Source organism: Ambystoma mexicanum, chromosome 2q (genome assembly GCF_040938575.1).
Source record: "Ambystoma mexicanum isolate Mex_15411 chromosome 2q, UKY_AmexF1_1, whole genome shotgun sequence".
NCBI lineage: Eukaryota > Metazoa > Chordata > Amphibia > Caudata > Ambystomatidae > Ambystoma > Ambystoma mexicanum.
Window position 1 is genome coordinate 922,883,059 of NC_090924.1, and position 1,153,433 is coordinate 924,036,491.

The 1,153,433-nt window shown below is 44.8% G+C and overlaps 1 protein-coding gene and 1 long non-coding RNA gene across 2 annotated transcripts; both read right to left on the reverse strand.

The window, feature by feature from the left end:
• Positions 1-96,228: 96,228 nt before the first annotated feature.
• On the reverse strand, positions 96,229-942,279 carry SKAP2 (src kinase associated phosphoprotein 2). The gene is made up of 13 exons (XM_069648220.1): positions 942,066-942,279; positions 830,503-830,608; positions 755,876-755,901; positions 708,929-709,039; positions 372,131-372,208; positions 366,238-366,321; positions 319,249-319,373; positions 314,681-314,744; positions 310,146-310,292; positions 239,631-239,705; positions 152,761-152,873; positions 97,004-97,104; positions 96,229-96,676 (listed from the first exon to the last, which is right to left on the reverse strand). The coding sequence occupies exons 1-12, from the start codon at positions 942,106-942,108 to the stop codon at positions 97,012-97,014; spliced, it is 1,065 nt and encodes a 354-aa protein (XP_069504321.1). The 5' UTR covers positions 942,109-942,279; the 3' UTR covers positions 96,229-96,676; positions 97,004-97,011.
• A 44,730-nt stretch (positions 942,280-987,009) lies between these two features.
• On the reverse strand, positions 987,010-987,765 carry LOC138569039 (uncharacterized). The gene is made up of 3 exons (XR_011303072.1): positions 987,681-987,765; positions 987,498-987,565; positions 987,010-987,175 (listed from the first exon to the last, which is right to left on the reverse strand). It is a non-coding gene; the product is annotated as an uncharacterized lncRNA (long non-coding RNA).
• Positions 987,766-1,153,433: the final 165,668 nt, after the last annotated feature.

Below are 1,153,433 nucleotides of genomic sequence, written 5' to 3' on the forward strand. Positions count from 1 at the left end.
TGTGTGGAAATCCGTTTTTCTTGGTTGTCAAATTTGCAAAAATCATGGCTCACAAACCACCCAAAAGATCCAACCTCCTTTTTGGGTACTGAACATCATTCTACTTCAAGAATCCACATAAAAATAATGTCAGCAGAAGTATATGTTATCAGAACAAAATCCACTTTTCAAGATGGCTGCTGGAAAGAAATATGTCAAAAATGGGTGCAATACCATTACTCGCCTCCGTCAGACGCTGGCGGTCTCTAAATCTGACAGGTGAAACTTGTGTCTCAAAAGATAAATATGCCAAGGAAGGGACTTCCATCAAATGCAATATGGGGTCCCACACATTGATTTTCATGTTGAAAAAGGCTGGAATTGAAGATATGTTTGCTTATTTTAAAATGTGCAACTTTAATTTCCACAAGAAACAATGTCACAATTGACCATAAGGTAACCTGATTCAGCTAAACTCCAAGAGGTTTCCCACACTGAGCTTCAAACACATTCTACACCTTCTCCCTAAACAAAGGAATATTTTCCCCTGTGCTCTGCTGAGTATCTGACAGGCAAGTGTGAAAGGAAAGTGGAGGAGCACTCTGGCATGTTGCTCTGAGTGTAGACAAAGGACTCCATTGAGCAGAATGAAAATGCTAATTCGGGTGTGACTGACACTGCCCTGGCAGGAAGAAGCCCACGTGACTCTTTGACTCAGCCAAGCCTTGGAGGTGGGCCAGACTGAAAATGTGGATTTGAAATCGAAGAAACTGTATGTTTAAGAAAAAGTCTTATAACAAACTGTACTGAACTGATAAAAATATGGGATTTACAGGTTATTAAAATGAAAAATTTGCCCACAGTTTAAAACTAATCTGGAATCTCTGCGACATTCAGAGACTGAACCACAAAAAAGATCATATTCTAGCTATTGTGATTATGCTAGGAACATGAAAAATTACAGGAATATGCCCAGAGGGTATGCGCATGCATGTGTAAAAATTGGTACAGAACTGACACGGAGTAACCGTGCAAAAGCGTGAAAAATTGTCATTTGTGCACCAAAACTCGTAGGAATATGAGATTTTGACAGAAGCGTACCTTACGTAATCTGTAATGTAAATATGCATTATCAACATGATTGTGACATTGGAAATATGTTTTTTGGGAAAAATAGATTTTCTGGGCAAGAACAAAGGGGAGGGATTTTTTCTGGACCCTAAACACATCACGACACACTGTTCCTTCCTCAAATCAGGTGAGGGGGAATTTTCTGACCTATCAGATCCTTAGAGGGTTGGGCATTGTATAATCAGCCTCCCCACTCCTTTGGAATAAATAGGGACTGTTGAGGACCAAGAAAGACACACACATTCACTCATCACTGATCCACTGGCGAAGCAACCTGCAGGAAGAGCCCATCTCTAGATCCAGACTCCAGAACCCTGAAGCAGAGGCCTACCCAAAAAGCTGAACCCTTTTCAGCAGGCCTTTAAAATCTTGTAACCTGATTTAACCCCTAAACTTCCACGGGACCTAACCTAACTGATCCAAAAGCCTGGCTGAGCTGCTTTGCTGCTTCTGGCCAAGAATCCTTGCTAGAACCCAAGATCCAGATCAGTCCAGCAGAGCTGTAACCCAGACCCCATCCGATCCAGTTCAAGAGGTTGTGCAGACCAGAGTGCCTTGCTGAGAGCAGAACCAAGCGCCTGAGGCCTGTCCTGTGGCGAGCAAATCCCAGCCAAACCCTTGACCAGATTTTTGACGGGCCCATTCCATTCCAAAGCCATAGTAGTGAGTATTTAGTATAGAACTGTCCATAGTCATCTCTTAGTTTAAAGTAATCCTATTCAATCCATTTCAACATATCCAGAACTTCATTATAGAATCTTGTGCCCACCCTGAATCCTTCTCATTATATAGTCTTATGATAACTGTAGCGATAAATCATCCTTGCGCTAAATATATTTTCTGAAGAAAGTCAAGTGTCCAGGCGGACAGAAGTCGGAGCGGAGGTGCCGCTGCTCTGGTGGATGGCTGTTGGTTATCTTGCATCTTCATAGCCCCTTAGTATAAGCCCATTCTGGTTTGTAAATCTTCAAAAGCGCAATCCCATTTGTAAAATCTTGACACTTTTTGAGAAAAATCTACCTTCACTAAAACCTCTGTAACTTTTGAACCGTATGTCCTAGAAACGAAATTTCCATCTGCTAATCATTCAACATTCATTGCTAGTGTATACCTGAACCTACCCAAAGCAACTCTCACTAGTTCTGAATCTCATTTAGCGAATTAAAATCATTTTTAGCATTTTCCCATTCAATTCAAACCACATCTAAAAGCAATTGACCTGTTTTGAAATCATACCTGTTCTCTCTAAGTTTGCTGGGGGGGAATCGGGATTGAAACTGCAATTAGCGATTGTTATGCCTGAAACCTGTGTGCCCTCATTCCATCTCTTCATATTGCATATTGGGAGGAGTGAGTAGTGACATGGGGAAAGAGTGATCACATTGTCTTTGGTTGAATTCATATCAAGTTTATTTCTGTGTTGCATTCTTTCCTATCATTGAATTTCCTTGAACCATACAAAGTTATTCTCTGCTACATTATTCTTCTTATTCCTACTCCTAATTGATTAAAGAGATTGTTGATATTGTAAAATTACCCATTGCTGTTCATTGCATAAATATTCATAAGTGTGATATTCAGATATTATTCCTATTCATAAAAGTGTAATCTATATATTGTTCAATTCTTCAAATAAATCTTTAAACAACCTTCTTCTTGGTTCAGTGAGACCAGGGGGATTCAAAGAGAGGGGTGTTATATAAGGGTACATCATCCAGAATTAAAATAACTTTTGACATAAATATATATAAATAAGGCTTTCCATTGGGCATCCCATACTAGGCATTGACTTAGTTGGAGTGCTGCGTTGAAACCGCTTACATCATGCAACTAACCTCAAATCCCACCTGCCTTGGAGATACATCTGTTGCTTCCAGAACACTGCTTGTGCCCCACCTGGACCGATAGAAGACCTAAGCAGCAGAAGCATGTCCATGTACATTTGTAAAAATAAACAGAAACGTTGGCGTGTGTAGGTGTGTGTTTTAATGGAATAGAATGTGTTTATGAGTTTGAGACTGACTGTTGTGCACTCCTATATGAACGCATGTTAGTGTGAGTGTAGATGTGTAAATGTGAGTGTAGATGGCAGACCAACTCAGACAGAGTGCGTGTGTGTGTGTGTTTGTGTGTACACGCACATGTTTACTTGGCAGGAGTGTGAGGCTTGCATCATTAATCATATTTCTAGAAGCAATGTAAGCATATATTGTGTGCTAGAAATCACCAAAGAGAAAGGGATTTAAAGAGGAATTGCCTGCACATGTCCACTTTTTTCATGTGGGGTCAACCTATATGTTGGACCAAATGCAAATTGAAAAGTATTGGTATGACTCAACACTGTAAACACCTGCATAGTTTCTCTAGTGGAGGTTAGATTTGATCAATAGAAGGGGATTATGAAAGGTTATGCAAAAAAGGGGACACTGTCCCTTGTTATTTAGGGGGGTGGGGTTTGGCAACCAGAAAATGTAGTCTGTTACCTTTAATAGAATTAATGGTTTGTGTGTTTGGCTACCACGAGAAGTGATGAAGATGGGATTCAAACCCAGGTCAGCAGGTTCCCAAGCCAGTGTGAAATATATTTAACGGAAATTAAAACCCTTTATTAAGAACAACATGTGGTGTATGATGCTCCTCCTTCTCATGTTAAATTGTCACCAAACCAAGCGTTTTCTAACCACATTACACATTGTGCATAACCTGTACATTGCTATCATGCAATTGTCTACCCAAAGTTACAAGGAGCAGATATTAAAACAAGATTCACCTATTTCACATAGCCATACTGAATAAATGGCTCAGAACATATTTTATAGAATACATTGTTTCACTCCATAATTTATGGAATCATAAAAGGTTTTTTTGATGATAAATGTTAGAATAAAAGTCTGCATGCGTTAAATGTGTGAATAGAATAGAATTCCATTGTAAAAACAGTAAAACTGTGATGCCAATGTACAGGTTAAGTAACTTACATTACAGATTGCTACAGGAGATAAAAGCTATACCCTGCTCCCCCCTGTGTTCTTTTGTCTCTGTCCCTGAAAGGGGATACACACCATTAGGATTCAATCTTAAGTAAGCATGTCTTTGAAAGAACCTCTAATGAATAGAAGAGCCAGTTATAAATAAGGAAGAATACATTAGGTTACGCTGAACACATATATCGGATATTCTGTACATAAGTGAACTCAGAAAATATAAGTAAGTGCATTTAAGACACATTTCAAATAATTCAGTTTAATGGTCTAGGACTGTGCTTATGAGCATAGTATGATCTCTCCCTAGTAGTATGGTCGAGTTTAATGGATAACTTAAATTCCCAAAAACATAAGTGGGTCCTCTTCAAATAGATAATTAGCTGAAATCGGTCCTCCAGCTGCAAAATAAACAGAAACAAAACTGCACGCTTCTTCGAATGTGCACAATAATATAAAATACATTTTTGCTTATATCTTGTCAATATCTTTGTCGTATGAGAAAGGAAAGACAGCTCTGGATTCAGGGGAGCATGCCCCAAAGTATATGTCTAAAAATTATATATTAATATATGTATTAATAATTAATAAATAAACATATTTGAACAAATATGACATTTTTTATGCTACAGAGACATGGGGCCTCATTATAACCCAGGCGGGACGGGGCTAACAGCGCTGGTAAAGGTGCCGGCACCGTCAACCCCGTCCCGCCTGATTACGAGCTCCCCTCGCGGGACCCAGTCTGCACGTCTCGTTTCATCAGACGTGCAGAGCAGGACCCGCGAGGGGAGGAGGGAGCAAACAACGGGCCGCTCATAATCGGCCCGATGTTTGCTCCCTCGCCCATTCCCATTAAGCCCTATGGAGGCTGAAATGGGAATGGGGAAGGTCCGGGTCCGGGTTCCTAGAAGGAGGAATTACCGGTCCCTCCGAACTCGGAATGGCCCAGTAATTCCTCATTCTGGGAACCCGGACGCGATTTCGGTGACAGCCATGCCGCCAATAGCGGCATGGCTTCCGCCGAGATTGTAATGAGGCCCATGGTATATATCCCTGCATCCGGGTTTGTTATGTGATTCTGATAGTGCGTGCCTCACTGGTGAGATAGGTTCAGTCCCAAAGTTATGTGAGAAAAATTGATTTGAATCCAAATCTAAACAGAACTTTTCCATACCACGTGGTTAGATGTGTTGTACCTATCTCAATAAGGCCGTGTTTCTCTGTGAGTGTCGTCTTCTGAAGGAAACCAATGAGAACATTCATCCAATTGAAAATGTTGGTGTTGAATGGCATTGTGTGGGAACATTTGGCTTGTCTATAAGTCCAAACACACAGGAAGTAGAGAGCTCTGTGATTCTGACAAATCTTCAGACAGAGGAATTCTGTTCAACAGGAAAGGTACTGAAATAGGATAATACCTTGGAGATAGTTGATGAAGCCCCTACAAAGGCCATGTCCAGAGAAAATAAGATGCAGTACTTGCCTAAATAGATCCAGTTTCCGAGAGAAGGATGACAGCTGGGAGGCACAGCTGACTGGGTGAACCTACCTGGAACTCTGAGATGCCATACCAGTCCTGTACTTTAAAAGACAAAACCAGAAGTGAATATAAAAACGCCTGATAGCAACTGAAAATCCATTAGGGGAATCCTTTATCAGCTAAGTCATTTAATGGGTTGGACTGTAAGGGAAGTCATTAAGGAAGTGATTTAAATTAGAATTTCATAACATTTTTGGTGCAAAATGCACATTGTTCTCTGACAATATATAAAGCAATTGGGAAAGTATTAGAATATGTAATGCATAACATTTTCATCGCAAAATGCACATTCTGTTCTAGCAATAGCCAAAGCAAATGGAGAACTGATTGAAAATAAAATGCCATAGCAGTTTCGGTGCAAAATTACAGTGTTTTCTAACAGTAGTCAAGTAAACGAAAGCTCTGTGTTTTCATGTGTGTATTTAAGGACTCTGGGCTCATCACGAGTTGGGTGGTAGCCCTTAAATGTGGCAGTAATGTTATTACTTCTGAATATAAGGGCTGTCCCTGTTATGGGTTTGGCAGTAAGTTGGAGTTTTACCTCCAACTTACTGCCGTTTCGGGATGTTTTTGGTGCTATTACTGCTGGCGCAATTACCGTCAGCTGTAATAGTGCCGCAACCCCATTGGGTCCTGGACCCAATGGGGAATGGACAATAACCGCTCAACCGCTACTCACGATCCGGCACTAATAGCGCCGGACTGAGTAACAGTAAGGCTATTTGCACTGATGGTATCCTAGCGGTATTACTGTCGAGATACTGCCAGACTCATGATGAGGCCCAGACTGTAAACTGGTGTACACAGTTTACTGAGGATTATTAAACTTTTGCCCATTCCTTGAAAGTCATATTTAGATAAAAAGGGAAATTCTCAGTACAGTACCAGTCTAGTGGTATGAATGGGAGTTTAATTTATCCATTTTCAATCCAAGGAAATGCTGCCCATATAAATGACCATTGAAATATTTTCTGATAACATTACCATAAGAAGAAAGGACTTTGTAGTAAAAGAATTATAAATGTTTGGAATGAATAGTGGGTTTGTTTCTATTCCTTCAGAAAATGATATTTTGATGTTCATTATGATTTTAAATGGAACAGATATTTTGTGCTCCCTAAAAATGAAAACACAGTTTCCCAAATACTGGCTTTTAGGCTACTAGTAAAACACTTGGAACTGTCTATTGTGCATGCATTTTAACACTAGAAACCAACAGAAGCATATACCAGTCATTGATCACGTCGTGAATGAGGAGTTTTCTTTGAAATTATTGTGCACAACATAGATTTTCTCTGAAGCCAATACTTGTCAATGGCACTAGAGAAACGCATGTGAAATGCATATTTTGAAATTTCTCTCTAATACCAACCCTTGTCATTGATGTTGGAGAAAATAAAGTGCAATATTTTGCCAACTTTTGAAAAAAAGAACTTAAAAGGTATGGCAGCTGACAAGCGGCAAAAATGAAAGTGAATTCTTTATTGTGGCCTACATATAGATATGTAGAAAAATCAATTTGAGCCAAGTCACACATACCACACCACCACCTAGTAACCATCACTGGAAGTTCATCCCCCCATTCAGAGCCACAGCAACAAGGCATTTGGGTATATTTTGGGTATGCAAATTGGCCAAAATGCAAGCAAATTGATTGCTCTACAAAACAATGAGGTGATACCTTAATTAGGGTAACAAAGTCATTTATTTTGCCCATGTGTGAGATTTCATGGAATTCTTCCACTTCCTCGGGTAGAGATGGAATGAAGCCTTTGAAAAACATCACAGCCTTACAGCTTAGATGGCCCTACCTGGAAATCTATGTTATCTGTGCCTGTCTGTGTACCTGATTTGTAGATTTGCCTAGAGAGGAATGTATTAGTTGTTTAACTCTCCCCGCGAAATGCAATCTTCAAGGCCTTAATGGTACACTGTGTTAATTGGGCCAAGGGTCAGTGGAACTGAAGAGCAGGGAAAGGAAAACCTGTTAGTGTTCTCAGGAAGGCAGGAGGGAATGGGTTAATGTCAGTCAGAGAAGGTGCAGTCCACTTGAGCCTTGGTATGTCAGGCCAGTCCAAGATCATTGGTAGCAAAATCATCAACATATCAGGCATGTGCTTCTAGAAGGCTGAAAGATGGAATACACAACCAGTCATGTGACTCTTGGAGCCCAGTGTGGTAACTTTGTGTCAAATACCATCTTGGATTGTGTTGCATTGACAAATATGCGAGTAAAATCAGGCAGGTTATTAATGTTTTCTCTATTTTGTACACAAGTTGCCTGTAATTCTATAATATAGCAGGTAACATCCTAAGCACAAAGTTAGTGGACAACCTTTGGATTGATTTCAAATTTTAATAAAAACAGACTATTGAGATCGAACACAGCCTGTTTATTGTCACAGTATTTTTTGGGAGGGGATTGCCATGTCAGAGGGTGTTAGATCAGAGGAGGCCACCTTGGTAGAACTAGTCTATAAATCAATAAATCACTCGACTCCAGACAGAGAACCACAAAACCACTTCAAAGCAAAAAGCCAGCAGAGGGGAATCCTCAAGCGTACAAAAGGAAACGCAAAAAATAATTTCTGACATAACACCTAGAACAAAAAATGAAAGATCGGGGGAGGGGTTGATATATGTGACACAGATCTCAGCCTCATTTTCAAGCAATGCAATAGGGTAAGAGATGCCTGCTGTCTCATTGTTTCCAGAGCTCTACGCCCAAAGTGTGCAAAGCAAACAGAATGCAGCTTGGAGGCTGATTTCCAGCATGAAAGGACCCGCAGAAACTGCACTGACACCAAGTAGGACACAAAATGCCATTCATTGTCCTATGCATGTAGTTCAAAACGCCCTCACCACACCTACAATGAAAATACAGAATCATATCCCTGTAGGACAGATATACTTATGAGACAGCAATTGTCTTATAGTGCAAAGGACATCATACAAAAGACTAGAGGAGAAAAGATTGCTAGAGATTATAGCAAGCCTCTGGAATTCTCAGCCCCTGGAGTTCTAACAAAACCCCACCTGTCCGAGAAAACTATATGAGCTATACCACCTAACGGACATGAGCCCATGTGAAGAAGGGCACTGTATTCAAATCATATAGCTGGAGTAGCACACATATGTATGTCTGTACCACCTGCTGTACCAGTTCTATGAGATCATTTCGGTCGTCCGACACAAAGACCGATTTATTTCGCCTGATTTTGGGCGGCCTACAAAAAGCGAAATCCCACATTGCCTCGCACATTGCTGTGCACCCACCCCACATCAAACCCCATGCCCCCACACGCACCCTTCCTCCCCATCACCCAATGGGATTTGTTCAAAATCGGGGACTTTCACCCCCAAACCCTCCTCCCTCAGCACTCGCCACACTCCCTGCATTCCCCGAAAATAAACAAGCAAACAAACATGAAAAACACACGTAACACACACACTTCCCTGTGCTCCGTCGCGGCCGCTTCCGGGTCCTATCGTGCCTGTGTGCATTGTCGGGGCTGACAGTTCAATTTAGAGAGCAGTCTTTCAAAATCGTTTATTTTTTTATTTTTTTAAAGGTCTAGTGACTTACGGCCTCATTACACGGTAAGCGGTAAGGGTTTACCGGTACCGGTAAGGGCACCGGTACCGGTAAACCCTTACTGCCTTATTGCGAGTTCCCTTTGCGGGACCCGACCTTAACGGCTGGTTTCACCAGCCGTTAAAGTAGGGTGCTGCAAAGGGACCTCGGTGCTAATTACGGTACCGCAATTTGCGGTACCGTAATTAGCTCCTTCCCCATTCCCATTATGCCCTATGGGGGCAAGAATGGGAATGGGGAAGTGCCTTGGTGAATGGGGAATTACCGCCCCCGCTCACCTTGGAGTAGGGCGGTAATTCCGCCATCCACCAAGGCGGACACGGTAAAATACTGGCGGCAACCATGGCGCTTTAATACGCTGTACCACATCTGGCTTGGAAAGGCAAGACGAGATTTGAAGTGCTGGCTATCCCAATTGTTGAACATAAATATGTACATTAGATATCATTTGTAATTGTTTTTATGTCAACAGCAGCAAATAAATGATCATTTACTATCTGCCAGTCCCTGGATTTAGTCCCTGAGAGCTGCTTGTAAGATTTGGCGGTTAGCATTTTTTCAAAGCTGAATATAATTGCTGGCCTCTACCAGTTGCATGCACACACGGTAGGTATTACCCCTGAAACTCTGCATATAGTTAAGGTTGCAGAAATCCAGGGGTATGACATACACACATGGACATCCCCTGATCCATCTCCACCACAATCTGAGAGGGATGAAAATCAGAGTAAGGAACCTGACCGCAGGGACGCAGCGTCAGTGGGCGTCCTGCCCGTGATTCCACTGTCGGCGCCAGAAAAAAGCCATGAGTTATGTTTTAGCAGGCAGGTTTGTTTTACTGTCAGCAGCCAAGCGGCGGGTGCACAGCACTCAGGACTAATACACTTACAAGATGTCAGAGGTGGGATTGGAAGACGTGGGCGGGAAGTAGGGTTGTGATGTGCTGAGGATGCAAAAGGAAAAGACTAGGATTTGTGGAAAGGGATTTAAGCAAATGTGAGACTGGAGTAAGGGGAAGGGGGATAATGGAGGCTTTCCATCCTACTCAGAGCTTTGTGCGATGGAGTTTTTGGCCATGGGTGGTAAGAGAGATTCAGCCGATCTACAGTATTGCTGATCATTATTTCATTACAAATTGTATATAACCTCTGTAAAATTGGGAACATCATTTCAGACTTATTTTTTCAAATGGAAGTATTTTTGGACATCATCATTTGAACTTGTCAACACAATCAACTTCAATGACTTTCATAGAACAAGGGGTAGGATGACAAATAGTTAAATATCACCTTCACTCTTTGCAGACTAGCCAGCTGGCGAAGTGCACTGTCGATTAGCACCCTCGGGTGGTATTTAACTCTGAAAAGCCTATGTGCCCTGGCTTGCCTGCTGCTCGCCCTGCTGAAGACCCCCGTTTCCTCTGTGCCGACCCTGCTTCCCCTGCCCACCAGTCCCATATCAAATACATTCACTTACATGTCTCTGCTGCAGCGTGCTCCTTCCCAGGCATGCGGCTTCAGCTGCAGAAACATGAAACGGCATCAGCTGCAAGCCTGCCTTTCCTTTCCGTGAAGAGGCACTCACACAAATGTAACTTCATTAAACTTTGTGTTATATCACCACCATAAGTGAGTGCTAATGGCGATAAGGGCATAACAGTTTAGTAATAGCTTGCCCATCTAAGTAATCGCTCTCGCTAAGCTAGGCCCATTACTTTGGGTGACAGGCCGCTACCAGCTGGTATGTCTTGCTGTGACAGCCATTATTGCCCTATTAAAATACTTGCACAAATACATCAAAGTATACATTTTAACCAAGTAGGGAGTGGCTTTGGCTAACTTTGATGGATTGCTATCTGTGAGGGTGTGAAAGCCCTGGCCTTTGTGATTTTTAATCAATAACATTATGCATGTTATTCCGTTTGATATGATAGGTTATTTATAACGCGCTTAATACCCAGAGGTTTCTAAGCGCAGACCGGGGATCGAACCTGTGTTGCTCCATGTCATCTTGCTTCCAAGGCGAGCATGTTGCCCCTGTGCTATCCTCCCATTTCTGACTGGGTGGTCTGCTAATAAGATCCACTTTTACAGGGGTGGACTGGCCTATAGGGAACTCTGGGGATTTCCCAGTGGGCCTCTGCACCCTGGGCCTCTTTTTGTGTGGTGGTTCCAAATTTTCTCATAGGAAAAGCTTTGGGCTTGCTGAAAATGTGTCATATGGGGCCACTTTGAACATTATTTCCAGGGCCTCTTTTGGTCCCCAGTAATTATTTCCAGTGCCTCTTTCAGTTCTCAGTCCACCCATGTACAAGGCTCCATGCCAAAAGCATTGTGCACACATATGCACTACTGCATCCGTCTCCTGTCATCTGCAGCGCATCCCCTGCACAGGGTAAGTTCAAAGGTCACATGTGCATTCCTCAGAGTTGCTGTGACCTAAAGTCACTGCAGAGAGAGGCTGTGTTTAACTTCAGCACCTCTGACCCAAAATACAGTCATATTTGCCCTTATCTGTCTGGTGGCTCTCCCACTTTGCATGACACTGCTGCTAGTGTCACAGCTGTAGGGCAACAATGGGTGAAAAAAGGGCCGTTTATCCCAGTACTAAACCAAACGGTAAGGGGGTTTGATGGTCTTAGCTACTCTCTCTTGGCCATGGCTTACCGTGACTGTGTTGCAGTCAAGGACCTCATTCCAGTACGGTATCTGTTAGGTAATGACTTCCCTCATCCTGACATGCGACATACTTGGAGCTGTTACTAGAGGGAGAGCTCTACAAGCAGCAAGTTAAGAATCAATTGAAGTACTGGGCCCCGAGGATCTTCCAGCCAGCGAGGGAAACAGACTGGCCTTACCGGTAGCTCCCAGTCCAATCCTGAAGTCCCTTGAAGTGTCTATTCCTGCAGGAGAGGGCCCAGCGGCCACTGAGGGGTCTATGGATGGAGCAGAGGATTCAGGGATCTCAGGGTCGTGCAGAAATAGACCTGAAATAGTAGACAGTGTAGTTTCAGAATTGAAGGGCCTGCCAGAACTCTGTAGGCCCAGGTCAGATTGCCATTGGCTAGCAACAGAGAGATTGTCCCGCTCCGGTGCGTCTGTGGAGGCAGACTGGGGAGCCAGCGCAAGTTGAGAGGCATGGTCTATTCCAAAGCAGGACACAAGATGAAAGATCTGATATATTCAACAACAGTGAGGCAAAGAGTTATGTGTCAGGGTGCAGCCCAGAGTCGGATATCCCCACAGGCTGCACCCCGGCCCCTGAAATTCGGCTGGTCACCTAGAGTTGACCGAGACATTCGACAGCTTATCAGACCTTTTTTACACACCTCGGGTGTATGTAAAAATGACAGAACCAGCACACTCATTCCAGTCTTGCAGAGGCTTGGTAAGAAAGGAGAGGTATCCCACCCGCCTTAAATCCACTGCCTGTGGTTGAGTGGTCTCGTGAGAGGTAAGGGAAATTCTGTCTGCTGGGATACACCCAGAACGTATAGCTGACAGCGGAAACCATTGAATGTCTGTTCCCATGCAGATAGCTCAGAAAGGAAGGGGGACCTTTGCCTGCCAGACAGCTTTTCAACACTGGAATAATGGTTTGCCCAGGGCCCCAGTTCAAGAACACTGAGGCTATGGGCATGGAATCATATTCCAAACAGGCACCTGTAAAACTGGATTGAAGAAGACTCTGCGCAGCTGAGCTTGGAAGGGGTTGATCAGTCCATTGCCTAACTTAGCAGGAGGCTGAAGGGAAAGCAGAAATATATTTCGGAATAATCCAGAGCTTTGACAAAACAAAAGAGGAGATAGCTGGAAGGTTTAGAATTCATCTTAACCTCTGGTATTGCTCTCGCAAACCTTCAGACCGTTGATCTTTCCGGTGCCAAGTCATTACCAAAGGGGAAAGACGATATGCATATCAGGCTTGGTCCCACCACAAAAGGGGCAATACAGCCCAAACTGCTAGGTCACATCCCTTCTGCACGAGACCACAAGCATCCCCAGACATGTTTCAGCCTTGTTGGTCCTCATCAGTGAAGAGTAGTTGGGTCTCTAGGCCCAGCAGGCACGGGACCCATGTCTGGGGATACCCGTCCCACTCGGGTTGACTGAGCAAAATGAAAGAGGTGATGTCTGGAAGGTTTCTTAACCTTTGGCATTGCTCTGGGCACCCTCCAGACCATCGTTCTTTGCCTGCCAATCCATTACAAAAGGGGAAAGACCATATGTAAATTTGGATTGTGGATTTGAGGCATATTGCCAAATGCATAAGCCGCCCAACAATATAACGTTGCCATTTAGACTGTACAGGTTTTTCAGATATATAAGATAAATCAGGGACGGCGTTGGGTCCGTTGATGCTTTCGGCCCCGGTGCAAAGGGGGGCCATTGGGCAGCTGCCCTGTGTTACCATTCTTAAGACACAGAACCATGCCCCTTTAATTTGGATACTGAACACAGTATCCAGCAACGTTCTTTACAACTTGTTGCCTTTTTCCTTAGTTTTGCACATCAGCCCCTGACTGTCAAAAGAGCAATTAATCGCATTCCAGGCGACGTTTAGTGTTGCGGCTCCCTGCTGGCTGGCTGTCCCGTGGTAATCGGCAGCTATTAACCACCTTGATGCATTCTTTTGACTTTATTATTGCTCAAGGACTACACGGGGGGGGGGGGGGGCCTCAGGCTGCGTTTCCCAGCTGTAAGGCAAAATGGGGACCGGCCGCTAAACTTCATGCTCAGACAGATCTTCAGCATGTCCTGGTGTGTGAAAAAAAGGCGCCTGAGCAGTTCCTGCGTGTTCCTTGTTGCAGGTTCAACGCTTCTTAAGGTAAGCAAAATCCAGCACCTAAATGTATTACTGCTTGCTTGCTTTACACTGCCATTATGGGCTGAAACCACGCACCAGGAAGGCCAACACAAAGGGTACGGGGCAATGTTCGATAATTCGATACAGACATGTTTTCCAAGTGTTTTCCATGATTAACCTTCCGTTGTTTCAGAAACATGACTTGCTGCGAACTGACGGCTCTATGCCGGCGCTCTCTGCCATCCCTTGAACTCTGCATTCGAGCCCAGGCCCATGAAAGCAGGGAGGTCCCCCGGCGCGGCAGACGGTCTTCGCGCAGGCTCATCGCATGGCAGCCGGCGCAGCGACCTCTGGCTCCTCGCGAGCCCTTCAAAGGCCGTAAAGCACTGCTCCCATTCTCCGCAGAGACGTGCGCTCATAAAACGACAAGCAAGGCCCACGGCAGACACCCGTGAATTCTGATTAGCGGGCCATGTGTGCCTAATATATGCTAGGATTTAACTCCCCTGCTTCCTCATAGACAGTGGCGCGGCTGTGACGCACACAGAGGGAGCCCTGGAGTACGATTCAACCATCTACTTATGCATTAAGTGCGGGGGTGGGGGGGGCGACAGGACCATAACTCAGGGCGTGGACCCGGGGTGTAGGGGGGACACCTCCATAGACGTGTTGTGGGTGGGGAAAGTGTACTTACATGGTGCCCCATTCCTGTTTTCCCGAGGAATGTTTTGGGGAACTAAGCAAAATTAGCAACCGCCTGTGCAATTGACACTGACATTACCCAATAACAAGATATATTTTTTTCAATAGAAAATGCACATTTTGATGGTAACTGCCAGTGGAGTAACGTTGCTGAAAATGTTGGGGGGGGACATGTCATCTGAAAAAAAAATGCCCCATTCAAATGAATAGGGACAAAATCGTGTGCTATTAAAGTTGGGGGGGGCAAACACCCCCGTCCCCCCCTAAAATTACGCCCATGGTAACTGCCATGGTATTAGTGTGGTTGTGTTTTGGTGCATGGTTGAATTCATCGCTGGTAGTTTATGATGCATAGCTAGCCGCATTGTACCAAAATCCCAGTTTGAGGTGTCAGTGGGCAGTCGGAAGGGAGGTCCCAGGAATTAGTCTCTATACTTTGGTCCCTGAATTTATGTCATGGCATAGTCTCACCTGACATAGCAACCCCAAGCCTAACAGCACACCTCGACACACAACTCCAGCAGAAAAACAACATAGCTTACACAATGGAACACACAGCAACTGAAGCCAAACGGCTACGCTAAATTTCCTTTAACAGCACACTAACCCACCACAGATAGACCAACGCACCTCTCCACACTCCTTAAACACCACTCTGACGGATACCAAAGTCAACCACACAAACAATTAATGCTAGCAACCCTTGAGCACAATTAACCAATTCTCTAGACAAGCCACAAAATAACTTAAACGTTCACACTTCAGAAAGCCTTATCTTTTCAGATCTCTACACACCAACTTTGCAGCAAAGCATCCGTGCCCTGCACTGTGCTAGTCCCCTAGCCCACAGCTTACAGATTCTGAAGCTACAAGAAACTGTGAAAAAGGGAGGTGTGTTATGCAAGCCCCAAAAACATACCATAACAGGGCATAGCAAAGAGTTTCACTCATTCTCATTTGCGGCAGTACTCTGAACGGCTCAGGCAACTTTGGAGCCTGGCAGCAGCAGGGCAGGCATTTACGGTCAGTCGCTATGCCATAATCTTTGGTGCTGTGATTGGCTGGCGAGGCTATATTTTTGCATGGCAAGTTAAGTTGTATGGAATTGAAGGATGGTCACTGCAAAAATAATGCAATTCTAGGCGGCGGCCGCAGGGCCACCAATGAAGGACCCCAAGGAGACACCATTGTGTTCGTTAAATCCTGCAATCTGCCACACTGTAAGGCAGTAATTTTTTCAATAGTGTGAACTGAACACCACGCCTGTACATCAGTGGGATTTCTTACAGGTGGGGCCCGAATACAAGTTTAGAGGTAGTACACCTGGTAATACCTCAAAACTCATTTCCCGTCAATGCCTGTGGTAATTATCGGGTGGCCCGGTAGGTCTGCATGATTATGAGTCATGTGGACCATACCATTATCCCCCATTTTGGAGCCACATACGACCCCATGGGGTCTGGTAATTACTGTATGCGGTAACACAGCACCTTTTACGTACTGCAGGCAGTACTTCTTTTGTGTGCCAATAAAATCCACCTAAAAAAAGCAGTAAAAAAAAGAGTTTGCATGAGGCATATATACCGCTTTGGACAGTTTCATTTCTGCTGCAGTCAGTGAAAATGTGCGCTGCACCGGGAGACTCACGGCAGTCAGGGGCAGAGAGCTTCTTCAACTTTTGGGTGTTTGGTCCTTGTGTCTTCAAGGACCAGTAGTCTGGCAAACCCGTTTTTGCAGGAGCACAGCTCCTTCTTGTTCCAGCCAAATTCCTCCCCTGCGTGTTGTATCTAACATCACTGTGATTTTAACAATTTGCTTCTGTAACAAGGTGTCCTGTCCCACCTACCCACAAAGAATTTCTAACAATGTACAGAAAACGTGCACCCGGGGAGGGGCGCTCAGCCGAACAGATGGCTGGGACAGTGGGCGAGAGTTCTCATCCCCGTCCACTGTCTGAGCCACCCGATTCCCTTCCCGGGTGGCACCATTTTTTGTTGTTGTTAAGGTGGGAGGCTACACTGTGCCTCTCCCTGTTGCCTCTCCACCCCACGCTCCCGCAAAATCCCCTGTTCCCCTTTCCCACCCCCTCCCTCCATCCCCACTTACTATGCGCCTCCCGTCTCCCGGCCGCCATAGAAATGGAAAAGGGACATAGTCCCTTTTCCATATGGCACCGGCCATCTTTTCTTATTTTTTTTCTTTTTCCTCAGGAGATCGGCTTTGCAAGCAGCGCGAATCTCCTGAGAAAAAATAATGAAAGCCATTCGAACCCCGGATGAACCCTGTGGTGCGAATGGCTTTCATGCCCGCTCAGGAGGGCGGACATGGCCGGTAACGGCCTACAGCCCGAGTTGAGGCCCTCGCTTTGCTTGGGCCTGCCTTAGCTTGGGCTGGCAGGCCATTACCGACCATGTCTGCCATCCTGAGCTAGGGTGGCCAACTGTCCCGGATTTTGCGGGATTGTCCCGCAATTAGGGACTCTGTCCAGCAGTTTGCAGAGTGGCTGTATGGGACATGGGTTTTCCCGACTTGTTTGTCGGGATAACCTGCCTCCAGCACAGCCACTCTGCAAATTGAATTGGCCATTTACACAGCACGGCGCTGCCGCCTGCTGCTTTCTTTCTCTGGTGCCTCTGCAGCTCTGGCTCCTTTTGAGCCTAAGGGTCGAGCTGTAACGCTCTGACACCTGGCTTTAGTGAAATGCTAATGCTTTGTTCCTGGGGTCGTGATGGTCATGTTTGCAGTTAAAAAAGTGACCATCACCTCCCAAGGACAAACCATTTGCATTTCAATTAAGCCAGGAATTACGAGCCATTAAAACAAGTTAAATTAAAAAAGGAGTGGGCCAAACGTGAATGGCGTTGTGAAGTCCTCACCGCCTTGTGGGCAAGTGTCCCGTGAAAGACTATCAAAGAGTTGGCCACCCTATCCTGAGCGGGCATGAATGCCATATTCTCAGTCATAATGTGTTCCTACCTATATGTGCAATAAAACATACAGCAGGCATTACAATACTTGTAAGTAGCAAAGAGGGATTCTGCTGCAGCAGGTAATAATGAATGATATAAATAAAAAATAGCTCATGTACAACATGCTCGCCTTGGGACCAAGACAATGCCATGCGCCATGGACTTGATTCCCTGGTCAAGCCAACTCAGCCCTTCACCAACTCCTTCCCCCATCATAACATGGATATTAAGAGTCGGGTAATGATAATGAAATGATTATTACAGTGCTTAGAAGCAGGAGGAATCCGCCATGGAGGGCTATATAAATCACCAAATGATTATTGGCCCAAAGACTGCCTGAAGGGAACAACTTTCCTTTCATAGGCTAGTGCTTGGGGTCCCTTTTTACTGTGGGGGTTTAATATAAAGTGCCAATGTGTCTGCTGGGCCAGAGTACAGGGACTGCCTGTCATTGAGGATCTGACTGCCGGTGGCTTTGGGTCGCTTGATTGCGTGTTTACGTCGCCCCACAGGCAGGGGACAGCTGTTTAACACCGGGCCATTAATCCCTCATCCCAGGGTCTCGTGACAGCACCGACCCCACAGAAAGGGCCCTCCGCCTTGGCTCAGTGTAAATGCTACAATTTACTGCTGATTTACAGAACAGGGTCAGGCCATTAGAAACTTGGCAACCTTCTGTGCAGCTGGAAGACAATATGCACGATAAGCTGAAATCCAATACGTTCCTGCGCTAATTAAATGGGTTCCCACCAGGACAAAAACACAAATTGCAAAACAAGGCTTTTCTGCATCCCTGTGCATTTTTGTACATACGTGACGATGCTTGTTACACGTTTTCCCTGGGCACTTAGCTGCTATTCCTCCTTATCGTTACACCATAGGCTGCATTCCTAACAGTGTCTTACTGTGCTTTTTGTTGTGGTGGTAATATTTATGTCCCAGGTGGTCCATTCGTTTTTGCAAACTCTACAAGCAGGTGCGCACACAGCAAATCTGAAGGCATAGTGGAGCAGCAGAGGCATGTAATACCTCACAGGGATTTTGAGGGCACTATTTAGAAACACTCGATCCCACCCTGTGCCTTTGACGATAATCAGAATACCATATTTTCATTTGTAGTGCTTCATGCTGGATTCTCCTGGCTTCTGAGTGCTGTAAAAATAGATGTTATTGTTGCCCACGTTACTGCTACTCAATTTATAAATCTCGTGAGGATGAAAGGCTGAGTCAACCCAGTTAGACTTCCAACCTCTGAAGTGAGCATTTAACTACCTTATTGGCTCGAACAGGGGTCTCCAGACTTTAGTTCTCCAGATGTTTTGGACTGCAACTCCCATTATCCCTAGCTAGAACAGTCAAAGGCAATGGGCCATGGGATTTGTAGCCCAAAACATGTGTAGCAACAAAGGTTGCAGACCCCTGGGGTAGAGTAAGAAATAATGTTATGTTACGTTATATAAAAGGTTCTTATACCACACACTGTTGTCACCTGCGTGGTATCTTGGCGCTCTGGCGGATCTTTTAAGCAAGGGCGGGTGTTAGGTTTGTAGGACCAAGTGGGAGAAAGAGCAAGAGAGCTGTGATCTGCTGTTGACAGCTTCAGTTCAGTTGACACCGTTCGCTGAGCGTAGGTATGTATTTTGGTTGGTGGACGCCATGTGCTGTTGGGCAAGGCTATGTGTGGTTTGTTTTGTTGTTGTGGTGTGGTGAAGTGCGTGCCGTTTGTAGTGCTGTAGAGGTATGGTTTTGTTTAGGTCAGAGTTTGAGAGGTGTATGCAGAAGGGTGTTTTTTAGTAGGGTTGGTTACTTGTCATGCCCTTTCCTAGCCCCTCTGTTAGGACTTACTATGACCCATATCCCTTCCCCTATCGTACATTCTGGTGTCCTGCAATTACTACCCTTACGGTGTATGCGGAAGTGGGGGTTCCCAGCAGGGTTATTCAGTGTCAGCACCTCCTCAACCCCAAGTGTTCTGGTCAGGTGCTGCCCATGTCTCATCTCCCTTATCACACCCTGTTGTTACTCCACGGGGGCGGGGGGTTCTTCCCTGTGCCCTGCGATCGAGACACCTCTCTCACCCCTATTTGCATTTTAGGTCCTCTATCAATGCTCCAATTAAGACCGGTCCATCTTTTCCTTTTTGAACCTGTATGTCGGAGGGTAGATCCTACCACCCCGTCCATTCAGACGCCTCTGCTCTTTTCTGCACTCTACTCCGCTCCGGTCTACTCCCCACTCTTTCTCAGTTGTGTGTTCATTTCATCGTACGTGCGTGTTGTTCTGACATTTTCATCCCCATCGGAGCAGAAGAGCCAGGTTTTTTGAAGTTTTCTGAATTTTAGATGGTTTGTATTTCTCTCGGGAGGGAGTGCCAAAGTTTTACAGCGAGCAGGAGAATGCTGATCCACCAAGTTCCTTCCTAGTGTAATAACAGGAGTACTGTAGTAAGAGTCAATTGACCGAATATAGCAAAAAGAAGTTTTGTTGCATTGCCCTAATCTCTACAGAGATCACAGTAAAAAATGGAAACAAAGACACAATGAGTTACATGTAAATAAGAGTGGGCATGTGCACACACATGGACACACATCATTGGGTGCTCCTGATATGCTTGCCAGCATCCAGGGGAACTCATAGAATACTTGAGGATGTAAGAAGGAATATTGTCCTTTAAAGGCAGGTCTACAAGAAGGAACCATTTTCTTCTTATTAAATAGTCTAGCATCCATGGGTCAAGGCCTAACAAAATCGGTGGGAGTGCTCATTAGCATACCAATTGAATGGAGCATCACCAGAAATTAGCCTATCAAGGTGCCCTCTGAAAAAAGTGGGGGGACTGTGTCCATCTGCGTGTACTCTCGACTTGAGTCCCGAGAGCATCGTCCACTCCGTGGGGGCGGTGTACTGATACGGAATGGTTCAGCTTTCTGTAGTCAATGATCATTCTGGCATGATTTTTGCATGCTCTTGCAACTACAAACGATGAGGTGCTTTGTAACCTTTGGAGGATTCGTGCACAGAGCTGTTTCTGCACACCCCAAATACCTTGTGGGGATAAACAGCCTGGCTATTACCAGAAAACATTGGTGACTTAAGACACCTTTTTTGTATTTTGTTTATTTGTATAGTGCGCTTGGCCTAAAGACATCTGGGTCCATTTCTTATAAGGTCACATGTACATTCACACAAAATATACAGAGGACACATGTGTTAAACATTTAAATACACAATTTACATATATTAGATATTTACAGTTGAGATTGAAAGGACATGGCAAGGTATAGCAAAGCAGCATAAACCAACAAGGGGACTTTAGCAGTGCTGAGCCACAAGCCAGGTTTTAAGAGTGGGTTCGGTAGCAAGTTCCACAGTTTAGTGGTGAGCACCGGGAAGCTACCACCCCCCTGCTTTCTGCAGCTTAAACCTCAGTAATGGTAGACAGTGTGCTTGGGCAGCTCTGAGTGGACAGATGGAGGTGTTAGGTGTGAAGCGGTTAGCCAGGTATTTCAGCGCTTGGTTGGCAAAGCATCTGCGTGTAAGTGAGAGAGATTTGAGGCTGATTCTTTGCGTGACCGAGAGGCAATGTAAGCTACGTCTAATGTCAGAGATATGTTGATTTGTCTGGATATTTAGTGCTGCTCTAATGGCATTGTTTTGCGTTACCTGTGAATTATTTAGGTTCCGTTGACTGGTCCCTTGATAGAGTGCGTTGAAATAGTCGAGTTTTGACAAGATGAGGGTTCTAGCAAGGGTGGTGTCGTTATACACCTTTTTGATGTTGCCATCAATGAAGAAATATTTAAAGGCGGGATCTAATCTGTTGTGTTTTGGTTGGGATCCAAGGAGGAGTAGCTCTGTCTTATCATCATTAAGACAGAGCCTGTTTTGTGCCATCCAGGCCTGGATGACCAGATAGACGTCATTTAACGCTAAGGAGTCAACTGAGTGGTTTCCGGTGATCGGGATGAGTATTTGGGTGTCATCTGAACAGTTAGTGTAGGTGACACCCAAATAGTCAAGAATATTGAAGGGGGGCTTCGTAAACACATTATAAAGTGTTGGTGAAAAGCATGATCTTTGTCCGATCCCATACAGCACTGGAGACGGGTCGGAGGAGGCAAGTTGGGAGAAGACCCTCATTGATCTATTCTCCAGGAAGGATCTAATCCAAAAGGTAGCTTTGTCAGAAAAGTGGGCTGCAGATTTGAGATGTTGGCAGAGGATTTGATGGTTAACCAAATCAAATGCTGGCGATAAATTCAGCAACAATAGTAGGGCCAGCTTGCCATTATCTTTAAGGTCTTCGATTTGAGTTTGTAGGTCAATTAGGGCTGTTTCGGTTCCATGCCTGGGTCAGAATCCAGATTGTCTAAGGCCAAGGAGGTTATTGGATTCTAGATATTCCTGGATCTGCAGTTAAGCTGCTCTGTCCAATATTTTGAGTAGGAAGGGGACGGTAGTGATAGGCCTGTAATTGGTAGGAGTGCTTGGGTCTAATGATGGTTTTCTGAGTAAGGCATCCTTAAGGTTGTCAGGTATGATACCTGAGTTGAATGAGGCGTTTATAAATGCATTGATGAATGGTGCTAATTCATTGGAGTCCTCCTTAACGATAGGGGCAGGGCATGTATCGCCTTACAATTGGAAGGTTTGAGTTTGTTGATGATATTTTCTACCTCTTTGATGGAGGGGGTGAGAAGCTAAAAGGTTTGTGTATATGTTGAGGGAGGTCCGACGTTCCAACGGGTGTACTATACTGTAGGTCAGTCGATAGACTTTTTATTTTGGCACTGATTTTAGTTTGTACCATAGTGACTTTGTCTAAAAGAGCTTTTTGAATGTTGGAGCACCAAGTACTGTCTTTGACACAAGTATCTGGTGGAGCTGATGGCGATTCTAATTCTTTGAGTATCAAGAAGAGCTCTTTAGTACTCGATTTAGCTTGTGAAATCTGATTGTTGTAGGTATCTGTTTTAGCTTGGAAGATTGCCTTTTTGTAGTTTAGGGATGCTAGTATAAGGCTGTCCTTATTCGCGACTGACGGGAGGCTTTTCCAGCGGGCCTCTGCATTTCTTTTCTCCTTGTGAAGTGTTCTAAGGAGCGGCGTAAACCAAGAGTTGAGGTGAGCTTGAGGTTTAGGTTTTCGTAGTTTGAGTGGGGCAATGGTATTCATGGCTTTGAGTATGGTTTGATTATAGATGTCCACTACGACCGTGGGATCAGCGCATGACTCAGAAGCGTTATTTAGTATGGGTATTATTAGTGGAAGTAGTTTCTCCCTCAATATATCCCTTTTATTTTTCATGCTGATGGGAGGTGCAATATTCTGTTTAGAGCGTTGGTTATTAGTTTTGATATTGAAGGTTATAATATGATGATCTGACCAGGCACAATCTAAGGTTCCTGAGATGCAAAGCGCAGGGTTGATTGGGTGTGGTTCTGGCAGCAAAGTGTTCTAACCATAAAGCTGGTGAGTTCAAATAAGGATTGGCCAGTAAATCGGTGGTGGTGGGAAAGGTACTGGGGATGTGTTGTGAACAGGATGGCAGGAAGGTGGAAGGGGGAATGCTCTCAGAAGGTGGCCATCTAAGCCGAGAGGTTAGTGAAACACACAAAGTAGGGGCCCTGTTATTCAATGTCATATTAGTCTGTGTTGGTGTGTCCTTACAGTTGTTGGGAGATGCCTGGGCAGGTGTTAGAGGATAGCAGACTAGTAGTAGTGTAAGGTGTAATGCGTAGGACATATGCATAGTGAGGTAGGGACTTGGTAAGCAGGTCAGTTTAGGTCAGATAGCGCACAAAATGCAATATGGTAGTTCAGCTTCAATCAGAAGGAGCATGCAAGTGTAATAGGGCAGTTAAGCTTATCTTGGATAGGGCCGCACCCAAATGCCAAGGAGCGAGTCAATGAGCTTAGATGGGTCATACAGAGTGCAGTGGAATCAATTGACTTAGATTAAAGGGGGCACACAGGGTGTTATGGGATAGATCACATAGTTTGAAAATCCTGATGTCAACAGTTCAGATAATGTCACCAGTGCAGATAATGTCAACAGTGCAGATCTCGTATAGTCAATAGGGCGAGTAGCGAGCAACTGATAATGACAAATGGCAGTAAGTATCGCAGTGGGAGTAGGCTACTAGTGGCGCTGTAATTTATAGTGCAAGGCAGGTAGCAGAGGTTGATAATAGCTAATGGCACAATGCACTGGAGACAAAGTATAATGGCTGATAATAATAGTAACTTGTAAATGCGTCGACGGGTGTCAAGATAATTGGTAATGCAAGCCAAACAACAGTAACTGACAGCATCTTAGTCTAGCGATATAATATGATACCACACATTAGGGATTGTTGCAGTGGTAAGGTAACGTGGTAGATTTGTCATGCAAAGGCAGCTGCTACTAGGGTTATCCGCAGGTGAAGAACACTTCAGGTATTTGTGGAAGGTCACCTAACACTCACTTTTTGTCCCTCTCCAACATGTGGGCAACAGTGGATCTGGAGGTCAATAGAGCACTATTTCATAAAAGCCAAGGTAATTGTGTGTTCTTTTAGGATGGCCATAGGAAATATAATGATTTTCAATACCTGGCCTGATATATTGAGTAAACTTCTGTTAACAAAAAGTGAATTGTGCTAAGGGAAATCCAGCACAGATTATTCAAGCATTTATTTTTTGAAGAGATGTACTTCTCTTTAAACCATTATTATGGGGTTTGCAAGAATGGTGACTTAGTCAGAATTTGAGAGACCCACACCGCTCATGGGTCCTGCTTGTAAGTGTTGTACCTCCAGCCCTTTTCGCTCTATGCTTTTGACACAGACCATCTACAAACAGACCTGCACACAGGCAAATATCATCTCTATCGCCCAGAAGGCTGAGCCCTCCAAAGGTTCCAGAGAAAGTGTTGTAGGTACTACTGATAACAAGGTCTGTAGACAATAGTGACACAGAAGCCGCTGTCTCTCAAGAAAGCCTTTGGTCTGGTTTCCTTCCACCTATTTTTCTGTACTATTGCAGACCAAGGCCTGGGTACCACTGGCAGGGCACAATTCACCACTCTCTGACAAGACTCAGCACTGTTTGACCATTATAGTGGTGACTGGCACAGTATAAAAACACTCCTAACATGATGTATTTTTACTGCAATTTGTGGTCCCTTTTATACTTGCTGGTATTCTGTCAGATCTAGTTTTGACATGGTCTGGTATTCCGGCAACTGTGCCTTTTTAACTTGGGGCAGTGGTTATGCAATGTCTTTATTTTGTTGTTGGCACATAGACTGCATCTTTAGACAGCCCTCCGGAGGGTGACAGGGTTAAGAGGGCGCTCAGCGCTAACCAGTGGTGGCTGGTCCGTTGGCGTGAATGGGTGCCAACCCTCCTTTTATTAGCTGGGCATGTAACCTAGCCTGGTGTTGCTAACAAAGTCGCCACTCCTGCCTGCTTCCTAGTTAAGAGGCAGACAGGAGCAGTGATTTCCTCAACAACACTAGAATGCCTAAGGGCTCATCCCTTACAATGTAAGGACAATCCCCTACTCTGACGGAGATTGGGGAAACATTGAAATATTATATCACAAAGTGGTTATCTCGTCGGTTAAATCGTTTAATCAGGAATACAAATGTCACTGTTTCAAAGGTGTGAGAATGCCAAAATGTGCTCTAATTTCCACGCCTTGTCTCTCAAAGAACCTGTGACCGCTAATTGTCAGTCACATATAAGGCAAAATTAAGACCTTTTACATTTTTCACCATATGTCCAAAATGTATTAATTTAGTTAGGCACATATTCTGTCATGTTTTTCCGTAAAAATTACAAATAATTACAAACAAACATACAATATATGAGAAAATATACAAAAACACACAGGAACCAATCACTTGGTGTACATACGTACAGGTACAGTGTTAGCTGAAAGAGATGAGCTCAAACACATGTTCTCCTGCAAAAATATCTGCCCTACTTACAATGTGTGGGCTCAGCGGTCTACGTATAGCTCAGATTAGAAATGTTCAAATGTGAGAAGCCTGTAGTCTGTGTGGCTGTGATGCGCACACAGGACTGAATACATTTCGGTAATGAAAAGTACTTTTTTTTGCCTTCCTCAGGACCAAAAAACAGGTTATTTAGACAACTCCTGAGAAACAAAAGAGAAGAAAGAAAGAAAAAGAAGGGACTGGTGGAAACAAAATTAGGAAGGGGTTCCTTACATTCTTATCCATACATCAAGGGTTATCTTATTTTCTGATTGCATGGCCCCTCCTTAAAGTGAGAGTCTAAAAGCATTAGAGAGAGATATATTAGAAAGTAGATGCACTGATGTTCGGTCATCATCAGAGAATCTAAAGAACGTTATCCATTATCACACCAAAAAGTGCTTGTGAGACAGACTAGAGAGAAGGAGGAAAAAAGCCCACCAAGGCCCCCAAGGGTGGCACCTGTGGTGTCTGTAATGCTGATGTGCATTGCAGTTTCTGTGCGTTATTGAGACTTATATCATCGGGATTCAATTTACCATATATATGATGGAAGAAGATAATGTGGATAGTTGCTGGAATGCCGCTGATCTATACTATTTGCGAAGGTAGAGAATCAATTCCACTGTGGAGTCATTCTGCAACTAAACAGAAAAATCTGTGTTTCCATGTTATTTTAATTAAAAGATGTTTATAATCAAAAAAATAGGGAAATGGCAAATGTCTTAGAGCATGTTTTTACGAGTCAGTTTGGGCATTTACAGGTAATTAATTACCTGTGAACCAGCTAGTTGTTGTCACGGTCTGTCTTCCGTGTCTGTGTTACTACTTAAGTGGTGGTTGGAGGGTACGGGTGTTTGAAATACCGGTGGCCTCGTATGTCTATATGGGAAAGTGATGGAGTGTGCTGCCAGAGTAAAGACAAAAAAAGGAAGGACGTGTGATAACCATGATCTTGTTGCAATCCAACATGGCTGTCTGGGACTACAAGTACGAACAAAGGTATCTTGTTACGCCAGTTGTATGGTGTGCTGGAACATCCTCAAAAGGATATTCTAGATATTTTCTGTGGCATTTTCATTAATTTATTTCAAGCTATTGGAATTTGTGGAGAGTATCTAACTTGAAGTAACCCCTACCTATCATGGAATAATAGACAAAGTCAGGCATGAATCAGCATGCAGGCTCAAGAACAACTGCTATTTTATAGTGTCGTTTACCTTGTCTGAGTGGTAGAACATCAGACTTTCACGTCTGAAAACCCCATCTGGGTTTCCCGCTGTATCCTGTGCTATTGATAGTGCTAGTCTGCCAGTCATGTCATAGGGAATCACGTGTTCCTAATTTCTTTTCTCCAATATGCTGTTGGCCATTTTGGAGTGGGAATAGATCTAGGCGGGCAGGAAGCCTAACATATCTATAGCAATTATGCTACTTGTGCAGGCTGATGGTTAATAACGTGTCTCGTCGCTGTTTTCTGAAGAAGCCTTGAGTTAGGCTATGAGTCCTGGAAAGAGGATCTAGTGTTCCCTGATATCTTGAACCGAAATGCTGTCATCCATTTTGAGATGGACACATTTCCGAAAAATACAGAGCCACACCCCGGTGTTATGGTGCCCTTCACATTCACATATGCTGAAATGTATTAAAGGCATTTAAAGTGTCAATGTCTGGCCAGGAGCCTATGGAAGCTGTGATCTAAAGCCAGATATATAAGGGCTTTGGATCCGTAAATGCATGTGTCCTCCTTATCCAAATGATGACAATTCTTCATTCAGGCCTCTTTCGAGGCTATTTAAAGGGTAGATCCATCATGCTTCTTTATTTAGCAAGTCCCTTTGAGGGTTTGGTGTATATTTTCCTGTGTCTAGTACCCGCCATTTAATGTCTTCTGTGTTGTGTTGTCTCTCCATAAAGTGCGAGACCAGTGCTGCTGAGATGTTCTTGCAGCAGATTCTTGACCTGTGCTCATTTATTCTTATGAGGACTGCTCTTGAGGTTTGCCCGACATAACTTAGGCAGCAAGAGCATTCGGTGCAATAGATCACATTACTTGTTTTGCAATTGGATAGAAATCTCAGCTCCCATTCTTTGCCATTGACCATAACTGTTGTGGTTTTGGTTGTATATTTACACACTTTGCATGCGCCACATTGAAAATGACGCTTTATGGGTCGCAGGGCCCAATTTGACGTGGTTGCTCTTGTTCTTATAGTTGTGGAGTGCACCAATTTATCCTTCACATTCTCAGATCGCTTGAGTGCGAAGAGGCATAGTGCGATATTTGGCATACATGTCCTGACCATTGACCAGTATTTATGTACCATTTTCTGGATTTGGAAGGAGTTTGTGTTGTATGTCGTCACACATGTGAGTCTCTCTTCCTTTTCCCCTTTATCTTTAGGTTCCAAGAGCGTCTCCCTTGGCAAATATCTTGCTCTCTTAAGGGCATCGGACACTAACATCATCAGATGCCCTCTATCTTTTAAGTTAGTACTTAGGTTCCTCACATGCCCATAAAAATCCTCAATGGATGTGCAGCTCCGTATCAAACATATGAATTGGCTGAAGGGCAAGTTGTCCTTTAATGACCTTGGGTGGAAGCTGGCATAATGAAGTATGGTGTTTCTATCCGTGGTCTTTTTGCACAGGGAGCACTTCAAATGTCCATCTTCCCCTTTGATGATCAAATCAAGGAAATGGATATGTTGTTGGTCTGTGTCCATTGAGAATTTGATAGTTGGATGGCAACTATTCAGGCCCATCAAAATGTCCTCCAGAGACCGGTTTCCAGTCCTGTTGAAGATAATATTGTCTATATGCCTGTGCCAATGGGAGATCTGTGGTTTTAAAGGATTTCTGTCTCTGAGGACAAACTCGTCTTTGAAGGCTGCCATGTAAAGAGTTGCTAGGCTTGGAGCAAATGCAGCCCCCATAGCAGTTCCTCGTGTCTGTAAATAATATTGGTTGTCATATTGGAAGAGGTTTTTCTTTAAGGCAATAATCATCAGGTCTACAATGAATTTGGCAGGGACTCTTTGTTGCGTAGATCCATTAGTGAGGGATTCCTGGTTCTTGTCTGTGGCTTCTTCTAGGGGGATGTTTGTATATAGGGATGTAATATCCATTGTAACTAGGAAGTTATGGGCTGAGTCGAATGCCAAACACTCCAATAGTTTGATCGTAGCTATAGTGTCTCTGAGGTGTGTCGCTGTGTTCCTGCTAATTGGCTGTAGTTTGTAGGTAAACTCAACAAATTTACAGAGTGGTTCAAGTATCGAGACGCAATCCAATTCTCATCCCCACACTACAGTGCCTTTTTTTGTCTCTTTTGGAAACCAATGGGTTCTACACAAAAGACATGAAAAAACTGTTAAGTGGGCTATGGGACATAGGAAGCCTAGACCTACCAGACTGTCAACTTTTCATCAATAGAGGACATCCTTACGCACACCAACTAAAGGGCAGGCCTTCCAGCTCACCATTCAAGCAGGGGTAAACTGAGGATGAGAGCATGGAGGAGAATGTGTGTATGTGTTTGTGTGCTCATGTATGCATGCAAGGATTTTTCTTTGTGAGTGTGTGTGAATGTGTTGCATGTACTATGTGTCTGCGTGGGTGGAAGGTGGGAGGTTGAGGGCCTCAATTAGTCGGTGGGACTGGAGAAGAAACAGCGGAAAGAGGTACTGTGTGTGTGGTTGGGATGAGAGGCGAGGGAAACCAGGGTCACAATTGCTGCTCAGGTGAGTAGTTTGAGGGTGGGGACAAACATTTGTGGCACAGCCAGTATGGACATGTTCTCTTACAGTGGTATGGCATATTTTACTGGCTTTATTATGAGTGTTCTAATGTGGGTATTGTGCCCTACATTGCCATTTTCTTTGAGACATTGCGTTTTTTTTTTACCGCCACTATTGGCAAAGTCAGCAGGAGTAGGTTCTTAAATGGGGATACTGGCATGTATTGGCAGAGATAACATGGACAGGTTTTCGTATAGTACCATTGTGGGCAAAGAAAACACAAGTATATTCTTATGTGGGAAAACGGACATATATTCATGAAGCCAGCATGAGCATTTTTTACACTGGCATATATTGTGGGCAAAGGCATCATGAAATGCATTGTAAAATGCTCCTGTGCACTAGAGGAGACTTTCCATCTATTGGATTGTTTTCATGTGTTCTCCTACAAAACTGGATGTGAACTTTGTGGCTTTTTACCCATGCTTTCAAAAAAATGGTGCAATAAAATGATACCATTTTCACCCACTCAACTCAAACGTTGTCAGCGACAGAACCGCCCAGAGCCCCATCCCCGTATTTGCTGTAGGCACACTCGCTACGCTCAGTCACGCCTGCATATTCATAGAAAATGATTACTCCCATCTAATTAAAACATTCATCTGCAGCCCCGAATATTGATAGTAAAGCTAGGTCCTGATAACCTGGAGCTCAGAGAAATGGCATGAGATGCCCTGTTTCCCCAGGTTCCAAAAAAATATTATGCATGGGTCACAGACACACCAGGGCATTGGGAGACTCGATGAGACAATACTTGGGGGATAGACTCAAATGCAGTTAACATGTGCCCAGGCCAAAATGGAAGCAGTCAGCCTACAGCAATCGATGTCAGCAACTGAGTTAATTCGGGGACACAAGGAAGAAAGGGGAATTTGATGCTTGTGCATGACAGCACGGTGCATAAACTCAGAAAAAAAGAGGAATAAGGATTTCAGAGAAAAACAAGCTCAGCTGCATCAGAAATCAAAGACATGTATACATTATTTGTTTAATTTATCTTGGACATTTATGAGATGCAATATTTGGCTGAAAGAAAAGCAATTATTTCAGGTGAAGTATCTTGAGAGATTTAGAGAAAAGTGTTCCAGGCTTTGGATTCTTATTTGGAACCTATTGGGCCTCCCATAGATGAGCATTTGAAGTGTAAAGGATCCAGAAGATTACTGGCAGAAAGGCAGCATTCTCTTCCAGATTCGGGGAGAGGAGATTTGCGAGGTGGGTTGGAGAATTAAGGAAGATGAATTTTTGGGGTCAAAGGAGTACTTTCAATTTGCATCTATCCTTAATGGGAAGCCAATAAAGTAATTATTTTACTGGATGCACGTGACAACATGCGATCTCCACTGGAAACCACTCTCACGGCAGAGTTTCATAAAGTAACATTTGGAGGGTATTTAGCAGGGACATGTTATTGCTTACCAGAATATTGTTACTGTAATCCAGTTTGTGATTGATCATGTCTTGAGAAATGGTGTACAGCTTGAAGTTGGAGATGTAGCATTTGATGTTACTCAGATTTTTGAAGGTGCAATAACCTAAGGAGAGTGCGGTACTCATATGTGCTTGACATGACAGACCAGAGTGAAGAGTGACACACGTTTGCTTTATCATTTAAAAAAATAATGTTGCAGCAATAAAATTAGAAAAAAGAAGTGGCTGGGGGAAACCTTTCAGTAACCGGTGGCCATACGTTTTGTTGTGACAATGTGGTTTGATGTCCAGCATTGAATCAGATTGAGGGTGGGTTGCTGCCTATCGCAATGTAGAGTTGGGTGTCACCGGCACTGATAATAATGGTGGTACAAGTGCATAGGAGGAAGTGTTCTGGCAAATGCAGATGTGGAAGAGGGTGAGTGAAAGATACCACACAGGTATTCCAAATTTTGAGATGACTGGAGTGGCACGGTCACATTCTTTGTGACTGTATGGCTGCTTAATCTTACTGTGTTGCGGGTCTCCAGACATACCAACTGGCAGGTCAGATTGTCCCTCCCTACCGTTCAATAATGGTGTTGGGTTGTAGCAGCACAGGATGTCCATCTCTAGGCACTGTGCAGCACACCAGCAAAACAACATCACTTTCTAATCAGCTGCTGCCGTTTGAGTGGACGAGTAAGACCCAGTGCACTTCACTAGAATGTCATGTTTGGGGTTCACAGGTGGACTTCCATTTCTCTGGAAACATATAAACATGTATTATTTTTTTTTATTTTACTTGTTTAATTGTTTTACAATTTTTACAAGAAGAAATCCTCCTCATCTTTAGGACCTTCGCATCTCCGTCAGTTAGTTTCCAGTATCTCCGATTCAGGCTGCTTTGTTTCCCAAGTCCAAGTTTCGCATGAACGCCACCACTGCTAGTACCCATTGGACTCTTTCTCCATTTCACAAGCACCAATTTTCTTCAGGGTATGTTTGAAATTTTGAAAGCACATGTCCCAGGTATTGTTCTCTTTGAGATGAGACTGCTTCACAGGACAGCAGCAAGTGTCACAGGGTCTCAGGGTGGTCCACTTTTAAGCAGTATCGACAGTCTGTACTGGATGATTGACCCCTTCTTTTCAGGATTATATTCGTAGGCAAGATGTTGAGCCTAATCCTTAAAAAAAAGTTTCTATATGTCTTGTTCGGAAATTTTTTCAGGTATTCAGGTAACTGATTCACTTTTCTTGGAAGAAATGGTACGTCTGCCGTTGATTTATATTTACTGGCTAGATCAAGGGTGTTAATCCAGTCAAATTCCCGAAGTTTCATTTTCGTTTTGTTCGAATTTGTCCAAAGTTCTTCTTGAGTGCTGTTTATTTTATTGAAAACGGCCTTATTCTTCACACCCCACAAGTTGATGGTGGTATTTTTGCCTTTTGCCATTTCTGCCCGAATTATTGTGAAAACTGTGGGACCTGATGGGGCTATAATTTTCCTGTATAGCATCAGCGTATTTCGCTCTACAATACTTTGCAGAGACGCCAGCCCCAGTTCACGTTGAATGATCGGCATAGGTAGAAAGTGGAAGGTTGAAAATCCGACGCCAAAAAATAACCTTCCAGTCTTGGCCATATGGTCTGTGGTAGTTGAGGCAATGCTTCAGTTCCGTAGGTTAGGGAAGGTACAACCTTAGCCTTGCAAAATTTGAGTATGGGAATGATTGAAAAGCGACCATATTTTCTATCAATCATTTTGGTCTGTGATACCAAGTTCCTGATGTTTTCAAATAGGTTCATCTGCATTTGTTGTTCAACTGAACTGTTGTTGAATGGGATGTCCAAATACTTGAATTCCTTCACCTTCTCAATTTTGACTCCTTCTAGGTACCACTGCAGGTTATCAGATTTTTTGCTTGACTTCTCCGTGATCATTATTTTTGTCTTGTTCTTATTAATCTCCAATTTGTTGTCGCAGATGTAAGCTGACAAATTATCTAATTGCCGTTGAAGACCTATAGGAGTCAAATCGAGCAATATCATATCATCGGCATAAACATGTATTATTGGCTTGGCACATTTACTCTCATAAACATGCTGGCTCAGTGGGCTCTGCTCCGCGGATGGTCGATGGGATGGCTCACGGCTTTATCACTTCCTAGTTCAGATCAATGGGATAGCCTGTGTTCAGGGATGCCGAGCCACAACCTCCTGTGACCGGGCAGGGTTTCTCTATGCCATGGCTGGAACACAGAATTGGATTGAACCGGATAAAAGCTGTAGCATGCCTAGTACTGTTCTATTTCATTTTCAAGACCCCCACCACAAACCATTCAATGGAGTTAGTACATCCATCGTGTTGCATTGATGATGCGCCATCTTTGACTCTGGCAATTTGCACAAGTGTTTCACATTCGAAAAAATATATTTTGCCATGCATAAGTCAGTGCACACGTTATCGACACAGCACACATTTCAACAATACACAACCTGTTCCTTCTCCTTTCGCAATACATGGCATGGCTACTTATGATCGGAAGCCTATGGAATGGAACGTTTAGATAGCATAGGTGGAAACCCCATCAATATTTTACACAAACAGTTTACATGAAGGTAAAATATCTGTGTGCCAATGTTCTAAGCATTGGGGTAGCCATGAATGCATATAGCACATTACCTAATGTGCCCATGAGGATTTCATGTGGGTTACATAAACACCCCACCCAGAAGGCCACCTGGAGGAGTGGTATGGCTCAATAATCATGTGAAATAGACACCTCCAACTCTTCAAGTACTAGCTCTTTTCACAAGTTGGTTTTAGGTTCTTAAAATGAGTATTGGAGGATTGTCACCTCTCGTATCCCTCTCACTAGGTCTGGAAGGAAGAAGTTCAAGAGCGATATCTTGGTCTCCAACCCAGGCCTCCCTATCGTTGATACCTACATCAGTGCTTCCTCCAGACAGACTCATCAACATCCTCTTTGTTGTTCCTACACCATACCTATGGACCCCTCATATGGTCTAGGCTCTCTCTCTTATCTCTTCCTCTCCCATTAATGGTGGCACTCATAGGAGGTCCTCCTGGCCTCCTTTCACTCCTCCAAGACCATCATTAATGTCTATCTGAATTGCACCATCTTGATCCAGGGCCCTCAGCCCAATTTCCTCTTTTTCGATAGGCATATCCCACATCTTTAGCAACTTTCTTCCTTCTCCTGCTACTCCTAGTAGCACCTCTCTGTCTCCTCTGCCACCTCCTTCTTCCACCGCCTCTCTGGCACCTTCCTCCTCCTCTCTGGCTACTATGCCACCTCCTGCTATCACCTGTGCCCACTCTCTTGCACCTCTTTCACTTCGACTGGGTGTACCTCACGCCTGTACCCCATCCCGGAAGTCCTTCAAATGTGGCAACCTGATCCATGTCGCTACTCTCGTCTCTAGCTCTGCTGTCAAACACTCCACTGACATCTGCCACCTTCTCGAGAAACTTGACCTTGATGTCCTCACTCTCACCGAGAGATGGTTCACAGTCAACTCTGTCATGTCATGTACAAAATCCTCTTCAAGCCCAGAATCAACCAACCCGGAGGTGGAGGAGCTCTCATCTTCCCGGAGTGGGTCCCTGCTTCCATCATTCCTACACAGGCCTTCTCCACCTTTGAATGATTGGTCTGCAGGCTCTCCATCTCTCCTGGCCTCTCTCTGACTGTGGCCACCATCTACAGGCCACCTGGCCAGGTGGCCCTCTTCCTCTCGGAGTGGGCTAATCCTTCCACTTCTCTCCTTTCTTCTACCTCTCAACTTATCCTCCTAGGAGACCTCAACATCCACCTGGATGCTTCTAATCCCTCCTCTGGGTTCTTCTGCAACCTCTGCGACTCTCTCTCTCTCTCTCTCCATTCTACCCTCTGATCTGACACACTGTGGGGACACAACTGGGATGTTCTCCTTTCTAACTCTCTCACCACTACTCTCTCTTCGACTGACCACTTCCTTCTTTCCTATCATCTGAAACTCTCTGTCCCACAGGCTAAGCCCACCTGAGCACTGCCACCTACCTTCTCGGTCATTCGGCCCATGAAGCATGTGTCAGTGGATGCCTTTGAATCTACTTTCTATGCTACTCCTATTCCTGCAGCTGACTTGCATTCTGACACAGCCCAAAGTGTTGGAGATCGCATCTTGCCATCTCCAACACTCTGGACATCCTTGCCCCTGCCATATGAATCCGTCTGAAGTCTACCTCCAAGGGCAACTCTTGGTATGAATCTGACCACGCCGCCGTGAAACGCATGTGAAGGGTGGCTGAGAGGAAGTGGAGGGCGTTGGGCACATCCTCTGACAATCTGGCCTGCCGCCTGCTCCAATGGCAATACAGACTCTCTGTCCTGTCCAAGAAGAGAGTCCACATCCAAGCCTGTATCTCTACACCCTCTAACAACACAGCCAAACTCTTTAAACTCTGGAAGGAGCTGGCCAATCTTTCTGCAGTCTCCAACCTCTCCTGTTCCCTCCCTGGCCCATTGTACTGCCCTGGCTTCTCACTTCACCACTAAAACTCAAGACATCCTGTCCTCTCTCTCCTCCTCCTCTCCCTCTGCCTCTCTGAGCCCTCCTTTGGCCACCTCACCCTCTCCTCCTCCTTTCTCCTCTTTCTTTCCTACAACAGCTAATGACGTCACTAGACAGGTCTGATATATGTAAGTGTCATCCAAACAGGTGCTCCCCTGCTCCTCCAGACCATCAAGGACCACATCAACACCCTTGCTCGAGCCTTGGCTGATTTCTGCAATCGCTTTCACCACTGGATCTTTCCCCTCTCTCCTCAAGCACTCCATTGTGCACCCCCTCTTTAAAAAGCCATCAGCCGATCCTACCTTCCTGGCAAACTACCGCCCAATCCCTATCACTCCTTTCCTGGGAAAACTCCTGGAAAATCTGGCCATATCCCTGCTTACTTTCCATATCAAATCTGTTGGTTGCCTCCACAACCATAAATCTGGCTTCAGAGCAGCCAGAGGCACAGAAACTGCTCTACTGAACACCCATGAAGATCTGCTCTCTAATCATGATTCCAGCCTTCTTTCTGTCCTCCTCAACCTTGACCTTTCCTCCGCTTTTGACACAGTCAGTCACAACATCCTGATCAATCAACTCCGCGAGAACCTGGGCATTACATATCAGGCCCTGGAGTTGTTGACCTCTTTCCTTCTGCAATGACCCTCCCAGGTCCAACTTGGGTCCTTTTTCTCCACCGCCTCTCCCACACATGTGGGGTCCCCGAGGGCTCTTTTCTCTCACTCTGTATCTTCAATATCTACTTGGCCCCTTTGGCCCACCTGATCTCTACCTTTTTAACTTTCGGTGTTATGCGGATGACACTCAGCTCTCTTTCAGGCTCCCCTCAGCCTCCACTCCTCTCTCGCTCATTACTGACTGTCTATCTGTGATATAGGATTGGTGCGCCTCCAACGGTCTCTGCTTTAATGCCAGTAAAACTGAGATCCTTCTCATTGGGACCCCCGCTCCCACGTTCCCGCTCTCACTCTGGCCACCCTCCTTGGGTCCTCTTCCTTCACCTTCCTTGAGGCAAAAAACCTTGGTGCCATCTTCAACTCCACACTCTCCTTCTCTCCTCACATCACAGACCTTGCCAAGAATGCCCACTACCAGCTTCACCTCCTCAGAGGTATTCTTCCTTTTCTCACTTTCCCCCAGAAGCTCACTGTCTCTCTAGGCAGGACTACTGCAACAGCCTCTTCCTCAATCTGCCTTCCTCTACTCTCCGCCCTCTTCAACTAATCCAGAACAGGACTGCAAGACTTATCCTTGGCCTGAAGCGCAGGAACCGTATTTCTCTAGCCCTGAAATCTCTACACTGGCTCTGAGTGGCTGCAAGGATAAGGTTCAAGACCCTCTGCCTTGTCCTCAAGGCTTTCTGGGGCCGGAGCCCGCATTACATTCAACTCTCTCTTCCAAAATACCTTCCTTCCCGAGCCCTTCGCTCAGCTACCTCCAATTCACTAAGGGCCAGACGCTTCTCCATGCAGAAAGTGGGGGGTAGATCTTTTTCCCCTGCACGTGCCTCCCTCTGGAATGGTCTCCTTGCCCCACTCAAACTTGAGCCGGACCACCTGAAGTTCCAGAAGCAGCTCAAGACTTTCCTTTTCTCCGCTGCTTTCTCTCTCTCCATCCCTTGCTGGCCTACCTTTCTGCTACGCTGACTGGTTGTCTGGCTATCCTCAGAGCCTCACTGGGTACCAAGCTCCTCCTTGGATCAATCTCCACTGCACTGCCTCGGGCCTACCACACACTTATGGGATGTAACTGTAACCTCTACAGTCCCCTGCCTCCTTGCGCTTACCCAGCGCCGCGCTGCCCTGCCTGCACTTACTCAGAGCAATTGCTGCCCTGATTGCACCTCCCACCTTTCTCTCCCTGCCACCTCCACCTCTCCCTTCCCCATGCACTTTGCACTGTTACACTTACACGATCTGAATGGCACAAGGCCTCGTAAGATCGCTTGTCTTGTCCTCCCTCTGTCTTCCCTACCTTGTCTTGTAGCACCTTGAAACAATTGTGTATAGTAGCGTTATAAATGACATATCATATATCATATTAAGAACAAAGAATATTGCAAAATGGGTTAACATCCATACAGAAAGGAAGTATCATTTTTACAGTAAAAGCAAGATGCAAAGGAGCTCATTTTAATCGAGCTCGTAATTTGACGGTGGGGAGCCTTACGTTTAGACATACACATAGATGGTTTCCTGCAGCCAAATTTTGTTAATTTACAATGCAGAGTGCAAACATGCAGGGCAAAAGGTGGGGTACCCAATGCATTTTGCCCTGCACATTTGCGCTCCGCTTTGCAAATAACGCTGCCTACCATGCAATCATGGTAGGCAGCATTTAGAATGGATCCCTAGGGAGTTCACAGGCTTTATCCGTTCCGCCATACAAATGGAGGAAAATGGGGCAGAGCACAAGCAAAATGCATTAAAGCCTTTTACTCATTTTGCTTAAGCTACATCGGGACAACAATGAGCCCCAAGGACTATTCAGAAAACTCTAAAGTTATATTTCAAAACACAGCTATCACGAGACTTGATTTACCACAGTATAAGGAGGGTGGTATGCTACCATGCACTTAATGAAAGAACAATAGAAAGAGATTACACTTTTAAAACAGGACTTCAATAGTCATTAAAAGTGCAGACACATGGTTATCATATGTGTACATGGATTGAAATAAATACACAATGAAGCATTGGGCATGTAACAGACACAGAGATCTATGGAAGCATTTAAATGGATCGGAAGACACAGATTTGTTTCATTCTTTATTTTTCAAAGTTTCCATAACTTGCAACACCAGCAGCTGGACATTATCCATTGATGAAATGACATCATTAGGCCGTAATTGTAGAACATACCAACTTCTCAGGCACCAAATATGGTCTGAGGAGATGGAGAACATTCATGGAAAGAAGACTGATGCCAGAGAAATAATCCTGCACATTAGAGAGGGCCATCAAGATACTCACCCTGTATTTGGAGCACTGCGTTACCATGCAACTATCTAGGTGGTGGGTCATAACAGGGCAAACCCTGAAAATGTTCCCAGCATAGTGATGGTTGACAGAAAACACAGCTAGGTCAACATGCTGTGTAACGTCTAATAGTTTTCCTGACAACACAAAGATTCGGAAGCTTCCTCATTGCTAGCACTAAACTACTATCCAACACTATAAATCTAAATACTAGAACTAAGAAAGGCTGTTTCAATATGCAGCAGGACTTCTATCAACTAGAAAGTGGGATGGAATGGGAGCAGAAGTGAGGGAACTAGGAGCAGAAGAAGAAGGGTGTCATGCTGTGTATTCATGATTGACCTCGGAGGAGTGAGGGTGCACAGGGCATTAACGGGTATTAGCAGATTGAAGTCGTTAATGGCCTCCTCTTAGCCAATCAGAATGCTTAGGGTGTAGTCAATAACTACTGATATAGACTGCATTCAGAACGTTTTATTTTCAGGAGCAGACAGGGAAACAACCATGCAATTTCCAGGCAAGATTTTGTTTCAACAAGACACTTCCTCTCTGTTTTTTGCCGTAACATGCTAATTCACACGTGAAAGAGAAAGATACGAACATTTGAAAATGCATTTACTTTCTTACAGGGAAACCATCTACGTTTACATGACACCTCATACATGCTCATGTTAAACCTGTTCTAGTTCAACCTAGCTGCAATTAAAATGAATACCTTGAAGACATCCATGTTATTTAAATAGTATTACATAAAACCAATCTTAATTTGCTAACTCAGTTTATTTACTTCACTCTCGTAAATCACCATTTCTGACTTCAGCACGAAAACTCTCAAACATGTATTGCTACTACCACCATGTGCTAATATCATAATGGACCTCAGGAGGGGTCATTATCACTTGGGATAATGACCCTTCCCCAACTGGCAGGTCATTATCACGCAATAATGACCCCTCCCTCAGTCTGCAAGGCCATGCACAGGATTTCATTCATTGGGTTACTCATTGTCGTCTCTGAGATATGATCAATAAATACAGAGCATAACCCTAAAAATGTCTGCTTTGCATCCTGCAAGCAGGAGATTAAGCATCCATGGGCTATCATAGGTTCCTCAGGTCAATCTCCAGCTGCTGGCATAAATGGACAACACCAACTTTGTAAGCAAAGATTGACCATCATGAGAAAAGTTCCCGCCCACCTATGCCAGTGCATATTTTATTTCTGCAAAAATGCCTTTCCGTTATCAATGAAGGTAACTGCATTACCATAGTACATGTCGGATGTTCACTCTTTAGTATCCCACAACTCTAGCACTTATCAGGCCCACGATTTCCAGCTCAGTGGATGTTAGCAGGCGTCCAGTGCCAATGATTGCAGACATTGTATCGGGTGCACTTCAAGCATACCTCACATAGGCCTTCATAACGACTATTAAGAATCCTGGCCTGACTGGTGATCTGTGAATATGCTTTGTACCTTCTCATGAAGTCAAATGGTCTCCACAAAGTACACAACTCATGGGTTTGTTTCACAAGATTAATTAAGGCATATGTCCAATGTTAGGAACAACATTTTCTTAAGTCAAAAGAGTTCTATAAAACCCTCTCTGAGTCTCTCCTCTCCCCAGTCTCACTCCGTGTCTCTTGCACAGGGTCACTCCATTCTTGTAGGCGTGTGGCCTTTCTCGGGAGGTCACTGGGTGTAGAGCACTGTCACGATGCCTCAGGTACTCTTGTTGTAGATCTTTGGTCTTCTTGATCGAGTTCCTCATCGCCAGAGGTGAGGAAGGCCTTAAGGGTATGTATGTGAGGACTCTAGTTCACCTTCCTGCCTTAGGTTCTAGAACTAATAACCTCTTAACACTGCCTTCCTACCCTCATTGCTGAGCCAATGCTCACTCGTGGCTAAGAGCCTGGCACTAGACCTCGTCTCTAGCCCTTGAGGCGGGCTGTCATCTAACCCTCTCGATTTTTCACACGCTCATTTCTCCTCCAACATCAACCAGGCAACATATAGGCGTGTGTTGTCTTACTCTTTGTCTGAAAACCTACCTATGACTAAGGGGCTTTCCACTGTCCTGTCTTTCACTCCTCTACTCCAATTGCCTCTCCTCCCTCTTTCCAACTTCTCTGCCTTTCTCTCTTCTGGTGGCAGTGCCATTTTCCACTTCTTCACCTCTTATGGCCTCTTCTGAATATGTTACTCCTTCACCCTCTCTTATTATCCCCCCTACTCATGCTTCAGCAACTCTTCTCTGCACCCTCAGCTCCCCCTGCATTAGCTACTCTTTCTTAATGTTATGGTTTTATCCATAGTGCGCTACAATCCATAAATCATGTACCGGTTTCCCTGGCGGGCTCAGAAAAGTGGGCTGATGCCTTTTTTTTGTCCCTTACACTGCAATGGGTTAGACATTTAGGCTTGTAGCAGTATCTGTCAGATGTGCCTAAGCCATAGGAGACAAATAATACACTATGTAGGTGGGGTTTTGAGCTTTAATATTGTGGGGTTTTGGCAGATGAAAAGTATTGTCTAAACCTTTCAGCAGCCATGTTCCTACCTCACAGCATGTACATAGCAAACAAAACCACCAAAGCTGTGACAGTGAGGTCAGTGATGACCGGACAAGGCATTATATTCATTATACAAACAATGTAGTGAGGGGGATTGAATTTTGAGTCAGGAACATGCTAGCGAAATAAAAGCACAGTCCATGGATGAGGAAATGAAAGAAGAAAACGTTTATCTTACTGTAATAGGAATAGAGGGCAATAGGGCTCAGGACACATTTAACATGGCTGCCACATTCGTGCCCCACTAAGTTGTCTTCAGCAACCGTTCTATCATAAGAAGCCTTGCAAAGGCTCTGCCATGCCAGCAACAAAAGGGAGAAGTCCTCTTTCTATTTCCAATCAGTGTGTGGAGTCGTGTGTACTTGCTGTGTACCGAGTTGTCGCCTCATGTGCAGCAAATGAGTATCCATCCCGCAGCCTGCCCACATAATCTTGCTACCTTTAACTCTGGCAATCTGCACATGGTCCCACAATATGCCTGTAGACCAGTTGATTCTACTACCTCCCACCCAGAACTTCAATGTTCCCTGCCAGGCCACAGTTCATAGTGCCCAGCGACGGGTAACCGCCAGCAGAGGCCAGATAGCAGGAAAGCGAAGCGGCTCAGGGGAAATAGCACTGCACATTTCAGCTTCAGAGAAAGCAGTGCAGGTCTCCTGATCTTAGCTTCTGATGCTTCTCTGCCTTTGTCCTGAAACTGAAACATGTGCTGCGTCCCTCATTCCCAACGCCTCCTCCACTAAAAAAAAAGGGCATTAAAATGTCATTAGATGGGTAATGTTCCGTTACTTACATGGGAGAGCTTCTGGGTTTCAAGATTTAGAGGCTATCTTGCTGGACTGCTCGCCTAGCACACTCCCACGATGCATCACTTAATAGCCGGTGTTATAGTGTATTCAATTTCATTTGTATTTCCTGTACGTAAGGTGGGGATCACCTTTTAACAGAAACACCCGGTTATACACCGACAACGAAGAAGCCTAATTTCTGGGGACTTTACAATGGGTAGGCAATAGTATTAGAGCATAACATTAGCCAGCTGGTGTGGCAGCATTGAGTAATGGAAATGAAGACAGCACAGGGTCCGGGCCTCAACATACAACTCCTAACCAAGAAATGGGGTGATAAGATTTCATTAATATAAACACACACACCCGGGGACGAGGTTTTACTGGGGCCTTGGGTTTAGACGTCACATAAACAGGTGCAAAGGAAGCAGGTAATCTTAGGAATGTGGTCCTTGGTCTTTCGTGCTCTTCCAATTCTGGTAAACCCAATCTCTTGCAGATAACAGCCACTGGGGTTTAAGCTGTTTCTGGACTTCTTTTGTGCAAGGTTTGCAGAGTCTTTCTTGGCTTATCCAGGTTAGATCAGGACGTTGCGCGTTTCCTGGACTGGTGGAAAAGGCTGACTCCACGCCCGCTACTTGGATATGTCTTGATGGGGTTGTGCATCAGATTCATCTGCAAATGTTGAAACTTGTAAGTACTTTACGAAAGTGGGGCCTGGCTTAGCTGCTCTTTCCCAGCTTTCAGCTGACATCCAAGCACTCATCACTGGATGATATAGCATCTAATTAAGCCTCTTTCAGGCCTGGGCGGTGGTGGAACCTGGGTCTGGGGGAAATGGAAATGAGCCCCAGAGCTTCTCTAAAAGATAGGTCAAGGTGTCTACCCGTCCTCCCTGTATTGTGGTCCTGGCTCTAGTCCGCAACAACCTGTCCTCATCTACTTCCTCTGTGAGTTGCAAGATGCTTGCATCGCAAAAGGTCCTTTACTATGCCTCCTGGCACTCCTTTCTCTCACTCCTCCTTCTCAACACCTCGCCACATGCTCATACCTCCACCCCTCCAATACACAGACACATTCCTAAATGTTAAGGTGTGTCCCTCAATGGTTCTATGTCATGCATTCGAATATTAAAGGCTGCATGCAAAAAAGACCGATTTGGTGCAGGCTTTCATATTCAAAATATATCGCTGTAGAGACACCAAATCCTGAAAAGCAATCTCCTGCTTAAATCAGGGGGTTGCTCCCCTCAAATCCTCCTTTTAATCGCCACACACCCTGCCCGCCATAACTATCCTTGTCCACGCCTGCACCTCCCACACAGACAGTTACACGGACACTGCCCAACACACATCATACACAAAGACACACAGGCACACAATCACCTCAGCCGACTTGAGTATTTTTCTAGCCGCCCGCACTGTCCCTACCAGCCCGTGCGTGCACTCGTGTGCAGCAGGGGTGTGACAGTTGGATTTAGAAGGCCCACTCTGAGAGGCCTCTGAGCGGTCTTTCTAAATCAGTCTATTTAATTTTTGTGAAAATTAAATAGAACATTTCACTTAGTACCCCCTTCATCTATTACCTCCGGTCTCCTCCTCCTTCCTTCTTTCAACATCTTCACTGATCTTCCCTTGAATATACCCTTGAATATACCCCTTGCCTCCTCCCTTGTTAACTTCTCCAACCTCCTCCTTACTCTTTCCCACCTTCTCCTAATGTTTCTCGTCACACCGTGCTTACTCTTTTTCCATCCCCTACTCACTCTTCCTCATGCCTCCTGATGTTCTGCCTCGTCATCTGAAAACTCATATTCTTCCCTCTGGCAATCTGTCTCCAGCCTCCTTCTGCCTAAACCAAATCTTTAGCACCTCTAACACTCGCCAAAGCGGCTCCTACTCCGCCTTCATATACCCAAACCCTCCGGAAATGGGAGTTAATTTTACACCGGACAATTCCTATCCCTTATATATCCTTCCCTCTACTGGGAACCACTGTGTATCATCACTACACTCCTCTGAGGATTGTCTCTGCGGCGTGGGTTGAAAGGAATCACCGGTGTGGGTGTGGAATAAACTGGGGCGGGGGGGGGTCATTTTTATTAAAAGTGAAAATTCCACGCTGGGCACCAACAATGATAGCATTTGCAGGAGGGTGGGTCGCCTCCATGCAATTTTCAGCTTTCAGAAAAAAAGATTGAAAAAGGAAAGAGAAATATATGCGAAATCGCTTTTACTCTCTGTTTACTCTCAATTTTTCAATGCATTCATATGGAATCTGCCTCCATTTAGCCAGCATAAAAATCTAATTCGGGCGTAAAACAGGGAGGTTTGGCTGCTAAAACGGGAAGTACAAGAAGAAAACATATTCACTTCCTGTGTCCCACTCTGCGGACAAACATTTGTAAAATGACCCAGGGGGGTATAGCATGGCATACACTGCTTACTCCTTGGTTGAATGCCCTGCTATATTGATCTGCCAATTGCAAAATGACCTCCTTAATGTTTTCTGAATTCAACTATTCTGTTACTTTGTGATCCTAGCAGTCTTTGTAGTCAATAAGTGGGGGGTTAGGCTTCAATGTTTTCTCGGGGATACGATGTGAATGTACTGTTTAGCAGCAAAACGCCAGATATAAAACCACCCAGTGCTATATTCACAGCACACTTTTCTGCAGCTAACCACCATCCACCTAATCTAATCTATGGGATTCCAACAGACAGTAGTGTATAGGTGCATTTTAAATACCCAATAAATAAATCCCTGCAGTTTTCTTTAATCAATCCTCAGAGCCATCGAACCTGCCTGAAGCACCACCCTTGAACTTCCAAGAGAAGCTCCTCTGCTCTTCAGGCAGTCTGGTAGGGGCCCCACATCTCTGAGAATGGTGAATATGAAGTGCATTTTGGTGGAAAGGGCAAGTAAAGAGTAGGAACCTGGAGGAGCACAACGTGGGCGTGCCACAGAAAAGATGCAGAGAGAGGAGGATTACAGATTCAAGGGGGTCAAAAAGAGCAAATACAGATTCAGAAAGTAAAGTAATAGGGGTGGGGTTTAATGGATAGATTTGAAGAAATGGAGAAGGAACTTAAAGAAAGAGAGAGAGGGAGGGACGGAGAGAGAGAGAGAAAGAGAGAGAGGGAGCGATGTAAATTCATCTAGAATGGTGTAGATGTGGGAGTGCATCTGGGTTGTGTGAGGAATCTGATGATGTCATCACTCCTTTCCCTGAGATAGCATCTCCTCATGTGGCCAGGGGATGTCAGCCACTACCTGATCCTGACCCTGGGGGTGGCTATTTGAGGGAGGATCACATAAGGAGAGGCAACCTTCTGGGATAACATGACATCCTGAGGTGAGACATGGTATCCCCCTTTTCCTTTAGGGATGCTCCCTCTATTCCCCATGCCCTAATGACATACTCACACCACTCCCTTTGACAATTTGACAACTGTACTGGCAGTACTTTGCAATATCAGATGGCGAATAAAGTAACAAAAACTGAGACGGGCAAGAGGCAAGGAGCAATGATGATTACTCCTAATGAGCACCAACAGTCTAGTAGCTGGAGGAATCTGATTGACCTGATATGGTTTAAAACCATGCCCGGAAGAGATGTATGGAGTTCCTCATCTTCTTACCCAGCTGTGGTGAGAAAGGCCGAGCAGAGAGACTAGGAGTATGGCAGCCGAGCAAAGAGACCAGGAGTATGGTGGCTGCGCAGGAGATGGAGTGGCAAGGCAGAACGAAAAGGCAGTCTGGTGAGCAAAGTGCCAAGTGAAGCTCTGTGGAGGTTGCAGCGAGGAGAAAGGAAACAAGCAGTGCTTCCTAGCAGCCATGGAAGCCAGGATGCTGACTGAGGACCGGATGCCTACCGGGGTGCCTGCAGGGTCAGCGGAAGCCACAACAGCCAAAGAAGCACCAAATGCAGAGTCAGGGACGCAGAGAGAGCATGAGAAAGCAGTCAGTGAGCCATGGGAAAGTTCAGGACACAGAAGCAATGTCTGGCATGGCATCAGAAGCCCTAAAGAGTGGGACTAGGGTCATTACGAATTTGGGGAAGACCGAGAAGGAATGCCAAAGGGGCGCAATGTGCTAGAGAAAGTCCTGGCAGGAGGGTATATCAGGCAAAACCAAGTGTGTAAAGTGAACTGCATAAATAAAGTCCTGTCAGGAGAGTATACTAGGCAAAGGCAATTGGGTGAAGTGAATTACAGTGAACGGTGAAAGGAAACTGGCAGGAGAGTATAGCAGGTGTTTTTGCAAATCTGACAACCCACACTCAAATGCATCAAGGATCTATATGAACAACCTGACAGGGGAGTATACCAAGTGTTGTTTTGTGAGTCAGAGAATCGCAAGGAAGATTCATGCCCTTGGATTGTTTGATCATAGTGAATCTGAAAAGGACATGGGGAAGAGGTAATTCCCCCTAGAAAAACTTGAAACACCAAGAGGAGGGGGTTATCCCCTTGAGCTACAAAGAACTTGATAATTATTTTTTATTTTTTATTTTTGGTGGAGAGAAATCTGGGGAAGGGGGCCATTGAACATTATTCATTTGGAACTTTTGTTTGAGTCATAGCTTTTTGTTGAACTTGAGCATGTTCTCACTTTTCTAGCCATACTTTTGGAGTGCAAAAGCTAGGATAGAATTTCAGACACCGGGCATGTTTGTGTTGGGCATCTTGACACAGGTCATAAGTCCTCTGTGGTCAGTCACAAAATGTGGCTTTTCTTGAGGCTGGTCTTGTCGGCGACTCCTTTAAATACCCAAATCTTTAAATACCCATTTTCCTTTATGTATCAGATATTTTTATGTGTATTTTCTGTATTTAGTTTGTCGCGTCTCGCTGGGGTAGGCAGAGAAAAGCCAAAAACCACCAAATAATACAATAAAGAAAAACTCCCGGAGATCTGCGCCAATTGATTTATCTTCCAAGTTTTTAATTATCTCATGAACAATTTTACCCTTCCTGAGGACACGTGTTTCAGCAAAATTGCCTTTATCAAATCAGGCCAAAGTCTAAATGGTACTGTCATTGGTAACACAAAAATTAAAAAACAAAAAGAAGAAAAATAAAATTGTTTCGGAAGAATACATAACTATAAGCATTGTTTGTTTGTACATGTGGACGAAATATATACATTCATGCAATTAAGGTGCCATGTAATTTCAAGTAACATTCAATGGACAGAGTTTGCGGGTTGGTATTGGGAAGGATTGGTAGGGATTGAGAGAGGGGAAAGTAAAAGAACAGAAAAACTGTGTCAAATCACTAGATTGGCTTATAGCATTCATTTTCTAATTGTTTCAGTAGGTTTAACTCTTTACAGTATTTAAAGTTTCTTACCATCTCTTATTGATAGTTCCAAATGCTGTTGATTGATGTGTGATGGGTCAAATCCCTTCGTAACTAAAAACAATATATGAAAGAGCTCCTTTAACTATTATGCTTTACAAATCGTAATGATTGGGATCTAGTCCAAAAAATCCCATCTGTCTATCCACATTATTTTGATGCCCCTACAGTAGTGCCGAGTTTTGCTAAGCCCACTCCTCCGGATATCTACTATCTTCATTTCTGATATTTTCACACAGCATCCTACGTTATTTTCCTTACATTATTATGATGCTTGCCTAACCTCCAATACGATAAAATTATTGCACATTACATTTATCCACTTAAGCCTTGCGGGTATTGGTTCTTCCACAATACTCTGTAAAAGTATATAATTGCAATACAGAGTTGTCTGGTAGTATATCGCGCTGCATCTTAACGTAACTGAATTCTATGTCACACGCATCGGCTCTTTCCTCATGGAACGCCAACGCCATACTAGTTTTGTGTGAATACGTTGTCATGGCGGCCCTCCAATGCTGACACCTGTTGTCATGGCAACGTGCCGACCATAAGGCGTCCCCAGTTTCCTTTGGTTAGGAATACCGCCATCTTTGAGCAGTCTAATTGCTATTGTACTAGTACCTTACGGTTCATGTTATGTCTGGTCCCCGTTTAATACATTCATACTTTTCATATATTCTTCTCCAATTTCCCATGTATCATCTAGTACCTATTGAATTAGTACCTCTCGGTTCTTATTTTATCTAATATATTAGATTCTAACCTCCCTTTAATGCATACACGTATCTCATAGGATGTTCTTCACTTACCAATGTATCGTGCTCCAAACCTTTGGATGTGGAATCATCTTGATCCAATTTCCACTCCTATGCTTAAAGTATCATTCTGTTCTTTGTACCCATTATGGAATTAATGGTTCTTCTAATGTTATGCTACACGATCCAGGGTCCACTTAACCCGTGTACAATACATACCTCTCCAAATCTTTGACATACTTTCATAATGCCCAAGCTATCCATAGCGATAATTGGTTACGTTCATTTGTACCGTTCCTTGTATCCATAACTCACCTGCTTCTGCGAAATGTGTCATCATCAAGTTTTAGAGTTGAAAATATTTATAACAGTATAACAATACACGATGCAGTAAATGTCACATTACATCTGATCATACATTCTTAACAGTTATGGTAATCATGCCGGTGTATGAGTATATTTAAGGGCATTGGTTAAGGTCCTCATTTCTTTGCTGCTGTCTAAACTCAAAGGAAGGAAGTAATTTAATTATTTGAATTCAGGCCTGTATCAGTTGTGTTCAAATGACAGATTAGTCTGGCCTCAGCTTGCCTGAGTAATTTGACTCTATCACCCCCACTTCTTCCAAGGTCTATTTTGTGTAGACCAATGAATCTGATATGCGACTTATCCTCCATTTGGTGCTCTGTTTGCCAATGATATGCCAATGGAAACTTGGGATCTTGGCTGCCAATCTTCGCCAAATGTTCTCTGATCCTAATTCTGAGTTCTCTCTTTGTGCTTCAAATATATAATTTGCAACATCTGCATATGATGCTTTAAATCACAAATTTAGTTCTACAGTTAATACCTTGTTTAATCTTAATCGTTTTGCCATTTATGTCTTGAAATTCTTTAGTTTTCCCGTGTGCATATCTACACATGGTGCATGTTCCACATTTTCTGAAGCCCATCAGGTCCGATTGTAAACATGTATTTGTAGAGCTATTTATATTTGGTAGTAATGATGGGCTCACTATGGTCCTCAATGTATCCGCTCGCTTGAAAGTCATGGTTGGTTTCTCTTCCACGTATTCTCTGATGTTCTTGTCCAGTCTTAATATGTACCACTGTTTTTTTAATACCTTTTGTATGACATAATGGTTACTGCTGTACTTGGTAATAAACCCTACTTCTGTTGGTTCTGTCAATTCATGATTGGCCTTGGTTTGTAGTGTTTGGTCCTGGTTGAGCTGACATGTTCTTTTGTATGCTCCTTTCACGCTTTTGATTGCATATCCCCTTTGATAAAAAAAACGTTTTTCCAGTAAGGCACATTCTCTTTCAAATCCGTCTTGCGTTTAGCAATTTAGTCTCACTCTGATGTATTCACTGAGTGGAATATTATTAATTGTTGTTTTGTGGTGACACCTCCTTGCATGCAAAGCAGTTTCTTTCCTGAATGTCCAAGTTTCTAAGGTTGACCATCTGCATGCATAGTCAAGTCCTCTGTGCCTGTGTCTCATTCCCTGGCTCCTGACAGTAGGTTGTACAGGATGCATGTAACAAAGCTGATAACTTTGTTTAGGGGAATGGAGTAGAGTTGAACATGAGGGTAGAGATGAGTGTCTTAGCTGAGTGATGGGTGAGGTCGGGTGGATCTTCTGTATGTTCAGAGGATTGTGTCATGCAGCAGTGTCAATGGCTGTATTAAACTGCTTGAATTTAAGGTCACTGTCAAAGACAACCTCAAGGTTGTGCAATTTGTGCAACTGAGTACCAAGGTTAGGAGGAAAGGAAGTGGGAATTGCAAATGTAGGGTTAACATTGGAAGCAGTGAGACTTCCTGAGCGTCTTTCTGCAATGCTGACAAATTTTACAGAATGTACTGCCCTCTCAAAATAGAGGTTAACTACAGAAAGATATTTGAATCTGAAAAATGCTGTGTTTCCAGATATCAATAGAGATGTTTTTATTATGTGTGCTCAAATCTGGTTGACAATTTAGGACTCCAACAAACCGCTATCTGTGATATGTCCCAAAGAAGTAATATAAACCCTGGGATAGGATACAGGTAGGCAGAAGAGGGTCCAGGAATACAATTACTTGATGGGTAAAGAGGTAAACTGATTTATAGTAATGGTTTCTGCTCTTTTCTGCTGGGCCTGCGTGTTTTCAGGGGGTGGGGGTTATGTCAACAAGTGGCCACAGCCCGACCAATAAACAAAGCCTCTATTGCCTGGACCGAAAAAATAGTGCATGTAGGAGTTCATATTAAATTCTGCTCCCACCTTCAACATACCTCACCTGCAGTCTCTGCTCACCAGATGCTTTTGCCCATGTGAATATTGACAATGCAACTACTGGTTTGACTACTATTACTCCCCCACCCTCCCGTGGTGGGGAACAGCTAACGTTACAGCAATGGAGTGTAGGTCATGGAAGTGGGTTCCCACCGAAGATGGGAGGATCCAGATCTCTGTCTTTTCCCCAAAACATCTTGAAGCGTGCTCTTTTGAACACAGCTCTATAGTGAAGCATGCCACAGAAGTCACTGGCCTGATTATCTCAGCAGACGTAACTATACTCTGTGTGACTGAGACCTGGCTACAAGCCGCCTCTAATCAGGTAGTGATACTAGCCACTTCCTTGGGGTTTCAGATTCTCAGAGCAGATCGCACTGGAACCGGGGGTGTTGCCGTTGTTGCTAGAGACTCATTAAATCTGCATGTACTTAGCACTGATACATTAGAGAACTGTGAGCGCACCCAAGTAAAATTAAGCATAGAAAATAATACTACAGTCAGACTTCTTATACTCTAAAAAACCCCACGAGGAGCTCCCTCATTTGAATAACAATTGATTGCACTACTTGGAGACTCCTCAAAACCCACCACACCCTTGGTCATCATGGCAACTTTAATCGTTGGGCCCATAATAAGTTAGAACAAGAAGCTGCCTCATTACTGTCCTCACTCAAGGTGATGGGGTTTACCCAGCACGTAGATCACCCCACTCGCAGGGAGGGCAATACCCTTGAAAGGGTATTAACGCATAGCCCTGCCCTTTCCACTCTTGTCATTACTACCTGTTCCTGGACGGACCATTGTTTAATATTGTTCGTTCTCTCACTTCCTGACGATCTTACTAAGATGAACATTAATATGAGAGTAGAACGAAGGTCAAGAAACACTAGGAAGGTTACCCCGGAAGCAATAAATAAACTAGCCATACTTATGCTGGCGAATAGATTGACATTTAATGACACCAATGTCTTAGGTTATCAATATAATGAGATTACATCGAAGGTCATCAAAACCGTGGCACCAGAAAAGAGTGAAGTAAGAGACAATACATAGTTTGATGGCAATGTTATTATGCACGGGAAAATAAAGAGACCAACTGAAAGGGTTTGGTGTAAAGAGCCCTGCCTGGAAACCCTTACCACATATCGACTTGCAGCTGCAGGTTATAGTGATGCTATCCTGCAGGCTAAACGGGATGAGTACAAACATAAGATTACTGGTGCTAAATCAAGTCAAAGGAAACTCATCTCAATTCTTAGAGAACTTGAGGGGAAAACAGCCTCACTATCATCAGTACAAAAGAATGATACCTGGTGCCTCGCCATTCAGAATGAGTTCTCCAGGAAACTGATCAGCATCAGTCCAATGCAGTATTTTAGGATTTGAAATGATTTCATTCTCTGTTTTGGTATGATCCCTGTTTTCGCTCATTGTGAGGGATTCCTGGCCCTCTGCTTTGTGGATCCCTCTTGTAACTGCTGCCCATTTAAGCACGGACGCAGGTTTGGGGCACTCACCATCCAAGCTTCACTAAAATCCCACAAGACCACTATTTGCGTGCTGTTTAAAAAGGTCCTCTGGTTTATTATTTCAAACTTTCACTGGTCTGTGCTAAACACATGGCATGCCACGCCAATAGGCTATCTCATGCTGGAATAACAGTTTTACTGCAACTTGGAGTCCTCCCTTTAAAACGCAGTTTTGTTTCAAATGTTTTGACACTGCTTTTGTGGTCAGTTAATGCCTGGCCCCTCAGGGGGCTCATTGGCCTCGAACCAGGCCAATATCTGATTCCTGCTACTCTTTTGTAGATTCAGGGGGACAGAGCCCTGGAATGCATGCCTCTGCGCCAGATTCCCCTTCTTGTGTCTACTGTAAACTTCTACTGTGGAGGTCCTAAAATGACCTAAGTTCTCATCCTAGCCACATGACATCTTGAGCAATGAAAGGCTTGTGACCACACTGCTTAAAGGACTTTGCATGGGAAGGAAGGAAGGAAGGAAGGAAGGAAGGAAGGAAGGAAGGAAGGAAGGAAGGAAGGAAGGAAGGAAGGAAGGAAGGAAGGAAGGAAGGAAGGAAGGAAGGAAGGAAGGAAGGAAGGAAGGAAGGAAGGAAGGAAGGAAGGAAGGAAGGAAGGAAGGAAGGAAGGAAGGAAGGAAGGAAGGAAGGAAGGAAGGAAGGAAGGAAGGAAGGAAGGAAGGAAGGAAGGACGGACGTGAGTGAGGGTGTGGAGGGAGTGGAAGAGATGGGGTACGGGCACCATGGAACAGATTTATATCCAAAGGTTACTTCTAAACAACTTGATACATTGCAGGGGTTTTGTTAAAATATTGTTTATATGAAAAAGTGACCCAGGCATAAACAAGCTTAAAGAAAGCATGAAGAAAATTGTTTCACCTATAGTCTTGGGAGGATAGCTTAGCGGCAACGTGCTCGACTTGGAAGCAAGACGACACAGAGCAATACAGGTTTGATCCCCGGGTCCGCGCTTAGAAACCTCTGGGTCTTAACCACCTTATAAATAACCTCTCATATACAGGGGAGAAAGGATAAGCTATAAAGTGCACTGACTCTTTTTGAGTTTACTATTCTATATTGAAGAGGAGATAAGCAGCAACACAGTACAAGAATCATCTGCCAAGTCTCCTATTAAAATACTGAAGACAAATGGCACTGGTTCACCCTTTGAAGCATCCTGACACTCCCATTGATTTAGCTCGCGTACAGTCATCCGCCTGTACAGCACCCACGGGGCAAAGACTATGTAAGAAAGAGGAAAGAGGAGGGAACAGTAAATTAGAAGCATTGTAGCGTCACAGATGTTTTGCTCCGCCACAGTGCTTGCAGGTGAGGAACCAATGTACTTACAACCTCCTCACCTGGTCACTTCTTTCATAGGTGCCATACACGTTTTTAGTGTATGGTGGTATTTAAAAAAGGTAGAGAGGGTAGAGAGCACAACCATACATACCATGCCCACAAAAAAGCTTTCTGACAATCACGGTTTGGCAGACAGAACAGAGGCATCACAGTTCCTACTTTATCTTTGTTCGTTTTGGCTATTAGGTGGTGCTTAAGTGCCACCTACAAACCAAAACTATAGCATTGTAGTACAGATAGGAGGGAGATGTTATATGAGGAGGGACACACAGTTCCCAAGCGTTGCTTTCCCGTTTACCCAACCATGGATTAACCAGGGCCACGCTAATCTCATGGGTCATTTCCATCCTCTACTTGCCCCTCAACCAAAACACATTCTCCTGGGATATCTTTGACCTAGCTTTATCAAGCAGAAACATCACAATGTGTCCTGTATAGAGCCTGCTAGTGTTATTTCTAAGCAGTTGTCTGAGAGTTCACACTATGTTATGTAATATCATAGAGCTCTTACACTGCTTCAAATTGCCAAGTCTCAGAGTTCTTGGGTTTGTCTGAGGGTTGGCCCATTCATGTAAGTAGCCTATATCGCTCACTCCTATATGACAAACAAAAATGGATACACCGGCTAGACACAGTGAAGAAGGGCCTGAATGTATGTCTGGAATAGAAAGAACTGATGGTATTAAGATTACGGCACCAGATATGGAATAACATGTACATGACACTGTACAGTAACTAAACTCAAAACACGTAGTAATGTGATTACACCACAATGGTATCAAACAAAAAGCATGTCCCTCTGCAAATAATGTGGTCTGTCAAAAATGCTGTTATTTCACCACTAGGACCTGGAATTGCTCAAAGATACTGAACTGTGAGGATTGTCCTTGCAATGTTTGCCACCTGTTTAAAGGGTTAAGACTCTTGTACATAAAGCTGCAAAAATGTATAAATGTGCACAGAGGTAGAACGCACAATATTGCACCTCACACTACTTTCTGTGTGTATACTTACAAAACTGTCACATGTTATATATATATTACAAAATATGGAGAGCTAGAAATACATTTCTCTATAAACTTTGGAAGCGAAGATATGCTGTCTCACAACACGGTTACAAAAGAAAGTAATGTCATCTCTCGAGTATGAGCCCAAATAGCTTCCTACATTGAGTGGAACATATTTCGAGAAAGATCCATAACTGTTCTGATGTCGCTACTTTCCGCGCCTGTATGTTTAGATAGAAGGTGCTAGATTTGTTGCACTCTGTAAATATAGGAGAGAGATATGTATATTATAAAAGAAATGGTTATGAAAGTATGTCCTGTAATCGCTTGTTCATGAGCCAAAATAGCTTGTCAAACTGAGATGAACATATTGAGACTAAAGGGATAACACACTTAGAACCCCCTACATGTCAAGTTTATATGCTCCACCACAATACAGTGTACATGGGAGACCGCTTCACCCATTTCGGAGGGCTAGTTCTTAACACCTCCCCAAGATGGCACAGTGGTTCCGGCCCCCAAACTACAGCTCTAGCGCTGATCAGTCCGGCCCAGCCACCCTACCGTCTGGTACGCGGGGACTTTAAAAGGGACACTGCACCTCCACGACTATTCAGTAAGTGGCGGAAGTATACGCCCAAACGCGGTAAACTAGGTGAGCAACCTGACTATAAGTGGGGCATGAACCAGGCCGTGCCCAGTTAGCAAGAGCACATTTGTGCCACAATGGGAAATTGGACATCCCGTACCTCTGTGACAAATGTATCATACGTCTTGGTATTTCTTTGAAACTGAACCCGTATCTTTGTCACTAATGGCCATGCATTCGTATAACGATACATAAGTGAGGAAGTGGCTCACACAGAGTTTTCAATATGTTCCCCTCAGGAGAATGTCCTGGATTATGTCCCCGTTTTGACTGCGGCCAACAGATGGTGCTATGAACAGGAATACAAGTGGCTACTGCACTACATGCACTTGTGAGACACACTACTGTGAGAATCACTCGTAGTGATTTATTCTGCCTCAATGTTGACATTTATTTTGTGCTTAAATTACCTCAGAAGGCATTTTGCCTCATGGTAAAGTTCCAGTCAATGGCCCTTTTTTGTATGGCTGTATGTATCTAGATGTATATAGTTAGGCATCCATTGAACTGTTCCATGATGAGGGGTCATGACCCCAGCCATACAATTAGTGCCAGTCCCAGCACAGAAACTTCCCTGCACTTAATCGTTCTTAGTTTTCTTTGCTGCTCGTCACAGCAGATAAGTATTTCACATTTTAAAAAGAAAATGTTATTGCTAATTCTTTATGTACCCGTGAAGTTTTGTTTCGGTTTTAAATCGCCCATGCAAGTGGGCCCAGTGATTTGTTCAACTATATGGTGCCTGCATATTTGGAGCAATATGGGGAGTAGCTGCCTTTGATGCATGAGACCAGGGTCTGTCTCCTGTGAGACATAAACGATGTCCCCAGTGACTTGAACTATAATTGGTGTCAGAATGACAACAGGCAAAAATATCGCAGGGCAGAGGTGCTTCCCTTAACGTGTTTCATTCGTGTTTCTGCATGGTTTGTGCATTAGGAGAGAAGCTTCTGCCCCCTGGCTCGTGGGAAAGCTTCCTCTCCTCAGGAGATGGTGTGTGTAGAGTGTTGTTCGGCTCTACTCCCCTGGGCTATAGGCAGACCTGTGTCAGTGCCTCTGGCCACCGGGCTCTCACTCACTCACTCCCTTTGAGTAGACTAAGCAACCATACCTCCCTTTTAGCAGAATATACGACACACAATACATTGCCCACATAGTAGTGTAAATGTTGTGCCTTTCACAAGATGGTTAACAGGCATTGCCACGGGTCACGCCTTGGTGGCTTCGTCTGAGTAGTAGTGGCATAGCTCAGACTGGATACAGCACCCTGCCAATTTTTCTCACCGGATTGTGTTTTGTTAGTTCGGGTTAATGAGAGTAAAGCACCCTCCGTTTTCCATTGCTTTGTTTTTCGCAGCTCTTCCCCTTCCAATCCCAACTTGTGTGTGGTTCACCCAGTCCCTTAAAGGTACAGTAACATGCTTTCCTTGATTACAAGGTTTTAGTTTTCACCTGCTGCTCACGGGTGATGTAGTTTCGCAGGTTGGCAGCACCTGCCCAGTGGACCAATTCTTTTCTTAATGTTTATGAATGTCTTCTACTTGCGGCTTGGAGGTAAAGCAGTCTGGAGGTCTTGCAACCTCTGATAAGGCCTGAAGGGCATTGCGGTTTACTAGTCAGCTCAGGACCTGCCCCCTGCTTGGGTGTGAGGGTCTTTTCTCTTGGCAGAGATAGCCTTTATATCCCATACTCTTAGAGATGCAAGCATGTGGATCACACTTCCTGGAGGAATACTTGGCCGCTTTTGATGTGGCCTCAGGGCCAGCATGGTTATCCACCTTTCCCAGGACCACCATCCTGCTTGGATGCAATTTTCTATGAATGGCTGTTGGGGCCCAAATACGTATTCATGCAAATAAGCGTATACCTACATAGATTAATATATACGTTTATACTGCCATTTTATTGCAAACTATCAATGGTTGAATTTCTGAACTAGAAGTAAAGGGAAGACTAGTAGGCAGTCCTCCTACTACGCCTCCATCCTCTGGAACTCAATCTTGACAATGGCTCATAATACCCACCATACATCAGTTTTTCAAAACACCGAAAAAAAGTGGCTAGGCCTGTTAGATTGATAAAGAGCCCACCCTCTCCCCTCCAACATCATGACATTAGTGTAATGCTTGTACCCCCCCAAACATAAAGCTCTCCAAAGCACTTGAGCCAGATTCACGCTATGAGCAATAACCAACGGGCTAAAATATAATGCACACTAAGCTGCATCATATGCCATACTTGGGGGAAGGGAAGGCCAGTATACATTTTCAGAGGTGTATTTTGTGGCAGTCCTTATTACATCTCCCTTCTCCAACCCATATCTCCCCATGGACACCCAAAGAGATGCTGACCACATTGCAGGAGGTTTACAGAGTAGGGATTGTTTTGTTGGCTTTGAATGAAGCAGACTGGTAATTCCCTTCATCATTTAGTATTTAGTATTTATTGTTTTATATAGCGCCTTAATCCAAGGCGCTTTACAGTTATCAACAAGAACACATTAAACATGGAACAGTAGAAGCAATAACAGTAAACATGAACCAAACCAGAAAATTGGCATGTAGAACAATTTGAATGAGAAAAGGGGAGAGGAAGGAGGTGGGGAAGGAGGGAAGAGGGAGAGAGAGTAGTGAGTGAAGTGAATAGTAGGAGGAGGGAGAATTTAGAAAAAAAGGGGAAAGATAAAGAGAACAAAAAGAAGGGTACTAGAGGGAGAGAAGGGTGAAAGGAGGAAGGGCTTCAGGGAGGGGAATGAAGAAGGAGTGAGTTCAATGAGGAGTGGAAGGAGCGGATAGAAAAAAGTCAGGAGTTCCAGTGTAAGGGGGCAAGGAGCTGAAAAGAGCAGAAACGAGAGCAGGCAAAAGAGGATGGGGGGACGGAGAGTACTCCACAATAGTCAGTGGAAGCGTGATCCCTCACTCGTTCTCATTTGCTTTTGTTAAAGGGGAGCAGTTTTTTCCAAGGGCATTTCATACTGATTTTGCCTCAAATGATTTATGTAATAATTAAAATGTATTTTCTAGGATCTTACATGCAAGGTCTATGTGCACTTTAACCGTATGGGATTCACGTTCACTAAAAAAGAACATTCATGGTGTAAGCAATGAGGGGGCTGACTGGTATATGGACATTCCTTCCATTGCCATTTGGATTTCCAGTACACACCATAGGAGGGATCCTCTGTTGCAGATCCCTTTCAGTCATGGTGGTCAGGGTGTGCAAGGTTCCTGGTATTTCTGGTTGGATCAAATGTGGTCTTGTATCACATGGGACGCTCACACGTCCTTTAGAGTGCGTGGTCATTTACTCACACATGTGGCATAGGATATTGCAAAATAGTTTTAAACTTGCATAATAGGAAGCTTTGATTCTTGACATAGAATGGCTAATACTCCTCATTATCGTGGGTGGGGTTTAGATTCTATTAAAGACATTGAGACAAGTATTCTACACCCTTCCCCCCTGATTGATGGGGTGACAATGTCAAGAGGGCTGTTTCCTATTAATCTAGAGGGTTGACTCTCCTCTCCCTGTAGGCCCACAAATAAGTTATACGGCTGGTTCACTGTGTATTCCCCTAATAGTTGTAGGTTCTAAATCCCTGGCATTGCACTTTCTAAAATAATTGGGTTTGTTTTTGTCTTCCTTTCATCAGTAGGTTCTGTCCCTCTGGGTGCTGTATGTCTGGAGGTATTAGCATAGGTAGGGGAGAATACTCGGATATTACTGTGTACCAAGGGTTTCTGTAGGAACATATATGTTCATGCTAGTTAGCAGATCTGCAGATAAGGTCTGTGGGAGTCTGCCGATCAATCGTGCCAGTCTTCTCTTGATCCTCATTGTGATATGTCAGTCTTGTCAAACATGGCCCATTTATGGTTCAAGGTAAGTATTTTTCTTTTTTTATGGTAACTAGGTGATTATTATTATCCTTGTCGATGGATCAGGGGGGTATGCAGTTTTCAAAAAAAGTATACTGTCGGGGGGAATTCTCCCGGGGTCGGCTGGGCCATCCGCGGACCTCCGGGCAGGGAGGCCCCAACTCCTCCCGTATATCCCAAAAGAGATAGAGTATGAGACACACGCAAGAAGCAAGGTGATTCTGCTGTTAATTAAACAAAACGGCAGGGATGGGTCAAGGATCGTACGCGTCCGTCCTGACACTCTCTCAACATCGTGGGGCTCGCAGGCCCTTTTTACCTTAGTATGACGCGCTACTTGCGTCACCTGAGAAATTTAGCAAAAAACCTATCGCCACTCTGGATTGGTTCCCTGAGTGGTAGGGTTAGTATAGCATACGTATAGAGAACATTGTTATTGGTTAAGGGTCAGTCAGGTGGTATACTTGGGTTGTCCCTTCAGTTTGATACATAAAAATTGTTACATGAAGACCCCTGAGGATTGGTTAATGTTAATGGCGTCAGTGATAAGGGCCCCATGTTCTGATTGGTTATCCCGCGAGCCCCCCAGTCTGGGGCCTTCGCTGTTCCCAGCTCGCGGTGCACCTGTCATTTGCAACAATGTTTCACTATGGGTATGTGCAGACAATGTGAGGATTTATTCATAAGCAGGAAGGCTGACTACTCCCACCGCCGCAGATGTCCATTGAGTCGCTTAATTGTATCTGCTTGTGTCTTGAGACGGGGGATCCAGGCGCCTTCTTCTTCCTGGGCTTGGCACCCTATCAGGTTCGGCTTGGTCACGTGAGGTGGGACCGTGGTTGAGGCAGAATTCTGCACAATTAATATTGCATTTCTCACTGTGTGCCTGGCTTATCTTGCAGGTGCGACCTTGGCGTCGGCTTGCGGTATGAGAGTTTGCAACGTTGTGCCCTTGACTGTCTGCTTTCGCTGGGCTCATTCTGCCAGGTATGCAACCGAACTCTTGCTCATTCAATGTTCATGGAAGCTTTTGCTTGCGGCCTACTTGGGCCTGGTGCATAGGTGGAACCGTTTGATACAGAGCGCTTTGGGTTATGGTATCATATTGCTCTATCCCCAGTATCGTGTCTTCGTTATATTTCTCATTATGGTACAAGGGTTTAGAAAAAGCGTGAGCAAGCCTTTTTAGATGAGTTCATTATGCGTCTTGCGTTTCTGCATTTTGAAAAGCCTATGTGGAAAATAATAAAGATGCACGTCCGTGGGTGTGTCCGTCGCCTACGTCGTAGCACTGAGTATGTTCTTCGTGTGGATTGGTGTGGGAGTGTCCGGTGTGTATGTTTGCACGAGTGTGCTGACCGTTGGCTAGGTCGTCATGGCATCTCTAACGATGTGTTGATTTGGTGCTGGATGATTCAGTAGAGTCCATCCATGCCGCAGGTGTCGGCATGTGCAGGGCAGGCTGGTGGGCAGGCGGGTGGGCACATCCGTATGTTCTTGTACCAGGGTATTTGGTCGTCTGGGAGATGGGCAAACTCCTCTCGTGGCGGGTGTCTGGGCCGTGATCCTCTAGGCCAGGGTTGAGAGGGGATTGGTGGGAGCCTTTTGTTCACTTTTCCCACTTCAGTCCCCCCTCTGGTCGACTTGTCGACCACAAACATATCCTTTTCCTTATCTCCTCTCACTCGCCATATTTTAGTTACTCCTCCCAAATGTCCATAGTGGTTAACATGGTCTTCAAATGACCAGTACATATATACACAGGTTCCTCCAGGTGTGCAGTATACCCATTTCCCTATGTAGCTCCTTGGGTTTCTTGGGTTTTCGAGCTTCACAGATGGTGGGTCCAGGTGGTTAGTGATGATCTGGTTGCGCAACCTCTCTCTCTCTTTTATTATCGTGCCTGTGTGTTGGCCGTCATCTGCTGGCATCAAGGGGTGCATACCGACCATTTCGATCATCTCGAAATGGTGCGTGCCTTGCGGGCCTTCCAAAATCTTATTATGATAAGTGCAGCTCCAGCCAAAATAATGCATCCAACTATGATCTTCAGTCCATCTGACAGCCAAGATGGCATCCATGACCATAGCGTCGAAAACCAGCTCTCATCCTTTTTTACACCTTTGCTTTCATCCATCATTTTGGAGTGCATCTGGGCCAATTGTGATACTGCTTCTGTCAGTGTACCATTGTCAGCATCGTTAGCAGGAATGAATGTGCAGCATGATTGTCCTATCTTTGCGCAAACTCCTCCTTCCATTGCTGTGAGGAGGTCCAGTACATATCTGTTCTGTAGTGCTACCATCCTCACTGCTCGCAGTTCCTCTTTTATTGCGTTGAATCCATTTACTGTAGAGTTAATTGTCATCATTAGTTCCCATCTAGTTATCTGGAGCCATTTTGCGTTTGCCTAGGCCTCTAGTCCAGGATGTATTATTGAGGAGAAGAACATTGCTGCTCTGCTGAATAGTCTGTGTTCTGGCGGAATTGAAGTGAGTGCTGTTTCCGACCTTCCCCACAGGTAATTTCCTGTCAGAGGTTCTCCTTGTCTTTTCTTTCTATTCAGGACAGTGTTTTTGCCGTTGTTTCGGTTCTCTGGCCCCTTCTGAAGCTGTGCAGATCTCTTCTTCCTCTTGTTTCCTTCATCCATTTTGGGGAAGTTCGCCACATTCACATGTTTCTGGGGCACCACTAGTGATGGTACATTAACGTGTACTATTGTGCATATACCATTCCACAGAGGGGGCAGTGTGTGGTATGCCTTGTCTCCACAGGCCCAGTAATGGTCCATTACTACTGCTGTTCCTGCTCCCCCCTCAGGTAGCTCTGTCACGCTTGCACAGTTGGTGTTGTATCCTACGTCCACTTCTCCTTTGTGTTGGTAGCATACCTTAGGTGCAGTCATCGGCAGTATTGTTATTGGGTCTTCATCCTTCTCTATCCACGTTAGCATGGGTACGTACTTGACCCAAGTCATCCAACATCTGTTGTTGTGTTCAGAAATAGTTGTAGTATCTTCTCTCATTACCATGTTGCTGCCAACCACTCCTGTGTCCCATTTGTCACCCAGGTACACCTTTCCTGTTATTATTATCAACGGTCTTTCCCAACATCCTTGTTTACCAGGAGCTTCAGTGGCGTACCAATCACATGGTAGGTACTGTAGTGTAACTTTCTTCGTTTCTCCTTTTTCAGGGCCACTTGTTATGTATTTGAATGCTTCAGCATGTACACTGGCCTTGTGGTAACTCAAATAACTCTTAAGGAAGTTATTTTCGTACGGGTATGTGTCTCGTGTTTTCCATACCAGGTGCACCGTGTTCCCTTGAAACCTCCCTTTCGTTTGGAACAGTGCCAGGTATATTATACACCGTGCTGTTTTTTCACCTATTTCCGTGGCAACGAAAGTTCGGGAGACACTCATGGCGTATGGGATCAATGAGCAGACGTAGCAGCTGTCTTCTGTTGTTTGTTTACCTATTTGAGTCATGTGCTGGTACCACATGTTGTTTGAGACGTGTGCTGAATTTTGTATGTAGTTGTCAATATCTTTATTGTCTGAGTATGTGCTGCGTTTAACTCCATTTCCCTTGTGTGGAATTTTGCTAGTACCACCTGACGTAACACCTGTTGCAGCTGGGGGTGGGGGTATGTTAGGTTTGGGTACAGCAAAAATATTGATAGCATAACTGTTCTGCCATACAGAGGCAGCCAGGAACCCGGTGATCATCAAAATGCCTATCATCTTTATTACAGAGGCTAGTCTCACCGGCATTTTGCTCTTACCTTGCTGCAGTCCGGCAGCTATTTCTTGCGACGTTAAAGTTGCCCGCCTGAAAATTCTCAATATGCTTGTTATTAGTGTTAGTTGTTGTTTTCAAGCTCTCCCTATCAAGTAGTCGTTCAGTGCCCAGGCGAAGAGCTGTTCCCACGCCAATCTAAGTAATCTATCTCTTAGGACAGGCAAGTATGGGTGGAGGTGGGGCATTGATTGTTCTATGGCCAAGAGAAGTGCTGTGTAGTAGACACATACCCTCCTCCTTTTCAGGTACTTTGCCTTTTTATGTAATAGACAAATTGGTGCGATAATTCTTCAGGGTAGTTATTGTCTGAGGGTATCATCTACTCCTGGGCAGTGAACTTTGTTAGTTATCTGTTTTCTTAGCAGTACAATAATACACGGTACCTGCATGTGCGAGAGAAAAAAAAAGGAACATTCAAGTGTTTACATGTGTATGTGCAAAACAATGTCCTTCAGTTGGGTTATTACTGCAGTGGGTAGGGGGTCGATGGGCAGAGGGTTGGGGCTCAACTGGTAGAGGTTTCTTTACTCTTTGATCATGTGACCATGGGGTGGGCGGTATGGTAATTACCCCTTTCTATTTCAGTAGTTGTCTCTGGGGAATCAGGGGGGTGGCAGGGTATGGGGACACTTTGGCCGTTAGTTGCGGTAGAAGTCCCTTCCTCCGTCGGCGACGCTGTTGCTGTTCTTCCAATGGCCCTGTCGGTGACGCTAGGGCGGGTCTGGAGTTTGCAGATCTTTACGTCGTGTAGGTGATTCCAGGCACGTTTGTCCTGTAGCTTTACTGCTCTCGTTGATACTTCCTCTACCAGGTGGGGGCCAGTGAAGCGTGGGCTGTTCCACTTTCTGTTGAAATTGCGGAGTAGTACGTGGTCACCTTTGGCAATTTTGCACAGTTTTCCCTTTTCCAATTCTTCATCCGCGTCTTCTTGTTGATCACTCTTAGACCCGCCCCGCGTGCGCTCGAGCTGTTGAGACACAAACACTACACTAGTAATCAAAGAAGACACATATTGGTACATTTCATAACCAAGGACATTTGCAGTACTCTCATGGTCGGTGAATGCTCTTGATGTTGGCGTCAGAGGAAGGCGCATTTGGCGTCCGGTCACCACCTCATGAGGGGTGAGGTGGTGGTCGGAGCCTGGTCTATTCCTTAGCTCAAATAGGGCTAGCGGAAGGCAATACAGCCAACTCTTCTTTGTTGTTTGCTGTATCTTTGCAATTGCCTCTTTTAATAGGCCATTCAGGCGTTCGCATACACCGTTGGCCTGCGGGTGATATGCACATGCAAATTTATGCTTGATGTTCAGTAAGGATGTGATATGCTGGAACATTTCATTGGCGAAATGCGGCCCATTGTCTGACCGCAGTATTTCGCACACCCCCCACCTGGGGAAGACCTCCCTCACTAGGAATTTAGCTGCTCGGAATGCATCTGGGTGTGAGCAGGGCCCTGCCTCAATCCACCTCGAGAATGGGCACACAACTACAATCATATACCTATTTCCTTGACATACGTTGATCATATCAACATAGTCAATATGGATGTGTCGGAAAGGTCCCTCTGACCGGGGTATAGTACCTTTTATCACCTTCAGCGTGTGACCGGCCGTGAACTGCTGACATGTGAGACAATTGCTGATAAAATTTGACACGTGGGAATTTAACTCGGGGCACAACCAATCTTCCCTAATTCGTGCTGCGATGACTTCCTTGCCTGTGGGGGTGGGGTGGTGTAGCTGGCTCAGGGCGGTGTTCAATAGTGCCAGTGGCATTACCATCTTTCCAGTGCTACCCTGCCATATCCTCTTTTTACCCATATTTCTTTTTCTGCCATTGGTGCAGCCGCTTGTAGCTCCATTATCTGTGTGGCTGGGAGATGGGTGTACCCTTCTCTTATTAACATCTCCTTAGCTATTCCCCTCCCTCTCCCTCTCTCTGACTCTGGGGGGTTATATATCTCGCCAAAATATGCGGCATACTTCGCGTGTGCGTCTGCTGCTGCATTCCCTTTTGAAATATGGTCTTCACCATTAGTGTGTGCGGTGCATTTGACCAAGGCTAATTCTTGGGGGTCATTTATTACTTCAATTAGTTCAGCCAATAAGAGGGCATGTTGCACTGGGGTGCCGTCAGCTCTCCTAAACCCTCTTCTCCTCCACTTGGACAACCCTGAGTGGACAGTAGATGTGGCATATGCACTGTCGGAATAAATGGTCACTCGTTTGTCAAAGCTTTCCTTCAACGCCAAGATCAGTGCAACTAATTCCGCTGCTTGGGCGGAGTAATGCTGTGGTAATTGTACGCATTTCATTGCCACACACACCGGTACCTCCGTCATTTTTACCACTGCTGCCCCAGTTCTCCTAATCCCGTCACTTTGGTCAATTGTTGATGACCCATCAATGAACAAGAGCTCACCTCCGTCTAGTGCATTCTCTTCAACCCTTCTACTGCATGAATACATTTCAGTGATCTTTGTACAATCGTGTGCATAGTCTCCTTCCTCAATTGCTTCTGCTATAAACCTTGCAGGGTTGACCGTGCTGCATCTAACAATTGATAGTTCAGCTCTAGATAATATTATCTCATAACCTGACGCCCTCTGCGTTGTTAGCGTGGACTTAGGCTTCTTCAATATTGCAAATAGTGCATGTTCCACAAATAGTGTGGTCGGGCACCCCATGGTGATTGCTGATGCTTTCTCTACCGCAAAGGCAGCTGCGGCGAGACCTTGTTCGCAAGGCAAATGACCTAGCATCACAGGATCCAAGTGGCCGCTGTAAAACGCTACTGGTTTGTAGCCCATGCTTGTTTTTTGAGCCAACACTGCTTTCATTACTGTTGAGTCGCAATGTGAAAATATAAAAAATGGTCGTTCATAATCTGGGGTGGCCAGTACCGGAGCTGTTGATATTGCATCTTTCAGTTCATCAAAACCTCTTTCATTTCCATTGTCCACCCCAACCTTTTCTCCCCTTTGTTAGCTTCCTTTAACCCCTCAAGTAGGGGTCCTATGTATGAGCTGTAATCAAATACCCATGCTCTGCAGTAGTTGCACAGGCCCAGGAACTGCTGTAATTCTCTCACTGTTTGTGGCAATGGCGTTTTTGAAATGGCCTGTGCTCTTTGTGGTGCAATCTGTCTTCCATATTGGGATATGAGCTGTCCAATGTAAAGTACTTGTTCCTGACAGTATTGTAACTTTTCCTTGTCTACCTTGTAACCCTTTTCAGCCAATATTGTCAGCATCTTTAATGAGTCCTCTCTGCATCTTTTTTCGTTTGTGCTGCAAATTATTATGTCGTCAACATACTGTAACACTGTGCTTTCTACTTCAATGTTACCCAAATCCATCTGTATTACTCTGTTGAATATTGAGGGTGACTCGCAGTACCCTTGTGGCAGTCTGGTGTGTTTCCACTTTGTGTTTCTGTAAGTGAAGCTTGTCAGATCTTGTGAGTCTGGGTGCAGTGGTATTGAGAAAAAGGCATTTTTAAGGTCGATCACTGTAAACCGTGATGCTTCTGCTGGAATGCCGCACAATATTGTAGCCGGGTTTGCTGCTATGGGGTATTCTGCTTCCACTATGTTGTTCAAAGGCCTGGGGTCCTGTATGAAACGCCAAGATCCCCCTTTAGCCTTGCGCACTGGGTATACAGCTGTGTTGCATGGAGATTCTGATGGGACCAATATGCCATTATTTATAAGGGCCGTTATTGTTTCATATATGCCCTCATCTGCCTCTTTTGATAGTGGGTACTGTTTCACTCTGGGGAGTATTGCACCCTTTTTCAATTTAATTCTTACTCCCCCTATGCTTTTTATGCACCCCACGTCATAGGGGCTAGTAGTCCATAATGACGTGGGTACTTTTGCCATATCCTCCTCAAAAAAGGGAATGGTGGTGGACGAGGGTGCCTCAAGTGCCATTGCAATTTTCTGTGCCACTTGTTTGTATGTCACCCTTAGCCATATTTCCACACTCATCATAAATACCATTTCACCTTCTTCCTTTTCTCCTGAGAAGAGCTCCTCATCTGACACCTGGGTGAGTCTACATCCCTCTGCCAGTGCTATCACTGCCCTCCATGCTCTTCCTTCTCTGTCTTGGGCATGCACTGCAATGTAATCAGCGGTTGCTATAATGCTCTCTATGTCCACTGAAATCACCTTTCCTTCTGGTTCGTTGGCTGGTGTTTCTGGTCTAAACAAGTAGGCTGCTGGCCTCCTCCAGATCTTTCCCTCTATCCCTGGCATCCATGCAAATGCCATGTCCGTCCCGTAATAGAACAGTTCACCATCTACTGGCTCAGCCCTAATCACTGTCTGTCCACAGTATGCCTGCATAATCTGTCGTGCAGTGAGCATGTTAATTCCTGGAGTGGAGCAAATTATGCCGTCCTCCGTAAAGGAGATCGTCATATTCAACCTGCTCATTATGTCTCTCCCCATTATATTTACTGGTGAGGCCCTAGAATATAAAAGTGGGACTGACATGTCATAATCCCCTATTGATAAGGGAATGTTATCAGTAAAGGGAACCAACCCCCTAGCCCCAGAGAATCCTTGGGTGTTCATGGCTTCACCTGACATCTTAAACTTACCTTCCCTTATGCAAGACCGGGTCGCCCCGGTGTCAACAAGGAATGATAATTTTTTGTCACCTATCGTCAACTCTATGCGTGGTTCCTCCGCACTATTAGGTGTTACCGACAGGATGGGACACACCAAGGCCGTCTGTGGGCTGTCCTATTGGGGGTATAATGATTGACGACTTCCCGTGTAAGGGATGTGTCCCAGGACTGTCACCCTACCCAGTTGTGTTTGCTGTAGTTGGGTATTGGTTGAGGTTATGTTATGGTCTTGGACTTGTGCAGGTGGCTGTTGTTGTGTTACTAGTTGTTGCTGTCCATTTCCCTGTTGCAATGTCTGCTGTTGCTGGAGGCCCTGCTGTTCCTGTGTGAGCTCCTGTTGTCCCTGTTCACTCCACAACGGTTTGCCTGGTCTCACTCTGCACGTACGTGACATGTGTCCTACCAATCCACAAATCCAACACACCAGTGGTTCCCTGTTCTGCCATGGAAAGCTTCCTGTGTTGTCCTGGTATACTGGGTGCCCGGTGGGGTAGGAATTCCCCCCACCTGTTGTTGTGTGTTATATCCGTATCCTCTCCCTCTCATTATTCCTCCCCTTCCCCGGTTGTAATTATAATAACCAGCTCCTGGCGTTGAGTATCCTCCTCCCATGTTAGTCGTGTATGGTTGGAGTGGCGGCATCTGTTGTGTTACAGTCTGCGATGATTGTATTTGGGAGGGGTCTTGTGCAGCCACTACTTGTGTGGGGCTTTGAGTTATTGTGGCAGGTGTAGTTATTAGTGCGCCTTCCATCGTGTATTTAGTGAGTTTCTTCTGTACTAGTTTAGCCTCTTCCGTTTTCCTATCCTCTTCCTTTTTTTCATTTTTTCTTGCCATGTCCTGCAATGATGTACTATAGTCAGTTGTATTTCTGGCCATGCTTTTGCTTCCATCCCCACCACTTTCTTTAGTTGTTTCTGGACTGCTTCTGGGAGCCCCTGTACTAGTATATGATAGAATATTGCTGGTGTTTTGTCCCATTGTTCTCTAGTTTCCATACGCCACTTCTCTTGAATTTCCTGGATATAATCAACAGGATCTTCGTTCTCATGCATCTTGCGCGAGGTAATTGCTCCTATGTCTGATGTGTCTGGATATTGTACCCTCAGAGCCTGCCATAATGCATGTCTGCAGTTTGCGAATGGTGCCCCATTGTGCGATGTGTTTGTTATTGTGACCCCGGGGAAGCCCGCTCTCTTCCAGATGTCATCCGCAGCATCCCCTAATATTGATATTAGAAGGCCCTTTACATCTCCCACTGCCAACTTCTGTCCTGCGGTGTGTTTTTCCATTTCATATATCCATTTACCCGCACCTCCGCTTAATGATGGGAGTCTGCACTTTATATTTTCCTTGTCTGTATGCTTCCAAGGCACGTATTGTGGTCTAACCCCTCCCCTCTCTAGAAGAGGCATTAAGTTGTGTCCCGTTTTACCCCCAGGGTTCCACAAAATCGAGTCCTCACACCCCTCCTCTTCTTCCGTCTCTTCTACATCGTCAGTTTCGTCCATATTTCTCCTGCTCTTCACCCTTTCTCCTCCACCACTTCCCCTTCTTTCATCGTTTCCTTTATTTATTGTGGGCATGTGTATTAGTTGTCCCTGCCTGCGTCCAGGGAGGTCTCTAAGCCTTCCTGCATGGGGTGTCAGTTCGCTTGTGAAGGGCGCTAGTTTAGATGGGCATGTTGCACGTAATGAGCGTGAGGTGGTGGAGCATGTAGGACGGTGACGGCGTAGCTTCACGTGTCTGCCTTTCCGCTATTCCATGCTCTTCCTCCTCACTTCTCTGCAGTTCTTCCTTTCTCCTGCAGATCCATGGTGAGTCTCTATTTGTCCGGGTGGTGTATAGTTTATCTAGGCTTTCCCTTTCACTATTTCTTCCTTCCTTCTCCATTCCTTCTTCTTCCTCACTACAAAAGTCATTCATAAATGGCGACCCCCAAACTGTCTTTTCCCCCCAATCGTTACTGTTCGTAAGTCTATTAGGTCCGTTCCTCCCTTTTCTTCTTTACTACTCGCTCCCCTTTGTGCTGATGTTGTTGCTACTTCTGTACCTCTATATACATGCCTCCTTACTTCACTCTCCCCCCTCCTATCTTCTCTTTCCCCTTCATTTCTCTCCGCTATTTCTCTATCAATTTCCTCTCTTTTCTTTTTTAATTCTTCCATTACTTCACAACTCATTTTTTCCAATATCTTTTCATCTTCTTTCTTCCTTTCCCATCTCTCCCTCTCCCTTTCTAATATACTCTCTATCATCCTCCCTTCTTCGTATTTCCTTTTCGTTTCTGACAGTAATCTCTTCTTCCATATTGCCATTTCTTTTTCTTTCTCCTCTTCCTCTTTTTTCCTGTCGCGCAGTGCTGCTCTTGATACCCTTTCTGCTGCTGCCTTTATCCTTTCGGCTTCTCTCCTTTGCTCCTCAGTTCGTTCTCTCATTTTTTCCAACTCATTCTTACCTTCTTTCCTTTCCCGTGCTCTCTCTCTTTCCCCCTTCTCGAGCTGCTTGATCAGTGCATTCTGCTCATCCCTCAATTCTGCTAATCGTTCCTCCAAAGTCTCTTCCTTTTGTCTTAACAGCTCTTCCCCCTTTCCTTTCCCCTCTTCCCCTTCCATTTCACTCTCCCTGGTATTATCCTCGTCCATTTTCCTTACCACCTCCTTCTCTTCTCCTGTTAATGAACCTCGTAATTTTAATAGTATCTGCGCAGCTACCCACTCATCATTTCCTACGTCCGTAGTCTGCTCTTCTTCAGCCCTCCCCACCCCTGCTAGCATCTTCCTATGGGCTGATCCCGATGTACTATTCCGCTCCCCTCCCGTGTGGCCACCTGTACCTGTATATGGAGGCGGGCTGTATGCCGGGTTCGAGTACCCCTCAGCCGCTCTTAATTGTTCTCTTGCTATTTCTCCTAGCTCTCTTAAAGGATACAACCCCCCTCCCTCTGTTTTCACTACCTTCGCTAGAGGTATATCGTCGCTCTGTTCCTTTTTTATTTCATTTTCGGTTGAGTTGTCACTCTTTTCTCCTCCCTCTTGTCCTTTCCCCGTGTTCTGTGTGCCTTCACTCTCCTTTTCCCCATTCTCTCCCTCCTCCTTAATCTCCTTATCTCCCGTTTTTTCTCCTATAATGAACATTCCGTTTGGTCCTGGCCGGGACCCTTGGAACATCCTCCATAAGTTGAACACCTCCACGTGGTGTGCCAACTTCTTCCCCTTGCATGTATTATGCAGATGGTTTAATAGTGAGTGTTGGGTATATGGATCAAAGCTACCATTAGGTGGCCATGGTGTCGTCATTTTGTTGTCCGTCCCCTGTGTCCATTCTATGCTGTACTTGATCAATTTCTCCCTATGGGGTGATAGTGTTTTACATATGTGTTGCAGCGGGGTAGTGAGGGTGTTCCCCCATCCCCCCGATCCAGTCCCGTATGACATAGTAGCGCTCCACTTGTTACCCTTCCCCTATTTGGTAGCGGTTATCTCACTAGCAGTTTACAATATACAGCCTTATATCTTTACCTGGCCCCGTAAGTTTGGGGCCTTGCGATAGTCCGCTAAGGAAAAATTAGTAAATTATAGTATTTACATTTGTATATTCTTTTCTTTTGTTTCTTCCTCTATACAACACCCTTACGGCCCCCTGCGGCCGAGGCGCACGTAGCCCCCTGCGGCTGCGTGCCCCTTGTGACGTTCTTATACTGCCGTCCTACTTTCACTTGCTCCTCCTCCCTCTTGTACACTTGCAGTGGCCGGCGTTCTCCGTGCGCAGCCACGTCCCCCTTTTCGCCTTCCCCCGATCAACTCATTACCGTTTACCTCCGTTTCCACGCCCTCAACACAGCTCTCCTCCCCGCTACTCAAAAATAAAGATGCCATGTTCTCGAGATGTCCTATGAAAGCCCTGCTGGTGACGTCACCGATCTCTTCGAACTACTGGTAAGTTCTTCATATATTCTTTAAGTCCAAAATACACTTGCAATCTACCCCCGTTAACCCCACAGCTGTCTTCCTGTCACTCCTGGAACAAGGTAGTCAATAATATAATCGGTCTGCGCACACTGCGTCGCCTCGCGTGTGATACGCCCCTCGACAGGAGGGCTTAACCAGCCAATTATCTTCCGTATTGGGCAACTAGCTAGCTACCGCCTACAGGGAAACGTCATCTATCTATCGAGTTTCCTGCTCGAACAATAGGGATCCTCATCTACTCATTGATCAATAAATGCCAAATCGCAGGAAACCACACACACACACACCCTTACACATGGTCGCGACCTAGGCCAATCAGTGTCTACGAGCGGCCGCACGTGATGTTTTCATGCTCCGCCCCCTTCTCTCCCGTAGCGTAGCGGACTGCTCGCGCACTCGTCCGGCTACCATTCATTTCATTGCCAACACTAAATTATCAAACCTTCGCCGCGCACCCGTGCAATACCTCCCGCATTCAATTCCTCCCCCCTCCCTCACAATTTCACATTGCTTGTTGGGCGTGGCATACTCACCAAGTTCTCTTGATGCGGGGCCGCTCGACTGCGTGCACCCCTCCACGAGGCTCGCCACCTCCCCTCGTGTGGACTACGTCTGGACACTCGCCAACCACGGGCGGGATACTTCTCAACCGGCTCCCGAGGGCCAATATCCGGATTGCGCTGTCCGGTCTTCTCGCAGTTCCGCGATGGTCCTGTGGTCCTCAAAAGGGGGCAGCGGCAGAGGGGGCCGCGCCGCCGGGCCTCCTCGCAACGGGAGTACTTGGAAAAATAAAAATAAAAGCGGACCTTAAACAGATCTCAGCAGTGCCTCCAACTTGTCGGGGGGGAATTCTCCCGGGGTCGGCTGGGCCGTCCGCGGACCTCCGGGCAGGGAGGCCTCAACTCCTCCCGTATATCCCAAAAGAGATAGAGTATGAGACACACGCAAGAAGCAAGGTGATTCTGCTGTTTATTAAACAAAACGGCAGGGATGGGTCAAGGATCGTACGCATCCGTCCTGACACTCTCTCAACATCGTGGGGCTCGCAGGCCCTTTTTACCTTAGTATGACGCGCTACTTGCGTCACCTGAGAAAGTTAGCAAAAAACCTATCGCCACTTTGGATTGGTTCCCTGAGTGGTAGGGTTAGTATAGCATACGTATAGAGAACGTTGTTATTGGTTAAGGGTCAGTCAGGTGGTATACTTGGGTTGTCCCTTCAGTTTGATACATAAAAATTGTTACATGAAGACCCCTGAGGATTGGTTAATGTTAATGGCGTCAGTGATAAGGGCCCCATGTTCTGATTGGTTCTCCCGCGAGCCCCCCAGTCTGGGACCATCGCTGTTCCCAGCTCGCGGTGCACCTGTCATTTGCAACAATGTTTCACTATGGGTATGTGCAGACAATGTGAGGATTTATTCATAAGCAGGAAGGCCGACTACTCCCACCGCTGCAGATGTCCATTGAGTTGCTTAATTGTATCTGCTTGTGTCTTGAGACGGGGGATCCAGGCGCCTTCTTCTTCCTGGGCTTGGCACCCTATCAGGTTCGGCTTGGTCACGTGAGGTGGGACCGTGGTTGAGGCAGAATTCTGCACAATTAATATTGCATTTCCCACTGTGTGCCTGGCTTATCTTGCAGGTGCGACCTTGGCGTCGGCTTGCGGTACGAGAGTTTGCAACGTTGTGCCCTTGACTGTCTGCTTTCGCTGGGCTCATTCTGCAAGGTCAGCAACCGAACTCTTGCTCATTCAATGTTCATGGGAGCTTTTGCTTGCGGCCTACTTGGGCCTGGTGCATAGGTGGAACCGTTTGATACAGAGCGCTTTGGGTTATGGTATCATATTGCTCTATCCCCAGTATCGTGTCTTCGTTATATTTCTCATTATGGTACAAGGGTTTAGAAGAAGCGTGAGCAAGCCTTTTTAGATGAGTTCATTATGCGTCTTGCGTTTCTGCATTTTGAAAAGCCTATGTGGAAAATAATAAAGATGCACGTCCGTGGGTGTGTCCGTCGCCTACGTCGTAGCACTGAGTATGTTCTTCGTGTGGATTGGTGTGGGAGTGTCCGGTGTGTATGTTTGCACGAGTGTGCTGACCGTTGGCTAGGTCATCATGGCATCTCTAACGATGTGTTGATTTGGTGCTGGATGATTCAGTCGAGTCCATCCATGCCGCAGGTGTCGGCATGTGCAGGGCAGGCTGGTGGGCAGGCGGGTGGGCACATCCGTATGTTCTTGTACCAGGGTATTTGGTCGTCTGGGAGATGGGCAAACTCCTCTCGTGGCGGGTGTCTGGGCCGTGATCCTCTAGGCCAGGGTTGAGAGGGGATTGGTGGGAGCCTTTTGTTCACTTTTCCCACTTCAATACAAATTGGCATGTTTATTCCAATGGAGATGTATTCCATGCTAACATAGATCGTCTGTTTAAGTTACCAGTTTTAGTAGAGGGTTTTTCAGTTTTATCCATCTCATATGAAAAAGGGCTGAGACATGTCTACGGGCCTGTTTTACAAAGTTAGTTTGATCTGGGTACTTTTAGGTCTGTTTTTTCAGGGTATTGTTGCCATAGGTGCTAGTGGGCCTCCAAATTATGATGGTTAATTGGCTGTAAGAAAACACCCTTTCCAAGTGCCCTGGTCCTTTGAGTTACTCTTTCCTCCTTACTTCTAGATTATTTGCCGTTCCAATCCTTTGGTTTCAATATATGCAACCTGGCTCTTGGGCTTCCGCGAGGGGGTGGGGTGGAGGGTGCAATGTGTGCCCTGGTGGTTCTGGTATCCCTCAGATGGTCATCGATGCCCAGCCCCTGGAACGTTTGCTTTGTTCCCAATCTGGGGAGGAGTCTCGTTGAAGCCTGCAACTCTTATTTCGCCTCCAGGTAGGTAAAACAGACCCCTTCTGGTAGAAAGAGTCAGTCGTGCTTTTGCTTGTAGTTTATGGAAATAACCACCAGTGAACAATATCGCCCTCAGAGAGCAATGCTTCCAGTGATAATGTTCCCTTCATATTAACAGAGCAATATAGTACATTATACACTAATACCGGTCCGCACCAACAGTTTGTTTCTATCACTTGTCAATGAGTGGCATTGAAATTACTGTCTGCCACAAGCATATGTTATTTTGTAGTGCTTTACCCACAGAGAGAGTTGAGTTATATCTCTTTCAGCCATAAAGATAACAGGATTGGCATATGTTAGATTTGCCATGTTTCCAAAAAGGAACAGCCAATGTCAAGACAATCAGTGAAAATGTCTCCATCATTATTTAGAGCACTGTTTATAGGTGCATATGTTTATGCTATTTTTCCAATTTAGTTGACTATGAGGAATATTATTATTAGCTTCCTCCCTTCCAGAGTACTGCATGGTATCATCAAATATTCATATGAGCGGTAACCCTCTCTCATTTAGAGTCTGGTTTTATAAGGACTGGGGAGTCATCCCCAATTGCCACCCACACTATTTATTGTATCTTCTCTCATACAGCAATGGATGAACTAATGTCTAGTTTCAAAGGATCTACTGAATGTGATTTTCCAGGGGAGGTGGAAGGACGAATGGCGAGATGCACCAGGTTCTGGATCCAGTCTTCCTGTAAAATGTTAAGAGTGTGTCTAGGCAAAAGGAAGAGAGACTACATGTAGGGGCACATATGTCCTGGCTTGGACTGGCCCTGATTGCCTGGGCTGGAGGGTCATGACCCCTCATCACAAAAGGGCTCAATAGATGTTTGTTTGTTAAACTATTAACATCTGCACATACATTTTTTGTAATGTACATTTTTTTCTTTTTTGCTGTCCTAGTAAATAAAAAAGTGAATGTATAATACTCGCCTCCGTGTCTTTAATAGACTCTAAACCCCCTACTCACGAAAATGAGGGGATTAGCCACTGTGTGTGTGCTAGTGGGATAAGAAGCACACATAATATGTGTGCCTTAACTGTATATCGGAATTAGTTTACAGTGAAACATCTGTCAAGGAAGTAGGGTGAAGAGACACAATGTTTCAGTTAAAACCAAGGGGAGATATCTCTCTCTCTCTCTCTCTTCAGCCCCTGTGAGTGCTGATATACTTGGCAGTGTCACACACTCGTGATATAAACCTCCCTATTAATCAAGTAGAAGATATTTATATTTACGACAACGAATTCAACAACAGCAATATATCACGCAAAGCAGGGTGCACTTTGCGAACTCCAAACAACATTTTGCCGACAAAGTACACTGTTTAAATCAGATACGTCCTTTCCAGAAGAAATCCAACACAGTGAGGTAACAGCTGGTCAAAGTGAAAGGGTGGGATAGCTATTGGTTTTTGCTAGTGCTCAATGTTTTGAAGAATAATGGAAAAAATATACATGGTAACTAACAAGTTCATCAATCAGAGGAAAAGGACATTCTAAATCTATTAATATTTTCAGAAAACATTATCTTGCTGTTGCCCCGCTGCTATGTGACTTGTTATGTCAGCGATATTGCGTGCCTTCAAGCATCGTCTAAGTGTTTTTCTTCCCTAGCGAGCCGGCTCTTGGGCAGCCGTCGGGGGGCACAGCCCGCTACTCCGCCGCAGGAGGACCGCAGCGTCATTAACATCCGGGGACACTCGAGGCCCGGGCTGAGCCGCCATCTTGTCTGCCAGCCTCCTCGCCTCCCATCAGCATTCATGAGCTGTCACTGCTCCGGGAGCAGAAAGGCTTCTCATTACAGCATCATCCCCCACTTTGCAAGAGCCACTGATCGCTGCACTGGTGGCTTCGGGAGGCAAAGATGTAATTTAGCAAAATAATGTACCATGCTGATTAATTTAATGTAGCCCGTGACTAATTATGGTAATTCATTACATCTACAATTAGGCTAAGTAATTTATGGCACTGCAGTCTCATAAAGCAGAGGATTTATATGGAGTTCTGAATGTCACCCAAAGGACATTTCTGCACCTCGCCTTTACCGAGGCGGAATAGGGCTGCCAGCTGAGACAAGCGTCCACCCCCGCCGCACGCACTCTCCCATCCATGGTTGATGTTTTTGTTGCCTGCAGAAGGGAGCAATGGCTGTGTGGGTTCTTGACTCGTCCCCTCCTCCATTCGCGAGGGCGGGAATCATTTCAGCTGCGCACACCGTTCCCTCAGAGTTCACCCGGCAGACATCTTGGCACAGAGCGGCAGTGTTTTGTAAACATAGGCTGTTCCAGCCTCTTTCTCTATAACCCCGCATAGTGCTGGGGAAATGACCCGGCGACCCAGGAAGTCATATGATGGAGCCGCACTGCCTAACACGCTGCTCGCTTGATTCATGGCTGGGAGGGAGGGGGGGGGGTCTCTGCTCCTGTTGTTTTTTTCGTCTCACGTAAACGAAGGCAATACAAAAAAAGGGCATGGCATTAGGGTGACATACAGCCTCGCCTGCAGCCGGGCTCGCTCCGGCAACGGTGCACTTCGGAGACCGATTTGTTTAGCTGATCACGGCCTCTTTGACGTGGCTGCAAATGTTACCTTTCCTTTCCAATCAAAAACACAGCAGGGCGGACCATCTGCTTGGCACGGGCGCAGGCGCTTCCCCCGGCGCCGCTCGCTGCTGCAGATCGTTTTACAGATGCAGCCCGCAAAAAAAAAAAAAAAAAAAAAGTGAATGCATTATTCCTCGTCCTTTGCTACATTTTTTAAACCGATGTACGTTTTGGATGAGTGAAGCATATTTGGAAGCGATCTGCAATTAGGCAGTGTCGTCAAAGTGTGCTATACATAATTCCGCACTGAAATTATTTGCCATACTGAAATGTAAACGGCATTTTAAGAATAAAGGAGATGTAAATTCCATATTTCGCAGCAACAGCTTTGAACTCAAACTCGTTTACGTTCTGCATTTAAGTCGCAATTTGGCCGTGCGCAAAAAGGAGATTTTACGGGAGAAAGGGAAGTATTTTGAGAGAGAAGAGATAGGTGTACATGTTCATTTGTATGGAATTGTATCGGAACGAGTAGCATTTTCAGAGAGAAAATATAGGAGACTTCAGAACTAAGGATGCATTTACGCAAAAACACGTCGCCTCACTTCCGAATGGGAGGTATCGACATGCTTGTGCATGTGAACCGACTGAGAAAGTATAGGAGATTACATCCAGCAACACAGCGGAAGGGCGCTTCCCTCCCAGTTCCTGGGCAGAAGCCTCCCCAGCAGCAGAATGATGCGCGCCACAAGCTACCACGCGTGGTCGGGCCGCCGGATTCCTGAACGCGCTGCGGGTATCAATGAGCCGCGCCAGACTCATCACAACCGCGTGTCCTTCGCCTCGCTTGGTCTGAATGGAAAAAAGTGCTGCGGGATATATTGTATATCAGGCCGTATTTCTGTAAACAATAATTAACGGTTGCAGTAATACGTACTGAGCAAGCGCTCTATTCAAACGTGGTTCTGTGTGAATCTTTCACTAGCAGGCAACGATGGGATAGAAAAAATATCCAACATGAGTCCAGGCACAGTACAATAAAAAAACACATTTTCCTGCCTTGCGCTTAGCGTGGAGAAGGTGTATTTTTCCAAAGAGACGTCATTTTACAGACAGGATAAGCTACGCATTCTAGTTAATTCAGAAATATACAAGATGTACGCGTCACGGAATTGTTTCCACCACTGAGGTGCCAGCAGTTTTTTTTTTTTTCTGGGGGAGGGCTTTTAGGCGGACCAGGAGGGTCATTGTATATGAAGAGAATAATAAAGCATGAGAAAATGGAACCCGCGATCTTAAAAACAGAAAGAACACAAATGACAGCAAACGCTGTAAATGAAGCCTGCAATTTTGTGGGATCGCTTTTATCACAATATTGAACGATAACCTGTGCACTGCAGGCTATGCAACATGCTCTTCATGCAGACTCTGGGGGATTTCCCAAGATGCACCAGGGGACAGGTCTGTCTTCTGCACTTGCAGTGCTGGTAACCAAATACTGTAGAGGTGGCCCTACTGTGAAGTGTCTTATGGCCTGATTTACAAATCAAATGTGAACGGGACTTTCCCATTTTAAAACATCTTTGTAAATCAAGCCCTTTATGTATCTAGTTGTCACCAGGGCTCAAGTCGAGGGTACATGCGGGGGGATGGAGTCCCCCACTTTTTTCAGCAGGCACCTTGATATGCCAATTTCTGGCTGGTGAGTGCACATTCAACTGGTATGTTAATGAGTCGCTCCACTTTTTTTTAGGACTTGACCCCTGGTTGTCACAAGTAATGAGACTTCATTAGACCTGTCCATGAAATATCTTTGAACAAGAGTGAAAAGCTTAAAATTAGATGTTCCGTGGAGAACATATCCACACCCTGTCCCAGTGCACACAGTTGAAACTCTGGCGAGTGCTGCAAAAGGTTATACTTAGTTTCATGTAGGTGTTTAGTGGAGCTTGGCACACACACTGTAACACTGCACTATTCGTAGCGTGTGATCTTTAGGGCCTAGTACAGAAACTTAAACAATGCACTATTTGTATCATGCACTTAGTAACCAGACACAGAAAGACTGAAAATGCTGCACGCTCTGTAACATCACCAAACACCCAGGATCTACCCAGCACTTACCAAACCTAGACACAAAAACTGTAAACAATGCACTACCTTAGTGCAGTGACACACATACAGTAGACACTGCACTATTCGGGAGTCTGTTCTCTCAGGAGGATAGCTCAGGGGCAAAGTGCTCGCCTTGGAAGCAAGATGACACGGATGATCCCCGGGTCCGCGCTTAGAAACCTCTGGGTATTAAGTGTGTTATAAATTACCTATCATCATCAACATAGCATTCATATCATGTCCTTAGTGCCTCCTCAGACCTCTCCCTTCCCCCACTTGCACATGCAGTCTGAGCACTAATTAAAAAAAATACATCTTGTTAGTGCATGGTCATCTACAAACAGTGAAAACGTACTATTTGTGTCACATATTAGGTGAACCGAAACACAAACTGTAAACCTTGTGTCGTTTGTATCACATGATTAGTCTACCACGATGCAAACACCTAAACCACTGCACGATCTGTACCATGCTATCAGTGCAGTTGTGTCCACAGATGACTATTGCTGCAGTGTTTGATTTACGCTATTCGTGCAGTCTGTAAACATAGTATAATCCTTGCACATTCACACTTTTTTGTTTCAGCTGCTTAATTCGATCTAAAAAAAGAGCACTGCACTGTTTCTGTCATGTGCCCAGAGTCGCCTGATGCAGGAGTAAAAACATTAAACCGTTTTTATCATGTGCATATCGAAGACACAAACACAGCTGGTAGGCAGTCACTGTACAATATTTTATATACTGAATGTAACCTGGCGCATGGCTCATGCGAACCACACTGTTTGTAGCATGTCCCTAATTCAGAAAGGCTCAGACTGCATGTATCCAGTGTGGTCTGACACACATGCTGTCAGCACTTCTCCATGTGTACAATGTACTCTGTGCAGCCAAGCCCACAGGCTACAAACATTTCATGTGCACCCAGGGAAGGGTGCTCTGCCAATCAGGTGGCTGGAAATGCGGATGAGAACATACTGTTTCTCTAGCCACCTGAGGCCCCCTGGTGTTGCCATTTTGTTTTTGGGGAAGCAACAGGGCGCCCCTCAATAGTGCCTCCCCAAGCACCCACCCTCCCAACCGTTCATCCACCCCTCTCCCTGATTCCCCACTTACATGTTGGCCCAGAGCTTTGTGATCTATTCCCGGCGCTCTGTCCTGCCCGTGGCAGCCACCATAGAAATGGGACTCGGTGGTGGTGGCCATCTTGTTTTTTTTATTGGCGTTTGGGCTCGCACAATGTGCACAAAGCCCATCTCGAGTCAAATAAATAAAGCTATTCTCACTCCGGGAATACCATTGAGAATAGCAATCACCCCTTCTTAGTGAGATGTAGAGAGCAATTACCACCCTTTATGTTCCCGAAGTAGAGGCAGAGTTGCCACTAACATCTGGAGTGACTGTTTTTTAGAGCTTTGTCCGGTTTGAAAACAATCCGGATTGTATCTCTCCTGTGGGATGGCAGTCAGAGTTTCAAGACTCAGAAGCCAGTAACATGGCAGGAACCCGTCCCTGGGCTTTTGAGGTGTGTGAAGCTGATTGGGCTTCATGCAGCGTTCCTTGGAGCTGTGATTTACAGCTCCTTTGTCAGATAAGGGCTGTCCTATAGGCAGCATTTAATGGACAATGGGTTATGGGGGCAAGTTCACATTCAGAGACCCTTTCATGTGCAAAATCCCAACTCTTCATACCAAGTGGGATTGTTAGGGTTGTTCATTTTGATGGCCCATATGCATTTAAAAGCAAGACAACAGGTCTCACCAGCTTTTTGGTTTATTTTTGTCAGCTGTATATGTATAGAAATGTACAAAGCTGCCTGCTTGTTTGAAAGAGAAAGAAATGCACTTTTATGCAAAACTGCACACTTTATTTACACCCATGTAAACAATATGCTGAAAGCCTGCTTTTAATAATGAAAAAAGTAAGCTAGAAAACAACCCACAGCACACTTCACAGACACCTTAAGTAGTCCCATTGCAACATGTGAGTAGAACATCACAGCCTACTTCCTCTTTTGTATTCTGTCACTTCCATCTCTGCAGTGATAAACGGAAAGCAAAACTATGCATACCAGAATCCAGAGCAGCACCCAGCACAGGATGCACCACTCACAGCTGAACAACATGATGCGAGGCAATCTACATCTCAGCTTCACAAAAAGCAGTGGTGGGAAAGACGCTGACTATTGTTTCCTTTTTCGCCACTTTCAATCTGCATTTTATTTAATGGCACACGTATCTGGGAAAAGCTAAACTACAAGTTCCAGAATTTGAACCTCTGTTGAATGAACAACCAGGGTGGATGGGAAGTGTCAGGCATATTATGGGACTGCTTTCTTGTAATGTAGCCCCTCTCGAACTATCTAGCTAATCACTTTCAACTAAGAGTTATACCATTCATGGCCTCCAGGTGCACATCAACCTTCCAGCCTGCCATTTTTAGATTTGCATTTCCATTGGGAAAATGTAACTTCGCTATTCAGACCCTCCAGGACATTGCAGCATGACATTAAACGGTTGGTAACATAAAAAAGCAAATTGTGTCTGCATTTATTTCATGAATTGCAGAATTTTAGGGGCATATTTTGTATTGACCGGATGGTGCAAGAGAATCATGGTGCAAGAGAACCAGGTTGCTAGAAAGAGGCAGTGTTTGTGAGGCTGCAAAACCCAGGGTTGTCATTACTTGTACCTATTGGATGTGGTTTCTGCTATCAATGTAATAGAGCCACAGATGTCCATGGCTTAACAGAACAGTGTTTGTTTTGTTCTATTTTTTTGGTTTAACACATATGCCTAATTTATATTATTAACTGTGTTGATTGTTATTAGTTGTAATGGTTTAAATATTCCCCTTCTATGTTCTCCAATCCCCAAGCACTGAAACACACCCCATTCACCAACACCCTTCACACTCACCAACTCTCCATCACAACTTACACATTTAAAATGTTCTCTCTTTGCCAGTCATACATGTACTTTCTTGCTCTGTCACTCTGCCAAGTCACACATCTCTCCCCAGTCATTGCTACATTCCCAGCCGTGCTCTCAACTCACACCTTTTGATCTCCAGTTCCTCTTGCACTATAAAGTGCTTCATTCTTTCACACTCCTAAGGGCAATGTGTCTTTAAAAAAATTGCAACAGACCATTCTGTTATTGGTGTGCACTCCAGAATTACTCACACCTTTTCTCCCGTGGTATTATTTTAGAATGATGGCTTGGTGGGTTAATGTGTCTGCTGTGGTCATTAATGTGAAACCTGCAGCTAGAGCCCTGATCCAGGCGCTTAACCCAATGAGCTCTTCCAAGGATGCAATGGATTTCAAAGCTTGATATAAAGCGTATAGAAATGTTTTACAGCTGTTTTTAAATCAAAAAGTAAATCATCAGTGTCATGTATTGATCTGGAAAGTGGGTTGATGCACATCTTGTTAAAATCTGAACATCTTGACAGTCACTGGATCCAATTTTGTCAGAACAAGCTCAGCTTTTTATCATTCCAAGATCAAAGAATTATGTCATGGAATTTAGTGTAATGCCATTTTCAGCTTTACATAATTATGTTCATTTCAATATTGGAGATTGCTTTTAAAAAAAACGACTATAGGTACATAAAAACTGCAAGGATGAGTGTTTTCTCTCCTCTTGCTATTACCGTTTTTAAACCAGTGGTGTGTCTTTTAAAAAGATGAGCGTGGCGTCAAGTCTGGATTTTGCTTCACAGGAGGCAACCCTAAGCAGGGGTGAGTGCTACATTATTTCTTTTGTGCGCTTTGTGCAGCCAAATACACACAGACTGCAAACTCTGCACTGCTTGTAACGGAAATGCATGAAAAGATCGGAAAAAAATGCTGAATGCACGTTTACAGATGGACACAAAATTAGAATCCCATAATGCTGAACAAGGAGAGCGGAGGTTGCGGGGGTGTCCCCTGCTCCCCTTGATCGGCATTATGGGTTCTGCGGTTTGTGGGGGTGCCCCCCGCTTTCATGACCAGGAAGGCAGGGGTGGGATAAAGTTGAAAAAAAGGACCCTGCGGCGGGAGTTCTGCCCCACAATTGCGATAGGGAAGTGACACTGCAGGGAAACGGCCACAGGAAAGAAAAAAGGTAAGTGTTCCGCCCCTTATTTCAGGGTTTAGGGGTGGTGGGTAGGGGGAACGTGGGCAAGGGGGATCAATGTGATTACTGCTTGCCGCCGTTTTCTAATTCATAGTTTTCTGTTTCGAGATTTTCGGCGGCGCACTAATCACATAGATCCGCTTGTAACATGTATGTGTTGTACTTGACCTCCAGATGTGTTTGTAGCATGTGCTCAGTGCATTCAGACATACATACTCTACAGAGTGCACTGTTGGTATCTGGCTATTGGTGTAGCCTGACCCGCAAATTTTAGAGACTGTAGTATCTAGATCAATGAATTGGTGCAGATAGGCGCAGGCAGTGTATTTTGTATTCTGCACTTACTTTGAACGCAGCCTACCACAAAAAAATGTAACCATGACAGTATTTTAGGTTGACCAGATTTTTCTAATTAAAAACCGTGATGGGCCACCGACATAGAAGTGGGACTACAGTTTCAGTGGACGTAAACACTAAAGTGTCTCGGGAGGATAGCTCAGTGGCGACGTGGTTGCTTTGGAAGCAAGATGACACGGAGCAACACAGGTTCGATCCCCAGGTCCACGCTTAGAAACCTCTTGGTATTAAGCGCATTATAAATAACCTATCATATCATATCATAAAGGAGGACAAAACTAATGTAGGACTCCAATGAAACTTTAGTCCAAGTTCTATGTCGGCGGCCTGTTGCGTGCAAAGTACGAGTGTGTACTGCAAGCAGTTGTAGGAGAGAATCCATGAGGAAGGTGGAGGGTATGAAACGCAAGCAGGAAGAGCCAAGCCCGGCCCAATTTCGTGATTTGTGCAAGGATTACTAGCAAAAATCGGTACAATAGCTAGCCAACCCTCAAATTCCCGGACAGGGATTTAAAACCTAAAAATGTCTCGGGACCCCGGGACCAAGGGGTAAATCCTGGGATGGTGGCGACAAAACCGGGATGTCTGTTCACCCTAGTATTTGTAACAGAGTCTTGAACTTGACCTAAGCACTTCCCCACCCTTCTCAGATGGAATTTGAAACCCAGGCCTGCTTAAACCAGGGACACTGCCTCAGGATTACAAAAAAGTAACATGAAATGAAAAAATAAAGTAATGAAAATAAAAAAAGCTAGCAATAAAATACTACATATTTGACAACCGCCAACACGTGTTGCTCTACCATTGCCAGTGCAGCGTTTTGAAGTGTACGTACCCTTCTGCGCAAGTTTTATTTTTGTAATCATAGTGAGATCTTGCAGCAACAGTGTAATATTGATAAAAGATCAACATGGTTTTTAGGTCTATAGTTGCTTGTTGTGGCCCAGCATGCAAGTTGTGAATTCTTAATTGCTTTGATCATCTTTCCCTTTGGGGAGAACGCTGTGCTTTCTAAGAATGTCATTAATTCTTTAAAAACTAAAAACACGTACAGAGTGAGCCACCCTGTACATCCTGTGCTCAAATGTTCCCTTCTTTAAATGTATTAATGTGCCAAGAGTGCACCCTATTAATAATTAAACGTCCTATCAAAAAAGCATCCTATTGAATAACTGACCGTAGAAAGTTATGATATGATGCTAAAATCTGTTCTTGCAATTATTTAAATTCCTATCAATTGTTGGTGTTGATTTTCTGAATTCCAACAAATGAGGGAAGTGACACTGGGAAATCCCATGCGCGACACCCTCTCAGCTAGGCTGACAAAAGCGTCACTTCTGGAAAATTCCCATTGTCTCTGACAGCATTGCTTGCCTTTGCATGCACCATGAAAACTTGATTGCAAGCAGTGTGACTAGCCCGAAAAATAATTGGCCTCCATGGACATTACCAGGTTTGCCCTCAACAGATCTGCACACCCTAACAACCTGCAGCTCCCCATGAGGGTACCAGGTTTTATCTGCCAGCCCCTGACCTGCAGGGATTATACAGGACTCTGTCAGACATGCAGTAGTGCCCAGGTCAGCCTTAGGGCAGGGTGGGCCTGGTGACCATCCGGGGCACCATTAGCCCCCCGCCACACAAGCTCAGGGAAGTCTTTTAAGGGCTCCCCCGAGCTGGCATAGTGGTAGAAGGCGCAGCAGGCGTCCTATTGTTATTAAATGCGCCCGCGGTGGCAGGGCACATTAAATAACAATAGGGTGCGATGCAAAAGCATCCGCACCCTATTGAGATTATTACCTCCCTGCTCCGATGCAGGAGTGAGGAGGTTTTCATTAGAATAGGGCGCTCATGCATTAGCCCTATTCCAGTGATTAACTCCCTGCTCAGGCGTTGGAGCGGGGAGTTAAAAAAAAAATCTTAAGCCGCTGGGGCGGGGCCACCGCTACGGCCGGCACTGGTGGTGCCACTTTTGGGTCACAGGTACATTCTTTTGCAAAAAGGAGGGAATGGCTGAGTTTATTATGCCACATTCACTGGGAAGGAGCGCATTTGAAATTAAAATGTTGTGCACGGAGGAGGTCTATAGAAATCTGCGAGCGGTCGCAGGACTTCCCCATTTGTTCGAAAGATCTTTTGCCTTTTTTTATCCAAAAAGATGGGGTTTTTTTGTTTTATTTCTGGGTCGTCTTTCTGCAGTCACATGCAAGAAAGTCTTCCCTATTCCACATGGACGTTCTGTGTTTTTGTCATTTAAGTTCAAACTTGAGTTCCTTTGATGTTGTAGTCTTGTTGTTTTTTTGTTTTTTGTTTACTCTGTGCTTCGTGTAAATCGGGCATTGTGTTTGCCAGTGTGCATCTCAGCCTGACAACATACACTGGGCACATCTGAGGCCACTATCATGGAGGAAGGCCCCGCCCCGACCCACCTAAGTGCAAATACAGCTGCGGCTCAGTCCATTGAGCTGCTGCAACTGGGTGGGGGAGATTGTACTGCTCTGCGCAGACTTCCCATTATCCTAGAACCACTCATCACTAAGCTGCTCTCAAAATAACAAAAAAACGCGGACGCCGCCTTACCTTTGTGAACCGTGAGACACCCATTGTTTCGGCGGTTTGGGGAGCTCCGCACATGCCATGTTTAATTTGTAGTCAGATGAGTTTTCAATTACCATTATGACAAACACAGGGGTGCTGGGGCTGTTGTAGTCTTGTCGGATTTCCCCACTGAAAAACGCTCTGTGAACTAGCTTTGTCTCCGACTGCACTAAGGAAATGGAACAACTAGTGCACGCTTTACAGGCCGTGGAGAAAGGGCGCGCAAACACCACTAGTGGCCTGTTTGCAGCGTTTGTGTCAGGCGCATCATACGATAGTCCATTCTTTCCGTTCCAGTGTTTGTGCCTGCACCAGGTACATGAAACAAATAGTGCTGTGTTCACAACCTGCCTATTAGGGTTCAGTAAATATATGACCGGACCAGTGCAGTGTTTACAGTACAGCCTGGGTGATGGCTGCTCGAACTGTCCTATGGTGTACCAGGGCAATGCCAGAACCAAAATGCCACTGTGGACCAGATTCTCGGGTCAAAGTAGGACACTTTCTTAGCCAATGTGCACCAGTTTGATGAGTTACTTCACTACTTGGATACTGACCATTGTTGCTAAATATTCTTTAAATTGCACATTTGCGTTACATTTTAGCAAATAAAAATAAAACGTTGGTACTATTCAAACAGTCTGTCACAAACGGAGTGAATTGCCATTTGCAACTGTGGGCCACTTTTTCATTGGTGACCGAGACAATTGTATCCCCCAGTCTAACCCTGTGCACCAACCACATTGACCAACAGTGAAGGGTTTGTTACATGATCTCAATAGCTTGTGGTATGCATAGTTCACCGTTCACAGACTGTTTCACTGCTTTAAGAGCATGATACAAACAGTAGAATTTGTACAATGCGGGTGTATGTGGGCAGGGGCGGAATGTGCCAGAAAACTGGCTCAGGCCCCAATAAAAAATTAGCCCACAGTAGCCAATGGCTATTTGTTCCTTTTGTGACAGTATGTGAAGTACCCGATGAGTTTTTTGGTCAAATTATGTAGTTTAAAGAATATTTTTTTCTGCAACATTGGTCACAACAACTAGCTGCGCAGTGAAGTAACTCATCACGGTGGCCCACTTTGAGCAAAGAAACTGGCCCACGGTAACATGCTGGGACTGCACCCCAGGCGTTGCCCTATTGTTCCATAGCTAGCCCAAGCCTGCTAACAGTCTCGCCACGCATGCTTTCTAGTTATGAAATACAGCAATGCCACAAAAAAACAATATAATAACAGAACCACCTCGTTGCAGGGTGCAGATATGTGGGTAAACACACTCTGCAGAAACACAAGGCAGATAACGAAGGAATCACATCGTCTGACTGATAAACGCGTCAGATAAAAAGGCAGGTGGCGGCCGCCGGCTGCCACTGCAGACATTATCTAGAGCCGTGGCTGCGCAACAAACCCGATGTCACCGCGCGCGCTGAGCGGGAAGCCTGATACCACCGACGTAGCGCAGATCGCGTAGAAATGACAGGCGCCGCCGCGTTAGGTCTGCGACGAGAAGATTATGTCGACGCAAAATAATAATAAAAAAAAGTGTGCTCGCTGGGAAGAGGAGGCCGTTTTGGGGGAGGTTAGCATTTTACCACACACTGCCTCGCCCCTACTCACAGACAAGGGTCTCCTAAACACCCGACGATAACAAAATAATAATAACAAAAGCATCCAATATTACTTTTGAAAATAGACGTGCGCTTAGGTCTGCTTATGAATCGATGGCCTTTATTTGATGATGCGTAGTGTAATGTTTTGGTGCACGGTGAAAAGCTTAACTTTGTATGGGTTTTAAAAACCACTCACGAGCAGGGCGGAATGAACAAGAAATACATACCCCTGTTATATTTCAATAATGCTTGCTGTTAAATAAATAAAGGGAACACCTTTTTTAAAAAATAAAAAAAATATGCCTGTTGTACTATGATAGCGCAACCATGTATTCATTGAGGTGGCCTGTTGTATGCTTTGTATAAAGATTTATAGTCATGGCACACTTTTCTTTGGTGTGCTTTAAACAGCAATGCCAGGGGTTGTTGCTGGAAGAGAGGGGAGTGGGCGAGGGAGGAGGGGGGGGCTGAATATCACCTCCGAGACCCCTCCCTCGGCCCGCTCTGACTATGCACCGTTCCCCTTTTATGAACACATCCGCCTGACAGCAGCAGCGGCGTTTTGATTTCTTCATCGAGTTTGGGGGCCAGATGGCGCTGGAATCATTTACTCCACCTTGTTGTGCTTAATTACGACAATCAACACACTCTTTTCCAAATCAATCATAACACAGTAATTTCATTAGCGTCGCAGCGGGCTGTTGAATTATTAGCGCAATAGCACTTTGCGAACCATTAAACTCTACTTGAACCTTGCCAATGCGCCGGGTGGCACATTACTGTCAGATCCGAGCGTGGCTCCGGTCCATTCAAGCCAAGCCATGCTGCACAAAAACCTGCCTAACACGTACACGACTTACAAAAGAGCTCTAACCAAAGTCACGCCCTTTAACCCCCACCCTCCCCTCCCCTCCCCCACAGTAAGCAAACTCACGCCCCTCCCACCACTTCCCCGTTTAGAAACAATGCGAACCAAGAGGGAGACAAATGTATGGCGTTTTAGTGGCTACGGGCTTTGAGTGCGCCCCCTCTGTCTGTCGAGTTAGCTCCAAGATATTTGAATATATGTAATCCATTCCCCATCAAGTGTTTCAACAGTCAAGTAATTCACCCCATGTGCTCTTTGGGGGTTAAAATAATATCCCCTGACACGCGGTCACGTTTGCTGCTCTTAAAAATGGGCGCTAAGCAGCTACGTCTTCAGTGACCATCAAAAGAGACCATGAGACTAAGCCACGCCCCACCGTGACGGCATATTAAAAAAAAACGCGAGAGGGGGAGGGGGCTGATAACCATTCCTAGGCAAAGGACTCCCCCTCCTGGAAATAGTCACACGGCATTATGTTTAGCAGCGGAAAAGGCCGCCGGTCTGGCCAGTGGGGGAGGGTACGTGTGCACGCTATGTATCCTAACACGCAACGCTACTGCCATCTGCTGGCCGCTGACTGGAGTGCAGGGCGCTATTTCCACCCCCTGCCCTACAATGATAGCCAGTCGGTCTCTTTAAAAGACGTTTGCCGGTGGCTCCTCATACGTCGTTAATTACGTCAGACCCCGTCATGTCAAGAGGTGTCAGGTTCCCAAATACATTAAAAGACAATAACAAAGAGGTAGACCCCCCTTCTGTACCACTAAATCCCCGCCCCTACCAAACTCCCCATTGGTATATAGGTAGACGACCCCCGTTCTTTTTATGACGTGTGATTATTTGTTTCTGTGCACTCTGCATTTGCCTCACACGTAACTCCTTGCGGCCACTTGGGAACAATCCGCACGGGTGTCTTGGTTCAGCGGGAACTATTCTGAGCGCAACATTGTGTATTCTGACTTCTCTGGGTTGCGGAACAGGTTGTAAACGTTGTTGGACAACGGCGCAGGGTTTCTTTCGTTTAATGACACCCATCGAAAAGAAAAGTTGCTTAATCCTTTCATAGAAGCCGCGAGCAACGTTCCCTTTACGGTTTGCGAAACCATGTGCATTTCGTGATTGATTTTTAGCGCGAAAAGTTCGGCGCACAATTGTATAAGATGGACATATACATCAAGTCGAGCTGCAGAGCTATGAGGAAGTATAAAACTGGAGACCACGGAGCGTCTGCAGGCAAATAGCCACTGGGCGCATGGAAACGGCTCGCGCTTGCCAGTTGTGTGCGAATTACGCGGAATGGATTGGCATGGCACAGAAGTTGCACTTTCTCTCCCATACATCACGTCCGTGGGCAACAGTGGCGAAGATTACTCGGTGGCCATCAGTAAAACTACAGCCCATTGCCATGCATGGCTCCAGTGACACACGGTAGGAACATAGGCACACCAGGGGCCACATTACAGAAACTTTGCATCACTGCAAGTGCAAAGTTTGCCCGGTATTAGCACTAGGGAAAAGTTTGCCCTATTTTTAAAAACACTTGGACATATTAGATAACTATTGAACCTAGACGAATGCAGTGTGTCATGTTATAAGCACCAGGGCAAAAATTGCCCTTGGGCAAAAAATGTACATTTTCACTCCATTATTGCACCAGGGCAAAGTTTGCCCTAGTGCTAAGACGCAATGGCATTAGCACAAGGGCAAACGTTGCCCTGGTGAAAAAAATACATTGGAAATGCATCTTTTTTTTGCATTACGGCATTTTTTTCCTTGCACTCGACATGGTGAAATAGTTTTCTAATATGTCCACGTGTTTTTAAAAATAGGGCAAACTTTGCCCTAGTGCTAATACCGTGAAAATTTAGCACTTGCACCGGTGCAAAGTTTCTGTAATCTGGCCCCAGCTGGTCGGATTTGCAAAGCGTTTTCAATGGGCCATCGCGTGCCATTGGCAATTGCGCAGCATTGCAGGCAGCTACCCCCGCGCCCCCCTGAGGAGCGGGCAGACATGCGATGGGCTCATTTGATGCATGTTAATTAACCTGACTTCCCACAAGTGATGTTACTCTGTGTCACTGGGCGAGTTCCGTTATAAAGAGAAAGAAAGAACGAAAGAAAGAATGAAAGAAAAAGAAAGAACGAAAGAAAGAAAGAAAGAAAGAAAGAAAGGATTGGGGTAAAAGAGAACATAATTAAATATTAACTGCATAAGAAACCGCAGTCAAGGGGGTTACGAGAAAAAGAAGGATGAAGAAACAGTTAAGAAAAGAAAAGGACACTCACAACAGGAGGGAGAAAAGGAAAACATAGACACGAGAAAGTGTAATAAAACGAAGTTAAAAAGAATGGGAGGGAAAAAAAGGAAAAAAAGATGCCATGTACCTGAGGTATTGAAAGAAAAAAAAGAATGTAGAAAGGAAGGATTAAGAGAAGGAAGGAAAGAATGAAGGATGGGAGGGAGGTAGGGAGTGATGGAAGAAAGGGAGAAGGAAATCAAGGAAGGAAGGAGTGAACAAATGCAGTGTGAGAGAGGAAAGGAGGGATGGAAGAGAAAAAGGAAGAAAGGACGAGAGATTGGAAGGAAGGAATGCAGGACAAGAGGGAAGGAAGGGAGGAAGGACAAGAGAGAGGACGGACGAAAGAGAGTGGAGAAATTAAGGAAATGAAAGGAAGAAGGAAAGACGGGTGAGAAGAAGGAAGGAAGGAAGGAAGGAAGGAAGGAAGGAAGGAAGGAAGGAAGGAAGGAAGGAAGGAAGGAAGGAAGGAAGGAAGGAAGGAAGGAAGGAAGGAAGGAAGGAAGGAAGGAAGGAAGGAAGGAAGGAAGGAAGGAAGGAAGGAAGGAAGGAAGGAAGGAAGGAAGGAAGGAAGGAAGGAAGGAGCGCGAGAGAGATACAAGGAGAGTAAGACCGGAAAGCCCAGCTTGAGAAAAATACTCACCAGAGCGGCCAGCGGGGGAGTGCGACTGGCAGAGGACAGAAGCGGGGCACTGAATGAACACTCCGACGCGGCAGACTCAAGAAAGCCACAGCTTAAGTGGTACAACTTACTGCAGAAAAAACAACCCTCCTCTACGTGGGGCTGCAATTTCCCAAACTGAGAAGAAGGCATTTCTGAGGTAACCCGAGTTTCGTGGATGTCAGGGGACTCAAAACACGTTGATTAATCGCAGGTATTCCCATCTGTTGGGAGTGGCCCAGAAGTCTCAGGGAATAGCCGGTGTAACCCTGGTGTGGCCACAGTGGAGGCTGTGCAGACAGCGGAGAGGCGAGACAGCCCCGCCCCCACGGCGGGAGCTCGGATTGGTTGGCCGAAGCCTCACCACGACTGCTGCAGGTTCCGCCACCCCCATCCCTCCTCTGCTGCCCATGTGTGCTAAGCAAATATTTACAGAGCCCCTCTGATCGACGAGAGCTTTAAAGCGTGAGCCAATTGGTGGTCTCCTTCATGAAAACCATCTGACCATGTGGCTCCAGGCCACCAATACTTGGGATATATTTTAATCATTCTCTGTTCTTGTGTTTCTGATTGGAATCGGGACTACAACTCCCAGAATGCAGTTATTGTGAATGGAAAGCTTGTCAGGGCGAGCACGGAGTGTGCAGCAGACAATGGCGATAAACGAAGGAGGATGTTGATTCAGAATGTCTTACTGGGCGGGCCAGAGGAAAGAGGGGAGGCAACTGAGATCACGTGACGACACTTTGGCCAATCGAGTGCTTCGTTAGACCCGCTGGTATAATTACGTTATAGTGGGAAGACAGTCCAAAATAAAAACCCACGCGTCCATCTGCAGCCGGTCTCGCGCGGATCACAACGTAACCAGTGCACACAGACAGGCAGTGGGTGGGCGCATTGTAACACACTGAGCTAAACGCGATTTTCCGCTCTCTGAAGCTGTCCAATGTCAAGCGGGAAGATCCTATTCATTCTAGATGTTTTCTGGGGTTTGCAGTCTTCGTCTATAATAGAAAAGCAAAGCCACAGTGTTCACAGAAGAGAGAGAACTCGGTGACCTAGTAAATAAATCTACTTTTTGACTCCCGTTTGATATTGGAACAAAGCTAGACCGCTATCGGTTTTCTTTCGAAATAACTGCACAAAACACACGCTGTACGCAAGGAAGATGGTTATAGAGCTCCACCTAGTGGTGCACCGTGGAGGCACTACACCGTGACGTCCCCCGCAAACCCCTCACCCTTCTCTCTCTGAAAAAAATGGCGACTGTTCTCACAAAACGGTGGCCCTGGTTCACTTCCACTTCGCGGTGATCGGTAGCGGGAAGTAAATCCCTCCCAGTGCATGCCGACGCAAATATGTGGGGGTTGGGGGCGTGTGTGGGGGTTAGGAGGTCCCTCCTTAGTCCCCACAAGGTTACATAGGCATAGTGGGCCGCACAGCTTTTGTAAACATTTTTTTTAAAACACACATCACCATAGATACACATTACAGAACACAGCCATTTTACAGAATGTTGTTTTTATAGTGTTTATGAATGAGAGACCTTGGTCTCTTACAACATAAGCAAGGATTTTATTATTTTATACAAGGATGATGCAGAGCCTGGTCAGGATGAAGCAGAGGTCAAAAGGTTCATTTTATTGTGAAAAATCGCTAAATTCTCCGGCATGAGCCATTGTTTTAGGAAGTGGGTGAACAGCTAAACGGAATCCATGGAAACAGCCTTATTGCGACCATGAAGCGTACAGGCAACTTCACAGGCGGCGACTGAGAACAGTGGAACCATTGGTCCACAATAGCAGGCAACCTGGAAGCCGCATCATCGGAAGTCCCGTGGCAACCTGATGGTATTTACAGAGCATCCCGGCCAGATCATGTATTAGACATCTGTACAAGATGAAGGTGTTCACGTGGCACACACCCCAAACTACGTCTAAAGGCTTAACTCACCGGAACTAATACCTATGCAAGATAAGCACTAAGAATATTTGTAGACAGATTAAACGTGGGAAACAAAATAAACAATGAACAAAAACCTAGATGAAAAGGCAGGTTATCCTTCTGACCTCTCATGGTTCATCACTCTTGCCTTTTCTGCCCCGCTTTCATAGTCTTCCATTGGTTACAAGCTCCACAATGTCTATTGTCTTTTTGCAGTATGAAAAATGAGTGTCACTTTAATATAATTTTAGTTCCAACATTGATCCACAGTAAATTAATAAAATGAGTACCTGATTTTAAATCTCCCTAGGGTATCTCTCTGCGCCTTGTTCATTAATTGCTGTACATGTATCAGAGTGGTCTGCACTGTTTTCGCTGAAGGTTTATTGTACCCATCTTTACCAATACGTAATTTGACTCTACTACATTTTTAACAAGCAATAAAATCCATATTACATAATTGTCCTCAGGAAAAAAAAATCGCCCAGTTCAATAGCAAACACTATAAACTGCACCAATACAATTGGATAGGTGTGGGTGGCAGTGGAAAGCATAGCGCATGGGAGGTGACTTGTGTTGGCGCATCCTGTGGGTCATCGTCGGGTGAGTCGGTCACATCACTGGATGATAGGGTGCGACCCTTACTATATCGCTGGTAATATGGAAGGGGAAGGTATTTAACCCAGCAATTTCATATTGTTGAATGGAAGGTGTCAGAAGAACTTTGCATTCTGGTACTTGTAGTCATACGGCTGTAAGGTGAAAATCAAACTTCAAAGCACATCATTATGCAAATACGAAATTCCTTCAGAGGCACTCTTCAGCCCTGAGATCCCTGCCGAAGTACAGTGGTGACATGATGAGGAAGGAGCTTAAAAATTGTTTGTGTGTAGGAGGTGTATGAAGCACAAACTTAGATAGAAAGCAATGGAATACTGGGCAGGTAGCGGTTGGGTTGAGGTAATGATGGGGTGCTGCACTGTTTGAAAAGCCATGTCTTCTGCTGCACCCTCAGGTGCAGTAGTGAGGGAACCAAACTCATGTCTGCAGGCATGTAGTTTCAGGGTATGGGAGCACAGCAGGGGAATGCCTACCTTTTAGTCATCTGAAATAATGCCTTAATATGTCAGTTTTAAGACTAGGGCTGGGCGAAATTGTTAAATTCTGTTGTGCCTGCCGCAGAAGCAAAATGTGAAAAATTTTAATCAATTTTGCCGGAATCCGCCACTCCGCTACCCCTGCATATCAAAAAGAGCAGCGCAAAGATTCTCGTGCCGCCTTGTGATCCGAAATGAGCCACTCACAGTTTCTCGTGCTGCTGTGTGAACTTAGCATGAATCGAAAAGAGTGGTATGACGTTTCTCGTTCCGCTGCGCGAACTTCGTACCAACGGATAAAAGCAGCACGAAGTTCGTGTCGCTCCGTGAACCTAGTACGAATCGAACAAAAAGCTGCATGAAGTTCCTTGTGCAATAGTGCATACCTATCACGAATCGATCAAAAAAGCTGTGCAATATTGCTCGTGCCACTGCACGAAACCTAGCATGGTTAAAAAACAAGTGTAACGTTTCTTGTGCCACTGTGTAAACCTAACACAAATCGTAAAGAGCAGCATTAGGTTTCTCGTGCAACAACGCAAAACTAGTACAGATCTAAAATAAGCCCACACCAAGTTTCTCGTGTTGCTGGACAAAACTAGCACGGATTGTGAAAAAGCATGAAAAGTTTCTTGAGACACTGCATGAAACTACTACGGAACGAACAAAGACACGCCTGAAGTTTCTCATGCAGCTGCATGAATCTAGTACAGGTTGAAAAAAGACCTGCATGAAGTTTCTCATGTCACGAAACTAGCACAGATCGATAAAAGACTTGCTCAAAGTTTCTTGTGTCACTACACAAATTGCTCCAGAATAGAAAACTGTGCAAAGTTTCTCTTGTCGCTGCATGAAACTAGCATGGATATAAAAAAAAGACCTGTGCGAAGTTTCTCATCACACTGCACAAAACTAACATGGGAACGAACAACACACTCCATGCGAAACCACACAAAATCTGGGCAAAATTTCAGTGGTGACGGAAAAGTAAGGCCGATTTTGCAAGATCAGGTGGAAGCAGCATGCAGTGCACATTCCTCACTATTCGCTTTGTGGGCGAACATTTTGCTCATCACTATTTAAGATGGCCCTTGAAAGTGAAAATTGTGTGTGGGTGGCAAGGTGCACCTTGTTACTTCCCTTATTATGAATTTTATTATCCTCTTAAATTGAGAGACAGTATGAAGGGCTCTAGTCTCAAATTTTGAGAGTTTGCCTACTTGCGGCTGATACCATCCAGAACACACGCAAATCAATTTAAGTACAGAGAAAAAGAAAATAACAATTGAGAAATTAGATGAAGGAGAGTCACTGCCAATCAGAGAGGATGAAGGCAAAAATAAGAAAATGAACTTAAGGTAGCATCAAATTGGATAACAAAACTAGCCTGTATGATATAGGAACCTATTTCAGAGCAGACTGAACAGGAAAAGGGAAGATACATGTAAACTAAACTTGATTAGAAAATTGATCTATTTGAGTTTATTTAATTTGTTCCCTGTATCGTTACTGGCATCACCACAAATCAATGCCCTGATGAAGAGCCAAAGGTTTGAAACATGTGTTTGCAGGTTTGGTAAGATTGTCAGGTTTTGGGGGGAAATAACATGATATACCTTCTATGATGTCCATGAGGGTTTGTTAGGAATCAATCACATAAGCTTGTATTAAAGAAATGAGGAAGCTATTAAAGCAGGGATATCATGTTTAATGGAGTGCCGTTCTAAAGAATGCAAAAATAATTCCTTACTTTTTGAGTCTGTCGGACATGCCCGCAGAATTTTCTTCCTGACAGTTTTCCCTTTAACATCCTTCCTCACGTTTCCTTCAAAGCAGACTACAGCCTGGTTTCCCCGGGCGAGCACAGTAGGCCAAGGACAAGGATTCGAGTTTAGAAACGACTACGGTGCTCAGTCGGCACAGCACAAAAGCATAGTAACATAACTTTACATAGCAGGCTCTGAAGCTAAAACTCACAATCACCCAGAAATGAATTCCATCCCTCCAAATCCCTCGGAGTGAAGACAAGCACTGAGACGAAAAGAAACCTCGGGGCTTTTATTTGATTTCAGATTATGTAAAGTCTGCAATAACCTGCGGGACACTTGCCACGTGACGGCTTTGCACACAAGCCTCGCCAGGGCAAGCTTCCTTCGCATGATCAACAAGCGGTTTTTTAATCAGAAAAATGGGCCAGCATTAAAGGCATTTTTTTTTTTTTTTTATGTTTAAGGCGTGCAACGCTCTTAGAAAAAGACATGTCGTGGAAAAATCACAGCGTTCAGTAGAACAGGTCTATTTCAAAAGCATTTGCGACAATGGTGTAGTATCAAAATCATATCTCCAACATGAGAATTATCTTGTCAAAATTCTTTGAATTATCGAGTTCTTTCCGCCGTGCTTTCGTGGCTTGCAGTCCTTCCAAATACATTTGTTAAGCATTTTCGGGGGTGGAGTCTGCCCCACTCGTTGGTGTAGCCGTGGAAGGAATCTGCAGGGGGGAGAGGGTAAGGTGGACAGAGAGCAGTGCAATATGGTTAAAAGGTTTCAACCACACGGTTAAACACACAACACCACTGAACAGCAGACAAGCAAGAGACGTCAGGCCGGGCTACACCAGACACACGCCCGCCATTAACTAAAGCACTGCTTTGCCACAGAAAGCAAGGCACGGGCCAATTGTACCCATTACAGCCCGCGACCTATCCCTGCCCCTGTCCTCATGTTACCGCGGCTCCTGCAAATGGCCCAGGGAGGCCTGGCTTCTGCAACAGAGCCCTGCAAGCCATTACAGCTGATTGGATTAAAAAGTACTTACCCGGCCTCTCAGAGCTCGTACATCTCCATAATGTATTCTTTGGGCACCAGGCCAACGGCTCCGTTCATCTCTCCAACCCACCAGCCGAACTTGCTGTATTCCTAATGCAAAACAACGCCAGGCATTAACCTTTGGCCGAGCGCAGATAATGCAGTTTGGGGGAAGGGTACGTGGGTGCATGCACGCGCTTACTGTATAGACTCGGCACAGGGAGCAGGCACCTAAAACATGCGCTGTGTTTTCATTTTAAAGGCTTTAACTGCGATGTCTGCGGTGAGGTTGAACATCTCAATAGGCTAATCACTTTGCAAGTCACATGTCAATCACAGCCTTTCATCCTTCGGGGGTTCAATACTTTCAGTACTGACACGTTATTCTAGAAACACCTGCTGTTTGCAGCGTTGCGACAAGGGAACACAGCCGGGCAGGGAACATGTTGGCTGTTCCGACATCAACTCGCAACGAGGGCCTGATTCACAGAAGCGTTTTATAATGGCGAAAACGCTCTGTGAATCAGGCCTTCGCGGTTTTTTTTAACTGCCATGTCGTCAATGGGGCAGCTAACAGAGCTTCCGGGAAAAGCTCTAACACTTGATGGCGACACAGTGACAGAGCCAAGTAACACTGGCCTGCCACACGCGGCTCCCCTACCCCACCCTTCCCTACCCTTCCCTGTTAGTGGACCGCTACTGCATTTCATGGTATTTACGGCTGAAGAAATGAGGCTCCCCGCACGATATTCAGAATAAAGAGCATCGGCTCACAGTGAAGGCATTTAATCGAGCGTCCCAAGCTTCCTCGAGGCGCAGCGCCCAGTAAAATTACTAAAACAAAATGGATGCCACCAGAAGATTTCTGCGTTGTTTCGTCGGTCTTACTTGTATGTTTTTCTAATAACTTAAAGGTGCTCTTTTTCCCACCCTCCTCAAAGGCAGAGTGGGCCCTGGCGGCAGACTAGGCTATAATCCGCAGGCTGGCTAGCACTCTGCGAAGAGTGGCGTGATGGACACTGCACGCATGCATGACTGGAGGAGCTCTGGAAACCACACCTCGTGTTGTGACACTTCTGGAAATACCAGTTGGCCGGTTACAGATGGTCTCCACTGGGCCCAGTTCCTAGCATGTTGAGTTTAACACATCTACTGAACTGCGGTAGGTGCATGGATTCCAGTTACATGGTTGAGGTGGTCCTTGGCGTTGAATGACATCTGCACTGGTTATAGTGGGAGCATCTATCTGGTCGGCAAAATTGCCCTGTTGCTTTCCACTGTGCATTTGCAGTGTCCAAAACCCCATATGCTGCAACTGGAACAAGTGGAAACCCTCAGTGTAGTTTGAAAGGAAGTATTATATAAGTATTTTGAACGTGCTAATAACCTATGTCAGTGCATTGCTATTTTTGAAACTGACATCTATATTTCAACACTGAGTGCACTTCCAGTGTACACCCAGTACCCCAAAGCGGAGCACACAGACACACCCACCTCCACCCAATGCCTCACAGCTGAGCACATTTTAACATCTATTGCTATTAAATGCCCCAAAGTGCAGCCCACGGGCATACCCACCTCTACCCAGCAACAGAGTACAGTCAATCCACCACCTACCTCCACCACCCAACACTCCACAGCAGAGCACAGAATCACACCCACACCCATCCAAAGCCACCGCAGCAGGGCACGCAGTGACACGCTTCTCCGCTCAATGCCTCGGAGAGGAGCACACAGTCACACGCAGTTACACCTGACCCACCTCCACCCAAACCGCCCACAAAATGGAGCGCAGTCACACCCACCACCTCACATCGGAACACCCGTTCATACCTTTTTCCGCACAGCGGGGCACACAGTCCAACCCTCCTCTCGCACTTCCTCACAGAGGAGCACACAGTCACAGCCAACTGCCCTCAAAGACTTAAAGGGAGGAAAACAATAACACTAATTTCCACTAACAGTGAAGCACACAGTCACACCCACTTCCTCTCAATGCTTCCCAGTGGAGATAACAGTCACACTCAGCTCCACTGACAGTGAAGCGCTGAGCCATTCCCCCTTCCACTGAAAGTGATGCACCAAGTTACACCCACCTCCACTGACAGTGGATCATACCATCATACTCATCTCCACTGACAGCGAAGCACACAGTCACCCATCTCTCTCAGTGACTCAAAGTGGGGTACACAGTCACACCCACTGCCACTAGTCGCACACACTTCCACCCAACTGCCCAGATCAGAGAACACAATCACACCCATGCCCTGTGACTGAGAAGCACACAGTCACACCTAGCCCCTTCCCCTTAGAGCACCTAGTCACTTCCATGCTTCTGCCCCTCAGTGTTTTGACATTATCTGTAGCCAGAGCATCACTGGGCATTGCATACTTTTCCGACCAGCAAGCAGTTTATTTTGAGAAGAAGCACAACACATGAGTCTGATTTACAAAGCGTTTTTGAAAGCTATTGCGCCATTGTAAAACACCTTTGTAAATTACACCCCACGACTCTTTTAGGTTAAAAAACACTTTTAAGAAAAGGTAGACTACACCCTTTTACACATTTCTAGATGGCCTGGTCACTAGCTTCTGCAACCTTTGGCTCCCAGATGTGTTTGGACTACCATTCCCATCCGGCCTGTACAGCATAGTCAATGTCAGGAGATCATGGGAGTTGTAGTCCGAAACATCTGGAGAGCCACAGGTTGCAGACCCGTAACCATGCACAGGCATATGCGTTTTGGGATATTTAGTGAACTGCCCTGCAATGCTACATGCGGGGAGTGGTGGGCCGGGGGCGGGGAGGGGCATGGGGGTTGGAGGTTAGTTTCTATTTGCATACATTCAGGAGTTGACTGCACCTCTTGCTTTTTTCTGCTGGACATATGTAGACCAATATCAATAGAACTGGATTCAGTCGAAACCATGCAATATCAATAGAACTGGATTCAGTAGAAACCATTCAATATCAATAGAACTGGATTCAGTAGAAACCATTAGCAGATGCACAGCTTAAGGGCCCGATTAACATGGGAACGTTTTATTCTTTGCAAATCAGACCCTAAATGTCCACAGGGTAAAAGTATACAAAGAAAAATGCGCTTGAAGGAACAATGCGCATTGGCAACGTTGCCCGAAAACAAAATCGGGATGTTTCTTGCCGGATTCTGCCCGCTTCTAAGTGCTAAATATGACCTAATTGCAGTGGCTCTTGTTTCGAATAGTTGGCTGCTTAAGGCGGCCAGTAGCCTTTTGGAATTGATATATGAGTTGGAAGAAAAAGAGGACATTGTAAAATAATATTTGGCAAGATTCACTGCGCTCTATTGCTGCAAACACGAGAATGCGCACACGCCCACGAGCCTTATTAGGAAGGAAGCCCCGCCCACAGTGCCTGATTGCCAGGCAGATGTAGCGCTTGGCCGCAGACCACAAACTTCAAACACTGGAAGTGTCCGGAGACAAGGAAGCGAGGCCCTTCTGCTGCCCACGGGAGCGGCTGCCAGGGCAATAAAAGTGCAGGGGCGCCAGCAGCGCCTCCCTCCAAGAGAAGATGCTGGGCGGCCTCTCACTGGCTGAGCAGGGCTTGCGCCCCGCCCCCGCTCCCCCCCACCCCAGGAGAAGCTCCGCTCCATAAATCCTCCCAGGAACCAGCAACGCCTGATGTATTTTAAGTGCAACATGAGGCTTATTAAAGCACTGCCATGCGTCCCAAAGATCGCTGCTACCAGTTCGAACCCAAGGAATTTGTCATGCAAACATGTGTGTCTGACTCAGCACTTACACATGTAAGTTTAATTCACCGCTATTGCCGCAGCCTGTTATGAAACCCAGCATGTTTATAATGATTGGACTAGGTTAGGGAAGGCAGGGTGAGTTGTCAATGTTTTACAAAGCCCCGCAGACTACAGACCTGTTATTTAGCAGCCAAACATGTGCAATGCGGGATTTCCCAAGCAGTTCCATGCCACGCGCACAGTCTTTCTTGAACTTAAGGGTTTCGATTTTATCGTTATGAATGGTGAACTACCAGTCCCAGAATGCAACGGGGGAAAAGACATCGGGCATGAAGAACACATGGGACAACTTGAAAACTATGCGGCACGCCAGTGAAAATGGCACGTGCTCTGCAGACTACCCCAGACACTGAACGTACGCACAGTAACACAATGTCATTACAGGAGTCGGTGTATGCCCTGGGGTAAAGGTACTCGTCATTTTGTACTGGTTTTACCTTACTAGTGCGTTCTGACCGTCCTGCCACCATTTGACTGTGGTTAAAAGATTGGAAGACCGCCAAACAGCAGATCCCCCAAGCAAATGCATGATGGGGAACGTGGAAATTAGGTGAGAAATACCCACATTTTTAGAGAGAACGTGCCTCTCATACAAAATAATTTGTACTTGTTAAACGGTATCCTAAGCGACACTAAAACAAATACATAAAACAGGTTTAATGCAGCGCGAGTTTCGAACACGAGGAGGAGCAGTGCCGATTTCGTCCGCTGGAGGCGCCCGTGTCTGCAACTTGCCCACACATCTGAAATCCGAGAGCAGCCGCCGACGGCATTTCTCTTTCCGGTTCTATTAAACTTGGACCCCTGAAACTCCACGGCTGGGGGAAGTAAACACATCTGTCACCGGTAAATGTGTTCGGCGTTTCTTACGGGGAACGGGCGCTGCGTCCAGAAAACAGGCGAGATGGCCTGGGCCGAAGTGGCTGCGGCCCGCATCTGGCATAGCTCACCGCCCGCAGCTCCTAACCTGATCTGAAGCGCAGGCACAGCGAGTGACTGTGCTCCAGGAGGACTGATACAATAATGAAGCGTCCTTTAATCGGCAGGAAACCATTGCAGTCAATTTGCAAGAAATATTGCATCCCTTTGTACGACGTGTAATTATTTCCTATTAATCATGTGCTATAAAGCTGCATTATGTTATCACTAGGAATAGGCTTGCAGCCTGCTCCTGACAGCGTGCGGTGATTACTAGCCCAGTGCCACGCTTTAACCAGGCAGAAAGACCAAGAGGTGCTCGAGGACTTCAGGTCACATCCGAAAACATGGGAGCCCATGTGGCTTCTCCGTCAGATTATTGACTTGCGGACCAGAAGATCTGCTTTATAATCCCGGCTGCCCCATTGTGCCGGTTATGTGTGGTCCTGGGCACATCTCTTTGTTGCTCCTCAATTCGGTAATGTAGTAGAACTGACAAGTTTACAAACATGCTGGGCACCAACGAGAACTGCTCTAGAAAACCTGTGGCTGTGGCTCTCCAAATGTTTGGACCACAACTCCTATGATCCCTCACCATTGGCTAGGCTAGCTATGGTTGATGGTAGTTGTAGTCCAAAACTTCAGACAAACCAATATTTGCAGGGTCTAATCTCATGAGCCTCAAATTGGGGTAGCAAGTAGCTTCTTGTAGGCCATGGCCACTGCTTTAAAGCCCTGTGATGTAACTGATTGGAACAACTGATCTCTTTATTAAAAGTAAATATGTTTTTGCCTTTTTTTTTAATACTGGGCTGATTGTGCTTGTTTTCAGGCATCGTGTCTGACCATGCCGCAGCCTCAAGTTTTCAATAAAAAATTGTCCGAGATCATACAATGGTCGTTCATGGAGGAGGTCAAAGATGGATTCCTGAGGGCGGAAGGGGGTTGTCATGTCACTTCCACTCTGCTGTCCTCTATGATTTTGCTGAAGTGATGATACTGTCAATCAAGCTTCTTCGGCCGCAAGCCTTAAAGCACCTCAGACATTCAGCGCCTAGTGCTGTGCTGATGAAACAATTCTAAAATGCCAACCTCAATACTAATTAATAAAAATATGACCTGAATGTTTTCTCCCGAAAACTCACGGAAGTAGTTGTTGGTAAGTACAAAGACCCGGATAGTGGACTGGCCTCTTGTAAACCTCTCTACTCACTGATCTCAAACCATTTCATGCAGTTCTGAAGTTACATGCCCTGGCAGCCAATCAGATTGCTCTATTCAGCATTGCTTGCTTTGTAGCAGTTGATGCACTGACGCTAATTTAACTGTGTCTAAATAGACTAAACAGGCACCATGTCAGTAAGGATAAACCCCTAAACAGGAACACGTGCGCAGTACGTTAGATGGGGAATCCCCCTTTCACACCAATGGCAGAACAGCACACGAAGGGCCTGATTCATGGAATATTTGCCCGGTTCAAAGTGACTTTGCACTGCTGATTCATGGAACCGCGCAAAGTGTATTTTTGCCGTGCAAAGTCAGCGCGTAGTCATTTTTGCAGTACAAAATGACTTTGCACGGCAAAAATACACTTTGCACGGTTCCATGAACCAGAGTTTGTGTCGGCAGTGCAAAGTCACTTTTCAGCAATGCAAATTCACTTTGAACCAGGCAAATAATCCCTGAATCGGACCCTAAGACTATGCTGCACGGAGCATAACCTGCCATCATTGAGGCGGGGAAGTTTTTCATTAGGCGAGAATGCCACATGGTGTGGTTTCCTACCGTGTGCATAAGAGCAGCTATGAGCCGGGTCTGTGGCTCAGTGAACTAATGCATCCGCTTGAGGAATCTGTGTTGACCTTTTTGTCACAGGTTCGAGTTCTGGCACGTTCATCCTTCTGAGATGGGTAAAATGAATGCCATTGAGTAGGTTAAAAACCTCTGATATCTGTCTCTCATGCCGAGCTACGCGTGTGGGGGGTGATAATGCACTCCACAAATGCCCCCGTTAGTCTGTTATGTAAATAGTTGTGTACGGGCAGGCATGCACACCCGTCCTTTTTGTGCGCTTATGATTCTTTGTAATTTGGCATATGGAGGTAAGGTAGCCATACAGTCACGTGTTCGATGTTACCACTACTTTACTCTGTCCCACGGGTAACAAGGAATACGATGGAGGAACAGGAAGAGCTATGTGCCATCAGTGTCCCCATCTACCTTTCCTTCAGTCTAAACAACTGCCTCATTTTTGGACTGAACAAAATGCCCAATCAGCTTCACACCCACTCAGGGGCTTCAACTAGCTCCGAGTTTACGCTAGCGTGATATTCAAGACACTATACCCATTCTACAGGCGCCTCATTATCACAGCTGCACAGCAGGTCAATTTCCAAAGTTCACAGATTCATCCCGCTTACACTGTCTGCTCCAAAGAAGGCCGCCTACTTACTCACTGCCCTGCATTCAAACTAATAAAGGCCAAGATAACCTGGCACTGGAAATAAGAATTACCCAGTCCCTTATGCTGTCCGGGTAACTCTCAAGACACATCCATTCTGGCTTCCAGACACCTACACAGCACATTGGTCTCCCACGTGCCCCTTTTTGTTCCCCCAAGGCGTCACTGCCTTCACCAGTTCCTCTCCTGAAGCTATTGTAAGTTTCCTCCACCAGACCCAAGCCATGCAATGTATTGTTGCTGTAAGAGCACCTGCTCCCTACATGCACACATCCTAGCTTGCTGTTGCAGCCCCTCTCAACAATGAGTGTGGTGCTGCTGCGCCAGCCTCCACGGTCGCTTGGTGATGCTGCGCCACCATACTGCTATTAAGCTTGCAGGGAGCGAGGTACATGCAAGGGGACATGAGAACATGTTTGCATTTCATGTTCTACTCACAAATTGTGTGGTTTAGTATGCTCGTCCTTTTTGCATAGACTTGCATAATAGCCTGGCAGTTAAGGGGTTAAAGCCAGCACTTTGTACGTGCCTGTTTCAGTGCAGTCTTTCACCAGGTGCAATCCTTCCGCAGATGTAGCTAGAATATTACGGATGAGCTCTCACCACCAATGTGTAGAGTGGTAACAAGCGCGTCCTATGCATGCCAAAAATGGACCTGCCTGTGTGCAACCCGGTCTGATAGGATAGATACGAGGAGGGCAACGTCTACAACCTGGACATCTATCGGTGTCATGCAATTGCTTCCTCCAAAAATGCTCAATCTGGTAAAATCTGTCTGAAAAATTAGTATATTGGTAAAAACCTTAAAGCAAATTAATTTTAAATATCTACAATACAATAATAAAATAAGGTATTTGGCAGGGGAATCATACAGAGCAACACTTCCTTTGTTGAAAAGCCCAGCAGCATTTTGGGTGTAAAATACACCTTTCTGGCTACAGAAACTGCTAGCACAATCTCTATTCTTTGTCCATCAAGAAAGGTGCCCAGAAACAGGGGAAAAAGAAAGTTTACAGAATGTTCATCCGGAGGGGGGCACACCACAGGGGGTTAAACAAGCATGCAAGAAAGGAGCAGCTCAGATGCTGGACTGCAAGTAGCAGCGGTAAAAGGGGTCTCCTCACGACCCTTGGGGAAAACGAAACAAAAATAAACTACCAAAGTAGAAAAAAGTGGCACGATTATTCAAATGAACAAAAAAAATAAAAGTATACAAATAATATAGATTTGTAGTTATTAAAAAGGAAATAGCCTGTTGGAATTAACTCAAATGAAGTTTGTTTAATAATAAAGGACCATTTGAATGCAACTCTACTGCAATTTAATGCCTAATGGCCGATTCATGGAAATTTGAGCAGAAACCCTTCAGGGTTCGCGTGCCGATAAGGACACTGCGCGCAGATAAAAAAAATATACATCCTACGTATTCATGGAATTTACTGCGCAAAGTAACCATATTCACAAGCCGCGCCCGGAATGCCACCGACACACCCCCACGCAAAGCAAAAACAGCCAGGACAGCTACCTTTGTGTGCTGCCCCAGCACAAACAACTCACCCTTCAAACAGTGTGTGGGGTCCCCCACAAGCAGGCCTGCATCTCGAGGACCCTGCGCAGGGACCCACGTAACTGTATCCGACTCTATACCGCAATAACATGCGTATGAAAAATCATAACTTGGTTGAAATCTAAAAAAATCTGCGTACAAACCCCTATAAACTGTTCCTACACCCTGCTCCACTGCATAGGCATATCCCTAAATTGGATCGGAACCCCGGTTGCGTACATGCTCCCTGAAATCTGACATGCAAACCCACCTACGCACTGCGATTCCTATGCGCAAGAGTACTTATGCCTGCCTTTCTGACGTATAGTATGAAGAACTTGTTTGGCCATTTCCCGGCTAAGAGGTTGCGCTATCAAATCCATGAACACGTCTCAAACAACCATTTTTTTGCAAGTTCTTCCTCTTGTTTGGTGTTCTGCCCCCTTCCCAGCACTCTGCACAAGCCAAGACCATGGTCCGCGTGGAGTCTCGCGCAAGACCCTCGATGGCTTGCAGAGATGTGCCGAGCCTGCACAAGCTCCACGCAAGTCCAGGAAATGTACTGCACATTCGATTCCATGAGCCGACAATGCTAATTTGCGCGCTGTTTGGCACGCAAGTACCCTATTTCCCACACAAATATTTCCATGAATTGGGCCCTAAATATTTCATGCACATGTTATATTTGTATGTGTATTTGTTGATATTTGTAGACAATACGAAGAAAACGGAAGAGAAGATGAAAGTCAAAAGGTAGAAGGGAGACCGATAGGAGGGAGAAGAAGACACAGGAATGGGTAGGGAGCGAGAAGAGTCGACTGATAGCAGAGTTATAGATGGAGCAAAGATAAGCCAAGCAAACCGCTATCTCCCAAGGCTGTTGTTACGGTCAGCCTCTGCCAACCTGCTGGACGTACCCCGTTTCCTTAAGGCCTGAGCTGGAACTGTTCTTTTTCGGTGTTGGCCCCCACCATGTGGATTGCCCTTCTGGCTTTTATGAGAGAGATTCCGGATCATTTAAGCATTCGTAAAGTCCTTGAGACCGTTTTGTTTTAAGAAGGGTGTGGGGCTGATTGTTCCCTTTTGCCTGGTTCCCGCTCTTAACAAATCATTTTGCATTACATTACAAAGAGGTGTGGAACGAGATGGGGGAACACCAAGCAAGAGGGCAGGACTATAGTTAAGATGAGAGAAGGTAATTTAGGCTTTTTTCATTTTTTCCGTTTAAGCTTTTGAAGTAAGCCAATTATACTGCAAAACTGTTGCTATCATTATGTGGCAAGCTATTTATGAAAATAAGGTTATAATTAGATGTGCAAAAAACTTCATACCACTGCGCACAACAATCATTAGAAAATTAACACAGATGCCAGATGATATTATCAGAGCAAGAAATTATTTATTTTCATGCATTAATGTAAACTGGTCCTCAACCTCGACTTTCACTGCTGCTTCGCCAAATTCATCACTATAATCGTGAGGGCATTTAACAAGGTCTTCACGGCCCATAACTCCCAACACGGCCCAAGGGCATGGTCTATAAAGCTATTTTGCTTTAAAAAAATGCAAGAGAAAAAAAAAGAAGACAATCTGCCTGGTGTAGTTGATGGGAACTGGCTAGTTTACAGCAACCATATACAAACGAGATGAGGAAGGCGGGGCATAGCTTTCTGAGACGGACACGTATGCCAGGTGTGAACTGGCAAAGACTGCAAGCAGCAAGGGGTAGATGGCCACCCCTCATCCTAACAAAGTAGGGGGCGGATGATTTATGTTCCTGGACCGTGTTGGTCAGATGTGGCTTGGGTGAGTAAGAGAGTGGCGCTGGCAGGGGGGGCCTCTGCCTCCACCCTAAGAAGGTAAGGAGTGGGCTGTTTTTGTTTCCCGGACTGTGTTTGTGCGGCCTGGCGAGGAGCGGAGTGGTGCTTGTATGGGGGCCTCTGCCCCAGTGGTGTATTTAGGCTTTATACTGCCCTAGGCCCAAATAAGTGCATGTGCCTCCCAACTTTACTCCACCTCTGCCAGACTCTGCACCTTCACCAGATTCCGCCCCATCAACAAACTCTGTCTGGGATTGTCCAAACTGCACCCCTTCACCTCCATTTTGCCCACCATGTTGTCTCCATAACATTATAAAGACGTTTTTAAGGTTGTAGGGATTAGAAAGTTATTGTTTCCTCACTATTAATTCAAGCCTGTCATCTTCTATGTTATGATAGTTGAAAGAGTGTTTTCAGATCTCTGCTGCCCAAGATTTGGAGAAGGCAGTGTGCTCTACAGTTGAGTGCACTAGAGGTAATAGTTATGGCTAATTGTCTACTTTCGGTTAAGCCTGAAAACAATCTTTTAGAGGAAGTGATAAGAACATAAGCTGTCTGCCAACTGGACACAAGTGAGAGAAGGGTGGAACGAGGAATGTTGGTTTCAATGCTAATATCTGGTTTCTCTCACATATTGCCTGCTGTCTCTCTATGAGAAACACCTAGACTGGTCTGTAATATTAATGCAACATAACTACATTTCGACTTCCGGCCTTGTCAAGTAGTAAAGTTTACATATGAAATATATGCAAGTGGTACAGGCACATCTTATACAAGTTTTGAAAAGAAAGAACTCAACCCCCTTCTCATGGTTACAGCTCTGGTATTGGCAGTGGGAAAAATGGCAATAAGGCAGGTTACCTGCTGCAGTCGATATATCTCCAATCCCTTGGGGTAGAACGCCATTAAAATATGGCAAAATCACAAGTGAAGTTTGTAAACTCTGCCTGGGCATAAAAACCTCAGTAGAGTAAAGACAGTCGGAGAAGGTTCTTGGAATCCTTGGCTGTCCTTTCTCACGGTGGAGTAATGGATAATGGTGACCCTGAACGTTCATGTGTGGGAAGCATCAGCGTTCCTCGTAGCTGCACAATGCAGGCACCTTTTATCACTAATGAAGTGGTAATACTGTTTACATAATTGCTGTTTGTGCTATTGTCCAAAATACCTAACACTCCAAGAGTAGAATTGAGCAACGAGTCCGGCAGTCCAGCACAATATTTTATTTGTGGGTGTGGTTTGGGCTATAGGTCTTGCCAGCTTGTGTTTAAGGTAATTTAAAATGTTTGTTAACTCCGTAGAGTTGGTTGGACTGTACAATACATAGGAACATTTTGGGATTTGTGGGTAAGATATAGATGTCCTGCTGTTGTTTGAAGTACTGTTCCACAGTAAAAGTACTACCTTGCATTTAAAATATAATCAATGTAAAGATTACTTATAAGCATCACAGTTATGCATTGTGTGACATACTTTTTAGTTGGTTCTCCTGGTAGTACCGAGTGTGCAGCAGAATGTCATGAAAGACGCATGATAAATCCAGCAGGGGTGCCATTTGCCTGCTTAGCACTGAGCAGCTTCTGCAAAGATGGCTGAATGGATATCTTTGTGGAACACATTTACAGCTGTGAAACAGTGTGTACCTTTGGGACACAGTTTTTGCTCTCACCCTTCTATGGCGTTGGCTATCCTTTCACAGGTTTCTTGATGCACTTGCGCATTCAGATTTACTCTTCGCCATTTTAACTTCTCTATGATCTATTTCATGCTTGCACCATTTTGGCGGCCACTGACCTCTGAAATGTGGGGCCGGGGAGGGAAATTAGTGCTTGCTTCGCAACATCATTTTAGTGCCACCTGTGGGAACTCTGTCCTTGACCTTTTGCCCCCTGCATGCTTTTAATATTGTAAAATGATACATCATTTTTAACCTTTACATTTCTGAAGTGAAACCACTCCTTCTTGCAATGATAAAAAAAATATCATGTTGTGTATTTGAATAAAAAAGTGATTGCTGAATACGGTGTATTTGTGTATTGATTACAAAGAACTCCAAAGATAATGTGAAGTGGCACTACAAAAAAAGAGGTTTTGGCTGTTTTGCATATAAAAGATCATTTTGGGAAGATAAGAATGACCAAAGAGCTTTATATCTATCATAAATGTCTCTGAGAGGTGTATGACTGAATCGCTAAATACCTAAATCAAGCTGGATTTAGTACGTGTTTCCTTTTTTTGTATTAAAAAAAAGTCGACTTAATAATAAAGCTTTTGCAAATATCAAGCATATTTACACATTTGAACAAAGTATACAAATGAATGGGTCCAAAGGACGTTATGCTCAACGATACACTCCCAGACAAAAACAAACGAATTGGCCTCTGCATATATACACAAAGAATCACTCTTCAGTGCGCCCGCAGTCTTTTCGGATCTGACATGAGAGGAGGACGTGCAACTACAACACTGCCAGCCAGTACCCCCCTCTAAAATAACAGAAAGCCGTGAGTCGATGTGACCATTTCAGCGGTTGGAACCATTTTTTGATGATGTACACCTCCACTGTGAGGATTACACAGAGACAAGCCCACATGGTTTTTGCAGTAGCTCCACAGTTAAGACATCAGTCTACCCTGAACCTCGTCCTGATGAAGGCCGTGTTTAAAGACGGGGCACACTTAGCCCTCTGAAAAACGGCTGAAACACCTGGTGTAGACCCACTACTCCCTTAAGCTATAGCTTATTCAGACTGTTCACACAAGCAAAATATTCATCTGTGTTACTATTTTTGTCTTACATGTTTTTAGAAGTATATGTTAAATCTGCACACATTGTTATGTGAATCTGTTAACAAACTCCATTTGTTTTTTGGTCTATGTTATACACACACTATTAGGAGTTCGTTCCAAAAGGTTTTGGTTCAGTGTGTGTTTCAAAAAAACTTTTCTCCTTGTTCAGGTGTAGCCAACCTGTTTGTGATGTCTTTTTTCTGAATCATTTATTCTGAATATAAAAACAAGTGTTTTTTTATCTCTACTAGACAGTAGCGAAGAGTGATTCTTTGTGTATATATGCAGAGGCCAATTCGTTTGTTTTTGTCTGGGAGTGTATCGTTGAGCATAAGGTCCTTTGGACCTATTCATTTGTATACTTTGTTCTAATTTACCCCCCTGGGTAGAATAGGTCCCCAACCAGGAGCCCTATTTTTGCATCTATTTACACATTTGGCCATAAAAGACTTTAGCTGTAATGATTTCAAACAGCTCACAATTACTTTCAGTATTGTGGATCAACCGGACTCAGGGAAACAAAATAGGCGTTATAGTTTACAAAAATGACAAGCAATACATTGAAAATAAACTGCAATAAAATGACGCTCCTCTAGAAATCTGCCGCCCTAGGCCTGGGCCTAGTCAGCCTTGTTTTAAATACATCTATGCTCTGCCCCCATTTGAGTAAATATTCGGCCAAATTTCGGCTGAAAACCGGCCATTCGGCTTTCGGCTGAATAGTTACTCGTATACTTACTCGAAACCGAAGTTCAATACACCCCTATCGCAGACACACCAGTTTACGCCTGCAGCTGTTTCCAGACGTTCCCATACATAGACGCTCTAGAGTTTGTTTGGGAGCCACAGGTGATTTTCCAGTTTCTTTCAGATGCAAGCTTTTGCAGCAGGCAGGAGGTTGGGCGAGTGGCCGGTGGGCCATAGAGAGGCAACTTCAAAGAGACCTGGGAGAACCAGCACGCAGAAAAGAACTCGGCCCATGTGAAAAGCACAGTGGGAGTCCAAGCTACTGAGCCCTGAAAGAAGCCAGAAGACTGTTTTTAATTTCTTTTAAGAAGCACTGTTTAGAGAACGTAGGTGAGTTAATGAGGCCTCACCAAGCTCCACTGCGGGGCAGAATTGTTCCTCTTCTGCACAGCCCATGTGAGGGCATAAGATGTTGCACAACCGCAGCAGAACACAGGATGGGGATTTGTGCAGCTCAGATGCTGTGGCTTAACACGGGTTGCTTCTCAGGGTCGATATGTGCTCTGCCCAGAAACAGGGGAAAAAGAAAGTTTACCAGGAGGGGGGCACACCAGAGGGGGTTAAAGTATACAAGAAAGGAGCAGCTCAGATGCCGGATGGCAAGTAGCAGCGGTAGATCCAGCGCCTTTTGTTTGGTCGTTTCTTCCTGGGTACGAGATAATGCTTTATGTTGTGTAAAACCTGTACCCTCACATATCCATTTCTGTTTCAAAGCACTTTAATTGCAGTTTCCCTTACTATTGAATGGCATGGCTTTTAAGCTGTCGACATACCAATGAGGAAAGACTGACGTGGCTCCTCAGATACTTGATTACGTGATATGAATCTCTGTAGTAAACACAGGACCCACTGAGCTATATTGCCATCTGCGGTGAGCGAATGGACGCTCTGTGGCTCACTATACTCGCCAGGCATATATTTACATATTGACCTGAATAGTGCAAAGGTATAAAGAAGAAAGTAACATGCTTACAACGCTTTTGATTATCAGGCTGTGCCCTCATTTGACACCTGCATTTAGTTTTTTGATCACCTGACTATGTCTCTGAAGACGGTATCAAAATGAAATACTGCAGAAGACTCCGCAGCCTGGCTATACCTGGTTCCTGCTCAACAAGATACCTGAATACAATAACTTTATTCATAGATTTAGACTAATGTCACCTCTACCTTGAAAGTTACCCTTAAGGTAAAGATTGGGTACTATAAATGAAAAAATATAGCTGACAATTTAGTAATAATCACCCGTTCCACGGGCTGGAACGGGGTGGTAACGGCCCAGGGCCTTATGCTCGGGCCTTTAACGAGGGTCCCTGGTGCCGTTTCCACCCGTTCCTTGTGGATTTTACAATGCATTTGCAGGATGCCTGTGCACAGAACACATGCCAGCATAGCTGCCCCAAGAACTCACTCAAGCTGAGAGGACCAATATTTCAAGTATTCCCACTGTAACAAGATATCTTAATGGAGGCTGTGCCCAGTAATACCAGCATTGACACTGAAACAATTCACTTATGTTGGATAATGCCAGTACTGCAACTGCAAATACACACTCATGTTGGCTTTGCCCAATGTCAGTATTTCCACTGTTATTATGCACTTGTTTTGGCTTTGGCCAATAAAGCCAATATTGCCACTTTAAGAAGACTTTTTCAAGATGTATTTGCCAAATAATGCCAGTACCGCCACTGTAAGACTACACTCAAGCTGGCTTTGTCTAATAAGGCCAGTACTTTCACTCTCAGGTGACATTATCATACAGTGTATTTCAGTAGATATCACTGTATGCACACACTTATGTTGGTTTTGCCCCATAATGCCAGTAGTGCAACTAAAAGAATGCACTTGGCGTAGTCAAATAAGACCCATACTGTCATTGTAAATTCATGCTTGTGTTGGCTTTGCTCAATTTAGACAATATTGCTACTCTAGGAAGACATTGGACCTCATTCTGAGGTGAGCGCAAAGGGATACCGGGCACTGGTAATGACACTGGTGCCGGTAATCCCTTTGCGCCCTATTCCGAGGTCCCTTAGCGGGTCCCTCCCTTAACGCCTGGTTTTACCAGGCATTATGGACGGGACCTGTTAAGGGATACCGGGGTCAATAACGGTACCGCAATTTGCGGTACTGTTATTGACGCCCTCCCATTAAGCCCTATGGGGGCTCAAATGGGAATGGGGAATGGCTTTCACAATGGGGATTTACCAGTCCCGCCAAGGTCGGACTGGACCGGTAAGTCCCCATTGAACGAGGGCGGACACGGCCCCGTTATTGGTGCTAGTCATGGCGCTAATAGCGCGTAACCTCGTAATGAGGCCCACTATCTTGCTGGTTGTTAGTGCAGTGATAGTGATAGTGGCGGTGGTGATAGTGCGCGGTATAAATATCCTTTAACATTAACATGCACATGGCAAACATGTACTTCACCTCGGAACAGCATAAACACGCCACTCACCTCCAATAAAGCCAAACATGAGTGCCCTCCTTCAGCAGCATGGAAATAAAACAGTGCTAGCAGAATAGGGGCTGCCTAGCACCTCACCCCACACACCAGAAAAATAGGCGAAATGCAGCCTTTTACTAGGAACGCAGTGGAAAGGGAGAACATTGCAGTTTACTGTGTGCGAGGGGACATGTTTAAATAGCATCTTCATAAACCGCCCATAACCCTCTCTCGCGTCAAATTTTCAACTCTGTGTGTAGTTTCTGGAAATATGTGTGCATTTTAAAAATGTTAGTTTTAAGGCCATGCACGCAAAATGAACTGAATTTGAATTGAATTTATTAAGAATGTGGCCAGCTGTCGGGGCCTGTTTCTATGTCATCGTTATTCCTGCTGAAGAGTAGAACATGATGAAAAGGTGTTCCTTGGACATTCCAGCAACCACAACTGTTGTCTGCCTCAAAAGGGGCACTTACAACTGTGTATACCTTCTAAACTGGGGTTTGTGTGTTTCAGTGCATAGGGGACCTGGCCTAGCAGTTTGGACAGGGCTGCTCCCATTGGTGGCAGTATTTGACTGATTTGCATATGGCTGGACCCCTTTTGAAATGACGCAGACAGACTAAAAAACAGTGGCATGGAAGGTTGCCCACAGCAATGACCGTGGTTCAGATTAATTCAAAACCTTCCACCCATCATTTGTCTGGTTTTACCTTCTAAACTGCAGCATACATAATTTTTTACTTGGTATATATATATTTTTTTAATGATTTTTATTTGCATAGCGTTGCATGTGATTGACAATGGTTTGGGGAGGTTGAGGGCCAGCATTCCAAGGGGAAGATAAAGAGACTACAGCCCCACCAATCACAAGGCAGAGGTTTCCTCTGTGGTTGCTGGGCTTCTGGTGGGGGCTTCTAGCGGACATTCCTGCTAACCAGTTGTAAAAGGTTTCTACTGGGTGTGGGTGTAGCAGATGGCTTTTTGGAGACCTACTTAATTACTAAGGACCAAATGCAGGATGATTCGAGTTCCATCTCAGAAGTAGGAAATTGTGTCAAGCAGTGCCTTGTCGAAAAACCACGTGTTCCAACTGGTTCAAGCAGGGACCATTTGTAACTGGATTTTCCATCAAGAGGATAATATTTGAAGCGACTGTGGTGTAAGGACGCCAGTGGCGACTAGCATCACAACTTCTTTCAGAAAACACAGCCCCTCTGCTTGCTCTTCAACTATAGGGCGCCGCCGTTTTCAGGAAAGCCAACAAACAGCAATTTCAAGATGTGCCTTGTTTGGGCCTCCACCCCCCTCACCCTCCTCCTCTCTCACTTCCCCACCTCACGGGCCAACCTCTGCTGTGCAACGGCTTCTGGCTCCTGGGAAAATACTTCCCCATGCTTGACACAAAGGATGAAACCGTGGGCAAAATTCCTCCTGGCAATAAAGCTTTGCAAGCCCAGTGGCGTCACCGTCACGTGGCATCCCCGTTGCTCGCGAGGAAGCGACAGCAGGGAACTGGGTCCAACCCCGCTGCCCTGGCAGGGCTCAGCTCCACGCACCTCAGTCCACGGGAGCTAATTTACTGCCCTGGGAGAGAGGAGGGGAAGGCCTGGGCTGATCACGAACGGACAGACAGGACTTAGTTTGAGAAATGAAGCGTCCAGCAGAGTGTTTAAGCCCAGGCTGCTATGCCACACGAAAGCAGAGTGCTACTGGTGAGGGTGGGCTAAAGGAGCGGCCAACAAAACATAGCCCAGTGCCCCCTTCTGTCCTCCTCCTATACTTTATACCCCTCTTTACTGTCCCCGCCTTCCAGTCAATGTGCATTGCTTCTCCTCTTCCCCTTTAATGCTTAAAGTGCAGTCCCGGTGGTAGAGGCGCCATTGTCCCGGGAGGATAGCTCAGCGGCAACGTGTGCGCCTTGAAAGCAAGACAACACGAAGCAACACAGGTTCAATCCCCGGGTCCGCGCTTAGTAACCTCTGGGTGTTTAAGCGTGTTACAAAAACGCAACTAAGACAAAAAAAAAAAAAAAACAATTACGCAACTAAAAAACAAAGAATTCCTGTAACAGCGCCTCGATGTGTGAGCGCTTTAAAAATAAAAATAAATAAATGTGACATGACCAAGGTGGGTGTGTAATATCCTTCCTTCCTACTGTCAATGGGAAATAATTAAATAAACGCTTGGCGGTGCAATCAATGCACATGTTGACAAAACTACTTCATTTCATTACCCGCCCCTCCCACGAAAATCCCCAAAAGTAGGGCTGATGCAGTGTCAACTTGCTGACCAGTTACAATGATGCAATATTAATATATGCATCACGCATAGTGTAACTATAAAAGCAATCTGCTTTTTCTCAGCTCTTCGATTGCATATTGTGAAAACATGTTGCAAGTTTGTGCAATTATCTGGGCAGCTTTCAGGTCTAGCTGCAGACTTGCACACCGTTTCTTTGGGTGTGTAAACAGGCTCGAGATTTATTACCCGTCCAGTTCAAAGGTCATAACTCTGAAAATGCCAGACACTTAATGGAAGGGATGGGCCCAGTCCGAGGTTTTTATGGTCCCGTGACAGCTGCCAATTGAAAAACCTCGAAAAAAGCTGCACGCGAAGCTTTCTTCTCACAGAAAAGTATATATCTTTAAAACAAGTCTGCAGGAAGGATAAACCACTTGCCTCTTAAACGGGCCTTCTTTTTTTCTAATGGAGAAGTTTAGAAATGCCACATGTTGGCTAACATTGAGCACGTGAAAGCCACGGTTTACTGCTTGGTGTGCGTAGGGTGGTCTGCCATTTCACACACTGGTGGTACAGAGGGTGCATTTCCACTAGCCTACATTATCCGCTGCAATGCACAACACACCGCAATAACTATGCTTTGGGCCCGTACACTATTTATGTGCCTGGTATTTTATGTCGCTCCCTAGACGACAGCATGCGCTTGCCTCAACCCCCGCCCCTTCCCTGTCGTCACTTCCCTTGTCTCCCCTGTCACGTGTCACGGCCGAAGCCAACAACACCGCATAGTCCCGAAATGATCAAATGGCACTGCCCACATCCGCACCTCTGCACAGGCTGCAGCCGCCTTCTTTCCTGCTCTTCCACACCCTGGCACCTAAGTGGGGCCTGAGGAGGCGAGACACCCTTTCCCGTGAGGTCTCAGCCCCCCGCAACTTCCGCGGCAGCGTGCCCCGTTTCATCTTCTTTCATCTGGCATTCAGAATCCCTTCCAAAGCCGGTACTCTGCAAGGATCACAGGCCTTCAGACCCCACCACGAGTTGCCTTAAAAGTAGGCCCCACGGTGGACGAGTGCAGCTGCCGGCACATTCTCTGCAGTGCCAAATGTGCAGGCAGCCCCGGGCCTTCTGCGCTGCCCTACCAAGTGAACCGGCGTATACTTTAGAAGACTGGGCTCCTGCTGCCCTTCCCATTAATCCCGAAAATATTGGACACATATATAATAACAATTATTATTATTAGTAGTAATATTTATAGTGCCAAACTAGCTCAGGAGCACTGCAGTGCTATGCAGGTCATAGAACAAAGCGTTGCCAGTGAGAATGCTGTCATCTAGTAAACGTTACTAATAATTATCACAGTACAACATATGGATGTGGTGTGCACAAGATGGATGGAATTTAGGTCGCCATGCAGGAATACCGAACACGGCAAAGGCGGCTTGGAGGCTACAGCAGACACAGATGATATGACTACAATGTACTTGCTATTGTGATCACAAAGATATACAGAAACAGGAGCACATTGGTGTGAAACAAACAATGCATATAAATGTGGATTTTATTCAGACTGATGGGCGACACAACAGACAATTAAGCAACTCGACAAACAGGCCTACGATGGTGGCCTAGCAGAGCATTGAGGAGAACCATCTCCGGTTCCGGGAAGCACCTCAAAACCTTGCTCTTTGCTTCTGCTTTCTCTCCCCCTCTCCCCTGCTAAATTTTTGACTGAAACTGCACTGAATCTGCAACTGGGCCACTCTCACCAATCTCGGTCCTTGGCCCAGCCACTCTCCACTTGCACTGCCTCCCTGGCAACCCCTGCACTGCGTGACTGTCTATGTATCCCTTCAGCCCCCCTTCCCAGCACTTGTCTGCACTTACCTTGCACTTGCCACCAGCTGGCCCTAGTATTTATTTGTTGTTCTACTTACCCTGTACTGCACTCCCCCCACCTTTCCCCTTGCACTTTTCCCTTCCCTCCACCCATGCACTTGCGCGATCTGAATGACACCTGGCCTAGTAGGATCGTTGTCTGTCTTCCCTTTGTTCCCCCCTCCCTGCCTCGTCGCGCCTTGAAACACTTGTGTATAGGCGCGTTACAAATGCCATATCATATCATTTTAAATAAGAGAACACAACATTAAACTAAATCGATCATACTTTGTTGTTACTTTTTACAAATCATTGTTATAGTACCCAATTAGTGTGACATTGCCTCGAAAAGGCCCACAGGGAAAAGCCCAGCAGCTTAAACTGATGGCCATACAGTTGGCAGTTCTATTAGTTTGTTGCTACTTGTCACTTTACTACTAACATCACTAGGACTACATTTTGAGAAATTGTTCTACTATGCATTGTGAATAAGTAGAATACAAAAGTGAATCATCATTTTACCTGCACGCCTGTTTGGAGTAGATTCTTCCTTCGAGTTTTCATATTGACTAAGCATTTTGGCTGAATGCCTAGTAAAGCACAGCAGCAGTGAGGTTCAAATGACTCTGTTACAAGTAGGCGCAGCTTTTACGTGCCCGTGTGCCCACTTGGTCTATAAATAGCTGGAATTTAGGTCACACCAAGATGTTGGAAGTCAGGTCTCCAGTTCTTTCCTAAACTGAAGGAGTCTTGGTGCCGGCTGGATTGCCACCGGGATGGAGTTCCGGTGGACCAGAGTATCACATGGCTGTTTCCTAGTTTTCTCCTTCTGAGACAATCTAGTTTCCAGTCTGGTGATGGTCTTACTGCCAGATGACCATGTGATGACCAATGATTTTAATTTGGCATCAGGTGTGCCGGCGTACTGGCAGTGGTTGCTTTGTAGGTGAGGCGTGTGATTTTGAACTAGATAGGGACCGAGAAACAGACGAGAAGAAGCGGAAAAGTATAGTTTCGGGCCAAAATATGGTACATTGTGTCGCCACACCCTTGAACCCCCGATACAGTGCAACGAACAAGGCCACTAGGGAAGGAGAAACGTAACTGCAATGGTGGTGGAAAGCCGCGACTACCGCTGCTTTCAGTCCGGCAACTGCGCAGGCACCACCAGCCCTGGGATGTCAGTAGCCATTGAAAACTTTATGCAGGGCTAAGCGGCAAAATTCAGCCCAAACTCAAGACTCAGATTCAAGACAATACTTCCTGATAGGTTGGTGCTCAGAGAGATCTGTTTGGCTGCACTGCAAATCTACTTGATCGAAACTCACCCAATCAGCTGCAAGGCCACCCAGCCATTGGTGGGAGGGGCCAGTTCATAGCACCGCAATTAAAGAAAACATCCATTGTTATTTCGCACTTTTTTACATTGGTTTTGGATATGCACTTCAGCCACCGGATTTCCATCTCAAAAGGAATAGAAAAAATACTTGACTATATTGTTCATGAACCGAAAAGCGGGAGGGGATGGTGTTAAGAAATGGGGTGTCGTCTCATCCCCTGGTGAACAGATGCATGGTGTTAGTGGTGATAAAGGGGGAGGGGGTACATATGCATTCACCAAAATAGTGCATGTCGTCAGGTTTCTCTCTAGTGTGCTTTCTATTCCATTCACACACAGGTGTGTGTTAATGCAGAGACGTTTCAGTGTTGCCCACCCACGGTAGTAGACGGTCCTAGTAAAAGGAGTCGACAATAGGGTTTGATGCACTCTCAGCGCTCGGTAAAGCGACTGTTGTCATCGGACACATCGCGGTTGAAATTGCAGTTGGGACTTAAAGCAAAGATCTAATCTTCTCTGCTTATTTGTGTTTTCTCAACTTTTTAACTTTTCACCTATTTGCTTATCCGTGCATTTTGTGTACTTATGCCATCATTCGGGGGTAACACTCCTGGCTTGACTGGTAATGACTTTCCAGCCCTTGCTTCTGGCTCTTCGGTTCCCTGGTTGCCTTCCCTATAAGAGTCCATACCCCTTGAGAGTCTCTTATGCCTGGTCGCATTGCAGGAATGCAGCCCTTTCTTATTCGTGCCCATGGGATCTCTTCACAAAACCTTTTTCCATGCAAGTGAAGAGATGCGCGCATTCTGTGGTGATGAAAGGGGCGTTTCTCCGCGCAGAAAAGCCAAACACCACCCTGCGCCTCTTTGCTACAGGCACATGGTAATGCACCGTTATGGTCCGTCGGCGCATTATTTTTTTAACCAGCACAGCACCTGTATGAACCGCTGCTTCCCAGCTTGCATTTCCATCCCTCAAACAGGGGCAGACTCTCAAAGTGGGAAAAAAGCACAGAACAGGTTATCATGCCATGTTCTTTCTAGAGAGGGGCACCTGCTACCTTTTTGAAAAGGGGCAGAAAGTTACTTTCCATCAGTCATCCTCGTGAGTGTAAACGTCCCTCTCTCACCGCTGTTTGGTAGATAAGTGAGTGCTTTGGTGGAAGAAACCAATTAATAATTCAACAATAAGAGCCTATGCATTGTGGAATGGTCCTTTGGGGTAGTCATTCTCCCAGAAAAATCCATATCCGAGGAACAGTTGCCCACCATCCATTTGGCCTGGCAGGGAGTTACAGTAATTAAGCGCCAGTCTGAGACAGGAGATATCAAGATATTTTGGAATGGTTGATGGGACAGACTAACAAATGCCAGTAGCTGCATTGAACGCCCCGGCAAAGCCCACAATGTCTTTAGGTACAAAGAGTAGCTTAGCACAAACTATCCAGTAATGTACTTTGAATACTGTGTGGGGTAAACTAGATGCTTGGGCACGAAGCGCGTTATCCTTGATAGCCAATTTAATGGCCATTAAAGACCTCTTTGGAAGTATGGTGATAACAGTAAAACATGTGCTGTTTGCAGTACCATGTATTGTGAAAATACCACCTAATTAGGAGTTGGGATGGCTTGCAATATTTACTACATATGGCATATAAAAAGCACTAAGTGACATTTCAATTACTACATTTTATTTACCCTTACCACCCTACTCAGAATGGGATTCTTAAGAGTACTACTTTCTGAGATAAAACTATGAAATGAAGAGGCCACAGGGCTGACCTGACTGCCCATTACATAACTAAAGGACGAATACATCTTGTTATCCAAATCATCAGTGGTGAAGGCTCATTTTTCATATTGTAAAAATATTTGTTTTCAGTAAATATTCCTTGCAATCCCAACTCGTAAGTAGGTGGCATTGTAAAAATTAGGTGTTTCAAATGCCACATGATTTTACTGTTATGACAGGACTCCTAAAAAGACTATTAATTAAGCAATAAACTCTGACAGGTGAGGGCTCTACCGGGTCAGGTAATGCCAAGGGTCAGGGGCCTGAGAGAAGTGAGGGCCTCAACGTTAGCCAGGGCATTACCAGACCAGCTAAAGCCAGCCCGCCTGGAGGGGTATATTGCTATTAGCACCCAGGCATGTTTTTCCGGGATGCAAATCTTTTTTTTGGTAAGTTGGAATAAACGTTAACAAATGTTTTTAAAAACTACAAACCAAGATGGCCGCCATGGACAAGTGACGAGGGAACTACGCATAGTCCCTCCTCACTGTCCATTGTGGCCATTGCCACAGTGAGGCAAGTGCCAGGAACATAGAATGTTCCGATGCTGGCGAGGGACTAGGCAGGTAAATGTGGTATGGGGGAAGGAGGAGTGGGTGCAGGAGGCGAAACGTGGGGCGGGTGGAGGAAGGAAGTGGCAGGGGATGACTTACCTGCTTTCTGGCAGTGAAAACATGGCGACCTCGCACTGACCAGGGAACTCGAACCCCTGGTTTTACCTTTAGGTAAAGTCCACGTTCCGATCTCCCTGATTGGCTGGGAAGCTGCTTGGCCCTTTATGATTGGCTGGGTGGCTGACTCCATCTCTCCCCCCGGGGGGGGTGTTAATGCCCATTAAATTGACTTTCAAGGATACTAGATTCATGCTCCAGGAGCTAGTTTACCCCACACAGTATTTCAATTATTGCGTTTTGTGTGCTCAACCTCTCTTTGTACCTAAAGACAGTTTGGGTTTTACAAGGTATACAGCTACTGGGATTAGTTGCCCTGTCCCATCATTCCAGTGCACACCAAAATGTCTTTACCTCTTTGATCTTAGACAGGTGTTTAATTACTATTACCCTTGGATAGGCCAAATGTGAAGAGGGACTACTCTTTCTCAGAAATGGGCGTGTTTCCACAGGAGAGGCTACCACCAAAATACCACGAAGGATAAACCCATGGCAAAGGGAAAAAAGCCTCCAGACACCGCACCATTGCAGTATTGCTTGAAAAGAGCCAAAAAAGCCTTGAAAGGGCTCTTTGTTACTACTGACTCTTTGGGCCTCATTACAACTCAGGCGTTAAGGGTTAACGCCACCGTTAACCCTTAACGCCTGATTCTGATTTTAACGCCTGCTTTTAGCAGGCGTTAAAATCCATGGCGCTAACCTGCCATGGTGCTAATTACGCCGCCGTAATTTACGGTGGCGTAATTAGCGCCTTCCCCACTCCCATTATGCCCTATGGGGCAAAAATGGGAATGGGGAAGGGAAAATGGGAAATGGGGATTTACCGCCCCACTCACCTTGGAATGGGGCGGTAAATCCGCCATCCACCATGGTGTAAACAGAGTTTACACCATGGTGGTAAAGTTGGTGCACTTAGCACCAAGGTTGTAATGAGGCCCTTTATATTCGTATAGTGTTATTTTAAAATTCATTTATAGAGAACATATTTGCCATGAAGAAGTCTCTTGGTGTGGCCATTTACATTAACCGGCACTCAATTGAGATCCGCAGAGCTTGTTGCAGAGACAATAACCAGGCTTTTAACTCTGTGCATAAAGTTACGTAGTACTGTATTTCAATGGATTTCGACAGTGTGTTCCATACAAAAAAGAGCAAAGTGCTTTAAGGCACAGATACGTTTCTGGGCGTAGATTGTTCTTAGTCAGAGCCTTATTTTGGTGCACTATGACTCTCGGGACTACGTTGAGAGACTACATCACCTTAAAATCCCAAACCCGCAAGGGCCAGATGGCCACGACAGCCAGAGACTCAACTCTACTGGGAACAGGCATCATGGGGACCACGCAAATCCGAACAAGTCAAGAGCAAAGGAACCCTTCTCACTAGAAAATGATTCAGGGCCTCATTACCGGTTTAGCGGATTTGCCGGTCGTAAGTCCGTAAGTCTGCGGAAGGCTTGGTCGAACGAAGAATAAAACAAAGATATAAGTCGCTTTAGAAATCTAAGCAGCTTGAGCAAATGAATGAAAGCAACAGCGACTAATTGCGGAAGAGACACAGAGGTGCAAAAAAATAAACAAGCTTTCCTCGCTTACATTATATGCAGACTGCCGGTTACACCGAGAAGGGGATGGTCTCAGGAGGAGATCACCGGACTGCAGAAGGTGGTTAATGCTCATGTGATTCAATGCACTGCTCCTGAACAAACGCATAAGACGGAAACATGGGGAAACCAAGTGGGCATGCTCCATGGGGCAGGAAGAAGATCAGACTCATTTTCTTTTAATTTGCCCTCTTTGCAGATTCTGGCTCAGGCCTTTTTACAATGCAAACGGAATAAGGTCATGGCCAACAGCGATGCGGTACATGATGAACTGTGAAGACTCAGATTATATATACAGTTTGGTTGAGTTTTTCAAGGGGGGCGGCCTTTTAAGGAACAATCATTTTATGCTATGAGGGTTTTTAAAGTAATGTTGATCTATGCTATTGTTTTATATGTTAATGGAGAAATCGGAATAAAACATGTCTGGCGAGGTGTGATACAGGAGCACAAAGTGGCCCCCTTCACTCTAATGTTTGGAAGGAATGTCACCAATATGAGGCTCGGTCGATGAGGGAGCAGTGCACGTTGCAAACTAATAGTTCCTTGCACTGTTTTTTGATCTGATTTGCTTCGTGTATTATACTGATGTTTTTTAATTGTATATATGTATACATTGAAAGGTTGATCTTATTCAGCCAAATCAATAATAAAAAAAAATAGTTCCTTTAAAAAAGTATAGTTTACAAAACAGTGTAGGGTGCACATTCCCCCTCCAGGGCCCATCTTTGGCGTTCAGTTGCTTGAGATAAACCAGGCTCAATGTGAGAATGGCGGTGTAAAAACAGGCAGAAACATGTTGTTGCGTTTACGGCACATGCTTTTTTCTTATCAATTTTATTTTGGAAAATCATACCATAAAAGTTACACAACCCCTCAGGGGGCAGGGGGTAGGGAAAGTCATGTTTAACTGTTACAGCTCGAGGTCGAACAGATGGATAAACGGTATGAAAAGGTGAATGTGTAAGAAGTTCTGACCGTGTTATGTAACCTTGAGTTCGTATTTTCTTTTTAATGTAATGTGACTTCCAGAGAACAAAATTCAATAAAACCGAATAGTAAAAAAAAAAAAGTTACACAGCAACATAAATTCCAAAGGAAATCAAGGCTTTGATAGCAAACATGTGTTAAAAACCCACAGACAACAAGAACAAACATGCTTTTTTTTTTTTACTACCATGAAAGCAGAAACGTTCACAACGCATGAAATTCTGCTTACGAGTCCGGCATTGCTGGTCATTGGGTCGGATTTTCCCGGATCCAAGATCTGGCAAAAAACGGTCTCTCTGGGTCTCGGATCCGGAAAACTACTTGCGCCCATTAGAGTGACCTATCGCCTTGTGTTCCTAAGACCGGGATTCGAACGCGGATCACCAGGATCAAAGTCGAGTGTCTGACCCACCAGCCACAGCAACCTCTGGTTGCACAGTGAATGTTTCTGTTAGGATAGTGCCCTGCAGAAAATATTCAAGCACAGCTTTGCAAAGCCGTGCACCTTTTCTAATGTGCTGCAACATTACAGGAAACTCCTCCTTTCTTTAATAATGTATTATCTCCTGAAATCTAAATGTTTAAATATGCGGGTTGGGGGGTGCTGAGCAGTGGTGGAAATGGAAAAAATGTGGTGGGGGATCCCACAGCACAAGGGCCGAGTTTGGGTGGCAGTGCCCGAGGGGGCGTGGTCTAGAGGGGGCAGGGTTCGTAGTGGACATCCAACAATGCTGGAATACTTAAATTAAAAAAAATAATAATAATAATAATAATTTAAACGCCCGCGACGGCAGCATTGCCTTTTACCGGCGGCTTTGGCACTGGTGTGTAACGCACAATGCTCGCTACATGGACAACTGAAAGGAATCAGTTGTACATGTAGCGAGCATTGTGTATTACACACCAGTGCCAAAGCCGCGGTAAAAGGCAATGCTGCCGTCGCGGGCGTTTTTATTTATTTGTTTATTTTAAGTATTCCAGCGCTGTTCATGGGCTTGAGCAGCTGACTATGGCCGTATCCCGGGATCCGGCTCCAGATCTCGGGCCGGATCTCGGATCCACCGAGAGACGGCCCAATGACCAGCACTGGTGCTGAGAAAAATCTTGTGCGTTCTCCCTCACCTTAATTTACAACCCATGCGTGTAATTCTAACCCCCCACGCCCCTGGCGCGGCTGGTGGGATCCCACAGTTCATAATGTCCATTTCCAGCACTGGTGTCTGCAATTACTGCAGAGCTCAAGATGACCCATCGGTGAACCACTCATCAGGCCCAATAATGACACTGCTGACCACGGGGCAAGAAGCGCCCTCATTACCACACAATCATATTAAAGCACGCCACCACCCGGCGCCTACTGCATGTGTCCGGTAGAGCCAGTATTTTTTCCCATACTGGTGCGCCCTTTTCTTTTACGGAAGGATTCCTGTGTTCTGCATTTCCATTGCACACGTCAAACCTGCATCACATGCTGTGGTAAGTTACGTTTACACGGGCCTGTGGTTCGGCCTAAAGTCGGTGTGGAACGTGCATTTCGTTCTGCACCGAAGTCAGGCACCCCACGCATGCTGTCACGACCCCGTTGAGGCATTTCTTAAACACACCATGATTGCCTTTCCGTTTTTTTTCTCAACAAAGAAGAGCCAGTTGTGATTTATGTCAGCGGTTTGTTGACAATGATGTGAAAGAAACCCTCATACCAAGATCAAAGTTAAGTGAAATTTATGGCAGCAATTGTGGAAGCATAAACGGAGAGGCCTGTGCACATCTCATGTTCCGCCAGCGGATGGCACCAAACAGGAAAAAAAGGCTTAGACCGGCCAAAGCAAACCTCACTCCTGCCTGTGAGTTAAACCAGCGAAGCATGCGGGGGACACCCCTCGCGTGCCCTGTAATAACAGTATATAAAAACGAGAAATGGGGAACTAAATCCATAATCTTAACGCTCTCTGCAGGATCTGCAACGCGGTACCCGTGGCACGCTGTGAAAGTATCTTGCTCGGCGCTGCTCGCCCATCTTAATCTCTCCGCTGGCCGCCCTTAGAGCTCCGAAGCGGCCATCAAACGGCGTGCGGGCCCGTGAAAAACCATCATAAATAATTTAGCAAGTACGATGCGAGGGGGATGCGATCAGATATTTCAGCCACGCAGATGCAATGTTATCTCTCCGGTTTGAATCCCAGCTCAGAAATGACACTTCCTACGATTGCAGGCAAAGCGCCATCTCTCTGCTTCTTTAAAAATAAATCTAACGCATTGAGACTCTACAACGCGGGGCCTTTAATTCAGGGCGAAGATTATTACCCATGAAGGGCTGATACAGAGGTGGGCGTGGCTTTTAGCACAAGGAGCAATGGCATAATGCTCAGATTACTTACCATAATCTTTATTACTCCTACTCCTAGTCCTATCTTCCTCGTCACAGTACTTACTATAGGAAGGTATGATATGATATGATAGGTTATTTATAACGCGCTTAATATCCAGAGGTTTCTAAGCATGGACCCGGCGATCAAACCTGTGTTGCTCCGCGTTGTCTTGCTTCCAAGGTGAGCACGTTGCTACTGAGCTATCCTAACGAGGTGCTCGGACTTCCGATACAACCCTGTCCCAAAAATCCTGTTTTGTTGTAGCCCCTTCCCCTATGATCCAGAATATAAAGCACCGGACCTGTCCTATGATCCTTCTGTCTATGCCAAAGGAACCGGGATGATCTTACCATGGGTAGGGAAAGGAGGGTGACAGTACTGTGACAAGGAAGAGTAGGCCTAAGAGCAATGAAGATTACCGGTAATCCTAGCATTACATTAGGTGACCAGACATCCCAGTTTTCCCGAGACAGTCTGGGGGAAATCGCCTTTCTTTCCCAGTGTCCCAAGATTTTTTAAATTAGATGAAGCCCGTCCCGGGATTTGATGGGGGGGCGGCTGCGGTCCCGGTTTTTCCCGGAACCGATTCAGAAATCCTGATATGGGGAGCCCGGCATCACTCTAACTTTGCGTGAAGGCTTTTCACGCCCCCATCTTCTCTGCCTTCCCCTCCCTGGTCGCTCTCCTCCAATAAGAGGAGTGTGCCTGGAACACACACAACACCCCCCTGCCCCTCTCAACAGGCCAGTAACACAGAAGTAGGACTACCGTTTTATCAGAGTCCTGTTTGTGTTTAATGTAGTCCTACTTCTATGTCTGTGGCCTGTGTCGTTTTTTTTAAATGATCTGTTCACCCTACATTACATTCACGTCCCTTTTCCTTGTCACAGTAAGTACTCTATGAAGTACAGCAAAGATCCAAAAGTGGACCAGCACATACTAGGACCGAAAAGGAAAACCTCCTCTCTCCACAGCAGGAACAGTGCTCCTCCCATGGAGGGTCACAAGCAACTACCACAAGGAGAGAAAGGGGAGTGAGGAGGATATCCCTCACCGAAACCAACCGGCGAGGGGCAAAACTCCCAGGTGCTATGGAAAGACCCACATCCAGACAGATCAACAAGACAATTTCAGAGAAGCCAAGGGTTATTGACCTGGAAAAGCCAACCTAGGGACAGCCAGAGTATCACAGAAGTCCCAGACAAACACCAGGGAAGAAGGTAACACCAGGACAAGGAACAAACAGAGCAAGATGGAGGCCTCGCAAACCCTACATCAGAAAAAGGGCCCCAGCCGTACCATATTACCAGAGTCAGACTAGCAAGAATAGCTTTCCAGACAGACCACCCATCTGAGAATAACCACCGACCACTGGCCTGGGGTAGTCAAATGCTAGATTGTCAAAATATTGAAAAATGGAAACCAAAACGGTCTTTAAAAAGTCTGGAAAAAAGGCTGCCATTGTCGAAGGGTGCTGACTGATCTGCAAGGCAGGCACTTCTCAAAGAGGCAGGAACGTGAGACTGGGAGCCCCTATGACCCTGCCCCTACCAAGGGAACAATGGTAATTGGAGAGAGAAACACCCTCTGAACAAGGCACCGTGTCAAAGACCTTCAACCCCCAAGGCTGATCCCTCAAAACCAACCGACAAGTCATCCTCCCCTCCAGCCTGTAGACCCTAGAACCGCATCTCTGTTGGGCTGAAGAAGCAGATACTGAAAGCAGGAAGAACCATGTGTCAAGAGTGCACAGATTCAGACCCCATGTAAGACCTGTCCCACCCCCACAACTAACATAATATTGCCAGGAGACTTACAAGGATATATCCCTCTGAACCATGTTGCAATGTTCTAAACAAACCACACTACAACACTGCACAAGCCCAATGAGGGTCAGCAGCTCTGCTTCGTCCTTACCATGGCTGAGTGGAGGCTCAGGAGAACTCAGAGCGTCCTCCTCACCTATTAGAGTGTTACAACCTAATTATAGTTTATAAATCACAGAGCTACCCACACCATAAGCCCACTTCTTTAACTGGCCTACGACCAGCAGCCGGCCTGTACTCACTCCATTCCTCCTCCAAGGTGATGCAGGGACCTGGCAAAACCCCAGTATCATAGCCAATACTTCGGGAAATGGCAAGCTCAGTGGGGGGTCAGGGGGAAATCACAAAACAGCATTCTTAGAACCCCAATTTTCAGCACTCGGGTCATAACGTCAAGAAAACAAGAGGCCAGCCCAGCTGGACTCTCCAAGTTTCACTGTCCGGAAGGACAGAAAGCAAAACAGTAGGATCATGGGGCAGGTCAGGTACTTTCTACCCCAGTCTACAAGGGGGAAGGTCTAAAAGAAAAAAGGAATTATTTTTGGTTAAGGTTTCTGCCCGAATGTGGTGCACCTTTATGAAGTATGTACTGTGAAGAGGGACAGGAATGTGGGGGTAATGTCCCAAGTGCTTCTTTTTTTAAGAATGCATAAAGTGAACCTGTTTTTCCTAAAAGAAAAGTTCCCCAATCCAAAATGGCTGCCATAAGAAATTGAAAGAGAGCTTCTATCTATACGGCAATCCAGATGCAAATAGGTGAGGGCTTTTGTATTAAAAAAGGGGGCGCTCCTCAGGCGGCAGGAGAAATGGCCTGCTAACATCTTGACTGGAATATAGGCTTTTATCAGCTGACACAGCTCATGACCCAAGCATGCTGATTGGCGGCACACATGCCATGTGTGCCAATGTCAATTAAGGCCCTTGGTAAATTGTGCGGGGACTGATTAAGGAATAATTTGTCTTAAATAAAACGAAACCCATCCTTAATTTTGTTCTATAGGTAGATCAGTTTGTCAGATAGAATGTAATTTAGAAAATATCGAATTTAAGAAGTTTTTCTTTGACTAGAAACAGAGCCTCCTTTTGGAAATCCAATCCCCCTGTCTAGCCTTTTCAACCTTGTGGGAGATTAGTGCCTGTACTCTTTCAGTCAGATCATCATCTAGTGTCATGTAGCACATTTCATCATTGCATTGTGTTACACACTCCTCAATATAGTCGTTTCTATTTAGAATAACTATGGCCCCATCTTTAGCCACTTTGGGTATTATTTATTTATTTTGAACTAAACTTGTTACTGCAAGCCTTTCTTTTTTTGTTATATTTTGATATATTCTTTTTTCAAATTTGATTCCACTTTATTAATCTATTTAGGTACGATTCTTCCAAACACTTGTGCCTCTGCACTATGGCTTTGCGAGGGGGGACAGAAGGAAGAGGGATTGTGTAGACCTGACTCATTGTTTGGCGATACCAACTCTTTATCACTGAAGAATTGTTTGAGATGAATTTTACGCATGAATTGATTAAATTCTATGCTCAACTTGAATTCATCGTGCTTATTAGTCGTCACGAAACCCAACCCTTTTTCTAACACTTGTCATCTTGTGACAGAGCATACTTTGATAAATTCACTATAACGCTCTCCTGCTCCTTGTTATTCTGGGTTCATTCTCCCACTCGTCCCTCATGTGCTCTTCCTCTACAAAATGTTGTTCACCATTGCCTTTTCTGCCTCTACTGTGTCGATTATTACCCCTCTTGCTGTGGAAACTTCCTCTCCGGAAATTGCCTCACTGCATAAAGTTCCTGTTTGTGGAGGTTCCATCCTCAAAGGGGCTATCATCACTCAAACTATACAAGGTTTCTATGAGCCTTACTCTTTTTGTATTCGTGTCCCGTTTTATGGTATCTATGTTAATACCAGCATCATAAACTTGGCATGCTCCGACATAGAGCAGCATGAGGTATCCCAATTCTCAAAGAGTCCATTGCTGTTAAACCATTTCATGCCATTGGTAACCGATTAATCAAAACCTTTTTCTATAGTGTTGCATATGCTAATGACTCTGCGAGACATCATTTAATCTCATACTTGTTTCAGGACCTGTTGTAGGGAACACACATGTGATAGAGGTTGATGAGCACACTCACAGAATGTGTAGTGAGCACTGGGATACCAACCCATCGTCTGTTATTCTAGGACTAAAATGGATGAGCATTTTTCAGTGTATGTCAGTTTTACTGAATTTAGGGTATCCAAAGGTGAGGTCAATACAAGGGGTATTGCTAAGTAGAAATCTTGCATTTTTTGCTCTGATGCTTTGTGGTTTATGGCTCTTCATTTTCTTCTGTGTGCCATGCTATCCATTAAGCACACACACCAACAAACCAAATAGGTCATGATCATACCCTCCCCAAGTCTCAGCCCCATCACTCATCAGCTAACCCAGTCTCATGTCATCCTGACGTCACACACTCACACCAATCCCAACTAACATAGTACAATTCCATTCTAAGTTGCCATTATTTACACCCATCTCAAATAATGACAAGGCTTCATTCCAACCTCAGCTCTGCAATACCACAACGATTACAAAAAGCCCAGTTTTATACCACCAAAAACACAACTCCCAACTAACCAAACTATAGACCATCTTAAACTCCACACTAAGCCTCATACTATGCTAAAATGCCACTTCCCCTCAAACTGTTCAGCATCACCTCCTAACTAACCCAGCTTTATACCAAGTAAGCATTCAGCACTCCCAAAAGATGCCTTTTTAACCTAGCTTGACACCATAATAAAATTCCATGCCTAGGCTCGGACTGGCTTATATAAAACTACCCGCGGGGCCAGTCTGACAAGTCATTGTGGGCCAGTTTCTTGACCAAGCACACTGGTTATTTTTTAGCAATGTTACTTGTCAATGTGGTTAGAAAAGCAACAATTCCCAGTATTTTTCCCCAAATGGTCTCCCTAGTACTATACAAACAGAATGTCATGAAGAGCCACAAATTGCGATACACAAATGTGGGCCACTATTGTTTTGCTTCACAGGAAGAGTTTCTGGTCACTGTCCTGATCATGTAGCACCCTAAATTACCGGTGAAGGAACTCGTTTGGGAATAACTCAAACCACCCAAGTTTCACCACTGACGTAACACAAAATGCGGGGGAAACCCTGAAAACTCTGATGAGGGAGCCCCCCAAACTCCTCAAAGAAGTGTCTTCTGCACAACAGCAGACTCTTGTGACAGACTGTACCACCACTCATGCCTAATGATTATAATGACCATGCTGCCGCAGCAGAGTTATGCAGACTGTACCAGGTGAACGATGTAAGGTTTTGAAGTAAATCTTACACCTAACTTAATAACAAAGGGGGTTGGGGGAGGTTGCTTGACCCCTGGCATTTAAAAGTTCCAGATTCCATTGTGTGCAGCCAGTAACCTCACACAGCACATGCAAGCCCAAACTTGCAGGAAAGGTAATATCCACAACCTCATCATCACCACCCTGCCCACACTCCATCAAATCTCTCCAATCCCACTCGACTGGTCAGACCATCTGGCAATCCCCCTTGACATTAGACACACCACACCAGTCAAGCAAACCCATTGGAAAACCCAGTAAACAAGCCGTCAGACAATTCTCTCTAATTCTCTCTAATCCTCCTGCACTGTTATTAGCTGCCTGCTCCCTTCCAAATTGCTTCCACAATTTTGTACTTCCCGCCTATGACTTGTAAAGTGCTCCACTGCTTCACAAAGCTAGATACACCCTCAATAAATACCCTAATATGGACAGATTCTAAAATGTGGCTGTAATAGCATTACCTGCGCATTTAAGGGCTGCTGCCCAGTGATGAGGCCCTGTGTCTAGGAACAGCAATGCTGTTGGATGCCATTTTTCTCAGAGACATTTTTAGGACAGCATGCAAATCCCACAGTACCACTCAGACCCCATTTAACTCTGCACTATACCACTATAAATGCTACACTTCCACAATTGACCATGCTAACCCAACTCCCTGCCACTAAAACTACCCACACAACACACCTCACAATAAACCTTTCCTCAAACCATTTAAACCCCCTGCACAAGATTTTTAGTATGGCTTCAGGGTGGACTTCTAAAAAAAAGAAGAGTCATACCAAGTTGTGCTTCCTGTACACTGCTCTGCTGCAGGTCAGGGGGGTAATGCCAGTAAAAACATAAAGTGGAGGTGATCATGAGGCAAGAACCATTTCTGTCCCGGGTCGATGCATGCGAATCAGAAATGACACGCTTAGTGTCAGACAAAAGGGCTGGTGGTGCAACCCTAGACTACTCATTCTCCTAGCCACAGGGTGGGGGTGGGTGGGGGCGGTGGCACTTCAAACGCAAGGGGCTGGGATTCCAGGACACAAGTAAGGGAAGGTGGGATGCATGCAAGAGACAATGGTATTTTCAAGCAGCCCAAAGTTACTTGTCCCTCACTGACATTGCTGGCCTCTCTTATATTTAACCACACCTGCAGCATGATGTTATACAATCACCTGGTCAAATAACATACCTGGAATATTACAGAGCTCAGGCAAGGAAGAATGTGCAGGGAATAGGTTGGAAAATAATATTGTTCCTGGATTGGGTGATACTGGGCACCATATCAAAAAGAAATCACCATCATTAGTGTACATTGAGTTGACACTTCGGTAGAAAAGTCATGTTCATTGTGTACCATTTTCCCCACCCCAATATATATGCGACATGCAATGGAAATGGGCATGATTTCAGATGCTAATTTCTTTCCTCAATAGCCTCCTTCTTTCTCTGTGGTAAACACGGTAAGCAGGTGGCAGCTCTCTGCACAATCATCCTGGGCGCGCACTGCCTTGGGGACTCGTGGGCAGATGTCCCAGCAAGCGGCTGTGCACTCCACGCGCGTCAGCACAGGACCACCATTTGGCCTGGCACCTATTTCCTCTCCAGGACTTCTGAAGCTGGACTCCCCAGGGTTCATGGTGTATGCAGCACAGATGCCAGCACCAACACCTAATTTGGCACATTGCGGAAATGTACCACACTGTGATTCCTAGCATGACATTTATTTCTTTTAAATCACCCAAGAGCCTACATTGTAGGTAGCTGATATATAAATTTCATGCTCCAGTTTCATGCAATGCAGTTGTCAGTTTAATTTAATAGGTACAGTGCCCTGACCGAGCCTGTAAATATGCTTTGATCAGCAATAAATCGTGCATACTTTATGTGTGCGGCTACTTTGACATCATTTTAGGGTTTGTCTATAATAAATGTATCATCTGTGAACAATACTAGAGTGACATCATTAGAACTGTGTGTCTGCAGAACCTGCACGAGACGGAAGCGGTAATTCACAAAGCCTCGCGCGGCTCAGTTTGTCGGCTGCCTTCAAACTGCGGTGTTAGCTGTGGTGAGGCAGATTCCTGGCCTCTCCACCACGGCACTGACCCGAGACCACCAGCTCCTTTCCCATGCACCACTGAGCTGCTGCGGACGGTGATGACTTACAGTCACTGGCAAGCCGCGCTGGATCTGAATCGGTGACCCAGAAGTGAATGGCTACCTATAACTCAAAGCCAATCCGCTGAGCCATTAAGACGTCTTCCGGGGTCCACCACACCCTGCGCGCAATCTATCATGTGCAGTCCAGTGATTTATTCGCTTTAGACAAAGGAGGGATAGTTAGAAATTAGTGGAGCTTGGTCATCAAGCTTTGAGGAGGCCTACAGACCAGATATCTATCTAGTGCGCTGTTTGCAGGTCACGGGATTTTACTGGGGGTTATACCGTGCACTGCTGCCATTTACATGGCCCCCAGGTGCTTTTGAAAGATCTGAGAGGGGTTGGGCTAAGCTAGCTGTGAGTGAGGGAAAATGCAAGAGATTTTCTGTTGTGTTGATGCGTGAAGACCAGAAGAACCGCAAGCTCTCTGGTGACACAAGTCCGCATGGGACACTGGGATATTTATCCGTACACAAAATACATTCCCACGTGTGCATATTAGACTGCGTAGCCTCTCTGCTTTGCTCATGAAAGGAGTACAAATGAGTTGGCAAGCCCAAATCATGAGTTATACGTCTTGGGTGCAGCGGTAGAAAAGCTTCATAAAACACACACTAAGCTCAAACCCTGATGAAGGATTTTACCACCAAAACAATTAATTAGGTTTCAATGCTACCAACTGAGAAATTCAAGTCTGAAATACACAGTCATTGACACCATTTGGTGGGTCGTACTACAGTGCGCTGTGGCAGGGAGCTCAGACTGGCGTCCAAAGGCCCGTTTTACAGCAACATTGTCACTGTTCTTACGGTCCCTCATAACCCTTATTTAGCTGTAGTGCTCTCAGTGACCATCCAAGCATGACCATGGTAGTTGTTGTTGTGAGCATTAAAGGTCCAGATAGCAAGGAGGAGTAGCCACAATCCGAGGCTGGAGCTCCAGCATATTCACAGCCGCAATAATCGACAAAGAAGCCAATTACCTGGGCGGATGCACAAACAACAAGTTGCCACTGAATTCTGCGAGGTACGTATAACTCACCACTCTGATGGACACTGGCCGCAGGCATGGCTACCCGCACACATCAGACTACAGCACAGACTATGACAAAATGTGGTGTGCTGGTCACATAATTCTACGCCTACTTACACCAGACTACGCCTCAACACCTCTGACATCATAATGCAGCGAAGACCTATGGCAAATTTGGGCACGCTGAACACATAGCGAGTCTCTAGCACTCATGCCATTTCATGCCTCCTCTCAGCACCCATCCACATGCCTGACCACATGGGTTGCTCTCAACCAGGGCCTGGCCAGCCCTGCTAAGCCTTATTTGGCCAAATGAACACATGCATTCTAATCTTACTCCATGGCCTCCAACACTCTGGACTTCGATCGTACGAGGGCATTCCCACTAACAGTGCATTGAGACTATAATAATGGTAAAAGACACTATATAAAAGACAAGTACAATACAATAATGTATTAGTTGATGGCACCTCCAAAGAGCTCTGCTTCCAGGAATCGAAGGTAGTGCAAATCTGTTCCAAGGTTAGGGTTGAGTAAATTCCAGAGTTTGTGGGCCTCAACTCCAAGCGACCTACTACCCTGGTTCAGCCATTTAATATAATGTTGTTGGATCCTACGAAATGGTGTCGGGAAGAGGTGATTGCCAGAAATGTAGTGGGAAGGATGAATTTTTGTAGGTACTTGCGTCCTTTGGACTGGTAGGGTCTGTAAACAAAGACAAATTACTTCAAAGTGATGGTAAACTCCACATGCAGCCAATGGAGTGCTTCCAAACCTGATCTTGTGTAATCTTGCTTCAGAAGACAAATGCATATTCTGGCTGCTGGATTTTGTCACCTCTGAATCCTGCTTTGGCTTGGGATACAAATATGAGGTATTTTTACTTTTTGTGAGTATGAAAAGTTAGGGGGCTATCTTGGCTGGCCAGTGAAATGTGAGTGATGTCGGGCTGTTCACCTCAGTACCATTGTACTGCATCTTGATTACATTTAAGCAGAGTCAGCTTTCTTCCAGTGAAATATGTGATTAAGAAAATCCTTATGCTCACCGCTATTAAGGGATAATTTCCCAAACATATGTGAATCTGAGTAACACCAGCATACATGTGGAAGTGTCCCAGAAGTAGAGAGATGGTGGACCCCAGAGAGATGCTGCTTGTAACCCTGCAGATGGATGATTCCATGGATCCGATCTGTACATTATGGCTGTGGCCGAGAAAGGAATCAATGGATCCATTCCAAGGCTGCACTGGATCCCTTTGCCCATTCCTTCTGTTTGATGCCTTATATTGAACTTGTGTACAGGCCTGTGTACATGGGCAAAAATGCAGGTTTTCATTGACACAGTAGGACCACTATAAATCCTAAGCTAACGGCTCCCTCTAGTGGTGACAACAGGCAAAGCTACTGTATCGGACAAACATATAGGGACAAACATACATCTGGCCTTTTATTATATTGTTAGATAGATGTGATAACAGGTCTTCTCTTATATTTAGCAGCATGGTTTCTTTGCCCCCAATAGGCCTGAAGTCCGATCGAAGATCACAAACAATGTGGATTTATTTCAGATATTCTTAGAGCAGTTTTATTGCTTCTCTTTCAATAATTTTACTAGGAGGTTGGCTATTGGTGGATAATTAATGTGGACCTCGGGTCTGCAGAAGTCAAAATAGCTGGAAGCTAATGATCTCCAGCTTGTTGCCTAGAAGAGGCTGTTTAGCTTGTGACCAAATGCTACCAGAAGCTACTTTTGGCTCTGCAGATTAACAGGTGCGATATAAATATGTGACAGTAACTCACTGTTTTGGGGCGTTTGTAGAAAGGTGCATCAAGATACCCCTAGAAGACATTTAGCGCATAATGATTCCTATGTAACAGACAAAATGTTATAGATTTCATCTCATGAGGAAGTGAGATCTATAATGGTTGGGAGACAAAGACTTCATGGGTAGAGCTGATCCAGAGACAAGTCTTGGGGCATGCAATCGCTTTAAGAGCACAATGCAAGCCGGCACAAGATGCATGCCTTGCTGTCTGCCTCAACACCCTCAAACACAAAACCCATAGCTGTCATCTTGCCACCTCAACTTCTACAAAAAGAAAATACCTGACATGTTTCTTCCTACAATAGGAACCCTATACCTGGTATTCCACTTTTGGAACATCGGGCACAGTGAAATTAAATGATTTGTCCAGGGTGAGACACTTTCTGTATTGTGGATTTGATCCCAGTCTGCACTTAAGACACTTGAACACACATCTTCTCATATAATGTGTATTTTTAAGTAGCTAAACTACTACTCTGGTTCATAAAGATGTCTTAAAAGTACACAATCACAATGTAAACCAACCTGACAAATATATAAAACCTTATGTTAAGCAAAAAGAGTATTTCTAGTTTTATTTTCACCATCCTGAATGCATCTCTACACCTAAACGAATACAAAGTTATACCCCTGTGTTTCCAAGACCTAGACACTAAAGAAAAAAAACTGTAAAAAGGTCAGCTAATTAAAGTCAGTGTTTCACATAGACTTGGAGCTGGTTATTATGCAGAGCTTCTATTGGGTTTACACCTTAGGGGAGCTATCTCAGACTTTCAGCCAGCACAAGTGGAAGCAACATGCATCAATACATTTTTGGGATAATAATACATAAAGTTCCAAACAAAACATCCTCCAACATTGCCTACATTCCATGGGGTCATCCATGGCCTGAATAACAATTGTATTCTATTGTTTAGTCAACTAGTACTAGACAACACACATGTATTAGATGTATACCAACAAGTTTTTTACACTGATGAGGCTGTGGTAAAACCCATAGTATGTGCGTCTTCTGGGACAGTAGGAGATCTAAACGTAACGCAGTTTAGAATAAGTCTTGAACTTAAATAGGCTGGCCGTCCAACCTGTCATAAGTTGTAACAGTCCTGGTGTAGTGCAACTGAGGTCAGAGTATTGTTCTGAAATTATATTTTGAGAACTACACTATTATTTTCAGACAACCTCTGTAATCAAAGATAGATTTATTTTTGTAGGGACTGAGGCAATCTATACTTTCCTTTTCAGAGTGCATCAAAGAGAAAAACATTTTTTTTATTTAAAAGTTTACTTTTAGGTACCTTTCTATTTGGTGGAAGTGGACACATTTCCAGGAATATGATGATGTCAAATGCACCTCGTTTCATCTGCATCTTTGACTAGGCTATTTTGTGCTGTCATAAAAAGTTTAAGGAACAAAGGTCCCCTCACCTGTGTTCAACTGAGTGCATTCACTGTATTGCAGGTATCACTGATAACTCAATACATTGGGAGAAGCCCCAAAGTGTGTTTAAGTGGTTTGGGGAAGTGTTATGGTATAGGTGCTCCATGCAGCTAAAGAGACCGCTAATCGACGTGTAGGCTATTGATGGAAAACCTAAATGTAGACCCTGTAGCTGCCCAAGATGCACGTGACCTTTCATAATAGTGTGGCTGAGAGTGTCAAGAAGTAACAGCTGTCAAAGGCAGAAACCAGCAACGCAAAGAAGTTATGGCTGGAAGGTTTAGAATTGTATATTATTTTAAGGACACGTTCATCTATTTCATTACAAAAGTCATGTTGAAAACAAAACCATTAGCATGGGTGCATCTACTGTTAAGCTGGGGCCAGGACAGGTACACAGCTGATTAGCTATAAGCAGCATGCACCTTCCACAATGTATTTGTATTTTTGTATTTTATTTATTTGTAATGCGCACCTAACCCGAGGGTAGCCAGATGCAGAGGCAGCAAGAGGGTTGCAAAGCTTTGTTACATACGTGTGGTGAGGTCCATCTAGGGTTACATTGCCGGACGTATCACGCCAAATAGGAGGGTAGAACATGTACATTAAAGGCAGTACTATAAACATATTTACATTCAATGAGGCGCCACATGGTAGTGGCGAATCTGGGTCTCTAAGAGTCGTTATGAGTCGAGAGATTTGAGCCAGTGGACGGTCCTAGCTCTGAACTGGTGGTAGGGTAGGTCCTCCCTGCACGACAGAGGGAGGGAGTTCCAGAATTGTGCTGCTTTTACTGGAAAGCTGTTTCCTCCAGATGTAGTACGTTTAAACCTGGGCACCAGAAGAAGGTTGGAGTTGGCCGTTCTCGCGGGGTGGGAGAGGGTAGGTCTAGTAAATCTGGCGGTGAGGTATTGGGGGGCTGCTTGGTGGAGGCATTTATGAATCAAAGACACTGATTTAAGAAATATCTTGTCCTTGGTGGATAGCCAATTAACAGATCTTCTGGAATCTGAAATATGGGCTTTCTTCGGGATACTAAGGGCCAAGCCAAAGACATTCCAGGTGTAAACAGGAGTTCTGAATCTGCGCTTATTCCTTCCTCTCCACGTCCTCCTCACCGCCTCGATTTTTATATGTGTTTCAGTTGTGCACCCAAAACATGTTGCACGTTCTAGGGACAATCCATATTATAGCATATTACTTTATTCAAGTGCATACACAAATACATCCCGGCGACCATTTGCGCCCTGCAGAAACGCGTCCCACTGTCGACAGAGCAGCCAGGTCTGTTTTGACCATCAAGAAGCCTAGGGTCCACTATGTGTACCTTGAATCTGGCCAACTCCTTAGTAGAATTAGTGTGTAATTGGGTGCTGGGCCCCAACACATGAGTGTTGGAATTGGCACAGACACTTCCTTCCAATGGTCTTAAATCTTGGGGTATCCTAAAAATGTCCTCCTGATGGCACATTAGACACTGTAAGGCCCTGCTCCTCCCCCTTTCCTGGAGTAGCAGATCTTGCGCACCAGCGTGAACTGCACTAGCAGCAGTAGCAAACTGACAAGGCCACCTCTTGGGACCATGTCAGGGTCTCTCCAATCATCGTTGTCCAAGTCCTCCACATACTTGTTCCATTGGAATTGGAGTCTCTGCACGGCTCCTCCAGGGGAGAATGCCGCAACAATACTGGATTTCATTATATCAATGTCTACGAAGAAATACTCATCTAAGTTGAGTTTCCTGTACAAATGTGTCAACATAGCATGTCCAAGGTGAAGAGATCGGTTCGTATCTAGCCCCTGAGATATAGTTTACTTTGTGTATCTGTGCGCAATGTTCATGAGCCTCCCTCTTCACATTATTTGCCGAACATGTTGCGTTCTTCTCCCACTTCCATCGACAGCTCAGTTTTCCTACCGCAGTCATCAACCAGTAGCATCTCGAGTGGGAGTTTCCCCTCCAATCAGTTCAGGTTGCTACCTCCCTTCATGTTCCGGTAACCATTCTAGCAGACCGAGCCAACGGATACCACCCTGAATTTTAATATTTGATTTTAAAATGTATTACTTCCGGAGTGGGCTTTGCAGACTTTAGAAAGGGAATCCATAACATTTTTTTTTTTAGAGCCTGAATTGCCGCATGGAAGCAGCCTAACATGGTAGTTATCATCCACCAAGTGAGGAAGAAGAGGTACTGGCCAGGACAGGAAGAAGAGGTACCGGCCAGGACAGGAAGAAGAGGTACCGGCCAGGACAGGAAGAAGAGGTACCAGCTAGGACAGGATGAAGAGGTACCGGCCTGGACAGGATGAAGAGGTACCGGCCTGGACAGGATGAAGAGGTACTGGCCAGGACAAGATGAAGAGGTACTGGCCAGGACAGATTCTTATTGATGTGTGCTAGAGGTTCCCAGTGCCCGATACCGCCCGGTACTAATCGGCCATCATCTTTTCAGGGATCTGACGGTTCTCCCTCACACACAGGCATACATGAGTACTCCTATTTCGAGTGCTGGTGACATTTGCAAACCACTCACCAGGACTCCTGAAAGGAATTAAGGGACCTTACAACATGGCATCCTTTATAAAGTGATATGCAACACATCTCTGTGGCTGAACTGGGGCATAGTGATTCGCATAATTAAAAATAAGAAGCAAAATCCTATTTAGAACTGAGTTTAGGGTGCAGTATTGAAATCCATTGTCCGATTAAACACAATCCCATTATAGAACGGATCCCAAAAAAGGAATCAACTTAAAAGGATGTTTAGATGCTCCTGACGTCTTGGCTGGATACAATGAACACTGTGGCCCTCACTCTTGCATTGTGGGTGGTTTTCTATTATGTCGTTGTTTCCTGTCCTCATCACGAGTTTGACGGTAACCCTTAAATGCATCGGTAATGCTATTACCGCCGCATTTAAGGGTCCGCCAGATCATGGGGTTTTCAGCATTTACCCCCAGCTATGAGCTCGGGGTAAATGCGCCGGGAATTTGCTGATTTTCGGTGCAAGTACCGCTCGGTAATACCGCCAATGGTAACCTCACCGAAAATTACCTATTGGGTCCAATGGGGAATTCCCCAATGGGGAATGGGGAATTACCGTTCCACCAAACCCGTGATCCGGTCCTAATAGCGCCGGGCATTTGGCAGTAACGCTATTAGCCCTGGCGGTATTCCGGCGGCCTAACTCGAAATGAGGCCCTATAATGACACCACTGGTTAGTCCGGGGACACCGGCCACTACTGGAAACAATCGTGTTTATAGAATTGATGATGTTATATCTGTTTCAAGTGATTACGGGAAATGCCCGGCAAGGGATGGGCAATTTTTTCCCCCATTTTGGAAATAAACTAGAATTTACGCTGTCATTTTAAAGTGGTAGCTCCCTTGCACCCAGTCACCAGGCAGCCTTTCTCATTTCAGGATTTTTGCCTTCAGGTGTTGATTCAGTTTTCTAAAATCATAGTGAGATGTTGATATGTTTTCTAGACTGATGATGTGTTAAATTAAAAGAGATAGTCAAGGGGTCCTTTCTTGATGACACATTGAACCACCGATGAAGGCAGCACTTTCTACAGTGCCAGCTCTTTCAAAGTCACTATAATTTTGGGACCGACCCATTGCATCTAATGGCGCAGTTTCTTAAGCCACGGATTCATGAAAACCCTTCTATTGAGCACAAGCTCACTAAAAAAAAAATGGAAATCCTCAAGAAGAAGCAACTTACTGTCATGAAACACATATTGACTGTACATTATTTAATTTTAGGATTGGAAAAAGACGTCTACAAATAAAATAGGGTATTTCTTGTTAGATGGATGTGTTTTTCAGCAAATTAAATCCGGCTACTAGTGCTTTAAAGGTCAAAACAATTTTGAAACAGCCGAAGTGCAGCTAGTATGGTGGTTTGTTCAACCATGAATGCATACCACCTCTTTACCATGCACAAGGTCACTACAAAAAATACCAAAATAGTCAGGAAGATGTGACTTGCTTTCCAGAAACAGGAGTAGACTGTACATCATTTTATTTTCGAACTGGAGAAATATATTTTAAAATAAAGTAAGCTTTGCCTTTGCGCACGAATGTGCATTTTAGCAAACTCAATATTACAAATGATACCTAGGTAACTTGTCCCACGCCTTCTCTTTGCTTGTAGGAAGTTGGTTTAACCTAAGATAAAGACCCTTTTGTTTCACAGTGTAGTATTGTGAATCTGTGACACGTCCTAAACTGCCACAGGGCCCCGGAAGATGTTCATAGAGTGAGCAACATCAGTTCTCTGTGCCTTTACTGACAGGGCCTCCGGGGGCGAAATGCGTCAGCTGGAACACTGGGAAACGTGTCTGTGTGTGCCTGTCTGCTTGTCTTCTGGCGTTATCTCTGCGTCTTCCCACCATCTGAATTATTCCACAGTGTAAGGAGACTTCAAACCCTTCATAGAGTGAGAATATGCATTCCTTTCTCCTTCTCAATATGCATTGTCAAACTAAGGTTCATATCACTTCCTGTTTCTTGGCAATAGCATCATGTTCAGATCTGATTTTTTCTGACCTTGTTCCGCGTTGTCTCCAAGCTGATGACTTGACATCAATACCGCTGATGCTTTAGATTATCCTGCTCTGGAGCTGTGGCACATGTGCTTGAATGCCTGGAAGGCTGGTTTCAAATCATGCACTATGGTGCATGCTGGTGGAACCTTTTTTTTTGTGGCGGATCCGTGATTTTCTGCTGGACACTCGTTGGCCCACCTGCGACGATGCATCTATAGCCATCAAACGCTTAAACAACAGCAGCAACTTCTATTGCCTTAACTTTTTCTGCATAAAGCTTTTCACAGTGTGAACAGATGCAAGATTTACCAAGGCCTTTTCTAGAGAGACCAGAGTAGGTGCTGGATCCCCTCTCATTAGTAACGATTGCTGGGTTTGCTACGGATCTTCTTTGGCTCTATATGATTTAACTGCAACTACTGCAAGTTGAACCATTCTGCAGAATGTGGCATTCAGTGGAAAGCACCAGTGTGTATCTTTCTGAAGGATCTAACTCTGCACCTTACACCATGTACCTACTAATGAGGGCTCAGCCCACTTGACAAGCAGTAGCCATTACCACCTGGATGTGCAGTGAATGGGTGAATTATTGATACTTATACTAAGGCCCTCCTGACTTTCATCTTGGTCCTGTTCTGGTATTTAAACAAGTGAGAGCCTTCTTTCTTCTACCTGCTGAATGTCCCTGTTTAAATAGGGCAGAGGCAGCCACCTGGAGCACTATGAGATTATATTGGCCTGCTGTTTATTCTTCTTCCAATATCCACATTTGGCGAAAGCAAGCGCTGTGTCATGTGAATACTAGTTTGTGGAGTTTCACATGTTCACCTATCAGATTTTGGGTAAGAATTTGGAAAGGGGATACACCCTGTGCAGCGGTACATCTAATAATCCAATGGTGTGGCAGTGATTGGTACAAGAGAGGACCATATGAGAGAACCTTGAGTTACCAACCAAATAATAACCTAGTATACATACCGGGCTAGCACCCCAGAAGTAGCATACTATCACAAACACCACTATGGTACTTGGAGGAGGAGGATGAACCAATTTACAGAGTGGACATGTCCCTTAGCAAGGCCAGGCAGGGTTACGCAATTTACTTCAACTATGCCCACCTGCAGCCTGTTAATTATTCAGATGGAAATAAAAGGAACACACATGCTTGGCACAACGAACGAGTTGGGGAACAAGTTGGAGCGCGAGTTGGAGAACAAGCTGGAGGGCGTATCACAGCAGAACCAAGAGCGGGGCTAAGGAGAACGGGATTCAGAAAAACGCTGAGGGGCTGCCAGGTGAAACTGAGAGAAGCGTGTTGAGGAAGCCGTGTCTCCAGGGAGCACGAGGTGTCTGCAGGAGGAAGCCGCGGACGTGCTTATCCCATGGTCTATACTGCCCAGTCCATGCTCATTCCCCTGGGTAAGAATAAGAGCACAGGAGTTTCTGAGGGGTAGGTGGGGAGACCCTGACATCAGAGGCAAAGACCGTAACAGAAGGAAAGCAGAAGGAGGCTGTTAACTCCTTTGCCGGTAAAGAAAAGACGGTACACTGTATAGGAGTGACCGCGAGTGAAAGCACTCGTTATTGAAAGTCTCCGGTAGCCAGTATAACAAATGTGCAATGCGATAGGGATGCAGTCAATAAAAGCGTTCTGGAAGGAAACATTATCACACAGTGGTCACATATAGGAATATACACATTCGAAGGTCCCAGTGAAAGTAAAGAGAAGCGCTGCGATGGCAGGGGAGCTGTGCGCAGCTGACAACTCAGCATAATAGACATTGTTACAAAAGCTCCTTGTCGGAAAGGGAGATGGTAGAAAACTGAACTAAAAGCAAAATAGAAGTAAGAACAAAACTGTGAAATACAAACTGAAACATTGTGAGTGACCCAAAAGCATTGAGAAGCATTTGGGTGACCCCCCAGGCAGGAGGCGGATCCAGGAGGTCCGAAGAGACCCCATCCTAATAAACTGTGAGTAAAGTTAGGCACCTGGTTGTGTGACCTGGAATGGGTGGACCGAGCAGTCTGCAAACTGCACCATGATCAGGGGAGGCCTAAGTATAAGAAGGACTTTCCTATACATGGGTAAGGGAGTCCCGCAAGCAACAAGTGAACAGTGATATTAGGAACTGTTGGGAATTATACTTTTGTGTTTGAAAATAAAGTAACTTTGAACATTGACACTTTTAAGGATAACCAAGAGGGTGTAAGCCAGCGGTATTCAAACTGTGGGGTGCACCCCCACAGGGGGCTGCGGCCGCATCCCTGGGAGGCCGTGAGAGCCCAACATGAAAAGTAAAAAAATAAAAAAAATATATATTTTATTTTTTATTTTTTTAGATTGGAAGAAATGGGCAGGGGCAGCTCACATGGTCAGGCTGAAGCATGAAACTGTCTCAGGCACCAATGAAAAAGTGTTCCGCATTTGTAAATGGATATTAATTCCTTTGGTCACAGAATGTTTGAATAGTACCCAAGAGGGTGCTTTGCATTAAAATGTAAGTAAATTGTGATATTTAAAGAATATTTATTCAGCAACAATTGTCAAAATTACAAACTGCATAGTGAAGTAACTTATCAAACTGGCCCAAATTGGCCAAAAAGGTGACCCATTTTGACTGGCCCACACTAGCATATTGCATTTTTGGTACAGGCCTTGCCCTGTTAACCTATAGGCCAGTCCAAGCCTGGCGATTCATCCATAATGGCGAGGGGGCGTCCACCCAGTGGCCCCCTCACCCATTATGGAGGCGCTAAGGAGCCAGCCCAGTGAAACAATGAGCACTCCCTCAGGTTCTTTTTCCAGCTGAGGGAGTGCTCCTGGGCTGGCTGAAATTTCAAAGGGAAACACTGTTCAGTTTAGTTCCCCAGCCGCACATGCTCACTGAGCCATGCAAGTGCTGGGGTGTTTTGCTTCGCCAGCCTTGCATAGCTCATTCGAAACGCCGGCTGGGGCAGTGCATGTCTGTATGTGAGAGGGGGAACTCCAGCGCATCCTCGCACATACGGACAGAGCAGGCTGGAGCAGGGCGTTTCAGCACCCACACGCAGGCCAATGCAGAAGGTATGTTTATGTTCATTCTTTTTTTAAACATGTGTATGGATGCGTCTATGCTTGTGTTCAAGTGGTGGATAGAGGGGGGAAGGAGGGTTGTACAACAAAGGCATTTTAAAACTGCCTAAATGCCTTTGTTGCAAAATCCCCCTACCAACCTGCCAAAATCAGCTCTCCTTCTGAGGCGCTGTGAAGTGCGGGGGACAGGGATGGTATTTTTTACTGGATATCTATCATAGATGTCCAGTAAAACATGTCATGCCGGCCCCCTGAGCCCCCCAGCACCAATTGCAAACTGTTTGGCTATTGTGTTGTAAGTATTCTCTACACTGCAACATTTTAACCCATTATTAAAAAAAATATTCACAGTGGGATAACCCCCCCAACACCCTCCCTGATTGGTTTGGATTCCCTCACAGCGCTCGGTCGCTATGGTATTTTTGGGGGAAATAGTTATGCCCCTCCACTTAAAAAATTCATCAGCCGCCACTGGCCCTCGGACTGTGTTGGGAACGGGATGGGGGGAGCCCAGGGACTGTGGTGGGAGCAGGATGGGCGGGAACCATGGGATAGTGGTGGGAGCAGGGTAGGGAGAGCCCAGAGACTGGGTAGGAGTGGGATGAGGGAACCCAGTGACTGTGATGGGAGCAGGTGGGGAGCCCAGGGACTATACTGGAAGTAGGGTGCAGTCACAGCATGCAATACATACTGTCCATTTGCCTTTTTTTGGGGGTGGGGGGCCTGCCTAAATTTTGCTCAGGGGGGCCAAGGCCAAAAATGTTTGAAGACCACTGGTCAAAGCTCAAGAAAATGGGAGCTTTGGAGACCCTTTGAAGAAGTGAATCCAGATAAGGAAAGGTACTATGAATTTTGCTAAGTGAATCCTAAGAACTTCTGGAACATTCTTACCCTGAGTGGCTTTAACTTGGGCAAGGGAGCTGTGGAAGAGTTCTGTGTTCACATTGACTTTGCTTTGAACACTGTTAAGTTGGCCCCCACACACCCTATTTCTTTGTAGAAGTGTGGACAAGCATCGGGTTTGACACAGACAGTAGTTTACTTTTGTCTGACAGACTAAGACTTCCCATAGTTTTCTTTTCATTAGGGAGCATTACACCCTAGAGTTAGGACAATATAGGTATTTTTCCATCTTGACCACTAAAAAGAAATGTTTTCCAAATCGTATATTTTTGTCTGCGTCATCTCTTGATACCATGCCTGTCTCACAAAGCACATTGGTTAAAACAGTACAATAAACAATGTACTGTTCAAAAGTTAATAAAGATTTGTATAGCTTTAATGCCAATGGCCAAATCATCACTGACAGAAGGGCAATGGAGGTACCATTCATGGTGCTGCTCTAGCCTTTGAACGGATGAGCAGTGCCCTGTAAGTTGAACGCTACAGCAAATACTTGTAAACATCTCTGACAATTAATTTAAAAAGCTAAAATGGAATTCTATACAAAGATAAGCTGTGTTATTGATTTAATCAACCTTAACATTCTATCACTTGTCACAGGAATATTTAATAACCATTTTTAGGCCATGTGATCATGTTTACACATATCTTGACAAGTTTCGTATTTGCTAAACTCTTCTTTAGTAGAAGGTAATCTACAATCTCAAACAAATTCCTCACTGGTTAGAATCCCAGCAGGGTTGACTAACAGGTTCAGCGAATGTGGTCCAAAAAATTGAGTAACTGAGTCACAGTAACGCTTGTTATTTGCAACTCCATGAAACGGTGCTTCATGAGATAGGAAGCCATATATTTCATATATAGAAATGTATGGGATGATTCAGAGACCTTGGTAGTTGTGCATATTGTGTGAATAAAACAACTTCGGCACTTTCTGACAAATATATATATATGACAATGCATTTGTTAACCTTGGGGAGATCATTGTTTATAGGGCTCCCCTCCTGAGTTGGAGAGGGAGGCACCTTAGACTACTATTTCTGGAACCAAATGTTCCAAGTATCCAAGTACTGTCTATCATGGTTTCAGATTTAAATTAATTTCAGAGTTACTTCTATCAGAAAATACCAAAACACTGGTATATGTCTCTTCAGTTCTCAGGTTACTGCATAATTATTTTAATATTATGTTTTGAAATTGCACCTGATGACGGATCCGCCTCACCCCCCTTCTATGCATTGCAATAATACCTGTGGGTAATACCAGATGTTATGGGCCCAGCTGGGACACATCTGGACTGATCAGGGCCACAATGCCCACCGTCACCATAACCAGGGCATTACGGCTATTGGCCCGAGTGACATGCCTTGAACTATAATTTGCACCAGTAGCACAAAGGAGACCAGAGAAGAAGAGGTAGTTAGGTGTGGTCAGTGGGGAAGGTGCAGTAGCAGTCGAGAGTGGCTGCGGAGATCCTCAAAGCCATTAGGACCCCAAGAATATTCAGCGGCGCCCGGGCAAAATGCCCAGAAGCCGCAGATCCTAACTGGCATTCAGGATCTGAGAGCCCCATTCCGGGTGGGACGGATACTCCATTATCCACCTAAGAAGAATGAAGGGCTGAGTCGGCCCAGCAAGGTTTCGATCTTGCAGCCTGCAGGGTAGCTCCGAGTCTGGGGAAAGTGCTAACCTTACCGTGCCATCCCTCTGACGTAGTTTTATGGACGAGACCATCATAGTTTCAAAGGCAACAGTGACAGATACGCGCTATAGAGAGGTGTTCAGTCCTTATCAGTGGCGGATAATGCAAGCGTGACATTTTATAGGAAACCTCAGGCCCGGAGAAAGTCTAATTATCAGACGGAAAGGAAAAGAATGCTGGTCAAAGTAAAAGACTTTACTCGAGTCAAGCGAACTGTGTTGCGCAGATGAAGCCTGGGTCTGCCAGCAATGGAAGCCAATAACATGACACAAAGGATCCTTTCAACACATGGCAGGAAGATTGCTTAAGTTTTGGCATCATTTAAACAGTGGGCTTAGCAAACAGTATAATTTATGTTCTTACGTGCAGTTTCATAATTAATATTAGTATCATGTTTCTAGTTTTAATTAGTTTTTAGCTTGCTTATAACAGTAGCAACAGCTAACAAAAGAACCAATGCTTGACATCTCTGGCATTCACCATATGCAAAGAGTTGTTCTGTACACCAGATTTGGTGGTGCTCGGTAGAGCTTTGATGAGCCATAAAAACTTAAAAGATTGAGGCGGGGAGGGGACAACGTCGGGGAAAAAAGGTCTGGATCTTAATCCATATGAATGCCAAAACCTGGTCAGATTTTTCCATTGAGTTCATCGTGCCCCAGGCTGAGCTGGCAGGTTGACCGAACATCCTTATATAGGGATTAGCCAACTCACAAAGTTCTTGCCAGACACACAAATCACACACAGACGCTTGACGGGTGAAGTTTCGGTGCCGTGCGTCAATCGGGACCGTCAAACTCCTCAGAGAGATTCGAGTAACAAAAAAGGTTCCTAGAATCTCTAAGAAGGTTCTGGGGCCGTATAAAAGGCACAGCTCACTTCCTGTTTCTCTGTGGAGGTCACTTCCTAACCTTGGGATTTTCTCGAATGTATTTGTCACTCACATCAAATGTCACATATTTACACGAGGTGGCAAACGGGATTCTCTCCCCACTAGTCACAGCGTGATGGCGTATGAATTGCACACTCACAGTCACTGAATCTAATCACTTGCCTAGTCACAACCTTAATGGCATCATGTGAGGGTCGGTGCGTGCGTCACAAAAATAAACAACCTTTCTGAAATCCGCTTCTCCCTCAAGTACCCGAATGCACATGAAACTGAAACCCTCTTCTATGTACCTACCCCAACCATGATGCCAGAAACCTCATTACTCCAACGAACATGCCTCTTTGTAGTCTACAAAGTAACGTTTCTTCTCTCTCTCTCTCTCTCTCTCTCTCTCTCTCTCTCTCTCTCTCTCTCTCTTTCTCTCTCTTCCTCTCTCTTCCTCTCTCTCTCTCTTCCCCTCTCTCTCTTCCCCTCTCTCTATCTCTCTCTCTCTCTGTCCCTTTCTCTCTCTCTCTCTCTCTTCCCCTCTCTCTCTCTTCCCCTCTCTCTCTCTCTCTTCCCCTCTCTCTATCTCTCTCTCTGTCCCTTTCTCTCTATCTCTCTCTCTCTTTCTCTCTCTTCCCCTCTCTCTCTCTTCCCCTCTCTCTCTCTCTCTTCCCCTCTCTCTATCACTCTCTCTCTCTCTCTCTCTGTCCCTTTCTCTCCCTTCCCCTCCCTCCTCTTCCTCGCCCTACCGCCCTGAGGTTGATGTCCCCTCTGCGACTTCTTGAGACGCAGCATTCACTAATTATGTTGAAGTGTTTGCATGTCTTGGCACGCTGTAATATTGGCCCATTTGATAGCTCTGCACGTATTGACTGCTTCCTTTTGGGCCAGCGCAGTCCCCTCACAGGCAAGCAGAAGTAACCCGAGGCATGCTTCAGCCCTGTTCTGCCTCATCACTGAGGTGCCTCCAGATTGCCAAGGGACAGCAAGCAAGGGACACAAGTCTGGGCCATCACCGCTCCACTTATGGGACCTGACGGTAGACTCGGTGTGGAATGTTTAAATAATTCAGGGCCCCAGGAATTCCTCTGGGCAGCTACCCCTGAACTGGTTTTAGCTGCATGTGCCACTATGGAATGGGACCAATCATGTACATATCAGTCATGATCCCTCCCCCATAGCATCAGGCCATATCTCAATGGCAGAGCACTTTGTGAGATGCTAATCATTTTTGTGCAATGGAAGATATAAATCCTTCCTTCAAAAGTTAGTTCCAATGAATTTTCAATATTGCTTTGTAAAATATTGCACAACTTATTCACCTGAAAAATCAACGAAGATAGAGAAGCGTTGTGTATTACCGCAGGAGCACCGTAGGGAGCAGGGAGTTATTTCTCTAAATATTAAAAAAAAATAGCCATCCTCAATACGTTATCATTTTTATGGCCTCATTACGAGTGTGCCGGTCTGGTAACAACGGTACCGGTAAGCTACCGGCCCCGTTGTTACCGGATTTGCATACTCGAAGGTCTGCGAGTGGGTGCGTTTCCGCCCGCCATGTCTGACCTGGCGGGCGGAATGGCACCCGCTCACAGACCTTGACGGATGCACCGGCACCATTTATGAATAGTGCCGGTGTATCCGTCCTCCCCATTCCCATTGAGTCCATTGGGACTCGAATGGGAATGGGGAGTAATATTTTCCGGCCCCTGGCAATAGGGAATTACCGGGGCCGCCGGGGCTGTAATGCCCCGGTAGGTCCCCATTGCCCGGAGCCGGAAAGAAATTACTCTGGCGGCAGCCGTGCCGGTATTTACCAGCATGGCTACCGCCGGACTCATAATGAGGCTGCAAAGAATGAGACTGGAATTAAGTCAACCACACCCATAAGGCAATTGAATAATAGCTGTATTTGAACCAAGAAAAAGCAATGTTTACAACAATATTATATTTCTCGCCATTTGCAAAGCTCTCCCCTGCGCCCAGCATCTCCTTCCTGCTGCAATCCCCATTGAAACCTAATAGGACCTGACTCATTTTCAAACGAGCCCTACCTAGAATAATTCCATAATAAAATACAAATACAATATTATGCATTGAGAGAACTGAAGATAAATGTGTCATCATGCATGCTTCAGCTGATGTAGTCATAGATCTTCAGAAGATGTACAATGATACATTTCGAGACACTCCCTGGAAGTCCACCATGCTATGTTTAGTTTCCAGGCATCTTTAACTAAGTCCTCAGTGTAGTTTTAGGCATCGTAACCCTTTCACAACTTAAGGCATCTGACCCCAGACATCTTAACCCACCCATGGCCGACAATGGCGTTCTTCAAAAGGTTTGACTATAGTTTGTGGTTTCCAGCAGCCATTCACATGGAAGGGTCGTAAGTCACAAAAGAGGCAATTTGCATGAGCCAAACAGTTCATTGGTCATAATGTCTTGCCATCCTTGTAAATAGGGGGACAGGATCCTGCAGATATCAGCAGCAGGCCCTCTGTCCACCAACCACATGGCGGCATGGGCCACATTCTAAGGGATGGTCATTAAAGAACCCATGCTCTGAGGTGCTGTGGAAACATTTCCACTCCTGTTAAATGGTTGCTGTGCAAGCAGGCACACCAGTATCCATCCTCTGCATTGACTTGGTAACTAGGGCACGGGTAAAGCTCAAAGAGATCAGAATTGACTCTAGTCGGTCAGGTGGCCCAGCCAGTAGAGCGCTTGCTTTGACATCCTTACGGAGCCCGCCGACACAGGTTCACAACTCCTTCCGACACGGTCAAACTCAGCCTTTCATCCTTCCGAGATCGATAAATGAGCACCACACACCGTGGGTAATAATAAGCAGCGCTCAGATGCTTGGGGGTACGTAGCGCTATATAAAAGCTAAATTATTAATGTTGCACTTTCCCTGCATCTCAGAATTCAGCCCATGTGTTCTGCACCTTTTCCTGCGCCCGCAACTGCCTTTGTGAAGAAGAGATGCGCACACCGAGCAGCTCGAGCGTGCCAACTGTGTGTGCAAATATGTGCACACCACGCAACACGTGCACAAAGGAATTTGCTTGCACAGTGCACACATGTGATTCACGAATTGGGGGCTCATGCACATCTCACTCTTTTTGCAACAGACACACTCGGCGTCATCTTAACAACAACGCACGGGCCCAAAGATGCAACTGCAACTTTGACAAGACACGCACTCCAAGTAATGTTGCTTACACACGCACATAACAAAGTTCACAGCATTATAACGCAAACCAGCGTATACAATCCAAACTGATTTGCATTTCGAAAACTGAAATTGTGCTTCCATGTCCCTGCTATAAAAAGTAAAGGAACCTGGACTGTAAAGCAGTCTACTTCATACTCCCTTCTCCTAGGAATGGTAACCAGCAGAAGACCTCCACACAACATGCACCACGCACCTGGGATTTTACATGTAAGTGTGTTTGGCCCACAACTGTCCAAAAGTGAAATTAGCACAGAAGTTCCCCTTTAGGCGAAACTATTCAGGATTAGGAAGATTACAGGCAGTGCTTGGCCAGAGAGCTGCCATCGCTGGCTGTGACATACCTTGCTGAGAATGTAGATGATGTCTCCATGCCTAAATGACAACTCATCAGGATAGTCCCCGGAGCAGTCCCACAAGCCTTGGTAGAAATTTGCATAATCGCTATTTTTATTCACTGCAAAAAAAAAAAAAAAAGAATACATTAAATTCGGATGGACACAGATTCAGAGAATGTTACTAAGAGCAAATGCGAACACGAGCTGAGGTTTGCGTTCATTGTTTGCCCAACACGGACTGGTCTGCTTTCCCGCCCTCTCGCTTCACTTGGGGTTATTGAGGGTGAAGTAGAATTGCTCGTGTTGTGGCCAGCGCACATGCAAGTCTTCCCTTGACTGTTGGGAAGCTTCTATTTGGTAAAACGGTGACATTTAGTCAAGTAGAACAATGCATAAAATAAGGACACGATTTATAGTCCACCTGCCAGTGGAATAGTTCAGATCTGCCCGGGCATTTCGCAATGTGGTGCCATAATAGAGAAAGGTGTGTGCGGAACGAGAGCAAAGTGTGGTGTCATAGACCACTTTGCCACCATGAGGTCTAATCGGGCTCTGAAAATCCAGTGGTTTCTTTGTAAAGTGTCCAAAAGAAGATACAAGGCAATTACAGATATTTGTGTTCGGTCCATGGATTTACCTCTGTGTTCACATAGTATTGAGACAAGTGGTTTGGGTAGTTGGGCAACAGCTAATCTGATTGGTTGGGATATACATTTTTTGAAGCAGCTGTCATTGTTGTTCATTGACTTTTTGAGGGTGACTTCAGACCCCATGCTGCAAACAATTTGAGAAGGTGCATACCCTGCCAGCATGGCAACCGCCTAACCGAAGGTAAGGTTGGAGAGGGTGGAGGGCACAGAGAGGTGCAACACGTCCCCACAATGGCAAAGGAATAGCCATTTATATCATAGGTTTCAAGGTTCCGGCCAGTGGACTCTCAATCACAGTGCTGAAAGGCAGCAATATACTTAGACTCTCAGACAACAATCAATAGATGTCACTCACACTGCTGACCATCCAGCAACCTACCCAGTCTCCCAGAAAACAAACAATAGATCTCACTCACACTGCTAACCATACAGTAACCTACCCAGACTCCCAGAAAATAATCAATAGATGTCACTCACACTGCCGATCATGCAGAAACCTACCCAGACTCCCAGACAACAAACAATAGATCTCACTCACACTGCTAACCATACAGTAACCTACTCAGACTCCCAGAAAATAATCAATAGATGTGACTCACACTGCTGATCATGCAGAAACCTACACAGACTCCCAGACAACAATCAATAGATGTCACACACACACACAGCTGACCACCCAGCAACCTACCAAGACTCCAGGAAAACAATCAATAGATCTCACTCACACTGCTGACCATCCAGCAACCTACCCAGACTCCCAGAAAATAATCAATAGATGTCACTCACACTATTGACCATCCAGCAACCTACCCAGCAAGGGTCAAGTCCTAAAAATAAAAGTGGGGGGACTCATCAACAAATGTAATGGGATGCGACGTCAACAGAAATTAGCATATCAAGGTGAAATATGCACATTTCATTAAACTGGCTTTGCATAACCACCCAAACTGCACAGGACGAATGACATTTGCCTTTCATAAAATCAACACATACAAAACCAAGAGAGGATATTTTCTTCTAATAGTGTTTTTGAAAACGTTAAAAGGTATGCATGTTTTAAACTCCCAAAACCAATACAAATGTTTTGCCTGGAACTTGCAGAACCGAAATGGGACATTTCACCTTCAGTTGTTTGTTATTCTTCATCAGGTTACATAGTGCAGTGGCGAAGTGTCTGCCCTGCAAACCCGACGACTCTGAACCGAGGTTGGCTTCAATTCATAAATTCAAAGAAGTCTTCAGATTTTCCTCATTTTAGCTGGAGAAGACTGGGTCCACCCTTTGAAAAAAGTGTACCTTTGACTTGAGCCCTGCTACCCAGACAACAATTCTCATTCACACTGCTGACCATCCAGCAACCCACCCAGACTCCCAGGCAGCCAATAGCTTTCATGTACACTGCTGACCATCCATCAACCTACCCAATCTCCCAGACAATCAATAGACCATGCTCACACTGATGACCATCCAGCTCACCCAGACAACATTCAATAGATGTCACTCACACTGCTGACCATCCAGCAAACTATCCAGACTCCCAGAAAACAATCAATAGATGTCACTCACGCTGCTAACCATACAGTAACCTACACAGACAACAATCAGTAGATGTCACTCACACTGCTGACCATCCAGGAAAACACCCAGACTCCCAGGCAGCCAATAGCTCTCATTTACATTGCTGACCATTCAACAACCTACTCAGACTCCCAGGAAATGATCAATGGATCTCACACTCTTGACCATCCAGCAACCCGCCAAGACTCTGAGATCGCCACTAGCTGTTGTGTGCACTGCTGACCAGCTGACAATCTGACCTGATGCCTATATTCGGTATCTCCAAATAAGGTAACAAACCCGTCAAGACTCAAAATACCCATTGAAGGAAAAGGGGCGGGGTATCCATGCACCCTCAAGTGGTTCCCCTAGTGAACTCCCTTCCTTTGCGGCTCGACCTCCACTCTGACTTTGCAAGTACAACAGTGATGACAAGACACCTGTTCTGCCATTCATGTGGACCACTTATTACTTGAAGACTTTGCTTTATTCTGTTATCTGCCACATCCCCAGTCTACCATCTTTTTCTCTTGTTCGTCCTCATAAGATCACATGAGGTAGAATGAGTCTTATATAAAACTATTTAAAAACATGTTTTCTTTTTTTATACTTTAATATGTTATAGTGAAAGACTTTACACATAAAGGAAAAAAGGATTACATATCAAATAAGAACAAAATACAAAATAGAGGATTAAGAATTAGGACTAAATACCATACATGCATATACATCCAATACATAACATGCATCAAGTACATCAAATACATAAAATGAAATTGCAATCAAGGTTTCCAGCTAACGAGCGACCAAACCAAGTTATTCACAGAATTTCTCACAATTTGAAATCTATTAGCATCTTGGGGTCCATTTCCCCTTTCCATCAACAGATGGCAGATGAATCTCTGGCACCTAATAGGGACTATTACTCTGCGCATGGCAACAGTAGCTGCCCAAAGAATAACCAAACTCCATAGAGGGTCAGCTGTAAGCTTTAATTACCTGTATTCAGGCCCCAGAGCCAAAAGGCACTCTCGCTGCTGGTGGTCAGGTTGTGGACATAGTCACCCCGATTTACCATAATTGCTGATGTCATAGAAGGGCCCTCCGTTAAAATATGCTTTTCCAGGTTCCGGGCAGCTATGATTTTGCACACACAACAGAATCTTTCAGCATGCTTCAGATTCCTCTTTGCCCCAATATTCCTTAATACTTGCAGCCAGAGGCGTTGCTGGGGGGGCGGGTGGCTTAGTGGGCTATAGCCCCGGGTCTTTTGGTTGTAGCCCCGGATAGAAGCTCAAGGGCTACAACCAAAAGGCTAGCAAGCCCCGGGTCCTGACAGCCCTGACATTAGCTTAGCCTCTGATCTTTTTCAGACCTAGCAATACCCCTGCTGGCAGCCTGTTTATTTGGAGGAGCAGAATAAACCTACGGAGGGTGCTAGATGGGCAAAGCATGAGGTAGCGCTCGCCCTGAGGTATACAATACGTTAGAGGTGAACTCGCGTGATTTTAGACTCAAAATTATTTTAGAATTAAAACAATGTAATTATTAAAAGAGAATGAATTCTAAACCCAGGTAAAGCAGTAATGCCATGACTTGCTCGTTCTGCCAGGAATCAACTTACTTCAGTGTGGGTGGGCGCCATCGCCATGGCTACTCACCTTCATGTTTGTTCATATCCACTGCTAAGGCACTCAGCTTTGAGACAGCCACTAAAACTCGCCATGGAGAGAGACTCATTTGTTATCTTGCCCGGAGGACCAGCAGTGTTTACATGGGGCTAGCGTGCTCTTACTAACAGGATCCCGGCACTCGTCGTGAGTGACCTCACGCTTAGGCATGGGATACATGGTGTAAATATGGGGTTGAAAATACACTCCTATTTCAGCACTAGAACCATAACGTAGCAAACACACCTCTTACGGCTCCTGTGTGTGTGGTGTGCGTGTGAGAGCGATGGGGAGAGCAAGCTAATATTAATCAGCTAATAGGAAACATGCTGATCGTTTAATCAAAATGGGTGGGATCGTTTTCTGCCTCTATATCTCTCTCAAAAACTCCATGGAAGTCAAACATTTGAATCTATATTGCAATGTATGAGTCCTGGTGCACCTAGTGTTGTAGTGTGTCAGATCAGGCGTCAAAGTGCACTTGCCTCATCGTTAATGCATCTGGTCAATTGACCCATGAGAGTGGCATCTCTCAGCACTTACCCCAGCTCTAACTGACTGGGCTCACGTGGTCCCCCCCCCCAAGTCCCCCTGCACTTCCCCCGCTCCCCTCTCCTGCACCTGTCTGCACACTTGCACGATCTGAATGTACTATGCCTTGAAGATCGCCTACTTGTTTTTCCATTGTCTCCGCTCCTTGCATGGTCGCGCCTCAATGCTCTTGGAAAATCTGCAGAATCGTATATCAGACATATTTGCTGTTATCTACACTGCTAATTGTACTTATGCACTTATGCCATGCACTTACTCTGCCTAGTGTAAACTTGTATCATTCAGAAATTCAAAGGCTCTGAATGACTTGTTTTTTTCTCCTTGTTCCCTCCCTCCTTGAGTGCTTTGAGACACTTGCTTTGTGTACAGGCGCTTTACAAATAAACAATACCAATACCAATTTTTGAACCCATGCATACACAAGTTGAAAGTGGTAGAAATATTTAGCAGGGTACATGCAATGCAATATTGGAGGACACCAAGTGAGGTGCATTTGTGAGGTGCATTTTTAAAGAACTGCAGAAAAGCAAATAATCAGCCTTGGATTGTTGATAATGTATGTTTGTCATGTTCTTAAATTAGATGGAACTGAATGAACTGAATGGAAACACGTAAAGAAAACCCAGGAGATGCATTTGTGAGAAAGCCGAATAGCAACGTGAGCTGGAAGGGAGCGGCAATGACATGTATTGACAGCAGAACTCGCATCAGAGATTGGAGTGGTGGGGCTGGGGGGCAAGCTGGGCTCACAGTAACATCCAGGGCACAAGAAGATAATGGCAAAGCATGAACTTATAAGAGGAGGGCCATCAGGTTCACAGATAATTAAAAGGCATAGTTCACTGTCATTCGCACTGGTATTTTATTGATACAGTATAAATACATAAAGGAGGCAATGCTAGGCACACCCTTTTGGCAACCTGAGAACAAACCCTTTAACCATACCCATCTCACCCACGGGTGAGAGGGAGGCCTTCACCACCTCATGCCCACAGACCACTAGAAAGTTACAGAGGAAAGCCACCACCATGCGCAGAACCCGGCAAATGAACCGTCACAAAAAACCCAGCACACAGCACGGGCAGAGACGCTGAGCACAGAAGTCCGAAGCAATGAGGTGCGAAAAGCCCCACTAACCCAACTCTAAAACCTCAGGTTCCACATACACATCTTAAACGCTAAACAAAGCACCCCCTTCTCTGCACAGCAATATGCATGCTCTTCACTACAACAACAAAATAAACCACACATAGTCCCGCACAACAGCACATGGGAGTCCACTGAGCCGCAAATTGCACTGAAGCTCAGCGAACGGTGCAAACCGATCTGAAGCTGTCAACAGGACATCACAACTCTCGCTCTACCTCTTCCCACTATGCCCTACTAACCCATCCCACACTCTTTCCTTTTCATATCCACCAGAGTGCCAGGGGACCACTCCGGTGGTGATAGTGCAGGGTATAGATGATCTTGAACATTAACATAAATAATGGCATTCATACCACTTTTCAGAGCTACTGTACTAGAAAGCACCTGCACAGCTTTACATAAAACAAACACTTGTGTACGAGCGCGATATAAATAAAATACATCAAAGCAGGATGGGAGCAACCACATTTCTGGTTGATTTACAATCTGAAGAAACGATGGGATCTGAAGGGAACAGAAAAAGGTACATCTTTGTTAACCTTCAGTTGTGGCTGATTATATTATAATCCACTAATTATGACGTCAGTGAACACCTGTGACAGAAAGCAAAGCTCTCAGGAACAATTCAGCACTGTAAAGGCCCCAGTGTTTGCAGACAGTCCCACTGCACAAAAACGAGACACTATCTAAACACAGCAACATTTTCATAAATGAAACCTGGTTTCTGACTCCTTCAAAAGGATGCCACCTGGATTTTGAAATCATGTTGGTATTGCATAGAATGAATCTCCCTCATGGAGAATATTTCAAACATATTATGAGTCCGAAAATGCCATGCTTTATGTTAGGCATCAGATGTGACGTTGTGTGCTTAATATTACACATAATTCCATTGCAAAGTATAGTATACTTATAATGAGAATGGGGTACACTATTCTGTATATCATCACCTATAATTAAATACCAACTGTCATATCTACCAACACAACATAACTCATATCAGTTGTTTGCTTCTTCCAATGGGTTCCGCTACGCAGATTCACTGTCACTTTTCCTCCAATTCAGACCGCATCCGCGCTAGACAAAAACACAAGGCCACTGGTGTAATAAAAATGTCTTAAACAAGAGTGCCTTCAGCCACTTGATGTGCATCTTTTCCCTGGACTGAAGTCCTGTTATAAACAAGCAGCGACAGAGCCAACAGTTGGCTTGAGGTATTAGATAAGCATTTGCCAGGTACTAACATCATATGCTCAGGCAATATTCCCCTTTCCAGCTGCTGCCTGCCATCTTATGGCTAGGTAGTACCATTAATTCAGTGCCTCACGCACCCTTAACTGAAAAGCCACTGAGACTGGTCCACCCCCGCCTCACATAGGTTTGACACTTCCCCTGGTTCCCCTGGCACTTGTCCATCCCCTGTGGCACCCTCCCTCCTGCACTTCCCCTTTTTTCCCTTATCCCATCCCTTCCATCCTAACCTGCCCCCTCACCGTGCACTTCTTGTCACTGCACTTGCACGGTCTGAATGTCACAAGACCTGTAAGGACAATTATTGTTGTTTTCTCCTCTGTCACCCCTCCGCCCCTCCGACCGCCCCCCACCCCCCTTTGTCTTGTGGCACTTGGAAGCACCTTTTGCTGTATAGGGGCCATACAAATGTTCAATAAATTAAAAAAAAGAAAATTGCAAATGCCTATCCCATGCCTACCTAAAAGCCCAAACTGTTGTCTATGTCACGGCTTGTTTTATGACATAGATGGTCCTTCTTTTCAAAATGCCTTCTTTTACACATCTTCTCATCGCGTGCGTCTTGTGTCATTAGGTCCAGTGAAAACACGCGACCCACGCGTCAGTGGCGCGCTCCACCTTCTTGGTGCGTGCACACAGCGGATGTGCGGTGTTAAACCTGCCTCACAGGCCATTAGCTGATGGATTATCCACTAGTCTGTGCTCTGTGGTGTCAGAGTGACAGTGTAATAAATGATTTGTCATATGCTCATCACGCACCATACTCTTGGGGAACTAAACCTATACAAGAAAAAAAGCTGCAGAACAGACATGCCTTGGTTGCAGGTATAGACGTTTCCTGTTTTTTTTATTTTTTTTTTTTATTCGGTTATGGTGATTTAATTCACGAAGAATGTCTAAAATGTTACGAACATCACCATTTTCCACTTCACGTACACTGACCAGATAGCGCAGGCACCCATTAGTGATCTGTCTCTAAACGCCCTCTTTTCATTTCCATGACAGCATGAGCGTCAGCGGCACGAGGCACGGCGTCTGCCATCGCACTGTTGATATATGACCCTTGAACGACAGGCTCGCTGCTTTTTCCAGCATTTTAAAAGCCATGCTTGCATCTGATTAGCAAAGCTAGTGCTTCTGCGCAGTTATCGAGGAAGGCAAACATGTTCTGTGTTGACACAACACTCTCAATACCCATAGCAGCATATAAAACATTGCCATCAGACAAAAAAAGTTATGTCAACATACCCTACCCTATAATGCCCTTTTCAATTCTTCTGCAGACTAAAGTTTGGATACCCGTGGCGCAGGCACAGCACCCACTATCCAGGGCAAGCCTCTGCACTGTTGGGCTACTACCGTGGTGACTGCCCAGTATAAAAAACTCTTAACATAAGGCAACATAACACAGCAATACCTTCAACATCTTAGGGGGTTGAGCGCCTGCTGCCAAGGTTCACGTGTAACCTTCCAACCAAAGGTCAACATCTTATCTGTTCCTGCCACCTTCCCCACACACTGGCATGTGCACTTCAATACCTCAAACTCCACACGGCCGCATCGTAAAGAGCACATGTTTCATTAATGGGATCAGAAAATACTAAGGTATATTTCCTTTTGACACTGGAATGATGAAATATGTGAAGCAGTGGTCTTCAAACTGGGGAGCTGGGGCACATAAAGGGGCGCAAAGGATGCCCAGGGGGGCCCAGGCTTTAAAAAGGGATTAAGATGACTCTTTTTAATATGATTTAGGTGAATGCTTTTAATAGAAAATATATACAGTAGAAAATATGCTTATATTTTAAAGACCTGGGGCCCCTCTGGACATCCTTTGGGTCGCTGAGGGGCGCCAACCCGCAGGTGGTCAGGTCCAGGATCAATATGTATACTCATGTGGGGGCAGAGGGGTCATTATGAACAAGTTTGAATACCACTGCTGTGAAGGCTTGGAGGAATGAGTGGGACTGTGATAATAAGCAGTGCCTCAACGTGGCAGCACAGTGAACACAGGCACGTCTGCCCCAAACTGCTACATTTTTAAATGTATTTGTGAAAGTTTGATATTGCAGAACATTTATATGTTATAGAAATACATTGTGAGAGTGTACAATGCAATCAGTGCCAAAACACGCTAGCGTAAAAGAGCAAAGACACTTACAAGCGTATGTTCCCCCTGCTCTCTCAAACCCACCCCACCTTACATTGTCCATCAAACAATGATGCTCACACCAGTATTGGTACACATGTGTGATTTGTACCCCTGTACTCACAATGGACATATATGTTCAGTGGGAGTTTTGACTCACTGTAGAAAAGAGGGCCTCCACACTTCTTTTCTAGTCATTCAGGCTATTCCAGCGTATGCTTTCCAGCCCACTCTTTCCGCAGCATCTCATACCACCTCACTTCTATTCGCCACCTCACTTCCTTTCCTTTCATATATATTTTACACATGGATTCCCGATTTCCATGTGTTCCATTCTTCAGGCTTTTTTTCTCTCTTGGTTCCTTTATCTGTTTCCCCTCCTTCCCCACACATCCAAATGGAGCTCATTTTAATAATGATTCTAAAATGCCCGGAGAGGACCACTTACATTTGCAATTATGTGCAAACAGAGACCCTCTGGGCAATTTCCATCATTTGCACTGCAAAGTGAAAAAAGAGAATTGTAAAGTAGTGGCAGAAACGTCTTTACTCCAGTCTTTTGCACTCTTCAGTGCAACATGAATAAACGCAGCCTGCCACGTATGCATGGCAAGCAGCGTTTACAACAATTTCCAATTTAATCCACCTGCTTTTTGCTGGCGTAAGACGCAAGTGGATTACGTAGGTAATCATTGCCGAAAACCAGGTTGTTTTTGAAGGCTCCGGGAAAAAGGGAGGCATAAATCTAACTCTCTTTCCGCCCCTGCCCTTCGCCTTCAAAAAAAACGAAAATGCCACAGAGTATCAATGGAAGCGATAGGACAGGCGGAAAACACTTTCATGTCTGTCTTTTGCACCTTCATTCATGCTCTGGTGACTTCGACAATGAGTCCCAATGTGTTTTATCGTATTCGAAACATACCCTGCAACCCCTCTGTAAAGAGCATATTTTTCAATTATCAGACGAGAAAATACTAAGGTAAGCATCATTTCTTTCTCCACTCGATGAAATGTGTGGTGGCATGGATAAACGAATGAGACTGCGATAGTAGGCCGTGCCTCAACGTGTCATCAAAACGAACACAGCACCGATGTGCCAACCTGCTACCTTTTTTTAATGGCATTTGTGATAGTTTGATATGTCACACATGTGAACAAGCAGCACGGCTGTTGTGGAACGCGTCATGCTGCTTATCCCCATGTTCCTGGGATGAGGATTTGGAAATTAAGGAATATGCTTTGATTTATTCCGGACTACGGAGCAATTTATTGGTAGTTTCTCTGAGTTTGGAGTGTGACTCAGGTTACTTCGGTATCTTTCTTTGGATGTTTTGACATATATATTAAAATGTACATATATATATATATATATATGTATATATATATATATATATATACACACAGAACACCAAGAAAGTTATGGATACTACACTGGTGATCCCTAATAAGGGTGAAACCAGGTATGTAGTTGTCCTGGTGGTGTTGCCTTATGACTGTATTGTTGATTGTATTGAGCTGGTGTTGCTCTCTATATTTTGCTTTTGGTCCTGTATTGCATCTGCTTTCTTTACTCCCAGGACCCCTGTTGTGATTTGTGCTTTGCCTGGTTCTGTATTAAATCTGAATTCTCTACTTCTAGTTTCCCACTTGTGCTCTTTTCTTCCTGATGGTTCAGTACTGCATCTGATTTGTAGGCCAGTTGTTCTTGTTCTTTGTTGTGCCCCCCTCCCTTTCATGTCACCCCGGCGCCTCCCTCCTGTCTTCCCCCCCCCTGTGTGCACTCCCCTACATTCTCCCTTGCCCTTATGGTGCTATCTGTCTCACCTATCATTTCTGATTGCTTTTCTATCGACGATCCTATCCCTCTCACTAAGTCTGGCAGGAAGAAGTTAAAATGGGAAATCCTGCTCTCCAACCCAGGCATCCCTATCACTGATAACTATACCAGTGCTTCCTCCAGACAGACCCTTATCGACATACTCTTTGTCGTTCCCTCTCCAGTCCTATTGACCCCCCATATGGTCTCTGTTCTCTCTCCTTTTTCCTCTTCTCCCATTAATGGTGGCAACCGGTGGGAAGTCCTCCTGGCCCCCTTCCACACCTCTAAGATGATCATTAATGTCTGCTTAAATTGAACCGTCTTGGTCCAGGGCCCTCAGGCCAATCTCCTCCTCTTTGATAGATGCTTCCTGGGTCTTTTCAACTTCCATTCCTCTCCTGCTATCCCTTCTTACCCCTCTCTGGCTCCTCTGCCGCCTCTTTCCTCTGCCACCTCTTCAGCACCCCCTGATGCTTCTCCGGCCACCCTGTTGCCTCCCTCCTCTGCCACCTCTCTGGCACTCTCCTATCTCTCTCTGACTATCCTGCCTTCTCTTCATTCCTCCTCTGCCCTTCCTTGGGCACCTCTAACATGCACGCATGGTGTACCTCTGGCCTGTACCCCTCCCTGGAAGTCCTTCAAATGTGGCAATCTGCTCCATATCGCTGCTCTCAACTCTTGTTCAGCTGTCAAACACTTGTATGACATCTGACAGCTCCTGGAAGAGCTTTATGTGGATGTACTCAGTCTCACTTAGACTTGGTTCACGGCCGGCTGTGTCACGAGTTTCAACACTCTCCTTCCCGATGGCTCCAGGATCCTCTCCGAAACCAGAACCCACCGTCCCAGTGGGGGTGTAGCCTTGATTTTCCCAGAGTGGATCCCTGCTTCTATCATTCCAATGCAACACTACTCCTCCTTTGAATGCCTGGTATGCAAGCTCTCCATCTCTTCTGTCCTCTCTCTCACTGTGGGCATTATCTACAGGCCGTCTGGCCAGGTGGCCCTCTTCCTCTCTGAAGGGGCCTACCTCTCCTCCTTGCCTCTGCCTCCCAACTTCTCCTCCTCTGAGACTTGAACATCCACCTGAATGCTACCAGCCCTTCTTCAAGACTCTTTTGCAACCTCTGTGATTCTCTCTTTCTCTCTCTCTCTCTCTCCCTCTTTCTTTCTCTCTCTCTCTCTCTCTCTCTCTCTCTCTCTCTCTCTCTCTCTCTATTCTTCCCTCTGGCCAGACTCACTCTACAGGGCGTGCCCTGGATTTTCTGATCTCCTCAGACCTCCCCTTCTCTAACCCTCTCACCACTCCTCTCTCTTAGAGGGATCACTTTCTTCTTTCTTCCCACCTCTCTTTCTCTTCCCCACAGGTCAAGTCGACTCCAGTACTGCCACCTACCTTCTCGGTCATCCAACCAATGAAGCGTGTGCCAGTTGAGGCTTTTGCTGCTACTTTCTCTCCTCCTCCTGCACCTTTGGCTGACTCACACCCTGACACAAGCCTCTCTAACCTCCATCTCTCTATCTCTAACACTCTGGATGCCCTTGCCCCTGTCATGAGGATTCGCTTGAAGCCCAAATCCAAGTGCAACTTTTGGTGCAATTCTGACGTCACTGACCTCAAATGCAAGTCTAGGGTGGTGGAGATGATGTGGAAAGCCTCGGCGAGCCCCCTGACAAACTAGCCTGCCACCTGCTCCAAAGGCAGTACAGACTCTCTGTCCTCTGCACAGCCTTGGCCTCTCGTTTCACCAGTAAAACTCAGAACATCCTGTCTACTCTCTCTTTCTCTACCTCCTCTACCTCCTCTTCCTCCTCCTCTACCACTCCTGGCCTGTTTGAGGCTCTCTGTCCTCCTTCTTTCCCCTGTTAACGACTGACAATGTTTCTAGACAAGTCTGATCTATAAAAGCCTCATCAAAGCAGGTTATACCTTTCTCATCCAGAACTATCAAGGACCACATTGACACCCATACTCCAGCCTTGGCCAATTTCTGCAATCACTCCTTTACCACTGGAACTTCCCCTCCACCCTTGAGCACTCTCTTGTGCACACCCTACTAAAGAAGCCCTTGGCCGATCCTTCCTCTCTGGCTTTCTGTCACCCGATCTCCATCACTCCTTTCTTGGGCAAACTCTTGGAAAAGCTGACCATCTCCCAGCTTAATCTACATATTGAATCTGTTGGTTGCCTCCATGACCACCAGTCTGGCTTCAGAACTGCCAGAAGCATGGAAACTGCTCCCCTGAACACTTGTGAAGACTTGCTCTCCATGCTTGTCTCTAATCTCTCTTCTGTCCTCATTCGCCTTGATCTATCCTCTGCTTTTGAAACAGTCAATCATGCCATTCTGCTCAATCATCTCTGGGACAACCTTGGTATTACTGATCAGGCCCTGGCCTGGTTGACCTTCTTTCTCACTGACCGACCCTCTCAGGTCCAACTGGGGTATTTCCTCTTTTCTCTCTCTCTCTCTCTACTTGTGGTGTTCCCCAGGGGTCTAACCTCTCTCCCTGGCTCTTCAACCGCTACCTGGCACTTCTTAGCCACTGCATCGCTACTTTCTACTCCAATTTTCAATGTTATGCCGATGATACTCAGCTCTCTTTCAGGCTCCCCTCAGCCACCTCTGCTTCTTCTCTCATACCAAACTGGCTGTAATTCAGGAATAGTGTGCCGACAATGATCTCTGCTTCAATGTCAGTAAAAATGAGATCCTCCTCATTGGGACACCCGCTTCCTCCTTTCCTCTCTCTCTGGCTTCCCACTCTGGGCCCCTTTCCTGCTCTTTCCTGTGAGGCTAAGAACCTTGGTGTCATCTTCGACTCCACCCTCTCCTCACATCTCTGACGTCTCTAAGAAGTCAAACTATCAGCTGCACCTCCTCAGGGGTATTCTTCCTTTTCTCACATTCTGCCAGATGCCCACTGTCTCCAGAGCTCGGGTCCTCTCTTGGCTGGACTATTGCAACAGCCTCTTTTTAAATCGTCCTGCCTCTACTCTTCGACCTTTACAACTTATCCAGAACAGGAATGCAAGACTTGCCTTGGCCTCAAGCCCGGGGATCGTATCTCGCTGGCGCTTAAATCTCTTCACTGGCTCCCTGTGGCTGCCAGAATCAACTTCAAGACCCTCTGCATTGTCCACAAGGCTTTCAGGGGCCTGGGGCCCCTCTACCTCCAACTTTCTCTTCCAAAACATCTTCCTTCTCAAGCTCTCTGCTCATAGACCTCCAACTCTCTCGGGGTCAGACGCTTCTCCAAACAGAGAGTTGGGGGCAGATCTATCTCCTCAGCTGGGGCCTCCCTCTGGAACAGCCTCCCTGCCTCTCTCAAACTTGAGCAGAACCACCTCCGGCTCGAGAAGCAACTCAAGACCTTCCTTTTCGCTTCCGCTTTCTCTCTTCCTCTCCCCTGATGATGCACCTTAATGCTCTGCACACTCGTCACCTGGTCACCCTCTGAACTCAGGCCCAGGATCCTGCATGTCCAGTTGCCCTTGCACTGCCGACAAGCTCCCCAGCACTTAAGGGTCTGTATCTACAACCCTACAGTCCCTTCCCTCTGCACGTATGAGCCACCCGCTGGCTGCACTTGTGAGTTAACTGCACTTCTCCCCTCCCCTCCCCCCTGGCACTTTTCCTCTTGCCTCTTCCCCACACTTGCACGGTCTGAATGACACAAGGCCTAGTAAGATCATTATTTTGTTCTCCCTTATTTCCCCCTCCTTGACTTGTTGCGCCTAAAACACTAGTGTACAGGCGCATTATAAATACCACATCATATCATATCTTTATCATATCAAAGTACTGAAGCTGTGGTGGTGTATTTGGTTATCTGTAGATTTGAGACTTCAATAGCACAATTGAAGATGGAATACCATGAGGCAGAGGAGTAGACCCTCATGGTAAACTCTTGTAGAAGTTGCTCAAAGTTGGATGTTGTTGAAGTGGAAGTAGAAGTGAGGTGAAGCTATCCTGGAAATAAAACGAATGTGACGCCTAATCTTGTAAAGAGAGACATAATAATTGTTAACCAAGAACTGTATTTTATTAGCATTTGTAGAAGTTATATTTACTTTAATCTAACAAAGAACTGTGGCATCTCTTCTCGGACAACTGGAAGTTTTGATTAAGCATTGTGGTTGGGAATTACATTGATGCTATTTTGAGGAAGTGGAAAGTCTTTATTTCACCAAGAAGAGAAGGGTTTTTGTTGTTTGTACTTTGGTTAACAGAACCTTACTTTGACATTGATGGAGCCAAGGACTGAAATGAAATGAGACTGTATTACAAACACAGATGTCCTTGTTTACTTTTTGTGTTGAACTGAATTACCTTGAAACCGGGGAAAGGGGAGTTCACCCAGGTTACCAAGAGAGAGACTGTGAACATCATTTTTGATGTATGTTACTATGAATTGGCATATATTTCTTGTTGTATTTGATGTTTAAATGTGAGGACCAGATATCCTATGTCAGAGTCTTTTCCTTTAGTTTTAATAGGCAGGGAAATCCTCATCAGAGTAAGGATAGTGAGGTGTTTGTTAAAATGTATGATTTAATAAAATGTCATATTTTGATAAATCATCCAAAAGTTGTCCACCTCACATTTCTGACCCCTCAAATTACCCACCCTTTGAACAATATTGTTGAGGTACAGTTTCCGGTGGTACTGAATCCAGCCACAATTGTTCTCTATTCCTTTGTACCAGACTCTGGAGACCTTACCTGCTTTACTTATCGAAGAACGATGTTTGAACACACTTGTTTATTACAGGGGCATTGTGAATCCCCAAATTCTTTTATAGAGTGTTGAAGATGGACTTAGGAAATGTACAAACACCAAGCACAGTGATACAGTATGTTGATGATCTTTTGGTGAGCAGCACCACGGAACAGCAGTGTAGAGAGGATTCAATAACGTTTTTGACACTTTTAGCTGACAAGGGATACAATGTAGATAAGGCGAAGTTACAGTATTGTCTAAAAGAAGTTGTGTATTTGGGTCAGATAATATCATCAGAAGGGAGAATATAAACCCCAGAGAGGGCAGCAGCAGTGCAGAACACACCACAGTCAGAGACAGTGAAACAGATGCAACAGTTCTTGGGATTGTGAAAATATTACCGGCCCTGAATCTTCGAATTTTCTAGTTTCACTAAGCTTCTTTTACAAGGGCTCAAAGAAGTGCAAAAAGTGAAAGGCCCTATTAAACGGACAGATTAAATCTTCACTTCCTTTAAGGAATTGAAATTATCACAGAGCAAAGCACCAATATTAGCTACCCCAAATTACAAGAACCAGATGTTCCTGGTTTCCCATTGTTATGGCCAAGTTATGTCAGCAGTACTTACACAAAAAACACCACAAGGACTCAAGCCTTTAGCTTATCACAGTGGTCGTTTAGACCCAGTAATGCAGGGCCATTGTCCATGTAAGCAGGCACTCGCAGCAGCAACATTTGCCATCCAGAAATCCTCAAAAATCACAATGAACTGCCCAGTGAAACCTTATGTGGACCATGCATTGCTGTCATATTGGAGAAATCTAAATCTACCCTCCCCACCCAGCGTGCAACAGGGTAGGAGGTCATATTGTCTAATGCTTGAATTTCTATAGTAGAGTGTCACCTGGTTAATCCAGTAACATTTATTGCAGAGGCAGTGAAGAAAGGTGACTATGTGCACGATTGTGCTACATACCAGGAAGTGATGGGGAACCTCAGCCATATTAAGGAGGACCCCTTAGAAGAGGGGAGATACTTTTTGTTAATGGGTCATTGACCATTAATCAGACTTTAGGATGTAGGCAGACAGGACCAGCTGTGGTACGTTATGAGGAGGGTGAGTTTGAGGTAGTTTACAATATCAGATTGCTGCCTCATTGCCATGTGCAGGCTGCAGAACTGGTGGTACCAATAAGCTCTAGAGATGTCAAAAGGTTGAAGTGCCATTATTTATTCAGATTCTGCATATGTCAGATCAACAGTGCATTCTCCTCAGAGATTCTCCTCATTGCAACACCTGCTCCCTCCTTTCTTGGGACTCTCTGGCCGGCCTCTCTTGGCCCTCTCTCTGCTCCCACCTGTCAGGCTAAAACTAAAAACCTTGGGGTCATCTTCGACTCCACACTCTCCTTCTCTCGTCATATCTCTGACGTCTCTAAGAAGTCACACTAGCAGCTGAACCTCCTCAGAGGTATACCTTTCCTCTCCTTCCCCAGAGGCTCACTGTCTCTAGAGCTCTGGTTCTCTCTAGGCTGGACTACTGCAACAACCTCTTTCTAAATATGCCTGCTTCTACTCTCCGCCCTCTGCAACTCATCCAGAACAGGACAGCGAGACTTGTCCTTGGCCTCAAGCCCAGGGATCGTATCTCTCCAGGACTGAAATCTATGCATTGGCTCCCAGTGGATGTGAGGAGTAAGTTCAAAACCCTCTGCATTGTCCACAAGGCCTTCTGGGGCCTGGGGCCTAAATACCTTCAACTCTCTCTTCCTAAATATCTTCCTTCTCGAGCTCTTCGCTCATCCGCCTCCAAATCCCTCAGGGTCAGCTGCTTCTCCAAGCAATGAGTTGGTGGTAGATCTCTTTCTTTGGCTGGGCTTCCCTCTGGAACAGCCTCCCTGCCTCCCTGAAACTTGAGGAGAACCATCTCTGGTTCTGGAAGCACCTCAAAACCTTCCTCTTTACTTCTGCTTTCTCTCCTCCTCTCCCTTGCTGAGCTCTTGGATGAAACTGATATTGCACTGGCTACCCTCTGATCTCAGGCCCAGGTCCCCTCCCCCGCCAGTTGCACACCTGCATTGCCTTCCTGGCAACCCCCGCAATTGGGGACTGGTTTCTGCATCCCTACAGTCCCCTACCAGCACTTGACACCTGATGTCTGCACTCACCCTTGCACTTGCCACCAGCTGGCAGCACATTTACTTATTGCTTTTATTTATTCTATTTATTTTTACTGTTGATCCCATGTAGTGCACTGTCCCCCCCTTCCCCATGCACTTTTCACCTTCCCCCTGCACTTGCGCGATCCTAATATCACCTGGCCTAGTAAGATAGTTGTCTCTGTCTTACCTCTGTTCCCCCTCCCTTGCCTTGTCACGCCTTGAACCACTTGTGTATAGCCGCGTTAAAAATGCCATATCACATCATATAATTCTGGATTAGCAAGATGGAAAAGGAGAGGCTTTCTTAAGTCTGACGGATCACTGGTTCAAATGCAAAATTACTTTCCAGATTTATTGATGTACTACCACTTCCTTCTGCACTAGTAGTTGTGAAGTGTGACACACATACCAATGGAGCAGACTTAATTTCCCAGGGCAATGACATAGAAGAAACAGCAGCAAAAGAAGCAGTGTATTTACCATATGTTACAGAACAGGTTTCAACATTTACCAATATCCCATGGCAACAGGTACAACTAACTGATCCATACAATGCAATGCCTGGTGCCCAGATAATGCAATTGCAAGGGCAGGCTTTTCCAGAGGAGAAGAAGTTATCAACAAAAAGGGAATGCTCTTTGTCCCTAAAAGATTTTATATGGAAACAAAACCTTTTGGGAAAGCCTGTTATGTCAAAACTACTACTTACAGTTGCTCTTGAATGACTGAATTACCCGTACATGTTACCAAAGAAAGCATTGCTGCAGAGATCCACAGAGATTGGTTTGTGACAAATCTGGAGGAGCACCTGGCAGCATTCATTACAAATTGTGTGACATGCCAACAATATACACCAAGACATACCTGAAAACAATTAAGGAGGCATTGCCTCGCTCTTCAGGTCAATTCAGACATTTACATAATGATTATGTGAATATGGCTGAAAGGTGTAATACATTTAGCTATTTGATCATTGTGATGTGTCAATTTTCCCATTGGATTGAGGCTGGCCCATGCACCCATCCCGATGCTAAATCTGTGGCAAAATTCCTCTTAAAGAAGTAACTTCCCACCTGGGCATGAAACATTCATTTAGCTATGCTTGATAAGAATTGGCTTTCTTGCTTGCCATCGGCACTTTTTGCTTTGTGAAACAAGTCAGTTTCTATGTGAAAAAGAGGGGGGTACCCTTCCTAGTGGACAAGCTCAAGGCTATAGAACTTCACAGGTGCAGGAGGGTGGTCCTGCCCACAGATTGATATATAGGTTGGTCTTTTGAATGATAGATCCAAACCTAAGGTCAAAGGTGTATTGCCTTCTCACTAAGCTAAAGCAAACCAGAGGGTAGAGAGCAAAAGTTTTATTTGCTAGTTGTATAGACAAGTATTTAATACATAAAAGTTGAGAACAAATGTTGAAAAATGTGCAACATATGTAAATGACAGGTTAAGACAACATATAATACTATCAATAAAAATTCATAACAAAAAACAAAATTACAGTATTTACAACAAGGTGAACAGGAAGTACTGTATTGTCAATATACAGGTCAGTCTTAAGCAGAAGTTTCTTTTCTATTTTCTTGCAATACTTGTAAACCAATAGAAGTGGACACACAGGTCCTTTGTGAAAAAATCCAAGGTTAGAAATTCCTTTATGGATAACCTAGTAAATGGAAAGTTGCTTAATCGGATATTACTTTCCAACATATTGTGTTTCCAGGGTCCTATGGAGAATAAGATATCTTGGTGGCACAAGTCAGTTTCTAACCATCACATTCCCCTGCAGGAGGTGGTGATGGGCAGAAGAATGTTAACGCTTCTTGCTGCTGCTCATACTAACACTGATGCGCATAGTTCTGCTGAGATATTGGGGAGTGAATTTCAACGGTATCTCAAAGTGCTTACCAACTCTATTAAGTTCATATCTATGCAGATTGGATCTCGTCAAATACAGGCAACATCCTCCTCAACTGACCAACCGACAGGGCGGAAGGAAGAGACTTTGTTGCAGCCACCTGAGCTGTATGTAGGGAACAAGATATATATACGCTACTTTACTGGGAAATGGCATGATCGGAAGTTCGTTGGCCCTTTTACCGTGAACTATGCTACTCCAACAGCAGTGAAGGTGATTGACAGTAGGACCTAGATGCACCTTACAGATGTCCTAGGGAACAAAAGCACCATATCACCTCCTTCCAGGAGAAGAAAGGGGGGAGACACATGGGAAGCAATGGTGTTTTTACAATAACTTTTCTCACCTCACTGCATTTCTTTCGACAAAAAGACTGTTTTTCTTCCTCATCGCGGATGAAGATATACAGAGGGAACATGATGAGAAGGATGTTGTATTTTCTTAAGTTTATTTTGGTTCTATCCTCTTTTTTTCATGTTGTTTATTTTTTAATGGGGTTATTTGGATTTCAGTAATAGTAGTACAATGGATTTTGAAAATGTTAGCATCCACAGGAACAGAAACAAAAGTGGTATTCCTGACTCAGAATTGTCTTTCAAAAGCAGTAGGGCTGTGCCTCACACCGACACTGCCAACATGTGGTATGAGTGCATGCGAGTGGTGGGAAGAGAGAGTGCAGGTGACACTTGCTATGTGTGCTCTTTAATACTGCACACTGCTGGCACACCCATGCCTTTTGTTCCGCAAGAGATACCACCAGACATGACACCATGCATGATTGATTTGGCCCTATGCTGAGTTAGGGGGATGTTTCAAGGGAATGCAGCACCGATACAATGGGTAAAGGAGGGTGAGGTGGTTCAGGCTGATGGATATATTATAATAAAGGAGATGGCAGAACAGGAAGAAACAAATAACATTGTAGTATGCTATGAAACTGAAGGGGCCAGAAAGGGAGAGATCAGCCTTTCAACATCACACTGAATGTATTCTGTAGATGAGGACACAGGTTGTTCAAACCTGCATGAAACAGGCATGCATCAAAATAAGTGGTTCAATCTACTACCAACACGAGTGGGTAGAAAGGTTGATTGGATGTAGGGCAATGGGATTGATAGGAAAGGAAAGGGAAGGGACAACGTGTTTTGACTGAACAAAACATGTTGTGAAACATGGGAGGACAACATTCATTTACAGACATGGCTCAATGAAAAGAAAAAAACAGTGCCAATATATGCTACTATGTCGTAGGGGAGAACACGAACTGTGAGGTGACACTTGATCTTCCAGGCCTAGGAGGTGGGACTGCCATATTAATGCACCATTTTTGGGCATGTGGAACCCACGCCTATTCTCAACTACCACAATATTGGCATGGTACATGCACTCTTGTCTCTTTATATTCTCTGACTCTCGTGATGCCAAAATTGCATCTTCTACCGTTTAATGAATATCCAGCTATCAAGGAACTGTATGGCATACGTATTAGGAGGTTGCTGAAAATGTAGAGCAATACAGGAAACACAACCTTCTCAAGGAGAAGCAGGAATCTCAATCTGCAAAGGAATAAGAGGAATACCTATTTTTCAAAGATGTTGTCAGACAAGCTCAAGGAAATACCAGAGGAGTTCTGACTCTTCTCCAAGATAGCAGCATTTTTCACTTCCTTAGTTGCCCCAGGGGTGCAGACTGCAGTGAAAGCAAAATGGCTTCAGATCACGCACTGGGAGCAGATGTTGTTGCCAAATGGCACCGAAAGATGTTTGAATGCCGTCAAAGAGGAGATTTGGTCATTAAACTTTACCACCCTGAAAAATAGAGATGTTTTGGACATGATAATCGCCCTGGAGGGAGAGGTTTGAGCAAAAATCGGGATATTTTGTTGCACTTTGACCCCATGAAACAAAGCCAACAAATGCATCTTGACTGACACCATTACCGAGATGCACACCCTCATTGAGGCCATGGAGAACGATGTTCAACGATGATTGGTACAGCACACTTTTTTTGTGGATGCTTAGGTGGTTGAGCAACATTTTAAAAATTTAGATTGCCATCCTCATAGTGCTGATCGTTGCCTTTTGTGGGTATCAGAAAGTTGTGGGGTGGTGTAGCAGGGCTAGGACTAAGCGGACAACACAATGTCTTTAACACTGACAGGTTCTGATGATGTCACCACTCCCATCTCGAGATATGTGCCTAAACCAATGCAGCAGAAAAATGGGCAGATAGAACATTGTATGGTTTGGTTGGATCATCAGAAATAAATTGTATTTTTTGTGTGATCAATATTCAAGAATTTAACATAGAACCAACATTTAACCTGTACCTAAATATATACATACATACACAAACAATGAAATACAAATATATACATATAATATAGTACAGCATGTAGGGGTGAATGCTGCAGTAATCCACCCCCAATCAGTACCTTATTTGGTGCTGTCTTGGTGGTGGATGTTCCCCTGATGACGTGGAGCAGGGGCAGGGATTGAGACCCTGATGTCAAATGGGGCCTGGCCCACACAGTTCCCTCTTCCGGGTGGCCCCAACGACCACATGAGGCCACTCTAACTCTCCACGCATGGCCTGCACCGTACATCCGGGCCCCCAACGGGTATGGGAGGCAGCTCCCATACCCGTTGGGGGCCCGCTTAGTTCACTGCTGCTCCTGCAACAATACTTTTCCCTTTGGAAGCTGCTTACTGCGGACGGGGGGGGCGGCAGCACCGACATAACCAACATACCTGTGGCCCATTGATTTAATTGGGGTGGCCCCATAGATGGGGGCTTCCCCGCACTTTCCACCGCTCCTGTGGCCACTCCCATCTTCCATGTGGTCTCGTAGTCTACGGTTGCCCGCATTAGCACTATGCCCCATAATGCCATGCAGACGATGTCCTCATTGCTATTGGGGTGCAGCTTTCCTTCACCACTACGCCTGCAATGCCATATCAGTTCTCACGTCCCTGCCCCCATACTTTGCACCAAAGGGATAGGATGCACAGCCTTCAACTTGGTTGCAATAACGGAGCAGCCCCGGTACTCCTATTCACCTGAGCTGCTCCGGCACACCATGGCTTTATTTCGCCTGGGCTGCTCCCATGGTTTTTTTCACCATCCGCCTGCTGAGGGTGGGGTGGACTTCCTACACCTCTCTCTTTACCTCCTGAGTAACTTGGTTTATGGGGCTAGGAGGACTTTCAATGCAGGGTGCATCCCGGCTGGCCCTGTGGTGGGCTGATCATAGACATGGCTTGCTGCTCCATTCGAGACACACCACCCATATGACATGTATGGGAAGGAGTTTTATTCACCCCCTGAAAATGCCCACACAGCCGTCCCTTTGGGTTTCTCTATTGAGCCCGGCCAGTAGCCGCCACAACCCCATGGGTACCCAGGCTGCTCTGAACATGCAGCCCATCCCATGGTAACAGAGTCGGGTTGTGGCTTGGGCACAAAATGTCTCTAGACCCTGGGAGAGGGTGGGGCGCTGAAGTTTGCGGTTCCCCTACAGAGTTTTTTTTTCTTCTCTTTATTCACTCTTTCTCCTTCCTCTCTCTCCTATCTCCTTTTTTCCACCGTTGCCCAATTGTGTTCCCTTTGAAACTCTTTTCTCCACTGCCCATGCCATTCTTGGGCAGGGGAGTTCTCTGCTTTTGCGCTTTTCTTTTTTTAGTATTTCACCCAGTGCCATTGTGGGCTGGATGGATCAGTACAAACACACAAGCATAATACACACACTACAATAATAACATCTGTGTCTTTGTCTTATTTGTAGGTCTCCCTTAGGGGACACGCAAGTAGTCCTTGCCTATCGGGGCCACAGAGTACACTGAGCTGTTATTCCCCATTTTGATGGCAGCATGGAACAACTTTGTGGACTGATGCCAACTGACCTCCACAACGGAAGGGGAGAGGCTTATTTATTAAACTCCTATGGTGCTGTCTTATGCTTCAGTGAAGGGGATGTCCACGCAGACAAGGCGTCCTTCGTCAAAGCACCCCATGCTCAAATTTATGATATCCAAAAATGTTCTTAAATCAGACACTATCCTCATTATGGCCATAACCCTATGCTTACAAAATGTGGTGTGGCGAACCAGAATAAGGAATCGGACTACAACAAGTCATTGTGAGATCAGGTTATTCAAAATAAAAATGTTTAACTTGCCCTACCGCTTTGAGGTGAATTCCATGCCTTCTAAACCAAACACTAAGGGTGCTCATCATAGTCCAGTGCTGAGTCCAAATTCCTAGTTACGAGCTAGCACTTCAGAAAAAAAAGAAAAGGACGGCCTGGCTCGCAGAGAACTTATCATCAGTCTCTGAGTTTCTTTAGAATGTCTTTTCAGGCACAGCCTTCATAGATAGTTTGTTTGTTAAAATTATAAAGGCCTTCTTGATTGTTTTCTCTTTTCCTGCCTTTTGGGGGAAAGACACATTCTTCTTCCTTTTGTATTTCTGCTGTTTACTACTGGCAATCTCTCCAGGATCACTTTGCTTTCTGCCAGTTGTTGAATCCTTCAAGGATTACTTTGCATATACTTTTCAGTATCCCACCTTTCTTTGCACTGGCACTCCCCAAAGTCCTTTGTCTCTTTGGTAGGGCAATTGGTTCTTAGTCCACTCATGCATTTGTCGGCTTCCCCGGCCTGGATAGAAAATACATGGATACCTTTTTACTTGCTGGTTCTCAGGATGTGTGCTCATATATTTCTCTTAGATTCTTGTACAGTGATCGGCTTCCCCAGCGTTCATAGGAAACACACAGCTCCCTTTCACTCCCTGGTTCACAGGACGTGAGCTTGTATGTTTCTCTTAAATTCTTGTACTGTGAGCAGCTTCCCCAGACTTCATGTACAGTTTTTGTATTTCTTTGCCTCTGTTTACTTGGTGCCCATTGCACTCTTGCAGACTTTTACGCTCTTGGAGGCTTCTCCAATTCTCGGATGTAAAATTGTTATCTCTTTCTCTCTGTTTTGCCTGGGCCTTGTGTCTGTCCTGGTTTCCCAGCTTCTCATACCTTGAACAGCTTTGGCAGTCTTTGACCCCCGAGTGTATCACCCTCGCTGTTGTCCTCGCGTTGGGAGTGTTTGCTTCCCTGTTCACGCTCATCTTGCTCATGCCTGCACTCTCTGTGTGGAGCTCGGAGACTCTGGCTACTTTCTCCATCCTGTTCTCAGCATCGGTTGCTGGAGGCCTGGCCCACCAGTGTTCGTTAGAGGTTGTGCCACCTGGGAAGATGGTTTGCTTCCTGCCTTGGTTCCTTTCTGACTGGAGCGTCTTGGTTGGTAACGTACCCACCCCATGACCTCTAGCTAGCGGATCTCGCTCTAGCTACACCACCTCTGACTCTGCAGCTTCCCATAGCTCTGCCCCTCCAGGACATGTACAGAAAGGCTCACCTCTGTGTAGCTTGGATTCTCCTCCCTACGTAGGCGTCTCTCACGGTGTAGGACGTCTCCCCATTCACAGTTCTGACTCTGTCTAAATATGTCATTACAGACGAAAAAGGTGTGTCCTTTCTTGATGCCAGCGTTCAGATGTAATCTGGCACTACCTGAAGCCAACAGGTTGGAAGGAGGATCACTGGTATTTGTAGTAAAAATCTGAAGGCAAATAGTATTTTCAAGTCCCCACTATGCAGATAATGTAGTCTGTTCAGGGAGGTCATCATTGGACTGGGAGTCCTTGTCCCATAGAGGGAAGTCACTCCCAGTGAGGTCTCACTTGGCCAGACCCCTAGGGAGTGTTTTGCAGAGTGGGCTCACCCCCCGAGCCTCACAGGGGGTGGCACCCCTCTGGTGAGAAGGGATGAATTGCCCAGATGTGTCACACTGGTCACAGACATATCGGCCAACTTGCTCCCATACCTGTCTTTTCTGCTCAGAGTAGCTTGCATTCGGGGACTACTACCTACTATATGCATGTGTTTACAAGTCTTTGGATGTAAAATGAAGTCGCTTGCTGTGCGGCAGGCTAGTGCGATCCAAAAAGAAGGTGGTGTTATGAAAACACACACAAAAAATTGAGGAACTATTAAAATAAATCAAATGCTGAACATTTCAGACAGATTAGAACATGGATAAATACTGCCTTGTTAAGGGGAATTTAGGCCAAAGATGTGTGCCAGGTTGTGGCATGGTCACAGTTTAACTCAAATCCTGACAGCCCCCATTTAAATAGGTGGTCATGGTTTTGAGATGTCCAATTGGCTGAGTTCAATGCATTTGATTTCTTCTTTTTGCACCTTTTTTTATATTCTCTATGGGCCTCATCAGCGGGTGGATGGAGCGGTAAAAATGTGGGGTTAATGCTATTACTGCTGTATTACCGTATTACCGCTCCACTGAATCCTGAGTTTGGGAAGTTGGACGATTCACCCCCAGCTCTGAGCTTCGGGTAAATCTGCTGACTTTTAGCCCATTTTTGGCACAATTAAATAGCACCACGCTAATTGCACCGAAAATGCCCCATTAAATCCAATGGACTTGAAAATAATGGTGTTTTACTGCACCGCTGCAACTTACAACCTGGTGCTAATAACGCTGGACCAAGTTGCGGTAACGCTAATTGCGTTGGGTGTTATCCGGGCAGATTTAACGCTGGAATATGGCCCACTCATGATGACGCCCTTTGTCTGAAGCATTTCATGTGTACACCATTGCACATTCAAAACCTAATAGTAGAGTGCTTTCCTCTAAGGTATACCACCATTAATGATGTATACCAGCCCAGCAAAGTTCACACATTGCAATCGGGCAGGATTTGGTGCCATATTACAAAAACATTCCGACAGTGCAAGTGGTATTTTGCTGGCATTTGCACTGGAGCAAAAAGTGCCTGTAGTTTCAAGGCACATTTGGAAAAGAACAGTTTTGCCAGAGCAAATATATGTCAGGGCCAAAATGGAGCACTCTGGCGCCCTTCTGTTGGTGGCACCTATGTCAGAAATGTAGAATTGACTAATTATAGGATATGCAATATCTACGCTTGCATTATCATATGCAGCACTCTACTCCACCTGACAGTCAGTGTCTTAATATATCTTATAGGAAAAATTCACCTTTTGCCTGTGTAGCCCTACTACCTTTTGGAATGATTGCCCTCAACGATGATAGATGCATCTGTTACTTATCGCTTGCCTTTCTTATAGCTGCCCGGTCTGGGCAAATGAGGTCCTGGCGCTTCCAGCTTGCTTGTTAATGGTCTTAAGCTTGCTTGTTAATGGTCTTAAAGTACTGTTGGCTATTTCCATGGTGAATCATTACAAAGATTTAATTAATCTCCTATGAACAGAAGACTGCCTTTTTGCAGGAGCATATTAGCATAAGCCCAGGTCATTAATTCCATGTAAATAAACAGCCTTTCATTTGTCTTATCCAACATGTCTTCCTAACATGGCGTTTAAAATGCTAATGACTGATGCAACCAGTCCCATTAGCTGTAATTTTAACTGGCGAGTTGTTCTAACAGTGGCTTAGACCTTCTTTTGCACTGCTAAATAAATGAGCCATCAAGCAAGTTGATAAATTGGTGATATATACTTCAATCGGAGACCAATGGTAATTCATTGCAATGAATCTTTACAAATTGAAAACGAGAGAATGCCCTTTAGATTTCCTCCAATGACCAAACCCATAGGCCGAGACAGTCACTCTATCAGTTCACAGAGGAAGGACAGTGTGCATTCCTACCCGCTGGCAGGGTCGGACAGGGACCTGAAATTGTCTCTGGCACCAATGAAAAAGTGGCCCACAGTTGCAAATGGCTATTAATTCCTTTTGTAACTGACTGCGTAGTACCCAAGGGGAGGTTTTTGATTAAATATGATGCAAATTGTGCATATTAAAGAATATTTATTCAGTAACATTGGTCAAAACTACTAGCCGCATGGTGCAGTAACTTATTAAACTGGCCCACGTGGACCAAATAACTGGCCTATTTTGTCCCAAAAAAACAGCCCACGCTAGCATTTTGTGTTTTTGGTTCAGGCATTGCCCTATAGGCCAGTCTGAGCCTGCGCGCCTGTGTCAATCCCCAAACCCCCTTGCTCCGGTATCTCGATGTTGCAAGAATACATGGTTACGGTCAAGATTTAGGCCAACAGAAATGTTCAGTTGATGTACTTTTCATGTGACTCTGCTGTTGCATGTGGGCCACTGGAGGTCTGTGGTGAAGAAGTCTGAGTTGAAGGTAGTGCTCAATGCAGGTGCTGCTGGCAGTATTCAGGCTGGTGTTGTGGTCTCCCAGGTGATTCATTTCTGGATCTTGGAGATCTCGAAGTAGCTGCTACTAATAAAGTTGTGATGCCCCAGCGTGGTTCCTCAACACACTCTCTATCAAGCTGGTAAAGTTGGTAAACTGCATCTAGAGGTAGGAGAGCGTGAGAGGGATGCTGGTTAGATTGAGGCTGTGGCCACTCTTATTAGGTTACCGTGGAGACACTTTAGAGTCCTAGAGCAGTCACTGTAAAATAATCAATTTGTCCACACCTTGGTTGCACAGGTTGCCTGCCATTGTACAGAGAATATAAGATGGTTCTATCATAGCTTCATCTGAATGCCTTTATGCTCAAAACCACCAAATAGTGCCACCGGTTATTGGTGCCAATTTGATTTCACTGATGTTTGTTGGATATCACATTGTAGAGTTAGCCTTAAGGTTCCCAGGCCCCCAGCAAAATGTCGTCCAATGTGGCCCGCAACTTGAGTGGAAACAAGCCTCACAACCCACAACTAAAACTAAAACTAAAAAGGCTGGGATGTTAGCCAGAATTCACTTTCAGTTGTGGTCCACCACATTTCTTAATGTTTCCCCTGTGATTCTAATAAAATGCTGACACTGTTCTCATAGCAGTTACTTTATTTTCTGATACAATATAGTCAATCAAGTCCAACTCCTGCTGCACTTTAGGGATGCACACTGCACTAGTGTAGTAGAGCCCCACGGACAAGCATGTCAAACTCCTGTTTCAGTGCATGGATCGCCATTGCACACGTGTATTGGTATCACATGGACATCATTTGGATTGTTGATGGAGTTCAAGGGTCACCACTACACTAGTGTAGTAGAGCAGTATGAAATGTCATAGCATACTCTTGCTGCAACGGAGGGATCATCATTATACCAATGTAGTATAGCCCCATGGACCATGATTGTCAAATCGTCCTGCAAGGAATACTAGTGTCATTTATACCACATGCACATCTTATGCTGCAGTGCAGGGCTCAACCTCTATACTAGTGTAGTAGAGACCCATGGATAATCATGTTAAACTACTGCTGCAGCGTAGGGATCACTACCTTACTAGTACAGGAGAGCGATATGACTTGTATAAATATTGCTGCAGTGCAAAGGCTACCAGTAGTGTACTAGTATAGAACACCATGCACAGCTCATGTAGGAATGCAGGGCCTCCCCAGTGCTAGTGGGGTAAGGCTCCATGAACAATCATATCAAACTCCTGCTGCAGTGCATGGATCAACATTGCAGATGTAGTAGCTTCATGTGGACCCTCGTGCCAAATTGTCACTGCAGTGCAGGGATCACCACAGTGCAGATCTTACCATTACGCTACTGTATTAAATTCCCAGGGTCCATCTGGTCCAACTCTGAGTGCAGTGCAGAGAACATCACTGCACTGGTGTAGTAGTCAAATTAATCAGCATTGCCGACCTTTGCTGTGGCACAGGGGTCACCACTGTACTATCAGACTCCTGCAACCAAATTTCCCCTCACAAACCCACTCATCTTCAGTCTTTAATCCTTACCAGTTTAATAGCCATGGAGACCTACCCCTTGCACAGCATAGTTACTAATGCAAAACCTGAAGACTCTCCACGCTCCACTTACCACCCATGAAAATCAGGGGTGGCTTGTCCATAATGGGAGAGAGGGTGTCGACCCACCGGGTCTTGGCTCCCTCTCGCCAATTATGGAGGAGGCAGCCCAGTGAAATACTGAGCGCTTCCTCAGCTGTTTTTTTCACAGTTACAGTTCCCCAGCCACGCAAGCTCAATGAGCCATGCAAGGCTGGGGCGTTTTGCTTTCCCAGCCTTGCATGGCTCATTGGAAATGCTGGCTGGGGAACGGCATGTCTGTATGTGCAAGGGGGCGCTCCTGTGCCTCCTCGCACATACAGACAGAGCAGGCTGAAGTGGGGCATTTCTCACCAATGCTCAGGTCCCTGCACGCATGTCAAGGAACCAGGAAGCTTCCTGAATCCTGTTCATGCAAGCAAGGGCTGGAGAGGAAACTTCAGGACCTGCGGTAGAAGGTAGCTTTATTTATATTCATGTATGTTTTCATTTAAATTATGCGTATGGATGCGTGCATGCTTGTGTTGTTAGAGCTATGTATGATGATGGATGCTGGTGTGAATGAGAGAGTGCTTGCTGTGTGTATGTTGTGTAAATGTGTGTGTTTGTATGTACATTCATTTATTATTTAAATATGTGTATGGATGCATGTATAATTGTGTTATGAGTGAGCGCATGATGATGGGTGCTTCTGTGAATGTTATGTTATGTTATGTTAATATGTGTGTGCGTGTGTGTGTACCAGTGTGTCCCCTCGGCCCCACAGAACCCTGCATACACACATACTCTCTTTGATTGTTTCCATGTGTTAGGCGCTGTGGGGCCCAGGGGACAGGAATGGCATTTTTTTTACTGGACATCCATCATAGATGTCTAGTCCAAAATATCATGCCTACCCCTTGGGCACTGCAGCACCTCACATACACACATAATTATGTTGATTGCGTGCGTGTGTTAGGCACTTTGGAGCTCAGGGGACAGGCAGGGTATTTTCTTACTGGACATCTATGATAGATGTCTAGTAAAAAATACCATACCTGCCCCCTGATCCTTCCAGCACCTTGCATACACACATAATCACTTTGTGTGCTTGTGTTTGGCATTGTGGGGGAGGGGGGCATGTGGGAAGGAATGACAATTATAAATGGACATCTGATAGATGCCCAGCACCAGCAGTAAAAAGTGCCATGGCTGTACCCTGGGACCCCAGCTCCTGAGATGCATCTGCCTCCTAGTCCCCCAAAACCTCGCAATCACACAAAATCACATTCATCATTAATGTGATTCTGCCTGAGTGCAAGGCGCTGGCGCACAATGGAGCAGGCATGACATTACTGGGCATGGTTGATAAAGCAAGCATCATAAGTGCTATTATGTAGCTAGACTGGCATTTCAATGCAGCTAGTTTAGCCTTTTCCTATTGTGGTATGACATTTTAAATTGGGCATCTTTGGTCAAGCAAGCATGATAAGTGTTATTACGAAACAAAACTGTCATTTTGTGTGCCACCATTCTAGCCATTTCGTACTGAGGCATGACATTTTGCATTGTGCATCTTTGCTAAAACAAGCAGAAGGGTTATTATGTAGCTGGACTGGCATTTCAATGCAGCCAGTGTAGTAATTTCTTATTATGGTATGACATTTTGTATTGGGCATCATTGATAAAGGAGCATGATAAGTGTTATTATTTAGCTCCACTGACATTTTAGTGCAGCCAGTTTGGGTATGTTTCAATACTTTGGCATGCATTTTTAAAGCCAACTGGAGTATGTTCTTATGTCGGGATACTGCCATATATTGGCAGAACAAACATGGACATGTTTTTTCATAGTAGCATTACTGGCATTATGCACAAAACAAACATGTGTTTGCTCTTATATGGGAATATTAGGGTATAACGATGCAATCAGCATGGGAATGTATAGGCACAGGCAGTGTGAACATGTTTTATACTGGTACATATTGTGGGAGAAATTCTCCTGTGCACCGTGCATCTATTTGATTTTTTCAGGAGTTACCCTAGAAAACCAATTGCAAACTTTTTGGCCAATTTTTCTAAAAATGGTGCTTTAGAATGCAACATTTTAACCCATTATTTAAAAATATTTCTTGTGGGAGATCCCACTCCCGCCCACACCCTCCTTGGAGCTGGCTCACTCGCTACGGTCGGTTGATGTCACATCAGGGACTAATATTTACTCTCCGCCAGTTATAAAATTCACCAGCCGCCACCGATGCAATCTCATCTCTTTTCCAGCACAATTCCCTTACCCTCAGGAAAACCCTGGTCATTCCAATCTTCATGAAGCCCAACACAAACTTGAAATATCTTGCAAGCATCATTCAATTGCCATCATGCCATTCAAAGTGAAATTCCTGGAAAGGGAGGCCACTTTGCAGCTACAGAAATATGCAGAGGCCCACAATCTCCTCCACAATTATGAAATGGGTTTCAGCCCCACCAGGCCCTCATTAACACCAGGGAAGAACTCCAACTACACAGAACTCGGCCTTTCGGCAACCTGCGGCACTATTGACCCTAAAGACCCTCATACAGAGCATGGAACAAGGTCTCTTAGCAACCTGTGACATTATGGACCCAAAAGAACCCCACATTGAACAAGGCATCTCAGTAACCTGGGGCACTATGGACCCAAAAGATCCTCACATGGAACAAGGCATCTCAGCAACCTGGAGCACTATAGACCCAAAATACCCTCACACAGATCATGGAACAAGGCATCTCAGCAACCTGTGGCACTAGGGACTCAAAACACCCTCACATGGAACAAGGTATCTTAGCAACCTGCGGCACTATGGACCCAAACGACACTCAAATGGAACAAGGCATCTCAGCAACCTGCAACACTATGGGCCCGTGAGACCCTCACATGGAACAAGGCATGGTAATCTCCGGAATGGCAGTTGCATCGCTTAACCACTCCCTCAAAGACTGATGGGTTAAGGTGTTGGTAGGCCAAGACACACCACCACCTTCAGCCCTATGGGGTACCTGATATTACCCCTTGGTTATTAAATGCCGTACTCATGCCCTTTGCATCCCTACTGGAATTTTTCAAAGTGTTCAATTAAAGCCATAGGCCAATGGCTCACAATGTGAACTCCAACTGGGAAATTAGATACAGATGGGCCTCAAAATGACCAGCTAGCTATGGCATATCAAAGGTGGCTGTCCCACGGTTTCCTATGACTGAACAGGAACAAAACAAACATCCCCATCTGTTGCCCAAGCAAAATCATTCGATTGCCTCTTACCAATTCTTTGTTTGTAATGTTATTTACACACAGTAATGATAATCACAGATGGCATTGCTGCAATGTATATAGCGCTACGAACCCTCAGCCCTTATGTATCTCTTTCCCCCTCAATATCTCACTTCTTTCCTCACTTATATTTTAAATCCTGTAATTTCTATACTCTTTTACACCAACCCTCTGCACAATATCTCTGTTATTCACACTGCCCATCTCCTGCCTTCTTTCTCAACGACCCACCCGCTCCACCTACTCTATCTCCCTCTACCTCACAATCTCTTCCTTTGTAATATGGCTAATAAAATAATGGGACCCATGATCATTTTACAGTGAGCTTTCTTATGCAAAAAAGCATTTTAAACGTATGGCGTGATTATTTTTTAGTAAGAACTGTTTTTGCTTTACTTCTCAATGAGATTCACTTTTGATCATTTCTTCTTGTCTTCTCTTTTTGGAGCCTGTATCGGGGGTATACGGTTCGGTAACGGCCCACCAACCCGAGGCTAGGTATGCCCCCTACAAAGGGGCTGATGCCTATTCGAACCCTGGGACTCTGTCTGGTATATAAATAGTTTTTTGTTTTTGCTTTCAAGGGAGATGGCTGGGCTCTGTGCATATTGCGCAAGCCCAATCTACTGTGGAAAAAACAAGATGGCCACCACCGTAGATATACAAAAGGGACAAAGTACCTTTTCTATTTCTATGATGGCTGCCCCACGTAAAGAAGCAATGGTGCTGAAAGCCTCAGTAGGTAAATTGGGTTGGCGTGGGTGTTACATAGGTGGAGGATATTTTAGCAGGCACAGGGTGGGCTGGAGAGGGTAAAGGGGCAGAGGGGCTGGAGGAGGGACGGGCTCAAAAAAAAGGGCAGCACCCGGGAAAGGGCCTCTGCTGGCTGGTAGAATGTGTGCAGGGCCATGGCAGTGTACACCCACTTTTCCAGTCACCAGATTGGTTGAGCGCTGTTACGATCACCTGGTCTCTGCAGAGGCATTGGGGCATGGTTGCAGCCCTCCCTGAACTTGAATCACCCCCTTCAGGCCTCTCCCTCAGTAGAAAAGCTGTGAGCGGTGGTATGTGGTGATACTGCTCCTGCGTGGAGATAAGAGTGTGTGAGTGTGCCAATCTGTGATTGTTGCACCTCTCAAACCCTTCACCCCAAAGCGCGGTTTCTGTGAGCATACGCCGGCCCATAAAGCTCACCTGTGAATTATGGAAGATAAGCTCTCTGTCCTGCTACTTCTGGCAGGAGCACGTCGAATGGGATCTAGTTCCTTTACTGATCCCTGATAAGGATTAGTCCAGTCCAGCTGTGACTATGCTTCTCCTTATGATTGGTAAGTCTTTCTTGAGCTCTTGTGATGCTGTTCGTTCTGTTTAATGTCTTTATATGTTGCTCCTATTTATGCTCGCAATAATGTCTCTCTTCTGTTTTCTTCCCTTAGATGGAAATGCAGCCTCAATGCAGCTGTGAGATGCGAGATGCGGCCGGATGGAAGATGGATGCTACCGCAATGTTCGAAAGCAGGTAAGTGATGGTTTAAGGAAAGCGCAAAGTGTGGCAAAGCGCAACCTTAAACTGACTGTTTTTTCGATGTCTAACCTTGTCTTCTGTTTTTCTGCTGTCGAAGATCGAGCGTGTCATGCAGCGGTGCCAAGATAAAGATTTCGGCATTCCGGAAAGTGTAAAGATGAATACTTGGTTCACCGAAGAGATGTACAGTAAGAACAGATTCCCCCCGTTGGTAAGTATGCTGTCAGGAAGCAGCATGTCCAGGAAGCAGAATCTTCAAAGGTAAGTCTGACCTCAGGTGATGGTGAGCGTTACGCTGCTTGCAAGTGCAGAATAACGTGAAGCGTCTGTCTTGAGGATCGGGGCAGCTTATATAGCTGAGATTGTGGGCACGCCCATTAGGGCCGGCTTACCAGCCACACCCTGCCACTCCTAGAGAGTGAACACGTGCAAAGGCAATCCATTAGCAGCCACACCCAATAATACACTTGGGGCTGCTTAGTGGATGGAATGTTGAAGGTTAATGCATCCTGCTTAATGGATGGAATGTTCAAGGTTAATGCATCTTAAGTGCTATGTCCATAATAAAAGCTTTTTGGTGTTAAATGGATGCTCTTGTTTACTTTTGTTCATGAGCCAGGCACCAGGACAGTGTCCACCCATGTCTCCTGTGCATGCGACCCCTGCATGCATGTGCCCCTGACTTCATGACCATGACAGCGCCCTTTCTCGGGCGCGAATAGAGAATTAACAACAATACTGTTCAGTAAAATGCATCTAATATTGCAGTTTTCATCGCAATACAATTTTAGACCACACGATTGACATTTGGACAAACATCACATCAATTAATCAAAACTAATAACAGACTGAATATAGTTAGCACAATGTGTTTTTGAACATTTATACATTTCAATGGTCATAGTATAAAAACAATAATAGTTGTGTAACTATGCTCCCCTTCCCCACACCTATCTTCTCCTGCACTAGCCACACCCATCCCCCTAATCCCCAGAGACCCCATGCTGAACCCCTAAATCCCCATAATGCAAGCACCATCACTTCCTTTTCTCCACTGCACCCCACACCGGTGTGTTTACAACAGCACTATTAAGACAGACAAGAACACATCTAAAGAAATTGCAGAATTTAAATAAGAACCATTAGTTGGTGATTGTCTGCCACAGCATGCAACTAGCCTCCCCATACCAATCAGCCACCATTCCCACCTCTTAGTCTCGGGAGGATAGCTCAGGGGCAACATGCTTGCCTTGAAAGCAAGACAACACGGAGCAACACAGGTTCGATCCCCGGGTCCGCGCTTAGAAACCTCTGGGCACTAAGCGTGTTATAAATAACCTATCATATTTTACGGGACCCTCCTACGGCTATAGCCACACACCCCTGCTCATTACCTGTACAGATACTGTGTCTGCAGCAATCCATGATTAATTCAAGAAGGCCCATATTAGAACTGGCCTTTTTGACTCCTTTTCACTGAGTGTTATGCCCTAGGCAATCTGTATGAAGGAACAACAGCAACCCAGCACCTGCAAGATAGCTCAGCATGGTGTGCAACTGGAGCATTACATGCAGGGGTGTTGCTAGGTCTGGAAAAGACCCGGGGCTACGCTGATGTCGGGACTCGGGGCTAGCTAGCCTTTTGGTTGTAGCTCCTGAGATTCTATCCGGGGCTACAACCAAAAGACCAGGGGCTATAGCCCCTTTAGCCCCCCCCCTAGCAACGCCTCTGGTTACCTGCAAGACCCAGGTCTAAATCCCCAGTAGGGAAAAAGTTACTAAACACATAAATAAAGGTGCCCATCACTGCTGCCCTTGAACGGTGCTCTGGGAACGATCGCTGATTTCCCCAAAAAGTAAGGGAACGTTGTACCCTTTAGTGCCCACACCCCCTACTTTGACTTCTGTGCAGCATAGTACACAATTCTGCAATATTGCGACTGGCACTCTCACTTCGAAGAACACACTGAATGCCATCACAGATATCCTTTTGGGCACTCTCCATGCCTATGAATGAATTTTAGGCAATGGTAGAAGTGTACCGAAAAAAGTGGTGGAACTGTGGTCTCCGCATGGGAGAGGGTCGGCAAAGCATAGTGCAACATGTGACAAGGTGCTGCACCCGAGGCATTGCAATAGTCTAAGTGACAAGTAACTAAGGCTCCTATTACAACTTTACACTTGCAAAGGGAAATTAATAGACACATCCTCTGTATAGAATGGTGAATATGGTCGTAGAAAGTAGAGGAATGGTAAACAGAAATAAATAAAAGTAGTGGAGCGCCGTTCCGACCGTTCCCACTTACTTCGATCACTGATTTTAGGCTTTTACGTTATGGTTTAGTTGTGATTTGAATGTATTGTTTGATTTTCTAATGCACTGTAAGAAAGGCTACCAGAACTCTATTTATTGCAGACTTCTGATTGCCACCGTTTTTGAAAATACACTTTATACTACAAGTCAGCTAAACGTTTGAATGTATTCTTTACCCTCAAAGTATACTTTTACTAGTATGAACACACTATCACATCATATTGTCTCCGTTTAAACAACGTATTTATTCTGGGCATCTCATCCCTTTTTAAGTTTTTGTTGCAATGTGTGTACTATGCAGGTAGCCCCGAGGGTCGCTTTAAAATAGAAGCGTGGAACGTGCGTATGCTTGGAAGAGATCCATTGCTAATCGTTTTGGATCATGATTTAACTTTGAAATGAGTTCTCTAGATCTCGCGCTTTCATTTTGTTTCACTCGGTTTCATATTCTCTCTCTCTCTCTCTCTCTCTCTCTCTCTCTCTCTCTCTCTTGAGTCTGATTGAAGAAAAAATATGCTGCACCCTTGATGCCTTCATGAGCATCCCCAAGGGGAAAGAAACATGCTACTGATGAAGTAACAGAGATGGTATTCACAGAAAGGTAGGTTCCATGTGATGTTAATGAAAAATGTTACAACGAAAACATGTTTACCGAAACTTAAATATTGGATACATACTGTATTTTTTAATTTTATTTTTATTTGGTGGGTCCCCCCCAAGCTCACAGTTTTGCAATGACTATAACCCCACCCAACCAGCTCCGCAACCTTTTTAATCCCTTAGCCCACCCCCATATATATATTTAATTAAACACTCAGTGATTTTCGTTATTAAAGTTTTGTAAAAAATGTTATTCGTTATTGTTAATTCATTAACATAACTGGATACCGTAGATGATACATTCCATTCCTGACCAAATTAAATACTTTCCAACATGCCCCATTCCAGTCGGCATGATATTTACTTTGCATTCTGGGACTTGCAGTCCTGAATGGCCCCTTTTTAAATCTAGGACTACACGTCCCAGAAGGCAAAGGATAGAACAACTGGTGTATCACCTCTCAAATGGTATTGGGGCATGTTGGCATGTATGCACTGAATGTTCAGGAAATCTGATGTAATCATTTGAAAGGCTGGGATGTGTTGAAGTCACAGATGGCTGCACATAATACTTGTCACTTGATCCACAACTGCCATTTCCACACGTCTCTAACTTACATCGTACTGGAAAGAGGACGATAGATTAGACTGTGGAGCTGCTGACAAACTTCCGAAGATGTTGAAAACTGGAAGGAGGCCTCCAATGCAGAGGACCAATGCTACCGCAATAGTGTTGAGTGGCGTACCTCACTCCAACAGGTTCCTCATACGCTGTGCAAAGACGACCAATCGTGTGCATCACCTGCCAGCCTGGTCTAGCTATAGATCAAGCAAGGTTTTATGCAAACAGTTAACAGGGGATAGATAGCTTGGCCAAATGTAGCATTGATTTTGCAACTGAAGTCCTATGTACTGCCCTGACTCCGGCATTACAGGGGAAAGGACACCTAAGCCATTCTTTTGGAATGGACTTCACCTCCTTCAGATACGGACTGCTGTCCTCAAGGTAAACTTTCTAGACTCTGTTTTCAAACAATAAGTTCCCATTCACCCCACAAACAATCCTATACATCAAAACTTCGATGATCAAGTGAGTTCGCTGAAAAATGACTTATTTCTAAAAATGTTGATGGAGTGGGTCAGTCATTGGAGCAAGCACAATATGACCTCAGGGATATGACAGCCTACTGCCCCCCATGTACTGCCACTTTGGACCTTACTTAAGTATACTGTGATAGTTGGGCTGTCTATCAGTTTCCCATGTACTGAACTGAAGGTCCCATTTTAGGGTGCAAACCCTGCATGTTTCTAACTTTCTACAGGGCGTCCTGTTTTGCCGCCCTGAACAGGAAACAATTACAGCAAAAAGAAAAGGCAGATATGGGAGCACCAGGACTGGAAGGTTTGGGAATGGGGGTGTGTACCCAAGCCCTGGGGAGGCCCAGCCCCGGGGAGGCCCATGTAAATGAGGAGCCATACTTTGGACTAGGCAGAGAGCAGAGAAAGAGAGAAACCGAGGTAGAGTGTCAGAGTACTAGGACTGCATACACCAACCGCATCACCATTCCCCAGACCTTAAAAATTTGCGCAGGAGGCTCTAGCTTCCCTGTTATGGCAGCTACTCACTGGAACTCCTTACCAACATATCTCAGAACTACAGACTCACATGTAGCCTTCAGGAAAGCCATACAAACTCTGACATTCATTTAACAATGCCTATACTGTTTGCTTCTACTTACCATTCATTGTAACTTCGAACACACTGTTGATTATGTAACCGGTAATCGCCTTTACATGTAAAAATGTAACCTGTATGTAACCATCTGCCCCCTACACTGTAGGCTCCTCGCTCATTCAAACCCTGAGCAAATAATTATCTAGTAACTAAGATACTTTCTTGCAACAGCGCCTCATTGCCTCTGGGCAGCTAGTGCGCTTTACAAATCTAAAAAATAAAAATAAAATAGACTTCATCCTGTGTTCCGGTAAGAGACCATTCACAACCTTTGATGGCAGGGGATTCCAATTTGCCCCTCGCCCCTACTATGCTTTCCAACCTGGCTGTCAGAGAGCAGAGGTCCACCTGATCTGGTGAACCACCGCAGAGAGCGATGGTGGGATCCTAGCTCTGATACAATCCTGTAGGCCAGATGGTAGATAATTGGCCAACAGGGATGTGGGGAGTAGTGTATAGCCTGCTAGGCCCCTGGCTTAGTGATTATGGCTGATCCAAAAGGAAAGAAGAGAATCAAAGAGATGAAAAGACAAAGAGAATGGAAGAGAGGGAAAAGGGGATTGGGGCAGAGAAAGGGAAAAAGAGAAGGGAGAAGAAGGAAGAGGTGTGTTGAAGGGGGTGACGTATAAAGACACCTTATGTGCTTCCCGAGGGCTAGGGAGTCATAATTCACCCACAGTGACCTGTATGCGACTGTGACTGCCCCCTTGTCTTGACATTTAAATCCTGCATTGTCTTATCATCCCACACAGGTCTGCCATGCAACCAGTTTCCCCATCCTCCCCTGAGAGAGCCTATGCAAGAGATATGATTGAGTGTATATATTAGCAAAAATAGAATACAAACAATTTCATTATTATATGGGTTCTTGTCCACCCTAGTGAGGCTTGTAGACATATTATAACACAAGATATGAACCCATGACATACCTAATATCCAAGAGAATCATACTGGGAGGCAGGTGGGACACAGAGAGCTGCCGAGGCAGCTTGTAATCTACAAGGACATTAATCCGATTTCTGAAGTAGCCTTTGGGCACATGAGGCACTCCTCTCAATCAACCCCCAATTCCCCAAGCTCCCAATGCCCCTATTTTCTGATGAAGCCTCGGCATAGACAGGTCTCGTTCAGCTGGGTCATCCCCGGTAATTCTCCTTTATTATTATTAGTGTATTTATTGAGCGCGGATCTAGCTTCAGGAAGCAACAAATGCTTTACAAGTCATAGTGGGAAGTACACAGTGAAGAGAGCAGAGTTATAAGCGGTGTCCATAAAGTAGGTTGGGGAATTACAAATTATATACACCATTCAATTTTTATAACAGATTGCATAAATGTTCCAGCAGAGCAATCAATTGAGTTCTTATGTATACTTTTATTGCATGGATTTGAACTATAACTAGCCAACATTCTGCCTATGATTAGTTAAAATGCTAACAAACAATATTTTGCAAGGCTGAATGAGCAAAATTCCTTTTTCAGGAAATTATTATCTGCATTTCATACATAAGGAAGCATTGGATTGACCACAATTGCAGACTATCTACCTTGATGATTTTATGATAGAGTCACCTTTCCAAGAGATGCCAGAAAATAACCAGGCGCATGCTTGTTTGTGTCCTTGTGTTTCAAGGCTAATTTGGATCCCATTGAAGGACTGTGTTTGTAAGGACTCTGTGGCGACAAGGAATGATGAGACAGACCAAGTGGTGCCATAGGGGTTGCTATTAACTTTTATTGCACCAGAAATATAACCTATCTAACCCTAACTCTAATGGCGTGTCCCTACTTAAACTAAACAAACTCGGGCAAGTGTCAAGAAGTCCGGGTGAGTCAAACAACAATGCACCGTCTTGGTCAGGGCTCTTACTTTATCCTTATCGCTACAACAATCAAGGTCCAAAAAGAACAAAGTGTTCTTTTAATCCGGGACAATGACTCCCTTCCCCTCGATGAAAATTCTTTTGACAAACGTTGAAACAAAGGGTTGGTACTAAGTTCTTTAGGATTTCCAAAGGGCTAGGCGAATTACTCCCCTCTCCTAGCTCGTTCCCTAAAGTTTGGTGTACACTTTATCCCGGCTGGTATTTCTCTAGACGAGGTTCCGAATGGTCTACTTTTCTTATGAATTTTAGCGGGCCCCCACTGGGACTATGTAGATGTTCCCTGTGTTCGTTTTGACTTATCAGTATCACACTCTGGTGGAACTGCCCAGAGATCTGTGCAACAAAGTGGGTCACAACTTTTGTATTCTCTTGACTGTTCATTCCTCACAGACTTAGGCATATTCCCTTTACCTTCTCTTAGGAGATGCTTCACCGACTTCACCAGGAGTCACGGGTTCACTCACCTTCTTACAGCTTCTTCTTCTTTCAACCACCGTCTGGGGCGGTTACTTCTGTGGCCATTTTCTCTCTGCCGTCAATCGCTGCTGGTGGTCTCGGCATAGTTGTCAGACTACTCGGTTCACACACAACAGGTCACGCCATCACCTTTCCTTCTCTGTGCTTCTACTGCAACATCTACCTGCCGAATCGCAAGACGCTTCTCAGGCGTTCTGCTGCTCCTCTCTGCAAGTTTGGAGACCGGTCTCATTGCAGTCTCCTGAAACCCAAGTCCAGTCTTACATGATCCCAGGCAGCCTCCACGCATGCCAGGTTCTCCATCTGAATGTACAACAGCTCTTACTAGCTCAGAACTGCACAGACCAAATCCGGTCGGGTCAGAGGATGACAGAGAACAGAGTCTTTCTTTACTGTTCAGTTTAAGTAGTGGGAATGGCCCCAGCGTAACATCAGCCCAATGACCCACAGAGTGTTTTTGTCATTTGGTGGTAGTGGTTTTGAATTCTGGTTCGATTACGCCTTTGTCCCATCAGTATATTCAAATCTATTACCATAACATATTGTTTCAGACGTAATCCTTAATGCAGGAATTTCTGACCCTGATTTGAGCTTAAGGGATTAGGAGTTAAAATGGCTGTATCCCCGGGGTGCGTCCATATCCCCAGAAGGGGGGTTCCTCCCCATTAGGCCCTCCCGCATACAACTACTCCTAGGGATACTATTGGTTAGCGGCCACAACTCCCTAGCCTCATGGAAAGGTGCTAACCCCTGGGGAGAAGTGACATTATCTGAAGGATCATCACAACTCCCACGTGCCTTCGAAATGCTTGCCCTGATTGGGAATTCCTGTAAATGCCCTAAAGGATGGTGTACATTTCTGCACATATTTCCTTGCAAGACTTGTCTGTGGCTCCAGCTCCAGGTCATGGAGAATTTTAGGTCTGAAATACATTGAACATGCTTGGGCCGGAGTGAATCTGTAGTTATAGTCCTTGAACAGGGTTAAGAAAATCCACATCCAGCTCAACCAGGTAGCATTCATCAGCTTGGATCACGGCTCAATCCTGAAGACCCGACAAGACACAGGAGTTCAGAAATAGTGACGACACATAAGCAGCACAGCTGCAATTTTTCCAGTCCATCTCTGTGACGGTGCAGAGACTTGGTGGATGTCAGGACATTAGACCTGAGTCGGAAGATGCTCTAGAGTTGAAGCTCTGATGCAGAACCTTCTAAGAGATGAGAATCCAGTATCGACTGAGCTGCGAGGATGGCAGCCCACAAGGACGTGCCATTACAGCAAGGTACAGCTTTTTGGATCCCTTTGGGCATCTCCCAAGCCGAGAAGCAATCCTTTGTTCAGTTTGGCATGATCAAGGGGTCCATCTGAAAGGGTTCTTCAAAATGGCCAGCATTGGGCACAGAGCAGAGGATGCGTGTGGGTGTATCAAGTCAAGAGAAGACTCTTTAGAAGGCTGACAAAAATGTGGCCAGTTCAGTGAAGATTCCATCATGAGGAATTTCCTTTGTAGCGGATTTCAGGTTGGTTAGAATACTCTTTTCCATACTAGATGAAGAGCTAGAATATTTTGGAACACTGGGTTTAAGCAAGTTTAAATAAGTAACTGGTCATTCAGAAAACAATTTAAAACCAGACTGTTCAACTGACTTGCTACTCCTATGTTCCCTGATGCCTCCCTCTCTCCCGCTCCCTCCCTCTGTAACCAACGCCCGATGCCTGCGGGCTTGGAGCGCTTTAAAAATGCAAAAATAAATAAATACATAACTTGAAAGAAGTTGTATTACTTTCCTCCTGCCTCATCTCTCTGCCCAAATGGCCCCATCATGTTGGGTATCACCCGTCACATTTTTCATGGGTAGTTGTAACAAACGCATTCTTGTTTCGTTTTTTAACATGTGTCTGGCTTCCATCTTGTATATTTAAACTCTAAATGCTTGATATTACCACATATTGTTGTTACTCACAACTGTCAAAAAGTGGAGAACCCTTAGGCCAGCTATTAATAAAGTAGGCCAAACAAACGTACACATAGAATATATCCATGTATTTACAATAGCCCGAGGGATTGCGTGTCACGTCCTTTTTACCAGGCAATAGTACACTGCACAACAAACGTGTATAAAGTAATGCATGATCGTGTTAAGTATACACAGGCTGTAATGTCATTAACGCTGGCTATTTGTAATTCTAATTTAGAGGGCTTAGCCTTTCTGCTTCATATTTTTACACTCCGAATTAAGGCCCAGTCCAGTTCCCATGATAAGGCCAGTGACCTACAAGCTGTTTCTGGCTTGCAATGCAGGAGCCACAGCCTCATCGCTTGTTGAGATTATTCTCACAGAAAGGGCCCATGAGAAAGTGTGACTTGAGAAGGGAGAGATTCGCGTGTTGCTCATTTCCCCCAGGGTTTTCAGTCTCCTAAATAATAGGCACTGATGTGTTTGTGATACGGCCATGAGGATCAGTGTGCAGTTCCAGCTGTGCATGCATTTGGTGATAGGCCTGTGGTACAAGGGAGTGGAAAAGAGACATATCTTCTGCCGTCCTGAACTGACCTATCGCGAGAAACCTTTTCTCAAACAAGAGATTTACTCTGGCAATGTGGAAGTCAGTCAATGTATGTAAAGGCCGTTTCATGATATGTTTTAGTTTGTTTACAAACATGTCCTTTCTGTATTGGTGCAGAACCTGCCCTGGAGCCCCCTTAAAACAATATTAACTCCAGTGGAAAAGCACTGCCCTGTTTATATGGATTGAGCCTAAATTTATTGAGATTAATATAATTACTGAACATTCATAAGTAGCAAATATGATGATCTGATTATTCGTAAATCACATTTGCATTCATTACATATGTTGTATCTGTAAGTATATAAAAATAATATTCTGTCAATTATTGATCCACTTCATGGCTAACCTCGAGTCCTAAATTAACTGTAATGTGTGTTTTGCTCAGCCCATGTGCGCTATTATTTAAGAAAATCTTCTCTCAATGGAACTTCATAACATATGTCTTCAAATGCAATTATCATAGTCTATAATTTGTGCTTTCCTTTTAAAAATAATTATTGGTAAGGTTATGCATTCGGCTATATTCGTGTTTCACCCTTTGTTCCCACAAGATGGCCTTCTGCAGGTACAAAAAAAGGTCTGGGAGCCCTCTACTGAGAACGAACACAGCCAAATAACCTGTCCTTTGGGAAGATGCCCACTCGGGAGGGTCGGCAACCACATTTTAGCTCACTGTACCTTTCACAGAGGAGAAATATCCAAGTGCATATTAGTCTGGTCCCATCCACTATGGCAGAGCAGCCCGAAATGATAGGCAACTCCAGACACGTGTTTCAGACTGGTTGGGCCTCATCAGTGAGGGGAAGCTGTGACTCTCTACGTACAGTGACTATGGGGTCCACGTCTGTATTGGCCTTGGTAAATTAGGATGAAACCCCAAGTTTGTAAAAATTCAGGTCTGGGAGCACCTCCACCGAGAACGAACACGGCCAAATAACCTGTTCTATGAGAAGGTGCCCACTTTTTAGCTCACTGTAAATTTCACAGAGGAGAAATATCCAAGTGCATATTAGTCTGGGCCCATCCACTAAGGCAGTCCAGCACCGAAATGATAGGCAACCCCAGACACATGTTTCAGCCTAGTCAGGCCTCATCAGTGAGGTGAAGCTGTGCCTCTATGTACAGTGATCAAGGAATCCATGTTTGTATTAACCTTGGTAACTTAGGAGGAAACCTGAAGTTCCTAAAAATTCAGGTCTGGGAGCCCCTGTACCGAGAACAAACACAACCAAATAACCTGTTCTACCGGGAGGGTCCACAACCACATTTGAGCTCCCTGTAGCTTTCACAGTGGAGAAATATCCATTTCCATATCAGTCCGGTCCCACCCATTTAGGCAGTCCAGCACTGAAATGCTACGCAAGTCTCCTCTGAACAAGAGGACTGCCCTTCTGGGTGGGCCCAGACTGATATACAAATGGATATTTCTCCTCTGTAAAAGGTTCAGTGAGCTATATCGTGGTTGTAGACCCTCCTGATTGGAAGAAATTCCAGAGAACAGGGTAATTGACCCATGTTCGTTCTCAGTAGAGGGGCTCCCACACTCTTGCATAAATTGTAATACTTTTCTCCCTAAGTTACCCTATGTAATCCCGACATGCTCACTGTGCCTTAGAGAGACTCGGCTTCACCTCACTCAGGAAGACCGACTAGGCCGAAACACATGTCTGGAGTTGCTGATGGTACTCTTGTTCAGAGGAGAATTGCCGAGCATGTCAGTGCTGGACTGCCCTTCTGGGTGGGGAAAGACTGATATGCAAATGGATATTTCTTTTCTGTGAAAGGTTCAGAGAGCTAAAACGTGGTTGTAGACCCTCCTGAGTGGAAGAAATTCCACAGAACAGGGTATTTAACCCATGTACGTTCTCAGTAGAGGGGCTCCCACACTCTTGCTTAAATTGTAAAACTTGGGGTTTCACCTGAAGTAACCCAGTGTAATCCAGATGTGGACCCCTTGCTCACTCTGCCTTAGAGGGGCTCAGCAGCACCTCACGGGAGAGGCCAAAAAAAGGCCAAAGCACGTGTCTTGGGTTGCTGATGGTACTCTTGTTCAGAGAAGAATTGCCTAGCATTTTCGTGCTGGACTGCCCTTCCTGGTGGGATCAAACTGATTAACAAATAAATATTTCTTCTCTGTGAAGGGTGCAGTGAGCTAAAACATGGTCGTAGACCCTCCTGAGTGGAATTAATTCCATAGAACAGGATATTTGACCCATGTTCATTCACATTAGAGGGGCTCCTACACTCTTGCTTGACTTGTGCGGGTATTCAAGTACCTCAGTTACTTTTTGTAAAAGTAAATTTAATTTCTTTACTTTTGATTCTAAAAGTAAAAAATTAAAAATAAAATAGTTTTTTCCTAGATTATGTATAGTAATACCCACACTTTTGTAATGTATTGCTAAATGGTACCTACTAGTTATGGATTATTTGTTTCACAGTGTTTGTACTTGTTTGAAGTCTTGTTTTTTGCCACCCATTCCTAATATAGATATTGACCTAGAAATGTTTGCCAATAAAATTGGACGTGACATATTCGGCACCACTTTGGTAGTTCTAAATGGTGCGATAAGCATGGAGATTTTGCTTGTTTCTACCATGTGTTCCAATTTCTTCATTGTAAATATACTTTTGTAGAGAGGGTCCCAATAATGCGCCTCCTCACCTACATGAACATGACAGGCTGAAGAGTCAAGGATGCCCGAAGTCACTCATTTTTCAGACAACCCCTAAGTGCACCACTGACTGGCACGTATGCAGAGAGGTATTCCCTCAGGCAGCCATTCCAACCTTATCCAGTGCATGTCCTCAAGGATACAGGTGACTCGACGGTGATCATGGATCCAAACACCATAATGGACGGCATCAATTAAGTGCAGAGAAGCCACTGTGCTGATGTCATTAGTGACACGACGACATAGCTGCGTTAGCCACAAAGAACACTTGCAGCCATGCACAGCTTACACAAACACTCACTCACATACACGAAGAACATGCTTACACAGTTCTATAAATAGAGAATACATAGTGATAAAGCTTTCATTATATTGCTCATTAGCTAAGTGCAGCAACGGTAAATGGAAGGCAACAAGAGATCCTGAGCAAGCTTGCAGATGCTTATGGCAATTAAACCTATGGAACTGCAGGAATATATGTGGAGAAGGCCCCAAGCTACAGGACACCAGACAAGGGAAGCAGACTCCGACTGCACGAAGCGGAAAAAACAAGCTCACAGCCAAGGTCAGAGATAAACAAGCGCATTCAAATCTCCACACGACAAGGGGCCAGCTGCAGGAAAACAGAATACATGGTCATAAATGCGACTCAAAGAGCTCAATTTAGTGGGCGAAAACCATGTGATGCGGCCAAACTAGACAATGGCCCTCATTACGACCCTGGCGGAGGTCCATGGTGCAATTTGCACCATGGACCATGGCGCAGAGCTGCCAACTCCGCCATGGGGGTTGGCGGACTTACCGCCCCATTCCGACCTTGGCGGGGCGGTAAGTCCCCAATCCCCATTTACCCTTCCCCATTCCCATTTTTGCCCCATAGGGTATAATGGGAGTGGGGAAGGCGTTAATTACGCCACCGTAGAATACGGTGGCGTAATTAACGAGGGGACCCGTAGCGCCATGGATTTTTCCGCCCGGAAAATCCGGGCGTAAAAATCGCCATGGCGCTACGGAAAGTCCTAATCTGGCGGAGAGGTACGCCATGCATTACGCTGGCGTAAACCCCTCTCCGCCAGGGTCGTAATGAGGGCCAATGAGTATTCACCCGTGGTGGGAAGATGAGCCATTCTCAGCAACCCAGATGAGAAGTGAAACAAATGTTGCAACATGGAGCGCACTCTCATAGGCAAATGTGGCATGCTACCAGATACATTTGGGACACAGTTACTTCACATCACCTTGGAGAGGTACAAAGAGGGCTGAGAACCGAATCGGATCCCATGCCTAGGGAGACCAGTTTCAACCAATTAGGAGACAGAAATCCAGGGGTATACAACAAAGGGCAAGGGCCAATGGTAAATCTGTGACCCTGCAACAATGTAATAGATAGTTTCATTGGGAAGGGGTAGACTAGGCACCTGACATGAGGCAGCCAATCAACTAAGACACATATACGTGATCTATAGGTTATACTACTCCAAGCACCCAACCAGAAAAGAGGATAGGTTTTTCGGGGATGGCCCAGGTGATGACGCCATTTAGCATCAAAACTGTGAAGTGCACTTTGTGAAAATGTAGAGCACTGGAGAATCGTGATTGTCCTGTATGGTCCCTGTTGGTTTTTTGTAATAAATGACAGTTCTAACTTGCAATTGGCTGAGTCCTCCATTTATTTTTGGCAAAGGGTTGTTGGGCCCTTGGGAGTCAGACAGGTAAGCCCCTAGTCATCCCCAGACCTCTGGCATACCAGGTTTTCTCACCAACACTTTAATTAAATATGTCTTTGACAGATATGAGTATGTGGAATGAAATACATTCCTACATGGGGAAGTCTATAAAACAAATATGTACTTTAAAAAAACAATCTCAGTTGATGAATGTCACTTCCTGGTACATGAAGTTACAATGAATTGTTCTACGTCTCATATTTCAAGTCAGGTTGAAACAAACTCAATGTATCGCTTGTGCTGTTACATGAAGGTAATGATTGTTTTTCAAATATGTCCTGCGGGCAGTTATATCAAAATGTTATGAAAAAATATGTGCAGTCATTAGATGTTACATGTATCCTCTTATATTATAGGAATTAGTTAAACTTGCTGACTGAATTGATTCTTAAAACAGGAATAGTTAATGCAAGTAAATCAAAAGCTCATGATCTCAGTTTATACCGTTATTTTAACTTACATTCATCAATTTCCCTGTTATGAAGTGTATGACTGTGTAATCTTTTAAATGAACATGTTACCTATATACTCAAAGTGAATATGTATACAAAAGTTCAAAGCAATTTAGATTAAACTCCCTGTTCATCTCTTGTGTTTACATTGATGTGAGTCTCTCTATCCAGTATGTCTCTCTCTGTTGGAAGTGAGTCAGCCACAACGATTTGAGGATGGCCTAGAAGGAAATGGACAGGAGACAATGACCTTCCACTCATGTAGATTGGAGCGGAGCGCACCTGACCTGCCTGCTTTTGCATCACTTCTCCTGATACAGGGGGATGTTGCGAATGAGGATCATCTTCAGTGGTTGAAGTGTATGAAAAGAAGTAGTGGAGCTATGTTCCCTTCTGGCCTGCCCACGCGCCAAACAAACCCCAGCACCATGTTCCCTCCCACACGCCATACAAACTCCTAAAAAAATGCACCTGCTGTTTAAAGGAACGCTCAGCGCAGTGCACTGAAGTGCAAGTTTCAACTTCTAATTACACTTTTATTTTAAAGCAAAGACATTCTGAACTGTTTCTTTTTAAAATAAAACTATAAGAACACTCCCAACTGCTCCCGCCCCCTTCGACCACTGATCATCTCCCATAGAACCTTTGCTTGCCTGTAGGAGTGGTCGGCGTATGCCCTCTTCCTTAAATAGAACATTGCACTAGTATCATTCATCTACACCTCCCCAAAACAGCCTACATTTGTTACATTTTGTTAAAGTTAAGAAATAGCTTGTGGTATGTTATCAATCACATTACATTAATATTATAATTGTTATTTTTATTATTACAAGATAATAACATTTCCAAATGCGTGTTCAGTACAGGAGATCTAGCATGAAAACATTTCTTAGATAAGAAAATTACCAGTGTCCAGCGTGCCAGGGAGTAAGCAGAGAAGGTCGAGATATAAAAAGTAACATGATAGAATGCAATAACCAGCATTGCAACAAAGATACACAGAGAGAATCATTTGTTAGTGCGTATATATTCGTTAGCTTCCAAAATGTGTAACTTACATTCTCCCATCAGTGCAAGGAAAAATATAGCAAATTAGATGGATGGAAATGAACACTACTAAAGTTACAAGGTGTTAACAAATCAATACATGGGGTATGGGAATTAAGCCATTTTAGTATACCCGGGGTGGTTATATCATTCATGGCCAATGTAGTCCAGGTTCTTGCCCACCTTAACAAAATAGGTGAGGGATGTGCTGCTTACAAATATTTTGCAATGGCCAATCTAGGGGACTCTAAAAAGTATGTAACTAGCCTAGAGGTACGGCTACTTAAATGGTATGTACATTCTCTTGTAGAGATGCAGACGTACACGTCATTAATAGAACCCGCCCCCTCACCTCCATCATACTGGATGAAGAACCTGAAGGCAACACCGGTATATTTCCAATACTACATCGAGTGTATGAGAGACTTTACGCCCTCTGACAAACCTACCAAATGCACCCTCAAACTGACGTGGTAGCTGAATATCGTGGAGCTGTAAAGAAAATCTGACAAGTGCAAAGTGATGTCATAAGAAGAAGAGACAATGACACATTGAAGCGATATGAGAATACTTAAAGAATGAAGATGTAATTGAAGAAACAAGAGTAAACATACTACAAGTGAGAAGAACCATATATACGAAGAAAATAAGTAACCAGATGAGTAGTGAATATATATATACGCAGAAACACAATGTAGATAAGTCACATAGAAGCTTGCTGCAGTAGAAAACATAACACGGGTGAAGCTGACATGTTGAAAAGATGGACGCGGGTCTTCAATGATATTAAGCGAAGAGCTCGAAGGAGAGAGAGACCAGAGCTGCAGAGCTGACAGAGGCTGGAAATACAAACTTGTGCATGAACAAAGAACATCTGCTGGGCCAGAGATCAAGGATGCCACAGCAAGAAGCTACTGAAGGGTATAAGGGGAGTCAACGAGGATAAGCAATGTACGCAGGCGATATTTCTCTTAGAATAAGAAAATGAGCGAACATTTACAAGTGGCAAGTATTGATGATACAAGATGCAGAAAAGCCTATGTAAGATGAAGTAACCAAGTCTCCAGATGCCGCAGACGGTAATGACACCTGAGATAATTGAATCAAATTGCACAAAATAAAAGGCGAAATGGACAAAATCGTGGTATCTTAATATGTGGTGCAAGACCAGAAAACAAGGCCTATTCATAAATCCTGGTCAAAGATAACGATGTACCTTAACTCCCTTTAAAGCTCCAGAAAAGAGAACATCCAGCAAGGTCAAGTACAAAGGAAAGGCTTTGGCTGAACACCTGGCTGATGAGATATGGTAGAACTAATTGGGCAAGTGGGCAGTGGTCTGATGTTGTTCTGTGCACCTGAGTTTCATTTTGCTTACGCGCTGATAGGGAGCCAAGTGTCCAAGGTTGGGAGAGAATGCCAACAAATCAGAGATCCGATGCAATGGTGAGCATACGTTTTTGAAATGGCCAATCCACTGCTGTCATGCTGCTATAATATGTATTATATGTAGTTAGAGGAATGTTTGAGAAGGGGCAGCCAATAAGGCAGCCAATAAAGTTATTAACACATATTGGGGGTCATTACAACCCAGGCGGTAAGTACGCCAACTTTACCACCATGGTGTAAACTACGTTTACACCATGGTGGATGGCGGATTTACCGCCCCATTCCAAGGTGAGTGGGGCGGTAAATCCCCATTTCCCATTTTACCCTTCCCCATTCCCATTTTTGCCCCATAGGGCATAATGGGAGTGGGGAAGGCGCTAATTACGCCACCGTAAATTACGGTGGCGTAATTAGCACCAAGGCGGTTTAGCGCCATGGATTTTAATGGCTGCTAGAAGCAGCCGTTAAAATCGGAATCAGGCGTTAAGGGTTAACGACGGCGTTAACCCTTAACGCCTGAGTTGTAATGAGGCCCATAGACTCTATAAGTAGACATCTTCCCCTAACCAATCCCTAAACCCGATTGATTTTATTATTTGCCACGTAGGATGACATCGTAGCTGATGCAAATCTAGGTATAAAGCCTTTGTGTACATGAAAAGTAGCTGAACGTGTGTGAGATGCAATCTGTTAGTTCATCAGGTCTTCCTACTTTATTTTGACTGATAAAAAAGTAGTATTTTGCCATATTCTTTGAGTCTTTCTGATTATTTGGGGCCAAGATTATTTGTTACGGTAATTCCATTCTGCGCACAGGAACGCTCCAGGTCAACATCTCCTAGAAGAAAAGGCACCTGGGAATAAAAGGTGTAAGGCCTGATTGTTGGATAGGAGTGTCACCATGCGTCAACGAGATCTGGATCCCCCAGTGCTCCAATTAGAGAATGGGACAGGGCAATCCTTGACATTATTTTTCATTTATTACTAGTGAGATCTGGGTTGATAATCACATTACTGTCTACACGAATATATTCAATTCACTGCAGGGGAAATTTAGCCACTTTGGGGAAAAGTGCTTGATAATCTCTCAATGGCCCCTCTACTATAATCTTTGATCTATGATGATGCCTTTTGTAGGAGAACAATGTTGGCATTCATATCTGTCACTTTGCTCAGAATCGTTTTTCATTTACGCTGAGTAATGCACTGTTTGGCTCAGAGCTTGCCTCACTTCAGCCCAGGGATTCGCTAACTCTCAGAGGTACTATTTTAGAAACTGTTGCTCTAAATCAGGATCTAGCTGTTCCACAGGCTGAAGCTGTGCCTAAGAGAGATCTGAATTAGATTCAGGGTGTCACAATGAGTGAGACTGAAGGAACAGACTCCTGTCCAATACCTGGTGGCACCCACTGGTGTGTGAGGCCAGACGCTGGCCTCTGTGGTGGTCTTATCTGCTTGGTGGCCTCAGACAGGCTGTCACTTCTATCTGTTACACCACATTAGGGGCAGACCCCCTCTAATCCCTTGAATATATTATCAACCTATCCTACTTAACATTCACCTTAAATAACTCCCCCCACACTACAATTCCTCTCATAACATTTCACATACACCTACATATATACATAAAAATACAAACAAAAACAAACACTGAAATAAAACATTTAATATTCACTGTCTAACATTGCAGTCACCCAGCCCTTTCACAGTACCTTCATGAGCTGTCTTTTGTGGGGCGGGAGGTGGGGTTTGTTCCCTGCTTTGCTTGGTAACTGGTCCCAACAGTTCCTACTTCTGGGTGGCCCCATCCAACACGTGAGGCCACCCTGCTGCAAGACATCTGGTCCATGCTATTAAAATTGTCCTTGGGCTGCCTCCTGCGAACGTGGGGCTTTGCCAGCTCTCAGCGCCATGGCTCCATGACACAACTGATCTTCTTGGCAGGCCATGTGGAATTTCCCATCTTCTGGGTGGCTACGTTCCCTGGTGGCTGCCCAAGAATACTGCCACACCCTCAACTCGATTTTGTCTTCAGGCGGCTTCCCCATTTCCATAAGGATACCACCTTCAACGCCACACCTGCAGCACTGCCTCTGACCTTGCTGGCCCACCCCATCTGCATTGCATCACAGAGATGCAGGGGATGGGCTGCGGTTCTTCCGGGAGGTCCGCACCGTATGCCAGAGCTCCCTGCTTCACCTGGGCTGCTCTGCCGTCGCAGCCTGGGTCTTTTCTTCACCTGGGCTGCTGTGACAAGGCAGACCAGGACTTTTGTGCTCACTGCTCTTTACACAGGCTGCCCAATGGGGCAGTCCGAACATCTCCACACTTCACCACCTCACCGCCTGGCATGCATGGCTCGGGAGAACTTTGATGTGAGCCTGCCTCGTCATTCACGTGGTGCCCGACACTCAGCATGTCAGGGTTGCTTGGTTCGGGTAGCCCCAACTTCGTGGCCCTCAATAGGCAGCACTGCTGGTCTTCAGTCCGGACAGCGCTGCACACACTAACCAATCAGTGTTCATCTACACATGGTTTGGTCTGGCCCCGACGCGGAATTGCACCCACCACAGATTGTGGATGCCGGCTACTCCAGACATACAGCCCAGGCCCAAGGTTACTGAGCCGGGTCACCCAGCTTATGTGGCCTGGTGCTACAAAGGTCTTTAAGCCCTAAGGGCCTCTCGAGGTCGCAGTCCCCCAAAAAGAGTTGTTTTCTTCTTTTCTTCTTCTTTTTGTTCCCCTCTTTTCCACTCCTCTGATCTATTTTTTTTCGCTCCAACAGGTTTTCCTTTTTCTTTTAGAATGTTCCGCTGACAAGCCTATTCTCGGGCATGGGAATTCTGTTCCTTTGCGTCTTTTTATAAAATATTGTTATTTAGCTGACTTGCAGCTTTTAACAAAGACAAAGGTACTTTCAGGGAAATCAAACCACACAAAACAAAATTAAACAGAAATACACATAAAATAAAATGCAACATAGTTAATAAAAAAAAAAAATCAAATCTGAAAAAGAGCATATAGTGCTCCTAAAAAGAAAATTGATTTAAAACAACTAATATTTAAAATTTAAGTTAATAGCCCGAAGAAAACCCACCACCGCTATTATATCAGAAGTTTCATGGCTGCTAAAATACCTGTTCCACAAGTCGGTTTCATCCGAGATAGCATCATTAGCACATAATCTGTTAAGATACTTAAATCGGATGACAATCAGGGAGGGACATACCATTAGTAAATGTCTTAATGTTTCTATCGAAACGCCCAAGCAAATCCAACATTTGGTGTCTCCTATTTTAATCATTTGGTATCCCAACAGAATCTCCTTGGTATGCACGAGATTACAATGAAATCTGCAAAATTCATTCCTTGCAGACCTTTCTGGATAAACTAATAAAAATGATTCCATGACACTGGGTTTCTTGTGATCTGCACTCAAACGGGCAAGGTATGGCAAGAAGTGTAATAGGTCAATAATTTGAGTCCAATCCCAAAGTTTCAACTGATGTTTGGTGTTTGGGTCTGTTTATTATTGCTTCACGTGAATGACCTATCAAGAGAAAAAAATCCTCACATTCTTTCTGGAACTTAAACGGCCAAGTATGGATTGACCAGACAATGATGCCCTAACATCTTCATAAAGTGTGGATACATTTGCAGTGGGGATCCTTTGATACAGATTTAAGAAACTCCATATTTCCATCAATCTAAGTGACTGGAATCCTAAATCGTATCTTAATAAAACCCCAGGAAGAGAATGGAGGTATGAAACAGTTTTCTCCAAAGGGAAGACTCAAGGTTATTAAGAACACCCAGCATTGCTGTGTGATGTATTTCAATTCCATACAGAATTTTCGGGACTATTTTTCAAGATAGTACTTGAGAGACAGGAACACAGAAAACCTTCCATACATTCCATTGTTTTTTTTCAATTGAGAGCTGAGGACCAAGGTCTTATTTACAAGATTTTCCACAAGCAGTTGCTTTGAGGGTTTCAAATCAAAACAGATCCCCAAATAAATCAAGGAATCCACTACTTCCAGTTTAGGCCCTTTCATCCACCATTGATGGTCAAGGAGCTTCCTTTTTTTGGAAAATGTCAATACCTTGATCTTAGAGCAGTTGATTGATAAATCATTGATTGATTGATAAATCATTGGCGTTGGTATAATTTACAAAAACATCTATCAATTCTGCAGACCACGGGGGGTAAGATCGAACAGAAGAAAACCATCCACGTAAGACACCCTGGTCAGCCGCTGATTATTCAAACTAGGAGATGCGAAAGCTGCCTTCTCTAGAGTGTCCCCCGCATCGGAAGTGTATGAATTGAATAGACAAGGCGCCAACATGCACCCTTGTCTGACACACAAGTCGTTGTTGATCGGTGGGGAAACGTCCCTCTATTTAGACTGACTGACCCTAATTTTGGAATTTTCATGAAGAGCAATAATCAATCTCAAAAGGCCCATAGGGATGTTCTAACCCGCCAACTTCTTTCATAAGAGATTCTTGTTGGCAGAGTCAAATGCTGAACTGAGATCAAAATTGATGATATATGAAGCCTTGTCGAAGACTTTCAAAGCCAGAACTTTAGTAATAAACCATTAAGGTTTGTACTGTGTTTTTTATGGAAGCCGGTCTGCCATTTGTTTAAACAGCCCAATTCAACAGACCAAGCTTCAAGATGTTTAAGTAACATGAAAGCAAAGGTTTTGCTGTCTGCGTCCAGCACTGACGTAGGGCGATAGTTACTAGGGATATTTTCGATCTCCAGGCTTGTAAATTGGGATTAAGTAGGCTGTTTGCCAATTTAGAGGCAGTCTTTGATCTTGTATAATCTGTCTAAAATAAAGGGTCAAAATAGTGGGCCACGTAGTTGGATCATTCTTAAAGACCAGGTTGGAGAGTTTGTTGGGCCCTAGAATTACTGCTGCCTTTTATGATTTCAGCTATTTCGTCAAATTCAACAGGAATTTATTTTCCACTCGTCCACACTCAACTCCTGAGGGAGGAGGAGAGGGAAATCTTATTGGACCTGAATTTGGATGATAATAAGAGACTCAGTGCTGCTCGCCAATGGGATTTAGCTGAAAATTGCTCTGGGTACAACCCAAGTGAATTATTAGCTGTCAAAACTAAGTAGAAGATGTTTAACACAAAGCATCCATCGTGTATTCAGCATCATTCTGATAGAGGATACGTTTGTGTTATATACACCAGTGGCGAAAAAGTTGTCTTTCCCTTTTAACCTAATTACTCTTAATTTCCCTTTTTTTCCTTCATCACCATCTTACGCGTGGACAGGCCCTGGTCAAAGAGATGTCAATATTTACTAGAGGGAACCTTACTTCTCTCGTGTACGTTCCCCAAAAGGTTGGACAGATACAAATCAAAGTGGTTTACATTGAAGGTAAGGATTTTCCAGTCCAATGTACTGGTCGCCAGTTGCTTCTCTGCTCTTCTATTAACAATTGAGGCATTGTGTGAATTCCAAGTAATTCGATTAGACCTTTGATTAACAGAAACTGATGGGAAGTTGGGGACCCTAGCTCTGGCCACTGGCCAGTCGAACTCTGCGATTATCATTTTGTGATCACTGAGCTCTGTGGCTTTGATGTTAAAAGTACAGTACTTACGAAACAAATGCTCATCAACATATATGTAGTCAAGGATTTCTTGTCTCGTCCCCTTTGACCAAGTACTCTGGCATTGTAAGTTTCCCTGGACTGAACCATTTAAGCGAAAAAGGCCCAACGCTTTCATGGAGTCAAGCCATCAGGCTCCATGGTTGATATTTCAGGGGGCGGGGTGCCATGCTGGACCTGGGCAAGGGTTTGACTCACAGAAACAAAAGGAATTTAAATCACCCCGCAAGATGATACCACCCTCCCCAGAACCATCCAGCCAACATCAGATGAGGTCAACAACCTCCTCCAGAATAGCTTGAACAGTAGTCAGTTTATGATGCCAATAAATATTCAACAGTAACACTTTATGATTTGTTCTGTCCCACAACACGCAGCTTGTACTCTTAGTAGACATTTGTTTGCAATAATCACGTTATTAAAAATGAACCCTGCAGTCTTTTTTATAAGAGTGATTAAACCACCCGAAGGCCTTCCTCTAGGAACTTTAATGGCCGAGGAAGCAAAAGAAATGTAACCATCCACTAGAGGTGTTTCAGTTAGCCACTTTTCCTGAAGAAAGATGATAATGTGTTCCTGCAGGAATAGTCCCAAATCAATGTTTGTAGATAAATGAGCGTGCCCAGAGCTATTCCAGGAAAGGATGGTAAATGTTTAAATATTCGTAACTCTGCCCTGAGTAGTTGGAGTCAAAGCTTGCTTTAGAGTTCCAATTACGATCCCTGCTATATAGCTCAAACAAATCCCCTCCTATTCTATGTCTGGATGATGCTAGGTCCGTTTTCCCATAAGCACAGCTGGGAAAAGTACGCTGGTTGGACCTTCTTTTTACTGTTAAATGATCAACATGAATGGCTTTTCTTCAGCTTTTCCCAGGGAAAGCAACAAATCAATTTCACCCAGTACCAAATCATATACCATTTGTGAGACCAAGGTTAGCACAACAACATCAGTTCTACCTTTGTGACGGAATAGAGTGCTCTCTATGTCTCTTGATGAAATGGCCTTCAGACTTGGGACTTGGGAAAGTAACATTAAGATTCCACTGCGGTTCAGGCTAAAAAACCTCTTTTCATAAGCTGCACAAGAGACACTCAACCTTAAGTCAAATGGTTTACTGGGGCCCTTAACCGTGTGTAATGGTTTTAACCCTTTGCCTTGAGCAAAATAAGGGGAGATCCTGTGTACGTTTGATCTCAGCCACCCTTTTTTGCAACCACTGATCTGGATGGGCAGGATGCTCATCACAGGCAGCCTCCTTACTACTCTCTGTGGATACCGGGAGCTGTGTGGGGTGCTTAGTCAGCATAGAGCTGGTATTCATCCTCCCCCCTCCTGCATAATCAAATGAACAGATTTCCCTGCACCCACCACGCCCCTCATTGCTAATGGATGGGTGAGAATGGGCTCCTAAATAAGGAAAGAGGCTGGAATGACAGCCTGGAAGGCTATGGACTTGGGGTCGCTCCCCCGATCCCATCTGAAGAACTTCTAAAGGTGGCAGTGGAAGGTCACACCGCAATTGACAGTCTCTTTTGTCGGACACAGACACTCTCACTTGGCGGGCGCAGATGACTCGGAGAGTGCCGCTGGAACGCTTCCATGGGAGGCTCCACTAGTGATATCGGCTGAGACAATACACCTGGAATCCACTTCTGTCGTGATGATCACAGAATTAGAGGATGATTATTTATTGTGGGTCTCCTCTTAGGAAGAGACACTGGGCCTCATTACACGGATGGCGGTGGACCAAGGTGCTATTAGCACCTTGGTCCATGCCGGTAAAATACCGGCACCGCCTTGGTGGAAAGAGGAATTACCGCCCTATTCCAAGGTTGGTGGGGCGGTAATTCCCCCTTCCCACATTGCCCTTCCCCATTCCCATTTTTGCCCCATAGGGCATAATTGGAATGGGGAAGGTGCTAATTACGGCACCTCAAATTGCGGTACCGTAATTAGCTCCCTGGTCCCTTTGCGGGTTGGTTTTTAAATTCCCCAACCCGCAAAGGGACCTCGTAGTAAGGCGGTAAGGGTTTACCGGTACCGTTAAAGTACCGGTACTGGTAAACCCTTACCGCCTACCGTGTAATGAGGCCAACTGACTTAAAAATCTTTGCCAATAGAATAAGGAACTTTTGCAGAGTCTGTGTTCTTACATCATATTAGAGAAATGTTGCTCTTGCTTTTTGCTTTCAACGTGACCGCACTTTGTGCTTTACTGGATGTAGTATCATGAGCCAAGACTATGATCTAAGGATCTGCGCCGTGGCATTTAGCTTGTTTAAGCGAAGTAGATTGATATTTAGTTGGAGCTCGTAGATTTGAACCTACCTGGGATTTGTACCTGGGATTTGTCAGGACACACATCGAAATTACCTGTTTTATGTGAACCAGGCATTGGTGGAACTTGAAGAACTTGGAACTTGATGTTGCACTTTTTCCCCCAAATTAGGTCCACTTTATCGGCCGGTGTATATGTGTCCCTTTGTAGATTTTCAAAGAGGGAAAGTAAAGCACTCAAAACATGGTTTAACTCAGTTATCATTGAGTCAGAGACCCCTACTAAGGAGGGATCTAAAGTTTTTATTACGTGTGACAACCTTCTCTGCAGTGCATGTGCAACCGTACACTCATAGGAAGTAATGGAAGAGTCCAGATAGGAATCAGAGTCAGTGTCTTGAGCTTCTGGAAAAATGGGACAGGTGTTGAGAAAGAAATCTTTATCTTGTCTGGAGTTCGGAGCTTCCAATTCATCTGAGGTCAAGTCAATGCCCATTGAAGGCGCCAAATGCTGTGCATGGGTCATAAGAGAGCCCAGAAACTCTTTTGTTAACCCTGAGGTAGAGGGGTCGTAGGAATCAAGTGAGTTATTTTCCGCGTGTTTTGAAAAGTATGAGCTTATCAGCTCGGAAGCCTTAAACTCAGTTGCTTTGAGGTTAACATCCTTTTTCCTGCATGTCCCACCATCTACATGGTTGTTAAAAGTAACGAGGTTGATGTCAGCACAGCGGGAAGAAACTTCTTTAACGGGTGCGGGAGGGAGCAGAGGATTTATTGCAAATTGAAGCCCAACCGAATCATCCAACTCCTCTAAATGCGGAGTCAGCAAGGTTTTCACACCACTCCTAAAATCCATTTAAACCGGATTGCAAAAAAAGGACAGATTCTTTCACAGGGTTCAAAGGCTGATCAGCCAACAGTAACCACTAGAGGAAGAAGGGAGGAAGGGAAACAAAAAGAGGAGCTCAAAGACTCCAGGCTTGGAGACACCCCACATAAAGTGCGGAAGTAAAATGTGATGAGGTTTCCACTTTCCGAGTAGTCAAAGGAACAACCTTCACCCTCTATTCTGCTCCCTTCCCACACTGGCACCTGTGCATATATGCAGGGTGCAGTCTGAACTCACTGCGTTAGTATTGTAGATATCAGTGAGTGGGTATTAGGGCGTATGAGGGAATACAGGGAGGGCTAATGTCCGACAGATTCAGTAGGTAGCGGTGCTGTGGCTCTACCAGTGCTTTTGTGGTCTGAGTGTTACCCGGAAATATCTGGTAACTGGAAGTTACTGGTGTTAGATCAGATGAAAACACCTTCTGATGGGACACACCTCCGCCACGGCTGCTTGTCTTCACCCAAAATAAGCACTCGGCTCCTGATGCTGAGTGCTGAACACCAGACACAGGACAGAGCACAACTGCTAACAGCTCATAGATTTCACTGCCTTCGCTCGATTGGAACGTAGAGGAAAGGATCTAATGAGGTACCCAGGAGCGTGGTAAGCCTCACTGCTATGCAGTCTCTGGTATCACAGACAGTGCCTTAAGTGGCACTACAAATCGAGCCGGGGCTCATCCAGGGGGCGTGGCCTAACGGCGGGGTCCTGCTGGCCCATTAGGCCACGCCCCCTTGACAAGCCCCAGCTCAATGGGCTACTGGCACCCCTGCCAGGCAGCCTTTTGTAGAGATTAGCACCCTCTCCCCTATGGGGGAGAGGGTGCTGATCTGCATTTATTTTGCATAGGCTTGCCTGGCAGGGGACTGCGCCTCGCCTATTCAGCCTTAATGGTGGTGCTGCTCCTCGCCAGCTGGGGAGGGGCAGCGTCACCATTAAGGCTAAAAGGGTGAGGCCACTGGAAGCAGAGGCCTTTTTCCTAAAGACTGAAACTCCCACAAATCCGCGGGAGATTCAGTATTTAGAAAGCAAGGCCCCTGCTTCCAGCGGCCTCACGTTTTCTCCATAATGGTGGCGCCGGCCCACGTACATCCCTTGATTAAAGGGATGCCTCGCAGGTGCGGCGCCACCATTACGGCTGAAAGGCCTTTTTTTCTGAAGCCTGAAGCTCTCGCACACGAGCGAGAGCTTCAGGCTGTAGAATAAAATGCCTTTTCGTGTAGTGGCCGGGGATGCCAGGGGAGATTAGTGGGCCCCGGCAGGGCCCCGCCTCAAAACGAAATTTCGGAGCCTGCCGGGGCTCTGCCCCGGCAGGCCCCGGCCCATTTAAAGCCCTGATCACAGACTCGGGTTAGCAGCCGCTTCCGACACGCAATTCCCCTGACTGAGTCTTTTTTTCTGTTTAACATTCCATCCAACCCCATGGTGGGCTGGATGTATTTGTCCATCAAAGTAAACACACAAGTACAAGGAAGCACACAAACTACATAACATTTATTATTTTTATTCAAAACCCTGGTGTCTGTGTCTTTACTGCTAAGTTTCCCTTGGGGGACAAGTGTGTAGCCCATTCTAGCCGGGCCCTATTTGGGCCATGGACTACAAATGGTTCAGGTGGGGGCAAAAACAGATAGGGCCACAGTGTCATCTTGTGCCCGCCACTGCAGCTACCACAGGTCCTGCTTAAACTTAATTTTTCCTGTTATTCACCCAACTGCCAAGTCAGGGGCAGAGTCAAAAGGGCTGCCACAACGCTGGGTCATCATCCTTCTGCCCGTACGTTGTATGGGGAAGTTAGTGTAGAGGAGCAGCCAACTGCCTCTGCAGGAAGTCCTGCCCCCCCCACTACCTATATGCTGGAAGCCTGAAATAGTGCCATGTTTGACACCAGCAGTTGTGACTATTCTGCGTCGAGTCTTTCAGAAAAGGTATCCACAAAGAAAACCCTATAAGATGTATCCCTGAAGAGATGACAATCTCTTGGAGGAGATCCCCAAAGGAATATGAAAAAGGGAAAAAGAGAAGTTGGTGACATTACAAGAAGCGAGTGTGGCGCACTGAGAAGACTGGCTGATGAAGAGAAGGTATGGACCTTATAGAAACTGATGACGAAGTAAAGAATCACGTAAACTTTCATGTGCGAGACGAACATTGCACGTGTGAAGAGCACCACAGAAAATACAAATGGTTTGATAATTATACAGATGCAGCACGCAAGTAGACTAAGTCATCATAGAAGCTGTCTATACGTAGTGAATAGATTGTAGGCGAAGCAGCCATTATATAGAAGCTGGACATCGGTGTCACAATTTTAGTAAGTTTAGACCATGAAGAGAAGGGCTGAAGACTGTGTCACAGCAAAGAATTAGCTGGGAGCATGGAAGAAGTGAGAAGGGCTGTCTGGCCTGGTGTCAAGACTGAAAGCAGCCAAGAACTGGTTATCTATCCGCAAAGAACAGTGAACTTGAGAAGCTGAATTATCCCTCGTTGAGGTGCAAAGAAAGAACACCTTGAGTGTCAAGTTTATTCATTCAAGACAATTAAATGCTAAATAATGGGCTGAATTGCGGTCTCCTATCACGTGAGCTAAGGATGTCAATAGAGTTGGGCACGCAGTCCAGAACTTAAATAAGCATGTGCTCACGCTCCCTTATATTCCCAGAGACCAGAATACATTGCAAGACCAAGTTCAAAGACAGTTTGCATGGCAAAAGGCATGGGTGATGAAAGATGATGGGTTAATTGGGTGGGGAGTTACAGTTCAGTCTAACCCCTGGCACCTGGGTCTGAGCTCACATGCTGCTAAGTAAACCAAAGGTTCTAGAAGGGCATGAGAGTGCCAACCAATTGTAGAGGGCCATATAACGAAGGGCCTTATAGTTTGAGAGCCAATAGAGTACCGTGTTTCTAATAACTGATGAAGATGACTTGCGGGTGGGCATGAGTTGTCCACCTCACTGTGGAGACCCAGCCACAACCCGACCCCTTAGAGAAAGTATATTTAGATGTTCCCTCTGAGCCAACCACAATCTCCCGTAGGTTTTTCTGATTTGCCAAGTAGTATGATGTCACATATGACATGTTTTTACTATATAAGTACTGTTCTTTATGAAATGCTTTGAAAGAATGCTATGCAACGTCGGTTGATGTCTGATGTAACTCCCTGTTGTAGATAATTTATATTAAAACAGTAAACAAACTTTGCCATCTTCCTGAGTTGGTCTAATTATTGTAGTATAGAGTTATTCTGTTTTTGATCCTGAATGACACGCTTCTAAAATTAAGGCCATATGGTCACGTGGTAGCATAGGATGGTTCAGACCTACCAACCTATTTGCTCTAGACTTTTGGACGATCGGACATCCTCCAGCATCTAGCCAGAAGATTGCAGGCTTTCCTGTGGAGAGCGGCCAAATAGAAAAATTGCAAGAAAACCAAAACGGTTGCAGGGTCCCTCTTTCACGAAATCCCTACCTGGTTTTCACAGATGCTTTGCAGACAGAAGGAAAACATGGTCAGTTGGAGGAGGAGACGATACTGAGGGCCTTGAGTCAAACGACCGAATGGTGAGTAGATTGAGGAGAATGGCAAATTAAGTTGACAGGATTGTGGTAATTTAAAAATAACAGTCAATATTTGTGGAGATAGAGATAAAAAGTGCCCAGAAACCTGGCCCAAGGCGGTTGACAAGAAATCGTCTCACACTCCATTCGGAGTCAATAGGCTACGTATTAACAGGTTCTTATAAAGAGACAATTTAAATCCTGTGACAGGATATTGATTAGGGGCGAGGAGAAAAGGGGTGCTCACAGAGTATTTTTTAGTAAATGTGGAAAGTCTACTAGTCTGTCTGTCTGTATTTGTGTTGAGTTATGGTGTTGAAACGTGATACATGTTGTAAAGCAATTGAAACCATGTTAAGGAGCTAAAGGGACTATTTCGGGAAGTAGTTGGTACCAATCCTCATATTTGTTGTTTTAAGAATAGTGAAAGTGGTGAAAGTATTTTATAAAAACTGGAAAGTATTGACAGTCAACTGAGACTCATCAAAACGGGAGACACTCCTCTGATGCATTTATGTAAGACATTGCCAAAGCACATGCCCACGCTCAAACAGTATAGTGCAGGATGGGTGAAAGGCACGGCAGGTAAGATGTTCATGCCATGGCTACAAGGGGGACAATTGTCAAAAGCTGTATTGTAACACATGACCACATACCTGCAAGCTGCGTACAAGGGGAAATAATTAGAGAAAAGGTTAGCTATTTTAGAGCTTTGGAAAATGTACCAGGAAGAAAAGGAAAATCTACCAACTGAAGAGTGGATGCTTAATCAGTGCAAGGAGGAAGGTGTTGAGCCCTCAGCTCCCATTGTCTTGCCAGAAGTAAAAGGCGCTAGTGCGGAAGAAGCAGGGTTGTATCCTTTAAAGGAACTGAAAGCAGCGACAGGGTATAGTAATTCGATATACAACCCGCCTGCTTATAGCAGTGAGGATAGTTCAGAGAAGAGTAAGAGGAAAGAAGAGATCTTTAAGATCATCCAAAGTAAAGAAGAGAAGAGTGAGTGGTCGAACATATTGACAGAAATGGAGAGATTAAGAGAGGGAAAGGGGAAAAGGACAAAGCTGACGAGGTAACACTCATACAGAATTAATGGATGGAAGGACAGATGTTACTCAAATTAGATGGGAAAAGCATAGAGGAAGTAAGGCAAAGGGAAGATAAGGATGAACAAGATAGAAAAGACAGAGAACGAGAGCAAAGATTGAAGAAAGATGAGCAAAACAGAAAGAGCAAGGAACGATGAGAACAGCTATATCAGGAGGCGCAAGAGAAAAAACAGGAGCGAGTAGAGGAGTAAAGAAAGTATGACAATAGGCAGAGAGGCTGAGAATAATAGAAGATAGGGATAGAGAAGAGAGAGGAGGAGGAGGAAGGGCAGAAATTAAGGTACAAAAGGATAAGGAGAGAAGACAAGAAGAGGAAAGAATTAGAAGGGAGATGAGAAAACAAAGAGAATTAGATGAAGAGTTAGAACGAATGAGACAGCAGGACTTTGATATTAGCCCTGTTCATAAGGAACCAGTAGAGCCAAGCCCAGAAATACGATGGGATATCTAGGGGCATCTAGAGTAGCATTAGAAGAAGAGAAGTTTGATATAGGAAGTATCGGAGACAGGATCGATAGGCCTACCAAGAATTAAATGAAGGTAGCAAATCTGGAACCCGAGGGAAGGGAGATCAGTCCATAGCATTCCATTCACAAAGTGAAGAAGAAAATTCATTCAGCCTCGAGCACGGAGCCTTATACTTATGCAGACTTGACTTAGATAAGGGTGAAGGGGATGAGAGTCACACTAGTTGGGAATTAGACATGTCAGATGAGGAAAGAGAATCTTTCCTTGTGGAAGAATGAGGAAGCGCATTTGTGCCCCCGAGGGAAGCCTGCAGACGGACAAGAAAGTAAGATGGTCCGATCTAGAGCAACCTCGGGATAGAACGTCAGTTCCCATAGCATATCCAGGACGTCCCCAAGGACAATCATATAGTGAGAAGCGAGAATCACCAATATATGTGAGCAGGTTAAGATGCGACCAGCGAGGAGACGGACAGGGACGATTGTCCCTGTCATGAATAGGCAGACGATGGGAGCCAACTGCGGGTTAGGGTTTACACAGACTCCCTTATTGGAAAAAGGGGGAACAAGACCACAGTATATTCCATGGCCGCAGATGGATAAGGATAATTTAATTTAAGGTGCAAGCTCCCGAGTTTGTGTAAATGGATATATGAGTGAGAAAAATGACAGGAGAAATCACACTGGCCATAGGGGACATTAAGGGTCTCTTGGCAACTGTTCTTGGGGAAAGAGCTGATGACATATGGAGTAGAGCAGGCTTACAAGTGTGACAGCAAAAAACACAGCGCACAATGGAATAATTGTAGAGTAGATGTTTGGCTGGCTCTCAGGGTACAATTATGACACGTAAAATGAAGACCCTCTTGCTTGCATTCAGGATATTCAATAGCATTGTAAATTTGAAACGCAGGAACCGTGGGGAAAACCAGTGGCAGTATTTTACCACATTTTATGTCAGGGATTGCCTGAGCCAGTACAACTGAATAAACAAGTGGGAATGGAAGCGAAGCCATGGGCTAAAATACAGTTGACGATAGTGCATCACTGTCGGCTGTTGCAGGAGAAAAAGAAGAAGAAAGATGAGGAAGCCAAATTAGTTCAAAAGAAGCTGTTGAAAATTGCCATGGAAGGGGCGGTATTGACCAGTGGAGAAGGACTGGGAATGCAGCAAGAGGTGGGTGCATCACAGGTGAATAATCAGCCCCAGATGGACCAAGGAGGGAATGGGTTCATGCCAAGATGCAGAGGTACGAGATAGAGAGAAAGGGGTTGATTCCAAAACAATCAAGGTGGGTTTTAAAAGGCGCAGAATGAAAATCAGATTGCGTAAGGAGGATTCAACCATGGAGGACTAGTCAGGCAGCCTGCCCCTGTATGTTGGACTTGTGGGATGACAGGACACATTGCATGTCCATGTGGGAGCCAAGGAAATGTACAGAATGGCCAATTTGCAAGAGGGGGGGCAGCTTATCCTCCACCATATAGCACACAAACGAGGGAAGGGTTTGCCCAAGATCAAACATTGTATCAGACACAAGCACTGTGAATGCAACAAACACAGCAACCAGTGCAAGTGCAGATGAATACATTGCAAGGGCAATCAAAACACGCCCCCATGCAGACACAGCAGTATGCAAACACGGGACAATTACTGACACCTAGAAAAGGAGGTGCCACTGTGATAGGAGGAAATCCTTTCACAGGTATGGGGTATGCATGTACCCACAATAGGACAGCTCACAGGGTGGCTTGATGTGTTCATTACCATCAGTTACAGCAGACCCCCAATAGGACCAAGGGTTGATGTGACGATAGGAGGCAAATCTTTTTCTTTTCTAGTAGACTCTGGGGCTACTCGTTCATGTATATGAGAGGGAAAATATCCAATGTCGGGACTTGCCATGAATGCTCAAGGGTTCTCTGGAGCTACAAGTTGAGTTCCTTTTACTGACGAATTACCAGTCTCTATTAGAGAATGTGACATGTCTGTTCCATTGTTGTATTCACGACAGACACCAGTTAACGAGTGCACACAGGGGCTCACAAGCATGGGCAGGAGAGGAAGGGTGCATCAAGCAAGCTTGACAAGTGTGTGCAACTTCTTCATACTATCAAGCCACTGGCCCCCTTTTTTGGACTTCATCGGCACACAGCCACACTAATAATCATTCCTGCCGGAACGTGCCCAATTACCATTCCACAGTGGTGCTCCACTACATCCCTTAAAGGAAAACTATATTCCTCACAGATTACTGCAAGCCCACCTTACCTATGCCGTTGGTGGCACCATACTATGCCATCTGCTGACTACGATTGGCTCATCTCGATCAATATTCTTCACTGCTCCATCCGCCTTCCCTTCCCTTCTCACGCTCCAGACTCAAGCACAAGGGAGACACAATCCTGAGGCCCAGAACAAGGCACCGCATCTGGCAGTCGAAACGTCCTAGGACCAGGCTTTCCACCAGCCCGTCCAATTTTCAATCTTGGGGACTTCCTTCCCCAACGTAGAACGAGGATTGGTCACCAACATATCACAGCAAAACCCACAGCATACAGGGTTGCCTTTACCTTAGAAAGACAATCCTTTATTTACCCTCCACGCTCTATTTTATAGCACTACAAATTTGTGTAATTTGTATATATCTGCGCTATCATGTTGTTTGATTACCTGTATCTGTCCATCTCTCCAACAATGCAATGCGGTTGTTGTTTTTTTAATCCACAATGCAATGCCTATCTAATGTAATGTCTATCTAATGTGAAGCAATGTCACTATGTTTGTTTTGAAAATGTTTGGCTTAGCACACATTTGAGACTCATGCTCGAATTTCTTTGTCGATCTCAGATAAACTGGTATGTATTACCTTGATTGTTCCATAACCAGTTTAAGTTTATAATCGGTCTACAAATAGTCTCTATGCTCTATGCATTTCAGTACTTAACTAAAAAGCATGGGCCACAGGTGACTTAGATAACACCACTATAACCCTGCTTCAAATAAAAACATACAGAATTAACAGTATGTTCTAACTCATATCGGCGGCTACCAAACCCCCTGTGATACAACATTTTGGGAAGAGACTTGATGACAAAACTTAACATGATGATTTCATTCACTGATGAAGGAATAGTGTGTTCCACTCTCGGAATACATTACTTAAAAGTGGGCGAATTCATACTGGCGTTCACAGGGCAAATGTCTCTGCGATTCGTTCCAGTAGAGCCAGTGTTTTTTCTTTATGGAGTAAGCATTTTACTAACATGGCTACCTGCGTTACTGGGAAGGACTGTGAGGATACCTGACAAATTCTTGTTCATACCATGGATACCTATGGACGAAGTGGGGGAGGCAGACTATCCCTCTAGAGTTAGAAGCAGCCATAGTACAAAGGGAAATGGTGATGCTTGAAGGAACGGATGATGAGGTTAGACCATGGAGAACAGTAATAGCTCTCGAAGAAGGGTACAGGTTGACTGACATTATGATGATGATATGTTTAGAGAAGACCTAACAGATGATGAAGTAGTGTTCTTTATGAGCACTACATACTGTATAAGAATAGAGAAGAGGGAAATCCCACAGCGAATGGCAATAATGCGACAGCGTCCAGCATTTTTTGAAGAGGACTTGGAGAAGGCACCAAGTGTCTTATGGACCGCAGGCCTTATGACATAGGATTATTAAAGGGAATAGGGGATGTTAAAATAAAGTTGAAGGTAGGAGCAATTTTACCTCGAGCACGACAGTACCTCATGTCTCGAGAAGATGATGAGGGTATATTTAAGACCATTTCAGCACTGATGAAACAAGGTATTCTGGTGCCATCAGAATGATTGTGCAATATCGCACTGTATCCTATCAAGAAATTAAAAGGAAGGACGAGGATATTCATACAGGACATGAGACCGATAAACCAGATTGTAGAAGCAGTGTTTCCTTTAGTTCCTAACCCGGCTAGAATACTATGCTGTATCCCGGTGGAAGCACGATATTTCATGGTGATCGATTTGAAAAATGCATTTTTCTGAATCCTGTTGCACAAGCACTCACAAGACTTGACTTCATTTACGTTTTGCAATACTCATCTAAAACACAATTTATTGCCCCAGGGGTACTGTGAGTCTCCATCAATCTTTAACAGGGTGCGTCAGATGGACCTAGGCAATGTCGATTTGAAAGTGCAGTGATACAATACGTAGATGACATTTTAATTTGTAGGACTACAGAAGATGAGTGCAGACAGGACTTGATTAAGTTGATGACTATCTTAGCAGACAAAGGATACAAGGTAGACAGGGAGAAGCTAAAATATTGCCAGGAAGAGGTATTATACATAGGACAGTTGATTTCACATGGGGAAAAAAGGTGACACCTGAAAGAGATGAGGCAATTATGAAAACTGCGAACCCGCACACAGTAAAATAGATGCAACAATTTTTGGAACTATGTAATTATGTTAGACTCTGGGTGTTTGACTACAGTTCGTACACAAGACCCCTTTTGCAGGCTTTAAAGAAGGCACAGGTGAACAAGGTTAAAATACAATGAACTAAGGAGATGGAGGAAGGAGTTGAGGAATTGAAGAAAGCGATTTGTACAGCCCCTGTTCTAGGAATTTCCAATTATGCTGAGGAATTCTATTTATTTGCACACACAAATGGGACAGTCATGACAGCAGTGCTTACATAGAGGACAACATTGGGGTACCACCCTCCAGCGTATTACAGTGGGATTTTAGAGCCAGTTATGAAAGGACACTTTGGCAGTCATTAGCAGCTGCCACGTTCACAATTGAGAAGTATACAAGTATTGCTATGGGCTGCTCAATGACCCTCTTTGTGGAGAATGTTCTGTTTGTCATTTTAGAGAGACCCAAAGGTACAATGACATCCCAGAGAGCCTCAGTTTATGAAGTAATGATTTTAAACCCCATGATCAAAATTGTCAGATGTAAAAGAGGGAATCCTGCCACATTTGTAGCTGAGCCAGTAACAGAAGGCAATCATGTGCATGATTGGGCAAATTATGTTGAATTTTATAATGATATACCTTGCGTGAATGGAAATGCTTTGCCAGGCGGGGAAATTCTCTTTAATGATGGTTCATCAAAAATTGATCAGACTAGTGGAGAAGGGCATTCTGGCACAGCCATAGTGAGGCATAGAGCAAATGGCGAGTTTTAAATGGTAGCAAGTGTTAGACTACGTCTTAATTTTCTGTGCAAGTGGCAGAATTCATAGCGCTCATTGTCATGCTCGAGAAACACAAATGGCAGGAAGTGACGGTGTACAGTGACTCCACCTATGTGACATTGACTGTACACGCAGGGCTGGCACATTGGAAAAGGAGGAGCTACCTCCGAGCAGACCGTACTCCAGTGCAACACGCATCCTTATTGGACAGGGATATTAAGGCACTACAACTCCCAGTAGCCATAGCAGTCGTTAAATACGCCGCTCACATTAAGCGAACAGATTTTATTTCTTGAGGAAACGAAGCTGCAGACGCAGAAGCCAAAAGGGTTGCTTATTCACCAGATATCTCAGGTTTTGATACTCCAAATGTCAAAGAGAAAGTAGTTACGATTATGGAAATGCAGGAAGGGTTTAATCATTTGCTGAAAACCCAGTTAATGGAGATCCAAGGAAGTGCACTACAGGAAGAGCAGGAGTTATGGAACAAAGGGGGTGTTCTTTATCACCCACAGACGCATTATGCCAACAGGATAGCACTGGACAACTGCTGATGCCAGTAGCATTGTTAAAGGTAGTGCTTGAACAGCTGCACTACCCCGTACATGTAACTAGGGAAAGTCTTGCTGCAATGATTGTGGAAGACTGGTTTGTTCCAAATTTGTTAGAACATGTTGCATTCTTTGTAGTGAATTGTATCGTGTGTCAAAGGTTTACCACTGGGCATATACTAAGAACGATTAGAGGAGTAATACTTCGACCAAAAAAGTCCTTTTCAGCATTTACATATTGATTATGTTGACATGCTGCAGGTGTGTAATGGATACAGGTATTTGATAGTGGTGGTGTGTCTCTTCTCTAGGTGGATTGATGCAGGTCCATGTACACACCTGAAGCCACTTGTACAGCAAACATTTTCGTATGTGAAGTCTTTCCAAGATGGGGTGTGTGTGAAGTGCTGAGATCCGATAATAGGCCACATTTTGTTAATGAAGTGTTCGAACAGATAGGGCTATTATTGAGTATTAAGCATACATTTTCTTCTGCTTATCACCTGCAAGCAAACGGATTATGCGAGAGACTCAACGGCCTCCTTAAAGAAAGGATTGCCAAAATCAAGCTAACTTTGAAGAAGGGATGGCTATATCGCCTGCCCTTAGCTTTATATGCCCTAAGGAATCAGCCTAGTTCGGACCTCCACCTCACCCCCCCATGAACTAGTGACTGGGAGGCAGATGAAAATGCCTCTTACACCTCCATCGAGGAGTAGAAGTGATGCCCAGAGTATAGAGAAACAGTTAGATGATGAGCTGCATAAATATTTGACATATATGACCTCTAGCATCTCTCTCATTTCAGATCAGCTCAAGTGCCAGAGGGGTCAGTCTCAGAAAACAGTTGAAAACCATCCAGCAACCGAATCAAGTGAACTTTTATCATCAGTGAAATTGTTTGTCGGTGACACTGTTCCAATTAAAAATATCACCCGAAAGTGGCATGAGCTACTTTTCAATGGCCCGTTTATTGTTGAAAATATAACCCCCTCAGCAGTAAAGGTCCAAGGCAGGTGAACTTGGCATCATTTGAATGACGTGAAATTGGCCACCGGCGAGACCGCCCCTCCAACTCCAGCTCCCCGTCCTACTGTTGACGATCAAGAAGCAATACAAGAAGAAGAATTTCAGCTTGTGGAGACTCGATCGATGGCGAAGAAGAAGGATGTTAAATCAACAAGCTGAATAATGAAGATTTTGCATTTGGACTAAGGTTCCGTTGGACACTCCTTATAGATATAATAGTAGGAGTGCAAACCCTTGCTGTGAGCCCTAGGAATCTTTTGAAAAATTAACTTTACAAATTTGTTGACATATCAAAGTTATGCCTAAACAACAGTTTCTCGTCAAAATCTGGAAAAGAGCACAGTATCCAGACTCCTTTCTTGGTGCATATTTGTTCTAAGTATTCAAATTCCATGGTGCTGACCGATGAGGACAGACTTATACTTGCTGTTTTTGTGTTTACCCTTCAAGCTTATCCTGCTCTTGTCAGAAGAGACATTGATGTTCACACTTTTTTACAGAATCCTAAAAATGGCCCCATGATTAGGAGGTTGTTAATTGTAATAATTGAGCATATGACATGCATTACTTACCGTAAAAGCATTTCTGATGGTTGTATCTGCTTAGATTCACATGCTGTGCATAGCCCAACATCCAGCGGTCACTGCAGAGTATTGCATCTTGTTTTTTGAAAGTCGAAAAGGGGACGTCAACATAGGCGTGTCTGTAACACTATCCCTATAGTGACGTGTAGTGTATCCAAAATCCCTCACGCGTCAAAGTCCCTCTGTTTGTATTTTTTCTGCCATGGGGAAGCCTTATGACTAACGTGAGTGAGTACAGAAAAGAGAGAAAGTAATAAGACGTCTATGTTCCTTCCATCCGAGCGGGGAGGAAGGGTGGGCGCATGTGGATCTAAGCAGATACAACCATCAGAAATGCTTTTACGGTAAGTAATGCATGTCTTCTGATGTTTGTTAATCTGCTTAGAATCACATGCTGTGCATAGACTAGCGAGCAGTACCCGGAGTTGGAGGTGGGTTGTGAGAAGGAACAGTAGAGAATAGATGTCTTAGTACTGCTTGTTCCAACCGGGAGTCAGATCTAGAATGGGCATCTAGACAATAGTGTTTCGTAAAGGTGTGTACAGAAATCAAGGTTGCCACTTTGCAAATTGACTCAAGGAGAACATTTGCAATTAATGCTATGGATGCCCCGGTGCCTCAAGTAGAATGAGCTCTAGCCTTGAAGGGCAGTTTTTTCTTAGCAAGAGTGTAACAGAGAGTGATGCACTGGACAATCCAACTAGATATAGTGGATTTGGAAACTGCATCTCCTTCTTTTCCTGCCGCCGTTGAGACAAAGAACTGATTATTCTTTCTTAGTGGTCGAGTTCTTTCGATATAAAACATGACTGCCCTGTGCATATCAAGTGTGTGCAGGCTCTTCTCTCCCAAGTTTGATGGGTTTTGAAAGAACGTTGGTAGTTCTATAGACTGAAACTTTGAAATGTATTTCCGTGCAAACCTAGGGTGTGTGCGTAGAACCACCTTATCTTTGTGAACTGTTACAAAGAGATCTAGAATAGACAGCGCTTGTAGTTCACTGACTCCCCTAATGGAGGTGATTGCTATCAAGAAAGCAGTCTTAAGAGTGAGGTCCTTAAGGCTAGCTTTATGCATGGGCTCAAAGGGGGAGCCCATTACCCTGGTTAGCACAACGTTTTGATCCCATCCGGGAGCTGGGTTAGATATAGGAGGGTGAATTCTTTTCACTCCCTCCATGAAAGCTTTAATAACTTGAACCTTCTACCATGACACCTTATGTTGTGACGTAGTGTAGGAGGAGACTGCAGCTAGGTAAACTTTAATAGAGTTAAGGACTAACCCTGAGTCCAGCAAGTGAGTCAGGTATAAAACAATATGAGTGGGAGAGCAGTCAATGGGGTTGATGTTCTTTGAGTTACACCAGATGACAAACTGTTTCCACTTACTAGAGTAGCAGTAACGAGTGTTCGGTTTCCTTGCCTCCCTGAGAATGTCCATGCATCTCTGAGGGAGCTGCAAATGTCTAAATTCTATGACCTCAGGAGCCAGGCTGCCAAGTTCAGGGTCTGCGGGCATGGGTGCAGCGTTCGGCCCCTGTCCTGTGACAACATGTTGTACGGGCAGGGTAGTTTCACTGCAGGAGATAGTGACATCTCCATCAGATGAGCGAACCAGGGTTTGCGGGCCGACACGGGGGCCGCCAGTATCATGGTAACTGGTTCCTGGTGCATCTTGTGCACTATCTTGCTGTGCAGGGGATTCGAGGGAAAAGCGTAGACAAATTTCCCTGACTATGTTATCCAGAGTCTGTTTCCCTTGGAGCGGTTCTGGGGGTACCTGGAGGCGTAATCTTGGCATTGGGTGTTTTCCAGAGTTGCGAATAAGTCGATCTCTGGGAAGCTCCATTCTGTGAAAACATTGGAGACAATGGGCCTCATTACGACCTCGGCGGTAGCCATGCCGCTATTGGCGGCATGGCTGCCGTCGAAATCGCCTCCGGGTCCGGGTTCCCAGAATGAGGAATTACCGGGCCATTCCGAGTTCGGAGGGCCCGGTAATTCCTCCCTCCAAGGACCCTGACCCGGACCTTCCCCATTCACATTTCAGCCCCCATAGGGCTGAATGGGAATGGGAGAGGGATCAAACAACAGGCTGATTACGAGTTGGCCTGTTGTTTGCTCCCTCTTCCCCTCGCGGGACCCGGAAAGCACGCCTGGTCTTACCAGGCGTGCTTACTGTGTCACGCAAGGGGACCTCGTAATGTGGCGGAACAGGTTTAACGGGTCCACATCCTTTTGCGGCACCCGTTAACCCGTTCTGCCAGGGTCATAATGAGGCCCAATTTCTCTGTGTAATTGCCATTTATACTTTACGGGTAGAGGGAAGTCTCTGCTGAGTCCGTCTGCCAGAAGATTGAGTTCACCTGGTACATGTTGTGATAACAGGAACATGTTGTGTTTGAGAGCCCACTTCCAGATGTTCTGGGACAGCTTGGACAGTCCTGTAGAGTGAGTGCCCCCCTGCTTGTTCAGGTAGTACATGGCCATGGTGCTGTCTGTGAGGATCAGCACTGTTTTTCCTTGTAGTGTGTCTGGAAGGCCTTCAGTGCTTTGAAGACCGCCAACAACTCCAGCAGGTTTATGTGTTTGGACGCCACACTTGGAGTCCAAACTCCCTGTGCAGTCTGATGGGATAGGTGAGCCCCCCATCCTTTGAGGGATGCGTCTGTGTTTAGAGTGGCGTCCACTGCGGAAGTGGTGAAGGATTTCCCCAGCACAAGGTTTTCCTTCGACCACCACCACAGCAAGAGAACCAAGGCTTGCGAGACAACCACTAGATCGTCCCATTGTCTGCTGGACTGACACCACTGGCTGTTTAGCCACTCTTGCATTGGGCGCATGCACAGGCGCGCGTGAGGGACCAAATAAATACATGATGCCATCATTCCTAGCAATTGCATGGCTTTGCGTACCGTCATTTCTCGACCGGCTACATATTGAGGGATCTGAAACAGCATGTTTTTGACTCTTTCGTTGGCGGGGAAGACGAGGCCGCCCTTTGTTTGAATTAGAGCCCCTAGGAATTGCTTGACTTGGTGGGGTCTAGACTGGACTTCTTTCCATTGATGGAGAAGCCCAGGTGGAACAAAAGGTCTATAGTCTTTTGGGTATTTGAGAAGAATGTTTCGTAAGAATCCCCTGTTATGAGCCAGTCGTTGAGGTAAGGATAAACCGGAATGGACAACCTGCGCAGGTGTGCCGCTGCCACTGCCAGCACCTTCGTGAATACCCTTGGCACTGAGGCTATGCCGAAGGGTAGCACTTTGAACTGATTTTGTTTGCCTTCTATCATGAACCTGAGGTATTTCCTGTGCGCTGGCAACTGACATCTTTCATGTCTAGTGTTGCTATGTAATCCTCCTGTGTGAGCAGGGGGATTACTTCCTGCAGAGTCACCATACGAAACATTTGAGGTTTTACAAATTTGTTTGCTGGGCGCAGATCTAATACAGGGCGCATGGTTAGATCATTTTTGGGTACAAGGAAGTACATTGAATAAAAACCCTCCTTTACCTGTGACAGAGGCACAACCTCTATGGCTCCTTTTTGCAGCAGCGATTCCACTTGCTGAAGAAGGGTGAGAAGGTGTTCTGGTGTGAGACGTCGTCCCTTTGGAGGTCTGAATGTCAGGGACTGGCTGAACTCGATACAGTAACCATGGGCTATTGTTGCCAGTACCCAACGGTCTGTGGTAATTCCCTCCCATGCTTGCAGAAAAGATGTTAACCGGCCCCCGACGGAGATGCATGGGAGGGGACCCGAATCTTCGGGTCATTTGGTGGTGGTGGCCGGGGAGCCTCTAGGAGTAGGGCCCCAACCTCTTCCCTTGCCATGACGTTGTCCTCTTTGAGCATACTACGTGTTATAACCACTGGTTCCCTGGGGGGAGGACCAGTTGCTGGCTGTGGTGTATTGCTGTTGAGTTTGTCGTTGGCCACGAAAAAAGTGTCTGTTACCATATCCGCGCTTATTAGGTGGTCTTGTTATTTGATCCAGGGTCTTTAATGTTTCATGCTCCTTCTTAGCTGTTTCCAGTGCGTCATCAACCACCTTACCAAACAAGTTGGAATCCTCAAGGGGTTTGTTGATGAGGGACGCCTGTGTTTCTGGCTTGAAACCTGATTTTCTGAGACATGCATGTCTTTTAAGAGTACGCCCTGGACTAAGGAACAGCCAGCCATTTCCGCAGCATCTAAGGTATTCTTGATGATGCTTTGGTTCACTTTAGTGCCTTCTGTGACGGTGGCCAATAAGCAGGTATGAAAGGGCTCAGCGACTTCTTGTAGGCCTTCACCCAACAGGCTCCATTGGGCATCAGCGTAACTAGCTAACAGTGTTGTATTGGTGGCAATACGCGTGGCGAAAGCTGCAGAGGATATAATCCTTTTCCCTAGAGCATAGAGCTTTTTCCCCTCTTTATCGGGAGGTGCCTCGCTGGTGGACAGAGGAACCCCCACCCTTTTTCTCGTGGTGGTCACTACCAGAGAATCTGGTATGGAATGACCCCTAATATATAATTCTCGATCTGTGTGTTCACACCTCTAACTAAGGTAGGTGTAGATAAAGAGGGAACGAGGCGTCTCTTGATGGAGGCGAGGAGGGGATGGCTTGGCTAGCAGGTGGCTTTTCTTTGATTATTCTTTCACCAAAATCTTGAGGGAGTACCTCCCTTGGCCTTTTAGGTGTTGTGTGTTCAGAGGTGGACACAAACCTATCCAGCCTGTTCATACAGGATTCAAATCTCTCCCTAGTACAGTGGGATGACCCAGAACAGTCTAGTGGTGGAAAGGCTTGCTCCTCTGCCTATAGGCATCGAGATCTCTCCCATAAAGTGGAGGAGATACCCCTGTCACCCTCTGAAATCCTTCCCGTGGGCCCGACGGTGGGGAAGTACCTCTGGGTCTATCCTTCGACATAGGGGGAGGTTCCGGCGTACCTTTGCTAGGTTTTGGCGTGTCCCTGACCTTTTGAGTGGGCTTTGGTGACTCCTTCACGAGCCGTTTCTGAGAGTCCTTGGAGACTATCCTTGCTATGCTTTCCCCGACCATCCTCTCTGTCGGGGGCTGGTCGTGAGTAGCCTTCGGCGGAGCTGGAACCTTGCCGTCGACCGACGCCTTCTTCCGAGGCATCTCGACGGATGATGTTTTAGTGATAGCGCCCTTAGTACTAGCCCAGTCGCTAGGCGCGCAAGCGGCTGCAGGGAGGGCTGACGACCCTTACGGTTGGTGGAGGCTGCCGGCTGTGTCGGCATCTCCATTGGTGCTGAGGCCTTCTTCGATTTACTTGACGAATGGCTGTGGGTTGTGTGCTTAGTGACTTGTTTGTGTCCGTCAGTGTCTCCGGTGTGTACATCCCCAAAAGCAGGGCCGGACTGTGCCTGTCGGGGCCGGGGACAGACGCCACGGAGTGAGAGCGCTCCGATGGGGGGTCAACAACCTCCGCTATGGAGGTAGAGTTATCACTATCTCCCTCGTCACACTTGGTGGCGGCGGTAGTGGACGAGGTATCAGCCTTTGACATTCTGTAGGCTGCCCACCTTTTGACCCTGCGTTCCTTCAGAGTTTTTGGTCGAAGGAGTTTACAGGCCACGCAACCGACCTCATTGTGGTCGAGGGTTAAGATGCGGTTGCACCGCTTGTGCTTGTCCTTCCACGGAAATTTGCTCTTACAACGCAGGCAAAATCTAAAAGAAGTCCTCTCCATAGCTGAGGATGTAATAAGTGATAATGACCCGGAAGGAAAGGGGGGAGAATAGGAAAGGCATTCTAGAAGAAACAGAAATGTCCACCTCGACCCCCACTCTCCCTACTGTGTAGGCCGGCGAGGCCAGGCCACGTGTTCGGCAGCGCCCATAGGATCACCGTCCATCGAAACCCACTGCCGTCAAAGATCTGGTCTCGGCGGGGATGTGGAATGGCCGTCGAAAGAGGGCTGGAGGTGATATGAGTTAACAATAATTAACAAATTCAACCAAGGGTCGGGTCAATGGCAATGTTTCTTATGAGCTTTGCTTAAGGCGACCAGTATTCTGGGTGTAAAAAAACTATCTGAGGGACCTCGACGCGTGAGGGTTTTGGGTACACTACACGTCACTATAGGGATAGTGTTACAGACATGCCTATGTCGACGTCCCCTTTTTGACTTTCGAAAAACAAGATGCAATACTCCGCAAGTGACCACTGGATGTCGGACTATGCACAGCATGTGATTGTAAACAGATTAACAAACATAAGAAACTACAACACCAGGAAACATTACAATTACAGGAGTAAAAAGTGTTTCATGATCACAGTAGAAATGAGTAATGTTAAAAGTAGTATGATTTTAGGGAATGAGCAAGCCCGACCAATCCCAAAATGACATACAAGGTAGATGTTAGTATTCTGGTATATGATATACGCATGGCCAATTTATATTTTTGTCTTTCTGTTTCTCCTGGTTCACACTCTCTATTTCATCGGTCCAAATAATGCAAATGTCCCTTTGATTCTTCCCACTACGGGAACTACTTCTGATTTGTTTATTTCCACTGAGGCAGAGTCCACTATGATTTCCCCTACTGCAGGAACTGCTTTTGATTCACTTATTTCCACTACGATTGGCTTCATGATTATGAAAGTACTGACCTTGTAGTAGTAAGACACAAGAGAAATACACAGGAAGATAATGAAGGGATAAATACTTAGCTAGATAATGCAGCACACCTCGGTAATAACATATGATATCAGCACATGAGAAAGGTGGAAGAGAGAACATCTAAGGAGGGTCTCTACATCTGCTCTCTCATACCCTATGCCATGGATGCAGTGCAAACTTTTATCTCAAGAGAAATCCCAGGACACGATGCAAGATGCATTGTTCATCTTGCAGCATGTATGACATGGGGACAATTCCAGGGAAATTGGGCCACTCTGTGGTTGAGATCAAAATGGTCATTTCCATTCCAAGATGATTACATCAAGACCACACAGATGGAAAAGGAACCTGCATGGAAGAGCAAGATGCTTACATATCTGGTGACAGGACAGGAAGAGGTAATTGTTGCAGAAATGAAGAGACTGAACTGCCCACATAAGACAGAAGTAGCTGGATGGCCCGGATGTTGAGAACAAACTCAAGTTTTAGTCTATGGTCGAGTGAAATCCATGAAGTGATGGGAAGAGGGTCTAATGTCCTGTACAGCTCACTTACTGAAGGCAGAATATGTACAAGAAGTACAGAGTTAATGATGAATGTTTGAAATCATGAGCTAAACATGCCAAACTACTGACGTGGGTAGAAGATGAATAAGGTCCTATCATCGTAATCCCATTGGCGAATGCGACATTGTGCTTCCAGAGAGAAGGACGAATTTGTGTAGGAGATAACAAAGGCTGCAAAACTAGATTTGATTTCTCCAGAATGGGAGCAGGGACAGCAGTCCTAATGGATCATTATTGGGCTTGTGGGTCTAGAGCCTACATGAAGCTGCCCAAGGACTGGGGAGGGATGTATTCCTTGATGCTCATCCATGTTCCAGCACTAGAGATTCCTCAGATTGACCTGAACATTGGTGAATTTCTGAAAGCAGATCCCCATTTAAGAAGGAGAAGACCACTCGAATTTCTCAATCGAACAAGGAGGGAGAATTATTTCTCCACAAAATCAATAGAAGCCTTTGATGCTATCCCATATGAGCACAGGTTGTTAAACAAGACTGCCTCAATATTCACAGTTATCTTTATGCCTGGGATCTAAACGATGGCCAATGCCAAACAGTTGCCAATTATTAGATGGGAACTTCTGCAGACCATCAACACCACCATAAAGGGATTCAATGCTATCAGGGAAGAGCTGAGAGCCTATGCAACTAATGACCCTACAGAACAGATATGTCCTCAACATGATCACAGCAATGGAGGAAGGAGTCTGTGCCAAAATCGGGCCATCATGTTGCATGTTCACACCTTCTCATAATGATGAGAATGGGACCTTGAAAGAGGCCATAACGTTTGCTGACAAACCTGCACAACAAGATGGAAGACGAGACAGAAGACATAACAGATGATGGATGGTTTGCATCCATTTCCTCATGGGTCCCACAGTGGATGGCGAACATCTTCAATTTTCTTCAAGCAATATTGGTGATGGTGATGTTTGGATTCTGTGCGATACAGTGCAAGAAGACAGCAAAGAAGGTGGTAGGAATGAAGATCCTGATCGATGTCGAATTAGGGTTTAGACCCAAGGAGTTGAGAGATGAAGATATCAGAAAATACATAGCATAGTAGCACCTGAGGGAACGAAGTTCCTGTATCTGAAGAATCACATGAAGTACGTGGGACAATGGATCTATTGTAATCCGTATGGACAGTGCAGTTACATGACCTGGAGTGTTGATGAACATGTAAAATCAGCAGGATCCCTGAAAGGAGTAATAAAGATTTGGACCCTGAAGAAGCACTTCTTCAACAGAAGAAATCAAGATGCAGGGATTAATTAAGATGTGGTTGATGAATCAACCAGAGGGGGTAGTGTAGAGGAGCAGACAACTGCCTGTACAGGAAGTCACGCTCCCCTGCTACCTGGATGCTGAAAGCCTGAAATAGTGCCATGTTTGACACCAGCAGTTGTGACTATTCTGCGTCGAGTCTTCGAGAAAAGGTATCCAGTAAGAAAACAGTATCAAATGTATCCCTGAAGAGATGACAATCTCTTGGAGGAGATCCCCAAAGGAATGTGAAAAAGAGAAAGCGAAGTTGGTGACATCACAAAAAACGAGCGTGACTCACTGAGAGGACTGGCTGACGAAGAGAATGTATGGACCTTATAGAAACTGATGACGAAGTAAAGAATCGAGTTAACTTTCATGTGCGAGACGAAGATTGCACGTTTGAAGAGCACCACAGAAAACACAAACTGTTTGATAATTGTACAGATGTAGCAACGCAAGTAGACTAAGTGATCATACAAGCTGGCTATACATAGTGAATAGACTGGAGGCAAAGCCGCCATTATAAAGAAGCTGGACATCGGTATCACAATTTTAGTAAGTTCAGACCATGAAGAGAAGGGCTGAAGACTGTGTCGCAGCAAAGAATTAGCTGGGAGTGTGGAAGAAGTGAGAAGGAGTGTCTGGCCTGGTGTCAAGACTGAAAGCAGCCAAGAACTGGTTATCTATCCGCAAAGAACAGTGCACTTGAGAAGCTGAATTATCCCTTGTTGAGGTGCAAAGAAAGAACACCATGAGTGTCAAGTTTATTCATTCAAGAAAATTAAATGCTAAATAATGGGCTGAATTGCGGTCTCCTATCACGTGAGCTAAGGATGTCAATAGAGTTGGGCAAGCAGTCCAGAACTTTGATAAGCGTGTGCTCACACTCCCTTATATTCCCAGAGACGAGAATACATTGCAAGGCCAAGTTCAAAGACAGTCTGCATGGCAGAAGGCATGGGTGATGAGAGATGATGGGCTAATTGAGTGGGGAGGTAAAGTTCAGTCTACCTCCTGGCACCTGGGTCTGACGTGAAATGCTGCTAAGTAAACCAAATGCCAACCATTTGTAGAGGGCCATATAACGAAGGGGCCTTATAGTTTGAGTGCCAATGGAGTACCATGTTTCTAATAACTGATGAAGATCACTTGCAGTAGGGGTGGGCATGAGTTGTCCACCTGGCTGTCGAGACCCAACCACAACCCAAACCCTTATAGAAAGTATATTTAGATGTTACCCCTGAGCCAACCACAATCTTCCATAGGTTTTTCTTATTTGCCACATAGTATGACGTCACGTATGATGAGTTTTTACTATATAAGTACTTTTTTAATTTAATGCTTTGAGAGAACGCTGTGTGACGTCCGTTGTTGTCCGATGTAACTCCCTGTTTTAGATCATTGATATTAAAACAGTAAACAAACTTTGCCATCTTCCTGAGTTGGTCTGAATATTGGAGTTCAGAGTTATTCTGTTTCCTATCCACCTGCATGACACGCTGCCTAAATTAAGGCGGTATGGTCATTATCAACCGTGAGGCTGCCATTTTCCAAGACAGTACCCCTGAAGCTTCGGATTTTGAAACTGCCATGGTGCCCAACAGCGTACTGCTTTGTTGAATCATTTATACGTGTAATGTTAAAAATACTTTAATATCTTGTACATTTATTGCATGTTGACATTCAGATTTGTTAGTGAAAGAAATTCATATTTATTTATTTATATACAGGAGGATCAATGCTCTTTTGATCACGAATGAACATACAATAGATAAGAAATCAGATTTGACGGGAAGCAGTGAGCTTTTACCATGGGGTGAGTTCGAGGTACAATCTGACCAGATTGTGGAGGGAAGTAAATGGAACAGTCACCGGGGACAATACGTAAGTGGACATAGATAGATTAAGGACAACCAACAGTAGACATTTTAAAATACAGGTAGGCGGTAAAGCCAGCTGTGCTCGGGACGTGACCATAATGGGTGAAGTGCTAGAATGGAGGATAAATGTTAGCTAGCAGGCAGCTGAGAGGTAGGTCAAGAGGGTAACTCAGAAGTCAGGAGGTAGGCTTTTAGTTTGGTTTTAAACAAATCAGCGTGGACTGTTACTTGGATGCCCGGGGAAAGAGAATTCCATGCTAGTGGAGCAAGAAGAGAGAAAGAGCGGAATCGAGAGGAAGCAGGGTGAGGGCGACGAGACACAGGGGTAGTTGAGGAGGCAGAGCAGAGATTTTGAGAAGGCTTATAGATTTGTAAAGAGGAGGATACAGTGATGCCTTACCGTGGATAGATTTGTGAACCAGGAAAAGAAATTTAAATCTTTCCCTGTTTTGCATCATTATCCATCCAGCCTGGTGACGGTACGAGGAAGTAGGTGTGAAGTGAGCGAGTTCAAAGAGAGTCCTGGTAGCGAAGTTAATGATCTTGTCGAGAGGACAGAAAGCATAGTTGGAGAGACCAAAGAGGATGTTGGCAAAGTAGTCCAGTTTGCAGAAGACAAGAGTGGTTAAGAGATACTTGGCATTGTGGAAAGGAAGGAGATTCCAGATTTTCCTAATATTTAGGAGGCTGAGATGAGCTGCTGTTCCAGTTTTGGAGATGAAAGTAGAGAAGGTGTAAGAAGGGTCATAGGTGACGCCAAGGTATCTAGCTGAAGAAGAGTAGGGGAGAGTGTCAGTTGGGAACTGGATAGGCAGAGGAAGAATTGAGAGAAAGCTTTTGGCAGGGAAGTAGAGTACTTCTGTTTTGGTAGAGTTTAACATCAGAGAGTGAGAAACCATCTACAACATGCTCTTGTCACCTGATCGCCTAGGTATCTATTTACTTATCTATTTATGTATAGAGGATCTCTAAAATATGTTGTGCCCACCACATCAGCATGAGCACAGAGTGCATTATAGGTACATTCCAAGAAAACAGAATATTTATACATATTTGGGAAATGCACAGAACTATAAGATATTAAAAGTAACACATCTTTAAGTGTTTAATAGCATCTGCTGCGTGAAACTGCGGTGGACAACATATGAAAGAAATGCAGGTTTTTTCAATATTTGATACGAAGCACTAGCCACAAATGCAGCAGGGAGCTTTAAAACAACATGCATTGCTGTATAAACAACACTACCATGATGCGATGACCAGGATGGTCGAGAGAGGACCCAATCCAAAAAACAGGATATGATCAGGATGGGAAGATGAAATTGAGACAGATGGCACACTGAACAGTTTCCTTGTAAAGGGAGATTAGTGATTTGCTCAGAATCACACAATTGCCTGTTTGGCGCTGTCTAGCCAAGGTTAGAATGTCACAAGACTCATGGGTCAACATGTTAGCTCGTGGACAACAGCTACCCCATTTTATCTAAACAACCACAGCTAAAAATAAAACAGCCAAACTGCTGCAACCATAATTCTCGAGGTTACTGCACGTCATGGGCAACAGGTAAGGCTTGCACAGGAAGTGAATGTCCATGTCCTGCAGAGGTAAGTGATAAAAAAAAATGACATTTCTATCATCATTTATATTGCCCTCTGACCTTGACCCTAGAGCACTGATAGACCAGTTCACACGCCCACACGTTCACTAAAGGGGGAATGGGATGACAGTCTGTCATTCCAACTAATCCCCTACCCCCAATAAAAATAAGCCACAAGTCGAGATCCATTCACGAATAGGAAGGCCTTCTGCACATGGTCACTTACCTGAACTACTTTACTCTAGTAGCATTGTATTGTGTATCTTTGTCTGACTTGTTTGAATGCCCATTGACTTCTTCAAAAGAATAGGTGGTCTTCTCCACCATGACTCAGGCTGTTCTCATTCATTGTTTACAATGACTATGTTGTACCACGTGTGGGAGGAAGCTGTGCAGTTGGCAACCATGTTTGCTGGATCTATGCATATATTTATTCCTATTTTCATATAGTCAGACCATAGTGCCAGAAACTTAGAGTGAACAAGGGGGTAGTTTGGGAGTCCCAGAATCCTCTAGGCTCATTCTGGCAGTGCGAAAACAGGGCCTTGTCCTTGGAGCTTATCCTTGCTCTGGAGTCAATGACCGCTCACTGAGTTTGAAGCCGCAGGGTCAGCCAAACAAACCCGTCCACTCTTCATCGCCGGAAAGGTGGCTTCCATTGTGGTCACTTGCAACACCCTGCTGCCAAACCGTAGCTCTGGCCATTGCTAGGCTTTCTGAAGTCTGGCAGTGCTGACATCTGATGGATTGGTCTTGACTTCCGGTGTGGCAGAAGCCAACCAAAAATCTTACAGCAACCTGCTCCGGTTTTCCTGTGTGGGCTGTGAAGCGAGTCATCTGTTTCCTGTCTGCAAGTTACAACAGCAAGAGCTTTGGGCAGCCACTTCCTGTGCACGCTCGCTCTGTCCACCCTCCATTGGAAGGCGCGGTTGGAGTGATATATCTGAACTAGTCTACACTTCCTTTCAGGATGGAGTTCCGATAGTGCAGGCCTTGGGTGACCCTCAGCTAAGATAGGAGTAAAACCACGATAAACTACTTGGTGCGTGAACTAATTGTGACCTTACGAAAGGTCCCCTGTCCTTGATGGGGTGCCATATCTTCTTTTAAACCCTGCTAAAATTCCCCCGTATTCAAGAAAAGTTGCGCATATCACGTGTCGGTAGACGTGGAGTTATGTTCCCAGTTTCCGTGATAATTAGCCCCAGAGCCCTTCGCCGAGCCCAAGTGCCTATCAGAATATCCGTCATCGCGCGCCTGAGTATCGGCGTCCTTTCCCAAACGGTCCGCCGCTGTCACCGGGTGATGCCATTTCTTCCCCCGGCTCGTTTGCTTTCCGCGCTAATCGTATGCGATGAAGATATGCATGGCCAACATTTAAACAGGCCGCCGATCAATTAGCAGTCTTAGGTTTATCTGATTTTTATCAAAGAAGACAGAAGTGCGGGTCGATTGTCAGAGCCGGTGTCAAGTTGACCTTTTCAGGGACGGCTGTGATGCCGGTCCCCTGAGCGGCCCGTTGTCCCCTGTCAGCGCCTGAATGGCACAAGTCTGTTCCGCTGAAGCCCAAAGTGTACACAGACGTCTATATTACATTCTTCGAGTTGTGACAGCGACTGCATGTTGTATCCATAAGCTGTCCTTTACCGGTGACACTTCCCCAATCATGATAAACTAATTTATGCGCCCGAATCTCCTTCGTGCAGAAATGAAAGCTAATTGAGCCATTACAGCGCAATTCTGGAAGGAATAGCTTGTGTAAATTGGCTGACTTTATAAATCCTCCTCAAGTGGGTTTCGCGCATTCTAAACAGAGGGGAGAGGCCAAGCTGGGCTGCCGCGAGACATCAAGCCAGGACAACTTTCTGAGACGCACAAGTGGACAGTGTGTCAGGGATCAAGTGGAGGGTACACCCGGGGGGACGGAGTCCACCCACTTTATTCAGAGGGTGGACTCAGGCTCCCACACCCCCCACCTAAAAGAGAAACATTGGATGTCCTCTTTGAATTCATGAATTAAAGCCGACCTCATGGATCAAACTGCAGTTGTCAGGTTTGTAGTCCAGAAACTTTACCACTGCACTATATAACCTGGTAAAAAATGACAAACTAAAGGTGAAGTATCCAATTTCGGTACCGGAAGTCCCAAGGAAATTATTTGCACTGGTTCTTGGAGTTTAAAACATGCACACCTTTTAACGTTTTCAAAAACACTATTAGAAGAAAATATCCTGTCTTGGTTTTGCGAGTGTGTGGATTTTATGAAAGGCAAATGTCATTTGTCCTGTGCAATTTGGGTGGTTATGCAAAGCCAATTTAATTAAATGTTCATATTTCACCTTGATATGCTATTTTCTGGCGACGTCATATCCCATTGCGTTTGTTGATGAGTCCCCCTGCTTGAATTTTTAGGACTTGGACCCTGAGTTTGGTAAAGCGATAGGGCAAATATAAGAGTCATGACAAGGACGAGGTTGGGCTCTGGTTACCTGGAACTGTGCTCACGGAGTCTTGGCTCATCTTTGCGGGCTGAGGCTTGATCTCTGGCACACTGCTTTCTTCTTCTAGAAACACAAAAAGGGCACAGTCAGAGGTGCTTCATGTTAACACACTTTCACAATTGCACCACACCAGTCAACAAGTAGGACAGCCTCACAGAGCATTCTCCACCGGGTTGCACTTGAAATGAAAGTACCACAGCTGCCAAGTGACCCCATAGCACGTGGGACACCTTTTAGCTAACAGCTCGTTTTACATGGGACATGTGGGCCCGAGCGCTGAAAATGAATATGCTGGCAAGGTTAAACATAGTTGAAATATTGACTGTTTCTACCGACAACACACATTGCGATATTGAGATATTTACCTCACGCAGGCCCTCATTACGAGTAAAGCGTTGCTGAAAGAAACATTGGTAATGCAGTGGTAACTCTGTCACCAGAGCATTACCGCACTGCTGTACTGCACATTTGGTGGCAAAGTGGAGGGTTTTACTCCAGCAAAATACTGGAGGTAAGTCCTCCACCTTACCACCCAAAAAACAGCAAGATCGGCGGAATTACCGCCAGCTGTTATTCCACTGAAATCCCCATGGAGTACTGTGGACTCCAAAAAATGGGGATTTACACCGCCTACCATCTCTTGTAATCTTGCGATAAACACGCTGGACCAAGTGGTGGTAACAGTAAATCCGTTTGGTGGTATTTCAGCTGGTTTACCACCAAAATACTGCTAAACTTGTAATGAGGCCCACAGTGTTTTGTGTAAACAGCCCATGCACTAAGTAACACATGATCATAGGTTAAAATGCCTCTTCAAGACCTGAGATATTTCTCCATATCTGTACCTCAACTAAAAAGTTGAGGGCAGTTTTCTTTGCACCCTGAATAACAAAATCGTTTGCACCATGAGTGCAACCCCTTCACCTTTGGGCCACAATGATGCAGGGGAGCCGTGAAGAGGGCGAGAATGACAGCATCTCTAATAATCGCATTCTCATCATCTGCACATGAAGAAACATAATGCACAGAAGAGTCAATATTGTGCATGTTGTCTCCATGAGACAGCAGTGGAGTGGCCCACTGCAGTGCCATATGCACTTCCATCTCTCCAAAGGGGAGGATATTGCGCCTCATTCCCAGTTTGCCGGTCCGGTAACAACAGTACGGGTAAGCTTGCCGGACTGGCAAACTACGAGGTCTGCTCGGGGAGCCTTTTCACCCGCCAGGTCTGACCTGACGGGTGGAACGGTACCCACGAGCAGACCATCTCGGATGCACCGGCACCATTCACGATTGGTGCCGGTGCCTCCGACCTCCCCATTCCCATTGACCTCTATGGGGCTCACATGGGAATGGGGAGCAATTATTACCGACACCCGGCAATGGACAAGTACATGGAGGTTTGTCCACCTGGTTATTTACCGACATGGCTGCCGCCGGACTCAGAATGAGACCCATTGATTCTCAAATTGAAAAAGGCATGGATTATTTCTGAAAAACCGACTGTGATATTTCTGAAACACTGCATGTTTGTCATGACTACTACCCCAGTGATAGTAAAGTCACAATACATGTGGACCCCTTGGGGTGCCAAATGTGCTAACCCTAAGTTATGCATGCGATGCTATTGGTGGGAGTTTTGCAATTCTCTTAATGATCCAGTGACCCAGTGGAACAAGCAAAACTACAGACCCCAGAATGCAAAGTGTTGTTGACTAAGGTGTAACACGAAAGGTGTCATTTGTTTCAGTTGTGCACTCTGCTGGATGCCAACAGTTCATGCATGCAATGAAAGTGTGTCTACTGTACAACTTAATATATGACTTCATTTTAATGTGTGGGTTTTCGGGAGGAAACGTCATACAATTTCACATCTTTGAATGTTTCTTTAAGGGTTGCCTGTCACCCAGTGTGCTCTTATTCAGGCTGGCAGGAGTACAATACTCGGAAAAATCAAACGTAACCATGTGACCGAAGATACAAAGCAAGTGGGAGCAATGCAAGTGGCGAGGGGGTAGGGTGGCCACATATATTATGTACATGGCGGTTTGTCCACCTGGTTGCACCTGATTACTCCAGCAGGTGCTCTATCTAGAAGTTAGAAAGTGACGAGAAAGGCAGAAGCAAATCACCTGCCATTTACGCAGCATCATGGCGTTATAGGCCAATATTATACTTTAACAGGGGGCATTCAACACACTTTTCTATTATGGCAGATGTTTCTAATACCTAGGCCACTAGAAAACTAAGCACACATAACAGTATTCAGACAAACAATGTATTTCATGAAGCTTATGACTAACACGTTGTGTGCCAATCGAAAACCTTTTTATGTGTACACTTGGTTAAGCGTTCTGTTGATTGCAAAGATCATTTATTCTCCGGATTCCTAAGATTGCTCATCCTATTTGTCTTCTTGGCACTAGCATTGCTCTACTTTCTTGCAGTCTACAGAGTGTGTCAGCTGATGGCATCATTTGACATTTTTATCCTGTGTTTGTTATATTCAGGGCTTCAAGTGGGCTGGGGCTAACCGGGACAGAGTGCAGGCAGTCTCCAAAAAGGACTCCTGGTCCACAGATCTGCCAAGGCTCCACACACTAACCCTACTTTGAACTCAAGCCTTTGTGGGCAGGTCTCGCCTCAGTCAGAGAAGCAGGTGCATTTTTTTAAGCTCGAGGTGCAGGCTTTTTACTACACAGCAGCAACCATCCCTTTTGGGTGGGAAGGGAAGGGTCTAGTGGAGATGCTTGCAGCATGTGGTGAAAGACCTGCCTGCATGGGTCAGTGTCACAGTTCAATGAACAAAAGAGAAGTTAGTGTAGCAAAATGAATGTTATCAAAACACATCCCCTGCCCGTTGTCATTCATCACCACCTTTTGTCCGCTCCGCCTTCTGCCTAGTACTTAGGCCCCACTTGTGTATTCGAAGACTTCACCTGTGTATTTCTCATCCCACTTAAAGCGCTTGTTATTTTACTTTACTGCGACTGGCTACATATGGCATTTGCATGGCTTCTTCACACTTTGAGGCTAGCAAGAAATACAGTGCAGTTTTCGGTCAGTTAGTGGGAGGAGAGACAGCACAGCAGAGGTTGCTGTTTGATGGACTGTGCATTGTAGGCTGGGAGTTACCATTTTCTACATGCCAGTGTAAGTGTGTGGTGTGTTCCAGTTTTCACTGAATGTTGGTAGGCGGGACACGTTGCGCAGGTCATCATTGGGTTTGTGTCACTGCACCGCTATTGGGTTTGAGTGTTTGGTTTGTCTGTTGCCTGAATTGTGTTATCACAAATTACAAAGTATCTGATGCACTATTCGTGCTAAATATATCTCCAAGAAAGGATTTTGAAACTGAACATTTTCAGAGTTCTTCAATCAGTGTGCGCTGTTCCTTGACAGCACAGAATAGAGAGAAGTGTCTCAGGATTATGAACTGTTGCTCAATGACTCCTGTTTGAATCGAGAGGATTGTTATGATCCCAATAGCTGTCTATAGATAAGGGAATGCACAACAGGTTCTATTTCCGGAGTGTTCACTCACAGGATTGTATTAGGTATGCCAGAGAGGACCAGGGTTCACAGCACGCATTCACCGTTCAGAGCACCCAGGGCCCAACAAACCTTCCCCCGGCATACAGATGAAGGACTCAGCCAAGGGCAAGTTAGAATTTTCTTTTCCATAACAGACCGGGATCATACAGGAAAAACAGAATTATCCAGCAATCACAGCCCCTGAGCCCGTGTCTGGGCCTTTTGTTGAGGTCTGAAATCACAAATCCGGGCTCATTCCCAAAAACCTAAGAACATGCACGATTAGGTGTTTGGGATGGTATTACCTATAGTTAGCACATATAGAGGTTATCTAACTGGCCCTTGCATGTCAGGTGGCTTGCCTGAACCTTCCCCAGAAACAATCTATTACATTGTTGCAGGGTCGCAGGATTACCATTGGCCCTTGCCCTTTGCCACCCAACCCTGGATTTGTGTTCCCTGATTGGCTGGAGCTAATCCTGCCAGGCCTGGGACCCAGCTCTGTTCTGAGCTCTCAGTGCACCTTCTCAAGGTGGTGAGAAAGACTATGTGTCCCGATTGTTGCCATCAGTATTACCACTTTGCTTTAGAGAGTGCCTGCCGGGTTGCAACGTTGTAAAACAACACATGTATAACTTTGTGTCTGCTTCGCTGGGAACTGCTCCTCTTCCCACCACAAGTAAATGGCCATTGTTTGGCTCAGCTGCACCACATGGGTGAAGACTGCAAAAATTGAGCTTTCCGGCCTGCAATTAGCGAGGATTTATTCTGCTTATCTGCAGGCGGCTCCTTGTCTCTGAAGCTTAGGAATGTCCTGCTTGTCTCTGAACTTGGTTGTGAGCCCTGGCCTGGTGCTTTGTGCAGCCTAATTCTGTTTTTCTTAGCCTCTCGTTCTCAGACCGGTAGCTTCATGTAATTCTACTATAGTTATGCTATAATTGCTATATGTCCATATTGTACTATTCTTTTTATAGGTTAGTAGTATTTTGGTTCTTCCAGGTTCCTTATATGGTCGTAAAGTTCCATATGGTTAGTTGCAATAATCTTCTGCAAGTTTGCGTTGCATCTCTTGTTTCCATGCGTTTCTGCATTTGGCCAATGAGAGAAAATAATAAAGGCTTTCAACAGTATGTATATGTATCTGCCCTCTATCTACAGAACTCTGTAAGCATGTTCTTCATGTGTGCATGTGTGTGTCCATGTAACTTTGTGCATGGATGCAAGTTTGCTTCATGGATAACGTTACTATGTTGTGGTGTCTCTAATGACGTCTTCACAGTTAGATATTTGTCATTAGTCGATCAGGTCCAGTGAGGCACCGCCATCCATAATCAATAAGTTGCCTGTATCCAGGAAGAAATCAGTTGGATAAGGTTTGAATGGTTGTCTGAGAGAATATCTGCCTGCATATTTGGATGTCACTGGCCCTCCTGGGGGTTGGCCAAGCAGTGACCGGCATCTTGCATTTCTGGCTCTTTGGGCTGTCATGCTTATGGGGGTCAAGAGAGGCATTCCAGGGACCCTTTCTTCAGTATGACAACAACACAGATTCAAGAATGTGGCAGGCCAGAACAAGTCCTGTCCACTCACATGTAGACTGAAAAGTAATTTGGTTGGGAGGACTGATAATGTTGCCTGCACAATGAGGGGTATAGCAAGAAGTTTCGAAATATACCAGTGCTAGAGTGGAAAGGATGGAGCAGCACCTTGAAAATATAACATGTCACGCCAATGTGTGATGTGAGGTTAAAGTGAGTAGGAGCTAATGGGAACTCGGTTCCACCACTTTATTATTTTTTTACAACCATTTTTTCATATCATTTTGTAAAAATTATTGATTTGTATTCAAAGTATATCTTATTATTTTACTTGAGGGTCTCTTAGAAGCTATTCACTCCACTTGGGCTCCTGTGGTGCTGGTAAACAGTAAAACAAGGTCTAAGATGTTAAGTGGTGCTTTCCAGCACTGATGTATGTGTAGGGGACTTCGGCTAGAGCTTACTCTGCTCAAAGAGGCATCCTTTGTGAACTGTATCAATTTTATGCCGGCACAAAGGGATGTGCACATGTATTGTTCACATTTGGGGACATTACCAGCATCTCCAACAGCATCTCCTAGACCCCATATAGAAGAAGAGGAGCAGATAAAGCACAGTTAGAATTTGTAGAATTTGCTGAAAGGATATTTCCCCTCACAACATTTGTATTTAAACAAAAATATGCTTTGACTGAAGAGAGCAAAATGTAAACAGTCCAGGAAGACCGTGTATTTTCCCCATATAATCCACTTAGTTGTCTACTTGCCCTAGCCCCCACCTCTTAACACTGGGATTTCTCTATGGTCCGGCCTCACTCCGGAGACAGGGTCGCAGTCCCACTACCTCTTTGTTACACTTCTACCTCCTTGTATGAGAGAGCGGGAGACATGCTCACTCATGAAGATGTATGAGATGCTGCTCCATCCATCGTCTAGACTCAGGCACCAGCCGAGTCCCGCCGAGCCACATAGCGACGAAGGGCCATGGGAGTTGCTAGGAAGACTAAAGAGCTACAGCAGAGGGAGGAGAAACGCAGGACGTGTCGATATGCATTAGAGAACAGTATGCAAAGCCTAATGCCTTCATGAAAATACCGTAATTACCGCTTAATGGCATCTCCAATCAATGTGATCATAGTTAATAGAAGTGCCTGCTAGGGGAAAAGGCCAGGCAAAAAGGCAGCCTGGCTGGCAATCGACCACCAGGAAACATTGTTTCCCCCTGTTCATTTTTGAACAGCAGAGGCTATAGAAGTGCAAGAGTTTAAAAAAGGGGTATTAAGCTTACAATACTGAACTATGACGTGGAGCATAACATGATCCGGGTATGACACACAGGCGTTACACTACGAAGTAGCAGAAATGGAAAACAGCAACTCAGGATCCTGAGAATCTGTAAAATGCTTTTCATGCAAAAATAAAAATAGGACCCGTAGCAGAGCATGCTTGCTTCAATACGAGCAGACGTTCATTGTCAGAGTTAAAGCCGCCATTTTAGCTAGGGGGGGCAGATTACTCATGCCACCAGGGCACCATCGTTCCAGTCCTGGCCTTTGATTTTACAAATATGAACAGACGGGATTCCTGCTAAAGGCATAGGAATGGAGGAAGGCAGCACACAATAAAAATGCAACATTGTGTTGCGAAAAAGTGCAATAAGTGCGTAATGTTTAGAATCGCCTGCACTTGCTGGAGTTGGGGAATGATCACGGATCAGCGACTGGACGACGCCACCGGTTATTTCTAAAAAGATAGAACACAAATGCTTTCTAAGGAAGCTCGACACATTAGTATTAGTGCTATTACTGTTTTCCATAGGTACGATTTCATTCCTAGGTGAAAATTCTATCATAAACTAAAAGAATGCCGACACATAGTTCCACACTCAAAGGCTAGTTGATAACTCCTAAAGTACGTGCTTTATCAGTGTCATATCCAAATACTCTTATCAATATAACACTCTTTTTACAGTAGCAGTATAATTAAATTCCATTATAAATTAACATATTTCAGTGAAGTGCTCTTCTCACAGCTCGTCATTCCAAATGCCATTCTATTCTCATGCTCCTGGATCTTTCTGCAGCATTTGATGCTGTCGATAACTCTCTTCTTATTGCCTCACTTTCCACTCTTGGGGGGGGGTCATTATGACCCAGGCGCAAAATGATACTGGGCACCGGTAATGACAGCGGTGCCGGTAATCCCTTTGCGCCCTATTCTGAGGTCCTTTTGCGGGTCTTTCCTTAACGCCTGCTATTAGCAGGCGTTAAGGACAGGACCCGCAAAGGGATACCGGGGTCAATAACGGTACCGCAATTTACGGTACCGTTATTGACGCCTTCCCATTGAGCCCTATGGGGGCTCAAATGAAAATGGGGAATGGGTTTTCAAATGGGGATTTATCGGTCCCACCAAGGTCAGACTGGACCGCTAAGTCCCCATACCACCAAGTCGGTGGCGGTACCAGTATTGGTGCTAGTCATGGCGCTAATAGCGCCATGGCTAGCACCAACCTCGGAATGAGGGCCTTGGTCTACCTGGCTAGGTTTTTAAATGGTTCCACTCCTATCTTTCCCAGCGCTCTTACACTGTGACTATGGCTGGTCAGACTCCTTCCTCTCATTCTCTTCTTTACGGTGCCCTTAAAGGGTCTGCCATTGGTTCCCTGATTTTCTCGCTTTACACTGCCCCTCTTTCTGCTCTAATTCGATCTTTTCCCCTCTCTTTTCTTCTTTATGCCGGCAACACCCACATTTTCTTTTCCTTCTCTTTTTTAATGACACTCTACACTCTACTTCCTCTATCTGCCATTCTACAGTTCATCTTAATCCTTCAAAAACACGGTTCTGTTCCTGCTACTAAGATTCCTCCTATTTCTGTTACCCCCTCTTCTCTTTCCTTCTCTTCTTCTGATTTTAACTTGGGTGGAATCGTTGACCCCTCTCTCTCCTTTACTCTACATGTTTATTCCACTTCTCGATCCTATCGCTGTGCTCTTTTTAATATTTGCCATGCCCGACCTTATCTTTCTTTTCATGCTACTAAGCGTCTTCTTTCCTGTTTGGTCTTGTCTCGTATTGATTATTGTTCAGCTCTCCTCTTTGGTGATCCAGCTTCCCATTTTCTCCCCTTTCACTCTCTTTACTACTCCTCTGTTCATCCCTTTCTCTCTTTCTTCTCGATCCTCGATCACACCTTCTTATTTTCTATTTCTCTTCTGCCTTTCGATCCTCGCCTTAATTATAATTTTCTCTCTATTGTCTTTAAGTGCATCCATGGTCTCGGTCCTCTTTATCTTTCTTTGCTTATCACATTCTACTCCCCTTCTGGCCCCTCTATTCCCAGAATCAGTTTCTTCTCACTGTTCCTAAACCACCATGCATATCATCTCACTTTCGTTCCGTTGTTCTTCTTGCCCCTAAACATTGAAACTCCTTTCCACTTTCTATTCATTTCTCCCCTTCCCTTTATATTTTTCAGTCTAATCTCAAAGCCTATCTCCGGCGAGTTTATGTTTATTTAGTTTTCTACTACTAGCTTGCTAGTCCTGTGTTGGGTCAGCCTCAACCAGTCCACGTCTATTCATGGTTAATTTTCAGCTAGAGTAGGGTATATAAGAAATGCAAACGATAAAAGCACTAAAGCAGTTTACTCAAACCTGGTAAATCTGACAAAGTGTGATTAGGTCAGGTTTAAAATGTTTTGTAGGGTTTGTAGTATTGAGATGAGAGGTGTGAGATTTTAAACTACAAATTAATATATGAATGTAAAGATTGGTTTTCTTTTTTTGTCACAATTTCCAGAGTATATCTATCAATGCAGGAGTCACATACTATTTCACAAGAGGTCATTTCTATGTAAGACAATTCTGTCTTAACATCTTCAAGTTCAGTTTAAGGACTAAAAACACAAAAGAAACTCTGATATTGTGTGCCTTACTTAAATAGTCGTGGAATGGGAGTGGGCCCGTAAGATCTCTTTCTGCACTTTTCCTGCCTCCGCTTATTTTGATTCTGGCGCTGCATAAGGCCTGAGCCATGGTTGCCGCATCATGACGGTGTAGATCTCCATTCTGATCTGGTCTGATGTCAGAGGACGATGCATTCTCAATACAAGTCTATCTCTGTACTCATAGGTAGGGTGCTCCTTGGCTAGTCAAGAACTTCTGTTTTTTATCTAATTGCCTCTTAACTGTGTATGCTGTCTTTGAAAATATAACAAGCTTTAAATCCAATCCATAAAACAAATGCTTTTGCAATGTATTGTGCTACATCTTTCTTCTATTTGCTTTATAATTAAGACTACCTTAATACATCTCCCATTGCCTATGCAGCGCAGAAACTAAAAATACAGTAAGGGAGAGCAATCTTTCAGACACAGCATGGTCGTATTAAGCATCCGATCCTAGACTCTAGTCCACATCCAGGATTATCCTTTTTGTTCTCCGCATAATTCAGAATCTGCAGAATCCTCAATGAGATTCCCAGCAATTCTAACATTTTCATTGGTTCCTATCAGCTTTCAAATCTACACAGACTTTCAGATATCCAACTGACTTCATTGTAATTTACAGATAAGACCCCAGATGCCATGTTTTTGAGAATGATGCTTGAAATGTCCAAAGACCTAATGTAAAATAATTGTTTTTGGTCACTCCACATATATGTCGCTTGGGACCAAGAAATACTATTAGTGAAATGCAACCGAAGACATGCCACGTCATCATCTTTGTGTTGTGACAGTAATTCTGACTTTGAGGACACTTTTTTCTGTTCGATGAACGATATCAAATCATCAATATAACCATTGATTGTAGTTGATTATGCATTTGCATTGCTAGAGACTGTCCTCTTCCCCTTTTAGGAACAATTATTTGCAACACTACAAAACAACCAAATTGAGGTTTAAAGAGCTAGATAGGACAAGGTTATTACTGTTTCATATGTGTGGGTGGATCATTTACTGAAATTGACAACTTGTTAGGAAAGTCGCCCCCACGCAGTGTCATAAAACATTTATAATGATATCAGAAAGAAAAGTCCTGTGTTCCTGTTTTATGACCCAACAGTGCTTTTCAATAGTGGCGATTATAAACTCGAGAGAATCATAGCAAGGGATGTAAATGTAGCCATCAAATGTGGTAGATCACTCTCTGTGGACCGACCAATCTCCAACATAGGTGAGTCTGTTAGCAGGCCTTTAAGGCGAGCCTGTTAGCAGGCCTTAAGACGGGTGCGTTAGCAGGCCCTATGGAAATTCAGTCCAAAGAAATGGGAATATTTAACATATTCTGAAAAATGCGGGGCTGCATGTCGATTGGTATGAACCATGCACATTATGTTTTTACTTTTTAAATAATTGCATATTTGTATTTCAAAATTCCCTCCCTTGATTTTATTAAATGGCAGTGTAAATTCAAACATTTGTTTAGTGTTTTGTGTGCAGTTCCTGCCTACTGCTCAGTTAGTGCAAACGGAAATCGGAGATTATGAGCAAACTGATTCTCTGGTGTTTGGGAGAAAGCAAAGCGCAGACACTTGAATATGAGATAACAATTGCTGACTCAAAGTCGAAAGGAAACCCACTGTGGTCTGTGGGAGTTAGATAAGCATAAAAGCCGGGGAAGAACAGAGGACACTGGAGCTGCACTCCCTGGTCGTGGGCTCGTATGTCTGGCAATGTACTGTTTACTGTGCACTTTTTTATTACCATCTCTTACATGTATTTGGAAGTAGTGTTAATGTCATGGATGTGTTGTGCTGATAACCAAGTCTATCCCACTTACAGGCTCCCTACTACACTGCACCACCTGCACCCCTGGAGATCAGAGCGGTCACCTTATTTAATACCTTCAAATAGAACCTGGAGCTGAATTTCCTCTACCTCCTCTGGATCTGTCTGAAGCTATTGCTTCCAGTGGTGGACACTCATGGATCCGCCCATGACCCCTAAACCGAAACTAATTCAGAAAAAAACGCCTAAGACACACTGAAGCAAATCAGGAGATGCCATGAGCATCTCTGATGTGTATCTGCTAATGTACATCTGATTTGCAAAGCCTAAAGTTAGAGCAAATATGCAGATGCCTGGAGAATCCTTCAGATGCTAAGACACAAAAAACACAATTCAGAAACATTTGCTCACAGGGAATTTCTAACTTGGATATTCTTCATGGGGTTTCCTAGGGGAAATAATTCAGTTTTTGTCACGTTGAACTTCAGATAGGCACTTGACATCCAGGGGTGAGATTACAGAAACTTTGCACCGATGCAAGTGCAAAGTTTGCACAGTATTAGCACTAGGGCAAAGTGTGCCCTATTTTTAAAAACAATGTGACATTAAAAAACATTTCACTTCGACAAGTGCAGTTTGGCATATTAAAAGCACCATGGCAAAACATGCCCTAGTGCAAAAAGATACATTTTCACTACATTTTTGCACCAGGACAAAGTTTGCCCTAGTGCTAATACGGAATGGTATTAGCACTAGGGAAAACTTTGCCCTGATGCAAAAATGCATCAAAAATGTATCTTTTTAGCAAAACGGCAATGTTAGCCCTGGTGCTTTTTAGTATGCCAAACTGCACTTGTTGTGTTACAATGGTGTTTTAATGTGCCCCATTGTTTTAAAAGAAAAGGGCAAACTTTGCACTCATGCTAATACCACACAGAACTTGCACTTGCACTGGTGCAACATTTCTGTAATCGGTCTCCAAATGTTTTTAAAAATAGGGTAAACTTTGCCCTAGTGCTAATACCGTGCAAACTTTGCACTTACACCAGTGCAAAGTTTCTATAATCTGGACCCAGGATTGGATGGGGGGATGAAATTGTACTTTTGCAGAGGGATATTATCGATGCAGTTGGCCTTTGGGTAGCGCTGTGTGCCTGTGAAGAATTCAACCATCTGTACGGGAAGAGTGCACTCGCCTAGGCGTTTTTTACTTTTTAATAATGAAAAGGAATGATGGGAGATCAGCCTCTGAGAAATGTTTGAGGCCATTCCGCGCACTGCTTCCCACACAAAACGCATAGTCACATGTACTCCGGGAATACACAGCCTACTGGCACCGTCTTAACCTGTCATATTCAGCTGGAATGTGACAACCACTGGTACATCAAAGCATCTCAAGAACGGTGAAGGCACACCTTCCTCCAACCATCGGCAGCCTAATTTAAATATCAAAAGCTCCATGGATCTGCATACCTTTTGTGTAATCTGGCTGGTGGCAGTGCACACGAACGAGATAATTGAGGAAAGTCTGAGGGCTTCGTTGCCGGACAGCAACAGGAAAGATGGTGCTAACGGCCCTCTTATTGCACTGTGTCAAATTGAAGCTAGTTCCCACCTCTCTGTAGGAAAGGCAGTGAATGGCCTGTCTGAATCAGCAGTTACCACATATGTCCCTGGAGAGCAGAGCCCTTTCATAGGGATGGAGGATGTGATTTGGGAGGGACAGGAAGTCTACTCCCATCACAAATGTCAAGTGAGACCTGCACTTTAATCCAGAGTAACAGAGGGCCCAGTTAACCAGAGAGACACTTTGATCTACAACAGACGGGAAGATGGGTGGGACTTAGGTATTTGTTGTCACCCCTTGTCTGTTCTGTTGCAGAGCACTCTGGTCCTGACCTCATGCATAACAAAAGAGTGTTGGTGGGAACCCAGGATTGGTTCATTAAGGTAGACCGAGCCAGCATCACTCACTGGGGCACATTTGGCTTTAACAGAGGGCTAAACCCCTCACTTGACAGATCATCAGATGACTTCGAAAGGAGTAAGAAGAAGGATTCATTTGGACCCGGGATGAAGGTACAGTCTACCTTATATCTTCTGCCAGTGAAGGAAGTCCACGCGTTCCAAGAGGGAAGCAAGATCCCTCCCCTAAACATCTTCCAGGGAACAGAGGCAGATACCGGACTCAGAGGACCCATCCAGCAGCTCCAGAACGGGTACATAGCCAGCACACATCCTGCTCTGATAGGTTCTGAAAGCAAGCTTCGTAGGTAGGAAGTGCCAGAGAGTTTCTGAAAAAAGGACTAGGTCATGGCCTGCAATCACTCTCCTGAGCTTTGGCTGTCCTTCTTGAAAGGATGATACAAGCCCTGCAAAGAAGCTGGGAGGAGTGCCACACAAGCATCATCCAGCGTCCATCTATAAAGGCCATTTTTGAGACAGTCGAGTCCTCAAACCGCATCCGGCTGCAACGCTGACTGTTGGCACGCTGCAGTCGCAAAAGCCGTCCGAGCTGCCTTGGCCAGCATCCCAGATCCCCCAACCAGCACATAGACAATGATTCTTGGCCCCATGCTGGACAGCCTGCAGACGTCCGTCCAGCCTCGATTGCCAAACTGCCCGCCACCTGGTACCTGCAGCTGTCTCCCACCAGTAACTCTGTCTCAAGGGCTGCAAAGCGCCCTGGAACCGCCTTGGCGCTGTCGAGTACCAAGAACATCTTCAGCACCAGGTACATTGTGGTTCTGCCCCCCTGGTCCTTCTCCGAAGGCTCCTAGAGACAGTTACAGCCCTTTGCCCCTTTGCTGCCGGAACCAAAGAACCTTGAGCAGTAACATTGATTACTTTGTCAACTACCCTCCTGTCACTATCCAGAGTGCATCCCTTTCCTCTGTGAAACTGTTTGTGCTTTGTGTTCCTTTACAGGGTGGGTCATATTTGTATACAACGTTAACTGAACAGTGCCTTTTATCGCTGGGTAATAATTGTGTTTTCACTGTGTTGCAACTAACCACGACCTTGCAGAGATAAGCCTGGTGGTGTTCCGTCCACGTTACCAAAATTGGACAAGGAGATCTTATAATTCACTTGTATTCCAATCTGTTCGGATCCTTTCTGGTGTACTAGCGGTGTGGGGTTGATTGATGGTTTGGAAACCAATATTCATCCCTGGACCACTGGTGCCCCGGAATTTGATTGGTCACAGTGCCGACTGCAAAGTGGTGTATCTCTTCATACTGGTGCTGCGAACCAGTTCCTCAGAGGCTACATGTACAGAAAATAACAGGGAAAAGGATGGTGCCTTCAAGAATTCTGCAGGTTAATGGGTGGTGCTGGGGTCTGTTCTGGCCGATTGGAATGAAATGGTGCCTTTTGGAGAGGTAGGAGGCAGAGCAATGCAGGACTGTTCAATCGAAGCCTGTGTAGGTCAAGAAGGTGCTGAGGAGAACTGTATGGTAAATGTTATCAGGTAGCGGAGACGTTTAGTACAATAGTAGGCAGGGGCCCCATTGTTTACAACAGTTAGGACTTTGTCAATTACTTGGATTGTGGTGGTCTGTGCAGCATTGTGCATCTGATAGTGCTCTAGGACCTAATACAATGTAGATTTACTGTTATTAGTTATGTTATGCTTTCAGTTCTTTGCTACGATTTCAACAGTGCTATGATACAGACCCTGTACTGATGATCTGTAGTCTGACGCGGTTGTAAGTTTTCCAAGAGAAAACAACTTGCCAATAATGCTATAATATCTTTTGGCCAGTGTTTTTTAAACAAAAAATTCTTTTTATTTTCAAATATTTCACAACCAACCCCTATCTTCAAGCCCCTTCCCAACCACATCCTGAGCTGTGGCCTTAAAGTGTGCAAGTCCAGGATCCCTCCCACTGCTTTTCTCTATTCAATGTCTAATAATTGCAGCGTACACTGTTTGAAACATCGGTATTGTTATTTGTATGGCTATCAAAGGAAGAGCACGTTGTTATGCCGAAATGCAGCTTTTTCTGCCTGTGAGTCCATAACAGAAACAACCCATTGCTTGTATAATCTAATCTGGTAAAACAAAGGGCCAGGCACATGCATCCACTGCATGGGTATATCCAGGCGTGTTTGTAGAATGTCCAACACATATGCAAATAATGCATCATGTGCAAATACATCTCATGCATATTCATTGTGTGTGTCCCAAATGTCTTGCAGGGATTTGATGGTCGCCAAGCCTGACCCTAGAAATAAAATGTATTTAACATAGTTAGTTAGTTTATTCATCTCTTAGCTTTGATTCATTCATTCCCGACAAATCATGTTATGGTGTACTTCCAGCTAATTTAATTTAGTAAGAAAAAATGAGAGTCCAGTTAAATAACATGCAAGCACATTACAACTCACTTTAAAAAAAAAAAGTAGTATGCCTCAGGTAAGCAAACGCAGCTGTTGATAATGAGTGGTGGAATCATGGGTAGAACTGGAGTGTTCTCAGCCACTGTTTTGATGAAAACAGGTTGTACATACTTGGAGTTGTGTTATGCTTAACTGTAGGTCACCTATCAGGCATCAGGGGACCTTTTCAATATTAATAGACGCCTCCAGGTGGTTTGCTGTAGTATTTTCTTGTGCGTTATTTTACTATCATCTTAATCTTGTTAGACCTTAAATATATATGGCGCAGATACTTTTTGTTTTTTTAATTAATTAAAAGGCAGCCGAATCATTCATTATCCCCATCTTTGTATGCAAAAAAAATCTCAGTCCCAAAGATAAAGCATTAAAATGCTTTACAATAAAATCAATGCAGCATAATGGAAAATCGGACCACTTATTCAGTTAAGACAACTAAGGAAAACCAAGACAATAATCTATACATGTACAAACTGCAGAGAAACTGGAGACTTGGGGCATCATTACAAGTCTGCCAGTGCGGAATTAAGAGTGCCAGTAGCAAAGTATCGGCACTCATTGCGGACCGGCAGACTACAACTGTGCCTGCTGGGGCCTCTGTGCCCAGCAGGTCTGACGTGCCAGGCACAGTGGCCCGGCAGGCACAACTGTCATGGAAGCACCAGCAACGTTAGCAATGGTGCCGGTGCTTCTGAGTCCCCATTCCCGTGGAGTCCTGTGCGACTCCACGGGAATGGGGAGTAACATTTTCCGCCACCTGACTTCCCGTGCCGCTGGGACTTGTAATGTCCCTGTAGCACCGGGAAGTCAGGTGGCGGATACAGTGTTACAGGTCTGGCAGGCAACCTGCCGGTGGCACCTGCGGGTTACCTCCAACCTTTTAATGATGCCCCTGGTCTGGTTCCACAGGTAAGTGGCAAATGGCTTCAATTTCTGACTACACACACTCAATGTTGGTTTCAATGCCTGTGTGAACTCATGACCTATAGCCATTTTGTAGGCCACAACAACAAACAGGCAGTGGATCTGTATAGACACTTGAGTAGTGGCAAAAATTGCTGATGATGATAGAAATGTGATGGAAGGAAAAACACAAAAAGTTAAGAAGCCATGTACTAACCTGCATCTCTTATGTGGCCATATGTTGAGGCCTGGTTCAATAATCAGACCCTATCAGGATTAAATAGTACGCACACCTTTCTTTAAATTATTGTTTTTCAGAGTCAGAGGGCTTCTTATTCAATGGTTCTAAATAAGTTGTGGGTGCAGAGGAGAAATTGCAGGAATGGTACAAAAATCTGCTTCTCTATATCAGGAGAGAAGTAGTGTCCTGGTTGGTGGACACTCCCATCCCCTGTACACCATGTATACTGAGATACTCGGCTATGGCTCAAGCCTATGTCAACATTTTTATGTTTGCCTTTGTGTCCCATCATATAGTCGAACATCAAATATGGTCGAACAAAATAGCTCTCTGGAAGAGATACATCGACGATATCTTCAGAATCTGGAAAGGCCCCAAAGATGATTTAGAGACCTTCCTCACATATCTTAATGAGTGACAGCCGAGAATCAAATTTACACTAGAGATAGGATGCCCAGTTGTCCATTTCGTAGAAGTCAAAGTCACTCCAGGTCTTACCAAACTCAACACATTCATTTACCGTAAACCTACAAATGTTAATAGCATGTGAATTCCATCATGGTACTATTTTGAATGCCACCCTTTCACCCTTGAAGCCTTTAATCAACCCTCTCCCAGTTTGGCATGCACAGCAGGTCTTTTCTGAATATTTGAGGGCCAATAAAATGTGGCTGATTGATAAAAGAAAAGTGCAAATTACTCATAGTTTACCACAAAGTTACATTGATGACATCTTAATTTGGATAGAAGCAAAAGAGGCTCTTAAACAATTGCATGAATCACTAAGTGGTGTTCACTGATGCACTAAGTTCACCATGGAATACTCCAAGAAGAGCATACCCTACCTGGCTACAACCATCTTGGTTGGCAGAAGTGGCCATCTAAAAACAGCCTATATAAGAAACCAGCTGATGGGGAAAAAATACCTTCACACAGCATGTTTCCACAGAAAACAGTCTGTTATCTACAGCCAGGCCATCCAATACCAATGCACATTCTCCAACAGGAAGACAAGGGAAAACCAACTTGCCGCAATCCGCACATCCTTCTTGCAAAAAGGTCACTCAGCCATACAAATTGATAGGGAATTAGACCATGCTTTGAAAATATCCAGAGACAATCTTCTACGATACAGAGACAGAAGAGAGACAGAACGACTACCTTTTGTTGTCAATTACCATCCAGCACAATACCAACTGAATCGGATTGTTAAAGACATACAATCAATTTACAGCAGGAATGATGAACTGAGAGACAACTTCAAAGAAGCTCCCCTAATTTCATACAAGCAACCAAGAAACCTAGCACAGTCTGTGACTAGCAGTACATTTCCACTGGATCAAGAACAAGGAAGACCAGGAAGGTACCCTTCCAACATCAGGAGATGCAAAACATGCTAAGACATCTGCACCGGATCTGCCATTACTGCAGAACTGAACAATATAGATACAAGGGACATACATTTTCAGATCATCCAATGCAAAAACTGTATTTAAGTGAATGATGTAGGTGAGATCTGCAAAGAGCTGCGTGAAAGGATGTACCTACATACACTATCTCAAACCACAAAACAGAAACACCATTGAGTCGAACCGTCACACAGGATGAGCTGTGATGGATTTAAAAGGTGGCCTCCCAGATGCCACAGACAGAAGGACATGGGTACTGAAGTACCTGAAGATGCTTATCCTAAAAGACAGTGGTCTTCACATCGATATTAGATTCATGAAACACCATGGGCAACTTTGAGCCCAGGTCCAGCAATGCACATCAACAAAGTCAGAAGACTCCCCCCCCCCCAACACCATCTCTCAATAACAGTTGTCAGACACTACTGTCCAGGATCCCTTATGTATGAGGGGATCGGGACACTATCAACAAAAATCTTGTGTGTCTAAGCTCAAATGTTAAAAGCCCATTAACCAGCATGAAACCAGCTGAGATAACAGCGGACACTACACCATCCAAGAATGTGTAACAACCTTTATTTCCGACACTCTATGCAAGCCAGTGAACCGTTGTGAAGCTTTAGGCATAGTGAGATAACATTGGGGACTACACTAGTTAAACGTTGAGAGCATATTTTGTAGTACCAAATTGTATACCATCTAGGAAACTTTAGCTGCTGCATTGGAATCACTAAACCATCCTGCCACTAGATCGAGGCTGCAAAACACTCTTATAGACTCTGAGCCAAATGCAATACTAACCCTGTTTCCCAGTGATGTGTTTTCAAACCTCTCGCTGCAATACACCTTTTAAAATAACATCAGTAATTTTAGGAAACTAGAAGGTCCTACCTTCAGGCTGCTATGACCTAACTTAATGGTTAGATGTGAAAATAATTTGTTTTTATCTTTTTCTCTGTTAGATGCAACTCTCAGAACGTGTACTGTTTCCAAACCGTGGTGTCCTCTGCTTTCAGGCCTTTTAGATGAAAACAACAATTTCAGGCCCACATTCCATTCTGTTCCTCCAGCCAACCAAGTTTTAAAATGTTCCCTTTTTCGTTTTGGGAACGATCTGTGCTGTGGCTTTGCATTACAGATCATTTCACTCTGCACCATCGGAAGGGTTCTGCGGGACTTCGTAAGCTAATGTTCTGCTCCATCACTGCATAGAATGTTCAGTTAGTCCAATTAAAGGTATTCAAATCTGCAACTTGTGTGATTTTAAAAGTGGACTAACATGGCGCTGAACGTCCCTATGCCCAGTTTACTGAATTTTTGTGAATGAGCACTGTGGGGCTGCACAGTGTTGCTACACAAAGGTTCAGGAAAATGCGACTAATTTACCCTTCCATTTCCCTCCATCACGTGCACATTACATGTGCAAAAATTACACATCTCAAGTGGATGCAAGCAACCTGTTCCATTTCTGGACTAGCCCCTTTGGTTTCTTGATGCGTTGGCCTGGGAGTGCTTCCTGCCTGAGGGGTTGAGGGTAGCCGCTCAATAAATATGTACAAACAAGAATACAAAGCACTGAAACCGTGTGCAAAGGGTGGGAATTCAAATCATAGGGCCTCATTCTAGGTCAGTCAGTGAGGTAAAAAAGTGCAGGTATTCATGGATACCGGCACTTTACGGGATGGCCGCCTACAGGTTTGTTGGTGGGGCACCTGGGTTCCCTCCAGCTGCAGGTAAGCCAGGCGCCCTACTGGCAAAAAAAGCTGTCGTTACTGGCACCGGCAATGCTGGTGCCGGTAAAGATAGCAAATCCCCCCGAAGAGTCCTATGGGACTCCATGAATGGGGATTTACTCTGTCACTCTGGCCCCCGTAATCCAGTGGCAATGCTGCCGGACAGGTGCCGGAAATGGTAACTACATTTACCAGTATCCTAGCAGCTCTACCGCCAGGATACCCGCAAGCTTAGAATGAGGCCCATTGTATTGATGGTGAATGGGGCCAAGGCAAACTCCCAGTATGAACTCATAAAAATAACTTCTTCCTTTTAGATTCCTTGCAAATCTCTCTCCTAGTCAAGCAAGACTAAGAGTGCGACTATTGCTGAGCAATGGACCACAGTCTCTAGTGCAACCCCATGTTTACAGAATACGTTAAGATTAAAAACTATATCAGAAAAAGCGATTTGAAAACAAATGCAAAGGTACACTGTGATATGATGAATGCACATTTTCAGGTGTTAATTGCTGCATGTTTAAAGAAACAAGACCAGGAACAGAGCTGGGATCAGAGGACATTAGAACTGGAGGTGCCATTTTACAGATAGATACATAGCCACACCAAACACACATTTAACAAGCTGTTAGGCCACAATACAAAAAAGCAACTGATAGGATAATAGGACTGCCAGGCATCTACAAGGAAACCTATGTTGTCTAGAAAGCGTCACTGTAAGAGTGTTACAAGATTAGTACAGTGTTAGATTATCCTGCCAATATACAAGTTAGCAGGTCTGTGTCTCCATCATGAAAACAACCACTGCCTAAAAGAAAAGAAAACTCCCATAAAACCGAAAATAACAAGTTGGTCAAGAAAAAGAGAGAAGAGCATAGTGGTAGTGAGGTAGGTATAGATGGGAAAGGGTAAAGTAGAAGTACCATAGGACTCCATGGGGATTTTGTCGGAATGACCGCTGGCAGGTAATCCGACGGCTTTGCTGATTTTTGGCGGTAAGGTGGAGGGTTTTGCTGGAGGTAAATCCTCCGCCTTACCACCACATTTGTAGTAGGGTGGTATGGTAATGCGGTGGTCACAAAATGACTGCTGCATTACCTCCGTTTTTACCCACATCACTGTACTTGTAATGAGGCCCATAATAGTTCTAAATATAGCCACAGCCTGGCAACTGACTTGTCGAGGCATTTGGGAATGGCTGGAATATCCTGTATCATGCAAGGTGGCCGCGTCATTGCAATACATGTATTCGTTTTGCAGCTGCATTGATCTTGATGTGTTAAACGCGGTCCAAGCAACTGCTTTAAACTCTGTGAACAGTGGCAATGAAATGACTGTCGCTATCCAGGCATTCGCCAAGTTAAAAGCTTCAGGTCAAGGTAGACCTCCGGGGTAATGTCCTAACGTTTTATCACATGCTGTTAAGGGTCTTCTCTGTGGCTTGCATTCCTTTTTATGGGTCCATTTAATGAGGAGATACCTTCATCTGCAAGCTCTGGAAGAAGGCCAAATGCCCAAAAGTCTCAACTGAGCGTCAGTGCACATCTCAAATAGCTAACATTTCTTCAAAGAATGAGGCAGATGACTTGTTTTGACAGTAGCTATTCTGATCAAATCTGGCGAACACAGCTTCATCCAGGACAGGATCTATCCTGGGTGAGTTGATCTTGAAATGTCTTTAAGTTTTGTTTCAGAAATAAACAGGAAGCCAGTGGATCTTGCCCAAAAATAAATAAATAAATAAATAAATAAATAAATAAATAAACAAACAAATAAATAAATATAAACAGGAGGCAAGCACAATTTACCCAAGTGCATACAAACACAAAATGAATCGGATGGGGTTGTACATGGTCCCCTCTTGCATTTGTCATTTATGCGGAGCCAATGGTATAACATGTTCTGACAAAGTCAAAGATATAACATTTGGTGTATATGGAATCTCAGGTGAGGATCATGTGATATGCAGATGATATATGTAGTTAGGCCAGTCACTTGCTGCCTGGAATTCAAGATTATCTTTTGATATTACCTAACTTTGCTGCAATTTCAGGGTTTCAGCTAATATCGAATAAACAAAAGTTAACTGAGGAACTTAAAGTAGCAAGTCATCTGTACCCCAGTTTTATTAATTATACATCAATATCATAAGAGACTGTGGTGTAATGTTTATTGCTGGATGGGGTGTCTGGAAAATGAAAACAAGGGAGATTGTTGTGCTGCTTTAAATGGCATTGTACTACTTAGCTGAAAACACATCTTTGAAAAAAGAATCTCTTTTCCTGTTTTTTTCGCGCTTCCAGACATTGCTCATGAGGTTCGTTTTGGGTGGGGTCCACTTTTGTCTGCATATTTATTCTTTATTGTGGCATGCTGGATAAGGAATAACCTTTCTAAAATAAAAACTTCACAAGAACAAAAACAAATTTAAAAAGAAAAGAAGAGTCTGTAATGGGAATAAAGAACAAAAACAATAAATACATGACGACAGAAATAAAAAAAATGGCTTAATGTTTGAAAGAGTCTGGCTAAAAGGACTCTTAATTAAGTATGTGAAATATGCATTTTGCAACTATATGCTAAATTTCATTTTAGTAGGGAAAGTTATACGAAATGCCAGTTTACCAACTGTGAACATAAGGTTATTCTGAATTGATCCAGAATCTGTCAATAATTAGCGGATTTATTCTGACTTCCTCATCACTTCAGGGGTGCTACATATCTGCTTGGACTGGTGTGAGGGTTCATTTGTAGCCTGTCTCTGTGCTGTGAGAGAGGGGATTGGGGCATTTTTTAGAAACCAGAGCAGACGTCTGGGAGAAAGAACCAGGGATTACTGCACCGGACCGGATCACTTGATGAATTCTGTTTGTTCCTCCATGGTTGTTGCCCTGAAGAGCAAAAGTGCCAGCTGGGCCCACTGAGCACAGAACCCCAGCAAGTTAGAGTGGGGTTTGAGACGCAGCCTAGCCTGCCAATCAGCATAGTAAGGAAGGTGAGGTGAGCACCTCGGGTTCCCATATCCCAGGCAGTCCTTTCAATAAACCTGACGTTCATGCCAGCCCTATTCCATATCACTAAGCTAATGGGCGGAGACTCTTTTCTCCCTTCATCTGCCAATTCCCAGATCCTTGTTGCACATGGTGTACAGTGTATCTGAGAGATTGTGAGGAAGTTAGAAGCAAACATGGAAAAGGCCTCTCTCACTCTGACTTATGGTCTTTGTCGCTCACACTCTAAGACTGTGTTACGCGTTGCCATTCCTTTATCATACCTTCCTAGGCCACTCTAAGAACATCTCTGAAAGTCCCCGCTCGGCATCCAGACTAGGAACCGGCTGTGCCACTCAACGTGACCATGATACTGGCATTCACCCAAAGGCAACCATGCTTTGAGTTCAGTGCAAAATTTGGTGTGCTACTTAGACCCTTTCTGAAAAATCCTCTGATACCAGTAGAGTGGTGCTGCATCCCTACTCTACAGGTATTCGCCCTTGTAGGTTAGGGATACCAGAAAGGAACCAGTTGGGAGGGTTGCTTCTAAATTCTTCAAGGATCTTCTCCTACTCTCCTCCCCCTGTAGTGCGGTGTCTTTAGTGTCAATTTCCTTAGAGGAACAAAGTGCCTGGGAGCAAAGTGTACCCGTGACACTGAGGCGGCTATGCACCTGCTTTAGTGTTGGTGAGCTTGGCCTAGAGAGGGACTGCTGCAGATGTCTGTCCCTCTGCACGTTTATGCTTTCATCTCTGTGTCGTCTCCTTAGACGCATGAGATGAAGGCCTTGTTTGCTGGTTTTCCTTCATGAATATGCCGAATAGTCCAGGGACGAGTTTTGCGAGACTTGGGCTTAGCCTTTCTTTGTAACAGCTGGGGCACCAGCGAGGCCGAACAGCCATGAAGTCTACTGATGCCACAGCAGTCGCACCCTTAAGCAGTAACTGAGGAGGACCCGTTTGACCTACCAAGGCGAATGAGCCCCGAAATGGGATCTTAGCTGCAGCATATACACATCTTGTGTTTTTGTCACTATTGGAGCCCCAGACCTTTGTTTGGAGGGAACAAGTCAGCCGATGATGAGGGGATTGGCCACTTATCATACATGCGATATGGCATTTGCCTGGTGTTGCTTACCTATGATGGATGTATCAACCAGAATGCCACTATTACACACGCCTCCCTGAATGGCATGAATGGCAAGGGTCTACTGGGCAGCTATGGAATGTTCAGATCTTCCACTGGAAGCTGTCTTGGACAAAGCCCCCTGTCTTGGGCTTTGCACTTTCGTGGCACAGGTTGCACTGCGGTTCAAGTGAAGGTAAGTGCAAACCACCCTTTAGAGGCAAAAGCATGGGGAAATACGGCATTGCCCGAGGCACTGCCGGACAGGGTGGCATGGTTTAGTCCTAAAAGGACTGCGATTGATGGCCTGGGAAACAACCCTGGCATCAGAGATGAGTTGTGCAAGCTTTCTTAATCTGCTACACGATGGGGTGGCCAATACTTGGGACTGGATGGTAGGCGGACCACTCTCCGATTCTGGGTGGGTGCCGTAAGTCACCATGACGTCACAGAGTAAGATCATGCTTATGTGGTGGCTTGAGGATGAACATTCCCGAGATCAAACAGAAGGCACCGCGCTGAGGACTGTGGGCCTTTGATATTATTGGCATTATGGGTAACATATTCTTATCATGCGCTTTAGAATAACACAGTGCTTATGCGAGGCTGTCAGGGTGCTGTACCGTAACCTGTGCAATTAAGCTTTCGGATGAAGAAACGCTAAAGGAACGGCTGGCTCTGGGTGTGATGGCTCCATTTGCAAGCCCCCATTTGTCACCGTGATTATGACATTACGGCCACATGAACATAACAAAGCGTCTTCGTCTCCCTGGCTTAATGCATTCACGCAATGGAGCTGGCAATCCCAGGCCCGGGCATGAATCAAACCCACGAGTCGCTGGAATGTTTGCACCACTGACACGCAGCGGCACTGCACCCCGCCATTAATTCCCGGCGAGGTGCGTGGTAAACAAACGAAAGCTGGTGTCATGAAGGAGTATCTATTGTTGCCCGGTCTGCTCTCTAGTTTGGTTTTAAAATATGTTATTCAGCATTTCAGTCGCCGTAAACAAAAAGACATCAACGATGTAGCAAAATCCATCAAGCCTCCCAGGCGGGTAGGGTGTCATTATGTGGTTTCCATGGCAATCTGGGCGGCGCTGGTGCATACACAGCTTGCGTTTACATGCCTTGCACTGCACACGTGACACTCCTATTCCAATCACATCCCGCAAGAGTTGGAATTGGGATGTGAAAAGCAACACCTACAATGTCATTTGTGAATTGTAGTTGGCTGTTATTAATCCCCATCAGTTGTGGGGATGTGACACCCTATCAGAACACTTCCACAATGTCGCTATTGACAAACACTCCCCCATCTTATCTATATCGGAACACATGCCCCCCTACCCACCCACAGCCGACCCGCGTCCAAACCCCCATTGATACAAACCTTCACCTCTTCCTCTCCAATCTCAAACATGGAGTTCCTCTCGTTCCTAGCACAAAGCCACCCATCAGGCTCCCCTGAGGACCTCTGCCCGCCCAAGCTCCTCAAAAACATCTTAGCCTCAACCTGTGCAGGCAGTAATGCACGCTCAATCCTCAACCACTCCCTAACATCGGGAACCTTCCCGGAAGCCTTAAAAATCTCGTACATCAAACCCCTCCTCAAAAAGCCTACACTTGACCCACTCCTCCCCCAGAACTACCGGCCTGTCTCCAACATCCGCTTCATGGCCAAAATCATGGGCCGCACCACATACAAGCAGCTTGGCCCTTTCATTGAAGCCAACAACCTCCTGGATCCTGCCCAATGTGGCTTCAGACCGCTCATATGACTGGAGTCCTCCCTAGTGCCCGTTTGGGACAACCTAAAAAAAACAGCGAAAGCAGAAAGCTGCGCTGTACTCATCCTACTTGACCCCTCTGCCGCCTTCGATACCATCAACCACACCATCCTCCTAGACAGGCTACACTCATTAAGAATCAAAGACACTGCCCTCTCTTGGATCACCGCTTAAATCTCTAACCGCTCCCAAATCATGCTCCTCCACCCGTTCACCTCCACCTCAGGACCAGTAACAAAACGGGTCCCACAAGGAGCACCCCTATCTGCCCTCCTCTTCAACATATATCTAAACCCTCTGCCCGCACTCATCTGCTCCCACAATCTCACCTGCTACAACTACGCAGACGATACCCAGAACATCCTAAAAATAAAAAATTGCCAGATTCCAACCATTCAGATCTGCCATCATGCCTCTCGGATATTGACTACTGGATGACGACCAACCACCTCATCCTCAATCCTGGGAAAAAGGAAATCCTAGTCTGTGGGAAAACAATGCTCATTCCCCAATCTATTCCCTGTCCTCAATCCCTAGGCCCCAACCGTCAACCTCCACCTCAGTGAAAAACCACAGACACAGATTTATCCCTCTCCCAACACATCAACTCCGTATCCAGAACCTTTTTCTTCCATCTACGCATCCTCAGGCGTATCCTCCCATACCTCACCTATCCTCACCGTTTCTCTGCCATCATCTCCATCATCCTTTCCCACTTAGACTACGCAAACTGCCTTTACCTAGGTTCAACAGTGTTTCAGCTAAAGAAACGGCAAAGAATCCAAAATGCTGCACCCCGCTTGCTCATTAACCTACCTCCCAGAGAACACATGAGCCCTACACTGAGAGTCCTCCATTGGCTCCTTATTGGTTGACACGCTACCTTTAAAGACATGTGAATCACACACTGAGCCATCCACAACACTGGCCTGGAATTCCTCCAAGACAAAGTCACTCCCTACAACCCCTCAAGAACGCTCAGATATGGCACAGTATCTCTCCTAGTTGTCACACATTACAACTCCACCAGACTGGGCGGATCCTCCTTCTCCATCCAAGCGCTGATCATCTGGAACTCTGTAGACCTGCTCACCCGCAATATTGATAATCACTTGTCATCCCTCCCTCCTCTTGAAACCCTCTCGCACTCTTTACTGTCAATGGGTGCACAGAAACACTGACCCAAACACAACAACACTCCTATCCACCAATACTCCTATGGATGCCGACAGCATACGCAGCGGCACAATGTGACAAACGCTCACCCCCCCCCACAACCCCTCACTGACAAACGTTCTTACATCACCCCCTGCACCCATCTCACCTGGCTCCTCTGCCACTGCTCTGACTTTCATTACAGGGAGACTACAACTAGCAAGACCGGCCAATCGCATTGGACCAAGAAAAATGACATTGAAGATGAACTCCATCCAAGCTTACGGTATGTATACCTTGCACCATGTCTGTAGACACAGGCCACAGGCACGTCCCCCCATGCATGCACCCTAGAATGCAGCTATGGCTATGATATTCTGGTCTAGCAGCTCACATAGCCGTCCACACTGAAACCCCTCACGTACCTCAACACTTCTGCCATTAGTATACAGCGACAACCTCCTAAAAATGTCAGTCTAGCTGGGCACACATTGAAACTCCGACACTAGCACCGTATCCTAAACCACCAACAGCACCTGCCCACGTGCCTGAACTCTGGCTGCTTACTGGAGCCTAGCCAGCACACCTAAGTCCTAACCTGGCAAAATGCACACATGCATCTTTAATTTAACTCTTTGAACCTCCCACACATGGATTGCGGTCGCCGAGGGCGTTCCAACCACAAAGCACATTGAGGCAATACAAATGGGGAAAAGGCACTACATAAATGACCAATGCAATACCATGTTAAGTTATGTGTTCAAATTGTCATAGCTGTTTGTATGTTGTTAGGTGTTTTATACAAATCAAGCATGCAGAGAAAACTGCTTTTCTCACGTTAACACAACTCCTTCAAAGCAATTACCTCACCTCAAACAAATATGGACAACATATGTTTTCCTCAATATGACGTTTGTGCTCACTTTTTCATAACGAAATAAAGAGTACTAGCTGTACCCGACATATTATAATTTGATCTAATGCTCTCTCTCTCCGCCCTCTTTCTCTCTCACTCTCTGTCTCACTCTATGACTCTGTCTCTTTCTGGGTGGGTGAGTGTCGGAGACAGGTGCACATTTGAATTCCCACAAAAGTTCTACAAGTTTACAGGAACCCAAAAAACAAAAAACAATATTCCAGTTTACGGGAGCCAAAAACACCCCAATATCCCATGGACAGATCAACTAAATAGTAATGACGAAAGGTTGCTTTCTGAAAAGAGTGCACTCCATTGTTCTCATTTTGAGAGAGACAGCTGTTTTTTCCAACATTTTTAAAATGTTGAAAACCTATTTTTTAAAATTCGTCAGGCCTATTTTTGCCTTGCCATCTAATGAAAAATTATCGGAGGGGCAGTACAGAACAGTTTCAACCATTTTACTTGGTAGATAGACTCTATCTTCATGTCAAATCGACCACCTTTGCCAAAGGCCTGATGCCAATAATTATTTTACACATCTGTTACTTGAGCTCTAAGGTTTTCCGTTATGGGCACCCATGAAATACTGGGAAGCTAGAACATGGTGATTTGACAGTCGGAGATTTTCCTTTTATCCCACCCGATCCAGGTTGTGGATGTCCCTTCTTTTATACCTATTCTCCTCCTTGTAATGATCCCAAGGCGCGTGCTCGTCCTCACATGCACAGCGTTGCTTCACAGCCCCCCCCGTTGCCGCACGACAGAAAGAAAGAGACATTTGTTCCATCATTATAAATCCGCTGCGAGTTACCTGTAGCTAGAAAAGTTTAAATCCCTCTGCATGGCTTTTCCAGCATTAACTCATTATTGTGTAGTGATCTCACCCTCTCAGATCCACTAAAACAAACCTGAACTGTTCGCCTGCTCAATAAAATGAGCACCATATCCGGTACATGTTTCCTCTCTAAGGCCAAAACTGCAAATGGAGGCCCTCATTGAGAACTGGTGCAATGAGTTAAAACATGAGATAACTGAAATACTACGAATTCTACCCCACGATGTTATTTAGAGGAATGGGGAAGAGTCCAATTAGTGCCATTTTTGCCATGTGCTGTATAACTCTTAATTAGGGCCGGAATCAGCCTCTGCCGGGCCTGATTGCTCAGCAGACTACCATCTTGACTTCAGGATGCGTTTGTTGGCCATTGGATTTCTTAACCAGTCGCTGGAAATATGTCTTATGCAGTGTTTCCAGGTCTGTGACTGGTCTTTTTTTAACTGTAAAGACTGGGAACGTGAAGTACGAGAGGCAAAGATATAAAATATTGGTCAACCAGTTGGGTTGCAAATGGCCTCTTCTGTCCTCCTGAAAGCATCATAACCAACAAAGATAAGGGAAGTGGTCCAGTGGACATAAGACTTACACTGAGGATTCAGGAGTATGGTGTCTCAGTCCTTGTAGCTGTACTGGCTGATAAACACTGAACAGGCTTGAAAAATGGCATGCTATTTGCAAGCCCACCAGAAAGCTTCTCCCTTATCTAGTCTTTATGTTAAGACAGACAGCACAACTGTCCACCATGAAGTATAGAGTACTGTGTTCACCTTAAAGGAGGCAGCACAGGAAACACAAATTGGCAGCACACATGTGTTGAACAGTACATACAGCATAGAGAAACAAGAATTGACAAAGCCAATAGTTTGGGCTTTTGCATAAGCATTGTAAAGGTATTTGGCTGGGTGTAACTGTGTGCCAACTATTGTCTCATATGGCAAAGCACTGCAATGATTTGCTCTGATACTAACATTACTTCTTCCTATCATGTATGATTGATTGCATCAAAGAGCCAGGTACTCAAGCCATTATCAGGTGTTGCCATCAAATGCATAGGTGGTCCACCATTCCCAGCATATGTCATCAAATTCCAGTGAGGTAGCTCAGAGAGTTGTAAGGGAGCGGCAGGGGCGCTAGTAGCAATCGACCCGGTAACAGGCAAGAGGAACTGGGCCCTGGAAATCCCCTGCCCCAAGAACGGAAGACTCAACCATAGGGCAAAGTTTACCATCTTTATTAACAATCAAAATGACAGGGATTGCTGCTTGAACAACGCAAATTATCCAAGAGCTCTCACCCTCTAGGTGCATGTCATTCAATTTTAACGACTAGTGACATCACAGAATCAAAGTTACATCCCAAAAACCTAACAAGGAACGGGATTGGTTAATTGGGCGAACCATATATGTAATATATGAGGGGTTAGTACAATCATTGGGAAGCCATATCTGGTGGCTCTTAGCGTGGAAGGGGTTCAGGGATTAGACAGTAAGGCTCTTCTCAGCCTTGGAGCTTTGGACAGTTACCAGACCCAAGTGCAACTATTCAAGATAGTGGGAACAATCCAAAAGGTGCTGTGTGTTCCTAATAAATTGCCATCTCTGATCTCCTAGGCCCTGAGACAGAATATTCGGCTTTGAACCTGCATAACTGTTGTATCTTTATAGCTTTGGTTCGATGAGAACAGATTTCCCCCGTCCACCTTGAATGAATAGGCTCTGTCTCACATATTTAGGTCACGTGTGAAGGGACCACGAAATGGAGCTCCTTTGCTTGTGATTAAGAAGATGTCGGACTGTTTCTCGTAAGTGCCCTATCTCTTATGTTAAATGGAAACCGTCCTTCCCTACTTGTACTTGGTGAGGCTGTTCACAGTGTCTGCTCTTGAAGCCTTGTCTGCATGCTTCAGCAAGACCAGTCTGTCTGCCTTTCCCTGTATTTTGAAGTTCGAGAGGCTTTCCCCGTTCACTCCAATATACCTATGGCTTCCATCTTTATTTGCGAGTAAGCATGAGCAAGCTGTTTGTATGTATTCTTAGGCGTCTTGCGGATTCCACGTAGCAAAAAGTGTACATGTATACATGTGTCCGCCCTCTATGTGAGTCATAAGCATTTGCTTTGTTTCTATCAGCAATACACTAATGAGTATAGTTTCATGCATGGATGCCTATGTGCTTCATGTCTAACACACCGATGTCATGATGTCAGTCGTAACGTCATAAGCTCCTTCGAGGTTGCAGTCAGTCAACTTGATCGAACGATGACAGGTGTATCTCTTCGATACTGTTATCTGGATATGGTCTAAATGGCTGCCTGAGTGAATAGCGCTTCTGGCTGCTGTGATACATCAACAGTGGTGAGGAAGGGCCTAGAAGAAATGTACATCTTTTATTTCTTTGTTGCCGGGCTGAGAGAGGGATGGGTGTAATGAGGGTCACGTTTAGGTCTCCGTCTTCAGAGTTAAACACTCATCTCAATCATCTAGGTGCAACATGCACTCATTGGGTGTCATTACAACTTGTGCGGAATTGGTTTAACGGCGCGTTAAACCCACTCTGCACTATTACGAGGTCCCCTTGTGGGACCCGCTCTGGACGTCCGGTTTTTCCAGATGTCCATAGTGGGTCCTGAGAGGGGACCAGGGAGCTAACAATGGGCCCTCTCGTAATGGGCCCGTTGTTAGCTCCCTCCCCATTCCCATTGAGCGCTATTCGTTCAGGGAACCCGGACCCGGACACGATTTTGGAGGCAGCCTTGTTAAGGGCATGGCTGCCTCCAAAGTCGTAATGAGGCCCATAGGTTTGAAATCCAGCAGCACCAACTCAGTACATCTTTCAGAGGTTGTAAAATGGCAGCTGTTCATTTGGGCAACAATGGCTGTCTGTATTACAGCACTTGGAAGCAGTAAGAATCTTGCACTAAACACTATATAAGACGTAACTGAATTAAAATTCCAAGGTACATAATCCATTGCCACGAATTGTCATCAAATGCCCAGGAGCACATATCATTTGCCAGAAAGTGTGATGTGGGGAGTGAGAAAATCCTTCTCAGCTCTCTAGCACCCCCACTCTGCAAACAGTAAGGCTCCACCCTGCTCTCCTCCTGCCTCATGGAGCATGCGCAGGACCACATACCGCGGTTATGAAATAAATGCAGTACTTTATATGCAGAAGGATACACGCAGCACAAAAGGCTTGTCATGAAGTCCATTTCATTTCCTCGGCCCCTCTTCCTTGAACATGAAGCAGCTGGCAAACAGTGGTCGAAGTGTACCAAAAGAAGTAGTGGAACTATGTTCCCTATTGGTCTGCACCACTTCCCACAAACCCCATTGCTAAACCCCCTCCCATGCACAATTCAAACCCTAAAACACACATGCCTGATGTTTAAGGGAACGTCCAGTGCAGTGCACTGAAAGTACAAGTTTCAACTTCTTCCTACACTTTTATTTTAAAACGAAACCATTCCGGAACGGTTTCTTTTTAAAATAAAAGTATAGGAACGGTAAAACTTAATTAAAAGAAGTAGAGGAGCACCGCTCCCGACCGCTCCCACCCACTTCGACCACTGCTGGCAAACAATGAATAGGTGCTCCACCAATCAACCAAAACGAAAAAGGTGCAAGCTGCGCCTTGCCTACATTTCAGCTTTGGAAAATCAGAAAGCCAAGTGAACATTTCGAAATGCCTCATTCCAGGGTGCGAAAGGAACCACCAATGCTTCGCTGAAATATGCACTACGGCTCATGGCATATCAACGGTGCACGACTGCGCACTGTATCACTGATATCCATTCAATAATGCACAAGAGAAAGGTCTGCTGCAGCCCTCATCCTTGCTAAAATCCTTGCACTACATCCCTTTCCAGACCATGAATCGGGAACAGTCAGCAACAGAACACACCTCAATTCATGCATAATAAGGACATTTCATATTTCCAATGTGTCTTTTTCTTGGTAATGCCATGCTCCCTTGTTCAGAGCTATCACTTCATCATTTTGGGTTTCTTCACGCAGGGCCTGGATGCATGCAATGAGCTGACTGCAGCGCAGGCAATGCATGTCCTGTGCCTGCCCCCAGTGTCCTAATTGGACACAGGGCAGAGGGACTGAGTGCAATGAGGTGCATCTGGGCCGCTTATGAATATTAATGAAGCAGCTTTTTTTCGCGAGGGCCTCGCTGCGTTTATTAGGGACTGCTGGTCCAGTAGCGGAGGCAGCTTTTGGTGCCAGGGGAGGCATCTAAAAGGGCGACAGCGGGGCAGCCGCGGGAGGGGGGGAGAGGGGCGGTCTCCCGCATTCCCTCAGCTGGCCGCACCACTGTCTGGTCTAGAAGTGTCTATAGACCTTTGACCCTGCCTTTACAGATGAGATGAAGAACCCTGAGGCTTGTAGGCTGGTGTCCCGGCCTTGGGGGGGGTGAGCCGGGCGACCGCCCGGGGCGCCGTACCTCCCAAAGCGCCATTAGCCCCCACCATGCCAGCTCAGGGGAGTCTTTCAAGGGTCGCCCGAACTGGCGCAGAGGGAGAAGGCGCAGCAAGCAGGCACATTCAATGTCAATTGGGTGTTGAGCACCCGATTGTCACCAAATGCGCCCCACCGCCGCGGGTGCCTTCACCAACAAAAGGCACCTTAGCCCCCCGCCACGCCAGCTCTGGGAGTCTTTCAAGGGCTCCCCCGAGCCCGGCTTAGTGGCGGCAGGCACCACATTGTTAGGCTATGCGCCCGCGGCAGAGGAGTGCATTTAGGAACAATAGGGTGCTAATGCACCCTATTCATAAAATTGGCTCCTCGCAGGAGCGAGGTTTAAAAAAATTAATAAAAATAAAGTGTCACTCCATGGCCAAGCCCCCTGTTGACCAGGGGCGCGCGGGGAAGGGGAGGACGCCAATCTGCTGAGGGTAGCCACTAATCTTTAAATGCTTTGCAATCGCATGAGAAGTTGCAATGCATTGTGGCATTCCCTAGTTAGTTACAAGAAAGGGGGAACTGCCCAGCCCTCCCCTTACATACTGACCCGTCAGAGGTGGCAAGCTTGACATTGCAATTGGCAATGGCAATTGAGTGTGTCAGTTTCAGTTTTGTGCATGAAAAATGTTGGTATTGTGTTCTCATAGCCAGCACAATTGTTCTGCACTAGTCTTAAATATGCTCCTTTTCGCCTATATCATTCATTAAGCGATATTTCAAGTTTGTGCCAAACTCTACTGCAGATCAAGGTACTGGCAATTATGCAAATCATGATTGACTGATCGATTAGTGAATTACCACACCTAAATCTGCATTCCGTCTCCAAACTAGACACCCCCCTCGCAAATAAGGCATATCTCTTACCATTGACGGTCCCAGTTCCATAACCTAAAATTAACACGTGATAATCGACTAAAAGCCTATGGTCCCATATGGACACTTCCATTCTCAGCAGTTGCAAACCTTTCGAGTTCCAGGACTTCACAGTTTCCCAATGTGAATTAGGATGTGTACGTGCAGTGACAATCAATGATAACAACCACAATAAATCTTCTTATAACAGTCAGGGTGTTTAGTTCAATTGGCGTGCAAAGAAAAATGAGAACATTCCCTCTCCGTTGCAGAATGCAATAGTGTCTTCAATGCCATTTGGCAGTTGGGAGCTTTTGCTCAAAGTTCCATTATGTCTCTGTGCTTAGACAAGGAAAACCTTCACTCACAGCTTCAGGCATAAGAGTTCCAGTGCATCTCCAATCTCCTTAACACAACGTGGCCATTAGGAACCTTCATGATAAGCTCCAGAATGCGTCAACTTTCTTTAACAGAACTTGGCAATGGGGTACTTTCTCTCCAAGTTCCAGAATGCCTTACATCACTTTTACGAAACTTGGCAATGACAGTGCCATCTTAACCACTTTTGGGGCCCTGGGCACAAATATCTTTGGGGCTCCCCTCCACTAAACCAAAGGAATGAAGTGATCAAGAATATCTGGTCACACCCCCCAAATCCATGTTCTAATCACAAACTATCGGTTGATATGCTGCCCTGCAGCATTCAAAATAAGCCTGTATACACCCTCTTCATTCTTGCTCTAATCAGAATGATAAACACGTAGCATTTGAAGGCCAACATTAGCAGTCTACCCAGAGGTTACTTCTGTTATAGCATAGATACAGGATACTTTTTATCAATAGCATCCAGGAAGGTATGCAGCCTGTAGTCTTAATGCAGGACCGTATGTAAAATGTACATGTAATGCGGAATAGACAGAGAACTCACATTAGCTGCCTCACAAAATGCAAAAGTGCTCAAGCATTGATAGAGGAGACCAATTGGAAGCAAGAATAAATCTACAAATAGCATAGCATGGATAGTGGATGCAGATTAGAAGCTACCATGAAGGTGTCTGTATCCAGACAGACTAAGATAAGAAGTGGAATATGGTTTTCAAATAGTGTTGCCATTAAGTGCTGTGGTGTGCAATATATCAATATTCACTATTGTAGTGGAAGCAACACTATAGCCGCCAGTGAACCTATGAGTGAGGCTTTTATGAAGATCATACCCTGAGAAGGAAATCACTCGGAAGGGCTCACAATTTTGAAAGGTTTACTGACTGGCAATTTTGAGAGGTTAGGAAATACAAGATTACATGAGATGCCCAAGATCCCACATTGGTTAAGGAGTGGATTTGTGCCAACTCTGCAATTTCTGCATTTGAACACTTTGTTTTAGTTCATGAATAGAACTTGAAAAGAATCTAATTTTATAAAACTGACTTGGAATGTACCTAAATCGCATTGCCAAACATGACCATTTATAGAAACAAAATATTATAGACAGGTGTTACACAAAATGGGAATGATTCTAGCTTCATTCTCTCCATCATCAAGGGAATTATATAAGTACCAGCATACCAATCAATGTGATTTAACACATTTAATCTGGGGTTTCCTTTTGTTTTTTAAAGCTTTAAATACTTCCAAAACAATGGCTTGTGACATTTTTATTTAGAAACATGCATAAAAACCTTTGACTGTTACAAAAAAAGCAAACAGTTTTTTGTGTCAAAGACCTTAAAATATGCTTGCCCGAGGCCTGCAACATCTGGTCTGCTCTCTTCTGTCTAAGGCCTACATAAGAAGAAAGATCAAGTAATGGACTAACAATGCCACTGCATGCAAGAAGGAAAATCTCACATAAGACAGCACAGTCATGTAAGAGATATTAGATTTGACCAGGATCACTGTATCATCTGCTGACAAAGCCAGGATAGAAGCAGGAACGCCTTTGTTCCACAATCTTGAATTTGGGTAGTTATTCACCTCTTGGACTAACAGTTTATGCTCATTGTTGGAGGTGATTGCCTAGGTTTTACAACACCCCATCTGAACAAACCAATGTCTAGAGCTTCATCATACAGATGATATGTTAGTTTTTATAGCAACCCCTATCTGCTGCAGGTACATTGCTAATAATAGCACGTGTTGTCCTATAAAACCAAATACATGTGCAGGTAGGTTTATAAACTTCAAACATAGGAAAGACTTAGCCAGTTTTTCTGGAATGTGCTTGTATAATCTTGCATATGAACACATATCTCTGCAATGAGTGCTTGACACACTGAGCTAACTTCTAAATAATTGTGGCATTCAATTTATCAATATGCTTTTCAACTTTAGCAATTGCACATGATAAACACAATTCCCACAGGAAGGAAAGAATGCCACAGAGTTGTGCCATTAAAAACACACAAAGTATGTGTACCACAGAGAACACACAAGGCATTACATGATGAACTGATCACGGCAGAATTTACTTGTCAAAACAGGAAATTGGCTTAGAACCCCAACAGCATGCCATAAAATATCCTGACACGTGCTATTTAAGTCTGGTGAACATTGGAATCTTACTTCTTTAGATCAGGCAGCCTTGTTGAGGCCCCTTCAAGGTGGGGGGGGGCCTGGGCAAGTGCCCCTTTTGCCCTCCCATAAAAACGTCTCTGGGCAATGGGGTACCTTCTCTCCAAGTTCCAGAATGCCTTACTTCTCTTTTATGCAACTTGGGAATGGGGTACTTTCTCTCCAGGTTCCAGAATTCCGTACTTCCCTTTTACGCATCTTGGCAATGGGGTACTTTTCCTTCCAAGTTCCAGAATGCCTTACATCTCTTTTACACAACTTGGCAATGGCATACTTTCACTCCAAGTTCCAGAATGCTTTATTTCTCTTTTACGCAACTTGGCAATGTACTTTCTCTCCAAGTTCCAGACTGCCTCACTTCTCTTTTACGCATTTTGGCAATGGGGTACTTTCTCTCCAAGTTCCAGAAAGCCTTACTTCTCTTTTATGCAACTTGGCAATGGGGTACTTTCACTCCAAGTTCCAGAATGCTTTATTTCTCTTTTACGCAACTTGGCAATGTACTTTCTCTCCAAGTTCCAGAAGGCCTCACTTCTCTTTTACGCATTTTGGCAATGGGGTACTTTCTCTACAAGTTCCTGAATGCCTTACTTCTCTTTTACACATCTTGACAATGGGGTACTTTCATTCCAAGTTCCAGAATGCCTTATTTCTCTTTTACACAACTTGGCAATGTACTTTCTCTCTAAGTTCCAGAATGCCTTACTTCTCTTTTATGCCACTTGGCAATGAGGTTCTTTCCCTCCAAGTTCCAGAATGCCTTACTTCTCTTTTACGCAACTTGGCAATGGGGTACTTACTCTCCAAGTTCCAGAATGCCTTACTTCTCTTTTATGCAACTTGGCAATGGGGTTCTTTCCCTCCAAGATTCAGATGCCTTACTTCTCTTTTACACAACTCGGCAATGGGGTACTTTCTCTCCAAGTTCCAGAATGCCTTACTTCTCTTTTACACATCTTGGCAACGGGGTACATACTTTTCAAGTTCCAGAATGCCTTGATTCTCTTTTACGCATCTTGGCAATGGGGTACTTTCCCTCCAAGTTCCAGAGTGCCTTACTTCTCTTTTACACAACTCAGCAATGGGGTAATTTCTCTACAAGTTCCAGAATGCCTTACTTCTCTTTTATGCATCTTGGCAATGGGGTACTTTCTTTCCAAGTTCCAGAATGCCTTACTTCTCTTTCACGCAACGTGACAACGTGGTTCTTTCTCTCAAAGGTCCACAATGCCTTACTTCTCTTGTATGCAACTTGGCAATGGGGTTCTTTCCCTCCAAGTTCCAGAATGCCTTACTTCTCTTTTACACAACTTGGCAATGGGGTACATTCCCTCCAAGTTCCAGAATGCCTTACTTCTCTTTTACCCATCTTGACAGTGGGGTACTTTTTCTGCAAGTTCCAGAATGTCTCAATTTTCTTTTATGCAACTTGGCAATGGGGTACTTTCACTCAAAACTCCAGAAGGCCTTACTTATCTTTTACACAACTTGGCAATGGGATACTTTCACTCGACGTTTCAGATTGTGCCATGTATCTTAAACACAAATTGGCAATGAGGGACTTTCTGTTCAAATTCCTGAATGCACCTGCTTTTCATTAAGCTAAAATTGCGATTGGGAAGTTTCACTTCAAGTTCCAGAATGAATGAGTTCACGTTCACATACCCTGCAGTAGAGAACGTTCACTCCATGTTGCAGGATGTGTAAAACGTCCTTTTGAAATACTCGATGACCTTCCTCTCCCGGTTGCTTAGTGCAGCAATATTCTATTGTTTTGTTTGTCAAAGACTGTGTAGGCCCGGATGCACTTCTCTGATTTACTGGATTCTAGTTCCTTACTATTCTCCTTCTTGTGTTTCTTTAATTTGCCGAGGACATTTTCTCGAGCAACTGCATCGCTCCTTCCTTGGCAGCGTACACGCTTCACCCATGAGCTATGTACACTATCCATCTGCCCTACCATTTCTAAGAGGTTTCTTCCACTTGCCCTTCATTCTGCACAGGATTGTCTTTTCAGTTGCTTCTTGGTATTTCACCAAATGTGTTGCTCCTGGTGTCGGTTCACAACATCCAGCTCTTTGCGTGACTCTGCTGTTCGTCCTCGCTGCTTCCTCCAGCTTTTATTGTTGAGATCGACTTTTCCGCCACCCTTAGGTGAGAGTTCTCCCAAGGCACCTCTGGCAGACCTGATGTTCTGGTCTGCAGTGCGGTCAGAACTCCACCTCTTCTCATCTCAGGTCCATGGGTTTAGTCACGTGATGACTGCAAGGGAAACAGACTTATGGTTGCGTTTGGAACTTGGTAGCTCCTCACAAAACATCCTAAGATCACCCAAAGGGTTAATGAGGCACTACCACCAGGCTTGACCAATTTTGGAATAGTGTCATCATCCTTGCTGCCATTTGGTCACCACACCCCAACTTCAAGATGACTCTCGTGATACAGATGTTCAGAGAAGTTGTTTCTGAATTTGCTGTGCCCCATCTCTTTGCTTTTGTAGTATTTGTAAACTCTCGTTTTGTGGTGCTATGAAAATCCTCATTAAACTCGTTGCAAACTACCTCTCCATTGAAATGTGACACCACACACGTGATCCGCTATATACATTTCAAATGGCAGGTCCCCGGGAAGCAACTGCAGTCAGAAGTGATGGGTGATTTGGGGGGCTTGCCATGTGTCCATTTCAGGTTTTACCAAATGTTGATGACGTCGTGTGCTGACTGGTAGCTGGTCTAGTGTCCTTTGAATCCCCTATTTACCTGTAAATCTATATAGAGGTTGAAGGGGATGTCTAGAGTGTCCCTGCATTTACTTCCCGTTCATTTCTCTTGCCCCCATTATGAACTTGGTAGGAAAGATAAACACAGGCACCATTTGAAATACAACTTGCTGTACAACTTGTCCAATGGTATTTAAATAAATAATTATGAGATAAAATATCTTATTTTTTTTTAAAAACAGTTGATAATAAAAGTGCTTTTTTTTAACTGATTCAATGCACTAGCACATCCCCACAAATCCCTGCGCTGTAGAGGGACCCAGAAAAGGGCAAAAGAGTGAATATCTCAGACGCCCAACCCCTCATCTACTTTACCAAGTAATACACAGAAGGGCCAACAAACCCACTTGTCTGTATTATTTTACATGCAAATTAGCGGTCTCCTTTTGTACTGTACACACTCCATTTCATATTGAAAATAGGAATCGCAATGATATGATATGATAGGATAGGTTATTTATAACATGCTTAATGCCCAGAGGTTTCTAAGTGCGGACCGGGGGATCGAACCTGTGTAGCTCTGTGTCGTCTTGCTTCCAAGGCGAGCATGTGGCCCCTGAGCTATCCTCCCGAGATCAATCGATTAAAAAAAGCAAATCCTATATTCAGAGTCACTATAGACAGTATTTATTTCAGTCAATGTGTACCGGCGTGGGAGAAATAAAGGCAAACTCATAATGAGTCCCACAGATGAATCACTGCAAGGGACTGATTTGCAACACAGGCCTCCAAGAATTTCAGCCAAGGACTCAAAACTGCTGACATTCTTGAGAAATATCCCCAAACTACTATACCATGCCTAGCCCTTGCGAATCCCAAGATCTACAAGGCACTGCATCTCAGGCTTTACAGTCTTGTTTTCGCGTGGGCAATGTCACCACAGAGAAGGAAACCCCTGACCAGGGGTCTAGCATGTAGCTTGCACATGCAAAGTCACTCACCTCATCCATCCCACAGCTAGAAGCCCATTCTGGGCTCTGACTCCACCAGGCTCAAATGTCGGTGGTTGGTGGCTTCTGCCTTCAGGAGCTCCCCGATGTCACAATCATCCCCTTAACACCAGATTGCTGACTGTACATAATGTTCTGGTTGCCCACCACCCACAATTCACCGGACTACCTACATTTCTATGTGGAAAGCGTGCTCAAGCGTCATCTGGTGAGCTCGGTATTATGTTCCCACCGCGGCAATGCTAAATAGCTCACATGACTTTCAATCTGAGCTTATGTAAAAGCCCACCTTCAAAAACCACCTGTGAAGCGTATAAGCGTATAATCTTGAACTGTCAGGCGCCTGCCTGAATTCTTCTTCTATATGTAGAGCTACAACTCGCTGGCTGTTATAGACGCACATGAACAATTCACTATCGCCCTACATTTCATACACACTTTTATGAGGGAAAAAAACAGATATAAAATGATCCTCTAGTTATGCTGCTAAAGTTTTTTGCTCAGAATTGGGTGCAACTTTTTATTTTATTTCCATGTGTGGAAACTTAGCACAGGAGGGTTTGGATTTTTCCTCTTGACTTTGTTTTGTCTAATTCCTCTGTGCACCTTGACTAAAGGCACACATTGTCATCCATTCGATTCTGGCCAATTTCTGCTTGTAAAGATAGAAACAAAATCCTCTTCCCTTTTTCCGGGTCACATTTGGCTCAGTCCAAGTGAGCCAACGACTAGTACCAAATCTTTAAAGACGGGAGCAGCAAACGACAGACTCACAGTTCTGATAAGCAACCCATGAGTCCTGCCTGCTTGGATACAGCACATAGACAAAAAAGACCAGCTTGCTGCCGGGTAAAGGGGTGCAGCCGTACACAAGACCAAAGGCATCAAATATCACGTTAAAGGTACAGCTAGGTTTTTAACAAGCGTATGACAGGATATTAACCTGGATTCAGTTAGCAGGGACCAATATATGCAATAGGGGAGCACTGGGGGGGCTAGGGCGCCGGTTCATTTGGCTGCATCCCCAGATAGAAGCTCAGGAGCTACAACCAAAAGGCTTGCTAGCCCCGAGTCCTGCCTCAGATCTTTTCCAGACCTAGCAACACCCCTGCATGAATCAATACACCATCTGAACTGCAGCAAAAATCATTGTATGCAAAAGGGCACCTCATAGTGAAAGTGCTTAAAGAAATATCATTCACCAGCCACACAACTGTGCCACACTAAGTGCAAGCAGTGTCCCTCTCACAAGCTCATCCAGTACAAAGAGTATCTGCTTTTCGAACGTACAGGCCATAACTTAATCAATAATCTTCCTCGGTGTGGGAAAAAATAGTATGCTCATTTAAGATAGCACTGGACAAATGTATGGGGTTCATTGATGGTAAACCAGCAATATGTGAGTAAGAGGTGTCAGTCACCCCTGTTTTACCCCCTGTGAGAATTACTATCGGTATAAAAAGTAAATGAACACAAAGAGCCTTGAAGTACGTGTTAATTTGCTCCTGAAGCAACTTTTATTCACATTTAAACTTTCTTTTCTTTTAGATAAAAGGATACGTGTTGCCTGTTGAAGAAAGATCTTGGTGTACTAGAAAAAACTTTCAGCGATTCTGCTAAGAACTCTTCAGGTAAGTCTTTATTAAACTTGCATTCTTCTCTTTTCTCTGAAGTTTGTAGTTGTTTTTCTAGGTTTCACTCCTTGAAAACGTTCACTTATAAGTTCTTCAGTCTGTTTTTTTAATGTTCTTAAATTCCGTTCTAAAAGGCTTTCTTTTATAAGTGTCTTGTTATATTTCAATATAATACTTCTTGTTTCTCTATATCACGAGAGCTCTCAGTCTATCTCCTTTACTTATTTTTAATGAACATACAATTCTAGTCTCTTTACTCGAGTTATTCTTGATGTAGCGTTCGGTTTTTGCACCGTAGCTCTGATCAACTGTTCACGCTTCAGCGTGACTCCTCAGCTTATCCCCCTTCCTTCAGCCGGCAGCTTCTTAACTCTAATCAGCTGTTCACCTTATCGGGGTTTCTCAGCTTCTCCTCCTCATTTCAGCTTGCGGCGACGTAGTTAGGATCAGCTGTTCGTCTCGTTGCGACTCCTCAGATTCTCCTCCTCGTTTCAGCTTGCGGTTGCGTAGTTTGGATCAGCTGTTCGTCTTGTCGCGTCTCTTTAGCTTCTCCCTCTCGATTCAGCTGGCGGTGAGGTAGCTCTGCCCCTCGGCGTCCTTCCGTATTGAACAGCTGTTATCTCCAACGTTACACCGTGTGGCCTCTGTGGGTTGTACTCACACGATTACGACCAAAGCTGTTGAGGCTTTCTCCTTCAGTGACGCAGTCTACACGGAGCTCTCCCTCCAAAAGCATCCCTCGTTTTCCGACTTCACACCGCAGCACGTTTCCCTCCGCTCATACTTCTCACGATTACTCCATGAACGGTATAGCGATTTATAACGATTGCTCGCACAACTTCTTATAACAAAACTGCTTAACTCCGTGCAACGGCACAATGCTTATTTCTTCTTTTGGATCTCTTCAGTACGCCCACTCGTAACTGTCATTCTCCAACTCTCCCTCTCCGGTCTCCTAGCAACCGCAGGGAGGGAAAACAGAAAATCAACACTTGAACTCTGGTTGTGATTGGACACACACACTGTCAATCTATCCCCCCTGATTGATGTGAATTCTTAACCCCTGGTTGCCCTGCTTAGTTTTACTCCTGCTGATATCACCGGAGCCAGTGCCTGACAGGTGATCCGTGCAGATCCGGCTGGGTTCATCACACCCCCCCAAATATCTAAGAACAAATTAATTTGAGACCACTACAAAAAAGTATCAAAGCACAAATCTGTTCTTGTAAAACGAATTAATCTATAACAAAAAGGAAGTGATTCATGAACTTTAAAAAAAAGAAAAGAAAACAAATCGATTCAATGGGAAACCTAATTCATTAATGAAAGATGTAATTCGTTTGTAAGTAAAAGTTGAGGCACAAATTGCAAATCTAAATCTAGCAGGAAAAAATGCCCCTCGTTCACAGCATGGGGAATTAGCAGATGGTTGGATTTTTCGATCAGATTTACAATTTTCCCCTGTGAAAAAGATCAAAATAATGAATCCAGCCCCTTCAACCATACCTCCCGATCAGTCACCACCTGCTTCATGGTCCTCACCGCTCCTTCAAATGCTGTCCTAATGTGATGAGGTTGGAAGATGTGGGAAAGAGATGAGTGAAAAATGGAAGGAAATGTAAGATTCTTGGAAGATTGGTTTTTCAGGTACAGATCACGTAGAAGGCATTACGTGTTATTTAAATGGCCAATAAGCTGGCAAGAAATAAGGGGCTGTCACAGGTGATAGCCTGGAAATGGTTACACATTGTAACTATGCACTAGGGACAGCCTTTGAAATATTTATAAGGTGTGTGAAAAACTCAAGGGAATTTCACTGTACAGAACCTCAGGGAGCAGGGTAGGGCCCCTGATGGTGAAGCACGGCATCCCCTTTCTTTCAAGACCACTTCCCCATCCTACTGTGTCAGATTTACTGACCTTCCAACTCCTCCCCTCCCCATTTCCATGTAAACACTGATACAAGGAAGATGGAAACTGGGAGGATGTAGATTACTGACGAAAAACACGCTCAGAGACAGAAGATAGACTCCTTCCTTTTGACAGCCGACTGTCTCAGTAATGAGGCCAGGCAAAGTTTGGCCTCTCTTTACACACTATGCACACCTGAACGTAATCACCACTCCCAGGAAGTATAATAGGCGGAGCCCGAGAGCACACTTTGAGTGAGTTGGGGATTCTGGAAGGTGCCAGGAAGCAGGAGAAAGACCTAGCGAGCTGCAAAGACCCTGTTACTTGAGTGGAGATTGCCTTGTGAAGAGGGAACTGTACCACCAGAAGGCAAGACCAGGGGCAGCTGGGGTTGCCTGGCGGGACCCACAGCAAATCTCCTCCCCTGGGACAGGCAGGCAAACCCAGATCTCAGAGGAGCAGGAGATGAGACCCTGACCTCATTTGAACATCCCCTTTTGGCTCCTGCAGCTCCCAAAATCATGGAATGTCATTTTGGGTATCTGTGAAGTGGGAGCAAAATTATCACAGTGCATTCTGGGACTGCGAGTCCAAAAACATATTTTCAAAAACAGTGTACTTGAGAGGAGGCTCGAGCCCGGCGGATGGAAGTTTTCTCTATGAACTATAAATCTAGAGGAGAGGGGTCCAAACCCGGTCGAGGAATACCCTAAAGGAGTGAGGCAAACCACACGAGGAAACAGCAGCTCCAAGATGGCAGTTTAATACAAGGAGAAAGACGTTGGGACCAGAGAGGGTCGCAAGGAGGGAAGTACCCGTGACCTCTAAAGACCGTTACTTTCATGAGCCTTGGAAAGTAAGAAACCAAAGGCAAGGAACTAAGGCTGATCAAACCTGAACAGTGTGTCAGAGGTAGCCAGGGCTCTCCTGCGTCATTACCAAGGCGGGTAGGAGCGATTGCGGCTGTGGTACTGTCATTGGCTCCTACAACAAAGCAGCGTCAGAAAAGACAGCACACCTGGTGAGTAGGAGAGACTAATATCAAACTAGCTTGTGTTTTGAACCAAGGTTGCAAGCGGCAACATTGTACAGAGAGAACAGTGTGTGAGGCATTTGCAAAGAGCGACGCGGATATAATTGGAAACCAAAAGGAGTAGTTGAACTTTATAATTGAACTTTGGGAGGCCAAGAAAAGATACCATACACAGAGTGATCCGGCGCCACATGGGTGCTAATTCGAAAGTCTCTTTTAGGTATCCAACTGATGCTGAGTGTGAGAAAAAGGAATATTGAGATTGAAGTGGTCATGCATCCGGTCAAGTTAAACCCTGTGCACATTTGCAAGTCTTAGATAGTTTAAAATACATCACAATTGGTCCGAGCCCGGCTGTGGGAGACTAATTGAGTGAAAGAAAGGATCTGACCCCAGCTGAGGGGATCCAGAGTGAACACCCAAATTTAGTGCTGGAAAAGAATGTTTATGTGTTGTTTTTGTATACCAGGCCCTTTGAGTCAAGAGACTTGCAAGAAGCAAAGAGGCTTGGACACAGAAGGTCTTGAACCGTGAAAATGGAACTGTATTCTCGTGCCGCAGAAGCCAGAGTGTGTGCTTTACTCGAGTGAACCGCCTTGTCCCGTGCTGAAAACATGGGAAGGGAGACAAATGGCCCAAATATCCTGACGTATCATTTTGAGAACACTTCTTTCTTTTTCATGAACATCACCCCCACCTTATTTTGTAAATTAGCAGCAAGGATTGCCAATAGGTCTTTTTAGTATAGGCCCTTTTTATTTGAAAAGACTCCACTATGACTGCATTATTATTATTTGATGGTTGTAGCTTGCTCCCATCTATAGATTTAGGTAAAGATAGGCATTTATCTCACCCTTGTGAAATTTTGATAGCATAGGGGCAACATGCTGGTCTTGGAAGACCACACAGAGCAACAGATGTTAGAATCCCAGATCCAGGCCTTGAAACCAAACTCAGGTATGGTAATAGGCGCGTTATAAAAAAAATAATTCAATAAATAAAATTAAAATAAACACACTGTGGTCACTTGTGTCTGTCTTACTGTTGATACCATGCCTTCCTTACATGTGGTATAGTAAAAGCTTGAGTACCTGACACCAATGGGGACTCAATGATGCTGAATACATACGTATGCCTGTTAAGTGAATGTTGATTTTCTGGGTGCCAGAGACTATAAATACAGATATCAGAGCTGCCTGGCTTTCCACTCTGTTCACCAGCACTCTGCCATCTGATCCTCCGTTATCAGGGCCTCAAAAGTTTGGTATCCGCATTCAATGGAGCATTCTGGTCAATGGGGTTCCATATAACAAAGCGTATCCTGTTAACATATAACAAAACAAGGAACCTGTAATGCCACCCCACACATTAATTATGAGCTTTAATTCGCTCAAATTAAAATCCATGTGATACAGGCATACATTTTTCCCAGGGAAGAGGGTGAGCCCTGTGTCTTGACATCCCATACAGAATTATAGGGCCTCAATATGCTTGCATTTGCCCAGGATCAGATAAAGGCAAAGAACCAATGTTGAAAATGGGAGAGTTCCTACTGGCCCACATAGGCTACAACATAAACTTGCCTTAAACCCAACCGGCAAGAGAGAGGGACCTTGCTAAAATAGGTATTTATTCAGTGTGGACCTAGCTTCAGGAAGCAACATTGGTCTGTCTTATTATTATTATTTATTATTATTTGTACATGTATAAAGTGCACAAAGCAGCCCTTACGCATCGCGGCGTTGTTACAAGGAGGCTAACTTAGTTGCAATGGAATGATAAGTAGCATGTCCGGGGTTCGTGGGGTGACAGGAGAACCTCGCACAGGGCAAGTACAAGTACGTAAGGTACTAGGTTAAAGCGGAGAGAACATATAGCGGTGTAGGTGGTTCGAAGGGTTACAGGTGAACCGGCTTATAACCTCCAAGAGACGGAAATCCCATTACTGTCACTGAGAACCTGTTCAGCAAGGATCGCAGCAGCACTTATGCAATGGCATGTCATGGATACCACGGTCACACAGTGAGAAGTGTAAAAGATATGATTGGGCAACATTTGGGTGGCATATATTTCCACTTTTTACCTCTGCAGGTAGGAACATACGAATAATGAATGTGCCACACCGAACAGCTGCCATGCCAAACAAAGATGGCATGACCAAGGGCAAAAGAAACTTTTATCAGAACAATAAATACAAGGAAGGGTGCCAGTACACATGCAATATATAGGCTTTGGAGACTCAAAGTACCCACTGATAGGAACACTGACATTAGTCCCTTCACATGTTGGCACTGCAGCAAATACCAATAAAAAAACTAGGAAAGAAATCAGCAACAGCAGAAGCAATTGAATATTCCCTGACCTCAGAAGAGTCCACTTGTTCCACAGGACATCATGTCTAAGAAAGCGAGCATGGGACTCCTGGCAGACACGCCCCCACCTAGGACACTTATAAGCTTATAAGAAGAGCTGGATCCATCTCTCTGCTCCATCCTTCCTTCTCATAGCAGACCTGGCGCATTCATCCATTCCAGGACATTGTACCTCCTCCAGCACGCGTCTGAACTAACCTGTAGAGCACATCTCCCGTGTGAAAATGGAGCATCCAGGGAAACCTGAGGTGGGCAAGGTAAGTCATTCACAGAAGCACTCATTTGCAGACCTGCCATGAGCCAAACACGTTGAAGTGACATGTGGCATTAAAACGGATGGGCTTGGCTATTAACAGCCCACCAGCCAGAACCAAAGAAGGCCAGAGCGAAGCCCAGCGAGCTGAGCCTGCCTGCAAACAGGGGTGATAATGCCATTATCACCCGGCCAAATGCCCTGGCCAAATGCCCTGGGTGCTAATAGCGGGTCTACTTCCATTAAAAGAAAAAATGTTGCCTTTGATGAGGGGGCGCGGACGGTCATGTGCCTCTTTCTCAAAGGTACGATTCAGTCATACAATGATGCTCGCCATGGATGTGACTGGGACTCAGGAGTGAGTCCCTCGCCGCTGTCTAAGAAGGCCATGCCAGGCATTGAACGGAGATCCTTGGCTGGCTCCCCTACGCCCGGTGCTATTGTAAAGCATTGGCTTTCACTTATCAACAAAATGATACACATGAGGGATGCTTCATGGGTTCGTGATCAGGACATCTCTTCAGCCATCTTCTCTCTCTGACCCTTCCCACCAAATGTCAGTGGACAAGGCAGAGCTACGTGGTAGAAGTGGAGGGGTGGATGATGAGCATGGCCAATCCTTTTATAGGGAACTCTCCCCCTCATCTACACAGACGATGATGAGCCACTGCCTCAAGATCTGAGGGGACCAATAGGCTTCATGTCTTTGAAACCCGGCTTTAGGAAGTGGGCTGTCTTCACTGGAGACCACTGTGTTATCATGACCGGAAGGAACCAAACCACCAGTAGTGCAGTCTTCCCAGGGGCTAACAGAGTTATAATAGTCTAGGCAGGCCAGGACAGGTTGTGGGGGGTATCGGTGGAGGTGCTGGGGTTTATCCCAATGTCCAGCCTTCACAGCCTATGCTTGGACTGTCAGAACGGTGGTTGCACATTTATTATGGACCTGATCTTAGAGGTGGATCTAGGCTAAACAATCTTCAGTATCAGTACTGAACTAAAACAAAGGGTCACCTAAGCTCCAACCATACGTTGCAGAAAGGCATCAAAGGCAAGCGAATACCAAAAATGGTCAAGTGTGGCAGTCCGAGCAGGCATGATCTCATAGGTGCCTGTGCTGGGGCATGGCAGGTGGCCTTTCAGCTCTATGAACAGCAAAAGCTCAGTCATCCAGCACTTAGCAATCCAGCTAAGGCCAATCAAATGGCACCCCCATTGCCTTGAATAGAGGTATTCCAGATGACAATGTGCCGGATAAAAGACTGAAAACTGCCAAGCAGATACGGCATTCCGGATAGCAATGAGCAGTTACGCAGGATGCTTGGTTAGCCTGTGTTTCATTGCTCTTGCCTACAAACTTCTGTGTAGCACAGGCCACGTCCAGTTGACGGGCATGCTTGGTTATCCTTCAATCTTCTCTCCTTCTTCACCTCCAGGGGTATTCTCTCGCTACAGAATCGGATCTTCATTTCTTCTCTTCATCTTATTTTTCAGCACCCCCAACCCCCGTTCTTTCGTCTCCTCTCCTTTTGCCACTCTTGGTTGGCTTCCCTTTGCCGACCACCTTCAGTTTTGTTTTCTTTGCAATGTTTTTTAGTGTATTCATGGCTTGCGCCCCCCCCTACATCTTTTATCGCTTCCTTCTATTTACTTTCGTGCCCCCCCTTCTCCTTCCCTATTTCTATGAGCTGTCCCTGCTATTAAGCCTCGTGTCCATGCTATTAGTCTTCATGCTGGAAAGTCTTGGAATGATGCCACTTTCCCTCATCGCGTTGTCCCTTCGCTGGCCATGTCCGCTTCTTCTTTCTTCACTAAGCATAAGCCATTGTGAATTCATGCTGACTGCATCTGGTCTGTTTCCTCATTATTCTGTTTGTGTGTGTAACCTATGTGAAGCACCGAGACGTAGCTGCTCTATGAGTTCAGATATATACATCTGGCATGCCCGATTCGCCAATCGTGCCACATAACAGAGCCTTTGCTGAAATAGCCTTTTATATAGGACTTGAGTCAAGAAGTTGCGAGTGCCTCCAGCCATGGAGAATAAATCATGGGAAATAAATCTCCAGCACAAAACAGAACAACTATTTGGACAAGGGCATGCCCTAGCGGCACAAAGTACATCTTCAGTGCATGATTAGCGGCCATGATTTGCCAAAAATATGGTCTTCCTTTCCAAGCAAGTGAACAGTAGTGCTATTCAGCAGCTGGTGCAGTAAATATTATGAAATTGGTGGCAGCCAGTACTGTGAATGGGAGTCTATGCAATATGACACACATACCGCACTTTGTCTAATATCAAACCATGAAACGGAAATGAGAGGGGCATTGTGCCAACTTGGATATTGAGTTTTCGTACCAATTGGGGCATTGCACACAGGCAAGTAGAAATCACACTGGGGGCAATGGAGCATGGCATTCTTTAAGGCAACCATTGAAGTCTAGGATCAGCATGATAATCAACAAACGTCACAGTGTACTTATTCATTTCCCGCCAGATCACGATGCATGACCCTGGATCGCTTATACCTGGCAAAGACAGACATACAACCCATTCCTCGCAAAATCCTTTGTGCCTTTCCTGGCAAATGGATGTTGTATAATACCCACCTTCACAAAGCCAGCTCAAGTAGTCCTCTCTAGAGTGCTGAAGGCTCAGTCAGCGACCAATGAGATCAGCACCATATGAGAGACCTTGGAAGCCCACACTATTCATATGTTAGTGATCACAGACACAAGTACCACTGATTCCTCCCTCCACCCACCACAGATCTCCTGTCGTCCACATACACGTTGCACAGCAAGAGCGGGGGGTCTGGAGGGGAAGTGGCAGCCGACCACAACCCATGCATGCAACAAACTCATTCAAACACATTGAAGATAAAAGGTATCAGAAGTCCTGCCTCTTCCCTTCCACTCGCCTTGTTGCAGAGATATATCGTACTCGCAAGATCTGGTCAACTTTGCCAGTTGAAATGGTGCGCGTTCCCCCTGACTCGTAGCTCACTCTGGCAGGGCCTGCCTGATAGGTGATTTTACCATCTGGGTTTCAGACGCCCTCAACTCCTAGGCACAATGGTTAATCACCGAAAAAGATGGGCAAGGACTCATAGACGCCATGGATAAAGTGATACATGGCCAAGATCACGCTTTTACCAGTGAATGAATCTGTGACAGTCACAATTTACCTACAAAAGGTAGATTGCAGAATACCAATTCACTGAGCAGGATGTGGGGTTACATTCAAAGTTGTGAGTTTTTGGGGCTATTTGCAGAGAACAGGCATTTCTCAATGCAGGCAAAAGTGGGAGGTAGAGACAAGTTATAAGGATGTTGAGAGTAGGATGGGATCTGGGTCAATGAGGGGTAGGGTCAACTGAGGGGAAATTAGTGGGGCATGAAAAGACAGATTTTGAGTACTTTTCTGAATGCCTGTACTGATCGGATGGTTCCAAGGCTGAGTAGCAGAGGGTTCAGAATTGCAGGAGTGTAGCCTGAGAAGGCCTATTTTGTGTCTTTATTTGTGAGTCATCTGGTATTCTAGGAGCATTTCATTGGAGCTGCAGGTCTATCCCCTGAGATGTAGCTTTTTTCTCAGGTAGTCAGTTGTGATGGAATGAAGAGCTTTGAGGATGATTGATAAGCATATCCATTGCATATCAGCCTGAAGAGGGAGCAATTGAAGATGCAGGAGTGTGTTGATGCTGTGTTCAGCTTTCCAGTGGCCTAAGATCAGGCATGCTACTGATGGAAAGACAGCTTTCACTTGGTGAGGGTGCATTGAGAAAGGCCCATTTGGGCTGGTTGGCTGCCACTGACTGGCACGAGAAAGCACAAAAACGTCTACAGAGGAACCAAAGGTATTTGGTGGGAGGAATAGTTTAGTTCTTCTGATGAGGATCGGCTGATATAATATTGTTTGGCGTTTCCTCTCCATGTCTTCTTTGAAGGATCTGTTTTCAATACCACACATGTGTCAGAAATGAAGAGCACAGGGAAGACGCTGTCAAGATGCGCTTAGTGAAGAATAGCATTGGACAACTCAGGATTTGCCAAATGTCATTCGCATTTTGTGGGTAAATCAAACAGGGAATATCCAGGTCTAAATGGTTTTAGGCAGGATATGAGTAGATTGATGTTATTTGCATTTATACCTGAAGACATATGTCCTCATTCCGAGATTGGAGGTAGCCATGGCGCTATTTGCGCCACGGCTGCCTCCAATACCGGGTTCGGCACCGGTCTGGTTCAATGGGGACTTACCGGTGCATTCCGACCCTGGAGGGACCGGTAAGTCCCCATTGAACCAACCATTCCCCATTCCCATTTGAGCCCCCATAGGGCTCAATGGGGAGGGCGCTAATAACAGGCTCGCAAATAGCAGACACGTTATTAGCGCCCTGGTCCCTTAGCGGGACCCGTAAAGGACGTGTGGCTAGACCACACGTCCTTTACGGGTCCCGCTAAGGGACCTCGGAATTGGGCGGTAAGGGATTACTGGCACCGGTCTCCTTACCGGTGCCCGGTATCCCTTACTGCCCAACTTGTAAACACCCCCATAGTTTTGTTTCATTGGATATTTATGTAGAGTGAATTCATACACATACATTAGGACATGTGGGGTATAGGCTGAATGTTATTTGGGAAAAGATGGATGGATGTCTGTAGGAGGCTGCAGTTAACAGAAATGGCCCGGGGAGATGGTTGATATGATTTGTGTATATTGATGCCTATTATTGGGGAAGAAGGCAAACCAAATGAGTACTATGCCAATGATGACCATGTGGGAGGACAGCATAAAGCACAGGGGCCTGTGTTAAATAGCATTCCAAGCTTCTAAAGGATTTAGAGGGACCAGATGGCAGATCACCATTCTCAGTCATCATAAGTACATTGTCAGGACCCTGACTGGTGGCTGTCTCAGTGCTGCAGCAGAGAGGACGGCCAGATGTGTAGGATTGTAGAAGACTGTTGTGGTTGATCCAGTTGTGTAGCTGGTTTGTTCTGGCCTATTGCAGGATTCTTCCCAGGAAGAACAGGTGTGTAATGGGACAATATTTTTTCACGGTCCTCATGGTCTACGTAGTGTTGTCTGTGTAAGGGTTGAATTTGACCTGACGTCAGGAAGAAGGGGAAGGATCCAATGCAGAGTCAGACATTGATGATTGTGAGGAAGTGGAGGAGAGAAACAGGCATGAGATAGTTAAAGATTTAGTAAGCTAGGATGTTATCATTATCATACGAGGTTTGTTGCCAGGCCAGGTCTTTGTCAGCTTTCTCTAAGCTTGATAAACCTACTTCTGATGCCTAATGAAATGAAACATGTGCAAACAGCCAACTGCTGGGCTCACTCCTAGATAACATCAACATTGGGATACACCAGTATGCAAATTATACAGAGATGTACCTAAAGGTCAAAGGCCCACAAACTATCGCTTGCCTTTACTCATCCCTTGCAAGCATTCAATTGAGGATGACAAGTGCCTACTTAGAGGTTAATCCGAAGAAGACTGAATGAGTACTGCTGGGCCAAACCTCCAAACAGGAACTAACTGAAAGGTGACTCGACAAAATGCACTTGGACGGGCTCAACCCTCATCTTGCACACTTAGCAAAATCCCTAAGCTTCATAGTGTAATGCACTCTATCCGTCCAACAATACATTGTGAAAAAGGGCTGTAATTGCTTGGCATGAGATCTCTGTACTTCATAAAATCAAGTTCTTCGGCCCGCCCGAAGACTTCCAAATGGTGGTGCAGTCCCTAGTGATGGATAACCATGCTGCAGCTGGTCTCATCATCGGCTCTCGGACATTTGATGACATCACCCCCACGCTGCATGTATTGAATTTGCACCTCATCCCAGCTAGAATCTGGTTGAAAACAGTGCGTCTGAACTACAAGTTAACCACCACCCGTGCGCCTGCCTACCTGATGGCCAAACTAAAAACATGATGTCATATATTTATTTCACAGCAAGACCATCTGCAGACTGTAAAACTTGATTGGCTCACGAAGAAGAAATTAAGAATTAGTCCTCCTGCCCACTGGCAATCCGGATTGCTCCAAGTCTCCTTCCTTTTAGGAAAGAACTGAAGACCTAGATCTTTCAACAATAGTTTGGTGTAACCTAGATGTCAGCTATCTTGTGCACGACCCCATCTGTATATTGTACTCAGCCATACAGATAAGGGGTGTTTTGACAAATTGGCAAACACTTCCCAAAACAAAATTTAGCAAGTACAAATACTGCCAATAAAAAATAGGAAAAAGAATCTTGCGCCCCTGCTTTCATCCTAACATCTCCATCGATATGTTTGGACCAACAGTGCACGTAGCACCACAGGAAGAAACTACTATTTTAACTAGTTATGTTAAAACATATTTTTTATAAAATCCTCTCATTGGGAATTGGACTTACATTTTTACTCTCTAATAAATCATTTTACTCCCAAGTTTAAAAAATACGGAGTAAAATACTCTCACTTCCAAATCATATCTGGAGCACTGATTGCACTGTGCTAATTAATGCTATTCTTTGCTTGATGACTTGTTCAATTCTCCCTACAAGATTAGCTCTATGACCTTTACTGCTCTGTTGCTTCGAGCTAGGTTTGTGCTATGAAAATATTATAATAATAACAACACTAATAATTGTAACTTCGTAGCCCTGGAACGATATGGCAAGAAGACAGCCAACCATGGATCAATGACAGTCTCTGCTCGGGGCATCAAATCCGTCCAGGCACCAATGAAAAAGAGGCCCACAATGTAATATAATGGAAATTGCTTATTTATATAGCGCCTATACACATGAAAGTGTTTCAAAGTGCTCAAGGAGGGTGGAAACAGGGGGCTGAGGGGGTGACAACGGTCGCTCAGAGCCTTTGAAATTTTGTGACGATAATAGTCTGCACAGGCAGAGTAAGTGCGCATAATACATTTATAATTGAGACACAGCCAATCGGCCTGACAGCGATTCTGCAGTTTTACTAAGTGCAATTAAGGGGAGAAGACAGATGAGGACAGACAGACGATCTTCAGGCATGTTGCATTTGGATCGTCCAATCACATATTGCCAGTACTACTATCTAGAACATACTGTTAGCTACTATCCAGGGAGGTGTTTTTGATCAAATCTGTAGCAAATGATGCATTTGAAAACATATTTGCATAGTGACATTGGTCAAAACTAGTGTAGTAACTTGAAACTGGCCCACCCTGACCAAAAAGTGGTCCATTCTGTAAAAAAAATCACTGACCCATCTAGAATCATGGACTGGCCCTTCGGCATTGCCCGTAGGCCGGTCCTTAAGGCTCATCCCTGACCGTTCCCAACCGCACATTCGCAATAGGTACAGGGGCCAGCAAACGACTCCTCCTTTTGCACAGATACGCTTGTGGCCGCCACACCGCCAGGGTGCACTTTCTGATAGAGCGGCCATAGCCAGCAACACTCCTGCGACCCTGATCAGACAGCGAGAGAGCGAGGCTCCTGCTTCGCCGACCCACCCCCTCAAGAGGCCCCATTATATCGTGTAAAGACATGTTAATACATTCCAATGTAAAACAATGAATTCAATATGTGAACTTTCCAAATAACATGTCCATCCAGGGCGTCACGATGTTTTAGCTGTCTCTGACATCTCAAGTCGTTGGGCTATGGGAGTATGTGCACTCAAATGCATCCGAAAAGAGCAACTTGTGAACGTGATTGCCACGTAGCCTTTTATGGCGCTGCATTACATCATGTAAATGTTTGCCCTGCTTCGTTTCTCAGCGCCATAAATTCTTCCCTGCGATCTACAGACAACAGGGGAAGTAATGTAATTGTAGCTCACTTTCGAAATAGGAAACAGAAAACCAATTTGTCATGTGTCTGCAGGACAAGTCTGGCTCCCAGATGCTCCATTCCACCCCACATCTAGTTGAAGAACGTGGAGGCCGCTGGAGGTTCGCAGTCCCGCAGTAATGACAGAGAGGCAGAACTATGCCTTTGAAGCGTGAACCCTCTGGGCATCCATCTGAATGGAGAGTTTTATAAGCTTCTGTTTAGAGCGGATGCTTTCGATACTCACAGCCTGCAAAGATAGCTCATCGGGCTAACGCACCAGAGGTGAGAACTACGTGCCCTTTACGAACTTGTTTTAACCCACTGAAAAATCTCTTCATCACATGATGATGAACATCAGCTGCACCAGATGGACAAACAGAAGGGCTGGAAGCCATAAACAACATCGCCATCACTGGAATAGTTCACACCCAAATAGCAAACAAAGGTAGATTTGTAAGTTAAAAGCAAACCAATAAATATAGCTTCAAGATGGTTCCCCTTGATGATATGTATCCCTCACCCCAGGGGAAGGGCAGGATAGACAAGCTGCGGTTTTACTGAAGCAATGAACCCGAGGGTGTGGTTGGACTTGCATCTGTTTTTCCAGACACAGATCCCAGAAATAATAACATGTGTAAGGAGGATCTGCCCCCTGTACTGGAATAGGACTCCTTTCAGGGTCCCACACCAGTTTCAGGGTTATAGTGTCCAGCTCACTTCTGAGTTTAACTGAGTTATAACACCCAGCTCGGTGCCCTAGTAAAGGTCAGGCTCAGGTATTGTCACCCTGTAGCTGTGAGCCCACCCCTCAGGTAGAGTTTTATATTCTACACACTACTACCATTAACATTGTTTTCCACTTGCTTACTGTTTTTTGTCAGACTGTTAAAACACACCAGCCACAGGACTCCCTCCGAGGCTAATCTCTCATCTGGTTTCTCTTGGCAGCTGCCCCCCCAGCATCTGGAATGTAACCCTCAACAGGCTCTCTCCTTCCCTACCTCTGGTGTCTGCAAGTGACTGAGAAATAGACTGGCTGCCATGTTCCAAAAGTGCAGGACAACCTGTGAGGCCAAGCTCTCTTCTGATTTCTCTTGAAAGCTGGTCTCCCAGCTTCTGGGACTTAGCCCTCAAGAGGCTCTCTCCATCTCTGGCATCTGTAAGTGACTAAGATATAGACTGGCCATGCAAGTCAAGAAGTACAGAACATCCTGCGAGGCCAAGTTCTCATCTGGTTTCTCTTGGCAGCTGGTCTCCAAGCATCTGGGACATAGCCCTCAACAGGCTCTCTCCTTCTCTGTGTCTGGTGTCTGCAAGTGACTGAGAAACAGACTGGCTGCCACGGTTAAGAGGTGGAGAACTCCCTCTCAGGGCAAGTTCTCATCCGGTTTCTCTTGGCATCTTGTCTTCCATCATCTGGGATATAGCCCTCCATTTTAGTTTGAAGTTGTTGCTCTCTAACTCCGATAATTCTGATATTGTTCCTTCGAGAACGCCCTTCTAAATCTTCGTTTTTGGCACAGACTGCCTTCATTTGAGATTCTAGAGTGGAGACTCTGGAGGTCAGGGCTGCAGTGCCATCGTCGAGGTCTGACACGCGTTGTTCGACTTGAGTCGAGCCTGTCTGCATGTTTGTCGAGGCAGTGTTGGAGTTGGTCTACCTTCGTCGATAAGGTATCCAGTTTACTCCCCAGTCCTCCGATTCCAGTTTTTAGGTCCATTAGAATTTCCCTAATGTCGAAATTCTGGGCTTGTTCCTCTACTGGGGCTGTGTCTTGGGTTGGCGACACAGGTCTGCTGTTGGCATTAGAAGGTTTACTAGAGGAACTGGCTTCGAAGTTCAGTTTCTTTTGGGACTTGTCAGTTTTCCTCATGGTTACCTTGATTTGGTTTCTGCAAGTTTGTGGACGGTGATAGCGTGGGCCAATGGTGGCGTTGTCCCGGCGTGGTCAGTTGCTTGGGGTGCTTTTAACTGTTGTTTGAGGTAGTTTAAGCAAGAATGGTTGATGATTGTTGCGTGATATAAGTATTTTGGATCTGTATTGGGGTTAGAGTTGGGTCTGCTCTCTGGTTGGCGTGGACCCGGGATACTCTGCTTACACGGTTGCAGTGAGGGGTGTTTTGAGGAGAATTACGTGAAACTTGGGACCTTTGGATAGCTGTACTGATCAGTTGGCGTTGTGATGCTCTTGGTGCAGTCTGGATGGCGTGTTGCCAGCAGTTCTTGTAATTTCGTCCCAATCACATCGCGAATGGGCCCCGTGGTAGGTGTTGTTTGTTGCGTTGTTTGGCTGTGCTGCGCAGTGTCTTTTACTGGATCAGCGTGCGTGTGACCAGGGTGTTTAGGTGCTTGTGATTCTTGTGCTTGCTGTTTGGTGGTTGGGGTGTGCAGGTGGGGCTGGTGGCTTGAGGTGGATGCTCAATTGACCAACAGTTGTTGGAGTATCGTGGGGGACTCACGTGGCAGACGCTTTCCAGCTACGCCGCTGGCCGTGAGGTACGAGCGTGCTGACCCTGGATGTTTTGCTTGTAAATGTCAATCCTGGAGGGTCGGTGGAGGTCGTCAGCGGCGGCGCTTATCTCCGCGCCCGCCGCTGACGTTGTTTGTTGCGCAGGTAGGCTGGGATCCGCTCCTACCTGGGCACCGGGCTGGATTTGCTCGCTCTAGCCGGTGGCGCTTCCACTCCCCCTTCCGAGCCACCGCGGGGACAGAGACTCTGGTGTCTCTCTGGGTGCCCGGGGCGCACAAGTCCACCTGCCTTCTGGGAGCAGCTCGGGTCTTCCAGCAGGGCTGGCTTGGTGCTCACCGACCGCTCATTCAGGAAGACAGTTCGGCCTTTGCGTGGCCCCTCCCTCCATGCCGCCCAGCCGCGTCTGCTGCCTGGTGGCCTGTGATGTTTAGGCTGCAAGTCTGCTGATATCTGCCTGCTCGCTCGAAGTGAAAATTGTCTCGAAATGTGCAGCAGAATTTCACAATACTGCACGGCGTTGCCTGCCGACGAGTAGGTCACCACAGAGGCGTCGATGTCACAGGATTAATTTGGAGCTACACAGAGCTCTCTAGGAAGCCGCCATCTTGGTTGGCTTTCTAGCGCCCTCCCTCTGGGATATAGCCCTCAACAGGATCTCTGTTTCTCTCCCTCTGGTGTCTGCAAGTGAATGGGAAATAGACTGGCTGCCACAGTGAAGAAGTGCAGAACTCCCTCCGAGGCCAAGTTCTCCTCTGGTTTCTCCTAGCAGCTGGTTTTCCATCATCTGGGACGTAGCCCTCAACAGGCTCACCCCTTCTCCGTGTCTGGCATCTGCAAGTGACTGAGGTATAGACTGGCCACGCAAGTCAAGAAGTACAGGACATACTGCTAGGCCAAGTTCTCATCTGGTTTCTCTTGGCACTGGTCTTCCACTTCCAGCACCTGGGAAGTAGCCTTCAACAGGCTCATTCCTTCTCTTTGTCTCATGACTGCATGTGACTGGGATATAGAATGGCCACCACGGTCAAGAAGTAGCTTATTTGATTATGTATATGTCTATTATGTCAGGTGTTTTTGTCCTTGTAAAGAACAGTTAGCACTCTGTGGAGATTATTTGGACTCCAAAACTTGCTTCTTTATTGATATAGTTGTCTCATAACAACTTTTCATGCACTACATGGATACTAGTGCCACCATCTATACACTGAGGTCATAGTCAATGCTTCTCCTTCTTTTGAGGATTGCTGATTGGCTGACACATATTCATGACTATCTCTTTCATAGATTTGAATCAGGGTGATTAAAGCCTTTGCAGTGGGCACAGTGCTGGCACGCTGGATTACACAACAGTCATGCGCATCTCCACCCTTCAAGGTCAGGAAGGGGCCCAGTGCAGCGCATACTTCCTCTGTTTCCTGTTCTAAACTGCATCAAACATAATCTCCTTCCTTTCTCAAATCCCTGATGGCCACCTATGAAATATCGCCTAAGCTACAGAACATTCTGCTATGTGACAATTCACTTGACACCTCTGCTTTCGTGGTAAATCAGGCAGCCGATATGGGAGATTGTTCTAATTTACCAACAATAGCAAACAATATGCTTTTCAATTCATGAACACCATCCAGTCTAATTAAAACGCCCATGAAGGCCTGTTTATTAAATTCTCCCCCAGCAGTGAATAACACATTTAGTATGCATAATCCTATATTGAATATATACTTAGATGGTCTCCCTTTAATTAAAACATGGTGAACTGATATGTCTCTTTCAGCCACCTACGATATTACTTCTCAAAGACATCAGTGCTTTTACAAATACATAGAGGGTAGTTGTAATGATTTTTAAAGAGTACCCCTCTATTAAATAACTATTACTCAAGACTCAGGACCTCATTACACGATAGGCGGTGGACCAAGGTGCTATTAGCACCTTGGTCCATGCCGGTAAAATACCGGCACCCCCTTGGAGGAAAGGGGAATTACCGCCCTATTCCAAGGTTGGGGGGCGGTAATTCCCCCTTCCCCCATTGCCCTTCCCCCTTCCCATTTCTGCCTCATAGGGCATAATGGGAATGGGGAAGGTGCTAATTACGGTACCGCAAATTGCAGTACCGTAATTAGCTCCCTGGTCCCTTCGCGGGTTGGTTTTTAACGCCTGCTAAAAAACAGGCGTTAAAGTACCAACCCGCAAAGGGACCTCGTAATCAGGCGGTAAGGGTTAACGGTCACCGGTACCATTCCTGGTGACTGTTAACCCTTACCGTCTTCTGTGTAATGAGGCCCTCACACCTTCATGTTTAACCTTTTTTTGAAACTATGTGGCACAACTTGCCCTTGAGTATTTACATTTGATGACTGAGGGCGACCTTAATTGTTGATTCAACTTGCCAGACCATGACTTGACAAAGTCTATTCTCGAGGCGATGAAGAACCTGGTACCTAAGCAAGTGGTTTCTGAAGCAACTCATACAGCCGGTCATAGGAATTGCATACTTTTCTGATATGTACAAGGATAAGGCATCGAAAGAAAATCCTTGAGTTGATTGGAATTCTCCTGGAAGGGCAACTACAAAACAAGTCCAAAGTCCTGCGCTACTTTGCTGCGCTTCATGCCTATAAGTAAAATATTCAATTAGCAAAAAACAGACATTCTATGGAGCACAAACCTTTATGGGAGCATTTTAGGGGTCACATGGAACTTCAGACCCCTTTATCTATTGTTTGGCCAGTAGTTCATTCCCAACAATTTTGCAATAATCTGTCCGAATTCATCACTGTGAAATTATCACAATTCAAAGGAGGCTCAGCTTTACAGTGTGACTCTCATGGGGCCATGACATTGGACTTCTGGGATTCACATTTAGGAAATCATAACCACTCGACATCTGATAGGCTCCCGGGCTGAGGCATATCCCACCAAAACATTTTGCCATATCACCTTCACTAGATATGAGCGAGGCTGCCAACTCCTGGACCTCTATTTTGGTTACATGTCCAACCCCGGTGGGCAAGATTCAGAACCTGGAAATCCAGGTACCCCTTTTTGACTCAACTCTTTACATGAATTTCCAGGATTTCTTTTATGGCCCCTGCAGCAATTATTCATTTGTTCCTTTGTCCCATCCAGCCGCCCGGATTATTGCAATGTTAACTACATGGGATTATCAAAGGGAATGCTACATAGACTACAGCAGATCCAGAACACGGCTGTAAGAATTGTGACCAAACCTGGCCGGAGAGACCATGGGCCCAAATCTCTAAAACAAACATAAATGAAAGAAGCACAACGGATGTGCTTTTATCATTTGTGTTCATTTTAAAAAGGCACAGGGCACTGATATAAAGCACAAGCCAGTGTGAGAAACCTGAAGGTGTCGCCCTGACTAGCCCACAGAGATCTTTCATCCAGGTGGCCAGGACACATCCATCGCTATTGGATTCAGTTCCACGGGGGGGGGACCAGTGCGGGAGAATCACCTGAATGGGGGGTCCTTGGGGAGTGGAAGTGGGACACCGATGGGTGAGATGTGCTATCCCCTTTCTTATAACACCTTTTCCCCATCCCACCCCCACTTTTCTGACACAAACATTTTATTGCATCACGAAAGACAACAGACTAACACCAAAGCCGTTTACCTGACATATCCCAACACAAGGGTCAGGCAGAGTCAGGAAATTAATAATAGCCACACACACCTAAATGTCCTTTCTCTTCCTCACAGGGATAAAAGGTGGAGCACAAGAGCACACCACAAGCACAGTAAACCGCACAACGAGACCGCTATTCACGGACAGCAATTCAAGAGAAGACAAAAAGCACCGAGAACCGAAGGGATGACAAGGAGAGAAGTGCCGTTGCCCTTTTCAACCCAGACTCGCGAAGCCTCCCAGCAAGGTATCATAAGACCGCAAACAATAGCCGACGTGTGCTGTAGCAGATGTCAATGGTGCACGAAGCCCTCCTCCGCTGATAACCAGGGCACAGAGAGATGCCTGCTCTTGTGGTACAGTCCTTGACTCTAGAGACTAGAAAAGCCAAGCGGTTCATCAAAGCCAGTGATTAGGAGGGAGAACCAATAAGAAACCGAACTGTGTTGAGCGAAAGTTGCAAATGGCAAAATAAGGGAAATCAAAGAACTGTTAACACTGCAGGGAAAAATCCAGCTGCAGAGGGGTCCGGCGCCACATGGGTCACATGGGTGCTCACTTGAAAGACTCTGGCTGATCGCCCTTTTGTTGAAACTACTGATATCAGAAGCCCTTAGGAGATCCGCAACGAAAAGGTCAATGTGGTCATACACAGGTCAAAGAAAACCCCCTGTACAGTCGAAAGTCTTTCATCAATGAGTAATTGGAAAGCTAGGGGAAATAAATCCTGTATCGTGATAGAGTAGAAGTAACTGTGTGATTGGCAAACGTGAACCCGGCTAAGGGATGACTGCAGAACAGGGTGAAGCATGATGCCCCAATGAACATTGTGTTGACATGAGTGAACCCGACGGAGGGATGTCTACAGTGGATTGTTTAAAAAGGCATTGAGACTTGTGAATGCAACAGGTGAAAGATTTTGAGTAAAGGCCATAGTAAACCCAACGGAGGGAGGCTAACATTCGAGAAGGGTCTGATTGGGGGATCCAGGGGTGAAAAGTCAAAACCCAATGTACATGCAGAAAGAAACTTTTGTTTTGTTATTTTGAACACATCAGGTCCTCGGAGGCAAGAGACGTTTTGTAGAAAACAGACTTAGCCACTGAAAATCCTGATACCAGAGAACAGAACTGTAGCCTCGTGCTGGGAAAGCCTGAGAGTGTGCTGTGATCAGGAATCCCACCTTGTTCTGTGCTCAAAACGTCAGGAAGGGAGAGCTCCGGCTATGACATCCTGACTTATTATCTGTGAACACTTCTTTCTTTTCTCGTGAACACTATCCAACACTCTTTTTGTATTTAGAGGTAAGGATTGGCTATAGTTTTTTTTTTAGTATAGGCCCTTTTATTTGACAAGACACCACTAGGACTGCCTTATTATTATTTGATGGTCGTAGCTTTCTCCCATCAATAAAACACCCTTCAACTGTGATCACTTGTGTCTGTCTTTACTATTTCCATCATGAGTTCTTACACCAGGCAGAACGTATGCTTTATATTGAGTGTATTCAAGATTACAGGGAGCACTGACAGCACAGCCTCTTCTCCCCATCACAGCTCTTCAACTGAACAGCTCAGAACCTTGAGGCATTATCTTCTCTATACACTCAATCCCCCACATTTCATGTTCCATCTCCCTCTGTAAGACACATCATAACACATCTCCTCTTGTTCCATCAACACTCCTTTTCTTTATCATCACAATCCTATTCTTGTTCCATACTTGTCCTCCCCTTACTCTCACAGCACATTTCATCAATCTTTCCACCAAAACCGGTTCAGAATACAGTGAGTCACCTTTTCTCTTTACCACAGCTTTCTTTATCCTCACCCAATCTCCACACTGAACATTCAATTCCTTTTTACCTCTTCTCACATTCTCTCTTCCTACCCACTTTGCTTTCTTCTCCTCAATTCTTCCCCTCAACTGATCCACCACACAGTTCGATTCTCTTGCTCTTCCTAACCACAGTGTGACCCACAACTTTTGTATTTGTCTTCCGACCTCTCATTAGTTAAAACGGACTCATTGCATGCAGAGAAAAGAGCAAGGCATATAACCTTTCTTGTACAGCCACTCTCCTATCTTTGCCACACGCAACAGCCATTCTAATAGTATCCATTACGCATGTATTAGTTCTCTCCACCATCCAATTTCCTTCTGGCTGATACAATGCAGACCTGTTTTATTCCACATCTTTTTAAATAACCCTGGAAGTAACCTCCAACAAATTATGTACCATTGTTGATGAGGATGCTACTCTGCAATCCCCCCTTGAAAATACTTCTTAAAACAATTCAACAATCTTTTCACCATGAATCTCTCTCACTATCTTATATACAACTCACCTGGACAGCAAATCAATGAGAACAATGATATATTTTCCTCAGCCACTTCCCATCTCATCTGGACTTAATATGTCCATGGCTAAGTCCTCCCGCATCTTGCCAGGCACATCTGTCTCTATAAATGGTTGAGATTTTGTGACTTCTCCCTTCCCTGATTTCCTACATTCTACACAACCATTCAGTATCCTTTACTTGCTTGAGGCCAATTCATAATCATCAATGGAGCCCTTGGAGACATCCATATAGCGCGAAATCTGGATTTGGTGTTACCTGCGCCTGCGATTTCGACTCCCACCTTTTTTTGAATGGTCCTCCGAATCGGATTGTAGACTCCTCTGCGGTCCGCACCTACTTCAAGAGCTGCACTTCGCTTTGCTTTCAGATTTTCACTGCTACACGTTGCCAAGTACATATAGGAGTAGTGAACATGTGTCAGGCCATTTTCACCTCAGAGTAGCCATCTCTCTAAATCAAGTGGCAACAATTAGGTTGGATAACGCAGCTAGGTGGTGTTTCCAAGCTGGGGGTTGTGTACACTTCTTTTAGCTCATTGCCATTGATATAAAGCACAAGCCAGGGAGAACGTATGCTTCATATTGAGTGTATTCAAGATTACAGGGAACAACCACCAGCACAGTCTCTTCTCTCCATCACAGCTCTTCAACTGAAGCACTCAGAACCTTGAGACACAATCTTCTGTATACACTCCACCCCCCACATTCCATGTTCCATCTCCCTCTGTAAGACACATCATAACAGGCACCTTACTCTCAAAGGTTACCTGCACATTTCTGAGGGGCTGGAGAGAAGCACAAAGTGCCGCTGGCAGGTCCCCTTACATACATTAGTGTCAGAAATACACTCCTGACACTAATGTATGGCTGGCTCAAGTGCCCTTCCTGCAGTCCCCTTAAAAGCTCCTGTACGAGGGTCAGAAACACGTGTGGGACAGCAGCAGTTCATACCGCTGCTGTTGTACTTTAAAAAAGAAATGTGTGACACTTTCAGGATTGGCACTGCTGTGCAAAGTGTTTCCCCCTGCACCTGTTTTAAACAGGTGCAGGGCAATGTCTTTCATTTCTGAGCATTCTAGAGTACATCCAATTTGTGAATTTGGGATGCCAGTGCCAGTGCTTCCATGACAACTCTACCTACCGGGGCCATTGAGTCCGGCCGGGGGCAGACCTGCCGGGTGAGGCGGCCCCGGCAGGCAGACTGTAGTGCTGTGGTCTGGAAACAAGGGTGCCAGTAAGCTTAACAGCACCCTTGTTTCTGGACCGCCACACTCATAATGAGGCTCATTGTGCATTATCCAGTGCACACTCCATCATTAGTGACACAGGACTCACATTTATTCAGAACAAGATTAAACTCTAATTGCCTTGCAGATCACTCAGATATGGATCTCACGGTCAGTTAGCTTTTTCTAAGCATACACTTAAAAAATGGTTAAGCAGGTCCTTTTCAATACAAGCAGCACTATTGTGGAACTCACTTCCTACAACGATTAGATCTAGCACTGACTATCTCACGTGTTTAGACATGGTTTAACAACCCCAGGAGTAATTTCTAAACTTGAGGAGAGCATACGGAGCCTGAGCAGAGGGCCCAAGTGCTGAGCAGAGGGCCCAAGTCGAAAAATCGGGGGTGGTCTTTGTTCATTCTTGCTCCTTTCCATGGACACATTTGAAGGTCAGCATCAGAATCTTAAAAGCAATTTAGACCCTTACCTGCAGCCAGTGCAAAGAATGATGTAAATCAGATACATGGTCTCTGGGGTACGGCTCAAATAACTGAACTGCTGCATTTTGAGCACCTTGCAACCGTTTGACCTGTTAAGCTGGGAGCCTGGCATACAGGACACTGGGGTAATCCAATTTGGAATTAACCACGTCCAACCATGACCTGATGGGTGTTTTCCAACATGAATGAGAACATTCACTAGAATTTGTGAATCCTGTAAAACACACTTCGCAATACAGCATTAATCTGAGCCTTCAGGCCCAGTTTAGCTTCCCAGATGACTCCCAGATTTGTAACTTGAATGGCAGATGAAATGGCCAGGCCAAACAATCTAGGTGAAAGTGGACCTAGGAGAATAACTTATGTTTTTGATGGGTTGAGTTAGCTGATATATTCTCTGATTTTGTCATAAAGGAGTTGAACTGAGAGACGTTTTCCTCCAATCCTCTTCTCCGTATGTAAACCTGTATTTCTGTTGTAACAAAGCTCTGCAGACACTTCACACCTATTTCCTCGTACTGTCACCAGGCTGGATGGCTGACAATGCAAAACAGGGCCAGATTTAAATTTCTTCTCCTGGTTTACAAATGTATCCATGGTGAGGCACTACTGTATCTATCCTCCTCTATCCAACTCCTATAGCCTTCTCGTAATCTATGTTCTGCCTCCTCGACTACCCTTGTGGCTCCTCCTGACCTTGTGGCTTCCTGTACTTCCTCTCACGTCTGCTCCTTCGATCTTCTTGCTCCACTTGCATGGGATTCTCTTCCCTGAGACATTCGAGAAACAGTCCACATAGATTTGTTCAAACCCAAACTAAAAGCCTACCTCCTCGCTTCTGAGTTTCCTTCTTAACCTACCTCTCATCTGCCTGCTTGCTAACAATTCTGCCTTGACCCTGTTCCTCATTTCGTCTGCCTCCACTCTAGCACTTCACCCATAATCGTCATATCCTGAGAACAGTTGGCTGTGCCACCAACCTGCACTTAAAAATGTTCAATGTTAGTTGTCCTTAATCTATGTATGTTCACTCATGTATTGTCCCCATTGACTGTTCCATTTACTCCCCTCCAGAACCTGGTCAGAATGTCCCTTAAAATCCCCCCATTGTAAGAGGTTTGCTGCTTCTCGTCAAATCTGATTTCTTATCTATTATATGTTCTTTTGAGATCAAAAAAGCATGGTTCCTCCTGTATATAAATAAATAAATAGTACGGGAGAGTGAGTAAGCAGAGCTAATCCTACAGATTCAGACCTATCAATGAAAGGCCCCAATCAGTTCTGAGATATTGGTCCTAATATTAGATTTAAGATCATTAGTAAAGGACTAATTAACATCTTTGTATTTCTCTTGAGAGGGTTACAACATACTGTGGTTACATAGGGGAGCTGAAGAGGACTGATCAATTTGGAATAAGTCCCTGGGTGTATTCAAGGCTGCTAACATTAAAGAATTAAGTGGAGCTTCCTTGCCTCGAAAATCATCTTTTTTTATAAGGGATTAATGAGGACTGTAAGTCAAGAACATCGTCAGAATTGTAGGAATTTCATCAATGAGTTTCTAGCTGTCGGGATTCTGTTTTCTGAATAGTTAAATCTGGAGTAAGCCAGAGTACTCCTTTTGTCTAACTAGACCCAGTGAAGTGAGGCAATATCATCATAAATAGACAGGAATGATACATACAAGGAATTGAAAAAAATCAGAATGGGAGGCCTCATTGTCCATATTTAGCCTTCATTTAGCAAGATCTAACAATTCTCCAAACCTGTCTGATAAGAGCCTCCTTTTATGTTTGGACAGGGACCTGGTCTTCTTAGGCCGTAAAAATGTTTTCCTTGCTAGGGACAAATTCAAAAATCTAATAAAATGGTCAGACCATGTCGCAGGATGGCAGCAATGAACTGCACGTTAAGGGTTCTTGACAGGACTGAATCCCAAGGATTGTCTTTAGCATGAGATGAGGTAATGGTTTAAAGAGGAATATCATGGACAGGTAGGATATCTAATAAGCGAGATGTCCCAGACTCTTCTACTCAATCACTCCAAATATTGAAGTCACACACAAGTCACACATTAGGTATCTTATTTCCATGCTTTATTTCCATGTGTGCCACAGCACAGATTAAAAGAATCTAAAAATGCAGTAGATGGGCCTGGAGAGGGGGGAATAAAATAGGGCACGTTTTATAGGTAAAATATTAGAAATAGCAAGGTCTGAAATCAAAACCTCAACAATTCGTCCCTAGTCCCCTCATCGGTGGGAACTGATTTGAAGACATTGAGCCTCATTACGAGGTTGGCGGTAACCTGCCGGTGGGTTACCCTGTAACATTGTATCCGGTGCCTCACTTCCCGGTGCCACTGGGACATTACAAGTACCGACGGCCTGAGAAGTCATACGCCAGATTTTTAAGTCCGCATTTCCTTGGAGTCCCATAAGACCCCATGGGAGTGGGGAGACGGAAGCACTGGCACTTTTGCTAACGTTGCCGGTTTTTCCGTGGCAAATGTGTCTACCGGGGCCGCTGCGGCCGCCAGTGTCAGACCTGTCGGGCGCAGGGGCCCCGGCATGCAGACTCGTAGTGTGGGGGTCCAGAAACAAGGGTGCTGGTGAGCTTACCGGCACCCTGGTTTCTGGGCCACCACACTAGTAATGAGGCCCATTGTCTAAAATTCACAGCTAAAGATTCCCCTCTTCTCTTGTGTTGCCTGTGTAGAGATTAGCTATGCGTTAGATACAGCTGAACTAGCTTTCATGAATGCTGTACTTAATTTGTCAGCTGCTAGAAGTTTGATAAGGATTGGAGACATCCTTATTTGATTTTCCAACATGATGGTCCCCCGCTCATTCTTAAATATTCCCCAAACCCTTATTCAGACTGTGCAGTGTTTCTATGGTGTAGGCAAGAGGTTCACAGGAACGGGTAGCTGTAGAAGAACACAATTAAATATGGAACCTATAACAGCCCCGCACTAATGTCTGAGCTCTTAGTTCTAGTGAAACTCAAGGACCCTCAGACATCTAAAACCAAGGAGCAAATGTAACTGGCAGCAGGCAGGGCTTTATGCCTGCATTAAACTTGCCTCAAAAGACCCAAACTCACCGACACAAGCCTTTGAAGCCCTGTGCACAGAAGGATAATGGGAGGGGTCCAAACTCCACAAGGACTATTCAAAGATGTAGTTTAATAGGCCACATCACAATGGTCCCCCACACATTTTGCTAACAGCAACCCTTAAGATAAAAGGGCAGCACACAGAAAGTGTGGAGCGTGATATGTGTGCAAACAAAGCCAAAAGCAATTACAGAACAATTAGTATCAGGCAAATTCATTAAAAACAATTATAAGTTAAGTCTCAAAATCACCTGCTCATGAATGTGTAGCACCTGATACTATATGCATCCTCATGACAACTTTTTGATTTCCACAATTATAAAGCAAAGGAGTCTGCAAGCATTCGATCGGTTGCCCTAGGAGTCTCAAGATGACAGACAGATCATGCTACAATAGGAGGAAGAAAGCGCACTACGCGATGGCTGTTGCCATGGCTACAGCTATCCCGCTGCTCAGAAATGTTAAAGTGATATCCGTTTCATTAGGGTGCTATTCTAATGGCAACTGGACGGATCTATATTCAACTGAAGGTTCCTTAGTGCCCTCATGATCATCTCTTTGCTAGGTCTGTGCAAGGTGGTGACCTGTTCTTGATCCTCTGCCGTGTCCATCACTCTGACAAGGCCTGTGTGTATTACAGCCATTCGCCTTCTTGCATCCCTGTCAGCCTCTTCCTATTACTAGGCAGCATAACACTGCATGCAAATATGATTGCATTCCTGGCTGTGCAGAGGCGTGCTGCTCTTACCAGCATTTTTATACATCACTGAATGATCGTGTTCCTTTTTGGTTTTGGACGATCGGTGGCACAGCCTCCAATTTCCAACCATTTTCATGGACATTGTAAACAGCTAGGATGACTGATTGGACTACGTGCTGAACATTCTTTTCTAGTGTATGTCTACATGAAAAGCTGTACGCGGCAAAATGAAACACACAACACGGCATGCTGAAGAGTAGATGCTCCCTAAGGTAGTGGGATAACAGGGTGTGTTCTTACAGTATGAAGGGCCGTGCAGCCCCACAAATGAACCCTGACTTCTTAAAGTACAAAGGGCATTCAGCCCCAGAAATGAACACTGACTTCTGGTTATAATTATCCAGTGAATTACCAGTCAGAAACCAGACAGTCCAACAAAGAGCCCAGCAAGGACATGTGCATGGAAAATTGCCAATTATGCATATGCAGAGAGGCTACATTACTTGTGCGTTCATGACCTAGGTTAGTCTGGCCCCAGTCTACCAGTCAACCCTTACCCACCATGTTTAATTAACTACTTTGGCATAGACTTATATCATAGACGTATGCCCTATGTCACATACACCATGTTGTATGTTTTGGGAGCAGAATTGATTATATTTCCCATAGCTAGTATTTTACAAAGTAACTGGCCACATTAATACTACTGAATTTTATGGGTTAACTAATGTATTACTTCCTCTTAGTTTGTTGTAGGATTTTTCTTTACCCTGCAAGAAACCCAGGATCTGATCTTGTCTTCTGTATGATGATAATGGTCTAATGTCCATTTCTCTCCAAAGGGACTAGTATGTCATAAGCACACCAGTACCCAAAGGAAGAGGCCCACAGAGGCTGGACAGCAGACCACAATGGAAGATGCGCTGTGGGTGGATTATGAACAGCACTTCCTGTTCACTGGACCCTGCAGGAAGGTCTTGTAGGCTTCCTGCCTGAGGGGTGAACAGGAAGTAGTGTCTAATGTGGGTGCCTTTCTTTCTTTAATTATTTTATTTTTGTAACGCGCCTAAAATCCGCTGTTGCTCTAAGTGGTCTTGTTTCACGATGCCAATGTGTTATCTTCAGTTAGGTGTCCTCAGGTCATGACAGCGCGGGTGCAGATTCAACATGGCAGGCCGGATGTTACTGAATACCCGTCCACCATGTAACAAACTCTAGAACAATGACCATCAATTTAGAAAAATGTTAAAATACATGTTTTCCGTTAATGTTCAACTCAATGAACCATCCATGTCACTGTGGCCTCAAAATAAAAACTGATTTCATTTGCAGTGTAGCACCATATAAGCCCCAGGAAAAAGGAATAATAATTAGCACAATACTTAAATTTGAATATATTCAAGTTCCAACTTTCCTCTGAACTACATGTCAGCAGTGTATCATATATATTCAGGGATCACCAAAACACAGAGGGAGATGCACACTTAAACGAGAATCTTAATAATACCTGGAAGTTCTTCGTAAATTTCTTCGCCTGGTTCACAGATCTGTTGGTGCGCAGCACCCTTAGGGGGAGCGCCCCTGCCACTCAGTTCCACGTCATCATACTGCTCCCCTTCCTCAGTATCCTCAGGGATAATGGAACAGCGCAGATCTGTTCAAACACCAAAGATAACAGTTAACTCAGGAGTCAGAACAGCAGCTTATACTAACATGCACAACACACCCTAGTGGGATCGGTCAGAAACATTTTCATCACATGACTGAGACCGGCTAGAAGAGCCAAGACCTATAATGACAGCCTATCGAAAAATAGGGAAACGTAACATGATGTAGTTAGCGCTGCCCCAATACTCAAGAGCATTTAAAGATTATCCATATTGCTACTTTTTAAGGAAAATTATCTGCCAATTTATTCAAAGATTTTAACCTGCTAACTAGACCTTTTTTTAGAATGACAATCCCTTTGTTTTCTATATTGTATTTGTAAAAATCAATAAATGTCTGGGGTTTTCATCTCGAGCTTGGTTTTTGACAGGTTGAAGTATGTTCGTCCCAAGCAAATACAGCGGAGGAGTGGCTCAAGTCAAACGATTTTAGGTCTCCGGGTTTACGATCTGCGAGGTTTCCTCAAGAAGGGGAAAACGGGTCTTGCAAATCCAAGTGTTAGCTTTCCACATGCCAGAACTCTATGCAGACTAAAATACTCCGGAAGACGTAGGGGATCTTGCTTTCAAAGGACTTACAATCCCACTTTGAACAACAGAGGAGTACTGGATTGGCTCCCCCACTTTAAGATGTTCTATGCGATCTCCAGAAGCATCAAAGGTGAGCTGATGCCCCTGGCAACCATGGGGGGGACATGCGAATCTACAGATCAAGGTGCATCCTCTGTTCAGGAAGCAATAACGACTAGATGTGACTGGGAAGCAATGATGGCAGAAATGATGGGTGGCAAGGTCTGACAGCTCACAAGGACGATGACTTGCTGGGTCCCACAGTCAGACCCACTGGATGCAAAATGACTCACAAACTCTGGCTAATGACAGTAGCAGCAGTGTTTGGGTGGTTATAGGTACTGAGTGGGGTGATCTGGGGCAGTTTTCCAGAGTGCTTGGTGCAAGGCCCAGTTGTTGCCTCACATGTACGCAGGGTTTTACATTTTGCTGGGCACAGGGTGCATAAGGATTATTCAGCAACAAGATCAGGTACAATGGCATCGTATAAACGGCAGCTTTTGCAAATGTGAAATGAGTGTGCCTTCATGCATGTAAAATGGAGGGATAAACACAATTTAAAAGTTAGACAGTTGGCTAAAGTTCTGCCCAAATTATGTTACATTCTGCCAAATACTGTTATGCTAACCTTGCGGAAGGAGAATAGTTATACTTAACATTTATCAAAAGCTAATTCAGATAGAAAAATAATTTCAGATTTTGGCCTTATGCAAATGGAGCTTGATCTGTTGCTCACTACTTGATTGATTGTTAAGCACAAACATCTGCTAGACTGGGTGTTAGTCTCTGACAACGCAACACAGCCTCTCTGTGGTTCTCAGCGACCTCCAGAAAGCCAGGTGGTCCTCTGCGTTCCTTATTTCAATAGGCCGGATTGCCAAAGTCTGGTAGCTTGGTGAGTAAAACCTCTGCTGCAGCAGAGCGCTTCTATAATTTCTGGAGGAGGAGCAGACGTGGCATTTCTGATCATATATTACAATTGTGGGTGTAGGGTTGAAAACTGTTCCCCGAGAAGCTGCTAGCAGCAGTGCAGAAGGCAGAGTGACTTACCAGCAATACATTGCAGCTTGGGCCGCCAATGGAATACTGCCCGTGATGCTATTGCTGAGTCAATGCGACTAGAATTTTGGTGGCGGAATCCTGAGGCCACTTTGAATCAAACATTGGGGAAGATCCAAATAAAGTCCCCGAAAAATGTTGTTAGCATCACCTAGGTGCAATATTATGAGCGCAAGAGTGGCCTGGGCTTCATGTTGCAGAGATGGTAGTCGAAGATTTCTCTCCGGCAGTTTCAAGAACTTAAGACAAGAACTGGACTGTGTAGACTAAGGGCGAAGACAGAAATGTGGGGACACTGAAACTGCCAAGGCTGAGATAGACTGAGAAATGAGACTATGGCCCTCCTCATGAGTTTGCTGGTAAGCCGGCAAACTCGCCTTACCGTTTTCCGCCTCCCAATATCACAGTGATTCCGGAATATTACGGGATGCGGCAGAACGGTAAGTTCCCAATCCCATGGAGTCCAATATGACTCCATGGGAATGGAATCCCTGAAGCTCCGGCACTGTTACTAACGGTGCTGGTGCTTCAGTGAAAAGTCTGCTGGTAGGGGCCTGAACTACCGACTGGCCTGATCTGCCGGTAGTTCACTGCCCCTACCGGCAGACTCAGAGTTAGCCGTTAGGAGCCAATTGTACCGCCCATTTTACATGCATTTTCACCAGACCGGCTTACTTGTAACGAGGGCCTATAATCCAGGAAGGGATCCCTGAAATGTCAATTACTAAACCCTGAGACTTTTGTTGAATTCAGAGGCTTATTTGTTTGAACGGCAAGGCATGTCTGGGGAGGCGATCCCTCATATTGAGGGTTACAAAACTAAGAGACCCAGTGCTTTCTTGTAAAGAGAAGTCATCCCGAGTGTTGGTTATATTGTTTATGCCAAAGGGAGTCCAGCCCATTAGTTCCCAGGGTTACTTGTTTGAAAAGCACTCATAGGAAATCTGATTATGATAGGGAGGCGGGGTGCCTGATCTACCTTGGCCCAATACTGTGTCTTCCCTTAAAAAACCTCCACCCAATTTACCATCTTGTCGGCCTGTTGTTGATCCCACTCCGCTTCATACAGCTTGTGAGGGTCTAATATAAACAGCTTGAGTGCCTGCTTTATTTTGTATAATGGAATGTATGCATGACACAGCGTTTCAATATACGTTTCTCCCTAGCTAGGTTTGCGCTATGAACCACCACGTACACATTACGAATATGCTTCTATGATGTGCATGTAATGAACACATCTATGAAAAGACTGAAGCTGTGTTCCACTCCAGGAAGTATAATGATGTTCATAATGTATTCTGAGCATAATTGCTCTGCTGCCTTTGCCATTATTTTGCAGTACGAAAAGGCTCATAAGGCTCCCGGAAGGAAAAGTGAAGAACAGATCCGGACTCCAATCCTAATCATGACTGAGAAAATTGGCAGCTAATCAACTGTCTGGCAGGGGAATGTGAAAGGAGGCAACGTGGGCCTCTGGTCAGAACCAAGAGCCAACAGTGAATGTCTTCAAAACCTGGGGACAAACTGGCGGCCCATCAGTGATATATTTAAATCACTAGGACGGATCGCAATCCTTCAACCGCAACCCAACAGTGATCCTGAGCCGCTCAAGCATTGTTAGGTCCGTTGTAGTACCTGGCGTGCCATATGACATGATATGATTAGATAGGTCATTTACAACGGGCCTGTACTCAAGTGTTTCTAGAGCTGTAAACATCCCTTCATCTAAACATTCATCTACAGAGATAGAGCAGGGTGTAGCGAGAGGGAGAGACAAAGAGTAAGGTGAAGGCACTAAGAAAGAGAGAGAGGGAAGGAGAGAGGGATAGAGATTAGGGTATGGGGCGAAAGGCAAAGAGGGGAAGGGAAAGAGTGAGAGAGTGAGAGAGAAGAAAATGTGAGAAAGAGAGAGAAATGAAAATAGAGAGGTGGCTGCTTATCTCCTCAAAGCAAAATATCAATTAATTGCATGTAAAGCTATGAATACATTATTTGAAAATAAGGCCTTTCAAAAATAAGAAAAATACATTAAACCTATGAAAATATGGCCCATTAGGTCGAGCACTATGGATGTTGAAGCATGGTCGAGCAGTATGGATGTTGAAGCATGGTCGAGCAGTATGGATGTTGAAGCTAGGTCGAGCACTATGGATGTTGAAGCATGGTCGAGCACTATGGATGTTGAAGCATGGTCGAGCAGTATGGATGTTGAAGCTAGGTCGAACACTATGGATGTTGAAGCATGGTCGAGCACTATGGATGTTGGAGCGAGGTCGAGCACTATGGATGTTGAAGCATGGTTGAGCACTATGGGTGTTGAAGCATGGTCGAGCACTATGGGTGTTGAAGCATGGTCGAGCACTATGGATGTTGGAGCTAGGTCGAGCACTATGGATGTTGAAGCTAGGTCGAGCACTATGGATGTTGAAGCATGGTCGAGCACTATGGATGTTGGAGCGAGGTCGAGCACTATGGATGTTGAAGCATGGTTGAGCACTATGGGTGTTGAAGCATGGTCAAGCACTATGGGTGTTGAAGCATGGTCGAGCACTATGGGTGTTGAAGCATGGTCGAGCACTATGGATGTTGGAGCTAGGTCGAGCACTATGGGTGTTGAAGCATGGTCGAGCACTATGGATGTTGGAGCTAGGTCGAGCACTATGGGTGTTGAAGCATGGCCACTGCAGCATAAAAGCAAGTTTACGTCCTCAATAACTTTCAAGTAGTTAAGAAAATCTCCCCTTACCTTTCACCACAAAGTCTATTTCCTGCACCCATTCCTCTGCTTCTTTGGGAGTCGCAGCTGCAAACTATCAAAAAAACACAACAATTAAAATAGAAAAATCCCCCCTTGCTGGCAGAAAGGATGCAGCCTAGCGGCCACCTCTTCGGGATGCCATTAACGATTCTCTGCATGCCTTCCGCGCCTTCTCCTGCAAGGATGCGTCCTATAATGTACCGCTAATTTTGACAAATTTACGTAATTGAAGCCGAGGATGATGGATTTGAAACTCTGATCAGCAGCTGGCAGCTGTGCAGAAAAAAACCCTGCCCCTCTTCATCAATGTCAAAGCCAGGACTGATGAACAAAATTTGCCCTTGACAATTAGAAGACACCCATGAATTTCTTCAGACTGCCGGGTACAGGTTCTTCAAAATGTTCTTGTCAGATTCCAGTGAACAACCTGACAACTTAATTAACTGGCTTTCAACTGCAATCTCAGATGTTTAAAATGTATTAAACTTACATTTGGTATTGATGCCTCAATGATAGATCCGCACGTCGCGTTAGCGATTAGCGCTCTGCTAGCTTGGAATGTATCAGAAACCCAAGTAGCAAAATATCTAGATATGTTTTCTTCTAATTCAACACCTGATTGATAAATGCTTTCTATTTTCCTTTTCACATTTCAAAGAACATCCGTTTCATAGCATCTGTGTTCTAATTTATGCATTTTCCTTACTTTGGGGATTTCTGAAAAATATGTTTCCTTATTTTTAATTTAAATTATTTTAATGTATTTTCTCTATTGTCAAGTGTGATTACAAAAGTGCATCAGAGCTCTGCACAGTATTAACACGTACAATGAAAACATTAAAATCGAACAAGCAACCAAATCACATTAATAGCAACCCTAATGCAATCAAACCCAAAAACAACCCCGAAATGGTCTTGTCCAGAGACTTAGGAAAGCTCAATAAGTTCCGGCACTTCTGCAAATCAACTGAGGGGCTTTCCAACAAGAAACAGAAGCCCCAGGAAACGATCTGTGCAAGGAGGACTATGGTCGAACCCGGTGGATCTCTAACCGGGACATATCCTTTCGTATCTACACTAAAATAGCCCATTACCCAAGCAGCTGGAGTCCTGCTGTGCACCATCTCATGGGTCGACCACGCACCTTTAAATGTATTCCTGTCCCTAAGCCAGAAAGGCTGCCTGAGCATGAGCAACCCCTTTCTGCAACTTCAAAGCTGCTGTACAACAAGTGTAAGATGCCAAGATGGAAGCTCATGCCTAGGCGGACCAGATGCGCTTTCAGTTCACAAATGCGTACACTTTGGGATTAGTAAACTTCAACTGATCCACTGAGGAGGAAGCATATGACATCAACGAATTGTAAATAGGAAGAACAGTATAGGAAACATGCTGATCCAGTGGCATGCAGGAAGAACAGGATAGGAAACATGCTGATCCAGTGGCATGCAGGAAGAACAGTATAGGAAACATGCTGATCCAGTGGCATGCAGGAAGAACAGTATAGGAAACATGCTGATCCAGTGGCATGCAGGAAGAACAGTATAGGAAACATGCTGATCCAGTGGCATGCAGGAAGAACAAACAGTATAGGGAACATGATGATCCAGTGGCATGCAGGAAGAACAATATCGGGAACATGATAATCCAGTGGCATGCAGGAATAACAAACATTATAGGGAACATGCTGATCCAGTTACATGCAGGAAGAACAGGATAGGGAACATGCTGATCCAGTGGCATGCAGGAAGAACAGTATAGGAAACATGCTGATCCAGTGGCATGCAGGAAGTACCGTATAGGGAACATGATGATCCAGTGGCATGCAGGACGAACGGGATAGGAAACATGCTGATCCAGTGGCATGCAGGAAGAACAGTATAGGAAACATGCTGATCCAGTGGCATGCAGGAAGAACAGTATAGGAAACATGCTGATCCAGTGGCATGCAGGAAGAACAAACAGTATAGGGAACATGATGATCCAGTGGCATGCAGGAAGAACAATATCGGGAACATGATGATCCAGTGGCATGCAGGAATAACAAACATTATAGGGAACATGCTGATCCAGTGACATGCAGGAAGAACAGGATAGGGAACATGCTGATCCAGTGGCATGCAGGAAGAACAGTATAGGAAACATGCTGATCCAGTGGCATGCAGGAAGTACCGTATAGGGAACATGATGATCCAGTGGCATGCAGTACGAACGGGATAGGAAACATGCTGATCCAGTGGCATGCAGGAAGAACAAACAGTATAGGGAATATGATGATCCAGTGGCATGCAGGAAGAACAATATCGGGAACATGATGATCCAGTGGCATGCAGGAATAACAAACATTATAGGGAACATGCTGATCCAGTGACATGCAGGAAGAACAGGATAGGGAACATGCTGATCCAGTGGCATGCAGGAAGAACAGTATGGGAAACATGCTGATCCAGTGGCATGCAGGAAGTACCGTATAGGGAACATGATGATCCAGTGGCATGCAGGACGAACGGGATAGGAAACATGCTGATCCAGTGGCATGCAGGAAGAACAAACAGTATAGGGAACATGATGATCCAGTGGCATGCAGTAAGAACAGTATAGGAAACATGCTGATCCAGTGGCATGCAGGAATAACAAACATTATAGGGAACATGCTGATCCAGTGACATGCAGGAAGAACAGGATAGGGAACATGCTGATCCAGTGGCATGCAGGAAGAACAGTATAGGAAACATGCTGATCCAGTGGCATGCAGGAAGTACCGTATAGGGAACATGATGATCCAGTGGCATGCAGGACGAACGGGATAGGAAACATGCTGATCCAGTGGCATGCAGGAAGAACAAACAGTATAGGGAACATGATGATCCAGTGGCATGCAGGAAGAACAATATCGGGAACATGATGATCCAGTGGCATGCAGGAATAACAAACATTATAGGGAACATGCTGATCCAGTGACATGCAGGAAGAACAGGATAGGGAACATGCTGATCCAGTGGCATGCAGGAAGAACAGTATAGGAAACATGCTGATCCAGTGGCATGCAGGAAGTACCGTATGGGGAACATGATGATCCAGTGGCATGCAGGACGAACGGGATAGGAAACATGCTGATCCAGTGGCATGCAGGAAGAACAAACAGTATAGGGAACATGATGATCCAGTGGCATGCAGGAAGAACAGTATAGGAAACATGCTGATCCAGTGGCATGCAGGAAGAACAAACAGTATAGGGAACATGATGATCCAGTGGCATGCAGGAAGAACAAACAGTATAGGGAACATGATGATCCAGTGACATGCAGGAAGAACAGGATAGGGAACATGCTGATCCAGTGGCATGCAGGAAGAACAGGATAGGGAACATGCTGATCCAGTGGCATGCAGGAAGAACAGGATAGGAAACATGCTGATCCAGTGGCATAAAGGAAGTACTGTACAGGGAATATGCGGATCCAGGGGAATGAAGGAAGCACAGTATAGGAAACATGCTGATTCAGTGGCATGAATGAAGAGGGGCATAGGAAAGATGCTAATCCAGAGGTACAAAGGCGGCACATAGGGATCTGTTTAGGGAGTGGAATGAAGGAAGCACAAACAATATAGGGAACAAGCTGATCAAGAGGCATGAAGGCAGGACATTGTAGGGTACATGCTGAACCTGAGCGTGGGGCATTAAGGAAGAACAGTGTAGGAAACATGTTGATCCAGTGTCAGTAAGGAAGAACAACGGTATAGGGTACATTTTGATCCAGTGGAATGGAGGAAGATAAGTATAGGAAACATGCAAAGGAATGAAGGTGGGACATTATAGGGAAAGTGCTGAGTCAGTAGCATGAAGGAAGATCGAACAGCATGAGGCACGAAGGCGGGTCATTATAGGGTATATACTGAGCCTGTGGCATGAAGGAAGAGCAGTATAGGGAACATGCTGATCCAATGGCCTGAAGGAGCAACATTGTAGGAAACATTCTGATCCAGAGGCATAAACTAGGAGCAGTATGGGAAACATGCGGATGTAGGGGCATAAAAGAAGTGCAGTATAGGGAACTTGATGATTCAGTGGCATAAGGGAAGAACAGTATAGGAAACATGCTGATCCAGAGGCACGAAGGAAGCACAGTATAGTGAACATGATGAACCAGTGGCATGAATGTAGAAGAGTATAGGAAACATGCTGATCCAGTGGCATGCAGGAAGCACAGTATAGTGAACATGATGAACCAGTGGCATGAATGTAGAAGAGTATAGGAAACATGCTGATCCAGTGGCATAAAGGAAGAGCAGTATATGAAAGATGTTGATCAAGTGGCATGAACTCATCTGGTCACTCTACCAATGCTGATTAGCTGACAGAAGTATCTAATGGGCTGATGCCTTGTTTTCTCTGGAAGGCCAGCAGAGTGTTGTCTGTGTGGTGGGGCCTAGTCCATCTCTTTCTATGAGTCTCTTTTGTGGGAGAAAAATCATTATTTGCACAGAGGCAGAACGATGTTATACAAAGTTACACAATAATTATATCGGATTAAAAAATATATATATTAAATTTCAACCTGGTAGATGCGCTTATCAGGAGCTGAGATTTCAAAGCAGCAATCTTTCTTTCCATCCTTCCGAAGGGTGCTGTTCATTTTCACTGAATATCCATCCACAGAAAATTCACCTTTCTGCTGTTTATCTGTAAAGGACAAAGCAAAACGTAAAACAGGCGTTGACCACAGTGGCTGTCAGTGCTTACTGGACAGCTAATTTATAAGCTGCCACCTACTGCCCTAAGGACAAGAGGCAATTCGATAATATTTGGTTTTAATGTTGCAAAGATGTCACGCCATGCAGAGAGGATTTCTACAGTTGATTAATAACCAAAAAGTAAGGCCTTCCATCAAATGTATTAATTCCTCATTAGGTTCTGTTGTGCAGCTATGCATCCTGAACGGCAAATGGGTTCATAAAATAACTTGTTGGGATTGTGTATGACGGGTGCATGAGACAGCAATGCTATCAGGCCTCAGAGAGTACCTGGTGACATGTGACTGAAGCGCGAGCCGGTTCCAGTGTCGTCCAGACTGCACAAATGTGCCATTACAGCCGCGTTCTTTTTATTTATCACCATTTAATGTTGCACAACATGCCGTTTAAATCACTGAATCACTATACCGTGTCCTTAAAGTGATTTTTGGTACATATAAAAGCCAGTCTTTTGTCTTGCAACGTCTGGATCTATGTGTACATTTTGAGATTGTTTTATAATTATATACAGTGAAAATCAGATGCTGCTTGAATTGATGCTAAATTTCATTTCTTCAAATAGAAAAGATTGTGTAAAAAATGACAAAATACAATATGCAAAATCATGTTTTTATTAGTACATACCCTTCTCAAACAGGAGAGACTCCACTGCTTTGTGATTTCCTGCTACTGCCCCTTCCTTCTCTCCTTCTGCCATCTTCTCGGCTGTTTACCCTCTAATTCTCTTACGCTATCCCCTCTAAGACCCCTACTCACCATCCCCTGCCACTTCCAAATTCCCCATCACCCTTCACCTAAAATTCCCTTAAGAAGTCTTACTTACCTGCCACCCTTGATAAGCCTCCCACACTGCTCAATATATGCCAGTTTAAGATCTGATTGGTGGGTGGTGCTTCTGCAACTTCAGTGGCCAAAGCCTTGCTGCAGGTAAGAATTAGGCATCCGTGTAAGGATACAAACCTTTGGCTTGCAGCTTCCTACGTTTCCGGTACTCTTCTTATCTGACCTTTCAGTGCGTCGAGTCGGTTTCAAGTTGGCTCGATGGGATTCAACAGAGCCATGCCACGACAAGCAGCAATGTTGTTGTGGGAGCAGAAGGCATGGTGATCCTGTTAGTGGCTAGACCGTCCACCGCTACTGGCGATAGCGGGGATGATGTAGACTGAGATGAAAGTGCCATCCTGGACGGAGTAGTATCTGTGGCCCGAATAGGTCCAAATATTTGCCTACCTTGCCTGATTCTGCTTTTGCTGAAGATGCCCAGGCGAGAATGCCCTGAAAACCTAAATTAAGAGGGGGTGGGCTGAACTTTGGGGTACATTGAAAGGCACCAAACTGAAGGTCCCTTTAAACTGAGAAACATGATTTTTTAACACTAACACCAAAAACGGCTTGGCATGTGTGGCTGCAAGGGACAACTGAAGGTCCCTTTTGCATGAAAAGCAGGATTGTTCATCACTAACACCAAAAACAGCTTTGCATGTGTGATTGCAAATTAAAACTCAAGGGCCATTTGAAAAGGGCCTACCTGTCACTAACTAGGGAAAAGCAGCATTTTAATTCACACAGCAAGAAGAAAAATCAAAGGTCCCTTTCACATGGTAAACAGGACTTTTAAACAATGACACAAAAAGGGTTTGCACGTGTGTTTGCAGTTTAAATGTGAAAAAGTACCCCTACTGACATTCAAAAAGAAACGCCCCTTTTGATTTCCCTGGAAAAGCATCTGTAGGCTAGAGACAAACCCTTTTTGCTTGCTGTGGGACCCTTCACAAGGAAGTCCCCAACTGCAGGTCTAGATTTTACATTCCCCAGCAAATTATAAAGGCAATAAAGCATCCTGCTAAAGGTGTGGAAAGCTCAGTGTTCCCCAGACTTGCTGGCTCTGAAGGCAGTGACTGCAGGACAAGTTCCCATAGGCTGGAGCATGACCCAAAGGTGTGAAAATGGAGGCAACCAACTTCAAAGTGCAAGCTGCAAACGCAAAGAGAATAATACAAACTCTGGTCACAGGCTGAACCAGTGAGACCATATGGCATGAAGGCAGGAGAATGGCCATTTGTCCTACATTAAAATTCACAATTAATTTAAAATGACTATATTCATTTAGGCATGTATGTGTTATTTATTATGTAATTTCCAGGCGATTGTGGAGATATATAATTCATCCACCTGCCACTCCGGGAACTATAATGGACATCTAAAATGGGGTTCTGGCTGATCTGAAAAGATTCCAAAGATGATACTTGGTGAACAGATGGAGGGAAAAATGAGAAATATGGGTAGTAAATTACATATTCATAACTGTTTTGCTTTTTGTGAAAATGGTAGAAAATTGCCAAACAGTTGTGCAGCATGGTGCGGACCCGGATGTTGTTTGATTAAATGCCCCACGGTTAACTGAAAAGGAAAATATATATATTCTATGGCAGTTACTAGTAAAAAACAAAGTTTTTCATACATAAATAGTTTGTGCCAAAAATTTGAAAGGAGAACAAATGGCAATTGCAAATGGGAATTACCATATGTTGCTCCAGGCCACTAAACCAATCCTGAGAGGGAGGCTGTATTCGAGGAAGAGAGAAGGGTAACTGCCTAATCCTAGCGGCAGGAATTATTGCAGGGTACTTCCCCAAGATTGTAAAATTGGTGGTGTCATCGCTTCTATATAAGGGGGACTGCACTGGGAGGAGGGGACAGAGCTGGTGAAATTTGCCATCAGGAGGGCTGCTGAAACATACCACCTGACAGCTGTAAGGAAACACCAGAGGAAATTGCTGAGAGTGCATCTGGGTGGAGCTGTCTATTTCTAGAAAGGCCTCAAAGTTGACTCGGTCCTATGGTGGGAAGCGGGAGGCCATCTTTGAGAGTGGAGTAACCAGGCTCGTGCCCCATCTTTCCAGAGTGTCCTGAGATGCAGCTGGCTTTCCTGAACTTTAAACAGAGGCTTTTTATGTAAGTAGACCAGAGCCCTGGGAAACCTAAAGATGGGGGAATCTGCTTAACTTAGACCCTTTCCCTTTATAGTGAGCAGGGGAGGGGGTAAACTGTGTAGATCCTTAGCCTAGTTAACTAAAACTAGTAATTTAATTAATTCCCCATTAGACAGAGCACTATAGGGTGAATTCTGTTAAAATTAAAAATTAACAAAGCTCACGTTCCAGTGTGAGCTGAAAACTATAGCCTTTAATTTAATTGGGTAATAATTTCTGTCTGCTGACCCCAACTTCTTTAAGGAAGAGAGGTGTCTTTTTTCTTAAATCAGTCCAACCTTTTTATCCAGCTTCCCCAACACAGGCCTTTCAGTGGAGGTTGGTCTGAAATCCAAAATTCCCCAAATCATTCCAGTTTTTCTGTCTGACTTCCCCAAAACAGACAAGACAGCACTGGAAAGCCAGTGATGCCAGTAGCCTTACTAAAGGTAGCACTTAAACAGCTGATAGCACTTAAACAGCTGCACTACCCCGCGCATGTAACTAGGAAAAGCCTTGCAGCTACTATAGCGGAGGACTGGTTCATACCTAACCTGTTAGAACACGTCGCATTTTACATAGTAAATTGCATCGTATGTCAAATGTTTACTGCTGGGCACACACTGCGAACAATCAAGGGAGTAATCCCTAGACCAAATGGTCCTTTTCAGCATTTACATATTGACTAGGTTGATATGCTGCAGGAAGGTAGTGAATATAGGTATATGATAGTGGTAGTGTGCCCCTTTTCGAGATGGATTGAAGCTGGTCCATGCACACATCCTGATGCCACTTTTGCAGCAAAGGTTTTAGTATGAGAAGTATTTCCTAGATGGGGAATATATGAGGAGTTGAGACGCAACAATGGTCCACATTGTGTAAATGAACTATTCGAACAGATTAGCTTGTTATTGAATTTAAAACATACATTTTCTTCTGCTTATCACCTGCAAGTGAAGGGAATATGTGAGAGACTCAACGGTCTTCTCAAAGAGAGAATTGCAAAATAAAAATTGACACGGAAGAAAGGATGGCTTTATTGCCTACCCCTAGCATTATATGCATTAAGGAATCAGCCTCTGTCAGACCACCACCTCAAACCCCATGAGCTAGTAACAGGGAGGCAAATGAGGACGCCTCTGACTCTTCCATCGAGGAATAGAAGTGATGCCCAGAAGACAGCAGAAATGTTAGGAAATGAGATACGTGATTATTTGACATGTATGACCGCTAATATCTCTGTCATTTCAGATCAATACAGCAGCAAGCAGCGTCAGTCTCAGGATGCAAGCAACAACCATTCAGCAACCGGACTACAAGAACTATTACCTGAAACTAGATTATTTGTGGGAGACCCAATCCTAGTCCCAAATTACAGTAGGAAGTGACACAAGCCCAGTTTGTTGGTCCCTACATTATCGAAAATATTACCCCTTTTGCAGTAAAAGTCCAAGAAAGACGTGCCTGGATACACTTGGGCAATGTTAAACTGTATGCTGCTGAGACCGATCCACCCCCACCCATTGATTCGGAAGCAAGCCAACACAAAGTAGTTCAGCACGTGCAGACTTGATAGATAACGAGGAAGAAGGATGCAGAAAGTGCTGAGTAAATAAATGCAAATGTGCATTTGGACTGTGGCTTTCCGTGAACACTCTTTATAGATATTATAGCAGGCATGCAAACTTATTGCTTGAGCCACATAAATCTTTTTGAACTTGGACTTTAGAAAGTATTGAAGTCCTGAGAAATATGCCAGATCTTCAGTTCTTGTTTAACGACTGGAAGAGGGAACAGTTTCCAGATTTGTTCCTCATGGAAATTCTTTTTGGTCAAAATCAATGGTCCCGTCAAACATCAACGGCCATAGATTACTTATTATGATCTTTATTTACTTAATTCGAGTGCGCCCTTATCTTGTTTGTCAAAAAACCAACACGTATATGTTTCTGCAAGACCATATAAATAGTCCTGCAATTGAACGGTTACTTTTGGAGATAATCAAGCAAAATTGCAACTTCCTGAACACCTGATAAGGTTGCCTGAATACAGAGGTTTTTCCTTCCTTAAAAGTAGTTCACAGGCAACATGTGGAGTCCTAATAGTGATACAGTAGTAGACAGCAAACAAGCCCAGTGACGTATGAGGAATCACTGCTGGTGGGGATTAATAAACTGGTGCCTGATATATGTTTTCACAGGATCTATCATTATTTTTCTGTTTCTACTAATGTAAGCTGCTTATCTTGCCGGTCCAAAGCAAGCAGAAGTTCCTTTAATTCTTCCCACAGCAGTGACTCTTACAGACCTATCTGTTGTATGAAGGCCAAAGCCATATATGATTGTCCCTACACCAGTGACACATGTGAAGTCACCTATTTCTATGACAGATGGCCTTCCCTTTGGAGAGAGGTCTGTTTTTGATTTTCTCCATGATCATTATGTACAGACTCACTTATCATGAAAGAGACCTAAGGGAGGTATAAGAGAAGATGATTATGAATGAAATGATTGTCTAGACAGTACAGCACATTTGGGAAATAACATGTGGTATCAACACATGAAAGAAGTAGGCAAAAGTACCTCGGAGGAGAGTTGCTATGTTTGTGCTCCCCTACCTTATGCATTGGGGAATTCTAAGATATTCATAACTATAGAAATAGATGTCCAGACAGTTGATTGCCTTATTCACCTTGTACTCTGTCATACAAGAGGTCAATTCCAGGGTCGAACAGCATCCTTAGTATGGGTGGCAGAATGGTCAGCACCAGAAAAAGATGATTATGTGCAAGATTTGACAACAAGAACAAGAACACACACAGATATCATGTGATAAGATACAAAGAGCCTGGAATGAAAGGAGCAGGAATCAGATGGGAGGTAAATAAAAAGCGTAATTGCCAAGGAAAGACTGAAGAAGAAATCTAAAGATCCAAAGAGAGAGGACAGATGCAAATGTGGGTAACAGTACTTTCACCAGATGGATGCGAAGAAGGCATACTCGTATGCAGAGCAGTAGCAGTTACTGGACATCGCAAACCAGTTATAGATCATGTGGAGCCAGGATGCGAACCACTCTGGCCAAGTCTTGCCAAGCTGCTAACCTGGGTTGAAGATAAAGGAGGCCCAGTGTAGATACTGCCCTTAGGAAGTGCAGAACTGTGATTCACAAAGAATGGCACAAGAAAGGTTGGAGAGAATCAACAATGCAGACAAATCTTTGATGAACCAGGAATGAAGGATGGGACAGTAGTGATAATGGACAACTACTGCGCTTGTGGATCCAGAGCTTATATGAAGGTACCCAGAGATTGGGTAGGACTATGTTTTATAGTGATCATTCATGTTCCAGCATTAGTGATTCCGCGAAGCGACCTGAACATTGGAGAGTTTCCAAAGGCTGATGCTCATCTAAGGAAGAAGAGGTCACTTGGATTTCTGAATCGAACAAAGAGGGAGAACTATTTCTCAGCCAAGTCAATAGAAGCTTTCAATGCTATTCCATATGAGCATAGGTTGTTCAGCAAGACTGTGTCAGTATTCACAACTATCTTTATGTCAGGGATACAGACGATGGCAAATGCTAAATGATTCAAAGGACCCGATGGGAGCTTTTGCAGACGATCACCCCTACTGTAAACAGATTCAACGTGATCAAAGAAGAACTGGAAGCTATAAGACTGATGACACTCCAGAATAGGTATGTCTTGGACATGATCACAGCAATGGATGGAAGTGTTTGTGCCAAAATCAGAGCATCATGTTGCAACATCTCACAATGGGACCTTGACAGAGGCAATAATGATGCGGACAAACTAGCACACCAAGATTGAAGATGAAGTAGAAGACACTGCAGATGACAGCTCATTTGCATCAATCTTCTCATGGGTTCCACAATGGATTGTGAACATTTTCAAGTTTCTTGGAGCATTACTGGTGATGATAATGTTTGGATTCTGTGTGATCAGGATGATCACACAGTGCAAGAAGACAACGAAGAAAGCAGTAGCAATGAAGATTATGATCAATGCTGAATCTGGGCTAGAACCCAGAGAACTGACTTATGAAGAGATCAGAGTCTGTATAAAGGCTAGAATCCATGCACCTGAAGGAACAAAGTTCCTTTATCCAAGAGACCACAAGAAATATGTGGGAAGATGGATCTACTGCAGTCCGACTGGCTAATGCAATCTTATTACTTGGAGCGTTGATGACCATGGAAAATCAGCAGGATCTTTGAAGGGTGTGATAAAGCTATGGACCCCAAAGAAGAACTTCTTCAAGAGAGGATTTCTAGATGCAGAGACTGGTGAGAGAGTGGTCAATTAATCAATCAGAGGGGGGAATGTAGAGGAGGAGCCAAACGCCTCTACCAGAAGTCCCGCCCATAAATTGCCTATATGTTGGGAACCGGAAATATTGACAAGCAAGACACCTGTAATGATGCCAATACCATGAGCAGCCTTTGAAGCAAAGTATCCATTGAGAAAACCTTTCTCTATGTATCCACGAAGAGCTCACAGTCTCTTGGGGAAGATCTCTGAAGAGCGAGAGAAGATGAACGAAAGAGCTGACTGGTGAGGTCACATGACGTAAAGAGACACACTGAAAAAAGATAACAGAAGAGAAAGTAAAGAGAACATATAGAATTTGGTGACGAAGTAAGAATCAAGTAAACCTTCACATGCAAAATGAAGATTATTCGTGTGAAGAGCACAGAAGAAAATGGAATCCATTTTCTAATTGAACAGATGCAGGAAACCCAAGTAGACTAAGTAATCATAAAGGCTGGCTATATATAGTGAATAGATTGCGGCGATGCACCAAGTTATATAAATGCATAAGAAATCTGGATGTTCCACATCGTGTTTTAGCAAACTGAGACCCCATGAGCAGGAAAGCTGAAAGTGTGGCGTATTTAATAAAAGTAGCTGATGAGCAAGAAAGAATCCAAGAGGGCTTGGTTGGCCTAGTGTCAAAAGGCCAGTACAGCTGAAAACTGGTTGTCTAGCCTCAAGAGATACAATGAATTCAAGAGACGGGCCGAGCTCCTGTCAAGGTACAGCAAAAATACAATGAGTGCCAAGTTGTATCCATTTTAAAGCCATTAGATACAGAGAAGAAGCACAAAACGTGGTCTCCAGTCACGTGACCTAGATGGAAATAGACTTGGCCAGATGACGCTGAGGCGAGAAGATGAGAGCATGCTCACACTCCCTTTTTATTCCCAAGAGTTGTGAGACTTGCAAGACCACTTTCAAAGGCTAATTGAAGGACAGAAAGTAAGAGTGATGATAGATGTTGGGCTAATTGGGTGGGGAGGCATGGTCAAGCCAACCCATCAGGACCTGGGGTACCAGCTTGCGTGCTGCTAGCATGTGGAATATTCCAGAAGGGTCCAAGTGTGTCAACCAATCATAGAGGGCCACATATCAAAGAGCCCCTTAGTTTTATTTTATGAACCAATAAATTGTTGTGTATTTTATGACGATAAAGATCACTTGCACTAGAGGAGGGCTTAGATGCCCGCCTGACAATAGAGACCCAATCACAACCACACACCCCACAGAAAGTATATGTAGATGTTAACCGTTATCCAACCACAATCCAGTTTACGTTTTACAGTTTGCCACCTAGTATGACGTCAGTGATGACGAAGTTTTGCTATAAAAGCTTATTTTCTATGTAAATCATTGAGACCTTTCTATGAGATGTCTGTTGATGTCCATTGTACTGCCTGTTTTAGATAATTGTTAATAAAACAGCATACCTTTTGCCAACTTCCTGTTTCTATCTTTTTACTGATGTTTGAGTAACTTTTGCATCCCCATCCATCCCATAGGAGCGCCACCTCGTCTTAGAGGGCCCATACAGATTCAATTTGCTACAAATATGCGATTGTGACTGAGTGTAGGGACTAACGTGACTAACGAAAATGGGTTTGGGGGGTTAGAGAGTTTCTTCCCCCTCCCCTGAGATATGTTTTAAAAAATGGGTTAAAATGGTGCATTACACAGCACACTTTCTGTGAAAATTTGGATAAAAGGCCGGTTTTGTAGAGTGTAGCGTAAATCATGAAAAAAGTCACCAAAAGTGCACAGGGCATTTCCCAATGCATTATCATGCTGGACACTGCAATATATGCCGGTGTAAAAAACATCTTCATGCTGGCTGTGCCCATACATTTCCATGCTGGCTTCACCAACATATGCTAGTAGTCCCATATAAGAACATACTCATGTTCTCTTTAAGATTTTTTTATAGTATCATTATTGGCACTGGGCACAAAACTGGCTCTGCCAATATATGCCAGCACTCCTATGTAAGAACATACTCCCGTTGATTTGGCCATTCAAAGTGACATGTCACAATATGAAAACCTGTTCAAACTGGTTCCAATGTAAGCCACTATAGACCTGTAAGAACATTTATCCTGCTTGATTCATCATAGATCCTCCGTTAATACAAATTCATGCTACAGTAAAATAACATACAGGCCGCTAAACCAAAACATCAGTCTCGCGAGGTAACACTACTTATCATGCTTGCTTTTTTAAAGATGCTGAGTAATACATGTCATGCCAGAGTAAGCAAAGTCTAGACTGACTGCACCAAAATGCCAGTCTAGCCAGGTAATGACACATGTGAACTTGGCTTTGCCCGAAAATACCAGCAAAACCTGCAAAGTCAAAAAAAGGATGTGTCAGAAATGCTCCAGTGATCTTCAGTTTCCAGGGCATTACACACACATGCACCCATACATCCCCTCTCACATTCATTCACACTGCATTCACCACACAGGCACACAAAACCATAACATTCAAACACACATACCACATTCATACTCATCCACCCACCAATCACTCACACCTTATCTTACATCCACTCATTGAATTCTCTACACAGGCACACACCCACCCGCTCAGAACATTCAAAAACACACATCACATCTCATTCACCCACCATTCACATACATACATCTGACACACACTTCACACATGTAAAATACACATCATGGGCCTCATTACGAGGTTGGAGGTAGCTTTGTCGGTAAAACCAGCAAGGCTACCTCCAAACTCGCATCCGGGTCTGTCACCCGCGAGTGGGCAATTACCGGGCTATTCCAGCCCAGCCAGGCCCGGTAATTGCCCTTTCGCAGGTGCCGGGTCCGGTACATCCCCGTTCCCATTTGCGCCCCATAGGGCTCAATGGGAATGGGGAGGGTGGTAGCACCTGTACCGTTAACAACGGTACCAGTGCCAGCATGATGTTCTGCTCACGGGTGCCGGTACGGCCACCAGGTCAGACCTGGTGACTGCAAGGGCACCCACGAGCAGAACTCGTAGTATGGCGGTACGGTAGCAACAGTGCCGGTAATGAGGCCCCATATTTACTTGCAGCTTCAGTCCGTCCTTCCAGGCCACCCTTGGCTCCTCTTGTGCTGCTCACAAACAGGAACCAGGAAGCTGCGAGAGCTTCCTGGTTCCTGTATGTGAGCTCTAGGAAGTCAGCGAGAAGGGGTTCGAGCTGAACCTGGCATGTGACATGTGCTACATGTCACGTCTGCTCCAACGTCAACTCATACTGAGCACCCCCCTCTCGCCCCAGGCCTGGTGTGGCAGGGGTCCCCAGACCACATAGGCTGCGTGGACCCCACTACACCAGGAGCTTCCATGTTTTTCTTCTTTTTTTTAAACTTTTTTTTTTGTTTTAAATAATTGGGGTCGCAAGGGAGTCCCCCAGGGGTTGCAAACTGTGACCCAGGGGTCACAATTGTAGCCCTCAGCAACCATCAAATGACGTCCCTGCTGACCACACCTATACTACAGCTCTGCTGCCAAATGAGAAAAAGGAGTTCAGGGAGTAATGAAGACATCTAACAAGACTGCTTTCTTGAATTCGCAGTATTTCTGGTCCCTTTCAAGGTACTGATCTCTGCTCGTTGATAAGCTCTGCCAAGGAGCATAAGAATGAACACTGGCACAACACATTAGGGCTAATGGGTGCCTTGCAAACAAGACATTTGCTGTTTTACCAGTAGGTCTCCACAAATGTAAAGGCTGCCCACAGCAGTCTTCAATGTGTCCTACAGACTGGGTGCATGGTCTCATGTCAATGGGTTCCAGAGTTCTTAAAAGAAACAAACAAGCTTCACATGTACCTTTGCTACCATCATAGATCACGCCAAGCCTCATATGCCACAATAATGCTATTCAATGAAGCACAGAGTGCTCAGTTGTGTGGTAGGTGACCAGCGCCCAAGTTAGTGGTTGGAAGCCGAAGGCAGTGGACTCAAATGTGGGTGAAGGTCGCCTAGCATACAAGAGAGTCTGATGGTAATGGCCCTAATGTTATTGGAGCTTGTTGAGGGGGGTGGGTAGAAAGAGCCGCCTCACCTGGAGCTTCCTGTAACCCGGTCTACCCATGTCTCCTTGACAAGTGCTCAGTGTACACATATCACTAAAAGAAGCTTGAAATGCAGCCTTTGGAGGTGGTGAACGCCTCCATTCCAGTCATGCTTACTAGAAGAGACAGAAACTGAGAGAAGAACAAAGGCGACTCTAAGAATGTGGACTTTTACTATGGGCAGAGCCTGGATTCTGCACAGTCTGACGGTCTAAAGAGAAGAAAACATGCTCTAATGGCATTAATGCCTCACACATGCATGGTACTCATCAAATCCGCTTTGAAATTATTGATTTTACAAGCAGTGCTACAGATACTTTTGGGGGGGCGGAGGGGGGTGAAAATATGAACTTCAAGGCCTAAACGTGTTTAAATCATGAATTGTTTTTGGAAATCATAATACTTGCACGTTTAAACGTTTGGGTGTAAATAACGTCCCAGACTAAAAATGGAAGTGAATTGTCAGCTGGTAGGATTCTCCCGCCTTCTGTTTTTTTAGTCTGACAACAAAACCTAAGGCAATCTAACACCTGCATTTATTAAATTCCCAATCCGTCTACTGAGAGTGGATGGAGGCATTTTGAAGACATTCAGGACAAATAAAAATACTATGGACATCTTTTAGAATCGCTCTGAGATGCCACACCTGGAAGCCATACTTTAAACACTGGGCAATCACAATCGTTCTTTTACTTACTTTTTCCTATTTTTCGTTAAATGTTTTGGGTGTTTTCTGGACTGCAAAACTCCCCAAAAGTATTTAACTAGAACACTGGTTACAATCATTTTCTAAAACCGACTTTCTAAAAAGTTTTCCAACCCCTGAGATTGTTTTTAAAATATCATCATGTTGTCTGCACAGTGTTACAAGCAAGCGGGGCATTCAAAGGCAGCCATGGCGCAGCTTTTGCTTTCATAATTATTCCTTGTAGAAGAACTCCCAAACCTCTTCATGAATTGATTTTTGCACCCTTTAATTTCTTATTAATGTCACTTGTTATTAAAATAGAGGTATTAGTGTTTTAGAAGGGTCTTCGAACTTATTGTCCCCCGAGAAAATGTTAGTGGAGTAGAGGGTGGAGTCCAAGGAGCCTTATGTTTTAAGGCAGCAGAGAGGAGATGGAGGGACAGAGGGCCATAGCAGGCTTTTTAATCACCATATTGATACTGTGCGTCTAATCGCCTACATTCCTCCTAATTCCACATGAATCCGCACAGGTGTGCCTTCATGGCACAGGGTTTGGATAGGCTGCCAAAGCACATAGACGGAAGCTAGGGAATTTCACTGCGAGAAGGGGCGGGAGGGTACAAAAAAAGGATGCACATGCGCAGGAACACAGATCCATTTCGAGGGCTTGCTTAAAGGTGGGCTACCAGGCCAGAATATTTATTTATTTATTTGTACATTTGTATAGCGCGCCAAACCCGGAGGTATCTGGGCGCAAGCTTGGGGGATGAAGGCAATACTTATAAACATACATTAGATTACTGGAATTATACCTTTGCATAAAGAGGTGATACATACATAATAGTAGCTGTTTGGATAAAGTTGTTCATGCAGGGGGGGAATGGTTAGGATAGTAAGGGACGGGAAGGCCTGCAGCCATCACCATTGAATGAGATGTGTCCTCCTGTGATGGAGTGGGGAAGTGCTGGCTGTGGGGAGCTTCTGATGTCCTGAGGGAAGTGTACGCTTGGGGAGTACCGCCTTTCTATGCAAGTCCCCTTGCTTGTGCAATATAGCAAGAAGAACTCAGATAGATCTACAGTGCAAACAAGTTACAAGAGAGCAGGTTCATCTTCGTGTTGAAGGGAGCCCCCTTAATAATCAAGCAGCATAACTGTGCCCAAAGTGTCTCACTCCTGACGCGTGCATCCCACATTCTGACCCCACGAATGACATGAGAAGAGTTTATACATGTTTTATAAACAGTACCCTTTCTTTGGTGGGCTAATGCAGTTACATTTTTAAATTCCAGTCTGTTTTGTTTTGTGTGCATTCACTCATGCCTTTTTGGAGAAGATAAACAGGGTAATTCATAGAATTCAGCGCAGAAGCAGTGCACGCGAGCAGCGCAGAGAAGGAGCATGCACCAGCCGTGTGCGCTAAACAGCAGTCTGGTGCACCGCGTATTCATGGATTTCCCAAGCCATTTGGAGCCGTGGCGCAGCGAACATCCCGCAGTGCCAGTTACGCCCCCAAGAACGCCCCTTGCGCAAGGAAAAGCCATCGAAATCCCCAATACAGCCGCTACACTGTAATCGCGTGACAAATTACACAAACCCTGCTGACAGCAGCCAAAACGCATGAAAATGTACTCGCGCACCCCCTTCCATACGCGTACCCCGCTCGTGGCTGCCAAAACGCATGAAAAACACATGCCCAAGCCAATTGCGTGTGAAAAACTAGGCGCACCCCTCAAAATACGTGTAGCCCGCTAGCGTCAGGTAAATAGCGTGGACTTTGTCCCCCCTGTGGTGTGTGCTGCCTGCGGGGCATGGGGAGGGTGGATGGGCTGCCTGTGCGTATTTCGGGGGTGCACGTGGATTTTCAGACGCGATTGGCCTGGGTACGTGTATTTCAGGGGTGCGCAGGGATTTTCACATGCACGTGGGCTACAGGGGTCGCGTATCTCTTTTTCTTGATTTTTTGGGTGGCTGAGTATTGCATGACACCTCATTTCTCCTAGGGGGCCACAGAATGGGACATTCATCATAGATGTATTTACGTGTTCGCTGTTTGCACGCACTTTTATGCTGCGCGGGTCCGCTTACGCCTGCTTCCTGTTGGCGTACTTGTTTATGGATTAGCGCATCTTTTTTGGCGCACTGGTTTCCCCTGTTCAATTCCATGAATACATGTTGTTAGCGTGCATGTGGGCGTTGAGAGCATTTACCTCTGGTACTTCCCCCCGTAACGCCCACATTTTCATGCGTTGTTCCTCATTCCGCGTGTTACGCCCCGTGTTCCGCCCACTTTTCTTGTGTGCACTACACGTTGTGCGCTTTCGCTGTGCGCGTCACGCACAGCGTTTAGTGACGCGTGCACCCATGTGCGCCACCCACAGATTTGGCACACATCCCAGGATTCCATGAATCGACAAACAGCTGCGTGCGCGGCTTTAGCACGCGTGTGCTGCAATTTTCACGCTTGCGCTCCCCTTTTCGGCGCACATTTATTCCATGAATTACCCTGAAAATCTATTGGGATCAGATTCCCAAAAGCTTTTTAGGAGCAAATGTCCTTGCGACAGAAAAGGAGCAGCCCATCCACAAAGGGCATTCGAAGGGGTGCCAGTGTTTAATTTGTCAGAAAATAAGTGTGCCAGGGGCCATATATTTTCTAGCAAGCTCGTGACACTGTGGCCGGGCAGTTCCCCACCATTGCTGCCATCACCCACAGCTGCTCCCTACAGTCTCAACACATTTGGGATTAAACTACAGCTTGCACCTGCTCATTGGGGTTGATGGATGCTCTGGTTATCATTACTTCATAATCAATCTGAGTCTGATACAATAAGTAGCGGGGCTCAGAAATAAGTGCTGGGACTTTGCCCTGGCAAACACACCCACAAATTAAGCACTGATGGGCGCATCCTCGATGCACCCATTTAGATCCCCTTTGTCACCTCTTTGCGCATTTGTGCAAATCAGAGGGTGTTTGTCTCCATTTAAAAGTGCATCCTGCATCCCCAAACCTTTTTCTTGAAGTATGACAGCCACGTTTTGAAATGTGGCTGTCATACTTTCATTTGCACCCCCAAACAGGGTTGCAAATGTTATTTGGCCTCTCGCTTTTCAAAGAGGCCTTCCCACGTGGTTGCTGGGAACCAGTCATACATTAGTGACGGTAGTGCAGGGCTAACCAGCGCATCCATGCGGCACTGTCCAGCCCCTCCCCCCGTGAAATGTGCAAGTCACCTTTGAGAATAAGGTGACCTGCACATTTCTACAATGAGCACAAATGAAAAAAGCGCTTCCTCTGCATGTTTTTTCAATTTGAGCTCCTTTTTGAGAATCTGCTGCTGTTTTGAGAACGGTCCAAATAATGGTGCCCTCCTTTTATTTGTCGTGTTGCTATTGACATGTGAGATGACCTCCTATGCTGTGGGGATTCCTTTCAGCTTCCCTATATTCTTGTTCCACACGGATGGGGGGATATATTGAGCAGGTCATCTAACTAGGAATACCGCAAAGAGTGGGCTATCTCATCACAGGCCATGAGGGTAGCCCACGGGCAGCGCACTTGTCTTGAAAGCAAGCGCACAGGTCTGAAACCCAGTCCCGCACTTAGAGGCTGGACTCTGGCATGAGGTGCGAAATAAGAGCTCAATTCAACTGTTTCTTTTGGTGGGTACCATCATGGTCTAGTTAGGAAGGTGGTGTGAACCTGTCCATCCAGGACGCTCAGTTGGCATGTGAGCAGACCAGAATGAGACATTGACAGACACGCACAGTGGGAGACAGACAGGCTACGTAGGGAGTATGCACAGTATTTTAAATGGGGTAACCGTGAAACTGCGCATCCCCCCAGAACTCATAACCTGCTTAGTTCTGTGCTAGATCAACAGGCAGCTTCAGAGCCCAAAGCTTCCAACTCGGCACACACTCACGTATACCCATAGATATAACCGCTCCATGCACAACCAGCGTCGGCGTAAGCTGCTCCACAGTGTCTCAGTTGTGACCTAAAATACCTTTCACATCCACTGAAGACCCTGCAAGCACTTACGTATTTTGTGATGGCTCGGTGACGAGAGCAAAGGCCAAGCTGAAACAATCATTGGAAAAACTGCAAAGTTTGCTGGTTATTCTCTGTGTTGCCATCCCACACTGGCCATCACAGCAGAAAACTCATTATGGATTTCTGACAGCACCTGCAGAGGGCCCAATAACAGTAACAATCGCAAGTATTAAATATCATAACTCACTGGGCAGGTGATTAGTGGTATGGGGTCACGTGATCCTTGGGGAGGAGGGATCTGAGGTACACGGTTTTCCAGGTGAACTAGTTACAGTTTAGTACCTTTCATAGGCATTATGTCCAGGGCACATGTTGAGGTGAAGGTTACTCGTGGGTAACACCTGCTGCACTGTGGTCCCTGATTAGTGTATGAGATAAAGGCATTCATTTAAATGTGTGAGATTAGCAAAACAGTATGGCTCTTAGAATGTAATATACACACCCACGGCACTATGGAGCCGATTCACAAAGAAGTTACATGGGGTAACCCCAAATTACTCATGAAGAAAGACCATTCGATTTCCAGGTGCCAACTGGCTACAGTGTAAAGCAAGACACGGTTCATAACAATAATTATTTATTTGTGCCGCCTAGTTGAAATGTTGTCATTGTGCCTCTTATTTTGTGTTTTGAAAATTCATCTTGTTTACTCATTTTCAATATGTAAACCTTCAGTTGTTTTAACCCAGCAAGCCGTGATCTATGGTAAAGCAGTCTAAACACTTTTAGTTATGGAGTGTTCCTGGCTGTTTACATAACCAAGCAGCCTGGTGGCAACCCAAAATAGGAAGGCTCCATTCTTTTATTTGCATTAGCCGCTTTTCTTTTCTGTTTTTGCCCCAGTGTTGATTTGAATTCAGCCTCCATTGGCTGTGCTTCTGGGATACAAATTTCTGTACTGATCAAGGGACTTAATTCTGTGTGATCGGGGGGATAATGGACTAAAAACTACATTTGGGCGTTTTATTTTGTCTGAGAGGAGCTACCATAGCAACCACATTTCTCCGCCCATTTTCAGTTCTGTTGCCCCGGGGTAGGAAATTCGAATATCAAGTTTGAGATGTGTTCTTCGCTTCCCAGGTGGGCCACTGCTGAAAACCTCTTCATCTCCTCAAGCAACCTTTTTCAGCCTGACGGACACCCCTAATTGGGCAAAAGGAACGCTGTTTTGTGACGACTGGTCCATATTTCGACATTTTCCGGGCTGTTACCTGTGACTAGAATCCACAGTGGATGACTGCAAAATCCACACGAGAGAATGTGCCCCATGTGGAATGTGCACCACTTGGTCCTCAGGAACCAGGATGGACAGAAACTTGTCCTCAGGAACCAGGATGGGAAAATAATGCTTTTCGACAAAAATTTCGAAAAAAAATACAGAATGCACGTTTAATGTGGATTCGGCAGCATAAAAAAGGACGAATCTCGAAAACGTTGAATAAGAGGAGCAAGAGTTGCAGGGGTGTCCCCTGCTTCCCTTGATCGACATTAAGGGAATTCAGTCGTTGTAGGGGGTGTCCCCCGCTTCCATAAAAAGGAAAGAGGGGGGAATAAAGTAATAAAAACACAAAAAAGCAGACGCTGTGGCAGAAGTGCCGCCCCTCAATGGGGAGGTGGAACTCCCGTTGCAGGGTAAGAGCCACAGAGGGGGACAGGGAGTAAGTGAGTTGCCGCAGGTAAGATTCAGGGGTAGCGGTGTGGAGGGAGGGGTGACCACGTGTGGGACTGATCTACGTGATTATTTCGGGCCGTTCAATTTGAATTTGTAATTTTCGGATTCAAAATGTTCCGCTATGAAATAATCACGCATATCCCAAACAATAGTCCTTCTGCAGACTTTTAAGGGGTAGAGACCAAAGGAAGGTACAGATTTGTTGGAATCTCTTTTATGTCCTCAAGAAGCTCAACAAGTGGCGCCTCTCCACCTAGCCACAACCTGCACCTTCTTGTTCCAGAACCCATTGATTTTCTTTTCTTTTTTTTAACTAACTTATATGCGCCGCAGTAGACATATTTCTGAATAAACCGTAGCCTTGACTTCTGCCAGATTGTTACCTTTAAGAAACTCCTGTTTGTATATTGTATTGACTCTGTGGCTGGCATTTAGCTTCTTCTTCTTCTTAATTATCAAACGCACGGGCGGACCCACGCAGGCGCTTCCCCATCCTAAAGGATGATGTGCACCAATGCGCCTATGGCGCCAGGCTCATAAAAGGCATCTGTCCTGGCGCCATAGGCGCCAGACTCATCATGGCAGAACATATGGTAATGCTTGGGTGAACTCACCTGAGGCAGACCATGCTGCATACTCACCCGCGGCAGACCATGCTGTCTGAAGCTCCAAGCCAACTAAGGCTGGGGAGGAACTATTTGCTTTCAGGAACTCTTTTCTTACTCGGGTGGGGCCAGTGGAAGAACACTCACCTGAAGCTCTTCCAAGGCTATTTAAACCACGCCCGGATGGCCACACATGCTTCGCGTTATTCTGCATCTGCAGCAGGACGCTCACCGAGTCGGCTCCTGCATCCTGGCTCCTGCCACGCCCGCCAGCACCTGGAACACCTGCAAGGAAAGAAAAACAAGCATTAGGACATTACCTACCTTCATCCAGCATCCGGATTCTTCACTCCGTCGATCCTGCAAAAGAAAGTCCAGGGTTAGAAACGCATCTCATCGCTCGCTGAGGCGCCGCTTCCACTTGCCTTCATGTGGCGCTGTCTTGCTCTTCAGGGGTCATAGGCGACATCGGCCGCATCCCAGCATCCCAGAAAAGTAAGACAATAGTTAGAAGCGCTCCGCTTCTCACGCTGCCGCGCCGCTTCCACTTACCTTCACGTGGCGCTTTTCAGCGCCCATAGGCGACATCGGTCGCATTCAAGACCTACGGAGAAAAAGGACAAAACAAGGTGAGCAACTAACTAATTGCAAAAGGACAGATTACTCACCTTAAGTCTTACCTGAATTTTGTTGGGACCTCTGTTCCCTTTTCGGGTCGGAGCGGCTTTTCTGGCTTTTCCGTACCCCGGCCCCTATGGGGAAATAAGACACACTCATTAAGGTGTCGGAGCAAACCACTACGGCACACCTTCATTAAAAGTACTCACCTGAGCTTACCTCGGCGAATCCATTCCTCCACACAGATTCCTCACCTAGTCCCTGAAAATTAAGCAAAGGCCAAGGGACAAATAAGACTTGATCTTTTGAACTATATACTTACGGCAGCATTTTGGTAAAGGTAAGCAGACATAGAACCCTCGCCAAATCCGAGATCCAGTGAAGTAACTGGAAATCTACGCGCCCCTGCGTCAGAAGCAGGATGGAGAGCTCGTCCATACAGAAATTAAGGTGAGAGTCTGCGGAAGGCACAGCTAGGGTTCGAGGAGGGTGAGAAGGGGGGAATCTCACACACAATCTAGCAGACAGTTAACTCCCTTTTCCCATCTACAGAAGGATTATTCTACAGGCCAGACAGACGAGGTTTGGGGGTCCAGTCCAGTCCATCTTCCAAGCACTACGCTTTACCGTGGAAGAAGTTGTAGCAGTCCAGAACGGGTCGGCGCCTCCGTGGGAATCAGGTGAGCGTTACAGAACGCGAAGCCTACCAATAACTTCCTACCCAGGCGCCATGGAAACTTCCTAGACAGACCAGCTAGCCCAGCTATTAGGGGAATTACGGGCCGAAGTTCATTCCGCTCGCCAGAAGACGAATGCCCTCAGGAGGGAGTTAATTGTGTCAAAGGAACGAACTGATGATCTTGCCCGCCAGCTGTTGCAGAGTCAAGCTGGTCAAACTCCTCTACCAAGTTCAGGGGGTAGTTTCACCCCCGTGGCGTCAACTAATCCAGTGCAAATCAATCTACCTGGAAACGTGCCACTGGCCTCGCCTGAACGTTTTGCTGGAGATCCCAAAAGATTTGCAGTATTTATGAATCAATGCCGATTGCATTTCCTCTGCAGACCTGGGGCCATCCCGAATGACCAAACCAAGGTAGCCTTTGTACTCTCTTATCTCAGCGGCAGCACAGCTGATTGGTCAATCCCATTGGTTACTCAAGACGACCCGATCCTTCAGAACTTTCAAGCCTTCCAGACAAGTATGGAAAGACTTTTTGCGAGGCATTCTCAGGGACAGGCCCTGGACAACAAACTCCTATCTCTACGACAGGGTAATCTGGACCTCTTAGCTTACATTACGACCTTCAATAGGTTAGTTGTGGAAACAAGATGGCCCGAGGATAAGAGAATTACGCTATTCCATCGAGGTCTACGTGGAGAACTTAAAGATGTCTTGGCCCAGGTCGTAAATCCACCCCAGGACTTCTCGGACTATATTGACTTATTGGTCCAACTGGATCACAGGCTTAAAAACAGAAAAGCAGATCGGTCCAGGTTTGAAACCCGGGTTTTTGCCAAAGCCCAGGTTCACCCCAAGGGTGTCGATGCTACTGAACCTATGCAGATTGGAGTAGTCAAGAGACCTTTGACCCAAAGGGAGCATGAAAGAAGACGGCAAATGCAATTGTGCCTCTACTGTGGAACTTCAGGACACTTCTTACGAGACTGCCCTGTAAAACCGCCCAAAAAGGCGGTAGGAGCCACGGATAAAGATCTTGTAGAATCTGAGCCGGGAAACGACCATGCCCGACAAGCGTAGAGGTCCGCTTGCCGAGCTTAAAAACCAACTCTTTGACCTCGCACTTCACCATGCCAATGGTCCTCGTAAATCCAAATCAGCCTGAACGGTTGCATGGAATTAAGGCATACATCGATAGTGGGGCTATAGTGTGGGATGTTTTTATCCACGCATCCAAGCCCTACCTCAAAACTGTGCAGTACTGACATGGAAAACATCATGATGGCCAGAGCTTCCCAGAAAATGCACAGGGAAATGCATGAAGAATAGGCTGCCACTCATTTTTGCCGATGTTATGGGCACAGAAGGACACTGCCTAAAACCACCATTGGACTACCCACACAGTAGTCTGAAACCATTGGGAATGGCAATGCTGATTGCCAAAAGCAAACCCATAACTGTTGGGAATTCATTTTCTTAAATCCCAAAAAGGGGTGCAGTACCAGTACTCACCACTATCAGAAAGCCGGCGTTTTAAAACCACCAGATTTTGTTTAAAACTGAATAAATGAACCCAAGGCAAGCCAAAGAAAGACTTACTGAGAGGTGGATCCAATGTAAAGTTATATTCTGAAGTGACTTGAAGGTTTATAACAAGACTGGCTGAGCTGTGGATTTCAGCAGTTTAAGTAAATTTGGACTGAAAGACACTAAAAATCTAAATGTTTAAATTGACTGAGTGACCTACTTTTGAGTGTCACATAGGTTTCAATTGTTTAAATGTCATAGTTTTAAACTTAGAATCAGCATTCTAGCTGCATATGTAAAAATGTTTAGTTTTATTTGAATGCAGAAAACTGGGGAACAGAAATGACATGTAGCTAAAAACTGGCTTAAAGAGATTCCAATTTTGCCTGGCAACTACCCCCCATCAGGAGTGAAACTTGAGTCACAGCTGTGTTCCCAGGCCTATCTGCCTTTTGCTGGCCACACTAAGGATATGCCATCTCTCTGATAATTGAATTAAGGGGAGCCCCCACAGAATACAGGAGCTCTGAACAAAGCCCTGTCCTGACTCAGGCAAATGTTTTATTGGCGGGAGTCGTAAATGGAGCTTCCTCCTGGAAGGACAGGGGAGGGGCACTACCTGTGAGAGCAAGCTGGCTTGGCAGAACTGGAAAAACCAGAAATTCAACCTTGTGCTGGGGGGAAACCACACCCCTTTGGGGCCAGAACATAACTCTAAAAAGATGAATAACTCATAGTACGGACTTGTCATAATTATTTAAATGATGCCATAATTCTTGTGATTTTTCGGTGCACATTTGAAGACGTGTTAGGACCTGGTGGTATGTTCAGGGGGGGTTTAGCGGAAAAGAGGATATTACTCAAAATGTGTGCATGTGAAAAATCTGACACTTCATCAACTAATGTCCATACTCCTTGCGCACATGTGTGTAAATTTGGGTTAATGTCCGACATTGCAAAATCAGTTAAAAAGTGCAAATATTGCCATTTCTGAATGCAAGCCCCCAGGAAGAGCAGATTTGGACAGGGTATACCTCCTGTGATATGTGAAGGGTGCATGTAATTTTAAACAAATGTGTACCTGTGCAAATATGTTTTTTGAGCAAATATAGATTGTGTGTAAAGTTGACAGGGGTGGGTTCTCTGTATCATAAACAGACCTCATCATGATGACACTTCATTTCATTCCCCCAATCAAGTGGAAGCGGATGAAGTGGCCAATGACAAGTGGAGAGGGGTAGGGGCTAGTGATGCTGCACACACACCCATTTTAAAAACAGATAAAAGCAGACAGACAGGACAGATAGGGACCTTCAAATCCATTTGCAGCTGGAAGCTCTGCCGGGAAAATCCATACTTTACCTCCATCAATCTCTAGAGAAAGCTGTGCAGAAAGATCCAGACTTCAAATCTATCAATATCCAGAACCAGAGCTGACCCAGATCACTGTGAAGTGCAGAGACCAGAGTCCAGTCTAAAACCTGACCAGATCCGTGGCGAGGCCCATTCTAATTCAAGAATATAGTGTGAGTACCTAGTAGAACTGTGCAGAACCAATCTCTTAGTTAAAATAATATAATTCAATCTATTTTAATCTAAGTAGAACTGCCTCCTGTCACCTGCCATTTTCACTTGTCTTTTTGAACTTTAAAATTTCAAATCTTACCCCCGATACTTTTGCCGCAATCGCGAAAAACGCACTCGCGAATTTGCCGCGATTTGCAAATTTCTCAACGTGTGAAAACAGCAGTTTTCTTGCTTTCATTTGCCAAAAATTCGTTTAACCTGCTGGTTACTCCTAGATCCTTGCTAAAGTGAGTCTGGACTAATATTAACTTGATAACACTCACCCTGAACCTCCTAGAGGGAATTAAAAGCATTTTAGTATATTTTTCACTTCATTGCCAGCACATATAAAAGCATTTTGGGCCTGTGTTTAAAACTCCGATCTGTAATCTAAGCTTGCTGGGGTGAACTGAGTGACATTTGATTGCATTTCTGAGAACTGTGTGCTTTCCTTCCATTTCCTTGCATTGCATAAAGGGGGGAGGGGATTGCCAGAGAAAAGTGATTACATTGTTTTGTTGAAATCATATTGAGTATTTTCTGTATTGCATTTTCATTCAACATTACATCCATCTGAACTTATATAAAGCATTCTCTACCACCTTATTCTTCTGTTCCTATTCACAAGTGTGCTAGTGCCAGACTATCCATTATTGATTACTGCTCATATTAAGTGTGATATCCAATTATTAATTTATTATAAAGTGTGATATATATCTATATTGTTTAAATTCTCAAATAAACCTTTTAAATTGCAAAACAGAACTACTTCTTGGCTCAGTGGGGTCAGGGGGATTCCTAGAGAGGGGTGTTATATAGGGGTAGTCATCCAGAACGCATGAACTGGACATAAAGATATCAATAAGGGTTTCCATTCAGTATCCCAGACTAGGCATTGACTTAGCTGTAGTGTTGAATTGAATCCTCTTACAAATTGGGGGCTCGTGCCGGACGTTTGGATTAGATCTATCACTTGTGCAGATTAATACAGCGTGCCAGCTGACCAGATACACATATCCGGTCGGATCACACGCTGTGTTACGCTGTAAAGCACTCCTCAAAGGAACGCTCTAAGAAAAAGGTCTGTTTTGCAAAAATAAAATACAAACTTCTGTAAGTCAGGAAGGAACTCAAATTCCAGAATGACGACCTTAGTAGACATGAAAATAGCCAGAGAGCACTTCTTACATAAGTTATTTGTGAGAGGTGAGTGGACTCACCAGGACCGCACGGTCTGGTTGCAGGCCATCACGCAACAGGTCACTGAAACAGGGTCAGATATATGGGGAGATCAGGGTCCCCTACATGTGGCCCTGAGTGAACTATACATGGCTCCTAAAGCTAAGGATGAACAAGACAAGATGGTTAGGATAGCGGCATACCTGTACCTATATATGGGAGACATGCAGGATAAATGTACTGAAAGCCAAGATCTGGCGAATAAGCGACAGATGGCATTAGAGAAGGTCCAATCTGACCTGGTCTCTTCTGAGCAGAGGCTGCAGAGGAGCCAGGAGTCAGAAGATGATAGTAGGCAGTACATCATTAAAATAAAAGAGGATATGGACATCCTGCAACAGGAAAAGGCTGACCAGGATACCAGATTTCTGGCCTTGCAGAAGGAGTACCAAGAAGGTTTGGACTCCCTACTGCAGAGCCAGAAAAAGCTGGAGCAACAGTTAGACTTCAATAGGGCATGTGCTGAGCAGGTAGTCACCCTGCAAAGCCACCTAGATAGGGAGAAGGCAGAGAGCAATAAACTGATTTTGAAAGACCTGGATACCCAGGCAGAGTTTGATCAGGAGCGCCAAAAAGCTGGTGCCTTTCAACGGCAGAGGGACGACCTGGCAGCACAGATGCAGGCTCTCAGTCAGGAAAGAGACACTTTAGGCCAGGAAGTCTGCCACTTAAAAAAGGAAATTGAAGAAAATCACCTGGCCCTCCAGGGGCTGGGTGACCTCCAAAAAGAAAACCAGAACTTGGTAGAGCACACCAGAAGGGTGGAAGAGGCTCTGGCAAGAAAGGAGCAGGCCAGTAGGGAAATGAGGCCCTCTGTCAACACAATGATAGGCTCCAACAACAGGTAGCGATGCAGGAGAGACTGATAGAGTCTAGTAAGGCCTTAACTGAGGAACTGAAGGCACAAATGCAGGCTCTTGCATTGCAACAGGGAGCAGGGGCGGATAGAGATGAGGTTCGCTGGGAAAGGGAAACTCCGGAGCATAACCTCAGGAGCCCTAGTACCAGAGGCCCTCATACCTCTCAGTCCCCGGACTCTGCCACCCCCATGTCCTCTGGCGCACATGAGCACAGGGCCACAGGGATGGCAGATTACTATCCAGCCAGAAGCATGGGGCTCATAGGCCAGTACCACCCAGGAATGGAGGGGCGGGCATCCGGGTATGGGCACCCAAGCACAGTGCAATTTAATGGGGAACCCCAGGAGAGTAGGTCCATTAAGGGCATCCTGAAAACCGCTGCCCAGTTAGGTCAGTGGAGGGGGTACCCATCAAATCCTGGCAGCCAGGAGGGATCTGAAGACTCCTCTGAGCGGTACAGGACACAGGAGACCAGGTCCCCACATTCTGCCAGCCATTCCCAGGCTCGCAGAATCCGGGAAAACCTGGAAGAACAGACGGGAACCTCTGGGAGCAGTGCCTCTGAGTCAGAAGATGAATGGACCAGGGTTACCCGGACCAAAAGGGCCAATAAGGCAAAAAGGGCCTTGCTTAAGGACCCATTGAAGCAAATAAAGGCAATCAGGAGTGTCATCACGCCTTATCACAAGAACGCCAAGTATTCTGTTTGGGAGCACTTAGAGTTGTTTGAGCAAATGATGGAGACTTTCCATTTGAAGGACAGCCAAAGCTGTATTCAATATGTAAAGTGGACCTTCTCCCCGGAATACTCCAGTTTCTTTGCGGGGCTGGAGGACCAAAATCATGTAAGATGGTCCACCTATAAGGCGGCCATCTTGAAACATTTTTCTGTTCACAGAAATCCTCAAGAGGCTCGCAAGGCAGCCTACAATTTGCAATGTGGGGAGGATCAGGCCCCACAAGAATTTGTGCAAGAACTGAAACGTGCTTTTGCGCAGACCACCAGAAGGGTGCGCACAGACAGTAGAGAATTCATTAATACATTTTTTCATGCCTTGCCCAAATACATAATGACCCAGCTCGTGAGGGATTTTCACGAGAAAAGATCTTTAGACTGGGTCATTGAACAGGCTACCCGGATCTATGAGGTGCAGAAGCCAATAGAAAATAAAAATAATGCGCCCAAAAACCCCAAAACCAACAGCACCCCTGCTGCTGCCAAGGTGGGAGAGGTAAAGGTCACCCCCGTTTTGGATTTGGAGATAGGGGGGCCTAAAAACCTACCTGCACCTAATAATGCTAGGCCCAGAAGGTCCTCGGGCCAGGCACAGACAGGGAGCCAGGGAGGCAGCCCCACAAATGGGGTCCCTCGCTCTCCTGATTATGTAAGTCCCCGTTACAAGGGAAATCGAACCATCCTGGGTTATGTGTGGACTCCTCCAGCCCAAGGGGGGGGATCCAGCCAAGCACCTAACCCAGGGAACTTCCCTCCCAACTTCCCACAGGAGGGCAGAAATTCTCCAAATCCTGGGCAGAACTTTTTCCCCAGGTATCCACCCAATTTCCAACCCCAAAATCATCCACCCTTCTTTCCCCAATTCCCTGAGCCCAGACAACCGAATCCGGAAGAGGGGAGGCCAAGGGTGGAGGGGTATCCAAATCTTCCCAACCAGGGGTACTACCAAAGAAGGGATAGCTACCCTTCCCGGGATCAGCCCAGGGGAGAAAACAGGGCCCCGTATCAGCCTGAGCGGGTTTCCCAGTTAGAGCGCCAGGTTCAAAACATGGCGCGGGATCTCGGTCACATACTGAGGGCGCAGCAGAACCCTCAGATCGGCATGCCGGCGCAGAACGCACCCAACTCTGGACCTGGTGCCCCAGAACAATGACGGGGGCAGCACCCCGATAACTCACCGGTTCCCAGGGAGGAGGCACAAAGGGAAGGGGGGTGTAAAGCCTTGGAGGAAGCTTCCTTCCTCACTTGTAAACAGCCCCTGGAAACCCAGGAACCGGAAACAAAATCTCTTGCCCCTGAAAGTTTGCCTCCTAAGGAGCAGAGGGGGGGTAGGAGAAACAAAAGACCCAAACAGACTCAGTTTGAGGAGGAGGTACAGATCTTCCAATTTGAGGGAGAGGGATCCTCAGAGGATCCTGGGAAAAGGATCTTCTCCTTCAGAGAGGGGGGAACTCCTCCCAAAGAAAAATGGGTCCCTAGGGATGCAAATCCAGACTGGGGAGTTGTGGAGACTGAGCTACCGCCGCCCACCATCTCATCCCAGAACCAACAGCAAGAAAATCCCCTGGTTCAAACCCATCCTGGTGACTGCCTCCAAAAAGGGGGGGGGCGGCCCGGAACCAGAGCCAGGGGAACCCACAATGGCTCTGATCTCCAGTTGCCAACTTTTTCTTTCAGATTCCCAAGGCTCTCCACAGAATTCTGCCCAAATTTCTTCTCTTGCAATGTCCAAAACCAGAAAATTAGCCCACCAGTTGTCCAAAAATGTACATTATCTGTGCCCCCTTGAGGAGAAGGAGGGAAGATATTATGCCCCGGTACAAGTACAGGGGCAGGGTACAATTTTGGCACTGGTGGACACTGGATCTCAAGCTACCCTTCTGTCCAGAAGGGCCTTTGACGAACTGAATGCAGGAAGGGGAGGGAATTACCAAATTCCTCTCACCTCTCTTCCTGGACAACTCCAGAACTTTGACGGGAAGGAAATTCCCGTTGAGGGGACTGCAGACTTGGACATTAAAATTGGGCGACACAAGTTGAAACACCCGGTCATAGTTGTGACTCCAGAGGGCACCCCTTGTTTACTAGGGAATGACCTCCTGAGGAGGTTGTCACCCCTAATAGATTGCGTAAACAAGGTCCTCTGGACCCAGACTAGCCGACCAATAAAATTAAAACAGAGTGTCAACCATGTTAGTTTAAACGGCACCTGCCACATGGTTGAACAAAAACCTGACCAAGTAGAATTTCACTTCCAGAATAGCCAAATTCCAGACGTGACAATAATAGCAGTAGGACAACAGACTGGTGATGGAGGGTCCTCTCTATTTCTGAAAATCAACCTTCCTTCCAGTCTAAAGTGGTACTCCACACTGGAAGGAAACACTCTGAGATTCTATACTAATCCACAATCAGAAACTCCCACTCCTATAGTCCAGAAAGATGTGAAATCAGCTCAGAGCCTGGCTGATATTCAGCAAATTGGAGAGCAGTTGTTCATCCCTGTCCAGTTAAATGATGGGAAGGACTCTGTTCTCGCCCGAGTGTGTGTGAAAAATGGTAAAAGCTTCATCAGCGAAGCCATGTTTCGCCAACTCCCAAAAGATCCAGCCATTCCCACCTTCAAATTGATAGACAAATGGGAAATGGACCTGGAAGCACCTAGTTCCAAACATCTCCTGCCAAGCAGGTGTATGCTCAAAATCTCCATTGGCAACAAGAGCATAGTCCATAATTGTTGGGTCGTGCGAGATGTCACTGCCGCCTTTTACTTAGGCAGTGACATTCTCAATCGCTTTGCCATTAGTTTGGACCTAATAAACTTCAAAGCTTGGTCCCGATTAGCGGATAATCCCATGGGCTTTGATGATCCAGAAAAAGCATTTAGGTCAGCTCAATTGCTACCTTATGCAGTTGAAATTCAGATCAAAGAGGAAGTCACCATCCCAGAAAGGACCCGACAATTCTCCCTGGAAGTGAAAGTTAAAAGAGGACAATATCTGCAAAACCCTGATGCTTACATACATCTAAACGCTTCTCTCCAACAGCAAAGGTTAGGGGTAAACCCAACTCCATTAGTCAACATAGAACATGACACCATTCCAATAGAGGTGGATAACAGCGACTTAAAGAGTATTACTCTAGCCGCAGGCACCATTATTGGAATGGCGGTTGATGACCGACATTTTTCCATAGATTTAGGTAATGAACTGTTAGGGCCAATCCCCAAGGACTGCTTTGACAGTGACAGTGATGACAATACAACACCAGACAGGATTTTTACCCGGCATGGGGGGAACTTCCTGGTGTACACTTCCTGCCCCTATGGTAAGGAAGATGTGACTTGTGACTTCAGGAGGGATGAGGTGATTTTCCAGGTCCATGAGGGCTGCCTGTCCCACCTGAAGCCTCCGGTCCAAATCAGCACTCTGACCAGGGACTTCTCCACCCAGCTGGAGGAGGCCGCGGAGATAGCCAAACCAGAAGTCTTTCCAGGCTTCAGGCAGATGGTGGAAAAGAGAGTCAACCTAGCTGATGCCTGTGTGACTCTGGAACAAAAGCAAAAGTTGAAACAAGTTTTCTTGGATTTCCAAGATCTCTTTGCGGTAGACTCATGTGACTGTGGTCGCACCGACATCCACACAACAACAATCCCCACGGACCCTGGCATGACTCCAGTGTTTGTGAAGCAATATCGTTTGCCTCTCGCATCCATGGAGTCCCTTACTGAAATAATTAAGAACCTTGAGTCCCGGGGAATAATCTGTCCAGTCCACAGCACCTTCAATAATCCGGTGCTGGGAATATTGAAGCCAAACGGCCAGTGGAGACTCTGCGCTGACCTTAGGGAGCTCAACAAACGGGTCCATACTTCCCGATGGCCTCTGCCCTACATTGACCAAGGGCTGGCCCAGATCCAGGGGTCACAGGTATTCACTGCAATAGACCTGACCAATGGATACTGGACCGTGCCTGTCAGCAGGGAGGACCAATACAAACTGGCTTTTACCTTTGGGGGCCAGCAGTACACATGGACCCGGACTCCCTTCGGATACCTCAACTCCGGCAATAAATTTAACATTTTCCTACATAAGGCCATGCCCGACCTGGGTGCGAGGGGTAACCTGGCTTATGTAGATGATGTCCTCATCAAAAGTTCATCTGTGGAGGAACACATAGCGGAGATCCGTTATGTTCTGACCCAGTTGAGGGCCGCCGGAGCAAAACTTTCCTTTCAGAAAGCACAGTGGTGTAGAACCCGTGTTAATTTCTTGGGGCATGAGATTACTCCTCAGGGTCTCTGTCCCCAGGAAAAGAAAGTGGAAGCACTTCAGAAACTGAAAGACCCCACAACTCTGCGGGATCTAAGGAGCATCCTTGGACTGACTAATTACAGCAGAAAGTTCATTGAGGGCTACGCAGAGATCACCAGACCCCTGATTCATCTCCTGAAGGGGGGGGTCAAGTGGGAATGGGGTCCAGAACAAGCCGAGGCAGTAAGACAACTCAAAAGAAGCCTCTCACAAGCGCCTTGCCTAGCTTACCCTGTCAGAAACAAGGAGTTCTTCCTGGAGACAGGGTTCTCTAATACGTGCTTGACGGCAGTATTATACCAAAAGCATGACAAGGTCAATAAAGTAATCTCCTATGCGAGCAAAACTTTATCCTCTGTGGAGGAAAAATTCAACGATTGTGAGAAGGCACTCCTGGCAACGGTGTGGGCATTGAAGAATTACCGCACGTTTATCCAGGGGGAACACATCATAGTGGAGACTCCACACCAGCCTCTGCAATATCTCCAAAGTGACAGAATCCGGGCCGGAAATGTGAGTAATTCCCGAATTACTTCCTGGATTCTGTGAATGCAAGGCTTTCCTGTGGAGGTCAGATATGGCCAAAACAAGAAGAGTCCCCTCGCGCAAGGTCTGGCTGACTTGCATGATTGTGCCAGAGAAAACTGTCTCGAGGACGAAAGTCTAAAAATAAAGGACAACATGGAGGCATACCTTAATTCCCCCCACAAAGTCTTTGAAGAGGACAAGTGTGAGGGAATGCCCACTGTGTATGTGGATGGATGCTCTTACCGTGTTGACAACAACGGGGAGAAAGAACTGGTGGCCGGCGTAGGGAATGCATGGGTGAATGAGTCCCCAGAACCCTCCGCTGGATACAAAATTGGTCCCCGAAGTAGTCAGGTGGCAGAATTGATGGCTGTGCATCAGGCCATCCTCACTGCTGTCCAGCATCAACTCCACGAACTGGTCATAATCACAGATTCGGATTATGTACGGAACAGGTTCGTGGAGTACCTGGTTAATTGGAAAACCAGAGGCATGTTATGTGCTAACAACAAACCCTTGAAACATGGGAAGTTGATCCAAAACATTGATGATCTGGTCACCTCGAATGAGATGACCATCTATTGGAAAAAGATCAAGGGTCATTCCAAAGTAGAGGGACCAGACAAAACTGGAAATTACTTAGCTGATCAGCTGGCCAAAACCGGGGCCATCCAAGGGGATCTAATTGAGATTGAGTCCCTGTTGGGGGAGATCCAGGTCACTGCTATCACTAGGTCCCAGACAAATGCTCACAACGACCTTTCAATTGCACAATGGAGTAAGGAGACCCCTGATGCTGATTTGATTACCGCTCAGAAGGGGGATCCAATAATTGGTAAATTTTACCAACACCTTGAGGACCCTGAGAACTTTCCCCTGACGGATACTGATTATACTGGGAAAGAGGACCTAAGAGTGTTGATGAAATGTCCAAAAATGTTCCGAATCCAAGACGGTTTGCTGGTAAGGAAATCCAAAGCTGGCCACGATCAGTGGGTGGTTCCTACCTCATTCCGAAGCCTGATGTTAAGTCACGCCCATGATGCGGCCACTGCCGGTCATAGGGGGTTTCACACAACATTGGAAATCTTAAGAGAGGTTGCATACTGGCCACACATGGGGCAGGACCTCGACCAATATTTGAAGGGTTGTCTTGTGTGTGCACAATTTCAGCCATCATCCCTCACGCACCGTGCGCCTCTCCAAAAGAGGGGGATGACACTGCCATGGTCAGATTTACAAATCAACTTTGTAGGCCCCGTGATTCGCTCTGCTAGGGGGAATAAGTACATGTTGACTGTGACATGCTTGTTTACCAAGTGGGTGGAATGTCTCCCAGCTCCAAATTGCAAGGCAGAAACCGCAGCTGCCCTGATGATTAACCACATCTTTTCCCGTTTTGGACTACCTCAAAGGATTGAGTCAGACAGAGGTAGCCACTTCACCAGTGAAGTAATGACAAAGATGTGGGAGATACTGGGGGTCAAAAGGAAGTTGCATATTGCTTACCGGCCAGCTTCTTCTGGGGCAGTAGAGAGATATAACCAAACCATTGTGAGCATATTAAAGAAGTTTGTGGCAGATTCTGGGCCAAGTTGGGATATCCGATTACCTCTGGTCCTAATGGCCATCAGATCTACCCCTTCATCTGCAACCAAAATGTCACCATTTGAGTTGATGACTGGGCGCAAGATGGTGATTCCGCAGCATTTGCTCTATAGGACCCAAGAGCAGACACTGATAAATGCCTCCACTACTCATGAGTATGTGGAGAATTTAAGGAAACACCTTCAACATGCTTTTGCTTATGCTCAGCGGAATCTAGAAAGATCAGCTGATAGCATGAAGACCCACTATGACCTGAAGACTTCCAGGAAGGAATATCAGGTGGGGGACCGGGTCTATCTATACAACTTCCAAAGAAACCAGGCAAAACAGCGGAAATTTTTGCCTACATGGAAGGGACCCTTTGAGATTATAGACAAAATCTCCCCTGTGGCCTACAAAATCAACATCCCCAAAGGTCCTTTGGCAGCGGGGGAAGACAAGTGGGTCCACATAAACCAGTTGAAATGTTGCCATCCCAGGCACACTCTGCGACAACTGGAGGAATCCTCTGGAATCCTAGCGGGTACTGTCTCAGACTAATTCAGTTCCAACCATAAAACATACCACATCTAGTCTCTAAAATATTGTGATTTGCATGAAACTGTCTCTTAGTTATACTGTTTTTTTTTCAAAATAAGAATGTAATGTTTCGTTATGATCAAATGCATATGCTGCCCCACTATCTCAACAGTGGTGGAAGAAATGTCCATGAATAGGTATTGCCGCTCTTCCTTTGTCGTCCTAGGAGAAAGAAAATCTGGAGACCGGCCAAGGAGGACGATCCGGAGACCGGGAGCAGAGACGCAACGGGCCCAGAGTACCGCCCAATATTCCCATCAGGACCGGCGAGGAGAACCGATCGATCCGACCGGATGGAGAAAAAGATGCTGAACTGTGCCATCTATTGGAAGAAGATGAGGAAACATCCCAGGTCTTGCGAGTCCCATTAGTGAAAAAGAATGGCCATCGCAAGAGGGGGGCTTGTGGGATGTTTTTATCCACGCATCCAAGCCCTACCTCAAAACTGTGCAGTACTGACATGGAAAACATCATGATGGCCAGAGCTTCCCAGAAAATGCACAGGGAAATGCATGAAGAATAGGCTGCCACTCATTTTTGCCGATGTTATGGGCACAGAAGGACACTGCCTAAAACCACCATTGGACTACCCACACAGTAGTCTGAAACCATTGGGAATGGCAATGCTGATTGCCAAAAGCAAACCCATAACTGTTGGGAATTCATTTTCTTAAATCCCAAAAAGGGGTGCAGTACCAGTACTCACCACTATCAGAAAGCCGGCGTTTTAAAACCACCAGATTTTGTTTAAAACTGAATAAATGAACCCAAGGCAAGCCAAAGAAAGACTTACTGAGAGGTGGATCCAATGTAAAGTTATATTCTGAAGTGACTTGAAGGTTTATAACAAGACTGGCTGAGCTGTGGATTTCAGCAGTTTAAGTAAATTTGGACTGAAAGACACTAAAAATCTAAATGTTTAAATTGACTGAGTGACCTACTTTTGAGTGTCACATAGGTTTCAATTTTTTAAATGTCATAGTTTTAAACTTAGAATCAGCATTCTAGCTGCATATGTAAAAATATTTAGTTTTATTTGAATGCAGAAAACTGGGGAACAGAAATGACATGTAGCTAAAAACTGGCTTAAAGAGATTCCAATTTTGCCTGGCAACTACCCCCCATCAGGAGTGAAACTTGAGTCACAGCTGTGTTTCCAGGCCTATCTGCCTTTTGCTGGCCACACTAAGGATATGCCATCTCTCTGATAATTGAATTAAGGGGAGCCCCCACAGAATACAGGAGCTCTGAACAAAGCCCTGTCCTGACTCAGGCAAATGTTTTATTGGCGGGAGTCGTAAATGGAGCTTCCTCCTGGAAGGACAGGGGAGGGGCACTGCCTGTGAGAGCAAGCTGGCTTGGCAGAACTGGAAAAACCAGAAATTCAACCTTGTGCTGGGGGGAAACCACACCCCTTTGGGGCCAGAACATAACTCTAAAAAGATGAATAACTCATAGTACGGACTTGTCATAATTATTTAAATGATGCCATAATTCTTGTGATTTTTCGGTGCACATTTGAAGACGTGTTAGGACCTGGTGGTATGTTCAGGGGGGTTTTAGCGGAAAAGAGGATATTACTCAAAATGTGTGCATGTGAAAAATCTGACACTTCATCAACTAATGTCCATACTCCTTGCGCACATGTGTGTAAATTTGGGTTAATGTCCGACATTGCAAAATCAGTTAAAAAGTGCAAATATTGCCATTTCCGAATGCAAGCCCCCAGGAAGAGCAGATTTGGACAGGGTATACCTCCTGTGATATGTGAAGGGTGCATGTAATTTTAAACAAATGTGTACCTGTGCAAATATGTTTTTTGAGCAAATATAGATTGTGTGTAAAGTTGACAGGGGTGGGTTCTCTGTATCATAAACAGACCTCATCATGATGACACTTCATTTCATTCCCCCAATCAAGTGGAAGCGGATGAAGTGGCCAATGACAAGTGGAGAGGGGTAGGGGCTAGTGATGCTGCACACACACCCATTTTAAAAACAGATAAAAGCAGACAGACAGGACAGATAGGGACCTTCAAATCCATTTGCAGCTGGAAGCTCTGCCGGGAAAATCCATACTTTACCTCCATCAATCTCTAGAGAAAGCTGTGCAGAAAGATCCAGACTTCAAATCTATCAATATCCAGAACCAGAGCTGACCCAGATCACTGTGAAGTGCAGAGACCAGAGTCCAGTCTAAAACCTGACCAGATCCGTGGCGAGGCCCATTCTAATTCAAGAATATAGTGTGAGTACCTAGTAGAACTGTGCAGAACCAATCTCTTAGTTAAAATAATATAATTCAATCTATTTTAATCTAAGTAGAACTGCCTCCTGTCACCTGCCATTTTCACTTGTCTTTTTGAACTTTAAAATTTCAAATCTTACCCCCGATACTTTTGCCGCAATCGCGAAAAACGCACTCGCGAATTTGCCGCGATTTGCAAATTTCTCAACGTGTGAAAACAGCAGTTTTCTTGCTTTCATTTGCCAAAAATTCGTTTAACCTGCTAGTTACTCCTAGATCCTTGCTAAAGTGAGTCTGGACTAATATTAACTTGATAACACTCACCCTGAACCTCCTAGAGGGAATTAAAAGCATTTTAGTATATTTTTCACTTCATTGCCAGCACATATAAAAGCATTTTGGGCCTGTGTTTAAAACTCCGATCTGTAATCTAAGCTTGCTGGGGTGAACTGAGTGACATTTGATTGCATTTCTGAGAACTGTGTGCTTTCCTTCCATTTCCTTGCATTGCATAAAGGGGGGAGGGGATTGCCAGAGAAAAGTGATTACATTGTTTTGTTGAAATCATATTGAGTATTTTCTGTATTGCATTTTCATTCAACATTACATCCATCTGAACTTATATAAAGCATCCTCTACCACCTTATTCTTCTGTTCCTATTCACAAGTGTGCTAGTGCCAGACTATCCATTATTGATTACTGCTCATATTAAGTGTGATATCCAATTATTAATTTATTATAAAGTGTGATATATATCTATATTGTTTAAATTCTCAAATAAACCTTTTAAATTGCAAAACAGAACTACTTCTTGGCTCAGTGGGGTCAGGGGGATTCCTAGAGAGGGGTGTAATATAGGGGTAGTCATCCAGAACGCATGAACTGGACATAAAGATATCAATAAGGGTTTCCATTCAGTATCCCAGACTAGGCATTGATTTAGCTGTAGTGTTGAATTGAATCCTCTTACAATAGGAAACTACATGGATCGTGAATTGGCTTCTAGGATGAACCTCCCTCTTTGCCCTAAAACCAATAAAGATGTCATCACCACTGTGGATGGAACCGAAATCGCCTCTGGGCCTGTAACTCACTCCACCACGGAAGTGACATTGCTGGGTCAAGACGGGCATCGGGAGGCAATGGTGTTTGACGTAATCAAGGCTCCGCAATTTCAAGTAATTCTAGGAATCCCTTGGTTAGAAACACACAATCCTCATATTGATTGGAGAGCAAAGAGAATAACCTTTCCAGAGTGTGTACAAACCTGCTATCCACGAAATACAAGCATTGGCCTAGCTACCGTAACTCCTGTCAGTTTGCAAATACTGCCAAAGTACCAAGAGTTTCAAGACGTCTTCCAAAAGTAACAGGCCAATACTCTACCGCCCCACAGGTCATACGATTGCCAGATAGATCTACTACCCGGTGCAACACCCCCTTGCAGCAGGATCTATGCCCTTACCGAGCCCGAGAATCTTCATTTACGACAATATCTGGACCAGTACTTAGCCAATGGTTTTATTCGCCCGTCTAAGTCTCCTGCATCCTCGGCTTTATTCTTCGTACCAAAAAAGGAAGGCGATCTCAGAACTTGTATAGACTACCGCGCACCAAACCAGATAACTGTCAAAAACAGATACCCTTTGCCTTTGATCCCTGAACTCCTTGACCAAGTGAAAGATGCCTGCATATACACCAAGCTAGATCTCCGGGGAGCTTACCATCTAGTGCGAATGAAAGAAGGCGATGAATGGAAAACTGCCTTCCGCCCTAATTATGGGTTGTTCGAGTACCAAGTTATGCCTTTTGGACTGTGCAATGCACCGGCTGCCTTCCAATATTTCATGAACGATGTCCTCAGGGAACTCATCGATGTTTGTGTTATCGTATACATCGATGACATTCTTGTATACTCCTCTTCAGAATCTGATCATCGAAACCATGTCAGGGCAGTCCTCGAGAAATTGCGCCAACACAAACTATTTGCTAAACTTGAAAAATGTGTTTTCCATGTCACGGAAGTCGAATTTCTAGGTTTTATCCTGACACCTAAAGGAGTCCACATGGACTCACGAAAAGTGGATGGTATCCTCAAATGGCCATGACCCAGCTCTGTAAAAGGTGTTCAAAGCATGCTTGGCTTTGCCAATTTATGGAGTTTTCACGGGTGGTTCAACCCATCACTGCACTCTTAAGAAAAAATAAACGTTTTGAATGGTCTAAAGAAGCTGAGCAAGCCTTTCAAGAACTAAAAGCTAAATTTACTTCTGCACCCGTATTGAAACATCCACGCCCGGATCTCCCTTATATCGTCGAAATCGACGCATCCAGTCTAGCTATGGGAGCTGTCCTTTCTCAAAGGGACCCAGAGACTAACCAATCGCATCCCGTTGCGTTCTGGTCCAGAAAATTCTCGGCTCCCGAGATTAACCACGCCATCACGGACAAAGAACTCTTAGCGATTAAATCTGCTTTTGAGGCCTGGCGACATTAGCTCCTTGGCGCAAGACATACCATCACGGTGATCACCGACCATCGGAATTTACAGTACTTGAAAACCGCCAAGGCTCAGTCATCTCGACAGCTCCGTTGGGCTCTGTTTTTTGCTGAATTTGATTTCATAATCACCTACCGTCCTGGCTGTAAGAATGGCAAAGTGGATGCTCTATCCCGAATTGGAATGGGGGACACAGTCACTAACTCAGAGCCTGTGCCGATAATTCCCGAACAGAGGATCTTAGGTATGACTTCTTCACAATCGCTAGAAAATATCCAAACTAGAGTTAAACAACTCCTGGACCCAACAGACTTGCAGGACTGGGTTAAAAAGGGATCTGATTTTACTATAGATAACGATTTACCTTATTTCCGAGGACGATTATTTCTTCCACACACGGATTTACAAAAGCTAGTTGTTTCTTGTTATCACGATACACTAATAGAGGGACACCCCGGCATTGCCAAAACTGAGGAAAAGGTGAAAAGACAATTCTGGTGGCCTTCTTGGCGAAAAGATGTAAAATCATTTGTGATGTCCTGTGGTGTGTGCGCCCAAAATAAAGGCCAAAAGAAAAGACCAGCCAGTCTTCTTCAACCGTTAGACATTCCACCATCGCCCTGGCACACCCTGTCATTGGATTTTTTTACGGACTTACCCCCCTGTTCAGGATATAACACTATTCTTGTTATTGTGGATTTATTCTCCAAGATGGCACACTTCATTCCATTAAAAGGTTTACATTCAGCTTTGGTTCTAGCTAAAGAATTCCTTGAAAATGTTGTCCGATTACACGGATTTCCGTCTGTGCTGATTTCAGATCGAGGAAGCCAATTTATTTCCCACTTTTGGCGTAGATGTTGTCAATTGGCACGAATCGATGTAAGACTATCAACCAGTCATCACCCCCAGACCGATGGTCAAACAGAAAGAACGAACCAGACTCTCGAACAATATTTACGTTGTATGCTGCAACAATCTGAAAGTAACTGGAAAGACATTCTTTGGATAGATGAATATGCATATAATAATTCTGTGCACTCTGGAACTGGGCAAAATCCTTTTTACACTTTATATGGGCTTCACCCTCGAACCTCTGACCTGGATCCACCTCATGATCTCGGAACACCCGCAGTGGACCAGCTGCATACCGCAATTACCAAAGCCTTCAAAGAAGCAACTGAACATTTACAACAAGCCAAGAAAAGAAACAAGAAAAGTGCTGATCGGCATTGAAGTGAGGCACCTCAGTACCAGATTGGGGACCAAGTCTGGCTGGCTACAAGACACTTATCACTCAAAGGACCTTGAACTTTTAATCCCAAATACCTGGGACCATATTCCATTACAGCCATAATCAATCCTGTTGCCGTTAAACTGGATTTACCAGCTCATATGCGAATACATCCTGTTTTTCATGTGTCACTTTTGAAACCTGTGCAACCTGGAACCAGACTAATCAAGCCTCCAGAACCCATTCAAGTGGAGGGAGAACCTGAGTTCGATGTGAAGAACATTTTAGATTCTAAAATGATAAGATCAAGGCTTTTCTATCTAATCGATTGGAAGGGTTACGGGCCTCAAGAGAGGTCATGGGAACCCCATGACCATGTACATGCTCCTCGGTTAATTAAAAAATTTCACCGGACCTTCCCAGACAAACCAAAACCCCCGGGGAAAACAACCTTGGGAGGGGCCTTGGGGGGGAGTGCTGTCATGATGCCTGCTCCCGAGGAGCCAGGTCAGGCCAAGCGTCCCCGGAAGCAGACTTCATACTCACCAAGCAGGACCCAGCAAACCCCTATAGGGGCTCTTTGGACCTTGTCCTGGCGCCTTTGGCGCCAGGCTCATAAAAGGCATCTGTCCTGGCGCCATAGGCACCAGGCTTATCATGGCAGAACATATGGTAATGCTTGGGTGAACTCACCTGAGGCAGACCATGCTGCATACTCACCCGAGGCAGACCATGCTGTCTGAAGCTCCAAGCCAACTAAGGCTGGGGAGGAACTATTTTCTTTCAGGAACTCTTTTCTTACTCGCGTGGGGCCAGTGGAAGAACACTCACCTGAAGCTCTTCCAAGGCTATTTAAACCACGCCCGGATGGCCACACATGCTTCGCGTTATTCTGCATCTGCAGCAGGACGCTCACCGAGTCGGCTCCTGCATCCTGGCTCCTGCCACGCCCGCCAGCACCTGGAACACCTGCAAGGAGAGAAAGGCAAGCATTAGGACATTACTTACCTTCATCCAGCATCCGGATTCTTCACTCCGTCGATCCTGCAAAAGAAAGTCAAGGGTTAGAAACGCATCTCATCGCTCGCTGCAGTGCCTTCACGTGGCGCTGTCTTGCTCTTCAGCGGTCATAGGCGACATCGGCCGCATCCCAGCACCTACGGACAAGAAAGACAATAGTTAGAAGCGCTCCGCTTCTCACGCTGCCGCGCCGCTTCCACTTACCTTCACGTGGCACCGGCAACCTTTTCAGCGCCCATAGGCGACATCGGTCGCATTCAAGACCTACGGAGAAAAAGGACAAACCAAGGTGAGCAACGAACTAATTGCAAAAGGACAGATTACTCACCTTAAGTCTTACCTGAATTTTGTTGGGACCTCTGTTCCCTTTTCGGGTCGGAGCGGCTTTTCTGGCTTTTCCGTACCCCGGCCCCTATGGGGAAATAAGACACACTCATTAAGGTGTCGGAGCAAACCACTACGGCACACCTTCATTAAAAGTACTCACCTGAGCTTACCTCGGCGAATCCATTCCTCCACACGGATTCCTCACCTAGTCCCTGAAAATTAAACAAAGGCCAAGGGACAAATAAGACTTGATCTTTTGAACTATATACTTACAGCAGCATTTTGGTAAAGGCAAGCAGATATCGAACCCTCGCTAAATCCGAGATCCAGTGAAGTAACTGGAAATCTACGCGCCCCTGCGTCAGAAGCAGGATGGAGAGCTCGTCCATACAGAAATTAAGATGAGAGTCTGCGGAAGGCACAGCTAGGGTTCGAGGAGGGTGAGAAGGGGAAAAAGGGGGGAATCTCACACACAATCTAGCAGACAGTTAACTCCCTTTTCCCATCTACAGAAGGATTATTCTACGGGCCAGACAGACGAGGTTTGGGGGTCCAGTCCAGTCCATCTTCCAAGCACTACGCTTTACCGTGGAAGAAGTTGTAGCAGTCCAGAACGGGTCGGCGCCTCCGTGGGAATCAGGTGAGCGTTACAGTACCTTCATGCGGTCCACGAAGAGACCCCAAAAGCCTTAATGGAAGGTCAGTAGAGATGACATAACTGCCTGAACAGACTCGCAAATGAACAAAAGTTGCTATTGAAGACAAGCACGCCAGTGCGAGTAGCTACGAAAATAAATGTAATGGACACAGAGAAGAGGCAATGTTAAACGTAAGGAAACAGTGCAACGAGACAAGATGGAAGCAACCGTCCTGTTAAACGTGTGTAAATAGGCTTGAAACGCAAGATGTTAAGAAACCGATACTGCTTGCAATGCTTAGTAGAATAATAGAAGCGGCATGCGCCAACTATATATCTACCTCAAGAAGCACATTATACAAGTGCGACTCCATTTTGTAAAAGCAGAAATGTACCCAGGGGGCCAGAGGCCTGACAGGCCAAGTTTTCGAAACCCAGCCAAAGGCAAGAGAAAGAGCAGAATCGAAACTCAACAAAGAGCGGCTCATGCCTAGGAAATCGAGGTCAACCAGAGAAGGGGAGGAGAGCATCAACTCGCAAGAATCAGGCTCCGGAGCATACCAGCTTGCCCGTGAAGGTCAAGATAAGAAAGGCCAAGGCAGGTGGCAGAGCCGAAGCAGAATTAAATACAATAAAATCTGGAATCTGAAGCAGATTCATGGTGAACAGACATGTGACCTGCCAGGCGCGAAGAAGTACCACCGCCTGATGTCATCCAGAACCCGAGGATGCCATAACTTCTCCTGATAAGAGACTACAGTCCCGAGGCCATAACCAGCCAACTAATTGACACATAGCCGTAAGATACTGATTGATGGAAGGGAGGCAGTGTGAAACTTGGGACACCAGGCACCTGGGTTTCCATTCTGCATGCTGCTTATTAAAATGGTGATTTATGTCTAGGGGTGTAACATGCCCAATCCCAATAGACCAAGTAATCTAGGGTCCTATAGCCAGTAGAACCAATGAGACGTTGTACTTGTAGTGACGTCTATCACGAGTAATGTAAAGGGTTGGACATAGACGCCCACCCGATAAGAGTTATCCAATCCACATGCTCTGTTACCGTATACAGATATAGCACCTATACTTAACTTACCTTTCCTAACCAATTATATTGCATGATGATTTTTTTAAAGTTAGATGTCAATGGCGACGAGTTTTATGCATAAAAGTGGCTGTTCAACTGAAGTTCGGGGAAGTCGGGGCTAGAGAGGTGATTGCAAGTCTGCTAATTTCCATTTGTTTTCCCTGTTTGATGTACTTGTGATTAAACGGACTTCCCTTTACCAACTTACTGAGTCCTCATTATTGAGTTGTGCTGGAGTATGTGAATCCTGCACTCCCTGTCCTCACATGGTGCAGCTATCTTGTCTTACAAGCTCAGGAGGGTGAGTACTGACCTATGGGCCCGTCAGTAACTTCCTCCATTCTCTGAACAAAGGCATCACGAAGTACAACATAGACAACAGAATTCAAGTTCAAACAAAAGATATGTATTAACTTAAATGTCAGGATGGTTGAAGGCCTCACTTGCCCTACGCTAAGGTGTGATTTCCCTACCTGAATGAAACTAAGGAAAGTCCGAGTCAAAGAGTTCAACAGAAAGTCTGTCTGTGTCCAAAACCTATTCTATGGATAATTGAGGCGAACTGGCTCATAATAGCCCATAAATGTTGGGGGAGGGTTACATTGGTCGTCAACAGGAAAGGGGGTATATCATGTCTCACCCAAGGGCACCCCACTCCCAGTCCTCAAAGACCCGCCACCCAGATGATCCTCCCTCGCTTCTCCACCCCCAGGGTCAGGATCCAAGAGTGATGGCCTTTCCCTGGTCACCGGCGCAGAGGATCCAAGGTGTCTAGCAGTGTGAATACCCTAAGGTTTATAACATTACATACTGTAATTAATAGTTTGGATACATTGTGAATCTTTCTTATTGATATGTGCTGCATTTTGACTTGTTGGATGTTCTTGGTCTTATTTTGCAAATGGTTGGTGATGGTATTACAATGTTTCTGGGTGGGTATGCGCATTTTGCTGCATGTGGGAGGATTTCTCAATTTGTTGATGGTTATGAACAAGGTTTTCTGCCAGCTAGTAGTTTCTTCACCTTTAATACTGATGAGTTGTAGTGTCAGAGATGCAGTTTATATGCTGCTCTGTCTTCTTGGTTGTAATGTTTCCTCCATGTTTGTTCCAGTTTTTAGTTTTTTTGTCAGTGTTCATAGCCATTGTGCTGCTTGTATTTTCTCTCATGTGGTGAATTACTTCGTAGGTGGCAGAATATCCACGGCTTCTGCAGTTCAGTTGTGGAGAGTCGCTGGTTTTTCCTCTAGGAGCCTGTGATGTAGTGCTGTCATCTTTTGCTTGGTGTCCTTGATTACTTTACTAAGTTCCTCTAGTTGGAGGATATTGGCAATGCCAACCATCTGACAAAATATAAAGCCTACAAACTTTGCGAATTCCAATCTAAAGGTTATAACATTCAGTCCAAATTAACATTATCAGCCTGTGGAAAAGTGTATTATATGGAAATGCTTGCGCCTACTAATCAAATCCATTTTTCACCAAAACAATACTTTCTTACACATCATCAAGTTAGGCACAAACATTTAAGAAACGTACGATTGGTAGGAGGTATGCCGTAAATATCTGAATCCAGGAAAGCATACCTTGTGTCATGTTAGCAGATGTTTTATCACTGCTGCTAAACTTGGAATGAAGCCCAAAATGGGGTGTTACCTGTTGTAGCAGCTAGTAATATTTTCAATTTAGGGGGACACTATGGGTTTTATTTGCCACCCACACATTTACCATTCCACTAACCATGACAATGGCAGTGGAGTGTGGAATAAAACCCAGTAACATAACATATTATATTATCTCTTCCTGTGTATGTATACATTAGTTTTCTTGTATGCTTTTCAGTGATTGCAACATTCATAACTCTTTAACAAGCATTTACAAATAAATTATTCCAGGCACATGATGCTTGCCCTCTACAGACACTGGGCCTCATTACAAGGTTGCTGGTATCCTGGATATCGTTAACCTGTAACAACGTTACATGCACACAGTCCGGTGGAATTACCGCTGCATTATGTGTGCCTGCAATGGCGGTAAATGCCCATTTCATGGAGTCCCATAGAACTCAATGGGAGGATTTGTTGGTATTACAGGCACCGGTGATACCAGTGCCGGTAACACTGGCTTTATTTGCTGGTGGGTGGTGGAAATACCTCCAGCTCTTGGTTGGAGGTAATTCCACCCACACCACCAGCAAACTTGGACTTTGCCAGTACGGTAAAGTGCCAGTGAATGGAATTACCGGCATGTCATTACCGCAGCTGCAAACTTCTAATGAAGCCCACTGTCTGAAAAGTTTGTATTGCTTTCTTTTTCAAAGCCAGTTGGGGTCTGCACTCTTTCTTTATTGTTTTTCATGTTCTACCTAGAGCCTGCATAATGAAAATAGTTAATGCATGCAATCTTCCTAGTGAACACTAAGGAAGGACTACACTCTTCAGTTAGGTACTAGCCGGTAAGAAAAAACTAGCGGCCATCTTTGCATCAAACCACCCAACAACAAGGGGAAGCAGTGATGAGAAGAAAGTGCACTGGGGGGCACAAAACCATTCAAAAGGAAGATTACATGTAAAAGATGGCCGCTGTATTTTCTTGCCGGCTAGTATTTAATCGAAAAGTATAGTCCTTTCTTAGTGTTTACTAGGAAGTGGTGAGCGTTTTGCTGCACTTGGTGAAAACACATGCTGGTGCTGCACGGTCTTCTTTCAAACCCCGCGAGTCATTAGCGAGGAGTTTGTTTCTCCTAATTTAGAGGTGAGCATGTTGTTCTTGAACTTTAGTAGCTACATTACTTTTAGTGATGTTGGTGGCTATTATCCCTTTTCCGCAGTTTTTTACTTACTGAACGTTGAGGTGTTGTGTACTATCTCTCACTACTTGGTCACGTTCAGCATGTTTTTACACATTTAATGGCTGTGAAGACCGCTGGTGTATGACACTACTGTTTGGAAACATGAGCTCTAATGCATGACCTAGGCTGGGCTTGAAATGGTTTCTTTTCTCCCCTTTTTTTACACATTTGGGAGCCGTGGTGTATCAGTGCATTTTAATGCTCTTTGAGATGGTTGGTGACCGCCCTTCTTATATTACAGATTGGTTCTGCGTCCTCTTTTGTAATCATCTGCAGACTTGGTTGTCATTACAAGGGATTTCCTCCCCTTGCCCCACGTTGTGGGTGGCTTCACTTGCGTGAAGGTAATTTTTATTTAATATATCCTGAACAATTCATGACTGTTGTCCTGTAGTGATCTGTGGCTCATTGGTATTGTGATGTGTCCTTTCTAGGTGTGACGATATTTTCGGCGGATTGAGACGCCTTTTGAAGTATCTTGGTTTTTCAATGAAGAAAAATTAGCCTATCTGTCATTTACAGACGTGCGTTGAAGATTCACCACATTAAGGTAAATCTAATTGGTTTAATTTCTAAACCTTTTTGTGGAATTGTTCTCTTGACTGAGTCAACTCCACTTTTACATTTGGTAATACCCCCTCCCCTGGGGATCTGATTAGTTTCCTCTGTTTCCCTTCTTTGCAGGCTGGTTGCCTGAAACTACCCATTCAACACGGTGTTGAGAAGAATAGTGGATGTTTTAAAGGTTCCCCTGAAGAATGTTCGCCCGAAAGGGGCTTTAAAGAACAGAAACATGTTGGGATTATATGTTGTTTTAGTGACACATTTAGGTTTTTTCTATGTACTGTGATATGTGATTTCGTCTGTGTCCATTTGTAAGTGGTTTATTTGAAAATTAGCTTTTTAGATTTTGTAGGTTTTAGTGGTAGTTTTGTACACTGTGTTAGGTGTGGGTAGTATCTTATGTTTTAATTTAAATATTCTGTATTAAACAAAAATGTTTTTTGAAATTTGGAATGTTGCACGCAGTCTATGTTGTCAAGACCTGTAGCGCCGGAGAATCTGTCAGAGGTGTCTAATGGTAGGATATCTCACAGCGATGAAGCTGTTCCCTGCCATACCTAAAACGCCTTATGCATAACCATCTGGCTATGCACAAAATATGTTCTAAAACATGTGATTGACCCTTTTTCAGTTGAAACTCTACAGAAGTAAACCACTCCACGTTTTCACAAGGAGATCATGTGACATTTTCTTCAGTGACCTCACTTCTTTCAGCCACCAGGGAGCAGAGAAGTATTTTGTTCACATGGTGCAAGTGGGGGAGGGGAAACGGAAGGGTTCCTAATATTAGAGTTGAAAGGAGACATCTTATTTGGCAAATCCTATTTATGCTATACTTTTTAAATTTTTAATTTTTTTCATTTTTGCATTTTTAAAGTGCTTACACAGCCCGCGGGCATCGCGACACTGTTACAGGAATTGTTTGTTTTAGTAGCGTGGTTGTTTGTCTTAGTTGCGTATTTATAACGCGCTTAAATACCCAGAGATTTTTTCTTATGACAGGCGCTGAGCTTCAGGATCTTCCACTGGAATCTTGGCAAAGTCAACAGTTTTGGCTTTGCTGAGGGGAACTCCTTTGGCCACCAGGACTTAACCCGGTTCCAATCAGAGCGACCGGAATGACAGTCTGCATGGCGGAAGGAGGGCCACTGCGAGAGAGGAGTACTAAGTCCCTGCATTCCCGCAGCCTCACCCACCTCCCTGGACCTACTGCCATTCAGTATGCATTCCCTGCTGCATACCATATGCCATAAAACCTTGATGTTTTGGTCGAAAGTACCACACAGGAGCTAAAACGAATGTGCCACTAAAGAACCAAGTACTGGCCAGAAGAAATGGTTGTGCTAAAGTATGACATATGAGCAACAATGAATGGTACTGCTAAAGGAGGCAGCAGTAAAATGGCGACACAATGATAATGTGACGTATTTATGCAGCACTTCATACTAGATTGATTTTGTTTCTAGGCAATATAATATTAGTTATTGTTATAAAATTGAATGATACTCATTGAATCGACCATTGCAGGATGATGGACTGAGTAGCCCTTGCTGGTACTCAACCCTTTGGCTGCAGGCTTCACACAGACCTTTGGAACACGTGCTTAACTTGCTAAACCCACCACCTTACTTGCAGAAATGAATGCCATTTTGAAATCAAACAATAAACCTACCTTTGTCACTTCCATAATAATAGAATACGTTATTACTGAGAGCACACCATCTCTTCTGCCACTCGGACCCAAAGAAACTGTGATCTGGGAAATAAAACAGCAGAGATAAATATTAGGGCAATTGCATGCTGTTATCATATTCCAGAGGTAAGTGGCACCTATTGCCATTAGCCGTGGTTGTTGGTAACTTTTCTAATTAGAGGGGCGTAAACATTTCCTACAAATATGCCAGGACATAATGAGTGAAAATTGAACATTTTACTGCACACTTTAAGTGAAAAACTGGGTGCAAATTGATTTTTTAGGGAAACGTGTGAAGAAATCTAATAGATGCAAGTCACAAACAGTTTACAGGAGCATTTTAAAAGCACATGTTCATGATGCCTTTGCCCTCAATATATGCCAGAATAAAAACCTGTTCACACTGGCTAGGCCTTTACATTTCCATGCTGGCTGCACCAATATATGCCAGTATCCTATATAAGAACATGTTCATGTCTGCTTAGGCATAATACCAGTAATTATACTACAATAAAACATGTCAATATTGATTCTACCAATATATGCTAGTATCCCCATGCTGAAACATACTTGTGTTGGCTTTGCCATTACAAATGCCATGCCACAATATGAAAACATGTCCAAACTGGCTGCACCAAAATGCCAATCTAGCCTCAATAACAAAACAGACAAAATAAAACATAATTCTTGCTCTATCATAGATGCTCAGTAATAAATGACAAGTCACAATAAGAAATAGCTAAAACTAGCTGAACCAAAATTCCGGCCTAGCCACGTAATAGTATGTCATGCTTGCTTTATCAGAGATACCCAGTAAACAATGCTATGGCAAAGAAATAGCTATACTAGCTGTGCCAAAGTGCTAGTCTAGCTACGCCGTAACACGTATCATGCTTGCTTTATTTCAGATACCCATAAAAACGACAAGCCAAAGACATAGCTAAACTGGCCACACCAGAATGACAGTCTAGCCATGTAATAACACTTATCATGCTTCCACTATTAAAAATGCCCAGCAAAATGTGCCATGGCAAAGTAATTGCTAGGCTGTCAGCAACAAACTGCCAGTCTAGCCACGTAATAGCACATCATGCTTGCTTTATCATAGACACCCAGTAATAAATGCCATCCCTAAGAAATAGCTATTCTAGCTGTTCCAAAGTGCCAGTCTAGCATCATCATAACACTTAGCACGATTGCTTTATTTTAGATTCCCATAAAAAACGCCATTGCAAAGAAATTGCTAGACTGGCAGCACCAACATGCCTGTCTAGCTAAGTAATACCACTTACAATGCTTGCGTTATCAAAGATGCCCAGTAATAATTGTATTGACATAGTAAGAAAAGGCTAGACTGGCTGCAGTAAAATGCCAGTCTAGCAAGGTTAGAACACTTATGCTATCATAGATGCTCAGCAAAACAATGACATATCTTCCTCCACCGTCCTGCCCCCTGTCAAAATCAGTGCTCCAGCCCAGCAAACGCATGCATACGCACACACATTTTCACAACATTCACTCATTCATTCACACACTCACCCATCATCATTCAGTTGCTTGTTATACAAGCATACACGCATAGATACACATACATAAACTAAACTTTAGAGTAATTCTTACCTTCTGCCCCGGTCCTGATGCTCCGACCATTGGCGCCTCCCAAAAGCACACCTGCACTGGTAGCGCATACAAGAACCAGGAAGGAAAGATTGCTTCCTGGTTCCAGCACATGTGCGCATGAGCCAGAGCACTTCTAACGCACCACCCCAATCTCTCTGAATGTGTGGGAAGGTGCAGGAGGGCTTCAAATCCACAGTTCCCCAGCCTGCATTCACAATGGGACATAAAAGGCTGAGCAGGCAAAATGCCCAATCCTTTCATGGTCCATTGGACATGCGCCCTGGGGAACAGAAAGTGTCAAATGGAATCCATGTTTCCCTTTGACAGTTTAAGCTGCAGCTCCTGCATAATGGGGGTACAGGGAGGTCGGTGCCCCCTCACCCATTATGGAGGAGCCACCTGTGGCTATTAGCAATAGATTGAGTTTGGTGTGTTTTAAGTTTCCTCGTATAGAACTCATCTTCTGTGTAATCAATGTGTGTTACAACTGAGTATGTACTACTGAGTACTGCCGCCCCAGGCTATTAGCATCAGACTGAATTTTATGTGTAATGAGTTTACTAGCCTAGGACTCATCTCCCCTCTGTAATCAATGTTTGTTACCAGTGAGTAGGGCTGAGTATGTACTACTGAGTATTGCTGGCCCTGACTATTAGCATGAGACTGAGTTTGATGTGCATGTGCTTTACAGAGAGTACAATCCAGTTGACTTTATAAACTCTCGATCACCCAAGTCTTCTTTATTTTCTCAAATCAGTAGCATGTGTCTTCACATTTTTGCTAGATATTGATCACTGCGCGTCCATCAGAGATTGATCGCTGACTTTCCATAATTTATTTTAGTTATTTTGTGTTTTATAAAGCGTCTGATGTGTGAGGGGTAATACCTGGATGCCTTGATCTTGATGAAGGCTGAATCACTTGGGGACCACTTAGGGATTGGTGGCTTGCTGTACACGAGAGCTGTATCACTTAAGATCCAAGAGAGCTTGATCACTTGGTGTCTGCTGTGCAAGATTGATGACTTGCTGTGTACAAGTGCTGGATCACTTGTGCTCCATGGGACCTACATCACGTAAGGTCTTTGATAGGGTAACCACTTACTGTCCATGATGGATGGTCACTTGCTGTCCATGGAAACTGAATCACTTTTGGCCCATGAGAGCTCGAACAATTGCCATTCATGAGGGAAAAATCACTTCTAGTGCCTGATTAATTGATCACTTGCTCTGCACAAGAACTGGAATACTAGCTGTCCAATCACATCTTACATATGAGAGACAGATTGCTTGCTGTGCATGATAACTTGATCTCTTATGCTCCCCATGACCTTGATCACTTGCAGACCATGAGAGATTAAACCCTTACAGTGCATGAGAGCAAGATCACATGTTCTTGGCGAGGGCTGAACCACCCGCTCTCCATGCAAGCTTGGCCATGTGTTGGCCATGAATGCGAGATCACTTGCTGTGCATGAGAGATGGATACCTTCTGGTCCCTGAATAAGGGCTTACTTGCACCCCATGAGAGGTGGATCGCTTGCTGTTCATGGTATAATGAACTCTTCTTGTGCATGAGCAATCTCTGGATGAGAACCCACCCACTTGTGCTCCCTGATACCGTGAGAGACGTATAGTCCATCAGAGATTAATCACTCCCTAAACTGGGGGTCTAGATCATGGGATCCAGATGAGAGCTGAACCACTTGCTGTCATTCAAGTTGGGTCATTTGCTGTTATCCTTTGGAAATAATTACTCTTCCCCAGGGATCTGCAACCTTTGGCTTTCTAGGTGTTTTGGACTACAAATACCATCAGCCCTAGCCAGCAGAGTAAATGATGAGGGATCATAGGAGTCTAGGTCTAAAACCTCTGGGGAGAATAACCCATTCTCAACATTCGTTACAGCAGGAATGTAAAATGCTACTGGTGTTCCAAAGCACCAAAATCATCTGTGCCAGGAGAATTTCAAAGACTGATGGCTCAGCTTTGAGCCATCGCTAGTCTTTCTGGGTTGGACGTGTATTCACTGAGAGTGCTCAGAGAATTGCTGCTCAGAATAAGATGTGAAATATATTTCCCACAGGGCCTCACGAGGTTCCTAGCAACATTACTCTGCTTTAGTACAGTACCTAAACATGTACACGTAATTCAAGAAGACAAGGCAACCCGCATTGAGTAAAGGTCGCATGTGCAGCTAATAGTATGGGTGAGTCACAACAATATTTTCCCATTTGCTTATTCACAGGCAAATAGACATTTTTTTTTAAAGATGTGGAATTGTGTATTCTGAAAGGGGCATCTGTAAGTGTGCATCTGTGTTGCACACAGGGTATGCCCTTTGTTATCCAGCGTGCACATTTGCAAAACATAACATGCGTCGGAGCGTGGCCTCAGATTTGTGAGCACGTCAAAGATTCACAAATGGGCTGAGCTCACAAATGTCTAATTATTCACCTGTTCCTGATTTTAAAGGCACACCTGAATATGCAATGCACAGAAGGGCCATTGTTGACCCTCCTGTGCTCTGCATTCCCTTAGGCGTAGACTGTTGCTACCCCAAATACATTTCTACCATTTGTTTCCGGAGGGGTTATAATGCATTTCCTTTTTAATTGCAATTTACCTTGATGGACCCTTTAAGGCTTGTTTTGGTCAATTCAAGGGGGGGTTGAAGTCTGCTGACATCAGTAGGCTCCAGCAACCCACCATCTTTAACAGAGGTAGTTAATAAATACATAGTTATCAGGCGCACGTGCCTGATACATAGGTGATCAGAGAGAATGGTCTATACAGCGCTATGCGACACAACGTGAAGGTCCCCTTCGTGTGCAAGGTGACCTGTGCATTTCTAAAGCTTGAGCATTTATGCACAGTGGATCATGTGTGCTCTCCAGAGATGCACAATATGTTTGTAATGCGGGTTCAGTGCCATTCGGAAAGTTTGATAAAACATAACGATACAGTCATTTATTTGTATAAAGCCCACTATGCCATTGCATAACACCGTAAATAACCCTTGCCTGCATACATGTTTTTACATTATGCAGTTTGCTTGTTCAGTGCTTTGAGATTTTATTTTAAAAAAGATGATACGACGTTGTTACATCACCAGGCTTTTTTTTTTCGTGGAGATTTTTGCTGAAAATAAAAAAAAACTCATTGAAAAATATGGGTTTGGTGGGTAAGAAGATATAAGTGGTAGGGAGTGGGGAATAGGGACTAGATAATAGGGAAGGAGGGGCTTGGGGGGGGGGGGAACCGGCCAAAATGAAATAAAAAATGTCAATGAGTTTTTTCAGCCCAAAATATTCTGCAAAGAAATCTGTAAAAAAAACGGTTCCAGATAATAATGTCCCTGCAAAAATGTCTCCTGATAAAAAAAATGTGCAGTTTTTTGCGTGCACATTATTACATTGAACATGCAGGGTACACCCCCACAACCTCCGAATTTTACAACGGGAACAGGGGACGTCCAGGCAACCGTCCCCATACATAATGTCGCCATATACAATGTTGCCAATGGATTTTCCTAGCGACATTATGCATGGGGACATTATGCATGTGGACATTATGCATGGGGACATTATGCATGTGGACATTATGCATGGGGACATTATGCATGGGGACATTGTGTATGGGGACATTATGCTTGGGGACATTATGCATGTGGACATTATGTATGTGGACATTATGCATGGGGACATTATGTATGGGGACATTATTACCTGATACCAAAAAAACCTGCCGATCTAAGAACATAGAACCAAAAAGATACACAGTGCTGAAAATCACTATAATCATAAAGCTATGTTCTAAAACACTGATGGGGACTTCAGGACTGTTGATGTCTTCTGGCCTTTTCCTGTTTCATTATGCCACCTCCGCCTGCTATTCCAAGAGCAGATCATAAGAAGCACAACATGTAATCTTCTAAAGCACTTTTGAAATGGGAGTTTGAAAACACCTCCGTTTATAATCCCGAAAGGAATAATAATTTCATTATAATAATAATAATTTGATATGTATATAGCGCTTTAATCCAAAGTGCTATACATAGCACATATTTGCATACATTATTATTACTACCCAATCGAAATTCTCCTACTCTGCATGAAACATTTCACTTGCACATGGGCTCTCCTGAAGGGCCCGGCTGAGGTAGGCCACACCAGACTTACTCCAGTCAGAAGCACAGCTTCCGGGGTTACTCCTGCGGCTTTCCAAGGATTTCCCCAAGACACACACTTTACCTTTTCTCCGTTTTTCCAGGTATCCGCTCTTCAGAACGATCGGGAGGTCTTGAGCCGCAATGGGCGGATACTGGACCCCTACAAGAGAAGGCAAAATAATCGATCGTGAATTGAGTGGCACAATGGAGAACGTGCATGTCGCGGTACAGTGCCACTGCACGGTGAGCACGCTGCTCAGCATGCACGAAACTGTGCACAGCCAGAGTCCTGGCACAACACAGCCAGACCATCACCTCAGCACAAACATATCCCCTGCAATTAGCTGAGAGTGCACTGCATATTGTCTTTCCATAATATTGGCTTGAAAGGTTGGACACCTCTACCATGAACCAAGCACTTGGCTGCCAGTGTAGTGGGGCCGCAGTGAGACTATTGGGCGAATGCAGTGCCAGAATACAGAAGTAGCGCTGGTTGGAAGGGTTGGCATTTTTATTAGATCAAAATGATGTTAGTTAATTATCATGTGTATGTCAAAATCATTGATGGGGTGATACATGTCTTAATATTAGGTGGTTGGGAGATTTTGGAGGAGAGATTATGACCTTAGCCATTCTTAGCCCTGGGGCATCAGCACTCTGATGCCCCAGGGCTAATGCGCTTTACAAATGTAAAAATAAATAAATAAAACACGCACAAGATGAAACAAATTAGCAGAGGAGATTGAGCAGAGGAAGGCTTCCAAAAGCATCCATGCTAAATGTTTTATCTTCTGACAACAAAAAGTGACCGTCAACATGGGGTGAACTTTGGACCAGGTGACTTTCGACAAATACTTTTACGTACCCGCTCAAGGCTGGCATTTTCTTTTTCAAATACATACACGTTTCAAGAGGGTCTCAAAGTCACATCATCTAAATTAGCCTGCTTACGAGAAGCCCTGACAGTGACATATGCAATACAGCCGACGCGGAGTAATACAAATGTGACCCGCTTGCGCTGCCAGACAGTAGCCACGGAAAGAGTGTCCAATATCTGCCCTGGGCATCCATCTTGCTCACCCAGCTGTGCCAGGTCCAGCACCAGCACTCAAGGCTACAGCAGCTCTGTCCCCGGGAGATGATCAAGTGCGCGGCACTCTGCATTAGCTGAATTTCATTTAGACAAGATTAATAAAAGGAAGCCTCGCCGTCTCACAAAAAACATGTGCCGATGAACCTGAAACTGCTTACAAGAAATCAGATGCCCATGCATTCCCAATCATTACCTCAAAAACAAGCATTGCATGGTTTTCAATCGGTGGCTATCAAATAAGCAATATACATGTACTTAGATATATATATCAATATGGTAAGTTGTTACTGGGATTTATAGCACACACTGCTGCCATTTTCATGGTCCAAAAGAGTGAGGGGGCTTGGGTTACTGGGGGCAGAGGGAGGGGGGATTGCAAGATGGCTCTGCTACTGTGTTCATGCATGCACTTCGGAAGTGCACAGATTGTGTGGGTGGGTGTTTTTCTATGTGTTCTGTGTGGAAGGCATAGAAGAGTGGTGGGAAAGCCGCGTCCGCCCAAAACTCTGATGATCCCCCATCATTGACTATGCTGCCTAGAGCTTATGGGTGCTGCAGACCAAAACATCCTGAGGCTGCACGTCACAGCCACTGGCATAGAGGCATTTATGTCCAGATCGGAGCCACGTGCGCCCAGGGTGCTCGTGTGCATTGGCCAGGGCAGTGTATGTATATAAGTTGGTTGTAGAAGTGCTTGTAGTTGGTAGAGAAGGAATTGAAATTGCTATGGGCGAATAATAATAATTTGCATTTATATAGTGCTACGAACCCTCAGGCATCTGAGCGCTGCTTATTATTACCCACGGTGTGTGTTGCTAATTTATGAACCTCGGAAGGATGAACAGCTGAGTTTGGCCCTGCCAGGATTCGAACCTGTGTCAGCAAAACCAAGCACTCTACTCGTTGTGCTATCTGACCTACTCTGGCATAGATGGTCTGCATATTAGTAATGGGGCTTGAAGAAGAGAGTGCTAGTGTTGGAACGAACAATCTAGGATGCCCAGGGGCAAAACACAGTGGGGAAATAATTAAACAAAGACACAATGGGGCAAAAACCAAACCAGGGCAACCAACCCACCCAGCTCGGCAATAGCCAATACAAAAATGATGTAACCTAGGGAAAGGAACTATTTTATTTTAAAACACACACATTTGTGTCAGGAAATGCCAACCAGGCCAGGTTGGAAGGTTTGTTGACATTGTGAGGGCCAGAAGATACCACCTTCATGCAGTACCTTTAGTTGAGAGCAGTTGTCCTATTTATTAGTGTGAGCAGCGGCTAAAATGCTTCTCTGTGGAATGGCAGAATCCAGCTAACCCTGGCCAGATGTATCAGGTGGAAAGAAATGGTTCCACATATTAGTGATTTTTGCTCAATATTGTTTTATTAGTGCCGTTGCTTTGCCTATTTGACGACACAGCACAGGTTTTGCACCTGTAAGAAAACGTTCTCAAGGCTAGACGGTTAAGGTGCATGATATAAAGAGAGAACTGCAACTGTGATCATTCCGGTAAAATAGCACATAGGGCTTCATAACCAGTTTGGCAATAGAGAAACAAAACTGGCGGTAATTCCATTACTGACACTTCTTTGGGCATTAACAGAATTACCACCACTTTTACTGGACCGCTCAATTCAGAATTCAGACGTAAAGTGGAGGATTCAACCCCAATAAAAATGCAGAAGGGGAATCCTCCACTTTACCTTCAAGAATCAGTTGATTGGCCACACTATACGACAGCACTACAGTTCACAGTAAATCTGCCAAAAGCCCCAATGGAGTCCTCTGAACTCCAAATACAAGGACTGACTCTGCCATACCACCACTTGTAATCCTGTGGTAAGCCTGCAGAACTGAGTGGTAGTAATCACTGAATGGTGGTAACGGTAAATGAATTTGGCAGCTAATCGGCAGATTGACGGCCAATTTACAAACTGATAATGAGGCCCTGAGTGCAACGTCCCAATGTGTGACCCATTCATTCTAAACAAGCAAGCACCTTGTTTGCCTCTTGGGCTCCCAAATCGCTGGTGTTCACTTTAAATCCGCAACCAATGAGAGGCAGTGCAGAGCATTAACCCTCTGCCCATCTTAGATATGGGACCGGAAAGGATATCCGGGTGCTCAAAGGAATCCTAAGCCCATCCATTCACACCGGCTAAAAAAGCACAAGGTCTGCGATTAACTAGTCAAAGATCCTCAGGCCCAGGCGACTCACCTGTTCCTGGCCATACTGGCTAGGCTTCAAGAGTGCCGAAGGGAAGACAACAATTCTGTCTGTTACCTCAATCCTCCTGATCAAATGCTGGCAAAAAGGCTCTTCAAGCAGATGCATCCTGCTGGATTGTTAATGCATCATTTAAAGGACAGACGCTGAGACACAGATTCAAGAACTGAGATTCTAGAGTAGGGCATACCATATATGGAACCTCTTGAGTGCACAAGAGGGCCACGTCATGCCTGGGCTACAACAGCCTCCTCCCTACCCTGGCAACCACATAAGATCTCTATCTATCCAGGCTCCACTAAAGACCACCTCTAAGCAGACATTTAACCAGCAGATGTTGCATCCATGGGAGGGCACAGCACCATGAGCATGTCCTGTAGGTTACCTTCCTCTTCCAGACAACCCGTTCCATAGCTTGCTGAAGCACAGTCCCAATGGTCAGAGAGAGTAGGTACCACTGAAAGAGGCTGATAGGAACTAAAGATGGAAGAAGAGCGGCGCTCGAAGTGCAAGGCAGCAATGTTGATGTGCAACTCTAAAATCAATGAAGTTGAGCTCAATGCGCGGTCCGTGGGGCATCTTCGAGTGTAGGTCTGATGTGAGGGAGTATCCAAGAAGAAGATGGACTGCGGACATGACCGACGCACTAGAGGCAACCATATTGGCCAATGTTTGTAGGGCCCTGCTTCCTTTCGACAATGGTTTCAAGATTCTTAAGACAACAGTGACAACCAAATGCCATGGACACCATCATGCAATAGGGCATCAGCTTAAGGAATCGGAGGGCATGAAAGTAGCCCAAGCAAAGATGTGAAGCAAATGAAACACTAAAGAGTACGCAATAAGAAACAATTGTAAGAATTGGAGAAATATCAACAGAGCCCTCAAACGGCTGCTTCGTTGGGTCGATTAAGTCTTATAAATCTAGGCCAAAAGACCTCCAAAACAACATGTAGAAATAAGGACTGGAAACCCTTGAAACCTCGTACACAAATATAATTCATTATAGAAACTAAAGAATGAGATTAAAACACATTTGACTCAAGGATAACCCCAGAATGTTTATCCTGGAAATATATTTTGTCTCTAAAATGGGCAATGCTAACAAAATAAAAGCTGGGAAAAGTGAAAAAAGGTATTTTCCATACAATGGGCACAGGTACATGGCAGGAGGCATACCATTCAGTGTTTCTACCCCCTAGATGGGAGAAGCCCAATGGCGGGTAGAAATTCAGGGTACAGAGAATTAAATATGAATAAATAAAATCTAATAGTTACAATACAGGCTAGGCAAATAACCATGAAATAGCTTGAATGAGGCTTCAATCATATAAATCTGATATACAGCTGACAACCTGCCGAGAGTGGGGGACTGCCCAGAAAAGGTTCAGAGCTGAATGGTGGTCAAATGACTGCCTCCCAATGCAAGTGAAACCGAGTCGCAGGTACACCTCGTATTCTTGCCCTTCCTTGTTTACTGTTGCCCTCATTTCTGGGACCACAAAACCTTATTCATTCATTTATATATTTCCATTAGGAAAGCGCTCCAAAACCGGATGTATCTTACAGTTCTGTTCATTAAAATCCTGTGTTAAGACTGACAAGAAGCTTCATGGTTACCCTCAAATTCAATATGGGATTCATATCGATCATCCTGACGTTCAATACCTCTGAAACCCAACCAGGTAGGGACGTCATTTCACCAAAATGCCAGGGGGAGCGGATGTGAAATCACATGACCCTTGACCTCTTCTGACATCACCCGAAGTGATGTCATTTGACCTCACCCTGAAGTGACATCACAGGAAGCGATGGAACACAACCTTTTACCCCTTGACAAAACAGGAAGTGGCATCACATTGCATTGTTCCTAAGTACATTATGAAAAATAGGGTTACAATATCACTGTAACGTGATAAACATTTCATACAAGAATGCATCAGCAGAAAAATAACATGCTATGACAGCAACTTGCACAAAGCTAAATACATAGTCCGAAATGGATGCTTATTCTACTTTAAATGCTTTTTGGAGCATTTTGTCTGCATTGTGAATTTGAGGTGTTTAAGAACAGACTAAATCAGTGACTCACCCAATTAAGCGTACCTGAAATAAATCTTTAATGAGTCTAGCAATTATTGGGCCTCATTACGAACCAGGCGGTAAGGGGTTTACGGCAGCGTAAACAGCGCCGACCCTTACCGCCTGAGTACGAGGTCCCTTAGCGCCATGGCGGATTTAACACCTGCTTTTAGCAGGTGTTAAAATCCATGGCGCTAAGGGACCATGGAGTTAATTACGCCACCGTAATTTACGGTGGTGTAATTAGCGCCTTCCCCACTCCCATTATGCCCTATGGGGCAAAAATGGGAATGGGGAAGGGTAAATGGGGATTGGGGACTTACCGCCCCGCCAAGGTCGGAATGGGGCGGTAAGTCCGCCAACCACCATGGCGTAAACATAGTTTACGCCATGGTGGTAAAGTCACGGCCCAGGCGGTAACTTACCGCCTGGGTCGTAATGAGGCCCATTGTATAGAATTCCACAAATACAAATTATTTGTTATTCCTATTCTTTCTTATTTAGGGTCACTGCTCAAAGTGTTACACCTGTGGAACTCCATTTTTTTAAGAAGCCTGAATAAGGAAGCCAGCTACTCTAGAAATAAAGAGCCACATGGCATCGGCCACAACCCAGGAGATTCTTTGCAAAACATTTTTTTAAAAAAGAAGTTCTTTTCCCTGGGTTTTTTAGGGGTAGCAAGGGAGACCACAGGGGTCACAAGTGTGACCCCTGGCGACCCCTAAATGACGTGCCTGCAACCAGGCTCATATAACCTCCCATGTCTCAGCAGTTACACTATCCTGTCTGAAGTGTACTAATAATGTCTGTGACAAAGGCAGCACCATAACATCATCCCAGGGGGTGAAGAAAGCTGCCCTACTACTAGCGGCCTATTTGCTTGTAACTGGTTACGGGCAGGATACCCGGAGTCCCCCTACCCATAGCTCAGAGAAGTGACAAATGAGCAATGAGGCCCCTGTCTCATCCCCTCCTTCACTCCTTTATGAGCTGCATGAATTGTTTTGTGCAAAAAAAAGCACTCTCATTTTGGGTGGTTCGAGTGCCACACACCTTTCAGGCTTCCCCGAATATTCGTCTGGGGAAGTTCAGTGTTACCCTAGGACATGTTCCCCTGTCCTACAGGGCCCTGGTAGGCCCCTGAATGGCATTGGGGCATGCTAAATGTATTTTTCTATTTCCACCGCTCTTGTGCTGGGAACACTGGGAATAGACAACGGTATCAAACATTCTCAGGGTGATGGTCGTGGGGATGTGAGGTAGTGCGTTGCTCAGGCGAGGCTGGTTCACACCTTCAAACTTGCCCCACAGAATTTCGCAGATCCCAAACTTTTGGATCAGTGACCAGTGAAACAAACTACCTCTGTATCTTGAAACAAACTAGAAAGATCCAGGAGGATGTTTTCTATATCAAAACATAGAAGGAAACAGATAATGACTACTCAGGAGTCAGTCTAGAAACCCACAAAACATACATTTATCACTACCCCGTCTTTAAAAAAACTCATGGAATATTCAAAAGGCTTTGGCTACTACTCTCTGATCTTGTATTTGACCATATACAAGGAAGAACACGGAGAATGAGGTATCCACAGACAACTAGACACAGTATGTTGAACCGCATGACCAATTTTACCCTCGCCTGTCAGGCCTAAGACCCATAAGTAGAATTGAAATCACTATAAGAAATAACCTCCTCATCCTCTTGGATGGTGTTCACTCAAAGGCAATGATGCTTTTACACTTCACTGCAGCTTATAGTGAGCTATACCGTGTGTGGCAAAGTCCCAGCAAGATAATGGATGCTGGACTCGTGGGATCCTCTGACCAGCACAACTGGGTTCCCGCACTAAGGCATGGAGCAGTCACAGGAGTGTGTCCACATTGACAAACACAAATAGCCATCATGGGAAGAGGGATACGTACACAGCTCTTGAGGATACCTCCAAGCATTGCATTGATACTTCCAGCTCCTTAGCCAGAGCCAAACACTGAGCATAGCAATTAATGCCTTCACTTTAAGAGAACAAAGATGCAACATTCTGAATTCACGGAAAATGGGTAACCCCCTTTCTTTCTTCAGCACGGCTGCTGAAGGAAACATGTTCTACCATGAGTCAGACCAGCCTAGACTGTGGGAGTACAGTGGATACAAAGTTGCATTCGACATACAAAGAGAATTGAATTAAGCAAGCGTGCCTTATTGTCATGAAACAAAAGACAAAACAAGCCAACACTGTTCTCCTGCTCCCACTAGTATAACTGGGATTACAAAGTTGCAATTTCCTTGTGACAGAAGAGTTATAGTCACACTGAATAGCTCCCCTTGCTTTTCAAAGGGTTTCATGACTTCTAATGTACATGCATTAGAATACAGAGAACCCCAGTTTCAATGAGGCAATGTCAGCAGGCCTCAAAAGGGGAGTGAAGGAGGCCTCACACATGTCCATTGCAATTTATGAATCCACAATGGTGTTAAGCCATTGTGTAAGCTAGGGCAAACCCTCTTTCATCCCACAGGACACAGACATATGGCCCAATAACAGACTAGTCCAGCATACACAAGTGCAATCCATGCCCCTAAGCACCACCCAAGAAGAGGAGAGACCAGGCTATAAAAGCCAGCTGCCGCCGTTAAAGAGCCTTGGGCGTTTGAGAAGCAACTAGAGGAAGGCAATTGGGGGAGATTGGAGAGCTAGGGGTCTATTTAGAGGAAAGCTGGAGGAGAGAGCTGGATATTGGAAGAAAAGTTACATTGGAGGAGAAATATTACCATCTAGAGCGAGTTGCTGAAGAGGATTGATGCATACCGTTAAGGATGGTGGAAGGAGAATTGGGACCATCTGGACAGAGTTGTTGGAGAGCAAGTGTTCAGGGGATTGGAAGGAGAAGTGTTATCAGGGGGAGAGAGAGAGTGATATTGGTGAAGTTGGAGGGAGAGTATTGAGGGGGTTGGAAGGGAAATGTACACCATCTGGAGAGAATCATTTGGGAATTTGGAAATATAATTGGTACCATCAGGATAGAGAGCTGTTAAAGGAGGTTGGTGTTAGAGTCTTGAGGAGGTTTGAATGAGAAGAGCTACCACATGCAAAGAGTTATTGGGAGGGTTGGAGCGGAAAAGTCATTTAGAGTGAAAAAGTCGAGGAAGATGAAGGAGAGAAGACATACCATCTGAGGAGGAAGACAGAGAAAATCTAGTGGGGGAGATAAGACTGGAAGACCTGAGAATGTCGAAGGAAATCAAGCAACTCTACGAGCCAGCAAGACCAGGGAGGTTGCAGTGGACCAGGTCATCCCAGGGAAGACTTCAGATGTAGGAATAGGCATAAGGTAGTGAACTCTCACAGAGTGACAGGGAAGCTATGGCAGTAGTAGCAAGGAGGGGAGTGTTTTGGGACTAGAACCGAAGAATAGGGAGGTGTCCGGGTACTCCCCAAGCACAAACCTGAAAAATCCTGGGCAAGTGTATGAGGCTTGGGAACAATCCACCTTTGCCTGTGACTGCTGAGCAGAACGTACGGATCTTCCAAGCCAGAAAGGTGGCTGTATGAGAGGACATTTACCACACACTCTATTGTTTTATATACCATGATTTCCAAATATCTAAGTTTTTGACAACCTCTAATTTCTTGTTATTAAAATACCCATTAAAACTAGGTTTATATTTGAATTTTCCGGGAGGATTTATAACTAAAACCTTTGATTTAGAAACCATCAGCCTTAGGTCCTGATCATTCAAGTATCCATATAAAACATTCAATGATCTCTGCAGGTGGATAGAGGTAAGATCACATAAAACAATATCCTCAAGACGGTGGACACATATACTACCCAGCTTCACAAGACTTTTTGCAAAACCATACCCAAATCACCTATATATTTATATTAAATAAAAAGGGAACTAAAATGCAACCCTGGCGTAGGCCATGTGGGTATCAATCCATCTAGTAAAAGTGTATTTTTGGTCAATTCTGACCTTAACTCTTGTATCGGTGCGAAGTGCTTCTAAAATACTCACTAGAGTATTATAACCCCAAATGCAAAGCCATAAAAGTGCACTCATCTACCACATTTGCCTCTGTGAGAGTGCAGTGGTAAGGCTTGGGCACAATGGTGACATATTTTTGGGTAGAAACCTTTATTATATGAAAAAGGGCTTAAAATGCCCTTCTGTCCCTAAAACTAAGAGAGCTTTCCCTGCCTTTAAGAAAACTAAGGAAATTGTCAAAAACCTCCAAATCATAAAGTCTGTCACTGTTGTGTCTCGAAAAAGCCTAATTCTGTCCCTAACACTAATAACCTAAACCAACTGTGCAAGAATGATCTCTTCCTAAAGTAAAGTTTCCTTTGTAAATCCAACCAACAGAAAAGTTTGTAGTCATTTGGGTAATCAGAACTGGTGAGAATGAATAAATATTCACAAATATAGTAGTTGAAGGTTAGGGTCGTAATCCTTTCTCCTAGATTCCTTGTAGTATTCTTAGTAGATATAACCAATAGAAAAGTTCCCAGTCTCTTGGAAATTCACAAGTGGCAAAGGAAAAGAAATGTTCAAAACTGTCGGACTCCAAGGTTAGGGTCGTAATCCTTTCCCCTAGAATCCTTCTTGTAGGTTTTCTCTCCTTTTGGGGCCTCTTAAGACTGCACTTTCCTTCTGGGTTCTCTCAGGCCTGTACTTGCTTAACCAAATGTCAATAGGCAGTTCACAAGAATATACTCCTTTTGCTTCTCCTTTTTATCCTACCATCTTGGCAAACTCCTTTTGGCCAAGTGTAGGATTTCTTTGCACAATGTATCCTTGACTTATTTTGGGTGCGGGTCCCAGATTTGCAGCATTCCGAATGGCTTGGTTTCTTCCTTACCAAGCAAAGGTCCTCTCACGGACTGTTCCTCTTTTGGGTGCAACCCCCAGATTTGCAATATAAATGGTTGCTTCACTCTCCTGCCAAGTAGGTATCTGTTCATATTTTGATGCGATTCGCAGACTCACAATATTCAAACCAGCTTGGTATTCTCTGCTTCCAAGCCTTTGTCGTCTCGTGCAAGTTCCAGACTCGTAACATTCACAGTTGCTTGGTTTACTCTCCTGCCAAGCAACAGTCCCAACATGGACTATCTCTTTTTGGGTACAGGTCCCAGACTCGCAATGTTCTGTTTGGCTTTGTATGAGTTTCACAAATGGGTGCAGGTCTCAGACTTGCAATATTTGGCTTGGCTTTTGTTTCTGTTTCTCATGTGGGTGTGTGTCCCAGACTTGCAATTCGTTCCCAAGGTCCCAGGCTCTCTTAATCCGGATTCCACCTTCACCCTCTTGCTACCCCAGAACTCCAGCACTGCTCTGGTAACCCATGTACCTGTTTGCTAACTTCTAGTAGGTACCAGTATTTCTCGAGCTGCATCTCTGGTAGCTCGGAGCACATTCAGGGCTTAGTCGCAGTCGGCAGTGGATTTCTGGTGTCTGCTTCACCCCAGCGGTGCGTCCTCTCTCCTGGATGCTTTGCTGATGCTCTGCTGGTGCTCTGGATGCCTGTAGATTCAACACGACAGCAACGCGAGGAGCCCTTGCTTCTTGGACCTTGCTCTTGTTCTCCACCTCCACTCTTGGCTTCCCTCCTGCTGGCTCTACTGCCTTTTGCCACTGCACGGCTCACCGGTTTCCTCCTTCGATGATTGCTTTCCTGATGCATTTCAGCTGTGGGATGTTTAAACTGCCGCATTGGAAAAGGGTGTTGCTTTGGGCCAATCATGCACATTGAGAAGCTAGAGAACTCACTCTCCTTCTCCAGAGTGATCCTTGGGCTCCTGATCATAATCTTCTTCTCAGTCATTGAGAAGCCAGAGTGCTCCTTCTGTTTCTCCATAGTGATCCTTGGACTACTGGCCATCTTCTTCTTCTTCTCAGTACATGCCATAGAGTCAGATGTAACATATTTCACATTCTCTAATGGTTCAGTCTTGTGAAGTAAATTAAGTTATAGGTAGTAGGGCCATTAGCAGAATACCTTGCATTCTCTGATGTTTGAATTGTGTCAAGTACACAGGTATTCCAATACTTCAAATAGAGCCATATGCAGTATACTTTGCCTTCTCTGATGTCTTAAAGTTGTCAAGTATATTAGGGCCAGGGGGACTATTGTACTGTGGACGCACAACACTGACCCTATGAGAAGGGATGAAATCCTCAGATTTGTCGCTCCTGTCACCCTATAAATAGCATGTATCCCCTCTTCTGCCTTCATTTAACCATAAGAGATACTTGTGAAACTTCTATAGTCACCCTAAATAGCCGCCAAATTTGCAAATGTTATATCTATGTGTTTCTTTTCTGTGATGAAACCTCAAGAGCTGACTGCTCTCTATTGCCTGTACAGTACGTGAGCAAATTATTGTGAAAATAAATAGGTATTCTGTTGGTTCTAGGGCATGTAATTATAAATTATGTTTCTTGAATACACAGCACTTTATCACCCAAAGAATTCTGATCCGGGTTGTATACAGATGCATAAATAAATAAATAAATGAACAAATAAGCAAGTAAGTAAGTAAGTAAATAAATAAATAAATAAATATCAGCATCTGCAGACAGGCCCTGCCTCTTCTCTAGCTCTAGCCTGTATTCACCTTAGCTGAAGTTGTGGTAGCTGGTAGCTGGTTATCTGACCCCACATAAACGTTCTCAAAGTCTTTTCCAAGGTTTGGCCTGCTATAGTAGTTCACACAAAGAAAAAGAAAACAAATTCTCTCAATTTTCCTCTTGGCCAAAGCAGCAGCCTTGGCAGACAATTTGAACAGTTTCTATTTTATCCCATCTCTTCGGATGTAATCTTCTTGTTAGAAGTGTCAGGTTCGCCTGACCTGGGTTGGTAGGTACACAACAAACTCTCTCCCACTCGAGGAGTATTTCTATTCTCAGCCTCTCATGCCCTGGTTGTCGGTTCTATCAACCCCTCCTGGGTTATTCAGATTCTCAGCCCTGGGTGGGAAACCAGATTCTCCAACCCTACGTTGATGTTCTGTTTCCTCACCCCATCCTAAGGTATGTAAATTCTCAGCCTAGCGTGGGCTACGGACCTGTTCAGCCTGGCTTTTCTTCTCAGTTTGTTCTCCTTTTTGTGGGAATAGAGATTCTCAACCCAGCGTGAGCTACGGGTCTGCTCAGCCCTGCTTTCCTTCTTACTTATTTTCCCTGCTAGTGGGGTGGGCAGGTTCTGAGCCCAGCATGGACTATGGGTCTCCTCAATCCAGCTTTATTTATCACTTGCTCCCCTTCTCTTGGTGTAGGCTAGTTCTCAGTCCAGCGGGGGCTACGTTTTGGCTTCACCAGCCTCCACCTGCTCCCTGTAGGATGCCACAAACCTGCTTTCCAGGGGTGATGCTCGCTAGGGTAGGTGGTCTCCTTGGTCAGTGCAGGCCCGCGTTCTTGACCTGGCTTTTGTCTGTGTGGTCAGGTCTCTCACGTCTATTCTTCCCCTCTGGGATTTCCGGGTCAGACCGGTAGGATGCTGATACTCTGTCTCTGGCGTGGCTTTACTTTAGCCTCGGTGGCTCCTAGCTCATCGGTCTCCCCACCTTTGTAAAAGCAGCAGCATTCCATGGGCTGTCTTGGGTTTCCACCCACCACGCCAACTGTGTGGCTCTTCTCATGTTCATTCTGCAAGGACCAGGCTTCACAAGCTGGCGTATCTCACTCTCCGGCTGATTCTCACTTCCTTTGTTGGCGTCCAAGTATCTTTATGTTCCTACCTGCAATGGATCGGAGATTTCATTGGCTTCAGCGTTTATGAGAGGATGGCAACAAATACAGGTCAGAAACCAGGCCATCCGCTTTGAAAAGGCCCCGTCAATAATTGCCCATGTTCAACTCCCATATAAACATCAAACACTTGGGACTAAAGAAGGTGGAATAAAATCTTAACTTGGGTGGGCATTCCTTGTCTCAAAAAGGCGGGTGCACTCCCAGTGGGATCCTGATTGCTCTGTCCTCTAAGGAGGGTATTGCGTGGCAGGCTCACCATCCTAGTCCCAAAAGGGGTGGCTCCCGGTTGGGAGAAGAGACACATTCCCTGGATATGTCCCAATGGACAAAGGCGTAAAGGTTTTAGGGAGGCTAATGGGCAGGTATTGACATACTCCTGGCCCAGTGCTGCTAGGCCTAGCCTCCAGATACCAAGCCCTGGGTAAATATTCTGTCCAGGCTCCATTGGCCAGAAGGGAGGATTGAAGAACCTGTCAGGGGATAGGGCACAGGAGTCATTCCCTTTTATCCAGGAATAAACCCTGGCAGTGTAAGGAAGGACAGTAAAGGGAGAAGGGTTCTCAGCCTGGCAACAGTAACTGGAGTGCAGCATGGCAAGTGTGTGGTGGGGGTGGGGCGTGTGCCTAGCTTTAACAGATAGAAAAGAAAGTGAAATACATACAGACATACTGTGATGAGGCCAGTAGTCAGAGAGGTTAGTGTAAGGAATTGAATGGTACTGGGTGAAAGGTGGGTGCTTGAGTTTGTGGGAGTAGGAGAAGGCCAGAAAGAGTAGTAGTGGGCAGAGGAGAGTAGTAAAAGGATGTGAGTAGTAGTGTTAGGGAGGAGAGTGAGTGTGTGGAGGAGGGGACTAGCAGTTTGGAGGAGGGGATTACCAGTGGGAAAGAGGAGTAGAAGTGCAGTGGGAGGGGAAATAACATCAAAGGGTAGAGGCGAGAACTAGGTAGAGTGAAACATCTGAGGGACCGAAGATTGGTGGGAGGATAAGGTGGAGGGTGAAATAGTAGGAGTAGGAGAGAAGAGGAGAGCATGGGCATGAGTGAACAAGGCTGAATCCAACTGAGCAAGTGCAAGGCAGTATCCTAATTCCCCATTAGAACAGTAACCCTTGGTTAGAGTAGGGGCAGTTAGGAAGTCTCTGAGGGAGTTAAGATAGCCCGCACTTAGGGAAAATCCCATTGCTTAAGACAGTGATTAGACAGTTAGGGGCCAACATTCGCTAGCACTACTTGGGAATTATGGGTGCCTGAGCTAGGGAAGAGGCTCATAACAAGACAAGAGAGAGGGGTGACCCGGGGCCCCACAAACAAAAAGAAAAACCTGTGAACTGTCTCTAAGACGAAGTGATTTCTGTGTCACTTGTTACAATACATACATACATACATACACACAAACATACATACACATAGCTCTGAGGCTATCGAACGCAACTTATTTAGAATGTCTGTGTAACAAAATCACAATTTTTTCCAGGTTGCCTGCTAAAATATTCCTCCATTCCAACACCTTTCAGTGGAAAGTACAGTTGAGCCAGCAGTTTAATGTCATAGGACTCTCATTACTACTCTGAAAGGTTGAGAGCTATGCATATATCTCATGGGACAGTCATTTGCTGAGACACTTCCTGGGCATTTCTGCTTGGCTGTTATGCAATGTTGCAATGCACAGTTAAACTACCAGACTACAGTCTTCCCAAAACCCATATTACAAGACTAAGCCCCCCTCCCAACCTGTATCTCGACTGGGTACAACACAACTCAAGAGAGCAAAGCAGGCACTAAGCAATTACACTGATGTCAACTGTGTGCAGTATTGCACTTCCATACCTCAGCAGATAGTGTTGCAGCGCCATGACTGTAGCAGTGTAGTACTGTGAAGGCTATCAGCAATTAGTGTTAGTAGCAAAACAGGTTTTGAATGGTGGCAAATTAAAACATGTTGGTTTAATAATGAGTAAATTACCCAAAACCTCTTACTACATTAATAATGGTTTAATTTTGTTATATTTAATTAACTAGGTTGCATTTTATTAGGTAAGCATTTTAATTAGAAACTTGTTTGAACTTCACCAGTTGTAGAATGACCTTGCGTTAGTGCAATGTTAAAGTGGTCAGTTTTTCTTTACAGAAGTGAAAGGATTGTTTCATATTTTAGCTTTCACATTGTTGTGTTAAATTAAGTTGTAGTGTCCTGTTGAGAATTATATTGCTGTGACATTGCACTGTCATTTCTTGGATGTCGAGAAACACTTTCGGTAGTTTCACTGGATGCTTCTGAAGTCAGAATGCCTGGAATGTGGTCGCTATCAGTAATTATTGACTGTATTGTGAACATTCTGATTGGCTGAGAGGAGATGAATAATGACTTCAATGTGCTTTTACAGTATACTGCACAAACGCATTACCATCAAGTTGCTAATGCTGGTAAGCCAGTTACTCAGAATGTGCTTCTGAATGAAGGAACAAGAACGCACATAACCAACTTCAAATCGCTCTTTGGGCTCCGGGTGCAGTTCGGCCTAAAAGCCGAAATCATGTGTGCAATACACAATTCAAGACACTGGCTAACACCCAGATTTTCTACCAAAATAAGCCCCTTGCAGGGTGGAATCACGTTTTCATGTTACAGGTGGTTTATACTCGATCCAGTTTTGTCATGGGCTTTGGGATTATGTCCAGCAGGAAACAAAAGCCAATATGTATTTACTTATTGCTAAACAGTTGTTACACATTTGTTACAAACTAAATACACTTTCATTAATGAATTGTTATTGCACTTTATTATGAAGGCATGCCAATTAAATCAAGACACACACACACACACAATCAGTAGCATGATGCCTCTGGCATCATAGGAATGAAATAAATGTCATCAACCAAATACAGCCAGTGGGGATGAGGGTAGAAGGAAATAGAGCCAGTGGGGATGAGGGGACAAGGAAATACAGCCAGTGGGGATGAGGGTAGAAGGAAATACAGCCAGTGGGGATGAGGGGACAAGGAAATACAGCCAGTGGGGATGAGGGTAGAAGGAAATACAGCCAGTGGGGATGAGGGGAGAAGGAAATACAGCCAGTGGGGATGAGGGTAGAAGGAAATACAGCCAGTGGGGATGAGGGGACAAGGAAATACAGCCAGTGGGGATGAGGGTAGAAGGAAATACAGCAAGTGGGGATGAGGGAAGAAGGAAATACAGCCAGTGGGGATGAGGGTAGAAGGAAATACAGCCCGTGGGAATGAGGGAAGAAGGAAATACAGCCAGTGGGGATGAGGGAAGAAGGAAATACAGCCAGTGGGGATGAGGGTAGAAGGAAATAGAGCAAGTGGGGATGAGGGTAGAAGGAAATACAGCCAGTGGGGATGAGGGTAGAAGGAAAAACAACCAGTGGGGATGGGGGAAGAAGGAAATACAGCAGTGGGGATGGGGGAAGAAGGAAATACAGCCAGTGGGGATGAGGGAAGAAGGAAATACAGCCAGTGGGGATGAGGGAAGAAGGAAATACAGCCAGTGGGGATGGGGTATGAAGGAAATACAGCCCGTGGGAATGAGGGAAGAAGGAAATACAGCCCGTGGGAATGAGGGAAGAAGGAAATACAGCCAGTGGGGATGAGGGAAGAAGGAAATACAGCCAGTGGGGATGAGGGTAGAAGGAAATAGAGCAAGTGGGGATGAGGGTAGAAGGAAATACAGCCAGTGGGGATGAGGGTAGAAGGAAAAACAACCAGTGGGGATGGGGGAAGAAGGAAATACAGCAGTGGGGATGGGGGAAGAAGGAAATACAGCCAGTGGGGATGAGGGAAGAAGGAAATACAGCCAGTGGGGATGAGGGAAGAAGGAAATACAGCCAGTGGGGATGGGGTATGAAGGAAATACAGCCAGTGGGGATAGGGAAAGAAGGAAATACAGCCAGTGGGGATGAGGGAAGAAGGAAATACAGCAAGTGGGGATGAGGGTAGAAGGAAATACAGCCAGTGGGGATGAGGGATGAAGGAAATACAGCCCGTGGGAATGAGGGAAGAAGGAAATACAGCCAGTGGGGATGAGGGAAGAAGGAAATACAGCCAGTGGGGATGAGGGTAGAAGGAAATAGAGCAAGTGGGGATGAGGGTAGAAGGAAATACAGCCAGTGGGGATGAGGGTAGAAGGAAAAACAACCAGTGGGGATGGGGGAAGAAGGAAATACAGCAGTGGGGATGGGGGAAGAAGGAAATACAGCCAGTGGGGATGAGGGAAGAAGGAAATACAGCCAGTGGGGATGAGGGAAGAAGGAAATACAGCCAGTGGGGATGGGGTATGAAGGAAATACAGCCAGTGGGGATAGGGAAAGAAGGAAATACAGCCAGTGGGGATGAGGGAAGAAGGAAATACAGCAAGTGGGGATGAGGGAAGAAGGAAATACAGCCAGTGGGGATGAGGGAAGATGGAAATACAGCCAGTGGGGCTGAGGGGAGAAGGAAATACATCAAGTGGGGATGAGGGAAGAAGGAAATACAGCCAGTGGGGATGGGGGAAGAAGGAAATACAGCCAGTGGGATGAGGGAAGAAGGAAATACAGCAAGTGGGGATGAGGGAAGAAGGAAATACAGCCAGTGGTGATGGGGGAAGAAGGAAATACAGCCAGTGGGGATGAGGGAAGAAGGAAATACAGCCAGTGGGGATGGGGGAAGAAGGAAATACAGCCAGTGGGGATGGGGGAAGAAGGAAATACAGCCAGTGGGGATGAGGGTAGAAGGAAATACTGGAAGCGGGGATGAGGGAAGAAGGAAATACAGCCAGTGGGGATGAGGGAAGAATGAAATACAGCCAGTGGGCATGAGGGAAGAAGGAAATACAGCCAGTGGGGATGGGGGAAGAAGGAAATACAGCCAGTGGGGATGAGGGAAGAAGGAAATACAGCCAGTGCGGATGAGGGTAGAAGGAAATACAGCCAGTGGGGATGAGGGTAGAAGGAAATACAGAAAGTGAGGTTGAGGGTAGAAGGAAATACAGCCAGTTGGGATGAATGTAGAAGGAAATACAGCCTGTGAGGATGAAGGTAGAAGGAAAAACAGCCAGTGGGGTTGGGGGAAGAAGGAAATACAGCCAGTGCGGATGAGGGAAGAAGGAAATACAGCCAGTTAGGATGAGGGAAGAAGGAAATACAGCCAGTGGGGATGGGGGAAGAAGGAAATACAGCCAGTGGAGATGAGGGTAGAAGGAAATACTGGAAGCGGGGATGAGGGAAGAAGGAAATACAGCCAGTGGGGATGAGGGAAGAAGGAAATACAGCCAGTGGGGATGAGGGATGAAGGAAATACAGCCCGTGGGAATAAGGGAAGAAGGAAATACAGCCAGTGGGGATGAGGGAAGAAGGAAATACAGCCAGTGGGGATGAGGGTAGAAGGAAATACAGCAAGTGGGGATGAGGGTAGGAGGAAATACAGCCAGTGGGGATGAGGGTAGAAGAAAAAACAACCAGTGGGGATGGGGGAAGAAGGAAATACAGCAAGTGGGGATGAGGGAGGAAGGAAATACAGCCAGTGGGGATGAGAGAAGAAGGAAATACAGCCAGTGGGGATGAGAGAAGAAGGAAATACAGCCAGTGGGGATGAGGGAAGAAGCAAAGCTTATTTGTAGAGAGGATAAAGTCCTGTTTTAGAAATATTCGACACAGACACTCTGGGTGTTAAAGGGGGGAAAAAACCTCCTCCTTTCAAACTTGCACGCCTACTACCTTTCCCTTACAGATAAAGGAGAAATGTTGCACAGGCTCACGCAGCTCGTCACTAAGTCGAGCAGGGCCCCGCCAGGTACATAGAAAACGGTACCTATCTTCTCACGCTTTTGATTAAAACCATAGCCCTACATCAAACCAAGCACCAACGTTCTTGAAAGAGTTCAAGTACTTAAATATATACATAAGTATATAAGAAAGTATACAATTAACCACGTATGTTATGTTGGTTACTTGTATGGCACTTTATGTCACGCTTAGGCCAGCTGAAAGAGTTGGTCATTAAAAGAAGAAAGGGCGATGCAGTATGGGCAGAAGGAGACGGCATAATGTACAAATGGTAAAGGTTAGGGTTCTAACGTAGCACTTCATGTCCGGTTGCTGCTGCTTCTAAGCCCCGCATTAACAGGTGTTATAATTACCTGATTTAATATGACAGACTCGTTATAAGAAATGAAATCTCGAAAAATAAAGTTCAACAAAACCTTTTATTAAGCTGTTTTGAGGGTTGCTAGGCTTGCCTCCTTTTTGCAGGGTCAACTCATCACTGGTCTGTCACCAAGTGGTCTTCCAGGATGCTTGAGGATTTCTGTATGCAGAATGCCAGGAATGTGTTAAGGGCCTCCTTTCCAGATGCTCAACGAGCTGACTTCAGAATCTGGAATGCAATGAATGTAAGGAATGCCTTTTTCTCAGACTTCAGGACTTCTGACTCTTGTATTTAGCATGCAGTGAATGTCTCTTTCTAAAATGCCTCAGGAGTTCTGACTCTTGGGTTCAGCGTGCAGTGAATGGGTCTTCTGATGGGCTGAAGGCAGCCACACTCTATGCTGGAAATTGACAGAATTTACTCTGGGAATCCGTACTCCCAACCCCATTTGTACTGAGTGGATTTTGATCAGAGTGATGGGGGTGGAGATCAGGGGTGGACCACCAGACCAGGTCAGCCAGTGCCATATCTTCTCAAGGAACCGGATCAAGTGCAAATAGGCTGCACCTGTAGGAGGGTCTAAACCCTGGATATTGGAATACAAGCAAAGAGCATTTTGGGAACATAAGAATGGCCACATAATTCTCTATTTGAAATATGTCTGTGAAAGTGATTCAGACACTAACCTCTTATGAGCAAGTAAAACAAACTAGACTCTTTGCTCATTTCCTTTGTCACAATACTCACCCTAAGAAGAAAAAAAAGGTCGGAAACCACAAGTCATATATTCATTTGGACAGTGCATATGTATGTGGGGCTTGGGCTCTCTGCTCAGACACTCTTGCTCAGTATGACTCTCCTAGTTTGCTTCAGGATCATGCACTCCAAGTCCCAGGATGCAATGGCTTTCTTGTCAGTAGGATGTTTGCAGCGTGCATCTAGGAACTCAAACCCTAATTCCTAACATGCACTGTTTGTTGGCTGCTTAGTTTCCTCAATCGGCCCTACGAACCAGGAACTGCTGCATGCTGAGCGTCCAAGTGCACCTTTGAACATCCCAACCTGCGCTCTTTCTTTTCTTTATGGATTTCTATGTTCTTCCTCTTCCCAGGTGCTAGGGGTATTCTCACACCACATCCCAACATACAGCCTACTACTTGTAATTTAGGGTTTCGTTCCTGGACAGGTTGGAGTCTCACCTGCTTTCTTTTGCTTTCTCTCTGCTTCATAACTTCCTCTACTGCCAGTATCAGGTGCAGGTCTGTGGGTTCTCCTTCTCAGCAGAAATGGACTGTCTCCAGTTCCGTCCCTCTCACTTCGCTCTCGTGCCTGCTTCCTCAGGACACCCTACAGCAGCTTGACCCGAGCAGCATGCTGGTGTGCCTTGTCATTCTCCCTCCGATGTTCCACAGCATTTCCAGGACGTCATCGTTTGGCACATAGCTGTGGCATTGTAGACTAGATCGCTCCACCTTTCTCTTGCTTCATTTTGGCAACTTATCACAGTCATTTTGTTGGCTTCTAAGGTTTGGGTGATGTTACCATAGTCTGTTTTCCACAGTCTCATAGCGTTGCATGTCAGATTTCCCTGGTGCTCACCGCCGCCTATATCTGTACTGCTCAGGCCTGTCTGTGGAGCCAGTGTCCCTTCTGAATCCCACAGAATCTATTTTGCTCCACCTCCACAGTCTCCCGGCATCCTCAAATCCTGGACTCTGGTGTGCACTGCTCCCTGTGCCCTTCTACATAATATATTGCCGGCATCTGGGTGATCCCTCCTTCCCTGTATCAGGGTTCCTCCGTGCTTGTTTTTTTTGTTTTTTGGTGGGGCTGCTAAAGTTCCCATCAGTAAGTGGTTCATGAAGTATCTTGCCCAAATACTGTCTGTAGAATTTAAAGAAATGAAGGTCAAGAGAACACAGAATAACCAGGCACCCAATCATTTACTTTTTCCTGAGGCCCACCCAACTCAGTTTACTCACCGTCTATTGTCCCTCTGATCACCCTCTGCACCCAGCCTCACGACCCCAAACCCTGAGTGTGCCTCCTCCCACTTCCAATCTTTCTCCCTACTTGGTCCGCTCCACTGGAACCCCTGCCCATAACAATCAAAGCCATGTGAATGGTGGATCTCTTCAAAACTCTGCTTAAACATTACTTACTTGCTAAAGAGGGAGCTGCCCCTGCCCACTCTCCTCCATCCTCCCTACCTGACACCACCATTCCCTCCAGTCACGCTTATGAATGTAATTTTGTAATGAGTACTTGTCTTTATTTTGAAGCACTTGCCCCCTTAGGTTAATATTACCTTTGTTAGTCACCTGTTTTCTTATATACATTTTGTTTCTGTTTGTTTTTCTTTGTCCCTGGTATATGCCCTAGTATTTTTAGACCATCATAAGCAGGCTCACTAATTGTTCTCATTGTTATGCTACTGTACAGGCTCCATTCGTGGAAATGCTTCCGCCATCTGTACATATGTTACTGTAAGTCATTTCTTTTCAAAAGGGACATCCGTGTTCTTCAAAGAAATACAAATCCAGGACATTGAAAGTGAGTTACAATCAATACACCAATCGGGACAAATCGATAAACATGTGAAAGTGGAGAACTTGGCCCAATGTTTTTCATTTAGCCTGTTTCTGTGAAAACATATTGTCAACAGGCTGCCTTGTCACTATTAGCACATGCACTACTCGCGCATGTGTGGGGCCACACCAGGAAGTGCAGGGCGAGGCGATTGGTCTGCAGCAAGAAGATAAGGGAGAGGGAGACTGGGGTAGATGCATTGTGGTGGCTTGGTAAGGTGGTGGGATGCCCAACACTGAAAGGGGCAAACAGAGAATGGTAGTTACAGGGGTATGCCCCTTCTTCATACAGGGCAGAGGCATACAGGGGGGTTGCAGGGCTGTCTCTCACACTCATACAGCGACTGGGACCAGGGTTGCAAGTGGTCTATTGAGGTGGGCCCCATACTGAGCGACCCGCGGAGGGCCCATTGTATACAACAGTGTAGAGAGGCAAGGACTCCATGCTGAATTCTATATCTAATCTAATGGTCACATGATAATTTATATAGCGCTTTTGTTAAAGCGCTGTACATAGAACACATTTATCACAATTATCACCAAGCCAAAGTCAGTACTCCTTTATCGACCTCGAAAGGGTGAAAGACTGAGTTGTACTTGCCAGGATTCGAACCTGCAACCTACAGATCATGCACAGATTGCGAGTGCTCATCCGGCTGAGCTATCTTATTGGCTAACATACTTCAGAGGTCGGTTAACTGAGTATCGACTGAGGTATAATAATCACAGTACCTAGATGTTGGACGAACCATTTTTGAAGCGCTACATACTTAAATACGTATCTGGATTATCACAGGGACAGGTTTTGCTGAGTTTCTATTTCAATTACCAATGTAAATTTCATTTTTTTTAACAGTGCTTGCATTTCCTGGAGTCAGGTTTGGATTTTTTAATTGTACTCTTCAAGGTGTGAGAGGCTAGAACACCTGTGATTGGTGAAATGACAATCACTCACCCTTGAGCAAAGACTCTGCTGCTACTGACCATTTATAGTAATGTACCCCATTGACTGCAAGGTTAAATGGATGTAAACTAGATTGTGCATAGTCATCATTTTACACACTGTGTTTATAATTAGGGTGTAAATTAAATTATAAGTGTAAAAACGATGTGCCTCCACATTATTATGCACACAGCATCGGAACAAAATACAATTGTGCAATAATGGTTTGCTTTCACTAGAAACAAAAGCATAATTTGTTACGAAATCTTCATTCTCAATTGCAACTTAGTTTTCCATCTTATTAATTATACAATCCTAAAATTCTAGGAAAATATGCATAGTGCTTCTGAAGCTGAATGGAAAAAAACATTGCCTTTATCAGTGTGCAGTTTCATTTTTTGAAAGGCTTCAGAGAAATACATTCTGTTTCATAGGTGGCTTGCAATTACATCCATGTAGATAAAAGTCAAAAGAAGCCTTCTGGTTTCTGTCAAGTAACCTGACCTTTGCACTGCCCTCTGCCCTAAACCTGTGTGTAAATGTACACAGGAAAAGAATAAAGCTGTCGTAAGATTTTCATGTAAAAAGGCCTAGTACGTACATTATCTGGAGGCCTGGATGGATGGCTAGATAACAAGAAAACAAAACATCAGTCTTTCTTTCATTGCTGCAAAAATCATCTGGGTACATCCCATGGCTAGACACCACAAAATAAACTCACGCACCAACATGTATATACTAGGAAAATCCAGGAAATATGTCACAGCCAATCAAAACTTCTCAGCTTCCTGCATATAAGAAACCTTTTCAGAATTAATAACCCAGAATTCTTCACAACAGGCCAGAGCAATTTCAGACACAATACATACTCCCACTGGGCCGGAAAGAGTGGCACACAATTAATTCCACATTTGCTACATCAAGTGGCAAGCCACAAGCAAACACTAAAAAAAAACACACGTTTTCATATAACATGTTTGGGTTATAAATTCACTTAACTGGACTTCCCTGGCCCAGTACAGGTATTTATAACTCCATGGGAATTGCCTTGGGGAATTTAAAGCAGGAAATTGGATAAATTAAACAAGGACAATTTCAAAGGACGCACTATGGTTACTGTTTAAAAAACAAACAGAGCGGGCAAGAGTATTTACTATTGAGAGTGAAGGAATGAGTTCCCATTTGATGTTTCTCACGTGTAATCCAAACACACAGGCTGCTTTGCAAAGGATCTGCACTTAGAAGTCACGGCCAGAGTGACACTGTGATGCTGCACTCCCTTGTTAGGTTGGCAGGCGGTCTAGGAAAGGCGGGGCAATGGAAATACACGCATCTGGCTGGTGGTCGCATAAGAAGCGTACATTAGAAGGTACTACTGTGCAGCTCTTTCAACTTTACACCTCCGCTTAAGTACTGAGAACACTGCACTGATCATTGATTTTCATAAACCCCCGGAGGCTTCTGAAATAGCCTTGAGACAAATGTGTCTGCACGTGACCAGATTCCACAGGCCACCAATGTTCTCTTAGCCCTCATTCGGCATGAAGAGTCCACCCTGGTGTTAAGCTACCAACACATGCAAGCTACTCAGTTGATCTGCACTCATTGGGGCCCACCACATCACTTGGACTATGCACGATCTCACAGGAATGACTGCTGGTCTATTCCTACAGGTCACCCGCCTGCCACTCCCTCATACTCTCTCCCTGGGGTGCTTGTTTCCACCCACCACAGTATCCTACCTTTCAATCCTTTAACGCCCCCCAACCCCAATATTGCTCAGACGTTCCATCACTGTCCATCTTCCTCTGGTTCTCCTGTGCCCTCACTACACCCCATATTCCGCTCTCTCCCTAGGGTCTTGCCCACCTACCTCAACTCCAGCCCCTTCCTCTGCCTACACACACTTAGGGCCTGCGCTCATCGCCTCAAGTGCCTTCTGACCGCCTCCAGCCTCCCAACAACAGCTTTCATCTGCCAAAGACCTGTTGTTCGTTGTTCTTCTCCAAGGACCACACTCTCAGCCCTTGCACGGTGCTCCCCTCCAACTATCAAAAGCAGTGTCCCTGCTGTGATCACCCATTGCTTCACCTCATCACCACTCTCTCCCAGTTGCCTGCTCCCACCTACGCCCAACTGAGCTCTCTCCTGTCCCCATCAAACATCGTGTTCCATTTCCCCACCTCAACAACCCACATCCCATCCCTCGCATACCGCCTAACCAGTGGCAACTTGCACATGTTTAAGGCGTGGTGGGGTGTAACTGAGTTTCCAGAAGTGGTCCGAGCACATCAAGTGAGCCTGAAGCGACCCAGGGAAGATGGAATATCTGGGTTCTCTTCTCTCAGCAGCATATGCCAAAGGCCCCCCTTTCATGCAGGTTAAGCTTATAGAGAACCACAAGACTTGTCTCAGTAATATTTGCCAACACGCTTCTTGTTGCCCCATTTCTGTCACATCTTTCTCCCGCTATCCCACATCTACCCCATTTGCTCTTCAGTGCCAAATTCTGCCTCAATGTGCCCCTCTGTGCTCGGTTTTATCCTCATTCGTTCTTCTGTGCCAGGTTCTGTCCCAACTACGCTTCAATAACAAGTTCTGCCCCAACTTACCCCTAGATGCTGGGTTTTGCCCCAATCTGCTCCTCGGTGCCAGGTTCTGTCCCAAACTACCCTTTTCTGCCAGGTTCAGCTCCAATGTTTCCATATGTGCTGTATAGGCGCCTAACAAGTGCACAATACATACATTGCAGGGTCATATGTTTCCCTAATGCTACTCAAAATGTGTGTTTCCTTATCAGAGCTTCTTTTCATAGGTGTTTGTGTTTTTTCTGCGTGTTTTGCACATGCACATGCATTCGCTCCATCTTGCCTTTTGCGTGTGTGTGTGATTTCTGCATGTTTGGCGTCTGACCTGTTAGTGAGATATCCACCCCGGCACGGCATGTGCAGCCTGCATATCCATTATATTTAATTTCTGTATTGGGCGTCATGTGTTTCCACCTGAAGTGCTCCTAACCAATAAGTGAGATATCCATAAAGCCAGAGCCTGTATATCTCCGGCCCAAATTCTACACTTTTGGTGTGTTTTTAGTTGGTCCTGTGCATGTCAAAAGCAAACTGGTTGATGGCCATACATGCTTGTGTGTGCATTTCCCATGTATGTGCAGGTTTGGTTTTGGGTCTGGCTGCACTGCATATGTAGAGTCTGGTCTTGGGCCATGGCCCAGGCACAGTGACCATACAACATGGGACATGGCTTGAGACCTTGCGCAGCCGATGCTATGTACACGTTCATAACCAACGCCATTCCACAGGCTCTGGGAACAGTGAACATAACGACATGCCTGCTGGCCATGCCCAGTCACTGCTACCATACAACGATGCCCATGGGGCATGGCTTATCAATATCTCACAAAAAGCAAGGCCTGTGGCCTTGCCCATCACACACTGTGTTCAGAGAACCAACTTTGGTCATGACCCAGGTGCAGTGGCCATGCCAACACTGCCCAATGTGTATGGCCTGCAGCCTTGCCACCCAACTCTGCCCAATACATGGTCACTGTCCACTGCCCCACACTCTACCTGTAAAAACGTTCCAATCTCTTTTACAGCTTCAAATGAAATAGCCAGAGGTGCGGAGCCGGCCCCCGATACGCGGAGCCTGTGCTCTGCCAGTGCTTAATGCACAATGTTTAATACGTGAATTCCAGTCGTAGAACCTCAGAAGTATTCTTAAATATGCTGCTAGCATTTTTATTTTCCTTGAATATCATAAGATCAAATAATGAGAACTTCCCCAAATGAGTGCTTCTATTAGCACATACACTCCCATTCAATATTGCAGCACATTTGACCACCTACAGGCCATGCTGGTGTATTGCAGCCTTATGTATGCTCTTCATCCTCACAAGTACACCAAACCTGTCTTGTTTCCTTAACATAAATTTACTCTGATCTTCACTTGCCAATTCATGCTGAATGCATTATGTGTGAGTATCTGTACAACGCAGAGTGACATCAGCTCCATGCTGCGTACTGGGATAGCTCCCAAATAGTACACGGATAGCCGGGGGAGCTTCCTCCTTGAGATTAATGACGAGTGTGTATACCATTATCAACTTTTTCAAGTTTGAAGGACATGTACTTATAAAATACCAGGTCTCACTATCTAAACCACAGTCATTATGAACAAGCAAAGGCATGGCAATTCCATCTGCGTGATTTTACCAAATTAAATAACAGAGAATGAATTAACAATGAAACTTTTACAACAAAATATCAATGTTTTACATTTTTTTAATTTGGGGTTCCCGCCAAGTCCCCTGTTTCCCTATTCTTTTAAATCCTCCCCAAACCCCTCTCCATCCGATTTAACCCCTTACCCCACCCCCATAGATACATTTTTTTAAATTTGGTATTTTGTCGTTATTAAAGATTCGTTATTAAATACATTCCCTGTTTTCTGTTTGTTAAAATCACTGGATACCATGGCAATTCTTCTCATACTTGGAGCTTGTAAACTATATTTTCAACACAATACATTTAATCATGACATATGCACTGCTAAATTGTTGCACTAGAAACCAAAAGGAAAGTACTGTTGGTAGAGTTTCTCCCAAGCAGTGGACTGCCTTTGGCAAAGGCGGGGGTCGTCCTGCAAACTCAAACTCGTATCTATTAGCAACTGTAGCAGATTCATTTGGTTGTCTGAAAAGCTACGTTTTTTTTCCGGCTGCGGATATCATTTTCTGCCTCGGGCAAATACACACACGTGTGGGCCTGTGACATCTGTGAGCCCAACAGCAAGAACTGAGAGAACATAGAAGCCTCGCGTACTTCCCCACTAGCCGAATTCTCATGGCAACAACGTCCATTTGGTTTTTGTTTTGTTGTTGATTTCTTTTAATGCAGTGTAGGCCGAGAAGGGGAGTGCTATGCAGTGTAAGAAGAGTTGGTGTCACACACCCCCACTAGAGAGTGGACTGGGGTAAGAATTTATAAAGATGACAGTGTACAGGAACAGACAGACAGACAGGCGCGTCTTAAAAGGGACTCAGTAGACAATGCGAAGGCCTTGCCCCCCTTTATTCTAGGATTTATAATTTAGTTATTTCAAACCAGATACTGCGCCTGATTTACAAAGTGCTTTTCAGTGTGATTGTACCATTATGAAACGTTTTCAGTGTTGCCCACTTTGTCACTTAAATACTTTGTGGCGTGGGGGTCAAAATGATACACTCACAATAAAACTGATGGGGCTTTGGAGATTCGGCCCTGGTGTGGCTGCAGGGACAAAACATGAAACAGGATTTGGGAGATGAACGGGTAAACATATAAAAGTACGACACAGATGACGACCATGTCAGAAATTCGTTTTTTTTTTTTAAATGTTATGGTTAGCACTCAAAACTCAATAGTTCACGGGATAAACAACCTGTAAAGATAGCTCAGTGAGTTAAGCAGTTGCTGCAGTCATCTGTGTTCATTCTACAGAACACTGGCCTGACTCCTGCCAGAATTTGCTCAGCACTTCATCCATTTGAGTTCAAACAAGTAAGTATCGTCGAATTGGATGATAACACATTTCCTAATCTTAGATGGTGAAGGAATTTGTAAAAAAAAATAAAATGCATTATTCTCTATAAAATTATCAAAACTATTTTTGATGACGACCATCAGTCTGGCTTTAGAGCAGCAAGAGGCACGGAAACTGCTCTTCTGAACACCTGTGAAGACCTGCTCTCAAATCTTGACCCTAACACTCCCTCAGTCCTCATTCTTCTTGACCTCTCCTCTGCCTTTGACACAGTAAACCACAACATCCTGATTGCACATCTCCGTGACACTCTGGGAATCACTGGTCAAGATCTGGCATGGTTATCCTCCTTCCTGTCCGACCGCCCATCTCAGATGGACAGAAGGACCTTGGGTCCTTTCTGTCCACTATCACTCTTTCAACCTGCGGTAACACCCAGGGCTCTAACCTTTCCCCATTGTTCTTCAATGTCTACATGGCTGCCTTGGCACGTGAGATTGCCAGTTTCACCTCTAATTTACAGTGTTATGCGGATGACACGCAACTCTCCTTCAGGCTACCCAGAGCTACTTCCTCTACCTCACTCATATCTGACTGTCTGTCCGCAATTCAGTCATGGTGTGCTGCAAAAGACCTCTGCCTCAACGCCAGTAAGACTGAGATTGTTCGCATTGGGACTTCTGCTCCCGCTTTCCCACTCTCACTCAGGCCACCCTCCCTTGCCCCTGCGCCCTCACCCACATGCGAGGCAAAAACCTTTGTGGTCATCTTCGACTCCACTCTCTCCTTTTCCACTCACTATCAGAGATCTATAAAAAGTCCAACTACCAGCTGCACCTACTCAGAGGTACTCTTCCTTTTCCCTCCTTCCCCCACAGACTCACTGTCTCCAGAGCCCTGGTTCTCTCAAGGCTTGACTACTGCAACAGCTTCTTTCTCAACCTCCCTGCCTCTGCGCCCTCTGTAACTCACCCAACAGAACTGTGAGACGTATCCTTGACCTCAAGCCCAGGGACCACATCTCTCTGGCACTGAAATCCCTCCACTGGCTCCCTGTGGCTGCAAGGATCAAGTTCAAGACCCTCTGCATTGTCCACAAAGATTACTGGGGCCTGGGACCCACCTACATTCACTGATGTCTTCCTAAATTCTGTCCCTCTCAAACGCTCTGCTCATCTACCTCCAACATTCTGCGAGTGAGCTGGTTCTCTAAGCACAGATTTGGAGGGAGATCTTTGTCCTCAGCAGGGGCTTCCCACTGGAATAGCCTCCCTGCCGCCCTCCGTCTTGCGCCCGATGTCCTTAGGTTCTGGAAACTCCTTAAGACATTCCCTTTCTCCTCTTCATTCTCTCTCCCCTACCCTGCTAACCTCTCTCTCCGCTCTATCCCTCTCCCCCTCCTCTTCCACACAATATGCCGACTGGCCACTGGGAGGACCTCAGAGTCTCACAGGTCCCTGGCACCCTCACCAGTCCTCAAGCACTTGCCTCAGGACTTGCCTCATTGCTACTGCACTAGGTCAACTACCAATTGAGAATGGCATCTCTCATCACTTACCCAGTTTATGACCAACTGGGCACATCTGGATTCCCACCGCTGCACTGTCCTCCCATCTCCCCTCTCCTGTACTGTACAGTCTGTGCACTTGCACGATCTGAATGTACCATGCCTTGAAGGGTATACACGCATTTCGTCAAATGATTTTACATCATGGGACTTTTCATCGCCAACCCTTTCATCGCCAAAAACTTTTTTTAAAAAACTTTTTTATGGGGGGGTGTTTGGTGCTGTTTGGAGTATGATTATTTAAGTAAGGGGGGGTAAATAAAAAATAAATAAAAAAAGGAGTTTTTGGCGATGAAAGGGTGGCGATGAAAAGTCCCACAATGTAAAATCATTCAGCGAAATAACGTAGAACCGCCTTGAAGATCGTCTATCTTTTCCTCCCTATCTCCCCTCCTGCATGGTTGCACCTCTATTCTCTTGGAAAAACTGCAGAATCATTGTCAGACCTGTTTGTTGTTATCTACACTGTTCATTGTTTTATATGCACTTAATCTGTCCTGGCAGACTGGTTATCTATCGTTCAGAAACTCAAGGGCTCTGAATGACTGTTGTTTTTCTCCCCCTGTTCCCTCCCTCCTTGAGCGCCTTGAAACACTTGTCTTGGGTATAGGTGCTTTACAAATATACATTACCATACCATACCATTATTATTAACCTATGAAATACAGTATGAAGAGAGAGATTCAAAATGAGACAATAATGCTAGGAGTTGTCTACCGACAGAGCAATAGTTTGGGCACAGCGCAGTGCCATTGAGGTGCAGCTGCCAATCTAGGCGCATAGAGAAAGGATATTCCACCTAGTTTCGCCTGCACAATCAAAGTGAGATCCCAAGGGATTCAAAGTCATGTGTATATCACGCCTGTAGTACACCACAGAGAGCTAAAATGTTGCAGCCTATAAAACCAGCTCTTAGAGCTTTTGTGTATTTTCGGTGGATAATTTCAGATATTATTGGCTCATTTTCAATCACTTGGGGTGTCACATCAATTGACCCTACACTGCTCGCTGTAAAGATTTAAAGGGTAACATTATTATTATTATTATTATTATTATAATAATAATAAATGTATTTATTTTATGGCGCCACACGCCCAGAGACCTCAAGGTGCACTCAAAATACAAGACTCACAAGACAGAAACATACAAAAGATCTGGAAGTACACCAGGTGGAAGCATGACAATTGAAACGTAATCCACATTTCAACAAAGGTCTAATAAATAACTGTCCTTCTTGGTGCTGCTGTCATGAACATCCTGCTCAATGTTCTGAATGAATCAAGAAAGTGCGGTGTATATATATTTTCTTTTAATTTAATGTTATTTGGTTGAAAACAACCTTTATCATATGAACATTACAAAGTAAGACAATGAATAATTAATACTATACACATCATTAATAAATGCCATAATACAATTACTCAATTCATAGCTTTCTTAAAATACTATTAAACTCTCCATAAAACATACCCTACATGACATTAAAATGCAATATACATCTAATGATTTATTCTTATAAACAAAAAAAAGAATGATATATTGCCACTCACTGACAACACAATTTATAGGGCACAAGGCTTCATAGATCAACAAAAGACAAACAATTCTCACACACAAAATTCTATTGCAAAATGTTTTAGTTATATTGTATACATTGTAGGCTTAGAACAATTACAACAATCCAGCAAACTTAAAAAACTTTTGAGCCTGATACTCCAATAACTTGAAAAAACTTCATCAACGAACAAAAGTAAATTCTTATGTGAAATCCCAAGGTCATGCGGGATGTTTTTACCCATGCATCCAAGCCCTACAATAAAACTGTGCAGTACTGGCATGGAAAACATCATGATGGCCAGAACTCCCAGAGAGTGCACAGGGAAAACATGAAGAATAGGCTGCCACCCATTTTTGCCTATGTTGTGAGCACAGGAGGGCACTGCCTAAAACCACCAGTGGGCTACACACACAGTAGCCTGAAACCATTGGGAATGGCAATGCTGATTGCAAAAAAAAGCAACTCAGAACTGTGGGGAATTCATTTCTTAATCCCAAAAATGGTTGCATTACCAGTACTCACTACTATCAGAAAGCCGGCGTTTTAAAACCACCAGACTTTTGTGTAAAACTGAACAAATGAAACAAAACCAGACCAAGGAAAGACTTGCTAAGAGGTGGATACAATGTAAAACTATATTCTGAAATGACTTGAAGGAAGTAATTATTTAATGTATATGTAAAAATTGTAAGCGATTTTAACTGGGAACAAAAAGTGACATTTAGCTGAAACCTGGCTTAATGAAACTGGATTCTGCCTGACAACTACCCCCGACAGGAGAAACCTGTTCAGCCAATCTTCCCAGGCCTAGCTGCATTCTGCTGCCCCTTGCCAAAAGAAGTTGTCACCTCTCTGATTAGATTAGGGGTGGAGCACCTGGGAACTGGAAAGAACAGAACAATGCAACTTCCTTGACTCAGGCAAATGTTATATTGGGGTGTCGTAAAATAGCTTCCTCTTGGGAGAGACTGGGGGGCAGTTGTGCCTCTGTGAACAAGCTGGCTTGGGGGAAGTGGATAAACCAGTTATTCCACCCTGTGATGTGGGAAGCCACACCCCTTTTTGACCAGAGCATAATTTTAAAAAGATAGATAACTCATAGTGCGGACTTGTCAGAATTATAAAAGTAATATCATTATTTTTGTGATTTTTCTGTGAACATTTTGAGAGGCGTTAGGACCCTGTGGTGTATTCTGGGGGGTTGCTAGCGGAAAATAGGGTCTCACTCCAAATGTCTGCATGTTAAAAATCTGACACTTCATCAATTAATGTCCATACTCCTTGCGCACATGTGTGTAATTTTGGGTAAATGTCCGATATTGCAAAACCAGTTAAAAAGCGCAAAATGTTGTCATTTTTGAATGCAAGCCCCCAGGAAGATCAGAGGCGGACAAGCATGGACCATAAGGAATATATAATGTGCACATGTAATTTCAACAAATTGTATATCTGGGAAAGATGTATTTGAATCAAATATAGATTTGTGGGCAAACTGACCAGGGGAGGATCCTCTGACCCATAAACAGACCTCATCATGATGACAATCCATTTCCTTCCCCCAATTATGGGAGAGGGGAGAATTGGGCCAATGACAAGTAGAGAGGGGCAGGCTTAGCTAGGCCCAGGCACACACCCATTCTCAAAACACATAAAATGAGACTGCTGGGACAGGTAGAGACATTCAATTCCATTTGCTGCGGAGCATGCTGACCGACGACTTCACATCCAGAGATCCAGACTTCAAATCCATCAATCTCCAAAGACCAGAACTTTACTTCAGAACTTAAAGCAAGGGCTTAAACCCACAAACTGAGAACTCTTCTCAGCAGGCCTCAGCAACCTTAAAATCATTTGCAAACTATTCCACAGCCGGGCGAGCTGTTTGAATTCTTTTGCCAAGAACAATTTCCAGAGACCAGACCAGAGATCCAGAGTGACCCAGACCGCTGTGAGCAGAACCAGAGAGCTGACCCAGATCACTGTGAAGTGCCGAGACCAGAACCGGAGTCCAGTCCAAAACCTGATCAGATCCGTGGCGAGGCCTATTTCAAATTTATATTGTGAGTACCTAGCAGAACTGTGCAGAACCAATCTCTTAGTTAAAATAATCTAATCCAAACTATTTTAACCTAAGTAGAACTGCCTCCTAGAAATCGTGTCATCTGTCATTTTTAAAGCTGCACAACTGTCACTTGTCAATTCTGCAGCTGCAAGCTGTCACCTGTCATTTTGAGTTTACTTTAAATCCGAAAAACTACCTTTATTTAATCATCCGTATCTCTGGAACCGTTTGGGCTAGGACGAGATTTAACTTTCCGCTGAAAGCTTAGAATCCAACTAGAAACGACTTCCTACTCCTTATACTTTTTCCGCAATCACGATTCTCGCACTCGCGAAATTTACCGCGATTTGCGATTTTGGCTCAATTTCTCCACTTGTCAAAATAGCAGCTCCATTCTTTCTTTTGTTAAAATCCGTTTGCAACTTGGTAATAACTCATAGAGCATTGCTAAAGTGAGCCTGAACTAATACCAACACGCATCTCCCACTCACCCTGAATCTCTAGAGGGAATTAGAATCAGTTGGCACATTTTCCCATCCATTGCCATCACATTTAAAAAGCATTTTGGGCCTGTGTTTCAAACTCCTACCTGTTTCCTCTAAGCTTGCTGGGGGGAACTGAATTTCGTATTGTATTTGATTGCATTCCTGAGAACTGTGTGCTCCTCTTTCCATCTCCTTCCATTTGTTACATTGCATAGGGGAAGGGGGTGAATTGCCAGAGAAAAAGTGATTATCTTATCTTTTGCTAAAATCATATCAAGTATTTCTGTACTGCATTTTATTCCTCATTGCTTTTCCCTTGAAATCATAAAAGTATTTTTTGCTACTCTATCCATCCTATACTAACTCCTCATTGATTGTAAAGAAGTGTGCTAGTGCCAGATTACCCATTGTTGATCAACATCATATGTCTAAGTGTACTATCAGATATTAATTTATTATAAAGTGTGATATATATATATTGTTTACATTCTCAAATAAACCTTTTAATTTGCAAAACAAACCTACTTCTTGGCTCAGTGGGGTCAGGGGGATTCTAAGAGGGGGGTGTTATACAAGGGTGGTCATCCAGAGTACTGAACTAGACATAAAAATACATTAATAAGGGTTTTCCTCAGCATCCCAGACTAGGCATTGACTTGGCTGTAGTGTTGATTGAATATCGCTTACAGTCATCACATTAAAAAATGATGCGGGGATTGCGGGGGTGTCCCCCGCAGGGTCCATGTGTGAATTTTGCCGCAAAAATATGGCGATATTTTTGCATTGCGATATTTTTGCGGCGGAATTAACACATGGAACCGGACCAGCATACTCCGAGTTCTGCGAGCGGGTGCATTTCAGCCCGCCACGTCTGACCTCGACAGTAGCACCAGCACCATTTATGAATGGTGCTGGTGCTACTGTCCTCCCCATTCCCATTGAGTCCAATGGGACTCGAATGGGAATGGGGAGTCATTTTTTACTGTGCCCGCAATGGGGAATTACCGGGACTGCCGGGGCTGTAATGCCCTGGGAAGTCCCCATTGCCGGGCGGCGGAAAAACTCTGGCAGCCGTGCCATTTTTACCGGCAGGGCTACCACCAGAGTCATAATAAGGACCAGTTTCTTGGTGCATTCATTAATAATATGTCTAATTAATATATTAATTGATTGCGTACAATGTTTAATTCATCTCCAATTTAAAAGGTCTAAATATTCCAGAAAATATTCTCCCTATTGTCAATATTATAAATTAACGCAAAAACGCAATGTTCGTTCGTTCATAATAGTTGATTCCTGAATGGTAGTTACTTTCAATATGAGTCTTCCTAATACTCGCACATACTATAATTGTGATCATTTCTAAAGTTCATCTTTTGCTACAGGTATATTTTACTGAAAACTGCTTGCAATCATACGTGTGGCATAGCATGAGTGAAGTTTGGTTTTCTTGCAGGTTTACGCATGTATGTAGGACCCTTCTGGCACAGGCCGTTGCCTTTGACCACCCACCATGGGAAACAGATGAATTGCGCATGTGCTTTGTAGACATGGGGAATTACAGCACGGGTAGCAACTGTGTTACCGTCCGCAGTAATTCTACAAAAGTTGCTGCCATCTTAATCATGGCCAGTTCCAAATGATAAAGAATGAGACCACTTCACATTGTCAGTAAGGGTAACTGCACTTCACATAAATAAATAAATACATTCTTGCAGCATTCCTGTAAACGAGAGCATCATTTGTTGATTGGTTTCTGACAGTTGCTCCTTCTAACCGCCACCTTCAGATAAACACGAGCAATTTGTACTTCACAAAACAGCGCATTTCCCGTAAGCTTCTAATGATGTATTGCGCCCCACTTTGTATTATTCTCCATATTGGTTTGAAAATAAAAGTGCTGGATTGCGCAAATCCTACGGGACGGCGCATTAATATGAATGAGGCAGAGTCCACGTTGCACAGCACACGCCACGCGCGTGTTATGACATCTCCGTGTCATCTCCATTGGGAAGCGCGGATCAGCGATCGATGCCTGCGAGAGTGGCTAATCCTGGCTGGAATCGCTCATGCCGTGATGGAGGAGTTTGCTCAATCGGCACATGTAATCCCCTCGTCATCCGCTTGAGCCTCTATTTATTAGAACCACTTACGAGGCTTGCTTTGTCAGATTAGTGCATCTGCACTTGCTAAACATGCCCTGGATGTTGACATGCAATTGTAGTCCGAGGTAATCTCTACAAACATTCATCTTTACTCAAGGTAACTCTGCAGGCAGCGCTAAGAAAGCAAGTTTACAGAGGAGCTTAAGGTACAGCAACATTCAGAGTGGTGCTACGCTGTATTACAACACGCATTGGCAAAGCCAACAGTTTCAGCATTTGTGCACACATGACGGTAGCACACATTTTTGCTGAATGGCATTTTGGCCTAATTTCTTCCCCCCACATTTTTCCACTCCTTTTTACCGCAAAAATATGAATGGAAAGTTTCTGTGTGGTACATTGAAAGGGGGGCAGAAGATGGGTGTGAGGGTCTCCCCCCAACTTCTTGAGGTTAAAAAAAAAGTAACAACGGAAACAAAAACTTTCGGCTAAAATGACAGCAAAAAAAAAAAAAAAAAAACGAGCAATGTTCATAAATCCAACATATTTGCCTTAACGGTACCTCCTAGCCATACGATGGCAACAGCTAGTGAATGATGCGAGTACCTGAGCGTATGATGTCGGTGTCTGGCAAATGCCTATCTAATACCGATACACAATTCAATGCTTGTGCTTGTTTGGTTTTTTAACAGAACTTCAGTGGAAGATTGCTTATCAATCAAGTTGGTCAAGACACACTTGCTTAAGACATGTGTTTTTGCTCCATAACATTTTTATTAGAATTTGTAACTTACAACACAATCCATGTCAGCGTGTAATGCAGCCAACGTAAAACCTCCTGTACCAGAGGGAGCATATGTACTGTCTGGATCAACACCAAGTAAAATATAACATACTAAAATCCAACAGGATCTCCCCGACCCCGCAGTCTCAACCCGTTACGGCACACCCCCATCTGAGGGGGAAGCGGCCATACTAATAACATCTCAGAGTCTCTCCTGCTCCTAGGGCCTTTCCAACAGGCCCGTCACATGCCAACGAGTAGAACAGGTTAAGTCTCTATTGTGGGTTGGTGCATAGGTCAAGAACTGTCCCCACCTCTGATAGAAAGATTGAGGCTGGGTCTCCATATAGAAAATCACTTTCTGGGTAGCCACCATTGCCCATATGAGTGTCCACCAATCTTCTTCGCTCTGGGGTCTAGCGGAGCTAGGAGTTTGAAGTACCCCATGTGTACAATGAGCCTCGGAAGCAGGTTAGGCCCCCAGCAATCCCAATAGACACAGCCCCAGCTCTCTCGGGCAAGTAGACCCTGTAATACCGTTAATTGAACCTCGCACCTCTGTCCAATACCTCCAGAGTTTCGGGCATCTCCACCATATGTGCATATATGTACCATCTGCCTTGCAGCTCCTACAACACAGTCCATTGTTATTGTGTCACCTCACATGTCTCATTCTATATTTTGTAAGATAGCCCCTAGCCAGGAATCAGAAGCCACGCTCAGCATATGCAATGCTTCTAGCACCTTCTTAATCGCCATGCAGTTGCTACCCCATTCTTCTGAGGATAATTCATACCCTAAGTCCCTATGCCTGGCTTCGACATATGCTTGTAATTGAGCCTCCTCTTTCTTCCACAAGCATCCATAGAGGTTGGAGAGGACCAGCCCTCTCCCCACATAGGTCCTAGAGAATATTAGCTTCTCAAAGCTCGTGGGAGGTCTGGCCGCTGCCTACCGGTTATGAGTTTGCATCGCTGAATGCCGAATCTGCCAATACCGGTATCTATCTCTTTCTCCCACCCTGAAGGCTGCCTTGCAGGAGGCCAAGGAGTGAATCTGCCCCTGCTCAAACATGTGTGTAAAAAACGTGCAGCTCCCCGCCCTCCAGTTGGAGAAGGTGGTACCCACATATGCTGGCTGAAAGTTCGGATTATGTATGGGTTAGAGGGGAGGGGAATGTGGATAGCCCCACTGCTGGAAATTCATAGACACTTAGCACCAATCACCCTTTGGCACCCATGCAAGGTAGTAGAGGGGCTTGTCCGCTTTATCTTCCTCAAGCTGCTGCTAAGCCCTGGTCAAGCCTGGTTTGATCCAGTCCCTCAGAGCCTTAAGTTGGGCTGGCCCATAATATCTTTGTATGTTCAGGAGCACCATACCCCCTCTTACCCTTGGCCTGAAGAGCACAGCCTTGGAAAAACGGACCTTCCTGCTCCCCACTGAACATTCATAATCTCCTTTTGCAATGTTGCTAAGATATAAGCTGGGACTGCAACCGGAAGCACTTGAAAATGATACAGCAACCTGGGAAGAACATTTATCTTTATAGTTGCTATCCTCCCGTACCTGGAGATTGCCTTTAAACCCCAAGACCTAAGATCAGTTCTAATAGTTTTAAGTAAGGCGCGGTAGTTAGCCCAGTAAAGGTCCTCACATCAGGATAAGATACAGGGTAAGAAAGATCCCCAGGTAATTCAGTCTCTGGGTGGCCCAGGTGAAAGGGCCCCCTGCCACTTCAAAATGGCGATGGCTTCCAGTCCGTAGTTGACATTCAATATCTCACACTTGCTACGGTTAACACCGGCTGAAAAGCATTGAGAATCTCTAACAGTTTGGAGATAGATGGCTCTGCCTTTGTCAGGTTTAAGATCACATCATCCGCGAAAAGAGCAATTTGATGAGGGAATGCCACTTCCTCACCCGTATCGTCAGGGGCCCCACTACGATAGCGAACAACCGGGATCAAAGGGGGTACTCTTGCCCCTGGACAATGCAAACTCCTTCGATAGAGCACCATTGACCATCACCCGAGCCACGGGACAAGAATACAATGAAATAAATGCCCCTATGAAGCCCCCCCATATTGGACCTGCGTAGTACCTCCCAGAGGAACGACCACTCCATACGATCAAATGCTTTCTCAGCATCTATCCCCAAAAGAATGGCTTGCCTCCCTGTGTGATGGGCGACAGCTACCAGATATACAATCTTCCAAACATCGTCGGCTCCCTGGCACCACTTCACAAACCCTCCTTGGTCCTCTACTATCAAGAGTGGGAGAACATTCTCCAGCATCAGTGCTAAAACCTTGGCATATCTTTATATCAGTGTTAAGAACCACTATAGGCCTGTAAGAAGCATAAGATGTTGGATCTTTATTGGCCTTCGCTATCAAGGTGATCCTCTCCTCCCATAGACCGCCATGAGACACCCCACTTGAACATCTCATTGAATAAAACTCAGAGAGGTCCCAAGAGCCTTGCAGAGTAGGCTTTAAAGAAGGCCAAAGGGAGACCATTAAGACCAGGGGCTGAGCCCACCCTCATGGCAGAAATTGCCTCCAGTATTTCTTCTTTGGCAATTCTCATTTCTAATTGGTCCCTCTGCTCTGTGGAGAGACATCGCATAGGGCATAGATTCAGGAAACTTTCAATAGCATCCCGCTCATGGGATTCTGATGTGTATAGCTTCTGGAAGAACGCATCAAAGCCCTTTAGTAACTCATAAGTACCATTCAACATGTTACCTGAATCATCCCTAATTCCCCCAATACCACCTGAGATAACTTTCTGCTTCCGTTTCCATGCTAGTATCTTCCCCGCCTTGTTCCCTTCCTCAAAGTATTTTTGTTTAACCTTTAATATTGTGAATTTCGTACTAGATGCTTCCATCATGTTCACTTGCCTCTGCTCTGCTTGCAAAACTCGAAACGCCTTCGGCGACCCAGTCTCTATGTATTCCTGCTCCCTATCCTTAATATCCTGTTCAATAAGAGACACCTGTTCTCTCCTGCGGCAATTCATCCCGGCTCCTTTAGAGATAAATACCCCTCTGATATACGGCTTAAAGGCATTCCAGCGAACCTGGCCCACGTGATTCATTTGAAAGTAGTCAGCAATTGCCTCCCCCAACTCCTCCACCACCACCAACTTATTGTTCATTAGGGCGTGGTTAAGCCGCCAGCCCCTGTGGACCCCACTATCCATAGCGAAAGTGAGATGCATGGTAACAGGGGCGTGGTCAGAGAAATCGATGCTACCTATTTTGACAGAGTCAATTTTAGGAATCAGACCCATCTTAACCCAATGGTAGTCGATACTCCAATAGACACGATGGGAATGGGAGAAGAGATTAGCAGCTCCTTCGTAGCTACAATTAAGCTATTAACTCTCAGAAGACTATTTAGAAATAACACTAGCATGTACCATACACCACACCTTTTGGTGTTGCTGCATGACAGCACTATCTAAAATAGATCCCAGGAGAGTCAAGTCTGGGTGGGGAGGAGCAGGTACTGGGTCGGAATGGCCAAAGAGACTGGCATGGCCATGGGCTGTCAATGGGTCGGTAAACACCAAACAACACCCACAAACAGTATATCATGCCTCAAATCCCAACACCCTTTCTAGCTGCACTCCAAAGCTTTAGCACCACCTAATAGCCAAAACAAAAAATTACTCTTAGGATGGTGTATGGCAGGAGGTTCCCTTGCGATTTTGTTCATGAACTGAATATTTAAAATCCCATTCTCGCGAATACAATTCAATTGTGCCTCCACGCTTTATGGGTCTCTCAAACTTGTAGTATTAGAAACTGCCCACTCGTACGTATGCTTGCTCTCAGGAATATTAAGTATTGACCTCTTTCTGATCAACGTTAAACTGTGATCTCACCTAAGTGATGCTACAAGAATGCAAACTATCACAATATTAATCCCATCTCCCAATTCCCTATCTGTAAAAAATCTCTTATCTGCATTTATCTTACTCCCCTTTGACTTTCCTTTTCTTGCTTAGACCACGGTCCGAATACCCTGGGCACCCTGGGCGTGGGTAGAGAAAACCACACTACACACAAGCCATGGACTATCAGACCACTACCATGGTGACTGGCACAATAAGCACAACAAATAACATAACATTTCCCTGAATAATAAATGGATAGCTGGGATCCTGTTTTTATGTGCAATCAGGTGCTAACCCATTGTAGGCATAACCCATCGCACAGCTGCTAAATAAGGTTTTCTACCATAGCTCAAAACCACAGTACCTCTGACTTGGACTCCTGCTATGTTTTGCACGGATGTATACGATTTGGCCGTGGCACAATTGTTCGCGGCCAAATTGACCGTGGTCAATTCGGCCGTGAAGCCAATTTTGCCGCGGCCAAATCCAGGCAAACTGAAAAAACACCACCCCTACTTACCTTTTCGGCGTCCGCTCATCTTCTGACCCTGCGGTGTCAGATCCATCCCTCACACGCGGGTCGGATCCGATGCTGAAGGGTCCGTTTTTTCTTTTTTTTCTTCCCGTCCCCCGCCTCCAAACCTCGGGAAGCGGTGAACACCCCTGCTACCCCCAAAGGCCATCTCTACCAAATATGGGGAGCAGGGGACACCCACGCAACCCCTGCTCTCCATTTTTGATAGTGATTGCGGTACCGTTATTAGCTCCATGCCCATTCCCATTGAGCCCTATGGGGGCTCGCATCGGAATGGGAAATGGTTCTCGGAATGGGGATTTACCGGGTCCTCCAAGGTTGGAACGACCCGGTAAGTCCCTATTTCGGGAACCCGGACCCGGAATGCGGTAAGGGGGTTACCATGGTGCTAATAGCCTACTGTGTATGATTTGGAGGATGGATTTCCATCTCAGTCACTCTCCTCTGTTAGCTGCAGAAGACATAGGGCCTCATTATAACCCTGGTGCTCCCGTCATGAAGGGGACCGGTACGGCACCGGCCCCCTTCATTATGGGAGCGCCGATTACAAGGTTCCCTTTGCAGGACCCGGATCAGACGTCTGGTAAAACCAGCCGTCATTTCCGGGTCCCACGAGGGGAAGAGGGAGGTAATAACGGGACACTTGTAATGTGCCCATTGTTAACTCCCTCCCCATTCCCATTGAGCCCTATAGTGGCTCAATGGGAATGGGGAATGGTTCCTGCAAGGAGGAATTACCAGGTCCTCCTATGTCAGAATGACCCGGTAAGTCCCCATTGCAGGAATCGGGTACGTAATGAGGCCCATAGTGTGTATGATAAGGAGGGTGGCTCTTTGATAGCGCTACTCCTCTCTATTTACTGCAGTAGGCAGACACTTTAAGATCATGAGATAAAGGAACACATGTTTGTGTTCCTTCAACTGTATCACCAACCCAGCAAGATATCCTGACAGCATGGTTAGAAATCATGGCATGAACTTGCTTGATTTGCAGCCCGTCTCTATCCAACTCATCAATCCAAACATCCTGTGTGATTGTGGTGGTGCATGAAGCAGAATGTGGTATTAATTAATATGTTATGTTATTTTAAGATATATTTATACTGCACCCATCACCACTGCAGCGGTCTTACACTAGCTTGGTCTCGGTACCGCCATATTGTGGCTAATATGGTAAATCTTTCATCCTACCACAGGCAATGCAGTGGTAGTGGGTATTTCTTGTAACGATCAAGTACAAACTCTACTTGCATCCAGAACCCTTAAAGTTTGCAGCATGGCAAGACATGTATTAGAAGGCCACGTCATGCCACGCAGCACGCATATATCCACACCACACACATGGTAGGGATTTGTGACCTACACTTGGCTAGAACATTGTGAATGTTGTTGTCTCTTGTCTCATGCGCCCAGGATGTGTCACATCCTATCTATCCGCCCCCATTGACAAAGTCCCTAACTTAGTAAATCACACTCTTTAAAATCTACCAGATCTTAACCCTCTCTCCCCCATCCACACTTCCTCCATGCTGCGTGGCTCTCTATGCACAGCAGATCCATTTATGATATTCAAATGTGTTCATGAATGATCACCCATGGGTGCTTGTACAGCCCTCCCATTCAATCTCTCCATCCATCAGCCACCCTGTGCATCGTTCCTTTCTGGTCCATAAGAGATGCACTTAGCCCAAATGCGTAAGAGTATGGTGCTAATGGGAGGACATGCTATTCTAAATACCCCCTGCTTTTAAAATACCTCAAAAGCAAGGGTTTGGATTACAATGGTTGTTTACTTCATGGGGAATGTAGAAAGTACAGCATATCTTCCAAAAACCTAACCACCACATATTCACACAATGCTGATTATTCCACTACCAAAAAAGGACTGTAAGATTTCAACAAGCTGGCTCTCAATATGCAGCGCAGTCTATTGCATTGTGAATCTATATAAATAATTCTGGTCCCCTTGGCTGCCACTGTGTCAGAGAGTAGACTGCACAAGCACCCAAATCACTTTCCAACGATTTCTTTTCACAGACTCTGTACAAGGGCTCCAACATACATCATGACCACTCGTGGTTAGACAAAAGTACATTTCTGAGGGTTGGTTCAGAAAAGGATACAACTGGGTGAACTGGAAGGCGTAAATCCTATTGTTTATGTAGATTCCACTAGAAGCTTGTTTATTTATTTATTTGTGTGCAGGGGGAAGAATTCTCTTTTGATAACAAAAGAACGTACAATAGATAGGAAATCAGATTTTATGGGAAGCAGGGAGCTTCTTAAAATGGGGTGAGTTTGAGGGGCATTCTGACTAGGTTGTGGAAGGGAGTACATGGAATAGTCATTGGGGAAAATACATAAGCAGACATAGGGCCTCATTACAGGTCGGGCTGTCCGGAATTAACAGTGGTGGTAAACCTGCCGCCACTGCTAATTCCGGACCACCCGATCCCGAATCCTGCAGGCGGGAGGTGATCTTCCCGCCAGGTCTGACCTGGCGGGTTGAACACCTCCTGCCTGCAGGCGGACGTGGAAACACCAGCACCATCACGAGATGGTGCCAGTGTTTCCACTTCCCAATTCCCATTGAGTCCTATAGGACTATAGGACTCAATGGGAATGGGGATTTACACCATTCCACCTCCGAGATTCCCAGGACACCAGGGTCGTAATGCCCTGGTATTTCCGGGAGTCACAGAGGCGGAATGGTAATACGAGTCGGGCGGTAACCAGGCGGTTTTACCGCTGGACTCGTAATGAGGCCCATAGATAGATTAAAGACAATGAACATTGGACATTTTTAAGGGCAGGTAGGCAGTGCAACCAGCTGTGCCCTGCATGTGACTATGATGGATAAAGCGCTAGAGAGGAAGCAGAGGAAGAGAGGGACAGAGGCAGTTTAGAGGAGAGGGAAAATGTAAGCTAGCAATCAGACGGCAGGTAGGTTAAGAGGGTAATTCAGAGTTCAGGAGGTAGGTTTTTAGTTTGGTTTTGGACAAATCCATTTGTACTGTTTCTTTAATGTCCAGGGGAAGAGAATTTGATGCAAGTGCAGCAAGCAGGGAGAATGACCAGAAATGAGAGGAAGCACAGGGAGGACGAGGGGCCACAAAGGTAGTCGAGGAGGCAGAGCAGAGATTACGAGAAGGCTTGTAGAGTTGGATAGAGGAGGATAGATGCAGTGGTGCCTTACAGTGGATAGATTTGTGAACCATGAGAAGACATTTCAATTCGGCCCTGTTTTGCATCATCAGCCATCCAGCCTGGTGATGGTACGAGGAAGTAGGTGTGAATAACAGAGTCCTAGTAGCGAAGTTAATGATCTTGTGAGAGGACAGAAAGCGTAGTTGGACAGATCACAGAGGCAGAGGATGCTGGTTCAATAGTCCAGTTTACAGAAGACAAAAGTGGTTAAGAAATGCTTAGCAGTGTTGAAAGGAAGAAGGTGCCTGATTTTCCTAATATGTAGGAAGTTGAGGTGAGCTGCTGTTCCAGTTTTGGAGATGAAAGTAGAGAAGGTGTGAGAAGGGTCATACGTTATGCTGAGGTTTCTAGCTGACGAAGAGTAGGGTTGAGTGTCAGGAGAGAACTGGATAGGTAGAGGAAGAGATGAGAGAGAGTTTGCAGCAAGGAAGTAGAGAACTTCTGTTTTGGTACTGTTTAACATCAGAGAGTGCAAAGCCATCCAATAGTTAAAGACAGAGAGACAGTTGGAAATTTAGTTATAGAGATCAGAGGAGAGTTCAGGAAAAGAGAAGAAGATTTGGATGTCATCTGTGAAGAGTTGGTACGAGAAGCCAAAAGAGGAGATTAGCTCCCCAAGAGCAGAGGTGTAGAGTGTAAAGAGGACCGGACCCAAGGCAGAGTCTTGTGGAACACCAACAGTTAGAGGAGTTAGTTGAGAGGTGTTGTTGCTCCAGGAGACAGGGAATTCTCAAGGTGCATGGTAGGATTCAATCCAGGCAAGGGCTTGATCGCGAATCCCAAGAAGAAAGTATGTATTTAAGGAGAGCAGAGTGGTCTACAGTGTCAAAGGCAGCAGACAGGTCAAGGTGAATTAGGATGGAGGATAGGTTGGAGTGCTTAGAAGAACTGATGAAGTTGGACAGATTCATCAGAGCAGTTTCTGTGGAGTGATGGGAGCGGAAACCTGCTTGTAGGGGGTCTTGAAGGTTGTGGTGGATGTCTAGGAAATTGGTAAAATGGTTGAACACAACCCTTTTGAGAACTTTAGAGTAGTGTGGAAGGAGAGGCACAGGTCGAAGGTTAACCTGGTTCTGCAAATAAATGCATGCATGGTTGTTTCTGTTTCTGATGTTCTATACTATTGTGGGATGCAGATTGTCATAGGAGCATTCTTTTATGGCAGTTTATTTTCAGTGTTGTCATTTTCATATGAAGGTAATTTAGTTTTCCCTGAATCTGGCAGATTCACACAAAGCACACTGATTTGGCGCTGCTAGCAGTCATTCCACTCTGACAGGTAAAGTCTTGACTGGCCAAACTTGTATTTATGCTTGAAATTTACAAAAGCTTTATCGTTAGGGTGGCCTTTGTTAAATAAAAAAAGGAAATGCGTACCAAACCCAGCATGCATTTAGTATTAAGTGATTCAGTCATACAATTCTCTCAGACATACATGACAGCTACAAAGCTTTTTGGTCATTCTTATGTTCCCAAACTGATCTTTAATGTGCAAAACAGCCAGAACCTTATTGCTTTCACTGCTACAACTCTCCATTATCATGGAAGTTTTTTCTAATCAACACACACATACACTGTGCTAAGCAATCACTTTTATGTAGAAATACACAGAATGTGCATTTTCTAAGCCATTTTATAAATGATAGTTTTCCCTCCAGAAATGTAAAGGTTAAAAATGATGCATCATTCTACAATATTAAAACATGCAGGGGGCAAAAGGTCAAGGTGCAAGTACTAGCCAGCCGTAAAAAGTCACTTGCCACCTTAGTGCTATACATCCACACAGCACATCATTTCTTACTCGCCAAGAGTCAAATATCACTATCCAATGACTCATGGTAGGTGCATATTTTGCACCCTGTGCATGCCTATGTTTAAGTCAAGCACACAGTTCCCACAAGTGGGCAATAACATGATGTTCAGAAGCAAGCACTAGTTTCCCTTCCCGCCCCCACATTTCAGAGGTCTATGGCTGCCCAAAATGTGCAATCAAAGAGAGGCTGTACAAACGTTACAATGGGGAAAAGTAAATCTAAATGTGCAAGTACATCAAGAAACCTGTGAAAGGATACCAAAAGCCGTAGGAGAGTGAGAGAGAACAAAAACAGTGTGCCCAAGGTACACACTTTTTCACAGATATAAATAAGAAAGGTCTGTGGTATCCTGTCAAGATATATGTTCGGACATCATTACAGATGCTGTCCAGGGCTAAGCAGGCAAATGGCATCCCTGCCTGGATGATCATGTATCTACCAGGCAAACAAACTGCAAATCATGCCACACAATGCAATTACTTGAATTAGATTTTAAATACCAGGTTGGACTTTTACTGTGCAACAGCTGGAAATCTATATCTATAACCCACAAATCTCACAATGTTCCTTTGTATTGTGCACAGTTAACAAACTACTACTTATCATAAAAAAACAAGCTGGCAAGACCTAGCCTAAACCAGACCTACAAAGGTAATGTTGTGTTGGAATGCCCAACCTAGTACTCCGTTTTACTCTTGGGGTGATTTGGACAATGCCAAGAACAGCAATGATGTAAACAGTATGCACCACTTCATTTGTTATAAAAGCTGCCTGCATGGTGCAGCTATGAGGAGTGCAGTTGCTTCCCACCCATGAATGGTCAGGGTCATCCTTAACCATTACTCCACCGTGAGAATGCTCAGCAAAGGTTCCAAGCACCCTCCCCAACTATCCTAACTCTATTGAGGTGTTTATGGACAGGCAGAGTTTACAAATGTCACATGTAATTTTGCCATCTTTTAATGGTGTTCCAGCCCAAGCCATTGGAAGTACATTGACTGCAGCACGTTTTAACTTGCCTTATTTCCATTTTATCCCCTGCTAACACCAGAGCTGGACCCATGAGAAGGAGGTTGAGTTATTTTTAGTCAACATTTTTATAAGATGCACTTGCAGAAAACAAGCCTGTTATCTTTTATGGCAACAGGCTAATTCAAGCCTGTTAGCATAAAAGATAACAGGCTTGAATTAATAGAATGGCAGCAATAACATTCGAATCCCTGCAGCCTTAAAAGTGTCCTGATGTCGATATGGAGCCAAGGCTCACAGTCGTTGCTGGGGTAATAGTTTCCTAAAAAGCTGACAAAACCAAGCAAACTGATAATCTGACTAAGATGACCGTAGAAAAAACATATTTTATATTCTTACCAGTTAGAACGTAAATGTTGCTAAAAAGTGATCCTTTCAAGGCAAATCCCTTCCACAGCAGGATAGAAAGCTAGGTTTAGGTGAGTAAAACCATGGCCGATTCTGCCCCTTCCTTCTTACTTTTGTGTCCTTCTTCCTTATATGCTGTCTTAATTTTCCTTCTTGCTGTCCTCCAATTCCTCATACTATCTTCTTTTTAACGAGAGACAGCAGGTTTCCTTGCAGTAATTAGTAGCTGGAGGAGAAGCCATTGAGGTGTAGATACGGTAGGGGAGAGGGCATATCACCCACGTAATTAAAAAGAGAGGCATATATAATGCTCCTCAGTGATTTGGTGTTCTGAATTTGTCTCCACCTTAAGAGAGGCAGAAGCAACTGGTTACCAGCTGTCCATATCTTGGGAGGGTTTGGTCCTCAACTTGTTATATTGGAGAAATTATATAGGCCTCTCTTTTTAGTTATGAGGGTAATATGCCCCCTTCCCTTTTCGTGTTAATATACCTTACTTGGGCATAACCCAGTTTCAACCACTGACAAGCATCTCAAAACCTCCTTATTGTGTGTTACTGTAGACAGGATAGGGCCTATGCGTGCAAGGCCCACGCAAAATCTGTAAAGGTCCACTCAGCAGAATTGTGTGGGCATTTATAGATGCTAACGTTACTGCGGAGGGCCGAACTACGTTATCTTCAGGCCCCACTTGTTAGACAATCCTGGCTATGCCCTGAAAGCCACCCTTCCAGAAATGAGTGCATGACAGTCTGTACCTGCCAGTAGAACCCAGGAAAGGCATCCAGATTATGGCCTGAAGATCGATCAGTATGTTGCGTGTGGGAGATGAGAGAGCACTCACAACCTGGAAGACTACATTACTTTTGTATCTTTTGATGTTTCTTTGAAGGCAGGAGTATTCTGTTAATTATTTGAGCTTTGTCTGGGTGGACAGCCTCTAATGTGATTGCGTCTAACACAAGGCCAATCTGCACTTCATAAATTCAAATCCCAGGTGGGCCAGCTTCACCCTTTATTCTTCGAGGGTGCTAGATGGAGAATCGGTACATTGGGTAATAATGAAGCTTATTATTAGAGAGTTTAGAAGTGAAAAGAACGTGCCACCAAGTGCTGTATAAAAGAAGGTTATTATTGCGACCTTCATAGGACCATGGTGATTTGGGCATAGTTTTATTGTGGGGTATTGAGGGTTGCATAGTACTGCCCGATCTCCACCAAGGCCAACTAATGACTTAGAAGGGCTAGCCCAGTTTAATGAGAGGGCAGGGAAGGATCCGTAGGGTTAGATTGATGCATGGGGAGGAACCGATTGGCTGTTCTACTCCAGTGTGAGAGTTGATTGCTGGAATTCCTTTTGTTTGTTTGCGGTGTGGGGGAACAATTGAAGAGTTCATGGTCTGCTCCAATCGGTGCGGGAGTTATTTTGTTACAGTTACTATTTTGTCTAAGTATTTGTTAGTGCAAAACCAGCACAGACCAATAAATACACCAGATCACAATATATGGGCTTCAGAGGTAGCAGTATGGCCTTTGGGAAAGTTGATAGGAGGCTGCCTTGGAACCATCTAAAAGGAAATGGGAATCGAGGCAACATTGTTGCATTGGCTCATGCAGATTTAATAGAGCCTGGAAGGGAGCACCGAAGGGGGAAAACTACACAATTATTTAACGTGGACCAAAGAGCCCAGGGTGCACACTAGCCCACACACTTTTTAATGTACCTATGCATGGTATACATAGTTTCCTATTAAAAGCAACAAGGATACGCCGTGGGCAGATGAAGTGTTCTTTCCACTCTTCCTCTTTGGGCCTGACACAGTACTATTAGCTGTACTCCAAGAGTCCTCCAAAAGCTAATCAAAATCTAAGCAGAATTTATGTCACATCAGAAATTAACCCATTTGTGCTCTGAAACAAATACATTAGCACACTGCAATGGAGGGTGGGGGACGCCAGCCAATCAGGAGACTCGGAATGTGGGCTGTATTGTATTGTACAAGTCTGTGTCGCGAGATGCCTGGGCAGCCAGGGCCACCTTTCCTTCCCCGCTCCCACCTCATCTCTTAGCACCTGGGTAGTTTCCTATGCGGGTGCTAAGAGTGTGTATTTTTTAATTTAAAAAAGAAACTTACCTTTCAAGTAAGGCCAACACAGCCCAACGCCGCACAGTGCTGTCATCCAGGAAGCCCGTTTTCAATGTTGATGACGTCCAAACATCATCAACTTCGAAAATTGACTTCCTGTCCATCATCAATGCACAGCGTTGGGCTGTGCTGCAAAGGCACTTTTTTGTATAAACACCACTAGCCCCGTGTAGAAAACTGCACAGGTTCTAATGGCGATATGCCCCTTGGTGGTGGACCCAACCCTTTCGGCCGGCCCGCCACCTCGGGGCATATCATCTCAGTGGTGATCTGGTGTGGTGCAAAAGCTGATTAACATAGCATTCAAGAGAAACAATTTAGCAAGGGCAGGGTGTTCTGTGTTTATATTATAGATGCAGATGTTCGACTTTTCATCCTGTGCTGACAATTCACAAAGCAAGTTGTGCCCGCTATAATGTAATACAGTGGGTCATAGTGCTATGTGAATTTCACTTTACGGAATAAAATTCAGATAGTGTTCCTTAAGTGGAAGCAACATCCGCTGAATGTGTTTACTCTGAGCACGGTCAAGTCTCATTAAAAGTGGTGCCAGCCTTTGTATGGACATCGATATAGGCAAATCAACAAGCCCATTTGGCCCCGAAAATTGTCTGTGCCATGCTTAGCCGTTCCTCATACAAGACCAATAAATGCTACTCCTGAAAGAAAAAGATTTGAAAAAGATAGGTTGTAGTCATCCATTTCGGGAGAAATCTAAAGTTAGATAAAAATATGTAGAGCCTCGTTATGGGTTTGTAGGTAACTGAAAAAATAGAGGTAACTGAAATACCTCAATTTATTTTGGATCCTGCCGATTTTCAGTTGTAAACCCAGAAGTTGGGAATACCTTCAAAATATACATGCATATATTGCCTCCAAAAAGTTGAGGCATTGCGTTCAGTTGAATTTCCTCTAAAAGTAGTTCTCTTTCCTAATTAATTCTATGAGGCTTTACAATGGGGAATAACCACAATTTATAATAATGGTTACTATTGGAGGCAATTGTAATTCTGTTTGGAGGCATTAGAACTTCTTATGTCTCCAAACCGGTAATGAGGGACTTGGGTAAATGTTCTTTTATAAATATGATCACAATTTCTTTTAATTGGGGCAGAACAGTCTCTAGGGGAGTCTATGGACCTCATTCCGAGTTTGGCAAATTACTGCCAGAATCATTTACCATTAATGTCACTGGGTCTGGCGGAATTACTGCCTGATAAAAATAGTAGAGTAACGGCGGAGTTAGTCCCCATTTTTGGAGTCTGTGCAACCTTATTGGGACTTTAGAAAATGTAGCATCATCATGTATTCTGCTGTGTTAAATCCTCAGTATTTTGGAGGTAAAGTTGAGGAGTTAACTGCAGCTGTATATTGAAGGTAACTCCTCCACTTCACCACCAATCTCAGAATTTGGAGATGCGGTAAACGTGGTGATAAATATGTTCCTGCCAATTCATTACTGCAGTGCCAAACCCATAACAAGGCCTTAGTCCCTCTGCTATTCACTCCAGCATTACAGACATACAGAAATATAATTGAGTAGAGCTGGGTAACATAGGTGAGGTCAGTGAACTAATTCCCCAGTGAAAATCTCTCTCTCTAACTGTGATGGTAATTTGAAGCAGCCATGCACTTACTCTTATTCTGTGTGCAAAAAAATGTGATGTCCCTATCTCAAAGATTGGTGACATCCGTGTTGAGTGGTGGTTTTATTTCTGGTATCCTCCAATGTTGAGTGGTGGTTTTATTTCTGCCTTCGGCATTACTTATTAATCTGACCAAAGTATTGGCAAATTACCTCTGTGCAGTATTTAAGGACAAACAAATAATACATACTATGATAGTTGTTCTTTTATTGAGTTTTATAATATTACATGATTTTGGGGAGTATGACATTATTCTAGCCTAATTTTAAAAGACTAAAGCCTCAATACGAGTATGGTGGTATATGGGTAGTAAATCGAGCAAGATATCACCACACTGTATTGCTGCTATCGCCACTTGGTAGCGGTGTAATTCCCAATTTTTTGGAGTCGCTAGGACTCAATGGAGCATTTTCAGAAGAATTACCGCAGTAGTAATTCCGGCACAGTACTTCTGCTGAAATTTGGCAGAAAGCTGGCAGATTTACCTCCAGCTCATGGCTGGAGGTGAATCTTCCAACTTTCCGCCAAACCTATAGTTGGGAGGTGCAGCAATGCAGTAGTATACAGTAATACCACTGAATTTAACCTGCATCGCCCAACTTGTAACGAGAAACTAACTCTTAATGCCTGTCCCTCTGGGCAATGGAGTTATGTGGTCTGACCAGTTACTGCACAAGCTGGCATATTTTTTACATGACTGCTTTTGCTGCTCTGTTCTGAAAACTAAAATATAAACACTACACGAAGTGATGAAAGCAAAACACAGACTTGCCGAACAGCAGTTCTTTTGTGCAGTGCTGGTCCGCAAGTAGGATCAGTGTTTACTTCTTGGAAACAGCTGCTTCGTTTATCGCTTATGTCAGAACATATATGATTTCTTGTAGTTTATTTAATGTTCTAAAAATAGAAATTAACAGAATCACATTTGGGGGTGGGTGCTTAAATGTGCAAAAAGCAAAAAGAAAAGACATTGGACCGGATTTATAAAAGTGTTTCTAATAGGGAAATCCCATTGAAAAATGCTTTGTAAATCAGGCCCATTCTGTGCCTTTTCTGGCGACTTTCCAATTCTGTACAGTCTTCTTGCACGCCCCATGAGAAAACTCCATAACTGCGGTTCCCCAGGGGGGTTTCTCCACTGTGAAGTAAATCCTCAAGCCTCCCTGCAGCGTCTGCATTCTTTTGCCCACAGACAAGCACCAAAATTCATAGGCGGTAGCGGTTCGTCAATTTTTTGCGTATTCTATGCTGCAACCAGAATGAATGCATTATTGAAGAAAAGAAGTATAATTCTTACTATCCTTGAAGTATAAACACTTCTAATAAGTCAAGGAAGAGTGTCTCATAAATGTCTATTAAATGGAAAACCGGTTTAAAATAGTTTCTTGATTTGCGTGTGTGTAGGTCCTGCTGGCAATAATACATTCTCCAGGGTTGTCCAATTCCAGGCTGCACAGGCCGGAATACTGACAGGTTTTCAGGATATCCCTCATTAATATTCATGAGAAAAATGTGCATACATTTAGAATCATTGGAGGCAAATTTATCTCATGAATAGTAATGAGGCGTAGTTTGAAAATCCAACATGTTAACGACCCTCTAAGCTTGAAGTTGGACAACCCTAGTCTAGGCATATCCCATTCCAAAAACACTGGTGTGGCAGAGTCTGGAGCGCTGAAATTCCTTCTATGGAGGTTTGAACCAATCATTGTATAGGTGGGAACAATCATAATGAGGAAGATAATATGGCTACTACTATTACTAATAATAATATAAGAGTGGGTTTGTGATCAAATAGAGGAATGCAGCCAATGGATAAGCTCCTTTGTAATGTCACAGAGCTCCAAAATGTCTTGCAATATCCTCCTCGGATATGGTAAAGGGTATGCATTCCTTACAATTTATGGCCGTACTATCACTCCATTTAATGCTGTGCTTCTTGCCCCTCTAATCCAAAGGATCTTCCAATTGTTGATACATACATCAAAAAAGAATCTGGATGAAAAATAAATACAAAATTGCAACTTGTAATATGTTACAAAATGTATTTTAAGGAGGTCAGTACCAGGTGTTTAGAAGATGGTTTGTGGTTTAACATGCGTGATAACATAGAGATCGAGTCGTATTCTGCTCTGTTAAACTCCAGCAGTGCACAAAGTAAACATACTGTCATAAACAGTTCCTTATCAATTTATGACTGTAAAGTATCAAAGAAAGCTCTTTTAGAAGAAAGGAATTGAACATCTTGCCATGACTTTAATTACGTGCTGCACTGACAGCTGGAAATCTGCTTTGTGCTGAGTCAGGCGGAATAACTTATGAGTAGTGAGGGCACTTTCTGTTTTCAGGCGAGCAGTAATGATAGGGATAGGCTGTTCTGAGGGCATTATTTACAAGCCTTTTTATGGGTAGCAAAGGCACTCATGTATTATAATGATGATATTAATAAAACTGATGTCAATGACGAAGTAGAAGCTCCTACATTCTGAAGTGATGGACGCGGAGGCAGAAAGCAAATAAGTCTCTACATTAAAGACCGAACTTTGCAGCCTTCAGCACGCAGCACCCACAGACGGGGTGGCACCGCCCTCCGACTTCAACTGTCAAAGCCCCCACCATTCCAACCTCCCCATTCCAACCTGGAACATTCCCAACCCTGGCCACAAGCCAGTCTCCACACACATCCCCCCTAAACCCAAAAAAGAACGGAAAACCTCCCAATAAACAGGAAAGAAAAGGAAACAGGAAAAAACAAGAAAGAAGATAAGATACAATAACAACGCAACACAAAACAACCAAACAGCAACACACACAAGGTACAACCTGGAACACAGGATCTAAAGACCTGGGGTACATTTAACGAGAGTTATCTGACATAATCCTTGAGCCACACCGGCTCCCTTCTCCTCAAAACCAAGATCAACTTTGTGAGCAACTACACCACGTGTGCCACCTGTTATATCAATATCTGTGACACCCACACCATAGATATCCACCAACCAAGGATAATCCAACACTGACACATCCTCCCTACCACCTTTCATGACAACCACTCTGTCCAGATTCCAAATGGATCCATCCTCTTCTCTCAGAGCATTGGCCAACAATTCAAGAACCCTCTTTGGTTCTGAAAGCCTCGATCTACCATTAGCCTCATGAGTACCCTTCCTAATCCTCACCCACGAACCTTCCACCACTTTGATACTAGGCCTGGTTTTCTTCCCCAACATGACCTCATAATTCATTTTGTTCTTCCAATGTGCCTCGCTTATCTTTCTTCTCACCATCTCATCCACATTCTGCTTGCCACACCTACTCAAAGCCACTCTGTTGATCCAGGCAGGATTGAGACCTGTGTTAGCCTCTCTTCCCCTCATAATTCTGAAAGGTGACACTCCTGTGACCCCATTAGGAGACACCCTCACATTTCACAACAAACTCCTCACAGCATCTTTGGCCTCTATATGATTCCTCACTGATTGTTCAATCACACCTACCAACACTATATTAAAAAGCTCAACCAAACCATTTGACTGTGGTCTATAGAGTGACATGAACTTTCACTCAAGTCCCTCTTCTTAGCATAATTCACCATTTCCGCACTTCTGAACTGCATACCATTGTCACTCAATGCCTCCACAGGAAAGCCTTCTCTCCTGAAGACGTGTTCCAAGAATTCACCACTAGAAATCTGCTTAACCCATTTCACTTCTGGCCATTCAGAAAAATGATCAACCAGAACCATCAAACACCTACACTCCTTACCCAAAATTTCGTACAGTCTTAAAATGTCAATTGCCACTTGCGACCATGCACCCTCTGGCAGGGGAATGGGTGACAATTCCTGTCTGTGGGTCTTTTACACCTTGTCACAATTGCGACAAGGCTCACACTCCCTCACTACTTTTTCCACCATGACATCAATTGCAGTCCACCAATATTTTTCCCTCAACTTCCTTTTGGTACTCGTAATCCCAGATTGTCCCTCATGTGCCTTATCAATCATTTTCTCTCTGAAGCACTCCAGCATTACCAAAACCCTCCTCTCAAAAGAAGATCATCCTCAGTAGTAAGCTCATCCCTGCCCTCCCAGAATCCGTTAAACTCTTGAGCGATCTCCTTCTTGTTTGACCATCCTGACTTCATCCACTCACACACTCTACTGAGCAATTTGTCCATCTCAAATCCACTTTTCCATTGCTCCTTCCCAGATCAGCAAATTCATCCACAAACTATTACTCCAAGAAAGCTACCATTTCTTCTTCCTCCTCCAATACTCCATCAGCCTTCCCCTCCAAGGGTGCTCTGGACAGAAAGCCTGCAACACAATTCAGAATCCGAGGCACATACTCAACCCTGAAATCTTACTCCTGGACTCTCAAACACATCCTGGCAATCCAGGGGTTAGCTCTCATCATCCCTTTCACAATAAGCACCTCAATCAATGACTTGTGGTCCGTCCTCACAAGGAACCGCTGACCCCATACATACCTTCTTAAATACCCAATTCCCCATACACATGACAGCAACTCCCTTTCGATCACTGAATACATGCTTTCACATTTTCTCACTGCTCTGGACACATGAAAAATCATCCTCTCCTCCTTTCCAGTTCCTTGAGACAAAACAGCAGCCAAACCTTTAACACACTTGCATCAACAGTGATGATGCACTCCTCCTCCACCCTGAACCCTCCAAGATTATTGGCATTGCAAACCCCTTCCTTTATCAAATCCAATACTTCTTGACACCTTCCATCCCATTCAAACTCTACCCCCTTTTTTAAAAACCTCTGAATCGGACTGATAATTCAGCAAAATTCTTAACAAACTTGTTATAGAACTCAGGAATGGCCTAACTGCATCCTTGTTCCTGGGCACTGGTGCCTCTCTCACAGCCTTGATGGCATCCGCCTTAGGATGCCCCTCTCCACTCACCACATGCTCAAGATATTCTACTTCTTTTGCCCTGAAATGACATTTACTAGGCTCAATCTTTAATCCTTTGTCTCTCAGTTTGCCCAATACCTCATGCAACCTCTTATCATGCTCCAGCGGGTCCCTCCCATACACCAAAATGTCATCTTGGTACACCAGTGTGCCCTCAACCCCTTGGCAGTTTGTTAATCATTCTTTGAAATACTGTCGCTGCTGATGCCAACCAAACGTAATTCTATGATAGTCGGACAGTCCAAAGTGGGTGATAACCATTGGCAGGGCTTGGCAATCCTCTGTAAGTTGGATCTGATGATATGCAGCAGACAAGTCAAGATTCGTGAACATCACAGCATCTCTGACACTGTTCAGAATCTCTGTGATGATAGGCAACAGGAATTTGTCCACCACAATGTTTTTATTCACATCTCCAAGGTCAACACACATACTGATTTTGCCATTTTGTTTTTTGTGCCACCACAATGGGACTGATCCACTCAGCTGCTTCCACTCGCTTGATAATGCCCACTGCAAGAAGCCTCTCCAGTTCAGATTCTACTTCTCCACTGATTGACATCGAACTGTGCCTCAGATTGTGGCGCATCAGCAATGATTCCGATTTCAACACAATCCTGTGAGCAAATTCTCGCAGACACCCCACCTTATTGTTGAATACCTACAGAAACTGCTATTCCTCAGTGGCATTGTTGTGAACAAATAACACTGGTTACTCATTCATTGGATCAAGTCTAATCCCCAAAGCCGCTTGGTCATGCCACCCAAGTATGGCTACACCCTTCTTTGCACATAGATATTAATCATGGCCAACCTTCCTTTAGATTCCATCATGGCCTGAAAATCCCCCTCAAGACAATCCTAGCACCCTCAGAACTTCCAGGGTCTTTGATGTTCAAACGCTTAAATGAGATCCTAGGGCCAGCCTCCTTCATCTTCTTCTATCTTGCTGGAGGTAAATCCTCCCACTTTCCATTAAAAAATTGCCAAAATTGTCTTAACTACCACAGCAGTAATTACGCCAGCAGTAATCATGCTGAAATCTTACATGGAATCCTATTGAATACAAAATAATGGGGACCAACACCACCACTTGTAATCTGGCGGTAAATCCACTAGACCAAATGGTGGCAACGGTAATTCTATTGACCAGTATTATGTCTGATTTCCCACCAGAATACTGCCCAACTCATAATGAGGCCATATCTCTTGTAATTTCATGTCAAATTACAAAGATTTCATATATTGCACAAATCATCACTCTAGTGTTGTACAGCATGGAGGCTTGTCCGTATAGTGGTGTATTGTGCACCCGCCCAGATTGAAACTAACTTTGGTCCATGGAGGAAATAAAATGGGAAAAGGGTGAGAGGATAATAGAAGTGGGAGAAGACTCAAAACTAATAGAATGACAAATGGAATGGTACCAGAGGCCCAAAGGGGAGGGTGTATGTTTGTATTATTAGGGGAGCATGTTTAACAATTGGTAGTGTATAAAGGGATTGTTGATTTGAAAGAAAAAGAGTGAAACCAACCTGTCATGCAGAGAAATATTCCACAAGGGCAGTTTCCAGCACAGCAATTTCATGGTACTAAAATTAGCCAGTATGTTATTGTGTGGTAGACTCCAGATGTGCCTGAGCATGTGGAGGCATCTTTACCAGAAAGCTTTTAAGAGACTCTCCTGGTAAACCAAGAGGATGATATGGGGGTGCCAACCGACCTGGTAGAACTGCCAAATACAAGGGTTGGCCATATAAAGGAGAATGTGGGAAGCACAAATGTTGGAGAGTGAGAGGCATTTTCATCCTCCAGGAGTCACGCCTGTTTGCAATTCGACAGGGGATGATATTGGCTGGTCAATATTAGGTGCTGTGGTAAAGTGTGGTACCTTACCCGGAAGTAGGCTGTCAAATTGTACTGAAACATCCACATCTATAGTGATAAAATGCACCCTGAGGTCCTTATGCGCTCTGTGTGCATTTGACAGTGTGAAAGGCAAATGCAGATGTGTGACAAAGATTAGGAATAGAGAGACGGGGCAAATATCTGTGAATGTGGATGGTGAGCAGCAAAACAAAAGAGGTGATGGCTGGAACGTTTAGAATTAATCTCAACCTCTGGCATTGCTCTGGGCAACCCTCCAGACCATCATTCTTTGCCTGCCAAGCCATTAAAAAGGGGAAAGACGATATTCAAATCAGGCTTGGTCCCACCCCAAAAGGGGCAGTCCAACACAAACTGCTTGGTCAAATCCCTTCTGCACAAGGCAACAAGCATCCCCAAACAGGTTTCGGCCTTGTTGGGTCTCATCAGTGAGGAGTAGCTTAGGTCTCCAGGTCCAGCAGGCATGGAGCCAACGTCTGGACATGCCGTCCCATTCGGGGCGACTGCAGTAAAACAAAAGAGGTGATGGCTGGAAGGTTTAGAATTAATATTAACGTCTGGCATTGCTCTGGACAACCCTCCAGACCATCGTTCTTCGCCTGCAAAGCCATTACAAAAGGGAAAAGACCATATGCAAATCAGGTACAGTCCCACCCCAAAAAGGGCAGTCCAGCCCAAACTGCTTGATCAAATCCCTTTTGCACGAGACCACAAACATCCCCAAATATGTTTTGGCCTTGTTGGGCATCACCAGTGGGGAGTAGCCGAGGTCTGTAGGCCTAGCAGGCAAAGGACCTGCATCTGGGCATACCCGTGAATGCGGAACAGGATATGTCTATTCTTGTGTATACAGAGACAGCCTGCCACCCATTTATGTGAAATGTTTTCATGATGTGAGCATGCCTTTGGATCAGTGGTGGCCAGGCTTTTGAACCTTCCACAGTGCCAGGGTGCCATTTTGTGACATGGTATTGAGATGAAGAAGTCATTTTACAGAACCTGCTTTTAGGCACAATTTCTAGTTTTATGTCTTACTGGAGGTTAGTTGCTGCATGACTTCTGATGTATTCAGGATGTGCAGTGGAATATGTGCTGTATTCTACAGACATCAATGGTGAAAATGTTCTCCATAGAGGGGCCTGCTTGCACCGATGAATGAAGCAGACTAAGACCACATAACTTTGAAGGAGGAAGGTGTATCTAACCAATTGTGTTTGAGGGTATCAACTATCTTGGTCATTTGGGCTATACAAAAGAATCTCTTCTTCATGGGCCCTGACTATCATAATACTGCACTAGCTCCCACTGCAAGCCTGTATCATCGCTGCATCATCTACAAGTCTGTCAACCGGAAATCCTCAAGCTACCTCACTGAGAAACACAGCATTTCTGGATGCCTACGATACACCAGAATTAAGGACATGTGCAGATTTCTCTCTCTCTCCCTCTCTCTCTCTCTCTCTCTCTCTCTCCCTCTCTCTTTCTCTCTCTCTCTCTCTCTCTCCCTCGCTCTCTCTCTCTCTATATATATATCTCTCATAATATTCATAGCCTTGAGAGTGCTATGGCAAAGTTTAGACTTATGCAAGATTATAGTGTGGTTCACTTTGTAGCTAAATACAAGCACTGAGCCTGGTTAAGAAGATGTTTCATGCTGAAGAATGCAGAAAGTAATGACTGAAAATGTGAAGTAAGTTATTGAGACGACCGTTCTTTGGTAACAAAAAACATTGATTATTGATTTCTATGATAGACCTATTAAGTCAAATGTGTCTTGTTTATTTGCATATATTGACCTTTTTACTTTTTTACAATCAGATTTTCAGAAGTCCAAGGTTATCAGTGTTTTTATGAGTGTTGTGTGCTCGAATTTCAGCCTTTGAGTTTTATTCATTGTATGTATGTAGTATTTTGTCTACCTGATGACTATAAGTCGAACAAAGGTATTGTTGATGATGAATGGCTACTTCCTAACACCTAGGTGCACAATTCGTCCACTCCCCACATTACCTGGGACTGTGTAATCGGATCCCCGCATTTTCCTCCCCTGGTTGCTTTTAGATCCCTTGCTGACAAATTACCTACCTTCCCCCTCATGTTGTTAGCTCCCCACTCCACTGTTCTATCTTTCTCTCTACCTAACTTCGGTATTTATAGAGTGCCTACCACCAAAATGTATCTGAGCACTATATACAAGTGACATCTTGTGTCAGGAGAGAGTGCTTTTCTATTAAATGACAAAGGGCCTCATTACGAGTCCGGCGGTAACCTGCCGGTTTTTCTGGCTCGGTTACCGCCGGACTCGTACTACCATTCCGCCTACGTGTTTCCCGGAATTACCGGGGCATTACAACCCCGGTGACCCGGGAATTCTGGAGGTGGAATTTGGTAAATCCCTATTCCCATTGAGTCCCATAGGACTCAATGGGAATGGGGACCATGGAAACACCAGCACCATCTCGTGATGGTGCCGGTGTTTCCACATCCGCCTGCAGGCGGGCGGTGTTAAACCCGCTAGTTCAGACCTGGCGGGAATGACACCTCCGCCTGCAGGACTCGAGATCACCCGGTATGGAAACAACGGTGGCGGCGGGTTTACCGCCACCGTTATTTCCATACCGGGTGACTCGTAATGAGGCCCAAAGGTTTTAACTTATGTCAGAAGAGACTAAGGGCCTCATCAAGAGTTGGGGTTATCCTGGCAGTAAATCTGCTGGAATACCACCAATGCAACTGCCATTACCACCACTTGATCCGGCGGTGTTACCGCTAGAATGCAAGTAGTGGTGGCGGTGTAAGTCCTCATTTTTTGAAGTCCATTGGACTCAATGGGGCATTTTCAGTGCAATTACTGCCGTGGTAATTCCACTGTGGTAATTGGGCTGAAAATGAGCAGAAAGTCCGCAGATTTACCTCCAACTCAGAGCTGGAAGTGAATCCTCCAACTTTCCGCCCAACTGTGCAGAAATGCGGCAGTAACGCTATTACCACCCAACTGGTGATGATGCCATAAGTGTTGTATTCTAATGTATGTGCAACTGATGACATGACAAGGTTCCTTTTAGGAATGTCATTACATGCAGTTCTGAGAACCGTTATTTTATACTGAGTGTGCTGCTTGTTTGTCAGAAGTTGTCAGGGTCCTTATGATGGAATAAACTTTATATAATTACCTTACGATGTATGGCGTGATCATTACAACCTTTTTGGTGACAAGGATAGCTAAGTGGATGGTAGGCTTACAGGAATTCAATTTCAGAGTGGAATACATTACTGCTTTGAGGAATGTGCTTGCAAATTGTTTGTTGTGGTCGCCGGTGGTGGGCCCCTATGATGAGGAGGAATGTGAGATGTGCACACGGTTGCGTGTGTACTTCCGGGGGTTGACAAACGCAAATGGGAGAAGGTGTATGTGGGGGACTCGGAGTTGACGTGGATCAAGGATGGTTTGCGGATTGCCTGGGAGAACGTTGATGTCAAAGAAGAAGGGAAGGCCTATGTGCATATTTTGGGCGAGTTGGCAGAAGGCCCATGGGGTATCAATAGAGGTGATAGGCTGATTCCTCCTCTCAGCTTGATGCCCAGGCTTGTTGAGCTGGTGCACAAAGGCCATTTGGGTAGGTCATTGACCAAAAGGCGATTGTGAGAGTCATACTGATGGCTGGGAATGGACGAGGATGTGAAGATGACTGTGAAGGAGTGTGTGGCTTGAGCTGCGAGTGGCAAAAGCAGGACGCTGTCTCTGCAGCCTTTTTATCTGGTGGAGATTCCGGGTGAGGTGTGGTCAAAATTGGCCTTGGACATCATCGGCCCCATGGATGGCCTTGGTGGAAAGTTGAGGTTTGTTGTAGTATTGGTGGATTATACATCACGGGTGGGTGTAGGCTGCAGCAATGGAAATGGTGACAACCGAAAAGATTATAGAATTCCTTAGCAGGGTGTTGGATAGGGAAGGTGTGCCGGCTTGCATTGTCACAGACAATGGAGTCCTGTTAGTTTTGCAATGTATGCAAGAGTTTTTGAAGAATCTAGGCATCAGGCATCATAGGACGTCTTTTTTTAATCTTTCTGCGAACATGATAGTGGGTTAGTGTAAAGGATTAACAGATTTGTGAAGGGAGCTATCCAACTGGCAGTTGCCAATGGTTTGGTTTTGAGTGTCGTGGTGTCGGGAGCGTTGTCGGCCTATAGGCGTACCCCTTCATCTGTTACTGGTCGCTCATCATTCGAACTTATGAGAGGCAGGAAGGCTGGTTCAAAATTGAGGACGGTTGCTTGTGGAGGGGGTGTTCTTACTGAGGTTAATATGTCAGAAGTGTTGGAGAGAGTGCAGGCTCGTCAGGAGAAAGTAAGGTTGCAATATGCCAGTATGAAACCCAATGGGATGAAGGCTGGTGATTGTGTGCGTGTTAAGAACCCGAGATTTGTGCCCAAAGGTGGAAGTGTGTTTATGTCTCCGCAGACAGTAATATGGGAAGGTGCTGGGTACGTGGTGCTGAATGATGGATCGCGATGGATCAAGAGGAGAGGTTTGGATGAGAGTGCAGTGCCCGTGGTGCCTGGGTTGAGTGAGACATCTGATTTTACCTGGGGGCCTAGTTTGAGTTCCAATCCGACTTCGGGTGTTGAAGTACGTGAATGTGTACGTGAGGAAGGAGTTGTGTGTGGAGAAGAAACTGCGGGTGCTATGGCAGAGAACGTGGACCATGGGGGCAGTGCTTTGGAGTGTGATGATGCTGCGGTGGCGGAATGTGCAAGTAGCGGTGCATTCCTAGAATCAGGTTGACTCCGGTCAAATCAAGGGACTATATGTGGTGGGGTGTATGGAAGCATGTTATTTTTTCAAAGTGAGTTATCTTTTCCATTTGCCCTTTCCCTCATTCCCCATTTCTTATCTTTGCTTTAAGGTTGCGTAAATTGTTCCCTTTGTTTTCTGTAGCATCAGTAAGGGGAGCAGGGGGTGTTGTAATGGAACCCTGGCGTGTTTGTTCTTGGCCAGGGTTACACATGCCTTTCAGTTTGAAGGGCTTGGTGGTTGCGTGGCCCTGGAGTCTGGTTCTATGCAATAAAGCTTCGTTTTCACCCAACTGTCAGTGTCCCCCATTATCTCAGAAACCATTCAAATCGTCAAGACACTTGGAGAGCTGTTTAAAATACATTCTGACTGATAATATCAACTCGTGTACCGCGTGGGTGTTGAATAGGTGGGTGACAACTCTGGGTTTACTGGATATACACCATTTTAACCATTCATCGACTATTGTACCTTTTATGGGTTCATTTTGGAATATCTAATTTTCTTCAATAGCTTTCAAATAATACCTTTAAACCCTGAAAATGCTTCTGCCTTAGCCGTTCTGAAGAAGACAACGGGGTTTTACGGCCCTGGATTAAGCGAGGCGTCTGGAAAAACATTTCTTTTACTTTAGTTTACTTTCACTTGAAGAGCCCTGATAAGCGCGTGACCCGTTCACATCTCAGCAATAAACCATTGTCCAGATTATGACATTTGTTATTGTCTGCCTGACCCAGTCCATTCCCAGAATGCTCAGTACATCAAAGGAAATGACATCACAGTTGCCCCGGATAACCTCTAACTAGGGAGTCCTCTTATACAGTTATCATTACACTCTATTGTTTACATTCACCCCAGCCAGCCTCCAAAGTCAAGGAAAGAAACTCTCATTGTTACAGGATGTGGCTAACCACAGGGGCGAAGGAGTATTAGGATCAAAATTCAGCTTTCAGTATGTAAGTTTATTTTTCTCCTGCCAACCTAGTTTGACACATTTAAGTCGTACAAGTCGTACAATCCCCATGGCAAGTTGGCGTGAGCAGTACAGTGTAGTTGAAAGGCAAGTACCCGTTGAACGTGGTAATTATTAGTAAAAATGTGGCGCTTAATACATCACGACAAATCGAAATTGTTGGTTAATTGAACAATCGTGTTTTCTACACAAGTATACTGATTTATATGACATGCGTTTTGTTGAAACATTAGTCTTAAAGGTCCCAATACACAGAAGCGTTTTATAATGGCAAAACCCCATTGGAAAACACTCTGTGAATCAGGGTCTTAGACTTGTTGTATATGTACATGGTTTTGAAGTTGCTGCGACAAAAATGAAGCTATATATGTGGTAAATATATGTGCTGCAGGAGCGGTACGATAATGAAGGTTACATAACAGTGCACAGGAAAATTAAAACATGTTTTTCTTTGTAACTTTTTACATCTTGCATGAATGTTCACCACATCTCGGTATCAAGTGATCTGCTACATCCGAGTACTCGTGGCAAATTTGGTGAAGGCTCATTGACGTTTTTGTATAAAACAAAGACTAGTAAAAAATAGGGGGATCATTATGAGGTTGGCGTTAAGGGGTTAACGGCGCCGGTAAGGGTGCTGGTGCCGTTAACCCCTTACTGCCACATTACAAGGTCCTTTAGCTGGTCCCACTAAGGGTGGCTGGTTTTACCAGGCGCCCTTAGTGGGAGCCGCTAAAGGACCAGCATGCTAACAACGAGCCCGTTATTAACGGGCCCGTTGTTAGCATGGTCCCCATTCCCACTGAGCCCTATAGGGGCTCGAATGGGGATGGGTTCTCTGAATGGGAAATACCGGGTCCTCCAAGGTTGGAATGGCCTGTTAATTCCCCATTCAGGGAACCCGGACCCAGTATGCGGTAAGGGGGTAGCCATGGCGGCTAATAGCACCATGGCTACGTCCAACCTCGTAATGACCCCGTAGGTGTTCTTTTAAATTGAACTTTCCATAGATTCTCCCATTCCCCCAAATAATGTTTTGGGAAGCATATCTCAACACTTTCTGCTTAGGTTTTCAAGATTTTCTGTGCACACCTTCAGCCTCATTATGAGTTCGGAGGTAACCCGCTGAGATTTAATGTCGCGGTGGCACCGGGATATCAGACGGAGGAAAGTGTAAGTTCCCATTCCTGTGGAGTGCCATAAGACTCCGCCGGAATGGGGACACAGAAGCATCTGCACCGTTGCTAACGGTGCCAGTGCTTCTGTGAACACCATGCCTGCAGGGGCCATTGCCCCTGGCAGAGCAATGTCCCCTGCAGTAGTCTGGCGGTCCGGATGGGATGCCAGTACTTTGCTACCGGCACCCTTATTTCCAGACCACCAGGCTTGTAATGAGGCCCTTGTCCATGCCTGGAACTGGTACATTTTTATAAAAATTCAATCAGCCAAGTTTCAAATATTCATTTATTTAGATTTTTTTAAAAGTGTCTATAATTTGTTTTTTAATATTTTATTAAGTACAGTAAGTATATAAGGTTCATATAACAAATAAAACAAAACAGCAAATTGAATAGTACATGTACCACAAATGGCTTTAGTAGGAAAAGTTCATTAACAACCCATGTGAGCAACAATGGAACCTTACATAAAGTATATATATAAATGTTCTATTCTAATGCATAAAATGCAGTTTCTAATAGACTAATATTAGATAATAGTTATATAACTTATTTGTAGGGTAAATATATGGACACACAAGACACACAGGACTAAGATGGACACGGGGAGGGAAAGGAAGGGGTGAAAATGTTCTATAATTTCAACATGCATGATGGAACGCATGGAGTAACAACATACACGTGCATGTAGGGATGGTGCATACATGTACAAAGCTATACCTTGACCACTAACAAAAATCTCAGAATGTACATATGAACACCAAGGCCAATGGTCGGTTTGGTCCGGCGGGGGAAGGTGCACAGAGTGGTTTGAAGTTATATTGGAGTACACCAAGGGTGTGTACTGGCACCCCTCCTCTTTAACCCATACATCAACGGGCTATTGCAGGCACTTTTAAAGACTGCTGCAGATTATTTACGTGTGGGGGGCAGACCATTACCCGTTTTGGCATACGCTGATGACACAGTGCTTATGGCCAAAACGCCAAAGGCATTGCAGGTATTGGTCGACATGTACGCCTCATACATGACAAACCTAGGTCTAAAAATAAATTCAGTTAAATTAGCAGACATGAGCTGCAATGCCAGTAAAAGGTTGATTAAGATGTGTCACATTGTTTGAGTGGGGCACATAATCCTTAGGGTACATGAGTATGATTACTTGGGTGTGCGGATCTCTTGAGTGTTTCTCGAGTAAGGCACATGTTACAAAACAATCCTTGAAAATGTGCCAATACATGGGGGGCCTTAACCGTTTTTCCTCTAGGTGCAAGGGCCAACACCTTGAATCTGCACTCAAGGTCTACTCTATGCAGGTCAAGGCAGCTTCCCTATATGGAGCAGCCGTTTGGGGTTCCAACAGCGGGATGACATGCAGGCGAGGGAAAACCGCTATTTTAAAAGGCTTTTGGGACTCCCCGGCTCATCATCCTCTGCATCTGTACACAGAGAACTGGGAATGCCGTTTTTGGAGGATGAGTTAGCGATAGCACATGGCCTATTGTGGCTTAGAATCTGGGGAAACCCGTAGGTTGAGTTGTGGCACTTTATAATTAAATAAACTATGAGCATGGACTTGTGGCAGAAGATACCCTGGCTCAAATTCATATATAAACATATGTTCAGGGTTAATTTGGTGGTTATGCCACCTGCAACTAGCTTGCTCCAAACTAGAGAAGTAAACTCCTGTAGGTGGTAATCGGGGAACAAGCGGCCACTCGTACTAGTGCAGCGCAGCCTTCACAGGCTGATGCGCATCATCTATTAATTAGTGGCTCACTCGCTATTCAGCCGTACCTCATTTGGGCTATGGTGGGTCACCATAGCTGGTTTATTACCAGTGCTCGCTTTGATTGCCTGCGCTTGAGGGGGAACACAGCAAAGTGGACAGGTTACTCGGACGACTCAAGTTATCCTGTCTGTGGTGCCCCCACTGAAGATTTGGCTCATTTTATTTTGTTCTGTCCTGGCTACTTAATCATTAGAGAGGAACCCTTTTGCAAGTATCGAGATGTACCGGCTTGCGTTTATATCGGCCAGCGCTGATGCTGCTATTAAAGGCAGAAACTAAATATATTGCTTGGGCCCTGCTCTCATATTTGAAGGCAGCAATGTTTTTGAGAAGGGGTACCATAAGAAGACGTGTTCTGGTATCTTAAATTATCTTGTATTGTGTGGTTTTGTACTGCATTCATTATTTCTGTACTTTAGAAGTCTGATGAATTGCTCTACTGTGATATTTGACTTGTGCTTATAAATTATACTGTAGATTGTTTCATTTTATGGACCAATGCTCTATTAGTGGTGAACAATGTATTTGTTATGTTTTAATTCTGAAATCCTTTTGATATGTGTTTAATGGACATTGTTCTGTCCGAATAAACTTTTCAAACAAAAAGAAAACATATTTGTAGGGTAAATATATGGACACACAAGACACACAGGACTAACATGGACGCGGGGAGGGGTGAAAAGTGTCTATAATTTGAACCTGCATAATAGAACGCATGGAGTAACAACATACACATGCATGTAGGGATGGTGCATACATGTACAAAGCTATACCTTGACCACTAACAAAAATCTCAGAATGTACATATGAACCTACAGTATGCTTGGAATACAAGTGATTGCTACACGTATGGATAACGCATAGACAGCACATAGAGACAATGGGCATAATTCACAGAAGCGTTTTATAATGGCAAAACTGCATTGGAAAACACTCTGTGAATTAGGGCCAAAATGTGCAGAATGCCTGCTTGTAATGACTACTCCGGAACAACGTGCTATACGCTCAGGTATACAGTTTGGAACGCATGTAAGCCTGAATCAAATGCTTGGTATACACATGCACAAATGCATTCTTGGTACATGTAGAGTCAGAAGTACGGAGGCAGACCCCAGGTAAGCTTGTGTTACAGTGCCTTCTTTATTGTACAAGTGCAGGACAGACAATGCAGGGACAGCTTAGTTGTTAATAGGGAACAGCTAGTTCCACCTCCCAATCAGGTCCTCTTCACTTAGCAGCAACGGCTCAACTGCCTTGAATGGAACATAGCTAACACTCTCTGACATTCTGACCTGTCATAGGACTTCAGAGCACAAGTGTGAGGTCACAGAATGGTGACATCAAGACACCTCAACCCACCTCTCTCCATAAGGAAGCAAAGGACAATCCCCACACAGGAGGTCACTGAATGGGGACAACAGGGGACAACAAGACACCTCAACACACCTCCCCACTTCAGTAAGCAAAAGGAAAATCCCCCACACGCATAACTGACCTATCAATATAACAGGTTTAACAAAGCTTAGAACAACAAGCGCACAGCCAAGGGACACCAGGCCTTACTACACAAACACACCCCTAAAAACGATGAGAGTCAGGAGTGTGATGGCTGGAATTCCAATGTAGAGCCATTTGCGTAACTACAATACCACACAAAAAGGCTGTATAATGAGGAGTATGGTATGGTCACACGGTATATGTGAACAGATGCTACTTCACAAGGAAATATGTGCTGCACAACCCATAACCCAGAGGTTAACTTAATTGCGACCCAGAAAAAGTGGCATGAAGCGCAACTATAATCATAACAGGAAACTTAGCACCTGAACCAGAACTGGAACAAAGACAAGAGGAAAACAGACCTAACCCCACTCCCTCATAACACAACATGACCCAAAGCCAAAATGGTGGAACAGGTGCCAAGGGCAAAACAGAGTAGGGTAACAACTGAAGTAATAATGTAACAACTAGGGGTGTAACGGTATAACGGTATACCATTCTAGATACCGTGAACAGCTTAATTGAACTATAATAACAGTCACATTGTTTATGCCGGTAAACCGTTTTAGGGCCTGCAGCTATTAAGTGAGCTTTTCAATCTGATTTGGAAAGGATGCAGTAAGCAAGTGCTGCGCAGTCTGGATCTTGCACTGTGGGATGTGGCTTCTGCCATGGGGGCCTTGTTTGGCAGACAAGAGCATAGGGAAAGTGAAGCCACATTAGTAAATGCAGCTTTGATGCTGTGACCGCTCTTTCTCTGTGATCAGTAGAGTCTATTAAAGATCAGCCGATTAATAATTTTGGCACCAATTTGAAAGATGGGGAACTACGCATTCCAGAATTCAAAGGGCAGAATTAACTGGATGCCCTTCTGATGCATGTCCTCAAAAAACATTAGCTCTGTAGACTGTATGAACACTGGGCCTATCAGTGCTTTGTGCTAGTATATAAACTGCCCCCCCCCCACTCTCATCCCTGTAGATTTGCACATTGGCACAAGAGGTGTTGTTTCGCTTGATCCTTCACCTGCCGTCTGCATATGGCACTGGAATCAAGCAGGCAGGACAGATTCTACATTCAATTTGAAGTATGAAGCACAATAGGGGTGAGATATTTCTCAGGTCTATCCTTGATTTGTGACACCCTCCATGAAAGCTTTCCTCCATCTCAACTCACATGACAAGGGTCCTAATGCGCTCAAACCTGGGGAAAATGGTAATGATGGGGCTTTGGTGATGTGGTGGTCTAGGCCATATTTGTGCCGATATGTATTTTAACTTTGTCATTTTCAAAATGTTTTTGTGCCACTATCTTTAAGAAGGTAAATGAACATGTATTGAAAGAAATCAACAGCGCCCACTGAACGCTGTCCTGTTAGGATTACATGGTCAGTGGTGACTCCAACATCAGACCTTTATAATACACCAGGCAGATGGTAAACAAGCTGTAGTGATTTGATCAATATGCAACCTTTCGGTGAGTGTGTGTTGGCGATGACATTTTGACAAAAGAAACACAATGACATGGGCTTTCAGACCTCACATGAGTGACTTTTCTCCCTTTAATGGGAAAAAGCGTTATCAAAACAAACTTTTATGACTGATCGCAGCGAGAGGCCATGATGCCCATGCCATGTGGTTCCAAAATAATGCAGGTCGAGGCCGATTTTATAAGCGATGACCTGTGACTGAGCAGCAAGCTCATTGCTCAAAGTGTGCATTTTAACACTTCCACTAGTGACTCTTTCATTCAAGGCGATTGATGAGTGAGTGCCATGAAAGACCAAATCTGCAGCCGCCTTAGATTCCTGGAGGGTCAGCTAAAAATGAGCAGAGACAAGTTTTAAAATCCTGACAATTATGACCTTTAAGAAAATATTTGTTAAGATTAGTTAACTCCACCTGCTATACCGCAATAACCATGATATACTGTCAGCCATAAAACCAATACTGTGACACCACTAGTAACAACCTAACCTAACTACCCCCTAGCTACATCCATGGAAAGGAGAGTAGGGATAAAAGACTCTTAAAACAGGTGGAACCCAAAGATCACCACTTCCTTGCAAGGAGGAACCCACAGGTCACCAACCAAAAACAGAACCTGTAGGTCACAATTCCCTCTGCAAGGCAAAACCCGCAAAACAACTTTCATTCCGGAGATAAAATGGACCCAAGAAGAGCCACACAGAACTTCCCAAGCTCGAACAATGTGAAATGAAGCACACTGTTCAACAGCTGCCACCTAGGGTGCACAACCATCCTCCCCAGGCACAACAAAAGGCAGATATTGGATGAAGGAGCCATCAAGAGGACCTCCAAGGCATGTGAAGAATGGAACACAAACTCCCCAACAGTCGCCAAAAACGATGCCCTGCCAACATGCTCTGTGGTGTGTAAAACCCATGACGTGGCGAAAGCCACCACACCCGCCAATGCGGGAACATAAGACACTGTCGCCAACCCCAACCAGGGTGAGGGTTAGTGGAGGCAGAAAGCCAAATATTTGGACATAAGAAGGTAAAAATACAGAACACTGCCCCCTAAGCTCAGCCAGGGTGAGGCTTAGTGGAGGTGAGCGATGCAAGGCAATAAGAATTGCCCTATTGGACTTCAACCTGGGTGGAGTTCCTAAGGGATCTGGTAAGAATATGTGTCGCTAGCATGAAAAAACGGGCAACATCCTAGACCCCGACCAGGGTGGGACCGCGCTGATGCACCGCGGGAAAGCAGGGTTTAGTACTCTACGGTGCCACTCTGCAGCAAAAACATCTATAAGCACATGGCAGGGTTTAGTTCCCTACGGTGCCACTCTGCAGCAAAAACAACACCTATAAGCACATGGCAGGGTTTAGTTCCCTGCTCCCCAAGGGTAGAACCTTTGCCAACCTATCCATAAACGGGGGAGGGTTTAAGCAAGAGGTGGAAAGAACAACATCATAATATGCCTGATAAAACGCATGCCAGAGCAAGCTTGGGCACACAACTAATTCGCATTCCAATGAAAGTCGTAAACCTCGAAATTAACACTGGGCAGGATGACTTTAAGCATGCACTGAAAAATAAATGCCAAAAGCAATTGGCAGGTCCTCTTCACTCCGCAGCAACGGCTCAACTGCCTAGAATGGAACACAGCTAACACTCTCCGACATGCTGACCTGTCATAGGACTTCAGAGCACAACAAGTGTGAGGTCACAGAATGGTGACATCAAGGCTCCTCAACAGTACACAAGAGCAATGTAAACCATACCCACATAACATGCATGCGGACAGAAAACATTTACTGCGCACAACCAACACTCAATAGTACATACATTACGTTTGGAGGCACGGATCCAACGTTCTGATTGTGAATACACACATGCACATGCATGCTTGGAACACACACAGAAGAAATGCAAAAACATAATAAATAAATGCACGTGCTTATGCCTCCATTCACTGACAAATGGGAATAACTACGGGTTGCACACATTCCATGTTGTTTACAATCAGTGATGTTCTAGACAAATGGACTTGGCAGTACATACATTCAGACTAACAATTTTATAAGTAGTTTCGGTAAAAAAAATCACTTATGTATTTTGAATATCTATTATATGTTTCTTAAGTAACTCGACCAATTTGTTCGGAGGATTGACAATCCTAAAGGTTCCTGGCTTGTTGACTCCATGAACTCGGATTCTAAGAAGGATTCCACAATCTTAGGCCAAGCAGAGGATTCCATTTTAAGTCTTCTGAAACCCATTTGGGCACCCAATTCCAGGGCATGTTTGTTATCATAAGCACAGTGACGCTAGGTGATCAAACCTCAGATGCTCCCACAAGAGATTAAGTAATTTGATTCTGTCTCATTCATCCAGACCTCCCTTTCTATTAATTTTCACAAAATGCTGTTTGATGGAACTGTCAAAGTACTGCCAAGTATTCTTCAGAAATGATGCACACCACTGACTCACTTTCAACTTTTGTATGTTTTTTATTTTTTAGCCAAGACCTGGTTCTCTTCTTTCACCATTGTGAAATTGTATGAATTTGTTCCAGGTGCTTATATTCTTTTTCACTTAGATAGACCAGTAGAGAAGGTACCTTGTGTTTACCTTGATTTATGATCAGCTTCCCCCCATTTCTGTTCCTCCCATTCAAATGTTTGTCCTTCTCCGTCATGCGTTCATCCCTACAAAGAATCACTTTTCATTATTAGTACCCAGCAAGGGCGCAATCAGAATGAAAGAGCCATTCTGATTGGCCCTCGCCGAGTCGTTACCATGCCGGGAATCCCTCCATCAGGATTCCACAGCCTTTGTCCCCGGCGGGGAGTGTGGCAGCCCCTCGGCCAATGAGGAGGCTCGAAGCGGGGCCATCCCCGCTCCGAGCCTCCCCAAGGCTGAGAGGCTACCTTCGCCCCCCGCCGGGGACAGAGGTAAGGCTTTTTTTTCCCTCCCTCTCTGCTCCCACCTCCCTGCCCTCCCCGCCCCACTTACCTTCTATGCCTTGGTCCCCGACGGGGGACGATGAAAGCCTCCAGCCGTGTGAAGACTCGGAGCGGGGCCATCCCCGCTCCAAGCCTCCACACGGCTGGAGACTTCCATCGTCCCTCGCCGGGGACCCAGGTATGTTTTTTTTTTGTTTTTTTCCCCTTTCCCCTCCCTTCCGCCCTCCCAACCCCACTTACCTTATTTTTTTTCAGGAGCAGACGCGCTGGAAACGCTTCTGTTTCCAGCGCGTCCGCTCCCGATGGCCGCCATGGAAAGGGAAAACATTTTCCCTTTCCATGGCGGCCATTTTTTTTGCTGTCTTTTTTTTTCCCAAAACGCTGCAGCGTTTCGGGAAAAAAATAAAGCTTTTAGTGCCCCAGTCACGCAGTTTTTGCGGGCTGGGGTACTAATAGATATATGCCCCTCCCTGCCTTCGTTAAGGCCCTCGCTTCGCTCGGGGCCTATAAGTATGGGCCCCGGGGCATTACCTGAGCCGGTAGTGCCCCCGCCGCTCAGGGCATATTGCTTAAAAATATCATCCACTTGCAATATTACCAATTTGACTCATCAAATAGCCCTACATTTTCAACCAATGTCTATCTAGGTGCTTTTAATATTACAGCGTCTGCAGCTTTTTCTCCATTGTTGAGCAAATTAAAGACAGAATTACCACATTTCAATTTTGCTGTGACTCTATGCACGTCACAGGGAACAGTCTGGGTTTCGTTATTGCTGCTGCTTCCAATACACTGGTTCTGCCCTATCAATTATTGATTAGTTTAATCACTTTTTCATTCCCTTCTGTCTTCTTTTGTCCCTCTCATTTTGCATGGGACAATCAACTCCTGAAATCTTTGCCACGTGCAATATGTTCCTGCCCTACAAGAACCTGTGTTACTTTTACAAGTACAGTCGAAATGAGACAAAGAGAGTGATGTTGTATTTAAATCGTTCAATGATCCCCTGGCCCATGTTACATATCCTATTGCCCATGTTTAATTGAAAAGGGGTAAGACGAAATCGACCTACTGGTATTGTTGTAATTTAACCGAGAACAAACGTATGCTCAGCCAGTTAGAAAAGCTATGGTGTAAATCTTATGTAAAACAACACGAGTGAGGCTAAATCTGACTATTATACAAAGCAGATTTCGACGACCTCTAGCCAAGCTCATTTTATTTTTAAGTATTTTAAAACATTGTCTTAACCCGTCTGTAAACTACCCATGAGTACCCTTCTGAGAAATGTGTCCAGATCAATAGTTGTTTCTTGAAAGAGAAAATTATTATTCAGGAAGAATTCAAATTGAAGGTGTATATCAATAGAACTGCCCTCTTTTGCCCGTGTGAGATTCCACTATGGGAACAGCTTGCCTCCGTCCTACCTCATGAGTTGACACTCATTGTTGCCGCAATCGAACCCAACTGTATGCAGGTGATGCCATTCCACTCAAACTTACGGGACACTTTTCATGAAGAGTACCTGCCCACCTGTATGCTGATCAAACTCTCATTGACCTTAAGCATCTTTCTATCCTATTATACGGCGGGTTTGAAAGACAGGTTTTGAATAAGGCCTCTCTGGGCCCTGATAACTTCAGTGATTACCGGCCCATCACCAACCTATCAAACAATTGTTTTCCCATTCATGCCATTTTCATCTTCTTCCTACATATTAATCCGGATTCTGTAAGATGCTTTGCACAGTGTCAGCTAAACTTCAAGTAATGGATGATATACTGTGGCATAAAGCACCCGTTGCAATGAGGGAACCAGGACAATAACTCCTGTTCCAGCCTTTGCTAAAAAAAAAAAAATTAAAAAGGATTTCATTTATTGTACGGGACGCGTGAGGCATCCCGTTCAATGAATGAAATCCTTTTCCAAGATGGCCGACATGAAAAGGGACAGCAGGGCTCTTCGTAGCCCCTCTTCCCTTTCCATGTCAGCCGGAGAAGTGGAGAAGCAGCTGAGATGGTGGCCTGCGCCGCCACAACAAACAGGTAAGTGGAGGTAGGAAAAGGGCATAAAATGAAAAAAATAAGTGAACGGAGAGTGGGACGAAGATGGCGGTGGGGGGAGCCGGCCGTCAGGTGGCATGGAATGTGGGCTTGCATTTGCGCTTCAAGCCCACGTTCCTAGCCATCTGATTGGCTAGCTCACCCCACCAGGGTGCTAATAAGAATTACACCCTCCGGTGAAGCATGCCTCTTCATGCTACTTGATTTATCTGCAGCGTTTGATGGTGTCAGTCATAAAATTCTCCGTTCCATCCTGGCTGTCCTTATGGAATTGGTAGTCAAGCTTCAAGCTAGATGTGTTCTTTCCTGGTAGGTTAAACCCGATCTATCCATCTTATCTGCTGACCCACAGAGCACCATTCATTTGCCTCTTTATTTAATTTGTATGTGGAGCCATTGGGGGATAATCTTCTAAAATATATCAGAATCCATGTAATATGCTGGTAAAAAAACCCAGCTTTACACTCAATTGGTTCCCTGTTCAGGCTGAACTACACTGGCTAACTCTAGATGCTGACACTTGCTTTAAAATTGGTTGCATTGCCTCAAAGAAGTCATTCTACACAACTGCCCCCCCCCTTAATCCTCCGCTTATCAAACAGATTACCTTGAAGTGCAAGTATCTTTTGTATAAAGTTCTGAGTACGCAACGAGTCATTTTGCTTGATATACTGAAAAACAATCTGAATTATGAGTGGAAAAAGGGAATTTTGGGATGGAGTGTTAATAGGGGCTTCAGGATTTGAAAAGGTGGCTGTCAGGAGTTAGCCTGTGTTAGGTATCACATGGGCCTACTTAAAACCAGGATGAGGAACGTGTGTAAGGATCTGGGTATACGGTGGGTCATCCTACTTGGTGTTGGTGTCCTACTGGAGAGGTAATTGACCGGAGACTCAGAAGACTACTGCGGATGTATGATGACTACAGCATTTATGAGGGTTTCAGGTGTAAGGAAAGTGAAGGGAAAGTGACTGTTGTGTATGTGCAGTAGATATGCCAAGCAGCAGTAGTTGTTGAGATGATTAAAGCCTAATTCCACTTGTGAGAGTATGCAGTCTGCAAAGGTGCATTGTAGTTTTTCTTATTTTTGAAAAACAAAGTGGCGTTAGTTTCCACAAAAAATACTCCATCAGAGAGACACACCTTTCCCATATGCTACCTGGTTAAAACGTAGTGTCAGTATTTACTTGTGACACGACTTCTTACTGAGTTAGTAAATTACTAAATTACTGACATCCAGAATGTGACTATGTCTATTTCCGCTGTGCACAATGTAAATGCACACCAACAGGCAAATCAAACCTTTCATGACATCTAAGAACTGTGAAACCCTGGTCAGGGCCATTACTATGCCCAGACTTGACCAGTGTCACGCCCTTTCAATAGGTGCCAATAAGGACTGTGTACATAAACTCCAGGTAATTCAGAAGAACGAGGCGGTCAGGATTGTGTGTGGGGCAAAGAGAAAAATTCACATTTCGAGTGATAGGCCCGAACCCCACTGACTGCCAGTGGCCACGATAATACGCTTTAAAGTCATCTCCGTGACACACAAATATGCCTACAGAAATGCTCCTGCCTACATAAAGTCTTAAACTTTATGAGCCATGCATACATTTTGCGATCTACCAATACCCAACACCTGATCAATCCGAGAGCTACAAGAGTGAGGGGGAAAGGATGGTCTTTCCCGGTGCAAGTAGCCCAGGCCTGGAACACCCTACCCATAGACTTATGACAGGAAAAGCATTTACTGGCATTTCGAAAACATCTGAAGACCCTATTGTTTGAGTAATATGCTGCCTGACCCCGCCTTTTGTGTTCCGTCCCATTTATCTTCCTGTCTTGTGTTAATGTGCCCCCTGATGCCTGCGGACTATGGCGCGTGAGAAATAAATAAATAAATAAATAAAAACAGCCGGGAGGCTAATTGGCGACCTTCTAGATACAAAGTTACATGCAGTGTAACATTTTTATTTATCTTCCTTTGGTATCATAGAGCTAGTTTAATATTGTACAGTGTCTGTCACCTGTCTTTGCCATAGTGCAACCACAACAAAGGTCTTTACCATGACACACTTGCAGCATGGCAAAGAACTGCTCTGTGGGGATAGGTGTGCCTGTTTATGTTGGGAGCGTGCGTGGAGTGGGCGTTTGAGGGGCATTTGCGGGGCATGGTTCAGGGAACGGTTCCTGTGCGAAGTAGAGGAAACAGATCCGAGGTGGAATAAACAGGTAGGTGTGAGTGTGATGGTTGGGAGTTGGTGTTGGGTTGGGGATGGGGTGGGAAGTGAAATGGAGGGTGGAACCACTCCCCTTCATGAGTACTAGAGGCAGGGGGTAAAGCGTGGGCATAAAGGGTGATCCCCCTTCTAAAAGGCAGGTCGAGCTGGAACCTGGAGGCGAGAGAAGGAGTTTTGATGGTCCTGTCCGCACAGTAAATGCATCGGAAGTTGTGGCATGGGCCCACACTGTCTATTGGCCTCTCTGACTCTCAGTACCCAATGATAAGGTCACAAAAATATTATTTTTTAAGGGAAGAAAGCTAAGACCCCAAACTACCTGGCAGCAATCGAGGTTTATTTCAATGAATTAGGTATCATGTAAAAACATATTGGTGTTTCCAATGTTCCTGGTGACAGTGTCCTGGCCCTCCATATAACAGTTGCTAGGTAGAGGTAAATATAAAGCAACATTGTTTTGTGGTATGATTAGAAACAAAGGTACAGCCATATTCGTTTTAGCAGAAATAAAGTTACCAAACTTGCCATTTACTAATGCATCCTGAGAGAAAAGAGACAAACGCAGGGGATGTTTCCCCTCTTTCAGACTAACACCACCATGTTTCAACCCAAACCAGGAAGGCTTTTTATTCCCTGTAGTAGCATTTTCACATTTCACCTGGATATGAAATGGGACTCTAAAAATGGCCCTGGGAGCCTGTTTAACAGTGGATTACTTGGTTGAAGAAAGATCATTGGAGACAGAGGAAATGTGTATGTTATGAGGTGGCCCTACATGTGCAGATCAAAACGGGGAGCTCGGGGATAAGAAAGATGGTATTACCCAAATTGTTCGTTTACAATTGTTGAATGAACAATTGACCGAATTTAAAGGGTCACAATTGACCTTTTCACAATTGACCATATATATATATATATATAAATATATATATATATGGGGTTTTGGGCGAGTTTGGGTTGGGTGCGGGGTTGCGGGGGGTTTCCCCCCGCATATATGTTACAATTGACCTTCACAATTCGGTCATTTGTGAAAAGGTCAATTGTCATTCGAACAGTTGTAATACGAACAATTCGTATATAACCAGAAAGATACCGTCTGTCACTTTGGAACTCTGACCTTGCTTTGTTTTTGCTACACTGTGACTATTACATTGGTAGCTCACACTGATAATGTCTGTAAAAAGAGGAAGACTTTCCAAAAGGATGTCCACATTGGAGGTCAGCAGCAGGATGGTAAGTCCCCAATCGTCTCCTAGGATGAATGCATAACTGGCGGCGGAGATCACCACTCTGCCCAGCCACAGTTGGAGTTATAGATAGCTAAAAGTCTCCTTCCTTCTTCTATAGGGGCAAAGATAGCTGATGAGAGGGCTGATAGAGACCACCCGTGTAATATAGAGGCACTTGCTGGAAAAACTTGAAACGTACTTGCAGCTAAGGACCAGTTACTAGGACATCTCGGTATCCAAAGAGACATGGCATGCCTAGTGGTGCCTTAGTTAATTTTGACATGTGGGGGAAACCACAGAAGAGAGTTATAGTTCTATGGGTTTCTCTGGGGGAAGCCCCAGCACCTCTGAAGTCCAACAGTATTAGTGGTGCAACTGCAGCAGAACACTCAGGCGTTGATCCATGCAAAGCCACCTTTGATCCACTAGCAAACCAACAGATATGCACCATCGAGCTGTCCATAAAGACCATTGAGCCGCCTGACTCAAATAACATGTTGCAGTGCCCAGACCATTGAGCTGACTGAAAGCCATCGAGCCGCAGCACAAATGTGTGAATAGCACCCTAAAGATCTGCTTGATGCTGTCACACTATCATCAATTTAACTAAGGTAGAGAACCTGTGACGTGGCTGTCATTCCCAGACATTGCAGAAAGACGACTCCCCTAGCCTTACCTTGAGCCCTATACACTTGTTAAATGCCCATCCCCTACCTTTGGTCAAAGTCATTTGAAAGACTATTTTTGTGCTTTTACCCTTTCTAATCAACTTGCCTATTTTGGATATCTTTCCTGCAGCTCCTTCCATGCATATGATGCCTTTATTGATTGATTGTGCCCATCACTAAGCTACTCGCCATGCTGTGTTCCACCTTATAACACACATATTGACTTGCCAATCGCACGATGTAGGTGAACGCTAGCTAGTACACAAGTCCCATTCACACACTAACAACATTCAGGATAGTCTCAAACAGCCCTCCGTTCATCCTCACACTCAGGAAACACTTTCACCTGCACCAACAGCCCACAGCACAATTCACATTGAAACAGCTTCTTACAGTCTGCACTCTGAATATTTCAGGTTTTGCATCTTGACTCTCTCTCTCCTCCCAATAGCTTCTCTGCCACCTCTCAGACCTCTTAGTCCCCAGTGGGCACCAAAATGGAGGAGGAAGTGCTATACTTTACATAACATTACATTACCTCTCCATTTCAGTTATACAGCCTGCCTGTACATTCATCCTGTGTAATTGTGTGTGTTCCCATGCTGGTTTGTGTTAGAGTTTTTAGTTATTCTGTGTGTTTAAGCAAATACTCTATTTCATAGACCCTTGCTTGGACATTGCTTTTATTTTAATACGAGCTATGATGTTGTGCTGTTTGGAAGTGTCTGCAACTGACAGATCTCGCTGGAGAGTATAGCCTGCTCTTTCCCGATAATACCAAAGTAAGTCAATGGCCCTCATTCCGAGGTGGGCGGTAGGGGATACCGGGCACCGGTAAGGAGAACGGTGCCGGTAATCCCCTACCGCCCAATTCCGAGGTCCCTTAGCATGAACTGTAAGGGACGTGTGGTCAGACCACACGTCCCACACGTTCCTTACGGGTCCCGCTAAGGGACCAGGGCGCAAATAACGGGCTTGCTATTCGCGAACCAGTTATTTGCGCCCTCCCCATTACCATTGACCCCCATGGGGGCTCAAATGGGAATGGGGAATGGTTGGTGCAATGGGGACTTACTGTTCCCGCCTGGCTCGTGTTAGACCTGTAGGTTCCCATTGCACCACACCGGACTCGGTCCCGTTAATGGAGGCAGTTATGGCGCAACCTCCAATCTCGGAATGACCCCCAGTGACTGGGTACTGCCGACGTTTGTCTGTTTATCTTTATGAATGAAACACCTCTGAGTCAAGTTGTAGAACATGTTTGGACATAGCGCATAGAGGCTTTTTTGCCAACCTGCCTTTCCTCTTGTCACATCACTGTTAATGGAGATTTGATCTATGGCGATAGGAAAGGGAGTTGTTGGGGTCTTAGCCCAGTTTGCAGGGGGGGATACATCCTCTCAGTCTTGGTTGGGTTGAATATTATTCAGTGGGTGGTTATGCAGTGAAGCATGCCCAAAAGGCAGGTTGTATCAGGAGTTTGTAGTGAATCAGTGAGGAGTCAAAGATGTGCATACCATGTGCAAAGTGGCGGCTTAAGAATCAACATGAGGGTATAATGTTATCAAATGATCGGCTGACGAAGAAGAGGAAAAGGGGGCCACGGATAAGGACTCGAGAGACTCCCAGCGGTAGAGGGATGTGTCAGAGGTGGTTGAATACCAAGGAGAGAGAATGGTGGTGTATCAAAGTGGAAGGAGAGCCAGTAGTGTGCTAGCCTAATTATATCCCTCAGGGAGAGGGGAATGTAGACCGTCCCAGTGCAGGCTACCATACCTTATTAGTCTTGGTGGGTTCAGAAGGAAAGATGGAGGGCGTTTTGAAAATAAGTTGTGTTACAGTTAGTGCTGAGTAGTTCCAAAAGCCAGAAGAGAGGTGGCTGATGAGTTTTAGCAATGGGAATTGGTGTTTAGTTACACCAGGTGCTATGGGTCAAATTGGGCTGAGACTTTGTCCACCTTAAAGCTCTGGCCTCAGGTTCTCCTGTTGCCCTGGGGGTCTATTGGGCCCGGGAATGCAGCCCTAATGAGTCCTTGGTATGCCCCTCATAGCCACTGTATCCTTTATATAGGCCCCCAAGCGGCCTGCCAAATTAAGCCATTGTGGGTGGGGCGGTCTCAACATTCATGTATCAAGTGAGTGGGAGGGTGGAGGTGGGATCTCCTACACCCCTCCTTTGTAGCTTAGTGGCTTTGGGGCTCCATTCTTGTTTTCTTTGGGAGGAGGCTACAATGCTTGGCTGCCCATGGCCTTACTTCAGCTTCTTTTAGGTTATCTTGCTTTGTGGCGAATCAGGACAAATCAATGGAATAGTCTGGGCAAATGCATGTGGAACGATCAGGAGTTTGTGTTGAGCCTTTCAGCTCCTTCCTGCTGGCTTTGAGACAATAATAATAGTAATAATAACAATGATAATAAAAATGATAATAAAATTATATAATTACAGTATATAATTACAGTCTACAATCCAAAGAACTGTAATTGAAATTCTTCATTCTTGTTAAGAAATATTAAAATAGGGTGTTGTTTGTTTTGATTATTTAGCAGCTACATACTTAAATGATTCCCAAGTGATCAATAAAATAACACACACAGATTACCCACTTCAAAATCTAGGGCCTAATTCCGTACACTGGTGCCATTACCAGTAAGGCGGGTGGCAGTATCAGTACTGTCATTACCTCCATTGATATGAAATTGATGCTGGTGGTTAATACCGCTGGCGGTTATTACCTCTTGTGACAAATCCAGGGTATGTGTCCCTTTTTCCCAAGGGGGAACCCCCCTTGTGGGGCTCAGGAGGTGAGCCCGCACTGCAAAACCCTCCCTAGGGTTCGAGGCAAGTTGGACCTCATCGGAGAGACTCCCCTTTTGGGGATGAGGACACCCATTCCTGTGAGGAATTCCTGAAACCATAACACATAATGGCGTACATCGGATTCTCTAATATACCAAGGATTTACCCATCACTATGCTTGGCTGAAGAAAAGGTTAAGCTACACCATTATAAAGAAGAAATAGAATGTGTCCCTTTAAATACAAGTCTACGATCAACTGAGACATGTTGAATAGTGAGTACCTGCAGAACAGATGGAGATAGGAACACATATACAGGCAAGTGAAGCCCCCTTCCTGGTTAAAACTTGAAGGAGGTTGAGCAGAAATGAGCTGCAAAACCCGCAACATTCAAGGTGGTACTAAACTGAAAGGAGAGATGCCAGAGACATGACGTATTCCAGATGTAAGAAGCAGAGGGGCCTGGAGCCCAAAACAATGTGGTGGCATGACCAGGGAGTATATGTGGTTGGCAGGCATCCCAAAAACTATTGCCAATAACATCCCGAGAACAAAGCGGCAAGCTGACCGTTACCTGAAGGAACACCAGCACGCTGCGGAAGCGAGAGACCATCGCAGGACAAGGACACCGTCAACAGTGAGCAGACGGCAACGAGGAGTGAGAGAGAAGCGCCCAGACAGGCACAGAACCTGGAGACGTTTCCCTACATTGTTGAAGGTAACAGGGTGATCGGGAAGACAAGGAGGACAAAGAGGAATTGTTATACAGTTCAAGAAACTCGTCCCAGTATAAGTAAAGAAAAGTTGAATACAAAATTTATGAACTCATGTTGCTTTTATGTAAGAAAGAGAATCATTGAAGTCCCTAAGAGGGAGAGAAAGCAACCTTGGAGATTACTACCCTGGCAAAAGGGGAAAAGTATCCACACCTTAAACACAGAAGGAATGGAAGTACAGAGAAACCTTTAGGAATGATAATATCTCGAGAAAGAAGATCATAGAAATCCCTGGGAGGGAGAATTTGGATATCAATACCCTGTGAACAGGAAACGCAGAAAAGCCATTCAAGACATGAAGAGAAGAACCTAAGAAAGAGTCTTATAAACACAAGCTCAGAGAGACCACCAAAGTAAACAACATACAAGACAGAGAATGTCAGAGTAAGATGAACCACCATTGTCTAGAAAGCCAGAACTACAGAAGAAACCGAGTGGGAGGTCCAGTTAGATTAGTTTTGGACAGCGGTCTTATTCATTTGGACATTCATGGATGACTGACAAGCACCCTAGTTAGATGTATAGGTAGAGAACATCCCATAGCGATAGAGAAAGTTATGCCTTATTCTTATACTTTAATAAAAACATTTGGAACATTTCCTCACAGTGTCCGTGTCCTTCTTCTGACCCTCCACACTCTGTTCAAATACTACCTCCATAACACATATTTTCCAGCATCTCGTTCAGTGCCAAGAATTCCACCTGTGTTTCAAAAGTATGACTTGGAATGCTGGTGGTACAACTACTTTACCACTGTTGGCATATTGTCAGTAAACTGTCAGAGTAGTTATTCCAGTCACGGTATATGGACCCCTTGCAATTGAGGCCAGTCTATCACTGGCAGTATTTACCACTTACCACTGGTGGTAGCATTACCACCCTTCAGGGATGAGGCCCTTACAGTATAATAATAAAATCACGTTTTTATAAAGTGCTTCATGATGGATTCTCGCCTCTCCTGAGCATTGTAATGCCAGGTGCCATCATTACTCAATTGAATGGTAGCCAATAGGATAATCTGTGATATTTTTCAGTTTCTACATAGTACATTTTACAGTACATAATCCTAAACGAGAGCATCCTCCAAGCACTAAGACTCAAGCACACAGGAATAGCTACAGTACGTCCTGTGCAACACAGAGTTAAAATTACAACCAATACTTAAATTCCCCTCGTCTGAAAGAGAGAACTTTCTGAATCTTTCTAAATCTCGCTATTTCACTATGCTTCCCTTTCACCCGACATACCAACTATTGAAAGGAGTATTTGCTTATAAAAGGTAGAGAGCAATGGTAACAATATGATCATGCCGTAGTCTACATGCATGGGTTCATGGGTGAAAGGAGGAGTAATCATAGACCTCCCTTTGCAGGCACATAGGTTAATTATCTCAAGAGCGAATTGATTCAATCTTAGATTCAATCTTAGTCTGGTCGGTAAACTATTCATGAGTCTCTTTGTTATGTAAACTAATTTTATGGCGATAATTTTTCAAGCAGAGTTCCTCAAGTTTTGATTTCAAATTGTTTTATATACATTGATAAATTAACAAACTATGAAGTATGGCGTCTTTGAAAAATAATAATAATAATAAAATACACTGCTGAATGTTTCTTTGTTAATGTTTAAAATGACATGAAATGAAATTCTCCAGATCATGCTTTGGTCATTCTTGGAAGCGTTCATCTGAAAGGCCCATGGCCTGCATTTAGGCAAGTCTTGAATGAAATGACATGCAGCGCTATTTGGATCTCTAGGCCGCGACGGGCAGAGAAGTGGAGAACTCAGTGCATTAGCATAGCTCAGAGGGAGCCAACATGGTGAAGATCTGCATGTTCCCAAAAAGAGACACAATAGCAACAAAACTGCAACATTGTGAAAACAAACATAAACAACCTCAGTAAAATGCAAGCCTGAACCATTTGGGTGGAGTCTAAATAGTCACATTTGTGAATGCTTTATAGAAATACACAACATTAGCTTTTTTGCAGGGTTCAGCATTTAATCAGGTTGCTCGGAATAAGGACTTTATCAATCCCAGTACACGCTCTGAGCAGGCTTAGCTGCTCACACCTGCCTTCCCCACTCTGCTCTGCCCCCCACAGCCCCACTCACACCCATGCCCCAAGTCACTTCACGGTCCTAGACCCCAACTTACCACTATTTCCCATTATCTGACTTCTCCTTCATTTTGTATCGCTGGCATCAGCCATGCAAATGGGAGTGGGGCTCTGCTCGTAGCAATGACTGTTATTTCCATAGCAGCCATCTTGAACAGATTTTTCATCCATTTGTGTGCCCAAACAGGGAGGCCCGTAATTCTATTAGTGTCCTGAGATTTCGACCCCGTTGGCTCGCAGCAATAAACGCGTGTTGAGATGGTTGTACTGGGGGTAATGGCCTGGGAGCCTCACCAAAGGCCTTCAATATACTTGACCCTATTAATATGCCAGTTGGTTGTTACCACCCAATACGTCCATTGCGCCGATCCACTATTTCTTAATTACCAAACTGAGGGGAATGGTGAGTGTTTAGGAGAAAATCAGGATTCTTGGATTGCAGGCAAAATCACGGATATCGTTTTGTATTCCTAGGAACCAGTTGGTGCTCCAAAAGGCCTTTCTTCTCTCTATGCCTCTAGCTCCTCTAGGCTGGTATCTTTCGCGCTTACCTGTCTCTCACTGCTCTCTCTAAGTGTCCGCCACATCGTCTCTGCTCTTCTCGGGACTCCACCGATTCCCCATCTGTCCTCCTATGCCAAAGGGACAGTTCTATCCCTTGACCTGCCACTTATACATGTGGACTTCTTTTCATATTCTTGGCTGCCATCTTTTTATATATTGTTTTTCTTTGTTTAGATAATGTTTTGCATGTTCAAACGCAGAATGTTTTGTATTTGGTGAACAAACATGACACGCAGCGCGTGGCCAGTTTGACCATAATAGTGTTCAGTAGAGTAACCTTGCTGAAAATGTTGGGGGGACATGACATCTGAAAAAAAGGTGCCCCAGCCAAATGAATGGGGACAAAATGGTGTGCCATGAAAGTTGGGGGGGACAAACACCCCGTCCCCCCTTTAAATTACGCCCATGATAGTGTTAGTGACCTTGGAAGCCGGCAAAAGCCTCTTTATTTTCCTGTATTCACCGGAAGAGCCTTCCCTTCACTCAAGAAGACCCAGCCGGGTAGCTGGCAAACAAGAGCCAGTACTGCCTGCTCGGCTGAGGTTCTGATACTAAGTGAACATAAACTGGCAGTGTAACTCTACACAGCATATTGCCACCTAGGTGCCAATTATAGTTACTAAGGAAATTATAGTAATAATGATTTCTGCTTCACTGCGCGCATTAAGAAGATCACCCTGTAAGTGCACGGTGGCTGCGGTCCATTGCCTCCTATGATTCAATGCACCACAGTATGCTTAGAAGCATAATCAGTGTTGGTGGAATGATTTTTGCCACATGGAAGTTAGATTTCCATGTTTTTTTGCCCCATTCGCACACAATGATCCCTCTTCAGTATGTAAATACCACAAGGGAACTGTGCATTGCAGTTGCGCTGTCGGGGGTCCCCCTACCGATGGGCACAGGAAGGCTTCATTCCCACCTTCTGTGCAAGCTTAATTTGGGCAGTGCGCTGTTACCGGTTACAGTGCATTTTGAAATACCCCCAAGCGTGATTCCTTTTTTCGGGTGCATATTTATATACAGTAATGATCTTTTCAATGATGTCAGTCTATGGACGTTTTTAGTTTTTAATATTTTGAAGAGGAAGGGCATTGCCCCTCTGGAAATATCTAATTGGCTGGAGATGCAGACAGCCCTGGCTGAGCCAGAGCGCTGCTCTGTCGAATGGGCACCCCATCAGATAGATGTCCATTGTGACAAAGATAGGCTGGTTAGTGAATGCACCGTTTGTTTGCTTCTCTTTGCGGGAGGGGCGCAAGACGGGCAGTCGCGGAAGAGGAAACATGTATGCCTTTCCTCATCCGGTTCTTTTTATAGAAACAAAGCAGCTCAGTGTGGCATCCCCGCATAGAAAATGTGGCCTGTTTGCTGTGCGTGAGGGGCAGTCTGTGGCTGTGCTAAAAGCTGGCCCCCTCCTGGTCCGCCCTCAGCGCACTAGTGTTCGCAGCAGGCACCAGAGCGAGGTTTCTACCGCCCGACGGAACACTTTTTAAACATGATTTTGGAGGACACTAGAGTCATGTTGCTATGCATGTGAGCATTTGTTTGCCGGTCCGATAGCACACCGGGTAGAGCTTGCTTCGACATCCGTGCAAAGCCTGCAGAGGCCTGAATCCCGGCAGTGCCAAACTCAGCCTTTCATTCTTCCAAGGTCGATAAATGAGCACCACGCACTGTGGGTAATAATAAGCAGCGCTCAGATACCTGAGGGTTTGTAGCGCTATATAAAAGCTAAATTATTATTATAACATATGACAGACAGGACTAAAGAGGAAAGTACTACTTCCTTAATTCTGCCTTATTACGGTTTAACGTAATTTACTGTTTGCGCTTGTTCTTACAGGAAGGGTCCACGTGACTCAGGGTCTTGTATACCCTCCAGCAGTGCTTAAAGTGGGCCGGGGAGTCTCCAAAAAGTAAGACTGAACCGGGGCCGTGCCGGGGCCCCCCGATCCCACCAAGCCACGGTGGGTGCATCTCCCGCCATAGACGCGACGGGAGATGAGCCCGCCGGCCGCCCATCAAGAAGTCAGGCATGGCAGAGTTAGGCAAGCCTGTGACTGACAGACTTGCCAGCCAGTCACAGCTTGAGCGACGCTGTGACTGGCTGACACTTCTGCCAGTCACAGCTGCCTGCTGCAGTGCTGCCGGAAGAGCACCTTGGAAACTAACTTCCTCTGGCAACCCCTCGCGAGGGTTACCAGAGGAAGTTAGAGTCCCGGGAAGGAAAATAAATGAAAGAAAATGCGTGCGAGCCTCGCACGCATTTTCTCTCATGTATTTTCCTTGTTCCAAACATTCTGCTGTTTAGGGAACAAACAGCAGAAAGTTTGGAACAGAGAAAATAAATGAAAGAAAATGCACTTGCCAACATTCTGTGACCAAAAAGATGTGTAGGATTTTTCAAGATTCAAAAATAATAATTCCCATAACAATGACATCACAGGGAAATACAAAACATGCAAACAGCACAACATGGAAAGATGTTGAAATGTAAAAATTGAATAATTGTGAATGGTAACTTAACACCAAAGTGTCAGCAGATGCTGTGTGATGGTGTTACACTCTGCCACTTGCTTTCACTAGTGGTTCACCTAAGAGTTGCCCCGGCAAGAGTGCTGGACAGAGTTAAGTAGCGGTCAGTTCAGTGGATTGGTCTGAGTCCAATTAAAGTAATCACCTACCAGTCCACTGTATAGATAGACTAATGTGTTGCATGCTTTGTCCTGAAGCCTGCCTTAGAGTCACAAAAATTACATGCCGCCACTGTAAAAAGCAGTAGGATCTGTCACTGAAATCTGTAGGCGGTAGGACTGCTTAAAAGGCAGTAGCCTACTGCCTAAATCTGTAGGGTTGGCAAGTATGGGATCGCATGCATTTTCTTCCATTTATTTTCCCATTGCACCATTTGTTGCACCGAAGTCAGCAGTATTCTCATGGTGGCTCTGTGAACCAGCCTGGTGCGCCCTGATATTCAGTTGTCTTTGGTCCTCTGGACTATCTTGGTTGTGTGAAGCAACATGGGCATTATGTTGGGTAGTTTTCCTTTGCCTAGCACAAATATGAAGCATTCTCCTGACCCTTGATGATCATTTTCCTTCATTTATGTTCCCCTGATTTTTATTCCTGGTGCTAATTACTGCATTTGGCATGCCATACCGGATATGATACCGGATTTGTTTCACACAATGCTGGCCCTTAACACCCTGATCTTTATTCCTGGTGCTAATTACTGTATGTCCATGAGCCGACATTCCACTTTCACAATATCCATTCCAATGTACAATCCATTCCAATGTACAAAGCACCTTTCGTTTTTGACTCATGGTTGGGACTTTGCTGTATTCTAATTTCATAACGAAATGGGAGAGGGGCTTCAATTGGGTGTTGACAAATCCTACCCTTGTAACTTGAGTGTGGGCCAATACACCAGATAAGGCCTTGGCCCTGGGCTATAACATCCCACTATGGCATTAGAATACTGCCTTTGTCACTGCCTAACTTTTCAATATTCCTGAAAATTCTAATTGTCACAAGTGGTTTGCAGTGTATTTAACTGTTGCAAATGAGCATTTTAAAATGCCACCTGGCAAATAATTTTTTTTTCTTTTTCTTTTGCAATGTTTTCTTTTGCAATGTGACTCACTAGCAATGTGCTCTTATTGCCAATTTTTGTTCTATAAAAAATGCATGGGCACAGCATAAGTGGCAGGCATGGGTAGCATAAAATCTGGTTCACAAATAAGATAAGCTATGTTCAGTGCAGTAAACCACATAAATAAATAATCACTTTGAGCTTTGATTTGTTATACTTTAAGCCATGTAGCAAGCGGTCTGCTACACAATATGTACTTAGTAATGTAGGCCCGACCAGTTTTACTATGTCGCATTTAGGCCCCGCCCACCAATTAGGCCATGCCCATCACGTTTTAGGCCACGCCCCCAAATGAGTGCCCCCCCTCAGTTTCTTACCCCACTTAAAGCACTGCCCTTCAGTTATACTCCATTGGGCGCATACAGTAATAACTTTAACTCATGCGGTAATACCGCTTGGGTGATAGATACTGCAAGCCTGTGCGTTTCAAGAGTTTCCGTTCTGAAAATCGTAGTTTGGCACAGTGGTAAAACGTCCAGTATTTTAAGGGGCTCATTACAAGTTATGACGGCCGGTGAAACGGGGGTAAATCCGTTACTGTCGCATTACCGAGCTGGAAATAATCGGCAATGTTGGCCGAATTACCGTGTCACTCTGCTGGCATTCCCCCTCCAAGGAGTACCGTTTTCTCCTGCAGCTGTTCTGACTGCAGGTCGTATTGTGTTTTTGCAAGCACCACCTGTTGTTGAGTGCCCTTTCTTTTGCAGGATGGTGCAGACACACAAACTACACACAGATCCAGATGGATCGGGGGTCGGTGAACTAGGCTCAACTTCCGGTGCCCTACACCTGACCTATGGCCAGGCTAGACTGGGCTAGCACATGCCTCTTCTCACTGTCACAACCCAAGAGCGAAGTGTCTGAGCCATCTTTGGCCCTTCACATTCGGGCCCTTGGGTTGCTGCTGGTGTCCAGGCGTTCCTGTACGTGCCAAGAGGCGCTGTGCTGCACTCCCTCCTTCAGACACCAAACTCTGTAATTATACCTGCTTTTCACAATTCCTCTGGCACAGAGATATCTGCTTAACATAAAACTATCTAACTGATTAAGAGACATTGGTAACCATTGCAATAGACACTGGTGATTAGGGAGGTAGGAACCAAGCACTGGTGGCCAAATAGGCAGGAACTAGCAGTCACAAACAGGGAGCAGGTTCTGGGTATTGGGGAGCAGGCACTAATGGTCAAGGGCAGCCATTGCAGCCATTGGGGGACATGTGGCAAGCGATTAAAGAGTAAGAGGGCAAGATACCTAGACATGCTGGCAATATTCCCCACAAAGAAAGGCAAAGGGCTCGAGAATGCGCTCCTTATAACAGGTTGGGAAGATGACCCCATACAAGGGATCATAGACAAGAGAAGGAAGGATCCATGAAAGGGTGTCAAGGACATTCCGAACACAGGTTAGATGGATGGCTTGAAAGACAATATAACCCCATATACACCTGACATTAAAAAGAAAAAAGCTAACAAATGCTCAAATGACTAACACTTAAAAGTTCAATGACTCTTAAGACCTCTGTCTTCCAAGAGCTTTGGAGTCCACCCACAACTTATTACCCTGAAGGCTGATAGCAGCAACCTAGCCACCACAAATCCACCAAAGCTACCACCAAATTGGGAAATGACATCTTTACTACAGGACCAGCTGAGGATCTCGCAGTTGTGGCGGATTACAATAGTAGCACTGCAACATGAGACAAGGGGGCTCAAACTGCCTGCAAACAGCACAAGAGCGGAAGGTGCTGGTTATAGAGGAGGTACCCAGCAGTGAAAAGAGGGCAGCAATAAGTTCAGAAGGTATGGTCCGCAGGAGGGGGTATTGCTATAATCTATAAATCTGCCATGACTATTTCACATATGGAGAAACTAGACTGGGATGACAATGCCCAGTTCAGGGTCTTTTCAATTTCGGTGTCACAGACTCAAACTATGAAAGTACTGTTGGCGTACAGACAACCTGGACCTTTACTGAACTTTCTAGAACTATTAGATGCCCACCTCACACTATGGGGGAGCAAATATAAAGACATATTATGTATAGGAGACTGGAATATTTGTCTAGAAAATGATAATGTGCATCCAAATCATGATGCGTTGATACAACTCCTAGATAATCCTGATCTGGAGCTCATTACGAGGCAACCCTCCCATAAGAAGGGACATTGCCTAGATCTTATTGCAGCAAGAAGGGATGTCGTTCAATTTAGGGAGACTATTCCACTCCTGTGGTCTGATCATTACCTACAATTAGCGACTATTAGAGAAATAGGACACCAGAGGGGAAAAGGACGGGAGACTGCACCAATTTGGTGCCGGAAGATGTCCGACGTAGAAAAAATCCCAGGGAAGGAAATTGAAGACCAATTGGCATGCCTGGATACCAATCTGACATGTGAAGAATTTTTTACTAAGGTGGAAGATCTGTTAAGGGCAATGGTAGAAGTGGTAGAAAGCAAGGAACTTTCAATTCCAACCTATTGAGAAAGAAGATATAGAAGCTTTAATACTTAAACTTAATACTTAAACTAAAACCTACTAAGGACTTGGCTTTTCCTATACCAGCATGCACTGCCATTCGCCTAGCAACCAACCTTACCCCTTTTTTAACAATCTTTGTAAATAATCCCTATCAGAGGGCTATGTTCCTTGCTCACTTAAGCGAGCGGTGGTAAAACTGCTATTGAAAAAGCCCAAATTGGACCCCATGATACTAAAAAATTACCACCCTGTGGCCAATTGATGTTGGCCTACTAAGATCCTTGAAAAAATTGTTTGTAATCAATTTCAGCAGCTCGTCGACAATAAAGACATCCTGGACGAACATCAATCGGGATTTCGCCCTCATCATGGGACAGAGACTGCCTTATTGGCAGTCCAGGATGACCTGTTAGAAGCTGCGGACAAAGGAAGCAACACAATATTGTTGATGCTCTATTTGTCGGCAGCATTTGACACAATCAACCACAAAATTATACTCCAACGGATTGGAAGTATAGGCAGAGCAGCTAAAGTTGTGGTTGATTGGTTCGATTCCTTCCTACAAGATAGAACTCAGCAGGTGGCCCTGGGAGCATTCCTCTCAGAGTTAATACAACTGAGATGTGGAGTCCCCCAAGGCTCAGCGCTGTCACCTCTGATTTTCAACCTATACATTCAACCATTGTTTGACATCCTGAGGAAACAAGGTCTGCGTTTCCACTCTTATGCTGACGATACGCAGATCTATGTGGAGACAGATAATCTGCCGGAGACATTTGAAAGGATAAACCGGTGTATGCAGGATGTCAAAAAATGGATGGCTTGCAACCAGTTACAGCTTAATGCAGCCAAACCGGAGGTAATCCTGTTCAGATCAGAAAAGAAAAATAGAGAGGAAAGAACCCACATAACTCCAAAGATCCTGGGTGAAAACATCCCATTTTCGAGGAAAGTAAACAATCTTGGTTGTATCTGGCAAGAAAACCTGGCTAGTGAAGCACAAGTTGGGGCAAAAATAAAAGCAGTATATTATGCCCTACGCCTGCTTAGGAATGTACTTCCTTTCTTAACACTCCAAGATCAGCCAGTGGTGGTGGGAGCCTTGGTAAATGCTCATCTTGACTTTTGTAACAGTCTCATGACAGGGATCACTAAGAAACAAATGTCAACACTACAAAAGGCCCAGAATGCGGCCGTGAGATTAACCGCTCACCTGGGCAAAAGAAACCACGTTTCCACATCTCGGAAAACATTCCACTGGCTGATGGTAGAGGACGTATAAAATTCAATGTGGCGTGTCTGGTTTATAAATGTTACCACAAACTCGCACCCAGATACCTGAATATGAGAATTCACCAGTATCACTCCACCGGAGACCTCCGTTCAGGAGACAAACTCCTGTTATGTGTCCCTTGGACAAAATTCACTTCTAAAGGAGACAGGAGATTCTCAGTGTTCGGCCCTAAGCTATGGAATCAACTGCCAGTCGGCATTCGTTCATGCACCACACTGACAAAGTTTAGAAAAGAATTAAAAACATTCCTATTTAAATGAACCCAAGTAATTATGGTGACCCTAAGCCTCCACAGCTAAATTTATAACATATAGTGAACATCTGCACCCGAATGCAATTGCTGCTTGGTACGCGCTAGAAATGAATCAAAATCAAGCATCTAAACGAAATGTGTGGTTCTGATAGAACAAAGGCCTGGAATATGCCACGGTCACACTAACCCCAGGAACAAAACACAGAATCGTCATGGAAAGGCCACACCAGCAGAAACGAGCCCAGCTGAGGTACAAACAGGTCTACAGTCCCATCAACCTGCAAATCAAACCTCAGGAAACACAACGTATGCATGCAAGCTGCTCCTCACTGGCACCACCTCCTTTCAGGGACCATCTAGGGTTTGAAAAACAAAGGAATTCGGGGGAACAGAAAGGAATATTTAGAAACCGTGCCCCAACACTAGAGGGGGATAAAAATTGATAAATTAAGTCACAAGGATAATCGGCAGATCACAACAGGAGGTTCGGGGTATAATTTTACAACTATCTATATTCTATCTATCTATATTATTTTTTATATAGCGCCGCTAGGAATATTTAGGAGCTGCATCCCAGCACTAGAGGGAGATAAAACCTGATAAATTAAGCCACAAGGATAATCGGCAGATCACAACAGGAGGTTCGGCAGAGAATTATCTATATTCTAGCTATCTATGTTATTTTTTATATAGCACCGCGAACCTGAAGGCCTCATGGTGCTCACAAAGACAAGAACATCTACACGTTTTCATGGTGATGGTGAGGGTTTCTTTCCGTCTTCCTTTCCTTCTTGAGTTGAGGGAGAGGCATGGCTGCCCTTCCACACAACCAGCATAAGAAAAAAGGAATCACAGGCCAAGGGAACTACAGCATCTTAGCCAAGTTCTTCGTCAAAGAGGAAAGTCTTCAAATGTTTTTTGAAGAGAATAGTTGAAGCACTCTCCGTTAGAACTTTGGGAAGTGTAGGGAACTATACAACTCCTCTTCCTCGGTCATTTTGGAAACTGCCTGTGGGTCAGTGCCAATTGAGAATCTAGTTTGAAAGAAAATGAACCCTGAGAGATGCAGAAAAAATCTAAGAATAAATACAATTAGACCTGCAAGAGAGCTTCTGGACTAAACTTGCAGAGACTGGAACTGGCACTAAGTAAATAAGCATGGAAAGTTGTCATTCCAGAAGGGATGTACCGGGTAAAAGCACACCGACAACAAATCGCCGTATCAGAAAGATGATCAGAGAAAGTTGCACCATGGTGCAGACAACTACAAGGCTAACCAAGAGAGGAAATCTGAAAAGCATCCCATGGCGGCAGCATTCAAACGCTCCTCAGATATCGAACAAGAATAGGGATCCAGTAAAACGTTTCCCTAGCCAGCGCAAATATTCCACCCCTAGCAAACTCTACAGAAAGGGGGAGCCAGGAGGAAGATAGACACTGATCTACAAAAGAGCAAACTACAGAAGAAATCAGTGAAGGCCTCTTATCATCTTTCTGCTCTGGTACAATGAAATGCACAGACGCTTGCTGACAGGCATATGAGAGACACTGGCATAAGAAACTATTAGTAAATTATAGTTTATCTCCTCGGAGACAAAGGCGTCAAATCAAAATGACAGAAGATGACCCAACAATCAGGTGGTCAATTAAAATAAATATGACATAAAGTAAGTCAGCAGTAAACTAACAGCAAATGAGATAAAGAACGCTAAAACAATGCACAGCTTTATGTATTTAATTGTTTTTTTTATAACGGGCCAAATACCTTACTTGAGTTCGGGATTCGAACCTCTGTTGCTCTGCGTGGTCTTGCTTCCAAGACCAGTGCATTGGCCCTGTGCTATCCTCTGTTCACTTCCATCAAAATGCGGCATGTTGGTGGGACTGTTTGGATATGCGCAACACTGATTTGATTAAATCGCTGACAATCCACCTAAGGATCATGTACCGTGCACAACTGGCCAAACCCACTCCCAGCGCCTGCTACCCAGATGCACTCCTAACGCCAGCTCTCCGTCACCTCCCTCTCTAGACCACACCGTTTATCTTTTCACCCTACTCATCCATTCAACCCCCTCCCTAGCCCACATATTTCAACCTTTTACCGACTTATCTTTTCATACAAACACCTTTTTACTAAAGGTCCTGTGCATTCTGTCCTCTGAAATGACCTTGCTCCCTTTTTATGGGTGTGTGTAGTGCTGGAACATGTGAACAGCTGGACTGTGTAAATGGGCAGAAACTCTACATTGGTCCACAGAGAACTACATATGGACACTGAATCCATTCTGCCCTAGATTTGTTTATCTAAATGCACAGAACACCTGCAGTAGTCAGTATCTAGATTTCCAGTTCTTCTGCACTACAGCACATTCATCGGTTGCATTTCCACAGCACCACAAAGCTCTAACCGGAGGAACGCTGCTGCAAATATTCAGAAAATTAAACATATGTATATTTAATTGCCCATTACGAGGATCACCAGAAACTGGATATCATTTCTTCTCTCTTTTTTCTTCCACCACCCTTTAACCCTCACTGTTCCCGCTAGTATATATCATTAGATCTAATGCATATTGAATCACTGTTGAATTCTGAATTCATCAACGTTCTTTCTTTTAATATTTGCATGTACACATGTGCGATGGAAAGACCTGGTGGTGTGACAATGAAATGAATATTCGGAGTTCCCTTGCTTTTCGGTCCATCTTTTCGGCACTTTACCCCTGCCACTCACAATTCATATACTCCTGCCCCATACTTCTCCCATAGGCCTAGGGAAGTAGCTCCCATTTTCACCCTCTCACACTGTCACCGCCGGTCTCGCATGTTCAACTATGTCCCTTTCTCTCTATCTTTCTCCCTCGCGCTGTGAAAACGATACATTCTACACACTGTGCAACAAGGGCCAAAGTAATCTCAGTGATTCTGGAATGTTAGAAAAAATGTTGGTGGAGAGAGAGCTCCCTCAGATACAGAAATCATTCTCCCTTTGTCCATTATTAGAATACTGTTTGGGAGGGTGAGAGCCCTTCGGTTTTCTAAGCTGATCCAGTGGAGACTGCCCCTTCAGAATTTCCGTGCCTGGGTCTGCTCCTGCTACCCCCATCCCCCACTCTGTGCTTCAGCCCCTCATGCAGTTCCTCTCCAGAGCATATGATGCTTGCTCCTCCAATGAAGTGTTTGGCAGCTTTCTCTAGCACTCCTTCCCTTGCCAGCTGGCAAAGGTTCCCCATCTATTGTGGGCGAACCGGCCCACAGCCCCTTCTCAACAGAGCACTGCTTCCCTGCTCCTTGCTCCTAAAGAGAGGGCTTGACACAACTTCCTAGTTTCCCCTATTCTATTTCTACTGAGGATGGACCAATAGGAAGTCGGCAACCAGTAGACCGTTCACTGTGGTTCACCTTAGTGCTCTCTATGCTTCTGCACTACTTCCTCATCTTAGTGGTTGTTATCAGTATATATTTCAACTCCTCCTTATTCTCCCTCGTCTCAGTTTCCTCTACTTCATTGGTTATACAGAAGTACATGGGATAGGAGGGGGGTAGGGATGGAGAGAGTGGGGGGTGTAAGAGAGGTGTAGGTGTTCGGCGGATACCTCGCTCATCCACAATAGTCGTCACTAGTCCCTTAGGGGTTTTCCCTCCCCATGAGATCCGCCCGCTGAGTACCACCCCCAGGGGGACTATTGGGTATCGGCCTCACCTCCCTGGCCACATGGGAAGGGGCTCCCCCTACGGAAGCAGGAAGCAGTGACAACATCCTGGGATTCATCACAGGTAGTGCCTAGCAGGAGAGTGAACTAGGTCACCAAAGCCAAACACCAAAGAAACCTTTGCAATCCATCTTCTTCATGGCAGTACATGTATAAGAAAGAAGTCAGGGGAAGGGAGTCATTCCCCCTGGTATTGTGAAATGTGCTGAAAGTTTAAAGAAGCCAGGGAAGGGCGTCACCCCCCCTACCACTCCCCCTGGTTTTGTGTACTGTGCTAAACATGTAAAGAAGCCAGGGGCAGGGAGACATTCCCTCTGGTGTTGTGAACTGTAAAGTTATCCTGAGAATAGGCCAGGGCAAGAGAGACTTTCCCCGTGGTGTTGTGATCTATGTAGTAAGCCTGAAAAGTGCCAGGGGAAGGGACCCTGGCATTGTGAAAACACTGAGAGCAAAATACCTGGAGAAGGGAGGCATTTTCCAGGAACCCAACGGTGAAGAAACAACTATGGACAATGAGAAATGTCGATGTTTGAATCTGAACTTTACCTTTTGAATGTGAACTGAGAGCGTTAATGCTTTTCAGCATTCAAACCTGGAACTTTGTGTTGTGTTTTAGGAAGGGATTGAAACCTGGGCAAGGCAGTCATTCCCTCAAGTAAAGGTCCCACCTAACAATTGGAACTGTGATCCTTTGTCCATTTGAAGGGAGCCGTTTGTCTGGACCAATAAGATCCATCACTTTATTAGTTTAGTTATAAGTGTAAGGGAAAGGAATAGGTTTTGACACAAGCCGCTGGACTGTTGATTTACATGGACATCCTGACTAAATCCTTAGTATTTTAATTGAGGCAGGAAAACCCCTCTTAGAGTTAGGGAAAAGGTTTTCTCTTTAATTTTGATCTTAAATAAGTTTATGCCAACAACCATGTCACCTGTGTGTCAGTCCCCTCCTTCTGCACCCTTGCACTTTCCAAAAGAAATGTTGGCAACAAAAACCTCCTTTGAGGTAACTGTGTAGTTCCCATCATAGAAGATTTACTACAAAGTGAATGGCATGGGAAGAAATCATGGGCACCTTTAAAACCATATGCAAGTTTAAAGAAAATGCTGAGGCTTGCCACAAGGTATGTACCTTCTGCACTCCAACCTTATATTGAGGTAATTGATTACATAGCTGTGCAAGGAGAGGTTCTATTCACAAATAGCCAAATTAGTCCAATCAATGCTTCCAGAACTGTGAGCATATCAACTACCCACAGAGGTCATCTTGGAACCATGCTCCCCAAATGAAGCATGGAAGATATATACTGGAGCTTATGTATGAATGTCGACTTTGAAAACATTGTGCACAACTGCTTCAAATGTCTCAATATTGACAAGTGACTACAAACCGGACAAAGCCCCTCAGACCCATGCAATGATCTGAAGCTGTTTGGGAGAAAGTAGGTTTAGCCTTTATAGGTTTGTCAGAGAACATGACTTCTGAAAGCAAATATGAAGGGGTACTGTTTGACTGCTTATCCAATAAATTAGTAAATATTTCATTGTTGTTTTATATCGTGCTTCATGCCAGAGGCCAGCCTCTAAGCACGGGACCAGGTTTCGAACCCTCGCTGCACGGCATTGTCACTGCATTGTCTTGTTTCCAAGACAAAGGAGTTGCCTCTGAGCTATCCTGCCATCCATTCAGCCATTTTGTAAAAGACATTTCTACTGACACAACTATTTAAGTTCTTGTATATTCAGAGAGGAATAGCCCGCAAAGTTCATTACCTATATTAGTGTGTGTTATACCGTTATTCCATTGTATTTTTAATGTTATGCAGTTGTATTTTTAATGTTTTTCAGCATCTATTTTAATATCCACACATCACATTCACGTGTCAACGTAACTCATGCTTATACATTGCAATTTCACACACATACATACACGCACATCTTCACGTCACTCAGTTTAACATGCTCTCGTTTGTTTAACATTCTCACTTGGCCACGTTCATCCATCCGTGGTTGCACGCACTCATTAATGTTTATGAATCGCGCATGCATGACTATGTTCTCCACTGCTTTTGGTGAGCTCGAGATGTAGAGCTCATGAGTCAGGAAGGGAGCGGGATGTGGCGCAGGAGGTACGGTTGTAAGGACGGTGGAGGCGCCGGGACTGTGTACCGATGTTTTGCTTATGATTAAATACATAATTACTTTACAGTGTCCAATATTGCAACAGTGTTCAACTGATATCCCAGAAGATGATTTCATTGTTAAATACCAGCTGCGTTAAATATAACAAAGCAGCACTGTACCACCCCCATTCCAATGGCCAACGTGAAAGGGCAAATCACTTTATAAAGTGTGCTTTCCAGTTGGCAGCAGCTGCAAGAGAAGATGGGCTTGAGACAGCATTGGCCAATACTAGTGCCACTGCCTAACTCCTAACTCCACTACTAAGGTCAGTCTGTTTCAATTAATGAGATATACACAAGGATACTCCACCCTCACAGCACCATGGTTTCCAGAGTATCTCGGTATGAAACCAGTGATGACTTTGCAGACATTTTAGACCCAGTCAAACAGACACAGCTTAAACGTATGGAACACTGTGAAAATACCTACCATTTACATTGATTATACCCTAAGAATAATAATGTCCTGAAAGGACAAAGACTTCAGGTCAAGGTATGGGGCTCCCATGAGCTTTAGCCACACAGGGCGGAACTGGGTGAGGGCTGAAGGGGGAGGGAAAGCATGGAACGCAGAACGAATAGCCCTATTGCAACCGATCTGTCAAGAACTGGTAGGAATGTGACCAGGACCCTTGATAGAGCAATGAAACGCACAAGACACATCCACCCATGATTCACCAAAAGAAGCACATTCTTCGCCCCTAAACGATCTACAAGATTCCAGCACAGATTCCCAGACCAGAGAAAGCAAACTTGCTTCCAGAAATGCACCTATGGCCCCATTAGAAAAGACATTCAGCGAATCATCTGAATCCCCACAAGTGAAAAGGAGGACATGTTATCGTGCTCCGTTCCAGATCCAGCTTAGTCATGGCAAGCAAGCATACAGACTTTCAGATGTATTCATCTTTATTCATGTGAGAATGAGATATGCAGCACTCTAGCTTGAGCAGAGAGCACATGGACGAACCATGAGGCCCTGCAGGGACCTAGGGGCTTTGACAAGCGAGAGATAGAGATGCACAAGCAGCCGAGGAGAGAAGGTCACATCCCTGCAACTCCTGCACCGCTGATTGAATGCACAGCTTAATGTCATTACTGGTATTGATTATCACAGCTTGCAATATAGTAAATACAGCTGCCACTTTCTACTTGTACCAGAGCCTTAGTATAGGTATAATCACGAGTTCTTTTGGGCCATACCGTGTGGTAGCAGCCCAAGGCCTGAGTGAGGGCCCCAGAACGATACCACCGGGTATGGCCCTCGGAACTCCTTATTATGGCTTTTAGCACCCCTGCTTAATATCCTGGGTGCTAATAGGAATGTATTTGAAACAATGGGTTTCGGCTGCGAGTGCATGAACTGCTGCTTGAAAGAAATACTAACCTAACATGGCTGCCAGGGCAATGAAAGTGAGGCTTTGATCAGCGCACCGCTTTCAATTCCATGGTGGCTCGGCAGATATGAAAGCAGTGGCACTGCAGGGCTGCAACCCATAAAGGTAATTGGGAGGTGGGTAGAGAGGGGGGGGAGAAGCAGGGCCGCCAAATGGTGGAGCATGTGCAAGCAGCTGTCAGCTTGCTCAGGACTTAGGCTTACACAGTGTGGTGCAGTCCGCATTCCAAGCAATCTGATTGGCTGCAGTGCCAGCCCCACCATTTACCATTAAGCTTGCAACAGTGGTTCTTGTCAAACATTGGTAAGGATGACATACACTTAGAGGAACAATCAAAAAAGTGCATGGACTCAGTAATATAATACCTGCAAACGCAAACTCTTGGTAATTAACCCAGGCAACACCACGTGGGGTATGAAGAAATGAGGTACTGCCTCAAGAAATCAAACTGGCATATCATATTGCAGTCCCATCAAACATAGCTTGTTACCGTCTACGAGAGCACTGTAGGACTATATGGCATGGCCCGGATTAGGACTAAAAGCACTTTTGAGCCTAGTTGAGCAGCAATTGCATATCTATAGTCACAAAATACAATCCACATCACATGTCAGCAGCCAGCGAGCCAATCAAATAGCATGAGAAAGGGATACAAAGTGGAGAGAATGATGTACTGCAAAGAAAGGGAGAAGAAAACAAAGAAGCCACAAGGAACACTTTCATTCACCAACTATGCCCCTCCATGAGAGCAGTGTACAAACCACACCAGTGAGCAATAGGTATCAGAGAAGGCGATAAACCTAATAGTCTGCTTCAAATAAACACATTGGTAAAAGAGTCGTATTATCAGCTATGCTTGATCGTACCTGTCATTCATCAGACTGCTGAGCAGACTTGACCATCTCCTAGCTGATTCCATCACAGAAGCACTGTCATGTGGCCCACACAGATCTTCAGGAAAACTCAGCGATGGTTTATTCCACCCTTTGAAATTATGTCTACCTCCACGTTAGAGTGGGAAAAGACCTGCTGTGATTCTACACGGGTCTTAAGACTCGTAGGCCAACCAGATACAATGATGATTATAATTGGACTTAAGAAATAAAGTCGTGAAGGCAGTAACCATTGTGTGTGACGTAAGCCGGGGAAGGGACGGGGGCAGTTGGGGGTTGTGGGTGCAACAGACGGTCATGACCTGATGAGAAATGTGATGAACATATTTATGCAAGTCTGCAAGTTAATATGGTTATTTAAAATAATAGAAATTGTTTAAAAAAGATGATTGGACCAACGACAACAGACAGCATGACATCCTGGAGCCTGATCACTACTTCTCCCAACCAGGAACTCCGAACAGGCCTGCAAAGCTGCAGCAGATACGTATCTCCAGGCAGCATTGTTTACTGTTGCTCTGGAAAACTCTTCATAAAGTGCCCGAAGTGGAAGACAGGTGGCAAGAGAGCTATGCAATTAACAAATACCTAGGCCAGAACAAGCGCCATATTTGATTGGAAGACTTACCATTAACATAAAATACAGCTTGTTTATACTAGTCTTAAAAGAACAGCCCTTGTCCTTTTTGATGTCATGGTAAGATGCAAAGGCGGTGCCATGTAGAAAGCATTGCGTCTGCATAGAGGGTCCTGCAAATCTTCAGGTTCCGCTCACCTTCCCCACACATTACAAACCAACGAAGAGCCTCGAATCAGCAACCAAGGAGAGCATCCACCATCAAAAGGTCAAACAGTAATACAGCAGAAGCAGATCCAGAGCAGACAAGGTCCTACATACGCTGATGATCTTAATGCCGTCAAGTTTCGACTTTTAAGGAGAAATATGAAAACCAAACCATTCAAACTAGCTTCCCGCTGGGAATTGGAACTTCTCACATGCAGTCACTGTGTAGCACTGCACAACCCTTCAGAGCGGCAGACCTCCAAATGCGCCAAGCCCCAACATCTAATTACCCGACGCTTCTTCTGGATTATTAACTCCATCCACCCTGGAGGCATGAAACTGTGGACCTTAATCAAAGGACTCTCTCACACAGTGTCACCTATCTCACCCAGGTGTGCCGACACACAGATCGCCAGAGTTATGGACACAGAAAGCACTCACAGTCAGGAATGTGACACAGCACTACATAAATCTCCTAAAATCAATAAATAAATGCATTGCGCCCCTAGAACTCCAGCCTGCTATTTTTCAATCCCATAGGACCACAGTATATTTCCCACTGAGGTTTTCCTCTTCTGAGAGGTGGGTTCTATTGCTCTCCTTCCCAATGCATTGACTTGATTAGAGTTTGCCTCTCGAGATCAACGTGCAGGTGCAGCTGATCGGTATCTTGCAATGTGCCTAAATTTGCATCCCGGAAACACTCATCGCCATATGTTTGGCTCCTATACTAATTTGTCAGCATTTCCAGGGTACTTTATTAGAAATCTGCATTGCACACTTTGCACATCTTCATCCAAGTGCACGGGCACCTTCAGAATCTGCTGAAACAGGCTCCTGCTTTGCAGAGGAGCCCGGGCTTTTGCTTCTTTGCGGAGAATTCGCCCGCCTCCTGTTTGCTGTACCCTGGCTCTGAGCCACAGCATCTACATTTTCATTTGGCATGGCCGTGTTTTACTAGCTTTTCCCACAGCGGCTGAAAGCAAAAATGCAAGATCATATATGTATAAAGTGTGTATATGTTAGTATTTTAACATAGATGTAAGTGAAAAAAGGGCCACAGAAAACATAGATCGCAGTCTGTGCCTTTGGCATGTGCAGTCTGAATGTTTGAGTATATGGTAGTGGCAGGGCACGTCCTACCGATAGGAGGAGATCTTCTCAGTCCTCCTGGGAATCTGGCCAATGGGACAAGCTGGATATCCGAGAACCAAAAAGGGGGCTGCTAGATTCTGTGCCTAAAGGTCAGAGGATGTAGCCCAGAAATCTGCTATATAAACCCTGTTTACTGGCAGAAAAATCCCTTTATTTCATGAATCTCCTGTTGGAATGAGCACCCAACACACGAAGGATACATCTGACAGAATAGAGCCGCTGGCTTTGCAGAAACATCAACGGGGAAGGCGGGGAATAGAAGAGGAAAGAAAGCAAAAGCAGCCTGATACAAAATGGGTGCCAGTGGCGGTGTGGGGGTGGGTGGCGAAAGGCTGAAAGAGGTGGCACAGAGAAGCAGGCTAATTAATTGGGGGGACGTTTTGCAATTGTCAGTCACTTTTGAGAGTACATCTTTTTAGTGAGCAGATTATTTAAGCACAGCTTGTGCATGTAAAGGGACCTGGAGAAACCATGCTTTACATTCTGTGTGACTTCTCTGGATTACAATGATGGTGACGAGGTGTCAAATCTGGCTCACGCACCAGTGTGGACGATCGGAGATGCCAGTCAGTTATTAAAGGCTCCTAATACACTGTATATACATTCACTGAAAAAACGTTGTTCAAGGGACGTTATGGTTGCAAGGTAAAATCGAAAAACTAAAGAAATGCGCCAATTATGTTAAGCTATGCAACCATACCTCACACCACTGCCATGCACTGCTAACACTAACACCCAGGATATCAAAGATGACATCAAAAATGACATCATCAATGACGTCACTGATAACATTGGACATCAATACTGGTTAGAGAGTTGCTAGCAATATATCAAGGGTGATCGGAAGGGCTCTCATGAACTACTCCATGCATCACAAAATGTACTCATTGAGACAGAAACGTTCTACAGACGTTTTGTTATTTATACAGCAATCGAATAACACATACACAAAGGCAATGGCTGCAGCATGGTCCACAGAAGTAGAGTTTTTTTAATCGGGTATGTTTGGCCTGTAGAATCATAAGTCCACGCCTATCAGAATCTTGACTAATGTGAAACCTGGAATTCACAGCTAACATTTCAAGAATTGCTACGGACCTGTGTTTGTTAGAGAGAGACCTTAAACGGAGACGCCCCCCGCTCCCCGCTCCCCTCACCCGTAAAAGAGGGACTATCAAGAAACCGGAGAAGCTGGTAGGCCCGTTACGATTAGGCCAGGGAAGGAGGCTCAAGGGAAACCGGGGGGAGGGAATGCCAGGGAAGGGAGACTCTCAGCCTAGGTGCACTCCCACTGAGGACCAACAAGTGAACAGGATTAATGCACTAGACCCTCTGCAATAGATAAAACCGTGCCCGTAGAGTATTGGGGAAGAAGACTAACCGTTCCCGGCTGATTCCCCTAAGGCAAGTGAACACATCACCTAGCTAGAAATAGCGCTAGTACTAAGAAATCAGACAACCTAACAAATTCCGAAAAAAAGCTTAGGAAGAATGAACGCTGAAGTGACAATTCAGGTAAAACGTGACGCACTTAAACAGATTCCAGGGGTGGGAATTGTGATGCATTTGGATGGATGTCAGGGTTAGGGAACCTGACACACTTAGGTGAATTTCTAGGGTAGGAAATGTGATGCACATAGATGGATTTTCAGGGGGGGTGCTAACACACTAGGATTGATTCCTGGCGTGGGAGGTGTGACGCGCTTGGATAGATTTTGGGGGTGGGAGTTGTGGCACGGTTGGGTGGGCTTCGGGGTTGGGAGATGTGATGCATTTTGATGGATTTTCAGTGGGGGGGGGTGTGATGCACTTAGATTGATTCCTGGGGTGGGGGGAGTGGTGCACTTTGGTGGATTTTTAGGGGGAAGGTGGGTGGCATGCTTGGATGAATAACTGGGGTGGGCGATCTGATGCACTTGGACGGATTTCAGGGGTGGGAGGTGTGGAACACTTGGATGGATTTCCAGAACTTTCACCAAACATATGTACTAATAAACTCACTCCTCTGTATACACTGACCAAAACTCTGGACTTAACACAACCAGATGTCTACAGCACCACAGTCTGCACGTACTTCACAAAACCACAACAACAAAACAAAACACACACAATCTCGCACAACAGCAGATGGTGGCCGAACTGAAGCTGCCAACAGCATATCACAGCTCTCTTGCTCTTTTTCCGCTCAAACATACTAACCACCTACCCTCCCTCCTTGCATTAGAAATCCACCTGAGTGCCTGGAGACCACACCAGTGGCATCGGTGCAGGGTATAAAAACCTTTAACCTTAACACTAGTACAAAAAATATACATGCAGAGCATCAATGCATACACATCTGAGGCACAAAGGGAAACTCTAGTAAGGAGAAACCAAATACCATGACCAGAAAATAACACCAACATTAGAGTTCATCATCGTGTACAAAAATTATAATGTCTGTATGAAAGTACCTTGAGAACATAGCACACGCTAAAGGGCTACATTTACAGCACCTTTAGAGTATGTGTATCCTGTTTGCAATGCAGTATGACCAGATCAAGTCCTCTGATTAAAATTCTTACTGTCACTGAACAAAAACAAGCGCCCTGGATATGTGATGTCATCAGTGATGTCACTGATGATGCCATTTGTCATGTCATCTTTGATGTCCTGGGTATTAGTGTTAGCAGTGCATTGCGGTGGTGGGAGTTATGGTTACATAGCTTACTTTCTTTAGTTTTTTTCTAGTTTACCTTGCAACCATAATGTCCCTTTAATAAAGTTTTTTTCAATGAATTTGATAGGTTTTTATTAGTACAACTTAAACATAACATCCCTTTAACAAAGTTTTTTCCACTGAATTCCAAGGGTCATTAGAAGTTAAATCGTTTCATGATGTTGCAGTATTGTATGCAAGTTATTAATAATTTCTCTTTTAACATATATGAAAAGACTATAAAACTCCTTTAATAAACATATTTTGTGAAGCACATACTGATGTGTGTCATTTTCAGCAGCGCATGTAGGGAATGCAAGTCATGGATGAATTCCCTAGGGCATGAGGCTCGACCATGGCCCCGGCCCCACCAAAACACCCCTATTATCCACTGCACGTTGCCTGCATCCTGGTCCAGTGTCCACTATATCCCCCTAATGTGACCATTAGCTAGCGTTCATGGCTTGCAGCCATGGCCAGTGTCCATAATCCATGGTGCATGGGCTTCAGCCATGCTGCAGGATGCAATAAGCAAATCAGAGTAGACATAAGTCCTTGCCGGTGGCCAGGCCCACTGCCCAGGCACCAAAGTCCCTGGTGACCATGATCAGTGGCCAGATTGTCCAGGGCATGGCCGAATGTCCATGGCCACAGGCTATGCCTCAGGAACCAAAGTTATATCACTATTGTTTGGACCTGTCCTTGCCGAGGGCCAGGCCCACTGCCCACTTTATCCACATAGCCGGTCCCTGTTGGCCATGCTCACTTTAACCCCATAGTCCCTGGTGGCCATGGACAGTGGCCAGATTGTCCGGGGCAGCTATATCACAACTTTTTGTGCCTACATTTTGACACTTTTCAAAAAATAAAATACAGGACAGATTTGTAAAAGCATGCTTTATGGTCTTCACCAATGCTCCTTGCACAGGTTTGCTGCAAATCTGTCCAGCACTTCGGCTGCAGCCGCAAGCAGAATTTATTTGCCCATTCAATCCTATCCCAATTTCAAAAATGTTGGCATCCCTCTACAATTGTGTCCCCTCTTGAAACAATCCCTTCATACTTTGCACAAACATTCGAACACAGGTCTATAATCTTTTTTACAAACTTGTGTGAGGATTCGTCAAACGCCACCAAAGTTACAAGCATATTAGGGCCCCCCTCTGAATTTGCCCCCTCTTGACAAAACAGCACCAAGCTTTGCAACAATATCCTAAATTGTGTCTATATTGTAATTTCAAAATGTCATGCCATTTTGTTGTACGGAGCCAAAGTTATGAGTCATCTAAGAACTGCTCTTCACAACCCTGTAATGCACACATATGCACGGATATCCTCGAATATTTGTCCAGTTTGCGTACCTCAAAGAAATGTCCCTGAACGCCTGAGATGTTTGCCCACATTAGAGAATAAAAAACACCAACATTTTGGCTTTTTCTGGACATATCCCATCCTATCCTCATCACCCCTCACCACCCCAGGAATTGTTTCATTTGTTTTTGAATATGTTTTTACTGCAATGTTCGCGGACTATAGGTGCAGTGTGTGAATCCAACATGGTGTCCGTTTTAAAAGTTTTGATGCACCTCGCGTTCCTCAATTGACCAATCAGTGGCCGAGAACGATGTCCGCGAATGTCACACAGATATCTGATTGGCCCAAAGGCCTCCATGGACACCGAATCGGGAAGTGAGTCCTGTTGTATCACAATGAATGTTATTTTACATTGCCATGCATGTATGTATGTTGTATGACTGGAATTTATACAGCGCAAGCCTAGTTATAAAGCAATTTAGCACCTGTGGTGGGGGACGCAACCAATCAGGTTGCTTGGATCGAGGGCTGAATCTACTGATCCAAGCCCATGTTCCAAGCAACCTGATGGCTGCTTCCCCTACCCTGCCATCTTCCCCCCACCTTCCCTTCACCCTTCCGTTCTTATTTTCAATCTCTCCACCAGCCCCACTTACCTGATTACTGTGGCGCGGCCCCTGCTGCTGCTGCTTCCGCTCTGTTGTCCCTGCTGGCCACCATGGAAATGGAAAAGGGGCTCAATACGGAGCCCAGCCTTGCTGATCCATGGCAGCCATCTTTAGTTTGTATTTTGTTTCAATGAACAGGACGTGCTCTTAGCACCCTGTGTTTCTGGATTGGAAACCTGGGGTGCTAATCGACAAAACCACCCGTTCCACGATGAAGTACAGACCTATAAACTCAGGGCCCGGGCAGTTACCACCCATTCCAGCCCATGGAACGGGTTGTTATGGCTAAAAGAATACATATGGTGTACATAGGGGACACAGGAAGGGTGGGGCTGGCAGAGTTTACTGGGAGCTATAATGGGCATAGGAAGGGCGGAGCTGCAGAGGAGAAGAAGAGCGGTAGGGAAGAGTACAGTGATTAGCAATTGGTGAGAGGGTCTTTGAAGACTAGGGTCTCCAGGTCATTTCTGAAATGTAGGGTGGAAGGTGGCAGTCTGATCTACATTGGTAACTTGTTCCAGAGTCAGGTTGTTTTATAAGCAAAAGGCCTGTTTCCTTTTCCTTTACTCTTGAGGTTCTTTTTTTTTACAATCAGGTGATGTCATGTCTTTTGATGACATACTGGCCACCATAAGTGATACGTTTCCCAGCCACAGATAGAGCAGTGCTTTGGTTGCAACGGCTTTTTGGCGATACAGGTTGTCCTGTACAGTTCCATGTCATTTCATCGCCTGCCTGTTCATCCCCAGGCTTTTTAACGTGCACATTCCATCGAATGTGCTCATCGTTTATTTTTTTTTATTTTTTTGGGGGGGAACCCACCCGGACCCCCTCCCACGCTTGTTTTCTGCTATTGCCCACCTGCCCAAACCCTTATCTTCCCTTTCCCACACCCCCTAAAAAAATTCAATAAGCACATTCGATGGAATGTGCACGTTAAAAGGCCTGGGGATGAACAGGCAGGCGAGGAAAGGACGTCGTACCGTTCTGTACATGATGAATGCTTGAAGAGTAGTCAGTGCAGCTTCTTGAGGCTGAGGGTCAGTGTGGTTGAATACCCTTAGTTATGTGATGAGGCGATTTCAGAGAGGCCAATTTCGCATATAGAATAAGATAGAAGGGATTGACTTTGCAGAGGAGTATGAGCTGGTACTGTGCAGTTTGGGTCTTCGTGGCAATGTGTGTCTTAAGAGATCAGAGTTGAGGATAAAGCAGAGAGGTTTTGCACTGCGCAATAGCTCAGGTGTAATACCATCAACATTCTTTTCAGCTCACCCATAATTGTTCTTTTATAATGCGCTTAATACCAATGAGTGGTTTCTAAGGGCGGGATCGAGATTCAACTCTATGTTGCGCTGTGTTGTCTTGCTTCCAAGACAAACGCGTTTCCCCTGAGCTATCCTTTTGGGCTTGAGCATGTGCGGTGGGCTTTGCTAGTTGGATTATTCAGTCTTTGTTGTGTTGAGCTTCAGGGAGGCACTTGCCATCCAGTCATGGATGGGGGACCAGCAGTGCTTGATTCAAATGATGATGATGTAATTGATCTTTAGGTAAAGCTGTGTGGCATCTGAGGGGACCTGCGCCAGAGAGGGGAAAAAAGACTCAATTATTTTTTTTAACTTTCACTTTTAATTTCGATGCTCAATCACACCAATGTTCAACATTTACAGATTAATAGATTTCTCATAAACAAGTCACAATGCTTGTGTTAGTATAACCTGGCCCACCAAAGCCAATGTGTGCTCTTGTTTTTAACATAATATGTGCCCTCCAGAAGCAATGTGCAGGCCTGCTGTGGCCAGTGTGGGAGAGACCAAAGTCCCTGTCAAGACTTTGTGTTTGGACTAATGGTTGAATCATTCAAATGTAGCTTTATGGTGGGTGGCTGGGCGAGTGATTGAGTGTGACCATATATTTGGCACACACTGCCTCTAGGCAATGTGGTTCTAAAACATTCATTAAGAACTCACCAACCAAAGTCACCATGCTCACATTCCAATTGTCCTTCAGACACCTCGAGTGGCCTCGCCATCCCTTCTGTATCTTCATATATCGTGTTGCTTCTGCATGGCAAATGTTTTTTAACCCACTACCAGAGTATTTTGCAGATAGCAAGATTGTGTTACCATGAAAGTGTTTAATCTAGAACGTGCTGGAAAAGAAACGAACAAGATATAAACGAAACCTGCCTTCCCAGCACTTCCCGCGTTGACTTCTCACGAGAGCACTGTTGTGTACGCCTTATGTCCCGCTGTGCTCTAATAAAAGCCCCGCCCCCTCCACGAGGAGGCAGTCTGGGCCGAATCTGATCCATGAGTGGGTGTGCCTTTCTTTGCGCTCCACAGATAGGCCTCAGGCTGTGGGGCCCCGCACGTGCTCTCCCTCGCCGGCGCACCAGTGGGAGAGAACGGAACATGCACCAATCCAAAGCCACCTACCATAAAACTGTGCAGTACTGGCATTGAAAACATCATGATGGCCAGAACTCCCCAGAGAGTGCACAGGGAAAACATGAAGAATAGGCTACCACCCATTTTTGCCTATGTTGTGAGCACAGGAGGGCACTGCCTAAAACCACCATTGGGCTACACACACAGTAGCCTGAAACCATTGGGAATTGCAATGCTGATTGCCAAAAGCAACCCAGAACTGTGGGGAATTAATTTTCTTAATGTCAAAAATGGATGCAGTACCGGTGCTCACCACTATCAAAAAGCCGGTGTTTTAAAACCACCAGACTTTTGTGTAAAACTGAACAAATGAACCCGAAACCAGGCCAAGGAAAGACTTGCTAAGAGGTGGATACAGTGTAAAACTATATTCTGAAATGACTTGAAGGAAGTCATTATTTAATGTATATGTAAAAATTGTAAGTTTGATTTAAACTGGGAACTAAAGTGACATTTAGCTGAATAATGCCAGACAACTACCCCCGACAGGAGAAACATGCTCAGCCCCTCTTCCCAGGCCTGGCTGCATCCTGTTGCCCCCACCAAAAGTTGATCACACCTCTCTGATTGAATTAAGGGAGGTTGAACAAAGCATTGTCCTGGACTCAGGCAAATGTTATATTGGGGGGTCGTAAAATGGCTTCCTCTTGGGAGAAACTGGGAGGGGCAGTGCCTCTGCTAGCAGCTGAGCTTGGGGGAAGTGGATAAACCAGTTATTCCACCCTGTGATGTGGGAAGCCACACCCCTTTTTGACCAGGGCATAATTTTAAAAAGATAGATAACTCATAGTGCGGACTGGTCAAAATTATATGATTAATACCATTATTCTTGTGATTTTTCCGTGCACATTTTAAAAGGTGTTAGGACCCTGTGGGATGTTCTTGGGGATAGTAGCGGAAAAAAAGTTGTTACTCCAAATGTATGCATGTTAAAAATCTGACACTTTATCATCTGAAACCCATATCCCTGGTGCACATTTGTGTAAAATCTGGAAAGGTTTAGAGGTCGTTATCTGGATGAAAAGGGGAGAATTCTGTCATCAGTGGACACAACATCGTACAAAGACAGGGATCGGATGGTTTGGTGCTACAGAAAATATGTTAACTGGACCTATAATATGAGCAAAATGGTACATAGATAAATATGTATTTGGGTCAGAAATAGATTTGTGTGCAATTTGACAAGGGGAGGTTCCTCTGACCATAAAACCTACATCATCACTCTGAAACTCCATTTCTTCCCCCCAATCAAGGGAGAGAGGAAAGCTTGGCCAATGATAAGTGAGAGGGGCAGGCTTAGCACACACCCATTTTCAAAACACATAAAAAGGAACATTGAAACCCAGGTAGGGACATTCACTTTCCACTTTCTTGCGCGACGCTTTGCCGGGAGACTCCAGACTTCAAATCCATCAACCTCCAGAGACCAGAGATCCAGAGAGACCAGAGATCCAGACAGACCAGAACTGTGCAGTGCTGTGAGCAGAACCGGTGCTTGACAGACCCAGAGAGCAGAGCTGACCCAGATAGCCGGGACTTCAGAACCACCCGCCGGAAGTCCCGTCCAACCTGACCAGACCTTGACGGCTTATTTCAAAAATATAGTGTGAGTACTCACTGTGCCAAAACCAATCTCTTAGTTTAAAATAATCTAATACAAACTATTTTAGCCTATTAGAACTGCCTCCTAGAATCGTGTCATTCTGTCATCTTTTAAACTGAAAACTGTCATCTGTCATTCTGAGCTTTAAAATTTCAAATCCGAAAAACTACTTTCACAAAATCGTCCGTATCTCCGGAACCGTTTGTGCTAGGAACGAGATTTCATCTTAAAGCTAAGATTCTAGGCTTTCCAACGAACCTAGAACCGACTTCCTACTCCTTATAGTAATTACGCTCGACGCGCGCGAGTAAATTTGTCGCGATTTGACATTTTGCACAACTTCAGCCACGTGTAAAAATCAGCAGCTTCTTACTTTCCCTTGCTAAAATTCGTTTTAACCTGCTGGTTACACATAGAGCATTGCTAAAGTGAGCCTGAACTAATATAAAGTAGCCATCACCTACCCTGAACCTCTAGAGGGAATTAAAAGCAATTTTAGCACCTTTTCACTTCCTTGCAAACCATATTAAAGTAATTTGCCTGTGTTTAAAACTCATACCTGTTTTTCTCTAAGCTTGCTGGGGGAACTGGAACTGGGTATTGCATTATAAAGTGTGATTTGTTGGGATTCTTGAAGACTGTGTGCTCCTCCTTCCATTTCTTACATTGCATAGGGGGGGGGGGTGAATTGCCAGAGAAAAAGTGATTATATTATCTTTTGCTAAAATCATATCAAGTTATTTCCGTACTGCATTTTATTCCTCATTGCTTTTCCCTTGAAACCATAAAAGTATTTTCGCTGCCTTATCCATCCTATACCAACTCCTTATTGATTGTAAAGAACTGTGCTGCTGTAGGGTTACCTATTGCTGATTACTGCTCATATTCACAAGTGTGCTATCCATTATCAATGTATTTATAGAAGTGTGATATATATATATATATATATATCGTTTAATTTTTCAAATGAACCTTTTAAGTTTTCAAAACAAGCCTACTTCTTGGCTCAGTGGCATCAAGGGGGATTCTAAGAGAGGGGTGTTATACAAGGGTTCATCATCCAGATTATAACTTGCCATAAAAATATTTAAATAAGGGCTTCCCTTGGGCATCCCAGACAAGGCACTGACTTAGTGGGATTGCTTGATTGGAGTCACTTACATTCCTCAGGTGGAGGAAGCAGAGGTACGCGTGAACCCCTCCCTGTGTTCCCTTGTGTCCCCATTATAGCTTCCTGTGCTCTCTCTGCAATAATGTGTCCCTGTTTATATCGTGGTGAAAGCAGACCTACTTCCTGTGTTTTTCTGTCAGGTGTGGCTCGATGTGGCGTGTGTGCATTTCCGACTTCCACAATGACTTCTCTTGCCAGTTTCACAGTGCAGTCCGTAGTCATCACAAAGCACAAAACTAAAGGAGCCCTGAATGTAAATCAGTACAAATGCATTTGCCTACTACATTCTTCAGGCGATCAACAGTTTACATTTCTACACAAATAAACACAATTCTTGGGGGAGCCTAACGATTGTTCTAAAACCCTTTAAGGGACTCTCGTGTATATGCATATTTCTTCATAGCGCCCCTAATACAACACCGATTCCTGTTGACAGGAAATGGTATCATTGTCAATCATTGGTTTATTCAGACCTCTTCTTCAGATGCATTAAATCGTTAAACGCAGTCTTCAAACATAAAGGTCTTCTGCACCAGAAAACTATCAGTCATTCTTGGGCTTAGGCTAGAATTTACACATTCTGGGGTCCAGGTGATAAAGGATGAATTCAGCTGGATACAGTAGACGTTTCCAAGTTGCTCCAATTAAGATGCATTATTGGTAGCGTGGTCCGAGTTCACAGGCAGTCTCTCAGGCAGGTAGATGGAAAGAATGATTTAAAGTAAAATGCACCAATTAAGTTTGTAAAACGTGAACACCCAGGATATTTTTAGATTAACCAAACTTGTATTTTATTAATTGTTAAAATTCTTCTTGGACATTGCCTCCCGAAAGTTAAAAGGTGGTGCCTTGGTTATCTGATTATATTATGCACTAACGTGATGTACTAACCACTTGGTTGGATGGTGCACGCCTCCTCTACTTGAGCAACCTGGTGAATGCGCACTGCCAATCCGATGGCTCGAAACTCAGGTGAGTGTCCTGGCCTTGTTCCACCAGTCACCAGAGCTCCTTCTCTGGATGCAACCATTTTTTTAGGTGACTTGGTACCTTGGCTCCCCAATCCGATCCAAGCCTTCCATGCGGCTTGCATGTCATCCCCAACCATCCTCCGCCCCACTTACCTGTTGGGGCCCTTCGGCTCTGCTGCTTCGTCCCATCGGGTCGCAACCATCTGTTTTCTATTTCCCATGGCTACATGGCGGTGGCCATCTTGTCTTTTTACTAGTGTATGGGCTCACATAATACCCACAGAGCCCCCTTGCATAGAAAAGAAACACTAAAACTATTTGCCCAAAAATGGAGCCACACGGTGCAAATAGCTATCACTTCCACTTTCTTGAGGCTTACCGGGGAGGTAACAGCCCTTAGACCTAGCCGTGGCTCTCGCTGCCCTTGAGCCTGCTAGGCTCTGGCTGGCAGGCTGTTACTGGTCTTGCACCCCCCCCCAGAGGTGAGGCTATATATTCTCTAAACTGGACTACTTCTTCTCCAAACTGGACTACTGAGCCAGCATCCTCTTTGGTAACAAAGTAACAACATTTGTGATGTCATCTTGCATGTCCTGGGTGCTAGTCTTAGCAGTGCACGGTGGTGGCGCGAGTTATGGTTACTTTGCTTAACATAACTGTCGAATTTCTTGGGGTTTTCGGTTTTACTTGTAACCATAACGTCCCTTTAACAACATTTTTTCAGTAAATTTCATAGTTTTTTATTAGTGCAACTTAACCATAATGTCTCTTTAACAAAGGTTTTTCAGTGAATTTGCAAGGTTTTAAGAGTGCAACTTAATCATAACATCCCTTTAACAATGTTTCTTCAGTGAATTTCATGGGTTTTTACCAGTGCACCCTTAATTTCCTTCAATTTACTAATTTCATGCTTACCCCAATATAGCACAATTTTTGTCCAATTTACAAAGTTTCACCTTAAAATGTTGCCATTCCCCACCGTCTAGCATCATTTTTAACACTTCTATACTCTTCTTGCAACTTTTTCCACTGTTTTTATTTTTGTCGAACGTTCGCAAACGTCTGACGTCATCGCAGAAATTCCGGACAGTGTCACATGACCATGCGCTCATGTGCAGCATGATGACATGTTCGTGAATGCGTCCACACTTCGCGAACAGTGCAGAACTGCATTTTCTGCTGATCTAGGAACTTTGAAGCTTAAAATGTACCTATTCTTACTCATTATCCATTAACAGACTAGCACAGAGCATATACTTGGAAGAATATTAGCAAAACTGCTATTTATCTCACAACAAAAAAATTAAAGTAATGCAAAAGGCAATAAAGAGGACCAAAAAGTTGAGGTAGAGGAAGTGCCTACCTCTAACACCCAGAGAGAATCATTGGTGTGGCAGTTCTTTACCACTGCTGGGAATGTACCAAATGCTAAAGCTACAAAAGTGAAATGCACTGAGTGGACTACCTGGACAGTACTCCTATGGGACCACCTCCATGTGCAACAAATTGAACCACCACAATGCTCTCAGAAAGGTTGTTCCCTTCTTAGGAAGTAGTAGGCTTTCTTCCTCGACCTCATCTTCCTCAACCAATACTGTGACCCCACAGCCTACTTATGTGGGACACAAAATCCCATCACCTACCTTGCAAGCGACAAAAGAGGCTGTTGATCCATATCTTTCAAAAACAACAACTTTCAACTTTCTCTTACTCCTAGACCTGTTAAATGGATCAAGTCATTCCTCACCAATCGCACTATGAGGGTCTTCTCTGACAATTTGTCAGCACCACCTGTTCCTGTGACTTGTGGTGTACCACAAGGTTCCTGTGTGTCACATACTCTATACAACACCTTCACCAAACTCCTTTTTGATAAACTAGACAATATGGGCATCACGTACACAAATGATGCGGATGATACGCAAATACTTATACCTATCACTGGATGCTACGACACTGATTCAAAAAACCTGAACAAAATATATCTAGCCATCCAGGCCTGGATGGTGCTCAATGGGTTGTGTCTCAACAATGAAAAAACTGAGCTTATCCTCATCGACAACAAAACTAAATTTAGCAATCTTCCTCTGACTTACAAATCTTTCAACATAGACGATAATACTATAAAAGTGGTGAATTAAATATAAACAATGGGGGTATATAGCGACTCCTCACTCACCTTAAATAGACAGGTCAATGCGGTTGTCTCATCAGCAGCCTACATGGCTAAACTGATAAGCGCCACTAGACCCTTCCTCTCATCGGATAACTCTATCACTCTGGCCAGAGCCTTAATATTATCAAGGATAGACTACTGTAGCTCTCTATTTGCAGGAACCAGCGCAAGAAACATAAAAAAACTACAAGTTGTTCAAAATAACGCTATCAGAGCTGCCTTAAACATTCCCAGACACAAACACATCTCTGCCATTAAGAGAAAGATACACTGGCTCCCAGTCCAGCAAATAATTAATTTCAAAATCCTTACGCTGACCAACAAATGCTTAACAAATAAGGCTGCACAATACTTAAGCAACCTCATCCATAAAGCTCATTCTAACAGACCAACCCGCTCACAATACGCCAACCTCTTAAGTATAGAAGACAGAAAGCAGGAGGAACAAGTTTCTCCACTTTAGCACCTAAATTGTGGAATGCCCTCTCCCCTCATCTGAGAAACGACGTGTCCTTCTGGTCCTTTGGGAAAAATCTAAAAACCCTACTTTTGAGGACAGACCTTCCTTCAATAAACTCGTAGGCATTAGACCAGGACCTGCGCTATCTGTACATAAATGTATATAAATGCCTACTGTATTTTGTTTTACTGTATGTAATGTAAATGATGTAACTAAGGTGTTAACCACTCATGTAATCGCTTTCCTAAATTTGTATCAACACCTAGCTTCCCTTGGGCTTAGAGCGCTCTATAAGTGAATAAATAAATAAATAAATAAATAAACAGTACTCTGTATATACTGCAACACACCACTCTGCAGCGGGGAGCAATTTCAAGGTGCTTTTGAAGCTGTAATCAAGGGACATGAGAAACACTGACCCATACCTTAGATGTAACACACACGCAACATCTTTCCCTGTCCTCCTGCCCCTCCATTTTCATGGTTGGTGCCTCTTCCCTCATTTCCCTCCCCACCTTACTTTCTGATCTCTCCTGCAAAAAAATTAATAATCAAAAACCAACAAAAAAAGGTTCATTTAGGAACGAAGTGAAAATGTTTCATGGTGTTCCATTTCTGTATATAAGTTATTAATAATTACTCTTTTCATATATATGAAAGAACTATAAACCTCCTTTAATAAACATATTTCTTGCAACACATGCTTATATCTGTCCTTATCAGCAGTGCATGCTAAGGATGCAAATCATCGTTCATTTGCCTACGGCATAAGGCTCAACCATAAACCCAGCACAACAAACCACCCCTATTATCCACTGCACCTACCCTGCATCCTAGCTCAGTGTCCACCATACTCTGATAATGTAACCAATGGCCAGTGCTCATGGCTTGCAGCCATGGCCAGTCTCCTAATCCATGGGGCATGGGCTTCGGCCATGCCGCATTCCCCAATCAAATCAGAGTACACATTTGCATTTGCCGAAGACCAGGCCCACTACCCAGACACCAAGTGTATATCACTAGTTTTTCTACTTACATTCTTACACTTCAGAAAAATAAAACACAAGACATGTTTCCAAAAACATGCTTTCAGGATCTTGCTAATGCTCATTGAGCAAGTTTGTTGTAATCTAGTCCACCGCTTCAAGCTGTAATCGCAAACAGAATATTTTTGCCCATTCAAACCTACCGCTTCGGCCATGCTGCATGTCCCAATGAATGAACTACAGTACACATTTCTCCTTGCTGATGGCCTGGCCCATTGCCCAGACACCAATGTTATATCACTGTGCTTTGTACTTACATGTTCACACTTTCAAAAAAAATAAAACACAGGACATATTTGCAAAACCATGCTTTGAAGTTCTTGCTGCCCTTCCTTGTTCATATTTGCTGCATTCCCAAACAGCAATTCAACCTGTACCCACGAGCAGAATTTATTTTCCCATTTAAAGCTTTCCCAATTTTCTAAAAACTATACTACATAGCCGGTCGCTGGTGACCATGCCCACTTTAACCCCATTGCTGGTCCCTCGTGGTCATGGCCAGTAGCCAGATTGTCTGGATCGTGGTCTTTTGCCATGACCCGGACAGTCTTACCACTGTCCAGGCCCACAGGCTATATACCTCAGTCACCAAAGGTATATCACTATCTTTTTGTACCTACATTATGACACTTTTCAAAAAATTAAACACGCACACATTTGCAAAACCATGCTTTCAGGTCCTTCCAACTGCTCCTTACACGAGTTTGCTGCAAACCTGCCATGTTTTATTTTTTGAAAAGTGTCAAAATGTATGTACATACAATAGTCATATGATTTAGCCCCCACTTGACAAAATCCATTCAGACTTTTCCCAAACATTCAGGGTTGGGTCTATAATCTTTCTGAAAACATTTGTCCACATTCGTCAAACGGCAACAAAGTTATAAGCCATCTAAAAATGTTGAGACTCCCCCCCCCCCTAATTTTGCCCTCTCTTGACAAAATCCCACAAAACTTTGCAAAACACATTCATATATAGGTCTAAATTGCTTTTGGAAACGTTTGTGCAGATATGTCAAATGACACCACATTTATAAGCCTTTCAAATATTTTGGTACCCCCACGCCCCTCTAATTTTTTTCCCTCTTGACAAAACAGCACCACATTTTGCAGAACCATAGAATAAATATCCAGAATTTCATGCAATTTCATTGAGCGGCCCCAAAGTTATTAGCCATCTAAAAACTGCTTTTCCTCAACCTTGTAATTCAGAAATAGATATAGAGGTCCCCAAACATCTCAGATGTTCGCGAACATCACAGGGCCGCGTCGGACATCCAGACTGTTTGGGGACTTCAGAGATGAAAAACCACATGTTTTATGGTTTTTTTAAGGCAATATCCCATCCTCACCTCCCCAGAGATTGTTTCATTAGTTTGACAAGTGCAATGTTGTGTTTTTTAATATGATTTACTGCGATGTTCACGGACAACGGGCGCTGTCTGCTAATCCAACATGGTGGGTGTTTCAAAAAAATATGACACACCTCACGCTTTTCACCATCTGATAAGCAGGCACGTCCGATATCCACGAACATTACACTGCCCTCTGGGCCAATCCGAGGGCCATCCACGGACCGAACAGGGAAAAGAGTCTGCGGACCTAACCCAGATATCATAACATTTCTTTTACCTACATTTTGCCCATTTTAAAAAGAACTACTGGACGTATTTACACCAAATTTATAAAAGCACGCTTTCGGGACCAAGCCGCCGCTCCTGCCACAAATTTGATGAAAATCCATCCAGCGGTTTCGGCTGTAGGCGTGAGCACATTTTTTTTTCCATTGCGTCTATGGGAAAAACCACAATTTATGGAAACTACCCCAATAAAAGTTCCCCTCTGCACGAAACCCTACCAACTTGGCAGAATCAGTCTGACGGGGCCATATACTTTTTTGCAAAGTTTCGTGAGGATTGGGGTGCTGGCGTGGGCAAAGTTATAAGCCGCCCAAAAAGTGCAAGTGCTCTTCCTGTGGGTTGAGCAACTTAACCATAGGAAGAGCAGTTTTTAGGTAGCTCATAACTTTGGGACTGTGTGACGAATCCTCGCAAAAGTTTGCATTAAAAAGTATACAGTGATCTCTGAAATAACGTTTTGTGCGATTACGTCAAGGGGAGGAAAGTTATAGGGGGGGGTCCCAAAATGTTTTGGAATCTGTAAAGTAATCATGCCATTAACCCATGCTTGTCAATGCTCATTTTAGTTTCCAGAGTATGGCACATTAAAAAGTGATTAACACATTCCTCATTACCATGGAAATAGCAGCGGTATGCAGTAGCATTACCTAACATCACTACTGATTCATATCTTTGATATGTTATGTTATTTGAATTGTCTTTCATACTGCGCCAACCACCACCGTAGTATGCTCATTTACAGGAGAAGTCCTTTTTTCCCTCTTTTCTAGATCAGCATTTGGTTGTGATCCATCGCATATGTTACACCTGCACCCCTACTCTCGCAATGTTTCTCTCTCTAACTCAACCCTCTCGCATCTACCCAATTGGTCTGTACCATTGGTCTCTAGTCCTACTGCCACAGCCATCCAACCTTTACCCTTTTCTTTCCTCTCCGCAGACTACAGTCTGGTTACCACTGCCAGGGCCACAACATGCCAACTGCTTGGAAAAGGTATCTAATCCAAATGGCTTCCGCTTGATGTTCTTGAGATTGATGGGAGGTGTTCACATAGAGAGCAAAGGGTGTTTCATCTGGTTACTTTCTCAAGTTTAGAGAAGCCCAAATGGAGGATTTTAAAATTAATGTGAAAGGTTCAAAACCAAACAAAAAAGCCAAGAAAAGATGACTTCTCAACATCATCCTAACACATTGAAAAACGTTTTCCACCTCAATTCTTATCTGAAACTCACCCCTACCGTACTGATGGTAAGGAAAGGACTGACAACCCTACTGTTCACATCCATTACCTTTTCCCATCTAACACTGTACCCTGCCCACACCAGTGTGATGGGGTCCGCACACATGATTTGGAAACACGGAATATGTTTCAACACCTTTATTTAAATATTCTTGTAGCTGCCAGCTTCAAATAATCTTTCTTGAGGCTTTCACCCCGGCCACCCACATCTCAAGTTGTAGATGCTGTTCAGGGTTCCCATCGGCATCTTTCTCAGGGTATAGACACATATCCTAATCTGAACCCCTCTCAGGTGGTTGTAGGGGATATTCTAGGAGTCTCTAAACCCCTTCAAGGATCTAGGCCCATTTCCAGGTTCTCATCATCCCTCTCAGACTCTAGGCAAATTTCAAGCTTCCCCATGCTACTCTCCAGATCTAGGCACTTTTCAGAATTCTCCATGTCTCCTCTGGTATTAAGGAATTTTTAAGGGTTCTTAGAGTCCCTGTCTGGCTACAGATCCTTTTCAGGTTTCTCAGTGCCTTTCTGGGTTATAGGCACTTTTCAGGCTTCTAAGTGCTTCTCTAAAGCTCTCTGTACTTTTAAGACTTCTCAGCAGTTTCTTAATAAATCAGCATCCCCCATTGGCAGGTACTGGAGGCCAGATGCTCTAACAGACTCTTTGCACAGCAGCTTAATGCTTCCTCCAGGCTGTCCGTGTCTCAGATGTGTGATTTTCACTGATGATTAGCAACGCCATAGGTGGTTTTCAGAGGGGACTCAAGGATGGCTCGGTCTGTGGTCCTCACGTTATCCTCAGTCACTTCCTCACTACTCTGTTGAGCATTACACACCTAGCATTACACACCAGCATTACACAGCATTAGGCAGTGTGGTTGCACCAGTGGATGGTTGTTGCTGCTGATCACAACAGCAGTAGCATTGACTTCTCATGATATGCCTAACCCTGTGCCCTAACACTCACATCATTCACCTCCTGTAATGTCCCCTGCAATGATCAATCTAATGTGACCACCCAATGAGACAGGGCGCATGGAGCATGCTATTACTTGTCAGCTGCTCTGACCACATGCACTCTACCTCCATTGACCCTCAGCCCACTCATGAGAGGTCTCTATAGCAAATTACTCATATTGGATGCTAGTGCAAGCTGATGGGCTAATCTGCATAAACAGTGTGCCTTACATTGCTGTCCTATCACTGAAGTGTCTCCTCCTGCTTGACTCAACACTATGGGAGACTGTTGCAGATGGTGCCCCTAGCAGCATTATTGCTCTTGAGCCACACATTGGAGGTCAATGTCCCATACTGTTCTTTCGCATGCCTGTTCCTATCTAAATTTGTATTTCATACCCCAAACATGTTCACCTGTACCCTCTACTCTAAACACATAGTGTGTATATGGAATATGTACATCTTAGCTTGTAATTGTAATGCACCCAAATATTCTCCTATTTCTCCTCCCTGATTCTATTCTTTCTTCTCTCATTGCCTGCCTACTTACCTACTTGAAAAAAAAGAGAAGAAAAAGAAAAAAACTAAATGTGCATATCATTTTTGGAAAGGACTGTTTTATTTGGCATTTTCATTGTGCTGCCATTTTTTAAGCTTTTTAATACCTGGAGCTGCCTTGCTATTTTTAAAGCACAAGTTTTTTCCCACTATTGCCTGCTTAGTAGACTGTTTTTTGGCCCTTCCAAGATGGCCGCTGTGGTTTTCTTTGTTGTGTAGGCAGGCTGTGCTGAACCACCTCTCCCTGTGCTGCACTCCCATTGGTTGCTGCGTGTTTTCTTCCACCCAATCAGGGACCGGCAGGCTTCAGCCGGCCCTCATAGCAAAGGCCCACTTCTAAGGCCCCTGTCTGCGCCCTGTCAGCTTCCGGAACGCTAATTGGGGTCCTCCCTGCACCTTAACCACAATGATGCTGCCACCTCACTCCTCTAAGTAATCCAGACTGCCTTGACTTTGCCTCCTCCAGAACTATGGGTTAGTTCCCTCCTTATGGACTCACTCCTACCGCCTTTCACTATCACTGTTCTTTCTGTTTGGTACTCCCATGTTGTCATCCTGATGCGCAGTGCTTCCTAAAACCCTTTGCTAACATCTGATTCCAAGATTGAAAAGTCAAATCTTGCTGTTTTTGCTTTGTTCTAAAAAGTCAAATCTTGCTGTTTTTGCTTTGTTCTAAAAAGTCAAATCTTGCTGCCCATTGCGGAATTCTCTGTATTTTGCTTGTATAGTTTCTTCTCTGTAACTTGCCAGCCCAGTGATCTCACCACTCTCTTTTGTCCCACACCTACCTGCCTTGGCCCCACCCAGTATCTCCATCCTTTCCTCGCTTCCACCCCAATGGTGCTTTCTGTTTCTCCTATCTTTTTTCAACTGCTTCTCCATTGACTTTCCTTCCCTTCTCACTAAGTCTGGTAGGAAGAAGTTAAAAATATCTTGGCCTCTAACCCTGGTCTTCTTACCACTGACACCTACTCCAATGCTTCCGCCATACAGACCCTAACCGACATCCTCTTTGTCGTTCCTTTGCCAGATCTATGGACTCCTCATATGGTCTGTGTGCTCTGCCCTATCTCCTCCTCTCTCCTTAATGGTGGCACTCGCTGGGAAGTTCTCATGGCTTCCTTCGACTCCTCTAAAGTCATCATTAATGTCTACCTAAATGGCACTGTCATGGTCCAAGGCCCTCAGGCCAATCTCCTCCTCTTTGATAGACGCTTCCCTCGCCTCATCAATTTCCTCTCATCTCCTGCTGTCCCCTCCTCTGCCCCCTTGGCTACCTTGCCCTCTCTCTCCCCCTCCTCCTCCTCTGTCCCTCCTAGGGCTCTTTCTCCTCCACAGGGCGTACCTCTGATCTGTACCCCTCCCCGGAAGGTCTTTAAGGCTGGCAATCTTCTTCATTTTGCCACTCTCAACTCTCGCTCTGCTGTTAAACACTCCTCTGACATCTGCCACCTCCTTAAAGAACTAGGCCTTGATGTCCTAGGTCTTACTGAGACATGGTTCATGGCCAGCTCTGTCACGAGCTTTGACACTCTCCGCCCTGATGGCTACAACACCCTCTCAGCACCCAGATCCTCCCAGTCCGGTGGGGGGGTAGCCCTGATCTTTCCTGAGTGGATTCCTGCCTCTCTCATTCCCACTCAGACCTACTCCTCTTTTGAATGCCTTGTCTGTAGGCTTTCTCTCTCACCTACCCATTCTCTTACTGTGGTTACCATCTACCAGCCTGCTGGTCAAATCACCTCATTTCTCTCTGAGTGGGCAGACCTCTTCTCCTCCCTCCTGGCCTCTACCACTCAACTCCTCCTCCTCAGTGACCTCAATATACATTTAGACTCTCCTTGCTCCTCCTCTGTACTCTTCCGTGACCTCTGCGACTCCCTCTCCCTGTCCATCCTCCCCTCTGGCCCGACTCACTCTGCAGGGCACACACTCGATGTCTTGATCTCCACTGACCTCCCCCTCTCCATCCATCTGACCCCTCCTCTCTCCTGGAGCGATCACTCCCTCTTCTCCTCTTATCTCTCCCTCTCTTCCCCCCAAGCCAAGCCTACCCCAACACTGCCACCTACCTTCTCGGACATCCGGCCCATCAAGCGTGTGTCAGTTGAGGCTTTTGCCACCACTTTCTCCGCCCCTCCACCTTTGGCTGTCTCATATGCTGACACAGCCCTGTCTCTGCTCTACTCTTCAATTTCTGATACGCTTGATGCTCTTGACCCTGCCATGAGGATCTGTTTGAATTCCAAAGCCAAGTGCAATTCCTGGTATGACTCTGACCTAGCTACACTTAAACTTAAGTGTAGGGCGGCTGAGAGGAAATGGAGGACTTCCTGTTCATCCTCTGACAAACTGGTCTGTCGCCTGCTACAAAGGTAATACCGACTCTCTGTCCCCACCAAGAAGAGAGTCCACATTCAAGCTTGTGTCTCTGCAGCATCTAACAACTCGGCCGAACTCTTTAAAATCTGCAAGGAGCTGGCCAACCCTGCTGCAGTCTCTACCCCTCCTGTTGACTCCCGGGCTCTTTGCAATGCCCTTGCCTCTCACTTCATTTAAAAAACCCAGGACATCCTGTCCACCCTCTCAATCCACACCCCTCGTCTCCCCTCTCCATCTGTGCTTGCGGACCCTCCTTTAGCCACCCCCCACCATCCTTCTCGTCCTTTCCTTTTTTCTCCCCTGATAAGGTCACTAGACAAGTCTGATCTATGAAAGCCTCGTCAAAACAGGTTCATCCCTGTTCCTCTAAAACCATCAAGGACCACATTGACACCCTCGCACCGGCCCTTGATGATTTTTGCAACCACTCCTTTGCCTCGGGATCCTTCCCCTCCACTCTGAAGCACTCCTTTGTGCATCCTCTTCTCAAGAAACCCACAGCTGATCCTTTTTGTCCAGCTAACTATCGCCCAATTTCCATTACTCCCTTTCTGGGCAAACTCCTGAAAAGGTTGGCCATCTCTCAGCTTAACCTTTATTCCAATTCTGTTGGCTGTCTCCATGACAACCAGTCTGGCTTCAGAGCTGCCAGAAGCACTGAAACTGCTCTCCTGAACATCCGTAAGAATCTGCTCTCCAACCTTGACTCTAACATTCCCTCTGTCCTCATCCTCCTCGATCTCTCTTCTGCCTTCGACACGGTCAACCATACCATCCTGCTCAACTGTCTCCGTGAAAACCTGGGTATCACTGATCAGGCTCTGGCCTGGCTGACCTCTTTCCTCTCAGATCGACCCTCCCAGGTCCAACTTGGGTCCTTCCTTTCATCTATCTTCCTCTCTACCTGTGGTGTTCCCCAGGGGGTCTAACCTCTCGCCCTGGCTTTTCAACCAATACCTGGCAACTCTCGCCCACTGCATTGCCACTTTCTGCTCAGATCTCCAGTGCTACGCTGACAACACTCAACTCATTTTAAGGCTGCACTCTGCCACCTCCTCTCCCTCTCTCATCTCTGATTGCCTAACTGCCATTCAGGATTGGTGTGCCGCCAATGATCTTTGTCTGAATGCCAGCAAGATGAAGATCCTCCTCATCTGCACACCTTTACCATCCTTTCCCCTCACTCTCTGGCCGGCCTCCCTTGGCCCTCCTCCTACCCCCACCTGCGATGCTAAGAACCTCGGGGTCATCTTTGACTCCACCCTTTCCTTCTCCACCCACATCTCTGAGGTCTCTAAAAAGTCAAATTTCCTACTGCACCTCCTCAGAGGTACTCTGCCTTTCCTCTCCTTCCCCCAAAAGCTCCTGGTATACCAAGCTCTGGTTCTCTCTAGCTTGGACTATTGTAACAGCCTCTTTCTAAATATACCTGCCTCTAATCTCTGCCCTCAGCAACTTATCCAGAAAAGGACTGCGAGACTTGTCCTTGGCCTCAAGCCCTGGGATCGTATCTCTCCAACTCTGAAATCTCTCCATTGGCTCCCAGTGGATGCAAGGATTAAATTCAAAACCCTTTGCATTGTCCACAAAGCTTTCTGGGGCCTGGGTCCAAAATACCTTCAGCTATCCCTCCGCAAATACCTCCCCTCTCGAGCTCTTCGAACCTCTACCTCCAACTTCCTCAGGGTCAATCGTCTTTCAAAGAAACGAGCTGTGGGTAGATCTCTGTCTTCGGCTGGGGCATCCCTCTGTAACAGCCTCCCTACCACTCTAAAACTTGAGGAGAACCATCTTCGGTTCCGGAATCGCCTCAAGACCGTCCTCTTTTATTCTGCCTTGGCTCCCCCTCTCCCCTGCTGATCTGTTCTCTCTTGGCACCGTGCACCTGGCCCCCCTCTGTCCTCCAGGCCCAGGTACCTGCTCACCCTGCCACCCTCCTGCACTGCCTCCAGGCCACCCCTTGCACAGGGGTCTGTATCTGTACCCATACAGCCCCCCCTTTTTCTTCCTGCACTTATCAGACCTACCATGCCTGCTGCCTTAAATCTAGCACTTGGAAATTGCTGGCTGCATTACCACTGTTTGTTGCCTTTATTATTTATTTATTGTTATTTATCTGTTTCTCCTCTGCTTCGCACTTTCCACTTCTCCCCCCTTCCATGCACTTTCCCCCTCCCCCTCTCCCATGCACTTGCGCGTTCTCAATGCCACTGGGCCTAGTAAGATCGCTGTTTTGTTCTCCCCTGTTCCCCTCCCTTGCCTTGTCGCGCTCTGAAACACTTATGTACGAGTGCGATAGAAATAAAATATCAATATCCATTGCCAACGAACACTTGATGTCAGGTAATTATCTCCACCTTAATCCTACCAAAACCGAGGTTCTATTCTTTTCTTCTTCCTCTATCCCTGCCCCCATTCCGCCACCCTCTATAACTTTTCCTCCTGACAATCTACCTCGATCCTCTTCTGCCAGAAATCTCGGCATTCTTTTTGATTCTTGTCCTTCCTTTTCCACTCATATTTCTGTCATTGCCCGCACTTGTCGCTACCAGCATTATAAAATCAGAAAAGCACGTCCCTGTCTCTCCTTCGGTGCAACTAAACTCCTGCTTACTTCCCTTCTTGGTTTTTTTTAGACTTGATTACTGTTCTTCTTTGTTATTGGGCCTTGCTGCCTATCAACTTGGCCCCTTATGTTCCATCTACAACTCTTCAATTTGTTTCCTTCTTGGCCTATCTCCTCGTCACGCTATCTCGCCTGCCCTCTCCTCACTTCACTGGCTTCCGTTCGAAGGCCGTCTCATTTTTCATTTCCATTGATTTGTATTCAAATCTTTACATGGTTTGGCTCCTCCCTCTCTTTCTGCTCTTGTATCTTTCTAATCTCCCTATCGCACACTTTGTTCGCAATCTCTGTTCCTTCTGTCAGTCCCCTGCCCTCCTCTGCCCCTTCACGCTTTCCCTCCTTCTCCCTTCTTGCTCCAAGACGCTGGAACACCTTATCACTTTCTATTAGATCTGTTTCCTCTTTTTCTCTCTTCAAAAGTCGTCTAAAAGACCATCTTCTTTCTACCTCTACCACTTTTTCTTACCTTACACTATTTATGCATTTTTTTTCGACTGTCTCTTTAAACTTGTAAAGCGCTATATGAATACAATAAAATATGAATAATGTTCACAAAATTGCAATGGGGAGCGCTTCACTGACTCCCTGAGCCTGTTTCATGTTCAATACATTTACCATTAGAATAACTGATAAAATAATTAAGTAAGATACACAGTGGTCCTTTGCACACTTAATGGCAACCAGAAGCCACTCGTGCTATCACCCATCTACCAGGCCTACTTTTGGGATCTGAAATAGCAGACATCGTGTAAGTGCTTAATAAAACTGGCGCATCATAATATTTCGTATTGATTTTAAAGGTGGCTGTCCTGAGCAGGGTTCACTGGTCATGTTTCCAGTACGGAGTCCATGTCTCCCGTGCCCAGTGTTTATTTGATCCATTTCTCATTTAATCCGCAGAAACAGTAACTCCTGCACCATGTGGCCAGCCAAATACCAGGCCTTACCCATCTGTCATCTGGCTGGGATTCAGCGAGCGTGCTCCCGTAGTTGGAGTTCTAATTGCGTTTAATGCCGCACTAATTATTTCAATGGGGAATAATTTTGTACAGTCAAAGTTGACTCATTTTATAAACTGGAAGCTCCTCGGCTATAAATTGGCAGGTCTCATCCTTCATTTCTCCTAAGCGCTGTGCCAAAAGGGAATAAGTATATGGTTGCTCTGTGACCAAGTGTCATGTGTTGGGCAGAAACATTGATCTTGGCTATTAATCACTCGGCAAGCCCTCCCAGTAATCAAAGGGCACAGCTGCAATGATATACGAGCGGCGTCAAGGAAGAAGCCCTTTACAAGCCTGCATGCTTGCCAGCTGATGGCCAGTATGTTCGGCAGCAGGCACACTTGCAAGCCCAAAATGCCCAGGCAAATTAATCACCGTCTCTAAACGTTCCTGCTATCATTAAGCACCTTTATTGTGGGAATTATCAGAGGATTCCTGCTCTCTAATTACTCAGGACCGGAAGCTAAACACCTTCTCACCCGGATACAATAAACAACCTGCGCTATGAAAGCAATGCTGCTCGCTCTGGCTGCTCTGAGGGAACGGCCCCTGGACCGGCGGCCGCAGACCCGTGACGAGGGGGAAATTGGCTGCCGCTGTGGCTTCCCTGGGCGTGGGGGGCACATCAATTGATCATGATAAAGTCATACAATATCAAGCTGTCTAAATGTAATGCATTGACTTTAATGGTCTTTTAGGCAGGGCACACCAATTGTGTGTGTGCACGTGCCCAGTACGTAGCAGTAGACCTTCCCGCATGATCCAGCCTCTCCCTTTCCCTTCACGTGCACTGCCTGGCCCGCCGCAGAAATTCCCAAAGAAGCCCATGAGTGAGCTAGGATCGTCATGCCGCGCGTGACCTTTAGACAAAGTCGATTGCGTTGCCCTGGTTCTCCCAACTGTGACTCTATGGAAAGAATAATATAGTTAATCTCTCCACGGTTACAGAACGCCCTTTCAGAGCAGTGTGTTGTCGTTACTTCCGCAATGTAAACCCTCCAAGCCGGTCAGAGTAGTGGATTTCAGACATACTGGGGCTCATTTATTTCCGAGTTCCTGGCAATTCGCCGGTGGGGACCCATTACGTTTACACTTTGACATACACAGGTCCCTGCCACCAAATGTTCCTCATTTGCACGGCGGAGTGCAGAAGGGGAGTGTAAAAAGGCAGTGCAGGTGCTTGTACTCCACCCTTGTGCACTCCGTCGTGCAAATGAAGTAAGCACTAACTGCCAAGTAAGCATATGGCAGGTGGCGTTTACAATGGATCCCTATGGAGTCTGCCTGCTTTTGGCTAGTGTAAAAAACTGGCGGAGCGGACTCCGTAGGAATCCACACCATTTGCACTGGCACAAATTCTGTAGAATTTGTATGGCAGAGAGTAAAGGAGCGGCAGAAAGGTACGTTACTTTGCGCCCCTCCTTTCTGCCATACAAATACATGAAAATGAGCCGTGAGATTAATACAAGGCGTTTACGCCATTCATTTACATTACAGGTTCATAGTAAATGAGCTGCATTGTGATAGGGCTGGGTTCTTTGATACGCCAGATATTAAAATCCACTCGGGTTTCAGACTGACCAACAAATAAGCAAATAATCTTCGCTAGCACTCGTGTGTGTTGTGTCACAAACACCAGATCGTATTTAAGATAAACCTTTGGTAGAAGCTGTCTTTTTGAGAAAACACCCCACATGAAAATAATTCAACTGATTTTTTGTACATTTATTATCTAAAAAATGGCCTTATGAGTTCAATCACTGCAAAATATTGATTGCTGGCGTTTAACACAGCTATGACTTGACTCCTCATCCCATTTGCATAATTCGGGAAGTATCGTATGTGTAAAATGCAGAATCCGTATCACACTGCATGTCTTTAAATGGAGCAAGATCGTCTCTTAGCTCTCACCTGCACCAATTCCCATCCACCCTGTCTTTGCCATTTGGTGTTCTTGATATGATATATGATATGGAATTTATAACACGCCTATACACAAGTGTTTAAAGGCGTGACGAGGCAAGGGAGGGAAGACAGATACAACGATCTTGATAGGCCAGGTGATATTGGAAATCACGCAAGTGCAGAGGAGGGGGAAGGGAAAGCTGCAGGGGATAGGGGGAGGTGGCAGTGCTATACATAGGATGACAGTGAAATAAATAAAGATCATAAATAAAAGTGCGGCCAGCTGGTGGCAAGTGCAAGGGTAAGTGCAGACATGGGGTGCCAGGTGCTGGTAGGGGGCTGTAGGGATACTGAAACAGTACCTGTGTGCAAGGGTTGCCAGGGGGTAGTGCAGGTGAGCAACTGGCGGGGCGGGGACTTGTGCCCGAGGTGAGAGGGTAACCAGGTAACCAGTGCAGTTTCAGCCAGATCAGCAGGAGAGATGAGGAGAGAAAGCCGAAGCAAAGAGGAAGGCCTTGAGGTGCTTCCGGAACTGGAGGTGGTTCTCCTCAAGTTTCAGTGAGACAGGAGGCTGTTCCAGACAGAGGCCCCAGCAGAAGAAAGAGATCTACCACCAACTTGTTGCTTGGAAAAGCGACTGACCCAGAGGGAGTTGGAGGTAAATGAGCGAATAGCTCGAGAAAGAAGATATTTAGGAAGAGAGAGTTGAAGGTATTGAGGCCCTTGTGCTTGCTTTGCAGGCAGTTCAATTTATTTCCATTGGCAGCAAATGCTGGGGAAGGTTTTTCAGGGATCCCCCCACACATTTTTTCCTGTACCCTTTCCCCCATATTTGCAAATATTTTCTTTGTTATCTAAAAAAAAATTAAACTGATGCTTAGCACAGATTCCTAAACACCAATGCTAAGACATGCCAAAGTCTTAGCGCCGATGGAAATGCATGTCCACCTTGCTGACTGCCCAACCGCCACCAATCACAAACCTTTCTGTAGGAGAGTCCTAAATTGGTAATTCTCTAACGAGAATCTTAATTTGCTAAGGAAGGGAAGTGAGCAGATTTTAAGGTTGGCCAGGGTCGTGACTATATAACAAAAAAAGGGGGCACAGTTAGGACTATGAAGCGGACCATGTGCTATGTTTGCGCGGTGACACAATAAACTTTGCACTGGACTTTTTTCGATCCGTTCTAGGTTCACAAAGTAGTACAAGAAACTTCTTGCAAGTTTGTTTTGATTTGTGCTATGTTCATGCAGTAGTATGAGAAACTTTGTGCCACCCTTTTCAATTAGTACTAAGTTCGCACAGTGGCATAAGAAACCTCAGGCACCTCTTTTGGATTTGCACGGGCTTACCCAACAACACGAGGAACGTGGCGCAGCTCTTTTTGTTTCACGCAGCGGCACAAGGAACTTTGGGCTGCCCTTTTCGGTGCATGTAATGGCACAAGAACCATTGTGCCAGTGTTTTCAATATGTGGGGGTGGCATAACAGTGGAGTTGGGCAAAGCAGAATAAAATCAGACAGATTTCGGTTCGGCGGCTAGCGAACAAAATCTAACAATTTCACCCAGCCCTAACCTGTAACACCACGAGTTTAAAAATTCGAAGCAACTTCGCCTACACTTGCCAAAAAGTCAACTTGTTAAGTGAGGCGAGAGGCTAGGTCTTGTCTTCTTTTGCTAACAATTCTTCCAAAACAAAGTACAGCTAAATGCTGGTTTGTGGCCGGGCAATGTGGTGGCAAATGGAAATCTTTATCATACACATGTCTGTTGACAGAAGAAGTTAGTTAAAAAAGCATAATAAAATATAACCAAATAGGCTTAATTCAGATTAGATGTCCAAAGAAATAGTCATATAATCATTGAGTGTAATTCAAATTTAATTAAAACATTAGTAATCTTGACACGCAGCCGCATCATAGAAAGGGCACGGTTTTCTCCCCAGAACCATGCAGTCATATACTACTGTTCACGTGGTGTGCAAGGGAGTGTTGACCATTCATAATACTTGTCCCAATGTGAGCATAAGTGCTGTTCGATTTGTGGGCCGCTGCACGTCATTTCTTGCCACCACAGAGCATGGGTGGCATGGCCTAGTGACCACGCGGTGCAGAATATGTTATGTGTGCAGGCCGACGATGTGTCCTTTCAAAAATACTTGTATCCTTGAAAATTGAACGACCAAATAGTTGCGCAGGTGAAGAAAATCTAAAGGATTCCAATATTCGCAATCAGTCTTTTTCTAAGGAGATCATGATCATTTATAGATAGCGTTGAAAAACATGTGTGAGAGAGGTGAGAAAAATGTCTGTGTTCAGGGTCCTGCTGCCAACTCACAAACCTGAATCCCGGTCCTGGAAGCGGACCACCAAGCGATGGATTCAACACCACGGACAGAGCGGTATTTTTGTCTCTGTGGCTCTGTGTGCCGGTGTGTGTTCTATTAGGGGATTTCATTGGTCATCGATTTCAGTTGTAAGTCCATGTCTGTCAACGAATATATCACTCTGCTATACTTTCATCTGCACACAAAAGGTGTTTTACTTTAACTCAAAGCGTGTTGGTTTCAAATGAAGCATCTCGCCTACTCTCTGTACCCGAGGGTTGTCGCATTCCTCTTTAGGTGCTCCTTTTCTGATTCTCAAATGGAGATACCCTACCACAATACTCCAGGGATGCAGAGAAGAATGGTGCAAAAATCCAACCCCCAAACCCTGCCCCTCGAGGGAACAAGGAGGGTGACCCAGGACCCACTCCCTAAACCATGAAAAAACATCCCCTACTTAGCGTGATGTGGGGACAGCGCAGAGCACTGAAGGGGAAGTTCTGCTGCTTATCCCACGATGCTACCTGGTAGCTGGATTGAATGGCCCCGGAGAGTCCAGGACAGGTTATGAAGGCAAAGGCAGCGAGATGGGTGACAAGCCAGAGCAGAGAACAGGGAGGGAAACAGGGAGGAAGAAAGCCAGGGACAAGGAAAGAAGAAAGAAGCACTGAAAGTATGGTAAACAGGCAAGGAGCAACTGGAGTCGGCAAGAGAACTCAGACACGGGATCCAGAGTGTTTAGACGCCCTGAGCGCTTAGGAGGGAATGGTTTTATGGGAAACCGTGGTCAAAACGAGGCGTGACCGTTGGACACCGTATGCAAAGTGTTTGGGTGAAATCACTGACAATTCTAGCTCCAGCCCTGGTCACCTAACAAATGCTGTTCTGTGCCCAGGACATGAATCCCTGTCAGGCAAAAGCCCCAATGAGCACAGAACCTTTGCAAGGTCGGTTGAGGCATGAGACTGCTCTCAGTCATTCACCCAGTGTACTAATCATTTATTAATGAGGGCCTGCAATCACGTTTCATAGAGATCTCTTATATCAACTAAAATGTTCATGACTCCCGGAACTCCTACTACTGCATTGATGCAAATTATGGAAGTTCCCTGACTGCCCTCATCCTCTTACCTGCCTGGGGAAGATAGCTTGGGGGCAACGTGCTCGCCTTGGAAGCAAGACGACACTGAGCAACACAGGTTCGATCACAGGCCTGCGCTTAGAAACCTCTGGATATTAAGCTGGTTATAAATAACCTATCATATCATATCATTAATTAAACCCATGTTGCACACTGTGTCCAATATATTGTTAATAAATGCTCATGGGACACAATGACAAGAGCAGCTTTGCCCGTGGATTTACCAGGGTTTCTTAAGCAAAGGATTCAACAGGTCAGGCAGCGTAAGATAACATTAGGAAAACTGATTACAAGTGGATAGGCTCTTCCTGTGGCTTGTCTTTTGCTCTCTTTCCCCACAGGAGCCTTCTCCAGTTCAATTATTCTAAGTCTCTGTATATCCTAGCTTAAGCAGAAAAATAGAAGGTATTCAGAAGTCTCTCTGGGTCTCTCTGTGGTCTCTCCTGGGACAATAACGTGTTCTCTGATCCTCAGATCACTGCAGCTGTAGGATTGTGCTGTCCTGTCTGCAGCTGCTGTCTCCTGGTTTGCTGATTCAGGCTTGGTGTTACCACCAAAAAAGATCTAGAACCTTAGTCATGCTCACCACGAGACCCCTAACTTCTTGTCAGTCAAGATATTGGCCATTTGGTTCAGTGGGAGAATGACCAGGCGTGCACTAAGGTAGGGTGAGACTGAGAACCTGGACGATGCTTGCTGCTGCCCTGAATGTCCCTTTGCCCAAGAGTCCTGATCCGTAATGTCTTCAGCCAAGTCTTTCTACCCTCTCCATCGCCCCAATGTCGACTTATACATAAGGAGCATGTTTCTGTTGTCTGACCTTCATTTTCACTCTGTTCCAACTCCTGACGTGAATCCTTGACACATCACTGAGCGATTGTTCCTACACCCACTTCACTTACACACCCTGCTAGGCATGGGGTATATGTTTCCCTCTTTTTTCTCCTCTCTTCATATCTCACCTGCTTTTGTGAACTCCTCTGTTGATCTATAGGTACTCCCATCCCCCTCTGCTTCTTGCTTCAATAGCACCTCCTCTGCACTTTTCTTTCCCACCTCTTGCTCTGGACTCCTCTTCACCACTTCTTTCACACCTTCTAGCACCTCCTCAACTCCATCCGTCACTTTTTCCTCCTCCTTAGCTCTTATATTTTTCACAAACTCTTTTGTTCCTCTTGTCACCTCCTCCTTCTTAATTCTTACTCCTTCGACCCCCCCTTTATTTCTCCCACCTCCTACTTCAGCTTAGCTCCTCCAATCTCCTCCATCTCCTTTTCTCCTCCCAGGCCTCCTCTCCCGTATCACTCACTTTCTTCTTCACCTCCATCGTTCTCTCTTTCAAATCCTCCTCTTTAGGTCTTACTTTCTTCACCAGCTCCTTGGCTAATCGGATCACCTGCATGCCAACTCTCTGTCTTCAGCCTCTCCTTCCCCCAGCCAGCTCCAAACTCCCGAAAGCTCCTTTCTCTAAACAGTCACACCACCCATACCCTTTGAGCTCTCTTTTGTATGCCACTGCTCTTAAGTTGGGCTCCCCTTGAAGGTCTACATATATGTATGATTTCTCTTATTAGCTTGCTAAATGACTGTCTGTTTCAGATGCATCCTTTGGGTTTGTAGTGGTCACACACATCTGCCGGCCTCAACCTATGTAAGAACGTCCACCACCTTTGAATAACTGCCATTTGTGTAAATTCATGCATGGGCAGAAGCTCTGTATTAAACAAATGGAGCTGGCATCAACTGAGCAGCGACCACTTTGCGGATCATTCTCCCCACTCTGATACCGTTAAGTGGTGTTATCTTAATGTCTGAAATTTCCCCAAGTAAATCTCCTCCGCAACACCTAGGTCATCATGCCACCCCCCGCACCACCTGACTCGCTAGATGCCATCCACTCCTCTCCTCCCCATCACCCTGTACAGCTCTACCCCTCCTCTGTGCCCCTCTGTATCCTACCCCTCGCTGGATAGCTGTTAGGTTGTTACCTCTGAAAAGCGCTCTGTTATGCATCTGTACTGTTGTATACCTCTGTAAAGTACTCCGTTGTGTACCTGTAATGTTTTATGCCTCTGTAAAGCGCTCTATTGCTTCTCAAAGCTAGGTCCGCACTCAGTAAATACCATAATAATAACAACAAATAATAATAATGATAATGAAGTACTTGCCAACTGCAAAGACTGTTTTAAAGAACGCACAATGTTCCTAACCATCTACCATATCCTGCATATTTCTTAAAGAGTTGGATGTTACTGGAGCACCAGTGTGGTAAATCTAAGCCCTCTAATTGTTTAAAGCGCGGTAATATCTTGAGAGCAGCTAGAGCGCTGTACAGAGTGTGGGAGCCAGCATTAGGGCTGTCATATTTTAACAGTAGCACAGTACTGTGAGGTCTGTGCGTCGGTATGTGCGTCCATTGAAATTAGTTCTTGGTCAGTTGTTGAAAGAGTCATGTTTTGAGAGATCTGTGAAATTGGAGAATTTTGGGGGCATTCTGAGCCGACACCGGGATCGAGTTCCAAAGGGTGGGTGCATGACAAGAAAAGGATTGTTTGCGGGACCTCTCTCTGCAGATGAATTGTGATTCAAGCCGGGTTGGTTGATTTTTACTAAGTGAGTAGCGTTTGCCACCAGATATGTGCAGCTTAGCTGCCAGGTAAACTGGTGTGCTACTCGTGACTGCTTTGTAGATGATACATGCAATCTTGAACAGTATCCTGGCTTGGAATGGAGGCCAATGTAGTTTGCGTAGGATGGGGTAATTCAGTAAAATGTCCCTCCTCCCGTAATAAAGCATGCTACATCTTGGAGGACTGCTTTTAGGGGCACCAAGAGAGCAGCTAGGAGCCCTGTCAGGTGAGCATTTCCCCCACCAATGTGTGAGACCACAAGGGCCTTCACTATGGTCCGGAAGTCCTGTAGCAGATGAAGGATCTGTTTTTTCAAAGGGTAGAGATTCTGAGCCAGGCTATTTGGCCATCTTGGCTATTTGTTTCTGGAAGGACAGGCTGCTGTCAATGGTGAAGCCTCTTCTGCTGAGTCTCAGAGTTGTGGATCAAATCCTTCTAGGCGCATATCATGGAGCCATTGTTAGACAAGTGGTTTTTTAGTGGCCGGACAGATGAGGATGAATTCCGTCTTGGATGGGTTTTGTTTGACGTAGGCAGTCGACATCCAGGACTGAAAGATGGCTAGGTAATCACGGAAACAAATGATGTCCTGCGTGCTATTTACTCTCATGTACAATGGAGTATCGTCTATGTATTGGTGGATGGCTATATTGGAATCTGTGAGTGCCCAGAGGGTCCATGTAAAGGTTAAAAAGGATTGATGAGAGGATGAAGCCTTGCAGGACTCCACAGGAGACCTGAATTCAGTTAGAATGCAACAAGTTCATCTGGACAGCCTGGTGTCTGCTGAGAGGTAGGAGGTAGCAAGGAGGGAGAGAAGGATATGGTGGTGGACGATGTCGAATGCAGCCGAGAGGTCAATCAGGTTGAGCAGGCATGAATCGCCCGTATCTATGATTTGGACAGCATAATCCACCACCTGGATGGTGGCTGTCTTGATGCTAGACATTGGACGGAACCCTGACTGAGGAGGTGGAGTTGTTCGATTCTGGCAAGTAGTTGTGTAGCAACTACTTTTCCCACGATTTTACCAATCAACGGGAAGTTTGTAATGGGCCTGTAGTTGGCCAGATCGTGGGTTGGTTTTATCAAATACGGTCAAATGAGACCAGTCTTGAGGGTGTTCGGGAATTATCTTTCTGCGAGGGAGGCATTAATGATTCTGAGGAGCGCATTGAGCGCCGGGTTCATCAATTGTTAAATGATGCAGGCTGGAATTATATCATCAGAGTAAAAGTATGTTTTAGGGAAGCAATCATTTTTAGGAGATTAGGGGGAAAGAGGAGATAATTTTATGACTGCATCTCTCTGTAGTGCCTCTCTCTCAAACTCTATGGTCGACATCTCTCAGAAACCTCTAGGCCTCCCCCCACTTCCACTCCTCCTCCTTTCTTTCTGCTTCAGTCCACTGTAATAATTCCCTCCCCCCATCATCAGACTTCACAATGGGGAGTAATAGAATGTCATGACAGGTGGAGAATAACTAGCTAGCTCTGGTGATAACTGTACTTCCGCTTGGTGGTGTTAGCACTGTTAATACCCCCCCCAAACCTCTAATGAGGAAGCTTTCTACTCTGAATGTTATACTCTTGGCCCAAAGAACATGAAACGAAGTGCAACTTAAAATAGAAGAGTAAATGTTAAGGAATAGAATTATTTGGGGATGGTATCTTCATCCAACCTGAAATGGTCCCTGCATTATTCAAAGCAATCATTGGCAATGAGCAAGGTAAGTAGCAAAACCTTCAGCTTCACCAGAAAGGCTGGGGTTCAGCCAAATGAGGCAATGCTAAAAATGTACCAAGCATAATCCCTGCCTGGCGCCTCTTTTAGTGCGTGTACCTGGGCTTATGCAAAACCAAACGCATTACAACAAACAGAGGATTGCTTTCATGGTGTCTCTTGTCAACTTCAGTCTACTGCATACATCAGGAACTGGGCAGGAAGTAAATGTCGGAACTACTCAAGAGCACCCACTGTTCCTTCGGGTGTCAACGTGAGCCAACAAGAATGCTCGCCTCAAGCTTGGGGGGTTTGGGTGAGTTATCAGAAGTGTGATCCACTGTATGTGAGTTTTAGTTGTCTATCTCCCACTTTCCATTACACCTAATAGGAAAACAGTTATTCAGGAAATGTTAGAATGGCTGTGTCATTCTACGGAGGACCCTGAACTATTACACCCCTCTGATCAATAAGGTTACTAGATGACTACAGGGTTACTGGGAATGTAAGCCCCTGGTTTTCATTTCTTCATGAATTGAATTATTGGAACTCTAGCGTTAGGTCACATCAATTAAAAGTAAATGAAAAGTAATGTAACAGCAAAGCCTAGGATTGCAATAGGGGGTACCAGGTGACATGGAGAGGCATCTGGTAGCCTTGCTGTGAAAGCTTTCCTTGCCCTTCAGAACGCAATGAGATTATAACTGTGTCTGATTGGGCCACGTCAAGCACATCTGAGTTCTGCTGCCTCTCTTTCCTTGTGGCTTTCTTCCCAATGCCTCTGCTCGTGTGGGTTGGAAAAAACCATTTTCCACAAACGTATCCAAATGGATTTAAAATGAAGAATGACTTATATGTTAAATGCCAAGAATACCTGGGCTGCTGATCTTAGTTTTCTTGGTAGATTCAGAGTCTGTGGACATCCCCGTGACTTACTGCACCACCACTGCCTCTGATCCAGTGTGCTGTCTGTGGGAGTTACACGTCCAGGATGATAATGAATGCACTTGTCTGTTTGATAGTACCTCTGTTGGGACGGGTGCATTTTATGTGTATTTTGCCCACACGCAGGACAGAGAGACAACAAGGTAAGACAAGCCCGACTAACCAACTCAAAACCTCAATTTCTCCATAAACTTCTCAAATGCAAACAAACACAACCACCTATCTGCACATCAACCTGCCCACACTTCACCACACTGCAACAACAAACAACATTGCCATGCACAACAGCACATGGGAATTGTACCGACCCGTAAACCACACCCAAGCTCAGAGAAGGGTGCAAACCGAACTGGAGCTGTCAACAGGGCATTACATCTCTCGCTCTACTATTCCCGCTATAGCCTACTAACCCCCCACAACTTCCTTGCAGATCCACCAGAGTGCCAGGGGACCACTCCGGTGGTGATAGTGTGCGGTACAAATGCCCTTTAACATTTACATTAACACTATACAACAAGGCTCACACCAAGACACGAATCCCCTTTCTAAGGGCTAGAAATGTGGATATGCAAGTATTCTGTCTGCAGTGCATTTATTCTGGTAGCTTCAATGTGTATTCACTTGAAAGCTTTAGCAGTGTCTCAACAACTCTAAATGTATTCATCAGATGGTACGTTTATCCCCTGGCCTACACTCTGAGGATACGATCCTGATTGTGACAACTTCAAAAAAAATGTACACACATGTTTCAAATTACTTCTTTATACTTCTAGTGGCCCAGCACTCATTCTAATTGCTCACTAAGGACACAGCCAATTGATTTATTGATCTACACATTTTCTTCATTCGGGAATCAGGAGACACACAGTGGCAACGTGCTAAACAGTGATAGGCACAGCAACACGAGCCCAGAAACCCATAACTGGGCAAAGGTATAAACACACACATGAACACAGTGTGGCACAGACAAGCCCACTCACACATGCGTCATGCACCGTGAGAAACACACTGCACACACTGTAAAAGGCATGCACAGTAAAAAGCACACATATGCATTGAGCAGCACAGGCAAGGATGCACACAGTAACAACATACCGTCAGTGAGACTGATGCACACAGGCAGAGTGTCATTCAATGCTAGACATAGACATGCACAGTGACGGGCACTGACAGAGTGATGAGAACGCATAGTCATACGTACACACTTGTAAACACGAACAATGATTGATAGGTACTCACAGAGGCCGGCACACGCAGTTCGTATTACTGCCCAAAATAATTTGTGACCTCAGAAACAATAAAATACTTTAAATATAGCACAGAAACATTGAATTCATTAAACAATAATATCAGTTGTGTATATTGTTTCATGGTGGATAACTCCCATATGTCAGTACTGTCATTACTGATACTCATTGTATTCACTTTTGTAGGACTCAGACAGTATTGAAGCTATGACATTAATCTCTGAGCAGGATATCAGCACCCTTAGATATCATAATAGCTGACTGAGAACCCACGGCCAAAAAGCTACGGGGAATTCTGCAGGCTTTTTAACTTTGACACTGCTTTATTAAGTTGATCAATATATAAATGCATTACCCATAAAAAGTGTGCAGGGCTGGGATATACTCGCTACTCCTGTGTTTTGTATGTTCATGCCTGTAACTCTGTTTTTTTAATTTACCAAGATTATGGGTCCTACTCAGCTGAGAAACTGGATCATTGTTAAATGTAAATTAGCTGCATAGCCTGCTCCCCTCCCATGCAAGCACCCTTGAAATAGAAAACAAGTGGGCGTGGGCTAGCCAGGTCTCGATGAAGACGTGATCCACTGCTGCTCCCAGTGTGCCTGTCATTTCAACGAGGCTTTCACACTCGAAATTCTGGGACCGGCATTGAGGAGCGGGATGAGAGGTGACTCATCAAATCATTTTTTGATGCTGCACAGCCACCCTTGTTGAAAGCAATTTGTCATGAAATGGGCGTCTGCTACCCCGGATCTACTCTGCGTGTCATTTAAGATGGTGGCAACTAAGAAATCTGGCAATAGTAACCCAGCGGCTGAGCCCTGAGGTGCCCATGGCACAGTGGATAAACAACATTGGCTGGCTCACAGTGGGGAACAATTCCAAAGTGCCCACTGGGCCCATCCCTTGGCGTGAAAGCAACAAAACCTTGCTTTGTGAAACCTGTCAACACTGGTCAAACAGCCCAGCCAGATGCTTCTGAAGCATTCTCTGGCCTTCATGGTGGATTCGGAATACTGCTGCAGTGTGAAATGCCCTTGACTCAGTGGTGCCCACCCTGAGTTCCTGGACCTTGCAGAGCTGATCCCATTTCAAGAGTAGACATTCACTGTGACTGGGATTTCACAGGCCTCCCCGTCTCAGCCTCAAAAGTGCTACCTCTGCCCCCCCTTTCACTGAGGTGCCTGCAAGCAACTCAATTCAATCAAATGAGAACCACTTATTACCTAAAGGCATCTGAGCAATTATAGTGGCTAGGTGGTGAGACTCTATCCGGATCGCGTACATAAATTCATCCACAAGCTAAATTCTCAGTGATCATCCTGGAATGTGGACGAAGCTCCAACATCTAATTAGCCAGCCTAAAAATAAGGGCAGGGTGTAATTTACAGTCTTAGCCTGTTTAAAAAAGAACTTTCACAGCAGGTTCCAGAAATGGAGAGGCCACCTTCTGCAGATTGGTCTCGCATTTATAGCTGCAATTAGTCTCCCCTGATCCACATATTGCAACATTAGCTCTTGCAACTGAAATCCATCACTACTTATGACAAGTTTCAATGAAGTTCCAAAGAGGTAACACTGACCTATGACAAAACAACCTCCACATAGTCAGAGGATTATACACCAATGAGCCATCTACAGTGAAAATATCTAAAGCAAAATATTCCAAAACGTTATCAATAAAAGACATGCTGCAGCTGTTGAAGAGAGCTATCAAGACCCAAGCTCAAACATGATGCAAAACCCTTCAAAATCCCTATATTCATATCCATCAACAAAAGGCGGCATGAATAGGATGCTCCAAGAGTTGAAACACAGCATTGTGGCATCTCAACGAGAATTACGGAATTCCATCTGTCAGCTGAACACGGATGTTCAAATCATAGAAAATAAAGTGGAACAATTAGCGTTAACATTTTGCATACGCTCCCACACCCAATCAGAGATTAAAAAAAATAATTATTCATTTGGAATAGAAGCACCAACACATCAAGGAAAAAATGGCAAACAGTGAGAATAGATCATAGATAAATAACATTACTCTTCAAGGCATTCCGTCTGAAATCTCCAAATGTGACCTAGAAAGTTACATTCAAGCCACTTTTGTAGATATGCCTTTGGACAGGACGCATGGTATTTTCAAGTTTCCAAAAGACAAAGGGCTTGAACCCAGATTTGCTAACCAGAATCCTCTTCTTTCAAGTAAAAATGTCATCCTTCAGAAACCAGACTTCAAGACTCTATTAGCTCCCGCTGCACCTCCTTCGAGCTCTATCAAGATCTAACCCCAGCTACTGTACTGAAGCAACATCAAATGAAACCACTTCCAATCTGGCTGCATCCAAAGAAAGTGTCATAGCGATGGTGTTTGCCCTTTAAAATAATATTTATGCTGCAGGATATTCATCAACAAAACTGTGGGGTACATTTAAGGCCTAAGGCAGAACCCCCTACAACAAAAACTGCATTTTAGCAGTCACCCAAAAATGGCTGTGGTTTGTTCTGCTGAGCACATATAGGGCGAGAGTTGAACACAACCACCCCAAGAATAGCTGCATGTTGTTGTCATTCACGTGAATCCAGTGTAAACCATTCAAGTTCAGAATGGCTGTGCATTGCTGTTCTGTCATTTAAACATTCAAGGCTGCACAGGAAAATCACCTGGATTTAAAACAGCATCGCACTGGTGCTACTTTCATTTTTAACATCATACCGTTTGGTTCCACTAAATCACAGCCCTGTGCATGTATTACATTTTGAACACCATCAAATAAGGCCATCCCTCCCAGAACAGCATTGTTTCATCAGTAAAGTCCATGAAAAGCAAAAGAATTCTGCTTCAAGTCTGCACGGCTTGGATTTACTTTTTGAAATAAACCAACATACGCAAAGTACTTCAAAGGAAAGATGATCTCTCTTCCCTTGTGTCAATAAACAAGAAACCATTCTCAAGCATATCTCTGTGTCCAGAAACTGACGAGATCTATAAAAAGCCATTCAGAAAGTGAATGCAAAGGAAGCTGTGTGCGGAAAAAAAACGCATCTGGTGAAATCAACATGTAAAAAAAATTAACACGCGTAAATCTGCTTTTGCAAAGCATAAAATTATATTAGGAAACCTAAATGTGAAATAATACTGTGGCTCGCACAGAAACACAATTGTACATGTGAGGAGAGGGGCTGCAAAGATATGTATATTGTGCTCTGTTTTTCCCCCCAAAAGACAAATCATCCTGGCTGAGGCCCAGGAATTTCTGTCAAACCAGTTTGGCAGCAAGGCTAATTTCGCACCTTCCAGTGACTAAGGCTGAAAGGGCATGTGCCCTGTTCTTATGGACCTGACAATTACAGGTTCTCCCTGACTGCCAGGTAGAACTGCTCTCAAGGACAAAGGATGGGGGTGAAACCCTGAGTTTTGCCTCAGGGGTGTGATTTCCTCTACATTGAAACTGGAGGACTTCAAAGTGGAGTCATGGAAACCCTTGTGTAAGCTGACCCAGGGGAGACAATTTGGATTGCGCGGGTGGCAGCACCACCCACATCTTTGGCAAATCCACATCATTGACAATACAGGACATTTATACTTTAAGACATATTTCCCCGCAATATGAATTAGCAGTAATGTGATATTATGACAGTTTTAATGTGATTTTTGGACAAGCACAATAAGACAAGGTGCATCTTTCTGGCATGTGGTGAACTGAAAAGGCAAGAAAAATGCATTTCAGGGGGAAGCATAAACGGCACAGATATTAAACTTGGGGAAACTATTCCAAATACTATTATGCATATGTGTAGCCATTTGCAGAATTTTAGATAATATGTTTCTTCTGAAAATGTGAAATTGTGCCCAAGGATGAGCCAAAAGCGTACAGAATTGGCGTTCGAACTGGCATATTCCTTGTCAAATATGCGATCTGCCTATCTGATTTTTATGATGGTGACTATTGTAAATATGAAGTTTTGTTCCATAACCCACTTTTGTGAAAAATAGGCTTGTGAGACAAAGGGAGTCACAAATGTACACACACATAAGGTAAGGTCACTTCCCTGGAATCAATCAGCCCGCAGGTAGGAGGGAACACCTGTAGCTTGGCTTATCCCATGCAAGGGGTAGGTCCAGAGTATTTCCGCACAGATTGTAAAATTCTATGATGTCACTTTGCCTATATAAGGGGTAGACAGGGAGACACAGGGATAGTCAGCATTCAAAATTCACCCTTCAAGATTCCAAGACTCCAGATCCAGATTCAGGTAGAACCACCTATCCAGACCCAGGCATACCCAATAATCCAGGGAGAAAGGAGGAAAGGCTGCAGATCCCCTTTAGGAGAATCTAGTGACCAGACCTTTTGCCCAGCTGACCCATCCCACTGTCCACAGTGACTAGACCTTGCCCAGCTGGTCCCATCCAGGAGAGCCCAGCTGATCCAGTAACCAGATCTTTTGACCCCACTGCCCATGACCAGATCCTAGGCCCGCTGTCCAGAGATCTTGCTGGCTGTCCAAATTGCCCAACTCAAGTGTACCATGTAAGTATCCCATCACCCAGTACCCAAAAACTGCATACCCCGCTATTTGTCGTTACATCCTGTTCAAACCCTATTCAAATCCCATAAAAACCCTAGTCATATCCCAAATTGCCAGTATCCTCTGTTCACCCTTTCCCTAGAAGAATGTGTTTAGTCTATATCTGTTAGCATATTTCTTTTATATTTCCTTCAGTTATCTGTGTAAGTCCCTAGTATCATTTGGAATAAATTAATTAATTCCCCATTGAAAATTCACATTCATTATTGTTGCATTTCGAAAGTAACAATTTTGTCTAGTGTTTCTACTAATTATAGACTTAAAATAAAGTTTCAGGTGAACTAATCATTGTGCTAACAAAACCTATTCTGCCAATGTATTTTGCTTTGCTCTAAACATCTGATTTGCATTTCCCATAATAAAACCCATATCATCATCGCATAAGAGTCACCCCTTCCCCTTAGTATCCTATCTGTTCTGTGTCTTTGTTTCCCATCCCAAAAAACGATTTCAGATTTTGACTGCTAAGCCCATTTTCTTAGCTGTTTGCCAATTAAATGGCAATTCTGCTGTGTGTGATTTTTGTTGCATTGTTTTCCTCCAAAAATCGATCTTCTCACCTGTGTTCACGTGGCCCTGCTCAGTAGCCTGTAAGCTTCCTTGTCTCTTTAGTGCAGCCACATGAAATTCAGTCCTATCTATCTTCCACCAGTGTAAACTGATCTACAAGTAACAAGTGCAATCCGAGTATGCTATTCTGCTCATTTTTAAGGTTTTCATTTTTCGTTTTTTGCCTCACATTCAGGGGTGGTGGGTTGAATTTAAAAAACAGTTTTTCCTTCTTCTCGCTGACTCCTTGCAACTGCTTTCCATTCACACAGAATGTAGCTACCAGGTGTTTGGGGAGTGCTGCAGGGGGAGTGCATAACATCTATGCTTGTGAAGAAAAGTGATTTTATTTCCATTTCTATTTAAGGTTTATGTAGATGATGACAGAAAGTTGAATTAATTGTATTATAACATTTTGCATTATAGTGTCACCACACTGGTGATTGTTGCCCTAAATTGTGGTTGTGCTCTGATTGTCGGAATAAAAAGTATATTGTGCCTCCTATTGTAACAAATATATTGATATTGGCCGACGCCAAGCTGCTCGAAAGTCATTTGCGAGATCTGTGTTACAAGGTCCTGACCTTTAATCTATGTAGGCCGCCATTTTAGGTCAAACGTCTTGACCTCTGTACGTCGCTAATGTGTAATCTGCCTGCAGGCTACTTGTTGAGGTCATGAACTGAGACCTCGTCCTACGTTGACCTATGTGTAAAAGGATTCCTCGCAAAATGAAACCAATCCATGTGAATGTATTATGATAATGTATTTACACATTGGACAAAGAACATCTGTTTTACTATATTTTATAAATGTTTAAGAAGACCTGTAATACGAAACTTAGAATACACAGTTAATGCATACGCTTATTGTTACATGTAATAAAGAACGAACCAGTTAGAAACAGTTATTCTAGACACAGCAACGAACCCTAGAATAGGTAACACATAAAGTAGAATATTAACCCGAAGAGGGGTTGGCCCTAGTGCTCACAAAATGTATAAAAAGTGAATGCATTCTAATGTACAGTCTCTCACTGAACACACTGAACCACACTGGGGTTTGTTGTGTTGTACTGAGGGCCGATAGCTATCTGACTTTGCACTGTTTTTGTAATTGTATTTGATAGAGAATAAAGTACTTTGTATGTTCCTTTGAAACCTGCCTTTGGTGTATTTCCTTTTGGGGTACTCAGCCTCGATATTCTGTTTCTCTTTTCCCATGATTTTCATTTGAATTTTAAAAATAAATAAATATATCTTTGTTACACACTGGCCTGGTTCATGGTTCATTGTGGCACGGGGTTGTTAAGGTGGGTGTGAGATGGGTTGGGTGCCTCTCCAAGAAAGAATCCAGGGTTCAAATAAAAATAAAAAGGTGTGTTTTATTGTGCACCACCTTCAGCGTCAGTAGAAGAAGTCTCTGGCTGGCGTGGGCCATGCCATAAAATGTGTTACATGTTAAGGGCTTGTGCCATGATTGAAGTAAGTGTTTCCACCCATGACAGCTTAACACAGTAGGCAAACTCATTGAAGGTAGTGATACTTTTGATTGTTAGAAAACTGTGTTTCACTGTAAAAGCGCCATCCCAAAATGTATACCCTAGGTATTAGGCCTCTGTGTAAAAATAAAGTAAACTTAACCCTAAACTAGACAAAAGCAGAGAATAGATCTGTCCCTGCATAGATAATTAAATAAAGGAAGAACACTCTTCATAATGAGCACCGTAGAGATTAATATAGCTAAGTAGCACCTTCTGTCCAAACTATTCATTAGAGGGGAGTGGGCAGAACAGGAGCAGGGAGCCTGGCTAGTCAACATGATGCAACATGTCACCTGCTTGAACATGGATGTGTGGCAGGACAGCAACCTGTTACATCAAGCCTTGACTGAGTTGTATATGACTCTGAATATTAAAGAGGAGCAGCTTAAAATGGTCCACCTCAGTGCCTCATTATACCTTCACATGGTGGTTATGGAGGAAAAATGCCAAGAAAGCATAAACTTTGCACAAAACAAGTCTGGCATCTTAAATCAAACCCAGAGCGAATTGAAACAGGTAGAAGAAAAATTGCAAAAGAACCAAAATTCTGAGGTAGAATTTGAAAACCACATCAAACAGTTAAAAGAGGAGTTAGCGGTACAATGACAAAACAATTTAGAGCAAGAGGCCAAATTAGCTACATTAAAAGAGGAGTGTCAGGAAAAGGATTACTCTCTGGAAGAGAGTCAACAAAAATTGAATCAACAAATAACATATATCAGAGCTTGCTCAGAACAGATAATTACTTTACAAAAACAGATAGAGAAATTGGAAGCGGAGAGTAATAAATTAATTAGCAAGGAACTCAATTCCCAAACAGAATTTGACCAAGAGCGCCAGAAATTAGGCAGTATAACAAAGAGATGAACTGCCTGAACAGGTTGTCATCCTGTATCAGGAAAAAGACGTCCTATACCAGGAAGTGTGCAAATGAAAAAACAGACCTACAGAAAATAGAGTTAGACCTCCAGGAACTGAATGAACTAAAAGCAGAATATGAAAAATTACAAGACAAGTAGAAGATGATCTAGAAGAGACCACCCAAGCCAAAAATGTGCAAAGTCAGGAGATGCATCCCCTGCAACAAAAATGGTCTCAGTTGGATTCCAAGATGGCCGTCGGGGCAAAGAGACGCGCATGAGACACTCTCCGCCCGGGTCGCCGAAAACAAGCACAACCAGTGTAGCAGCAGGGAGCAGACTGGCGTGAACACACTCCTAGCAGCATAAAACCCCCCCCAGCAAAATTATCACGGCTTCGGACCGCAGTGCCAGGCCAGACGGGCCGGAGGACGAACTGCCCCTCCCCCATCGGGAAGAACAGGGAACTCATCTGAAGCCGGATACGGGAGGAGGGGTGGACGATGAGTCGGGGCCCAGCTGCCGAATCGAGGGGCTGGCGGTCCCCCCCTCCGGACGAGAATCCATACCACCACAAACTCCGGGATTGCGGAGGTGCAGGCTTTGTGGGGCACCCCCTCCCCCAGTAGCGACGAGCGGAACCGTGCCGATGGAAGTGCCCGTGTCAGGACAACAGCGGAGGGGAGGAAGCATCGGGGAGCCGCGAGAGCCCCTCCAGGCAGTGGCCCGCACAGGCGAGCGGGCTCTAAGAGGTGCTGACCGCAGAGTCTGGGGTGGACTGCTCCGTCGGACGAGGCGCGCCGCCCGGACGACCCAACTAACAAAGAGCGGAGGTGAGACCCCTTGAAGGAAGCCCCCCCAAGGCGAGACCCCGGGACACAGACCATGCGTAGGATGCGCAGCGAGCCTGAACCCCCGGTGCTCCCCCTCGCACTCCAGTCAGAGGGAGACACCCATAGGGGGGTGCTTTACTGAAAAAAAAAGGAAAAAAAAGAGAAGATTTTAAAAAATAAAAATAAACTAATAGCCAGGCAAGCGTGGTCCACTCAGAGGAATTGCACCCATGGGGGGGCGTAGAGACAGCTCCCCTCATAAGCACGCAGAAGAGAGGGGTTGCCCCCACCTCCCCCACCCCACAATCTAAGAGAAGATCGGAAGAAATAAGGGCACAATAGGGGCACAAGGAAGTAGCGCCAGCACCTGAGGGACGGCGAGAAGATAGGCAAGCAAGTAAACAGGAGGGGGCGCGGGGGCTCCTGCCTACAGGTCACCATACCGCAGCCGGCAATCAGCCTCCACACAAACCAGCAACTTTAGAGGGCCATCCACCACAACGCCATAAGAAGCACATAAAGAGACTCCCCAATTACGGAGAAGGGGAGAACAGAGGATTCTCCCAGGCAAAAGGGGGAAATAGAGACCTGAAACAGGCCATCCCGCATCAGATCACAGGAAGCAGCCCAATGAAGGGGTACGGGACAATCAGAACGCACAAGCCCAGTCCCATCCTAGGACAAGACCTTATATAAAACTCAAAGTAATAAAGCACCCCCAGAAAGACAATATAACATGTCAAGAGCCAAAGGGAAAGACAACATCACGCAACAGATGCCACAAACCTCAAAACAGGACGCAAGCATCCTACAAATGTGGTCGTCAGACAACTCATCACAACTTAGAGGGAAATCCCAGGCAGACCCACAAGGGGATGCCGATGCCACTACCCACCACCAACAACTGCCCTCGAGAGAGGATATGCAAGCCTGGTTTCAGGACCTCCAAGACAAACTTATGTCCACAGTACAGGAACAATTCCCGACCATGAAAAATGACATGAAGCAGGTAGTACAGGACATAAAAGTAGACGTGGCCAAATTAGAGGAAAGAACGGACATAATTGAAAGAACACTTCAGAATGTCTAAGAAGAATCACAACAGGCTAGCGAAACACAAGAACATCTGGTGAGACTCACGCACAACCTGGAAATTCAGTGCGAGGACCTGGAGAATCGCTCCAGACGGTCCAACATACGCAACAAAAATATGGCGGAATCGGTCCTCGACAAAGATCTCAAGATGGCGGTGAAGGAGGTGTTTATAGATATCCTAGATGCCCAAGAGACAGAAATAATTGGAGTGGGCCGTGTCCACAGGGTCGGGCCAAAGAGAAAGACCGCGGGATGTCCTGGTGGCTCTCTCCTCATATCCACAAAAAAAACAGATATTGAGGAAGGCAAGAGGAATGGAGCATATTCGAATGAATGGGCAAGAAATACAGCTATATCAGGACTTAGCTCTGGTGACCCTGCAAAAAAGAAGGGCGATGGCCCCGCTGGTCAAGGCATTGGTGGCGAAAGAAATCCGCTACAAATGGACCTTCCCATTTGGATTGATGTTCACATGGGAGGGGAAACAGAGGAGAGCGACCACAGAGGAAGAAGGCCTCAATATAATGGGTCTCCAGGGAAGAGAAGAGGAATCGGAGGACCCTAAATGAAGGGGAGACCGATCGAGACAACCGAGAGGCTGGGAAATGATCAAATAGAAGAGACTGAACACAGTAAGGGAAGGCCGCACAAATCTATCATGAACGAACCAATAAAGAAGGTATGACGAGGACAGATGTACAGAGATGGCTAAACAAGAATCCCGCTGGGGGCGGGAGGAATGAAAAGATCTGCTACAAGATATACGGAGACGGCGGCCCAGGAAGGACCCACCGTCTTGGAACTCGGTAAGAACAGATGATAATGTGGGGTTTAGGATCCCCCGCAAAAGTTTCCCTCGAGGGTAAGGTGGGCAGGGAGTGATGGGTGTACTGCCCTAGCATCTGTAGGAACCCTCGCCCAACTCGGGGGCAAGTTGTTTGGTTTTTGTTCATTAGTTGGGAGGGGAAGTTAAAGGGAAGGGGATGGAGGGGCTGGAGCATGAAACAGGAGAAATGGGCAAGGCATGGGATCCAAGAACTAAGCATGAATGCATAACAAAATGGGGAAGATACGCGTTTTAACCTTCAACATAAGGGGTATGAATCACCCAACGAAACAGGTAAAACTGGAGAAACAGCTCAAAAGGGAAAGAACGGACATACTTTTGCTCCAAGAAACACATGTCAGAACGAGGGACAAACCGAAAACCTGCATAAGAGGATATAAAATATGGGCGTAAGCAACTTCAACCGAAAAAAGAGCGGGGGATAGTGATAAGGGAAGGGGGAGAAGCCAAACTGGAAGATATACTCACCGATAAAGAAGGGAGGTATGCCTTTGTCAATGCGGTAATAGAAGGACGCCGTATCGCCCTCGCATCAGTATATGCACCAAACACGGGGCAGGATGGCTTCCTTAGGGAACTCCTGGGGAAGCTAGAAGGCTTTGCAAGGGGGGAGGTGATCCTGGGAGGTGACCTCAATATGGCATGGAACCCACAAATGGATAGAAGCACAGGGAATGCGCATGGTCAAGGAGCACCTTCAAAACGCCTTAAACAACAGATGGACCACATGGCCTTAAACGATGTGTGGAGGGAATTGAAGGGGGAACAAAAGGGGTATACATATTTCTCTCATGTGCACAACACGATGTCTAGGATAGACTATTTCTGGGTTTCGGTGGGCCTAATGGGTAAGATACAAAATATGGAGCTGGGCGCTATTGCACTCTCGGACCATGCTCCGCTGTGGCTGAACTTCCCGGGGAAAATAAATGGGCTAAGGAGGTGGAGGCTACCTCAGGACTTAATCCAAGACCCGATAGCGGGGGAATCCATAAGGGAAATGATAGAAGACTACTTCAATCAAAACGATACCTGGGAAGTTTCATTGGACACGGTCTGGAAGGCATTCAAAGCAGTTGAGATCCGGGGGAAAATGGTGGCGTTGAAAACTGCGAAGGAGAAACAGAGGTACCGGTGGGAAAAGGAACTGGAGATCTGAATTGCAGAAATACAAGGGAAAATACTGACCCATCCCACCAGGGCATTGAAGAAAACATTGAGACACACGCAGAGCCAACTAGACATGCTGCGCACGAAAGGAGCGCAGAGGAATCTACTCTATCTGAGAAAAAGATATTACATAAAAGCGAACAAAGCAGATAGGCTCCTAGCAAGGCAACTACGCGCGAAACAGAAAGACGCAACGATTAAGAGCATACGAAACGCGAAGGGGGAACTACTCTCGCGCACACAAGACATTGGGGAGGCATTCAGAGAATACTACCATAAGCTCTACTCCACAGATCTTCCGGATGTAGAAGTGCAGGACACATATTTAGAATCCCTCCCCATCCCACAAATTTCAGAAGAAGATAGACTGGCCATGGAGCGCCCGATAAGGGAAGAGGAAGTTAGGAAAGTGATACTAGAACTCCCAATAAATAAAGCACCTGGTCCAGATGGCTTCACGGCCCCATTTTATAAAAAATATGCGGACCAACTAATCCCCGTTTTAACAAGGCTCCTGAATTCATTTAAAGATAGCAGCAACGTGACCCACACAATGAATGAATCGAAGGTGCTAGTCATCCACAAAACTGGGAAAGATCTGACATACCCCGAGTCGTATAGACCTATCTCCCTGATAAATATAGATGCAAAGATACACACAAAAATCCTAGCAACCAGGCTATCCCCGCTCCTCCCAAAACTGATCGACCTAAATCAATCGGGCTTCATCCCAGGCAGACAAACCCATGACAACCTTAGGAGGCTCATCCACCTAGTGGAAAAGATAGGCATAACACGCACCCCAGCAATACTACTCTCCGTAGATGCCAAAAAGGCTTTTGACCGGGTGGAATGGTCATTGTTATTTAAAGTCTTAAAACGCATGGGTTTTGGGGAGCAGTATGTTGCAAGAGTGAAACCGAACTATAACTCCCCAATTAGAAGAATAGCCATTGATGGGGAGGTAAAAGAAAGGGTGATAATCTCGAGGGGGACAAGGCAAGGCTGCCCGCTCTCCCCATTGCTGTATGCTATCTTTCTGGAACCCATGCTAATAAAAATAAGGGAGTCCGCCCACATTAAAGGGATCGACATGGCAGGAATGCAACACAAAGTCATAGCATACGCGGATGACATGCTAATAACCATAGAAGACCCGGGGAGTATATTAGCGGTAGTGGTAAGGGAGCTAGAAGACTTTGGGGCCATTTCAGGCCTAAAGATTAACAGGAAAAAATTGGAAATCCTAATACTGTTGGGAGATCGGGGAACGATAGAAAGAGAAGCTAAATTACTAGACCTTAAAATTGCAGCAGTGGGCATAAAATATCTGGGGATATTCTTAACACACACAGTAGGCCAACTGTACGGGGGAAACTACCCGCAACTTCTCGCAAACATATGCAGAGACCTGGAAAGATGGAACCCTCTAATGATTTCCTGGTGGGGCAGAATTCAATCGGTCAATATGACTTTCCTCCCTAAGCTCCTATAGTACTTCCAGGCTCTCCCGGTGGGAATCCCCAACACCTTTCTTAAAACACTTTCTAAGGTGATTTCATCCTTTGTGTGGAAAGGGAAACCCCGAGAATAGCTAGAACGATCCTCACAGCACCAACCAGGGAGGGGGGATGGCGCTTCCCCACTTTAAGAAATATTACCACGCGGTACAACTAAAAGTTCTGCGGGAATGGATGGGGGAAAACCCACAACCAATTTGGGCCAAACAAGATAGGGCAGTAGCGAGAACACCGCTGGTGGACTACTCTGGAAACAGAGACATCATAGACACCCCAATATAGGGATAAGTGAAGTAATGAAAACCGCAATGGATGCGTGGGACAATCAAACCCATAAAGGTATAAGGACCACCCGCTGTGCCCATATCACGCCCATTTGTCGGAATCCCCAATTCCCACCAGGGATGGAACAAGGGGCATACGAAAGATGGGAGGAGGCAGGAATCACAAAAATAGGGGAAATGGGTGTCCAGTCAACTCGTCGAAAAAAAACTGGTCGACTGCAATTTGGTCGACGCAATTTGGTCGAAAACCAAATGGTCGAATTTTTTTTTTTATTTATATATTTATTTTTCGGGTTTTCGTTTAGTTAAAAAAGGTGTTTTTAGAGAAAAAAAGGGGGTTGGGGGGACCCCCCCAAAAAAAAAAAAAAAAGGGTTAAAATAAAAAAAAAAAAATTTCGACCATTTGGTTTTCGACCAAATTGGTTCGACCATTTGTCTGGTCGACCAATTTTTTTCGACGAAATGTCTGGCAACCGGGGAAATGTTCATTGATAATGAAATTAGACCACATGAGTCCTGCTACCCACGCTCATCATTATCCAAAAGGGACAAATATAGATACAAACAACTCAGGCACTGGTTTAAATCCCCGGAAATAGCCAAAGCAGCGACGAGAAACCTCACGCCGTTTGAGAAATATGTCATCTCCAATTCAGGGGTGAAGAAATGGGTATTGACACTCTACTCCTTCATAAATTTGCAGGAGGAAGAAATCAAGTGGTCATATATGATCAAGTGGGGTACGACATTGGGGGAGGAACCAACAAGAAAACAGTGGGAGGACCTATGGAAATTGATCCCCAAGATGACACGCTCAGCACAAACAAGAGAAATGTGGATCAAAATAATAACACAATGGCACTATACGCCAGAAAGACTCCACGCAATGTTCCCCAAAATATCAAATCAATGTTGGAGAGGATGCGATGAGGTGGGAACATGGAAGCACACCTGGTGGGAATGTAAAGGGATAAAACCCTTCTGGGACGAGGTAAAGGGAGAGATGGGGAAGATGTTTCCAGAGGTGGGACAAATGGGAGAGGGTGTATGATGTGTGGAATGAGAGACGAAATAGCAAGGAAATACAAAAGGACACAATGGAGAAGCTTTGTGGGACTGCTCATCGCAGCATGGACAACAGTTGCCCAGCACTGGAAAAAGAAAGACACCCCACTGATATTCACGTGGCTTCAAAAGGTATGGGCCCAGATGGCGATGGAAAAAGTCACCCACACAATACAAGGTACGAGGCACATGTTTGTAAAGGAATGGGGAGGGGTTCAAGAATATCTACAATCATACTTTATGGAACAGTGGTGCCCCCATAACATTAAAGTGGCAGATATTTTCAGCGCATAATGAGATCCCAGAAGCATGGACACATGCCCCAAGGGGAGGGAGGGTGGAGTTGGGGGTTTGGGGGGCATTTGCAACTGAACTGTTTGTTGTTGTATTGACACATGAAAATCAATAAAGACAAGTTTTTTAAAAAAAATGGTCTCAGTGTTCCCAGGAAATACAGGCAGCAGAAAAAGACAATGAGGCCCTTTGTGATGAGAACAGGGGACTCCAGAGCCAGGTAGCAGCCCAAGCGAAGGTAATAGAGGCAAGTCAAGCCCTGATAGCAGAGCAAAAGGCTCAGACCTTTGCCTAACATCAAGCGGTAGGGGTTGAGAAGTAGAAACTTGGGAAGTTAGAAAAAGAGTGTGCTAGGCTGAATCAAAACTTGACAGACCCCGAACATGTAGAAAGTGGCAGGGCAACCCATGATCACAGTGTGATACACTCTGTACCAAGGGCCACAAACCCATTTACCATCTTGTATGCACCAGGCACTGCTGACTTCATGTCCCTGGGTTTACATGAAGTGGAAACCATGAAGCAGCTAGACTTAAATAGGCCTAGCATGACTGAGTTGATGGTCCAGCGTCCATCAGAGACTGATGGATGGGCGTCCCTGTTCGGGTACAAAAATATTATGGCTGAGGGATCTGACCAGGATAGCTCCTATTACAGAAGCAGAAACATCACCTACAAAGGAACCACTTGGTTCGCTAGGAAGAAAAAAAGGAGTCTGAGGTGAGGCCTCAAAAGAGCATTCTAAAAACCTCCACCCAATCAGGGCAGCGGGGGGGATTCTACTGTGCGAAAGAGGGAGTCGAAGGGGAATGACCCAGAGAGCCCAAGGCACAACAGGGGAATTAGACTAGGCCCCATCATTCTGGGAGAAACTCACAAGCTCAAAGAACTAGGGAGCTCCTAGAGGAGAATGAGGGGACCTCAAATAGCAGCAGCTCTGAGTCGGAGGATGATGGACTCAGGTGAAGTGGCAAAAGAAGGCTAATAAACAAAAGAGAGCTATGGTGAGAGACCCCATTGAACAGATTAAAGCTATTAGGAGTTTCATGACTTTATACCACAAGAATGACAAATATTCTGCCTGGGAGTATCTGGAGCTATAAGAACAGATGATGACCTCTTTTGACATTAAAAATAATCAGAATTGCATAGAATTTTCCAAATTGACATTCTCTCCAGAGTACTCCAGCCTCTTTGCTGGGCCGGAAGACCAGAACCATTCAAAGTGCTTCCCTCCTAACTTCCCTCGGGAGGGCAGTAACCCTCCAAATTCTGGGTTGTTTCTTCCCCCGGTACCGTCAAAACCCCAAAATGCAGGACAACCCTCCTTACTCTCCCCGCTTTCAGGAGTCCAGACCACCAAATCCGGGAGAGGGGAGGCCATGGGTTGAGGGCTACCAGGGGAACCCCCAGTACACAGGTTACTCAGGGAGAAGGGATAGAGCGGGTGTCCCAACTGGAGCACTAGGTCCAGAGTTTGACTCAAGATCTGGGTCGCAAGTTGAGGGCTCAGCAGAATCCTGAGATGAACATGGCAGCTCAGACTAACTCAACCCAAGGGTCTGGCACCCCAGAACAATGACGGGAAGAGAACCCTGATAACCCACTGGTTCCAGAGGAGGAGGCACAGGAGGAAGGGGGATGCAAAGCCCTAGAGGAAGCTTCCTTCCTCACCCGTGAAAAGCCCCTGTACACCCCGGAACCGTTACTGAAATCTCCTGCCCCCGGAAATCTGCAACCCAGGGAACAGAGGGTGGGTAGGAGAAACAAAGAGACCGAAAAGACCCATTTTGTGGAGGAAGTCAGTGCCCTCCAGTTTGAAGGGGGAGAATCCATGAAGGATTCTGGGAAGAAGGTCTTCTCCTTTAAGGATGGGGCAATTTCTCCCAAAGAAAAGTGGGTCCCAAGAGACCATAACCCCGACTGGGTAGAGGTGGGGACTGATTCAGAATCATCCATCCCTGAACCCCAGGAATGTCATTCTGTGAATGTAACAGTAACTGAGGGATTCTCCACACAAACCGGTTCTAGTGACTATCTCCAGATAAGGGGGGACAGCACAGAGCTAAAGGAAAAAGGGAATTCCGAAATCCCCCCTATTTCAGCATGCCACATTTTCTTTACAGATTTTCGGACTCCGACACAGAAAACTGTCCAAAACCCCACTGTGTCGGAGTCCAAAATAAAGAAAATCACTGCCCAGCTTGCCCAAAATACCCATTTCCTTTGCCCCTTGGAAGAGAAAGAAGGGAGGTTCTACTCCCCCGTCTGAGTGCAAGGGCAATGTGCATTTTTAGAACTAGTGGACACTGGATCCCAAGGCACTCTTCTGTCCAAAAGGGCCTCTGAGCAGCTAAATTCAGGAAGGGGGGAGAGACACCAGATCCCTCTCACCCCTCTTCCTGGACAACTCCAGAACTTCGACAGGAATTAAATTCCCATTGAGGGGACTGCGGATCTGGAAATTAAAATTGGGCGACACAAGGTGAAGCAACTGGTCATAGTCGTGACTCCAGAGGGAACCCCATGTCTATTAGGAAATTACCTCCTTCGGGGGTTGTCTCCTCTAATAGACTGTGTGAACAAGGTTCTCTGGACTCAAGCTAAACAGCCAATAAAACTAAAACAAAGCATCAACTATATCAGTTTAAATGGCACATGATACATGGTTGAACAAATATCTGACCAAATTGAGCTCCATTTTCAAAACAATCAAATACCTGACATTACAGTAATTGCTGTGGGACAACAAACTGTTGATGGGAACACCTCTCTGTTCTTGAAAAATAACCTTCCATCCAGTTTCAAGTGCCATTCCACACTGGAAGGAAATACCTTGAAATTTCATACTGATCCCCAATCTGAAAATTCAAGTTCTTTAGTCAAAAATGATGAAAAACCAGCTCAAAGAGTGGCTGATATTCTGAAAATGAGATAACAGCTGTTCCTCCCTATTCAGTAAATGAGCGGAGGGAGCCTGTTCTCGCCAGAGTGTGCCTGAATAATAGAAAAAGCTTCATCAGCCAAGCATTGTTCAGGAAACTCCCAAAAGATCCGACCATTCCCACATTTAAATTGATTGATGAGCGGGAAATGGGCCTGGAAACTCCCAATTCCAGCTGTATGCTAAAAATGTCCATAGGTGATAAAAGCATAGAGCATAATTGTTGGGTCGTGTGAGATGTCCCTGATGCATTTTATTTAGGCATTCTCAATCGGTTCACAATTAATTTGGATCTTATCAATTACAAGGCCTGGTCCCGACTGGGGGGCAACCGTACCGGCTTTGATGATTCTGAAAAGGCATTTTGGTCAGCTCAATTGCTACCGTATGCAGTTGAAGTTCACCATCCCAGGACGGACTTGACAATTCCCACTTGACTTAAGAATTAAGAGAGGCCAGATAGTTCAAAATCCAGATGCTTATGTACACCTCAATACCCATCTTCAACAGCAGGGGTTGAGGTTAAACCCAACACCATTAGTTAATGTATAACACAACACCAATCCAATCTTGGTGGATAACATCAACCCTAAGAGTATCACTCTGGGCGCAGGCACCATTATTGGAATGGCAGTTGATGACCAGCATTTTTCCATGGATTTAGGGAATTAAATTATAGGACCAATCCCCAACGACTGCTATGACTGTGACGATGACATACCGCCAGAAAGGATCTTCACCCGGCAAGGGGGGAATTTCCTGGTGTACTCTTCCTGCCAGGGCCCCTGTCAGATGGACCTGTTTGCATCGAGACTGAACAGAAGGTTAGCACGATTTTACAGCTGGAGATCAGATCTGGAAGTGATTGCGACGGATGCCTTTCTCCAGGTCTGCGGCCCAGCCACAGAGTACGCATTCCCTACGTTCACAATGGTCCCGTGAACGCTTGCACAAGTAATGAGACAGAATGCGAGATTAGTCTTAGTCTTAGTGACTCCAGAATGGAGAGGACATGCATGGTTCCCGGACATGTTAGAGATATCGTACGGCATACCAATCTTACTTCCACAGATAGAATTTATTTTACGAGGACCAGCAGGAGAGCATCACCCGCTGGTTCAGATAGGGAATCTGAACCTAGTAGTATGGACGATTTCAGGAGATCGTGTACTAAGACAGGACTTTCGTGAGAGGCTCAGAAGTACATTGGGGAATCCTGGGCACCCAGAACCAAGAAAGCTTATAAAGGCGCCTGGTCAAAGTGGCATAGTTGGTGCCTGGAGAGGACTGTACATCCCGTTTGAACAGATGTAATCATGTGGTGAATTTTCTATCTGCGATGGCGGCCTAGGGTAAGGCATACCGGAGAATCAACACATATTGTTCCACAATTTCAGATGGACATGAGAGAGTGGAAGCTATCCCTATCCTAGCAGGGGAACATCTGCTAGTACTAGGTTGACAAAAGGGATAAAAATCATGAAACTCACAGCTCCAAAATACTTGCGTCTATTAGACGTTGGTGAGCTGTTGAAGTTATTCGAAACATGGCCTGACAATGAAAATGTGTCCAGGAAGGCTTTATAGGCAAAGTTGACTACCCTACTTTGCCTTATCTCATGCAAAAGGGCTTCTGATGTCAGGGCACTAGCGGTGGACAGGAGAATGTTTTCACCAACAGGTGTCACCTTTTATATAACAAAAAGGACAAAGACCAGGATGAGGACAGCAGAATATGCAGACTTTCCAGATCGGCCTAAACTTTGTCCGGTTAGTTGTCTGAAGGCCTATGAAATCACATCAGCACAGCTCAGACCCGCTGGGGAATCCCAGTTATTAATAGCTGTGAGGGGGCCATTTTCAGCTGTCTCCATCTACATTGGCAAGATGGGTCAAATGGTGCATGCAACAAGCAGGCATTGATGTGTAACAGTATGGAGCACATTCGATTAGCGATGCCATGGCATTCAAGTTATTCAGAATGGGGGCATGTTTGGAAGACATTTTGAAAGCAGCCGACTGGTCGAATTAGTCAATTTTCTTAATTTGCTATTGCTGACAGAACGATCGGGTTGTCTACGTTGGTGGTGTATAAGCTTTAAACAAGCATAATCCGAGCCTCTGAGTCTTCACATAGAATATAGATTTTCAGTACTATCGTAATAGAAAGTCATGATTCTATTAAAGACACAGAGGCGAAGGATTATCCCATCTAAACAATCGCGAAGATGGAATGTCATGGAGTGCATGGCTAATTTAACTGGAAGTATTAGTTATATGACTGATGTATTATTTTATGTGATTGCCCACCCAATCAATGGTTGTTCTCAAAAGGTTTATTCATGTTTTGGCAGGTGTGGATCCCAAAGCTTCAGGGTCATGAAGGATAGGAGAAGATATCAGTTCAGATTGAGGCGGCAACCGGTTTGGGACACAAGTTAAGAGTTTTCTGGAACAGCTAAAGAAAGAGGAAGATGGAAGGAAGGCAAGGGAAGTTGTATAGGATCAAGGATTGTGATTGGATACAGAAAGTGGTTGTAGGTCAACTGGTCGAATTTAAATGGTCGACAGGACAAATGGTCGACACCAAAAGGTCCACAGGTCAAATGGTCGAATTGTTTTTGTGGGGTCCCCCCCCCAACCCCTTTATTTTAGCTAAAAAACCCTTTTTTTTAGCTAAAACCCCCTTTTCTTTACCTAAACGAAAACCTAAAAAAATATATATAACTAAAAAAAAAATTCAACCATTTGTCTGTCGACCATTTGACTAGACACCACATAAAGTCACATGAAAACAAGGACCAACTGGCAACAAACTACAAAATCGTTTACTGTTTGAGGGAATTGTAGTTCTCTTATTATTTGTTCTTATGGTGAGATGGTTTTACATTTTCTGCTCGAGAAGTAAAGTATAGAGTTGAGCATAATCCTTTGCCTCTGTGTCTTTAATAGAATCATAACTTTCTATTACGATAGCACTGAAAATCTGTATTGTTGGTCCCAAGAGTCTAGCCTCACAGAAAAATAAGAAATGAATGTTGCCTGTATCGTGGGGCATGTGTTAGCGAGTGAGTGGACATTGAAGTAACCGCGCATAACCTCATTTTTATATCGTGTATCATGCAACATTCCTCCTGCTTCTGGGCGCTGTGAGAATTGGTGTTATTATAACACAATTTAATGGTACTAATTTACTCCTGAAGGATGAATGGTTGAGTCGGTTGTGGGGGGATTCAAACTTGTAAACTGTAAAATGTTATGCTAGGAAAACCATCTTACTTTGAAACTTTCAGATTTTATTTACAAATGGTTTCGTGAGACATTCGCCGAAACACAATATTTTCAAAAACTGTAATAATGAAGCATACGGTATCGGGTTAATTTTTCGAAAACATATTTTCGAAATGCCATTTTGTGGAAAACAAAATGGCGAAAAAATAAATTTGGAGTGTTTTTTTAATTTTATGTTTTTTTGTTTCATTAGTAAAAAAGTGTCAATTAAAAAAAACAGGGGTTTGGGAGGAACCACCCATTTCAAAAATAAAATTAAAAAAAACAATAAAAAAAAAATCGCCAATTTTGTGTCAAAAAAATGCCATTTCGAAAGTATGGGGTTCCAAAATGTCACTATGAACCGAAGCATACCACAGTATGTGAGAGAAGAGATGCTTTCTGGCTCATACTATCTTCTGTGACTGGTGCTTCCTATTTTATCTCTATATGTTATAAAGTAATTGAGCCATTTCACAAACAGATTGAAAAGCCCACTGCTTTTGTATCGTCCCATGCTACATTGGAAAATGGATCTTGAAGTCTGTGTTTATTGATATCTGCAAAGCTAACATTGGGTTCACGGTTTGCACGTATGCATTGATTAGACAGAATAGCTGTGTATGCATCTGATACATGGCTTATGGTCCTCTTGAATATTTTCCCCTCATCATCCTCCATCTTTCCCAATGTGCACTGGGTGAATGTGCTTATAAGTTTGGTGGAACAGCATAGACGGATGCAATGGAACAGAAGGGATGAGGAAATGACTTACGACATTGTATTTCAGGCACCTGCGGAATATGCACTTTATCCAGAGTCCCTGTGTTCCACTGTACCCTCTGCTGGATAGCGCAAAGGGTCAGAGGAAGCATAGGGGCTGGGTCCACTGCTTGACCAAAACACTTTTAAAATGTCATTCAGTATGAAAAAAGAAATATCCTTGTGTGGTCTTGACACCACTGGGCGTGACTCATGGTAGTAACCAGATGCCTCCTTGGCCGCAATGAAAGTCGTCCAGCATGCTGCAGCATGGTTCATCACAGGACTAAGAAAATGCAACCACGTCACCCCCACCCTCAAGGAGCTGTACTGCATCCCCTTCAAGCATGCCTCATGTTCAAGGCAGTCTACATCCCCTACAAATCAGTCACAACCAATACTCCACCATAATCCACGACATCGCAGAACTGGATACAGAAAATTGCAAGAGGAAAAAACAGGAACCAGGCATCTTTCTGCTGCCTAACCTTCCCCTGGAATAGGTTTTAATGTATAGCAGGCGGACGACGGCCCCCTTCATCTGGAAGGTCCTGAAGACCCTACTATTCAAAGAAAATGTTGACAGTTGTTGATCATGCCACTATACCCTACTTCTCCCCCTCCGGAGCTCTCCCGCTCCCCTTGACCATCCCAGGTAGCTTCGAGCTTTATAATTCCCGTATATACACACATACCCTAAGTTTCTGCTTGCAATACGTATGGGCTGCTTTGCAACTCCGCACTAAACAATATCTGACTACAGATCTATTTACAGTAAGAATGAATTGAGCTTAATTTAGCTTTTTGCTGGCTTTAACACCTGTTGTTGCTGGTTAGCAATCATTGGTTCTTTATATGCTTAGCATCATATCTTTAACAATGATGGTTTAAAAATAACATATCACTTTGGTCACTATCACTATCGCGCCTTGAAGCACTTGTGTATAGGCGCGTTATAAATGCCATATCATATCATCAAGTGGCCAATGCATATGGTTGAACCTGTTAGGGAACAATCCATCGCCAACTCTACTAAAAGCAATGATATAGTTTAATTCTAAAGTGCCCCCGAATACATCTTCTCCACACGATTTTCAAAATTCGTTTTTTTTATATAAAATTAACCATATTTAGCAGTGTTGCTATTCTGGATGAATACATGGAAATTGTGAATCTTTGCATTTTTCAGGAGCCTGCATTTAACTTTGGAGCAGGAAGGGTTCTTTCCAGATGCATGCAGATGAAAGAGGCAACTTCTCAGAAAATGGGAAAACATCTGGATCAGGTTTCACAGAAAAAAGAGCAAATATTGGTTTCTCGGATGGATCTTATGGCTGCAATTAGTGCCGCGGCAGGGCGGCCTGCTTTGAAAGCCTGCCCCAGTCCTTGCTGGAGTAAGTTGAGAGCGCCTGAAATCGTTTCCTCTTGGAGAGATGTGTGTGTATGCCCGCCCTTCCGGGAATCTATTTCACGAGGTGCCGTAATGCAAGAGCATGGCGTGATACACTATATGCAGGGGGTGCTGCTGCATTGGTCCAATAACACCATTTTGCCGCGGTCCATATTTTAGGAGGGATTTCTTTCTGGCAGGACTGATCACCAGAAATACCGGAAGCAGCCTTTTGGCGGCACGTGACGCCTTACAAAACACCACTGACAACAAAAATCAATGAAAATGTAATGCGATGAAAGGAAAAAAACAAATTGCACAATGTTATGAGCAATAACTAATTGTAAAACATACATTTGACACCAGATGGAAGTAAATGCAGTCAGGAGTGCATTTACTTTATTTTAATGTGTCTCTCACGTGATTCGCCTTCAGATTTAAGAAAATGAAGCACCTATGATACTGGCGATGTATAGTCCACATTGGTGCCGATTTGCACACTTTTTCCAGTAAATGGCTTGCACCTCGATAACGTCCCAATTTAAACGTGGAGTGTTTCGTGTGTATCCGTGCGTCAATTATGCACGAATGCAAAGTAAGTTGCTAAATGATCTGCATAAGTCGGCATTACAAGAGGAGTTCAGGGCAGTGAAAATATTGGTGAACGCCCCCCGCAGTCATGAATTGTGAATTGTGTGAGTATTAACAAGCCTGCCGATACACCTATAGCCATGTACTTATCATATGCACACACTGCAGTGCAATAGGGGCCCATAAGTGTGCAAACGTGTTCAAATGATAATTATTAGTCAGAAAAAGGGTGCGCGGAGACTGGAAAGTACCACACAAAGTGGAAGACAAAATGGTTTGACAAACGCCATGTTGCAGCAAGAACCGAAGGTTTGGGCGTACTTTATGAACATCTTATTCGAACAAATTGAAAGAACTTGTGATATTCCAGCATCATGGAAAAGAGTTATTATAGTCCCGGTCTTCATAAAGGCCAGTAGGTAGCATCCTATTGTCCTTTTGGATGTCGTTGGTAAAATCTTTGGAACATTGTTATTGACTAGGTTAAGTGAGTGGACCATAAGAGAGGGCCTGAATGACATCTTTCAAACAAGGTTCGTACAAGTTTCGGGAACAAGCCCTTCTTGTGGAACATTCTTAAAGTTAGAGCTTTGGAGGGCAAGTCTAAAACCTGTTTAGCTTTTGTAGACCTAGTGGAGGCCTTCAATAGTGTCAATAGTGTCAATAGGTCGCGGCTTTATAGTAAATTGGCTAAACGGAATTGCCCAGCAGACCTTTAAGACCCACTGAAGGCACTGCATACAGGTACTAGCTTAAGGGTCAGATTACATTTCGCCGGTCTGCTATAAGAAAAAATAAGAACATTCGATGGGCCCCATAGCACCTGCACTTTTTAATCTCTTTGTGTCGGACCTCAGGGACCCAATAAACCAGCCAAAAAGTGTCCCACCACGATTTCATCTGCTGCTGTATATAGATGATTTGGTCCTGATGTTGAAGAGAATTACCTTGTAATAAATACACATAAAACCTAGATCCTCACATTACAACATGCACAGAGAAGGACCAGACTCCTTTTCGTTTGGCACTTGAAGAAAGCGAGGATCAAACAAGTGGAGTCTTTTAGATACCTAGGGGTTTGTGTTAACACAAGCAAAATAGAGGTAAACAGTGGACATATTTTTAAAAATAAGGCAAAAATGTTCTCCAGGACTTTCAGGCCAGACACAGGACATGTAAGAAGTGATGTCAATTAAACAATACACTGCCTCGTAAACATACCAAGTGCAGAGGATGTAAGAGGAGAATATTTATTTGGTGAGTTTATCTCTGAGATATATTTCTAGGCTCCCGTGGTTTACATGTAAGCTTACTATGATCTATCACATAGTGGGATCATAAAAGGGATTAGGTTAGTCAAATCTGTGAGTCCATCCACCCTCTCTCAGTTTCACAGAACCTCGGAGTGACTTAAAGTCAGCTAGAAGCAGATGTGGTGCTCAAGAAAGAAATTACATAGCCCCAGCTGAGTTGAGCTAACTATACTTTCCTGATAGCACTGGCATTTAGAAATATTTCATGGCACATATGTCTGAAATATATGCCAAGATGTCCATTCTAAATCATTTTCATGTGGCTGTGCCATCAATATATGCCAGCACTGCCAGTGGAAATCACTCGACGATGCTGAACATAGAATATAAACTGTCATTGTAACTGTAGATCACTTTGATTATGTCTCATACACACAAAAGATGCCAGCATTACCACACTGTCACTGTAAATCACTTACATGAAGCTACACTCACAACACATGCCGCCACTGTAAGCCACTTCCATGAGACTGCACCAATGTATCCAATAATATTCAATGTGTATCACTTCCTGCATCCACAATATATGCCAGTATTGCCACTGTGCCAGTGTAAATCACTTCCACAAAGCTATGCCCACAATATATATCATGAAGGCAGGTTCACAATATATGCTAGGATTGCCAATGGAAATGACTTTCTTAGAGATGGGAAAACAGTATATCCCAGCCTTGCTACTGTAAGAAATATTTCCATAAATCTGTGACCACAACATATGTCAGCATTGCCACTTTACCTCACATTTGTGATGATGCAGCCACAATATTTGATCCCAATTTCAGTGTAAATCTCTTAAATGAATCAACCCACTCACCACAAAATAAACAGGCTTCACAAAATCTCAAGTAATTTAGTTTATCCTGAGAGAAATCAACTCACCCCATTAACTTGATGGCATAATTTGTGTAATGAAAAAACATATCAAGAAACATTAACAGCAAAATTAAAGTGCCCTTTTTATTGTTCTCCACCTAATGGACATGTTGGGACACACATCTCCTACAGAAACCAGAGAGTAAAAGACCCCACAATTGTACTGGACCTTTAGGCAACGCTAGTATGATGGTCATAAAATATTTGAGTGAAAGGTTAAAGTTTGCAATATCTTGGTTCCAGTTGGAGTTAAAGTAAGCCTAAAAGTTAGGATTTGAGTTGGGTTTAGAATGAGTGATCCCATACACAATGGATCATCAGCCGATGGCCAGGATAGAGGTAGAGTGTGAATTAGTGTTTGGATTCATTAAACACCAGGATCACTAAAAATTGATGGATGATATCAGAAGAGATATGATTGGCTGCAAACTGATGCAGAATTATATTATCCTGTGTAACAAACAGTCCATGTGTTTATTTAAAGACAATCATTTGTACCCTACACACTGACGTTGTTCACTAATGATCTGTGTCTTACTACACAACAGCAGTAGCAGGGGCTCACAGAAGGGGCTACAGGCTGCTGCCTACCATGCGATCAATATATACTCATGCAAATGGATGAGCAGGGTCATTCTTGAATATAAACGGGCCAGGAGTGGGCCGTTTCCAAGCCACCAATACATGAAGGGCAACAATATACATATGTTTTGTGAGACTTAACATTGGGTAAGTCATCTGATTCCTCCCCAGGGTAGGAGCTGGTGTGTTGTGGCCTCAATAGCCATGAATGCCACAAGCACCGGGCTCCAATGCAGCTGCCCCTGCTCCCCAGCCTGTAATTTCTGATCTGTCCTGTCAGGATTGTACAAAAAAAGAGCGCATATGTACAAAGTCTGTGCTGACATTGCATCCTTGCCACTTTCTCAGATTTCTTATCTCTAAGATACAGCACTTCCAATGGAAGCTCAGCTAGCCTGTGCTTGGTTCCTCACTCTCAACAATGAACCTGTAGTGGTCAGTCTTGTGCTTGGTGCTGAAGTTGTTGAGCTTGGCGCCAAGGGAGCTGAGACAGCCACTCTCTCGATCACTCAGGATCTGGAGGCTGCAACATAGACTGCCACCAAAGAATGTGTCCAGAACACCGGTCTTTTTCCCTTGATGGATCCATCCAGCATCACCAGCCCACAGCCCCTCCTGAGATTTGGCCTCTCCTAGCTCCAGGCCCCACCATCAGAAGGCCAATCAATAACTCGGTTACAGACAATATGTTAAATTTTTAAATCCCTTGCAATCCTTTTCTTCCTCAAAACTGGAGTTTGGGCTACCAAGTCTGCCACACTGTTGGGTTCAAGCTTATAAATTCAAAGTATACATACATTGATAGACAATCATTTTTGGGAGTAATTATAAATGCTTTAATATGGCACAGTGACACAATCTAATTAATCTCATACAGGCCTGGATGGCATTCTCAAAAACCTCATCCCACAAGTTGCATTGTGGATATGGGGGGTCCTGATGTGGCATATTTTGACATACTGACTGGTGTAATATAAGATCTTTATTGCACCACAGCCGTTCAAGGACCCATGGGTACCTTTTCTGTGTTAACTACTTACTGGTCTCAGTGACCACTCCTCTGAACTATCTTCTTAGAGAAATGAGAAGCTGGCTGACCTCCAGGCAGCAGACCCCTTGCTTCTCAGTACACACCCACCTCAGAAATGCTCCAGAGGCTGCCCTTCTTCCCTGATTACCTTCACCAGGAGCCATTAATGGCAGGTTAGCACAGATTCACTTCCAGGTAATTGCCATTAACCTGGTGCACTGTTGCCATCTAGATCACAGCACAGTTCTGGCAGTTCCATTTGTTTATGTGAACATTTCAGGAGGGACACTTGACCACAGGGTTGTGTACCATGAAAATGGTCAATCAACCCTCATAATAAAGTACTGGACTATGATAGTGGTCAGTTGGATTTGGCTAAACCTGAAAGTGTGTGTGCATTCATTGACCTTGCACACAGCCACACACAGTATGACATAATTAAGGAAGTGCTCAGTGCTTGACCAAGCACTACCCCAGTAGTTGGCAGGGTGCCATATCAGACATGGTTGAGGGATGAAGGAGTGGGGAGGTCACACACCTTCACCTCCTGGCTCTGCCTCTATGGACACACAAAGGCAAGTATAGAACAATGTAAAAGTCTTCATGAAATAAAAACAATGCAACTCTAGACGTTTTTTAATTCAAATACAAATTAACTTATTTCTCTAAGCACATATTTGAAAGACTCGGATTGTTTAAATGGAAATGACAGAAAAAAAACATAAAATGCAGCGACAAAAACACAGTCTTGTCAAAGGTTATGTCTTTCTGTTCCAAGGAGGGCAATCAAGGGATGTGTAATTCAAGAATGATGCTCAAACTGTTAACATTACTATATACCACAAAGGATTTTCTGTTTAATGTTTTTTTTTAAAGTGCAGGTGAAAGGCAAGTTCACATGGTGTCCAGCCAAGATACAGATGAAAAGTTATCACAAATCTTCTTGACCTGGGTCCAGAGGCTGCCAGGGAGGTACTAATATGGGTGAGTGGGGCGGGGGGTCGGTGGGGTAAGCGGAGGGGAATAAAAAAAGCAGTGTAGTGAAATGGTGTTATGGGGTGTCTTTGATGTGTCAGGTTTGGGGAATCAAAGAGATGTACAGGAGGGGTCCAAAAAAGGGCAAAACACAGTACGACAGGGATATGTGTCTCTATTTGGGGCCATAAAAGGCATGACAGAGGCATGCCTCTCCCTCATACATGTTTGTTCCAGTCTGGCCTACAGGTGACATTGTCATCCATATCAGCACCAAGAGTTCATAGACTTAGACATTAAAAAGTGGCTAAAATCCCAGGAAAGCTGAATAAAATAACCACACAATTATTGTGCTCTAGCAACTTGAAGCACCTTTTGTGCTAGATGGGATTACCAATAAAGATCCCAGACCAAATAAACCAGACAGACTCAAAGAATATGGCAAAGTACTACTTTATTCTAATTTTAATAAGTCAGGGTCAACTGGCAGAAATCGGACAGATGCTCGCACACTCGCACACAAACTTGATTACAGAGAGGTCTTATACCCCAATATGCGCCATCTATGACATCATCCTACGGGGAAAACCATAAAACCTATTAGTGGGAGGGATTGGTTAGGGGAACATGTCCAGGGATGTCATTTCACTAAAATGCCAGGGTTAGCGGAAGTGACATCACACAACCCTTGGCCTCTGATGACATCACAGGAAGTGATGTCATTTGACCCCACCCCAAAGCGATATCACGGAAAGCGATGCAACACGACCTTTCATCGCTTGACAAAACAGGAAGTGGCATCACTGAGCATTTTTCCTAAGTACACTCAAAACATTTATACGATATCACTATAATGTGATATACAATTCATACAAGAATGGATCACCATATGTATCATTAAGATCAGTGTGTATAGGCCCATATTACCAAATTACTGTGAATGCAAGCAGACGTCTATGGCCAAATGATAATGACGTGTTATTATATAGCACTTACACCTTAAGCGATTTATATAGAACAAATATACATACAATATCACCGACTGTGTTGGTACTCATTTATCGACCTCAGAAGGATGAAAGGCTGAGTTGAGGTGTTTAAGAACAGACTAAATCAATGACTCCCCCCCTGAAGTGTGATTTAATGAGTGTAGAAATTATTTGGTAATCCTATTCTTTCTTATTTAGGATCACTGATGAAAGTGTTCGATTTGTGGAACCCCTGTTCTTTCTTTTTTTAAGAGGCCTGAACAAGAAAGCTGGCCCTCCAGAAGCAAAAAAAAACACATGACGTTAAAAAAAGAAAACCACAAGGGTAGCAAGGGAGGCATCAGGGGTCAACCCCTAAATGACATCCCTGAACATGTCTACTTATAGAATGTATACAGGTTAGTACTTCATTGGCTGTTTCTTATCATTGAGGCACGCCTCAAACTACCTCTAAATACGTACAATACTGATTATAGTGAACAAAATGGCAGCTGATTGGTCTATGCAACATTGTATAGCAGGTTGCCCCATAGACCCACTGATTGGTTGGCATTCTCACCCAACCTTGGACTTTCTGCTCAATTAGCAGCACGTAAGTGAAATGAAACCCAGGTGCTTGAATCACGTCAGATTACTCCCCACTTTCCCAATTAGTCCATCATCTCTCATCAGTCCGGCCATGAGTGAACTTTTTCCATCTGTAGTTGACCTTGTAGCCTGTTCTCTGTTCTGGGACATTCAAGGGAGTGTAAGCACATCACTATCTTCATCCAAGGCTTAATGAATAGCCCTTGTTTTTGACTTCTAAGTCACATGTGAAGAGACCACAAATGTATCCATTTCAGTCTCTTATTTAATGGTGTTTGGTTGAATTATACTGAGTGTCATTGCTCTTTTTAGCTTCTAGAGATGTGCTCACTGTACCTTGTATAGACTTTATACACTTTTAATTTGTCCAATACTTGGCTCTTGCAAATGTTTTCTTCTTCATTGCTCTAAGAGAAATATATCATGTTCATGGCTTATCCATCTGCCTCTCTTCGTGCTTTACAACTTTTCCTTAAAAATAGCATCCTTGGTCCCAAGCCTAGAGACATTTCTCTTTGTTTTGCACACAAAGCTGTTCTTCCAGCAGCTCATGACTCTGCAACCCTGATCTGTTTCTGAGGTAGCTGAATTGAGTCTTAACACAACCTGGTGTCCATTTTCCAATTATGGCCATCCTAGCCACGTTATATTTTCCTCTAAAGCAAGCTTCTATGTGTCTCGTCTACGTTGCCTTGCTGCGTATTTACACTTATTCTCAGCAAGTTACGTTGTATTTTTTGCATTCATCATTACTTTATCATTTCGTACATGTTACTCTTATCACATCATTGCTTGTCAGTATTTTCACATCGTTTCAGTATGTCTGCGTATAGCTTTTTCATGACATCACTCTGCCCTCGTCAGATTTCACTCAGCACTCCATGATGTCCGATGGTGCGCGCTGACATCCTTCCCCACTTTCAGTGCGAGGGTACATTTGATACAGTTGTCTGAGTGCATATCATCTCTCATACACTCGATGTGGTATGGGAATAACACATTGGGCCTCATTACAAGGCTGATGGTAGCCATGCCGGCACGGCTACTGCCAAACTCGTGAAATTACTGCCACCTGGCAATGGGGACGTACAGGGGTATTCCAACCCCCGTGGAGCCAGTCCGCCCCCGTTGCCGGGTGCCGGTATCCATTACTCCCCATTCCCATTTCAGCCCCATAGGGCTCAATGAGAATGGGGAGGTTGAATACACCGGTACCATTCATGAATGGTGCCGGTACATCCGATGAGTTGTGCTTGTGGGTGCCGCTCTGGCACAAAGGCACCCACGAGCACAACTCGTAACGGCGCCGGTAGCTTACTGGCACTGTTACTATCGGACCGGCAAACTTATAATGAGGCCCATGGAGTCCCATGTAGGACCCCTCTCCTGCTGTTACAGTATGGCGGCAGTGAGGGGCGGGAGATAGGGAAAATGCCTCCAACTGCTCCTCTACACAATGTAACCAATGTTTCTTTATTGCAAGGATTTAGTGTGAGTTGCAACATCCATTTGCAATCAAGCATAAATACTCCTTCATATTGACCTAATTGTTTGTGGAGTTCATTAATTCTTTCAAATTATTCTGTTGCAGACTCAAAGCTTGGCTGCTTTCTTCAGTTTTCCATGGGCTACTTCTTCTTGCCCGGAGTGCTGCTGCTCTGCCCTTTGTCCCTTCTCCTCAATTGTATTATTTAACTCATAATTCCTCTTGTTGGCTATTTCCTATTACTTCCAAATGTTTCTGCTATTTTACTTCTCAACCAGGAATTTGCTTACATTGTGATCTGATTTGAAATTGTTCCTTGTTGCAAAAATTGAAGTGGTTGCACCACAATTTTGGCAGGCTAAAAAATGCAATTCTGGATGTGAGCTACGGAACAAATTTTCAGACATTATTGACCTTTCTGAAGCCAATATAAAACTTCCAGGATCAACGTGGCTTAATCACTAGAATAGGAGACACCCCTGGAAGTGGTGTGTGGCTGTGTGATTGGATCAAGATGAGCTAAAGCTGACCCTTAAAGATGTGTAGGTTCATTTACGTGGGCTTACAATTACAGACCCCAAAGGAAAAACCCGGAAGAGTAGGTTAGTGATCTGTGCAGCCTAGTTGATAAGAGTAACAGACTCAAGAGCAGACTATGTTAAAGGAGAATGTGGAAGAAAAAAACAGAGGATAAGCTTAGACCTATGGTTAGCATTCTGCCTCTGTGCGCCATTAGTGCTTGACACTATGTTGGGCGATTGAGACTAATCATTGAGAATGAGGGGATGTCATCACTGGGTAATACCTTGCAGTGATTGTGATAGAAATCAACTGCCCGAACTAAACACAAAGGTCTAGATGAAATGATTGGGAAGAAATTATTGCACAATGCCTATGAAGAGTGCATTAAGTACATGTGATGTTGTGCAATAGGCTAGTGGAGACTTAAAATAAATTAAAGACACCACATGCATTCATCCTAAAGAACAAATTACTTACATTTCGGTAATGTTCTTTCTGATGCAAGATCCACCAATGGATATTTATCTCCCAGCACAGCTGCACTTTGGAAACGTTTCTGCCACAACAGGACGTAGTACGGCTCAGCGATAGCTCCGCCTGACATCGCTACATGCTGGACATGATGCTGGGGTCAGTATATATTGAGGCGCTGCACCCTGTAACCTTAGTCCCACCCTTTCCCCTAACACTCTGTTGCTGAGGGACTGCAGAACCAAAGTGTACTAGCTATCCACCAAGAAGGGTGATGAGGAATCTGTGGGAGGAACATCCATCAAAGAGAACATTACAGAGAGGTAAGCCATGTGTTCTTCTAACTGATTCCTTCCTCCCATGATTCCTCATCTATGACTTAGAGAGCAGTGCTTAGGTGTGGAAGAGAGTGGAGAGCAACAACACCACCTAAACCAGAAAGCTCTGAAAGACCTCTCTCCCAAAGTGAGTGCCCTGTCCTGACTGGGAATCCAAGCAGTAATGTTTTGCAAAAATGTGCAGAGAAGCCCTCATAGCTGCATGGCAAATGTCCAAAACTGGGACTCTGCATTGCAGAGCAGGGGTGGCAGCCAGCTCTTGGGTTGAATGAGCCCTGGGACCCTCAGGCACATCGTAAACATCGTAAACAGCTGGATCATAGTATTCCAAAATGCAGAGGATGACCCACCTTTATAGGGCACGGGCACCCGCATATGCTACAAAAGCTGGTCATCCCTCGTCTAAGAGACTTAGTAGCTGAGGACCTGCACCAAGTCCAGGAGCTGGATTAATTCCTCTGCCTTGTAAGTATGAGTTTGAGGGAAAAAACGGCAAGGTGGATCTTTTGAGGGAAATGGAACTCAGAGATCACTCTTTCAGCAGGAAGAATGGCCTCCCTCTCAACATCACCTTCTCTGGAACTCACTGACCCGCCTAGCAGAAATGATGGTGACCAGGAAAATCACCTCTATGATGACTAATCTCAAAGAACAAGAATGTAGGGACTCAAACGTCAGAAACATTACCACTAAATACAAGTCCCAAGACAGAACAAGAAACTGGCGTTGGGGAAACTGATTACACAATCCACACAAATAACTGCATGTCTGTGGGGATTTTGAAAAACAAGCCATGCTTCGGTATTCTCTTGAAAACTGAAATAACAACAAGATACCCCTTCACAAGTGCCACTCTGCATACCCCTCCAGGCAAAGGAAACCAGAAAATCCCAATCCCAAGTCATACATTTACACAACCTAAAGGCATAAATGGATTTGATGGCAGGACTCCTAGCAGAGAGGAGCATGACCATGAAGGACATTGTCCAAAAAATCCCATTCCTTATATCTCAACCTTTCTGCAGCCAGGCATGCAGGTTCAGGCTGTTGAGGTTCGGATGGAGGTCCTTCTGATTGGGAGAGAAGATCCACTCTCCATGGAAGGTGCCAGGGAGGACAGATGGACATGTCAGACAAGCCCCATCTTGGAGCACCTCTGCCCCATCCTCTGGCTGGATAGCGCTGAATTTGTCTGCCTGAGGGAGTCTTTCCCCTGTCCCAGTAGACATAGTAAGGGATGGGACGTAAACACCTACCTCTGCCTGTTGGAGCCATGGACTGTTGCTGCTGAAACACGAGGCGCAGAGACCTACCAGTCGCCTTTGAGGACTGACATTTCTGGATGGACTCATCAGCTTTAGCCTCGTACAAGTTGCTGGTATCTACTGGGCTGTCTAGGAGTTTAGCCTGAACATCTGGGGCAAATCCATAGGTTACCAAACCATCAGTACTTCCTCAACACTGTTCCTGTGGCCATTGCATGGGCCACACAGCCGGCCATATCTGGGCCTGAATGTAGAATGTTTATGAGATGCCTCCTTGCCAGCTTTGCCAAGGGCTTCAAAACCCTCTCTCACGTATCCTGCGTGAAGCTACTCTGTAGACCTGGAAACTGCAGACCAGAGACCAAAAGAGAATTTGGCCAAGGCACAGAAGGCAATAATGGCCCTCAGGCCTAGGCTGCCTTAGCCAAAATCATTCTGCCCCAGGCATCTAGCCTCTTACTCTCCTGGTCTGTGAGTAAGGAGGGGAAAGATGTTATCTTTAGGTTTGCTGTTGCTGCCTGGACCAGTTTGGTCTCTGGAGAGGCATGTGATGATAGGAAAGTCGGGTCAGAAGGAGCCCCCCCAGTGTTTCTTCGCCAAGTCTCGGTCCACTGCTGAGAACGTAGCCAGTTTCAACCACAATTCGAGGACCGTGGCCGGGCCTCAACTATGATATTAAAGGGGATAGGCTCTCCCTCTGCGGACCTGCATCAAGAATGTCCATCACCTCAAATGGTACTTTAGGTCTTGAGGGTGTCGACAACTCTAGGGTTTCAACCACCTTAGCAATGAGGTGTTGAAATGAAGCATGAGCTTTTCTCAGAGTTGGTACATGGAGCATGTCAAACTATGGAGAAGTGTCCAGACCACTTGCCACTTGCAGATCATCTGTAAGACTCAGGAAGTCTCCAACTTCAGGGAAGTCCCTGACATGTTTGGCGCACAAGGGTTTAAGCTAAGGGAATGGGATCACCCTCTGCATCATAAATGTCTTCATTGCGAGAAATAAACACATCTCTATGAAGTGAGGAGCTAAAGCCAGGAGACCAAAGTTGGAAGACTGAGCAGTGCATTGTAGGGATGGGTCCTCGTGCAACAGAGCCGTGGCTCTGCCCAAAGATAAATGGATTGGAAACTTTTGCAGAGTCTCTGCTAGCTGCTCTGAGCACAGTGAATTCTAATGGAGCCATCAGTACTGAGGCCAAAGCCGTCTGTTCCAGAGCCTTGCCGAAGGCGTCAAGCATCTTGAGCCAAAAAGCCTTCCATTCCTCCTTGTACCTGTTCTGCCTGCTCCTCTGAAGAGTGCCTGGAACAGTGACTTGCCTTCTTCAAGGAGGAACAAGAATGATGTTTTGAGAAGCCGCTGGCCAGACAAAACCTCTTGTATTTCTTTTTGTTTTTGCCCCTGCGTACTGGGGACCATTCTTAGGTTTGATACTCCGCAACCAGCGACCTTTAATGGGTTCATCTTTCACCTTTTCCCTAGTGGAAAACACACCACCTTGGGTGTGGGCATACTTCCTAGTGGAAAAAGGTAAAGAGTTTTGACACCAGCTCTCACAGCTCATTGGTGTGCATCGACTGACACCACCCCCAGTCTTGCATGCTGTGTTCTTCTCTGAGACAGTATAACAAGATCCTGTGATAGTCAGAGATGGGCATTTGATGCCAGTAGTCAAGACCAGGTTTCAATCCTGAGGCCTTTGTCTGATTCAGCATGACGCAAAATGTTGAAAGCAATTACTTATCATGTAACAGTGTTCCTGAAGTGATCTGAATGTGCAGAAAAAAGGAATTAAGGTTACGGGGTACACCATACACTAGTGCTGACATCATGTCCAGCGCATGGAACCTAGAGGCATCGGGAGGAGCCGACATGGAGCTGCGCTGCACCCCTTGGTGGTGCAAAGGTTTCCAAAAAGCTACTGTGCTGAGAAATAGGTATCATAGATGAGGAATCTGTGGGAAGGAGGAATCCATTCGAAATTATGGATTGACTAGTTGTTGATGGGAATTCTAGAAAACAAAAAACCTCATTACAAACACTTTGGGCTTCATTACAAGCCTGGCAGTCCGTAAATAAGGATGCTGGTAGCAGCGTACCAGCACCCTTTCTGGGCCACCAGAATACAAGTATGCCTGCAGGGGCTGCTTCTCCGGGCAGGTCTGACCTGGTGCTGGTGTTTCCATGTCCCCATTCCCGTGGAGTCCACAGGAATGGGGACTTACACTTTCTGCCGCCTGACATCCCGGGAGGCCGGGACTTGTAATGTACTGGTGGTACCAGGATAGCAAGCGGCGGACAAGTGTTTTATGAGTTTGGCGGCGACCCGCCAGTAGCACCGGCGGGTTACTGCCAAACTCGTAACGAGGCCCATTATATTGGAGCTTGGTGAATTGTGAACCCAGTTTGGTTAGGTCACATTATCCTTATTGCTGTCAGCCTAGTAGAGTAGCTGAATATGTAGGTTTCTGCCATCTACCAATTTAACAGGAATGCAGGTGTTTCATGAGAGTGTCATCAAGCCATGGTTCCAATTACATCTATTCTTATCCAATAGTTTTCTTAACAAGGCCTTTATAGTCTAATGAAATCTTCCCACCAAGCTGTATTTTTGCGGGTGGATTAAGGAATTGTGCAGAGTTTTATTTTTCACCAAGGTCTTGAGTTCAGGAACTTGGCAATAAGGATGGTGGTTGGTCTGTCAGAATCTCCAGAGTGAAAACCACCCTGGTGAAAGAGGGGGTAAGCACTTTTATTATACCTTGGGTAGTGTTAGAGAGAAGGGGAAATGCCTCGGGATATCACACCTCTCCTGCAGGATAGCGCTCTCGTCTTTCTTTCTTTCTTTCCTTCTTTCCTTCTTTCTTTCGTTCTTTCTTTCTTTCCTTCTTTCTTTCTTTCTTTCTTTCTTACTTTCTTTCTTTCTTTCTTTCTTTCTTCAGCTTGCTCTCTTCTCCTCCTCTCTTCGGGTACGGACATGGATTCTTTTTTGGCTGCTTCCACCAAGACTATGCATTTTGTAAGTGGAATGGGGAGTGCATACAGGACGTTTAGGGGCATCTGCCAAAATGGCCATGCCGTTAATTCAAGGCATTCGTGCAGGTGTGAACTGCAAGCAACAAGCAAAAACCCTCTCACTCACCCACATATGCTGTGTGACCACTATATATACAATAAGTCATGACAGTGCTGCTCTCCCACTCGTCTACCAAAACAATATCCACCAATGAGAGGCAGACTAACCAAATGGCCACTGAGCTGCCCTCTCACCCCATGCAGCGTTGTAGCCTTGTCAAAAGTTGCCTGCAAACTGAGCTGCCCCAGGGCACACTATATAAGTCCAGAGGATGCCATGGCCAAGCCACGCTGAAGCCACCCCGAGGGTGCAGGGGTCATTCGATTGGGCGCGGGCGTGTTACTCTTCCTCCATTAAGGACAGATGCTTGTATCCCGCGGAACAATTTCGCTGACAGTGATAAAAGCCTGAAATAGACTTGTTCCGTGAAGCAGGAATGATGGAGCTGCCACTTACGGCCGAGACAGCCACGACACTGTGATGAAAGAGGAAGGGGTGTGCGGAGGCAGCTCCCCGTGGCATCCCGTCCTCCTCTCCATGACTGACTAGGGACTACCTTATAAATCTGAAGTGAATCGCCGGTCGGGCGGACGCAGACACACAAGCGCAGCAGTAATGCTTCCTTGATCCAATGCAACGGGTGCTGACAGTTGCATCATCATAAACACCTTTATCAAGCATCTGCCATTGCGTCAAAAGAAGAGTGCTATCGTATTCTACACAATTTGTCATGCTAGGCCAAAAAAGGGCAAGTCAGGCTGCAAAATATGGAAACTCTGTGTTCTGAACACAACCTCGTGATTGCATAGGTAGAGCATGATGCATCTGAACACAACCTCGTGATTGCATAGGTAGAGCATGATGCATCTGAACACAACCTTGTGATTGCATAGGTAGAGCAACAATGCATCTGAACACAACCTTGTGATTGCATAGGTAGAGCAACGATGCATCTGAACACAACCTCGTGATTGCATAGGTAGAGCATGATGCATCTGAACACAACCTCGTGATTGCATAGGTAGAGCAACGATGCATCTGAACACAACCTTGTGATTGCATAGGTAGAGCAACGATGCATCTGAACACAATGCTGTGATTGCATAGGTAGAGCAACGATGCATCTGAACACAACACTGTGATTACATAGGTAGAGCAACAATGCAATGCTTTGATTGCATAGGTAGCACAACGATGCATCTGAACACAACCTTGTGATTGCATAAGTAGAGCAATGATGCATCTGAACACAACCTTGTGATTGCATAGGTAGAGCATGATGCATCTGAACACAACCTTCTGATTGCATAGGTAGAGCAACGATGCATCTGAACACAACCTTGTGATTGCATAGGTAGAGCAACGATGCATCTGAACACAACGCTGTGATTGCATAGGTAGAGCAACGATGCATCTGAACACAACGCTGTGGTTGCATAGGTAGAGCAACGATGAAATGCTTTGATTGCATAGGTAGCGCAACGATGCATCTGAACACAACCTTGTGATTGCATAGGTAGAGCAACAATGCATCTGAACACAACCTTGTGATTGAATAGGTAGAGCAACAATGCATCTGAACACAACCTTGTGATTGCATAGGTAGAGCAACGATGCATCTGAACAAAACGCTGTGATTGCATAGGTAGAGCAACAATGCATCTGAACACAATGCTGTGATTGCATAGGTAGAGCAACAATGCATCTGAACACAAGGCTTTGATTGCATAGGTAGAGCAACAATGCATCACCCGCGCAACCTGAGTGGGAACCCAGCATATGAGATTTATAGTGAAGAACCTGATTTGGTATCAATATCATATTCACACTACACCTGCCCCATACTACACATTGGCAACATTCAGCCAAGGCACGGCTCATCCATATACCTCCAGCCTGTCAGGTACTGGAGCTGTGCAACGACTGCACCTTCGGGCAGGTAAGTAGTGCAATAGTACCTGTGCACTATGCAAAATATCCTTTAAGACTGGTCTAGCCATCGCTGTGGACTTGCCTACAGAAACAACAGGACCTGATGGCGTGATGTGGCGGCATGGACATTACAAATGAGAGAGTCATCTCCTAGCTACCTGCAGCTAGGGGCAGAACAGGAGGAAGTGTGCTAGGAACTGCTCCAGTATCCCTCTCTGTCCATCAGGGACTCACCCTTCCAGGCCTATGTTTCCACTGACACTTTCATTTGATTTAAGACATCTTTTGGATTAATAGCTGAGAAGACAAGACTGCCTGAAGCTACTCCTCAGAGTCTGAGGAAATCTAATTATACGATAAAGGATGAGGATGGGCAGATGTATCAAGAGAAGAGGGGGGCACAAGGCTGTGCCTGGTAAAGGGACTCCAAGTGTGTAATACAACACCACCTTGACTGCCATTAGGACCACATTATAGATAAGGGCCTGGGGCACCATGTAAGGGACAAAGGTTCATGAAAGAATGTGTAGGGTGCAGAAAAAAATGGTCAGTCTTCAAATAATGCTATTTCAGGATGCAGTAGTCATCAGCGGCTGTCAAGTGTAAAGTGCCTGTAGGAGGTACACCATATATACCACATTGCCACCCAGTCGCCATCTCCGAGCTACTGAGCAATGCATGGTGGCTATGTAAATTAGCTTAACTGCATGCATTTTTGCTCCATGTCAGATTGTCTGTCTTACAGAGTAGCGCTGTTAGATATGTAACTTTATCAACTCAAGATAGACATCTCTCAAAGATGCAGTAACCCACATATGCGTTTCACCCTCATTGGGGATGGTCAGTGTGGTGCAGTCTGACATCCTTCCTTTTATTCTTGTTTACGTGTCACTGAGCGTCTTTCGTCAGATTTGACGATGTGCACACGCTTGCATGTTAATATGAAGGCTTGCTTGCTCCTTTCAGATATGCTTGCACTTTATATGCAGACTTGCTTGCTCCTTTCAGATATGCTTGCATTTTAATATGCAGGCTTGCTTGCTCCTTTCAGATAAGCGTTGGAACAATGCATCTCTTGCCTATTTTTGCCTTACACTCTTCAAACGTCTATTTCAGTAGCCACTTTTACCTCTAGATGCATCAATGCTCTAATCGTGCGCCTATGAATGCTAAATTGTTCACATTCCATAACATAATGTTTTACCATCTCAGATTTTCCGGAAAATGTGCATTTCCTATCTGCATGGTATCCAACTTTATGTAGTGAGCTGTTAGTCCTGTGTGACCTGCCCTTCTCCTATTTAACAACACTTCCTGATCAACCTATCATATCACTCAAATTTGGCTGATGCATCTTCCTCTCAACATTTCGGCAGGGTGACTTCCATCCAAGGGTTTGACTATTTTCACCCTCTGTCATGTGATTTCCCCTTCTGCTATAACTTCCAGAAGGGAACTTTCAGCAATCTAAAACACTTTATGATCTGATTCATCCCCTCTAAAAATAGCGGAGTCTGGCAGAGTCTGAGGAGTGGAGTCTACCTGCTTTGCAGTTGCCAGTAACTCTATTGTGTCTACACCAGTGGGAGTGTCTCTGCTTCAAAAACTGTTTCCCCCCGCGGAGCGGACTCGGAGTCTGGCAGAGTCTGAGGAGTCCGAGGAAGTCCATGGAATCCTGGACTCCTCTCTGCCTCTCCTCGGCTCGCCTTCTCTGCGTGCCGTTCCTGGTGCTGCTCCAGCCATGCGCGTCGCTGTGAAAGCGAAAGTGAAAACAAACTCTGTGACGATGAAAACGCGGGCTCAATGGAAGCAGGGAACTGACTCGCTGAGTCCGGAGTTATAACGTTCCTCGTCGGCCTCCCCGCGGGCCGCTCCTGGGCTCACAGCTGTGCCTGCGTCCCCGAATCGGCTGGAGATCGACAGCCGAGAGAGCCGTGAGAATCGAGACACCGCGAGTTGCTTTCAAGAAAGCCAAGTAAGTGACTGTGTGTTTACTGATCCAAACGAGTGCACTGAATCTACCGCGTCCACTGTGATTATCTTGAATGATGTAATACACATTGCGGCCGCTTCGGTGGAAGAAACAGTGACTGTAATACCCACCCAGGCGGACCCTCACATCGTGCATTATCAAACGTTGCAATCTGAATTTTACTGAACAAAAAGGAGCCCTCTGCTTGCTCTGTGCAACCTGATGTGGCCATGACTTCTGGTCTCGGCTCCAGCCCTCTTCTTATCTCAGCAGCATTGAGCGACTTGAAACATGTGAATGGTGCGGCAGGCGTGAGAAATTACAACGATGCTGACCACCCGACGCAAAATGCACAGAAAGGTGACATTGATAACATGTGCACGGAAGTAAATGATGAACAAAGCAGTGGGTCCCCACGGCCGAGATTCTACAGCATTTATGAAAAATTGGTATTATCTCTTCTGAATACCTGTGAATTGGCACAGGTTGACATTGACAAAGACAATGTATTCCTTGTGCTTCAGGTGGATGTAGAGCCAGGTAAAGAGCCAATTCAGGATGTGTTTGTAAATCAGCTCTCTTCCTCTACAGTCTTTACGACTGTGTTAACGCAAGGGGACTTTAAACGAGATGATAATCGTAGAAGCTCCTTGGATGTTGTTAATAAATTATTAACAGACCTCACTCGGATCAATAAAGACAGATGCAACAAAGCAACACTAAATGTAACATCACATAGGCTGGAGGGTGCCGTCGAGCTCCTTGACACTCCAATTCCATCGGGCTCAGTTAGAAATGGAAAAATGCAAACTCCTCACACAAACAGTTTGGTTAAAAGAAGGAGAATTGATTCGCGCATCTCGCCAAGCCTTCAATGCTCACAGATGAAGAAATCTAAAATGTGTACCGTTCCAGTGAAATCTGTGCAAAACTGTTCACTGAATGAGTCGTGTCTGGTTGGGGAAGGACCTGCTCCTGTCCATGAGCAAAGTGACTCTTCGTCTGAAGTATCTTCCTCGGACTCGTCCATAATGGAGCATCCGTTTCCAAAAATTAGACGTCTTCCATTCCATAGAAAGCACCAAGTACGGCAAGAAGCAGTGGATGACGTCAGTGTGGGACCGGGCCTACACATGAGAGATCTTCAGGCCACCATAATATCATCAATGACACTGGCCACTGGCCCCTTCCTCAAAATGTACGAACATCTAAATGAGAGTATAAAAGAGCTCCCAGCGGCAGTTTCTGTCATGAACACCAAGCTTTTGACTATTGAAAACACACACATGTCATTTAAGGAATCAGTGGTAGGAACAAACATTAAGGCTGAGTTGGCAATGGCGTCACTTATGGACTTTACCAAAAATGCCAACTTGGATAAGAAATTATTGGCAGAAGTGGCGAAACAAGCTCTCAACCTGTTTCAACAAAAGACTGAATTAAGCTCCGGGTGCGACAAGAAATGTGGAAGAGGGGCTGATGACCCCACTTGCATTGACATGTCTCTTTCTGGTAACTCGAGACAGTCTTTTCCTGTAATAAATGAATGGTCCTTGGTGGCACAAACCTAGACCAAATCCTCAAATACAACAGAAGGTACACAAAAGAGTGTAAGCACAGATGTTGTTCGATGTAATGAGACCATACTATACAAAATAGATCTAACCTCAGGGGAAGACATTTTACCATCCCGGATTCCGGTTTCCCCCAACCTTGATTGTGAAGTGAGAGATCAAAAATTGACTGATGCCCTCTCTATGCCTGAAAAAGAGAAGACGAACTTTACACAGTTCCATGATATTCTCATGGTGAGTCAATCTTCAGGGAACTTAGCGCTCTTAGATCCACAAATGGCGTCTTCCTCTAATTTGTATCAGCAGATCGCCTTGACAGGTGGGTATCTTGCCCTGGCAAACAAAGATCCAAATGTGACCTCCTTACAAGTTTTTGACATATTTAAGACCTTTAAACAACTCTAGAGGTTCTGGTGACCAAAAATCGAAAAATCAACCTTTGAGAAAAACAAAGAGAGGAAATGATTCACAGAAGTTTCTAAGAAACATTAAAACTGTAAACGTGACAGTCAACAAAACAATCATGAAAGAGAAAAGTGGCAAGGCTAAAGTCCAAACCAACGAAGTAGTGATTATGTTGGATCAAATCACTGAGCCCAAAATAAATTCATGTGATGTATCTGATGAGTTGATGAATATGTCTATTTATGACAATGATGAGATGAAAGAGCAGGGAGAGTTGGAGGTAACTGGATCTCTGCCTCGCAGAATTAACAACGGCAAAATGTCTGACAACATTGATGGTGTCTTAAATCCCAATATTAGCACAAGTGCGCCGCAACTACCTCAACTACTAGTACCTGCACAATCGGAAGACAAAGTGTCTCTCACATCTAAATCACCCTGTAGAGAAAACGTGTGTGGTAGAACTCTACCTTCACAACAAAACAGAATTGTAAGGCTATGTGAAGTGTTTCAACAGACAGCAGGATTGCCCGACGATCCGGACTCACCACAGAAGCCGTTTATGACACTTGATGAAAAACATTGCAAGATAACAGCGTTATCAAATAAACTGGCTTGCCAGTCGAAAACAACAGATCCACATATACAATCTGATAATAGCTGTAAGTTAAGATCCGTCTTGTCTGACGCACCCCAAATCCAAAAAGACCAGAAAAAGAACTTGAAAGTGGATACGCAGTTTGGGCTTAGTGCTGGCCTTCCTGTTCATTCGAGACCAAGCAGAAGGGACAACAGCAAAAATGTCCCCGCCAATCCCAATGACCTAAAGAAGGAAAACTATATACAAAATGAAGAAATGATCCACCAAGTGCTCTTGGAATGGATAGAGTCGTCGGATGACTTAATCTTGAATCGTCACAATGTTTTGTGGTTATGTCACCTAGTACCGAGCCTTAGAGCTATTGAATCTGGAGACTTGAAAGTTGTCGAATTTTTCAACGAAAATAAAAATGACGCTGTTATATTACATCTGCAGTCAAAACTCATAGTTGACACGCTGCTTGAAGCAGGTCCTGTGTTAATGTCGTTGGGGTTCGACATTTCTTTAGTACCGACTCAATATGCAGTCAGACCTACGGAAAAAGTGTCCTGCAAGGCTGTTATTAGTGACGTGAAACCGTTGGATATGTCTGTTGCCAACGAAACTTTGCGAGCGACTTCACCGGCGCTCTTATCACGTTCTGTTTCTCTTGATTTTGAGTCTCCATCTAAGATGCCACAGAATGATTGTATAAAGATAACAATTCAAGGAGTGGACTGCGCCACGTCTAACAAGGCTGTGCTAGAAGAGACCGCCCCGAAGGCCGCTAAAGAAAATGACTGGTCGTGGGTGGCCGGAACCTTGAATAAAGAATACTTGAAATAATTCCAGGCCCATGAACCTCACACAAATTGCAAATTGAGATCTTGGAACACCAGGGGCTTTACGCATTTGTTCAACACAGCCTGGGCTGCTGATATGGACCTCATCTGTCTGTAGGAAACGTGGCTGCACGAAACTCCAACACTGGAAGGGTTTGAAATAGCTCACAACCCAGCGATTAAACAGGTAAAAGGGAGACCTATGGCCGGGCTTCTGGTGGCAGTAAAGATAGCTTCCGGCTTTAGGATTGTGACCTGTACAAATCCTTCTCCTTTTATCCAGGTGGTGATGATCAGTTGCTCAGAGCATATAGAGGTGCAAAACTCGAAGCTTTGCATTATTAACGTTTACTGGAATCATGGGGCCATTGGTGCCGAATGTTTTGTCGACCAAGTAACAACTGCTATTGATGACGTGATGGAAATGGGCAACTCGAATGACCTGATCATTTGTGGCAACCTTAACATCGATTGTGTCACTCACCTAAATCTAATTAGTGACAAGAAGAGACTAAGTATTGCCGAAAAACAGCTGACAACTCAGTGGTGTTTGGAAATGGACATACGTGGGCTAACAATGTTAAATGGCCAAACACCAGGGGACATCCCGGCTGCTCCCACGTGGTGAAGAGGTGATCTAAGCTCCACACTTGATTACACATTCGTATCTGGGAACATCCACACGCGAACTAATTCTCTTGAAGTCTCAAAAACGACTTACAGTGACCATCACATGGTGATCTTGAAATTTAAGTCTATCGTTCGGCATAATCAGGAACGCTGGGCTCACTCAGTAAGAACGAGAGCTTGCCGAATTCGTTGATATCTTGATACTGAGGACTTATCCCTAATTTCTGACAAATTCCTGAATTCTGGTTCACTGGAATACGATCATCTTCTGACTCAATATGTGGAACGGAAGAATAACTTAAGAAATGCTGAATTCACCTTCAAACACAAATTTGATCTACGTATCTCTCAACACAAAAGATCTTTGCGTCGGCAATTGAGAAAGGTGCGAAAAACCCCCTCTTTAGATGCCTGTGAACAAAGACGAAAGCTAAAACAAGGTTACAAGAACTGGCTCAAGTCTCACAAAGCCATTCTGCTACAAAATGATGCTGAACTCATGCTGTCGAAAATGGCGAGTACAAATTCAGCAGATTATTGGAGACTAATAAATAACAGCCTGGCGCCACAACATGCTTTGCAGACAATTCTAGTCTTAGAGACGAAGTGGATATCCTTCTACTCTGATCTCTTTCAGAAAGACGCATTTACGAAAGAATGGAAACCCCCCATGCTAACGCATTGGGAATTGAGTTTGATAAAGAAGATATCTTGCAAGTTATTAAGAACATGCACGACTCTAGAGCACCTGGCCCGGATGGGCTTACAAACTTTTCCATTAAACGCCACCCAGAAGAATGGTCAGAATTTTGTGTAACATTGTTCAAGATAATTGTCAAGTGCTGTAACACCCTGAAATCATGGAAATCTGCCGTGATTGTACCTATCTTTAAAAAAGGAGATCGAAGAAACATGAGGAACTACAGACCCATTGCACTGCTTGATGTGCTAGGGAAAGTGTATGCCACCCTCTTACAACAGCAACTCTTAGAGTGCTCTACTAAATGTAATCGGGTAGACCCGAGACAGACAGGATTTGTCAAGGGGGTAGGGTGTTGTGTCAATCTCCTGTTGCTAAATCTATTGAAGATGGAAGCTCATTGGTCTAATTCTAAGATCTACTTGGCCCTAATAGATCTATCACAAGCATTTGACAGTATAAATAGAGATCTACTCTGGGGAAAGCTGAGTGAATGGAATTGTCCATCTAATCTGCTAGCTGCTATTCGTAAACTACACACAACCACCTCTATTAGGGTCAGATTAGACTTTAAAGGCAATCTATCAGCCCCAATTGACACGTTCAGGGGAGTTAAGCAAGGTTGCCCCTTAGCAGCCAGCATTTTGTTTATATCTGATATTAAAGATATCTTCAAAGAGTTGACAACATTTCCACCCAAAGTAAACAGTATTCATATTGACTATCTTTTTTATGTGGATGATCTCATTCTTCTGGATTTAACACCCATAGGCCTACAACGCCAACTTACCATTTTCAAAGAGTATGTAACAATAAATGGCCTTAACATTAATAAGGAAAAATGTGAAATTATGGTATTTTAAAAATTGCAGGGTATCAAAGGCAATATGAAGAAATGTAACTGGTGCTTAGATAAAGAGTCAATCAGGATTGTGAAGAACACCTCCTACTTGGGGATGAGAATCAGTGCCAGTAGAAATGACGCACCCTGGCTGGAGTCAGTGAAGATCAAATGCCGGAAGTTGGCATGCCAAGCCTCCCTGATTAATAGAAAATTTGGTAAATTTTCTCTTAAACCCATAATAGTCTTTTTCCAACAAAAAGTGGTGTCGGCCTTGATATACAGTGGAGAAAAAGCCTTTGGCTGTGGGCATGAGGTTTGGAGCACGCTTGAAAATTGTTTTTGGTCAAAAGTGTTACAACTCCCAAAGGGGACTGCAATAGCTTGTGTAAGATATGAACTTGGCTATATCTCAATCCAAGCAAGAGTTGCTTGGAATCTCCTGAGTCTATTCAGAAAAACCTTACAACCGAGTCCGCCTCCTCAAATCGCCATACTCCACAATTCAGAGTCTGGCACAACACAAACAATCTTGCATCAATGGAACTCGTTGTGTCGTGAGGAATTAGACACGTACGATATTGAGGTTCAAACATTGATTGGTAATCCAGACTCGCCGAAATTAAAGATGTGGAGAACTGATTGGATCAACACATGTAAATTGAGAACTGATTCACGGACAATGAAGGAAGCACCCGAAGAGGCGAGAGCATATGGCTTACTCGCAGAATATCTAACTCGCTTCCCGGACCAACGATCAAGAACTCTATACATGCAGTTTAGGCTCAATGCATTGCCAACTAAGGAACGCTTAAGCTTCTGGTCCCAGTCTGACGACTTGGATCTATTGTGTCGATTTTGTGGAACCACCAATGAAACTCTCAAACATTTGATAATGACGTGTTCTGGGTTAGAGCAACAAAGAAACACCATCTTTGGCCCAGTAACAAAGAAATTTCAGTTTCTATCTCGGGAGGATTGGTGGAGAGCTTTGTTCGATGGCTCAAACAGACCTGTGTTATGTGCTTTGGTTATTTTTTTGGGTGTACTAAAGGAGAGGCTGGATGTAAACACTGTTCAGTAATTGATGTGACAAACTCATATGCATTCTGTTTGATGAAAGAAATGGCTTAGATGACGAATTGGACGTAAAGAGGTGTACCTCTTCACTGTTTGATGGTTCTTTTTCTTTTTAAAAGTTTGTAAAAAACTGAATAAAAAAAAATAATAATAGCTCCAGTACCAAATAGACCCAACCCTAGCCCTAAACTTCCAAAACATTTACGACTTGGTCGTCCTTCGATTTTCAAACTCTACATTCCTGTGATTGAAGCTTTAGGGCATGTTTATCAAACAGTATCAATGTTTTGGTGGGTTTAAAAAATGCATGTGAAAAATCCTTCCACCTGAAATGTGGAAGCAGAATAGGCCATTGCAGCTAACAAAGCAAACATGCCACACTACCACTCAGTAGTCATCCCTGGAGGTTCACCTCCAGTTCAGAACAACGATGCAATGCATGTAAATTAGCCAGAAAGCATGCATTTTCGATCCATATAAGACTGTCTTTGTCTTATATGGCAACACTGTTTTATGCATATTTGTAACAGATAAGAAAGACAGATCTCAAGGATGCAGACAAACACACGCATTTACCCCTCATAAGGGATCATCCGTGTTGTGCAGTCTGACATCCATGTTGCATCGAGGCACGTTTACCAAAACCATTAATGTTATGGTTGGTTTAAAAAATGCATGAAAAAACCTTATATCTGAAATGTGAGGGTAAAGTGGGACATTTTACCATTTTCAGCTAATTTGCATATCCACAATGCATTACTCAGTGATTATAAATCGGAGGTGGTAAACTTCCAGGTCTGGTTACTGGGTAGCACTGAGGCATGCTGGCTGAATGGCACGTTTAGATATATTACAAGGCCACAGTAGTGGCTGTGTATTTATGGTTAAGTTGCTAAACCCATAGGAAGAGCACTTTTTGGGTGGCTTATAACTTCGCTCCCCCTGGACGAATCCACATCAAACTTTGCAAAAAAAGTATATGGCCCACTCTGAAGTTTGGTGAGGTTTTGTCCAGGGAGGGAAAAAATATAGGGGGGGCCCCAAGATATTTTTTTTTCCCATAGACTGAATAGGGAAAAAACTTTGCTCACGCCTACAGCACAAACCGCTGGACGGATTTTCACCAAATTTGCGGCAGGAGCAGCGGCTTGGTCCCGAAAGCGCGCTTTTGTAAATCTGGTGAAAATCCGTCCAGTAGTTTTTATTAAAACAACCAAAAAGTAGGTCACAAAAAATTAGTGGTATCTATGTCCGCTCCGCGGACACACTTCCCTGTTCCCTCCATGGAAAGGATACTGATTGGTTAATCAGCTTGCGTCATGTCCGTGGACATGCGACATGTCCGCTCATTAGCTGGGATGAAGCATGAGGTGAGTGGGATTGTTTCACTGCAACTGCCATCTTGGATCCATGTCCAGTGTCCGCGGACATCACGGTAAAATCATATTAAAAAACACAACATTGCACTTGTCAAACTTATCAAATAATCTCTGGGGATGTGAGGGCTGATGAGGATGGGATGGGATATGGCTGCAATAAGCAAAAAAATTGAGTTTTTTTTGTCACGAAAGTCCGAACAGTTAGGATGTTCGTCAACAGTCCTGTGCAGGAACGAAAGAAGAAGTGGTTGATTCCATCTTTGCCTCCACACAAAGCACTTGAGAAGATTGTGTTTGATAAAACTCTCAAGAGATCTGACGGGACTCACAGCATTCTGTCACACAGTAGATTTGGAGATGTTCCACAATATGTACAGGCCAAAGAGTACACATACATTGTCAGAAAACATTGACAGCGTGCCCTATCCACCTAAAACAGAGCTTGTGGAACAGTTCAAATCCAGGTACAAATGATTACCATCTGTTTTTTTGATCAACAATGTTTTTAAGAAGTGTCCAAATAAAGCATCCAATTTATCTGTTAAAATGTATCCTCTTCGTTAATTTTTTTTCAACTACTGCAGTTTTTACAATTGCCTTACAATCCCACAAAAGGGATGAGAGCTAGGCTACATAAGTGAAGGAGTCCGTGACCTAAGCATACATGGGGCTATTGCTAGAAACACTTTGACTCTTTTTTGTGTACCCTCTACTCCAATGTTGGAGTAGGGCGCATTCTGTCATTGCAAAGTTTTCCAACCCCTCAGCAGCGCCACGATCATCGAGCAAGGACAGCCCCCACATTTTTCCTCCTGTGCCCGTGCATCACAATTACAGTTCTCACGGATGCGGTGAGCCAAGATGTTGCAAACTAAGAATGTATGTTCATTCTGAGTGAAGGTCACCAGCTTTGAATTTTTGCTTGCGAGCTAAGGAAGCCCACGCATCGGACACACAGTATAAGGTTCAATTGTTTTTTGACCTTGAGAGAAAGGGACCATTCCGAAAGGAATTGAATGAAAGGAGCGGTGTAATAATGTAAGATATGATAAGGTTATGCATTCCAAAACTGGACTAAGGAACATGTAAATTCAGTTTATGAAAAATCGTTGGTGCGAACGGAGTCTGCATTATGGTCTGAGTTACGCCAAGAGAATGGAAATGCCGAATATAATGTAAGTTTGATTTTCGACGATTTTATACCCGAACGAGCATCAATTTATTTCTAGTTGACCATTATTTCTGGGTTACATTCTACTCGTTTGTTCTGTGTGGCATATGCAAGTATAACCTTTGTGTATAATGTTCTTTCTTCCGCCCACATGGGCAGGCCAGCATTGAGATGCATGTAGACCACTACTCGGTTCTCCCAGGTTCAACACTAATATTTCATTAAAATGCCATCTATGTGCACCTCGAATTGTAGCATCAGCTTCTGTATCCCATTAAGAGTTGAACATACTACATGGTAATGTCCTTGGAGGCAAATTGTGTAGTACTTTCCATGTTGTTTTCTCTCTGTTGACATTGTTTCATGTCTGTGCTAATTGTTAGTTTAAACTCTATGCCGAATTAATAAGTCAATAGATAAATTGTAATAAAGATCGGCTACTGAGACACATTTCTATTATGTTTTAGAAACAGGTACATCCTGCCATTCTGCAATTGTCATAGATTCCAGATGCCAACTGATGGTTTCTTCAACCGGCAGCTGCAGATACTTGTGAACAACTGTAAATCTTCTACAAATCTTTTTCTATCTGCATTTCTCTTAGTTATACAAACAAATTGTACACAGTGCTCCTATAAATGCACATATGCATAAATAGTAGGGGCAGTATGGATGGGCAAGTGCTCATGAGAACCCAGTAGGGAAATGCCAAGGGATGCTAAGGTGGGATGTCAGTGGCTACCTACTGGAGCAGAGGAGTCCCAAGGGTGGGATGCATCTTAACAGTAACATTCCTTTAAAAAAGTTTTTTCTTCAATGTAATCATTTTTTATAAGTGAAAATGTTTCATGGTGTTACATCACTATATATAAGTTATTAATAATTCCTCTTTTTATATATATGAAAGAACTAAAAACAGTTCCTTTAAGAAACATACTCATGTCTGTCGTTATAAGCAGCACATGCTGGGGATGTAAATCATCATTCAATAGCCTACAGCATAAGGCTCAACCATGACCCGAGCCCAACCAAACCACCACTATTATTCACTGCACCTACTCTGCATCCGGGCTCAGTGTCCACTATACCCTAATAATGTAACCAATGGCCAGTGCTCATGGCTTGCAGCCATGGCCAGTCTCCAAATACATGGGGCATGGGTTCGGCCATGCCACATTCCCCAGTAGGCAAATCTGAGTACACATTTGCGTTTGCCTAGGCCCGGCTCACTACCCAGACACCAAATATACATCTCCAGTTTTTCTACTTACATTCTTACACTTTTGAAAAGAAAACACAAGACATATTTCCAAAAACATGCTTTCAGGTCCTTGTTAATGCTCGTCACGCAAGTATGTTGTAATCTAGTCCACCACTACAGGCTGTAACCGCAAGCAGAATCATTTTTCCAATTCAAACCTACCGCTTCGGCCATGCCGCATGTCCCAATATTCAAATCACAGTACACGTTTCTCCTTGCTGACGGCCAGGCCCATTGCCCAGACACCAATGTTATAACACTGTGTTGTGTGCTTACACTTTCAAAAAAATTCAATACAGGGCTGGATCCTTCCTCGCTTTGAAACTAAGCAGGGTCGGTCCCAGTTACTGCATTGATGGGAGACAGTCCAGAGTCCCGAATACTGTGTGTTTTCTTAGTTTTAAATACCTCATAACACACAGCATCCACACTTCTTTCTTTAAACCATGCCACTATCAGTCCATGAAAGTTTTGAATTCAGACACCATTCTTTTGCCTTTTGATGAATTGTGTTCTGGTATTTGTAGTCTCAAAGTCAAGATGGGGGGAATAATGCCACAATTGTACACTTTCTACCTAACATAGTTCTATAAGGATTTATATATTTGAGTGACACTATGGTATGTGTACTTTTCAAGTTAGCTTTATAAAGCAGAGTATTGTTGAAAGCCAGACATGGGGTTGAGGAGGGGAAATGATGAGAGGGCAAGTAAGTCATGAGTATTTTCTGACCATGTGGCAAGAGAGTTTGAAATGATGGACTATTAAATGTAGATGGTGGGATTTTGTGTTCCACAAAAGTAGGCTGCGTGGTTACCTCAATGGCTGAGGAAGATGAGGTAAAGGAAGACAGCCTACTACTTCCTAAGAAAGGAACAGCCTTTCTGAGAGAATTGCAGTGGTTGTATTTGGTGTGGCCGTGCATGGACATGGTCCTGTATGAGTACTATCCCCATGTTGTCCGCGACTGAGTACAATCAGTGCATTTCACTTTGGTTGTTTTGTCCTTTGGTACATTTCCAACAGGAGTAAAGAACTGTCATACCCATGATTCTCTCTGGGTGCTTGTCATGATTCCTGCCACTCATGTCCCCAGCCCTCCAAGATGTCAGGCTGGAGCCAGGCCACAATCACCTACATGGCCCTCAAGGGCCTCTCCATCACTCCAAAGACCCACTTGGAGTCAGACTTGGCGCTTGCGGCACCAGGCTCACTCACTCCCGCAGGATAACATTGGGGATTGGACTTGTAGTGCATTGATGAGGACAAGATGGATGCCCCCACATATTTCAGTTCCCAGAACTGCATGTCGGTCTAGTCTTTTGGATGTGGTTCAGCCCAGAGACACCTGGGATACCCAGAGACTATTTAAGCCACACCCAGGCTGAGAAACATGCTTTGCGTTTTCTGCACCTGTAGCGTGACACTCACCGTGTTCGGATTGGTCTTCAGTAGGCCTGCATCTTTCTTCTGCACTCAGCTCGTGCAAAAACAAGAACACCGTTAGGAACAGCCTTACCTTGCGGCGCTTCTGCCCATCATTCATCACTCCTTCTGTTCTGCGGGCATCTTCGGTGGTGTCATTCCCATCCCGGCATGCCGCATCCTGAGGAAAAGGGGAAAGAACAGAAAAAAGGCATTAGTACGCATTCTGCAAATCTTTGCTTATTTTTCAATACTGTACGAGCTTCAAACGCTTACCTGAATCCCAGCCGCTCTGGGGGAACACTGTCTCCGGAACTTCTCATCCATCTGGAAGAGGGAAAAGACACTCCAGATTAGCGTGGAAACATCTAGAGGCGCTGCATACCGCGCTTACAGACCACATTTGTTCTTCATAACTGGCATCCACGCTGAAAACATTGCGGCACCTAAAAGACACAGAAAAATAACTCAGTTCAATGCAAATACGAAAGGGGTGCATCGGTCATCGCGCTCTCACTCACCTTCAGCGCTACTCATCTCAGCAGCACGCCGCCATCCCCGGACGCCGGCCATCATCTAAGGAAGGAAAGGAACGAAGTTAGAGAACTGTTCAAAAGACTCATTATACTTACCTCTCGGACTCTTGCCAGTGAAGTAACTAGGCAGCAACGAGCCTGCATCAATCAACCAGCCCCTGCGCTGAAAGCAGGACGGAGAGCACACTATCTAAGAAAACAAGGTGAGCTGTGAATCAAAGGCAAAGGTTGGACCCCGGGGAAGAAGGGGTTCAAGCACACAGAGACAATAGGGAGCTGAACTCTACCAATCCTGTGTTTCAGGCCCAGTCTCCAGTCAAATAGCCTCCAGGGAAGGTTTCGAGGTTGTAAGAGGTCAGAACAGGCTGAGTGACGTCCCCGTGGATACCAGGTGAGCGTTACAGAATGCAAAGCCTCACATCAGAATCCACCTGGGCGTCATGGAAACATCAGAAACCGACCAGTTAGCCCACATGTTGGGGCAGCTACGTTCCGAAGTACATGCAGCCAGGCAGGAGACCAACACCCTGTGGAGAGAGCTGATAGTAGCCAAAGAATGCACTGATGATTTAAGCCGGCAACTTCTCCATTCACAAGCAGGGCATGCACCATTGCCGGGAAGCATGCCCTTGATGCGAGCGCCATCAGCCAATCCCGTCCAGATTACCCTTCCTGGGGCAGTTCCCTTGGCCCCACCTCAACGATTTACGGGGGATCCCAAGAGGTTTGCACCGTTCATGAACCAGTGCCGCCTGCATTTCCTTTGTAGGCCAGGGGCCTTTCCGAATGACCAATCACGGGTCGCTTTTGTGCTATCCTACGTGAGGGGTAGCGCCGCAGACTGGTCTGTACCCTACTACTGGTCTGACGATCCTTTGCTGCATGACTTCAGGGGCTTTCAGCGGGAGATGGAAAAGCTGTTCGCCCATCGTACTCATGGGCAGGCATTAGACAACGAACTTCTGTCCCTAAGCCAAGGGAATCAAGACCTATTAACATACATAGCCATGTTCAATAGACTCATAGTTGAAGCAGAATGGCCAGTGGAGAAGAGAACCACGTTATTTCATCAGGAGTTCCGGGGGGAGCTCAAGGATGTTCTCGCACAAGTAGTGAACCCCCTGAAAGACTGCTCAGAATTCATTGACCTTGTTGTTCAACTGGATCATAGGTTGCAAGACCGAAGAGCAGATCGAACCAGACCGGACCCTCACCCTATGTATGTGTGTTCAAAGGACAATACTGCCCGAACAACGGAAGGTTCAGGAGAACAAATGCAAATCGGGGGGTCAAATCCCCCTTGACTAAAGCGGAAAGGGATAAAAGGAGACAGCAGCAGTTATGTCTGTACTGTGGAAGGTCAGGTCATTTCCTTAAAGAGTGCCCTGTGAAGCCACCGAGGAGGACGGTAGGGGCCACGGACAAGGAAGATACCATCAAGGAATCGGAAAACTCCCCAGCCCGGCAAGTGTAGGGGTCCACTTGTCGAGCGAAGAAAGTGAACTACAGACCTCCCATTTTGCACTATCTGTGGTCTTGATCATTCACCAACAACCATTTCGGATGCACGCAGTAAGAGCGTACCTAGACAGTGGAGCCATTGGGAATTACATCGACCAGGATCTTGCGGCAAAGATGGGGCTTCCTTTACACCCTAAATCAACCACCGACACTGTTACCACTGTCGACGGCACGGAAATAGCTTCTGGTCCAGTATCTGAATGCACTGCAGCTTTAACCCTTCTGTGCCAGGGTGGACACCAAGAATCTATAGTTTTCGACCTCATTAAGGAACCACAGTTCCGGTTGATTTTGGGAATGCCATGGTTCGTATCTCACAATCCTCGAATCGATTGGCGAGCAAAAGAATTGGCCTTTCCCAAGACTTGCGCCCACACATGTTATCGCCAAGAGAAACAACCAATAGACACCAGAACCTCCATGCTTGCGACTGTGGCAATCAGCACCCTACCAAGTGAATACCAGGACTTTCAAGATGTCTTTCAGAAAGAACAGGCTAATACCCTGCCACTGCATAGACCATACGATTGCCAAATCGGCCTGATACCTGGCGCACAAATCCCTTGTGGGCGAATTTACGCACTCACGGAACCAGAAAACCAGCACCTGAAGGCCTATCTTGACCAATACCTGGCCAACGGGTTCATCCGTCCCTCGAAGTCTCCAGCAGCCAGTCCTCTATTCTTCGTACCAAAAAAGGAGGGGGACTTGAGAACGTGCATCGACTATCGCGCACTGAACCAGATTACCGTAAAAAATCGCTACTCCCTGCCACTGATCCCTGAATTGCTTGACCAAGTCAAAGATGCCCAAATCTACACAAAACTAGACCTGAGGGGGGCATATCACCTTGTTTGCGTAAAACAGGGGGACGAATGGAAAACCACTTTTCGCACCAAATACGGCTTGTACGATTAACAAGTAATGCCCTTTGGCCTTTGCAACGCGCCTGCTGCATTTCAATACTTCATGAACGATGTCCTACGGGAATTGATTGATGTCTGTGCTCTAGTGTACATCGACAATATCCTAGTATATTACGCATCAATGCAGGACCACGTTATACACGTCTGATCCGTATTGGAGAAACTCTGTCAACACCAGCTCTACGCCAAACTCGAAAAGTGCTCATTCCATGTCTCTGAGGTGGAATTCCTGGGCTTTATTCTCAGCCTGAATGAAATCCGAATGGATGTACAAAAGGTAGATGCTATCCTGCACTGGCCATCCCCAAATTCATTCAAAGGGGTTCAAAGTATGCTGGGTTTTGCAAACTTCTACCACCGGTCCATCACATCATTACTAAGGAAAAGCAACAAAAAGTTCCAGTGGACAACAGAAGCCGAGGAGGCTTTCCAGGAACTCAAAGCAAGATTCGCATCTGCCCCAATCTTACGCCACCCTCGCTCTGATCTCCCATACCTGGTGGAAACGGACACCTCAAGCATGGCTATGGGAGCCGTCCTCTCACAAAAGGACCCCGAAACGGGCCAGTTACACTCTGTTGCCTTCTGGTCGCGTAAATTCACACCCCCTGAATTTACGCTATTACAGACAAAGAACTCCTGGCCATTACGTCAGCCTTTAAGGCATGGCTGCACTACCTCTTGGGCGCCAAACACACAATCACTGTGATAACTGACCACCGGAACCTCCAGTACCTAAAAACGGCAAAGGCCCAATCCTCACAACAACTACGTTGGGCTCTTTTTTTGCTGAATATGACTATGTGATTACATTTCGACCAGGGGTGAAAAACGGGAAGGCCAATGCCCTTTCACGTATGGGGGTGGAAGAGCAAGGGTATCAGACCCCTGAACCAATAGGAATCATCCCGAGTGACAAGCTCCTAGGAATCACAGCAACCATAACTCAGAAAGAATTACATGAAGAAATCCAAAACCTGATGAGTCCGGAGCAATTACTAGCGTGGAGTGCACAAGGAGAACATTATAATAATGATAAAAGATCAGTTGCCCAACTTCAGGAATCGCTTATTCTTACCAAACCAGGAACTACGAGAACAACTCATGTCCGGTTATCATGATTCCTTGATCGAGGGCCACCCCGGAATCGCTAAAACCCTAGCAAGGGTAAAACGAAAATATTGGTAGCCCACGTGGCGTAAAGACATTATCCAATTCATCCTATCTTGTGGAGTGTGTGCTCAAAACAAGTCATCCAAGCAGAAACCGGCTGGGCTATTACAACCATTGGAAATCCCACCAGCACCCTGGCACATGTTGTCCCTCGATTTTATTACTGACTTACCACCCAGTCAAGGGTTTAACAGTATTCTTGTGGTTGTGGACCTATTTTAAAAAATGGCACATTTCATTCCTCTTAAGGGGCTCCCAAAGGCTTCCACTCTGGCAAAGGTATTTCTTGAAGGCATCGTACGGCTCCATGGGTTTCCTTCAGTTTTGGTCTCAGACCGAGGTACTCAATTCGTATCTAACTTCTGGAGAAAATGCTGCTCTATGGCCCAGATCGACATCCGGCTATCCACCAGTCACCATCCCCAAACGGATGGTCAAACCGAGAGGACAAATCAGACACTTGAGCAGTATCTGCGTTGCATGTTACACCAAGCTGAAGGAAGCTCGTTCGACCTATTATGGATAGCTGAATATGCTTATAATAATTCCCTACACACCAGCACTGGGCAGACACCCTTTTATACCATGTATGGCAGGCACCCACGTACTTCTGAGTTGGACGTTCCTACAACCCTGGAAATGCCAGCAGTCAAAACCTTGCACACGACCATTTCTCAAACCTTTAAAAGGGCAGCTGAACACCTACTTCAAGCTAAGAATCTCCAAAAGAAGTTTGCTGATCAACACCGAGCAAAGGCCCCCAACTACCAAGTGGGAGACAAAGTGTGGCTGGCGTCTAAACATGTGTCCATTAAAGGAACCCGAACTTTCCGTCCAAGATACCTGGGTCCATTCACCGTCACCTCTGTGATAAATCCTGTGGCGGTCAGACTAGCTTTGCCGTCAAACATGCAGATTCATCCTGTGTTCCATGTGTCTCTCCTTAAACCTGTTCAACCTGGGACCCGAGTAGCAACGCCACCGCAGCCAGTAGTAGTCGCCGGGGAGCCAGAATTCGAAGTCAAGGACATCCTAGATTCAAAGTACGTCAGATCCAAATTATACTACTTAGTAGACTGGAAGGGGTATGGTCCACAAGACAGGACATGGGAGCCTTGTGAGTACATCCATGCACCTCGCTTGCTTATATAATTTCATCAAAACCATCCAACCAAACCAGGACCAGACAGAACAGCCAACTTGAGAGGGGTTTGGGGGGGGAGTGCTTTCATGATTCCTGCCACTTATGTCCCCAGCCCTCCAAGATGTCAGGCTGGAGCCAGGACACGATCATTAGACCTCCAGGTTGTCTAATAGTGTCTTCTATGGGATCATTATTGTTAACAACTTCTATATTCTTTGACACATTCTTGCAACCGTTTGTGAAGAGTCTCAACTCCTATATAAGAGACATGTCTGATCTCTTATCAAAAGTGAACAACATCAGATGGGAGCCTCACTACATTATGGTCTCACTTGACGTATCACTTTATACAAGAATTCAACACAAATCTGGATTATGTGCAAGTAAATACTATCTAGACACCAGATCTAAATGTTATTAACGATACTAGAATTTTACTTAACACATAACATCTTTTTGCTTGAAGCCAAACACTTTAACCAAATGATTGGGACTGCTACGGGTTCCTGTATGGCCCGCGCCTACGGAAACCTCTTTATGGGGTGGTGGGAGGCCACAGTAGCCTGGTCAGAGGAATATGATCAATATGTCAATCATGTGGTACACTGGCACAGTTTCATAGACAATTTGTTCATTGTGTGGGATGGTTCTATGCAAGTGTTGGCTGAATATATTGAATGCTTGAATTGTAATGAAACCAACATTAGACTTACAATGACTGTCAGTTCTGTAGAGTTGGTGTTCTTGGATGTTCATTTTAAAGTTTTCAACAACATACATCAGGGCTACAACTGTCTCAAACTCCATACTACATGCTTATAGTCACCATCCCAATCCATTAAAACAAAGTATTCCATACAGTGAGATACTCAGAGCTAAAATAAATTGCTCATATGAGTCCAAATTTAGATCTGTGGTGAAATCGATAGGCAATTATTTCCTAATGACAGGTTACTCACACAGAATGATAGACCAAGCCTATCTATAAAATAAGCTAAAGTCTAGACAAAGCTTGCTAGAAGGTAAACCTAAACTCGATGGCAAACCTAATACCATCAGATTTATTGCCCAATACAATGTAAAATCAAGCAAAATTAAATCAATATTGGGCAAACATTGGGCAATCTTGAAAAGTGATAAACATCTCTCCCAAGTTTTAGCATATAACCCACAGATCGCTTACTCTAAAGTGCCTTCCCTTGAGGACAAACTGGCTGCAAGTATGCTTAAAGAAGGAACAAGATCTAATATGCTGCCATGGGTTGTCAATGACAATCCACATTAAGGGGTTCAGCCGTGTCAAAAAAGCAAGGTTTGCAATTTAGCCATAAAAGGCAAGTATGTAGAGATTGGGAATCACCATATAGAACAAACAATAACATGCCTAACTAACTTTGCAGTCTACTACATAGGCTGTCCTTGCCATATGAGGTACATTGGATCTACCACAGTACCTCTGAAATTAAGAATGCTGCAACACTACAGAGCCATTAAGAATGTGGATAATAACTATCCGCCTGTGGTCCATTTCCCAAGCAAACACAATAGTAATGTTTCCCTGATGATGTTTGGAGCCTTGGCACATGTCAAGGCACATAGGCGCAAAGGTGACAAAGAAAAACGGCTGAGAGTCCAAGAATCAAGACTCTTCATTAAAATGGAAACGTTGAAACCTAAAGGTCACAATAGTGATGAAGAATGATGTGTCTTCTTAAAATAATATTGATACAGTTGGCTTTATCAGTATTTGTAGTCATTTGTGATGATTTACCAAATATTGGGATTAACACAATTCAGCTGGTAAACCCACTTGGGCATTACTTTACCCCCCACCCCATCCTAATAAAATCACATGGGGCATTACTCGAATAGTGTGGATGTGATTATATGTCATTCATGTCCTGTATAATCAACTAGATGGCTTTATTACACGGGAAATTGGAGCATAACCATGCTTATGCTAGTGGTTTCCTTGCTCTAGATCTAGGTTAACACCTCTTCCATTTTCATGATTAGTATCGATAGGCTGGTCACTGGGAGGCTAGTGCATATCGCATAACTTATGTGGTTTCAGCAATAGTTAATGCAAGTAGTGTATCACACAATCGTGTACTAGCTATTTGAAAGCCTACATATTGTAGCAAAAGACACATGTCTGCTAAATATAACTGCTCTAGGTCATCTTGTCTCAAGTACTTAATCATAAAGTTTTTCTTCATGTAATTGCATTGTGTATGTTTTTTTTTTTAATAGCACTGAGCACTTTACTCGGTAGAAAAAATGAAATATTAAAAGAAAGTATCAAGCCTAGCGCAGTCGCAGTAAGATTAAATAGCGTAGTCGTTTAGATCATATGCATGTCATACATTGTGGCAACACTATGATTTCTTTATTGATTCAGTAGTGACTAGGTTAAAATGGCCACTGCATTCGAGCTATCGGTAATGGAGTTACACTTCAGAAGTCACATGATCACAATGCGACTGTTTCTTGTACGCGAGGCTTGTATTTCCGTGTCACTTTATCTTGAATATCAGCCTGAGGAAGTCCGTAAATCAGACGGAACACATGGAGACTTTTAACCCGTTTCTTATGGGTACTTTTACGTTCATGCTCCGTTCATCTGGCGACCAGCCAACGGAACCTTAACAAATTGCAGGTCACCCAGAATAACGGCACATGGGCAGCCCTCAACATACCAAGAAATAACCACATATCAGACAGCAAACGCAATCTGGGTTGAGTCTCAGTAGCCCAGAGAATTTCGCCCGCACTACCGACCGCAGAGAACTGCCCAAATCAACTGTCTCGCCCTCCCTAGGTTCAAACTGCAGAAAGCAGGTGGTAGCAGTTTCCCGGTGCTAGCTACCAAACTATGGAACTCACTGCCTAGCCCACTTAGGCTTGTACCCTCTTTCCACGCCTTCAAATGTAAAACTAAACTGTGGTTACATGATTGTGACAACCCCTCCATGTAGCGCTCTTACCCGCTATGGAGGCATCACCTTGGTCACCCCCAAGTGTTATCAGGCTCACTTCTGTATATACCTGCTTTGTAAATGTGATTGTATATGAACTGTATATACCTCTTACTATAACTACAACTCTTGTTGTCTATATTTGCACTCTCTTGTATTCTAGGATTACTCTCTACTCATGTATATGTAACCTAACCTAAGATATGCACCCAGTTGCCCCAGGGCCAGGTGCGCTTTACAAATAAAAGAAATACAAATACAAAATACAAATGTTAACTATGAGTTTTTACCAAGGTTCTATAGCCATTGGTTAAATAAAAAACAACACGTTTTGCACTTTTTCACAAATTCGAGTGCCGGGGTCTTTCTTTCATGCAGCAGGAGCACATTGCATTTACCTCAAATGGATGATTGTTTGGTTGGACTGTTTTTCTGGATCTATTGTGGAGTAGGCTTACTCTTCAACCCCAGGCACCCACTGCTGAGTAAGTAGGCTGAGTGCTATCTACAACATACGGGCAACAGTTTGCTACCACATATATATGGATATATATATGTGTGTGTGGAATTTTGCAGTAATCATATTTTTTTAAGAATACCCACACTTAGGATGTCTATAATATATCCCAATACATACACGTTACTTGTTTTTATAACACTTCGTCTCATTTATATAACAATACGTGTGCATACCATATAAATAATACGCACAACCAAACATTTAAATCGGCACATTTAAGATGTTATGTTATATTCATTTATAGAGCGCTCGGCAACCCGAAGGCATCATGGCGCTAGAGAGGGAGATCAGAACAACCGGTGTTGGAACCACAGTAAGAAGGCCTAGAAAAGATATATAAAACAATCAGGTTTCAACATATTTTTATTTCTATTAATATGTGCTTACTATTGTATATACATATTACATTATCTTACACAATTCTTACATATATTTACCATAATCAGGTACATTCTATACAATGGACAATTGTATTTGCTTGCTATTTAATAAAAGTAAACATATTTATAAAATAATACAGGTGTACTTTAATTTGAAACTTTTACCAAATACTACAAATGGAATTTTCACAAATACTGATGTCATGCATGTTTAGACATTTATTTGTGTATACAATCTTCTCATTGTTATTAAGTTTACTTAAAGCACATAAAAAGAGGGGTCCTGTAAATATTGTAACATACCTAATGAGTCATTTTATGGCATACATCAGTGATGTATGATGTAATCAGTGATGTCATAATTTTGGTCATATGCTGGGCAGAAAATTAAGGTTGCTTTACCTGAATTGTCTGCTGAATTTCAGGGGTTTTGTTGTCTTAAATGTTCACCTGAACGTCCCTGCAACTAAACCTTTTTCCCTGAATTTCAAAGATTTCTTACAATTTATTGCTCATCTCAATGTCCCTGCAACTAACTTTTTTCCGTGAATAATAATAGAATTGTATTCTATAGTGCAACCGCCACATTATAATATACTATGTAAACATTTTTGTAATTTGGAAGGTAATCTGTTATATTGGAATACACTTTCATTATTTATTTTCAAAAGAAATGTGTACAAATATTAGTAATACCATTGCTATGTCTACAATTAGGAGCCTGATTCATGGAATTATTTTTGTGAAAAATGCAGATTTGCGCACCTTTCTGCCCGAAAATCCCCATACTTCAAACAGGGATTTTTAGGCAGAAAGGAGCGCAAATCTGATTTTTTCACACAAATAATTGCATGAATCAGGTTGAAAATATTTCTTTTCTAATCTTCATTTCTTTTCTAACAGTTCTTTTTGCATATTAACCAAACTTCGATTTCTTAAATTATATATTATCACAATGCACACGGGCATGTACTTTATTTTGTATATGATTATTTTTTATAAAAGTTGTCATTCAGAAAAGAATGTGTTCATGTAATGGTATTAAAGTAAGGAGAATTGTACATTTAAATGGGGACAACAGGTTGGAAGCTGCTACTCGCCTCATCCATCTTGGAGTAAGGCACACCCCCAAAAAGGCTACCCACGTGCTGAAGGAGAAAATTAATCTCTGGGCACAATGGCATTGTTTAGGAGTTTTGAGAAGCCATGCAGTCGTTATTCTCTAGCCTGTTACTTGTAGCATATACATTGAAGCTAATTCTGCTCTATCGTACAGTATTGAGGCAAGGCTACACTATCCTTTGAAATTGCTGAATGTGCATGAGGGGTGCATTTAGAGATTATTGTTTTGTTTTTCTGGTGTCTGTTCCAACACAGTGCATTAGAATGGAACTTTGACTGGTCTTTTTGGAAATTACGGCTTGATTAAAGAAGCATTTTTTGTGAAATTATTGGAGGCGGAACCAATACTCTTATGCATGGCATAATGGACAAAGGACGTGATGGTGCATACAAATGTTATAGAAAGGGTTCTGCGACTTTTTTCAATGAATTTGAGAAAATGGTGGAAACTGAAAGTCATTTCACATGACAAATACAAAACATTAAAAAGAAAGCATGTAAAGTTGACCTGCAATAAAAAAAATGAATATATTAAAGTTTGTCCAGCAGGCCTCCAACCACAGACTTATCTAATAAGGTTTCTAGATAAAGAATTTAGCAGAATATTTTTGAAATTCAGACCCAGCGATTTGGACATTTTGTAGGTGGTAGGTCCATCTCTCAAATTGCAGAAGGAAGAACAAAGGTGTAGATTGTGTAAAAGTGTTGGAAGTTTGGAGACCTCACATCACGTGTTTATTAAATGTAAATCCATTGGAGCACTGTAAGGAGAAGCATTCTCTAGATGTGTGTGTGATCCAATGTGTTTAGATTCAGAACAGTTTTGGATATGTTTGTTGAGTGGGTCCCAGGCATCCTTAATTCTACTGCTTGCCTATGTTTGGATTAGGATTTCGAGGTTAATAAGGAGTAAATAGTGGGTTGAACAATGTTAGCAGAGGAATACTTACTTTTAATTCATTTCTGTGATGGGAGGAATTGATGATGGTTTTATCTATGACCTATATGCAGTTGATATAATTGTAAGGAACTAAAATTGATGTAATTAGCGCGTTTTATTCTTATTTATTTATTTGAATGTGTGAAAAGTTTCATTTAAACTAAATGCAATACAAAAGCACTAGAATGTAGATCACTCAGTCTACAACCCCATTGCCTGGGAGTCAAGCATGTGGATGACCCTCCTTCAACTTTGTGTTGCATCACTTTACTTTTTACTTTAATGGACTTATAATGTGCACCAAAGGAGTCGTAGGCATGATGGCATGATGGCACGGACAAGACAAATACATAAAACCTAATCAAAGGACAGCCAGGGGGAACGAATGAGCAAAAGCAAGAAGTTTATTCAAACAAAAAATTGCTGGCGGGAGAATTGCCCGTGGGAAAATTGACCGAATATAAAAGGTCAATTTAGACACATATGCTGGGGGGAAACCCCAAAGAAATTAACTAATTTATTTACCCAAACCAACCACATATATATCTGTTCTGGAGGAAACAGGCTACCCAACGGGAAGACTCACAGGAAAATGCTGCCACTTTGTCGAACCTGGTGACCACCAACATATGGTCAACCAGGTCGAAAGCAGTGGAGAGATCCAACAGCATTAGCATGGTGGTCTCTCCCTTGTCTATGTTGGACAAGAGCCTAGATTTAAGTTCCAGGAGAGCCGTTTCAGTACTATGCCCGGCTCTGAAGCCCAATTGTCAACAATTTAGAATGGGGTGGCTTTCAAGATGGTTGGCTATCTGTTTATACGCGACTCTATCCAATATTTTCATCAAAAATGCTGAGATGGTAATGGGCCTGTAATTCAAAGGGTCCTCTTTAGGGAAGCCTGCTTTTATTAACAGTGGAGTCACCCACAAGTGTTTCAGGATGTCAGGCACAGTGCTCTCTCTAAAGGATGCATTACCAAACTGGAGAATAGCATCCAACAGGATGAGGGAGAGGTTTTAATGATAATGGCCGACATAATCAATGATAGCTCTGTGCTGCTCAAAGAGGCCTTGAAGCATATACAGGTTCGAATTCTATTGGGTGGAAACCATCTGAATGAGGCAAAGCTGGGGATGGCCATTTGCAGTTGGTAATGTTCACTGAATGTTCTGAACGTTGACCGAATGGCTGAAATGGCAACACAATTTGCATAATATGGCCATTACGTTGGCATTGTCTACTTTTTTGGAAGTCCTGTCTTGTGAGGTACATGCAGTATGCAAAACAGGGTACACAGTAGTCATTTCCATCAGTAATTGCATGCACAGCTACGAGTGTTGGTCACAACATAACCAACAGTAAAAGCTTTGATGTACACCATCATAAAACCTTAGCAATACATGTTGCCCAGATATTTGCTGTTCTGTTTGACGTCTTCATGGAAAACCTTTTTAAAAATGTGCTTTCTGGAGACTTAATTTTAGGTATGGCAACTAAGTTAGTATGAAGTTTCATTAAAAAAAAGCCCAATGTGCAATGATGTCCATGTATAGTCTGCCAGATGCCCACGGAGACACATGTCCATTGTCTGTGCTTTAACCATTGTTAAATATATTCTGTGAACATCAAGCACTGCAACTGTGGAAACAAATGATCAATTGGGTGCCCAATATTTTGAACAAACAGATTTGACAAATTCCTGAAATCCTTAGATGTTCACCAAAGAATATGGCAGGAGTTGAGCAGCCAACATTTTGTCTAGCTTCCCACTGTAAAAACACACCAAGGGCTGTTTTCTGTGATACTTTGTAGGCTTGGTGAAAAGACCCTTGACATTGGCTTGTTTGAGCGGCTATGATTGTGAAAACGTGCTGACTGGTGGGGTGTCTAGCTCACTAAGAGATGACCATGAATGATCAGAGGTGAGAGCTCTATGCTACCTAGACACTATTGCAGGGGTTTGATGCCCTACTGAAAGAACACAAGTGTGTTCATACAGCTCCTGCACCAACATCATCTTCCTCAACTACAAGCCTGGTTCCTCTGGTGCCATAATATGGGCTTGGATTCCCAAGGCCACAGCCTGTTGGCACACTGTGCAGATGGTAACAAGGTCATTGTTCTTATCAGTGGTCAACAAATCCCTGGCAGTGATGTGTCCTTTTTACTAGCAAACTCAGTGGTGGAGCCTCCTATTTTGATGGTGATGATAGTAGATTCCAGAGTGGATATAGGCGGGCCCTGACCTGGTAGTGTTGTTTGACGGCTGTCTGTTTGGTCACTACTTCCACTACTTATCCTATTGTGGCTTACTTACTTTCTCTTGGACAAAATAATGGCATTAATGGGTAACACAGACATGGTTTGCTTTGTGCTGTGCATCTATCACTCAGTTGCACTTACATGTGCAGGGATAACATCAGCACCATCATAATTGCCATCAGCAAAGTGCATTGTCAATTCTTGCATCTACCTTATACCATAGCCTACAGAGGCCCATAGAAGGTCACAGACATCATCACCTGAAACCACAGCTGGAACCTCATGCTTTTTTCAGTGCATGCCCCTCCCCTGGTGGTTATAATACCACCTACAATTGTCTCCAGCACTAGAATACCAGTCAGAACACGTACCTTCCACACCCAGAATTAAAACTTGGTGATGCCTTGGGCTCAGCAGCACTTATACCTTGTTCACTAGCGTGTCCAGGTAAACCAGACAATGATTGAGGTGAGAGACATCTATCAAAGAACTGAGATCTTTTGATCCCAAACTGAGCCACACTACTGGATTTCTTGGAGATGGTGGGCACCTTCTTGTTGACCAAGCTTCTATCTTTGCTGCCATTTTTCAGTTAGGCTTCTTAGGACCTTGAATCTTAACAAAATGGTGTGCGTGCATGGAAAAGAAAACAAGATGAGTATCCATGCACCTACATCTACAGTAGCCAGGGTTACTTAGCAAAAATACTAATGATGGGGAACACATAGTCATACTGTAATTTTGTTTAACATTTTATTTTCTTTGTTCTCATTTTTGATTCAACATTCCATACTATAATTCCATTCTCCGCTGCCATTTACATCGTGGTCCTTTCACTACATACACCCCAGTCCACAAAATGTAACTATTAATTAAAAAAGTAATACATTGTAAATAAAATCTAAATTCAAAATGAAATTATGAAAAGGAATAACCAAGTTTAACCAATAACCTAAATAGTAACAATTAAAAAAACAACATAAACTTATTAATCATAATTAATGATTTATAAAAATAAAACATAAAGAATGCATGAAAAATACAGTGTTAATATAAAATAAAAACTATGTGAATTAAGAAGTAATAATCCAGATTAATGAAATAGCAATACATGAAATATGAAAAAATGCAATTGTGTTTACATAAATTAATAGGCAATAATAAAAAGTTACAAATTAATTAAAATGAATACAAAAATAAAAGAATACAAAATAAAAGTAACATTAATGAACATTATTTGATACAATTATAAACAAATAATAAAATAAAAAACAATATTGACTTTTCTCACAGCAGTTAATTGAAAATAAAATTACAAACAATACTTGCTATGGGAAAATGTCAGATGTATTATGTATGTTTGTATGCCCTTTTACATACATTTAGACAACTAAAATTAAAAAGGGTTTACATCTGTATACAATTTAGATAGCTAAACAAAATTCTACAAATGTATAAAAATATATTATACATTTGATTGCTATACACCTAATGATTTTATATAATGTATTTACTTTAATTTCAAGTACCCGAGGCCTCCCTTTTCTCCACAAATGGAAATCAAAGGGCCCACCAGTGGCTAGCGTGCCAGCACACTGAATGAGGAAAATTGCTGAACAAGCAAAATGGCCTCCATTTCCAAAAGATCCAGTCAGTGCACCCTCTGCTGCTATGCCATGCCTCCTTGCCATGGGTTATAAATGTAGCCTGCCATTGCCTTCTTCATTGCAAAAGCAAGATAAAATTACATAAACATTTTTGTGGCCCCACTCTTCACCCCATCATTCACCCCTCCACGAAAAGTGAAAAATTAGTCCTAATTAATGAAATTATTAATTACCTTTGGTCAAATAGGAAAATAATATGTGGACCACACTACAGACCAACGGCTGCATCTAGATTCTTTAAATCATGCAGATGCAGTCAATCATTAACCCAAGGGCAGTGATTGTAATTGTAATTGAAATTGTTTATTTGTAAAATGCTTATACACAAGTGAAGTGCTTCAAAGCGCTGCAAGGTGGAAAGGGAACAAGGGAATACAGTCGTCATTATTAGTCCTTGAAGATTCCGAATGATCTAACAACAATAGCTAGCATTCTAGGCCAGAGGCATAGCTGCTAGTGAAGTGCGTGACAGAGGTGTGAGGGGAGAAGGGGTGGAAGGAACATACAGATCAACAAACTACAATACTGGCCTGGTGAGATTACAAATTGCTAAGTGGTTGGTCATCACAATGCACCTATGCATGAGTATTTCAAGCACGTTTAAGCAAGAGAGGGGAGGCAGAGGGAGGACTTGGGTGGGAAACAGGAAGCGGGAGTGTTTACTGCCTATCCAGATTACTGCAGTGTGAAGCATGCTTGCCTTCATCCTTTTGACATGGAAGTAATGGAAGTAATTGATTGGTGAGAAATATTTTGAGCAAAAAGTGTTTTACTGGATTATTTCTCTGTACCCACTTACTTGGTTTGACGGTTATAATGCATTAGCAAAATTTGTTCCAAAAATGCAGCACCTCCAGTGCACCATTTACCACGCTAATATAGCGCATACATATTTAAGCATCCACAAAACACAATGTGCAGATATATAATGCTGCCTGCAAAACACTCTGCGACTTCATGAAGTTTTTAACCTTTAGCAGTAAACTTCACAAAGTGTGTGAATGTCCCACAACTTCACACAGGCCTAACTCCCTCCATCTGGCACCTGAGGCCAGCTGCAATCTTCCTACAGCATTGACACTATTACCAATCATTGGCCAACATGAGTCCTAATATTAAACTGCATTCTGGGATTTCATCACAATCATGGACAACCCAACAAGATACTTGCCCGTACAGATAACAACATAGCTGCTGTGATACCTCAAGACACACATTTGCCAGTAAGCATCTCTTGGTCTGCTTATTTGATGAAGCGACAAGAATGTTGCCCATGATCAAAGTACTTTTTTCTGGCTCTCGTGCATCACACTTAAAATTATTAATAAGGATACATGCCAAGCATGCATTCATCCATCCATGCTGTGGTCTTCAACATCTTGACAAGGTAACAGCACTACAAGGCCACACAATGGCCGATGTGCACTAAACAACTGCAAATGAACATGTTATGTTATGTCAAAGGTTCTTATACCATGCACTGTTGTCACCTGTGTGGTCTCTTGGCACTCTGGTGGATCTGTAATGCAAGGAGGGTGGGGGGTGGTTAGTAGGATTGGGCAGGAAAAAGAGCAAGAGAGCTGTTGATGTGCTGTTGGAAGCTTCAGTTCGGATACACTGTTCATTAAGTGTAGGTTTGATTTTCGGATGTTGGCTGTGATGTGTTGTGCGAGATTATGTGTGGTTTGTTTCATTGTGGTGTTCTTAAATACGTGCGGTTTGTGGTGCTGTAGAGGTATGGTTGTGTTTAGTTCAGAGTTTGAGAGGTGTATTCAGAAGGGTGAGTTTTTGGTATGGTTTGTTATTGGCAGTACATTTCCTTCCCCTGGTGTTCTGACTAAATGCAAACCATCTCCCTTCCCCTGTCGGCCATTCTGGAGTCCCACACCCACGAGATCCTCCAAGGGTAATGTATTCACTGTGGCTCATGGTCAGCCGGTGAGCTGCCTGGTTTCTAGAGTTTTTAGAGGTTTTATGAATTTTAGATGGTCCTTAATAGTTCGTATTTCTCTGGAGAGAGAGTTCTAAAGTTTAACAGCTCTGCAAGAGAATGATGATTCACCGGGTTTTTTTCTCGTGTTTGGTTTAGGTTCTAAGCAGATGTTGTCACTGAATCTAAGTGTTCTAGTTGGCTTGTAGATGGTGATTTTTTGTATGAATTCTGCTCCTTGGCTGTGGATTGCTCTGTGTGTTAAGCACATGGTTTTGAAGGTGATTCGTTTTTTGACTGGAAGCCAATGTAACATCCTTAGCACTGGTGTGATGTGGTCCCTTCCTGAGAGTTTGAGGAGAAGTCTGGTAGCTGCATTCTGTATTTTTTGCAGTTTCCTTAGTAAGTAGTCCGGCATTTCGAGGTATACGCTGTTGGCGTACTCTATCCTGGACATGATGAGGGAGATGACAACCAGTCTTTTTTTACGTGAAAGAGAGGAATGGTAAAAACCTTTTGATTGTGTGTAGATGGAAGAAGTATTTCTTAATTATCACATTTACTTGAGGTTCTAGAGACTCTTTCTCCATTAGGATTGCAAGGTTTTTTTACAATTTTGGATGGTGTGGGTGGCGTTTCCAGTTTTTTGTGGGCTGCAGGATGTTCAGGTTGTTTCCTTGGTTGCAGGGTGTAATAATGATTCCCGTCTTGTCCGAGTTGATTTTGAGGTTATTAGTGTTCATCCATTGGTAGAGCTCTCTGAGACAGTCTATTAGTGTTATATTCTCCTCTTGTTTATCGACGATTTTGTAGATGATTTGGGTGTCATCTGTGTAGTTGATGACAAAACATATAAAATATATGTTTAAACATGCGGTTTAGGTTATCTGCAATTAATGTGGGGCGTGGTGTGTTTGTGTGTACAGGGAGGCTTTCTTCTGAAGCACTATTCTTGACAGGTTTCGTAATCTCTGGTGTCAAGGTTCAACCCCTAAAGCAAACAAGATGGTGGGAAGATAAGCTCTGAAGTCACAAACCAACATAACTGCCAAGTTGTCCCACGTAATGCGTCACAACTTGAGTTAGTCTTAGATTTTGACTTTCCATGCTGGAACTTGTAGGTTTATTGTTCCCATTGTAAATGGGTCTACAAGTCCCACATGCAGTGGGGAAAACCTTGACTGGATCATGGTGTCGTACATGACATGGGAATGAGCACTTGGCAGCTATGAGTCAATCATGGCAAATGTTCATCAATTGCCAATGCCAATTGACCAGATGGCACGAGAGTCACCTTAACCTTGTTTTTAATTGTTTAGTCAATAGCATTCTGTGTGGTGGGATTTGCATATCTATTGAAAAATGGAACCAAATGTCCCAGAATCCAAAGTGGGCTTGGCTAAGAGGCTAGAACAAGCTGTTGGGGATCCTGATGGACTGAGGGCATCAGGCTGCCGTCACACAGAACCACAAAAATGAGTTTGTGAATATCTGGGCCTGCACCCAAGTGTGATCTTTTAGACAGGTAAGCAACTGCAACTGTAAATGCTTCCAAAACTGCAATCGTAGACTTTATTTTCCATCCTGAACTGTAGGGAGCCGGAAAACTGCCTAGCAGGTTAGGATGAAACGGCATTTTTCCTTGAAGATTTTAAAACATAGAAGACAAAAAAGGACCATACCCCCAGATGAATGACCTTCAAGTGAAGATGGAAGCAGACGTGCTTCTGCGACATCCACACAAGTGAAGCACTTTAGGACAATTAAATCATTTGACTGCAGGCAATTCCTTTTCAATCTGAGCTAATGACATCATTTAAGGAGGATGCTCCATTTAACTAAAATGGTTTTTTATACAGCAGGCAGACAGAAGGCGATCTGGGAAGGTTTGCTAGCACTTGTCCATTCTCTAAATTGTAATGGCAAAATGGGCCCATCAAGTTTGTAAACCAATCAAGAAAATGTAAGATTTATTTTATGAGACATTTTAACGAGATTATATGAAATGTATCTCATCCTTTAACATTATGGCTTCCCCCTCGCCTCACTTGTGCTAGAGATGTTGGCGTCTAGGTCCATACAATCGTACAATGTTAGTCCATTTTCATAATTGCAAAATGACCCTGAGTCATCAGCAACACCTTTACCAAGTCTTTGAGTTTTACCCAGAAGCACTCTGTCTGCCTGGTCTTGCAAGTTCATACTTTCAATGGAAAGGTACAAACTCTCTGCTCCCCTAACTAGCACTCCCACTTTGCCTGACAGTTCCACGTGAGCGCCTGGAGACCAGGAAAAATGACAGCGTTCTGCAGTATAGATTCCAATAACATAACATGACTTATTATTCTTCATGGCCTCTTAGTGTCGCTTACTGCACTGGATGTTACTGCTACAACCAGCGGTAAATGAAAAATACCTCCAATGATGGAAGGGGAATATTTCAGGTTATGTAGAGCTCTCGTACACCACCGAAGTGGTTTCTTGATGCTAAACCTCTTCAAGACAAGAAAGGGAAGGGGGGGAGTTATGTGAGCATGGAGATTAGCCAGGGTTTGAGATGACGGCAGAAAGGAAGGTGGTAAGAAATAGAACAGAGGGAGCGATAGCTTGTTCCAAGCTGAGGCAGCAAGAAATGAGAAAGAGCATCTGCCTTTGCGTGGAAGGGTGAGGAGATGGTTAGAAGAACAAAGATTACAAGAAGGAGAAGAATGAGAGATCCGTTTGCTGAAGGATAGAGCTCTGTATGAATAAAAAGAAAGATGAGAGTTATTGAGAGGTTTAAAGAGGACTGTTTAATGGGCAGCCAGTGAAATTTAAGGAGAAAAGTAGAGATGTATTCCTGTTTACGAAGGCCAGAAATGAGGCATTAAGCAGCTGAAGACCATCTAAGCAGTAGAAAGGAAGCCCAACTGAGCCACCGTGAGTGACAATTTACTGATCGTGCTGAAATTACCACTAGTGGTAAATGCATTACCACCAAAAATCGCTTGTTGTCTTAAAATGTGGGTAATTACTCCACACATCAGGTCTGAGTCTTACAATGACCTTAGACTCCACCAGCTGTCGCAACATAAAGTGTGTTTTATGTGTCGTAAATAACAATCAATTCACCATGCAGCAGCATTTTTTAATGAAGACCAAACCCCTCTCCAAAATGTTTTTATATGTAATGACCACCAATAGATTTTATTGCCAATGATGGACACATGCCGTATTCATGGGATAGAAGAAAATGGTTGAAAATATGTGTCCCACTTTTGGTAATGATGCTCGGTAGTGAAGTCATGGCAACAGTGGTGATACGGAATAAGAATGGTGCCAATTTGACCACATTGCAGAGTGGTAAGTTACAACTGGGGATATTTCGGATAGAATGAGGCCCAGCAGGTTCCAAACAAAACATGCAGCATGTAACAGTACATGCAGCTACATTAAGCAAACGTCTAGTCCACCATTAGCCTGAGAATCGTAATTCTCGAGGCCCAAACGTGCGATGCCCTGTTTAGAAAAACTCCAGTACAACGTTTACCTGCGAAGGATCAATCTTTCAATTGAACGCAGGGGTGGGAGTGGTGGGTAGAGGATTTCCGTCCGGAGTAGGGAATTGGGGAATTCTGGTGTCTTCCTCTTAGTATACTTTATAGTGGGATGCCCCACCCAATCGTCCCGTGGACTTCTCCCTCCTATTCCTCTATGCTCTCTGAAGTATCCCATACACTCATGCCAGGCTACAAAACACCTAATAAATACATGAATCCAAATAAAAACGAGATTCTAATTCTGCTGGTTTTCACACCCGATGGGAGCAGGTGCACTTATGTAAATAGATACATAAAGCTAGGCCTCCGCTCACTGTAACCACGAGCTAAGGCTACATTTCGTAACTAAGACATATTCTTGCAACAGCGCCTGCCTTTGGGCTGTAGCATGCGTTTACAAATTCAAATAAATAAATAACTACATCTGCTTTTCCCTGGCTGGTCCTTACTGTAAATCGAAGACAATTAGAAACAGACAGCTCTATGAAATAAGCTTCATATCCATGTAAATACACCTCAGATCCTACAATACCATGCATATGCCTCAGTTTGCCAAACTGTAGGAATTTGTCTTTAGAAAGCTCAAAAATAGCCACATTTCATGTATCAATTTAAAACTCTCAGAGATAGCATGAGTGATTCTATCCGAAGGAAACTAAGATAAACAAAATGAAACACGTCCAAACATATTTTCTCTTAGTAAAATTGATTGTTACTAATTATTTTTAGCCGTCAACTCTTCAATGCTGGAAATTAAAAACTGACGCCTATGGGCCCCCTAAAACTCAAATGTGCTTTTCATAGTTCCATGTCATAATGTCCCTGCAAAAATGTTGCCATGCGGAGAAATTATCATAAGGAACAAGCGGCGGACACCCCCTCAACTCCCGAAGTTTTTTTTCCTTTTTTGAAAGGGAGCGACCCCTATTCCCATTTACCCCATATATTGTCCCCATATATAATGTCACCTATGCCGTTTCCTGCCGACTTATTGTATGACAACATTATATATGGGGCAAATTACCTGATACCCTTTCCATGCGTTTCCCAAACATATTTATTTGAATTGTTTTAGAACCCCAGCCTATGTTCCAGCCTGTTGCATTTACAGGTAGAGAAAAGGTCAGTAAACTTCATTTACTCTCAATGGTAAAATGGATGAGAGTGAGTGTGACCAGGAGGTGAGCTTCAGCCTCCTGCACAGGGCAGTGTGCCCTCTTCATATCACCATAGTATCTCACATGTGGTTTCAGATGGAATGAAAGGGATCCAGTTAAATAGTGTTGCTGCTGGTCTTTTTTTTGGGCGAGGGGCTGCTTTGGTATGTGATCCACTAAATTAATTCAGAGATTTCTCTGCATTTCATCATACTCACCCTGGAGGAGCCCTGCATATCCCCATGGCTAAACTAAAGGAAGAAAATCAATTCAGGGAATGCTATTCCCAACGAAACTAGAATCGTAGAGGATATGAGAGTGATAGTTAATCTACAGATAGCGTCTGTGCTCCTGGGATAAACAGGTAGCAGCTCTTTGCTCCGTGAATTATCATGCTCTGTTTGTAGCTTCATCAATAGCTTGTCAGCTTCTATTACTATGAAAAAATATGTGTTAACATTTTAACCTTGTTAGTGCACCCCACTCTTTAGGGCCCAGAGTGCTGGGCTAAAATAACGTTTTGCCCATAGGTCCCAGGACGTGGGTAGAGAAGAAAGGCACAAGGGATAATGCCCCATCCCTAAAGATCTATACGCCTTATGGCGAAACGTTTTGCTTGCACATATGCATCCCGGGGATACTCAAAAGGGTGACTGGTACCTCTTATTTTGTAGAACTCTTGAGCAAAACAATTTTAGCAACTTCCCCAGGCAGCTTTAAATTCTTCAAATGAAACTTAGTTCAGCCCTTCTGTTAGGGATGGCTGATCTAAAAATGTGTTATTGCGGGCCTCAATGGGTTTCAGCTCCATTATTTTCTCATGACCAACAAAAACGGGCACGATTCACAGGGACAATGTGTATTGCACGACTTCCATGATCTCTCACCATTAGGTATGCGGGCTAGGGTTAATGAAAGTTGCACTCCAAAACGCCTGGAGAGCCAAGATTGCAGAGGCCTCCCCTATATGATTTGTCACATACAAAGTCCCAGTCTCCTGAAAGCACAGTATCTTCAACGAATTTCCAGATCGAATAACTCGCTTCCCATCTGTTAGCTCAGTTATAATTTAGATTATGTCTGGAATTATTTTTGAGTATTTCTATAGGCATATCCAAATGTGCCATACTATTTACCTATTTATTTGGAAAGTTACCTGTTTGAAGTAAAATCGCTAACATTTTCATCAACATATGTCAGTGCACCCAATCGGCCAAGCTCATGATCGACGGTGGCCATTTTAAAGTATGTTCATAATAAAAGCTGGGCTAGTACCTTGAATAATTTCTTTGAAGGATTCTCTTTTATCTTTCAGGCTGGCCTATTCAATGCATCCAACATAAGTACCTTACGGACAGGTTTACAGCATCTCCACAGTGAATGTTAAATACAATGCATTTCAGTGGAGTGTAATAAATACATATTTTTGGGCATTCATCAAACTGAATTTTAATATTCTATGTCAAGACCGGAGGCAAGCATTATACTTAAACTCTTTAATGCTAATCTTCAAAGCTGCTTTTTTCAAATCTTCATGTTTTACTTTACATATTTTTTTAACAGTAAAACAACCCACCAAACAAAACTTCCTATACACGGCACTACACATCCCAGAAGTCCCGAGTGTCCTGTAGTTGTGTATCCATTTCCTTAAACCAATCATGAACCAGCACACTCCTTATGTCATGTCCTGTCTGTGCCTCTTCCTCTTTCTTCGCCGCTCATCCAAGCAGATAAGTCACCCTGTCATTACTCTGATATGTGTTTCAATATGAGTAGAGGATGTGGTTTATAACTTAATTACTGTACCTTTTCGTTTGATTGTAAACCTCATTGTGGGTAATCTATCTGTCAATTTATATTGCCCGTGTAGCAGCGAGAAATAGAATGCTTAGCATGCAGTAGTGTAACGATTAACATTATTAAGAGCATGCAACATCTGTGCTCAGGCTATAGTGCAGCGTTGAGGCTTGCCGGTTCTATTACAGGCATTGGTGCCACATGCCATCTATGGCGCGGTTAACGTGGTAGTGGCCTCCGGGCAACGTACCGGGTCTGCGAGTGATCTTGCTTGCTTCAGGTAACCGAGCGCCTCCCCGGGACTCAGCGCCACCAGCCATAGCAAGCGCAGGGTCCTTTCCGAATGTCGTAGGAGGTTCTGAGGAAAGGACCTCATGATTTCACATACTGGCATGCAGCGTAGCCTAAGTAAGGCACTGAGATCTCGTCGCTCCAGATTTCGAGCGGATTCCGAAAAGAAATGGTCAGTAATCAGCTGCGGCCTTGGGGAAATTATTAGCATGAGCTCTCCATATTAAGCAGCCTGCAATGTCCAGGCCGTTATAAAGGCACACCAGACTGTAGCTCACAAGTAAAGCCCACAAATATATATTTTCATTGAACTTGTGTGGCAGGAAAAGTGCAATGGAGCGAGAAAGTCCTACACCTGACTACAGTGCAGAACAGCCTGAGATTCACAGAGATCTCTCATTGAATTTTAAGAGGGTCCTATGGGACTCAATGGTGCAAGCTGTGTCGCAAGGGATGCAGACCATCCAAGAGTGCCTCTAGGCTATGGAAACCCTCCTGTCTGCCAAGAGTATGGCTCTGAAGAAAAGAAAGAGATAGCTCAGTCCAGGGGAGGGCACCTCCATCAAGCAGCCCGGAAAAAAGGTTGCATCTAAGGGGGAGAGCCCCCACTCTTCTACCCCCCTCCCCTGGGCCAGATGGTTGGGGCCCAATAGATGCCCCAGGAGGTAGCCGACCCCTTTACAAAGCTGAAGAGCGCTTTCTTGGGGACATCGGCAGTACCAAACCTCTTACCCCCTACCCCAGGGGCGAAAAATTAAGGGGCAGCCAATGAAGCGATGCTACGTCCGAAGAGGAGGTGGAAGACAGAGATGATCTCCAGTCAGACGATGATGATGATGTGGACAATAGTAGCAAGAATAATAGCGGTAAAATCGCAGAGGAACCCAAGAAAGGGCAAGTGTCCAAAGTTAATATGGAAGATGGGGACGGCATAGCAGATATGTTCGACCCGACAACATTAGACACCCAATGTCTACAGACTGGTCGCCCTACCCAAGAGTGGCCCAATACATGGCACAACATATCAGGAAACCACTGGAGAAAGAGATGTGTTTCAGGATGAGAGCGGAATGCCCCAGGACAGAACTCCCAGGCAAAGTAATGGAAACACTGCAGCTAGACGCAAAAATTGTTACATTTGTCACCAAGGCCAGACAAACGTCAGGAAGGGGGTCGACCTAGTTTGGAAAAGTTGCCAGGACAAATTCCTGGACATAGCGGGCCCCCTGGTCAAAATAATGGACTTGGCAGAGAGAGCCAAGGATACCGCTGAACCCGTAAACGCAGTCACCATGGTCAGCTGGGCACAGAGGGCAGTATGCCTTTTGGGCAACCCCAGTTGTGCTCTCACCTCAGAGAGGCGCTGAAGTCTGTTGCTTAAAATTGACGGCCAACTGGTGGGGTCTTGGCAACTATGAAGCAGATGAATCAGCGCAGGGTATGCTTTTCGAAGAGGCCTTCACTAAGGAGATGCCCTGGGTTCATAGGGACTTACAATCCCCTAGAAAAAGCACAATTGTCAATGCAAAAAATATTGCCTGGATGGGTATTTGCAGGGACTGGCCAACATAGGGGCCATTTTGTCAGTCGTTTCAACTCGACAAGAAGGTCCCAATGACTCAAACCCCAATACTGTGAGAGTAGGCAGCTCAATGCCTTTTTCCCTTACAGAGGTAGGGGTCCGCATGGTCACAGAGGACGCGGGGCTACAGAGAGCAAAATGCTGCGGCGGTTAGTGCGCAATGTAATTGCTACCACAGGGAAGGGTGAGCGCTATCAGGCAATGCTTGGATGTTGCAGACAGTAGCAGGATTCAGGCTAAAGACTGCAACAAGAGCGCAACAAGAGCACGCCCCGGCATAACTCAGGATGTTGAGGGAGGAAGAGAGGCTCCTTCGACGCAGAGCTGTGAAGTCTGTTAGAGAAGGGTGCCACAGAACAGTGTCAGTCGAGACAGACAGGCTTCTACAGCAACATGTTCCCAGTGCACAGGAAAGGGAATTTGAGGCAAGTTATCAACTTGAAGGAGCTCAACAGTTGGTTAGTCTACAGGCACTTCAAGATGGAGGGTATTCACCTCCTCAGAGATATTGGCTAGCAATTTTAGACCTGAAATATGCCTGTTTAATGATTTCGATAGCACAAAATCGCAGGAAATTCTTCAAATTCTCATGGAGGGGCTGAGCTGTCAGTTGTGTGCCTTCCTTTTGGTCTGGCCTCAGCTCCCTGGGCGTTCACCAAAGTCATAAGACAGGTAGCGGAAGTCATCAGAGACAGGGGGATCAGGATTATAGTCTACTTGGACGACATTTTGACGTTGGCGCAGGAAAAAGCAATGTTAGTGTTTCAAGTGCAATGGGTAAGCGTCCTGCTAACATCATTAGGGTTTCTATCAGTCAGGAGAAATAAGAGCTAGTTCCAAGGAAACATATGGAGTTTCTGGGGTTTGTGAGAGACACCAGGAAAGCCAACCTGGGAGCTGCCACAGCAGAACATGAAAGCAATAAAAAAGGAGTTGAGAATAGCGATTCAGAAGATGCATGGTTCGCTTGCAGGGGGGGAGTCAGATAACATCAATGGGGTCCGTTGGACGAGGACGAGAGAGCAGAACTAGGTTGCTGGTTGTAAAACATGCAAGCGTGGAATGGCAGGGCCATTTTCAGAGATGTACCGGAATTGGGGATAGAGTCAGACACAAGCAGGACTGCTTGCGGCGCCAGGTGCGTCATGTGCATACAGGAGGAAAATGGTCCACGGAGGTGTTGAAACTACACATAAACTGTTTAAAGCTGCTAGCGGTTTCAATCACTGTGCGAGCATTTGCAAAAGAGAAAGCAAACTGTTGCATTCTGTTGAAGATGGACAACATCGCGGTTGTGCGATACATAAACAAGTTAGGGGGAACGCAATTGAAGATGCTGGTAGAGATGGCGAAGGGCTTCTGGTACTACTGCATAGAGAAGAACTAGCAGTAGCTGCAGAATATCTTCCAGGGAAGCAGAACGTGATCGCGGACTGGAACTCCAGGTATCTGGAGGATGCCAGCTATTGGTTGTTGCTCAGGCCAGTGTTCATACAATTACATAGCGTCTGGGAACAATTAGACATAGAGCTTTCGCCTCTAGATTGAATGCACAGCCGCACAGTCATTTCAGTTGGAGGCTGGACCCAGGACCACTGGGAACAGATGCTTTCCTCCACCCTTGTATGGGAGCGCTGCATTATGCCTTTCCCCGGTCATCATGTTAGCGAGGACTCTAGCAAAGGTCAGCAGGGAACAAGCAGAGTTAGTGATTGTGGTGCCGCTATGGGAATCGCAAGTATGGTTTCTGATTCTGATGGAACTTTCTGCTGATTTTCCGAGAGTGATTCTGTGTCAGCCGCACCTATTGAACAACCCACAAGGTAAAGAGCATCCTCTGGTGTAGGCAGGGGTGCTGCAACTGTTGGAATGCAGAATTTCAGGCAACAATGGGATTTGCCGGGCCTTTCGAGAGTCGCTTCAGACTGTATGAGAGAATCATGGGTGCCTTCCACCCTTAGGAGCTATGACGCCACTTTGGCCAAGTGGGAAGAGTGGTGTAGTGGTGTAGTTCAGGTCTTGTATTTTCTGGTGGAATTATCCCAAGATGCGCAAGCTTTACATACCCTAGGCATATATAGGTTGGCTATTTCCACAGGTCACGATAGATGTGATGGTGTGCCAATCAGGGAACACCCAGCCATGGTTAGACTTTTGGAGGGCGTTAAGTTGTCAAACCACCCGCAGCAAGATATTCTGTGCTCTGGGATGTAGAAGTGGTCTTTCAACTATTTAAGCCCTGGTCAGTCAATGAGCAATTGCCCATACATCGGCTTTCTATTAAGTTAGCAATGCTGCTATTTTTGGTTTCATTTAGGAGGGTGTATGATAATAAGGCTCTGGCAGTGAACAGGAAGATTTTCTACCCAAAAGGGGTGGCTTTTCAGATTGCTAACAGAACTATATTTCCCGGATGAGTCCAAATTGTGCGTGGCTCAGTGCATTAAAGACTATGAGAAGGCTACTGAAGGGGTTATGAATCAAGGGGTGCATCAGTTGCTGAATGCGCATAGGAAGCTTTTTCATGCAAATGCTTTGGATACCATAGCTAGGTCGGTTAGAGAAGTCATTCAATCGGCGGGAATAGACTTTGGGGGTATTTGGAGCACATTCTATCCAGGGTGCAATCGCGTCCAAAGCTTTCACAGTAGGTGCTTCACTGCATGATATTCTAAAATCTGTGGATTTGTCCACGGAAGCTACATTTAAAACCTTCTATTTCAAGCCTGTGTCATCAGTGGCTGCAAGGGTTTTGGATAGCTTTGAACAAGCCTAATGCTTGCCTCCACTCTTAACATAGAATGAAGATTACCGAGGCTTATAGCGCCGGGATTCTTGATTTTATTAAAGACATGAAAACAAGCATTATCCCGCCCAACATACACAGGGTGGGAGAAATTGTATTGCATTGCTGTTCATAACTGGTATGCCAATGCTACTGTGATGTGCTTTTATTTGGCCTGGCTGTGTATTCCCTCCCTAATGGTGTGTCTGGTTGCTTCCTAGGTGATGAGCTTAAAAGCAACTGATCGGAAGGCCTTCTCTGAGCTGGGGCTTGTGTGGCTGTAGTGGTAATGCGGGGACCAGAAGCGGGTTCCGGTGTTGGTACAAAGTCCATGTTGAGGTCTGTTTGGAGTGAAGTTTATTGGTTGAAGTATTTCCTGTTGGATCACAAAAGAAAGAAGAGGAGGCACAGACACAACATGACATAAGGAGCCTGCTGGTTCATGATTGGTTTAAGGAAATGGGCACAAAACTACAGGACATTGGGGACTTCTGGGGAGTTGTTACCACATATAGAGGACATTTTTTTTCGTTGGTTATTTTACTGTTTAAAAAAAAAGAGAAAAGAATTAAACAGAAAGAGAAAATTTTAAAAAAGCTGCTGTAAAGAGTAGCATTAAAGAGTTTAAGCATGATGAATCGAGACTCCCGGCGCCATAAGCTTGGGTAATCTTCATTCAGTTGGTTGATGAACCAAGTCCTTATTTTCTAGGTTTTAGTTTTGGCTTTATTGCTTTATTATTGTTCAGTATTTATTTAGTTATTTTTGCATTAGTTGCAGTGAAATTAACCCTTGGGTATCTAGGCGCTAGTTACATTATGAGACAAGAAATACAAAATACGGAAAATACAAGAATACCATGGGGGAGCGAGGGGTATCATGATATTTTAAAGTCTTTGTTCGGGGAGCTTTACATGCACAGAGTACCGTGGGGGGGTGGGGAGACAGATATCCTTCAGTGTCTTAACTCGGCAGTTTTAGGAAAAGAGACACGTTTTTAGGATTTTTCTGAAGGTCCAGTAGATTGTGTGTTGTAGCTTCCTCAATGGTGGCAGACTGCTGATGCAACCTGGACTCTTGCAGTTTCAGAGAGTGTATTATATTTCTTGTTCACAACAGGTGGGTCCTGCTCCAGGCTTGTAGAGTGCACACTCCTTCAAAGAATGGCACATTTAGCAAAACATTAGTGCTAGTGCTTTAAAGGAATGGTTCGCCCAAAAAATGTTATTGGCCAAAAAGATGGGCAATAATAAAAAAAATATACTGGCACTTTTATTTTTAAGTCCCTATGTAAAATGTTTTGCAAATGAAGCTCAAAATTTACAAAAGGAAGCACATGGGGGCATCCATTTTGTGAAATGGATGCCCGCCTGTGCTTGCTTTTGCGGCACTAATGAAGGAAAAGCCAGCCATACCTGGTTATTGCTACATTAGCTCAACTAAAGTTTTTCTTATGCTTCCAATAGCATTGTTATTTCATCAATCTGTAACACCACACCAAAAAAAAGGGGGTGTGGGATGTGTGTTAAAACCACAAAACCAGGTATGTTATGGATACATTATCCTCACATAATATATATATATATATATATAAGTATATATATATATATATATTCAAGGAAAAAACTTTAGTTGCAGGGACGTTAAGGTGAGAACTTAACGCAAGAAAACTCCTAAAATTCAGCTAAAGCCAACTTAACTTTGCACCCTCTTTGCAGAGCCTATGACCACAATGATGACATCACCGGTGACATCACAAGTGACATCACTTATTACTTCATCTATGACATACACACAAGTCGATGTATTAAAACATTGGATACTATTTACAGATTACTTTTACTTTGTACAGTATGTGGTTTATTTAAATTTTAACTTGTTAATCACTTACAAAAGACACAGAAAGATATATACATCTATGTACATGTTTTCAAGCTAATGTTGAATTTTAAAACTTCATTTCTTTTCTATACCTGTGTAGAGGAGGAGCCAAGAACCTCTACCCGAAGTTCCAACCCTATTCTGCCAATATGTTGTGAACCGGAAATTGCGACATGCGCAAAACCAATAATGGTGCCTATATCGCGAAAGGTCCTTGAAACAAGGTATCCATTGAGAAAACCCTATATGTATCCGCGGAGAAATGATGATCCTCCGAAGGAAATTCCGTAAGAAGTGTGAAAGCGAATGAAAGAGAAGACTGGTGACTTCATGTGAAGTAGAGGTGACGCACCCAGAAGAGATGCAAATGAAGAAAGAATATAGATCTTGTAGAAGCTAATGACGAAGTAGTGAAGTACGCAACATTTCGGGAGTGAAATGAAAATTGCATGTGTAGAGAAGCACTGAAGAAAATGCAAAACCATTTTACAATTGTACAGACGCAGTAGCGCAAGTAGACAAAGTAATCATAAGGCTGGCTACGTGGTGAACAGATTGCAGGGATGCGCCAATGTATATATATAGGAATGTATAGAATCTGGATGTTCCACGACGCACTTTAACAAACTTGGACCCCGTGAATGGAAGTGTGGCGCAGCAGCATAAGATACCTGGAAGCGAAGGAAGATTCGAGAAAGGCTTGCCTGGCCCAGTGTGAAGAATTCAGGCCGCCAAGAGCCTTGCAATGTACTCAAGAAGATACAATAACGTGAAAAGAAAGCTGAGTTACTGTTTGAGGTAGAACTAAAATCACTAAGGGTGCCAAGATTTCTTCATTTCATAGTATTTTTTCAACAAAGAGCTCAAAACCGTGGTCTCCAGTCACATGGTCAGATGAAAATAGAGTTAGGGCGAGCTACACCGAAACCAAATAATAAGGCCATGCCACACTCCCTTTTATTCTCAGGCATAGTGAGCCTCTGGATGTTGGGCTAATTGGGTGGGGAGGCATGACCAGGCCAGACCATCGGCACCTGGGGTACCAGCTTGCGTGCTGCTAGCAAGTGGAATATTGCAGAAGGGTACAAGTGTGTCAACCAATCATAGAAAAGGAGCCCTACAGTTTGAGAAGCCAATAGTATGTTGAGTATTAGACTGACACGGAAGATGACTTGCACTTGGGATGGGCTTAATCGTCCACCTGAACTTATTGACCAAATTACTTCCCTGTATCCCATAGAAAGTATATGTATATGTTCCCCGTTGACCAACCACAATCTCCCGTAGGTTTTCTTATTTGCGACGTAGTGTGACGTCACTTAAGACACGTTTTTGCTATATAAATGATATTGTTTATGAAAAGCATTGAGATAATTCTGTGCGGCGTCAGTTGATGTCGCTGTAATCGCTGTTTTAAACACTTACATAATATTACATTACATTACATGGCATTTATAATGTGCACTATAGACCCGCAGGCATGAAGGCGCGGACGAGAAGTACATAAAAACATGAAAGGGACAGCCATATAGGAAAATATCTGGTACACAGGAGAGGCTAGATGAGGAAGCTAATCTGACCACGGAAAAAAGATAAGATTAGAGAAATTTTAGGAGAACAACAGCGTTTTCAGGTCTTTCTTAAAGGAGTGAAGAGAATTGTGGCTGCACATATAATCTGGCAGTTGATTCCAGAGAATAGGAGCTTTCAGGAAGAATGCTCCTTTCTCGGCTTTTGATGTTCTGCATCTAGGTTGCACTAGAAAGTTTTGCTTCCCAGACCTCAATGCTCTAGTATTGGTTTTATCCTTAATGTAGCTCTGCGGGTAGGGAGGCATAATTTGCATTTGAATGTTATGACCAGAACTCTAAATTTGATCTTCAATTCAATGGTTAACCAGTGAAGTGAACGCCTGGCCTCCGATACATGGGGCCTCATTACACGGAAGGTGGTAATGGTTAACGGCCACCGTTAATGGTAACGGTGACCGTTAAACATTACCGCCTTACTACGGGGTCCCTTAGCGGGTTGGTGCTTTAACGCCTGCTTTTTGCAGGCGTTAAAAACCAACCCGCTAAGGGACCTTGGTGCTAATTACGGCACCGCAAAATTGCGGTGCCGTAATTAGCGCCTTCCCCATTCCCATAGAGCCCTATGGGGCAGAAATGGGAATGGGGAAGGGCAATGGCGGAAGGGGGATTTACCGCCCCTCCAACCTTGGAATGGGGCAGTAAATCCCCTTTCCGCCAAGGCGGTGCCGGTATTTTACCGGCATGAGCCATGGCGCTAACAGCGCCATGGCTCACCGCCTTCCGTGTAATGAGGCCCAAGGTCTTGCCTATAGAGGCCAAGGATGACTCTGACCGCCCAATTCTGTACCACTTGCAAACTATGCAATTCATGCTGGCTGATGCCCATCAGTAGGCTACAGCAATAATCAATTTTTTCTCTGATTATTGCCAGAGCAATAGTTTCTGCACTTTCCTGGGAGATCAAGGTTCCCAAGTGCAATAAATATTTGACATAGTAGACTGATCCTGAGACAACCGTTGTAACATGTGCTCTCATGTTTAGTGTCTGGTCAAGTGTCACTCCGAGAATTTTTGTTTTGGACAGGGGAGATATACTATCATCTCCCAATTTAAAAGAGCTATAATCTTCATTATGTTTACCTGGGGCATGTGGACTGCCCACAACCATAAGTTTCGTCTTACTCCGGTTAAGGGCTAATTGTTAAGATAATTGTCAAGCATACACTTTTGAATTAGTGTAAAAATTCTATTGACTTCCAACTCATCCTTCTCCTGATTCCCAGTTAGCGGGATTGCACATTGAGAGTCATATGCATAGTTTGAAAACACAACTCCCTCCTCTTCTAACATAAAGAAAAAGGGGGCCATGAAGAGGTTATACAGACATGGTGACGTACTGGCACCCTTTGGGACACCGTATAGAACTGGTATTGGTGTTGCTTCGGCTAAATCAGGGCAAACTCTGCCGCATCTATACTCGAGAAAAGAGGCAATCCAAGATGCTGCAGTGTCTGAAAAACCTGTTATTAAAACAGCTTTAACTTTTGCCTAACTTCCTGAGTTGGTCTGATTATTGATGCATGAGTAAGATCTGCATCCCATCCATCTCAGATACTATTACCTCGTCTTAAAGGACCAGGTCTACATGTTCACTTATATACATTAAGAGTAATCATGCTTTTTTGTGAATACCCATGTATGGACATTTTTCAAATGTATCCTAATACTTTGTTGCCTGTTTTAAAGCACTTCTCATGTCATTTAGAGAATGATACGTGCACACATTTTTCTTACAATAGAACAATTGTGTATTTATGTATGTTTATTTTAAAACATTGTAAATATTTAGGGTTCAACATGTGTCACTTTCTATTCATTTATACTATTTCTTTATAACTGTATATAGAGATATTATAGTGAACATATCTTAGATATATTTTGCAAAATCAAGAACATTCTAAGCAGTGTACTATTTATAATTCAGAGATCATATTTTACCAACGTACTACAAAGGAAAGCTTCACAAGTAGTGATATGATGCATGTGTAGCGGTTTACTGTTTTGAACAATGTACTCATTGTTATGAACTATTCTAAAATGCTAATATCACATTTGTAGAAACGTAAGGGTGGTCTTAATATGGGCAAGTACGTAAAGTGATCTTATGTCTGATGCCATTAGTTAAATAACCATTGATGTAATTTATGATGCTTTTAGTGATGTCGTACAACCCCAACTAACCGCATTTAAGCAGCACAGAAAAGGGTAAAAGGTATGCCCACATAGCGAAAATCAAAAGCTGGTACCCATTAATGTACGCACAATAAGTGAACATATATCTTGAAGTAAAATATACAAATATAGTTCATTTGACCTACCCCTTAGAAGAAAGTGTGCAAAACAAAATAGAATTGGACCTTAAAGAAAAGTAATGAACACCAGAAAAATAACCTGAAAGAGGAAATGTTTCAATAAATATGCTGGCAAATATAAAAGGTTGCTCGCCTTTTAAATCCAGCAATCTGTCATGAAATATTCCCTGGCTAACAAAATCCCAATATAAAACAAGTGCTTGTGGTCTTTTGGGTAAGCATCTGCACTAGGAACATGACAAGCTGAGTAAAATCCTGGTAGCCAAATACTTGAGCAAGCTTGCCAACCTCAGAAAAACCCAAGGGGTTTTGTCTGCCCTCTGAACAGAAATTACGCTCTTCACCCACATGTGTCCTTTACTTGTGTCCTGAAAATCAGCCACAATTAGGGGCAAATAACTGAACCAGTGTTCCGAATTGCAAACTCTCTTGCCACATCGTGGGCAAATACTCATGAACTTACTTGCCCCCTCATTTCCCCTTCTCATCCCCATGTCTGGCTTTCAGCAAATACTCATCGTTATAAAGATGACTTAAAAAGTACACATACCATATTGTCACACAAATATATAAATTATTATCGAACTAAGTTGGGCAAAAAGTGTACAACTGTGATATTATTCCCACCATCTTGACTGGGAAACTACAAATACCAGAAAGGAAAAGGCAAAAGAATGGTCTCTAAGTGTAATACGTTCAAGGACTAACATTAGCACGTTTAAAAACAAATGTGGATGCTGTGCGTTTTCTTAGTGTGTTATGAGATATTTCAAAGTAAAAAAACACATGACGTCTGGAACTGTGGACTGTCTCCCATTCATGCAGTAACCGGTACCAACCCTTCTTAGCTTCTTAGCGAGAAAGGTGCCTGTCCCCTCAGGCCACGTTGCTTTAAGTGGTCTTTTAACTTGTGTTCATTTGTTAGACAACATGGCTGGAGGGTGCCAGATGCTACTTTGTTTTGAAGGTCAGTCCCGGTTACTGCCTGGATGGGAGTCCCAGATGCCTACTGTGTCCATGGTCAGTGATTTTTTACAGAACTACAGATAACCTTGTCTATCTGTAGTGATTTCATAAATGAACTACAGATAGCCACGGTTATCTGTATATTATAGCCGTGAATATCAGACAAACTGCTGGAAAATAATGCTTTCTTGCCCCCCAGCCCCTCTCCAAGTGCCCCCATCATCCGTGCCAGCTCCCCCAACACCCCACAGATGGCCTCTTCAACTCCCCTGCCCTCTCCCTTTCCCCACACGCTGTTTCTGTGATGCAGTTTGCTTTGAGATGTCGTCTATTCGAGGTTATAACCGAGGTTACAGAAAAGCTTTGTGTTGAAAACTCAGTCCCTAGACCCCCTCCAACTCCCAGATTTCACTTGGACACCTCTGGCTACCCATCCACCTCTAGACTAATGACATTTGCAATTATTTTGACCTGCAAATGGCTTTTTTCCAGCTTTTAATTTTCAGATATCCTCGGCTATTGCTGTGACTATCTCTCGCATTAAAAGATGGCGGCTGTTTCATTTCTAAGACACCCCAGTTTTGGTAACTAACCTGAGATATAGCTATCTATTTTGTTTAAAAGGGGTACCCCCTTCTCCGTCACATATTTTATAAACTACTGCAGGGAATAACCACAAACAACAAAAAGGCCTCTTTAAAACACTTAGTGCCCAAGTTGCTTCGGACCTGGTCAAAATGCATCCAGCGGTTTGGGCTGTGCAGTACAGGAACAATTGACCTTGTTTGGCTATGGGAAAATTAATGGGAAGTAGGCCGCAACTTTGGAAATATACATTGTTTCTGTCATATTAATGCCTTTTGTATTTTTTAACAAATCTTTACGAAACTTTGCAGTGTGGGGAGGTCTTCACATCCCCAACCGACTTCAAAAGTTCATCCTAATCCGTCCCACATATCAAAAAAGTTATTAACAATAGAATTTGACGAGGTTCCTATAGGAGTCCAACTCATCTTGCGATGGCTATCGCCGCTCTATAATATATATATATATATGAAAATATAGTTTAAATCAATTTAAATATGAAATCAGTTTACAAAGTTTACAAGTCTGTTTTTCTGATTAACTTTTCAGCTCTGAAAGTTTTTGTTGCAATGAAGTAGTTGAATTCCCCACTGTAGATTTATAATCTTTCGCCCTCAAGAATGTCCATAGTATTAATGACTACGGAAGGACAGAAACATGCATGTGCTTGGGTCGATTAGTCTATATAAAAAAAATAGATTAGCAATTGTTCATGTGAGGGGGAGAGTTTGCTGAAGAAAACGTGTTTCTTTTTCAGGGCGCAAATAGCAGGAAGTTTTGCACAGGGGATAATGAAGACTTTCTACAGTGGTTATTTGATTGTTTTATGTATATATTGTTGTATGAATTATATACATTGTGTATTACATGTGGATTGTGTGTTGTAGCTAAATATGCTACACATTTTAACTATTTGTAATACATTTGTAATAAAAACTGAATGTGTTGATGAATTATAACATTATTGTAATAAGATTTCATGTTGAATGGTGGACAGCTGAAAAGTGTTGGAAAAACAGACTGCACAATACAATATGTCTTTTTTGTGTTGGGGTACATTGATAGGCCGGCTCACCTATTGTATTTGGCCAGCAGCACACTTTTTTGAGATAGCCATCAAACCATATTTTGCATGTTCACGTGACTGAGGTTTCACAAAATCCTTAGGCATCCAGGTTTTCACTCTATTCGGGGATCACTTAGGTGGTAGCTTTCTTATCCAAGACATGTAACACTTTGCCTGGAATGGCAAATGCTTATGTAATTGTGTATGTCTTGGTGTATGTAGATGGTACTTCAACTGGGCAGGCAAGCAAGTTCCTGTTATACACAATCGATGTAGGCCAAGCCGGAAAAAAGAGATGATTTAACATGTTCGGATATTTTACAAAGAAATGAATGAAGGAGATTGAAGAGAGTTTTTTTGCTAATGTTAAAAATCTGAACCCTGCGTGGGTGAAATACATAAATCGGTGGCAGAGAGCAGTCTTTGCCGGAACAGTGAAAAAAGCTAACGTTCTTTATACTATTGAATATTATTACTGCAACCATCACCACTGGAGTAGTCTTGCGACACTGGTTTGTCAGTAGGGTCAACGTACTGATACCTCTCCAGCAATGGTTTAGTGGGGAAAGAGAAGGAGGGGCCTCAAAAGCCTTGCATTCTCTTGGGCAACCTTCATGGGGTACCCGATTAGCCCACTCAACGAGGCCAGAAACATGGGCATCATCCTGGATTCAGATCTCTCCTTTATGCCACTGGTGAAAACATATGTTGCAAAAAGGATCCTGCTTTTCATAGACTTGCGCTACAAGCTACACATAGTAAGACCTCTAGTCCAATCTCACTGACTACCGCAATAGTGGCTCCTCAGGATCCCTGAAAATATTTACCAAGCATCTTCAACTCCTACAGAATCGAGACATATAACTGGACAAGTACAAAGCCCTGGCACTAGTTTCACTCGATTTCCAAGGTGTCCATGACAGCCTTGGTCTTCTCAATGGTCTTCCCCCTGGAATTATCACTACACGCAAGAAATTCCAAAGACATGTGAATAATTATATACGGTAAATCCACAGTCTTAGATGGAATTAGGTGTCCGGAAATGTGGCACAATGTTTAGCTAAGAATGGTATTTCAGCTCATTTGCCTTCCCATTAAGATCCTCTCAGATCAGGAGCCTCCTTTACCTCCCCACATCCAACAGACAGCACCCTGAAGCCGCAGAACTCGCATTCTGATGTGTTACAATATACCATTAAAAAAATCAATACCCTTTCATTCTGGGGCACATTGTCCAGGGTTGAGGGCAATGGCTGTCCCAGCTGAGGACCTTCTTGATCGACAGCCAAGCACTCTATAGAGGCTGGTGAAGGAATCTGATATGAAAATGTAATTTAAGAGTTCAGGGAAGGCTATATGTCCCTGGAGACCTTAAAGCAATTGAAAAGTATTTCGCCCATTATCTTTTATGGCCATGGCTCTATTCGTGTAGACATTCAATAGTTCGAAGTAGTACTGAACCAATTAAAGCATTGTAAGGAAAGGCATTTATGGAAGGGAGGCTGCCAGGAGAAGGGTGGCCTGCAAAAGGCCGCTGGCAAGATATTGTTTGACGTTGGATGCCAAAGGGATGCGGCTGAGTTGGTGGGAAGGTGGGAGAGTTGTGGGGGCAGGGAATCGGAAGGGTGACAATGGAGGGTGAATGGGTGAGATGTTAGAAAAAGGTTGTGGCTAGAGTATGGAGCGCACCCAGTCAGATGCTGGGTGGGGCAAATCCCACAGAGTGGTAAGGACTAGCGGGAGTGGCTGTTGGGTTTTTACCTTTCTTATCTGAACGCACTATTGGGACCAAGAGCCAAGAAAAGGTCTAGAGAGCGCTCAAATACCCCCAGCAAAAAAACACTAGGAACGATAGATCTCTTTTGGGTAGAATAGAGAAGCCACTTCTCCACCGCTTGAGTCTGATGTTATTAGGCAAAAAATAGAAATATTACAAACAGCTTAGAGCAGTCCCCACAGACTCGTTCTACAGACTTGTCTCAGGGACGAGTCAACCAAATGCTTAACAACATGTAAAGCGTCCACCAACTTTCATATGTTTACCACTGCATATCAAACAACCATAAATGTAAGTCATTTTCAGGTCTGTGGAAAGAGATATGGGTTTGCAAGGGGAATGAGAGAGGGGCTAAGAGAAATAGACCTAACCTTTAAAATATTATAGTCAAAGATAAAGATACATATCCCTGCAAGACAACAAACCCAGTTCCTGTTGGTGTGAAAACAGACTAAAGTGGTGGGGGAGGATCAGGCTATTTAGAGGGCACACTTGCCTCCGGCAGTCTTCCAGGTGTGCAGCGTCAGCTTCATCACGTCTTCAGTTTCTGTTTTGACCCTCTGGGGTCACATTGTGTCAACATTGTTACCAACCAATACAAATCGTTGATTCTGGTAAAACCTAGTTTTTCTCATCAATTGCCAAGCCACTACTTTTGCCCCAAAAGCCAGAAAAATATTTCCTGATTTGCATCATAATCGAGTGTGTCTGCATGGATCCAGGTCGTGAAAGAGCAGTATCCTATTGTCACCCATCACCAAATTCTTGCTTTCAGGCTGCGTTTTTCAAAATGACCTTTCTAATGTCCAGGTGTTCCAGGACCCCAATGACCGTACACTGCTTTTCAGCACAAAGAGGGTCCGAAGTCTTCAAGGGAGGCAAAACGCCCTTTTCATACGGGCCAGACTGGGAAGTGTCATTGATCCAAGATATGTCTGAAGAAAGGACTGCAATTTAGGCATCGGAACCTCCTCTTCAATCTCTGCTAGAAACCCTCAGAGCCTAATGTTCGCCCCCATTCCAGGGTTCTCAATTTTGTCCAGTTCAGCTTCAAGCACCACTGTGGCCCCATACTGTTCTCTTTAAACGTCTGAGCTTCCCAGACAGCCACAGCTATATTCCCCCATGTAGACGTCAAGTCAGTGACCCACACAAAGACCACTTTCAAAGTTATGAGCATGGTTTGCAATGGCTTCCAGCCTTCATCGCTGACCTTGTGTTCCTCTTTAATGGCCTTTTTATGGAGAGACTCTTTAGGGGCCATGAGTTTCCTCAGGCCATGCTGAACACTTATTGGGGCATCGTCTCTTTCTTAGTCTCTGCACGCCTCAGGTCGTAGGACTGGGGCTTCCAGAAATATATGTTTCCTTTTTTGGGTTTCCCTGCCCTTACATGCATGTGGTCCACAGTCTTCATCAGCCTTCATTCAGCGCCTCGCAGCCCCTAGTGACCAATGGAATGCTTCTGTCTCCACTTCCCCCACAATCATCCACCGTGGTGAGAAGCCACAGACCCTGTTATTAGGGCAAGAAGGTGTGGCGGCCCAAGGTATGCCACAGCATGCACTTCTAGCCATGGCAGGGGATGGGGAGGGAGGTGTCAGGCAGCACTAATCTCAAAGCCTCCAATCCAGGCTCCAGGCAGGTATGGAGAGCAATCTCCCTCGGCCGATCGATCCACTGGGTCAGGCCACCAAGTTAAATGGAGCTGTTGCCTTCCACTTCTCTGTTTGCAGCTGCCTTATACAGGTAAGCCTCCACATCCAGTAGCAGCACCCGACTAACTGACATCTGCGCCCAAGGGGATGCTGCATTTGGGACCCATTAGATCCATAAAAAGAGGTTCTGAAGCCCTAAACACCACGGACTAGCTGGAGCTGTGACGAAATGTAGCCATCTTGGTTGAAGCTCGGTTCTACCCCCAGTACGCTTTTAATGACAGTTGTCAGCGTTATGTCAAATGCAATATCAAAGTCTCCCTCAATTTCCTACTATAACCTTACTACTGGCTTTGGGAAACAGACTGGATTAATTTTTCAGGTGCAAACTGCAGAAACACTCTACCCATTTCACCCCTCCACCCATATTGGGAAAAAGCCCCAAAGCAATGGCTGGAAATCAGTATGTGTTCCTTCTTGCAGACTGACTGAAATGCTCTCCACTTTGGATAATCTGAGACTGAAGACATTTTGGCAAAAAATGCACAGATATTTTGCAAAGTTGCATGACAGAATGTCCGGAATCCCTCGTGTGCCCCACAGGCACATGCAATATGGCGATAATGACAATGAGACTGTGGGCATGATTTACAAAAAATAAATTTCAATGGGACTTTCCTATGTTAAAACATTTTTTGTAAATCAGGGCCAGAGTCCTGTGCATTTACCTGCTTGTTTGGGTCATATTTCCTTCACTGAGCGGGATTCGTGGCGGGAAATACAATCCAAGGACTTCCCTACTTCCAGGCGTGTACTGTCCCACATGGAACTCTGGAGATTTCCCAGTGGGCCTCAGGGGTTGTTTCCTGTGGTTATTTATTTATTTATTTATTTATATGTATATAGCGCGCAAGAAGCCCAAGGGCATTGAGGCGCTGTTACTTGCATGAGCTTAGTTACAGAGCTTAGTTACAGAGGTACAGACATGGTAGCAGTAAATGGCAAATTGCACCTAGTCAATTTCCACATTTTGTTATGGAAAGGGGTTGGGCTTGCTCAAAATGTGTAACATGGGGGGAGGTTGAAAATTATTTCAAAGGCCTATTTTGGTTCCCAGTCCACACCTCCCCACTCGGCGCAGTGACCTTGCCTGTGCCCCTGCCCATATCACAATTCGGATACAGGCGGAAAGACAGGCATCCCTGTGCATTCTGCCTGCTCTTCATCGGGGGCAAAGAGCAGGCACAGTCTACACTAGTCACGCCCCTTGCACATGGTTTACCCGCTGGCTTCAAAGTGATCCTGTAACGAATAATCCACACCACTAGTAAAATAAAAAAATCCATCTGTTCCCAGGAGGCAATTTATAGAGCCACAAAGCCACAGACAACACACTAAAGCACACCACTGGAGTGTGCCCGTCATCTAGGAGAGAGGGTGCCCTAGCTGCCTTATATTTGGAGTTTGCAGACGTGGGACCCGCCTTGATAGCAGAACTACCACCAGCAGCGAGGCATTGTACAGTTTGCAGCTTCGGATCCCTGAAGAAGGCAAACGACTTCCAGGGCTTGCTGGGATTGTCCTCGCCTTTCTCACTGTCGGTGTTAATGTCTTCTGTCATTTGCTGTTGCTATCTGCAGTTCTGGCTGCAGGCACAGCTGGCTAAAGTTCTAAGAAAACCCAGGCAATTAGTGCAATATTCATCATCATCATAATCAGTGTATTGTGCTGGTTATTAATTATAACAACGTAGAGATGAGAACAATACCGCGCAACAACACAAGTTCATGCAAAGTTCAAGATGCAAAAACATATCGATCATTCTTAGTAAAATTTACATTATGAAATCATTCATATTTAATGCAACCAGCAGAAATGAAAAGTCGCTGTGCCAGAATAAATGGCAGTGCCCGGGCATTGCTTCGTTCTTGGTTAAGAAAACAGAAGTCCATGCGGTCTTGTTCTGGCCGACCGATGAATGCCAGTATGGGCATAGTGCGCCAAAGTATACACAGCAGTGTACACCTCCCCACGAGCCCCCACACCACCAATGAAAGGAACCTCATTATGGTACAAATGGTTTCCCTTCTCTTAAATGGGTTGCATCCAGTGAAAAGTCTAACTTTCACATGCAATGGGGGTGCTTTACCCACAGAAGGAAAAAAACAAGGCACACTGCAGAAGGCTGTGCTTCGAATACGTTAGGCACACTCAGGTTAAAAGGGTATCACTACATATTATCACCACCAAAAAAATCGCTGTATATATGGTCGTCTGGAACGGCCATAGGCAATATTTTTGGGGAGGATCATTTTCAGGTTTTTGGGGAGCAGGGATTGCGGGGGTGTCCCGCGCTCCTTTAAAAATAATGCTGGGGTTGCTGGGGTGTCCCCCCCAGGTTCCATGCCTTAATATCGGCACAAAAATATGGCGATATTTGTGTATGGCGAGATTCTTCCGGGATATTAACAAATGGAACCGTTAAAAGGGCTACAAAATGCACAAGAAAGACAGACCAGGAAACACATTTATTTGGAAGCTTTGTAAAGTTCCCACTCGCAGTGGGAGCCACTTCAAAGTGCTGGCAAAGGGAAAAATGACAGAAGACATAACAGAGAGTCATCAGTAATAGTGGTAGGGTTCAGCTTACGAGCCCGAGATGAGGTGACAAAAAGTCAAGCATAATTTCCATTGACCTGGGTTTCAATGCAATCAACACAAACCTTGGTCAAGGCCGAATACTAGTAACTTAATGGGGATTCAGAAACTAGCAGGATATGATATGATGTCATTTAAACAACTGTTTCTAGGCGCGACAAGACAAGGAGGGGGCAACAGAAGGAGGACAAACAACAATCTTACTAGGCCTTGTGTCATTCAGATCGCGCAAGTGTGGGGAAGAGGGAAGGGGAGAAGTGCCAACGGGGGCGTAGGGGTGACGAGAAGTGCAGGTAACTCAATAAGGGCTGCCAGAGGGTGGCTCTTAAGTGGAAAGAGAAGTGACTGTAGGGTTACAGGTACAGACCCTTAAGTGCTGAGGGGGCCAGGAGGCAGTGCAATGGCAACTGGACTTGCAGGAGCCTGGGCCCGAGTTCAGGGCTGGCCAGGTGACCAGTATGCAGAGCTATCAGGGACATTAGCAGGGGAGAGGAAGAGAGAAAGCGGAAGCGAAAAGGAAGGTCTTGAGTTGCTTCCGGAACAGGAGCTGGTTCTGCTCAAGTTTGAGAGAGACAAGGAGGCTGTTCCAGAGGGAGGCCCCAGCCGAGGAAAGAGATCTTCCCCCCATTCTCTGCTTGGAAAAGCCTCTGACCCTCAGAGATTTGGAGGTGGATGAGCAGAGAACCCGAGAAGGAAGATGTTTAGGAAGAGAAAGTTGGAGGTAGTGCGATACCAGATCACAGAAAGCCTTGTGGACGATACAAAGGGTCTTGAATTTCATTCTTGCAGCCACAGAGAGTCAGTGCAGAGATTTCAGAGCTGGAGAGATATAATGTGATTTGGTTCCAGATCCCAAGACACACCTGAAAGGGCGTACCCTATGTACCTGTGTGGAAAAGTCCAAACATTCACCATATCATGTTAAGATATGTGTAGAAGGGGATGTCATTCATGTACAAAGATGGCTCACAAGAAAAAGTACGTGAAGATTTGGTAAAACATGGGCCATGCTAATAGCAATTGTTCGAGATATAAAGGCTTTAATTTTTGTGTTATTTATTGACCGACCAGGTTATTGCGGCATGTCCACACTGTAGATGAATCACCCACATGCGCATGTCCAGCCTAATCAATATTTACTCTAGGAATCTTTGAGAATCACCACTCCATGTGCAATGTGCGCATGGAAACAAGGTATGTGCAGTGGTGGCAATGGAAATAATTTAAAGGGGGATACCACAGGGGTTCGGGTGGGGGCGGAGTGTGGAGGAGGGGGCACAGCTCGGAGGGGGCAGAGCTGCTCAAAGGAAATATTCAAAATAAGAGTTTTAAAATAGTTCAATTTCTTTCATTCCGCTTCTTTACAAACTCCACACTGTACATCAATTCCACTTTAAATCACTTCTATGGCAGTGGTGCACCCAAAATACTGTTGGTAATGCAATAATTTTTAGTACATTTTATAGTACATTAAGGGATACATAGACACGCTCTACAATAGAAGGCTAAAAAGGTAGCTCAGCAGATTGAGAGTCAATTGCTGAGATGTTATATATTAAAAACTGGTTGTTTATCCTAGGACTTTTTGCAGTTCCTTATAAAAAAAAGCAAGTGCTATCAAATGTGTTTGTCAAGGGGATGGGTTGGGCTGGTCGCTTGCTTATGTTTAGGGAAGAGGTGGGGGTAGTTCTGCCTCTGTAGTGAAAATCAAAAGTTGGCACCCGTGAACCCACAGTTTAATTACCTAATAACTGCTCTCTGCACAACAGAAGCATTTATTTGTGATTAAGCATGTTTACAAGCATATAACATCTTTATAAATATAACTTGTAATAAAACACAAAGGAAGGGACACACAATTTAAAGGGTATTTGTGTGGTAGTCCGACAAAAAAAGAAAAACATTCAAAGAAAACTAGTGAATGCAAGTTAAAGCAGCCTTTTTGAGTTTGGAAATTACTTTTTTTTTTCTATGAAAGTTTAAGAGGCACATTTGGAAAACAATAGTGTGCCCAGCATGTAGAAAGCCAGCTTTTAACAGTGATAACCTCCACCCCATTGATAGTCACAGCCCATTGAGTCCCGTGGTGTCCCCTTCAGGCAAGAAGAAAGAAAACAGACACATCAAATAGAACCTGCACACGCGCGCAAATGAAGGCTGGAGAAAGGAGCACAGAGCCCCCAGCATCACTCAGCAAAGCTGGGGGCTCATTAAAACCTTGTCAGGGCTGAAGCAGGCCGGGTGCGAGATCCGGGGAGATGTCTGATGCTAGATCTCAGACCGGGCAAGAGCTGGCCCACTGACCAGCACTGGGTATGTATATGAGTTAAAAAATACACTAGGTTTCTTCACAGGCTCATTGTTATGTTATGTGCATTTGAGGTCGCACCAGATAGCTCTGTTGTGTGTAAGGTAACACCTGCCTTGCTAAGCAGTTCCGAGTCTAAGGCAAGGACCTTTAACGTGGGCAAAGGTCACCAAGAACACAACAGAGCTCAATGTTAAGGGCTTTAACACCGTTAGAGCTTGTGCACAGGGAAAAGGCTCAGCCTCACCGGGGGCTTCCTGAGATAGAGCTTGTCCATGTCTTCTTGACCAGGTCCTAGTGTCTACACATCACAGAGGGAAGCTTGGAATGCAGCCTTTTCCGTCAATTAGAGCTTCCAATCCAAGACTGCTGATTGGCTAGAGAATTGGAAACAATGAGAGGAACAAAGGAGACATATAGAATGCAGGCTTTTACCAGTGGTTGCTGCTTGCAGTCCACATTTTCTGATTGGCTAAAGAGAAGAAAACATACTTCAATATAGCAATAAAACCTGATCCATAATGGCCTGGGGTCAAAGTTATAGGTCGAACGCAGTGAGGGTCCTAATGATGCGTCGTGGTGCTGTCATCGGATCAGGTTTTATTGCGTTTAGCATCCTGGGTTTTCAATGCGAGGGCAGCAGGGCAACACGGAAAACCGTGTTTACTCTGGTCCAGGCGCACTCGTCTCACTACAGACCTGGGAATGCCAAGTGTACGAAATTCGGTGTGAGGGTGCCGTGGACGCATAGCAAGCAGTAGACCAAATTTCGAGGGATTCCCGAAACGGCGGCGGTGACAGAGCAAAGCGTACTGCATAAGCTGGTCAGCCCACTGGTTGGCCCAGGGACATTTCCGAAGAGGCTTACTTGCAGGGTTTGATGAAGGTGCCGGGAATAGCTGATCCCACTATTCCAATGGGTCGAAGCGGCTTCGCAGACCTTCTAGGACGATCAGATGCAGAGGGGTCTTGCAGGACGACAGCAGTTCAGGGTGCCAAATCTTCAGCGGGTCACCAGCGGTTCCTCGACTCAGCTTCTTGTTGCAGGATACTTGGCTCCTTATCCCTCGTTCGGTGTGAACTCAGGAGATCGACATGGTAGAGGTGTTTTCAGCCTCCTCTTATCCAAAGTTCCCTTCGTGCCAAAACGGAGAGGACCAATTGGAAGATCTGCTCACAAACACTCACACCATACGTGGACCTATCACGGGCCACGGTGGTCCCAGGCATTCAGGACACTCCAGACTCTCTGGCACCCAGGATGTGTATCGGGAACAGACATCCCAGCCCAAATCCTGGAGGCATACACACAAGGCATGCAGAAGCCCGTGAAAGCTTTGGGTTTCGTGGGAAAGTGCATGTCCAAATAACGACTAACCCGGGTCGGCTCGACCTGGGGAAGGTGAAGGGGCAAGACGGTCAGGGGACAGGATAAAGAACCTCGTGGCACGGCCATTTTGGAGCCAGGCCACTCATTTGTGCCAAACGCGGTAAGCGCGGATAACATGCCGAAAAAGGGTTCAAAACACAAGAGAAACGATATTATGCACAGTTCATAATAAGTCCAGCGAGAGTTTCTAGGGCCTTTGGAATGACTAGAGACCCAAGAACGTGGTAAAGTAAGTTACAGTGCACTCTTGTTTCATGTTACACAAAAGCTGCAACATGAGGAAAGGACTAAGGGAAACAAAGTCTCCCAGTACTGACTGTCTTAAGGGCATGTCAGTTTCCCCATAAGAATTGAGCGAAAGCCCAGAGGAGTGCGGCGGAAGGCTGCGCTTCTCTGGCAAAGTCTAGATCAGGGTGTAAAACAGCAGCAAAAAGTGTGAGGGTTTACACATGGAGGGGAAATTACATACAATTATGAAATCTCTCCTAACACTCCCCTTCTCTCTTTCATTCTCCCTCTCTCTCTTTCTCCTGGTCTCCCTTTCTCTCCTCTCTCTCCTTCTCTTCCCTTCTTTGTCTCTTTCTTGCTCTTTCTCTATCTTTCTCGCACTATCATCCCTTCTCTTTTCTTTCTCCCCCTTTCTCTCCTTCTCTCTCTTTCTTTCTCACTGTCTTTCTCTCTCTTTCGTTCTATTTCTTTCTTTTTCTCTCTCCTTCTTCTCTCTCTCTCTCTCTCTCTCTCTCTCTCTTCACCCCCTAGCCCATGGGCCCATTGCCTGTCTTTTTGCCACCCGGGCCCAAGTCTCTCCCCTCTTCTATCAGCCCTCACCCTCATCAGCCCTTCCTTTCCTCCCTCAGTGTCCCTTCTCATCCCCCGCATCCAAAAGTGCTCCCCATGCCAGTGGGTATGCCTAGCTAGTATGGCTGCCATCAATGACTCGCCTTGTGCCCGCAGCCCAGTGCAGACAATCATCCATGTCCAGTGTGCCTAACCTACCCTGCTGGCAATGAGCCTACTTCTCTGCTTGTAATACATCTGTTCCTGATTTCTGCAAAGACGTTCATCCAAAATCGGCAGCTACATTTTAAATAGTTAAGACGCTACAGGGACAGTTAACATCCCCAGACCCTGGGTAATTAAAAAAGGCAAAAGAGCAGAACTGAAACTAGAACATGAGAGATTAAGCATGCCATCCAGGGCTGGCAACTACAGTGTCTCAAACCCTGCATCTGGGTGTGTACCGATCATGGCAGAGAGACTGTGCACAGAATGACAACTTAAAAACAAAATAAGAACATTTCCTTGAGTAGAGACACTGTGACACACGTGGGCCTCAAGCCAAACGAGTGAAAGTGAATTCAAGTTTGACCACATGAGACAACCCAAAGGTAAGTGATAAGAGGTTTGCTGTGAATTGCTTCCAGCACAGAGATATACCCTTTTCTCTCTCAGATTTTTTATTTTGATAGCTTATTGTTCCTTCATGCCTCCCCTGTCCCTCTCAGGCTGCAATGCGCCTCCACAAGGACCACGCAGAGGGCAGGTAAGTCATATAGGGTGGTCATACATACAATGTATACATTACGAAAACAAGCATTGGTCTTTTATTTTCCTTTTTTGAGTTTAATTCAAAGATGTCAAATAATATTTGATTCATGATAAATAGCTTTTGTAGCAAAAAAGAATGCATGAAGTCCTAGTTGTTAAGCATCAAATAGGCTAGATTAGAATATCAAGTCTCAATGATAAGTTACATTTATTACAAGATAACATAAATTAAGTCCTTTGACTTAGCCAATTTGTAGGCATAACAATGAGTATCAAACCAAATCAGAATATCAAGCCAATATCAAGTCAACACGTGTTTCAAGCCTTGCTAGTTAAAGCCATGCTCTTCTTCAGGGCTTAAGTACATTTATCGGATCTTTGAATACAGTCACAGCGATAAAATAATATGAAGATTACATTCACAAAGATGTGTCGTTATGAGCATTAGTATTCATGCAATTTAATAATTAATCCAAAACAATTGACATAAAGGAATGTCACAATTAGTTGAAACCAATATGCACACCAAGACATAAAAAGACAAAAGATACAAAGACAAAATGAAGAAAGCATAACTGCAGGCACATTAGAGTTCAGGTGGAAGTATCATGGAATTGATCACCGAGATTAATAAGGGCAATCAGGCTAAGATATGATCTTCACGATAGCGCTTCTGGGAATTCATGGTGACATATGTGTACACAATTTGTAATTCTTATCAACGAGAACTCTCTTTTGATTCAATTTACAGTTATTTGGATTAATAATGATTCATGCTTCTCTTTGTATGTTTTGTCTGTTTATGTCTTGATGTGCATGCTGGGTTCTAATTTAGCTTTCTTGTAGGCATAACAATAAGGATTTGTTATGTGTTTTTGTAATACATGTCATTTATCATTGAGACTTGCTATTCTAATCCAGCCTATTTGATGCTTAACAGGAATGTATGCATCCTTTTTGCAACAAAAGCAATGTATCATTAATCAAATATTATTTGTCATCTTTGAATTAGAATCAAAAAAGGAAAAAGTAGTATAAGAAGAAAAATAAGGAGAAGCGCTCTTTGAGACCAAAGCTTATTTTTGTAATTTTTGCACAAGAGAGATGTCAGGGAAGCGTTTCACTTTATTTTTGGGTTTCACTGCGATTCTAACAACCAGAATGCCCTAGTTGGTAGCACAGGATGAGTTTTTCCCCAACATTTGGTTTATTCCATACACATAAAATACATACTTACAATTATAGGTGTGTAGCTTTTAACTGCGTTGTATATTGAACCTCAAAGTTTTCAGTGATATTATACATGGTTAGATCCTTGCCCTTTGTGTCTAGCAAGCAACACTTGGAACCCCCTCGCTGGTAGGTACCCCCGTACTTGATAGCTATAAATCAATAATTCTCTATATCGCTAGGAACTGGACACAATCGTGAAGGAACACACAAAGTACATCTATGTCTTTCATGACGTATGTATTGGTCACAAAAAGGCTGCATGGAGGATGCATCCATATTTCAGCTGTACTGTGCTCCATTTACTGTACACACCCTTTCAAGGAAAAGACATACTTTCTGGCGCCACAAATGGCCTCGTTGACGGTTCACAAAATGGATGTAGCATTAAAGTAACGGCATAGCCAGTATGTCATTACAGGCAACGTTCTAGGTCCTTCGAAGAGTGCATGTATAACGCTGCTTATCAAGGAAGGATCCAGTGTCAGCTTCGGGAGTGTGTGCTATCGGGTTCACCACTTAGCCTCTCATGTCTGCAGCCTCTCTGGACTGCTTCCCCTACAGCAAGACACCAGGCTGGCTGGCTGTGGGAAGCAATAAAGCAATAAAATATACATTTTCCTGTTCCTGTCATGTCTTGCAAACGCAGTAACCCCCGCCCCCCACCCCACCATCTCCTTCGGAAAGTGCTCCTTCTGACTTGCGCCTTTACTGCTCAGGATATAAATACAGCTGTCTGGGGCGCAGGAGGCACTTCTCACCCCAGACTCATTTCCTGAGGCTGTGAGACATAACGTGCTGCAAACTGCACGCCACATTTTCCTTGCTTCTTATTCACCCAAGGCACTGACTCGGCTCACGGGGATATACGTTTCTCTGTTGCCGATAAACGTCACACACTGCGGGCCTGATTGGCACATATTTGCAATGGAGCAAATTGGAAGATGCCTATGAGAGTCTCAGATTTACACCTGCTACTTTATCTGACTCAAAAAGCCCAATTAACAATGGTTTGCATTGGAGTAAATCATGAGATGTCCATAGCATCTCAGGTTTGCTTCAGATACTTTATATCTGATTCACAAAGCATAACACTGGAGCAGATCAGAAACGGCCTAGAGCATAGATGCTCATGTACAAATGTGATTCACAGTTTACTAATCTTTCCATCAAATCTTTTTCATTGAATAGATTTTCTATCTAATTTGTTTTAACGAATGTGATTTTACCACTTTCCATCGAAAACATGAATAACAAATGTTTTTTTTAAACAAATTTATTGGGGGGTCCCCCCAAACCACCTTTGTCCAAATTTAACCATCTAACTCTTAAACCCTTTAGCCCGCCCAAATACACATACATACATTTTCGATGGAAAAATATTAATTGAAGGATTTTTTCGATGGAAAACATTTTCAATGAACATTTTTTTCGATGGAAAATCTTTCAATGAAAAGACTGTAAACCCGATTCACAAAGATTTGCTCCAGGGCATCTCATAGATTCTCCAGAAAGCTCTGAATTTGCTCCAGTATTAGGCTGCGTGAATCCGTTCTGAGACAAGCACTTGCGAATCTGAGATACTCAGGTCATGTCCAGATTTGCTCGAGTGCAAATCCTTGTGAATCAGGTTCTATGTCTCCGGTTGGCTCGAGTGGTTATGGCTAGAGTATTTGGCTTCTTTAAAAACACAAAATAAAGGGCTTGATTCTCAAAATTTGTTTCCAGCACAATCAGATGTGGGCATTTAATACGCACAAAATTGATGCAAATGATTCTCAGAAGTGCGCATCTCCAAGACATACCAGTGGAGAGAAAATGGTCATGGAGTGCAAAAGATGCACAAAGTGGGTAGCAAACCTGTAAATGAAGTCAATGGGGGTCATTACAATTTTGCCGGTCTGGAATTAACGTGCCAGTAATGATCTTTACTGGCACGTTTACGGACCAGCAAACAAGTGGGCACCTGATTTACCTCAAGCTCACAGCTGGAGGTAAGTCATGCACCACACTGGCAAAAAACTGCCAGTATTACCAGCACTGGTATTAACTGTGCTGGTAGTACTGACAATCCCCCCATGGAGTTATCTGCGACTGCATGGAATGGGGATTAATCACCCTTGGCCCCACTTGTAATCTGCTGGTAATTCCATCAGACGATGTGTCTAATGGTATTACCATTTGGAGGTATCCCGCCAGATTTACCCGCGGGACACCACCAAACTCGTAATGAACCTATGCAAGATGAGATCATCGAACAAAAGCTCTGGATTGTTCAGAAAGCTCTGGATTTGGCTCTAGGCCACCGACTTGACCCAGCGTAAGCCATCGACTTGCCCATGTTGACAGAGACTCGACGAAGATGGTCCCATTGAGTCACACTTCTCGACCTGATGAAAGCAATTGACTTGACACTTCTCAATGTGATATTGAACAGTGAAAATGTGCCTAGACATCTGTCCTGATTCTTTTGGGAACCCAGTAAAAGCTTAACATGTATTTGAAGTAGGTCTGTCCCACTTGCCTGCCTTAAAGAGTCCTAGTGACACACCTTCAGTGAACTTGACTGTGCTGCTGAAATGATTGTGTGGGCACTCATCTTCACGCCCCGAGTGCCCCTTTCATTATAAAGTCTCCATAGTCTGTGTCTTCTCTTGCAGGAGTGGGTAATAGTGTTTTAATTAATGTGTTTGTATTTTTAGGTTAAAGTATCCTAATATTATAGTACCTTGGGTGGACATTCTTTTCTTTTGGTACCCCAGTATTATGGATGCTCAGGATGCTCCTGTGCTAGCTCTCACCCATAATGAGGTGTATAGCCTGACCTCAGCCCAGGGTACCAAAAGAGGTGAAGGAAGTATACTTGTCAGGCTGTGCCTTTTTCACCCTCTATTACTTATTCCTATACTCCTGGAGAGCAGTACTCATTTCGTCACACCAATCCCCCTGACAAGTTATTTGCATAACAAATAAAACTCACAGCACAGTTGCAGTTCACAAAATGAGTATTTACAATAAATCAACATCAATCAGTGCACACCAAATTAGTTATTTTAGTTTTAACCTAAAGGTCAAAGATTCAGTAAATATGTGGTTGCAGGGCAGGAATAGCATCCCTGAAAATAAGCAGAAATGTGTATTAACATCCTCAGACCTGATACATGCGGAAAACAAAACATAGCATTCCCATATAAACTTTAAAAAAACAAGGAGGAGAATGTCAATAATATATACAAGTGCGGAGTCTGGCAGAGTCCGAGGAGTGAAGGAGTGGAGTCTGCTTTCCTCTGGTGTGCTGCCTGAACTCTACTGTTTCTATCCTACAGGGCGTGTTTACCATTAAAACACTGCTTTCCCAGCGGAGCGGGCGCAGAGTCTGACAGAGTCTGAGGAGAAGGAGTGGAGTCTGCTTTCCTCTGCTGTGCTGCCTGAACTCTACTGGTTCTATCCTGCAGGGAGTGTTTACCATTGAAACACTGCTTTCCCGCTGAGCGGGCGCGGAATCTGGCAGAGTCTGAGGAGTCAGAGGAAGTCCGTGGAATCCTAGACTGGACTGTGCTCGACCTCGGACTTGCCTCTTTTCCGCCCTCTGCCTTTCTTCTATTTTTTCCATTTGTTTGACTTGCCGGCCTTGGCCCGGCCTCGCCTGCCTTCCCCACGAAGTTGCAGCTGCTGCAGTCCCTTGCTGAATCATGCGTGACAGCTTGAAGCTTGTCTCGTTTTCAAAGTCACGTGCGCAATGAAGGCTGCAATCGGCTGCGTCTAAGGACCAGGAACAGGAAGTGTCTACTGTGTCGCCGCCTGTACAGCTTCTATGCCTGCCGTCGCTCCTTCCTCAAGTAAGTGACAGCATGGTGGGCGAGTTTCAAACACCCGACACTCGTACAGTAAACACAGACAAAGCTGGTAACAATATGCTAGAAGTGCAACTTGTGCAACTTGTCAATGTATACGCACATGAAGGAGTTGCACATCCTACTTTGTTGGATGTGAGAGACGGTGTGAGTGTGGTCCGCTTGTCCGCTGAGGCTACCGATGCTTCAGTGAGCTGTATTCCGCTGACAGAGTCCGCTTCTTGTGATGTTTCCTCCCTGCGCGACCTGGTGTGGCGTTCGACCGAGTCCACACAACGCCAACAAGTGACGGCGAGGGGGTCTCCCTTGGAATTGCGGCTGGCGAGGGCAGTCGCCTGCTTATGCCGAGTTGCCCCAGACTGTGCTTGGAGGGGGGCAAAGGCACAAATCCTGGGCCTTCGCGCACTCGTTTCTATAGCGCATTTGACAATTTATATGAATGTTTGGTGCTGAGGGGGGTTACACCGCAGGACACTATGCAAATTCAGTCCTCTCCTAAATTACTTGACACTGAAAACCCACATTGTAATGATAACAGAAGAAACTCATTGGAAGTCGTTAACAAAGTGTTAACTGATCTTACATGTCTTAACAAAGAAAGAACTTGTAAAAGTACAACAAATGTGGTATCAGCTTTGCTGGAGCCTGTTATTGAGTCATCTGCCGCTGAAAGCCTTCTAGTCCCAAAGCAGCAACAGGCGAAAGCTATCAGGAAAAGGTGCCTCTCCAAACATAGGAGTTTAGACTCGAGCATCTCACCCAGTATCAGTTGCTCACAGAAAAAAAAGGTTAAAATGGCGAATACTTCTCTAAAATCTCACTTGACTTCCTCAAATGAGGAAACGCCACTAGGCCGAGGTGTTACAGACGCTCGCCTTCTGGTAGTTGAATCTTCATCAGACCAATCCTCTTCAGATTCTTCACTAATGGAACGTCCATTTCCAAAAATCAGACGACCGACAAACCATCCGAAGTGTGGCTCACGGCATGTGGGCAAGGATGCAGACGTAGTGAAAGATCTGCAAGCAACTATAATATCCTCTATGGCGATAACAATTGCTCCATTTATTAAAATGTACAAGCACCTTAACGACAACATCAAATATCTTTCAACCGTGGTCCCTGCAATGAACACCAAACTTTTGACTATTGGAAATGGAAATATTTACTGTAAGGAGGTGCTACACGGGATGCATAAGAAGATGTAGTGGGCACTGGACACCAAAGCGCAAAAACCAAAAACGCAAACTTGGACAAAAGACTTTTGGCAAAAGTAGCTAAAGTAGCCTTGAACCTCTTCCAACAAAAAAAATGGATATGTCACTCAGCTGTGAAAACTAATTGCGTAAGGGGCCAACCCACAACCTACACCAGTCGAGCCCCATGATGTTGACTACGATCGATATAGACACGGGGGAGTCGGGTACGTCTAATGAGAAAGCTGTGACCTACAGAGACACTGACAAAGACCTTGAGTGGCCAGAGGCCCTGTCTCAGGATGTAGAGATCGTCGCCCTGGGTGTGACACCTACAGATGTGCCAAACCAGCTGGATGAGGCGCTTGTGGCTTAAAGGTACGAGCTTGGGTTCAGAAATTACAACATTTTGCGCTTTTGATGGGTTTTGCCATATGGGTTTTTCACAAAATCTTACACGGAGGTACACCCCCTCTCTGCGCATATTACTGGAAGTTCTTAGGTTTCTAGCATAAACACAGCAGTGACAATATTAATAATTATGGGGTTTGGCCTCAGCACACCCCACAACGTCCAGCTTAGTCTCAAATTGTAGGAGCATTTTTCATATTAAGAATCCCCAAATTGTACATTTCTGTCAGCTTGATACAATATTTTATAAGCAATTTAATAAAACATACATTTGCCTCCACTGCAGTACACCCATTGGTTTGTCCCTGCCCCTAGAAACTTGGCTCTGACTCAGAGAGATCAGATGTCTTGCCTTCACCCAGAGCAGTTGTTCAGGCACACCCAAATCAGCATATTCTGTTCAATTGAAAGAGTCTACTGTCTTGACTGAGGTCAGAAGACCAGGGTGCCTTGGCCAATTCCTGTTCACACCAATCTGTTAATCTCTTGGCCAAGGGCAGAAGGAAGCTTCTTTGTCTAGAGATGAGGTGTTGAATCTGTTTGATCCCAGTGTGGGAACACTTTTTAACTCTGCAACCAATGTCTACAAATTAGCTTTTCCTGCAACATAACCCACATGTTTAAAACATACATTAAACAATTGCTTCCTTCAAGTCATTTCAGAATATAGTTTTAAATTGTTTCCACCTCTTAGCAAGTCTTCCTTTGACGTGGTTTGGGCTCCATGTTCAACTTTACAAAGACACTGGTGGTTTTAAAACGCCGACTTTCTGGTAGTGGTGAGTCACGGTACTGCGCCTTTTTGACAGCTGCCTTACCAGTAAGCAATCCTCAAAATATACTTTGTTCAAATATAGATGCACTTCTGTGGACCTCAGATTCATGTAGATTCCTGCCGGAGAATGATGTTGACCCCCCAACAAGGAGGTGGGACCTTTTTAGTGGTTCTGTGAGCCATGATTTTAGCAATTTTTGACATCAATTAAAACGGATTTTGAACAGCACTATATTCCTTTGTCTGCTTTTGCTCTGTGGGCAGCCAAAGGATGGGGCTGGCAATGGTCTCCTGTATTAACACTGACAAAGGCAAAAGTGGATGGTGGCCTATCTGTCAGGTGTTTCACTGCGCACCTTCTGGTGATTTCTGGCCAGCAGCATGCTTTCCGGCGGCCATTATGATGTTTCCGCTGCCAGTAATGCACAATGATGTTGCAGGGCTTGGATGCATGGGTTCAAACTTCCCACATTACATATTTGTGTCTGAAACTATTCACAAGAGGACAACTAGCCTAGAGGTCACCAAAATGACCCACAGAATCCCACGACATGGTTAAACTTAGCTTTAACTATTGTATCCTTCGAGAACAAGCGACTTGGCCACATGTAGTGAGTACCGGAGCCAGTAGGATTCGTCTAAACCTCCATGACGATGAAGTAACACATATCACATCTGATTTTCAGCAAAAATCGGTGTCATCTGAATACCAACACCTCCTGACACAATTCGATGGAACGCAAACACAACTTGAAACACGTCGAGTTTGCTCCAAAACATAAATTTGATTTGGCTTGATTTGGCTGTATTCCAACATAAAAGAACAATGCAACGTGAATTAAGAAATTTAGAAGGACCAAACAATGATATCATTCACGACTGTAAAAGAGTGATTAAACAGAAATATAAGAACTGGATCAAAGCGCATCTGACGTCATGTTACAAAATGACTCAGAGACTATGCTGTTGAAAATGGCAGATAAAATATCCTCTGACTACTGGAGATTGATAAATAACAACTTGGCACCTCAACACGCCTTACAGGCCAATTTGGTCCCAGAAGTGGAGTGGGCATTATTCTATGCAAACCTTTTCTGTAAAGACGCAGCAACTGAAGGCTAGAAAGCTCCCATTTTGCTTGAGAGAGAGGACATTTTACACGCAATTAACAACGTGCGTGAATCCAGAGCCCCTGGGCCAGACGGATTAACGAACTATACCATCAAGCATAACCCAGAACTGTGGGCAGACTTTTGTGTAATTTTATTCGACAGAATTGTTAAGAGTCGTGCCACCCCAAAATCGTGGAAGAGTGCTGTGGTTGTCCCAATTTTCAAAAATAGGGACAGAACTAATCCAAAAAACAATAGACCTATAGCGCTTCTCGACATTTTGGGGAAGATCTACGCCACCCTCCTTTAACAAAAACTCTCAAAATGGTCTACGGAAACCAATCACATAGATCCAAGACAAGCAGGGTTTGTAAGGGGGGTTGGGTGTGGATTAAACCTGCTACTGTTGAATTTGTTAAAGATGGAAGCAATTAGAACTAACACCAAGGTCTACTTGGCTCTAATAGATCTTTCATACGCCTTTGATAGCATCAACAGAGAGTTGATGTGGAAAAAACTGAGCATGTGGAACTGTCCACCTAGCCTATTGGATGCAATCCGAGAGTTACACTCTGATACCCCAATCAAGATCAGACTGGATTCCAAAGGTACGCTATCTGCTTCAATTAGTACATATAAAGGCGTGAAACAAGGCTGCCCTTTGGCAGCTATTATTTTCAACTTGTTTATATCTGATGTCAATGATGTATTCAATGGCGCAGCCCCGTTCCCACCCAAAATCCGCAGTTCTTTTATTGATTATCTGGTTTACGCAGATGATCTTACCTTAATAGACTTGACACCTATAGGACTTCAGCGTAAACTTGACAATCTTGAAACCTATATAACAACTGACAGGCTTTACATCAACAAACAAAAATGTGAAATTTTGGTTTTTGAGAAACTGTCAGGAAACAATTGGAAAAGGAGAAAGTTTAATTGGTGCCTCGCTAAAGAACCACTTAAGATTGTAAAAACTACTACCTATCTAGGTATGAGGATTAGTGCATGCAGAAATGATGCCCCATGTGTCGAGGTTACAAAGAGCAAGTGTCGGCAGCTGGCATGCCAAGTCATACTGATTAACAAAAAATACGGAAAATTTTAGTTAAAACCTACTGTCATCTTTTTTCTGCAAAAAGTTGCTTCCAGGGAGCCCTTGGCAATGGCCAGCCTGGCAGCAGCAACCTCTGTAAACAGCCCCCCATAGATTGCTGCATGTGTATGCTTAGCTTATGTTGACAAATCTCATGCTACCACAATGTGTTTGGGCTCATCCGGGGCATGTTCATGTGGGCTCTCCATCCAGCGCATCTCAGAGTATTGTGAATATCTGGTGGTGGGTTGAGTAGGCCCAGTCATCCCGAGACTGGGGTTCTTCAGCTGCCCCACCTGATGTACCGATATGTAGGCGCACCCTGGGTTTGCACCTGAACAACCTCCACCTCCTGTTGGTTTTCACCCCCACTCTAGGTGGCATGTCAGGGTGTTTGGGTCCATGAAGCCTTCATATTGAGCAGCATCCATGTGCAACATGGAATGTTTAGTGTTTTCTAGGTTATAAGTGTGTTCATATCCACTTTTGTTCGTGTGCACTTTATTTGTGCACTTTTTTTTATTGAATTCGACCAATTTGTATTTTTCTATAATGGTGTGTCATCTCCCCATCTCCACCCCGCTAGCCTATATCCAACACCCCCAGTCCAAATATCACACCCCTACTTATATACATGCTTGTAATTGGTCGAACTTGACAAAAAAGTGCACGGACAAAGCACCCATGAAAAGGTTGCTATCAACAAATGCGTTATGATTTTTAGTCTGTATCATGATGCATATAGTTGTGATCAGATAATATCATAATAGGACTATGTGGATATGATTTTTTATTTTTTATTTTGTTTATTTCTAACGTGCTATAGCCCGCAGGCAGCAGGGCGCACCGACAGACAAAGATAAGACAAGACATACATGGTCAACAGTTATTTTTTCGATTCGAAGAGAAGGGAAGTCCTTTCGAAAAGTGTTGTGTTTTTCTTATGATCACAGGGACACCTGCAGCCTGTTCCATGCACAAGCTGCTCTAGGGGGAAAGGATCTGCCTTTTCCTCGTGCTAGTTTAGACCGAGGAATGGTAAGGAGATGTGCTGGGCTAGATCTGAGCATTCTATTGGGTGAGTATTGTGTCAAGGGGAGTTTCAGATATTCCGGTGCCTTCCCATATATGCACTCATGAGTTGAAGATAATACTTTGAACTGGATTCTTTTTTCCACTGGCAGCCGGTGAAGTTTCTCTCGATGACTGGAGATGTGTTCTTTCTTAGGTAAGTTATGGATTATCCTGACAGCATCATTCTAAATGATCTCTAACTTCTGGATGTTTCTTTTACTGGCTCCACTAAGTAAGCCGTTACAGTAATCCAACTGAGACATGATTATAGCTCTGACTAGTGAGTCGCACGCACGTTTTTACGCAACACTAGCAGATTTATTTGTCTCCGAATTCTAAGATGATATTTGGTGTTTTTAACAATGTTGTTGACATGGGCATCTGAACTCAGAGATGCGTCAAGTATTATATCGTTTTTACTTTATCAACTACCCTAATAGAACAGTTGTCCTGTATAAAGCTAGCATAGGTAGAATTGAGTTTACTTCTAGCTTGGTTTGACCCAAAGATCATAAGCTTGGTCTTTGAGCTATTTAAACACATCCAGTTACTGATCATCCATTCCTGGATGAGTAGGTAGATGTCATTAAGCTTAGCCGTATCAGCAAGGTAGTCACTACTGAGATTCATAATTAGCTTAAAATAGTCAGCGTAGTTACTGAAATGGATACCCTTGGCCCCTAGAATATCACACAGGGGCTTTATGTAAATATTGAAGTGGTCGGGGAGATAGACGCTCCATGAGGTACTCCATAGTTGATAGGAGCTGGGTCTGAACAGGCTGTACCCCAGCATATTCTAGAGGTTCTGTCACTTAGAAATGATCATTCAATGACATGGTTGCAACAGTGTCCTGAATTAGCTAGTGTTTCTAACAGTCTAGGGTGGTCCAGCAAATCAAATGCCGCAGAGAGGTCTAGTAAAATGAGCAGTCCGGCCTTTCCATCATCTAGTCTCTCTAGCATCTGTGTTTGTAAATCCAATAAGGCGCTTCCTGTCCTGTGATTACTACGGAAACCTGATTGTTTATGGAAGAACGCCGAGGATGTTTCAAGATATGTCTGTAGTTGAAGTGTGGGTGCCTTGTCCAGAATTTTCAAGAGGAATGGAGCGTTTGCTATTGGGCATGGATTTGCTGGGTCTTTTGCACTACGTTCAGGTTTGTTGGTGATAGGGGTAACTGATACTTCTTTGATGGAGATAGGTACATTCCTGTGTTCAAAGGAAGCATTAATGAATCTTATAAGAAAGGGGGCAAAGCTACCAATGCTTTTGAGAATTATTTTGGCATGGAGAAGGTCACTGATGCAGGAGGTAGGCTTTGTGTTGGCTAAGATTTTTGTTGGTGTCTTCAATGGTAATGGGATTGAAGCAGAACATAGGGGACCAAGTCTCATCTTTATTATCAATGCCTAACACTTGTTTGCATGGGATTGTGTTAGTGATTAATTTACTTTGAATTTTATTTCAAGCCAATGAGACCTTGTACTGAAAAGCTGTTTGTACTATGATACAATCTTCACTGTTGGGGACGATGGAATGGGTGAGGGCCTTTGGTTTTTCCCATGATTTGTATAACTCAAATAATTTCTTGTATTGTTTCCTGCATTTTCAATTTGGTCATCGTAATAGAGGTTTTTTTTTCCTCAAGGATCTTCTCCTTATATACCATTTCTATAGATTTCCATTCATCTCTATTTTCTGTTCTTTGATTTTTTTCCCCATGCTCGTTCAGCTTGTCTTTTCACATTTTTAAAGGTGGTTATATCTGAAGTAAACCAATTTTGCTTGTTGGAGCAGTCAAGTATTGTCTTGGTTCTTAATGGTGCGTTTTTATCTAGTAGATTGGTGATCTGGAGGTTGTAGATATCTACTAGCCTGCAAAGAGGGTCAATGTCTGTAGACTCGTTCGTGACGAGTTGCATGCAGGTTTCAAGGTCAGCAGTGCAGATTTCACCATAGTTTCCATTTACGATTTGTTTAAGGGGATCGCGGGACGGAGTCACTTGTTCAGGTAGCTGAAGGGTGCAATAGATAATATAATGGTCCGACCAAAGACAGGGATTGGTGTTAGTATTACTTATTGTGATATTGCGAGCTAACAATCAGTCCAGGGTATGGCCTCATTAATGAGTAGGCTTTGTGTTATGGGCTGTGAGTCTTAGATTAGCTTGATGGCTTCCTTGTCTTTGGAATCCCCTTTCCACCTTTTCAAGTCACCTAAAAGTATTGTGGCTGAGTTAGTACGGTTCAAGGGGCTGAGCAAATGTCCCAGATACTTGTTTAAGGATGACATATTGTAGATGAGGATGATGTTTATGCAGGTGTTGCTGGTGGGAGTCATTTTGGCATGAAGGACTTCACATCCAGCACAATCCATTTGAGACTCAAAGATGCATATCTCTTTCCTACTTATAATGGCTACACCACCTCCTTACCCTTGCACTAGGTTCTTGCAAGTAGTTTTGTAACCCGGGGGGTGGCTAGATCAATGCAAGGACCTCTACGTTCCTGTAGACAGGTCTCTGTGAGGCACATTATATAATCCTATTATCTTGGATATAGTCGTGCACTTCCAATGCATGCTTAGCTAGTGATCGGGTGTTAAACAAGGCTAGTTTCTGCAAGCTTGGTGTAGTGTTACATTTTTTTTCATTAATTTGGGAGGAGTGTGGCCTGCAATTAGAGTTGGGTGTTCTCGTGTCAATTTGAATGGAGGGTGAAAGCAAAGATGTAGTGCTTGAATGGATTTCTCTGTGGCGTTTGGCAGGTGCAAGCGGGTGGGTGTGATCCCGATTTTCGACCCATGTCAGAGAAGGAGAAAAAAAAGGGTGCTCAATGCAAACTCTGTTATTTTACCGGCAATGTTGGTTCAGGACTGGTGAAAATATGGAACCCCCTTTACTTGACATCGGCCCACGCTGTCACTTCACCTACCACATATATGTGCACGTACAACCTCTGAATAAATGGCAGCCTTACCCTATGGGAGGAGGCTGCTATAGCGATACAAAGAATGAATACGACGACTACATGCCATCATAGGTGTCTGAGCCTTCACATGTGTGTGTGTTGCTGTGAGGTTTGGGGCCAAACATACTGCTACGCATCATCTGTGGTACACACTTGTTGGGTACGTAGTGTGGCTGCCCAGTCCTCTACAAATTGCAATTCAAAGCACATACATATGCACACAGCCAAGCACGTAGGCATCTGGGAGGCCTAGCATGGCTCACGTATTGCTGCGTCTACACCACCTATTTGTTTGTTTGTTTGTTTGTTTATTTATTTATATAGCGCTCTTGACCCGGGGGTATATATGCGCTTTGAACATCAGGTTACAGGTAAAAGACAATAGTACAGTATTGATAGGGCATAGATAATAGTATTCAAACAATATACATAAAATTGGACATTCGGAGTGCATACATATGTGGTAGGACAGTTATTTGTTGGTTAACCAGGAAATGACCTTAGTTCTGAAGGGTTGGGCTGGGGGTCGCGTAACCTATGCCCTTAATAGTAATGATGTGCAGCATCACGGCTACTGCTTCATTTGCGGGTGTTCAGGTGTTTGCAGCTGGTGAGCCTCCTCCTGTTCCACTAGCACGGCTGTGCCGGTCTGCAAGATTTTCCTAGGTGCGCCTCTTCATATGAACAGTTCAACCCATACAGTACTTCTCACAGCAATACTGGCCATTTACCTGGTAAGAGGAGCGTGTCTTCACTGTCACGTGTAATGTATGATTAGGTCCAGCTCATCCCAGGTAATGTTCCTTTCCCACTGTTTTGTAGCCTCCTTCTTGGCCACCCTTGTTTTTCTTGGATACTATATGGCGTTTCCGGACTTCAATTGTGGCGTCTTGATGCAGGATGCTGTTTTGTGGGGGCTTCCTGCTTTGCGTGTTTTTGAGGGCAGTTGCACCCATTTTGGTTAATTTGATATGATGGACATCATATAACATGCATTTTGCATCAAATGCACCATTATTTGGCCTCTTTTTTGCACATGATGTTGTGCTGTTACGCACAGTGCATGTTTTGGTCTTTTATTCCTGAATACATGTGGCGCAATGAGATACGCAACAGTTCTGGCATCTTCATGATATCAAGCATATCTCACTGAGATGAGCAGGTTTTTGAAAATCTGAACCTAAATATTTTGCAAGGTTTATCTCCTTACTCGGGTCTAGTATATTGTTCCTGCTAGCTTGGAGGACCACCTGGGTCTCAAAGCTAATGATAACGCATGATAAGGCGCTCTAATGGGCATGCTCATTTTATTTTTTATCTATTTGATTAAACAAATTCTAGCTAGGTCTGAGCACAAGGTATTTCCCAAAGGAAATGCATTTACTGTATCACGATGACACAAAATGGCGGTAGATTTGCATTTATTGGTGATTGAATTACAAAGTATAATGGTGTCTGAGAGTTGAGACACCAGAAGTCGTGCAAAGGCAGATTTCGAAAATGTGATTTATGCCTTTTGGTACATTTTTGAGGGATTATAGATCAAACTCAATGAAATTTATATTTCGATACATGGCGATAAGGTACTGCATCTTTTACTTTAAAAAATATATTTATTGTGTTTTGATCAAAAGAATGATCTTTCACAACACTAAAAAAAGGTAAATTTTAATCGCCATTCCTTTTAAAAACTTGTTTTTAAAATGTGAATTCAGAAGTGGCCGTGCATAGTCAGCGCCCTTTGTGTGTCACTCAACAATGAAGCATTTATTCCTGCGTCACAAAAGGCACCCCCTTTTCAAGGAAGCGCAACCGAGCTCGGCATCTTGTGTAAATGCAGTTGCTAAGAAGCAAATATGTCTCCCTTCTAATCAAACAGCCAGCCTCAGCCTCACTGCAGGCTCGGGGGTAAGAAGCGAATTCCGCCAGCAACAAACTTGGGAACAGTGCTGAATTATTTGTTGCTGACCACTGCATGAACCCTGTGCTGATGAGCAGCGCCGCCATTAGAGGCTCCACAGCGTATTCCATCACGCGCTGGTAACAGCAGCATGTTGCAGCCGGGGCTGCGGGGAATTGATCAAACCGGGTAATGAGCCTATTGCTTCGCTGAGGAGATTTTAAATGAATATAAATATTTTCTTTCTACATAATGTGCCATGGAAAGGTCACAGAACACCATGTGATCCGAGAGAAAAATGGTGCAGCATTCCTTCCGCACCCTCCATCTGTTACAGAGTCAATCCCCCAAAAACAATCACCCGCAGGCAGCGGGTGATGGCATACAGCATACAAATGGCAACTCGCAGCCTATTTTAATAATGCATCTGCATTTCGAAGCAGCAACCAAACAGATGATGGAGCACAAGGTTTTAATTCCATTACATTGTCAATAAAAAACCCTGATTGACCAAAATCTAATCTGTATCCCAAATATCAGAGAAAAGGACAGTATACATCCCCCTGTATGTGCTTTGCTAAATGTCATCAGTGTAGGTACCAGAATGCATACATGGCACGTGCTCAGCATATTTTTAGTTTATGATTTTGAGATGTACTGAGGTTTAATTTTGTTGCTGATCAGCTTTAGTGCAAACCGCGCGCACAGTGGATTGGACTGAGTGCTTGCACCTTTAATCTGTTTTTTTTTAAACGTTGGTTCCCTGACCTATAAATGGTCTCCATCAACTTTCAAAATGATCCTCCGATAGTCTTTCCTAGCAAACCAAGCTTTCAGCTCGAGCCAGGGCACAATTAAACTAGGCATCAATGGACAAGAAGAATAGGAATGTGGAGTTCACAAAAATCAAAAAATAAAAACATTTTATCGCCCCCGACATTTTTAGAAATCCCTTAAAAGAACACAGCATGTTGTGCCCCCCATAGATATACTTACTTAGTGACCATTAACCCAACCTTTGTCCTTGATCTGCTGATCTTCCCCTCACGTCCAATAAACAAATACCTGGGTATCAGCTGCCAACCTCAGAGGCATACATACCTTCTGATCCTGGCTTCCACAGCCCTACCATTTGCAATTGCGGTATATTTGTATCCCTTCATTTTCTATGACTATCATTTGAACTCAATTTGATTTCCGGTGAATGTTTTTCTAAAACCTATGCCTAGGTCTTGCCCCAACTTTGAAGCTTAAACCTGACCCATATTCCAAGATCTAATCCTACCCTCTCCCTCTAAACCCTGAAGCTAACTTCTAACACTAATCCCAAACCGCTGTCTCTAAAATCCAAGACAAATCCCTCATGTCGAAGTCGAAAGTCCAAAAGCTAAGCCTAAAGATTTACATGTAAGTGCAGCCCCTTTTTTCAGCCGAGGGATCGATAGATAACACAAAGCCAATTGCAAGGTCAATGGTTTGTTTATTAGAAACACCAGAACATATAGCATTGTGTTTAACTGAGCCGTTGGGCTAGGACGTAGAATGTAAAAAACAACCACTCAACTCCTCTTTCTTGGAGACTTTAACATCTACCTGGATGCTTCCTGTCCTTCCTCTGGACTCTTTCGCGACCTCTGTGATTCTCTCTCACTCCTTATTCTCCCCTCTGGCCTGACTCACTCTGTAGGGCACACCCTGTATGTTCTGATCTCTTCAGACATTCCCCTTTCTGTCTTTCTCACCACTCCTCTCTCTTGGAGTGATCACTGTCTCCTTTCCTCCCAGCACACCTTCCCCACCCCACAGGCCAAGCGAACTCCAGCACTGCCACCTACACTCTCGGTTACCCGACCCATGAAGTGTGTGTAATTTGAAGCTTTTGCCGCCACTTTCTCCCCCATCACCCCTCTTGGCTGACTCACCCCCTGAGAAAGTGCTCCCATGCTCCACTCTGCTATATCTGATACTCTTGATGTTTTTGCCACTGTCATGAGGATCTGCTTGAAGCCCAAAGCCAAGTGCAACTCTTGGTATGACTCTGACTCATCGCCCTTAAACGCAAGTGCAGGGTGGCTGAGAGGAAATGGCATACTTCTGGTACATCCTCTGACAAACAGGCCCGCTGCATGCTCCAATGCCAATACCGGCTCTCTGTCTGCACCAAAAAGAGAGCCCACATCCTAGCCTGCGTCTCTGTGGCATCTAACAACTCGGCTGAACTCTTTAAAATCTGCAAGGAGCTGGCCAATCCTGCTGCAGCCTCTACCTCTCCTGTCCCTTCCCAGGCCCTCTGCATGGCACTGGCTTCTCATTTCAGCTCTAAAACTCAGGACATCCTGTCCTCTTTCTCTTCCTCTCCCCCTCCTCCCTCTACCTCTGGTCCTTCTTCAGCCATCATTCTTCCCTCCTTCTCTGCCTTTCCCGTGTTCACCCCAGACGAGGTTTCCAGACAAGTCTGATCTATGAAAGCCTCATCAAAACAGGTTCAACCCTGTTCCTCCAAAACCATCAAGGATCACATTGACACCCTGGCTCCTGCTCTGGCTGACTTCTGCAACCACTCCTTCGGCCACTGGAGTCTTCCCTTCCCCCCTAAAGCACTCCCTTGAGCACCCTCTTAGGAAACCCTCTGCCGACCCTTCCTGCCCGGACAACTATCACCCGATCTCCATCACTCCTGGCCATCTCCCAGCTTAATCTTCACATTGAATTTACTGGTTACCCCCATGACGATCAGTCTGGCTTCAGAGCTTCCAGAAGCATGGAAACTGCTCTCCTGAAAATTCTTGAAAACCTACTCTCCAACCTCCATTCCAACACCCCATGTGTCCTCATCTTACTTGATCTCTCTTCTGCCTTTGACACAGTCAACCATGCCATACTGCTCAACCGTCACCATGATAAGCTGGGTATCACCAATCAGGTCCTGGCTTGGCTGACTTCTTTCCTCTCCAATCATCCCTCCAAGGCCCTACGTGGGACCTTCCTCTCCTCTATCTCTACCTGTGGTGTTCCCCAGGTGTCTAACCTCTCTCCCTGGTTGTTCAACCAATACCTGGTACTTCTTGCCCACCGCATTGCCGCTCTCTGCCCCAACGTTCAGTGCTATGCGGATGATACTCAACTAATTTTCAGGCTCCCTTCCGCCACCTCTTCACCCTCTCTCATCTCTGACTGGTTGTCTACTATCCAGGAGTGGTTTGCAGCCAATGAGCTCTGCCTTAATGCTAGTAAGACTGAGATTCTCCTCATCGGCACACCTGCTCCCTCCTTTCCTGTCAATCTCTGGCCGGCCTCTCTTAGCCCTCTTCCTGCTCCCACCTATGAGGCTAAAAACCTTGGGGTCATCTTCGACTCCACATTCTCCTTCTCTCCTCACATCTCTGATGTCTCTAAGAAGTCACACTACCAGCTGCACCTCCTCAGAGGTATTCTTCCTTTCCTCTCCTTCCCCCAGAAGCTCACTGTCTCCAGAGCTCTGGTTCTTTCTAGGCTGGACTACTGCAACAGCCTCTTTTTAAATCTGCCTGCTTCTAGTCTCCGCCCTCTGCAACTCACCCAAAACAGGACTGCGAGACTTATCCTTGGCCTCAAGCCCTGGGATTGTATGGCTCCAGTAATTGTTTGTATGTTGCAAGGCTATCACCGCGCTTGGAACTAATATTCCTCATCCATAGTATTCTATTTGGTAACAATTAAAGTCCACACATTGGAATCAAAGTGTTATTTTCTTTATATTCTTGTCGTGCAGAACAACAATGGTATAGCCGACACGTGTTTCGACCTAGGGGGCTGTAGGGCTACTCTAGGGATTGACCCTTACTTAATGGTATACTGGGATCTAACCCTAAAAACATTCCTGACTGCAATAGAAGAGATGTTATTTCACGATTGAAATAATGAGCAGAATTTGAGATCTTGAAGATTACTACAGAGGATAAGGCCTTGAGGACGACCGGAGAGGTTGAAACACGTGTCGGCTATACCATTGTTGTTCTGCACGACAAGAATATAAAGAAAACCACACTTTGATTCCAATGTGTGGACTTTAATTGTTACCAAATTGAATACTATGGATGAGGAATATTAGTTCCAAGCGCAGTGATAGCCTTGCAACATACAAATAATTATTGTCATTATAGGATGAATCTTTTGTGGAGGATTCTCAGTTTGTGAGACTCCCACAGCTGGATGTTTTACACTTGTCAATCATAATAATTGAATAGGCCGGGTGAATAGCGCACGGGACCAAGTATCTATCCAATACAAGTCAATTAGTTTGTACGGCTCCAGGACTGAAATCGCAGCATTGGCTCCCTGTGGCGGCCAGGATTAAGTTCAAAACCCTCTGCAGTGTCCATAAGGCCTTCTGGGGTCTCGGGCCCCAATACCTTCAACTCTCTCTCCCTAAATATCTTCCTTCTCGAGCTCTTCGCTCATCCACCTACAACTTCCTCAGGGTCAGTCGCTTCTCCAAGCAATGAGTTGGTGGTAGATCTCTTTCCTCTGATGGGGCCTACCTCTGGAACAGACTCCCTGCCTCTCTGAACCTTTAGGAGAATCAGTTCTGGTTCCGGAAGCACCTCAAGAACTTCCTCTTTGCTTCTGCTTTCTCTCCTCTGCTCCCTTGCTGATTTCCTGGTTGAACTAATGATGCACTGGTTTACCTGGCTACCCTCTGATCTCGGGCCCAGGTCCTCTACCCGCTAGTTGTACAATCCTGTACTCGGGATCTGTTTCTGTATCCCTACAGCCCCCGACCAGCACTTGACACCTGGTGTCTGCCCTTGCACTTGCCACCAGCTGGCCACACTTTTTATTTATTGTCTATTTTTTTTTTTTACAGTTATCTTATGTACTGCACTGCACCCTCCCCCTTTCCCCTCACATTTCTACCCTTCCCTCCTCCCATGCACTTGCGCAATCTCAATGTCACTTGGCCTAGTAAGATCGCTGTCTCTGGCTTCCCTCTGTTCCCCCTCCCTTGCCTCGTCATGCCTTGAAACACTTGCGTATAGGAGAGTTAGAAATGCCATATCATATCATAACTTAGACCTAATTTAGAGGCAATGTCTTCAGTTTGTTCCCTTCTCCCCAAAAGGTTTGCCTTCTTGGTGGGAAAGGAGTCACTCACAGTCTCCGGGGTTAATAGTGCCCTGTACCTATTTCTTGACTGGTTGTCAAAAGTTTCCTGGGTCCAGTTGGTTTTATTAGGGTGTCTCATTGGCCCTTCTGGGCCCGTTGAATGTATGGCACCACAACTCTGGTGCCCTGGATTGTCTCTTTGACACCTGACCCCAGTACATACTTTGAACCCAAGGTGGGTTGGTCTGGTGGGGTTATTGTGAACACTTTCGATCAATGCTTTATTCACCTCCAGATTAAAGGGTCAGAGACTCCTTTTTGACTCTTGTCTTTTTGTTCTCACTTCTTCTCATCTCATCCCCTCTCTTTCTATTCATCCTCTCAAGAGCCCCTGTGTGGCACTCCGAATATGGCACTAGTATAGTGCTTCAACTCACCATATATTAACAAGAATGCATGTGTATGGGATGTGGCTAGCAGCCCAGGAAATGGCTGCTTAATCCTGACCCTCTCACCTCCCTCAACACCCATTATTATGAGCAAACGTGAAGAATAAAATAGATCAGGAAAAGCAAAGAAAAGGAGCGGAAGCCCTGAAGCATGACTGGACAGAGTAAAATGACTGCTAAATAGCCAGAGAGGAAGAAGCCAAAAATAATCTGCTCGGCGAGGGGGAAGGCAAGATGGTGGGCAGCGATCGCTGACCACCTACCCATCATCTTACACTGACCACAAGGCTAGTTCTGCTGGGGAGGGCAATACCTCGGTCCACGAGCATCAGCGCTGCGCTGAGTGAGGCTGGCAGAGCTGCTGCAATGTCACTGGAGAGAGGAACTGATATCTGGGGAAAGCGGCTCGGTAAGTGCATAGACTGCCTTGGAGCGCAAAGAACGAGGGCACTCTGAGGGTGAGAGGGACGGCAGGAGCCATGTAGAAGTGAGGAGGAACAGGCAGGTTTTCTGGGGGAATCATTTCTGATTCATCACATACCTTTCACCTAATGTCACTGGTTTTCTCAGCATCTATTGGGAATCGGCAAAGCAAGTCAACATTGCCTTGTTCTTTTCCTTTTCAATGCTCAACAGAGAAACAATAGAACTTTAAATCTAAAAACCAGCGCATGACTCTAGCATTGGTATATTTCCATAAATTTACCAATTTAAGGGGAGCATGATCAGTAATTAATTTAAAGTTCCAAGCTGTTAAATAGTATTTCAAATATGTTATAGCTCATTTGATGACAACGGCTTAGAATTCTAGAGTAGCATATCTCTATTCCCAGGAAAACAGTTTCCTGCTAATATGGTGGATAGGATGTTCTACGCCGTCATGATTTTGATGTAGTACTGCCCCAAGACCAAAATGTGAGGCGTCAGTTTGCAAGATAAACTGTCTATTGAAGTTTGCCACCTTCAAAATAGGTTCACTACACAAGATTTGTTTTTACTGATCAAAACAGGCTTGGTCTTCCAGGCGCTGTCTACATTTTTGGGGTTCTGCATTTTTAGGTTTTGCAGTAAGAGGGGCAGAAATGGAAGAAACATTTGGAACAAATCAATGATAGTAAACAACTAGGCCTAAAAAAGCATCTAGTTCCTTTTTGGTATTTGGAGATGTAGTTTCTATAACAGCTCTGACCTTGTCAGTCTGAGGTTGAATTAGACCACTCCCTACAAAAAAAAACATTTTACGGCAGCCCAAGCCAGATGACATTTCTTTGGGTTTGCTGTGAGCCCAGCTTTCCTTAATGCCCGGGTGACTTGGTATAAATATGGCATATGTTCAGGCCATGTTTTACTATGGATGATAGGCCCCACAGAATGATGAAAGTGTTCATAAAACCTGGTCCATTAGTCTCTGAAAAGTAGCTTGGAGTTGGGCCCCAGGTAACCCAAAAAGGTAGTGCTTTGAATTGGAACAACCCAAAGGGTATATAAAAGGCAGTTTTGGGTGTATCCCTTGGATTGGCTGGCACCTGCTAATACCCGTTATGATATGATATGATATTTTATTTGTATTGCGCCCATACACAAGCGTTAGTTAGGTCAATGGTTGCAAGATATACAGCATCTCCCAGTCTGTCAATCAAATCATCTATCCTGGACATGGGATAGCTGTCAAACTGTGATACTTCATTAACTTTCCTAAAATCAATGCAGAACAATGAAGAATGATCTGGTTTAGCAACTAATACAATAGGGGAAGACCACATACTTTTCGATGGTTCAATAATGCCTGCTTTTATCATGGCCTCTATTTCTTACTGGATAATTTTCGTTCTGCCCTATGGGATTCTATAGGGTTTATGGTGAACTATTTGTCCAGGGGAGTATGCATGTAATGATACACTGTTTTTACTCTTCCTGTTTCAGTTCTAAACACATCAGAGAACTGCTGTAAAAGGTCTAATAGATCTTGTTTATGATTCTGAGATAAATCAGGGGAATTAACTGATTAACATCACTTTCTTCAGACAATAAACTTGTTAATATGACAGAAGTGTCTTTCAATGGGTCCTCCTCTGATTCCTTAAGTAAATTATTCTGATATATATGAGTTTTGATTTTTTGGTCAGACTGACAGACTTTATAATTATAAGGTCCCATCTGTTCTAACATTTTGTATGGTCTATGCCACCTTGAAAGCATCTTATTTTCAGATGAGGGAAGTACAACCAATACTTTCTGCCTACTGAAAAAAGATATCATTACAGCCTTCTTATTATAACATTCGTTCTGGTGTTCCTGTGCTCGGGCCGATATTAGTTTGTACAATATTCCGAACTGCTGTCATATGTTCTCTTAGTCTTTGGGTAGTTTGGGATAATGGATTAGTATCCCTCTCCCTTTCTTCCCAGGTCTCATGTTACATGTTCAATATATCTCTGGGTTCCCTTCTATATACTAACACAAAAGGAGAAACTCCCATGAATGACTGGGGAGTTTTTCAGATATCAAATAGGGCTCATTGTATCATAATATCCCAATTTCCCCTTGTCTGCTTCCACTAAATTTTTAAAGATATGTCTCAAAGTTTGGTTAAATCTTTCTACTAATCCATCTGTTTGGGGGTGATAAATGGAAGTTTGTAGAGTTTTAATCTGAAGAATATCTTTTACCTCGGCCATAAGTTTACTCATGAAAGTAGACCCTTGGTCAGTCATAATTTCTCTTTGAAATCCAGTTAAGGAAAATAATTGAAGTAAATGTTTCAAAATCTGTTGTGAAGTATTGTTCCTTAGGGGAAAGGCTACTGGGTAATGGGTTGCATATTGTAAAATGACTAATATAAATGTGTTCCCTAACTTTGAGGTTTCGAAAGGACCCACTATGTCCATTCCAATTCTATAGAAGGGAACATCAATAATAGTTAAAGGGGGTATCCGAGTGCCAGCTTTCTGACACACGTCACAGGTGTTTACAAAATTCTTTATATCTGCATACATTCTTGGCTAATAAAATATTCTTACAATTTGAGCTTGTGTTTTTGCTGTTCCTAAATGTCCCCCTGTATGAGCATGAGCCATTTCCAATACAATATTCTTATGACTTTTTGGAATCACAATTTTAGTTCTGGGTGTACCGGAGGAATCTACATCACCAATTATAATAATCCGGTTTTCAGAAGAAAAAAAACATTTGTTCTCCACCCTTCTTTCTCACTTGTTACCTCATTAAAGGTTTCCGCTAGTAAAGGATCATTAGGTTGTGCAAAAGTTAAATCAGGAATGATTTCTTCTTCGCTTTCTATGTTAAGTTTTACCACTGGATCAAGATTTGCTTCCCCAAAACCTTGAGTTCCTCTTCCAGTTTGACCACTATTCTAAGCCTCTCCTGGTATTGAAAATATAGCCTTTTCCAATATTCCTTGAGCAATCTGTTCTGCTGCTTTAATTTGGTATGCTTCCTTCCCATTATTTTCCATCATTATCTTAACATCCCCGTAGTCCAGATCAATTACACCTGCCAACATGTCCAAGCCATTTCTCAAAGCTAGACCTGACTTAGAGGCAAGGTGGATGTAAGTACCCTCGGGGGGAATTAGAATGACATATGTGGGCATCAAGGCCCTATCTCCTGGTTGAATTTGCTCCCCTCTACTAATAAATATATATATATATATATATACATATATATATATAAAAACCTTTGTACCTCAGTACACAGTGCGGACTGCACTCCTGAGAGCAGCTGGGGATCAGGTGTCCTTTCAGCACAAAGAAAGAGTCACCACTGAAGTCCAGACAACATAAAATATCTTTATTAATAAATGTGCCTTGGAGAAAAGAAAAAACTCGTACACACTCTGCTTGATCACGGAGGGGGATATATAAATATCGAAGCCTCTCGATTCAGTAGCTATAGTAGAAGTGGAGGCTCTTTTGCTAAGTTTGTCAAATGTAAGGGTTCCCCAATTTGTGCCAATTTATTCTGATCCCACTTTTGACACCATCTATTAGGCATCAGAAATGTGAGGTGGACATCTTAGTGAAAGTTTTTCAAAAGATGACATTTTTATTAACTCAAAAAGGTTGGATAAAAGCCTCACTATCCCTTCTCTGAGGAGGATTTCCCTACCTAGAATAAACTAAAATAAATACACTAACAAAAGATTTCTGTCCCTCACACGTATACATACCATAACTTAACAATGTAATATATGGCAGTTCAAAAGCAACAAATATAGCAGTTAAGTTCACAAGATGGTAACTGTGTCTTCTTATAATATGGGTGAATTCATCTTCCCCTGATTCAAGCAGGATTCTGTTCAATAGTTCCAAAAGAATAAGGAAATCATATCTTGTAACAACGTTCCAACACAATTCTTTGTGATGCCAACTTGACAACAAAAAGTTCCAACACTTCAGAACTGTTCAACAAAGCTTCCTTTTCTTCCACTTTTTATAGTAAGAACTCAAACACCCTTCTTTGCATAAACCAAGACATGTTCCTTAGTTCATTTGCATTAACATGAATTGTCTTTGTCAGGATTGTTCTGCAACAACGTATTTGTTCTGAAGATGTTAAACACTTCTGCAGCAGTTTACACAACTCTTGCTTCAGCAATGAATGTTTGTCAGGATGATTTAACACCACTTCACAGCACTGCATCAACTTCCACCTGGTTTACTTCCATGCCAGGCCTACTACTTCAATTAACCCATGCCAGGCCTACTACTTCAAAGTTCTCTGTTCGGGTAAACTCCCCTGCCTGAACAGAATAAAGTCTTACCACTACCTCTGACCTGGTGTACTCCCCTTACAGGTCAGAAAACTACAAACACCAAGTGCCTCTGTGGTTAAGTTCAGCTTACAACTATTTCGCAATGTTTCCTGCTTCACAACACCAGGTTTTAAGGAATTCCTTAGGAAAAACAAGAGTCACATTGCCGTTCTTCATTACACTTTTGGGATTTCCAAAACCTCTGCGAGTTATCCCACTTCATTATTAACCAAATACTGACAATGATATGATCTTTTTCTGATTCTTCCTTGGTTTTGGCAATGTGGGTCTATAACAGCTTCTTTTATGCACTTCTTCAAACATGGGCAATAAGCTTTACAAAATGTGGGACTTTCATGGACTGCACCTCAGGGTGGGGGTGCTTTTAAGCCTCCCAGTCTCCCTCAGGTGTGGGTTATTTCTACTAACAAGCTGCCCTTTGCAGTTTTGTCCCTCTGCATCCCTCTTCTTCCTTCCAATACCCTGGGGATTGTGGGACCTGTAGTTCATAATGCAAAAGTCAGTCTTTCTAACTGCAATATATATATATATGTATATATATATATTTATTTACTTTATTTATCATTTTTCATAAATATACAACAAAATCATCAACAGGCAACTTCTATTTTGCGATAGGCCATTAAAAAGGTTAGAGTCTCAGGGGAAGTTGAAAAGGGGGGTTGCCCATTCCTCCTGACCTGCTCGCCCATGTGACCCTCCCGCAGAACAACACCCCCAGGGTCTGGATCAGAAAGCGTCTGCCTTTCCTTGGCCACGTGAGAAGGGTCCCAGGTCAGGTTTTCTGGGGGAATAATTTCTGATTCATCACACTACCTAATGTAAAACTATATTATCTAGCACAGAAAATATAAATATCTCAAGCAGCACTGAGCAGATTCAGTGAGTCTGGAAACAGACCTGCATGGGCCCACCTCGAGCAAGTGATTAGAGAAAAAGAGGGAGCTGCATGATATACAATGAGAGCCAAGCAGATAAAACACACTGGATTTTCGGAATAACCATAAGTGCCTGGAAACGAGCCCATGCACTCATTAAAGTAAACAGCCACTGGCCAATATCTGGAAAAACAGGATCATAACATTTGGGGGTGGGAGAGTGTACTACGGGCAAGATGAAATGCCATAGGCCTATGACAAATTAAGGATATGCTGGAGGGAGAAAGACCGCTTAGCTACAGTGTCCTAAATTCTATACATGACCAGGCCCCTCTGAATTCTGGAGATACATGCAACATACGCATAGTATGCCAGCAGTTCAAAGAGTACAACCAAATCATATGTAGCTCCCCTGTGACAAAAGCCATAAAGAACTGGGGATATAAAGCACTAGTAGGACATCTGTACCCTACTCTAAGAGACTCCCTAGGTGGGGACAACAGTAAGAATGGAATAATCGAGAGGTGGCAAATGTTTTTGGAGAACAGCTGAAAGAAGAGTCCATAGACAGTATCATGGCGAATGAAGAGAAAGGTGCAGGAGAATCATGACTTAAGATGACTCATTTTAAGATACTGCAGGGATTGTGTTAGACCACCATAAAATTAAAGGCAGTGGGTCTACAGCAGCAGGCTATATGTTTGGGATGCCATGTACCAGTAAGTGACATTTTGTACATACTATGGTCCTGCGTGAAGTTAGAAGACTGCTGGGCGACAATACTCAAAGAAGCTCAAGAAACGCTGGAAGAAAACAGTACCACTAGCCCTTAGATTGAGCACATTACCTGACACGACAGATATAGTAGGTCTCAAAATACCCAGGAAAGCCAGTGGCTGAACACAGCCCTACTGGTGGCAAAACAAGTCATACTGAGGCTATGGGGCACACTAGGCAAACCTCAAGCTAGGTGCTGGCACAAAGCAATGATAAAGATGGCTACCTATGAGAGAATGATCTAGAGGGCACAGGATAAGGGAGAAGTCTGTTTGCGCACATGGGGAAAGTACATATTGATTACCCACAGTAGAGTCTAAAGGTGCATGCAGAGCAAGAGCAAAGACTTCAGCGATACTTACCTTACATTTTAATTGTCCCATACTAGAATGGATCCAGGTATATTCTTGCTTATAAGAGAAGGAAGGGCCCTCAAGAGGACTATAAAGGTCATATTTCGTTTTCTTTAGTTTATTGAAAACCCTTTGTATCGTTATAGTACACTTTCGAATTGCTTTCCTTTATTTCCAACATACTCTTCATGTATGAACAGCACATAACAACTGAAAGGCTGGATTACAGGCAGAAATAGGGGCAAAGAATGTAGGCAGGACACTGCTGAAAAACATAGTATAAAATGGTGATAGGTTCAGTAGAATAGTACTGCTGATGGGCCAGGTGTTCATTGCTCTATTGCATTGTATTACCATAGGTTAATTATGTTTTATGAAATAACTAATAAAAACAAGATGACAAAATAAAGAGCACATGTGTATCAATCCTAATGTTGCAGAAGTATAAAACTTTACAGGTCAAAACTACATACTAAAAAAGAGACTCTTTGTGCTACACAAGAATGGAAGACTAGTGTTTGAAACAAGCACTACATTAAGCAATGGAAGTCCCTGTGGGGCACTCGCAAATCAAGCACTATTAGCTGTCAGGAAACAATGAAGATTACCCCTGCTAACTGCGAAGGGAATATTAATTATATTAAAGACTAGGAGGCAAGCATTATGCTTCAACTTCTTTTATTACTATTCCTCAGCAGTTTCAACAAACCAATAACAATACTGTAAAAATGTCTAAAGTGACTTTTCTTTCTTTAGAACTACAACCCCCATAGTCTCTGTAGTCCATCTCCTTCCATGCTCAGCTATGACCACTTCCTTTCCCTGAGCTCTTCCTCTCTTTTATGTACTCTGAACTGTCACTTGCAAAATCCACACAATGTCCTGCCAACAGAGTGAAGACTTAACCACACCCAACTGAAATGTCTATCTTCCTCGACTTCTCAAGACTACCGTTGCTAGTCTCTTTCCTCAATTGTTCTTCTGCTCCTCCCCCAAGGATGATACAGACAGAAGAATCAGGGTGGTGTCCATGTATTGCAACTCTCATACAAGATATTATCAGCAACAATACATGTGTGGGTGGGAAATTAATGCTCGCCTCCTAGTCTTTAATAGAATGAATACTCCCTGTACAGTTAGCAGGGGTAATCTTCATTCTATGACAAGACTGGAGGCGAGCATCATGCTTGTTCAAAGCTCCCCAATACTGTACCCGCTAAACTCTTGGTTGGCTTAAAGTAAAAATTTTTAAATGTGCGATCACTAGCCCAATCTGCTGCTAGCATAATCTCCCTTAGGAATACTCCTGTCGTGAAGGCATTAGAGGCCATTGCTCCCTGCACTGAATGTGCCCCGTACCTATGCAGGTGAATATTCGCTGCCTGCATAATTTCTGCGCTGCTTCTCCTGCCTCGTACGAGGCGAGGTCGCTGAGCTTGGGGTCTATTTTCAGAAGTAAGCCTCTCCTCCTTTCTGAGGCAATTGCGCAGTTGCCGTTTCCCAGCAGGCATACTGCTCTTTGTGCCAGCTTGCTAGGGCGTCGGGATCCACCTCTTCTCCCTTATATTTAGCCCTCTCAGCTAGATCCATGATCTTTGCCAGTGGCCCAGCTAAGTCCAGCAATTTTTCCTGGCAGCTCTTCCAGGATCTGTTTATACCTTTCCAGGGGTCCTTACTGGTCTTGGACACAAATGTAAGCATCTTTGGGTCCAGCTCGTGGGTCTCGGCTACTTTCCCCAGAAGGTCTGCTCTTGGGCATTCCGCTCGGAGGCGCTGTCTCACCTCCTTGTCGAGAGCTTTCCTCAATCTTATGGTCATGTATTGCGCAACTCTGGGGGATGGTTTCCAGTCTGAGGATCTCAGGTTTCGGATGCTGTCCGGGTCAAACATATCTTCCTGGACCTCCTCGAGGTGTTTTTCTTTGCAGGCTCTCTTACCCCCGCTGGGTCTGACCCTTTCGTCTTCCACTGTCTCTTCTCCATCGTGGGAGGACAGGTCACCTTCCACTGTCTCATCTTCCGAGCCTGGGTCGTCTCCTCCTTCTATTTCTTCCCCAGGAGTGGGGGTCGTGAGGTTCGGCACTGCCCGACGCTGTAAATATGCTTCTCTGAGCTTTGCGAAAGCCTCGACAACCTCTGGGGCCTTTTCTTTTGCCCCATACAAAGGGCCCTGGAGGTCACAAGAGGCTTTCCTCTTTCGGGCCTTAGTACTCTCCGTAGACCCTGTATCAGAGGGTCCTTATGGTGCTATCTTTGGGCTGGTGCAGAATTGCTTCCAAAGTCTCCGGCCTATCTTGTAGGGGTTTCACACCTTGAGCCACAGCATCTACTAGTGAATTTCCCAGCACCTCCTTGAAGCTGGCAGCTAAGACCAGTGACTTCTCCTCTTTTCTGCATTTAAATTCAGACATTATGGGAGAGTGCTGTGTGCCTGGTATACCTGGTGCAGGTGTCAGAGCACGCCCACTTCACTAGCTTGGCTTTTAGTGAGAGTTCAGGTCTTCTCACTGTATTAGCTTACTCAGTATCCTAATTGAAATTTTATTTTTTTATTTTTTTATTTTAAAAGTGGCTGGACCGGACTCTTGTAGCAAATGCCTGTGATGGGCTTATTTCGTTCACTTGCCTTATGAAGGGAAGGCTTTGAGGAGGCTTTGTACCTCTTGCTGTGTATAGGGGAGCCTCTGCTCCAAATCCGCTTTCAGCGTGTCAGCTGTTATATTCCCTTTAGGCGAGCGGTGAACGTACTGCTGTGTAAAGCCTCTCTGCTTTTCTGCTTTTTGTTTAATAGAATAGTTCCCTTTAAACGAGCTCCGTCGTAGTTAGAGAACGATCACCGCCGGGCCCAGCTTCTCTTCGTGCTCTTCGCTCCGCGTCGCAGAGATAATGAGACGCGGAGCTAGAGCGTAGAGCTTTGGTTCCGCCCTCCCAAGGAGGGGGCCGGAGGGCCTCAGCGCTGCTCTGCTTTCTCGGAGGGCTACCTCCGGCTCCCGCGGGCGCAAGACTAAGCCCCTGGAGTGCCAGTCATGCGGCACGGGGCCAATGCCCCGCAGGAACTTGCATCGAACGGAAACTTGTGCCGAAAATGCAGGGAACCGCACCTGGCGAAATTCGAACTACGCGCTCTCGCGAGCATGCGCTAAGTAGTTTTATACACCAATATCTTCCTGAATCATCTAGGCTGTTTCCCCATTACAAACAATGTTTAGATTAATAAGCATATGTAATAATGCTTAAAGTTACTAAGCACATCTACATCACATGTCATATAGGGGTATGAGCAAAAATAGTACTTATCTGCTTGAAGAGCAGTAAAAGAAGAGGAGGAGCTCAGGGAAAGGAAGTGGTCATAGCTGAGCATGGAAGGAGATGGACTACAGAGACTATGGGGAATGTAGTTGTAAAGAAAGAAAAGTCACTTTAGACATTTGTACAGTATTGTTATTGGTTTGTTGAAACTGCTGAGGAGCAGTAATAAAAGAAGTTGAAGCATAATGTGGGCCTCCAGTCTTGTCATAGAATGGGTCAGTCGCTAGGCCCGCAACCAGGAAAGACTTTCCACCATTCCATCAGAAAGTATTTGATAGTAAGGAGATGGGCATATCTGATGCCTCCCTCTGACCACCTTACTCATGGAATGCAGAAAAAGGCCAATGCTGACCCTTTTTGGCATTAATCAATAATGACATTAGTGGTTTAAATCACTAAAGTACTTAACTGCACACTGAAGGTGGGAATGGGTAGGAAATAAGTAAACAAAAAATACCCATTAAGGTTAATACTGGTGGAAGTGGAGGTATATCTCAAATAGCACCTCCACACAAGGGTAACCTCTGACTTGAGTGGCCTTGCAAAAATATAATTGCAGAGAGAGTGGGGGTATTTACTGTGTGAGAGAACGGATCTCAACGACCGGTGGGGGGTGTCTGTACTCCCACTCCCTATATGGTGGGGGAGAGGCACAGGAGACCCCAGCCAAGATTCTCTATTCGGTAGCAATGGTCGAGCAATCAAGGCCTAGCTTCTCAGGAGGTGATGCAGGCTGGTTCTTAAGTACAGTGTATCCCCAAGCCCCCACAAAGGAATATCCACACTCTGTATTGGGTAGAACACAGTCTTTATATAATCAAAAGTTAAGGTTATGTACATTTATCACGATAACTCACTTTGTACTCTGGCAAAATCTACAATGACAAATATTTACAATCCTAAAGTGGTACCACCCTAGATCTCATTGAAGTGCATGAACAATACTGTACAATATCACACAGACCAATAGAGTGAAACCAACAATAGAGAGAGGAGAGAAAATAAGATGGTTGAGCAATAGGCAGAATACTGACCCCTACCACTAGGCACAGTTCTGTGTGGAGATCCCCCCACCTGGGCAACCTGTAAAGAAAGATATAGCACAAGCCCAGTCCATATATTGCTCTGCAAGTCTTATTTTCTCCTATAATGTTTTTACCCCCCCAATGTACCTGGTGGAGTCGAGTTCCTCGAAAAGGCGTCGACAAACGTCGAGGGACTCGCTGTTCGGCGACGGGGAATCGACGGCCCTTCTTGAATGCCTTCCCTTTCAAGCGGGAGGCACGGGGCATCGAACGTCCGTCAACAAACGAGGTAGAACGATGTCGAAGAGGCGGCAGCTTCGTCCGAGCGGTGCTCGTCGGCGTCGGGGCGTCGGCGTCCTGCAAGGCGGAGGTGTGCGGGGCACCTCGATGACAATAGTTCTGGACCGCAAAGATTGTAGAGACGGGAGCCCAGCAAGGGCGTCGAGTCGTCCGAGTCTTGGAGGTCGTCGGGTGGCGGGAAACCAACCGGCAGGTTTCTCCTTGGCGCGTTGGTCGTCCTCGACTTTCTCCGGCAGGATAAGAGGTCGACGAAGCGGTCGAGAGAGTCCTTCGATTGAATGTTCTTAGGCAAAGGAGCGGACGGCTCCGGTCGTCGGCGGCACGGCGTCAAGTGGTTCCCACGGCTGGGCAACACAACTTCGACGGGCCTCCAGCGGTTCCACAAACCTGCGAACCCTGGTCGACGGCAATGGACTTCGACGGCGTCGATGTCCGGGTGCTTCACTTCGATCTCCTCGGCGGTCCCGTCTCGGGTCGACAGCCTTTCGAGGATCTGTCTTCCAGGGTGCTTCGGCAAAGATGGAGCGGTGCTCGATGGTCCCTCGGAGCACGGGAAGAGGGCGCCTTACCAGGTCCTCTCTCGGGTCAGCCCTCGACGAATTCGTCAGCCTTCGGATCGGTCGAAGCAAATGCCACAGCAAGTCTTCTTCTTCCAGCTGGACGTCGAGGATCAGCAGTTCCAGTTACTCGTAGAGTGGAGACTCAGCTCCCTGGCTGCTTTAGGAGCACAATGGTCGCTTCTCAACCAAAGGTCCCTTCTGAACACTTTTCCAGTGGTGAGAGGTCCCCAGATATACTATCCTCTCTCTCATCCACGCTGCTGGCACACACTCAGCAGCCAATCATACTGCAGGCCATTCATGCAGTCAGTCAGCCAATCAGGCACACAGTGCATTCAGGCCACACTCCTCCCTTTCAGACACTCACAACAAGGAATGTGGATTGGGACAAGTACCCAGCCATTCAACACTACACACTGCATTCAGGCCAGTTTCGGGCAGGGCTGTCTCAGTCTTTGTCTCTCATGCCAGAAACCAGACAACCACAACAAGGAGTGTATATTGGTCACCCACTCCATTCACCCAGGTCCCACCCACGGGAGGTACCCACAACATACAGTCAATGGGAAGGCTCCAGTCAGTCTAGCTGGGCCTTCACAACAACACCATATATGGAACTTCCACCCAACAGCCAGTCAGGGGGAAGGGACAGAGTCAGGGCTTCCCAGGACTTTGGGAAAAACAAGACAACAGGCAATAGAAAGCAAGAGGCCACAGGGGCCATCTTGTTTCTATCAGGAATCAACTGATCCCAATGGCAGGGCCTGGGTGTCCCAAAATGGAGGACACTCAGAGCACCTGGCAGATTCAGCATGGAGCTGCCACCAGCCCATACCCTGCTCTGTGGGCCACCCACAGGTGCCCAAAAACATACACTAGGGGCACAGGGTTGTACCCCTACCCATGGGTGCCATAAGGGTATCCCATGGGTCTGTTCACCAAACCAAAAGAGAGAGCTGCACTGCCAGGAGTCTCACATGGACTCCTGGGCAGAAAACATGACAGAACACACGGTAGAAACAGAAAAAGGACAAGGATTCAGAGGCCCTGTCCCCCAGATGCATTTCCAGCATCACATACTGCCAGTGGTATTTCTACAAAAAAAGTCCACCCAACTTCTAATGAGGCTTTAAACCTAATCCCATGCCTACCTGGGATTCAAGGCATAAAACAAAACTTTGGGCCACATTATAAGTTGGTGGTATCTCAGTGATAAATTTGCAGAGATACCACCAGACTTCCCGTTACTGCCACTTGACCCAGCAGAAGTACTGCTGGATTACAAGTGGCCGCATGGTGTTGTTAGTCCCCATTTATGGAGTCCAGGGGGATTTCGGCAGAACCGCCTGCTGTAATTCCACTGAAAGGGTTGGTTTTTGATGGTGAGGTGGCAAAATTACCTCCGGCATTTTGCTGGAGGTTTTTCCCTCCACCTTAACTCCAAATTCATAGTTCAGCAGTACAGTAATGTAGCAGTAATGCATAACAACAATTTTGCGACTGATTTGCTGTGTCAGAAGCGGCCTATTGGAGCAGGTGTGGCTTGACACGCTCTGTAGCATTACATGGCACTTTCCTCTGGTCTGCTGGAGGAGCCCCGAGTGCCGATTGTTGAAGGAGCTGAGAACACTGCCGAGAGCTCCACAACTGGAACCGAGCAGAGCGTGTAACAGCATGGTTAGTGGATAGTGGTAAGTGGTAAGTGGCCAGCAGCAGGGTCCCAGAGGGGGTCGGGGAGCGCAACCGTTGCAGATGCACCAGCGGTAGCTACGCTCCTCAGAGAGGTACTGGAGAATACACTATAACTTATAACAGCAAGACTTCCTTAAGTAGACTCTTCCTTCCCTAAATTGGGATTCCTCTTTGAGAAACATTGCGACTATTGAAACACCGCAAGTTGCTAATTGCACACTGTCACTTTAAACTTCTGGCGATAAGAAAGCTCCTGGAAGCGAAGCTACGTGAAGTCCTATATGGCCATAGTGTGGTGATCACTGTTTACCGCCACCACATGTTTGAGGTTTGCCCTCTCCCTCCCTTTTTCTTTCTCTGCATTTGTCGGGATAAAACGATCAAGGATACACAGGACAGCTGGTAGTGAAGTAACCTACCAGGCCTACAGTGGAAAAATAAGTCAAACGCTGTATGTTCTGTGTTGTGGGGGTCGGGGTTCTACTTGTTTAAACCCTAAAAATGTTCCGCATGCTGTGACTGACTTACATGCATGTCCTCCCGAGTGGCAACATTTTAATGTATTGTGCCCCTCCTTCAAACATGGTGACTGATGAGGAAATGATTGCTGCTATTAATATGCCCCTCCCACCATCTCCCGAGTGTAATTCAAGACCGCTGCTTACGAATGAGATTGAAATTGTAAAGCATGTGACAGGCCAGACTGAGACACATCCAACCTTAGTCCCGGAGGATCCTACAGCCCAGAAGACATAACCTCGCTCCAAGGCAATTGAAGCCTTTTTTCATCTAAAGGGACACGGACCAGCAGAATTGGTCTGGGACTCAGACTTATTGGAAACAACGAAATGCCGGCTCTATCGTTAGGAACTAATAGAGTATTAAGGCCCCAAAGAGAGCTTGAGGATAGCTTTGCTCCCCTTGAGGCTCACAGATGGAATGATACTCCCCCAGATCCCCAACAGTGTTATGTGCCTGATTTTGATTCCTCAATCTCCTGGTTTGAAACATCTTCTTCTTTTAAACCTGCAAGGAAGTCTGATATTCCATTCAATTCAAATACAGGGGTTGATATCCCTGTTGCAAATTCATTGATTAAAATAAATCAAGTTTGATGTATATTGGGGAGTCTATGTGAGGGTTTCAAACTTGAAACTAAATCGGACTCAATACTCCTTGATTCCCTGCTATTTAAATTTGAGAACGTCAAGCTTCATATGGCGGTGAAAGATTTTTTATTCAATCAAAATCTTACAAAAAAACAGGAAGAGGGACAAGAGCAAACTGTTGCACATGTGTCAGCTTCGAATGCAGAGGTTATTAACATCCCTGCAAATCAAACAGCTAAAGCTGTTAACATGACCAGGGCCACATATCCTGTCTGCCATGAGGTTCCCTCCAGCACTGCTTAGCATTGCAAGACATCATCTATTCATATGCAGACAAAGGTAAACGACTTGCTACGAGAGGTTGGAACAACTCTTCTACCACCAGTGAAAGTGACAGGGCAGAACTTGGAAGTTATCTGCCTAGATGACATACCGGGGTGCAGAGCACCCAGAATGAGGCTATCTCTACTCACCTTGGTCATTCTGATGGAAACTCAAGTAAGAGAGCTAAATCCACAGTAAGGAAGATCTCACAATTGAAGAAACCAAAGAACTGCCAAATCAAAATGGTGAACTCCTACTCTTCCCGTCAATTTGAGTCTCATTATTGTCCCAACCACTGGTTAAATCAGCTCTTTCACACATCTCAAAAACCAGAGGACCTCGACAACTATCAAAGAATGAGAGTTTGGTAAATATACCATCGCTGAAACCCTCTGACTCACAAGTTAAACTGGGCCCTATACACACAGTTATGAAACATTGCTTGCCTGTGGATTCAGATCCTGTTCAACCTGCAGCCATTCATCTACTGCCTGGTAATCAACAGAATACGCTTCCCAATACGGTTATGGCAGTACATCGTGACTCATCAATAATTCGGGTAACAGAATCCTCTGCTGGCTTATCATCAGGTCTAGAGGCATTTAATGCCCCCCATACCACAGTCATCGGAGAACATAAAACATACAGCTGATTGGTGCCAATATCTGGAATCTTTAAGAGCCTCATCCAGAGAAGATCATCAAACTATTGATGTTCATATACAAATATCCACAAATGATTTACAACACTCGCAGCGCGTTTGGCATATGTCCCCCCAGAGCGTCGCCCATTGTGTCCAGTGACATTGACTAGAAGGGACATCGTACAAGGGAAACTAAATATAATGCAGAATACGTAAGAAAATCTCAACAGACTTCTAATTTAAAGTGTAATACCAGAGAATAAATGTTTAACCCTGAACAGGACAAATCTATTGCACTTACTTCAGGAGATTCCCAGCTTGGAAGGGATCTCAACCAGAGACATGGTAAGGGTTTTCTTTTTTCGATAGGTATAGGACTGATAGATGTGTTGTATCGCTAAACTTGTCTATGATCTAGTATTACAAGCTCGGGATTCCCTTGGAACCTATGGTTTTGATGTTTCCCCTTATTTTGACGATAGTGATTTAAGAACACAAGACCAACCTAATAGTAAACAAGAGCATGATATGAAATTGAATCACTAAGGAGAATTATAGTGATCTCTGAAGAAACTCAGGATTAGTCGTGGTTATTCAATGCAATGAATAATAAATAACACTCTTACCTATGATAGCTCAGAAATTCTGGACTCAAAGTGGTCGATATTATCTTGGAACACAAGAGGCCACACTAAACTCTTCTCTGAACCAAGTGTGGGGGTGGAATTCCTATTACATATGGTGATATGTCTCCAGGAGACTTGGCTGATGCATCAACCCTCCTTTAATGGTTTCACTGTGATGTTTCGGTCAGCCCAAAAAGCCAACTATAGTCGATCGTCTGGAGGTCTGCTCACCCATGTGAAATCGGATAAGCGGCTTACTGTGGTGTCCTCTATCAATTTGAATTTTGGTGTCTTGGTAATGCATGTACAATTACTATATACTGTGATGGTGAATATCCTTATTGTTAATATTTACTGGCATGAGAAAACTCTATGGTTGTGAGAAGTTTTGGACCACTTAGTATCAATCATTGAGGGCTGGAGGGAGGAGTTTGGGGATGGGAAAATTCTTGCTGTTGGTCGATTTGAACTGTGAATGTCTTAAGCAAATTACAAGCATGGAACATGACAGTTCTTACATTGCCATCTCTCCCAAACAATACAATGTGAGTCAATGGTTGGATTGCCTCTGTGGGCTGGGCTTGACCCTATTAAATGGGACAGTTAAAGGAGATATCCTCCAAACCATATGGTCTAATGGGATAACTCATTCTATCATAGACTATCTCTTTGTTGGAGGATGGCTGTTTGATTTTTGTAGTGAGTTAAAAATCACCTCTTCCCCACTAAGTGATCACTCAATGTTGGCTGCAAAATTCTGTAAGGGACAGACACCACAAGATGATGATATTTTGGGCCATGTTGGTCTAAACACTAAAATTGCAAGTAACCGTTTGACGTGGGTTGCTCTTTGGTGACTAAAGTCAACAAAACATTAGAAAAGATCATGTCCTCCACTACTGAGGAGTGGAGGTATCATACATCTACTGCACAGCATGTTGATGGCTTCTTACAAGATCTAATTGAGCCCCATGATTAACAAGCGCAAAGTAAGGCGCCCTCAAATCAACAAAAGTTTAGGCACATATATAATGCAGAAGTGGATCCACGTAAGCATAAGTTAAGAAATCTGATTAGGAGGGTACGGAAAAGACCTGATTTGCCATATGCAGAAAAGAAAACCTTAATTAAATCCCTTTCTCAACCATATCAGAACTGGATGTGGCAGAATCGTGTGAAAAGAACTCAAGATGATACAGAGGCTATGCTTAGTATTCTTTCAAATAAATCAGCCCAAGCCTTCTGGAAATTCATTAATAACATCAAGTCATCCCAAGTATGTCATCAAATTAATGCTGTTAAAGAAAGTGTTTGGGTTTCCCACTTTGAAAAAATATATGACAAACCCCACCTTGAACATGAGGTAATCCCCTAGACTTAGACAGTCGGGAGAAAATGGCAACATGTATGTTCGGTCATAACATTATTTTTGATATAATTTAAACAATCAGTTCCTCTCAGGCCCTGGGACCGAATAAGCTTGCAAACATTTTATTTAAAAGGAATTCTGATGCCCAGGGCAGTATCCTCTCAAGTCTTTCTGTTGATATAGTTGATTCATGTTCTTTTCCAGATACTTGGTCGCACGTCCATGTTGTCCCCATCTATAAAAGGGGAGACAACACGTCCACTCTCAATTATAGACCAATTGCCATCCTTGATGCCGACAGCAAGGTGTTATCATGCATCTTGCTGTTCCATCTAGAAACATGGGCTTGTGAGGTTGGTAGGCTAAAGAAGTGGCAGATGGGTTTACAGTGAAATCTTGGTACATCCCTTAATGGTGCCGTGGTCAACATTGTCCATCAGCTTGCCTGCGAGAGAAATATGAAAACCTATATATCGCCTTATTTGATTTGTCCTCCCCTTTCGATGTAATTGATCTGACATTATTATGGTCTAAATTAAATCTGTGGGACATTCCAGACAGCTTTTTGTTGTTATTAATTGCCCTTTTGTCCTCCTCTAAAATCCAAGTACGTCTTAACCATACTGGGTCACTGTCACCACAAATCGCAACCTTTTGTGGCATTAGGCAACAGTGTGTACAGGCCGCATGTCTATATAATTTGTATCTCTCGGACATCGGCGAGCACCGAGAACCAGCCACCTTCATCTCGCCCAAAATCCAACAATTTTAACCTGGTTGGCTGTCCTATGCAGATGACTTTTTGCTGTTTGAATGTACTGCTGTCAGTCTGCAGAGACTATTAAATGTGTTTACAATTTACATGAATAATCATGCCTTAAGTATAAATTCAATCAAATCAAAGATTCTGCAGTGCACTAAGTCCCGACAAAAAAATAACTCTTGGGAAGGTCGACTCACTCATTTAATTGGGCTTCTTTCTGTCCTCCAAATCAAGCAAAGTCAGCCTGTGTGAATGGTCGAAGAAGCGTGCCCATAACTTAACCAATCAATTGGTGAAGGTCGACCAGAAATATGGCAGATACACTAAAGCCAGTTCTAAGGTTCTATGAATGTAAGATTGTACCAAAATTCCTTTATGGGGCTGATATTTATCCATTAGTTATTTTGGACTGTTTACCCATTCTGGAGGCCTTGATTTGGCAGACAGTGTTACGGCTCCCTAACGGTGCACCAATTGAAGCAATCAGTGTCATTACGTGCTCGTGCAATTTCAGAAATTCTGTCACTTATACGAAAAGGTTTGTTTCCTTCTGTGGCTTCCTTATTCAAAGATTTGAATAATATACTTGAGACCCAGGCAAGCACATGGCTGGGAGAAGTCAAGTCCTTTTGTATCCAACTTTTGACAGAACTGGTTAGCTCTGTTTAGGACCTGAGGGATAATCTAATGCATATAAAAAAAACGATTATTTGACTCAGATTATATTGCAACTATTGATAATTTTCATTTGTATCCCTCACTTAATCATCTCCAATTCGATCATAAGAATCTTGGAACTTTGGCCCCCTTTCTTTCTGTATATCCAGCGAAATCTAATAGACATGGTTTTCTAAGATTTCAGCTGAATTTTTGTAAAACAAAACAAATCTTAGCAAGAAACGGGGTCATTAAAGAAGATGAGATGTGGTGCCGCTTCTGTAAGATCGTCTCTGAATGCAAGACACTAAAACATGTACTTATCTATTGTCAGGGGCACAGGTGTAATTTTATGGAAAGGGTGTTCCTTGATCAAGAGACCATGTGCGAAGCAGACTGTATCTGTCCCATTTGTCCATCTGGACACACAACTTCAACAGTTTTAGTGGTAACTAACTTTATTACTTCCCTGGACCTGGAGACTGATTCACAAGTATGATGCAGTAAAACTCTATAAGGGTAAAACTTGGTATTAATGACCTTAGACTAAATTAAGAACTGTACACTTATCGATGTGTGACCAAGAAAGTTGAATGTACAAAATCTTTTTATCCTTTTTAGCTTGTTATTAACATTAGTTAGCTAATTTAGTATAATGTGTTTTAACATATCACAGACAGAACAATTTGTTTACCATATTATTCCTCCAACTTAGTTCCCTATAGATTACTAAATGTCCCTACACAATACACTTTCTATCCCTGGGTATATGTAACTAACCCTGGTAGTGCGCTGATGTAGCGACTATCAAGGTTAAGAGATGAAAGAGAAACTTACCCCAGCCTCTCTCACTATTTTCCTTGTCTACTAAAAATAGGAGCACACTTATGGAAGTCAGATTCATCTATATTTATTCGTATTGCTTCCAAATGTGTGACTTAGCAGGTTAAAACACACACACACACCAGATATAGAACTTTTGGACTAGTTCTAATATGTCAATTGGTGTTCATTTTTCGTTACTCATTAAAATCTCAATGTGATTCAGACAAGCTCAGTCTTAATTTTGCTGAGTCAAGGGAGTCGGGTAATGAGCCCGACCCACTATTAGTCGACCGGTTTCAGCGGAATAGATCCAGTTCTCCGCTTTCTTCAGCACTTGGGCTGTGGCAAACGTAGTCACAGTAGGTGGTTAAAAAACACAATCTTCTAATTTCTTGTCTTGCACTCCATCTCTCTTGATAGGAGAGGGCAACTTGATTAGATAGTGGGACTTCTCAATTTTCTTTTTCAATTCCTAAAATGGGGGGAATTGTACAGAGGGGGATTATCAAAACGTATCTCATGTCAAATGCTTGATACTACAATTCTTTTGTCAAATCGTGAGGCTTACCTCTCTGGGTGTCTTGTATGAGTTTAGATGGTCAATATTCTGTATCATCAGAAATCCTTGGAAAAAGCTCTTTTATCCATAACCTGTTGGTACATGTTTCTTAATTACTCTTCTGTCCTCTAATGTCTATGCCATTTATTTATTCCCAGATGAGCATTTGATATTTGTCATCTATAGACAAGTCTATTCCGATATACTCACCCCCATGGTTGTATTCTTGTCAGGTCGATATCACCATTTCGACGGGTGAGTTATACTTCGTGAGGATACTTAATTATGTTTTGGGGTGAAAATGTTTATGTCTTATTATTTTGTGATCTTACATTTTGGGAATTTTTAAACATATTACATACACATGCTTTTTGTGTCCCCCCATATACATTAGGTAAGATTCACTTGTGAGTTGCATCTCTATCGCTGCTTTTTTATTGAATTTGTCAGCAGTGACAGCTGAATTTAGCACAGAATATTTGCGCCTCAATCGTTCTTGGGCAATGCATTATAAAGTATTTTTATTTCTTAAATCGCATCTATGCATACATAAATGTGTACAGACTATTTCTTGTTCAGCAAAACAAAGCGCAAAAGGCAAGGATCTCTCTGCTTTTTTTGTTGAGTTTATCTGAGATGCCAGCTAAATGTTACCACATTGTTTTGCCTCTCAGACGTTCTCTGACGTTGCATTACTATTAGTATCTACTATTTCTTAAAGCGCTTCTAAGCGTCCATGAATATGTGCAGGCTGTTTTTTATTCTTTATTCAAAAGTAGAGCATAAAGGGCAACAATCTCTCACCTTATTTGGTTGTTTCACTGAGCACTCATTCGGCTTCTTCCATGAATGGCGTTCTAACCGCAATATAAAGAGGTCCAGCTTTTTACGTGTTTTGACACGTGATCCCGCATTCAAGTGACATAATTGTCCTCTTTTTGTTTTTATTATTTATGTTGACGCTCTGGGGTAAGAGAGGGTATATTTTTAACATAGTGAAAAAGACGCTGTATCTGAATTCAGATATCCTTTGTATAAATGTTTTTGCCATCATATGTCAGTTGTTCTGATTTTTGTAGTTTACATTTTTTAATTTTTAGGGAGGCACTGTATGTAATTCCTAAACCCAATGAAGTATAACCCAACCAGGTATGTGCCTATTTTGAACAGTGGCCATATCGACATTGAACAGGGCCAGGGGCATCTTCTTTGATGGTTTTTACTCTCCAACTCGACTGGGAATTTTTTGGAGGCTATTTCATTTCTAGAAGCTAAATGTCTGCATTGTACACACAGAGTCTATCCTGTAGACATCATGGCTCAACAGTCTAAGTTGTGATAGTATTTACTAACTTCTGCAGAGATTTAAATACATCCTATCGCTCCTTCAATAGTTAGGGTAAGTCTTATAGGACTTCTAGTGTTTGCCAGCATACTCCCTCGTTCAGACCCTCCAGATGGCTTCTAAGTCTAAATATCCATTGCTGTTCTCTTCTGAACCGAATAGCTCCCACATTTCCTCCTCGCTTTGGTACCACTACTTTCTCTAGTACAGTCCAACTTATGTCGTTCTCAGAGTGGTTGTTCGATACAAAATGTTCTTTAAGCGGTGCAGTTAGCCTTTTTCTTGTGATATTAGATGTGTTCACAGATTCTGATTCTGACAGCTCTAGTAGTCATCCCCACATAGTTTTCTCCACAGGGGCACTTGATCAGGTGTACCACATTGTTGGTATTGCAGTTTGTAAAGACTCTCTGTTCCCACGGCGTCGTCCAACCTATGTCCACAGTTGTAGAATGTTTCGTATAGAGGCATACCGAGCATGTGCTGCACAACACATGTCCTATGGCTTTGGGATGTTGCCACAGCCTTGGTTGGTTGTCCATTTCTTCCTTATCCTCTCTGAGGTGAGTACCATAACATCACCAATGTTTCTCCTTCTTTTGATCGCGAAATGTGAGATACTTAGTTTGTTTTCCACAACATTCAATAGGTACCACAGTTTCCTGATCTCTTTCTTGATACGATTAACCATCGGCGAGTGACTGAATACCGCTGTTATTTGATTCTAATCCCTTTTCCTTTTTGGATGTTGTAATAGGGTAGTCTCTTGGGATGTTACGGGCTCTCTTTTTAGCATGTCGTATCGTCCTTTCTAGGTAATTTCTTTCTCTGGGTTTTTGGCTGAGTTCTATTGCCTCTACATCGAATTCCTGCCTCGTCGTGCAGTAACGTCTAAATCTCAGAAATTGCCCAATAAATGTAATAATAAACTCCCAGAAAACCCTTAATAAAACAATCACCTGAAGGCAAACCTAGCTTCAGAATGCGCATGAGCGGGTATAACAGTGTGAGGATTCACCTCTATAAAGAATACTATGCAAAGAAAATTGGAGACACATCCAACCAAAGCAGCACACTATTGAAAATATATTGTGAGATCACAGAGCCACCCAAATACCTCTTCATCTTCTTGGACAACAAGACCACTAAGATCCGCAAAATGATTCGGGCAATCCAGAATGATCTCCAGAGCAACCATTAGATGTCCTCTATTGAAGCCCACTTGACGTCTTTCAACAATATGAGCCAAAGCCCATCTTTATTGGCAAAAACATGAACAAATTAATGTCAGAAATCAGAGAGGTCCTGTATTGATCTATGGAAAAGGGAATAAAATGTTACTAAAGGTATTTAAATATGTAAACATCACCCCCTTCCTCAAATGACCAACCACTGATCTGAATGACACAGCACAGAATTGAGCCACGTAATCTCCTGCATCACACAATATGATTCTGCAAAGAGAAATTATGAAGCAATTACAATACTTTGTAGAATCCTGTCATCTTCTGCACACTTAGCAATCCAGCTTTAGACCCATAAGAGGTGCAGAATCAAATCTGATGGACTTCTACGATGACCTGCAGGAGCTACTTCATGAGGAAATTCCAGCCGCCCTGATCTTGTTGGACCTTACAGCACCCTGCAATACACTTGGCCACATGACCCTACGAGGGAGATTGGATTTGTCAATAGTAATATCAGGTCCTGCACAAAATGTACCCATTCCTTCCTCTCCGATCTGCACCAAAGCATTAGTGTTGGTGTGGCTTTCTCTACACACAGGAAGATGATTTGTGTATGACCCCATGGATCCGTTTATTTTTGGGTTTGCATTATTATTTGAATCATGTATTAGTTGTATGATGCTTCAGCCAGCAGGAGGGTGCCTGGCCTCCTAGACACCCCGGCGTCTTGCTCCCGGTCGGTTTAATTGTTGTTTTCTTCCTGCCGGCACAGACCTTCCTAGTCTCTCTACCCTGCCAATTCTACAGGGACACTTGTATTGGCTAGTGACTGACTCTTAGGCCGCCACCCTCCTCTTCTCCGCATCTCAGCATATACGGAGGATCTCCCTCTGCTTGCCATGCATACACAGCATTTGTTTGTTTTTGCTACCTTTATTTTTCTTTTCAATGTTTTTCCTTTTACAGCTATGGATTAGCCCTGTGCCTGGACATCATTTTTATTTGGTTTACATGCAGTATTGTTATTTTATTTTATTCTTATTTTTGGGTTCTCATTATTATTTAAATTATATATTAGTTCCTTGTATGCTGCTTCGTCTGGCACAATGGTTCCTGGCCTCCTAGATGCCCCAGGGTCTCGCTGCCGGTCGGCAGAATTGTTGCTTCTTTCATACCGGCACACACCTTCCTTAGTCTCTTTGTGCAGTCCATTCTACAGGGACACTTGGATTGGCTCCTGCAATACCATGCAAGTTTATCTGCCATCCAGGTCCCGCACTTAAGTCTAGCCCATCTGTGCTCATCCATGCCTCATCCGGGTCCCAGGAAGACAGTCTTTGGTTCAAGTCTAAAACAGTTTTAATACAGTCCTTGTCACGGGACACGCTATTACAGCTTGCTCCGCCCTCAACAGTACTCTCAACCAGTTCAATATTAGCTGAGGAACCCTGTCCAGCTCCCATGCCATGTATTTCACATATTCTATACTGTTTCTTAGTCAATGCTCATTCTCTTGATGCTGATGCAGAACACTGCTATGATCTATTAAATGAGTATCTCCCTGACTTCACTTGTATCACCAAAACGTGGCTCTGTGAATCCTCTGGTCCATCGGTGGTTCAGTCTCATCCTACATATTTTAATATCCTCCATCTAGATCATGCTGCCTCCTATCTGCAGGGGTTGGGGTTGCCATTATATTTAAGTCTAGATTTACTGCCTCGATCTTACCCCGAAGCCATGACATTAAAATGGAGGCACTTTTAACACGTTTTAATTTTGTCCGACCTTGTGTATTTCCTTTTTAATCGTTCATCGTCCTCCTGGCCACAATGCTGGGTTTGGCTTCTTCTTTCTGGAACTAGCCTCTGATCTTCAGCTCCGCTAGTCAAACCTCTGGGTGTTGGTTGATTTCAATCTCAAAGTGAATGATCTCACTGACTTGCAGGCTTGTCGATTCATCTCTGCCATGAATGATTGTTCTCTTTGACAGTTGATAACGTGTCCCACCCATCAGCTTGATAGCACATTGGACCTTATCCTCACTCCAGAGCTTTCTACCACTGTTTTTCTTGCTTTACATGCTTCTTGGACATATCATTTTGTAATACCTTTCTCTTGGGGAAATGTGGGGGGTAATTCATGGATTATATTCGCCGAAAAAAAAGAGATTTTTGCGCCATTCTGCCCACAAATCCCTGTTTAACAAATGGGGATTGGCGGGCAGAATGGCGCACAAATTCTGATTTTTTCGGCGCAAAAAAACCATGAATTACCCCATAAATTTGCTGTCCCAGGGCATGAGTCACATCTTCTTCCTCCGTGTAATTGATGCACGGTTTCTCATGCCAAAATCTCCACCCAAATTGAAATACACTGTCAGGACCATCAAGGGTCGGATTTGAATAGTATCATGCCAGCCTTTGCTGTTATGGCTGATCTTCTTGCCCACCTCAAAGCTTCTAAACCCAGCTCTCGGCTGTCAGAATCCTGGTTCAATTGTCACCTTTGGGCATTCTGTCTCCAACAGAGACAAGCAGAATGTAAATGGTGCACTGCTTACTGCCAAGTAGCCAAGTCCAAATCGTCTATTCATCATTCGACCAACACTAAACTCGAGTCTGCTGAACTATTATCAGTGAAACTCGCACTTACACTTAATCAAACAGCCACCCTCCACCTAATCTACAGGCCCCCAGGCCCTGCACCCTCCTTTGTCGGCGAAATCTCTACCCTCCTCCTTGATAGTGCAAAAACTAACTCACAAATGATCATCCTTGGAGCCCTCAACCTGGGACTTGGCGACCTCAAAGATCTCATTGCACTAGACTTGGAAAACGCCCTTTCTAATTCTGGCTTCACCTTGCACATCCAAGAGCCCACGCATTCTAAAGGTAGGACCCTTGACTGCCTAGCCAGCTCTAACGGCAATATCAACGTCCTGGCCAATACCCCTTGCTTATGGTCAGACCACCACATCATCACTTTTAATATTGAAGCTTCCCCCCGTATCCCGTATCCCGACCTTGATAGCGCCTGCTACTCCCTTCGCTTAAAGCGGCCACTAACTCCTGCATTGACCCCACCACCCTAGCTGACATCTATAACTGCAGCATGCTCACAGCTATAGACTCTATTGCCCCCATCACACTGAGCAAGGCCAAACCACGGGCACATCTTAACTCTTGGCTCACTCCACAGTTAAGAGTACTCCGCAAAACCAAACGCTGTGCCGAAAATCGTTGGAAAAGTCACCCTTCTGATGTGCACAAAGACGGTTTTCTCTTGGCATCGCTCACCTACAAAGCAGCCATTATAGAGGCGAAAAAAGAGTCCCTTAATAATCACATCTTGCAAGCTGACTCCAACTCTAAGGAACTCTTTAAGATCCTAAAAGAGCTCGAAACTCCTGTTACCCCTCCCCGACACTTGCATTAAAGATAGAAAATAGTGTGCTAACATTCAGGCAGCGTTACCGAATAAAATCACCACGCTTCAATCTAAAATGATAGCTAAACAAGACAGCCTGAAACTGGACAATCGCCCTCCTACCCCAGCTGGGGCCCTCTCCCCTGACGTGCCCAATCGGTTTGCCTTCTCACCGCTCACCACTGCGGAGGTGGAAAACATTATCCTGAGGATCCAACCCTCCAACTGACAGGGTGATCCCTGCCCTGCCCCAATCATTAAGGAATCTGCCCACGATTTGGCCCCATTTATCACATCGTTCATCAATGCCTCTTTAAAACAGGAACTGTCCCTGACAACCTTAAGGACGCATGGGTGATCCCCTTGCTCAAAAAACCCTCCCTTGACCCTAGCATACCTACCAATTACCGATCTATTACTACTGTCCATTTCCTGCTAAAAATCCTAGACCGCGTAGCATACCTGCAAATCCAAGAGTACTTGGAAGCCAATAATCTTCTAGGTCTTAGACAATTTGGCTTCCGCCCCAGGCACGGAACAGACACAGCTCTACTAGACTTAAAAACTCAAATGGAAGTTTTAAAGGACAACGGCAAACTTGCCCTGTTACTTCTACTCGACCTCTCTGCGGCATTCGATTTGGTCAACCACCAAATCTTATGCAAGCATCTTCACTCTGCTGCCCATTTCTCTCGGTCAGCTACGGCCTGGATCAAATCATTCTTGAGCAATAGATCTATGCGGGTCTTTTCTCAATCTGCAGCTGCAGATCCTTCCCCTATTCACTGTGGCGTCCCCCAGGGCTCTTGCGTGTCGCCAACACTCTATAATGTTTTTACAAAACCGCTCGTTGATGTACTTGACTATCTGGGTGTCTCTTATACGAATTACGCTGACGACACCCAGATACTCATTCCCATCACTGGTGACTACTTGTCTGACACCAAGGCCCTGAATGACGTCTACCTGGTCATCCAAGCTTGGATGGCACAACACCGGTTATGCCTCAATGATGACAAGACTGAGCTCCTCATCTTGGGCACTACGCAATGCCTCAGTAAATTTGATCCGGCCTATCAATAGTTTATCATCGATGGCAACACCATCCAAGTTTCGAAAGACACTAAAACCTTAGGCGTCTACCTTGACGCCACTCTATCCCTATCCCGACAAACAAATGCAGTCAGATCTGCCTCAGCATACACCTGCAAACTCATTGCAGCCTGCTGGCCCTTTCTGACCACCCCAAACATGGTCACACTGGCCAGACCCCTCATCACGGCCAAAATCGACTATGGTTGCACCCTCTACCTAGGAACCAGCCAAGAGAATCTGAACAAATTGCAAATCTCCCAGTACAACGCCATTAGAGCGGCCCTAAACATTCCACGAAACCACCACATCTCGGAATCTAGATCCAATCTACACTGGCTACCGGTCAAACAGAGAATTGCACTGAAAGCCTTAGGCCTTACCCACAAATGCCTAGCCAACCAAGCCCCTCGTATCTCTGCAGCCGGCTATCCCGCCACTTGCCTACCCGCCCTCAAAGAACCGCCCAGACCCACTGTTTAACTATCCCTAGGTTCAAACTACAAAAAGCGGGTGGATCAAGCTTCCCCGTCCTAGCTTCTAAGCTTTGGAATGCCCTCCCCTCACCATCAGATCAGAAGAATGCTTTAGTGCCTTCAAGTCCAAAACGAAATCCTGGCTCTTCAATCAGCCTTGAAACTCGGATTTCTTATGTACCTGGGAGCCCTGTTCCAGTAAAACACCTGCTCTAATCTCTACTCTGTAAATGATGTATAATGCTGTATGCTCTGAATACTTTGCACTGTATCTAAAATTTGAATATATGTATGCTCGTTATGTAACCATGTCCAAAGTTCTGCCCTGATGCCTCCGGGCCTGACGGTGCGCGTTACAAATAAAACAAATACAAATACAAAATCTGTATGCCAGATCTCCTCCACCTACCAAAAAGCTGTCCAGGGAGAGAAGTGTGCTTTCTTTATGCATCAGGTTGCAACCTCCAATAACCAACCCAAATAACTTTAAGGCGTTTGCTCTTTCATCTCCTTCTCTTGCAGCTACCCCTTCCTCTCAGTCCTTTCGTGACACCCTCTCAGTTTACTTTATAGACGAAATCAAGACTATTCAGTAGAAAATGTGCTCCTCAGGGATAAGGTCTACAGTACCATATACTTCAGTACCTTCAAATAATCATCTTCAGTATTATCTTCCTTCCCTGTTTTTACCTCTTATGATATTATTTCAGCCACTATTAAGTTGAAATTGGCTTTTTCCCTTAACCCCATCCCTATCCTGGTTTTAAAGGCGACCATGCACCTATCGCTCTGCTAGTTACTCAGGCAGTTAATCATTCGCTTCTCACTGGCCACATTCCTGCTGCTCTGAAACATGCCTTAGTTAAATGTCTGTTGAAAAAGCCATCTTTGGACCCTTCTGCCCTGCCCAATTTTCACCCTATTTTCCTATTCCCTCTCCTGATGAAACTCCTCAAATCTTTGGTTTGCCCTCTGTTAAGTATCATTTTTGGAGAACTCTTTTTTTTTAGATCCCTCTCAGTGTGGTTTTCGGCCAATGTGCAGTTCTGAAAGCATCCTGGTCTCAGTTGTTGGTGATCTCACTCATATGCAAGACCAAGGCGACATGGGAGCCTTGATTCTGCTCGATTTATCCACTGTCTTTGAGATGATTGACCACACGGTCTTGCTTGAGTGTCTTGCTGAGATCAGTCTCTCTGGTACCTTCTTGTCCTGGTTTGGTTTGTTTCTTTCTGACCAGACTCATTCCCTCTATGTTCCCCCTTTTCGTTCTGACTACACACCACTTACTTATATAGTCCTGCAGGGGTCCGCCATTTCACCTGCTTTGTTTAGCATCTACATTCAGCCTCTGACCAAGCGCATCCTCTCCCACGGCTTATGTTATTCCTATGCAGACAATACACAAATTATTGTATGACTTGATCTCTCTCTTTCTGAGACAGCTACTAGAATGAGAGCCTGCTTGGAAGCAAGCTGAGTTGCTAGTAGTGGCCCTCTGAACACCTCTTTTTTTGTCTTCCTCTTTTGACACTTTCCCTTCTCCCGCTCCAGTGGTGAAGGATCTGGAGGTCCAAATCTCAGCCTTTTTATCAACTGAGTCTCAGGTTAGCACAGTGTGTCAATTGGGTTATTTTAGACAAGACATTCTATGCATAATCCTTTCTTTTATATCCCTTCAACTGTGGGCACCAGTGGTTCCATCACTGGTGGTGCCCTCATTGGATTACTGTAATTCCCTTTATTTGGCACTACCTGCTATTCGATTAGTTGGCTCCAAGTCCTGCAGAACTCTGAGGCAAGAGCAGTTATGCTTATGCCTATGAGTTTGCATATTACCCCAGCTCTACCCCACTTGCACTGGCTTCCCGTGACAAAGCACATTCCGTTTCAATCCATCTGTCTGGTGCATCAAGCTTTCTATGGATTTGGAGCAGAATATCTACAAGCCAAATTCCATCCCTACATCGCTATGCAGACTCTTTGTTCTGCTGATGCCTGCTTGTCTCAAGGCCCTCGGTTCAAATACTCTCGTATTGGTCCTTGCGTGTTCTGCTCAATCATGGAACTCTCTTCCATGTCCGCTGCACGTCACTGAGTCCCACTTGCTATTTAGGCATTCTCTTAACACCTACCTGTTTTAGCTTGGTCCTTTCTTTTTTCTTCATCTACCTGCCTCAGTTATTTAGTGCCAAGATGCCCTTGTGGCATACGTTGCACTTAACAAATAACCTTAACATTTGTGCCACCTCTTATTTAACATTTGTGTTTGACCCCAACAGAGGTGCCAATTCCAATCATATGCAGATGATAGACTGCTGCACCTTTGCCTGGAAAAGGGACAAGCCAAACACACAATCATCATAGAATACTTGTGAAGCATTATCCCATTGGATGATGGAACATTTGTTAAGTCTGAACGGTCAAAAAAGGAACTCTGGCAGTTGGGGGTGCACATTACAAATATATGATTCTAACCGCCCCAAACTCTGTGAACGGCCCCATTACTCGCAATGAAAGTCAACAACTCGGGGGGTCATTTCTGACAAAGACATTTCTTTTGTGCCACACATCAAGGCTGTGATCAAAGGCATAATTGAACTAAGAATGCTCAGAAAAGTGCCTGCAAATTCGCAATTGCATGAAAATCACCATGGCAGCAATCCACCCCTCCCTAGCCCACTGTAACAGTGGGGCCACAAGAAGGGGTAAGACATTACTAGGTGTCCATAAACAGGCGGTCAGATCACATAGCCCCTACACTAAAATCACTAAAACATCTCCAATGGCTCCAAGTTAAGCAGATGATTGAGTTCTAATCCACAGTATACAAGGCATGTGGGGGCATGTGTCTGGGTGTGTTACAGAAGCTGGTCTCCCACTAAACCTGACCCCTGCCCCTCAATTCGTGTTCAGCCAATCTATTTGTCAAATCAAATTCCGCAGGAATACATTAAATAAAGGTTTCAGGAGGCCAATTAGCCTTCAAGAAAAATCTAAAGGGGTCTTATATGTGGAAGTGCTCCCCTAGTCATAAGATCATTTACTCACTCCTCAAAGTAGGACAATCTCCTCCCCTGAAAGTGAGGGGACAGACTGATGCATAATGGCACATTTCCATGTGTCACAATTGGAAGACCTCTGAAAATTCACCCACCACAATGGAGACCCTTAGACTGCTATACAAACATCTAATATCTTCTGCTCCGGTCTCAGGAAGAATTAGTGCTGCAAAAACATGCAGGATATCAAAATGAATGCATCGTCATTCTCAAAGCATAAGTCTACACTCTTAAGTGTTAGCTTATACATTTAAATCGAATCCAGTGGTTTCCAGATTTTGCATGGTGAGGCCCCTTGAGTAAAAAAATAGATTGGCTGCCCCTTCTCAAATTTCAGCACTACTAAGCACTGCTGTTTTCAAATAGTAGCAGTCTCAGTCCTCCATTATGAAACATCTGCACACTCCGTCCACAACATTCCAGGCACTTGTAAAGGGACAGTCTCACATTTTGAAGATCAGTGGTAAGGCTACACACAGTGCTAAACCACTAAACTTAAGCTTTAAACAGCAGGTCTAGGCCTAGATTCAGAACCATAAACTTCCATGCCTAAACCCTAATGCTTAATTTTAAATGTAAACGCATATGGCTAAATTCAAACCTAAAGCATGCACATGAACCACACATCTTAAAGCTCCAATCTTAAACCCAAAAACTCTAAATGTAAGCTGTAAAGCATAACCCCCACCAGTACAGAGAGGACTAACCATCGTGTTATTCCCTCAAAACTAGATTATTTTGCCTAGCCTACGTGCAAGAGAATAACACTGAGCCCCAGATTCAACCATTACCGTAGATTTCACAGAATACCATTTTCCCTCATGAGATTTCACCAAATTTATTTCACCAAAAAAGGTATGTGAAGTGGTATGGTATATGTGTAATGCATAATAGTTGAGGTGTGGAGTAAGGGTATACGTTAGGGTAGGGGGAGTAAAGGGGAGCTCCTGGGGGTCTCCCCCTGCATTATTTATTAAAAAAGTAGAAAAAGTTAATTTTGTTTTTCGGTGAAATGGATTTGGTGAAATCTCCATTAGGTAGAATATTTTCGAAGAAATCACATACATCCAGATTCACCAGCCCTAGCCCCTTAGGTAAAATGCATATTTCAGAGATAGAGCCTACCTCCCTTAGCATAGTCCCTTATTCTGTCAAGATAACAAAGGAAATATGTTTATGGGTGGGGGGTGGTATGGCTGGAGGGTGGTGTAGATGGGGGTGGTGTAGATGGGGGTGGTAGCCATGGAGGCCTGGGCGGGGGGATATGATTGCTAGGAAAATTACACTTTTTACTTTATAAAACATTTGCTATTAGCAAAATAAAAAAAAGCCTAATCAAATGTACCACTTACAAAAACCGAAAGGATTGAAGGCATTATTGATGCCCAAATTTATGAGGAGTGAAAACATTAAGCAAAAAGAAAAACATATATTTTCTTAAATTGTCTTTACACTGTAAAATATAGATTACCTGAATTGTTAAACATGGATGAAACATTTCAGTAAACAACGCCTTCATTGTGAGATGATTCAATGACATGACGAACAAGAGGACGTTGAAGCTTTCTCTGATGAAAAATAGCCGTGTATATATATGTGACACCACTGAAACTTTGGCATAAAGAATAACTAGGTGTCTGGACCCTGGCTACCAGTCACAGACACACCCAGGGAAGGGGGTCACCAGGACAATCATTGTTTGTTACCGGACCAAAATAGAACAAATCAAATTCCATTTGTCTGGGTTTTCTGTGTGGGTCAAGGTAGGTTACTTTCATTATTAGATGATTCCTGATGGAGAATAATGCCTAGATGGTAACTGACCTTGTATAATTTAGTAGTTCAAAAATGGAATTTGCCTTTTTGATTTTGGTCCAGTAAGAACTAATGATTGTCTTGGTGACCTCCTTCTCTGGGCATGAAGTGTTGACTTGCGATCCTTTTGTGTTTGGGGTTATTTCGTCCAGTACTTTTGAAACTATTTGACGGAGAATAGGGTTCCCCCTTCTCCAAAATAAATAGCTATATCTCGGGTAAATTGAGAAGAATCCAGGTGTTTATAAATTAAACAGACACCATCTTTTTTTCTCAATGCGAAAGATAGTCGCGGTTATACCCCAGGTGATACCCCAGTTTATAGCTGAGGGTATTGAAAAATGGAACACAGAAAAAAATACTTTTTCATGTAATAAAACATGCAAATGTCATCAACCTAGAGGTGGGGGGAGGCAAGAGGACACCACCTGGAATTTGGGAGTTGTAAAGGGGCTAGGGACCAAGTTTGCAACACAAAGCTCAAACATTTTTCCCATACACTCAGCTATAACCTGGGGTATAGCTGCAAATAGCCAACATCTCAAAGGAAATTGCGTCACAGAAACACAGAGTATTGTGGGGGGAATGGGAGAGGGCAGGGGAGGTGAGGAGGGCTTCAGGGTAGTGGGGTATCTGGCACAAATGAGGGGGGTACTTGGTGAGGGCCTGCAGAGCAGAAAATATATAGTTATGCTGTTTTTCCAATATTCACGGCTATAAAACAGCACATACCCGCAGCTATCTGTAGTCCAAACTAAAATAGGCATCCAGGAGTCCCGCCCATGCAGTAACCAGGACCGACCCTCCTTAGATTCAAAGCGAGGAAGGGGCCAGCCCTCTCAGGCCATGTTGCATAATAAATGAGCACCAGTTCAAGAGCAATTACAGCAACATGACCTGAAGGAGCTGGCAACTTCCTCACTTTGAAGCTAAGCAGGGACAGTCCCGGTTACTGCACGAATGCGAGACAGTCCACAGTCCCGAATGGTGTGTGTTTTCTTAGTTTTAAATATCTCATAACACACTAAGAAAACACACGGCATCCACATTCTTTTTTTTAAACCGTTCACTTTTCAGTCCTTGAATGTATTGCACTCGAATGGTCAACCTGCCATGAGACCCACACGAAAAGAACAGCTATATCTGGGTATTGAGCTGCTAATACATTGGGAATTGCGAGCGCAGCTTGCACATGTGAGGCAAACTAGAATAAACTAGGCAGAGCAATAGTCTCTCAGAGCTCTAAGGGAGCACTGGCGTGCCCCAATATAGTTTAAAGATCTTCTGTGTTCTCAGTGCTATCTGAAAGCTCTGAGAGACTATGTTATGCCTTTTGCTGAATTACATTCTGGTATTTGCAGTCTCTCATTCAAGATGGGGGATTAATGCCACAATTGTACACTTTTTGCCTATCCTAGTTCTATAAGGATTCATATATTTGAGTGACACTATGGTATGTTTACTTTTCAAGTTACCTTTAAAAAACAGAGTATTGCTGGAAGCCAGATATGGGGGTGAGGAGGGGAAATGCTGAGAGGGCAAGTAAGTCATGAGTATTTGCCCACGACGTGGCAAGAGAGGTTGCAATGCTGGGCACTGGTGCAGTTATTTTCCCTGGATTGTGGCTGCCTTTCAGGGCACAAGTAAAGGACACATGTGGGTGGACAGTGTAACTCTTTTTCAGAGGGTGGACGCATCCCCTTGTTTTTTTAGGTTGTCAAGCTTGCTCATGTTGTCATGTTCCCAGTGCCAACGCTTACCCACAAGACCACAAGCACTTGTTTCGTATTGAGATTTTGTTTTCCAGGGAATATTTCACTACAGATTGTTGGGTTTAAAAGGCGAGCACATTTTATACTTTGCCAGCATATTTATTGGAACATTTCCTCTCTCATGCTATTTTTCTAGTGTTTGTTACTTTTTTTTTAAAGTCCAATGCTATTTTGTCTTGCATGCTTTCTTCTAAGGGGAAGGTCAATTGAACTACATTTGTATATTTAACTTCAAGATCTATGTTCACTTATTGTGTATTCATGGGTGCCAGTTTTTAATTTGTATTAGTTGGGATTGTGCGGTGTATCACAACAGTCACTAAGAGACTGACGATAAAACAATGGGCTTGTAGTACGCTGCTTAACCGAAGTGTGTGATCCTTGGCAAATAATGTAATCTCACTGTGTATTGCCTAAAATAACTTGTGACTTTTCAAAGCCTACCATCTTTTATATATAACAATACCACTGGCAAAACAGATAAAAATCAGTCTGTGATTAACAAATGTCTTTGAGCGATGATTGCATTAGGGTGGATTTCGAGGGTAACCTCTCAAACTTGGGCATATGTTATTCTTGCAGCCAGTCAAGCGAGATATTGCCCTACTTATGCATGAAATGAAACAATAAAAGAATATCTGTGTTTACACGGGAAAAAGGTTGTCCGTGAATTTTTGAAGGGGGCACACAGGAAAACATTGATAATCACAGATTCTGACATTTTTGAAAACACTGGAAAACCACCCCCACGGGTAAAGAATATAAGCACTGAAAACAGGAAACCATAATTATATGTATACCGGCGGATATGGCAAAAAAGTAATTACCAAATATGTGTTTAGTAATTTTAACAGATACAGTGAGGTCAGGATGAACAATCACTGGCTTGGCCATGGGCAGTGACCAGATTGTAATTTAAAAAATACAGTGGGCAGGGCCCTGGGCGTAGAACATGGCAAGTAGTCTGGTTGTGTTCTAAAATATACAGTGGGCATGGCCTTAGGCCATGGCTAGTGGTCTGGTAGTGTTTTAAAATGGACAACCGGCAAGGCCAAAGGCCATGGCAATAACAAAAGCCTTCAAATTTGATGAAAACACTTTAGTTAATGATCAGTTAAGGTAAGAAACGTATTGCAACAAAACCCCTAAAATTAAATGGATTGGCGAACTCAGAAAGGACCGGCTTAACTCTGTGCATTCCCATTGTAAAGCCCAAGAGGACCTATTTATTTGAAGAGAAGGGATTCACAATGTCAAGGAAAATGGCAATATGGGTGATATAGTAATATGGGGGGGATCAACAGGAACGTGCTGAGCTACGCCTGTCCTGGGTTCCCCAATGGACTGAATTTCAGGGGGTTTATTGAGAATTTACGTCTACTCCACGAGTGTCTGCTTAGCTAATTCATTTAGCACGGTTATGGTTTAAAGCACCTAAGACTTGCGATAGATTGCCATTTTTGGTTTTGGCTATTAGGTGGCGCTAAAGCATTGCATTAGAGTCTAGCTAGGGAGAAATGGCATATGAGGAGGGACACAAATGCTTGTAGGTGGTGTTTGGATATTTACCCACCCATTGACTGTACATAGCCATGCTAATCCATATGGCCATTCCCACCAACTTTCCGTCCCTCCCCACCCAAAACACATCCTCCTCAGATCTCTTTGAGCTAGCTTTATCAAGCCTTACATTCCAGTGTTTTTTGTAATCATTCTTTTGAGAGTTAATGACTGAATTGGAGATGTAAACTCCCTACTGGTGGAATACAAAGTTCTTAACCAGGTCTGCATTCAGCCACTCGATTTTATAAGCACAATGCATGTCCCTAACTGAGGGCCTGTTAAAAACAAGTATTGGCAAAGCCAACCGTTTTAGCTTGTGTATACATATTGACCCACAGTGGGGCTGGGGAGGGGGGCAGCGCAGAGTGTGACACTCCAAAGACAGGCATGCATAATCCTGGCACAGCACCGTATTGGAGCCTGGTGCTCCCACCTTCCAGGACTCCATATAGATTAACAAAACAGGAGGGGTGCACTATGGCTTCCTGCTCAGTATGCCCCTCAGCTACTTGATCTTCTCCACCAAATGTTTTCGTTGCGCATCACCTCATCAGGGAGGCAGTATTATTTTGCAGCTTGCAGTCAGTGCAGGTGTTCTCAATTGCTCCTAAATTTTCAGCAGGGACATCTGGTAATTGTAGTGTCAGTTTGCAGGGCACGCATGCATGCACGTGCACACACACACGCACACATGTGCACGCACGCACACACGCACACACACAAACACACGTATATGCAGTGATTTTCCCTTCATGAACCCCTTTTCATGCAAACTCTCCCCTATAAAAAAAAAAAAGAAGAGGACTGGTCTAGTGACGGGATACTATTATCAGCACACGAGGACTCTAGTCTTAAGGTTAATGCTTTAGCATACAGCTTGGAAGGGGAATCCGCTCATTGTAACTAACCATGAGCAAATAACATGCAACAGCGCCGCAATGCCTTTGGGCTGTTAGTGCGCTTTACAAATCCAAATAAAGAAATAATAAAGAAATAGGCCTATAGTTAGAGGGGACTCTGGGGCCCCCCTTCTTAAATATTAGAATGATGACTGAGCCTTGCCAACTTCGAGGGATTCTATTCCTCTCCAGAACTTCTTTAAAGAATGTTGTCAACAAAGGTACCCATAATAGTGGTTGCTCCATAAAGAGGTGTATTGGGAGGAAATTCAAGGCCAGCACTTTATTCGAGTTCTGTCAAGCTATGGTGAGCTCTATCTCCCTTTCAATAAATGTCAGGGGCTCAAGAGCAGGCGCAGCTGATCCCAACTCTATAATGCGCGGACTGGCAGACTTGATATGCTTCTGCATGAGTCCTACGCCCAAGATATCTGCATCAAACAGAGAGCCGAAATGCGAAAGACATACATGGCCCATTATAAAAGAAGACTGCACAGAAGACGTTGGACTGCACAGAAGACGTTTTTAATGAGTACACATCCAGGGCAAACTTTCAGAGGTCAAGCAAACACCATGACTGAAATTAAGAAAAGGCCCGAAGTTCGTAGGTACTTAAAAAAAATGTTCAGTCAAGTACACACCATGTTCAATCATGCGCACTTCCACACCCTGAAGAAGCTACTATGGAGCAAAATAATGAATACACAAACATATGAATCCGGTGTTATGATGGAGTACAATCTGTTTCAGAGTGCAAGACCAGGGTTGGGTACATTTAGCATTGTAGGTCGGGCTTGTTTCTTACTCCAGCATTTCAGTGAGGCAGCAAAGCTATTATTATGGTTTATGGGAATGGGCTGACATGGTGAGAGAAGGAGACATCGACCTTTGGGGGGGGCAGAAGGGAGGATGAGTTGCTGAAAATGGGGGGTAAAGAGACTAAGAAGCAGAGCAGGATAAGAAATAACGGGAGACTAAGAAGGCCAAGGGACGTGAGGTGGAGACTTTGGGATGGATGATGAAGCAAGAAAGGGCAACAAGAAACTGAGAAAGGGAAGAGAGAAATGGACAACGATTTTGCAGAGTGAAGAGCAGGTGATTTAATTAAAATAAGGTGAGAAAAGCAAGGTGGAGACGTTGGGGGGGAAAAGAAAGAGAGATTGGGAGATAGAGAAGGGAGGAATGTAGAATGGGTGATTTACTGACAGTAGACATGGTGAGAGGTGGAGCGACCTAGACGGGCACCAGAAGAGAAGTTGGGACACCGACAGTGCGACGAGTGAAGTGTGGGTGAGAAACGTATTCGGGAAGACAGAAGAGAGGTTGATATGAAGAGGGGCGCGACAAAGAGTGACGTATGCACAAGAAAATAGAATCGATTGAGAGAATGAGAAGAGATTGTGACAAATGAGACAGTCAAGGGAGGTTGGAAGGAGAAGAGCAGTTGAGGCACTGAGAAGCGCAAGATAATAAAGACATTATGAGACTGATAAAATGCAGAGAGAAAAGAGGAAAAGTAAGAAGTGGCTGAGAAACTAGTTCGGAGGCAAAGAAATGGAGCGAGAGGGCGGTTGAATTATTGAAAAGGAGCCGAGCGCATATATAGACTGAGAGACAGAGGTGTCTCAGAATAGAGAGAGATGTTACTGCACTGGAAGGGGTAATGAGAACAGACGTAGCTACTCCAGGAGCCAAAGGCAGCGAAGAATGAGAGGCATGAGGACGCGGGGCAGCAAGGCATGAAGTGGGTGCAATGAGGCGCCGGTGTAAGCCGAGGCTCCGAGAATGACCCTGACTGGCGCTGTGAAGACTGGACTGCCCACATCATGCAGACTGCAAGACCGTCCAAGGAGATGGATGACACTATCCCCACAGCCACAAACAATTGTCATGTAACACGGTGTGATTTTCAACTCTGAACATCGTCTGAGTTTTGGAAAAGATGAAAGAAATGATCGAGTTTGCCTTTTAAGTCAAATGGAACGCATTCCTAAGACCAGGCAGGGACCTAAAAAGCAATACATGCACACGCGAGACAGAGCGAGACATCAGAAAGCACTGCGGCTATCGCGTGCTTCACCATAATTAGCAAACTCATTGCTTTCCTCCGTACCTCAAGCCATCCCCAAATTACGCGATCAAATCGGCACTCTCTCATTACACACTAATTACAACAAGAGGCACCGAGTCGTTAAAAAGCTGCTTGGTGAAAGGGAAATGCAAGTTGGTAAGTGATACTGCAGCAAATTGCACAATGGAATAACTCCGAGGTTCGGATAATGTCCTGGTTCACGTTGAGGGCATTCGGGGTACCATGAGGCATTGAAAGTTGTCGCCTAAAATGGGGGTGAATGTGTCCCATTTGATCTCGCTACACCCTTTGCGAAATAGCTAACATGACCCACTATAAGATCGCAATTCAATGTTGGGTCTTTTTTTTTTTTACATGACTCATGGGTACAATAGTGCTGGCAAATATATGAGGGTGTTTTAACAGCTTTTTGGGCGTATGTGCTTTTCAGGCTCTAAGGGTATTTGGGCGACTACCATAGTGCTGCAGAGCAGAAAAGCCGACTATGGAAAAATGGTTCCATTGCCCGGTCTGTTAACCTTGTTCAGTTTTGGTCGGGAAAGGTTCGCATGACCTGACCTGGCATTGCCTTGCTGCCTAGGAGGAGCTCATGCTACAGTGCCTTGGCTGGCCAATGGGTGAGAGTTCTTGGGCTGCGAGGGGAAGCAGATGCCACATCGAGGTGTCTGTGAGCGCCAGCCGTGCTTGATTGCAAGTTGCTGGTCTTTGGGCCATGACCGCACACCATGTTCTTAATGAGGCCACTTTCCTTGTTTGCATGCTAATCATGCATTTTTCACCATGGTCATTATGGTCAAATAAATAAGAGTTCTTTCAATGGATAGAATAGTTTATTGTGAGGCACTTTAAGGTTCAGCACTATGCACTTTATCCTGCAAAAAAACTCTTTTTAAAAACCTCTTTTTAAAAAATGTAAACATTAAAAATATTAAGAGTACCTGAATTTTTAAGAAACCCACTTTGCAATTTTTGCACATGTATGAAGATACTTTGGTTCAATGTATGGTTTACAGATGTGGGTAGGAAGGGCATTCTACAGGGTAGGGGCGATGACAGTAAATCAGGTGCCTCCGGCTCTTTTCCTCAAAAATCTGGGGATGGTTAGTGACCAAGTGGATGAGGAGTGTAGGCCTGGGAGTTTGGTTCTTTTCGAGATGCTTTGGGTGAGGAAGGAGGGTGTCGTATTGTGGATGCACCTGTGTGTTAGGGAGAGAATCTTGAATTCAATACGTGCTTTGATAGGCAGCCAGTGAGCGTCACGTCTGACATGAGAGATGTGGTCCGAGCGCTTAAGGCCCCAGACAGCCAGGAGGGTATTGTGTTGGATCAGCTGAACTTTAAACACATTTTTCGAGGGGGTTCCTGCAAGGATGGCATTGCAGTAATCCAATTTGCTACCCATAATGGCTGTAGCAAGGGTGAAGCAATTGTCAGTGGAAAGAAACGTTCTGCTAAGGTTGATGAGTAGTGGTATAGGCTGCTGAGGAGGCAAGGGACTTGACGTGTCTGTGCATGGAACGTTCTGCCTCTAGATGAACACCTAGGGGCTGATTCATGGAATTATTTGCGCCGAAAAACGGGGATTTGTGCGCCGTTCTGCCTGCAAATCCCTGTTTAGCAAATGGGGATTTGCAGGCAGAATGGCGCACAAATCCCTGTGTTTCTGCGCACATAATTCCATGAATCAGCCTTCTAGTGTTTTAACATGTTTTGAGATGCTAGTGGGGTTACCATTGATGCAGAAGGATGCATAGGCAGGGTCAAGTCGTTTAAGGCAGTATGGGGAACCTACTATGCAGAGTTTAGTTTTGTCATCATTCAGGCAGAGATGATGTTCTGCCATCCAGGCCGTAATGATGCTGTAGACTTGATTGATGTTATCGGAATCAGAATTTGGGCGTCGTCTTCAAAGTTTGTATAGAGGATCCCCAGGTTGTCAAAGTGTGCGAACAGGGGTTAAGTGTACATGTTGTACAGGGTGGGTAACATTCAGGAGCCCTGAGGGACACCTTAGGGAGCAGGTAAGGGTTTGGCAGCTTCCGAGCCAACGAAGACACTTGAGGAACGTTGACTGACAAAGGCTTTGACCCAACTGGTGGCTTCACTGGAGAAGGTACATTTGTTGGAGAGGTGTTAGTAGAGAATGTTCTGGTCAACAAGATCAAAGGTTGCAGAGAGGTCGAGGAGGAAAAGGATGGCTAAATTACCTGTGTCACGGATGCTATCGAGATGGATTTTAAAGTCAAAGAGGGCAGCCTCAGTGCTGTGCCTGGGCCTGAAGCCAGAATGGCGGGTGCTCAGAAGGTTGCTGGACTTTAGGTAGGCTTGGAGTTGGATGTATGCAGTGCGGTCGTAGATTATGAGTAGGTAGGGAACAATCGTAATGGGGCGGTAGTTGATAGGGAGGGCGGGATTGATGGTAGGTTTTTTTGATGAGGGGAGTAACCCAGGCTTCTTTAATAGCCGCTGGGACAGAGCTCATTTGAAAGGAGGCATTGATGAAATTGGAGATGATGGGTGCCAGTTGCTGAGCACACATTTTGATGATGTGGGCGGGGCAGATGTCACCCTTGCAATTGGAGGGTTTGAGGTGTTGGATGATGTGAAGGATCTCTGAGGGGGAGACTGGGGAGAACTGGAAGGGGGAATGGCGGTGGGTGGTGGTTCTTGGGGGAGGGAGGTATCTTTGGCGGTAAGCAAGAATTTCTTGATGATAGTTTTTCTTCTTAGTTTAGTGGTTTTGTCAGATAAGGCTGATTGAACAGAAGTGCACCAGGCTTTGCCTTTGGGAAATATGGTGATAGGGGGTGCAGGGGCTTCTAGTTCTTTGAAGATTTTAAAGAGTTCTTTAGTATTTGGAGTACCCAGTAAGCCCAGGGAAGCAGAGAGGGTTACCAGGTTGCTGGAAAGTGTTCGCTGCTTCAAAATATCTTTCAGTAAACAAAGTGAAATATGTGAAGAAGCCAATAAATATAAAAGCTTTACCACGAGTGACCGAAGCGAAGTATGTGAAGAAGCTAAAGGACCCATAACCTGTTCCACGAACGGGTCATTGAACCCGTATCTTAAAGGGACAGAAAGAGAATACCAAGTAAAGGTGATATACATGTCTGGTCTGGAGAGTACGCCACGAGAAGAGAATTGTAATGAAGTTATGTTATGAAAGTCCTGGCAGCAGAGTTCACCAGGTGAAGAGAAGTGTAATACAGTTGTGGTATGAAAGTCCTGGCAGGAGAGTATACCACGTGAAGATAAATGTGTAAAAGACAGTAAAGAAGTACTGACAGCAGAATATACTAAACCAAATCAAGTATGTGTATAATTACAGGAGAATCCTTAGGAAGTTGCATGCCCTAGGATCTTGAACTATTTGAAATGTTATTTTTCTGTTTTGAACATTACCTGCAAAGAGGAACCTGGGAAGGGAACCATTTTCCTGAGAACTGTATGTGCGCCAAGAGAGGGAACTTGCATATTGGTAACCGGAACCTGGTGGGAGAGAGTAATTCCCTGGTACTTGGAACATTGTCCACTTGGAACTTTTGGTTGGAGTTATATCTTTTCATTTAATTAGAACACTTGTGCACCTTGAGATCCAGAGACAACATCCTTTGCATCTAAGAGTTAGTTTTTAGCGTATGAGTGCCAGAATAGGATTTCAGACACAGGACATAGTTTTACTTTGCCCATCTTGACAATGGACAGAGACCCCTTTGTTTTTGGTTGAGGTATGGACATACCTCCTAGGATAGGGATAGTAAGGCTCTTCCCCACCCCTTTTGATTTTGAAGAACATTTTATAGCCAAAACTATGAGTCCTCTGTTTCTGCATCTCATTCCTGGCTCCTCACAGTCCCTAATCACTATCTGAGTCTTGTTGCGGATAAAATGCAGTTCATTCCCTGTCTTCAAAAGGCAAGAACTGTTAGACGATCCTCATCTGTGCTGGCTTACAGACATTGGAATAGTGCATCTTTTAAAATCCTTGGAACCTAGGACCACTAGACTTTTCAAAGACTTATTAGCTTAACTAAAGATATTTGTATTACATAAAACATGTGGACTCATGGTTACTTCATAGCATACTTGGACCTGTTTAATTGGGTCCCAATTAAGTGAAGCTAGGATGCAGGCGTCATGCTCATTATGACTGATACAGGGATCAAAATAAAGGTTTCGTGAGCAGGAACTAAGGGCAGCTACTCGGTATCAGGCATCACCCAGTCTGCAGGAGCCAGTAATTAGTACACTGCAATAATGAAACAATAACTTTGTATCCATTTTATATATCCCATTGTGCTTCAAGGGTCTTTTAGATGTGTCCTAATACATTTCATTAAGCAATCACAGTGAATGTCTCGTAGGTATGTTTGTATGGCAACAATTAGTCAAATTGGTGTCATTGGGTGTAAGGACTGGTTACAGGAATTATCAAAAACCTGGCTTTCATTGGCGTATCCACCAAACTGACCTTAAGAACTCTGCGTCCATGGTTATGGGACATCAGTGACAAGGGGTTATATTGCTGGCTTCTAGCTCTCCACAAACACAAAATATGACAGTATCTGGCGAACTTCCACCATACATCTTATTGTGAATAAAAGTGTGGGTCTTGAGCTATATCTTCTAAAGGACGGTACGGTTGAGGAATTTGCAGAAGCCTTTGGATGATTTAAGCAATATAACCCGAGCAGGGGGGCATTACCAGTCAGGAATGGCCCGGGGCATCAGTTACAAGCCTGAGAGAAGCAAGGGCTTTAATGTTAGCCCTGAGGCATTACCTGATTGGTAATGCTCCACTGCAAGGTTTATATTGCTATTTGTACCCCAGTACCAATAGTGTATTTTTCTCAGGTTGATAAATGGCATGTTATCCGTTTCCCAGCTCGAGAAAAAACTACAAGAAAATATGGCCCCCATGGACTGGGGGAAAGAGAACTACACGTAGTCCCTTCTCCCTTTCCATGGCGGCCATTCACGAATAGGAGATGTGCCTACTGTTCCTGGCACCAGTGAGGGACAAGGCAGAGCAAGGTAAGTCGGGAGAGAGTGGGAAGGCTAAATATGTGGAAATGGGGGTGTGGGAATAGGATGCGGGGGAACACACCTAATTACCGCCGAGGGAAGATGGCAGCCTACCACTCTGTGGAGGCTCTGAGCGGGGTATATACTGTGTGGTAAAGACCCCGTTCTGAGCCTCCTCATTGGCTGGGAGGCCACACCTCCCTTTGCCGGGTACTAATAGGAGCAATGTGGAAGATCAAGGAGGTGTAACGCTCACCTGATTCCCGTAGAGGCGCCGGTCTTGACTGGGCGTATACCGTATCTTCAAAGGTGATGTGCAACACACGGCTGGCTCTTTGGGCTGGACCTCTGTGCACTGTATGTCTGACTTGAAGGGTAAGATGTCTGCAGATAGAAAATATGGGATTAAGGAACTGGGTTATTGAATGTCTCTCTCTTCTTCCCTTTCTCTTCTCCTGTAGAACCCCAAAGGTTAACGCTCTCACCTTAGGTAAGTGAACGCCGTGCTCTCCATCTGCCTCGGGGCAGGGTGCTGTAACCAGTTTCTTCACTGGATAAGGGGAGCAGGCCTCTTGACTTCAGAGGACTGCTGTCCGTCGTTTACTGCACGAACGGTAAGTTTCGAGTAATTCTAAGGTCTTTAAAGTCTTTAGTAATGATGTTTCTTGTTTTGCAGGGTTCCGGCGATGGCGGATGACGGGCTGAAGTGAGTTGAAGATGGAGCCCGTGTGATGAAAAGAAGCGCCTGGAAGCACGTAAGTAAGCGCTTGTTGCCTGCTTCACGATGCGCTCTAACTGTCTTTTTATTTTGCAGGTACAAGTTCGGAGCGGCTGCAGGGTGCCGGAATACCCACTGGGTTAGATGTGGAAAGGAGTAATGGCACGTGAGTATTAAAGTTCCCCAATGTCTTTAAACGCACCTTGTTTTGTCTTTCAGATGCGGGATGCAGCACCGAAGGCCTCCGGAGCGTGCGAAGAGTTGGTAAGCTTTTGTCTTTCAGATGCCGGAATGCAGTGTGAAGACCTCCGGAGCGCACGAAGAGTAGGTAAGCCTTTGTCTTTCAGATGCCGGAATGCACCGCGAGGCGTTGGTGACAGCCGATGGACCAGGTAAGTGAAGAGCTGTCACTGAAGACCGTAATGCTAACCTGTTCTTTCTTGTCTTTATAGGTGTTGCTGAAGACTGGATTCAGGATGGTAAGCCTTTTTCCTTAGGCCCAGGATCAGATGCAGAAGACACGATGAGCGTTCTGCTGCATAGGATGCAGAATAACGCAAAGCAAGATTCATCCATCGGGTGTGGTTTAAATAGCCTCCTGTAGTGCCTAGGTGTCTCCTTCCACAGCCACGCCTAGGTAAGAAAAGAGTTCCTGCTTTCCAGAAGGGTTCCAGTGTTCTGAATCTAGGGAGTGGCTCCTGCCCCACCTACAGGAAAAGTAGTTCCAAACAGAAGAGTATCAGAGGCTCAACTGGCAGGCAAGTAAGCAGCATGGTCTGCTGCAGGTAGGTCCACCCAAGCATTATGAGCCCGGCGCTTCCAGCGCTGGGACTGGGCATATTTATGAGCCTGGTGCCACTGGCGCCAGGACTGGGTCCAAAAGGTCCAATTGGGACTGGTTGGCACTCGGAACCTGGGTTATGGATCTGCTTCCAAGGGAGTTGGGAAAACCCTGACCTTTTGGAAGCAGAGATCATGACAGTACCCCCCCTCAAGGCCCCTCCCAAACCGGGCTCCTCCGGGGGTTTTGGCTTGTCAGGAAATGTTCGGTGAAATCTTTTGATTAGGCGAGGAGCGTGGACATATTCAGCAGGTTCCCAGGATCTCTCTTGGGGGCCGTAGCCTTTCCAGTCAATTAGGTAAAATAGTTTAGATTTGGAGATCTTGGAGTCCAGAATGCTTTTGACTTCAAACTCGAGTTCTCCATCAACTAGGATAGGTTTTGGAGATTTAGTTAGTCGGGTTTGAGGTTACACGGGTTTTAATAGAGAGACGTGGAAGACCGGATGTATTTTCATGTGCGGGGGCAAGTCCAACTTGACCGCTACTGGGTTTACTATGGTAGTGATGGAATAGGGACCAAGGTATCTTGGGTTGAATGTGCGTGGCCCTTTTAGAGGTAGATATTTGGTGGATAACCAGACTTGATCCCCTACTTGATATTGAGGGGCTTCCTTCCGATGTTGATCTGCTCCCTTCTTGTATTGTTCTTTAGCCCTTTGAAGGTGAGAAACAGCTTCCTTAAAGGCTTGGGTGATTGTAGAATGCAGGTAGTCTACTGCTGGTGTTTCAAGATCTTGGAGGGGATCCAACTCCGAGGTTCGAGGGTGACTGCCGTACAAAAGAAAAAACGGGGTTTTCCCAGTTCCCGAATGGACAGAGTTATTGTAGGCATATTCGGCTATCCAAAGGATGTCTTTCCAAGTTTTTTCAGTTTGTTGCAGCATGCAGCGTAAATACTGTTCCAGAGTTTGATTGGTCCTCTCGGTTTGTCCGTCGGTCTGAGGGTGGTGACTGGTTGATAGTCTCACATCAATTTGAGCCGACCGACAGCAACTTCGCCAAAAATGAGAAATTAATTGACTACCTCGATCCGAAATTAGAACCGAAGGAAAACCGTGCAGTCGGACGATGTTTTCGAGAAATTCTCGGGCCAGAGTTGCTGCTGTTGGCAAGCCTTTGAGTGGAATGAAATGCGCCATCTTGGAGAATAAGTCCACGATTACTAGAATCGTATTGTATCCGGAACATGGAGGTAGATCGGTGATGAAGTCCATAGAAAGCGTATGCCAAGGGCGAGGTGGGATGTCAATAGGGCGTAAGAGGCCTGCTGGTCTTTCCTTTTGACTCTTGTTTTGGGCGCATACTCCACAGGACATTATAAAGTCTCTGATATCTTTTTTCCAAGACGGCCACCAGAAGTAGCGCTTGATCTTTTCTGAGGTCTTGGCCATACCGGGATGTCCTTCCATTAAAGAATCGTGATAACAAGCGATTACTTTTTTCTGTAAATCTGTGCTGGGCAGGTATAATCGTTCTTGGAAATACAATAAGTTGTCTTTACTCCAAAGTCCTTTCCCTGCAGATGCCAATTCTGTATGTCTGCTGGAGTTACAAGTTGCCTGGCTTTATCCTTAACTTCCTCTATGGATTCTGTGGCGATTACACCCAGAATTCTTTGTTCGGGAATGATTGGTACAGGTTTAGGGTTGATCAAGTGTTCTTCCACTCCCATCCGAGAAAGGGCATCAGCTTTACCGTTCTTTGTACCAGGTCGATAGGTAATTATGAAGTCAAACTCGGCAAAGAATAATGCCCAACGGAGTTGTCTAGAGGATTGGGCTTTTGCGGTTTTCAAATATTGCAGTTTCGGTGATCCGTAATCACAGTAACGGTGTGTCGGGCCCCCAGCAGATAATGCCGCCAAGCCTTAAAGGCAGACTTGATAGCCAGAAGTTCCTTGTCAGTAATCGTGTAATTGATTTCAGGAGGCGAGAATTTGCGGGACCAAAATGCCACGGGATGCAACTGATTGGTTACCGGGTCCTTTTGTGATAGAACTGCCCCCATGGCAAGGCTTGAAGCATCAGTTTCCACGATGTAGGGGAGTTCGGGGCGAGGGTGTTTTAAGATTGGTGCAGAGATAAATTTAGTCTTCAAATCCTGGAAAGCTTGTTTCGCCTCGGTAGACCATTCAAAACGTTTGTTTTTCTTTAACAAGGCAGTGATGGGCTGGACTATTCGAGAGAATTCGGGGATAAACCTGCGGTAAAAGTTAGCGAAGCCTAACATGCTTTGCACACCTTTTACGGAGGATGGTGATGGACATTTGAGAACTGCACCGACCTTCTTTGAATCCATACGCACTCCGCCAGGTGATAGTATGAATCCCAAGAATTCAACTTCAGTCACGTTGAAAACACATTTTTCCAACTTAGCGAAAAGTTTGTGTTGACGCAATCTTTCAAGGACCATTTTCACGTGTTTCCGATGTTCAGATTCCGATGAAGAATAAACGAGGATGTCGTCAATGTAAACAACAACACACACATCTATGAGCTCTCTGAGGACATCGTTCATAAAATATTGAAAGGCGGCCGGGGCATTGCAAAGTCCGAAGGGCATGACCTGATATTCAAATAGCCCATACTTGGTGCGGAAGGCCGTCTTCCATTCATCGCCCTCTTTTACTCGTACCAAGTGGTAAGCTCCTCTAAGATCCAGCTTTGTATATATGCATGCTTTTCTGACTTGGTCCAGAAGTTCAGGGATCAAAGGTAACGGATATCTATTCTTAACAGTGATCTGGTTCAGGGAGCGATAATCTATACAAGTTCTAAGGTCTCCTTCCTTTTTTGGAACGAAGAACAAAGCTGAAGAAGCAGGGGACTTGGAAGGACGAATAAACCCATTTGCTAGGTATTGATCCAGGTATTGTCGAAGGTGAAGGTTCTCAGGCTCAGTGAGGGCATAAATTCTACTACAAGGAGGAGTAGATCCAGGTATCAGGTCTATCTGGCAGTCATAAGACCTATGAGGAGGTAGAGAGTTAGCCTGATCCTTCCGGAAAACATCTTGGTATTCTAGGTATTCGGGAGGTAACTGGGGAGTCTCTGAAGAAATTGCTGCCAGTGCAACACCAGGTGGAGGGTGACAAGTAGAGACACATTCTGGAAACTGGACCGTTCTTGCTCGCCAATCGATCAGAGGATTGTGTTTCTCTAACCAAGGTATTCCTAGAATAATCTGAAACTGCGGGGCCTTGATCACATCGAACACGATCTTCTCATGGTGTCCATCTTGACTTACTAGCGTCACCTCTTGAGTGGTATGCGTTACTGGCCCGGAGGCTATCTCCGTACCATCCACCGTAGTAATGACGTCCTTTACAGCCTTGGGACAAAGAGTTAGATTCATCCTCAAAACCATTTCATGATCCACATAATTGCCGATGGCACCGCTGTCGACGTAAGCTTCAATTGCATGTAATCGATCCGGATTATCAGGGCTAATGAGGACCATAGGTATCATGAAATGCGAGGTCACGGAACTGGTTTTCACGCTCGGCAAGAGGACCTCTATTCTTGTCGGGCGAGGTCGTTTCCCTGCTCAGAGTTTGTAACTTTGGTAACTGCAGCTCCTACTGCCTTCTTGGCAGGTTTCACCGGACAGTCTCGAAGAAAGTGCCCTGAGTTTCCGCAATAGAGGCATAATTGCAACTGTTTTCTCCTTTCCCGCTCCTTTTGTGTTAGAGGACCTTTCAGACCCCCTATTTGCATGGGTTCCCCGGAGTCTACTCCTTTGGAAGGAGTTGGCGGTTTGGAAAATACTCGAGCATCAAACTTGGAACGATCGACCTTCCTGTTCTGCAGTCTGTGATCTATTTGAACGACTAAGTCTATATAGTCCGAACAATCTTATGGGGGATTCACTACTTGGGCTAACACATCTTTGAGCTCTCCACGTAGACCTCTATAAAACAGCGTAATCCTTTTGTCCTCAGGCCATTGAGTTTCCACTATCAGTCTGTTGAAAGACGCAATATAAGCCAAAAGGTCTTGATTACCTTGTCGCAACGAAAGAAGCTCATTGTCCAAGGCCTGCCCCTGTGAATGTCTTGCGAACAGTTTTTCCATACTGAGCTGAAAAGCTTGAAAATCATGGAGGACCGGATCATCTTGATTTACTAGAGGGATCGACCAGTCTGCCGCATTGCCACTAAGGTACGAAAGCACGAAAGCTACTTTAGCTTGATCAGTTGGAAAGGCTGCTGGCCGGCATAAGAAATGCAACCGGCACTGATTGATAAATACTGCAAACCTCTTTGGGTCACCAGAAAATCGTTCGGACGGAGCCAGAGGTACATTCCAAGGTAGGTTGATCTGCACTGGATTCATAGAGGATGTAGAAGGAAGATTTCCCCCAGATGCGGGTAACGGGGTCTGTCCGGCTTGTGACTGTAGCAATTGTCTAGCGAGATCATCTGTTCGCTCCTTGGAAATAATCAGTTCCCTTCTTAGAGCGTCCGTTTCCTGACGGGCTGCATGCACTTCTGCCCTTAGTTCCCCAAGTAACTGGGCTAGCTGGTCGGTATCCGAGGTTTCCATAGCGCCTGGACGGGAGTTTTGTGGTAGGCTTTGCGTTCTGTAACGCTCACCTGATTCCCGTAGAGGCGCCGGTCTTGACTGGGCGTATACCGTATCTTCAAAGGTGATGTGCAACACACGGCTGGCTCTTTGGGCTGGACCTCTGTGCACTGTATGTCTGACTTGAAGGGTAAGATGTCTGCAGATAGAAAAAAAGTGATTAAGGAACTGGGTTATTGAATGTCTCTCTCTTCTTCCCTTTCTCTTCTCCTGTAGAACCCCAAAGGTTAACGCTCTCACCTTAGGTAAGTGAACGCCGTGCTCTCCATCTGCCTCGGGGCAGGGTGCTGTAACCAGTTTCTTCACTGGATAAGGGGAGCAGGCCTCTTGACTTCAGAGGACTGCTGTCCGTCGTTTACTGCACGAACGGTAAGTTTCGAGTAATTCTAATGTCTTTAAAGTCTTTAGTAATGATGTTTCTTGTTTTGCAGGGTTCCGGCGATGGCGGATGACGGGCTGAAGTGAGTTGAAGATGGAGCCCGTGTGATGAATAGAAGCGCCTGGAAGCACGTAAGTAAGCGCTTGTTGCCTGCTTCACGATGCGCTCTAACTGTCTTTTTATTTTGCAGGTACAAGTTCGGAGCGGCTGCAGGGTGCCGGAATACCCACTGGGTTAGATGTGGAAAGGAGTAATGGCACGTGAGTATTAAAGTTCCCCAATGTCTTTAAACGCACCTTGTTTTGTCTTTCAGATGCGGGATGCAGCGCCGAAGGCCTCCGGAGCGTGCGAAGAGTTGGTAAGCTTTTGTCTTTCAGATGCCGGAATGCAGTGTGAAGACCTCCGGAGCGCACGAAGAGTAGGTAAGCCTTTGTCTTTCAGATGCCGGAATGCACCGCGAGGCGTTGGTGACAGCCGATGGACCAGGTAAGTGAAGAGCTGTCACTGAAGACCGTAATGCTAACCTGTTCTTTCTTGTCTTTATAGGTGTTGCTGAAGACTGGATTCAGGATGGTAAGCCTTTTTCCTTAGGCCCAGGATCAGATGCAGAAGACACGATGAGCGTTCTGCTGCATAGGATGCAGAATAACGCAAAGCAAGATTCATCCATCGGGTGTGGTTTAAATATCCTCCTGTAGTGCTTAGGTGTCTCCTTCCACAGCCACGCCTAGGTAAGAAAAGAGTTCCTGCTTTCCAGAAGGGTTCCAGTGTTCTGAATCTAGGGAGTGGCTCCTGCCCCACCCAACAGGAAAAGTAGTTCCAAACAGAAGAGGATCAGAGGCTCAACTGGCAGGCAAGTAAGCAGCATGGTCTGCTGCAGGTAGGTCCACCCAAGCATTATGAGCCCGGCGCTTCCAGCGCTGGGACTGGGCATATTTATGAGCCTGGTGCCACTGGCGCCAGGACTGGGTCCAAAAGGTCCCAATTGGGACTGGTTGGCACTCGGAACCTGGGTTATGGATCTGCTTCCAAGGGAGTTGGGAAAACCCTGACCTTTTGGAAGCAGAGATCATGACAGTACCCCCCCTCAAGGCCCCTCCCAAACCGGGCTCCTCCAGGGGTTTTGGCTTGTCAGGAAATGTTCGGTGAAATCTTTTGATTAGGCGAGGAGTGTGGACATATTCAGCAGGTTCCCAGGATCTCTCTTGGGGGCCGTAGCCTTTCCAGTCAATTAGGTAAAATAGTTTAGATTTGGAGATCTTGGAGTCCAGAATGCTTTTGACTTCAAACTCGAGTTCTCCATCAACTAGGATAGGTTTTGGAGATTTAGTTAGTCGGGTTTGAGGTTGCACGGGTTTTAATAGAGAGACGTGGAAGACCGGATGTATCTTCATGTGCGGGGGCAAGACCAACTTGACCGCTACTGGGTTTACTATGGTAGTGATGGAATAGGGACCAAGGTATCTTGGGTTGAATGTGCGTGGCCCTTTTAGAGGTAGATATTTGGTGGATAACCAGACTTGATCCCCTACTTGATATTGAGGGGCTTCCTTCCGATGTTGATCTGCTCCTTTCTTGTATTGTTCTTTAGCCCTTTGAAGGTGAGAAACAGCTTCCTTAAAGGCTTGGGTGATTGTAGAATGCAGGTAGTCTACTGCTGGTGTTTCAAGATCTTGGAGGGGATCCAACTCCGAGGTTCGAGGGTGACTGCCGTACAAAAGAAAAAACGGGGTTTTCCCAGTTCCCGAATGGACAGAGTTATTTTAGGCATATTCGGCTATCCAAAGGATGTCTTTCCAAGTTTTTTCAGTTTGTTGCAGCATGCAGCGTAAATACTGTTCCAGAGTTTGATTGGTCCTCTCGGTTTGTCCGTCGGTCTGAGGGTGGTGACTGGCCGATAGTCTCACATCAATTTGAGCCGACCGACAGCAACTTCGCCAAAAATGAGAAATAAATTGACTACCTCGATCCGAAATTAGAACCGAAGGAAAACCGTGCAGTCGAACGATGTTTTCGAGAAATTCTCGGGCCAGAGTTGCTGCTGTTGGCAATCCTTTGAGCGGAATGAAATGCGCCATCTTGGAGAATAAGTCCACGATTACTAGAATCGTATTGTATCCGGAGCATGGAGGTAGATCGGTGATGAAGTCCATAGAAAGCGTATGCCAAGGGCGAGGTGGGATGTCAATAGGGCGTAAGAGGCCTGCTGGTCTTTCCTTTTGACTCTTGTTTTGGGCGCATACTCCACAGGACATTATAAAGTCTCTGATATCTTTTTTCCAAGACGGCCACCAGAAGTAGCGCTTGATCTTTTCTGAGGTCTTGGCCATACCGGGATGTCCTTCCATTAAAGAATCGTGATAACAAGCGATTACTTTTTTCTGTAAATCTGTGCTGGGTAGGTATAATCGTTCTTGGAAATACAATAAGTTGTCCTTTACTGCAAAGTCCTTTCCCTGCAGATGCCAATTCTGTATGTCTGCTGGAGTTACAAGTTGCCTGGCTTTATCCTTAACTTCCTCTATGGATTCTGTGGCGATTACACCCAGAATTCTTTGTTCGGGAATGATTGGTACAGGTTTAGGGTTGATCAAGTGTTCTTCCACTCCCATCCGAGAAAGGGCATCAGCTTTACCGTTCTTTGTACCAGGTCGATAGGTAATTATGAAGTCAAACTCGGCAAAGAATAATGCCCATCGGAGTTGTCTAGAGGATTGGGCTTTTGCGGTTTTCAAATATTGCAGGTTTCGGTGATCCGTAATCACAGTAACGGTGTGTCGGGCCCCCAGCAGATAATGCCGCCAAGCCTTAAAGGCAGACTTGATAGCCAGAAGTTCCTTGTCAGTAATCGTGTAATTGATTTCAGGAGGCGTGAATTTGCGGGACCAAAATGCCACGGGATGCAACTGATTGGTTACCGGGTCCTTTTGTGATAGAACTGCCTCCATGGCAAGGCTTGAAGCATCAGTTTCCACGATGTAGGGGAGTTCGGGGCGAGGGTGTTTTAAGATTGGTGCAGAGATAAATTTAGTCTTCAAATCCTGGAAAGCTTGTTCCGCCTCGGTAGACCATTCAAAACGTTTGTTTTTCTTTAACAAGGCAGTGATGGGCTGGACTATTCGAGAGAATTCGGGGATAAACCTGCGGTGAAAGTTAGCGAAGCCTAACATGCTTTGCACACCTTTTACGGAGGATGGTGATGGCCATTTGAGAACTGCACCGACCTTCTTTGAATCCATACGCACTCCGCCAGGTGATAATATGAATCCCAAGAATTCAACTTCAGTCACGTTGAAAACACATTTTTCCAACTTAGCGAAAAGTTTGTGTTGACGCAATCTTTCGAGGACCATTTTCACGTGTTTCCGATGTTCAGATTCCGATGAAGAATAAACGAGGATGTCGTCAATGTAAACAACAACACACACATCTATGAGCTCTCTGAGGACATCGTTCATAAAATATTGAAAGGCGGCCGGGGCATTGCAAAGTCCGAAGGGCATGACCTGATATTCAAATAGCCCATACTTGGTGCGGAAGGCCGTCTTCCATTCATCGCCCTCTTTTACTCGTACCAAGTGGTAAGCTCCTCTAAGATCCAGCTTTGTATATATGCATGCTTTTCTGACTTGGTCCAGGAGTTCAGGGATCAAAGGTAACGGATATCTATTCTTAACGGTGATCTGGTTCAGGGAGGGATAATCTATACAAGTTCTAAGGTCTCCTTCCTTTTTTGGAACGAAGAACAAAGCTGAAGAAGCAGGGGACTTGGAAGGACGAATAAACCCATTTTCCAGGTATTGATCCAGGTATTGTCGAAGGTGAAGGTTCTCAGGCTCGGTGAGGGCATAAATTCTACTACAAGGAGGAGTAGATCCAGGTATCAGGTCTATCTGGCAGTCATAAGACCTATGAGGAGGTAGAGAGTTAGCCTGATCCTTCCGGAAAACATCTTGGTATTCTAGGTATTCGGGAGGTAACTGGGGAGTCTCTGAAGAAATTGCTGCCAGTGCAACACCAGGTGGAGGGTGACAAGTAGAGACACATTCTGGAAACTGGACCGTTCTTGCTCGCCAATCGATCAGAGGATTGTGTTTCTCTAACCAAGGTATTCCTAGAATAATCTGAAACTGCGGGGCCTTGATCACATCGAACACGATCTTCTCATGGTGTCCATCTTGACTTACTAGCGTCACCTCTTGAGTGGTATGCGTTACTGGCCCGGAGGCTATCTCCGTACCATCCACCGTAGTAATGACGTCCTTTACAGCCTTGGGACAAAGAGTTAGATTCATCCTCAAAACCATTTCATGATCCACATAATTGCCGATGGCACCGCTGTCGACGTAAGCTTCAATTGCATGTAATCGATCCGGATTATCAGGGCTAATGAGGACCATAGGTATCACGAAATGCGAGGTCACGGAACTGGTTTTCACGCTCGGCAAGAGGACCTCTATTCTTGTCGGGCGAGGTTGTTTCCCTGCTCAGAGTTTGTAACTTTGGTAACTGCAGCTCCTACTGCCTTCTTGGCAGGTTTCACCGGACAGTCTCGAAGAAAGTGCCCTGAGTTTCCGCAATAGAGACATAATTGCAACTGTTTTCTCCTTTCCCGCTCCTTTTGTGTTAGAGGACCTTTCAGACCCCCTATTTGCATGGGTTCCCCGGAGTCTACTCCTTTGGAAGGAGTTGGCGGTTTGGAAAATACTCGAGCATCAAACTTGGAACGAACGGCCTTCCTGTTCTGCAGTCTGTGATCTATTTGAACGACTAAGTCTATATAGTCCGAACAATCTTGTGGGGGATTCACTACTTGGGCTAACACATCTTTGAGCTCTCCACGTAGACGTCTATAAAACAGCGTAATCCTTTTGTCCTCAGGCCATTGAGTTTCCACTATCAGTCTGTTGAAAGACGCAATATAAGCCAAAAGGTCTTGATTACCTTGTCGCAACGAAAGAAGCTCATTGTCCAAGGCCTGCCCCTGTGAATGTCTTGCGAACAGTTTTTCCATACTGAGCTGAAAAGCTTGAAAATCATGGAGGACCGGATCATCTTGATTTACTAGAGGGATCGACCAGTCTGCCGCATTGCCACTAAGGTACGAAAGCACGAAAGCTACTTTAGCTTGATCAGTTGGAAAGGCTGCTGGCCGGCATAAGAAATGCAACCGGCACTGATTGATAAATACTGCAAACCTCTTTGGGTCACCAGAAAATCGTTCGGGCGGAGCCAGAGGTACATTCCCAGGTAGGTTGATCTGCACTGGATTCATAGAGGATGTAGAAGGAAGATTTCCCCCAGATGCGGGTAACGGGGTCTGTCCGGCTTGTGACTGTAGCAATTGTCTAGCGAGATCATCTGTTCGCTCCTTGGAAATAATCAGTTCCCTTCTTAGAGCGTTCGTTTCCTGACGGGCTGCATGCACTTCTGCCCTTAGTTCCCCAAGTAACTGGGCTAGCTGGTCGGTATCCGAGGTTTCCATAGCGCCTGGACGGGAGTTTTGTGGTAGGCTTTGCGTTCTGTAACGCTCACCTGATTCCCGTAGAGGCGCCGGTCTTGACTGGGCGTATACCGTATCTTCAAAGGTGATGTGCAACACACGGCTGGCTCTTTGGGCTGGACCTCTGTGCACTGTATGTCTGACTTGAAGGGTAAGATGTCTGCAGATAGAAAATATGGGATTAAGGAACTGGGTTATTGAATGTCTCTCTCTTCTTCCCTTTCTCTTCTCCTGTAGAACCCCAAAGGTTAACGCTCTCACCTTAGGTAAGTGAACGCCGTGCTCTCCATCTGCCTCGGGGCAGGGTGCTGTAACCAGTTTCTTCACTGGATAAGGGGAGCAGGCCTCTTGACTTCAGAGGACTGCTGTCCGTCGTTTACTGCACGAACGGTAAGTTTCGAGTAATTCTAATGTCTTTAAAGTCTTTAGTAATGATGTTTCTTGTTTTGCAGGGTTCCGGCGATGGCGGATGACGGGCTGAAGTGAGTTGAAGATGGAGCCCGTGTGATGAATAGAAGCGCCTGAAAGCACGTAAGTAAGCGCTTGTTGCCTGCTTCACGATGCGCTCTAACTGTCTTTTTATTTTGCAGGTACAAGTTCGGAGCGGCTGCAGGGTGCCGGAATACCCACTGGGTTAGATGTGGAAAGGAGTAATGGCACGTGAGTATTAAAGTTCCCCAATGTCTTTAAACGCACCTTGTTTTGTCTTTCAGATGCGGGATGCAGCGCCGAAGGCCTCCGGAGCGTGCGAAGAGTTGGTAAGCTTTTGTCTTTCAGATGCCGGAATGCAGTGTGAAGACCTCCGGAGCGCACGAAGAGTAGGTAAGCCTTTGTCTTTCAGATGCCGGAATGCACCGTGAGGCGTTGGTGACAGCCGATGGACCAGGTAAGTGAAGAGCTGTCACTGAAGACCGTAATGCTAACCTGTTCTTTCTTGTCTTTATAGGTGTTGCTGAAGACTGGATTCAGGATGGTAAGCCTTTTTCCTTAGGCCCAGGATCAGATGCAGAAGACACGATGAGCGTTCTGCTGCAGAGGATGCAGAATAACGCAAAGCAAGATTCATCCATCGGGTGTGGTTTAAATAGCCTCCTGTAGTGCTTAGGTGTCTCCTTCCACAGCCACGCCTAGGTAAGAAAAGAGTTCCTGCTTTCCAGAAGAGTTCCAGTGTTCTGAATCTAGGGAGTGGCTCCTGTCCCACCCTACAGGAAAAGTAGTTCCAAACAGAAGAGGATCAGAGGCTCAACTGGCAGGCAAGTAAGCAGCATGGTCTGCTGCAGGTAAGTCCACCCAAGCATTATGAGCCCGGCGCTTCCAGCGCTGGGACTGGGCATATTTATGAGCCTGGTGCCACTGGCACCAGGACTGGGTCCAAAAGGTCCCAATTGGGACTGGTTGGCACTCGGAACCTGGGTTATGGATCTGCTTCCAAGGGAGTTGGGAAAACCCTGACCTTTTGGAAGCAGAGATCATGACAGGAGGTCCCATGGGCCACAGCAACTGTACAAGTTATTGTGAGGCATCAGACTCCTCTCTGCTGCCAGTTTGTACACTACGAAGAGAGAAATGGCGACCTGTGTTTTTCGTGTGCATTTTGTTTCAAACTAAAGGTCCATAACTCATAGGATCTCTAGCAAGGCACTTGGGCCAATGAGGGGAGTTCCCAGGCAGCTACCTTTCCCTTCCCATGCCAATCCTTCATGCTTGTTGCACAATGTTTACAATGCATTTGCTAGAGAAAGAGACAGAGACAGTGAGGCATAGAGAGAGAGAAAGAAACAGAGAGCAAGTACTTCACATGTTTTGCTTTACTGTGACCTGATGTCCTTCATTTTGTCATGCAACGCTATGTTTGCAGTGTATATAATAGGTGCAAGGTTTTAGGATGCTTTTGAAGTCCGGCTATGCCTGTGATGTTTTGTGAAGTTTGCGACTTGTCCTGTGACTGGGCTAAAGAGTTTGGAGAGAGCGAACCTGCCTGCTTTTTTATTGTATTCTACAATATTTGTGGCATAAAAGACAAACCTGTGAGATCTACAGTTTTTGTGACCTGTCCTGATCATGGGTGTACGTGCACATGTCTGTATGTAAGGTCTGGCTGGAGTGACAATCCCTGCTAGGTTATCAATTGTTTTCAATTGTATTTGTTGTATAAAAACACAAATGTTTCAGCCTGTGCTGATGTGATTAGAACCAACCCTTCACCAAAATACCATGAATATTTGTATGTACCCCTCCCCTCCTGTTACCCTTCTAAATGCCTTTTTTCGTCAGTGTCAGGCCCGCCCACCCAACACTGCCAAGCTGATGGCTACTATTTGTTTATGCAGTCGATCCCCTGTGTGTATTTTGTGGCTAGATATTTTCTGATTGTATCCTACTTAAATATATTGTAAATCAAAGTCAGTGACAGTAATGTGACGTGTAGAAACGCATAATAATCATACATCTAGTTGCCTGTAAAGCGGGTTCCCTGCCAGAGAAAATGTCAGGAACATCAGGGAGGTGTTGTTTAATACGTTGCCGCCTTTAGGGTCTTATCGTGGGTGTTGCTAGGTTTGGAAAGATATGGGGCTAAGTTAATGTCGGGACTCGAGGCTAGCTAGCCTTTTGGTTGTAGCCCCTAAACTACAGAAAAAAGATCTGGGGCTATAGCCCCGCCTAGGCCCTCAATGGCAACGCCTCTATTGTTGGGGATTACAGTAGGAAACGATGTTAAAAAGATGTCACTAGTTGCTTAAAAACTGCCTTCTTTGGGATCTTTTTGGCGGGAGGTGTTACAAGGAAACACATCCAGCTTCACCTCTCATAGCAGGAGAAGGAAAAGGAGAAAATCAGTCAGGCAGACCCAGAAACTCAACAAAGGCAGATTGTTTTAAACTCATAGGAATACGCTTCAGGTGGAGCACAGCTGTGGATCCGGCAATAAATTAATCAAGAATGGGGATGCCTTTCCCATCCTAAGCTATGTCTCCTTCCCTTAACCCTATGCAAACCCTCTTTCCATGCCCTTCCAAGTAGTGTACCCCTACAAGTCTATCCTTCTAATTGTATCTATAAAATTGTACCCTATGTCTGTATAGCCTGTTTGCACTTTATGAAACCCAGGGCATGGACAATGGTTTGGTGAACTGGCGTTTTAAGAGCTGCACAGGTTGAGTTTGTACTTGATGTATTACAGAACATTATTTTACACGTGTGTGTCTGTGCGCCTATACAGAGACTTGTTTGGTGTCTTTATTAGGAGCCAGCATAGTTTATCTGACTTGTAAGATGACTCTAGCTATGATAAATAGGTATATTATTTCTTCTATAGGCTGCAAAAACCATGTTGCATTTGTTCAGATATGCACACCCTTTGGAGCAGCCCAATGTTACCAAATGGTTTTTAGGCAGGGATGGCTGAATAAGTCTTTGCTGCTTGGTGTGATGCATTCATGTGGAGATGAATGGTGACTGCAGTCTATTTATTGTCTATTACATTGCCAATTTCCAGTCTTGACTCCGCCCTATTATAACCTTAGTCATAGACCTTCGTCTTAAGCAAAGAACTTAATTAAATGTGATCGTAAATATGCAGCATTTAAACATGTTTCTGTTTTTGTAGCATCTTCCTGCTTTGAATCTTATAGTCATTGGCTACGTTTCTGTTTTTCTGTCTGAAACAGGTCAATGGTACAATTTAATGCATGTTTATACAATACAATTATTTTTTCTCCAATGAATCATGATAGAAATCAAAAACATAAGAATATCCCTTTCCTTTCCTCTCCTGCTAGTATGTCACCCTTGACGAGATTCAAGCCCTACTCCTCAAAGTAACCCTTCCTGTACCCCTTCCTGTGCCCCCACTGTGTTCCTGCTCACTGTGAAGCACATAGCTCCCAGTGTTGCTTCACATCTTACTTCCCTCTTCAACTCCTCTCTTGACACTTCTACTTTTCCCTCATCCTATAAGACAGCTACTGTCATCCCTCTCCTTAAGAAATCTAGATCTGAAATGTCCTGCCAACTTTCACCCTGTCTCTCTTGTACCACACTATTCCAAAATATGACAGCGAGTATTCAAACGACTGACTGAGTTCCTTGATACTCACAACCTCTGCACCCCTCTTAAATTTAGCTTTCAACCTCTGAATTCTACGTTTCACTGACACCAGAACACAGGCTTGTAAAGTAATATATTCTTTATTACTTAAGTCAGTTAATCAACGACCCCCGGGAGGGTTTCAACCACCGTCCACAGTCTCCCTTTCTCCTTCTCCTGATGCCTGGAACCTGGAACCCCCAGTATGAGGATCCACATTCCAAGCGCATGCAAACCATAACACTGATAACATGTGTTGCTTAAATGTAACATTGATATCCTAACACCTCCTTCCTTTCTAACATTTGAAAAGAATAAATATACCTCTAATGTCTGAACTAATGTTATTAATTTAACTATAGTAAAATCTTCAAATATAACCTATTTCGAGTATTGCTGTACAGGTATCAGAAGCCTAAGATAAATTAACTCCAGCCTCTTTTTTTTTTTTTTTTTTTTTTTTTTTTACAATATCTTAACACATTGTGCAGTTGGAATTATATGTCAACAGTGGTGGTAATGCCAGAAACCTTATGTGTATATGTCACTCTCTTCCTTTGGAGCACTTGATAATTGCTACTCTCTCCTTGTTCCAAATACCTCCACCTCTAACTAATACCGATGAACCTAAATCTTTTACCACTTGTTTGGGCTCAGAATACAAGGATGCTCCTTTGCGTACTTTGATGGGTAGCTTAATTTTGATCCAATCACCTTCATTAATCTTAAATTCTTTGCAACAGTTTTTTAGATCATACCTTACCTTGGATTTAACTCCTGCCTCAAACATTCTACTCCTCACTCTTCCCACATCCACTTCAACCATCCTGGATTTTCCCATCCATCCAGGACATAAATGGGAATTGGGTTTCCTACCTCTCAACATCTCAAATGGCGTCAATCCTGTAACACTATGAGGCGTTATTCTATACTGGAATGTCCTTTCCATTGCCGTCCTGAACCAATCCCCACCAGTTGCTACTGCAATTCTTATGGCTTCCATCAACGTCCTATTGAAGCGTTCAACACATCCATTACTTTGGGGATGATAGAGAGAAGTGTTTACTTGTTCAATACCATTCTTATCTAAAAATTCTCTAAACTCCTTGGATGTCAATTGAGATCCATTGTCCGACAAACATTTCCTCGGAAAACCTTCTCTCCAAAACAGTTGTTCTAGGAATCTAGTAACACTGCTGCTAGAAATATCTTTAAGTAAACAAATCTCTGGCCATTTGGACAATAGATCTATGACCACCATCAAATAACTGTCTCGGGTCCCTCCTATATTAAATGGTCCCAATAAATCTATTGCAATCTCGTCCCATGGTACCCTCGGTGTTTCCCTAATAACCATGGGTACTTTTTGTATTCTCAAGCCTTTGTTTCCCTCCAGACACTCTGTGCACTCCTTGACCTGCTCTTCAATCTCTTTGTCAATTCCAGGCCACCAGAACTCAGCTCTTATTATACCTTTGGTCCTAGCTATACCTAAATGTCCTTCATGGGCTAGTTCTACTACTTGTCTCCTCATTCCCTGAGGGACTATCATCTGATGCCCTCTATATAGATACTTATCATTGATCCATAAATCTCCTTTAACTCTGGCAAATCCACCCATATCACCTTTGTAATTCATTACTCCATTTTCTCCCACTAATGTTAATACTTTCTGATATATAGAATCTTCACTACACGCTTTATCCCACTCACCTTTTTTTAAGGACTCATGCACCTGAAAAATTTCAAATGTTTCTTCCTGATCTGATTGTTCTAACCTGATGTGACCATCTCTATGAACAGATCTTGACAAGGCATCTGCCACGACATTAACTTCACCGCTAATGTGAATCATGGTAAATTGCAAACCTTGAAGGGCTGTTACCCACTTCATTATGCGTCTTGATACACCTTCCAGTCCACCCTTGGTAAAGATACCAACTAACGGTTTGTGATCAGTACAAATCTCAAATTTTCTTCCCCAAAGAAACCTTTTGAATTTCTCAACACCCCAAATGCAAGCAAGAGCCTCTTTCTCCACCACTGAATATCTGACTTCAGGATCTTTCAGTGACCTTGAGGCAAACGCTATAGTATGCAGCCCCTCTGAATCTTCTTGCATAAGAACTGCACCTATTCCATAGTCACTGGCATCTACGAAAAGTAGTGTGCGTTTCCCTTCTTCAAATGTCTTTAGAATGGGAGCATTAATTATGGCCTTTTTTATCATTTCAAACTCAAACTTACAATCTTCACTCCATTTAAATATCACACCTTTGCGCGTGAGCTTTCTCATGTGTCTTGACATGTCTGACAAATTCTTGATGAATTTGCCATAGAATTCGACTAACCCCAAAAACGACAACACTTCTGCTTTGGATTTGGGATCTTCCATTTTCCTTATTGCTTCAATGGCCTCCTCTTTAGGTTTGACTCCCTCAGCAGTGATTTCGTGACCTAAATAAACCACTTTACTTGCTTTGAATGTACTCTTTTCTGATGCTATAGTTAAACCGGCTTCTCCTAATATGTTTAACACCCTTTTTAACCGTCTGTCATGTTCCTCCTCGTCACTGCCACAAACTAGAACATCATCTTGGTAGTACATCACTCCTTTCTCTCCACCTAGTAATTTGTACATAATACTCTGAAATACACTCGCCGCCGACACCAAACCAAACGGCATTCGTACACACCTAAATAAACCATTAGGGGTAATAAATGCTGTTAAATCTCTGGAATCTGGATGCAACTCAATTTGGTGGTAAGCTGACTTGAGATCCAAAATTGAAAATATTTTAGATCCAGAGACACCCACCAGTAGATCATCTATCCTGGGTAGTGGAAACCTATCTGCCACCACCATACTGTTAAGGTGTCTCAAGTCAATGCATATTCTCAAGGACCCAGAGGCTTTCCGAACTACCACTATGGGACTCACCCATTCTGAGGATTCAATTCTTTCAATAACCCCTTCATCCTCCATTTTTTTTAATTCACTTTCTACACCCTCCTTAAGTGCCAGGGGAATGGTGCGCAATTTCGCGATCTTGGGAACCGCCACTTTTTTTAATCGTATTTTGTGAACAAATCCCTTCATACATCCAAGCTTATTTCCTTTTTCAATCACGCTCTCACCATTCACTGTTAAGACCTGTTCAGGATGACTTGCTTCAAGTCTGATTTTTAGTTCAGCTTGATCACTCCACGATAATAACTCTCCCCCTTTGTTGGCAACATAAATAGTGGTGGTGGCTTCTCTATCTTTAAACTGCAGTTTGGCATCAAAGTATCCTATGATCTCTATTGGTTTGTCACCATATGCATTCACCTTAATTTTGTTTTCTCTCAAGGTACAGCAATTAAATCTCTCTTTCCATACCTGTACTCCTATTAATGTGTAATCCGCCCCACTATCCATAAGCATCAATATTTGTATCCCATTAACCAACACCATGGCATATGGCTTTTTCTTCTTCACTTGCCCATCAATGGCATTCACCATGAATACTACCTCTCTACCATTCTCAATATAATCATCCTCCTCATTATTTACACTGACATCGAAAACTTGACCTGAATTGGAATTAACATTTCTACAACATCTAGCGATGTGTCCACGTATACCACAATTGTTGCATATGACATGTGTTGCAAAACACTCCTTGTCCGATGCTACATGTGAGAAACTCCCACACCGGAAGCACCTTCTTGTTGGGGCATCTCTATTTGTCGCTGCCTGTTTTGGACATCTGGAAAAGTTAGCCTCTCTGGAAAAATTCCTATTGTCTTTGACCAACCCTTGGCGATTCCAACTTTTCCCCGCTGGAGGTCTGATCTCCTGTCGATCCTCGCCTTTTTTCTCATGCTGTAACTGTCTTTTAGAAAAGCTTGAGCCCATCCTCGCCTTAACTTTTGATACTTTCTGAACTGCACCCTCTGTTTCTTCCAACTTGGGTTTCTCTATGTTCATCTGATTGTCTGCTTGGAGTAACTTTATACATTTATCAGTGTGTTCCACCATCTTTGCAATCTCTATTGCTCTATCCAATGTAGGGTCCTTCTCCTTCCAAAGCTCTTTCCTAATATTGTCATTGTTGCATTTAATCATTAATTGATCCCGTATATGTTCTTCTTGACAGTGAGTAAATCTACACTTCACTGCTAAACCCCTCAGAGCTGTGATAAAGTCTTCTATGTTCTCTCCATTCTTTTGTTCCCTGGTGGCGAATTTGTATCTCTCTAAAATAATGTTCTCCTCTACTTTGTAATGTTTGTCCAACTTGGCTAGTGCCTTCTCATATGGGCCTGTGTCTGGTGTGTCTGTAGGCTCTGGTAATTTCCTTAACACTTCCTGGCCTGCTGTTCCTAGACAATGAAACAATAAGGCTTCTTTCCTTTCATTGGAATAATTAGGGCCAAATACTGCTAACGCATATTTATGGAAGCCTTCCTTCCAATCTGTCCATCGTACTCTAGGTTCTCCAGGTGAAGACAGGAAGAATACTGGGGCCGGAACATTTGCCATTGTATACTTGTACCAGTACTTGTGGATACTATGCTGTGGTACGGTTTGAAATTTCCCTCAATTCAACCATGTAAATACTTGCGTTGTGGATGCTATGCTGTGGCACGGTTTCAAATTTCCCTCCATTCAACCATGTAAATACTTGCGTAATGTGACTCACCCGCCAACCTGTACGATGTGGTGCTATCGTTCCTCTGGTCTGTTGAATCGCACCCTCATCCAGTGTCCTGCAGGACGCTACTCTGCATTCATCTCGCCAAGTCGACGAGTTTCCTCTGAATCGCTCTGTTTTCGTTAGTTTACTTACAATCGCCCCCCGCCTATGTGTTTCCTTTCGTTGCGTGAGGACGTCGATTGCAGCGTCCGTTACGCCGTAGGGTCCTTTTTTCCAGTTGTCTTAGTTGCGTCACTTGATATTGTATTCCGAACGCTAACGATGTGTGTTGCGGAATGGCGTTGGGATGCTCATGCAGGTATTTCAAAAGTAAACTACTTTGCACAATGTCACTTTCTGTACTTGACCGGAGTATCGTCGGTACCTGTGTCCAGCTGATTCTTTTCTTATGTAGTGGCCCTGGATAACGTATCGCAGCGTGGCCGATTACTTCCTCTTTTCCCGAATCGTAGATGTAGTGTTCTTAGTTGATGTTGAGCCGGGGGTCGTCTCCAAAATCCTTTATCCTCGTCGCCAGTTGTTACGTTTCACTGACACCAGAACACAGGCTTGTAAAGTAATATATTCTTTATTACTTAAGTCAGTTAATCAACGACCCCCGGGAGGGTTTCAACCACCGTCCACAGTCTCCCTTTCTCCTTCTCCTGATGCCTGGAACCTGGAACCCCCAGTATGAGGATCCACATTCCAAGCGCATGCAAACCATAACACTGATAACATGTGTTGCTTAAATGTAACATTGATATCCTAACAGACAGCTCTCCTCAATTTCAGCAACTTCATCTGTTACACCCTGCATGCACATCTTCTATCTATTCATATTCTTCTCGACCTCTCTGTTGTCTTCGATACTGTCGACCATTCTGACCTTCTCTCGACATTATCTCGCTTTGGCATCAGAGATAAGGCCCTTCCTTATTTTGCATCATACCTTGCCCCTAGACACTTTCCAGTGTCTTGGAGCAGCCTTACCTCCCCACTCACCCCACTTAATGTTGGAGTTCCACAAGGGTCTTTCTTTGGTCCACTTCTCTTCACTCTATATACTTCAGCTCTTGACACCCTGATCTCTTATGGCTTTTCCTATCAACTCTTCCCTGATGACACTCAGATCTTTATGTCCTTGCGCTCCATATATGATGAGCTGTTGTCAAAAATGTCAAACTGTCTCTCCGCCATCCATTATTGGATGGTGCCTCACTCGCTCATGCTCAACTCCACTAAGACTGAAGTTCTCTACTTCCCAGCCAAACAGGCCATCCCTTCCTCTCCCCATCTGCTGTGTTCAGTCCTGACTACCTTCCTTACTCTGCTTCCACTCGTAACCTTGGTGTCATCTTCGACCCAACATACTTCTCGCTCTTCATCTCCAAATATGCCACTGCAGCCAGACTCAATGTCCTCAATATCCAAAAAATCTGTCAACTTCTTCCTTTCGATACTGCTAAACAGCTAATCTCCTCCCTTGCAAGTCTCCTCTAGGGCCATTACAACTATGTGTTTTCACCTCTGGACAAAGTCCTGAACTTCGCGCTTTGCACACGTTTCAACCTTTCTTGCTTTACTTCTAGCACTTTTGCCTGGTGCCAGATTGGCTGGCTATCTATGAAACAAAGGGCTAAGTATAAACCTCTTCTCATCTTCTTCAAAACTATCCATGGACTTGCCCCTCTCTACCTGTCTGCTCATCTCACTACCTACTCGCCTCCTCACTCATTAAGATCCTCCTCAGCTTACCTCCTTGCCACAACTCAAGCCCACTGTGCTCACTCTCGTTTCCGCGCTCCTCGCTCCCGTCCCGCACTCTGGAATGTCCTACCTCTCCATACTACTCCAACTCTTCCACTATTTACATCCAACCTCAAAGCTCTCCTTCTTTATGGAGAACCTCTTTCCTAACACTCTATGCTCTTCCTACACTTCATGCGCACCCTACCACACTTTTCTGTTACCCCTCCATTTTTAATTCAGCTCTTTCAACACCATCCCGTTCCTATGTCTTTATGTCCTATCCTCGGCCCTGGTTTATGTTTCCACCTTCCCCTGCAACATCTGGTCTCACTCTGTCATCCACTCTGTTATCCATGGCAAATTCTGCGTGTGTTTTTGAGCCAAAAATGCAATGCTTTCCGTGTGGTTTTTTCATAAATAAATAAAATAAATATGTTTAAGAATGTGCTGGTGTCAGTAATAGAAGTCTATTCTGGCAGTACAGAATAGCTACTTCGCCCACACCACTCACCCCCCTTACAGCATATTTGTCTGACACAATTCTTCTGTGTTTGTTGTTGCATCTGATGGTGGCACTTCTCCTACTTGCACAGCAGGTGAGGTGCTGTGCTGTTTCCACCGAATCTCTAGAGATGCAATACTGCAATGTTTCTGTTACTGCTGGGAAGTGTGCTTTTTGGTGAAAACGTGCGGTCGATAAGAACGCACAGAAACAAATATACACGGTTTGCAAAAATCCATTCCCTCAACTCTTTTGTGTAGGCAACTACCACACCTTTCAAAGATACTTTTATTAATGGCGCAACAAGGCTGCAGAACCTCCATCTGTTCCACTGACAAAGCGGCGGCCACTTCAGCCCCATTGAAATTCCATTCATCTTCTGCGCCAAGGTTCAGTGTGAAAATCAAAACTCCATCTAACCCTTCATCGGCTCACGCTAACCTGCGCGTGAACTCTGCCTGCTAGCGTGCAGCAGCACATGGCTTTGGGATCCATCAGGCTTCCCGCGATGATGTGGAAGAAAGACTGCTGGAACATCTCTTTATTTATATATTTACTGGGCACGTACGACGCGCCGCACGCGGGGCCGCTCCAGGGCACAGATATCGAGAGCCAAGTATTTGTATTTATCAATTTCTTTGTCATTTCACGGTGCCTATTCTTTGCTTCACAAATCACTGCACGGGCCCCTTTTGTCGCGCTTTAATTGCTGCCAGTCATCAAGCCCCGGCATCATGGACGGGTGTTCGAATCTCATTGGAGGGTATAAGTTATGCTACTCTCCTACAGTATCTAATAAACCATAAAGAAAACGCATATGGCTTGGGGGGATAACTGGGAAATGAGGTGCCCATTGGGGAACCGAGTGAACTTTTGAACCTGAGGAGGAGCGCAAGACATATTTTTTTAAAAGAAGGGGAAGGCGGGCTTGAAGAACATAGCAGACGACGAGGGGGTCTGACCCCCGAAGTACCCCGCGAGCGACATTAGCATTATGAAAAATACTTAGCATGAGCTCCGTTTATAATCCATCACAATGCATGTTGCCACAAGGTAAGACTCGCGAGGACAAAAACAGCATTCTGATCCGGCGGAAGACCTCGCCGTGACCTGCGCTAATGCACTTACGTCACTGCCGGAGCATAATGATTGCTTTATAATGAATACATGGTCACAGGACCGGTTTCTGACAAATGTTCACGCTTTTGCAAGAGTGGAAATTAGATACAAGATGCTGGGGTGATGATTAAACAAAACGGAGGAACTAGCCTTTAGAATTAAAGTACGGGTGGACACTCTAGAAGTATGCCACGCGGTGGTAAGAGCCCACTGGACTCCTCGGCATCCAGCCCACATATTCTGAGTGGATGCTTCCTGTAAGGGTGCTGCTGCTGGAACGGCAATGCCCCAAAGCGGATCACCCAAGAAAGCTGCATGGATCCGCGAATTCACGCGGCAGAAATGAACTAGATAGAAAATGGATCCCATTTCCAAGGTGGGTGTGATTTCAGATTTACCCCGCTTCCGAAATTCCCTCCTTTCATTTAAATAAAGATGAGGTAATACAATTCTTCTGGCTAGCGTAACGTGTGCAATAACTCATTAGCAGTACAGAGCTACTGACATTTCAGCAGAAAAGTATATTTTCTACCCTGCCTATATATATGTGTGTTCACATATGCACACTGTATGTACTGAATAGCACATCTAAATGGGCATGACACACCGTGGGCCCACTTTGGAAACTTACATTTTATGTCTTATAAATAACACATCAACTACATGTCACTGTAGCCGCTCTATCAGGATAATATGAAGCCATTTTTGCAGCCAATTGCCCATTTTGAAACAATCTCTGCTATAACCTATGGTATCTAATATTATTGGGAATTATACATAATAACGCAGTGCGTGTATGCTTCTTGTTTTATGGTGGCAAAAAGGAATTAGCTCGAACTCTCAGAGAGGTGCCTAGTGCTGCTGGGAGCCTGGCGATTTCATGTAAGCTACATATTACTCAATACCTTCCTAGCCTATTTTCCTATTAAAACATGTCTGTCTCTCTCTATCATACACAAACACGCAGGGTTAATCTTTAACAAATACCTACAATATTGGGCTTTAAAGGGGCTGGATTGTTATTGGTGCCATTTCTCCATTAGGTTTGAGTGTAAAAACTGCGATCCTGAATCACTGCTTGGAATATTTATCACTTCTACGTGTACTCGGCGTATCCCTGCTCTGCCATAGACATCATTTTATACCTCATAAAAGCAATTTATGTTTCCAAGGGGAATGATCTGGATGGCGGAGCGCGTGGAGTGCTGTGTTGCAGGAAGCATATTTCCATTCGGCAATTGTACTTAGAGGCGGAACTGCACAGTTTGATCATCATGTTGTGGCAGAAAGCATTATTCACTCTTAAGTCGATCTGAAACTTGCAGGCCCATAAATTAATCTGCATAGCTAATTTATGGTACACACACTTAATTCAGGCTCATATATAACCCAGGCTGGATTTTCCGTAACTCCATGCCCATATTACGTACCACAACGGGGTTTCTGAGGAAATTCACCAATATAGGCTATAGTAACTTGAAAGCTTTAGTGACATCCAGTATATTATTACCACATGGATTCCTCTAATACATAGATCTTAGGGATCACATTAACAGTTTCCTTTTGAGCGTGCTGTCCCTACAACGAGGCAATATAAGAAATGTATCTTTCATGCACATTTCTGAAATCCAAGAACGCGGACTTGACACCACGTTGGGTCGTCATGGTGTGCTGAGTTTTATGCAGCGCATCCTACGCAGCAGGGCGTTTTGCGCCAGGCTTCGTTTCCAAAAGTTGGGTTTTAACCGCTGAACTTGTGCGCTATGGTTCTGTAAGTTCCATCTCTGGATTCTGTTAACATTTACTTATCAGGCACTAATTAAGATTTATGGAATGAAAAAATAATTTCCAGTTTCAAATGTTGGATAGTCTTCCATCGTCCAGAAGGTTATTAAGTCCAGTATGACATAGATGAGTAATATAGCAATATGTGACTTGCTCATGAATGTCTTATTTATCATGCCTTCTAAGGGCTCAATTAGTACATCACCAGTCAGCATATTTGTTAGTACCGCCATAACCAATGTGATGGTCGATAGGATCTGGCGCTTGTCAGGATGTTTCCAGTAAGTGAGATTCTAAAGCATGGCGCCAAGGGTTGGGGTTCAAAATGCAATTGCTTCCATTTTACGTACCAGATCAATGAATAAAGGATTCTTAAATAAACTGCAACGTAAAAAGAATCATGTTGGTAGAGTATGGGAGAGAATAGTCATTTTGTCCAAGATTCGGATGAACAATATGTTTGCCTCAAACTCAGAACACTGTGTTGCAAAAATAAAAACCCTTTAACAGAATTTCTCAGCGCACAGGTACTGTAATGCTGTGTAATGCGCAAAGGAAGTCTGGTTGGAATGATCTGAGCTGCTATCAAGGCAAAAAGGTAGATGCCACTAACAATAGCGAGAGACTGCGTTCATGGATCATAGATGAAATGGACAACTTTGTGCCATTCTGCAGAGGAAGACAATGCTATAGAGGTTTCCTACTGCCTCAGTGCACCCTCCACCGAGGAAGTCCTCCTTTGCAAGAGCATGAATACCTTTCATTTCCTTTTCACTCTATTTATATGGGATTTAATAAGCAGCACATGCTCTTACAGGAGACGAAATGTGCAGAGCATATAGAAGGAACATTGCTACCTGCAGGAGCCATGACATTGGGGTCCCCTGAATACAGCTGTGGGCATTTAACCAGCATCACTATGCAAGCTTGGACTTTACAGTTTCCATAATTCATATTTGCCCTTCTGAGCCAGAATGGGAAGTGAGGTTATCTAAAAGGGCAGGACCGGATAAAGGCGATTACAATAACTAGCATGGACAGGACACGCCTTAACTAAGCCAAGGACCCCTCTGGCTTTCCAACACTGGCCACAATCCTATGAGATGCAAGGTCGCACACTGACAGCTCTATGAAACTTCTGTGACATGCCTTTTTGTTCTCTGCAGTGCATCTTCACACACAGACACACACACACTGAAGGGCATGCACACGCCACTAAATACCGCCAACTAAACTGGACGAGAGTGTCTAGCAAAGCTCAAGCTTTCTGGTTGCATGAACTCCATCACTGTGATAGAATTCCTTCTGCCACACATCCATGCATTGGTCGTGGAAACACAGTATGCAGCGCCAGAGACCCAGGCACAGTGCACAACACTGTGCTGACACATCAATTTAGTATGCATTCTGCATGACACCCCGATAACCCATCATTATCGCATGCATCCCCCTTCTACACCCTTGAACTATACGTTTAGACAATGGCCTAACTAAAGCTAGGGTTGCGCGCAGGTGCACTACCAGACCCATACATAGGGCTACAAGGCCATACCAATGGCAGATGGGGTGCCAGTCACATACCCCAACAAAACAAGAGTTATAAACTTGTAGATCAATATATTTCAAAACACAATGAACTCTCTTACTGAACATTCACCAACCACTGTATTGTTTGGCTCCCACTTCTCTTGAGGTAAAAATACAATGTTTGTCATGCATCACTGCTACTGCCAAAGTGAAAAAAGAAAGATAGGATTTTAAAGGTAATCACTGGAAATGGCCATGGGTGCTCAACAATGAATGTGAGTACCACAATAGCAAAGAGTGAAATAATTTCAAGCTAAATGAACTACCACAGAAGGGAAACTTTAAAGAGGTTTTACAAATCGAGTCTCAACTAGAAGCTTTTTCCCATGGACTGTCGCCAATGGCCAAATGCAGGAGCAAGCAATGCAAACAATACACACACACAAGGATTGAAGGTATAGGAGAGGGCCCATAATTAGCTTAACTCAAAGCGGGCCCACCACTTAAGAAGTGAGGCACATTTTGTATGTAAAGCAAGTTTATTGTACAATCATCTGGGGAGGAGCTAGATGTCGCTGTAGAGTCAAACTAACCTGAGTCTCACCAAACCACATAAGATGTCACTTTATATACATTTTTGCAATAGTTAAAACACTGCCATATATTTTATTACAATCCATCCCCCCACATGTGATTGGACAAGACCTATACAAATTCAATATTTCTCCAGTTCTCCCATTCTCATTGGTCGCAGTGATCTTAACTACCATGTTCACATTGTATTGATAGCACGCCCCTTGTTAGTATTCGTCCGTTCTATTGTATTAACATATTTTCTCCAAATTTTATAAGTAGGCCTTCACCTTCAAGATCTCGTACACGAGCAAGTTTCACCCACATACACAAAAAAACTGGTGCCCCTGCAAATGTTGAATGTTTATATAGAAATGAGCCAAGTGAAGACCTTAGTTCCTGAAAGCAAGAGAAATATATGTACTCTGAACTGTCAATAATATGTCAATAAATCAGAATTGCTCTCCTTGATCCACGTGAACCATTAGTAACAGCAAAGTACTTTTTACTCTTCCTAAGAGTGTACCTAGAAATGTAGATATAAACTGTATACACAGCACTTTTGTCCTTGGCGTTGGCCAACCATGCCCACAATATTCTGAGGATAGCCCAAGCACCTCTGGAGCCGCTCGGGTGCTGCTTGCACATCTATACCACACATATATAATTATAATTGTTCTTTTATAACACACTTAATAGCAACGAGTGGTTTCTAAGCACGGGATCGGGATTCAAACCTGTGTTGCGCTGCGTTGTCTTGCTTCTAAGACAAACGCGTGGCCCCTGAGCTATCCTTCCTCCACAATTACAATACAGCAATCTCCATCCATTCATCACCTGCTTACACATCTTCTCATGCCTCACACCAGAATTTACTTAAACACACTTTTCTCTTCTTAGATAACACCATTTTCTAGTCAACGCACTGTGAACAGAGAAAGATCCTGCTGTCCCCGGGCGGGACTAAATGTGCCTAAAGGTCTTTGTGAATCTGCCCCTAGGGATGTTCTCACTCTATGATTGGTCCGTTCATGGTTACATGATGTGCAATGTGTGTATGCTGGTTGCCACGGGGACATATACTCACTCACTGCCATCGCACCAAGGTGCTCTGCAATAGTCTTCTTCTTTTACTCCCAGAAAAGCACTGAATGTGAAAATCAAAGCACCACACAGATGCAGACTTGACTTTCAGATGGAGTTTCGTAAATAAAACAGTGACTTCAATTTTAATATGTGTGCTTTACGGGAAGGATTACAGACATTGTAGCATACCACTCAACTAACACATGTTTTAGCTGGTCCGATAGGACAGCGAGTAGAGTTCTCCCTTTGACATCTGTGCAGAGCCTTCTGACGCAGGTTTGAATCCCGGCAGGGCCAAACTCACCCTTTCATCCTTCCGAGGTCGCTCCATGAGCACCACGCACCGTGGGTAATAATAAGCAGCGCTCAGATGCCTGAGGATTCGTTGCGCTATATTATTATTATTATTATTTTGTTAGCCAACGGTAAAATTTAAAGCTGTGCAGGTTACAAAATATATCGGCACCAAAACACAGACACATTGAATTGTCGACCACGCATAATGCAAAGGTCAGCAGAATCGCACATTGACATTTAATTCAAATGTAAAAAAAACTACTCACATGTGGATCTTTTGGATTTCACAAAAAAAGGTACCCATTCAAACTGAAAACAAATAAATTGTGTGTGGAAAAGCTACGCAATGAATACACAATGACGCAGGTTATTTTAGTAGGCTCGCTAAAAATATCAGTTTATTCATTTGTAAACAATTGTTTGGACTCGAAACACGTTGCAACTTTTTTCGGGTATTTCCATGTTGTTAGACAATCGCCTTTTCCTTGCCACGCCAAAGAATAGAAATAATGAATTAAGTAAGCATTTGCAGTTCGTTTCTGATAAGGACTAGTGTTCCCCAATTTAAAAACAACAAGCCAAAGAAAATAATCTGAAGAGGCTCTGTTGACAAGATGAAAGTGCACCTTCCCATCTAAGTGTCTGCACTTTACAGGCAGATAACCTAGGCCCACAGTGCGCCTGAAGGACCACTAGAGCGGGCTCTTGAGACCCGCAGAGGTCCTCGCGGGGGGTTAGAGCGCCGCTCGTGCCGCTCGACGGAAGCCGCCCCGACCCAATCACTGCGGTTCGGGTTTAATTGCTACGTGTGTACACAAAGGCCAAACCTGCGTACCGTCGGCGGGCCCTTCGTCGTCCTTATCGCCGCGCTCAGAAGGCAGGGAGATGTTGTCGGGAGCCTCCGGGAAGATCCCATCGTACTCGTCACCCTGATCCGAAGAGTCTCCTGCACAAAACAGACAAGGCAGGGGACAGATTAGAGAGCGCCTTCAATTCGCCACTCCTCACTTACGGGTGATTGATAAAAACGGTCACATGAACATAATGCAGTCAGGAGATCGTTGATATAGGTATGTTTTCACTGCTTGGCTAAATGTACTGCACACAGACCAAAACAACCAACAATTCACGTCACTGGTGTCATTACGGACACATTATCAACTAGCTGGAAGCCTAAAAAAGCAGTTTGACATTTTTTTGTGTGATACGTAATGGGCCACTTGTTTATTATGGTGAAATAATGCAATGTTACGCTTACGATAACATTCGGAAACATACATCAAGATAAGAATGGGCTCACAATGGTAGCCTTACGACAATAATTAATAGCGCCAGTGTCTCAGAAGTCCAGCTTTGACAGCAGGTCAAATTGGCAGCATAAGTGGAGCCCAACCATCAACAACAAACATGCATTCTAGCCTCACAGGACTCTGTCGGGTTGGGACAAAAACGGCGTGTAGGAGTTTGTGTATGTTTGTAAATGTATGTACAGTACACAGACACATGGGTTTGCATAAAGATATATGAAAGACAGAATGTATATTTTTTTTGCTTGAATTTATTAGACAACATGGATGGTATTTCTACCAAAAATGGCAGGCAATCATAGGAGAGCATTGAGATGCCAGTGGCACTGCCTGGTTAGGGTGCCTTTTCATTTCACAATGGTTGCCTGGCCGACAGCATACCGCGCAATGGTGAGGTACTATAGAGGGGTACTATAGAGCAGTAGGACAATGCCCCAAGTGCAAGCTCATGATTCTAGGCTGGGCCCATTTTTCTGGACAGAATTGACACATATTTTGGCCTGAGTGGCCAGTTTCATAATTTACTACACTAGTTTTGTTTGTTTTAATATTTATATTGCGCGCCGGATCCGAGGATATCAGGGCGCAGAAAGGCAGTAAGGATATTTTTAGCTTGGTTACATTGCTGTGCAGTAATATACAATAGGGAATATACAAGATAGAGAGACATTTATACAGAGGATACACATTGTATCTACAAATAATGCAGGTCATATATACATGTATACCAGTAATAGCATGGGTGAGTAAAGTGTCATCAATGGTAGGGTATAACCATATACAATAAAGATGGACAAATATCCAGGGGATCCAGATTATATCTACAGATAATGCAGGTCATATATACATAGATACCAGTACAGTAATAGCGTGAGTGTGTCAATTGCCATCGGTCATCGGTGGTGGAACATAACCAAAATAGGTAAGGTACCATGGGGATCGATGTTGTGTAGAAGGTGTATTAGAGGTCATTATCCTTGATCCACTGGATGTAGTTGCGCCTGAAGTGTGGGTAAGTTTGGGTAACTCTTAGGGTCGGAGGGAGGGAGTTCCAGTGTTGTGCGGCTTTTACCTGGAAGCTAGTACCTCCAGTTTTGGAGCATTTGTATATAAGGCACTATGAGGGTATTGGAGTTGGATGTTCTGGTGGGGCAGTTGGAGGAGTATCTAGTGAATCTGTCGGTGAGGTATTGTGGAGCTGCGTTGTTGAGGCATTTGTGAGTGAGTGATGCTATTTTCAGAGCAATTTTGTCTTTGGTCGAAAGCCAATTGTGAGCTCTTCAAAGGTCGGATATGTGCTCTTTTTTGGGGAAGCTCAATGCCGCTCTGAGAGCGCTGTTTTGTAGGATTTGAATTTTGTTTGTGATGGATTTATTGGCTCCTAAGTAGAGGGCGTTACAATAGTCTAATTTCGATAGAATAAGGGCTCTGGCAAGGGTTGTGCAGCTGTTAGGGGAGATGAAGGGTTTGGCTGCTCTGTTAGGTTTGCACGTGTAGGCTGTGGAGGCGACCATGGAGCCAACCTGTTTTTTAAAGGAAAGGGTGGAGTCTAGGTAAAAATTTAAAGTTTTTACTTCCGTGGCTACCTTGATAATGTTTCCGTCAATGGAGAAACTTGAATAGTTGCAACCTATTTTGTTGATGTTGGGGGTTGTGCCAAGGATGATGAGCTCAGTCTTGTCATCATTCAGGCATAGGCCATGCAAGGCCATCCATGCCTGAATGAAATGATGAGGTGAATGATGAGGTACACCCTGTTCACCAAGGCCAAATCCTTGTCATAATCTCCCGTCAGCGGTATGAGGATCTGGGTATCATCCGCATATTTAGTGTAGGTGATACCCAGCTCATCGAGATCATCGAAAAGGGGCTTCATGAAAATATTGTACAGAGGTGGGGAGACACAAGATCCTTGGGGCATGCTGCAGGTAATTGAGATGGGATCGGCCGCTGCAGATGTGGTAAAAAACGCACATGGTCCTGTTGCCGAGGAATGATTGTATCCAGCCTATAGCTTCCTGTGAAAAATGGGCTGCAGTGTTGAGGTGGGTGCAGAGAATGGTATGATTGACTAAATCAAACGCAGCTGATAAGTCCAGGAGGAGGAGTATGGCTGTCTTGCTATTGTCTCTGAGGGTATCAGTTTGTGCCTTGAGATCAATCAGAGCTGTCTCGGTTCCGTGTTGGGGTCTGAAGCCGGATTGACGGACTCCCAGGAGGTGGTTTTGTTCCAGGTATTGCTGTATTTGAAGGTAGGCTATCTTGTCTAGGATTTTGAGCAGGAATGGGACGGTGGTGATGGGTCTGTAATTAGTGGGTATGGAGGGGTCTATGGTTTGTTTTTTAAGTAGTGGGAGAATTCAGGACACTTTGAGGTTATTAGGAATGATACTTTTGGAAAAGGAGGAGTTAATAAGTTTGGTGATGAAGGGTGAGAGATCTCTGGCTGCATCTTTTATAATTTGCGAGGGGCCGGGATCTCCCTGGCAGTTGGATGGTTTCAGGGTTAGAATAACTTTTTCAACCACAAGTGTGGTAACTTTGGAGAAGCTGAAGTGGTGAGGAGGTTTGCGAGTGGCCTTGGGTATAGCGGGGGGGGGGGGTTGGTAGTGGTGGGTACATTTTCTTTTTTGTTGGCTATCTTGTTTTGTAGGGTGGCCACTTGGTTAGAAAGGGCATTTTGTACACTGGTGCACCAGGGTTTGTCCTTGACGCAGATATCGGGGATAGGGATAGGTGTTTCCAATTCTTTCAGGATAGTGAACAGTTCTTTTATGTTGGAATTAGATTGGGCTATTCTTTGGTTGTAAGAGTCTTGTTTGGCCTGTATTATTTCTTTCTTGTAAATGAAGGATATTTTAGTGAGGATGGTTTTGTTGGACTCAGTCGGTGAGTGTTTCCATATTTGTTCACTCTTGCATTTCTCGAGTTGGAGGGATTTAAGGTGTGGCGAGAACCATGTGTTCAGGTTATTTTTAGGTTTACTTTTCCTAAGTTTCAGAGGTGCAATAGTGTCGAGTGCTGAGGTCATTATTTTATTTTATTCGTTGACTAGGGTGAAGGGGCCATCGGGTCAGCGAGAGAGTTGAGGGTGCGGAGGATGAGTGGTACAAGCTTTTCAGCTGTGATGATTTTCTTGTTTCTGGTGGGTATGGAAGGGGCTAGTGGGTTGTTTTGGGAGGTGGGTGCTAGGGCTCCATGACGAAGGTAATGAGATGATGGTCTGACCATGTCCAGGGGAGATGTCAGTGATAGAGACAGAGCAGTTGTGGTCTGCCACCCAGTCAAGGGTCCTGCCTTTATTATGTGTTGGTAGGGTGATTTTTTGATCAAACCCTAGTTCAGCCAATGTGTCGGCTATGATTGTGGCATGTTGATCTTTAGGGTCTTTGAACCCCAGGTTAAGGTCACCTAAGAGGATGCTTTGGGTAGTATTTTTTAGCTTTTCGGTGAGGAGGGTTGTGAGGTCTTCTTCAAAGGATCCTAGGGCAGCGGGAGGTCTATAGAGTAGATGGATGGTCAGGGTTTAGGCATTAGCGATGGCCATTTTAGCTTTGAGGGATCCACAAGAGTCTTGTTTATCGGACGGGGTGAGTCTTAGGTGGAGATCAGTTTTGGCGATAATGGCAAGGCCACCGCTAGTGGCAAGGGCTACTATAGATCGGGCATTGTAACCAATGTTACTAACCAAATATGTTTTGAAATGCATTATTTGCAACATATTTTACCACAGCCTACATGCCTCACAGAGCTGATCGTTAGAACCTCTTTCCCACTTTTTCACTAAAATGGTGCAGATTCCACATTGGGGTCATCATGGCAGGTTGCTGACTGGGCCTGGGCAAAATCTTTCATTGTGCCCCTCTCTGCCCTGCACTCTATTCCCAGAGACTGGAAGGTCGCTGCAAAAGGATGATGTGAGTGGAGGTATGCAGCTTGAATGTTCCCTGGATGCCAGCTTCTTGTATGATTTCCTGGCCTCACTGCTGCCTACAATTGTTAGGCTATTTGTGCCCACTCCTCCTCAGACTTTGACTTCCTCTCCAAAAGTTTGCCCTGCAGGAGCGTGCCCCACTGGTTTCATTGCTGTTCACAACCCTGTTGGCTCTTTCCTGGTGGATGTTGCCCTTCTGCTTTGTTATCCCCTACCTCCCCTCCACCGAGTTTCCCTGTTCCTGTTGTTTTTTCATGACATTTTATCTCCATGTTTTATTCTGTGATGTGGTCACATTGCATGCATCAAGGGGATCTCTGTTTAAGGCCATTTGAGGCAGCTCATCAGGTTGAGAGACTATAGCAGAGATCTTTGTTTAAACTACATGACAGTGCTTTGGTGGTTCATACAATGAACAGCAGGCATGCATACCGGGAGGGCATGGTTGATCCCAGGTCTTGGCAGTGTGATTCCCAAAAAGACCTTTAAAATGGATCCTGACTCACCTTCAGCCAGCCCTGAAGAGTACAGTTTGTCCCCTGAAACCCCAGCCGAAGCTCCAGTAGAACACGAGGAGACAGAGGAAGGGTTGCCCAAGTTCCCATAAGTGGAGGTGCCAGAGGCAGCAACCACAAAGGAGAAGCACCTCTGCAAAGATCCTGCTTCAGAGACCCTGGAGGCAGCCCTTGCTATAAAAAATGCTGCCATAGCAGAGGTTGCCGATATACCATAACCAAGAGAAGAGGTGGCTTCATCTGAGAAAACCACCAACGTCATGATTGCACCACCAACTTACAAGACCAACAAGTTCACACCAAACAAGATAATGCAGTGCCTACCAATCAAGCCAACTGAGTGCCCACCAGATGAGCCAAACCGAAGGGACCGATGAACCAAGGATGAGCAAACGGACAGCTGCAACTTCCTTGGAAGGTGCTCTGCAGATGTACAATTTCTGCCTAGATAACATTGGAAAAGCTCCAAGAGAGTTCCCTCCCAATGATTGAGAGGAACCCAATGCCTTCTTGCCTTCCTTATAAATGTCGAAGCCAGAGGACATAGTAAGACCCTGACATTGCATGGTGGCACAGAAAACTCCAAGATCACTAGAAGCATTATGGCAGCACATTGATACTCTCTGACAGATTGAGGTTGAGCCAATGGCCAATACAGATGTTTCCCATGTAGATCAATCTGATCCCCATCAGGAGGTTCCAGTCAAAATCCTGGGTACAGAATCAGCTGATGACTTGGTGGAGGAAACACTGGAGGAGACAGTCCAGCCTGCAGTTGAATTTATCTGCTCTTCAGTGATACCTTTGAGAGGTGTGTGACCCAATATACGCGCCGCCAGTTATGCCAGTGTCTAGGACGCCCAATGAATAGAAGCATGCCTCCTGTGGTCTCTGCTCCAGGGTGAAAACCATTTGATCAGCCCCAGGCTGGCGGCACCCAACTGTTTGGAATCACCAGCAGATTTCAAGGGGCTCCAGGAGTGGCTGGATATGGGGTAAGGCTGCTTGATCAAACCCAGTGAATGTCACACACCCAAGAAGCAGGCCTGCCTTATGAAGACGAGTTGAGCTGAACAGATGTTGCGCTAGTGTGTATCCGAGCCCTGGGTGTTCCATTACTATAGGTACCCGAGAGGTGTATGAATATGATTAAGAAAGAGATAGACCTGAGGATGCAAGATAAGATCAACCATCACTTAATCAAGAAGTTCCAACAGGATCCATTGAAGGAGGCAGCTCTTGACAAATAAACATCCCCGGCCCAACTGATGTGTAGAAGGGGTTGAAATATATTCAAGCATGATGCTCAGTGTCTGAGCCAGGATGACAAGCTGCCAAAACCTAGGAGCACTGTCAAACTCCCAAATGTACAGATGGTGCAGGAGCCATGCATGGTGCAGTATATCGGTGCAGGAGTCATGCATGGTGCAGTATATCAGACGGTCGTCAGACCACCGTCTGGGATCATGTTCTGAGTAATGTGTATCAGAGTGGTGCAATAAATCCAATGTACACCGGGTTTCAAAAAACAGGAATCATGTAATCCCTATGTGGGGTTACTCGATTGTTACTGTACCTGTGTAATGAGCGTGCCATGCTCAACAAAGTGACTAGTGTCCCTACTAAAAGGGGGAGCGCTAGTATTGGTAAACAGATCATATTTATAAAAAATCTTCATGGTATGGGGCAGATGAGGCCTTTCTGAATCCTGGCTTGCTGAGAGCGGCGGAAGCAGTTTCCCAGACAAAGGTAAGAAGCACACTGCATAGTCCTGGACTGGTGCTGCTTGAGGGAGCCTGTTGGCCCTGCTGTGTTAGTGCAGGAAAGGGTCCACTCCATGTAGTAAAAGTAATGGCTGCATGGCTTCGGGAAACCTTTGAAGCATTCCAGAGAGAAAGACTGAAGACCAATAGGGTCTGCAGAGCCTTTGAAAGCATCTGACTCCAACCTCCTTTGGGGTCAAAGACAGACTGGCTGACTGACCAACTGGGTAAAAATCCCTCACATAAAGCTTCTAAAATGAGAAACGAGATAGAGAATATAGTGCTCACCGCTCCATAAACAAGCCCCTGGACTATTATATAAATATTGCTTTTATAAACAGAGCGACCTGTCCTCAAATAAGGGTCAGTTGCTGCTCCATACAAAGGTCCTTCCACAGAGGTCCAGCCATGCCTAAATAAATGTGTCCTACCACATGAGGTCAGTCTATACCTATGACTAACCTTTCCTAAACTATGTTAAGAGATTGATCTCCGACTAAGGCCTGGCTACCCTTTATCAAACAATCCTCAAACCTATTGCACATGGCAGGCAAAGAGATTTAGATGGCGCAAAACATATTAGCAGGCAGCCTAGTGCTAGCATTTCTTGTTTGGTGCAGCAGAATGCACATGTATCCATTTGTAGTATACTTTGACACATATTAGAAACACCATATAGCCACAAAGAAAGAGCAGCAATGTTTTCACGTTGTGGATGCAGAGGGTAAAGATCGGATGATGTATTTTGCATTTAGCGGTAGTATGTTATGTTTTAAGGCATTTGCGAGCAGGTAGCTGGCAAAGGCAGGTGTTGAGATGGAGTCAGAGAACTGCTGCGGTAAAGCCGAGGCCTGGGGTCTAAGGTAGCAGGAGTTCCACCATGTTGAATTTTAGGGCACGTTACAGGATGCATTTTGTGAGAGTACGAGAAACAGGCTTAACATGGAGCACTAGCTCTATCCAGCTGATCCTGAGGCAAGTCCCCCTTGCATCTCCCCCGGGAGAAGTTATGCTGTCACGGCCTTGGGCAGCTTTCGGGGCCGATAACGTAAATTAGTCCAATTGTAGAACTCGGTGGATCTGGGAAAGCAATGTTGGGTCCAGGGAGGAAGGGTAGGGATATGCTTTTTGAAGGTTGAGTTAATGTGAGCAGGGCATGGGGTTCTGCGACGACAAGAGGCCTGGCGAAGATTTAGAGCACTACTGCCCTCACCCAAACAGAGAGATTATCCTATTTGAACTGCAAGCACCACACTCTAGTGATCAATAAATAAGCAAAATGAATTCGTAAGAGTGGTGCATCAATCACGTCATTCATGGGCACCTGGGATCACAGAGCTATAAAGGGGGGAGATGTGCAAGGGCTGTACTGTCTTTTAGGACGGGAGGAGCAGAGGTGATGCCAATAGATTTATCTACAATGGCAGGGATTTGTTTGCCACAGTGTCTGGTATTATGAGGAGGCCCATTGTATTATCAAAGCAGAGTTGACCTTGTTAGTCAAACTTTGATCAGGCTCCGACAGAGGGCTACACATCACCAAACGGTCAAGAATTTACTTGTTGAAGAAATGCATTATGGTAACAATGTACCTGGTAGTCAATCAACTCCTTAGTTTCACAATTACGATGTAGCAGGGCACATGTTTGGGGAAAGGTGTTTTAGATAATGTGTGACCAATAGGGTAATGGACTATATGGGGTCATTAGAATTGTATATAGGTGTTAGCCTACGGGCAGCATGGGATCATGTTGTAGTCTTTATTATGCATAGTTTTGTTAATTGGAAGTTTTCCGCTATAAAAGATGTAACTCCTTTGGGTGGGGCAAGCTCCATGTTAGTTCGGTTCTACAGGACCGTCTGATACTTTTTGCATGTAATAAAACATTTTCCTTTCAAACGGTGCATTGATTATTTGGCCTATTTGGGATTGTTTTTATCGTTCGGGTTTTGGTTCATTCACCTTACAAAACTGGTGACTGTGATGTGATCCCAGACTCTCTGTGAGCCGGGAAGGCCCCCCCTCCCCCGCCGTGCATTCTGGGTCATTGCGCCCATCTGCAGTGGCCAGTCCCATGTGCATGACTTGAGGATTGCAGGCGCCATTTAGGCAGAAGGCCCCCCTGGTCTATGGAACGGGGCGTTGCGCCCGGCTCTGCAGGTGACTTGGTGGGGAAACTGCATCAGAGGCACTTGGGAGAGCACTTAGATGCAAGTGCACCTTTGTGGGGGAAACAACGGGGGGAGAAGAAAGGTGAAGTTGAGTGTGTGGAGAGAGCAGACCACACGGCAATAGATTTGTTTTTATAGTAGTGGCTACAGGGATCTCCGATGCGGGGCAAGAGGATGTCCAAAGTAGTATAACAACGATAAAAGAGAAGAGAGGAAAAAAGGATCCCCCATACAAGAGGGAAGGCAGCACTGCAAATAGCGTAGTGGTCCAATGTATAGAGGTCCAAGTATCCCTTTGCCCGGCACAAGGGGACGTGAGGAGGGGAAATTCCCTCATCTCAAGGCAAGGAGACAGAGTAAGGGTTTAAACCATTGCATAAATAAGTGTGGTTTTATTTTTGAAGATGTTTTTGGTATACATTGTGGTATGATGTTTATTTAGAATTGTGACATGGGGCATTGGTTGCCCACGTGTATGAATATGGGTGTGTGGTGGTGAGAGAGAGAGAGAGAAAGAGAGAGAGAGAGGGAGAGGGAGAGAGAGAGAGAGCAGGAAGGGACAAGGGGGGTGGTTTGGGTTGAGGGGACATTGGGAGGGCGCAGTATTGGGAGGGTGGGGTAGAACAGTGCCGCTGGATCGGCTGAGAAATAAGTATTTTTGGCAAGGAGAGAAGTGGGAAGAGTTATGAGTAACTCACTCGAGTATGTTAAACGCTTCCGCAGTACCAGGAAAACATTCTCAAATACCACTGTTAGTGGGCCGCAGATACAAAAGGGGGAATGTACAAGCCTTGGCCCAAAGAGAGCTCCAATAACAAGGATGTGTTGGGTCATATATGTATATATGTATCAGGCTGAGAGGTTTAAAAGGGAGAACATTGAGAAGTAGGCAGGGTATCCTCGAACTCTGGAGAATGGTCGAGGATTTAAAGATGCCCCAGAGGAACCAAAAGAACAAAAGGTGGTAATACCTACATCTAGTGTTGTCTCCACAGCCCGCCTCGATATGGGTGTTTCCCCCTGCAACCCGCAGCAGGTTATACCAACCCCCAGTATGTACCGCAAACCGCACCAAGGCAGGGAGCTCCCACTGCTAGTGAAAATGCCACACGTGCCTCAGTGGCTAATTCTACACAAGAACCATTGGTTATGGAAGTAGAAAATGGGGCACACAGAGAATTAGAAATGGCGCTCCATAGGACACAAGCAGGCTGGCGCAAGCATTTCAGGAACAGGTAAGGGACAGAAAGTGACGATAGGTGCAGATGAATGGAGAGCAGGTGACACTCTATTTCGAATTGATAGTAAAGTTATCAGGGACATGTAGGTAGCTGCAATGGAAGATAGACTCAATGCTAGGAGGCATCTAGCGGGTCCATTGCCTGCTGTTAGTGTAGATTATTATTCAACTTGAATGGCCAGAGACGCAGATGTCACAGAGGAGGAAGATGAGTGGGCATCGGAGGAGGAGCAGGGGGAGAATCAGGAGGATGAGATACCACCAGTACAAACACTGAGGGTAGAGTGTCTATGGGAACCAAGCCTTAGGACACAACTAGGTTGAATGGCTGTAGGAAAAGGTTAGAGAGGAGGGAGAACCATACAGTCCAAACAAGCGGGAACACAGCTTCCGTTATTATACACAGGACATGGAAGGGCACAATATGTACCCTGGCCACAGATGGACAGAAACAAATTAATGAAGGCGTTACCCTCACTCACAGCGGGGGGAGGCAAATGAATATAGGCATCAGACTGCAGGGATTACATTGGCAGTGGGGGACATGAAAAGTTTATTTGCTGCGCTGCTAGGAGAACAGGCAGATGACATAGTGAGGAAGGCAGGGTACCCAGAGGTACAGATAAATAATGTCAATCATGATGGAGCACAGTTTAACTCTGGTACGGGCCATGATCGTATCAATATACGATTATGGCCCGTACCATAATCGTATCAATATACGATTATGGCCCGTACCATGAAGTTAGATGAAGACCCTGCATTGTATGTAAACTAGAATCACAAAATGTAGAGGGCAGAGACATGGGAACCCTGGGACAAGAATATTGTGATATTTTATCATAGGTTACAGAAGGGACTCCCCAAAGATGTGGAAAATAATTTAGATAAGTTAGTAGGGATAGAAGTGAAGGGATGGGCTGAGATTCAGGCAATAATAGTGCATCTTTGCAGGAGCAAGAAAAGGAAACGGAGCAGGCGCAGCAGGCTAAAGAGAAGTTGGTGCAAAGAAGTTGTCGAAGTTAAGTGTAGAAGGGGTTCTGATTACCACCTCCCCTGAGGGGCAGTAAGACACAAGGCAAGCGCCAGAATGGACAGAGGGTTGCCAAGGGTACCCAGACATTAGAAGGGACGAGGGAGGTTATCAGAAAGGAAGAGGAAGTTTACAGGAAGGATGAGGAGGTGGATTCGGGGGAATGAGGCTGAGGTTTGGGGGACCGGACCGTGTTGGACCTATGGCATGACGAGACACTTTGCATGAATGTAGGAGCAGACCAGTATATTCTTATGATTCCTGTGCTTACCCTGGTGGACCCCTGTTTGTGCTTGCGTACCATCCACCATCAAAGATGATGCCCCCAATTGCCCCAGACCCCCCATAAGTGCCTAACATTGGACTATCACCATAGAATCAGTATCAGACACTTCCACAACAGCAAATGCAGAACACAGGTCCACATCCTGCACCAGTGTACATACAGCAGCAAGTCCCACAGTCGCCATCTCAGCCCTGGGACAAGAACCCCTTGCTACAGGGTATGGTGACCCATTACAGCAGAGCGAGTGTACTAGGAGGGAGTATTTTCCACTCGCTGGGACAAACACCTATCCCCAGAAGGACAGCCCTGATGTGCCCAGTCCTGTCAGTCACTGCCGACCCAGAAGAGGAAGGTGTGAGGATAGGTAATAAAACATTGTGATAATACAAGCACTTTATAATGATGGCGCTAACAGAGGGGTGCCTATATAAACAGATGTGTTCTTTTATGGAGTAGCAGCATTGGTGGGATGGGTGCCAGGAATGAAAGACAAAATGTGGAGTGTGCCAGTTGAGTTTTTGTTTAGGTCAGCAGTCCCTCAAGAACATGCCCCAGGTACCATCCTCACACTAGATTTAGAGGCAGCAATAATAAAATAAATGATAAGGTAGTACTGTTAGGTAATGGGAAGTACGGAGGCGAGCCATTGAGGGGGTTGTCTGATGAGGAGTTGTTTGAAGATGTTAACAATAATGGAGAAATTGTTTTGAAATATGCATCCCTTGTCAGGTCATGGTGCAGTACAGAAAAGTACAGCGTCCTACACTTACTGCTAGACTAGTACCCACTCAATTACACGAAGATACGTCAAAAGTACCCAGCACCTTGTGGACCAGCAACCCCTGCTATGTAGGTTTATTGAAGAGCATAGGGGCCTTCACATAAAGTTGAAGCAGGGTGCAGAATTACCTAGAGTACCACAATACCAATTATCCAGAGAGGCATATGAAGGGATTTATGACATCATCATGGCATTATGGCAGCAGGGCTTAATAGTACCATCACAATTTCCATGCAACACAGCTATATAATCATGTCAAGAAAGCAAAGGGTTCAAATTGGAGAATGATACAGGATCTATGTCCTTTGAACAACATTGTGAGGCAGAATTTGCAGTAGTACTGAATCATGCCACAATCCTTTGTAACATACCCACTGAGGCCACACATTTTATTGTAATTTTTCTCCATCCCATTGCACCTGGATTCTCAGCATCTCACCGTGTTTACATATCGCGGCCAGCGATTTCAACACACAAGGCTCCCTCAGGGGTACTGTGAGACACCTAGTATTTTTAACAGAGTATTACATATGGATTTAGGTAACATCCACGTTCAAAACATCACCATTCGGTATGCAGATGACATCCCACTGTGTAGTAACACTGAAGAGTGGTGTAGAGAGGGCTCAGTGGCACTATTGACATTGTCTGCTTTGTACCGTGTTTCTGCAAGCAAGGACAAGAAGCAGTATTGTCAGGCGGAAGTGGTATGTTTAGGGCAAATGATATCCTCAGCAGAAAAAAGGATAACCCCAGAGAGAGCTACTGCAGTACAAAACACACCACAGCCTACCACCGTGAAGGAGATGCAACCGTTTCTAGGCCTGTGTAGCTATTGTAGAGCATGGATTTTTGACTACTCTAGCTACACAAAGCCCTTGTTACAAGGACTTAAAGAAGCACAGAAAGTTAAAGGGTCGCTAACATTGACAGGCAAAATGATCACATGTTTCCAAGAACCTTAAAATGCTATGAGTAAATCTCCAATGTTAGAAACCCCCAATTACACAAAGTAATTCTATTTGTTCCCACATTCCAATGGGGAAGTAATGACGGCAGGGTTGTAATTGTAATCATCATTTATATAGAGCCTTTTACTATTATTATGGTCTCAATGCACTTGTGGTGGGAACGCCCTTGAGGACCACAGTCCAGAGTATGGGAAATTCTTATAGAGGTTTACAATGCGTATGTGTATTTTGGCCAAGATAAGGAATTAGGTGGGTTGGCCGGGCTCCTGTAAGCAACAACAGAGATCAGGCATGTGGTGGGGTGCTGAGGAAGGTCAGAAGAGTGTGCGAGTGCAAGAGACTCATTATTTGTCAAGGTAGAACAAATTTTGTTGTAGGTCGTCACTGTATTTAGAGGTGTTGAAGCATAGTCTGATGTAAGTCAATGAAATGTTTTGTTCTCAGCTTGGCCGAATTTGTCATTGGTCATTGCTGCATTCTGGAGCATGAGTGCGAATGGCCATGCCTGCGGCTGATGTCCACTGAAGTGGTGTCTTTATACATACCTTGAGGCTCGGATGGAGCTTGTGGTTGGGGCTGTGGTCTGTGAGCGGGAGTCCTCTATGCACACTAGCCGAATTGCTGTAATAGGTCTTCATAGCATCATGGACAAGCTATCATATTGCATCTTCTGGACATGACTGATTGGTTGTCTTATTATCTTCTCAATGTGATATCGAGGCTCCCCACTTATCTTTATTTGTCCTTTTCTGGTAGTGCTGACAGGCTAATCACAAGGTCGTCCAAGTTTACTGAGAGATGTGAGTCCGGAGGATAAGGTAGCCTCATACCGAGTTTGATTAATGGAAGAAACTCTTGAGGCTTATAGTGCATCTTTTAGTATATAGAATGGACTGTTGATGTGCACTGTGTATTCAGAGGGATTTAGAGGGATGCTGGGTCGCTAGGCAGGTGGTACCACAATTTCAGCTGGCCACTGCCTAGTGGAGCATTGCCATGTTCTTCAGGCAACATCTATGGGACCCAAACCCTTGGCATATTACAGCGGGATCTTGGACTCAGTAGTGCAGAGTCAATTCCCTTGCAAACAGGCATTAGCAGCTGCGGCCTTTGCAATTGAAAAATCATCGGCAATAACCATGGGGTGCTCAGTAACATTATATGTGGAGCACGTGGTTTTTACCATTTTGAAGTGGTCCAATTCAACCCTCACTACCCAGAAAGCATTGGGTTATGAGGTCATATTATCCAGTCCTTTCATTCACATTGTAAGGTGTCGCACAGTGAAACTTGCTAATTTATTGCAGTACCCGTTTAGTCCCGAGAATGACCTAGTTCATGCGAGGGAGGATGCACTCGAAATGGGGGAGGTGCTCTTCATGGATGGTTCATCAACGATTGATCAGGTGACTGGTCAAAGGTATACAGGTGCTGCAGTGGTGTGCTTTGTAGACAGGGAGTACGAAAGTAGCAGTTAAAAAGAGGTTACCAACACATTATTCTGCACAAGCAGCAGCACTGATTGAAGCACTAGAAGCATCACAAGGGTGTCAAGTAAGGACATATTGTGATTCGACATACGTCACATCTACAGTGCATTCAAGGTTGTCCAGGCGGTGAAGGAGAGGGTTCAAGAGGGCCAATGGGACACATGTGCTGCATGTATCATTGCTAGAAAGATTAATGTATGCATTATCCCGCCCATCAGTCATAGCAGTAGTGAAATGCACCACCCCCACCCGGACACATGCTTTGCTTCACTCAGTAATGATTCTGCAGACAGCACAACCAAAGAAGCATCGTATTTAGAAGTGCCAGATGTCACAGTGTATCCTGAGGTAGCCATACAAGAATTTCAGCTAGCAGTACCTTACACAGCAGTCACGCTCACTCAGATAATTGAATTGCAAGGTCAGGCACCCCAAGAGAAGAATGATTTGTGTTTGCAACGGTGGTGCTCACTCTCACTGACAGATCTTATCTGGAGACAAAACATTGGAAGTAAAGGAGTAATGCTGCAGGAATTGCTTATGGTTGCTCTTGAGCAACGAGATTATCCAATGCATATGTCTAAACAGTATATTGCAGCTGATATCCAGGAGGACTGGTTTGTCCCAAATCTACAAGAATATGTTGATAACTTCATGGCAAATGGCACTACCTGCCACGTCTACAGCACTGGACACGTCCTCAAGACATAGCATGGCACATTGTCACGCCCAACAGAACCCTTTCAGATGCTCCACATACATTATGTGAATATGATAAACAGGTGCAGTAACTATCATTATCTTATTGTTGTGGTGTGTCCATTTTCACGTTGCATTGAGGCGGGCCCTTTCGCCCAACCAGATGCTAAATTAGTGGTCACATTTTTAGTACGCAAGGTTTTCCTCGCTGAGGGATATGTGACGTCCTAAAGTCAGACAATGGGACTCAACAAATGATTTAGAGATTAAACACACATTGTGCTCGATTTACCACCCTCAAGCCAACAGAATCGTGGAACTTCTGAATGGCTTATTGAAACAAAGACTGTCAAAATTGTGTCCTTTAAGGAGGAACTGGCTGCACTGTATTCCTCTGGCTCTATTCAGTCTCAGAAGCCAGCCACGTAAGAGCCACCACCTGTTCCCACACAAGATAGTGACGGGGAGAAGGTTACACACACCAGTCAAACCTGCATGCACTGCATCAAATGGCCACAGGGCAGCTGAGATTTTGGGGGAGGAGTTTTGGGAATATTTGAGGGATTTAAATTTAACAAAATGTATAAAGCTAATCTCCCAACAGCTCGGTCCCAGGAGAGAAGAAACAGCTGCAATGCCTATGGTCGATCCAATGTCTCTACAGGCACCTCAGCTCTACCCTGGAAATGTTGTCTACATGCATTCCTTCATGAAGAAGTGGAACAACAGTCCGTAACTAGCTCTGTTCAAAGTCGTATATGACACCCCGTCTGCTGTACGAGTGAAAGAACTGCATTATTGGGTTCATTTATCTGATGTTCGGAAAGCAAATGCTATAGCACCACCTCCTGCAGGCCCTCCAGAACAGTGACATTAAACAATGAATGTAGTTACCTTTCTAATGACATTCTTGCAAGAGATGTGCCCAAACGGGCCCCATGACACTACTTTTTCTTCTTCCCCACTGTCCAGAATTAAGAAGTAGTGCAAAGTATTGGAAGAAGTCTGAAGCAGGCCGCAGACACAGTGGTGGCATTTTAATGGCGGATAGCATTTTTTTTAAAACAGAAAATCAAAAACCTAGCTTTCCCTAAATATAAGAGGGGTTTCCATGCCTAAATAAAACAAATGAAACTGTCACAATGTCCATCAAAAACAACAGTCCACCGTCCTGTGTCCAAAATGCCTATTTCTGACCCTTACATTTAAACTAATATACAAAGGGGAAACTCGGACTCCTAACTGCAGAGGAATGACTCCCTCTCTCTGAGCAATGTCAAGTGTTTGCTGCACAGCTCCGGATGCAGCAAGAAGGGGTAAAGTAAAGTTCACAGTTTCAAAGCAAAAAGTTCTTGTTCTCTTTGTTTTTCCAACTCCCAGTCAACACCAAATTACTGTCTCCGTTCCCCTGGTTACCATAGGCACAAATGCTCACTTGGCCAAGAGGTTATCACGTCACTCTTGGTGTTTCAAAACTCACAGTTAATCCCAGGGTACTGCTGCCCTTGCCCCTGGATACTAGCTGCACAAATGTTCACAAGACCAAGAGGTAGCTCCTTTTCTCCTGGCCTTTCCAAATTCTCCACAGGACCAGGGGGAATTACTCCCATCCCCTGGCTTTATATGATCAGGAGGATGACTCACTCCTCTTGATGTCACCAGGCATATGACACTTCAAACGAAATTGGGTGCGAATCCCAGAGTCACAATCTTCCTGCCTGGTATACTCTCGTGCCAGGACCTGGGTTACTCTCTTTCATATACTTGGGTACAGGTCCCAGACTCGCAATCTTCCTGCCGGGTATACTCTTCTGCCAGGGCATTACCAAGATTCACAGTCTCATACAATGTCAATATCTTGCCTTTGTGGATTTCAGTACTTTGCTTTTCATAACAGTTTGCTTTCTCACGTAAGTACTGCAAAGAAGAAGCTATTTTCTTTTCTGGGTGAGGGATTGGGTTTCTGACCCAGCTTCTCAACCCCTGCAGTTCCCCATGCAGCATCTTAGTGCCCCAACTCCCTTCTATTGGCTCACTAGCTTCCCGTGGTAGCTTTTGGGTCTCTTGCGCCCTCCGTTCGGCTTTGCGTCTTCGCTCTGTACTCGGGTAGCATTTCTCCGGCTTCCGAGTCCTCACGGTCTCCGGGAAGGATCTGTCCTTCTTTCCACCTCCACCATCACACAACAGAACGCTTTCAGAAGTGCCTCTTGTCGGGACACCATCTCCATTAGCCTTTCTGCTCTGTGGTTCTGCCCGCGGCTCGCCAGTTCCTTGATCTGAATCGAGAGGAAGAAGACTCTCTACGCTCAATGGTTTTGAATGTTCCAGCACCAGTATGATAGGTACAACAACTAGAGCGCATTGCTTGGTTCCTCCAGGTATTCTTCATCACTCTGGCTCTCCTCGTCATCACAGTACTGCGAGTCAGAGTCAAAGGGGGGTATGTAGGAACTTTCCTATTTGTCATACAAGGATGGACTTTTTCAACATGACAATAGGATATGGAGAATTGGGGATTTGTGTCCTGGGTGTCAACGTAAGATGGGTTAGGGGATACCATGAAATATCGTCCCCAAGTCCGTAGGGGAACACTCTCCCAATATCATCCTCCTTCATATTGCCACCCCCAGGAGGTCTTCTGGACTCTGACTGCACCACCCTGGTCACATGAGAAGGGGGTTCCCCTAGGGAAACAGCAACGACATCACCAGATTTGTTACAGTATATATTGTTATATAAAGGATGCCTCTGTTTCTGTCTTCTTTCTTCCTTTATTGTAGGGAATTGTATATGGTTTGTGCATATAAAGGGGGGTATAGTAATGACACAGAAACATTAAGTATAGGGATAGCAAGAAATAAACGGGAAACAGAAAATGAAATGAAATATAAAGAATATAAAGGGGTTATTTGAGATACAGTTGCAGATGTGCACCACCCCGAAACAGATGTGTGGTACACCCACATGAGGGAGGTGGGAAGAGCAAAGTCAAATCAGAGCTGCTGCATTTGCACCCTTATACCCCATGAAACGGCACACCCAAAGTGTTTATCCCAAAAAAATGACACCTCTTATAGCCCAATGTTTAGTGCACCTGGCCCTTTGCAGAATACAAAGCCTGTTTCATGGACACATGGTCCAGGCAGCAACAATGGACAGAGATGAAAGCAAGTGTGCCAAAAACAAAGAGCAAGCGTTTTGTCAAATAAGACCACTTCTGAAATTGGAAGGTGCTCTGTTGGGTGAAAGGAGAAAAAGTAGTGTCATGGGGCCCGTTTGGGCACATCTCTTGCAAGAATGTCATTAGAAAGGTAACTACATTCATATATTAGTGAGCTGTGCAGGAAGGGTTCTACTGGGGTTCCTAGAGGATGTAGTGACACATGTCAACCAGAAATGTTCTAAAACGTGGAGCACCTATGTGTCAAAATTCACTTGGATCAAACTGAACAAAAAGCCTGTTAAGATGCAAATAATGGCACACTTCTCGTTTTGCTTCAGAGGAAATGGCAATGTATTCGTAGGCACAAATGAAAGGTGCACTAAGACTGTTTATTCCCGACCTGACTAATGGCACATCTGCATTAATGGTTTTGTATTGGGTGTTTAGACAATACCCGTATCTCCAACTTCCCCCATTCTTTAGACATGTCTGCTCCCTCACCACCTTGCATTTGGCCGATCTCGTAATGCCTAATTTGCATTGGACTGTCATAAGCATGCCACTCCCAGTTGCAACTGAACCCCCTCCCCATCAACATGCTGGACGCTCACTAAGAGCCTGATGACAAAAGAGGTTGAGTTATTGGTCCCAAGTCTCCTATGACAAGCTCAAAACGATCCTAGAACAGTTCAGTCTGTTCACAAAGATGGAAGATGCATTTTTTACCTCCGTCCTTGTGCCTGGTATCCAAACTGCAGCCAATGCAAAGTAGTTGCAGATCACTAGGTGTGAGATGCTCCAGGTGTGAACTAAAAAGAGCAGGGTCTCAATTCAATAACAACAGAGTTGCAGGCTATTTGCCTCGTAACCCTACAGAACAGTCATGTTCTGATTCACTAATGGCAATGGAAGGTGGCGTGTGCAAGAAGATAGGATTATCTTGCTGCACGTACATACCCTCCAATGATGTGAACAATGGATCTCTAACCCATGCCATAGGGGTACTCCACAACCTGTGGATTGCTATAGAAAAGTAAGCTGGAGTGAGTGCTCAAGACTGTTTCTATTTGATGTTCTCATGGGCCCTGTCTTGTCTGGGGATAGTAGTTCCTATCGTGATATTTTTTCTTGTAATGTTTTATTCCTGTCAAATGACTCTACGGTGCTGCTCCAAGACGCTGCCCAAGAGTACGATAATGCTGGTGTCTACAACAACAGGTAAAGCTGTTCCCCTCACAAAACATGTGTACACACAGACCAAGAAGTGGAATGGTGAAATAGCGCACAGGATGGTAAGAGTAGAACAACCAGTTGGTCCACTGGGGACACGGTCTTACCCGCCACCTGATCCAGAAAATTATGTGGAGCATTGGGTAGATTTGGCAGGAGATGGGGGATGTTGCTTATGATGTGTACCCTAGAAGAATATGCGTGGATGGAGGAATGTTTACGTCAATTGTGCAAAGTGTGGGTTGCCGGAAGATGATGATAATAGAAGAAGGGAAGCTGCTGGGTTTTTTAATGGAGTATTAACTAGTGGGGTGGGGGGAGTTCGGATGTGTGATGAATCCTGCTGAGTCATCACTGAACCCCAGCCTAAGATCTACTCCCATGTGACATGGGGAAGGCAGCCGCTACCTCATCCTAACCCTGGGGGTGGTATCATGAGGAAGGATCACATGGGAGGAGATGGCTGTCAGGGGAAATGGTAACTCCTTTAGGAGAGACACTTTATTCATGGTTTTCTGAGGATGAGAATCCTATAATTCCCAAAATCATAATGGCATGCTGTCATTGCTCAAGTCCCTTCCATGAAACTACAAGCTATGAAAGGTTTCTAACCAAAACAAGGTGTGTACCTTGGGAGTTCAGAACTTAACTATAACACCCTCTAATTGTCACAATTCTATCTTAGGTAGTGGTCCTAACCCAAGTGTTAGAACACAAACTTTTCCACAACATTTCCTAACTCTGACAACTGCCAGTTCACAAAACAATCCAAACTAACTAAGTATCAAAGGGCCAAAACCACTATGAACTTCAAGATCCATAATGCTTGTGGTACTGGGAAGAGGATAGAGAGGCTCTGAGCTAGTAAGGATCCAAGATATCATTGACCAGAATGGACGGTCTAGTAGTTGTAAAGAAAAACACCAGAGCAGGATATTTAAATTGAGGAATGAATGACATGTGGGTGGAGTAGCAGAAGCAGACCGGAGTGATGAGATTACAGCCGAGGTAGCAAGAAGCCTAGCTGATGCAGACGTAAAAGGTGAAGGCGTGCAACATTGCAGAGTGTGCACAGCAGGAAGCAGCATCGGAGAGAGGAAGCCTGCCTAAGGGGAGATGTGCTCCCATTCCCAGAGGTGGCACTTCTTTGTGAAAGAGGATGCAGAGAATCAGCAGAGCTCCAAAGAAGGAAAAATCAGTCCGCTGAAGTTACGCAGGTGCTCCAAACAGAGCATCAGCACACTGGGGGGTCTGCCGCAGCAGCAAACAAGAATACAGAGACACCGGGCAAGACCGGTGTGTTGGCCTAAATCCAAAGGTGACCCCAGCCAGGGTGCTCTGATCAGGGCATTTGAAAATAATTGATCATTTTGAATACCGAATAAAGACAGCAGGGACAAGGGCGCAATTTCCCCTTTCATGGGATACCAATTGGGGGAAACCTGTAACCCGCATTGCCAAAAGCCAAGAGGCTGTGAAGAAGTAATACAAAAGGCAACAAAGGCGCAATTCCTCTTTTTTGGGACACCAGTTGGGGAAAACATGTTACCCATATTGTCAAGAGACTATAAAATGGACAGCCATCGATCAACCCTCCTCTCATGGGATAGTGGTGTGGAGAATCTTGGAACAAATATTGCCACCAAGATTAATTGTAGTTGTATGAGTTTTTATCCTGCCAGGCAAGTGGACCAGGGAAGAAGATGTTTTGAAACAATGTGTTTGTGGCAAAAGGTGTGGAAGATAGACATTGTTACCACTACCACTACTGTTTAGACAAAGAAGACTATGAATTGATCATACAAGATATTAACAACAAACTTGAGTCATACAAGACAGAAATTGAACAGAAGAAAATACGGAAATTCAAAAGAGAAACGTGTGACTATTTGAATGATGAAGTTTATACTTGGATGGAAAAATATGGTCCACGACTAGCTAACAGCCCACGTACAAAAGAAACCAGAATATTCTGATAATACCTCAAGCTCAGACACTGACTCGGTAAGGGAAACCGTCAGTCCAGTTACAGTTCCAAGCACTACAGAGGCAACAATACCAGTACATACAGCAACAACATCCACAAACCAAATGAATATCCGTTCTCAACTTTTCTTAGGGACACGTCCAAAAGAACACAAAGGGGCAAAAGGAAACCAAAAGGAAGGTCCATTGACAAGATTACAGCAGAAGAAAACTTAGTTATTAACATTTCCAATAGACAACTTACAACATCTGAAATTAAAACCCTGCAAAGTGGTCTCAGCTTTGTGCCAACATATTGTACGTCTCTTTTTAGAAGCAAAATTGAACTTTTCAAATTTAGAAGGAAACTTAAACTTAAAGTATTCGTTGATGAAATAGAATCTTAAGAAGAACCAGCACGTGAGGAAGAAGAATGTGATTTCCTACAATTCAAGCCAAAAAGTAGATTCATCCCACCAATCACGATACCATCAGTGGAAATCTTTCAGAGAAAAGTAACCAGAGACTTCCAAAAACTGAATTATAAGCAGCCAATTTACACAAACTTGAAACCGCATGAATTAAAGCTCATAAGGGACCTATATAGCTCCAAAGACATTACTATCCATCCGGCTGATAAAGGTGAAGCTCTAGTTATCTTAAACACCTCTGATTATGAAATAGAATACTACAGTCAATTACAGAACCCAGAAGTATATGTTGTTTTGGGCAGAGATCCTCTAGTAACTAGACGAACTTTTGCTAAAGGACATGGATCAGAAATGGATTAACCATACTACATTTAAGTTTCTTTTAAACCAGCATCCATGAATTCCTAATTCCTACACGATCCCTAAAATTCCTAAAGATGCCATAAAACCGCTGAGAAGACCAATAGTGGCAGTATTCTTCAACCTCTGGGACAACGTATAGACTTCTTCTTGCAACCACTGATTCAGCAAACAGGAACGTACATTAAAGATACTACCCACTTTCTACAAACACTCCAAAAAGTGACCTATGACACAGATTGCATTTTGTTCACCATCAATGTGAAAAGTCTATATACATCTATTCCTCACGATCAAGGGCAAAACTCACCAGATATTTGGGCACACAATCGTTCATTCTAACACTTTTGAAATTCATTGCAGATAATTTGTATTTTCAATTCAAAAGCAGATTTTACCACCAGGTGTCAGGAACAGCCATATGGGCCACCATGGCTCCAACTTATGCCAATTGTTTTCTGCACAAGTACGAAACAGACAATGTTCTTACACAAACACAATGGTACCACAAGATACACTTATGGACGAGGTTTATTGATGATATTTTTGGTACATGGACCGGTACAACCAGCGAATTATAACATTTCATTGAATACCTAAACTCGATTGATCTCAGGTTACAGTTTACATACGAGTTGTCTACCACAGAGATTCATTTTTTTGATGTGTTCATACGCAAAAACGGTAATGAATTAAAAACAAAGCTATACCGCAAACAGACTGACAGGAATAACCTGTTACACCAGCTGAGTTTTCATCAACCTAACCTGATTAAGAATCTTCATTCAGTCAACTTTTGCGTGTCAAAAGAATTGTGAGTGATCCGGCAGATCATTTGGTACAACAGACTAGCATGTGCAACAAATTTCTAGCACAAGGCTATACACAAAGAGACATAAACGCAGCCACAGAGAAGATGGATTCTTTGACACGAGAAACATTGTTAACTACTAGCATGAAGACTAAGGTAGCTCCACAATTGGTATACGTTTCAAAATACTCTCTGCAGAGTCAACAAATCAAAAAGATTATCCAGAAAAACTGGTCCATACTCACATGTAACACCAGAGTACAACATTTTTTCACTGAAGCACCCATCTTTGCATACCAAAGGAGCAGAAACTTTTGCCACGAACTGGTGTCTACAAGACCACCTCAGAAAAACCCTAGGACATTGTGAACTGGAACATTTCCATACTTAAATTGGGCTAATTGCAGTTTTGTAATTAAATGAATTATTGCGAATCACTCAGATACAGGCGAACAGATCACACTTAGAAACTATGCCACGTGTGATAGCTCAAATGTGATATATTTGATTAAATGTCTGTGTGACCTATTTTACGTAGAAAAATCCAAGAGAAAAGCTAAGACTAAGTGGAATGAACACCGTTCATGTATACAGAATGCAAACTTAAACTCAGCAGTAGCAAGACATTGGGTTGAAAAGAAAAATAACTTATCACAGATTAGATTTCAGATCCTAGAAGTAGTGAGAACATCCAATCCACATGAAGACATGAGCCTACGTTTAGACAGAAGGAAAACTTTTTGGATTGACAAATTGGAATGTTTAAGCCCTGCAGGAATTAATGAAGAAATTAATTATGCACGCTATATTTGAAAGATTGAGTTAATGCCCTTAATAGTTAAGCTCTTCAGCACTGACATGTTTTTTTGCAGACAAGGTGTACATATTGCGGTCTTTGTTGATCCTATCGATTGAACCCGAGTAACAAGGGTGGCATTTTTTGTAAATGTTTTAATTTTTTGTTAATTTGCTGGTTAAGTTTTTCAGTGTAATGTTTTATTTTTATTGTATTTTATTTTTACCTTTATTTGATCTCAAAAGAACTCTTATTTTTATGAGCAGATTCACATACCTAAACTGTCATGTTTTGTGATTTAATGGTTGTGATGCAATATCAAACAGTTTAGTAATTTAGTGCACTCGATTGACCGGTTTGACAAAACTAAGTGTACATTTATCTAGATGATGAGGATTCAAACAGGCGTATTCTTTGAATAATTCAAGCGCTAGCAACTTGTGTGTTAACAACATTATGTATGAGAATAGGTATACTCTTCAGTAAAGAACTGGTTCCAATAGACACTGCGAGATCAGTTATGGCTGCTGCTATGTTTTGGATCCTACCATCTTTCAGGACTGGTACGTTTCAAGGCGGACAATTATATCTACCATAATTACTACAGACGATCAGCGATACTGAACTCAGAATTAGTCCTCGTCATTTAATAAATGTTTATAGAAAGGCTGTCTTCTCAGCAAAGGTCTTACTTTACATTTACAGGGCAGGTCTTCTCTTTTGTCACACGCTACCATTTTAACACAGAGGGAGACGCAAACCTACGCTCTCAGCGAGTTGTTGCCATTTAAACACTTGAGATTTTTACATATACTGTTTTCACTTGGTTACCTACATGTACCGATTTCTGCACCCTGCAGAGTCGGGACGTGAGGCGACTGGATCCTTTGTTCGTTGACGCGGACGTGCTTCAGATGCCCATTGGTAGCCATAGTAACAGCTTATAAACAGCTGATAGAAACACATGCACAGTTCTTTCCCTGATACTGTTCTTCGCAAACACAGATATGGTAAGATGTGAACTCAAAGGCAGCTCGTACTTTTTCTAAGATTCAATTGGTTAAAAGCCACAGTTATAACATACAATTCTTGATACGCTCATGTTTACAGATCACGTAGTATGTGACTAAAGAAGTTCTATTCACACGAAGGGCGGCACACGCTGTAGACGGCATCAAGGAAGTAAGTGAAGAGTGATTGTTTCTGGTACACATAAGGATCAGTGTGACGATTCACCGTAACACTACAGCACTTAGAGCTATTTGTATCTCATATTACTTGCAGGACATTACTACTGGAACTTCACTTAATTCTAATGATAACGCCCACTGGGGGCCCACGTTTGTTAAGGTACTGATTAACAGTCACACGCAGTTTAAATTATCACATGTGAATTACGGATTATCCATACAGATTAGATTTTTCTTTCTCTTTGAATTTTATTTGGTTTTCTCTTGTTTTTCATCATTCTTCTTGTTATAACCATTTGATACTCTCAACACTCGGTATGTATATGTGGAATACATTATGAACTTTTTTTTAAAATGCTGTAACCAATATACAATTTCAATATTGTTTTAGGGATGTTTTGACATTTTCTCCTATTGTTAATCTCAATTTCTTTCCTATTCATGATTGATAATTATTTCAATTATGTGAATATGATATGGTAATAGCATAGACGATAAGAGAGTATAACCCTGATGAAGGAGACAGAGAGCTCCGAAATGCATTGGAATTAAAAAAAACTTTCTTGTATGAGCATTTAAACCCGATGACTTTGGCTCTTCCATTCCATGAAATACAAATATTCGCTGAAACATAACATATTTGGATAATATTAATGAATTATTGAATCTCCTTAGGTGGACAAAAAGCAAGATGTTTTTAACAGCACATGTTAAGATTCACCAGCACTGGTTCATTAACCTTGCACGAGGGTAATTGTGAGCGGCTGTTTAGTTGGGTGTGACACACCTACTTTGTTGCTGGATACTGTATTTTTGACTCTGGTGTCTCCAAGTTCTACACAGCCAGCTCCTAAGAATTCAAAAGGATTTATTCCTATACTTCCATACCGTAATGGAACTAACTGTATAAAACATAGGTTGTGCCCATCTTCTCTACATTATTGTTACCACCATTATCATTTTGACTAACTTTTTGCATTATAATAGGTATGTTGCTGTGCTATCCTGACAAAAGTATTCCGTTGGAAGAACAAGTGTGATATGCTAGAAAATACTTTACATACTGAAGAGAAAAATTACCTTGGTTTATGAACTTTTGTTTTCTGAGAAAGACATTGGCTTTACCAAGAAGGATATTGTGGAAAGTATCAATTGCTCTGAATTTGATCACGTTTGTTGTGAGAAAGACATTTGACTTACCAAGAAGATACTGTGGAAGAAAACAAGTGATTTGCTTTATGGAACAAGTGTTTATGAAAAAGACATTTACGTTATCCAGGGGAAGGTGGTGTTGGAAGAAGCAGAAGTTTTGTGTTGAACTGAACAGAAATTTGTTGAACCAGACCTTTTCCAAGAATATTCCTGCATTGAGCCAGGGGAAGGGAACACAACCCTTGCTCACAAGGAGTTCTCTGTAAAACGTATAGTTTGTACGTTTACACTGTTGTGTTGAATTGAAAATAGCCAAACATTCCTTGTGTTATTATTTTTGTATGTATTAGCGTGAGGGTCAGAGACTTTTTGGACACTAGGTCAGCCTTCTTTAGTTTAGTTTGCTAGGTAGGGACATCCTCGTTAGGATAGGTAAAAATAGGTGTTTCTCTCGCCCCTTTTTAATTTAATAAATGGCAAACGGTTAGAAAACTATACTTTTGTGCCCATCTCGCATTTCTGAACCCTCACAGATGCAAGTCCAACGTCCCAGGCAGGCAAAGAGATTTAGACTGAGCAACATATTAGCAGGCAGCCTAGTGCTAGCGGTTCTCGTTGGGTGCAGCAGCATGTGCATGTATACATTTGTAGTTAGCTTTGACATATCTTAGAAACACCATATAGCCACACAGAAAGAGCAACAATGTATTCACGTTGTGGATGCAGAGGTTAAAGATAAGGTGATGTATTTTGCATTTAGCTGTACTATACAGTGTTATGTTTTAAGTGATGTTTTAAGAGCGGACATAGGTTGGCGTGTGAGATGGAGTCTGAGAAGTGCTGCGGTTAAGGCAAGGTGCAGGGACTAAGGTAGCAGACGTTCCTCCATGTTGGATTTTAGGGCACAGTAAAGTATGCATTTTGTGAAAGTATGAGAAACAGGCTTAATGTGGAGCTGCGGCTCTGTCCAGTTGATCCTCAGACAAGTCCCCTTTCCATCCCCCCAGGGAGACGTCATGCTGTCAAGGCCATAAACTGATGCGCTGTGCTGATCACAGTTGAGTCCAGTTGCAGAGATCGGAGGAGCTGGGAAAGGAATGTTGTGTCCAGGGAGCAAGGGTAGGGATGCGCCTTTTGAAAGTTTAATTCATGCAAGCAGGATATGGGATTCTGTGAAACCAAGAGGCCTGGTGAAGATTTAGAGCACTACTGCCCTAAACTGAAGAGCAGTCATCCTATTTGAACTGCAATTTCAATAAATATGTGAAATTCAAGCATAAGAGTGGTGCCTCGATCACGTCATTCATGGGCGCCTGGGTTCCTAGAGAGATAAGGGGGGGAGTGGGGATGTGTTAGGGCTGTACCTTGATTTAAGACAGGAGGAGCAGAGGTGATGCCAATAAATGTATCTACTAGGGAAGGGAGCCGTTTGTGTGCGCCACAGTGTCTGGTATAATGTGGAGGCCCATTGTATTATCAAAGCAGAGTTGACCTTCGCTAGTCACACTTAGATCAGGCTCTGACAGAGGGGTGCAAATCACGTGGTGGTCAAGAATATTTACTCATTAAAGAAATGTATTTTGGTCACAATGTACCTGGCAGTCAATCAACTCCTAAATTTCACAATGGTGATGTAGCAGGTCACGTGTTAGGGGGAATGTGTTTTAGATAATGTGTGACCAATAGAGTAATGCACTATAGGGGATAATTATAAATGTATATAGGTGTTAGCCAATGGGGAGTGCGGCATCATGTTGTAATCTTTATTATGCATAGTTTTGTTAATTTGCAGTTTTCCGCTATAAAAGATGTAACTCGTTTGGGTGGGGCGAGCTCCGTGTTAGGTTCTACAGCACCGTCTGATACTTTTTGCATATAATAAAACTTTGTTTCCCTTGCAAACGGTGCATTGATTATTTGGCCTACTTGGGATTGTTTTTATCATTCGGGTTTTGGGTCAATCACCTTACAAAAGGAGTGTATTGTCAAGAATACGTAAATGTAGATTTGTTCTGCGGCAGAGGGCTGCCTTGTTGAAAGAATGTACATATAAGAGGGCACAGACTGGTGATGTTTCTTATACAATACTTATTTTCCTACTTTGGATTATTTATTCGATCGAGACTATGTGATGAGCTGAGCCCTATGGCGAGAGCAGTTCTATTTATAATGCATACAGAAACACATAACCACCCATGCATACATACACACTACCATGTATCTTGGAAATTCAAAAGCAAGAGAACAATGACTGAGAACCGTTTAATAAAGACAACTTCACTTGCTAGGTGCCTTGGCTATTGAGCCAATTCGCCTTTGATTATACAAATGAATTGCACATATGCAGGGTGATTCCTTGTAGGCTTGTGTGTCCTTGTAGGGGCAAGTGGAGGCACTGCTGAGCCTTTGCATGAAAATGTCTGAACCAAGATATTGAGATCAGTTACGGGAGGAGAGCAGAAGAACTGCAAATAGGTTAAAATCACAACTCTTCCAGTTCCCTGAAGCAGAAAGCGCCAATCCAGAAATAAACATAGGTCACATCAGTGCAGTTTGGTATACATTACAAATAAGTAAATACACACCTGCTCTTTCCTTATTTCAAGATCCAGAAGAATGTAGACATGTTTTAAACCTCCACTATTGCCTCCTGGGACTTTCTGACATCAGGGGTTTTCCTGGCTGTGCAGCCACTCTGTCCCCACTTGGACCCTTTGTCCTCTAACATAAGTGAGTATTGACGTGGCTACTATGTATTCTATTTTCTATCATTTACCTTTTGTTCTTTGAAGTATCAACATTTGTAGATGAACAAAATGTCCTCAACAGTGCAATTCTCGATGCAACGCTCACCATGTAAATGCCATCGAGTGACAAGAAGACGTACAACGTTTGGGCCGAAGAACGATCCCATCGAGGTGGGCAACATTATATTTCCATCTAATCTCCCGCAGACATTGGTGTGAAAGTAAGCATGGGACAAATGCTGTATGGAAAAGCACCAAATATTCTGCACTGATGCATATCAGGCTTGGCAAGATTTCTAGAGGCCTGCGTTGTGCCCTTTCAATAGAGCTCTTTACATGCCTTGTGACTTCATTCATTAAACATTAAATCTGACAAGCATTTGCCACAGGAGCGGTGTGTCGAGTAATGTTCTGCAGAGCAGTTTTATTTTCCCTAGTCCATGGCGTTCAGACGTATTGTGGAAAACACTTGTAAAAAATAAAATCAAGACATTGAAAGGATGTGCTTAACTTGTATTTATGCAATTGGAAAGTGAACTAAAAACCCACAAGGAGCATCAGGTAGGTTTCTCGGCTCTAATTTTCAGGCATAATTGGAGACATTACAAGCTAATCAGAGCTCTAAAAGAAATGTATGTTCAAATGAAATGTCTACAGACTCATTAGCTGGCTGCTATTCTATTACAATCAGCCATAATGTCAGTGGTGCCTTGAGCCTGTGCCAAAGACAACAGCATAAATTGTGAATCTAATTTCTGTGCCCATAAAATTAATGATCAGTTTAAGTGTGCTTCTTTGTAAAAGTTATTGCACAAAGAAAAGACAAGAATGTGTCCCTCTTATGTACACAAGAGGGCAATTACGGTTTTAAAACCCATTAATATTATTTCTTTTTTTATCCCAGTCCGAGAAGGTTAAGTAGGTTTGATGAACGATAGCAAGTCAAATAAAAAAAAGTGTCTGGCTCTATTTGCATATTTATTTATTTTTGGTTATATATATGAAAGCGCTGCTAGCAGCTGATCAGCCCTGCCAGGGCACTTTCCTTTGGGCTACATTATGTTTTGACAGATGATATGGTAAACTGTCCATGCCAAGATGTACAAAACCTTTTCTTTGTAAACATCATTCTTTTATTTCCCCTGGAGCCCTGGTAGAGCTATACTATTCTTCCTCGATTTCTCATCCGATTCGTTGCCTTTGTGCTTTAAATTGCAGTCTTATAACGAGTACAATTTTGAAAAAAGAAAACATTTAATCATAATGTACTAAATATTCTTCTTGGCCATCCGTATAATTTGTAATACCTTTTAAACCGTCCATAGCAAACTCAGCTACCATTTTGAAACTCAGTGGTTGTCATGTTACCAATCTTGGGTTGGATTTGCAGCCATTCGCTGCATAGGACCTCTGTATCAGACACTCAAACCGTTGGGTAGTCTACCATCCATTCCACAGCACACGAGAGCTGCAATGTCACTGTACAGGTGGGCCATTGTGCTGGGTGGTTCCAACACCTGCTTGTCATTCACAAACGTCATGAAAAAACAAGATAGACAGCAGGTTAATCACTCACCCCAGTCATATGTGCCCACCCTGCGGTGGTACACTGTCTGAAAACCTGACATGGCAAATGTTTCCCATAATCCTTCCTAGTTTACATATTCAGTACCATTAAACTGGGTGATAATGGCACTGGTAGTATACCACATAAAAAAGTGATGTTATTCATACTATTATATGCAGCATTTTGAGCAGAGGTAAGGAACACTAAAGACAGGAGGTGGGGAGGCCAGAATGAAAGCCCTCAGGTAAGTTGGAAAATGTAGTGCCACATTGACAGAAACGGACAAGTAAGAAACTCACTGGTGCTCCAGCGATGATATGTCTGCATCTGCCAAGCAATTTCTACGTTTAACCTACTTGACACAAACTATCTGCTAAGAACACAAAACGCATTTGAGGTCCCAAAGTTCTGATATATGCACTATTACTTTGAGAACGTTGTTAATAATTAAGCGTGGATTTGACTCTAAATATCTGATGGGAACAGAAAATGCATTTGAGGTCCCAAAGTTCTGATATATGCCAAAACCAAATGATTACTTGGCTAACATTGTTAATAATTCCAAGGGGGGTGTATTGCTCCCATCTTTAGATTTGACTCGTAGGTGGTGCTTTAGCTTCACCTATGTGAACCAAAATGAATGCCATGCAGTGAGGATGGCATTTCCTAACGTATAGGTACATCAGCCGATGTATTGACAATGCCCCCACCATCTCCACGCCCGTGCCGCATAGGCATTGGTAACCCACGCCATGGCAGAACCTGGCATTGGCCCTTTGGTGCTGTCATCCAGAAGCTGCAACTGCGAAATCCTTAATTCAGCAATCAGCAGGAAAACTGTGGCTGCCCTCAGAGTGGCTTCTTTTTCCACTAAAGAAGCCACAGCCTTGAGTGAAGGCAAAGGGCATCTTTTGTGTGAACAATCACCCTATTTATTAAACACTCTTCCACTACTCTTATATCTTCATTAGCATAAACCTGAAATGTGCATCCTAATGGAACCAAGGTAACTTGAATCGTAATCAAACGTACCATATTGTCTTATTTGTCATTTGCATACGATGCAATATTTCAAAACTTTGATGAAGGGCATTTGGCGTGAGAACATTGTAGATTCCTTACTATCCCACCTTAACATAGTGAAATAGATTATATCATGGCAATACGTGGCAAATGATGGTACTACCTGGCAGTAAGAAGGCAAAGGCAGGTAAATGGTGGGAGTTCAGGATGTATGAAGTGCAAATTCGAGAGCTGTTGGCTTTGCCAATGCAACACTATAACATGTTGTTCACATGGCATTCCTTCAAAGGGGACATGAATGCAAATGCAATTGAAAATAAACCTGTCATGCCAGAGGAAGCATTGCATCCTTACTATTAAATAAATACACAAATGGCCCGATTTACAAAAGCGTTTTTCAATGGCACAATCCCATTGGAAAACACTTTGTAAATCAGGCCCCTCGGGTCTTAGCAGATTTACACTAAAATTATCAGCTCTGGACAAGTAAATGGTTATTTTTGGGGTGAAATGTCACTGTATACTCCGGAAATAGTGGGCTATAATGATTACAAGTTAAAATAAAACACAGGCAATCATCATTTCGATTAGTACACCGAAATTAAGAAGAATATGCTGAAGAAATGCATGTGCTCATTAACCATCATGTTTAAATGCCTTCTGTCCAGGAGTGGGAGAGACTATTCACCCTCGTGCTTTCAAGGCCTAATATAAAGTGTCAAGGGATGCTGTCTCTCCAGGACAGACCTAACAAGTCATTTTTTGTAATTGATGCACTTTCCAATGGGGTAACTATGCTGAACATGTTGGGGTGGGGGAGACATGACATCGAAATAGAAGGTGCCCCTCCAAATGAGTGGGACACAATGGAGTGCCACAAAAGTGTGGGGGTAAACACCCCCTACCCCCTAAAATTATGGCCATGGCAAAAGCTGTTGCCTGCGTGCGAGTGTAATTAGGCAATACGTCTTTTCCACACACCAAGTGCATCGGCGTCCAATTCCATCGTGCATTTACATCAGGCACACACCTATTGTGCAGTAAAGTGAGGCACTGAGGGCGGGCGGTATGGCAGATGCAGAAAACGGGACAAAAGTTGATGGCGAAAGTTGAGTCGTTGTGGGGGAGCGGAGAGCTGTTTAGGCTGAGATTTGTTGCGCTTACGAGTTGAGACAGAGTGGCCTACAAAGAAGCCCACTGTGGTGTGGGGGAGGGAGGGCAAGACCAAGTAGGCACACAGAAACGAGGCAGGGGTTGAATGGTAGTACCCCCCTTCGAAGATCGGCATTGGTGCGGAACAAGATCGCAACTGATGCACAGTAGCCTGTGATACAAATGTGGTGAGGTAAAGACTGCTGCGGAAATGAATACCTTGATAAAGACATATAATCCAACATTATATGTGTGTATTATTTTAAAAACTAATATTTCTGACTAGATTAGTGCCACTTAGAAGGTAATTTTACAAACAGCATAATGCGCGAGTGTGTGAATTAAGGCGCGAAAAACAACTGTGGACACATTGTTCATGCAGGAGCACAGAGACCATGTTCTGCCATGCAGCATTCAGGGAGAGGGTTGGGGAGAGTTCTGCCTATGTCATATCCTTTGACCATTTTTTCCTATGATTCTGCCATGTGCTGGAAGGGGCACGTGATTCGTTTGTGGCATGCAGGCTCTATAAAAATCCTTCGAAGCATAATTTTACCACACCAGATAGCATTGCATCACTTACTATCCACCATACTACTTGATTGACATAACACAGGTGATTGGAGCAGTACAGTAACAGGTGTTATAATTACCCAGAATATTTTGAATAACGAAGACCTAATACTGAGAATTCTTATTTTTTTTCTTCAGGGACACGCAAAACGCCCCTTTCTCAATCTTACAGAAACGTAGCATGGACAAAGCCACACAATACCATCCTCTAGCTGTTTGCCTGTGCCTAAAAAACAGTGGCTGGAATAAGAAGGTTTAAGTTACTAACCTGTAACTATTGTTCTCCAGCATGGATCTGGCATGGATTCACATGCTCATGAATATCCCCGTTGTGGGATGTATTTACCCATTCAGCACTACTTCCCCACATCACCAAGCTGCACTTCAGCAGACCCAGCAAAATGGCTGTGTTGTCTCCTGTGAGCACCATTGCACCCAAACTGCATTTGCAGCAACAAAATGATGGCTGCACTGTTTTGCCAAAGCACCATTCAGCAAGATGGAACAGGGAGCACCCCGAGAAAGGTTACTAGGGTGTGTTCTTGTTTGTCTTAAAGAAATGGAGGGAAAAAGCAGCACTGTTTTGCTGCAAGCCCAAAATTCCCATTGAAAAAGGGAATATTTCACCTCTAAAATGTTGCCGCTCTGATGCTATTTTTCCCTGTTTTCATCAAATGGCTTTTATCAAAAAGACCCTCTCATGCACAGCCATATTCACATTGCGCTCCATCAGAATGACAGGCTGTGCCAGCCAAATCTGAGAAAATCAACAAAAAGCTTTCCTTCAGCTACACAGGAAACGCTTAAATTGTGCTACAAAATGTCAAAAATCACTGCTTGAAAAGTAAATCATAGCTTTCTGTGCACATGTCAAATTCATGAAGACTTTTGCCTTGTACAGCTACAAAACCATGTGGGAATCCAGATGGAAGAGCAAAACCGAATTTGAAAGGAATATGCAAGGTTTCACCACGTGTCATAATGTGCTTTTACAAACCAGAGAAAAATAAATGTCTGTTTTAAAAAGTACAATGTTGAATGAAAGCTTTGTCCGTGCCTAGCAATGTAAAGGGGTTTGTTGCTGGGGAAACATGTATGGGCTGTTTTATTCAACAGGCTTGTTTTGATTCAGGACACAATAAAATAAAAATAAAAATGTTAAATTGCATGGGCTGGCTTTTGCAAGCTCCCAAAACAGGTTATTCCAGTTGGTCAGAGCTAAGGCTTCCCCAAAAGGGAACCACCATAAACTTCCAGGACACCTGGATGATAATCGCTAGGTTGGAAAACTTTGACCAAGACAAAGAAACTTCACATAGTAATCAGACTTGGGTCTGGGCTGAGCTATCTTACAATGGAATTTCTAGGAAAAGGATGTGCGTAGTGAAATATCACACTTCCTCGTGACTTTTACCAGAAGCTTCAAAGGAAATCTCCGTGACAACCCTGGGTTGAGGGGGTAGCCTTGGAAAGGCATGCCCATATATGGGGAACAATACTGACATTTGCCTCCAAGGACTATTTATTAATAAAAATGTTAAAGACTTTTATCTCTTCAGCAGGACTTTGCAAACAGTTTAAATGTGATTTTATGGGCTTTAATTTAAGAATTGTAATACTTACATGCCGGACGATAATCAAGACACACGTGTAACGTTACAGAATTTTAGGCCAAATCTTTCATACTCAAAATGACTAAAAAGTATTAGAAGGGTGAAACAATGTTTTACAGATTTCAGGGTTGGACTGGTATGTTCTGCATAATATATGTAACCTGCTTATGTGATTTGTTAAGATACTTCAACTGTATAAATGTACCATTTGTGGCAAAATTGGATTTTAGCTAAAGTAACTGTGGGAGGTTTTGAACATTGTAAACCTCACATCATAAATCTGACATCCTGCTCTTGAAATCCAACCAGCTGAGAGCGAGGCAGGGACTATCACCCCTGACCAATCCAGTGGTTTAGGGGCGTGATTAGCTAAGCCTGCCCTACCATATACTTCTATGATGTCACTATGCATTATAAATAAGAGTCCCTTACAGGACTCTAGACACACCCTCTCCTGAATTTCCTGCGGCTACGTTTCTGATCTGCTCGATTCATCTTGCCGATTCCAGATTTCACTACAAGGCCAAAGCATTGCTGACCCTACTTACTCCAGCCAGGCCAAAACATTGCTCATCCTGTCCCAGCAAGGCCATTGATCCAGAAAGAAAACACTAAAATCCCATTAAAAAAGGCAAAAGCTGTGGTACCTTTTGCATCCTGAAATCAGACCAGCTTGCTGCCCACTACCTGCATACCCGCTGCAACCCTGCCATCCAGCTGTCCTTGCCATCGGGTGACCAAAATTGCCCAACTGTTTGCTGTAAGGCGCGTCCGCCATATGGTGACCAGACCCAGTTGGCTGTTCCTCCCAAACCTAAGAGTGGAATCTGAGTATCTCCCCATCACAGAGAAACACAGTCTCCCCATCTTGACCCTTTTGTCTGTATTACACTCTCTAAGCAATCCTATGTATACCCTGGTAACTTGTTAAAACTGTTAGAATTCTCTGTGCACCCTGTCCTTGATTTCTAAATGCTAGCGCCATCTCCCTTTTCTTTTCTGTCTGGTGTAAATCCTAAGCCCTTAGTTATATTTTGAGTAATCAAACTAATTTCCAGTTAAATTTGAGCACTGGGTGATAAGGTTGACCTCGCGAATCAACCTAGGAGCTTACTGTGTTCCGCTTTAACAATATAGTCTAGATCATTTAGTTTAAGTTATATTTTCCTTTCTTTAAAAACCGAAGTTTTCATTTTAATTGCTCTATCTTTTCTAAAACTGAACCCCATTCCACCCCGAAAATCTCATTCAAATATTCAACTACCACCATTATTTCACTTTGATATTGTCCCTGTGATATACATCTGTCCCCCAGACCAAAAACCACATTGCGATTTTCAGTATTTCACCCATTTTTATAAACAAACGTTTCAGTCATTTTAAACGGGAATTTGCAACTTTCCAACGTGTCATTTGGCTGCAGCATATTCCAACTTTCCACTCATTTTCGAATTGTATGCTACTTGTTGATCCATTGCAGTGTTATTGCTAGTGTTTCTGCATTCCTGTTAGGAGAAATCAGATTTGCCTCACATTTAACTGCACATTAATTATTTGTCAATTTCAGAGTGTCATTTCATGCCTTTGCAAAGGGTTTAAAATCCTCTCATTCTGTGAGGGAAGGTTGGATTTTGATTCTGTTTTGCCCCTTATTCCTGACTACCTACTGCTTCTTTCTATTCACTAAGAATCTGATTAATTGTGGTTGAGGGAACGTTGCAGGGGGAAACCTTACCTTAAGAGCTATCTATCCTAATTCAAAAAGTTCCTATTCACTTCTGCTTTGTATATGTTCTAGGAGAAGGTTAACTAAGTGCATTGCTTCCATTTTCATTGTAATCACCCCATTGGTGATTGCTGCCCCATATTAAAATATGATTTCCTTTGAATCTTAAAGTAAATAAAATATTGCATTTTCACCAACCAGCCTGGTTCATGGTCCATTGTGGCCTGCGATATTTTAAAAAGGGGGTGTGAGATGAGTTGTGTACCATCACAAATTGAATCTGCATAAAATAAAGAGAAAGGCATCTCAGTTGTGCGCAACATACAGGTTGAGACCAAGGTGTGCGTCGCCCGATTGAAATCCTTAAAACCGTCGTCAGGCTGGAAATCCTTGGTAAAAGAAAAAAAAAACAGTTTCACTTGAAAACTGTATTTCTCCTCTAAACCAATCAGTGTCCTCTGGGTCATACTGCCGCTATCCAATGACAGCCCTCTCTCTAAGCCCCGCCTGTGGAAGCCATCTTCAGATTTGGTAAGCACGTAAAGTGGCAATATGACCAAGAAGAGCCACATGTCAATCCATGCCAGCCCCATGCTGGAGAACAATAGTTTCAGGTAAGTAATTTAAACCATCTCCAGACTGGGGTCTGGCATCGATTCCTATGCTCATGAATAACAAATACACAGCAGTAACACATTACACAATCACGGGAGGTGGCAAGGCTCAACAGAAGCAATTAACACTTATGCCTGAACAGACTCAACTTGAGTAAACAAGTTGCATAGCACGGCTTAGCCGACTCTGGATTCCTCCCTGGAATCCCTGTAGACACAGTAGAACTTCGTGAAGGTATGCGTGCACCTCCAAGTTGCAGCCCTGCAGATGGTAAGCAGGGGCACACCAGTCGTTCCAGACTAGCTCTGTTGGAATGGGCACTCGGACGGCCCGGCACAGGCCGGTTCGCCAGCCCTTGACAGTGCATGATGCAGCCTGAGAACCACCTTGAAATGGAAGCCTTCGACAAGGCCTTCTCATGGTTTACAGGACCAAAGTTCACAGAGATGTCTTCCCAAAACTCTTTGTGCATGTTACATGGAACTTCAAGGCAGGAGCAACCTCTCCAATGGTGATGATGGTGTCAGGAAGAAAACAAGCATCATCAAGGACTCATTGAGGTGGAATTCTGATGGAACCTTTGGCATGAAAGAGGGGTGCATGCGCATTAACACTCGATTTGTGGAAAGTCAGATACAGTTGCTTGCAGTATAGGGACTGGATCTCACCCACAAATCTGGAAGAGGTGATGGCCACAAGGAAATCTGTTTTCCCCGAGAGAAACCTGAGTGGGGCTTGGTGCATAGGTTTGAAAGGTGCCCCCATGAGCCTAGTCAGAACCCTGTTTGGTTCCCATGCTGAGGCAGGAACCTTCACCGGCTGGAAAGAATGGAAAAGCCCCTTGAGGAACTCCTTGACGAGTCTGTGGGACTACAGCAAGGATCTTCCCGGGGATCTGGTGTAGCGTAAGATGGTCATCAGGTGTGCCTTTGATGGATGCGTGAGCCAGTCCAGCTTTTGACAAGGACAGCAAGTATGGAAGGATCTGAGGAGCCGTGACCCTCAGAGGGGTAATCTTCTGTGACCGGCACCACGTAGCAAAATGATTCCACTTATGGCTGAAGCACTTTAGAGTCAATGAGCCCTGGCTTTGGCAAGGACCTCCTTGCAGTCTGCTGTCAACTGATAACGTCTGAATACTAAGGCTGCAGGAGCCATGCCCTCCGGTTCAGCAATCCTGGGTCGTGATGAAGGATTGCGCCTCACTCTCTGGCGCGCAGATCCATAAATGTACTGGCAACTTGACTGGAGGCGATGCCGACAAGCCGAGTAAGTCCGGATAACAAAGCTGCCTCGGCCACGCCGGGGTGATGAGTATCATCTTGCATCGATACAGTCTGAGTGTGTTGATGACACATAGGAGAGGAAATGGTGGAAAAGCATAGAGAAACAGACCTTCCCACGGGAAGTAGAATGCGTCCCCCAAGCTCCTCGGTTGGTGGAATCTGCTGACAAACTTCTGGCATTTGGAGTTCGCCGCTGCGGCAATAAGATCGATCGGGGGTCTGCCACATTTGACGAACAGACGGTCCACCTGAACCAGACAAAGTTTCCACTCGAGGCAGGAGCGCGAGGGAGTCTGCAATGGTGTTCTTGACACCTGCCAGGTACAGAGGGACGAGGAAGATCCCCTGTCCGATGGCCCAGTGCCACAAGTCCTGAACTTCCTTGGAGAGCGCTAGGGATCGAGTGCCCCGTTGCTTCCTGATGTAGAAAATGGTGGTGGTGTTTTCAGTGAAAATCCTCACTTCCTTGCCCTTCTGAGACCGTAGGAAAGACTTGAGGGGCCAGAACACAGCCCTTAGTTCCAGGATGTTAATGTGCAGATCCTTCTCCTCCAGAAGCCACAGACCTCTGGCATGTAGAGGTCCGGTGTGAGCCCCTAACCTTCCAGAGAGGCGCCTGTGATAACCGTCTCCCGGTATGGCGGTGTCTGAAATCCCGTTCCCTGGGCAATGTGGGAGCGTATCCCTCACCATTCTATCGCCCGCCGGAACTCCTCATTGAGTGGGATCTTGTCCGCAAAACTCCTGCACCCAACGTCCATCCAAGAACTCATGTAGGGGTTGCATCTGTAACCTGCAGAGGTGGACGAGGAAGATGCAGGACAACTTCATGCCTAGCAACGACTTGATGGCCCGCAACGTGGCTTTCTTTTGCCGACGAAAGATGTTGCACCTTCCCTTGAATCGTTGCTCATCTCTCCGCCAAGGGTGAAGCCAGGCAAGTCACTGTGGTGAGTCTGGCGCTGAGAAACAGTGCTTTCTGTGATGGCACCAAGCGGGACTTCAGATAGTTTACAGAGAATCCCGGCTCTGTCAGTAGTTGGACGGTCTCCTTTGTGTGCTTGTCGGCCAGCTCTCGCGAGCCGGCGCATATTAGCCAGTTGTCCAGCTATGGGTATTGATGTACGCCCTGTAGAGGCAGATGGGCCGTCACACTCTTTGGGCCGATTTCTAGTCGAATGGTAGGCTTTGAACTGATAGTGCTGGCCTTCCACAATGAAGCGTAGGAACTTCTGATGTTTCTTGTGGATGGGGACATGGAAGTACGCGTCCTGTAAATCCAACAACATCAAGAAATCCCCTTTCTCCAGTTAGCCGAGCGTGTGCTGCAACATGACCATCCTGAATTTTTGGGACTTCAAGTACTTGTTCCGACGGCAAAGGTCCAGGATGGGTCTCCAGCCCCGTGCCTTCTTTCTTACCAGAAAGTATCTGGCATATACTTCAAAGCCCCAGAATCACTGGGGAACAATCTCTATTGCCCCTTTCCATAACACGACTCGCACTTCTTCCAGGAGCTGAGGGATGTGAAGCTCCCGACGGGGAACCGGTGGAATATGTGGGCACTTGCGTTGGAACTCCAAGGTGTGTCCCTGGCCGAGAGCATCCAGCACCCATCTGTCGGTGGTGATATTTCTCCACTCGCCTGCCACCAGGGTGCACAAGTAGAGCCGACGTCTTGGCCAGTTCAGGCTTGCTTGGGTGCCGGCATCCTTCCCTGCAGGTGACACTGACCTCCTCTACCATAGGCTTGGGAGTGACCTCTCTAGGCTTCCTGCGTGGAGGATGGGGGGAGGTTGTCTGTATGATGTGGAGAATCCCTTGAATGATCTGCTTGCTTTAGCCCTGGAGGAGCAAAAGACGAGCGATGCTGCTGAAGAGTGCCAAGGGACAGTGCTGTCTCTGCATTGGTCTTTATGGCTTGAAGGGATTCATCGATTTTCTCTGTTGAAGGGCATGTCCAGCACCTTCACATGAATATCCTGACAATCGTTCATCGTCTTCAGCCATCCCTGCCAATGAAGGCAGAATACGATTCCCATCTGCCGGAAACCCGAGTTGGCGAGGTCTACTGCCACCATGATCCAACGCCACTTCCACTTCCTGAAAGAGGGTGAGAGCTTCCATCTTGTCATTGGGGAGGAATTCCAGGATCAGGCCTAGCTTGTACCAAAGCTCCCGGTCGCATAGGACCAAGATAGCCAGAGCATTAGCTGCCTTGATTGTGTATGCTGCTGTGTAAATTACTCTCTTCCCCATGGAGTCCAACTTCTTTCCCTCGTTGTCCGGAGGAACTGATGACGATGAAGCCGTGTTAACCAAATGTTTCCTTGTGGCAACCATCACTACAGAGTCCGGCAACGGTTGTGACCTCAAGCACTTGGGCGCGGAGTCCGGCACCCTATATTTCTTCTCCAACTTGCCTTGGTTGGAGCCGTGCATGGGTTCTCCATGAGGGCGAGGCCTTCCTCCCAAATGTCGTCCAGAAAGGGCTCTGCCATGGTAATCTTCCTCTTGGACTCTCATCGCTGATACAAGAAGCCTTTTTTCCTGGTTTCCTTGGGCACCAGCTGGAACAGCTCGGAGGCCCTGGGCATCATTAAATGGAATGATTCCACTTCGCCAGGTGGAGAGACTCGATGAGGAGCATCCAGATGCGGGGATTCATCGTCTGCCGTGATGAAGTCCTCATCTTCGTTGGTTCCTGTGGCCGTATCCGTACCAGTGTCGACTGGTGGAGTCGGTGCCCGACGTGGTGGAGGAGGTTGATGTGGACGTGTCGGATGACACTTTCTCTTATGCGGAGGCTGGTCAGGGACCTGCGGCACCACAGGTGTTTGTGCTGGGGGCAACCTCTGCTGGATTTCCATCACCAAGGTGTGGAGAGTCGACAAGTTGTCCATAAATATGTCCCTTGGCTGCAGTGGAGTGCTAGGCCCTGCATGGATGGACTCTTGGTCATTGTCGTCCATGGATGAGATGTCCATCTAACACCAACCTTGGAGGGCTGTTTTTGGGCCTCCTCATCCCCTCCTTTTCCTCCCTGACCAGGACCAGTGATTTACCCCCCATGGGTGCCTGGAGCCTTTGCTGCCGCTTCGGCTGTCATGTCACGCCTTGGAGGCAGGCATACCCTTTGGGCCATCCTCGTTGGGTCAGCACGTACCTCCGCCGTGGTCGTCAACGCATGGGTCGACGAAGTGGTCGAGGATTTTTGCTGTACTGGTTGCGCCCGCTTGGGCTGGGCGGCCTTTTTCTCATACTCTGTCCTGAGCTTACCTGATTTCTCCCATAACTTGGCCAGGTTGGATGACTTCCTCTTCGAAGAGAAGCTCGATTGCAGGCTGGTTACAGAGGTGGACAGCGATAATGATTGCGGCCTATCCAACCTGGCACCCGCATTAGCGGCGAACCCGGTGGAATCAGACTTGCGTTTCATCGCCTTATCTTGGACCCGAATGGATGGGGCGACTTCAAAGGACTTTGACCTCTTCCCAGAGAGAGACCGCTCTTCAGACCGGCTGGCCCTGGGCAAGTCATGACCCTGCCTGGAGCATGGGGCAGAGGCCTTTTTCGAATTGAGCCATGCCGCCAGCCTGCTGTGCCCGTCTTTCATGGTCTTCTTCGAGAAGCCCAGGCATATCTTGCACTCCACCTCCATGTGGTCCGGGTGCAGACAGTAAAGACATTGCAGATGCTTGTTGTCCACGAAGACGTTTGTTCTGTAGCCCGCATTTGGTGCAGGGCCTGAAGAGGGTTCTTTCCTCCTTTTTCTCTGCCGTCATGGTCGGAGGACACGAAGTAGGCCCAAGATAGCCTTCCTGAGACTTTAACAAATCTTCGCCCTTGAGGGGCGCAAAACTTCACAAACAATGGATCCCTGTTGCCGGCCAATGAGGAAAGAACAAACAGGCTCGGGTGGAAAAAAAAAAAAAATAAATAAATAAACCACAAAAAAATTTACCAAACAAAAAAACCACTAAAGCAAACATTTTACTTTTCCATGAAAAAAGGTTGCAAAGAGCTTGGAGAGCAACTCAAGGACTCCCAAAACTGAAGCGTGCAGTACAAATCTGAAGATGGCTACCAGAGGTGGGGCTTAGGGAGATGACTGTCATTGGATGGGGGCAATATGACACAGCACAGTGATGGGTTTAGAGGAGAAATACAGTGCTCAAGTGAAAGTGAAACTGTTTTTTCTTTTACAGAGGATTCCCAGCCTGACAACAGGGATCATTCATGAGCATGTGAATCCATGCCAGACCCCATGCTGCAGAAGGAGTGTACTGATAAACACCGAGCATAGATGTCACAGTAAGAGAATTCATTCATCATTCCTTAGCCCGAGTCCAACGGTCTGTAAGAATCCTGTGCCTACATATATGGTACACTCACTGGGCCCGATTTACCAAAATGTTTTCAATGGGACTTACCCATTTACATTTTTTTTTAATGTCTTTTTTTTATAAATCAGGCCCAGTGGCTCTAGGCAGTGTTTGTTCCCACCGCTTTCCGGTAAAACAACAGTGAATTAAACTGAATTGAGCAACCTTAATTGCCTCGCAGCGTTGAGGCCACGGGCCCGCGACTAAAAACAATGCTTATGCACATTTATTTAATGTACATGACACCTATATATGCATTTGAGGGTTAATGTGCAAGCAGAACCTCAAAAAACGCCATGTTTGAGACTGAATAGCATTTCAAAACATAGCATTAATTTTAAAATGCACTGAACAACTTGACAAAAGTTATAATTTGACAGTTTTGCAATCCCCGGGTAATATTGTGGCTTTAAATAAAAATCTTTGCAATACTCTGTCAAGCTCGAAAACCTGTTTGCAAATCACCACTACAAAACAACGTATGACCGCCAGTCTCTTAATGAACCAAGGTAAAGTTGAATGGTAACGTAATGAATGGATTTTTTTTTGTGCCGAGTTTCAGTGCGAACAATAACCGATACGTAAGATTCATCAAACCAGATTTGGGCGTGGCTGGGGGTTGTGGACGACGTAGATCCCTTTCATTGAAGTCAATGTATTTGTTATGAAGGCACCAACATGGGAATCCAAATGTGTACCTACCTGGGAGGAAAATTAAAACTACCTTCAGATTATTTGTCTTGTAGCATACGAGGAATCATTCAATAACAGGAGTTAGAGGTCTTTAAACTGCCTCCAATAGTGACCATTTACCCAGTATATGCTGCATACAAAATGATATCCTTACTTAAATAATAGCTGCTCTTACCCAACTTCATGGTGGGCATGTCCACACAACTGCAATAGCCGAGTGCAGAGGCACATCTCTGCAATACATTGTCAGCCCACTGAACTGTACATGTGTCAGGTTTATGAGTGAACGCTAGCTACGTAGTACACTCGGTTTCATGATCCCTTTCTTCCCATCATCCCTTCATTTTCCTCTCCGTCTGTTCTTAAGAGAATTCTGTTCTTAAGAGAATTCCGTCTGTGAATTGAGCTCCGTAAATCCCCAATGGTGGATCCACAGTGAAAGAAACCGAAACCGTACAATACAAATAAACGAACCGTGTTCTTTGGCCAAGTGAATAGTAAACACAAGAATGTGTGTAAATAAAAAAACACTACACAATGAAATTCAGCGAGGATTGTTTGCTGTAGCTCGTGCTGGGCATGCTTAAACGCCTACTCGTATTGAGGTGTGGGCTCTAAAATGAAGAGGTGATATTAATTTGTTAAGATAATGTTCTGCACTAGATGTTGCCTTTTTCCTTTCTTTGACCAAGGTCACGCTATGAACTTGAAGGGTTACCTAAAGATACGTGTTAAAAATATATCTAGATACCATTCGGGACACCCTACATTATAACTGGATATAAGCCATTTAAAGATAACATTTCTATATCGTATTGTATGCGTTGTGCACTTGGGGCACGCGCCTAACAAAGCCAACCGGGTCGAAGCACAGTTCCGATGTCCATTTGCTAAGGCACGGGGGACGGGGGAGTGGATGTTCCAAGTGCCCATGATTTAGAACGTTATGGCACTCATTTTTATTTTTTTCAAAAGGTTGCCCTTCCGTCAACCTAAAACAAATTACAAGAGAAATGCATTGAAGGTGTACGTGCATTTAAATGTCCGCCTGGACTTATTGCAGTGTTCAAATTCAGCAAGGAGGGCAATGCGTTTTCGGAACGCCTAGGAACATGGGTCTGAACATAAAACAAAATAATAAGCAAGTGCGCAAAATACACGATTGAGAAATTTGGGGAAAACGCCCCCCCTCACCCCCCCCAAGGACCAACTAATTATTCCAGCAACCTTCAAACCACATTTCGATCTAGGAAGAACCCTTAAAATTTAGCGCGTCTACCACGAAAACGTCGATCCAAATAACTGCATAAAAACTCAAAGAGCGCAATCTGGGGCTATGCATCAAGTGTTCAAATCTGCTTGCAGAAAAGTGACATTTTACAGCAGCAATGAAAGAAATCCCCCCAAAAAAGTCAGAGAAAGCAAAGGGGTTTTTGTGGGAGACGTGGCTCTAAAGCTGGCGCAGTTCTGCCTGACACGTTCAGCCGGTCAGGGCTCCCGTGCTTTATCTGCGGGGGCAGATATTACGGCTTTAGCGGTATCTCCTATCCATAACCAAGCAGCAATGGGCGGGACTTCCGTTTAAAAGAGCCTTCCACGTGAGCCCCGCTGACCTCGCGCCCTGATCCTCCTAGCAACGTCGACTATATGCAGGTCACGACCCCGGAATTAACATCACGGAAGTACATGCGGTTCTTGGTGTGTAAAGTAGTGCTACGTTTTAATACATTATGCATTTGTGTTCTATGGAAATGCGGTTCATGTTCAACTTTCATTGACCGCTTTTCAAAAGTGTCTGTTGCAAAGCCCGCTTCAAAAAAGTAAATCAGACTGTTAATCGCTTGTAACATGCCGTGATAGCAATGCGTTGCAGCAAATAAAAGAGCGAGTTTCCGAGTAAGTAACAATAGTAGCATAGCTGCATATTAACCAGAATCCCCTTGAAAATTAGGTGAGGTTCCAGCAGTGCTGAATATACGAACACATTTAATACATGGCAACTGTCTCTGTACTTTTTAAGCTAAACGTGCTACTATTTCTTACTTTAATTCCACTTACTACTATTAATGTAAGGGATATGCACACCTCCCCCCCACCCCCGACCCGTTCACCCTCTATCCAATTAACTGCCCAACTCGTATTTATTGTAGTAAACACCCAGCGCAGGGTGCAAAAATGTAAACGCGATCCTCGGCCCTTAACTGTATATCGCTCTAATATTCTCTCCTCTGTATATCTTCTGAATTCACGGCCCCTTCACCACTGAGCTACCTCTCAATTCCTCACTGTCCCTTTCGTTATGTGCTATCTGAAAACTATCATTCTGAGATGGAAAATTGCATACGCTGTCTAAGTTCTATAGACATGTGACGTCTAAAGAACTTCGAAAGCTGTCTCAGCATAATATTTTCATTTAGTGCAATAAAGGGAAAGGCAGAAATATGCATGCTATTTTTGTGTCCCATAAAAGTGCACTTTTAAGCTTGCTTTCCTCTAGTAAGAATCTTGGTATCGTTTCTTGACAATTTCGCTAAATTACATTTTGACGAGATACAGGTTTTTCAACCAATTTTGTACAATTTCTCCAGCTGTGCTGTTTGTTGTACCAACTGCTACTTCTCTGGGTGTACCCAGTAAAACAGAAATAATAATCTGAATCAGGGGTGTAGCTAGGTCTGGAAAAGACCCGGGGCTACACTGATGTCGGAACTGTTGGGACTGGGGGCTAGCTAGCCTTTTGGCTGTAGCTCCTGAGATTCTATTCGGGGCTACTACCAAAAGAGCAGGGGCTATAGCCCCCTTAGCCCCCCCCCCACCCCCCAGCAACGCCTCTGATCTGAATTAAACGTGCTTTTGTGCTTCCACTTGGAAGTAATGTCTCTCAAGCAGTCGATGCGTTGGGAACGTTTCATATTATTTCAGCAGGGGGAGCTAGCGCCCTCACTTCCACAGAACCTGCTATGTTAAACCGACGTGGACTTATTTGTATGTGTTTTTTTCCGTTTATTTTTAAATAAACACGTTAACAACATCGACACGACTATACGTATATATTTCAATGTAATACAATATTTTCCGCGATCGGGTTACAAAATATATGTGGAAATAGTTACCTTTATCCTGGAATTCTTGGGGATAGCTGAAAGAGCAAAAAAGAAACAAGTCAGTATGTGTAGTTGTGGGCTTTTGCAACAAAGAACGTTAACAACAGAGGATGTGTTGCAAGAGAACCATTTCATGATAGTTTAAAGCATTCAACGTTTATTTTTGAAGCTCTCTCAAACATGTTGGGCAAATATACCCTACAGGTCATCAAAAAAATCAATGGGGCTACGTGTGCCCACCAAGCCACGTTTTCGCTTGTTGGAAATTATTAAAAACGGCGAAACACGCAGTGTGTTAAATGACAAAACTCGGGCATCCCTGTGCCATAAATATATGGGATTTATTATAACCTTGCTAGATACACATTGCCATTACCTCCACGTCCCTGTGATAAATTGGATTCTTCCCTGCAGAAGTACAAGGATGAGTAGAGGCTGAGATGCCCACTCAGCCCTCACACTGCTACAAACCACGAGCCAACCCAATCATAAAGTTAAAACAGTCACAGTAAAAAGGTATGCCTATTTCTCCTTCTTTGGTAACAGGCTGAGGGAAGGCCATGCTCTTAAAAGTAGTGTGAATGTGATTCAGTAGCGACCCAAACAACAAAGCATAACAGTCCAAAATAAAGGGAATGCCCAATCAAGGGTCCACAAACATAGATATACTTTAATAAACACACCATCTGGAAAAATAACTAAATAGAAAAACACTACACCCGAGGAAAGAAAAGAGAATAAGCAAAGATAGCACAATGCAACACTTTGGTAAATGAATCCGGTATGTAAAGCAAGTAACCACAACCGGGTGTAAAACAAGTAACCATAGTGTTCTTTAAAAGGATATGTCTTTAAATGAAAAGGGTGCAAAAGTGACCTAACCAGTCTCTAACCGGTCAGTTATTGGTCGATAGTACCTTGCTTCAGGTCTTTGGGGGTTTGACTGCATTGAAAACAGCTTTGAACAGTGATGTGAGCAGATCAAGCTTACTTCAGGTACATTGGATCGTGTGTGCCCAAGCGGCAAGCAGGTATGGAAGTGGTGGTAGCTCTGTGATGTTTGAAGCAGGTTGGGTCAATCACCAGGATCTCTTCAAAATTGGACTGGGTTGGGCACGGTTGTAACCGCCAAGAAGGGTCGATGAGTGACACTCCAGTTGTTCGAGTCAGCGGGCAGCAGTTGTCGAAATGGTGACCCTTTTGCTCCGATGTGCGCTTCAGTGACACTGAAGTACGAAGTCAAGTCGTGGCGTAACCCATGGTTTGAGTCGGCTAGTGACTCTCCAGTGGTTCGAGTTGGATCCCTGTGTCGATCAGTGATTTGAGCCTAGCACTTGACAGGCTCAGCGAGGGCACAGTGCAGCGTTGAGCGAGCTCAAGATGCAGGCACTTGTTCAAAGGTTTCAGAGGAGCGCCGAAAAGCAGCACCAACAGGATCCCTCGGCATAGGACATGGCTCAGCATCAGTTCAGCCAGCGTTGAGGTGGTCGAATAGGGAGCCTTAGCTGACCTTGACTTCCAGATGCTCTGAGGCCAACTTCATGGGTTTAGGGAGGCATTTTGGCTGTTGTTCTTGTTCTCCTAAACACAAGTGAAGCTGGTCCACAACTCTAGGTGTCCTATAAGACATGGTGGTCCTGGATACCGTTGTGCCTGGCAGAGAGGCAAGTCTGGACCCAGCAGCAAACCAACCCCAATAATCCTTGGGGATGGTTGGGGGACAGAGCGTGCCTCTGCCTTGGAGACTCAGTCTGCACCTCACATGTCGAAGAACCTTTGGAGAGATCAACTCTCCCAACAGAGGCCCAATGAAATCTTCTTGAAGTGTTAGAGTCCAAAGGATGATTTAAAGGAGTGGGATGAGAAAGTCCACAGGTGATTGGACTACAGCTAGACCACTTAAGCGATCCAATCCCTGTTCTTGAAAGACATGATCTTTGCCCTTCTGACATGACACCCTAAGTGTTTTGTGCTAGAGGATGTGGCGAGACAGCAGGAGAGGGAGAGTTGGAGAGAAACAAGATGGCGGAAATCCCCCTCAACTGTACAGAGCTCTCCCTGTCTACACTAACCGCACCTCTACCCTTCTCAAAAAGATCAAAGACCTTTAGGTATGCAGCACCCTGGTGTAAGGCCATGCCTTTGTGAATGGATGTGTCCTTTCATTCCTGTTCCCAGACCAGCTTCCTGTGGAGTGGCTGTCCTTGGGAAATGGTGTTAAGGAACAAGGAGAGGCAATCCCCCCACACCCCCAGGCTACATTCCTGCCATTAGGGCAAGGTGCACCCTGTCTGGGGGAATACACATAACCCACAGCTGAACTGGGCCTACAGGGCCGACGCATGTGTAATATCAATTTGATGTGGCTGCAATGGTTATGAGCCATGCCATGCCCCATGCCCTAACTCAGGCCTGGTTTATGCTTAAAGTTTACCCTGCAACCAGCCTATGGTACTTATAATCGTCATAGTTTGGAACAGGGGTGTATGTCTTAAATGTGGCCCCTGTACTGCAGAGACCTTGCTGTCACTACAGCTGTCAAATGGGTTCCTGTGACCTGTGAACATGCTCTGTGCCACTAGTAGAGCAGGCACTGCAGATTGGGATACTGATTCAGCAGGACACCGGTACACACTATGCTTTGGTGTGGAGCTTAGGAAAGGGGAATCTGATCAGAAGATTTACCTTTCAGAGGTGGAATTGCCTGCATCATTTTACTAAATTAATACAAAAAATAAAAATCCAGGACTTCTACACCCTTGCCAAATGGCACTCCGTCACAGCCCTTCTTCCTCGTCCCAGTATTTACTTTTGAGACCCCGCCTCCTTGACAGGATTTCTCATCTAATTCTACTACTGCACCCCCTTTAGGAGGTATTATACATCTTTAACCCATTACACATGAGTTCAAATGTTCCTGTACCCTGTACAGGGACTCTGATCCTCTTGCTGCTGGGCTTTGAGGGGCAATGATTTTGGGCACTGTGTGTATGCTCGTCTGCACGTGGGTGAGGGGAGCGGAAAGCATCCTGCTTGTCTCTTCGGCCCCCTCTTTGGCGATGGGCCCCAGGTGAGACTTGATGTGTGCTCCGGCAGCTGTTGCAGCTTCTGGGAGCATACATGTTGCCTTACTATGGCCCGGGGTGGGAAGCTGTCCTGCGTCAGGCACAGATGAGGGTCACTGGCCTGGCCAGGGTTTTCCGTTGGTATTTTATGGGACTAAACAGTTGGGGCTGGGCCACTGGCTGTGTTATGGATGTTCCATGCAGCCGATAGGCAGGAGCTATACGGCAGAAAAGGGGGCAAGACTTGCCTGGTAAATGAGAGGTGGGGCAGGTGGGCCAGCGATTCTTGGTCCTGCTCGGCCATGTGAACCGCATATCTTGGGATAGTAGCTCAGCCAGTGGGGCTGTGTGTCAGAGATACGTCTAGATGCCCCGTGCTCTGGAGGAAACTGGTGGGCGTGAAGGGTAGTACTACCCGGGTCTGCAGTGGTTGGCAAAATGTTTACATTTCTCATGCATTGTCATCAAAGGGAACTGGCGGGGGGCCGGCAGTTCTGTAAAAAGAAAGACTGAAAAACAAAGTATATATACCTTAACAGGGATGCAGGCACTGGGCTATCCCTACTCCAGCCCTGATCCATGATAATTAGAGAGGGCTTTGTCCCTCTCTGAGTGTAGCACACCTGATTAGCAGGTGTGTGGGAGGTTGGTTGGTGTGCACGCAGACATTGCCCTTAATTTCTACTTGGTTCAGATGTACGGGCAGGGCAGGGTGTTAAGGAGCTCCTGTGGGCCTGGCAGTTTGTAGATGGACTGACAGGTGTTGGTGTGTCCTGCTGCTGCTTTGTGTGTTGGTACTGCTTTTGTCCTTGGTGTCATGGTTGGAAGAAAGTATACTTGTAAGCACGTGGAGGTTGATTCTGACGCGGAGTCAGATTCCTCTATGCCCTCCTTGGAAAGAAGGGACATACCTCAGATCAGAGGGTGTGAACTATTGTCCTCAAGACTTTTCAGGAAATGCACAGTCATCAACAGAAGTCGAAGATGGTGGCTGTCTTCCTCCTCCTCCTCCTCACAGTCATCATCCACTTCCAAGTTCTTGGTTTTCCAGTGAGATCAAGTACTCAGATGAGGATGGTGATTACCAGAGACACATGTCTGTCAGGTATACTCTGTGGAAAGTGCTGGGAAAACTGAGTTCCCTCTCGGGACGTTTTTGGAAAAGGGGGTGACCGTAAAGTACGTCAATAAAAAAAGTTGCCAAGGTGGGGTTGCAGCTGATTTCAGACATCAAGGACAAGATGTTGTCAGATTGGCTGGACCCGGAATGGATGTCCAATGCTGGTTATTTTAAAGGTGTATCCTTTGAAGGGGGAGGAAGGTTCTTTGCCAGAGGTAGAGATCAAACCTATTTTGGCCAGCTTGGTCGGTCATTCCTCTACGGCAATGGAAGAGGCAGCTGTGTAGGATCCCATGGATAAAAAGGCTGATGCTACTTTCAAGAAGTCCTTTGCAGGGGCACATCTTGCTTTATGAATGAATATTTCTGTTTCATAAGCTTCCTAGACTGTATTGGGGTGATTCCAGAGGCTGGATTCTGCAATTATGGTGTGTGCTGATTGTGCACCTAGTTGCCCACCCACATCCGGCTCCAGGTTCAGTGCTTGTTGGACCTCACCTCTGATGGTGTGTGGGCAGCTGCTATGTCCAAGTTGATGTATTCTCATCCGTCGCGATTCAGCAAGTCTGGCAAGCAGCGTTCTTCTTTACAGTTTTGGTAGAGTAGCTGTTCTGTTCTCAGCATGAAGGGCAGAAGTCCAGATAGTCAGCAATGACCGGTTGGGGGTCGGCTGCAAAATTTTGGCAACTTGTGGAAGAGGTAGTCGTCTGATGTCTGTGCCTATTGAGAGGTGAGGCTGGGGTACAATGTAGACCTTCTATCACATAACCTGCAGCCTGGGGCTGTGCTGACTTTGTGGCCATGGCATCCACAAAATAGGCTGGATTTGCAGAAGCGGATCCAGACGTTGTTGGGCAAGGTCATATGGAGGGTACCCAGGCCTTGCGGGGGGCAAGGAGTCTATGCTTGCATCCTTCTGATTCCATAAAACCCAGAGAGGTTCCGCTGTGTTATGGATTTGAGGTGGCTCAAAAGGCTTGTGGCCAAGGTCCTTCTCAAGATGGAGACTCTGCAAATCATCATCTCTATGGTGAGGAGGGGGGACTTCTTGGCATCCATTGATCTGCAATGTGGAGTGTAATCAAAGGCCCCAAGCCCACGGAACTGAAGGGCCCACAGGAAAAATGACCTGCCAGCCATAATAAAATAACAGAACCGTCACACTTAAAATTGACCTATTGAGGCAAACTAGGGTTTCTGCAAGGAACACAAGGAAGTGCCATATGAAAAAAGCCTACTTGTCATTACAAATGGAACAGCAGCATTTTTATCCACAGTGGCAGAATAAATGCAAAGGCCCCTTTCATGTGGAAAGCAGGATTTTCAAACACTGATGCCAAAATTACGTTAACGGGTGTTTGTAATTCAAGGCAAAACATGACAAATGTACCCCTGCTATCATAAATTGACAAAAAGTAATGTATATTATGCTTCACATTCAAAATACCGCCAAACATTTGAAAAGAAAAGCCCACTTTGTTTCCAGGGGTCACATGAAAAGTTCCTGTAGGCCCGAGGCAGACCCTTTTGCTTGTTGTTAAGCAAAGTTGACAAAGGACTCCACACTGAAAGACTGTCTGGCATCCCAGCTGTTTACAACTGCAATAACGTTTGGCTGCTAAGAGGTATCTCTGAAAGTTAATTTCTGTGCAGAGCAAATGGCTCTAGCTGGTGCATGACTGGAATGTGGGGAGAAAGATCTCTGTGTTGCCAAGGCCTTCCAAGGACAAGTTCAAACAGCAAACATACTAATAAAAAAACTCTGGTCACAGGCTGGCCCAGAGAGGCACATTGTGCTGGGGAGAGGAGGGCTCCAATTTATATATCCTAAAGATTTCCTATTAATCTAAAATGACTTTTATAATCTGTACATTTTTCTCATTGTTCTTCCTTGATTGATTTGTCATTTATTAGGTCATTTTAATGCAATTTTGTTGAAATAAAATTCATCCACCTGTGACTTATGGAATTGTAATGGTGAGTTGAAAGGTGTTTCTGGCTGCTATGAACGTGTCCCGGATTCAAGGGTTGGCGAACTGGTGGGGGGTAAAAATAGGTATTTGTAAAGTAAATGACATGTTCATAATAATTATTGTGAGTAAATGGGATGCAGGGCTGTTGTTTGGGGAGCGCTGCGGCCGGAGTTACAACACACGAGCTAATAAACCTTGGAGGTGTGGTGTATTGGGACGCCAGACCACTTTGAACCACAATTCCCATGATGCTTGGGGCTGCGATCATGAACGGAATGCACGCAAGGCTGTGGGGGCTCCATAAACTCCAACTCGGGCCATGCTGCTTGCAGGTGATTTCTGTTTGTTGCAGGCACAGGCCGGAGGAGACTGGAGCAGAGTCCGAGTAGAGGTAATTGGCCCGGGCGTGGCGGTGTCTAGGCGGGAGCTTGACAAGTGAACTCTGTCTCACTGTCATTCGTCCACTCCGCCCGACAGCGTTCTGAAGCAAGAGCGAGTTTGGCAGCACCCGTACGCCCAATTCCTGCTGAACTTCGCCTGGCGGTGTGCTTACCTGGTCCCCCCAGGCATCAGATAAGTGAACACTACCTATTTTGGGGGCATTTGGAGGGCACAGGCTAACGCGCATCTACAGTGCATACTTTTCAAGTAAATGAACACTAAGAATGCTCAGAAGCGCACATTCTTGTGGCTGCCCCTAATGCTTGATTCGTGTTTGTTGATTTCCGTGTGCTGAACTCCATTGTTAGGAGGAAATGCTCCAGCATGGCGAGTGGCATTGTCTTAGTCCTGTGGTCCTATGTGTGTGCAAGGACCTCCCTCCCCAATATACCCTTGAGCTCAACTGCCATGTGGCATTGAATGTGGTTGTTTAATGTGCTAATGTTTGTTGCTGCTTCTTGCTTCAGTGGCTGGAGTTTTCAGAAGGGGGTTCACATTCTGAAATAAGAAGGGGTGTACAAGTCGTAGGTGCTCCAAAAGACAAGATTGGTGCATATGTTAGGAAGCAGTGTGCTTAGTAGACTCAGAGTATTGAGACAGAAAGAGTGGGGCTATGGTACAACGCAATCACAACAGGTTTAGTCCTGCACGGTATATGTATTGTATGTCTCTACCCTCAAAACCCCACAACCTATCCCCAACAGCAAGTTCCCTAACACTCTATCCGGCTTCCCCAATTACCCCTTCCCTATCCCCAACTTCTCCCTAACCTCTTCCCCCCCTCCCCATTGGCTGCCTCGAGGTTACCTGTTATCCAGAATCAGGAACCAATGCCAACCGAGGTGGGAGGGTCGACTACCATTCGGGTTCTGTGGTCAGGAAGGAGTTTTGAGATACTCCTAAGGCGTGAAAATTATGCTTTATGCGTAAACGGCAGAAAGTTGCCACATGGCCGTGCAACATGATGTGGAAATGGCTGTCGTTTTATTAAATTCCCCATTTAATATTTTGTATTTATTTAGCACTTCTAAAGCACCCCTAACCCGTAGGTATCTAGTTGCTGGACAGATATTTACAGAAATTGTTACAGAAGCATAGAATAGAATGAGCATATAATATAAAATAAAGTGTGATTTACAATGTACAATATTTAAAGTTCTAGAATATATTTACAATTAGCCAAGGTGTTTTCTAGGTAATAGCATTTGAACGTAAGGAGCCAGTGTTTGACTATTCTGCGGAAAGACATGTGTGATGGGTCTGATCGGATGGCAAAGGGGAGAGTGTTTGATTCTTTGGTGGCTATTACTGGAAAGCTGCGTCCACCGGACTTGGATCTTTTGAATTTGGGGACTGTGAGGAGAAAGGCTGCGGAAGCGTGTTTATGTTTCATGGTTTGTGGGGGGGTTAAGGGCAGGGTCGGACTGGGACAAGAAATAGGCTCAGTCACCGAAATAACAGTGGCCCACCCCTCGCCTCAAAAAGTGGCCTGCCCCTCACCTCACAACCCTTGACCTCTGATGACATCACCAGAAGTGATGTCATTTGACCCCTACACCAAAGTGACATCTTGGGAAGCAATGAAACGCACTTGCACTTAAGCTCTTTTTTTATAGAACAAATATGCATACAATATCACCCAATCTGTGTTGGTACTCATTTATCGACCTAAGAAGGATGAAAGGCTTTTTGAAAAAGAAAAGAAAATTGGAAAAAAAAATATTTTTTTTCACATTTTATTTTTCTTCAAACCGGCCCAGGGGTGGCCAAAAACTGCCCCCCACTCCCCAGGGATGATTTCGGGCCGCCCACGGGCCAAAAGGCAGAGGGGCCAATCCGACCCTGGTTAAGAGGTTAGTCAAGTATTTGGGGGCCGTGTTAATAAGGCATTTGTGTGTAGTTGTCAGCACCGGCTTCTACTACAATTTCATTTCCCCTCTTTATCTCTTCAACCTCCTCACCTGTGGAGTCGAAGTCCTCCTCTACTGGGCTGAGCGCTCGGTGAGCCATGTAGTCCTTTTCTTTTTTTCGAGGCTGAGCGTGTCTCCCACAAGAGGAAGCCACAGTGAGAGCGTGTAAATACGCCCTGACCATGTCCCCCTCCCAGGAGGGACAAAAAGGGGAAAAAAAGCCAGAATAGGCAAAAAAAAACTAGGACCGGCAGGTATCCTGATGGCAGCTGGGCTCGTGGAAAGCAGACGAGAGATGGGAGAAGGCAGCAACAGGAGGCACCGCGATACGTAAACTCCAGCAACACCGGAAAAGATAGTAAACAAACAATAAGCAGAAAGCAGGGAAAACGAGGGAGTGAAAGGAGGAAGGAGGAAGAGTACTGAAGGCGGGGACCGGAGATGGACCGGGAAAAGAAAGGAAATACAAAGGGAAAGGCTCGAGGAGCAAGAGGTAAACAGCGTGTAGCAAGACCACGGCAGCGAGGAAAAGCAGCTGACCGTGGAAGGTTGCAACGCGCTGAACCAAGGGAGAGGAGTGGTTAAATAACGTTACGGTCAACCAAGCGGAGAAAGACTAGACCGCTTAGTGAACGCAGCGTCAAGCGTGACGAGAATCAGGAAGCCCGTAAGCAGCAACGAGGCCAAAGGCGCCAGCTGGGAATGTGGCGCATGACAGTTTGCCCCCCGCCAAGGCACAGACCCCCCGGTTTACCGGGATGTAATCAGTGAAACTTCCGGAGAAGGACAGGGGTGTGGATGTATGCTTTGGGTTCCCAGGAGTCCTCCGCATGGGAAAAACCTTTCCAATGCACCAGGTATTCCAGGCGCCCTTTGCCGTACCTGGAGTCCAGCAACCTGGATACTTCATACTCTGGTGTATCAGGTAAGTGAGAGAGAGTCGGGAAAGGACGAGCCCTTTGTGACTGTTCGGCACTCTTCAAAAGTGATGCGTGAAACACTGGGTGAATCCACCTAAGGGAATGTGGCAGCTTTAGGCGGAAAGCCACTGGATTGATTTTAGCAGTAATGGGATAGGGACCAATAAACCTGGGGGACAGCTTAGATGACCGAGACCATCTGGGAAGGTATTTAGTGGATAACCATACCTTGGAGCCCACCTTCCAGTCAGGTGCTACCTGCCGGTGCCGGTTGGCTTGCTTCTTGTAGACCTGGAGGCTGTCTCTGAGGTTCAACTTAGCTTTGTCCTGTGTTTCCCTTATTCGGACTAGTACCTCCTCTACCTCCGGAAGTGCAGGTTTGTAGGGGAAAAGGGGAATAATGGCTCAGGGATGAAATCCATATGACCAATAGAAGGGAGACATTCTGCTTGCGGAATGACTGGCATTATTATAGGCGAACTCCGCCGTCGGCAACATATCCACCCAGTTGTCTTGTTCCAAGTTGGCGTAGCTGCGCAAGTATTGTTCCAAGGTGGCATTTAAACGCTCCGTCTGCCCGTTAGTGTGGGGATGATATCGCGATGACAATGTGCGCTGGATATTAAGAACGGCGCATAGGGACTTCCAGAATTTGGAGACATATTGGCTCCCTCGATCTGATACAATTTTGTCTGGGAGACCATGGAGTCAAAACACATCTTTAATGAAAACCAATGCCATACCATCGGCAGTTGGTATACCAGGGAGTGGAGAGAAATGAGCCATCTTGGTGAGGGAATCAATAGTCACCATTATGCATGAACATCCCTGTGACAAAGGTAGGTCCACAATGAAATCAGTGGATATATGACTCCATGGACGTTCCGGGATGGAATCCTGTTGCAGTAGACCTATGGGTCTCCTTGTGTTGTTTTTACTCTGACAGCAGACTCTGCAGGTCCTTACATAACATTTAACGTCTTCAGACAAACCTGGCCAATAAAAGGCTCTTCTGATCAGGTCCAAGGTACTCGCCTGCCCCCTATGGCCTGCAGTCTTGTGATTGTGGCACCAGGACAATATGTTTTCCTGGAGAGGTTTGGATGGTACGCAGATCCTCTGATTTTTCAAGAATAAACCATCCTTTTTAATCATGCCTCGGGGTTCTGGATGTGAGGAGACGGCTTCTTTTATCTGTTGAAACAATGAGGAGATAGTGGCAACAATGCGGTTCCTGGGAAACAATTTCTCAGGGTAGGTTGAGGCAACATGAGAGGAAAAAGACTTCCTAGACAGGGCATCAGCCAAAGTGTTTTGGCTTCCAGGAATATAAGTGATGCTAAAGTCATACTGTGAGAAAAAATGCGCCCATCGGGCTTGTCTGGAATTGATGCACTCCATTGACTGTAGAACCTGTAAATTCTTACGGTCGGTCCGGATTATGAATGGGTGACTGCACCCCTGTAGTAGGTGTTTACGGAATAATTCTGTTGACTCGTAGTGAGAGTTTTTGACAGATGAGCTATTGGGTGTTCCGCGTTGTCATGCTCTTGTAGTAGAACAGCTCCTATAGCTGCGGCAGAGGCATCTGTCTCAACGATAAAAGGCTTGTTTTGGTCTGGCTGGCGTAGGATGGGAGCGCTGCAGAAGCTTTTCTTCAAAAGTTGAAAGCTCTCTTCAGCCCGAGGGCTCCAGATGAAAGGCACAGATGTCTTCTTTAGTAAGTTGGTAATCTGTAGAACAGTGTTGGAAAACCCTGGCACAAAACGCCTATAAAAATTAGCCAGGCCCAGGAATCTCTGAACCTCTTTGACTGAGGAAGGAGCCTGCCAATGGAGAATAGCCTCTACCTTTTTTTTATCCATTTGTACTCCTTGTGGTGAGAGGATAAACCCCAAGTAAGGTACCGAAGATGCCCCGAATACGCACTTTTCACATTTGGCCAATAGATGATGTTTTTTAAGGCGCTCCAAGACCTCTGAGAGATGCAACCGATGTTCCGACATAGTCTGTGAAAAAACAAGTATGTCGTCTAGGTAAACTACCACTGAAATAAACAATAAATCTGAAAAAATCCGGTCTATGAACCTTTGAAAAATAGCAGGAGCATTGACTAATCCGAAGGGCATCATGTAGTATTCGTACAGGCCAAATGGCGTCCTGAAGGCCGTCTTCCATTAATCTCCGGGACTTACTCTAAGTAAGTGATATGCATTGCGCAGATCCAGTTTGGAGAAAACTGTCGCTCCCTATACCGATTCCAAGATGTCAGGAATGAGGGGCATGGGGTACCTGTCCTTGCGAGTTACCTTATTGAGTCCCCTGTAGTCGATGCATGGCCTGAGGTCTTTAGAATCCCTCTTTGGGATAAAGAACAACGGAGAACCCACCGGGGACTTAGAGGGTCTGATGAGACCGTTGCATAAATTGTCATCCAAATACTTTCGTAGGGCGTCCTTTTCAGTCTTGGATAATGCGAACATTCTGCCGAATGGCACCAGGGCATTAGGTATCAGCCCGATGGAGCAGTCCTCCGGTCTGTGGGGTGGTAATGCCATGGAGGCAGATTCCGCAAACAGCATAGGGTATTCTTCCAATACCTTGTCAATGGAATGCACCCCAACAGTCGCGTGGAGAACAGTGGGAGAGATCTTTACCTCCTGGTAGTGTGCTTCTTGGAAACAGTGTGTTTGGCAATAGCTGGAATTAAAATGCAAACAATTTGACTTCCAATCGACATGGGGATTATGTTGTTGCAGCCAGGTGATCCCCAATATTAGGGGAAAATGGGCTGCTCGAATGATGTCAAAAGTAATGACTTCCGAATGCTGGAAAATAGTGAGAGGAAGGGGTTCGGTCGTCTGAACGATGAGTCCTGAACTCAAAGGTGTACCATCAACTCCTTCTACCTTCTGGCCGTGTCTGCGATCTATCCGTGAAGCACCGACTTTGTCTACCCAAAGGGTGTCAGCGAAGTTCCCTGTGCCACCGAAATCCAAGAGAGCCAGCGTCTCTACTGGGCTGCAATGGACAGTAACCTTAACAGTTATAACCATCAGGCGGGAATCCTCAGAAGGGTCCGAGGAATCAATTGACATAGTCACGTAGGGACTGGAAGACTGCCCTCGATAACCCGTCCCAACTAGGCTCGAGGGTTTGTGTTTTCCGCCGGTTTCTTGGTTAGTTCAGTACAATTGTGCACCATGTGGCGATCAGAGGCACAATAGGCGCATAGGCCCTGTTCCCTTCTCCTCTTTCTTTCTTCAGACGTTAGAGAACGGCGAGTAGTGCCGATTTGCATGGGCTCGTCGTGAGGTTTGAGCGCTGTTGAAGGAGGTGAGGAGGTCCTTAGAAAGGAAGTGCGTGTCTTTCTTCTCTCTTGACGTCTTTCTTGCATCCTGAACTCCATCTGAATGGCAGCAGTCATCGGATCCTGCAGAGAAGTGGGACGAGGGAAGTGAGCCATTTCGTCTTTTAGTTCTTCCCTAAGGCCTCGGCGGAACAGAATAAATTGGGATTGCTCAGACCAACCCGTCTCCAGGGCCAATCTCTTAAACAAGGAGATGTAAGACAGCACATCAACTTGTCCTTGGCGGATGTCCATCAAGTCTTCGCCAGCTGCCATTGAAATTTCGGGTTTTTCAAAGGTTCGTTTGACAAAGTCAACAAAGGCATCGAAATTCTGAAGGACAGGGTCATTTCCGGTGACTAGGGGAGTGGCCCAAGCAAGAGCGTTCCCTGTCATATTGGACACCAAGAATCCAACTTTAGCATGATCAGAGGCATAGGTGCGGGTTCTGAAGGAAAAATACACCCTGCAAGCGTCAAGGAATTCTTTTAGGGTTTTGGGGGAACCATCGTACTTCCCCGAGGACAATGACATGGGAGGCAGGTCTGTGTTGGGGGGCTCTCTCACTGCCACCATTTGTTTTAACAGGTTGTTTTCGGTTTTCATATTTTGCATTTCGAGGGAGAGGCTTTGCACTGCAGCTATTAATTCCTGCACTTGCTCAGGAGTTGCCATAGTTGTAGTTTGGGAGCGTTGCAAACTGTCAGCACCGGCTTCTACTACAATTTCAGTTCCCCTCTTTATCTCTTCAACCTCCTCACCTGTGGAGTCGAAGTCCTCCTCTACTGGGCTGAGCGCTCGGTGAGCCGTGTAGTCCTTTTCTTTTTTTCGAGGCTGAGCGTGTCTCCCACAAGAGGAAGCCACAGTGAGAGCGTGTAAACACGCCCTGACCGTGTCTCCCTCCCAGGAGGGACAAAAAGGGGAAAAAAAGCCAGAATAGGCAAAAAACCCCTAGGACCAGCAGGTATCCTGATGGCAGCTGGGTTCGTGAAAGCAGACGAGAGATGGGAGAAGGCAGCAACAGGAGGCACCGGGATACGTAAACTCCAGCAACACCGGAAAAGATAGTAAACAAACAATAAGCAGAAAGCCGGGAAAACGAGGGAGTGAAAGGAGGAAGGAGGAAGAGTACTGAAGGCGGGGACCGGGAAAAGAAAGGAAATACAAAGGGAAAGGCTCGAGGAGCAAGAGGTAAACCGCGTGTAGCAAGACCGCGGCAGCGAGGAAAAGCAGCTGACCGTGGAAGGTTGCAACGCGCTGAACCAAGGGAAAGGAGTGGTTAAATAATGTTACGGTCAACCAAGCGGAGAAAGACTAGACCGCTTAGTGAACGCAGCGTCAAGCGTGACGGGAATCAGGAAGCCCGTAAGCGGCAACGAGGCCAAAGGCGCCAGCTTGGAATGCAGCGCATGACAGTAGTTGCCAGAATTTTGAACCTAATTCTGTCTTGGATTGGTAGCCAATACACTTTGCGTCTTGATCTGAGATATGTTCTCTCCTAGGGATGTTTAGTTCAGTTTGAAAAGCGTTATTTTGAGTAACTTTGAGTTTTTTTTATACTGTTGTTCGAAGTGCCAGCCAGGAGTATGTTGCAATAATCCACTTTGGACAGGATAAGGGCTCTTGCTAAGGTTAGACAACTGTCAGGTGTGAGGTAAGGTCTGCAAGCATTAAGCATTAATGAGCTTGGCTGTATAGGACGCTAAAGAGATAGTAGCAGTGCTTAAAGTGGGCCGGGGCCTGCTGGGGCCGGGCCCCGGCAGTCTCCAAAAAGTGAGACTGAGCCAGGGCCCTGCCGGGGCCCCCCATTCCCACCAAGCCACGGCGGGTGCATCTCCCGCCACAGACGCGACGGGAGATGAGCCCGACGGCCGCCCATCAAGAGGTCAGGCATGGCAGAGTCGGGCAAGCCTGTGACTGACAGACTTGCCAGCCAGTCACAGCTTGAGCGACGCTGTGACTGGCTGACACTTCTGCCAGTCACAGCTGCCTGCTTCAGTGCTGCCGGAAGAGCACCTTGGAAACTAACTTCCTCTGGCAACCCCTCGCGAGGGTTACAAGAGAAAGTTAGAGTCCCGGGAAGGAAAATAAATGAAAGAAAATGAGTGCGAGCCTCGCACACATTTTCTTTCATTTATTTTCCTTGTTCCAAACATTCTGCTGTTTGTTCCCTCGCATGCGAGGAGGATCGCATAATTGCCAACCTTCTGTGACCAAAAAGATGTGTAGGATTTTTCAAGTTTCAAAAATAATAATTCCCATAACAATGACATCACAGGGAAATACAAAACATGCAAACAGCACAACATGGAAAGATGTTGAAATGTAAAAATTGAATAATTGTGAATGGTAACTTAACACCAAATTGTCAGCAGATGCTGTGTGAGGTGTTACACTCTGCCACTTGCTTTCACTGGTGGTTCACCTAAGAGTTGCCCCGGCAAGAGTGCTGGACAGAGTCAAGTAGCGGTCAGTTCAGTGGATTGGTCTGAGTCCAATTAAAGTAATCACCTACCAGTCCACTGTATAGACAGACTAATGTGTTGCATGCTTTGTCCTGAAGCCTGCCTTAGAGTCACAAAAATTACATGCCGCCACTGTAAAAAGCAGTAGGATCTGTCGCTGAAATCTGTAGGCAGTAGGACTGCTTAAAAGGCAGTAGCCTACTGCCTAAATATGTAGGGTTGGCAAGTATGGGATCGCATGCATTTTCTACCATTTATTTTCCCATTGCACCATTTGTTGCACCAAAGTCAGCAGTATCCCCATGGTGGCTCTGTGAACCAGCCTGGTGCGCCCTGATATTCAGTTGTCTTTGGTCCTCTGGACTATCTTGGTTGTGTGAAGCAACATGGGCATTATGTTGGGTAGTTTTCCTTTGCCTATCACAAATATGAAGCATTCTCCTGACCCTTGATGATCATTTTCTTTCATTTATGTTCCCCTGATTTTTATTCTTGGTGCTAATTACTGCATTTGGCATGCCATACCGGATTTGATACCGGATTTGTTTCACACAATGCTGGCCATTAACACCCTGATCTTTATTCCTGGTGCTAATTACTGTATGTCCATGAGCCGACATTCCACTTTCACAATATCCATTCCAATGTACAATCCATTCCAATGTACAAAACACCTTTCGTTTTTGAGTCATGGTTGGGACTTTGCTGTATTCTAATTTCATAAGAAAATGGGAGAGGGGCTTCAATCGGGTGTTGAAAAATCCTACCCTTGTTACTTGAGTGTGGGCCAATACACCAGATAAGGCCTTGGCCCTGGGCTATAACATCCCACTATGGCATTAGAATACTGCCTTTGTCACTGCCTAACTTTTCAATATTCCTGAAAATTCTAATTGTCACAAGTGGTTTGCAGTGTATTTAACTGTTGCAAATGAGCATTTTAAAATGTCACCTGGCAAATAAACTTGTTTTTTCTTTTTCTTTTGCAATGTTTTCTTTTGCAATGTGACTCACTAGCAATGTGCCCTTATTGCCAATTTTTGTTCTATAAAAAATGCATGGGCACAGCATAAGTGGCAGGCATGGGTAGCATAAAATCTGGTTCACAAATAAGATAAGCTATGTTCAGTGCAGTAAACCACATAAATAAATAATCACCTTGAGCTTTGATTTGTTATACTTTAAGCCATGTAGCAAGCAGTCTGCTACACAATATGTACTTAGTAATGTAGGCCCGACCAGTTTTACCATGTCGCATTTCGCCCACCAATTAGGCCATGCCCATCACGTCTTAGGCCACGCCCCCAGATGAGGGCCCCCCCTCAGTTTCTTACCCCACTTAAAGCACTGGATAGTAGTGTTAACTTGTCTTGCTAAGGTTAACGGGGAGTCCAGGTATACCATACCCCAAGATATTGACCTCTTTTGAGACAGTGATGGTGTTCCCATCCATTAGTAGCAGAAGTGGAATACATGTGGCGGTTACTAGTAAATTATTAAGTTTTGCTACAAAACTACGTTGTGCCAAAAAGAATGGCAAAGAAACAAAAGGAGATTTCAAAGGGAAGCTGCTATATGTCTGTTCCAGACTCTTAAAGCAATTTGTAGAGAGAGGCTGGATTTATGATCAGAGAGAAGGGTAACTGGCCAATCCTTGTTGCGAGAATTCTTGCAGGGAACTGCTCAATGTTGCAAACTTGATGGTGTCATCACTAGTATATAAAGTGCATGCACTATGAGGAAAGAAAAGCACTGCTGAAATTACCATCATGAGAGCTGCTAAAACTTACCATCTGACAGCACAAGCAAACACCAAAAGGAGACTTGGCTGAGATTGTGTCTGCATGGAGCTGTCTTTTGTTAGGAAGGCCTAAAAGCTGACTGGTTCCTGCTGGGGACCATCCTTGAGAGTGGAGTGACCAGGCCCCTTCCCTGTTCTTCCAGAGGGTTCTGACATGTAGCTGTCTTTCTGGAACTTTAAACAAAGGTTTTCTATTTAAGTAGAATTGTACCCTTTGCAACCAAAAGGTGGAGGAATCTGCTGGCCTTAAATCCATTCCCTTTATAGCGGGCTGCGGGGGAGAGGAGGGTTTGGGGGGAACTGTGTAGCTCCTTACCCTATTTAACTAAAAAAATATTGATTTTATAATTCCCTGTGGCGGAACACCACACAGTGATTTTGTTAAAATTTGAAATTAACAAAGCACACTTCCAGTGTGCTCTGAAAACTATAGACTATAATATAATTGCCGTAATTCTATTTTACCTGTTAACTCTGACTTCTTTTAGGAATAGAGGTGTCTTTGTCCCTAAACTAAAATAATCCCTAAACTGCCAGCTTCCCCAACCCAGGCCTTTGTGGAGGGGGGTCTGAAATCCAAAATTCTCACATCATCCCAATTTTTCTGTCTGACTTCCCCAACACAGACCAAAGTAGGGGGGTCCTGAAAAACCCACTGCTAAATCACCCTGTGTTTATTTACTGCTAGCCTTTAAAGCACGCAGGAAAACAGAAATATTACAGCATTGGAAATGTAAAGTGATTTTATCCAGGGACCAGTGTTGATGATCATTTATTTTGAAATTTGTATAAAGTAAACTATTGTGATTTGCGTTTTTCCAACTAAATTGTGTGATTTATTTATGTAGAGAGAAGTTTGTTGTGTTGTGCCACGGATAAAGTGGTGTGTGAGATTTTAGGGCGATTCCGTTACCTATCGTCCAAATAAATACATATATGAAAATTTCATGTACACGTTCCTGGTTCTTGGCTCATTGGTAGCTCGGGGGGAGGGATCCAAAGGGTGGGATATGCATCAGAAATATGGCAGAATAAATAACTGACATTAAACCGTTTATTATGTGACACCTAGATTGAGGAGAAAAGGAACTCCATGTGTTGAGGCTGGCCTCTGAATAAACAGTTGCAGCAAAATGCCAATTTCCATATTCCAATCCAGCATGCACATCACCAGTACTTTCTTCTGGAAGTGGGGAAGCATCATTTTCAGTTCAGGTCTCTCCCATTTGGCCCAAGTGTTTTTTACCAAGGTCCTGGCTCCAGTGGTGGCCTCACTACACCTAGGTGAGATACAGTTATTTCCATACCTATACGACTGGTTGAAGGCTACCTCAAGGTTGTAATTGCAGGAAGGGATTTAGACCAAGTGTTCCTGTCTATCTGCTCTGGGATTCCTGGTCAATAAAGCTAAGACCAATCGGGTGCCCTCTCATTGTTTATTGGGGCACAGTTCTGGACTGACCTATGTCGGGTGCTGATCCCGTTGGATTGTGCAACCTCTCTGTAGGAGTTGCTGCTGCAGTTGTGAAGGATGGAGGTAGTATCAGCCAGGAGGATGTTGCTCAGGGTTGTGGATCATATTGCATCCTTTGCGTTTGTGGTGCCATGAGCACTGTTGCACTTGAGGCCTCTGGTGGGGCATCTCCATCAGCATTGGTGCCCAGCCTCATAGGAGTTGGAAGTCCTGCTGATGATGTCTCAGACTTTGAAGGACAGATTTCTCTGGTGGACATATCGAGGAGAGGGATTTCTCTGGTGAAGTCGGTACCAATCACGCTTCACATAGATGCCAGTGGAGTGGGGTGGGGAGTGACTCTGGGGCATATCACCAACCAGGAGATCTATACACAGACCGTGAGGTCACACTCCAACTGGAAGGAATAGCCGGCAATTGCCAGAGCCCGGCTGGTCTTTCCCAACAGAGGCAATGAATACGGACAGACAATACATCAGCTCTCAGCCTCACTTAGAATTTCTGAGATTGGTGCATAGCAGGGGAATGGCCAATGCTACTGCAGACCAGCTCAGTCAGGTGTTCCCCTCCTCTCTGGAGATGTCACTGCACCCATATTTGTTCTGTAAGATTGGAGCATGTTTTGGGTTTCCCAGTCTGGATCTCTTTGCTTCTCCAGAGAATGAAAATCGGAAGTTATTTCGCTCCAGATTTCCAAGCAATGGGGCCTTCTGAATGGACACATTGTCCTTGGAGTGGCTATAGGTCCTGCTATATGCATTTCCTTCCATCCTGTTGATTGTGAGAGTGCTGGGCAGACTTCTGGACTGCAAGGTGGAACTGATCCTGGTGGTGGCCTATTGTGATTTTCTCTGTGGAAGAATCTGGCGGTGGCTTCAGTGTGGGTGCTTCCATGGTACCCTGCCCAATTGACGTCATTGAGGGGCAGGCACGGACTGTCTCTGGCGAGTATGTCAGTATGGAGATTAAGAGGAGGGGCTGGCAGAAGCTAGATTTTACTCTGCAGGTAACCTAATGTCTGCGTACCTGTAGACGACTTGCAACACTCAAATGCTGCAAAGGGCATTGGCACCTTTTTCCTCCTACTGTGTGAAGAGTGGGGATCAGGCCATGTCCTCTGCCATGGCGGATATCCTATCATTCTTGTCTGCTGGATTTGAGCAGGTGTTTCTGTGTCTGCCCTGAAGGCATAGTGGGCAGCAGTGAAGACGTTTCATGACCTTAGGTTTACATTTCGGAAGGTGGTGCTCTAGTGAAATGCATTTTTAAGAGCTTTCTCCTTGCCAGGCCTGTTGATTATTCAGGTACTCTCTCTTGGGATCTTCTTGCTGAGGTTTCATCAGCAATTCGTTTTGAGCAGGTAGATGACATTAATCTAAGACTATTGACACTCAATACTTTGTTCTACTGCCCTTTACTTCTGCCCGCTTATTTGCACTCTGCTTTGTAAGGAGCCGATTCTGAGAGTGCTACTAGAGGCACTGGTGCTGCTCTGTGATCCTAAGTTTCTGCTACAATTGGATTCAAGCTTCCACAGGTCTCAGGACATTGTGCTTGCGGTGTTCCACCCAAACCCATCTCTGCCAGAAGAAGAGAGATGGCATGCCTTGTATGTCCGCAGGGCAGAGCTAGCATATATTGCATGGACTGCTGGTGTTCGAAAAGTGGACAATTTGTGTGTTATTTATGGGGCCTCAGGGGTGGGAAGGAAAGCTTCTTTTGTTTCCATCAGTCATTGGATTTGAACACTTATTTGCATGGCCGATGAGGTGGCACATGTACCGCTGCCTCTATGGATCCAGGGTCAGTAGACCAGATGCATGGTGATTTCCTGGGTGGATCCGCAGGGAGTTGCCCTACAGGACATTTGTAGGGCAGCCACCTCTGCCTACCCTTATACATGTATTACACATTACCGGTTGAATGTGGTCAGTCAAGAGGCCTGTGCATTTGGTGCCAGTGTTCTTTGTCCTGGCAAACACTGAAGGAAGTGTGGCCAGCAGCCCTTCAAAAAAGTTGGTGATTGGGGTGTGGCAGCATACATTTGCAGTGTTCCATACAACCTATCATCTTCAGCTTTGGTATTCCTCAAAAGTAAGTACTGGGATGTGGAAGAGGGATGGGGAGGTAAAGCCTAGTGTGATGAATCAACTGGGGCTGATGATGCTTAGAGGTCAACACCGTCAAAGGAAGACCTCACTGACACTTTGCTTCATGACGTTACTAGAAGCAACCAGGGAACAAGCAAAGATACAGTGGCCTGTGACCCAGCACTAGCGGCTAGGGAAAAAGACATGTTTGACCAGAGTCCGGGTTGTCTTCAATCACAAGCAAAGAACGCAAATAAGCAGCCCGCTGACCAGACCGAAGTGAACTTAGAGCTTAAAAACATGATGGCTTTAGAGCTTACGTACCTTTCTGACCCGATGATTGAGTCAAATATTGTCAGATGTGATGAGGTAATGTCATCAGCAGAAGCCGCGAATATACAGGTCACTCAAGTTGAGCACAACATAAAACTGGCACTACTAAGCGCACGTTTCCTCAATAAACACGCCATAAATGTTCACGATTACATACAAGAGGAGAACATAGATGTAATGTGCGTCACTGAAACTGGGCTTAGAGACTGCAGTGGCCCCAACATAAGCCTGGCGGTCCTGGCTGGTTTCAGATTTTTCAGTAAAACCGTGAGCACGGAATGGGCGAACGAGTGGCACGCCTTGTCAGACCAGATCTGCACTTCAAGACCACCATCACCTGCCCGGGTGTGAAATTATTTCCTCCCTAATAATTGCTGCATTAACCGCATCCTGGTGTACCGACCTCCGACTGGGATGCCTGAGTTTAATGAAGACCTATTACACATCCTTGCATCCCTTAATACACCTAACAGCACCACCATTCTTCTGGGTGACTTTAATAGATGGCTAGGTAGACAGGGACACCATAGAATTAGCAAGACTTGGAAAATGTAAACTTTGACATTCCTAATACGGAGCCCACGTGTGTTACTGGAAACATCTTGGACTGGGTTGCTGTTAGGAATTCCTCTAGGAACATCAGTAACATGAACCCCTGTATTTGGTCGGTTCATTGCTTTGTGGAATTTCATTTCCCAAATACCCCCAGGAAAACTCAGTGTCCCCTAATCAGTCACATACCGAAACCTGAAGAGGATTTCTCCGAAGGATCTTGACCAGTGCTTTAGAATACTTCAGAGAGGGACCCCCAGAGACGTTAGTAAACACATACAATAGTCATCTTACCTTGGTCCTGGACAGATTGGCCCCTCAGAAAATCAAACAAGTTAAGGACAGAAATTGTAAACAGGACGTGACTAAATTGAAAAGGGCAAAAAGGCAGGTAGAATGTGCCTGTGTGAAAGACAAATCTAACGAAAACAAAATTGACTGGAAAGCTCTACAATTCTCGTACAAAAACAAGATTCTAGCAGCAAAACAAACCTTCTACAACGAGATTGAGAAGACGGGGAAAGATTTTAAAAAACGATTTGAAATGAATCGAAACTTCGAAAAACCGTTATTTCATACCGAAGCTCATGTCCCTACTAGGGAAGACTGTATCATAGTTCAGCAGGCATTTGCTAATGAAATCGCCTCTGCTAGAGCTAAAATCTCCCAGGCACTCTGCAAAGAACATGGCTGTAAAACTCAGTCTGGAATTGAAGAGGGCGAGTCACAGTCCTTTCACTTGAACTCAATTTCAAGCATTGAAATGGGCACTTTCCTTAGATCCATGCGCCCTACTCACTGTCAAGGAAAAGTTCTCCCCCTCTAAACTCATGCCAACTAACCCTAAAATTGTTGCACATTTCATGGCTCGCTTCGTGAACTCCTGCTTCCAGCATGGCACAGTTCCTGATAAGATCAAGCAGGAAGCGGTTACGCCTTTGTTAAAAAAACATAACTTGGATCCAAGTTCTGCTAACAATTTGCGCCCGGTAACAAACTCACTGTTCCTATTAAAAATCATTGACAAAGTGGCGTCTGTCCAATTCCAACAACATTTGGAAAAGTGGAACATTCTGCATCCCATGGAATCCGGTTTCTGCCCACAACATGGTACGGAAAGCACCTTTCTAGACCTACAATGACATATGCTACGCTTTCTGGAAAGAGGTAATGCCGGCTTACTTGTTTAGATTTATCCGCCACTTTCTACTTATTGGACCATGGGCGCCTACTAGAAGTACTACGTACCACGGGGGACTTCTCTAAGGAAAACGTAAATTGGATCAACGTGTTCCTGAGCAATAGGGAATCTCGAATATGCTGGGGCAGTGCTTCATCCGACGGGGAAAAAATATTGCATAGAGTACCGCAGGGAGCTTGCCTATCACTGAGACTTTTCAATGTATATTTGAAGCCCTTCTGTGACCTACTTACCAACTTTGGTGTCTACTTTGTCAATTATGCTGACGACACCCAGCTCGTGATTGAGCTGAGTGGCGACAAAAATGAGATTCATTCAGGTTAGCCGCGATATAATACCCTAAAAAGAGTGGATGTCCTGAAACTGGATGTGTCTAAACCCTGCCAAGACAGAAACTATGATCTTTGGCCCTATCAGGACACGAGCAAAATGAAGTGCAGACTATAAAACCATGTACCTGGAGGGAAATGCCATTCACACCCTCGATAGAGTTTAGACATAGAAGCTGTAAGGGACATATCAACTGGGCGGTTAGTAGCGTGCAATACCATCTGAGGGTAATAAGACATGCCAAACCCATTTTAACTCTTTGCCTGGAGATGACCTTTCCTTCCGATTTCAGTATTTTGCAGCTCACTCCTGGAGACATAACACTTTCCACCACTCACAAACAGTACTTCAAATATTCCTGTCCTCTAGCCCGGGACCTCCAGCTTCTCGGTGCTGGACTTTGAGGAGCAAATTTGGGGGACCCCTGTTGGTGCGATGCTTTAAATCTGGGCGAAGGGATGTGGAAACCAGTGGGGACTCCTTTTGGTTGAGTGTTCCTGGGCACCATGCTTCTCATGAATTCTGAGCAGGTGTTGTCTGTTGTCCGAAGTTTCCGGACATCTGCCGCTAGACAAGAAGTCCCAATACATCCTGGAAGCGGTGAAGGGGGCTGCTGGGGCTGATGGCTGATCCTGTCTGCCGTTCTGTTTATGGTGGCTACTGGACATTCGTGCAGTCACAGATGTGCATCAATCAATATAAGCAGCCCTGGTAGGTTGGGGCTAGAGTCCTGCTGGTTCCATGTTTGTGTTCTGCGCCGCTCCCAGTGCATTTCTTTGTGCTAGTCGGGTGCAGTTATTTGGAGCTCTCCTCCAGATTATGTGTGCTCCTCTGATGTTCCATGTAGTCCACAACTATGATCCCTGGTCAGAGAATCTGACTGCATTTGCCTGTTCCGGAAGGGACATAATTGTGTGGGTCCCCACTCAAAGCGTATGACCTTCCTGGGGTGTTGGAAAGAGTGCATATGTATGCAGCACTCGCCCAGAATGGGGAGTATGTGACTCGCTGGCCATTGCTTTGGTTGATGGGGGTGAAACAGTGGGGGTTATTTTTTCTGAGTGACCTCAGTGGTGGGGTCTAATGAAGGATTTAGGAAGCATGCTGATTCTGGTAGCTTTTGACAGTTTACCTGGTATATACCTCTTGCATGGTGTATGGCATTTGGAGTTTCTATTACTGGAGAAACAACTACTTGATGAAATTAGCCGTTCTAAGAGTAAGAAGACCTTTAAGCATATGCATTTGGCGCTGGCGTCTGGAGAGAAGACAGACTCCTCTGTGTACCCCCTTCCTTCGTAGAAGAGGCAAAAGATACACAACAAGAGACTCTGTTTCCTAGAGCAATTACCTGAAGGTTGTTCAGCCAGCCTTTTAAGGCGGCACAAGAAGAGAGCTGCAAGTAGCAATATTGTCTCTCCATTAGTCTGATTCTTCCTTTCCTGGCGGATCTAGCTCTTCTGAGGACAGCGACCCCAGAGGAAAGTACCTGGATATGCATGCCTTTGCAAGGGTGCTAATGGTATGGATTTATCCTCTCAGGAGATGCTTCAGAGGTCGCAGCACCTGAAGGTCAGGCAATTTAAGATGTGCCCACAAACTAATTTTGTATCTAATTTTGCATACCAAGGACAAGGTTCTGTCTGAGTGGAAATACCTGGAGCGGATCACGCTGTTCCCTTTACGGCTAAACTGTATCTGATGAAGGCGAGGAGTCCTCTTTGCCTGAAGCTTTGGAGATGACCGTCCATGGCGGCAGAAGTGGCAGGAGTGCATGATGCAATACACCTTAAGATGGATGCAGCCTTTAAGAAGGCTTATGCTGGGGTCCATTTATCTCATTTATCTGAGAGGTAGTACTTCTGCATCCTATACAGCCAATACAGTTTTGTGATGGGGGCTTCCAGAAGGTGGACGAAAATATTATGGAAGGCACGGACTGCACTCTTATCCTGGGGACATGCACCTGTAGGTAAATACATATTGGACTTGGCCTTTGATGGGTGGGGGCAGGCCTCATCTCTGGCTATGGGGGTGATGGTCTCTGACAGGCATTATCTCATCTCCGAGATCACAACTCTGATGGATCTCAGAAGGCAGTGGCAATGACACTGCCTTTTGAATTTGCAAAGTTGTTTGGTGACTTTTTGGAAGACAAAGTGCATAAGGTCTTTTAGGGTGAACAAGTACGTGAATAAGCTTTGATGGGAAGGCAATGATCTAGGAGTACAGCATTCACAAGTCTGGCAAGCCCCCATCTTCCTCACAGCCTAGGAGCAGCCACAAAGACGTCTGATGGAAATACTGCCAAGTTCTGTCCAGCTCAGGGAGTGCAGAAGTCCTCAAGATTAGTCCTGTGGGGGACCGGCTGGGGTTTTTCTTCAGAAAAAGGCTGCAAAGGTACTTCAATTCCTGGGCTGATGAGGTGGTGTGGCAGGGATACAAGCCAGAGTTCCAGGGTCCTCCCCCATGTTCAGGGCCCATGGTCACTTTATGGCTGGTGTGCAAGCTCAATTGTTTGGCTGTTTGTTAGTGGATCCAGGAGTTTCCCGATAAAAAGGCAAACCGGAGAGTGCCGAGGTCTGGGTGGGTCACAGGCTGGATTCCATCATCTTTCTTGTCCCCAAGGTGTTGGGCAGATTTTGGTTGGTGTTAGGCTTTACAAAAATAATTCAACCATTATATGGCCAGATATAAATTGAAGATGGAGTCCCTAGAGAAGATTGGAACACTGTTAAGCAGCAGGGGCACTTACTAACCCCATTGGCCTACAAGATTGGCCCCATCATAAACTAGAGAGCACCATCAGCATTTCCTCAAGTTTGCCATTGGAAAGCACAATTACCAGTTCAGGGTTCTCCTGTTTGTGTTGCAGACAGCTGCACGGGTGTTTAAAAATGGCCTTGGATGACTGCCTGATGAAGGCATCCTTGCAGGCTAAGATGGAGGACTACATATGCTTTATGTGTTCCCGCTTGTCTTGCTTGAGGTCTCTTATCAACCTGGAGAACCTATTATGATCCAACTCAACCTCCCAGGGGGGTGATGTATGGCCCGTGATCCTACATGGGGGAAAACGTTAACAAATGATGGGTGCAGGGATGTGTTATAATTTCAGTTGAGAGGAATACTTTTATTGTAAGGAAAGGTTCCAATCATGGAGGCTGATGCTGCAAAACTAAAGTACTGTCACTAGGAAAAGTAGTAGGATCACTAATGAGGATTACCCATAAGTAATCCAATCATGTTTCAACCCATTTATAGCTATTGACTGAAGTGCGCGTTGGATGAGTTCAAAAGGTGCATATAATATGATTTCTTTTGTTGCATCCATATTTTATATGCTGGAAAAGTTTGAGGATGAAACAAGTGTTACAGGATTGCATACTTTACTTAAAAAGAGCAGGTGGAATCAGAGCTCAGGTCTGTTCCTTACACAATTCAAAGCCTAGTCACCCGACTACATCTTCTCCTGTATGTTCACCTCAAATCCGCATATCAAGCTAGGCACTTAGTTATTAAGGCTGGTGTAGTGAGACCAGCCAATAGGAGATGATGCAAATCCGGGCATAAGTTGTTATTTACATAAGTAGTAACCAACAGAGAGGGGTTGCATTAAAGAATGCAATGTCCAATTCAATATATCTTATAGTTTTAGATTTTGGCAGATAAGTGAAATGAGGCATAGATCGATATGTTGCATAGTGCCTGGCCACCTTGGAGCTACTTTAAACTGCTGAAAATAAGAGACGAAGAGAGAGGTGGGAATGAGAAAACAGAAAAGAGGTAGGGGCAGCAATTTAGTATCTTATATTGGTTGCTTGTATAGTGCTTAAACCTCAGCAGATCACATTCAAAGTACGGAGGTAAAAGATAAGAGAGAAAAGGGGAGGTAGTTGGCCGGGAGGGAAGAAGGGGAAAGAAGCAAACATGTTATGTTGGTTGCTAGTTTAACACTTTCACCACCCTTTAGCAGTTTTAAATATGAAAATGATGAACATAATAGGGGGATGGCAAAGTGTGTAGCAGAGAGGTAAGGAGGAAAGAGGGCAGGGATGGAGACAGTTATTTTGGATGCTTCACACCTTCGTGGAGCAGTATCAAAGCGCTGTGGGTTGCTTCATTTGCATGCTTATGATGGAGAGAGGCAGAGCCAAAGAACCTGCAGCACCTTGGGACTTTGGGCAAGAGCCAGAAACAGGGAGTAGGAGCCTAGGGCACTCATCTTGATTCTCTTCAATGTTCTTACATCCATTATGTACCATATTTTGTTATTTTTGTTAAAATAATTATAAGGTCGCTAACCCCAGCTGGGTCCTTATTGATGTTTGCACCCACATTGTCATTCCTAATTTGAGAGGACAGCAGTGGACAACCGGAGACCTGGGACCTCATCACAAGCAGAGCAGAAATAGTTATTGCTGGGTCGTGCAGCGCTATTAGCGCCCCATCACAACCTGGAGTGAACACACCCCGACTCCGGCAGTAACACTATTAGTGCCCAGCTCAAACTGTGCCAAAATAAGGGTTACCCCTGAAAAACCAGAGCTAATGGCTCTACTGGTGCCAATCCCAGCGCTATTAGCGCTGGTTGAAATTGCGTCATCCCTGAAACGGGAAGCATTGCGACGACCATTTTGAAAAACACAATCCATTAAATATCTCCACTTCCTACAGCCATCCGGTCCTGGAAAGAAGCCAGAATGTCCCAGGAGAGGATCAGAGGCAAGGTGGCTCTACCAAAATGTAGTGAGGGGGTGCTGGTGGTCCTCCACAGATGAGGTAATTGCCCACTGTGACAAACTATATAGCAGTCGGCAGCGGAACATCACTGGACAGCGCAGAACAGCCAACTGTCATGCTATCCACCAGAAGGTGACAGCAGTGGCAAATGTACCCCGGGATGGAGAGGACTGCTGCAAGCAGTGGAAGGACCTGAGGTTTGGGGTGTGGGGACTGCTGGCCCAACACCGCCAGGAGTCCTTGGTGAATGAGGGAGGCATTGTGGAGCCCTGGTCCTCACCGCCTGAGAGGGAAAGTGCAGTACGGTGAAGGACATAGGAGGAATTGTGGGAGTCACAGTGCAGAGGCACGTGCCAGTAGCCAGTAGGCAGGAGGTGAGTCAACCCTTCCCCCAAACCCCCAAACACAAGCACATACACAAATGACAACCCAATATAAGATGCCCAGGTGGACAGGGACACATGTCAGCACACCCAGAAGCTGGTCATGCCAACAGGGCGGAGTGATGGGTGGCACATCAGCCACCCTCCACAATAGCCATGGGGCAGGGGCACCAAGGGAACCCCTGAGCATCACAGCAGTGGGAATGGGTGGCAAGTGACCTTAATAAATGCCATGCACACCACACCCCCTATTGGTGCATCCTGCACCAGCCAAATTGAGGTGCATGAGTGACCACAACACTGTGCAGCAGTCCCACCAGCATGTTGCGGGCCCAGTTGGCTTTCCCCTTTGTTTGCATGGCAGAGACACCACAGGGAAGTACACGTCCCCCACACCGACATTTGCTCAGCCTGCCAATAACTGTGCACCACAGTGCAGCCTTGCTGGCTGCACAGCAGTGCCTCCTAGAGCCATGCCAGTGCCATGGACTAAGCCACAACCCCTACCCCACCATGGGAGTGCCATCCGGGGAGGGGATCTGGGGGCATGAAGGACCACACGCATGCATTCCAGATGTCAGCTGCCCCAGCATGGACACCATGACCTCCCCACACACAGACCAAAGACCAACTGGCCATGTGTCATACACTCACTGCTACAAGCAACCCCAAGATGCTGGGCCCATATGCAATCCCCCCTGACCAACCATGCCCATTTGCCCATATGTGTGTGGTGCCACCCTTTACCATAGCAAATGTGTCTTGCGTGCAAACACACATGGGGGAACCATACCTGACAACATTTCCTATGTCCCCTACAGGCACCAAAGCCTCACCAGAGGCATCAGAGGAGGAGGAGATGGTTGCAGGCCCATCTGGGAGCAGCGCATCCAGGCCCTCCAGGTCTGCCACCACCACCACCTTGCAAAGGCCCAGTCAGGCTACACGACGGCAGATGTCCCGCTGTGTAACACTGCAACTCAGCAGGGACAAGCTAACTTCCACACCACAGGCTACCAGGAGCAGCGCAAGGCACACTGCAACCACTCCCGCAGCTGGTGGCTCAGAAACTGGGGGCACACCTGCTGGCAGGGTAACTGTGGAGTCACAGGGGTACACCAGCCTGGTGTCACTGGCTACCAAATGGCCACAGACTCCGGAAAGCCCCACACCACTGGCGTCCACACAATCCGGAGAGCAATCCACGCCACCAGCGTCCAGACCCTGGGGCGCTCCCCATGCCGCCGGTGTCCACAGACCCCAGAGAGCCCCCAGAGTCGGACAGTGACACACCCTCTTATGGCACCACTGATTATAGCCCAGGGCCAGTGCACAGACCCTCTCCCACACAGCATACATCAACACGCAGCACACTATTGCAGAGACTCGAGGAGATGGAGACAATTGGCCACACACACTCCGAACACCTGCAGGCCATAAGGGACAGCATTCAAGGGGCCACCCACAGGATTGTGCGGGCTATCACATGGAACAGGGCTAAGACGACTGCCAGTACAGCCGCCTTCGCACTGTACGCACAGAGGTTCAGGGAGATGACAGAACGTGTCTGCACTGGCAGGGGCCATCCGGCAGAGCACGGAAGTGCAACGCCAACAAAACCTCTGGACAGGCTCTGTCCCTTCCACTTCAACCACTCCCACAGATGGGTCACAGCACGGCACGCCGATGGGTCACTCACAGTTCCTTCTGCGCCCAAACTCACCGGGGACTGGCAGTGGGGGAAAGAGGCCGCGGTTGTAAGGGACTCAAAGGCACTGATTGGCATGAGTGGCCATGCTGGGGACTTGGTAGTGGGAGGGTGGAGGGGGGATAATGTGCTGGGGAGTTGGTGGTGGGAGGGTGGAGGGGTGATAATGTGCTGGGGATTTGGTAGTGGGAGGGTGGATAGTGTGCTGGGGAGCTGGTGGTGGGAGGGGGGATAGTGTGCTGGGGAGTTGCTGGGGGAGGGGTGATGGTGTGCTGGTAAGTTGGTGGTGGGAGGGGCAGGGGGTATAGTTGGGGCACTTCATTCAGTACACAGTTGAACTTCATCAATGCAAGACATTCCTGATTGTGTCATTGTCATGTTTGATTGAGTTGGTGTCACACAAGTCGTGCATGGCTTGCACCAGGTGAAGGTGTGAAAAGAAATTGTCTATCGGTCCCTGACGTCTCATTCTCCCATCTCTCATGTCATCTCTGGCAATGCATGCTTTTGCCTCTGTCACAAGCACTGCATCCTCACTCTCTGGGGGGTGGCATGTCCACGTCGGTGGGTAGCAGAACATTTCTCTTCAGTCAGATATTGTGCAGCATGGCACACATTCGCACAATTTTGGCCACTTTCTCTGGAGAGTACATTAGGGCTCCATCGATACAGTTGAGGCAGCAGAAATGTGCCTGCAGGAGGCCAAAGGCATGCTTGATGTAGACACGGGTCCTGCTCTGAGTGTGGTTGTAGGTATTCTTCTGCGGTGTACGTGCTTCACGCACAGGGGTCATTAGCCAGAGCAGCTGTAGGTATTCTGAGAAACCTGAAGGTATCTCACTTACTAGTCCTCAGGGATCTATCATCCAGGTGGCCAGACGCGGCCATCGCTGTTGGATCGTTCCTGGGGGTGGACCAGTGAGGGAGCATCACCTGGATGGGGTGGTCCTTGGGGAGTGGAAGTGGGACGCCGATGGGTGAGATGCGGTATCTCCCTTCTTATAATACCTTTCCCCATCCTACCCCATAGGATACTCAAACACTCTACCCCTCCCCCCTTCTGACATGAACACTTTTGCACACCATGAAAGACGACAGACCAACACCAAAGCTATTTACCTGACATGTCCCAACGTTGGGGTCAGACAAAGTCCGCCATCCGACGACAATAACACACACCTGACAGCCCTTTCCCTTCCCCACAGGGCTAAAAAGTGGAACACGAGAGCACAATACAAGCTAGGCAGACCGCACGACGAAAAAGCGAACTCAGCACAGCAATTCAAGAGGGCTGATAAGAAACCAAACTGTGTTTGAACACAATTAGAAAAACGGCTAATTGAAGAACGTACAAAGAACTGTTTGTTTGATACAAGAGGGGAACACCAGCTGCAGAGGAGTCAGACACCATGTGGGTGTTCTCTTGAGAAACTCTGGGCGATTACCTTATGGTTGAAACTACCGTTACCAGAAGGCCTTGGGAACGGCGTGAGAAGGGGGTCGAATTGGTCCTATGGGGGTCTAGTAAAATCCTCTGTACAGTTGGAAGTCTTTGACCGACAAATGAAGGTAAAGCTAAGGGAAGTGAATCCTGCATTGAAAGAACTGTTTAAAGAACTATGTGAATTGCAAAAGTTGGCAAGAGTGAACCCGATGGAGGGATGCAGATGAACAGGGAGCAAAGTCTGAAGTCCCAATATACAGTGTGTTAACAAGAGTGAACCCGGCAGGGGATTGTCCACAGTGAAATGTTTAAAAATACATTAAGATTCATGAATGGCACAGAGAAGATTGTGTAGAAAGCTGTAGTGAACCCGATTGATGGAAGCTGACATTCGAGAAGGGTCTGAGCCCGGAAGAGGGGGATCCAGGGGTGAAGAAGCATCATTCAAAATGTATCAGGCACTCAGAAGCACCAGATTGAACACTGAAGGTCCCGATATCACTAGGAACTTTCTAGAGATCGGAGACCGGAAGAATGGGATCCTGGGGTGAAAAGACATCACCCAACGTGCAAGCAGAAAGGAACTTTTGTTTATTATTTTGGAACACATCAGCTCCTCGGAGGCAAGAGACTTTTTGTAGAAAGGAGACTTAACCACCGAAGGCTCTGATAGTTGAGAGCAGAACTGTTATCTTGTGCTGGGAAAGCTCGAGCGTGGGCTGTGCTCCGGGGTCCTACCTTATCGTGGGACAGGGAGACCACGACTACCGCATTCTGGCTTATTATTTGTGAACACTGCTTTCTTTCCTGTAAAGCCTATCCCACACTCTTTGTTTGTATTTAGCATAAGGATTGGCAATAGGTTTTTCTTAGTATAGGCCGTTTTATCTTGTCAAGACACCATTAGGACTGCTTTATTATTTTTTGATGGTCGTAGCTCCCATCTTAGATTTTGGTTTAGATTAAGCGTTTTTTCAACCCGCATGTACATGAACTGGGATCACTTGTGTCTGTCTTTACTGTTGCCACCATGAGTTCCTTACAATATCTGGAGTCACCTGCATGGTGGGAGGCACAGTCATTAGTCACTGTGTAAGGTGTGGGGGTGGACTTACACGATATCAGGTCAATGGACCACTTGTGCATGCACGTGTGCCTTCATTTAATGGCATGGGTCTATTCTACGTCTGTGCATGCAGTGTCTCTCATGACATGCATTGTTTGTGCTTCACATGTACCCTGTTCCCTTGCAGCATATGTTATGTAAGGTGTATGTCAGTGACATGTGCACCGGACATGGAGTCTGTCACGTGGCAGTGTATTTACACTGTGCATGTGGCATGCTGGGTTCCCCATGGGCACCCCTGGGCATCTGGTGCCAATGGGTGGGCATTGTGGGCTGGCAGCACATGGGTGCTTGGCTGTGGTACTGGCAGAGTTGTTCTTGTGTGAGGCGATGTGGCCATTTGTCAACATTGCTTTGGTAGGTGCATGTTGCCTTGTGGTACCTGTAGTCCTGTTGGTGTTTATGGTTGCTTCTGTATGTGTACATCGGCTTCTCCATGTAGGTAAGTCCGACATGTGCATGCTCCCTGGCCTGTACTGTGACATTGGTGCGGGTGGTGGTCAACCCCTCCCTGTGCCCTGGCCTGGGTGTCCTGCCTCTCTACTTCTAGCCACAGCATGCGCAGCTGCCTGTCCCAGCTCATATCGGCTAGTGGCAGCATGGTGTTGGAAACAGTGTGTGGGATGTATTTACCCATGCATCCTAGCCCTACCTCAAAACTGTGCAGTACTGACATGAAAACATCATGATTGCCAAAAGCAAACCCATAACTGTTGGGAATTCATTTTCTTAAATCCCAAAAATGGGTGCAGTACCAGTACTCACCACTATCCAAAAGCCGGCGTTTTAAAACCACTCTGTGTGTTTTTCTGAAGGCAAGCAAAATGCCTATTTCAAACCTTGCAATATGTGCAAAATATTTACTGAACACCAGCAGACATTGGCAGAATGGAGTTTTGTGTGCCTACAAAATCTGGGAAATGAAGAGCCCAAAAACAATGCTTATAACAAAAATGCTATGGAGTCAGCAGCTTAAGCCTAACTGCAACTGGATTTAAAACCACCAAAATCGAAAATGTTAAATTAAATGAGTGACCTATGTTTGGTGTCACATGCCTTTGTAACTGTTGAAATGTCATAGTTTTGCACTTAGAATCAGCATTCTAGCTGCATGTGTAAAATTACAAGTTATTTTAAAAGCAACAAAAAGTTAGCTGAAGGTCTGGCTTAAGGAACTTGATTTTGCCTAGCAACGGATCCCATCAGCAGTGAAACTTGAGTCACCACTGTGTTCCCAGGCCAACCTTCCTTTTGCTGCCCAGGCTAAGGATATGCCATCTATCTGATAATTGAATTATCTGTGCTCTGCAAGAGAGTGAACAAAGCCCTCTTCACTCAGGCAAAGGTTTTTATTACCGCAGTCGTAAATTGTAGCTTCCTCTTGGCAGGAGCTGGGAGGAGCACTGCCTGTGAGAAGCAAGCTGGCTTGGCAGAAACTGGAAAGACTGGTTTCTGTACCATGTGACCTGAAAAGACACACCCCTGCAGCAAGGATATGGTTTTATAAAAAGATGAATAACTCATAGAGCGGACATGTGAAAATTTTATAAATGATACCATAATTCTTGTGATTTTTCTGCCCACAGTTTAAGACGTGGTAGGAACCGGTGGTATGTTCGGGGAGGTTTTAGCGGAAAAGTGGATATTACTCTAAATGTGTGCATGTTAAAAATCTGAAACTTCATCAGTTAATGTCCCTACCCCCTGCACACAGGTATGTAAAGTTGGGTCCATGTCGGAAATTGGAAAAGCAGTTAAAAAGTCAATTATGTACACTCTTTGAATGCAAGCTCCGAGAATGAGCAGATTTGGACATAGACATGGCTAAATTCAGCCACACCATGTATATGTAATTTTAAACAAATGTGTACCTGTGCAAATATGTTTTTAGGTCAGATATAGATTGTGTGTAAAGTTGACAGGGGTGGGTTCTCTGTATCATAAACAGACCTCATCATGATGACACTTCATTTCATTCCCCCAATCAAGTAAGGGATGAAAGCTGGACCAATGACGATTGAGAGGGGGAGTCTAGTGATGTAACACACCCACCCATTCTCAAGAAACAGATAAAAGCAGAGAGTCAGGACACATAGGGACCTTCAAAATCCATCTGCCGCTGGAAGCCCTGCCGGAAAAATCCATACTTACCTCCATCAAACTCCAGAAAGCCAAACTAGAGACTTCAATCTATCCAGAGCAGAGAGACCCAAAGAACCGGTGCCTAGCAGAGACCAGACCCCTGTGAGCAGTTCCAGAGGCCAGGCGCTGTGAGCAGAACCCGGAAAGACCTGACCAGACTGAAGTCCGTGACCAAGTCGCTTTCCTGTTCAAAATCTCTTGTGAGTACTTAGCAAAACTCAGAACACATCTCTTAGTTTAAATTCATCTAATTCAATCTATTTAACCTAAGTAGAACTGCCTCCTAGCTGTCACCTGTCATTCTAGCTGCAAAAATTTGTCACTTGTCATTTTGAAAAAGTGTGCGTTTAAAATTTACAAAACCAAAAACGACCTTTACTAAATTACTCATATCTCCGCAACCGTTTGGGCTAGAGACTTGCAATAACTTTCATTTGGAAGCTGAGATCCCAGGCTTTTCTAGGACCCCATAACGGTAGAGATAGTCCTTGCGGTTCCTTTGTAATAGCGCTCGGCGCATCCGCGAATTTTACCGCGATTTGCAATTTCTTCACATGTAAAAACTGCTGCTGTTTGCTTTCCATTGGCCAGAAATTCGTTTAACCTGCTAACTATCCCTGCATCATTGCTAGTGTGAGCCTGGACTAATATTAACTAGATACCACTCACCCTGAGCCTCTGTAAGGGAATTAAAAGCGTTTAGCATCTTTCTCATCCATTGCTAGCACATATCCAAGCATTTGGGCCTGTGATTTCAAAAACTCCTATCTGTTTTCTGTCGTCTAAAGCTTGCTGGATTGAACTGAATTACAGTTGATTGCATTTCTGAGAACTGTGTGCTTTCCTCCCATTCCCTTGCATTGCATAAAGAGGGGGGGAGTGAATAGCCAGAGAAAAGTGATTACATTGTTTGGTTGAAATCATATTGAGTATTTTCTGTACTGCATTCATTGAATATTGCATCCACCTGAGCTTCCATAAAGCATCCTCTACCACATTATACTTTTGTTCCTATTTACCAGTGTGTTACCTTATCCATTCATGTTAACTCATTAGTCATTACAAAGAAGTGTGCTAGTGCCAGATTCTCCGTTGTTAATATTTACCATATCAGATTAAGTGTGATATTCAATTATTAATTTATTATAAAGTGTGATATATATATTTTAATTTATCAAATAAACCTTTTAAACTTGCAAAACAGAACTACTTCTTGGCTCAGTGGGGTCAGGGGGATTCCAAGAGAGGGGTGTCATACAAGGGTAGTCATCCAGAACGCATGAACTGGACCTAAAGATATATCAATAAGGGTTTTCATTCAGTATTATAGACTAGGTGTTAATTTGGCTGTAGTGCTGAATTGAATCCTCTTACAAAGTGGGGGCTCGAGCCGAGACGTTGGGTTAGATTTACCATTTGTGCAGATTAATACAGTGTGCTAACTGACGGGATACATACATCCAGTCGGATCACCACGCTGCATTACGCTGTGAAGCATTCCTCAAAAGGGACACTCCAAGAAAAGTTCTGTTCTGCAAAATTAAAATACAAACTTCTGTAAGTCAGGACAGAGACCAATCTCTAGAATGACGACCTTAGTAGACATGAAAATAGCCAGAGAGCACCTCTTGCATAAGCTATTTGTGAGAGGTGAATGGACCGAACAGGGCCAGGATGTGTGGTTGCAGGCCATCACACAACAGGTCACTGAAACAGGGTCAGATATATATAGAGATCAGGGTCCCTTACATGTGGCCCTGAGTGAACTATATATGGCTCCTAAAGCCAAAGAGGAACACAATAAGATTGCCAGGATAGCAGCATACCTGTACCTATACGTTGGAGACATGCAGGATAGATGTGCGGAAAGCCAAAATCTGGCAAATAGGCAACAGATGGCATTACAGAAGGCCCAATCTGATCTGGACTCTTCTGAGCAGAGGCTGCAGAGGAGCCAGGAGTCAGAAAATGACAGCAGACGGTACATCACTAAAATAAAGGAGGATATGGATGTGCTGCAAAAGGAAAAGTCAGAACAGGATACCAGATTTCTGGCCCTACAGAAGGAGCACCAAGACAGTTTGGACTCCTTACTGCAGAGCCAGAAAAAGCTGGAGCAACAATTAGACTTTAACAGGGCATGCACGGAGCAGGTAGCCACCCTGCAAAGTCATCTAGATAGAGTGAAGGTAGAGAGCAACAAACTAATTCTGAAAGACCTGGATACCCAGGCAGAGTTTGATCAGGAGCGCCAGAAAGCTGGTGCCTTCCAAAGGCAAAGGGACGACCTGGCGGCACAAATGCAGGCTCTTAGTCAGGAAAGAGACGCCTTAGGCCAGGAAGTCTGCCATTTAAAAAGAAAAATGGAAGAAAATCACCTGGCCCTCCAGGGGCTGGGTGATCTCCAAAAAGAACACCAGAACTTGTTAGAGCACACCAGAAGGGTGGAAGATGCTCTAGCAAGAAAGGAGCAGGCCAATAGGGACATTGCCCAGGAGGTAAACCTCCTGCAGCAAAGACTGGCCCAGTTCTCCAGGACCAACCAGGAAGCACAGAGGGAGAATGAGGCCCTCTGTCAACACAATGATAGGCTCCAGCAACAGGTAGCGATGCAGGAGAAACTGATAGAGTCGAGTAAGGCCTTAACAGAGGAACTGAAAGCACAAATGCAGGCTCTTGCATTGCAACAGGGAGCAGGGGCGGATAGAGATGAGGTCCGCTGGGAAAGAGAGATTCCTGACCATAACCGCAGGAGCCCTAACACCAGGGGCCTTCATCTCCCCCAGTCCCTGGACTCTACCACCCCCATGTCCCCTGGCGCACATGAGCACAGGGCCGCAGGGATGGCAGATTACTATCCAGCTAAGAGTATGGGGCTCATAGGCCAGTACCACTCAGGAATGGAGGGGTGGGCATCCGGGTATGGGCACCCAAGTACAGTACAGTTCAATGGGGAACCCCAGGAGAGTAGGCCCATTAAGGGCATCCTGAAAACCTCTGCCCAGTTAGGTCAGTGGAGGGGGTACCCATCAAATCCTGGCCGCAAGGAGGAATCTGAAGACTCCTCTGAACTGCGCAGGGCACAGGAGACCAGGTCCCCACATTCTGCCAGCCATTCCCAGGCTCGCAGAATCCGGGAAAACCTGGAAGAACAGACGGGAACCTCTGGGAGCAGTGCCTCTGAGTCAGAGGAAGAATGGACAAGGGTTACCCGAACCAAAAAGGCCAATAAGGCAAAAAGGGCCTTGCTCAAGGACCCCTTAAAGCAGATTAAGGCGATCAGGAGCGTCATCACGCCTTACCATAAGAACGCTAAGTATTCTGTTTGGGAGCACTTAGAGTTGTTTGAACAAATGATGGAGACTTTCCATTTGAAGGACAGCCAAAGCTGTATTCAATATGTAAAGTGGACATTCTCCCCGGAATACTCCAGTTTCTTTGCGGGGCTGGAGGACCAAAATCATTTAAGATGGTCCACCTATAAGGCGGCCATCCTGAAACATTTTTCTGTTCACAGAAATCCTCAAGAGGCTCGCAAGGCAGCCTACAATTTGCAATGTGGGGAGGATCAGGCCCCACAAGAATTTGTGCAGGAGTTAAAGCGGGCTTTTGCACAGACCACAAGAAGGGTGCGCACGGATAGCCGTGAATTTATAAACACGTTTTTCCATGCCTTGCCCAAATATATCATGACCCAGCTCGTGAGGGATTTTCACGAGAAAAGATCTTTAGACTGGGTCATTGAACAGGCTACCCGCATCTATGAGGTGCAGAAGCCCATAGAAAATAAAAGCAATGCCCAGAAAAACCCCAAAGCCAACAGCACCCCTGCTGCTGCCAAGGTGGCAGAGGTAAAGGTCACCCCCGTTTTGGATTTGGAGATGGGGGGGCCTAAAAACCTACCTGCACCTAATAATGCTAGGCCCAGAAGGTCCTCGGGCCAGTCGCAGACAGGGAGCCAGGGAGGCAGCCCCACAAATGGGGTCCCTCGCTCTCCTGACTATGTAAGTCCTCGCTACAAAGGTAATCGACCCATCCTGGGTTATGTGTGGACTCCTCCAGCCCAAGGGGGGGGATCCAGACAAGCACCTAACCCAGGGAACTTCCCTCCAAACTTCCCACAGGAGGGCAGAAATTTACCAAACCCTGGGCAGAACTTTTTCCCCAGATATCCACCCGACTTCCAACCCCAAAATCATCCATCCTTCTTTCCTCAATTCCCTGAGCCCAGACCACTGAATCCGGGAGAGGGGAGGCCAAGGGTGGAGGGGTACCAAAATCTTCCCAACCAGGGGTACTACCAGAGGAGGGACAGCTACCCTTCCCGGGATCAGCCCAGGGGAGAAAACAGGGCCCCGTATCAGCCTGAGCGGGTTTCCCAGTTAGAGCGCCAGGTTCAAAACATGGCGCGGGATATGGGTCATATACTGAGGGCACAGCAGAACCCTCAGATCAGCATGCCGGCGCAGAACGCACCCAACTCTGGACCTGGTGCTCCAGAACAATGACGGGGGCAGCACCCCGATAAATCACCGGTTCCCAGGGAGGAGGCACAAAGGGAAGGGGGGTGTAAAGCCTTGGAGGAAGCTTCCTTCCTCACTTGTAAACAGCCCCTGGAAACCCAGGAACCGGAAACAAAATCTCTTGCCCCTGAAAGTCTGCCTCCTAAGGAGCAGAGGGGGGGTAGGAGAAACAAAAGACCCAAACAGACTCAGTTTGAGGAGGAGGTACAGATCTTCCAATTTGAGGGAGAGGGATCCTCAGAGGATCCTGGGAAAAGGATCTTCTCCTTCAGAGAGGGGGGAACTCCTCCCAAAGAAAAATGGGTCCCTAGGGATGCAAATCCAGACTGGGGAGATGTGGAGACTGAGCTACCGCCGCCCACCATCTCATCCCAGAACCAACAGCAAGAAAATCCCCTGGTTCAAACCCATCCTGGCGACTGCCTCCAAAAAAGGGGGGGCGGCCCAGAAACGGAGCCAGGGGAACCCACAATGGCTCTGATCTCCAGTTGCCAATTTTTTCTTTCAGATTCCCAAGGCTCTCCACAAGATTCTGCCCAAATCTCTTCGCTAGCGATGTCCAAAACCAGAAAATTAGCCCACCAGTTGTCCAAAAATGTACATTATCTGTGCCCCCTTGAGGAGAAGGAGGGAAGATATTATGCCCCGGTACAAGTACAGGGGCAGGGTACAATCTCAGCACTGGTGGACACTGGATCTCAAGCTACCCTTCTGTCCAGAAGGGCCTTTGACGAACTGAATGCAGGAAGGGGAGAGAATTACCAAATTCCTCTCACCTCTCTTCCTGGACAACTGCAGAACTTTGACGGGAAGGAAATTCCCGTCGAGGGGACGGCAGACTTGGACATTAAGATCGGGCGACATAAGTTGAAACACCCGGTCATAGTTGTGACCCCAGAGGGCACCCCTTGTTTACTAGGGAATGACCTCCTGAGAAGGTTGTCACCCCTAATAGATTGCGTAAACAAGGTCCTCTGGACCCAGACTAGCCGACCAATAAAATTAAAACAGAGTGTCAACCATGTTAGTTTAAACGGCACATGCCACATGGTTGAACAAAAATCTGACCAAGTAGAATTTCACTTCCAGAATAGCCAAATTCCAGACGTGACAGTAATAGCGGTAGGACAACAGACTGGTGATGGGGGGTCCTCTCTATTTCTGAAAATCAACCTTCCTTCCAGTCTAAAGTGGTACTCCACGCTGGAAGGAAACACTCTGAAATTCTATACCAATCCACAATCTGAAACTCCCACTCCTATAGTCCAGAAAGATGTGAAATCAGCTCAGAGCCTGGCTGATATTCAGCAAATTGGAGAGCAGTTGTTCATCCCTGTTCAGTTAAATGATGGGAAGGACTCTGTTCTCGCTCGAGTGTGTGTGAACAACGGTAAGAGCTTCATCAGCGAAGCCATGTTTCGCCAACTCCCAAAAGAACCAGCCATTCCCACCTTCAAACTGATAGACAAATGGGAAATGGACCTGGAAGTACCTAATTCCAAACATCTCCTGCCAAGCAGGTGTATGCTCAAAATCTCCATTGGCAACAAGAGCATAGTCCATAATTGTTGGGTCGTGCGAGACGTCCCTGCCGCCTTTTACTTAGGCAGTGACATTCTCAATCGCTTTGCCATTAGTTTGGACCTAATAAACTTCAAAGCTTGGTCCCGATTAGCGGATAATCCCATGGGCTTTGATGATCCAGAAAAAGCATTTAGGTCAGCTCAATTGCTACCTTATGCAGTTGAAATTCAGGTTAAAGAGGAAGTCACCATCCCAGAAAGGACCCGACAATTCTCCCTGGAAGTGAAAGTTAAAAGGGGACAAGAGTTGAAAAACCCTGATGCTTACATACATCTAAATGCTTCTCTCCAACAGCAAGGGTTGGGGGTAAACCCGACTCCATTAGTCAACATAGAACATGACCCCATTCTAATAGAGGTGGATAACAGCGACTTAAAGAGTATTACTCTAGCCGCAGGCACCATTATTGGAATGGCGGTTGATGACCGACATTTCTCCATTGATCTTGTAAATGAACTGTTAGGACCCATCCCCAAGGACTGTTTTGACAGTGACAGTGATGACAACGCAACACCAGACAGGATTTTTACCCGGCATGGGGGGAACTTCCTGGTGTACACTTCCTGCCCCTATGGTAAGGAAGATGTGACCTGTGACTTCAGGAGGGATGAGGTGATTTTCCAGGTCCATGAGGGCTGCCTTTCCCACCTGAAGCCTCCGGTCCAAATCAGCACTCTGACCAGGGACTTCTCCACCCAGCTGGAGGAGGCCGCGGAGATAGCCCAACCAGAAGTCTTTCCAGGCTTCAGGCAGATGGTGGAAGAGAGAGTCAACCTAGCTGATGCCTGTGTGACTCTGGAACAAAAGCAAAAGTTGAAACAAGTTTTCTTGGATTTCCAAGATCTCTTTGCGGTAGACTCATATGACTGTGGTCGCACTGACATCCATACAACAACAATCCCCACGGACCCTGGCATGACTCCTGTGTTTGTGAAGCAATATCGCTTGCCTCTCGCATCAATGGAGTCCCTTACTGAAATAATTAAGAACCTTGAGTCCCGGGGAATAATCCGTCCCGTCCACAGCACTTTCAATAATCCGGTGCTGGGAATATTGAAGCCAAACGGCCAGTGGAGACTCTGCGCCGACCTCAGGGAGCTCAACAAACGGGTCCATACTTCCCGATGGCCTCTGCCCTACATTGACCAAGGGCTGGCCCAGATCCAGGGGTCACAGGTATTCACTGCAATAGACCTGACCAATGGATACTGGACTGTGCCTGTCAGTAGGGAGGACCAATACAAGCTGGCTTTTACCTTTGGGGGCCAGCAGTACACATGGACCCGGACTCCCTTCGGATACCTCAACTCCGGCAATGAATTCAATATTTTCCTACATAAGGCCATGCCCGACTTGGGTGCAAGGGGTAACCTGGCTTATGTAGATGATGTCCTCATCAAAAGTTCATCTGTGGAGGAACACATAGCAGAGATCCGTTATGTTCTGACACAGTTGAGGGCCGCCGGAGCAAAACTTTCCTTTCAGAAAGCACAGTGGTGTAGAACCCGTGTTAATTTCTTGGGCCATGAGATTACTCCTCAGGGTCTCTGTCCCCAGGAAAAGAAAGTGGAAGCACTTCAGAAACTGAAAGACCCCACAACTCTGCGGGAACTAAGGAGCCTCCTTGGACTGACTAATTACAGCAGAAAGTTCATTGAGGGCTACGCAGAGATCACCAGACCCCTGATTCATCTCCTGAAGGGGGGGGTCAAGTGGGAATGGGGTCCAGAACAAGCCGAGGCAGTAAAACAACTCAAAAGAAGCCTCTCACAAGCGCCTTGCCTAGCTTACCCTGTCAGAAACAAGGAGTTCTTCCTGGAGACAGGGTTCTCTAATACGTGCTTGACGGCAGTATTATATCAAAAGCATGACAAGGTCAATAAAGTAATCTCCTATGCGAGCAAAACTTTATCCTCTGTGGAGGAAAAATTCAACGATTGTGAGAAGGCACTCCTGGCAACGGTGTGGGCATTGAAGAATTACCGCCCGTTTATCCAGGGGGAACACATCATAGTGGAGACTCCACACCAGCCTCTGCAATATCTCCAAAGTGACAGAATCCGGGCCGGAAATGTGAGTAATTCCCGAATTACTTCCTGGATTCTGTCAATGCAAGGCTTTCCTGTGGAGGTCAGATATGGCCAAAACAAGAAGAGTCCCCTCGCGCAAGGTCTGGCTGACTTGCATGATTGTGCCAGAGAAAACTGTCTCGAGGACGAAAGTCTAAAAATAAAGGACAACATGGAGGCATACCTTAATTCCCCACACAAAGTCTTTGAAGAAGACAAGTGTGAGGGAATGCCCACTGTCTATGTGGATGGATGCTCTTACCATGTTGACTACAACGGGGAGAAAGAACTAGTGGCCGGCGTAGGGAATGCATGGGTGAATGAGTCCCCAGAACCCTCCGCCGGATTCAAAATTGGTCCCCGAAGTAGTCAGGTGGCAGAATTGATGGCTGTGCATCAGGCCATCCTCACTGCTGTCCAACATCAACTCCACGAACTGGTCATAATCACAGATTCGGATTATGTACGGAACGGGTTCGTGGAGCACCTGGTTAATTGGAAAACCAGAGGCATGTTATGTGCTAACAACAAACCCTTGAAACATGGGAAGTTGATCCAAAACATTGATGATCTGGTCACCTCGAATGGGATGACCATCTATTGGAAGAAGATCAAGGGTCATTCCAAAGTAGAGGGACCAGACAAAACTGGAAATGACTTAGCTGATCAGCTGGCCAAAACCGGGGCCATCCAAGGGGATCTAATTGAGATTGAGTCCCTGTTGGGGGAAATCCAGGTCACTGCTATCACTAGGTCCCAGACAAATGCTAACAACGACCTTTCAATTGCACAATGGAGTAAGGAGACCCCTGATGCTGATTTGATTACTGCTCAGAAGGGGGATCCAATAATTGGTAAATTTTACCAGCACCTTGAGGACCCTGAGAACTTTCCCCTGACGGATACCGATTACATTGGGAAAGAGGACCTAAGAGTGTTGATGAAATGTCCAAAAATGTTCCGAATCCAAGACGGTTTGTTGGTAAGGAAATCCAAAGCTGGCCACTATCAGTGGGTGGTTCCTACCTCATTCCGAAGCCTGATGTTAAGTCACGCCCATGATGCGGCCACTGCCGGTCATAGGGGGTTTCACACAACATTGGAAATCTTAAGAGAGGTTGCATACTGGCCACACATGGGCCAGGACCTCAACCAATATTTGAAGGGTTGTCTTGTGTGTGCACAATTTCAGCCATCATCCCTCACGCACCGGGCGCCTTTACAAAAGAGGGGAATGACACTGCCATGGTCAGATTTACAAATCGACTTTGTAGGCCCTGTGATTCGCTCGGCTAGGGGGAATAAGTACATGTTGACCGTGACATGCTTGTTTACCAAGTGGGTGGAATGTCTCCCAGCCCCAAATTGCAAGGCAGAAACTGCAGCTGCCTTGATGATTAACCACATCTTTTCCCGTTTTGGTCTACCTCAAAGGATTGAGTCAGACAGAGGTAGCCACTTCACCAGTGAAGTAATGACAAAGATGTGGGAGATACTGGGGGTCAAAAGGAAGTTGCATATTGCTTATAGACCAGCTTCTTCTGGGGCAGTAGAGAGATATAACCGGACAATTGTGAGCATATTAAAGAAGTTTGTGGCAGATTCTGGGCCAAGTTGGGATATCCGATTACCTCTGGTCCTAATGGCCATCAGATCTACCCCTTCATCTGCAACCAAAATGTCACCATTTGAGTTGATGACTGGGCGCAAGATGGTGCTTCCTCAGCATTTGCTCTACAGGACCCAAGAGCAGACACTGATAAATGCCTCCACTACTCATGAGTATGTGGAGAATTTAAGGAAACACCTTCAACATGCTTTTGCTTATGCTCAGCGGAATCTAGAGAGATCGACTGATAGCATGAAGACCCATTATGACCTGAAAACTTCCAGGAAGGAATATCAGGTGGGAGACCGGGTCTATCTATACAACTTCCAAAGGAACCAGGCCAAGCAGCGCAAATTTTTGCCTACATGGAAGGGACCCTTTGAGATCGTCGATAAGATCTCCCCTGTGGCCTACAAGATCCGCATCCCCAAAGGTGGTTCGGCAGAGGGGGAAGACAAGTGGGTCCACATAAACCAGTTGAAATGTTGCCATCCCAGGCACACTCTGCAACAACTGGAGGAATCCTCTGGAATCCTAGCGGATACTGTATCAGACTAATTCAGTTCCAATCATAAAACATACCACATCTAGTCTCTAACATACTGTGATTGTATGAAACTGTCTCTTAGTTATATATTTGTTTTTTCAAAATAAGAATGTAATGTTTCGTTATGATGAAATGCATATGCTGCCCCACTATCTCAACAGTGGTGGAAAAACGTCTATGAGTAGGTATTGCCGCTCTTCCTTTGTCGTCCTAGGAGAAAGAAAACCGGGAGACGGGCCAAGGAGGACAATCCGGAGACCGGGAGCAGAGACGCAACGGGCTCGGGGTACCGCCCAATATTCCCATCAGGACCGGCGAGGAGAACCGATCGATCTGACCGGATGGAGGAAAAGATGCTGAACTGTGCCATCTATTGGAAGAAGATGAGGAAACATCCCAGATCTTGCGAGTCCCATCAGTGAAACCGAATGGCCATCGCAAGAGGGGGGCTTGTGGGATGTATTTACCCATGCATCCTAGCCCTACCTCAAAACTGTGCAGTACTGACATGAAAACATCATGATTGCCAAAAGCAAACCCATAACTGTTGGGAATTCATTTTCTTAAATCCCAAAAATGGGTGCAGTACCAGTACTCACCACTATCCAAAAGCCGGCGTTTTAAAACCACTCTGTGTGTTTTTCTGAAGGCAAGCAAAATGCCTATTTCAAACCTTGCAATATGTGCAAAATATTTACTGAACACCAGCAGACATTGGCAGAATGGAGTTTTGTGTGCCTACAAAATCTGGGAAATGAAGAGCCCAAAAACAATGCTTATAACAAAAATGCTATGGAGTCAGCAGCTTAAGCCTAACTGCAACTGGATTTAAAACCACCAAAATCGAAAATGTTAAATTAAATGAGTGACCTATGTTTGGTGTCACATGCCTTTGTAACTGTTGAAATGTCATAGTTTTGCACTTAGAATCAGCATTCTAGCTGCATGTGTAAAATTACAAGTTATTTTAAAAGCAACAAAAAGTTAGCTGAAGGTCTGGCTTAAGGAACTTGATTTTGCCTAGCAACGGATCCCATCAGCAGTGAAACTTGAGTCACCACTGTGTTCCCAGGCCAACCTTCCTTTTGCTGCCCAGGCTAAGGATATGCCATCTATCTGATAATTGAATTATCTGTGCTCTGCAAGAGAGTGAACAAAGCCCTCTTCACTCAGGCAAAGGTTTTTATTACCGCAGTCGTAAATTGTAGCTTCCTCTTGGCAGGAGCTGGGAGGAGCACTGCCTGTGAGAAGCAAGCTGGCTTGGCAGAAACTGGAAAGACTGGTTTCTGTACCATGTGACCTGAAAAGACACACCCCTGCAGCAAGGATATGGTTTTATAAAAAGATGAATAACTCATAGAGCGGACATGTGAAAATTTTATAAATGATACCATAATTCTTGTGATTTTTCTGCCCACAGTTTAAGACGTGGTAGGAACCGGTGGTATGTTCGGGGAGGTTTTAGCGGAAAAGTGGATATTACTCTAAATGTGTGCATGTTAAAAATCTGAAACTTCATCAGTTAATGTCCCTACCCCCTGCACACAGGTATGTAAAGTTGGGTCCATGTCGGAAATTGGAAAAGCAGTTAAAAAGTCAATTATGTACACTCTTTGAATGCAAGCTCCGAGAATGAGCAGATTTGGACATAGACATGGCTAAATTCAGCCACACCATGTATATGTAATTTTAAACAAATGTGTACCTGTGCAAATATGTTTTTAGGTCAGATATAGATTGTGTGTAAAGTTGACAGGGGTGGGTTCTCTGTATCATAAACAGACCTCATCATGATGACACTTCATTTCATTCCCCCAATCAAGTAAGGGATGAAAGCTGGACCAATGACGATTGAGAGGGGGAGTCTAGTGATGTAACACACCCACCCATTCTCAAGAAACAGATAAAAGCAGAGAGTCAGGACACATAGGGACCTTCAAAATCCATCTGCCGCTGGAAGCCCTGCCGGAAAAATCCATACTTACCTCCATCAAACTCCAGAAAGCCAAACTAGAGACTTCAATCTATCCAGAGCAGAGAGACCCAAAGAACCGGTGCCTAGCAGAGACCAGACCCCTGTGAGCAGTTCCAGAGGCCAGGCGCTGTGAGCAGAACCCGGAAAGACCTGACCAGACTGAAGTCCGTGACCAAGTCGCTTTCCTGTTCAAAATCTCTTGTGAGTACTTAGCAAAACTCAGAACACATCTCTTAGTTTAAATTCATCTAATTCAATCTATTTAACCTAAGTAGAACTGCCTCCTAGCTGTCACCTGTCATTCTAGCTGCAAAAATTTGTCACTTGTCATTTTGAAAAAGTGTGCGTTTAAAATTTACAAAACCAAAAACGACCTTTACTAAATTACTCATATCTCCGCAACCGTTTGGGCTAGAGACTTGCAATAACTTTCATTTGGAAGCTGAGATCCCAGGCTTTTCTAGGACCCCATAACGGTAGAGATAGTCCTTGCGGTTCCTTTGTAATAGCGCTCGGCGCATCCGCGAATTTTACCGCGATTTGCAATTTCTTCACATGTAAAAACTGCTGCTGTTTGCTTTCCATTGGCCAGAAATTCGTTTAACCTGCTAACTATCCCTGCATCATTGCTAGTGTGAGCCTGGACTAATATTAACTAGATACCACTCACCCTGAGCCTCTGTAAGGGAATTAAAAGCGTTTAGCATCTTTCTCATCCATTGCTAGCACATATCCAAGCATTTGGGCCTGTGATTTCAAAAACTCCTATCTGTTTTCTGTCGTCTAAAGCTTGCTGGATTGAACTGAATTACAGTTGATTGCATTTCTGAGAACTGTGTGCTTTCCTCCCATTCCCTTGCATTGCATAAAGAGGGGGGGAGTGAATAGCCAGAGAAAAGTGATTACATTGTTTGGTTGAAATCATATTGAGTATTTTCTGTACTGCATTCATTGAATATTGCATCCACCTGAGCTTCCATAAAGCATCCTCTACCACATTATACTTTTGTTCCTATTTACCAGTGTGTTACCTTATCCATTCATGTTAACTCATTAGTCATTACAAAGAAGTGTGCTAGTGCCAGATTCTCCGTTGTTAATATTTACCATATCAGATTAAGTGTGATATTCAATTATTAATTTATTATAAAGTGTGATATATATATTTTAATTTATCAAATAAACCTTTTAAACTTGCAAAACAGAACTACTTCTTGGCTCAGTGGGGTCAGGGGGATTCCAAGAGAGGGGTGTCATACAAGGGTAGTCATCCAGAACGCATGAACTGGACCTAAAGATATATCAATAAGGGTTTTCATTCAGTATTATAGACTAGGTGTTAATTTGGCTGTAGTGCTGAATTGAATCCTCTTACAAGTGTTTGGGGTAGGGGTGTTTCTTATGTAGCACTCTGGGGTGGATTGGGATCACGTGTGGCTTCATTTAGGGCACTTGTGTTCATTTACCTCCAGCTTAAGCTGGAGGTAACTGCGCTGTGTTTTCAGCGGTATTAGCGGCGGTTTTCAGCACTAATACCGCCAGGCATGAACTTGTGATGCGGCTGTGTTTGCGCTGCGTGTAGTAGGCTGTAGTAGGGCTGACTTTTAACACTTTATAGCGCCGGCTGTAATAGCGCCGGCTGATTTTACAGTCAGTGGGTTTTGCGCCAGCTCATGATCCGGCGGAGCGGTATTGGCAGTGCTAATTCCATTACTGTGACTTTTAAGGGTTACTGCCAGACTTGTGCTGAGGCCGATGGTATTGATAGGATTATGAACAAAAATATTCTAAGATGCAAACACAAGTAATTCATTTGGAAGTATGTATATAGTTTTATCTATTTTAACCTTAATTTCTCTCACTCCTGAGTCCTAATGACATGGGTAATCACTAGCTATTTATTGACCGACTATATTTTGAACATTTACTTATGCCACTATGCTGACCAATTGTGACAGAATTGTGTGTGCCGAGGATGTTGTCACTAGCCACTGCTGGCTGGGCTTAGTCTGTCTGGATTCTTGATTACACCAATCATGAAATCGAACCTTAAAGTGCAGTAACCTCTGCACTTGAATGTATACCCCAGAATCTCTTGTATTCTTTGGGCACTTGACGTTTTGATCTTAATACATTTCTTCATATAAGGCGATGACTGTGAGGCCCAGGGACCCTGAGGTCCCCCTTATGGATTAATATCTTGTTTTGTATAAGGGAAGTCGTTGGAGCAGTAATTGCACTGAAGCAATTTAAACACTTGCACCTTACTCTTCTTATTCTTTAGAGTTGTGGTTTGGAGTCTTGGAACCACTAATTGAAGATAAGCATCCTGTTTGATCCGGAACAGAAGCCGCTGAGAGTGTGACCAACCACATATAAGTACTTTAGCTAACTGTTCTTTGCACTTACGCCCGGTCTACCTCTCAGAGCGGCGACCGGCCTTGGTGCCACTCATTGGCGTTCATCAATATTTTGTCATTCTTTTGGATAGTAGTAGTGACCACTGAAGTGAATCAGCATTTAATTGCATTATACCTAGAATGGTGATCAGGGATGTGGAAGGCTTGAAGCCACTCACAAAGTCATTCATTGAGGAGTAGTCCTTCGTTTCTCATGCCCAATTAGTCAAGGATTTAATCATTTTGTTCATATGTACACTATCCTTGATTCAGAGTGGTTTTAGAGTGGAGACGGGGGAGCTCTTGAGCCAGCAAGCACATTGCCCACTGTGAGCTAGTAAAAGGCACCACCTTTTACATGCATTTTAACTTCTGATATATATGCTACCCTATGGTCTAATTTACCATTTGATATTGTCCTTTCCGCTTAGCAAGGGGAGTGATTCTGAGAGTGAGATTGGGTAAGTGACTCCCTGAAGACCTTGGTATGTGAAATTGTGTAATGACTTTATATACCTTTTGTGGCTTGTCTCTTGAAAATGATGAAACAGAAAGCTCTGGGGGCAATTGAGGAATGGCAAAATGAATGTTAGTCAACTGGACTGACTCATTTAAAAAAAAACGTTTGAATAAATTAAGACATGTACTAATGATCTAGAAGGTTCACCTAAAATGTTGTGAATACAGTGTCACCACTGCAACTATTGGTGACAATAGTTCATATTATTAATAGTGGACTTCCTAGTGATGTCGATTCTATGGCATTTACACTACTGCCCAGTCAGGATCAGGCAAGCAGCATAAAGTGCAGGAATTTAATAAGCCAGTCACCCCCTCCACCGTCTCACCCCCTGTAAAGGAGATCCTCGACAAAGGAAACCTAACAACATTGAACAAGTGCAAATAGTATAGGAATCTGTGCGATCACTGCATGCACGAAAATACTGCATATGGAAATCCTCAATGCAAACATGCAGGCACGCAGTGATCACATAGAAGTCTCATCTATGGCACAATGTCCCACTCCCAGCCTTGCGACTGCGGGGGGCACCCTTGCAACTCCCCGAACCCTTTGAGCATTTTAATGGGGATTTTCTTTTTCTGCGAATGCACAGTAAACGCATCTTAGTTATTTTGTTTCTCTTGTCGTTTTTTCTCTGTATTTTGGTATGATACCATAGTATAGACTGTATGGATATTGGCTGCATGCATTTACCTTGGGTTTTCTTTGCCAAGCCAATGTTTTACTTGATACAACTATAGACATGAAAATACAACACCTGTCTGGTGGCACCCACCTCATTAAATAATTTGTCTAAGGAGAAAACATGACAGACAGGTGATAACCCAAATTATTGAGAATTTATAGTGTGAGATTCCAATCTGTTTCTCTTTATGGTGCGGCTATCAGAGGTTCTGAATACTGCTCAACTCAATACAATTCAGAATTACTTCTTTCATGAACTACTAGCCTTCCACTAAGTGCCCCAGTTTATGTGACTCGCTCTGAGCTCTGCTACGTGGAATATATGTTCTCAATAGCCACACCACTGTTTTGGCTAACTACACGGTCTAATTCTCAGGTCTCCCCTACTAGGGCAATCATGAGGGATGTGCTGCTAGCAATACACGATTTAGGATTCCCTAGCTACCTAGCCCACCTAAAAAGGACCTGGCATCTATAAATGACCTAACCTGACTGAACAGCCGAGAGACAATGACTTCACAGGCAAACGTAATGGCCAAAAATGTTTTTGTTTAGAAAATCAAGGCATATGCTAGAAAATAGTAAAATGAGAGATCCTTCAATGCATCCGTCTCAAATCGTGAGATGTCGTAATATCTAGCAACCTTTTTGATTGTTCGACAGTAACCTTTTTGATATCAATATGGGCCTCGGGAGCTTGCACGGTCACTGTTGCTGAGCTTGCTACTGCCCTTTCTGTCCAGAAGCCATCACATCTATTATTGACTTTATATTTTCCCCCGTGTATGGTAGGAAACATCAAGGACAAAAACTCCACTTGAAAAGGAGATTGTAGACAAATAAGACTTGCTCTCTGTCTCCGTCTCCCTGCTATGGATAGACCAACAACGAGAGCTTTGAGTCACTTTTTAACAATGGCTATTAATAATAGGAATCCATTTTAAATATTCTGTATGGTTTGATTTGTAGCTACACGCACAATTCTACAGACTTTCCACATTATGATGTATGTTTTAATATAATTGTTAAATATTTGATTTATTTGATGTTTTTAATGTATTGAAACATGTTAATGTATGTGAATATTTTAAATAAACTGAATGAATTGAATGGATATGGGAATAACTCGGTTTACTTGAGACCTGATCTTTAAAAATACTTGACCATCAATGTTTCAGGACTGCAAGGAGTAGTAGAAAGTGACCTGTTCACCTCGTAGTATTTCTCTTGGAGAATAATTGAGAGTGAGCGGTTGCATTATTTAAGATGCAGCCCCTACACATATGGCAGTTTGGTAAGGAGAGGACGCAACACCACTTTTGGAATACCAAATGTGTGCCAGCAACTTTGCAGTCATACGTGCCAAAGTGTTGTCCACTCTTGTGCAAGGAGGCATGTCTCATGATGTGTACCTAAAACAGGTAGATTTATAGCCCCATAAATTGACTCCTAACCAGGGTCAACCTATCTCCACGGTCTGGGGTAGACCTATGTATATATGTAAAAAGTGAGATAGATGCACCAATTTCAAAAAATAACTATCTCACTCCCATCAGGTTCACTCTGTGTATCAAATAAACGTGTCTGTGCCACCAATCACATTTCTTAGCTTCAAACTGTCCTCCAAGCTTGCTTGGAAAAGTTTGGCGTTTGGTTCGCCATGCAGCAATACCGCATAGGCTGGCTCTGGAGGACAGTTTGAATCTAAGAAATGTGATTGGTGGCACAGACCCATTTATTTGATACACAGCTTGAACCTGATGGGAGTGTTTTAGAGTAATGAAGAAAATCATCCACTGCCTAGTGCTGCGTTTCTGAATGAAGTTTAAGATGTTTATGTCCTCCGAGAAGGCCATACATGTGTTTAAAGAGTTTACGTGATACAATTGAGCAACTTATAGACTGAAGAGTTCCTAATTAATTCAGAATTGGGTGAAGAAAACAATTTTGTTGTCACCGTGAAAAGAGTATGAAGTGCAGATTTTAATTTGCGTTGCATGTATGATGAATACTACCCTGAGCACAAAGTGTTGAAGAAATTGAAATCAATGAACATCCCCTGATGAAAGTTCAACCAGCGTGGTATTAAAGAACAGAAACATGTTGGGAATCTAGTGTAGAGACACTTTGAGTACTGGAGTTTATATTATTATCATTGTGTCTATCGTATTGTGTAAATGTTGATACATTTTTATCTTGTTGAAGTGATTCTGTATTGAGTGACAACTCGCTTTGTGGTTCTATGGGTTTTAATGAATTTATTTAATATATGAATTAATGCATTGAATTGTTATACAATCTACAGACTTTGTTATGGGTGCTAGGTCCTTTTTTTCAAGACGAGTAGTATTGATAGAGCTAGCGCTTGTTCACCTACTATGAGATAGTTATTCTTTTTAATTGGCATGTCGCATGATGACAGGAGAATTCCTATTACCCAGGCTTTGGATTAATAAAACATGCACATGGGCAATTGTACCCTGCTGTTAGTCTCTGAATGTACACCATCCAGGAGGTGGCACACATCCAATGTACTATTTAGAAGGGGTCAAGGGGGGTGCGCAGAACCCTCCCCTTCACTGTGACATGAAGTAGCAGATGGAAACCCCATTGGGGTCCATCACCCCCTTCCATCAAAATTAAGGTCTAATGTACTTGCAATGACCCTGACACTGGAACTGTTCTGTTCATGTAAGGGTGGGCACACGACTCAAAGGTCATGCCACGGAGCAGAAAATGGACTTGTCGACTGTGAGAAACCTGAAGGTGTCTCACCCACTAGTACCCAGAGATCTGTCATCCAGGTGGCAAGGACACGGCCATCGCTATTGGATCCAGTTCCTGGGGGTGGACCAGTGGGGGAGGATCACCTGGATGGGGGGGTCTTTGGGGAATGGAAGTGGAACACCGACGAGTGAGATGCAGTACCTCCTTCCTTAGAACACCTTTTCCCCAATATTACCCAGTAGGATATTTAGAAACTATACCCTCCTTTCAAACACAAACACTTTCTTACACAGTGAAAGACAACGGATTAACACCCGAGCCGTTTACCTGACATGTCCCAACACAAGGGTCCGGCAGAGTCAGGCAATTGATAATAACTATACACACCTGATGGCCCTTTCCCTTCCCCACAGGGATAAAAGGCGGAGCACGAGAGCACACTTTAACCAAAGCCAAATGCACAAGGAAGCAGCTATTCCAGGACAGCATTTCAAATGGAGGAGTAAGGTAGCAAGACCAGAAATGATGACAAGGAGGGAAGCGCCCTTGCTCTTTTCGACCCAGACCAGCGAAACCTCAGTGAAAGGAATCATAAGACCAGGAACTATAGCTGGCGTGTTGTGTAACAGATGTCAATGGTGCACGGAGCCCTCCTGCATGGATAACCAAGGTGGGGAGATGCGCTTGCTACTGTGGTACCGCCCTTGCCCCTCTTCTACCGAGGCTACTGCCATCGATTGGCTGGTGGCTACACTTATTGACCAATCCAACGCCAGCGAGGTGTAAGCCGGCGCACAGAACGAAGGACCACTGAAACAAGGACCTTAACCTGTCCTGTACCTATCCAGACTTTCCAGCCGCCAGTGCCACAAAACGTTCGCCCAACCTCCCCCCGGTGCTTCCAGCAGGCTGTCTTCTAAGGATCCTATCCTGCTCTAAAGCCGATAGCCGTTACCATCACGAACAAACATTTTCTACATTGATATTGTCAATCAAACAACATTATGTCGCCACCGCTAAGCTGCCTGTACTAAATGTACAATGTACGTTGCTCGCATCGTGTGCTCTGATGCTAGCATATTGCTCTTACCCACTCTTCTGCCCTAGTATACAACTGCACACATACTGTAATATCAATGAACCATACCGCAGCTCACCGCCATGATTTATAACTTGCACCATCTGTAATGACTCATTGAAAAAGCTGCCTTATATCTGTTAGAGATATAATTGCAAAATCTGTGCTATGTGTTCTCCTCCCGGTAACTTGTGTTCATACTGCATACTTAATGTTTTTAAACTAAGGATTACTAGGAGTGATTGCAGCAATTTCTAGCCCATAGAGCCTTGTCCTCCTGCCCCACATAGTAAACTGTACCTTGCATACAGTATCACTGCGTTCTGGTACAATACTTTCTCTCATCCTCCAGGTGGGAACGAACACTGATAATTGATAATTGACTCTGCACCATGAACATAGCCTTATGCCTTCCCAGGTCAATCCATCCATATTCTGCAGAACCCCAATGATTTCACGATGCTACTAACTGATGTCCCCATACTAGCCTACCTTAGATCAAACTATCTTGACCAGCCCATCTAAACAGCACATTGCTAAACCGTTCTAATCCCAGACTTGCCTATCCTAAACTGTGTTACTGTTGACTAAGTCACCTCTACTGCATATTGTTAATTTGCTCATATGCCAGACTTGCCTATTCCAAACTGTATTCTTTTTGACTAGGTCACCTCTACTGCATATTGTTAAATTTCTCATTTGCCAAACAAGCCTAATCTGTTCTATCCAGTCAGGGTTTAGCAGCACCAGCTCCATTAGCTTACCTCACACTGTCACTGCATCTATCAAATGCATCCTCTCATGCACTGGCCAACAACACCACCATATCTATGCACCTCACCCTACCCCACCCATTTATCTACCCCAATCATCACACTCGCCTTTTGGTTTATCATCACCATGTGTCACACACTCACAGACCTCACACACCCACCACGCCATCGTCCCACCACACTCTGTTCTCTACAGAACACCCAGCCCAATGCACCGACCACACTATTATTTGACCATACCCTCTTCAACTCCAGGCTCTGTAGACTCAGAGCTTGCACCAATCTACAAGTCACTCTCCGCAGCACCCCACCAACCATTAACAGCAGAAACATCAGACTCAGCTCTCACACATCATCCACTCACTTGCTTCCACCACAACATAAGACACCCATCTCCCACCCCACCTCTCAATGCACCTCAGCTACCACCCGTCTCACACATACGCACGATCCATCACCCATCTCACCACCCAGCCCGAACACCACTACTCTCACCCCACCACTCAATCCACCACACACAGATCTGAATTGTGAACTAATCAATGCCCGGTCCATCCCTGCACATGCACTAGAGATCAACGATCTCATCCCTGCCCTCAAACCCAACCTATTAGCTATCTCAGAAACCTGGCTACATGAAGCATCAGGCCCTTCACTGACCCTTGCTCTCCCCCAAGGATATACCATCCTCAGACAGGATGGCAAAACATCCAAAGGTGGAGGTGTAGCCCTCATGTTTAAGGACTCCATTTCCATCAGACTCTGCAACCAACAATGGGAAAACAACGCAGACCTGCTCATTGCTAAACTCTCCCTCTCCGCCAACTGTACCATAAACATTGTAATCACCTATAGGCCACCGGGCTCACCACCAAATTACCAAAAACACCTCCTCCAAATCCTAGGGAATAATTTAAAAATCTCTACCAAAACTATCCTTCTTGGCAACCTCAACCTGGGCCTACCTGATCCCAAGGATAAAACTGCCGCTTCTCTAACCAAAGTTCATACATAAAATCTCTGCTTCTACTCACTGCAAAGGACGAACCTTAGATTGGATCGCAGATCACAACTGTGCTTCATCCATCTCCAACATTTCAGCCCTCCCATGGACGGACCACCACCTCATTCAGTTCACCATTCCCACCACCCCTAACCGTAAGCTACCCTCCTGCGTACCACCCGCTAAAGTCAGACGCTCTAAAAAGTTAACAAAAATAAACCTTGCACCACTCCTCAAAACCCTAGAACTTAAAGCCCCATTTAGCAATGATCCCATTACTCTAGATAACACCTATGCCAAAGTGCTCAACGAAGCTATGGAAGCCGTAGCCCCCTTAGTAAACAAAAAAGAGAAATAATCTACGCACTCTAACTCCTGATATACAGAAGAACTTTCCACCGTACGCACCAAGAAGCACCAAGCTCTATCTAACTGGCAATCCTCGCCCAGCCAATCCACACTAATTGAATTAAAAAAAATCTCAACTGCATATAAAAAAGCAATTTTTCAAGCTAAATCTGAATCCTTCAATCAAAGAATCGCCAAAGCCAATTCTAAATCCAGAGAAATCTTCAAGATCTTCAAAGATCTTACCTTCCCTGCTACCACCCCAGACGACGTCATCAAAGACAAAACCTGGTGCACCAACATTCAGGATGCCCCATCAATAAGGTTAAAATGCTCAAACAAAAACTATCCACTCAATGCCTAGCCCTTCCCAAACATCATGACCCACCTCATCCCACCTCTCTTAAACCTCTCTCTCAAACACCCCTTTTCTTTTCGTTTTCAAAGACGTCGCATAGACTGAGGTTACCAACCTTCTCAAACATATTAAACCCTCCACTTGCAAAGGGGACATCTGTCCCCCTACCATCATCAAAGAATGCGCAGACTCACTCACCCCCATCATCGCGCATTCATTAACGCATCCTTCTCATCAGGACTTGTACCACAAAATCTAAAAGAAGCATGGGTTCGCCCTCTCATAAAAAAACATCTCTAGACCCCACTTGCCCCAATAACTACCGCCCCATCACCACTGTTCCCTTCCTTCTTAAAATCTTGGTTGAAGCCGCCCACATATACAAATCCAACAATACTTGCAAGACAATGCCATCCTAGGTAGAAGACAATCTGGGTTCCGCAAAGGACATGATACAGAAACCGCCCTCTTAGATCTTAAGAACCAAATAACCAAAATAATGGACACAGGCAAACCTGCACTCCTGCTCCTCCTTGATCTCTCTGCTGCATTTGACCTTGTTGACCATGATATTATCCTCTCACTTCACCAATGCAGCCCAGTTCTCTGATAAAGCCACCTCCTGGATAACCTCCTTCTTAGAGGGAAGGGCAATGAAAGTCTACTCTGACCAAGCCAACGCGGACCCCATCACCATCAGCTGTGGAGTCCCCCAAGGATCCTGTACAGCCCCCACCCTCTATAACTTCACCAAATCCCTGTTTGACATACTGGACATGCTAGGCATAGCTTATACAAACTATGCTGACAACACTCAAGTGCTCCTCAACTTACTGGAGACTGTGATCAAGATGCCACAGCCCTCCTCCAAATGTATACCACCATTCAAACTTGGATGACAATCAATGGCCTCTGCCTAAACGGGGACAAAACTGAGATTATCACCCTGGATCCCAAGGAAATCCTCACCAAACTAAACAAAAAATACACACATTTCTCCATTGATAACACAATCATACCAGTCTCTACTTCGGTAAAGACCCTTGGTGTCTACTTAGGCTCAACACTCTCGATGACAAGACAGGTCAGCGCCAACTCTTCTGCCTCTGCCCACACCACAAAACTTATAACTGCAATGAAACCTTTTCTAACCTCTCAAAACTGCCTTTCCATAGCCAGAGTCACAGTTGGAGCCAGACTTGACTACTGCAACGCCCTTCTGGCAAGCACTTCCACTAAGAACATCAACAGGCTCCAAATAACACAAAATAACGCACTCTGTGCAGCTCTACAAATCCCCAAAAGTGACCACATATCCCACACCAGACGCGAAGCCCACTGGCTCCCGGTCAAGGAAACGATTAACTTCAAAATCCTCACCCTTACGCATAAATGTATCAATCTTTCCGCCCCATCATACCTCTCTGAAACCTTATCCAAAAACACTTCCACCCGACCCACAAGAAGTCACCATGCTAACCAACTCTGCGTTCCATCCATAGAAAGAGCCAACGCCGGAGGCATCGGCGTCCCCCACATAGCTCCAAAGCTCTGGAATGCCCTCCCAAATGCACTTAGAGCAGAGCCTTCACTACTGGCATTCCGCAAAGACCTTAAACCACACTATTTACATAACCTTCTGCTCACACTGATGCCCTGTCTCTCACACTGAAGAACCTAACCAACTGTGACATATCTGCCTTCGTACTATCCACGGTTATTCATATAACCCCTAAGATAATCGTCTTGAATGCAAATTCTGCCTGCTCATACTATGTAACCTCAAAATGTATCATAAACTGTAAATATCAATGTAACCACTATGATTTCCTTTGTATCCAGAAATGCTTATATGTAACAGCGCCGCGATGCCCCTGGGCTGCTGCGCGCTTTAAAAATTTAAATAAATAAATGGAGACAAACGCCCAGGAGTTCAGCACAGCCGGTGAGTCTGAGGGAGAACCCATAGTAAATCGGACTGTGTTGAGCGAAGGTTGTAACCAGCAACATGATATGAATTGAAAGAACTTGTGAAAAAGAAGTTTGTGTGTTACTGAACTTTTAAGAAAGCCCAGGGAAAGACCATCTGCAGAGTGGTCCGGCGCCACATGGGCACTTATTTGAAAGACTCTGGTTGGTCCCCTTTTGCTGAAAGTTCAAATAACTGGAGGCCCTAGGAGAGCCCAACGTAAGAGGTCAAAGTGGTCATACAAGGGTTGAGTAAAACCCCTTGCACAATCAAAGTCTTTGACACATTGACAGGAGGAAAGCTAAGGGAACTGAATTCCCCATGGTGATGAAGAAAAGTGAACTGTGTATCTGGCAAATGTGAACCCAGCTGAGGGATGCCTGCAAGTCAGGGTGAAGCACAATAACCCTGTGAATATTGTGTTGACACAAGTGAACCCGGCTGAGGGATGTCCACAGTGAATTATTGCTTGAAAAGACATTGAGACTCTTAAACACTGCAGGTGATAATAATTTTGAGTGAAATGCCATAGTGAACCGGACGGAGGAAGGCTAACATTCAAGAAGGATCGCAGCCCGGTTGAGAGGGATCCAGGTGTGAAGATCACCCAATGTGAAAGAATACAGAATTGTTTTGATATTGTTGTCACATCAGATTCTCGGAGGCAAGAGACCTTGTATGAAAAAGACTTGGCAACAGAAAGTCCTGAAATCGCTGAAATGAACTGTAACCTTGTGCTGGAGAAGCCAAAGGTATGTGTTGTGCTCAGGAATCCCACCTTGTCCCGTGCTAAAAAATGTCGGGAAGTGAGACCCCAGCTATACCATCCTGACTTATCATTTTGAGAACACTTCTTTCTTTTCTGGTGAACAATATCCCACACGCTTGTAACTTAGCGGTAATGATTGGTAATAGTCTTTTTTAGTTTAGGCCCTTTTTATTTGACAAGACGCCACTAGGTCTGCCTTATTATTATTTGATGGTTGTAGTTTCCTCCCATCTTAGATTTAGGTTCAAACCCTGAAGTTACAGGGGTTACCAGAATGGTTGGCGGGAGCGCAAAAGCATTGCAGATGCAACAGGAGGGGAACCAAAGAAAAGTTTCCCAGTACAGTGGAAAGAGGGAAAGTTCCCATAGTCTATCAAAGGACACTAATAATCACACAGAAGGAAGCATAGAGAACAGGGCCCAGGACCCTCAACCAAATGGGAAGATCAGCAACAGTCATCTTCCTCATGACAGTACTTGGCAAAGGAGTGAGCCAAGTCTGCCAGTACAAAAACAAAGAGAAACACGGTCTGGGACACGCACTCACAAAAGGAGATCAACATAGTTCAACTTCTTCGTGGCAGTACTTGGCAGGAGAGTGAACCAGGTCTGTCAAACAGAAACCAGAGGAAAGCTCGGGTCTGGGATCTGCAACTCCAAAGGGAGAATAGCATAAGACATCTTCTTCACGGCAGCACCTGGTAGGAGAGTGAACCAGGTCTGCCATACTCAATATACGAAGAATGTCCAGGGGAAGGAAGTCCTTCACCCTGGTGCTGTGAACTGTGAAACGAAACATAGTGTGAACTGTGAAACATAGTGTATGAAAAGCCGGGGCAAGGGAGTAATTCCCTTTGGTGCTGTCAAATGTGAAGAGCCAGAGGAAGGGTGGCATTACCCCCTTGTGTTGTGAACTGTGAAACAAAATATGAGAAAAGACCAGGGGAAGGGAGACATGCCCCCTGGTTCTGTGAACTGCAAAGTGAGCCTCAGAAACGGCCTGGGGAAGGGTGTCATTCCCCTGGCAATGTAAAACTATTGAGAGTAAGACACCTGGAGAAGGGTGGCAATCTCCAGGTTCCCAATAGTGAAGAAACAACTATGGGCTATAATGAATGTTGATGTTTGAACTGGAACTTTACCCTTTTAAGTTTGACCATCGTAAATTACTGCATTTTAGCATTTCAACCTGGAACTTTGTTTTGTGTCTTGGAAAGTGATTGAGACCTGGGGAAAAGTCATTCCCTCAGGTACAAATCCCACCAAAATGTGGAACTGTGATCCGCTGTCCAGAAGAAGGGACATAAACAGGACAGTGGACTCTAGATTTACATGGACATCCTGACTGAACCCCTAGTATTTTACTTGAGGTAGGGAAACCCCTCTTAGAGTTAGAGAGAGGTAGGTTTTCTCTTTTATTTCTGGTATAATAAATGTGTATGCCAACAACCATGCCACCTGTGTGTTAGTTTCCTCCTTATGCACCCTTGCAGCAGGCTAGTGTAATATGTATTTGTATACATGCGGGGGGTTCTCTGCATGTGTGAATGTGACGCGTGAATGTGTATACGGGGAGGGAGTGGGTGGGACACCAGTGTGCCACCACCATTCGGTGTGTGCCGGCAGGGTTGGGGTGGCAGTGTAGGAAGGAGCGGGAGGCGAGGGCCATGGTGTCGGGGAAGGGCTGGGGAACAATGTTAAAGCAAACATGCTAAGTGTTATTACATGGCCAGACAGGCCTACAGTTGTTCTGCCATTGTAGATATATTTTCTTACTGTGGCATGGAATTATGTACTAGGCATCAAAGATAAAGTAGTAGTAGTAGTAGTAGTAGTAGTGTGTCATTTCTATAGCACCTTTCAGCATTGGTATGGTCACAATGCGCTGTAGGTTGAATGCCCTCGGGGGAACCAGAGTCCAGGCATGGGAAATTCAAGGAGGTGCAAGTATGCATAGCGAGAAACCTGAAGGTGTCTCCCTGGCTAGTCCCCAGGAATCTGTCATCCAGGTGGCCAGGACACGGCCATCGCTATTGGATCCAGTTCCTGGGGATGGACCAGTGAGGGAGAGTGGGAGTTGGACACTGATGGGTGAGACGCAGTCACCTTTGTCACCTTTTGCCCACCCTTTTCCAGAACAAACACTTTTGCACAGGACAGAGGGCAAGGGACTAACACCAGAGCCGTTTACCTGACATGTCCCAATACAAGGTTCAGGCAAAGTCAGGCAATCGATCAAATATCACACACCCTTATGGCCCTTTCCCTTCCCTACAGGGATAAAAGGTGGCACCAGAGAGCACAGTTTGAGCAAGGTGAGTACAGCAGACAGCACAAGGAGACAGCTACCACGCAGCAGTTCACAAGAAGAAGAAAGGTGGCAGGAATCGAGAGGGTGGCGAGGAGAGTAGTGGCTTTGCCCTTTTTGTCTCAGACCCGCAGAGCCTTTGTGCTAGAGAGCCTAAGGACGCGCACAATAGTACAAGTGTCCTGCAGCAGATGTCAATGGTACACAGTGCAAACCTATGCTGATGAGCAGGAGCGAGGGATGCTCCTGCGTCCGTGGTACCGGCCTTGACTCCACAGAAGCGGTTCATCACAGCTGGTGAGTCGAGGGGAGAACCGCTAAGAACTGGACTGTGTTGAATAGGATTAGCAAAGTGTCAAGTTTTGAAACAAAACTGATGAACTTTGAATGAACTGTAAAAATTGTGAAGGAGTCCAGCGGCAGAGGAAAACCGGCACCACGTGGGTGCTAACTCAAGAGACGCTGGTCAAGCCCCAAATGAGAGCAACCCTGCATTAAAAGAAAGCAAGGGACATGAATCCTTCATTGATAGGAAGAAAGGGAAGTGAATCCCGTAACAGTTGAGAGTAAAGTGAATGTGAAGTCAAGAATGGTCAGCGGCCAGAAGAGGGGGGATTCAGGGGTGAACCCATCACCCAACGAATATTGGAAATAAACTTTCCTTTGTTGAGGGAACTTTTGTTTTTGTTAGCTGAACACGCCAATTCCTCGAAGGCAAGAGACTTTCAAGGGAAACGAGATTTCGCCATCAATGGCCATGCAAGCTGCCATTGGAACTGTTGTCTCGTGCTGGAGAAGCCGAGACTGTACTGTGCTCCAAGCTCCCATCCTACTCCGTGCTAAAAACGTGGAGAAGGTAGTCCCAGGTTACTGCATCCTGATATATTATTTAAGAACACTTCTTTCTTTTCTTGAGAACTATCCCACCCCCTTTTTATATTAGTTGTGAGATTTGGCAATAGGTTTCTTTGTATAGGCCTTTTTGATTTGACACACCACCACTAGGACTGCCTTATTTTTCATTTGATGGCCAAGCTTTGTCCCATCTTAGATTTAGGTTTAGAATAGGTGTTTTTCCAACCTGCATACTAAATGTATTGTTCAATAAAGACCCTTGTACTGTGATCACTTGTGTTTGTCTTACTTGTCAGTTTGAGTTACTCCCAGCATATTGGCCAAAATGAAGGCGAGGCAAAGTCCCTGCTAGCCACCTATATTGAGCTGGCATGTGGATGGGTGGTGAGAATTAGTCTTGGGAGGGTATGCAAGAGTGATAGTCATTTATTTAAAAATATTTTTATTGGCATTTATATGAAGACATTTATACACGGGTATAACATTTTTCCACTTTTGCAATGTGATTTGTCTTTATGCATATTATTCATTTAGACATTAACAAATTAACATAGCAACAAACACAAATGTTCTTCACATTACAGGCAACATGTTTTATCCATTTATTTGTTTTCTTTCTCAGGTGATCAGGGGGAACGCATGTGGGATTCGATGACTCTTGTGGGGGATCCGTACCCAGGGCATCAACCATGGCAATTTAACCTTCTTTTACAACAAGCTGCGGCTGGTATGCATATAGCATACGATTGTTCATGGTTGGGTTGTCATCAGAGGGATGGAACATGTCCCAGACTAGCAGTCTCCACACCTCATAGTGAATACTTGCATCTTCCCCTGACCTAGCAACCACTCTCCCCCACACACTGGACTCTGCCTCTGCCCACCGTTCAAATTCCTTGAGCCAGTGAACCTATTGCTGGCCCTTGGCCGATTTCCAGGCCATTGCTATAGTTCTTTTATCCAGGATACATGCCATGTCCATGAATTTCACCACTTGTTTAAATTTACTAACCCTGGGGTAAGCTCCCAGCAGACATTCTTTCAGGGTCCATTCATACCTCACAATCCCTGCTCTTCTGCAGGCCTGTTCAATTCGCGCCCAGAATCGTTGTACGTGTGCACATCCCCAGAACATATGTATTAGTCCTGCTTCTGTTATACCACACCAGGGGCGCAGGGATTGCATGCTACTGTTGAATTTGGCTATCCTGCGTGGTGTCATGTAGGTGAGGGACAATACATTCATCTGGATCAATCTGAAGCAGGGATATCTGGACACCTCACGAGGGTATGACAATATTCGTTCCCACTCCCTGTCTGTTATGTCTCCCCTCAAGTCTTCCTCCCAGCGTTCTTTCAGCACTGTACTCCTGGGGTTGGGCATATCAATAAGTAGGCTATATAATCTGGACACTGGTTTCCAGCCATCGCTCAGGTTATACATTAGTGTCAGCAGGGGCGTGACCTCCGGTTCCTCAGGCCATTCCGCCCACCTCCCCTTCGGTCTTTCCTAACCCTCTGGTACCACAAAAACTGACCTTTCGGGCGCCCCTCCTTCTCAATTAAGGAACTGAATTCCCTGAAGACACCCCCCTCATACATGTCTCCACAGGTGTAACTGCCCCATCTTTCTCAGTGTCTCGCTACCGCCAGGTCCGCCCTATCCTTACAGACATCAACTGCTAATGGAACTTCGGTTGAGCAGGGGCACCCAAGCTTCAACATAGTCAGGGCCCTTTGCTACACCTGCGCCCCAGTGTAACAAGCATGAGCGTTGCATCCAGGCTCTTCGGTGTTAACCATAGTGTTTCCTTCAAGCGTGCCGTGGCCACCAGGCTCTGTAGCAGCCCTGTTTCCGAGGTCGCCTCATCCGAGAGCTATTTAGGTATGAAGCTTAATTGCACAGCCAAGTAATATTTCTCCAGGTTGGGCAGCTATGTGCCCCCTTCCTTATAGGGCAAGTAAAGTGTAGTAAGCACTAGTTTGTGTCGGGTCGTCCCCCATAGGAATTCTCTTAGGAGCACCTCAATAATCAAAACAAAGCGGGCCTTCACATAGTAATGGACATCGTTGAAGTAGTGTAGGAATCTTGGTAAAATTATCATTTTGGTGATAGCGACCCTGCCCATCAATGATAGCGGTAGTTTGGCCCAGAATGTCATGGATTTACGTACACCCTTTACTACGGCTGCCATGTTACTTTCATGCATTTTGTCTGGTGTGTGTCCTATGTTGACCTCCAGGTATCTAAACGATTCCAGCTGCCTTTAGAGCCCTACTTGTGTCAAATCGTCTATAGCTTTCCCCCTTAAACCCGCCAGTGGGAATATACAAGGCTTTACTCTGCTGAAGCATATTCCCGATACCCTAGCATAATTGTCCAGCACCTCCAGTATCACGGGCACGTTACAATGTGGGTCATTCACATATAATGGCACATTGTCTGCGTAGAGCGACACTAGGTGGCCAACTCCCACCAGCCATATGTCTGCACCGAGGAATTGTTTCCTAAAATAGTTAGCTATTGGCTCCAGCCCCAGCACATAGAACATGGGTGACAGCGGGCACCGTTGCCTGGTGCCTCTCTGTATGTTCCAGGCCGACGATACCACCTTCCCGGATTTAACCCTCGCCACTGGTTCAGTGTATAGTATTTTATCCATTTGATGAACCGTTCACCAAACCTAAACTCCCTCAACACCGCTAGCATCCACTACCAATATATGGAATCGAACACTTTTATTGCATCTAGTGAGATGATTGCATAATGCGCCTGTGGGTCAGCCGTTTATGCTATAACGTGTTGTAGTCGGTGCAGATTTGTGGCCGTGCTGCATCCCGGTATAAAACCACTTTGATCCCAGTGTACCAGTGTATCAGCTCACTGATCAGCCTGGTCAGTCGCTTTGCTAGTATGGTGGTGAGTATTTTGATGTCGTAGTTTAGCATTTCCAGCGGCCGATATGAATCACATCACTACGGTCTCCCTTATGCTCATTGGAAGCAGCCCTTTATCATATGCCTCCTTAAACACCTCATGCAACACTGCAGTCAATACCGGGGTGTATGTTTTATGGAACTCAGGGGGGAGCCTATCACTTTCGGGAGACTTACCAGTGCTCAGAGATTTAATTGCCTCAGCTATTTCCTCGGCCAGTATATCCTGCTCCAACGCCTCATATTGTGTTTTAACCAACCTAGGCAATACAATTTCTTCCAAGGTGCCTGATATATCGTCTTGGGGTACCAATTCCTCATGTTTATAAAGGTGGGAGTAGAAATCTGTAAATGTGTAATTGATATTCTGTTGTGATTTGTGTATGTTGCCCTCTTCATCTATAAGTTCTGTGATCAAGTGCCTTGGGTGTTCCCTCTTACACAGCCATGACAGTAGCCTACTCGCTTGTCCCCCTCTGCATGTGCCCTGGCTGTTCTAACTGTGTAATCAATTTTCAACAGGCTATCCCAAGCCTCTTGGCAGCTCCTTCTCGCCTCGGCCAGGCTCAACTCCACTTCGTGGGTGCCCAGTGATCCTGTTTCCAACCAGCCAATATCCTCCTCCCTTTCCTCTAGTTCCTCCCTCAGTGTCTTCCGGATACCTCTCACATTGGCTATAGCCCCCCCTAACCAGTACTTTCAGTGCCTCCCACACCGTGCTCCAGTCTTTCACACTTCCCACATTTTGCTTCCAGTATTCCTCAAGTTTTGTTTTCAGCCCGTCCCAAAATATTTGGTCCATCAAGGTTTCTGTGGGCATCCCTCCCAACGGTATGGGGGGCCTTGGGCCCAGCATATTCCACTCTAACAGGAGTGGTGAGTGCTCTAAATTTGACCTGCCCAGATCCTGTGCCCCTACTATTTCTGCCAGGTGGGCCTTATCCACAAATAGTCTATCCTAGTGTATAGGCCGTGGGGCGAAGAAAAGTATGAGTATCCTCTATCGCTAGGGTGTAGTTCTCTCCATATGTCCGCAAGCTCTAAATTCTGTAGCAATGTATTCAGCGCCACAGAGGCCATTCCCGTCTGGTTTGCAAGTGGAAGGGATCTGTCCAAGTCAAGATCCCTTACACAATTGAAGTCGCCCCCCCCCCCCAGAGGAAAAAAGCATTCCCGGTATGGTGTTATCCTAACACATAACGTGTTGAGGTAAGATGGGATTCCGTGATTGGGGAAGTAGGAGTTGACTATGCATATTTCTATTTGCTCTATGTTGCCCCTTAGTATCAGATATCTCCCATCTGTATCCGCCTCCAACCCCAGCAGTCGGAAAGGGACGGTGGCATTTATCCATGTGAAGACCCCACGGGCGTATTTAGAGTATGCCACTCCATAACCCTGACCCCCCCACCACTCCTTGACCTTGGGCGAATTCACCCTCCGTTGGGCGAGTTTCTTGCAACAATGCAATGATACCTTTTTTCTAATAAGAAAGGATTTCACTCAGTTTCTGCTCAAATATGTGCCCAACACCCTTACATTCCATGGTAGTACCTTAATGTTAGCTGCCATGGACATACGTGACTGCTTTCCTTTGCCTGCCCACTGCTTCCCCCCAACTTGGCAGTGCCCATATTGCAGGCTTACTTTCCTGGGGAAATGTCGCCAACCTCCCCCGACCATCTGCCATCCAGAACAACCTTTCCCCTTTGTTTGCCTTTTGACATGAAGAACATACAACAAACCCAACCAAAACTAAACCTTTGCACCCACTTGCTGCTCCCGTCTCGCTGCGCTCAGGCACCCCCGCACCGCTATGGCTCATCCAGACCTTCATGTGCGAGTTACACTGCATCGGCAACTGGCCGATTTTAACCTTTACGAGGATTAGCCTTGTGAGCCCAAGGTAAGTGGCCCGGCATTGCCCCCATCTCATTTATGAGTCCTTAACGTGTTTGCACCTCAGTGCCCATTCTGCCGTAGTAGTACATAGTAGGCTATTCAGTTAAAAATATGATCCCCACATGCCCACTACTCCCCCAATGCAAGTTACCACTCATGTGACAGTTTCTACTCCTTTGTCTAAGTAGTTATGTTACAGCCACATGATGGCTGCCGCCGGAGTCTCTAGGGAGATAGGACGGCTTTTGGAGATCACCTTAAGCCTAGGCGGGTATATGAGCATATACTTGATGTTCAATTGTCGGAGTCTGGCCTTAACAGGCACAAAGGAGTTTCTGGCTCCCTGAACCACAGGTGTGTAATCCTGTTATATAGCTGTCTCGACGTATCTCTCCTCCTTCCCTGGAATATTTCAGTATTCCTTCCCTTTCCTCGAAGTTCAGAATTTTTGCAATCATCGGGCGAGGGTGCAACTCCAGCTGTGGTCTTTTCTGTAGTGATCTACGTGCCCTTTCCACCGCAAATCCCTGTGTGATGTTACCAGCTCAGATCTCCTATAGTAAAAGGGTCTCTAGAAAGCCTGTGGGGTTTTGGCCCTCACGCCCTCAGGAATACCCAGTAGTCGAACATTGTTTCATCGGGTCCACCCCTCTGCATCCTCGGAATGTGATTCCAACACTGAGTTCCTCCTCTTCAGCTCCTTCAGCCTTGTTTCCAAGTCTCTCGTGGTCTCCGTGGTTTCTTTTAGGCCAAACTCTGGTGTCGTTACCCTCTCTGCCAGATTTCATATATCTTGCCTCAATAATTGCATGTCAACCTTAACCTCTTCTATTTTTGTTTCTATAGATGTCCACAGCACTGCAATTGCTGCCAGCAATTGGTCATCTTTGTTGCCAGTGTTCAGTGCTTCTGTTGCCTTTTGTGTGCCAGCACTTCCCTGTGTTGATTCACAAGCTCTGGTTGCCTTATTGAAGGTGTCCATGATGGTTGTCTTTCTCTTCCCTTTGAATGGGGACGTACCCTTGTGTTTGTTACTGTGCATCTTTTTCCCTCAGTGACTGTGGTCCTCTTGTCCACAGTGGCTGTGCAGTAGTTATGGCTACCGGCTGTTCGGTGGTTGACACCTTCTGTTAGTGCTCTAGGTAGTAGCACTATAGATGCCTTCAGATTCGCTGTTTTTTGTTGCTGTGCTGCATCCTTCTGGCGTTGCCCTGCTGAGTGGAGTTCCCAGCCCCTGTGCTCTAGGATGTGAGATTATGCCTTTCGTGCTTCACCAGTATCCTGTGCACTGCAGTAGTTGAAGCCTCACTTGGGATCTCAGTTCCTTGTCTTAAACAGTGCTTCACCTCAGTTGCCCAACCCCATTCACCCTAGTATAGTTTGCCTCCAACAGGCCAAGCTTTCAGTGGTGTCTGCTCGTCCTGCAGTCCCGCCAGCCTTGCCTTCTAGGGTGGTGCATGCAGTGATTTTGTTTCTTTCCACCTTATCCCTTTTTATTTTTATTCTGTAGTTGGGTCACGCGCACCTATCAGAGCAGACAATCCCGCGCACCATAGTGGGCACTGATCACTATTCCCCTTGCTTGGTCCTCAGTGCTCCACTCCCCCTCTGGTGGTCACCGTCTGTGATCAGTTCTCTGCAAAGCTTGCCCAATGGGGGAAGATGGGGTGCCACTGACCTGCATTTTTCGTGCCCTACCCCCAGTATATTTCTCTGGCCGTCTGTTAGCTGTCTCAGGCTGGCACAGTCACGGCTGTACGCTGTCTTGTCTGCACTCAGTATTTCAGTGCCAGCTTGGTGCATTCTGATGAGCTTCCAACAGTCCCTTATCTCTTCTGGGTCTTCACCAGTTGGAGTGTATGTGTCTTTGTCAGTGCGACTATTTCAGTGCCCACTCAGATGAATGGGGGAGAAACGCTCTGTGTCCTTGTATGCTGTCTCAAACTGCACCTCAGGCCTGGCAAGGGGGCCTCTATCCACCCATCTTTTGTCAGCCACCCAGTTCAGCGCCCCCCCCTGGAATCCCTTGCTGTGCACCAACCTGTGGCGTTGCATAGTTCAGCCCACTCACTGCACCTAGGTCGTTTCCCTGCGACTCTTGCAGCTAGCCTATCGGCCCGTAATATGCAGCCTGGGCCAGGTTGTATGTGTGTCCAAAGGGCTTAATGTGTCCTCTGCCTGTTTGTGATTCCACGTTGCTGCTTCAAGTGTGAGGCTATTGGACTTGTGAGGTTTCAGGGTCACCTTCTCTTTCCACATGCAAGCGTTTATGTGCAGCAACCATGCCAGCAGGCACGATCCACACATGCGATGCCTTACGTTGTTTTCCAGGCTTTGATGCAGGACATGTATCCGGGGGTACAGCGGGCCGCTTCTCTTCCTGCTTCGCCTGTGGTGCCCCAGGCCTTCTTCTGCGACCCAGGCACAGCCGCACCCCCAGTGCTTGAAGGGGCTTGTATCTGGTGTCCGATTTCACCAGCCTCGGTCCAGCACTTCCCCTTCCTCCTTTTTACGTCGCTCAGCGAGGTGCCATAGTGTCCAACATCAGCGCTCCGATTATCGCGCTTTTGCTGATCGGCCCCTCCTCCACTCGAGTGTCAGACCGCAGGACTGACCGCCATCTTTACACTGCAGGGCCATAACTTCTAACCTTCGTATCTGCAGTAATTCCACTCCGATTTTCACCATTTATACACGTCGGGACTTCAGGACCACTTCCCATACCTAGTGATCTGCCGGCAGTTGCAATAATACTAGTTAAAGCGCTCTTTGTTAGGATCTATAAGAGGATCTAAATGGGAGCTCCATCCCAAGGCTGTTTGACTCCATGGGCTCCGGCCACGCCCCCGAGAGTGATAGTCATTATGTGTGCAGCTACCTATCGCTTTTTGTTGTGACCAGAAACTGCATTCTGATGGTAGAGATGTGGTGCATTGTGTTTTAGTCTGGTGTTTGAGGGTGAGCGTGTGTGGGAGTGCGGACATGCCTGTGGCTAAAGTTCCATAAACATGGAGTGCAGCATGTTTAAATCTAATGGCTATACTCGACAAATTACTCCGTTTCACACCCAAGTCCATCTAAGTGCAACACATTGCCCGTCCCAAAGCACATCTGTTAAGTGTTATTACATGGTTAGACTGGTCTACATTTGTGTTGCCAGTCAGGATTTATTTTCTTAGTATGACATGCACTTGTTTTACTGGGTATCAAGAGTAAAGCAAACATGATGTGTGATTATGTGGCTGGACCTGCCTACGTTAGTGCAGCCAGTCTGCAGATGTGTTCTTACTATGGCATGTTGTACTGGCATCACAGCTAAAGAGCCAGCATGATGAGTGTTTTTACGTGGCTAGAGTGGCCTACATTGGTGCAGCCATTCGTACATGCTTTTATTTTACTATGGCAATGCATTTTTAATGGCAAAGATAACAGAAGAATGTTATTTCGTAGGTATAGTGACATATATTGGCACAACTATCATTAACATGTTTTCATTTAGTATCATTATTGGCATTATGAGAAAAGCTAACATGAGAATGTTCTTATATGAGAATACAGGAGTATATTGGTGCATCCAACATGCACACATTTGGGCATTACTAACACAAACATTTTTATATTGGCATATATTGTGGGCAACCGCATCATGAAAATGAGTTGCAAAATGCTCCTTTGCACTGTTGGTGTTGGGGTTGTCAGGAAAAGTCCCAATGATGAAGAGGGGTTCATGTTGTGCGCACCATATTTGTGACTGGTGATGCAGCAAGGTTGCAATTTGTTATGTGTATCCAGTGTAGTTAAATGTGAATGGGATGTGTTACTTTAAGTGTTACTTTGTGTTCAGGTTGATGCATGTTAGCTTTACATGCACATATGATGTGGCATTTGTAACGCGCCTATACACAAGTGTTTCGGGGCACGACAAGGCAAGGGAGGGGGAACAGAGGGAGAACAGACAACGATCCTACTAGGCAAGATGTCATTTAGATCCCACAAGTGCATGGGAAGGGGAAAGGGATAAGTGCGGGGGGGAGGGGAAAGTGCAGTACATGGGAAAGTAGAATAAATAAGATAATAGAACGGCCGGATGAAGGCAAGTGCAGGTAAGAGCAGACATAAGTGCTGGTAGGGGACTGTAGGGATACAGAACAACAGTCCCCAGGTGTGAGGCTTGCCAGGGAGGCAGTGCGGGTGTGCAATAGGCGGGGCCAGGGCCCGAAGATCAGAAGGGTGGCCAGGTAGCCAGTGCAATCAAAGACAGTAATTCAGCAAGGGAGAAGGGGAGAGAAAGCAGAAGCAAAGAGGAAGGTTTTGAGGTGCTTCCGGAACCGGAGATGGTTCTCCTCAAGTTTCAGGGAGGCAGGAAGGCTGTTCCAGAGGGAGGCCCCTGCCGAAGAGAGAGATCTACCACCAACTCGTTTCTTGGAGAAACGACTGACCCTCATGGAGTTGGAGGCTGATGAGCAAAGAGCTCGAATAGGAAGATATTTGAGAAGAGTGTTGAAGGTATTGCAGCCCCAGGCCCCAGAAAGCCTTGTGGACAATGCAGAAGGTTTTGAACTTAATCCTCGCAGCCACTGGTTGCCAGTGCAGAGATTTCAGTCCTGGAGAGATACGGTCCCTGGGCTTGAGGCCAAGGACAAGTCTTGCAGTCCTGTTCTAGATAAGTTGCAGAGGGCGGAGAGTAGAAGCAGGCAGATTTAGATGGAGGCTGTTACAATAGTCCAGTCTAGAGAGAACCAGAGCTCTGGAGATGGCGAGCTTCTGGGGGAAGGAGAGGAAGGGAAAAATACCTCTGAGGAGGTGCAGCTGGTAGTGTGACTTCTTAGAGATGTTGGAGATGTGAGGGGAGAAGGAGAGTGTGGAGTCGAAGGTGACCACAAGGTGTTTTGCCTTGCAGGTGGGAGCAGGAAGAGGGCCAAGGGAGTCCGGCCAGAGAGCTGCAGGGAAGGAGGGAGTGGGCGTGCCAATGAGTAAAATCTCAGTCTTACTGGCATTAAGACAGAGGTCATTGGTGGCACACCACTCCTGGAATGCAGACAGACAGCCAGAGATGAGGGAAGGAGAGGAGGAGGCCGAGGGTAGCCTCAAAATGAGCTGGGTGTCACCCGCATAGCACTGAAAATTAGGGCAGAGAGCGGCAATGCGGTGGGCTAGGAGTGCCAGGCATTGGTTGAACAGCCAGGGAGAGAGGTTAGATCCCTGGGGGACACCACAGGTAGAGAAAAAGATATCAGAGAGGAAGGACCCCAGTTGGACCTGGGAGGGTCGGTCGGAGAGGGAAGAGGTCCGCCACGCCAGAGCCTCTATGGTACATAGAAAGATTAATGCCAAAACCGTCAAATGAAATGTAAAACACGATCCAGGCATGGTGTGCTTTGAATTGCCTAGAAAATGGGCAACAAGGAGTTTTCATAATGCACATGCACGGAACGGGACTGGTCATGGAGAACCCACTGTGAAGAAAACATGAGTTATTAAACATGGGGGCACACTGAAATACATCCACAGTGCATTTATATATCCATACATGTAGTGGGCTTTTTTTTATAAATGGATTAAAATGCAGCAGTCATGGTTTTGCAAGGTGAATTTTAAGTGACTTTGAGAAACTGGTTTTGCAGAGTTTTCAGAGGCCAAAAGATGGGTTATGTTATGTTATGTTATGGGTAAATAAGTAACTACAACCTTAGACTATGGTCTGCTCAGCTAAGAAACCAGACATGGTTTTTATGGCCTGGTAGTATCACAAAAGCAGATGTAATGTCTTTCAAGTAGGAGCTTGACAGAGGGTTTCGGCTATTTGTTTTGACCAACAATAAACGTGTGGTGAAGTGCCGCTCGAGGCCAGAAGTAATCCATACTCGGGGGGGGGGGGGGGGGGATGTGATTTCAGGATGTGCTGTGCGTGCTAAAATGGTAGTCATTAGATTAGGATTTTCCAATGACACCAAAACAGGAGTGAATTAGATGGTTATCGACAGTTCAAAGGGAGCCTGTTTATTCTGCTCTCACATCGTTGAAAGCATCCGTGCAAACCATGTGCAAATTACATTTAGGATTAAGAGCTCTCAGACCAGCTGGGACTTGTAATGAATTATGTTTGTATGTGAATGTTTAAACTGCGTCATGACCTACCATGGAGGAAAAGTAAAAAGAAGTGTGTTCTACACATGAGCTAAAGATGGTAGTTAAGATAACAATGACCAATGGGAATGGGGGGAATTGGAGAAATATGGGATTTCTTTGTATAGATTTTGACCATTCATGTATTGGGGGGGTGGATTGGAATAAAATATATGGGAGTGTTTAAACTGTTGCAAAAATGTGTATAATGTGTCATCCTGTGTGGTTCAATGGGACTTGGGTTAAGTTGACTCAACAGGGTCATCTAGCTCCTTTCTGGACGATTGTACAATAAACTTACTTTACGTACAACCGTTTACTCTTTCTTAAGTGGTGTGCCTGTTTGGTTAAGGTGATTAGAGCCCCATCCATACATTGGTGAGTTGCATCTATTGGCTTTTGTAAAGTTTTACCCTAAAAAACCAATTGCAAACTGTTTGAACTTGTACCCAATTTTTCACACAAGGTATGCTACAAAGTACACCATTTTAACCCTCTGTTTGTTTTTTAAAGTTATGGATTTATTATGTCCCTCTTTGTCCTGCTTTCTATTGCCATCATTACTATTTTTGTACTGTCACATTAATTTTGTAAAGCACTTTGGAAAGTGCTACAGAACCACCATAAACACATAACAACACACACCAACAATGATTTGGAGGGTTGCCTAGAGCAATGGAAGTGGTTTATTTATTCCATACATTCTAGCCATCACTCTTCAATGTTTCAACACTACCTGTACTTCATTGCTTGTATGTCTCACCCAGTGAGTTAGGCTTGAACAACACTGTTTCACAAACCATTTAACGTATTTAAGAACATGATCTAGAAACACGAGTATCACAATAAAACACGCCAAGTGCTTGAAAATACTCCCTACAGGTTCAGGCCAAAGACCTTTACAAATAATGTTACTCTTCTCTGACGGCATACATTTTCAAATCCTGTACACTTCAGGCAAGAAATATATTAGGCTGAATATAGAAAAACAAGATCATACCTAGATTTAATATCTTTTATCTTCTTAATAAGGGTGTCTTTCTTCTCCTTTGCTTTCTTCGATAAGTTCTCCCACTTCAGAATATCTGAGATGAATGATTCAAAGTCTAATCATAACAAAGAAAAAAGTGCAAATTAGGAGAGTGAATGGATAGTCTTATTTTGCACAGTTTGGGTATCTTTGCAAACTGCCATTTTTTAGGCGAGTGATCAGTTACTTCCACAGAACAGAGTTTCTCAGATGTGAAAGGAAAAGCATACTTTTTCTAGCCACATATTATTATTATTACTGCTGGTAAGCTTTGCACAGTGCGCTGGTGTGTGCTGCTAAAGAGTAATGACATAAGTACAAGCAGAAACATTGTTTCTTTACAAAAAATAAAAATAAAAGATAATTGTATGCACTGCTCATGGAATAATGAATGCTGGTCTGTGTTACAGTAATGGTGTACAGCACCATCTAAAAACATTTAATGTCTGTTTTAGTATACATATTTTACAATATTTTTATCACGTGTAATTAGCCATACAGATAAGCAACACACCAGCCACTTGTACCTCATAAAAAGAGGCAAATATTCGCAACAAACGAAAAACGAGTACAAATACTTGTATAAAAAATATGAAGCATTGGAAACAGCTGAACCATCCCCTGCTTTCAGCCATACAGATGCATGAATATGTTCGGCTCAGTGGTACCAGCAGAGGAGTGCCAAGGGAAGGGGCATCCTCTTCTTATTTGATAGGTTCAAAGAACTAGCTTTTACAAAGCGAGTTAAAATATATTTTGACCTGCCCATGAAATAGCCCATTTGGGGATACTTTTTTACTCCATAATAATCTTTGTACTCACAACTTAAAAACATTGGGAGTAAAATACTGCCACTTCAAAATCGTATCTGGAGCCCTGTATGTAATGAGGCCCAATTTATTAAAAGAAATGTCTTACTTGCGTTTCCTAGTGGGTGCCCAAGTGAGTAGAATATGCATACTTTGTGTTTACACTGAATGAAAACATTGAAACTATGGGCCTCATTACGAGTATGACGGTACAGGAATAAACTGTGGTAATGCAGAGGTAACTGCCGTATCACCCCATTACCGCACCGCCTTACTACAACTTTGGTGATAAGAACTTCCACCTCCCTGCCAAAAAATTGCAAAATTGGCAGAGTTAATACTGGCGGAAATACTGCATGTGATAATTCTGCCCAAAACCACAGGGTTTTGGGCAGAATTGCCCAAAAATGCACTTAAAAAATGGGGATTTATACCACCTAAAACCACTCATAATCCTAAAAAAGCAAGTGTTGGTAGCAGTCATTTCGTTTGGCAGTATTTCTGCAGATTTACCACCAAAATACCACCAAACCTGTAATGAGGCCCTATGTGCAAACGCGCCTTTGTGCATGCAGTTTGTACCCACATGACAAATCAGTGTGTTATGGGTGTGCTGGGGGGGGAACAGCGGCATCCCAGAGCTAATCACTTTTCCCTGCAGGTTTTATGTCTGTCAGACTCAGTGAAAGGTCCAGAGAAAAGCACAGGAACGGCCAGATATATTTTCAGATATCTACCTGCATTTATTTGCCCACAAAGGAAAGGATAGGGCTGGAAATGAAAAGCATGCCTTGAAAGTGACGGGCTCTGGACGGCCCATCACTAGAAATGTGTAACCTTTACCCACATCCATGGAGGATTCGGGTGAGGGCCTGACACTTAAATATGCTAAGTGGTATTTGTGTTTGCATTCTTGCCTGATTTCTACATGCAGGTCCCCTCTATGTTTTTGGGAGCCTGTGTGCAGAAGCTTGTCTACACAATCTACTCATCCTTTTTCCATCAGCTTTCAGGAAGGGGACACGATTGCATGTTTTGAATGTGCCTTGAGACTCTTATATCTACGGGCCACTTCGCCATAACGGACGATGGGGTGCCGTCCCACCCCTAATATGGAGGAGCCAAAGCCCAAAGCTAGCGTAGTGCTGAAACATGAGCACTCCCTCGGCTACAGCATGCAGTTGAGGAAGTGCTCCTGGGTCGGCTGTGTTGTGGCGAAACAAGGTTTCCCCATGGGTGAAGTAACACAGCTGTTCATGAGTAATGAGCCATGCAAGGTAGGGTGTTTTGCTTCCACAGCCTTGTATGACCCATTGGCCATGCTAGCTGGGGCAATGTGCCATCAAAAGGACCGGAGCAGCATTTATGTGACTTATCTGTTTTAGGAAGGCCTGGGGTGGCCAGTCCAGGATGCTCTGCCTCACTCTTCAAACACCTGGAATCGGCAAGAGGTGTTGTACTTCCACCTTTGCCTGCTTCAGACTTGGTGGGTTTATCGGGTGAGACTACTCAAGCAGCTGTGGTGTGAGAGGGGGCCTGGATAGGTTAGTATGTTCCCCCCGAATAGAACTAGTCTCCTGATGAATATTGTAACATATATGTGGGGGGAAACCCCCCACAACCCCCCACCTAACGCCAAACCCCCCAAAACCCCTATATATATAAATAAATATATATTACCAAACAGATATATACGGTCAATTGTGAAAAGGTCAATTGTGACCCTTTAAATTCGGTCAATTGTTCATTCGAACAATTGTAAACGAACAATTTGGGTAATACCGAATATACAAATAAACATGTACATCATGAAATGATCACACAGACGCTGCCATTCTACATGACACACCTGCCTCATGTGCAGGATCATTCTTCACATCCTTTCATCCACCACAACCTACATGGTCACGGAGTACACACACATAATAATTGTAAAGGAGTCGTGGCTGGCACACATAACAAACTTTTTTCAAAATCACTGCACGGTGTAGACACAATGTGGTAAATGGTGCACACAGACATGCCCAGAGAATTAATGCATGTAAGGGAAAGTCGGGTAAAATAAAATATACAGTGAATGTCTAGTACCCAGAGGGAGTCAGTGGTACAAGGGGGCAACAGAAATGTGAGGAAAAATAACTCCCTCTGACCCTTATAAATCACTGTTCCCAACCACTACCACCTCCTCTTTCTTAACCTTGTCATGCATGGGCCACTGACTTGGAGAGATGGAGTAAAACAAGAAGGAGGTGCCCGCTGTGTGTCCCAGCTTGCCATCCCTAGGAGTAGGAGGAGTGCAATCGGCGAGAGCGCAGGGGACCTTCGAGGTGAAGGGAACCTGTGAGGCGCAGCGGCTGTCTGTGGCATTGCCAGATGTTCTTGGATGGTCCGGACAGCATCTCTGACCTCTCTCAATTCACGTCTGGCCAACCCGCACTTCAGCTGTCAGACCTGCGACCTCCTCACTCAAAGGCCTCTGTTCCTGCAACTGTCTCTCCCCTGATTCCCCACCTCCTGCAGGACCCCAGCAACAGTTGGTAGAAGTGAGCCATGGTAACATTTCGTACAGTTGGGTGTTATTTGGCTTCTGTTACACACAAGAGTCGTGGGTCTCGACTGACCAGATTATGGCCATTGGCTGCCGGGGTGATCACCACTAGTATGCATGTATTTGATACATACAACGGAGAGCTCCATACCCTTCGTATTGAGGTGGTGTTTGATTGAAACGAAATGGGGTCCAATCTGTCCAGAGATTTGGTTCTGTATCTCACCCCCCTAGAAGCTGAGGTTTGATCTAAAGCAGCAATTGGGGGCATTCTAGTACTGGGCCTATGTGTTTTTCATCGGCGGCACGGATAGAGACTACTACATGAAACTTGCTGTGAGTAGTTCCAGTGCAGTCTATCCGTTCCATTGTTCTTCATCTACTATCCACCTGACCATACGGGACCATAATACCCCTGAAGAATTTCTGTTTATTTAAATCTACACAGAAAGAAACATGTCTTAGTGAGTGTGTATGATCCATATTGAATATTGGACTTATATTGCTAAACTTGTTTTTTAGTACAATCATTTTTATAATGAAAATTATTTGTAAAATGTGTATGAACTTATGAATGGTTTGTGAGTGAATGTGATATGGTTCATGTGTGTTGTCTTGTGGTTTTTAAGATGGGAATGTTATATTGTACCAGCCCATGGATGAATTGAGGGGACTGGTTTACACTTTTGAATAATATTAACACTTTTGATGATGTGTGTTTTTTTACGATAATAATCTTTTTCTTCAAAGAAATGTTAATAAATTATATTTAATAGTGTTGGTGTGTCGACTGGATTGAATCCAATTTGTTTCTATCCAATATAATGTTTGTAATAAGACATGTTGCTGTATATTGTATCTTCTTTGCCATGATTTAATGGGCGCTCAGAGACTGATGGGTTGCATTGATGCTCACTATATAAACACAGAGAGTACTCTGACCTTCTTTGTTAAGTATTTTTTTGTTCTATCCGGGGTAGGTCACAGTATTGAGATATCCCTGGTATCCCCTGTTACTCTTGTTGTTTGATGACATCCAGCTGGTCCCTTGAAGGTGCAGTGGCAGCGGTCTCTGGGGTGGAGGTAGTGTTCTCCATTGCTGTCCGAGCTACATGCAGCACTAATGTTCCTGGTAGCGCAATGGCAGCGTGGGTCTCTCCTGCAGGTGTCGCAGGAAACTGACGTGCCAAATGCAGGGCTGCAGGTGGGGAACACTCACTGCACACACATGCTGGCCCAAACTCGGGACGAGGGCAGGTTCCACAGGGAAACAAGGGTGTGATGAGGTCCAGGAAGGGGAGCTTGCCAATGCAGCCGAGTGGGGGACACACAGACAACTGGTGGGGGGGACAGGTGGAGCAGGAGGAGGCAAATGTGAGGCAGAAGTAAGAGATACCATAGTTTTCAAGGGGCTCCATGGCTCAGCATGCCCTGTCTATTGCGGCTCCTGTGGCTCCTCATGCCACACCTGGGCTTCTACCTCTGACAACTCCACCCCTGCCATCCTCTTCCTGGTGTGCGTCCTGTGGGTGGCTCACAGCTCTGACATAAGGGCATCTTCCTGGGCCATGGGGTCACTGGCAACAGAGGCTGCAAGGGAGAACACACCAAGGGACGTACAGCACATTTATGTGTCGCACACATTCATCCACACTAGCAACAGACACCAGAACCATTTGCACACACAGACAACAAGCCAATGCTACCTTGGCTTGTGCGTTGAGAGGGCATGCATGTTGCACATACACCTGGGGAAGTTTGGGCATGTCACGAGATTCATCGACAGGCTGTAGTGTGTGAAAATGCAGAGGACACCTACCGGGCATATGCTTGTGCGTGCCCATCTGCAGGAGCCTCTGCTAGTCTTCTGGGCAAACCCGGCCAATGACTTGCAGGATGGATTGTCTGGCCTGCCTCCAGCAGCCTCTGTGCTTTGATGCCAGTGACCCTCCTGAGCTCGTCCGAGCGCTTCTTCATCTTTTAAGCATTGGACTGGGGGCTGGCCTGCTGGATGTCGGTGTGGCCGGTCTGCACACCTTTTGGCTGTGTCTCTGTGTGCATAATATGATATGATAAGTCATTTATAATGCACCTGTACACAAGTGTTTCTAGGTGCGACAAGACAAGGGAGGGGACATGGAGGGAGGACAAAACAAACTATCTTACTAGGCCTTGTGTCATTCAGATTGTGCAAGTGTCATAATGCAAAGTGCAGGGGGGAGGGAGAAGTGCCAGGTAAAGGGAAAGGGGAAGTGCAATCAGGACAGCATTGCTCAGTAAGTGCACACAGGGCAGCAGACATGTAGTTACAGTAACCGCCCCTAAGTGCATGGTAGTCCCCGAGGCAGCAAAGGTGTGACTGGTCGTGGAGGGGCCTAGTGCCCAATGAGACTCTGAGGGTAGCCAGGCCACCAGTCAGCACAGCAGACATATAGGACAGCAGGGGAGTGCGAGAGAGAAAACAGAGATGAAAAGGAAGGTCTTGACCTGATTTCGGAACTTCAGTTGGTCCGGCTCAAGTTTGAGAGGGGCAGACATGCATGACACATGCTTTTGTGACTTTGCTGCTACATGTTTTGCACCTGTGTGTGTCATACAGGGCATGACCAGCATCACTATGTCTGCACACACATCATGGTCTTTGTACAGGTACGTGTGGCACATGTGGAATGTGACTGCAATGCCGCACATGTGATGTGATGTATGCACATTCAACGTGCGTGGATGTGTGTACGTGTGCACGATGTGTCTCTCCCCTGGCCTCCACTCACACAGTCAGGACTTCCCTCCACCTCATAGGCCAGTGCACACCCCCTTCAGTTTCATGTTCATGGTCTCCTTCTCCCTGGGTATCAAGCATAACTTGGGGCCTGGTAGTTTTCCTCCAGAAGCATGGGCCAAGTGGTACTGGGTGTACTTCAGTTTGACCCTCCGCTTCTCATCCAACCACTTCTTTCTTATTTCCTCCCAGGAGCGTCGATTGATGCCCAGGATGTAGACCTGCTCTCTGAGCCTGAGGCAGTGTGCATGTCGATGGCTCTGTGAGGTGCATGTATGAGCATCGGGGGCATGCAGGTCTGGTGGTTGAGCTCCACCAACAGGTCTACCTCACCTTCCATGAAGTTCATCTTGCGCTGGACCTCCGTTGAAGCTTCCATCTTGCTGTACACCACTACCTATGCAGCGATTGGGGCCACTTGTGTGTTGGTGTTTGTTGATTGTGGACGGTGGAGAAGTAGGCATTTGAATCTGATTGGGAAGTATGTGTCATCCACTTGTGTGTTACTGGCCATGTGCATAGCACCGCTTGGGTGAGGGGACAGGTGTTCTGCCTTTCATGTGAACAGGGGTGTGTTTTTCCCCTAGTCTGCACCTACTTTGCTGATTGTGGGTGCCACATGTTCATGATGGTATCAATTGTGTGGTGTGGTCTGTATGTGGCCGTCGGTTTGTGTCGATTAGTGTGTGTGGAATGTGGCTGTGTTGCTGTGTGAACTTGCATTGTGTTGGCTATGGTGACAAGGTGTGTGTGGTTATGGTTTGTATGTAGCATCCAGCATATGTTCCACAATACCATGGCGTAATGTCTGGGTCGGGATGTCTGGCATGTAATGTGCACAAGTCTGTGTTGCACTTTGCGCTTATTTTTTCTTTTTCTTGGACATGTGGTATGAACGTTTCTGCGGGTGTGTCTAATGATCTGTGTGGGTGCGTCTGATTTTGGTGGGAGTCTCCAGTGATTTGTGGGGCATGTTTAAGGCGTTGCAACAAGTGTGATGGTCAAAAGGTGTATGTTTGGAAGTATTTACTAGGCATGATAATGATGGGTTAAGTTTGGTGCACAATGTAGGTGATTTTGTTGATCGCACAGTGACACGAGGGTTGTTTGGCAAAAGTGTGTGGGTGCGCAGGAATGTCATTCACTGGTGGTATGTGCACATGTTCTTCATGTTTGACTTCAGTTTTCCTTGACACGTTAACTTAGGCTGGTGTGAGTTCTGACGATGGAAGTTATAGAGGGTATTTTGGGATGAATGTGCTTTTTCTTGATGTATCAGCCTTGACTTATGTCCAATTGTGTGCACGCGTGGGAGCTCTGCTGAATTTCTGTGTCTGACTTTGTAAATTTGACGATTTGGACATAACTTAGACTGCACATACGATTAAATGTCTTTTATCATAACTTACACATGGAAAGTCATAGTTAGTAAATCGGCCCATATAAGTCTACTTTTACATATTTCCTCAAATTCTGACGATTTTCATAATGGTACCCTGAAACAAATTTAACAAGTACAGAAAAGTATTCTTATATAACTAGAAGAACTTTGAATTGATTCATATTTTTCTAAAAGCTATTATACATAAACTGTCATTGGAGCTTTACAAATTTCAAATTTTGTATTTTCAATTGGACTTTTTTCAAAGCTTTTGCGTAAGGGATGACTTTAAGGGGCGATGTGGAGGCCAGCACAAACATATCTACATTTTTTGCACAAATAGATTTTAGGCAACTACATCGAAATAATACAATTGCAACAAACATTCACATTCATATATTTGAATTAAATATATAATATATAATAAGATGAAATGGTACTTAAACATATTTTACAATTACACAACTATAAAAAAGAAGAAATGGTTTGAAAAAATCATTTTTACAAAAGAGGTAAGATTAAATAAATCATAACATTAAGGTAACAATAGAAAGATATATTATCAATACATTAAAAAATATTTTATATTTAAATAAAATATCAGTGTAACCTTAGCTCATCCATAAACAGAAAAACAGAAAATATTATTATATAATAAATACATTTCTATGCAATACAAACAAATCATGTAAAAGGATTACAAACCAACTTAAATTTACGCTGTTAATACATTAAACTATAACATATTTGTACAGTACAAAAATACATCATAACTACAAAAATATTATACCTACAATTCACATACAACACTTACATTTAATTATAAAATAATCACCAAATATACTTTACTTCAAAACATAACTTTAGTATTGAAATAAAAAAATATACATAAACATTTCTATTACATAATTTACATTTTAAAAATAACCAAACTACATACAAAAATTACAAAGACATTTTTTTAAAATAAATTATATCTTCTTCACTGTAAACATTTTTACAACCCAAGCTAAATATTACAAGAACTGTGTAGGTAGCCAATGTGTTGCACTTAGAAGAATTTGTGGAGTCAGCCAATACTTGGCACGTTGAGGAATTGTGAAATAAGCCAATGTATTACACTTAGAAGAATTTATGAGAGTAGCCAGTGTACTGCACTTAAATGAAACATGAAGGTAGCCAATGTATAGCACTTAGATGAATTGTATAGGTAGCCAATGTGTTGCACCGGATGAGTTGGGAGGGTAGCCAAGTATTGCACTCAGAAGAACATTGAGGATAGCCAAAGTGCTCCCCTCCAGCATACCTCCAAAGTACCACACTTAACCTTTGCCAAGCCAAACTCTACACAAAACACACATCCAACATAACACTTGCATACAACAAACAATCCCAGATGCTGGGCCTTAACCCTCCGGATACAAGCCAGTGCACACACTCAAAACTCACTTAGAAAGTTGACACATAGAGATGCCAGTTTATCCTGGTTCTGCAAGAAGCAACAGAATAGCACTACCTCGTCCCTCACTAACCCACCCTCTTTCTTACAGAGCCACGGGAGCACCTGGAGACCATGCTAATGGTAACAGTGCACGGTATTAGAAGTCAACTTGACATAACATAGCATAACACAACAAAACAAAAACAATATTTTTATGTATTTATCATATATTTTTATGTTACCTTAGCGTTATGATTTCTTTTGTTTGTAGACTTTACGTTTTTGTTGTATAACCTTAACTCTTTTGTAAAAGAAAATTCTCAAATCTATATATACTTGTGAAAGTGTATTTGTATGCTCGGGGTTGGCTCCAGCCCCATAACAGTTGGCGGGCTGAAATGTTGGACCATGGTCGGCATACAATCTGGGGTATACTGGTGATGGTGAAATTTGACCAACCTCACTGATTCGCCCTGTACAAGGCGTGGTCCGGCCCTGTGCTATCAGTATAGGCGGTATCAGGAGATTGACGATTTACGATTGTTGGCTTCAGCCGTACAACAGATGGTGGGCTGAAATATTGGCCTGAGGTCGGCATAACAGTCTGGGGTGTATTGGCAATTGTGAGAAACCGGAAGTTGTCTCACCCGCTAGTCCCCAGAGATCTGTCATCCAGGTGGCCAGGACACAGCCATTGCTATCGGATCCAGTTCCTGGGGTTTGAGGATCACCTGGATGGGGAGTCTTCGGGGAGTGGAAGTGGGACACCGACGGGTAGACGTGGTACCCCCTTCCTTCAAATCCCTTTTCCCCATCCTACCCGGTAGGATCCTTAGAAGCTCTAACCCCCCTCTTTTCCGACACAAACACTTTCCTACACCTTGAAAGACAATGGACTAACACCAGTGCCGTTTACTTGACATGTCCCAACATAAGGGTCAGGCAGAGTCAGGCAATTGAAAACTACTCACACCTGATAGCCCTTTCCCTCCCCACAGGGGAGGGCAACGGGCCTCACGACTCCATTTCCACCTCACTCATCTCATTTGTCTGGCTCTCCTTTCATTCCCAAATCAAATTTACTGCCTTTGTCTCGTCTTTAAATCTCTCTACGGTCTTGCTCCACCTTACCTTTCCTCCCTCCTCTCTTTCTACTCTCCATCTTGCCCACTTTGCTCTGCTGATAATTTCCTACTCTCTGTTCCTCCTGCTCCCTGTGCTCCTTCCCACTTCCGTTCCTTCCAACTTCTTGCTCTTTTGCATTGGAATCGTCTACCTCCCTATATCCACTCCACCGCCACATACTCCTCCTCCCGCTCCTCTTTAAAGACCCACCTTCTTCAAACTCCAACCTAACACCTCTTCCTGTTCCCTCTGACAACCACCTTACAGCTCAAGCTCACTCATTCTTTATATGTAAATTTTTCTCTATATTGTTGTTGGCTATTCGATTCATGGTTTGTCATTTTATGCTCATAATGTTTTAACTGTTGCTCATGTAAAGCACCTTGGATTAAAGCACTATATAAAATTTAATAAGTACAAAAAGGCAGAGCACGAGAGCACACTTTGAGCATGGCCAAATGCACGAGGAAGCTGCTATTCCATGACGTCTGTGACATCAGTTCAAATGCAGGAGAAAGGCAGCGAGACCAGAAATGATGATAAGAAGGGAAGCGCAATTACTTTTTTTGACACAGACCTGCGAAACCTCAGTGAAAGGAATTATAAGACCGGGAACTATAGCTGGCGTGTAGTGTAACAGATGTCAACGGTGCATGGAGCCTTCCTGAACAGATAACCAAGGCGGGCAGATCCACTTGCTACTGTGGTACCGCCCTTGACTCATGAGACAAGAAGCTTCAATAGTTCAGCACAGGCAGTCAGTCGGAAAAGACAGATAAGCTTGCAGGCGGCAACCTTGTTGAACAAAGAACTTGTGTAACTGAACTTTAAAGAAACCCTAGTAAAAGGTTCAGAAGCGGAGTGGTCAGGCGTCGCAGGGCGCTCCTCCGAAGGACTCTTTTGGGTTGTTTTTTTGTTGTTGTTGAAACTATGAAAGCCAAGAAGCCTTAGTAGAGGCTGGAGTGAAGTGTCAAAATAGTCCTACGAGGATCGGGCAAAATCCCTCGAACACTCAAAAGTCTTTGACACATTGGAGAAAACTGATTGGACTGTGAAACTGGCCAATGTGAACCTGACAGAGCGATGCCTGCGAATTGAGGGGAAACAGTGAAGTACCCGTGAATATTGTGATGACAAGTGTGAACCCGGCTAAGGATAGTTGTGTAAAAGGACATTGAGCCTCATTACGAGTCCAGCGGTAGCCGTGCCGGAAAAACCGGCATGCTGCCGCCGGACCCGTAATACCATTCCGCCTCCGTGATTGCTGGAATCACTGGGGCATTACAACCCCGGTGACCCGGTAATTCAGGAGGCAGAATTCTGTAAATCCCCATTCACATAGGACTCCTTGGGGATGGGGACCATGGAAACAACGGTTCCGTCTATGACAGAGCGGGTGTTTCCATGTCCGCCTGCAGGTGGGTGGTGTTAATCCCGCAAGGTCAGACCTGGCGGGAGTGACACCTCCCGCCTGCAGGACTCTGAATCAGCCGATCTGGAAACAATGGTGGCGGCGGTTTTACCACCACCGTACTTTCCAGACCGGCAGGGTCATAATGAGGCCCATTGAGTCTGTTGAATGATACGTTTTTGAGTGAAAGGCTGTAGTGAACCCGATTGAGGGAGGCCAACATTGCAAGAGGGATCAGAGCCCAGCTGAGGAATCCAATGGCATGAAGAACAATCACCCTCAACGTGAAAGATTACCAAAGGAACTTTTGTTTGTTTATGTTTATGGTTCAGCCGGCCTTCCAAGGCAAGAGACTTTGTAGAAAAGAGACTTTGCTCCAGAATGTCCTGGCATCGTTGAAATGAACTGTAACCTTGTGCTGATGAGGCCCAGGAGTATGCTGTGCTCAAATGTCCTGCCTTGTCCCATGCTAAAAACATGGGGAAGGGAGACCACAGCCCTACCATCCTGACTTATCATTTCGTGAACACTTCTTTCTTTTATTGTGAAAATTATCCCACACTACTCTGTAACTTAGTTGTGAGGATTGGCAATAGTTGTTTTTTTTTGGGTAATTGGTAAAGGATCCTTTTCATATGCCAAGATGCCACTAGGACTGCCTTATTATTATTTGATGGTCGTAGCTTGCTCCCATCTTAGATTTAGGTTTAGATTAGGCGATTTTGTTGCGCATTATACAGTTTAATAAACACCCTTGAACTATGATCACTTGTGTCTGTCTTTACTGTTGCCACCATGAGTTCTTGACACAATGGTGAAATCTGACCAACCCCACTCATTCGCCCTGCTTAGGGCTGGATTGTGGTCTGGCCCTATGCAATCTGGGTATATGGGGATGCACTGGCACTTTAGCAATGAGTTTATTCAACCATATAAACGCACAAGCACTCTAAAAAGAAGCTTATTATAAGCTTTAATACATTATGCATTAAATTTGCACTGCATGAGAGCACTAGCACTTTGACTATGGTAGTATTATGCATTTGCACTTTAGAGCTATCATTGCATTACCATTTTAAATAGAACGCTTATGACTAGCTTCTAATAGTTGAAGCATTACCATTAGAATTATAATGTAACATGCTGGGCCATTTGAGGCTCGGTGCAATAGCCCTATATGTCTCCGTTAGCCGGGTAGCGTGAACATGATTTGCAAATAGAATGTGATGATACTGGTTTGGTATTTTGTGTAACTGACTCTGGATATATCTTGAGCACAATGCTGTCTGCTGATGGAAATTGCATAAATATTCTGATGCACTTTAATAGAAACAATCATTTTACAATCTTGTCTTTTTAATGCATTAGTTTTATAAGAGCATTTTTTGACTTGTGGTTGAATTTGGTACTACACCAGATCTAGTGACAAGCACAGGAGCTTGAAAACAGGATCTGAATGCCGCCCGCATTGGCTTTACCAGACGCCTCTTCTGGGGTGAAGGATTGTGGACTGTAACTTGATTACAGAACACAATCAATTAATAACAATAATAGGGCACAAGCACATGCAACACAAAAAGTAATGTCGTAACGGGTTAATAACAAGCCTCTGTAAATTAGCACGCTCCTCTGGACTTTATAAACTAATCTCAGGCAGTGGTTGAAGTGTACGAAAAGAAGTAGTGGGGCTATGTTCCCTACTGGCCTGCACTGCTCCCCACAGACCCCATGGTCGTGCCCCCTCCCATGCACAATAAAAAACCCAAAACACATGTGCCTGCTCTTAAAGGAAACGTCCTGTGCAGTGCACTGAAAGTGCAAGTTCCAAACTCTTCCTACACTTTTATTTTAAAACGAAACCGTTCCGGAACGGTTTATTTTTCAAATAAAAGTATAGGAACGGTAAAACTTAATTAAAAAGAAGTAGAGGAGCACCGCTCCCGACCGCTCCCGACCACTGATCTCAGGCTATCGCATTGGCAATTTTTGAACATACAAATATCAAATATGTGAGCATTGCTTTATAGTTAACAAAAACACTCCAATATGGCAGCAGCCTGAGGAGGCAAGTAGCTGGCATCATAGCGATCATATGATCGTAACTTTCTAAGCTTTGGGGAAGAGCCTGCCACCACAGTGGCTTGTTTATATATACCTTTTAGAGTTTAACGTGTATGTGGATCGAGAACAGCCTGACGAAGCCCGGTAAACGGGCGGAACGCGTGGTGTTAGTCCACCCAGGAGAGCGAGTGTCTTTTGAGCACTTGTGTGTTATGTAGCAGCAGCATGATTTGCTCCTGCTCATACTATTTTGTGTGTTGCACGTTAAAATTAAAATAAAGACTACTTAATTTTAACCAAGAGGTAGCAGGGCCTTGTGTGTTTGGGCATTTGTACACACGCTCTCTACGTTTTTTTGTAGTGTAACAACCATAGTTAGTGCATAGCTCTCAACCATTTGTGTTGCAAAGGCGGGTGAAATCACCCGATTTTGTTTTCGGCAGGTGAGACGCCCATTGGAATGAATGGGCGTGCAGGAGGCTTGGCGGGTGAGTCAGCCTTTTACAAGGTGGGTGACACCCGCCAAAAGCGTGTGAGTTGAGAGCTATGCTAGTGTGAGTGTTTTCTTTTTATATTGAAGGAAGCAAGCCGGCTTTCAGTCCCTTAAGCACCAGCTCCATGCAGGCAGAGCACTTAATGGATAACAACTTTTTTTAAATATATATATATATATATATATATATATATATATATCTATTACATGGCCACGGTAGTGGCCATGTAGTTATGGTTAAGTTGCTGTTTCCATAGGAAGAGCACTTTTTGGGCGGCTTATAACTTCGCTCTCCCTGGACGAATCCTCACCAAACTTCATGAAAAGTACATACACATGTGATGTCATCCGTGATGTCATCAATGACATTTGTGATGTCATCTTTGATGTCCTGGGTGTTAGTCTTAGCAGTGCACGGTGGTGGCGCGAGTTATGGTTGCTTAGCTTACCATAACTGGCGAATTTCAAGGGTTTTTCGGTTTTACTTGGAACCATAACGTCCCTTTGACAAAGTTTTTTCACTGAATATATATATATATCTATCATATTCATAGTCAAAAAAGAATAAACACTTCTGTCTCCACACAGGGAGTGGAACACACAGGTAAACTCCCAAAAAATGCCTCTCATAGGGATGCCAAACAATGTAAATTCTTTGAAATATTCCAGCTTTATTTCTGAAACAGTCATTTAAAAGAAATAAAACATGGTACAGCGTGTTTCATAGTGCACCCGCTACTTGTTCACGTACAATCAAGTCAGTGCATGATGGTGCTTTATAGAGCTTTCCCACAGACTCTATGATTCTCCCATTCTATTGTCCTTTTGCTATTTTTGTTTCCCATGTCTAACGCATGCGCATTTAATTGTAAAATGTGTCAGCCATTTTTTAGTGTGTTTCCAATGCAAGGTACTTGTTCAACAACACAGTGAAATCCCATAATGCAATGGTCTACACAATTTCTACATTTGCAGAGGTGCAGAATACTCAAGTAATTTGGCAAACCAAATCAATGTGCTAATGGTCTTTTTAATTCTTGCAATAATTTAAATCACCTCTACCAAATGTAAAAAAAAAAAAAAGTGTGATGGTATTGGTAACGTTAATCAAATAAAGTGCACATTGCATCCCAAGGGGCGGTCATTCAGTGTTTGGAGGTAGCCATGGTGCTATTACCGTGTCCGGGTTCTCTGAATGGAGACTTACCGGGTCATTCCAACATTGGAGGACCCAGTAAGTCCCCATTCAGAAATCCATTCCCCATTCCCCCATAGGGCTCAATGGGAATGGGGAAGGAGCAAATAACGGGCCCGCTAACAGCAGGCCCGTTATCTGCTCCCTGGTCCCTTAACGGGTCCCGCTAAGAATGGCTGGTTAGACCAGCCGTTCCATGTGGGACCTGCTAAGGGACCTCAGAATGTGGCGGTAGGGGGTTAACGGCACCGGCATCCTTACCGGTGCCGTTAACCCCCACCGTCATACTTGGAATGAGGCCCAAGATATTGCCATCTAAATGGGTTCAAGTATCGTGATCAGAATATATTGCATTTTAAATAAAAAACAAATTATACAAAGTGCATAGTGCCTTTCACTATATTCTTATCCATTCAGAGGAGTTCAGATCTCATGGATAGACAAATATTGCAGCACTGGCCCTGATGTTTCAGTTTTTTGGCAACAATGTTATAAAACACCATAAAGTGCAGTGTAAGATTCAGTGGCAATTTCACGATAAAGTGGATTGTGCTTAAAGCAGCCTTGTTTCAATAAAGTACATGGTGCTTAATACCTAGCTCTTGTTAACTTGAATGTTTCCGCACAGGACAATTGTGGTACAGTATACATAAAAGATTCAGCAAAAACATTTCCAAAGTTGCAGTGACCTGCAGTCCATTGCGCTTATTTGATGACCTTGTTTCAATAAAGTTCATTGTGCTTTTGAGCAGCATTTCGATAAGGTGTATAGTGCTTTGATGACCTTGTTTTGAAAATGTGCATTGTGCTGTTAGCAGCATTTCATTAAAGTGCATAGTGCTTGATAACTGTGTCTTGTCTAACCAATGTATACAAAGCAAACCTTGTTTTGTTAAATTGCACAATGCTCTACAATCTAAAAGTAAATAAATGAAGAAAAGACACAAAGAGGGTTGAATAAGGAAAGGAGAGGGGAAATGAGAGAGACAGTGGAATCCAAAGCATTAACTATTCTTCGTAGGTGAACTTCGCTCCGTGTATATCTTGACTTAGAATTATAAATATATTTAAAACAAAAACCAAAAGACATTGTTTCTCCTATTTTTCATGTTTTTTAAATAAAGATTCTAGTGGGTGTGAGAAGAGGAAAAGAATCAAAGACAACCAAGAGAGGAAAAAAGATAAAGATAGATTATATGCTATCGTTAATTGTGGTCAAAAGCAAAAGAGACATGTATATTGTTTCTTTATCACAATTCAGGTGCTTAAAAACATGTAAAGCTCTTAATCCAGATTATGTCCTTTTTGGTTTCTTAGTTTCGAGATCTAATATAAATTTAGTCTCCACCTGTCGCAGTTCAAATTCACAAGAGATTTCCTTGCTATGCTGTAGTCCAAAAAATCTCAGACCTTCTACTTTGCCCTCATGTTTGTCTCTAAAATGTGCGTCTACTGGATAGGAGGGAGTCAACGTTTTTAATCATCTCAGATGTTGCAAGATTCTTACTTTCACTTTGAAGATGGTACTTCCAGTGTACCATAGGTCGCATGGACATATGAGAGCATACACTACAAACTCGCTGTTGTTTGAAATTTCTGTCTTTAATTCGACCATATGGCCAAGTATAGGATGTTTATAGCTTGTTCTGTTTATTGCATGTTTGCAGGCATTACATTTTGTACACTTACAGAAACCAGCAGATCTTGCATTTAGCCAAGGATCAATGCTGGAGATCTTTGTTATGAGAGGCATGAAGCTGCAGACCAATGAATCTTTAAGAGACACTGATTTCCTAAATGTTATGTTCACTCATTCTCCAAAGGACACAGATAATACTTCATCCAATTGTAGCACATGCCAATGACGATGGAAGGTTTTGTGTATAATTTTCGAGCGGGCTCCACAAGTTAGAATTAGTCTGGTTTCACTGTTTTTCTAAGATTCGATTTGTGTTTTATTAGTATGTAATAGCAAATCCTAGTCCAGACTTTATGCTTTCATATATGCTCTTTCTAAGATGGCTTTTGGATATCTGATTTTGAAACTTCTGCGCTGTTTTTTCAGCATTCTTTGGCAAAACATTCCAACTGTGAGCAATTACAACGTATTCTTGGGAATTCACCATATGGTATGCTCCACCTTAATGATGTTGGGTGATTACTGCTGGCATATAATGGCATGTTGGAGCTTGTAGGTTTACGATGGAGTACTGTTACAATTTCCTCTTGGCTTGATTTGACCAGGACATCAAGGAAAATGATCGACTTGCTGCTGTTTGACTCTGTGAATTTCAAATTGAGCGTATTTAAATTCAATATTTTGACAAAGTCTTGCCACTCCTTTTGTTCTCCGTCCTACAGGATGAATAGACCGTCAATGAATCAGAGCCATAGGATGGTCTTATTAGTGTATTGGCTATTTGCATCAATCAATACAACAAACTTTTCCCACCAACCCGTTGTAAGGATGGCGTACAAAATGGCAAAGCCTTGGCTGTGCCCCGTAGTTGGTTGTAGTAGTTATTGTTGAATAGGAGCACATTATTCGTTAAGCACATGTCAATCATTTCTATGATCATTTGTCCGTATGATCGATAGTTTAAAGATCCACTTTCCAGAAAGTGTTTGCATGCTCTCTTACCATCACTATGCTGTGTGGAGGAGTATAGCAAAACCACATCCAATGTGGCAAACATGGATTTACTTTCCTATGCTACTAGATTTATTTTGCTCAATAAATGTTTTGTATCTTGGAGTTATGATGGCAGAGTGAATACTAAAGGCAAAAGAGTCTCATCTATGTACTTGGATACATTTTCAAGAGATGCTCGATTCAAGGTCACAATAGGTCTACCTGGTGGTTTTATCAGGCGCTTATGTAATTTTGGAAGAAAGTAAATGGTCGGCATGGTGGAAGTTTTTGATAAAGATGACTGCAATCATCCTCCTCCAAAATGCCTAGGTCTGACCTTTTGGTCAATAAACCATCAAATTTTGCATTGATTTCTTCTGATGGATTTGCTTCTAGTTTTTCATAAAAGCTACCATCTATAAGTTGCCTGTGTGCCTCGAAGACATAGTCCTTTTTATTTTGGATAACTATGTTAGTACCTTTTGTCGAAGGCATTTATGACATAGTCCGTAAGTTTCTGTAGTTCCTTGAGAACATCTCTTTCCTTCCATGATAAATTGTTCTTTACATCACTCTTTTGGGGTATAGCTTTTTTAACATCACGAATGACCAGATCCTGGAAGGCCTCAATGTGTCCACCTGGTTGGAATAATAATTTGGACTTGGTCTACAACCTGCTTGTTAGAGGCCAATATGTATTGATATTCAGCATTTCTAGGTTGGTTTCTGTTTTTTTTTTTTTCCTTTGGTTGTGTTGTTAACTCCAGATGCGCTAAAACTAATAGCGCATTCAGATCTTCAATGGCTATTTCTGGTCTGCCTTTCAGTCCAATTTTAGATTTCTTTTTTGATGGATTCATGGAAAAAATCTTTTTAGTCGAATCTTGCACATGAGCATATCGAAATTGATTCTAGTTTCTGCGTTTTCAAAGTTTGATGTAAGACAGAAGTTGAAGCCATATTGGAGTACTTTAATTTGTTCTTTTGTTAGCACACAATTGGAGAGATTCACAATGCTGTTATCATTATTGGCACTACTTAATTCACTGTTTTCTTCCCAGAGCGAGTTCTTGCATTTCTGTGTGGGTCTAAACTGTTTGTTCCTTTGTCCCCGCCTTGTCTTCTCTTTCCTCCTTGTCCCATTGGTTTGTCCTGGCCTCTGCCTGAGTTTGTTTTGGTACTGTTTCAACCATCTAGTAGCCACATTCTCATCTCATCTAAAAAATTAGTTCTTCTGGTGGGGTTTTCTTTTTCGCTGTTAGTTGTGTCAGATTCTGAGGTGGAAGCCACTTCGTTTGATGTTGAGGTTATGTTCCCGCTTGGCACAGTCAAACTCATGAGGTTTTTTCCTCAGGTTGTCAAAACGGTGAGCAAAGGTGTAGACGCTGCCTTTTTCGTAATCCTCTTTATCACAAAGAAACTTTCTTTGTGTACATAGTTATATATCTTCTTCGTATATTTTTAAACATGCATCTATGCTCATTCTTAAATTATTTCCGTTTTCACTAGATGTTATCTGTGATAAGTGAGTGGTGACTTCTTCAATTCTCATTAAGGTTTTTTGTGTGTCAATCTGAGCATATTTGATTAAGATATTCAAAAACTGTCCTGAGCAGGTATTAGTTGAATTGCCCCACTCTCTTAACATTTCTGGATCTTGATCCTCAAATGATGGTGAATTTAGTATTCTTAGGCCACGTGGGATTCTGCCAACATCCACATAGTTCTGCAACAAGTGCTCCTCCCACCATTTACTGATTTCTTTTCTTTGCAATTTCTCTAATTCTTTTAGCAGATTAGTCTAATTTCTCCACATTTATGTCATGATCTCTGCTTCCAAAAGATCAGGACTTGCCCGACTCCCTTGGAAGCAGACCCATAACCCCGGTTCCGAGTGCCAGCCAGTCCCAATTGGGACCTTTTGGACCATGTCCTGGCGCCAGTGGCACCAGGCTCATAAAGATGCCCAGTCCCAGCGCTGGAAGCGCCGGGCTCATAATGCTTGGGTGGACTTACCTGCAGCAGACCATGCTGCTTACCTACCTGCCCGTTGAACCCCTGATCCTCTTCTGTTTGGGACTACTTTTCCTGTTGGGTGGGGCAGGAGCCACTCCCTAGGTTCAGAACACTGGAACTCTTCTGGAAAGCAGGAACTCTTTTCTTATCTAGGCGTGGCTGTGGAAGGAGACGCCTAAGCACCACAGGAGGCTATTTAAACCACACCTGATGGATGAATCTTGCTTTGCGTGAGTCTGCATTCTCTGGAGCAGAACGCTCATCATGTCTTCTGCACGGTCTTCAGTGGCAGCGCATCTCTTACCTGGTCCATCGGCTGTCACCAACGCCTCGCGCTGCATTCCGGCATCTGAAAGACAAAGGCTTACCTACTCTTCGCATGCTCCGGAGGTCTTCGCACTGCATTCCGGCATCTGAAAGACAAAAGCTTACCAGCTCTTCGCACGCTCCGGAGGCCTTCGGCGCTGCATCCCGCATCTGAAAGACAAAAGAAGGTGCGTTTAAAGACATTGGGCAACTTTATTACTCACGTGCCATTACTCCTTCCCATGCCGAATCCAGTGGGTATTCCAGCACCCTTCAGCTTCTCTAAAGCTCCGAACTTGTACCTGCAAGATAAAAGGGACAGTTAGTGCGCATCGTGAAGCAGGCTACAAGCGCTTACTTACGTGCTTCCAGGCGCTTCTATTCCTCACGCGGGTTCGATCCTCAACTCTCATCAGCCCGCCATCCGCCATCGCCGGAACCCTGCAAAACAAGAGATATCATTACAAAAGACTTTTAAGACATTTGAAGTGCCCAGAACTTACCGTTCGTGCAGTTAACGACGGACAGCAGTCCTCTGAGGTCAAGAGGCCTGCACCCTTATCCAGTGAAGAAACTGGTTACGGCACCCTGCCCCAAGGCAGATGGAGAGCTCGGCGTTCACTTACCTAAGGTGAGGGCGTTAACCTTTGGGGTTCTACAGGAGAAGAGAAAGGGAAGAGGAGAGAGGCACCCAATAACCCCTGTTCATTAATCCCATATTTTCTATCTGCAGACATCTTACTCTTCGAGTCAGACATACAGTGCACAGAGGTCCAGACCAAAGAGCCAACCGTGTGTTACACATCACCTTTGAAGATACGGCATTCACCCAGTCAAGACCGGCGCCTCTGCGGGAATCAGGTGAGCGTTACAGAACGCAAAGCCTACCGCAAAACTCCCACCCAGGCGCTATGGAAACCTCGGATACCGACCAGCTAGCCCAGTTACTTGGGGAACTAAGAGCAGAAGTGCATGCAGCCCGTCAGGAAACGAATGCTCTAAGAAGGGAACTGATTATTTCCAAGGAGCGAACAGACGATCTCGCTAGACAATTGCTACAGTCACAAGCCGGACAAACTCTGTTACCCGCATCAGGGGCAAATCTTCCTTCAACATCCTCTACGAACCCAGTGCAGATCAACCTACCTGGGAATGTACCTCTGGCTCCGCCCGAACGATTTTCTGGTGACCCAAAGAGGTTTGCAGTATTTATTAACCAGTGCCGGTTGCAGTTCTTATGCCGGCCAGCAGCCTTTCCAACTGATCAAGCTAAGGTAGCTTTCGTGCTTTCGTACCTTAGTGGCAATGCGGCAGAGTGGTCGATCCCTCTAGTTAATCAAGATGATCCGGTTCTCCATGATTTTCAAGCTTTTCAGCTCAGTATGGAAAAACTGTTTGCAAGACATTCACAGGGGCAGGCCTTGGACAATGAGCTCCTTTCATTGCGACAGGGTAATTAAGACCTTTTGGCTTATATTGCGTCTTTCAACAGACTGATAGTGGAAACTCGATGGCCTGAGGACAAAAGGATTACGCTGTTTTATAGAGGTCTACGTGGAGAGCTCAAAGATGTGTTAGCCCAAGTAGTGAATCCCCCGCAAGACTGTTCGGACTATATTGACTTAGTCGTTCAAATTGACCACAGACTGCAGAACAGGAAGGCTGATCGTTCCAAGTTTGATGCTCGAGTATTTTCCAAACCACCTACTCCTACCAAAGGAGTAGACTCCGGGGAACCCATGCAAATAGGGGGCCTGAAAGGACCACTAACACAAAAGGAGCGGGAAAGGAGAAAACAGCTGCAATTATGCCTCTATTGCGGAAACTCGGGGCACTTTCTTCGAGACTGTCCGGTGAAACCAGCCAAGAAGGCAGTAGGAGCTGCAGTTACCAGGGTCACAAACTCTGAGCAGGGAAACAACCTCGCCCGACAAGAATAGAGGTCCTCTTGCCGAGCGTTAAAACCAGTTCCGTGACCTCGCATTTCGTGATACCTATGGTCCTCATTAGCCCTGAACATCCGGATCGATTGCATGCGATTTAAGCTTACGTCGACAGCGGTGCCATCGGCAATTATGTGGATCATGAAATGGTTTTGAGGATGAATCTGACTCTTTGTCCAAAGGCTGTAAAGGACGTCATTACTACGGTGGATGGTACGGAGATAGCCTCCGGACCAGTAACGCATACCACCCAAGAAGTGGCGCTAGTAAGTCAAGATGGACACCATGAGAAGATCGTGTTCGATGTGATCAAGGCCCCTCAGTTCCAGATTATTCTAGGAATTCCTTGGTTAGAGAAGCACAATCCTCAGATCGATTGGCGAGCAAGAACGGTTCAGTTTCCAGAATGTGTCTCTACTTGTCACCCTCGACCTGGTGTTGCACTGGCAGCAATTTCCTCGGAGGCTCCCCAGTTACCTCCCGAATACCTAGAATACCAAGATGTTTTCCGGAAAGATCAGGCTAACTCTCTACCTCCTCATAGGTCTTATGACTGCCAGATAGACCTGATACCTGGATCTACTCCTCCTTGTAGTAGAATTTATGCCCTCACCGAGCCTGAGAATCTTCACCTCCGACAATACCTGGATCAATACCTAGCAAATGGGTTTATTCGTCCTTCCAAGTCCCCTGCTTCCTCAGCTTTGTTCTTCGTTCCAAAAAAAGAAGGGGACCTTAGAACTTGTATAGATTATCGCGCCCTGAACCAGATCACTGTTAAGAATAGATATCCGTTACCTTTGATCCCTGAACTCCTGGACCAAGTCAGAAAAGCATGCATATATACAAAGCTGAATCTTAGAGGAGCCTACCACTTGGTACGAGTAAAAGAGGGCGATGAATGGAAGACGGCCTTCCGCACCAAGTATGGGCTATTTGAATATCAGGTCATGCCCTTCGGACTTTGCAATGCCCCGGCCGCCTTTCAATATTTTATGAACGATGTCCTCAGAGAGCTCATAGATGTGTGTGTTGTTGTTTACATTGACGACATCCATGTTTATTCTTCATCGGAAACTGAACATCGGAAACACGTGAAAATGGTCCTCGAGAGATTGCGTCAACACAAACTTTTCGCTAAGTTGGAAAAATGTGTTTTCAACGTGACTGAAGTTGAATTCTTGGGATTCATATTATCACCTGGCGGAGTGCGTATGGATTCAAAGAAGGTCGATGCAATTCTCAAATGGCCATCGCCATCCTCCGTAAAAGGTGTTCAAAGCATGTTAGGCTTCGCTAACTTTTACCGCAGGTTTATCCCCGAATTCTCTCGAATAGTCCAGCCCATCACCGCCTTGTTAAAGAAAAACAAACGTTTTGAATGGTCTACCGAGGCGGAACAAGCTTTCCAGAATTTGAAGACTAGATTTATCTCTGCACCGATCTTAAAACATCCTCGCCCAGAACTCCCCTACATCGTTGAAACTGATGCTTCGAGCCTTGCCATGGGGGCAGTTCTATCACAAAAGGACCCAGTAACCAATCAGTTGCATCCCGTGGCATTTTGGTCCCGCAAATTCTCGCCTCCTGAAATCAATTACACTATTACTGATAAGGAACTTCTAGCTATCAAGTCCGCCTTTAAGGCTTGGCGGCATTATCTTCTGGGGGCCCGACACACTGTTACTGTGATTACAGATCACCGAAACCTGCAATATTTGAAAACCACAAAAGCTCAATCCTCTAGGCAACTCCGTTGGGCACTATTCTTTGCCGAGTTTGACTTCATAATTACCTATCGACCTGGTACAAAAAACGGTAAAGCTGATGCCCTTTCTCGGATGGGAGTGGAAGAACATTTGATCAATCCTAAACCTGTACCTATCATTCCCGAACAAAGAATTCTAGGTGTAATCGCCACACAATCCATAGAGGAAGTTGAGGATAAAGCCAGGCTACTGGTAACTCCAGCAGACATACAGAATTGGCATCTGCAGGGAAAGGACTTTACGGTGAAGGACAACCTATTATATTTCCAAGAACGGTTATACCTGCCCAGCACAGATTTACAGAAAAAGGTAATCTCTTGTTATCACGATTCTTTAATGGAAGGACATCCCGGTATGACCAAGACCTCGGAAAAGATCAAGCGCTACTTCTGGTGGCCGTCTTGGAAAAAAGATATCAGAGACTTTATAATGTCCTGTGGAGTATGCGCCCAAAACAAGAGTCAAAAGGAAAAACCAGCCGGCCTCTTACGCCCTATTGACATCCCGCCTCGCCCTTGGCATACGCTTTCTATGGACTTCATCACCGATTTACCTCCATGCTCCGGATACAATACGATCCTAGTAATCGTGGACCTATTCTCCAATATGGCGCATTTCATTCCACTCAAAGGCTTACCAACAGCAGCAACTCTGGCCCGAGAATTTCTCGAAAACATCGTCCGACTGCACGGTTTTCCTTCAGTTCTAATTTCGGATCGAGGTAGTCAATTTATTTCTCATTTTTGGCGAAGTTGCTGTAGGTCGGCTCAAATTGATGTGATACTTTCGACCAGCCACCACCCTCAAACCGACGGACAAACCGAGAGGACCAATCAAACTCTGGAACAGTATTTGCGCTGCATGCTACAACAAACTGAAAAAACTTGGAAAGATATCCTTTGGATAGCCGAATATGCCTACAATAACTCTGTCCACTCGGGAACTGGGAAGACCCCGTTTTTTCTTTTATACGGTAGTCACCCTCGAACCTCGGAGTTGGATCCACTCCAAGATCTTGGAACACCAGCAGTAGACCACCTGCATTCTACAATCACCCAAGCCTTTAAGGAAGCCGTTTCTCACCTTCAAAGGGCTAAAGAACAATACAAGAAAGGAGCAGACCAACATCGGAAGGAAGCCCCCCAATATCAAGTAGGAGATCAAGTCTGGTTATCCACCAAATATCTACCTCTAAAAGGACCACGCACATTCAACCCAAGATACCTTGGTCCCTATTCCATCACTACCATAGTAAATCCAGTAGCGGTCAAGTTGGACTTGCCCCCTCACATGAAGATACATCCGGTCTTCCACGTCTCTCTATTAAAACCCGTGCAACCTCAAACCCGACTAACTACATCTCCAAAACCTATTCTAGTTGATGGAGAACTCGAGTTTGAAGTCAAAAGCATCCTGGATTCCAAGATCTCCAAATCTAAACTATTTTACCTGATTGACTGGAAAGGCTACGGTCCCCAAGAAAGATCCTGGGAACCTGCAGAATATGTCCACGCGCCTCGTCTAATCAAAAGATTTCATCGAACATTTCCTAACAAGCCCAAACCCCCGGAGAAGCCCGGTTTGGGAGGGGCCTTGAGGGGGGGTGCTGTCATGATCTCTGCTTCCAAAAGATCAGGACTTGCCCGACTCCCTTGGAAGCAGACCCATAACCCCGGTTCTGAGTGCCAGCCAGTCCCAATTGGGACCTTTTGGACCATGTCCTGGCGCCAGTGGCACCAGGCTCATAAAGATGCCCAGTCCCAGCGCTGGAAGCGCCGGGCTCATAATGCTTGGGTGGACTTACCTGCAGCAGACCATGCTGCTTACCGACCTGCCCGTTGAACCCCTGATCCTCTTCTGTTTGGGACTACTTTTCCTGTTGGGTGGGGCAGGAGCCACTCCCTAGGTTCAGAACACTGGAACTCTTCTGGAAAGCAGGAAGTCTTTTCTTACCTAGGCGTGGCTGTGGAAGGAGACACCTAAGCACTACAGGAGGCTATTTAAACCACACCCGATGGATGAATCTTGCTTTGCGTTATTCTGCATTCTCTGCAGCAGAACGCTCATCGTGTCTTCTGCTTCTGATCCTGGGCCTAAGGGAACAAAGGCTTACCATCCTGGAATCCAGTCTTCAGCAGCACCTGTAAAGACAAAGAAAGAACAGGTTAGCACTACGGTCTTCAGTGGCAGCGCATCTCTTACCTGGTCCATCGGCTGTCACCAACGCCTCGCGCTGCATTCCGGTATCTGAAAGACAAAGGCTTACCTACTCTTCGCATGCTCCAGAGGTCTTCGCACTGCATTCCGGCATCTGAAAGACAAAAGCTTACCAGCTCTTCGCACGCTCCGGAGGCCTTCGGCGCTGCATCCCGCATCTGAAAGACAAAAGAAGGTGCGTTTAAAGACATTGGGCAACTTTATTACTCACGTGCCATTACTCCTTCCCACGCCGAATCCAGTGGGTATTCCAGCACCCTTCAGCTTCTCTAAAGCTCCGAACTTGTACCTGCAGGATAAAAGGGACAGTTTGTGCAGTTAACGACGGACAGCAGTCCTCTGAGGTCAAGAGGCCTGCACCCTTATCCAGTGAAGAAACTGGTTACAGCACCCTGCCCTGAGGCAGATGGAGAGCTCGGCGTTCACTTACCTAAGGTGAGGGCGTTAATCTTTGGGGTTCTACAGGAGAAGAGAAAGGGAAGAGGAGAGAGGCACCCAATAACCCCAGTTCATTAATCCCATATTTTCTATCTGCAGACATCTTACTCTTCGAGTCAGACATACAGTGCACAGAGGTCCAGCCCAAAGAGCCAACCGTGTGTTACACATCACCTTTGAAGATACGGCATTCACCCAGTCAAGACCGGCGCCTCTGCGGGAATCAGGTGAGCGTTACAATTTACTTGTGATGGTGTATTTTTCTTTGCACTAATAGTAGCCTTCTGTGTCTCGCAAAACAGAGATTGAGCTTGCTTCTGACGTGCACTTTCTTTTGCTGACTGCAACGTCATCATGGACAATGTACTGGATACAATTGTTGGCGTCCGTTACTTTCAAAATAAAAGGAAAAAGAACTTATTAGAAGCTTGGTTTGTCTTTAACGCATTTGAGAGAATATCATATGTCTATGCTAAGAAGACGGATGAGGGCGGGAGATTCACAGGAACACAAAGAGAAGGTCTGGCAGTCACTTAAAGGCACGTCACCCCGTTCACCCTTCTATGTAAGGGGACTCGTCTGCAATTGGAAGGCGTCTCCTTCGCCACTGCCAGTATTCCATGTATCCTTTTTGTGTCTGCCACTCTTCCGGAGCGATAGCCGGACCGTTGGTGAACACGGCACCTCTCTCACATCAAAATGTCAGCTTGTGCACATCCAGCAGCCGTCACCTTGGCGTGAAAATATTCAAAAAAGCAGAAACACTGCTGTCTCCACACAGGGGATGGCTCACACCCACTACTTGTTCACGTACAATCAAGTGAGAGACAGTGAGAGAGTTAGTACATGCAGCCAATAGCAACGTGTTCTTATTAGAGCGTAGCATTTAATACTGGCTTTAAGGGAAAAGGCAACATTATGTTTTTTTATTATGGGGGGCATTTGGGTAGCCATCAATGACCTGTTGTCTTACTATGGCATAGCATTCTCTACTCTGGTTAGGTGCAAGGTGAGTATATGGGGACAATTAAGGGTACAGTCAAAATCATGAGTGTTCTTGTATGGGAGAGGGGATATTTTTTATAAAAGGCTTGTTTTCTCATTGTGGCTTGGCTTATTCTCCAGGCATTAAGGGCAAAGCCAAAAATAATATATGTACGTGGCCATACTGGCCTACATTGGTGCAACTAGTCTGGCATGTTTTCTTACTATGGCATGGCATTTTCTGTACTGGTGTTGAAGACAAACGCAATACGAATATGTCCTTAAGTTAGGCTAATGCAATGTATAATGGCAGAACCATTGTGGACCTTGTTTCTTATGGTAGCATAATGGGCAAAGTAAAAATGAGCGTGTTTTGTGGAAATACTGGCATATATTAGTGCATCCAGCATCGACATGTATGGGCACAGTCAACATAGAAAATAAATGCCCAGCAAGAAGCAACATGAGTCCTACACACACAAGCTGAGGAGAAGGAGAACAGAGATCAGAGCCAGGTAGTTAAGAGAACATTGAGGACAGAGGATGATGAGTGATGAAAAGATGCCACAGACCTACACTTTGAGGAGCGCCGAGAATGTCACCTGGACTGGATTAATATATTGACATGGGCAGAGCAGACACACCTTTGGCTTACTCATGCTGGTACATGAAGGCAAGGAAATCAGGAGGCTGCCCCACCAGATATTTGCTCTGGGTAGGCGATATCCACAGCAACTTAGTGGGACAATGGTATTATGAAAAGAGAAGATCAGTGAGGAATTTCTAGTTCCACGCCAGATGGTATTGAGTTTCGGGAGAGAGGAGGATTCTAAAGTGAAAAGTACTCTGGAGTGAGACCTATAGAGGGCAAGAACTGCAATGTGGACTGCCTCCCTAGACCGACTGCCTAGGATGTCATTGAAGCAATATAATGCCCATTGCGGTCAGTTTTGCAGTCCTGGTTTTCAAGATTGTCATAGTGGAATAAAATGTGTGCTTTATATGGGGGCAACAGCCTCCTTGCTGGGATCCCCCATAGATGTTGCACAGTGGCTGTTTGGGAATTATTACTTTCAGGGGTGTCAATATTTGCCACAAATCTGCAAGAACGACCGAGCATAGCGAAGGAGCCCAAACCAACGACCAGTGGTTTAGGAAGGTTCATCCCATTTTCAAAAGGTATTAAATAATGGGTTAAAATGGACATTATACAGCACACGGTCTGTAAAGCCAGCCAGTTTGCACTCAGTTTTGTAGGGTAACACATGACACATCCAATAGATGCAAGTTACAAACAATGCACAGGAGCATTTACTTACACATTTTCATGTTGTCTTTCCCCACAATATATTCCAGTATAAAAACATTTTCATGCTGACTATGCTCATACGACACCAATTTATGCCAGTGTTCCCATATAAGAACATGCTCATGTTTGCTTTGCACATAATACCAGTAATGATATAAGAAAACATGTCCAAGCGGGCTCTGCCAATATATGTCAGTATTCCCACATAAAACCATACTCATGTTTTCTTTGCTATTAAAAATACCCTGTCACAATAAGAAAACATGTTGGAACTGGCTGTGAGAAAGTAGGCCAGTTTAGACACCTACTAATACTTATCATGTCTGATTAATCATAGATGCACAGTAAAATAAATGCTATGCTAAAGTCAGATATTATAGCTATACCGTCTGCCCCAAAATACCAATCTAGCCATGCGATAAAACCTATAATTCTTGCTTTATCTTAGATTCCCAGTAAAGAAATGGCATGCCACAGAAAAAAACAGACAGGCTGCACCAGAATGCCAGTCTTGCCACGTAATAACACATATCATGCTTGCTTTATTGATTATTGATATTTTAAAAAGTGGCTATGGTCAAGGCATTGAATGACTGTTGTACAGAACATGATGTGATTGCTTAAGAGGGACTACATAAATAGAAGAGTTTAAGTGTCTGAAGTCAAGAAGATTTTTTTACTTTCTAAGATCTTGGGGAAGTTCATTCCAATATTGAATAGCCAGTGCCTAAAAGGGCCTCTCCATTGCTCTTGATCACTTTACTTTAATGCTGAATAAAAGCAGAGCATGAGCAAATCTGAGGGTACGTGAGGGAGAGTAAAGCAGGAATTTTCTTTAAAGGTACTTAAGACCGGTCTTCCTAAAGGCCAAAAATACTGAAGTCAAGCCTTGAATTTGATTTTGTCTGTGACTGGTAGTCCATGTAATGTCCTAAGGACAGGTGAAATTAGTCATCTTAGTAAAGCACCTGTGACTGCACTGGCAGTTGGTTTTTGAATCATTAGAATCTGACTTAAGACCTGTTTGGGTGCACCAAGAAGCAAAGCGTTACCATAATCAATCCGAAAGCTAATAACTTCTCGAGCTTTGATAGCCGCATGACGTTCAGAGATGAACAGGTGGATTTTCCAGAGAATCATTAAGTGGATTTTTGCATGCAGTGAAGTTCTCAGGCATTCTCTTTTAAGGCGTTAGGGCTCAGCCAATTTGAGTCCATCCAATGTTCAATGCTATTGAACATTGTATTCTTATCTTATAGCTTTACAGAGCTATATGCGTTCAGATAAAAGATTAATTGTAAATCATCCATGTAGTACAGGAAGATTGCATTCTGAGATGATATCCAGTCACGAAGGGGGTACAGATGGACAATGAACAAAAGAAGGACTACAAAAGGGGGTTTATCATAGATGCACAGTAGGAATAGCTAGGCTGGTTGCACCAAAATTCCAGTCTACTCATGTAGTAACAATTATCATGTCCTTTTTATCATAGATGGGCAGTATAAAATGATAATCCCTCAGCTCTCCCAACCCCAATCACTGCCGCAGGCCCGCATAAACCAAACTCAAACACAAGCACATTCACCCACTCATTCAAACACACATTCACACAGCCAAAACTTGCTAATTCACATGCACACCCATACACTCACTCACTCACTGTCTGCGTGTGTTGAACGTCTATTTATTAGCTTTGTGCGATGATCACTGGCATAACTGCGCCCCTTCAGCCCCTGTGCTGTGGGGGCCCTGCCACCACATGTCCTGGAAGGGGGTCCCCTCAGTCTTAAAAAATAATATTGTCTCTTTGAAGTAACTCTGCCTTCATAAAGAAAATATTTATGTTACAATGTAACAGAAATAATGTCTTTATGAAGGCAGAGTTGCTACAAAAATAAGTTATTTCTTTTTGAATTCTGAGGGCTCCATCCACTTCATTACATGGAAGCCTACAGGCGGGAGCCCTATGACTTCAAAAATAAACAGTTCATTTTTTAAATCACTCTGCCTTCATGAAGAGATTATTTCCGTTACGGTTCGGTCCTTTAACAGAAATAATTTCTTTATGAAGTCAAAGGGACTTTAACAAGAAACCATTTGTTTTTGAAGTTATAGAGCTGGCCTCCACCTCATGAGATGGAGGCCACCAGATCCTCTGCACATGATGGGAACAAGCGTTCCTGGCTGCTGCAGGGAGCTGAAGGCCTTGTTCTCTGGACCAACGGATTAAATGTAAGAAAATGTATTTTCTTTAAATGTGTGTGCATGTGTGTGTGTGTGTGTGCGTATATAATGTAATGTGCATGAATGAGTGAATGCATGATGTATGGGTGGCTGCCTGGGTGTGCCTGTGTGAATGTATGGTGAAAGGGTACACACTTAAATGTATGGGCACTTGGTGTGCGTGTGTGCGTATGTGTGCAGTGAATGGTGTATGTTGCTGTGTTCAGGGGCACAATGAAACCTATATTTTGGGAAGGAAACCTTCAAATGTTGGGAGAGGTGCTAACGTCAAGGGAGGTGGAGGAGGGGCAAACTTATATGTGTGGATGCCTCATATGTAAACACTGGGATAAGGAAAAGGAACGTGGAGGTAATTTCGTGCCTGGGAGCAGATTTTGGCTAGTGGGGCAGGGGGTGGGAGGGAGGGGAGGATGAATGGAGGGGTGGTTGGCCAGGGATTGTGCGATAAAACATCACCTGTACCTGGAATATTAATAATTTTCTTAGTAATTCTTAATGTATTCTTAGACATAATAGCTACACCACCCCTTATTTTGCAAAGATATAGTCTACAATAGCTGAGTGCTCCATAGGGCACAAATCATTGAGGGTGCTTTAAGAATGCTCTGAGAACCCATTTTGGGTAAGACAAAGTAAGTCCAACTGATAATCAACAATTAGGTTGTGGATAAGTATATGATTCTTAGTTCTAACATTAATCAATGCAGCAGAAATATTGTTCCTCAGATAATGACAGGTCTTAGCTGGCTCTAATATCAGTTAGTTTATTGTGAGCCGTAGAGGAACCACGTGCCTGAAGGATCAGGAAGACTGTGACGTTACTCAAGCAAATGAGGCAGTGGGAGCAAGCAGACATCACGAGGGCTGATAGCAACTGATTTATCATGATCAATGACAGCACTATTACTAGTGATTATACCGGCTCAACTGAATCACCAGGAAGATGTGTTAAGAGCGTTGGAGGTGAAAACTCAGAGGCCGTAGCGTCAGTTAATGCCAAGTTTAAATACTTGGAAATTAGTGATGCCACCCGCGAGTGCTAAAGCATATAACTTGTTGACCATGACATCTTAAACTTGTGTTTCCTTCTGCAGAGTAGGGAAATGCGTTGACAGGTCATCTGCTGAGTTGCCAGCACTGGGTTCATATCGGCACTGGGTTCATAGCAGCACTGGCTTCATAGCAGAGCGTGACATCATAATCCTGTAGTTGTAAGGATATGTGTTTAGTTCCAGCACGTTGCCTGAGCACTGTTCCTTGCCTGGTTAGCATGAGAGATTTTTGGTCTGTGACCAGCTGAATCGCCAGTAGCTCCATATCCATTTGTGAGGATACTGAGCGTTTGGCTCAACCTCTAACAGGTCCGTTTGCTTTGTTCTTTTTGTGTGTGCGTATTTTACCACCAAAGTGTAGATGGTGGGTTGAGGTCAGCCAATATTACTTTGGGTGTGGACGGGAACTGGAGCAGAGTTTGGGGGTCTCCCCCCTACATTCTTGCTAAAAATGTCAGTAAAACAATTTTGAGCAAAAATATGTGACCAGTTCAATTCGATAAAAACACATAGAACCTTTTGAGAGTACCATTGCTCTGCCAGGGTAAGTGCTTTTCTGGCATGAGCTATGGGAAATGCCCTTCTCAGGTGATCCTCTTGAGGCAATGATGCCCATAGCCCTCGGGCATTGGCATGGAATAAAAGTTCTACCTTCAGAGATGGGTTGGAGAATGCCATTTTGGCGCCCTCAACCAGAGTCTGTTTTGTCTTCTTAAATTCGTCTTTCTCCTTTGCAGTACATTGCCATGGGCACTCCTGAGTCTGTAGCAGTTCAGCTATCGTAGCGAGGTCAGGGATAAACCTGCCGATAGTCACCAACCAAGGAATCTCCTGACAGATTAGTGATGCAGATGCCACCTGGATGTCAACCACCCTGGTGAAGTTGGCTGACGATGTAGATTCGTAGACGTTGTACGCAAATAAAATCAATTGTTCAGATGGAAGAACTCTAATTTCTGACTCTGCAATGTAAGACCATGCTCACTGAGCCACTGCAGTACCCCAGCCAGTCTATCGCGTGTTCCGTTCCAGAGTTTCGCATTTTCACGTCCACACATTGGGCCTCATCAGGAGGTGGGTGGTATCCTGGTGTTATTTACGCTGGGATACCGCCCAACGCAATTAGTTTTACTGCATCTCGGTCGGCACAATTTGCGCCGATCCTGAGTTGCAGGCGGGGGGAGTATGTCGCCATTCCCATTGGGTGTACTGGACCCAATGGGGGATATGTGGCACAATTACCGCTGGCGCAAATATCGCTGATGGTAATATCACCGAAAATGCCCATACCACTGGCGCATTTACCTCCAGCTCAGATCTGGAGGTGAATGCTTCCAGGTAGGGCCATACTCCGGATTGGGAAGAGTGGTAAATGCAGCGCTAATAGCATTACCACCACATTTTCTCACTACGCTCAACTCCTGATGAGGCCATTTGTTACACTAAAATGATAATACTTCACAAGGAGCATGAAAAGAAAAAGAGAGAAAAGGAAGGCAATGAAACATAACTTGTGAAATGGTATTGGAGTTTGCTTTTGAGTTCTGACGCGCTGCAATCCGCGCCTTGCTCACCGTCTTCCATTGCCCAGATCCCTTAATTGTTTCTTGTAAAATGTTGCTGTAGTGGCAGGCACACGTATACTAGTGCAAAGTGGTTTTTTTGCAATACGCCTTTCACATGTGCATCAGAATGACTGGTCTCTTCCTACTTTATTTTGCGATATTAGCCTCAGGTTTTCCACTGAACAATGCCTCCTTTGCTTTTGGTTTGTTGCTTTGCAGGCTTATCCATGTTGCTTTGCAGACAGCACGTGTTCTAGGTTCATTACAAGATTATGCGTGCATTAGCATTTTGATATACTACCCTTAGTACCTGGGAAATCTTCTCTTATTGCGGCTTCTAACAAGGATTACACATTGGCCGTGATGGCAGCTGGGAAGTCTGCCAATAGGCATGCCCTAGCTGGATTGACAATTTGGACTCAAAGTATGTGTCTCCTTCTGAAATCAATGCTGGGGAGAGGGCAAAGCAAGAGCAAGTGCACCCGTGACTGTCTACAGTTGGTACTGCAAGTGCGACCGGTTGCGGATGTCCTGTCTTTAATAATTCTCTCCACATCAAGTATTAGACAACAAAACTGCTGAGCATGAAATGTCTTCTCGCCTGTGTGTCTATCAGATGGAATATGAAAGGGGGCTGAAACCACAGCCCTCCAATTACCCTGTCTCAGCAAATGTTTCAATTTTCTGATATTCTTTCCCTAGTCTCACTGTCTGCATGCATTTTTAATTTTCTTTTACTGTCTGGTTGATTTTGGATCCCCTCTCCTACTTTGAAAGATTTCCAATTGTTGAGGATTCATTTCTAGCTATAGTATTCACTGGGTTGTGCTCACTTCATTTATTCCATCCACTCTTTGTCCACAACTTGGTTTGCTTGCAAGGAAGTAGCTGGGAGAGGTGTTCGAAGGACTTTTGAGATTGTGTTGCAAATAAGATCGACTTCTAATGCCACCTCTGACCCTCCACGGGCATCTCCAGGGTGGACTCCAGAACACAATGGCATTTCGCATTGCTGTCCAACAGTTCAACACACTTTCAATTTATTTTAGAGTGTAAAGAAAACTAGTGATATGATGAGCTCTGTCTTCAAAAAACTAAATTGGGAGGAGAGAAAAGCTTAACCTTCTACTCTGCGCAGTCTCTTGGGGATGCTGACAGAGTTGTTGATAATAACCACGAAGTGACCAGGGAGTAGTTTCATTTATATTATGTTAGTGAGCCTAACACATGGTCCGCTGCCATTTGTGTCGTCTCCATGCATAAATAATGAATGTTTACAAGGGAAATGGAGCAAACATTGATAATAAAATTGTACATAAATGCAATACATATATTCGTTTTGGCCATCTTGTTTCAACACGTTATTTTAAAAAAAAATGTTTTAAGAAAAACAAAATTGATGAATGATGTGATCAGTAATCGGTGATCTTACATCATTGATGCGCAACCCCTTTTTCTCTTTTTAAAATATGAATAAAGACACACTCCCTTAGAGTTTGGGAACACATCAAGGAGCAAACCTGTAGTAACAAGAGAGGGGCAGACACAAGAACACTTCAGTTCTTAGTAGTTGAGTTCCATATACAATGAATGAGCTTATAAGGTACAGATACGTGCAGACTTCTTCAGTATGTTATGTGGAATAGTTTTGGCCCAAAGTGAAGGAAACTCCATTTAGCCATGTTGGGCCTAACCATTGTAGGACATTGAAAACATTCCAAGATGAATGCCAAACTAAAAAGGCAGTATTTCATTCACATCTGCCACATATCATAATGCTGTTTCAAATAAAGAGAAATCCACTTACTGATTGGGCCTTACATGTCGTTGATAAAGCCAAGAAAAATTAAAGACTTAGTCTACATGGAAAGCATGGCATTTGTAGACCCAGAAACTGTGATCATGGGAAGTGGGTGCATTTTGCATTGGAAATAATAAACACATGGAGTTAAAATTTCCCTTGCCAAAATGAGCGTATTATGATGAGGAAATAAACAAGTGACGGCAAGATGCAATTTTATTACAAAAATAAACAGAAGGCCTTGTGCCCAAGGAAATGTAACCTTCACAAATAAATGTGTCTGTTTCTAGAGGCATGACTTAAGTTTCTATTTCCTGAAAAGGGCTCATATTCTATTCAGAACACTCAAGCAGTGGCAAGGAAGGAATTTTATTGGGGCCTGTTCTCTGAGATAATCAACAGGATGACCATTAGCCCTGAGAGAAGAAAGGCTGGTGGTGTAATTAAAGGCTAAAATCCACAACAGAGCAGCAGAGACTGGAGCAGATGCACTGAGAAGAAATGAAACTTAACTGTGAAACGAAAGTCAGGATCTGCATATATGTTTGAAGATTCCCATTAGTTTAAACAGACAATCATACTTTGTTCATTTTTTCAAGAATCATAGGTTGCACCGTAATGTTTCAAGTATCACTAAATAGCTGCTGACCCAGTTTACTGATTTAACCAATATTAGAATTCAACCCCAGAGACAAGAGTTACAACCTAAAATGTTCCCAGAAGATGTCACAAAGCAGAGATTTGGGGATGTGATAAATTAATAAATAACATATCTGGTAGAAAAATGTCATGATCATTACCATTATAGCAGCGTGATTTGAGGAACCAAAAATATATATGTTAGGTGTATGTGTAACATTTTGAAAGCTGCCTTGTAGTGACTTTTGGGGTGAAAAATTGAAAATTGTAAAATGACAGCTCCAGTCATTTCAATTACATAACTCCAAGGGCCTAGCCATAGAAAGGGGCTGGGCCTTGAGGGTGGAGAGGACTGTAGGGGGTCCAAGTAAAATTCAGGGCTTATAAACTAGCATCTCCTAATTTTAGTATTTCTGAGGTGTGGCTTTGAGGTTAAAAAGTGGATTAACCAGCGAGAGAGCGGAGAGCTACCTAAAAATCATCTGGGTACAACTATTGAAAAAATGCCGCAGACTTAACATTTCCTGGGAGACATCAATTGTGAAAGACGGAAGAGGCTGGTATCTTTGCATGCAAGGAGAGCAAAATAGAGAGATGAATGCTGGTAGCTATCTATAAGTGAACAGATCCCCAAGAGAGGGTCCTGAAATGGTGATGTCTTTCCTGCGCACCAAAAATAGAGATTTCCAATAAAAGTAGTTTGTCCAACAGAACCAAATGTGAGGATTTATTTGATGTAATACCTTCCCCTTAGTTAATGGGTGGCGAGGGGTTTGGAAGTAGACCCGTGGCATATTTTAAATAGTAATTCAATTAATTCCCCTATAGATAAATAACACAGGGTGAAATCCGCCCAGTATGAATAAGAAATATAGTAATTTAAAGTGCGTTGTTATTCCTAATTTCATTCCAACCCCCAAACCTTCCTCAAAGGAAGGGGTGTCCTTGTCTAAAAACGAAATTCCTAATTGTTCACCATTCCTCAGACTTAGCCTTAAAGCAGAGGGGGGATACATGTGCACTGAATGTCAGGGTTTTTGGTGCTGTAGCAGAGAGGTGTCTTGCTAAACGAAATAAAGTGAGGTCTCAAATTGAAATGTACACTCTCTCTGCTGAGAGTGAGAAAGTGACTCCTAGTAGAAGAGATTCTCCATTGCATAGGGGTAAAGGAAAAAGGGTTCTATCAATCCAAAATATTATCAAAAGTCTTTTGTGCTTTGAAAACTGCTAGCATGTTCAGGTGTGCAGGGAAATTAAATATACAAAGCACTGAATGTGTAAAAGTACTTTTAAAATTAGAACAATGTTGCAGCTGGTTTAAATTTAAACCTTATCAAGGAATGCTAATGATCATGATCTTGTAATGTTCTCATGTATTGTTTAATTTTGACATTCAGGGGGTTTTGTGGGACAGGAGAGTTGAACTGTTTATTTAGCTTGTGTTCCATGTACATGAGACCCAAACGTCGAGTCCCAAAAAGTGAGTTCTGTTTTGAAGCTTTGCTTTGTGCCACAGAGAAGATGGCATGCATAATTATTTGGTGCTTATTAAATATATATTCTTTCTGTACCCCCAGCCTGGTTCTTAGCTTATCGGTGACACAGGGACGGAGGGGGTCTACATGGCTCTATGAGTCATAGACAAGGCAAGACTGAATCGGACAAATTATATATTTTGTGGAGCTTTAACGGGGGGAGGCGGAGGTGACCTCTCCAGGTTGAGCGTAGTCTCCAAATATATTGTTACAGTTACCATACATACATGTGCCTCCACCTGCCACTGTGTAATGAGGCAGGTAGGAGCCGCAAATAGTTTGACAAAATGAATGGTCGATAAAACGGACTCAGATGTCAATACACTCATACAATATAAGAACTATATAAAACCAGTACTCTTTATTTAATTTAAAATGGATTACGTACATTGGGGGAAAAGGAGAGAACAGTTCAATGCACTATAAGTTTATTCATGTGACCCTATACTCAATTACAGATGGGCAATTCTTCAGTGATAGAAAACCTGCAACACTGCATTTAATGTCACTTAGGCATGATCCTATGGATCACAATGTTTAAACTGTGGGGCTACAATAACACCTTCCACATTGAGTGCACAAGGTCTCACGGGAGTAAAGATGGTTCTATATCTTTCCAGTGTTTTTACAGGTACCAACCTCTTAACCTTGGATAGTATAAGCACTGGCATGCCAGATGAACAGTGTATGAACTGAATAGTCTCGACCTTCACTCCATAGCAGAGATAGTGCCCCATGGACAAGGCTGAACTAGAGACATCAAGGGCCAAATAAAATAATCTGCAAAGGTGCTCCCAGTACAACCAACAAGCGACCATAAGTGCACTGCTGTAATATTGCTAAAATCCCTGAGCGGCACTCTGATTTCAATATTAGGACAACAATGATGCCCACCACTAACCACAGTGCACATGGGGCACACTCCGGAGAGAGCAACAAGCTACATGCTCATTCACGCTCTCCTCCTACTCAACACACCGATGGGGCATTTCTAAGGAGACCTCTAGAAAGCTACCCCAACCCCCACCTATCGTTTAAAAACACACCTGATACAGCGCTTTTAGCTTTAATGAAGTCAGTCGCGTAGAGGGCTAAACATGAGCATGTCGCTATACATCAAGCCTTATTGACTGAAGGCGAACCATGCAATGCTTCGGGAGCCAGCTAGAAAATCCTATAGATGGACAATAACAATATCATCCAAACATTGTTTAGTTAAACACATGTAAGAGTCACTCGCCTCTCTTCCACCTGGTAAATATATTTTTAATGCAATGCCATACATTCCTCTTTCCGTCAGAGAAAGTTAATTCAACCCAATGACACTCGGCATCGAAAGCTTATCAAGGGCAATGCTCGGTCTATTACAAAAAAATCTCCCTCTTCAAGGGCCATCCTAATTATCAGTGAGCAGTAGTATTTCAGATACCGCAATATCTGCATTGGTATGTTGTGGGGCTCCCTCCTCATAGCTAAGGGAGGCCCTTGTATCTACATCCCCGCGCCCTCTCCGTGTGTAAGAGGAGGACTCCAGTTCCTAGGACATTTTTGTGGGATGCCTTCCCAGAAACAACACATAGTTCAGCTTCCTCTCAACAACCAACCAAGCAGAAAATCCTGTAGCTTCAACTGTCAAAATACTCAAACCTCATTGGTTTCAACACCTGCCACTCCTCTAAGGTCCTCCCTGGTTGCCTAATAATACTACTTCAGTAAGCATTACTGCCCCCTGCAGGGATGAATGCTCCACTGCAAAGAACAGCACTATCTAATGAAAAGTGATGCCTGTGGAAGTCAGGTGAAAGGAAAATAATAACCCTCTAAGTGCACTCATAATCGAAAACAAAAGGAAAAACACAGACAATGCAAAAACACAAATGCTGCTGCTAACACCAATATAGGCTGGGAGCTAGACATGGCTTAAGGAATACAGTAGAACATGTTGCAAAACAGACCTATCAGACAATATACATCAAGGAAAACTCCATAAGTGCTGGAGGTTTATAAAACTGGCATGGCAATTCACAATAACTTTACATTGGGGATCATTACGAGTTAGGTGGTATCCCGCGGGTAAACTGCCAAGATATCACCCAACTGTATTATTTTTAATACTGCCACTTGATCTAATTAAAAGTGGGGGTGGCAGTGTTAGTCCCCATTTAATTGGAGTGCATAGTACTCCATGGGGGATTTCGGCAATTACCACAATGGTAATTCTGCTGAAATTTGGCAGAAAGGCGGCAGATGTACCTCCCAGCTTATAGCTGGAGGTGAATCTGCCAACTTTCCACCAAACTCATAGTTGGGTGGTTGGTAAAGTGTCAATAACGGTATTACGCCACATTTTTACCGCACCACTCAACTAATAATGAGGGCTATTGTCAACCCGACCACTGCATATATAAGTAGGTCTACCTGCCTTGTTTTAACTCCCACCTCCCTCTCGGGAGGAAAAGGAATTTTGACAGAAGAATAACGGGCATAGGACCTCAAACAAGACAAGGAAACACACACAATCTGATATGAGAGTCGTGTGCACAGAAAAGTGAAGAACACTATATCCACCTTAACTGTAGAGAAGACTTTCATAATCTCGTCCATTAGCGATTGAAAACTCTTGGCTTGACACAAAAAAGGGCTGATCCCACAAAGAAATGAAGACATTCTGTTTTCCTTGGGATATGAAATAATGTCTGGACTTCTGGCCCCGTCATATACTCTAGCGAGTGTCCTTTCTATAAACTACCAGCCACACACAGAACGTGTGGTCTCCTGTATGACAATAGCGAAGAAACAACCCCGTTTCACTCCTTTTACTTGTGGTAAAGTGTAGAGAAGTTGACTGTACTGACAAAGGGGTTCGCACTCTCCTATTGTGAATACACATTAATAGTCTCCATTATTTTCAGTCCTGCAAAGAGATATTTTTAGCTCGCGGGAAACTAAACACAAATCTCTGCAAAGTTCGTGTCCCTGCGCACAACACACGGCTGCTATTTCGTTAACATTTCTATCAGATTACAGAAATAGAGGTAGTTGAGCCAAATATGTTGTAAACTGTTAAATAAAATACTCCAGCATGGATTCGCGTCTTACTGCTTCAAACGAGGACACGTTTCCTTGTAATATGTCAAAGAGATGGACGAGGCTAGTCCCAATGGGCATGAGGGACACCCGCCCCCCACATCGATCGGGAATGCAATGCACCAATAATGCATCTCACGGTTTGAATCCGGATTTGTGTTCCTATGGCAATTCTCATACCACACAGCGGCGAAGCTGTGAAAGGAGTGTAAGTATATCTGGTACCAAATTTACCACAATTGTTTGTCTATTTTATCCAGCTTTCTTGCACGGTTATAAATATGTTTGTTATTGTCCTGCTGTGATGAACGTGCAATCCCAAGCAGCACAACTGATGGACGACTCTCCCTCTGTACCGTCCTTGACTTTAGCGTGTTTTTTCTAGCTCTAGCAGCATTTATTTGACCTTTTGTGCAAGCCTTTACTTTCGGTGTTACGTTTATTGTGAGACGACGTGAAGAGACTGATTTAGTTCTCTGGATACAGCGCACACAGCTGTCCTCTGATCAGAAAGCTCGCCCCACCGTGCATGCATCATAACCGCATCAGACGTCAGTCAGTCCAAGCAGAGTGATCTTGATCAAGCAGTGCAAGCAGCCAGCGTTTAACCACTACTCTAAAGATTAAATCTGCCATGCCATGTTTATATGTGGTTCTCTCTCACAGATAAGATACTAGAGAAACCACTTCAATAGATGGAGGGCCCCTGTGGCTTTGTGGGAAATCTGCAAAGAGAAAGAAGGACAGCCGTGCCTTACACTACGCTGGTCTTAAATTTGAGAAGAGTGAGTTTCAGAGATTGTTATGGTACATGATGAAAAGAGGTGCTGACTGCAGGTATGTATTTACACTGAAGGTTTATTCAGTACAGAAGAGAGCAACAGGGACCCAGCCTAGCCCTTCTCCAACCACCTTGTTTTCCAAAGCCCACCAGGATTCTGGAACACATATTAGAACATAGCAAAGTATGGAAGCAAAAGTATAGAACACAACATATCTCCCCCCCCCTTATAATGAACCACGCAATAACATTCAGTCACAAACAAAATCTTTAAATCTGACAGGAACTTTCCTGATCCTTCCCGTGACTTGTCTACTTACACTCGACTCACCACTTCCCACACAACTCTCCTCACACACACTCCTGACACCCCCAGGTGTCCTACCATCACCCATCCCAACCTCCTCTTCCTGCCCTTGCCCTTCACACAACTGTGCACTGCTTAACACCAACCTTCCCTTTGACCAAACCTCACCTCCCTCAACAACCACCACACTCCCTCTTACAGCCGTAGTCCTTTTTGGACCCAGGAATTTGCTCTCTAAACACTTGAGCCCATAACTGGGGTTTTTAATAACTACCACATCCCCAACTGCCCATTCTTGATCCTTAACTTTAGAAACTGTGCCAAACACATTCTTGTACTGGCATTGGGCCTCTTCTATCAATTTAGTTATTTCTTTGCAATCCACATTTACACTGCCAGCTAATCCCACCCAGCCTGGACATAACTTGGTGCCCGGTTGGCACACCTTCAGTGATACAAAGGGGGAATCCTTGGTAACTGAATGAGGCCATGGTACAATAGCTCCACACCATTTCCCTGAGCACTTCAGCCCATGACAATCCTGATCTCATGGCCAGTTGAATGTCACCTTTAAAGAACCTATTTGCTAGCTTCACCAACCCATTCGCCCTGGGATGGTACAATGCAGTACGTGTGTGCACCATCCCAAAGCGCAACAAGAAATTCTTCATATTTTCAGAACAAAATTGCACGCCATTGTCCGTTACAATTTCTGAAGGGAAACCTTCCCTAGCCTCTCTCAAACCCTTCCACTCTATCCACTTCGAGTGGTAATCAACCAACACTACAATGAATTTAAAACCATCACCCAACCCTTGAATGGCACCCATCAAATCTACCGCCACTTTCTGCCAGGACTAAACCGGTACACGCACCGGTAGGAGTGGTACCTTTCTTACCACCATGTTCTTGTCACACACCACACATACTCCATATTTTCTTACCTTTCTGTCTACTCCACTGCCCATGGCTGGCCACCAATAACTCTGCTTTAACAACCTCTTACTCCCACTCATTCCGCAGTGCCCTTGATGGGCAATATCAATGAGCTTCTCTCTTACTCCTTCAGGAGGAACTACTTTACTACCTCTCCTAAGACTTCCTCCAGCTCCTGTCAAACACAACTAATCTTTAGCATGCAAAACTGATCGAATTTCCTTTCAATTTCCTTTTTACCAGGCCAACCTACCACCGTTCATTCCTTCACTTTGCTAAGCACATCATCCTCCTTCTCTGCCACCATCCACTCTTGCTTCTCCACCGCTCCAAGTTTGATGCTGGCAACAATCATCTCATCTTCTTGCAACTTCTCTCCAGCCTCCCCATGTTCCTCCACAGGAAGCCACGAAATACAATCTGCAACAACAATTTCTCTACCAGGTACATAACACATGTGAAAATTGTACCCTGCAGCCCTTACATCCACCTCGAGATTCTGGGCAACCTTTTTGCCCACCCTTCACCAGCCAGCATTTGTACCAAAGGCCTATGGTTGGTTTTAGCCATGAACCTCTGACCCCACAAGAAAAACTTAAAATGCAAAACTGCCCAAAACACAGCTAAAGCCTCTCTCTCTACAATAGAATTGTTCTTCTCCGCACCCCTCAATGGTCTGGACGTAAATGCGATTACATGCTCCTCTTTCCCACTGTCCACTTGTGAAAGAGATGCTCCCAAACCTAATAAACTGGCATCCACAGTCAGCACAGTTTTCCTGCCACTCACTTACCCTGCCAATGAGGGAGCTCCAGCAATTCCCTCTTTCATTTTTTGAAACGCATCCTGACATTCATCCGACCACAAAAACCCAGCACCCTTCTTCAGCAAAGCTCTCAGCGTTGAAATGGCAGCAAAATTATTATTTGTGGTAGAACTCTGCCATTTCATAAATTACCTTAGCTGATCTTTGTCTCAGGGGCTGGAGCTTTACCAATGCTTTCTACGAGGCTAAGCTTGGGGGCAATCCCGTGGGATTATATTTTGTGCCCCTAATATTCTACCTCAAGAACACCTATTCTGCATTTGCTCTGCTGCACAGTTAAACTAGCTTCTCTCAATTTCTCCAAAACACACTGCAAAATGTTGTCGTGTTGCACCATACACTCAGCAAACATTAGAAACTCCTTCTAGCACTTTCTCTATCACTCGTTGAAACACTGCCGCAGCCGATGCCAACCCAACAGCATTCTTAAAGTCCCTTCTGGTGTAATTAATGCTGTGACATCTTTACACTCCTTGGACAACGGCACTTGATGGTATGCTGCTGATAAATCAATAACTGTGAACCAACTGGAGTCTTGTAAAACAAATAGAGCTTCTGAGATGATCGGTAAGGGGTGTCTCTCCACCAGAATGTTCTTGTCAACTTCACTTAGGTCGACGCAAAGCTGCATCTTTCCATTGCTTTTAGCCACCAGAACCACTAGAGATAGAGCAGATACAGGGCACAGAATGGCTATCACCCCACGTTGTAACAGACTATTTAACTCTTCGTGTAGCTGCTGTCTTATGTTGTGTGGGACTGGTCTCACTTTGTGTAGCACAGGACGAGAGTTAGGTCTCATATTAATGTAATGTTCGAAATCCTTTCATTTCCCAAGACTTTCCGAAAACACCTCTGGGAACTCTGCAGCCCATTTGTTATTCCCTTCAGCTACCGAAATTGAAGTTGGAGCATTCGCTTGAATCCAAACTCTCAGACTCTTTTGTTACTCTCATCCTAGTAAGGTCGATCCTTTCTTCGCCACTAGTATGTTTGCCACACATTTTCTGCCTTTGTAGCTTCCTAGGCCTCACAATTTCCCTAGAAGATCTATCTCCTCCTACCCACACAGTTGCACGTGGGATGGCAACAGATCTAGCACATCTCTTGTCAGGGTATGTGTGAAAGAGTCTTTTACACAATTGTCCATGGAGAAGCTGATTCCACCTTCATTGACAACTTAAGCCCATCAATCTGGAACTCATCCACTGGGCCATTCACCCCCTCAGATATTGCAGAAATCTCCAATATGTGTTTAGGCTTGCTTTCAACACTTTGGACCGACACAATGGTCTACTCTTCGTTATAACCTTGCTTCTGCTTCACCACACTGATGATCGACTCCTTGTACATGCGTGCAAAATGTCCTCTCCATCTGCACCTAATGCATTCTGCATTCTTCACCGGACAGAATACACTGTTGGCTGCATGTCTGGGATTTCCACATATAAGACATTTATGCCCACACCATTCCTTCTTCGGCACGGGTGGTCTCCTTTGGCCCATCACACATACCTCTTGCCCCCCATGTCTCTCCACTTTCATTTCCTTCATATAACGAGTCATTTGTTCAGTGCTTCTAGTTGCGAAGGATTCCGTTTGGGCATCACGCACTGGACCAGGACACTTGGTTTTAGCCTGGGATGTGGCGCTCAATAGGAATGCTTTTTCTTTAATTTCAACAAATTCAAATTGAGCTGATATCCGACCCGTCTCACACCCCCTTTTACAAATACCCCGGGTCACAATGGACCATGAACCAGGCCCGTGGGTGTTAATCTTTATTTATTTTAATTTCAAAGAAAATCACACAATTTTTATATTCGGCAGCAATCACCACTGGGTGATAATGACAATGAAAACTACCGAAATACACTTGGGTAACCTTATACAAGAACATATCCAAAACACAATTGAATAGAAGCACATTTTCAATTAGGATAGCACCAGATTTAAGATTTCCCCCTGCAATGTTCCCTCAACCCACAATTACTATGATGGATAGAAATAAGCAGCAGGTAGTCCGGGCTAAGAGGCAGCCAACAGAATCAAACTCTGATCTTCCCTCACAAAATAAGAGGCAAAAACTTTATTTTAAACCCTTTGCACTGGCCTAAAATGACACTCGGATTTGAACAAATAATTAATTATATGTGTAATTAAATAATGATGCACGTATGTTTTATCACAGTCTCAGGGATGTTATATCACTATCAACTATAAAGTAAGGTATCACAAAAGGCATACAGTTCACAATGCAGGTTGAAATTGAAAACACAGTGCAGTCCAATCACACATTGAAAAGTTGCATTTTTTCTAGTTTGCAGTTTTAAATGTCAATATGTTTTTTCAGAAAAACAGGTGAAATACTCTGAATTAGAACACAGTTTTTAGGCTGGGCGATAGATGCACATCACAGGGACAATATAAAAGTGAAAGAGTGGCTATAGCTTAAGAACTGGATGAGATTTGCAAGATAAAAGGAGGTTCAGTTTTGGTAAAATAAAGCCGTTAAAGGGAGGAAATCAGCTTGGAAAGAAAAAGGACACATTTTACTCACACTAGATTATCAAGAAGATAGCACTGCCCATGAAACAGGTTAAGTCGGCTGCATTAACCTGCGCCACGCCGCGTTTCACACTATGTGGAAATTAATTAAATTATTAAACATTTTGCTAAGGAGTTACAAGATGGGTGAATGAAAGAATGGCGCTAACACTAGGAAATCACAGACAAGATGCACAGAGAATTCTGACAGTTGGACAAATTAGCAAGGCATGGATAGGGTTGCTTAGAAAATAGGGCAAAGACAAAGCGGTCAAGATGGGGTATGCTATGTGTTACTATGGGATGGGGTAATGCTCACAATCAGCACTTGAGTTGGGAATTTGGGACAGCCAACCGGGTTCTGGGCTCAAAAGGTTCTGGTTGCCGGATAGCGGGCTCTCCTGGCAAAAGACAGCTGGGCAAAGGTCTGGTCACAGCACAGCGACACCTCAGCTGGATGGAGTGGGTAGGCAGGTCATGCAGGCAGCACTGGAGAATCCCAAAGTGGGCTCAGCCACCTTTCCCCTTTCTCCCTGAAGTTAGTGGGATTTTGTTGTCGGGTTTTAGTGCCGAAGAATGGTTCTGCCTGGATAGGAAGGCATTTGTCAACTATCCCTTTTCTGGCAGTGGGGTCTGGAATCTTGCAGAGTGAAGGTGGAATATCTGGATAAGCCGGCACTGGAAATTCAGGAAAGAGTGTCTAGAGTTCTGTCAGCCACCCTTATTTATAAGGCATGGTGACATCATAGGTTTATATGGTGGGGCCAGCTTAGCTGGGACCACCTCTGAACAACTGGATTAGTCAGGGGTGATTGTTACCACCTTGCTGTCAGCTGGTTGCATTATTAAGGACATGACATCAGCTTTATGATGTGGCTTTACAATGCAGCTGATCATCCCACAGTTACTTTAGCTAAAATCATTCTTCACATAAATCGCATATTTGCATACATGTGGCTTTTAACAAATTACATAGGCAGAATACATATTTTATGCAGAGCATGGCAGTCCCACCCTCATGTCTGTAGGACTTTGTTTTGTCCGCTAAACAATCTTTCATCATTTTCAGTGAGCAATATTCAGCCTAAAATTCTATAACTTTATACATGGGTATAGATTATCATAAGGCGTGTAAGTATTGAATTTCAAAGTGGCATCATGTACACTTTCTTCGGAATATCCAATTCTCTGCCATTTCTGTCCACAATATGGCAGTGAAGGCTACCACTTCTTGTTTAAAAGCCACAAAAATTACATTTAAACGGTTAACTTTTTACATTCCTGCGAAGTCCTGTTGCAGAGATAAAAGTCTTTAAAGTTTATTAACAAAATAGTATTTTGAGACAAATAAGGGCATAGTTTACAAAGCTGCTCTGGAGTTGGCTTTAAAGCTCAGAGTAGAAGTCACGTGGAGGTGTGATTTCCTATTTCACATGTCCCTGTCCCAGAATTTCTATTGTAAGAGGGCTCAGCCTAGACGAAAGTCTGATGTGAGTGTGAGCTTTCTTTGTCTTGGTCATTCAATGTTTTCGAAGGTAGCAATTATCACACGTGTCCTAGATCTCCCTGGTGGCTTCTCTTGGGGGTAGGGCAATGCATTCATCAGCACCCAAATGTCCCTTAAGCCTTGGCAGAAAACCTGTTTTGCTAGTTTTCAGAAGGCAGCCCATGTCTTCATTTCTTATTTTATTTTGTCCTGAATCAGAAGCAAGCCTGTTAAAATGAAAACATCCCATATATGTTTCCCAGCACAAACCCCTTTACATTGCTAGGCAAGGAAAGTTTTTATTCAACATTGTACTTTTAAAACAGGCATTTTATTTTTTGGTTTGCAAAAGCCCATTTTGACACATGGTGAATGCTGCTGGGATTTCTCTTCCATCTGACTTCCCAATATTGTTCTGTAGCCCTAGCCGGCTTCTTTTAAACAACATACTGTACAAGGCAAAGGTCTCCTGAAATTGTCATGTGCACAGAGAGATAGGGCTTCTTTTTTCAGGGTTTATTTTTGACACTTTGTAGCAAAAGTCAAACTTTTTCGTATATGGCTGAAGTGGAGTTTCTGTTGATTTCCCAGATTTGGCTGACCCAGCCTGTCATGCAGGGATCATGCTTTCTTCTGCTAAAGCACAATGTGAATATGGATGGACATGTCAGGGTCTTACTGATAAAAGTAGTGTGATAACGAACAGATGAAAAGAGCATCAGGGCGACATCATTTTAAATGTAAAATATATCCCTTTTTCAATGGGAACATTTTGCAAGCAGCAGCACAGCGTGGCTTTACAATTCGCTTCTTTTGGTGCACACAAGAACACACACTGGCGGCCTTTCTCAGTGTGCTCCCTACCCCAACTGGCCCAATATGTGCTTGTCAAAATGGTGCAGACATCTTTTTGCAGCTGCAAAACGCAGGTTTGTTGCGAGGCAGTGGTGCTCAAAGGAGCCAGCGCAGCCATTTTTCTGCTTCTGCTGAAGTGCAGTTTGGTGATGTGGGGAAGTACTGCTGAGTGGGTAAATATATCCCACATAGTGAGCTCCACTGCATGCTCCAAGGTCATATCCTTTGCTAATAGCTTATCCTGCACCCTGGGGTTGTTTGTGCACCTTACCAATTGATCTCTAATCGGGGAGTTCGTTAAAGCCCCAAATTTGCAAGTGTGGCGCAGTTTCCTTAGCACAGCTACATACCCTTCCACCGACTCTGAACAATCTTGACTTCTTTTAAAAAAGGTGTGCCTTTCGAAGGTTACATTCTTTTTTGGTTCATAATGTTCTTCAATCTTCTTTACAGCTACAGAGAACTCATCCCGGTCCCCTGCTCCTACCTCCAGCAGTTCAGGAAGACCGTTGAAAACGCACCCTTCTGTGCTTAAATTGCGGAGTAATGGCACTTGTTTTCTGGAGGGGTTACATTTGTCCCCCCCCCCCCATGGCCACCAGAAATGTCTCAAACATTTTCCTCCACCTTTCACAGCTGATCGGTGGGGTGCCAGGTTCTGCCAAAAATGGGAGTGGGGGAGGTATAGCTGCTGCCATGGTTTGAGTCCCCCACTGTGAAGTTCCACTCAATTGTTTACTGTGCCTTGCCCCTTGCTAGGGTAGCTGGAATACAGCTCTCCTAAATCTTGCATTAACTGTGTTTCATTCCGTCAGAAGGCTTTTGTTATTGCTGCATCAGCAATTGTTCGGTATGTTTACTGGTGCCTAGCAACATTGCTGTTTATTCATACGCTTATCTACAGACAGGCGTCACACGTTGCGTTGCTTAGGGACACATCACAATGCTTGACTGCTTGACTGGAGAAGAGCCGAGCTTGTCTTCATGCGCAGCCTCATTTAAAAAACAATCACGTGCGTGGCGTGCTATGCGCGCGCACCTTCGAGGCCCTTACATTGAAATCTTCAATGTATATCCAGTCTGGTCTCCACAGCACATCCACCCCCTTTGCTCCAGCAGGGTCGCGCCCTCCTCACCTCCGAGTCCTTGTTCTTTCACCGGCTGCGATGCCTGTTATCTCACAGGAAACCTCAGCTTTGCTTTGGAGTGACCTCTGCCTCCTTCCCTTCCACATGCGGTTCTCTGGAAGCCACTCCTCGTCGCCACTGATGAAAAGAGGTGCCAATTGCAAGTATGTATTTACACTGGAGGTTTATTCAGTACAGAAGAGAGCAAAAGGCACCCAGCCTAGCCCTTCTCCAAACACCTTGTGTTCCAGAGCCTGCCACGGTTCGTGAACACATATTAGAATATAACGTATGGAAGCAAAAGTATAGAACACAACAGTACACCACAGTCTACAACGCAGTAATCGCATGGATCCTCAAAAGGCAGAGCAACACAATTGTATTATGTATTTGTCATTTTAACTCCAATGACTCTTGCTTAATCTCCTTGCCACTGTGGATAGGAACTTTTCCCAAGAATCTTGTGCATAATTTCCAATCTACAGTGAACTAGAGATGGGGTAAACGTTTGATGCCCATAATGCGGGATCTAGCTGTAGAGAGTGACAACAATTAATACACTTTTTACTAGGCCACCCAGTGGTGTAACACAAAATATGAGTGGCCTACTGTGAGCCAGGCTGAGGATCCCCCACCCAAGCTCGTCAATGCACAGGCAATGCCACGCCACACTCGCTGTTGGACTGAACCACCAGGGATGCTCAATGCACAGGATGATCATTCTGCTGCAGGTATGAAAGAAAGATATAGGCATGTCTTTTAATCAAACCTTAAATGTTTCACCTGCCCTAATAACAAAGGGGTTGTGCCTGGCCGCTGCCACCATAGACATATTTACAACAACGCACACCAGGCCCAGGCCTAGGGTGGCAGATTGCCAGAGGGGCAGCATTTTATTGCAGTTTATTTTCAATTTACTGGTTGTCATTTTTTAAATATGTTTGATTCTCTGAGTCTGCCTGATCCACAACAGTGTGAGAAATGTTGAGCTGTTAGCAGTCATTCCACTCTGACAGCTGAAGTCTTTGATGACCAAACATGTTTATATGCTTGATATTTGCAAAAGCTTTATTGTTCGGGTGACTTTGGTTTACAAAAATAAAAAGGAAACGCGTACTTAACCCAGCGTGCTTTAGATATTTAGTGATTCAGTCATACAACTCTCACAGACATATATGACAGATATAAAGTTCTTTGGTCATTCTTATCTTTCCAAAATGCTCTTTAATATGCAAAACAGCCCAAATCTCATTGGTTTTATTAGTGCCAGTTCACATTATCTTTGGAGTTCTTTCTAATCAGTGCACACATACACTATGTTAGGCAATCACTTTTATATTCAAATACACGACATGCATTTTTTAAAACATTGCAAAAATTAGGATTTTCCTATCAGAAAAGTAAATGTTAAAAATTATGCATCATTTTACAATATGAAACGCATGCCTATGCTTACGTCAAGTACAGAGTCCCGACAGGTGGCACTAAAATGATGTTCAGAAGCAAACACTAATTTCACTCCCCAGCCCCATTTTTCAGAAGCCTGTCGCCGCCTAAAGGTGCATGCATGAAATAGATCATTGAGAAGTTAAAACGGCAAAGAGTAAATATAAATGCGCAAGTGTATCAAGAAACCTGTGAAAGTATATTCAAAGCCATAGATGGGTGAGAACAAAAACTGTGTGCCAAAGGTACACAGTGTTTCACAGCTGTAAAGGTGTCCCATAAAGATATCCGTCCAGCCGTCTTTACAGGAGCTGCTCAGTGTAAAGCGTGGGCAAATGGTTGTATACTAATTGACCTTTTCACAATTGACCTCGGGAGAATTGACCTCGGGAGAATTGACCTAATTTAGAAGGTCAATTAGGACATACCAGGCAAATGGCATCCCTTCTGGGTTCATCACGTTTCTTTGATGACATGCTGCTGCACACTCAGTACTACCAGGAGAACCAACACTCAACGTATGTTACACAATGCATAACTGTGATACTTAGAAGTAATCTTTACATTAATTAATTATAATTGAAATACAAGGTAGGAATTCAACTGTGCACGATAGCAGGACATCTATGTCCACACATCTTAAAATGTTCCTATGTATTGTACAGTCCAACCCAACCAACTGTACAGAGTTAACAAACATTTTAAATTACTTTTAAATGCAAGATGGAAAGACTAATAGCCTAATCCACGCCCATAAAGCTAATTTTGTGCTGGAACGCCCACTCCATTGCTCATTTGTACTCTTGGAGTGTTTGGTATTTTGAGAAATTGCACAAACCGCAATGGTGTAAAAAGTACGTACCACTTCATTTGTTAAAAAAGGTGTCTGTATTGTGCATCTACGAGGAATGCTGTTTCTTCCCACACATGAATGTTCAGGCTCGCTCTTATCCATTAATCAACCGTGAGAATGTATAGCCAAAGATTTCAAGAACCTTCTCCAACTGTCTTTGCTCTACTGAGGTGCTTATACCCAGGCAGAGTTTGCAAATTTCACTTGTGATTTTGTCATATCGTAAAGGCTTTCCAGCCCAAAGTATTGGGGGTACATCGGCTGCAGCAGGTAACTTGTCTTATTTCCATTGTACCGCCTGGTAACACCAGTGCTGTAATCATGAGAAGGAGGTTCAGTTATTTTTATTCAACATTTTTATAAAATGTGCCATTTACCACTTGAATTTATATTTTATATGTAAACTTTACCATTTGACAAGACCTGATGTAGAAATGTAGTTATGCTACATTAACATTAAAGATCAGTCTAGGTGTTTCTCATAGTGTGACAGCAGTCCATTTCTGAGAGGAACCAGATATTAGCATTGAAAACAAAACTCCTCATTCCAACCTTTTTTCACTTGTTTCCAGTTGGCAGACAGATTATGTTCTTATTACTACGTCTAAAAGATTGTTTTCAAACCGAAAGTAGACAATTAGCCGTAACAATTACTTCTAGTGCACTCAACTGTAGAACACACTGCCGTCTCCAAATCATGTCAGCAGAGATCTAAAAAGCGTTTTTCAACTAACATATCATAGAAGATGACGTGCTTGACTTAATGGAGAGGAACCAATAACTTTCTAATCCCTGCAACCTTAAAAACATTCTTATAATGTTATGGAGCCAAAATGGGGGACTAAATGGGGGTGAAGGAGCGTAGTTTGGACAACACAGACAGTTTGTTGAAGGGGTAGAATGTGGTGTAGGTGCAGATTCTGGCAGAGGTGGAGTAAAGTTGGGGGTGCATGCACTTATTTGGGCCTACGGCATCAGAAAGCCTAATTACGCAACTGGCTGGCACCCACATATACCAGCCACCTTTTTGGTGAGAGGCCAGTAATAATGTTAATGTTAAAGGACATTTGTACCACGCACTATCACCACCGGAGTGGTCCCCTGGCGGTCTGGCGGCTCTGAAAAAAGAAAGGAAGGGTGAGTTAGTGGGAGGAAGCTGGAAAAGTGCAAGAGAGCAGTGATGTGCTTTTGGCGGCCTAAGCCCGGTGGGTCCGTTGGCTGGGCCTGAGGTGTTTGCGGCCGTTAGTCATCATGTACTGTTGTGCAAGTCTGTGTGGTTTTTGTTTTGTTGTTGCAATGTAATGAAGTTTGTGCGGTTTGTTGTGCTGTAGGTTTGTGGTTGTGTTTGGTTTGGAGTTTGAGAGGTGTATGCAGAGGGGGAAATTGTTAGTGGAATTGGTTAGTTGACATTTCTATCTTGAATTGAGGCGCTGGGTTTGCGTAATCACCCTAGATGGAGTGTGGGAGCATTTCTGCACCTCTGTCCTGATCTGGGCTTGTTTGGTATTCATGGTCCCTTTCACATCTGGCCTCCACTTACATCAACTTCCATCATAAACTTACCTGTCTTCCTTTCCCACTCATATGGCCAGTGTACCTGCTAATGTCCACAACTCAGTTAGTGTGGTGATTGCTAATGTTTAGACAATTCTATAACATTGTGGTACCTGGTGGCAACTAAGGGACGAGAGAGGATGTTGGGTGGGATTGGCTGGGGTTGTTGATTTGCCATTATGGGTGTCGCTTGTGTTCTATTTTACTTGGTGTCACCTGTCTAGGTGTTGTGGGAGTTTCTTAGTCAGTTCTGGGAGTTGTCAGTGTCCTCTTAAGTTTAGTCATCCTTTTTCCTTTCCGGTGTTTTCGGTTTTTAGTTTGAGTCTGGGATGTTGAAGAGCCAGGTTTTTAGTAATTTTCTGAATTGTAGGTGATCATTGGTGTTTCTTATTTCTTTTGGGATGTTGTTCCAGGTTTTTTCAGCTAAGTGGTAGAAGGAGGTGCCTCCAAGTATTTTCTTAAGGTATGGTTTTAGTTCCAGGCGGATTTCGTTGCTTGACCTGAGGAGTCTCGTTGGTTTTAGATTGTTATTTTCTTTTGTAGGAATTCTGCTCCTTGTCTACTGATTGCCCTGTGCGTTATGCACATTGTTTTGAAGGTGATGCAATGTTTTACTGGGAGCCAGTGTAGCGTTTTTAGGGCAGGATTGATGGAGGAGTAATATGCACAGTAATGATACCATAAGAAAACGTTCATGCTGGTTCTACCAATATATGCCAGTATCCTCATGTAAGAACATACTGCTCTTGGCGTTGTCCTTAAAGTCAGTAAAAATATCATTCCACAGGAAGAAAACATGGCTTGCCTGTTGCACAAAGGCTTCCCTCCACCACCATGTAACAACACTCTTTGTGTTGACTTTGTCCTTAATGCCAGTAAAAAATGCAATGCTTTAGTAAGAAACATCCTCTCCTTGCTAACTGCACAAATGTACCTCCGCCATGTTATAACCTCATGTTGACCTTTCAATAAAGGCTGATTTAAAAAAAGCATTCTCTCAGTAAGAAAACAACATCTCTTTGCTGGCTGCATGAGTACTCCCTCGCCATCATGCAAGAACACTCATCATGTTGACTTTACTCCTAATGAAAATAAAAATGCATCACAGTAAGTAAAAATGCCCTTGCTGCTGCACAAAGGCCTCCCTACCAGTTAAAAAGACATCACATGGGCTTTGGTGTTAATGCCATAAAAACGTGCTGTGCCACAGTAAAGAAATATTTCCACGCTGGCTGCACAAAAACCCTTCCCCTCATATAATAATGTTGACTTTGCTCTTCACGCCAGTAATAAAAGGCTAAAAGGCATGCATCAACAAGAAATCCTCTCCTTGATGGGTGCACAACTACTCCCCCCAACTCCATGTAAGAACACTCATAATGTTGTTTTTGCCCTTGAGGCTAGTAAATCAAGCAATACCACAGCAAGGAAATATTTACTTCCTGGCTGAACAAATGCCCCTGTGTAAGAACACGCATCATATTGGCCTTGCCCTTAGTGTGCATAATAAATGTCATGCCAGAGAAAGAAAATGTCCAGGCTGTCTGCCCAAATGTTTTATAAAGCCGCGCCACATAATAACATTTCAGTTGGCTTTGCTAAAAAATTCCAGTAAAACATACCATGTTGAATGGATGAAAACTTCCATTCTCTAGTGCCCCACACTAGATGCATGCACACATTCATACCCATTCATTCACCAGTTCCTAACCCATAGAGTTTCTCTCCCCATCATTTAGATGAGCACCCAGAATATCCACACTGCATTCTCATTCACTCATGCGCTCACACCCATACATACACACCAAACTCTCATTCATATGTGCACTTACGAAGACCCATTCTTGCATGCACGCATTAATACATACATACAAACATACATAAACATGTGACACCCTCGCACAAACACACACACACTTATGAAAAGGTGTTTTTTCTTACCTGTTGTTTCCGGAGTCTGGCCAGTTGTGGGGCACTTGATGCGCCTCTCCAGGCCCCGGGCTCCAACGCACCACACAGACAGGATCTACAAAGAGATTCCTGGTTCCTGATATGCACAGTGAAGTCAGGGCACCTCCATCTCATGACACAACTGCTGATCATGAGGTATGCACTCTGACCTTAGAAAGAACATATCTGTTTCTAAAGGCAGAGTGCTGAGTCCTCCCCTTGCCCCACCCCTGGGAAATGGGGGAGTGGGGGCCCTGCTACACCAGTGGTGCTACTCAAATCCTCCTACACCACACGCACACAAGCTAACAGAGGCTGCCCACTTTTTCCAAGCAAGGCAGAAAACAACAAGATCACCAACTTTAGACCAGACATAGCAGGGAGAGAATTGCTGTTCATCGCTTGAATAATTCACGCCACTTTTTGTGACTTTAGGTTGGAGATTGTGGCCCATACAGGAAGGATGGGAGGCAAACGGTAGAGGTTTTAACTCCTGATTAACATCATTGGAAAAAGCTGCACCCTGATTTTACGACAGCCCTTCCAACAAAGTGAACTCCCACTTGGAGCTCTGTACTGCTGTCCCCCAGCTGTTCCTCCCGCATTCATGTTCTTTTAGTTCTTTGAATGTGTTATTTGGCCAGACTGGTTTATATTTTGTTTTCGCTTTAAATTTGCATTTGCTGGCAGGTGCGGTGCCTGCTGGATGCGAGATAATAAATAATACGAACAAAGTTACACATTGCTTAATTAGAACTACTTTATGGAGCTAATTTGTAAGGGAAAGGTACAAAAACAATTCTAACAAGCACTGGCAAAGCCAGTCAGTTTTGGCTGTCAAGGTCGAGTGCAGACTCAAATGCCCAATACACTTAATGCCATGAGTAAAAGACAGCAACAGCTTTCACACCATTTTGGATGCTCATAAACAAAGTTCACCTTTCAGCAAATCACATTGCCAGAAACGGATAAAAGGAGGGAATGAGGACACATCACCACGGCAGGTGTGGAATCATCGACATTTGCCATATGCCAATATTGCCACTGTTTTTGTTCCTCTCAGTATTACAAGTGAGCCGACATCTAAAAAAATATTAGCAGTTTGTTGTTTTCCAGTGTCAAGTCCATGTCAGTGATTGCAGGGACTGTTTAATGTACCTGAATATTATGATGTCTTGTATTTCAGCATTTTATTCTGCCATCATTTGGCCAGGCCTTCTGGAGTCTGAAAGTGAAAAACACTTTAACGCTAAATCTGGCAAATGATGAGATTGTTTAACTGTATCTTCAACCAAATCTAACTTTCCTCCCATGTAACGATACAGATTGTATTTTCCTTATATGTGTACTCCATTGAATGATCAATGGGGACCCAGAAATGCCTCCAGTGAATAAGACCTACATTTTCTCTAGTAAAGTCGGGGCTATTGCTATAAAACTTTGGTGAAGCCAAGAAAAGAGTTTTGGGTGTACCCTTATTTGAGACAATTTTCTCTAGGTGATGGGTCTGCTAATGGAAGAAGATGATACATGCCTGGCATACCAACTCGGAACAGCTCCAATAAGTCCAGGATTGGGAATTTGGTGCTCCAGCATTGGAGAGTTTTTAACTGGGGTGTTGGGCTTGTTTTGATGAACATGGGAAAGCATCACTTTTTGGTAGAATCGGGATTCTAGGTGTTTTCAGCATTATTTGTTGGTATCAGCTACTGTAGAACCTGGGCTAATTTCCCATTAATCATTGTATGCCTGAGGAATAACTGTAAGCAAATGTGAACGTTCTTGATTGTAAAGACCCTTACCTAGCAGTGAGCCAGATGACTGCAAGCTCGAGATTTCATTGTTATTAGAACGTCCAACATATTCCCACCCCTAACCCTCACCCAAACCAACCCTCTTTCTGTCACTGCCAGCATGCTGCTCTTCACATTCCTGCTGCTGCTGCATCCCCTTTAGGCCTAGGTACTGCACATATGAGGAATCAGCACTCCACCTTTTATCTTTTCTACCCCTTATTTCATTGTGAGGAAACCCTCTGCAAGTTGCAGCATCACTCTGATACCGAATTCCTGGTGCCACCTCAAAACCTGGTGGGTTCCTGCTGTTGGGGGTGAGAGAATGTCATTTTGGCCTGTGTGAGGAGTTTTGGGGTGTATGGGAGACGGCAGGGTAGACCCCTAGGAGGAACCAGCAGGGATTCTGGCTCCTGATCCGACCACCTGATGACCACATGACAAACGGCTTCTTTCCCTGCCCAAGACAGGCTCTTCCCTCGACGGGCAGAATTCCCTACAGGCCACCAAGCACAGCACCTGAGCATGCAACTGTAGAGGAGGTCCCAAGTACAGCCCGCACTCCAACCGTCCATTTTGAAGTACCAGGAACGTTCACGCCGAAATATGTGACGTATGATGAGCAAATAAACCAGCAGAGAGCCGCAGTGGGGCTCTGCCCAGTACCCATCAGAAGAACAATGCCTATTGAAGTACCGATACCAAGGAAACCATGGACAGTAAGGTACCCATTGAGAAAACCATATCAACAAATGAAATGAAGATTGTCTAAGTGCAGTCCCTGAAGAAACCAAAAAGGTCTTAATGGAAGACGAATGGTGATGACACACAAGCCCGGACAGACTCACATGTAGTAGATATGACGACCAGAGAATGACATAAAGAGACGAAACGCCATGAACAAGGGACATCGTGAACCTAAGGTGAAAGTACGATGTCAAAAATAAGAAGCTTAAGCTGTAAGCATGATGAAGATATTCGACCAGTTTACGCATGTACATATGCTTGGCACTGCACAAGAAGCAGAATTAACCAAAGGTTACTAAAGGCCACACGAGGAGAGCTTTAAATTTAGCAAAATCGAGAATAAGCGGCAGAAACGAAACTCAGCAGAGGCCAATCGTGCCAAGAAAGCCAAGGTAGTATCAGTAGAATAGACAAACAGTGGCTACAATTAATTGAAGCTAAGAACAGAATATCCTGCTTCAGAAAGGTCAAGATAAGAAACTGGAGGCAGGTGGTGGGTGAAACGAAAATCAAATACACAAATTACATGAAGAAGAGGCAAATTCACAGTGTCTGAATCACGTGACCAGTCGAGCGAGAAGAAGTGAGACTTTCCCACCTACGCATGGCAATGAGCCAGGCAAAGATATCAAAACTTTTCCAGACAGGAGATGCAGTCTCGAGGCCAACCACAATGAAATAATTGACACATGGCCACTAAAGTGATGATTGATTCTAACAATAATTGGAGGAAGGCCTACTGTCCTGGTCTCCTGACTAACTTTCTTGACTCTAAGATCTACCACCTTACATTGCACCCACAGACGGCCGCCACAGGCTTAGCCATTAGCACATTAAAACTAACCAAACCATGACTAAGCTCTACTTTTTAGCCCCATCGCATTTTCCCACATGGGCGGTTTACGAGACCCAAAGCACTGTAGACTATCAGATCTTGGACTCTTCCCTATGATTGACATACTCCCAAGTGTCTCTGCCAAACCCATAGAAAGCATATTGGCATACAGGAACCGGGTACCTCCGACCTGCAACATCAACACCACAGGCTTTGCATCTGCCTCCCCCATTGTCCATTAATGACCCCCTGTTTTCCTTACAGAGCCAAGCACAGTGAGGCCACCAATAGTGACATAAGGGTGGTATATAAGACCACTTACATTACAAAATGGGGGAGCCAGGCTGGACAAGAACTGCATATGCCTGATTTCTACAGGGCTAAAAGGCACTTCCACTAATGAGGAGTAAATGATGTTTGCTCGCCCAGGAATCACATCAGGGCTATTCCAATAACATGTCTTGTGTAAAGCCGAGATATAGACACATAGAAGTGTGCACAAGCAGACTAGTACCCACATGGTCTTCGACTCACTGTCGTGGCATGTGTTACTTTAGGGAACCATCGTAAACCAAAGGATGAGGGTGAATAATTCTAATTGGTGAGGAGACCTCTCAGGAATCCAATCTGGATTGGGTACAAGAGATGGCAACAATCAGATGTCAGTAGAAGGAGCACTTGATCAACTTCTCACACACTTGGGCATTGATGATGAACATTAGGGTGTAAATGCAGAAGCTATTTTCCTACTGGTGCCGGTAGAAGTGTGATCTGCACTGAGGGAACTGTCTTGCTAGCAGTTACCAGCATTTAAGCCCCTGATAAACTGCTATTTTAATGATCCTTCACCCTAGTGCACATCTGTTACTCTGCACATTGGAGAGGTACTCTAACCATGCCACCGAAACCTTATTCTGTACAGACGGAATAGGAACAGTGTTGATATGCAGTCAGAGTTTGCTTTTTTCAGAAGTGAGTGCCAAACTCTGGGTGAAGGGCCACTTCGCACTACTTCAAGCAGGGATATGGAGGTCCCTTCTATGACTGCCGTGTAACATCACTAGAATGCACACAGTAAATTAGTAAGCAGAAAAAAGCCAGGGGTGACTCCAGTTGTTGGTGAAAAAGTAACAGGAAAACCCCCTCCAGTGGATACACATCCTTCAGGCCCAACCTCAAAGACCACTGATGTGAGGACCAAGTGAGAAGCAAATAACAGCAACCATATAGGAGAAGAACAGGATAAGCTGTGCATGTCTTCTTCCTGCCATGGACTCTTTACATACTACTTCCAAGTCCCCTGACAGCAAGAAAGCACAGGTCCTCAAGTACAAGTTTGGAAAATAACAAGCCATAACCATTGAAAAAGCGTATGCATCTTTGGGTACCAAACAAACCTAGTGTTAAGTCAAGGGTCTGATCTAAATCTCTGTCAAAGATGCCCTCTCTAGCCACATGACCCATCAGCACTTTGGGCAATGTTAGGTTCCTAAGCCACATCTCCAACCCCATCGCCCTTGCTACTGACCCACCCCCCAATTGTAGTTTGCTTCTAGGCCGCACTAAATACTGTTGAGCACCATGATGATTGCAGTACATGACAGTGAGTGTGACGCGTGCCTCCTTCTGGTACCACTGCTTTGGTAAGGAAGACTACATTCCCTTGTGATTTTTGTGATGCAGGAGCCCTTTTTTATAGTAGTTGGTGAGGACTGAATGGCCTTTGCCTGTATAGGTCGGGCTAAATGTCATATGTGTGTTTTATTGCATGAGCATGCCTGTTGATTTAAGGTTGTGGTTGGCACGGTGTTAGGGTTTTGACTGAAAGATTGAATGAGTGCTAGATGCTAGAACGAGCATGGGAGACTGACCTGCTTCTAGAAGGGGCCATCACTGGTCAATCTGTCCTGGGTGGGAGGAGATGTCTAGATTTGTAGATTAACTATCAGCAACAGGAATCCCGGGTGTTCTGTGTGACATCCAATAAGACAATGAGGGTGAAGCTTGAGTTGTATATGATGTCACTGTGAACCACAAGGTAAAATGAACTCCATTGTTGATAGGTGTGCATTTAAAATGGTATATTTTGTGTATGCCCTCCCATATTCCCTTTTCTATCCCATGCACTGTCACCATGGACCAGCAATATAGTGGTTCCAGGGTAGATAAGCAAAGCAGGAGGGATACATAGACCACTGTGGCAAAATGAATCTACATGGGGTCCACTCACTTTCATCTACTCCCTCAATTGTGCATGGAGAAAGCCAGAGCTAGCCCCAACTCTGAGGGATGAAACTGTTGAGAATACCCCCCCTTATGTCAGTATGTGTCTTTACAGACCATTGTCTCCAGCATTGCTTCAAAGCCACCATGCTCTTCAGAGCTTCTCTCCTTTTTTCTAGAATCTGGCAACATGTGAATCGCCAGAGTGAGAAAGATTATCCAGAGTTCCACGGAAGCCAGAGCAATGCACACAAAATCTGCATCCTTTTATCAGAGGACAACCTTCACGCAAGTGGCAGGGCCAGCTGAGAGGCACAAGCAAAGAGGAGCCTGGCAAGGGAGAAAGCCACGCAGCAAAACAGACATGAACCCACAGAGCGGATGCCCAAGCTCGCAGGTAAACCTGCAACTAAAAGAGATAACGCACTAGACCACCATGAACTAAAAAGCAGAAAGTTCCCTGAATTTACCAAGCGGGGTTAGGAAAGATTTCCAATTATGTCAAATTTTTCTTCAGTTGTGAACCCCCAATGTTTTGCTTTTGTCTGACCATCCTAGCCTGACTTTTACCAGTGGAGCACAGCCTTCTGCTGTACTCCGCTGGGTTTTTGCTCATTTCGTTCAGGAGAAACTGACATGCCCTTTAGACACTCAGTACTGTGAGACTTTGTTTCCCTTAGTCTTTCACTTTGTTAGGGTGGACCCCCAGGCCGGCAGAGCCGTGCTAGGAGTCCGCGGATGCCGAACTCACGGAAAGCATAACTCCTTCCTCTGTCTAAAAGAACACAAGGTCCACACAAGTAGCATGGTGTAACTGAGGTTTATTACAGCCAACAAAACACAGGGATCACATGCGCAGAGGGAAGTCCAGGCACATCTTCTCACACTCTGGCTCGCAGGCCAGTTTTGATGGAGTGTGACATCGTAATTTGCATCACACTCTAGGCACTTCTCCAAAACCTAACTCCACTCTGGATACGTTGATGAGTGGTAGTTCCCATATAGGAGCCTATATTGAAGTCATATTATTGGACAAGGCTGCGTCAGGTGTTAGGCTGGGATCATCCCCGAAAACTGATAGTAACTATTTGTTACAGTATGCGAACATTCTGATTGGCCAGTGACACCAGCTACCCAACCATAGGGCCATGATTTCTGATTGGTCAAGCCGCGGGCCCCCAAGCCTGGGACAACGTTAGTTACCAGCCCGCTGGCAACCTCTACATGGTGCATGTGCCACTATGTGTTGGTGATGTGCAACAATTTGTCTGCGACATAACTGTGTGTAGACCATAACTGCCATGCGAGCGCTCAGTTTTCCAACACAGAACTGTAGCGTGAGTGTAACAACTTTGTTGCAACCATTGTCTTGTCCGCAAGACGGTTGGCTCTTCCCAGCCACCTCACTAGCTCGGCCAGATCACATGCTTGGAGACCACATTTGTGAGCACAGGAGCTCTGAATTATTCTGTATTTGTTGGAGAGTGCGCCTCTCCTGCAGCCGGTGTTACTTTGGTTCAGGGTGAGGAATGTCATTTGCAACATTGCGCCCTTGGCAGTGCCTTTGTTCCTGCCGCGGTGGTTCTTCGTGCACAGCATTCTGTGAGGCTTAAGGTTTCTCTAAGACGATCGTGGCTTACTAGATTTTCCTACGCCATGGTCTGGCTTCTAGTATATGCATCTTCCATAGTGTCCATAGGTCAGTGCGTCATGACTGTCGGATCCCTCGAGTGCTCCTGCCATACCATGGGGTTATCTTCATGTAAGCATCTGCAAGCATTTACATGAGCCTTTCTTGCTTCTTGCGTTGCTGCTGCAAGCCTAATGGCAAAATAATAAATCTGCAGCCAGTATGTATATGTCACTGTCCTCTAACTTATAGAGCTGAACACATGTTTTCTTTGTGTAGTTGGGTGTGTGAGTGTCCCGAATGTACGGATGGCACGTGTGCTTCATGTCTGACGTAGGTATCTCGTTGTGAGGTCGCAACGACTTGAGGCATAGCTTCTCAGTGCTTTAGTCGATTGTCCATGAAGCAGTTTCCAGCTCCTTCTTGTGAATCTTCATCCACTCTGGGTAGAGTTCGTACTGCTGCAGGGTTGTAGGGCCTGCTTAGAGGGTATCGTTTGTGGTAGTTGTCCATCACAGGAGCAGTTGTAATTGATGTGAGCTCATATGATCGGCGGCCCTATTGCCTTTGGTGCTTCTTCCGGTTGGAGGGTCTTTCGGGACGAAAGCACCGAGAGCGCTGTGTTTTTTGGGAAGCACCGAGAGGGAGGCTTGGGGGGGGGGTGTAGCTATTGTATGCAAAAAGGAGCTTGGCCTCTATGAGACTAACATTGAGTTTGAAGGCTTGAGTGTGAAGGCTGTGGCATTGTACACATTAAATTGAGCACTAATTCTAATCACAGCATAAACCTGGTGTTGCTCTATCGCGCGACAGGGGAATCCTTAAAGTTTAATGAGGACTTTGTTAACACTTTCGTACCTATGTTAACAGCTAACTCTGCGTTGGTCATACTGGGAGACTTCATTCTCTGGAAAGGAGACGTCAAGGATAAAAAAGCTTTGGAACTTGAAAAAATCTTAGTCACCAAATAATAGTTCATAATTCGGAACCAACACATTCCAAAGGCCATACCCTCGACTGGATTGGCAATTGAAACATCCTGATTGAAAACATCATCACCACCCCTTGTATATGGTCGGATCACTCCATTATCTCATGTCAAATGAAGCTCCCAGCCCTTCCACAAAGAGTGCACGGGCCTGTACATAAAATATTAAATAGGAATCTCAAAGCTGTTACCACCCCTATTCTTGCCAAAGGCATGAAGGGTCTGATGACGAAAACAAATGACTCTGATGGTCTTGAGACCTTGATTAGCATCTATAATGAGGAAATTATAGATATGCTAGACCAGATTGCTCCCGTAAAATTTAGAACGGGGAGAGGCACCCCTAACCACAAGAAATGGTTCTCCACAGCATTAGTGGAACATAAAGCCAATAAAAGGCAGGTGGAGATATCTGGTTGTGAGAAAACTCTTTGGAATATCTGACCACCTGGAAACAGAAAGACAAAGAATATAAGGCAAAGATCTTAGAAGCTAAAAGTAGCTTCTATAACGACCAAATTATCCTTGCCGGGGATCAAACGAAGGAACTCTTTGGACTATTCAGGTCTTGGGAAAAACCTGCAGTCACTAGTCCTTCTATTAAACCAACTAATGAAGACTGCAACAGAGTGCAGAAAGCCTTCTCCGACAAATTGAAAAAGGCCCAAAAAAAAATCATGGAGGAATCTATTAAGAAGGCTCACCTCCACTTAGCTACTACAGTGAACTGTAACGAGACTATGGGGGAAGAGGATCTTGTTAATATTAAAATGCCCCCCCCCACACCAGGAACAAGAAACCCAGTCTCAGCCGAAAACTTGCACTGGTTTCAAGTTTAAGGAGCTAACCACGGTAGAGATGTACAATGTTCTTAAAACCATGCACCCCACAAATTGCCCAGGGGAACTATTTCCATGCAAAAATATATTAGAGCATAAGTAATTATGGAAGTAATTATGCCACGAAGAATGAAATCGATCTTGTTTTGCTCTTAGGGCCTACGTCATAAATTGTGGGCCACGTATGTGCCCCCAAGGAGCTGGGGAGCGTGTCGCTAACTTATTTCTTTTTGTGGGGGCCCACGCCTGTCTTGCGGCGTGGATGCGGATTGAAAAGAAGACATGATCGAGAAGGCGGCGAGGAGGAAGAGAGAAGGAAGGGAGTCAAGCTACAAGGGACAAGCAAGAGAGACAACTCAAGGGATTCCACAGACGGTGTCCAACCCTCCTACCATTTCTCCACCAGACCAAGGACGGGCAGGAGCCCCCTCCCCTGCCGTACCTGTGTCCTGCAGCTGACCACGAGATCCGCACAGCGCGGAATGAAAGTCCTCGCCATTATCAATAAGTAAGCACTGCCTAATTACTGCAGCTTACTCATTCCAACCTGCTGTTATCTGCGCTTACTACATCTCTACATTTCGACCGACGTGCTATTGAGAACCCTCGACCATTCCAAAATGGCCGACATCATCACTTAGCCCCACTGGAGTCTTGCGCTTCCGCCACCCGCAACATCTGATTGGGCCAGGATCTTGATTTATCTGCAGATCCCTGACCGGAGGCGGAAGCCGGCCACTCGCCGAAAAGGGCTGCGATCCAAAGGGCCTGTCTGCGGCGGGACGGAAAGGGAAAAGATTCTGCAATCATCTGCATGAAGTAAGTGACTTACATCAAACCCCCGTACTGAGACAACCATCTCTGTTCAAGGGACCACGGACCGCACCATCGTCTTGGCCCTGCACGGTCACACCCAACGGGAGGCGTGCCTGCTACTTCTTCCGGTGACTTTACTACAATAAGAACTCAGAAAAATGTGTATGCGTCGTAACTGTGACACAAGCTGTCGGGCACAGCACATTCTGCCCAAGCGCCACATCGCTGTATCCACTTTCCTATGCTAATCTCAGGCTGTCATGCACAATAGCTGATTCCATATGCGCAGGCCAGTACAGAGACCTATCTTGTGTGTACCAAATAGTGCATGAAGATCATGAACCGTATGCCTTGTCTTAGCGGAAAGCATTACCCCAGTCTCTCCTTGTTTGCCAGACGTATGCACTGCCCAACAAATATCAAGCTACCGTGTTAGTCTCAGACTTGCGGTACTATCCACAGGAGGTGCTTTCCTCGCCCATGGCAAAAGACTATCCAGAATGGGCTGCCAGTGCCATCACCCCACCCCCTGCCCTACCCCATTTCTACCAACCACTTCCCCCTTCCCTCCCCTCCAGGGACAGGCCAAACATTTCATGTCACACTCACTACCAACCCAGAGGCATCCTCTGGTACTCTCCCGATGCCATTATATCAAAATCCAACTAAAATAAATACCAGAATGACAACCCCCATCCAGGGTCCCTCCAGACACAATAGACTCAGGTCCAGAACTAAACCGACCCACCCAGGTACTAGTCCCACCCTGACTAGCTCCCTACACACACACAAACCAATGCCACACCCATAACTAATCCACTTAAGTCACCACCCAGACAACTTGCCAAACCCAAAAGAAATACCAAAGCCCACGCCGTCCCGATCACAGTCACACTTCCAGTGCTAGATACTATACCCAACCTCAAAGGTGCACTCATCAATGCCCTCTCACTTAGAGCTCATGCCATTGAAATCCACAACCTTATTGATAAACAGTTAGATATCCTAGTCGTCACAGAAATCTGGCTACACCAAGCCTCTGGTCCAACGCTATCCATCGCAATTCCTCCTGGATTCAACGTCCTTAGGTCTGACAGATCCACCACTCATGGAGGAGGAGTCGCAATAATTGCCAAAACAACCCTACAAATCAGGGCATGCCCCCTCGAAGAAATAAACAGATATGAATTCCTTTTAGCTAAATTCACCTCCAATCCGAAAACCACAACCAACTTCCTGGTTGTGTATAGATCACCCAATAAAAATACCCACCCTGATCTACACATGCCTCTCCTATTCACCGCCTTATCAAGCCTAATACTAAGTGCATCATACTCAGCGATCTAAATCTTGGTTATGATGATCGCCTTGATCACAAAGCAGCTGCCTGCCATGCAGCCCTCAGTGAAATGAACTTCACCCAACTAGTTAATGTCCCCACCCAGAGTAAAGGTAGAATACTCGATTGGATCCTCACCTTCAACTCGCAGTTATCCATCGACTCTGTACTACCTCTCGATTGGTCTGACCACCAGATAATCAACTTTTCTATAAATAGTAGCACCACAGACACCCTCCAGATCAAAAAAAGGATACCTATGCAACGAGAAACCGAAAACTTACTGCTGACAATCTTTCCCCTATCCTAAATGATGCCCTAAGCACTACCCACCTAACAAGCAACAACCCCAACTATCTGGCTGACTTATCAGAAATGTCTTGAAAACCACCGTTTACTCAGTAGCACCGATCACAACCAAAACGCGTCACAACCAAAACGCGTCAAGCAGACAAACACTCTAGCTTTTGGTTCAACGATGAACTAGTCACACTTAGATGCAAAAAAAAGAGCTTTGGAACACCTCCATAAAAAAACATATACAACAGAATCAGCAAATGTATTCAAGGAAGCTAATAAAGTCTACAAAGCAGCTATTATTTTCCACAAGGCAGACACTTTCAATACGCGCATTGATAATGCCTCTTCCAGCTCAAAGGAGCTGTTTACTATACTCAGAGAGCTGGAAATCCTATTCAAGACACATCACCTGTCAATGCCAGCAAAACCTGGTGCATGACTATCCAGAATGCGCTAGCATCCAAAATACTATTACTACAAAAGAAAATCATCACAAAAAGGAATACCTTAGTAAATAAAAGCCTACCCACCCCCACCAAAGACCCACCCCATTATATTAAGCATGAACCTTTCCATTTCACCCCTATCACGCAAGATGTTGTGTTGGACACCATATCTAAATTAAAAGCCTCCACCTGCAAAGGAGACCAATTTCCCGCCCACTTAGTAAAAACCTGCACTCCCACATTAACACCCATCATCACTAATTTCATTAATGCCTCATTTCATTCCAATACAGTTCCTGCTAGCATTAAAGAAGCATGGGTAACCCCACTTCTAAAAAACCCAACACTAGACCCGCCGGTACCCACAAACTACCGACCCATAACAACCATCCCTTTCCTGTTGAAAATAATAGACAAAGTAGCATATACCCAAATACAAAACCACTTAGAACAGCACCAACTCCTGGGTGCCCGACAGTCCGGATTTCGCCCTAACCACAGCACAGAAACTGCCCTCCTGGATTTAAAAATCCAAATGGATTCTGCAAGGGATGCAGGTAAACTCTGTCTCCTAATGCTGCTAGATATTTCTGCGGCATTCGATCTTGTAGACCATGATAAACTCTGTACCACACTAACCAACGATTTCAGATTCTCAAAGGAGGCAACCCACTGGGTCAAATCCTTCCTGGCAGAGCACACATCACGTGTATCAATCGGCAAAGAGGCGGCCAACCCCATACCAGTTCCCATAGGCGTTCCCCAAGGATCCTGCCTTTCGCCAACTCTCTATAATGCCTATACAAAACTACTATCAGCACTTGATGACATGGGTGTCATCTACACCAACTTCACAGATGACACCTAGATATTTATCCCATTATCAGGTAACTACGAACAGGACACCCTGCTCATCAACCAAATATATGCTTTAATACAAAACTGGACGGCCCATAATAGTCTGTCTTAACAATGAAAAAACAGAGCTTCTCATTGTAGGGTCACAAATTTAAATTAATGCTCTACAACCGGACTACTCATCTTTCACAATTGATGGCACACACAAAGATACCGGTACTTAAACAGGTAAAAACCCTCGGCGTATACCTAGACTCCAACCTAACAATGACCAAACAAGTAAATACCCTCTCATCAGCTACCTCCTACACCTCTAAACTCATTGCCTTAAGGCAAAAATTCCTCTCCCCAAAACATTGTCACCCTAGCAAGAGCCTTAATACTCTCCAATTTGGACTACTGCAATGTATTACTTTTAGGCACATCTAACTCCAACTTGGCTAAATTACAGCTCATGCAGAACAATGCGCTGCACTAGGGATAAAAAAAAGTCCGAGCACATCTCAGACATTAGAAGAGACGCTCACTGGCTACCAATCAAGGCTAGAATTATCTTTAAAACACTGCATCACTCACAAATGCATTGCCAACAAAGCACCTAAATACATCAACAACACAGTCCACAAAAAACTCCCTACAAGAACTCTGAGGTCAAATGACAATGCTCTCCTTGAAATCCCACGATAAAAAAGCTCCAGGGCTGGAGGCAGTAGTTTTAAAGTTCTGGCCACTAAACACTGGAACGCACTACCGACAAGTATCAAGAAGGAAGAGTCCCTCCAACGTTTCAAAAAATTACTAAAAACTTGATTATTTAACTAACCTCCACCTACCAAATCTCAAAACACTAGAACTCTACCCTATCCAGCCTGTATATATGCTAGCATGTTTTCATTATGTATAATTGTTTCATAAACGTGTGATTTGTTATATTTTCATTTCAACTGTGTAGTAACCAAACTGTCTGTAACTACGCCGTGATACCTCGGGGTCTGGGCGTATAACAAATGTAATAAATAAAAAATAAATAAGGATATCTTTGCCCCATTTTTCTGCAGGTTCATAAATTCTTCATTTCAAGCCGCCATTATTCCACAGTCCATAAAAAGTGTAGCGGTTACCCCACTATTAAAAAAGGCGGGCTTAGAACCCACTGATGCAACCAATGTTAGGCCCATCACAAACACTCTTTCTCCTTAAGTTAATTGATAAGGTCGCCACCTTAAAGCTCCAGTATTATGTCTTGGGAGCTGGTATTCTACACAAGAAATAGTCTGGCTTTCAGAGCTTTCATGGCATCGAAAGCGCGCTGCTTGACTTACAGACCCATTTGCTCTCTAAATTGGAACAAAGCAAGTCAGAGCTGCTGATGTTGTTGGACTTATCAGCAGCCTTTGACTTGCTAGACCATGGAATTCTCCTGGACCAGATGGCTACCGTGGGGGACCTCTCCACGGAGGCGCTAAGTTGGCTCAAGTCACTGGGGTGATTGTGCATCTGAAGCAGAAACCATCACCTGCGGTGTGCCCCAGGGGGCCTGCCTTTCTCCTTTGTTGTTCAACATTTATATTTTCCCATTATGTTTGGACTTAGAGTCTTTGGATCTATTCTTTTGCAGCTATGCTGATGACTTTCAGTTGACATTAGAGATCAGTGGGGATTATGAAAAGGACCAACTGATGTTGGACTCAGTGTTCATACCATTAAGAGCTTGATGTCAACAAACCGGCTCTGCCTGAATGCAGCAAAGACCGAACTTATGTTGTTCGGCACTCGGCAAGCCAGAGAAAGACTGGATCTTTTGTATGCAAGCTTTGAAATCGATGGCAGCCAGATTATGGTTGTGTACCAGGTAAAGACCTTAGGTACTTAGCTGGAAGACAGTTTGGACCGCGACACCCATGTAGTAGCTATCACCAAAAGCACCAACTACCATCTTAAGGTGCTACGGCAAGTCACCCCATTAGTCTCCATAGAAAACTGCGTAGAACTCCTCGTGTAAATGCCCTGCTAGGAGGCGCCAACAAGACAGATATTCAAAAACTGCAAAAGATCCAAAATGGTGCGGTCCGCATCATATACCAGATGAAGCGTTCTGAACCAACATCGGCAGCACGACAGAAGCTTCACTGGTTGCCAGTATTGGCGCGGATCCAGTTCAAGCTGCTGTCCATCTACCACAAGTGTGTCTTTGATATTGCCCCAGTCCACCTTAAAGATAGATTAAAGGTTTACCAACCCAAAAGAAATCTACGTTCCTCTAAGGCATGTCTGTTGGAAGTAGATTGCATCAAGCAAGCTCGTGGATATGGCTGTGCTTTTCATGTGCAAGCATCACAGGCCTGGAATGCCCTGCCAGAACACTTACGCACAATGGAAAATCACCTGGCTTTCAGAAAGCAGCTGAAAACCGCTTTATTTCTGAAAAATGAATAAAATTGCAGCTATCACCTAGTGCTCTCTTCCCTCCTAGTCTTTGGCGCCTGGATGCCTTCGGGCTTTGGCGCGTTACACATATACTAACATAACATAAAAAGGCATATTCTGATCTTCCCTCTTCAACTTTGTTACCATTTCTTGGTAACTTTTTATCAGTGCACAATGTACCTTCCACCTACCTGTCTTGTTCATTTTTAAGGCTTTAGACACCCTCAAAGGAGTTTTGGTGAATATACAAGTGTGCCCAGGATGGAGCTGGTGGCAGCTGTTACTTTTAAGACATGTGTGACTCTTTTCAATGGTCCAAAACGCGTTTACCGTGTTTGGCCCAGGACAGAGACCACTGCCTAAATGGCCCTGCCACGAAGTCCTTTGTTCTGTCATTTGGCCATTTTGTCCCTTTTCCTTCCCCAGGTCAAGCAGACCGGAAAATTCTTTATTTGGTCATGCGGGGTCCCGCGCAAACCAAAGCTTTTGCAGGCTTCTGCATGCCTTGTGTATGTGCGCCCAGGATGTGTGCTGGAGCAATCTAGTTCCAATACACATCCTGTGTGCCAGGATGTCTGGTGTGCTGGGATGACTGGGACCACCATGGTCCATGATTGGTCCACGCCTGGGATGGTTGAATGTGAGCAGATCTCCCATTGGATGCCCTTAGTTTTGGCGCGAAGCAAACTTTGGAGAAGGGACCCTATGCCCATTCCAGGTCAATCTTCTGAGTTCACACCAAACTTGGTAAAGGAGCCAAGTATCCTGAACTGAAGAAAACAGATCCGTGTAACTGCTGGTGACCCGCTGGAAGGTTTGGCACCCTGACCCAGCAGTTGTCTCATCAGAGCCCCTGTTTCTCATCGATCATAGAAGGCCTGCAAGGGCGCTTCGACCCGTTGGAGCAGTGGAACCAACTGCAAACGAGCCCCTTCGGAAGTGTTCCTGGACCACCAAGTGAACTGACCAGATCAGAGACTTTGGGAACCGTAAACTCTTGGTAGAAGGCACTCTCCCGCTGACTTTCGTACACCTAGCATTCCTAGGTCTAGAATTAGCAGAGTCTGTCCAAACCCAAGACTACGTGGCACCCGTGTGGCCTCGCTGTTAACAAGCTTTGTGGGTGCCTTGCTTCTGTGCCCCCCTGTGCCCGAAGACGACCTGCAGTGGAACTGGCCCGATGTCTTCCCCAGACGTGGAGAAAAGGCCACTGTCCCGCCACAGACTGAGGTCCCGGAATGCAGCCCCTGAAAGCTGGAGAGACCAACATCTGCTGGACTCGAACCTGCGAGCGAACTGGACTTGACTGATGAAGTTTGGTCCGGACTGCATCGAGGGTCGGTTCGTACTTGCAACACTTACCGATGGCCCCTGGCGCATCCATAGACTTTTACGCACAAGTGTCCTCCAAGGGCGACTCACCTTTGTTAGGGTAGCCTGTGCTACCATCTTATTTCCGATTCCTGGAAATCGCTCTGCCCCCTTGTGGAGACCCTCCTTGATTTGTGGAACCTTAATCTTCATCGCATCACCCACCTTCTTGCGACACTACAGCCCCTTAAAGAGACCTGTTTTGTTCTTCAACGCATGATTGAGCGCTGCCGCGCTAAATGTACTTTTGAGCACAAGGCTCCACACTTTGTAGGGACTGAACTGCCTATTGGTTAGGGTTGTGATCCCTGAAGATTTGCCTAAAGTATATTTGCACTGTCTGCCTCTCTTCTGTTACAGGTTGCAGATCTATTCTAGCTTAATATTGCTTTAGGATAATAGTTACTGTATATATGTTCCCTATTATTTGGTTGTGTTAGAATTGTTAATAATTACTGTGGTTTCATGACTTAAAAGGCCTTTAATAAATGTATATGTTCAAGTTTTCTAAAGTCACCACAATTGAAATGGAAAAAAACATATTATCTCTCAAACCATCTAATTGTCCGGCGACGCATGCCCTGCTCAACTGATAAAGGACGCAGCCAGAGACTTGTCACCTTTTATCACAAAACTTATCAACGCGTCATTTGCATCCAATACCATCCCAACTGACCTCAAGGAATCTTGGGTGCTCCCATTACTTAAAAAACAGACATTAGAGCCTCTAATTCCCACCAACTACCGACCCATCACTACGGTACCTTTCCTTATGAAATTTCTAGATAAAATGGCCTACACTTAGATCCAAAAGCATCTGGAAGTAAACTCCTTACTGGGATCAAGACAATCTGGCTTCCGACCCCAGCATGGCACAGAAACTGCCTTAATAGACCTGAAGGCTCAGATAGACGAACTGAGGGACAAAGGAGACTCGGCCCTCCTTCTACTTCTAGACCTGTCGGCCGCCTTCGATCTGGTGGATCACCAAGTTTTATGCAGTCACCTGGACACAGCGGCACACTTCTCTACTGAAGCCATAGCATGGATACAATCCTTTCTTAGCGACCGTACCATGAGGGTCTTCTCACCCACGGCTGCAGCTGACCGTATCCCCATTATGTGCGATGTACCTCAGGAATCCTGTGTCTCTCCTACTCTATACAACATCTTCACGAAGCCCCTTTTCGATGATCTGGATCATCTGGGTATCACCTACACTAACTATGCAGATGATACACAGATCCTCCTACCTCTTACTGGTGATTATGAAAAGAATTTGGCCTTGGTGAACAAGATCTATCTCATCATCCAGGCATGGATGGCCACCCATGGACTATGCCTGAATGATGACAAGACTGAGATCATCATCCTGGGCACCCCATCTTCTCTCAAATAACTGAGCCCCAAATATACAGCCTTTAACATCGACCACAACATCATCTCAGTCGCCAAGGAAGTCAAACCTTTGGGGTTCTATCTGGTTTCTACTCTCTCACTTAACAAACAGGTAAATGCCATGGCCTCTGCCACAGCCTATACATGCAAACTGATACGAGCAGGACAAGCCTTCCTCTCCAATGACAGCTGCATTACCCTTGCCAGAGCATTGATTCTATCAAAGCTAGACTACTGTAATAGCATGTACATAGGAGCTAACTAACAAATAACTAAGAAAATCCAATTTCTTCAAAATAACGCTCTTAAAGCCACACTAGGTATAGCTAGGAGTGAACACATTTCTGAGACGAGAAGAGCCAACAACTGGCTGTCCACAGCTGACAAAATCAAACTGAAAGTCGCCTCGCTCACTCACAAATGTATCAACAAGGTAGCTCCACTTTACCTCGCAGACAGAATCAGTATAAAAACCACGACAAAAACAACCAGACTCTCCAACACGAATTGCCTTCTGACTCCCAGATACAAATTGGCTGAAGTGGGAGGCTGTTGCTTCCAGGTTAAAGCAGCCCAACTCTGGAACTCACTTCCCTCCACCATTAGACTGGAGCAGTCCTATCTAAATTTCCGACACAATATAATACATTGGTTTAAAGACTCTGACCATTAGCGGTACTGCCACACCTGACCTTCTGACCCACCCTATCACAGACCGCTGTTCATACTACTATTTCCTTACAAACACGCGCTTTTTGCTACAGATCAAAATTGCCTGCCACTACTCCAGCCTATCTCTGTAAATATACTGTATTTGTGTAACCTTATTAATTCTATTGGGTAACTATACCGAATGTTTATTCTCCATCCTACATGTAACTAGGTTTTTGAGTAATCTTGTGAAATGTATATATTTTCCTCTGTGTATGTATGTATAACCAAGCTTTGAGTAATCTTCTGCAATGCGCCCTGATACCCTCGGGTTCTGGTGCGCTATACAAATAATAAAACAAACAAACAAAATATGTAGTTTTGATATATACACCTGACTAGGGGTAATTTGTGGTGTTGATTACTCTGTGTGCTCATTGTGGACCTTCAATCACCCTCGCCCCTCCTGATACCTAGGGGGTCATTACGAGTTTGGAGGCAGCCATGGTGCTATTAGCACCATGGCTGCCTCCAAACTCATGTCCGGGTCCAGGATCTCGGAATGGGGACTTACCGGGTCATTCCAACCGTGGAGGTCCCCATTCTGAAAACCACACCTGACCTTCTGACCCACCCTATCACCGACCGCTGTTCATACTACTATTTCCTTACAAACACGCGCTTTTTGCTACAGATCAAAATTGCCTGCCACTACTCCAGCCTATCTTTGTAAATATACTGTATTTGTGTAACCTTGTTAATTCTATTGGGTAACTATACCGAATGTTTATTCTCCATCCTACATGTAACTAGGTTTTTGAGTAATCTTGTGAAATGTATATATTTTCCTCTCTGTATGTATGTATAACCAAGCTTTGAGTAATCTTCTGCAATGCACCCTAATACCCTCGGGTTCTGGTGCGCTATACAAATAATAAAACAAACAAACAAAATATGTAGTTTTGATATATACACCTGACTAGGGGTAATTTGTGGTGTTGATTACTCTGTGTGCTCATTGTGGACCATCAATCACCCTCGCCCCTCCTGAGACCTAGGGGGTCATTACGAGTTTGGAGGCAGCCATGGTGCTTTTAGCTAAAAGCACCATGGCTGCCTCCAAACTCCTGTCCGGGTCCAGGATCTCAGAATGGGGACTTACCGGGTCATTCCAACCGTGGAGGTCCCCATTTTGAAAACCATTCCCATTCGAGACCCCATAGGGCTCAATGGGAATGGGGAAGGAGCTAATAATGGGCAGGCAAATAGAGGGCCCGTTATTAGCTCCCTGGTCCCTAAGCGGCTCCCGCTAAGGGCGGCTGGTAAAACCAGCCGGCCTTAGTGGGACCCGCTAAGGGACCTCGAAATGCAGCTGTAGGGAGTTAACGGCACTGACATCCTTACCGGTGCCGTTAACCCCCTACCGCCGTACTCGTAATGAGGCCCCTAGTCTTGACCGCTGCCAATGCTACCTTGATTGGTCTGGCTTGTCCAGAAGGTTACCCTGTTCCAAGAAACTAGGCTGGCCTTCTGAACCTCTGCCCACCAGGTCAGAGTTCAGAAATCCTTCTTAATAAGTGGGTCCCCGACAAAAGTCTGCAAACCAGAAACCATGATACAGCTTTTCCAACATCACCAGCAAGCAGCAAGCCCACGTTCAGAAAGTGGATGGTCACAAGCCCCACTTCAAGCTTTACTCTGCACATACAAGCCCAGGGAGGGATACGTAAGCAGGGGACAGGAAACAGAAAGTGTGGGTGTATCAGGTGAGGTCAGACGAGAAGAGTGGTAGTGGTGAGAGGAGCAGGAGTAGAGTAGTACTGGTGGGAGGGGAATGGTAGAAGAGATGGGCAGAGAGTGGTAGTTGGAGGAGGAGAGTAGCAGTGGTAGGAGGAGAGTAGTAGTGGTAGTAGGATAGTAGTAGTGGTGGGAGTAGTAGTGTGGGAGTTGGAGTAGTGGTGTGGGCTGGGTGGAGGAGTAGTAGTACTGTTGGAGGAGTAATATTAGTGTGGGTCGGAGGTAACATCAAAGGGTGGAGGCAGGAAGAGTTAAGCATAGGAGGAACAGAATGTTGGTGGGGAGGAGTTAAGGGAGAGGAAGTAGGTAGAGTAGAAGTGTAAGGTGACGGCGGGCAAGCTGAATCCTACAGAGCAATTGCAAGGCACAACCTCAATCCAATTAGAACACAAACCTTTGGTGAGAGTAGGGAAAGGTAGGAATCAGTAAGTCTGCATTAAGGGAATCAACACTGGTCTAAGCCATAACTTAGACAATAGGGGTCAACAATAACTAGGGCTACTAGGGTTAGGGAGGAGGGCCATGGCAAGTAAAAGGATAGAGGGACGGCTCTAGGTCCCACGGAGAACTCAATAAAGATCCTTGAACTTTCCTGAGACTGAGTGTTTGGTGTGCCATCTGTGGTCCTTGTTACGTCCTTCTCCAGACCACCAGAGACCCAGGAAGGCAGAGGCAATTCACACCAGTTGAATATGACGTATATGATGATGTGCCAGGAAGATGCGCCATTTAGAAACATTGTTCTGCCCTAAAGGCTCCCTATTTTAGCCACACACAACAGATTTCTCCTTGGTATGTGTGACAGATGGACCCGTTTGGAATTTGAATGGTGTAAACTCATAGAAACAGGGCTGAGGGCATAGGTGAGTGCTTGTTCTGTTGTGAATTTAAGTTCCACTCTCACTGGGAGGGAGCGAGACAGACATATGTAACAGGAGGACTTGAAAAAGTGAGATGAGGTTTTCTTTTTGTTCATGTGTCTTGTTTGCTTCTCTATAAACAAACAAAAAAACCTCTATAGGTAAGGTTCTCGGGGAGAACACAAGGCTGTCTCCCAACAGGGAGGGATCAATTGTGGAGGGTGGATTGCCTAAAAAAAAGAACAGGGAGGATAGCAGGTTCCCATTGAGCCCCACCCTGTCCTAAACCCTTGAATGTGTGGTTCAGGGTGCAGATGCACATGATGCATAAGGGCATCTCTTGAAAGGAATGACCCGCGCTTCTTCGTCAGGTTCGTGGGGTAGGCAGAAAGACACTCGTGTTAGCATGGAGTCAGATGGAGAGCTTGCATATGTTACACCTCGCCCTCGGCCGCGCCACGTTTCCAGGGTTCTGCCTCGTTGCTCTCGTATGAGCAAGAACAATTGGGGAATTCCGGTTAAAACTAAAATAAGGGACAGGAAAGTGATCGCCCTTCATAAAGGGTTACGGCGCCGGCACGCGCCCTTCTTATCGCGCTGGCAGCTGCCATGGCAAATTTCTACACGAACTACAGCATCCAGAAAACCTGCTACGTTGTAGTTCTCGGCGTTTAGAGGGGAGCCTCATTTTCAAACGATACGCCTCTTGTTGTTATTTATTCCACAGCGGCATACAGAACGCTGCTTCTGTTTAAAGTTACAACCGGCATACTTTCCGAAGTGCTCTCCCTGTATCTTGAATTGTGAAGTCCTTGTTTTTCCCGTGTACCGACCCTGCCTGCACACGGACTCCTTCTTCTGAATCCCCAATTGAACTGTTTTCTGACCACCCGTGTACCAGACCCCTTGCCTGCTTTCCGGAACTCTTGGACACTGATTCTGCTGTGTTTCGTGACCGCCTGTGTACCAGACCCCTGCCTGCTTCCTGGACTCTGAGATAGTAACTACTCCGGTAACAAAGACTCTAATTGGAATCCCTTATTCTGTGGAATTCGACTTCATTCCTAAGTGCATCTTTTGAACGCTTTGCTGTGGTGCACCATCCCGAAACCAGTGCGACCCTCGTTCCGTTCGGGGATAGCTACCCTACTAACCTCCCTATTTTTTATTTTATACTTTCGTTGTTTCCCAGGACTCTTTACGTCAATCCTATTTCCATCAGGGGTAAAGTATAGTTTCTCTTGGTTTTTCCATACTGCAGAATTATACATTAGCCATATACTAAGACCTCTCTACTTTATAGGTTACTCCGGTTCCTTTGGCTTAAGGGGAGATTAAACCAGGTACTACTAAAGGGGAATAGTCTTGGGAATAAACCAGTTTCATTATTGGCAGATTATTAACTTGTTATCCTTTCCTTTACAGCCTGGGTTTGAGACGGTCTGTTCTCCCCGCTTTTTTGATCGATCAGTCCCCTTGTCTGTACAGTTCAGCAGGTGGTCATATCGGTTTAAAGAGCTCATTCCCTCACAGAGAGGAGGCTTGGGTAGGAGGCTCCAACCCTAGCTCTTTCAAGCAACTTCCCAGCAATAGAGGTCCGGCCTGTTTACATACTCTCCATTCCGGTGAGTAACAGAAACAGAAGCCATGGAAGACGTTGATCCTTTAACCACCTTGGTTCGCTTGGTATCTGAACTTCGTTCTGATATGACAGCCGCACATAGTGCTCTCCATCAAAGGATCGACAATTTGCAGAGTTTCCCAAGCCCCCACACCCTGGGGGTGGATACGTCTGCTGCTACGGCATCAGGTTCAACCGGTCCCATACCCTCCGCCTCTGGCTTTACGACTACCCCAGTGCTTATGGCTACTCAATTCCCACTGGCCCCCCCAGAACGATTCTCTGGGGATCCTAAACATTATCGCATGTTTATCAACCAGTGCAAATTACATTTTCTCTGTCGGCCTACTGCTTTCCCTAATTCTACAACGAAGGCAGCCTTTGTTCTCTCTCATCTTGGGGGTACCGCAGCCGCTTGGGCTAATCCGTTACTGGAATCTAATAGTTACGTCCTTTATGACTGTGATGCTCTCATCACGGCCATGAACAGAGTATTTGACACCCGCTATAAATCCCAGGCTACTGACCTGGAGTTCCTCAATCTGCGTCAAGGCACATCCTCTTTGTTTACATACCTTACTAAATTCAATCAGTTGGCAGCTGAAACTGATTGGCCGGAGGAGAAAAAATCAGCCGTGTTTTACAAAGGGTTGTCAAATGAGTTAAAGGACGTTTTGGCCACAGTACCAGTGGTTCCAACCACTTTTGGTGAACTATTAGACCTGGTATTACAAATAGATGCTAGAAGAACCGAAAGAAGGGGTGAACGTAGTTCACCAGCCCCTGTTACTCTGCAGGTGGAACAGTCTTCTCCTTCTACTTCGCTTCCAGAACCTATGCAGATCGGGGCAGTAAGAGGTCCTTTGACTTCTGCACAACGGGATTATCGCAGAACGCATAATTTATGCATGTATTGCGGATCTGCTGGACACCTCTTGAAGGATTGCCCTAAGAGACCTGTCAAAAAGCCGGGAAACGCCAGAACCCGGCGATAGACGTGGGTCCCTACGCCGGGGGTGCTTTCCTTGGACTCTCATGGTGCTGTTTCTGTTCCTGTTAGCCTTCCTGTGGTATTTACCACTGAAGATAGTACCTTTTCTTCATTGGCGATCATTGATTCCGGGGCCACCGGGAATTATATGGATTACGATTACGCCACAAGTAAGAACGTTTCGGTTGTCTCTAAAGCCCAACCCGAGGCTGTTCACGCTGTGGACGGTACATCCTTGGTCTCTGGCCTAGTCACACAAAATACCTCCTTAATACATATGCAAACCAGGGAAGGACATGCTGAGTCGATCTCCATTCGATCTCATTAAAGCCCCTCAATTCCAGGTCATCTTGGGCATCCCTTGGTTGCAACATCATAATCCAGCCATCGACTGGACAAGAAAAACGGTGCAGTTTCCTTCCACTGAGTGTAACGAAAAGTGTTTCCTAGACACTAGTGTGTCCTCTGAGTCTTCTTGTCAAGCCTTGGTAGCATCTATGTCCATGATTGGAGCCATCACTAAATCTCCCGAAATCGAAATCCCTCCTGAATACAAGTCTTTCTGTGATGTGTTTGACAAGGGAGGGGCAGACCAGTTGCCACCTCATAGGCCTTACGACTGCCCAATCGATTTACTGCCAGGTGCTAAGGTCCCGGCGGGTAGGGTCTATTCCCTTACGGTTCCAGAAGATAAAGTATTAAAGGAGTATATTGACAAGGCATTGGCCACTGGGTTCATTAGACCTTCCAGGTCCCCTGCGGCTTCTCCGCTCTTTTTCGTTCCAAAAAAGGAGGGCGACCTCTGCCCCTGTATTGATTATCGGGCATTAAACGCGGTGACGGTAAAAAATCAATATCCCCTCCCGCTCATTTCAGTGCTCTTAGATCAGCTCGGTTCTTCTGTAGTCTTTACCAAGCTGGATCTTAGGGGTGCATATAATCTCGTTCGAATGCGAAAAGGGGACGAGTGGAAGACCGCATTCAAAACACGCTACGGACTGTATGAATATCTGGTGATGCCGTTTGGTCTCTGTAATGCCCCGGCCACCTTCCAGGCATTCATGAATGATATTTTCCATGACTGTTTGGATCAGTTTGTTGTAGTATATTTGGACGATATCCTCATATATTCACCCTCCAGTGAGGAGCACACGAGGCACGTGCAAATTGTCTTGCAACGGTTGAGGGAAAACCACCTATTTGTCAAAGCTGAAAAATGTGTCTTCAACTCCACTGAAGTGGAGTTTCTTGGTTACGACCTGACTAGTAGGGGTATAAGAATGAGTCGCTCTAAAGTCAGGGCTGTCTTGGATTGGCCTGTTCCTACGTCGATTAAAGCCTTGCAATCCTTTCTGGGGTTCTCGAACTTCTATAGGCGCTTCATCCGTTCTTTTTCTTCTATATCAGCGCCGTTGACGGCTTTGACCAGCTCTAAGAAATCCTATCAATGGAACCAGGAGGCACAAAGAGAATTTGACACCCTTAAGGCAGCTTTCACTTCCGCCCCAGTGTTACAGCACCCTAATCCGTTACTCCCATTTTTGGTGGAGACCGACGCCTCTGGCTCGGCTATTGGGGCGGTTCTATCTCAAAAGTGTCCAGATTCAGGGGAAGCCCATCCGATTGCATTCTTCTCAAGAAAATTGACGCCCTATGAGCGCAATTATCCAATCACAGAAAGGGAACTCCTAGCCATAAAAGACGCCTTTTCCGAATGGCGCACCATCTTTTGGGGGCTTGACATCAGGTCACAGTTTTTTCGGATCATCGGAGCCTTTTGGCGTTTAAATCAATGAAATGTCTTTCTGCACGACAGGCTCGCTGGCATCTTTTCTTTTCCCAGTTTTATTTCACCATCACATATTGACCGGCACGATTGAATACTTGTGCAGATGCTTTGTAACGCATTGCCTTCCATTCTGACAACAAAACCTCTGACAAACCGCTCTTGTTACCTGGTAACGTTGTTTGTGCCTGCACTCCTCAACCTAGCCTGCGGACTTTGATTTCGGATTGGGTCTCCGCGCATAAAGAAGAATGTGAGAGACTCAATCTTGATGTGGTTCAAGGCCTACCCTACATCCAAGGACGCTTGTTTGTGCCTCCAGGACAGGCACGATTACGTGCTCTAGCCTGGTCTCATGATTCCCTATGTGCGGCTCATCCGGGTCAGCAAAAGACGCTGGAGGGATTACGCCGTTGGTCCTGGTGGCCTACCATGTCAAGGGATGTGATTGACTATCTGGCATCCTGTTCTGTATGTTCCCAATGCAAGGTCTCCCGTTCTAAACCTGTGGGTTTGTTACGCCCTCTCCCTGTGCCTCACAAACCATGGTACATGGTTTCCATGGACTTTATTGTGGATCTACCTCCTGTGAAAGGTCTTGACACTATCTGGGTAGTAATTGATTATTTCACCAAGATGGCGTTGTTCATTCCCTGTACAGGTCTGCCTTCTGCCCCTGTGTTGGCTTCCCTTTTTCTCCGGAACGTTTTTCGGTTCTTTGGATTGCCTGCCATCCTGGTTTCGGATCGTGGCTCTCAATTTACATCACGTTTCTGGAGGGCTTTGACTGCTTCATTGGGTATTGACGATCGGTTCAGTTCTGCTTATCATCCTCAGACGGACGGGCAAACCGAAAGGGTAAATGCCACCCTTGAACAATTTCTCCGGTGTCTCTGCCTTCGTTTCCAAGCATCCTGGTTGACGATGCTTCCCTCTGCTGAATTCGCTTACAATAATTCCATGCATACCGCCTCAGGGGTCTCCCCGTTTTTTGCCCTATATGGTTGCCATCCACGATCGTTACCGTTTGATCCTACGCTTCCCATTAATAACCCGGCGGCTCGGGACTGTGTAAGGGAATTGGTGACGACCCGTAGTACGGTTCGCTCTCATCTGCTTCTAGCTCAGGCCAGGGCAAAGAAAAATGCTGATCGTCACAGAAAACCGGCACCTACTTACAAGGTGGGCATGAAAGTTTGGTTGTCCACCCGTAATTTGCGGATCCCTGGCAAACGCTTGTTGTTACCTAAATTCGTGGGTCCTTTTCCCATTATTGAGATCATTAATCCGGTGGCTGTACGCCTTTCTTTACCTTCCTTGTGGAATCAACATCCGGTATTTCACGTATGTCTCCTGAAGCCGTGTCCACCCTCTGTTCGGCTGCCCGATCGCCCTCCTCCGATTCAGGTGGATGGGGATAATGAATACGAAGTGGCGGACATCCTGGATTTTCGTCTCCGTAGGGGGCGCCCCTTTTATTTGGTGGATTGGAAGGGTTACGGTCCCGAAGACAGGTCCTGGGAGCCCTTGTGCAATATACATTCTCCGGCTCTCTTGCGCCGTTTCCATGCACGGAGGGGGTCTGCGCCGCCTTTGGGGGTGGATGCTGTTACACCTCGCCCTCGGCCGCGCCACGTTTCCAGGGTTCTGCCTCGTTGCTATCGTATGAGCAAGAACAATTGGGGAATTCCGGTTAAAACTAAAATAAGGGACAGGAAAGTGATCGCCCTTCATAAAGGGTTACGGTGCCGGCACGCGCCCTTCTTATCGCGCTGGCAGCTGCCATGGCAAATTTCTACACGAACTACAGCATCCAGAAAACCTGCTACGTTGTAGTTCTCGGCGTTGAGAGGGGAGCCTCATTTTCAAACGATACGCCTCTTGTTGTTATTTATTCCACAGCGGCATACAGAACGCTGCTTCTGTTTAAAGTTACAACCGGCATACTTTCCGAAGTGCTCTCCCTGTATCTTGAATTGTGAAGTCCTTGTTTTTCCCGTGTACCGACCCTGCCTGCACACGGACTCCTTCTTCTGAATCCCTGATTGAACTGTTTTCTGACCACCCGTGTACCAGACCCCTTGCCTGCTTTCCGGAACTCTTGGACACTGATTCTGCTGTGTTTCGTGACCGCCTGTGTACCAGACCCCTGCCTGCTTCCTGGACTCTGAGATAGTAACTACTCCGGTAAGAAAGACTCTAATTGGAATCCCTTATTCTGTGGAATTCGACTTCATTCCTAAGTGCATCTTTTGAACGCTTTGCTGTGGTGCACCATCCCGAAACCAGTGCGACCCTCGTTCCGTTCGGGGATAGCTACCCTACTAACCTCCCTATTTTTTATTTTATACTTTCGTTGTTTCCCAGGACTCTTTACGTCAATCCTATTTCCATCAGGGGTAAAGTATAGTTTCTCTTGGTTTTTCCATACTGCAGAATTATACATTAGCCATATACTAAGACCTCTCTACTTTATAGGTTACTCCGGTTCCTTTGGCTTAAGGGGAGATTAAACCAGGTACTACTAAAGGGGAATAGTCTTGGGAATAAACCAGTTTCATTATTGGCAGATTATTAACTTGTTATCCTTTCCTTTACAGCCTGGGTTTGAGACGGTCTGTTCTCCCCGCTTTTTTGATCGATCGGTCCCCTTGTCTGTACAGTTCAGCAGGTGGTCATATCGGTTTAAAGAGCTCATTCCCTCACAGAGAGGAGGCTTGGGTAGGAGGCTCCAACCCTAGCTCCTTCAAGCAACTTCCCAGCAATAGAGGTCCGGCCTGTTTACATACTCTCCATTCCGGTGAGTAACAGCATAGCAAGGACACTGAGTTCCTCTGTGGTATAACAGGAAGTCCACCAACCACGTTCTAACTAGCTTCCCCATAGTATGTGAGCAGGTCGGGAAAGTAGAGGTACATGAAACCCCACCCCCAGGCCTCAGGGACTGATTTGACTGTAAGATCTCACCGTGTATAACAGCCGCATGTCGCTGCATGAGAGAGGTGTGCGTGTTTCCCGATATTTTAGTGAACAGTCATCCCAGTATTACCCAAAGAGATAATGTTGAGTGGATGAGGAGGCATCATTGCAGTGTTGGCTACATGCTTTGTTGGTTACCAGTCTGGGAAGCACATGGTGTGCTTGTCTACAGCCCACGTCTTATATGTATTTTTGAGTGGACATTCAGTTACTGGTTATAGGTTTCTTGTTGGCCCAGTGGGGCACTCCCTCACACTAAACAGTTGATAGTGACCCACAATGCTCATTATGGCACACGAGGGACCTGGCACAGCAGCATAGTTATAAGGAGATTGGTTTGATCCTGTAGCTATCTTCTAGGACAATGAATTGGGCACACATTCACACTGTGCAGAGGACACACTTGTAACCAGCATGGAGCAGGATCTTCCATATTTGGAGAAAAGGAAATGTGGATGATGTCCAGTGCATCAGGCTTAGAGGAGCTGTGTTTTGTTGGCTGTGCGCATTTGTTTAAATGTTTGAACAACACTACGTTTTTGGTGTTTTCCAGAAACACAGTCCAAGAAGTGAGCGGTCTATTTCCTCTCTCTTTGAGCAGGTGCTAGAAGAGTGTTCTCAAAATCACGCTCTCAATTGGCTTTCCACTGTGCGAGCGCACCGAAAAGTCTTGAGTTACAGCTGATCTCCTGCAAGTTAATTGTGAGTTTCTGTTTTATTTTGTTGTATATGAATTCTTCTGCAGTTTACACACATAAAAATAATGTAGTTTTTTCAAAATGCCGATCCATAAATTACCCACAGACAAGGAACTCATTCAAGCTGCTGCCAATAACTCGATGATCAATGATGGTTATGAGCCGGTTTCTAATGAAGTCTGTGCCAAAGAAGTCTCGGACATCGAGCAGAGTGGTCGAGGTGTTAAATAATACGTGCCACAAAGTAATGCTATTTTTTACTCGACAGTTCTCCGAAGTCACCTTCCTTTTTTGCAACAAAGATTTGAAATATTTCTTCCCATCTTCTTGCCCTTATCCATCGCTGGCTTCTCCGATTTCACCTAAATTGCAGGATTTCTCCAGTGCAAATTAGTCTTTGACTCAACCCTCTAAATCTTCCCTTAATGTTGTACTAAACTCTTTAGTCCAACTATATGAAAATATACACAGTGACTTCAGAGACCAAAAAGTCACAAATAATGCGGTGAGCAGCAAAACGGCTTTTCTAGGGGTTTTTATTCTTGCACAACCAATGAGCTCTGACGAAATAAGGTCTACTATGAATGGAGAAGTTAATCTGTCGCCCAGTGTGGTTTCAATATGTGCTGTGCACCAGGCTCATATTGTACAAATGATCCTCGTAATGACATTGAGCCCACCAAATAATTTGATTCTAAAACTCCTAACTCCCTTCTTCCATATGATAAACAAGATCTTGTCAGCAAAGAAAAATAAAGCCAGTGGTTCTAAGAACATTGAAAAAAATCCAATAACATTACAAATATGTCTCTCCGACAAACGCCGGGTCAAGGAAGTTCCTAAGAAAGTTTTAAAAAATCATTAATGGAGACCAATCGACATAAGAACCCATCCCCAGCGACCAAGTCCTCTCAGAAGGAATGTCCTAAGCAGGGACCTTTGACTCCAGTTTTCACAAAGAACCTTTATCCTAAACTTTGGCGATTACTGGCAAGGGCAAGCTAAAAAGAAAAAAGGAAAACATTTGATTTTGATATTTTACTTATATCGCGCTCGTACACAAGTGTTTCAGAGCGCGGCAAGGGAGGGGAACCGGGGAGAACAAAACAACGATCTTACTAGGCCCAGTGACATTGAGAGCGTGTAAGTGCATGGAAGGGGGGGAGAAGTGGAAAGTGTGGAACAAAGGAGAAACAGATAAATAATAAATAAAGAAAGAAATAATAAAGGCAACAAACAGCAGACCAGGTAGGTCTGATAAGTGCTGGAAGAAAAAAAGGGAGGGGACTGTATGGGTACAGATACAGACCCCAGTGCAAGGGGTCGCCCGGGGGCAGTGCGGGTGCCAGGGTGAGCAGGTACCTGGGCCCGGAGGACAGGGTAGCCAAGAGCACGGTGCCAAGAGAGAACCGATCAGCAGGAGAGAGGGGGGATGAAGGCAGAAGCAAAGAGGAAGGTCTTGAGGTGCTTCCGGAACCGGAGATGGTTCTCCTTAAGTTTTAGAGGGAGGCCCCAGCCAAACACAGAGATCTACCCCCACCTCGTTTCTTTGAAAAACGACTGACCCTGAGGGAGTTAGTGGAAGAGGAGTGAAGGGCTCGAGAGGGGAGGAATTTGCCGAGGGATAGCTGAAGGTATTTTGGACCCAGGCCCCAGAAAGCCTTGTGGACAATGCAGATGGTTTTGAATTTAATATTTGCATCCACTGGGAGCCAATGGAGAGATCTTCAGAGCTGGAGAGATACGATCCCAGGGCTGGAGGCCAAGGACAATTCTCGCAGTCCGGTTCTGGATTAGTTGCAGAGGGCGGAGAGTAGAGGCAGGTAGATTTAGAAAGAGGCTGTTAGAATAATCCAACCTAGAGAGAACCAGAGCTTGGGAGACAGTGAGCTTCTGGAGGAAGGAGAGGAAAGGCAAAGTACCTCTGAGGAGGTGCAGTAGGAAGTTTGATTTTTTAGAGACATCAGAGATGTGGGTGGAGAAGGAAAGAGTGGAGTCAAAGATGACCCCGAGGTTCTTAGCCTCACAGGTGGGTGTAGGAGGAGAACCAAGGGAGGTCGGCCATAGAGTGAGGGGAAAGGATGGTTAAGGTGTGCCGATGAGGAGGATCTCCGTCTTGCTGGCATTCAGACAAAGATCATTGGTGGCACACCAATCTTGAATGGCAGTTAGGCAATTATAGATGAGAAAGGGAGAGGAGGTGGCCGAGGGCAGCCTGAAAATGGGTTGAGTGTCATCAGCATAGCACTGGACATTTCAGCTGAAAATGGCAATTCAGTGGGTGAGGGTTGCCAGGTGTTGGTTGAAAAAGCAAGGGTGAGAGGTTAGACCCCTGTGGAACAACACATGTAGAGAGGAAAATAGATGATAGGAGGGACCCAAGTTGAACCTGTGAGGGTCGCTGAGAGAGGAAGGAGGTCAGCCAGACCAGAGCCTGATCGGTAATACCCACGTTATCACGAAGACGGTTGAGCAGGATGGTATGGTTGACCATTTCGAAAGCAGAAGAGAGATAGAGTAGGATGAGGGCACAGGGAATGTTAAAATCAAGGTTGGAGAGCAGATCTTCGCGGATGTTCAGAAGAGCAGTTTCCATGCTTCTGGCAGCTCTGAAGCCAAACTGGTGGTCATGGAGACAGCCAACAGAATCGGAATGAAGGTTAAGCTGAGAGATGGCCAGCTTTTCCAGGAGTTTGCCCAGAAAGGGAGTAATGGAAATTGGGCGATAGTTAACCGGACAAGAAGGATCAGCTGTGGGTTTCTTGAGAAAAGTATGCACAAGGGAAGGCTTCAGAGGGGAGGGGAAGGATCTTGAGGCAAACGAGTGGTTGCAAAAATCGGCACGGGCAGGACTGAGGGTGTCAATGTGGTCCTTGATGGTTTTAGAGGAACAGGGATGAACCTGTTTTGACAAGGCTTTCATAGATCAGACTTGTCTAGCGACCTCATCATGGGAGAAAAAAGGAAAGGACGAGAAGGGGGGTGGAGGGGTGGCTGAAGGAGGGTCAGCAAGCACAGCCGGAGAGGGGAGAGGAGGTGAAAGGGATGAGAGGGTGGACAGGTTGTCCTGGGTTTTTGAGATAAAGTGAGAGGCAAGGGCATTGCAAAGAGCCATGGAGGCAACAGGAGGGGTAGAGACTGCAGCAGGGTTGGCCAGCTCCTTGCAGATTTTAGAGAGTTCAGCCAAGTTGTTAGATGCCACCGAGACACAGGCTTGGATGTGGACTCTCTTCTTGGTGAGGACAGGGGGTCGGTATTGCCTTTGGAGCAGGCAACAGGCCAGTTTATCAGAGGATGAACAAGAAGCCCTCCATTTCCTCTCAGCCGCCTTACATTTATGTTTAAGTGTAGCTAAAACCAGGAATTGCACTTGGCTTTGGACTTCAAACGGATCCTCATGATAGGGGCAAGAGCATCAGAAGTATCAGAAATGGATAGGGTGCAAGGAGGGTGCAAGTCAGCCAGAGGAGGAGGGGGGGAGAGAAGGTGGCAGTGCAAGCCTCAACTGACACGCGCTTCATGGGCCGGATGTGCGAGAAGGTAGGTGGCAGTGTTGGGTTAGGCTTAGCTTGTGGGGATGAGAGTGAGGGATGAGAGGAGAGGAGGCAGTGGTCACTCCAGGAGAGAGGAGTGGTCAGAGGGATAGAGAGAGGGAGGCCAGAGGAGTTCAGGACATCATGTGTGTGACCTGCAGAATGTGTCGGGCCAGAGGGGAGGATGGAGAGGGAGAGGGAATCACAGAGGTCGCGAAAGAGCTAAGATGGGGGATAGGGAGAATTGAGGTGGATGTTGAGATCACCAAGGAAGAGGAGAGGGAGGAGAGGTCATTCCACTCGGAGAGGAAAGAGGTGATTTGACCAGGGGGCCGGTAGAGAGTAGCAACAATAAGAGAGTGGCTAGGAGAGATTGAGAGCCTGCAGACAAGGCATTCGAAAGAGGGGTAGATCTCAGTGGGAATGATAGTGGCAGGAGTCCACTCAGGAAATATCAGGGCTACACCACCTCTGGGCCGGGTGGATCTGGGTGCAGAGAGGATCTTGTAGCCGCCAGGGAGGAGAGTGTCAAAACTCGTGACAGAGCTGGCCATGAACCATGTCTCGTTGAGACCGAGGACATCAAGGTCCAGTTCTTCAAGGAGGGGGCAGATGGCAGAGGCGTGTTTGACAGCAGAGCGAGAATTGAGGGTGGCAAGATGAAGAAGGTTCCAGCCTTAAAGACCTTCCGCAGAGGGGTACAAATTGGAGATAAGCCCTGCGGAGGAGTGGGGGTAACCTGAAGTGGGGCATAGGAGGAGGAGTGGGCAAGGTAACCAAGGAATGAGAGGAGGGGACAGCCGGAGATGAAAGAAAGTTGATGAGGCGAGGGAACCACCTATCGGAGAGGAGGTGATTGGCCTGAGGACCTTGGACCATGACAGTGCCATGAAGGTAGACATTAAGGATGACTCGGGAGGAGTCAAAGGAAGCCATAAGGACTTCCCAGCGAGTGCCACCATTAATGGGAGAGGAGGAGACTGGGCAGAGCACAGAGATCATATGCGGGGTCCATGGATCCGGCGAAGGGACAACAAAGAGGATATCGGTGAGGGTCTGTTTGGAAGCAGCACTGGAATAGGTATCAGCGATAGGGAGACCTGGGTTAAAGGCCAGGATATTCTTTATAAACCTCTTCTTTCCTGACGTAGTGAGAAGGGAAGGTGTCATGAAGTCAGGGACACAGGCATGCAGGGGTCGCATGCACAGGAAACCTGGGTGGACACGCTCAGGAACAAAAGTAAACAAGAACATCCATTTAACACCAAAAAGCTTTTATTATGGACATTCATCTTTACACTTTCCGGAACGCCGATATCATCATCTTGGCACCGCAGCACGACACACTCCATCATCGACAGCAGCGCCTGCAAGGAAAAACAGAAGACAAGGTTAGACATCAAAAAAACTGTCAGTTTAAGGTTGTGCTTCGCCATACCTCACACTTTTCCTTAAACCATCACTTACCTGCTGTCAAACATCTAAGGGAAGAAAACAGAAGAGAGACATTATTGCAGGCATAAATAGGAGCAACATATAAAGACATTAAACAGAACGAACAGCATCACAAGAGCTCAAGAAAGACTTACCAATCATAAGGAGAAGCATAGTCGCAGCTGGATTGGACTAATCCTTATCGGGGATCAGTGAAGGAATTAGATCCCATTCAACGCGCCTCTGCCAGAAGTAGCAGGACAGAGAGCTTATCTTCCATAATTCACAGGTGAGCTTTATGGGCCGGTGTATGCTCACAGAAACCAGACTTTGGGGTGAAGGGTTTGAGAGGTACATCAATCACAGACTGTTGCACTCACACACTCTTATCTCCACGCAGGAGCAGCATCACCACGTACCACCGCTCACAGATTTTCTACTGAGGGAGAGGCTTGAAGGGGGTGATTCAAGTTCAGGGAGGGCTGCAACTATTCCCCAATGCCTCCGCAGAGACCAGTTGAGCGTAACAGAAGGATAGTTGATAGAGAAGCAGTGGGAATAGATGGGAGGAACAGAAAGCGCCATGGGTGAGAGGACAGAGGAGATAGAGGGAGGAGTATTCAAGTACAGCGGTATGGAACAGTCATTGGGCTAGCAAGTTACAATCAATGGGCAAAGTTAAATGGAAAATACACCCAAGTTTGACTTTCAAGTTAAATACAACGCCCTATTAGGGAGTAGGATGGTCAAAGTGAGTACAAAAATTTCATTTAGTAAATAACAGGGAGAGCTGAGAGTAAATGGCAGTCAGGAGGAGGTAACTAACCCATGAAGAGTGAAGTAAGAGAGTCCTGGTAGTCCAGTAGTTCAGGGATAGCAGCCTCAAGGGGGGGTAGGGCTGTGGTAGACGTCTCATGCAGCGGCCTGTCAACGGACAGGAAGTAGACAGGGGCCTTAGAAGTGGGCCTTTGGAGAGTGACGGGAGTATAACTAAGGATAAAGTGAAGAGAAAGTGTACCAGTGTTTCTCAAAGTGATAATATCTCTCAGGATGGGGAACTAAACATTGAGCGACATACTCAATACAAGAAGGTCTAGGTTCTGACACATATCACAAGAAATAACATATAGTGCCTGCAAAACTGCCTAAAACACCTTATTTCTGCACCCTCAAAGAGAAGCGTTTTTTCATGTAACAGCCTGATGACGTGCCAATACGTGACCTGAACACGAATAACAGTAATAATGTGTAACTAATATCTTCACCTCCATTTTCTCTGGATATAGAAAAGTATCTTCAACAAGAGACCACACTGTATTCTAAAGCATCAACATATTCTATCTATATTTTAATCAATCCCATGCCCAAGAACCATTAAGTCCAAAGACATATGCCTGGTAATATTCCCCATGGAAGACAGAACTGACTTGGCACATGTTCTACCTGCTTCTAAACTTATCATGAATATGTTATTAGACCATATCTCGGCAAAAGTTCCTTAGTTTATGACATTCCTAGAATATAACCCACTGACACCCACTTCCCTATTAAGGATAAATAGGATCTCAAGGTTCATTAATATATTATATTTTTATTACATGTGTTTTCTTTGATAGATGTTTTGTCTTTTGATGTTGTAGACACACAGTTGGTGACCATGCTCTCTTACAATTGGTACTCATAGGTTTATAGTGAATTATTTAGCCTTTCTTAGAATGTATTCCTCTGCAACCAGATTAATTTGGAATGAGAAAATTAATTGTTTCAGCAAGAGTTTAAATAAAATTATTAATTGTGACCATATTCGCAAGTGTGAAGATTGCTTTGAACCAGAGAGATTAATGTGGTAAGATTGGAAGTTCAGCGTGGTAAAAAGGCACAAACAAATCACCTGCGGGAGAAGCACTCTGAAAGGGGAAGGGGCTTCCTTGATAGCCATGCAGTAATTTGAACTAGGCTGGCGAATGCCCTAAATAACAACATTTCATGTTAAAGAAACATATATAATAAAGATGGGTCATAGGTAAGTATACAAGGTTTAGCATTAGGCTGATGCGCTGCAAATAGGCCTCAAGGCGTGCTTTTTAGAAACGAGTGCTCATTTCATTCATTTGCTTAGAAGCCGCAGCGGCTGGTAGCACATCACAAATCCCATGGTCCCAGGATCCTACGGTAGGAAGTGAACAATCTTTGTTACTTTCGAGTTCATAAAACAGAGCTCATGGGTGCCACGGAAAAGCAATAAATGCACAATCATTTTTTAATTCGGCATATTAATTTTCAAAGCCTGATCTACTGACTGTTTTCGAAAATCTATGGCGGTTTCAAATTGCCCCTGAGTACATCTCGGCCTGGGAAGAAGGTCGACTAGTTCTTAGTGTGCAACATTAATATGGTAACTTGTTCTTGGTTCAAGGCTCTGACAGTGTCATGGTAGAAAACTTTCTCATGAGAACATAGACCGGGACAGTTGAATAAAGATCTGCAGGTCATCTCAAATGTTTCAGTGAATTGGCACTATGATGTGAGAATTGTGGGTTGAATTGTGATGTCACAACGGGAAGGGGTGTTGTGGTAAGGTTTGCAGGACCCAATCATAGAAGATAATGTTTGCCCTTCAATAGGGGTATGATATGATTTCACTAATCAGCTTCTTGTGGGGAGACATTTTAATGTTGCAAAGCGATAGATGCTAATTAGATTTTAACATTGTAAAAGGTGTTGTTTTTGGGCCGTATTTTTGACTGTGCATTTCATGCAGTTCCTTCTTGCCTAGCGTACACTCCTTTTTGACTACTGTTGTAGTTTTTACTGGTGAGTTCTGAGACCACCCCACTGAACAAGATCTTCAATTGATTTTTAGAGAACAGGTTTCTGACCTAGAAATGAGGATTTCTTTGGTCAAACGCAATCCATTCTGACACCAAACAAACGTTTGATGAAAACCTCTCTGAATAAAAAGAGAGAAGTCTGAGATACTGGTGCAAAATTCGTCTTGGCTTTGACTTATTGGAAATAACAAAAAAATGTAAACTGATATATAAAAACTGTGTTAAGGCCCACAAATCTACCCTGATTCAGCATACTTCGGAACACATGTCGCAAGCACTAATAACAAAATATGACAGTAGCTTCTGGGATTTAATTAAATCTTAAAAACTGTTTCCTCTTAGTATACAAGCCAATCGCAACTCTGAAGTCACATTGAAACAAAACTTTGTTTAGTTATATTCTCTCCCAGAGCATACACTTCATCTACACTCCAATAAGATGGATCTGACAAGGCATCTTACTTTTGATCAGGAGGATATCCTTATTCTGATAAACAAAGCAAATGCATCCAGAGACCCCTGGCCTTATGGGCGTTTCTGCAAAAAAGAGGTAGGCATGCCCCAAAACCTTGATACAGGGGCGAAACACAATTAGAAAACAACAAGGGCTGTGAATGAAGGTACTTATCAATAATAAAATAAGTTAATTTTATTAACTAAATCAATTGTGTTGCGTATATACGCTAGCTAAATCATCATCAGTCATACAATAGAAATACATGTATCTAGAAAATTGCAATCATATAATACATGGATCATGCAATGACAATATAGTACCACATTATACAAAATACATTGGTAAAAATGACACAACAAAGTGCTAAATAAAAATACATACTAAAAACATGCATAAATGACAGTGCTATGTGCATACAAATGATGTAAAATATCTAGAAAACATCATAAAGATGCACATAAATCACAAACTGCTGGGTTCATGAAAATTACCTAACACTTATAAACTGTATGTAAATCAAGAACTGATTATCAAAATTCAAAATATTTCTCAAGCTTCCAGTCTACTAATCGAGACAAAGGGGGTTACGTGTTGCCGGTATCCAGGTGGTAAATCCGCCAGGATACCGGCAAACAGTAATACCGTTACCGGTGGTGCCTCACCTGCCGGTATTACTTTTAGCTGAAGGTAAATTAGGCAACCCCACCAGCAAACGTGTAGTTTGCGGGTCCGGAAAAGTGATGGTATACATATTACTGGCACTTATTTTCCAGACCGGCAATCATAACTTGTAATAACCCCCACATTTTCTATCTCATCTGTTGTCTTCTGTTTAGAGCTCTTTGGAAGGGCGCTACAAGAGTAACGCTTTTTGTAGTTTCAACAACTGAAAGATCACAGTGGGAAAGATCTATTCTTCAGGACTGGTTCAATGCATAAAAGTATACCCTGATTCATCTTGGCAGCTGAGGCACAGAACCAGCTCATCGGCCTGCATTCCTCTATCTCTTATAGAGTGTGATAGTTGCAATCCCCCATGGGGTGTAAACATCAAATGGTGTCTATCACACATTGTAAAGAATATCCTCAGGCTCCCTTTAGGACTTGTATCCTCCAGCCTTGTTCTTTGTGGGCTCATGCCTCTGTGGCGTCTGATGGGTTTTCCAACATGACTTTGAAGGGTGATGAGATGTGTGCTTATATTCTGTACCAGCTATTCAATTTTATTATTTTGCAGAAATTACTCCTACTGTCTTGGAGAACTGCCTACAGTGTCCCCATTTTTAAAAAAAGGGGATCGGCTCAATCTGAGAAATTGCTACCCTATAGCCTTTTTGGACACCTCGAGCAAGATCTTAACATCAATTCTCTTGGATAATCTGAAGGACTGGATTCACCAGTCTCGTAATTTGTACAACAATCCATCGGGTTTTCGGAAGAGGATGGGCACCTCTCTGAATGGCTTTATTTTCCACCTGCTCCAAGCTCGGGCCTCCAACATGAGGAAACCATTATATATGGCGCTAATAATCGTGACCATGGCATCCGACAAGGTGAATCGGGCTAAATTATGGAAAGAATTGTCCACATGCGGCTGTCCTACATCACTCTAAAACATTTTAATTAATCTGCATGAAAAAACACAAGTTCAAATTAGGCTTCATAGATCATAGTATTTAAAGCAGTACCTATCGAGGACAACATCAAGGCTGTGTGCTTCACCGGTCCTATTCAATTTGTACATGGCTGACGTATCTAGATATATTGAAGCGGACAATGTATTTCCTCATCGCTTCAGAACCTTGAATCAAATTCTTAAATATGCATATGCTTATATACTATTGTACCAGACCCCTACAGGGTTGCAGTGCTCGATTAATGACCTTGCATCCTTCACCAAAAACTGGGACCAAGAAACCAAAACTTATAAATCAAAAATACTGATCTTCCTTGAACAAAAAAAAAAATCAAATGATATCTTTACAATGTGGCTTTAGAGGAGGTCTCGAACTGGAGATACCTTTGTTTCCTAATTTAATAAAAGTACAACAACCAGTCTGAATTTAAAGATACGACTTCCTTCATTCCGGCTTTTGCAGCACAAATGGAAGATTGAATCATAAGTATGGGAAATTGTCGTTAAAATCTAATTTTATTAAGCAAAAATTATGTCAGCTCTGCTATATGGAGCATAATTGCCAGTTTGCCTTGGTCTATGGTGTTGTTATCTACATCTCCTGTCGTGTGTTCCTCTAGTTATCATTAGATATGAACTTGCTCTTGTTTATTTGCAGACAATAGTGGAATGGCAGTTTATTTCACTGTATGTTAAACGTTAATTCCCTTTTCTCTGACTTGTTTGAACTAGCTCTCCAAGGTTCCTGCCCAGTTTTAAATTGCTGGATCTTGCATTGTACAGAATTATTGAGGAAAATAAATGCAACAAAAGAAGAGCTCATAAAAGCTCATCAAAGCCTCATATTATAGAAAATACATGATAGCTTCATGACTGGATTAAAACAACCGAGGGAAAAAAAACAAGTGTAAATTATTCGCCCAATTGCAACATGAAACCAAGACATTAAATCAATCGCCTGTTTATTTAAACCTATTTCCAAATAAGAATTGGACTGGCTTCTTCATGAGAGGAGGGCAAGCAAGAGACATTAAGACATTTATTTATTGAATGTCCGAATTTTGATATTGATAAGGGGAAACCATTTCTCTACATGTGTACACAACATTGATAACATGCACACAAACTATTTTTGGACTAGAATGTTAAATGGAACTCTGACCACCCTAACCATATCTGCTATTTCATATATACAATTAATGTTCAGAGATGGGGGGGGGGGGATTGGTAAATGATCTATTCAAAATGAAATGATACATCAAATAGTTTGAATGAGCAACCTGCTGTTCACATTATTGGAATATATTCTATTTCATGTGCATATTTAACATTTACCCTAGGCTAGGTACTCAAAGGGTACTGTGTGTTTTGTTAAATTATCTATGTACGTTTTCTAAATGTATTTCCGATCTCTTTGTAAAGGTTTGGGACCTAAATAGGAGGATGGGTTTTAAAATATTACAGCCTCTACCTTATAGGTATCCGTTTTCTGTCTCTACATGCCTGGTAGACGTGACAACGTTATCTGTAACTACCAGGTCATGTGACTAACACGTCGGTCTGACACGGTAGATCTCGAGGGCCACATAAAAATGTATGGGTTGGACGTGGCAAACGTTGCCATAATCGAGCTGCGGGAAGGATCGCGGGAGTGCAACGAGTCGCCTATAATATTAGGTAAGTTGCACAGCCGGAATAGAGAAGTTCTCTTACGCTCATTGAGCCTCGCTGTGTGGGTTCCTGCTGTTGGTGGACACCCATTCAGGTGGTGCTCCTTCATCGATAAACATTACAGCTAGTCCCATGTTGCTTAGAATATAACGAGCCATATATAACACATGTAACGGACAGGTTTTCTTGTCCAGCATTCCCATGTTGTAAAGGGAGCTGATGGACAGTGGTGATTTATGTAGAGGTCCCCCTGGCATGGCAGTCCCATGCTGCACGTAGGCGAATGTTGGGTCTTCTTGACAAATAATAAAAACAATTGACATTTAGGAATTCAATAAGACATCTAATTATTTCCATTCCATTTTGACAGAAATGCGGCCTGGGACATCTTCAAATGCCTCCATGTGAATCCCATACTACATGTTTATTCAGTACAGCTGAGGAGTAGCAGACATGGGTGCAGTGTAACTTGGAAAACACTCATGCCACCAATAAAACGTTCATGGTGAATTCGTTCATTTACCAGAACTACAACACAATCAGACGATTGCTCGTGCTACTAGCTACTAATACGCTCTCAAGGACTAATGCGGTTACCCTTCTCTATTATCTAGGTGGTATAGATCTACTGCCTCAGCTACAAACCTACGACTAAGAAACAGAAGCCCCCTATGTTGGGTAAATTGTCTTTCATTTAAATAGTGATGGTGTGCACAGAAAACGGGATAGGGTGTCGGGCACTCTGCTGGCTATGTTTGCTTTGTGGGTCACGGTTGGTTTTTGTGGCACTTTAGGTTTTCTCAGGGACTTTTGGAATGCGCCAGATGCTCCTGAGCACATGGATCAACAGTTAAAACTGGTATCCGTGTGGCATGAATGTTTTTAGAATATATGTTTTATGTAGGTCTAGGATCCATTTGATATGTTAATGTTTTAGGACTGCTGTGTGTTCCCTAATGAAGATGTGGTCAAAGTGTGCCTAATACTTCCAAACCGGTCGGTCTTGTTCAAAACGCCTGGAAATGGGATTATGAAAATGAACTAATATCCATTCCAGGGGAATTGAGATGTTTTTCAAAACAACTTTTGATGTCGGTGACTGTGAAGTGTGGATGCAGATATAGATATGCTTCTTTAAACTGAGGCATTGTGCCCAGTGTGGATGTAAGAGAGAATTGTTTTTCATTTCCCTGCATTAAATTATTGTTCTTTGATTTGTTCTTGATTTATTCAACATTTCTATATTAACTGAATAAATAATGTTTCACTTTTGCAAATTGCATCCTCTGGATTCCTTCTGTAAAAAAAAAGCTTTGTATTTCCCGAATCCAGAGAGTGGGGTTGTCTGCTCTTCAGTTTTTCGTGACTGCAGATTTATATACATTCACATTTTGTCTGATTTTTCTTTCTTTATTAGGTCAACCAGGTTCAACCATTCATTACGTTTGCAGATTTCATGGTCTGTTCTGTCTCTGGATCATGAGAGCTTGTCTGGCTTTTGCAGGTACAGCTCTGACCTTGTTTTTGAGGGACACCGCTCCTTTGGAGAGCTGCCTCATGTGGATGAACTGCTTTACACATCCCACATCTTTGGTGAATACCTCCTGGTACTGCACCATGATGTCTTTACAAACTTCTTTGTGTACACTCATCACTTCTTGTCTACTGTAGGGTTCCAACTTTATCTTAAAAACGTCTTTGTTCGCACCAGGCTAGGATAGCTTGGCCGTGCTTGGCCAAGGAGACTAAACCCGACACTGTGTCTTTTTGATTTCAAGGTAGCACTGACTGTAGCTAAGGAGGTGCGCACAATGAAACACCTGGGGTAGAAATGTCCTTTTCTTCACATGCATGATTTCCTGACATATCATGCTCTTGTAAACATCCAAGGAAATTAAGTTGGCATCTGATCTGTAGTCTGCCATCACGCAAACCTAGTTCCTGCCTTATCTCGCAATGCAATTCAGTTTGGACCATTAACACTCATCACTGTCCGTCACCAACACCTCTCCAATGTCTTCTTCTTAAATGCTTTCTCCACCATCTTCCATTATAGCGTCACCTTGTTGTGTACTTTGTTGTCAACAAACCTCAGTGAAAGGACCAACACTGCCACAGGCTGCACACTCCTTATTTATCACAGTACACACTAAATTGTTGGAGAAGTGGAATTGTTGTCACATCAATAGGGGGCCCTCATGACATTACTCTTCACGTTTGGTCCTCTGGACTGTATTACCTTCTCTCTTCTTGTCCCATAGACGGGCTATGATTGCAAAACACAGTATGTATTTAGTCCGCTTTTAAAGCACAGGTTGTTTCCTTCACTGAGTGCTGTTTTCTCAACTTTGCAGGCTAACGATAATGCTAGTTCTTTGGCATGCTTTTACTTTTCTTTGATGTTGGCACTGCTCATGTGGACTAGCATTTCTCAAATCATGGTATCAGTCTGATCTTTGCAATCACAAGTGACCGCCAGTTTGCAGAACCTCACCATGTAATAGCCCGCTGACTAGTGCATACTTTGGCTTCTGATACTGAATTTTATTTGGTGTAATGCAAGGTCTTCTTTGTCCGCAAAGCGCTTGCGTAAACTCTGGTTGGCTTTGTCACTATCTCAGCCCACCAAATATCCTGTGAGCTTCCACCCCTAATGCGCATCCCGGTTTTTTCATCAGCAGTTTTAACACTGCCATGACTTGGTAACAGAGAAATGAGGTGCAGCATGATGCTACAAAACCCTTTACAAGTCTTTAAAAACACAAGGGTGGTAAAACGCACATTAATTTGCTCCACCACGGACTGCTATGCTAGGCATTAGAGGCGGTGTTTCACAGAAGTGCAACCGTAAGAGATTAGAATGGTCAAAACAAAGACATTCCATGGTTATACAAAAGATAGTGATTTTAAGAATTCTTTTAAATCATATCAGGAAATAGAAATTGCTCTAACTGAATTAGAAACTGGGGGAGGGACAAAATGTATGTAATTTACCTAAAAATCGCTATCCTGTAACTTATATTAGTAGATGTGTAGTGACAGCGACTAGCCGCGCAGCTATGCAACCGAACAGCACCATACCATTGCACCATCACGCTAGCGGGGCGAATGATATGATCTATCTTATTTATAGCGCGCCTATACACAAGTGTTTCTAGGCGCGAACGGGATGACTACGGGAACGGAGTATGGAGAGACGAGAAGGCGTGAGTAGTGCAGGATAGAGCTGCTCCAGCTGGACACTCCATGCCAGGGCGCATGTCTGAGCATGTAGGTATAGTTTTCCAGCTTTATGATTTAACTCAATAAAGGAATTATGATGGCAAATTAACCTACGTGATGTGTGCTTCTTCATTGACAGACTTCCACAATGGTGATGAAGAGGGGATCAGAGTAAGGGATAAGGAGCAGCGCACAGGCAGGCGAAGAGAAAATCCACAGACCAAGGGACTCGCATGCAGAATGAAAGATAAGAGAAACGCCAGCTTGGACAGAATATGGCGCAGCATGTGGCAACCCTCCAGTGTTTCTGCAAAATACAGGTAGGCCTGTCCTACCCTAGCAACAATGGCTACAGAACTTCAACGTATATATGGAAGCATCAGGGCTTCAAGAACAGAGTAAAATGAGTGAAAAAAGAAAAGCAGCCATATTGACCAAAGCATTAGTGATGGAAGGCCAGAGAATATTTCAGAGGCTGCCGGTAGAGAAAGAAAATGACGCAACGTACATAGACAGTTCTTCTGAAGAAGCTGAAGAAAAGGTTTGCAAACAGAGGGAAGGAACTGAGGTACAGGTTGCACTATTATGAAAGGAAGCAGGGAGTGAACGGGGCAATAGATGATTACCTCTTGCCAATAAGGGAGCTAGCAACCAATTGCCACTTCGGGGACATGCTAGACACAATGCTGAGGATTTTGTTGGTAATGGGGTGCAAGAGCTAAAAAATACAGGAGAAGATGCTGCAATGTAAAACACCTACTCTAGAAGACATTTTTAACATAGCGCACAGCATGGAAGAAAGCATGCTGCATAAACAAAAAGAACAAAATTAAAACACAGAGAGGAAGTAAAACATATCAAAGAAGTAAGATTGAAACGCAACAGACCCAGAAGAGGTGAGAACACAGAAAGAAGGGAAGGCTCAAAGCCAGAAGAATCGGAGTGCAACAAGTGTTGCATGTGCAGACACGCGACACAATACAAAGACTGGCCCGATCCAGGAAGAAAATTCACGAAATGCCAAATGATAGATCACTTCAAGTATGTGCAGGAGTAAAACAGGGGAAGCAAGTGAAGAGGAGCCTGAACCTAGACCAGTCCAAATACTGAGCATGAACACGATCAAGAGGAAAGGGAAGAAAGAAAAACCACACTCTGAGGCAAGACCATAAGAATGATGGCCGGCTCAGGATTCAACCTCATGATAATATCCGAAGGACAGTATGAGCAAAAATGGAAGCGAGAAGTACCGAAACTCAAGAAGTCTAGATCGACACCAGGAGCCCATCATGGCAAGAAAATAGATATTAGAGTACTTCAAAATGTGCATCCAGTTTAAAAATAGGAAAACCAAAGGAAGAGCATGTGTCACATATGTAGGAGATGCACTTCTCGGATAGCCGCACCAAGTTGAATTGGACATTAAGCTGGGTTGGAACGCCAGAGAACAATTAATGGCAGTGGTGAACGTGGAGAAGTAGGACATTTTTTTTCTTTTCATAAATTCTTTTGATTGGTTTATTTACAACAACAAGACGGGCATACCCGTCGTTCAAACAAACAACAAGAGGCTGGATTGACATGATTCAGACAGAGGGTCGATCAGCCAAAACGAACAAGAACATTGCACATGTAGTAGACAGTGGTCAAGTAGGTCAGATCATCATGGAGAGAAGCAGGACATTCTTGAAAAATATGGAGAAATATTTGAGGACACAATAGGAACGCTGAAAGGGTACATGGACAAAATTAAATTGAGAGAGGGAGCTACACTGGTAAAGCAAAACTTGAGACCAGTGCTGTAAAGACTGGAGGGGAGGGGTCTTTACTTCTCCCCCCTATATGGTAGGGTAAAGGCACAGAACAACCCCAACAAGGCTTTCAATTTGGTAGCTATGGACGAGCAGCCAGGCTTAAACTTTCAGGAGGTGATGCAGGCAGGTTCTTAAGTACAGTGAATCCCCAAAGCCCCCACAAAGGAATGTGCACACACTATGTTAGGTGATAACACAGCTTCTTTATATAAAATAAGAGTTCAGGAATACAAATAATAACACTTTGTACTTGGAATACTTATTCAAAGAATGGTATTGATATTATTATTGATATATCTTGCACAAGTGTTTCAGAGTGCCATGATGTAAGGGAGGGGAACAAGGGAGAACAAAAAACAAAAACAACGACCTTGCTAGGCCCAGTAACATTGAGAACGCGCATGTGCATGGGAACGTGAAGGGGGGAGAGGTGGAAAGTGCTGAGCCAAAATAAAAAATAAATAAATAAAATGAATAAATAAATAACAAAGGCGACAAACAGTGGTAGTGCAGCCAGCAAGTGGCAAGTGCTAGGAATAAGGCAACAGACAGGGTGCGTCTGAATACGTGCAAGAAAAGGAAAGGGGGGGCTGTAGGGTTACAAATACAAACCCCAGTGCAAGAGATGGCCCGGAGGCAGTGCAGGTGGGTGGCAGTGTGAGCAGGTAACTGGGCCCTAAAGACAGAGGGAGACCAGATGCATGATGCCGATACGGTCTTGAGGTGCTTCCGGACCAGAGGTGATTCTCCTCCAGTTTTAGAGTGGCAGAGAGGCTGTTCCAGAGGGAGGCCCCAGCCGAAGACAGAGAGCTAACCACAGCTTGTTTCTTAGAAAAACGGCTGACCCTGAGGAAGTTAGAGTTGGATAAGTGAAGGGCTCGAGGGGGAAGGTATTTACGGGGGACAGCTGAAGGCTGTAAATATATTCACTCTATGTGGTACCACATAAGACTTAAATCCAGTAATAGATGCACTAACTGCAGACCGTTTTAAACAGGCCGGTGGATTCTGAGGTTAGGTATAACAGCATAGAATAAGGAAGAAAGGCCCTTGCCAATTTCGGACCCTTGGGACATCTTTGTTAGTTTCTGGTGGCTGGAAATCCACCAGCGAACCTTCCACTGTACCCACCGACCCCGGGCTCTCTCCGGTGGGAAAAGGTGGTCCTTTGAAATGATGTCCTTTGAAATGTTCTTAGCAGCACTATGCCAGAGTACCCCCTCTTCTGGGCATTGACAACAACGGCTTCCAGCGGTCACGAAACGCTCCTCCCGTCCCTGGCCGACACCAATGAACTTCTCTGGCTCGAGATGTCGGAGACTCCTCTTATGGACTTCAAAGACCCCTTCTCTGGACGGCATGCACACAGGACTGGCTTCCAGGATACTTCAATGAAGAGTAGCAGCGTTGCACGATGGTCCCTCGTAGCTCAAGGAGAGGTCTCCTTTGCAGGTCTTCTCTGAATCAGTCCTTGGGAGAAACAACAGCTTTCAGATGGTTGATGGAATGCAGCAGCAGACTCCTCTTCCAGCTGGGCTTCAATGAACAGCTTCTTCTTGCTAAGCTTCGACTTTCAGCTACAAAACAAATTGGTGAGAGGTCTCCATATATACACATCTGTCCCTCATTCCCTCTGGCTGAGCTAGGCTCAGTCAGCCAATCACACAATAGGACATTCATGCAGGCAGGCAGCCAATCAGGCTCACTGGTATTCAGGCCATTCACTCCACCCAGACATCCATAACAAAGGAATGTGGTTTGGGGCAAGTACCCAGTCTTTCAGCACACTACACTGCATTCATGTCCGTTTCAGTCAGGGCTGTCTCATTCATTGTGTCACACACAGAGAAACCAGACACCCTCAACAGAGAATGTTAGTTGACTCCAAACTCCATTTACATGGGTACCACCCCTAGGGTGCACCCACAACACCTGGGAAGGCTCCAGTCAGTCTGACAGAAGGCAGCACCAGAGCCATATATGGTATTTCCACCGAACAGCCAGTCAAAGGGAAAGGGAACAACAGAGACATATATGGAGTTTCCATCCAACAGCAATTCAGTAGGAAGGGCCAGCATCAGGGATTTCCCAGGACTTTGGGAAACAAGGTAAAAGGCAATAGAAACCATATGGCCTTCTGTCAGGAATGCACTGATTCCTATGGCAGGGCCTGAGTATCCCAAAATGGAGGATACTCCGAGCCACTGTCAACTCAGAATGTAGCTGCCACCAGCCCATACCCTGCTCTCTGACCAACACATGGAAGCCCCAAAACACACATAAGGGGTAGAAGGGTGTACCCCCGCCCATGGGTGCCATAAGGGTATCCTATGGGTGTTGTTCACCAAAAGATAAAAATGAAGAGCTGCACTGCCGAAGGTCCAGGCTGGACCTCAGTGGCAGAAAACATATAGAAAACACACACAGAGAAGTGGTGGGACTAGGAGGCCCTGTCCCTCCAAAAGGCATTCCCAGCATCACAAGTGTCCATTACCGCAAGAGAAGAACGGCAAGAGATACTAAAGAAACTACTAGAAGAAAGCATAATAGAGACCATGGAAGCTAAAGAATTGGTTAGTCCAGAAGTAAGAACTAGGAGAACAGGTCTGACAAGCTCAAGATGTTGTAAGGGTGCGGAAGGAGAGTGACCAGACACAGGTGGCATATTTGTTTGGGCTAAAGACCTTCATTTATATCAAAAGAAAAGCTTCTTTTGCTCTATTCACTACGGGGGGTTCACTGCCTCAACGAAAAGAACAGTAAGGATCCAGGATGTCCGTCGAACAAAAATGTCCACCATCCTGTGTCTAAAACATTACCGTCCCTTACCTTCTAACTAAAGAAAAGAGTGTGTGTCCTTAATTCCAGACGGAGGTCTCTCCCATTCTGGAGGCTAACACCCAAAGCACAGTTTGGAAACAAAAGACTATATGTAGTTCAATGTACACTGTTCACAAGTTCAGCCCAACTTAAAGATAGCCCAGTTCAACACTCTCCTGGGGAACCTCTTCCTGGGTTCCACTTATCTGCAAAACAAAGTTCCTCAAAATCATCTGGGCAATTTTCTTCACCATACCGAAGCACAGAATGATCTGTTTCAGTCTCTTGTCAGGTCTGATTCACTAACCTGCCAGACCTCACCATAGACATTTCCAATGGTACACTAAGTCTGGTCTACTCGCCTGCCAGACTTGATTTCCACAACACTACAGGTGCTTCAAAATAATGCCCTCAGAGCCGCCCTTAGTATCCCTCGACACGCTCACATCTCCAGCTTCAGGCAAGACGCTCACTGGCTCCCGGTACGAGACAGAATCACGCTCAGATCCCTCGTCATCGTCCATAAATGCTGCTCCAATGACACACCCAAATACCTGGCAGACAAGTTCCACAACCACACATCTACTAGACCAACGAGAACGCCATACTCACATTGCCTCTCCATTCCCAAATTCTCCCTAAAAAAAGCAGGTGGCGCCATCTTCCCTGTCCTAGCTGCCAAACTATGGAACGCCATGCCTCTAACTCTTAGAGCAGAACCCTCTTTCTGAACTTTTAGAGCCAATACTAAAACATGGCTTGCCGACAAAAATTCTGCTTAATGCACCTCATCTCTGCATGTCCTTGTCGACCATCTTGTAATCTGGTCCTACACACTCTAAGGTTGTTATTGCACAGTCTGTATTATATACTTTTCCATGTTGTAACGGTCTCTAAGTCTCCGGCGCCCGGTTACCCCAGGGTTCGGCGCGCGGTACAAATAAAGAAACTAAACTAAACATTCAGTTCCAACAATATTTGTATTTTTGGGCTCCAGCACACAGGTTATAATACTTCCTTCATTGCAGTGGGTCCTCGACACTTATACGTTCCACTGGCGTGCTTTGTCCATTTTCATCTGGATCCCAGACCCTGTTCATTTGTCTTGGCAGGCCCCTTGTCCCTCCGTTACCTAGTGTCCCCTTTGACAGACCCTGTATACTCCCCTGCCAAGTACTGTCCCACTTAGGTGCACTCTCAATGTTGTTTGTATCTGACTGTATGCCTCTTCTGGTATTTCCTTGTGCCCCTTGGGGAGTATGTATCTGCTTCACACAGTTTGTATTATATTGTATGTTCTCGTTCTCACCCCCTTGGGCTCTTCAGGATGTCTTATTAGGTTTATAATGTTTGTATCTGTGTGCTTCCTTTTTCATCCACTGTAATTTTCAGGTGTTTTATACAGTTGCCAAAGTTTGTATGAAATTGTATAGAATCCCTTAAACACACTTGGGCTCTTTGGGATGTTTTCATGAGGTTCTCTGCTTCCTCAATGATCCCCTGACCGGCCCAGCCCTTTCCCTACATTTGGGAAGTCTCAGGCACTCTTCAGTCTCTTCTGGAGGTGGAACAAAGCTTCTCCTTTCCTGTTGCGCTCTGCGTTCTCCTTCTAGTGGCTCTGCAGCTTCAGCATCTCTCTCTCTCATCTTTGGCTGCCCATGTCTTTGTTCGTGGGTGGTTTTCACCATTCTGGCTTGTCTCTACCACTGGTAAGGTCCGCCTTGTTAAGACCTCTCGGGTACCTGTGACTGTTAGCGTCCCGGTCTCTAGTCTCTGGGCTCCTCTGTATGGAACCCGGTCTCCTGTGCACCCAGGGCTGGCTTCCCGACCTGGGAATGAGTCCCTCTTCCATTTTTACCATCATGCTGGCCTTTGGGCAGCTGCACCGCGTGTGTTGGTTCTGTGGTAGGCTTTCACTTCCTTACTTCATCTTCCTCATCACAGTGATATTTTGCGTCAGGCTTGGGTGAGTCTCCTTCTTCCTCGTTCCAGTCTTATTAAGGATGCCCTCTTCTAAACCATTACAAATAATGGTGTGGGGGATCAGAGGGACTTGAGTGGGGGTTAAGGAAGGTGGGGGACACCAAAGGGGTGAATGAATACTGTGTTCACCCAGGACCATTGTCACCAATCCCGTGAAGGGTTTTCCCTCCCATGAGATCCACCGACTAAGTACCACCCCCACACCCTGGACTATCGGGTAGCAGCCTCACCTCCTTGGCCTCATGGAAAGGGGCTGCCTCCATGGAAGCAGAGATGATAGCCTGGGATTTGTCACAATGTGCACAGACCTGAAAGCGCTGAAGCAGGAAGTGGTTAGCAACAACTTCCCGCTAGCCAAACACATCCGAGTTGATGCAGTCCTTGCAAGGAGCCGCCATATTCTCAAAGATCGATATCATAGCATGCATCATCAAGTCGAATTGTACCCAAAGTCAAGACATTTGACAGCGTTTGTGGGTCTGTATGGCACGTACAAGTACAAATGCGTGTCTTTTGGATTATGTTCAGCAGTGTCAGTCTTCCAGAGGATCATGATGGAAACTCTGCAGGGGATAGAAAATGTCATGCTTTCAAGATGACACATTGATATACAGTGTCACCAAGAAGAAAGACAATGCCACTCTGGTATTGGGAAGACTGAGGAGAAAAGGATTCCGGCTCAAAAGACAAAAGTGTCAACTGCACAAGGTGATGTTAGATTTCCAACTGTTGAAATCCTTCATGGGGATGGCAGAGTATTATGCAAAGTTTGTAAATGACTTTTCTAACAAGACGAAAGAATGGAGGAGGCTGCTGAGAAAAGGGGAGAAATTTGAATTGACTTTGAAACTTAGGTTGACTTTGAACAAGGTGAAGGAACACATAATAGAAGCACTGAACCTCAAACAATTTGACGCAAGAAATGGAACGATCATAGCAGTACACACAAGTGCATAGGGAATAGCAGCAGCCTTTAGGCAACAGACACCAACTTGTCCGTGCCTTTGATGCAAACGCTACTGTGTAAGTTACACAGTAGCGTTTGCATCAAAGGCACGGACAAGTACAGAGGAACGTTATTCCGTAATAGAAAAGAAATGCTAGCATGCGCTTGGGCAGTAAACCACTTCCACACATATTTATGGAGAAGGTTCAAGTTGTGGACGGATCATAAACTAGTGAACATATTCACACCCAGGATTACAGAAAATCAAACACCACAGCTGGCGAGACTGGCATCAAAGATGCAAGAATATCATTTCGAGATAAAACACATACCAGGATGTTTATATGTTTTTTCTCTCTTGTCGAGACTGCCATTGTCAAGGGAGAAAGAAGGAACCTTTCTGAAAGAAGAATGCGTCGTAGCGTCCATCAGAGAATGTCGGGCAAGGTGATCACACCATAACTTCAGAGGAAACAGGAAAAGATGAACACATAATGAAGGCATTGGAGTACACCAAGAAAGGGTAGCCTGGAGAAAGCATGCAAGTGCCAGAAATGCAAAGCTACTGGAAAATAAAATGAAATTACATGAGCATGAAGGAGTTCTAATGAGCGGAATCGTGCTGATACCTTCCACCAGTCTGAGGAGCAAGATAATATGGCTGTGTCATGACGAACACATAGGAATCACGTTCACCAAAACGAAGAATAAGCTAGCAATATTGGTTGCCCCAAATGGACACAGAGACATCTGGGATACTGCATGCTTTGCAAAGAAGGTGACAAACTAATAGTAACACGAGTAGGACCACTAGGAACAGTAGACTGGCCTAAGGAAGTGTGGGATCAACTGGGAGTAGACTTCATAGGGCCAATATCTTCCGCCGAGTAAATGTATGCTACAATCGTTCTAGTGTACTATGCCTCCAAATGGTTGGCAGTCCACTTCATGAAGGAAATAACAACCATGTCAGCCAGAGCATGTTTTGAGGAAGTCTTCAGGGGATAATGTTAATGTTAAAGGATATTTTTACCGTGCACTATCACCACCGGAGTGGTCCCCTGGCGTTCTGGCGGCTTTGAAAGAGGGAAGGGGGGCGAGTTAGTGGGAATAAGCTGGAAAAGTGCAAGAGAGCAGTGATGTGTTGATGGAAGCCTCAGCACGGTGGGTCCGTCGGCTGGGTTTGGGGTGTTTTACGGTCGGCAGTCGTTGTGTGCTGTTGTGCAAGTCTATGTGGGGTTTGTTTTGTTGTTGCAGTGTAGTGAAGTTAGTGCGGATTGCTGCGTTTTAGGCTTGTGGTTGTGTTGGTTACAGTTTGAGAAGTGTGTGCAGAGGGATGAAATTGTTAGTGGATTGGTTAATTGGCATTGCTGTCCTTGCAGTTATGTCTGTCTGATGTTTGCTATCATTCACTATTCCATTGTTGCTAATTTTCAATATTCTGTCTCGATGTGAGGCAGGCTAGTGATCACGATTCCAATCAAGTGTTGCCCTTACCATCATTCACAGTTTCATCCAAGTGTGGCACATGCTAACATTCACATTTCTATCTAGATGCGACACAAACTAAAGTTAAGAATTCCATCTAAATGTGGTACATGCTAATATTCATAATCCTGTCGAGATGTGATGCAAGCTAACGTTAGGAATTCCATCTAAGTGTGGCGCAAGCTAACATTCACATTTCTATCTAGATTCGACACAAGCTAAAGTTAAGAATTCCATCCAGGTGTGGCACATGTTAACATTCTCATTTCTATCTAGATGCAATGCAGGCTAAAGTTAAGAATTCCATTTAAGTGTGGTACATGCTAATATTCATAATCCCGTCTAGATGTGACGCAAGCTAAAGTTAAGAATTCCATCCAAATGTGGTACATGCTAATATAATCCTGTCTAGATGTGACACAAGCTAACGTTAAGAATTCCATCTAAGTGTGGCGCAAGCTAACATTCACATTTCTATCTAGATGCGACACAAGCTAAAGTTAAGAATTACATCTAAGTGTGGTACATTCTAATATAATCCCGTCTAGATGTGACATAAATTAACGTTAAGAATTCCATCTATGTGTGGCGCAAGCTAACATTCACATTTCTATCTAGATGTGACACAAGCTAAAGTTAAGAATTTCATCTAAGTGTGGTGCATGCTAACATTGTCATACCTGTCTAAAGATGACGCGGTCTAATCTTAACATTTCTGTATAGGTGTGGCCCTAGTTAACATTGGCTAGTGTGTTAGTGCGTAATGCAATGCAACATTTACAGTCAGGCCAAGAATGGAATTAGGCTTGTAGTCACAAATCTCTCTATGGATACCCGAAGAAAATAGTCAGAGACAGTGGAGTCCAGTTTGTCTCCAAAGAGATGAGAGTACCTGAAGAAGAACAACATCAAACATGAAATCCACATTGTATCACCAACAAGGGAATGGACAGGTGGAAAGAATTAATCGATACATGAAAGTGATAATCCCAGCTGAATACAGAGGTGGACTAAATTGCCAAGAAGAAGTGGGGAAAAGCATAGCAGGACATTGGATGACTCTGAATAGCACAGCTGGTGTCTCTCCTTTTTACATGAGGAATAGACTAGCGAACATGAGACTCTCACCACAATGGACCAAGAAAAAACGAAATGCCAATGGAAAAGAAACTAAGAGAAGCTGAAGGGAGAGTGAAAGAAACCCAGAGGAAGAGAAAGGAAGTACATGATGCAGGGAAAACAATCAAGACAGGACATCCGACGAGGAGATTGGGTCAAGAGCAAACTGTCACATAAAGACAAGAGAACAATGTCCAAGTACAGAGCACCTACCCAAACAAGTGAGATATAGTAATATTACATCCAGACAGCAGATGGGGGGCGGGGAATGGAACGGCAACGAGTCGCACTGTACAGTCGAAGAGAAACAGATTAGAATCCTGAAGAGAACAGATGGAATCGAAGAAGTGAACAACATGGAGCAGGAACAGAGAGAAGAACCCCCAGACAATCTCTGGGATCTGGTATGGAGCAACCCTCCTTGCAGGTGGAACGTATGGAAGACACCCCAGAGGCGGAGCTGCAAAAAGAAAGGGAATACCAAACTACACCAATGAAGGCAAGAGGAGGAGATGTGAAAACCAGGTCCCCAAGAACCAGTAGGGTGAGAAGACCATGCAGTAATTATAAAGACTATGTAATGGACGAGAGTAGTGTCTGTTAACAAAAGGGGATAATGTAGCGCTGTGCGCAGCAGAACAATCACATTGCATCATCACGCCAGGGTGCGAATGACAACTGGCATGGGGAGATGAGAAAGCGTGAGGAGCGCTGGAGAGAGATGCTCCAGCTTGTCCCTCCATGCCATGTGTCTATGCATGTAGATATGTAGATATTTGAAGTTAGTTTGTCAGCTTTATGATTTGACTCAACAAAGGAGCTATGCTGGAAAATTCACCTGTGTCAGACGTCCACACATGTTATACCATATTGGATAAAAGAACACATATATAGCTACGCTCCACTTCTTTTCAACAGGTTTCTCCCTCCGTCTCCAGGATTTCCTTTTCTCTTTTCACCTTTCTCACTACTGTTCTTCCGCTCACTCAGCACTTTACTTCTCACATCTCTCTGTCTCTAGAAACCTTACAACCTGTATCTACCGACTAAGACGCCTGTACTAGTTATCCATTGGGTGTCCACCCACTTCCTATCTAAATAGCTAATTAAGAATACTAGACCGGAATTCACTTGCTTCTCATTCTGTATCCGATATAATGCTGCTCAATAGAATGTATATTTTGTTACTGAGACATTGCCCTTTTCCAAGGTCTTAAGAAAACGTACATGTATGTTTGCATCAGAGCCGTATCCACCGAAATTGTGGCTCCCCATGTGCACCAACTGTGTAGGTTTGCAATATTGCACCAGATCCCATGTTTACTTCAAATGTCTCTTACATGTTGTTTTACCCTCTGCGAGGGTCTTGGCAACGGTTGTAATGTTCAGTGATAACTTTAAAAAGTTCAATAAAACCTTTTAAACTCACAGAATGTACAACAAAGGAAAAAGTTAAACAACCAAATATTCATTTGAGAACGAGGACATCTTATTCTGAAAACAGAACATTAGAAAAGCCTCTCTCACTTCCTCTTTACACACTGCGTCATGGCGCACGCTTTTATATTGCATTTTACCGAAGCATATCTTCAGACCTCACAACCAGACAACGCGCCAGCCAGATAACAGTAGTCCATGTATGCAGAATGCTGTAGAGTTATAAGCGGGAGGTCTGTCTACTAAAGTTGCAGCCTCTCCGCCCCTCCCCCTCCGCTTCTCCGTACAGTTAGGTTACCTGCCAGCAGGTTCTTGACGTCCTCCGGGATCGTTGGATGCATGGCGGGGCTGTTGCTGTACCAAAGGGCTCAGGTCGCGAAAACAGGGAGGCAGATCCGAGCGCTAGTTACGGAAACCGCTTTTTAAATTTGCGAAAGGAAGATCGATAGTAAGAAGGAAATGTCACAGCACAGAAATAACCTTGCCTTTTTTTTCTTTCAGTTTGAGGAAGTGCATGCGAACTAATCCTACACCCCGCACCCCTCCTTTCGGTTGCACCATCGCTGCACTTCCCCCAAGTGTGTTCGGTGGAAGAACGTGCTTTGCACTGTTTTAATATATATATGTTTTTAAGTTCTTACTTCTGTATTATTTGTTACGGATTATTTAACACTCAAAATGAATAAACTAGGAGTGCATGTGGGCAGAACCAGCCCAGCCTATGGCATCCCGTGTTTCATGTTCAGGCGGGTGGCATACTGTAACGGTGTTTGGGAAGCGGTGGTAGGTCAATGCTCATTTGATGTCAGTCCAACCTACTGCCCCGTCATGCTGCCAACGTTTCCGTGTTTCTCCATTGTGCACGCGCTCAGTAGTAGTGCCACGCCCCGCAACAGCAGCCAAAACAACATCACGGTGCAAATGTGGGACCATACATGCCAACCCTCCCGATCTGGACGGGAGACTACCGATTATTTTCACCAAAAATTGTTCTATTTTCTTCTTTCTCCCTCCTAAAATACTTCGAACCCCAATGCAGTCCGGCAACAGGAACATTCTGGTCTTCCGATTTTTGTGAACTGGGTTGGCGGCTGGGACTCCCTTCAGAATGCACGCGCCAACTCCCGTAATTTTTATCAGAATCTCCCCATTTCGTTTTCGTAAAATGCCACAACGCTTGCATTGGGGAACTGCCTGGAGGGTGGGGGTGTGCGAGGAGGACACATAGCTTGTCAATGTTGTTTGGTTATTTTCCCACCCATTGACTGGCCATGGCTACCACCAACCCACTACCTGCCCAAAAACTCATCCTCCTAAAATCTCTTTGAGTTAGCTCTATCAGCAGTAACATCAAACGTTGTGCTGTATATGCCCTGTCAGTGTTATTTCTAAGAAGTCTTCTGTGAATTAATGTCTTAATCACAGCTGTCAATGTGTTACTGGTGCAATACAAATGTCTTAACCAAGTGTGCCTTGAACCACTTGATTTATTAATTGTATGTATGTCCTCACATCTGTTCCTTGCACTGTAGTCGTGTTAAAAACAACCATTGCCGAAGCAAACAGTTTTGGTTTGTGTATAGGTATTACCCATTTGCTAGGCACTGCCAGCATATGCACTAGTAGTACTCATGCTATTTCTGGTTATTGCCGTCTTCTGGCCATGTAATCCCATTGTGGCAGTACCTTGTTAATGCATATACCATGCTTACACAAAAGCCAACACTGTTGCCTTTGATGTTTCTTTTTAAGTCGAGTGCACTTTCAAAATGTCCTTGATGATTGTCTAATTCACCAAAGAATGCCGATGGCAATTAAAAAAAGTAACTGAAAGCTTCAAATGCAGATATTGTTTGCAATATGGACTTCAAGAGAACTGGGAGCAGGAATAATTTTAACTTGAAAATATGTTTGTAATGAAGATACCCCTTACTAAAACCCACATTTGTTTTGTAAAATGTATTTTAAACACTCACTGTGTAACAAAATATGCCCCTGCCCGTACCATGTTTGCTAGTGTACATCAGAAATGTTGACACTTTACACCCTGTCCACTAACCCAGTCAGGGTAAAATTCTTTAAAAAAAGATGCAGGAACTAATGGGGACACAGAGCATCAAAGCACATGAAGTCACAGCAAGGAAGTGCTATACCCCTATCTATATTACATGGCCACAGAAGTGGCCATGTAGTTATGGTTAAGTTGCAGTTTACATAGGAAGAGCACTTTTTGGGCGGCTTATAACTTCACTCTCCCTGGACGAATCCTCACCAAACTTTGCAAAAAAAGTATTTGGGTCACACTGATTTTTTTTGCAAAGTTTGGTGAGGATCTGTCCAGGGGGGGCAAAGTTATAGGGGGGGCCCCAAAACTTTTTTTCCCCCCATAGACTGAATGGGAAAAAAAATGTGCTCGCGTCTACAGCCCAAACCGCTGGATGGATTTTCACCAAATTTGGAGAAAATCCGTCCAGTAGTTTTTTTTAAAATGACCAAAAAGTAGGTAAAAAAAAATTAGTTATATCTGTGTTCGCTTCGCGGACACACTTCCCTGTTCGCTCCGCGGACAGGACGGTGATTGGGCCAGCAGCTTGCGTGATGTCCGCAGACATCTGTCGTGCTCTCTCATTGGATCCGGTGAAAGCGTGCAGTGCGTCTGGCTTCAGAGACGCCCGCCATCTTTCTTTGCCGCATGAGAGGCTTTGTCAGGTCAGCAGGAGCGTGTCTGTCTCTTGTCCCCCCCACCCCGCTCATGCCCCGTGTGTCTTTCCTGTCCCCCCCCACCCCCACTCATGCTCCGTGTGTCCCCTGTTCCTCCAGCCCCCCGCTCACGCCATCGCACACGGTGGCCAGCGGAGGGCCGAGGAGCGGGATCTGCCGCACGAATTCATGTCCGTGCGGCATGTCCGTGTTTTTGTTTGTCCCCCGACCCCCCGCTCATGCCCCGTGTCTCTCTATCCCTCCCGCCCACCCCCCGTTCATGCCCCGTGTGTCTCTCCCACCCCCACCACCGCCGTTCATGCCCCATGTGTCTCTATCCCTCCCACCACCCCCCGCTCATGCCCTGTGTCTCTATCCCTCCCACCCACCCCCCGCTCATGCCCCTAGAAATCCCACCCACCCCCCGCTCATGCCCCTAGCCCTCCCACCCACCCCCCGCTCATGCCCCGTTTGTCTCTATCCCTCCCACCCCCCCCCGCCCATGCCCCGTGTGTCTCTGTCTCTATCCCTCCCACCCACCCCCCGCTCATGCCCCGTGTGTCTCTATCCCTCCCACCCACCTCCGCTAATGCCCCGTGTGTCTTTATCCCTCCCACCCACCCCCGCTCATGCCCCATGTGTCTCTATCCCTCCCACCCACCCCCTGCTCATGCCCCGTGTGTGTCTCTCCCCCCCCCCTGCTCATGCCCCGTGTGTCTCTCCCCTCACCCCCTACTCATGCCCTGTGTGTCTCTGGCCCTCCCACCCACCCCCTTCTCATTCCCCGTGTGTCTCTATCCCTCCCACCCACCCCCCCACTCATGCCCCGTGTGTCTCTAGCCCTCCCACCCACCTCCCCTCTCATGCCCCGTGTGTCTCTATCCCTCCCACCCACCCCCGCTCATGCCCCGTGTGTCTCTATCCCTCCCACCCACCCCCGCTCATGCCCCGTGTGTCTCTATCCCTCCAACCCACCCCCCGCTCATGCCCGTGTGTCACTATCTCTCCCACCCACCCTCCGCTCATGCCCCATGTCTCTCCCTCCCCCCACCCCCTGCTCATGCCCCGTGTGTCTCTTCCCTCACCCCCTACTCATGCCCCGTGTGTCTCTAGCCCTCCCACCCACCCCCCTGCTCATGCCCCTAGCCCTCCCGCCCACCCCCCGCTCATGCCCCGTTTGTGTCTCTATCCCTCCCACCCACCCCCCGCTCATGCCCTGTGTGTCTCTATCCCTCCCACCCACCCCCCGCTCATGCCCTGTGTGTCTCTATCCCTCCCACCCACCCCCCGCTCATGCCCTGTGTGTCTCTCTCCCTCGCCCCCACCCCGCTCGTGCCCGTGTGTCTCTCTCCCTCCCGGCCACCCCCGCTCATGCCCCGTGTGTCTCTAGCCCTCCCAACCACCCCCCGCTCATGCCCCGTGTCTCTAGCCCTCCCACCCACCCCCTGCTCATGCCCCATGTGTGTCTCGCCCTCCCACCCACCACTCATGCCCCGTGTGTCTCTCCCACCCCCTCACCCCCCGCTCATGCCCTGTGTGTGTCTCTCCCTACCCCCCACCCCCCGCTCATGCCCCGTGTGTCTATAGCCCTCCCACCCACCCCCCGCTCATGCCCCTAGCCCTCCCACCCACCCCCTGCTCATGCCCCATGTGTGTCTCGCCCTCCCACCCACCACTCATGCCCCGTGTGTCTCTCCCACCCCCTCACCCCCCGCTCATGCCCTGTGTGTGTCTCTCCCTACCCCCCACCCCCCGCTCATGCCCCGTGTGTCTATAGCCCTCCCACCCACCCCCCGCTCATGCCCCTAGCCCTCCCACCCACCCCCGCTCATGCCCTGTGTGTCTCTAGCCCTCCCACCACCGCAAATGCCCCGTGTGTGTCTCTCCCTCCCCCCACCGCCCGCTCATGCCCCGTGTCTGTCTCTCCCTCCTCCCCCACTCCCCGCTCATGCCCCGTGTGTGTCTCTCCCTCCCCCCAACCCCCCGCTCATGCCCCGTGTGTCTCTAGTCATTCAATGCACTAATTAGGGTATGATATTTATTGCAATGATCCTTGACACTTGTTTCGCAACATTATAATAAGAATCCCTTGTACACATAATTCATGAAAAGTACATACACATGTAATGTCATCAGTGATGTCATCAATGACATTTGTGATGTCATCTTTGATGTCCTGGGTGTCAGTCTTAGCAGTGCACAGTGGTGGCGCGAGTTATGGTTGCTTAGCTTACCATAACTGGCGAATTGCAAGGGTTTTTCGGTTTTACTTGGAACCATAACGCCCCTTTGACAAAGTTTTTTCACTGAATTTCATAGGTTTTTAGTAGCGCAACTTAACCAAAACGTCCCTTTAACAACGTTTTTTCACTGAATATATATATGCAGGATTTGTGGCATGGCGAAGCGTTGTTCCTTACAATGCCACACCGTTTCACCAATATGCTCCAAATTTTGCTTAGTTACCGTTCGGACTCTCCGGACAATACTGGCTACATTACATTTGGACACCCCACTCCATTCCCCAGATTTCAGCACAAGTCAAAATGTGTTGGTGGGTTTGTGGCTTGGCGAAGTTTTGTTCCTTCTACAAATCCACACCGTTTCACCAATGTGCACCACATGTTGCATAGTTACCTGTTAGGACCTTTCGGACATTACTGGGTACATGACATTTGGACACCCGACCCCTTCCCCTGGATTTCAGCAAAAGTTAGCATTTGTGGGTTTGTGGCCAGCCAATGAAGCCGTAAACCATGTTCATCGGGAAGGGAAAGAAAAAATGTTGTTTCTCAACCGGTCCAGACACAAGGAAGAAAACTCAAGGTCCCTATGGAACCTCGAAAAACATGTTTTAAGGCCCTAGGATGCACGGTTTCCGAGATGTTTGCACCGCAATGCACCACATCGAACTGCACCATGCCAGGGTGAGGCAAAACCGCGACCTACCTACAGGACCATTCATTTTCAACAATTGATGAGTATTATTACGTCTGTTTACAGAACCCGTTCAGAGAATGGGTACTTTTGCTAGTAGTAAATACAAATCTACACATGCCATGGGTTACACAGGTTTTATTGTCAGTAAAACGTGTTTTATTTTTTTTGCAGCACAGTAGCTGCTGAGGAGGAAACGCTGAATTCCAATAAACATACTGATGTTGACAAGCTGCTGCCCACTTTTCTCACCAATCGTCATTCCTTAATCATTCAGACCTTTAAAAAGAAACATGTGGAAATGGCAGTCTCCAGGTCCCTTGCTGTTAACTGTGGGTTGCCTGTATTTTTTATATTACATAACTTTTCACTTCCCCACTGTATTCAATGTATTATGTGACTTTTATTTTTCCCAAATGTATTTTCCTCTGTGTCCCCTGCACTGTGTGGGGGTTGTGGAACCCAAGCCATGCTCCCTCCAGGAACTAGTTCTACCTGTTGCTCAACTGCAGCCTGGGACTGGCCCCTTTCAACTCTTCCTCCCACCTCCCCCTCCCCTATAATTTCTATCTCCCTTTTTTCCTGGCACCAAGCCTCCCTGAGCCCTGCAAAACGAGTTCCACATGTTGTGTCCATCATGGGTGAGATGGGGGGGTCAGGGGCGGGATCTGGATGGCCTCTTGTTCTACACTCTGTAATTATTCTCTCCTCTGTCAGGTCAGCAAGCTGGCCCCTTCCATCTCTTCCATCTGCCCTGCACCCTAAAATGCCCAGCTCCCACTCACTGAAAACCCCACATAAACTAGATCTCGCTGGGTGGGTGGAGAGGTGGACCTCTGGAAGGTCACTTGTCCTAGACACATATAATGATCCTCCCCTCTGCCAGGTCACCCAGCTAACCCCTCTAGCCCTTTGGACACCTTTCTGGGAACTTCCTCCTTTCCCCCGTCATCTTGGCCCTGCCTGTTAGACACCCTGTAATTAACCGCCCCTTTGTTCCCACCGGCCCTGCACCCTATAATTTTCATTTCCCCTAACCTGGGAATCACACGGAAACTAGTTTCCCCTGTTGTGTTCTTTGGTGTCGACGTGCTCTGTAGGGGTGGAGCAACAGCCTTATAAGTGGACAGAGGACCTGGGCTCAGGCTCTTCTTATTTGGTTGCTTGTGGTAGTGTGCTGACCGGAGGGGGGGGGCAGAAGAGCCCAGGAGAACCCTTCAACAGGTATCCTGTCTTCCCTTCACCATCCTTCCCCTCTCTTTCCTCCCACAACCTAGTCCACTTTTCCACCAGTAGGGCTCCTAGCCTCTCTGCTCTGCCCCCATGTCTCTCGGTGTCTCCCTACCTTACTCCATTCTGCTTCTCTCTGTGTGTTTCTGTACCTGCCCCCTGCCTCGCTCTGCCCTGCCCCGCCTCTCTCTGTGTCTCTCTGCCACACCCTCTCTGTGAGCCTGTTCCACATGCCTCTCTCTCTCTCTCTCTCTCTCTCTCTCTCTGTGCCTTCCTCCCTCTCTCCCTTGTGTATCTGTGCCTGCCTCTCTCTCTCCCTGTGTCTCTCTGCCTGATTCTCTCTCACTGTACCACTCTCTCTCACTCTGTGCCATTCTCTCTGCCACTCTCCCATTGCCACTCTCTCACTGTATCACTCTCCCTGTGCCACTCGCTCCATGTCTCTCTCTTCACCTCGCTATGTGCCACTCGCTCTGTTCCACTCACTCTTTCACTGTGCCTCTCTTGCTCTCTGTGCTGCTCATGCTCTCTCTGTGCCGCTCATGCTCTCTCTGTGCTGCTCGTGCTCTCTTGGTGCCACTCATGCTCTCTCTGTGCCGCTCGTGCTCTCTTGATGCCACTCATGCTCACTCTGTGCCGCTCGTGCTCTCTCTGTGCAGCTCGTGCTCTCTCTGCAGCGCTCGTGCTCTCTCTGTGCCGCTTGCGCTCTCTCTGTGCCGCTCGCACTCTCTGTGCCCCTCTCTCTCTCTACTGCTCTCTCTATGCTGCTCGCTCCCTCTCCCCCTCTCTTTCTCTCCCTCTTCCTCTGGGTGTGCCTAGACAATATGCCTGCCATCAATGCCCCTCAGTGTGCACGCAGCCCAGTGCAGACAATCATCCATGTCCAGTGTGCCTAACTTACTCTGCTGGTAATGAGCCTGCTACTCTGCCTGCAATAAATCTGTTCCTGAATTCTGCAACGACTTTGATGCCTTCTTTTGTGTTCACACTTTTCTGTGTAGCCTGCCTGTTATTGCCAGATCAGGGACCCAGTCTGCATACACAATACACACTCACCGGGGTCTGTTAACTCCCTGGGCCAAAATGGTGGCCCTGCCTGAGGTCTCCCTCAGGGCCCCCCCCATTTTGGCCTGCCTTCCACTAATACACACGTAGTGCCCGTGGGTACCTGAAAGTCCTAGCTTTAATCGTATATCATTCTGAATTCTCAGAATGTAATTGTATTGTTTTCTTCATATAAATGTAGGACTGCAAGTACCACAATGCAAAGTGATGTGAGCGTTGTATTCATGACTAATTAAAAAGATTAGACCTGACAAAGGACAACATGAGATCTCTGCAAACTCTCCTACAACTTTAAAGACACACTTTAAGTGAGCTTATGCAATAGCCCCTACTTTTAAACACTCTTTGACCCAGTATGCAGCTTGCTGTTTAGGTCCTTCATGACCTATTTGAAATTAATCCATTTTTGCAACTCTCATTGTGCTGGGACTCTTGCTCAATATGCATTGCAAAATGGACCCTTCATCAAGATTTTCTTTTCTCCCCACCCACTTCCAAGTGTCTTTGCTACTTATCTGGGGTCCACCCCCAGAACACTCGCCTCTCACAGCTCTCCATACTCCTAAAATAACCCAGACCCCCTACCACTTCCTCCATTCCAACCGCCATCCCCAGTCTGCTTGCCCCATTTCACCTCACTCGCCTACTCCCGTGTCTGTAGGGCCGCTGGCCAGTGTCATCCCCCGATGCTCAGTGTGCATTTGGATAGGACATTTCACACTGATTCGCACCACATCCCTTTTCTACAGTGTGCACCAGGGGACTGCTGTCATGCGATTTGTTTTGCGGTTCAACAAAATAATTACATTTTGTACATTTCAAACACGCTATAATTGTGAAACTGCAGGAGAGTGCTCTGCGTACCTTTTTCATTGTTATTTAGTTTTTGGCAGTATGCAATTTTGCATTTCAGGTGCAGTTTTACAGATAACAAGGGTGCATCAAAAGTGGCAAATTAATGGTATTTACAGCCCAGCACGAGCGACTGCTGGCTTGAACTGCTCTGCAGACTCGCACTTAAATGGGAGCATGCCCTCTTCTCCATCAGCCAACCTAAGGAGGACTGGGTAACCCCTGTAAAATAGTGGGGGACTCCATCCACTTGTGTGTACTTTCCACTTGTGCTCAGAAGCTAGTGGCTCAGGAGTCTGTTCACAGTCGCAGGGAAGGGTCCCTCTCACCAGTGCGCCTACTGAAGAGTCGGCACAAGCCTCTCAGCACTAGACCTTTCTCACCAGAATCCAACAAAACATGATCTCCTTCTTGGGTATCTTCATAGTTGAAGATCTTCCAGAGTGTTCTGTCTGCTCAAAGCTCCCAGGTACCTCATGTATAAACTAAAGTTTCTGGAGGATCTCATGAACTCCCCAACAGAGGGGAACTCTACGTAGATATGAATGGGGCTCCACACAGTTGTGAGGGAAGGAGGAGTGGGGGCTGCTCTACAGAAGGATTGTCTTAAAGTCTAATGCTTCATAAAGATCGTTGTTTCTGGGTAAATAAAGATCTAAAAAACCCTTCTCTATATGAACTCTGGCGGGTTGGGCATATGTCTCCATACTTTCCATTGCTCCATTTAAATGCTTCACGTCAAATGCTCATGGATGAATACACGTCTAGTTGTAGGTGACTCAGACATCTTGATTATGCATTCTCAACTTACGCTTTCCCCCTGGAATGTCCTGTCCTTGCCTCCTCATGTCCCCCTGCCCACTCATGCACCCTTCCTCATGTCCCCCTGCCCACTCATGCACCCTCCTCATGTCCCCCTCCCCACTCATGCACCCTCCTCATGTCCCCCTCCCCACTCATGCACCCTCCTCATGTCCCCCTCCCCACTCATGCACCCTCATGTCCCCCTCCCCACTCATGCACCCGTTCTCCCTGATGATCCCTCCATAGCTAAGGTATGTTGTGAAGTTCATACCATTAGTAAATTCCCACAAGGTATGCTCCACTACCTCACTCCCCATGCACTGTTAGGCTTCCACCCACAGCACTAATTCTTCTTTGTGTTATTTTGTTCGGTTTCATAGTATCTGGTGGGTACATTCTATCCACACTTTAATCTAAAGCCTTTGTAACTCATGGTCAGTGCTCTAGAAAACCATTAAAATAAATATAAATAAAAAAGATAATCTATGGTCCAGTTCAAATACTGTTGGGAGCCAGCCATGTTGCAAGAGATGACACATTATTAGACTCAACAGATATCCAGCACAGAAAAATTGCCTTTGGAATCATTGATCCAAAGCAGAAAAATGCACACCGAACCTAGGCACAGACTTCAGTTAGATTAAGGAGAACAACAAAGCAGACTCACTACTAAGACCAGCCAAAGATATGTATAACAGCATAACTAAACCCAACTAAGTGATTCTTGCAAATTAGTTATTGGGACACATGGGGGACTTCCAACGTGCCATGATTTCTGGATAGGATTTCAAAAAACCAAGAGCACCATGGCTAGTCAAAAAGAACCCCTCCAGCTGATTGATCACAGAGGACTGCAAGAGGCTCTGCACAGATGTGAATGCCTATGTAGAAGAGCGGATTGGCCAAAACTATGAGAAATCCAAATGTTGCAACTTAGGAGGGCGGTTTGGGATGAAATATATTGTTGCTCTTAGTTCATTTCACCACCCAGCATGCCAAAAAAGAAAGCAAGGTCAATAGAGTGACGTTTTCAAGAGGGAACGGGGACCCCTCTCAACTTGGGGTGGGAGGCCGACTGAGGTGGAAGGCATAGCCAATCCTAACTCAGAGGGGTATGGTGGCAGTTGGTAGGGTCCCAATCCATGTCCTTTTTTGTAGTTTGTTTGCATACAGTGCCACCGACAATCACACTACCAGTTTTTCTTTGTTTTCCCGAAAAACGATGTCTCCCAGCATTCCCTGCGGAAAAAAGAACCATCGGCAAATGCACCAAAGTTATCTGGAGTGACTGGGCGCCTGAAAATCTCACCCGCCAATGCCGAGAAGAGAGATCACTCAGCGACCTGGGAAACTACCTAGAGCGGCACATTGATGAAAAGACGCGGCACGCACCAGAAGCAGCAGAGAACCATGTGTGCAAGAGGAACATTGTGCTTACCTTGGGGAGAGCTGCTGACAGGTCTCCCACCCAATCAGTGGATTAACAGGTGAACAAGGCCGTCACACAAACTGGGATTTGAACGCTGTAACTCACCATCGTGGGCGCTATTACTGAAAAGTGGTGGACCTGCACACAAGAAAGAGACCGTTTTTAGACCCCCTTTTGTATCCTCTGTTGTCTGTATCACCTCCCCGGTGGGAAAGATTGGCCTGGGGAACCAGTGGGGATGGACAGCCATGAGGAGGGCACTATACAGGGAGACCTTGGAAACAGGAAGATGTGGGTTCGGGTGAGGTCAGAGGTGAACCAAGAGACCTAGGAAGGATGGTACAGAGGCGCATGAATGAGGATTATACCGGTGTTGTGCAGGGTGATGTATTGGTTGGTGGGAGGAAGTCAGTGCTTAATTTGTAAAAAAATAAGTGCCAGTGCCCAAAAAATATTGGCCCCATAATGCCGGGGGCGCCGGCCGTGCCAGTTCAGTGCTAGACCTACCTAGATCGGCCCATCACACTGCTGCTGCTCCATGTCACATGTTTGGCGCTGCAGCAACTGCTGGCACAGGTTAGTAGTGGGATGGATGGGGAAGGGCACACATGGGTTGAGAAAGTATAATGCTTTAAAGTTGGAAAACACTTGTTATGGTAGGTGTAGTGGTTCCAGCATTCCGGCAAACCCAGAGGCAAAAAAGTGCATTTGAACACACTTCTAAGTTCTAGACCACACTTGTTAGACGTCTGGACCATACTTGCTGTCCTTGAAGTGAAAATGCATTTGATAAAATTGTTGCAAACCTGTGGATGTTATCTTATTTGTCAATTTTGTAGAATGACCCCCCACCGCCCGGCCCACCCCCTCCCACCGCCCGAACCACCCCCTCCCACCACCCTTTTTCCCAAATGGCTCTGAGTGGATCTGCGTTGCAATCATTGTCCCGGGACTCAGGATAGCTCAGCAGCAATGTGCTTGATTGGAAGCAGGACGACACGAAGCAACACAGGTTCAAACCCCGGCTCCTCGCTTAGAAACCTCTGGGTATTAAGCGCGTTATAAATACGCAACTAAGACATTCTCCTCCTGTAACTGCACCTCGATGTCCCGGGGCTGTGTGAGCACTTTAAAAATGCAAATAAATAAAGCATTCTGTTTCAGTCACTGTTGCACTGTATTTGTCTCTACCCCTTCTGTCCCATCTGACAGTCTTTTAAAGTACACCAAGTATTGTTAATCGGTTACCTCAGGAAGAGCACCCTCCCCTCAGCCCGTTCCTCAGTCACCTCATCCAGGTGTTTTGTGTAATCAATTTACTCTCAAGCCCTTATCAGTCATCACATCTCATAAATGCATCCCCCTTCACCCTTCCATCAAGCATGAGCATGGTGTTGTATAACTTGGAAAAAGTCATTTCTGCAAGACAATGTTGTGAAATCAGCAGCCTGTGCTACTTCTGCTTTAGGGCCTCTTTCCACCTTAACACATATTAAAAAACTAAATATGTTTTGTCACCCAATATTCAGGAGCCAGAGGAGAATGCATGTTCAGATACCTCCTTCCCACTGACATGTTCTTGACATACTTCACTAAACTGCGGGGTGTAACAGAAACCCACCTCTATCTGCTGATTCCTGTCTGAGGATTGCATGTGCGCTCATTCGGAGAACATGCTCGGAGCGTATTGTACCGAGGTTAAGGGGCCACATCTGGTGTATGAACCACACATCAGGATATAAAACATGCGCTGTAATTATGTAAAACAATGACAGCAAAAGACGGTTGAGAATTATACACGAATGCTCAACTAGTGCTTTTATTTATGACAACAGATTAGTGGGCATGTGACCATGTTTATCCCCGATAAGTTTCCATGTGTGTATCTTTGCCTGAAATGGCATTTCAGAAGTTCTTCTTTGCATGGGCTTTTCCCACGAAGTGCAGCCGGTTCGGTTTCGGCCCAATACGTGCACCGTTCCAGACTGGGTCCCCTCGCTGAAGCTCGTTTGTGAACTAATGAGGCCGATAACATTAAAAGGAAGAACGGAAACACCCAGGCAAAAATTCACAGTTCATGTTTTGCTTAGATGAATGCTATCCAGGGTCGGACTGGGGCATAGAATTGTCTGAAGTCGGGCTCGGCACCAATGAAAAAGTAGCCAAAGTTGCAAACAACAATTAATTCCTTTTGTGACAGACTAGTGGGAACATGCTGTCGCCCGTGCCCCGCCCGGACTTGGGCTTTTCCCTGCCTTCTCTCAATCACGTAGGCTACCTTCCGTGAGGCCGCCACCGCCAGGGCCATGCTGAGCCTGATGATGACAAAAATAGGTGCATGGCGCAGCGGCCCCACGAAGGTAAGATTTTAAAAGAAAAAATGTATATTTGGCAGCTGGGGCCCATCAGTTTCGAAGTGATGGGTCACAGCCACCACTCAAAATAAGTTATTTTTTTTAAAACCTACCTTCTGTGCCACAGAAGGCCAGGTTTTCAAAGAAAAAAGTAAAAACGTACTTTTGGGCACAATCCACGGGCCCGGCCGCCCGTGGCAGAGTCATCCGACTCAGTCTGCGGCAGCCAGCAGCCCCATGTGACAGAAATTGGCCTGGGCCTGGCACTGACTGCAGTTAGCAGCACACTGCACAAAGGTCACACAGACAGAAGCCCGGGCGCGGACGGGCCCCTGGTGGGGTCCTGACTCCTGGGCAGTCAGGACACCACCAGGGGGCCGTGCCGCTACCCGGGCCCCGACCTGGGCCTGGCCTGATCCCTTGACTCTGACAAGCTGAGGCTGCACTGCATGCAACAGGTGACTTACCAGCCAGCCGTTAAGGCAGGTCACAGACCCAGTCACCCAGGAGTCCACCAGGGACCACGCTGCCAGTGCCACCCGTGCCCTGCCCGGTCCTGGGCCTTGCCCTTGCCTCAATCACGCAGGCTACCTTCCGTGGGGCCGCCACGGCCATGCTGAGCCTGATGATGACAAAAAATAGGTGCGCGCGCAGTGGCCCCACGGAAGGTAAGATTTTAAAAGAAAAAACGTATATTTGGGCGGCTGGGACCCATCACTTTCGAAGTGATGTGCCACAGCCGCCACTCAAAATAAGTTATTTTTTTTAAAACCTACCTTCCGTGGGGAGGGGCCCCAGCCACCGGCCCCACGGAAGGTCAGATTTTCAAAGAAAAAAGTAAAAAACATACCTTTGAGCACAATCCATGGGCCCGACCGCCTGCGGCAGAGTCATCCGACTCAGTCTGCAGCAGCCGGCAGCCCCTGGTCACAGAAATTGGCCTGGGCCTGGCACTGACTGCAGTCAGCTGCACACAGGTCACACAGACAGAAGCCTGGGCGCCGACGGGCCCCTGGTGTGGTCCTGACTCCTGGGCATTCAGGACACCACCAGGAGACCGTGCCACCAACCGGGCCGCAACCTGGACCTTGCCTGATCACTAGACTGTGACAGGCTCAGGCTGCACCGCACGCAACAACACGTGACTTCCCTGCTTTGCCAGCTGGGATTTGGGCTCCTGTCGGAACCTCAGGGGTGGGGGGGGATGTGCGCACACTGGCACCCGCACAAATAAAAAAGCAGGCAGAGGGGGCCCCAGGAAGCAACTAGGCCTCCCTCACCACGCAGGGCAGGCTCGCTCTCTCACAAGTCAGGACCGACGATGCCACGCCTCGACACCTTCACTTCACAGTAACTCGTGAAATGAAGGTGGCGCTGTGCTGCCCCCTGTGGCAACAACACGTCACCATGTAATTTCACTGGCTCAGAAGAACAGCCAATGAAAACTGCACATTCTGTGTTACTATACAGAATGTATCAAATACTTATAGTAACAACAGAATGGTAGTTTTCATTGGCTGTTGTTTGTAACAGTTTGTTGTTCATTGCTATTGCTGGCCCCTCCCAGGCCCAGCCAGCCATGACTGCAACCTGCAAGCACGAGAGAAATCGAGATCAGAATGACAAATCCCAATGATTTATAATCGAAGCAAAGCGAAGTGGAAGAACAAACAAAGCATTGCACGTGCGCTGGCCCCGCATGAGTTCCGGTGCCCAAAAAAGAGTGCCGGTGTTGGCCACCGGCAACCACCCCCACAAATTAAGCACTGCAGGAAGTGCTATTGGAAGTGAATGAGCATGTGTGCGACGAGTGGTAGGTGAGAGTAGGGGGTGAATGAGAAGGTGAGTGACGGAGTGAAAGGTGAGTGAATGAAAAAGAAGGGATAAGAGGAGAAGTAGTTGTATGGAGAGCAGAAATGATGTAGAAAGGGTAGAATAGTAATGGATAAGAGTAGGAATGGTGTACAGAGGGAGAAGTAGTGGTAAGGAGTAAGTTCAGAGGACGGTGGTTGGCCGTAATGGGAGGAACATCAGAAAAGCAGTAGGAAAGGGAAGGGAGAGGACCATCAGAGGGATAGTAGAGCGAGTATGAGGGAGAGTGAGGGCAGACAGAGGGTGGATTGGGTGGATGGAGAGTAAAAGGGGAAGAGGGCGAGTGATAGACATATTCAGGGAGAGGAATATCAGAGCAAAGAAGGAACAGCGAGGCTGAAAACCTGGGTGTCTGCCAGGCACAATCATTAAGTCATTCTTGGGTAGAAAGCCACTGGAAAGGAACGCGTACATTGTTTGCTGAAGGTTTAGTTAGAAAATCCTTCAGGCCAACACCAGTAGACAATTGTTTAGAAAGTAGGGGTTAATTATCTCAAGTATCAGCCCTGAATTGAAGGACCCCTGTGTTAGGGTGGAACCTCTCCTTCCTAGGTTAGAGAGAGAGGCGCGGCCATTTGGTTCACTGCTGCATTAAGAAGAATAAAAACCCTCAAACTGTCTCTACGAGTTGGTGTATTATTAAAGCTGTCTGTGACACTCATCTGTAGCCTAGATCGCCAATCCGTACACTGAAAAGGTGCATCATTATGGCCAGGCAGAGATTTATGAGACAAAGATCTGACAACAATCTAGCAGCTCGGGGCCTAGGAATTGTGAAATAGGATAACATGGCTGATCTTGGTACATGGACCCACAGCTGGTCACAAACAATTTAACTGAAACAGTTCTGGAGAGATTATTCCTGATTTCAAGAGAAGGAGGCCTACATCCACCGTCTTGGTGACAGCTGACATAATTTTTAAGCATTGTATCACTCCACCCAAATGAGATTGAATAACAAAACTGTATGTGCCAGCCACAATAAGACAGGCAACTGCTGTTACCTGTGAAGTACCAGATGAATACACCAAGCCCTACTGCAAACCATCTTTGATTAGCTGGCTAGAAGTGACTTCGTTTCGGTGATCGAGGTTTGGACATTTCCAAACCTCTTTGGAGAAACATAGAGAAAACAGCAGCAAATGCTCACTCCGTTTCTGTCAGGAACTTACCTACATCAACTCAGCATAATGTCCGTTTGCTGGCACACAACACACATGACAGTAGTGGATACACAACTGTTGGAGCCCATTTGGACACCTGGAAACTCTGACGCCCACTGTTAGGTAGGTGGCGTCTGCATCCAGTAGTTAGGTAGAGTTCAGAGATGACACCAGTCTTCCAAAGTTAAGCTGACAGTCGGGAAACCTGGTCTCATAGGATATGACCAATTCAAGATGGCGTATTTCGGTTTCCACTTTTGGGGCTTTTCCACTTGCTAACCTTAAAGTGACTCTTGGTACAGCTGTTTGGTGCTGGCAATTTTCTGACTTTTCTGCTTGTCACTTTTCAGTTTGCAACAAGCTGTTTCATTGGTCGGCTTTCCCCCTTCCCCTTCCCCTTTTCTTTCCTTTCTTTCTTCTTGTACAACAGGCATTCCCTTTTACCACTCCATTACCGGTTAAAATTCAAAGATCGCCCATGTGTGCGGCGAAGGGTAGTGCGAGCAGGATAGGTGTAAGGCAGGGGAGCAGGACGATAAGAGAAAGGAGGGAGGTCCCCAAACTCTCTCTAAGGAAATTGAAAAAAGCAATACTGTACGACAACTTTGGTGTCTGGTGTACTGATGTTTTGCATTTTAAATATTCTTGATGTTCACCAGCTCTGCCCAGGGCGTAGCAGGGAAAAACCCCAATTTAAAGTTCACCTGAGCTTTTAGCTTTTCTTTCTGTACAAAACCAGAACATTTCTTACTTTGACAGGGGACTACAAGCACCAGCAGGCAATTCTTTCCAGTCTTTTTATCAGTTCTTATCACCTAAATATCACTATAGAAAATATGTCAACATATCTATTGAAATATATAGCTGCTACACAGACAAGCAGTGGCAATGCAAACAGTTTGGGCTCTTTTATAGGCATTTTAAAGGCACTTTCTGGGCACTGCCGTCGTGATATTAACTGGACATTGATGCTAGCAGGTGCAAAATGGTGGGGGTACCTGGGCTACTAATAACTGTGCCTGACAAACCTAATACTTACACACAAAGCAAAACTGTTGGCTTTGCCAATGCCTGTTTTTAAGAGGACTTCAGTGAAGGGCATTGTTTGGAGTTATAAATCGAGTGGCTGAAGGCAGATCTGGTTAAGACATTTTTAATACACCAGTAGCAGGTTTACAGCTCCAATTAAGTCATTAACTCTCAGAAGACTGCTTAAAAAAAATACTGGCAGGCACTTTGATTGCAAAGTTTGATGGTAAGGCGGTTAAAGCGAGCACAAAGAGTTCCCATGAGGCGGTATTTAGGGTGAGAGGGACAGGAACTTGGTTGGAATGGTCATAGGGGTTAGCAATGGGTGGCCAAAGAACCAAACAGCACCTAAATACTTTGTGCCCCACCCCCCCATATGCTAAGTCTCCCGATCTGTACTCTAATGCAATAGTTTCGTATTATAGGTGGCGCTAATAGCGCAAACTAAAAAGCACAAAAGTGCGCACTTACTTTTTGAAATTATGAAAATGCCAATTTACCATCTTGCAAGGTTGGCAGGATGACCTGAGATGCTTTAGTTCTAGATACCGTCCTCCTCGGACAACTCTTGGTGGTGCCTGATATTGGGAGAATTTCAATGCTCTTTAAAAATGACTTTTGGTGGTGGACTGTGGAAAATGCGGGTGACTACCAAGTCTCATGGGGTGGGCTGCCAGCAGCAAGAATATTGATCCGACTGGTCTCGAGGCTCCAGCCTTCAACAGCTTAAAAGGAATTAGCCCTGTGCCACGTATGCAAAAGCAGCCTGGGTGATGCATGCCCGCGGTTGAGGTAAGGGAATGACCCGGACCACTGCATTGACTGTGTGGTGCTCTTGTGATCCCTGGAAGCACCACCGGTGAAGACAAGCTACTGGTAGGATTGAGCAAAGTCATTTTCAGGGCACCAAGGAGTAGCGCAGTACTGGCAGGCAGGCCATTCAGGCAGGAGGGTCTAGTCCAATTATTCCTGCAAAAGCTGCACTGATCGCCTTTGTTCTTCCCCACTCCTTTATATTTTTGAACTAATTTGTGATGTCATCATAGTGGTCATACACTGCTTTCAAGGATTTTGTTGTGTTAAATCTGATCACCTTAACGCTCTCTTAACAAGGGTTTTTTTCACTGAATTTCAAAGGTTTTAGTTTCTTTTGGGCCCAATAGCCTTTGCCTTCGGCTTTGACCACTTTACTTGATGCGCCAGGAAGTATTACGCCCATGTCTTTGGGGCCCACTAGCAATGGTCTTTGGCCATGGCCGCTGTGCATGTTGCACCTACAGCCATGACATTCGGTCTTGGATCTGTACATGTTGCACCAATAGGATTCTTTGGGGCCAACTGCCCACGGCCTTTGGCCATGCCCACTGTACATTTTGCACCAACAGCCAGTAGATTCTTTGGGGCCCACTAGCCATGGCCTTTACCAAGGCCCACTGTACATGTTGCACCAATAAGTTTCTTTGGGGCACACTAGCCATGACCCCTGGCCATGTCAAATGGCACAAAGACCATTACCCTCTGCTTAGTAGATGTGATCACTGTTGGTGTAAAAGTTCCTTTTTTTCCACTCGTTCCAATTCCCATGGGATTCCCCTGATATTCCCCAGATAATAGCAACAAACGGCACATACAGCAGCAATGAACTACCCATGCTTGCGGTATTCCCCCAATAATCCAAAAATGCTCAAACTGTAACTGGCTCCCTACACCCCCCCACTCTCCAATTTCACATGCTATCCTCTTTCCCCCTCCCTACCTCCAGCCTGATGCAATTGCATCCTTTTTCCTCCTCCAAATAGCTTTTTGAGCAGTGTTTCTTTTTGCATACCCCCGGTATCCCCGTTATTCTCTAGCATCGAACAAAATAGAAATGGCATTATGGGGTTATTCTGTCCAGTAGTTGTTAAAATATTTGATGGAGATGGGGATGCCCACAAAAATAAATTATAGCTATATCTCCCATGGTGCTTTTCAGTAGAGAGGCTTTTCAGAAATAAAAAGGTTGCAATTTTTTTGTTCCATGCGAGAGATAACCGGGGTTATTACAGGTATAACTGGGGTTTGCCAAAAACGAAAAGGGGGAAAATGCCAATTGGAGGAGCAAAAGGGATGGAATGGCATTCAGCTAGAGGTTGGGAGGGGGAAAGAGGACACCATGTGAAACTGTGGAGTTGGTGAGGGCTGGGGACCAAGTTCAGAGCTCGAACGTTTTCACATAACTGGGGTTAGGGTTATAGTAGAAAAAGGGATCAGGAATGAAAGTTTGTCACACAAATAACCAGGATTATTTGTGGTACATTACTTTTATCGGGGTTATACTAACAGCAGTTATTGCAAAACATTTATTTTTAAAAAGAATTACAAAAATTAGATTAATATAAATAAATGTGGGTTACTACAGCTACAGTGTGGTGGGGTAATGAGTGTAGCCGAATGCTACGGCTACTGCGTTACATTAAGGAACTCAGTAGTACAATATGGAAAGTGACACGGCTGAAGGCCATGGCTAGTGGGCCCCAACAAAACCTAATGGGGCAACATGCCAAGGGACCACTGCGAAAGGCTGTGGCCACTGGCCATGGCCGTGTGCCCACAAAAAACTTAATGCTGTGGCTGCGGTAGATGGCAAGGACCACTGTCCTTGGCCGAAAAGGCCATGGCCAGTGGGCCTGTTTAAGAAACCTGTTGGAGCAATATGTAGAGTGGTCATTGTAGAGGAGCAGTTACATTCCCCTGCAGGAAATCCTGCCCCCCCCTCCCTCCTATATCTTGTCAGTCTGAGATTGTGCCGTTTTTTACACCAATATTTGTCCCAATACCGCAGCGTATATCCGAAAGGAGATATCCATTAAGACAACCCTTTTGAATGTATTCCCAAAGAGACGGCAATCTGAGGGAGGAATGCCCTGAAGGACTCTGAAAGCAAAGAGAGAAGCTAGTGACATCACAAGAGATATGTGTGTTGTCCCGAAATATTGGCTGAAAAGGATTCATGGATCCTATAAAAACTGATGATGTAGTAAAGAGACAAGTGAACTTTTAAATATGAAGAAGATTACACGTGCACAAAGTGCTGCAGAGAATCAACTGTTCAATAATTGTACAGACGCTAAAACACAAGGTAGTCTGAGTCATCATAGAAGCTGGATATACATAGTGAATAGAATGCAGGCGAAGCCACCACTGTATAGAAGTTGGACATCGGTATCATGAATTTTAGTAATCCGGTACCCATGAAGAAGAAAGGGAGAATTGTGTCGCAGCAGGAACAAGATGAAATCGTGGAGCTGCATGGCAAGGCTGTCTGGCCTGGTATCCAAACTGAAGCAGACAAGGTTGGTTATCTCTTCTTGAAAGGAGTGAACTTGCAAAGGATGACTCATCTCTTGTTAAGGTGCAAAGAAAGAACACCAAGAGTGCCAGGTTTTATTCATTTAAGACATTTTGGTCTCCTGTCACATGAGCCAAGGATGTATATAGAGTCGAACTTGGGAGTCCTATGTATTCCCAGAGACAAGGATACTTTGCAAGGCCAAGTTCAAAGACCATCTTCATGGCAGAAGGCTTGGGTGATGAGAGATGTTGGGCTGATTGGGTGGGGACATAGTCGGGCCCACCTCTTTGCACCTGGGTCTGGGCTTGCGTGCTGCTAAGTGAACCGAATGTTGCAGACATGGCACAAGCATGCCAACCAATTGTAGAGTTCCGTATAACAAAGGACCTTATAGTTTGAAGACCAATATAAAACTGTGTGCTTAATGATTTTAAGGATGGCATGTTTTAGAGGTAGGCATATATTGTCCACCTGACAGTGGGCAGCCAATCACAATCCTAGTTCCTATGTAATGTATACTTAGATGTTCCCCTTAAGCCTATCACAATCCCTAGTAGGTTTTTCATTATTTGCCACATAGTATGACATCACCTCTGATGTATTTTAGTATAAAGTCTGTTTTGTGAAAAGATTGCTGAGAGAAATTGAGCAAACGTCTGTTGATGTCTGTTGTAACTCCCTGTTTTAGATCATTGATAATAAAACAGTACTTTACCATCTTCCTGAGCTGGTTCTGTTATTTGGACTCTGAGTTATTCTGTGAACCCATCTATTGCATACACGTTACTAAAGGGCCCTAAGCTCGCCATGGCTAGTGGGACTGGAAGAAAGCTTTTGGGGCAACAATGGTCATGGGCAAAGGCCACGGCTGGTGAGTGGGAAAGAAAGGTAGTGTTGTAAGAGAAACAGTGGGCACAGACAGCCAGGGACCAAGGCCCAAGGCCCTGGCCTGTAGGCCCAAAAGACATGTGGAGTTGCAGTTGGCCAAAGGCCATGGCCTACTAATGGGTCCAAAAGGAATATATTGGGGGAACATGTACAAGGGACACGGTCAAAGGCTATGGCCACTGCCCTTTGCCAAAGGCCATGGCTAGTTGCCTGTAGAAAAACAATGCTATAACAAAACCCTTGAAATTCACAGACAAAACTTTAGGCGCGTTCCCGTTGCAAAGCCCATACGCACATACATATCATAAGAGAATGGATTCACAGTGACATACAAAATGGCGTTATGGGGGGCATGACAATATGGGGGACATCAACAGGGCGTGCAGAGTTAAGCTGGTCATGACTTCCCAAATCCACTGAATTTCAAGGGTTTTGTTGCATTAAATCTGCATAACTGAACTGCACCTTATCTAAGGTTGTTTCTATACATACATATAAATAAATAATGTTATAGGATGGCACACACATGAATTCGGCCAATCGAAATGACATCAGCATCGCACCATATATCGATGTCTTGAGCTTTTTTATTTGCTGAACATAACTTAGTTCAAGTGACCTGGCGGCAATCTTTGAACACTCCCCTGCTAGTGACATCAGCTGCAGCATTCGCAAAGCAACGCGTTTGGTCGTGACGCTGGTGCACAATGTAGCTAAATGTACTGTCTACTTAATGACGTTTCTTCACTCAAATGTTGAAGACACTCACTCACTCATGCAATGCTTAACTACTTTTACTTCGGTCACTAGCTTCGCACAAAAAACTATTTTAATTTTTATCGTATGCAGAATGAGTTCAAGGAGTCAAGGTGTTCATATGGTTTGTATTAAATTTAAATTGTGAAATACATCAATGTTAGGCAGACAGACGTACGGTCATCACATGAAGGAATAAATCACATCTTTGATTGTACTTTGGTTTAGACCCGAAGTCCACACATCCACAATAATGTATGTCCAATTATATAATTAATGTGTCTTGTATTTGTATGTGGTTTCCTCTTCATTTTAATATTTGTAACTCCTGATAATTCCATCCAAAAGTAAGGCAGAATTTGCAGTTGCTATACTAAATGTCTCAATCCAAGAGCACAATGACAACATTTGTAGCTGCAGCTCTCAAAAGTCACACTTGTAATTTGCAATGTTCGCTAGTTGCATAGCCAACCTTTTGTGCCCCTAGGGCAGGTCAAAACACCCGATTTTGTTGTTGACTGTTGAAAGCCCATTCATGTATATGTGCATGTAGAGGGTTTAGCCGGTGAGTGAGCAGATTACATGGAGGATAACAGCCTTCAAAAGCATGTGAGTTGATTTTTAATGGGGGTGTTGCTTTTGCTAGAAGAGAAATCTACTGGGCACGCAGGGCCTTCTGTAGCTTGCCATGTGATTGTAACGATCTGACCACTGTGGAGTGATACGTTCACATGTTGGTTGTACACCCCATCAAGTGGCATAGAAGTTCCATGGCAACGAAAGGTTAGGCAATGTACCTGTTGGTTGATGAAGAAAACATTAATATGCTGCCGTTTTCAATACATGTTGCATAATTAGCTTTTTTATTTGTTTAATAATGAAGTTCAAATCCCAATTTCTGAATGTCCAAAACCTATAATTCATAAGTATAATCAACAATGAATACATTATTTACACCACACATGCTTGTTCCATGGTCATTCATTTCTCTCTTAAATCCTTTACTGAATGTAAAATGTAAGTATTGAAGTAGGAAATATGGTCACTTTGAAACAAACCATTTTAAAAAACAGCATTTTCTCTGGTGTCCTTTTATACTCCCATGAATTTTCATTGTCTCGTTTCCTAGAGGATCCCTTTTGTGACTGTTAAGGTCAGTGTATGTACATGGACTAGAATAACTTTCTTTAATGTTCACGGTTTCCAGGTGGCGATTCCTAAGTAGTAGCTTTCGTATCCACTTTTTCTCAGCCTCTATTTATGTACCTATAATAATAATTGTACGCCCATAAAGTCACCTCCTGACCATATGCTTCCCGTCTTCTAGTCTGCCAGCTTCTCGTGTAATAACTATACACAATCCTAAACATTATGTGTTTCGTATGCCTTATGACTTCAAGTAAGTCAACACACTGGAATGCAGTCGCATGATATTGCTAACAAAGTTCGTTTTTACTATTAATATTACACAGGATCTTTAGGTACATCCTTACCTCCACATCCCTGGTCCTCGCCCCAGTACTTAGTTTTGTCGTTCCAAACGCCCTTAAACGTATTAATTTAAACACCTACTCTGATTATAATGAATAGTCAACCATTCTATCTTTTTATGATTTCAAATCACTACCTCTTTGTTTTCAAATGTAGCCTTGTAAATTAAAAATGCATAACATATAATAGTATTGTGATTTGAAAGGTCGCCAGTTAGTTGATGCACTTACTGCATACATCCTAGTGCAAGATGAACGTTTTTACATAGATTTTTAGATAAGCAGATGTTGACTTCCATCTGGATCATGCCGTGCATTCCTATGGTGGGATACGAAAAGAGATATTATCGTCATTATTAGCCTTTGTTTGAAAGGTTGCTTGTTTGTTTCTCATTCTCATCTATCAGAGGCAAGGTCATCCATGTTTCCTGAATGATGGAAGAGAGGGGAGTGGCCGGTGTGAAGCATCGTGCGTGACCATTAATTTTATTTATTGGACATTATATGGCGCCTATACACAAGTATTTCCAGGCGCCACAAGACAAAAGTGTGTGGGGGTGGGGGCATAGGATAGAAACAACAGTTGTACTGACATTCTTACCATGCAAATGAAAAGACAAGAAACAAGTGCAGGGCTGGTGTATAGGAGGGTGCAAAGGTGTAGGGGCAGGGCTGGGAAGGAGGAAGGGGGGGGGAAGAGGTAGAAGTGCCGGAATGGGGAGATTGGGGGGGGGGCTGAGCAAGTGCTGTGGGGAGCCACTACTGCAAAGTTCAAGGGGAAGGGGAAAACAAGTGCAGTGGACAGGGAGACCAGATGAGGCTAGTCCGGGAAGGATTCCCAAGGGCAAGTGCTGAAGGGGGTGCTGGGGAGACTGGTCAAGGGGGGGGGGGGAGCTGGTCCCAGCAAGACTCATCAGGGACCTGTCAGAACGGCAGAGGGACATTGGCACAGGAAGAGGAGGAGAAAAGGAAAGTATTGAGGAGTTTCCAGAATTTGAGAAGATCTGGCTCAAGTCTGAGGGGGGGCAGGGAGGGGAATTCAGAGGGAGGTTCCTACCGGGGGAAGAGACCTACCTCCACTCGCTGCTTGGAGAAGTGTCTGACCTGCAGAGAGTTGGAGCTGGAGGACCGAAGAACTCTAGCCGGGAGGTATTTAAGGAGAGAAAGCTGCAGGTAGGGAGGTCCCAGGTTCCAGACAGCCTTGTAGATGATGCAGAATGTCTTGAATTTGATCCTTGTGGTCAACAGGAGCAAATGAAGAGATTTTAGGGTTGGAGAGATGCATTCCCTGGGCCTGAGGCCAAGGATAAGTCTCACAGCCCTATTCTGGATTAGTTGAAGAGAGCAAAGGAAGGAAAGAAGCAGATTGAGGAAGAGGCTGTTACAGTAGTCCAGCCTAGAGAGAACCAGAGCTCTGGAGACATTAAGCTCCCAGGGGAAGGTGAGGAAAGGAATAATACCCCTGAGGAGGTGGAGCTGAAAGTTGAACTTCTTGGCAAGGTCTGTGATGTGCAGAGAAAAGGAGAGCGAAGAGTAAAATATATCCCCAAGGTTTATTGCCTCACAAAAGGGGAGGGGGACCAAGGAGGAGGGCTGGAGAGTGGGGGGAAAGCAGGGACCAGGCATCCCAATGAGAAGGATCTCTGTCTTACTAGCATTAAGGCAGAGATCATTAGCAGAGCACCACACCTGGATAGCAGTCAGGCAGTCAGGTATGAGGGAGGAAGGAGAGGGGGTAGAGGAGGGAAGCTTCAATGAAAGCTGTGTGTTGTCAGCATAGCACTGGAAGTGAGGAGGGAAGGAGATCATCAAGTGGGCCAGCGGGGCAAGGTAGATGTTGAAGAGACATGGTGAATAGGATAGAGCCCTGAAGGACGCCATAGGTAGAGAGTGAGGTGGAGGAGAGGAAAGGGCCCAATTGTACTTGGGTAGGGTCGATCTGAAAGGAAGGAGGTCAGCTACGCCAGCGCCCGGTCCGCGATGCCTTGAGTATCACAGAGAAGATGTATGAGAATGAAATGATTGACCATTTCAAGAAGAAGGATCAAGGAGGATCAGAACAGAGGGAGTTTGAGTCCAGGTTAGAGAGCAGATATTCGCGGGTGTTCAGGAGAGCAGTTTCCGTGCCTCTGGATGCTCTGAAGCCAGACTGGTGGTCGTGGAGACAGCCAGCCGATTCAGTGTGGTGGGTCAGTTGGGGGATGACCAACTTCTCCATGAGTTTGCCCAAGAAAGGGGTGATGGCGATAGGACAATAGTTAGCTGGCCATTAAAGGTCTGCAGACAGCGATTTTAGGAAAGGGTGCACAAGAGAATGCTTGAGTGGTTGATGGAAAGAGCCAGTGGTGAAGGAGTCATTACAGAGGTCTGTCGGGGAGGTGGCAAGGGTGGAAATGTTGTCTTTGATAGTTCCGGAAGTACAGGGGGGCACCTGTTTGTAGGAGACTTTCATAGAGCGGACTACTCTAGAGACCTCATCCGGTGCAATGGGAGAGAAGGAAAATGAGGGGAGATGAGAGGAGGGCAAGGGAGGCAAGAGGGGGGGGAGACGATTACAGTGAGGAGATGATGTCCTGAGTTTTGGTGGAGAAATGGGTGGCTAGTGCAGTGCATAGGGCCTGGGTGGGAAGAGGAGAGGAGGGGACTGCAGTAGGATTGGTACATTCCTTGCAGATTCTGAAGTGTTCAGCCATGTTGTTGGTGGCCCCACTGATGTGGTCTTGGACATGAGCCATCTTCTTGGAGCGGATGGTGAGACGATATTGCCTCTGGAACAGACAGAAGGCCAGTTTGTCCAAGGATGTACTTGTTGCCTGCCACTTCTGCTCAGCAGCTTTGCACTTGCGTTTCAAAGCTGCCAAGTCAGAGTCATTCCAATAGTTGCATTCGTAAGCAGGGTTCAGCAGATCCCCATAACATGGGAAAGGATGTCAAGAGTGTTGGAGATGCAGGTTATCCAATGCAGAGTCGGTAGGAGAGTCAGAGTTAAGGGAGGGAGGAGGTATGAAGGGGGCGGCAAATACACACTTCATTGGTCGAATGATGGAGAAGGAGACTGGCAGTGTGGGCAGAATCGTTATCGGGGAAGGCAGTGAGCTCAAGATGGGCAGAGGGGAGAGAGTGGTCAGACCAGGAGAGAGGAGTAGTTAGACGGTTGGATAAAGGGATGTCAGATGAGATGAGGCAATCCAAGGTGTAGGTGGCAGAGTGGGTTGGGCCAGAGGGAAGAATTGTGAGGGAAAGAGAGTCACAGAGATCACAAAAGAGTACAGTGGCCAAGTCGGGGATGTGCAGATGGATGTTGAAGTCCCCATGGAAGAGAGGTTTGGGGGAGGAGGCCAGGAGAGAGGAAGAGGGGGGTAGGTCTGGGGCCGTGTAGATAGTGTCGAGAGTGAAGGAAGGAGAGACGGAGAGCCTACAGACGAGGCAGGAGTAGGATTGAGTGGGAATGATGGCAGGAACCCACTCAGGGAAAATTAGGGCCACTCTGCCCCCAGGCCGAGTGTCTCTGGGATTGGACAGGATCTTATAGCCTTCAGGGGGAAGAGTGTCGAAAGCAATGACAGAGCTGGCCTTGAAACGCGTCTCAGTGAGAGCAAGGACGTCAAGGTCTTCAAGGAGGAGACCGATGTCAGAGGAGTGTTTGACAGTGAAGCAAGAATTGAGGGTAGCTAAGTGAAGCTTGTTGCCTCCTTTGAAAGATTTCTGAGGGGGGGGAACAGAGGCGGGGTACCACCAACGGAGCAGGGGGAGTAAGGAGGAGGATGGAAGACCATAGGGAGGAAGGAAGGGGTGGGAAGCTGAAAAGAGACGGTAGACGCCTGTCAAGAAGGAGGAGGTTGGGTTGAGTACCCTGTGCCATGATATTGCCATTCTGATAAACATTGATGATGCACCTGGATGAAAGTGTGACAAGAGCCCTTCCCATCCGGTACCACCATTAATGGATGAGGAGGAGAAAGGGGAGAGGACAGAGACCATATGGGAAGTCCATAGGTTAGGAGAAGGAACGACAAAGAGAATGTCAGTGACAGTCTGTCTGGAGGAAGCATTGAAGTAGGAAAAGGCATTAAGCAGACCAGTGTTGGAGACCAGGAGAGCCTTCTTAAGTTTCTTCCTTCCAGACTTCATGAGGGAGGAAGGATAAATGATGGAGAAGCAGTTAGAATAGATCGGAGAGATGGAGAGTGACATAGGTAGGGGGATAAGGGAGGTCCACAGTGGGGGAAAGAATTTCGCAGAGCATGGCAGAACTCGCCAGCCTAGCAGCCAACAGCAGCAGAGGAGAGCAGCAATATAAAATAGCAATGGCCCAGAGAGGGCAGCTATTTCAGGTTTTAGAGGTTATTAAACAAGTCAGAAAGCAGAGCCCTAAAATGCAATGCAAGCAAATACAGTGCAGGTTCCAAGGCACACCTAGATTTGAATTTCAAAGCAGAGCCCTAAAATGCAGCGCAAGCAAATACAATGCAGGTTCCATGGCACACCTAGATTTGACTTTCAAAGCAGAGCCTTAAAATGCATCGCAAGCAAATACAGTGCAAGTTCCAAGGCACACCAAGATTTGACTTTCAAAGCATAGCCCTAAAATATAGCGCAAGCAAATACAATGCAGATTCCAAGGCACACCTAGATTTGACTTTCAAAGCATAGCCCTAAAATACAGTGCAAGCGAATACAGTGCAGGTTGCAAGGCACACCTAGATTTGACTTTCAAAGCATATCCCTAAAATGCAGGGCAAGCAAATACAGCACTGGTTCCAAGGCACATCTAGATTTGAACTTCAAAGCAGAGCCTTAAAATGTAGTACAAGCAAATACAGTGCAGGTTCAAGGGACATTACGAACAAGCGGCTATAGAAAGGCAGCATTTAAAAAGTGTCTGAAACAGGAGAGTACAGGCAGCCGAATGGACAAATTGTACAGACTGGAGCAAGGAGGTGATGCACTGTGAATACATTGTGGGTGCAGTTTAACAGGGCAGAGTAGGCAGACGGATGCTGCACTTTCAGAGGCACATAAGACAGAGGCAGGAACAGTTTAGAGCAGAGGAAGTTAGTAAGATGCAGCGATGCTGGACGGAATTGTAGCAGTAAAGGGTGAATCATAGAAAAGTTAATTTGAAGTCACAGAAGTCCTGGAGGTAGCCCCATTGGGATGGGCCACCAAGGAAAGGTGCCATTGGGGGTGAGCAACGGTGCTGCACCACAGGAGGTTGTGACTTCAAGCAATGCGGGCGTGAGGCAGTGAGATAGTAGCGGTTGGTGGAAATGGGACAGGTGGCCCATTGACATGCTTACGGGGTTCAGTGCAGGTGCTTGAACATGGAGCAAACAGAGCGAGGTTTTGGGAGAGTGAGTGTGCTTACCTTGGAAGGCACTCTGGTGGTCATGTGTAGTGGAGATCCCACTAGGTCCTCCTAGGCCCGTACAAGGCCAGACAGGGCCAGACACGGTAGTTCCAGGGGCCTTAGAGAGGGCCTTGGAAGGGGTCCAGCTCTCACTTGCTGCCTCCCAGGATACGCCAAGATATGCAGCCCAATCAGAAGGTGGCAGGGGGAGGCACTGTCACTGAGCACCAGCTGGTGCTTTAGTCTTCATCCAAGTGGTGGCCATCTTTTAAAGGCCACAAGGAGGCCTACTGCAATAGGGCCCAAACGGGCAAAACGAAGTACCTCAGCATAATGCACTCTCCGTGTGCAAAGAAGAACACCAAAGAGCATCCAGTCCATACGGGCAGAATAAAAGAAAAGAAGAGCTTGCTGCTGCGATTCCACTGCTGTAGGCCTGAGCATTTGTATACCACAATGCAGAATGAGTGGTGAGGAAGTATACGCATGCTCTTTGGGTTTACACAGTTGATATTCATGATCAAGTCAAGCTTTTCTAGTTGATTGTACCTTTTCTAACATACCCTTTCGGATATTACTAACTCAGGGTCAAACTTTCCATTATAACATTAACTCATATAACCTTTTATGAATAGTTAATATACTAGTTCTTGAATTAATCAAAACAATGGGGAATCCAACCGGACATATGCGCTTGGGCTAATATATAACGCCTAACTGTGTTGCAAGCGACTTGAGCATGGTATGGAAGACTTCCCTAGCCTCCCATATAGGGTGAATTAAACAAAACTGTATACATGTCTCTCATGCGCCATTTGCTTGATGTCTTGTTGATATCAACAGTTCCTAAAAAAATATACAAATTGAATATCTGGAGTACAAGGTATGTAAATCCCAAATTTAATGTGAAATCAATTTAAAATACATGAGACATAACTCATAGCGAAGTGAGTCGACACGTGTTTCGAGAAATAATTCTCTTCCTCAGGGCTCTTATTGTCATGCTATTAGATCTTGTCATGAACAAAAAGTAACAGAACACCTAACATATAATCTGATATGTGATGGTAGTAAAGTGATCCATTTGTTGTCAGTTTAATGCAATTTGCCTAAATCATTCTAATACACCTAGTATATGTAACTGTCACACAATAATCACAGTGGTTGATCATTGTTGTCAAAATAATTACAATAAATAAACAATGCCCACATAAATGAATGCATATTCAGAGAGAGGGACAAAAAAAGAAAAAACTATGTTTTTTTAGAGAGATAAGTAATTCTGAGCATCTCAAATTACCTTTCCTTTAATGTCGACATCTCGGCCTCAAAATACAAAGCATGCAAGCAGTCACGTGGAAACTCTCCTGGTGTGACTCCCAACCCCCATCAGCCACATGCAAACGGGAAGTGTTATTTCATAGTCAAACAGCCCGTGCCACTGTAGAATAATGGTGAAAAATCAACCAGGATGAATGGTGTGCACTGATAGGCAGAATTCATTCCTAATGTGGCTTTGCTCGTGATAATGCGCCTAAGACCTGCTTTCTCTATTGTGAATGCGTGCATCTAATATGAAACTGCCAGATGTACTAGTCATTGACCAGTACAGCTGAGTTGGGTATAATTGCAGATTATCTCTGTGCATGAGTTAACATACATGCCCATAAGCAACTGTGACACAGGCACACATTAGGTATTGCAGCTTGTTTGGCAAATGAGTGTTCTGCAAGAAATTAGGCAATTTTGTTCCGTTAATACTGTTCTAAAAATGTTTTTTTACAATGTTGGGAGAAATGCACTTTGATTTTTCTGACTGCATCACCAGCTCTACCCCTCCCAAGCACAGTGGGTGTAATGGTAAAGAAAGAAGGCATTCTGATGCTTCAAAGTTCGTGAGATTTCTCAGCTGTAAAATGAAACTGCAATCACTGTATACCATTCAACTGGAAGACAGCAGGACATCATTAGCTAAGTGACAACAGACACCCCAATCCTATCCTTCTGAAAACAGTTTGCAAATGGACAATAAGTTTGTTTCTGTTTGACCCATAAGCAGGTTTTCTCTAATTATATGTCTTATGACTTTCCATTTTTGCATGCCACCCTCTCAGCTAGCCATAGATACCATTCTTTATTCTGCACTGTTCATTTGATTTTCCCCACCACATTGGTCGCCACAAACATGGGCTTCTTTTCTAATTTGTTTAAAGCTGAGCACCCAACCCTACAAAAGGCACGTGCTAGCGCACCTGGCTTGTAGCTTTGGAGAATGGTCACTGCAATTAACTATCTGGAAGGTGCACTATGGAGGTTGAAGTCTGATGTTTTTAGTTTCACAATTAGCCTGGACTGGTTGGATTTGTTCATGCTTTTGATTGTCTCTAAAGAGAAGTCAAGAGACTGATTTGAAAAAGGGCAACATAGGCTCAGAGCAGTATGAAAATGGTTTCAGATGTGGAGAGTGTTAACTGCTTGTAATATTGAAGCTGCACCAGAACAGCCTCATTATAATGTGTAAAAATGGTAGATGCCCCCACACAAGTAAGTTTGCCCTTTCCCCAACTTGTCTGCAGTTACTTCTCCCTACATTTGAAGGGTTAGGCCCCTCTCCCCATTGAAATGTGTTGCCTTATTTATAAAAGTCATAAATAAGTAAACACCCAGAACAACTCAAATGTTATCCTAAACTCCTCCTAGTGAATTGTACAGCTTTTGCTATAATATTTTTGTGTGCAGTTCCGTTGAATATTGAATTATGAGGTCACACGTTACCTTCATGCAGTGACCCCCACGCACAGGAACGTGACTGCAAACCTTCACCTGTGCTACATCCGGGTTAACAGAACCATGGCTTAGTTTTCAGTGTAACTGCTGGGTCTGCTGACTAAAATACTAATGTGGACAAGTGGGTACATTGAAAATATTGTAGTGGCACCAGTATTGTATTTGTACAGTTAGGCATAAATGGCATATGAAGACGGAGGGACATTGTAGGTGTTGTTCGGTTATTTAACTACCCATTGACTGACCATGGCCGAGCTACTCCCTATGGCCATTACCACCCACGTCCTGCCCTTCCCTGTGCAAGACACCTCCTCCTGGGAACTCTCTCAGCTAGCATCATCAAGCATTACCATGAAACGCAGCCTGCCAGTGTTTTTTCAAAACAGTCTTCTGAGGGCTAATTATTTAATAGGAGCTGTAAATGCACTACTGGTGTTATAAACATGTCTTAACCAGGTCTGCCTTCAGCCACTCGATTTAGAAGCACTATTTGGCATTCACGGAACCCAGACCCATCGGGTTTGTCTGTGTTTTTTTTAAAACAACTCTAAGGTCTCCAGTATGCATCGAATGGACTACTTTAGGACATGGTCCTTGAGCATGCTTTTTTTGTGGAAATGTTACAGCTCAGAAGCCCCTGTTCTCATATATCCTGCGCACATCATGCATGTATCAATAGTGGCCCACTTAAAGTCCACAGTACACACGCAGTAGCAAGTAAAACTTTCCATATCGGTGGTTCAGTTCCATATTGGTGGCATTTTTATAGCCTCCATTAACAATGCATCATTTCATCCACAGATCAAAGCACCGCTTTACTGTGTAGTTAGTTTCTTAAATACACTGAATGCTAGACATTGCAGTTTCGTTTCCAAACCTACTGTTCCAAGCAGCATTGGATACAGCAGAAACAAAGCATACCTCCCACCCCAAAAGTCAGCGTAGGAAATGACAGGCAAACAGAAGGTCTTGGTAGTTGTCTCCGACTGCCCTTATCTCAGGAAATCCCTTTATGTCGCACAAGCATTGTTTGTACTTTCACCAGGACAAAGAGCCACTTTGCACTGGATGTAGTGCCAGTGAAATTAATAAATACGGCTGGTTTCGCACTGGTGTAATGCCATGACTTGCACTTTTAAAAAATATATATATTAAGTCCCATAGTTCAGACATGCAAACACAATATCATTCTCCCTAACCAAGGGAGACTGCGGCGAAGCAAGAATATGGATCAACACAAATTGTACATTTTACAACTTGATAGAAAAAAATGAGAGTAGTGGAAAAGCTAAAAGGAGAGGAAAGGAATGGAAGATATAGATGGGACCCACCCCTCTTTCCTTCCCTCTCGCCCCTTATCCTAATTCTCAAGATCATTCTTGTTCAGTGGAGAGCTGAAGCCCTTTGACTAATGGCTTTCAGTGGTTTACCGACAGGCATAATCCCCACTTCACCTGCTGTGCACCTCTCGGTCTCTAAGTTGCACACCTCTGTGGAGTACTGTGGCTTGGGTGGCCTGAGTGGGGTCCCTCAGTGGCTCAGTCCAAGGTAGGGTCCTTTATTGCCTCAAGTAGGTGTGAGCGCTCTTTCCTAGATGGAGGTGATTGTGGAGGACACTGTTGGGAACACACAGTTGGCCTCCCAATACTCTAAAAAGGAGAGCCATTGCATGTCAATGTGTGTATTTGTTTCCCTGAGTGTAGCTGCACGACTTTCCATTTCGTAGATGTCCTTACGTAGCCAGTCTCTCTTTGCAGGTAGGTGGGCCCCCTTCCACTTAATAGAGATGCAGACATGTGCTGCTAAAAGCAGATTTGTGGGCAATCTCCATCACTCCCTTCCTGGGCAAGCTCCTGGAGGAAATGGCCATCTCCCAGCTTAACCTACATGCTGAATCTGTTGGTAGTCTTCATGACCATCAATCTGGCTTCAGAGCTGCCAGAAGCACGGAAACTGCTCTCCTGAACATCCGTGAGGACCTGCTCTTGAACCTCGACTCCAACACTCTGTGTGTTCTCATTCTGCTCGATCTCTCTTCTGCCTTTGACACTGTCAACCATGCCATTCTGCTCAACTGTCTCCGTGATAACCTGGGTATCACTGGTCAGGCTCTGGCGTGAATGACCTCTTTCCTTTCCAATCGACCCTCCGAGGTCCAACTGGGGTCCTTCCTCTCTGACATCTTTTTCTCCACCTGTGGTGTCCCCCAGGGATCTAATCTCTCTCCCTGGCTGTTCAACCAGTATCTGGCACTCCTTGCCCACCGCATCGCTGCTCTCTGCCCCAACTTTCAGTGCTATGCGGACGATACCCAGCTAATTTTCAGGCTACCCTTGGCCTCCTCCTCTCCTTCCCTCATCTCTGACTGTCCGCTATCCAGGAATGGTGTGCCGCCAATGACCTCTGCCTTAATGCCAGTAAGACTGAGATTCTACTCATCGGCACACCCACTCCCTCCTTCCCTGCAGCCCTCTGGCCAGCCTCTCTTGGCCCTCTTCCTGCTCCTACCTGCAAGGCAAAAAACCTCGGGGTCATCTTCGACTCCACACTCTCCTTCTCTCCTCATATATCTGACGTCTCTAAGAAGTCACACTACCAGCTGCACCTCCTCAGAGGTATTCTTCCCTTCCTCTCCTTCCCCCAGAAGCTCACTGTCTCCTGAGCCCTGGTTCTCTCGAAGCTGGACTACTGTAACAGCCTCTATCTTAATCTGCCTGCCTCCACTCTCCGCCCTCTGCAACTCATCCAGAACAGAACTGCGAGACTTGTCCTTGGCCTCAAGCCCAGGGACCGTATCTCTCCAGGACTGAAATCTCTACACTGGCTCCCAGGGGCTGCGAGGATTAAGTTCAAAACCCTCTGCATTGTCCACAAGGCCTTCTGGGGCCTGGGGCCTAAATACCTTCAACTCTCTCTTCCTAAATATCTTCCTTCCCGAGCCCTTCGCTCATCCGTCTCCAACTCCCTCAGGGTCAGCCGCTTCTCGAAGCAACGAGCTGGGGGTAGATCTCTCTCCGCGGCAGGGGCCTCCCTCTGGAACAGCCTTCCTGCCTCCCTGAAACTTGAGGAGAACCATCTCCGGTTCCGTAAGCACCTCAAAACCTTCCTCTTTGCTTCTGCTTTCTCTCTCCCTCTCCCCTGCTAAATTCTTCACTGAAACTGCACTGAATCTGCAACTGGGCCACTCTCACCGACCTCGGTCCTGGGCCCAGCCACTCTCCACTTGCACTGCCTCCCTGGCAACCCCTGCACTGCGGGACTGTCTCTGTATCCGTACAGCCCCCAATCCCAGCACTTGTGTGCACTTACCTTGCACTTTCCACCAGCTGGCCCTATTTATTTATTTATTTTTATTCTACTTACTTGTACTGCGCTTCCCCCTCCCCTTCCCCTTGCACTTTCTCCCTTCCTCCTACTCCTGCACTTGCACGATCTGAATGACACCTGGCCTAGTAGGATCGTTGTCTGTCTTCCCCTTGTTCCCCCCTCCCTGCCTCGTCGCGCCTTGAAACACTTGCGTATAGGCGCGTTACAAATGCCATATCATATCATATCATATCATATGGGGAAGGACCTGATAATGCTCCTCCACCTTTTCTACACCGAACAGCACTAGAATCGGGGTGAGCTCTCTGTTGATTCCTTCTATGTCATGGATCCAACCTAGTATCTCCTTCCAGTAGGTCTGTGCTTTGGGGCAGTCCCACCACCGGTGCCAGTACGTGCTAATTTGTGTTCACCCTCTCCAGCAAAAGGGACTCGCATCAGCATACATTTTGGCCAATCAGTGAGGTGTGAGGTGCCATCTGATAAGTAGTCTGCAATTATGCATTTTGTATTGAACAGCTATCGATGATTTCCAGACTGCTCTATATATTGCTTCAGACCCTTTCTGATTGTTCTCCCATCCCAGTGCTGTCTCCCATTGAATTTGAATGTGGGGAGTGAGCAAGTGGCCTCTTTCTAAAAGTGCTCTATACAACTTTGCAACTTTGCAATCAGGCTCTTCAACCTGAGTATGTGTTCAATATGGTTTCAAAGGGAGTAAGGGGGCGCTGTAGCTGGGTTTTCCATCTTGAATCAGTGAGAACCCCTTTCAATTGCAGGTAGGGGAGCGGTTTAATTTTGAGGCCTTGCTATGCTTCCTCTTTAGTCAGGAAGGCCCCCTCACTCCACATCTGGCCCGCCCTAACCAAACCCTGCTCATACTGTGGTTGAAAGGGGATTGGGTCAATGAGGAGGTCTCTGATGGGGGGGCCAAGATGCAGCTAAGGGGTGATGGCCAGCAAGTAACCCCTTTCAGACTAGGATGCCCCTCCCTCCAAATCGACCACAGCACTCCCAGCACAGGGTGTTTGCACGCTTTACCTGTGATGGCATTTTTGGGAGCCCAGAGCCTTTCTCCCAGAGTGACTGGGGCAAAGAGCCCATTTTCCAAATGGACTCATTGCTTGTGTTTTGCCTCTTGGATGTGAATGACCAACACCCGGAGCTGTGCCACTCCTGAAATATTCCTGAAAGTCAGGGTAGGCTAGGCCGTCCTTCTCCTTGGGGAGGATTAATGTATTATATGCTATGCGTGGCTTTTTCCTTTCTCATAGGAACGCAAGCAGAGTTTTCCTGACCTCAATCAGGAAGGCTCTGGCAATATAATTGGGAGGGACTGGAACAAAAAAAGGAGACGGGACAAGCATTCATCATGATTGTCGTAAACTTACCCACCCTGGACAGTCCCAGCTTCGCCCAACTCTCTGAGTCGCGTTGAATGCGTGTCCACATCGGTTTGTAATTCTCCGGGTATAGGTGTCCTAATTGTTTTGTAATGGTTCTTCCTAGGTATTTGAAGTAGTTCTGCGCTACTCCTAGTCCCCAGCGCTCTGGATTAGTATCTGGCTGTTTTTCAGTATTTGTTAGGGATAGGGCTACAGTCTCGTTTTGGTTGATTCATCCATTCTGGTCAGGAATGATGGGATGGACTGAGATGGATGTGTTAAATAAACCAGGACATCGTCCACATAAAGGGCAAGCTTGTACCTGATCACCTAAGCCAGGGGCTCCATAACCAGAACAAAGACCAGTGGTGAGAGGGGGCAGCCCTGCCTGGTACCCATGGTAAGATTAAATGATGGGGATGCTATGCCATTAACAACTACTTTTGTCTTTGTGTCTTTATAGAGCGCCTGCGCACCTCGGATCCAATTTGTCCCAAGACCTGCCTTTCCACCCGGTCGAACGCTTTCTCTGCGTCGACCGAGAGGAGAGTGGGATCCGCATCATGCGGGTCAATTGCAGCCATCAGGTCCAGTATTTTACAGATTTCACATACCCCACTTGGTCACTATGGATTAAGAGTGGGAGAACTGTGCCTTTTTGCCAGGATACTGGCATATATCTTGGCATCTACATTAAGTAGCAAAATGGGCCTAAACGAGCCGTACTCCAGTTTGTTTTTCCCCTCTTTCGGAATCACTATTATTCTGGCCTCGGTGAACAAAGGTGGAGCCTGACCCATCAACATGATATCGTTAAATAATAGGGCCAGGAATGGGGTGAGGGCACCTTTTAGTCTCTTGTAGAAAGCCGGAGTAAAGCCGTCCTGACGTGGAGCAGAGCTGGCCTCCACGTTCGAAATGGCCTGGTCTATTTCCTCTCTTGTTATTGGGGCGTTTAGCTTTTCTCTCTCTGCGAGTTGTATTAGGGGGAACAAGATTTTTGCCATAAAATCTGCCAAATTCGCAGGGGATGGGTGACAATACAAGGTATATAGCTGCTCAGAGAAGTGGGCCAAGCAAGCAGTTCTATCTGTCGTGTTGGTAAGAGTGTCTCCTGTCGGAGAGTTAATTTTGTATACTGCTCTGTCCGCTCTTTGCTTTCTAAGCCTAGAAGCGAGGAATGTGTCTGCTTTGTCACCTTTCTCATAGTACTTTTGCTGTACAAATATGAGATGGTCTAGTGCTTTCCCCTGCCAGATTTCTCTTAATTCCCGTCTCAGTTCCCTTGTTTCCCATAATGCTTCTTCCTCCCTTGCTGTATTTGATTCTAATGCTGCCTCTTTTTCCCTGATCTATATCTTAAGCTGGGTATCTCTAAGCTGGTGGGTCCTTTTAACTGAGGTGCCCTAGCTTATCATGAGGCCTCTTATCGTTTCTTTAGCTGCTTCCCATACTGTGCTGCAAGGGAAATCCCTAGTATCATTTCCTCTTTCAAAAAATTCTCTAATTTACGAATCCAGTGTTTCTCTAAATAATGTGTCTCTAAAGAGCAAGTCATTGCATAGCCAGCGCTTGTCTATTTGCTTGCTGGGACCCAGGTCTAAGCCTATCGTTATTATTTTTGGTCCGACCACCCTACTGGTTCTATGTTGGCATTTCTCAAGAGGTGTTCTAGGTCTCCTTCCAGGAGGAAGTGGTCTATGCGGGTAAAAGTGTTATGTGGGGGGAAAAAACGTGTAGGATTTATGCTGTGGATGGCAGGTTCTCCAAGTGTCTATTAGTAGGTGCTTGTTCACTATGGCCTGGAACCCTCCCATATCTCTAGGGGGGACTGCTCCTTCCCTGTATGACTTCCAGTCTACTGCGGGGTCCAGACCTGGTTATAATACCCACCAAAGATCAAGGAGCCCGCCCTCTCCTTATCTAACAATGTGAAGAGATCTTTGCAAAAACTGAATTGTTGGGTGTTGGGAGCGTACACAGAGCATAGAGTGACTGGTTTTGTTCTGATGGTACCGTGCACAAGTAGAAATCTTCCGGAGGGATCCATGACTATTGGAGACATGAAGAATTCTAGCGATTTACGATATATGATGCCTACTCCCCTTCCTTGTCTGGTCCTGAGGCCCATAGCGCTCCTCCCACCTGTCTACCACATAGGGGGAATTCCTCTTTATGTTTATACTTGGTCTCTTGAACATATAGGATGCCTAGTTTAGATTGTTGGAACAACCTTGTCAGCATTGATCTTTTCTGCGGTGAACCAAGGTCTTTAACATTCAGGGACCCCACCACTATATCGTCAGCCACCATCGTAGAGACCTAGCACTATGATTGGGTGCAGTGTTCTGGAATACATGCTCTGCCTTCGGCTTTGTCTCCACATGTCTGTGTGCCTCCTGTGTGCTGCCGTGTTTATGCCACTTGTGTTTGGGTGCTTGAACAGTGGGGGTTTAGCTGGTTTGTGGGTGGCCAAGTTTGCCTGCGATGCGTCTTTCTCAAGGCACCCTTCCTCCACATCAATTCCTTTCCATGAGTCTTGAGACCCACATGACCCCCCGCCCCCATCCCTCCCAGGTTTGACGAAAGAGAACAGGAACAGAATAATGAAGACATAAAGATAAGAGGAAAACAAAGAACATCTCTGAACATTGCAGACGCCCTAGGTATAAACATAGGGCCACTCGATGGGTGAACCCCTGGAACCAAGAGCAAGAATTAAGGTCTCTGCAAAACTGTATTAGCGGGTCACTCAGTGATAGCTTCGTGTGACCAGCCCGGCTTGCTTGCTCGATAGAGAGTCATGTCCGCGGTGATTGGAGGGGCCAGACAGGAAGGACTCAGAGCTTGCAGAAAGGTAGTGAGATCTTGCTCGGAATCCTTTTGATGCTGGCCAGTTGATCCCTTCAGGATGTGTTAGTTTTGCAGTACAGATATCAATAATCGCAGCTGTCAAGTGGTGTTTAGTTTTGCAAATTTCCTCCCTTTTTTTGCATGATTTCTCTGTGACCAGGGGCCCGAAGGCCTCCTCCTGGGTTCAGATGAGGAGGGCATGTCCTCTCCGCTTTCAGCTGCCTCTTTTCCAGCTTTCAAACCCTGCAGCACATTCAAGGCTTCTTCTCCCAGGACCCCTCTGTATTCAACATCACCATGGGTGAAGGTGAGTGCGAAAGGGTAGCGCCATCTGTAACGTATATTTTTCTCCCTGTGCCAAGACGTTAGGGGTTTGCATGCTCTGCTCTTTTCCAGGGTCTCAGCCGCGAGATCTTAATAGATTCGTACCTTCAAGTCTTCGAAATCAATGGATTCTCGATTTCTAGCTAGCCGGATTATTTCTGCTTTGTGTTTGAAGTAATGACACTTTGCCAGAACCGAACGGGGGCCGTATTGGGGGCCGCCCGCCCGGTGAACTCTTTTGAACACCAGCTCAGGGGCTATTGGTGGAGGGAGCAAGATGGCTATGAAGGCTTTGACTCTTTGCTCCAGGGAGAATGGGGTTTCATTAGTGAGTTCTTTGAGGCCCTGAATCCGAATGTTTGCTCTCCTCTCCCTGTTCTCGAAGTCCTCAATCTTTGCCTCCAGGTCTTGATTTTGCTGCTATAAATCTTGCAGTCGGCCCTCTGTCCTCATTTCTATTAAGTCAACCGATTGCTTGTTGTTTTCTAGAGCTTCTACCTTGTCTTCAATCCTGTGAACTTTTTCCTGAAGATCTGATACTGTGGTGGTCATACTGGTCCTGATTGCCTGGAACTCGTCAAGGAGGAGACCTATCTCTGCTTTGGGTGAAGTTTCCTGGTCTCCCGCTGGGATGAGGGGAGCCACTTGAGGTTGTGATGTGGACATGATCGTTTGGGCTTGCCGAAATTCTTGCAGTTTCTGTATGGTCCCAGGGTCGATCCCACCCTGCATATGCATGTTGTTTGTTGGGATTTTGCAGTGTGCCTACTGAGCTGTCGCCAGTTAAATGCGTGAGGCCCTGTGGCCACCAATTGCCTGATGACAGCGGCTGTCGTGGACTGTCTGGGCTCCAGAATCGGCTCTTCGCTGGACCGCACCGTGAGCAGGAGAGGAGTAGATTGCAGTGGCCGGTAATGCACAGATCCCCCCCCTGTCGTTACCCGCGAGGGCCCTCATCCTCTGTAGCAGGGCACTTATTTAAGGGATAGCACTTCAGGTTGGGCCACCACCTCCGCTGAGTATACTTTTGGACTGTAGGGAGCTGGGCCACGGACGCCGTGGCTGCTACCCAGGCATGCAGCAACAGAAGACTTGGCTCATAATTTACTTTCTGAAGTGCCCAGGGGGCAGTGTGGGCTTTGTCCATGCTGAATATCTTATTCCCCAGGAGGGGAGGTTAGCCTTCTGTTTATGTCCACCAGCTCCCTCTGAGCTAGACCACTCTGCTGTTTTCGGTGTGGGAAGGGGTGGGAGGCGCACAACATATTTGCTAGTAGCTGGAATATAGCTAGGCAACACAGGCCTGGGGGAGCACGGCGTGAACAGGGGGGAGGCGCCTGCAGGGCCACCACCCCTATCTTCTTGCTGGTACTCGCCACATGCACAGCTATGTTTCGTGACTGCTTATTCAGTGTGGGTTGCGTCCGCTAGGGCCTGCGGGCCAGACCTTGACTGTGAGCGCAGGGGCGCTAGTACCTGTGGTCTATCATCGGCGGTTAGATGTCAGTTTCCCACGGGCTCCCCAGCCCAGAACAGTTCAGTCCAAACCTCTCCTCTCTGGGGCACTTTGGATATGGATGAGTTGCGGCAAACCCCATGAAGGGTGGGGCACACAGGCTTGTATGTGGTGGAACTTTGGGCCATGGAGGCTCATCTGCACTTCTGCTCTCTTTCTGATCCATCAAAGTTGGTCGGTATACCCGCTGCGGGGTGGGGGGGGTGGTGCATGGGTTCTTTGCCTGTTGTTCTTAGGCGTGCAACGCTAGATGGAGAAGTGCAGCCGTGTCATGAATCCCACGCTGAACTAATATTTATGGTCACTTGTCGCCAAACTGGGAGGGGTCCGCTCCGGCCCATTGCCCTGTCCCAGGAGTAATAGATCTGAGGTTTTGACCTCCCTCAGAAGGGAAAGACTGGCATGTTGCTGTAGACTGTTAGACCTCACTGGGCCCAACTCCTCGACAGTTTTTAATGTGAACGGCAGGACGGGGGACCTTCAGCATTCAGTCCCAGCTCCGGGGTCTCTGAGGTCTGTGGGCATGCTGTCCGTGCTAAGAGTATGCAGAACAGGGGAGGGAACGGCCACAGGATCCGCATCCTCCTCTCCCTACACGCCGGGCCAATCCGATGCCGCTGAAGCCAATGCCGCCCTCCACTGAAACCAGGCAGGGCGGGCGGCCGCCGTCCGCCTCTGCAGGATATCACCTCCCGCCGACAGACAGTCCTCAAGTTCGGCCTGGCAGCTCCCCGCGGGGGGAGGAACGAGATGCCCCACGCTCGCAGATCCGAGTGCAGCTACCTCCACAGGCCCGCCGCCTCACCCAAGCCGAACCAGTACCCTCGCACGCTGATGGTATGCAGATTGGCGTGCTAACCGGGCGGGCCGCGGGTCTTCTCTGGTGCGCCTCAGTTATATTGGGTGTGGCAGCAACTCACTCCGGGGTCCGCGAAGAAGATGGGATTCCCTCGACCCTGGCATGGAGCACTCGTAATCATAGCAGAATTCGTCTCTCTCCTGAGCTGCCGCTCGCATGACAGCTAAGACCACGAGGAAGGTAAAGCTGGCGCCTTGCGAGGGGGGAAGGGCACAACCTTAAGGGCTGCATTACGGGTGCCTCCGTTACCAATTTTCTCCAGGAAGGCAGCAGTCGGTTCTCTCCCACTTCCTCCACGTTTCAGTGCAATTGGGGGAGCGTGCGGGCTGGGCAAGCTGAGGTTCCCCGCTTTTATTTGTGGGTTCTGACAGAGCTCTCTGCTCAGGCGGCCATTTTGCCTGCGCCCCCTGGTGGTCTGCTCCTGACTTGCACTTTTGAACGCACCAGAACAATGTCAGCTATTTTACCCACTCTAAAACAACTCATTGTGGGCATTAATTTGCACCTATTTGTAGCCCAGGCACAGTCACCTAATATGGGTAGGCTTAGGCCAGGTGCAATGGCATTTACACTATCAGTAGTACAGGACCCTAGTGCATACGTGTTACCTGTACCAGCCCAAGCACTTCCACAAATCTCACTGTGCCAGTGCCAAGACCAGGGGAAATCCACTTGTGGCGCTCGGTCTATAAACAGCAATCCAGGACTTCAGTAACATCAGGTGCATATTTTGATCAAGACCTACCTAATCACAGTTTGCACATCTACCACTCTGCCCACGGGCCGAATGGTCAGCCTCCACCGCCGACCTATCCCTCTCCACCTAGACAGCCCACTTCTAGCTAGTAGCCCCCCAGCCATATGGTCCACAATATCTAAGCACAGTGCAATCATTCATTTTCCTTCAGAAGATCAACTGTGCTGCAATGTGAGCGGTTTAGCAAACAGTTGCTCACTTTTTAATATTGAATGAGGAAAACATGTTTAAGTGATCCACATTGTTTATTTTTGAATTTACAGTACAGGCGGTCATCTTCAACCGTAATCCATTACCCGAACGGAGCGTAGGTTTCATTTTCGACGATTGGCAGTCGTATTTTAAGACCACTCGTGTCTCACCCTCAGCAACATCAGCTACAAATAGCAAAAGGCCCTTATGCCAACCTACTTTACTTTCTTACTATTGGCATCAGAAGTCCTGGCATTTTGGCTAACATCGCTTCGCACTTTGGGATTTGTAGTTTAATGTTCCCGTTAGAGGTATGGGCCAGTTTACGCATTCTAGCATACATATTGCATACCCCAGTGATGATGCTGCAAAAACCAGGGCTGGCCGGTGGTGTCCCACGGGACATGGGGCACTTGGCAGCTATTATTAAAACAGAGTTCATATGAGCCCTATGAACTCTGTTTTAATAATAGCTGATAGATACAAAATTAAACTGTTAAAAATAAACTCGCAAATGGCTCATAAAAGCCGAATACAGAATTGCATTTTATTTGCTCGCAGAAGAGACGTTTCCTGCTGAAAATCATGTTGAACACTGGTAAGGATCTCCTATAGTATCTGGATGATTCTCTGGCTATACGTTATTTTCCCTTTCGTTATTAGCCCCTTTGGCCCCCCTCAGTCTTCCATTGCCAGCCTTTTGAATATCCAATAGTTTAGTTTAGTTAAACAGAATCCGCGCTCAGTGCTCAATACAAGGTTCACTCTGTATACCTTGGAAAGGCGGAATGGTCTCAGCAGAGTTGCCATTGCTGGTACTTTGCTGGTACTTGATGATAAATAGCAAATTACCTTTTTCATCGATTCCAGTTGCTAGGCTAGCCTGCCCACCTTACAGTAACTGTCTGGTGGTGGGCTGGTTGCGCACAGTTGATATACTGGTTTGGCCAGCCTCCTGGATGAGGATGGTGTAAGTAGAGTTCGTGGAGCTATGAGCTCCATGCATTTTACACAGGGAAAAGCTCTGTAAAACGGGACGCGCCCCTCTGCGAACGGTCCAGCCCGGCCAGCCACAATAAGTCAAGAAGACCGAAGAATATTGCAGGGCGGCAGATTAATTCACTGTAAATAATTAATCTGCGCTCTGCAACATTAATTTGCAGCCCCGATGTCTCTGCACATTCCTGGGGGCTCTGGGGTCCTGGGTAGGAGGGCAGCACCCCCTGCCCTTTGTAAGCACCCCCCACTGTCCCCTGAGAATATTTTTTAAAATAATGGGTTAAATTGGTGAATTTGAGAGCACTCTTTTTAGAAAAATTGGGTAAAAAAGCCAAACAGTCTGCAATTGGTTTTGTAGTAGGGCAACTCATGAAAAAATCCAATAGATGCACGTCACCAACAGCGCACAGACGCACTTCTCCAACACATTTTCATGATGCCTTTTTGCTCAATATGTGCCAGTATTGAACATTTTCACACTGACTGTGCCCATACATTTCCATACTGACTGCACCATTCTACCCTAGTATTCGCATATAGGAACATACTCATGTTTGTTTTGAGCATAATGCCAGTAATGATACTATAAGAAAACATGCCCATGTGTGTTCTGCCAATACATGACAGTATCCACATGTAAGAACATACTCCAGTTGGCTTTATCATTAAAAACGCATGCCAAAGTATGAAAATATTTCCAAACTGGCTGCACTAAAATGCCATTCAAGCTACATAGTAACACTTATTATGCATGCTTTATTAAAAATGTCATACTGCAATAAGAAATGGCTAGACTTGTTGCATAAAAGTGTACATATGTATTAGGAAATGTCTCACGAGTTGCGCTCACCCCCACATGTATGTTGGAGATAATTTTAACATAGGTGCATATGCAATTTCTGTTTACAGAAACAAGTGACAAGGAGCTGTATAAGTAAATATAATATCCGTGAGGTAGTTTTAAAGGTTTATTCACAAACATCACACGTCACGCCAACACGTGTTTCAGCCCTCTCTGGGCCGTAACACGTGTTTCAGCCCTCTCTGGGCCGTCCTCAGGGCGTTTAGATGGGTGATAGTAAGAGTTCACTATTAACATACATTGTAACAGAGTAAAGTGGCATTGTACAAGTTGTCACGTAATAGATTGAAAATGCTACCACCATATTTGATTATATTAGCACAATGCGTAGCAAGTACCGGTGCGAGGAGAGAGACCAACAGATTTGGAGGGGGGGGGAGAAAACGGAAAGAAAGAGAAGATGAAAATAGATTAGTACTGAGTACAGTGTGGTTCTCAATTTTGATTGAATGCATCAAGTAGAGAAATCAAAAAATCATAATAATTTAGGTCCGCAATTTTCCATTTAAAATAAAATATATTAGAGGCTTCAAATATCCTTGCACAGAATAATTATATTGGAAATCGGCCGTAACCACATCCAACAGAGAAAAAGCAGATCAGAGGCGCATGATACCTGTTAAAGTGGTCCCTTGATCTAATCTCTTAGTTAGCTGATTTTCTTGTTCTTTTTTCCAAAGTTAACTGTAAAGTGAAAAGTGTGCCACTAATTACTAGGTGTATTACTAGCAATGTCAGAAAATAGGTTTTACCAAGTACAATGCATATTTGAGTATCGGGTAAGAGAACTCGTGCTTACCAGCAGGTGCAGGTTAAGTGCATATTGCAAAAAGTCAAGCACTGCCGTTTCCGTGCTGCAATTCGGTTTTAGTTTCTAAGTCTGACTATGGGAGAAAGCACAAAAGACAGGTCTTCCATCAGTTGGCTTTCCCAAAACTCTGCCGTAATATACAGAGGGAGAGGCAAGTACGCCGGTGCTTACTTGTAGCTGCTTCACTTTTGCTGCTTCAATGCGTTTCTGGTGCTGTCTCCAGCACGTCCGTGAGTCGTGTGCCTCCAGGAATGTGGGTGTTGTCTGGTTTAGCCATTCACAGGGCAGGTGGGCCTTAAAGCCCACGGTCATGTGATCCATTGTGATCAGGGTTGCTGGGCAACCAAGTGCAGAGTACGAACTCGAAGGCTGCCGTGTACTTTAAGTTTTTAGAGAAAAGAAACAGGCAAACCTGGTACTGCAACCATTTTTTGGGATATGCAGAGAAATATTCAATGCTACTGTTGCATCATTTATGTATTTGGGATAATAACCAAAGTAACGTTTTATACGAGTGCTGAAACTGGTGTGTCTCACTTAGATAGCACGTACTAATTCGAGGTGCAGTTTAATAGAGTAATGTTAAAATAGGCACAACGTGTGTTGTAATATCCTCGATATTATTGTTGATTGCTAAGTATATAGTTAGGTGTTCTATCCTAAAACAGACGTGTATGCAAAAAAAACGACTGTCTGACTGGTTTTTAAATGCCCGTATCATTCAAGATACAACAGATATTTAGTAAAATCTTTTGTGTAAGTATAGTTTCATGGAGTTATTCCGTGTATGCAAAGGCTGTGGCGCCAGTTCAAGAGTGATGACGCCCAAGTCGAAACTTTCTATGCTTGTATAGCGAAACCATAAGTGGTTGCGCAGTAATAGTGACATGGTGGATCCCAGGTAAAAGGGCATGTATGGGTTGCAGAGCCAGGTTGATTCTAATTATATGGGAGAGTACTGCAAGTTTAACGGCAAAGAGTCCAAATTAGGTTCTCAAATATGTACTTAAAATGAAATGCAAATAGTTAAGGTAATTACCAGTGAGGTCAATCAGTAGAATCCAACAGATTAATGAGCATTGTAACAGAATATGTGCATGTGTCAAGTAATAGTCTTAAACCACTTGCATTCTAAATGCCGAATTGAAATAGGGGGAGCCAAACGAAAGGCTGCTTGTTCTCTTGAATTCTAAATGCCGAATTGAAATTGGTTAGGGGAGTCAATCTGAAGGCTGCTTGTTCTCTTGTGATGTGGTGACAGACACAAGTATCAATATTATACATCTAGAACTTCAAAGAAACACATTTAGTTCATGTTCTTGGTTGAGTCCAAGTTGCACACCTCTGAGCCTACAGATCATACGAGCTTCCGCTTGCCGTAATTTCAGTTGCCTGTTGCCTCCTCTAGCATGCGGTTTAATATGTTGTAGGCCCACAAATCTGATGTCCTTTCTGTGCTCCAGCTGGAGCTCCTATTGCCAATGTGTTGCAAAAGGCAATTTCATGTCTTGGCTACTGAGGTTCGACAGGTGTTCTCTAATGCGTACTCTCAGTTCCCTGATGGTACTGCCAATATATACTTTTTTGCAAACACATAAGATACCGTATACACTAAACTTGGAACGGCAGTTTATGAATTCAGTAATATTAGTGCTCAGGTTACCATGGCATGTAAATACTTTGGTAGGTGATAAAGCGAACTGGCAAAAATTACAGGTCCCACACTTGTGAAAGCCACTTTGCCTCGTACTAAGTGAGAGCCAATTGTCCTGTCTGCAGGTGCCAGATTTCATGAAGGAAGGACAAAGTAGGTTCCTAAGAGTCGGTGCCCTTGAAAAAGTGATTCTTGGTTTGTCCGTAATATAGGTTCCCAAGTCTGAATCCAATTGCAAAAGGTTCCAGTGTTTATTCAGGATGTGGTAGATAAATTTAGACTCACTTGAAAATTTAGTGATAAAGTTAACATGTTGTGGAAATTTAGTCGAATTCCTAGTTTGCTCATTCACAGTTTGTGTGAGTAGTGAGGAACGGGTCCTTGTTTTCACATTCCTTAGTGCATGATAAATGGTGGACTTGTTGTAACCTCTCTCTTGAAATCTGGCTCCTATGGACTTACATTCTTTTTCAAATTGTGCATCTACACTGCAGTTCCTCCTTGCTCTGAGAAATTCTCCGTGTGGTATATTGTCAATCACATTCTTTCTATGACAACTTTTAGCATGTAGAATCGAATTAACTACAGTGTCTTTGCGAAAGGTACAGGTATGAATAATTTCATTGCTTACATAGATCCTAAGGTCCAAGAACACAATCTCAGTGGGGTCAATTTTGCCAGTGAATTGAATTCCAAATTGGTTCTGGTTAAGAAATAACATAAAATCATCAAATTGTGTGAGTGAGCCTTCCCAGATTGCAAATACATCATCTATGTATCTCCTCCATACAGGAATACATTTTATATATGGATTATTGTGAAAAATATATGAGTCCTCAAAATATGCCATGAAAAGATTTGCTAGTGCTGGTGCATATTTTGCACCCATAGCTATTCCCTTGGTTTGGGTGTAGTACCCATCATCAAAAATGAACTGATTATGGTTAAGTGTAAAGACTACAAAGGACTTGAGCATCTGAACATGAGTTGCATGTGATGCTGAATGTGATCTGAATGAGTAGTCTATAGTTTTGAGGGATAATGTATGTTCAATAGATGTATATAGTTCAGTAACATCTAGGGTGACTAAAAAGTAGTCTGTTTTCCATTGGATATTTTCAAGAATTTGTAACATATGTGTTGTGTCTTTCAAATAAGCCGGAATTTGTGGTACTAAGTCCTTAATACACGAGTCAATGTAGATTGCTAAGTTCTCTGTGGCCCCTCCCTGGCCACTCATGATAGGTCTCACAGATGGCAGTTTATCAAATGGTTTGTGAATCTTCGGTAATAGATATAGAGTAGGCATCACAGGACTGGTGTTATTCAGAAATTGTTTTTCCTCATCAGTGAGCATGCCAAGTTGGTACCATTCTTGTATCAGTTGTTGTAGTTTTTGTACGGTTTGGGTCATTGGGTTATTTCTAAGTTTGAGATAGCAGTCCGGAGTTGCTAGATGTTCATGAGCCATGCTGATATAATCTGATTTGTTAAGGATGACAATGTTGCCTCCTTTATCTGCTTCCTTAATGATTAGAGTATCTTCTGCAGATAGCTCACAGAGGGCCAGTTGTTCAGCTTTGGAAAGATTACGATTTTTACTGACAAACCCTTTATTATGACCATCAATGTAATGATGAATTTCTTTGGTAACTGCTTTGTAAAAGATTTCTATTGCATTACCTTCATCATTTGGTGGCATAAATTTTGATCTATTCCTATGCTCCAAGATGTCCATGATTCGTTGGTGTATTCCTAAGTCTCTCTGAATCTCCGCGATTGATTGCTCCTTCTCGCCCGCAAGGTTGGCTAGTAGATGTATATTCTCAATCTCTTGAATGCTCTTACTGCTTGTAGGGGGTAACTCTATCCGTGGTTGAAAAGTGTTCGGTTTATTGTGAAAGTATTTTTTCAATTTCAGTTTTCTTGTAAATTTGTATAGGTCTATTTGTACCTCAGTCATGTCAATAGAATGCAATAGAAATCTTTTTACAAAGCAGTTACCAAAGAAATTCATCATTACATTGATGGTCATAATAAAGGGTTTGTCAGTAAAAATCGTAATCTTTCCAAAGCTGAACAACTGGCCCTCCGTGAGCTATCTGCAGATGATACTCTAATCATTAAGGAAGCAGATAAAGGAGGCAACATTGTCATCCTTAACAAATCAGATTATATCAGCATGGCTCATGAACATCTAGCAACTCCGGACTGCTATCTCAAACTTAGAAATAACCCAATGACCCAAACCGTACAAAAACTACAACAACTGATACAAGAATGGTACCAACTTGGCATGCTCACTGATGAGGAAAAACAATTTCTGAATAACACCAGTCCCGTGATGCCTACTCTATATCTATTACCGAAGATTCACAAACCATTTGATAAACTGCCATCTGTGAGACCTATCATGAGTGGCCAGGGAGGGGCCACAGAGAACTTAGCAACCTACATTGACTCGTGTATTAAGGACTTAGTACCACAAATTCCGGCTTATTTGAAAGACACAACACATATGTTACAAATTCTTGAAAATATCCAATGGAAAACAGACTACTTTTTAGTCACCCTAGATGTTACTGCACTATATACATCTATTGAACATACATTAGCCCTCAAAATTATAGACTACTCATTCAGATCACATTCAGCATCACATGCAACTCATGTTCAGATGCTCAAGTCCTTTGTAGACTTTACACTTAACCATAATCAGTTCATTTTTAATGATGAGTACTACACCCAAACCAAGGGAATAGCTATGGGTGCAAAATATGCACCAGCACTAGCAAATCTTTTCATGGCATATTTTGAGGACTCATACATTTTTCACAATAATCCATATATAAAATGTATTCCTGTATGGAGGAGATACATAGATGATGTATTTGCAATCTGGGAAGGCTCACTCACACAATTTGATGATTTTATGTTATTTCTTAACCAGAACCAATTTGGAATTCAATTCACTGGCAAAATTGACCGCACTAAGATTGTGTTCTTGGACCTTAGGATCTATGTAAGCAATGAAATTATTCATACCTGTACCTTTCGCAAAGACACTGCAGTTAATTCGATTCTACATGCTAAAAGTTGTCATAGAAAGAATGTGATTGACAATATACCACACGGAGAATTTCTCAGAGCAAGGAGGAACTGCAGTGTAGATGCACAATTTGAAAAAGAATGTAAGTCCATAGGAGCCAGATTTCAAGAGAGAGGTTACAACAAGTCCACCATTTATCATGCACTAAGGAATGTGAAAACAAGGACCCGTTCCTCACTACTCACACAAACTGTGAATGAGCAAACTAGGAATTCGACTAAATTTCCACAACATGTTAACTTTATCACTACATTTTCAAGTGAGTCTAAATTTATCTACCACATCCTGAATAAACACTGGAACCTTTTGCAATTGGATTCAGACTTGGGAACCTACATTACGGACAAACCAAGAATCACTTTTTCAAGGGCACCGACTCTTAGGAACCTACTTTGTCCTTCCTTCATGAAATCTGGCACCTATAGACAGGACAATTGGCTCTCACTTAGTACGAGGCCAAGTGGCTTTCACAAGTGTGGGACCTGTAATTTTTGCCAGTTCGCTTTATCACCTACCAAAGTATTTACATGCCATGGTAACCTGAGCACTAATATTACTGAATTCATAAACTGCCGTTCCAAGTTTATTGTATACGGTATCTTATGTGTTTGCAAAAAAGTATATATTGGCAGTACCATCAGGGAACTGAGAGTACGCATTAGAGAACACCTGTCGAACCTCAGTAGCCAAGACATGAAATTGCCTTTTGCAACACATTGGCAAAAGGAGCACCAGCTGGAGCACAGAAAGGACATCAGATTTGTGGGCCTACAACATATTAAACCGCATGCTAGAGGAGGCAACAGGAAACTGAAATTACGGCAAGCGGAAGCTCGTATGATCTGTAGGCTCAGAGGTGTGCAACTTGGACTCAACCAAGAACATGAACTAAATGTGTTTCTTTGAAGTTCTAGATGTATAATATTGATACTTGTGTCTGTCACCACATCACAAGAGAACAAGCAGCCTTCAGATTGACTCCCCTAACCAATTTCAATTCGGCATTTAGAATTCAAGAGAACAAGCAGCCTTTCGTTTGGCTCCCCCTATTTCAATTCGGCATTTAGAATGCAAGTGGTTTAAGACTATTACTTGACACATGCACATATTCTGTTACAATGCTCATTAATCTGTTGGATTCTACTGATTGACCTCACTGGTAATTACCTTAACTATTTGCATTTCATTTTAAGTACATATTTGAGAACCTAATTTGGACTCTTTGCCGTTAAACTTGCAGTACTCTCCCATATAATTAGAATCAACCTGGCTCTGCAACCCATACATGCCCTTTTACCTGGGATCCACCATGTCACTATTACTGCGCAACCACTTATGGTTTCGCTATACAAGCATAGAAAGTTTCGACTTGGGCGTCATCACTCTTGAACTGGCGCCACAGCCTTTGCATACACGGAATAACTCCATGAAACTATACTTACACAAAAGATTTTACTAAATATCTGTTGTATCTTGAATGATACGGGCATTTAAAAACCAGCCAGACAGTCGGTTTTTTTGCATACACGTCTGTTTTAGGATAGAACACCTAATTATATACTTAGCAATCAACAATAATATCGAGGATATTACAACACACGTTGTGCCTTTTTTAACATTACTCTATTAAACTGCACCTCAAATTAGTACGTGCTATCTAAGTGAGACACACCAGTTTCAGCACTCGTATAACACGTTACTTTGGTTATTATCCCAAATACATAAATGATGCAACAGTAGCATTGAATATTTCTCTGCATATCCCAAAAAATGGTTGCAGTACCAGGTTTGCCTGTTTCTTTTCTCTAAAAACTTAAAGTACACGGCAGCCTTCGAGTTCGTACTCTGCACTTGGTTGCCCGGCAACCCTGATCACAATGGATCACATAACCGTGGGCTTTAAGGCCCACCTGCCCTGTGAATGGCTAAACCAGACAACACCCACATTCCTGGAGGCACACGACTCACGGACGTGCTGGAGACAGCACCAGAAACGCATTGAAGCGGCAAAAGTGAAGCAGCTACAAGTAAGCACCGGAGTACTTGCCTCTCCCTCTGTATATTACGGCAGAGTTTTGGGAAAGCCAACTGATGGGAGACCTGTCCTTTGTGCTTTCTCCCATAGTCAGACTTAGAAACTAAAACCGAATTGCAGCACGGAAACGGCAGTGCTGGACATTTTGCAATATGCACTTAACCTGCACCTGCTGGTAAGCACGAGTTCTCTTACCCGATACTCAAATATGCATTGTACTTGGTAAAACCTATTTTCTGACATTGCTAGTAATACACCTAGTAATTAGTGGCACACTTTTCACTTTACAGTTAACTTTGGGAAAAAGAACAAGAAAATCAGCTAACTAAGAGATTAGATCAAGGGACCACTTTAACAGGTATCATGTGCCTCTGATCTGCTTTTTCTCTGTTGGATGTGGTTACGGCCGATTTCCAATATAATTAATTCTGTACAGGATATTTGAAGCCTCTAATATATTTTATTTTAAATGGAAAATTGCGGACCTAAATTATTATGATTTTTTGATTTCACTACTTGATGCATTCAATCAAAATTGAGAACCACACTGTACTCAGTACTAATCTATTTTCTTCTTCTCTTTCTTTCCGTTTTCTCCCCCTCCCCCAAATATGTTGGTCTCTCTCCTCACACCGGTACTTGCTACGCATTGTGCTAATATAATCAAATATGGTGGTAGCGTTTTCAATCTATTACGTGACAACTTGTACAATGCCACTTTACTCTGTTACAATGTATGTTAATAGGGAACTCTTACTATCACCCATCTAAACGCCCTGAGGACGGCCCAGAGAGGGCTGAAACACGTGTTACGGCCCAGAGAGGGCTGAAACACGTGTTGGCGTGACGTGTGATGTTTGTGAATAAACCTTTAAAACTACCTCACGGATATTATATTTACTTATACAGCTCCTTGTCACTTGTTTCTGTAAACAGAAATTGTATATGCACCTATGTTAAAATTATCTCCAACATACATGTGGGGGTGAGCGCAACTCATGAGACATTTCCTAATACATATGTACAGTTTTTCTGGAAGGGGTACCGGGAAAATTACCCTTCTTTGCCTCACTATTGCAGCTAACCACCTGGTCCAATCCAGTTTCAGATCAACTATTTAAGTAGTGCGCAACCACCCATACTAGGGACCTATTTCCGGTCTAGCTACTTGTTGCATAAAAGTGCTAGTTTTGCTTTATAATAACACTTATCATGCTTGCTCTACCAAAAATGCCCAATACAATAGGTCATACCACAATAAGAAATGAGCAGACTGGCTGCATTGAAGTGTAAGTCTAGCTACATAATAACACTTATGTTTGTTTTAGCAAAGATGCTGTGAGAAACACATGGTGACCACAAGTAAGAAAGACATAAGTGATCACAGTTCAAGGGTGTTTATTGAACAATGAATGCTGTATGCAGATTGGAAAAATGCCTAATCTAAACCTATATCTAAGATGGGAGCAAGCAGTGAACATCAAATGAAAAATAAGGCAGCCCCAGTGGCATTGTGTCAAAATAAAAAGGGCCTAAACTAAGAAACCTGTTGCCAAACCTCACAACTAATACAAAAAGGGGTGTGGCATGGTTCCCAAGAAAAGAAAGAAGTGTTCTCAAATAACATGTCAGGATGCGGTAGCTTGGGTGTCCCTTCCCCACGTTTTGGACACTGGGTAAAATGGGAGCTTGGAGCACAGTAGAGTCTCGGGCTTCTCCAGATCGAGACGACAGTTCCAATGGCAGTTCTCAGGACCGGTGATGGCCAAGTCTTGTTTCCTTTGAAAGTCTCTTGCCTTCCAGGCCTGATGTGTTTAACTAACAAAACAAATACACCATCTCTTTCCATGGGCTTTGGGTGACAATGTTCACCCTGGGATTCCCTTCTTCTGGGCGCAAATCCCTAGAAAGTTCTTTAATGATATCAAGTCCCTGGATAGCTATGTTTTCTCGTTTTCTAGGGCCTCTCTGGTTTCAAATACCAAAAACCAAGGTTCCTTTAACCAAATGAAAGTTTGTTTCCAATATTCACTGGGTGACGGGATCACCCCTCGGTCCCCCTCTTCCGGGCACTGACCCTTCTCAATTGTTTATCACAGTGTCAACTAGGGTGAGAATTTCACCTCTGTGTCCCACTCTTCTAGGCACTGACCCTTCACGAATCCTATTCCAAAAGATATCAAAATTCCTTTATCGATCAACTTTGGGTGCCAGCTTCTCCCCTGGATCTCCCTCGGTCGGGCTAGGACCCTGCTTCTCTTTATATTCTTGGGTGATGGCTTCAGCCCTGGATCTCCCTCGGCCGGGCTCGGACCCCTCTTTATTTCACATTCACAATTGTCCAATATTGTTGGGATTCACTTCCCTTTCTTTCACAGTGCTTGTAGATCAAAGTCTATCGATTGTACAGGGATTTTGCTTGACTGTTTGTATGACCGCATTGCCCTATTTCGCTGGCCCTCCTATGGCCTTCTAGACTCTGTAGTTTCTCTCATATGGGGCTTATAAATTGTAAATTGTAATGGGTTATTTATAACATGCTAGGTTTCTAAGCAAGGACCCGGGGATCGAACCTGTGTTGCTCAGCATCGTCTTGCTTCCAAGGCGAGCGTGTTGCCCCTGGGCTATCCTCCTGAGACGATCAGAATGTCTTGAGTTAGCACCCACGAGGAGCCGGTTTCCCTCTGACGCTGATCTCCCCTTCACACTTTTTATAGTTCATTCAAAGTTCATCAGCTTTGTTTCAAAACGTGCCACTTTGCAATTCTTTCTCAACACAGTCCGGTTCTTATCTATCCTCTCCTAGACTCACCGGCTGTGATGAACCACTTGGCTGTTGCCTCTCTGGAGTTAAGGCCGGTACCACGGGTGCGGGAGCTTCCCTCGCTCCTGCTTATCAGCATAGGTTTGCCCCGTTTACCGTTGACATTTGTTGCAGGACACTTGTGCTATTGTTCGTGGTCTTAGGCTCTCTTCCACAAAGGCTCTGCGGGTCTGGGATGAAAAGGGCAAGGTCACTTCTCTCCTTGCTACCCTCTCGATTCCTGCCCCCCTTCTCCTTCTATTGAACTGCTGTGTGGTAGCCATCTTGTTGTGCTGTGCTAGCCTTGCTCACACTGCACTCTCCTGCTCCACCTTTTATCCCTACGGGGAAAAGGACAGGCCGTCAGGTGTATGTGATTTGAGTCAATTGCCTGACTTTGCCTGACCTTCTGGTTGGGACATGTCGGGTACACAGGTATAACATTAGTCCATTGTCTTTCGTGAGGAACGACCGTGTTCATGTTTGAAGGGAAAAGGGGTGAAGTGTCAGAGTATCCTATGGGATGGGACAGGGAAGGTTTGAATAATGGATGAGAATGATTGGGATGAAGAAGAGAACAAAGGGGATGGTTGGAACGGTAGTGTTCGGTCGTAGAAGGTTGGGATTTTGGAAAATGACAGCTAGAGGGACGGGATTGGTTGGTTTTGCAGGGTAAACTGGAATAGCTGGGATTGTGACATGAGCAAACGGGATTGTGGGAATCATAGTGTTTTGTCTGATCAGGTTGGGAATACAGAACATTATAATCAGAGGAACGGAAAGAAGAAGTATAGGGAGTATTTGAATGGAGACAGGTGAAACAAGGATTCTGGGAGATATGCTTTTTGGGTGTAACCGGGTTTGGGACCTTAGATGATTATGTATGAAGGGATTGTTGAACTGGGCCGGCGAGATCTAACAGGAGGAAGGGAGGCAGATGCATTACAGACCATGAAAGCCTTGGCTATCTCACCCTTCTCTCCTTCTCTGGCACAATGCTGTGTATCACCTGGGGTGTTCCCCAGAGTATAACCCTGGGTTCCCCTAACCAGGTGATCCTCCTCCACTGTTCCACCCCCAGGAACTGAATCCAACGGCAATGGCCGTGTCCTGGCCACCTAAATGAGGGATTCTCAAGGTCTTACTGGGAGAATACCCTCAGGATTCTCACAATCCCCAATACAAAATGTCATGCCACAGTAAGAATAATACCACTGATCATGCTTTCTTTATGAAAGATGTTCAATGCAAAAAGTCATGCCACAATAAGAAATGGCTGGATTGGCTGCTTTGAAATGCCTACATTTTAAAACTTATCATGCTTACTTTATCAATCATGCCCAGTAAAAATGCCTTGTCTGCTCCATGGTGCGCCAGCGCCTTAAACTCAGACATAATCACTTTAATGATGAATGTGTTTATGTGTGTTTGGGAGGTGCTGGGGGGCTCAGAGGGAAGATATGTGTCAGGTGCTGGGTTCCCAGGGTACAGCCATGGCATTTTTTTCTGGGCATAAATGTCCAGTAAAAACAGCCATGCCCGCTCCCTGAGGCCCGAGCGCCTCACAGGCACACCTTAAAGGGGTAGTTCACTCAAAAAGTTTATTGTTTAAAAAGATTGGCCATACTGAAATATATTTATATATATATATATATATATATATATATATATATATATATATATATATATATATATATATATATATAAAAATATATTTTTACAAAAAGTTCCTATGCAAAATGTTTGGGAAATCAGCCTCAATGTTTGCACTAAGAGGCATCCATTTTGTACATTTAAGCAGCCTCCTGTGTTAATGTTAAGCTCAGCTCTCATGGCACTAATCAAGCAAAAGCCCCGTACTGGGAGCTTTGCTTATTGCTGCCGGAGAGAAGAGCATGCCTTTATAGAGGTCACATCCCTTCTGCACATAAAATGTAAAACTTCATAATTGCCGGTACTTTCTTTTTAAGTTTCTGGTTAAGCCCGGGAAACTTAAAATGGAAGTCACAGCAATTATGAAGACTCTGCTGCATGCCGGCGGCCAGGGCCAGAGTAAATGAAACAGGGGCAGCACTCACCCGGAGCACAGCAACAAGCCTCCAGCTGCTGCCTGCCAGCATTCTCTGCTCTCTGGAAGTAAGAAGCAAAAGCTCCCAGTAGGGGGCTTTTGCTTGATTAGTGCCGCAAGAGCATAGCTTAACATTAACACACGAGGCTGCTTAAATGTCCAAAATGGGTGCCTCCTAGTGAATAAAAATCCTGACTTTGAGGTAGATTTCCCAAAAACTTTACATAGGAACTTTTTTATACAATAGTTTTAATATATATATTTCATTATGGCCAATCTTTTTAAACAATAAAATGTTTGAGTGAACTACCCCTTTAATTGTGTGCGTGTGAGGTGCTGGGGGCCCCAGTCATGGTATTTTATACTGGGCATCTATCAGATGTCCATTCACACATGGCATTCCTTCCCTCATTGCCCTCCAGCACCTCACATGCACAGATAATCAATTGTGTATACATGCAAGGTACTTGGGGGCTTTGGGGTCAGGCTTGACATTGCATGTGAGACACTAGGAATCCCAGGCGACTGGGCTGCCATTCTTTACTGGGCATACCCAGTAAAAAATGCAATGCCTGCCCCCTGGGCCCCGGTGCTTTACACACACACACACACGATGATTGTGTTTGTGCGTATACGATGCACTGGGCGGCACAGGGGTCAGACATGGTATTTAATGACATGCCTGTCCCCTGGGTCCTGAGCTCCTCACACACACACACACAATGTGGTTATGTGTGTATGTCAGGTGCTTGGGGACCAGGGGGCAGGCATGGTATTTTTAACTGGACCTCAATCATAGATGACCGGTAAAAAAAAATACCATGGCAGTCCCCTGAGAGAGAGAGACGCACACAACACACACACACGCTGGGGGGCCCAGAGGGGTAGGCATGGTATCGTTTACAAAACATCTTGTGCAGTAAAAAATACCATGCATGTCCCCTGTGCTCCACAGCGCCTATCACACACACACAATCAACGTGATTTTGTGTGTATGCGGGCAGCTGGTGTGCCCAGGGGTCAGGCATGGTATTTTTCACTAGACCTCTATGAAAGATGTCCAGTAAACAAATTCCACCTCTGTCCCCTGGGCCCCACAGCGCCAAAAACACACGCACACAATCAAAGCAATCAAAGTGATTATGTGTGTGTGCAAGGCGCTGGGGGACAGATGAGGGCAGGTATGTTTTTTTTTTACTAGACATCTATCATCTGATTTTGGCTGATGGGGAGGGGATTGTCATAAAGCCCTGTCACTTACCTGTCCATCAACGGTGGCCTCCAGCCCAGCGGCTCTGCTGTATGGGGAGAACGTGGCTGCTCTTCCTCAAGACACCGGGGGTCCCACGTTCTCCGTGGCGGTTGCCATGGCACCTGGGCGACAAGCTGTGGCATCGGAGCACTTGTCACATGACTTTTATAGTCGCGTGACCTGATAATCAGGAAATAACGTAGCCAAGTACTATATAAGGAATCTGCATTGATTAATTCTTGTTTCTTAACTTATATGGGGGGCTACTTTGTTTCTTGGTACATTTCTTGTTCTTGGAATCACCTACTTCTCCTTGGAGTTGTCTGGTTGCTTTTGATCCCTGACTTGTGTATTGGACTGCTCCTGGATTACCCCTCTGCTCCTGCTGATCCTGTGGCTTCGAATTGGCTTTTTCTCCTGGATTGCCTTTTGGATTACCCTTGCTGATTTTTTGGACAACTGTGCATTTTTTAGAACTTGGCTCTGCTTCCTGGACTGCCTTTGGATTACCCTTTACTCTGGTGAACAGGTTTTTTGGATTTGCTTCTTCTCTGTGGATTATTCTGGAACTTGGTGAACTGGTGGGCTGGACATTTGGTTTTCCACAGATTGTGTGCCTTCTTGCTTACAGCAAGAACCTTGTAGATTTTGTCACTGCGCTCCTGGTTGGTGCGTTTCCACCCTTCAAAGGATCACATCATCGACGCATCAACAGAGCTTTGGGTTCCCAGGTGTCAGGTAAGATTAGGTTGCAGGAGTGCCCCCTTGCACATACAAACATGCAGTTCCCCAGCCAGCATTTCCAATGAGCAAGGCCCGGGAAGCAAAATGCCCCCAGCCTTGCATAGCTCTTTGAGTTTGGATGACTGGGGTACTGTAACTGTCAAAGGGAAACAGTGTCTCCAGCTTGACCCTTGTTTCGGGGCAGTAACCCCGTACGCCACAGGCCCTACCATGGCTGCCCAGTATAAGTGCGACTATGCGCACATGATCACGTTAAGAAAAACAAAAAACAGCCTACGCTGCTTGCAGGCCCACCATGTACAGACACCACCATGGAGCCATTACTTCCTGTCCCGCCCCCAGAGTACATGATTGGCTGGCGGCAGAACAGGGAATCACTCAGTGCAGGACGAGACAGACATGAAGCAGCGGACAGCAGCTACCACATGCTTAATTAGGGTAGGCCCCACTCCCACCCCTATCTTCCTTTTGTGGGCATTTCTTTCCATTTTGTCAGCGCTGCGTGGGCAAAATGGGCAGAAATGCCCAAATATGAAGGAAAAAAAATCTGGCTTTGATGCCGGTTTGGGTGCTGAGAGGACACCAAGGCTGCTTTATTTTTTTTCATATTTGGGAATATCTTTCCATTTTGCCCGCACTGCATGGCCAAAATGGAAAGAAATGCCCAAATATGAAACAAAAATGAATGCGGCCTTGCCAGGGCTTTGTTTATTTGTTTTTATTTTTCTGGGGGATTTCATGGGCTCGGCCCATGGTGGGCTCCTAGAGACAGGCTTGACCCCCAGGCTTGGTCGTGCCCATGAAATCCCTGGCTCTCCCGGCTCTAGGCCATACAGTTGGTGAAGTTATTAGCATTCTGTGTGTGCGTCTATTTTGTCCAGTGGTGCCAAAGCAGTGACTAGGGTGTGCTATAGTGACGTCACTCACTACTGGTGCGCAGAGCTCACAATCGCGGGGCACTGGGCGCTGCTTCATATTTTGTAATCAGTTTTGTCGTGCAAATTAGGGATCCATGCTTATTTAGGAGGTGACTGCTCTTTACAAAAGCACTTGTTCTTTTTTGTGTTTTTTTGCAATCTACTTCATTCAAATTCCCTAGAAGAATTGTGCATGTGCTTGTGGGATAAAATGTTGTGTTGGCTTTCTTTTCCCAAACCTATTTTATTTTCGGATTTTTGGGTGGTTTTTTGGTAATCACTACATTGCTTTGTTGTTTGCTGGCTTTGCTCTACTGTCCGGGTTGGCCTTAATAGTGCCTCCTTCAGAATATTCGGGGGGGGGGGGTCTCTCTTTCTCTTTCTCATTCTCTTTCTCTCTCTTTCTCTCTCTCTCCCCCATGATCAGCTGTGTCCTGTTTCCTCCAAAGCTTCTAATAAGCAATCTTGGTGAGCAAGAATGAGGATCAGGGTTGGACTGGCCCATCTGCCACTCGGCCCGTGGCCAGGCCGAAATCATTTGAAGGCAGGCGAGGCCCTGGCAGCCAGTTTCTGCCCACGCCCGTGCCTGATTGGTTTTAATGTAACTTACATTACTTTAAGTAACGTACCTTACATTGCTTTACTTTGCGGCGCCGGCCCGCCGCGGATGCATTAATCATCAGAGAATGGTAACACCAAAGTGTTACCTTTTTTTGATGAATGCCTCTGCCTGCGGCCAGCGGCCAACCGTGCGCAGACACGGAGTGCCTGTTGCAGGCGGCCTGGCCCCTGAGCCAACTGCCATCAGCGACACCATGGCGCCAGCCGCCAGGTGAAGACAAGTTCAACAACAAGTGTTACTGTTTTGCAAAACACTGGGAGCGTCAGCCTGGCCCGTTCCCAGTGAATTGTAACTTACAAAATACCGATCAGAGCCAGCCTTAAAACTTCTGCCAGGGACCAGCTGGAGCGAGGGTCTGGCTGCTGAGCTCGTCCACCTCAATGTGTTCTAGACCCCTGGATTGCTTGAGATGGGGTGTCATGTGTCTTGGTTGGCTTCTCCAGTTGGGTCATATTTGTTCTCGGCTCACCCCTGTGGGGGTCTCATATTCCCATGCATTGGGTGTGATGAGCTGATGATATTAGAGGTGGTCGCCCAGCTTGTTCAACTTCGAACAATCTTAAAAGTTTGGCCTGTGTATTTTCTCTCTTGGTAATAGGAATAAAAAATAATCGAGCATTTGTTTTTTTTTCCTTACTTCTTTCTATGTGAAACAACTTCTTAGAAAGAAAAGGCTTTTTCCTGGAACTCGGGAGCTCTTAAATATTAACTGATTTCGCCCAATAGACTCGTCACACTCTCTGGTTCTTTTAAGCTGCAACGATTTCTAGGAAAAGCGTTAGCAATGTCCTGATATAAATGCCGCCTCTGAGCGATCCATCGCCGACATGTGAACTCCTGTAAGGCGCTCGCGCTATGGATAGCGCCTAGAAGTGTTTGCTTTGCTCACCTGGCCTAGAAGTTTAATATCTCCGAATTGTGCCATTACTTTTTTTGGGGAGGTTGAGGGTCGCGCTTCTCAGCAGCAACAGGTCTCAGACAATGTGAACGGTTGGTGTATGTAATGGCTTCTTCTATGTTTCTGCGACAACCAATATATAAAATAGCACTTTAATGGGCGTTCTCCAAATGAGTGTTTTGGCTAACAGTTCTTGCTCTCTGTAGTGATGACAGATGTGAATACAGCGCCTTGATGCCCCGGTCGTTTCTTTTTAATTCAGCACTGTTGGACAGGTTGCAAAATGGGAATTGACTCCTCTTGTGACTCGCTGCTTAGGGGGAACCAGAGGGGAGCATTTTGGTAAATGTGTAGCAAATTGTGAATTTTAAATAATATTTGTTCAGTAACACTGGCGAACTTTGCGTTTAATACTCATATTGTGCTTGCACTGTGTGTTGTTTGACCCAAAGACAGACTTTGCCTGTTATGCTGTGTTAGCCTTTTGAGCCCCGCCAAGTCTGTGTAGAGGCGACTGAGGGGTAAACGGCTTGGTGACGCCTCGCCAGCTGGAATTCATTAAGTTGCCTGATATTGTGTAGGTCTTTTCTCGTACAGCTATTTGCCGTACTTGAAGGCAGTTTTATTTTCATGTCCATATATTTTCTGCAGAATGTATTGGCATTAAAATTGCTATCACGTGTTTTGCAGGCGTGCTTGCTCTTCATCAGGGAAATAGTCCACTATTGACAAGGTAGGATCATGACTTGTCCCTAAAACGTTTGCATGTAGGTGTCTTCTTTTCACTCCTCGCCCCAGTTCCTATTTCGTCAGTCTGGGGGTCGCTATGAGACCAGTGCACAGGCGAGGAACAGGTAAGTCCATAACTACAAGAGACTATTTAGAATATTGTCCATCTGTGGCCTTCGGCCAGGTTGGGGGTCCTTCCTCTGTTAATGCCTCCAGCTCTGTTCCCGACACATTAGCTCCCTCCACTGCAGCCTGTGTCCCGCACCTGTAATATTTGCACTGACCTCTGCAGCAGGTGCATTAACGCAAATGCATCAAGGGATCTTTTCTGGGCGAGAAACCCTGTAAATGACCAGACGTGCCGAAGATGGATGGGGCACTTTTGAAAGAGATGGGAGGGGCGTGGGCGCCCAAGGCAGGGGCATGGTTGTTGGAAACATCATGCATTGATGTTGAACTCCAAAGTGAATTGGTGTCGAGTACCTCTGGGCTGTTAACATTGTCCGCAGCTGTTGGGGGCATGGGATATTGTTGCTATTAACATGGTGCATTGGTGTTAGTTTGCAAAACTGACGCTTGACGGCTGGAAGGTTTTGAATTAATCATAATTCTTGGCATTGCTGTGGGCAATCCACAAGGCCATTGTTTTTCAGTGTGTCATGGCATTGCAGAAGATGGAGGGGTGGGGGGGAATACGTTCGGATTGAGCTTGGTCTGACCCAAAAGGGACAGCCCTCTCAAACCACTAGATCCTTCCTTCTGTACAAGACACAAACCTAGGCATGGCTCCGCCTCTTGGGCATCATCACTAAGACATAGCTTCGGTCTCTAGGCACATTACCCTCTGGACCCATGTCTGGGCCTCTCTGTCCCATTCTGGGTATTAATGTCCCTTATATAGGCTTCACTGCTTGAACAACATCATCACATAGCTAAATACTCATTTTGCAGAACCAGACTCAAGGCATGTCTACTCGTTGCCACCAGTAATGAAAATAGAGTTGCATTTAATACGCAGTACAGCCACATGATGACACCGGAAGGTACCTTGCCAGTTGTATTTATGCTCAAATATTACATTACAACACAACTCATGACTGTGCATACATTTCTGTGACATGGGTAGTACTAGTATGATATCTCAACTCCCAGGATATGACTCCCAGAGGAAGGCCAGGTGCAGCATAGTGAACAGCATTGGAAGCTTCCACCAAACACTGGAGAGGCACGTCATGTGCAACAGTATTGCAAGCTACCATCCTACAATGAATAAGTAGTACAGTGTGGGTAGCTGCTGTGCCGCCTTCCCCTCACAGGCACCCATAGCTGTTACAGCCTAGTCGGCAGTGCTGCAATGTTCACAAAAATGTTAGATTTCCTCAAACATACAGCCGCTACATGGGCAGGCCCTCACAAATAGAACAGACACAGGTTTGACAAGGCCAACACAAGCTTTGCTCCAATAGGTTAGGCATGGACAGGACTACCTCAAGCTTCAAGCAGATTCCATCAGGGGCAGCAAGTGCAGGCTCACTGCAAGCTTCCCTAAAAGCAGATTACACATACTGCATGGACAGGTCTAGTGCAGGCTCCCCTTACTACATGATACATGTGTAGAACGGACAGGACAAGTACATCTCTGGCACACAAGTGGGTACAAGTTCCTCAAGGACAAGGATAATGCATGTTTGGCCAGAGCGAAAGCATGCTCCTCTCAGAAACAGTCCAGCACTGGCAAAGTGGGGGTTTCTTTGCAAAACGTGCAGCGTGGGCATGGTCAAATCTAGGAGGACTGAGCTCTCCAGAGATTATGAATGATCTGGGCAGCTTTAGTCTTTGGACTATTTTGTATTTTGGAAGGCCTCTCTCTTGTATTTTTGATATACACACTGTTTTGTATAGGTTTTCTGTCACTAGCTGTACACATCCTTTTTTTTCTTTATTGGTATGTTGTGCAAGTGGATGTTTCAATGTATAGATTTTGGTGTCAGTGATTGATTTAAATATCAAGTTTGATATTTTGAGGGCCACTTTTATGAGGCGCGGGGTGGGGCACTTTTTTTAGGTGAGGGGGTCCACTTTTCTTTGGGTGTCCGGACCTATTTCTTGTCCCAGTCCGACTATTCCAACTCTGGAGACTTGATTAGAGGGATTAAGCAGATTAGTAAACTTGCAAAAACTGTCCTTCAATTTAGAGGTGAAAAAATCAAATACGAGAGTATTTTTGTGAAAGTTTTCAGAATGGTATGTCATGTAAACTAAATATTAAACGTCCTACCTAATTTCATCAGCTATATTTTTGGCAGAGGCCCGCTTGGTCTCATCGTTCTCCTTTTCCTCCTTCGGCCCATCACTATTTACTTTCTCTATGTCATATCTTTCCCCCTGCAATAGATTTAGAGTGGAGCAAAAACAATGCTTTTCTCCTGCATCATGAAATCTTTTCGATAGACAATCTAATGTTCTCTGCTTGCCCATCAGCGAGGCACGGTTTATGCACGAGTACAATTAACAGACGTTATACGGTACGCTTGTTTGCTTCGGTGCTTTATATCTATTTTTAAAATATTTGCCACAAACCTTTTTGTTTTTTTCTTCAAGAAAAGTTTACTTAAAACAAGAGCACCCGCCATCTTGTGTTATAGCTTGGAGTGCGTTTCTCACCCACTCAAAAACAATGAGTTCGTGCTTTTATACATTTTTACCTTTTTTGAGGCCATCAGAAGAGTAAACTCCATCTTGGGGGTGCGTTCCAAGTAGGGTAACATTACGGCCTTGTCAAACAAACCCCAAAGCAAGAGCCGCGAGACACCTGCATCACGACGTGCATACTCACAAAGGCTGGTCTCCCGCCCTGTGCGGTAATTCAATCCACAGTTGAATCCAAACACAGAAGCTCTTTTTGTGTCGACGTTTATAAACTCTGGCCACAATTGTAACTGGATGTTTGGAAAATTGAAATCTGAGCATGTGTAATCTTTCTCAAGGACAACAATTCTTTTCAAAATGCGAGATCGCTATTTGAAAGTTATCCGGTCTCCATTTCAGGTCTCCATAGTGACACGAAATTACCTTAATACTTTTAAAAGTGTTTCAGTTTAGGAAGGCTATCTGTGAATACAAAAAGGGTGTAATTGTTATGAACTAGCTGTCTTTTAATCTGAACGGTTACTGGGTTGACATCTAATTATGCTGCCATAAACTGACAGTTTCTCAGCCAACACACAGTGACCTTTGCTCATTATGTGCCAAGCCCTGGTAGGCCCAAAAGGATAACAATATAGTTATTTATTGCCCGGCTCACATGTTCTTTCTGCCAAAGAAACTTGGTTGAAGCAATTATTGATGCTTTCAATGATGTCTTGAAATGTAGGGCCTGTGGCAAAACTCTAACCTGGCGGCATGAAACCCAAGCAGACTCAGCCACAATCACAGGCATGAAGGCAGGAAATTAAAAACCTTGGGCCGTGGCCTCTGATCACTGCCAAGAAACCAAGGCTTTTTAAATGGCCTGGGATCTCGTTTGATTGTTGCACACTTGCTGTGGATTAATTGAAAGACGGCGTAAGGCCCTCTGTACAGAAGAAAGCACAAGTTACTTTTGTGATTTGTGTTGCTGGCGAGCATAGAGACATCTATTATTAGTACCTGGGGCAGGCATGTCAGTCAATCAGGTTGCTCGGATTTTGGGCTGACTCTCAAAATTCAAGCCAACATTTTGAATAAGCAAACAGCGCTCGCACCTGCCCAGCCATCTTCCAACTGGCTCACCATCACCTACCCCCCTGCCTGATCTTCCTGCACCTTCCGTCATCCCAACTCCCGGCAAACTTACCTTTTTTTCCGGGACACCACACAGCTTCTCCATCACTCTCGGTCACCATGGAATTGGAAGGGGGGCTCCAAACAGAGTCTGCCTTCCATTTACATGTCAGCCATTTTGAGTGAGTATTTGTGTTAACGAACTTGGCAGATGCTTTCCTGGGACATGTTCCTTAACATACAGAAATTGTCAGCACCCCGGTGTTTAAACCTGGGGGCTAATAGCAACAATACCAGCAGCGGTGGGCTGGATAACCCTGGCAACAACGCTGGGGCTTATATAAAAGGCCCTTGCTTATCTCAGGCCTATAACATGGGCCCGGGGTATTACCAGCCAATCTAGCCCACCACCACAGGTATTAATTCTATGTAGTAAATCTTCTAAACAATTATACCGTAAAAGTCCACTGTTTAGATGATTTTACTACTGCAGCGGTCCGGAGCAATCTCATCATAGCATCTGCATTTGAATTGTTACCCTTCATGGGGTCTCCAGCTGGATCTCGTTGACCCAGCCCAAAGAGGCAGAAACACAGTCGAGGTTGCAAGGTATTATCTTGCCCCAGTCTTGGGCTTTAATTTCTTCATCAATTAATTTCTATAAGTTGTTTTGGGTCACTTCAATTGAACATGCAATAATGTAAAACTGAAAAGCTACACAAACACTTCAGTTTATTGCTTATAGACACAAAACAGATGCTTATGTCCCACAGTAGTTAGAGGACCGACACACTACACCAGTAAATATTCAGCTTTGCAGCAACAGCAAGATGCCTAAGAATACATACAATTAGCTTGCTCATGCTTAATTGCGACTAACGTAAACGGCCATAAGAACAAAGGTGGAATTGCAGCAAATGGGGAATCAGGACGAATCTCACAATACAGGGAAAGGCAGACAGTCTGATCCAGCTAAAGCAGACAGAGAGAACTTCCAGTGCAGACACCTTGCACAGCCTTGCGAAGGACGAGCGAGCAGAGATGAAGTTTCCAATTTTCCAAGATGATAAAGCACCTGTGAGAATACAAGCTAAATTCCTTATAATTACAGACAGGAGAGCTCCATTTTATGGTCCCTAGGCACGTGATTTGAAAGAACAGGACACAGGCTCTTGCATCTTCCATCATCCCTGACTGCCTATCTGCCAGCCAGTCCTGGTGTACTTCCAATGATGTCTGCCTCAATGCCAGCAAGACTAAGATCATTCCCATTGGGACCCCTGCTCTCTCTTTTTCCCCCTCATTCTGGTCATCCTCTATGGGCTCACCCCCTGCTCCTTTGTCTGAAGCCAGAATACTTGGAGTCATCTTCGACTTCTCTCTCTCCTTCCTCCCTCACACTCAGGACATTGCCAAGAAGTCCCACTTTTATTTGTTCCTTCGCAAAGGAATTCTCCCTTTTCTCACTTCCCCCTGAAGCTCAATGTTACCCGAGCCCTGACTACTGCAATAGCCTTCTCCTGAATCTAACTTCTTCCACTTTACGACCCCTTCATCTAATCCAGAATATGCCAGAAAGACTTATCATTGGCTTTAAGCCCAGAGACCGCATCTCTCCTTCCCTAAAAACTTTTCACTGGCTCCTGGTTGCGGCACAGATTAAATTCAAATCCCTCTGCATCATCCACAATACTGTCTGGGGCCTGGGACCATGCTATCTGCAACTTTCTCATACTAAATACAATTGAAAAGTAACATGTCAAAATGAGCGATATGCCCATTCAAACTGTATGCAAGCCCCTCCTGCAATAGCAAGACAAAATACGCAAGGATAGGGGAGAATGGACTCGCGATACTGAGGGCAAAATGGCAAAGCCATGGCCCAAAGACGGAAGCTTTTCCAAATATGTGGAGCAACACATGACCACATATTTACAGGAAGCCTACAAGGTGAAGAAATAAAGTAACCGTTTGGCTATGTTAGAACTAAGGAAAATGTTTGAGGACGAGGAGGGGGACCCATCCCAAAAGCAATGGATGTTGAGTCAACGCGATGTGGGAGGTGAATCGCCCCGTGGGGTAAAAATACAGCCCCAGAGTGACAGAGATTGATAGACCATGCTACACTCCTATTTTGAGAGAGAAGCTGGCTAATGTAGTGTCCCATTGAAATGTAAAAAGCCAGTACAATAAAAAGTGAATTCTTACCTAAGGCCGAGTGAAATGAAAAGAAATGGGCCTATTTCAACTCTACTAAAATAGACAGGCATTCAACTGAAAGGGAATATACCTGAGCACTTAAAACTGCTTGATATGCCCAATGAATGGGAAAAGACATGTGGCGCTGCAGATGCTGACTTGGTGTAAATTGGGAAAAGGAACCTTTTGACAGATTCAAAACTGCAGCATTACGCATGGTAAAAGATGCATTGAAATGCTGCATATTTGAAAAAGTGAAGACAAGTGACGTATTTTGGAGAAAGACACTTACTCTCCACAAATAAACTGACATTTAAATGGAAAGGCCTACTTATTGGAGAAGTGAACAATATGTAACTGTGACCTATGTGAGAAACCAGAAGGTCTCTCACCCACTAGTCCCCAGGGATCTGTCCTCCAGGTGTCCAGGCCATAGCCATTGGTTTTTGGATCCAGTTCCTGGGGGTGGACCAGTGTGGGAGGATCACCTGGGTGAGGGGTCTTTGGGGAGTGTGAGTGGGACACCAGATGGTGAGACACAGTATCCCCTTCCCTGTAACACCTTCACCCCATCCTACCAGGTAGGATATTTAGGAACTCTACCCCTCCATTTTACAACACAAACACTTTTACACAGACAGCCCACTATGAGTGAAAACAGACTAACACCCGAGCAGCATACCTGACGTGTCCCAATACAATGGTCAGGCGAGGTCAAGCAATTACTGACCATCACACACAACAGACATCCAGCACACTCTGAGCAAGGCAAAGCACACAAGGAAACAGCAGTTTCAAGGTGGCAGCTGAACGAAAGAAGAAAGACAGCAACACAGTAGGGGATCGCAAGGAGGGAAGTTCTCTTGACCTTTTCGACAAGGAACTGTTACTTTCCTGAAACCTCAAGAAAAGAAAGTGTAAGACCAGGAAACCAGGCTGAAGAATCCTGCATTGTGTGTTGGAGATACCCGGGGCCCTCGTGCGTCAATAATCAAGGCAGGGAGAATCACCAGCTGCCGTGGTACTGTCCCTGGCTCCAAGAACAAAGCAGTGTCCGCGAAATCGACACAGCCAGTGAGTTGGGGAGACCGATACAAGACCGGTCTGTCTTGAAGCCAAGGTTGGAAGCAGCTACGTTGTATTGCGAGTGCTGGAATGAACATTGTCGTCGTGTGATATGAGACGCAAGTAAAGTTGAACTGCTGATGAGTGATTAAACTTTAAAAGCAAGATGCAATACCTTTGACAGAGTGGACCAGCACTGCGTGGGTGCTCACTCAAAAGTTTCTGTAAGGTACCCAGCTGAAAGTGGCAAAAGTGAAACTGAGAAAAAGGTTATATCAAGAAGAGAACGAGTAATTGGGAATCAAAGTGGTCCTGCGACGGGTCAAGCAAAATCCTGTACACAGTTGAAAAAAGTCTTCGATCTTGATGAAGTAGAGAAAGTTTGGAAAAGTTGATAAGTTTGGTCCCAACCCGGCAGAGGCAGAGCAATGGAAGGTTTTGTGTTAGTGGGTCTGAGCCCAGAGGAGGGAGACCCAGGGTGAAGAGTAAATCACGTGAGAAGTTGTATATGTGAAATCCTAATAAGAAAGGAACTTTAATGTTTGTCATGTTGCATCAGGTCCTCTGAAATAAGAGACATTGAATGGCAAAGAGACTTTGGCACAGAAGGCCCAGATGTTGAGGTTTTAAACTGCATTCTCATGCTAGAGTAGCCAGAGAGTGTGCTAAACTTCAGTGTGCCGCCTTGTCCTGTGCTGAAAACGTGGGGAAGAGAAGCCAACGCCTTGAATATCTTTTCTTTTGCATAACATTATTTCTCAAACTATTTGTATTTAGACTTAAGGATTGGCAACAGGTTTATTAGTCTAGGCCCTTTTATTTTGAGAGACTCAACTAGGACTGCGTTAAAATTATTTGAATGACATAGCTTCTTCCCATACTTAAATTTAGGATTAGATAGGCATTTTTCAAACCCAGTTGAAGTGCAATAAACAACCTTAAACTGTGATCACTTTGGTACCATGCCTTCCTTACACCTATGTGTGAATAATACCAAAAGTGAACTTATATCTGTCCAAACCGTATGTAAAGAAAGATTATATTATAAACAACATGCCCCTATATAATGCTAAATTTACACTTGTCTCAGGAGGGTAGCCCAGGGGCAATGTGCTCGCCTTCGAAGCAAGACTGCACGGAGCACCACAAGTTCCATCCCCGGGTCTGCGTTTAGAAACCTCTGGGTATTAAGCGCGTTATAAATAACCTATCAGATCATATCATGTAAACACATCTTATTGGATTAAAAGCTGTACTTTCAGAAGTATGGATGCAGTTTGTGTTGTTCCACTGACATGAAACTGCAACCTTAAGGCCTTTGTCTGGGCCCACCAGGAAAAGCAGGCTTGGTGTTTAGTTTAAATGCTAAGAATGACAGAGATTAGATCAGACTTGTGGAAGAGTAGATAAGCCGGCCAGCAGAAATTACCCTTAAGGTCAGGCCTCTCCATTAACTGCGCATTAGTGGTGAACAGAAATGACCTTTTTAGGGCTGACTCGACTACAAGAAATTGCCTTATCAGCCACTAATGGATGTTCAAACACTGTAGAAACATGCCCTGGTGATAAACAGATGTTTGTATCAGGTCACAGAACAGACATGAAATCTTCAAAAGAAAAGGTGTGGGCTTCATATGGAACCATGAATTCCCAGGTGATGCCTTGCCATAGAACAATATTGGGCCCCCTTTTCTTTAATTAAAAGAGAATTGTGTGTCCCAGTGAGCTCATCTCAGACTCATATTAAAGTGGATAAGAAGTCTGTCGGTACCATGTAAATATGAGTTCTGTGTGATTTATACAATTTGAGTTATGAAGAAAATTATGATTCCGGTCTTCTCATAATTCCAAGGAAATGGAAAGTTGGTGTGGTGATAGTGGGAAATTAATGTTTGAATCTTGAAGTGTCAAAGTTTTAACAATTTCGGCTCAGGAGCAAATAAATAAAAATAGTAGCTCCTCCCTCAAAGGGCATGCCAAAATGAGATTTGTATTTTCTGACCCATAAAATATAGAACTTAAAAAGAAAACCATATATATATATATATCGTGAAGACGTGGAGGAAAGGAAAACCGCACTCCAAGCATGAGGTCAGCAGGTCCCATTAAAAAAAAATGACAAACTCGAATCCAATATGCAGAACGAGTTTCATTCATGGTAAAAGAAGTATTAGGCAAAAAAACACACAGCAAAACAAAACAGGACGCCAGGGCAGTGTCCTGAACGACGCGTTTCACACTCCTCCGAGCGCTTAGGGAGACGTGAAAACAATCACAATACATATTGCAAGTTAGTCCTTTTCCCATGTTGCCTTATTCCACATACTGACAACTTTGTCACAAAACCATGGTGGCCATATTGGAATGTAGCAGAGCCCTGCATTGGCCATTACCAAACAGATTTAAAAGAACCAAAATAATGCAGAATTTAATGAAATTCATCACGAAACATGCAGGATAATCATCCTAATAAAATAAAAGGGACGCATAATGAGAAAGGTGTCAACAGATCTCGCTAATAGAGAAAAACACACCAATCCACAACTGTAACATAAAGTGCAAGTGCATTCCTATGTCAACATATGAACAAGGTACATGAAGATGCGGCAAATAGCTAAGCATGGCAAGATGATATGAATATTCAATGGGGAAAACAGCAAGGACGGAATAATACTGTCTAGTGTGGAATCTCAAATGACAGTTGTAGACAGTCAATATATGCAACCCTTAAAATAAAAAACATGTTTCAAGCAAGAACCATAAGGTGCAAATCGCAGAACTTCGTAAAAACATCAGCCCAGGGCTACAATATAAAGTGCATTCCTAACGTAAACATATGAGCAAGGTTTAAAATGCATTTCTTATGTAAACATATGAGCAAAGTACATGAAGATGCAGCAAATGGCTAAAAGATAAAGTGCATATCTGGCTCAACATGGCAACATAGTAACAATATATAAGGACAGAGTAATGCTGCCAAATGTGGAGACTCTATTGACAGTTACAGGCAGTTAATATTTGCAATCCTTAGAATAAAAATATGTTTCTGGCAAGACCCATAAAGTGCAAATAGTAGGACTTCATGAAGCCATTAGCCCAAGGCTGCAATATAAAGTGCAAGTGCATAGGACTGTACATATATCGACCTGGCAACAATAGACAGGCAGACGAATTAACAATCAAAAAGTACAAGTGCAGCAAATACCAATGTCCTCCTAATATATGTGGCCATAGTCAAATATAATAGGCTACTGGCTCAGAAGCAAATAAAAACTATATTCACCCTGGAATCGAATAAACCAGTATTGGTTATTGGTTCAAATGCCCACATAAAGAAGAACCACAGTAAAGAAACATACCTGCACAGCAATGAGACTTGTGGAAAAATAAGGACAGGGAAGTAATAAGGAAGGCAGTATCAAAGACACGAATTTGGAATACAGATGTCATTGTGTACTCACAAAATCACATCTCCCTAATACATCAGGAAGGCAAGACAGCCGAACTAAGCAAACAAGAAAGTAAATGAAGTTGGATAACAAAGATAATAAAACTAAAACAGGTAGGGCAGCTACAGGCCAGGACAAGAAATCTAAATGATAATCAAAAAAAGCAGTATTGAGCAATAGGAAACCAGGATCAACCAAAGCAACAAAATAAGAAAAAGAGTAGGGTAGGAACATAGAGACAGGCAGAAAAGTCAAATACCCACAAAGGTATGCATCTCCTCATCCAAATTGTGACCATTGGGATATTTAGTATCAAAATCCAAAATAAACCTGGTTTCCAGTTGTCTTAATCTTAGCGTGCGATCACCTCCTCTTGGGTCGATCGGCACATGAGCTAAAGCAAAGAATGTAAGCAGATGGACATCGCTGTCATGTTCCTGCCTAAAATGTTTCACCATGTGGTACATGGGGTCAAAATTCTTGATTGCTCTGAGATGCTGCAAAATACGGAGCTTAAGTATACATGTGGTAGATCCCACATACCATTTCCGGCAGGGGCATGCAAGAACGTACACTGCAAAGAGTGTATCACAGTTGATAAAATGTTTTAACCTGAATTCATTGCCCGTAATCGCATGTATAAAAGATTTACAGATAAAGGCATGAGAACAGGCTTTGCATTTTTGGCACTTGGTAAAGCCTTTAGGTAAGCCAGGTAGCCAATTGGTCATGGTGGAGTTTTTTTTGACAGGAGCTAAATAACTGGAAACCAATCTATCCTTCAGAGAAGGTGCCTGTTTAAAATTTAGGGTAGGGCATTTGGGTAGTAATGGGCCAAGGTCTTTGTCTAATCTAAGGATGTGCCAATGTTTCATAACAATCTTACGAACATCATGTGAAGCATTGTTGAATGTCACAATGAGGCGAGAATCATCCTGATCATTATTTTTCTTCCTACTGGTGGGACCATGTAGTAACAATTCCCTTGAGAGTGTCCGTGCTTTAGAGAAGGCCATTTCAATAATCTTTTTATGATAACCCTGTTGTAAAAAATCAACAGCAGCCAAACTGCAACATCGGTCAAACTCATGAATATCTGTGGAGTTGCGCCGGAAGCGAATACATTTGCCATAAGGGATACTGTTCTTACAAGAAAGCGGGTGACAACTCGTTGCATGCAAGGGGAGGCCTGTATTGGTGGGTTTTTTATGCAGAGAGGTATGAATGCCTAGATTGACGAGTCTCACATTGACATCCAAATATACGATCTCAGAGAAGCTGTGACATTCAGTGAATCTCAGATTTACAGCATTGTTATTGATACTGTCCACAAAGGAACCCCACTCCTTCTCATTACCCTTCCAAATTATAAAAACATCATCGATGTAGCGCCACCAGCCAATAACTTGTGTAGGAAAACCAAGTAAAAGTAATTCAGACAAAACAGTAGACTCCCACCACCCCGTAGTCAAGTTAGCGTATGTTGGAGCAAAGGTACTGCCCATAGCAGTACCTCTAACCTGGTGATAAAAGGAACCCTCAAAAAGGAAAACATTGTTGGTTAGACAAAACAAAAACATATCCAAAATCACACCACTGTGCCCCAAGAAATTCAAAGAACGAGTGTCTAAAAAATGCTTTCAAGCTGTCAGCCCGGTCGTGTGATCAATAGATGTATAAAGAGAACCGACATCAAGGGTAGCTAGCATTAACCCCTCCTCCCCAGGTATATCTGAAATATGGCTCAGGAAATCTTTGGTATCACGTAGATACGAGTGCAAAGCTGACACCAACGGAAACAGGGTCTCAGCAATAAACTGAGCCATATGTTCCAGGAGGGAAACACACAGGGTTACAATGGGCTACCTGGCGGGTGGGTCAGGGACTTATGAGTCTTAGGCGAGAAATATATAGTCGGAATGGTGTGGCTAGCAGGAACTAGGAACTTGGCCAACTCATCCTTGATGAGGCCTTTCTCGGCCCACTTGGTACACAAAGAGGTGAGCTCCAACTGTATTTCAACAAATGGGTTTTTGGATAGCCTAGAGTAACAAAGCCGATCCCGTAGTTGGCGATTGGCCTCAGACACATAACATTCCCTGTCCTGGATAACAATATTGGAACCCTTGTCGGCAGGTTTTATCACAATACTGGGCAAATTCCTTAATTCACTGAGAGCAGATCGTTGTGAAGTAGTGAGGTTTTTTCCAAAGTTTGCGAAAATCATTGACGCAGAAATCATGGAATGCCTCGATGGAACCTCCCACAGAAAATTGAGGATTGAACCTGGACTTATTTTTTAATTTAGTGCGTACATCCCAATTGGGATCGATGTCAAAGTCAACGGGGTCAAAATGGAGCGATCAAAAAATTCATTTTGGGGACAGATATATATATATATATATATATATATATATATATATATATATATATATATGTGCCTGAAGTTATCTGAAACATTAAGGTAGCAGCCACATTGTGAGATTTTGTACACTGGAAAGTTAAACCCACTTGTCATTTTGGGATGTTGAGTCTTTCTCCTCCCTCAGCCTCCATCATCCACACCTCCCAACTTATTGTCCTATCGGGAAGTAGTGGGCGTATTGAGGCAGGGGGAGGTATGGAGTTAGCCAATAAATAGTGTGACAAATTATGATAATAATGGAGGGTCAACAGCCCTATAAGAGATCAGTTTTCAATCTAAGGGGGACTTTTCCCTTGACTTTTCTTCTATTTTCCTGTAGGTAGTCTACTTGCAGGGAACAACTAGCAGAGAGACAAGGAGAGCTACCAAGGCCTTAAACATTGCATGAGAGACAGAGACTGGGAGATCTAGTAGGTAACTGGGCCTGCCATTTGAGGGGCCAGAGGAGGACTGGGTGCTGGGGACCATCCTAGACCGAAGACTTTGACCAGATCTGTGCTGTCCTCTGAAGAGCCCTGCTGTTTCCCTGAATGCCCCATGCAAAGTAGATTTATCCATATGGGATCAAACGTGTGGGGGGAATCTGCCAGCCTTAATCTCCATCTCACAGAACATGTAGGAGGGTGCAACTGGGCAGACCCGTGGCACATTTTATTAAACATAACTCAAATTAATTCCACCTTCGAAAAATACCCTACCTATTTAAACAGAGGGTGGAGTTATCTATTCTTTCCTAGTTGACATTGGGACAGCAACATCCTGTGACAGTAGGAAAGTAGGAAAGTAGAAAGTAGGAAAGCAGACAGTAGCTATCCCATTCCTGTATTCCAGGAAGACACCTGTTAACATATTGAGAAGAGATGGTATGGCCAAACTCAATATGTCAATATCATTAACAGAGGACAATATAAAATGCTCCACACCAGGCATATATTTCCAGACAGCAAAAGAATACATACAAGCCTTCAATTGAAAATAAAGTATACAGATGTCCCACAACACATAATGCTAGCTAAAAAGGTACCATCATTTATGGAAAAGGATTTGGCAAGGGTAACCGGCACACTATGGATGACCAGTACATATGCCGGGGGTGTTAAAAGGAATTGGAACAGTAAAAATAAAATTAAAGAAAGGGTAAATTTGACCTTGAGTGAAATAGTATCTAATGTCCAAAGAAACAGATGAGGATATTTATGAAACAATAAATGTGCGCTCATTAAGCAGGGAGTGGTAGTGACATCAGAATATCCTTGCAACACTGTTGTATACATAGTGAATAAATCTCAGGGAGGGTCGTGGAGATCTATTTATTTATTTTAAATTTGTAAAAAGCACAAAACTATCAGGCTTCATGGGTTAGCAAGATTAGCAAGATTACACCTGACTCCTTATGAGTTGGTGACAGGTCGCAGGATTACCACGTGCATGCGCACTCAGACAGATGCCCAAAAGCGCTGCGACTGTGTTTGTAAATGTGTTTACAGGACTATTTGATATCCATGACTAAATACTTCTCTCTTTTGGTTCTTGACAGGAAAGGGAAGGCGAGGAGGTATCACAAAAGGCACAGATAAAGTGGAAATAGAATCAAATACCACTGCAGTTGTCAACCTTTTCTTTTCTGTGGGTGGACATAGCCAACATAAGACGATAAAAGAGTACTGCCTCCCTTCCCAGCTACCAGGATCCTAAGGGAGAAGAGAACGAAACCAGACCCAGGACAAGAGCTCAAGTGCATGCTGAGAAAGAAGATAAAAGGAATAAGGAGCATTAGAGTAAAGAAGATCTAAATCTCATTGCACCACTTGAGGAACACTGATGCTGAACTTCGAGGCCGAACTTTCACTGGACCAATAAGAAAGGAGTTGATGCTTTGATTTTACTTGATTAAAGTTGATTTAAGATTTCTAAAGTGCATATCCCAAAGGAACAAAGCGGCAAGCCACATCTAGGCACAGATTTAAATTACAGTATGCTGAGGACTTTTTTTAATACATCACCAACATAGTTTTTCTGCTGCTGCTGAGGACTATTGTTCACAGGAACAATCATCTATAACAGATTATTTTCTCTACTTTTCCATCTCAACATTGTATTGGACTATTTCTTATACTATTGTTCACAAGGACAATCATCTAGAACAGAATATTTTCTCTACTTTCCTATCTCAACATTGTATTGGGACTATTTTCTAAACTATCCGTCGCAAGAACAATCATCTAGAACAGACTATTTTCTCTACTGTCCTCACTGTAGATTGCATTGGGGCTATTTTCTATACACTTTTCTCAAAAGCATACAACCAAAACAGTCTATTTTTTCTACTTTTTCATCTTTACATTTTTATTGGGACCAGTTCTATCTTCTACATTTTTTATATTTTTTGTTTTTATCAGCACTATTTTTATATTTTTCAATGAACTACATAAGAGTGGAAGTTTGAAAATCCTCAATGAAATATTTGATTATTGTTATTTTATGTGGTTGCAAAATATTTTGAAAAGGTATCTATAGCTCGCCTCACTCACCATTTGAAACATAATAACATACTATTGCCCGGTGCTAAGCAAACTGTACAAATGTTTTCATATCCTTATGTTCCTGATGTCTTCATAATACCCCGATCAATACGCCGCAGGACATATCTGAACAAAACAGACTTTATGGCTATTGCCATCCTTTTGTTTTCGTTTTTCTTTTGTTGTTTTTCTTTCTTATTTTATCTCACACTACATTTAACTGTTTATGATAAGATAAATGTGTCCCTATGGCATAATGTTATTGAAGAAGTTAAAAAACGAGTAGATTTCCAGTTAGAGCAGGACATTGTATTCCACCCAGTTGTGGAGACAGTAGGGCTAGGAGAAGTATTGCAGATGATTTTTATGAGAAGGTGTTTTGATAATTACATAAATATTGAATGAAACTCATGGTATAGGTTAACAGAGAAGGTGGGGAGTGAGAGAACAAGGGCAAGCTGCTTTGTTTGCTCACTTATCCCCTATGCCATGACAGCCTCTCAAGTATTTATACCTCAAGAAGTACCTGAGTCCTGAGCACACTGCTTTGTACATCTTGCAGTATGCCAGACGAGAGGAGAATTCCAGGGACAATCGGCCATGATAAAGTATGTCACAGGATAAGAATTCCCATACATAGACAACTATGTAAAAGAAGCACACATGATGGAAAATCTAAGAATGCAAAAGAAGGTACTTAAGTACATACTATCAGGTCCAAACAGAGGAGATGTTGAAGTAGTGTATCACCAAATATTAAGGTGTACAGATGCCCAATTTAATTTGATACCTCATTGTGCTGACAGACCACAATTACAAATAAAAGGGAAAGTATATTCCTCAGGAGGATGGTTTGATGGAATAATGGATGCAAAGCACAGGCAGTATAGACTGCACCAATACAAGTGATAACAAATGTGGACAGAGTGTGCTGTGAGGAATGGAAAGAAATTGCAAAGATTTTAACTTGTGTGGAAGATGAAGCAGGACCACTACCCATAACCAAACTACAAGCACCAACATTATGCTTTAGAAATAATGCTTCAGTAAAACTTGGTGACAATGAAGGGTGCAAACACATTATGGATTTGCCAGGTATGAAAGTTGGCACAGCTGTACTAATGGACCATTACTGGGCCTGTGGTACAAGAGCCTGTATGCAGCTTCCACCCAACTGGGATGGCATATACACAATAGTGTTAGTAAATGCACCAGCACTAGTAATACCACAAAGTCAGGTTGACATTGGGACTATTCCTTCAATGGCACACAACAGAAAGAAAAGATCCCTAGGCCTAAAACGCACAAAGAGAACTAACTATTTTTTCCAAGAAGCCAATGCTTCATTCAATGAAATCCCAGAGAGTCATAGGCTGTTTGGTAAAACAACAACGTTCTTTACATCCTTTCTAATGCCTGGCCTGCAAGCAGCAGCAAATGCACATTGGATCCAGATAAATAGATGGGAACTGTTACAAACTATTAATGCTACAATAAAAAGGCTTCAATGCCATCAAGGAGGAGATAAGAGTGGTCAGATTAATGACCCTACAGAACAGGTATGTTCTGGACCTCCGCACAGCCATGGAGGGAGGAGTGTGTGCAAAGATAGGGCCAAATTGCTGTACATATGTACCCGCACATAATGGGAAGAATGGGACCTTGACAGAGGCCATATACTCCCTAATAGAGCTGCATGATAAAATAGAAGAGGAAGTAGATGACATTGAGGGTGGTAGCTGGTTCAGTTATGTATTCTCCTGGATGCCTACCTGGCTGACCGATGCATTCAAATTTCTGTTGGCAATTTTAGTACTAGTCCTAATGGCCTTTTGCATCAGCAATAAGCCAATGTGAAAAGACTGGCAAGAAGGCACTCCAAATGACAGTAATGGTTAATGTGGCTGACACCGTACATCAGTACACTCAAGCTGATGATGAAGTTTACTGTCCCATGTACACATTGGGGCCACCAACTACACAACCTGGAACATTGTTTACAAGTCCAAAAGATACCCGTAACTACAATGAGCACTGGATGAAATGTGATGACAATGGCTGGCATATGACATGCAGTCCAGCAGAATACATAGCAGAAGGAGGTAACTTGAAGGGGGTCATCAGAGTGTGGCTGCCCAAGGATGGCTATAATATGATGAGAGAAAATGTAGGTGTGGTCGATGACTCGACCAGAGGGGGGGGTGTAGTGGGACAATTGTTGACTAGAGAGCATGTTCCGCCCTGCCTTCCTCAGAAGAAACTAAATTATAAAATTAGAAAGGACACATTTAAAACTGCACTTTAAATTCTCCTGGAAATTCAGCTGACGCACATAGAATAGTTTGTTTTGCTACACAAGTAGGGGACAGATAAGGCATTAACTTGTACGATTAGTGTGTTTCTAAATAGAATAGACTAGGTAACAGGAAGGTGTGTACCCAGGATAAGAGCCTCACTAAACATATAGGGCAGCATGGCTATAATAGGTAGGGTCATGTTGCAGTGTACCTATAAATAGAAAAATCATGTTTCAGGCATGCACAGGCACTTGGTAGATAGCAAATAAATGCAGAACAAATGTGTCCTGAAGAGGGACAGAATGTGACAAGCAGTTGCCATTTTTAACACCACCAGAAAATTCAGCTTTGCAGCTTTAAGAAAAAGCCCAGTTAAGCATGCTTGAACAAAAACAGTTAATTCAGGGGAAAATGTTGTAGCCAGCTAGATGGTAACTACATTAAAAGCAATGTCAAAAGCCCAAGGCTTTGTATGGGAGTATTGCATATCAGAACAAGATATTATTGTGTGCGTTCAGCTGGCAAGATAAATTAAGCTGCGAAGACATGGCACAGCGTTTCAAGTTTACACATTCCAGGAAGTTCAGAAGGAGTTGGCAGATTAATGCTTCTGCAATCAGCTAGGCATGACAGAAGGACGCTGGATGCGACTAAAGAAAAAACAACTAATTGCAGCAATAAAATCTTAGCAGGGTGAAAGCAGGATGACTCACACAATAGTTATTCATAAATGTGTCAAGAGCAGGATGGTGATCACTGTTATGAACAAGGCCTTGAGACTTGGCGACTCATGTCAGGGGAGGTAACATGGGCTATTTTATTTAATTAAAACAAGGCGATACACTTGCTCTCTCTCTCTTACCTACATAAATACGCCATCATGCAGCCAGTTCATGGATAGTGTGACTGTATTCTAAACGATGAGCACATGTCTTTTTTCACAGCAGAAGTAATTTAGGGTCTACCACCAATATTAAAATATAATGAGGTAGCACATTTGTATGGGATGTTTCATGGGTGGGAGCTTAGATAATGATTGTCCAATCCCTAGTTGTGCACATATATTATTCCATATGTAGCTTAGTAGAGGGAGACAATGACCAGGAGTGATAGGTTTTCATAACTCAGTGATCATGATAACATCAGAATGACTCATTTGTACTACATAAACTCCTGTTGTCTCTTCAAATGTTGGAGAAGCTTTGAGTGAGAGCTTGGCTTTTGATCTTGCTTTTCCCCAGTCTATTGCAATAAACTGGATTACCTTGCATTTGGCATACCACAATCACTGTGTGTTGTCTCTTTTTTGACAAATACCAGTTAGAGGGCTATTTGGCTTTGTTACCTCTGGTTTTCACTTGTTCTGTTGAATTGTACTTGTACACCATTAAAAGCTAAGGAAACAACGTTGAACACGTGCTTCTAGGAGAAAGAATTAAGAAAAACAATAAGATAAAAAGCACTATTTGAGAACTACATGTCAAATATATATGCACAATTTCAACAACATATAACATCAACCAACATATTGCATGCCAGCTATGACAAATCTCAAGTGCATAGGAGAAAGAGTGAAGTGAACAATTAAAAAGATAGCGTTTGTGAATGTCTAAACATATTATAATAAATACAATCGAGCATCGCATAAAGGAAATCATGTATTCTTTCGAGAATGTTTGTATAGTCTGATCTGAGAATCAAATGTACATGGCAATTATGTAGCTAAATTATGGTAGAGGGCATACGAAATTAAATTGCACTGTAATATTTAAGGATCATTTTTCTTCTTCCCGGTAAGATTTTCATTTTGAACATATGTGCAACAGAAACATAACCGCCTTTCTTAAACAATGTCAAGTCGAGCATGTTCTAGTGTGTTAAATAACTTTGAAATATTACCAGGATTGATTTAATTAAATCACAAAAACCTAAAACATCATGACAATTGATTTATATGTTAAAATATTCGGGACAAAGAACCACAATTCAGAAAATAATCATGGATAAATGATATATGTGCATCCATGACATTAAGTTGAAAGATGTTTCCACAAAAATAACAATGTTTGCATAACAACATAGCAGTAGCTTACATGATTTTTGTGTGAATATTGAGCATTTGAGCCACAGCAAGAACTATTACTGTCACAAGAAAATCAGTACTTATCCTTTTCACAATTACTGTAATTGTTAATGTCAAAAGTATTTGTACCACACACCATCACCATCGGAGCAGTCCCCAGGCGTTCTGGCGGATCTGAAAAGGACAGTGTGAAGAAAGGGCAGGGTGGAGGGGTTAGTAGGGTGTAGTGGGAAATTAAAGTGAGAATTGTGATGTCCTGTTGGCAGCTTCAGTTTGTTTTGCATCATTCGCTGAGGTGAAGTACGGTTTCCAGGTCTGTGCAAATTCCCATGTGCTGGTGTGCCAGGTTATGTGTCTGTTGTTGCAAAGTGGAGAAGTGCTCGTGGGTTGCTGTTCCGAGAGGTGATTGTGTGAGTTTCTGTATGAGAAGTGTATGTGGGAAGTAGAGAATTGGGTTAGCTGGTTTTCCTTACCTCTTTGTCTTTGCGTTTCTGTGATCAACAATTATGATTATCCAGTGTGTTTGGAATTCTAGTTTGTCTGCCTAGTTGGCAGACCTGTTGAAAAGTTGCAGTTTTCCTCTGTGTTACTTTAGTGGTATGCCTACCTGGCTTCTGCTGGCGTATTCCCCTGCCTTGGGGTTGGGGATGTTTAGGTTAGAGGATTCTGTTCCCTCCCTGACCATCCCGTGTGGGGATGTTACCTACTTAGATTTCCTCTGTGGATTAGCGGCATGTGGACATGGGTGGTCGGTGCGTCCTCCCCACCTTCTGGTTAGGGAAGATTAACTTAGGGGTCATGGTTTCCTCCCTGGTATTCTTGTTTCCTATTTGGTCTATGCTTCCTAGTCATTTCCTCCAGTTTCTGGGGCAAAGAGACAAGTTTTGAGTATTTTCCTGAATACCAGATGATCCGCAGTGTTGCGTATGTTTTTTGGTATGTGATTTCAGGTTATTTATTCCAGGTGAGAAAGTATGATCCTCCGAATGTTCTTTTATTGTATGGTTTTGTTTTTAGGTGAATGTTGTTGAGATGTCATCCTATATGGCAAACCATAAAACATGTTTATTAGCAGGAGGGATAGGTTAGGGGATCATGTCTACTTATAGAATGTATACAGATTAGTACTTCATTGGCTGTCTTTTATCTGTAAGACAAACCTCGAATTACCTCTAAATATGTATTATACTGATTATAGTGAGCAAAATGGCAGCGGATTGGTCTGTGCAACATTGTATAGCAGGTTGCACCATAGACCCACTGATTGGTTGGCATTCTCACCGAACCTTGGACTTTCGGCTCAGCTAGCAGCAGGTAAGGATCCCGAAACCCAGGTGCTTGAATCACGTCCGATTACTCCCTACGTTCCCATTTAGTACATCATCTCTCATCAGACCGGCCATGAGCCAGTTTCCCGTCTGTAGTTGACTTTCAAGCCTGTTCTCTGTTCTAGGACATTCAATGGATTGAAAGCACATCACTATCTTCATCCGAGGCTTAATGAATAGCCCTTTTTTCGACTTCTCTGTCACATGTGAAGAGACCACGAGTGTGTCAATTTCAGCCTCTTATTTACTACTATTTGATTTAATTATACTGGGTGTCATTGCTCCTCTTGGCCTCTAGAGACTTGCTCACTCTATCTTGTATAGACGTTTATATACTTTTAGTTGTCCAATGCTCGGCTCTTAAAGATGTTGTCTTCTCTTTTAATCTAATTGAAATATGTCTCATCCATGGCTTATCTATCTGCCCCCCTTGGTGCTTCGCAGCTAATCCTTAAAAATAGCATCCTTGATCCCAAACCAACATAGACTCCTCTTTGTTTTGCACACAAAGCTGTTCTTACAGCTTCTCCTGACTCTGCAACCCTGATCTGTTTCTGAGGTAGTTGAATGGAATATTTCCAACTATGGCCCTCCTTGCCAGATTATATATTCCTCTATTGCAAGCTTTTATGTATCTTTTCCAATTTGCATTACTGCTTATTTACACTTATTGGTCAGCAATGTACATTGTCGTCTTTTGCAGTCATGATTACTTTACCGTTTCATACATGGTTCTCTTATAGCTCCAGTTACGTTGTCACTCTCCAGTATTTTCATATTGTTTCAGTATGGCTTTGTATATCTTCTTTATGACATCACTCTATCCACGTCAGGTTTCACTCAGCGCTCCATGATGTCCAACGGCTCATGCTGACATCCTTCCATACAACATCCTTCCACACTTTCAGTGCGAGGGCGCATTTGATATGGTTGTCTGAGTGCATATCTTCTCTCATACACTCAATGAGGAATAGACATAACACATGGAGTCTCACACAGGACCCTTCTCCTGTTGTTCCAGTATACCGGTAGTGAGTGGGCGGGAGCTAGGGAAATTGCATCCAACTGCTCCTCTACACTACAAAATATAACCCACCCTGTAAGGGAATGCAGAAGACAGACAGTTTCAAAGAAGAAAAAGGGATACACTCTGGATACTGATAGACGGGTAGTCGATATGGTTAATAACCACAACAGTTTAAGGATTCTTGGTTTCAGCACAAAGGGAGCAATAGGTATTAATATGTCTCTATTGGACTTCTGGGAAGGACCAGGGGGAAAGATCCACTATGTACCTTATGCTATAGGTGTTTTACAGGGTTGAGTCGGCTTAAGGGTGCTTTGCCGACTTCTGTGACAGAGTTCAAGATGGGAGTAAGCTGCGGGTATCGGGCGCAAAGACAGACCAGCGAGCAAAGCTGAATGAATGGGTGCAGGCTGCCTACACAGCGGCTCAGAGTCAGGAATCATTGTGTCAGTGCTGTTCGGTGGGTCTGAAGCACTGGCTGAGGCGTCTCGGATGTCTTTAAGTGACTGTGGCTTGACAACAGTCAGCGTTGCAGTCGGTTGCAGCTCAAGGAGCTGGACTGGCTCGAAAATGTCCTTTAAGGCAGACGTCAGTAGATGCTCATCGAGGCACTTCTCCCAGATTCTTCAACGGGCTGGTGTCATCCTTTAAGGTGGATGACCCAAAGCTGTGGAGTGTGTTGCAGGCAGCTGCCTTGTCCTTGGTTGTAGATTCAGAGACCTTATGGCCAGTGGTGGAAATGGAAATTTGGTGGGGGATCCCACAAGGGCCAGGGTGAGGGCAGGGTTTGGGAGGGTTTGTCCAAGGGGGCAGGGTTTAGACGGGGCGGGGCTGGCAGCTGACCGCCGATCAAAGGAAATGTCCAAAATAATAGTTTAAAACAGCGCAATTTCTTTCATGCTGCTAAAATCAGTGTTTTTGGCCTCGTTATTTGGCGATTCCTTTTTTTCAGGCGATACCCCCAGTGATGACTTGTGACTTTAGCTTTTCATCTTTTCAAACTAGGTGAAAGTCATAATGTTTGATCCATGCACACAGTGTCATAACAAACCTATCTATTTACTCACCTGCCTCTTGACACATACACTGAAACATGTACCGTTCGAAGTAATTTCTTTCCATGAAATAAACATCGGATTGTACATGGGAAGGAATTGTGGCTCTCGGGAAGCTATGTAGCTTTCCTTTGAATGAACTGACGAGTCAGAAAGGACAGTTCCTGCAAAAAAACAAAAACAAACAGAACCGCTCTACAAGAAACATGGACCCATTCACAATCAAAATGAATAATTGAAGGCCTGGTGTCCTGGTATGCACATGTGAGGGGCAGAACCAGAAGGGTGCTCAAGGTGGCAATGTGCTGCTCTGCCCCCCTACTCCATGCCGTTGTAGGCGCTTTCTTTTTCCCCGCCCCCAGCGCAGAGCATGGGTTTGGGGTGGATGACTCTGGCCGGATCCCAGGAACCAGCTACACATCTGATGCTGGATCTCGAATCCAGCGAGCACAGGCCCAATCGCCAGTGCTGCTTATGGCACTGCCTGTCCAGGGAACATGCTGCAGAGCCTGGCTAGGTACCCTAGCTGGAGGGTCCTCTGAGTTGTGTATCTCTCTCTGTTCCCTGGAAGATATTTAGGGTGGGATCTTGCTTCCCTCTTTGGAGATCCTGGCCTCCCTTCACTGGTGGAATCTGTAAGGCAGACTATACCTTCATCCAGGGTCCAAGGTTCAGTTCTTCTTGCTGCTTCTTGAAAAGTCTTCAGATATGCCAAATGAGGGGCTCAGCCCTCATTTAAAGCCAAGTGGGCCACAGTGATTGGTGTAGGCTAAGCCTACCTTAATGAACCAATCCTGGGGTCCCTACCAACAATCTTCTGTATGCATGAGGTCATAACCAGAGTGCTTTGCAATAGGAAAGATAAAGGTTTGAAAACGTGTGATACTAGGTCCCACCCATATCCACCCATATTCCTGTCTATTGTTGATCAAAGAGTCTCTGCGGTTAATGGATATTTCTGTGGTTCTTGATTAAAGCAGCAGGTCTACCTTGAAGCTGCGGTGAGACCAGACTCTCTGGCTTCTGCAAACCGCATTCTTAAACCTTTTGTATGGGTTTCCCCTATCAGGGTGGCCTACTGTAAACACATATTCCCAGATATGCCATCTCACTGTCATTGATACTGAGGGTGGAAGCTGGCTTCAGGTTGACACAGATAAATATGAAAGGTTGTTGGGTGTCCTGTCTCCTTTGTTAATCTCTGCAGCCAGGTCTTATGTGGACCTGTTTGAAGTACCCTCTGAATGGTATGTTAATTGCTGCCACCTGCTGCAGGGCCTACCAAAAGAGCAGGGCGGATCCATGGAGCCTTTGTTAGTTAATCATGCTGGCCATGGCATGCAAAAGCTTGGTCCTTTCACTTCATGGAGATGATATAGTTTACACTCCTGGTCGTCACATTTCAACTAAATATGACAGGGTGGACTGTGCCTGCAGGCTGTGTTCACCCAGAGTACAAAGGTCTATGCGTTTGCCATGGTGTGAGCATAGGTAAATGTGCGTGGATGAGCCTGATACTTTTTCCTGAGGCTGGTCTACCATCATTCTATTTAATTAAAAATGTCAAAAAGCCAAGGCGGGTGCAGCCCACCACGCGGATGGTCAAATTCCTCACAATATCAAACCTCTTCTAAAGTCTTTATTTATTTTCCTTAGTAATTCCTGACTATGTGGATAAATGACCTTAAAAGTTATGTGAGAATGTTAGGTTTAATTCCAGCAAAAATAGATAACAAACTTCATAAAGAGAAAGTAGCCCTACTACAATATATTTTAAGGTACTAATGAACCGAAACATTTAACTATGACTACAAAAATGTATGTGGTAACAACATTTTTAAAGATATTTAAAACCAAGCAAGCATTCTAACATAATCTCTTTGACATTGCAGGCCGGTCCGTAAAACCAGTGATACATTCTTTGTTGAGCAATGGTATATAAAAATCGTAATGATGCTGTACCGAAAACTACATATTCTGCTTTCTAGATTAAGCAAAGAATATTTAAGTCTTCATTCAGCCCGAGGGTTCAAATTCATGTAATCTTTCAATCCAGAATAATTTGTTTTGTGAAAGCTTCAATGGGCTACTTAGGCCAGAGGATGATGGTCAAATTAGGTAAAAAATGTGAAATTCCATCTGATTTATTTGACGTTGAAAATTATTAGAGACAATTGCATGGTGTTTGTACGTACATTTGATGTATGTCAATACCAGCACTTGCACGGTTTCCATGTTGATTCACCAATGTAATAAATCATCCTGCATGGTCAAGCAACATATTGAGTAAATCACATCTCCTGTCAGGATAGCAATATCTTTTAAAGTAATTGCTTGTCTAGGATGTGAAATGATAAACTCTTTTCCCTTTACTTATATTGTCACAATTAGACTAACACAAGTATTCAGAGAAGAACACCAACTGCCAGACCAAGCACAAGTAGGGTTCAGAACGATTAGACAAACAGAAACAGGCCTGCTTTTAATCTGGGACAATCTAAAGGCTAATGCAGACGCAGACAAAAGCACAGCTCTAATACTTCTGAATTTCTCTGAAGTATTTGACACAGTCAACTATGAAATCCTCATCGGGAAACTGGAAGAAATAGGAATCTCCAACCTAGCCCTATTATGGATTAAATCCTTCTTAACAAATCAGAAACCATATGGATCAAACCTTTCAAACCACTACAAGGGAATCCACTTGTGGACTACCACAAGGATCCGCCTTCTCCCCAATGCTCTTAAGCATACACCTGATGCACTAATGAAGCACATTAAAAAATACAGCCTCACTTGCTACAACTCCGCTGACGACACACAGATCATCTACAGAATACAAGATACACAGGAAGGAAACACAACACTGGAAGACATCCTACAAGAAGCCTACGGCTGGATAAACATTAACAGCCTCAAACTCGACCCAGACAAAACAGAAATAATGATCATATCTAAAAGCGGGGAAAACAATCGCTACATCCTGTGGCCGACTGAACCGGGAACGCAGTGACTCAGTCAATGCTAGTAAAGAACCTGAGAGTCTTAATGGACAATAAACTAACACTTAAGCCACAAGTAAACACTATAATCAAGAAATGTTTCTTCAACCTAAACGCAGTAAAAAGAATCCTACCATTCCTCTCAATCACCCACAAAACACTCACCATCATCACACTCATAAAGTTCTGAGTAGACTACAGCAACAGCCTTTACCTAGGAATGCCAGAACAACTTTTAAAAAAATGTCAGTCCATCCAAAATGCTGCAAACAGACTACTGCTCAAAATACACCGAAGACAACACATCACCCCAGCACTGAAACTGCAACCCTGGCTACCAATAAAACAGTGAATAAAGTTCAAAATGATGTGTATACCACACAGAGCAATCCATGGCCAAGAAGCAGAGTTCCTAAAGGAGAAAATAACCATCTACTATCTGACAAGATGACACATGTTGGGGTAAAATACCTCTGTGTAATTACGTTTGTGTGTGAGTGTGCAAGCATCCGTCTGATGTTTGCTAGTTGACCCTGCTTTATCAAACTGAGAATAAAGTAATACTTTGCCATATTCTTTGAGTCTGTACGGTTATTAGGGCTGAGATCTTTATTGGTAATTCCATTTACCACAAGAGACGCTTCAAGGTGCTAGAGCACAGTACTGTTGTTAGCCTGTCTGTTGTGATATAAAGTAGATATTTTGAGACAACCTTGACTGGACAGTCCCTTTTATCAATGGGTAATAATTGTATTTTTGCTGTGTTGAAATCAACCAACGACCTTTCGGAGATAAGTCTGCCATTCCATCCATGTTACCAAAATTGGACAAGGAGGTTTATAATATGCTTGTTATTCCAATCTGTTTGGATCCTTTCTCGTGTACTAGAAGTGTGGGGCTGTTTGATGGTTTAGAAACCAATATTCACCCCTGGACCACTGGTTCCACTGCAAGTTAATTCATCACAGATATACTATAGACATAGTAAAAGGGTTATATTTTCATTTACTCAGTGTCTGACATGGAGATTGCCTTCTGTGTCTTTTAAATATAGGTAGAACAGAGGCATTTAAGTAAACGTTTCTGTGTTGTTGTTGTTTTAATGTATAGAAGATGTTCTAAAGAATTTTTATAAAGGAATTCAATTTTTTTTTGCAGAATATTTCCACTTGATGGGGTCACGTCAAAATGCATAGGTGACTTAACGTCATAAGCGTTTGAATATGACTTTATGGTACACAAGAATTAAATATTCAAAATTCAATCAAAAGAATGTGTCTAATATTTTGGAGCAATTGATATGATATGGCATTTGTAACGTGGCTATACACAAGTGTTTCAAGGGACGACGAGGCAGGGAGGGGAGACCAAAGGGGAGACAGACAACAATCCTACTAGGCCAGGTGTCATTCAGATCGCGCAAGTGAATGGGTGGAGGGGAAGGTAAAAGTGCAAGGAGAAAGGGAGAGGGGAAAGTGCAGTACAGGGTTAGTAGAATACAAGATAAATAAGGGCCAGCTGGTGGCAAGTGCAAGGTAAGTGCAGACAAGTGCTAGGAAGGGGGGCTGTAGGGATACAGAGACAGTCCCGCAGTGCAGGGGTTTCCAGGGAGGCAGTGCAAGGGGAGAGTGTCTGCGCCAAGGACCGAGATCGGTGAGTGGCCCAGTTGCAGATTCAGTGCAGTTTCAATAATTTAGCAGGGGAGAGGGGGAGAGAAAGCAGAATCAAAGAGGAAGGTTTTGAGGTGCTTCCGGAACCGGAGATGGTTCTCCCCAAATTTCAGGGAGGCAGGAAGGCTGTTCCAGAGGGAGGCCCCTGCCGCGGAGAGAGATCTACCCCCAGCTCGTTGCTTCGAGAAGCGGCTGACCCTGAGGGAGTTGGAGGCGGATGAGCGAAGAGCTCGAGAAGGAAGATATTTAGGAAGAGAGATTTGAATGTATTTTGGCCCCAGGCCCCAGAAGGCCTTGTGGACAATGCAGAGGGTTTTGAACTTAATCCTCGCAGCCACTGGGAGCCAGTGTAGCGATTTCAGTCCTGGAGAGACACGGTCCCTGGGCTTGAGGCCAAGGACATGTCTCGCAGTCATGTTCTGGATGAGTTGCAGAGGGCGGAGAGTAGAGGCAGGCAGATTTAGATAGAGGCTGTTACAGTAGTCCAGCTTCGAGAGAACCAGGGCTCTGGAGACAGTGAGCTTCGGGGGAAGGAGAGGAAAGGAAGGATACCTCTGAGGAGGTGCAGCTGGTAGTGTGACTTCTTAGAGACGTCAGATATGTGAGGAGAGAAGGAGAGTGTGGAGTCGAAGATGACCCCGAGGTTTTTTGCTTTGCAGGTAGGAGCAGGAAGAGGGCCAAGAGAGGCCAGCCAGAGAAATGCAGGGAAGGAGGGAGTGGGTGTGCCGATGAGTAGAATCTCAGTCTTACTGGTATTAAGGCAGAGGTCATTGGCGGCACACCATTCCTGGATAGCAGAAAGACAGTCAGAGATGAGGGAAGGAGAAGAGGAGGCAGAGGGTAGCCTGAAAATGAGCTGGGTATCATCCGCATAGCACTGAAAGTTGGGGCAGAGAGCGGCGATGCGGTGGGCAAGGAGTGCCAGATACTGGTTGAACAGCCATGTTGAGAGGTTAGATCCCTGGGGGACACCATAGGTAGAGAAAAAGATTTCAGAGATTTTAAACAGTTTGGCCGAATTTATAAATGCCGCAGAGATGCGTGCTTGGATATGGGCTCTCTTCTTGTAAGAACGGAGAGCCGGTATTGCCTTTGGAGCAGACGCAAGGCCAGTTTGTCAGAGGATGAACATGAAGCACGCTATCAGGCCACTCTAGGGCTTAGAGTAGCATAAACATATTCTCATCATCTATATGCGGGAGTTTTCTGCACTACAGACATTAAGATTCAATTGAAGCTGTATATAGATGGCTCTTTGATCCTAAACATCTGGAGAAAAACATCAACAGCATTTCATGACATTAAAGATTACCTCATCAAAATTCCTGTTTTTTAGTCTAAGTCAAACCAAAATCCCAATCTTTAATCAGGCTGCCCCCTCATCACACTCCAATTCCCTGAGAAGACCTTTCTTGGTGCCCCGTCTTCTCCAGATATGTCAGACTGGAACATAGAGGTCACTTTGACTCTGAGCTCACCTTCAAGCTCCAAATACATGCTATCACCTGCATTGCACACTTCCAGCCTATTGAGAACAATTGTACCATTCTTGAAAGAGGCTTGACCGCTTTCGGTGCTTTTCAATCCTCTGCAAGCAATCGGAGCTGCCTTTGACACTGACCGCTTTTCAATCCTCTGTCAAGCCACTGAGCCACTGACTGGACCCATCACCTGCCTGCACTCCAGCTGTTTTCGAGTCGTTCACCAATGCCGAACTGCGTCTCATCATTGGACCTCTTTGAACTGACTGGGCCTATTCGAGACACTGACTCAACCCACAACCTACCTTTTCTACACCGCATTTTGGCCAATCGCCACTACAAGACCTTACCTCCTTACTGGTCTGTCTCAACCTGACTCAAAACCCGTGATCCATTGGGTGCAATGTCGACATGACCAATTGCAGAGCACCTAGAAGCCTGGATTGATGCTGTCGAGCCACATGAAAAAGCAATAAGGGAATTTTAAACTTGCTGGCCTTTATTACCCTCCCTATCATTCCTGCCCCCCCCCCTCCCCTGGTGCACTTGAGCCGTTTCCTCTGAACGCGGTGGTAAAAGACAATTAGATGAATAAATAAATAACCGTGTGCATCTTGTCTGGACCAATGAGCTCAACAATAGGAGTCATGGCTGCACGCTTAGATGACCTCACCATACTGACACTCAAGTACGAAATGATGAAGCCACACTCTTCAACTGAGAGCTCTGGTCTTTCTCATGCCAGGAAAGCGTTAAAGATCCCTGCGGTATGGTTCGTTGTTCGCTACACTGAGCACCACAGCGCAAGATGCCGCGTCAGCGCGTCTGTGATTAAGCCCCTGTAACGGTGTGCATCAGCTGCCTGCTCATTAACGTTGGCGTATGTAGACATCTTGATTTTAATGCAAGTGGGTCAGACGATGGCACTCAAGTTCCGTAATGGTTCGAAGCTAGGCTTGTCAGAGCTCTAAACCCTGGCCTCAGGGTCGCCGAGTACGCAGGTGACCCGGTGCCTCCCCTGCAGGAAAGGCCATCTGCGAAAAAGTCCCTATACGTTCAATGGGACTTTTTTGGGGACTTTTTTTTGGGGGGGCGCCCTCCACAGCCCCCCTCCCTGGAAAACCAGAAGTCGGTGCCCCAGTGCACATGTGTTAAGGTGAGGGGCTCCACAGAGGAAGTAGCAGGCATCAACAAAGGAGGTGGTTCATTGATACATTATATGTGTCCCTCCGCGGGACAAAAGTATTACCCCACGTGAAAGAGAAAATGATGGAAGTGGGTGACATAGCTGGGGAGTGTTGAAAAAAGTCCTCCTGGCAAGGGCCCTTGCCCCATCAGGCATGATGCCCCACTGCACAGGTCAAAGCTCCAAGGCAGACTGTGCCGCGTTTTATTTTGAGGGCTGCGTCACTACTTTGCTGAGCCATCCAGTTTTGAAGCCTCGCAGCACAGATTCTTGTGGGATTCAAACGCTCCTGCAGCTACAGCGAGGAGTTTTATCATGATTAATTGAGGAGGCGAATGCAAGTTAACTTTGGTAAACATGCCCAATAAATACCCTTCCTAAGTGATTACAGTTTTATTATAGTGTAAGCGCTGCCGATTTATATAATTTACACTGTGTGCACATTAAATCGAGAGCCTATCACATTTTGCCATAAAAAATATTTTATTACAGTTTAAAAGATAGAAATGAACTGCTTTAATGATTACGGGATGAGAATTTGTGGTCTGTGGCACCCGGCACAAGAGTAAACCTCACACAGTTTTTACCATGTAGCGCAGCGCCATCTTGTCCACAGATTATAGAGCGCGAAGCATTTTTAGTGAGGCCTCTTTGCTGCAAGCGTTATACGCATAACGAGTCCCTGCATCAGTCAAGGGTGTTAACAAGGATGACAGTAAAGTAACTATGTATCTTACGAGCCTGTTCGCCGCGGGAATCCTATAAGTCGTCAATAAATACATTATGCTAATTTTGAAGGCTGCCTTACACGTGTGCATCCCCTTGATATTTATAGTTTAGCGTACAAATAAAACAAAGAAAGGCGACTGAGTGAAACAGCAGATAAAAAAAGTGCAGACACAACATGTTGTACTACCCTGAGGAAAACACATTTTGGGCAACATGGAGATACTATGGTCATCCAAGGACGTCCATGGAGAAACCAAATAGAGCCATGGTTTGTCGGCAATCAAATTCCTAATTATAGGACATATGCCATAATGAGATGGAACGAGCAGCTGTTTTAGTTATGACTATGTTAAATGTTTATAAGCACTTGAATGCATAGTAATCGGTTTGCAAACTCTTTGCCATCTCAGGGTAAGTCTCGCTGGCTCCATGAGCGTAATTTTAGGGGCGCACAAGGGTGCTTGCCCCCTCAACTTTTGTGGTACATCATTTTGTCCCACTTATTTAGCAGGGACCCCTTTCATTTAGATGTCATACCTACCCACCCCCTCGAACATTTTCTGAAAAGTTACTCCACTGACTGGATCCATGCGACACCCACTTCAAGCCCCCTTATCGTACCCTAGATAGAGGCTTAAGGTTGCCTTACAGTAGAACTCGCCTTTTGCATAGCATCAGACGTTGTTAAGTGCTTCAAAATGCGGCACAAGAGTTATTTTTGGCATCCATGTATCCACAACAACATGTATCAGGGGAGACTACGCAAGCCCAGCCCCTCAATTCAGGAAAGAGATGCCAACTAACCAACTCCACTAACAATTTCCCCTTCTGCATACACCGCTCAAACTCCAAACCAAACATAACCAAAACCTACAGCACAACAAACCGCACAAACTTCACTGCATTACAACAACAAAACAAAAAACACACATGGGCTCGCACAACAGTACACGACAACTACCGACCGCAAAAACCCCAGGCCCAGGCAACAGACCCACCAGTCTGAGGCCGCCAACAGCACATCACTGCTTTCTTGCACTTTTCCTGCTTTCTCCCACTAACTCAACCTCCCCTCCTCTTTCAGAGCCGCCAGAGCGCATAGCGGTACAAATGTCCTTTAACATTAACAACTGGGTGCCAGTTTTCCCCGGTGTCTACTTTCACATGCTGGGATGTTGTTAGATGCCCAAACCAGTGCTAAGTAATACGCTTGGTCTTCCCTTGTGCTCCTCTGATACCTTTAATTTGCTCGTGCCTTTGAATCACTGGGTGTCTACTATGAAAACACCCGATAATAATGTTAGGCTTACTCCTAGATCTCTGGGTCTGTTACGCTTGAAAGAGTCACAAAGTACTGTTTCCTTGTGAGTCTTCCCAGAGACACCTGGGTGCCGCAAATGCGAAGCATGACTCTGCTATACTGCGGACAGCCGGTAATAGGATGTGGCAATGGGCAAAGAGACACTTTGGGACTGAATAGGGTCTATAGGGTATTGAAGAAAGAGTCTACTTTAAGGCCATGACGATCGTTCACAGATGCCTATATGGCACGGCGCCAGAATACTTCAAAGAGAAATTTGCACTCTACACACCCAGGAGAAACCTGAGATCAGCCGACACAGGCCTCTTGGTTATCCCCAGGGTGAAACGAGCAGCAGGGGGGGGCCGAGCCTTTCCATTCAAAGCAGCCAAATTTTGGAACAACCTCCCAGGGAATCTTAGATTAGAAGGAAACTATGGTAACTTCAGGAAACTACTGAAAACACACCTTTTCCAATAACTTCCGGACTTTTCAGGATCTCCCACTGGTACTCATATGATTACCAGTTCTTTTCCTATACTGTTTTCAGTTCTTACTGTTTTCTACAAGACTCTTTTCTCAGATGTTCTCCGCGCCCTGATGCCCGCGGGCTGTCGGCGCGTTATAAACATATAGACATAGGGTGGGACACCCAGAAGAAGACGAAGGCCCTCCTCACGCGTTTGCCGGTAACCCGCCTGTAATGCCGGCGGGTTACCAGCAAACCCACCTTACCATTACTAGCACCCGATATCCCAGTGTTTCCAGGATATTACGGGTGCCGCAATGGCAGTAACTTCCCCATCCATGGAATCCTATAGGACGTAATGGAATGGGGTTGCCTTGGTTTGGCGTGTAGTAAACAAATAAATGAATAAATATGGCCCTTCCAATATCTTGTTTTGTCGTGACATGTCCTTGTGCTAATGTGTACCCTGATGCCTGCAGGCTTTGGTGTGTAATAAACAAAACAAAATAAAGAAATCACCAACCCCGGTAGTATCTGTGCCAGTGATTGTGGCAGATCTTTGCCGGTGGGGGCCTGATCTCACGGCAGTACAGGTCTGCCGGGAGTTCACTGTCCCTACTAGCAAACCCGGAGTGTGCTGGTCCGGTAAAAATGCTGGATCTGGTATTACCGGCCCCAAGTCTACGTATTGGCTATTACCACTTAAATAAAGAAGTATTAATGAGTGTCTCTGACTCAGTCTCCATGCTTCATCCTGAACTTCCTGACTCCACTTATGGACAGGTGGGAATTGCATTGTGTGCTATTGCCTGGATGGTGTCCCCTCAAAATTCAGAGAGGTGTACTGGATGAATGGAATTCTACTCTTGGCTGGTGTCATAGTGGTGGTGGACTGCATCTGGTGTCTCTTAATCTCTGCTGATATCAACATGCTCACTGAGTCCAGTCCCTGTCAGCCTTTGTGAAAACTGGGGAGACCAAGGTGTTCTTGTGTGTCTGGGCAATGTTGTCTCGGGGTCTGTGATGCAGTATATTGGCCAATTGGTGCCTCAGCAGAAAATCCTGGGTGCCCAAATGTGGGAGACATTTCAAACACAGTGAGAGTAGTCAGAGTGCAGGGCAAAAAGAGGGCAAAAACCTGCCCCACAGCAGTAGCGATCTAGAAATGAGTTCTGGGATTCATTCGGAAAACAGGCAACACATCCAGCATGAATCTAAAACCATTAATACCATAAAGCCAGATGCATCACTAGAGTTGCGAAGCTCCCACTAGGGCCTTTTCCTTTTTCTTAGTGTGTTGATTTTGCACACAAAATAGTAGTTGCCATATTGGAGTGGTGTTCTATTGTTAAAAACACACGGGACTTGCATAGAAGTTAGACATGCTCGTGTGCCACCTACCTGGGGTTGAGAACATCTACACTTGCAATGCCTTTTGCACATTGTGGTCTGTACACTGATACATTTACTAATAAACTGACAGCGCCATGAGATTCAGGGTGGCATGAACAAGGTGTGCTGTTCACCATTTGGGAGTGCTGAAGATGGCGACCATCTTTGAATGGTGTCATCTGCTGTGACAAACAATATATGCACTGTTCACCTGGTACCAGCAGAACACTCATGCAGCCACTGTGCTGTCATTTACACCAGAAAAGCATAACGCCATCAAGCTGTGACAAGCGTCAAGCCAAGGAGGAGTACTTGCCGCATATTTTGCCAGTGTGCTGGAGGAAAGAGGTCCTTTGAATTCACCTGTGTTCAATCGGGTGGAAATCACCTAAATTGAAAACTAGCAATCATTACAGTGTAGCTCATTGGTAAATGGAGTGGTTCGAAATAGCTGGATTTGGTTAAGGTAAATGAAGTATCAAAAGAAAAAGAAAATCGACACATTGTCAGGAATTTGCAGTGACTATAAATAACGTACTGGATCACGAGCAAAGTGTTACCCCTTCCAGAGGGCTAGTGAGCTTGTTGTTGACCATTCTGGCTCTGGGACGAGAGGCTGATTTGAGTCTCTCGGCCAGTGACTGGCCCCTGCTTGCATAGTTCTGACGTTTGGTTCTGAAGGATGGAGGCAAAATAAAGAGAGAAGGGGTACCCTGGTTGTTTGGTCAGGTTGAACATCGAGCTGCAGTGTGCTTCACCCTGTACAGGAAGTCACTACAGTAGTTTCCTCTCGCGGCCGGATATGCCGTAACCTTTATTCAAGAACTATGCCAAATTGAGCAGCAGCAATATTGATTAGGTGCATGTGCCCACCGTCGACTGGTGACATATACTGTAAGGGTGCATCCGTTTCCATGGGAGTCTCCATGTAAAAAGATGCAAGCGACTACCCACAAAGAAAGACAATTCTTCATCAAGGTGGCAGCCATCCTGAAATGGACCAACTTTCCCCAAACTAGTGGGAGAATCATTACTTTCATTCAGCAGAATAATGGTCATCTTGACATGGACTCACTATAAGGAAACTAGTGAACAATTATCTTCTCAGATTCAGAAAAATGATGGAAGATTCACTGATCTCAGCAGCCTCCCTAGCCGCACTTCTGTCAGCCTGGTTAGTGGTGCTATACTGTATGCCAGCACACAATGTCTGTGCATCCTGCTGCTGTGTGTTCACTGGATATTACTTCCTTATGTAATGAGTTTCTGACCTGGACCACCCCATCATGCCTACGCTAACAAGTCTGTTCCCTACATTCCCACACCGTGCCTATTCTAGTCCTCAAACACTCATATCTCTTTCAACCAATCCCATCTCAAGCAACTTCAGGAAACATTAAACTAAAAACAAAGCAACAACATCCCTCTGCGGATGTCTTCACCCTGTCCTAACCTGCCCAACCGGCTCTTGAACATTCCTCCCACCTGCTAGGACTCTCAAATCTACCCTAAACCTCCTGCTACTACACGATATGTGCATTAAAATATGAATTGAATTTAACAGAAACCTCTATCTGCTCTGGATCACAGAAACCCGGCTGACTGACAGCAGCTATCCTGTCCTTCCAGGCCTTGTATTCCAGGGTTATAGCATCATGTACTCTGATAAGAATAAGTCCTGCTAGTGCTGGTTTTGCCTTTACCCATTGCCTAAATACCCCAGCTGCCCCATAGCCTGAAACTCAACATGTACAACTAAATCAATTTGCCCCCTCTCTTAGCTTTAACAAGATTAATTCCAAGACCTACCAACCTTTGAAAACATCTATATGCATTGCCAGCTGAGCAACCATGACTGCAGAAACATCTTCTTCTTGAACAAAGCAATTAAATGCTCCAACTGCCCCATAGCAGAAAACTCAATATGTACAACTAACCCAACGTGTTGCCTCACCCAGCAACCACCAAATTACTGTTGCCAAACCTCTTCCTTTCGCATGGTCTGAACGCCATCACAATCCCCAAACTACCTGCCTAAACAACCCATACATATATCTGCCATTGTAAACACATAGTCAATGAAGACCTCTGTGACTACTTCTCAAAATCAGTTCCTCCTACCAAGGAAATCAACCAACTTGTGTCAATCAAGTCTCTATACTCCTGGCTGATCTCGTCCCATTCAAGACCACTAAACCTAAACATAAATCTCTCTCTGTGAAATGATCAACTCTTGACTGCAAGTTCTGAAGCAAAAGTGTACATTTACCTAAGCCATGTTGGGCAGTACATAGCCGCTGTACACCAGCAGAAAAAGCCTACTACTCTTCGAAAATCTTCAATGACAAGAACCCGCGCACAAGTTCTTCAAAGTGCTAGCAGAATCTTGAAAGCCTACAGTGTCCAACACCACCTTCACACCTATCCAGATGCTATGTGATTATCTGATCTCCACCATCCAAATTAATATATCTGGCTACTCACTACCCCCAAATTGTGGATGTACATCATACCCTCCAACCTTTTGCCTCCTCTGCATTCTCTCTGTTTCCCTCTCAATTGTATGCACTTCTAACTCCACTTAACTACCTGTTGAGAACATTCAAGGCACATCAGCCTGTAATCTCACCCTTTTCTCTATATTTTTTGGAACATTCCATCCTATGGTAACTGTAGCATGAGGGCGAGGCAGCACATATTAAAAAACGAGTGTGGTGTGTAGCATACCAAGGCATGCTCAGAAGTGGCCTCTCCCTCCCACATACTCTTGGCCCCAAGCAGCAGTAATTTCCTCCCATTGAATTAAAGAATAGTGTGCTATAAATTATTATTGCTTTAAAAGATGGGCAATAGTCTAAAACATACTTTAAACATATTTGTAATGAAAGTTCATATGCAAACGCTTTGGGCAAACAAGGCTCAAAGCGTTTACATGGGAGCATCCATTTTGCCATTTAAGGCAGCATCCTCATCTCTGTCCTGGCAGCACTAAACTGCTGGGAGCTTTTGCTCACTGCAGTCAGAGCAGAGCTGCATGAGCTGAGGAGGCTGCCTTCACTTTCATTTTACATTTTCGGTGCTCCCCAAGTCCAGGGAAGCACAGAAAACATAAAATGAAGGCAAAAAGCAAAGGCGCAGCAATTACAAATACAATGTTGTATTTGTGATGGCTGTGGTTGGAAAAACCACAGAAATCATAAATACAAGAACTTTGTATTTTTGACTGCGGCAGCTTTCGTGTGGAGTCTCCTGGGCTCCCCCAATCTGGGGGAGCCCAGGAGACTCCAAGCGAAAGCCGCTGCAGTCAGAATAACAACGTTGTTGTATTTGTAAATACTGCAGCATATACAAATACAACAACGTTGTATTTCTCACTGCAGCGGCTTTCGCTTGGAGTCTCCTGGGCTCCATCAGGGTTGGGGTGCCCATGAGACACCACGCGAAAGCCGCCATAGTGAGAAACATGGCAGCATTTCAAACCACACCCGTGTTGTGTTTCTGCCTGCATCGGCTTTCAGTTTGGGTCTCCGGGGAGCCCAGGAGACTCAAAGTGAAAGCTGCTGCAGGCAGAAACACAGCAGCATTTGGAAGCGCAACCGCATTGTGTTTCTGCCTGCAGCGGCTTTCACTTTGAGTCTCCTGGGCTCTCCTGTTGGAGCCCAGGAGACTCAAAGTGAAAGCCACGACTGGCAGAAACACAATGTGGTTGTATTAAAAAACGCTGCAGCTTTTCTTTCCAAGTTTCTCAGGCTCAAGCACGAGAAACGTAGAAAGAAAACCGCAATGTTTTTAAATGCAACAACATTGTATTTTTGTTTGCGGTGGCTTCAGCTTGGATCCCATTCATGTCTGCAGTGGCTTCAGCTTGGAGCCCACTGGGCTCCAAGCTGAAGCCACCACAAACATAAATACAATGTTTTAAAAGCTGCAGTTTTCTTTCTAAGTTTTCCGGGCTCCCCCAGCCCAGAAAACGTAGAAAATAAACGCAGCTAGTGCTTATTTAAAAAAAGATATAAGCACTTACCCAGATGCAGCTTTCCTGCCTGCAGCCTCTGGTCTCCGGCCTCCGGCACCAATGAAGCAAAAGCCACCCAGTGGTAGCTTTTGTTTATTACAGCTGGCTGGCTTTTTCTTCATTAGTGCCGCAAGGGCAGGCACAGGAGGCATCCATTTCACAAAATGGATGCCTCCTAGTGCTTCACATTTTATTAATTTGAGCTTCATTTGCTCAATACTTTACATAGGGACTTATTTTTTAGATACATTTTTGACTATGGGCCATCTTTTTAGCCAATAATATTTTAGAGCACACTATTCCTTTAAGAAAGTGCATTGCTGCACAGAAGCACATAATCATGCATTTTCCTTATTTTCCTTTTTTTCCCCTTGGTCTGTGCACCAAGGCACTGGGTTTAAATGCCACATGTCTTGTCTGAATAGTTTGAGGAAGTTGGATACACTTGCCCTGCATCTCCTGTGCTTGGCATCAGACCACTTCTGGCATCGCTGCCCACTGTGTGAGGCTCTTGCTTTTTATGACACTCTCCACACAGCTACAGTGATGTGGAAGTTATTTCACCATACACCACTGAAGGAGTTCACAGTCTTCACGCAGAACAAATGGGTAAGTGAACCTTTGGTTCCCCACACTTCACCAAGAGATGGCACACACCAATGAGTCACTGGGCTGGGTGGAGTTCTAATAACATTTTGCTCCACTATGAGTTGTGAGTTACTGGACGGTGCTTGAGGTGTATGCTAGGGCTAATGCCAAGGCCTGTGCTAAGGTTCTGTAAGGGGTTATAACGGGCAGAAAATCTGAGGCACTGCATCCAATAGGCTACTACTGTCCCTTGGCCAAGGCCCCTCACAGACATCCTTCAAGGCATAGCCCCAGGATTCCTTCAGAAGATCCCTTGATTTCTATATAAGGAAGCCTTGCACATCCACATGGGTGACACCTGATCAACAACAGGGATTCACCTCCTAAACGTGAGGGAAATTGTTCAAGCCTACTGCGGACGCAAAGTACAGAGGGGGGTGCCGGCAAATGAAAAGTTATTCCGATATGGAGCTAAAGTAATAATAGCATGGCTCCCAGGAAACAGGGTAAGCTATTGCACATTTCAAATGAGCACATGTTCGGACTGGAACTACCAATAAATGAGAAATAGGGGGCAGTGACCCACTAGAGCTAGAGGCAGTTATAGTCAGGGAGGACAGAATAACACTACATGGGACAGACAACACTAGACGAGCATGGAGGACAGTGATCGTAGTGGCAGAAGGGCTCAGGTTGATTACAGTCACTGATGAAGAGCTATTCAAAGAAAAACGCTCAGATCACGAGGTAGTGTTCGACATCAGTTTTACATATTGGGTTCACTACAGAGAGGTACCACAGAGAATGGCTATGATGCTGCCAACAGCACCGTCATTTCTCGAAGAGGACTTGGCCAAGGTCCCCAGTGTCTTATGGTCCAGAAGTCCCTATGAAATGGGGGCTTCTGACGGGGATAGGAGCAGTGAAAATAAAACTCAAGCCAGGAGCCATTTTACCAAGAGCAAGACAATACCTTCTGTTGAGAGAGGCAGCTGAGGGCATTTATGAAACCATTGCAACCCTAGTTTGGCAAGGCATTTTAATATCATTAGAATCCTTGTGTAACACAGTAGTGTACCCTGTGAAAAAGGAAACAGGAGAGTGGTTGATATATACACCATAGACACATGGATAGGTTTCTATCATACGTTATACTGGAACAGACCCCCAGCAAAAACTCTCTTTCGTCCACTCTCCAACAACTGCTGTGCTTGGAATCCAAACCATATGATACAATCTATATGCTACATTCTACATGGTGTGTTGCCAACAGCACACTTCTTACATAGCAGAATACATCATTACAGGGGTCGTGGTGTTTTATACAGGATTTAGGCCCTTTAAACCACATTGTTGAGGCTGAATTTCTTTTAGTTCCGGATACAGAAACAATTTTGTGCAGCATTCCTACGGAAACTACCCATTTTACAGTTATAGATTTAAATAACTCCTTCTTCTCAATACCACTCCATCCAGACTCACAAGATTTGACTTCATTCCTATACCGAAACAAAAAGAGGAAACACACTCGTCTTCCTCAAGGGTACTGCAAGTCCCTTTGCGCCTTGAAACACTTGTGTATAGGCACGTTATAAATGCCATATCATATCATAAATGCCATATCATATCCCTGTCTAAATTTAAAAGGGTCCTCCAGATGGATTTAGGCAATGTACAGGTCGAGAATATTGTTATACAATACGTAGACGACATCTTGATTTGCAGCAAAACAAAGGCACAATGTAGAAATGGCTCATTGCACGTGTTGACCGTATTAGCAGAAAAAGGGTACAAAATAGACAAAGCCAAATTACAATATTGCCAGGAAGAAGTATTATACATTGGGCAACTGATCTCACAAGAGGGACCGAAAGTGACACCACAAAGGGCGGAGACAATTCATAAAACCCCAGAACCCATGACCATTAGACAAATGTTATGTTACGTTATGTTATGTTATGTTACTTAGCATTTATAAAGAGCCTTACGTATTATTGGTATGATTTCAAAGTGCTGGTAGGTTCAGTCAGTAGAGAGAGAGAGTGTGGTATGGTGCGTGAGTGCACCAGATATGTGTGCAGCTGGTGTGGTTGTTACATGATAGCTGCTTCTTACCGGTTGGTGTGGTGCTGAGGAAATCAGTTGGATGTGTTCAGTCTGGAGGGTGGACACCCAGACTGAAATCTGGCTGCGTTAGGCCTGAGGAGACACTTAAGATAGCCGGAATGTGCTCAGCTAGCTGTGTTTTATTAGGATGATTTGGAGTTTGTGGGGTCATGTTATTATGAGAACAGCTAGACCGAATGTGCCATAGTACAGCTGTGTTCTAGTTGAATGATGGTGTATAGGGGAGAGTAAGCATAGTGGTGTGGTATGGTGGTTATCAGTAAGTGCCTGCGATCAATCACGAGAGCAGGACAGCGGGCGTACATTAGGCACAGATTCTAAGTTCAACAATAAGTGTGAGACACCCAGACATGATATCATTCAGAAGTTTATCTAAGTGAAGGATTTGCTATCATTCACAATTCTGACTAAGTGAGGGATATGCTACAAACATAATTGTATCTACATGAGGCACATGCTATCATTTGCAATTCCATCTAAGTGTGGTACATGATATCATTTACAATTCCATCTAAGTGTGGCACATGCTATCATTTAAAATTCCAACTAAGTGAGGGATGTGATACAATCATAATTCTATCTACATGAGGCACATGCTATCATTTACAATTCCATCTAAGTGTGGCATATGCTATAATTTACAATTCCAACTGAGTGAGGGATATGATACAGTCATAATTCTATCTAGATGAGGCACATGCTATCATTCACAATTCCACCTAAGTGTGGCACATGCTATCATTCACAATTTAATCTAAGTGTGGTACGTGCTATCATTCACAATTCCTTTGACGTGTGAGACATGCTATGATTCACGACTCTATCTAAGTGTCAAGGGTACTAGGTTAGGTCGAACTGTCCAGTCTATTTCATACCCAGTTCATGATGGCACAAAGAGAAATCAGTCGGGAGCATTATGGGTGAGAGCCTGGAGGGCAAGGTCAGGTTGATATCCATGTCCCCATTAAGAACCACCTACCCCCCATAGAATAGCAAGGGACTTCCTGTTCTATTTACATGGATTCCTTTTGTGCCAATCTGGACTTCATACAATGCTCTAGTCTTTGGGCGAGGCTCTCTATAAAAGCCACGCCCAAAGAGCAATTCTTGCTTCGCGTGTTTTCTCTGTAGCAGTGAGCAGGCGCTTACCTGGTTTAGCCTCCGGAGCAATTCCGCAGCTTTCTGCATACCCGATCCTCGGCCGGACGACATCCTTGCTTCTACGAGCTCCGCATCTGAAAGGAGGAAACAACAGAAGGCGTTAGAGAACTTTGTTTTTCTACTCACCTGTTTTTTCAGCGGGTCCGATCGTCTTTTCAGCTCAATCTTCATCACGCGGACCATCTGGCATCAGCAGCTAGTTGGATTTCCTTTCTGCATAGGTATTTCTTGACAAAACCTGTTAGGAAAAAGACAAGAGAAATGCGGATTAGTCGCTAAAGACAATTCTGGGTTTGAGTACCCAAAAGACATATTTTTTGCCTTACCTGCGCCTAATGAAGTAACTGGGCCTCTGAGGACACTTGGACATTGAACTCTCACATCCACCATATAAGGGCCAGTGAATTAACTGTCCCTGAACTTATTTCGGATCCCCTGAACTTTCTAAAAACTCTAGGAGGCGGTCTCGTCTTTTCTTCCGCCGCAAACCACACAAGTGGGGACAACTTCCATACAGCACAACAGCCATCCGGCCCCGCACCATAGCGCCCATGCAGATCCAGGACGGAGAGCACGCCTTACCAAAATAAGAGGTGAGCCCCTAAACACCGCGCTCACTCAGGAAGTTGGGAGGGGGGTTGTTATCAGGGCCAGGCACAGTACTTACCCCGTCCTTTACCTACCCTTACAGGAAGAACCCCAGGAGAGAGAGAGAGAACAGAATTCAGAGGATAGGAGAGCAGAGGTCGAGAGAATCCATCGCTCCTGCAGAGTTTTCAGGTGAGCGTGACACTAAGTTTGGAATATGCTATCATTTACAATTAAATTGAAGTGTGGCACATGCACATGCTATCATTCACAATTCCATCTGTTTCCAACTAAGTGAGGGATATGCTACCAATCACATGCTATCATTCACAATTCCATATGGGTGTGACACATGCTATAATTCTGCATCAATTTCTGGGACTATATAACTACTGCAGGGCATTGGTATTCAACTAGAGCACATACACAAGACCCTTGTTGAGCACACGGAAAGAAGCACAAAGAGGGGACGGTACATTACAATGGACAGAAGAAATGACTGAAGCATTTGAATAGCTGAAAACAGCCATAGGGATGGCTCAAGTGTTAGGTATCCCAGACTATTAAAGGGAATTTTAGTTGTTATCACACTCCAACGGAGTAGTAATGACCACAGTACTGACATAGAAAACAACCATGGGCCCTAAACCATTAGCGTATTACAGTGGGAAATTAAACCTAGTAATGACAGGACACTATTCGTGCAAACAGGCACTAGCTGTTGCCGCATTCACAGCACCACTCTCTTTGTGGATCATCCTTTCTTCGCAATACTAGAGCAACCGAAAAGTACACTGAGAACTCGAGAGGGCTTCTGGATATGAGGTAATACTTTCAAATCCAGCTATCAAGGTAGTGAGATGCCGACTTGTGAACCCGGCAATGTTTGTCGCCGAGCCTATAGAGGAGGACGACTACATACATGACTGCCCCACAAACATAGAAAGCCATGATGAAATCCCAAAGGTAAAAGAGGATGCACTTGAGGGGGAGAAGTACTTTACATTGATGGAACAAGTGAGGTGTTAGTAACCGCATGCTTAACATCAAATTTTTCAGCACAAGCTGCTGAGTTGCTAACTCTAATACTGGCGCTAGAGAGAGGTAAGAACAAGGAAGTGACAATATATTCAGATTCAACCTACGTGACATCAACAGTGAATTCTGGGCTCTTACGTTGGCTGAGGAAGCGCTCCAACTACCACTGCGCATAGTGATTGCAAATTGCCATGCCCACACGAGGGGGGAGGATCCCGTCTCCAGGGGTAATGAGGCAGCAGAAGCAGAAGCAAAACATGCCGGATATTTTAATGAAATCTTATAAATGAACACCCTGTCCAAAATGCATAACTATGTATCAACAATGTTTCTAAAAAGGTAGCAGACGCCCTTCTCCTGAAAGAACATGGAATGATAACTTGCTCTGAGATGAGAGTTTGCAGCACACGCTTTTTGCTCACTGTACCTTTCACAGATGCGAAATATCCATTTGCATATCAGTCTTTGTCCCGCCCACATGGGCAGTCCAACAAGGAAATGCTATGGCAATTCCTCTCTGACCAAGAGTACCAACAGTAACCCCATACACATGTTTCAGCCTTGTTGGGCCTCATCAGTGAGGTGAAGCTGTGCCTCTCTCTCTCCCTCTCTCTCTCACACTCACTCACTCACAACTCAACTGGCACCAGTCGCTCACACCCAACAACTTATCTTCACTAATTCTCTTTACTCCTGCAGTTTCTCTTTACTGCATCCCAACAAGGATACATTCCCTTCTTTCCTCCATACCTTTCTCCATAGGGTACACCCTCCTCTCTGATCGCTTGGTCCACCTCCTCTGCTCCTGACCTCAGGTGAACACCTTTCACCCTCTACTGCATTTGCGTGCCTTTTACAGACCACCCTAACCTGTTGTGGAGTTCCTCCTATCTCCCATTGGCCCTTCATGTTACATGCTCCCCTGGGCCAATCTCTGGATAAAATATTCCCTATGGGGTTGGGACTTCCACTAGAGCTCTTTCAGAGGTCTTCTAGCTCCACTGCCTTGTGAGTCTCCATTTGTGTGATGGCAGCTGTGTGCTCTGGCTGCTCGTTTTCCTTGTTGGTCTCTTCATGGGCCGGTGAGTTTTGTTTCCAACTGTTTTTGGGGAGGATCTTTTTAAAAAAAGCATATTGTGCTTTTGGCTTATAAAAGAAACTTTTCACAAATACAGTTTATACACATTAAAAGAAATGTCAAAGTTAAATATTCCACAACAGTTTACATGGCAGTGCATTCAATTTTAAAAATCATTGATTTTTTCCGAAATGTTTAATAAAAAATCACTCAGTGGCAAAATCGACGCCACTCCATTTGCCCCATCAACCTAGACCAGAATAGCTCATTTAAAACATGTGGGCCAAAGTAGAGGACTCTTAGATCTGCCACCGCAAAACAGTGTAAAATGAGATATTTTATGGTTTCTGGGGTACTTTCGTCATTGCAGAACCTACAATGAGTCGCTTGCAAACACGTATCCCATTGTCCACTGCACTCCAAAGTGGGAAGTTAGGTCAAGCGGAAACTGATGCACATTGAACAAACCTTTGTATATGGAAACACATGGATATATTTGGGCAAGTCTCCTCTTTTTCTTGGGAACCTAGCATATTCTATGTAAGTGGAGTAAGCATCTAAAGAATCTACTGTTGCAGCGCAATCTAACATAAACAGCTTATTTTCTGGGAGGATCTCTGTATCTTCCCTGCTCCCCTGCAGTCACTTGTCACTCTCAATCCATTTTCTATTGCCCCACCATTCTCCTGTGGCCTGTGTGGGGTTGATGGGTCGGGTCTTGGCTGTCTCATCCCTTTTGGGAAGGGGAAATTGCAATCCATTCTCACCTCAGTCATGATGCCATTTCTCTGCTACCGGCATAGGCTTCGCTTATAACAACCAGGGGCATTCTGGGAGGTGCAGTTCTGAAAAAGTTGAAAAAGAGACCTGGCCAGGAAAGAGGTTTGCTGGCATTGTGGTAAGGAGAGGGGGTACCAATTTCCTTACACGTTTTCAAATACTTTCGAAAGTCAGGTGCTGGAGTTCTCCACTCCCCCATCTTCTTTTGACCGAGTCACATCACTCTCCCTGTCATACTCCACACAATGTGTTTCGCGGCAAGCATCTCATCAATCAAGGTGTGAAAGACCTTTTCAGTGACTATGCACTGCTGCTTGTCCTGACCAACTTCCCATCAAAGAACATGTTAAAATCGCATGTCAGTATGATGACTTTTTGCACCTTCACCTGCAGTTTAGGTATATGGTTCCCGATATATTTATTGATGCGCTCATGTGACATGTATTATTGACCCTGGTGTCTTTGCAGCTCATCATTAGAAACCCTTCTTGTTTGCCAGCTATGTGTTCTTTTCATCTGAAATGGAAATCCACTGGTCTTTTCCTTTCTTTGATTGAGGCAAAATAATGGGATAAAATGTACTTCGGGGCAATTTGCTTCTGTCAGTATTTACAAAGTCAGTTCCTTGGATACAAGTCATGTCTATCCTTTATCTCTCAGTAAATAATGTCGTTCTTTTGTTTAGTGACTTTATCACCCACACAAAAAATGCCCCGAATGCAAATGTTTAGAGTGAATAATGTTAGCGCTGGGTTTTCACACTATATTCTAGGCATGCATGAACTATATTTTGATCATGGACAAATTCCTTTGATATCCACCATCCCTTGGCAAACCTCCCCCATAACCACATAAAATGAAAAAAACAAATGAATGCCTACAAATAAAAAAAACATGGCTGTAAGTAGATGTGGTGAATGCGCCATAGATTGGAGCACTAAATTAGACTGGAAAAACCATCTAATTGAGCATCAAACCGGCTTAACATTATGACAACATTATGACAGGGAAACTAACTGTGCTATGAATCTACCAAACTGTTGGGTGGTGCTCCTACGAATTGTTAACAAAATGTATTGACTGCGCTGAGTGATGATCCAGAGAAAAACATTCACCTATAAGGAATACAAATAATGATTAAAACATAAGACATAAATCACTCAGTGCACTCTTGGGAAAGGTCCAAATACAAGAAAGGGTTTCAACCCTTTGTAGTATATATAAAAAATGAAAATAATTAATATCTTCATCATCCAGACGAACAATTTAGTTCCTTATTTAAAATCCTAATCAACCACAGAAAAAGGCCAAGATGTGTTTTGCACTAAGTTTAACCATTGAACCTAGAGAATGTGTTTCTTCAGGACCAAAATCACTGTTATATTATATGTATAAAACGAAGAAGAGAAGAAGAAAGAAAAAACTGAAATAATTAGTCAATTTCAATGTCAACAAATGTCCATCTTTGTTCATCTTCTCCTCTGTGTTGTTGTGACAAGTGGAAGTGGATATTTATGGTCTTCAAGTTGGATGGCTCTAACGTGCTCACAGAACCTTGTCTTGACGCAATAACTTTCAACAGTTTGGGCTGTAACCAAGTAAGCCATTATATTTATGATCATTTACAACTACTATCAATATATTTTATGTACTCTAACTGCACAGACAAATAATGAGCAATCACAAATGTTTTTGGAAGCTTTTGTCATGCATGGAACAGGAAGGATAGTACTCGTTAGATGATGATATGATCTCGGGAGGAAAGATCAGCGGCAACGTGCACGCCTTGGATGCAAGATGACACGGAGCAACACAGGTTCGATCCCCGGGTCCGCACTTAGAAACCTCTGGGTATTAAGTGACCTATCATCATCATCAAGATACTTATCTTTAGAGTACCATACGGAATGTAGCCACCAGTTAAACCATAAAAGAACAATCCATGTGAGTTCACAAAGGTTTAAGGAATGAAAGGTATATATGTTCAAAATGTTTGAAACATTTAATTTCCATTTTTATAAGTAAATATTAATCTGACAAAAATAATTTTATGGCCATTGTCATCAGGTCGCACACCTTCATCAGATATCTCATGGATAAGCGTGTTTTTACACTGCAACCACTACTGCCCTATAGCAGCCACGGCAGTTGTTGCTATGCTTTTATCTATTGACAAAGATATTCTTTTTCTATAAGAATAATCAACTTAGTTCTATTCTATCTACTTTATCTTTTTTCATACACAAGCCAGCTCCAATAGCGCTACATCATTTACGTACGTGCTCCACACATCACGTAAAGGTTTGTTTACAAATATGATGTCATCCGCATCATGAACGCGGTGATGTCACTTCCGGTTTGCGGCACGTCACTTCTGGGTCGCAGCGCGACAAAACGAGTATAAATAGCAGTGCTTCCTTGGAGCCTGAGGCAGCCCTCCTGGACTCCTAAGAACGCTCGAACACCCAGGAACGCTTCTTTTCACCACAAGTAAGTTACCTAGGCTAGACCATTGGTAGATTAGCAGTACACCTCTGCTGCCTCTCTTTTTAACTTTTAAATTGTATTTAACTACCTACCATACCTGATTTCTAGGACCATCTCATGTCCACATGACTGCTGGTTAGACCTTGCCACGCATCCTATTGTGATTACTAGTGAACCTACATGAAGAAAAATCTTTGGTCCACAAATACAGAATATTCTGCACAGCACCTATGTTCCTGTGCTGGTAGGTTCTTTTCCTTTGCTCACAAATATGTTCTCCACCTAAAACACTATAGCATCCCTAATTTGGATCATTCAACTTTCTTTTGTAGATCCAAGCTGGCACTATTGTGCATGAACACGCATACTACTCCTTGTTATGTGTATCCCTTAGACACAAACAGGGTAAGAATGATATTTTCCTCCCTTTTTGCAAAATTACTATAGGTATTCCTTAATCACCTTTAGCTGGATGAATTAATATCCTCTTGTTTAACAAAGTATCTGGTATATTATGATGATCCCATGAATGACCGTTTCTCCAAACTATTGATTGTCCATTCAACATGTCTGTGGGAAATTCTGCAAAGTAACTTGATTTATGCCATTATTGCATGTTTATATGTATACTCGTTTAATCAGTTGATTCCTAATCACATCCATGTTTGATTGTTTTTTTTATTAGATTGAAAATAATCCAAAATTGTATTGGCCCCTGAAGAAGAGAGCACATCTCGAAACGCTTTGGTCATATTACCCTCTGTGAATAATAAATATATTTTGCACTAAATCAGATAACTTGTTCTTACTACTTATTTGCTTTCTCATAAATGTGTACTACAAAAACTACCTTCAAAAGGACTGTTTACAATGTACAAAATCATTACTTGAAAATGTTTGGCTTCCTTAGCCTTTGATAGTGTGCAGGGGACGGGAGTTCCGTAATAGGGAACTTATCTTGTTTCTATTCATTACACAGCCCAAATGCCAGGGTTGCACTTCTTCTGCCCTGGACCTTAACATTCCTAATTCATTCTTTAAACTTATCCTATATAGCAAATAACACTCAAGCTATAAATGGTGTGCAAGTGATAGAGATTTCTCCTTCTTTCTCCAAGTTTCTTCTGAACATCTTTTAATTTCTTGAATGAGACAGAATTGCTCCTAGAGTGACAGATATAATGCAACAGTGATGTTGCCTCTGAAGAAGCACATACTCTAGGGCCAGATGTTTAAACCTAGATAGTGCAAAGGGCATGTTGGCCTTTTCTGTGCTTTGTTAGGGTTGTAACCATGGGACACAATTGTTCCTCTGGATAAGGAAGATAGAACATTGTCTTCTGCCCATGTTTTCTAATAGCTACTAAGTGTTATTTCTAATACACGTCTCTTAAATTTAAGAAGCCTTTCTTATATGTGGACCTTTTTTAAAAGAGCCCTGTGCCATCTGTGTATTATTACTTGAATGCTTAAGAGTATGCAATTCACATCTATAAAAGCAATGACAAGCTTTGCTGCCTAGAGACCAGAGCAGAGAGCCCTAGCCAATATGGCAGACAAGGTCCATACCCACATTTCTAGACCCTGCATGCCTAATCAGTCCTCTTCCCCATTGTCTTCCATGTTCCTCGGCCGTCTCCATTTGTCCAGCTTCTGTGGTTGTCTACTGCACCTTTAGCATTCAAGTGCTTCTTTCCTGTCCCGCTTTCTGCCATTTACACATCAAGGATCAGAATCACTTTTTCGTCCTGAATCAATTGATATTTGTTCTTGTTCCATAAGAATGCAAGGTCAAGGGGGTGGTCTAACAACACCACCTTGCTAGCTATGAGCTTTTCAGGGATCTCAAAGAAAGCCACCTTTTTCTACACATGGACTGGTTAGTGAATTGTGTCTGGTCCTGTATGAGGATGTGTTCAGAACGCATGGCTTCTCAAAAAAGCCTTTCCTGTTGCATCCAGATTTTGAACATTGGATTTCTGCTCCTGATACACTTAGGTTTATACACTGGAAATGTTCTTGATCTGGTGGATTAGACCCAGCCTGCTTACACAGGATGAGTTTAGACTGTCCCTTGGCTGCTTTTTCATTCTTTATACTGCTCTTCAAACTGTAGTGTTTGTTTGCCCTGGGATTCCCACATTTTTCGGATTCATGCCTTAATGTCTCGGAGCATCATCTTGGCTACCTGGTTCCTCTTGTACCATTATTTCCATTTTTATGCCGTACATGGAGACCCACACAAACTATTTTTCTTTTCCTGGCTGCCATTTTCACCTCCCTTTGGGAAGGTCTACACTGACCCATGAACTCAGGCTAACATCTGGTGGGAATGTGCTGCTTAGGTTCAATACTCACTACCACTCTCTCTAAGGTAACTAAGGGCCAATCTGAGTTTCCTAAATACTGACTGCTCAGGGCTTTAAGTGGGGTAAGAAATCGAGGGTGGGCCCTTATTTGGAAGTGCCTTGTTTTTAGGCACAATGTCTAGAAGGAACACGACTGTATAACTATTACTGTTGTTTTTTTGCTACTGTTATTATTTCCCCTGGTCCCTTCCCATTTAGAATTGTGGCGCTTTGAAACACTATTTTGTTGTATGAAGCACCTTACAAATGCTCAATAAAATAAAATTAATAACATTAAAGCAAACTGTGGTAGGTCAGAAGGAAGAGGCAGACCTGTTTTTATCATTCTTGTAAAGTTTTATTAAAATAATACGAAAGAAAGGCCTCACTATCCCTAATCTAAGAATTTCCCTGTCTAACAGAACTAATTAGGGTGCTTGTGGTCAAGTGTAAAGTCCAAAGCAAACAGTCTGTTCTCTTTCGTAAACTAAACTAGACTGACCCCACCACTAGGACAAAAAGAACAAAAGCCCAGGAGAATGACTCCCTTCTCTTGGATAGGCTACCCGAGCCTCAGTATGTCCGTTTCTGGCTATCTTTTGGATTAGGTTACACAGTTTGTCCAGTCCAAGTCTTTTGTTTCTCTTTCTCTTCTCTTTGGAAACTTCTCCTACTCTCCGTTCTTGTCTTTTAAACCTCTCTGGCTAATTTTTTTCTGATCTGTCTCTGAAAATGTCTCTATTTGATATTTAAAAAAGTAGGATTGCTGTTTACTTTGAGCCTGTTCTTCGGATTCCTCCGGTTCTTTAGCTCCTCAAGTACACCATTTCTAATATCAGGATTCTCCTTTTCTGTTTGACCAATTCTCTCGTTGGGGCACATATAGTAGATGCAAGGGTTATTCTTATTCTCTTGACCACTTTGTTGATTGTTGAGATGAGGAAATTGAGTTCCGTAATGATCCTCAGTTTCTTGATTCTCTCTCGTATCACTGAGACGAGTTGGATGGGTTCTAGGATGGGGTTCACACTACTTAGTGTTTGGCCTTTCAGTGGGATGAGAAGGTAGACTCCCTGAATGATTCTCACTCTTCTTAAGGTTTGGCCATTCAACGGGAGGCGTTGGCTCAGTCTCTGAAGGGTACTCACTCTTCTTGATATTTGGACACTCACTGGGAGAAGTAGGCTGAGTCCCTGAAGGGTCCTCACCCTTCTTAATAGTTATCCATTCACAGGGATGAGTAGACTGACAGTACTCATTAGTCCTGCGTTGCCTCCCGGGTCTCCCTCCATCCCAGTTACCTTAATTCCCACAGGTTGGTGTCACTCAGCCTGCAAGCAGGTTAGCGACTTTGCTTCGAGTCAGGGCAGCTTCCCCCTTTTAGTCTGTCTCATTCTGCTTCTTGTCTGCGGCTCCATGGGGCCAGCGTTACAGCAGACTCTGCATCATTGCTAGACTGGACAGCCCACCTCTCACAGGTCACGCCACCACTGGCTCTGTCTCTTGGGGTACTCTTGCCCTGATCTCTTTGGTCGTCTGTTCCTTCGGTGCTTCTATCACACGCCAGCCGGTTGCTTCTTCCCGAAGGAGGATCTCCCGGTCTCGGTCAGCTTCCACCACACTGTTGATTTGAAACTCCTGGTTTCACTTCTCTTAGACAACAGTCCTTCTTCCCTTTTTAAGACACATTGCTGGGTCCTCCCCAGTGGAGGATTATAGTCTTTTTTCTCCTCCAGTTGAGCAGTCTTCATTACTGGTGCTTTACCCACATAACAGTATTGCTGCTTTTCAAACACTGAGCGATCCATATTCAGGGCCATCTTAAGCATTTTTGGGGCCCTCGGCGTGGACATCTTTGGGGCCCCCCTCCACCAAACCAAAGGAATTAAGTGATTAAGAATATCTGGTGGCACCCCCCTCGCCCCACCTTGAGCATAACCCGTAGGTTGATATGCCACCTTGCAGCATTCATAATAAGAATTTCTACTCCCTTTAAGGCCACTTACCCTCTTCATTCTTGCTCTAATCAGAATGACACGTAGCATTTGAAGGCAACATTAGCAATCTATGAAGAGGTTACTTCTATCCTAGTATAGAAACAGGATCCTTTTTATCAATAGCATCCGGGAAGGTATGCAGCCTGCAGTTTTAATGCAGGACTGTATGTAAAAGTACATGTTACCCAGAATAGGCAGAGAACTCACATTAGCTGCCTCAGAGAATGCAAAAGTGTTCAAGCATGGATAGAGTAGATAGTAGTAAGGAAGGAGAAAGCTACACATAGCATAGCATGCATAGTAAATGCAGATTAGAAGCTACCAGGAATGTGTCTCTATCCAGACAGACTAAGATTAAAAGTGGGACATGGTTTTCAAATAGTGTTGCCATTAGAGATCGAGGGAACAAGTGCCTGTGGTGTGCAGTATATCAATGTTCACTATTATAGTGGAAGCAACCCTATAGCCAGTGAAACCATGAGTGATGCTTTTATGATGATCATAATACCCTACGAAGGAAATCACTCTGAAGGGCTGACAATTTTGAAAGGCTTAGGAACTGGTAATTCTGAGAGGTTAGGCAATACAAGATTAAATGAGATGCCCAGGATCACACATTGCTTAAGGGATAAAGCTGGGATTTGTGCCAACTGTGTAATTTCTGCATTTGAACATTTTCTTTTGCCGCTCTTACCGAGTACTAAAACAATCTCATTTTATAAAACTGACTTGCAAAGTACACAAATCACATTTCCAAACCTGACCATTTTTAAAACCAAAATATTACAGAAGGGTGTTACGCAAAATGGGAATGATTCTAGCTTCATTTGATCCATCATCAAGGGACGTATATAAGTACCAGCATACCAATCAATGTGATTTAACTGATTTAATCTAGGTATGTCTTTTGTACTTTTAAGCTTTAAATACTTCCAAAACAACGGCTTTTGAAATTGTCATTAATAAACATGCAGAAAAACCTTTGACTTTTATACAAAAAGCAGAATGTTTTTTGTGTCAAAAGAGCAGACCTTAAAATAATCTTGCCCAAGGCCTACAACATCTGGTCCGCTCTCTCCTGTCTACCACCGCTTCCACTCAAAAGGCCTGCATAAGAAGAAAGACCAAGTAATGAGCTAAACGATGCCACCAGCATGCAAAAAGGCACACCTCACAGAAGACAGCACAGTAATGCAAGAGATATTATATGATTTGACAAGTCTAACTGTATAATCTGCTGGCAAAGCCAGGATACAAGCATGAACACTTTGGTTCCACAGTCTTTTATTCACCTCTTGGACTAATAGTTTATGCTCACCTTTGGAGGTGATTGCCTAGGTTTTAGAATGCCACATCTGTACAAGCCAATTTCTAGACCTTCACCATACGAATGACATGTTAGTTTTTATAGCAACCCCTATCTGGTGTAGGAACATTGCTGATAATAGCACCTCTTATGCTGCAAAACCAAGTACATGTGCTGGTAGGTTTATAAACTTCAGACATAGGAAAGTTTCAGCCAGCCTTGCTGGAATGTGCTCTTCTAATATTTAATATGTACACATATCTCTGCAATGAGTGCTTAACACACTGAGCTAACGTCTGAAGCATTGTGGCACTCAATTTATCAATATGGATTTCAATTTTGGCCATTGCACATGATCAACATAATTCCCACAAGAAGGAAAGAATGCTACAGAAGTTGCACCGTATTGAACACACAAACTATGTATTCCACAGTGAACACAGAAAGCATTACATGATTAATTGATCAAGGCAGAATGTACTTGTCAAAACAGATACACCATAGGTTTAGCGCTCAGCAGCATGCCATAAAAGCTCCTGCTTTAAGACTGGTGAACAATGGAATCGTACTTTAGATCAGGCAGCCTTGTGGGAAGTGAGAAGTAGTAGACATAGGGCTAAGCACTGTAAAGATGTGGAAAAATACAGTGTGGCTGATCTTGTCACTTGTTCAACTGTGTCAGTCATGGTGGGTGTGCTGAAAGGCAAAGGAAGTATGCACGAAGGAGCAAGATGTTCCTGTGACCAGGAAACTATAGAAGGCAGCAGGTGTGCTGGTGGGTACCGGTGAGTATGATTGTGAAGCGAGTGTCTAACAATGGCCCCACTGCCACTACAAAACCCGGGTGAGTGAAGGGTAAAGCACACAAATGAAGACTGGACACAATCAGGGTTGGTAAATTATGAAACTTTATTCAGATGATCAATATAGTCAGGGCCATCTTAACAGTTTTGGGGGCCTGGGGCACAGACAGCCTTGCCCCCCCCGAAACCCATGTCCTACTCCCACTCCCTCCAAACCCATGTCGCCCCCCTGCGACACGACACCCATGCCCCCTCCATATCTCGAGTCTAATTCAACAGATACTCTAAGCTTTAAATGGAATATCTTGTTGTTATTAAAATATAAACATTAACATCTGTGATCTGTTTTCCCAAGAGCCTCTTGGGGAAACAGATCACAGATGTATAATGTTTATATTTTAGAGGCTCCATCAAATCTGACATTTTCTAACATCAGCGGATCATTTGCAGATCTTAGGTATTTAACAAATGTGACATACAAACTGTTCTGACAAATAGCATCCATGGTGCCGATAGCAATACTATCTTTATACACAAACGTGTTCAAATGACACCTGCAAACATTTCCAAACTATTCCTTTGCGACATTTGTGGCACATCTTCATGCTTTGGCGATGCTGATTAACTAAGTTTAACCTTTACACAACACTTACATTTCTGTGCTTTATGTACAGAAATTAAGGCATCTACTACGCGTTCCTCTTTAACAGGGATTCACGTGGTAGTTGCCAGACACGCATGAGCCTGATGATGCCATTCTGTTTGGCAGATCATTTTCAATTCAGGCAATTTAAAGACTGAATTTTATAATGCAGGAATGCCAATGCTTGCTTCACCCAGAACTGCTGTGCAATCTCTATAAAACAGTTATTCAAATGCTCAAAATCTGCTCTTTAAAGTGGGGATGCGATGCTCTGAATTAAAGAGATACCGGCGTCTCTTGAGATATTTCTTTGAAGGTACTGAATTGACAAAAGGTAGGCCATTTTTAATTGATCTGTGAACATTTTAATTAATGACACCAAAGCACAATTAAATAATGAATCCATGTTCAAGAACATGAAAGAACGTTAGTTTTTGGGGCCTGATATCCATGTGAAAAACCTAGAGAATGGTATTGGACTTTTCTGAAGACCAGCGGTGCAAGAAGGAGACAATAAAAATTGAATGCTCCAAAAAATATGCATACGTGCCTTGCTCGATCTGCATAAACGCTCTACAAGAAAGATTAAACAAATTACGCTAGATGCTTCAATGGCTAATTAAATAAAGCACCTATGTTTCTTCATTAAACGTGTCTGATTAGAGAACACCACGGTTGGAGAGACAACATACAGACAACATACCTAGCATTGCAGATTCAATACAGATTCGATACAAGTGCTGCAGCAGTGGAGCTAACGCTACCAGACATGGCCAACAATAGCTTTTTCTGTACAGCTGTCATACATCACTGCCAGGCTGAAGGAAATGTATACTCACTTAGGGCAATGCGCCGCCCAGCAGGATGAACTAAATGCAGTCTCGATGTGTTTGTGTGGTGGGCCTGCATGCTGGTTTCAGGGCATGCAACATATTTTAGCAGTAACATCTCACTTATCACAAGGTCGGCGTCAGTTTGATATTTACAAACAGACAGTTCTGTGCGGCACAGTCATGGGCCCTTCACCCTCATTAGGTGCATGCCAGCACACTTCCGCTCAGTGCCATTACCACCTCGTGGCAGTGATGATAAAAGGATGAGCAGCGTGCAAGTGCTTGAGTCATTATAACTATTAAGTTAAAGTATTGTTTCCTCATAGACCAGATCTAAAGGAACCAGTACTTTAACTTAATAGTTATCCCGATTCCCGTACTTCACGGACCAGTACAGACTCTCAGGTCCTCTGGGCATTCTTCTCCCCCAACCCAAGGCCATAAATATATGATGGCATGCCCAGCCTTATGCATGCTGCATGTGAGGCTGGATGTTCATCATGCAAAAGCTGCTGCCTGCCATTCCTCCAGGGCGGGCCTCCTCGTATCATGGTCCATGCTACAAGAAGGCCCGGCACGTCCTGGCTGCATGTCCTCCTCTCAGGTCGACGCTGTCTAGGCCCTGTTGAAATCACCTCCTCTTCCTCTTAGAGGAAATGATGCAGGCATGAAGCCAGGGCCTAGACCATGTCGACATCGACAGACAAAATACAATAGGCCCTCCCTGGCCCAGGCCCTGCTGCATTCAATCATTCCCCAGGGCAGGGCTCCAGAGGAGAGCACTAACTGTCCGAACCTGGCGAATGATTGTACACCAGCCAAGTTAGGGCCTGGGGCACGTGCCCTGTTTGCCCCCCATAGAGACGTCCCTGTCCATATTACCAGCTCAGTCTTCTTCTTCTTTTTTGTTTTACCATATATTTCTTCACGTTGCGTCCTAGGTCTTATGGTACAATTACTAATACTGGCTTGATCTAAGAGTTGTTTTCCGAAACCCTGATGTTACTGTTGGTCTCAGAGAAAGGGTTTTGGGGAGTTCCACTGACGGCCGGAAGTCCCCAAGAGAGAGGTCTCTTCCTGTGAGGTCCCGCTTGCCTCCACCCATAAGAAGAGACTGTTGTGTAGCAGACTCACCTCCCTAACTTCACAAGGAAATGCTCCCCCATAGGGAGAAGGGACTAAATCCTGCGATTCGTCACAAAACTGCTTTGGGTATAATACAAGTAATGAGAATATAAGGAAACATGTACAGACTTGCTCTGCCAATATATCCCAGTATCCAAATGTAAGGCTTTTCCAGGAAAATTGCCATGCCACAGTAGGAAAACATGTCCAGATTTTCTGAACCAATGTAGGCCAGCCTGGCCCATAAGAACACAAAGCATGTTGGCTTTACCTTTGATGCCCAGTACAAAGTGCCATGATACAGTAAGAAAACATATCCAGACTGGTTTCACCAATGTACAGGCTATCCACTTAAGAATAATCATCATGCTGGATCTAGCCACATAATAATACTTATCGTGGTTGCTTTATCTTGAAGGCTATTAGAAAATATCATGCCACAGTAAGAAAACATGTCCAGACTGGTGCGTCTTATGTGGCCAGTCAAGCCACATAAGAATTCTCCCCATGCTGGCTTTGCCCTGGATGATAGTAAAAAAATGTCATGCCACAGTAAGAAAAGATATCCAGACTAGCATCAATGTAGGCCAGTCTAGCCAAAGAATATCATTCATCATTTCTGCTTTAATCCAGATGGGCAGTACAAAAATGTCATGCCACAGTAAGAAAATGTGCCCAGACTTGCTGCATTAATGTATGCCAGTCTTGCAGCGAAATAACACTTCCCTCCTCCGGAGATGCCAAGTAAAATATCACTCCCTGGGACACAGAGGGTGGCAGAATGTGGTAAAGAAAGCAGAAATGGAAGGACCACAATAAAACATTTCTCTTTCAATAGCGGTACTGTATAATGCGTTCAAATTTGCCATAATTCAGGATTTTGACATCCACTAAATGGAACCCATTGTTATGATGGCTCCGCACAAGACCGACATATGACGAGAGGCAAGAGAAAGAGTGAGATGATGTGAGGAAGGGTGGAGGGAGATGGTGGTAGACAAACATGTAGGTTAAAGGGTTATGTGAGGACACAGCACAAGACTCAGAGATGATACAAGTGATGGGTTAGGGCTTAAATGGACTGGGGCGGTGCAGAGTGGCATGAGATTCCAAAATAGAGCACATGACAGGACCTGACCTGAGGGAGAGAGACAGCGACATTACAGAGTGAGACATGAGAGGGCCTGAGAGGGAGATAAGGTTCATGGAAGAATGGATGAGCCCATAGTCACTTTGTGCACCTCACTCGATTGGGACACTGTGGGCATAGATGGTAGTCCAGACACAGACCAGTTGTGAGCCACTTACAGACCAGGTGAGTTTTATTATACATATGCACAGTTGCTGTACATTTCCAGTGACTCTTTTAGTATTTACACTCTGAGACCACCCACCAGCCATCCTCTTGCACTCCAGCTCAGGCCCCCAAAGGACACATTCAGAACATTCACACACAAGCACTTATCAACATTCTCCTGAGTTGTCAGTCACACCATACACCAACATTCTATCACAATTCATACATGGCCAGCAGGACAGTAACATCTCCCTTCCTACAAAACAATAAACAACCATTTGGTCCAGTCATACCATTTTCTTTTGTGAACAGTCAATGGAAAAGGTACAATACACAAGAAGCATGCTGTGCACAGGACCTACCGAAAAGGGGCAGCTCTGGAGAGGAACCACATGTTGCCAACCTCCTGGGCTAGGGTGCGCCCCTATTTGTCGGTTTAGAGCCTGTGTCTGTCATTCCAGACTGCCCACATCCAAGCACTCTAACTTACTGACGAGTGTAGTTACAAAGCCTCCAGTACAACAACAAGGTGTGTCACGTAGATGCAACAACCTTGCTCTATAGAAAACCTTGAGGAGACAGCAGTGAGAATACTAGCCCACCGCTCCTGTATCAATGAAAAGGATCAAGTTCCATCCAATATGAATTCACATTCTATTGCCAACAAATGTTTCACTCCACATATGTTGCACTCAATCTGCAATATAAACACTTCCCAACTTCTCAAAATTCGCACCTTATTGGATAACCACAGAACTTCCAATAGAAACACACGCTGCATACACATAAACATGCACCCGCGCACCTCCCACTTTTCACAGTGGGGTGGCACCAATATGTGGTACCTCCTGGAATGGTACAACAATAATGTAAACGTAAACATCCTAAACTTTACTATACATTCAGAAGTGGATCCAACGAGAAAGTCTTTCTCGCCATATAGGGCCTCATTACACGGATGGCGGTAAGGGTTTACCGGTACCAGTATTTTACCGGTACCGGTAAATCCTTACCGCCTTACTACGAGGTCCCTTTGCGGGTTGGGGAATTTAACACCTGCTTTTTGCAGGCGTTAAAAACCAACCCGCAAAGGGACCCAGGGAGCTAATTACGGTACCGCAATTTGCGGTACCGTAATTAGCGCCTTCCCCATTCCCATTATGTCCTATGGGGCAAAAATGGGAATGGGGAAGGGCAATGGTGGAAGGGGGAATTACCGCCCCGCCAACCTTGGAATGGGGCGGTAATTCCCCTTTCCACCAAGGCGGTGCCGGTATTTTACCGGCATGAACCATGGCGCTAATAGCGCCATGGTTCTCCGCCATCCGTGTAATGAGGCCCATAGTCTCTTTTGTCTGCAGCTTTTATAGTCCGGACTGTTCAATGTCTCTTTCTCTTGAGCCTTGCACCATAAAACTATAGTTTGACACATACTTGCTCTCTTAAACCTAACACAATACCTGACATTGGCCCTCATTAGGACTCCGGCACTAAACCATGGTGCTGGTCCATGCCGGAGTCCGCCATGGAGAAAGGGGGAATTACCACCCCATTCCAAGGTTGGCGGGGCGGTAATTCCCCCTTTCTCCATGGCCCTTCCCCATTCCCATTTTTGCCCCATAGGGCTCAATGGGAATGGCGGCAATTACGGTACCGCAAATTGCGGTACCATAATTGCCATCAAGGTCCCTTTGCGGGTCCCTACTTTCCATACCAGCCGTTCAGGTCGGGAGCCGCAAAGGGATCTCGTAGTAAGGCGTTAAGGGGTTAACGGCGCCGCAGCCTTTTACGGCGCCGTTAACCCCTTAACGCCTGGGTCGTAATGAGGCCCATTTTCACTTTCACTTACAATGCTCTCTAAGCACTATTCATAGAAAAGACTTTGGCACATACCCTCTTAGCATTTTATAAACATCTACACCCATGGACATTTTCTAAAGGTCAGTACCATAGACCCTGGTTATACAGCATAAACCTAAACCTAAACTTTTTCCTGATAGACCCGTATCCACATCTATGCATTTCCCAAAAAAAATGGAGGGGACTATGGTTGACTTTTCTTTGTATAACTTTATTTTTATTTTTATTGTAACTCCCTTTCAAGGCCACAACACGTAACATACACCATTCATCACACCAGACAATGACATTGATATGATATGATATGATATGGTATTTGTAACGCGCCTATACACATGTGTTTCAAGGCGCGACGAGGCAGGGAGGGGGGGACAAGGGGAGACAGACAACGATCTTACTAGGCCAGGTGTCATTCAGATCGCGCAAGTGCAGGGGTGGGGGAGGGGGAAAAGTGCAAGGGGAAGGGGAGGGGGGGAAGTGCAGTACAAGGTAAGTGGCATAACGTAATAAATAAATAAATAGGGCCAGCTGGTGGCAAGTGTGAGGTAAGTGCAGAACAAGTGCTGGGGGGGGGGGGGCTGTAGGGATACAGAGACAGTCCCGCAGTGCAAAGGGGTTCCAGGGCATCAGTGCAAGTGGAGAGTGGCAGGGCCCAGGGCCGAGGCCGTTTAGAGTGGTCCAGTTGCAGGATCAGTGCAGTTTCAGTGAGGAATTAAATTAGCTGTTCAGCAGGGGAGAGGGAGAGAGAAAGCAGAAGCAAAGAGGAAGGTTTTGAGGTGCTTCCGGAACCGGAGATGGTTCTCCTCAAGTTTCAGGGAGGCAGGAAGGCTGTTCCAGAGGGAGGCCCCTGCCGCGGAGAGAGATCTACCCCCAGCTCGTTGCTTCGAGAAGCGGCTAACCCTGAGGGGGGTTGAAACAAGTTAACCCTAACTTACATTTTTAATGCTATAATTCATGACATTTCCTAATATGGGCATCATGCACATATATACCATACAAACCCATCATTCCTCAAATCAGATGCTTTTTTCTTTTAACGTTCTCTCATAACCAATCCATAACTGTAGCGATGACTCTTGACTATACTGTCACAGCAGACTCAGACACGACAACTTCAACAGTACCTTAATTCCAATTCAGGTCACCTGGGGCATCATCACAGGGTTGCTGTTAAAACCCGCCGGTAGGCGGCAGGTTACTGGCAACCCCATAACACCCTTACTGTGCAACCGTGATATCACAAGCGGCGGCGGTAAGGATTAATTCCCCTTTCCATGGAGTCGCATAGGACTCCATGGAAATGGTGTCACTGAATCACAGGCACTGTTGCTAATGGTGCCGGTGCTTCAGTGAGAGACATGCGGGCAGGGGCGTGAAAACCCAGCAAGTCGGGCCTGCCAGGGGTCCGTGGCCCCTAATGGCATTCTCGTAGTATGACAGTCTGGATTGGGTGCCGGTACGTTGGTACCGACACCCTTATTTACGCACCGCCATACTTGGAATGAGGGCCATGATCTCCAAACTGAGCACTGTGCAGTGATAATTCGCCCTCATTTACACCCTTTTTGTTTCCTTTGTTCGGTAGAAATGCTGCATCTCCACTTCTGGATGTACAATAACGTTTAATTGTGTATGACATTCTAACAACATTGAAGGCAGTTTGTCACTCGCAGATGGGCTTGCCTGCGTCATCACTTGGGCTTGGGTGCTGTTACACACAAGCTCCCAGTCGCTCCAGTGTCGGTGCCCCATCCTTACAAACTCTACCGCCTTTGGTCTCCTGGGTGACCCAGCTCCCCCTGGACTTCTCTCTCTTCTTTATCATGGTGGCATTGGGGAGAGGCGCGGGACATACCAATGTTGCACTGATTTCTTCACTCATTCCTTGACTTTACTGTTCTAGTTATTGTGTGTGAGCTTTCTCTCTGGATTAGTGGCATGATGTCTTTTGGTTGGTGAACGCTTTGCTTAAGAATTACGTATAGCATAACATAACATACTTCCCCATCTTCTAGCTGGGAGCGCCATGGTACAGAGTGGGACCCTGACTGCTGCTACTATGCCGCCACACACCCTTCGCTGCAGTAACCGCCTTGATGCGCCACCACAGTCTCAAATATCGAAGAACATCCTGCCACCGATAATGGCAGGTGCTTCTATGTTTGTTTGTTTGTTTATTTAATATGGCGCACAAAACCCAGAGGTAACAGGGCGCAACAGAGAACAGGAAAATAAGTTTACATAAAAGCTTAGTTGCCGGGTAAGAAACAGTTGAGTAGTAAGCCGAGCATTACATTTCGTAGGATCTGTTAAGAGGGCATTAATACAAATATACATACAGTATTTTACATTTCAGCAGGTCAGTATATGTACATATATACAGTGAAGTTGGCTAGGGTTTGTTAATGTGCAGGGGCACTGTTCAGTCATGGGGATCGTTGGAGCGTAACCAGGTGATGGTGTTTCGCCTGAAGCTGTAGTAGGATTTGTCAGTTCTGATGTTGAGAGGGAGGGCATTCCAGTGTTGGGGTGCCATGACAGGCAAGCTCCTGCCGCCCGTTTTCTTTTGTCTGAATTTGGGTACCTGTAGGCTGTAAGAGTTGGTCATCCTGGTGGGTCTGGTGGAGGTTCTTTTTACTATTCTGGTTGCAAGGTATGGGGGTGCTGTGTTGCTTAAGCATTTGAAGGTGAGTGATGCTGTTTTGAATGAGATGCAAACCTATAGAGCACATATTAATTAACATGACCTTGAGATGAGATTTTAAGGGGTCTGAACAAACGCTCCTTTCGTTTGTTAGCAGTGTTGTTGGAGTGGGAAAGGGAACTTTTATTTTCTTTCTGCCCTCTTCTAGGACTTCATTATAGTTTATGGCATATTTCCCTTCTGCCACATGCATGGGCTCATTATGGTTAGTACCTGTATGCCCTTTATGCTCTTATGATCCCTGCCTTCTGAGGATGGATGACACCTTTGGGGGAAGGGGGTGGTCCGTGGTCTGCCTTGCTTCCGCCCCCCCCCTCCGCACTGCAGCTCTCATTACTTGTTTTCTTAGTTTCCTGTTCCTTGTAGTCCTCATGGGTTTCTCTTTTCTCATCGCCAAATATGTTGTGACCTGGTGGGCTGTAAGAAGATTCAATCCAGCACTACAGCCAAGTCAATGCCTAGCCTGGGATACTGAATGAAAAACCCTTATTGATATATCTTTATGTCCAGGTTCAGATTCTGGATGACAACCCCTGTATAACACCCCTCTCTTAGAATCCCCCTGACCCCACTGAGCCAAGAAGTAGATCTGTTTTGCAAGTTTAAAAGGTTTATTTGAAAAAAAATTAAACAGTATATATATATATCATACTTTTGTAATGAATTAATAATTGAATATCACACTTAATCTGAGCAGTAATCAATAATGGATGGTCTGGCACTAGCACACTTCTTTATAATCAATGATGAGTGAGTATAGGATGGATAAGAGGGCAACAATACTTTTATGGTTTCAAATAGATGCAATGTGGAATGAAAATGCAGTACAGAAAATAACTTAATAGGATTTCAGCAAAAGACAATGTAATCACTTTCTTGGACAATTCACCCCCCCTCCCCCCTTTATGCAATGTAAGGAGATGAAGAGGAGAGCACTCAGTTCTTAGGAATGCAATCAAATAGAATTCAGTTCAATTCCCCCCCAGCAGTTTATACAACAGATAAGAGTTTTGAAACACAGGCAAATGCAGCTATCTTTTTACAAGTAAAGAAATCGGGCCAAATCGCAAATCGTGGCAAAATTCTAAGCTTGTTGAAAAGCTTACATTCTAAGCTTTCAGAGGGAAGTTAAACCAAGTTCCTAGCCCAAACGGTTCCAGAGATACGGACGATTAAATAAAGGTAGTTTTTCGGATTTAAAGTCAACTCAAAAGGACAGGTGACAGCTTTGCAGCTGCAGAATTGACAAATGACAGTGGTGCAGCTTTACAAATGACAGGTGACAGTTAGGAGGCAGTTCTGGTTAGATTAAAATAGTTTGGATTAGATTATTTTAACTAAGAGATTGGTTCTGCACAGTTCTGCTAGGTACTCACAATATATTTTTGAAATAGGCCTCGCCACGGATCTGGTCAACTCCCTGTAGCTGCTCCACCCCTAATCTAATCAGAGAGGTGACAACTCCTTTTGGCAAGGGGAAGAATGGCTGAGCAGGTTTTAACTCCTGTGGGGGTAGATGTCAGGCAGAATTCAGTTTCATTAAGCCAGGTTTCAGCTAAATGTCACTTTTTGTCCCCCAGTTTAAGTCTATTACGATTTTTACATACACATTAAATAATTACTTCCTTCAAGTCATTTCAGAGTATAGTTTTACATTGTATCCACCTCTTAGCAAGTCTTTCCTTGGTCTGGTTTTGTTTCATTTGTTCAGTTTTACACAAAAGTCTGGTGGTTTTAAAACGCCGGCTTTCTGATAGTGGTGAGTACTGGTAATACAACCATTTTTGGGATTTAAGAAAATGAATTCCCCACAGTTCTGGGTTGCTTTTGGCAATCAGCATTGCCATTCCCAATGGTTTCAGGCTACTGTGTGGGTAGCCCAATGGTGGTTTTAGGCAGTGCCCTCCTGTGCTCACAGCATAGGCAAAAATGGGTGGCAGCCCATTCTTCATGCATTTCCCTGTGCATTTCCTGGGAAGCTCGGCCATCATGATGTTTTCAATGCCAGTAATGCACAGTTTTTTTTTGGTAGGGCTCGGATGCATGGGTAAAAACATCCCACAAGCCCCCCTCTTGCGATGGCCATTCTGTTTCACTGATGGAACTCACAAGATCTGGGATGTTCTCCTCATCTTCTTCCGGTAGATGGCACAGTTCAGCGTCTTTTTCTCCATCCGGTCGGATCGATCGGTTCTCCTCGCCGGTCCTGATGGGAAGATTGGGCGGTACCCCGGGCCCCTTGGGTCTCTGCTCCCGGTCTCCAGATCGTCCTCCTTGGCCAGTCTCCAGGTTTTCTTTCTCCTAGGACAACAAAGGAAAAGCGGCAATACCTATTCATGGACATTTCTCCCCCACCATTGATATAGTGGGGTGGCATATCTATTTTAGAACTCAACAGATATGGACATGCACATTTTTTTAAATTAAGCGACAGGAACACATAAACTTGAGAAACACAGAATTTGATAGGCTATATGTAGGATATTGTAGGGTTGGAATTGAATTACTCTGGAGTGGTACCCTCTGGGATTACAGAGGACTCCTCCAGTTGCTGCAAAGTATGCCTGGGATGGCAACACTTCAACTGGTTTATGTGGACCCACTTGTCTTCCCCCTCTACCAAACCGCCTTTGGGGATGTGGATCTTGTAGGCCACAGGGGAGATCTTGTCTATAATCTCAAAGGGTCCCTTCCATGTAGGCAAAAATTTGCGCTGTCTTGCCTGGTTCCTTTGGAAATTGTATAGATAGGCCCGATCACCCACCTTATATTCCTTTCTGGAAGTTTTCAGGTCATAGTGGGTCTTCATACTCTCGGCTAATCTTTCTAGATTCCGCTGAGCATAGGCAAAAGCATGTTGAAGGTGTTTCCTTATATTCTCCACATACTCATGAGTTGTGGAGGCATTTATCAACGTTTGTTCTTGGGTTCTGTAGAGCAAATGCTGGGGAAGCACCATCTTGCGTCCAGTCATCAACTCAAATGGTGACATTTTGGTTGCAGATGAAGGGGTAGATCTGATGGCCATTAGGACCAGAGGTAATCGGATATCCCAACATGGCCCAGAATCTGCCACAAACTTCTTTAATATGCTCACAATTGTCCAGTTGTAACGTTCCACTGCTCCAGAAGAAGCTGGCCTGTAAGCAATGTGCAGCTTCCTTTTAACCCCCAGTATCTCCCACATCTTTGTCATTACTTCACTGGTGAAGTGGCTACCTCTGTCTGACACAATCCTTTGAGGTAGATCAAAACGGGAAAAGATGTGGTTAATCATCAGGGCAGCTGCTGTTTGTGCCTTGCAGTTTGGGGCTGGGAGACATTCCACCCACTTGGTAAACAAGCATGTAACAGTCAACATGTACTTGTTTCCTCTAGACGAGCGAATCACAGGGCCTACAAAGTCGATTTGCAAATCTGACCATGGCAGTGTCATTCCCCTCTTTTGAAGAGGTGCACGGTGCGTGAGGGATGATGGCTGAAATTGTGCACACACAAGACACCCCTTCAAGTATTGGTCAAGGTCCTGGCCCATGTGTGGCCAGTATGCAACCTCTCTTAAGATTTCCAGTGTTGTGTGAAACCCCCTACGACCGGCGGTGGCCGCATCATGGGCGTGACTTAACATCAGGCTTCAGAATGAGGTAGGAACCACCCACTGATCATGGCCAGCTTTGGATTTCCTCACCAGCAAACCGTCTTGGATTCGGAACATTTTTGGACATTTCATCAACACTCTTAGGTCCTCTTTCCCAATGTAATCGGTATCCGTCAGGGGAAAGTTCTCAGGGTCCTCAAGGTGTTGGTAAAACTTACCAATAATTGGATCCCCCTTCTGAGCTGTATTTAAATCAGCATCAGGGGTCTCCTTACTCCATTGTGCAGTTGAAAGATCATTGTGAGCACTTGTCTGGGACCTAGTGATAGCGGTGACCTTGATTTCCCCCAACAGGGACTCTATTTCGATTAGATCCCCTTGGATGGCCCCGGTTTTTGCCAGCTGATCGGCTAAGTCATTTCCAGTTTTGTCTGGTCCCTCTACTTTGGAATGACCCTTGATCTTTTTCCAGTAGATGGTCATCCCATTCGATGTGACCAGATCATCAATGTTTTGGATTAACTTCCCATGTTTCAAGGGTTTGTTATTAGCACATAACATGGCTCTGGTTTTCCAATAACCAGGTGCTCCACGAACCCGTTCCGTACATAATCCGAATCTGTGATTATGACCAGTTTGTGGAGTTTATGCTGGACAGCAGTGAAAATGGCCTGATGCACAGCCATCAATTCTGCCACCTGACTACTTCGGGGACCAATTTTGTATCCAGCGGAGGGTTCTGGGAACTCCTTCACCCATGCATTCCCTACGCCAGCCGCCAGTTCTTTCTCCCAGTCGTTGTCAACATGGTAAGAGCATCCATCCACATAGACAGTGGGCATTCCCTCACACTTGTCTTCTTCAAAGACTTTGTGTGGGGAATTAAGGTATGCCTCCATGTTGTCCTTGATTTTTAGACTTTCGTCCTCGAGACAGTTTTCTCTGGCACAATCATGCAAGTCAGCCACACCTTGCGCGAGGGGACTCTTCTTGTTTTGGCCATATCGGACCTCCACAGGAAAGCCTTGCATTGACAGAATCCAGGAAGTATTTCGGGAATTACTCACATTTCCGGCCAGGATTCTGTCACTTTGGAGATATTGCAGAGGCTGGTGTGGAGTCTCCACTATGATGTGTTCCCCCTTGAAAAAACGGGCGGTAATTCTTCAATGCCCACACCGTTGCCAGGAGTGCCTTCTCACAATCGTTGAATTTTTCCACCACAGAGGATAAAGTTTTGCTCGCATAGGAGATTCCTTTATTGACCTTGTCATGCTTTTGGTATAATACTGCCGTCAAGCACGTATTAGAGAACCTAGTCTCCAGGAAGAACTCCTTGTTTCTGACAGGGTAAGCTAGGCAGGGCGCTTGTGAGAGGCTTCTTTTGAGTTGTCTTACCGCCTCGGATTGTTCTGGACCCCATTCCCACTTGACCCCCCCCCTTCAAGAGATGAATCAGGGGTCTAGTGATCTCTGCGTAGCCTTCAATGAACTTTCTGCTGTAATTAGTCAGTCCAAGGAGGCTCCTTAGTTCCCACAGAGTTGTGGGGTCTTTCAGCTTCTGGAGTGCTTCCACTTTCTTTTCTTGGGGACAGAGACCCTGAGGAGTAATCTCATGCCCCAAGAAATTAACACGGGTTCTACACCACTGTGCTTTCTGAAAGGAAAGTTTTGCTCCGGCGGCCCTCAACTGTGTCAGAACATAGCGGATCTCCACTATGTGTTCCTCCGCAAATGAACTTTTGATGAGGACATCATCTACATAAGCCAGGTTACCCCTCGCACCCAGGTCGGGCATGGCCTTATGTAGGAAAATGTTGAATTCATTGCCGGAGTTGAGGTATCCAAAGGGAGTCCGGGTCCATGTGTACTGCTGGCCCCCAAAGGTAAAAGCCAGTTTGTATTGGTCCTCCCTACTGATAGGCACGGTCCAGTATCCATTGGTCAGGTCTATTGCTGTGAATACCTGTGACCCCTGAATCTGGGCCAGCCCTTGGTCAATGTAGGGCAGAGGCCATCGGGAAGTATGGACCTGTTTGTTGAGCTCCCTGAGGTCGGCGCAGAGTCTCCACTGGCCGTTTGGCTTCAATATTCCCAGCACCGGGTTATTGAAGGTGCTGTGAACTGGACGGATTATTCCCCGGACTCCAGGTTCTTAATTATTTCAGTAAGGGACTCCATGGATGCGAGAGGCAAACGATATTGCTTCACAAACACTGGAGTCATTCCAGGGTCCGTGGGAATTGTTGTTGTGTGGATGTCGGTGCGACCACAGTCATATGAGTCTACCACAAAGAGATCTTGGAAATCCAAGAAAACTTGTTTCAACTTTTGCTTTTGTTCCAGAGTCACACAGGCATCAGCTAGGTTGACTCTCTCTTCCACCATCTGCCTGAAGCCTGGAAAGACTTCTGGTTTGGCTATCTCAGCGGCCTCCTCCAGCTGGGTGGAGAAGTCCCTGGTCAGAGTGCTGATTTGGACTGGAGGCCTCAGGTGGGAAAGGCAACCCTCATGGACCTGGAAAATCACCTCATCCCTCCTGAAGTCACAAGTCACATCTTCCTTACCATAGGGGCAGGAAGTGTACACCAGGAAGTTCCCCCCATGCCGGGTAAAAATCCTGTCTGGTGTTGTATTGTCATCACTGTCACTGTCAAAACAGTCCTTGGGGATTGGTCCTAACAGTTCATTTCCTAAATCGATGGCGAAATGTCGGTCATCAACCGCCATTCCAATAATGGTGCCTGCGGCTAGAGTAATACTCTTTAAGTCGCTGTTATCCACCTCTATTAGAATGGTGTCATGTTCTATGTTGACTAATGGAGTTGGGTTTACCCCCAACCCTTGCTGTTGGAGAGAAGCGTTTAGATGTATGTAAGCATCAGGGTTTTTCAAATGTTGTCCTCTTTTAGCTTTCACTTCCAGGGAGAATTGTCGGGTCCTTTCTGGGATGATGACTTCCTCTTTAATCTGAATTTCATCTGCATAAGGTAGCAATTGAGCTGACCTAAATGCTTTTTCTGGATCATCAAGGCCCATGGGATTATCCGCTAATCGGGACCAAGCTTTGAAGTTTATTAGGTCCAAACTAATGGCAAAGCGATTGAGAATGTCACTGCCTAAGTAAAAAGCGGCAGTGACGTCTCGCACAACCCAACAATTGTGGTCTATGCTCTTGTTGCCAATGGAGATTTTGAGCATACACCTGCTTGGCAGGAGATGTTTGGAATTGGGTGCTTCCAGGTCTATTTCCCATTTGTCTATCAGTTTGAATGTGGGAATGGCTGGATCTTTTGGGAGTTGGCGGAACATGGCTTCGCTGATGAAGCTCTTACCATTGTTCTCGCACACCCGAGCGAGAACAGAGTCCTTCCCATCATTTAACTGAACAGGGATGAACAACTGCTCTCCAATTTGCTGAATATCAGCCAGGCTCTGAGCTGATTTCACATCTTTCTGGACTATAGGAGTGGGAGTTTCTGATTGTGGATTAGTAAAGTATTTCAGGGTGTTTCCTTCCAGTGTGGAATACCACCTTAAACTGGAAGGAAGGTTGATTTTCAGAAATAGAGAGGACCCCCCATCACCAGTCTGTTGTCCTACTGCTATTACTGTCACGTCTGGAATTTGGTTGTTCTGGAAGTGAAATTCTACTTGGTCAGATTTTTGTTCAACCATGTGGCAGGTGCCGTTTAAACTAACATGGTTGACACTCTGTTTTAATTTTATTGGTCGGCTAGTCTGGGTCCAGAGGACCTTGTTTACACAATCTATTAGGGGTGACAACCTTCTCAGGAGGTCATTCCCTAGTAAACAAGGGGTGCCCTCTGGAGTCACTACTATGACCGGGTGTTTCACCTTCTGTCGCCCAATTTTAATGTCCAAGTCTGCAGTCCCCTCAACAGGAATTTCCTTCCCGTCAAAGTTCTGCAGTTGTCCAGGAAGAGAGGTGAGAGGAATACGGTAATTCTCCCCCCTTCCTGCATTTAGATCCTCAAAGGCCCTTTTGGACAGAAGGGTAGCTTGGGATCCAGTGTCCACCAGTGCCAAAATTGTACCCTGCCCCTGTACTTGTACCGGGGCATAGTATCTTTCCTCCTTCTCCTCAAGGGGGCACAGATAATGCACATTTTTGGACAACTGGTGGGCTAACTTTCTGGTTTTGGACATTGCTAGAGAAGAGATTTGGGCAGAATTCTGTGGAGAGTCTTGGGAATCTGAAAGAAAAAGTTGGCAACTGGAGATCAGAGCCATTGTGGGTTCCCCTGGTTCCGGTTCTGGGCCGCCCCCCCCTTTTTGGAGGCAGTCATCAGGATGGGCTTGAACAAGGGGATTTTGGTATTGTCGGTTCTGGGATGAGATGATGGGCGGCGGTAGCTCAGTCTCCACATCTCCCCAGTCTGAATTGGCCTCCCTTGGAACCCATTTTTCCTTGGGAGGAGTTCCCCCATCTCTGAAGGAGAAGATCTTTTCCCCAGGATCCTCTGAGGATCCCTCTCCCTCAAATTGGAAGATCTGTACCTCCTCCACAAAGTGGGTCTGTTTGGGTCCTTTGTTTCTCCTACCCCTCCCCCTCTGCTCCTTGGGAGGCAGGCTTTCAGGGGCAGGAGATTTTGTTTCTGGTTCTGATTTTCCTGGGGCTGTTTACAAGTTGGGAAGGAAGCTTCCTCCAAGGCTTTACACCCCCCTTCCCCTTGTGCCTCCTCCCTGGGAACCGGTGTGTTATCGGGGTGCTGCACCCGTCATTGTTCTGGAGCACCAGGTCCCGAGTTTGGGGCATTCTGCAGTGGCATGCTCATCTGAGGGTTCTGTTGAGCCCTCAGTATGTGACCCAGATCTCGTGCCATATTTTGGACCTGGCGCTCAAGTTGTGAAACCCGCTCAGGCTGATACGGGGCTCTATTTTCTCCCCTCGGCTGATCCCGGGAAGGGTAGCTATCCCTTCTCTGGTAGTACCCCTAGTTGGGAAGATTTTGATACCCCTCCACCCTTGGCCTCCCCTCTCCCGGATTAGGTTGTCTGGGCTCAGGGAATTGGGGAAAGAAGGATGGATGATTTTGGGGCTGGAAATTGGGTGGATACCTGGGGAAAAAGTTCTGCCCAGGATTTGGAGAATTTCTGCCCTCCTGTGGGAAGTTGGGAGGGAGGTTCCCTGGGTTAGGTGCTTGGCTGGATCCCCCCCCTTGGGCTGGAGGAGTCCACACATAATCCAGGATTGGTCGGTTTCCCTTGTAGCGGGGACTTACATAGGGGAGCGGGGGACCCCATTTGTGGGACTACCTCCTCGACTCCCTGTCTGTGGCTGGCCCGAGGGCCTTCTGGGCTGTGAATTATTTGGTGCAGGCAGGTTTTTAGGCCCCCCATCTCCAAATCTAAAACGGGGGCAACCTTTACCTCTGCCATCTTGGCAGCAGCAGGGGTGCTGTTGGTTTTGGGGTTTTTCAGCACGTTATTTTTATTTTCGATAGGCTTCTGCACCTCATAGATCCGGGTAGCCTGTTCAATGACCCAGTCTAAAGATTTTTTCTCATGAAAATCTCTCACGAGCTGGGTCATTATATATTTAGGGAAAGCATGGAAAAATGTATTGACAAACTCTTTGCTGTCTGTGCGCACCCTTCTGGTGGTCTGCGCAAAAGCACATTTTAATTCTTGCACAAACTCTTGTGGGGCCTGATCCTCCCCACATTGCAAATTGTAGGCTGCCTTGCGAGCCTATTGAGGATTTCTGTGAACAGAAAAATGTTTCAAGATGGCCACCTTATAGGTGGACCATCTTAAATGATTTTGGTCCTCCAGCCCCGCAAAGAAACTGGAGTATTCTGGGGAGAATGTCCATTTGACATACTGGATGCAGCTACTGCTGTCCTTCAAATGGAAAGTCTCCATCATTTGCTCATAGTGCTCCAGGTGTTCCCAAACGGAATACTTGGCGTTCTTATGATAAGGCGTGATGACACTCCTTATTGCCTTTATTTGCTTCAATGGGTCCTTAAGCAAGGCCCTTTTTGCCTTATTGGCCTTTTTGGTTCGGGTAACCCTGGTCCATTCATCCTCTGACTCAGAGGCACTGCTCCCAGAGGTTCCTGTCTGATCTTCCAGGTTTTCCCGGATTCTGCGAGCCTGGGAATGGCTGGCAGAATGTGGGGACCTGGTCTCCTGTGTCCTGCGCTGTTCAGAGGAGTCTTCAGATTCCTCCTTGCTGCCAGGATTTGATGGGTATCCCCCCCACTGACCTAACTGGGCAGAGGTTTTCAGGATGCCCTTAGTGGGCCTACTCTCCTGGGGTTCCCCACTAAATTGCACTGTGCTTGGGTGCCCATACCCGGATGCCCGCCCCTCCATTCCTGGGAGGTACTGGCCTATGAGCCCCATACTTATGGTTGGATAGTAATCTGCCAACCCCGTGGCCCTGAGCTCATGTGCGCAAGGGGACATGGGGGTGGTAGAGTCCAGGGACTGAGAGATATGAAAGCCTCTGGTACTAGGGCTCCTGAGGTTATGCTCAGGAGTTTCTCTTTCCCAGCGAACCTGGTCTCTATCCGCCCCTGCTCCCTGTTGCAATGCAAGAGCCTGCGCTTTCAGTTCCTCAGTTAAGGCCTTACTAGACTCTATCAGTCTCCCCTGCATCGCTACCTGTTGCTGGAGCCTATCATTGTGCTGACAGAGAGCCTCATTCTCTCTCTGTGCCTCCTGATTGGTCCTGGAGCACTGGGCCAGTCTTTGCTGCAGGAGGCTTACCTCCTGAGCTGTGTCCCTATTGGCCTGCTCCTTTCTTGCCAGAGCATCCTCCACCCTCCTGGTGTGCTCTAACAAGTTCTGGTGTTCTTTTCGGAGGTCACCCAGTCCCTGGAGGGCCAGGTGATTTTTTTCCATTGTCCTTTTTAAGTGGCAGACTTCCTGGCCTAAGGTATCCCTTTCCTGACCAAGAGCCTGCATTTGTGACGCCAGGTCGTCCCTCTGCCTTTGAAAGGCACCAGCTTTCTGGCATTCTTCATCAAACTCTGCCTGTGTATCCAGGTCTTTTAGAATCAATTTATTGCTCTCCTCCTTCTCCCTATCTAGGTGGCTTTGCAGGGTGACTACCTGCTCGGCACATGCCCTATTGAAGTCTAACTGTTGCTACAGCTTTTTCTGGATCTGCAGTAGGGAGTCCAAACCTTCTTGGTACTCCTTTTGCAAGGACAGAAATCTGGTATCCTGGTCCGCCTTTTCCTGTTGCAGCACATCCATATCCTCCTTTATTTTAGTGATGTACCGTCTGCTGTCATTTTCTGACTCCTGGCTCCTGAGCAGCCTCTGCTCAGAAGAGTCCAGATCAGATTGGGTCTTCTGTAATGCCAGCAGTTGCCTACTCGCCAGATCTTGGCCTTCAGCACATTTGTCCTGCATGGCTCCCATATGTAAATATAAATATGCCGCTACCCTGGCAATCTTGTTGTGCTCATCCTTGGCCTTAGGTGCCATGTATAGTTCACTCAGGGCCACGTGTAGGGGACCCTGATCTCCCTATATATCTGACCCTGTTTCAGTGACCTGTTGCGCGATTGCCTGCAACCAGACCGTTTGGTCCTGATGAGTCCACTCACCTCTCACAAATAGCTTATGTAAAAAGTGCTCTCTGGCTATTTTGATGTCTACCAGTGTCGTCATTCTGGAATTTGAGTTCCTTCCTGACTTGCAGAAGTTTGTATTTTATTTTTGCAAAACAGACTGTTTCCTTAGAGCGTTCCTTTGAGGAGTGCTTTACAGCGTAACACAGCGTGGTGATCTGACCGGATGTATGTATCCCGTCAGTTAGCACACTGTATTAAGCTGCACAAGTGATAGATCTAACCCAGACGTCCGGCTCGAGCCCCCACTTTGTAAGAAGATTCAATCCAGCACTACAGCCAAGTCAATGCCTAGGCTGGGATACTGAATGAAAAACCCTTATTGATATATCTTTATGTCCAGGTTCAGATTCTGGATGACAACCCCTGTATAACACCCCTCTCTTAGAATCCCCTTGACCCCACTGAGCCAAGAAGTAGATCTGTTTTGCAAGTTTAAAAGGTTTATTTGAAAAAAAATTAAACAGTATATATATATATATATATATCACACTTTTGTAATGAATTAATAATTGAATATCACACTTAATCTGAGCAGTAATCAATAATGGATAGTCTGGCACTAGCACACTTCTTTATAATCAATGATGAGTGGGTATATGATGGATAAGATAGCAACAATACTTTTATGGTTTCAAATAGATGCAATGTGGAATGAAAATGCAGTACAGAAAATAACTAGATAGGATTTCAGCAAAAGACAACGTAATCACTTTCTTAGACAATTCACCCTCCCCCTTTATGCAATGTAAGGAGATGAAGAGGGGAGCACTCAGTTCTTAGGAATGCAATCAAATAGAATTCAGTTCAATTCCCCTCCCAGCAGCTTATACAACAGATAGGAGTTTTGATAACACAGGCAAATGCAGCTATCTTTTTACAAGTAAAGAAATCGGGCCAAATCGCAAACCGTGGCAAAATTCGCGAGTGTGTGAATCGTGATTACGGCACAAGTATAAGTCGGTTCTAAGCTTGTTGAAAAGCTGAGATTCGAAGCTTTCAGAAGAAAGTTAAACCAAGTTCCTAGCCCAAACGGTTCCAGAGATACGGACGATTAAATAAAGGTAGTTTTTCGGATTTAAAGTAAACTCAAAATGACAGGTGACAGCTTTGCAGCTGCAGAATTGACAAATGACAGTAGTGCAGCTTTACAAATGACAGGTGACAGTTAGGAGGCAGTTCTGGTTAGATTAAAATAGTTTGGATTAGATTATTTTAACTAAGAGATTGGTTCTGCACAGTTCTGCTAGGTACTCACAATATATTTTTGAAATAGGCCTCGCCACGGATCTGGTCAGGTTTTGGACTGGACTCCGGTTCTGGTCTCGGCACTTCACAGTGGTCTGGGTCAGCTCTCTGGTTCTGTTCACAGCGGTCTGGGTCACTCTGGATCTCTGGCCTCTGGATACTGCTCTGCTTTCTTTGGGTACAGCACTGCTTCTGGATCTTTCTGGCGCAGGGTTTCAGGCCAGAATCAACAGCTGAGCCCGGCTGTGAATAGTCTGCAAATGATTTTGGGCCTGCTGACCAATACTTTTACTTGCAGTGGGCCTTCTTGGTTCAAAGTTCTGTAGTCTCTGTTTAGCTTGGAAGTCTAAGTGTAGGATCTCTGGATGTGAAGTCGTCGGTCAGCATGCTCCGCAGCAAATGGAATTGAATGTCTCTACCTGTCCCAGCAGTCTCTTTTTATGTGCTTTGAAAGTGGGTGTGTGCCTGGGCCTAGCTAAGCCTGCCCCTCTCTACCTGTCATTGGCCCAGTTCTCCCCTCTCCCATGATTGGGGGAAGGAAATGTGAGTCAGAGTGATGCTGTAGGTTTTATGTGTCAGAGGATCCTCCCCTGGTCAGTTTGCCCACAAATCTATATTTGATTCAAATACATATTGCACAGATACACAGTTGTTTAAAATTACATGCACCCATCACACATCACATGAGGTATACTCTGTTCAAACTCTGCTCTTCCTGGGGGCTTGCATTCAGAAATGGCAACATTTTGTGCTTTTTAACTGGTTTTGCAATATCGGACACTTACCCAAAATTACACACATGTGTGCAAGGAGTATGGACATTAATTGATGAAGTGTCAGATTTCTAACATGCAGACATTTGGAGTGAAACCCTATTTTCCGCTAGCAACCCCCAGATCATACCACCAGGTCCTAAAACCTCTTAAAATGTGGGCAGAAAAATCACAAGAATTATGGTATCATTTAGATAATTTTGACAAGTCCGCACCATGAGTTATACATCTTTCTTAAAATCATATTCTGGCCAACAGGGGTGTGTCTTCCCAGGTCACATGGTGGAGAAACCAGTCTATCCACTTTCTTTAAGCTCAGCCTGTCCTCAGAGGGGCTGCCCCTCCCCGTTTCTGCCAAGAGGAAGCCACTTTTACGACGCCACCAATATAACTTCTGCCTGACTCAAGGAAGGGCTTTGTTCAAAAGGAAGCCATTTAGGATCCCCCCAATAAACCATCTGCCTGGGCCCAGGACAGGCCTTTGTTCAACTCCCTGTAGCTGCTCCACCCCTAATCTAATCAGAGAGGTGACAACTCCTTTTAGCAAGGGGAAGAGTGGCTGAGCAGGTTTTAACTCCTGTGGGGGTAGATATCAGGCAGAATTCAGTTTCATTAAGCCAGGTTTCAGCTAAATGTCACTTTTTGTCCACCAGTTTAAGTCTATTACGATTTTTACATACACATTAAATAATTACTTCCTTCAAGTCATTTCAGAGTATAGTTTTACATTGTATCCACCTCTTAGCAAGTCTTTCCTTGGTCTGGTTTTGTTTCATTTGTTCAGTTTTACACAAAAGTCTGGTGGTTTTAAAACGCTGGCTTTCTGATAGTGGTGAGTACTGGTAATGCAACCATTTTTGGGATTTAAGAAAATGAATTCCCCACAGTTCTGGGTTGCTTTTGGCAATCAGCATTGCCATTCCCAATGGTTTCAGGCTACTGTGTGGGTAGCCCAATGGTGGTTTTAGGCAGTGCCCTCCTGTGCTCACAACATAGGCAAAAATGGGTGGCAGCCTATTCTTCATGCATTTCCCTGTGCATTTCCTGGGAAGCTCTGGCCATCATGATGTTTTCAATGCCAGTAATGCACAGTTTATTTTTGGTAGGGCTCGGATGCATGGGTAAAAACATCCCACAGGGCATAGATGGTAGTCCAGCCACAGCCAGGCTGCGAGTCACTTAGTTAATAAGAGCAGGTGAGCTTTATTATACATATGTGCAGTTGCTGTAAAGATCCAGTTACTCTTTTAGTATTTACATTATGAGACCACCCACCGGCCATCCTCTTGCACTCCAGCTCAGGCCTCCAACTGACACATTTGGAACATTCACACTCAAGCTCTTATCAGCATTCTCCTGAGCTGTAAGTCACACCATGCACCAACATTCTATCAGCATTCATAGATGGCCAGCAGGACAGGACAACATTCATGCCACATAACAGACACATATGATACCCAATTAGGAATCGGACTTCACTTACTGCTTGTCTTTTTGTGTCACTTTTGTCAAAGCTACACAGTGGCTCTGGCTCAGCTGTTCCTGCTCGGCTCTGGTCACGAGCACAGTGACCTGTTCGGCCACGATCTGGCTCACTCAGGCTGCTCCTGGGCTCTGTACCAACAGTACACGTGGCACTGCTCTGGGCTGTGCAATCATCAAATGCCATTGGCTGCCAAACAGACAATGAAATCTAATGATGTGAATTCACATTGCTGACAGCAAGCCTCAAAGACATATTGGGCTATTTGCTCCAGAAATAATGCTGGCAGGAGTCACACCTCTTTCACACTGCCAGCAGTCTAACGGAAAATGTTTCCACTGTCTGTGCGGAGTGCTTCAGTCTCATTGCAGCACACAGACAGAGAAAGCTTGCGTGGCTTGGGACTCGCCTGTGTACCTACTTGCTTTGCCTGCTCCATGCTTGGGCCCAACCAGGTCATAATTTAATTATATTATTTAACATTGCCGGCCGCAGTGCTTGCCTGTATGCAGTCAACCACCCGCTTCTGTACTTAACTCATGTTTTAACGATCAACTGTGTTACGGGGAGCCGGGGTCTCCATCCCCTGTCGTGATGGTTATGTCCCTCAGTGTGGGGCAGCCCGATAAACCCATGGCACGTGCTCGTGCAGCACGCAAATAATGACACAGACACATATTTAGTGTCTAACGATAACTGCCAAGTGGGAGACCACTCAACACCATTATTGGTGCGGGCCACGTGCCAGTGCTGACATCACAACATCCCATGCCAAGGGTAAAGACAAACAAATGATTAACATTTAAGATGGCATGTGCTACAACTGGTAACACTCACACTGACCTCAGGTGTCATTTTGAAACACAGATATTTATATATACATTCTTAGTTAGGCATGCTGCTGTACACAAAACCTACATGGGTGAATTACCAGGGGTTGGGCGGTTCAGTTCCTTGCCCCATGAAGGGTGACTTTGACTCTGTTTACCACTTGCAGTTCTGGCCAACATTGATGTCAAGCTGATCTATAGGGCCTACTTTATGCGTATCACACTTTGGCGGTGTCACTGCATTACCAACATACCTCTTTGGTCTGATATACACATAGGCACATATGTAAACTAGGGTGTAGCTGTCATGATCTCTGCTTCCAAAAGATCAGGACTTGCCCGACTCCCTTGGAAGCAGACCCATAACCCCGGTTCCGAGTGCCAGCCAGTCCCAATTGGGACCTTTTGGACCCTGTCCTGGCGCCAGTGGCACCAGGCTCATAAAGATGCCCAGTCCCAGCACTGGAAGCGCCGGGCTCATAATGCTTGGGTGGACTTACCTGCAGCAGACCATGCTGCTTACTTACCTGCCAGTTGAACCCCTGATCCTCTTCTGTTTGGGACTACTTTTCCTGTTGGGTGGGGCAGGAGCCACTCCCTAGGTTCAGAACACTGGAACTCTTCTGGAAAGCAGGAACTCTTTTCTTACCTAGGCGTGGCTGTGGAAGGAGACACCTAAGCACTACAGGAGGCTATTTAAACCACACCCGATGGATGAATCTTGCTTTGCGTTATTCTGCATTCTCTGCAGCAGAGCGCTCATCGTGTCTTCTGCTTCTGATCCTGGGCCTAAGGGAACAAAGGCTTACCATCCTGGAATCCGGTCTTCAGCAGCACCTGTAAAGACAAAGAAAGAACAGGTTAGCACTATGGTCTTCAGTGGCAGCGCATCTCTTACCTGGTCCATCGGCTGTCACCAACGCCTCGCGCTGCATTCCGGCATCTGAAAGACAAAGGCTTACCTACTCTTCGCATGCTCCGGAGGTCTTCGCACTGCATTCCGGCATCTGAAAGACAAAAGCTTACCAGCTCTTCGCACGCTCCGGAGGCCTTCGGCGCTGCATCCCGCATCTGAAAGACAAAAGAAGGTGCGTTTAAAGACATTGGGCAACTTTATTACTCACGTGCCATTACTCCTTCCCACGCCGAATCCTGTGGGTATTCCAGCACCCTTCAGCTTCTCTAAAGCTCCGAACTTGTACCTGCAAGATAAAAGGGACAGTTAGTGCGCATCGTGAAGCAGGCTACAAGCGCTTACTTACGTGGTTCCAGGCGCTTCTATTCCTCACGCGTGTTCGATCCTCAACTCTCATCAGGCTGCCATCCGCCATCGCCAGACCCTGCAAAACAAGAGATATCATTACAAAAGACTTTAAAGACATTTGAAGTGGCCAGAACTTACCGTTCGTGCAGTTAACGACGGACAGCAGTCCTCTGAGGTCAAGAGGCCTGCACCCTTATCCAGTGAAGAAACTGGGCACCCTGCCCCGAGGCAGATGGAGAGCTAGGCGTTCACTTACCTAAGGTGAGGGTGTGAACCTTTGGGGTTCTACAGGAGAAGAGAAAGGGAAGATGAGAGAGGCACCCAATAACCCCAGTTCATTAATACCATATTTTCTATCTGCAGACATCTTACTCTTCGAGTCAGACATACAGTGCACAGAGGTCCAGCCCAAAGAGCCAACCATGTGTTACACATCACCTTTGAAGATACGGCATTCACCCAGTCAAGACCGGCGCCTCTGCGGGAATCAGGTGAGCGTTACAGTAACACACCTATGAGGCTTGGTTACTACAAACTTTATTAGTCCAATATGGAAGTGGGGATGGCCACACTAGCTGTAAAAGCCGCACCGGGGATACCGGGGTCACATCGGCCAGTGGTCACAGGCAAGTCCTTCTGAGTCAGCTTACCCCTGATGGAAAGTGCTCTACTAGCCGGCAAAGCCACGCCTGGGGATATCGGGGGCCACATTGGCTATCATCTTGCCAGCAGGTCTCTGGCCCGTCTGCTGTACGGTGATACACCAGCGGGACTGGGTGGTCTTTGTCCCTTGCGGAAAACTGTAGTCCGGACTCTCTCGGGTCCCTCTCTCCCCCATGAGGATAGGGGTAAGGTGAGGACACTGAATGGCAGCGGACAGAGCCATGGTGGGAGTTCTTACTTGGTACCACTGTGGCGGAAGTCCCTTCCTGTTGAGGTTCCCTCTGCTTGTAATCTTGAACTGCTGCTGGTACGGCGGTGGCAATGACGGCGCCGTGGCCAAGCTCCCCCAGTCAGGAGTTCTTCCTGGCTTGCCTTTTGCTTGGCAGCAGGAACAGTTTCTTTGGGGAGAGCTGCAGCTTGGCTGAGGCGGTTGTCAACTTGTGGCCTCCCACAGGCAGGAGTTTGTTCTGGCTTGGCTCAGGTGTACGGTCACTGCAGTGGCGGAGCTTGCTGCACTGATCTCTGGTGTTGGTGGTGGCGGGAACATACCTCGCTGCGTGACGTGTTCCTGGCCCGTCAGCCGCAAGGATCGGCAGAGTCACTGTGGTGGCTTGCGGGAAGCTGTGGCGGTGCCAGTTGTTTATGCCCTCTTCTTCTCTCCCAGGCAGGTGCTGACAGCAGCCTGTCTGGTACAGGCTCGCTTTCATGCTCACCTTCTGTCTGACTGCACAAGCACTCTCCTCGGGGAGTGCCACGGTCATGCCAACGTTGTGGCAGGGATTTATGTGCTTGGGTGCAAGATGGGCAGTGGCAGTGCCATCTGCAGGCTCTCATCCAGGCGGGAGAGTTCGCTGTCGTGATGATGAGTCGCAGGATGGGCAGCAGTCCAGGTTGTGCCATCGGCTGACTCCCTTCCAGGCGGGAGTTCTTCACTGACTGTCATGGGCTCCGGGGTACAGCCACTGCGGTGACGGTTCTTGCCATGCAGCTCTTCATCCGTTGTGTATTGGGGGCGTGTTCCAATGCATGACCTACTCCTGGCCCATTGGCCGCAAGGATAGGCAGAATCACAGGGGTGGCTTCCTGCAAAAGTCACTTGGCCACTGGGTCTTGCCGAGCCCCCCTTCTCCTCCCGGGCCTATTCCCTACACCGGGGTTGCTTTAGGCAGTGCACCTCTACCCTCAATGGCAGTGCCTTGTTTGAGGCAGTGCTCTTCTCCCCCTGACGGGACCGCATGTTATGAGTGTCCAGTGGGCCAGGGTGTTCCTCTGGCTGTTGCTCCAAGTAGATGCCTGTAGCGCTGTCATGGCAAGGTCCTCTTGTTCTCCCCCCGGCCGGAGTACCAACAGTCATTGTAGCGGCACGGGCCATTGCTCTCCCCCCAGACAGGAGTCCATAGTGTCAATGAGGCAGCATGGGCAGCCTGCTCGCTCCCCAGATAGGAGTACCAAATGTCCGTGTGTGGCATGGGCTGCCTGCTCTCCCCCAGGCAGGAGTACATGATGACCTTGTGGTAGCATGGGCTGTCTGCTCTCCTCCAGGCAGGAGTACATGATGTCCTTGTGGTAGCATGGGCTGTCTGCTCTCCTCCAGGCAGGAGCTTAACTCGCATGTAGTGGCATGGACCACTAAACTCCCCCAGGCAGGAGTGTCTCCCTTTGCCGGATCAGTGCTGGCTGCTCCTCCCTCAGCCAGGAGTCTTCAGAGTGAGCTGCATACTCTCTGCCAGGCAGGAGTATTACGGCCAATGTATCCGGAGCATATGGCTTGCATACAACGGTCATGCTGCTCCTTCCTATGTCGCCCCCCCCCCCCCCCCCCCCCCCCCCCATGAGGCAGACTTACTTGCCACTGTTTTTTGGTAGCGGCATGGCCGCTTCTTGTTCCATCCCATGCGGGAGACGTAAGAGCTTTTCCACGTTGGCGGAGAGCACTCCGCAGTCCCTCTCTTTCAGGCCAGGGCGAGTGATCATTCCTCTTAGCGGTGCCAGCAGGGGCCGGGCCGCCTGCTTACCATCCCTGGACGGAGACTTACATGATCATTTTTTTTTCATTGCCGGCATGCGCACTGCACCTTCCCTGAGGCGGGAGATCTCTACTGCAGTTCGCAGTGTCAGCGGCGTGGACAGCCAGGCTCTGTCTCCCTCAGGCGGGAGATTCAAAGTTTCATGGCGACGGGCCGCCGCTGGTGCCGCTCACGCACTTCGTTTCCACCTACCTGTAGGCTTATTGTCTAAGTTTTAGCTCCTGGCCGCTTACTCCCTGGATGGGAGCTTTCCCTCTACCAGATACTGGGGGCCAGGGCCTGCGCCACACTTACGTTCTGTGCCTCCACGAGCAGCGACGGGCGGTAGTCCCATCCCGGCCACGTTGGGGCTCCCTCAGTCAGAAGCCTTGGGGCAGCAAGTCTCCTCCTAGCTGGCCGGGCCTCCCCAGGCCGTGCAGACAGGGCTCGCTGGTCCTACGTGTCCCGCTGGGCTCCCCATGCAGGAGCACACCGCACCACAGCTGTGTGGGGGGCATGCTCGGTCTTTATTGTGATCGGCATACAGCTGATACCATCCTGGTTGCAAGTTGTTATGGGGAGCCAGGGTCTCTGGCCCCGTCATGATGGTTGTGCCCCTCAATGTGGGGCGGCCCGATGAGCCCTTTGGCGCACGCTCGTGCAGCGCGCAAATGATGACACAGACACGTCTTTAGTGTTTAACGATAACTGCCGAGCGGGAGACCACTCAGCACCTTTATTTGTGCAAGGCCACATATCAGGACACGTGGTCACAAACATGTGACCTGCCACGAGCCAGTGTTGACGTCACAACAAACAGTAGGCTGTAGAGACATGAAAATAAGCATTTACTTGGAATACACGTATTTTGTATTCTTTATCAGCACACCCAACCAGATGAACCATCGATTCTACCAAGCCTTTTGTGAGTGTGTTTTTCGGGCTCCTGTGCCGCAGTGCTATTTTATTTTTAGACCGTGATTCTGGTATGAGGTCTGATTAAAGCATGACATCAGCGCGTGCTATTTTCACCGAGCTGCTTCTTGTCTGGGAACGCATCCTTTCGAAGAAAACGCGCCAGCTGGATATTTCTATCTGGCAGTGCATATTGTGCTATATCTGGAACGGGTCGTCGGGGCCCTTCGCTTGCTTCCAGTGGGTCCCCTTGCACGCCAGCGGATACGGCAAGTCGTTATGTGTCGGAAATCTGCCTGAACGTCATGGGGGAATACGAAAAAACTTGGACCAATTAACGTTGAACACGTCAATGCTGACTGCTCTTTTCTAAATATATATATTTGTCTCTGAGAACTAGAATGATATTACTGTGTCATTTCCACTGGGGATGAAGCGGTTTGAAGAACATTTCACATTACACGGGTCGACGTATTAAAATAAAATATTTAACTTCCCTAATATAGGGCAACAGGGCAATACCCGAACCAAAAACGCAAAATGCTAGTGTGGGCCAGTTCATTTGTGCAAAGTGGGACACTTTTTTGGCCTACGTGGGCCAGTTTTCTAAGTTACTTCACCATACGGCAGCTAGTAGTTTTGTCCAATGTTAATGAATAAATATTCTTTCAAATGCACAATTTGCATCACATGTTATCAAAAACCTCCCCCTTGGGCACTACTCAAACATCCTGTCACAAAAGGAATACAATGCCATTTGCACAACGGTGGGCCACTTTTTCGTTGGCGCCCGAGACAATTTTATGCACCGGTGTGACCCTGGTTGAAGTCACCACATTTTTCTTCAGGTAGCAAGGCTAGCAAGCTACCATCTGACTTGTGCTTCAATCTGACAAGCTTCTACTTTCCACTTACACCCCCACCCCTCCATCATTGCCATGAGTCCCTTTGCCATCAGCCACAGTGATCCACAAGTGTATATTACAAAGCACAGGAACTGATGGGGGCATGGTGGGAATGTTCGCCAGCATGAACATTTCTTAAAAGACAAATAATTAATTATACATAGTCAGCCGCTGGAGCAATATTTCTGATGACATGATGTGTGGCACATGAGTTCAGGTGGCATATTAGACAGTACACATGTCCTTATAGAATCATCTCTTCTACAGTTTTCCCATTGCAATGTGGTCTGGCACAGTATTATGGGAAGTTCTCCAGCACAGCATTTTGGAGGGCGTACATCTCATGACACATTCATAGTACAGTTTCAGGTGGCACATATTTCGTGCTACAGTATTCTGATGGGCACGTTCTTTGGCACAGCATTCGGGGATATTATTCTTATAAAACATTCATAGCACGGGTTCAGAAGGATTATATTGCATGGCACAGTATTCTGATGGGCACGTTCTCCAGCACATCATTTTGGAGGGCCTAATTCTCATGACACATTCATAGCAGTTTCAGGGGGCATATATTTTGTGGCACAGTATTCCAATGGTTCCATGTAATAATGACCCTGCAAAAAGGCTGTGGTTTGCAGTGACATTATCACTGTGAACCTGCGGGGGACACCCCTGCAAACCCTGTTTAAAAAAATAAAATAAATGTCCCTAAGGCGAGCAGGGGACAGCCCCGCTCCCCTCACAAATGGTCACCATACATAATGTCGCCACAGCCTTTTCCCGGCGACTCTATGTATGGCGACCATTTGTGTAGGGGTAATATTACCGGATACCATTCCGATTACATACTTCCGAGGGTACAACGTTCATTTGACCGCAGCTGCCTTGAAACCACATTAGCATGATATCAGAGCTATAAATGGAAAAATATCATCCAGGGCGGGGTGGGGCAGATGCGTGAATGGGTTGGAGCTAGAAGTAGAGATATGGTAGGCAAGTGACAGGCTTGTAAAATGAAACGTGCTCAAATCTAATCTAACAATATAATAAAAGGCTAGATGTATGTTTGTCCCTGCATATTTGTCCGATACAGTAGCTTTGCCTGTTGTCACTGCTAGAGGGAGCTGTTGCCTTAGGATAGATATACAGTGGCCCTACTGTGTCAATGAAAACCTGCACTTTGGCCAACGTACACGGGCCTGAACACTAGTGACATAATAAACTAACCTGACAGTATGGTTGACCCACACGTTGTGTGATTCAAGCTTTAATTCCCCTTTCCTTATTGGAATCCTACAATACCAAGCATTCAGTGAGCCTTAAAAATGACCTCTGGAAAGACCTACAGTGAAAACAATCTTTTGCATGTAGCCACTGTCCCATACAGCACGAAGCTTAATGCATGTGTCCTACTTGAAATCAACCATCATTCTCATCTCTTAAGAGATAGTAGCAATTCTGAAGTATCCACTGGCTACTTGGTCTGCAACCATATTAATTCCACTTTAATGTGATAAAATTCAAAGAAAAAGAAGGTAAACCCGAATGCCTCTTCGCACTGGCAAGAGGCATTGCTGCGGGTGCAATGTATTACGGGAGCTCCACCAATTCTGCCCTTACAGCGGGTGCCAATTCTAGGCAAACACTACATTTGGTCACAGAGACTGCCAAACAATCAATAGTACATTGGCGGGGTCCTCACAAACAATGCACACCTCCAGAAAGAGGGCCCCCTCAGACATTTCCATGGGGCGGGTAGCACATGCCCCCAGTGCACTCCAATCTTGTTTCTTACCAGAACTCCCCAGGTGCACTGGGCTGAAATTCAAACTATCAAACTAGTTTTCCAGCTTGTGTGAGTGGAGAGGGAGTTTTTCTATTTATCATTATTTGCAAAGCAAAAAACGTTCACTGTAGGCAGCTCTCAGTCTCACAATGAAGTTAGTCCTGGGGTCCCATGCAGCCATCATGTGAGATTTCAATGGTTATCAGCTCAGTCTTGCACCACTCAAAGTTACCTGCATTGTCCAAAATGACTTAATGACTAAGTACCTAATTAAGTAAAGAAGAATGTAAGGCATTAGTACCCAGCGAGGGGTGTGTGTTGGCTTCCCAGCCCATGAGGAGGCTCAAAATGGGGGCATTACCACATGGTAATCCCTCCGCCCGCGCCTCCTCATAGCGGGAGGCAGCCATCTTCTCCTGCTGGGTACTCAGGTAAGTGCTGCCCCGTGTCCTCCCCACCCCTTTTTTCCACATATTTTCCCCACACCTATGACCGCCCCATTAACCTTGCGCTAGCTGGTCCCTCGGAGATGCCAGGAACCACAGAGTTCCCGGCGCGTCACCACAGCCTTGCAAATGACCGCCATGGAAAGGGAGAAGGGACCATGTGGTCCCTTCTATGGATTCATGGTCCATTTTGTTTTTAAGTTGAGAAACAATGGCGTCCTTTCTCATCTTAACAACAAGAAAATATGATTAGTATTTGGTACATTGTGCCGGATACTAATAGCCATATTACCCCAGCAAGAAGGGGCATTACCGGGCCTGGTAATGCCCCGGGCTAATGGTATCTGGCCCAGGGCATGCCCGCTCGGGTAAAATTGATTAATTAATGCACCATATCAGAGGTATGTTCTTCTAGGCTGGTCCATAATAATGATCTCCAAAGAGTACCACTTATAAAAAGAGGCAGCAGATGCTCTATTGAAGGACCATAACTGTGCAACAAAGCAAATTGCCATCTTAGAAATAACAATCATTACAACTTACACTTCAGAGGGAAGATATAAAAAACATCTAAACTAAACTTCCCCTCGCTTACCTCAGGGTAAGGTCCTGATCGGGTACATAGAGCACTGTAGACTAGAAGAATGCCCTACTCAAGATCAGGAACACTGAGGGAGCCCATCTTTTATTGCTGTCCAATGCCCACACAGATGCTAAAAGCCTTAGCACCCAAAGGGGGCGGGAATTTACAGGCATTAAACACCTCATGCCCTCCTTAACACCATTGCTTCACTCATGACATTAAGTTAGGCTTCCAGACAATAGTCAAAGTGTACGAAAAGAAGTAGTGGAACGATATTAGCTGCTAACCTGCCCGGGCTCCACACAAACCCCATCGCCACGCCCCTCCACACCCCTAGACTAATACGACTGCTGTTTAAGGGTACATTTAGTGCAGTGCACTGAAGTGCAAGTTTCAACTTCTCCTAGACTTCAGATAAACGTATAAGAACAGTAAAACTTAATTTAAAAAAAGGTAGAGAAGCACCGCTCCCAGCCGCTCCCGCCCACTTCGACTACTGCTTCCGGGTTCCTAATGCCCGGGAATGTCTGCATCCGGGGCGCTAAAGCGTAGGTAGTAGTTCCCTGTGCGTGGCATACGTTTGGTCACCACATCGCCACAACACTGGATAAAAACTGGAGAGTGCGGGTTGCATTATGCAAATGGGCCGAGTTTATCACCAAGTAGAATCCTTACCTCCAAATGCAGCTACTGCTAACCTTTTTTTACTGCCCCAGTGGAAAGAAATGCTCACTCTTGCATACAGGTGGTATTTATTTGCTCACAGGCAGGATTCTTTCCCAGTTGGGTGGTGGTGAACACACTGTGCAGCCTGCCCCACAAATGCCAATGTAAATAAAACACCTCATCAGAGAAACAAAGCTCCCAACCATAAGGCAAGGTATGGGGAATGTAAATGCACATGATGGATGATAATGCGAATTATTCGGCCACAATAAACTAGCAAGCACTGCCTGCGCGTGCCAACGTGTGCATTAGAAACTGACCTGTATTTATTGTTCACAATGCCCAGAGAGACAAACCTGCGCTGATCATCTGTTTTTTTCCAATAAATATCACCCAGCAGGATGGCCCTGGCACCAGAAGCTGTCATCGCATGTGCTTGCCTTAAAATGAATGTACAGTTGTTAATTCAGTTACGCTGAAAAAATACCTGTCAGAGTTGACAGAGTTCATTGCTTACGGACTCGATCTACGTGTCGTCTGCAGGTCACGAATTTTAATCACAGCCTTTCGTCCTTCTGCTGCCCATCAAAGTAAGCAGCAATCTTGATTGGGTAGCAATCCTGATATACACAAATGTATATAACGTGCTGTACACGTAATAAACCACCTTAGTAAAAAGGTATATCAATTGTTAAACAGTATTTTGTTACATAATATAGTCTGAAAACACCGTTTGCCTGATTGCGAGTTTGGTAGTATTACCTTTGGTAATAACGCCGTTCGTATTTACTGTTACCACATACGGTAAAATTCCATTACCCGGAAGCGTCTGCATGATTACAAGTCCTGCGGAGCCTTCTGCTATTCCCCATTTTGGACTCCATGATGATCGGTTATTGTGGCAAGTGGTATTTACCGCATGTGGTAACGCTTTTGTATGCGGGTAACTTAGCCACACACAAAAGCAGGCACACAAATGAGTTTCAGGACTAAAGACTTGTAGATTTCCAGAGTGGTAAAACATCCGTTGCTTTACTGCTCCCCACAACTCGTAATCAAGGCCCATGTGTAAACACTTTATTTGCCACCTGCTCAGGTACATTACACCCCTCCAGCTCCTTTGAGAGAGATGTCGAGAAAGAATGTGAGAGTGTCTCTGAAATGAAGCGAAAGAGACGCACTGGTAAAAATGTCACGTTCATGGAGGGCAGTGAGTCAGACTCAATTCCTTCAAATGGCTCGAATTCCTGCTCGGGCGATCAAGGAGAATTGACTGGATCAATTTTAAAGCCATTTTCCAGAGGTACAGTGGGATGACTTTGACTGCTCCTAGCCATAGGTCAGGAGCAAAGGCTAGATGTGTCCTTGACAGGGTCTTGTTGTTGAGGTTACATTTGTATGCAAGATCTCACCATGTTGCAATATTTTACTTGCAAGAGGGAATTACAGTGTTTAATGTTTCAGATGGTCAAAAACTTCAATTGAAATGGATCAGATTAGCTAATCAGTGTCATGTTGCTTCGCAGTGTCGGATCACCTAGGCTGGGTACCAAGCAGAAGTTGTGTTTTCTTGTAAACCCTATTTGGAGATCTCATTTTCATTAAATAACAAGAGCTCACCGACACTTATTCCCGAGATATACAATGTAACTGGGATTCTTCTTCACACTGGTCATCACAGTTGTTCCTGACAAATTAACCTGGTGGTGTGTATCATGACAGTTGTTCCTTGCAAATAAACCGGGCGGTGTGTATCATGACAGTTGTTCCTTGCAAATGAACCGAGCGGTGTGTATCATTTTTTTTTAAAATATATTTTTATTATTTTTACATGAAGTAACAGTCAGAACATAATGAAAACCATCTCCCCCCACCCACCCTTCCGGGATAACTCCGTCCATGCAATGTTCTCGCGAAATTGTGCTTCCTCTTCACGAGAATAGATCCAGTATCCTTATTGTGTGCGGACACCATTGTTTCTTGTAGTCCAAATGGAGGCATTCTATCACTTGTCCCCAATCCTTTCTAAACCTCCGATGTTCTCCTTGGATGTTATATGTTAACCGTTCCATAGCACGATGCGTCCACACCCTACGTGTCCAGTCTACTGCTGCCGGCGGATTTTTATTTTTCCAGTTGTGTGCCAACTCCAGCCATGCCCCTATCAAGAGACCCATAAAGTTCCTCTTCTGCGAGGTGTTGAGAGTTTTATCCTTGGGGTCCCATAGGCCCCCCAGTCACACCTCAACCCCCAGGTGGTCTGTCCCCGGGAACATTTTATGCATTTGGGCCTTAATGTCCCCCCAATAGGTGCTCAATTTAGGGCAATCGCACCAGATGTGTCGCCAATCCCCTTGCCCCCCACATTCCCTCCAGCATCTGTTCTGGGAGTTGGCAAACATCGTGTGTAGTCTCTCTGGGGTGTAGTGCGATTGAAGCATTATTTTCACCCATATTTCTCTATTTTGGATGGCTCTCGTCAATTTTGGAATCTGACGCCAGATATACTCCCATCTGTCCCTGGAGAGGATATAGCCCAGGGTTTTCTCCCACCTTTTCATATATTGCCATGTGGTTGGTTCCGGTTGTGCATTAATGTATTTATATGTATTTGAGACAAATTTACGGGTGCCTGTTTGCGTCATAATGTACTTTTCGAAAGGGGTCAGGTCTCTAAACATTGCTTCTTTTATTCGTGGGGTACGTAACCAGTGGCAGAGCTGTTCATATTTATATTGATCCTTTCGTGTTAGATTCAAAAGCGTTGTGCAGTCCGCAAATGACCTTATCTGTTGGTCCTCTTGCATGTCCCCCACCATTTTGCACCCGGCCTCTTCCCATTTACTGTAGGCGCCTATTTCCATTCCCGGTGGGAACTCTGGGTTGCTAAACATTGGCATAAATGGAGCGGGATCTTTAGTCAGGGTTTCTTTTTGGGTGGCTGCATCCCACACCCCCAGCGTAGTCTTCAGTATTTCACTTACATGTGTATTGTCGTGTCGAAATCGATTGTTAATCCATAGTATATGCCTGGTGGGTGTCCTTGCCACCGCTCTATCCTGCCTCTCCCAAATTTTTTCCCCTCGCTCTGGGATCCATTCCCTTAATACCCACAGTTGAGCTGCATCATAGTAGTTCTTAAAATGTGGCATAGCGCACCCACCTTCCCCTCTATTCGCAGTCAGATTCGCATTTGAGATTCGAGGGGTTTTGTTTTGCCAAACATATTTGGACATCTCCTTCCTAAGTGCTCTAAAGAACTCCCTGGGGGGTCTTATCGGGAGTAGGTACAGTAGTTTAGGGAGTATGGTCATCTTGACCGCCGTGATTCTACCCCACCAGGAAATCGCCAATGGATTCCATTTTAATAAATCTTTTTTAATATTTTCCAAGATTAAGGGGTAATTATGAGCATAGAGTTCATCAATTTTCCCGGTGAGAGTGATACCCAAATATTTGATACCCGTAGTCGCTACCTTCAATTGACAATCTGTCGCACTTGCACGGATTTCTTCTTTGTTACCTGCCAGGATCAGTATCTCTGATTTTTGCCTGTTTATTTTTAATCCCGAGATCTCTCCAAATTTGTCTATAACTTCCATTAGATGCGGTAGGGACCGCCCCGGTTCTCCTATAGCCACTAGCATGTCATCTGCATATGCCACAGCTTTGTGCTCCTGTCCCGCCATCTCTATGCCCTCTACCTCCGGTATATCCCTGATTTTCACCAGTAAGGGTTCCAGATAGATGGGATATAAAAGGGGGGAAAGTGGGCACCCTTGTTTCGTCCCTCTCTCTAGGTATACTTTATTCGACAATCCGCCATTCACAGCTATTCTTATGGACGGGGAGTTGTAGTTGGCCTGGATCATGTCGATATATCCTTCACCCATTCCCATTTTTTTTAGGACCTGGAATAGAAATGTCCACTCCACCCGGTCGAACGCTTTCTCCACGTCCAGAGCTACCAGTGCCGCTGGGGTCTGTTTAATGCCCATTTTTTCGACCAAATGGAGGATCCTACGAAGGTTGTCATGTGTCTGCCGATTAGGGACGAATCCTGATTGATCCTGGTTTATCAGTGTAGGGAGAAGTGGTGCCAATCTAGTAGCTAATATTTTAGTATACAGTTTTGCGTCTAGATTTATTAAGGCAATGGGTCGGTAGGCGGTGGGGCATTGTTCTTCCTTCCCCTTTTTATGTAACACCAGTACTTTTGCCTCATTCATGGTTTGGGTCACTGATCCCTTCCCCCCAAAAGTATTATATAGGGACGTGAGTACAGGAGCGAGGATGTCTTTGTATGTTTTATAAAAGAGGGCGGTATATCCATCCGGGCCCGGTGCTTTGTTCATGGGGAGGGACTGTATTGCTGTATTGACCTCTTCTATTGTAATTTCTTTTTCTAAGTTTAGCCTCTCTTCCTCCCCCAGTACGGGGAGTTGAAGCCCAGCGAGAAAGTCTTCTTGGAGATCTCTGTTAGGGAGATCCGTAGTGTACAGTTTTTGATAGAACCTTTCAAGTACCTGCCCTATCTCAGAGGTTTGGGTCCTCAGTTGGCCTGACTCATCTTTTAAAGCTTTTATGTTTGGCGTCTGCTGAGTACTTTTCAATTGTTTTGCTAGGAGTTTATCGGCTTTATTCGCCTTTACATAGTACCAGTGTTTTGTGTATAGAAGTGCCTTTTCCGCTTTTTTCGTATGTAGGGCTTCTAGCTGCCCCTGCACGTGTCTTAATGTACGCATGATTTTCCTGGTGGGAGTCTGGATCAGTTCTGCCTGGATCGCCCCTATTTGTGCTTCTAGTTCCTTTTCGCATTGGTGGTTCATTTTTTCTCTCTGTGCTTTGAGTGCTATTAGATGTCCCCTTATTACCGCCTTTAGAGCGTCCCATACTGTGTCTTTGTTTGTGTCTGGGAGGTCATTATCAGACAAGAAATCTGTGATATGTTCCATGAGCTCCTGCGCCGTCACTGGGTCCCTAATTATATCCTCCGGGAGGCGCCAACTCCAAAGCCTGGGATAATGTGTGGGCCAGATGACGGTCATCCACAAAGGTGCATGGTCCGAGAGCGTGATAGGTTCAATCTCTATCTGTTTTATCTTACCTAGGAGGCTCAGTGAAACCCAGAGGTAATCTATCCTCGAGGCCGTATTATGTACGTGCGAGTAATAAGTATAGCTTTTTCGTTCTGGGTTGCCATTGCGCCAAGCATCAGCAAGCCCAAGGTGCATAATTATTTGCTTTAGGTTTTTCGATGGGGCATCTTGACTATGTTTCCTGGGCCCGGATCTGTCTAAGGATGGGTCCCACACCATGTTAAAGTCCCCCCCCAGTATTACCTATCCAGCGGCATGTTGATCTATTTTGTCTAGGACCTCTCTTATGAAGCCATCCTGGCCTGTTTTGGGGCGTATACCGTTGCCAATGTCAGGGGTCGGCCATCTATCGTTATAATTACTATTAGGCTTCTCCCCTGTTTATCTCCCCATGAGAACTTGACTTGTGCGTGCAGGGAGTCTCTGACCGCTATGAGAACCCCAACCCTTTTCTCTGGCGCGTTTGCCTGAAAGATTTGGTTGAACCCCGTAAGGTGGAATTTATGCTTGTCTTGGGCCCTTATATGTGTCTCCTGGAGCATTACGATGTCAAAAGCCCCCTGCTTAATGGAATGTGCTACTTTTTTACGCTTGACTCGATAGTTTAGGCCCCTTACATTCTGTGTCAGGATCTTTATCCCCATGTGTCTTCCCGTATTAGGTAGTGTGCTACACATCCTCTCGTCTCTTTTGCAATTCCAGAGTTATCCCCGGGTTTCCCCTGTCCCCAACACCCCCTATCGCCCCCCGTTGTGTCACGCAATCCCCAACTGGCGTGTTTCCCTCCCCCCCCTACCCCAACTGCCCTGAGGATGGCATGATTTACTACTAGCACCTCGGCGTGTTGCCTCGTGCCTCACGCCCTCTACCGTACTCAGGGATAACTTTGAAGGGGATCCTAAACCCTTCGTCATGACTTCAGTGGCCTCCCGTGTCTCTCCCCTCCCCCTCCCGGCACCTGTGTCTTGGTCTCTCGGATTCTTACTGTCTCTGTCCTGTCCCCGATGGCTGCTGTGTCCTGCTTCTGCTCCGATATTCTAGACGTTCCCCTGTGCGTTACTTCCTCCTGCTTGGTCGTCTCTCTCTCCTGTTCATCGTTTTCCAACCCGTGAGTGTCATCTTAATGGGGGGGGCTGAGCCTCTTGCCTGCGGGGGGTCTTCGTCTTGGTCCTGCAGGTTCATAAGTCTTTGCCCTTCTTCCCGTGAAGTTATCCTTTTTGGTGTGCCCTCCCACGTAAACAGCAGGCCAAATGGAAATGTCCACTTGTATCTAATTTGGCGGGCTGTCAGCTCCTTCGTTATCTGGGACATTTCTCTTCTCTTCTGGAGCGTTGTCAATGCCAGATCCTGATACAGCTGTATTTCCTCCCCGTTCATTCGAATGAAGTCCATTGATCTGGCCTTTCTTAACACTCGCTCTTTTTGTGTGTATCTGGTGAGGGCCACCAACACATCTCTCGGGCGAACGTTTTGGGGAGTCGATCTTTTTGGTCCCACCCTGTGTATTCGATCTATCAGGACTTCTTCTCCCTCGTCCTGGTCTAGGATGTCTGAGAAAACTTGCTGGACCGCTGACTTAAGATCTTTATCTTCCACCGTCTCTGGTACGTTCTTTATCCTAATGTTCGATCTTCGTGACCTGTTTTCCAAGTCTTCACATTGGATTTCCAAGTTGTGCGTTAGGCGGGCTAAGTGTTCCTGTGTTTCTGCAACTTGTTGTGTCTCTTCCTCCATGTTCTGCACAATCTTCTCCAAGGTGTCTGTTCCTTCTCCCAGGCCCGATACTTCCGTTTTTAATTCCTGTATGGCCGATTTGAAATCGGACTTCATAGCATCCAGATGCGCATTCATTGAGTCCATGACTTGTGCTTGGAGTTCCCCGAACCACATCTTCAGATCCTCTTTTGTGGCCATGTCTTCGTGGGGGGAGTTAGTTCCCAGGTCGCTATTTGATCGTTTGGGCGTTTTCGCCTTGTCCGTGGTTCCTTTGTCCCCCCCCAGAATTGGGCCAAGTTGTGGTCTTGCTTCGGCGGTTGGTTTGAGGGGTTGGTTGATCCGTGCTACTCGATGGGGACCGGCCCTGTCAGCGTATTTCTCGGTCTGCGGCCTCTGCTGATCTTCCGCAGTCGTCTGTCCCCGATCCGTATGGTTCTCAGACCGGGGTTCGCCTGTTATTACCCCTAAGAGCGGGGGGAGTCACAGCTGTATGTGTCTGCTCCCCACCTGAGGCTGGTCCCTGTGGAGGTGGGGAGCTTCCCCAATTTATGACTGTGTCTTGCCGCTTTGGAGGATCCCTTTTCTCCTCTCCGTACGTTGCCTGTGGCCTGTGACCACCAACGGGCCGTGCCCTTGCCAATGTGCGAGGGGGCTCTCGGAGCGGGGGAGATTACGGTTAGTGTGCCAGGCTTTGGGAGTCCATGACTCTTGTTGCTCGTGGCGAGCCTTATGCTCTCTCCCCTCAATCAGTTCGATCACGTACCTTAAGAAAGTGCCCGGCTTCGGACTGCGTTCTTCCCAATATGTGTGGAGCCCGGAGAGCGGGGGAGATCAAGGCTAGTGTGGCGGCTCCAGGCGCCGTGCCTTTTGTTGTTTGTGCTGAGCTCTCGCTCCCTTCCCTCGATCTGCTCGGACGTGTATCTTATTATTTTGTCCGCCAGCTAGTGTCGTTTCCCTGCATCCGACTCTGGGGCTGCTTCTTCCTCTCGCCCTTCCAAGCGGAGCCGCGCTGGGGTCGCCTCCGTGCACGGTCTCAGGTATTTCTCACGCCCGAGGCTCACGGGGGGGTCTCCTCCTCCGCGATTCCCCCGCTCCAGTTTGTCGCCCCAGCGGGATATTGCTGATTCAATCTGTGGGTGCGGGGGACGAGTCTCGTGTTCTGCGTCTCAGGCGGGCGGCCTCGATGTCGGGTCCCGCTCCGCATCCGCTGCTCCCGGAGTGTGGGTAGATAGGGAACCGCGGGTCTGCCAATGTGTTCCGGCCACGCTGGGGTTTACCGCCGTTGTGTATGGCACCGATGGGCCCTCATATATGGGGGGCTTTGTCTGCAGATTTCCGGGGACCGTTTCCTCTGTCTACCTCATCGAGAGATCCGCAAGTGGGCTGGCTGCTGTATAGGCCCGGGAGGGGAGAGCCGGAGCGCGCTCAGGCACGTCCTCTCTCCACGGCGGCCATCTTGAAGTGCGGTGTGTATCATGACAGTTGTTCCGTGCAAATGAACCTGGCAGTGTGTATTGTGCTTTGTAAGATTGGCCCCTCAACCTGTGAGCTTCTTTTATTTGTTTTTTGTTCCTTTCCGTCTAAGCCTTTATTGTTTTCCATCGGTAAACCAATTCATTAAGCCAATCCAGTTCTGAATTTCCAATGTGCATGGGACAGAAAGGAAGCATTGTGAGTTATGCAAAAAAAATAACAAAAATCCAATCTCACTATGTGCACACCTTATAATTGCCACCTTGACAACTAGGTGTGGGGGAAGACAACCTACATTACAAAACCTCTAAAGCAATACGAACAGAGCAGAGCTGCTCAAAAGGGGCGAAGCCCACTAGGGTGAGAACATCAATGGGAATTGGAGGATGGCGGGGCGGGGGAGCAACTACTAGTGTACAAATGGTGGCTGGCTGGCATTAAGTTGCATACAGATCTAGGAAAGCAGCCCATATTCGATTGCATGTACCAAGTTGCCCTTCTTTCCAGGCTGACCAATCTTCTGGGGTTGCCAGCCTCAGCTGGATCAACAGCCAAGTTTCCACATTTGGTCGAATTCTATCTACTCCTCCACTGTCTCTATATCTCCCATTTTGGCAAGTGTCCCTATTCTATGTACCTATCTTTTCCTTTCCCGATCTAAACCATCCATGGATTAAGTCAATTACAGTGTGATCAACCGAGCACCCACCTCGAAACTCCCTCCAAAACCGAGATCCACCCGCCAAGATACTTCTCTCCAAAAATCTGTTACCATTCTGCAATTCCATACTATGTTGAAAATGGTCGCGGCCAGTTTTTATGCCCACTTCTAACAACATATCAGAAAACCAATACACTCTAAAAGATAGTCTTCAGTTGCATTAGTCTAACCTTGGGGTTTATCTATTTGTTTATTTTGCATTTAGTTCAGCGCATAAAGCCCTCAGGCATCTAGGCACTAGTTACAGAAGTGCATGGTACATTGGTGAACTGTAAAAGTAAGCATACGGATGCAGACAAACATGGTGTGTGCACACTGACTTCAGAAGCATCACCTCATGTTATAGGGGGCTACATACGACAGCATCTGAATCAAATAGGTACGATTATATAGGGGGCTATATCAGACAGCAGATGAGTCAAATAGGTCCAGTAAAACAGACTGGCAAAGCCTCACCTCATGTTACAGGGGGCTACATCAGACAGCATATGAGTCAAATAGATACAGTTACACATATTGGCAAAGCCTCACCTCATGTTACAGGGGGCTACATCAGACAGCATATGAGTCAAATAGGTACAGTTGCACAAACTGGCAAAGCCTCACCTCATGTTACAGGGGACTACATAAAACAGCATATGAGTCAAATAGGTACAGATGTAGGAACACCTAAATTCGATTTTTCCAGACAAGGCACTCTAGGCACAAAAATTAAAATGGTTGAACAGCTGTAGGAACACCTAAATTCGATTTTTCCAGAAAAGGAACTCTCGGCACCAGACAAGGCACTCTAGGCACAAAAAACGAAAATGGTTGCAGAGATGTAGGAACACCTAAATTCGATTATCCAGACAAGGCACTCTATGGCATGCATGACATAGTAGTGTTATTGGGAATGGTTGATAGGAAGCTATCGATGGGTAGATGGGAAAAGGCACACAACAGTAATAGAAACAGGGATGGTGTTCAGGCAAGAAGGATGGAGCGGTGTGCCTTATGGCAGCTTACCAAGGCAAGTAGTAGTTTCATGAAACCAAAAGTTGTAAAAGTTCGGAAAGAGTTTATAAGAAGATGTGCCCATTCACACTGCGACAGGCTCAGACGGAGCCTTAGAAAAGGGCCTTAGGAAAGGGGACTGGCTATCGCCTGCTGGCTTCCTGGGATTTGCCAGAAATGGATGTAGGCAGCCAAGCTGGGCCGAGGCTGTGCAGGCACTCCAGTGCTCGATTGTGTGGCAGACATTTTTTAAAGGAGTTTGGCCCAAAGTATGTTAATAGCACAACAGGGCTTGCTGCAGTGCTGCGAGCACTAGCAAGGCTTAAACTGGAATCTGCTCATTGGATGTAGATAGCACACCCATCAGCACAAATTACATGTGCAGAATGCACGCCACCAAACCTCAAGAACAAATGCTCCACCAGTGACCCAAGCCCAACAGAGCTTACCTGATATGTGTGGAGCTCGGTCCTTTGTCCAGAGAGCCTCGTGGAGATGGAGCTTGAGGCAAAGAGCTTCTGCTGTGCTGGAGAGGGGCTGGAAGTGGTAAGAGGCTCAGACAGGAGCCTTAGGAAAGGGTCTTGGAAAGGGGGCTGGCTATCACGTGCCGGCTTCCTAGGATTGGCCAGAAATGGATCTAAACAGCCAATCCGGGCCGAGGCTGTGCAGGCACTCCAGTGCGCGATTGTGTGGCAGCCATTTTTGAAAGGAGTTTGGCCCAAATGATGGTAATAGCCCAACAGGGCTTGCTGAAGTGCCGCGAGCACTAGCAAGGTTTATACTGGAATCTGCACATTGGATGTAGATAGCACACCCATCGGCACAAATTACATTTGCAGAACGCTTGTCGCCAAACTTCAAGAAAAAATGCTCTGCCAGTGACCCAAGCCCAACAGGGCTTACCTGATGTGTGTGGGGGTCAGTCCTTTGTCCAGGGAGCCTCGTGGAGATGGAGCTTGAGGCAAGGAGCTTCTGTCATGCTGGAGAGGGGCTGGAAGAGGGTCTCTTGAACATCTCTTAGTGTTGCTTAAAATGTGGTGCTATTCCTTCTGTGGTATTGCAGTACCCAAATGTGCTTCCCATTTCCTTCTCACTATTGTGATGTGCCCTTCAATGCACTCCACTCCAATATACACCCACAACAAGCAGTTGGGAAATCCATCTTCCAAAAGGTACACTGGCAAATTTGTCAGTATCATGCCCTTAGCACCACTCTGTTATTACAGGGTACCATTTATTATCTATTGGGGGCATGCTAGTCTTCTTCTGTAGGGATTCCTATGCAATCAAGTCACTTCTATTGAACCGCTCACCAAGACCTCTTGGTCGATGCTCATCCCCCTTTAGCTCCTCGTGAACACTACATCCCAAAGATATTTTTGGATTTATCAAAATTGACGCTCCTTCCTGGTAGTAGGGGTCTCCTCCAAATGTGTAAGCAAGGGCCTCCCATTCTCCATGAGTAAAGCTAACACACGTTGGCCTACCTATTGCACGTTTGCCTTTTGCCATATAGCGTGTCCACTGTATCTGCCTTTAATCTTGCCCAAGTCGGGGGGGGGCTCCTTTTTGCTGAGGCCTTCAGCCCTATACTATAATCTCATAATTGCAAGATTTGGAGCCGGCCTTCTCTGTGGATAGTTACATTCTTCTCAGATTCAACATGGGGTGTTTCCTATCTATCCATAGTAGCTTTTGTTGCAGTTTGATCATTTTCATCCAGTATTGTTGAAATCGTAATGGGTTATTTATAACGCGCTTAATACCCAGAGGTTTCTGATCGCGGACCGGGGGATCGGAACTGTCTTGCTTTGCGTTATCTTGCTTCCAAGACGAGCACGTTGCTCCTGAGCCATCCTCCCGAGGCTTCTGGAATGCACATTGATAGTGCCCTCAGTTTGCAGAGTAATTGCAGTAATTCCCACATTATAAAGCAGTTAAAACAGTTCCACAAGTTGAGAGACAGTGTCACTCATCTATCCACTAGGAGAATCATGGTTTGCAACACACCACCTACATTTGCCCTCACTGTCTTCAGTGAATTGCAGGGCAAGAAGATCCAGAGGTGCTTGATGTTCTCATCCTGTTTGGTTCACTTAATATCCAGAGACTTGGACATATTGGTCCTGACTCACAAAAAGTGCCAAGAGCATTCTGTCAAAGTCTGCCATAAACACTAGAATAATGTCAGCATATAATGTCATATTATGCTCTGTGTAAACAATGCCAGCCCTCAAAGTGGCAGGATCTGATCATATTGCTTCCGCTATTGGTTTTACTGCCAGATAAAAGAGCAGTGGTGAAGGGGGGCAGCACTGTCTCGTTCCTCTGACCGTTATGAGCAAATATGATTGTTGCCCATTGACCGCCACACATGCCTTGGGGGCTTTGTACAATTCTCCAATCTTCTTTAGGATATACCCTCATAAGACAAATGGGCATATTGAAAATAGGAATTTCCAGCAGGCATAATGAAAATCTATCTGTGTCAATCAGAATCGATGTAGCCATCTCACATGACAGCTGCAGATCAAGTACTGGCAGGCGTGGTGGATACCTTTTCTGCCTTGAATGAAACCCATTTGGTCAGCTTGATGAGATTGTATACTACCTCTTGATTTCTGTTGGCAGCACCTTCGCATACACATTTGCATCAATGTGCATCAGTGAAATGGGCTTGTAGTTGGCACCGTTTGTCTCTGGCCTGCCTTTCTTTGTGTATCACTTGCCCCTGAGCCTCCATAACTTCACCTTTCTGGAATGTCAGTCAACGCTTTCTTCACCACTACTATTAGGCAATCACAGCAGTGCTTGGAGAACTCTGCTGTGAGCCTATCTAGCAGAGGGTTCTCGCCATGTCACATCCATGAGAGGGGCTGAAGAGACGACTTCTTCATTGTCCCAAGAACAGGGATAAAACCTCATCCATATAGGTGCATATAGGTTGTTCAGGTTTGAGCTCCATGTTGGAAGTGTCAGCCATGCCTTCTTGAGTGTAGATCTCTTCTTAAACGCCTCTGAGCTCATGACAGATTCTGCTCAAATCCCGAGCCGTCGCTCCACTCAGAGCAACCTGGTTCCTGGTTCTAAGTTGCCTTTGCTGATAAGCTAATAGTGTCATCGATTCCTCTTATGACTTCTCTCCGCCTTCCCAGAAGACCGGGTTTAGGTTCTGGCTGTATATTTCAGCTCTCTTTGTGTAACAATAATGTATGTTGTACGTCAGATTCAACACCTTCTGCAGGTCCTCCTCAGACAGGTCATGCTGGCATCTTCCCATCAACCTTGCAGACCTCTGTTCCGAGTCAGTTACTTCTTTCCCCATCTTTCTTTTTGGCTTTGATGTATGCAATTATCAGACCCCTCAGGTATGCTTTCTTGGCATCCCAGGAGACTGCAGCTGAGCTCATGATTCCTTCATTACTTTCAATGTATAGGTGTGTTGTGGAATCAATTTAATCTGTGAGGCTTTTATTTAGTTATATAAGATTGCTCAAGGACCCTCTCCTTATCTACGTAATTTATTTGCTGTCCAAAGAGCCAGACTGACTGGGAAGCAATGAGATATAATTGTCAGTTAAACAGTTGTGTAACTCTCTAACATGGCCTTTGTTCGTCAGGAACATATCCATCCCTGAGAAGGACATTTGCACTGCTAATAAAAGAAATAGGTCCCCTCTGTAGCGTCCTTCAGTTGCCATATAACACGTAGCCTCAGGTCCACAATCGACCTACTGATGGAACTCACTGCCGTGGTCCTCTGCACCCCACCCTTTATGGACATATCCAAAATGTGGTCCAAAAGGACATTCACATCAGCTGCAAATGCGATGCTATTGTGTTGTAAACCTAAGATTTTCAGTGAACAATATGCTAACATTTGGTGAATACACACGTGCTACTGTGTATTGCACATTGTTAATCTCCAGCCTTACACTCACAATCCAGCCCTCCATGTCACTGTATTCAGCAACTACTCAGTGTCACACATTTTGTTTTGGTTAAGATACAGGCCCTTCTCGCAGCATGTGTCTGGGAGCAGAAGATATTGCATTTCACTCAACCTTTTAGTCGTCTGTCATTACCATTCTGTAAGGGGAGTCTCCTTTGGGAGAACTCTGTCAGATATGAGAGGACCCTTTTCCTTTTAATCAGCCCATTTAAACCATTAACATTCCATCAGCAGAATTCACCAAGTCACCTGCCATGTCCAGCAACACTTAACTGACTGATCCTCTAATTTGGAGGTTGGGGTCTGGGGGGGAGGTTCGCGGGGGCAGGGCTATTTGTATCATACGTCCTGTTGGTGTGGCCTGGAGCGCCCAGGGGGAGCGTCGATGGGACACTGGAGTGTCAGTGTTTTCCATGGGAGGACGCTAAATTGGGGTTGACGAGGTTTGCCAGCCTGACGGTGGGAGGTGTTCGCAGCGTGTGAGTCCATGAGAGATACCAGCGCTGGAGAAATGGAGTTACAGGTAAGAAACTACTCCTTTACTCTCTACTATACACCATCCCACAACTAGAACACAGCTATACCCCTGATAAATTCAGCCTAGCTGTTCACATACGAACACTACCCTATGAACACCTCATCACCGTAATAAAATGCAGCTATCCCATGACATTCCAGCCTAGTTGCTCACATAAGCGTCCTTCAGGCCTAACACAGCCAGAGCCCAGTCTGGGTGTCCACCCACCAGACTGCAAACACATCCAACTGATATCTTCAGCACCACACCTAAAGCTAGTATGCAGCTACCATCCGGCAATTCGGCAATTACATCAGCTGCACACATATCTGGTGCACCCACGCACCCTACGACACTATCTCTCTCTACTGACCAGAACTACAGTTCCCGAGAGCGTTCAAGTTACCAGATCATACCAATGATATATAGAGCACTATATAAATGCCAAGTAACATAGCATAACATACCCACCCATGTACCATTACCGAGTCAGCTCTATCCATACTTGACACTGACTAAGCCTGCAAAGTAGGATGGAACAAAGTCATGAAAATATATTTACTGGCAAGAGAAGGCAATGAAAAACAAAGCAAAAAAGTCAATAATACAATACCACAGCATACAGAAGATTCCCAACCCGTACCTGAAGTCTGAGTTGGCTGCCCAAACCCCAGCCACCTGCACTACACACGCTCGCCCCGCTCACCCCATCTTCATCAGTCCACTTTACCTACCCATCTGTACAAAACCGTAATTATGGTGGTCCCTGACCCTGCACCCCAGTATCATTGTACTAACTAACTAAGCAAGAGTGAGATCATTCCTATTGGGACACCTGCACCCTCTTCCCCCCCCCTCACTCTGGCCATCCTCTATGGGCTTCCCTCTTTCTCCTTCACCCGAAGTCGAAAACCTCAGAGTCATCTTCAACTCCTCTCTCTCCTTCCTCCCTCACATTCAGGACATTGCCAAGAAGTCCAAGTTTCAACTGTTCCTTCTCAAAGGAATGCTCTTTTTTCTTACTTTCCCCCAGAAGCTCAATGTTACCAGAGCTCTGGTTCTCTTTAGGCTTGACTACTGCAACAGCCTACTATTGAACCTACCCTCTTCCTCCCTATGACCCCCCCCAGCTAATCCAGAATAGGGCAGCAAGACTTATGCTTGGCCTCAAGCCCAGGGACCACATCCCTCCTGCCCTAAAAACTCATCCACAAGGATGTCTTGGGCCAAAGGCCACGCGATCTGCAACTTGCTATCACTAAATATTCTCCCTCTAGACCTCTACATTCCTCTGGCACCAACTCTCTCTGTGTGAAGCATTTCGCCAAACAGGCCAATCTGTTGCTTCAGCAGGCTCCCTCTTTTTAGAATAGCCTCCCCCTTCCTCTTTGTCTTGAGTCAGACCTCCTCAAATTCCAGAAGCTCGTCAAGACTTTCCTTTTCACTTCCTCCTTCCCTTTTTCCCTCCTCTGCTAACTTCACACTTGCTACAATTGGTGACCAGGGCCATTATGTATTCTCGCACACCCAATCACCTAAGCTTCTGCCCACACACAGCACTTGCCCGGCACCCACTGGCCTACTCCACTATAGGCATGCAATTACCCACTATTGCAGGTCTATACTTCCCTAGCACATTACTATAGTTGCCACTTACATCTGATGCTCAGCTATATTATAAGCGCCTAACAAATGCACAATAAATAAAATAAATAAACGTGTTCTCTCTTTTTTCATCTGTCTCTTTCCCTGCCCTTCCCTTTCCTCATTTCTCTACTATCGCCCCCACCCAGGTATCAGATACGAACCTTGCCTGAAACATAAGGATTATGGCACCGACTTTTTAGATACTCCCTTCACCACACAAAGTAAGCAGCCTGAACTAAGAGTTCCATCTCCAATTATAAATGAGTAAATGAGACCATACCCAATCCACAACCTTCCTTTAATGCAATGACACCAAGCGCTCCAGCCCGTGCAGTCTTCAGCCTGTCATCATCTGTCCAATCACGTCGCAAAACATTTCTACAGCAAGGGCAGGAGAGCTCTCTATCAAAAGGGGTGGGGACCATGAAGTCCCCAAAGAGATTGGGGAGTGAACCGTAAATAATCCAGATGAATCCATGGAGCATCATTTTCTTTTCTTTGGACTCAGGTGATTTGTGAGTGATTCCAAAGACAGATGCGGATAGGTGGGTTTGGGAGGCTGTAATACAATGAATACAAGAATGCAGAGAACTGCGCCAAATTTAAAAACAAAAATGTGAACTACATCCTGTGCACAGCATCTGAATAAGACATGTATGAGAACATGTGCAATGTTAGAAGCCCATTTATAACAGGAGTATATGTCCAAAGTGATTGACAAATGCAATAAAATACCTTCTTCCAGTTACCAGAAATTTCCAGCAACTTTTATTAAATGGAAAACAATCAACTTGGGATGGAATAATACAGCACATTATGGAAAAGTAAAAAAAAACGAATTGGGCTCTGCATTTTTTATGTTTTCCTTTACAGGATTGAGAATCAGATTTGTATAAAGAAACATGCAGAGATATTAGAATTGCAAACCTTTGACGGGAGTTTGATTGCAAAGAAAAACTAATAATGTTTCTCTGTTTAAAGTGACAATTGTAACCTGGCACACAAAATTACTTTAAAATGCATTCGTGAATAAAACAGTAGCTGTGGGAATAGAAGGCTACATTGCATTCCTTTCCCTCAGCCTGAGCAGCACAGCAATAGGCATAGGATGGCTTGCTTCATAGAAGAGAAACCCACCTTGAAGCGCGACCATACACCTTATGACACAGCTTGTTGTCTAGTTCTCAGAAACAGACGTGAGCAATAAAAACACATGCTTCCCCTTTCATATTCCACTGAGCCAAGGCTAAACACCTTCGAAAATACAACTAATATGCTCTGGGAAGTGGCCTCCAGTGGTCTGCTCTGCAAGAAATCAGATCTTCCCATCAGCCAGCTCTTCATAGGAGGATGCCATTCACACCTTTGGAGACTTGGAGTCTGGCTAAAGTGACAGAATTTGGCTTGAAACACTCAGGTGGCAGGCAGCTGGGGCAAAATAGCTATGAGCAACAGAACTTACAGGGACTTTTTCCATGGTAACCAGGCCTATCTGGTTCACACATGCCCTATCTCTGAGCCTCAAAGGAACTGACATCATATGGTCATGTTCTGAGGCCAGGAACTGTAACTACGATTAATATTTTTTTCAACCCAATACATGTAAAGGGAAGTCATTACCTATTCAAATTTGACACATGGAACCATATTTTCTGTAGCAACCTTTGAAGGAAATGGCGTAGAAGCACACTTTTTAAAAATAGTTCAGGGTAAAGAGCTATCAGCCAAATGTGAAATGATAATGTTTTATATTTGTTTAATTATGCAAACTAGGCAAGTTTGGATATTTTTGCACAGAACCATTGTACGTCACTGGCTCACATATTCAAGCGTCCATGCCAGTGAGACTGTTACTCTGAGATGGAAATATTATTTTTGTGTGAAAATATCAGTGTGTAAGTTCTGTAGCACACATATAACGTTGTGCTGAAATCAGACCAACATCATTGGATTCACTTAAGTCAGAGCAATCTGATGAATGGATAAGTAACATGATCACATGTGAGGGACATGATGTTTCAGAAAACCACAATTCTTTAATGTAGAATTATCTAAGATGACATCACATTAGACCGTCCTGTTTATTAATATGCCCAATGAGTATGAAGGGGATGTTTTAGTGTGATGTCACTGTTGGAACATTATCCAATCACATACAGTGACCAATCAGGTTAGAGAAATCATACCCACCTCTAAATGATGGGGTTTCTAATTTATAGACATTCCAAACCCATAGATTCTGGGCGGTCACCTAATCACTCACTGGCTGGGATGGACTAACACAGACTGACAAAAGGAGAATTGACAACAGAAAGGTGAATGGGATAGACAGCTCATTTCTGGATTATAATCAGTAAACTGTAAGAGAGGCCTACCTTCAGTGGAAAAGACAGCAGACAGGAACCATACAGAAAGAGGGAAACAAAGGTGGGTAGGGAAGCTGCCCACATCTTGCTGACTCGTGCCCATCTGGTCTAGATGGGGAAAATGGAACCAGTGTCATGATGCCTGGCCCCGGAAGACCAGACCAGGCCCAGCAGCCCCGGAATCAGGCATCATGCCACTTGGAGCATGCCCACAAGCCCCAGTTAGGGGCTATTTGGGTACAGTCCTGGCGCCTATGGCACCAGACTCATAAAGATAAAGTCAGTCCTGGCGCCATGGGCGCCAGGCTCATTATTGATAACTTACCTGAAGCAGACCATGCTGCATACTCACCTGAGGCAGACCATGCTGCATGAAGACTCAAGCCAAATGAGGCTTAGGAGGGTCTATTTTACTGAAGGGACTATTTTGTTACTTGGGTGGGGCTGTGGAAGAAAACTTACCTGGATCTTCTTCCAAGGCTATTTAAACCACGCCCGGACAGCCACACGTGCTTCGCGTTATTCTGCTTGCTGCAGCGTAACGCTCACCGTGTTTTCAGCAGCTCCAGTCTTCAGCCACGCCTGCTTCAGTCCTGGGACTCCTGAAACAAGAAGACAAAAAGGATAAAGGTTAGAACAGGAGTTTTAACTTAAATCCTTACCTGAATCCTGATCCATTTCGCCAAGGAACTGAAAGACAGAAGTCTTTGAAGCATCGCTTCGCATTTCTACGGCGCCGCGCTGAACTCACCTGCTTGGCGGTACTTCAGCATTCCATCACGCTCTCTCCATCTCGCGGCCGCCCTCCGACACCTAAGGAGACAAAGACAGCAAGGTGAGCAAGGGAACTCTCTAAGGCCATACAAGCTACCCCCAAGGACTTACCTGATTTACCACGGGAGGTACTCACCACATTTCGGGTCGGCGCAGTCAACTCTGCTTCATCGCCGTACCCCAGCCCCTAAGGGGAGAAAGCAAGGACAATACCAGTTACCCCCCACAAAACTTACCTGATTTACCACGGGGGTCTCACCTCATCTCGGGTCGGCACAGTCAACTCTGCTTCATCGCCGTACCCCGGCCCATAAGGGGAAAAACACAATAGACTTACCTGAATCTTACCGAGTGCCATTTGGAAATCTTCGAGTGGTTTAATCGGCAACCTGCAAGGAATCGGACCGAGTGAAGAGCAGACATTTGAACTCTTATGAACAATTGGACTTTAGAGTCAATACTGGAACTCACCAATTCCTCTACGCCAGTGCAGTAACTGGTCATCAACGCGCCCCTGCGGTCGACGCAGGATGGAGAGCTCATCCTTCCAAACCATCAGGTGAGACTAAGGAGGGGACATCAAGAGTGATCAGTGGGAAGACAACGGGAGTTGGGAAGGTGGGTTGTCACTCAATTCCACGGGTGGTTAATTCCTCTTCTCCTTTGCAGAAGAATATTCTTGCGAGCCAGACAAACTAGGCTGAGCGGGCCAGTCCAGTCAGTCATCTCGGCGCTACACGTCACGCTGGTGGAAATTACAGCGGCCCAGTTCCGGTCGACGCCCCCGTGGAAACCAGGTGAGCGTAACAACCAGTCCTTAAGATGTTGCCTGCCTGTCTGTGTGGCAGCCAAAATGAAATTCCTATGCAAGTATAATATTAAGGGGAAATACTTCTGAGGGTAGGGATACTCTAAAGGGGAATAGATTAAATTCCATCCCTTTTTATTTTTGAAAGTTCTGAGAGTGTGGGGTACATAAACTGACTGTAGACACTGAAAACCTACTGGGAGATTCCCTGACTCCTTCTCTGTGTAATGCACAAGCACGTGAAGAAGTATTTATGGAGCCAAATGAATATCTCACTATGTACATACCTAGTAAAATAAGGTAATTGAAGTCATTTCCTGGTTGCATCACCAAACACAGTCCTGTTAGTGGTGCTGATCCACTCAAGAAAAAGGAGGAAAGGATTTTTGCCTGCCGCCCATTTGCCCACCTTTAAGTTGTCTATTGAAAATGACAAATGTATACTTTTAAACATTAATGCAATAAAAAACACTACTGAAGGGAATCCAGAAAACACACACAGTGCCGTATTTACAATAAAGACAGCAGATTGCCACATGGGTGGCATTTTATAGCAGTGTATTTTGTATTTAAAATATAATATGTTAATTAAGTTTCTTAGGGTCTGGCTGATTCACTGCAATGTGTGAGTGTGTTCAAGCTGTTAGCAGGCATTTTACACTGCCAGCTAAAGTGCATGCTGGCCAAACATGTATACATACTGGATATTTGCAAAAGCTTTATTGTTAGGGTGACTTTTGTACTTAAAAAAAAAAAGGAAATACGTACCAAGCCCAGGATGCATTAAGTATATAGTGATTCAGTCATACAACTCTCACAGAATATATGACAGTTATAAAGCTTTTTGGTCATTTTAGTTCCCAAAATGGCCTTTAACATGCGAAACAGTCAAAACCTCATTGGCTTTATTGGTGTCTCTCCCCATTATCATCTGAGTTCTTTCATACACTGTGTTAAGCAATCTTTTTTATGTCGAAATACACATATCATGCATTTTTTAAACTGTAGCAAAAATAAGGGGTTTCCAAAAATGAAAGGTTAAAAATGATGCTCTCTTCCTCACCCCCACAGGTGCAAGCATGAAATAGGATGTACAGAAGTTAAAGTTGTGAAGAGTAAATCTAAATGCGCAAGTGCATCAAGAAACCTGTGCAAGGATACCCAAATCCATAGAAGGTTGAGAGAGAAAAAACACTGGATGCAAAATGCATACATTGTTTCACAGCTATAAAGAAGAAAGGTCTATCGTGCCATGTCAAGATATCCGTTCAGCTATAGTTACACAAGCTGCTCATTGCTGTAAAGAGGGACTACTTACATATAAAACCTGATAAAATACTCCATGGAAAAGTAAACACTGTGCAGGAATAAACACATATTTATTAAATCCCCACAGCTGGGAGACAGAATTTCAAAACTGCCCTGCAATCTGAACTGGTTGAAAAGATTATCAACTCCGCCCATCACAGGCTACAGTATTTATACAATTTAGACACAGATAAACATTATCCACATTAATTTCATTATGAGGCTGGTCAAAAGAAAGGGATTGGTGGAAGATTATTAGGACCCTATGTTATTCCATAGATTGGGCACCTCTATTGTACAGAAATGTCTTTAAACAGAACCCTTTAAAAGCCATTTCATGATATCATGATGCTAAAATATCCCCTCCCATAATTACATCACATTTTGCTGACCAGCAGAACACCCTTTGCTTTAATTGGCTGTCCCAGTTCAACATACACATTGATACTCGGTTACAAATTAATAGGACCATGTGGTTTGTTCGAAGATAACATTAGCATCAGCATATGTCTATTCCTGTAAATGTAGCATAGAAAATTGGGGTGACAAGCGCAATACAATCTTCTTGAGATTCGTCATTGGCATTGGAATTTCATAGATGTATAATTGATTTATATTTATATTGATTCTATTTTAATAATACACAGACCTTCTGTTGAACCATTTGTGTTACTCGTCCCAAAATACCAAGGATGCTGTAGGGAATCACTATTGTTAAATTGGGTGTCCCAGGTTCATAAAAAGAACTTTAGTATATAAATACAAATTGGGCGTGTCTGAATTGGGGTGGGTGGAAAAAACATTTTACAAGGCAGAGTGACAATATCTTCAAAATAGCTCTCTTTAATCAATCCTGAATCTTCAAACTGAAGAAAAAAAAAAATGCGTATTTTGTTTTGTTATTTTTGGCATTAAAGCGAGAAATATTAGCACAAACCAGAACAACTCTGCTGAAACAAATGGCAGTACTAATGTGAAGATGATATGGTAGGACTCCACTCTGGACCCAGGGCAAGGATCAGAAAATGTGCTGCATTCAGTGACCCCCGATTAGTGTCCTTGTCATTGCCTCAGAGCACTGAGTGATGTTGACGTTGACCCACGCCACCCAGTGGGTGTCTGTGACCCTGCGCTGCAGGGCACTCGGTTGGTGACCCTCCCTGCATAATCCCCTCCAAACAGCACTGCCACACTCCTACCTACGTGGACAACATTGAATCATCATTTGCATGTAAATTATATATTTAAATGTGAGTGGGTGTTTCACCAGGGCTATATTTACCAAGACACTGGATAGAAAACAGTGGCACATGTCTTTTCTGTGGGTTCTTGAAGGAAACCCTGCAACACGCCTTATATTTAACTATCCACTTTATGTGGGCATTAGACAGCTACAACCAAGGAATACTGACATTAATTATGAAATTAGAATATTATATACCAATTGAGGGGCATGGACATCCAGAGAGGGAACCCAAGAGCGGTCCTCGGGACCGTAACCTACCCAGTCCACAAGGTACTGTAACTGCCCCCTATAGAGGCGGGAGCCCAGAATGGCCCTGACCTCGAACACATCGGGGGACACCACAGACAACAGAGCAGGAGGGGAAACAATACGGGTAGGGTCGGGTCATGGCTTGAGCAGGGAGGTATGGAACACTGGATGGATGCGCCAGGCAGGAGGGACCGCAAAGCAGTAGGCCACAGGGTTAAGGACCGTGGACACCCGATAAGGACCCACAAATCACAGGAGAAGCTTATGGCACCCAAGGATGTGTAGATGACGAGTGGACAACCAAACCCGCTCACCCACGCGGTATGCAGAAGCATCCACCCGGTTCCTGTCAGCAGCTGCCTTCATAGATGACTGGGCCACCCGCAGATGAACGAGGGTCTGGGCATGGACCGTGACAAGATCGCGGGCACAGTCATTGGCGGCTGGGTTACCGGAAAGGGTGAAGTCAGGAAACAGGAGAGTGCGAGGGTGCTGACCACAAAGGGAGTAAAACAGGGAAAAACCAGTGGAGGAATGTAGGGTATTGTTGTATGCAAACTCTGCAAGGTGCAGTAAATTAAGCCAGATGTTTTGGTATTGAAGAGATAGGCAACGTAAGTACTGCTCCAATGCTTGATTCACCCTCTCTGTCTGCCCATCGCTCTCAGGATGGTAGGCGGAGGAGAACCGAGCATCGATGCCAAGAAGTTTAGTAAGGGCCTGCCAAAAATGGGACATGAACTGTGATCCATGATCTTACACAATAACCTGTGGTAACCCAAATAGACAAAAGACCGACTTGAAGAACAACTGAGCCAATGTAGGAGCAGAAGGTATCCTTGTACAGGGTCCAAAACGAGCCATCTTGGTGTAGCAATCCACCACTACCCAAATAGTGTCAAAACCCTTAGTACGAGGCAAGTCAATAATCAGGTCTATCAAAACCATATGCCAGGGCCTAGGGGGTATTGGTAGAGGTTGAAGCAGTCATAGGGTGCAGCCCCTGCGTGACTTAAACTGAGTGCACAGCGAACATGTGTTCACATAGTTCTCTACATCGCGTCTCATCGCCGGCCACCAGCACCAACGTTTAAGCAGGTCCAAGGTACGTCGTTGCCCTGGGTGGCCGTTGATGGCAGCATTGTGAGACCAGTCTAATGCCTGGTTGCGAAGTGTCACTAGTGGGCAGAAACAGTTTCCCTTGTACGAAAGGCACTCCGTCCTGGTAAACAGGGTCCCACTCCGCCAATGCGTGGGGATAATGTGAGACCCATTGGCAGATAGTGGACAGCATGGGTTGTGGTGAAGTGCAAGCACAGACTACATGCCCCTGTTCTAACAAAGTGTCTGGAAAAGATGGGAGAGACCCCCCCCCTGGGGAATGGGACAGAGCGTCAGCCTTACCGTGGACCACCCCCGGCCTATTTTTAATCAAGAAGTCCTACTCTGCAAAAAACAGATGCCAACATATTTGCCGGCTGTTCACACATTTGAGGGAGGTTAAGTCTTGCAGGTTCTTGTGATCAGAGTACACAATGGTTTGGTGTTTAACCCCCAGAAGGTGGTGCCTCCAGACCTGAAACGCGTCTTTGATGGCAAGGAGCTCTTGTTACGCTCACCTGGCTCCCACAGGGGCATCGGTCGGACCCGGACTGCTGCAGCCTCCACCCCCGTGATGCGTAGTGCAGCGATGATTGACTGGACCTGCCCTCCTAATCTTGTCTGCTTGGCCCGTAGAAATATTCTCCTACAAGTGGAGCGATGGATTTAGCCACTTGTGGATTCAAGTGATAGCACCCCCACTGTCCTCCCCACTAATCACCTCTGAAGCGCCCTCTTAGCAATCTCACCTTATATTCTTGAAGGATGAGCCCTCCATCCTGCGAAGCGCGCAGGGGCGCGTTGATGACCAGTTACTTCACTGGCTTGAAGATATTGGAAGAGTTGTAGACGAATCCTGACTCCAAAAGATCCTGGCGAAGAGCCGTAAGTAGATAGTTCATAAGAGTTCAAAATGTCTGGAATTCACTCCTGTCCAATTCCTCTTTTATCTTGCAGCTTTGACCCAATAAGAAGATTGACATCTGAAAGCGCTCCGGTAAAAGTCTGTGTTACCCAACACAGTCCGGTAAATAATGCCTAGGGTCAAACTTGCTGCTTTCTCCTTATCTTACAGGTGCGGCATAAGAAGATGTGGCATGCTGGTGAATTATACCTCCGGCGGTAAAATCAGGTAAGCATATGGCGGCTAAAGAGATTGTCTCTGTCTGTTCTCTCTGCTCACCTCGTTGTTTCTTGTCCCCCTTAGGTGCCGGGATTCGGCGATGTAAAGATGGAGACAGCACCGGATCGAAGATATGCTGCGTGGAACGGTGAGTTTGGCGTGGCGCTGCTGCTGGCAATGCAACACATTTAAAACAAAGTCTTTCCTCTGGTTTGAAGATGCGATGAATCCGGAATCAAGTAAGAAATCAGGTAATACTCTTGTTCTAACCTTTGCTTCTTTTCCTTCTTTCTAGGTGCTCCAGGTTCGAGGCGGGCGTGGCAGAAGGCTGGATGCTGCTGCTGGCACGGTGAGCGTTACGCTGCTGGATGCAGAATAACGCGAAGCGTGTGCTGCTCTTCGGGCGTGGTTTAAATAGCCTCCAAAGTAGTCCCAGGTAGGTATTCCTCCCCGACCACACCCGAGTAACAAAATAGTCCCTAAGGTAAAGTAGTCCCTTCCAGGCCTCACATGGGCTTGGATCTTCTTGCAGCATGGTCTGCATCAGGTAAGTGTGCACCTATGAGCCTGGCGCCATAGGCGCCAGGACTGATGTCCCATATGAGCCTGGCACCATAGGCGCCAGGACTGAACCCAGACAGCCCCTAGCAGGGGTTGCTGGGTTTTCTCAAGGCAACATGATGCCTGCTCCCGGGGCTGATGGACGTGGTCTGGATGCCCGGGGGTATGCATCATGACAGCACTCCCCCTCAAGGCCCCTCCTAAAGTCATTCCTCCCCTTGGTCCTGGTTTGTCTGGGAAGTCCCGATGGAATCTCTTCACTAATCGTGGTGCATGAACGTGGTCACTAGGCTCCCATGACCTTTCCTGTAGCCCGTAACCTTTCCAATCGATTAAGTAAAAAAGTTTTGATTTATCCACCTTGGAGTCCAGGATGTTTTTCACCTCGAATTCAGGTTCTCCATCTATCAAGATAGGATCTGGTGGTTTGGTTAATCTTGTTCCTGGTTGAACTGCTTTGAAAAGTGAAACATGAAAGACAGGATGAATTTGCATATTGGAGGGTAATTCCAGTTTGACGGCCACCGGGTTGATAATGGCCTTAATGGTGTAAGGTCCCAAATATCTAGGATTAAAAGTCTGAGTTCCTTTCAGAGGTATGTGTTTTGTAGCCAGCCAAACCTGATCTCTAATTTGGTACTGTGGAGTTTCACTTCTATGTAGATCAGCATTTTTCTTGTATTTCTCTTTTGCTTGCTTCAAATGTTCTGTCGCTTCCTTGAAGGCTTGTGTAATAGTAGAATGTAAATGACTAACTGCAGGCATTTCTAAGTGCTGAGGCGAATCGAGTTCCGAGGTTCGAAGGTGGTGTCCATATATGGTATAAAAGGGGCTTTGTCCGGTTCCTGAATGTACAGAGTTATTGTATGCATATTCGGAAATCCATAAGATATCTTTCCAATTACTTTCAGTCTGGTGAAGCATGCAACAAAGGTACTGTTCAAGGGTCTGGTTGGTCCTCTCTGTCTGACCATCGGTCTGGGGATGGTGACTGGTTGATAACCTTACGTCGATTTGCGCCAATTGGCAAAATTTCTTCCAAAAATGTGAAATGAAGTCAGAGACCAATACAGAAGGAAACCCGTGTATTCAATAATGTTTTCGAGGAACTCCTTGGCCAGGACTGAAGCAGAAGGTAATCCCTTCAAAAGAATAAAATGGGCCATCTTGGAAAAAAGATCCACGATAACTAGAATGGTGTTAAATCCATTACATGGAGGTAGATCAGTAATAAAGTCTAAAGATAAGGTGTGCCATGGTGTAGCTGGAATATCCAAAGGTTGTAAAAGGCCAGCTGTTTTTTTCTTCTGACTCTTGTTTTGGGCGCAAATGCCGCAAGACATCACAAATGACTTTATATCTTTTCGCCAGGTGGGCCACCAGAATTGTCTCTTAATTTTGGCTTCGGTTTTTGCGATACCTGGGTGACCTTCCATTAGGTTATCATGATAATTGGAGATGACAAGTTCCTGTAATTCCTTGTGTGGTAGAAATAGTCATCCTTGATAGTAGGGTAGGTCATTGATGACTGAGTAATCCGGGCCTTTCTTTACCCAGTCCTGCAGGGCTGCTGGATTGAAGAGTTGTTGGATTTTTAAATGAATTTCTTCTAGTGTCTGCAAAGTAGTTATGCCAAGAATTCTTTGTTCAGAAATTATAGGCACCGGCTCCGGGTTCGCATATGCTTCATCCATTCCTATTCGGGATAAGGCATCTGCTTTGCCATTTTTACAGCCTGGTCGATAAGTGATCACAAAATCGAATTCGGCAAAGAACAATGTCCATCGAAGTTGGCGCGATGATTGGGCTTTGGCTGTTTTTAGATACTGCAAGTTCCGGTGATCGGTGATTACAGTAATGGTATGCCTGGCACCGAGAAGATAGTGTCGCCAAGCCTTAAAGGCGGATTTGATGGCTAATAACTCTTTATCGGTAACCGCATAGTTTAACTCGGGTGTCGAGAACTTTCTGGACCAAAATGCCACTGGGTGAAGTTGACCAGTTTCAGGATCCTTCTGGGACAGGACAGCTCCCATGGCTAAACTGGATGCATCAGTTTCCACTATGTATGGAAGCTCTGGGCGTGGATGCTTTAAGACAGGCGCAGACGTGAATTTTGCTTTCAGCTCTTGAAAGGCCTTTTCAGCCTCTTCGGTCCACAAGAAACATTTGTTCTTTCGCAAAAGTGCTGTGATGGGATGTACAACATGCAAGAAGTCCGGAATGAATCTGCGGTAGAAATTGGCAAATCCGAGCATGCTTTGCACCCCTTTAACTGAACTAGGTGATGGCCACTTGAGAATTGCATCCACCTTTCGTGAGTCCATTCAGACTCCTTTTGGAGTCAAGATAAATCCAAGGAATTCAACTTCCGTAACATGAAAAACACATTTTTACAATTTTGCATATAATTTGTACTGGCGTAGTTTCTCAAGGACTGCACGTACGTGCTTAACATGGTCTGATTCTGAGGAGGAGTACACAAGGATAGCGTCTATGTATACGACAACACAGACGTCAATGAGTTCACGAAATACATCGTTCATAAAATACTGGAAGGCTGCTGGTGCATTGCACAACCTGAAGGGCATCACCTGATACTCGAATAAACCGTACTTAGTGCGAAAGGCCGTCTTCCATTCGTCGCCTTTCTTGACACGTACCAGATGATATGCCCTCGGAGATCTAACTTAGTGTAGATACAAGCATCCTTTACTTGGTCTAGTAATTCGGGGATCAGAGGCAATGGGTACCGGTTTTTTACCGTAATCTGATTTAGTGCGCGGTAGTCTATGCACGTTCTAAGGTCACCTTCCTTTTTTGGCACGAAGAACAAAGCTGAGGATACAGGAGACTTGGAAGGGCGAATAAAGCCATTGGCAAGGTACTGGTCTAAGTATTGTCGTAGGTGAAGTTTCTCAGGTTCCTTAATGGTGTAGATCCTGCTACAAGGGGGTTGTGCACCGGGTATGAGATCGATTCGACATTCGTACGATCTGTGAGGAGGTAAGGTGTTTGCCTGTTCCTTTTGGAAGACATCCTGGAATTCTTGGTATTCTGGAGGTAGTTGCATGACTGCTATGGTTACTGTGGCCAGGCCTGCGTTCTGATTTTTCTTTGGGTAACAGGTTTGTGCACAATCAGGGAAGTGTAACGCTCACCTGGCTCCCACGGAGGCACGGGCGTGGCTGGGACTGCTGTGACCACTTCTGCATAGATGCGTAAGACCCGGAAGATGGACTGGACTGGATTCCCCAACCTGGCTTTTCTGGCTCGGAGGAATATCCCACTGTGTGTGAAAAGGAAGGGCTAATAGTCTGCGGGTGATGTTCCGACCTCCCACTTCCCTTCTCTCCCTCCGTGAAACCCTTTTGGGATTCCCTGCGAAGACTCACCTTAGGGACCAAAATGACGAGCTCTCCATCCTGCTTCTGATGCAGGGGCGCGTTGTGATTCCAGTTACTTCACTGGATTGATGAGTTTAAACTAGTTTGTCCATTCCCGTCGTACCGCAAATGTTTATGGCAAGTTTGGGTTTATATTCACTCATCTGTTCTTTTCTTTCGCAGGTGCTGGAGAAGATTCCGGGCTGCAGGCGATTTGGATGAAGCCAAATTCTGGTAAGAATTCCGATGAGAGATTCCTTTGCAGTTTTAAGTATCTCCTTTAATGTCCAATGTCTTTTTCCCCATAGGGGCCGGGGTACGGCAATGCCGGAGGTAAGGCGCCGACCCGAAAAGAGCTGCTGTGTCTCTCTTGCAAATGGGTAAGTCTTGAGTGAGCGTATTGCTAATGTTCTCACATGCACTCACTAATACAATGTCTGTTTCTTTTCCCCTTAGGGGCCGGGGTGCTGAGATGCCGAAGGTATGGCACAAACCCAAAGGCGGAGAGGGAATTGAACCACAGGTAAATTCTACTTAGATTCGTGTTTCCCTTCTCACCTCTCTTTCTCCTTCCTTCCAATAGGTGCTGGATGGCGGTGGAAGCTCCGGATGGACGTCGCAGGACTCGAAAACACCACGTGCAGGTGAGTGAAATGCAGCGTGCTGCGCGCGACGCGCGTTTAAAATGTTTGCCTTCTTTGCAGGATCGTCGGCGTGCAGAATCCAGAGTGCAGATGTATCAGGTAAGGTTTTTGTTTTCACCTGTTCTCTTCCCTTTTCTTCTTTAGGTGTTTCCAGGATGCTGGCAGGCGTGATGGAGGACCAAGGCCGGAGCAGGCACGGTGAGCGTCCAGCTGCTGAGTGCAGAACAACGCGAAGCGTGGTCTGCTGCTTGGGTGTGGCTTAAATAGCCTTTCAAGTAGTTCCAGGTATGTATTCTTCCCCCAGAAATATGTGTTCCTCCACCGGTCACACCCTAGAGATCAAGTAGTCCCTAGAAAAATAGTTCCTTCCAGTCTTGGAAGTTGCAGCATGGTCTGCACAGGTAAGTTTACACCAAGCACTACTCCCAACCTACTTCTGTATGAGCCTGGCGCCGATGGCGCCAGGACTGATGTCCCCTATGAGCCTGATGCCAACGGCGCAGGACTGAGTCCAAAGGGCCCCCATCTGGGGCTGCTGGGACTTCCCTTGAATGCATGGTGTCTGTCTCTGAGGGTGCCGGGCCTGGTTTGGCTCCTTGGAGGCAGGCATCATGACAGGAAGGTTATTTTCTTCTCTCGCCAATCAATACAAGGATTATGTGTTTCCAACCAAGGTATCCCCAGTATTATTTGCAACTGTGGGGTTTTGATTAGATCAAACACAATAGTCTCTTGAAGCCCATCCTGACCCAATAGTGTCATCTCTGTGGTGGAATGAGTTACAGGCCCAGAGGCTATTTCAGTTCCATCGACTGTGGTGATGACATCTGAGGTGGTTTTTCGGCAGAGAGGTAGATTCATCCTGGAAGCCAATTCGTGGTCCATATAGTTCCCTACAGCCCCGCTATCAATGTATGCCCTTACTGCGTGCATACGTGAGGGTTGTCTAGGATCAATTAGGACCATTGGTATGATCAGATGCGAGGTCTGAGTTTCCTTCTTTAAGCTCGGAAAGCGGACCTCTACGCTTGTCGGGCATGGTCGTTTTCCGAATCAGGCTCTTTTGGACTTTTATCAGCAACTCCTACCACCTTCTTGGGTGGTTTTATAGGCAATCCCGTAGAAAATGTCCTGAGGTTCCACAGTACAGACACAATTGCATCTGTCTTCTTCTTTCCCTTTCCTTTTGAGTTAAGGGTCCTTTGACCCTCCCGATTTGCATAGGTTCTGATGTATCTGTTCCTTTGGGGGCAACGTTGGATTTAACCAATACCCAATTTTTGAACTTAGCTCAATCAGCCTTTCTATTCTGGAGTCGATGATCCAGCTGGACCACTAAGTCTATAAACTCTGCGCAAACCTGAGGTGGGTTCACAACTTGAGCCAAGACGTCTTTAAGTTCTCCCCGAAGTCCACGATGAAACAATGTAATTCGTTTTTCCTCAGGCCATCCGGTTTCCACTATCAATCTATTGAAGGTTGTGATATAGGTTAGCAGATCCTGGTTACCCTGTCGTAGGGGCAAAAGTTTGTTATCCAGGGCCTGTCCTTGGGAGTGCCGGGCAAATAGTCTTTCCATGCTTGTTTGAAAGCCCTGAAAATCACAAAGAATTGGGTCATCCTGAGTAACTAGTGGAATTGACCAATCAGCTGCACTGCCGCTGAGATATGATAATACAAAGGCTACTTTGGCTTGATCGTTTGGGAAGGCTCCTGGTCTGCATAAAAAATGCAAGCGGCTTCGGTTCATAAACACGGCAAACCTTTTGGGATCCCCAGCAAAGCGTTCGGGTGGAGCTAATGGAATATTTCCTGGTAGGTTTATTTGCACAGGGTTACTCGATAACACAGGAGCTGGGTTTCCCCCAGAACCAGGTAGGGGTGCTTGTTCAGCTTGAGTTTGCAGCATTTGTCTAGCGAGATCATCTGTGTGCTCCTTCGATACAATTAGTTCTCTTCTGAGGGCATTAGTCTCTTGGCGAGTGGAGTGCACTTCCGCCCTAAGTTCCCCCAATAGTTGGGCCAGTTGGTCGGTTTCTGAGGTTTCCATAACGCCCGTGTGGGGATTTGTAGATAGGCTTTGCTTTCTGTTACGCTCACCTGGCTCCCACAGGGGCGTCGGTCGGACCCGGACTGCTGCGGCCTCCACCCATGTGATGCGTAGTGCAGCGATGACTGACTGGACCTGCCCTCCTAATCTTGTCCGCTTGGCCCGTATTAATATTCTCCTACAAGTGGAGAGATGGATTTAGCCACTTGTGGATTCAAGTGATAGCACCCCCACCGTCCTCCCCACTAATCACTTCTGAAGCGCCCTCTCAGCAATCTCACCTTATATTCTTGAAGGATGAGCCCTCCATCCTGCGAAGCATGCAGGGGCGCGTTGATGACCAGTTACTTCACTGGCTTGAAGATATTGGAAGAGTTGTAGACGAATCCTGACTCCAAAAGATCCTGGCGAAGAGCCGATGGTATACAGTTCGTAAGAGTTCAAAATGTCTGGAATTCACTCCTGTCCAATTCCTCTTTTATCTTGTAGCTTTGACCCAATAAGAAGATTGACAGCTGAAAGCGCTCCGGTAAAAGTCTGTGTTACCCAACACTGTCCAGTAAATAATGCCTAGGGTTAAACTTGCTGCTTTCTCCTTATCTTACAGGTGCAGCATAAGAAGATGTGGCGTGCTGATGAATTATACCTCCGGCAGTAAAATCAGGTAAGCATATGGCGGCTAAAGAGATTGTCTCTGTCTGTTCTCTCTGCTCACCTTGTTGTTTCTTGCCCCCCTTAGTTGCCGGGGTTCGGCGATGTAAAGATGGAGACAGCACCGGATCGAAGAGATGCTGCGTGGAACGGTGAGTTTGGCGCAGCGCTGCTGCTGGTGATGCGACGCGTTTAAAACAAAGTCTTTCCTCTGGTTTGAAGATGCGATGAATCCGGAATCAGGTAAGAAATCAGGTAATACTCTTGTTCTAACTTTTGCTTCTTTTCCTTCTTTCTAGGTGCTCCAGGTTCGAGGCGGGCGTCGCAGAAGGCTGGATGCTGCTGCTGGTACGGTGAGCGTTACGCTGCTGGATGCAGAATAACACGAAGCGTGTGCTGCTCTTCGGGCGTGGTTTAAATAGCCTCCAAAGCAGTCCCAGGTAGGTATTCCTCCCCAACCACACCCAAGTAACAAAATAGTCCCTAAGGTAAAGTAGTCACTTCCAGGCCTCACATAGGCTTGGATCTTCTTGCAGCATGGTCTGCATCAGGTAAGTGTGCACCTATGAGCCTGGCGCCTATGGCGCCAGGACTGATGTCCCATATGAGCCTGGCACCATAGGCATCAGGACTGAACCCAGACAGCCCCTAGCAGGGGTTGCTGGGTTTTCTCAAGGCGACATGATGCCTGCTCCCAGGGCTGATGGACGTGGTCTGGATGCCCGGGGGTATGCATCATGACAGCTCTTTCTCAGTGACTGTATAATGAGACTCGGTTGACGTAAATTTACGCGAATGATATGCCACTGGGTGTAGGTGGCCTGTCGTTGGGCAAGGTTGGGAAAAGACTGCACCCAATGTGAATGACGATGTGTCAGCCTCTACAACAAAAAGGAGCTCTGGATCTGGGTGTTGGAGTACTGGGGCTGTGGTGAAAGTCGTTTTAAGGGAGTCAAAGGCTGTCTGGTGTTCAGTAGACCAGTGGAAGGGAACAATAGGACTGGTCAGAGCCGTTAAAGGGGCAACAATAGAAGAGAAATTAGCGATAAACCGTCGCTAAAAGTTGGCAAATCCAAGAAAGGACTGTAGTTGCTTAAGATTCCCCGGAACAGGCCAATCCGTGATTGCACGAACCTTAGACTGATTCATAGCCAGTCCTCCTGGTGATATATGGAATCCCAGAAATTCAACCTCCTCTGTATGAAAGAGACATTTCTCGGGTTTCGCAAACAATGCGTTCTTCCTGAGTCGGGATAGCACTTCTCTAACGCGGGCGGATGACATGTTCCTCCAGCGATGCGGAAAACACAAGAATATCATCTAGACATATTACAACATAGATGTCTAGGATGTTGCTGAATACATCGTTTATGAAGCGTTGAAAAGTGGCCGGGGCATTACATAAGCCGAAGGGCATCACGGTGTATTCAAACAAGCCTTGGCGAGTGCAGAATGCAGTTTTCCACTCGTCCCCTCTACGCATACGTATCAGATTGTATGCCCCTCGAAGGTCCAATTTGGTATAAATGGATGCATGTGTTAGTTTATCTAAGAGGGTGGAAATGAGAGGAATGGGGTAGCGGTTCTTGATTGTAACAGCATTCAACCGTCTGTAATCCACACAGGGTGGAGATCCCCTTCCTTTTTCGGGATAAAAAATATAGGGCTTGCTGCAGGTGATCAAGAAGGGCGGATATGGCCCAGAAGTAGGGCTTTTTGGATGTCCTCCTTCAGGGCCAGTTCTTCAGAAGGTGACAGGGAATAGATCCAGCCTTTTGGTATCGAAGCATCAGGGACCAAGTCGATGGGGCAGTCGTAAGGTCTATGTGGCGGCAGGTCCTCTGCCGAGGTCTTGTCAAACACATCTTGGAAGTCATGATTTGCTGAGGGTATACCAGCTAGGACCGCACCTATCGTATGTGGAGCCACAGGTAATACGTTGCCATCCTCGATTGCTAAAGAGGCCACCACTCCAAGGGCTCTTGCAGGGTTGGGCATACCTACGGGTTCCACCAGACAATAGTGTTGACAGGCTTCTGATTCAAATAGCACCTGACCCGTGTCCCAGTTAATCAGCGGGTTATGTAGCCTTAACCAAGGGATGCCTAAGATGACTCCGAATTGTGGTGTGGAAATGAGGTCAAAGGACAGTGTCTCCTTAGGTGTCTCCTTCACCTTGAATGACTACCTCCATGGGGCGGTCTGCTGTTTGATTGGGCCTGACACAAGAAAGGTCCCATCGACGGCCTGCACTGGTTCGGGGTGCCTCTTGGAAACCAGTGGTAAATTGAGTGTGTTGGCCAATGTGATGTCTATAAAACAACCAGTATCCCCTGAGTCAATCACTATGTGTACGGAATGTGTGCAGTCCCTGGTGGGTTGTAGGAGGGCCTGAACTATGACTGGTCTAATAAGGCTTAAGGCAGGGATGGTCTCGGAGGGGGTCTGTGAAGTGCTCGCCCTTACCCCCAACCTCAAGGGCGAGCTTTCTGAAAACCCGGATTCTTGTCCTTTGGGCGACGAGGGCACTCCTTGACGTAATGCCCGTTGAGACCACAGTAAAAAACAGGCATTATCGGTTCTTCTGCGTTCTCATTCCGCATGGGTTATGGGACTACGTACCCCTCCTCTTTGCTTGGGTTCACTGGTCGTATCTGGCGGGGAAAGAGACTGATTGCTAGAAAGACTGGCTTCTGCCCGACGCTCGGTCCTCCGGGCGTCCACCTGTACGGCCAGATCGACTAAATCCGAATAGGCGCCTGGAAGAGATGGTACTGCTGAGAGGGCATCTTTCATAGCACTGCACAAACCCCTATAAAACACCACAGTTTTGTTCTCAGGCCAGGACGTTTCTGCAGATAATTGGTTGAACCGTGTTATATACTCAATGAGGGTCTGCCTGCCCTGAGTGAAATCTAACAACTCCAGATCCCAGGATTGTGCCTTATACCTAGTATCAAAGACCTTGGCGATCTCACTCACTAAGAGGTCGAAATTGTAGAGGGCTGGATGGTCGCTCTCTAGTAAAGGGTTCGCCCACATTGCTGCCACACCCGTCAAATGGGAAAGCAAAAAGGCGGCCTTGGCGGTAGAATCAGGGAATGCCTGGGGACGGCAGAGTAAATGGAGCTTGCACTGGTTTAGAAACGTACGATACCGTCTGGGATCGCCATGGTACCTTTCCGGGGCTGCAAGAGGGAACGGGGTGGGAATCACTACAGGAACAGGAGGCGTGGAGGGCATGGAGGGACCCGGGTTTTGAGGTGCGGCATCCCTGAACTCAGAGTCCACCGGTAATGGGTGACGGGCACTCTGGAGGGAGTCAAGGCGGTGGTGGATTGCAGTTGTGGCTGCAGCCATATCTGTCCTAAGTGCCGTGACAGCTTGCATTAGAGCGGCCATGGGATCCCCGGGTGAGGCTTCCATGATCTGGATGACCAGTAGGCTTCACAGTCTGTTCAGACTTGATGGTCGTGCAGATTATAGAACCTCCGTCCCCAAGTACTACACAGGAAGATAACAATATAACTGCCCGTGCAGTCTTTGAGGCCACAGGTGTAGAGTGCCATCAGACTGGAACCAGGAACGCTGGAAGGACCCCCCGGACCACTAAAAGGCAAGCAATGATATTAGGCAATGGCAATGCAGTCTAAATCAGAGCAGTGGAGAAGACACACACAAGTCTTACCTAATCGTGGTGGATGGATACCCTGAGTGGAACAAATGGGCAGGGGTCTGCAGATAACCGGCGGCAGCAGTAGACAGGTAGGAGTTGTAAGCAGCACTCTGTATAATGTATACACTTGAGCCCGTAGGGAACAATGGTCAAAGTACATGAACAGGATAATTCGTATGCAGTCCAATTAGCAGTCCGTGGTCAGGAGCCAGGAGGTAGCGACAGTTCCAGGGAAATTCCGAAATAAATACCAGTTGAGAAAGCCAAGGGTCGAAAAGTTCAGTGAAGGACAAAAACCGAGCGGCAAATCCAAAGGAAGGCAAAGCAGTCCGTAAAGCAGTCCGTGATCAAGATGAGCATAGGAATCCAAAAACAATGTAACGCCAAACAGTACTTGTAGGGAAGCAGCTGTGAAGCGTTGTTTGCAAGTCTGCTTGATCCTTTTGACTGTAAGGATCAGTCACATAACTCGAGTCACGTGACGCATGCCCCGTGTCACGTGTTTCGTGTTGGTACGGGGAATTACTTCCTGATCACGTGACGCGGAAGTCTCCACGCACCCAAATGATGCCGATGTGCATGGTACAATGTAGGGGCACGCCACGGTAAATGCCAGTGGAGTAAGGCACGTAACGATCCTGGATGGCCTTTCTTCCGGGTGTGCTGGGTCCGGACATACAACTGCTGCCGTCGGGTATGTGAAGGTAATCGGGACCTGAAGGGAAGGCGATGGGTACCTGAGGGGGAGCCGTGTGTGTGAGAACGGGGATTCGTGCCAGAGGACTTGACAAAGGGTCCAAGTAGACATTGAAGAGCCAGGGTGAGATGTTAGAGCCCTGGGGAACACCACATGTGGAGAGAGAGGTGGTGGAGAGAAAGGACCCAAGTTGGACCTGGGAGGGTCGATCCAGGAGGAAGGAGGTGAACTACTCCAGGGCCTGACCCGTGATGCCCATTTTCTCACAATGTTGATTGATCAGGATGGTATGATTGAGCGTGTGAAAAGCAGAGGAAAGATCACGCAGGATGAGGAAAGAAGGAAAGCTTAGAGAGCAGATCTTGACAGGTGTTCAGGCGAGCAGTTTCCATGCCTCTGGCTGCTCTGAAACCAGACTGATGGTCATGGAGATAACCAAAAGATTCAGTGTTGAGAGTATGCTGGAGATAGCCAGCTTTTCCAGGAGTTTCTCCCAGTAAAGGAGTGATGGTGGTCGGGCTATAGTTTAGCAGACAGGTAGACTCAACAGAATACTTTTTAAGGAGGGTGTGCACAAGGGAGTGCTTGAGGAGAGAGGGGAAAGACCCAGTGGCGAAACAGTGATTGCAGAAATTGTCCAAGGCTGGAGTGAGGTTGTCAATGTGGTGCTTGATGGTTCTAGAGGAGCAGGGGGGCACCTGTTTTGATGACACTTTCATAGATCGGGCTAGTCTAGAAACATCGTCAGGTGATGTCAGAGAGAAAGAGGAGAAGGGAGGAGGAGAGGGAGAGGCAGCCAGAGGGTGGCCGAAAGAGGAAGATGAAAGAGAGGACAGGATGTCCTGAGTTTTAGTGGTGAAGTGAGAAGCCAGACCCATACAGAGGGCATGGGAGGTAACAGGAGAGGTGGAGACTGCAGCAGGATTGGCCACCTCCTTGCAGAATTTAAAGAGTTTGGCTGTGTTGTTAGAGGCCACAGAGACATGGGCTTGGATGTGGACTCTCTTCTTGGACAGGATAGAGAGTCTGTATTGCCTTTGGTGCAGTCGGCAGGCCAGTTTGTCAGTGGATGCCCCCAAAGCCCTCCACTTCCTCTCAGCCACCCTGCACTTGCGTTTCAGGGTGGCAAGGTCGGGGTCATACCAAGAGTTGATGTTGGAGGTAGACTTCAGATGGATTCTTATGACAGGGCAAGGACATCCAGAGTGTTGGAGATAGAGAGATGCAGGTTAGAGAGGGCTGTGCCAGAGTGTGAATCAGCCACAGGCGTAAGAGGAGAAGAGAAAACAGTGGCAAAGGCATCCACTGACACATGCTTCATGTGGCAAATGACCAAGAAGGTAGGTGGTGGTGCTTCGGAAGGCTTAGCCTGGGGGATTGAGAGTTTCAGTTGAGAGGAGAGCAGAAAGTGGTCAGTCCAAGAGAGTGGAGTGATGAGAGGGTTGAAGAGGGGGATGTCTGAGAAGATGTGAACATCTAAGGTGTGCCCGGCAGAGTGTGTCAGACCAGAGGGTAAATGGAAAGAGAGAAAGTGTCACTGAGGTTGCGGAAGAGCACAGAGGAGGGATTAGAAGCTTCCAGGTGGATGTTGAGGTCCTAGAGGAGGAGAAGGTGTGAGGCAGAGGAAAGGTGATAAGAGGAGAGGTCAGCCCACTCAGAGGAAGAGGGCGACCTGGCCAGGTCACCTGTAGATGTTGGCCACAGTCAGAGAGAGGTTATGAAAGATAGAGAGCCTGTAGACTAGACATTCAAAGGAGGAGTAGGACTGTGTAGGAGTCACAGAAGCAGGGACCCACTCTTGAAAGATCAGAGCTACTCCACCTCTGGGTAGGTTGGTTCTGGGTTTGGAGAGGATCTTGTAACCATCGGGAGGAGAGTGCCAGAACTCGTAACAGAGCTGGGCTTGAACCATGTCTCGGTAAGAGCGAGGACATCCAGGTCAAGTTCTTTGAGGAGGAGGCAGATGTCGGAGGAGTGTTTGACAGCAGAGCGAGATTTGTGAGTAGCAAAATGTGATTGGAGTGCTCAATTAGGCCAGCCCATGAGTGTGTAGTAATATCTAGGGGAGACCATGATCCTACCCTCAGATCTGCTAGATGTATCTTAGAAGTTTACAGATTCACTTATCTGTTGGAATCTTCAACACTGAAAAGCTGTTGTTGAATTTTCCAACCACGTTTCCCATATTGGCTCGGCTTGTGTCCCTGCACTCTAGCTCCAGTTTTGATTATCAGTTGCTGGACATCCTTGCTGGGATGTTCCCACCCATCCCTTGGTCACCTCATTGTCCAGCAGGGCCTTTCATGCTTGGATAAACTCTGGCCCAATTTTCAACTGTATTCTTTGTTTTACCACCTTGGTAGACTGCCTTGGTATAGGAAGTTGCCATCGCCCAGAAGGATACTGGGACCCACTTCTCCTGTTCGTTTGGGCCATCCTGGGATGCCTCTACCATAGTCTTTGTAATGGTACTGTGTTCTGCTAACTGGGGCCCTCCTTTGTCCTCCGAACTGTTAGAAACTGCTTTGCCTGGTTCCACCGTCTTCTAGGAACCATATCTGCTATTGCTTCAATTTCTGGTGGGTCCCACTCTTGGTAGGACTGATTATGATATGATATGATTGGTTATTTATAACGCGCTTAATACCCAGAGGTTTCAAGGGGCAGACCTGGGGATCGAGCCTGTGTTGCTCCGTGTCGTTTTGCTTCCAAGGCGAGCATGCTGCCCCTAAGCTATCCCTCCGATTCTTCTTCTTTTCCAACATCTGAAAGTCCATTCAGGTTCCCTTCAACCGTGATTTGGGATTCATTTGTATTGGCTCAAATCCTACTTGGCTGCACCCCTTCACCCTGCCTAGGGCTGCATGGTCTTGAACCTGGCAATGAGGGTCTCTAATGGCATCCCCATGAGATGGTTGCTGTTTTCTCTGCACCTGTGGGGGTAGAACAAGTACTTACCTTTCTTTTCCCCATAATCATGGCTGTGCCTATTGGCTTTTTTCCATTTATTCCTATGGGGAATTTTAGAGCTGGAACTCTCCCAAAGTACTATTGAAGGCACGTGCATGTCTCTGGATATTTTTCCTGTGTCCCCCGTGGTTCAATGAGTTTTAAGCCAAATATTTATTTTTTAAATCGTACATTCCACTCCTGCAAATGAGAAATGCTTGACTATGCAAAATTACATAAACTATTTTCCCTAGGAGGGTAATGTGCTGGTAATATACATCTAAATATATACGAACATTTATTGGACTCTGGCTTAGTGTTCTTGGATTTCTCCCATTTCCCCCTCTACGTCCCACATTTACTGTAAGATGTGCATTTGTTCTATATTTAATATCATGTCCTAGAGATTAGACATTCTGTTTTACTGTGCTCAGTGTTGGCACTTGAGGTCCTGTTTATCATTTTATGAAAGTCTCTTATTACCTGTGTTTCCCCTTTTCTGTCCACACCTTTGACTGCATGTACTGTATCTGTCCCGAGATAGTGGTCTCACATCTGAGTATAGGAGTGTGTTATGTCTTAATTGCCAATTATTATTTTTGACATGCAGTCATAGCTGTGTGGTGTGTATTGTTTGGTTAACTGTGTGGCCCAACTGTGCTGCAACAGAGGCTACCCTTAGAGAGGTTTGATCTTTAGTTGGGGTACTGAAATCTTTAGGTGAGACTGTCCTACAACCCTCATCAGTGGCTTTTGCAAAAATCTCCCTAACAGCTGCCAATAAGGGTTGTGGGCAATGTAGTCTTTGTTTTATGCCATCTCTAGGTTTGTACATCCCTGACCGTGGCAATGCCACAAACAGCTGATTATTGATGCCCTCTATCCCTGTACTGCAGGAATATGGTAGGAGAGCTCCGTTTCCAGAGTGCTACTTTGGTAATGTGATATTTTCTATGTATGGATACTAGCCTAAACTGTCGCAACGGGAATGAGGCATAACTGGAATCTTAGGCATTTTTCTGCCAGAGCACCTTTTACGCCTAGGCACAGCACTCCACCAGGGTCCACAACAGTTGTGTTGCATAAAATGCTATACATCCACCAGCTAAGAGACCCCTTTCAAAACAAAGAAAAACACTTACATGCAGCTCTGCCCCACTAAAATAAATCTGGATTGAAAGTGCGTTGCTACTGGATTTTTCCAAAGATTTAAATGGCCTTTAAATCCTCTTTAAATCCAGATAATCCAATTGTACTCAGTGGATTGCATTTGGCTTGCTTTTGACTTAATGCACCCGAAATATGTTAATTAGCAAACCTCAGTGGAATGCAATCCCTAACCAATCCAAGCTATCCAATCCCCCAACAATCCAGTAAAAATCCATAAGCAATCCAATCCCCAAACAATCCACTAAAAAGTCAAAAGCAATGCAATCCCCAAACAATTCACTAAAAATCCAAAAGCAACGCAATCCCCAAATAAATTGAAAAGCAATGGATTGCATTTGGCTTCTTTTTTGCTTAATGCACCCGAAATATGTTAATTAGTAACCCTCAGAGGAAAGCAATGAAATCCCCAAACAATCCACAAAAATTTAAAAAGCAATGCAATCCTCAAATAAATCCAAAAGAAATTGATTGCATTTGGCATCCTGCACCCGAAATATGTTAATTAGCAACCCCCAGAGGAAAGCAATGCAATCCCTAAACAATCCACTAAAAATCCAAAGGCAATGCAATCACCAGATAATCTTTTAAAACTCCAGAGTCAGCGAACCTATAAAAATAGATAAGCAATTCAATCCCCAAATAATCCTTGATTAATATATATGAATTGTTTTGGTTTATGCACTGGCAGAAAAATTATTTAGGAATTTGAACCAAAAAAAAACAATGTTACCTATAAGCCTGAAAAGAAACCCTCCAATAGTCATTAAACTCATTGATTGACACCAGTTTATTTTCAACTAGATTTATTAAAAGAGGCACAATGATGTTCAACCTGAAACTGTGTACATAGCACACACACGTGACAGTTGCATTCCCAGAACTGGGTGCTTTACAATTTGTGGGCATGCATGGATTAAAAAACAACAATATGGAGAGAAAATGGAGTCAAAAGGCTACCCTTGGTGGTTTGTCTAAAAGGGTGCAGTGGAGCTTTGGATACCGTATATCAGTATGCTCTTCCAGAAAAAGAGAGACATTTAAGTTCTGCAATTTATTAGTTCACATCCGATAAAAGAATATTTAAAACAATGACATATGCCGTCCTGGGCACAAAAAGATATTGTATATAGATCACAATACTTTGTACGTATTTCAGTGGGTTTGTACAATTCAAGTGACTGTGATTTTATGTATTGCTAATAATAAGGCAGTACACAAGCATGGTCGACACACAAACAATGTAGGTGTTTCTGATGCGGTGGATAGGTGATAGGAACCAGCGGTTGGAGTGGTCGTGGCCTGCTGGTAATTGCACCCACTGTCGTCAGGACTGAGGGAAAATGGAGCACAAAGGTGCCGTAAGGAGAATGTCATGCACCTGTAAATGGTAAAACATAGGATGGGGTATTAGATCTGGAGTTCATTGAAAAAGGCAAAGGAAAATTGCACAAAAGGGACACTGCAGGAAGAACAGCCTACCTAAGGTAGTTCAAGCGTCATGACTGATTGTTGTTGGAGGTGCCAGCGGTTGAGTGCCAGGCGTGTTGTTTGTAGTCCGCAAAGTGGATAGGCGATCTCTGTGGTTGCTAAAGAGATTCAAAATAATTTTTGTAGTTCAAGGGAACTGGTAGATTGAATGTGGTATAGAGAAAAGGGATAAAACCAAGGGATTGTGTTACCTTGCAGGATCGATCTTAAGTTCAAGTCGAAAAAAGTGGCGGGAGCTGTTCTTTAATGGCTATGCCTGGTTACTGTGAGAGTCCTGTTGAAAAGGGACACAGATGTATGTAATACAGGGTGCGTATAGCTGTCAGGCCCCCTTCAAAAAAGATGGTTCTTTTGCCCTTACTGCACATTTTTAAAAAACAACAATACAAGTCAGGGAGTCAAATGGGCACCCAGGCCGAGCACATGGAGCAAGGGAGACGGGTGGGGACCCATCCCAGGAAGCAATGGAGTCAGGTGTGGGACCCAGTACAAGTCAGGAAGTCAATTGGGGACCCAGCCCAGGGAGAAAAGGAGTCGGGTGGGGACCCAGCCCAGGAAGAAACTGAGTCAGGTGCGGACCCAGTTCAGGGAGACAAGGAGTCCGGTGGGGACCCAGCCCAGGGAGCTAAGGAGTCGGGTGGGAAACTAGTCTCAGGGAGTCAAATGGGGACCCAGTACCAGCCAGGGAGTCAATTGGAGACCCAAGCCCAGGGAGCAAGGGAGTAGGGTGGTGACCCAGTATCAGACAGGGAGACAATTGAGGACCCACACTCTGTGCCAGTGCCTGCCCAAAGCAGGGGCCGGCCACGAACCCCACTGGGTGCTCACCCACTCTTTCAATTAAAAATAAAAAAAAAAGACACGCTCACGTTTGCCTGTATTCCGGCTGCCTGACTGCCAGCATAATGAGGGTCTAGTGAAGGCGGGATATAGAGCATAGTCACGGCACTGGGAAACAAATGAGTCCCAACATCATAAAAAGAGGCCCTTCATGCTTTGTGTTGAAACGAGTCTGCTCAGCATCCTTCCAACTGCTAAAGTCAGTAGCTTAGCTGTTAGGAATTTGTGGATAAAGGTCTGTCTTTGATCTTGTCCTGTTCTCGATATTCTGCTATGTACTTGCTACCTTGCTTCAGCTGTCATACAAGTTTTTGCTTTGCGCGTGTGCTTAGCAAGCCTATTCAGGCAAGATAAGTCAAGCCTTCGCAGTGGCGCAACACCATTGAGCTGACTGGGCTTAAGCTCCCCGCACTCCTCCTGCAGAATTTCGGGCTATGTTAACTCGACCTGGCTGATCTACAGAGCCGTGGCTGGCCAGAACAGAACACAGATATTAAACGGCACCTGGGCTTTGTGGTTATCAAAGACTCTGCAATTACTAACATAAAGCATTTCATTGTTAGCATCATTTTTTTATGGAATTGAAATTGTGATGTGGTTTCAGGGGAGTGATTGGAAGTGTAGAGAGGGGACAGGGGACCACTCATTCTCACAGCAGCCCATAAGTGGGTGCTTTTAGACTAGAATAGTGTTAACTGCTTGTAACATTGTAGCTCCACTAGAATAGTCTAATTAGAATGCATAAAGAAGTTAGATGCATCCCACATAAAAGTGTGCCCCTCTCCCACTGTCTCTGAAGTTAGTGCCTCTACCAGCAATTGAAGGGTTACCTCCCTGCATCTTAAAATGTTGGTTTCATTGTGCCCCTGAACCCATGCCACAATAATGTGTGTTCAGCTTTTAGAACACAGCTTGGAATCCTTAGCCCTTCATCACTCTAAGGTTAGTACATTTGAGTATCATTTAATTAGGCAATAAGAGCACTCATTACCATACTGCTTAGAAGCAGTGGCATTGGACAAGCACTGTCTAATGCTTGTGCACTGATCCTGCTTACATTCATTTGACAGTGAAGTTGAAAATATTGGATAAGTGACTCTCATAAAATAGATGTTCACCTTCCTTATACTTTATTTTATACCATAACTGGTAAGATAGCTCAGCTGGTTTAGTGCTTGCTGCTGCAATATGTGTGTGACACAGTCCCCCCACCCAGTTTTGTGCTGCCATTTCCCGGGCTCGGCCTGTGGTGGGCTCCTAGACCCAGAGGCGTGGCTAGGGGGGGACTAAGGGGGCTATAGCCCCTGGTCTTTTGGTTGTAGCCCCAGATAGAATCTCAGGAGCTTTCCCAGACCTAGCAACACCCCTGCCTAGACCTAGGGCTGACCCCAGGCTCAGCCCTGGCTCGGTCCTACCCATGAAATATCTGGCTCTTCCACCTCTAGGGGGTGCTGCGATATACTGCCTTAGCCAGCGTGGACATGTTTTTCTATGGTATCATTACGAGCATCATGCGCAAAGCAAACTTGAGTATGTTCTTATAATTTTTAGATAGGACTACTAGCATATATTGGTGCTTACAGAATTAAAATGTATCTGCGTAGCCAGCATGAAAATGATTTAATTCTGGCATACATTGTTTTATCCAATTTTGCTGCAGAATGCACCATTTTAACCCATCATTCAAAATGCTTTCTTGGGGGGATTTCCCCTCCCTGAAACCCTCTTTGGTGGGTTCGGTCTCCCTTACTACACTCAGTCGCTCTGGAATATTTGTGAGAAATATTTACACCCCTCCAATTAAAAAATTCACACAGCGCCACTGTCAGGTTCAGTGTGCTGGTTCCCAGGTTTAGCCTTTTAAGCTATATAGGTGCTCACAGGTTTTGATGTGAAAACAATATGGGTAGGGTGTGCTTGTGATGTGATTGTGATGAAGATGTGGTTTTGGAATCAATGTAATATGGATAGGATGGGTTTCTGATGTGGTTGTGATATTGATGTGGACATGTGCAGACTTGAACTGCGCTAGTCCAGGAAGGAAAGAAGCAGAAGACAGGCCTTCTCTGTCTATGCCCCAAGACCCGGAAACCTCCTTCCCATTAACATCAAACTCAACCCCTCATTTCTACAGTTCAGGAAAGAACTCAAGACATTCCTCTTCAAGGAAAAGGCAGCAATAGTTTGCTGCCGGGGAAAAAACAGAAGTTCCAAAGACAGGCTTCTTACAGGAAGAATTCAGGTGCCTTGGCGGAAACTGTAGCACTGCAATATATATGTGTCAAAAAACGGAAAGCCACTATGAATTAATGGATGTTAACCAAGCAAAAAAAGGGGAGAAAGAAGCAGCAGAACCCAAAAGTAGGCACTGTGGGTGGAACTTTAAATATCTAGATGAGGGTGAACCGTGCAGCAACAGTGGAGTATAAGGATTCTCAGGTAGGGGACTATGATCCCCTGAGTATTTGGGAGATCCCTGTGCCAAACTCTAATATGCCAGCTCAAGTGAGAGCAGAAATTGCAATTGATTGTGTGACCTCCCAATAATTTGAGGCTGCCAAAGACATGACAACAGTGTCTGTATCCCCATGACGTCGAAAAGATAAGATCTCTCCTGATCTGGAAAACTTAATAACTGTCCTAGATTTATTTGCGACATACAAAAGCTCGTTTCTAAATGGACAGGAACTTCTGAAGACGTTGCATATTTTTCGACAGTTGATAGTGATCACATCAGAAGATATTACAAGAGTGGTTTGCCGGAATCCCGCTCAGACTTAAACTGTTCCTGTTTATATTTGTATAGCAAAATGACCACTGATTTCATTATGGCAATGGCTCCTTGTTTCTTAAAAATGGGATATGCCTTTGAGCTGGGGTCCTCTTTTATTGCTCACGTTGTAGAACCATTGGAAAAGAAGCAAGTTGGTACTGCTGCTCTGGAAATGGTTGGTAGAAGCAGGGACACGGGTACCCGATGTTCTGAGGAGTGTCCCACAGCATATGAGTGGGTATGGCAACCCTACTCACAAAACATTAAGGTTAACAATTGTATATCAAAACAAAATAAACCAAGCCAACTCACACTCATTTGCTGGAACACTAGGGGGTCATTCGAATGCTATACATATGAAAGCTGGTCTGGCCAATCAGATTGTTACGGGAAACGTGGCTTACTTCCACATTTGTTCTAGATGGATATGTGTGTTTTAATAGACTGACCACTAAGCGACGGGTTGGCAGACCTAGAGGGGGTTGATTATAGGTATTGTGAATATAATGCAGGGCCAGGCGTTGGGTGTTGAGAAAGCTTGTAATTTTGCCACATGGAGGGTTGTGCTGGACACCTATAGTTGAGTCATATGAACAGTGTGGCCTTCACCCAGCGCAAGGATTGCTCTCTAAGTGAGAGTTATACATTAATCAAAAGTACACGTGTGAATATAATTCCACAAAAGGTGACAGAAGTCAAAAAGCAAAATCATCATAATTTATGTTCTTCATGTAGTCTCTGTTTCAATTGAGGCATTTTAAACATATTGTACAACTCAAACAGGACTACACATGGTTTCCTGTTGCTACAGGGTCAGTATCATGCAATTTGCGGAAGGGAAAATGTGTACAGCAAATACAGGTCACTACCGTGGGGGCAATAAAAGTGGCCACCATTTCCCAGAATGACATGTCTGTGTGCTATGCAAGGAAGGATTGTCCTTGTCGAAATGACTTGCAGAAAACCACAGAGAAGTAGTTCCTGGTGTCTTATTGAAAGCAGTGACATGAAAATGAGCACAATAGGGGTTGAGCGAAATGCTATTCTACAATATCTGTATTCTTTAGGTTGTCAGCACACTGGGTAAATATGTTAAGTGCAGTTGAACCTTTAATGCACCAATACAATCCAAAATAAACCCAACAAAAACTTTGAAACTATAGATTGACATTGTTTCCCCAACATTTAAATCCAAATGAATCCAGTAAAAATGTATGGCTGGCAGTTAGCGTTACTGCATTGTTTTTACAGAGAAACAAGTTAAAAATCCACAATAAATCTTCCAACTTAAAACAAAACAATCCTTGCTTGTAAAATAAATCCAAAATAAATCCAGTAATAATCCAACGCTGCTAATTGATTAACTGGTGTTACTGGATTGTTTTTTTTTACAGAGAAACCAGTCGTAAGAAATCCACAATAGGGCCTCATTACAACCCTGGCGTTGGACCATGGTGCTATTAGCACCATGGTCTATGCCGGATTCCGCCATGGTGGATGGCGGATTTACCGCCCCATTCCAAGGTTGGCGGGGTGGTAAATCCCCATTCACCATGGCCCCTTCCCCATTCCCATTTTTGGCCCATAGGGCTCAATGGGAATGGGGAAGGCGCTAATTACGGCACCGCAAATTACGGTGCCGTAATTAGCACCAAGGTCCCTTAGTGGGTTGGGGCCTCATTACGACCCAGGCGGTAAGGGGTTTACGGCGGCGTAAACAGCGCCGACCCTTACCGCCTGATTCCGAGGTCCCTTAGCGCCATGGAGGATTTAACACCTGCTTTTAGGAGGTGTTAAAATCCATGGCGCTAAGGGACCTTGTTGTTAATTACGCCACCGTAATTTAACATAAAAACATAAAACCTAAAGATTTGGCTGAATTTGTAAAATCAATGGACTGAGATCCTATAATCTTGATATTAGAAAAACAGCCAGCAATTTGGAGATTTAGTAAATTGTGAGAGGAAGTTAAAAACTCTGTTTCTAAAGGATTTAACTGCAATATTCAACCTCATTTAGGCGATCTCTCAATTTATTTACAGCTGTATCAAACTAATTTTTATTTAGAGCTGCTTATCGTCCACATACTGTTATATAAGCACCTTGGGCCTCATTGCGAGTCCGGCGATAACCGAGGCGGTAAAACCACCTGGTTACCACCGGACTCGTATTACCATTCCGCCTCTGTGATTCCCGGAATTACCGGGGCATTACAACCCCGGTTTCCTGGGAATCACGGAGGCGGAATGGTGTTAATCCCCATTCCCATTGAGTCCTGTGGGACTCAATGGGAATGGGGATCATGGAAACACCGGCAGCATCTTGTAATGCTGCCGGTGTTTCCTCGTCCGCCTGCAGGTGTGCGGTGTTTAACCCGCCAGGTCGGACCTGGCGGGAACATCACCTCCCGCCTGCAGGAGTTGTGATCGCCCGGCATGGAAACAACGGTGGCGGCGGGTTTACCGCCACCGTTGTTTCCATACCTGGCGATTTGTAATGAGGCCCCCTGTCTTTTCTTTCAATTCCCCCCAATGGTTCCACATATAAGTTAAAGTGAGTTGGTAATAAGATTGGCGGTTCAATGTGATTTTAATGAATGAAATTACAGAGATGAATTAATAACGAAACTTTATTAATGAAAATATATTTAAACTTTTTTTGGGGGCGGTTCACCCTAAACCCCGCATTTCCCCATGCTTTTAAACAAACCCAGCCCAACCACCTCTCCACCCGTTTTAAGCCCTTACCCCACTCCCATATATTTGTTAAAAAAAATTGATAATTTTTCATTGCATTCTCTGTTTTTTATTCCTTATAATTACTGGATACCAGATTGACCACATAATATGGTGCTTTTAAGAAAATTATTGTTCCCCTGTGGAACAACACTTTTCTTTTTTTGCATGCATCTTGGAATCGACACATACTCTCATGCAGCTAAGTTTTTTTCTGGGGTGAGGTATCCTGTAGCCCAGTATCAGCCTCTGCATGATGGGCATTGTGGAGGTGCCCCCACCATTATGCACAGTGTACTATGTTGTATGTTGTGTATATTAGAATGTGGAATGCACAGGGGTTACCGGGGCAACAGGGGGAAGGAAGGATGGTGACTGTTGAGTGGAATTGAAGGTGGTGTCTGTGTGCTGTGGGGCAGTGAAGATTAAACTGAATAAAGGAAGTTAACTACGCACCATGATTTGGTGGTTACTTCAATTGGCAATGAAGTTGGGAAGCAACTAATCAGCCCTGCGGCCTGGTAGGTCATTTGGCTGGTGGATCAAGCCAATGGGCTGCGAAGTGAGAGATGGTTTCAGGAGCAGCCAGAATTGATGGATAAGTGAGGGCGCAGCTACAAGCAGGCTATCGCTCACAGGTAGAGGGTACCACAAGTGCAAGAAACCAAAGAATCTCAAGGGGCACACTGCCCACAGGCATGGGGTAATGAGAGCACAGAACACTGAGAGACCAAAGAGCATGTTAGCCACTTGAGTAAAGGACCTTGGCGCGTCCTGGCTGCTGCTGAAAAAAAGAGAAAAGATAGAGGAGGGTACATAATAACCTGGCAGATCAGTTCATGGAAGGACCGTTTCCAAGCAATGATAAATTAGAAAAAGCAGCTGAGTCATACTCAGACAAGGGAACACAACTTTATGTGCCACACTGTTCATTGTCTACAGCTGTTGCTAGGGGAAAAAAGTAAAAGGCAGTACTGAGGAAAGAAAAGCAAACTTGTATGGAATGAATACGTGGAAAAAATAGTACATTGAGCCACTAACATCATATCAAAATGCAAGCCCTTACAGAACCCCGACCAACCTGGTTCCTCCCCCACCCAGGATAACCAGCTAATCCCTGGGTAGATTGGAAAGAATATCGGGGTACTATTAAAGTGCAGCAGAACATGACGGAATGATGGCTGTGAAAAGATAGAAGCTATTGCTACATTCTCTAGGACCTGAAGGGTAAAGGAAATTTAGAAAATTCCCTACTCCATCAGTTATTGAAGCTGGTGACATGAAAGTGCATGAGATTGCATTGAAGCAGTTGGATACCTACTACTCCCCAGAAACCAATGTAGCAATCAATTGGTTCAATTTTTACTCAAGGAAACATGGGCAAGAAGAAAGCATGGAAGAATTTATCATGGCATTGTGTAACCTGGTGATGTCATGTAAATGTGAGGCCGGTATTACATCTGAGGAACTAATTTGTGATCAAATCATCATGCACACTAACAATGCAGTTATCCAAGAATGACTGTGAATGTGTGGGGTCCCCACTCTGGAGGAAACTGTAGCAATTGCAACAAAGGTCGAGCACACAGAGTTATGTGCAAAGGTAGTTAAGGAAAGAAAATAAGAGATGTGGGGAGATGTTGAAATGTGCCACACCAAATCAAAGGACAACTACTTGCAAGTGAACTTGGTCAGAAAGAAATTCAAGGGAGAGAGCAGAGGATGAACCAAGGGAGTTGAGGAGATTAAAACTGATTATAACGGCATCCACATCTAATACGGAAAGCAAGAAAGAAGGTACACAGGCGAAGCAAGAGAAAAGAAGGTGTTTCCGATGAGGGAGGTTGGGACATTATGCTTCCTCAATGTTCTGCCCTACACTGGACCTCATTACGACCCTGGCGTTAAGTGTTTAACGGCGCCGTAAAAGGCTGCGGCGCCGTTAAACACTTAGCGCCTTACTACGAGGTCCCTTTGCGGGACCCGACCTTAACGGCTGGTCTACACCAGCCGTTAAAGTAGGGACCCGCAAAGGGACCTTGGTGCTATTGCTTGGTGCAAATTGCAGTACCGTACTTAGCGTCTTCCCCATTCCCATAGAGCCCTATGGGGCGAAAATGGGAATGGGGAAGGGCCATGGTTCAATGGGGAATTACCGCCCCGCCAACCTTGGAATGGGGTGGTAATTCCCCATTGAACCATGGCGGACCCATTACAACACCGGCAGCAACCATGGTGCTAATAGCGCCATTGTTTAGCGCCGGTGTTGTAATGAGGGCCATTGGGCCTCATTACGACCCAGGCGGTAAGGGGTTTACGGCAGCGTAAACAGCGCCGACCCTTACCGCCTGAGTACGAGGTCCCTTAGCGCCATGGAGGTTTTAACACCTGCAGGTGTTAAAATCCATGGCGCTAAGGGACCATGGAGTTAATTACGCCACCGTAATTTACGGTGGCGTAATTAACGCCTTCCCCACTCCCATTATGCCCTATGGGGCAAAAATGGGAAAGGGGAAGGGTAAATGGGGATTGGGGACTTACCGCCCCGCCGACCTCGGAATGGGGTGGTAAGTCCGACTACCACCATGGAGTAAACGTAGTTTACGCCATGGTGGTAAAGTCACGGCCCAGGCGGTAACTTACCGCCTGGGTCGTAATGAGGCCCATTGTCTCATAAATGCTCCAGTTGTGGAATTAAAGGACTTTTTGCAGCAGTGTGTTGAAGGAAGAAAGTTGCTTGTGTGCAAAGAGAAAATGAATCAGAAGAGAGGGTGATGATTGTCTGCAAGACAGAAGAATTCTGTGAAATGAAGTGTCCTAGTTGCATGGAAGTAATTGGAAGGGGTCTCAGTTGCAAGGATGGTAGACAGCTGCTCACCGTTCAAAATCATTAAATCAAACAAATATAAGGAACTTAAGGAAACTGGAGTGAAAGCAGACATGGGTAAATCAGACATAAAGGATCCAAAGATATACATTGTTTGCTATTTCATACTCTGACAAAGTTGTGAGATAGGTTGGCCACTGTGAAGATGTATGTGACTAGAAAAGGAGTAGATATTTTACGGTGGCTAGCTCAAGTAGCATTGATCATCAAGCTGGACCCCACCCTCAATGAACCAGTTTTGAGCATACACGCAGAACAAGTCAAATTTGAAGACATATATCCAGAAGTGTTCACATCATCTATTGGCTATCTGAAAGGTTATGTACATCAGATCATCCTGAAGGAAGGAGCACAGCCAGTGAAGCAAAAAGGTTGGAATATACCACTGGGTTTAAGGAAGGAAGTCAAGCAGGAAGTGGAAAGGCTGAGCGATGAGGCTGTTATAGAATCGATAGAATCGACTGAATGGATGAGCCCAATAGTAGTGGCCCTTCAAAAGTATGGAAATATAAGACTGTGTGTAGATCTTTGGGGGTTGAATACAAATATTGTAAAATGCAAATACCCACTGCTCCATATATCAGAGATGTTGAACTGCATTAATGGAGTGAATGTGTTCATGACACTTGACCTTTCAGCAACCTATCACCAGATTAAGTTGACAAAGAATTGCGAACACCTCACTTCACTCAGCACGCCTTTTGGAATGTTTAGGTATTGCATTTGATGTTTTCGATGATAATGATGAAGCCAACAGAGGGGGGAGGGTTTTGGAGAAGGTGCTAAATTGAGGGAGGGGATAGTGGGCCAAGTCGGAAATTTTCAGGGGAGAAAAGACCAAAGGTTATTTCGGAAAAATAATCTTTGGTCTTTCTCCCTCGAACATTTCCGTCATGGTTTTTCAATCCCAATCCCACAGCATACAGTAGGCGGTCCACATACGAGTGAGATGTCACATGCACACTCCCTTGTAGCAGCTCCTTATCACATCTCCACCGTAGGAGCTCGGCAAACAACGGAAAGCAATTGGTTTGCAATTAATATTAGTGAATGCCCATGTTTTGCATTTGGTCTAATTCTAATTTGTTCTAATCTATCCAAAGGGCATCAATGTTTGCAGGCACCACGGAGGAGGCAAGTAGGCTTTACCCAAACCAGGTGACCACCAGCTCTTAAAAACAGCCTAGCATTTCTACTAATCTGCCTTTGAACTTGGGTCAGCACGAAGTGTACATCTCCCTTACCGTAATAAAAGTCTGTTCATCCTCTGTGATGTCATAGCAGCAAATGCACAACCGCATTTGCCTTTTTTGTGTATGGCGTTTTCGGATCGGCTGCGAGGGACACCCTTGCAACCCCAGCTCACAATGCAGTGAACAAGGATGTGGGCAACACCCCTGCAGCCCCCAGCACTGAATGCGTGATTTGGTCGAACTTTTCGGCTGTTCAGAATTTTCTGTTCAGAATTTTCGAACGGTCGAAAAGTTCAGCCAATGCACACATTCAGACTTTTATTCTCGGTCATTTTGGACATTTCCGTGCTGTGTTATGTTGTTATCTTGCATTTGTACAGTATTTCCTGCTATATCTCATGGCGTCAAAGTGCTTTTGCCTGCCAGAGAGGCAAAGGAGGAGCAGGATAGAACATTCAGTAGTGGTGGGGAGGAGCAAAGTCGGGTAGATAGTTTGCGATGAGGGCAGAGGATAGATAGGGTGTTTAGGACGGCATGAGAAGGAAAAAGTGGAAGAGCTAGGTGCACAATTGGACCACATTTATCGTGGCATTCGACTATAGTCTATGGGGCGCAGCACCAAAGGAGGGATAGCTGGAGAAGAGGTATTTCCCTGTGCATGGGATGGTTACTCCCACATGAGCAACATTGTTTGAATCTCATTTTCTCAGAATCACGTAGGTGAAGTGTAATGCCATGATGAGTTCTCAACCGGACACGATGTCCTTTAGGATATTTTTCGTTTTGAAAGACGACGTTACATTTAAAGTAACAGTACCAGGGAATATCACATTGCTTTGAAGTTTGCCATGGAAACAAAAAGCAACACGGCCCCCTCCCGCCCCATTTAATGCATGCCTTGAGTTGAGGCGAAAACTGCAGAAAGAGGGTTACAATTACTTTTGATAATGTTCAGAATGTGGGCGGCATTCTATGATTTTCTTTCCATTGCTGACTAGCAGGACCTCGAGGGGACACTGCCTGAGATTATGACATGGCTCCGGGCTTCTGCTTGTGCTTGGAAATAGTCCGTTCTGTGGAGAAAATGTGCATGCGAGCACTTGCTTGCGGCAGAGTTAACATCTCATACTGGCTGCAGGTGCATGGTGTGTCTGAACAAGAGAACGTTTCATTTCTAGTCCACTGTGTTCTAAAACACGAATACATGGCATACCTTTTCTCTTTGTATCCTTAGAAAGCAAGACTGCTCACATAAAGAAGGTTAAGAAAAAATGTGGTTTATAAAGTACTTGGAGATACAGATTTTGCTGGTTATTATCCATATTATTTCGGAAGGTTTCCACTGGGGAAGGCTTTTACTATGATTGTGAACTGAAATAATAGGAAATCTGAGTAGGCGTCGCGTTTTGTGTGACACAGCATATATAGTACAAAAATCAGTCTACTTGCCTGTTAGCCTAATCAAAGCATTTTCAGATAATACGGGTTGGGGCAAAAACTGTTTATTCCATTCTGTATTATCAAAGCAGCAAAAGTGGTGTGAATTTCCCTTGCTTCTTTTTTTGCCCAAGGGTTAAGTTCAGATAGACAATTTCACAGATCAGGCAGTTCCAAAGGCTCCAATCCCCCTGGTTCCTGCTTTTAGTGGAGACTCTCCACCAATCTCCCCGAATGGTACGACTTCAATACAAAAAACCACCGCAACGCAGGTAGTCCCCAGCCAGATGACAACCACACACTGAAGTGAATCCTCACACCAGTCTTCCCCCTACAACCTCACTCAACACATCACCCGCCCCACGCACATAGGGGACAATAACCTTGACCTTCTGATTTCTTACAACCATTTGTTTTCTGTGCAAAATCGAATCTGGGTATCATGGTCAGACACTTTGCCATTCCCTTCCTGCTCACTCTCCCATGCAGTATCACCCACCTGCTACACCCCCAACCCTCACCTGGCAAATTAAGCACGTCACATCAAATTTAGAAATGTGCCCAATAGCCTCTCCGTAAAAGTTGATTTTAGAAGTGTCCTCAATAGCCTCCCTGTGAATTAGAAGTCTCTGAAAGTGCATGAAACCCATCATATCTCACCAACACGCTTACTCTCTCCTTACATCACCACTCAACTAGAACACAGAGATACTATGACACCATTCGGTATAACTGTTCTCATATCAACATTCGCTGCTCACTCCACATCATTCTAAATAATCACTGCTGGCTACACACCCCCCAGCAAGGCGTTCTCCTCAGGCCTAACGCAGCCACATCCGATCTGGATTAATCCTGCCAGAACGAACACATACTCCTGACCTCTCAGCCACCACACCTACCGCTAGAAAGCAGCTATTACACTGATACTGCACGAGCTGTACACATACCTGGTGCTCACATGCACCTTTTGACTCTCTCTACTCTCTCTACTGATATGAACTTCGGTTCCCAAGGGCGTTCAACCTACCAGCGCCTTCAGACCATACCAATGGTATATAAGGCGCTATATAAATGCAAAATAACAATAACAATAACAATAACAAGCACAACTCTTGCACAACTTATACAATCCCTTTCCTCCTCATGCCCTCCTCAGTTTACTCCTCAACAATTACACCACCACCCCCCTAGCACTCAACCAAATAGCCCCCCTAAAACAACATAAATCCCACAACCACCACCACAAGCCATGGTTCACCACTTCCTCCCCACCATCAAACACGATGCTAGACACCTAAAAAGAGCCTGGCAAACGAACCCCTGCCCTTCCAGCAGGAAACCCCTCAAGGACTGCTGTTCCTAATACAAGATGGTGATACACAGAACCAAAACCGCCCATTACTTCCAAGAGTTTCAATACACCCCCAATCACACAGAGAAACATTTCAAAATCATCAAGTCACTCTCAAAACTACCATTCAATCTAGTACACCTCCATCCACCTCAGTATGCAACTCTCTCAGAGACTTCTTCAACACCAAAATACACAACATCGGACAGGCCCGCCCCTCCCAGACCCCCTGTGACATTCACTCCTACACCAATGACCATGAGACATTGCTGTTGTCGGTTGTTCAGGCTGTCTTGCTTCTCGGAACTCAGACCTTTGTTGTGAAGCACCCTGTTCCCATACTGACACGTTTTACAAGACTCTGTGGCGGTACGGAGTGCAGCAGAGTGTGAGCAGAGTGCTGTTGTTGGCTGTTGCCTGGCTGCAGACTGATTTTGAGGAAGTCAATTTTTTGGTGAATTGTGCCTAATCTTGCTTTTGACGCAACATGTATGAACTGTGTAGTAAAAGCATGAATGAGGACACAGTTCATGATGCGACTTTATTGGAAACAGTTCGGGCCTTCCCGCTGCCAGTTTCCCAATCACAGCCTTTGACGTCATCAGGTTCGACTCCTTTTCCCCCTATAACAAATTGGAAAAAACGGTCTAAAATCACCTTGTTTTCTGCTGTGAACACAAAGTCCACTGATCCGCCTGTCTCTGCTTCCTTCACACAAGTCAAGGATGCGGAAACTCTTCAGACAGGTGATTTTATATTGGACTCTGCACTACTCGAGGTGTCATTGGGGGAAACGGCCCCCCAGGGGAATGACATAACCTGTGCTTAATTGTATAAATGTATAACCTGTAAATGTATATCTAACCTGTACTTTCCCATGTAACTTACTTACTTACTTATTGCCCCTCACGGAACAGCGCTGCGATGCCCCAGGGCTGCTTGTGTGCTATACAAATGTAAAAAATAAAATAAATAAATAAACATGCCACCAATATTTTACTGACTTTTTCTCACATGACAGGCACAGTTCGTTTGCAGAATCACCTTGCTCGTTTCCAAGACTAGGATTCACATCCATCCCTACTATGACAGTCCCAAAATGCTAACACTAACCAATCTGCAATACAGGTATTGAACTATGTCCTAAAGACCTTTGTAGTTCTCTTTGAAAACTTAAAATTGTAGGTGAAGAATAACACTGCCCTGCTTGTAGCAATTAAGAAGTTAGAAATCCTTGAGGAAAGAGGAGACATTAGATCTTTATTCCAGTGCAAAGGAGTAAAGCATACCAGGGGAAGGTCTCAGTGCAGCAATACACAAGTAATGTCAACTGTTGACACTCTCTTTCCTAAACAATTGGCTGTTACAGAATAAGTCCAGAGACCACCGGCGGTTGTAGTCAATTCTGTCCCTTCTCTGCCGGGTTCATTAAGCATTAGCGGACCCATACAGAAATTTGATAATTGCCCAGCGGTCCCACCTGTCAATGGATAATGATCCCATTACCATCTCCTCAGGTACGGCGGGCCCACGTTAAGTGGAGAAAGGTACTAGACCTCAATTAAAGAAACATAAAAATATAAAAGCACTCAGAAAAAAACTCAGGCCCGCGAGTAAATTCCTGCGCAATTCAAAACGGTTGGAATCACCTTGTCAAAATCACGGTGAAAACACGACTGGGAAAAAAACCTCTGAAATAATTGAATCAACTGATCTATGGTCGCCAATTGAGGTACCCGATACTCACTGCACAGTAGAGGAAGAAAAGTAGAGGGTACAGGTCCCTGTGAATGGCTGTGTTCCATCCGTATCATCGTTAGAGGGCAGGAGGGGAACGGAGCCTGTAACTTCTACGTCAATTCCACGTTTATCTGGACTGACTGAAAGCGACCTAGACCATCCTCTACAGTTGTACAATACACTGAGGTCTAAAGGCGGGGTTTACAGTGTACTGCGGGCTACAGGTCTGGGGCTACCTGACCCTGAGCCCTCATGCATTGAACTAGTACGTAATATTGCTTGTACAACACGTAAGGGATTCAACAATTCTACCAATATCACACTCAGTGGTCCATCCAAATGTTCTGCCCCCAGCGGGGGCTTGGAAACAACGCCCCACGAGACAGGGGTCTGAATAGACCACAGACTATTGCTAGATGGTATTTTTCCTGAAGGAAGGCACTTGATATTAAATAGGTCTAACACACTTGTCCTCTTTTCAGAAATGTCCAACTTGAGAGCCATTATTTTGTCTCTAAAGACATACATATAATAGAATGTTTTGAGGACCCACAGAAAGATAAGGTCATTCTGAACATTGTGTCAAAAATTGTCTATGATGTCATCTTAAACTAAGCTACTTACTTGAGAAAATTGGGCTTTGACATACAATCTTTCAAGTCAGAGTCATCAATGAAACAAGTATTGTCGGTTTTAAACATGGTTACAAAATCTTTGGATTTACTCATTTCTGTTAAAAACAGGAACACGGGAAAAAGAGAACTGACTTTGATATCTCATAAAAATGAATCTCTTTCCAAATGTAATGATTGGTCTTGGTTGACGGAAGCCTTAAATCATAACCCCAAGACCATTAAGAGCCTGCGAAACACTCTCTAGCCACGGACGAAAATTAAGAGTCGCATCCTGGAACATGTGAAGGCACATAGCGCCCCTAACCAACCCCGACTTGGTCAAATTGTAAAAAAACCTTGATCTGATTATGTTACAAGAAACATGGCTAATGCATCCGTTGGTTTTTAATGGTTAAAAGATTGATTTTCAGCTGGCCTGGAAAAACAGTAAAGGAAATCCTTTTGGGGGGCTCCCACTGCGACTAAATCCAGAAATGAAATTTCTTGGTGTAATGTTTTTAACATCCATTCTGGAATGACTGTAACTGAGTTAAAACTTTTAATACATTCAAGATATACCCCTCTTTTAGTTGTTAACATATAATGGCATGAGGGGGTGGCTCCGATAAGGGATTTTAATGAGGTTTTGGTTAACTATTTACTGGATTGGAGGGAGAAAACTAGTAATGGCCTCATTCTGGTAGTGGGTGATCTGAATTCCTCCTGCTTTTCAAATGAGGAATTGGAGGACGATTTTCTGTATTTACACATTTCACACGGTGCTCCTCGCAAAAGGCAGGAATGGAGAACGATGGTCAGCAGCATTTAGGTCTCTGGGTTAATTAGGTTGAATTGGAATATCTCAGAGGGCGAAATATTGTGCCCCACTTGCCATAATGGGGGAACAAAGGCTGTTTGAGACTATACGTATGTAGATATTAGCCTTTACTCGTGGTGTCAGAACTTTAGAATTAGTGTCTTCTCTGCTAGTGATCATACTATTTTTTCTTCTCAATTACTAATGGGATCCCACACCGAGCTGACGTCTGGTTCTACTGATCGGGTCATTAACCCGGCAGTTAACAGACTTAAGTGGAATCCCAGGAATCTGGGCAAGCTTAACAAAGATGTTTTGAGTACACCTCCTAAGAAGGGACGCACAACACCTTTACAGTAGATGCATTCTGTCCTTTTTGGATGGATTGCTAGATGGTACTTGGCCTCGTCACAGGGGTTCCCCCTTAAGAAGAAACATGTAGGGAAACACATTCATACTTTTGATCCCTATCTTGATGATAGGAAAAAGCAATTGGAAAATAAAATAAGGTACTCAAACGTTATTGTAAATCTCCCTACCAGCGATTATTACAAATCCATAAGGTCAAGCAGTGCTCTAGGAATTAGGTCAGAAACCCAATGAAACACATGCAGAGGGAGGAGAAACTAATGTTGGATATTCTGAGAATTAAAGATTCTGTTAATTTCTGGCCACTGATAAACTCGCTGCCCCCACCCCAGGAAGTCTTCAGTTTTACAATTGAATTCCGTATCAAAGACAGAATGAATAAACAATGTTTCCTCTATCTATACCAGAGAAGATGGGGAATTTATTCCACACAATAGTGGAACTGATTCACCTAACCTTAACTCATGGTCTCTGCTAATAGAGCGTGTGGACATTTTGATGAGTATCGCAAAGGCCAGTAGATCCAGAGCAGGTGGCCCCAATAGACTGACAAATGTAGTTCTTAAGTCACATCCAGAAAGTTGGGCATCCATTCTAAGTGTTCTTTTTAATGATGGGGTGAGGACAAACTGTTTTTCTGTTTGATGGGAGACCTCCTACGCAGTCCCATACATAAGAAGGGAGTATAAGCAGACCCCTGGAACTACCGCCCTATAATGGAGATCGATGCAGACAGCAAGATCTTTGCCTCCATCATCTTGTCACGTTTGAATATTTGGGCAGAGAAAACTGGTAGGACTGCAAATTTCAAACTGATTTCCATAAACAACAAGTTATTCACTTAAAAGTATTTCAGAGAAACGTCTGCAGGCTTTGGCATGGATGGGTAAATATAGTGAGGGGGATAGCTCAGGGGCAACACATTTGTCTTGGAAGCAAGGCAACCCAGCACAACAAAGGTTTGAATCCTGATTCTGCACTTATAAACCAATCTCTGGTATTAAACGCTTTATAGAAGAACAATTATAATTATAAAAAATATGAATCTGTTTATGTAGCATCTATTGAATTTGCGTCCGCGTTTGACCTGGTGTGTTGTAGTTGGATATGGTCAAAGTTGCATAACTCGGCATTCCGGAAGGCCTCCTAAAGATCCTGATTGATTTGCATAAAAATTCCTTACACACACTCTTCACACTGAATTAGTTTGTTGTCTCCATGACCATCAGTCTGGCTTCAGAGCTGCCAAAAGCATGGAAACTGCGCCCCTGAACATCCGTGAAGACCTGCTTTCCAACCTGGAGTCCAATACTGCCTGTGTCCTCATCTTACTTGATCTCTCTTCTGCCTTTGATATGGTCAACCATGCCATCCTGCTCAAATGTCTGCATGATAACCTGGTTATCACCGATCAGGCCCTGGCTTGGCTGACCTCTTTCCTCTCCGAGTGACCCTCCCAGGTCCAACTCAGGTCCTTCCTCTCCTCTATCTCTATCTCTACTTGTGGTGTTCCCCATGGGTACAACCTCTCTCCCTGGCTGTTCAACCAATACCTGGCCCCCTACATTGCCGCTCTCTGCCCCAACTTTCAGTGCTATGTGGACGACATTGAGCTCATTTTCAGGCTCCCTTCCACCACCTCTTCTCCTTCTCTTATCTCTGACTGTCTGTCCGCTATTCAGGAGTGGTGTGCCACCAATGATTTCTACCTTAATGCCAGTAAAACTGAGATTCTCCTCATCGGCACACCTACTCCCTCCTTTCCTGTAGCTCTCTGGCCGG

Bases quoted from the DNA above. Each gene is read 5' to 3' on its own strand.
- SKAP2 (XM_069648220.1), bottom strand. From the start codon at position 942,108: ATGCATCCAACGATCCCGGAGGACGTCAAGAACCTGCTGGCAG. The intron at 366,322-372,130 runs GTAAAGTGTGTG...TTTATTTCCCAG, and splicing joins CCTGGAAAAACGGAGAAAAG to ATCACAGTTTCTTTGGGTCC. The intron at 310,293-314,680 runs GTAAGGGGAGAT...GTGTTTGAACAG, and splicing joins AATAGACTTTGTGGTGAAAG to ATCTGCGCTGTTCCATTATC.